This window comes from Podarcis pityusensis, assembly GCF_964106645.2.
Source record: "Podarcis pityusensis genome assembly, chromosome: 10".
Classification (NCBI taxonomy): domain Eukaryota; kingdom Metazoa; phylum Chordata; class Lepidosauria; order Squamata; family Lacertidae; genus Podarcis; species Podarcis pityusensis.
Window position 1 is genome coordinate 8,369,987 of NC_138035.1, and position 1,141,729 is coordinate 9,511,715.

At 46.9% G+C, this 1,141,729-nt stretch overlaps 1 protein-coding gene and 9 long non-coding RNA genes across 19 annotated transcripts; 2 read left to right on the plus strand and 8 right to left on the minus strand.

The window, feature by feature from the left end:
• The first annotated feature begins 42,927 nt into the window (after positions 1–42,927).
• Positions 42,928–45,683, plus strand: LOC308486527. The gene is made up of 3 exons (XR_013991128.1): positions 42,928–43,044; positions 43,392–43,554; positions 45,388–45,683. It is a non-coding gene; the product is annotated as an uncharacterized lncRNA (long non-coding RNA).
• A 13,022-nt stretch (positions 45,684–58,705) lies between these two features.
• On the minus strand, positions 58,706–67,126 carry LOC308486491. 2 transcript variants are annotated; one of them, XR_013991085.1, is made up of 5 exons: positions 66,928–67,126; positions 66,482–66,606; positions 63,753–63,869; positions 59,069–59,352; positions 58,706–58,747 (listed from the first exon to the last, which is right to left on the minus strand). It is a non-coding gene; the product is annotated as an uncharacterized lncRNA (long non-coding RNA). The 2 variants fall into 2 exon arrangements; XR_013991086.1 differs by lacking the exon at positions 66,482–66,606 and having other exon boundaries at positions 58,709–58,747; positions 63,753–63,883; positions 66,928–67,044.
• A 70,234-nt stretch (positions 67,127–137,360) lies between these two features.
• Positions 137,361–746,813, plus strand: PLXNA4 (plexin A4). 4 transcript variants are annotated; one of them, XM_081022606.1, is made up of 32 exons: positions 137,361–138,438; positions 190,328–191,607; positions 207,261–207,443; positions 468,233–468,364; positions 549,811–549,911; positions 591,383–591,506; positions 594,402–594,555; positions 598,729–598,828; positions 602,587–602,701; positions 619,494–619,694; positions 639,845–639,941; positions 641,661–641,851; positions 647,190–647,341; positions 649,886–650,003; positions 654,155–654,291; positions 657,376–657,576; positions 665,513–665,606; positions 674,056–674,289; positions 675,019–675,162; positions 675,675–675,909; positions 679,081–679,223; positions 685,236–685,504; positions 689,297–689,363; positions 694,983–695,129; positions 703,549–703,708; positions 708,088–708,191; positions 711,966–712,065; positions 714,402–714,592; positions 719,505–719,674; positions 724,374–724,586; positions 742,152–742,302; positions 745,053–746,813. In XM_081022606.1, the coding sequence occupies exons 2-32, from the start codon at positions 190,426–190,428 to the stop codon at positions 745,146–745,148; spliced, it is 5,706 nt and encodes a 1,901-aa protein (XP_080878732.1). In that variant the 5' UTR covers positions 137,361–138,438; positions 190,328–190,425; the 3' UTR covers positions 745,149–746,813. The 4 variants fall into 4 exon arrangements, with proteins under 4 accessions (XP_080878732.1, XP_080878733.1, XP_080878734.1 ...); XM_081022607.1 differs by lacking the exons at positions 137,361–138,438; positions 190,328–191,607; positions 207,261–207,443 and adding an exon at positions 442,494–442,611; XM_081022608.1 differs by lacking the exons at positions 137,361–138,438; positions 190,328–191,607; positions 207,261–207,443 and adding an exon at positions 442,543–442,650.
• On the minus strand, positions 246,485–248,209 carry LOC308486483. Its single transcript, XR_013991074.1, has 2 exons — positions 248,081–248,209; positions 246,485–246,964 (listed from the first exon to the last, which is right to left on the minus strand). It is a non-coding gene; the product is annotated as an uncharacterized lncRNA (long non-coding RNA).
• LOC308486516 lies at positions 311,402–315,801 on the minus strand. The gene is made up of 4 exons (XR_013991117.1): positions 315,517–315,801; positions 315,037–315,060; positions 313,730–313,768; positions 311,402–311,414 (listed from the first exon to the last, which is right to left on the minus strand). It is a non-coding gene; the product is annotated as an uncharacterized lncRNA (long non-coding RNA).
• Positions 376,221–390,622, minus strand: LOC308486498. Its single transcript, XR_013991098.1, has 3 exons — positions 389,366–390,622; positions 377,100–380,408; positions 376,221–376,912 (listed from the first exon to the last, which is right to left on the minus strand). It is a non-coding gene; the product is annotated as an uncharacterized lncRNA (long non-coding RNA).
• On the minus strand, positions 509,392–511,830 carry LOC308486508. Its single transcript, XR_013991109.1, has 2 exons — positions 511,702–511,830; positions 509,392–509,804 (listed from the first exon to the last, which is right to left on the minus strand). It is a non-coding gene; the product is annotated as an uncharacterized lncRNA (long non-coding RNA).
• On the minus strand, positions 623,208–627,345 carry LOC308486528. Its single transcript, XR_013991129.1, has 3 exons — positions 626,913–627,345; positions 625,334–625,469; positions 623,208–623,724 (listed from the first exon to the last, which is right to left on the minus strand). It is a non-coding gene; the product is annotated as an uncharacterized lncRNA (long non-coding RNA).
• On the minus strand, positions 692,834–702,532 carry LOC308486495. Of its 6 annotated transcripts, none has more exons than XR_013991091.1 (5): positions 702,368–702,532; positions 702,077–702,280; positions 700,524–700,597; positions 695,252–698,396; positions 692,834–693,574 (listed from the first exon to the last, which is right to left on the minus strand). It is a non-coding gene; the product is annotated as an uncharacterized lncRNA (long non-coding RNA). The 6 variants fall into 6 exon arrangements; XR_013991095.1 differs by having other exon boundaries at positions 700,524–700,717; positions 702,071–702,280; XR_013991090.1 differs by lacking the exon at positions 695,252–698,396.
• Positions 746,814–1,079,070: 332,257 nt separating the features above from the next.
• Positions 1,079,071–1,090,848, minus strand: LOC308486522. Its single transcript, XR_013991123.1, has 3 exons — positions 1,090,678–1,090,848; positions 1,080,377–1,080,574; positions 1,079,071–1,079,575 (listed from the first exon to the last, which is right to left on the minus strand). It is a non-coding gene; the product is annotated as an uncharacterized lncRNA (long non-coding RNA).
• Between the last annotated feature and the right edge of the window lie 50,881 nt (positions 1,090,849–1,141,729).

Genomic DNA, 1,141,729 nt, shown 5'->3' on the forward strand with positions numbered 1-1,141,729 from the left:
GGACATCAGGACCGGGGGCAAGATGGCAGGGTGGGAGCAGGAATGGGGGTCAGGAAGCCAAGAGTCCGAGGATCAGGAAGCAAGAAGCCAAACTCAGCAAGGCAGGAAACGTGTTGCTGTGGCAAAGAGCCGAAGGGAAAATGCTGACCTTATATCCCTTCCCGGCTCTTGCCACCAGGTGCTGTGAGTTACCTATCGGCCTGTGTGGTCGCGCCTTGCCTCTTCAGAACAAACTTAGGAAGGCCACGGTCCTGCAGAATCCTATTGGTCACAGGGCCTGGCTCCTGCACGCACACCTGACACCCTCTCTCCACCAGGGAAGAAGGGGTGAGAGAAGACACCCATCAGTAACAAGGAGTAATAAAGATCTGCATTGGGATCTGCCCCCTGAGGCAGTCGTCTTACCTTGCCTCATAGGTGGGCAGTTACTAGCCAGGATGGCTATGCTCTGCCTGCACAGTTGGAGGCAGTGATACTTCTGAATACCTTTCACAGGTGTTGATATGTCCTCTTCTTTTAAAGCAGGCTGCGCTCTCTCCCATTCTACATCCAGGAAAGGCACAATGGTCTCCCCCTCCCCCCAGTCTTCATGGATAAGAAGTCAGTGTTGGATTTCTACTGAAACCCTGTATATCCCCCTCCCTGTTCCCCCAATTTGTTTTATACTGTCTTGGCACTGTGAATTAAAGAGGCTTCCGTTCAGGTTGGTTTTCCTTACATTGCTATTTCCGTGGACAGCTTTTTAAAGTGTGCATCTCCTTGCAAGCAACAAGAGAGGGTAAACTCAGCTAAATACCTACAACCTTCTCTTATTTATTTACCTGTTCTAATTCCCTAATTGGCAACATTTGAACTGCATTGTAGTGTGGAATTGCAGGCACACCTGCATATCTCATTGGTATTCAGGAGAGCTTCCAGTCGCTCTCCTGCATTAATTACTGAGGTGCGTTGTGATTACAGTTTAATTGATGGTATTTCGTGTGTGTGTGTGTTTTAAACGGTGCAAAAACTGGAGATAGGTTGTGAAGAGCGGAAGAAGCCAGGATGATTCTAGAGGGGAATAATCTCGCCCCCGGGTATGCTAACTTGGCACACAGGGTGGAAAAAAACAGGCACATGAACGACTTGTTTATATGGGCGCTCTATGGAGTGTTTATACAAATCAGTTAACTTGCAAATAATGGTGTGTGTTTTTTAAGCCAAGACATTGGCAGAGCTGTTGGGTGGGTTACCTGGAGAAGGAGTTGTTGAAAGAAAGAAAAATATTTGAGGGCCAGATAATACTACAAAACCAGGGAATGGTTTATTATTATTACTTAAGAATCTATAGGGATGCGGGTGGCACTGTGGGTTAAATCACAGAGCCTAGGACTTGCTGATCAGAAGGTCAGCGGTTCGAATCCCCGCGACGGGGTGAGCTCCCATTGCTCGGTCCCTGCTCCTGCCAACCTAACAGTTCGAAAGCACGTCAAAGAGCAAGTAGATAAATAGGTACCGCTCCAGCGGGAAGGTAAACAGTGTTTTCGTGAGCTGCTCTGGTTCGCCAGAAGCGGCTTAGTCATGCTGGCCACATGACCCGGAAGCTGTACACCGGCTCCCTCGGCCAATAAAGCGAGATGAGCGCCGCAACCCCAGAGTCAGCCACGACTGGACCTAATGATCAGGGATCCCTTTACCTTTTTAAGAATCTATAACCCACTTGTGTTACACACACACACACAAACACACAATGAACCAAAGGTTCATTAAAAACATCATTAAAAATATTAACATAACACGCATAAATACTGATTGATGAAAAGGGGGGAAAGCATGTTGTAAAGACCTGTCAAAACTTTTTTTAGGTTTTCAAAAGACCGAAGAAGGAAAGGAAAGGTGGTCCAGTAGCAAAAGGGCAACCAGTGCAGTTCTCTCAACAGCCAAGTAAGATGTCAGTCAGTTTATCCAACAATTAGAAGAAAATATACTGGATTGATACAAAAAACTTAAAACATTTATATTATCAAGACATTACCTGCTCTAAACAGCTATAAAAGTACCTTAATATACAAGTTAAGACATTAAACAATAAAATTTATAAGCTAAAATTATCACATGGCCACTAATATATTTAAGTAAGATGTTGCTGTTCCCATGAGCAGTCTGGCTGCTGCATTCTGCACCAGTTGCACCTTCCAGACCAGATGCAAGGGCAGCAAGTTATAATAAGGAGGAAGAGTTCTCTGACCAAACAAGGGCACCAGGTTGCTCCCAAGATTGAGGAGGCCTGGTGTGCATCATGAGTGCAACATTGCGTCTGGGGGAGGCTGAGTGGCTGGTGCTCTTTTTTTCTAGAAAAACAGGTGCCAGAGCTCGCCATGAACACCTCCCTCGTTCTCTTAGAATGGCAATGGCGCTCACCTGAGAGCTGCTGTAACTGAGTTCCTTTGAGTTCCCCTGTAAAAAAGCCCTGAAGAGACTGGCCTCTGACTCTGCAATGCGCAGCGTGGCCCCCTTTCCAGCAAATATTGAGGGGGCTGGAGACACCTCAACCCCCCCAGAGTTGGTGTGCTTGTGACCAAATGTTTAAATTACTCATGTGGATTAGTGATGACCCCGACATTTTTCAAGCTTTCATCTTTGAAAGTGGCAGAAACAGGAAGCAGATTCCCACCTCACCTCTCAATCCTACCACTATTTTACCCTTTTGACAATGTTTTGAAAGCCATTTTTCATTCCTCCTCAAATGATCCCAACCGATACGAAACCTGAGGTAAACACAAATCAGCCAACACTCTTGGAGATGATGATATTTGCCACATGGTGGACAAACTTGGATACATGACGCCAGCACTAAGAGAATGAATTCTACTGGAACAAGGGCAATATTTTCTGTTGTGGTCACATGGGAAACCCAAGCCCTTCAGAATCAAACAACTTGTGAAGTCTTTTGTGACATTCTCTGCAAAAAAAAAATCACCTAAAGGCACTCTGGATTCTGAGGAAGAGATGTTTGAAATTACGTCTCTCCACTGTCCTTGGACTCCGCACAAATCCCGACAACCCAGAATAAGAAAAAAAAGTACATTTCCCCTCCCTCACCTTGTTCCACTTGTCGGGAGACCTTCGGGGCTTCTTCGTAAGAGATCTAAAAATGAAAGAGCCGTTCCAAATATAGAAAGTGTATTTCAAAGTACAGCCATAACGTTCCGTAGGTGCCAGGAGCCATCCCAAGGCCTCGATAGACAGGGTAATGTGTGAATTGTTAAAACACAGTTATCTGCCTTGTTAACAGGCCCATGAAAGCTGGGGTCTCTGAATAGGTTTCCGTCAGCCATTTCCCTGCAACAGGTCTACATCTTTTGGTCTAGGACACAAAACTGGCCAAAGCAAATGTACCAGGGATGAGCAAGGGCCAGGGGCAAAACTGGCCAAAGCAACAGGTGGGCATTTTACCTTCCTGTAGTATTCTAGCCTCTGTGCGCACTCACACACCTCTCTCGAACCTCCACCCAGGCATGTTCAGAGCTTAAGGACACATTCCAAACAGGCAAAAATGTTCAAGGAGATTTTGAAGCAGGGCCAGCAAGGGGGGTGGTCTGGTTTTGAGGGCCACATTTGGCCCTCAGGCCTGAGATTCCTGCCTCTAATCCCTCTTTGTTTGATGAAACACAATTAACATTTTTGTGTACCACGTGTTGGAGGTGGTCGATTATTTTGTCTATCTGGGATCCACCATAACAAGCAACCTCTCCATCAACACTGAACTTAGGGACGTTTTTAATGTTTTATGGCATTATTATTATTATTAGTGGGACACGGGTGGCGCTGTGGGTTAAACCACAGAGCCTAGGGCTTGCCGATCAGAAGGTTGACAGTTCGAATCCCCATGATGGGGTGAGCTCCTGTTGCTCGGTCCCAGCTCCTGCCAACCTAGCAGTTCGAAAGCATGTCAAAGTGCAAGTAGATAAATAGGCACTGCTCCGGCGGGAAGGTAAACGGCGTTTCCATGAGCTGCTCTGGTTCGCCAGAAGCGGCTTAGTCATGCTGGCCACATGAGCCAGAACCTGTACGCCAGCTCCCTCGGCCAGTAAAGCGAGATGAGCACCGTAACCCCAGAGTCGGCCACGACTGGACCTAATGGCCAGGGGTCCCTTTACCTTTACTTTACCTATCATCATCATCATCATCAATAATATTTTGTTGGGAGCCACCCAGAGTGGCTGGGGAACAACAGCTCACCTCTCCAAATAGCTCTGGCAACCAATACCAAGATGACCCTACCATATGGGAATCCCTTGCAGATGACTGCAGTGCCTGGAGACAACAGTCGGGTTGTGCATCCACAGCAGTGACCAGAGGAGGAATGACCGCTGGGAGGAGCGCAGAGAGAAGAAATGCCCTGGTGCATCTGCAGCAGCACAACTGGACATTGCCTTCTGCCCCAGCTGCAACAGAACATGTCTCTATCTGTCTCTGCAGCCACAGCAGGCACTGTAACTCTCCCAATTGTTTGAGCTTGACTTCACCCCCAAAGGCTCATTCCTCCATTGTATCCCGAGACAGATGGACCCAGGTTAATGACCTTCCGGGTTTCACTGAAAAAACCACGGCTCAAAGGTCTACTACCACTCGAGGAAGACGTTGTTGCCCCTTATTCTCCCCCCACCAATGGCACCTCACAGGGGATGGAGGGTCAGTCCCTTGACCCCTCCACCAGCCTCAACGCAATGAGACTGCAGGGATGAGAAGGGCAGCTTTGCCTTGTTTCTCCAACAATCACTCCTGGCATTAAAATTCTTTTCAATATTAGCTTTACATTTCGACAGCCTCTTCTTGGCCTCGTCTCTCGGGAGAATCGCGTGATTTTTATAACCTTGCGAAGATAGCACTTCTTCCTTAAAAAAAAAAAAAACATTTGAAGGTAACCTCTGATTCAAATTAAAAAATAAAAAAGGTATTTGCATACTATCTTTAATATTTGAGCGGAGTTGCTGACAAGGTAGATTCCGTGGCTCAAAGGTCCGTCGCTTTGCCCCTGCGAAGGGGGTCTTTGGTTCTAGGGAGGGCGGGAGAATTTCTTCTGAGCGGAGCAGGGATGCCCCCCAACTGGGATCACATCTGCTGGAATAAAATGTCACCTCTGGAAAGGAGAAGCTCTTTACGTCTGAGGTGCCAGATGTAGAGGAGTATTGCATCTTCCCCGCCCGCTCCTTTCCCCGGTGTAATGCAAGAAGAAAATTCTGTCACCATCTCTGCACAAGCCCTCATTAGTATCAAAATGGAGAGAATCAAGTGGCAGTAAGGACTGCTTTGGTGGACGACTGTAGTTCGCAGGAACCTGCCTCACTTCCATTGCTTCCCATCCAGAGTAACCGAACACGTCACAAGCTGCTGCCCCAAGGCCTCCTCTTGGGGACACAGAGATTAGAGTCCTATAGTCAGCCAGATGATCCTACTGATATAAGTAAAAAAAAAACCTCTCCTTTTCCCTTATGGGGTACCCAAGAGCCCATATAGAGTCCTTTTGTAGGTTCTCTATCGGTCGGAGAAAATAACAGAGACCAACCAGGGAATATTGAGAAGCAAAGCAGCTAGTAAGCCTGAACTTTATTAACTGTTGCAACAGAGTGCTCCCCTCACACGCAGGAGGAGGAGGAGGACCCCGAACCAATGTGTGCCTGCCCTTATATAGACATTTTAAATTGCCCACCCTGGAGTCCAAGACCAGCCCCCAGAAACATCATACCTACATCACAGAAAAGACGGTCTACAACAGAAATCTGAGTGCGTTGTTTATCTCTTCTCTGGCAAGTTACTGTCTGAAATCAAGCCTATATCGGGAGTAACTGGCAACACTCCCAGGCACCCGGCTTGGTCTCCTGTTGACCTCCCTGGCTGCATTCCCCAGCAAGATCCAGGCTAGGTCACAATAGGCGATTCTTCCCAAACGTGGGAAGAACACACCCACTCTCTCCTGCTCCCCCGGCAGGGAAAAGGAGATAGACAGAAACGTATTTACATGCTTTTATTTCTGTCTTTGCAGCATTACAGAAAACATGTCTGCTCACTTCAAACTCCAGCAGTCAAGTGACAAAGACTTCCTATACTTCCTGTACATACAAAGAGCTCATATTACATTCTGAGCTAATTCCGGTGCATCGCCCTGTGAACTGACTGTCCCTCTGTTTCCCACGGACAGTCCCAACATCCCCATCATGTTTTGCTTTCAAGCTAGCAGTTTGCAGCTGCATTGCATCCATATCGTAACAGTTACCTCATTGCGTTGTCTGGGTTTTGGCAACTCTTTTGTTATAACTACTTAATTCCTGAATCTAGGTCACAGGCTCACACCCTGTTCATATCTTGAATGTGCCCTTAAGACAGGATTTGTGAGGAAAGAGACAGTGGGGAGGTTTCCCAATTTGACCCTAAAATTCTTATAACACTACTCATGGAAAAGAAGTCCATCAATGGCTACTGGCCCTTTCCCCTTCAGAGAGCTAGACTTCCCAGCATGACTTCACTCTCAATCCCACTTCACAAGGAAATCGTCAGGAGCTGGTTTCAGGAGTGGGTCAGCAATAAATCACATCGAGAATGAACTCTTTATTAGAAGAAACAAGGGCTGCTCAGGAATGCCAGGCCTTGTGAGCACTGCAGCTTGTCGTGGTAGATCTTGCCCCTATGAGGCAGTTGTGGGGGCTGAAGGTCCCCACCTTCCCACAGCTGCCTAAGCCTCCTCCTCTCCTGGGTCATTGCCAAGCAATCTGAGATTCCACCAACATGCCTCTGCTTCTCCCTCTTCATACCTCTTCTGGTTCCGGGAGACCGGCAGGGAGGGGAGCTGGTTGCAGCGGGAGGGGGAGACACCCTTGCTTCTTCACCAACCTGACTCATCTCTGCCTTTTGGCCTCCCACCCCCCTACTTCTGCCTCTAATTCTGGACGTCTCTCTGCCACAGATTCTTCCTCCTCACTAAGCCCTGTTACCCTTCAATACTGACACCTCCTTCCAGTCTTCTCCCTCTGACCACTCAGCATCATCCCACCACCAATCTCCAGGCTCCAGGCCATCTTCTCCTGGGGGCTTCCCAGCTGGTTCCTACCACCATTCCTCTGAGTCCAACCAGTCCATAACACCTAGGGACTCGGTCAGAGAAAAGAGAGGCTTATAGTCACCCAGATGATCCTTCTCATGGAAGAGAAGTCCACCAGTAGCTACTGGTTCTATCCCCTTCAGAGATCTAGACTTTCCAGCATGGCTTGACCATCAATCCCACTTTGCAAGGAAACTTGGAGATCCTACTTCTGGGAGGAGAATGAGGCAGGGTTCTCCTAACAATTCTCAGCACCCTTAGCAAAGGACAGGCCACGGAATTTCTTGGAGGAAGCTATGACTGTTTAAAGTGGTGTCATGGTGGTTTAAATGCATGGTGTGAGTGTGCCCCTAGACAGCAGAGCCATTGCAAGGTGGGCCAGGTGAGGAGAAGGCACAGCATCGTGTGATGAATTCAAGGGACTGTAAAGGAAGGCCGCCCCTACTTTCCTAACATTCCTAATATCCCCATTTTACAGAACTGAAAGGCCACACAGCTTTCCATCCTAGCCAAGCAGGGGCTGGATACCTGAGACACAGGCCTAGGGCTTTAGCCACGGTGTCTCATAGCTTGCAAGAAACATGAAGTTTGCTGTGAGAGAGATAAAAGGTAAAGGTAAAGGCACCCTTGACCATTAGGTCCAGTCATGGACGATTCTGGGGTTGTGCGCTCATCTCACTCTATAGGCTGAGGGAGCTAGCATTTGTCTGCAGACAGCTTCTGGGTCATGTGGCCAACATGACTAAGCCACTTCTGGGGAACCAGAGCAGTGCACAGAAATGCCGTTTACCTTCCCGCCAGAGTGGTACCTATTTATCTACTTGCACTTTGATGTGCTTTCGAACTGCTAGGTTGGCAGGAGCAGGGACCGAGCAACGGGAGCTCACCCCGTCGCAGGGATTCGAACCGCCGACCTTCTGATCAGCAAGTCCTAGGCTCTTTGGTTTAACCCACAGCGCCACCCGCGTCCCCTGAGAGAGATACCCTTTGGTAAAACGAGGGTGGAAATCTTTTTGTCTCTCTGTCTGTCTTGTCTGTCTCTCCCTCTCTCTCTTGCTTAGCCTCAGCCTAATCAAGGCCTCTAGAAAAGATTCGCTCTTCTGGAAAAGGGAAGGGAAAATCCCATTAGCAGCATTATGTGTTGAATGTGCTGGAGGTGATAATTAAAGGGAAATATATTCCACTCTCAGAAGAAGCTAAATCGGAGGAGGAGACCTAAGATGGCCACCTCAGAATCAACCCAGGACTCCATCCTAATAGGGAAAAGCTCAGAGAGTATCCATTTCCTGACTGGGTCAGGCAATGGTTGGTTCATCCCTTGACAGTCACGAGAACTTGATTCCTGCACCTGGGCTGGCTGAGGGAGCCATCTTGGATTGGGCGAGTGGATGGCAATGAGGAAAAACAAGGCAAGGTTATCTGTTGCTGGGGAGAGACGCGAGTTACCTCTCAGCTACAAAGAGGCTCAATAACCCTCGCTGGTGGAACATTTGCAGGAAATAATGCCTGCTCCAAAGATCCTTGGCAATTAGTGAGACAATTAGTTTTGGTAATTATGGAGGTAATTAGTTTGATTCTCAAGCCAGTGACTGCTGTGCAAAGGCTCTGAACACTCCAATCCAGAAGGGTGCCTGTTGCCTTGCTAAGGAGATACCGGAATTAACTCTTTTCTCCCCAGGCTAAGATCCCCACGCAACCAGTGATCGAATCTACACTGACGCAGCTGGGGAGCTCCCTGAAGAATTCTGCAACGTAATTCAAGTTGCTGGTCCTCATGGTAGCACCTTTCTGAAAACACATGCACAGTCTCTGCTTGGTTAGAGTAACAGAGGAGGAAATGGATGGGAAATGGATGCCATTTGGTGATTGATTCACATGTAGTGGCAAGAAGAGTTTTAAAAATCAAACAAACCCCAGTTTCTACTCCGCAGAATCAACAGTTACTGGCCACTAAGGCCTGCCTGCCTGCCTTCCTTCCATCCTTCTGTTAAGTTGTGGGCGAACATATCAGAACGACACAGCGATTCTTCCAAAGCAGCTCTTTATTTGTAAGCTGGAACAGAACTGAACTGAGGAGCTCAGTCAGCCTGCTTATATAGAGCTCTACTAGAATGCAACAGTAACCATTTTCTGTAACTAGCCAATCACTGAACGTCACTTTCGATCCTTCATTTGCATACAAACTATCCAATCACTGAACGTCACTTTCGATCCTTCATTTGCATACAAACTATCCAATCACTGAACGTCACTTTCGATCCTTCATTTGCATAACTATCTACAGTATCCCCCTGCTGGCCCAGGGTGAGAACTTCAGTACATAACACCTTCCTTCCACCCTTCCTTCCTTCCTTCCTTCCTTTATATAAAGACCCGCTTAGATATATATTATTAAATCACCAAAACTTTCACATAAACATTCCAATGCCTAATAGGTTATCCTTTCATTTTATCGACTTCCCATACAGTAATCTCTAATTCCTTATGTTGCTCATGGTTCAAATCCTGCTCACGAATTCATCATCCTATAATCTTTCTTTAAACAATACGAAAAAGGCTTCCGTTCTTCCGGTAAACAATCATAATTAAGTTCTCTTATTTTAGCTGTTGGCTTTGCTGATTCAGCATAGTCCCTTCACTTCAGTTATCCATTCTTCTTTGCTGCGAACTTCTTCGTCTTTCCATTTTTGTGCCTAAAGAATCCTAGCTGCTGTAGTTACATATGTAAACAACCGTCTTTTTATTTTTGGAACTTCTGCCCCCATAATCCCTAGAACCATGAAGTCTGTTTTCCGCCTCCACTGTCAAAATACCAGCTGCTGGGACTCCCAAGAGTGCTATTGTGGTTTCATCCTGTGGGTCCTTGTTGTGTTTTCCCCACAGGCAACTGGTTGTTCTCTGTGAGAGGAGGGTGCTAGACTAGATGGACCACAGGCCAGATCCAGCAGGCTCTTCTCATTTCCTTAATAATGCCAATGTACATGGCAATTTCAGGGGCGTGGGTGGCACTGTGGGTTAAACCACAGAGCCTAGGGCTTGCTGGTCAGAAGGTTGGAGGTTCGAATCCCCACAACGGAGTGAGCTCCTGTTGCTCAGTCCCTGCTCCTGCCAACCTAGCAGTTCAAAAGCATGTCAAAGTGAGGCATCAGATCAAGGCCTGCATTTTAAAATGAGCTTTAAAAATATATTTGCAAATGTTTGTATGTTTTATGCCAGACATAAAGCAGCTGGCTGAGTACTCTGGCAGTTGTTTATCTTCTTGATCAAGGGCCCCCCTGATCTATAGCAGTACCTTAAAGTTGTAAAAGGAAATTACAGGCTGGGAGCAAAAGGTCATATTGACCATACAAATTACAGAATACAATCAAGCTGCAAAAACACTAATTAAGAGTTGGTAAATAGTGAAATTTATTGTTTAACAGAAAATACCATGTGCCTCCCATCAGACTCGAGCCACATCTTCCTAAGGTTAAAGGGCAAGAGCTAATAGAAACAGCAGCTGGCTTGAAAGGGGGGTGTAAATTTAAGGGGTTGCTTTTGGAAACTGTTTTTACTAAGTTCCTTTTTACTTTGAAAAGGCCCTTTCTTCTAAAAATCTATATATGTTATGTATGAAATATATTGGCTTAAATGTAATTATGCAAAGGATTTAGAAAGTAAGAAATGTTAGATTCTTATGTTAGATTCTTATTTCATTGATGGTGTGTGAGAAGGTGAACCCAAGATCTCTGTTTAAGATAAAATTTAATGAGCCATCTGTTTTAGCCATCTGTTTTGGAGTGAAGGGGCAATAGGGTAATAGGGCAATAGGGCAAAAAGGTTATCTGGTAATTAAGGTGCCTGGTCGAGGCAAATGTAAGATATATGGCTACTTCTCTGCCATTTATGGATAGAAGGAAATATAGCTCTTTGTCTCCCATAAAAGGTAATAGGAAATGGGTGTATCTTTTATGATTGGTTCTAGCAAACAGCCAATAGGAATTTCAACCAGGCTGATTGGACAGAGGCAGCCAAAGGAGGAGCAAGGGGGCTGGGCTGAGGAAATATAAGTGCTGGCCATCAGGGCTGGAAGGGCAGAGCTTTGGTAACCATATACCACTGTGTCTCTCATTTATTTGTCTGACAAATAAATTATTATTTTAATTTCTCTATTGCTGCGTTGAATATTTCATTCCAGCTAAGCGTTAACCACAAGCAGGGTGCTACAAAAGTGCAAGTGTATAAATAGGTACCGCTCCAGCGGGAAGGTAAACGGCATTTCTGTGCACTGCTCTGGTTCGCCAGAAGCGGCTTAGTCATGCTGGCCACATGACCCGGAAGCTGTACGCTGGCTCCCTTGGCCGATAAAGCGAGATGAGTGCCGCAACCCCAGAGTCTGTCACGACTGGACCTAACGGTCAGGGGTCCCTTTACCTTTACCTTACATGTCAACTTCAGGTCATTTTGAGCAACATTATGAGGCATGAAAGTAGCCTGGGTTCTTTCCCTGAATTCTGGCTGTGAAAACCTGCAAATGCAGAATCAGTTTTGAATGAGACGGAGAAGATGGTCACTCTTCATTTAGCCAGGATTGCTCAGAAACAGCTGTCGGAGAAAGAATGGAGAATGTTACAAGTTGCTGCTTTCTTCTTTGGCGATCACTCGTAGCTGAGTAAGGTTGTCTTCCATAAACACGGTTTTATCATCGTCCAGCCCGGACACTGAGGTCCAGCTACGAGGGCCTTCCGGCGGTTCTCTCACTGTGAGAAGCAAAGCTACAGGGAACCAGGCAGAGGGCCTTCTCAGTGGTGGTGCCCGCTCTGTGGAACGCTCTCCCATCAGATGTCAAAGAAATAAACAACTATCTGACTATTAGAAGACATCTGAAGGCAGCCCTGTTTAGGGAAGCTTTTAACATTTGATGAATCATTGTATTTTAATATTCTGCTGGAAGCTGCCCACAGTGGTTGGGGAAACCCAGCCAGATGGGCAGGGTAGAAATAATAAATTATTATTATATTGTTGTTGTTGTTGTTGTTGTTGTTGTTGTTGTTGTTGTTGTTAACAACAGTGAGTCCATAAGTAACTGTGGAGTCTAATTCTGGATCCACATGTCCTTCCACAGTGGGGACATACGTTTCTGGGCGGGAGTTGATCATGGTGTGGATTTGCCACATGTGCCTTCCTCTTAGCACATTTCTCCCTTTTGTCCTGAGTTTGAGCATCTTTGAAGTCCACGACACCTTTGGCAAAGGCTGTTCTCCAGTTGGAGTGCTCGCAGGCCAGTGTTTCCCAGTTGTCAGTGTTTATACTACATTTTTTTAGATTTGCCGCACCATTACATGGAAGGGTGAGTGGGCTGTTTTGTTTATTTATGGCAGGTCCAGTGGGGAAGAAGGCCTTCTGTGAGTAACTCTGCCTATGCTTGAGAGACTCATTGCTCAGACTGGTGAGCTTGGTACATGAACAGCTCCAACCCTATTGGCCATTTGTCTCACCTGGTCTGCTTTGGATCAGTACCTGCAATACCACCCTCTGGCCACCTAGAGTGGTGGCGCTGTAGCACCGCATAGAGTAGCCCAGGATCTCCGCCATACAGCAAGTGGCCATGGTAATGCAGAAAGGAAGGTTTCTTGCTCTTGCTGTGGGGGTTTCCCCATTCAAGATCTCTGTTGCATTGTAAATCATTCTGCAAAATGACAAGTTGAGGCACAGGGCAACCCCAGCCTTTAGGCAGAGTGAGGTGCCTGTCTCCGTTGGCAGATTTAGCTGTCATGAAAGGGCAGCAAATTGTTAGTTGTTTAATTTGTAAATGTTGCATTTCTCTTCCAGGGAAGGGAAGAGGTGCTTGCAGGATTTAAGGGGAGCCAGAATCACTTGGCTAGTCCTGGCTGGCTACTATGCCTGTAGGGATGCGGGTGGCGCTGTGCCTCTTGGGTTTGCCAATCAGAAGGTTGGCAGTTCGAATCCCTGTGATGGGGTGAGCTCCCATTGCTCTATCCCAGCTCTTGCCAACCTAGCAATTCAAAAGCACGCCAGTCCAAGTAGATAAATAGATACCATTGTGGCAGGAAGGTAAACAGCATTTCCATGCACTCTGGTTTCCATCACAGTGTCCCGTTGTGCCAGAAGCGGTTTAGTCTTGCTGGCCACATCACCCAGAAAGCTGTTTGTGGACAAACGCCGGCTCCCTCGGCCTGAAAGCAAGATAGTTGCCTTTGACTGGACTTAACCGTCCAGCGGTCCTTTGCCTTTACCTGTGTCTTTACCTTACCTTACTATGCATCTTGATTTAGTGGCAGTCGGGAGTCATTCTCCCCTCCCCTCTGGCACTCGGTGTCTCAGGCTGTAAAATGTCTTGGGACAGACCTGTTGTCAGGCAGGTTACAAAAGGAAATAACCATTGCAACAGAAACTTGTAGAAGTCATAGTGACGAGGATGCTATTGTTATTCGGTTGGTATTTTTTTGGCAGGAGATCATTCTGGATGATGTCTGGGGACCCCTTCCAGGCCTCTGATTCTGTAATCCACCACTCAAGTAATGCATTTGCCAGTGTAAATCAGCCCAAAGATTTTTCAAGCCTGGAACAATCTGACAAACTGGCTGTCATCAACCAGTTGCAATAGCGAGTGAACCCGCCCACATTTTACAATGCAGAAAAGAAAACAATTAGACGCTGCAATCCTGTGCACATTTATCTGAGAGCAAATCCCACTTAACTCAATTAGATTTATTTGGAGTGCGCACGCATAGGAATTAACTGTTGTTTTGCAGCAAAGAATAAAAATCTAGAACTTGAATGGTATTTCTGATGTAATCTTTTCTCAAAAAAAGCTCTGAAAATTAATTGCCTCCCCAAACTCTGCACATGAAAATGCTCCTGTACAAGCCATGTAGTTTCCTTCGCACGTCTGCAGAAGAGAGAACTTTACATAACCCACATTCCTTTCAAAGAATCGTCTGGCTGTGAGCACAAGCGAGAAAGCCCTGTTCACATATAAAAATATATTCAAGGGTATTTTGTTCCCCGGTTCCTAGAGAGACAAAAGTCTTCAGAGCAGAATAATTGTTGGCTTCAGACTTCAGCTTCTGTTCTGCTGCAATTCATCATTCCCTCTGCGTGTGTGTGTGTGTGTGTGTGTGTGTGTGTGTTTTAAGATGGGGCGGTGTTCAATATTTGAACTTCAGAGGCTCTGTGGGAAAAGAACTTGCATGTGAAAGGAAATATTGGCAGTAAACTCCCCCATAACCCGCCTTTGTGTTGCATTGTTCTCTGTGCCAGCGGAGGAGGAAATGGGTAGGAATCCATCTCTCTTCTTGCCCCACAGCTTCAGAAGCCCCCAGGAAGTCTGGCAGCCAGGGGTTATTTTGGATTCAGCGACTTTCTCTTTTGCCCATCGCGTTTGCTAAACCGCAGCTCCTCTAAACTGGGCTGAAGCGACATTAGGAGGAAACGCAATGCTATCTTGCCTGCCCGCAAATGCGCTGTAAGAAGTCAGCCTGATTTTTAATTGGGCTGCCAGCCACCAGTATGTGAGCTTTCTGGTCACACAGAACTCCTCTTCAGGCAGAATGGAACGGTAGCTGTGGCTGGGCTGTACCTTGTGGCTGCCCCAGGGTGAAGTTTGCTGAAAATACAACACAGAAGAGTCTCTCTCTCCCACCCTGCTCCCATTTTTTTAAAAAAATCTGCACTTTGGGATGTGTTTTTCATCTCTGTCTCCAGGTGAACTTTAAATGTGCCAAGCTTCATTCTTGTGGCTTAAATAAGAAATAGCAGCTGATAATGTTAGCAGTGCTGATAGTTTTGAGTGCCTTCCAACAGTTGTCAGATGAAAAATGTTACACTTGTTTTGCATTCCGTGGGTGTCTGACTCATCAAATGGAGGGAACGAGAAATGGTTTTCTATGAGGTCTGATAGCTGCCATACCTGCACGGGAATGTGCCTGCCTTGAACCAGAGTACAGCATTTTAAAACAGAATGAAGCAATTCCTGCAGAATCTGAGTATAGCTACGTAAATGCTCTTTATACATGTAGATTTAGAGATCGCGCTGCATCATGGGTTGGGCAGTAACATCTTATTCTGGCTCAGAATTGCATGTATTACAGAAAGTAGGGCACAAATGTGTATTAGGAAAACTGTTTTGCAGACGTGTGCGTATTACGCAAAATTGCATACCCAAATGTGCGTCTTAGGTATTTACATGAGAACCTTTTTGTATTTAAAAAAAATGGTAATTTGCATACACTAGTGTGGAAATTTTGAGACCCAAATATTGGGGGGGGGTGTGTGTGAAAAATGGAGAGAATAAAAAAAATGAAACATTCATCTCTACCCCCCCCTCCCCAGAGGCATTCTGGGAAAAGGTGGTAAGAGGACTAAGCACTTTGCTTTCAGGCTAGCTCAGCACCACAAGAAATTAAGATTGGCAGGTGACCGTGGCAGGAAGTATTTGAGGGTGCTGTGGAATCCTGACTCTAGACTCCAGGCTTTTGAATTTAGAATCTTTGGCTCAATGTTGGTCCCATGACAGCAGTTTGGACAAACCCACTGTGACGTTAACATATGAGAGTGCTGGAGGTGAAAGTTAAACAAGTTACCCAATCAGAACCCAGGGGGTGGAGTCAGAGGGACTATAAAACTAGCTCTGGGAGGGGCGAAAGGAGGAGTTGGTTAGAGTGGGAGTGAATTGGGATAGAGTTTGTGGGTAGGTTGAGTTACTGTAGCGAAATAAGCTGAGTCAGGAATAGTTAGGGGATAGGAAGACAAGTAAATATCTGAAAGGTTGTTTAGTGAGTGAGAGCAGGTAGCGGAAGTTATAGGTCTGGATAGGCACCCCATGATTGTAATGGACCGATACCGTTTATGAAACCACACGCTTGTTGTTGTTGTTTAGTCGTTTAATCGTGTCCGACCCTTCGTGACCCCATGGACCAGAGCACGCCAGGCACTCCTGTCTTCCACTGCCTCCCGCAGTTTGGTCAAACTCATGCTGGTAGCTTTGAGAACACTGTCCAACCATCTCGTCCTCTGTCTACTTGTACTTGTCCTCTGCTCTTCCTAAGTAGCATGTTGGACGCCTTCTGACCTGAGGGGCTCATCTTCCAGCGTCATAACTTTTATATGCCTGTTGTCTTTGTCCATGGAGTTTTCTTGGCAGGGATACTGGAGTGGCTTGCTGGTTCCTGCTCCAGGTGGATCACGTTTGGCCAAAACTCTCCACTATGACCTGTCCATCTTGGGTGGCCCTGCGCGGCATAGCCCATAGCTTCTCTGAGTTATTCAAGCCCCTTCGCCGCGGCAAGGCAGTGATCCATGAAAGGGGCACACGCTAGTTAAATTGCAATAAATAAACAAAAGTTTATGTTCCAATTTAACCCTGACTGGACTCAGTATTGTACCAGGTAGGGGTTGGGTGGTGGCAGCGAGAAATAAAGTGGTGGCACAGGGATCAATAGACAGTGAAATGTACAGGGACCCTGTGTGATCGCCACACCCACCCTCCCCAACTTTTTCAGCTATTGCTGCTTTACTTCCCTTTTCACATACAGTGGTACCTCGGGTTAAGTACCATACTTAACTCGTTCCGGAGGTCCGTTCTTAACCTGAAACTGTTCTTAACCTGAAGCACCACTTTAGCTAATGGAGCCTCCTGCTGCCGCTGCGCGACCGGAGCACGGTTTCTGTTCTCATCCTGAAGCAAAGTTCTTAACCTGAAGCACAATTTCTGGGTTAGAGGAGTATGTAACCTGAAGCGTATGTAACCTGAGGTACCACTGTAGTAAGGAAGAGAGGCTAGTTATTTCAATTTCAATGCGACATTTCAAAAGCACTTGCTAACTCTTGAATATTTGTTTGTGTGTGTGTGTAATTTGTCAAGCTCCCCATCCCCTAGACGAGGGGCTGCAACGAGGCATAGGTTCATAGAATCGCAGAGTTGGAAGAATCGCAGAGTTGTAGAGTCGTAAGAGACCCCCCCCCCGGACATCTAGTCCAACCCCCTGCAATGCAGGAATCTCAACTAAAGCATCTGTGGCAGATGGCATAAACTTGATTTCCTTCCTCTCCTCCTGTGTGGGGTTAATTTTGCCCTTAGACATCACCAAAGGGAATTGTGACAAGAAAAAAGCCATTTCCCCAACCTGGTCGGATGTCGTTCCCTGATCTGTTCCATATGCTGCCCTCAGGGCGGACATCTCAGTGGCCCTGATTGTGCCACCTGGCCTAAGCAAACAAAGATCACAGCCTGAAAACAGCCGGCAGAGTAAAACAGAGAAATTATCAGAAATTTCAATGCCTACGTGAATTCTTCCTATTTTCAGTGTTCAGGCTGTGAGTGCTGTTGCTTTTGCCGTCAGAAGGGCAGCACTCTTGCACGAGAGGGGAGAATCAGGCAAGCTTTGGGGAAGCCCGAGGTTTGCAAAATCTGGGTCGTGGGTTCAAGCTCCACATTGGGGGAAAGATTTCTGCATTGCAAGGGGTTGGACTAGATGACCGTGGTGGTCCCTACCATCTCTACAATTCTATGATTTATGGAAAAAACAGCCCTGTGAGGAGGACTTTGATTATTTAAATGTCAAGATGGCTGAAACGGGGGAGGGGAAAAACCGAAGAGAAAACAGGTTGGGTAGGAATATGGGATGGAGTGCCCTGAAGTGGTGCATGATGCACTGCAACATTTTGTTGCAGACCCCACTTCCACTTTAAAACCCTGGTCACACAGTCAAATTGTTTCTGGCTCATACTGCTTCTGAACGCTGGTGGGGTAGATACATAATGAAATACTATCCCTTCCAAAAACCCCAAGATGTATTTTATATCATTGCAATCTGCCCTGGGACCTCATGGTGAAGGTCAGGTAATAAATCCAATTATTATTATTATTCATAGAATTATGGAATTGTAGAGTTGGAAGGGACTTGAGCGATCATCTAGTCCAACCCTTGCAATGCAGGTATCACAGCTAATCTATTTTACAATCATAATTATATTAATGCTAACACAGTAATCTGGGTTTCTATGCAGTTAGGGTGACCTGGATTTTCTGATTGTTGCTTTTCATGCTAATTCCCCCACCCCTCCTCCGCTTTCATTTACTAGGTAAAGGTAAAGGGTAAAGGGACCCCTGACCATTAGATCCAGTTGTGGCCGACTCTGGGGTTGCGGCGCTCATCTCGCTTTACTGGCCGAGGGAGCCGGTGTACAGCTTCCGGGTCATGTGGTCAGCACGACTAAGCTGCTTCTGGCGAACCAGAGCAGCACACAGAAACACCGTTTACCTTCCCGCCTGAGTGGTACCTATTTATCTACTTGCATTTTGATGGGCTTTCAAACTGCTAGGTTGGCAGGAGCAGGGACTGAGCAATGGGAGCTCACCCCGTCGCGGGGATTCAAACCGCCGACCTTCTGACTGGCAAGCCCTAGACTCTGTGGTTTAACCCACAGTGCCATCCGCGTCCCTTCTTTCATTTACTAGCATGGAGTAATTTTTGCTTTATTTATTTTTTGCACACTCCTTATTTATAGGCGTTGCTTGATTTACTTCCCTTCTAAATTGAGCCAAAAGCATTATAAATTGCAAACAATTGAAGCAATGTGCCTTTTTCTCTTCTAAGCTCACAGTGGCCAGATGGGGACAATTAGGAGCCCCGCTTAGCCAGGCTTATCCTTGTTTAAGCACTTTGAACAACAAGATTGTGTTGGGGCGCATCAATAGCAGAGGGAGGGATCCGTTTGTTGCAAGGGAAATGAGAAATTCTATAGTTCACCTGCATCCTTGACAAAGGGAGCGAATGAGAAGCTTGTCATGAATGAATCTGGTGGTTAAAAAGCTGTTATGAACAGAGGAACTTCCTCAGCCAAACAATGAAGGGCACTTTCAGACTGTGACTGCTTTAGGTCGGAGTGGGAGATTCAGTCACATACTGGCAAATTCAGGTTGCACATTTAAAGTTGGTTTGGCGCTCTAGCTATCGACAAGAACGCTGTCCTGAAAAGAAGAAGAAGAAGAGTTTGGATTTGATACCCCACTTTATCACTCCCCGAAGGAGGAGCGGCTAACATTCTCCTTTCCCTTCCTCCCCCACAACAAACACTCTGTGAAGTGAGTGGGGCTGAGAGACTTCAGAGAAGTGTGACTGGCCCAAGGTCACCCAGCAGCTGCATGTGGAGGAGCGGGGAAGCGAGCCCGGTTCCCCAGATTACGAGTCTACCGCTCTTAACCACTACACCAAAGGGAATAAAGCAGATTCATGGAGAAATCTGTGTAGCCGTGTTGGATAAATGGCACATCCAGCAAGGATCTCTCTTTGTGGGATCGTTTATAACCAGCTCTCAGGAAAGACCAGCTCCAATGGTCCTTTCCAAAAGAGGTTTAAAGACTGTCTCAAGGCAAATTTTAAAAAAATGATAGTATAAACACGAACAATTGGGAAACGCTTGCAAGTGTTCCAGTTGGAGAACAGCCTTGACCAAAGGTGTCATGGGCTTTTTTGTTTTTTTTAAATTACTGGAATTTTATTTACAACATAACACAATCCCCTCACCCCCCCAATACACATTAAATGTGAACATAACATACAACAATACAAACAACCAAATAAAAGACTTCCTTTATCCTGTACCTGGCCCCCTTATTTACTTATAAACTGTGTCCTTTATAAATAATTATTAAGATAGAAAAATATCTTGCAGACATTAATTGAAACAAGGCCAGGTATGTATTTTAGGGCACTGTTTTGTGAAGTATTCTCTGCATTTCCCCCATGCTTTTTGAAACTCTTATCTAGTGTGATCTCTAATTGCCTCTGTTAGATAGATAGCCGGTTCAATATACTCTAACAGTTTGTCTTGCCATTCCTTTTTGGTTGGCACAGTTTCTTTTTTCCGGTTTTTAGCAGTTAGGATCCTTGCCGCTCCTGTGGCATAGAGGAATATTTTCTGATCTTCTCTTGCTATGCCTGTGTCCTTTATCCCTAGTAGAAAAGCTTCTGTATTTTTCATAAAGTTATACTTAAACATTTTTTTAAGCTTGTCATGCACTGTGTTCCAGAAGCTTTTGATTTCTCACAGGTCCATCAAACATGTATAAATGTCCCCTCTGATTTACCACACAAAGGTGTCATGGGCTTTGAAGATGCTTGAACTCAGGACGCAAGGGAGAAACATGCTAGGAGGAAGGCACGCTTGGCAAATCCACACCGTGATCAACTCCTGTCCGGAAACCAATGTCCCCACTGTGGAAGGATGTGTGGATCCAGAATTGGCCTCCACAGTCACTTATGGACTCATTGTTAAAACTGTGTTTATGGAAGACAATCTTACTCGGCTACGAGTGATCGCCAAAGAAGAAGATTGGTCCTTTCTGTCACAGGAAGAAGAAGAAGAGTTTGGATTTGATATCCCGCTTTATCACTACCCGAAGGAGTCTCAAAGCGGCTAACATTCTCCTTTCCCTTCCTCCCCCACAACAAACACTCTGTGAGGTGAGTGGGGCTGAGAGACTTCAGAGAAGTGTGACTGGCCCAAGGTCACCCAGCAGCTGCATGTGGAGGAGCGGAGACGCGAACCCGGTTCACCAGATTACGAGTCCACCGCTCTTAACCACACTGGCTCTCCACAGGGAAGAGGTGCGCTAACTTTCTGATCAGGCAATCTAAAGGCAACCCAAATAATCAAGGGGGTGGGAAGGTTGCATCCTTTGCAACTTTTTAGTTTAGAGAAAAGGTGAGCAAGAGGTGAAATGATGGAATTTTATGACGTTATGCACAGCATGGAAACCAATTTGCAGACCAACTCTGCATTACAAAGAGGTTTGCAGAAGTGACATGAAGGCTGGCAATATTCACCCTGCCATATGGGAATCCCTTGCAGATGACCGCAGTGTCTGGAGACAGTCAGTGACCAGAGGAGGAATGACCACTGGTAAGAGCACAGAGAGAAGAAATGCCCTGGTGCATCTGCAGTAGCACAACCGGACGCCTTCATCTGCCCCAGCTGCAACAAAACATGTCTCTCCTGCATTGACTTTAAAAGATGATTTGATGCATTCATGGAGACCTATCAATGGCTACTAGCCACAATGGTTATGCTATGCCTATATGGTGAGAAGCAGCAATGCTTCTGAATACTACCATACTTTTTGCTTCATAAGACACACTTTTTTCCTCCTAAAAAGTAAGGGGAAATGTCTGTGTGTCTTATGGAGTGAATGTGTGGTCCCTGGAGCCGAATTGCCCAGGAGCAAAAAGCAGATTGCGCTTTTTTTTTTTTAGAAAGGAGGAAGGGGGTGTTGAAACAAAGCCGCTGAGCAGCTGATCAGCAAGCGATCGGGAGGGATACAAGGGACACTAGTGATAAAGGAGGCTGCCTGGGAGGGGGGAGGTAAAAGCCCATGGATCCTCAGGATTTTTGCATTGGGTCACCCCAAATTCACCATCAGATCACATAGCATGACCATGGCTACAGCCTGCACCAAAAAAACCCCCGTGCATCCACTGTTTCGTGGGGCCACAATGGCACAAAAACGTGGTTACAAAGCACAGATCCACATGGATCCTCAGGATTTTTGCATTGGGCTACCCCAAACCCACCATCAAATCACATATCATGTCTGTGGCAACAGCATGAACCACAAAACTCATGCATCCACTGTTTCGTTCAGAATGGTTTTTTTCCTTGTTTTCCTCCTCTAAAAACTAGGTGTGTCTTATGGAGCGAAAAATATGGTACTTTCTGGAAAACGCAGAAGGGGAGAATGTTCTTGTGCTCGAATCCTGCTTGCAGATTTTCCACAGGCATCTTGTTGGCCACTGTGAGAACAGATGGCTGGGCTGGACAGACCCATGTAACAAAAGGATTGTAGAATCATAGAAGTGTAGAGTTAGAAGAGTCATCTAGTCCTGCCCTCTGCTGCAATGCAAAAATCTCAGCTGAAGCATCCATGACCGATGGCCATCCAACCTCTGCTTAAAAACCTCCAAGGAAAGAGAGTCCACCACCTTCTGAAAGAGTCTTGTTCCACTGTTGAACAGCTCTTACCATCACAAAGTTATTCCCGGTGTTTATTCAGAATCACCTTTCTTGTAACTTGAAGCCATTGGTTCAGTTCCTAGCTTCTGGAGCAGAAGAAAACAAGTTTGCCCCACGCTCTGTGTCACAGCCCTTCAGATATTTGAAGATGGCTGTCATATCTCCTCTCAGTCTCCCCTTCTCCAGGCTAAACATCCAGGTCTGGTTTGCATCATGCGCCCAGGACAGACCTGCCCTCCAGCGGTGTCTCATCCCTGCTTTCACCACTGGCAGATACCACCTCAGCAGATGAAATCATCAGTCCTTCAGATGATGCCATCACTCCAGTAGTAGTAGTAGTAGTAGTATTAGTAGTAGTAATAGTAATAATAATTGTACCCCACCCATCTGAGTGGGTTGCCCCAGCCACTCTGGGGGGCTGCCAACATACGATACATAAAAACTTAACAAAACATTAAAAACTATCCTATACAGAGCTGCTGTCAGATGTCTTCTAAAGGTTATATAGCAACCTTTCTCAACCTGTGGGTCCCCAGATGTTGCTGAACTACAACTCCCATCACCCCTAGCTAGCAAGGCCAGAGCTCAGAGATGATGGGAGTTGTAGTCCAACAACATCTGGGGACCCACAGGTTGAGAACCGCTGTTATATTAGTAACTCATCTTGACATCTGAAGGGAGGGTGTTCCACAGGGCAGGTGCTACTACCAAGAAGACCCTCTGCCTGGCTCCCTGTAGCTTCACTTCTCACAGGGAGGGAACTTCCAGAAGGTCCGCAGTGCTGGATCTCAGTGTCTGGGCTGAGCGATGGGGGTGGAGACGCTCCGTCAGGCGACATCACCACTCCTGCTGTGGGAAAATCTCCAGACCTGTGCTGCCCCATATTCCCGCTCTGCTACAACTCTGTGCAACCCACAAACTGCATAGCTGTCCAGCCGTCTCTCTCTTTGCCTTTTGTCGCAGGAAACACGCCCCCCCATCATTCAGTTTGTACAAACTTGACACACACTCACACACTACATACGCTACGCTTCTGTTATAAATTCATAGAAAATCAACCATACAGCGGATCTGCACCGTTCCACTTTTATTTTATTCCATGAAGGAAGGACTACAAAATGGGGAAGGTTTGATACAGGGCAGCCATAATCCCTTGAGCATACCAGCAGATACACAGGAGGCCCTGCCCAGTTGCTATGCAGACTGGAACAAAGGACAACGACCAGCTCTTCGCTCTGGGGGCAGGAAACTGCAAACTCCCCTTTGTCACCTGGAAAGTACTCATGGGGAGGGGGGAAAGGAGGAACCAGCCAGGTGATAAGATACTCAGGTTACCACCACAATTCCTCCCTCAACCCCTCCTTTTTGTGATGTAGTTGTGATGTAGTCTTAGGGGTGTAGCTTGGGGGATTACTAACTAATAAAAGTTGGGGTCTTCTTTTGTTCTGGACTTCCATTTTGCTTCATCTTGTTGCGGGTGGGAGTCCTGTCGCGACAGTATTCAATAAAGGCCAAGCCTACAGGCTGCTGTTTCGCTCCAAGTTATCCTGGTTGGTGTCTTTGTTTTTGTCCAAGGGAGCCCTCGGATTTCTCCATTAACACTTTGGACACTGGTTCTAAAGCAAGCAGGCAATGTCTCTGCTGATAGATCGCAAGAGACATGGATGCAAGGCAAGAGTGACTGCCAAGGACAGTCATTAAATACAGTTTGCGGATTTAACATGAAGTGGTTTGTTTTGCTGGCTTGCGAGCAAAGTGTTGGCAAACAGATCTCTTCCACCCTGATCTTAAAAAATAAATAAATCCCTGCACACACACACACACGCAACACTTCCCCCTCTTTCCCGATGTCATCAGCATCATAAATACAACAGTTTCCAAGTGAGCCTAATTACTATTTACTCTGTGGCTCCTCTTGTTCCGCTGACCTCTGCAGTCTCCCCTTTGCCTCGACTTTGCACGATAAAAGCATTTCCAGATCGGCCGTGCCATTTCCCCATTTGATCTGACCCGCTTGGGTCATTAGCAAAGGCCAAGTTTCCAAGGACCCCATTAGAATGATTAAGATCAACATGGAGAGCGCCCGGTTCCCAGTTACAAATAGCTTGGCACGGGGAGCTTTTGGAATGAGCAAACAGGCTCTCTGTTTGAAAGCAGAAAACAAGTAATCCTAACTCCGCAGCCAAGCAAGCCACACCACTGTCGCCAGGAAGAGCTTTGGAATTTCCAATAAAATCTGCAGATTCCATTGTCTTGCAAAATGAAATTGATTACACATTGCCTTATCACAGGGAGGAGCAGGACGGTACTTGGGACATGGACCTTCTTGCTCCTGGCCACAGAAAATCTCTGCAGCCCATACAAAGATGGAACTCATGCAGTGCTGAAAGACAAGAAGAGGAATTTAAGGCTCAGGGCCATACTGGATGTTAAGTTGTGGGCGAACATATCAGACGACACAGCAATTCTTCCAAAGCAGCTCTTTATTTGTAAGCTGGAACAGAACTGAACTGAGGAGCTCAGTCAGCCTGCTTATATAGAGCTCCACTAGAATGCAACAGTAACCATTTTCTGTAACTAGCCAATCACTGAACGTCACTTTCGATCCTTCATTTGCATACAAACTATCCAATCACTGAACGTCACTTTCAATCCTTCATTTGCATAACTATCTACAGTATCCCCTTGCTGGCCCAGGGTGAGAACTTCAGTACATAACACTGGACCCTTCACGTGTTCCTCTTTGGCTCTTGGAATTCAGTAAGGAAAGAGAGAGAGAGTGTGTGTTTTCTCCTTCCCTGAGATCTGGCTTGCAGAATGAAAAGAGAAACAGCTATTGCTGATATAAATATTGCAGTTTGGAGTGACTGGATGCATAAAAACTAAGTCCTTTTGGAATGAAGCATGGCCCAGACCCATTAAATTGTTCAAAATTTCACTTGCAGAACTTTCTTCGTAACAGAACAAAAACATCAAAGATAATCCAAATAATTCTACAAGACATCTTGTGCCGCCCAGCACAGGCACAGCATCTTATAAAATATGAAATACTCCAAACTGATCTATAAGCAAAGGTCTTTACAGCCTCCATTAGCCTGAAGCTGTTTACCTGGAGAGCCTCATTTACATCCTTACTCTCGCAGAGCTTGGGAACAAAGAACTAAAGGCAACTCCCTTTCAAAATGGAGATTTGACAGCAAACACATTTGCCACCTGATCTAAGGTTAAACACTCGTGTGTTAGCTAGCAGAAAACAACAGTTAACTATCAACAGATTAAGGAGTTCAGAAACCACTTCATTGGAATTTTCCAGTGTTAAACCTTTCGGCAATACACATAGCCATTCCCATTTCAGTGACAATTACATCATTATACTTAACAATACTTGGGAAGGAAAGCGGAGGGGATAGCTGGAGGAATGGCAGATGAAACTGATGAACTATATGGAACTGGCGGAAATGACTGGCAGAATCCGTGACCAGGGAGAAGAGTCGGTGGAGGAAGATTGGAAGAAATTCAAAGATTATCTACAGAAACACTGCAAAATTAAAGAATGCTAGAGTGATGTTGGATTGAAAATAAGTGGTTTCCAGCTGTACAGGATTCAAAGTTATAGATAGACTAAGATTAAAGATTAGGATTAAAGAAGTTTAAGGAAATGGAAATTTGGTATTTAAGAGGTAAAATTTTAATGCTATATTATATTAAGATTAAAGATTGGGATTAAAAAAGTGGAAAAGAAATTGCTGGACAAACAATTTGGACTGGAATACAAAAGAGGGAGGTATGAGGAGGTCCAGAAAATAAGTAAATTTAAAAACGGAAATGAAAAGGTGATATTGTTTTTAATTGTTCTGTTTCTTTTTTTTTGTTTTTTGTCTTCTGTGTTTTTTTCTTCTTTGGATTATGTACTGTGTATTTGTGTATTTCTTTCTTATGTTTTTCTGTTTAATCTTTTACTGAAATCTTAATAAAAATCATTTAAAAAAAAAAATAGAAAGAGAAGGCACAAATCAGGTCTCCTAGGCCAGGGGTAGAGAGTCTGTCCCGTGTTATTTCTGGACTCCATTTCCCATCAGTCCCAGCTGGCACAGCCAGTGCTCAGGGAATGATGGGTGCTGGAGTCCAGTAACATATCTAGAGGGCTGCTGGTGACCTATCCCTGTTGTTAGGAAAAGGGCAGTGTGAGCTGCTTGGGGGAAATTATCATTGTCTTGAAAGCAGGCTAGACACACGGTCAATAAACCAACAGGCAGTGTCCTCGTCCCACCAGTTCAGTATAATCACATAAAAGTTCTGACCCCTGAGGGAAATGTGGACATTTCTCCCTGTCCAAATCCAGTTATGGACTCCCTGCTCCAGGGAACCAAATATTTCCAAACAGCTTTATTTACATCCAGATGCATCGTGGGGACACACAAACACACACATGCAATCTCTCTCTCTCTCTCTCTCTCTCTCTCTCTCTCTCGTTTGCTACATAACACAGCTAAATACACACACACCCCATTTGAACTCAGCCTGCCTCAAATCCAAGAGGAACCTGTGCCGCTTAATAGGCAGCCACCGAAAAACGTGCCCAGGAAACCAAAGCCTTTGCAGTTGTCACACCCTCTCCAAGAGCTCTCTGTTCCTGCTCCCCTACACAGCCCGCTTGATAAAGTGAGGCAGACACATTGCTGGCTGGCCTGGGATGCTGAGAGAGAGAGAGAGAGAGAGAAAGGGGTTTCCATGGCAACCAGTAGAACACCAGAAAGCTCTTGGAACTTTCTTGGCTGGTCCACGTGACTGGACAGCTTGGATGGCAAGGGGAGAGCCAGCCCGAATATGCTCCCAGGCACACCTCCGCCACACGCCAGGCATGTTCCTGCAACGAAGCAAATGTTCCCTCGTCTCCGCCTCTAATGCATGCATGCGCTGTCTCACTCCACAAGCAGGCAGCCCTGTATAATCCCAGAGCCCTGCCTATTAGCACCCAGATGAGAGGCAATGTATTACATGCACAACAGTGTTTATGCAATGTGGAAGCGTCAAAATGTGTTTCATGGAACACACCCCTCCAAGGCATGTCCTGCATGAGTAGCCCATATTGCAGATGGGAAGGGTGAAGAGGCAGGCCACTTCCTGAATTCATGGCAACAAGGGACTCCTTGGTTTGCTTATAGCAACTCCCCCAGGACTACCACCACCACTGGACAGTGAGAACAGCAACAATGGTGGCAGCAGTAGTCATTTTCCATGGATATGCCCCATTTACCATATGTTTTGGGAAGATGCTTGTCTGTCCTCTGTGCATTTGGGTGCCATTTTGAATCAAGATGGTGGACTCCAGCTTTTAAAACCGCACTGATTTTGCATCATGGTCCCTGCTTGGATACAGCTGGGCGCCATTGCTCTGTTGGCCTGAAGCAACAGGCTTCTCTTACGTTCTTATGAGGTGCCTTGTATTTCTTTTGAAATCCTATACATATTTTCTGCAGTTGCACCCGCCCACATAAATTAGCACATGCAAATTTTATGCAACTACATGTCTACCTCCTTCCCTCTTTCTGGTGTCGCCTTTTGGGAACCCTACATAGAGCTGCAGACTCGGAGGCAGAAGAAGGGTCCCAGAGTTGATTCACAGGCAACTTTCTTCAAACACGTCAGGATTTCTCTTTCCACCATAATGGGAGATGTGTTTGACAAATGGGCAGGGAGGTCTGGCCCACAGACCCTGTTGCTGCAGCTGTTGATCTGCTCTCAATGACAGCCACAAGCCCTCCCAGCTGATGCTTTGACAATTGGGGCGAGGGATTCTTTATTTGTGATTCCTGCATTGCAGTGGGGGTTGGATTAGATGATATTGAGGTCCCGTCCCACTCTACGATTCTATGATGCTTTGCAGCAATTTGCGCAAGTGAACTGATGAACTGTGCTCTGAAACAGGTTGTGTGCCCTTGTGGCAGCAGGTGATGCTGTGTGAGGTAGCCCAGCAAGCACATCTCTCTTTCTATTCTCAGAACCTCTTTTTCACACATCACAACCTGTTCAAAAGGCGAAAATGATGCCTGCTCTGACACTGTGTAGTTCCTAAAGGATCCGGACTTTGCATCTATACTGGGTTTGTGTCAGGGAACATGCTACAGAGGGCTGCACTGAGGAGGAATGGTGGGAGCTGGCCCCTCCCCCAACCTGGAATCTTCCCAGGAGCAGAAGGACAGTATAGATTTGGAACAGTGGTTTGCAGAGGGACATAGTTCAGAAGGCAGAAGCTGGGAAATACTGGATGGGGAACAGCAAGCAGAAGAATCACCGGAAGAGAGAGAGTTAACAGACTCACTGTCTCTAAAAAGTGTCCATCTGCTCAGCCCAAGGTCAAGAAGAGCAGACAAGGTGGCAGAACAGAAAGCACAGTGGTTGATCAGAGTCCAAGACACAGTAGTGACGTGGGTGACTAGGGAGGAAGTGGGTGGTACCCTTAATTGGGAACATCTTCATTCCTAGGAATGGATTCTTTGTTGTCTCGCTGTGATCATTAAAATTCAAACTGGCAAGAAGACTCCTTTCCCTTTGTTCTGCTTAAGGGTAAAGGACCCCTGACAGTTAAGTCCAGTTGTGAATGACTCTTGGGTTGCGGCGCTCATCTCGCTTTATTGGCCGAGGGAGCCGACATTTGTCTGCAGACAGTTTTTCCGGGGTCATGTGGCCGGCATGACTAAGCTGCTTCTGGCAAAACCAGAGCAGCGCATGGAGACACCGTTTACCTTCCCACTGGAGTGGTACCTATTTATCTACTTGCACTTTGACGTGCTTTCGAACTGCTAGTTTGGCAGGAGCTGAGACCGAGCAAAGGGATCTCACCCCGTCGTGGGTCTTCGAACCGCCGACCTTCTGATCGGCAAGCCCAAGGCTCAGTGGCTTACACCACAGCGCCACCCGAAACCCTTTGTTCTGCTTAGCTACTGCTAAAGCAGGGAAGAAGCTGATTCTCTGAAGCCTGACAGTTTGGAAGGTATATATCTAAGAACCCTTTTCCCAGCATTCTCTCACAAACAGCCTCCTGGGGCCCACATGCACTGATGGGCAGGTTCAGAGACACAAGCAGCTGGAGTGAAAGATGTGACTCTGGACCTTGGTGCAGTAGGAGGCATCCGATCCATGCAGATGTTGGGGACCTAAACCCACAATTTCTCTTCCCAGGCAAGGACAAGGCATTATCACCGCTCAGTAACACGATGTTGCTATGAATGCTTGGCCACCACAGGCAAAAGCATTTGATGGGAGCATGGAGCGGGACCATGGAGGAGGTTTGAGAGAGTCCGAAGGGCCAGATATGCTGAGATTCCCCACCCCCATGATATATCAGTGCTGCGGCACCAAGAGAGTTGGAAAACAAGATAAAATTGCAAACCCAGACCAGGTCAACGCAGAGCAGATTTAAGCTGCAGCAATGAAACTTTGACTCAGGCGCTGTAATGAAACTTGACTCGCACTACCCAACGTTTGTCAAGCCTCGAATGCTTTGTTTTACACTTAACGCGGGATTCGCAGTGCAATAGTAAGCAAGTCAAACAAAGGATGCTTAAAATGCCTGTTACCCTCTCTCCGCAGCCCTTGTGGGCACTAAGGAATGACGAAGAGGTCGTTTATGGTTTGCAAGGGGCTCGTTTTAATTTAATGGGAATCTGGCTGGGAGGCGGATTTACAGCCTTATTTAAACTAGAGGCAAACAAAGCTTGCTCCCCAAATTTTTCCTCTTCAGGTGCTGATCTGGGCCATTCTTCCTATATTCCCTGATATTATTTCCCATAGGTAATTGATATCCCATTTGATATCTGACAGTGTTCGGTGGCATAGTTGAATGTTGACACGTAGTCACTGACAACCTTTCATAATATTTGGTACCTGACAATATGCAATGGTATTTAGCATCTTGACAGCGTTGGACAGCTGTCAGTGACAGACGACAGCCATTCATGTTCGACTGGCTGCCGAAATAGTCGGGAGAAACTGGCAGGTTCAAAGCACTCAGATTTCACTGCTGAGATGTGATTTCTCCTTTTGAAGCCCCAGAAGTTAGCATTCAAAACCTGAGTGGTGAAACTGGGGAGAAAAAACTGGGCAGGTGTTGAATCTTTGCACATATTTGTTCCAGTTTATTTATATCCCATCTCCTCCCCCCCCCCAAGAATCAAAATGTTGTACACGTGGTTCTGCCCCTCCTCATTTAATCTCAACAGCAACCCTGTGAGGTAGCTTAGGCTGAGAGGCAGTGGGTCCAAGGTCACCCAATGAGGTTCATGGCCAAGTGGAGATTTGAACTCGGGTCTCCTAGGTCCTAGCCTGGCACACAAGCCACTGCCCCACACTGGCTCTCTGATTTAGGATACCTGTGAACCAATGCAGTGTTCAGGATGCACTCTGGCTGAAACCAGAACTCCCATAGGAGGACAAGGCATTTCTTGCCACGGGGCATTATTAGATGGCTCAGAGCCGGGCATGTTGTGTCGTCTGTCCGCTCCTGGTAAAAAATGGTTGCTAGGAGGACAATGTTCCATGGATACTTGCTGCTAGAGCCCATAGTGTTCTATAGAAAGTGGTTGCTAGGGGGACATTGTTTCTGCAATGCTTCTACTCTTATCGCTCCCCTCTTTCCTTCAGAGATGTCGCAGAAGACTGAACAGCTCCCCCAGGAAACAGTAGACTCATGCAAGCAAGCCCCTCTGTGTCAGCTCTGAAAGTAAGGCTGAGGGTATTGATTGAATTATTATTATTATTATTATTATTATTATTATTATTATTTATTTATACCCCGCCCATCTGGCTGGGTTTCCCCAGCCACTCTGGGCGGCTTCCAACAAAACACTAAAATACAATAACCTATTAAACATTAAAAGCTTCCCTAAACAGGGCTGCCTTCAGATGTCTTCCAAAAGTCAGATAGTTGTTTATCTCCTTGATATCTGGTGGGAGGGCGTTCCACAGGACGGGTGCCACTACCGAGAAGGCCCTCTGCCTGGCTCCCTGTAACTTAGCTTCTCACAGCAAGGGAACTGCCAGAAGGCCCTCGGCGCTGGACCTCAGTGTCCGGGCAGAACGATGGAGGTGGAATAAGCTCAGAATGGTTAGATCTGGCACTTGTTATGCTGCAAGGATGGAGAACTTTTTCCAGTTCAAGGGCCACCTTCCCTTCGCTGGGGCCGCATTCCAGCTGTGGGTGGGGCCAGCAGCATAAGTGGCAGAACCGCAAATGTATATTTTGCTGTTGTACAGTAGGCTACTTTCCACAAACACCCACGCTCTACCCCCGCATCCAAGCCAGTTGAAAACATTCAAATGCCTTCCAGCCAGATGAAACTTTCAAGGAGGGAGTGCACCTTTGGGAGTGAAGTCAAACTGCTGTGTTAGCAGCACTGAAGTGCAAGCCTGGGCAGTGTGTCTGAAGGTCCTGGGATGCCCAGACGACAAGACACCCCCCCTCTCAAGCCCGCTGGTGTGGTCCAAAGGAAAGCAGAGCAAAACATTTGGTAGCAGCTTGGAGTTGCCGGAAGGAGGCGTACAAGGCCTCATCCAACCACCTTATGGACTCCACTCCGGATTTGTGTAGGGTTTACTCCTTAGCCTTTACGTCTCCTGAAGATATCCGGCAAGGCAGCAGAGGCTGAGGACCAGAGCTTTCCTTCTTCCAGATGGGCTACCTGTGGGATGTGAAAGACAAGAGCAGTCAACATCCCTAGAGTAGACATAAAAGGGGATGTCTGGACCAGCCAGTCAGAACTTCCTGTTTCTCCTAGGCTGGGACAGACTTCCTCTGCATGTGACTAGAGGTGGCATGGCCTCACCTGCCCAGGTAACAAAAGAGCAGGACTGGTCAGCCATCTCTCTCTCTCTGACTGCATTCGTCGAAGAAGCAACATCTGCCTAGCCTAAGATGCTCTCAGCCACGAGAGGACAAAGGGACTGTCTCTTTATGGGATAGATTCCAGGTATATTAGTTTTCTAACTTAAGTGTGCCTTCTGGGGTCCATTTGTGAACAGAATGTGAGTGAGTAAACTCTTTTTATACTTTCATAGATGACTGTGTCGTGTCTATCTTTTTATGAGGGACTAAAGGGGAAATTACCAAGGAAACTTATTTTAGAGGCTTTAGCGAGCCTGAGCAAACACATCCACTGTGCAAGTTTAGAAAGGGGAATGTTACTCTGCTAAATTGTAGAACTTGTTAACACAAGTTGGAAAGGATATAATCAAACAATATATCCTCTCCTGCATCCCTGAACATTCCCACGCTACCTTCCAAGGTTGACAAGCCCCATCTGCCCCTCACTTCCATCTACAGCACTTGAAGAAACCGCCTTCTTGACTGCTGGAGCCACAATTGGTCTCATGTGCTCAATCTCCCGGAGGCTGTCTTTGCATGCAAGTCCAACAACAGCTGTGGGACCTCAAGCATGAATACGGTAGACTCCAATTTCTGTAATTGCTGACCGCTAGCCATGCTGGCTGAAGTTGATGGGAGTCCAATGGCACCAGGAGGGTAAATGGTCCTTCATCTCTGCTATATGATGATCGTGCATTTGGGATGGATTGTCAGCCCATTAGGCTTAAGTATAGTATAACAGTCGTACCTTGTTTGTCAAACTTAATCTGTTCTGAGAGTCCGTCCGACTCCCGAAACGGTTCAAAAACCAAGCCGCAGCTTCCGATTAGCTGCAGGTACTTCCTACACTCAATTGGAAGCCAACAGAAGCCGCGTAGGATGTTTGGCTTCCAAAAAAATTCGCAGACTGGAACACTTCTGGGTTTGTGGCATTTGGAAGCCAAAATGTCCAAATACCAAGGCATTCGAGAACCAGGGTACGACTGTATATATTAGAGCTTAAATGTATATTTGTGAGGCAGGGACACCTCAGTTAAGTGTCTTCTAACTTCCTTCCTTCCTTGTTGTTGTTGTTGTTTAGTAGTTTAGTCATGTCCGACTCTTTGTGACCCCCTGGACCAGAGCACGCCAGGCACTCCTGTCTTCCACTGCCTCCCGCAGTTTGGTCAAACTCATGCTGGTAGCTTCGAGAACACTGTCCAACCATCTCGTCCTCTTCTCCTTGTGTCCTCCATCTTTCCCAACATCAGGGTCTTTTCCAGGGAGTCTTCTCTTCTCATGAGGTGGCCAAAGTATTGGAGCCTCAGCTTCACAATCTGTCCTTCCAGTGACCACTCAGGGCTGATTTCCTTCAGAATGGAGAGGTTTGATCTTCTTGCAGTCCATGGGACTCTCAAGAGTCCCCTCCAGCACCAGAATTCAAAAGCATCCATTCTTCGGCGATCAGCCTTCTTTATGGTCCAGCTCTCACTTCCATACATCACTACAGGGAAAACCATAGCTGCTTTAACTAAGCTTTAACTTCATTCCTTAAAAAGGTCAAATGTGTATATTTTCCTAAACTTTTTTTTTTCCTCCAGTAGTTCTCAGCTAAGGGTGCTGTTTGGTTCAAGGACTTTTGAAATGCAAAGTGCAAAATATTGAATTCGCCAAGTTAATACTTAACCATATTGCCTTACTCCTTTTTTTTGTTTTTCAATCAAAATTGCCTTACCGGTTTTTTAATTAATCTTTTTAAGTCATAAGGAAAACCACATTGCACCCAGAAAACATATTCCAGTCAGTGAACACGTAGGGAATGTTATTATGTTGGAAATAAATGAGTATATATGCTAAAGGAAAGTCATCGCAATCCGTCTTGCATCCAAATTATATTGTTGTTTACGGATCATTATAAAAAGCAAACTTTTCATTTGCAATAAAAAAATGTTGTCATTACTTTCTGCCTTCCCTAAGCTGTGCAAGTTCAGCTCAGCTTTGACCTTTCTACACCATAACATGTTTTTTGTTGTTGTTTAGTTGTGTCCGACTCTTTGTGACCCCATGGACCAGAGAACACCAGGCACTCCTGTATTCCACTGCCTCCTGCAGTTTGGTCAAACTCATGCTGGTAGCTTCGAGAACACTGTCCTCTGTCCTCCCCTCCTCCTTGTGCCCTTCATCTTTCCCAACATCAGGGTCTTTTCCAGGGAGTCTTCTCTTCTCATAAGGTGGCCAAACTATTGAAGCCTCAGCTTCAGGATCTGTCCTTCCAGTGAGCACTCAGGGCTGATTTCCTTCAGAATGGAGAGGTTTGATCTTCTTGCAGTCCATGGGACTCTCAAGAGTCTCCTCCAGCACCATAATTCAAAAGCATCCATTCTTTGCCGATCAGCCTTCTTTATGATCCAGCTCTCACTTCCATACATCACTACTGGGAAAACCATAGCTTTAACTATATGGACCCATAACATGTTAAGACTGGGTTTTAAAATCCAGCTTTAGAAATAGAGAAATTCTGGGTTCCATTTAAAAAAATTCTCTACCTTTCAAATGTGGGTGAAATATGACAACAGCACCCGGGGATTTGATCTTTTGAACTGAAGGAATATCAGGGCCGTAGAATGTCTCTTCGTAGGAAACTGAAAGACCTTTGCATCCTAGTCAGGGGAGCTTCAGATGGACTGATGTCTTATCTGGGGGACCCCTCACATCTGTGGGAAGATACTGAGACTGTCCTTGACTCCTTTGGTCGTAAATGACTTCTTGGCTGTGACTCCTGAGTGCTCTGATCTGCCCCAGGCTGGCCAACCTGTTGTTGTGGCACTCCAAATCACATCAACCCCAACCACGTGAACGAGTCTATCAGCGCAGATGGGAGTTGGAGTCCAACAACATCTAGAGCAGTGGTTCTCAACCTGTGGGTCCCCAGATGTTGTTGGACTACAACTCCCATCATCCCTGAACTCTGGCCTTGCTAGCTAGGGGTGATGGGAGTTGTAGTCCAACAACATCTGGGGACCCACAGGTTGAGAAAGGCTGATCTAGAGCATCACATGCTACCCACCGCTGGTCTACTGGGATAGCTCAGTTGGTAGAGAAGGCTATGGGGTCTGAGCCCCACGTTGGGCAAAAGAGTCCTGTTCTGTAAACAGCTCCCAAAGCCAAGGCATATTTATTTACTTAATAAAAATATTTATATACTGCTGCTCATAAAAAAACATCAGAACCATTTACAACAGTCAAAAATAAAACAACACAATAAAAACCATATAAAAATGAGAGATCTGCCAACTATTAACAGAAGGGTGTTTTCTTAATTGCCAGCGTAAGGTTGGTGGCAAAGAAAAGCTTGTCGAAAGGTGCTTAAAGGTTAGAACAGAAGCTGCCTGTGAAATGTGTTAAGCATTGAAGGAGAGTATCTCTTAAGATGTGTACATATTATAAACCACCCTGTGAACATTGGATGAAGGACGGTGTAGAAATTTAATAAATAATAATAATAATAATAATAATGTGCAACGGTCTTTCCTTCCCAATCCAGAAACTTCCATATACTGGGAGCAGCTTTGCATCCTGAATCCACGTTCGGAGGTTTCTTAGTTTGCAACGGGCTCATCAATGAGTAAATTAAGCTTGCACAGAAGGCACTTTCAGACTGTCACTATTTTGCGGTGGGATTCAATCACATACCAGCAAATGGACTGGAAAGTGTGGGACAGCACTGACTTCAATGCATCCCCATCGAAAAGGCAAGGATCCCTGGACAGTTAAGTCCAGTCAAAGGCAACTATGGGGTTGCAACACTTATCTTACTTCAGGTCGAGGGAGCCAGCGTTTGTCCACAGACAGCTTTCTGGGTCACATGGCCAGCATGACTAAACCGCTTCTGGCGCAACGGACACTGTGACAGAAGCAGGGTGCAAGGAAACACAGTTTACCTTCCCGCTGCAGTGGTACCTATTTATCTACTTGCACTGACATGCTTTCGAACTGCTAGGTTGGCAGGAGCTGGGACCAAGCAACGGGAGCTCACCCTGTTGCATGGATTTGAACCACCAACCTTCCGATCGGCAAGCCCAAGAGGCTCAGTGGTTTAGACCACAGTGCCACCCGCAACCCTTCCTCACAAACAAAACAGAATGAAAGCTCATGAAACAGGTCATCTGGAAGCGCCTAGAGTCTTGTGCTATTTCCAAACGCTTCAAGAGGAGCACAGAAAAGCCCAAACTGCCCCTGAAACAGAAACTGCTTTTCAGATCTTGGTGCTGCAGCAAGCAGATTCCATGCCCCATGATGGCTCCTCTGGAGCAGCTGCTTTCTGCAGAGATAAAAATTTAATGGCAGCAGTGAACCGCGTTGCTTTCCCCAGTCCCTTTCAGATACAGGAAAACGACATGTCGGCCCTCCCCACCCTATGGAAACAGAGCAACCGTTGGGTTTGATGCATGCTTATTCTAAAGCAATTGAGTCCAGTGGGGACAAGGTCTAGTTCACACACAATGCCTCTATATCATTGCATTGTGGCACAATTGAAGGGAATGTATGAAAACAGGTGCCCTGGAAGGAGGAGAGATGGACAGACAAATACACTCACAGTCCTCATTGTGTGATTGACAGGATGAACTCAGGAAGCTGCCTTATACTGAGTCTGACCAACTGGTCCATCCAGGTCAGTGTTATCTTCATAGACTGGCAGTGACTCTCCCAAGTTTTCAGATGGGACATTCCCAGCCCCACCTGCAGATGCCAGGGACTAAACCTGGGACTTTCTGCACACAGTGCAGATGTTCTGCCACTGAGCTACACCACCATGGGATTTTAAACTGAGTCATGCAATTGATCCACCTTGTTCAGTACTGTCAACTCTGGCTGGCAGAATCCGACAGGGAGTCTTTCCTTTTTTTTTTTATAAGATATTTATTAAAGTTTAAACATTACAAAGAAGAGAAAAAAGGAACAAAAGAAAAATACAAGCAATAAACAATTACAAAACCTCAAAAACAAAAATAAATACAGTAATACAAAACATCAACAATACAAAAAGGAAAAACAAGAAAAAACAAAAGCATTTAAAAACCCCCCAAAAAGAACAAACAAAAATAAAAAGGACCCCATATTTTCATATCCTTATCTTTCATTTGCTTATTTCCTCGACTTCCTCACACCTCCTTTTTTGTATTCTAGTTCAATTAATTATTCCAGCAAGTCCTTTCCCTCTTTCTCAAATTTAGTTCCATAATTTATCTTAACGCAATTTAGCCTTAAATTTACACCTTTACCCAATGTCGATCTATTCATGCTTAATTCTTTATAATATTTCTACTAAAGTCATATAACTTCTTTCCAGCATCCTTCTAACATTCATTAATTTTAGAATATTTCTGTAAATATACTTTAATTTTTTTCCAATCTTCTTCCACCGACTCTTCTCCCTGGTCTCGGATTCTGCCAGTCATTTCCGCCAATTCCATATAATCCATCAGCTTCATCTGCCATTCTTCCGACAGGGAGTCTTTCCCAGTCCTATCCAGAGATGCCAGGGATTGAACCTGGAACCTGCTGCATCCTAAGGCAGACTGAGCTACACCCTTTCCTGTAGAGCAACGTAGGAAGGTGCCCTGTACTGAGTCAGACCACTGGTTCATCTGTGGAAAACGCTCCTGGGGGGACAGCAGAGTAGGACCAGGAGGGAGAGAACATGCCAGTCGGGCATGTGTCTCTGCCAGGGTCCTACTCGAGTGTAGGCTGAACTCCTGACAACAAAATCAGTTTGGTATGAGGCATGTACAGAGTACTAAAACCTCATACCAAACCGATTTTGTATTCAGGAGTTCAGTCTACATTTGAGTAGGACCCTGGCAGAGACACATGCCCAACTGGCATGTTCTCTCCCTCCTGGTCGATCATTCGGGAGCTTCTTAAGCTTTCTTCAGCCCGAACATCACAGCGACCAATGCCAACCGACACTGGCACACTTAGGGATCCGCAGAGTTTGCACATCATGCGTGACAGACCTCAGCAACTCAGCATTTTGGCTAATCTACTTTATTTACATATAAACACACTCAGAGCACTGCAACATGGCTCCCTCACTCTCTAGCATCAGACAGCAAAGAGAAAAAGAACAAAGGACAATAGTCCCACTCCACGGAACACAGTAACACAAACATCCTGGTCCCGTCACTTCCCACTCTGTGGAGTCAAAACATATACCGTCATGTGAAAGACAACAATCCCATGACTTCAATCACAGAGCAGGAATGCTAACATCATCTAGCTCAGTACTGTCAGCAATGAGCAGCTGTCGCTTTCTGGGGTTTCAGAGAGAAGCTCAAACAAGCTTGATTTAACAGTAATCCAGGAAGCTTTAAGGCAGACTGGATTTCCCTGGCATTACCCCTCTCCCGGCCCACTTAGAAACAACAATCGCACACACATTGTTTCGTGAAGAAATAAAAGTAGGATTTACTTACATAGCACAGGTCTTGAAGCAGCAATTACGGTAGCAAAATGAAGATAGTTTTAAAACTACTAAGTTACAAAAGCAGAAAATGTAAGTCTGAGCTGCAAAACCCAGACATGCATGTGCGGGAGGCAGGAAGCAGGATGAAGAAAAAGGAGGCTGCTCAGGCAGGCAGCTTCCTGCCAAGGCAGAAAAAGGAAGTGATCTCATAGAGTTCTCTCTAGGAATTTTTACAGGAAAGCTCTGTGAGCCCCAGCCCCTTCCAGTGTCTATCTGGCAAATGATGAATTGTTGGTTTGACTGCAATAATGTCCCATATAAAAGTGGATTGAGCCACACCCTTTGCAGTAGAGGAAGGTAGGAAGATGCCCTATACTGAGTCAGACCATTGGTTTATCCAGCCCAGTACCATCTGCAGTGATTCGCAGTGGTTTGCCAGGGTTTCAGATGTCTCCATGCCATTGAACCTGGAACCTTCTGGCAGAATTATCAGCGTCATCTCAATTCAGAGACAGAAGGATTCTGATTTCCACATGCAAGAACGTCTCTGATTTCCAAGGACCGTCTCAGTGGATGCTCGCTTCCACCTTGGCTGCTCTCGGAGATGTGGTTCTGGACTGTGTCTGATCCAGCCCTGACATTCTTCTTTCTCCCGCCTCCTCCAGTTCTGTAATTCCTGCCTGGTATATAATGGCATCTGAGCTGCCATTATACTGGCACGGTTCAAGCACAGCTGCACCCGACCCACAGAGAGAGCTCAGCAATTTGCCTTGGGTCATCCAGGAAGCCTGAAAGGGAGCCAGGAATAAACCTCAGATGCTCCAGTGATGGTCCGCTGCCTCGCTTGCCAGCCCCCCCCCATCCGTCTGTCCTGCGGGCAAACATCAAGGCTAACAACCAAACAAATGGATGTCTGTTGGGAGCCAGGGCAGAGCCAAAGGTCACCACATCGGCACAAAAACACTTGTATTGACAGAGGGCTAATCCAGGATGGCTGCTGAGTGCGAGCTGGCTTCTCTGGGTGGGCAAGGTCAGAGGGGGCTTGGCAGTGGCAGATTAGGCTTCGTTGCTGTAAGAGGCGGGGGGAGCGGGGGCCGGTGGAAGCAGCCAACAGAAAGAGGAGTGTTTACTACCATTGGAGGACTGGAAGACATTAGCTGAGTCATGGCCCCTAACTTACATTTGCAAAGCACCCTCCCAAAGTATGTTTGGCTCTATGTTGCCTGCTTCAGACAAGTCTGAAACTGTGGTCTGGGGGCAGGGATCAATCATAGAGTGGGAAGCAGACCCTCCAAGTGTCCCTGTTTTCCAGGGACAGTCCCCGATTTACAGAAGCCGTCCCGGTTTCTGATTTGATCCTGGAATGTACCCTCTTTCCTTAAAGGTAAAGGTAAAGGGGCCCCTGACCATTAGGTCCAGTCGCGGATGACTCTGGGGTTGCGGTGCTGACCTTGCTTTAGTGGCCGAGGGAGCCGGTGTACAGCTTCTGGGTCACATGGCCAGCATGACTAAGACATTTCTGGCAAACCAGAGCAGCACATGGAAACACCGTTTACCTTCCCGCCGGAGCGGTACCTATTTATCTACTTGCACTTTGACGTGCTTTCGAACTGCTAGGTTGGCAGGAGCAGGGACCGAGCAACGGGAGCTCACCCCGTCGCAGGGATTCGAACCGCCGACCTTCTTATCGGCAAGCCCTAGGCTCAGTGGTTTAACCCACAGCACCACATCCCTAATTTCATCGGAGAAATGTCGGAGGCTATGGAGTTATGTGACCCCCAAAGCCAAGGAGATAAGTAACTATGCAACATTTAGAAGACATCTGAAGGCAGCCCTGTATAGGGAAGTTTTTATGTTTAATGTTTTATTCTGTTTTTATATATGTTGGAAGCTGCCCAGAGTGGCTGGGGCAACCCAGTCAAATGGACAGGGTACAAATCAACAACAACAACAGTTGTTGTTGTTGTTGTTGTTGTTGTTGTTATGTAATAGGATGGCCCTATTAATTAAATTTCTATCTCACCCTTCCTCTCAAAGGAACCTGGACTGGCAATCAATAACCCACTAAAACAAAACATTCTGAACACTTGAAAACATTTGCAGTGGTTACATATGGTCACAGCTCGTAATATCACTGATGCTTGAAAGCAGTCTGTTTCAGCTATCCAATGTGTGCATGAACAGGAATGTTTTTAAGTTCCCCCAGAACATTATCAACAAGGGAGGGAGATGTACCTCACCAGGGAGGGCATTCCACAAATAGGAACCACCACCTAGAAGGCCTTGTCATAGGTCAAGGCCAAGTGGGCAGCAAGCACCAACAAAATAGAAGTAGCATATTTCTGGAAGTGGGAAGAGCTTTGAAAGTATGGGTTGCAAAAGCCCAAGCTATCGCAAATGTAACATGAGCTTTCCGTTAATAACTGTTAACCATCTTAGCCCCAATATTAGGAATCAGTGATCCCTCTAAGAAGCAAATTGCTCTCTTCTACTTTACCCCAAGGAGTATTATCCATGATTGAAGTTAACCAGAGAGTTGCCAGTTAATGCCAGAGGTCAATTTAGAGCTTAGGCTGGCATTCTGCAAGGATGCAACAGGCCACAGTGTCAGTTGATGCCTCCTGACCCAGTTCATAGACTTCTGCATCAAGATTGCTTGCTGGTCTAAGCAACAATCAGACCTACTTTTGCTCCCTACAGGCTGAGTCTTCCTTTGTTTCCTCTTTGCCTTGCTGGAACTGATGACGCCTTGTTAACCATCCCTGTAAATGCTCATGTTGGGTCTGTACTCAGGTGCTAAAACTTCTACCAGTCAAAATTACGAGGCTCAGCTTGTGAAAACATTATCCAGCAGGGAACAGCTTGTTTCCCATCCGACTAGAGAGGGAGTAAGAGATGTGTTTCCCCGTAGTTTATCAGGTCTGCAGCCCAGATTGGCTGTTATCTGGACTTTACCTGCATTTCTTGTATGTCACCTGGATGAGCAGTTATCTCCAGCCAAACCACCTGCTCTGGCAAGTTATCTCCAAGTGACTGGATTTCCTCTCCCCTTATTATAGATAAGTAACTGTAAAGCAAGGGGAACAAGCAGGGCATCGGATAAATGGTAATCCTGCGGGGCGCAGAGTTGTAGCGATGGGAGCCGGTGCAGTTAAGGAGTGTTAACATCTCCCTGGAAAATGTTTGGCATCCTTCAGAGAGAGATTGAAAGCCACGACGTTGCAGTTAGAAGTTTGTTCTGCAGAACCGAAGACCGACAGGAGGGCAGGGAAACACAGAAGGTGCAAATTCAACGAGAGGAACTTGAAATTTCCGTCTTCCTTCTGGGGACTTTGTAGTTTAGAGCAAAAGAGAGCAAGGGTTTGATAGAAGTTTATAAAATTACATGCAGCAGGGAGAAAGTGGGTAGAATTATTTTTTCTCTCCTGGTCTCATAACACCAGAATTTGTGGACATTAAGTGAAACTGACTGTTGAAAGATTCAGAGTGCACAGCACACAGCTAAAGTATGATGGCCGCCAAGTTGGATGACTTTCAAAGAAGATTAGACCAATTCACGGAGAAGGCTATTGATGGCAATGCTTCTGAATACGGTTGTTGGAATCCACAGGAGGAGAGAGGGCTGTTGTGTTCGAATCCTGATTGCGGGTTGTGGCGATCACACAGAGTCCCCGGACGTTTGACGGTCTATTGATCCCTGTGCCACTACTGTGATTGCCTCTTCGCTGGCACCAACCCGTTTCTCTCGGGTATACACGGAGCCCAGACAGTTGTTAACATTAACAAATAATCAAGTTTATTTTTATAAGCATGAACAAGTTTAAGGTTTCAGTTAATTTTTCTTGTCAGTTTCTTAATCGTAGTTTCTTTACTGACCTATACGTTCCTAACAACTTCAAACTGATTATCCCAGCAATCTATCTGACTCCACCTAACAGTTCCTCTCACTCTCTCACAACACAATTCGACCAACCCACAGACTTATCCTCCCTCTTCCCTCTCCAACTCCCAACTGACTTTCCAACAATTCCAACTCTAACTCCTCCCCTTGGGTTCCCACTGGCCAATCACATCGCACTCATTTAAGCCTTTCCTTATGACCCACCTAGGAGGGCAAACGCCACACGGGTTCCAACAGGCATCTGTCTGGACACTGTGAGAACAGGATGATGGACATGTGAAAAAGATCTAGGGGTCTTAGTAGACCATGAGTCAACAGTGTGATGCAGCAGCAACAAAAAACAACAACGCTCTTTGAGGCTGCGTCAGCAGAGGTATAGTGTGCCAGATCAAGGGACGTCGTAGTACCACTCTATTCTGCCTTGGTCAGACCCCACCTGGAATACAGTGTCCAATTCTGGGCCCCATAATTTAAGAAGGATGTTGACAAGCTGGAATGTGTGTGGAAGAGAGCAACCAAGATGATCAAGGGTCTGGAAACCAAGCCTTTTGAAGAACGGTTGAAGGAGTTGTGTACGTTTAGCCTGGAAAAGAGGAGATATGAGAGCCATCTTCAAATATCTGAAGGGCCGTTACGTGAAAGATGGAGCAGTTTTGTTTTTCCGGAGGCTAGGACCCAAGCCAAGAGCTTCAAGTTACAAGAAAGGAGATTCTGATGGAACGTCAGGAGGAGCTTTTTTGATGGTAAGAGCTGTTCAACAATGGAACAAGAAGACTCCTTTGGGAGGTTGTGGACTCTCCTTTTGTGGAGGTTTTTAAGCAGAGGTTGGGGGGCCATATGTCAGGGAAGCTTTAGCTGAAATTCCTGCAGTGCGGGGGTTTGGATGACCTTTGGGGTTCCCTCCAACTTTACACTTCGATGATTCTGTGACTAGATGGGCCATTGGCTTGATCCAGGAGGCTCTTCTTATCTTTATGCCTGTCCTTGGGATGAATATGTTTTGCCTTCTAATATGCTAGGATTCTGAGCTTTGTGGTTTTATTCAAATGTGTGATTTATTTTTTTTAAAAAAATTTTTACCCCCAAACAGCTAAGAATAGTAAAAGAGCAAGAAAACCATCAAACTCATGGCTCAGGGGAAAATCATCTGCTGTGAATGCAGAAGGCCTCAAGTTCTGCCTCTGGCAATGCTAGCTAAAAGGATCACGTCGTGGGTGAAATTTTGTTTTCATGTATACCACTTAGAAATGCAGGTAATTAAGTGCTATATGAACATCTTAAACAAATAAACATTTTAGCAGGCTGCACCCAACCAAACTGGACTCTGAGTAGACCAACTGAAATGAATAGACCTAAGCTAGTTGCCCATTCATTTCAATAGGCCTACTCTGCGTATTACTAACATCGGATAAATTATTTACATTATTGACAGGCCGCCCTGAAGCAAAAAGCTCCCTGGGCAGCTCCACAAATAAAAATGAGAAATTATAGCTTGATAAAAACATAGGGCATTTCCAAACTGTTGCTAAATGTATTTGCAAGTGCAAATTCAAGTTCGGTGGCCAAATCATCTCTGGATCATTATGAAAACTTGCAGGACCACAGCCTGTTTTGAGATTTTTTTTGGGGGGAGGGGGTACATTTATATTCAATGTGGAGATTGGGAGGAAGAAAAGTACATTTGTACAGTGGTACCTTGGTTTGCAACCATTTTGGATTACAACCGTTTTGGATTACAACCATGTCAAACCCTGAAGTGTGTTTCCCTTTTTTTTGGATTACAACCCATTTTTTAAAATTACAACCCATTTTTGGGGGGGAGGCCCCATTGGCGAAAGCGCGCCTTGGGTTACAACCTGTTTTGGTTTACAACCGGACCTCCGGCACAGATTATGGTTGTAAACGAAGGTATCACTGTATTCAGTTAACGAAGGACACTTTCAACTGGCCTGACTGCTTTTAATTAAAAGATTACTTCTGCCTTCACCCAACCCCTTCCTGTCTGAATTGAATTGAATTTTATTATTACGGTCACAGACCAGTTCCGGCTCACTTACAATATCAGGAAAATCATAAAACACTACAGGAATACACTGAATCGCAGTTGGGCGTAACAGAGACAATACAGATATAGCACAGTTAAAAATATATATTAAATCTTGATCACTAAAATAGAACCTAAAATTGTTATTTAAAACCTTAATCATTTTGGTAGTACAGCTTGTTCCCTAAGTTTTATGGCAGTCACTCTTCTTGTTTAAATTTGCCACAGATTCCCTCTTTTCCATGGTCTTCTCTCCCACTGTAGGGTTGATGCCTCTCCCAAACTCTGAAACCCCACTGCCTTCACCCACCCGTCCGAGCTCTAACTTTGATTGATATACCCAGCTGTCGCATGGGGATTTCTCTGATTGATTGATTCCTGCCTAAGCAGATGTGGGGTGGGGAGAGAGAATATTTACCGCCCTGCGAAACAGGCTTTCAGGAGAATGTTTTATGAGGGCTGCTTACAATATAGAAAGTGCAGTAAAAGGACCGAAAAGACAAACTTAATGTGAGGTAAATAGAGCAGGTCTCCCGCCGGGCACCTGTCAAGAGTCCTGCGTACCTGCAGCTCCCAGGTCAGCCTTTGACCATCATCTCAAGAATGGAATAGCTTCTGTTTTCTAAACTGATATATTGACCCAATAAAAAGTATTATTACATTGCCTATCACTGCTCACAACGGGGGAACCTTTATAAAAAGAGTGATTGCTCCATTCGGAGAGTTACGAGAGAAAGAGGTTTATGTGTGTGTGAAAGAGAAAGGTAAGTTCTTTGTGATGGAGAAAATGCAGGTTTTCAAAACCCTTTGATTGACTGACTAATTGGCTGATTGCGAGATGTGATAGGCGGCCCTATAAGATTTTTAAAAGGGCACTCTTGTGTTGTTCTGGCTGTCAAAGGAGGTGATGACCTTCCCCCGGGTCTTTTGTTTAAGGCCGGGGCATTGGGCAGCTGTTCTGTCAACAGCTTCTGATTGTGGGTGGCTCCTAGCAGGCAGGGTGGACCTGAGACTAACGTTCTTCCTGTTTATATGTGACTAGGGAGAAAGTGAGGAGGAATTAAAGAACCTTTTAATGAGGGTGAAAGAAGAGAGCACAAAATATGGTCTGAAGCTCAACATCAAAAAAACGAAGATCATGGCCACTGGGCCTATCACCTCCTGGCAAATAGAAGGGGAAGAAATGGAGGCAGTGAGAGATTTTACTTTCTTGGGCTCCATGATCACTGCAGATGGTGACAGCAGCCATGAAATTAAAAGACGCCTGCTTCTTGGGAGAAAAGCAATGACAAACCTAGACAGCATCTTAAAAAGCAGAGACATCACCTTGCTGACAAAGGTCCGTATAGCTAAAGCTATGGTTTTCCCAGTAGTGATGTATGGAAGTGAGAGCTGGACCATGAAGAAGGCTGATCGCCAAAAAACTGATGCTTTTGAATTATAGTGTTGGAGAAGACTCTTGAGAGTCCCATGGACTGCAAGAAGATCAAACCTCTCCATTCTGAAGGAAATCAGCCCTGAGTGCTCACTGGAAGGACAGATTGTGAAGCTGAGGCTCCAATACTTTGGCCACCTCATGAGAAGAGAAGACTCCCTGGAAAAGACCCTGATGCTGGGAAAGACCCTGTGCTGGGAGGGCACAAGGAGAAGGGGATGACAGAGGATGAGTTGGTTGGACAGTATTCTCCAAGCTACCAGCATGAGTTTGACTAAACTGCAGGAGGCAGTGGAAGACAGAAGTGCCTGGCGTGCTCTGGTCCAGGGGGTCACGAAGAGTCGGATGCGACCAAATGACTAAACAACAACAACAACAACAACAAAGGGAGAAAGTTTGGTATGCTGTCAGCAAAGAAGACAGAAGCCTGTCTTTTCTCACCAGCTGTGGGCACCAAAGGGGTATGTGGCTTGCTTTTTTTGGGGTAGAAATGATGCTGCTTTCAAGATGAACTAAAGAAAGCACGCCTTTATATGATGCAAAATGGATTTGCGATACAGTGGTACCTTGGGTTACAGACACTTCAGGTTACAGACTCTGCTAACTCAGAAATAGTACATCGGGTTAAGAACTTTGCTTCAGGATGAGAACAGAAATCGCGTGGCGGCGCGGCGGCAGCAGGAGGCCCCATTAGCTAAAGTGGTGCTTCAGGTTAAGAACAGTTTCAGTTTAAGAATGGACCCCCAGAACGAATTAAGTTCTTAACCCGAGGTACCACTGTATTTGCTTTCACAAGGCTTGTCTGCACTGTTTTCTGCTTGACCCACACTTTCTAGGCATGGGTCTGGCTGGTTTTGCCTTTTGCCCCACTGCTTTCCCCTGAAAAACCCGTTCTTTAGTGCTAAATCGGAACAAGCGGCAATTTGCAGCAGGCTGGGCAGGGGCAGGAACAAGGGAGGGGAGGAGATGTTTCATTGTGGAAGTGGAAATCCTTGCACTGACAGAACGAGTTAGTTGGACATTTCATCGAATCATAGAACTGTAGAGTTGGAAGGGACCCTGAGGGTCATCTAGTCCAACCCCCTGCAATGAAGGAATCTCAGCTAAAGCATCCATGACAGATGGACATCCAACCGCTGCTTAAAAACCTCTGGCCACAACTTCCAGAGGAAGACCATTCCACTGCCGAACAGCTCTTACTGCCAGAAAGTCCTTCCTGGTGTATAATTGGAATCTCCTTTCTTGTGACTTGAAGCCATGGGTTCGAGTCCTACCCTACGGAGCACCGGGATTGCCTAGCAGCGGATGCTGAGAGGCAGTGAGGTGTTGGAGGTGTAAATGACTACCAGACTGCCACTAGATCAAGTTCATCAGCTTCATTGAATTAATTAAACCGAACAGTTTTAATTGGATTTTGAATAAATGTGCAAGTAATTGTTACTGCTTTGAATTTTATGGTGTTACTATCTTCCTTAGTGGGGCCTGCAAACCTCTATTATGAATAATGCTTTTTATGGGGTAGGGTAATGAGTTTTTGGAATCAAAGGAGCAGTGCCTCAAAAAGGTTTGGGGAAAAGAAGAAGACCCCTGGATGGTTAAGTTCAGTCAAAGGTGACTATGGGGTGCAGCTCTCATCTCATTTTTCAGGCCAAGGGAGCCGGTGTTTGCCCACAGACAGCTTTCTGGGTCATGTGGCCAGCTTCTGGCGCAGCGGAATATTGTGACAAGTGCCAGAGCACACGGAAATACCGTTTACTTTCCCACTGCAGTGGTACCTATTTATCTACTTGCATTGGTGTGCTTTAGAGCTGCTAGGGGGTGCTGGTTTTGACCTTTAAAGCCCTTCATGGCCTAGGACTCTCATACTTACGGGACCGCCTCTCCCGGTATGCCCTGCAGAGGACCTCAAGGTCCATAAATAGCAAGACCCTAGAGGTCCCAGGTCCTAAGGAAGTCAGATTAGCCTCAACCAGAGCCAGGGCCTTTTCAACACCAGGGCCTGGTGGAACGCTCTGTCTCATGAGACCAGGCCCCAGCAGGATCTGATTTCTTTCCGCAGGGTCTGTAAGACAGAGTTGTTCCGCCTGGCCTTTGGCTTGGAATCAACTTGATCCCCTCCCCCTCTTTCCTTTTCCCTTTCTCCTTCTGTGATGGAACTCCTATTTGGGGACTTCCCTGGCTTTTTTCTGGCCCACATAGGACCAGTCTGGATAGTTGGCCTTGGTGAAGATTTGACCTTTTCATCCCCAAAAAGTTTTTGATTTGAGTTTCTACTGAAATGAGGCTGCATTTTAATGTTGTACTTAATCTTGTTTTTGTTGTATTTTAATCAATTGTTTTTACCTGGTGTTAGCCACCCTGAGCCCGGTCTTGGCTGGGAGATGTATAAATAAATTTTATTATTATTTATTATTAGGTTGGCAGCAGCTGGGACAGAGCAATGGGAGCTCACTCCGTTGCAGGGATTCGAACCGCCGACTTTCCGATCGGCAAGCCCAAGAGGCTCAGTGGTTTAGACCACAGCGCCACCAGCTTCCTGGGAACCCCTGGCATAAACTGATGCTGAGTGTCAACAGCTATGTGGGTTCTTGCCTGCTCTGGAGCTTGGAGATGTGCAGTCAGATTTGTAATGGCAACCACGAGACCCCCCTCACTTAGGGTCGCACAGCCTTATTGGTCCCCTTCCTCCTTTGCTTTCACATAGCATGGCTTTTCCAGGAGGCAAAAGGAAACTTGAGCAGCATTTCAGCTTAATATTTCTAGCCTTTCAAAGGAGCATTTTGGAGAACGAGATAATCAACACTGACTAATCTGCCACCGCTGCAACTGGGTGTGATTCACACATCCTTTGGAACCAGACTGGCCCTGGCTAATCTCCCATGGGGCCTGAGCCTTCAAAGGCATAATGCAGGCCGTATGGTGGGAGGGGGGATGGGGGGGAGGGAGGAGGGACAAGGTGTCAAGCTCAATCTGTACATCTGCATTTTGCCTCGTTAGGAGTAATGCTGGGCAATGAGCGTTAAAATTCTTCAGGCTACTTTGCTTTCCATTTGAGACATTCTGGTAAGAAGGAGTGTAGTTGATGGAAGAGCGTTGCATGGTTGACTTGCCAGGAGTCCAGGATCTAGACATAAGAAGTGTGGAGGTGGAAAATAGATCTGACCCACGTGTGGGTCATTAGCAAAAGAATTGGCTGGGCACCTAGATTCAAAATGCAGGTCTTTGTACATTCTCCTGCGGTAGAGAGCTCCCAGCAGAGTTTATAACCAGCAGAATAGTGTGGAGATATGAGTTGTTAGACCCTTTTGCATGTCCCATTTGGCCTGCTTTAAAGCTATTTGTCCCCCTCTCTATCCTTCTTGCAATGAACAGACCACACACTTAAATAAGTTTAAAAGCTTTACTTACTAAATCCAGAGGTCTGGTTCATGAATTGTTCCATGCAGCAGCAAGGAGTAGATTACTCGTGGATGCAAAATACACAATATAGTTTCAAACATGCAGTCTGAACTTGGAGCAAGTTCAGACCACTGGCGAACGAAGGTGGGGAGTGCGCTGCACTGGGTACCATTACAGGAAAGGGTGCCATCATGGCTGCCCCCCCCGGGATGCGCAACTCCAGGAATGCAACTCCAGCAGGCACGCCACGCCCCTGCGGGTGACGTGCCACACCCCTGCGCTGCATGCCATGCCCCCTTGGGCAATGTCCCATGCCCCCGGGATGTTTGCCAGCCATGCCCCTGCCTGTTCTCTGCTCTGGGGCTGCAGCATGTTGCTCCACCACTGGTTCAGACATGTCCGCTCTGGTCAGTTACATGGAAGAGTGAGTGAGGAACAGGAAGAGAAGCAGCTGCCTCCCTCATGGAGGTGAGGGAGTGTGAGCTAGCTGAGTCTAGGAACATAACTTTCTGATCTTAACCCCTTCATGCACTAACTAGCACTCATACATAGATATGTTTGACTGCAATTTCCCACAAGAAGAGCGCTTTTTGATCAGCCAAAGGCTCATTCAGTCCAGCATCCTGTTCTCACAGTGGCCAACCCGCTGCCTGTGATTTGCAGGATGTGACATTCAGAGACACAATGCGTCTGGTGGTGCTGTGCATAGCCATCATAGTTAGGAGCCATTGATAGCCTTACCTTCCGTGAATTTATGTAAGTCATCGCTCTGTCTTGTGGCAGTGAATCCCACAGTTTAACTATGGGAAGCAGAAGAGGAAAGCATGTCCAGCACAGTGGCTAGAGGGTGGGACACCGACCCTGGAGACCAGTGTTGAAATCCCCATTCTCTGTTCCTTCAGCTCGCTTGACTGCATGGACTATTTTGCCAGCCTCCTAGCAATCCACAGCAGCTTTGCCTCACATGCCTATGCACTTTTGCAGTGTGTGGGAGGCACTGGGATACTGGTTGAAATCTCCAGTCTGGTCTCTGTTTGCCTGGCTCTCCACCCTTCTCTATCCGCTGGAAGCCTGACCCATTTTCCCCTTCTGTTGGTTGTTCTTGAATGCTGGGACTTTGTCCAACAGATGATCTGTAGCTCCAGCCTTGGCTTGCCTTGCCCAGAGTTTCTGGAACATCCTTCTGATGGTTTGATTAGCCTGAGGACACCCATTCACAAAGATCTGCTACATCCCCATGACTTACCTTTGCCTGACAGCTCTGGTTCTGAGTCCGAAGAGAAGGCCTCCCCCCCCCCCTATTTTTTCCCAGGGGTTCCACCCACCACCAGCAGCCCCTCGGAGGCCAGTGTGGCCCCAAGGCACAAAATGTTTGCCCAGTGTTTACAGGATTTCTGTGCATGCAGCAAAGTACAGTGCCAGTGAGACTCAAGCCACTTGCCATCTTTATTTTCCCAGAGGCAACTTTGCACCCTGAGACTTTGGGCACCCACCAATGCCTCTGGCAGGCATTCTTGCAACCAGAGACCTTGTTGCTGAACCTCTTTTGCCCTTGCTGCTCACATCCCCCCTATTTCTTGGCACCCCGGTAGAGATTCTTCAGCCCCTTTCTTCTGAGACTTTATTTTCCCAGTGTCGTCAGATCAAAACTCGTCTTCGAAGAGTTGACAGGAGGCTCAGTAGGCATCCGGCCGGCCGCCTGCAAGCGATGTCAAGGTTGGCAGGACGTGAGGCTGCTTTGGGGGGAAAAGAGGAGATTTGTTTTTGGGTGTTAAGTCAAAGGGTTCCTGGCGATCCTGTCCATCAGCGATTTTGCGCCAGGAATTAGCAATCACCCCCCTCCCTGCATCTGCCTGAAATGCCCCAGGAGAGCCAAAAAGGCTAATGGAAACAGAGGACAGGTGTGAACACCTGGTTGAGATACAAGAAGGCAACAACAAAAACCTTTCCTTTTACCAGACTGCCCAGCACAGTCATAAGGCCTAGTTTTTTGCTTCTTTTTTTTTTGAAAAAGAAGAGCTATAGCTGGTGAACCAACCTTAACTGAAAAACACGGGAGCACTTTCAGGCACTCCTTTGGTCATAAGGTCTAGAAACTTAGTTTTTTAAAAAATTAAAAAGCAGCAACAGCATCCGACAACGCATTTGCAGGAAGGCGAATTCTACTAGCAACAGTGGCTGGGAAAGGCAACCACTAGTCTCGGCACTCCACAATCTTATGCATAAATTGTGTAAATAGCCACACTCTGGGTGTGTGGTAGCCATAGCTCAGTGTTAAGGGTATCTGGGAAAGAGTTGGAGTTCAGAAAAGGGCAACCCAAATTATCGAGGAGGTGGAGCAGCTCCCCTATGAGAAAAAGGTCCCTGCGTTTGGGATTCTTTTCTTTTGAAAGATTTTGTCCCTCTCTCATAACAGTAGAATTTGTGGGCATCCAATCAAGATGGCCGTTGGAAGATTCGGGAGAGATATAAGCATTTCTTCACGCAGAACGGAGTTCAGTTATGGAGCCTGCTGCTACAGGTGGAGATGATGGATGCAAACCTAGATCCTGCTTGCTTGCCACAGACATCTGGTTGTTGGTGGGCCATTGGCCTCATCCAGCAGGCTCTTCTTATGTCCTTATCTGATTGGCATGCAGAAGGTCCCAAACCCCATGCCTCTCCAAACAGGGCTGGGAGAGACCCCTACCTGGAAACCTGGAGAGCCAGTGTGAGAGACCTCAGAGGTGGACTCTCCTTCCTTGGAGGTCCTTAAGCAAAGGTTAGATGCCCATCCATCATGGATGCTTTGGTTGAGATTCCTGCATTGGACTAGATGAGTCTCAGGGTCCCTTCCAACTCTACAATTCTATGGGTCTATGGATTCAGGAGCACTCCCAGACTGTGAACCTGCTCAGGGGGAGAATGACCTCATCCGAAGAAGACAATTGGCAAAATTATCTGGACTTGGGGACCACCACCACCCCTGCCTCCCTCTTGCCAGGATTCAGAGTCAGTTTATTGGCCCTTGTTGTTGTTGTTTAGTCGTTTAGTCATGTCCGACTCTTCGTGACCCCCTGGACCAGAGCACGCCAAGCACTCCTGTCTTCCACTGCCTCCCGCAGTTTGGTCAAACTCATGCTGGTAGCTTCGAGAACACTGTCCAACCATCTCGTCCTCTGTTGTCCCCTCCTCCTTGTGCCCGCCATCTTTCCCAACACCAGGGTCTTTTCCAGGGAGTCTTCTCTTCTCATGAGGTGGCCAAAGTATTGGAGCCTCAGCTTCACAATCTGTCCTTCCAGTGAGCACTCAGGGCTGATTTCCTTCAGAATGGAGAGGTTTGATCTTCTTGCAGTCCATGGGACTCTCAAGAGTCTCCTCCAGCACCATCATTCAAAAGCATCCATTCTTCGGCGATCAGCCTTCTTTATGGTCCAGCTTTCACTTCCATACATCACTACTGGGAAAACCATAGCTTTATTGTTATTGGCCCTTATCCATGGCTAAACCAGACTTACACAGGGACATCCTAGCTGCCTAGTTCAGTTGTGGTGACCAATGGGAGGGGTGTTTGCAGGAAGAAGCAGAGGATGCTAATCTCATAGTTTCATGTCTGGATTCTTAAACAGTTGTGCTTCTTGGAAACCTTTCAATGGTTTTACGACAGGCTGTATTTTTAAGCTGGCTCGATTCAGTTTTGAGAAAGGTGTGATAAATGAAATCAATCACACCTATATAATTTTATATACAAGTAAAGCAGAAGTCATACTTTTTATATACAAGTAAAGGAAACATCCTATTTTCTGAGTCCTGACCAGCAGAAATCTTTTCCTTTAAATTGGACCTGCGTTTCTTGAGAACTTGTGACCATCCAGATGTGGCTGGACTCCCCAGAGCCCCAGCACAGCTTGGCCAATCATAACAGCTGGCCATTGTGCACATTCGCCAGGTCTCCTGGAAAATGTGCACATAATCCTTCCATGAAGCATAATCTCCAGCAGGCCTTGGGAAATGTGCATACACCACCTGAATTATGCACATTCTCTAGCTATTCTGCACAATCCCCCAACAGGACTTGCGGAATGTGCCTATTTTGGGTGCATTTTGTACATTCCCCAGGCAATGTGCACATTTTCCAATCTGTATACATGGAGACTACACCCCCAGCTTTTGTGTTTGTTCGTGGCTGAATGATGTAGCAAGCCCTGCTCTATTACATTCCTGCTATTTCAAGATTTGCTCAGCATCATTCCCCTGGCAATAGCCTTGCAGGTGCACTGCTAGGGCAAAATACCTTTGGCCATTCTTAAAAATCTTGCTGTGCCATCCCAAAATTCTCACCTGGTGCCTTATGACAGAGGTTGGCTGCCAGCACTGGGCTGTGAAACTCTTGATTCCTTTGTTCTCTGCCACTCTCCTTCCCTGGCAATAACTTACGCCTGGCCCAAATCTCCCCAGAGACATAAAGGCTGAGTTTAATTTAAAAGGTATATTGGCGGACTAATGGAACTCTTAAGAATGGAATGAAGCGAATTTGATCGCTCCGGGGCTGTAATCAAAAGGCAAGCAGGATATTCCAGCAATTGCTTGCATGGTGGCGAGAGAGGTTCTGAGGAAAGCTGTGGTTGGACACGCCCCCCCCCAACTTTGGATGTATCCTGCCTTGTTTATAACAGTTTGCATCCTCCTTCTGTGCCTCTGGCAACGGTCTAGATGTGCCAATTGCAGGTAGCTGGCCTGTTTGCAGTCTGGAGAATTTGGGCCATTCCTCTTTATCCTGGCGAACAAGCAGCTTAAAGGTAAAGGGACCCCTGACCATTAGGTCCAGTCGTGGCCGACTCTGGGGTTGCGGCGCTCATCTCGCTTTATTGGCCAACGGATCCAGCGTACAGCTTCCAGGTCATGTGGCCAGCATGACTAAGCCACTTCTGGCGAACCAGAGCAGCGCACAGAAACGCCGTTTACCTTCCCACCAGAGCGGTACCTATTTATCTACTTGCACTTTGATGTGCTTTCGAACTGCTAGGTTGGCAGGAGCAGGGACCGAGCAACGGGAGCTCACCCCATCGTGGCGATTGGAACCGCCGACCTTCTGATCTGCAAGCCCTAGGCTCTGTGGTTTAACCCACAGAACCACCCACGTCCTGATCTTTGTATTAGTTGGGTCAAAATGAGCACCCAAGGTCTTCTTTCAATGGCCATTGGCTCTTGGGGTATCTTGGGGTGTCACACCCACTCTTTCTCTTGGGTTTCTTCATTCATAAGAACCTGCAGGATCAGGCCAATAGCATATCTAGTCCAGCATCCTGTTCTTACAGTGGCCAACCAGCTGCCTGTGGGAAACCCACACTCTCCCCTCTTGAGCTTCCAGGAGGCAGAGCATAGCTATCAAGGCTAGTAGCCATCATAGAAGGATCATAGAATTGTGGAGTTGGAAGGGACCCTGAGGATCATCTAGCCCAACCCGCTGCAATGCAGGAATAATCAGCTGTCCCATTGTCATTATTACTTTTTGAAAGTTTAAAATCATTAATTTTTTGCTTTTTAATTTTTGTATGTTTAAACTGTTTATTACTTTGTAAATGTACAGTGGTACCTCAGGTTACATACCGTATTTTTCGCTCTATAACACGGACCCGACCATAACACGCACATAGTTTTTAGAGGAGGAAAATCCGTAGGCATGCCACCCGTAGGCATTCCCTCCATAACACGCACAGACATTTCCCCTTACTTTCTAGGAGGAAAAAAGTGAGTGTTATGGTGCAAAAAATACGGTATGCTTCAGGTTACACACTCCGCTAACCCAGAAATATTACCTCGGGTTAATATCTTTGCTTCAGGATAAGAACAGAAATCGGGCTCCAGCGGCGCGGCGGCAGCAGGAGGCCCCATTAGCTAAAGTGGTGCTTCAGGTTAAGAACAGTTTCAGGTTAAGTATGGACCTCCGGAACGAATTAAGTACTTAACCCGAGGTACCACTGTATGCTATTGTTTTTCCACATGTATTAAACGTAATTCAAAGTACAACAGTAGCAGGTGTCATTACTTGGAAAAAGGGGCAGAATCTCTTTTTAGTCTGTTGTTATTTTAACTTTCTGAAAGTTTTAAATTATTGCTGTTAGTTTTTCTCATTGATAATTTTATTGTTTTGTCTTTTTCGTAAACCGATTTTACAGTCGAGCGTTGTAATAAATTTTATTAAACAAATAAATAATAATGAGGCTGGTGATTAAAATAGTTCATCTGCTTCTGCAGAACAAGGAAAGCTCATGACTTTCTTCAGTCTATGCCTTTCCTTCCCTCTCTGGTTAAGGTGGTTAAAAATATATATGTCAGGCTTCGTGATGGCATGACGACTTACACACAACGAGGCTGTGGTATTGTGGCACATTAAGGAAACACTTGATAATGATCTTGTGGTTAATATGATAATTTAGTGCAAAGCCCAACACCTATTAAGGGCTCCTCATTAAGCACAGTGTTTCTCAGTTTTAGCATGCGAACAATTTGACACTAATGAGAGATGTGTTCTGTGCCTAGACAACAGCACTCTTCGTTTCTGTAATGTCTCCCATCGTTTCCTACTATGGGACGGCCACAAGATATAGGTAGACCAATCCGCAGCTTCCAACACCCAGCTTTTGATGTAAGAATGGTAGACTGCACCTGAGAAAGGAGGTTCTGCTTCAGCCTGGAGCTGCAAGCAGAGAGAGCCTCCATTACAGGAACTCGGGCTTCAAGCAAACTGAGTTGAAATACTTCCTGCTAAATTGTCTCTGATGGGTTGGCCATGTCCACAGAATGGAAGTTTGTAGGATCCCCTGCTCTATGGGGAGCTGCTTCAGGCACCAGGCCCATTGCCGGACCAAATCTGCATTATGTTGAGCCTGGAAAAGAGGAGAGTGAGAGGAGATATGGTTGTAGTTGTTCAGTCATTTAGTCGTGTCCGACTCTTTGTGACTCCATGGACCAGAGCACGCCAGGCACTCCTGCCTTCCACTGCCTCCTGCAGTTTGGTCAAACTCATGCTGGTAGCTTCGAGAACACTGTCCAACCATCTCGTCTTCTGTCATCCCCTTCTCCTTGTGCCCACCATCTTTCCCAACATCAGGGTCTTTTCCAGGGAGTCTTCTCTTCTCATGAGGTGGCCAAAGTATTGGAGCCTCAGCTTCAGGATTTGTCCTTCCAGTGAGCACTCAGGGCTGATCTCCTTCAGAATGGATTGGTTTGATCTTCTTGCAGTCCATGGGACTCTCAAGAATCTCCTCCAGCACCATAATTCAAAAGCATCATTCTTCGGCGATCAGCCTTCTTTATGGTCCAGCTCTCACTTCCACAAATCATTACCGGGAAAACCATAGCTTTAACTATACAGACCTTTGTTGGCAAGGTGATGTCTCTGCTTTTTAAGATGCTGTCTAGGTTTGTCATTGCTTTTCTCCTAAGAATCAGGCAAATATCTGAAGGGCTGTCACATAGAATCATAGAATCTTAGAGTTGGAAGGAACCCAAGAATCATCTAGTCCAACCCCCTGAAATGCAGAAATCTCAGCTAAAGCATCCTTGACAGATGGCCACCCAACCTCTGCTTAAAAACTTCCAGTGAAGGAGAGTCCACAACCTCCCAAGGGAGATCCATTCCACTATCGAATAACTCTTACTATAAGAAAGTTTTTCTGTGTGCTTGGTTGGAATCTCCTTTCCTGCAACTTGAAGCCATTAGTTTGAGTCCTACTCAAGAGCAGGAGAAAACAAGCTTGCTCCATCCTCCATGGGACAGCCCTTGAGATATTTGAAGATGGCTATCATGTCTCCTCTTTCTCTCCTCTTTTCCAGGCTAAACATACACAGCTCCTTCAACCGTTCCTCATAAGGCTTGGCTTCTAGAACCTTGACCATCCTAGTTGCCTTCCTCTGCACACGTTCCAGCTTGTCCATGTGGGATGTATTATTACTAGAGCATTCAAGTACAACAGTTTCCTGTTGCCTAGAATGGACACACAGAGGAATGTGGCTCCAGACAGGGAGGACTTCCTGTCATATTTTAAGAGAGGAATACAGGGAAAGTTACCAGGAACAATCCAGACTGGATTGCTTAATTAAAAGATTCTAATGAACCATCAACTTGCTTCCAATAAGTTGCAAAGGGAATGTGCTCTGCTGTTTACTCACTAGCATGAATGTGGAGGGATAATACCCAAAGAATAAACCCTCTCCTACCTTCCTTAACAATCCCACAGTCAACATCCTTCTTAAATTGTGGCGCCCAGAACTGGACACAGTAATCCAGCTGTGGTCTGACCAAGGCAGAATAGAGTGCCACTCTAAACCACAGAGCCTAGGGCTTGCCGATCAGAAGGTCGGCGGTTCAAATCCCCACGACGGAGTGAGCTCCCATTGTTCGGTCCCTGCTCCTGCCAACCTAGCAGTTTGAAAGCACGTCAAAGTGCAAGTAGTGCTGCTCTGGTTCGCCAGAAGCGGCTTAGTCATGCTGGCCACATGACCCGGAAGCTGTCTGCGGACAAACGCCAGCTCCCTCGGCCTATAGAGCAGGATGAGCACGCAACCCCAGAGTCGTCCACGACTGGACCTAACGGTTAGGGGTCCCTTTACCTTTTATTACTCCCCTTGATCTGGGCACTAGACTCCATCTGTTTTGAGATTCCTGCATTGTAGGGCTTTTGAATAGATGACAATCGGGGCCCCTTCCAACTCTACAATTTATATGGCCATTGTTGTTGTTTAGTGGTTTAGTCATGTCCGACTCTTTGTGACCCCATAGACCAGAGCACGCCAGGAATTCCTGTCTTCTTATATGGCCATGCAAGTACCAAAACCACAACCAGTGGCTGGCTGCTGCAGCACTAGGTCTCAGACAGGCAGGGATCCCTCCTGGCAAATGCTTCTTCATTATCTCTGAGAGCCCAGCAAATTGTGGAGGATGGGCAACCTCCACCAACCCGAGCATTTAGACCTAATTAAATCATCCCATTAGCTAATGCTGCATTAGCTTCCATTAGGAAGGAGGGAGTTTCAGGAGATCCCAGAGGGCAGCCTGGCCATAATGGATCGGAGAGCAAGGAAGCCCTTTTGAGAAACCCCTTGTAACAAAGCCCAAGGTTTCATGTTCTGCATTTTAGTTCTGCAGAGTTGCATCACCAGTGGTATCGTTGGAAATGTACCCGGCAGCTTCTGAGCGTAGCGGGAGAAGAATGAAAAGCCACTGATGTCTGAAGGGTGGGGCAGCGAAGGTGTGGCCTGCCAAGGGATGCATGACTACAACTCCCATCATCCCTGACCATTGCCCATGCTGGCTGGCACTGATGGGAATTGGAGTAGCAATGTTTGGAGGGTCACAGGTTAGCACAGCCACTGTGGGCTGCTGCCAGTCTTTGTCTCTGTTATGATGCATGGCGATATTCCATTGGACGAAGCTTCTGCTGGTGACTGGCTGAGCTGTTCTCCGAAAGGGGGCAAGGAAGAAATTATTTGTCAGCCATCGGTGGAGTTGCTCTGATCCTGGGGATGGGGGCTGCAGGTAGGGAAGGGTACCCTCCAACGTTTCTTCGGTGAAAATAGGGACGTCCTAAGGAAAAGCGGGACATTCTGGGATCAAATCAGAAACCGGGAGGGCTTCTGTGAATCTGGGACGTCCCTGGAAAACAGGGACACTCGGAGGGTCTGGGGCAGGGTGTATATCCAGTGGCAAAGCTGCATGCTCCGGCCCTGGGGGCGGAGAGCAGGCGGGGGCGTGGCTGGCCCGCACCCCAGGGGCATGGTGTTCATTCTGGGGGTGTGGCATGCTGCCCACGGGGGCATGGTGCTGGGGGCGATGCGCTCTCTCCACCCCCCGTTCCACTGCCAGTGTGTATATTTTGGCAATAAAAAACCAAAAACAAAACAAAACCTCATTCAGGCGATCAGTCTAAATTCTGCATTAAGAGAAGTCGGATTCTGCATCCTGAATAAGCACAACTGTGTGATTTTCCTGTTTCGCATGATTTATTCTGCAGAGTTTGGATTTGGATTATTTTCCAGATGTTCAGGAGTTGGCAGCCCCATGACATCACAAGGCCCCACTCAATGACATCACAATGCTCCTTCCCAAGCGTCTCAGGCTCTGACATGCTGGAGAAAGTCTTTGGAGAGGGCCAAGTTGGGTCTTGAAAAGCAGCAGTATGAGGGTCACTCCTGAAATGCAGGATTTGTTAGTGACAGCCCCCATAGCCATGCTGTCAAGGAGTGTCCAAAAAGCATAACATGTGTGCATACCTATCTATCTATGCGCGCGCGCACACACGCACGCACATACACACACACCATAGCAAAATACCCAATTTATAAAGCATATCCCAAAATAATGAGAAAGCTTTTGAATTCTCCAGTACTCTTCATCAAGTGCTCAGGTGACCTTCAGCCAGTGGTTTGAAGAAGAATTTTGGGGAAGGTAAAAGCTGGCACACCCATTTGTGATATTTTGGCCGGCCCAAGAAAGGCATTGCCCTAATGTGGATTTTGGAATTTTTCAAAGGCTTTAGTTACAGGTACGTAGCCGTATTGGTCTGCCGTAGTCGAAACAAAACAAAAAAATTCCTTCCAGTAGCACCTTAGAGATCGACTAAGTTTGTTATTTGGTGCGTGCACATGAAAGCTCATACCAATAACAAACTTAGTTGGTCTCTAAGGTGCTACTGGAAGGAATTTTTAAATTTATTTTGTTTCAAAGCCTTTGTCACACGAAAAGGATCTACTGATGCGAGCAGCAGTAGGGGTAGGGCGGGTGAGCTCATATTTTAGCTGCAACCACTTCTTCTGCTGTGGAAACAGCTTCAGGAAGTTGCAGTGACTAAAATCCCGCGTTCTTCTGCCTCTTGCTGTACTTTGCTGAGCGAAGCAGACCGTGAGCAGAGGGGAGAGAATTCTCATAATTCTCAGCTCCTGCTGGCCTCTGCAGGCGGAGACAAGGAACCCTGGGCTATACCTATCTCAAAGACGAGAAAAGCAACCTTGCACAGCGCATGATAACTCTGCAGGAAGCAAGCAGAGCAAGACACTAGCTGAGAATAATTCATTGCAATTGTGAGTTGCTGGGAGGGTGGAGGGGAGTACAGTTAGGGGTGTGGATGATCTAGGGGGACTTCTCTATCTTTAAATGTCTTTATTTCAATAATTTATCGCCCTCCAGTCACCAAGGGGGTGCGGGTGCATTGGAGAGAAACAGCAATCAATCAGTTTGCGCAACGGAAGGATATGATCTATCTACAATAGAATATGAAAAATGCATGGAAGATCAAACTGCACTAGGAAAAGGCAGACTGTTATGTTAATCCTATCTACATATCCGTCATTGGGAACGGCAAGCAGGCAGAGTTCAATATTGCCGATTCCTTTGCGGATCTCAATATAGATGTGAAGTTGAAGGAACGACCAAGTGTTGGCTTCCAATCATTGCAATAAAAACATGCAAAGCAATTGCTGGTTAAAAAAATGAATCATCATGAAAAAACATGGAGCTATTTATACACACGGCTGAATAAAAATTTGTCACCTGCTAATGGAGGAAACACAGGGACATGGGTGGCGCTGTGGGTTAAACCACAGAGCCTAGGACTTGGCGGTTTGAATTCCTGTGACGGGGTGAGCTCCCATTGCTCAGTCCCTGCTCCTGCCAACCTAGCAGTTCGAAAGCACATCAAAGAGCAAGTAGATAAATAGGTACCGCTCTGGCGGGAAGGTAAATGGTGTTTCTGTGCGCTGCTCTGGTTCACCAGAAGCAGTTTAGTCATGCTGGCCACATGACCCGGAAGCTGTACGCCGGCTCCCTTGGCCAATAAAGCGAGATGAGTGCCGCAACCCCAGAGTCGGCCACGACTGGGGGTCCCTTTACCTTTAATGGAGGAAACCTTCAAAAACATGTAACTGTTGCCCAAGGAAAGTTCATTTTGTGTGTGTGTGGTTTATTTGACTGGCTGACATTTCCCAAAAGAAACGTTCCTGATGTTTAGAACAATAAATAATTACAGTGGTACCTTGGGTTACAGACGCTTCAGGTTGCTGACTCCGCTAACCCAGAAATAGTACCTCGGGTTAAGAACTTTGCTTCAGGATGAGAACAGGAATTGTGCGGCAGTGGCGGCAGCGGCAGCAGCAGCAGCAGCAGCGGGAGGCCCCATTAGCTAAAGTGGTACCTCAGGTTAAGAACACTTTCTGGTTAAGAATGGACCTCCAGAACGAATTAAGTTCTTAACCAGAGGTACCACAGTATTGTAAAACCAAGTGCTACCTGACAGTGCCTGCTGGAATGATAAAAGTCTTAAGTCCTGCACCAGAAGCTCAGCAGGGAGTGTGAGTCTCTCACACCTTGACCAGACCTTTGACTGCTAACATACAAGTAAGGGGGGAAAGCAATACACATAACCGCAACTTAGGGCCATACCACTCATCTTCCCAGACACCAAACCAGACAAAAAGCAATCAAAATCAAACAGGGCGATACCTTTGCCTTTGTCCCAAACACAAAATGACAAAGGTTCAAATTCCTTTGTTGTTGCCCCTTCAGGGTCCAACCCAATGGGAATGACCTGCTGCTGGAAGCTGGCTGCACAACTGTGAAGGTTTTATAAAATCCTTGGATTTCACCAGGCCCTCTTGGAAGCAGAGGCGGAGCTAGCTGTGCACCCGGGGGCGGGGCTAGCATCCCAGGTGGGCAGGGTAGCTATGTCAACCCCGCCCCTCAGGGATGACACCCGGGGCAGGCCGCACCCACCACACACCCCTTCCTCCGCCAGTGCTTGGAAACAACAGCAATAATAATAATTTATTATTTATACCCTGCTCTTCTGGCTGGGTTTCCCCAGCCACTCTGGGCGGCTTCCAACTGAATATTAAAAACAATACAGCGTCAGACATTAAAAACTTCCCTAAACAGTTGTCTTTTAAAAGTAAAATACAGTGGTACCTCAGGTTAAGTACTTAATTCTTTCTGGAGGTCCGTTCTTAACCTGAAACTGTTCTTAACCTGAAGCACCACTTTAGCAAATGGGGCCTCCTGCTGCTGCCGTGCCGCCGGAGCACGATTTCTGTTCTCTCTCTCTCTCTTTTTTTAATAATTTTTATTAACTGGCCAATCAAATCAAATTAAATCACATCATATAAGTTCCGAATTACAAAGCCAAATTTTAAATTTTGTTGGGGGGACCCATATTTCAAGATCCGAAGGGGGATTCTGATCATCTTCTTGCTACTGCGTTAATGTCCAAATCAGTCCAAACAAAGTTCATAATTCTATCCAGTCTTATCTTGCTGTTTCCACATCACATCTTGTTTATATATTTTCTCTTTTTTCTTTATGATCTCTTCTGATAGTCTCCTTAAGCCGATAAACACCAATAATAATAATAATCCTGTGTGAATTTTCCGTTCTTCCATTCCTCAAATCAAGATGGTTTCCATATATCATTGCCTTCATAGATAACATCACTCTTTCCACCTCGCCAAACTGTCGCTCTTGAGTCCCTCTGAGGAGTTTCACCCACAATATATAAACAGCTCTATTTCTCTCTATCTCCTCCCAGACTCAAGACCTACGACAGAACTTCCTAATATGGCAACGGCATTTTTAACTGCGTCATTCCCAAGCTCTTATACATTCCTCGCTCTTCTTAAAACATGCTTTGGTTCAAAAGTTTATCTCCACACAGCCTTAAATCCACAGCTTAAATCCTTAAAACGACATTTCTGACTCGTAACTCGTGAGGGGAGGGGATTCTTGTTAATCACATAAGAAAAGAAAGGAAAGTTTTTTTCCCCCTCCCCCATCAGTCATTTGCCATACCGTTTCTTGGCGTATCTTCTCATGTTTTATTCTTGTCTTGTTTTATCAGAGATCTCTTCTATAGCAGTCTTTACTCCCCCTCCTTCCTTGAAATATGTGCATTCCTTCATCCAAATTGTTTTCTTTTGAAGTTCTTGCAGCTAGTGGCGCGAATCAGGCACGGCGTCCAGAAGTGCCGGAATCCCACAGGAGGGCTTTGTGCCTGGTGCCCCCATCCCCACAAATTCGGGGGTGGTATAGGGCACAGCAGGCAAGGGCAGTCCCCCCCACCGTCCTGGGGGGGGTTAGGGAGGCTAATTACTCCCATCATAGCCTCCAAATTACCTCGTGTGGGTCGGAGAGATGTTATTGTCAGCCATCTTCCGATGTGCCCCCTAGTGGCCCCCCCTACGATTTCTGTTCTCATCCTGAAGCAAAGTTCTTAACCCGAGGTAATATTTCTGGGTTAGCAGAGTCTGTAACCTGAAGCGTATGTAACCTGAAGCGTATGCAGCCCGAGGTACCACTGTAGTTGTTTATTGTTTATTGGTGGGAGGGCGTTCCACAAGGTGGGTGCCACTACCAAGAAGGCCCTCTGCCTGGTTCCCTGTAACCTCTCTTCTCACAGCGAAGGAACCGCCAGAAGGCCCTTGGCGCTGGACCTCAGTGTCCGGGCTGAACGATGGGGGTGGAGACGCTCCTTTAGGTATACAGGACCGAGGCCATTTAGGGCTTTAAAGGTCAGCATCAACACAGTGAATTGTGCTTGGAAACATACTGGGCGCCGTTGAAGATCAAGTCCTCTGGAGTTCAGTGGAGTTTGTTCCTAAGTAAATGTGCACAGACTCGCTGTCTCAGATTGCTGTTGTGATGAGAGATAGAGGCGCTTGGGGGCCTGGTAACATTTGCCTGTTGAAAAACAGCCAAGCAAGACTATTTAAAGAAGATTATTGATGAACTTGCTGAACAAAAGGCACACCAAATGAGATTCAAGGGAGATGAGAAATTTTTTGCTATTATATTTTGTCTGCCGCTTCACAGATGGTAACATTTTGATAATGAAATGCTGGGAGGTATCGAACAGTTGAATCCAAATGTTTAATCAATGTGCATTAAAGTGTTTTGCTCCTTCAACATTCCATGGAAGGAGCGACTTGTTCTTTCAAAACCTCCACAAGGCTCCACGTTGCTTTTGTTCGAGACGTTTCCTTTTTGAAATACAATCCCAAGCTCCTCATATTGTGATGAGAGTACATAGACACACATGTGGAGAGACAGACAGACAGACAGACAGACAGAAATATAAACTAGGACTGTAGCAAAATGTCTATTTCACCTTTTCACTAAAGGCATTCTTTGCAGATATAAATGTATTACTACAACAATGACAATGACTACAGTCATTATTAACTGTGGGATATAAATGTATTATTATTACTACAACAATCATTGTTAAGTCCTTCTCCAATCTCACACGGGAGAAAATGTGAGCTCCAGCATGATGCTTTTATGGACATCTATGTACATTGTCGTAAACAATTCTTTGCTCCTTCGAAACAATCATTCTAAGCAGATTTATTTGATTAATAAACTGACTGAAACTTTGTTCAGCTAATATTTTTTTGAAGAGGTTGGTGGGGGTGGGGAACAACCCTACTCTAAAAGAATTTTAAAATTACTGTGGGTACTTCACAAATTCTTTATTGTAATATAGAGATAGAAAATTTGAGGATCTTTACAATTTTACAACATGCAGACAGAAAGATGTGTTGAGAAACCAGAGAAAGGAGCTGAGGAAAGTCCGGGGTGGTGGTGGTGGTGGGAGGTTGGGGTTTTTTTGTTTAGGGGGGGAGTGAAAAAATGGAGGGGGGGAAATAATGTGGATGATGTATTTTTGTTAAAATTATTGTGATGAAATTTCTAATAATTTTTTTAAAAAAATTACTGTGGGTACATTGGACTTAGAGCTAGAGAAACCTGGTGATGGATTCAAACTTGGAGTAAACCCAGTAAAATCAATGGGCTTTTACTTAGTATAGCTAAGGCTGGAATTTTGACCTGGCTCCCGTTGCTCGGTCCCTGCTTCTGCCAACCTAGCAGTTTGAAAGCATACCAGTGCAAGTAGATAAATAGATACTGCTGCGGCGGGAAAGTAAACGGCGTTTCCATGCGCTCTGGCACTCGTCACTGCCCTCCGTGTGCCAGTAGCAGTTTAGTCATGCTGTCTGTGGACAAACGCCAGGTCCCTCGGCCTGAAAATGAGATGAGTGCCGGAACCCCATAGTCCCCTTTGACTGGACTTAACCGTCCAGGGGTTGGGGGTCCTTTATCATTTTAACCTTAAAGGGTAAAGGGACCCTTGACCATTAGGTCCAGTTGTGGCCGACTCTGGGGTTGCGGCGCTCATCTCGCTTTATTAGCCGAGGGAGCCGGCGTATAGCTTCCGGGTCATGTGGCCAGCATGACGAAGCCGCTTCTGGCAAACCAGAGCAGCACACGGAAACGCCGTTTACCTTCCCGCTGGAGTGGTACCTATTTATCTACTTGCACTTTGACGTGCTTTCGAACTTTTGGCAGGAGCAGGGACCAAGCAACAGGAGCTCACCCCATCGTGGGGATTCGAACTGCCAACCTTCTGATTGGCAAGTCCTAGGCTCTGTGGTTTAACCCACAGCGCCACCCGCGTCCCTTTTTAAATTTTTTTTTACCTTAAGCCCCAATAAAACACAGTATCCTCCATGCAGACCCCGCTGTGCTCTTTGGTGTCAGGGCAGGATATATATATATATATTGTGTGACAATAATCCCCCCCATCTTTTTTAGCTTTTTTCCAAGAATGCCTTTTTAAAAACATCTTTTCTTTCTTGGGCTGCTGCTTTATTTAGATGAGAGAATGGAAAAGCTGAGCAGATGTGCTTTAAAGTTCAGATGCCTTTTGAAAATGGAGACGGAGGGGAAAAAGTAGAGTCGTGGGGTTCTCTTTTCTCCTGAGGGAATACAAGAGGCTGCGCGAGAGGTAGCCCAGCCTCCAGCACATTCACCCGCTTTCTGGAGCTAAACTGTGACAAATTTAAGTCCCTTCCTTGCTGTGGGCCTGAAAAGCCTTCTAATCATTGCCTGTGGCCTCGAGTCAGCCATCCACAAACTGCTACAGCCACCTATTTATTCCTTTTCATCCAATTGACTCCAAATTGCTTGCAACAAGTGTCTTGGCTGATGGGGGTGGACGGGTGGGAAGCAGGAGCCATCTCTGCCTCATTAGGACAGACGGCAGAGAGCCAGAAACTATAGGTGTCTTGGAAGCATTTGTGTGCAACAATAAAAAAGCCCTGGAAATAAGATGGGCTGGAACCCAGGACTATGCAACCCGCCAACATTTCTCCGATACAAATAGGGACGTCCTAATCCGTAATAATAATAATATTAGTATTTATAACCCCCCCCCCATCTGATTAGATTGCCCCAGCCACTCTGGGCACCTCCCAACAACATAATAAAACAGTAAACATTGAAAAACTTCCCTTTAAATGGCTTGGCGGTTGGACGACTCCATACCCTCCAGTATTTCTCCAGTGAAAAAGGGCACATCCTACCATACCCTCCAACGTTTCTTTGGTGAAAATAGGGACGTCCTAAAGAAAAGCGGGACATTCTGGGATCAAATCAGAAACTGGGAGGGCTTCTGTGAATCTGGGACGTCCCTGGAAAACAGGGACACTCGGAGGGTCTGGGGCAGGGTGTATATCCAGTGGCAAAGCTGCATGCTCCGGCCCTGGGGGCGGAGAGCAGGCGGGGGCGTGGCTGGCCCGCACCCCAGGGGCATGGTGTTCATTCTGGGGGTGTGGCATGCTGCCCACGGGGGCATGGTGCTGGGGGCGATGCGCTCTCTCCACCCCCCGTTCCACTGCCAGTGTGTATATTTTGGCAATAAAAAACCAAAAACAAAACAAAACCTCATTCAGGCGATCAGTCTAAATTCTGCATTAAGAGAAGTCGGATTCTGCATCCTGAATAAGCACAACTGTGTGATTTTCCTGTTTCGCATGATTTATTCTGCAGAGTTTGGATTTGGATTATTTTCCAGATGTTCAGGAGTTGGCAGCCCCATGACATCACAACGCCCCACTCAATGACATCACAATGCTCCTTCCCAAGCGTCTCAGGCTCTGACATGCTGGAGAAAGGGTAGGCAACCCCCTGACGTCACAATGGCCCTCCCCGTGATGTCACAATGCCCCTTCCCAAGAGCCTCAGTCTCTGGGATACTGGAATAAGAGCAGACTGACCGTTGTGGGAGATGAACTCAGGATCCCTTAACAGAGATTAGTCAGTCTGTTTTAATAACCTTTAGCCACTCCTTCCCGTTGGTAATCTTTAGCCCTTTTTGTTAGCGTATAGGAAGCACTGCCTGCCACCCTCCATCTTTTCCTCAGTACTTGGGTCCTCAAACCACTTGGTACCCCAAGGATATAGGAGGGGCTTATCCTGACCCTTCCCACAGGTGAGTTTCTGGTCCTTTGACGCACTGAATCGGTATACTAGCTTGATGCTAGCCTAACTTTCAAGGCTTCTCTGTAAGCTTCACGAGGAGTTGTTTCGCTGAAGATGTTAAGAAGAGGGTAAGGACTCCCCCTGGTTTCCCCTTCTACATACAAAGGGCCATATTTTCTTAGAGGGAACCTCTTGGGGTCCATGCGCTGGGCATAGCAAGAGGTGAAAGTGGGTGGGCCAGAGGTTCAGAAACATCAGGAGAGAGCACAACTCTGGCTCACCCTGCTGCTGCCCAGGACTGACCTGCCGGGAGCCTGAGGGCCCTATCCTGCTTCTCTCCACTGTTGATATTTTCACCCCTCCCATTGACAGAATCTCCTGATCTGATGTTTTGAGAAAGGAGGGGGCGGAAACTGCTCTTCTACTCTTTCACTCCTGCCTGACTGCCTGACTCTGTGTGTGGAGAGAGTCTTATCTATGTAGTGACTAGATGGCTGAGTGGGAGCTGTAACATTCATGCAAGCCAGTAGTTCGTTAGTTTGTAGTAAAAGGATCCCTGACCATTAGGTCCAGTCGTGGCCGACTCTGGGGTTGCAGCGCTCATCTCGCTTTATTGGCCAAGGGAGCCGGCGTACAGCTTCTGGGTCATGGGCCCAGCATGACTAAGCCGCTTCTGGCGAACCAGAGCAGCGCATGGAAACACCGTTTACCTTCCCGCCGGAGCGGTACCTAATTATCTACTTGCACGGGTGTGCTTTCGAACTGCTAGGTTGGCAGGAGCAGGGACCGAACAACGGGAGCTCACCCCGTTGCAGGGATTTGAACCGCCAACCTTCTGATCGGCAAGTCCTAGGCTCTGTGGTTTAACCCACAGCGCCACCCGCGTCCCTTCTAGTTTTTAGTAGCTATTAGAAATAAAAGGAGTTATGCTTCACAGCTAGCTTCTGCGGTATTTATACTCTGCACGAGTCTGGTGCTCACAATGCACAGTTGTGGGTCCAATGCACTGGGACCTGCTTTCCAGGACTGGAAGGTCTCCGAAACTGCTCCAGCTGCCTAGCCCAGTCCAGGCAGAACCAGTTATTGAGCCCAGTCGCTAACATCGGTTAAAAGGTGCACTGACATCCACCTGGCCTGGGGCAGGGCCAAGTTCCATAAAGGACTACTGCTGCTGCTGCTGCTGCTGCTGGGCAGAGAGGGCTCCATTTTTAAAAATTGCTTTTATTTTTATCCATGTCATTTTAAATTGTGATTGATATTAATGCCATATTCTTAGTTTTAGGTTTTATTATTTATGCGGAAATTGTTTTCCATTTGGTTGTGTACCTTTTGATGTGCTTTATTTATTGTTTATGACCTTTGTTATGTTTGTAATTATGTAAATCTTGTCACATTGTAAGCCACCTTGAGCATCGTTTTCACTATGGAAAGGCGGCATACAAATAAAATGATGATGATGATGATGATGGATTAGGGGTGGCGCTGTGAGTTAAACCACAGAGCCTAGGGCTTGCCAGTCAGAAGGTAGGTGGTTCGAATCCCTATGATGGGGTGAGCTCCCGTTGCTCGGTCCCTGCTCCTGCCAACTTAGCAGTTTGAAAGCACGTCAAAGTGCAAGTAGATAAATAGGTACCACTCCGGCGGGAAGGTAAACGGCGTTTCCGTGCGCTGCTCTGGTTCACCAGAAGTGGCTTAGTCATGCTGGCCACATGACCCGGAAGCTGTACGCCGGTTCCCTCTGCCAATAAAGCAAGATGAGCGTTGCAACCCCAGAGTCGGCCAAGACTGGACCAAATGGTCAGGGGTCCCTTTACTTTTTCTATAAATAAACTACATCCTAAGATTTTACTTTCTTGGGTTCCATGATCACTGCAGTCACGAAATTAAAAGACACCTACTTCTTGGGAGAAAGGCGATGACAAACCTAGACAGCATCTTAAAAAGCAGAGACATCACCTTGCCGACAAAGGTCCGTATAGTTAAATCTATGGTTTTCCCAGTAGTGATGTATGGAAGTGAGAGCTGGACCATAAAGAAGGCTGATCGCCGAAGAATTGATGCTTTTGAATTATGGTGCTGGAGGAGACTCTTGACAGTCCCATGGACTGCAAGAAGATCAAACCTCTCCATTCTGAAGGAAATCAGCCCTGAGTGCTCACTGGAAGGACAGATCCTGAAGCTGAGGCTCCAATACTTCGGCCACCTCATGAGAAGAGAAGACTCCCTGGAAAAGACCCTGATGTTGGGAAAGATGGAGGGCACAAGGAGAAGGGGACGACAGAGGACGAGATGGTGGGACAGTGTTCTCGAAGCTATGAACAAGAGTTTGATCAAACTGCGGGAGGCAGTGGAAGACAGGAGTGCCTGGCATGCTCTGGTCCAGGGGGTCACGAAGAGTTGGACACAACTCATCTACTAAACGACAAAATAAACAACGAAATGAAATTAATTGGGGACTGCTGCCCCTATGCTTAGAAGGGGGAAGAAATGTTTATGCTGGTTCACAATGTACTTTGCTCATTTTCTGGCCCCCCTGTCCGGAAACAGGAAGGCGAGTGATCTCTATGGCTACTAAATCTGCAGGCCAGAGGGAGCCTGGTCTCCCTCGCAAGGCTGTTTCTCGCCCCTTTCCACTGGTTCCCTTTCCTTTCTGCTCTGCTGTTTTCCATTTCTGCAGCTGTCCCCTCTTAATTTGTCCTCTTTCCTGCAGGAATTAATTGCCTCAGCAGAGCATAAAGAGAACACAAATGTTTTGCAGCGAGATAAACACAAACGTGCAATTGAGTTACAGCCGAACCACCTTTTGACCAAGTCCTACTCAAAACAATTTCATTCTGAGTACCTTGGAGTTTGTTGGCTGGGTTTTTTTGTGTGTGTCTGAAATATACTCAGAGTTGCAAAGTGATTTCATGCTCTTTATTCAGCTCATAGTGGTGAGGAGGAATGAATGAAAGTTCCCTCAAAGTATCTGCTTTATATATTATTTACACAATGGGCTGCACATGATTGGCTAATTCCGGAATTCTACTGTAAGCCAATCAGGTTGTGGATTCATTTCTATCTGGAGCATGATTGGGTGGTTCCTGCCAACCAATCATACTGCTGCATTTTGGAGCCTATTGTTCTAGGACCAATCAGACTGCTGCAGTTTGGATCCTATTCAACTCAGTACATAACAGTGTCTACGTGTTGTCAAAAGTTTGTACACGGGAGTCATCAATAAAGTGTATTACGAGTCAGCATTGTGGCTAAGAGTGGCAGGGGGTCCCTGGTTCAACTCTCAACATTGAGCCCTGAGGTTGTGGTCAATGTCAGCCTCCCATCTGCAATATGGGAATAATTTATCAGTTGATTCAATGCACATGCCTTTGTTCTGCCCTACCCTACTCCCTACCTTGGGGATAAGAATACAGGAACTGTGCTAGGTCGGGGCAAAGGTTTACCAAGCCTGGCTTTCCAGGATCAGAACCCCGCTCCTCCCCCTGCTTTTAGCCTTCCCACTCTGCCAACCCTGTTTCCATAGCTGAATGTGCTTTACTGTGGTAGGCTGTTGTCAGGAATGAGCCAGCTCCCAGCGAAGATTTGCAGCCAGTTGCAGAAAGCAGCCAGGAACAGAGAGACCTAGATGTTAGTCAGATAGGAGAGAGCTGGCAGCTGCAGTCTTTGGCTCTTCCTGACCTTGACGAATTGGCTGATAAGGCAGTAGATGAGAGCAGGCGGGAACACAGCCAAAGCTCACAGGAACATGTTGGAGCTGATCCACTCAGTCCTAAGAGTGGGTAAATGGGAGGGCTGTTAGACAGGAATCAAAACAAGAGACGTAAGAGTCGGAAGTTCATTTTCTTCTGTCATGGCTGGAAGGGGTCTTCAGAATGGTCATCTTGAGTAATGATGCTGGAGGCTTTGTCAGAGCCGTCCGAAGCTATCTATTTGTTTTTGCAATAAATCCTCCTTTTTAATTACCTACGCTTACCGTGTTATCAAGCTGGGAACCTAGACTCCTGACAGCTGTGGACATCGGGTGACTAAAAAGCTTGAATGCATGGAATGGAGACAGCAGATAGAGAAAAGTTTTTTTCTCCCTCTCTCATAACACTCAGACTTGGTTTTTTTTTTTTTAATAACTTTTTTATTCAAAATTAAAACAAAACATATTGTCCAGAAACATATCATCCTTATTTCCCCCCCATTTTCCTCCCTCCCCTCCCTTCCCCCACAAAACCCACCCACCCTCACCCCCGACTTCCCTCAGTTCCAGTCTTTGATTTCTCTAAAAATGCTGCTTTCTGCATGTTACACAGTTGTATAGATCCTCAAACTATTTAGCTGATTGTTATCAATAAAAAGTTTGTGAATGTTTATTAAAAACCAGCCAAGGAGTCCAGTTCGCTTTGTTGTGTCTTCAGATACTTTGTAAAGGGTTCCCATTCATCTTTAAAGTCACAGTTATCCTTGTCCCGTAGCTTGTATGTCAGTTTTGCCAGTTCTGCACAGTCCATCAATTTTTCTTGCCATGATTCTTTAGTGGGGGTTTCTTCAGTCTTCCATCCTTGCGCCATTAAAACTCTCGCGGCCGTTGTTGCATACATGAAGATGTTTTCCAGCTTTTTTGGCAGATCTTTCCCTACAATCCCTAATAAAAATGCTTCAGGTTTTTTTTAAACAAATGTTAAATGGAACATTTTCTTCAATTCGTTGTATATCATTTCCCAAATTTTTTTAATTACCTTACAATCCCACCACATATGATAAAATGTCCCCTCCCTTTCCTTACACTTCCAACATATATTTGAACTAGTTTTGTACATTTTCCCTAACTGCACTGGTGTTGTGTACCATCTGTACATCATCTTCATGTAGTTCTCCTTCAATAGGGAACAATCTGTAAATTTTAAATCAGTTTTCCATAATTTTTCCCAATCTTCCATCATAATGTTGTGACCTACATCTTGTGCCCATTTAATCATAACTGATTTTACCTCTTCATCTTTTCTCTCCCATTCTAATAGTATGCTGTATGCAGCCTTCAGTAATTTCACTTTCCCTTCAATCACTTCCGTTTGAAACCTAGATCTTGTATAACTAAATCCTTTTGCCATTTTCAGAGTCAGCTACAACTGTTTTCCCGGATGCCGCCTCTTCCAGTGCAAGTTGTTCCAAGACTTTCTTTTGCTTGTGGTCATCCAGTGAAGCAGAATGTTGGGAGATTCGGGACTGATAAAAGTTCTTCTTTAAGCAGCACATGATCTGTGGAACTCCCTCCCACCGGAGGCCGTGAGAGCCAAATCAGGGAGGAGGGGACTGTTGACGGCTCCCAGCTATGGTGGCTTTTGTTCTGCCTCTACAGTTGGGAGGCAACAATCTAAAGGCCAGTTGCTGGAAGGACGAGACATTAGAGTTGGGTGGCGCTGTGGTCTAAACCACAGAACCTAGGGCTTGCTGACCAGAAGGTCGGCGGTCGGTGGTTCGGATCCCCATGATGGGGTGGGCTCCCATTGTTCGGTCCCAGCTCCTGCCCACCTAGCAGTTCGAAAGCACATCAAGGTGCAAGTAGATAAATAGGTACCGGTCCGGCAGGAAGGTAAACTGCGTTTCCCTGTGCTGCTCTGGTTCACCAGAAGCTGCTTAAGTCATGCTGGCCACATGACCCGGAAGCTGTCTGTGGACAAACGTCAGCTCCCTTGGCCAATAAAGTGAGATGAGCGCCGCAACCCCAGAGTCGTCCGCGACTGGACCGAACGGTCAGGGGTACCTTTACATAGACATTAAAAACTTCCCTAAATAGGGCTGCCTTCAGATGTCTTCTAAAAGTCAGATAGTTGTCTATTGCCTTGACAATCTAAAGGCTAGTTGCTGGAAGCCAAACGGGGAGGGCTCGAATCCTGATTACAGGTTTCCCACAGGCATTTGGTTGGCCACTGTGAGTACAGGATGCTGGATGAGGCCTCATCCAGAAGGCTTTTTTTTATGTTCAGCGGTGCCTCTCTGTCTGGCCTCCTGCCATTACTAAACCTCTGTGCACGGCTGCTGGTTTTTTTTATTCTACCCTATTTAAAATATCACTTAATGATTCCACTCTGGAAAGAAAACATCACGTGGATGTGATATGATTATAGGAAGCGCTGGTGTATCACATCATCTTTGGCTCCTGGGCCAGGTGTGCATTTTTTCCTGCCCTGCCCTGCTTGTTCTAATCTACAGCATTCGGCTCCTTTTTAACACCCTGCCCCCCCGCCTTTCTACTCTCCTTTATCTTCCCATTAAACACCCTTAAGGTTTCATTGAGCTAAGCAGCCTGAGCAACAAAGACTGCATTGCACCAAAGACAGAAAGAAAGGAACAGAGGAGTGGAGAATATTGCAACAGGAATCCCCTTGTGTGTAATGATAAGCTCAGATTGCTTTTCCTCACTGTTCGCAGGGAGGTGGGGGGGGGGAGGATCACAGGGAGTCGGCGACTCCAGAAACCTGTTTCTGCTGTTGCGTTTTGGTTCCGAGCCGCGTCAAAAGTTGTTCTGTGCCCTTTGGACACAGGGTGCATATTCGGCCACCCTTTGCAAAGGAGCGTCACCAGGATAAGGGACGGAAGAAGCAAGAGCTTTGGGAATCTCTGCTTGCAAAGGGGGCAGGGTTCCTATAAGAGACTGTTCCTATAAGAGATTCAAAGTGTTGGTGCTGACCTTTAAAGCCCTAAATGGCCTCGGTCCAGTATACCTGAAGGAGCGTCTCCACCTCCATCGTTCTGCCCGGACACTGAGGTCCAGCACTGAAGGCCTTCTGGCAGTTCTCTCACTGCGAGAAGCCAAGTTACAGGGAACCAGGCAGAGGGCCTTCTCGGTGGTGGCACCCGCCCTGTGGAACGCCCTCCCGTCAGATGTCAAAGAGAACAACAACTACCAGACTTTTAGAAGACATCTGAAGGCAGCCCTGTTCAGGGAAGCTTTTAATGTTTAACAGACCATTGTATTTTAATACTTTGTTGGAAGCCACCCAGGGTGGCTGGGGAGACCCAGCCAGATGGGCGGGGTATATTTAAATAATAATAATAATAATAATAATAATAATAATAATAATAAACCGTTCCTGCAGCTGGGAGCCAGCACCACTTTTTCTGTTTTGCTCTAAGAACATGGAATCATAGCATTGCAAAGTTGGAAAGGACTCCAAAGGACATCTAGTCCAACCCCCTGCTTTGCAGGACTGTGAACAGCCCTGAGATCTTGCTGCCTCCAATTGCGGAGGGCAGAGCATAGCTGTTGTGGTTGGTACTCATGGATCTAATCCTCTTTTGAAGTTGTCTTGATTGGTGGTTCACTGCCTGCTGCAGGAGAGAGTTCCGCAGTTTAACTGTGTGCTTTGTAAAGAGGAACTTTCCTTTGCCTCTCCCAAATCTGTCAACATCCAGCTTCATTGGATGAACCTTCTAACACACCTTTTCTCTAATCTAAAAACTCCCTGACACTGCAACCTTTCTCCATAGCAGAGTTGATCGTTTTAATAATACAGTGGTACCTCAGGTTAAGTACTTAATTTGTTCCGGAGGTCTGTTCTTAACCTGAAACTGTTCTTAACCTGAAGCACCACTTTAGCTAATGGGGCCTCCTGCTGCCGCTGCGCCACCGCTGCATGATTTCTGTTCTCATCCTGAAGCAAAGTTCTTAACCTGAGGTAATATTTCTGGATTAGCGGAGCCTGTAACCTGAAGTGTCTGTAACCTGAAGTCTATGTAACCCAAGGTACCACTGTAATAATAATAATAATAATAATAATAATAATAATTTATTTATTTATACCCCGCCCATCTGGCTGCTCCCAATAGAGTGTTAAAAACAATACAGCATTAAAAAGTAAACACTTCCCTAAACAGGGCTACCTTCAGATGTCTTTTAAAGATAAGATAGCTGCTTATTTCCTTCACATCTGAAGGGAGGGCGTTCCACAGGGTGGGTACCACTACCAAGAAGGCCTTCTGTCTGGTTCCCTGTAACCTCACTTCTTGCAATGAGGGAACCGCCAGAAGGCCCTCAGCACTAGACCTCACTGTCCGGGTTGAACGATGGGGGTTTGGTCTCCCTTTTGCTAAACGTTTTCCAACTCTACAATATCCTTTTTGAGGTGAGGCGACCATAATCGTACACACTAACTCTTCACCCTGCAGGTGGAAGGTAGGTGAGAGACAGCCACTTCTGTTGAAAAGAAAAGGTGGGTTTTCATCAAAGTTGAACCAAACGAACATTCCAAATGATTAGCAATGCAGAAAAGCGCATCTCGTTATTTCCCAACCTGCGACTCTCAAGCTCGCTTTGGACACAGCAGTCAGAGAATCATTAGCGCCTTGTCCGTCAGCTTCTGTAATCATGGCCAGACCATTATTTTACAGCTTCTTTTGGTTTTGCGCCTTCTTTTTCTTTCATGGCTGTTGCTATTGCTGTTGGTTTTGTTCCTCTTATTCATTTCAAATTCCTATATTGAAGTTTCTGCTGTCTTCTTAGCTGAGATAATACCACAGCCAATAACGTTCCAGAGTCATCCGCGACTGGACCTAATAGTCAGGGGTACCTTTACCTTTAAAGGTAAAGGTAAAGGGACCCCTGACCATTAGGTTCAGTCGTGACCGACTCTGAGGTTGTGGCGCTCATCTCGCTTCATTGGCCGAGGGATCCGGCCTACAGCTTCTGGGTCATGTGGCCAGCATGACTAAGCCGCTTCTGGTGAACCAGAGCAGCGCATGGAAACGCTGTTTACCTTCCTGCTGGAGCGGTACCTATTTATCTACTTGCACTTTGACGTGCTTTCGAACTGCTAGGTTGGCAGGAGACCTTTACCTTTATCTAGACATTAAAAAAAAACTTCACTAAACAGGGTTGCCTACAGATGTATTCTAAAAGTCAGATAGTTGTTTATTTCCTTGATGTCTGATGGGAGGGCATTCCACAGGGTGGGCGCCACCACTGAGAAGGCCCTCTGCCTGGTTCCCTGCAACCTCACTTCTCGCAGTGAGGGAACAGCTCCTTTAGGTATACTGGACCAAGGCTGTTTGGGGCTTTAAAGGTCAGCACCTTTGAATTGTGCTCAGAAATGTACTGGGAGCCAATGTAACAGCGTCTGTGGTTGGGACATGTCAGAAGAGGAAAAGCGCTGAAGGGAGGGGATCGGAATAAGAACCCTGGACAGGAGCCTTCCATACTGCAACCTTCTGTTGCAGCTTCCTTCCCCCCACCGTATTTTTATATCCACCCCTTAATCTGTTGATTGTAGAAAAACAGATTAAGCTCAATCAAACTGCCCCACTAAAATACTAATCTGGCTATAAATGGTAAGCGGTTGTGCAGGCAGCACATCGCAATGTTGATTGAAGGCTTTTCTGGAGAGTTGCACCGTTTTGCAATTCTCCCTCTTTTTTCCTCAATTGTTAAATGTTGCCCACAAGTCCCCATTTAAATGCATCTACCTGCCTTGGATGTTCTTTGTAATTATGGCCTCCAATGTGCATTGGGGAAGAATAGCAAAGTTGTGTCTTAAGAACTGTGGGAGTCTCTTCCGGAAGCAAAGTGGACAATCGCTTTCTGCTAATGGTGTAATATTACGTTTCTTGACAGCTATCAGGTTAGCTGCTCCACTCGCCCTGCTTAGGAATGGGGGAGGTTGATGCTTTCCACGCAGTGTATTATAGGCTAATTAATGCTGTTAATGAAAGTGGGCCGTGCAAGCAGAGAAGCCTGGAAGATTATCTCTATCCGTCTTCCTGTCACCTGTCTTTTAGCAGGCCATTAAGGAAGCAGCGCTGATGCAATAATGGGGCTCTACCAGTCCGGCCCATCTCCATGCAGAAGTGATTGAAAGCACTCTGCAGAATGGATGTTACAGCCATTGGGAAGGCCGTCCGTTTGCTGGCTAGACAAAGCCCTTCCGTGTTTTGCATCAATGCCCAACTCCCTCTTGTCAGAACCTTCTCCCAGCCCTCCGGGTAGAAGATGGAGACTAATATTTCATCTGCGGTGAACATTTTCATCTCGCTGGGTTTCGATTTGTCATCTTTAATATCGGTTGGAGACACTCATTGCACATTTTCTTAAACCACAAATTGGCAATGCTGCTGCTGCTGCTGTTGCTGCCTCCTCCCTCTCTTTTTAATATATCCACCATGAAGGAATTATAGCAGCCGGAGACTCTTCACTTTACCAGCACTGAGCCTGGAGAAAGAGAGGGCTACGAAAGTCACCGTTAGAAGAGGCAAATGCACTCTGGTGGATTGAGATGCAATTTCTGGGTCATCCTGAGAGGTGGAGGAAGCTTCAAAAAACGTCCCACTGACCGACTAAAGTGGGAGCAAACAGCTTCAGGGACAACAGGAAGCAATTTCCTTCAGGGGCAGGCAGGCAGAGTCATCTTGGTACAGCAAACTAAATGAGCTCTTGGTACAGCAAACTAAATATGACATAATAGGCATCACTGAAACCTGGTGGGATAAGTCCCACGATTGGAATGTAATAATGGCCTTCCTTGGACCCACTCCCTTCTGGGAAGCTGCCTCTGGGCTCTGCCCTCCAATGCCTCTCACTTTTGTCCTCTCCCCAGGCCCCACGACTATTCGGCTGACGGCTTCAGTGACTGGGCCTTCATGACGACGCATTCGTGGGACGAGGACCCCACTGGCGAGTGGGTGCTGGAGATTGAGAACACCAGTGAAGCCAACAATTTTGGTAACGGGGGAGGGGCACCTACTTCTCTACGCCCAGACCCACTTGTTGTGGCAAGAAAAATATTCCAACCATCCAGCGCCCCCCGCCCCTTGTCTCAAATCCCTCCAGTCCCCGTGACAGCCACCTGTCATTTCTCCACCCCCTCAGCTTCCTCTGCTCCTTGTCACATCAGCTGCAATTTGGTCTCCCTCCCGGGAGCGCTGCCTGATCTCCCCCCCCCCACGCTTACTGGGCCCAGCTGTGGGCATTCCCTTCCTCCCCGCCCCCCCAACCCCAACAGCTGTTTAATTCCCTCTTGCTCTGTTTTAATTCCCTGTGACGGAAACCCCAGAAAGGTGCCTAAAGAAGCCAGGGTGGCTATCCAAAGAACTTTTAACTGAGTTAAGATTAAGAAGCTGGTAAAATGCGGTCTTGACTATGCTACCACTCAGTGGATTTGTAACTGGCTGACTGACCGAACCCAAAGGGTGCTCATCAATGGTTCCTCTTCATCCTGGAGAAGAGTGACTAGTGGGGTGCCACAGGGTTCTGTCTTGGGCCCGGTCTTATTCAACATCTTTATCAACGACTTGGATGATGGACTCAAGGGCATCCTGATCAAATTTGCAGATGGCACCAAACTGGGAGGGGTGGCTAACACCCCAGAGGACAGTATCACACTTCAAAACGACCTTGACAGATTAGAGAACTGGGCCAAAACAAACAAGATGAACTTTAACAGGGAGAAATGTAAAGTATTGCACTTGGGCAAAAAAAATGAGAGGCACAAATACAAGATGGGTGACACCTGGCTTGAGAGCAGTACATGTGAAAAGGATCTAGGAGTCTTGGTTGACCACAAACTTGACATGAGCCAACAGTGTGACACGGCAGCTAAAAAAGCCAATGCAATTCTGGGCTGCATCAATAGGAGTATAGCATCTAGATCAAGGGAACTAATAGTGCCACTGTATTCTGCTCTGGTCAGACCTCACCTGGAGTACTATGTCCAGTTCTGGGCACCACAGTTCAAGAAGGACACTGACAAACTGGAACGTGTCCAGAGGAGGGCAACCAAAATGGTCAAAGGCCTGGAAACGATGCCTTATGAGGAACGGCTAAGGGAGCTGGGCATGTTTAGCCTGGAGAAGAGGAGGTTAAGGGGTGATATGATAGCCATGTTCAAATATATAAAAGGATGTCATATAGAGGAGGGAGAAAGGTTGTTTTCTGCTGCTCCAGAGAAGCGGACACGGAGCAATGGATCCAAACTACAAGAAAGAAGATTCCACCTAAACATTAGGAAGAACTTCCTGACAGTAAGAGCTGTTCGACAGTGGAATTTGCTGCCAAGGAGTGTGGTGGAGTCTCCTTCTTTGGAGGTCTTTAAGCAGAGGCTTGACAACCATATGTCAGGAGTGCTCTGATGGTGTTTCCTGCTTGGCAGGGGGTTGGACTCGATGGCCCTTGTGGTCTATTCCAACTTTATGATTCTATGATTCTATGATCCACCGGGGAGAAGTGAGCAAATCATGACTTGGAACCCTGAAGGAGCCAGAATGCGAGCACTTTGTTCAAAGTATATACAGTGGTACCTCGGGTTACATACGCTTCAGGTTACAGACACTTCAGGTTGTTGCAGGAACCCCCCCCCCAATCATTCAGTTTGTACAAACTTCACACACACTCACACTCACACACTACATACGCTATGCTTCTGTTATAAATTCATAGAAAATCAACCATACATCAGATTTGCACTGTTCCACTTTTATTTTACTCCATGAAGGAAGGACTACAAAATGGGGAAGGTTTGATACAGGCCACCATAATCCCTTGAGCATACCAGCACATCCACAGGAGCCCTGCCCAGTTGCTATGCTAACCCTGATGGTCCTAGACAGAAGACAATCAAGATCACAAAGAACTTGCATATGGGAGTGGATTCAGCATAGACTGGAACAAAGGACAATGATCAGATCTTCCCTCTGGGGGCAGGAAACTGGAAACTCCCCTTTGTCACCTGGAAAGTACTCATGGGGAGGGGGAAAGGGGGAACCAGCCAGGTGACAGGACACTCAGGTTACCACCACAACTCCTCCCTCAACCCCGCCTTTCTGTGATGTATGCATGATGTTTCTGGGGGTGGTCTTGATCTACAGGGTGGGAATTTCAAAAGTTTTTATAAGGCCTTGCACACCATTTTTCTGTGTCTTTCCTCTCTCCTGCAAGTGAGGGGAGCACCCTGTTGCAACAGTTCAATAAAGGCCAAGCCTATAGGCTGCTGTTTTGCTCCAAGTTATCCTGGTTGGTGTCTTTGTTTTCTGTCCAAGGGAGCCCTCGGATTTTTCCGTTAACAAGGTTACAGACTCCGCTAACCCAGAAATAGTACCTTGGGTTAAGAATTTTGCTTCAGGATGAGAACAGAAATTGTGCTGCGGTGGCAGCAGGAGGCCCCATTAGCTAAAGTGGTGCTTCAGGTTAAGAACAGTTTCAGGTTAAGAACGGACCTCCAGAACGAATTAAGTACTTAACCTGAGGTACCACTATACATTGGTACCTTGGTTTACTAACTTAATCCGTTCTGGAAGTCCGTTCTTAAACCAAAGCTTTCTTAAACCAAGGCGTGCTTTCCCATAGCAGCGGGGGACTCAATTTACAAATGGAACACACTCAACAGGAAGCGGAACGTGTTCTGCTTCCAAGGCAATGTTCACAAACCAAAGCACCTATTTCCGGGTTTGCAGCGTTCTTAATCCAAGTTGTTTATAAACCAAGCTGTTCTTAAACCAAGGTACCACTGTACAGTCATACCTCAGGTTACAGACGCTTCAGGTTGCGTTTTTTTGGGTTACGGACCGCTGAAAGCCAGAAGTATCAGAATGGATTACTTCCGGGTTTCAGCGGTCGCGCATGCGCAGGAGCGCTAAATCACGCCTTGCACATGCGCAGAAGTGTTGAAGCGCAACCCGCGCATGCGCAGACAAAGGTTGCAAACCCTGCGGGTTGCGAACGTGCGTCCTGCACAGATCACGTTCGCAACCCGAGCATCCACTGTATCTGTAAATACTACAAAATGCCATTCAGTTTCCAGGGGCCTGATTCCAAAGGAACCGGAACTCAGATAAACACTGGAACGAACCCCTGGAGCGTCTCACCCCATGAAGAATGGGGGACAAACAGAACGATGCTGTTCACCTTTTGTACTCTTTAAGGGAGTACGAAAAGAACACACACATTCATATAGCAATGATACAGTACAAAATAAAGTCCCATGGTGAACAGAAGAGACACATACATTTTAAAAAGCAGCTAAACACAAACACAACATAACAAAAGCACATTCAATTTGTAACGATAAAAGGATTAATTATAGAAGCCTTAAAAGATGATGTGAAACCCCCAGGCTTGTTTTTGGGCGGCTGTGTTTCACTTCCAAACTGATCAGCACTGGTTATCACCCAACTGAGTAGTAGAGGGAGCAAATATAGGAAGAACTACATAAGAACACGTATCGTTCCCAAAGTTTAATCATAAATGAGTCTTTTGCATAGGTACTTTAAGTATGTATACAAACTCAATGAGAGGTGAGTGATTGCTTTTGCCGGGTAATCTCAGTTACATTGGGCCTGATTTGAGACAAACTCTCATCTCCTCATCAACACAAGGAAAGATTTCTCTTTTCCATACAGTGGTACCTCGAGTTACAGAGTCTTCAGGTTACAGGCGCTTCAGGTTACAGACTCCACTAACCCAGAAATAGTACCTCACGTTAAGATGCTTCAGGATGAGAACAGAAATTGTGTGGCGGCAGCGGGAGGCCCCATTAGCTAAAGTGGTACCTCAGGTTAAGAACAGTTTCAGGTTAAGAACAGACCTCCAGAACAAATCAAGTTCTTAATCCGAGGTACCACTGTATTTGTTCAAAATCCCTGTTCTCAACAATATGTTGTGGAGAACTGTAGAAGGATAGCCAATGCTTTTGAAGAGAGGTGTGGATGCTGTTCCTGGTTGTGCAGCGGTAGCTGAACTGGGTTCCACACAGTCACAAAAAGAAATTAACCGAAAAAGCCTCAAAAACACAAAATAAATAGCAAAAACAAAAGCGCCAAACTTAATCCGTTCCAGAAGTCAACTTGACTTCCGAAATGTTTGAAAACCAAGGCGCAGCTTCTGATTGGTGCAGGCACCTCGGAAACAATAGCCGACAGCCACATCGGACATTCAGCTTCCAAAAAACGTTCGAAAACTGGAACACACACTTCTGGGTTTTCAGTGTTTGGGAACCAAGGCATTTGAGAACCAAGGCACCACTGTATATTGGTTGAAATGTATAAATGCTTCTTTCATCACCCTTGAATCTTCATGCCGCATCTGCCATCCTCTCTTGCCACACCAGTCTGGTATGCCACACCCTTTAAGAATAAGAATAATAATTTATTATTTAAAGCTGTTTAGGGCTTTAAAGGTCAGCACCAACACTTTGAATTGTGCTTGGAAACGAACCACAGAGCTATATGCTGTGAGAGGAAGTCCTTTTGTTTATCTGTCTAGAATCTTCCAACGTTCATCTTCCCTTCCATAAGTGTCACGAGAGAGGGAACCGTGATACCCCACAAATGGGGGGAAGTGTGAGGAGCATGTGCTCCACACAGAGGGCATTGGTTGGGAAATGCTGGATATTTAAAGTGAAGTCAAACCAACAATTCACGTTTTGCTAGACAGGCACATGATAGAAGCTGAAGCTCACAGAGTTTTCCTAAAAAGTTGCTGGAGAGGGCTCTGTGAGAGACACTCCCACTGTGCCCTGACAGGGGGTGCTCTGGGACATGTGCAAGGGATTATATAGGTCCCTCGATCCATTAAACTGCACCCCATTGGCCAGATTAAACCCAGCAAGGAGGGACCTACCAATCGGGTGTTGTGGCTATCCAATAGACCCACCCACAACTGGGAGGTCAGTCTCCGGGTCTCACTGCAACACATGCCCTCTGTTAGGGAGGACACAATCTGCCAGCCAGTGTTGGCAATATTGAGCTCGATGGACCAGGGGCTGCCTCAACGCAAGGCAGTTCCCTGCGTCTGTGCACTGAGAGCGAATGAGTGATTACGGGCAGACCTGTAAACACGGCCGATGCGTCTGCTGTTGTTTGGCCTGCGAGGCGCTAGCTCCATTACCGTGGTATAACAGAGAGCAGCTTCTAGCCTCAAGGGTGAAAAGATATGATTCAGGAGCCTGAGCTCACTCAGGGATACCGCAAAGAGGGCATGAAAAATTGCCCTCATTTAGCAAGCAGCGATAAGAGCAAAACCAATAGAATCCTACTGTTTTAGACACAGCGGCACATCCGCCCGCCCCGAAGACCTGGAAAAGCGATCTGACAAATGGCTCCGCTTCCCACCCCCCCAGCCTGGCAGGGGGGATCTTTTCAAAATAATGCTTCCTCTCCATCTCAGTCAAAACACTTGTGAACCGGTTGGGCGTCTTCCGGATGGTCTTAGCGGCTTCTGCCCACGATTTCAAGCAGAAACATGAAGGAAAAGGAAGGGGGCATTCAAAGCATGTCTAATCACCCATTTACATCCGCAAATGTCGTCCCCCACTCCCGGGGTCATGATCTGATCTTGATCTGCCAATGAGCAGTAAGGAAGGGCACCGAGAAAGGGGCAAAGCCTGGCTGAAATAATTTCGCAAAATTTTCCCCTGCTCATGTTCCGCTCCTTCCTCCTGGGCCATGTTCAGAAAGTGGTGGTGGGGGATGAGTGTTCAGACCCCTGGGCTCTCACTTGTGGGGTGCCTCAGGGTTCTGTCCTCTCCCCCAAGCTTTTCAACATCTACATGCAGCCCCTGGGAGAGATCTTCAGGGGGTTTGGGCTGAGTGTCCATCAATATGCAGATGATACTCAGCTCTACCTCTCTTTTAAATCAGAACCAGTGAAGGCGGTGAAGGTCCTGTGTGAGTGCCTGGAGGCGGTTGGAGGATGGATGGCAGCTAACAGATTGAGGTTGAATCCTGACAAGACAGAAGTTTTTAGGGGACAGGAGGCAGGCAGGTGTGGAGGACGCCCTGGTCCTGAATGGGGTAACTGTGCCCCTGAAGGACTAGGTGCGCAGCCTGGGAGTCCTTCTGGACTCTCAGCTGTCCATGGAGGCACAGGTCAATTCTGTGTCCAGGGCAGCTGTTTACTAGCTCCCTCTGGTATGCAGGATGAGACCCACCCTGCCTGCAGACTGTCTCGCCAGAGTGGTGCATGCTCTGGTTATCTCTTGCTTGGACTACTGCAACATGCTCTACGTGGGGCTACCTTTGAAGATGACCCGGAAACTACAACTAATCCAGAATGCGGCAGCTAGACTGGTGACTGGGAGCAGCCACCAAGACCACATAACACCAGTCTTGAAAGACTTACATTGGCTCCCAGTAGGTTTCCGAGCACAATTCAAAGTGTTGGTGCTGACCTTTAAAGCCCTAAATGGCCTCGGTCCAGTATATCTGAAGGAGCGTCTCCACCCCATCGTTCTACCCAGACACTGAGGTCCAGCTCCGAGGGCCTTCTGGCGGTTCCCTCACTGCGAGAAGCCAAGATACAGGGAACCAGGCAGAGGGCCTTCTTGGTAGTGGCGCCTGCCCTGTGGAACACCCTCCCACCAGATGTCAAAGAGAACAACAACTACCAAACTTTTAGAAGACATCTAAAGGCAGCCCTGTTTAGGGAAGCTTTTAATGTTTGATGTATTACTGTATTTTAATATTTGGTTGGAAGCTGCCCAGAGTGGCTGGGGAAGCCCAGCCAGATGGGCGGGGTATAAATAAATAAATTATTATTATTATTATTATTATTATTATTATTATTATTATTGTTATTATTATTATTATTATTGTTGTTTCTGTACAACAGGGGCCACCGACGCCATGCCCGCTGGTGCCTGGGTGCCCTCATCAGTGCTTCTTACGGTGCCTGCAGACTGCCTCAGTAAATCCAAAATATACAGAAGTCTATGTGGGCAAAAATTTCCCTTGAGGGTTCAAGTACTGGCTCTCGCTCAAATTTTTAATTACTCAGACTTTATTCAGTAATGCGCTGTGGACAGAGCCCAGAGAGTCTGCAAGAATCTTCCATGATGGCACAGCTATAAAGGAAAAATACATCATCTTGGCTGTTTCATCATCTCCACAACCATCTTCCACCATCCCATCGCCTCACCATCTCTCATCCACCCACTGTCTTTGGGAACTGTCTGCATTAGAACCCTCCCTGTACTTTATCTGCAGTTGTTTTCCATTTCAACTTTCATCTGTTTGGTTCTTCCTTAACTTGTTTTTAGCCCAGGCTGTATTCTTGCATCTGGGACAGTGCTTTCATTGATAGCCAGTGTGGTGTAGTGGTTAGAGCATCAGACTAGGACCTGGGAAACCAGGGTTCGAATCCATACTCGGCCATGGAGCTCACTGGGTGACCTTGGGCCAGTTGCTCTCAGCTTAACCTACTTCACATATGGGCCAACCATTTCTGCCCCAAATCCCGAAATCCACACTGCCCAGGCTTGTGCCCTGGGGAGATCACTTTGGTGCTGCCAACACAGTGGTTTTACTTCACCCCTGGTGGCACACTCCATTGTTGCTTGAGACTGATGAATCCCAACAACAACAACGAAAGGTTAGAGTCTCCTGATGAGAACTTTTCAAGTATGGAAGTCTTTCTTTTTTACAGCATTCATTTGAATGGATGTTATTGTAGCAGTCTCCTCTCTCGATAGACTCTGTTGGCAAGGTAAAGGCTGTCAAAGGATCAAGAGAACAAGCTTAGAGGGAGCTGGGTCCACCAGCAGCAGCAATGAATAAGCCCAGATGGTCGGCTCCAATTGATCGGAGGCAATTGATTAACTCTGCAATCAAGCCATTCATTGGCTAATGAATTGCATGCCCCAGCTCGTCAATTAATGCTCTCTCTTTTTGCTCTGAAAAAGGAGAAGAAAACCCCATTCTCAAGGACCGAGGTCTGCTTGTGTTCCGCTCATACAGCGATCCCAGAAAAGGCCAGACTTGCCTGCTGTTTGTGATGTTTAAATAAAAGAACAAGAAAAATAGAACAGATAACTGCCTGCAAAAAAATTTCATGGCTCTATTTATACATCAGAAAGCAGCATCAAAGGGCAGCAGCTCAGTTTGTTTTCCTTTCACGGGTCACCTTTATCTCTAGAAAGGGTAACGTCTCTCTGTAATTTCTGTCCACCCCCCTCCACCCCACAATCACCCTCTGGAGGGGTGCCGTTCATTCATATGGAGCTTCTACCCACAGGGCAATGTTTTTCTCTTGCAAGCCAGAGCAGCGCCTGCCATCAAGAAGGCCTACTTAGGATGCGCACAGTGGTATTTAAGGCGCCTTTTGAGATTTGTGCATTGTTGCTCCTGGAGTCGCTTGGGCACGGTCACCTCTGCTGAATGCCTCTAATACCTGGCTCAGAACTGCGCACGGTACAAATTCTCCCACAGCTCTCCTGGGGAAATCCAATTTTATGGACATGGTTCCCCTCTCAGGCTATATTTGTATCGTGTGTTGGAGGGATTAAGTTGCAGAGATCTTCGGTTCCTTGGAGCTCTTAAGGAGAGAGAGAGAGAGAGAGAGAGAGAGAGAAAGCTCAGTTTGAATCCCACAACTCACTTGGGATGTTAGAGTAAAGTAAATCCACAGTCTGTCAGAGCATGTGCAGAGTGCCTCCCTATTCACAGCAGCAAGATCATACACATCTACAATGGTACCTCTGGTTGCGAACGGGATCCGTTCCGGAGGCCTGTTTGCAAAATGAAAAGAACGCAACCTGCATCTGCGCGTCTGTGCACACGGATTGCGATTTGCCACTTCTGCGCATGCGCATGACATCATTTTGCGTGATGCGCCGAAACCCGGAAGTAACCCTTTCCGGTACTTCCGGGTCGCTGTGGGATGTATCCTGAAAGAACGTAACATGAGGTATGACTGTATTAGAGTGCAGTCGTACCTTGGAAATTGAACAGAATCCGTTCCGGAAGTTCGTTCGACTTCCAAAGCGTTCGGGAACCAAAGCACAGCTTCTGATTGGCTTCAGGAACTTCCTGCAGCCAATCAGAAGCTGTGGAAGCCCCGTCAGACATTTGGCTTCCAAAAGAATGTTCAAAAACTGGAACACTCACTTCTGGATTTTGATTGTTCGGGAGCCGCTTTGTTCGGGAGCCAAGGCGTTCAACTTCCAAGGTACAAATGTATTGTTCTAGGATTAGGGAGACCAGGTTTTCAAACCTGAAGTGCACTTGGTGAACGGTCATCAACTCTTGGCCTAACCTACACCACAGGATTATAGTAAGGGTAAAATGGGTGGAAAGGTGGGATATAAAACTAATTGATCAATCGATCTGGAATCTCCAACAGTTTGACTTGATTCCTGAAGGCACACGCCTCCGTTGTCTCCCGAGACGGACGGATGCTCACAATTTATGGGCATCCTGTTAATTTCCATGTCCTAACAGCTGCCCTCTGCTTGCTGCCAGTCTAGCAGTGGTGGCGAATCTCTGCCCCCCTGGCATCATTATTATTAGTAATACAATTATTTATTCAATTTATATCCCGACCTTCCTCCAAAAGGAGCCCAGGGCAGCAAACGTACCATTAGCAACATTCTAAAAACAGCTTAACAATAATGATGTTCTCTCAGCCAATGGCTTCTGGGTTGCCAGAAGCAGCATCTTTCAGCCTCGCGAAATGAAAATTAGCCTCAGGAGGCCTCCCTGTTTGGCCAAGCTAGTGGCACTGTGGGTTAAACCACAGAGCCTAGGACTTGCCGATCAGAAGGTCGGCAGTTCAAATCCCCATGACGGGGTGAGCTCCCTTTGCTCGGTCCCTGCTCCTGCCAACCTAGCAGTTTGAAAGCACGTCAAAGTGCAAGTAGATAAATAGGTACCGCTCCAGTGGGAAGGTAAACGGCATTTCCATGCACTGCTCTGGTTCGCCAGAAGCGGCTTAGTCATGCTGGCCACATGACCCGGAAGCTGTACGCCGGCTCCCTCGGCCAATAAAACGAGATGAGCGCCGCAACCCCAGAGTCGGTCACGACTGGACCTAATGGTCAGGGGTCCCTTTACCTTTACTATTGCCACCTGCCCTACACTAGGGAATGGGCAAGCCTATCAATTTCAGTATCTCCGAGTTTCTGCATTCTCCCAATCGTCAGTTCAGTTCTCCACATTGCCTTCATCTGTTTACAATTTTGTTTGTTTGTTTTGTAAAGCACTGCCTGCATTTTAGTGCAAATTTCTTCCAACATTGGGTTTCCTACAAACATCTGGTTGGCCACAGGATACTGGCCCAGGTGGTGCATTTAGCTTCTCTTGCATTCTTGTACACCTTTTTGTATGCAATTTCCCTTAAAATAAACATGCTTGCGAAGAGCTGCCCCCTAACAAAATGCATTTTTGTACATTATGGTTTCACTCAGATGCGCATTTCTATGCACTCTTTACTCCAGACGGTGCATTTTCATGTGGCTTGAGAACTGCACTGCGAAACTTGGAGAAGTTTGGATTTTCAAGGCCGGCAATGTTTTGGTTCACACCTTGTTTCAAAAAGCATGAATCAGGGAGATCCCTCTTTCAAAGCAAACCGAGTCAAATAGCTCCCCCAGCCGTACTTACACCTGGCAATATATATGGCGACAGGTGTGGGGAATGTGAGCTTGCTGAGAACCATGCGTAGCAGCCGGAAGTCCCAACAATCAGCTGGTCATAAGCGCTTGCACAACACCTGCCAGCTGGGCGCATTATGCCTTCCTGCCTGGTATCCGCCCATAATCAAAGGCCTTTAAGGAAGTAAACATGCTGCAGAAAAATAATAATCAGAAAGCCACCTCGTCGCTCGAGGCAGCAGAATAACATTGCTAGAAAACCATATATGTCTGATGCATGAGTCAAATGCACACAGCAATTCTCTCTCTCTCTCTCTTTAAAATAAGCCATTCCTTCCTGCTATTCGGAAGATGACTCACTTCTGCAATTTGGGAGGCTGTTCAAAATAGCTTCTGTTAGGATACTGGGGGCAGGGGGTGGGGATCTGATGCTAAAACAAAAACAGAAATCTTTAAAGCCCTGTTGCCCACACTTGCATATTAACGAAGCCTGCTGGATCAGGGCCCCATGTACGTTACGAGCTTCGCGTGTTTGTTTTTTCCCCATTTGAAAAGTTGGTTGCTTCCCCACCCACCCACTCAAGTTGAAAACTGTTGCAGAATGCAGGGAGGCGGACATTAGTGGGATGATAAGGTTGTGATTCAAGGCTACAGAAGTCGAGAGAGTGGAGAGTTAAGGCTCCCTGGACTCTTGTAACTCTGCCCCCTCCTTCCTCGGTGTCATTATGATGCTACATATGATCTCGTAATGAAAGACCCTATAAGTGTGGGCTTTGGGGACCCTTAACTCTGAATTTCGCCTGGTTTAGGCAGGTCTAAATCACAGCCTTAATGTTCCATTAAAATGGAACTCCCTCTTCCAACAAATTAACTCGGAGGCAGGCTGTAAAGAGACCAAAGGGTGGAGAGGAAATTGAGGAGGAGGGCAAGGATTATGGTGGTCCTGGAATATGGAGAGGGCAAGAGGGAATGTCAAATGGATTTACTGCAGCAAGGTGCAAGGACGACTGCATTGGGATGGCTAAACAGTGGTCGCAGAAGAGGACCTCACCCTTTGAATGCTCAGTGGGTGGTTTTCTACACCATCACATCAACATAGTAATAGTCTTAGTGATTCAAATCAGAAAGAGCTGCTGCGCACCAGGACATCCTCTCTCTGGGAAAGGGCTTCCTTTTCATTCAGCTCTGCAGGAAGCAAGACCCTTCATAGTTTTTAATCTTGACTTCTTGTCCTCCTTGTTTGGGTCCACAGGTGTGCCTTCAGGTGAGAGCTCTTGGTGTTAGGTCCTGCTGCAGCCGGCATAGGTACAGGTGGGAGCGGCCTATCGCATGGCACCAAATTTATTGTGTGTTCCCAGATCGCCTGATATCACCCATGTGCCTAATCTAGTGGTAGCAAACAGCCAGGTGGAAAACAATGGCACCAAACGGGATGTTTTTTGCATTTGGAGTGTTTTCTGGGAAAGCTTTCTATTCCACCGAAGAGGCTAAGTTCGCATCAGAACAGGGAATGTTGACACAATTTCAGTCAGAACTGACAGTCTAAACTATTTCATGCCCCCTCCCAGTAGCCTTTGACTTCATTTTGTAGGAGACATTGCTGGAGACTTAGTGGTTTTGATCTGTTAATTTCATCAACCCCTCCCCCCTACACTGTTTTTCATGTTTTCCAATCTGGGGCAACCCAGTCAAATGGGTGGCATATAAATATTATTATTATTATTATTATTATTATTATTATTATTAACTACTCACCATATTTCCAAACCACTTCCCCCATTCTTCCTTCGCAAAATCCTCATGAAACTTTGCCAGCATCTTAGCGCAATTGTTTTCCTTGCCAAAGCATTTCTGTACGCAATTTTGCCTGATGCACGACGTTAATTTGAACAAGGGGTTTTCCCCTAAATGGAAAGCATTTCTGTATGGGATTTTCACTGATGTTGTGAAAACATTCCTACATCCCGCCCCCGTCCACCCCGCAGATTTCGACAAGGGGATACACTGAGACCAAGGAGGAGGAAGAAGCAGGTGGGTGGTGGTGCCCCCAGGATGGCTTGAAAGTAAGAACGGCAGGTAGAGACTGACTGGGTTTGGTGGGACATTGCCCTATTAGCTTCTTTGGACTGGTCATGTTGTGTGGATGCCTGATGATCGTCTTCCAAAGCAACTAACTACTCTATTCCAAACTTAAAAATGGTAAGCATGATGCCAGTGGTCAACAAAAGAGGTTCAAAGACTCTCTCAAGGCAAATCTAAAAAAAATGTAGTATAAACACCGACAACCGGGAAACACTGGCCTGCGAGCGCTCCAGTTGGAGAACAGCCTTTACCAAAGGTGTAATGGGCTTTGAAGACGCTTGAACTCAGGACGCAAGGGAGAAACGTGCTAAGAGGAAGGCTCGCTTGGCAAACCATCACCATGATCAACGCCCGCTCGGAAACCAATGTCCCCACTGTGGAAGGATGTGTGGATTCAGAATTGGCCTCCACAGTCATTTACAGACTCACTGTGAAGACCGTGTTCATGGAACACTATGAGTGATCGCCAAAGAAGAAGAAGAAGTTCCCATGAGCCAGTGCCTAGGAAATGTGGAATAGAAAGGAGAGATCAAAGGAAGAGGATCATAGGCTTTGCCGGAGGTTGGATTGGTTCCCCTGCTAGACTTCTCCTGGAACATCCACTTTTTGACAATAAGAGCTGTTAGGACAGTGGGACAGACTCCCACGGGAAGTTGTGGGCTCTCCTTCACGGGAGGTTTTTAAGCGGAGGCTGGATGGCCATCTGTCAGGGATGCTTGAGTTGAGATTCTTGGATGGCCAGGGGTTTGGACTTGATGACTCTTGTGGTCCCTTCCAACTCTACAGTTTCTATGATTCCATCGCAGCACTAGAGAAAAAGCCTGAGTTTGCCTCCTGGTGTAAATTCCTAGAATTCCCTTTGAAAATTCTGCACCGTCTCTCTCTCTCTCTCTCTCTCTCTCTCTCTCTCTCTCTGCATTCGGCAACAAGACTGCGATGTGAGCTGGGCTCTGCATGTTGCTCAGAACGCGGCTCCATCTCAACCTCTGGCTTCAGCTCTTACGGCAAACACTGCTAGAATTCTAAGGGTAAAGCAAGGCTACTGCTCTATCGCAGGGTCTCCGTAATACGCCATCCACTCAAACGCTTGCTCTCGTGGTTACTATGATACTTCAATTGTTCCCTCTTTTTTTGCATTTGATTTTTCTCTCTCTCCCTTCTCCGCCGTTGGGTAGATGAGATAAAAATGTGTGATGAATGGTTGGCTGGGAGGATCAGGCATTGTCTATGTACACCTGAGGTTTATAAAAGCAATGTTTTCTTTTCTCTTCCCCTTCCCTATCATTTGTGTTTGTGTGTGTGTGTGTGCCTGTGTGCAACGACATGAATGCGCCATTGTTAACAGAAGGACAGGGATGCAGGCTCTGTGGTTCGTTGCGAGAATCCATTCACGGCATTTATGCCCCCTCCCAAAGTAATCTGACAAAATCAATTACGGCAAAAATACAAAAAATAAAATAAAATAGCTGCAAGGCGGAACAGAATAGCGGTGAGGTTTGCCATTCAAGGTTTAGCAAAGTCCAAAGCAATGGAAAAAAGGAAGAAAGAAAGAAAAGAAGGACAGAGAGATTATTGCAGGCTTTCCAGGGGAGTTACCTATCTTCCTTCTGAAGGCTGGAGCCCAGATAATCCAATTTCATGGCCTTCCTTTTGCTCCTCATTGGATCTTCCTGGAATTGATGAATGTTCTTGCTCCGAAAGGGATGAAATTGCAAACGGCTGAATCTCCTTTTGTCTTTAGTTACAGGTCTGCTGCAATACAGGGGAGGGTCCTCAGCCACAATTTCAACTAAAATGGACTGGCCTTCACCTTCCCATTTTCCTCTGCCTGTTTTTGTGGGGTTCTGATAGTATGGTTGAGAAGAAGCTCAGGCGCAGGCGTGAGGGATAAATCAAGCTGGCAAGGCCACAACTGCCTGAAAAGGGCATCGTTGGACTGCAACTCCCATAATTCCTGAGCCTTGGCCCAAGCTGGCGGGGAATGATGGGAGTTGGAGTCCAACAAAAAGTGTAGGCAAATGAACTCAAAATGCAAACCATTAAATATCTGTATCTTTTTTCTGACCATGGGAGCTTCCAGAATGCCGCCTGCCACCAGGATTCAACCACATACCAGAAAATTCATATTGCACAATTAAAGTTGGTCTGGTGCTCTTGTGCATCAAACCCGTTTTCCCTCCCCAAATTGGACTTCTGATAAATTACAGGAAAATGCACTGAAAAGTATGCAGTGATGATTCTTTGATGTATAACCTCCCTGCAAACAAATCATAATGAATGCTCAATAAACAACTGCCGTCATCTGAACTCCCCACAAACTTTGTTGAAATAGACTCGGAGTCTAGAGTGGATTTCATGCTCTTTATTCAGCTCATAGTGGTGAGGAGGAATGGAAGTTCCCCCAGAATGTCTGCTTTATATACAATATTTACACAAAGGGCCCTACGTGATTGGCTAATTCCGGGAGTCACCTGTCGACCAATCAGATTGCGGATTCACTTCCACCTGGAGCTGGATTGGGTGGCTCCTGTGGACCAATCAGACTGCTGCATTCTGGACCCTATTGTTCTAGGACCAATCAGACTGCTGCATTCTGAATCCTATTGTTCTAGGACCAATCAGACTGCTGCCTTTTGGATCCTATTCAACTTAGTACGTAACATTTGTGTAAACAAATCAGGATGAATCCTCTAAGAAGTCATCTGGAAGCAGCCCAAGCTGGCAGGACACCATATTAGGATGGTAGGATCTGAGAGAACTATTAGATTCTTGTCCCTGTGCTCCTATAGCACTGAGGAATGGTCCTGGGCCTGTTAAAACTACTAAGCGCAACCTGCTTTGAGGATAAAATAGGAGTTGGGGAGAATAATGTGAACTCCTGCTGTGAACTCCTTGGAGAAAAGGCAAAATATGTGTGCAATTAAACAAAAAAAGTCTGCAAACTCTCTAGGAAACCTGGGGGTTATAATCATAACTACTTTGAATCTGGACAGATATATATGATGCATACTTTGTGAACAGAATATCCTGTCCTGGGACATGAGGTTAATTTATGATTCAGTGAGTTGAATTTTATCTTATTGCTTTACTTTGAGTCATCTGTAAGGCTGCTGCAAAGTGTGGGGAATGCTTTCACACGAGCACACACTACAAAATGCCCACCACCTTTGCTGGGCAAGTCTTTGTGGTGGTGGTGCTTATCCCAGTGAGTGCAAAAGATTTGCCCATTTGGAGCGAGTACAGAAAGCAATGCCCTTGCTCTGAATGGACTTTGCGAAGTCATCATGTATGCAAATGCCATTGGCTGAATGACTTGATTGAGCTCTGAACAGGCCAACAGCATGTGAGAAAGGTAGTGCCCCATCCCAATAAACTCTTTGAGCCCCTCATTCGTCCTGAATCGTTTCATGGCGAAAAATCTGGTGAAGTCTTATTCTTCTGCATCCACAGGAAGGGAAGATAGGCTGAGGTAGGGGGCTGCCTGTGACCTAAGACAATTTCATCTTACAGAGATAAGCCAGTTCTAATAGTTATTGTGCACGAGGTCTCCCGTGGAAGGAGGGAAACCTTATCAAAGGGGATCTGTTCATTTGGCTGATCTCTAAGTAACATCTTTACAGGAGAGAGGCAATCTAACTGAGTTGTAAATATGGAACTCCTCCGCGGGAGATAAGGACCTGATTTCATCACATGCGAGAGGCACAGTTTGAATTATGGGCCTTATGCTGAACACTGATAACTTCCAAATCTCTTTACCGCACGATTATTACAAAGGAAAACCCCTGGCTCTCTCTAACTATAGAATGAGGAGCTGGTTGTGAGGTAGGGAGCTGTCCAGCACGCTGAACAGAACTCAAGCCGTATTTCACTCATGGGTTAAAGCAGAAGTCTTAACAGAATACAGCAGAATGACTTCAAAGGAAATGCAAAATAGAGGAAATGGCACAGTAGCCTTAACTCTGCACTGCAAGCAAAAGTGGTGAAAATTTGAGCTATGGGTTATACGCAGCTAAGGCATCCCGTTGGCCAAAGGACTTATGCAATAGGGCATCCTCTTCTTCTACTCTCACCCTGTGCCCCACATCTATATCTGTTCCCCATCCCTGCTGCAGACAGTGCTGGACTTGATAAGACCTACACTGGCTCCCAGTATGTTTCCGAGCACAATTCAAAGTGTTGGTGCTGACCTTTAAAGCCCTAAACGGCCTTGGTCCAGTAGACCTGAAGGAGCGTCTCCAGCTCCATCCTTCTGCCCGGACACTGAGGTCCAGCTCCGAGGGCCTTCTGGCGATTCCCTCACTGCGAGAAGCCAAGTTACAGGGAAGCAGGCAGAAGGCCTTCTTGGTAGTGGCACCCACCCTGTGGAATGCCCTCCCACCAGATGTCAAAGAGAAAAACAACTACCAGACTTTTAGAAGACATCTGAAGGCAGCCCTGTTTAGGGAAGCTTTTAATGTTTGATGCATTACTGTATTTTAATATTTTGTTGAAAGCCGCTCAGAGTGGCTGGGGAAACCCAGCCAGATGGACGGGGTATAAATAATAAATTATTATATTATTATTATTATTGATAGACCAATGGTCTCACTCTCTATAAAGCACTGTCATGCCTTTCTGGGCGCAGGAAAATGTGTGGAAAAGAGGTTGCTTGCTTTGGTTAACTGATGAACTTATATCCATTTGTCTTCAAGGTGCTTCAGAGCTTTTTGTCTTCTATAGACTCGATATTTGCTTTGAAACTACGCCGCCACCCCCCTCCCCCGGCTTGATGTTGTTAAATCATTAGGAACGTAGGACCAAGTCAGACTATTGGTCCATCCACGTTCTAATATCCAGGGTCTGGAAAGCAAGCCTGATGAGGAATGGTTGAAGGAGCTGGGTATGCTTAGCCTGGAAAAGAGGAGACTGAGAAGGAGATATGAGAGCCACCTTCCAATATCTAAAGGGCTGTCACATGGAAGAAGGAGTAAGATTGTTTCTCCTGCTCTGGAGGGTAGGCCTAAAATCAATGGATTCAAGCTTCAAGAAAGGAGATTCCCACTAAACATCAGGAAGAACTTTCTGGTGGTAAGAGCTGTTCAACAGTGGAACGGTCTCCTTCTGGAGGTTGTGGACTCTCCTTCCTTGGAGGTATCTAAGCAGAGGTTGGATAGCCATCTGCCATCTGCTTTAGCTGAGATTCCTGCATTGCAGGTGGTTGGACTAGATGTCTCTTGGGTAGGGTTACCAGATGTCCCCGGTTCCCGGGGACAGTCCCCAGATTTGCAAATCTGTCCCCGGACAAATTCCATCCCCAGAATGTCCCCAGATTTGCAAATCTGTCCCTGGGAAACGTGGCAGCTGCAGCCTCAGCAGCCCGGAGCCAGCCTGGTAGCGCAGTTGGCTCTGGCTGGATTCAGGAGCTGCTCGCTGCCATGACGCCCACCATTTTTCCTCGCCAGAAGTCCCCATATGATGTGTCTTGTGAGCATAGGATGTGTCTTGTGCGATCTCCTGCCCCCTTCCTCCTGTGTTTTGACTGATCGGGGGAGGCTCGGGAGTCGCGGCCGGCCGGCCGTTGCCCAGTTTTAAAAAAACTCTGCGCATTTATGTTTCGCAGGGTGCGAAAGAAGGGATTTGTACCTTTCTACAATATGCATGTGTGCTTGGGCCCAGGGTCTTTTGCCTCAACCGTCCCCACTACTGACTCCCTGTTGCTACTATTATTAATAAATAAATAAATCCCCGGATTCATTGAAAAAAATCTGGTAACAGTACTCTTGTGGGGCTCTCCCAACGCTACGATTCTACCTAGAGACACCAGGGATTGAAACTGGGACCTTCTGCACGCAAACCAAGTGGTCTCCTACTGAGCTGTGACCCTTCCCTTATGATTTCTCATTGTAATTTGAATAATTGTGTATCGCAAATAAAACAGGCTGCAGAACAAGCACAGCTCTAGCATTTTGACTCGGCGGGTGGAGCAGCCCCTCATCAAAGGGGCAAGGATGGAGAAATGCAATTAAAAGATAACTGCATCACCTCTCAAATGGTTTAGCATCTCTGATCTCAAACCGACTGGCAGGCAAGGGAGAAGGCGGTCTCCGGAGTGAGTCTCTCTCTGAAAGGGAGCCAGGCCCGTTCCTGCCCCACAGCCAGTTCTTCCGTAATTGTGATTTGGTTAGGACTTTTTTTCCTCCACGCCCAAGCTTTGATGTCTGAATCCTGGCTGCTCATTGGCTGCCTGTCAGCTCCTCTGCAGCCAATAGCTGCTTATTGAGCTGGACCAAAACAGCCCATTGCCTGTGAAGTGGTTGCTGACTTTTAAGAACACAAGGAAAGATTGCTAGATTAGGCCAATGGCCCAACATCCTGTTCTGGCCAGCCATTGATTGCCTTACCCTTCATGATTTCCCCCCAATTCTCTTTGAAAGCCACCGGAAGCTGGTGACAACCACTGCCTTCCTCCTGTGGGAGTGAGTTCCACTGTTTAACTCTGCATTGCCTGAACTTTCTTTGATCTGCCCTGAACCTACCAACGTTCAGTTTCACTGGGAGAAAACCTTTCTCGGTCCACTTTCAAAATTAGTAGATGGGCAGCTAATGCAGAAGGGGCAACCTTATTACCATATTTTTCGCTCTATAAGACGCACCAGACCACAAGACGCACCTAGTTTTTGGAGGAGGAAAACAAGAAAAAAAATATTCTGAATCTCAGAAGCCAGAACAGCAAGAGGGATCACTGCGCAGTGAAAGCAGTGATCCGTCTTGCTGTTCTGGCTTCTGGGATAGCTGCGCAGCCTGCATTCGCTCCATAAGACGCACAAACATTTCCCCTTACTTTTTAGGAGGGAAAAAGTGAGTCTTATAGAGCAGAAAATACGGTAATTTAAAAACAAAACAAGAATGTCACAGTTTAGGAGGGGAAGAGGGCACCGGAATCGTGGAAAGAAGCTTTCATCACATTGATACCTAAATTAGAAACTGAAAAGACACAAATTAAGAACTACCGTCCCATCTCTCTCCTGAATGTGGATTACAAAATTTTTGCTGATATTTTGGCAGGTAGATTTAAAAAAGTTTTAAAGGAAGTAATTCACAAGGACCAGGCTGGTTTTCTCCCAGGTAGACATTTGTCTGATAACACTAGGAATATTATTGATATTTTGGAACTTTTACAAACAAATGTTAATACAAAAGCAGTGTTGATTTTTATAGATGCGGAGAAGGCCTTTGATAATATTTCTTGGAAGTTTATGAAGAAAAATCTTGAAGGGATGGGAGTGGGACGGGGGTTTGAAAATGGTATAGAGGCAATATATTCAGAACAAAAAGCTAAATTGATAGTTAACAATGTGGTGACAGAAGAGTTCAAGATAGAGAAAGGAACACGACAAGGTTGCCCCATATCCCCTTTGCTATTTATTTCGGTCCTGGAGGTGCTCTTAAATATGATCAGAGGGGACCGGTTGGTTGAAGGGATTCAGGTCGGAGATAAACAGTACAAATTGAAAGCTTTTGCAGATGATTTGGTTTTGACATTGCAGAAGCCAGAATCTAGTACGAACAGAGCTTTAGAATTGATATATGAGTTTGGTCAGATGGCAGGATTTAAATTAAACAAGCAAAAGACAAAGGTTTTGGAAAAAAACTTGACAACTGAGGAAGTAGAAAGATTTCAGAAAGAGACAGATTTAACAGTTGTTAAGAAGGTAAAATACCTAGGGGTTAATATGACTGCTAAAAATTTGAATTTATTTAAGGATAACTATGAAAAGTGTTGGACAGAAATTAAAAAGGACTTAGAAAGTTGGTCAAGATTAAAACTTTCCTTGTTGGGCCGAATCGCTGTGATAAAGATGAATGTATTGCCAAGAATGTTGTTTTTATTTCAGACCCTACAGATTGTGGACAGAGTGGAATGTTTTACAAAGTGGCAGAGAGATATTTCTAAATTTGTCTGGCAGGGCAAAAAGCCCCGAATAAAATTTAAAATTTTAACGGATGCAAAGGAAAGAGGGGGGTTTGCCCTGCCGGACTTAAGGTTATACTACGAAGCTGCGGCTCTCTGCTGGATGAAAGATTGGATACTTTTAGAGAACACTGACGTCCTGGATCTGGAAGGGTTTAATAATGCTTTTGGATGGCATGCATACTTGTGGTACGACAAGGTAAAAATTCATAAGGCTTTCAAGAGCCATATTGTCAGGAAGGCCGTGTTTAAGGTCTGGGTAAAATACAAAGATTTATTAGAAAATAAGACCCCAAGGTGGCTGTCACCTATGGAAGCCAAGGCCCCGAAAAGACTCAATATGGAGGCCAATTGGCCGAAATATTGGGAAATACTAGAGAAGGAAGGAGTTACTTGGAGATTGCAGAGTTTTGAGAAATTAAAGGAGAAAGTGCAAAATTGGTTACATTATGCTCAGATTAGAGAGGTCTTTAAGCTAGACAAGAAAATAGGTTTCCAGGTGGAAAAATCGAAATTAGAAACTGAACTGTTAGAACCAAAAACTAAGGTACTTTCAAAAATGTATAACTTGTTGTTGAAATGGAACACGCAGGATGAAACTGTCAAATCAGCTATGATAAAATGGGCACAGGATATTGGGTACAACATTATGTTTGCTGACTGGGAAAAGTTATGGACCACCGGGGTGAAGTTCACGGCATGTAATGCCTTGAAAGAAAATATTATGAAAATGATATACAGGTGGTACATGACCCCAGTCAAGCTGGCAAAAATATATCATCTGCCTGATAATAAATGTTGGAAATGTAAGGAAACTGAAGGAACATTCTTTCACCTCTGGTGGACGTGCCCAAGGATTAAGGCCTTTTGGGAAGTGATTTACAATGAGTTGAAAAAGGTATTTAAATATACCTTCCTTAAGAAACCAGAGGCCTTTCTTCTCGGCATCGTGGGCCAAGGGGTGTTAAAGAAAGATCAAACTTTTTTTATGTACGCAACAACAGCAGCAAGAATACTCATCGCAAAGTATTGGAAGACCCAAGATTTACCCACACTGGAAGAATGGCAGATGCAACTGATAGAATACATGGAGCTGGCGGAAATGACCGGCAGGATTCGAGACCTGGGAGAAGAGATGGTGGAAGAGGACTGGAAAAAATTTAAGGACTATCTACAAAAACACTATAAGTTGTATGAATGTTAGGAGAATGCACGATTGAATGAAATATGGCTCCAGTAATCTTATTGTAAGACATATGAAAATAAATGAAAAGGACGTAATTTGGAGTAACACTATTGGAGATTTATATAATAAGAATGGAAATAAGGTAACAAATTGCTGCATGTAATGTTAAGATTGAGAACGCAGGGAAGGGAGATGTGAGGAAGTCTGAAGATTATGAAACTATGATTGGTGAACAACATTTACTTTAATCTGTATCTTTTGTTCTTTCCTATTTTTTCTTTTTTTTATGTTAATTCTATTTTATATTCTTGTATGTTATATGGTGATGGTAATTTGTATGTTTGGTATTTCTTAAAAAAAAATAATTCAATAAATATCTTACATTCCCCTCAAAAAAAAAAAAAAAAAAAAGAATGTCACAGTTTAGGGCGACGCTAATTGATCATTCATCCAGATTTGCTGGCAGGGATGTTAGATGACATTGGCCATTTATTGATCACTCATTCTGGTTTCTTTGTGGGGAAGTCAGACTACAATGTGTCCAGCAATTGTTATTCCCCCTTTTATTTATTTATTTTTTTAAAATATAGCTTTATTGATTTAAAATAAATACATTTATGAAAAGCAGACGTACACACAAGTAAACAAACAAACAAATAACAGAAAAATCAAACAAACCACCACACTATAAGATATAAGAAGATTAATATAATTATCATCATATATACTCCTGGTGGGGGACGCGGGTGGCGCTGTGGGTTAAACCACAGAGCCTAGGACTTCTCGATCAGAAGGTCGGCGGTTCAAATCCCTGTCACGGGGTGAGCTCCCGTTGTTTGGTCCCTGCTCCTGCCCACCTAGCAGTTCGAAAGCACGTCAAAGCGCAAGTAGATAAATAGGTACTGCTCCAGTGGGAAGGTAAATGGCATTTCCGTGCGCTGCTCTGGTTCGCCAGAGGCGGCTTAGTCATGCTGGCCACATGACCCGGAAGCTGTGCACTGGCTCCCTTGGCCAATAAAGCGAGAAGAGCGCCGCAACCCCAGAGTTGGTCATGACTGGACCTAATGGTCAGGGGTCCCCTTTACCTTTACCTTTATACTCCTGGAATTGAACACAATTATAAAATTTATAGAAAAGAAATTTAAAACTGACTTCCAATTAATCTCACTGTACTTTGTCTATCCATTACTTTATACCGCACAGTTACATATTTCTTATATAATTTCTTTTTACCTCCCCACAAACTTATATTTATACAATACAGTGATAAGTCTTATTCTGCCAAGACATTTCCTTTCATTCCATAGTTTTCTAAATATTCTTTAAAGATTCTCCAATCCTTATAGACTTTTTCTTTTGGTTGGCCTCTTACTCTTCCTGTCGCTTTCACTAGCTGTCTGCTATTCCCCCTTTTAAAGCAAATGGCCTGATTTTGCAGCTCCCCGGCTACTACAGGGATCAGAACATAATTGCCTTCTAGTTTGACACCTCTCCAAATTTTGCAATAGATGTTTAGAAATGCATGCGCTGGGAAGGAAGAAGAGGAATATCCCCACCCCATCCCCAAAGAACTGACAGATCCATGGATCCGGCTGCAGTTTCTGAGCTTCGAAAGCTTTCTGGATTCTCTCTCCATCTCACCCTGTTTTATTGGTTTCCTAATTAACAAACTCGTGGCTAACATAAAATGAAAGGCCCTGCATAACGATACTTACGGAGGACATAAATTCAAAGCAAACATTTGGATTTGATGCTACATAAATGCAGTAATCGCGCAGTGTTCATTATGGAGCCATCATGCATTATGAAAAGGAGAGGGAACGGAAATGGTAATTATTTCTATTTAAGAGTAGGAACCGGCGACCTGGGGCAAGATGGGCGGTCCTAAGCTTTCGTAAATGGCACAACTCACGTCAAAACCTTTCACAAATCACGTCTCCCCCCCCCCCATTTCCTTTTTTTTACCAGAGGGGGGCTTGCTGTGGCAGGGTCACAGCAAGCCAACTACCACGGCCAGCTTCAAAGCGGTCTTGTTTGTTTGTTTGCTTATAGGAGTGTTTTCTAAAATCATCCAGAAAATATCATGGCAACGTACAACACAAATGCTAAAGACCATAAAATTATAAAATCACAAGATGCAGAGCAAATGACTCACACAGAATCAAACTGAGTCAGTAGAGAATCATAGAATCATGGAATTGTAGGTGTGATGGCCTGGGATTCGGACTCAGATGCTGATCCTGAGGGATCCCAGCCTGCACAGGATTCCCTGCCTCCAGAACCAGCTGAGCCAGGGCTGGGGCATGAGCCTGAAGGGTCCTCACCTGTGCTGGGTCCTCAGGTGCAGGCATCAGCTGAGTCTGCTCTAGCTCCTGAGGTGATAGAGGACCCATTGCCTGCAGGTGCTCCACTCTCAGCCCCGTCAGGGGAAGCTGAGGTTGCCTCTGGGTCCGGTAACCCTCCAGCCTCTCCTGCGCTGTAGAAGCTCAGGGCAGAGAGGCAGAGGGAACTAAGTTCCTGCAGGAGGAGTGCTCACCTCCAGGCCAGGAGAGGCGAGTCACCTGTGGACCGGGGCCGCCCTATGCCTTGGAGCAGATAAAAGCCAGCCAGCCCCAGTCCCAGGTTGCGGGAGCAACATTGTTGGTAGCCTGGTCCTGCCTGCACCCTGTCCAGCTCTTCTACCAGAGTTCCTGACCTCACCCGACTCCCTGCCTTGGCTTCAGCTTTGACGGACAGCCTCCATACCGCACTCTCGACCTCGGACTGGACTTGGACCTCGCCGCATGGTTAACCCTCGGGACCAGCACAGTAGGATTGGAAGGGACCACGAGGGTCCTCTAGTCCAACCCCCTGCAATGCCCAACATGCATCTTGAACCCATGACCCTGAAATTGCAGCTTCCATGCTCTACCAACTGAACTATCCACAGGAATAGCACAACCCTCCTGTGTTCCTTAGGCACACAAATTGGTCCCAGTATGTTCAGTGGGTACAAACTTTGGGGTAACTAGGTGTAGGATGACAGCCTAAGGGAGAAGCGCCTAGGAGCAGGCCCCATTGAATTCAATGGGATCTGAGCAGACAGGTGTATGGTTGCACTGAAGGAATCGCCCTGCTAGATGAGACAAAACGCCCAGCGATTCTGCTTCCAACATTGCTTGGCAGGTGCCTTCAGAAAGCCTGCAGCCGGGTCTCCCCCTCTCGTTTGATCCCCACATTCTAACCCTGAGAGAGGCATGCTTTATTTACAGTTGCTTGCAATCCCAGCTCATCAAACACTGGAGGTGGCTTACAACAATGATTAAAATCACAGCAGCCATTCCTAAAAGCATTGCAACATGGTGCAAATCGTCTGCTGACTCAGAAATCCCCTCCTCAAGGGGGAGTAGGTCCGGCAGCCCTTTCTGAAAGCTTCCGGAGACCTTGGAAAGGCCTTCTGGAACCCCAAGCCTACCATTGAAAAAGCAGCCAGCAAAAAAATGGAAAACTGATAAAATACCAGAATTATTAGAATTGTTGTTGTTCAGTCGTTTAGTCGTATCCGACTCTTCAGACCAATGGAGGGAGTAGTTATGAATAAATTATTGGGTGATCTGAGCCATCTCTTTCTTCTCACATAGCACAAATGCCCAGTTGCACTTTTGCAAAGTTCTGCTGCGAAAATTTCTATTCCAAGGCAGCAGCCGAGGGTTTTGCTTCATTGTTGTTGTTTAGTCGTGTCTGAAGAATGGATGCTTTTGAATTCTGGTGCTGGAGAAGACTCTTGAGAGTCCCATGGACTGCAAGAAGATCAAACCTCTCCATTCTTAAGGAAATCAGCCCTGAGTGCTCACTGGAAGGACAGATCCTGAAGCTGAGGCTCCAATACTTTGGCCACCTCGTGAGAAGAGAAGACTCCCTGGAAAAGACCCTGATGTTGGGAAAGATGGAGGGCACAAGGAGAAGGGGATGACAGAGGACGAGATGGTTGGACAGTGTTCTCGAAGCTACCAACATGAGTTTGACCAAACTGTGGGAGGCAGTGGAAGACAGGAGTGCCTGGCGTGCTCTGGTCCAGGGGGTCACAAAGAGTCGGACACGACTAAACAACAACAATAACGAAGCAAAACCCTCGGCCGCTGCCTCAGAATAGAAAGTTTCGCAGCGGGAGCAGAACTTTGCAAAAGTGCGACTGAGCATTTGTGCTGTGTGAGAAGAAAAAGAGGGCTCAGATCACCCGATAATTTATTCATAACTACTCCCTCCGTCGGCTCTGCTGGACGGCGACCTTTTAATTGTCTGAGCCAATCAAAAACACAGCTTCTCAAATAATGGCTTCCTAAGCGGCTGTCAGTCTGGTGCCTGAGCCGGGCTGTCAGGGAACCGCTTCTGATTGGCTGCCGTGACCACTCGCTGTTGACTTTATTTCAGCTTATTAAAATTGATCCTAAACAAACTTGATGTGCCCCAAATTATCTCCCTAAGATTAATTCGAATGCAATTTGTCTCCTGCTAGATTTTGCCGCTGTATTAAATCTTCCATTGCAAACAGGAGTGTGTTGGGTCATTCTAATTAATTAGATACACACCCACCCATTTCCCCCATACTGAAGCAAATTATTCAGAAACAAGGAGAACATCGGGGAGGTAATATGCACTGACAAGGCCACAATTTGCTGTCTCGCGGGGCAAAAAAAGGTAACCGTGGAAGGGAAAACACACCTTAATGGGTCTTTTATTTTTCACCTGGGGGCTGTCCCTAATTATATGCAATGTATGAACACATCAATATTATCTGTTTGCTCTTTAAAGGAAGACATAGGGCTAGCGCTCAGAGCTTGCATGCCAATACTTGTAAGTGGGAGTCAGCGAAGGGCTAAAAACAATGCGCGGTTAATATAAGGAATGCACTTCCATAAGAGCTGAGGGTGGCCTTCCATCTAGACAGCTTGGAGGCAGTGTGGCTTAGTGGGTAGAGTGTTGGACTAGAACATGGAAGACCAGGATTCAGTTCTGCACTCGGTCATGGTGCACGTTTTCTGAGTTTAGTTCAAAGTGTTGTTGCTGACCTCTGAAGCCCTAAATGGCGCTGTATACCTGAAGGAGTGTCTCCACCCCCATTGTCCAGCCTGGATGCTGAGGGCCAGCTTTGAGGGTCTTCTGACAGTTCCCTCACTGTGAGGTTAATAATAATATTTTTTTTTCATTTATACCCTGCCCTTCCTGGTTCAGAAAACCAGGCTCAGGACGGCTAACAACAAATTTAAAACACTTAATCGATGCAAGAAAAAACAGCATAAAATTCAGTATAAAACGTGAATAACAATATATCCAGAATTCAAAAATCAATTTAGGGGGGAAATCCATCCAATAAACATTAGATGATCACCAGGGCTAGCTGGCTAAATTAGTCCTATTTGGGCCAGCGAGGAGACCAGGGGAAAGTTAGCTGTGGGATCCCAGAGCGGGTAATCTTCATAAAAAGTGGAGAGGGAGGGAAGGAAGGGGAATAAAAGATCAGGCTAAGTTCAAATTGAAAGCCAGGTGGAATAGCTCTGTCTTATAGGCCCTGCGGAAGGAAGTTAAACCCTGCAGGGCCCTGGTCTCATGGGGCAGAGCATTCCACCAAGTTGGAGCCATCACTGAAAAGGCCCTGGCCCTGATGGAGGATAATCTGACTTCTTTAGGGCCCGGGACCTCTAAACTATGGTTATTCACGGACCTTAAGGTCCTCTGCGGGACATACCAGGACAGGCGGTCCCATAAATACGAGGGCCCTTAGCCACAAAGGGGTTACAGGGAACCAGGCAGAGGGCCTTCTCAGTAGTGGTGCCCACCCTTCAGATGTCAAGAAAATTAACAGCCACCAGCACCATCTTGGGGGCGGGGGGCAGGGAGGGAGAGGGCCTGAGCACCCACAAAATTTTGACTGTGGGTGCCTGGTCTCTGCCCATTGCTGCTGCCTGCCTTACCTCTCTCTGGTGCCACCACAGCGACTGGGCCACTGGGCCTCTGCCTCTGCTGTGGGACTTCTGTTGTGGCTTTCCTGAGGCCACAACAGGCCCCATCAAGTCCTCCTGCTGCCCCATCGGGCCTCGTGGGGCGTACCCACAGCCCCACACATGTCACACACACACACACAGGACACCCACAAAGTGGGGCAGAACCCAGCATGCTTGTAAACAACTATCTGACTTTTAGAAGACACCTGAAGTCAGCCCTGTAGAGAGGCTTCCTCAAACTCGGCCCTCCAGATGTTTTGAGACTACAATTCCCATCATCCCTGACCACTGGGCCTGCTAGCTAGGGATCATGGGAGTTGTAGGCCAAAAACATCTGGAGGGCCGAGTTTGAGGAAGCCTGCTGTAGAGGATGAAAGCACCATGCCAGGAACTTGTCCATGCAAGAGCTGAATCTTTGACAGACTTTGGCAATTGAGGTCCCCGGTTTTTGGTGTGTGTTTTTTTGCAATTTCAAGGCCCTCCCTTGTTATATTGGGCTGCCAGGGACATTAACCCATCTTTGGTGGAGTTGCCCTTAGGTTTCACTATTCTGGTCCCAAGTAGATCAAGGAATATCTAAAATAATCAAATCACCTGCTCAGTCTTCTCCATTCCTGAATATGTAAGACTTGTCGTTCCAAAGGATTTTTGACATGGATGTTAGCTGCAGCTAGGTTTCAAGAGCCCAGCAATGGGAAAACTAGAAAAAAATTAATATGCATTTTGCTGCGTGGTATAAGAACTTAATGGAATTTGCCTATTTTGTTTGTGGTGGTTGTGGCAAGCACACATAAACTGTGAGTTTCCAGGGGGCTGGAGGACCCAGAACGCTTTTATGACAGCTGCCGGGGTTTTATTTCCTATACCTAGATGCTCAATATTCACCATGCATGCCAGCATTGGAAAATACGGATACCTTGGTTTATATCGGTACATTCCCATTTCTTTTTATTTATTTATTGCTTGCTTGCTTTGTATAGGATATGACATTAAACCCCACTACTGCACTCTTCGTCAGTTAATAATAAAATTAATCATAAGAATACACTGGTACCTCTGTGTGATGGTTCTAGGGGTTGCTCGTGCGTAAGCCGGTGCAAACACCTGGCTGGGTTGCCTGAGTGAACCTTTTCTGTCCGGACAGCCACTCACCTTTGGCTGTCTCAATCGCTGGCAGAATCCGTCAGTGGGCGTTTCTTAAACTTCTTCCAGCAAAGAAGCTCTTTGACGCCTATTCTCCGCCTACTCTCTCTGCGCGAAAGCCTTCTGCGCAAGGAGGGTGTAGGCAGCGGAGGACCTCTACTCTGCCCGCTGGTCCCCGTCAAGGAGTCATGGGACCGCCTCGCCGCTTCCCCCATCTGCCCCCCTTCTCCACTGGTGCTACGCTGATTCTCTTCCCCAGAAGATGGGCTGCCTCTCCCAATCCCGGGACGCTCTCCGGAATCCCTCTGGATTTTGCTCTCTCCCTCCGGCACTGATGGCAGTTCCCTGACACTCTGGTTGCAAACGGGATCCATTCCAGAGGCCCGTTCACAACCCGCAGTGGTGCATCTGTGCACGCGTGGGTTGCGATTCACCACTTCTGAGCATGCACGTGATGTCATTTTGAGCATCTGTGCATGCGTGAGCAGCGAAACCCGGAAGTAACCCTTTCTGGTACTTCCGGGTTGCCACGGGACGCAACCTGAAAAAACGTAACATGAAGCGGACGTAACATGAGGTATGACTGTATGTTTGTTTGTTTAAAAAAAGAAGTTCAGCCTTTTTAATACAGTGGTACCTAAGGTTACACACGCTTCAGGTTACAGACTCCGCTGACCCAGAAATAGTGCTTCAGGTTAAGAACTTTGCTTCAGGATGAGAACAGAAATCTGGCTCCGGTGGCGCGGCAGCAGCAGGAGGCCCCATTAGCTAAAGTGGTGCTTCAGGTTAAGAACAGTTTCAGGTTAAGTACGGACCTCTGGAACGAATTAAGTACTTAACCCGAGGTACCACTGTAATATGTTTGTTTGTTTGTTTGTTTTAAAAAAGAAGTTAAGCCATTTTAATATGACGGACATGCCTGATTTGGGGAGCAGCCCCAGCCCACCTGAATGGACTTCCAAGACCACCTCTTCTCCTGGAATCCCAATTTGGGAAGCTTTGCGCTCCTGCCATCCGAATGCGCCTGCGAGGTTGCCCTGGGCTTGCCTCTTTCTTGTCCCCCCCCCCTTTTTTGGTAAATAAGCCAGCCCTGCTTCACATTAGCGTCCCTGTCGCCTTTGGATATATTTGTCAACCCTTTCAGAATCTTCATTGATTGATTCATCCTGGTGGCTTTGTGCTCCCGAATCAGAGAGAAACAAGAATTTGTCTCCATTTCTGCTCCTTGTATCTTATCATTCCAGCTGCTCCATTTCCATATCCTGCCCCTTGGAGCACCGCTTTGCAAGACCCTCTCCCTCGCTTGCCTTCTCCGCATGCCCTCCCATTTAACTCCTCTCGTCTTTATGGCCTCTTATCATTATATACCCTGACTGGTCCCTCGGCTCCCATTTAGCCCCCACCCCCTCGCCCACCCTCCAATCTGTCCAGCTGCCCTTCGGATACGCTGATGGCTTCCCTTGGCATTGTCTCCACAAATGACAGCCCTGCCTACGATAACGTCCCGCAAATATTTGAATGGGCAGGGATTGGATTTGGGAAGAGAGAGGATGCGAAGGGAAAGGCTGCGTTTAATCGCAGGTGTCAAAAAGGACCTGAATGGCCGGCCTGCTGCCTGACAGAATTTGCTAGAATGAGAAGTTTTTTTAAAAAATTCAAGTTCCTAGCCCTCATGGGGAAACCGGAGTGGGGAAGGCTTGGTGAAAACTCAGGGCCATGCAGTGGGGAACTGCTAACCTGGAGGAGGATGGTGTACAGTGGTACCTTGGTTCTCAAACTTAATCCGTTCCGGAAGTCCGTTCCAAAACCAAAGCGTTCCAAAACCAAGGCGTGTTTTCCCATAGGAAGTAATGCAAAACGGATTAATCCGTTCCAGACTTTTAAAAACAACCCCCAAAACAGCAATTTAACATGAATTTTACTATCTAATGAGACCATTGATCCATAAAATGAAAGCAATAATCAATGTACTGAACTATAAAATAAATAAGACAGTATTGTAGATCAGTGTTTTTCAACCTTTTTTGGGCAAAGGCACACTTGTTTCATGAAAAAAATCACGAGGCACACCACCATTAGAACACGTTAAAAAATTTAACTCTGTGCCTATATTGACTATATATAAAGTAATTCTCTTGAATAGGAATCAAATAAACACAAAGAAAGTATTTTATAATTACTTTATTATGAAATAGTAAGTAAACAGAAATATGAAAAATTATAAAATACTTTATTCAGTGCGCAACCTGGGCCTGTTTGGCTGAACACAAAGCTGATATACTGGCTGGAATCGAAGAAAGACACACACGTAGCTCTTCGTCAACAGCTCTCAGTCTCTCTCTGTATTTAGTTTTTATAGCAATCATGCTTGAAAAGCTCATCTCACAGAGATATGTAGTGGAAAATGGGAGCAATGTCAAAATAGCTTTGTTTGCCAGAAGGGGGAACTCCTAGGCAGTATCCAACCAAAAACTGTCCAAAGGTAGATCAGCAAATCTTAGCTTGAAACCACGATTTTGTCTCAGTTCAGTTAGTTCCTCCTGCTCCTGTAAAGTCATGTGCTTTCCACAAACTGATGCTGAGCTATAAGGGTCTCTAACCCAGTCAAGGCATTCAGTGGAGACTGAAGAGAAATAAAATGACAACTTCTCCGGTCCTCCTGGTGACTCGAGTCGCGACGTCTTCTTCTCTCTGCTGCTGTGCACAGTGTGCTCGGGCGGGAAGGAAGTCGGAAGATGATGTCCTACTGTGATAGGTCCAGGCTGGAGTCTGGACCAATCACAGCCCGGACATCAGAAAAGTGGAGGGTGTCCCCCTGAGGAGCACCAATCGGCGCCCCTGCTGGCCGAGGGTGGGGTCAAAAACCCCACCCCCCCATACCCAGGACACAGTCTGGCGCCCACCTAGTGGGTGAAAATTGGAATTTTTTTTAAAAAAAATCTTTCGAATTTTTCAATTTTTCCCACGACACACCAGGCAACATCTCGCGGCACACTAGTGTGCCGCGGAACAGTGGTTGAAAAACACTGTTGTAGATGATACAATTTTGTTTGTTTGTTTGTTACCTGCACTGATGATAGTCACTGTTTGGATGGGGGGCTTTTATCCATTTCCACAGTCACACAATCAATCAATCAGTAGCTGAACCGGGTTCCACACAGTCATAAAAACAAATTAACCGAAAAAGCCTCAAAAACAAAAATGCAAAATAAATAGCAAAAACAAAAGTGCCAAACCTAATCCATTCCAGAAGTTTGTTTGACTTCTGAAATGTTCGAAAACCAAGGCACAGCTTCTGATTGGTGCAGGCGCCCTGGAAACAATAGCCGAGAGCTGCATCAGATGTTCGGCTTCCGAAAAATGTTCAAAAACTTGAACACTTACTTCCGGGTTTTCGGCGTTTGTGAACCAAGGTGTTTGAGTACCAAGGCATTTGAGAACCAAGGTACCACTGTATATACTTCTCTTCCTCCCTGTTTTATGCTAACCATCATGTGAGGTTGGTTAGGCTGTGAGCGAGTGGCTGGCCTAAATTCACACAGTGAACTTCATTGCAGAGCGGCATTTGAACCCTGATCTCCCTGTTCTAGTCCAGCACTGCACCACACTGTCTCTCTTCGGACATTCAAATTGCTGTTTCAGAACTTTGAATGCCTAATGGAGCAATCCCATAAGACGTCTACTCAAAAGGAAGTCCTGTTGGCTTCAGCGAAGCTCACTGTCAGATATGCAGATACAGGATTGCAGCCTTATACATGTTTGCTCCCTGCTGGGGTAGTGGCGAGTTTAGCCCCTGAGCCCCACACTCTCTTCCATTGATTTTAATTCCCCACAGTCTCTTCCATTGATTTACCTGGCTGCTGGGGTTTATCCTTAAACTGTGATACAGCCTTCTCATGGAAGATGGAGAAAACTGGTTTTTTGCTGCCCCAGAGGTTAGGACCCGAACCAATGGATTCAAATGACAAGAAGGGAGATTCCGACAAAACATTAGGAAGAACTTACTGATGGTAAGAATCATAGAGTTGGAAGGGACCCCATGGGTCATCTACCCCAACCACCCTGAAATGCAGGAATCTCAGCTAAAGCATCCATGACAGATGGCCATCCACTTAAAAACCTCCAAGGAAGGAGAGTCCACCGTCTTCCAAGGGAGCCCGTTCCACTGTCAAACAGCACTTGCTTGTGGGATGTGAAACACAAGAGTAGTCAAGTACAACATTCCTAGAGTGAACATGTTTACACATGGGGAGGAATGTTTGTCCAGCCAGCAGGTAAGCTTCCTGTTTCCTTCTGGGCTGGGACAGACTTCCTCTGCATGTGACTAGAGGTGGGCATGGCCTCACCTGTGCAGGTAACAAAAGCATAGGACTGGCTGCCATCTCTCTATCTATGACTACTTTCGTCAAAGAAGCAACATCTGCTTAGCCAAAGATGCTCTCTTGGCCAGCCAAGAGAGGACAAAGGGACTGTCTCCTTATGAGATAGTTTCCAGGTGTATGTTACTTTTCTAAGCTAAGTCTGTCTTCTGGGATCCAATTGTGAGCAGAATGTGAGTGAGTAAACTCTTTTTATACTTTTATAGAAGACTGTGTCGTGTCTTATCTTTTATGAGGGAATAAGGGGAAAATACCAGAACAGTTGGGGACGTGGGTGGCGCTGTGGGTTAAAGCACAGAGCCTAGAACTTGCCGATCAGAAGGTCGGTGGTTCGAATCCACGCGATGGGGTGAGCTCCCGTTGCTTGGTCCCAGCTCCTGCCAACCTAGCAGTTCAAAAGCACGTCAAAGTGCAAGTAGATAAATAGGTACCACTCTGGCGGGAAGGTAAACAGCGTTTCCGTGCGCTGCTCTGGTTTGCCAGAAGCGGCTTAGTCATGCTGGCCACATGACCCGGAAGTTGTCCGTCAGCTCCCTCGGCCAATAAAGCGAGATGAGAGCCGCAACCCCAGAGTCGGCCACAACTGGACCTAATGGTCAGGGGTCCTTTTACCTTTACCTTTACCTTACCAGAACAGTTATTATAAAGGCCTTAGCGAGCCTAAGCAAATGTATCCGCTGTGAGTTTAAAAATGGGAATGTTACTCTGCTAAATTGTGAACTTGTTTACACAAGTTGGAAAGGATATAATCAAATCATATATCCTCTCCTGCATCCCTGAACATTCCCACATTGCTGTTAGAAATTTCTTTGTGATGTTTATTCGGAAGCTCCTTCCTTGGTCACCTCAATCCATTGGTTTAGGCGCTAGCTAAGGAGAAAACCAGCTTGCTCCATCTTCCATGTGGCAGCTCTTGAGATATTTGAAGATGGCTGTCACATCTCCTCTAGATGACCCTTGGAGTCCTTTCCAACCCTGCTATTCTATGATTCTATGCTTGACCAGATGCAGAGGGCTGTGATGTTGCAGAAACCTCTGGCTGTTGTATGGCTGGAACGTAGCAGTGCCCTGTACAAAGTCAAGGAGTCCCACTTATTGCCCCGCCCACTTTTGCCCCTGGCCCCGCCCACTGCTGGAAGGCAGCCAATCAGGGGAAGCCACCCTTGGACTGAAAAGCCTTCCTTGCCCCTTCCTGATGCATAGGGCTGCATCTTTATAGAACACATGCCAATATATATCTTGATTACAACCGTTTTGACAGGCATCCAATAGGAAAGTTCGTAAGCTGTCAGCTGTGAAATAGAACACAATCGCTTTGGTTATAATTTATCTAATGTATAATTTGTGTTGCTTTTCAGCCAGAAGTGTCCCCCCCCCCTCAAAAAAGCAGGCTCACGGCAATAATATAAAAATGCACAACATTATCCAGAATTAACAATAAACCAAATAAAATTAACCACAGCAAAACAAGCAGCCAGCATCGCTGTGGAACAGCACAACCAGGGGAGCTAATCATGCAATGTTAAAAGCCCACTGAAACAAGACAGGCATAATCACATTACGTGTTGTTGCATGTCAGCTATCAAATAATGTCAAATACCATCAGATGTCCAATAAATGCATCTAATCATCAGAATTCAGAGACTCTTCTAAAATTGCAGAGTGTTTCGGGGATAGCATTCATTTCATCTTTGCATCCCCTGTTGTATAATACATGCTTGCCTCTCCTCTCACCTCGTCCTTGGTTTTTGGTACATTCCTGTTCCAGTCAACTTATTTTGGTGGCTCCTCTCACTTCTATCTGATGCAGAGAACATCCTCATCTCCAGGGTCTGGGGTGCGTGGGGTGTTGGGGGAGGGGCATTACCCCTGGTGGGGCACAGGTCCATGCTCCTTCTGGGGTAGTTTGTCCACCTTTTTGACCCCACCCTGCACTCAATTAATCCAGATTCTGGCAGCTAGACTGGTGACTGTGAGCGGCCGCCGAGACCATGTAACACCAGTCCTGAAAGACCTACATTGGCTCCAACTACATTTCCGAGCACAATTCAAAGTGTTGGTGCTGACCTTGAAAGCCCTAAATGGGTTTTCACTATTAAGTTCCTGGTAAGTTCCCTTATAGTAGGGACACGGGTGGCGCTGTGGGTTAAACCACAGAGCCTAGGACTTGCCGATCAGTAGGTCGGCGGTTCGAATCCCCGCGACGGGGTGAGCTCCTGTTGCTCGGTCCCTGCTCCTGCCAACCTAGCAGTTCGAAAGCACGTCAAAATGCAAGTAGATAAATAGGTACCGCTCCAGCGGGAAGGTAAACGGCGTTTCCGTGCACTGCTCTGGTTCACCAGAAGTGGCTTAGTCATGCTGGCCACATGTGACCCGGAAGCTGTACGCTGGCTCCCTTGGCCAATAAAGCGAGATGAGCACCGCAACCCCAGAGTCGGTCACGACTAGACCTAATGGTCAGGGGTCCCTTTACCTTTACCTAAGTTCCCTTATATCCCTCTTAAAAGAATAAACATGCCACAAACTTGTTTAAAGTATAATAATAATAATAATAATAATAATAATAATAATAATTTATTTATACCCTGCCCATCTGGCTGAGTTTCCCCAGCCACTCTGGGCGGCTCCCAATCAAGTGTTAAAAACAATACAGCACTAAATATTAGAAACTTCCCTAAACAGGACTGCCTTTGGGTGTCTTCTAAACATCAGATAGTTGTTTATTTCCTTGACATCCGATGGGAGGGTGTTCCACAGGGAGGGAGCCACTACTGAGAAGGCCCTCTGCCTGGTTCCCTGTAACCTCTCACAGTGAGGGAACTGCCAGAAGGCCCTTGGAGCTGGACCTCAGTGTCCGGGCTGAACAATGGGGGTGGAGACGCTCCTTCAGGTATACTGATCCCTGAAGGCAGACTTAGTTACAAATATGTGAATTTGGATCTACCCCATATGGGGGAATAATCCCAGTGACTGCAGACTGCAGTTCACACAATGAAAGGAAGATGGAAAAGAGAGAAAAGAGGGAGAGTGCTGTGTGCCTTGCCCTTTTGTTACCTGGGCAGGTAAGGTCATGCCCACCTCTAGTCACATGCAAAGGAAGTATGCTCCAGCCAGGAGGAAACAGGAAGTTTTCGACTGGCTGGACCAAACATTCCTCTGCATGTCCACTCTAGGAAAACAAGGAATGTTGTACTTGACTGCTACTTATGTATCACATCCCACACATTGGCCCCTTTATGAACACTGGCACATAGAAAGCTGTCCTGTGTCAAACTATTGATATTGTCCACACTGACTGACAGCAGCTCTCCAGGGTTTCAGAAAGGACTCCCTCCCAGGCCTAACCCGGTGATGCCAGCAATTGAACCTTGGCAAGGCTTGACACTCTGCCAAGCCCCATCCCTGGTGCCAACCAAGAGGCAAATCCATGGTTTTTAGGTTTTGCCGATCCAGAAATATTTGCTGTAAGCATTTCTTCCCACAAGTGTAAGGAACAACAGATTGCAGGGAAAGCTTTGCAAAATGGATTGCAATTACAACCTGTGCACTTGAATAGTCTGAAAGAAAGAAAGAAAGAAAGAAAGAAAGAAAGAAAGAAAGAAAGAAAGAAAGAACCAAAGGAAGGAAGGAAGGAAGGAAGGAAGGAAGGAAGGAAGACTCAAGCTGATTGAAAATGGCCTCCCTCAACCCTCCACCATATTTGTGAGTGGCAAAATGAGATTTGGGCTGAATAATGCACACAATTTAAAACTCAGTCCATTATTATGCCTTACCCCTAGATTCCTCACTTAGACATTTGTCACACTGTACCAACCCCCCCCCCCACATTGTTTTCCTCAACTTTCTATTTAAAACTCAGCCCATGAGTTGCGCTTTGCTTCTGCTTATCAGTTATCAGCTTTTAGTTTTGATACGTTGCTGGTCTCGTGAGTCCATGTCCTCGTAATCTTGAGTCCAACTAGATCAATCAGAAGACAATATATTATCAACATAAACATAGGCAGGTGTTATTCTAGTCTTACAATGCAGACTCAAAAAACCTCCCTACAAAAATCCCTTCTGAGAAATAACCATAGTTGTGCCTGGAAGTCTCTGCGCTCTTTGAAAACAAGATGGGGCCATTTTGCTGAATGCTCTGGCGATGGTGTGGCAGTGCCTGATGTCCTCCAACAGTTCCAGGAGATTCTGAAAAAAGGGAAATTTCAGGAAATTTGTCTGGAAATCATTTTGTTGGCCCAGTTCTTGTTAAGAGCCCCTGACCCCCCCCCCTGCTTTCCCAAACAACAGCTCGGCAGAGGACAGCCACTTCATAGCAGGTGCCATGCAAGACGAGGGAGCTGTTTGAGCTGCCTGAGCACCTGGCGTGGGATGCCAGGGGAGGGTCTAATCGCCGAAGAGACTCATCAGCAAGCTGTAGTTATCATTATCATCACAATCATGAGCATCGCCACTGTCGCCTTTTCATTGTGGCATTCGGCGCCCAGGGGAAATTAAATTAACGGCTTCCGATTGAGGGTGCATTTGCAGAGATGCCTGAGCATTAAAAAAGGCATTTAAAAAGGCGGCTTGTGTTATGATAACCCCCAAGCCAGGGCTGCTTAAAATGCAGGCCTTGAGGGAACAGGGAAGAGGTGCAAAGTGACCCAGGCCAGGAGTGGAACTCAGTGCAATTGTGCAGGATGGCAATTTGGAAAGCACGTCCTGAGCATCGCTATTTCTCTCTCTCTCTCTCTCTCTCTCTCTCTCTCTCTCTCCTCCTCCTCCTCCTCCTCCTCCTCCTCCTCCTCTCCATTCGTTCAGGGATGGCTTCTTCTCTTTCCTTTATCTCAGGCTTTTCCTTGCTCCTTAACAGGTCCCCTCACCCACTCCCAGGGGGAATGGAGAATGACCTAGCTGAATCAGGGCAATGTCACAGAATCGTAAAGCTGTGGGGGACCTCAGAGGTCATCCAGCCCAACCCGCTTCTCAGTGCAGGATATGGAATGCAGGATGCATCCTTGACAGTCTGGAAAAACCTACCTGGACCCCAAGACCATAATCTGAGAGCCTTCATCCGAGAGGTCCGGAGGGTGGCAATATGAGAATGGGCCTTTTTTGTGTTGGTTCCCTGCTTGTGGGATGCTCCCCCAGGGAGGTTCACCTGGTGCCATCATGATACACCTTTAGGTGTCAAGTGAAACTGTTTCTCTTCAACCAGGCCTCTGGCTGATTAAAATCTGATAGCCTTTTAAATGTGTTGTGGAAGGGAGGGATTATTGGTTTGTTTTTTGTTCTTATTTTTATTATGCTTTTTTTTTATTATGTTGGACTTTCATGCTGTAAACTGCCATATTCAATTCCTCAGAAGATTTCATCAACGGTGTCTCCGAACAGTTTTACACATCACTTGGGAAGACAGGTGAACTTAATTCCAGTGTACTGGAAGAAGCAAAGATCACCAGTGTTGAAGCAATTATTCTTCAACATCAACTTCGCTGGACTGGTCATGTTGTGCGGATGCCTGGTTATCGTCTTCCAAAGCAACTACTCTATTCCAAAATTAAATTTGGAAAGCTTAATGTTGGTTGTCAACAAAAGAGGTTTAAAGACTCTCTCAAGGGATATCTTAAAAAATGTAGTATAAACACCAACAACTGGGAAACAGTGGCCTGCGAGCGCTCCAATTGGAGAACAGCCGTTAGCAAAGGTGTCATGGGCTTTGAAGACGCTCAAATGCAGGACGAAAGGGAGAAACGTGCTAAGAGGAAGGCACGTTTGGCAAACCCTCACCGTGATCAACTCCCTCCCAGAAACCTATGTCCCCACTGTGGAAGGACGTGTGGATCCAGAATTGGCCTCCACAGTGACTTACGGACTCATTGTTAAAACCGTGTTTATGGAAGACAATCTTACTTGGCTACGAGTGATTGCCAAAGAAAGAAGAAACTGCCCTGGAATCTACGGATGCAGTTACACAAATATACTTACTTACTTACTTAGGGACGCGGGTGGCGCTGTGGGTTAAACCACAGAGCCTAGGGCTTGCCGATCAGAAGGTTGGCGGTTTGAATCCCCGCGACGGGGTGAGCTCCCGTTGCTCGGTCCCTGCTCTTGCCAACCTAGCAGTTCAAAAGCACGTCAAAGTACAAGTAGATAAATAGGTACCGCTCCGGCGGGAAGGTAAACTGCGTTTCCGTGCGCTGCTCTAGTTCGCCAGAAGCGGCTTAGTTATGCTGGCCACATGACCCGGAAGCTGTACGCCGGCTCCCTCGGCCAATAAAGCGAGATGAGCGCCGCAACCCCAGAGTCGGCCCCGAGTGGACCTAATGGTCAGGGGTCCCTTTATCTTTACTTACTTACTTACTTACTTACTTACGGCCTGGCTGAAATTTTTGGAGATCGACTTCCAGCCATTGCCAACAATACCAAACCAGACAGATCACCAACCCCTCTCCTTGGTATAATAAGGCAACTTCTCATCCTTCTAACATTGCTTGTCTCATGGCTGTTTTGTCTGCTGCCCAAAGCGGACCTGGGTGATAACGGGCTCATCCACACAACTCCTGAGAAATGCCATCGGCATTCCCTTTGAAACGTTGCAGTGGTTTCCCAGGGCACATTTCACCTTTGCAAGCAGCCAGGAAAAGGCAGCACTGCGCCCTTCACCCAGGCAGGGGCCTCTACATTTTTGGCAAGCAAGGCAGCTGCTTGGCTTGCCTGTACAACTGGGCCAGCTGTATTGCAATACCTGAGACCCGTTTTGGCCAGGGATGGGGCTTCCACCGGCTTGGAGCACAAAGTCGTCACTGCTTACTTTGTTGTTTAGTCGTTTAGTCGTGTCCGACTCTTTGTGACCCCATGGACCAGAGCACGCCAGGCACTCCTGTCTTCCACTGCCTCCCACAGTTTGGTCAGACTCATGTTGGTAGCTTCAAGAACACTGTCCAACCATCTCATCCTCTGTCGTCCCCTTCTCCTTGTGCCCTCCATCTTTCCCAGCATCGGGGTCTTTTCCAGGGAGTCTTCTCTTCTCATGAGGTGGCCAAAGTACTGGAGTCTCAGCTTCAGGATCTGTCCTTCCAGTGAGCACTCAGGGCTGATTTCCTTCAGAATGGAGAGGTTTGATCTTCTTGCAGTCCATGGGACTCTCAAGAGTCTCCTCCAGCACCAGAATTCAAAAGCATCCATTCTTCAGCAATCAGCCTTCTTTATGGTCCAGCTTTCACTTCCATACATCACTACAGGGAAAACCATAGCTTGAACTATACAGACCTTTGTTGGCAAGGTGATGTCTCTGCTTTTTAAGATGCTGTCTAGTTTTTTCATTTCTTTTCTCTCCTGTCACTGCTTACTAGAGAATGTCTATTGATGCACAAAGCAGGACTCCTGGCCTGTTCTGTGTCCCACACGAACAACACTCACAGGTGCACTTCAGCAACACTTGCAAAGGCTTCCTGAAATCAGCAAAGGGATCAAAGCAAATGGAAAGGCTCCACCCTGCTCCACCCTGTTTCTTCCACAATCTTCAGCATTGTTCAATTTTCTGGCCTCCTGCAGGTGGCGCCACAATGTAGGTTTTGAAGCCGTTTCCTCTTTCTTGTTCAAAAAACCCATTTGCTAGCCTGAGTTTTCCTGCTTTTAAAAAGCAAACTTGGGGGAGGGGGAAATACCCAAACAAATGTGGCACCGGCTGATTTATTTAACAAGCAAATCTGGCTTTTATCAACTTTAAATGGCAGGTTGCTTTATGGACCTGTAAAATGTTGGGAATTTAAGTGCATGGGGAGGGGGCCAGAAATAATTAAGACCTCTCTCCTCAGCTCCCCCCCCCTCCACTCTACTCCTCTCACTTTTTTATTTGTCTTCAATTGGCTTTTGTGTATAGTAATTAGGGGCAATTGAGCCCCCCAGGCGTCGTCAGGAATAATCCTGTAACAGCTATTTCCCGCCTCTTAGGCTATATTTCCTCCAAAGCATGAAAAGAAGGTTTTTTACATGCTCGCTGTTGTGTTTCCATCCTGTCATCAGACAAATGGCAAAGTGACTTCGCTGTGGGAGGATTTGTGGAGTTATTCAAATGTGAAAAAGGTTGACCTCGTGTTTTGGTCTTTTACCCACCCTCCTACCACCTCACTGGAATGAAAGAGCAGATTCAATACCCTCCAGGTGCTTCTCCTCTCCATTGAAGTGAATGGGCAGCCTTTGAAAACCAGGGGCTCTAAACAGGAATACTGGACCCCAGCTTAACAGCAGAAGAAGACGCTTTGGGTCGTGTCAGACACTCTCTGGAGATCTTCAGCTCATAAGAAGAGCCTATTGCAGATGTTAATATTGTGCAGTTTGAAGCAACTGGATGTATGAAAACGGTCTCCTTCTGAAATGAAGCTTTGTCCAGAGCCATTAGATTCACCAAAATTTTATTTGCAGAACTTTCTTCAAAACAAAAACATCAAATGATACATCAAAACAGATCCATAAGACACATGCTAGTCCAAGGGCAAAAAGGTAAAGGGACCCCTGACCATTAGGTCCAGTCGTGGCCAACTCTGGGGTTGCGGCGCTCATCTCGCTTTATTGGCCGAGGGAGCCGGCGTACAGCTTCCTGGTCATGTGGCCAGCATGACTAAGCCGCTTCTGGCGAACCAGAGCGGTGCACGGAAACGCCATTTACCTTCCTGCCGGAGTGGTACCTATTTATCTACTTGCACTGGTGTGCTTTCGAACTGCTAGGTTGGCAGGAGCTGGGACCGAGCAACGGGAGCTCACCCCATCGCGGGGATTCGAACCACGACCTTCTGATTGGCAAGTCCTAGGCTCTGTGGTTTAACCCACAGTGCCACCCGCGTCTCTCAGTTCAAGGCATAGGCACTTGCAGAATATTACTAATTCCAACAGACCTAGAAGCAGAGGTCTGACTCTCTCTCGCCTGCATTCTAGCCTCCATTAGCCTGGAGCTGTTTACCTGGAGAGGTTTATTTACATCCCTCCTCTCAAAGAGTCTGAGAACAATGATTCCTGTCACCACCCTTCCAAGATGGTGAATTTGAACTCAATACCTCTCATGGGATCTAAGGTTAAACACTCAGGTGCTAGTTAGCAGAAAACAACAATAGTTCATTCCCATTTTGCGGATAGACAGACTGAAGATGAGAGGATAGCAAGTAACCCAAGACTGCTCATTGAGTTCTTGGCTGCAATGAGATATGAATGGTGAGTTGCATCCAAGCAAATCTTACCCAGAACCATTGAAATTAATGGGCTTAAAATTAGTCATATCCATAGGATGCAATCCTGAGGGGTTCCTGTCTCCAAACTCAGGGATCGCTAGCTAAGTAATACAGCAGCTCATGATGGCATGGGCATTTTGGGGTCCTATATAATTTCTGCTGTATTATACTGCTAGTTTTTTGAGTCTGCATTGTAAGACTAGAATAACACATGCAGATTCGCCTGCCTATATTTATGTTGATAATATATTGTCTTCTGATTAATCAAGTTGGACTCAAGATTATGAGGACATGGACTCACGAGACCAGCAGTGTATTGAAACTAAAAGCTGATAACTGATAAGCAAAAGCAAAGCACAACTCATGGGTGAGTTTAAATAGAAAGTTGAGGGGGAAAATGTGGTTTTTTTGGTACAGTGTGACAAATGTCTAAGTGAGGAATCTAGGGGTAAGGCATAATAATTAATAATTTTATTATTTGTACCCCACCCACCTGGCTGAGAACGTTTGTAGGTGGTGTTAATTCCTTTATGTCAGTGATGGCCAAACTTGGCCCTCCAGTTTTTTTGGGACTACAACTCCCATCATCCCTAGCTAACAGGACCAGTGGTCAGGGATGGTGGGAATTGTAGTTCCAAAACAGCTGGAGGGCCAAGTTTGGCCACCACTATGTATTGTTTCTTACTTATTTTTTATTCTGTTATAGCTTAATAGACCTCTGAAATAATTTGATCTATCCCTGCTTGGTTTGGAAAGCGGGAGACTCCAGTCAACTCCAAGTTTGCTTCTTCAAATAGGGTAGAAGGATTGCCGTTGGAGGGAATTGGGGGCACATTAAAAAATATTTCATAAAATAAAATTGCTGCAGCATATAGTGAATGATATGGCAGACAAGCAAAGATTTTGGCCGTAGGTTCAGGACGATGATCTGTGTGGGACATCTCATCTGCCCCCTGTATTGGGGCCTAGAGGAACCCCAGTCATTTCTCTTTTATTACCATAGTCCCCCTTACTTAAAGCTGGCCCTATTACACCAACCAGGCAGAGGGCCTGGTAAGGTGTGGTTTAGGGGGTTTCTCTAGAGAGGGACGTTCACAGAAACTTCTGAGGTGGCTCTGTTGTCATGGCAACACCTGGCTCAGCAGAGCCCCTCAGAAGCTATAGGACTGCAGAGCACAGAAAGTTCACTGGTTCATAAAGGTGTCACAGTCCGGTTCACGGGTGATCAAAGTCCAGGTGGGGATGTCGGGACCGGGGGCAAGATGGCAAGGTGGGAGCAGGAACGGGAGTCCAGGAGCCAAGAGCCAGGAAGCCAAGGGTCCGAGGGTCAGGAAGCAAGGAGTCATGAAGTCAGGGGTCTGAGGATCGAGAAACAAGGAGTCACGAAGTCAGGGGTCCGAGGATCGAGAAACAATGAGTCACGAAGTCAGGGGTCCGAGGATCAAGAAGCAAGGAGTTACGAAGTCAGGGGTCCGAGGATCAAGAAGCAAGGAGTCAAGGAGCCAAACACAGCAAGGCAGGGAACATGTTGCCGTGGCAAAGAACTGAACAGAAATGCTGATGTTATATCCCTTCCCGGTTCTTGCCACCAGGTGCAATGAGTTACCAATCGGCCTCACCTGTGCAGCCGCACCTTGCCTCTCCAGAACAAACTTAGGAAGGCCCCAGTCCTGCAAAGTCCTACTGGTCACAGGGCCTGGCTCCTGCACACACTCCTGACAAAAGGACTAGTTCCGGATCAGGTTTAATGTGGCCAAAAAGGAACTGGTTGCAGTTCAAGTTCACCCCTTTGTAAAATGAACTAGTTCGGTTCTATTCACATGGAGGGTGGGGCAAGTTTGTTTTCTCCTGCTCTGGAGGCTGGGACCCAAACCAATGGCTTCAAGTTACAAGAAAGGAGGATCCGACTAAACATCAGGAAAAACCTTCTGACGCTAAGAGCTGTTCAACAATGGAAGGGATTCCCTTGGGAGGTGGCCGACTCTCCATCCTTGGAGGTTGTTAAGCAGAAGCCGGGTGGCCATCTCTCAGGGATTCTTTAGCTGGAGTTGGACTAGATGACCCTCAGGTCCCTTCCAACTCCATGATTCTATGATTCTATCACAGCACTGGAGAAAGAGCCTCAGTTTGCCTCCTGGTCTAAATTCCTATAATTCTCTTTGAAAATTTTGCATTGGCTCTCTGTCCTATAAATCCCATAGGCCCAGCCAGCATGCCCAATGGCCAGGGGTGATGAGAACCGACATCTCAGAGCATCCGAAATCCCCATTTCCTTCTCCAAACCAAGCCTCTGCCCTGTTTGATACTGAGCCTGCAGGCTGTCAATCAAAGATTGGGCCTAAATTGTTCAGATTTTGCTTTCCACCATCCTAGATATTTCTGCAGAACTCAGGAGTGGTGGTGGCAGCGGCAGTGATAATAATAATAATAATAATAATAATAATAATTTATTTGTTCCCCAGCCACTCTGGGCGGCTTCCAACAAGGATTAAAAATACATTAAAATGTCACACATTAAAAACTTCCCTGAACAGGGCTGCCTTCAGATGTCTTCTAAATGACAGGTAGTTGTTTATCTCTTTGACATCTGATGGGAGGGCATTCCACAGGGCGGGAGCCACCACTGAGAAGACCCTCTGCCTGGTTCCCTGTAGCTTTGCTTCTCGCAGTGAGGGAACCGCCAGAAGGCCCTTGACGCTGGACTTCAGCATCTGGGCTGGATGATGGGGGTGGAGATGCTCCTTCAGGTATACTGGGCCGAGGCCGTTTAGGGCTTTAAAGGTCAACACCAACACTTCCATCTACTCACTTTTAAACTTTCTCCTTCCTCTGATAATTCTCCCTCGGATGACGGCATTTTCGAAGGGTCAAAGGGCAGCATGGGTTGTTCAGAACGGCCCTTTTGTACTACTGCAGCATTTTAATTTTTGTTTTGTTTTTTGGCATCTCAGGCCTATAAATACAGACACACATTTGTCACACTTGCTTACAAATTGCCATGGGATACGTTAACTTGAGGCTTCGCCATTGTTGAAAGAAATAGCTTTCATCATGATAAAAAAATAGAACCCCCTGGATGTATCCAAGGCGCTGCCTGTTAGAAGCTTTTCTTTAAAGTAGTAAAACTGGTGCGTGCTCATTTGCCTCTGTTTATCTATTGTTTTACGCCATTTTTTCATGTGCTGATACAAAAATGTGACTCGTGGAAAATTTGAGGAACAGGCTGTTGTTACTTAGGGAGCAGATACAAGGAGCTATGAGCTGCTTCTGTGCCATAATTAAGACACCCCCTCTTTGTAGATTTTCAGATACAGTGGACACTTGGGTTGCGAACGTGATCCGTGCAGGAAGCATGTTCGCAACCCGCAGCGTTCGCAACCTGCAGCGCTGCGTCTGCACACGCACGAGTTGCAATTCGGCACTTCTGCGCATGTGCAAAGCATGAGTAAGTGCTTCTGTGCATGCGCAAGTGCCAAAACCCAGAAGTAGCCCATTCCGGTACTTCTGGGTTTGGCGCAGTGCGCAACCCGAAATCACACAACCCGAAGTGTCTGCAACCCGAGGTATGACTGTATGTGTAAATTCCTGGACTGACATATGCTGGGAAGTTACAGTTAAAGAACATTAGATGAGCCTGCTGAATCAAGTTGATAGCCCCTCTGGTCAGAGAATCATGGACTGTTGAATTGGAAGGGACCTACAAGGGTCATTGGTGCTGGAGGAGACTCTTGAGAGTCCCATGGACTGCAAGAAGATCAAACCTCTCCATTCTGAAGGAAATCAGCCCTGAGTGCTCACTGGAAGGACAGATCCTGAAGCTGAGGCTCCAATACTTTGGCCACCTCTTGAGAAAAGAAGACTCCCTGGAAAAGACCCTGAGGTTGGGAAAGATGGAGGGCACAAGGAGAAGGGGACGACGGAGGACGAGATGGTTGGACAATGTTCTCGAAGAGACCAGCATGAGTTTGACCAAACTGCGGGAGGCAGTGGAAGACAGGAGTGCTTGGCGTGCTCTGGTCCAGGGGGTCACGAAGAGTCGGACATGACTAAACAACAACAACAACAACGAGGGTCATCTAGTCCAACCCCTGCAATGCAGGAATCTTTCACCCAACGTGGGGCTCGAACCCACAACCTTGAGATTAAGTGTCTCATGCTCTATTGACTGAGTCCAGCATCCTGTCCTGGCCAAAAGTAGGACCTGAGCGCATCAGCCCTCTCCCCACTTGTGATTCCCAGCAAATAGCATTTATTCAGAGCTATAATGTATCTGACAGTGGTAGGCTAGTTGCCACTGATAGGCTTCTCCTCTGTGAATTTGTCTATTCTTCTTTTAAAGCCATCCCCATTGGTGGCCCGCATTGCCTCTTGTAGGAGTGAGTTCCGTAGTTTAACGATGCGTTGTGTGAAGAAGAAGGAGTTTCAATAATAATAATAATAATAATTTATTTATACCCCACCCTCCCCGGCCAGAGCTGGGCTCAGGGCAGCTAACACCAGTAAAATTACAATAAAAGCATAATGGGGGACACACCCCAATTTAAAATACAGGTTAAAATGCAATTTAAAATGCAGCCTCATTTTAAAAGTAGCCCATAGATCAAAACTGTAAGGGGAGGGAAACATGAGGGTCAGACTGAGTCCAAACCAAAGGCCAGGCGGAACAGCTCTGTCTTGCATGCCCTGCGGAAAGATGTCAAGTCCCGCAGGGCCCTAGTCTCTTGTGGGAGAGAGTTCCACCAAGTCGGGGCCAGTACTGAAAAGGCCCTGTCCCTAGTTGTCTGTCCTGAACCTTCCAACATTCAGTTTCATGGATGCACCCAACTTCCAACTCTGTCATGATCGGCTGCTGAGATCTCAGGATCCCAACACTTGTATGCTCAAGTATTTCTTATTTTCAATATTTGTACGCTGCCCCATAGCATGATATTGTCTGGGAGGCTTATAATAAAGAAGCGCAACCACCGCTTAACACATTAAACCGTGCAGTTGAAAGCTACATAGTGACAGTAAATACAACAACACCACCCACCCACCCACCCACCCACACACACACACACACAATATTAAAAACAGAAATTTTCAAGACTGCACAATTACATCCTTGCACAGGATTCCATTTGCTGTTTGAATTTCTAGTTCAAAGCCTTTTTTCCTTGTGTCAGTTTAAGTGTTCTGCAGCAAAGTGACAGTGCGAAGGAACAGGTGACATTGGGATAAAACCCTGCATGCAAAAGGCTGGCAGTGGCTACTAGCCCTGATGGCTGTGTTCTGTCGCAGTGTGCCTCTGCAAACCAGTTGCTGCAAACTGCATGCAGGGATAGTGCTGCTGTGCTCAGGTCCTGTTTGCAGGGTTCCCATGGGCATCTGGTTGGCCACTGTGAGAACAAAATGCTGGACTTGGGGCTCATCCACACTTACATTTGCCACGCATTTCTAGGAGTAGGTCTGGGCTTTCCAGGTATGTGTCCAAATGCTTTTTTTCTTTTTTTGCCTTGGAGTTTCCCCCGCGAAAAAACGCTCTTTACTACTGAATTGGAGGAAACGGCAGTCTGTGAAAAACCCAAACTGCTGTTTGCTCCGATTCGACATCAAAGAGCAGGCTTTCCTGGGGAAAGTGGTGGAGTGGGGGAAAAGCACTTGGATACAGACTGGGAAGATGCAGTCCTGTGACTCGAAAGCATGGGGCAAAAGGAAAATGTGAATGAGCCCCAGGTGAGCCAGTGGCCTGATCCAGTAGGCTCTTCTTATGTTTGTATGTTATTTTATGACAGCTCTACGCCGTGGCCAGCTGTGAGATCCTGGTGCAGAGCAAACTAGATCCAGAGTAAGGTTCACTTGGAACCAGCACTCAGGTAAGGTGTCACTGTCCCTGGAAGACTCATAGGGCTATTGACCTGCATAGCTCAGTTGGTTAGAGCATTGCACTGTTAATATCAAGGCTGCAAGTTTGATCCCCTTATGGGACAGCTGCATTGAAGGGGGTTGGACTAGATCAGCGGTTCTCAACCTGTGGGACCCCAGATGTTGTTGGACTACAACTCCCATCATCCCTAGCTAGCAAGGCCAAAGCTCAGGGATGATGGGAATTGTAGTCCAACAACATCTGGGGACCCACACGTGGAGAATCGTTGGACTAGATGGTTCTTGGGGTCCCTTCCAACTCTCCAATTCTATGATTCTATCCCAGGCAGAGCAGAGCACATTGCTTTTCTTGAGAGTACCATAGTGCTCTTTCTTATTGCATCAAGGATAGGGCAGGAAACGTCTCTAAGGATTGTGCCCCATGTAAACTTGTGTCCGGGGAGGTTACCCTGGGATATTTCAATTCCCACATACCCTTTGGAACTGCATTCAGATTGGGTTTCGATTCCAGGTTTTTTTGGTGGCGTCTGTCACCTATGCAGAATGGTCTCAGAATAGAAACGGTCAACATGGGTAAGTCAACATGATGATTATTATTTTTTTAAACCACTCACCCCAGTTTTCAGCACCACCAAGGCTCCCAGATCAACTTAAACAAAACAAAATCCAAAAGTCATGACACAAAAGGAAAATAAATAGAGATGGAGGAGGAAATAAGCAAACTCAGGCAACATAGTCCAATCCAGTGCATATTTATTTGTTAATAAATCCCACAGCACTCAACAGGATTTGCTTCTAAGTAAGAGCGGGTGGTGCTGCGGGTTAAACCACAAGGCCTAGGACTTGCCGATCAGAAGGTCAGCGGTTCGAATCCCCACGACGGGGTGAGCTCCTGTTGCTCAGTCCCTGCTCCTGCCAACCTAGCAGTTTGAAAGCATGTCAAAGCGCAAGTAGATAAATAGGTACCGCTCTGGCGGGAAGGTAAACGGCGTTTCCGTGCGCTGCTCTGGTTCACCAGAAGTGGTTTAGTCATGCTGGCCACATGACCCAGAAGCTGTACACCAGCTCCCTCGGCCAATAAAGCGAGATGAGCACTGCAACCCCAGAGTCGTTCGCGACCGGACCTAATGGTCAGGGGTCCCTTTACCTTTTAAGAGCCAAATTGTATAATGGCAAAGGCATTATTAAATAGCAGACTTAAAATGGCCTATGCTACTTTCTTTAGAAAAAAACATCCATGGGATTCCATGAGCTGGATTAGGAATGTGGTGTGAGGGTGAGGGAGACTTAACCCTTTCCCCATGCCAATTCCCACACTGAAAATCCCTCCCCCTAGCTGCAATTTGCTGCAAAAAACAACAACGCAAGTCTGAATTCTCCTGGGAACACGGCTGTACTTCCCTTTCAAAAGAGCTGCTGAACAGCGCAACACTATACTTGTCTGCTGCAAAGTAAGTTGCATTGAGTCCAGTGGGGCTTGCTTTCAGGCAGAAATGGATGAATATTGTCGACTTTAGTCTTGAAGTCCAGTTTGCCACGTTTCTGCTTCAATTTCCTTCATCAAAAAAATCATGAAAAACGAATGGCACTTTTTGTGTGTGCACATCTCCTAACATATGCAATTTGCAAGCAATCTCCCCTAATAAGGTTCATTTTTTAGAAATACTTCTTTTGTTGTGTGCAGGTTTTGGCAGGGTAACTGCTTCGCAAAATTCAAAGAGCTGTGGATTTCAAAGGGCAGCTGCTTTTTAGCTGACGGATTGCTATGGAAAGGGCAGATCAGGCAGATCCCCCCCATCAATACCTGGTCCCAGGTAAGTGGAAATGCAGACAGGATCTACTTATCCATTTCCCTGCCCCACCCAGCATTTCTGCCCCACTTTTCCATCAATGCAACCAAGGCACTTTACCACCACTCATTTAGAAGAATAAAACAAAATAATTACTTGCAGCAATGTTAGGGAAGCAGCACTGCCAGTCAAAAAGCAAGCTGTGATGAGGCCAGACATAGCTCAGTCGGTAGAGCATGAGACTTTTAATCTCAGGGTTCTGCGTTCAAATCCCACGTTGGGCAATAAATCCCAGCATCGCAAGGGGTTGGGCTAGATGACCCTCGTGGCCCCTTCCGACACTGTGCTTCGATGATCTCTCTCTGCCTTTGCAATCAAGCGCACACTCAAGAATTAAGCTATGGGACTCGCTCCATAGAGGAAGCGATGGCCACCAACTTGGCTTTGAAAGAGGATTTGGCAAATTCAAGGAGGAGAGGGCTACCAATGGCTATTAGCCACGTTGCGCTTAGGGCCCTCGTATCTATAGAATCATAGAATCATAGAGTTGGAAGAGACCACAAGGGCCATTGAGTCCAACCCCCTGCCAAGCAGGAAACACCATCAGAGCACTCCTGACATATGGTTGTCAAGCCTCTGCTTAAAGACCTCCAAAGAAGGAGACTCCACCACACTCCTTGGCAGCAAATTCCACTGTCGAACAGCTCTTGCTGTCAGGAAGTTCTTCCTAATGTTTAGGTGGAATCTTCTTTCTTGTAGTTTGGATCCATTGCTCCGTGTCCGCTTCTCTGGAGCAGCAGAAAACAACCTTTCTCCCTCCTCTATGTGACATCCTTTTATATATTTGAACATGGCTATCATATCACCCCTTAACCTCCTCTTCTCCAGGCTAAACATGCCCAGCTCCCTTAGCCGTTCCTCATAAGGCATCTATGGGACTGCCTCTCTTGGTATGCCCCGCAGAGGACCTTAAGGTCCACGAATAACCATAGTTTAGAGGTCCCGGGCCCTAAGGAAGTCAGACTATCCTCCACTACGGCCAGGGCCTTCTCAGTGATGGCTCCGACCTGGTGGAATGCTCTGTCCCATGAGACTAGGGCTCTGCAGGATTTAACTTCCTTCCACAGGGCCTGTAAGACAGAGCTATTCCGCCTCGCCTCCCCTTTTTATGAAGATCACCCACTCTGAGACCCCACAGCTAATTCTCCCCTGGCCTCCTCGCTGGCCCAGGTAGGACCAATTCAGCCAGCTAGCCCTGGGGATTAGCTAATTGATTTTTGAATGTTATTGCCCTTCATGTTTTTATACTGTATACCTGAAGGAGCGTCTCCACCTCCATCGTTCTGCCCGGACACTGAGGTCCAGCGCCGAGGGCCTTCTGGCGGTTCCCTCACTATGAGAAGCAAAGTTACAGGGAACTAGCAAGAGGGCCTTCTCAGTAGTGGCACCCGCCCTCCCGCCAGATGTCAAATAACTACCAAACTTTTAGAAGACATCTGAAGGCAGCCCTGTTTAGGGAAGCTTTTAATGTTTGATGGGTTATTGTATTTTGGTGTTTTGTTGGAAGCCGCCCAGAGTGGCTGGGGAAACCAAATAAATTATTATTATTATTATTATTATTATTATTATTATTATTATTATTATGTATTTTATGCTTCTTTATAATTATGTGATTTAAAGTGTTTTAAATTTGTTGTTGGCCACCCTGAGCCCGGTTTTTGAACCAGGAAGGGTGGGGTAAAAATTATTATTATTATTATTATTATTATTATTATTATTCTCTGCCTGTGCAGATGGAGGCAGGAATGTTTCTGAACACCAGTTGCTGGAAACCACAGGAGGGCTCTGGTGCCCAGATCCTGCCTTCTGGTTGACCTTGGGCATCTGACTGGCCACTGTGAGAACAGGATACTAGGTTAGGTGGGCCATTGGCCTCATCCAACAAACTCTTTTTGTGTTCTTAACCCAGGCTTGCTACAGTGTAGTGTGTGAAATAGCCCCCTCCCCAAGCCATTTAAGAATCCTTTCCCCCCTCCTCCAAGCACCTAAACTTCGCCATCATGCCAGAGGAATCTCAACATTCTAAGTGCGAATTCTCATTTTCTTCTGCTTTTATCGGGATGCAAAAGGCAGGCTGGGTCCATAGTGTGTTTTCTAATTGAATTATTGCCGAGTTTGGAGGGGAGGGGATATCAAATGTTCCAGGAGAGGGGGGAGTCTATGCTTGGAATTAAGACCAGACATTTAATAACGCAGAGCTGCCTTGGAACAGCATCTGCCTGGAGAGGTGAGTCACCTGCCCATTGTATCTCCTGGTCTTCCCCTCCTTCCCTCCTCAGTTTGCCGAGTGTTTATTACTCTTTGGTTTTTTTGCACATGGCATTCATTTCTGTGAATGAAAACAAATGGCTGCATGTGGGAGTCAGGAGATAAAAGAATAATAAGCGCGTTTTATACGCCACCTTTGGAAAATCAAATAGCAATATTAAAAAAAAGAGAGGCTTTGAGGCTCTCATCCATCCATCAGAAAATGTAAAATGCCTCAGTCATCAGAGGCACAGACGCAGAAATGAACATCATCTACTGGAGAGATAATACTTGCTTCAAGGAAAGGGGAATATTTGTTTTCTTAAAAAAAAAGAAAAGAAAATACAAAGGAACGAATGTATTATTGCAAACAAGACTGGGATTGATTCCCCCACCACCACCAACCATCCACATTCTGTCGCATGAAAAGACGGCATTACAAAGATTTAAACCTGAATTGCAAAGTTGAGCTTGTTGACATGGCAAGTCAAATGCCAAGGTCTCATTCGGACATCAACATTCTTTCCCCCCCTCCAAAGGGACGGTTTTGGGAATAATTCCCATCATAAAGGAATATGCGTCTGAAACCTCGCATGGGTTTTCTTCAATAAAAAGCCTTAGCAGGCTCCTGACAGCTTTGGCCCGCAGTTATTTGTTGAAAAATCCACACGGATTTTTGAATTCAGTGTAGCTTTAAAAGAAAACTCCTCAGAACACATTTTTTTACATTAATCCCTTCGTAAATGCAGCAAAATAGAAAACTGGAATTCTAAGTGTGTTTACTCTGACTTAAATTGGGCTTTTTAAAAAAAGGTAAAGGACCCCTGACAGTTAAGTCCAGTTGCGGACGACTCTGGGGTTGGGGCGCTCATCTCGCTTTATAGTCCGAGGGAGCCGGCGTTTGTCCACAGACAGTTTTCCAGCTCATGTGGCCAGCATGACTCAGCCGCTTCTGGCGCAACGGAACACCAAAACCAGAGCAGCGCACGGAAACGCTGTTTACCTTCCCGCCGGAGCAGTACCTATTTATCTACTTGCACTGGTGTGCTTTCGAACTGCTAGGTTGGCAGGAGCTGGGACTGAACAACGGGGCTCACCCTGTTGCGGGGATTCAAAATTGGGCTTACTCCCAGGTAAATATGCAGAGCATCAGGCTGCGCATATAGTCAACTGCATTTGCTCACATTTCCCTTTTTATCTCAGGCTCTCTCCCCCACCCCATGGTCAAAAGTTAGACAATGTAAGCTCTTTGGGACATAGTTTTTCTTTGTTGGTTTTGCTGTGCATGATAGCCAGTAATGGTGTTGTGGCAACAATTCGTTTTTTAAAAACAAGCACATTTTCTTCATTCCTAAAATTCTCTCCTGGAGCAAAGCAGCATTTCTTCCTACTAAATGAAAGAAAAAGAAAGCCTGGTATTAGGTCAAGCGTTTCTTAGAGGGCTGGCAGGCTGGATGTGAGCCTCTCTAAATGCTCAGAGAGTGCTATTTTGATACTGTTATTAATGGCCAGCCAGCCTTTAATGAATAGTGTGACTTTTGCACATAATTTGCTCCACTCTTGCCAACAGTCAAGAGTTCATGGCAAACCATTTGGAAGGTCAGTCCACACAAAGCAGGAAACCATTGTACAAGTAGGAATGAAAACAAACCAGTTGACCCTGGCCACTGGTAAGCAAGGAATACTCTGCTTTGTTCACCATCTTTACATGCAAACTGAATTGAATTCCCCACATCCTTTACGTGGCACACTGAGTTCTGCCTGCTCCCTGCCTCCCAGCATCTCCTGCCCTTAGGTAAAAACCTACCTAAGTTTTATTCTGATTAAATTGTGACTAAGTTTATTTCAATGGTTTGACTCACATTAAAGCTAAGTTGAATACTGCTTTTTATCACAAAATATTTAAATGTGTGTTTTATCTCAACATATGCATTTGTATATGTATTTTGCATGTCAATGTCTTTGCAAAAAAAATTTTTTTGAGCTGGGAGCCACATCACAAAATCCAGGGAAGCACAACATTCAAAGGATAATTACGTTTCCGTATATATATCTTTTCCATCAACCGCATCTGAAGATTTTTCAGCCTTTATCACTTAGTCTACATTTCTTAATTTCTCTATTACCTTTAATTGTCCTTAACTAATAACTCTCTTCATAGTCTTCATTGCAATATTTTGCATAATCCTCCTTACAAAACTTCCTGCAGTCCTACTAGTGTAACCTGTTTATTACAATTGCTTTTCAAATAATTCAAATATTTACTCCAGTCCTGTAAGAATCTATGGTCCCGCAGGTTTTGAATTCTTCCTGTCATCTTATCTAATTCTGCATAGTCCATTAATTTCATTTGCCACTCTTCTTTCATCGGTAATTCTTCTTGTTTCCATTTTTGTCCCAATAATGACAAACCTAGACAGCATCTTAAAAAGCAGAGACATCACCTTGCCAACAAAGGTCTGTATAGTTCAAGCTATGATTTTCCTAGTAGTGATGTATGGAAGCGAGAGCTGGACCATAAAGAAGTCTGATTGCCGAAGAATGGACGCTTTTGAATTCTGGTGCTGGAGGAGACTCTTGAGAGTCCCATGGACTGCAAGAAGATCAAACCTCTCCATTCTGAAGGAAATCAGCCCTGAGTGCTCACTGGAAGGACAGAATGTGCAGCTGAGGCTCCAATACTTTGGCCACCTCATGAGAAGAGAAGACTCCCTGGAAAAGACCCTGACGTTGGGAAAGATGGATGGCACAAGGAGAAGGGGACGACAGAGGACGAGATGGTTGGACAGTGTTCTTGAAGTTACCAGCATGAGTTTGACCAAACTGCGGGAGGCAGTGGAAGACAGGAGTGCCTGGCGTGCTCTGGTCCATGGGGTCACGAAGAGCCGGGCACGACTAAACGACTAAACAACAACAACTACAATATTCTTGCTGCTGTTGTTGCATATAAAAATAATTTATTGTCCTGTCTGTTAATGTCCTCCCCTACAATGCCAAGTAAAAATGCTACTGGTTTTTTAAAATAAATGTATATTTCAACATCTTTTTCATCTCATTATATATAATTTCCTAGAAGCTTTTCACTTTTTTACATTCCCACCATATGTGATGAAAAGATCCGTCCTTTTCTTTACATTTCCAGCATTTATTACTTACTTTATACAAGGACAATTACTTTTCCACCCAAGTCTGGGAGGTGTACATCAACTTGCTTGAATATGCAGGCTGGACAAAATTCTCCTTCATCCTCATTATATACTACCTGTAGGATCGAAAGCCACAGGCCTCAGAATAGCATTTCCTGGGGGATCACAAGCAGGAGAAGGAGAAGGAGATTACACGCATGTCACGAAGGTGAGCTTCCCATCAGCTTCTGGTTGGTCACCTTGGGAAACAGGATTCTTGACTAGATGGACCTTTGGTGAGATCCAGCACAGCTCTTGCATTCAGGACTTCAACAATATGAAGTTGAGTTTGTTATATTCTTGATCCCAGCTGGAGAAAATAGCAGGTGGTAGGAAGATTGTGGCTGATCTTTACATATAACGATAATTGGAGAACCTCTTTTGGACTTCTTGGATGGAAGGGAAAAAGGAGGGAGGAATAACTGGATATTACTCTGGATTGAACACTGGACTATTTTAAGGAACGCTTGCATTCACAATTGACAGGGGTGGATGGTTGGAAGTCGCTTTTACTTATCTCTTTCTCTTTATTCTGTTATTATTCTTATCTCTTTGCTTGTTTGCTTTCTTATTCATTTTCTTTCTTATTTCTCATTTTCTGTTTTTTACTATATTCTGAAAAGTAAGTGTGTGTGTGTGTGTGTGTGAATGAGAGAAAGTAGCAGATGGGAATAGCATGGTACTGATTGCACGTTTGGTCTATATGGTTAAAATTCGCAGAGAAAATCAAGTTCATTGCTTTATATGAAAGCAAGGACACATTGAAGGAAGGAACTAAACCCAACATATTGCTAGGGGTAGGTGTAGGACATCCTTCCAGGGTACCTCTGCCTGCCTCTTAAGGCATATAAACCCCTGGTCTCTAGATGGCTGCCATCCACAAACCAAAAATCACACTCCATTCAAATCCTCCATAATCGTCCAATTCAGCAACGTAATTAAAATAAAATAAAAATTAATGAGAGATGGGTACAGGGGACCCATCTTCTGCCAAAGTTGTGGTGACAGGATTATCCTCTTTCCAGATAAGCTTCCATTTGTCAACAGTTCTAACCCCCTAAATTTGTAGACCCCACCGGTTAAATCCAGTAACTTTTGCACCAAAAGAGAACTGAATTAGTGTAGTCAGGCCTAAGAAATGAGTCCACCATTAGTAAGCCAGGAGCTTAGTCCAGAATGCAGAAAGGGCTTGCAAATATTAAAATCAAAATTAATCCCCCTTTCTGTTGTTGTTGTTGTTGAATTTATATACCGCCCTATACCCAGGGGTCTCTAAAATCCAGATACTTCCCTTATTGTGACCCCAAAACCCCGGCTTAACTGTTTTGTGTGTGGATCAGACTTTGTTTCTCTTCCACCTTTCTGGATAGGGTCAGACAGGCAAGTGTGTTCATGTGTTACCTAATGCTGTTGCAAAATATGAAGCGTGCTGCCTCTGTGGAGAGGAATGGTAATGGAACAGTGTGGGTGGTGCTTTGGAAATCTGTGTGTAGGGACTGGGGAAAGGCAGGAGTCATCTGCCTGCAGCAGTGGAGGCAAATGGAGCATTGCAACCCCAGCCTCAACCTGCCATCAACCAACTCTCACCTGCCTGATGTCTTCCTGTACAGCCAGTCAGAGGGTCCTGACTCTGTCAGGACAACACTCTGCTATAGGTTCTGGCTCCACCTATGGCTGGTCTCCCTGACTTCTACTCCACCAATCCCAATGGGACACTGGCCTCCTCAGATATGAGGACCACTCTCTACCTAAAAAGTTATAGGTACCTTTTTATTACACAAGAAAATATTTATTTTTTTAAGTTGCTTCCAAAAAAGAAAAGAAAAACGCCATCAGTTCTCCACTAAGGGAATGGCCATATGTGCTATGATTTGATGCATGGCTTTTATGCCTTACCGTGCACAAGCGTACAGGGCTCTGACATGGTCTCCTATCCAGACAGGCCACTCGTCTTATTTAACGATGTTAGAAAAGCCCTCCAAAGGGCATCCTTTGTTTCCCATGGCCAGCTGGATGCTGCTGAGAAGCCCATAAGCAGGGCAGTTTGCTTGTTTGCATGTATATGTCACACCCAAACGCTTGGAGGTTCAGGACAGTTTGGAAGGACTGAGCCCCTGCTGCATGCCACCCAAGATCATAGTCTATGCCACCTTCACCCATGGATTTAGGTGACCTTGTCGAAAGCCTTGGGGAAATCAAGTCAAAGTATGTCCACAGATGGCGTCTCCCTAATCTACCAGGGTTATCACAAGAAACTCTATTGGTTCTATGTGTCATTTACTTATACAGTCATACCTCGGGTTACAGACGCTTCGGGTTGTGCAATTTCAGGTTGTGCACTGCGCCGAACCCAGAAGTACCGGAACTGGTTACTTCTGGGTTTCGGCGCTTGTGGATGTGCAGAAGCGCTAAATTGCGCTTTGCGCATGCGCAGAAGCGCCGAATCGCAACCCACTGTGGGTTGCAAACACTGCGGGTTGCGAGCATGCTTCCCGCATGGATCACGTTCGCAACGCAAGTGTCCACTGTACTGTACTGTACTGTAAGGTACTGAGCTGGGCTTACAGGGTTGATCTGTAAAGTCCAAAACCAAAAGTCTCCACCTAAAAGTTGGCTTTGGAGGAGCTGTCCAGAGGCATCTACCAGATAGCAGATTACAGAAGCAGCACTTCTTGGTCCTATCCATATGTGTGTGGATGAGAGCTTTCAGGTTTCACAGAATTCTTCATCAGGAAGGATGCCCCCCCCCCCAATGTGAAGAAGACTCCGGTGTGGCTCAAAAGTTTGCATATTCCCCTACCAGTTGATTTAGAAAAAGCCCACTTTTTAATTCATAAGAGAATGCTGCTGGATCGGACTGCGGACACACCCCTTTTGGAATTCTGTTTCCAAGGAGGGGCAAGCCAGTGTTTCCAAAGAACCCACATGTGGGGAAGGGAAGATCTGCGGTTTCTTTGCCTCAGCCGCTGCCATTCAGATTTACACTGCGCCTGAACCTAGAGCTTCCAAACAGCTGTCATGACTCGATGGAAAACCCCCCGACTACTTTTTGTGCGAGAGAGCGTTACAGAACAAGAACCACTCCGCCGCGGAACGAACCCCCTTCGGAAGAGGGCGGCCTCTCCATCCATCTCAAGCAGAGCTTGAGTGCCCCCTTCCCTGCCGGAGTGCCAGGGCTTCTTCAGCTGCGACCCCTGCGTCGCAGAGGGTCGGCCTGGATGACCTTTGGGGGTCCTGCCCCAGTCGACGATCCAGCCACCAGCGCGCATTCAGCAGCAGCATGTGCGTCGCCAGCCTTTGCTGGCTGGAAGATCTTCTCCCTCTCCCCAAGCCCCCACCCTCACCCCCACCCACCCCAGCACCCCCCGCCTCCCGGCCGTAGCTGGCAACGGGCTCGCGCAATTAGCCCAATCAGCTTGGAGATCCTAGATGTCAGTAGTGAGTAGGAAGCGAGCGCGCGAGGACGCAGCGCCAGCGCCAGAGCCTCAGTGGCGAAGAGGCGGCAGCGGCCGCGGCAGAAGCAGCGAGACCCGCCGCAGCGCCCGGCGCCTCCTCGCCAACAGACAGCGGCTGCAGCGCCTCCCGCAGCTCCGGCAAACTTTCCGCCCAGCTGGCCGGCGGAGAGGCGCGCAAGCCAAGCACCCACCAACAGCAGAAACCCATTGGACGTTTCCTGCAGCTTCTGCTGCCGCTCGCTCGCCTGGACCGGCACCTCCTCCCCCCCCGTTGCCTCTTCCTGAACCCCAGCACCACCCAAAAAACACCCCCCAGGGCGGTTGCAGAAAAGCCATGAGCCCGGAGGGGGGCGGCGGCGAAGCAGCAGCAGCAGCAGCCAGCCCGAGACTCCGCCGGGAGCTCCCTTTGCAAGGGAAGCCGCAGCCGCAGCCTCCGCGCGCCCTTTGATGCGCTTTGCCAACGGGGCGAGTGGCCGGTTCGTTGCTAAGCAGGGATTTTTCCCTTGAAAGAGAAATCTCTATTTATTTTTGCCAGCGTGGGTTTTTTTTTCCTTGTGCGAAGGAAAACCTGCAGCCCGCCGGGTCTCGTGCATGCAGGGTGGAGCTCTGAGCGCCGGGCTGCAGCCGAGGATCCGCCGCCTCCCGGGCGAGGAGGGAAGCAGGCGAGCCGTGCGGAGCGGGAGCTTTCCGGAGGAGGCAGCGGCGGCGGCGGTGGCAGAGGCAGTCGCCGCAGTGGGCGCTCCTCTCTCGGGCGGGCACGGAGGAGGAGGAGGCGGAGAAGCCGAGCCAGGCGCTGCGGAGATGCCAGAGTGAGACGGGCACCCGGGGGCGCCGCGGGATCCAGCCCCGTGCCCGGCTGGGAGCGAGCCGCCGGGTCGGGCGGGCAGGCGGGGAGGGGGGCACGGAAGAAGAAGGAAAAGAAGAAGAAGCTTGGTCCCTCCACCTTTTTTTGCTTTAAAATACACACATATATTTGGAGGAGGGTGTTTGTTGCAAGCCCAGTAGCCGATTCCTCTCCACCTGCTGGCTGATTCCTGGAGGAGGTGTTGCAAATACCTTGGACAGGGAGCGGGAGAGGAAAAGCGCCCGCTGGACCAGTGCAGAGGTAAAGGCATACAGTATTATTATTATTTTAATCTGCTTTTTTTTAAGGCTCCTTTTTTGGGCAAATAAATGCATGGATGCAATGCATGCAAGGGATGGAGAGAAAGGAAGGCACACACACACACACACACACACACACACACACACAATGTATGTGAGATATATATATATATTACACACACATACACACACACACACACACATACACACACACACACACCGAGACACCATCTGCAGTGTCAATGCGGCGCCTGTGCTGAGCAAACGTGTGTGGGGAGGAGAGAAGCAAGGAGGACGGCGGGGAGGTGGGGGGGGGGAATCATCATCAGCCTTTCCAGGTACGGAACTCCCCATCTCCCATCCCGCCCCCCGCCCCCGAAATCGCCCCCTTTCCTTCGCGCCAAGGCGTTTGGGTCGGCCAGAGCCCATGCACCTGCCCTGATAGGGCGGTGATGGGGTGGAAGAACGATCCTGTCTGTGGAGTGGGGCGATGGGGAGGGGAGGGGGGCGAAGAGAAGGGGAAGTCTTTTTCGCCTTCCTTACACACCCTGCCCTCGCCTCCCGCGCCTGGATGGGGTTGGCAGAGGTGCTGAACCGAACTTAAAAGGAAAGGAAGGAGGGGAGAGTCGACTGTGGAACAGCCCTCCTGGACTGCTCTCCAAAGGAAGACTGGGGTTCGCGGGTTAAAAACGTGCGAAAAACTAGCGTGGATTATCCACGGAGCTCAGCGAGTTTGGCTTCAGAATGAATGAACTATACGAGGGTTGCCTTTATATTGGAGGGAGATGGAGAGAGAGAGAGAGAGATGCTCTTGGGTATCAGCAGCGCTCGCGCGTTAAGACGTGACACTGAGGTTGGCGTCTGGCTTGCGAGGACTTTGTGCCAGTCTCTGTGTAAGACAACTATTGAACAAGCCCCCTTCCGCCGCCACCAACCACCCAAGCCCACCCCCGATCTTCTAAGCAGTCAAGTTTCGCTGAGGATGGCAGGCAGGTGTTCAAGGAAAGCAGAGCCGAGGCTGTGGGCACCTTGCGAAGTGTGCGTGCGTTTGCTCCAAATTGCTAGGTTTTTTCGCCCCTTCTCCCACCTTTCAGTGGACACCGTCCATAGCTTTCTCGTTATGGGCCTTGGATCATTTAGAGATGCGAAGAGCTCTCTCCAGCCTCCCCAAACCCCTTCCCAACTTCCGACACCCATCCCTCCTCAGCTGCCTTGGCAGAGCCCGGCACCAGGCGGGTTGGTGCCTTTTCGCTGGCGTTGCTCAGGCCCCGTAAGAGACGACCGGACTTTGCAAATGTTACATCTTCTTTCTCCTTCCGCCCTATGCTATCTTGTCTATTTCAGGGAATGAACTTTTCTAGGGGAGAGAGAGAGGAGAAAGGAAAGGCGCTTGTCTCTCCACCAATCTCCCACCCTCACCTTTTGGCAGCAGGTGTATGGGTTTGGTTTGCCCAGAGATATTGTTTTCCTGGGTTTCTGACCCCCTCAAAAGCTGGTATCAGTGCATGGAGCGTGGACGAAGCTCCACATGTGCCAGCGGTTCGATCCTGGCGTCTCTTTTGCACCATCCCCGGCTCAACCGTGCCCCGGGAATAAGCAGAACTGCCTTCGGACAGGTGCGGGCACCGCTGACCCGGGAATAGCCACAGGAAGGCTCCCAGGCAGGTGTTCTCAGACAGCGCCGAGCCTTTCCATCTCTTCTTCTGGAATTAAAGCGGAGGGTGGGTGCCACAGTTTAAAATCTGAAGGTTTGACAGGTTCTGGGTTTAGGTGGCCGTGGCTGCACACACTCATGTGTTGCCCGTGCGAAGTGACTCTCACCGGAGCTCAGGCATTTGATGTTTGTAGGCTTTCGTCGGCATTAGAAACGGGTCAGCCTCTGAGGTCCTGCGGTCCTGCGGGGTTCTTTTTCGGTTCGGGCTGCAACATCACACATGGGAGACGATCAGCTTTAAGGGGGGGGGGAGGGTTTGGAAGAGGGAAAGGGGCTAGCTGTTGGCCAATGCCCATTTACCAATCTCCTCCTCAGATCATTCATGCCGTACCTATGGTGCTCTCTCAGTCATTGTCCTAGCAACCCTATGATGCAGGACGCTGATGTGCCCATTTTACAGATGGAGAGGTGAGATGCAGAGAAAGCAGCAGGGGGAGGTGGCAATATGGGTAGCCCGTTTTTTGAGGGTGTTTTTTTTTTTTTTTAAAGCAATCCGTGTTGGGAGTAGCCGGGGACCAGAATGTCACAGTGCAATGCAGGCTGCATGTTGGACTTGTCAAGGATGGTCTGTGTAATAGAAGTTTGATTCCTGTCTACTCTTCCTTTGACTCTCTTCCTGCAAAGTCCAAATTGATCCGGCATTCCATTGTATTACAGTTGATTCTGTGCTTGTTCATAAGGAGTGAGCAGTGCATACAGCCTTTTTTTTTTTGCAGGGAAATAATAATAATAATAATAATAATAATAATAATAATAATAAGCCAGGTCCCTGCCCCAAGGAGGCTGCAGTATAAATTTTGAAAGTGAGGGAGACGGCAAAGGGAAAGTTGGAAAGGGAGATGAAGTTGGCTAGATCTGGGGACAAATATTTAAGCTTTGTTTCACTTGCAGAGGAGGATTAAAGGGTTAAGCCACAGATTTCGTGGAGGGGCTGACTTTTGAAGAGGGGTTTGGAGGCAGAAAGAGAGGCTGATGTTTCTTTGGTGTCTTGCGAATCTCTCCAGGGGGGTTTCTTTACAGAATAATAAAAAAAAACCACGTTGTGTTGAATGATTTGCTGAAGGCCTCTCAGTGAGCTTATGGCTTAGTGCATGAAGACAAGTTGAGCTATAATGCTGTATCACGCCGGACCATTTTCTGCCTCTCTATCCATCTCCATCCTGTATCTCCATCTTTCATCTGACTAATAATTCATCATCAGGAAGAGAAGACAGTGTGTTTACAGCTTGCATGTTTCTCTATTGTCATATTTTCTCAATATATCCTGAAAATCAAGGACTTCATTTGAGAGACGGCTCATTCAATGCCAAAGCACAGTTTAGGAACAGGTGATTTATAGCTAGCTGAAAGCAGGTGCCACCGAGCATATGATGAGTGCTTTTCTCCTTGCCAGCGAATGGCCATAATCAACCCGGGCACATGTTGGAATGGCAGGGTTGGGGGCAAGGGTGACAGCTTGAATAAAATATTGGGAGGGGCAGGGAAGCCCCACACCACATAACTGATCACATGACGGGGCTCATCTATACCATTTGAATAGCAATGTCCATCAACTTTTGGGGGGGTGACCCCCTCAAATATTTTATTGGTGGGGGCAAAGGGACCTCAACCCCTAGGAGTTGGTTCCTATGGTTGGGGAAGAGTTTCAGGGTCAAAGCATGGTTGCTTGGCTACTCTATAAGAATTATTACCATTGGGAAAACATGAAGATGATACACAGTGCCATATACTACGAGAACGACCCAGCTTGTATTTCAAATTCTCGTTGCTTTAAATGGATTTTTTTAAAAAATGTATTTAACTTTCTCATTGAAGTCAATGAGACTTAACTTTGATTGCAATGTGCTCTAGTTAATTACATGGTATAAACATTTATGTACTTTCTCCCCAGTGTGCATTTATGTTCTTACTCTAAAGGCAAAATGATAAGCTCCACCCCGCCCTGAAAAAAACACCACAGACATAATTTACTTTGTTGTGTTATGGCAATATCTAAGCAAAGCCTGTTTGCATTGACTGGGGGTCCTTGCTCCACTGACATTAATCATCTAGCAACCCTGAATGCTGTGTAATGTGTTTCCCAAACTTCTCTGGATTTTGTCAGGGCCAGGTATCCCTCTGCTGGGTTTCCGAGCACAGATTCCCCAAGATGGCACCTGGACTTGAGCTGAGAATCCAAGCAGGTCTAACTCTCTCCATCAAGTGCTGAGAAGCAGCAGCACTTGGTAGACTTCCCATGCTTGTTCTATTCTTGGAGGTGCCGGACCTTTATCAGTCTGCAGCTGGCAAGCTTAGCATCCTTCCCTGGCTTGCGATTCTGCGTAGAGTTAAGCTCTTTGAATCCCATACAAAACCATGGGATTTTGGTCATATGCAATTTCCATGGCTTGAAGCTAAAGGAGGCCACTCAGAGTCTGGAGGTGACAAAGGTTTGCCACCCCCTTGGTTGTGATCCTGTGCACAGTTGGGCTTCTTGAACCCTGTAGAAAGCAAAGAGATTTTAAGCAGTTTGACCATGTGCACCATTACAGCCCTTGAAAAGATATTTAGACTCTTATTAACTGCATGTGAATGGGACGCGGGTGGTGCTGTGGGTTAAACCACAGAGCCTAGGACTTGCTGATCAGAAGGTCGGCGGTTCGAATCCCCGCAATGGGGTGAGCTCCCGTTGCTCGGTCCCTGCTCCTGCCAATCTAGCAGTTCGAAAGCACAACAAAGTGCAAGTAGATAAATAGCTATCACTCTGGCGGGAAGGTAAACGGCGTTTCTGTGCGCTGCTCTGGTTTGCCAGAAGCAGCTTGGTCATGCTGGCCACGTGACCCGGAAGCTGTCTGCGGACAAACGCCGGCTCCCTCGGCCAATAAAGCGAGATGAGCGCCACAACCCCAGAGTCGGTCACGACTGGACCTAATGGTCAGTGGTCCCTTTACCTAACTGCATGTGAATGAAAAAGGCTATTTTCATTTTGCCCCAGGTGATAGACAATGAGGCCTAGTGTGGCGTTCTTCATCCGTGGGTCCCTGGATGCTGTTGTACTACAACATCCATCAGCCCCAGCCAGCTTAGCTAGCAGCCAGGGATGATGGGAGTTGTAGTACAACAACCTCTGGGGATCCAACTGGGCTCGTGATTGCTGTCTTGGCATTAGATGAGGAAGATCTGGTTTCAAATCCCTGCAGATCAATGCCTCTCAACCTAACTTTCAGACTTGGCTCCGTCACACCGGAGAGTGACCAAGCAACAGAACCCAGGAGAGACAAGCTTGTTCCTCAATGGCTCAGGTCACCAGAGGTCAAGGAGCAGGTTCAGCCTCTGTCCCCAACAGAGTCGATTGTATGCAATGCTTCAGGGTTTTCCACCCCCTGTATAAGCACATTACATCTGCAAGGAAATTTGAAGTGCCACACTTATAGGGACTCTACAGGGAGGGCAAAGCCAGCTGTCAATTTCTGATACTGGCATTCCTTGCATTACCAGCAGGAATCTGATGGGGTGGGTGTGAGCTTGCACAACCGCTTTATGTGCACTGAGCAGTTGGGATGCTGTATCCCACCTTTGTTGCCTTGGCAGTCTTTAGGCCTTCCCACTATACCACCTGCGCCCCAGCTGCCATACTGGTGTTGTGTACTAGAGCTGTGCCCTGTGGCAGACCTACATTTTTTGGAAACCTGAAGCTTGACGTGTCATGGAGGCCCCTTTGCAACCAGCAATGATGTTTGGGTAACCCCTGTCAGCCATCAGCTTCCAAAGAGCTAAGGTGGTTACCACTCCAAATCTGAGCCCTGTATTTTGTATTTTGCTAGCTTGGAAGACTTCTAGGGCTGATGGTATATGTTTGCCACCCTTTGTATGGAAAAAGCGAGTCAAAGTCTTGGCACTTTGGGATGCTTTTTCTTTTGCACATTTTTGGTGTGCTCCCCATGACCCTGTGGACTGGAAGATAAGACCCAAATATTTGAAAGCTTTGACCTGTTCGATTGGCTGATTGTCCGTACGCCAACTGTGGGGCCTTGAGAAAACCATAACTTAGGTTTCCTGACAATTTACGACCAGGTGTTCTCTCTGGCAATACACTGAGAATTCTCTTATCAATCTTTTAAAGCCAATTTTTGTTTATGATAAGAGGACCACATCATCTTCTTCAATGGGGTTGTTCCACGACAGATCGCCACACTTTCAGAACGACTGTGCTACTGACTGCCAAACTTTGGGATTGTTGAAATATATACAACAAAACAATTAATTAATTTGAGACATGCCCCTCAAATTGGATCTACTAGACCCCAACATTTCAAATGTGCTTCTGGGGCCCCTCCAGGATTAGGGGCCCTGCATGAGTTTCATAGAAGATACGCCCTGGGTGCGTCTTTTTGGCCATCCATCCATCCATTTATCCCAGTTCCCAGGATGCAACTATGCAAAGAGCAAACTTGATTCAGGGCTGGGCTCCCCAAGAGCAAGGGGCAACTTTGCACCCACTCCAATAATGCCGCCCACCAAATTGCTCCCTAAAGGTAAAGGGACCCCTGACCATTAGGTCCAGTCGTGACCGACTCTGGGGTTGTGGCGGTCATCTCACTTTATTGGCCGAAGGAGCCGGCATGCAGCTTCCGGGTCATGTGACCAGCATGACTAAGCCGCTTCTGGCGAACCAGAGCAGCACACGGAAATGCTGTTTACCTTCCTGCTGGAGCGGTATCTATTTATCTACCTGCACTTGATGTGCTTTCGAACTGCTAGGTTGGCAGGAGCAGGGACTGAGCAACGGGAGCTCACCCCGTCGCGGGGATTCGAACCGCCGACCTTCTGCTCGACAAGTCCTAGGCTCTGTGGTTTAACCCACAGCGCCACCCGCATCCCATCTTATGATATATACCCAGCATAAACTAGCAAAATCACAGAATTGTAGAGTTGGAAGGGACCACAGAGGTAATCAAGTCCAACCCCCTGCAATGCAGGCATCTTTTGCCCAATGTGGGGCTCGAACCCACGATCGAGGGATTGTGCGTCTCAGGCTCTACCGACTGGAATGTCTGCCACTATCCTGCATTGTAAAGGCTCTTGGCTGGGTTCACTGCATCTCTGGGGGCCTGTTGTTCAGAGGCCCTTTGCAAGCACATCACACACTTGGGTACAATCTTGCAGAAACGTTATTGGCGAGTACTGCATTAGGGGCAGGAAGCAGGCTTGCTCACCCTCACCAAGAGAGTCTTAAACGCAGCACCTTGGTTTCTGCCTGATACTTCTAAATGCCAGTCATTCGCTTATATGAGGAAAGTAGGGAGCAATTTGGGACGCGAATGGCGCTGTGGGTTAAACCACAGAGCCTAGGGCTTGCCAATCAGAAGGTCAGTGGTTCGAATCCCCGCGACAGGGTGAGCTCCCGTTGCTCTCTCCCAGCTCCTGCCAACCTACCAGTTCGAAAGCAAGTCAAAGTGCAAGTAGATAAATAGGTACCACTCCGGCGGGAAGGTAAACGGTGTTTCCATGCGCTGCTCTGGTTCGCCAGAAGCGGCTTAGTCATGCTGGCCACATGACCCGGAAGCTGTATGCCGGCTCCCTCAGCCAGTAAAGCGAGATGAGCACCGCAACGCCAGAGTCGGTCACGACTGGACCTAATCGTCAGGGGTCCCTTTACCTTTACGGCAATCAATGGTAGGAAGGTGAACGGCATTTCCGTGCACTTTACCTTTACGTATATATCAGAAGAGTACCCCTCTTCCCCTTCGCCTCCCACTTCAAGCTTATCCTTTTCCTTTGCGTTCCAGCAGTGTTGGAATCCCAGATTGTGTTGATGTGTGTCTCAAGCTACAACTGAAACCTGGCTGTTAACGTCCCCCACCCCCCTTCTTTCCCCTCTAGGCGTATACCCCTAAATTATGTAGACATGGGAAAGTGATCTAAACGCGGAGAGGCACATGCTTTTGATGGAAATGTAATGCTCCAGCAACAGCAGATGAGTTCCTTCCAGATAAACAAATGGAAAGCTTGCTAAAGCCTTGTAGCAGTGTTAGCTGCTATTTAGCTACATCTGAAGGCGATGTATGTTTGTGGTGTGGAAGCATGTGGAGTGCATCATGGAACTGTTGCATAGGGACGTAGGAAGCTGGCTTATTCTGAGTCAGACCATTGACCCGTCTTGCTCAAGACTGTCCACCCTGACTGGCAGCAGCTCTCCAGGGCGTCAGGCAGGAGCTGCTGCCAGCCCAACCTGGAGATACGAGGGACTGAACATGCGACCTTCTGCATGCAAGCTGGATGCTCTAGCACTGAGCTATGGCCTTTCCCTTCTTCCTGTGAGAATGTTCAGGGATGCAGGAGAAGATATATTGTCTGATTATAGCCTTTCCAGCTTGTGTTAAGAAGTTCACAATTTAGCAGAGTAACATTCCCCTTCTTAAACTTGCAGCGGATGTGTTTGCTCAGGCTCACTAAAGTGTTCTGGTATTTTCCTCTTATTCCCTCATAAAAGATAAGACACGACACAGTCTTCTATAAAAGTATAAAAAGAGTTTACTCACTCACATTCTGTTCACAATCGGATCCCAGAAGGCAGACTTAGCATAGAAAAGTAACATACACCTGGAAACTATCTCATAAGTGGACAGCCCCTTTATCCTCTCTTGGCTGGAAGACAAGAGAGCATCTTTGGCTAAGCAGATGTTGCTTCTTCAATGCATGTAGTCAGAAAGAGAGAGATGGCTGCCCTGCCCTGTGCTTTTGTCGTTACCTGCACAGGTGAGGCCACGCCCACTTCTAGTCACATGCAGAGGAAGTCTGTCCCAGCCCAGAAGGAAACAAGAAGTTTACCTGCTGGCTGGACAAACATTCCTCCCCATGTGTAAACATGTTCACTCTAGGAATGTTGTACTTGACTGCTCTTGTGTTTCACAGGGGAGAGTAGCTGGAGGGAAAGGGTTGTAGCAGAGGGGAGAAGGGGTTCACCACTGAATAATGCATCCTCCCCTAGCATTTTGCATTTAAAAAACCCACAGTAACTTAGTTGTGATTCCTGCATTGCAGGGAGGTCTTCTAGATGACTCTTCTGGTCCCTTCCAACTCTACAATTCCACAATTCTGTGATTCTCAGGTCTTTAGTCCTCGCTTCACTTCCATATATCTCTAGTTGTATATACTGGTGTACTCCGAAAAGGAGATCTATTCTTTCCCCTCTTCTATAGGCTTTTTAAAAAATAATTTAAAAGATGCGTTTGATGCCCTACTTAGAACAGACTGAATAGTTTTGAGCTATACATTATGTTTATATTCTGCCATTCCTTCAAGGAACTCAAGGGGGCGCACTCTGTTCTTCACCTCCCCATTTTATCCTCAGAACAACCCTGTGAGGTGGGTTAGGGCCAAGAAACTCTGCTGGGACCAGGCCACCCGGGGAGCTTCATGACTGAGCAGCAGTTAGCAGCTTCACCACTTTGGGGTGTGTGTGAACCAGAGCTCTGCGTGTCTGTGTCAATTTGGAACGTGTGCAGAGGAGGGCGACCAAAATGATCCAGGGTCTGGAAAGCCAGCCTGATGAGGAACGGTTGAAGGAGCTGGGTAGGCTTAGCCTGGAAAAGAGGAGACTGAGAGGAGATCTGAGAGCCATCTTCCGATATCTAAAGGGCTGTCGCATGAAAGATGGAGCAAGCTTGTTTTCTCCTGCTCTGGAGGGTAGGGCCCCTACCAATGGCTTCAAGTTACAAGAAAGGAGATTCTAATGGAAGAACTTTCTGACAGTGAGAGCCAGTGTGGTGTAGTGGTTAAGAGCGGTAGTCTCGTAATCTGGGGAACCGGGTTTGCTTCCCCGCTCCTCCACATGCAGCTGCTGGGTAACCTTGGGCCAGTCACACTTCTTTGAAGTCTCTCAGCCCCACTCACCTCACAGAGTGTTTGTTGTGGGGGAGGAAGGGAAAGGAGAATGTTAGCCGCTTTGAGAATCCTGAAGGGGAGTGAAAGGCGGGATATCAAATCCAAACTCTTCTTCTCTTCTTCTGTTTGACAGCGGAATGGTCTCCCTCGGGAGTTTGCGGACTCTCGTTCCTTGGAAGTTTTTAAGCAGAGGTTGGATGGCCATCTGTCATGGATGCTTTAGTTGATAATTCCTGCATTGTAGGGGGTTGGACTAGATGACCCTCGGGTCCCTTCCAGCTCTATGAGTCTTTGATTTTGTGATTCTGTGGTTACATCTCAGCCCGCATTAGGCAAAATCTCCCGCTGCCTCCACTCACTCGCATATGCGGTCTGTGGCATGTGACTTCCGTAAAGTCTCAGTGGCAGGAGAAACACGCTGCATTTTTGTCCCTCACCTCTCCTGCTAAGTCGAGGATCTTGAGGAAGAGAATGACATATTTTACAGGTAGCTGAGCAGGGGAGAAACCCCAGTCGTTGAAATCCTTTGAAATCTGTGTGGCAAGGGAACAGCTGTCACTGTTCTCTTTGCCTGTCATGCTAAAGGAGGAGAGGGAAAGATTGTTTGCAGGAGAATCAACCGTCTCCAAAGGAAGGATTTATTTCACTTGGGCCCTGGCTTTCGGCAAATATTTTTTGAAAGCATAAAAGCAAGCTTCCGGGGCTTCCTTTATCTGCTGTCCTTATTTCACGTGAAAGGCAATCAGAGCTGTAGTCGAAAGACCAGTGGAGAAATGGACTGGCTCGTCTGTTCTCCTGGTATAATTACAGTGTGTGCGCCTCTTCGTATGAGATTAGTTCCTTCTCTTTCCTCAAACGCCTCCCCCCCCCCCCGCCATGAGCAGCAGACTTAAGGTTTCAGGGATCAGAGCATTACTTGGGTAATTTTAATTGTCTAGAGGGTTTTTCATCTATTCCCCACCCCCCAATCTAAAAAGCTCTTGTAAGAAGCACGGTTAATAAGGAGCTGAGCTTCAAACGGTGCAACAGATGTGCTATGTGCGAATTGGTTTTTTATTTTTGTTTCATAAGCGCAGATTAAATGCATAAATATATAATTCCATGATTTAACTCCCCCACCCAGCTTGGGAGATGGGTGGCTTTTAAAATAAGGGGAAAGGAATCTGATTAAAGGAAGACTAGCTTTCTTCCTTGGCTTTCACAGTCACCTGAAATTTGGATGAAATTTTGGCTGAATCTGTAGTGTGTTTGTGGGTCGGGAGCCAGCATTCTTAGGCTGGGTACACTGTAAGAATTTTCGTTTCAGGACAGTATCTGCTTTTGCAGGCGCAGGTGGTGCTGTGGGTTAAACCGGTGGTTCGAATCCCCGCGACAGGGTGAGCTCCCGTTGCTTGGTCCCTGCTCCTGCCAACCTAGCAGTTCAAAAGCACGTCAAAGTGCAAGTAGATAAATAGGTACCACTCCGGCGGGAAGGTAAACGGCGTTTCCATGTGCTGCTCTGGTTCGCCAGAAGCGGCTTATTCATACTGGCCACATGACCCAGAAGCTGTACGCCGGCTCCCTCGGCCCATAAAGCGAGATGAGCGCCGCAACCCCAGAGTCGGCCACGACTGGACCTAATGGTCAGGGGTCCCTTTACCTTTAAATAGCCACTAGCCTGATCGCCTTTGATGAGTTGGTATCACCCTGAAGGTGACCAGGCTATGAAGCTTTGCAATTCTCATCCCTAATGCATTAGGCAACAAATGGCTAACATGTATATAAGCAGACTGTAGCTGGGTTCGTACACTGCATTAGTAAGCCATAGTTTGAAACAAACCATGGTTGGATGTGAAAAAGCAGCATGATGGTGCACTTCCCTGTACAGGATTGCTTTCAGATGGCTCAGATAACTCCATACCCTCCAACATTTCTCCAATGAAAATAGGGACATCCTAAGGAAAAGTGGGACATTCTGGAATTAAATTGGAAACTGGGATGGCTTCTCTAAATCAGGGGCGTCCCTAGAAAATGGGGGCACTTGGTCTGTTCACCTGTAGATCTTAGGGCAGTTCACAGTATAAAATACAAGATAAAAAAACAAAATATATAATAAAAATAAGAACAGGAATAAAAGAAAACAATGACCCTCTCCCACAAACACATTTAAAAGGATATCACCCCAAACCCTGGTTGAAGGGGAACATTTTTGCCTGGCGTCTAAAGGTGTATAATGTAGGTACCAGGCGAGCCTCCCTGGGGAGAGTGTTCCACAAATGGGGGGCCACCACAGAAAAGGCCCATTCTTACGTTGCTGCCCTCTGGATCTCTGATGGAGGAGGCAGACGAAGAAGGGCCTCAGATGATGATCTCAGGGTCCGAGGCAGTTCATATGGGGAGAGGCGGTCCTTGTGGTATTGCAGCCCTGAGCCATTTAAGGCGTTATAGGTCAAAACCAGTGCTTTAAATTGGGCCTGGAAACTAATTGGCAGCCCGTGCCAATTTATGTATTTAGCTATGTAATTTACATTCTCATTCTGCTACTCTACTCCATTCGCTGCAATGCAAAGGAACTGCAATGTAAATGTCATCAGGGGGAAGTGGAATCAATTGCATATCATTTGTGGACTGAAAGCAACAGTAACAGCAAGTAGCGGATAATCAATCATATTTGCTGAATTGCTTTCCATTCCAGACCTGGGTCGAATAAGCAAACATGCTTATTCCTGCATTGCAGGGGGTTGGGCTGGATGACCCTCAGGGTCCCTTCCAACTCTACAATTCTGTGGATTTCTACTCCTGTTTTTGTTTTCCTCAGAATTATACACCTTCCGGGCACAATTCAAAGTCTTGGTGCTGACCTTTAAAGCCCTAAATGGCCTTGGTCCTGTATACCTGAAGGAGCGTCTCCACCCCCATCGTTCCACCCGGACACTGAGGTCCAGCACCAAGGGCCTTCTGGTGGTTCCCTCACTGCGAGAAGCCAAGTTACAGGGAACCAGGCAGAGGGACTTTTCGGTGGTGGCACCAGCCCTGTGGAATGCCCTCCCATCAGATGTCAAGAGAACAACAACTAACAGACTTTTAGAAGACATCTGAAGGCAGCCCTGTTTAGGGAAGCTTTTAATGTTTGATGGACTATTAATATTTTGTTGGAAGCTGCCCAGAGCGGCTGGGGAAACCCAGCCAGATGGGCGGGGTATAAATAATAAATTATTATTAAATTATTATTGTTATGGACCACTGGGCCTGACTTGGTGGGTATAAGGCAGCAGCGTCCTATGCTGGGCTGGATTTAGGTTTGATGAGGCCCTAAGCTACTGAAGGTAATGGGGCCCTTTATATGTCCAGCTGTCCTTTGCCAACAACAAATTGTCGCTGGCTTTTGTGTTGGATATATGTTATACGGTAATTTATGGACCTACCGGTAATCGGTATCTAAAGCCATTTGCACATAACAAAATATGTATTTTATCAAAGTAATTGTTGAAAACTCCATGCAGAATGCAAAGGCTACGCAGAATGTAGGCACCCTATATATAGAAATGAACAAACCAGTGATATTTTAGGGAGCAAGCTAGCAGGCGGGGCCCATGACTTATATCATAGGAGCCTACACAACACAAAACACTGTTGCTGTATGTAGGTTTTATTTTATTTATTTTTTATCTTCTATTTTGGAAATGTACATCCAGTTTTTCCCCCCTTTCAATTTTTTTGGGGCCCCCAAGAGCGTGGGGTCCTAAGCTATAGCTTGTTTAGCTTATACGTAAATCTGGCACTGGTCCTATGTCAGCATGCAGGTTTCCCTGATCAGAAAGAGAACGGCGCAAAAGACAGAGATAAGGATGTTGACTCAGAAGAAAGCCCCACTGCTTCCAACAAGATCGACACCCTAGGAAGCACAACACCGGACGATAGCTTCCAAGTGCTTTTGCAAGTGATGCTTTTTGGCTCGAAATGAGTCACTGGCAGAGGTTATTATTATTATTATTATGGGGTGGGAAGCAGAAGAGAGTCCATTCAAAATCAAAGCCACATTGTGGCTGATGTAGTTTTTATAGTGTGGTTTCCAGGTGGAGAAAATTCAGAGGAAACTGATTCAAGTGCTGTCTGTGAAAATGGTCAGCCAGGGTGCTGAGAAGCTATGACCATGATCTCAAGCAGGAACAGGGGAACATGCTTTATTCCAGGTCAGACTGTTGGCCCATCTAGCCTAGTATTTGTGGGAATGTTGGGGATATGTTAGGGATGTGGGTGGCGCTGTGGTCTAAACCACTGAGCCTCTCAGGCTTGCCGAACAGAAGGTTGGCGGTTCAAATCCCCGTGACGGGGTGAACTCCCATTGCTCTGTTCCAGCTCCTGCCAACCTAACAGTTTGAAAGCACACCAGTGCAAGTAGATAAATAGGAACCACTGTGGCGGGAAGGTAAATGGTGTTTCCGTGCGCTCTGGTTTACGTCATGGTGTTCTGTTGTGCCAAAAGCGGTTTAGTCATGCTGGCCACATGACCCGGAAAGCTGTCTGTAGACAAACGCCAGCTCCCTTGGCCTGAAAGCAAGATGAACACTGCAACCCCAGAATCGTCTGCGACTGGACTTAACTGTCAGGGGTCCTTTAGCTTTTTGGGGATAGTAGGAGAGGATATATTGATTAAATATTATCATTCCTCACTCACGCTAGTGATCTGGTAGCAGAGTACGTTCCCCTGTCTATTGCAGGAAGCTAGTTGGTAGATTCGTTAGAATCTCTTGAGTTAACCAGGCACGTCCAACTTCCAAGACACAGCGATCTACTCCTACTATAAATAAGCTGGCAGTGATCTACCCATTGGCTTGACCAGAGTTGTTGAGCTTTTTTTGGGAGGCTTCACCAAAGTCGGAGCGGTCGATCGGGATCACGCAATCAACCATGATTGACCACAGACACCCCGTGATCGACCAATTGGACATCCCTGAGTCTGACTTGTCCAGATTGGATTTGTTCCTGATAAATCCCCATTTAGTCCCCTCTTCATAAAGACACAACAGTCTTCTCTTAAAAGTAATAAGAAGTTTACTTACATTCAGTTCACAGTAGGAAGATGGCTGCATGACCAGCCCTTTTTATGGGGTCTGCCACGGTCACGCCCGTCTACCTGGTCACACGGAGGGGGAGGATGCCCCAGACAGGTGTGACAGGAAGTCCTCCTGGCTAGATTAACATCCCCCTGTGGCAAACAGGAAATGTTGTATTTGACTGCTTATGTTACATCCCACAGTATTGTGCACTTTTAACTGGAAGTGTCAAGGATTAAACCTGTGACCTAAGGTAAAGGTAAAGGGACCCCCGACCATTAGGTCCAGTCGTGTCCAACTCTGAGATTGTGGTGCTCATCTCACTTTATTGGCCAAGGGAGCCGGCGTACAGCTTCCAGGTCATGTGGCCAGCATGGCTAAGCCGCTTCTGGCGAACCAGAGCAGCGCACGGAAACGCCATTTACCTTGCCACCTGAGCGGTACCTATTTATCTACTTGCACTTTGATGTGCTTTCAAACTGCTAGGTTGGCAGGAACTGGGACCAAGCAAGTGTCAAGGACTGGAAGTGTCAAGGATTAAACCTGTGACCTACTATGTTGAAATCGCATGCTCTGCCATGCTCCATCCATTGCTTTCTTCTGCAAAGTGACTGAGCTGCCTCCAGTGCCAATTAGACTCAGAGCAGACCCATTTTGTCTGAAGTATGGTGCAGCTTACTTGTTGTTAATATGAGTTGGGAACAGAATCTGATTGGACAGCCCTGTGCCTGCTGTCTCATGTCATGCAAACTCCCGCTCTGGGTGCTCTCACCTGTGGATGTTAGGCAGGTGGATGTTGGAGACGGGACTTTTTCAGTGGTGGCCTCCTGTAATAAAACAAAAACAATAACCCCTCCTCCCACAAGCACATTTAAAAGGCTATAGAATGTTAATCAGCCAAATGCCTGGTTATAGAGAAGCTTTTTGCCTGGCGCCTAAAGGTATGTAATGAGGGCGCCAGGTGAGCCACCCTGGGGAGAGCATTCTACAAACAGGGAGCCACTGCAGAGAAGGCCTGCTTTTGTGTTTTCTACCCTCTGGGCCTCTTGTGGAAGAGAGCACACAAAGAAGGGCCTCCAATGTTGATCTCAAGGTCTGGGTCAGTTCACATGGGGAGAGGTGGTCCTTGTGGCAGTAGTTCGCCAGGGTTTCAGATGGTGGAGATTTTCAGCTGGGAGCTGCAGCCTCAAAGGTTTTCAAGGTTATATTTACAGTTCTGTTGATAAACATAGCTACCTTTGAAAAAACCAGCAATGATCAGCAAGTAGATGTGCCTGGAATCTCTCATTTCTGGCTTCTTTGGTTACTATTTTAGGATAATAAGCCTAGGAGAACCACCTCTGAATCATGACTGTGTAGTAGACAAGTGCTAATTAATGTGTTGCCTCATTAATTTTTGTGTGTATGTTGACAGAGTTGGTCAGATGCTGAGTGAGGGTCACAGGAACTGTCTCTCACTCTCGCCTGGTGCTTCATTAATTGCTGGTGATAACTAGCTGCAATTTCCTCATGTCTCACACATCATTCCTTGCAGTGGTACCCAGCTGACCCTGAGGGATATATGATCAGACACACAGATGCTTTATATCCTTCACCTTCCCTATCCGGATTTCATCCCAATGAGCTCTATCCTATCGTCTTGTGAGATGAGGTAGATGATAAGATGCATGCTGTTGCACGGGGCCTTTTTGATGGTGGCACCAACCTCATGGGATGCTTCCTCTGTGCAGAGCCACTGAGCTCCTCCTCTTTCAGTTTTCAGGCATCTGTTGGGGCGAGGGGGGAAGCCATTTTCATTTCAAGAAGTGTCATGAGAACATAATAATAGCCTGCTGGATCAGGCCGATGGCCCATTTGGTCCAGCATCCTGTTCTCACAGTGAACAACCAGGCTCCTTGAGCAGGATTCGAGCATAACAGCCCTACCCCTTCCTGTGGTTTCCAGCAACTGGAAGCTCCTGCAGCCAATCAAAAGCAGCAGAAGCCCTGTCAGACGTTTGGGTTCTAAAGAACGTTTGCAAACCAGAACACTCACTTCCGGGTTTCTGGCGTTTGGGAGTCAGTATGTCTGAGTACCAAGGGATGCAAGGTACGACTGTATAAAATGCAGTCAAACCAACAATTCATGTTTTGCTAGACAGGCACATGACAGGGGCTGAAACTCGCAGAGTTTTCCTGTAAACTTGCTAGAGAGAACTCTATGAGAGGCACTCCCATTGCTAAGCCAGAGCTCCAAGCTCAGACTACATTTTAAAGCTAGACTTAAGTATGTCTTTGTTATGGAATTACCATTTTAAGGTTGCCTGAACAAAGTTGCTGTTATCCGCTACTCTTCAACAAGTGTTCTCAGAGGGTAAATGTTATTTTTACCTTTTACAAGACTGCTTGTGTGGTTATTGTTTAAGGGGGAGAAAAGGGTGAAATACCAGGGGAATCCAGTCTGCCTTAAAGCATCCTGGAGTAGTTGTTGTTTGTTGTTGTTTAGTCGTGTCCGACTCTCCGTGACCCCATGGACCAGAGCACGCCAGGCACTCCTGTCTTCCACTGCCTCCCGCAGTTTGCTCAAACTCATGCTGGTAGCTTCCAGAACACTGTCCAACCATCTCGTCCTCTGTCGTCCCCTTCTCCTTGTGCCCTCCATCTTTCCCAACATCAGGGTCTTTTCCAGGGAGTCTTCTCTTCTCATGAGGTGGCCAAAGTATTGTAGCCTCAGCTTCAGGATCTGTCCTTCCAGTGAGCACTCAGGGCTGATTTCCTAGCCTATCTAAGCTTCCCTTTAAGCTACAATAGGATACATTCTGTTCAACTCACAAATGTGGGGAAGGAAGAATAATATCTAATGAATATATCTTCTCCTAGCATCTAATCGCATCCTAACACTGTTAGTAGCCACTGATAGCTTTTATCTCCATGTAATTAAGTATTTTCTTTTTCCTGTCTCCACCCACCCTGGCCATGCTGATGGCCCACCTCTTCCTCCTTGTTGTCTCTTCACCTGTTGGCATTCAGGACTTGAGTCTGCTGTTAGACAGAGCGACGGTTTCCATAATGCGTTCACGCTAAATGTAAGATTCCCACCCTGAGATGACGCAGCTGAATCGCAGCTCTGCACAAACCTCCACCATATTTTTTTATTTTATTTTCTTTTTATTAGTTTCAATTCACTATACAACACCAAACATTAATAAAACAAGAAAAAAAACAGAACAAAAGAACAGAAAAGGGAAAAAGAAAACATTACATAACAAAAAAAAGAAACAAAACGCCAACAAATTAAATATACATTAACTAAACAACACAACAATAGTTGACTTCCCTTCAACTCGGTTTTGGACTATATTACAAAAGGTTTTCTTTCGGCAGTTTCACTTTCTTAAACTCTTTACATCGCAGGTGCTATATCGAGCCTACTGTGATTTTTAAATTTCTTACATCTGTTTCAATATATGTCATAAATTTATTCCATTCATTATTAAACTTTATACCTTTTTGTTTTCTAATTTTTTGTGTCATTTTTGCCAGTTCTATGTATTCAAATAATGTAATTTACCAATCTTTTACAGTTGGGATTTTTGGTGTCTTCCAATTTTGTGCTATTAATGTTCTGGCGGCTACTGTTGCATATTGGAATAATATTTGGTCTTCCACCATTTAGCCTCCACTACTTCGGCAGCGATGCCTCAGTCGATACAGCACGAGACTCTTAATCTCAGGGTTGTGGGTTCGAGCCCCGCTTAGGGCAAAAGATTCCTTGATTGCAGAGGGCTGGACTAGTCGATTCTTGGGGTTCCCTTCCAATTCTACAATTCAAGGATACTGTGATTCTGCATAATTTTCGCCGGCTGCAACGGAGGCCACAAAAGCCCTCTCGGCAGCAGAAGGAGAGATGCATTATCTTATCAGAAGCAGCAAGTGATTAGAGCACTGGCAGGTATCTCCCTGAACCAGCTTTGGTGATGCCTGAACATGCCCTGAGGTTCTCTCTCTGGTCCTCGCCTAAGTAATTAGCTGGAGACAGCTGCTGGCCACAGTTGGATTTGAACTCGCGACCTAGGGGAATAATTCTCTGCAACTAGCCCGAGTCAGGCTGGGCTGGTTTGCAATTTCCCTTCCAGCCGTCCTCCTCACTGGTGGCTTGCATGTCCTCATCCTCCCCCCCCCCCCGCTTTGCAGTGAATTAACGAGAGGCAGCTGGTGGTAGGAGCCTGCCTTGTGCTACCAGACAGGGAGGCTGTGGGGACCTAATGTAGATCATCTGGAATCTGTTTGCATTCAGCACATTTACATGATCTATCCTTGCGTACTCCCTACCCAAACCTCCAAACCCATACACAAACGCACACACGCCATGTAAAAGATCTGGGGGATATAAATCTTGGCGTTAGAAAGATGAGTACTGTGCCGTTAAACAGCACGCCTTTCATGCAAATATTTGCCATATGAATTGGCTTGTCATGCTACTCAAGAGCGAAAGATATTCTTTTGGGAAGAGAGGTGTGGAGAAGGGAAAAGATGGAAAAAGAGAGCCGGTGTGGTATAGTGGTTAAAGTGTCAGACTAGGACCTGGGAGGGGACGCGGGTGGCGCTGTGGGTTAAACCACAGAGCCTAGGGCTTGCCGATCAGAAGGTCGGCGGTCTAAATCCCCACAACGGGGTGAGCCCCCGTTGCTCGGTCCCTGCTCCTGCCAACCTAGCAGTTCAAAAGCACGAAGTGCAAGTAGATAAATAGGTACTGCTCCGGCGGGAAGGGAAATGGCGTTTCCGTGCGCTGCTCTGGTTCGCCAGAAGCGGCTTAGTCATGCTGGCCACATGACCCAGAAGCTGTACGCCGGCTCCGTTGGCCAATAAAGCGAGATGAGTGCCGTAACCCCAGAGTCATCCGGGGCTGGACCTAATGGCCAGGGGTCTCTTTACCTTTAATACAAAGCTTCCTGTGCTTGAACCCCTGTCTTTTGAGTGACCACTGCCTGTGGCTCAGCTCTGACATTTGGTTTCTTTAACTATGACTTGTGTATACACCATACCTTTAAAGCACATTCCCTCCTACCCCAAAAGAATCCAGGGAACTGTAGTTTGTTGAGGGCTCTGGAAATTATAGCTCTGTAAGGGGGAAACTACACTTCCCAAGATTCCTTGGAGGGGGAGAATGTGCTTTAAATGTGCTTTCAAGGTATGATGTCTAAACAGCTTAAGGTGCTGATTTAGTACCAGCTCTGCCTCTACTTTTAATGGGACGCGGGTGGCGCTGTGGGTAAAATCTCAGCGCCTAGGACTTGCCGATCGTCAGGTCGGCGGTTCGAATCCCTGCGGCAGGGTGCGCTCCCGTTGCTCGGTCCCAGCGCCTGCCAACCTAGCAGTTCGAAAGCACGTAATAGTGCAAGTAGATAAATAGGGACTGCTTACTAGCGGGAAGGTAAATGGCGTTTCCGTGTGCTGCTCTGGCTCGCCAGATGCGGCTTTGTCATGCTGGCCACGTGACCCGGAAGTGTCTTTGGACAGCGCTGGCCCCCGGCCTCTTAAGCGAGATGGGCGCACAACCCCAGAGTCGGACACGACTGGCCCGTACGGGCAGGGGTACCTTTACCTTTACCTTACCTGCCTCTACTTTTAAAAAAGACAATTGCATTCAGAAGCAATATAAATAATATTCTTGTAATGTTGAACCGGGAGGGGGAGAAAATGGCCCCATGCCTTCCCAAACAAAGGGTTCATATGGAATATTATGGGTTGTTCGTATGTCACGAGCTCCCCCCATAATGTGCAGGGAATTTATGGGAAGCTTATGTTCGCAAAGGCGAAAGTTAGTCCAAACCAGCTCATATCAGTCCTGCCATTGGCTTCAGAAATGAATGCTTAAGGGAGCAGAGGGGTCCTCTGGAGGCTGTAAAGCAAGCAGCTTTCGAAAGAGTGCATTTATCAGGGTTAATTTGGTTTGCAGAAATGCAATAGTTAATACTGTACCATTTGTCATGCCCAGTCTAAATTTATTGGGTAGGTCACTAAAGGGATAAAAAGACCATTAGGCATTAGCAACCTGCGTTTCAGCTTTGTACTAAATAATTGAAACCATGTGGCTGGATCCCCAGAATCACACGGTGGTCCCAATAAACCCCCTTGTTGACATACTCATTTTGCCCCACTAATTGAAATGAAAGGCTGGATTGCCCATCGTTTTCTGGGTAATAGAACAGGCCTACCAGAAAGACTACCTACCTGTGCTTGCCTATACCCCAGGGATGGAGAACAGGTGGCCCTCCAGACATCACCACAGCCAGCATAACCGTCATGGATTGGCTGGATGCAGAGGAGTGGTGGGAGGCACTAGCTGGGGAACCCCCAAGGGAACCCCCAGGGGAAGAAGGCTCAGAGCCAGGGGATTGGTGGTGGGACGATGATGCGTGGTCAGAAGGAGAAGAGGGAGCAGACAGGGAGGAGGAGTTGTTGGAAGGTGAAGAGGCAACAGGGTTCTGTGAGCAAGAAGAGGTTGTGGCAGAGAGCAGTCCAGAACGAGAGGCAGAAGCAGAGGTTGGAGAGGAAGGGGGCCAAGAGGGAAGAGCAAAGACAGACAAGGCAAAGAAGTCTCAGATTGCTTTGGAAGGACCCGGGAGAGAAGAAGCCTTAGAGAGCGGTGGGAAGGCAGGGATCTTCAGTCCTCGCAACTGCCTCATTGGGGTAGGACCTACTGGGAGGAGTTGCTGGGCTCTCTAGGGCGGAGCTGTTTTGTTTATTTGAATAAATAAATAATTTGTTATTTATACCCCGCCCATCTGGATGGGTTTCCCCAGCCACTCTGGGCAGCTTCCAAAAAAAGATTAAAAATACATTAAAACATCAGTCATTAAAAACTTCCCTGAACAGGGCTGCCTTCAGATGTCTTCTAAAAGTCAGATGGTTGTTTATTTCCTTGACATCTGATGGGAGGGTGTTCCACAGGGTGGGCGCCACTACCAAGAAGGCCCTCTGCCTAGTTCCCTGTAACTTCGCTTCTTGCAATGAGGGAACCACCAGAAGGCCCTTGGAGCTGGACCTCAGTGTCCGGGCAGAGATGCTTTTTCAGGTATACTGGGCCGAGGCCGTTTAGGGCTTTCAAGGTCAGCACCAACACTTTGAATTGTGCCCAGAAATGTACAGAAATGTAGCCCCACGTAGAGCTTAACTTCATTGACACCTTATGAGCTATTGCTGACCTGCTCCTGATTCCCAATGGGGAGGATGGGATTCGTAGTCCAGCAACATTTGGAGAGCGGCTGGTTCCCTATCACTGCTGAGCTCCGAAGATCTCCAGCAGAGGCCTTTCTTCATGTGCCACTGAAATGTGGCAAGTGGCTACAGGGCAAAAGGCCGACTTGGTGTTTGCACCTCAACTTTGGAAAGTTCTCTCTAGGGAGGCTGCAATGGTGCTTACCTTGATGCTATTTCAGCATCGGGCAAAGGTCTTCCTCAGCACCCAAATCCACGAGGGTGCTGTTAGAATTATGGAATCATAGAATTGTAGGGTTGGAAGGAACCCCAAGGGTCATCTAGTCCAACCCCCTGCAGTGCAGGAATTTCAGCTAAAGAATCCATGGCATCCAATCTTTGTTTAAAAACTTCCCGTGAAGGACAGTCAACCGCCTTCTGAGGGAGTCCGTTCCACTGCCAAACAGCTCTTACCACCAGAAAGTTCTTCCTGGTGTTTAGCTGCAGTCTCTTTTCTTTTCATTTGAATCTATTGGTTCAGGACCCAGGGGTCAGCAAACATTTTCAGCAGGGGGCTGGTCCACTGTCCCTCAGACCTTGTCGGGGGCCGGACTATATTTTGAAGAGAGAGGAAAAATTCCTATGCCTCACAAATAACCCAGGGATGCATTTTAAATAAAAGCACACATTCTACTCATGTAAAAACACGCTGATTCCTGGATCATCCGCGGGCCGGATTTAGAAGGCAATTGGGCTGGATCTGGCCCCCGGGCCTTAGTTTGTCTACCCCTGGTTCAGGTCCTGCCATCTAGAGCAGCAGGAAAAAACCCAAACTTGCTCCATCTTCCATGTGACAGCCCTTTGGGTATTGGAAGATGTTACTAGCGTTCTTACCGAACCACAACAAGAAGTGCTGAAAGGCACACAAATGTAACAATATATTGATAATGAGAAGAAGTCTTCAGTAAAGTAGACCCAATATCATTACAACTGCAATCAGCAAGGTTTACAAAGAACCCTACAGCTCAAAAATAATAATCAGAAGGCTCTAAGCAGCTGACAACAGCCGACCCCTTCTTAAATCCTCTGTATATTGCTCTTATACTTCTCTCCCTTTGGGAACAATAAGAGGGGTTGATTTTCACCAGCTTCCCAGCTAGCATAAATCTCTTCTCCTCCCTGATCCTGGCCTTCACTGCCAGATGAAGAACTCGAACTCCCATCTCCGTCTCTGCTCAAGACTTTAATGCTTAAATCAGTGTGATACATAAGCAAGGCACACTTACAAGGTACGGAACATGTCGAAGAGGATTAGATACAAAGCTAGGTGCAAGCTAAGATGTTGATCCAACGAGCAACACACCCAGTGGAGCAGCTGGAGGAGGAGAGGACAGAGGGTGAAGAAAGAGCTGTGAGTGGAGGGGGGGCCCTCTTCCCATTGTTTGGACCCCCTGGGAAACTCAGCAAACCTGCTGTACCTGGAACTGTGTGAGCAGAGGCTGCAGCTGAATGGAAAACAGCTGTGGGGAGCCTGAGGCAGATCATCCACCTTGAGTCAGCCCATAAAAAGCAAGTCTAGAGCAGTGGTGTAGCGTGGGGGGGCAGGGGGGGGGCAGCCGCACCGGGCGCAACATCTGGGGGGGGCGCTCGCACTCGCAGCTCTCTGCCCCTACCTGGCTCACTCACTCTGTCTCACTGCAGTGGTGGCTGTGCGAATCCGATCCGAGCCGCTGGGTCGCCGCCCACTGTGGAGGGGGTGGGTGCCAGGCGTGCGGTGCGGAGAGAGAGCGAGGGACTATCTGGGGGAGGGACAGTGCAGCGGCCGCCCAGCGCAGCGCTGAGCGCGGGAGAGAACCACACTAGACCAGCCCAGGCAGCAGCAAGAAGAAGCTGGCAGCGGCAGCAGGTTAGGGGTTAGGGGGCACAAATTACTTGCCTTGCCCCGGGTTAGGGGGCGCAAATTACTTGCCTTGCCCTGGGTGCTGACAACCCACGCTACGCCGCTGGTCTAGAGTGAGAGACTAGGGTTATGTACAGTCATGCCTCGGGTTACAAACGCTTCAGGTTGCGTTTTTTTTCCGGGTTACAGACCACCGAAACCTGGAAGTACCGGAACGGGTTACTGTGGGTTGCGAATGTTGCGGGTTGCGAACGTCCATCCCGCACGGATCACGTTCGCAACCCAAGCGTCCACTGTATACTGTTTCCAGGATCTCTTCTCGTTGTGAGACTTTTGTGGGTGAGCTGAGAGTTTGAGAACCCAGAGGCAGAGAGGGAGAGTGTGTCAGAAGGAAAACTAACTGATATTTATATATACCGGGGTACCTTATATATACAGACGCTTCAGGTTACAGACCCCGCTAACCACAAATAGTATCTTGGGTTAAGAACTTTGCTTCAGGATGAGAACAGAAATCACGTGCCAGCAGCGCAGTGGCAGGGGGAGGCCCCATTAGCTAAAGTGGTGCTTCAGGTTAAGAACAGTTTCAGGTTAAGAACGGACCTCAGGAACGAATTAAGTTCTTAACCCGAGGTACCACTGTATTAGTAATTTTGTATTAATGTAACATTTTAATCTGTAACTGAAGTTTTAAAAAACATTTTGCTTGTACATTGCTAAGATATATACAGTGGTACCTTGGTTCTTGAATGTAATCTGTTCCGGAGGACCGTTCGACTTCTGAAACGTTCAAAAACTGAGGCTCAAAGGGCTGGCTGCAAGTTCAATTGGAAAAGCTGAAAAACACGCGGTGCAAGCTGTTCAACTTCTGAGGCGCGTTCGAAAATGAAAGCAATTACTTCTGGGTTTTCAGCTTTCGAAAACAGAAACGTTCGCCTTCTGAGATGCTCGAAAACCGAGGTACCACTGTGTTTAATATATTAAGCAGTATAGAAATGAAATAATCAAATAAAATGACTTTGCCCTTCGTTTGAAGGATGGGCTGAGCCCAGCATGGAAAATGGCCAGAATCCCAAGATTGGGCAAGCAGACAAACACTCCTCTGGGTGGGTTGAGTCTTGGTTGCCTAGGAGACGAAGGGGAGAGGGCTCCTGTCCTCTAATCCATCTTGTAGGTTTCCCACTGACATCTTGTTGGCCACTGTGAGATGCTGGACTAGATGGGCCACTGGTCTGATCTAGCAGGCTTTTCTTACATCATTACATTCTTCTAGAAGTTCACCAGTACTACCAGCGCTATTTTTCTAGAAGAAGAGGAGCTGGAACCCACCACAAACATTTCTATCGTTTTCTTAGAATGGCAATGGCGCCCACCTAAGAGGTGCTGGAACTGAGTTTCAGCGGATTCCAGCTGGGGAAAAAAGCCCTGAGCACTACTATGAACCCAAGGGCTCATCCAGAATTGCACTTTTCTGGTACCTAGCAAGCAGTTTTCTGCTTGTCTCTGTGCTTTCTAGGCATGGGTTTGAGCAATGTGGCCCTTGCCCCACTGCTTTCCCCAAGAAAGCCGATAAATTAGCGATAAATTGGACCAAACGTCAATCTAGAGAAAACCCGATTTATGTTTGCTCCATTTCGCTACGTCCCCCTATTTCCACCTCAGCTAAGACTCCAGCTTAGCTCACTCCAAAGGGAATCAGTTCTAATAACCTATGTTTCCAGACATAGTTTTCCCCACAATGCTCGTGCATGAAGAAGAAGAGAGTTGATGTTTTCTATCAGCCTTGCAAACTGTTTGACGGTTGGATTTGGGATGATTGTGTCCCGAGGAATGAATCTGTAGTAAATCAAGCCCTCGGTGCCTCTCCTGACAAACCTGCAGTTTTAAATGATAGATTTCTCTGCGAGATGTGAAGTCATCGTAAATCAAACAGGATTGCGTCAGGCTGTTCTGCGGTGAGGAAGAGCCCAGCCGCCTTGGGTCAGAACACCCACAAATAAACTTGGATATTATTCCAGAATTGGAGAGTTGCCATTTCATTCTTTTTATAAGCTATAAGCTATAAGCTATTTTTGGATTTACCAGTGCTTCCTTCCCCCCCTTCATTTTCTTTACCCCAAACATGAAGAGGAGGAGCGGTTCCGTGGGTTACAAAACGCAACCACTACAGGATTGGTCTGGTTTTACTTTATGAGTCAATATTTGCTAGCAAACGGGTTTCCGACGAAAAGGAGTCGGCCCTAAGGAAAATTTATGTGGGAGACCAAAGAGACATTTCCAAGAGAAAGAAGAAGCTATCGTTAGAAAAGAGAGACCTTTGGTTTTACTCCACAGTGGTACCTCAGGTTACATACGCTTCAGGTTACATAGGCTTCAGGTTACAGACTCTGCTAACCCAGAAATAGTGCTTCAGGTTAAGAACTTTGCTTCAGGATGAGAACAGAAATTGGGCTCCGGCGGCGCGGTAGCAACAGGAGGCCCCATTAGCTAAAGTGGTGCTTCAGGTTAAGAACAGTTTCAGGTTAAGTACGGACCTCCGGAACGAATTAAGTACTTAACCTGAGGTACCACTGTACTAGAATTAGTGGCAATACATACTTCCCACTTAGGGTGGGAAACCTTTTCCTGTTGAGGGTTGCGTTCCCACAAAAGTAATCTGTTGGGAGCCATATTGCTGTGGTAGCAGCGGCAGACTCTGGGCTCTCAATTTTCAGCGACGCCCTGTGTGATGCTAAAATTTGGCACCCCTGTCTCTTCTGCTCCGTTCTACAGCATTGGTTGTGTGCGAATTCCTCCCTCCAGTGTGGTGTAGTGGTTAAGAGCAGTGGACTCGTAATCTGGTGAACCAGGTTCGCTTCCCCGCTCCTCCACATGCTTGTACCCTCTGCGCTTTCTGTTCTAACACTCTCTGAGCTCTCCATGCCCTTGGGGATTGGGGGCGGGGGAATGCTGTCCAGAGACTCTGAATCTGTTAACCCTCCCTCCAGTGTGGTGTAGTGGTTATGAGCAGTGGACTCGTAATCTGGTGAACCGGGTTTGCTTCCCCGCTCCTCCACATGCAGCTGCTGGGTGACGTTGGGCTAGTCACACTTTGGCCCCACTCACCTCACAGAGTGTTTGTTGTGGGGCAGGAAGGGAAAGGAGATGGTTAGCCGCTTTGAGACTCCTTAAGGGGAGTGAAAGGTGGGATATCAAGTCCAAACTACTACTACTACTACTACTACTACTACTACTACTCTTCTTCTTCTTCTTCTTCTTCTTCTTCTTCTTCTTCTTCTTCCACCAATTCTGTTTCAGTTCACCTTGCGCCTTCCAAAGCAGCTGGCATACGCTGTCAGTTTGGAAGGTGTTGCTCTCCTTATTATAAGAAGTCCAATCACAGTCTGCTTAGTCATCCATTGCAAATGCTCATCTTTGTAGGACCTGCCGTTATCGTCAGGTCAGTGGCCTGTCTTACCTTGTTTGTTCAGCTTCTGGTTATTAACGGGTATGTTTGCACAAGCCTTTTGTTCATTACTGTCGGTGGTATGAAGCAAGGGGGGCAGCACAAGTCAAACTATGGCCATTAACAACAACCACAACAATATCATCCTGCCTTTTCACTAGACCAGGACTCAAGGCGGTTTACACTAAAGCAACACAGAGCTAACAACATATCGAGCATAATCCTTAGAAAGGAACCAATATAAAAACAAATCAATCAAAATTCAGGAAAAAAAATAGCACAGCACTATTAAAAAACCAGGCCCTGTATACCTAAAGGAGCATCTCCATCCCCATTGTTTAGCCTGGACACTGAGGTCCAGCTTCAAGGGTCTTCCAGTGGTTCCCTTGTTGGAGATGAGTAGGTAAAGGTAAAGGACCCCTGGGTGGTTAAGTCCAGTCAAAGGCTACTATGGGGTTGTGGCGCTCATCTTGCTTTCAGGCCAAGGGAGCCGGTGTTTGTCTACAGACAGCTTTCCGGGTCAGGTGGCCAGCATGACTAAACCGCTTCTGGTGCAATGGACACCGTGATGGAAACCAGAGCGCATGGAAATGGCATTTACTTTCCCACCGCAGTGGTACCTATTTATCTACTTGCAATGGCGTGCTTTTGAACTGCTAGATTGGGACAGAGCAATGGGAGCTCACCCTGTCGTGGGTATTCAAACCTCCAACCTTCTGATCGGCAAGCCCAAGAGGCTCGGTGGTTTAGACCACAGCACCAACCGCATCCCTTGTTGGAGATAGGTACCAGTGGTGTCAGAAGTGGGATGGGTACTAAGAACTTCCCCTTCTCCAACATCCCTCACTGTGAGAAGTAAAAGTACAGGGAACCAGGCAGAGGGCCTTCTTGGTAGTGGTGCCTACCCTGTGGAATGCCCTCCTATCAGATGTCAAGGAAATAAATAATAACAATAATAACAATAATAATTTATTATTTGTACCCCGCCCATCTGGCTGGGTTTCCCCAGCCACTGTGGGTGGCTTCCAACAAAGATTAAAAATACATTAAAATGTCACACATTAAAAACTTCCCCAAAAGAACTATAAAACTTTTAGAAGACACCTGAAGGCAGCCCTAAATAGGGAAATTGTTAATGTTTGATGTTTTATTATGCTTTTATATGTGTTGGAAGCCGTCCAGAGTGGCTGGGGAAACCCAGTCAGTGGGCCGCATATAAATAATTTGTTGTTGTTGTTGTTATATAGCTCAGAAGCATGAGACTTCTTCTTCTTCTTAATCTCAGGGTTGTGAGTTTGATCCCCATGCTGGGCAAAAGATTCCTGCGTTGCAGGAGGATGGGCTCGATGAGTCTTGTGGTCCCTTCTGACTCTCCAGTGCTAGGATTCTAGATCTTTAACAACAAAGGAGTGCCCCAAACTTGCAGGTGTTGATTTGGGGAGACAAGTGAGGGGGGTCAATCTAGGACAGTGCTGTGGGATCCGTTGCGTTCCTGGTGAGCAGAGACTGGAGGAGGAGAGGACGGGAGAGACACCCATTTTAATACTTCACAAAGAGTGTCAGAAGTCTGCCTAAAGCAAGCCTTGTCAGCCACTTGTCGAGAAATGTCACAGTGCTTTGTACAGGGAGTTTATTACAGTGGGGTGATGTCATAATATTTTAATAACATCTCGTCAACATGGAAGCAATAAAGAGAAGCTCGGAGTGGCATTGATCGGAAAATGGCAGGAGTCTGGGAAGCGAATGTCATGCAGCCCTGGTGTTGGTGGGGGAAGAAGGGGGGACGCAAGATGATGTGTGTCACAGCAAGTCTTCCTTTCTTCCTCTCCCATAATGGAGTTGTCTCCTTAGCTCTAAGTTATCTAGACATATGGCTCAAAGGGGCCCACTCTGAAAGCAAATAACAACTTTAGGGCTAATTTTTGTCTGCATAATTTCTCAAAGGAAAACAGGAAGAGGAAATTGTGAGAAGGCATAATTAGGTAAGCCTTTTCCCCATTAGGGCGGGAAGCAACTTTCAAGCTGTTTTCCATTTTCTCAACAGTGTGCAGTTGCTGTTGCTGGATGCATGATTTACATGCACGCGCGCGCACACACACAGCTCACTGACAGTTCAGGTGGGTGATGTTCTGAAACAGGATCTTTCCTGGTTTGGGGAAGTTAAATAATCACAAAGGCTGCCCACCTGTGGAGGCCCTTTTATTTGGAGAGCTTTCAACTCCCTACGCATTCGCTAATAGCTTAGATGCCACATAATTTAGGTGTTAATTGGAAGTTGGCACTCTAATCCGACCTCTGCTCCTGACAATGGAGGGGGCTGGTCAAGTTTCTTCCCTTCCCATTGTTTGTCCAGATTTTTCCAGACATTTCCAGGATTTCAAAGGCGGAACTGATCTTAGACAAGTCAACCAAAAAAATCGCCTGTTGGGTTTGTCTAAAAAAAAAAAAAGCTCAACCAGGGTGTCCTGGTTTTTACTTTTTGAAATATGGCAACCCTATTAATGGGGCATACTGGGCATCGTGGAGGAGAGATAATTGCCCAGGGGTGTCTAAGTTCACCTTCTCTTGTGTTGCATGTTTCTTCGGTCAAATGCCATGCAACAGAAATGGGACTTCTCTTCAGCCATCTGGGTTGCTCACAGATTGCTTCTCCCTCCCACTATACAGTCCCGCTTTGTGTCCTGCCTAGATTATTAAGCATTTCAACACCTGTGCACTGAGCATCCTCGTTTTGATACTAAATCGGTCGTCATTACCACAAAGCTTTTGTAAGGAATATACGCCATTGCCTTGGGGTGAGATTGTTTTCCAACTAAATTTTTCTTCTGCAGCTGTTTTGAGATGAGGGTTGTTCTTATCTTGCGGGGAGGTGTTTGGTAAAACCAGCCTTCACACATGTTTGGTCTTGTAAGGCTTCTGGTTCATTGCAATTCTAGCTGAAATTGCCTTGCCTTTCCTTTCCTTTTTATTGGCTATAGGTTGGCATTTCTTCTGCGTTGATTTTTGGCTATACATTGACAGTTCTTTCTCTGTGGAAAGAACCGCCATGTTCATCTAAGCCAGCCTTTCTCAACCCGTGGGTCCCCAGATGTTGTTGAACTACAACTCCCATCACCCTTAGCTAGCAAGGAAGGCCAGAGCTCAAGGATGAAGGGAGTTGTAGTCCAACAACATCTGGGGACCCACGGGTTGAGAACTGCTGACAATTGTTTCAAATTTGTCCCATCACATCCAAAGGTTACTCGGAATCTTATTAGAGGTTCCTCAGGGAGAAGATCACCAGTGGGGGACAAGATTCCAGATTTCTTGCTTACCACAAATCTTCCCTTGCAGCGCACAGTGTTGGCAGTGTTGGCAGGGGTTGACATTGTTTTGGGGTTGTGGTCAAGCTTGCAGAAACTGTTGCAGGCACCACACAAACCCCACAACCAAGAACACACCTCCGCCTTTTCTACTGTCTACTATAGAATGCTTGTTTCAAGCATAATTTCCGAGAAGGAGGGAGGAGGGAGGAGCGAGGAGGGAGGGCTCTGAGGCTACATCTGCAAACCCCTCTTGTTTGTGTTTTAGATCACACTCTCAACTGAAGGCCATAGGGAGGTCCACATCGCCCAGCCAACACAAACACTCCCCCAGAATCATCTGCCAGGTCGCTCAAGTTCCTGGGCAGATGTTGCTGAGCTGAAAAAGAAAAGCTTCTCAGAATAGAACCTTGCAAACTGCAGCTTTAGCTATTATCACATCATTCAAGTTCATGAGGTTTGCTTTGCAATGGATTAAACAACAACAGCCACCCTAGATCTGGTTTGGGGTTTTCTTGAATGACCTGCCTTATTCTAGGTAGGGGCGACACGGCCTTCTGCAGTCTTTTCTGGTAACTACTGTAAAACTGAATGTTTGCAGAATAGCTACCCAAAGAGCAAGGTAGTCATTTTCCGGAAAACACCTCACAAATATCTTTGGAGGTCTGATGGGGTGGAAATTGAGTGAGTATATCCCCCCCCCCATTTTCTCTCTCTGTGTTTTCTTAAACAAGAAGCTGGGCACAACATGCAGTTTACTAAAGCGGCAGAAACAGTGTTGTGTATCTTAGGTTTCTACACAACTAGGGAGTGAATGTCTGATAGCTCCAGCATTGCAGCTGTATAATAGGAAGCATAGTCCTCAACTGGGGTATATGGGGTGTTAGGAGAGTAGTAGTACCTCTTTGTCAGGGGCCGGACAGAGGAGGAGGAGTGGTGGAGACCGCCTCCCTATCCTGACCCTTCCAGGGAGGAGGAAGAGGAAGGCAGTATAGATTTACAACAGGGGTCTGCGGGAGGTCACAGCTCAGAGGCAGATGACGGGAAAAGTTTGGAAATCATGGGAGAGCCACGTTGCCATTAGAAAGCATTCCAGACCCTCCATCGCCCAGAACCCGGAGAACCTTAAAAGTAGGAGAGCAAAGAGCTCAAAGACAGAGGGTGTGTAGCAGCACGAATGAGGCAGTGGGAGACTGTGTGTGTGTGTGTGTGTGTGTGTGTGTGTGTGTGTGTGTGGAGATTTACTTGGGACAACACCATTATCCAAGAGGCTGGGTTCTATAGCATCTCTCTGTAAAGTCTGAAATAAAAAAGGACTGTAAGAAACTTGTCTTTATACTTTCCTGGGCGACCAGCTGGGAGCCGCTGACACCATCCTGACACTCTGGTGGGGACACGTCATGCTCCTTCTGGGGTAGTTTGTCCACCTTTGGTCCCCAGCCTGCACTCAGCTCTCACCTGTGGCTCCTAGAAGTTCTCAGCAGGTGACAGCGGCCACACCCTGGGAAACGGCTTCAACTGGCCGGCTAAACCAGGAGAGGGTAACCAGTGGGTCTCAAACCCTCAAAGTGTTAGGGACTTCCCCTGCATGTGAAGACAGGCTCTGGCAGATTGAACAGACAAGACCAAGTGTGGGTCCAGTGGTCAAGAAGACAATTTCTGCACATGCTGCAGAAGAAGCAAGGGGCAGATGGGGCTTGTTAACCTGGAAAGGTAGCCTATTTAGGAGAAGGAAAACTCGGATCCCAAACCTCTGCTGCCTTTTGGGAGATCTTCAGGAGAAGAAGAGCTTCAGGAGTGAGTTCCCATGACGGTTGGATGGTACTTTGTATGCCTCCTTCCCGCAACTCCTGCAGCCAAGTTGGTGCCAAACATCTTGCTCTGCTTTCCTTTGGACCCCACCAGCTACACCAAGACAGGGGTCTTGTTGTCTGGGCAGCCCAGGACCTCCAGACACATGGCCCAGGCTTGCGCCCCAGGGAGGTCACCTTGGTGCTGCTGGTCATCATAAGTTCGGGCTTTACCTGCTGTCTGGGCTCTCTTCCCTCCCAGTCCCAATGGGCACCATTTCCTTTGGAGGTAAAGGTAAAGGTAAAGGGACCCCTGACCATTAGGTCCAGTCGTGACTGACTCTGGGGTTGCGACGCTCATCTCGCTTTATTGGCTGAGGGAGCCAGCGTACAGCTTCCGGGTCATGTGGCCAGCATGACTAAGCCGCTTCTGGCGAACCAGAGTAACACACAGAAATGCTGTTTACCTTCCCACTGGAGTGGTACCTATTTATCTACTTGTACTTTGACATGCTTTCAAACGGCTAGGTTGGCAGGAGCAGGGACCGAGCAACGGGAGCTCAGCCCGTCACGGGGATTTGAACCATCGATCTTCTGATCGGCAAGTCCTAGGCTCTGTGGTTTAACCCACAGCGCCACCCGCGTCCCTCCTTTGGAGGTAGTCTGACACAAATTCATAAGAGCATCGTTGGCGCTCCGCACAATGGCTCCTTCTGTTCTGTGAAGAGCTGAACTTGCACCAACGATGGTACAAACAGCAGCAGAGGTTAGGCTTTTGGCTAAAAATGACGTTCAGTGAGCCTCGCTGTCCTCTTCAGGAAGCCTTCGAGGAAATGAGCAATCGTTCTTGGAAAGGCTTTGTATCATCCCTAGTGATGAAATTAGGTTTGTCTGAACAATATTTGGTGGTGGTGGGGAATTGCTGGTGGAGCATGCTGAACAAAGCAAGGATTGCCTGCTGTATCCCTTCAGATGGATGGTGCAACTGCATCAGTTTCTAAAGTAGCAAAACTGCATAAAATGTTCCCTTATATTCCTTTGGTAGTATTGTACCTTGTTATTTTAAGGATTTGCTGGAACGGAGAGGCAGGCAGGCTTTCACGAAAGCCAAGTTAACTCTGCTGCCTTGAACTGTTTTAGAAGAGAGGTTCAGAAATATGCCATGGCCTGAAGATTGTGCTCTTATTATTATATATTGCCCTTTATTTATAATTGTGGAGAGAGCAATACTATCTATGCCTGTGTGTGTCCTGCAGGGCTTGAGTGGAACAAAATAAAAATACCGTTGAAATTGTTATTACTCAAAGCAATACAGCATTTGCCCACATAAATAATTTGTTTAGTGGATGGACAATGCAGTAGAACCCCTGAGTCCAAAGAGGAAATTATACCATTTCCCCCTGCAAACTGTGTAGTCGGCTGGGCCAAATGTTCCTCTAGTCCACTGAGGTGCTGAATATTTCAAAACTGCTTCTTTGCAAAGAGTTTGAATCCCAAAGCAGCGGGTCAACCATCCCAAATAGCATAATATGCAGCCTGGTGGACATAGCCCTGCATTTATAATGCAATTATAACAAACAAAAAAATCCCTCCATTTTTGGATTTCATTTTCTCTTTTTTGAGGCCTGAGGGTGTGGACACAATGGTTGGCCAACAATGCCCGCTCTTGACCCTTGCTCTTCATGGCCGATTTGAAGTTGCCGTGTTTGTGTGTATGCTTCAAAAGGAGAGTTTGGGGGCATGTTGATTTAGCATACATATATACGTGAATTCAGTTTGGCTTATACGAGGCAACAAGGGCCCAGAAGTTATATTCCTCTTCCCAACAGAACAAGGTTTAACCCCCTCTTTCTAGCTCTCCATATAGTGCATAGAAGCCAACTCCTAGGGGCTGAGGTCCCTTTGGCCCCCAATAAAATATTTGTGGGGGCTGGTCCTCCCCACCCCAAAGTTAATGGGCATTGACAAACCTAGACAGCATCTTAAAAAGCAGAGACATCACCTTGCCAACAAAGGTCCTTATAGTTAAAGCTATGGTTTTCCCAGTAGTGATGTATGGAAGTGAGAGCTGGACCATAAAGAAGGCTGATCGCCGAAGAATGGATGCTTTTGAATTATGGTGCTGGAGGAGACTCTTGAGAGGCCCATGGACTGCAAGAAGATCAAACCTATCCATTCTTAAGGAAATCAACTCTGAGTGCTCACTGGAAGGACAGATCCTGAAGCTGAGGCTCCAATACTTTGGCCACCTCACGAGAAGAGAAGACTGCCTGGAAAAGACCCTGATGTTGGGAAATATTGAGGGCACAAGGAGAAGGGGACAACAGAGGATGAGATGGTTGGACAGTGTTCTCAAAGCTACCAGCATAAGTTTGACCAAACTGCGGGAGGCAATGGAAGACAGGAGTGTCTGGCGTGCTCTGGTCCATGGGGTCATGAAGAGTTGGACACGACTAAACGACTAAACAACAACCATTAAAATGAGATGTATGTGCCACGTCTTGGGATCAATTTTATTCAAGTTGGCACCCTTGAGTGACTCCCCCTCACCACTGAGCTAAATAAACCTATTTGTGGGGTTTACGTAAACAAGAGCTCTGCAGCCCTCAGTCACTTTCCCAAAATGTTCCGCCTCCCCCTTTGCTGGTGGCACAACAGCTTTGGGACTTCATGACCAAGCAGCGACTCTGCATCGCAAAGGGAGTGTGGGGCATTAAGGAGGAGAACAGCTCTGGCTGCATAAAGCATGCAGCCCAGGGCAACTCTTGCAAGGAAGCTGCTGCACCCACATGGCCACCCACATGGTCATGACTCATTGAGTAAGTCGTTCCCCAAGGGATAGAAAAGGTGTGGAGGGAGTGGAGGGAGGGAGCCGTGTTTTTGCAAACTCCCTGCTGTGCTTCTCATGAATGGGGAGATGACTGGCGTTTGGAGGGGATCCCAGATTTTGGGGTTTGTAGTTAATGAAGCTTGGAGACAAAATGAGGGCGGTTAGTCTATGGATTTTCAGCGATTCTGGCTTTGAATCTGTTTTTACAGCCTGGAATTGCTTACCCTCCAACACCTTGAAGCCCAAATCCAGGGTGCCACCTTCCTGGACACCATCTTGTCAGGCTTCGTGGAATCGGCTTCCTCCTCCGTGGCAGTAATAAGCAGATCAGATGAAAGGAAAGTCTTACCAGTTAGTTTCTTTAATAAACACAGGGAGAGACAAAAGAAAGCTTCTCTTTAGAATGGTGGTGCTCCCAACTAAGGCTTACCCCCCTCCATCCCTATTAATCTACATCACTCCTATGTCTTGTAATCGGAGCTTGTATCCTCTGCACTTTCTGTTCTAACACTCTCTGAGCTCTCCATGTCCTTGGGGATTGGGGGCGGGGGAATGCTGTCCAGAGACTCTGAATCTGCTGACCCTCTCTCCAGCATGGTGTAGTGGTTAAGAGTGGTGGACTCGTAATCTGATGAACTGGGTTCACTTCCCCGCTCCTCCACATGCAGCTGCTGGGTGACCTTGGGCTAGTCACACTTCTCTGAAGTCTCTCAGCCTCACTCACCTCACAGAGTGTTTGTTGTGGGGGAGAAAGGTAAAGGAGATTGTTAGCCGCTTTGAGACTTCTTAAGAGGAGCGAAAGGTGGGATATCAAGTCCAAACTCCAACTCTTCCTCCTCCTCCTCCTCCTCCTCCTCTTCTTCTTCTTCTTCTTCTTCTTCTTCTTCTTCTTCTTCTTCTTCTTCTTCTTCTTCTGTGTTTCTTCTGCTAGCTGTTCCCCATCCACTATTTCCCAACTTCTGCCTTCTAAACTATGCCCCTCTGTAAACCACTTTTCCAAATCTATACTGACCTCCTGCTACTGGGAAGATTCAAGGTCAGGGTCAGGGGGCAGTTCCCATCATTCCTCCTCAGTGCTGCCCTCTGCAGCACAATCCCTGACATGTCTTTTCATTTATCAAAAGAGCACATTGCTGTGATCACATGCGATTTCGCACCACGGTTCCTCCCCAAACACCTTTTTCATGTTTTGGGGTGCCATACAAGATCACGCCAACCCCAAAGGGTTTTTTTGTGGGGAAATCACACAAAAAAATCACATTATTTGCTTTGAAATAATGTGAGACCACAGCAACTAAAATGGCTGCCGTTCTCTTGCGATAAAAACGCGGGATGTCCCGGGTTTTCCTGGACACTTGTGGGATATGCAATTGTCACCTTCAGTGTGCTCAACGTGACTCCCTGAATGGAATTTTTTCAAGGCCTTATTAGACAAAAGGCCTTTAAAGTACAGGGTGCTTCAACAGCTGGACAATCTAGGGTCAGTTTCTCTGCACAAAAAGTGAAATGTTTCTTTCTGCTTATCCGACTGATGTGACTCCCTGTGTTTTTCACTTGGTTGGTGTCTGTGGCCACATGCACCGGCCTTCAGATGCAATAGCCTTACACCAATAGGACAGAAAAAAGAGGGGCGGTCTCCCACATGCTCTATAAATATGCCAGTGGTTTGTGTACATAATTTGGCAGGGATTGTATAATTTAATTCCAGCAATGTAATACATATTTTATCAGAGAACATGGGTAGCAGAGATTTCCCCCAGAAGAAGGACTCGTGATCAAAACACACCAGGTTGGTTTTATCTGATTCTTTTTGGAATAAATACATTTTCTCCCCCATTGCATATTGGGACTACCTCCTCCTTTTTCCCTGCCTGAGGAAAACACAGCTCAAATAGTTGATCCTGCCAGAGATGGGCAGATAAAAATAAGTTAATGCCCCATTTGTACTCAGGGAGAGACTGGGCCTGTTGTGTGGCAGTAAGCAAGCAAAGCCACTGGTTTTTAGCCGGAGGCTCAGGTGGGCTGTTTCTCGATGCAAGGAGATGCATTGCAAACAAAAATGTTGCAAATCCCTCATCCTGAACAAAAAAAATGAGGCTGGGAGAGTATGGATCGTGCCAAGTTTCGGTGGCTGATAGGATTCGTGGTTCCTGGGAATCTCAACCACATTTCCCCCTGGATTTTGGAGTTCTAAATTTTCCTGTCTTGTTTACAAAGAGGAACTGTTGCAACACAGTTGCGTTTCTATTATTATGTACAGTTTCCTATAGGTTTCAGTTCTTTCATGCGTTCAGCCAGTGGCAGAGCTATGGCCATATCTGAACAAGAGTAGCCTAACTTCTAGGATAGAGAAGCACCATGTGATATATATGGGGCTGCCTTTGAAGTCTGTTCAGGCACTGCAACTGGTGCAAAATTTGATGGCTACACTGCCTCCAGGGCCGTCTTTACCCGGGGGTGCAAGTGGCGCGGGGCACCCGGGCGCTGAATTCTGGGGGGTGGGTGGGTTTCAGGTGCCTGTCGCTGAAGCTGCCTAAGCTCTTAACTATCTACCTGTTATGAAATAATAAAGAATTTTGATCAAGCTAGAAAAACAAAGTACATATATACCTAGGTATTTCTGTAAGCGGGATGCAGATTGTTGAATTTTGATTTTTTTTTTATTCATGGCTGCCTTCAGGTATCGTCTAAAGGTTGTATAGTTACTTATCTCCTTTGCTTGGGGGGTCGGATAATTTCCTATGAAAATAGGGACATCCTACCATGCCATCCAAGGCAGGACATTCTGGGATCAAACCAGAAACCGGAATGGCTTCTGTAAATCCAGGACTGTCCCTGGAAAATAGGGATGCATGGAGGTACTGCCGATTGCTTCTTTGCCTACACAATGGCCCCCTCAGTGGTGGTGCCCCCTCAGTGGCCAGTGTGGGGGAACTGGCCGTGCTGCCCTTAATCTGCCTCTGTTGGCCACCACCATGACTGACCCCCTATACTGAGAGGGTGGAATGCTATATGGTGACAGGGTGCTGAATGCATTTGCACCCACAATCCTGACTGCACAGATTTCTGAATTACACACCAAATGCATCCACCAGCTCCCTGTGACACCTCGGTGTGCAGTTATGTGATTACCATTGCCAGCCGTTCAGATGGGGGTGGGGGTGGTGGAGTAGGCCTGGCCTACTCTTGTGCCTTTAATAACAATTTGATGGGCTATAATTAGCAGCTGAAGCATTTCCTGTTGTCACCTGTTAATTGCTGCGGATCAAATAGCTCTTTAAAGGCACAGCTAAACATTAGCAACCTTTCTCGCTGCATGGCAGCCCATGTAGGCGCACCAGTTTGCAAGAACAACTTACGCATTTCCCCCCCTTTTCCTTTCCTTAAAGGTAAAGGGAACCCTGACCATTAGGTCCAGTTGAGGACGACTCTGGGGTTGCAGCGCTCATCTCGCTTTATTAGCCGAGGGAGCAGGCGTACAGCTTCCGGGTCATGTGGCCAGCATGACTAAGCTGCTTCTGGCGAACCAGAGCAGTGCACCGAAATGCCGTTTACCTTCCTGCTGGAGCTGTACCTATTTATCTACTTGCACTGGCGTCTTTCGAACTGCTAGGTTGGCAGGAGCAGGGACCAAGCAATGGGAGCTCACCCCACTGCAGGGATTTGAACCGGCGACCTTCTCATCGGCAAGTCCTAGGCTCTATGGTTTAACCCACAGCGCCACCCGCGTCCCTTCCTTAGCTTTGTGCAATTCAGTTTTGGCCCTTGGTCAAGACAATGGATCTTACCATCCTTCCAGTAAAATTCTGGTTGCTTGGTGGCAACCCTACTTCCTAGTTCAACAGGTGCAGATGCAGGTCATGGTTCAACAGGTGCGGATACAGGGCATGCCTTGCATTCCCGAGCTTTTTAATTGCACCTCCAAACAATAGGGCGTCTTCTGCAGCAGCGATAAATATTTGCTAATGAGGCTGAGCAATTACGTTGCTGCTGCTGCTATAGAATGAGTGTTGACGGCGCTCCAACATCTGTATGTGCAAACAAAGGGCCCCGATCCCTGGGAAGCCCCCTCCTTGTACCTGGAGGCTTCTATTGAAGCCTCAGGACTTGCGTGGGCAACAAGGGTGCTGGTGAAAGTCTAAGGGATAAAAAGAATTTTTTATCTGCAGCCTCTCCAGATGTGTTTTACTGCCCTTGCAAGCTGAAGCCATTGCAGAAGCAGCTTTTAAAGTCTCATCTAAATTTCCACTTATGTGGATGAATGATGGGATTGGATTATTTAATTTCTATACCGCTTGACATTAAATATATATCTAAGCACCGTACAGAAAACTGAAGTGACACACAAGTCACATATAAAAAATGTTGCATTCATACAAAGCTCCTCATATATATATATAAATCAATATCACTTAATTTTCCTTCTGACACACCCTCCTTCTCAGCCTCTGAGTTCTCACCAAGGGTCCATCAAACTCTCAGCTCACCCACAAAAGTCCAGTGAGAAGAGTTCCTGGAAACAGTAGATATCACCCTAGACTCTCATTTTAGACTTGGTTTTTATGGGCAGGCCCAAGGTAGATGGCCCTTCCTTAGGCTCCCCACAGCTGTGTCCCATTCAGTTGATGCAGGTGGCGCTGTGGTCTAAACCACTGAGCCTCTTGAGCTTGCCGATTGGAAGGTTGGCAGTTCAAATCCCTGCAACGGAGTGAGCTCCTCTTGCTCTGTCCCAGCTTCTGCCAACAAAGAAGTTCGAAAGCACACCAGTGCAAGTAGATAAATAGGTACCACTGCAGTTGGAAGGTAAATGGCGTTTCCGTGCACTCTGGCTTCTGCCCCGTTGCACCATAAGTGGTTTAGTCACGCTGACCACATGACCCGGAAAGCTGTCTGTGGACAAACACCGGCTCCCTCGGCCTGAAGCGAGACGAGCGCTGCAACCCCATAGCTGACTGGACTTAACTGTCCAGGGGTCCTTTACCTTTGACTCAATTCAGCTGCAGCCTCTCCGCACCCAGTTCCAAGAGCAGCAGGTTTGTTGAGTTTCCTGGGGGGTCCAAAGGATGGGGAAAGGGGCCCCTTCACTCACAGCTCTTTCTTCACCCTCTGTCCTCTCCTCCTCCAGCTGCCTATCCACTCACTTGAACTTCTAAGAACATAGCTCCCTGGCTTTCACTGCTGTCATTTTTGTGATGAAAACATCCTTTTCCATGTGCCTGATTTTGGGCTCCTCTGCAGCACGAGGGGCAGACTCCGTCTACAGCTTACTTGCTTTGAGGTGGAGGGAGAAGATAGAAAGAAAAACACTGAAGTTGCAGCGGCACGTGTATTCTTAAATCCAAGGGAGCATAGAATCATAGAATGGTAGTGATTGAAGGCATCATACAGCCTATACGGCCTAGGACCCTCGTACCTATGGGACCGCCTCTCCTGGTATGTCCCACGGAAGACCTTACAGTCTTCAAATAAAAACATCTTGGAGGTCCTGGGCCACAGAGAAGTTAGGCTGGCCTCAACCAGAGCCAGGGCTTTTTCAGCCGTGGCCCCGATCTGGTGGAACGCTCTGCCACAAGAGACCAGGGCCCTGCAGGACCTGACATCTTTCCGCAGGACCTGCAAGATGGAGCTGTTCCACCAGGCCTTTGACCAAGGCACAGTCTGACCCCCTCCTTCTGTAATCCTCATAGAACTCTAGCCCAATGGTTGTCATTAATTTGATTCTGAATTGATTTTAGAATGAATTGATTTTAGAATGTATTACAATTAATGGATTGTGATTTTATGTAAACTGTGTTATTTTTACTGTTGTTAGCCACTCTGAGCCCAGCTTCGGCTGAGGAGGGCGGGATATAAATAAAATTATTATTACTATTATTATTATTATTATTATTATTTATTATCATCATCACAAGGGTCATTTGTTCCAAACCCATGCAATCACTTGTCCAATGTGAGGCTTTAACCCACAACCCTGAGATTAAGAGATGAAACTTCTTAAAAGGTGCATTTTTCCTTTCCTCCACATTGCCCAATGTTTCAAAGACATCCCATTTCACTTTGCCCTGGCCCCGTGCATTCATGCAACTAATTTATTTCATAAAATTTATACACTGCTTGATTGTAACACCCCCCCTCAAATGTATTGCTTTTTTTTCAAAAAAAATAATTTTTATTGCATTTTTAATTTTATCACAATCACAGTTTCCATACATAATTCAATAAACTCAAACATCGCTCTGTCCGAGCATGGACCTCCTCCCACCCCTCTCTCTGACTTCCGTACATATTTACTTTGTTCTTAGCATTTCCATAGCCACTTTTTTTACCTTCTCTCTTATTTTTATATTTCCCCTCATTAAATGTAAATCAGTTCCTTATATTCCCATTACAAAACATTTCAATTCCAAGCTACAAACGTTTTCAGATGTTTACAATGTTCTTTCATATATAATATAAATTTGCTCCAGTCCTTTTGAAACAGTTCGTCATGCTGATTCTGGATCTTCCCCGTCAACTTTGCTAATTCTACATATTCCACCATCTTAGTCCACCATTCTTCCAATCTTGGAAGCTCCTGCGTTTTCCATTTCTGAGCCAGAAGTATCCTTGTGGCTGTTGTGGCATACATAAACTGATTCACATCTTTTTTTTTGGAATTTCATCCCTCAAATGTATTGAATAACAGCGGGAATGCCAAAAACATTTTAATTTTCGAACACTGAAAGCAACAGTTAGAGGAAGATCTGTCAAAAAATAATAATGCGGTAGAATGCTTTGGAGAGTGTATTATTTCAGTTTGCAGATGAATGATTGCATTTTAAGATGCTCTCTCACATTAAAAAAAGAAAAGAAAATCCATGCAAAGCATTACATCAAGGGGAAAGTCAAGCGAGAGCATTTCGCCATGATGTGTTAATGTTTTGCATAGCTTAAATCTGGTGCTGGAGGAAGCAATTCTGGCAAAGCAAAGTCTGTAGCTCATTGGTGGAGCAACTGCTTTGTATGCAACAGATCCCAGGTTCAATCCGTGGGATGTTCATCCAGGTAGAACTGCAAGCATCCCTCATCCACGACCCTGGAGAGCTGCTTTCAGTCAGGGTAGCCAGTACTAAGCCAGCACTAAAAAGCAGAGATATCACCTTGCCAACAAAGGTCTGTATAGTTAAAGCTATGATTTTCCCAGTAGTGATGTATGGAAGTTAGAGCTGGACCATAAAGAAGGCTGATCACTGAAGAATGGATGCTTTTGAATTATGGTGCTGGAGGAGTCTCTTGAGAGTCCCATGGACTGCAAGAAGATCAAACCTATCCATTCTGAAGGAAATCAGCCCTGAGTGCTCACTGGAAGGACAGATCCTGAAGCTGAGGCTCCAATACTTTGGCCACCTCATGAGAAGAGAAGACTCCCTGGAAAAGACCCTGACGCTGGGAAAGATGGCGGGCACAAGGAGAAGGGGACGACAGAGGACGAGATGGTTGGATAGTGTTCTCGAAGCTACCAACGTGAGTTTGACCAAACTGCGGGAGGCAGTGGAAGACAGGAGTGCTCTGGTCCAGGGGGTCACGAAGAGTCGGACACGACTAAATGACTAAACAACAACAAACAACAATACTCTGACTTCCTAAAGTCAGCTTCCTAAATAAAGCAGCTTCCTAAATATCCTGTATTTGAAGAGATAGCCCTTTTGTTGAAGAGGTTCTACAGATTTTGAAAAAAAAAAAAGTTCTTGCATTTCAACAGCAGAGTCAAGGAGGTTGTAAAACACAAGAGGGCTAACTTTAAAGAGCAGAGGTTTTGCCCAGTGAAGATAACAGATAACAAGCTCTAGCAGATCATTGCACAATTTACATTAGTTTACATCGCATTACATGCCTATAATGTTATCTGAGAACAGCTTTGAAGAGCAAATTGCTCTTCAAAGACACAAGGCAGTTTTCACACTTGGACCCATCACATTGGAAGACCAGGGTTCACCAATTTGCAAACTTCGCAGTTAGCTAATTTTATTGATAAGCTGCGGATGAGTTCGGGTCTTGCAAGGAGCTCTGCTTCGGTCACCTTAGGCCTTGCAAAGCTTATCTGATGGCACAGTTTGAAGATCCCCAGCAGAGAAAAAAGGCTTTCCTGTATGTAAAGGTCTACATGAAAACAGCTGGAGCAAAAGCAAGTTACAAGGGGCTAGGAAGGAAAAATAGCCCTTAGAGCAGAGCTTTCCAAACTTTTCATGTTTGTGACACGCTTTTTAGACATGCACCATTTCGCGACACAGCAATTCAGTTTTACTCAGTAAACTAACCCCTTTCCAGCCCCGGGAGGAGCGCAGGGAAGGTTCGTGCGACACATCTACACACTAATGTGTCACGACACACCGTTTGGAAAGCTCTGCCTTAGAGTGTTAGTCTATTACCCATTAGAGGAGAGACAGCAGGGGGAATTCTCTTCTTGTTGCCCCTGTCCATAATCTGGGGGCTAACCACAGGTTAGGGGCATTTTATCCAAGGAGATAGGGCAGTGGGCAGCTTCCCCTGCTAATCTGCAGTGGTGAGGAAGGGAGTAGCTGAGCCTTAGCAGAACCACCCAAACAACCTTATTACAGCTATCCACAGACCACTTATAGTCAATCACCCTTGCCACAGCCCAGCCTGGAATTTTCTCACGGCGGGAGACCTCTGTCAACATAAGTGCAAAGCATTCCATTAGAGTCTGCTCACGTCATTTCTCTTTTTGACTTCTGGACCTCTGTAGAGGATAATAGCATTTTTTTTTCATTTTCATTTTTTTATAAATCTCAGTTGGAAATCAGAAAGGAGGTTTCCAGCGGGTGAGTGGGGGGGAGGGATGGAGGCACCCAGTCCAGCCGAGTGGTTACTCTGCCTGTGTAGTGACCTCTTCTGGAAATGCAATGCTGATTCCACTTTTCAATTTCCAGGCCCTTGTCGATGTGGGGAAGTCAATCCACGTTGACTTGGGGCTTCTCCGCACTTCCTCTTTTCCTAACTGCATTCTTCTTTAGCGCTCGGTCGGAGCAAGTGGCAATTTGGGTTTTCTCCGGATTGACGTTTGCTCCAATGTGTCACTAAAGAGTGGGTTTTACCTGGGAATTGAGTGGGGCAAGGGGGAAACTGCTTGGAGCCATGCTTTTGTAGGCACCGGTGGTGTGTTTCAAAGCCAATGTGCAGTGGCAACTCTATATTGTTTCTTTAACCTGTGTCTTAGTTTCTCACATTGCTATTCAACCTGGTGAGGGCTAGAGTTAGACTGAAAGGTAGTGAGTTGCCCAGAGAAGCTTTTGCCCACTCTTGAACCTCTTCCCAGTAGATTCCATTGGGATTAACTGGGCCAATGTGTGGGAATGTTCAGGGATGTAGGAGAGGATATATTGTTTGATTATATCCTTTCCAACTTGTGTTAACAAGGTCTACAATTTAGCAGAGTAACATCCCCCCTTTTAAACTTGCACAGCGGATGTGTTTGCTCAGGCTCGCTAAAGCCTCTAAAATAAGTTACCTGGTATTTTCCCCTTTAAAGGTAAAGGGACCCCTGACCGCCAGGTCCAGTTGCGAATGACTCTGGGGTTGCAGTGCTCTTCTCGCTCTACTGGCCGAGGGAGCCGGCGTACGGCTTCTGGGTCATGTGGCCAGCATGACCAAGCCGCCTCTGGCGAACCAGAACAGCGCACGGAAATGCTGTTTACCTTCCCACCGGAGTGGTACCTATTTATCTACTTGCACGTTGATGTGCTTTTGAACTGCTAGGTTGGCAGGAGCAGAGACCGAGCAACAGAAGCTCACCCGGACATGGGGATTCAAACCGCCGACCTTCTGATTGGCAAGCCCTAGGCTGTGTGGTTTAGACCACAGTGCCACCCGCGTCCCAATTTCCCCTTTAGTCCCTCATAAAAGAAATAGACATGACACCGTCTTCTATAAAAGTATAGAAAGAGTTTACTCACTCACTCATTCTGTTCATAGATGGATCCCAGAAGGCAGACTTAAGTTGCAAAAGTAATATACCTGGAATCTATCCCATAAAGAGATAGTCCCTTTGTCCTCTCTTCTGGAAGCCAAGAGAGCATCTTAGGCTAAGCAGATGTTGCTTCTTCGACGAATGTAGTCAGAGAGAGAGAGAGAGAGATGGCAGCCAGTCCTGCTTACTGTTCTTGAATATTCTATGTACCACTCAGTGGTTTATCATTATTTTAGGGTTCAAATCCCTGCTTGGCCATGAAGCTTGAGAGAGCCAGTGTGGTGCAGTGATTAAGAGTGGTAGACTCGTAATCTGGTGAACCGGGTGCGCTTCCCTGCTCCTCCACATGCAGCTGCTGGGTGACCTTGGGCCAGTCACACTTCTCTGAAGTCTCTCAGCCTCACTCACCTCACAGAGTGTTTGTTGTGGGGTAGGAAGGGAAAGGAGAATGTTAGCTGCTTTGAGACTCCTTCGGGTAGTGATAAAGCGGGATATCAAATCCAAACTCTTCTTCTTCTTCTTCCAGTCACAGTTTCTCAGCCAAACCTACCTCACAGGGATGTTGTGGGGATAAAATGGGGAGGAGGGTGAGACCCATATGTGTCACCTTGTGCTGCTCCTTGGAGGAGAGGTGGGATGCAAATGTAACATTGATGCTTCCCAACCTTGCAGCAAATTGCAGCCTAGCGCCATGGCAAATGGGAAAACTCTTCTTATGCTTTGTGCTTTAAGAGAGCTGTTCCCGATTTCCAATGGGCATATCCTTCCTGACAGGCACCAAGCGCGGGAACACACACAGAGAGAGACAATTGTCCCATGTTGTTCATGTTCTGTGTGTGCCATGTCTGATGCACACAGCATGGCCCAGCGCAGAAGATTATCTCCTGGACCGGATGAGCCAGTTGCCGGAATCGGTCAGGTGTTTGGTCTGGAGTTAAACAGCCCCTGGAGATTTCCCGCGGAGGTGTAGAAATTTAATCTCTCTGTTTGGACATGCTGCAGCTTGCTTTTTTATTATTATCATTTCGGCGTGTGTTTGTGCGGCTGAGATCTGTTTATTACTCTAAGCTCGGTAGAAAAGACTCTCTCCAGGCAGGATCCTCGCGGAGGGAGGGCCTGCCTTCAATTTCCACCTGGCTGTGACTTAAAGGGAGGGAGAAGGGACTTATAGCTGCAGTTGGAAGGTGTGCTTTGCTGAGGTGGGGGAGCTGTTGACAATGTCCCTTGTCTGAATTTTCGCTCTCTCTCTGTGCAGGTTCCCAAAGAAAAAGCTCTGCCCATGGTAATCAGGGTTTATTAAAAGAAGCCGGAGGGGGAAAGGAAATGTTCAGCTGAGATTAAGGAGGATTGTGTAGCTGCGCTTGGTGCTGAATTGCTGCACAGCGAATCTGTTGCCGCAAGCTTGCCTTAGTCAGCATCCCACGCAAGGCCCCCTCTTGCTCCGGCATCCCTGGAGCAGAGCAAAGGTAAGCGGAGGGAGGCAGTGCCGGATTAGCGCTGGCAGCGGTTCATTAACTGCGAGGTCCATCCTGCCAGCTGTCCCCTCGCAGAGCTCGGGAAAGGGGAGACGTGAGAAAAGCTGAAGGCCACAGCTTGTTAATAGGACATGTGGGTGGCGCAACTTGGCTCTCCCGTTAACTCCCGTTTCTGTGGTTTTCCACACAAAAAAAGAGGAGAGCTGTGAAACTGGATTGTAGCATTGCAGAACTGTAGAGTTGGGAGACACACCAAAGGTCATCTAGTCCAACCCCTTGCAGGAATCATGACAGAAAAAACACCCGCCAATATTGGTCTAAAAACCTCAAATGAAGGAGAATCCACTGCCTTCTGAGGTGATTTTTGTGAGACTTCCGTGCCAAGTGAAACATGATTTGCTCTGATTGTGTCCCCCATCTTCTTGGGCCATGTTTTAAAGCCCTAATCAACTCAGTCCCAAATATCTGAAAGACTGCCTCCTTCCCTACAGACCTTTTTGGGTGCTGAGAAAGGCAGAAGAAGCCCTCTTGGCAGTTCCTGCACCCTCAGTGGCTCGGGGGTGACAGCCTGGGAAGAGGGCCTCCTCTGTGGTGGCCCCAAGTGTGGAACAGCCTCCCCACAGAGGCATCTTCATTATACATCACTATAATTTATATTATAGATTCTGAGCAGGAAGAGCTAGGAGGAAGATAGCGCCTGCCTATTTGGGGCTGTGTACCAGTGAGGCCTACTTCTTTCTCAGATAGCAAACCTGTGTTTGGTCTCAGTTTTGGCCCTCGTGAGGTAAAAAAAATAAAAAAATCATGCAGAGAGTGCTCCCTTCGCGACTCAGCAACTGCCACACATCTGAGAGGCTTGGTTAACAACTTGAGAACAATATAAATATTCAGAATACTAGCTGCTTCTCCCTGTAGAGGCACAGCAAAGCCATTTGGGCTAGTAGCCATTGATGGCCCTCTCCTTCAGGAATCTGCCTAATCATCTTTTAAAGCCATCTAGCATGGAGGCTTCCTTCTCTTCCATAGTTAAACTAAGCACTGCTTGAAGAAGTGGTTTATTTTTGAAATTTGTCCGGAAACCCCAACAATTCTCGCTAAGGTGGCAAACGTGTCGTTTGGGCCACACCACCTGAGACCGAAAGATGTTTTGACTGAAACATTCCTCCATACAAACGAATTCCCTCCACACAGGGCTTTTTTTCATCCGGAACTTGCCGGAACTTATTATTATTATTTCATTGCGGAAGTTATTCTGCTTATGGGGATCTGCCTCAGTCTTGTGAGGCCTCTACTGCAGCCTCAAATGGGACAGCCTAGGCGCAGATTTACCACAGCGAGAGCCAAGGCCCTGAGAATTATTCCCGAGAGGGTGAAAAACAACAAAACACAACCACCACCAAGGGAGCATGGGAAGAGTGCCAGGCTAGATTTCTTGCTGTGTCTGCTACAGTGCGGCGCATGACTTCGGGGTATTTAATCAGCGTTGTGCGGTTACCCAGCCAGTTCAAACGTGACCAATAAAAAGCTCACAGCTGGCTGCTTCCTCCGAGCGCCTCAGCCCTTTGCTTTAAAGAGCTCCAAGCGGCTTGGGAGATGGGATGTGCTTTGCAGCACGAGAATTCAGCAAAGCACGCATCCCGGGTGCTGCTGCCTCGCTTGCGATGTTTGCTCAAGGGCACCCCGAGACAGTACGCTCCCCGGCGTTTTGAGAAGCGCACCACACACATCTTTGAAATCTCACAGCAGATCCATCCCAGTGCCCTCTGCCTGTGTTTTTGCAGGTAAAAAGGTAAAGGGACCCCTGACCATTAGGTCCAGTTGTGGACGACTCTGGGGTTGCGGCGCTCATCTCGCTTTACCTGCCGAGGGAGCCGGCATACAGCTTCCGGGTCATGTGGCCAGCATGACTAAGCCGCTTCTGGTGAGCCAGAGCAGCGCACGGAAACGCCGTTTACCTTACCGCCGGAGCGGTACCTATTTATCTACTTGCACTTTGACGTGCTTTCAAACTGCTAGGTTGGCAGGAGCAGGGACCGAGCAATGGGAGCTCACCCCGTCGCGGGGATTCGAACCGCCAACCTTCTGATCGGCAAGTCCTGGGCTCTCTGGTTTAACCCACAGCGCCACCCGTGTCCCTAAGTGTCCCATAGAGAAGTCCCTGTTTTTGCAGGTAGGGACGTTCAAAACCATACCAGGTGTTAGCAGTTTTGCCCGGGAACGGACCTTTCAAAAACCACAACAGATTTTGCTTTAGGTGGCAACTGGCGATAACCTTACTGGTCGGCAGAACCCCGCTGGAAAGTTTTCATACTGAAACTCTCTTTGGCCTCACTCATGTGAACACTGGGAGCTGCCTGTCAGACTCTGCATCCATCTAGCTTCATATTGCCTACACTGGCCGGCAGTAGCTCTCCAAGGTTTCAGGCAGGGTTCTCTCCTAGCCTGCCATGGAGGTTTATTTATTTCATTCATTTATTAAATTTATATACCGCCCTTCATCCGAGGATCAGAGGGCGGTTTACAGTATAAGATTCAGGGGATATTTATTTATTTATTTATTTGTTTGTTTGTTTATTTATGTTGTTTATTAAATTTGTATACTGCCCTATACCCGTAGATCTCAGGGTGGCTCACAACATAAAATTACCTGGGATCTTCTGTCCAAGGAGAGACACCCACATTCGCTTCCAACATCTGTTTAGGTGACGTTTTGCTGGCTGCTGTAATCGCAAAGGATTATGGAGCAGAGTGTAGTTTTATGATAGCCACAACCTGAGGTGACTGGAGGCAGTGTGAGAAGCTGGCAGGCCCTGAACTCTGCCCAGGCTGGTGGCAGTGAGACCTTCGCGTTGCGGCATTTGCAGCAAAAGGAAAGGCAAAAACACACGAGAACGCCCTTCTCTTTCCTTTCCAGCTCTCCCCAACTTGCCGCCTGAGGTGGCTGCCTCAGCGAGGCTAATGGTCTGGCCAGCCCTCGATACTAAAGGTGACATTTCTCTTTGTGGTTCCACACACACCTAATGCCACCTCTGTTTTCCTGTCTTCCTACAAGCATCCTCTTTGCTGTCGTTTCAAAGCTGCTGTAGAAAGCTGGCTTGAGTTTTGTCTGGAAATAAACAAAGCGGCAGAATCCGGAAGCCTCCGGCCTCATTCTGCCTCGCTCTTTATCTTTTGTTTCCTTGGTGTTTGCTTTTAATCAGTCTCTTCGGAGCGGCGTGTGATGATAGGCTGGGTATTGCTTTCACATTAGCTGTTTTGTTTTGTTTTTTTGACGGAGGCGCTGTAATTTCCCTGTACTCGGATATGAGCCACGAGCGTTTTGGAGGCGCTACAATTCTTTGTCTCTGCATTTTGGGAGATGCTGTGCTGGAGACTCAGCAAGAGAGCTTGGCAGGTTCTCCTCGTTCAGCAAATACCTGATGACTTGCTTTGGGGAGCCGGATCCTGAGCCACCTGTTGCTCCATGGATGGCGCTGGGCATATGGTGAATGTGATCCAATTGCTCTGAAGGCGCGCTATATCTCAGGTACCTCATGGTGCCTTTGCGTCGCTTCTCCCTGCCTGTGCAAAGCCCAGTCACTCAATACTCCGCATTCACTTGAATGGGGATCTTTACTATTATTAGAATTGTGTGGGTGCAGCGATGAGTAAAAAGGAAGGAAAGGAATATTTCCAAGTTATGTTTGTGAAGGCATGGCTGCTTCCTGACAGCTGATCACGCATTTGCATTGGAAGGCTTGAGAAAGTATGGATGCCACAAGTGTTTGTATAATATGTGTGCAATAAATAGGGAACCGTGATTCTTCACACTTTTTTGGGGGGTGCACTCTCAGTGACGTACACACTCATCCCACATTTATAACAAATCAATCTTTCTGTGTGGCAGCACCCAAACTTTGGAACTCCCTGGCTGTTGACATCAGGCCTGTTGACGCCCCTTTGCTGTACAGTGGTACCTCGGGTTAAGTACTTAATTCATTCTGGAGGTCCATTCTTAACCTGAAACTGTTCTTAACCTGAAGCACCACTTTAGCTAATGGGGCCTCCAGCTGCTGCCGCGCTGCCGGGGCATGATTTCTGTTCTCATCCTGAAGCAAAGTCCTTAACCCAAGGTACTATTTCTGGGTAGTGGAGTCTGTAACCTGAAGCATCTGTAACCCGAGGTACCACTGTACTCTTTTTTGCTTTGACACGCCTAGACAGATATGTAGCATCTTTCAACCCATGTTTAGCTTATTGCTGATTTTAATTGTTGTTCAAACTCTTTAACCAGCTATTTAACCACTTTTAATTCTTATTTTGTTTTACCCTTTTTGCAAACAGCTTTGTGGATTGTTGTTATTTTTATTACAAATGAAATGAAAATTAATCAAATAAATAAATACAGGCATACAGGACACAGCCAGTGGTTAGCTCTGGCAGGCTTTTCTGCACATGTGTGCGTGCGATTTGATATGGCGACCCTCTTCCCGGATTTGCCCAAGTATAACTGGGTCATCTTTCTTACTTAACACTTTTAGAGTCATTCTGCACACTTTCATGTAAAAGTGCAGCTAGAGGAGCATGGCTCAAGGCAGGTGGAGATCAGGTGGGAGGAGTTTGGGTTTCTGGAGCTGATTGGCACAGGTGATGGTGGTGGCGGAGCTCTGAGGACCACATCTAGGTGGGGTGGCACCAGGAGATGGGACAACTATGGCTTATGGCTGGAGGATTTGCACCTGCTTAACACTGTGGGTTAAATCACTGTGCCATGACAGGATGAGCTCCCGTTGTTCCGTCCCAGCTCCTGCCAACCTAGCAGTTCGAAAGCACTCAGTGCAAGTAGATGAATAGGTACCACTCCGGTGGGAAGGTAAACGGAATTTCTGTGCACTGCTCTGACTTCAGCAGTAGCGGCGTAGTCATGCTGGCCACATGACCCAGAAATACTGTCTGTGAAAGCAGATGGGCTCCAGCTCCCTTGGCCTGTAAAGCGAGATGAGCGCCGCGACCCTAGAGTCGTTTGCAACTGGACTAATTGTCAGGAGTACCTTTACCTTTAACACCTAAATAGTACCATGAGTACTCTTCATGGTACTAGGCTGCTGCCCTGAAAGGCGCATTGTTTAATCTGAACCTCCGCCTGCTTCTCTTGCCCTCCTAGTATATTCTCTGCTGTTTTGACAACGAGCCTGGCTGCTTGCTTATTCTGCCTTGGCATCTCATCGTTTGAGGGGGCTCCCTTTGTGCCAGCCTTGCTGCAGAGATGAAAAGGCGAGGATTAGCAATTAAAGAAGCTTTCTCTGATGATGGCATGGTTTTTGAAGTAGGGAGGTTGGGGACATGCTTCTCAATAATGTTTCTTTCTCCCTCCCTCCCTCTCTCTCCCCCACCCCTTTTCCCCTTAGGATAATCTCCACCGGAGGGTCGGCACTTTGACAACGCTCACACCTCTAACGTCACTTCCTGCCGCTCTAGGAATACAAAACTCTTTTTTTTTGTAACCATGTCGGGAGACACGTGGAGGTGGACTTGCCTCGTCTTGCACCTCCTTCCCTGCGCCGTGATGCTGCCTTCTACCACGAGGCAGCAGCCTTCCAACCCAAAGAGACCTTTCCTCACCTTCACTGTGGAAACGGCGGACGTGCTTTTCAACCACTTGGTGGTGGACGAGAGGAGAGGCAACATCTACCTGGGAGCCGTCAATTGGATCTACAAACTCTCCAGCGATCTGGAGATGCTCACGTTTCACCAGACGGGCCCAGATAGCGACAACCCAAAGTGCTACCCTCCCAAACTGGTCCAGCCTTGCAACGAACCCTTGAAGTCCACAAACAACATCAACAAGATGCTCCTCATAGACTACAAGGAGAACAGGCTGATTGCTTGTGGAAGCCTGTACCAGGGCATCTGCAAACTCTTGAGGTTGGACGACCTGTTTAAGCTCGGAGAGCCCTTCCACAACAAGGAACACTACCTCTCCGGGGTGAACGAGAGCGGCTCGGTTTTTGGGGTGATAGTCTCTTACAACAACATGGATGACAAGCTCTTCATTGCTACCGCAGTGGATGGCAAGCCAGAGTACTTCCCCACCATTTCTAGCAGAAAGCTACCCAAGAACTCTGAGGCAGAAGGGATGTTTGCTTACGTTTTCCACGATGAGTTTGTGGCCTCCATGATCAAGATCCCGTCGGATACGTTCACCATCATCCCTGACTTCGACATATACTACATCTATGGCTTCAGCAGTGGTAATTTCGTCTACTTTCTCACCCTCCAGCCCGAGATGATTTCTCCACCGGGCTCCACCACTAAGGAGCAAGTCTATACCTCCAAGCTGGTCCGCCTGTGCAAAGAGGACACGGCCTTCAACTCGTACGTTGAAGTGCCCATTGGCTGCGAGAAGAATGGGGTGGAATACCGATTGCTGCAGGCTGCCTACCTGTCCAAGGCGGGAGCCATCTTGGCCAGGTCACTGGGCATCAGGCCGGAGGACGACGTCCTCTTCACCGTCTTCTCCAAGGGGCAGAAGAGGAAGATGAAGTCCTTGGACGAGTCGGCCCTGTGCATCTTTGCTCTGAAAAGAATTAACGACCGCATTAAGGACAGGCTGCAGTCCTGCTATAGGGGCGAAGGCACTTTGGATTTGGCCTGGCTTAAAGTGAAGGATATCCGCTGCAGCAGTGCAGTAAGTCAGGATGCTAACAAGAAACCCTTGGTTGTCCTTTGAGCCAGGAATGGTGGTGATGGAAGTGAGGGGGGACACATAATGCAAGTCTGTGGGTGCAGTTTGGGAGGGGAATTCTTTTGAACGGTGTCAAACCGCCAACTTCCTCCATTCGGCAGCCCCATTTTCAAAAATAAAGGGAATTGGGGCAGTATCTTTCGCTGTATAAGACGCACCTGACCATAAGATGCACCTAGTTTTTAGGGGAGGAAAACAAGAAATAAGAAGCCTCCTGAGCGAAGAGGGAGCGCTCCTCCCTCTTCGCTCAGGAGGCTTTGCAGCACTGATCCCGCTTGCTCTCCTGGCTTCAGCGAAAGCAAGCCTCCTGGCTTTCCCATGACCTCCCGCAAGAGCCGCATGCTCTTTAAAGGGAGCGTGGCTCTTGGGGGCTTTTCTGGGAGGTGGGGGAAGAGACAGAGCACGCGGCTCTGTCCCTTCCCCCATCTCCTGCAAAAGCCAGGGATAGCTGAGCGAAGCCTCCACAGGGGAGCGGGATGAAGGCTCCCCACTGCCCTGCGGAGGTTTCGCACGACTACGCCAGAAGCTAGAACAGCTAGAGGGAGCGCTGCACAGCACTCCCTCTCACTGTTCTGGCTTCTGGGATAGCCCTCAAAGCCTGCATTCGCTCCATAAGACTCACACACATTTCCCCTTTCTTTTTAGGAGGAGAAAAATGCATCTTATAGAGCGGTAAATACGGTACCACCCATTTTTTCTTTTCCCCAGAATGCCCCATTCTGAAGGCCATTCCCCCCCCCCCTTTGTGGTAGTGGAGATGGGAATGGCAGTTCAGGGATGCCATTCTCTACCCCCACCCCACCCCTATGCCCTTCCAAGCAGGGCATTCTGGGATATCTTACTGATGGTTGCCAGCTTTATTTTATTTCTTTATTTCATTTATATGCCCCCTGTATCTCCAAGGAGCTCCAGGTGGCATACGTGGATCTCTGTCCACCATTTAAATCCTCGCAACAACCCTGTGAGGCAGGTTAGGCTGAGAGTGAGTGACGGGCCCAGTGTAACCCAGTGAGCTTCATGGCTGAGCAAGGATTTGAACCCTGGTTTCCTAGGTCCTAGTCCAGCACTCTAAGCACTAGAGCAGCCTTTCTCAACCTGTGGATTGTTGAACTACAACTCCCATCACCCCTAGCTAGCAAGGCCAGAGCTCAGGGATGATGGGAGTTGTAGTCCAACAACATCTGGGGACCCACAGGTTGAGAACCGCTGCGCTACAGGATAAGGGTGATAAGGCTGCCAGGTCTCAGGCAGAGAAGGGAGGCAATGTAGTCACCAGGCTACTGAGCTTGAGGTGGGTAAAACAAAACATGAAAACCATCCTTTTGATGACTTTCTTCACTCAGTCTTTGCCTCCTGTCCATGGCTGCCTAGTTTTCTGCAACCTGCTGCTCCCTGCCTCTGCTTAGCACCCTTTTAAAACATGGCTACCCTCCCTCTAGGGATGTGGGTGGCGCTGTGGTCTAAACCACAGGGCCTAGGGCTTGCCGATCAGAAGGTCAGTGGTTTGAATCCCCGCGACGGGGTGAGCTCCCGTTGCTCGGTCCCTGCTCCTGCCAACCTAGCAGTTCAAAAGCACATCAAAGTGCCAGTAGATAGATAGGTACCGCTCAGGCGGAAAGGTAAAACGGCGTTTCCGTGCGCTGCTCTGGTTCGCCAGAAGCGGCTTAGTCATGCTGGCCACATGACCCGGAAGCTGTACACCGGCTCCCTCGGCCAGCAAAGCGAGATGAGCGCCACAACCCCAGAGTCGGCCACGACTGGACCTAATGGTCAGGGGTCCCTTTACCTTTACCTTTACCCTCCCTCTGAGTTGGCTTCGTGACATCTGATTTTCTAGATAGGATAACATTGAAGTCAAGTCAGAGTGAGGACAATGCTTCCTGTCCTTATCCTGGCAGCTTGGGCCTGAAGAGGCAGACAGAAAACACTAAGAATCATAGAATTTTATGTTGGAAGGCAGCACAAGAATCATCTAGTAGTCCAACCCCATGCAATGTAGGAATCTTTCATTCAACGTGGGGCTCACCCCCATGACCCTGAGATGAAAAATCTCCTGCTTTACCGACTGGGCTATTCCTCAGGGCAAAGCAATGGGGAATGCAGCTGCTACTGCTTTTAGAACAAGCACTTTGTCCCTGTTCTCAGGGCTTCCTTGAATAATTGCTAAAAGGGCTTTTCAAAGTCAAGATGGCCACACATTTAATTTTGAATTGCTCCAAGAATGTGAGAGCTTTTGCATGCCCCGTGCCAAAAACATGCTGCCAGTCTCCTTCTGTTGCATACAATGGGCCCACCTGTTGAAAAACCCAAGCAGGCATTTACCTAACACATGCTATTCCTTTCTCCTCCACCTTTTTGCTTTAGTGCAGCGGCAAATGGCTTTGGAAACCATCTATGTCCCTCTGCCTGGCTGTCTGCACTCCCTTCCCAGAGTAATTGCTTGTCCAGGGCCTCTATTCCGACTGGCCGCATCCTTGTCCCTGGCTGTAATGGAGTGCGGCATGAGCACAAATAATTGCAAAGGAGGAAGGGATCAGGGCCAAGTTTCGCTGCTCAGGCTGGAAGGGCAGGGGCGGGAACCAAGAGAGTGAAATATCAAGCTGAAGCCCCGGCGTCTGCAGTTTCTGCAGCAAGCTGGAACGCTTCGCTGCTGAGCCATAGTGGCAGCTGTGACCACTAGAGTCAAGCCAGTCAAACGGGAAGTTGGTAACTCAGCCATGCTTTGCTGTTTTCTCAGCAGCTGGGAGGAAGATGCTGTGTATGGAAGAGGGGTTGCCTGTGGTTTAGAACAGCCTTAGAGGGCCTGGTGCCCTCGAAGCATTTTGGACTACAACTCCTATCAGCCCCTGGTGGGAGCACTGATGGGATTTGTAGTCCAAAAATCTAGAGGACTCCAGGTTGGCGACAGCTTGCTTAGAATCCAAGAAGCCTCATTAAAAATAAAATACAATTGCGTGGTCAGTTGTATAAATTCAAATGAAGGAAAGAGGTGCATTCAGGACTTTTTAGAGACTGGATTTTAATGCACTTGTTGCAAGTGCAACCATGCTCTTCCCACCTGTATTATTAATGGATTGAATTAGATTTATACACCACCCTTCGTCCTAGGATCTCATAGCAGTTCCCGGTATAAGCTACAAGATAAAAACACAAGTAAATAATTAAAACAAAACAGCAAACCCCCTCTTTCCACAAAAACATTTAAAAGGCTGTAGAGTATTAATCAGCCAAAGGCTTGGCTGAAGAGGAACATTTTCACCTGGACCCTAATATATATATAACAAAGGGGTAGTGAGAAGTCACCAACTTGGATGGTTTTAAAAGAGGACTGGGCAAATTGGAAGCGAAGGCTATCCGTGGCAGACAAAAGAAAGGACTGCTCTTCCATTCAGGTCAAGTCTGGGCAAGTCAAGTCCCGCCAGGGTAGGTTAAGTCCTAGTCAGGATGCTGGACAGCTCCCAGTAGGCCCTGTTGGCAGAGCTATGGACTATGTTGTCTAGGCTATAGATGATGTCTCAGTGAAGGACCGAGGGCTTAAAACGACTGGCAGGGTATTTTCCTTCCAGTGACTCCACCACCCAGGGGTGGCTGGCTGCAGCCCTCTGGGGATCCATAGCTGGTTCCGCAGTCACATTTGTGGCTATGGAGGAGGAGAAGCCACAAGGGAGTCTTCCCCAGAATCAGAGAGAGCCATGTCCTCAGGCTGGGAGGGTGCAGCAGAGGGCGCTAAGCGCTCTTCCCTGGGTGAACTGGAGTTCCTCTGAATTCAGATCCTCCATGGGTCAATGATGGGACTGGGATCAAGGGGACCTATCACTGCAGAACTGGCAGCAGCAAAGCAAGGGGGCAGTTGGGAGCCTGAGTAGCTCAATTGGTTAGGCACTGAGAGCCAGCATGGTGTAGTGGTGAAGAGCGGTGGACTCGTAATCTGGTGAACCGGGTTCGCTTCCCCACTCCTCCACATGCAGCTGCTGGGTGACCTTGGGCTAGTCACACTTCTCTGAAATCTCTCAGCCTCACTCACCTCACAGAGTGTTTGTTTTGGGGGAGGAAGGGAAAGGAGATTGTTAGCCGCTTTGAGACTCCTTAAAGGGAATGAAAGGCGGAGTATCAAGTCCAAACTCTTCTTCTTCTTCTGATGGCACTGATAATGCCAAGGTTGCAAGTTCAATCCCTGTATGGGGCACCTGCATATTCCTGCATTGTAGGGGATTGGACTAGATGATTCTAACTCCACAACCCTATGAAATTAGCACTTTTAGTTCCCCTTTCATCCTCTTAAGCTCCCTGTAACTTTGAGCTGAAAGTTATCCTTTGAGAACTTTCAGCTCAACACTAGTTTTATGCTTTTTTCATTTTGGCTTCAAGTATTATAAAAAACAGAAGATTTCTGTGCAGGAAAGTGCTTCTGGGTCAGCCCTGTCTGACATCATAGAGCCAATTATGGCTGAAGGCAGGCAGTAAATTTCAACAAAGTTGTAGGGTGAACAGCAGAGTTATCATTGCCTGCACTGTGCACACTTCGATTCACTGTTATTTCGGATCAAGTAGGTCTGCAAGCTTTCATAGTGCTTTGCAATCCTGCAATGCTTGTTTGAACAGCAATGAAATGCTGCCTATACGAGGCCACCTCTAAGAGGTTCTTCTGTCTCCAGGCTTTCTGAGTGAGGCTGATGGATGTGAGGACGATGGTGTGCTCAAATAAGACATTGCAGAGGGAAAAGGAGTCTTGAAAACTGGCCTGGCCCTTTAACTGGCCGCTTGCCAAGCCTTCCCAACTTAAAGCATCGCTGTGCCTTGACTTCTTGTTTTCCCCCCTTGACCCTTCTCACACAACATGCTCATTCAGGGTGGAACGGGGCCTGGGGCGGCTGACTGGTGCTATTGTGTCTGAGATATTTCAGGCAAAATCCTCCTCCCCGATGCCCTCTCTGCGGAGCCTATATTAAGCCTGCTCTTTGTGCGATTGGCCCACCACCCCGGGGCAGATACGTTCTCGCCCAGGACAGGACGGTGATCCTAATCAGCTCCTCATGCAGGTGAACTTTGCCCAGGGGATCCTTTCTTTGCCTGTTCCCCTCTCCCCAAACCTTCCTCCCCAGCCCGAGTTTTTCAGAGCTTTCCCTTGGCAGCTGCAAGTAAATCTTCGCCGTACGCCTCACGACCGATTAGATTTACTCAGGAAGGAGTTGATTTTAGATGCTGTGCCTGGCATTGCTGCAGGGGACCCCGGCTGCTTTCGTATGTGGTTCAGTAGGTTTTTGTCACATGTGGCCTTGCTGGCGGTTTCCTGCATGCTCCTCCGTGCTGTTGTTTACATGCCGCTTATAGCCAAACCTGACCTCACATTGCCTTGCTGTTATGTTTCTTTGCCAGTTAGTAAGCTGAAGGGAATCATTACGCAAGAGGCTCTTTTGCCCCCTTCCCTTCTTCTTTAAACCAAGTGAAAGGGAAACAGAACCGGGGAGCCAGAGAACTGGAAGCAAAGTATCAGAGGCTCCTTCACAGAGACGTTTGGGTGCTATTTAAAGCACCGCTGGTCTGGGGGCTGCGGCGCGACTTGAGTTTTGCACAATAATCATTCTGTTGAGCAGTGTGGTAATGGGCTCAACTGGATTTAGCTCCGTTCCCAGAGCCAAATCCCTCTCCGACCCCAGGGCTGTGACATCTGCAAAGGGAGGGTGTGGGTGGGAACTCTGCTTGCCTTCACAAGTTTTTGTACTTTGTTAAAACAGAAGCAACACCCACACACCATCCTAGCAGATGCCGTCTGAAATTGCTTAGGGCTAGGGATACAGCGAGGGTTTTTTTGTTTGACAGTGGAAGTTGCATCATCACAGCTACAGAGAAGCACCCCGGATCTGGCAATGTCAGAAGCCTGTATAATTGCTTGCAACCAGTGGCAAGCACATTCCCCCCCCCCCCTTTTTAAAAAAGGTTCTGATTTTCCCAGACTTTGCGCTCAGTCTCAGAGGCACTCATGATTAGCTTTCTTCCCATATTCTGAGACTTTCCAAACTAGGTTTGAGGACCTTTTCCAGGCTCAGTAGAAGTGCAGGGCATCTCTCTAATATCACACTGGGCCTCAAAGAAGCTTTGAACCTTGGTCAGGCATAGGCAAACTCGGCCCTCCAGATGTTTTGGGACTACAACTCCCATCATCCCTGACCACTGGTCCTGTTAGCTAAGGACGATGGGAGCTGTAGTCCCAAAACATTTGGAGTGCTGAGCTTGCCTGTGCCTGACCTTTATGTTTCTCAATCCTCTCTGAGGTTCAGTTCAATAGAGAAAAGACAACAGCTCCTCCTCTAGGTCGCAGTTAAGAGATTTTGTTTCTATTTTTTTTTAATGATATTTATTGAAAATTTTTAGAATTACAAAAGAGAACAAAGCAGAAAGAGAGAAAGAAAAAACAAAAAAACCCCAAACCACATCAAACAATACAAATTCAAAAAACAAAAATACACCACAAACACTCAAAAACAAATCCATCATTCTCAAATCCTCAACTGTCATTACCTTCTTTCTTTGACCTCCTCCTCCTCCCTTTTTTTGTATCCTAGTTGTTAATTGTCGCAGCAAATCCTTTCCATATTTCATAATATTCTGTCATTACATTACCTTAATCTATTTTAACCTTATCTTACTATAAAGAACCTTAAAGCTTAAAACTTGAATCTTATTTTTACCAACTTCTCATAACCATAATATTCTTACATAATTCTTTAAACATTTTTGCTAAAGCCAAGTAATTTCGTTCCAACATTTTTCTAACATTCATCAATTTTATAAAACAATCCTAGTAGTAAAAAAAAGAAATAAAAACAATCCAATCTTCATCCAGCATCCCTTCCTCCTGGTCCCGGGTTTTGTCAGTCCTTATTATCCCATCGATCTAGTGCATTAACCTGGTAACCTTGTATCCGAGGCCCTTAAGTCTCTTCCATGTCCCTTCCGCAGCTCTTCTTCAAATTTATAACTGTATTTTCCTTTGTCTCCTGCTCCTTTCACTCGTGGGAACTCCAGCTTAACAATGTTTTTGACCCTTTTCGACAAATCAGCCCCTTTTCCATAGTCCACACTAAACTCCATGTGGTATTTAAGAACATGTTTCAAAATCCCTCCAAAATTAAGAGCCCCCACAACCCCAAACATCTCACGGCCCATTGCCAGACTTGAAAGGTCCAAACATCCCTGCATAGGGGGGTCTATCCAACCCCCCATTTCCAAACCAAACCAAACTTTATCTTTCCAAGTCTGGCTTTTTCCAAGTTCATTTGTCAAGTCCAAAAGCTCATGTTCCTGCTGGGCCACAGCTCCCTTCATCTGTGACGCCCAAGATTCAGTAACATCCTCTTCCCTCATCTGTTCTGTCAGGGCACACTCCTGATTTAATTCCTGGGTGGGCTCCATATAATTTCCCACTGCCTGTTCAAAATTTCTGATCGCATCAGTCATCAAGTCCGTCTTCTCATGTAGCTGTTCCAGTAGGGTATTTGTTTTACAGAAAGCACGCAACAGAGCTTCTGAATACATTGTCCTGCAAGGTCAGAAGTCTATTCCCACGATTGTAATCTGTAACAGCTGCAAGCTCCCCGGAGTTGGTTACAGTTTCACAGTCTCCCTCTAGGGGGAAAACTTCTATTTGTTCTTTCTTTTAAAGACAAGTCTAACAACAAAGTTTCCTTTTTCAGATATTTTGTCAATATTTGTTCCTTTAAAATGCGAAGGGGAACAATGGAATCAATGTTTCTCTTCTTATAGCTATCTGTCAAAAACGTTTGTCTCTGGTCAATGAGCTTCAAAAAATGTCAGTCCTGACACCCCGCTCCAGGATCAGGACGGTGGAAAGTTACTTTACTTTACACTCACTTCTGCAGGTTTAAACAGACCGAAAAAATCCCCCTTCTTCTCCTGCTTCCGAAAGGGGGTTCAACAATTTTAAATGATGAAAGTTAATCTTTTACAAGCGATTTTCTGAGCTCTAGTTTGCCATGTCTTTGCTTTAATCTATCTACAAAGAAACGGAAGGCTGACTTCCTGTTTGGACCTTCCCGTTTCAGTGCCAAATTGAGGTAAACTTTTAAGTCCAATTTTCCTTTCTGCTCGCAAGTCCTTATTTAAAGTCCAATTGTCCGAAATTTAAGTACTCACGGGTGATTATTTTAGAAGCCAAATTGTCCCAGGAAAAAGGCAGCGCTCTCCGGCAACGGCTGTGCGGCTTCGCTCCACGGAAGAAGCAGTTGACTCTCAGCACCGCGCCACTTCCCCCTCTTCGCTCCGGAGCCCGTTAGTGGGTTCTTTTGCGGGTTGGGGGGGCGCTAAAGGTGCCCGCCGAGTCCCATGGTCACAGGCTTCATCCGCCTGTGATTTTTGAAAGGGTCCCCGCTTCGCCGTAGCGGAAAAGACCCATTTCTTGTGCAGCTAGTCCCTCCAGATCAGAGGGAGTCCGCCATTACCGATGGCGCCACCCCGGAAGTTAAGAGATTTTGTTTCTAAAGCAGAAACTCAGTCTCTGTACCTTCCAGTTCGGAACCATGCACACTAATGTTTTGATGTGCACTAATTTGCAGAACAACAGCTTATAAGATCACCTATCCTTAAAAAAAGGGACGCGGGTGGCGCTGTGGGTTAAACCACAGAGCCTAGGACTTGCCAATCAGAAGGTTGGCAGTTCGAATTCCTGTGATGGGGTGAGCTCCCGTTGTTCAGTCCCTGCTCCTGCCAACCTAGCAGTTCGAAAGCACGTCAAAGTGCAAGTAGATAAATAGGTACCGCTCCGGCGGGAAGGTAAACGGTGTTTCTGTGCACAGCTCTGGTTCGCCAGAAGCGGCTTAGTCATGCTGGCCACATGACCCGGAAGCTGTACGCCAGCTCCCTCAGCCAATAAAGCAAGATGAGCGCCGCAACCCCAGAGTCAGTCACAACTGGACCTAATGGTCAGGGGTCCCTTTACCTTTACCTTTATCCTTAAAAAAGCCATAATAATTGTATTCCCACATGCATAGATAGGTGTCCCCTAGAGAAGTGCAATTTTGCACTGATGGGGGTATTAAATACCAAAATAAGAGAAGAGGTATTGCAAACAGCAGAGGTTTTGCACGTTCCCTCTCAGGGCCCCCATGCTGGGAATGTTTGGTGTGAGACAGACCTGTTGAAACGAATGGGAATATGCTGCACACGTCCCACTTAAAGCTGCACATAACTATGTCGGAGTAAATCCCATTGAAATCTGTAGGGCTTACTTCTGACATAACATGGTTAGGATCAGACTTTTAACTCGTGAATGGCCCAATAGGCACCTTCATTGCAGCATTTGCCACAGCAACGGCTGCTTCGCTAAACCCCTACCTTCTCAGGATAACTCAGGGATGCTTGCCAGTTTGCTGAGGAATCTCAAGTTGGGCCAAGATGCTCCAGAAATGCCAAGCCAAACGTTCTCTGTTGTTGTTTTGAAATTTTATCAAGCACTGTTGTCACACGCGCCGAGGCGCTTAGGAGCCCAAGTCGCAATTTTGCCTGCAAAACAAAATAATAATTATGCTAATTGCTCTTCGGCAGAGGCTGCCTTAGTGCCAGGTTTCCAGCTGCACCTGGGCTTGCTTTGAGGTGTGTTCGCTTCCGTACGATGGATTCAGAATGACGGTACCTGAGCATTTGCAGGTGACACAAACGGAGCTGAAAGTCTGAAAAGTGAACTATGGATTTGGGTGGCATGGTGCAAAACTCCAGGGTGCGATGGAAAGGGGTAGCTGTAGAAAGAAACTTCATCCAGAAGGACTTGGGTTGGTACTTATGAAGAACTTTCTTGCTGTGGAGTGCTGGAAAAGGGAGACTAGGGTGGAAAGTGTCTTCTTCACTATTCGCCTCTGTGAAAGGACCCAGCAAGTAATTGGTTTGGTTCGCTCTGGGCACACTTGATCTTTTAAAGAGGAGTAGCAGCTGGATTGTATCGTGATGTCTCTTTCAGCTAAGGCTGGAGGAGAAATTTGATTCAGTCTTCAGCTTCCACTTTCTGAAACAAAGCAAGAAGTGAAACATCTATCCTACAAAATTCATACTCCTCTGAATTTTGCAGTTTATTTATTTAATTTGTATGTAGCCCTTCATCTTAACATCTCAAGGCAGTTGACAGCATCAAGATACAAGATAAAAAGCACAAAAACATGGATTTTTTTGTTTTGTTTTGAATTGTTGAACCGACATGGTAATGTGGGAAACTGAACTTATAACTCAACAAATGGGAAGCCGAGATAAACCAAAATGGACAGGTTTGCTCGTTCCAGCTCTACATTTCACCTGCTAAGGTAGCTGCAGTGCACACCTCCTTGTTCTGAAAAGCAACAGCTGCTTCTGCTTTTGGATCACACCACCTTGCCCCTTATGCCAGTTGATAACCCAAGCTTCTTCTAAGCCTTCCCTCCTACCCTACCTACTGGGTGGTGCTGTGGTCTAAACCACTGAGCCTCTTTGGCTTGCCAATCAGAAGGTCAGCGGTTCAAATCCCCGTGACGGGGTGAGCTCCCATTGCTCTGTTCTAGCTCCTGCCAACCTAGCAGTTCAAAAGCACGCCAGTGCAAATAGATAAATAGGTACCGCTGTGGCGGGAAGGTAAACAGTGTTTCCGTGCGTTCTGGTTTCTATCGCGGTGTCCCGTTGCGCCAGAAGCAGTTTAGTCATGCTGGCCACAGAACCCGGAAAGCTGCCTGAGTACTAATGCTGGCTCCCTCTGCCAGAAAAGCGAGATGAACCCCACAACCCCACAGTTGCCTTTGACTGGACTTAAGCATCCAGGGGTCCTTTACCTTTACCTTTTACCTACCAGAGAGAGAGAGAGCGCACATATGGTTTTCTGGAAGGTGGTGGAGAAGCAAGCCCTCACATGACTATGAGGAAAGGTTGAAGAAGTTTGCTATGTTTCGCTTGTAGAAGAGACAATTATGATATTCGAAGAGTTGCCACACACTAACAATTAATGGTTATTTCAACTACTCATGGAACTATGGAAACTGCAGTTCTGAGGTGTTGGAAATATTTCCCCAACATAAAATTTCCAGCACTATTGTTAAACTACAATTTCTAGGGTTCTCTGGCAGCCATGACAGTTCAGCAGGTACACATTTGATATGTTTGTAGTGCTGATATAGCCCCAAAAGGAGTTCTATGCCGCCTTGGATCAAATGCTCTTAAAAAGTGTACTTTACTCCTGGAAAACTAACGCGATCTTTGCTTTTGCTCATGAAACGTAACCCATGAAAGGCCTGCTTGACTCACCAGGAAGGAAACCTTTGGTCTAAGAGAAATGCAGCCTTCCTTCCAGGAAATTGCACATTTTACGACGCATGGTACATGCTATATTATTGCCTGAAGCCATATGTTGGGAAGTGTGGTGATAGCAAAGACAGGCGACAAAGTCTGTGGCACATTAAGATTCTATAGTTCTCTGGAAACTTGACACCACTCCTTGATCTGATGCAAAAAATAAAATAAAATAAAAACCTGAGCAGCCACAGACACAACTCCCAGTAAATTTGAGCAACTTCATTCTCTCTTCTGTTCTTGCCTAAATTACATCTGAGTGAAAAACCTCTTAGCTTCAGGGTTGCAATTCCCCTGTAATTGGTAAAGTAGCTGTAACTGCATTGTCACTTATACATAGTGGCATGTAATTGCACGGTAACCACTGCTGCGCTGGCACGAATGACATGCGGTGTGCGATTAGGATGCAGCTCTGAACGGCGTCTCCCCATCCAACTCCCATTATCTTGCTGGAGACCTGATGGAATGAGGGCATCAGTGGGATAAGACCGGAGTTACGTTTTCATGTTAACTCTTGGGTGAAAGGTCCATGCCTTTCTGCGAAAAGTTGTTTACCTGGCCTCCAAAATCACCAAACCTTCTATCCTTCCTAATTCAGCACTTGCCATATTATCACTAGATTCGAACCCAAATTCTACTCTTACATCTAAAGAATTAATTTCCTTCCTGTCCACAGCAGCTAGACTAGTTATTGCCCAGCGATGGGAGGACACCTCAAATAATAATAATAATAATAATAATAATAATAATAATAATAATAATAATAATTTATTATTTATACGCCGCCCATCTGGCTGGGTTTCCTCAGCCACTCGGGGCAGCTCCCAACAGAATATTATTATTATTATTATTATTATTATTATTAATAAAGCGATAAAACATTGAACATTAAAAATTTCCCTAAACAGGGCTGCCTTCAGATGTCTTCTAAAAGTCAGGGAGTTGTTTATTTCTTTGACATCTGGTGGGAGGGCGTTCCAAAGGGCCGGCACTACTACCAAGAAGGCCCTCAGCTTGGCTCCCTGTAACCTCACTTCTCACAGGGAGGGAACCGCCAGAAGGGCCTTGGAGCTGGACCTCAGTGTCTGGGCAGAACAATGGGGGTGTACTGGGCCCAGGTATATTGGGCCGAGGCCGTTTTAGAATACAGTGGTACCTTGGGTTACATCCGCTTCAGGTTACATATGCTTCAGGTTACAGACTCCGCTAACCCAGAAATAGTACCTCAGGTTAAGAACTTTGCTTCAGGATGAGAACAGAAATCGTGCAGCGGCAGCAGCAGGAGGCCCCATTAGCTAAAGTGGTACCTCAGGTTAAGAACAGTTTCAGGTTAAGAACAGACCTCCAGAACGAATTAAATTCTTAACCCGAGGTGCCACTGTAACCAACAGAGGCTTGAATTGATAACATCAGAATGTCTCACATACCATCGGTGACTAATCAAAGGCATTTCCAAAAAAGCACACAAAAAACCACCTTTGACATGACCTGGTCTCCCTTTTTCTCTTTTATTGAAGAAGGACAGACAGGATATTTTAATGCCATCATCATCATCACAGACGTGTCTGTGGAGGGGATATATTGTTTGAAAATGTCTAGCCCACCTGATTGGTAGCTGGGTTACAAGTGAGGATATTCAGCAAGCCAACATGACAGTGATGTGGGATTGAGGACTGGAGTGATCATTCTGTGATATTACAGCAGCGGTCAAAGCTGTAGTGTAACCTTTGAATAAATGCTATTAAAATAAACAAACTGTTGGGTGCCAGGATCCAAGTCCTTTCCATGAAGAGGTGGCAAGTACCCTGAGTGAAAAGATGAGCGGGTAGGCAGAGAAGTAACTCAGAAGCATATGGGAATACTTCAACATCTTCTCTCAGCAATGAACTGCCCAAACTGAGAGAATGTGCAGACCTTGGGGCTATGGAAGAGGCAGCAGTGTGGGATTGGCTCTCTGAGGTCACCTGACGATTCCATGGGCTGGCAGGATGGAAGCATTGGTTGACTGCCAAATTAATTGTCAGTGATTTCTCTGTAGGCAGAGTGTGGCAGCCAGTTTAAAAACAGCAATAAACTAAAACACTAAAATAATCACCCGGTACAGTGGACGCTCGGGTTGCGAACGTGATCCTTGTGGAATGCACGTTCGCAACCCGCAGTATCCGCAACCCGCAATGGCACGTCTGCACACACATGGGTTACGATTCGGCACGTCTGTGCATGAGCAAAGTGCGATTTAGCGCTTCTGTGCATGCGCGACCGCCGAAACCCGGAAGTAACCCGTTCCGGTATTTCTGGGTTTCAGCGGTCTGCAACCTGAAAAAACGCAACCTGAAGTGTCTGTAACCCGAGGTATGACTATAGTATACAGCCAACTCCCAATTTACGCAGTGCCCCATTCCCCCCACCCTTTTTAGTGATGTTTCTGTGACATTTTCGGGTCACTTTCGGGTTTGGAGCGATGCGCACATGCGCAGTTGCGCCTAAAATGGTTGCTGCCTGTTTTAAAAAAGTCTTGTGTCCACCCCACTTAAAGGATGGACACAAGAAAAGTTGCACAATGAAATTCTCAGCAAATAATTAACAAAATGAAATTGCACAGGCAAATGAAGAATTATGTAATTAGTGTGCAGGGCAGGGAGTTGGACTAGATGACTGTAGTGGTCTCTTCCAACTCTGCAGTTCTATGATTCTATGAGTGAGTTGCATCCTGCATTGCAGATCCAGGGTTGTATCCAACCACATTTTACTCAGAGTAGACCAACTGAATTAATAGACCTAATTAGAGCCATAGAATTACAGGACCATAGAGTTGGAAGGGACTATGAGGGTCACCTAGTCCAACAACTCCTTAATAAATGTGCATTCATTTCAGTGAGTCTCCTTTGAGTAGGACCAACATTGGCTAGAGGTTGAACTAATAGATGATCTCAACAGTCCACCCTGCCTCTTTTATTCTCCGCAAGGCGATGTTTGATGTTGGAAGAAGCACAGCGATCAAATGAGCGAATTATAGTTCCCCAAGTAACTGAAGGAATAAAGCGAGCTGATCACAGATTTACAGCCGGCCAGTGGCAGCCCCAGTCCCTGAGGCAGGGGCTTTTGTAGGATTCAGTAATAGGTCTCCCTTTCCAAGAGGCCTGGCTAAGCTCTGACGTAGGGGTAGACGGACTGCCAAAGTGAAAGCGAGGAGGGACGGCAGGAGGAGGTGCTAATCCTTCAGCTAGGACTTCTCCCAAAATGTGGATTTGGCTGTGATCGCAATTATCTGGAGAGGTACATTTTAAAGCAGATGTTTAAAGGACAGTTGAGGCTCATTCCAGCCATTGCTAGGCAATGGCTCAGGCTTCTTTGGCACCTGGACTCCGCACTGTGCTGCCAATCTGCTTCCAAGTGCATGCAGAATCAGGAGGAGGGAAAAAGGATATGGCTTTAATCCTTGTCTGGCATCTCATGCCAAGAGATCCCCTGTGATGTCAGCAAGAGGACTCAGCTGCCGATGTCAGGATGCAGAGCTGCAGGGGATGTGTTGAACCACAGATCCAGGAGCAAAGCTAGCATTCTGCTCCTTCTCCCTTGACAGCTGCAGCATCCCTCGATGAAAATATGGATAATATTAATAATATTAATAATAATAATAATAATATACCCTCCCCATCTGAGTGGGTTGCTCCAGCCACTCTGGGCAGCTTCCAACATATATAAAGGTAAAGGTAAAGGGACCCCTGACCATTAGGTCCAGTCGTGGCCGACTCTGGGGTTGCGGCGCTCATCTCGCTTTATTGGCCGAGGGAGCCGGCGTACAGCTTCCGGGTCATGTGGCCAGCATGACTAAGTCGCTTCTGGTGAACCAGAGCAGCACATGGAAACGCTGTTTACCTTCCCGCCGGAGTGGTACCTATTTATCTACTTGCACTTGATGTGCTTTCAAACTGCTAGGTGGGCAGGAGCAGGGACCGAGTAACGGGAGCTCACCCCGTCACGGGGATTCAAACCACCGACCTTCTGATCAGCAAGTCCTAGGCTCTGTGGTTTAACCCACAGCGCCACCTGCATTCCACAAACTGAGACCTAACCTTTCTGATAGGCACCACCGTATTGCTCAGTGCTCTTTTTAAGAGAAAGGCTAGCTTCAGTTGTGGCCATCAAAACAATTCCTGTTGTTCACTGCCCACTTGCAAAATATTTGAGAAATTAGAAAGGTTCTTTGCTTCCCACAGCAGATCAACCTGTCCCCTTAACAGAGATTCTCTCTCTCATTCTTCCTTTCATTGCAGCTGTTAACAATTGATGATAATTTCTGTGGCCTGGATATGAATGCCCCACTCGGAGTATCTGAAATGGTACGAGGACTCCCCGTCTTAACAGAAGACAAGGACAGGATGACGTCCGTCATTGCTTATGTCTATAAGAACCACTCCCTGGCTTTCGTGGGCACCAAGAGTGGCAAGCTGAAAAAGGTAGGCCTGGCTTTTCTTAACTTGATGTGGTCCGTAGCAAAGAAGACTTGTGAAATGGTATGGATGCGTAGGTTTATGTTATCTGAGGGCTATTTCTGCCAAAGTTTGGCCTGTGTGAAGGAAGAGAGAGCAGTTATCTGGGAACAGGCCTAAGCCAAAGCAAATTAGCACAACAATTCTGCAATCTGTTGAGTGGAACGTATTTTAGGACAACAGGTTTTCAGTTCGCGGATCAGGGATCACAACTAGGTCACAACCTGATCTAAGATCACAACAGCAGGACTATCACCATACCAATATGGTAAAAGAAAATTAAGAAATGTCTCACCAAATGCATGTTAAAGGTGGTTCCTCGGCTTGGAAAAGCTGAAGGCTACTGCCCTAGGATGTCCATTAGCATTTGGAAGTACGATAAAGATGATTTCTTAAAGCCAGCTTGTGTATTGCATGATGTGGTGGAATGGCTGAGTTTAATCTGTCGCAGAAGTTACTGGTGGCTTTGTGGAAAGTAGTCTTTATTCCCATTCCTTCCAATGTATGAAAAGGAAGTCATGTTAAGTGTTCTGTTGACCAGTGACATATTCCAGAGGGGTGATTATATTAATCCTTTGCAGCAAAAATAAAAATTGTGAGTTCTGTGGCACCTTAAAGGCTTCTTAACAAATTGATTTTAGCACAAGCTGTTCTGGGCCAGAGCCTCAGAGTAGAACACATACTCTGTCCTACAAAAGTTTTATGCCTCGATAAATTTGTTAGTCTTGGAAGTGTCACAGAACTCTTTGTTGATTGTATTTACTGGGTTGCCACCAGGGACTGGATATAAATAGGCGTCCTTTCCTCAGGGTCTGATCTCCCTTGGGCACCATCCAAGAAAATGGGAAGCTCACCCTTGTCTTTGCTGCGGCTTTCCTCTATTACATCAATTCCAATTTATCATGTGGGGCCATCAGTATTTGTATTCTGGAGCCAAAGCAAAGGCTGAAGGAGGCATTTAACTCTGAGTTTTTGGCAGGTGTTTTGATTGTCTCTCAAGATCCATTGGAGGTGACCTTCCAGTGGAGAGAGATTGGCTTGGTATGTTCTGCCTGGTGGTTTAACTGTCTACGCACGTATTCTGTTCTCGGAAGAGGAGATACTTGCCTTCTTGTGGAATGTTGTACCTTTGCTAACTTACTGGGTCTTTTTGAATGTTGAAATTTTCTAGTGATGAATGATTAAATGGCTGTCTTTTCCTTAAAACAGTTTTTTAAAAAAGGAACTGTAGAATGAACCTTCTCCTTGGATGGAGATCATTTGGACTTTAGATCGGATTATTTTCCCCAAGCATGACATAAAGTCTGAAATCCATATTCATGATGTCGCTGCTCTCCACGAGCAATACTGCATTTCTACACTGCTCCTAGTGATTGACTTGACCCTTCCTGGGTTTTGGTCCTCAGGATGGTGATGTCAGCAGCGGTGGTACCATTTAATGAGGGCAGGGGAGGAGCAACTGCCCGCTCTAAGTTGCAAGTTGCATGAGGTTAAAACTCATTATCGCTGATCAGCTCACTGTGGTTACTGTGGTTACTGTTAAAAAGAAAAGAAAAGAAAACTAAAAAGACCTAATGGTAATGCATGTCAAAGCCAGCAAGTTCTGAACTTAAATATGGTGAATCTCCTTTTATTCATTTATTGTGTATGTGGTGTGTTTATGTATCCTGTGCTAGTCTTAATCTTTGAAGTTGATAATGAACATGACTAACTTAGGTTCATTCATTTCAATGGGTCTTCTCTGAGTAGAACTTAGTTGGATGCAACTCATGATATCCCTACACTCAGGCTCACAATGAAGAAGAAGAAAAGATTGATGCAAAAGGACAAGGGAGTTGGAGAGATTGGGAGGGGGGGATTTGCCTATTTTGTGAGAGAGTGACAGAGTGCAAAAAGAGCAAAAAGAATGCAGAAGTTAACCTGGAAATAGGGGGCAATGCCAAATCAAGCGAGAAAGCAAATGACAAAACAATGCCTTTTTAATACTTTCTTAAAGTGGGAGAGAGAATAGGCCAGGAGGCTATTTAAAGGCAGAGAGTCCTGCACACAAGAGCCTTCATTTTTGTACATGCCTCTCTAGGTGTGGAAGGTGAAGACAGGTTGAGGAGGGCTTTAGAGCAAGGGCAGGTGACCTGTGGTCCTATTGTTGGACTAAAACTTCCATCATCTTTGACCATTGGCTGTGTTGGCTGGGGCAGAGGGAAGCTGGAATCCATCAATATCTGGAGGTCAAAGCAGGTTGTCCACCCCGGCTTAGATTATGGGTTATCGTGGGTTAGAACTGGGAGTTTTGTCTTTTCATTTTATGACTGAAAACCCCAATTCCATGGTAGCATGGAAAATGCGCTTGTGTAACATTGAGATGTCAGCCCTGTTAGATTCTGTTTCTATTCATTTTCTCTGAATTTTGGAGTTACTAAATTCTTGAGTGGGCAGTATCAGTAGTGGTTTGCTTGTTTCTCCCTCTGACACCCCCACCCCATCTTTTTTGCTCAGCATTAAAAGCACTATATGCCTTTCTATTTCCCTTTCATATATAGGGGCTTTTGCTTGCAGGGACTGCATGGGGGGGGGGTGAGTGTTATAAGCAACAAATAATTCCACACAGATGCTTCCGACAGATCTGAAAGTTTTGGTCTCCGTGCTTGTCTTCTCTCTCTGATAAAGAAATAATAAAAAGGATGAAGGGGTCCTTTCTGGTTTTGAAGCTTTTTTCTTCCTCTCCGCCCTCTTCCCAATCAAGCTGCAGCCCTTTCGCAGCACGAAGGTGTAAAAAGAAAAGGAAAAAAGACCTCCTAGCTGTGCTCATTGCTATTCCAGACATAAGACCATCAAATTGGCATCCACATTTGATGTGTAGAGGGAGCCGAAATACTTTGTGGTGGGGTTATATTAGTTGTTGCCTAAGAAGGATGAAGCAAAAATAATATTAATACAGACTTTGCTGGAACGAGTGCAGGAAATGTTTTGGATTTCTATCACTTGCGTTGTTCACGTTCACATTATTGTATTTGTATGTATCTGTTTGAGGGACACGGGTGGCGCTGTGGGGTAAACCACAGAGCCTAGGACTTGCCGATCAGAAGGTCAGCGGTTCGAATCCCCATGACGGGGTGAGCTCCCGTTGCTCGGTCCCTGCTCCTGCCCACCAAGCAGTTCGAAAGCACGTCAAAGTGCAAGTAGATAAATAGGTACCACTCCGGCGGGAAGGTAAACGGCGTTTCCGTGCGCTGCTCTGGTTCGCCAGAAGTGGCTTAGTTATGCTAGCCACATGACCCGGAAGCTGTACGCCGGCTCCCTCGGCCAATAAAGTGAGATGAGCGCCGCAACCCCAGAGTCAGCCACGACTGGACCTAATGGTCAGGGGTCCCTTTACCTTTACCTTACCTTTACCTTTACGTAATTGTTTATTCTTGAGAGGTGCCTTGGGAGCCTTTTGGGCTGAAAGGCGGCATATAGATCATAGAATCACAGAATTGTAGAGCTGGAAGCGACCTTGAGGGTCATCTAGTTCAACCTCTTGCAATGCAGGGATGTGCAGCTGTCCCATACGGGGTTTTTTGGGGGTTACGGACCCGCCAAAACCCGGAAGTACCGTAATAGGTTACTTCCGGGTTTTGGTGGTCTCGCATGCACAGAAGCGCTAAATCGCACTTTGCACATGCGCAGAAGCACCAAATTGCAACCTGCACAAAGATGCGCCGTTGCGGGTTGTGAACGCTGCGGGTTGCAAATGCAGCGGGTTGCGAATGTGCATCCCGCATGGATCACGTTCGCAACCCAAGCATCCATTGTATGTGCAATGTCTCTTTTTTCAAGTTACATTTTCTACAGGTCAGTTTCATTTAATGAGACATTAGTGTTACATTAGGAAGAAAATGGGGGAAGAGGTGGAGGGGGCCGTGGTGGGTGGCGTCAGGTGGCAATGTTTCTATTTTACTTAATGTATGTGTGGGGTTTTGTGTCAGCATCGTTTGTGCGGGTTTTCCTTGCTATTTGCTTGTGTTCCTTTGGTGGTGAGAGAAGTTGGGGTTGGCCTATGGTGTGGTTGCTTGTTTGTGATTGTCTGTGGTGAACTGTGTTGTCATGTGTGAGTGGGGTGGATGGGTGTTTTTGAATCAGGTTAGCCATATTTATTCATATGCTGTTGGTGGATTCTTGTTGTTGTCTTGTTGGGCTGTGTATGTGATAAAGGGGAGCCATACCGGCGTGAAGGCGTCTTCTTCTATTTGTCCCCGTGTCAGTTTCAGTTTATTGGTTAATTTTTCTAGTAAGGCTGTTTCCCATACCACATGGTACCATTGGTAGGACACCCATGGTTGAATCTTGCCTGAGAATGAGTTCATTAGGTGGCCTTTGGCAAGCAAATGTAGAGACAGAAATCTTGGCCTTTCTTACTGGGCTCTTGTAAGAATTGCAACAAGATATGGGCACTTGGACATTCTAAAGTGCTGAATAAATCATTACCACCATCATCCTCTTGTGATGTGTTTTCCTTGTGATGTGAGTCCATTCTACCTGCTGGCTTGTTGCTAAGGAATTTAGACAGCAGTTAGGAAAACTTTTCTCGCCTCCTTTTCCCTCATGCAGTTTCAGAATTGATTGATGTTTGTTGTTTATACGTTCATATAAAAGATGATACAGATCATATTTCAGGCTTCCGAGACATCCGATTCGTGAAACTCTTGCAAAGTACCTGGAATCATAAAGCAGCACCAGTTGGTTGATATACAAATGTCATCCACGTCAAAGGATTTTTTTCCCAGTGACACATGCAATTGAAGTAAAATATTGTGCTTTACAAGAGTGTATTATTAAAATGAAAATGAGCAGCATATCAGGAGCCTGGCCACGTAACCAAGACGACAAAGGAAAAGGGGAAAGACAGATAGAACAGAGAACGAGGCGTAGGATGGAGTGGGATTTCCAAGAGGAAATGTGAAATACTGCAGGGCAAAGGACTTGTTAGGTTTCAACGCTGTCTTAAAAGTTTGGAGTGAACATCTGTCATCTGTGAGTTTACCTTCCAATGCAATGCTATGAGGTGTCTTGGACACCTGTGGTTGTTAATGATATTGTGGCACCTTGCCTATGATATATATAGATGGGTAGTGTCTAGGGCAAATCCCATTCCTAGTAATTACCTCCCTCCTGTTCCAGTTGGCTTTGGAATATTTGTCTTCAAGGAGTTCTCCCTCCCCCCTGCCTTGGACTGTCATGCAGTATTGATATATGGAGCCATAGAGCTGCCAGTTGCATCGCAGAAGAAGAAGCTTCTATGTGATGGTTGAGATGACAACTTGTAAGACGTGCCGATAATGAATTATCCTGCCTGACCATTAGGGCGCACTCCGCGGAGATGACTTGAGAAAAGCTTAGTGTAGCGTTTGTATTAGCAATGCGAACCTGCATAAAAGAGCTGCTTCGGGTGTTCAGCTCCTATAAATCAATGGAAAACATCCATTAGACTCTGTTACTGATGGCCAAGAGGTGCAAGGTTTAGTGTGAGAGTGTTTCCTTCTTTGGATTGCAATTACATCGACAAAGTGCCAGAGCCCTGCGAAGAAGGGAGCAAAATGATTCTCACCCTTTGTCAAGGAAGTTTGTAGGATGGGACACAACTGCTACACCTCTGTAAAGTCATTAGTTAGCAGTTAGGGATGGGCAAATCTGCTGATTCCTGTTTCTCCTCCTTTTTCATGTTCCCAGTCTTCAGTTCTCTACATTTCCACACCAGTTTGTGATTTGCTAAAAAAAACACACTTGCTGATTCCCCCCCTGCATTTTAATGCAAATTTCTCCTAATGCACACCCTTTGATGCATTTTTCATATACACATTTTTAATACACACATTTGGGCAATGGATTTCCCTTAATATAACACATGTATACATATTTTGGCTGGAGAACCACCTGACAAAATCCAGAGGAATGGCTGCATTTTGGTTCATATATTGTTTTGAGAATAGACTTGACTTCGTATGTGAACTAAACAGTTTTCTCCCTCCTGTCCACAGCGAAGATGCTGCCCTGCTCTTTCTGACCTGAGATTATTTCATAGGCTAGGAGCATGGGCTTTTGTTGCTATGGAATGGAACCAGGTGTTTAACAGCAGATGAGAGATTCCTGACTACTCCATATTGCCTGCTGATGAGAAGTGGCATCTGGAACATTTGCAGGCGTGACCATGCAGGATAGACCATTCAATTTTTCTCCAGCCCACTGCGTCTTCTCTGTAACTTTCCCCTCAACAGCTGCTCCCTGCTTTACAAGGAAAGACATACTGGCAACTCAACTGGTGAAATAGTGATGGATGAGAGAATGTTCAGAAGGGGAAATGGCTAGGCAGGGAAAGGTTAAACATTCCAACTTCTCCTGGGCAAATCATATAATCAGAGAGTTGGAAGGGACCCCAAAGTTCATCCAGTCCAACCCTCTGCTGCAATGCAGGAATCTCAACTGAAGTATCCATGACAGATCTGCTTAAAAACATCCAAGGAAGGAGTCCACAACCTCCTGAGGGAGTCCGCTCCACTGTCAAACAGCTCTTACTGTCAGAAAGTTCTTCCTGATGTTTAAGTCGGATTCTCCTTTCCTGCAACTTGAAGCCATTGCTTCGAGTCCCACCCTCTAGAGCCGGAGAAAACAAGCTTGCTCCATCTTCCATGTGACAGCCCTTTAGATATTTGAAGATGCCCATGTTTCAGTCTCCTTTTCCCCCAGGCTAAACATACCCAGTTCCCTCAACTGTTCTTCATAAGGCTAGGTTTCCATACCCTTGCTCACCTTGGCTTCCTTCCTCTGCCCTTTGAAGGAAAAGGTCTGCTGCTGTCACCTCATGTTTGGTCCTCATGATGCTGGCATTAAGGACTTTGTGGGGAATCCACAGCCCCTGCCTATCACAAGACACCACTGAGCTGAACATTTCCCAACGTGCTTCTGCAGTGACACTGCAGTGCACAATGGCATGGCTCTCCTCATCTCCTTTCCGGACGATGCTCCAACAAGAACGTTCCCCCTCTTGCTCTGAAGCTTGTTCTTTGGCCAAATAAAAATGCACAGCACAGCACCGCTGACGAAACACGACCGGCAGCCAAGTGCTGCCAGTCTTTGAAGTAGAGATTGGATCTGGAGGGGATTAGATCTTCCATTTACAAATCTCATTCCATGGTCACAAGATCCGCATCTCCAATGACACGCTGAGATGCCTCTAAAATCAGAACATCGGATAAAGCGCAAGAGTCCAGCCCCATTAAAAAAAGGAAGGCGGAGATGGCAAGGAGAAGAGAGATTAATTTAGAACAAAGATGACGGGCTTGGAATGAGGACATGATAGTTTTCAAAATTACAGATGGGGCAAGGAAGGGGAGAAAGAGAAATGATTCTCTTTCTCACTCAAGATATTAGAATTCTATTGAAACAGGCCCGCTCAGGCCAAATAAAAGAGGTCCTGTTCCCCATTACTGTCATATTTAAGCTACAGGGCCTAATCGTGTTTTGTAGGAAGCAAATCTGCAAAGCAGTTATGCATTCTTAGCTCAGTGCACAATTACCTTGTGCATTTCCTCACCATAAAACATGATCAGGAACAGTAGTTTAGATATGAAAAATAATGAGGAACAGGCCTTTTGGTGGCTGTTAACCAATCAGTGTGCTCAGAGTCAGTATGCCTCTGAGTAGCAGATAATGCGGCTGACTTTGCTCAGACTTGTGTGGCTATAGCTGCTACTGAAGATGGAATGCTAGACTGAATGGCACTTGGTCTCATCTCTCAAGACTGCTCCCTTTCTTGGCCACAGTGAAGTGGACTTAGTTCCTGGCATAAAGATAAAGCCTAGGGATTTCTCCTCCTCATAACAATACTTTGATAGGAAAAACAAAAAACTGTCTCCCTGTCCATCAAGCTGCTTTGGTATTCTGCAAGCATCCTGCCCAATTATCCAAGCCCACACATGACGACAGTCCTGCTCGTTCCTTGGCTGTGTTTTCCTCCGAGAATGTGTTTTGAAATAAACAAGTCCATTTCCCTTTCCTTGCTACCCACAACAACAAACAGCTGTAAAGATCTGAGCAGTCAAAATAAGACTGAATTAACACAAGCTCGAAGTAGGGTGGAAATCCCACTTTCAGCTCCTTGCCCACAGCTCCTGAGAGCATAGATGACTGGATCTCGCACAGTAGAATTGACATGGGCTCCTGAGACCATGGTGCAGAAAAGTGGGGAGATGCATGGAAATTCAGGGCTGGATTTTTGCACACCGCTTAAAAATCAAATCAAATCCACCTTGATTCCTAAGATATGCATAATTGAATGGTGCTTACTAGCCATTCATAGCTAGTATGGAGTGGCAAGCACGGAGAGAAGACTGAAAGGAGTATCTGAAGAAGTGTGCTTGCACACGAAAGCTCATACCAAGAACTAACTTAGTTGGTCTTAAAGGTGCTACTGGAAAGATTTTTTTTATTTTGACTATGGCAGACCAACACGGCTACCTATCTGTAACTGTGAAAGGAGATATGTTAGCCATATTCCAATATCTCAAGGGCTGTCACATAGAGGATGGAACAAGCTTGTTTTCTCCTGCTCTGGAGGGTGGGACTCGAACCAGTGACTTCAAGTTACAAGTGAAGAGATTCCAAGGAAAAACCAAGAAGAACTTTCTGACAATAAGAGCTGTTTGACAGTGGAACGGTATCCCTTGGGAGGTTGTGCACTCTGCTTTCTTCAAGGTTTTTAAACAGAGGTGGGATGGCCATCTGCCATGGATGCTTTACTTGAGATTCCTGCATTGCAGGGGGTTGGACTAGATGACCCTCAGGGATCCCTTCCAACTCCAGAATTCTGTGATTCATGTCTCTGTGAAATGCAGGTCTACCACAATGGTATATGAAATGGTGTGTGTGTGTGTGTGTGTGTGTGTGTGTGTGTGTCAGTTAGAGCAAAAGGAGTTGTGCCTGGGAGATGCATTACTTTCCCATCCTCTCCTGCTTTTTCCTACATAGCCTGTCCCCCCATTTCCCCCCTCTCAGACAATACCCTGATGGCAGCCAATTCTGTACATAAGAACACTGCAAGAGCCTGCTGCATCAGACAAACGGCCCATCTATTCAAGCATCCTGTTGTGAGTCAAGGACCCGCCACCCGCGTAGGAGTATAATAAGACACAAAGACACATTATTTTAGGTTAATGGGCAAAATTAGGCCACAACTTTTATTGGTTACAGCATGTGAGTAGTATTGGCTTAGGCACTGGATGAAACAGCAATACCAGACTCCACCCCACACAGCCGGGAGTCATATCAGGGTTAACAACCAATGGGAGGAGCTTGTTGATGCAAATACAACTGGAAGCTCCCCCTTGACGTCTCCGGGGGTCGTGCCATGGCCCTAGCCACCAGCAGGGCATCGGACAGGATCCACGACCGCCGGATTCCTTTAACGGAACACCTAAAAGAGGAGGGGTAGATGATGGCGCATACCCAATCCTCCAACACAGCACACATATTCCAATGCCTAACCATGAGCAGGAGCAGACTGGGAGCAGATTGTGTTGTGGCTGTTTAAATGCGGCTAGCCCTGCCCACCAGCCGGCCGTATTGGTCGGCTGGAAGGCTTGGCCGCGGCAGCAGAAGCAATCAGGAGCAGGGAGCGGAGTACGCCTCCTTACCCCAGTGGGAAGCTGCTCCCACTCACAACCCCTCCCCTCTGGGAGGAGAGGCCTTCTCACAGTGGCCAACCAGATGCCTGTGGGTCAGAAAGCCCACAAGCAGGGTTCAAGAGCAAGAACACTCTTCCCCCATGTGGTTTCCAGCATCTAGTACCCATTGCTGCTTCCAAGTGTGGAGACAAGAGCACAGCTACTCTGCCTAGTAGCCATCGATAGCCCTCTTATCCATGAATCCATATAATCCTCTTTTAAAGCCATTTAGGTTGGTGGCCACCACTGCCGCATGTGGGAGCCCGTTCTACGGTTTAACTAGGTGCCGTACGAAGAAGTGCTTTCATTTCCCTGCCCTGAAAAGCTCGAGACCTTTCTGCTTGGAGCTGATTTAAAAAGTGCTACAGGGATCTTTGCGTGCCCATACCTTCGGTCCTTGTGACTGCATGAGAAATGGCTTCACGGCTATTTGGCATGGAGAGGAAGAGCCCCGCTGTAGCTCAGTGGTGGAGCAGCTACTCTGCTTGCAAGAAGTTTCTAGGTTCAATCCCTGGTGGCCTCTCCAGGGGACAGACCATAGCTGTCAACCTTCCCCTTTTTTGTGGGAAATTCCCTTATTCCAGCGCCATTTCCCGCTGCTATCCTGGATTGTTAGATATCCCGTAGACTGTCCCCGGGACAGGTGAGGCTGCTGATCCCTTATTTTCAAATCTGAAAGTTGACAGCTATGGGACAGACTCTTGTCTGAAGCACTCAAGAGCCACTGCCTGCCAGTGCAGGCTGTACAAAGCTAGAGAGGCCAACGGTCTAACTCAGTGCAAGGCAGATTTCTTCATACCTCGGGATACATATGCTTCAGGTTACAGACTTCATAAACCCAGAAATAGTGTCTCAGGTTAAGAACTTTGCTTCAGGAAGAGAACAGAAATCGTGCTCTGGCGGCGCAGCGGCAGCAGGAGGCCCCATTAGCTAAAGTGGTGCTTCAGGTTAAGAACAGTTTCAGGTTAAGAACGGACCTCCGGAACGAATTAAGTATGTGACCAGAGGTACCACTGTACTTATTGCTCAGATAAATGACTCTCTTCCTTTCCCCATATAAGGGTGCCATGAGCTACTAGTTCTCTAGCCTTCCTTCAAATGGATGGCAAAGTTAGGATGTTTTCAATCAGCCCAACTCTCGATTCACGCCCAATGAACGGCCTAACCCTCGACTCTCATCTTGCATTTGGTGGTGTGTCGCCTCCTTCCCACCCCCTTCTGCTTCAATTTCTTCCGCTATTTTCAGCGCCTTTTGCATTTGCCTTTCATTCCTGCGCCTCTCGCCTTCTGACCCCACTTACAGGCAGCCGGCTTATGGGTGATTCTCCTAATTAGTTTTGCTTTCATTTAATCTTTTGAAAACAAATTTTGTCAGAATGAGACAGGGGTGGGGGAAACCTTCCACCCCTCCTTGCGCCTTCAAAAGCACAATCTCTGCATTTATTTTCCGTTCCATCGTTCTCCAGATAGGACCTCATTTGCATATTTGATTAAGCTCTCTATGTTATCAGGGAGCTTGTTGGAATAGCAGCCGGTCCGTGATAAGACAGTGCAAACCCATCTCTTTCTTCCTTCAGGAGCTGAGCTCCTCACCCATCTGTCGGCAATCTTTAGTCCCACGATTCCCTCCTCCATCATCTTTGGGGTTTTCTATTATTGTTGTGTGTTTTTTCTCTCTCTCCTGTGTTTCATCTTTTAATGACCTGGCTCTTGATCCCGGATGCATTCAGGAGCAGGCAGTTGGACAGAGATCCTGGCATCAGTTCCATCACTGCTTTTTGTGGGTTTGTAAGGGAAAGGCAAGGGTGGTCTAAACCACAGAGCCTAGGGCTTGCTGATCAGAAGGTCGGCGGTTCAAATCTCTGCAACGGGGTGAGCTCCCATTGCTCGGTCCCTGCTCCTGCCAACCTAGCAGTTCGAAATCACGTCAAAGTGCAAGTAGATAAATAGGTACCACTCCGGCGGGAAGGTAAACGGCATTTCCATACGCTGCTCTGGTTTGCCAGAAGCGGCTTAGTCATGCTGGCCACATGACCCGGAAACTGTATGTCAGCTCCCTCGGCCAGTAAAGCGAGATGAGCGCCACAACCCCAGAGTTGTCCGCGACTGGACCTAACGGTCAGGGGTCCTTTACCCTTTACCTTTAAGGGAAAGGCAGTAGACACTGGTGTTAAATTTGCGTTTGCTTGTGGTGGTAGTGGTGTTGGGAGACAAGCGACCTCAAGTTTTCTGTGATGCAGAAAGCGAGAGGAAGCATAGAACTGGATTATTTCAGTTCTGAAATAACTGAAATAATCAACACAGGGTCTTCTTTATAAACAGAATTAAACTTTACTGAAGGAAATAAACTTGTTCAGAAACAGCATAGTTAAAGAGCATACACAGAGTGCTCATAGCAGCTATCTGACTCTTTACAGAGGCATAGTCTTAGTTACTGAATGAATTGATTTTAGAATGTATTTCAATTACCGTATTTTTCGCTCTATAGGACGCACTTTTTCCCCTCCAAAAATGAAGGGGAAATGTGCGTGCGTCCTATGGGGCGAATGCAGGCTTTCACTGAAGCCTGGAGAGCAAGAGGGGTCGGTGCGCACCGACCCCTCTCGCTCTCCAGGCTTCAGGAGAGCCCCAGCGCCAGCCCCACAAGGTCGGGGGACAGAGGGAGGCGGAACGCCGCCATCCCGCTGTCTCCCGAAGTGGTTTGGAGGCTGACGGCGGGGAGACCCCGCCGCCGGCCCCGCAAGCTCCGGGGACAGCTGGGAGACGCAGCACGTCTTCCTGCTGTCCCCGGACCTGGTCTGAAGGCGGACTGCGGGGAGAAGAGCGCTTCTCCCCGCTGCCGGCCCCACAAGCGCCTGGGGGGAAAATAAATTTTTTTTTCTTTATTTCCCCCCCCCAAAAACTTGATGCGTCCTATGGGCCGGTGCGTCCTATGGGGCGAAAAATACGGTAATTGATTGTGATTTTACGTAAACTGTGCTATTTTTACTGTTGTTAGCCGCTCTGAGCCCGGCTTTGGCTGGGGAGGGCGAGATATAAATAAAAAATATTATTATTATTATTATTATTATTATTATTATTGATTTACTAGAGTCCTGGAGCCACTCTGTCTGCCTTAGCTTTACATAGCAACAAGAACAACACTATTCCACAGACTACTCCATACACAATCCATACAGCCTCTCTGACTGAGGCCCATAGAGAGACTGGCTACTTTTATAGGGAGAACGAGTCATCACCCAAGATAAGTCATGAGTCACAGTGACTTAGCAGTTTGCTGATAACAGCAGTTAGCAGGCTTAGGCTTGAATGATTGTGTAGGCCTTGTAGGCCTTGCTGCTGCTTCTGCTCTCAAGAACCTTTGTCTCATGACACTTTTCTTGGGTACCAGAGGAAGCAAGCAAGCTATAAAGGAAGATCCTTCTAAAGCATGATATTTCAAGTCAGGGTTTAGCCACACATACCTTTTGCCATGTTCTTTTGAGGCACAGGTCCACGCTTTAAAGCTCTGTGTCCAAATGCCCACCTTTTTTTCTCTCCAGAGCTTTTCTTGCAAAAATCTGCTCTTTAAAGCTTCATTGGAGCAAACAGCTATTAGGGTTTTCTGCAGGTTGACTTTGTTCCAATTGAGCTATGAAGTGGGGGTTTTCATGGGGAAAGCTCTGGAGGAAAAGAAAGGATGCTCAGACACGGAGCTTTAAATCGTGGACCGTGCCTGGAAAGCGTAGAAGGAAAGGTATGTGTGGATAACCTTTCCATTCAGACCTTTCCAACTTCACGGTTGGGCTGCCCTTGACGACTGTCTGGGCACTACTGTGATCCAAGCACTATACAAATAATCGAAATAAACCGAAATAAACAAATAACGCTGCACTGCGGAATAAGCGGCTCACTTCTTTGCTGGGGTGGACCACATTTTTTTAAAAAAAGAAATTGTTATTTGATATCAATACCCACAGTTCTGCCTGATTATTGATACCCCCTCTCAAAAAAAGCAGTTTTTAAAAAATCAGTGTTCGCATATTGAAACCTGCGGAAGAACAGTTTGCTAAAATCGGATGGGCATCTCTCAGGGATTCTTTAGCTGTGATATTTGGATAATAAAAGCACTTATATACCTATATACTAGAAAAGCATATATGGAATTGGAATTGTAGGGATATATAGTGATATAATATACCTGCCTCTTCTCTTCATGCACTTTTTATTTTTATTTTACTTTGTTCCATTGAAATACTTTCATAAAATAAAATAAAAATAGCTATGATTCCTGCATTGCAGGGAGTTGGGCTTGATGGCCTTCGAAGTCACCTACCAACTCTATGATTGTATGCTCAGCAAAGCAGAAAAAGTCATGGCATGCCCACAGAAGTCAAAAGTCAAAATGCAGATTGGTGTCAGCTGGAGCCATGTTCTTACATCTCGACAGAGCTATAACTAAGCAGGCTTGCCCTGGGAGGACATTCCCTGCCCAACTGTACAACCAAGATTGCCCTTTCCTTTGTGCCCTCCCACCATTCTTCAGATGGAGAAAGCACACACTGAAGAGTGTCCGCTGCTGATATAATGGGTTGAATAGGCACCTATGGGTGGGAGTGGTCCTTAAGGTATCCCGGGCCCAGGCCCATTACGGACTTAAAAGATCAAATCCAAGATTTTGAGTTGGACGCAGAAACAAATTGATAGCTAACGGAGATGGTATAACATGGAATCTTGTGCTCTGTACTTAATACTGTGGTGCCTGAGTTTTGAACCCACTGAAGTTTTCTCAGTACGTTTCAAAGACAGTTTTGCATAGGGCACATTACAGCAATTAATCCAATCTGGAAGCTATTAAGGAACGAATGAGGGTGGCCTGGTCCTCTTGGAAAGGGTATTAGCACTACAGCATATGTACCATTTCCTCATTGTCTTCCTTCTACAACTGGAGCTGTTAGTTTTAGCTCTAAAAAGCCTCAGCTGTTTGGGGACTGCCTTGTTCCCTTTGCATTGTGGCTGTGAAAGTCCATAAGGTTATTATCACCCATGTGTCAAATTCAAACAGCAACAGCACTCCACAACTATAGAACTTCCTCCCTCTAGAGGTCCAACCAGGTCTGAGCCTGAGCACTTTTTGGAAGAGCTGTGTGACCCTCCTTTTGGGTATTCAACAGTCAGGACCAAGCAGCTGTGGGATTTTGCAAGTGTGTTTTGTTATTTTTAACTGTTGTCACCCGACCACCCTTGGGAGAGAGCAAAACAAAAATGGAACTTAAGCACAGGCAAGGCTGCCAGATCAGCAGACTAGTGTAATGGCTCCTGTTGATGGGGTGGTATGCACAGCAACAGAATGTAGGAGAGGAGCATTAGTTTAGTTCATGTGGCACATGCAAAAAGTCTCGGTCTCAGTCTCCAGTTAATAGTACAGTCATACCTCATGTTACAGATGCTTCAGGTTACATATTTTCGGGTTACGGACCACGGGAAACCCGGAAGTACTGGAACAGGTTACTTCTGGGTTTCGCCGCTGGCACCTGCGCAGAAGTGCTAAATTGCGCATGGGCAGAAGCGCTGAATTGCACTGGCACCTGCGCAGACACGGTGCTTCAGGATGTGAATGTTGCGAGTTGCGGACGTGCCTCCATCATGGATTATGTCCGCAACCCGAGGTTCCACTGTATATCTGAGGGCAGCTGGTGAGAAAGACTTCACCTGAGATTGTGGAGAGGTGGTGTCCATTGGAGAACATAAGAAAAGCCTGCTGGATCAGGCCCATAGCCCATCTAGAATTCCAGAATTGTAGAGTTGGAGGGGACTACAATGGTCATCTAGTCCAACCTCCTGCAATGTGGGATTTTTTGGCTCAACCTGGGGCTTGAACTCATGACCTGAGATTACAAATCTCAGGCTCCATCAACTGAGCTATTCCAGACCTGGGTGTCCAGTCACTTGCCCCAATGCAGCCATCCTTTGCAGGCACCGAAGCTCTTTCCTGTATAGGCCCTTCACTATTCAGTTCTGTGGAAGGGAGGATGTGCTCCAAGCAGGCTTCCATTCATCAAAGCAAGCATGGAAGCCTCTGAGTGCGTGAACTCTCTGTTCGTCTCTCTCACTCTCACACACAGTTGTGGGTCAAAGCGCAGGGTCAAGGTTTCATATGCCCTGATGACATTCCTTTTGTACTCGTCCTGGAATGCAGTGCTGAGATGCGTTCTCAGCTGTTTGAGCCCCCAACCTATGTTGCAAAAAAGCAACACGTGCTATCGGTGTCTCGTAGACCCTCTCTGCTTCACACTGAGAGTGCGAAACTGTCAGGGATTGATTGTCGTCATTGTTCAAGCACATTCCAAAGCTGTGGAAGAAACTATCAGCTAGCAGGCACTGCGGCAGGCTGAAGGTGCTTGCAGAGGGCAGGGTTTCTCCATCAGGATGTGGCTTATTTCTTGAGAAGAAGTGCCAGTGTTCCTGTTTCAGATGGGTTTTTTTTTGAAGCGGCCGTGGCCACCCAGAAACTCAGGCTGTTGGATGGATTCTCCTATGTGGGGGTCAGTGAGTTATGCCTGTTGGGATATTCCATTCCACCTTAAGAACAGACGTGTGGAACTGTTGTATGTCACGTGCCTGTTTACACTCCAGCACAGCTTGCTGGGAACTTCTGTTTTGTGTATAGCTTTTGCTTAAGCTGTCTTGCGTTGGACACGAAGGAGATCGGACATGTTTTCCTTATATCCTGATGTATGCTGAATAAACTGCTTGTAAATATGCTCACACAGCCTCTCCTGCTACTTCTGTTGCATAGTGTTACCTCTGCTAAATAGAGCATGCCCTAGCTTTTGAAGTTCAGGTTGCTGATTCATGCTGCACCAAGGACTGGAGTTCGTCCGGGACACCGGCCAGTGGGATGGAGCCAGCTGGGGGCCTGCCAATTGCCCCCGCTTCCTTGGTTGTATGCCAACAATGCCAGTGTAGTGGCTCCCTCGGCTGCACAGTGTAGTGCAGTGGTCAGAGTGCCAGGTGGGTGCAGAAGGCACTCTCTGCTTGACTGGGCCTACCTCGCAGTGTTGTGCTAAAAAAGTGGGTGACTCTTGTGTACACCACCTGGGAGGGTGCAAATATGAATTGGAATCATTTTATTATTAATATGCCACCCATCTGACTGGGTTGCCCCAGCCACTCTTCCAACAACGTATTAAAAACACAATAAAACATCAAACATTTAAAACCTCCCTGTACAGGGCTGCCTTCAGGTGTCTCCTAAAAGCCAGGTAAATGTTTATTTCCTTGACATCTGATGGGAGGGCTTTCTGAAAGGTGGACGCAAACACCAATAAGGCCCTCTGCCTGGTTCCCTGTAACCTCACTTTTTGCAGTGAGGAAACTGCCAAAAGACCCTTGGAGCTGGAACTCAAATGTAATAAAATAACAAATTGATCAAAATTTTCCAGATTTCCGTGATTCAAACTTGCACTGCAATGTGGAAACCACTTTTGTTTTCCCCATTATGTATTGTTTTATTTCCCATCCTTCCTTCCTTCCTTCTCTCTCCTTCTCTTTTTCTGACACTCTCTTTCTTTTTCTCCTTCCCCCCTTTTCTTTCTCCAACAGGCAGTTGTTGGTTCTGCTTGTGAATTCTACCTTAGCTCAGGTCATGTTCCAGTTACAGGCCTTGGCTTAACCACTTGAAGACAAATACAGTCTTTCCTTGGGTTACAGATGCTTCAGGTTGCGTTTTTTCGGGTTGCGGACCGCCGAAACCTGGAAGTACCGGAATAATAATAATAATAATAATAATAATAAATTTTATTTATATCCCGCCCTCCCCAGCCGAAGCCGGGCTCAGGGCGGCTAACAACAATAAAACAGTACAAAAGTACAGCATAAACACAGTCTAAAATCATTCGTTATAAAATTAATTAATGGGTTACTTCCAGGTTTCGGTGGATGAGCAGAAGCGTTAAATCGTGCTTTGCACATGCGCAGAAGACCCGAATTGCAACCTGCGCATGCGCAGACGTGCCGCTGCGGGTTGCGGATGTTGTAGGTTGCGAACGTGTATCCTGCACAGATCACGTTCACAACCCGAGCATCCACTGTACATGTTTGGATAGTGAAAAACAGCATTTATCTTAGCTTCACTTGATGCCCAAGATTGTGGTAGTGATGGATCGTTCTTTGTAAGCAAAGGTGATTTTTTTTAAAAAAAAGTTAAAGGCAGAAAAATATGTCTCAATTTATTAGGGTGAGCAACTTTCAGCTGGGGTAGGAATCCTAGCAGAATGCTTATTAATGCTGGCTGTCCTGCTATCCTGAATGCTCATCTCCTTATGGTCACTGAAATGAGCAGTTTGCGAAGCCTGCTAGACTCATGTTGGGCCATTTCCCTCTTTCTCTGCCTTTTGTTTGAGTAAATGACCTTTATATAAAGGGACACTGTCGAGTCCCCTTTAGAAGTAAGAATAAGATAGTTGTGCCAACATGACATTGCTTGCCAAAACCACTCTTTGTGGGTGATCAGGTGTGAAGGAGGACAGGTTCTTACACCTTTAATTGTTGAGTCAAAGGTAGATTTTTGGCAGGTGCATCTTGAGGTGCTGGGGTGATTCTAGCCCCATTGGGTGCAATAAAAATGTGTTGGGAAAGCTCACGGGGAATGCCTGAAGAAATATCAGAAGGAAGAGAGGAGTGGATGTTCCGCATTGCCTTCCCTTGTGATAAGCAGAAGCAGAGTGAACAATGCAGAATAATAAAAATGGCAGAATAAATAAATTATGACAAAGGACAAGTATGCATATCTGCAAAACTGCATAAATTATGCAAAGTTGCCCAAGTCATACAGATTGCAGAAATTCAGGTTTCCTCGTCACCAAATGCATGCATTTTTCATCACCAGGCACGCAACCCTGTCCCTGGTTTTATTTATTTAACATGGGGCTACCTTCTGTATAAGAGTTCAAACTTGAGGGAGTGAGGTTGTGTGCTGTGGCCCCACTCCCAACTTCCATGTGTTGGGGGAATGTGCAAGTAAAACTTCCGAACAGAGCTATGAGTGCTACCAGCTCTGGCCTGTTCCTTTGTCTGGGTATCAGTCTAGTTGAGGTCTCGCCTGTATGTTGCTGAAGGAAGCTAGGAAAGCAGCCATTGACAACCCCTTTTTTATGGGACCTCATGGATTAGTCTTGGTATATGGAGGAAACCACATGGAAGCGAAATGAATCATGGGAGCTTCCAGTTGTCCACTTCCAGCCATTCCAGTTCTAAGTCAGTTGCAGCCAAAACAACAGAGAATTTTATGGCCTCTTACAAACAAAGAATGGAGAACTCCAGATGTTGCTGGACTCCAACTCCAGGAAGTCTCAGACAACATGACCAATGCTCAGGGGTGATGAGAGTTGTAGTACAATAACCTCTAGAGGGCCATGGGGTTCACAACCCTGTAATAGACCGATAGATTCTCTGTGGAGTATGCTTCCATGGGCAAGAGACCACTTTGTTAGATGCATGATGTAGTCTCCTAAGTTGGCTTGCATATGTGCCTCAAATTCTGAGAGAAGTAAACACAGTTGGTTTCCCCCCAACAACGAAGCATGACCAGAAGACCAAGCAATGCAGGAGATGCACATGGTTAAGCAGAGTAGTTAAATATGACATCCATTCGGTGTGGGTGTGATCCACTCTTGACTTGTGGCAGCCACTGGTGATGAATAGGCACAACAAGCTCAAGAATGTAACTGAAAATTTAAAGAGAAACTTCTGTAGTGCAACAAAATTAAAAAATTCCTTCCAGTAGCACCTTAGAGACCAACTAAGTTTGTTACTGGTATGAGATTTCGTGTGCATGCACACTTCTTCAGATACACTGAAATAGAAGAAGTCTGCATGCACACAAAAGCTCATACCAATAACAAACTTAGTTGGTCTCTAACGTGCTACTGGAAGGAGTTTTTTAATTTTGTTTCGACTACGGCAGACCAACACGGCTACCTACCTGTAACTTTATGTAGTGAGTAAGGAATTCCCAGGAGCAGCTGAGACCAGGTTCCACAACGCCAAATTTGCAATTTTATTCCTGTTGTGCATCTTCATCATGCAGGAGTCTCCTTCTGAAACACTTTTGTTGAAGTACAGTGACTTCAAGGCCTGGGAAAACAATGTTCGTACTTTCGGCTCATCATTTTGGGGATCTGATTTGAGTCTCGTTCTTTTCTTCCATAGGCAGTGATAGAAAGTTACAACAACAGTAGACTACAAACAGATTAAAACTCAAATAAACTTTCTGAACCTCCAGGGTGGCTTGTCTAAACAAGGACATTTTTTAGCAGGTGCCAAAAAGAGTACTGAGAAGGCGCCAACCTAAAATCAATAGGCAGGGAGTTCCGAAGTTTAGATGCTGCTGCACAAAAAGTTTGTGTTCTTACAAATGCAGAATAGATATTATGTACCAGCTGCACTTATCAATGAGGTCAAGTGGGCTTGTTAAAGGTAAAGGGATCCCTGACCATTAGGTCCAGTCGTGACCGACTCTGGGGTAGCGGCGCTCATCTCGCTTTATTGGCCGAGGGAGCCGGTGTACAGCTTCTGGGTCATGTGGCCAGCATGACTAAGCTGCTTCTGGCGAACCAGAGCAGCGCACTGAAACATTCTTTACCTGCCTGCAGGAGCGGTACCTGTTTATCTACTTGCACTTTGACATGCTTTCGAACTGCAAGGTTGGCAGGAGCTGGGACCGAGCAATGGGATCTCACCCCATCGTGGGGATTCGAACCACCGACCTTCTGATCAGCAAGCCCTAGGCTCTGTGGTTTAGATCATAGCGCCACCCGTGTCCCCTCAAGTGGGCTTGTATGGGGTATAAATAAGACATGTGGCTCAATAAGCCTTTTTTGACATGCCTGGTAATATTTTGTCCCATGATAGAGCTGTTTGAATAAAGAGTTGGCACTTTTTGACTTGCGTTTCCTGTGAATCAGGGATGGGAAACCTGTGACTACAACTCCCATAATCCATGACCATTGATTATACTTGGGGACAATCCAGTAAGACCTGCAGGGCCACAAGTTCCCCATCCTTGTTGTAAGATGTGGTTTATATCCTTTCCTTACACCTCATGCAATTTGAAACCCAGTTACTGTATTAATGAGTGGTATCATGCCTAGTGATAACCCCGGCAGCCTTCACACTCTCCTCTTGCCAGGACCCAGGCATGCACTTTTGGAATCCATCTGTCTTGGGAGTTCCTGCAACTTCCTCTGAACTGACAGCTGACTATAAATTCTGAAGCTTTCAGGGAGAGGTTATCACTGGGGCTGGCGGAAATCTCTCCATATTAATTTTTCAGAACCTTCCTGATGAAATCTAATTAAACACAGCAACCCCGGCAGTGTGCAAATCTCCTTGTGTTTGTCTCGTTTGTCGTCGGCGTGATTAAGGGGCAGGGGGGATCGGAGCGGGGGGGGGCGGTGGTCGTTGTTACTCGCTGCATTAGATGAGGCTGTGGCACAAATATCACTGATCCTTTGATCCCTTCCCCTCCTAAGCTTTTCTGTTTTTGTAGCTTTCTCTTGTAGCTTTCTCCTGGATTGTTTCTTTTGTGTTTGTGCGCGCGCGTACGCGATCAATTTAGCTCCTCGGGGCTTGAAGGAACATATTGATGACAGACTAAAGTTGTGCAACGAAGGTGTGCTTTGCATGCTAATAGACGCTCCTCTGACCCTGCAGATATCTCATCCAAGTTATTGGTGGCTGAGCCTCTTGCCTAGTGGGCTTCCTTTGCAAATGGGCTTTTGGATATGCTTGCTTTTCCCTCCTAGCAGACGGCTTTCTGTCTGCGATCTGCAGTATCTTGAAATCCTCTGCCTTTAAGCACTTAGCAGGGGTCAGCAAACTTTTTCAGCAGGGGGCCAGTCCACTGTCCCTCAGACCTTGTGGGGGGCCGGACTATATTTTGGAGTGGGAATGAACAAATTCCTATGCCCCACAAATAACCCAGAGATGCATTTTAAATAAATTGACACAATTCTACTCATGTAAAAACACGCTGATTCCCAGACCGTCTGCAGGCCGGATTTAGAAGGCGATTGGGCCGGATCCAGCCCCCGGGCCTTAGTTTGCCTACCCATGACTTAGTCTTAGGGAAATACATCACATTTCCCTAGAAAAGAACAGTCCGCCAAGAATATAATAAGAGAGGCAGGTATGGGAGTTCCTCCTTAGGCAAAACCAAGTTTGAGGGACGGGGTGTGAAAAGAATTACAGCGAGAGCACCAGCAGCATTTCGTAGGCTGGTTGAAGGATCATGCATCCTAAACACTGCACCTCCTGTGCGATTCAAGGGGTTTCATGCACACGAAGCTCCACATCTTATCTAATGCATAACTAAAGGTAAAGGGACCCCTGACCATTAGGTCCAGTTGTGACCGACTCTGGGGTTGTGGCGCTCATCTCGCTTTATTGGCTGAGGGAGCCGGCGTACAGCTTCCGGGTCATGTGGCCAGCATGACTAAGCCGCTTCTGGCGAACCAGAGCAGCGCACGGAGACGCCGTTTACCTTCCCGCCGGAGTGGTACCAATTTATCTACTTGCACTTTGACGTGCTTTTGAACTGCTAGGTTGGCAGGAGCAGGGACCGAGCAACGGGAGCTCACCCCGTTGTGGGGATTCGAACCGCCAACCTTCTGATCGGCAAGTCCCAGGCTCTGTGGTTTAACCCACAGCTCCACTTGCGTCCCCTAATGCATAACTAAGTAACGCATAACTAAGTACAGTGGTACCTCTGGTTAAGAACTTAATTCGTTCTGGAGGTCCGTTCTTAACCTGAAACTGTTCTTAACCTGAAGCACCACTTTAGCTAATGGGGCTTCCTGCTGCCGCCGCACCACCAGAGCATGATTTCTGTTCTCATCCTGAAGCAAAGTTCTTAACCCGAGGTACTATTTCTGGGTTAGCGGAGTTTGTAACCTGAAGCGTATGTAACCTGAAGCGTATGTAACCCGAGGTACCACTGCAAAACTTAGTTGACTGCCGCCCCGTTGGAACTAAAAGGAGAATTCTTTTGCCAACCGAAACCCTCTTCCATCACCTGCATTCAGAAGTTCTGGCGTTGCTCCCTTCCCCTGTTAAGGCAAGTCCCACTTGCACGCCACTTAACATGACAGATTTGACATTGCAATGCCTTCTGCTCTCCATCCTGAGGGCCCCCACAGCTTGGGACGAGGATATCGCTGGCGCAGAATGCAGATCAGCCACCAGGCCCTGTTGCCTGGTGCCAGAGATCTGCTGGCAGACACTGGTGTGACTTTGCATTTTGTTTTCTGTATTGTTAGCCCTGTCGGTAGTAAGTGATTGCATTAACTGCTGCTTATTTGTCTGTGGGGAGCTCAGCAACCATTTGGTATCATTTCTCTCTCCCCCCCCCCCCACTCCCCAGAGAGAACTGGCTCAGTTTTGGCTGCTTCATCCCTTGCTCTCACCTCCATGATTTAGCCGTTGCTATCCTGATTTGCAAATATTTGGGAGGGGGCATCCCTCACCCCCAAGCATTAATTATGTTATGCATATGTGCTCACAGGTACAAATAGTTTGACATAGCCCTGTTTGAACCCATGTGCAGGCTGAAGTATTTCTGAATGTGGGTGTCACAGTGATATTTTTATAGAAAAAGAGGCGCCAGAACTCACCACGAACTTCTCCCTTGTTATCTTTTTATAATGGCAATGGCACCCATCAGAGAAGTGCTGGAGCTCAGCTGTGGCTGAAAAAACAAGCCCTGGTTGTGCATCTTATGATCGAATGCAAAAGTGATCCCTATATAAAGGTAAAGGTAAAGGGACCCCTGACCATTAGGTCCAGTCGTGGCCGACTCTGGGGTTGCAGCGCTCATCTTGCTTCCAGGTCATGTGGCCAGCATGACTAAGCTGCTTCTGGCGAACCAGAGCAGCGCATGGAAACGTCGTTTACCTTCCTGCCGGAGTGCTACCTATTTATCTACTTGCACTTTGCGGTGCTTTCGAACTGCTAGGTTGGCAGGAGCAGGGACCGAGCAACGGGGGCTCACCCCATCGCGGGGATTCGAACCGCTGACCTTCTGATCAGCAAGCCCTAGGCTCTGCCGTTTAACCCACAGCGCCACCAGCGTCCCTTGATCCCTATATATGCAAGACTATAAAGGATTAAGTCTAGAACCAGCCTTCCTGATGAGGAAGTTTGTTTTTATGCATGTGTGTGTGGGGGGGAGTTTTGTTTGGAGGAGTGAGCCCTCATATCCAGCTGAGAGACAGGTTTACCACCTCTCTGAGAATAGTTAAGCCAGGGGTCAGCAAACTTTTTCAGCAGGGGGCCGGTCCGCTGTCCCTCAGTCCATGTGGGAGGCCGGACTATTTTGGAAAAAATAATAATGAACGAATCAGGTCTTACCCATGGTTAAATTGCCATAAATTGGTATTGCTTTTCATTTAAATACAATAACATACAGTGGTACCTTGGTTGTTGAACTTAATCCCTTCCAGGAATCCGTTTGACTCCTGGAACCGTTCGAAAACCAAGGCATAGCTTCCGATTGGCTGCAGGAGCTTCCTGCACTCAATTGGAAGCCATGCAAGTTGCATCAGACGTTGGGCTTCCCAAAAACATTTGCAAACCGGAACACTCACTTCCAGGTTTGTGGCGCTCGGGAGCCGATTTGCTCGGAAACCAAGCCGTTCACCAACCAAGGTACTGCTGTATAACTACAGTAACCTGCCCAGCGGTACAGTTGTACTAAGTTTCACATGCAATACATAGTACAGTGGTACGTCTGGTTGTGAACGGGATCTGTTCCGGAACCCCGTTCGCAACACGATCAGAACGCAACCTGTGCCTGCATGTCTGCTTGTGCACGGGTTGTGATTCGCCGCTTCTGCGCATGTGCGCGACATCATTTTGAGCGTCTGCGCATGCGCGAGTGGCGAAACCCAGAAGTAAGCCTTTCTGGTACTTCCAGGTTGCCGTGGGACGCAACCTGAAAAGATTTAACCAGAAGCAAACGTAACAAGAGGCATGACTGCACACAAGCAATACTCTTATTTATATATTATCATTTCAAGCAGCCTGTCCACAGAGATTCTTCTTCTGAGCATGGATTAAAAGTATATTTAGGAGCTACATAGACCGCCATAGCTCTCCTTTCTGCAACATCTCTAGTCTTGCTGTGTCCCTGTGGGTATACAGGTTTTTTTTGGTATACTGTAACCGAAACTCTGCAACACAGATCACTTGGCTATCTTAAGTGTACACTCCAATAGGTAGTGACAGAAAACATCTCATGTTTGTTCCTGGAAGTTCCAGAAAACCTGGTTTTAAAAATTTGTTGCTGTATCTTATTGCCAGCGCAGCTAGAGGATAGCAAAGGAAATGAGTGTCTACAGGTTTCTTTTGCTCCCAGAGTCTACTCAGGTAGATTGCTTCAGGTTTGAAATAAAAAAAGTATATTCTATCTCATTTATAAAGGGAAAGAAAGAAAGCCAAGTCTCACCAAAAGTGTCTATCCTTGAAGTGTCTTTAATTACCCTTCTGTGGCAAGTAAGGCGTTCCAACACAGCCACATTCCCAGTATTATTTAACCAGATTCCAATGGAGATTTCTATGGGTTGTTTCAGGCTATTGTTCATCGGGCTGCGGATAACAGTTAAAGTACAAAATCTATGCATAATGATAATAAGGTAAGAACCTAATTGGGCAGGAGGGGTTGCTGCATAATTTTGGAAATAATGTGAAACACCTTCCACCCCCCACCCCAAATTTGCCAACCTGCAACTCCACCTTGCATGAAAATATGAGCCCGTCTCTCCACAGCCTTTCCACCATAGGGGCAGATGCTGGTGTTTATTTTGGATGAAGTGCAGTGCCAGTGAAAGACAATTTTGAGAGAATCTTCCTGCAGGCGAGCAGAGATTGTTCGTAGGAATGGGTTCCTTGGAGGGTTTTAAACAGAGGTTGGATGGCCATCTGCCAGGGATTCTTGAGCTGTGATTCCTATATTGCAGGAACTCTACAGTTCTATGACTCTGTGAAGCCATTGCCATGCAAGACTCCATACTTTCTCTTGCTGCTGTTGGCCCATTGAAAGGCAACGCACCACCCTTTCCCCATCCTCTGTGCCTCCCTCTTCCTCTCCCCGCCCCCCCGGCACTCACCATAAATTAGGTTACAATGCGTATATTGAATTTCCCTTCTGTCTCCGGTGTTGTGGCACATCTGCGATACCTCCTGCCGTTAATGGCTTTGCACACAAAAACGAAGCGTAATAAAGGTTATGATGGTTGTGTTTTAACCTCCTGGCCCCCATTGTATGCGAGACTGGCGGGGGCTTCTGGGGAACAGTTAACTCCCATCTGCACCCCCCCCCACTGCATTTTCAATGCCTCCCGCTAGATAACATGGCTTCTTTGAGCTACCCTGCTGCTGCTTCGGGTTGGGTCTGCCTTTATTCATGGAACAAAGCAGGGAAACTGAAATATACTCGGAGTCGAGTGTGGATTTCAAACTCTTTATTCAGCTCATAGTAGTGAGGAATGGAAGTTCCCACAAAATGTCTGCTTTATATACATTATTTACACAATGGGCCCCACGTGATTGGCTGATTCTGGGATTCTCCTGTAGGCCAATCAGGTTGCGGATTCACTTCCACCTGGAGTTGGATTGGGTGGCTCCTGCAGACCAATCAGACTGCTGCATTCTGGATCCTATTGTTCTAGGACCAATCAGACTGCTGCATTCTGAATCCTATTGTTCTAGGACCAATCAGACTGCTGCATTCTGGATCCTATTCAACTCAGTACATAACAGAAACGTTCTATAAATATACTTGCTCATATGGCGAAGATGGAGAGATTGTTTTCACTCTCAAAGGGAGTAATAGATTTGTGAGAGGTGGGTGGCTGTGCGTGGGGAGAGCAATAGCAAAGTGTGGGGAAAGTGATGGAGAAAAGGGACCACGGAAGGAGAAAAGTTAAAGACTGAAGGACGGTTCATCAGGAAGTTCTCCAGCTCCACTGACATGAGCCTGCTGTGTCTGCAGTAAGTAGCAGTCTCAGCTGGCAGCGGTGTGGGAATACTGGCTTGTCTCAGTTGGCAAACAGGCTCAGGCTGTCCCTGGACAAACTCCATTTATAAAACAAGAGCCTGTGGGATCAGGCCAAAGGCCGATCTAGTCCAACATCCTCTTCTCAAAGTGGCCAACCAGATGCTTGTGAGAAGCCTGTAAGCAGGACATGAACACTATAGCAATTCTCCCCATTTGTGATTCCCATAAACTCGTAATCAGAAGTACCACTACCTTGAGCTGTAGAGGCAAAGCATAGCCATTGTGCCTAGTAGCCGTCAATAGCCGTTTCCTCCATTAATGTGTCTGATCCTCTTTTAAAGCAATCTAGGTTGGTGGCCATCATTGCCTCCCTTGGGCTTGAGTTCCATAGTTTAGCAATGCGCTGTGTTAATAAGTCCTTCCTTTTAACTGTCCTGGATCTCCCACCATTCAGCTTGCTTGGAGGTTCTTGAGTTCTAGTGTTGTGATGGAGGAAGAAGAACTTTTCTCTATCCACTTTTTCCATGCTGTGTATAACTTCATAAACATCTATCATGTTGCCTTATGCTCACCTTATCTCTAGACTAAGAAAGTCCCAAACGCTGGGACTTTTCTTCATAGGAGAGTTGCTCCTCCCCCTTGATCACTTTGTTGCCCTTGTCATCACCACCATCTGCTTAGCAGGCGCGTCCAACTTCCAAGAGACTGCGATCTACTCCCACTATAAAAAAAATGGCAGTGATCTACCCATCAAATTTGTTGAGCTTTGAGTTATGTTTGAGTTATGTTTGTTGGGGGAGTGATCGGGGTCCCGTGATCAACCGGAATCGACCAGGGACAGCCCGCAATTGACCGATAGATCGCTATCGACCTTTTGGACACCCCTTGCTTAGAGCATACTCTCCAACATCCTGCTGGTCAAACTCGAGATGCTCTATTTTTTGGTCTCACCCTCTTTTGGTCCAGCGTCTGGCCTGAGCCTGCTGACTCAACGCAAGAGCAAAAAAATGGGACATTCCAGGACCCAATCAGAAGCTGGGATAGCTGGTAATTCTGGGATGTCCTGCTCAAATCGAGACTGTTGAACGGTACGTTATAGTAGGCCCAAATAGGAGCATCCCATAAATGTGCATGGCTGGCAAAACAAACAAACAAACAAACAAACAAACAAACAAACAAACAAACAAACCACTTCCTATCCCAGAATACACCACCTGTGACGCAGGAATGTTTTGCAATTTTCTGAAAAACTTGCTCCTTCCCAACAAACAGCCCATTTCCCTCCTCTTGCAAATGAGTTAAACAAACAGCCCTTTTCCTGCTCGGAGGTAGACGATTTAAACCCTGACAAGGGTGAGGGCTGGGAAGTAGCGGGTGGGGCGCTACCAGTTAGCTGCTGTTACTTGCCTGACCCACATCTTGTCCTGTGGACCTTGGAGCTTGGCTCTGGTGCTCATGCTCTGGCGCTGGGGCACTACCAGAGCAGAGGTTATGCAAGAGGTTGGCCGTTTCTTGACATCAGAGCTGGCCTCCCTCGGAGGGGAAATCTCAGATGCCCTTGGAGATGGCAGGAGATGTAAAGCCGGCAACCTTTACCCTACAGGACCACGGGGAGGAGGAAGCCCAGCAAATGCAGGAGACAGAAGGGCAAGCAGGGGGGAATAAAAGAGTGGTTCCACTTTTCGGCATGCAGAAGGACATACATTTCTGGCATGTTAGCGGAGTCAGACACCAGCAGTAGCAGAATACCAATGGGAGGCCTGCAGGCAAAGTCAAGTCATTATTTAATAATAATAATAAAAAATTTTATTTATACCCCGCCATCCCTGGCCAGAGCTGGGCTCAGGGCGGCTAGCACCAGTAAAATTGCAATAAAAACATAATGGGGGGCAATTTAAAATACAGGTTAAAATGCAATTTAAAATGCAGCCTCATTTTAAAAGTAGGCCAAAGATCAAAACTATAAGGGGAGGGAAACATAAGGGTCCGACCGAGTCCAAACCAAAGGCCAGCTCTGTCTTGCAGGCCCTGCAGAAAGATGTCAAATCCCGCAGGGCCCTAGTCTCTTGTGACAGAGCGTTCCACCAAGTCGGGGCCTGTACTGAAAAGGCCCTGGCCCTAGTTGAGAGCAATCTAACCACCTTGCGGCTTGGGACCTCCAAAGTGTTGTCATTTGTGGACCTTAAGGTCCTCCGCGGGGCATACCAGGAGGGGCAGTCCCATAGGTACGTGGGTCCTAGGCTGCAAACTGATATGCAAACTGATATGCAAAGCTTCCTCGCCTCTTCCACTCCCGATCTCTACTCAGTCCTTATCCTTTGGCTTTCAAGGGGTGCAATTCCTGTGCACCACCCCTTCTCCTAAATTTCAGCCCCTGCTTCCTAAATCTTCTGGCTTGACAGGGAGCAACCATTAGCTGCTTCAACCCAGGCAGCAAAATCTCGCTGGTGGTCCCTGTGTCTAGCAGCTGAGATTGTCACCAGAGCTCCTGAAGGGGGGAAGGGGCTGTAGCTCAGGAGAACACCTGCCTGGCATGCAGAAGGCCCCAGGCTCAATCCCTGGCATCTCCAGGTAGTGATGGGAGAGAAGCCTAGAAAGCCACTGCCAGTTAGTATAGTCCATGCTGAACTGGATGGACCAATGGACTGACTGTGCATAAGGCAGTTTCCTATGTTCCTCATCCTCTGAGTGCCCTCACCTGTGGATCTGAGGCAGGTGGATGCTGGAGTGGGGCCTTTTCAGCTCTGGCACCCTGACTACAGAACTTCCTCCAAACGGAGATCTGCCTGGTATCCTTATTACTGTCCTTGCAACATGTCAACGGGCTGTTAGGAATGCAGGTTTATTCACAAGTCAGGAAGCGCAATCAGCTTTTATTCACAAAAGTAAAAACACAGCAGAGTTCATCTAGGCTAGCGGTTCTCAACCTCTGGGTCCCTAGATGTTATTGGACTACAACTCCCATCATCCCTGAGCTTTGGCCTTGCTAGCTAGGGGTGATGGGAGTTGTAGCTCAACAACATCTGGGGACCCACAGTTTGAGAAAGGCTGATCTAGGCTAATCTTTCCTCGTTGAAGATGTTGCTGGGACTGGCGTCTGGCCTCTCCTTCTCTCTCTAGCCCTCTCCCTTTGGACTCCTCCCAAGTAGCCATAAACTGTGGTGAGGCGGGGGTGGTGGATCTGCCTCTGGGCCTGTCTGCTCAGTGAGGCTCTTCATTATCTGGGTGTCAGTGGAGGAGGAAGGCTAGCTGAAGTGGGGCTGTCCAACTGCTGAGCAACTGAACCAGCGCCTGGCTCCTCTCTGTCAAGACTGCATGCTCACACTGAGATGCACAGCCCAGTCCTGTCCTGGAACGGCTTTCTTCTTCAGACCCCTCTGTGTTCACTCAAACCTCCTGCTTCCATCACCGCCCAGCTTGTCCCTTCTGCAGAGTGGTTCTTAGTGTCCCACCACCACTGTCCTGGGTCTAAGTCTTCTGTTGGGATTTTTGACACGTACCATTCTGTGCAGCTTCACACAGAGTCAATTAAGCGTTGGCCGAAAGCCAAGGATGACTGAGCAGACCGCCTGGAGATATGAGACCTTGGATACAGCTCTACCATTGGTTGAGGTCTCACACAGGCATGATGACTTATGACCTTTACTGACTGGAAAGTTTATTGGTCAGTGTGGTGTTCTGAGAGTCGTTTGGAGTTTGTGAAGAGAGAGCTAGTTAAGATCTGTTCTGTTCTTGTATATAGTAACTTGTAGAGTCTGCTGTAAATAATAAACACATCTAAGTAACCAAGTTACTAGTAGCAGCGTTTTGTTCCTGCTTCGTCCATCCTGCCTGCAACTGATTGCTTTCTGAAACTCTGCATATGCTCTGCTAAGGTCCTGCAACAGGTCAAAGTTGCGAAACACCAACATCTTCATCTGTGTCATCTCTGGGGGGGATTCTTGGACTGGCATCTCCCACCACTCTTCTTCATCCAGCCAGTCCCTGACTCAATGTCCGTTCCGTATAGATGAGCTTTTGCTAGCTTCGCTGATTTGTTGCATTTGCTGGTGTCTTTTTCTTTTTTTCTTTTACCTTGGCCTCAGGTTGGCCTGTTGTTTCCTGAATTATTTAACTGCTGCTTCCATTCCTATTATTTATGCAGAATTGCATGCACTTTGATTTCATTTGCCTTTTTTTGTGATTTTCGTTCGGAGATCTCCCAACAAGCTTCACCAAATGCTGACTTGGGCAGGAAGGCGGTATGCAAAACATTTGAATAAAGGGACAAATGCATGCATGAATCATAACCAAGGCCGCAAACTCTGCAGGCAAATCAAGCTCCTCGGGTTCTCTGCATACATTTGCTTTACAGTGGTACCTCTGGTTGTGAACAGGATCCGTTCCAGAGGCCCATTCGCAACATGCAAAGCCTGGAACCTGAAGCGCCGTGTCTGTGCAGGTGCGTGGAGCGATTTGGCACTTGTGCACATGCGCAAGCGGCAAAACCTGGAAGTAACCCTTTCCGGTACTTCCAGGTCACCGCAGGACTCAACCTGAAAAAATGTAACATGAAGCAAATGTAACATGAGGTATGACTGTATTTATCCCGCTTGTAAAACGTGAGTTATCATTCTATGGTAGAGTCTGGGGGTGCTGATGGGGCAGAATAGACAGGTAAGGTGGGACATGGAGGACAACACAGGCAGAAGGAAAAGCTCTGCTGGAACAGGTCAGAGACCCATTTGGTCCAGCATCCTGTTCTCACAGTGACCAACAGGCAGTGGCATAGCATGGATTGCCAGCTCCCGGGGCCACATGGAGGTGGTGGGAGGGAGGAAGGATAACCAACAGAGTACGTATGCGCATTCAGCTGCCTAACCGTGTCCATGTCACTCAGAAGATCGCAGCTACACATATAAGAAATGCAGAGTCTTTCCGTGGAAAAGCCATTTTCAGTGGAGCCTAGTGATGGAAGCACTCAGCTGTACTGAGGCAGCACAGGATGTTGGAGCAGATGGGCTGCTGGCCTGATCCAGCAGGCTCTTCTCATGTTTTAGAACATGGCAACACATGTTCCAGGAAGGCTTATTTATTTCCTATTCGTCCAAGGATCATGCTGTGTTCTCACAAACATGCTGCTGATTTTATTCCATCTCCGCTGCAGAACCTCAATTTGCTCCTCAGGCCTTTCTCATCCAAATCCTTCCATAGTACGTTCTTAAGCAGGGCCTGAGAAGGATAAACAGAAAAGGGGCAGTTGTGCAATCCTGCGCTGTGAGGAGCATAAATGCTGTTCAGAGTCTGCAAACTGTGAGCATTGTTTTTAGCTTCTTCTTCATAAAATAAAAGCTTTTGGTTTTAAAATCAGACTCTGTGCTTTTTGGTTTGGTGGATACTTCCATGCTCATACCTCAAGGTTACTCACCTTTGGCCTGGGGTCACTCACAAATTTAGCATTTGAACGGAGGACTTACAACCAGTTCTTTAAGGCTTATTCTACCTATCGATGCTATTGATTTTTCAATTGGAAGTGGTGGTCAGTAACAGCACTTCCAAACTCCCAGGGGGGCCTTATCCTGCAATCTCTAGCTTGAGATAATACATTTGTAAATGCCCTTGTCACTAGGTCTGCAAGCTGGATAAATTCTGGCTTCTGTAATCACCTGCCGGGATTTGTCTATGTGCAACTGCAAGCTCACAGTGGATTTGTGTAGCACTATCAAGACAAGTCAAGGGACCTGGGTGGTGCTGTGGGTTAAACCACAGAGCCTAGGGCTTGCCGATCAGAAGGTCGGCAGTTCGAATCCCCGCGACGGGGTGAGCTCCCGTTGCTTGGTCCCTGCTCCTGCCAACCTAGCAGTTCGAAAGCACGCCAAAGTGCAAGTAGATAAATAGGTACCGCTCCGGCGGGAAGGTAAACGGCGTTTCCGTGTGCTGCTCTGGTTCACCAGAAGCGGCTTAGTCATGCTGGCCACATGACCCGGAAGCTGTACGCCGGCTCCCTCGGCCAATAAAGCAAGATAAGCACCGCAACCCCAGAGTCGGTCACGACTGGACCTAATGGACAGGGGTCCCTTTAGCAAGACAAGTCACCTGTGGATTCCAATTCATCAATTCCAAGACTGATGGTCTACCAAAACTGATGCCCTCCAGAAATTCTTGGGCTATAGTTTCCATCAGCCCCAGCCAGCGCACAATGATAGGGCATATGCTTCACAGGTAGAAGGTCCATTGAGAAGATAACCTCCTTGAGTAACTGAAGCAAAAACTGAAGCAAATAATTCAAATAACCGAAGCAGAATCTGATGTGCAAATGAGGATTGGAGGGATATATGACAGCCAGCGACTGTTTTGGAGCCGGCTCATCTGAAAGCACTTTGAAACAAAACAAAACACCCTTCCTTTGTCCCAGCGTCTTGGAGTCCAGATATTTTTAACGTCTCTTGACTATAAAGGACTCTGGAAGAAATAGATTTGATGGAGACATCAGCATGAGAGCACACGCATGCACCAAGATGCTGATAGACGTGTTTGTTAGACAATGTACCAAAATACCTGTTTGTCTCCCGGATTCTGTTAATAAAGAGGGTTTTTTAAATATATATATAAAGTTGTTTTTCCGTGGCATTGTTCAATTGTGCTTGACAATAGGCGAAATCAGCAGTTTTGAATGCATGCTGAAATACTTGAAGGAATCTAGACTGTTTGTTTGTTATTTTAAGCACAGCCGGTTCATCCCAACTCTTAATTGACTGCCAGGGAATATCTCTCTCTCTCTCTCCAGTCCTTTTTAAGATCATCCCATCTGCTGGGAAGTGTTCCATCTTTGGGGCGGTGGAAGAACCAGACAGAAATTGACATTTGAGGGGAGCAGCAAGCACTTATATTATTATTATTACAGTTTGAGAATGTCTCTTTATACCAGAGATGTCAAACACTCTGAATAGCTATCATATATTTAAATAGGGGTTTAGAGCTATTCTTATTGCACAGCCACCCACCTGTGTGGCAATATATATATATGCAGCGTATCTGAGTGCATAAATTATGTTGCTATAATTACACCCATGTGGAAGGAGAACTCTATAGATTTATATAGAAGCAGTTCTGGAAGGCAGACATTGTAGCCTCTTTTGGGGTGTGCTTTTCGGTCTGATTACAGGGTAGTTAATGGTACTGCTCTCTGATAACAGTCATTGCTTGCTTTATTCCTCTTGCCCCCAAACAACTTGACTGATAGAAGAAAGTGATTAATGGTGTTAGAAACGAATAATGTATACCCCTAGGCAAAACAATGCTTTGCAAGTACAGCCCCAATAATACTTAAAAATAATATACAATCCCCATTAATCCTACGGCAACTTTGCCGGCAGTAATTGCTCACACAAGCGCTCACATATTGGGTTCCTTTGAGGTGCAGCTACCATAGCTTCAGTCTGGTTTGATTTCAAAATGTGTTTCCCATCTGACTGAGGTCCTATGGAGATGTAATGCTCAACCATGGTTTATTTTACATAGCCATGGTTATTATTGAAATTGAAATACTTTATTGTCACTTGTACAACTTGTATACAGTGAGATTACACGAGCACCCCCCACTCAGCTCTCTTAGTCTTAATTCCCTTAATTACTGACGCACACCCACCAAACTCGAAAGTCAGTTGCCCTGTTGTTATCTTTTCATTCAGCAGCCTAACAGCCCATGGACAGAAGCTGTTCTTTACCCTGTTGGCACGACTAACCATGCTTCTATATCTTCTGCCCGAGGGCAGGAGATCAAGAAAGTGCCGGGCAGGGTGTGAATCATCCTTGAGAATTTTCCTCACTCTCCTGAGGCAACGTTCTTCCGCTATTTCATCCAGCGGATTCATGGGACAGCCCATAATATCTTGTGCTGTATTCACCACCCTCTGCAGGCACTTCCTATCAGTTGATGTCAAACCAGCGTACCACACCATGATGCAGTAGGAAAGGACACTTTCTATTGTGGACCGGTAGAAGGAGATCATCAAATGTTGACTGACATCGTTCTTTCGCAATACTTTGAGGAGATGGAGTTAGGAACTGGATTAGGAACTAGTTCAGAATACCTAAAACACAGAAAAGGATTGGTAGGTTAAGAAAATCCTGATTTGAAATGAGTTTGTGTTAATCATGGCTAAGTGATAACATTTGCACTTTGCAAACCTTAGCTAAGGCCGCACCCTGGCCAGCAATATCAAACTCTTGTCGATGTATCCCTATTCAAGGGGCAAGGCTTCACTTGGATAAGCTAAACCAATAATGCACTAATTTTTTTGGAGGGGGATTTTAACCAGGGTTAGGGCAATAAACCTGATTGATGGTAACCATGGTTACACACTCTGCCTATGCCAGTGTTTGGTGTTAAAAGACTTGCTAGCATATCTGATTTTCTCTGTCCAGCATTGGAAGGTATGTGTGGCTGCTGTGCATCGCTCTGAAGTGGATAAATTTCATGTCCTTCAAGGTGGCTGCATAAATGAGGTTATAGTTTAAATGAATTAGCTTGTAATTAGGTAATCAAAACCGTAATGTGTTGGACTGGTGTCAGGGTATGGCTTCGTGCCTTTTGAAGGTAGTGGGTTGGTTTTTCTGTTTTCAAATAGTGGAGTCATTATATTTTAATTGCGGCAAGATAGTGCTGTGATTACCAGAACTGAATTGTCTGAGATGATGCCGCTTCAGTTCAAAGAGAGTTTCCCAACGAGAAAAAGAAAAACAACTGTTTGATTTTGGGGTGATTCCATAGAGCGTGCTGCGATTTATCAGATGTTATTCCAATTTCCTTGTGCTGGTGGAAATGCGTGTAAGATCAGAGCGCTCAGCACCACTGTGGCTGCTGTCCCCCCCCCCCTCCTTGGAGTCCTCTGGTCCTCTTGCATTGGCATGTTTTATGCTGCCAGGCCTGTCTCCTGGGCAGCTGAGAGGGAAGTCCAAGGCTATATCAGAGACAGAGCAAGGAGGAGAATATGAAACCTGTTCAACAAAAGCAGATCTCCCAGTTGCTCCTCGACAAGAAGCTTTTGCCTGGGTCAGGAGGGTGTCCACCTCTGGCCTACCGCAGTGAAGACGCTCCCTGCGGCTGGTCTTCCTGTAGTTCTTTCCATTAGCCGGAGAGTCGCCAGCTTGATGTCTGAGGTGGGCTTGAGCTCTGACAAACGCCTTTCATTTTATTTGGCTACAGAGAAGACCCCCAACTAGAGTTTCTTTATCCACGTGGCAATAGTTTTGAACAACAAGAACAAAAATTATGCCGAGGAATGAATCCTCCAAAGACAAAAAAATGCATTGAAACAAAAGGTGGTTCGGTGTGGCTTCCCAGTTAAGATTCTGGCCTTGGGCCTGGCATCTTTTGGTGGGCCCTCGTTTTCCAAGGGCACATAGGCTTGGCAATTCATTTCCACCCTCTGTTCCTCCTCCTCCTCTTTGCATTTTATACATGGGCAGGAAATATTTTGACAGACCAGTGGTGCAGAAAATGACTTGTTGCTGCTGAAGTGCAGCATCTCTTGACCACAATTACGATGCATTGTATGTAAAAGCATCACTTTCCTCAGGTGTTCTGCTGATCCACTTACTTTTGCCTCTGATCTCTCTGACTGAAATATACATTATCGGGACTCTTTTGCAATCATTTCACCAGCATGAATAATTTCCGCCAAGTAATAATGCAAGGATTGCTCCACTCGATTACCCTCAAGGACTACTGTGGCTGACATGACCTTCAGGTTGTGTGCTATGTGATCTTACTGCTCTTCCCATTACGGCTTATAGGTAGCAGACTGAACGTTTGCTTTATCATGACGTCGCCCTTTGATGACGTCACTACTGCTTAATATGGTTTGCATCGCAAATAATAACAGTGTTTGCATTCCTTTCCTTCACATATGTTATGTCAGCAATCTCACAATGTTAGAAACTCCGATATATAAGCTAATTGCCAAATAGCACCTTAAACCTAGTTCACAATGAAATGTCTAAACCCCATTTTGTTTTTGTTTTTATAATAAAATTTGTTATTGTTTTTAATACTGATTATTCATTTCATTTCTATACCGCTTTGTATTTTATATAAAAAAATTCTCAAAGCAGTTTATAACACGTTAAAACATCAAATAAAACAATCCAGAATAAAACAAATTCAAACTTCAGCGAAAATATTTCAGATCCTACTCCAAGTGGTGCTTTGCTTTTCACATATTTATTGACCTACTTAATTTATATAGCTGCCCCATATCAGAAGTACTCTAGGAAACCGGTGTGGTGTCATAGTTGGCATGCTGGACCAGGGTCTGGGAGATCAGGGTTCGAATCCCAACTCAGCCATGAAGCTCACTGGGTGAGCTTGGGCTAATCTGAATCACATGGCAGCGTAGAAGCACAAGACATGTTTCTTTTGGATTTGGATTTGATATCCCGCCTTTCACTCCCTTTAAGGAGTCTCAAAGCGGCTAACATTCTCCTTTCCCTTCCTCCCCCACAACAAACACTCTGTGAGGTGAGTGGGGCTGAGAGACTTCAAGGAAGTGTGACTGGCCCAAGGTCACCCAGCAGCTGCATGTGGAGGAGCGGAGACGCGAACCCGGTTCCCCAGATTACGGGACTACCGCTCTTAACCACTACACCACACTGGCTCTCTTTTGTTGCAATGTTACCATGTGCAGTGCCAGCCAGCTAGGTGGAGATGTCAGTTGGCAACCTGGCATCCAGAGATCTCTCCACATGGTCGCAGTTGGACCTGTGCCATTCACAAAACGTTCCTGAAGTCACGAACCAGAGTCAGGTGTATGTCAGCAATTAAAAAACACTGGTTTCAGTGAAGTTAACGAAGAATTATTCAAAGAAACCGGAACAGCGCAGGTTTAGTGATCCCAGCAACTCTTCCAAATAGGTCTTGCCCTAACGAGGCAGTTGCAAGGACTGAAGTGTTGGGACACTGCCGGGAAGACAGGGGCATCAGGCAGGCCCCCCCAGCTGGCTGCAGCCACTGGCCGGCAGACGGTCTCCCTTGGAACAGCATCAATCAGCGACACGAGCCTCAGATACATTTAGAGACCTGTGCACGCTCTCTCAGCAGAGTGTGTAAATCTTCTCACAGCAGAAGAGGCGGACAGAGAAGTGTGTAAGCATAATGTACAGCATTTTATTCAGCATAGTTCAGGAACAGAGGAAAACATGTCTGCTTCCCTTCCTCCCTAGCAAAACAGCAGTAATACAAAAGCTATATACAAACGGAAGTTCCCAGCAGACTGCTGGAAGTAAACAGGCATGTGACACACCAGTCATGCCTGCTCCTTTTAAGGTGGAACAGAACTATATCCTAACATGAAGGTCCCCACCTTCCCACAGCTGCCTAGGTCCCCTCCTCTCCAGGTTTCCCCTCCAAGCAATTGGAGATTGCGTCTGCATGCAACCAGTCTCTCATCTGCTCTTTTCATTTCTCTCTGTGTTCTGGGAGACTAGGGGGGAAGGGAGCTGGTTGCAGCAGGAGAGGGGAGACTCCCTGGATTCTTCAGCAGCCTGACTTATCTCTGTCCCTTGCCACTGCTCCTCTCCCACCTCTGAATCAGGACTGCTCTCTGCCACAGGCTCTTCTTGCTCACTAAAGCCTGTTGCCCCTTCAGCTTCCGACACCTCCTCCTCCCAGGCTGCTCCCTCTTCTCCCTCTGACCATACGTCATCATCTTACCAACACTCCCCAGGCTCTGAGCCTTCTTCCCTTGGGGGTTCCCCAGCTTGTGTCCCCCCCCCCTCCTCAGCATCCAGCCAGTCCAGGCCACCAGGTAGTGGTGGGAAAGAACTGCTCTCTATGAAACCCGGTACACAACACTGGGCTAGATGGACCAATGGAATATAAGGCAGTGTCCCATGATCTTTTGCTGCTCTGCTCTTTGAATTGAGAAAGACTCAAGCCTTGGAAACAGGAAGAACCCAGCTGGAGGCTGGCCATTGCTGGAGGAGTCTGGCAAGGCAAGAGTAGAGTGGCTGGTTTCTCATGGCCCAAAGACCAAGAGGCACCCAAGAACGAGCTTGCATTGATATTTGCGCCATGCATTATTAATCCTCGCACTGAACGCAAATTAGCTATGCAACATGTGTGCCCGATAGAACGCTCAACGGCCATGCAGCCAAGGAAGCCAGGATTAGTATTCAGCATTTGCCTCTTTTAAAAGAATTTGCTTCTAAATCGTATTTTCTCCTGACTTGCCGTTACATTCTGGGTAGCAATCGGTATTTTTTAAAAACTAAACACACACACACACACACTCCTCTGGTGTTTAAACCCCGCAGAACAACCTCTCTTTAATATGAATGAGGCGTGTGATGCACGAGTGACAGGCAGTGGCCAGACTCTGATGGATCTGTGGTGACTTCAAGCGGAAGAGGTTTTTGTCTCCTTAGATGGAACGGAGTGGCAGCTAAATATCTCTTTAATAATTTGTAGCATGGAGTGCAGGGCGAGGGGGGCAGGGGGCAGCGAGAGCCTGACTCGGAAGCACAATAATGTGGATTTTTTTTTGTGTGTGTGTAAAGGGTGTGGAACCAGGAGTTTGGCTCCGTTGACTTCCTGCACCACAGTGGCATGTTAGCAGCAGCAGCAGCAGCAGCAGCAGCAGCAGCAGTGGGATTTGCTTCTCTGTCCTCTGATTCACTTGGGTACCACGTCTGGAGAGTGCTAAAGGGCGGCAGCCAAACTGCTAGCTCAACAGTGGACAGGTGAACACAAAGGACCAGTGAGGTTTCACTGGGACCTATAAAGCAAGGATGGAGAATTTGTGGCCCTCAATGAGAGCCAGCTGGTGTAGTGGTTAAGAGCGGCGGACTCGTAATCTGGTGAACCGGGTTCGCTTCCCCGCTCCTCCACATGCAGCTGCTGGGTGACCTTGGGCTACTCACACTTCTCTGAAGTCTCTCAGCCTCACTCACCTCACAGAGTGTTTGTCGTGGGGGAGGAAGGGAAAGGAGATTGTTAGCCCTTCTTCTTCTTCTTCTTCTTCTTCTTCTTCTTCTTCTTCTTCTTCTTCTTCTTCTTCTTCTTCTTCTTCTTTGAAGCATTAATCATATTCTGGACCCAACCAGTCAACCCAACTCTGCTAGATTTAATAAGCTGGGGGCAGGGGTTCAAGAGGGCCCCCTCAAAAAAATGTGTTTGTTGGAAATGTAAAGAAAAGGAAGGGAGCTTTTATCACATGCAGTGGACTTGTAAAGAGGTAAAAGCTTACAGGGAAATGATATATAATGAGTTAAAGAAAATGTATAAAAATACTTTTGTTAAAAAACCAGAAGCCCTTCTTTCGCACCCTGTGAAACATAAATGCGCAGAGTTTTTAAAAAACTGGGCAACGGCCGCCCGCCCGCAACTCCCGAGCCTCCCTGATCAGTCAAAACAAAGGGGGCAGGAAATCTATACTGCTGGACGCCCCTGGTTCCCCTTCAGCAGTGGCAGCCAGCAGCCCGGAGCCAGCCTGGTAGCGCAGTTGGCTCTGGCTGGCTTCAGGAGCTGCTTGCTGCTGTGGTGCCCGCCATTTTTCCTCACCAGAAGTCCCCATATGATGTGTTGCACACAAGACACATTATATGGGGACTTCCGGGAGGCAAACTGGCGGGCGCCATGTCAGTGGGCAGCGAGCAGCTCCTGAAGCCAGCCAGAGCCAACTGCGCTACCAGGCTGGCTCTGGGCTGCTGAGGCTGCCGCTGCCACATTTCCCAGGGAGAGATTTGCAAATCTGGGGACATTCCAGGGACGGAATTTGTCCAGGGACAGATTTGCAAATCTGGTGACTGTCCCCGGGAACCAGGGACGTCTGGTAACCCAAGCCTACAGAGAGTGCCTTACAATGAACGAGCCTTTCCCTGGTGACATTTACCTTCAGTAAGTGACTCAATATTTCCTGGTGTTTTCTGCTACTTTCTGCCATTTCTGAATCTGTATGACCGAGAGGAGTGTTTCAGCTTTCACCACCATCTTGTAAAGTGTCCGTAGCCTGACAACTCTGTCTGCATCTCACATTCCAGCAGGAAGTCCTCACAATGTCTAGTCAGGTGTAGGACTGATATCACAGTGGCCTCTGGCCAATCAGTGAGTGCTGAAGTACAGTGGTGCCCCGCAAGACGAAAACCCGCTAGACGAAAGGGTTTTCCGTTTTGGAGGTGCTTCGCAAAACGAATTTCCTATGGGCTTGCTTCGCAAGACGAAAATGTCTTGCGAGTTCCTGCGGGGTTTTTTCCCTCCCCCCCCTTTTTCCCAAGCCGCTAAGCCGCTTATCAGCTGATCCGCTAAGCCGCTTAACAGCTGATCCGTTAAGCCACTAACCGCTTATCAGCTGATCCGCTAAGCTGCTTATCAGCTGATCCGCTAAGCTGCTTAACAGCTGATCCGTTAAGCCACTAAGCCGCTTATCAGTTTATCCGCTAAGCCTGCTAAGCCGCTAATAGCGCTAATCCCCTAAACCGCTAATGGGCTTGCTTCGCAAGATGAAAAAACCGCAAGACGAAGAGACTTGCGGAACGGATTCTTTTCGTCTTGCGAGGCACCACTGTATAGTCACAACTCTCCAGGACTTGTGGCTGAACTTTCTGGATCTGGTGCTACTGGGCAAGGCACTGGACCCCCTCCTCTCTCCCCCCCCTCTCATGGTGGCCTAGTTCTCTGCTTTCTGGAAATATAATTTTGAGCGGCATAAATGTTAGAATCTGAAAGGTTTTCCCAAGCAAATTGAATGTTAAGAGCAAGATCTTACATGCTGAATAAGAATGCAGCTATTTCTGGATATTGGATTTCTCTCCCCAGACCCAAGCAAATGATTTTCAAATGGGCAAGATGTTGAAAGAGGAAGAAGCATGATTTTTTCTTTTTCTTTTGCAGTTTGCTATAACCAGTACATAAAAATGATTTGTAGGGCAATTTGTATAAGGAGACCAGTGCAGTATTTTATTTCAAAAGCATGTTGTTATCAAAAATCGGACACAATCCTGCTTACCGTTGAGCAGTTTCAAGTTCCGTAATTCAGTTTTTTAAAAACTACCCCTTTGAAATCAGCGGGGGCTTCAGAGTGTTTTGCAAGCATTTTGTATGTCTTAAAAAGACAGGACACTATACCAATGCTTTAATTTTGTCATTTTTATGCTTAATTGCTGTTTTAACTGGGCAAGGGTTGCCAGAGAAGCCTATTCTTGGAAACATGTGCATGGAGAATCCTAAAAAACCAACCAACCAACCAACCAAACCCAGAAAAAAACCAACACTTTTTATTTCTTGCTTCCATGGATTGGCTTCCCTTCCCCTTTGCGGCTCTTGGGTAGGATTTGGCCCCTTCTGCGCTTTGATAATGGTACTGGCCCACCTTAAAGGACTGTTGTTCGGAGTACTGCACTTTGAACAGTTAGTAGTAGTAATAATAATAATCTCATCCATTTGATGGCGTTCTGAGAATTGGACACCGTTTCCTAATAAGTCACGCCATCAATAGTCTTCTGCTGTTTGCGTGTCGAGGTCCCCAGGTCCACCCCAATAACTCACACATCACACAGAAATTTTTGTTTAAGATTTTTGGCATAATTTTGGCCACAACTTTATTAAAATACAAATTTGTGAGTGGTTGCGTAGGCATTGGTTGCGACTATCTGCCCCCACCATGGGGGACAGACTGACATTCCGCACGATGTGAAAGTCAGAATAGGGGAATACACTTGGGGGTTACGCGGAGCAGGGAACCTGCCCTCACCCCAAATGCAACCAGGAGCTCATTGCTATGGCCCGAGCCCCCTTGACAGAGTGAACAAGCAATAGTTAGCTCCCAATTCCTTTAACGGAATCCCTTGCAGCAGCAGCATTAGAGGGGCAGGCACAGCCAATCCATGCCCCTCAACCAACCAAACCATAAACCAATGCCTAACCGCGAACCTTACAAGTTGTGACGATTTGCTACGCAGTAGGCAAAAACCAAATGGCCCCAGCCAATCAGCCAGATGGACAAAATTCCTACCAGGCCCCCGCTCCAAAGCAGACGACCCCATGACAGGCATAGCAAGGTCAAAGCGAACAACCCTATTCTAGGGAGGGAGGGACGGGCAATCCGATGCACGGGCGAAAAGAGGAAGCCCTAGCCTCATGCAAGGAGTTTTAGTATTTCTGGCTGTCAATCAATAAATGGCAACATTAACTTCTTCCCAACAACAAGGGAAGCCCCAATCGCATCAGTGGCCAACGATCAATTAGCCCGCCCCCCAACTTTGGAGTGTCCTGGCGGCCCCCACCGCAACACATGCTCTCCATGAAGGAGAACACGCTTTCCCAGTTAAGTTTCCAGCTTTCCTGATGGCATTTCCGTCCTCTCTGCTGAAACCAGCCAAGCAGCTTGGGGGGTTATGGTGGCACTTGTGCTCATTGCTGATTGAGCAATAATGAAATTAATAGCCTCTTACAGCTCTTACATTAACAATGAAGTCAGCGTGTCAGTGGCTATTTACAATACAAGTTACGCTGGTGACATTCTGGTGCACCGAGCAGTTCATATTCCTAGATCTTTGCCACAGCAATAAAATCAATCAGCCATTTGCAAGCACAAGAGCATAATGAGGGGGGCTCTTCAAAGGGCAGAGCTCTCCACACTGAGCACCAAGAAAATTCAAAAAATTCTGCTCTTGGAATAAATTATTTGGAGCTGGCAAATCTGCCTATTTACATTTATTGATTCCGATTGCAGTATTGGAGGTGTACCAGATTTGGGGTTTTTTATTCAGCTGGGGCTAAAAGCAAGGAGGAGGCAGCCAATGTACAAATTAGATGTGTAAAAGCGTGCACCTAAGGGCAGCTCTGCACATCATGATCCTTGTGAGAAACACCTTCTTCTTCTTCTTTGGCGATCATTCGTAGCCGAGTAAGATTGTCTTCCATAAACACGGTTTTAACAGTGAGTCCGTAAGTGACTGTGGAGGCCAATTCTGGATCCACACGTCCTTCCACAGTAGGGACATTGGTTTCTGGGTGGGAGTCGATCACGGTGTGGATTTGCCAAGTGTGTCTTCCTCTTAGCACGTTTCTCCCTTGCGTCCTGAGTTTGAGTGTCTTCAAAGCCCATGACACCTTTGGTAAAAGCAAGGAGGCAGCCGATGTACAAATTAGATGTGTAAAAGTGTGCATCTAAGGGCAGCTCTGCACATCATAGTCCTTGTGAGAAATACCAGGGTGTTCCCAAAAGCAAAGATGCAAAGTGTGGACCTCATGTGGAGGTATCTGATGTAACTTTGCATATTGCAGTACGCTGGTCTGGGGGTCCTAGATGTGTTCTCAGGAGAATGCACCCATGTATTGAAAGAAGCATTTGCACATGTACATATGCCCATGCTTTTCAAGTTTCCTGCACCAGTGCTAATCTAAGGAGCTGCCTCATGGCAAACCTGTGATTACAACAGCAAATAAAGGACATCTCTTTGCTAGGGTGTGCAAGGACACACATATCTGTATTCATCTTTTGGTATAACAACTTTATCGCAAAATGCAAATTTCAGACAACGGCAGCCTTTAAGTCAGCTTAGGTAGGCTCGCATGAACGGAACACATTTCTCCCTCATTCAGTGCTATTTTTCTAGAAAAAGAGGTGCCAGAACTCACCACAAACGCCTCCCTTGTTCTCTTATGATGGCAATGGCACCCACCTGAGAGTGGCCGGAAATGAGTTCCGGCAAGTTCTGGCTGAAAAAAAGCCTGGCCCTTATCTTTCCTCTAATGTGATTGTCCCGAGTGCAAATCTAGCGCCTACCACAAGCTCTTTGTCAGAGCTGGGGTAACTGTGATCCAGGAAGACCTTACTGTACTAATAGTATTTGGACTTCCCCTGTATGTGAAGACAGGCTGCGGTGGATTGAGCAGATGAGACCAATAATGGGTTCAACAGTCAAGAAGGCAGTTTCGCTCGTGTGTAGAGGGAAGTGAGGGGCAGATGTGGTTCATCAAACTCTGCTCCAAACCTCCGCTGCCTTGTGGGATATATTTGGGAGAAGAAAAGGCTCATGAGTAAAAGCTAGACAAATCCAGAGTGAATTCCCTAAGACAGTTGGATGGCGTCTTGTACGCCTCCTTCTGGCAACTTCTGCAGCCAAGCTGGTGCCAAACGTCTTGCTCTGTTTTCCTTTGGACCACACCAGCGAGGCTGAGAGGGGGGTCTTGTCATCTGGGCAGCCAAGGACCTCCACACACACTGCCCAACCTAGGTGCTGCTAATGCAGCAGTTTGATCTCACCCCAGGAGGTGCACTCCATTGTGTCTTGAGACAGGTGGAAGCTAACAACAAGCCAGTATTCTGATCCACATTACAGAGATTACAGTATTGGCCCAGCTTATTAGAACTAAGTTAATGCATGTGCTGCACTTTGAACACTTCAGTTTTGCGATAGACACACTCAGTACAGTCATACCTCTTGTTACGTTTGCTTCTGGTTAAATCTTTTCAGGTTGCGTCTTGGGGTGACCCGGAAGTACTGAAAAGGCTTACTTCTGGGTTTCGCCGCTCGCGCATGCACAGACGTGCAAAATGATATCACATGCATGTGCAGAAGTGGCGAATCACGACCCGCGCACACGCTGACACGGGTTGCATTCTGCTCATGTTGCGAATGGGGCTCTGGAACGGATCCTGTTCACAACCAGAGGTACCACTGCATTCCTTCTTACGTAGCCTTTGCTAAAACATCTTCAGGAATTCTGTGCAATCAGGCTGTACAAGGGGAGGAACTCTGCATATATTGAGAATAAGTGGTCTTTGCTATTGTTCCCCATATTCCAGAACTCAGGCTTGAGATTCATTGAAGGTTGAGGGCTGGTCCCTGGCACAAATTAAGCTCAAGGTCTGCCCTCATTAAAGTTGCCTGTGTATTGGGCTTTTTCCTTTTTCCTTTTCCTGACTGCTGCAAACTCTTGAATCCTTGCGGAAGAACTGATGGGCTGGTGCATCTGGGAGCGGAATCTTTAAAAGGGTTGAAATCAATGTGAAGTGTCACTCAAGTGGCCCAACAATGCCGGGAAATCAATGCAGAATCCGAAATGAAGAACATGCAGGGGAAATGATGGCATTTGTTTGCAATTCTAATACCGTGAATCAACAGATCGCTTGCAAAACGCTCCTAATGAAAAATGCACATAATAGATGTGCCAGAGGCAGATGAGGAGAGCGGGGAGAGGAGAACAAGGTGTGCACGTTCAACTTTTGGAAAAGAGAACAAAGAAGGCAGATAAAATGTCCCCCCCCCCCCCGAATCTCATAACTATTTCCACAGTTGCAGTGGCAAGCCTATTCACCTTTGAAGTGCCAAGGAGCAAAGAGCTGGTAGCAAAAGGCACATTAAGTTATGGGTGATGGGTTGGCATTTCCTCCCAGGCAGTGTTGGCTCTGGGTTTCGGAGGGCCCAAGCGTCCCCTATCCTCCTGAGTAGCCCTATCATGTTGCTTTGCCCTGTCCCTCTGGACCATGCCACCAGCATCACCCAGACGGGAGAGGGCAAGGCAAATGAGAAGCAGGGATGCTGTGCCCCTCCAGATATTGTTGGATGAAAACTTCCCCATCAGCCCCAACCAACACAATCAGTTCTTAGGAACATTAGGGTTTACAGTTCAGCAGTGCCAGATTTAGGGCAGTGCGGGCTGTTCCCAGCTGAGGTCGCTGAGCTGAGGGGACACAAGACTGAGAAGATCCATAATTCAGAGGATCCATTTGGGGGTGCCCAATTTTGGCCTTGCACAGGGCACAATATTACGAAAAAAATGACCAAAGTCCACCTCTGAATCCAGCAATATTTGGAAGGACCCAGGTTCCCCAACTTTGACCAAAAGGAAAAGCTAAAGAATTGGGGGTGTCCTGTCCTTTGCAGGGGGCAGGGACAACCAAAGGGGTTTTTTTGGGGGGGGGACACATGACATGAAAGCAGCTTATGAAATGATGAATGGTGAAGAGAAATTAGAGGAGAGTGTTTTGCTCTGTCTCATAATGTGAGAATCTGGAGTCTCTGGATGTAGGTTCAGGACAAGGAGGAGGAAAGTTTGCATGTCAGACAATGGATTTGTGGAATTCACTGCCACATCAATGTGATTATGACTAGTAGGTTAGATGCCTTATTAAAAGGGCGGTACAAACCCATTGTTGAATGATCAGCCATGGTGGCTGCATGGAACCTCCATCTTCTGAGCCCCTATCCCTCTGAATACCCAGCCACCTGCTTGTGGTCCCCCCCATTGAAGGCACCTGGCTGGAAGCAGACTGCAGGATGAGGTGGGCCTTTGGATTAATCCGCCAGGGCTGCCTTCATGCTCTTTAGAGAACATTGCCGACATCTCTGCTACTAACAGATGGGAAGAGCAGCGATGGTGCAATTCTCCCAGGCTTCCTAATCATTTAGCACTTTGTAGCACGGGGTAGGGAAGCCAGGCTGCCTCTGCCACAGAACCATCCCCCTTGGCACTGAGCAATTAAGGGTGTGACAGAAGAGGAGGTGCTGTGGCTCTGGGCGAGGATGGGATTGAATGGCGTTTAATAAGGAGAGGGATTCGCGATGCGCACTCTCTCTCTCTGTGGCAAAGCCCTTTCCTGAGAAGGTGTGTTTGTTCAGTCTCCAGGCTGCAGCAGATGATGTGATGGAGGGTTGCTGAGTGCGCGCCAAGCAAGGCCATGTTTTTCCAATCAGTCCTTTTCCTCCATCTATTTACCCTGGAGAGTTTGCACCCCTCTTTGATCCTCTGGGGCTGAAAATGCAGAGTAAGGCCTGCTTAATCACAACTTGCTTTTTTCCCTGACCATCAGTCACCCTTTCTTCTTCATCCTCATCGTATTATTCAAGAAAGCCTATTAAATGCTTGACTTTGGAATTGATTAACTCTCCATTTTTGCTTTTTTTTTTTAAAAAAGATTGCCGTTGAAATTCTCCAATGATTAGCACTTGTAGAAAGAAGGAAAGGTCAGATTAAAAAAGAAAGAAAGAAAAGTTTTCTTCTTCATCAACTAGGGGCAAGAGGGCAGCTTGAGAAATTCTGCCGAAAAGCACACACATGGGGTACCCGTTGCTCTCTGATTTGCCTTTCCTCCCCTTCTCCATTTCACGGACCCCAATGGGCACGCTCACCTCGCCTCAGTTTGGAATTGAGCTAAGCAAACCATTCTCCTTCCCCAGTAAAATACATTCAGAAAATTGGTTCACTTTGTTCTAAGCCCAGAAATACAACCATGGGCAAAGAAAAAACAAACAAACTACATTTATTGTAAAATGCACTACTTGTGAAAAGTCCTTAAGAAGGGAACACTCTGCCATCGTAGTCTGTTTTGTTAATTCATGGGAGAGCTCTCTCTTGAATTTCATACAGTGGTACCTTGGGTTAAGAACTTAATTTGTTCTGGAGGTCCGTTCTTAACCTGAAACTGTTCTTAACCTGAGCTACCACTTTAGCTAATGGGGCCTCCCGTTGCTGCCGTGCTGCTGCTGCGCAATTTCTGTTCTCTCTCTTTTTTTTAAATGATCTTTATTAAGATTTCAGAAAATACAAGAATTACACAAAAACAAAAAGTAAAAATACAAGAAAATAGAAAATACAAAAAAAAAGAATACATGAAGAATAAAAAGGAACATACAAAATAAAAACAATTAAAAACACATTAATTTTCCCTAGCATATCCTCCTTATACTTATTTCCCCGGACCTCCTCGTACCTCCCTTCTTTGTATTCCAGTTCAATTTGTTAATTCAGCAAATCCTTACCATTAAGCTTTTACCCATTTGTGAACCTTTTTTTTCCATATCTCTTAAAGCATTACAGCTGGAAACCACTTAGTTCTATCCAACATCCTTCTAAAATTCATTAATTTTACAATATTTCTGTAAATAGTCTTTAAATTTCTTCCAGTCCTCTTTCACCGGCTCTTCTCCCTGGTCTCGGATTCTGCCAGTCATTTCTGCCAATTCCATATAGTCAATCACCTTCATCTGCCATTCTTCCAGAGTGGGTAGATCTTGTGTCTTCCTGCAATTTCTGTTCTCATCCTGAAGCAAAGTTCTTAACCCGAGGTACTATTTCTGGGTTAGCGGAGTCTATAACCTGAAGCGTCTCTAACCCAAGGTACCACTGTACAACCCTGTAGAATAGTCCAGTTCAGAATGCCTCGGACGGAAGCCAAACAAACTGCACTGAGGTTTGCGGTTGTGCACAAGATTGCAACCAAAATTTCAAAGTTTCCAAATTGCATGGCTCTGACACAGCAGGAGTGTGAAGCCCAGCTTACAACGTGTGACAAATGCCCAGCAAGGTACTGGGAAATGTAAAACATTTTCCCTTAGTCCTGTTCGGCTTCTGCAGCCCACTGCCGTCAGGTAGGGCTTCAGAGATTGTGGAGAAATAAAAGAAGAAAGACATAACAAGGATTTAAAGAGCTCTGTGGAATTGTTTTGCAGAAATGGAGTTCAGTGACCTCTCTCTCTCTTAACATCCCAGGTAGCTACTCATAGGACTTGCTCGGTGCTAGGCTATAACTTCAATTTTCTTCTTCCCGTATTTCTAGATAGAGCTGTCTCTTTTCTTCTTACCCCCTTCTTGTGGGGAGGTGTAGGATGTGTGGTCCATGCCGTTCAAACCTGCTAAGCAGGGAAAACCTAAGAAGAACTAAGTAAATATCTCAAGGGCTGCTTCTCCCCATATGAGTCGACTTGGACCCTGGGATCATAATCCGAGGTCCTTCTTCATGTGCCTCCGCCACAAGAGGTCCAGAGGGTGGCAACATGACAACAGGCCTTTTTTGCAGTGGCTCCCTGTTTGTGGAATGGTCTCCCCAGGGACGCTTGCCTGGCCCCTTCATTGTGCACCTTTAGGCACCAAGTGAAAACATTCCTCTTTCACCAGGCCTTGGGCTGTTTAATGGTCTATGTCCTTTAACTTGTGTTCGTAGGAAGGGAGCGGTTATGGGTTTGTTTTGTTTTTGTTTTCTGTATTTTGTGATTTTGTTTTGTATTTTTACGCTGCAAACCACCCTGAGATCTTTGGATGAAGGGCAGTATACAGATTTAATAAATAAAAATAAAATAAATAAAAATGTGCAGCGAGTTCAGCTCTGTATTAGTCACAGTGGCTAAGCAGTGTTAGAAATTAGCCAGGCGCCAGATGTGTTTTGAGACTTGAGTGGGTTCTGAAGTCGGTGAATGGGAGAGCTGCTAGATAGTAAGCAAAACAAGAGACATAAGGGTCATAAGTTCAATATCTTCTGTAGACACCGGAAGGAGTCTTCAGAAGGGTCATCTTGAGTAATGATGCTGGAGGCTTTGTTCGAGTCTTCTGGAGCTATCTGTTTTTGCAATAAATCCTCCTTTTCAATTACCTATTGTCAGGGAACTGCCATCGGAAGGAAGGGAGGTGGAAGGGCTCACACAGGTTGGGAGAGACTCAGCAGCTGAAGAGGGAACCAGTAGGGGGAGAAGAGCTGAGCTGAGGGAAAGTGAGCAGGAGGGATGGCTCCGAGACACTTCCAGCGAAAACAGTGGGGAGGTTTCAGGACCTCCTGTAGGGACACCCACTCCTCACCGGAAACTGTCACGCAGAGAGTCCAGAAGACGTGTTTCCGTTAAGGAGCTTTTATGTTGGAAGCGATTCCGAAAGCAACCACTGTCGGAATCTGCAAGCGACTGACAGAGCCATGTTTAAGGGGCTCCGTTACAGACAGAGGTTTGCAAACTTGACCAAACTCTGAGGGACTTGGATTTTACGCACAAGCAGCTCATCGTCCCATCACACCTATGCTTACTGTGTTATCAAAGCAGGGAACCTGGACTCCTGACAACTGGCTCTTAGCATTTGGGAACGGTAGATTGTGCCACAAACTCCAAATACGCTAGCATAGCCACATGCTATGCAAGGATGCAGAACTTGAGGACCTACTAATGTTTCAGGTCTACAGCTCCCATCATTCATCCTTTACCACCATCCATACTAGCTGGGTCTGATAGGAATCGGAGTCCAACAATAAATGCAGCAACATCAAGTGATGTAAAGGTATGTGTGGATCTGGCCCAAGTCAATTTACATTCCACACTGATTCTCTTCTGGTCACTGCTGCCTTTCTCGCTTGACTCTTCCCAATTACCTCCACTGCAGTCCTCAGAGAGACATGCAAAGAGGGAGATAACCTTGAAGTTTTCTCAAAGATGCGAAGCAAGAACATAACCTTTAATAAAAATGGAATTTTTTTTTAAAAGGGAGAAATGGGGGCAAGAGGTGAGGGCTACAGTCCTGCTTGCAAATAACCCAGATTAGTATTCACCCTTCTTTAAAAATATACATTGCAAAAAAGAGCATCTTTTATCTTTCCAGTGATCAGCAGTGAATCTATAAGAATGATGTGTGGATTTCCCCCATTATATTCTGTCAACATCTCATGGGTTCACTCTGCCCAATGTTCAGCTACTCCTAATTTTTGGTTGGACTAGGAGAACTCCCAAAATAATTTCTGGAATTTGAGCCTCGGGTTCACGGTAGTTTTCAATTTCTCCAAGTCAACTGCCTTTCCCTCAACTCCACTCTTAACTGCCTATATACAAACTGTAAACAAGCAGTCTTGATGTGACTGTTCATATGGCTTAATCAAGGCTATTTTTCTGCAGTTGTTTTACTGATATGTGCATGTGTTCCTCTGCTCTTGCAGAACACCATGACCGCCCCCCCCCCGCAAAGCTTAGCCAACCATAGCCATATCAACAGTGCTTTTTGTGGGCACAGTTAATGAATTGGGGGGGGGGAAGGCTTTTTAGAGCCTAAATTCATGGCAATTTTAAAACTGGGCACATGTAGAGATCTGTAAATTTGTGTGAGAGAGGGAGAGAGACCAAAGAAGAAGAAGAAAGGAAAAAACCCAAGTAATTTCAAAGCTCAGAAATAAATTCAGGTTGGGAGACACAGTTTGTGAATGGCTACGTCAACTTCCAGGAATCCCAACACCTCTTTTCCATTATGTGTGACTACCGTGAATGCTATGATTTTTGCACAAATCCATAAATATATATCTGGGACACTGCATGGGATTCAGCACTCTGGGAGTCTCAGCGTTCTTTTTGATTTAGAACAAGTTTGTAATTGCTTTAGCTGTAAAGATCGGGTGATGTCTGGTGTTGGTGGTGAAGACTCAAAAGCTAGAGTGGGACATTGTGGAATTTCTGGAGGCCAGTGCCCTATGTAGCTTTTTACCATTGCTATTCCCGATGAGTGGGGACACCTTTAACCAGATCAACTTGTGTTAGTGAAAAGGGCAGGCAAGAATCCAACACAGAACTCTGGGAAGGCCACTAAGTTATGTTCTGCATGCAATAGACTCGTCACTGTTATTGCACCCAAAGTGTAATCTGGAACATACTCAGAGGTTTCTTCCTTGAATCAAGCTTCCATAGGATTTCAAGAGAAGCAAGGAGGCAGAGGAGGAAGAAGAGAAGTTGTTTCCACTGGATTTCATCTAAAGAGATGGTCATAGGAAGGTGCCTTATATTGAGTCAGACCATTGGGATCCACCTAGTTCAACATTGTCCACACTGACCGGTGGCATTTCTCTTGGGTTTCAGACAAGGTGTCTTCCCTTGCCTTACCTGGAGATGCTGATCTGAGGGACAAGTTGCATGGTTTAGTCAGAAGATCAGCAATGCCACATTTTTAGTTCTTCAAAAACTCTTGCATGGATTTTATCCAATTTTTATTTTGTCTGTTGGGCCTAGAACTTTGTCTCTCATCCCTTCTGTCTGCCTGAGCTCCTCAGGCTCCTTTCTTACAAGTTCAGGCACTGGGAGAAGAGGGAGCAAGCTAACAAAATGAATTTCAGTAGGGACAAATGTCAGGTTCTGCATGTAGGCAGGAAGAACCAGATGCACAGATATAGGATGGGGGACACCTGGCTTACTAGCAGTACGTGTGAAAAGGATTTAAGGGTTTTGGTGGACCACAAGCTTAACATGTGTCAACACTGTGATGTGATGCAGCAGCAGCAAAAAAAAGCTAACACTATTCTAGGCTGCATCAACAGAAGTATAGTGTCCAGATCAAGACAAGTCATAGTACCACTCTATTCTGCCTTGGTCATACTGTGTCCAGTTCTAAGAGCTGTTCAGCAATGGAACAGACTCTCACGAGAGGTGGTGGACTCTCCTTCCTTGGAGGTTTTTAAGCAGAGGTGGGACAGCCATCTGTCATGGATGCTTTAGCTGAGATTCCTGCATTGCAGGGGGTTGGACTAGATGATCATTGGGTCCCTTCCAATTCTATGATTCTATCTGCCCTATAAATTCTACTGTGAACAGACAGAAATAATTCATTCTATTTCTCTGCCATGTCCTTATCCTCCTCTAGCACTCCTTTGACTCCATACCTGAAGGACCATCTCCACCCCTATCATTCTGCCCTGACACTGAGGTCCAGCGCCGAGGGCCTTCTGGCGGTTCCCTCACTGCGAGAAGCCAAGTTACAGGGAACCAGGCAGAGGGCCTTCTCAGTAGTGGCACCCGCCCTGTGGAACGCCCTCCCACCAGATGTCAAAGAGAAAAACAACTACCAGTCTTTTAGAATACATCTGGAGGCAGCCCTTTTTAGGGAAGCTTTTAATGTTTAATAGACTATTGTATTTTAATATTCTGTTGGAAGCTGCCCAGAGTGGCTGGGTAACCTAGCCAGATGGGTGGGGTATAAATAATAAATTATTATTATTATTATTATTATTATTATTATTATTATTATTATCCATGTCATCCAAGGGTCCTTGTTAAGTAGTCTGCTGTTACTAATGTATATAAGAACTTCTTCTAATTAATGGTTCACACATGAGGTGAACAAGAGCAATGATTCAAGAATGCTGGTTTCCAGCTGGAAGGTGTCTGTCGACAAGTTCCACAGCTCCCGATGTCTCAGTCATTCACAGGCACCCTGGACTCCTTCGGGAGGAATGGCGGGATATAAATAAATTTAATAAAATAAAATACTTCACGGTTCCATGTGCACGCTTTGTTGACTCATCGCTGGCTCGATGGAATGCTGATCGCAAATCTCTTTTGACTTCTTGCTTTATCTAAAGCTTTAAATAACCATAGCTCAGAGACTAAAGCACAAGTCATACCACATGCATATCAACTGCACAACTGTGTGCAGCAAAGCCTCTGGGGTGATGTTCCATCCGTCTGCTGAAGTAGGGGTGCTTGCAAAACCTTCCCCATCCAAATTCCTCCCTGGATTTTGGGGGTTCTGAAGGACCCAGTCTTCATTCTGGAACGGCAGCCATACACCAGCAATCCAGAAATGTTCTGCTGTCACCTCTGTGAGATGAAAGCTTAGCTGAGGTGAAAAGTTCCAGCCTCCTCGTACTGAAGCATCAGATTGCCTGCCTTCCCTGCTGTCTTTTACAATGGCTGAATAATTTTCTTTTTTGAACAGAGCCTTTTGTTCATTGTGACACGGCTGCTTTGCGAAACATCAAGCATGATTACTGAATTATTGGTGATGTTCAGGAAGTCGGGGGGCGGGGAAGAACACACACACAGTTTTCTGAGAAATTATTGCTGAGCAAACGACTTGGCGAGGAGGAGAATGACGGCAACCTTAAGATTAGCCGCGCCACACGTTGTCTCGGAAGAGCTGGGAACTTTGAACAGTTGTAGTGGGTGACCTTTGCCTGAAAAGGAAACAAAGAAAAGTGAATAGGGAAAAGTTTTGCGTGGACAGGCGGAGTTCCCCAAACCCTGGGCACCCCCCCTTGTGGAATAACAGACTCAAGACAACGTGCTATGGGATTAAAATTGGCCACAACTTTATTTTGTTTCAGATGTGGATAGACCTTGGCTCAGGCATTGGGCGTTTATCCCTCCCAGTCCCAGTCCCCAGCCGGGGATCAGGGGAACATCAGAGTTATCCAGTGTGGGGTGGGGGGTGGGCTGGCTCTGGAGAACATATGTTCAAGCAGAGAGAGCTCGCCCCCGTTACGCCGCAGTCGCAGGGGAGAGCACTGACAACCTCTAGGCGTATGGCCAATGCCTCCCCTCAAACAACTCCTTTAATGGGGAACCCTGGTATCGCTGCCCCAAAGAGGAAGGGGGAGTGGGTCACCACTGCACGCTCCCCCATTTAGGGAAGATAAAGGATTCCGCCCAAGGCCTGATACCGCCAAAGTTGTGACGTTTTGGTATGGGAAAGGCAAACCTGCCAATGCAGGAGAATTCCTTTCCGGCCCTTCAACAGTGACCTTGACGTAGCAGCGCCTGCGTACCTGTGGAGAAATGGTTAACCTGCAAAAGAAGTCTTAACTGAGGGTGGGTAGCATGGTAGAAGCTCTGGAGCCAACTGAGGATTCCCAGGTAAGATCCTTCCCCTGTTGTGTGGGCAGGCAGTCCCTCCCCCTACCTGGCCTGGTCACCTTGGCAACGCCTCCCCAAGTGGGATTGGGGAACTGGCTGAGGCAGGCGGAAACCTCCAGGTATCCCACCTGGGGAAGGCGAAGCCAAGCCTGTGCTAATGGTGCCGCATAGGGTCCAGGGGGCTGTGTGCGACCACGCAAAGGGCCCCCCCCCCATTTAATGTGGGGAGCAGCCATTCTTCCTTCTCTTCACTAGAACTAGTGGACAACCAAAGAAGCTGACTGTTGTAAGATTCAAGACAGATAAAATAAAGCCTTCTCATAGTTAAACTGTGGAACTCCCACCCACAGGAAATAGTGATAGCCACCAACCTAGATGGCTTTAAAATAGGATTAGACAAATGCATGGAGGAGAGGAATATCGATGGCTACCAACCTTGATTAGTACGCTCTGTCTCCATGTTCAGAGGCAGCGATGCTTCTGAAGGCCAGTTCCTGGAAACCACAGGAGGGAAGAGCTGCTCTTGTGCTCAGTTCCTGATTGCAGGTTTCCCATGGGCATTTGGTCGGCCACTGTGAGAACAGGATGCTGGTCTAGATGGGCAATGGGCCTGATCCAGCAGGCTCTTGTTCCTGTGAAGCTTTCCTGGGGCTCCTTAACTATAAAATAAATAATATTGGATATGTTTCCTTGAAAGTCAGCAAGCAGCGTGGTGTAGTAGTTAAGAGCGGTGGACTCGTAATCTGGTGAACCGGGTTTGCTTCCCCGCTCCTCCACATGCAGCTGCTGGGTGACCTTGGGCTACTCACACTTCTGTGAAGTCTCTCAGCCTCACTCACTTCACAGAGTGTTTGTTGTGGGGGAGGAAGGGAAAGGAGATTGTTAGCAGCTTTGAGACTCCTTAAGGGGAATGAAAGGCGGGATATCAAATCCAAACTCCTCCTCCTCCTCCTCCTCCTCCTCCTCCTCCTCCTCCTCCTCCTTCTTCTTCTTCTTCTTCTTCTTCTTCTTCTTCTTCTTCTTCTTCTTCGTCCAGGTTTCTACATCGTACAACATGCTCTAGAGCAGCCTTTCTCAACCTGCGGGTCCCCAGATGTTGTTGAACTACAACTCCCATCACCCCTAGCTAGCAAGGCCAGAGCTCAGGGATGATGGGAGTTGTAGTCCAACAACATCTGGGGACCCACAGGTTGAGAACCACTGCTCTAGAATCTTCCGCACAGAATGCATTACAACAGCAGACAGATTCATATGGGAAATGTTCCCTGTAACTGTAAGGCAGGGGTGGGGGACCGTTGACCTCCCAGAAGCTGCTGAATTCCCAACTCCTATTGGGCCCAGCAAGCACCGCCAATGTCCAGGGATGATGGGTGTTATGGTTCAGAAAGATCTGGAGGGCCAAAGGTGCTGTAAAGAGAAAGGTTTGGAAGCTCAAGAAAAGATGGCCGAGCATCCAAAATTTTTGAAATATGCTGATGCTGAGAGTGAGTGAACAAACATCTGTTAAGTCCATTAAAGACAGGAACAGCTGGATCTGTGTGCTGTTGCCCCATGGCAGCCTTCTCCGCAAATAACCTTTCAGACTGACTTTGCCTACCAAGATGGCCATTGGGTCATTCTGGGCAGGAAGGAGTATTTCCTGTTTCAGCTTAGCTTTGCTTGAGCAACAAGGTCTTCCTGAGCTCTGGTGTGCTCCTTCTTGATTTGTCCCATTGTCCTGCTATACTCAGTGGTTGTTGTTGTTGTTGATATTATTATTATTATTATTATTATTATTATTATTATTATTATTATTACAAGAACACACATGGAAGGAAAGGACACAATTCTCAAGCAGCTGTGTGAGATGCTGGAATGTCTAAGAGTCCTTGGGCATAAGCAACAGACACATAATCACCCTTCATGGGTTAAGATCTTTGATTTATTCCACTGAGATTTATTGGAGCTTTTTTTTCTTTTCATCTCATTTCCTCCCTCTTGAGAAAGAAAGGATGAATTAAAGAAAACAAAGCCAAGTAAACATTTGCTGGCAACGAGGGAAGGAAGGTGGTACAGGAAAAATGACTTCCTCTGGTCTTTTGGAATTGTTATCATATTAAACTCCTGTTTCGCAGGTGTAAGTATTTTCCGATCCAGCAGCATATCTTTTCCCCTGGACAGTGAAATTGCTATCCTCTCTCACGGTATAAATTACCTGTCAGAGCCTTTTAGGTACTTTCAAGCTGGTTAGTTCAGAGACAAGGGAGCAAGGAGAAGGCTGACTGGCTTGGCTTTGGGGAAGGAGGAGGCGCGGGCGGTGGAGTTTTCTTTTATACTTTAGAGCCGGTGGTTGCCTGTCACAATGTTATTTTCCTTTATCTCCTTGAGTTTGTGTGACTTGACAGGCCTGTAGGACAGCAACAGCCTTCGAGGGCCAGGCCTGGCCTTTTACCAGAGGGCATTTCATGTCTGACTTGAGCCAGGTAAAAAGGTAAAAGGTAAAGGACCCTGGACAATTAAGTCCAGTCAAAGGCGACTATGGGGTTGCGGCGCTCATCTCACTTTCAGGCTGAGGGAGCTGGTTTTTGTCCACAGACAGCTTTCCGAGTCATGTGGCCAGCAGGACTAAACTGCTTCTGGTGCAACGGGGCACCGTGACAGAAACCAGAGCGCACAGAAACACTGTTTACCTTCCCTCCGGAGCAGTACCTATTTATCTACTTGCACTGGTGCACTTTCGAACTGCTAGGTTGGCAGGAGCTGGGACAGAGCAACTGGAGCTCACCCCATCGCGGGGATTTGAATCGCCGACCTTCTGATCGGCAAGCCCAAGAGGCTCAGTGGTTTAGACCACAGCGCCACTGAGCCAGCGTCCTACTTGAGCCAGGATGGGTTCTTAGCTTGGTGTGCTCAGAGATGAGGGGGGAGAGCACCTTGGATATCCTTTTGCTAGTTTCCATTAGTCACATGGAAAAGGTAAAGCGATAATCCCGTAATTAGCAGATAAGGGTGCATTGTTATTGGTGTGGCTTTATGTGGATTTGTCTCTTTCATTTGCTGGTGGTTCGGGTTTGTTGTGTCCTCCCTACACCAGAAAGCTCAGCAAATTGTCTGAAGGCCTGAAGCTGGTTCTGTAGGAGGTAGGTTGGCAGGTCTGGTCCTGTAAGATATCTGGAAATGTGACTTCATGAGAACCACACAAGATGTTCTTTGGAAGAAGATTGGGATATAAAAATATAAATGTCAAATACTTCATAAAGAGCTCCTTGGGCAAAATACAGTGGTACCTCGGGTTACATACGCTTCAGGTTACATATGCTTCAGGCTACAGACTCCGCTAACCCAGAAATAGTACTTTGGGTTAAGAACTTTGCTTCAGGATGAGAACAGAAATCATGCTCTGGTGGCGCAGCAGCAGCAGGAGGCCCCATTAGCTAAAGTGACACTTCAGGTTGAGAACAGTTTCAGATTAAGAACGGACCTCTGGAATGAATTAAGTACTTAACCTGAGGTACCACTGTATACAGTGCATTTTGAGGTAAGAGAGTTATCATAGGATTATAGAATTCTATCAGGGATGGGGTGGCATCCAGATTGAAAGTGTTGTATCCTAGGTAAAAAAAAGGTACAGGTAAAGAACCCCTGGATGGTTAGGTCTAGTCCAAGGCAACTATGGGGTGTGGCACTTATCTCACTTTCAGGCCGAGGGAGCTGGCATTTGTCCACAGACAACTTTCTGGGTCATGTGGCCAGCATGACTAAACTGCTTCTGGCACAACAGGACACTGTGACGAGTGCCAGAGAACACGAAAACTCCGGGAGCAGAACCACTGTGCATGGGCCATTTTGTACTGCATGGCTTTCCTTCCCACCCAAATCTCTCTTGTGTCGTTTCTACTATCCTGCCCCATACCGTTTCCCAGCATACAATTCTGTGGCTTCTCAGACCCAAGTTAAAGAGTCTGGGCTTTTTAAAGCAGCAGCTGTTCTAAGAGAGCTTTGTAGTCGGGTGTGTTTGTATGTGTGTGTTTGTGCGTGCAGAAGAAGCCTTTTATAAAACTTTGTAAGTTTCCTCTCGCCTTCTTTCTCTCTGTGTTATTTTCCTCCCTTTGGAATTGTGTGGCCTATTGCAGGCTGGGAAGAATAGCTTGAAGCTGGGCAAAAAGAATAATCTTGTCATATAATCCAGAAAATATTGGTCAGCTGTCTTGTTCTGTAAAGCTGGCAGGCAAATTAACTAGGGCAGCTGTGAAGGGCAACAGAGAGTGTCTTCTCTGCTATAACCTCCCAAGGCTTTGCTTCCTATGCTCTGCCAGCTGCCAGAGAACAAGCAAAGCCTTCATTCACCAATGGCCCCCTGGCCCACCTTTGGCGGTGCATACTTACCTATGGTCGACAGTATTCGTTGCTTGGTTGGAGTGCTGGCCATGCCTGGTATGGCCAGGGTGCAGATTTATGTCACTTAGTAATAATCAGGATACCTCTCTGGGCCTGCTCCATTTGATGAAGAGCCCCACAGGCCAGGTCTCCTACAGCAGGATTTCAGAAGAAGAAGAAGAAGAGTTTGGATTTCATATCCCGCTTTATCACTACCCGAAGGAGTCTCAAAGCGGCTAACATTCTCCTTCCCCTTCTTCCCCTACAACAAACACTCTGTGAGGTGAGTGGGGCTGAGAGACTTCAAAGAAGTATGACTAGCCTAAGGTCACCCAGCAGCTGCATGTGGAGGAGCGGGGAAGCAAACCCTGTTCACCAGATTACGAGTCTACCTCTCTTAACCACTACACCACACTGGCTCTCAGCCAGAATACCAGATGAAGCTGGTAGACAGCTGCCCTTGACACAGCTGTGAGTCCAAAATGGGCAGCTGTGAGTCCACCCCATTCAGGACCAGGGAGTCCCCCATACCCGCCTGCCCCCCGTCCCCCCAAAACGGTACTTCTGTCTTTGCCCTCCACACCTTTTCTTTCTTTCTTTTGCAGTAGAACCAGGCCCCTCCTCAAGTCCCCAATGCACCACCATACATCACTACTGGGTTGCGTTTAGTTCATCCGAATGGCAGCGCTGAAAGCATCTGCAGATGGAAATGTGCGATGCCAAAGCAATTCCACTGGGAGATTTCAGAAACGAGAAGCATTGCGAAGGCTGGTGGGGGTGGTGTGTGTGTGTGTGTGTGTGCGTGCGTGCGTGCGTGCAGGGCAACAACCCCACCCCCCAAAGCATTATTGGCCTCTTCCAGCAAGGAATCGCTAATCAGCCAGCTTGAGCTTCACCTGCTGTCACCTCTGAGACCTTCCTTTTATAAAAAGAAAAACCCACTCTGAGCTCTCTGGGCACCTAGCTCTGTCTGTCAGGGTGTTGATCTGTGGGAAGGGAGAGAGGACCCTGGTCTAGACTTCACTGGCAAATGCTAGCACTGATTAAAACAGACTTGAGTTTGAGCTACTGTACGTATAAAAAGGTTGCTATGGAAACAGGCATTCACTTCTGTCCAGATTTCAAAACTATGTTCTCTCTCTCTCTCTCTCTCTCTCTCTCTCTCTCTCTCTCTCCTTCCTATTCCCCCTTCCATTCTCCATCTTCTTTTGCTTCAGTTTTGTTGCTCCTGTTGATTGCTTGGTGAGCAACGATTGGGTCCACCTGTTGATGTGGTGGTTGCATGGACCGTACCACTTCGCAGCGCAGGCGAGGGCCGCTTTTGAATGCTCTTCCACTTGCAGACAAACATACAATCAAACAAGCACTTTTTGCAAGTAAAAAAGCTGCTGCGTGAGCATTAAAGGTTCTTGTCCAGCCTTTTGCCCGATGCCTTAGATTTCTATTTGGAGGGCGTTAGAGCATAGAAGAACATCTCTCCTCCCCCCACCCCTTTGGAAAAAGAAATACCCCTATATCCTGCAATTGTTCTGCAGCTTGATTTTGCCACATGTGCAGCTCATTCATTCACGCAATCGGATGCTTGCCCATTAGATTGAATGGGACACTGCCCTGCCAGCCTTAATCTTCACATCCACCTGTCTTTGTATAAGCAGCCTAGCTAAAGGTCTGTCTCCAGGCACTGCGGTCATCTGCAAGGGATTCCCACAGGTCAGGGTTGATGTTGCCAGCCTCCATGCCACATCTGCAGACATCTTTGTAGCACAGAGTTGGTCTGCCAGCAGGCCTGGTGCCTGAAGCCAGCTCCCCGTACAGCAGCCCTTGGTGTTCTTGCCATCTTCCATTCTGTGGACATGACCAAGCCAGGGTAGACGTCGCTGAGACAGAAATGTGAGTGTGCCAGGAATGTGGGCTTGGGAGAGCACATCTTTGAAATTCTGTCCTGCCATGTGATACCCCAAAAATTCCGCATGTGGAAGGCATTGAGGCATCATTTCTGACTAAAGCAGTGGCACAAAAGAAGAACGGGGGGGGGGGAATCATGGGACAACCAGAAGTGCGGATCAACCTCAGACCATGGGAGATGCAGCGAGGTCCTAAGGAAAAGCGGGACATTCTAGGATCAAATCCGAAACTGGGACGGCTTCTGTAAATCCAGCACTGTCCCTGGAAAATAGGAAAACTTGGAGGGTCTGTCATCTACCACCAAGAAAGTTTAGTATAAGCTGCAGATCTGCTTTTGCAAAGAGTCTTTCACGCAACCCACCTCCGTGTGGTGTGTTGCGGGGGGTGGGGAAGCCCTGCAAACCCCATGGGCTCTGGCCTTTCTCTGGTTACCTCGCTCCAGAGATATCTGTGCTGCCTTTAGCAACAGGGAATTCAGAATCTGCCTGCTGCTGCTGCTGCTGCTGTCACCAGGAAGTCCTGAGCAGGCAGTGACAGCAGCTGCGAAGTCCTAAGCTTGGCCTAGATTTGTTACAGCATGTAAGGCTGCTATCAAATCCTTTTGAAAGCCACTCGGCTGATGCCTGACAGCCCGGTTGCCTGTGGTTGGCTCACAGCAGCCCTTTCCCTCGCAGTCAGGTACTATTGCATAAGCCTCCCTGAGGGTTTGCCGAGCCGATTCAAAGGCTGCCTTGTTTGAGCAGATGAAGCCAGATGGGCCAGACTCGAAATGTCAGCGAGGCACTAGGTTGTATGGCTGGGTTGCAGCAGAGCACCTGTGATGCAGCTCGGCTTTAGGATGTAGAATAAAGAGCGGACACGACAGAGGGGGGAGTATAGAAGTAGGCATGGTGGAGAGAAAGGGTGTGGAGATAAGTTTCTCTGCCTCTCTCATTATACAAGAGCCCGGGACCAGTGAAGCTGAACGCCAGGACAGACAAAAGGACAGATGGCATGCGATTAAACTGTGGAACTCACTCCCACAAGAGGCAGTGATGGCCACCAACCTAGATTGGTTTAAAAGGAGATTAGACAAATTCCTGGGCAGCCGGGGCGTGCGCAGAGTGCTCATTCAGCACGCCAGCAGAGTGTGCCAACAGAACAGCAAAACACCCGGCAGTTCTAGGTAGGCTCAAGTCCCTTTATTGAAAGCATAGTGGAGTTCCACAGCTTATAGGTTACATAGTGTTGTAATACAGGGTGTTTCCAGCAGTATATACAGTGGTACCTCAGGTTAAGAACTTAATTCGTTCTGGAGGTCTGTTCTTAACCTGAAACTGTTCTTAACCTGAAGCACCACTTTAGCTAATGGGGCCTCATGCTGTCACTGTGCCACCGCTGCACGATTTCTGTTCTCATCCTGAAGCAAAGTTCTTAACCCGAGGTAATATTTCTGGGTTAGCAGAGTCTGTGACCTGAAGCATATGTAACCTTAAGCGTATGTAACCCGAAGTACCACTGTAGTCTCCTTGCAGCGTTCCAATGCAGACTAAGACTAAGAGCCAGCGTGGTGTAGTGGTTAAGAGTGGTAGACTCGTAATCTGGTGAACCGGGTTCGCTTCCCCGCTCCTCCACATGCAGCTGCTGGGTGACCTTGGGTCAGTCACACTTCTTTGAAGTCTCTCAGCCCCACTCACCTCACAGAGTGTTTGTTGTGGGGGAGGAAGGGAAAGGAGAATGTTAGCCGCTTTGAGACTCCTTTGGGTAGTGATAAAGCAGGATATCAAATCCAAACTACTCCTCCTCCTCCTCCTCCTCCTCCTCCTCCTCTTCTTCTTCTTCTTCTTCTTCTTCTTCTTCTTCTTCTTCTTCTTCTTCTTCTTCCTGGCCAAGGGGCCAAGAGCAAAGTGGCTTCAAACACAAGTGTATTTATACTTTAGATCGTGCTGACTCACTCTCACATGCTTAATTGGTTGCAAGCGCAGGAGAAACACACCTGGAATTAACCTGCACACCTAACTTAACCCGTTCTTTTCATCTGCATGTATAAACCCCTCACATATTAACAAGGGCTATTGATGGCTACCAGCCATGATGACTTTGCTCTGCCGTTCCCAGTTGGAGGCAGCATTGCTTCTGAATACCAGTTGCTGGAAATGGCAGGAGGGAGAGTGTCCTGCTTTTGTATCTATGTGGTTGGTTCCCACATAGGATGCCAGACTAGATTGGCCATTGGCCTCATCCAGCAGGTCCCTTATGATGTTTTCATAGTTGAACTGTGGAGTTGTCTTTCACCAGAGGCAGGGATGGCCACCCACTTGGACGGCTTTAAAAGAGGATTTGAGGAAATTCACGGGGGATAAGGCTTTCAGTGGTTACTACCCACAATGTCTGTGTTCTGCCTTCATTGTGTGGCGAGTTCCCGCCCCACCAAGTGGAAATAATGACACATGACACAATTATTAAGGTTAATGGGCTAAAAAAGGCCACAACTTTATTGGTTACAGGTGATGAGCGGTATTGGCTTAGGCATTGGTCCTAACTAACTATATCCAACTTCAGCCCATCCTCTTGAAGTCCGGGAAGGGTTAACCACCAGTAGGGGGAGTCCTGCTGATGCACATCCACTAGGAACTCCCCCGGGGTCACCAATAGGGGGCGTGCCTTAGGCCCTCACCTCCATAGGATTCGGACAGGGCCACGCCCCCCGGAATCCTTTATCGGACCACCCGTCAATATGCAGGGCAAGTGATGGTGCTTCCTCCCCTCTTCCATCTACAAAACAATACCAATGCCTAACCGCCAATACCAAGAAAGTTGTGATGATTTGCTGTGAGGTAGGCGAAAACCAAGTGGCTGGTGCCAATTTGCCAAGTGGAAAAATTCCTACCAGACCCCTCAACTGCGACCAACCGAGGTCCATAGCAAGGTCAAGGAACGAAAACCTTATAGGGCGGGAGGGTGAGAAAAACAGGAACAGCTGGCAGGCGACAAAAAGGGAGATCCCCAGCCGCGTCCTGCTTTAAATAAGGCAGGCCACGCTCCCAGTGCCAGTCAATTGGCTGATCAGGGGGTGACACGGCTGGGAATACCCCCAATTGTGCAGGGGCTGGGGCTGTGAAGCCCGCAACCCCACCTCCTCTGAAGGGCGGAAGTGGCTTTGTCAGGGGCAATGTGTTGCTGATTTCCAGTTTCTAGGAATCACAGATGGGACAGGGGTGTGGCGCATCCTGTTTTGCTGCCTGGGGAGAAAAGAGAACAGGCTGAAGCACCCAGCTTGCCTCCTTTACCTGGTTTGTGTGGCAGCACCTGCGAAGTGGCAGCAGCAGCAGGTTCTGGCAAGACCTCCCCAGAACCTTGTGATTCTTCTTCTGCGCTCTGCTACGTATCATGAGATTTCAGGGAGATGTCATGAGATTTCAGCAAAATCTTGTGAGATCTCAGCACCGCTTGTCCTCCAGCAATGGCAGCAGGCAGGGGCGCCCACAGGGGGCGCTGCTTCTTGGGCTTCTGCTGCCCGAGGCAATGCTTCAGCCCGCCTCATGGCCATGCCGGCCCTTGGTGAGGAGAGCGCTGTTGCGCTGAGTTACTGAGTTCTCCATGGCATATGCAGCTATTGCAAAGTTTTAAATGGCTTGTTTCCAGTGCTAATCTGGATCCTGGTGTTATTTATTTATTTATTTATTTAGTTGCTCACGCTATGCTTTTCACAATTAATTTACTGTAAGAAAATAGATCACAGAAACAAGGGAGGACAGTTGGCAGCAGTTTAACAAACAGTTTCGGAGGAGAGATGGACAGGGAAGTTTGCGACGCATTCCACAGTCCACAATTACTGTAATATTGTTTATTTTGTGAAAAGTCCTTTCAGAGTCCTGATTTACAGGCTGTCGCCCACCTGGCTGCACATTCAGATTCCCAACCACCTTGCTATTGCTCATCCTAGATTCCCATTCGCTGTGCTGGCCAGCTTGCTCTTGCGCACAATGCTGGCTATTGCTCAGCAGCCTAGATTCAACTCTGCTCTGTTTTCCACAGGAAGGCATCCAGCAATGGCTGCACAATAAGGGTTCAGAAATCTATCGCTGCTTTGGAGAACTATACATGTGCATATGTGGTTTCCGGTCCTGAAAAACTAAAACTCTAGTTGGTCATTGCATCTGTATCATGCCTGTGGGTCATTCCATATCAAGTGATCCAACTTTAATACCATCCAATTTTCTTAATTCTGGGCTGAGCTTATTAAGGTTTTTGTGTAGTCCGGCAAGGCCAAAATTGTCATTAATTTTTTTTTTCAGACGCTCATAACTCACAAACAGGATGAGATAAATAATTACAATTTTAGATTTGAACTTAGTTTTGATCATTCAACAAGTGTACAAAATATTAAGAAAACTGGATGATATGAGGTAAAAAGTTGGATCGCTTGATATGGAATGGCACACAAGATCTCTTGTTTTTAAAGTATTTTTCTCTCACTACGGCTTACATTGCTTTTATGAATACATTATTCACTCTTCTTTTATGATTCAACACCACTTGTGGGCTGGCTGTTATTACTTGATTGCTGTCTTGATTATTATTATTATTGATCACTGTTTTCAGTGGCCCTGGGCATGGTTAATGGAAAGGTGGGAGGTGAATATTTTAACTCTGGGGTCCAGAACGTGTGGTCTGAGGCCCGTCCTGTGATGGCTCTGAACCAACCTTTGCTGGTGCACAGCTTGTTAGAATTCCTGCTCCATGATTGCAGTCATGGGATTATTGTCTTTCACATGATGGGATATGTTTTGACTCCACAGAGTGGGAAGTGACGGAGACAGGATGTGTGTGTTACTGTGTTCCGTGAAGTGGGACTATTGTCCTTTGTTCTTTTTCTCTTTGCTGTCTGATGCTAGAGAGAGAGAGGGAGCCATGTTGCAGTGCTCCGTGTGTGTTTATATGTAAATAAAGTAGATTGGCCAAAATGCTGAGTTGCTGAGGTCTATTACACGTATGCTGCAAAGACTCTGCAGATCCCTAAGTATGCCGGTGTCGGTTGGCATCGGTCGCTGTGATGTTCGGGCTGAAGAAAGCTTATGAAGCTCCTGAACAATCAATCAGGAGGGAGAGAACGTGCCAGTCAGGCTATGTCTCTGCCAGAGTCCTACTTGAGTGTAGGCTGAACTCCTGACACAGCTATCCTCAGAATGTGGCAGCCTCTGCTTCCTTGGAGGTTTTTAAGCAGAGGTTGGATGGCCATCTTACTGGAGATTCTTTGCTGCGATTCCTGCATTTCAGGGGGTTGGACTGGACGACACTTCCCCTTGTTTCCCTTCCAACTCTATGGCTCTATGACTCTGTCCTCCTTTCTGCAAAGTTTGAAAAGTTCTCACTGTATAGACAGAATTGCACAGGCACTGGAGTGTGTGCGCCTCCATTAATTATCTTGTCCTTGAAGCTTTGGGGTCAGGCTGTGACTGTGGGGTGGGCAAGCTTGTGTGTGTGAGAGAGAGAAAGAGAGAGAGAGAAGGAGAAGCAGAGCCTTGGATTCAGTAGCCTGTAATTATATAATTCTCCCTCGTTATCTTTTCTAATTGTTCTCCGCGCTGTTTCCGAAAACGATGGGAAACAATGGCAGATGGGGATGGTGTAGGAGGCAGCGGCAACCGTGGCAGCCTGCCAGGGTGAAGGCAGGCTTCCCAGAGAAGAGGAGGAGGAGGAGGAAGAAGAGAGCTCCGCAGGGAACTCAATGCCAGAAAGCTTGAATCAAAAGCAACACCTGACTCATCACCCGGAAGGGAGGGAGGACTCATTCACATCTTCTTGTGACCTCCGTGGGGCTTCATCATTGAAGGAGCTTCACCTCCCTCCCTCCCTGCTTGCCAGCTCCCCAAGGACTGATGTTTTCCTCCTCTCCTGTGCCCCAATGACGTGGATAGGGCCCCCGTGGGGAGTTGTTGCCCCATCGCCAGAGGAGATCTTGGGCCTGTCTCCCTGGCATTGAGTTGTTTGTTTGCTTGCCAAGTGGAGATTGGCTCATTAGTGGTGCTTTTTTTCTTCTTCATTTTTTCTTTTTTAGAAGCAGGATTGTAAGGAGGCTGGGAAACGGGCTCCGGGAAACAGAGCATCTTGCGAGGAAGGCTCTTCTTCAAATATCAAACAATGGCAACTGACCAATAGCGGGGCGAGGCTGGGCGGCGGCAGAGATGGCAGTTTCTTCTCCCTGCTCCATCTTTCCCTCCAGACGGCTGTTACTGAGCAGTGTCTGGGCTTCTCCTTGCATGCCAGAGCTGCTTGTTGTTTGTGGCAATGCCTGCCAGTTTGGAGAGGGTTTCGGGAAAAGGCCACGTACCTTGCGGGATAACCCCCTCCCTTCCCACCCGCTGCGTTTTCAAGCCAGGGAAAAACAAAATGGAGGAAAGAGAGGAAGGTTTGTCCAACTACACAGAGATCTGTGAGGACAGTGTTTTCTGAATGGTAGCTGGGGGCTTGTCAGTTGATCTCAAGAGGATGAAAAAAGCCGCGTAATAGTGGAAGCAGGAAGTATCAACTCCTCCTTCCCTCCCTGTTATTGGCCGGTGCAACCGTTGGGCAGAAGGAGGCCACTGCTTCAGGCAGCAGTTGTTGTGGGGTAGCAGCAGAACCACCTCTTTGGCTCTTCCCCTCTGTTGGAGGGCAGAGGTGGGTGCGACAGCTGACCTGCCCTGCTTTCTTGCTATGCTGTTGCTAGCATTGAACTTTGAGTCAGTTCCCAGTCCAGTCAACTTCTGAACATGGAAGGGGAGCGCCATTTTGTCCTTTGCCTCAGGTGGCAAAATATCTTGGACCACCTCTGGCACCAGGTGATAACTACAAATGAGGACCAAAGAGAAGTCCCCAAAGGCTGGCTTCTCTTCCCTCCTCACAGTTTGCCCATTTGTGGAGTTTGCCCATGGATCCATTTTTGATTCAAGCTAAATTGTGGCCTCACCAATTCTGGAGCTGATACGAACTGTATCTGTTTCTGCTGCAAGATGCTTTCTACAGCCTCACCGTGCTCTCAGTGTCCCAAACTGGGAGGGTTTTTGGAAACTGTTGCAGGTGTATATTTGACTTGTATATTTGCAGTACTCAGGGATGCAGGGAGCCGTGGCAGCCCTTGGAACGTCAGCGGGCATGTGCAACAATGCTCAGAACTTGACTTCACTTCGGTAACTTTGGGAAACCTAGGTGGTAGGAGGAAGGGCTCTTGGAAACGGATGCTTTTTGGCCTGAAAAGCCTTGGCACTCTGAGACCAATTTGTAGTTTGGATTTTTTCTTTCCAGACAGCCAAACATTATTAGATATAATAAAATGAGATTCTCTATTTTCAGAGTGGACTGTGATGGCTCAACACATTGCTAATAATGTGCTCACTTCTGCAGATCCGAATGCTTTTGCAAGTGCCGCTCTAACACCTTTTAAAAATACTTTTCATTATGGTTAATGTGGCATATAACTTGGGAAACATTCAAATTAAAAATGACAGCCTCTACAAGCACAGCTACTAAACTCAAATTATTTGGTCGGTGCTGTTTTTTCCTTCTGCTGTGAACATCCCTGGTCCTGGAGATGCACTTGGATTGATAAGTCTAAGTAACAACAACAAGAAGAAGAACATAATACTGTTATTATTATGCCACATAGAAACACAACATCTTGGCTTTCCTCAATGGGTGTGCCTCCTCCTGAACCATAAGCATAGCTGTCAACTGTCCCTTATTTGACGGGAAAGTCCCTTATCCCAGCGCTGTGTCCCACTGCTGTCCCTTATTGATGATGTCCCTTAAATTTCCCAGGTTTCAAAGGAAGCAGCTCCTTTCCTTCCCTCCCAGGGAGGAGGGAGGCTCGAACTGTGTTGCTGGGCTGCATTGCTCACCCAATAAGGAGTCTAAGAACGACCGGGGGTGGGGGGTGGAGCTTGCATGCCTTGTGCTGATCAAATCGGCCGTGTTCCCTGGGGACACGCCTTTGCTCAGCGCTTCCCAGTGGAGAGGGGACAGTGGTTTTCCTTGCTGCATCCCCTTTGCCGGGTTGCTGCGCTGTGGGAACCACCGCTTGAGGCTTCGTTTGGCTGCTGGCTGGGCTATCTGCCTTTGGCTCGGAGGGCCTCAGAAGTTGAACATACCTGTGCTCTGAAAATCCCTTATTTTGGCTGCTGATCCCTTATTTTCGAGGCTGCTGGTGTAGTGGTTAAGAGCGATAGACTCGTGATCTGGGGAACCGGGTTCGCATCTCCGCTCCTCCACATGCAGCTGCTGGGTGACCTTGGGTCAGTCACACTTCTTTGAAGTCTCTCAGCCCCACTCACCTCACAGAGTATTTGTTGTGGGGGAGGAAGGGAAAGGAGATTGTTAGCCGCTTTGAGACTCCTTCGGGTAGTGATAAAGCGGGATATCAAATCCAAACTCTTCTTCTTCTTCTTATTTTCAACTTTCTGTAAGTTGACAGCTATGACCATAAGACATGGAATTTCCAAGAACATTCTTGAGAACTAGTTTTGCTGTGAATAGCCTAAGTCACAGGTCTGGTTGTCAAACTTGAGACATATGTGTAGGTTTTTTGGGGGCAGGGTTGGCCGCGTTTTAGAGCCCAGGTGCAAATGTTGGACTCCAAACTGGGGCCAAGAATGCCCCAAAGGATCCACACAGGGTCTGAAGCTGATAGATCTCAGCACCCCCAGCGAAAAATCTTGATGTCTGGCTGTCTATCTTGCTCCTGTGTGGAACCTAGTGTGTAACCTAGGGTAGGAGAGAGCGAGGCTCAAATCGTCCTTGCTCCTTGGCAAGATGGTGCAAGCGGGCTGCTTTCCAGTTGTGCACCATGGCAAGCTACCACTGTGTGAGTAGCCATGTGTTTCCACTTGCTGTGACTTCTAGGATCCTTGGATGCAGCTTCCTATGAAGCTGGATTTGTAGCAAGCAAGCAAGCACTGGCCATGGGCTGAGAGGAGAGCCAGCCAACGGTGATGGAACAGCGATTGGTGCCAAACAGAGCCTTCTCCAAGGCGCAGTTTGGCTTCCCAGTGCTCCAGGCCAAGAGCCCAATTTGCAGAGCAGAGTCTGGTCACTACCTGTTATTATCCTTACACCGATTCATCCCCCCTTACCCAAACCTTTCTCAATGTGATGATTTCCCTTGCAGGCTAACATTGTTCCCCTTCGGCAGGGCCTTTGCCCAACTCTTGTTCCAGCCTTGCTTCTTCCAAATCTGCATACCTTTTCACAGCTGATCCCCCTCTATAATTGCTATCCAGAGCTGATATTGCAAAAAACGGTGAAATACAGGGGGAATCCAAAAGCTCAGCAGCAGGCAGAGACAATTCATCCAGTTACATCCTGCAAGCTTTGCACCCTGTGAAGTACCCTGGTCTACAGTGGGGGAGCTCCTGTAGTGCTCTTCCCATATAAGCCTTAGAAGGGACATGCTCCTCACCCATGGCTCAGACAGTGGCAGGCAAATCTTTCCATTTTGGTTTCTCTCCATTTCTCGTTTTTCTGATCTTAAGTCCCATTGTCTGCATTTCCACATCGACTTGCAATTTTTCCCTTCCCTTACTCGTCTTAAAAAATTCGCCAGCATTTTAGTGTGAATTTCTCCTAACATGAGGCATTTTGCATGTTACCTTCACCGACGTATGCATTGCTATGCATGGTTAACTCGAATATATATATGTGCATTTTTTTTTTGCACATGCAACCTTGCTAGAGAACTGCATTGCAAAATTCGTAGAAGTGTGGCTCCGTTTCGGTTTGCACTTTTGGAAGGTGCGAATTAGGCAGCTTCACCTTAAATGTGAACTGAGTTGAACTTCTCTCCCAACCCAACCATAGTTTTGAAGAGAACTGGAAATGGTGTGCCCTGGGAGGAGACAACATTCATCCATTCATCACATATAAATCCCACCGTTTTCTCAAAGGAGCTCACGGCGGTGTGCATATTTCTCCCCTTCCTCATTTAATTTCTGAGAAGCGGTGACTGGCCCAAGTTCACTCAGTGAGGTTCTCCCCTTCCTCATTTAATTTCTGAGAAGCGGTGACTGGCCCAAGTTCACTCAGTGAGGTTTATGGCCGAGTGAAGACTTGGCTGAGTGGGGATTTGAACCCTTGTCTCCCAGGTCCTAGTCTAACACCCTAACCACTGTACCACACTGGGTCATGTAGTGTTGGAAGCCACATTCCCTATGATGTAAATTTGTGGGTGACTGACCCCTTCATGGGGAATTTTGTGGAGTTGGCAACTCTCTCTCTCTCTCTCTCTCTCTCTCTCTCTCTCTCTCTCTCCAGTCCCTCTTCTTCACTCTCTCTTCCCCCTACCCAAAACCTTGTGAGTTCTTTGGAAAGGTCTGGAGAGGGCCTCTTATGTAATGAGCAGTGCCTCCTCATTCGTGCCTTCAAAATGCTTCTCTCCCTCCAGCCCTACAGATAAAAAAGGAGATGAGACTGGAATAGATGGCAAAATTAAAACGCTCTTCTAAACCTCTTCCTCTCCACTACTGCTGTTTTCCCCCTGCGCTGCAGTCCTTTATTTTATTTTCTCTTTCCAAGCCTCTCTTCCCTGCCTCTCTTGTTTGGTTTTAATTGCTGCCTCTGGCATGTCCGAGCTGACTGGCCTCTGAACCAGGCTGTTCTCAGCTTCCTCCTGGATACAAATTCTATCCTTGCCAGTTCGCAATGCATGCTGCCTCATCAGCAGGGTGAGGAGTGATAAAATCATGCCCAGGCTACCTGCGGCCCATCCGTCCAGACCACTCCAGCTTGCAGGGAAAGTGGGAACTATTCATTTTCACAGAACAAACAGGGAAAGGCCAGTTCAAAGCATGCAGGCCTCATGCATTTTTGTGATCTAGATTAATTTTATGGAGGCCCATCCAGGTTGATTCTAGCCCCCGCACTGTCCTTTTGTTACCTTCCATTGCACTCTCTGTTTTTGTCAAGCTACAGGTAAAACCATCTATGCTTGTAGTGGATTTCAGTCTGTGTTCCAGGAACTGCTTGGGGCTTTTCAGAGATCCGTGTAACATACCCCACAAGTGTACCAGAAAAAACAACACAGGGCATCCCGATTTTTCTCAAGAGTGAGGCAACAGTGGGCCATGTTGGTTGCTGTGATCTTGCACAATTTCCTGGTGTGATTTCCTCTTGGGGAAAAATTGCTTTTTCTGGGCTGCGATCTCACACAGTGCCCAAAATGCATCTGCTTGGCCACTGAGGGAACAGGATGCTGAGCTAGTAGGGCCTTTCATCTGGTCCAGGATGGCTCTAGTCTGAATTGCAGTAGTTTTGTAGATCTGCATTACATACCCTGGCTTTGTTGTTGTTGTTGTTTAGTCGTTTAGTCGGGTCCGACTCTTCGTGACCCCATGGACCAGAGCACGCCAGGCCCTCCTGTCTTCCACTGCCTCCCGCAGTTTGGTCAAACTCATACTGGTAGCTTCAAGAACACTGTCCAACCATCTCATCCTCTGTTGTCCCCTTCTCCTTGTGCCCTCCATCTTCCCCAACATCAGGGTCTTTTCCAGGGAGTCTTCTCTTCTCATGAGGTGGCCAAAGTATTGGAGCCTCAGCTTCAGGATCTGTCCTTCCAGTGAGCACTCAGGGCTGATTTCCTTAGGAATGGAGAGGTTTGATCTTCTTGCAGTCCATGGGACTCTCAAGAGTCTCCTCCAGCACCAGAATTCAAAAGCATCAATTCTTTGGTGATCAGCCTTCTTTATGGTCCAGCTTTCACTACCATACATCACTACTGGGAAAACCATAGCTTTTACTATATGGACCTTTGTTGGCAAGGAGATGTCTCTACTTTTTAAGATGCTGTCTAGGTTACAGAACCTGAATTATCAGAGTACAGATTTGGAACTGGGTGGATCTGAAAAGAACTTCACCCATGCACCAGGCCTTTGCTCGGAGGTATACATCTAGAATCCCATCTCTAGCGATGCAAACAGACAGGCAGACGCTTTCTTTCCGCCTGGCAGTTCCTGTGTAGCTGCTCCTCCTCCAGGTTGCCCATGAAACTTGACAGCGGTAATTTTGTTTCATGCGAAGCAGGCGTCTCAAGGCTAATGCATTAATTCGTGCCTGAGGTGTTAAAACAGAAATGCAAAGGCACTCCCGTGCTAAGGCAGGAAACGTTCCAATCATGTTGCAGAGTCCTGTTCTGTGGATATTACATCACGATAGGCACCCAGAAGGCACAGGAGTTTGTTTTTTTAATTACTGCTGGCATGAGCTTCTCTTGCTGGCACCCACCGTTGGCAATGCTATGCCACAGGTTGGCCGTGGGTGTTGTGCCAGGAGGTCTCATCCAACAGGGAAGACGTAAGAGATCCCCATTGTCTCCATGGCTCTGTGGGCCAAAGGGCTGTTTCCCTTAGATGATTCCTTCAGTGCTTATTACCAATCTGTCATGTGTGCATGACTGGGGAAAGACAACAGCTCTCCCTGTCCCATGAAAGACAATTGTTGTTCAGCTGCACGTTGAGTGTCACTATTATTTATTTGTTAAATTTGCAAGTTGCCCAAGGCAACCCAAAGCAGTTTACGACCCACCTTGCAACATGTCGGATGGCCGCTTAGCCATCGCCAAAAAAGAAGACCCATTCGCAAACCTAGGTCAAATTTACACGTGCATAAACAAAATGTAGGAACGACCGCTATACAGTCATACCTCGGGTTACGAACGCTGCAGGTTGCACGTTTTTGGGTTGCGGACCATGCCGAACCTGGAAGTATGGAATGGGTTATTTTTGGGTTTCGGCGCTTGCGCATGCGCAGAAGCACAAAAATGACATCACACGCATGTGCAGAAGCACTGAATTGCGTCATGCTCATGCGTAGACGCGGCGCTTCAGGCTACGAATACTGCGGGTTGCGAACGTGCCTCCCGCACAGAACACGTTCGCAACCGGAGGTATGACTGTAGTTTAAATAGAAATAGCACACATCTCCCCACAGAGGCTGTCCCTGCCCTATCATTAGACAAAGTGAGGCCACCACTTCGGGCGGCAGATTCTGAGGGAGGGCACCAACAGCAGACTCTTGGCTCTTTCTTCTAAGGCCTGGGGCTATTCCCCTCTGCTGGACGACAGAGCCAGCCTGTCTGTGGAGTTGAGGATTCTGTCTCATTGCCATTGTTGAAGTAAGATTAAACCACTAGTCCAGTTGGCTTCTAGACATGCAGTAAGGAGAGGGCCCAGAGTGGCGGGGGCATAAATAATACAAATTATTACTTACGGTCAACCGTGGATGATAGCAGTCAACACCCGTCTGTTATGATACAACGGCATACTAGATTATTTGCACATTCATTCATGGAACACACAAACAATGCTGAGTTGCAGCAATCCAGAGGATAGCATAAGCTTAGCTAGGGAACCAGAGTTCAATATGTTTGGCGCACACTGGACTTGAGGCAAGGCCCTCCCCACAACACAAAGGGAAGCTGTATAAGCCCCATAGTGGTGCTGTCTCATAGTTTGGATGTGACTTGTGGCATCTTTGCCAAGAAAATTGGCTATCGCCCTCAGCCATATGTGTAAAACTCTGTGCTGCTACAAGATTATGAGTCATTGTGTAATGCAGTTCATTTTTAATTCCCAAGCATCACTGGCTATCATTCAATCTGCATATTTAAACGCGGGTTCTGAACAACATGCATAGCGCCACATGGGAGATAATTACTTTTTGTAGTATGATACCTTCCTGTAGGTCCTAGTTCAGACCTGGGGTGGGATGGGAAGGAGAGAAAGAGAGAGAGAGAGAGAGAGAGAGAGAGAGAGAGAGAGAGAGAGAGAGGAGGAGGCGTCAGATTTGTTAATTAATGAAATTCAATTAAATATATTAGCTTTCCAAAGAATGCAGAAAACCAGCCACAAAGACTGTGCTTTCTGTTCCATCTGCTCATGATATGATATTTTGGGGGCGGGAGAGGTTGTTGCATGAGAGGCAGGGCTTTTTCGGTAGTAGCAACATGACTGTGGAACTCCCTGCCAGCAAATATCCACCCTTCAATTCACGAAGGCTGTTTTGTGCCGGGCAGCCTTTGGAGTGTGGTTAATAATAATAATAACAATTTATTATTTGTACCCTGCCCATCTGGCTGAGTTTCCCCAGCCACTCTGGGCAGCGGCTTCCAACAAAGATGAAAAACACATTAAAATATCACACATTAAAAACTTTCCTGAAGAGGGCTGCCTTCAGATGTCTTCTAAATGTCAGGTAGTTGTTTATCTCTTTGACATCTGATGGGAGAGCATTCCACAGGGTGGGTGCCACTGCCGAGAAGGCCCTCTGCCTGGTTCCCTGTAGCTTTGCTTCTCGCAATGAGGGAACCACCAGAAGGCCCTTGGTGCTGGACCTCAGTGTCCGGGCTGAACGATGGGGGTGGAGATGCTTATTCATGTATACTGGGCCTTTGAGGCCGTTTAGGGCTTTAAAGGTCAGAACCAACACTTTGAATTGTGCTCAGAAACGTACTGGGAGCCAACGTAGGTCTTTCAAGACCGGTGTTATGTGGTCTTGGCGTCAGACCCCAGTCACCAGTCTAGCTGCCACATTCTGGATTGGTTGTAGTTTCCGGGTCACCTTCAAAAGTAGCCCCACATAGAGCTCATTGCAGTAGTCCAAGCTGGAGAAAACCAGAGCATGCTCCACTCTGGCGAGACTTTGAGACTTTGGGACTAAAGATTTCATTTTGAACTTTTTATGATTTGAAGAAATTCTATAAAGATTGTCTATTACGTATGTATATGTCACCGTGTTGCCTAGACATTGTTGCGGGGTCATGTTTGACAGCTCCCACGTGTTATTTTTATTGTTGACCATCATAATAATATTTAAAAGTCTGCCTGCCCCAATACCTTCTCACCCTTGCTCTGAGATCGGCAGGAGAATCTCTGCTCATGAACCTGCTGGTGGCTTCCAGGTAGAACAAGAGCCACCATGGTTAGTGGCCATTGGTAGCATAAGAAAACAAAAGCAGATTTAAGAAAAAGATAACTATGTATATCCATAGCTGTCAACCTTCCCTTTTTTGCGGGAAATTCCCTTATTTCAGCGCCCTTTCCCGCTGCTTCCCGCTGCTATCCCGGATTGTTAGATATCCTGTAGACTGTCTCTGGGACAGGTGAGGCTGCTGGTCCCTTATTTTCAAATCTGAAAGTTGACAACTATGTGTATATCACAATTGAAAGAGACCAGTTAACAAAATACAGTGGTACCTCGGGTTAAGTACTTAATTCATTCCGGAGGTCCGTTCTTAACCTGAAACTGTTCATGACTTGAAGCACCACTTTAGCTAATGGGGCCTCCTGCTGCTGCCATGCCGCCGGAGCCCGATTTCTGTTCTTATCCTGAAGCACTATTTCTGGGTTAGCGGAGTGTGTAACCTGAAGCGTCTGTAACCTGAAGTGTCTGTAACCCGAGGTACCACTGTAAAACAAATAACCGGTAATAGATTTCTCTGCTTTCCCTTCCTCATAAAAAAGCATCGCTTGCGTCAATCAGTTTGCTGCGTGTCAGATGGTGACTTCTCCCCTCTTCCCATCTCTCTGCAGTCACCTTTCTCCCTCAAACCTTCCCTGTTTGTTTTCCTTCACTATTGTGATACGTTTTGCACAAAACGCTCCCTCCCTCCCTCTCTCTCCCCACCACCCTGGGCAAAACGCACGTCAAGGACTTGTTGCTGGGGAATATACTCACAGCAACTGTGGTTCTTGCAGAGCATTTTGCGTGGTTGTTTTTCTTCTGCTGTTAATGTTGTGCCCTCTCCCAACCCGCCCCTTCCTTTGCTCTCCTTTTTCTTTCCCGGACTAGAAAAAAATACATCGCGACTGGCAGAAAATTGGCAGCCTTCAAGGTTCTAAGTAGCTTAATGGACTCTATATTTTCATTCATTCATTTTCTCTTTTTTTGTATTGTTTTGCCAGCCTGCGATGTAGAACACAATTTAAAAGGGAAATAAAGGAATGTGACTCCCTTCATTTTAGTTTGTCCGGCCAGTTCATCAAAGGATCTGGCACTGAACTGGGTGTCTAGCCAGAAAAAAAACCCCTCCCTCCCTTTCTTTTTGGCCTGCGCTGCCCATTCTATTAGCGCTGACTGCTACTTCTGGAAATGTGATGAATTGGTCACAGACACTAATGAAGGAGGTTTGAATTACATGCTGGGCACAGCTTTTAATGGGAAAGAATACAACCGAAACAAGCTGCTCTGAATTGAACTCCCTCCGTGTGTCGTTTTGCTCCTCTTCGATCCCTTCTTCACTTTCACTCGCAAATGTGCAAACTGCGACCTGTGACCTTTTTTGCCGCTGACTCTCTTAAGACCAACAAGTAGGCAAAAGGATTCAGGGCTGCCTACGGAAGCCTTGAAAGCAGTGGTGTGTGCTTTGGGTCCGTGGAATCTGGCCTCCAGGGCTGAGCTTTCTGAATTATTTCGTACTTTTTTCCAGTTTTAAATTATTATTATTTATTAAATTTCTCTGGCACCCTCCATCCAAGGATCACAAAGCAGCTTACAATATAAAAACACAAAAATATATACTGCAGTAACAAACAATAACAATAACAATAACACCCCCCCCCCCCAGTTTAAAAGGATATGCATTGCTTTAAAAGACTTTATTGAGTAATCAAAATATTTTACAATGCAGCAAAAGTGGCAACAACATTAGAGATCCATAATGCATGGTTATATTATCTATATCAGGCATGGCCAAACTTGGCTCTCTAGCTGTTTGGGGACTACAATTCCCATCATCCCTGACCATTGGTCCTGTTAGCTAGGGATGATGGGAGTTGTAGTCCCAAAACAGCTGGAGGGCCAAGTTTGGCCATGCCTGATCTATAGAGGAGACCCCAAAGGTCATGTTGTCTAAACACCTGCAATGCAGGAATCACAATGAAAGAACCCATGACATATGGCCATACAAGCTATCTTCAACAAAGGAGTCCTCAACCTTCCCAGATGTTGAATAGATCTTTCTGTCAGAACGTTCCTCCTGACGTTTAGTTGGAATCTTCTTTCTTGTCATTCAAATCCATCGCTTCGAGTCCTGCCCTCCGGAACGGCAGAAAACAAGCTTGCTCCATCAGGGCTGTCTTAAGCATATCTGGCGCCGTGGTGCAAAGCTCCCTTTGCCCCCCCCTTCCCAGAGTTTTTTAAGGAGGATGGCACTGCCGGCGGGGAAGAGGCAGAGGCTGGACGCGGCACCTCCCAGCTCAGCTGGTTGCTTCATGCCATGGTGGCCATGGCAGATGGAGGCTCCGGGCGTGGTGCTGCTTTGGTGTGCTGGGCCTGGGGGTAACCCAAGCAATGTGGTCCAGGTCCTGTCCAGAATCCAAGGGCTCTGCAAGAAGTCAGTCCGCCAGGGCCAAGGCAGGAAACCAGGCAAGGTCAGGCACAGGGTCACAGGCAGGTTCTGGCAAACAGCAACGTTGCTCCCGCAGCCTGGGCCGGGGTCTTGTAGCCTTTTATCTCTGATGGGGTAACGGCCGGTCCTGATTCCCCAGTGACTCACCTCCCTGTCTCGCCCGAAGGCAAGCACTCCTTCTGCGAGTGCTCAGGTCTCTCCTTCTCTCAGACCTGAGTCTCTGCAGCTCGGGAGATGTCGGTGGATTACTAGACCCAGAGGCCGTCTCAGCCTCTCCTGACCCAACTGGTAGTGGAGCAGCTGTAAGTGATGGCCTAGCTGGAGGCAACAAGGTCATCCCCGCATCTGGAGCCAGGGCAGGCTCAGGCCCCTGACTTGGCCCAGCTGGTGCTTGTTGCAGGGGAACCTGTGCAGACTGGGGCTCTTCAGAATCAGGCCCCAGACTAGGTTCAGCTGCCGCCTGAGGCAAAGGATCTGGTGCGGACTGAGACTCCTCTAGCTCCGAGTCCAAGCCCAAGTCCCAGGCCATCACATTTGGTGCCCTGGCGCCCCACGCCACTAGCCTCTATGGGTAAGATGACCCTGTGCTCCATCTTCCATGTGACAGCCATTCAGATATTTGAAGATGGCTATCATATCACCTCAGTCTCCTCTTCTAAATATATCTATCCCCTGAACCTTTCCTCATAAGCCTTGGGAAAGCAGAGGGAAAGATGTCGTGGGGGTTGAGGGAAAGGGGAAGACTTTTGACCACCAAGAGATTGTACAAAGGGAGAGGACACTTGCTCCCACACAACACTTGACCATCTTATCTCAAAATGAAAGTACAGTGGTACCTCGGGTTACATACGCTTCAGGTTACAGACTCTGCTAACCCAGAAATAGTGCTTCAGGTTAATAACTTTGCTTCAGGATGAGAACAGAAATCGTGCTCCAGTAGCACGGTGGCAGCAGGAGGCCCCATTAGCTGAAGTGGTGCTTCAGGTTAGGAACAGTTTCAGGTTAAGAACGGACCTCCGGAACAAAGTAAGTACTTAACCTGAGGTACCACTGTATAAGAGAATTTGCCATGCATAGTAGAAAGAGGAGGGCGAAAGCCATTGGCTTTCACACGGGGGTCGGGAAATTATCTAGAAATCTGAGGGCAGGGATTCAGCGCAGCACTCGTCTGTAGAAAATGAGCCAAATTTGTGTGTCTATGTGGGTGGGATATTTATGCCTATTCAATTTGCCAATACAATACATTTGGAATAGTAATTATAAAATGTGGATTTTGCTGTACAAATCTTGGGATCTGCCAGCAATTCTGATCTGGTTTAGAAAGTATATTTTAAAAAACAAATCTGTGCTCAATGTTCACAAAGATGTCTTCTGTGTTGTATATGAACCTAAAATGTGCTATTTATTACCACTGAATATTTAATCAAAATAAATACACTCAAATCCAGCAATATAACAACTTCTTCTTCTTCTTCTTCTTCTTCTTCTTCTTCTTCTTCTTCTTCTTCTTCTTCAAATAATACATCAATTTCAAGAATTCTTCAGATTCTAAACTGCAGTAGAATTTTACTTTTGCTCTGGCCTGTTGCTCCAAATCACCCACAACTCTCGCCCTCCACCTTTCCTGGCAATTTATTTCTTTATTAGTATCCTGCCCTGTTAAGGAGCTAAGGAGGCATTTTGGGGCCCTCTCCACATGAGCAGTTGCTTCAGTTTAACAGCCTTTAATGTGCTTTTAATTTAACGTTTTTGCTCAGGCCCAGTGCCCTCCCACACTTCTGAACTGCGTTGCCTTGGCAACAGGTGAAGCTCTGAAGGAGTCAGCATCATCTCAGCGCTCCTCTTCCTAGGCTGCCCTGCTCCTCAGCGGCCTCAGAGCAGTTTTGTTCCTGGGCAGCCAGAGGGGCGAAGCGGTGCCTGTGAAGCCTGAGATGTCAGAGGGAACCAGACATTTGCTGATGGTCCCATCTAGAGACAGGCAGTTGCTCTCCTGTTCACTCAGAAAGGGGTCAAGAGCTTTTCAGGAGTACAAATGAAACTCCTGGCACCACCTCTTCTCTTTCCTCCAGTTATCCAAAGGGCCCCAAAACCTACCTCGGGGCTTGGGATGGATGGGCTATCCATTTCCTATCTCAGATTTTTGGATTTGTGTTTCCGAGTGGGTAATCTTTATAAAATAGGGGAGGGGGAGGGAAGGAAGGGGAATAAAAGATCAGGCTAAATTCAGATTGAAAGCCAGGCAAAATAGCTCTGTCTTACAGGCCCTGCGGAAGGAAGTTAAATCCTGCAGGGCCCTGGTCTCATGGGACAGAGCATTCCACCAGGTCGGAGCCATCACTGAGAAGGCCCTGGCCCTGGTGGAGGATAACCTGACTTCCTTAGGGCCCGGGACCTCTAAACTATGATTATTAATGGACCTTAAGGTCCTCTGTGGGGCATACCAGGAGAGGCAGTCCCGTAAATACGAGGGCCCTAAGCAAGAAAGGGCTTCCCATTCCTGTGTTGCTCCTAGCTTAGTTTAAGATTGTTGCTGGTATCTGTATATCTCAGGAGACAATGATGGAACGTACCTTTGGGGGTGAAGTCAAACCATTGAAAGGTTGCAGCGCCTGCCGTGGCTGTAGAGACCGATACGGGGGAGACATGTTTTGTTGCAGCTGGGGCAGAGGATGGTGTCCAGTTGTGCTGGCGCAGGTGCACCATGGCTTTTCTTCTTTCTTGGCTCCTCCCAGTAGTCATTCCTTCTCTTCTCACTGCTGTGGATATTTAAGATAGCTCAGGCTATCTACAGTCATGTGGGGTCATGACCAGGGCTGGTTTTATCATGAAATAAAACGAGGCAATTGCCTCAGGTGGTGGATGTCGTGGGACTTTGCACCTCCAGGCCCCACATTCTGTTGCTTGCCAGCCCGTGCTTGCGCCACCGCCCAGCCACTCAGACCACGTGATTCCTGTATTGAAGGGGGTTAGACTAGATGACCCTCAAGGTCCCTTTAAACTCTACAGTTTGATGGTTCTATGTCTGTGTCTCCTGAACCATCCCTCTTCCTCCTCTCCGATGCCACCATAGTCCCCAGTTGCTCGTATTCCCTGCTCACAGTGTGAATTACTTTAAACTTTTAAAAAGAATTTCTATATGTGTTGGCGCAAGCCACCTTGCACAGAATGCCTTGCTCTGAAGGACACTTAATCAGAGTGAGGCAAAAGGAATAATAATAATAATAATAATAATAATAATAATAATTTATTTCTACCCCGCCCATCTGGCTGGGTTTCCCCAGCCACTCTGGATGGCTTCCAACAAAGATTAAAAATACATTAAAATGTCACATATTAAAAACTTCCCTTCAGATGCCACTACCGAGAAGGCCCTCTGCCTGGTTCCCTATAGCTTTGCTCCTCACAGTGAGGGAACCACCAGAAGGCCCTTGGCGCTGGACCTCAGCATTTGTCAGAATGATGGGGGTGGAGATGCTCCTTCAGAATTTTTTTTTTTTTCAGCATGCCCGCAGACGCAGGCCAACATCACTTATGGTAGGTGGTAGGTGGGATTTAGTCAACGGCACCCCCCCCAACCCCGGTTCTAGGAAGCAGCTGCTGCATGGCTTTGCGCCTTCTTCGTATCTCAGGTAGGGGTCAGAACACCCCCACGCAGCTGCTGTGATGCCATGTGCTGCAATTGCTTTGCATTGCATTTCACCAGCTAAGCAGTAACAGCCAGCTTGGGCAGGGGTTTCCCAAGGAACACCTGAGGAACTTCAGAGGGCAGCAACGGTGTCAGCAGGTTTTCCTCTGTGCCTGTTAACAGCCCAAGCGTGGCACAGGGAGGAGACACTCTTCCGGCAACGAAAGGAATAATATTGCTGGAGACCTGGACTCCCTCAGTGCTCATTAAAGATTCCCGGAGCTTAATGTGTGCCAAGACTCTTCCCTGAACTCAGTTTTAACTCTGAATCCTGCGCAGAGAGGAAATCCCTTAGCCGACACATCAGTTTGCACCTATTTTCCTCTTCTTGTGTGATTTAGGGTTGTCCACACTTCTGCTGGTACCGTGCCAGGCACTGGGTCAGTGAAGGAGAGGAGAAGGATTCAAGGACCATCCTTGAATGTGTTATATCGCACAACACATGTATCAAGTGTGTGTGTGTGTGTGTGTGTGTGTGTGTGTGTAAAGGACTCAGCTTCTTACCCTTGTGTTACGTCTGGCATTGGTCTGCAATCTCACCCAGGGGCTAATCTTTGCCTTTTTGGAATGCAGTGCTTCAGTTCTGTCAAGTTCTGATAGCAACAGAGAATTTTCAGATACAAAGAAGTTTGAGTGTGTTTTGTATTTCCCTGCCTGAGAATCTTCTTTGGAAACTGGCCGCAGGCATTTCTGAAGTCTGCTCGAAGTTGGTGCGAGAGCTCCTATGAAGCAGTTAGTTTGGATCGAGAGAGAAAATTGATTTAAGATCCTGTCGCAGAGTTAATTCCTGGGGTTTGCTTCACAACTGGCAGCTTCTTGACCTTTTAAGATTTCTTCCGCACTAGTGCCTGGCTAATAAATGAGAGAATTTCTCCTCTTTCATATTTAGACGAGGGGGTAATTAGCAGATTTTAAATTACTGCATGAGAAATCTACCTAATTAGCTATCAAGAGGTGGGGAAAGAAGAAGTTGTAAACATACAAACACCATTAAAGGAAACCACCAAAAATGCACAGCCAGAAATGTATTGCAAACACATTTTGTTAAAAGTGGGGTGCAGGGACCCAGGAAAGGGCAAATATACATGCGTGCAAAGCAGATGATCTGTCACTGAGTCACAGCACCTCCCTATTATTCCAAAATGTTGATTTTGCTCCAGATTTTGGAGCTCTGAATTGCTACCACTGAGCTATATTCCATCCGTAGGAATTTCCAGTTAGAAGTCAAAGCGTAATGATAAATATTCAATTAGCAGTTGGTAAGGGTGCATCATAGAGACGCAGGTGGTGCTGTGGGTTAAACCACAGAGCCTAGGACTTGCTGATCAGAAGGTTGGTGGTTCGAATCCCGTTGCTCGGCCCCTGCTCCTGCCAACCTAGCAGTTCGAAAGCACGTCGAAGTGCAAGTGGATAAATAGGTACTGCTCCGGCGGGAAGGTGAACAGCATTTCCGTGCGCTGCTCTGGTTCGCCATAAGCAGCTTAGTCATGCTGGCCACATGACCCGGAAGCTGTACGCCAGCTCCCTCAGCCAGTAAAGCGAGATGAGCACTGCAACCCCAGAGTCGGCCACGACTGGACCTAATGGTCAGGGGTCCCTTTACCTTTACCTTTAAGGGTGCATCATGAAGCATCCTCGAGGAAGTTTGCAGCTTTTTTAGAAACCCTTTCAGCTTTCCTCAAAATTCCTCTGAGCTTCTGCCAGTTTCCCCCTTGAACCCCATTAGGCAAAATCTGTGGCAACTCTTTTGCCTAGAGGGGGAAGGCAGGCAAGCATTTGGAACCCCACTGTGGGACTGGGGGGGGGGGGACAGAGGCCTTTGGGGTGATTTGGAGCAGAGAACCAGCTCGCAGAGACAGGGCTAAACACTCCTCTCCCCTCTGCTTTCTCCACACCCAGCCACCCGCTCTTGAATCAGCTACTCGCGGCTGTCGTTGAGTTTCCATTATGCCGTTTGCTTGTAATGCGCCGTTTGGCACACAGTTCTGTTGCTGAACCTAAGCCGGCTTGGCCGTGTACGCTTCCTGGATGCGAGACCATCTGGGAGTCATATGTGAGCTGCTCTGATCTCTTTGGAAGAAGAATGGGGCATGAACACCATACATAAAAGCATTAAAGCACCCATTCTCCTCTTCTCGGCCTCGCTTAGAAACGAGGTGAGAACTTCACCTAGAAGGGGCATCCATCTCCACCTTCAGATTGTCGGTAGGTAGACATCTGGGGCTCCAGTGTGGGAGCTTTCATTCAGCCTTGCTTTTGCAGCTCTTGTTACCATGGTGTCTCCCTTGTGTCAGGGAAAAAACAAAGGGCCTCTCTGGGTTTGTTTGTCATGCCTTCTGACAGGCATGGAGCAGAAGGCGATCAATGACCACTAGCCACGACAACTATGCTCTGTCTTCACGGCAGGAGGCAGTAATGCTTCTGAATCCTAGTTGCTGGAAATAATAATAATAATAATAATAATAATAATAATAATAATAATTTATTATTTGTACGCCACCCATCTGGCTGGGTCTCCCCAGCCACTCTGGGTGGCTTTCAACAAAGATAAAAAATACATTAAAATGTCACACATTAAAACCTTCCCTGAACAGGGCTGCCTTCAGATGTCTTCTAAATGTCAGGTAGTTGTTTATCTCTTTGACGTCTGATGGGAGGGTATTCCACAGGGTGGGTGCCACTACCGAGGAGGCCCTCTGCCTGGTTCCCTGTATCTTTGCTTCTCGCAGTGAGGGAACCGCCAGAAGGCCCTCAGCGCTGGACCTCAGTGTCCGGGCTGAACGATGGGGGTGGAGACGCTCCTTCGGGTATACTGGGCCGAGGCCGTTTAGGTCAGCACCAACACTTTGAATTGTGCTCAGAAACATACTGGGAGCCAATGTAGGTCTTTCAAGACCGGTGTTATGTGGTCTCGGCGGCCGCTCCCAGTCACCAGTCTAGCTGCCGCGTTCTGGAATAGTTGTAGTTTTTGGGTCACCTTCAAAGGTAGCCCCACGTAGAGCCCATTGCAGTAGTCCAAGCGGGAGATAACTGGAGCATGCACCACAGGAGGGGAGAGGGCGCTTGTGCTCAGGCCCTGCTTGAGGGTTTCATGCAGGCATCTGGCTGGCCGCTGGGAGAGCAGGTTGTTGCCCTAGTTGGGTCCAGCAGGCTCTTCTTAGGTGCTTCTGACAGTAGCCACTGAACGTAGCCTAAAGTGAAGATCTGAGGCTGATTTGGAGGTTGCAGTTTCTGCAGCATCCTGGAGAAAGCCAAGCAGTGGCATAGCGTGGGGGGTGCAGGGGGGGCCGGCCGCACCGGGCGCAACATCTGGGGGGGCGCGCGCTCGCACTCGCAGCTCTCTGCCCCTACCTGGCTCACTCACTCTCTCTCACTGCAGTGCTGGCTGTGCGAATCTGATCCGAGCCGCTGGGTCGCCACCCACTGTGGAGGGGGTGGGTGCCAGGCGTGCGGTGCGGAGAGAGAGCGAGGGACTATCTGGGGGAGGGACAGTGCAGCGGCCGCCCAGCGCAGCGCTGAGCGCGGGAGAGAACCACACCACACCAGACCAGCCCAGGCAGCAGCAAGAAGAAGCTGGCAGCGGCGGCAGGTTAGGGGTTAGGGGGCGCAAATTACTTGCCTTGCCCCGGGTGCTGACAACCCACGCTACGCCGCTGAAGCCAAGAGCTCCACTGTGGGCAGATCTTACTAATTGGTTGCTGCGGAAGGCACAGCTGTGATGCTGCCGTTTCCCACAACAAACACACAAAGCAGGAGAGCGGCATCTGCAGGTACACGCACATGGGGAACCTGATTGGGCCAGGAGCCTCAGGTGCACGCACACAGGTGTGCACAACATGTACATCCACACATTTATTACTTCCACACTTTGCACATTTGCTGCAGGGAATGCCAGATAGTTTGTCATGACAGTATAACGCTATACGGTAAGGCTGAGCACACACTATGCATTGAAAGCGAATTCGAAGCTCATTCTCTCCCTGAAATAATTCTGGGCATTGTCGTGTGTTAAGTGGTGCTGGGAATTGTAACTCTGTGAACAGTAAACCACAGTGCCCAGAATTCTTTGAGGGAAAGAATGCACTTTGCATGTACTTTAAAGGTATAGGATAAAGGCAAAGGACCCATGGACAGTTAAGTCCAGTCAAAAGTGCCTATGGGATTGCGGCGCTCATCTCGCTTTCAGGCCGAAGGAGCTGGTGTTTGTCCACAGACAGCTTTCCGGGTCATGTGGCCAGCATAACTAAACCACTTCTGGTGCAACGGAACACCGTGACAGAAACCAGAGCGCATGGAAACGCCGTTTACCTCCCTGCCACAGCAGTACCTATTTATCTACTTGCACTGGTATGCTTTCAAACTGCTAGGTTGGCAGGAGCTGGGACAGAGCAACGGGAGCTCACCCCATTCTGTGGATTCAAACCGCCAACCTTCTGATCGGCAAGCCCAAGAGGCTCAGTGGTTTATACCACAGTGCCACCCACACTCCTACTTTAAAGTTATAGTGTGTAAGCAGCCTAAGACTAGTGAAATTCCCCAGGAGGTGGTGTGTGTTTCACGTTCTTATGTTGCAATGATGTTTTGCCCAAAGTGAAATTCAAGGTGAACGTGGAGGTTCGGACTGTAGCAAAACATCCGAGCAAAGTTTTGTTCAGACTAGTTGAATTGTTTGAGAGGTTCCACACATCGTTGTCTAAGCATGCATAAAAATAAGTTGGGAATGAGATGGTAGAGATCTGAGTGGGGGGTACAGCAGCCTTCGGGTGGGGAGATAGGTTTAACAGAAAGACCTTGCAAATTGAAAAAAACAAAGACAACTAGAAGTGATCTGGGTTAGGAGCTTTCTCTCCAGTGTGTTTACTTTCAGGCATGGTTTTTTGTTTGCATAGAGGGGCATTCAACAATAGGCATTCCCTGCCAGCAGTGTGGATCCACACCGCCCTGCAATACTGAACCAGGTGCTGACAAGATCTCTGTACTGTTTGCTTAAAAGCCATGCATTGCTTTGCTTTCCGCCTGCTGCAGTGGGAACCCTAGTGTTTCAGTCGCACTGTGTTTAAATGGGGGGGAAAACAAACCTTCATTTTCTTGGGGAGTGAAGAGGCTGAGGGAACCACGCTAAGCAGAGACTGACAAAGGTTAATGAAGGAATCTGCCAGTTAAAAGATAGAAGTGTAGCAGAGCAGGTTTGGGGGGTTTACTGCGGATTTGTTTTCTGTACACTGACATTATCCGCGGCGGGAACAACCTGATGCATTCAACCGAGGGCTTGCGTATTTTGTTTGCTGCAACTTGACGATCTCCAGCATTCCAAAGTCTCATTTGAATGGTTGGAAATGTAGTGGAAATCATTTTCAAAGCTTATTGACACGTCAATGATTTGAATAACATCAATTAATTGATTCATGTTTTCAGCTCTGCTTTATCCCTTTGCTACTTTGCATACTCGAGTGATAACCCTCCCTTGTGTAGGCAGGGAACACGCTGATAGATCTTATTACTAGATGCTCTCATGCCCTTCTAATTAGAAAACTCTTTGATCCAAGCCTGTGTAGGTGGACATCTTTTCAAACAAAGCCTCTCTACAACATCTCGCGTCCCACTCTTTTCTTCTTCTTCTTCTTCTTCTTCTTCTTCTGTGCTCTTTTTGATGCTTCTCTCTCTTGATTGCTATATAGCAGGGACGTCCAACTTCCTAGAGACTGCAATCTACTCACACAATTAAAATCTGACAGTGATCTAACCCTTTTTTTGCAGGGGGGGGGGTTTCAGGTCAAAGTTGTAGAGCTTTTTTGGGGGAGGATTTTTTAGTTAATTTAGGGGGTTAGGTCTACTAAATTAAAAAACACGCTCACCAATTGAAGCAGGGCCCACTTTTCTCTGTTCCAATTCCTGCCGACCCTAGGAGAAGAAGAAATCTATGCAAATGTATTCAGCGTTTGCATAAGTTATTCAAGCTGGAGAGTTTCCACAGAGCACGACAACTTCAGGTCCTTCTTGGTAGTGGCGCCTACCCTGTGGAGCACCCTCCCATCAGATGTCAATGAGATAAATAAGTATACAACTTTGAGAAGACCTCAGAAGGAAGGAAGCCCTGTATAAGGAAGTTTTTGACGTTTGTTGCTTAGTTATGCTTTAATAATAATAATAATAATAATAATAATAATAATAATACCACCTCATGTACAACCTGTGTACAATGAAATTAACTGAGCTTCCCACCCCCTCCCCACAAACACTCAATCTCATTGCACTCTGTGTGCTTGTCGTACAACACACCAACCTCAATAGTCAGTTGCACTATATTATTTTCCATTCAGCAGCCTAACAGCCTACGGATAGAAACTGTTTTTTAGCCTGTTGGTACGACTGATTATACTTCTATATCTCCTGCCTGAGGGTAGAAGATTAAAGAGGTGCTGGCCGGGGTGTGAATCGTCCCTGAGAATTTTTCTCACTCTCCGAAGGCAAAGATCCCTTGCGATGTCATCTAGCGGGCTCAGGGGACAGCCCCTGATATCATGTGCTGTGTTCACCACCCTCTGTCCTTTCTGTCTATGGCTGTCAAGCCAACGTACCACACTGTGATACAAGATGAGAGGACACTTTCTATTGTGGACCGGTAGAAGGAGGTCATCAATTGTTGTTTAACATTGTTCTTTCGCAAGACCCTGAGAAAATGGAGTCTCTGTTGGGCCTTCCTAACCACCTGAGTTATATTGTTATATTTGTTGGAAGCCGCCTAGAGTGGATGGGGCAACCCACTCGGGTGGGGTACAAATACAGTGGTACCTCGGGTTACATACGCTTCAGGTTACATACGCTTCAGGTTACAGACTCCGCTAACCCAGAAATATTACCGCGGGTTAAGAACTTTGCTTCAGGATGAGAACAGAAATTGTGCTCTGGCAGAGTGGCAGCAGCAGGAGGCCCCATTAGCTAAAGTGGTGCTTCAGGTTAAGAACAGTTTCAGGTTAAGAACGGACCTCCGGAACGAATTAAGTACTTAACCCGAGGTACCACTGTAATAAAATGATGGTGATGATTCGGCAACAGCCGACATCTATTTGCGCTGCAAATCCCATGCAAACACCCCTGGGACTTAACTTCTGAGTAACAGGATTGTACTGTTGGTATGAGGCTCCAATCCGTCTTCTGCATCGCCTTGCCATATTGCCCTGTAATGCAGCAGTACAACAGAAGGTTGGGAGGAGAGCAGAGTGTCTGCCTTCCTCATTTTTTCCCTGGGTGCTGCATTCCAAAGGAACACCCTGCCAGTAACGCGAGGATGGCAATGTCGGGTGAAGTGGAACGGAGCCATATTGAACGCCTTTCATATACAAATGTATTTCAGAGAGTGTCGCAAAAAATAATTGAAAAACGCCAATAACAATCGACGAGGAACCGCATAACTGGCTGCGGAGGGTGGAAATGAAAGCGCGGGAACCCCATAAAAGACTAGAAGCAGATTGTTAATCTCTCGCTGTGGGAATGGAGATGGTGAGGAATTTGCTGACTCCTGCAGGAGGGGATGACCTTGCCCTGACACCAGAGGGAATCCAAGGAATCAGTTTCTCCCCTCTCGTTTGGATAAGCTTTTTGCTGGAGTTGAGAGAGAGGGGGTTGTTATTTTCTTCTTCTTCTTCTTCTGCAGTTGGAGCTTATTTTTAAGAATGATGCATAATTTGGACTTGGACGCAGCTCAAGCAATCAAGATAGCAACATTTAGACTAGATTGATGCTTGCAGTAGAGGCCGTTTGAAAAATGAATGGCGTTTGCTCAATCAAATACACAGGACTATTGCGGCAGTTTGGGTGATGATCCCAATGCCCTGATTTTAAATGCCCCCCTCCAATTTAATATGAGTGAAGCATTGCCAGTTAGCACTCCCCCCTTGATTGTATGGTGCCTCCCTGCACCTGTAACACAGTTCACCAGTGACCCATATGAGCACTGGATGCATGAGGGAACTGGATTAGGCAAGATCTTGCATGGCGTTCCAGGCTTGCAAATTTTACTAATTGCTATTAGCTAGACTTCCAAAGTAGGGACACAGGTGGTGCTGTGGTCTAAACCACAGAGCCTAGGGCTTGCCGATCAGAAGGTTGGCGGTTCGATTCCCCGTGACGGGGTGAGCTCCCGTTGCTCGGTCCCTGCTTCTGCCAACCTAGCAGTTTGAAAGCACGTCAAAGTGCAAGTAGATAAATAGGTACCGCTCCGGCGGGAAGGTAAACGGCGTTTCTGTGCGCTGCTCTGGTTCGCTAGAAATGGCTTAGTCATGCTGGCCACATGACCTGGAAGCTGTACGCCGGCTCCCTCGGCCAATAAAGCGAGATGAGCGCCGCAACCCCAGAGTCACCCACAACTGGACATAACGGTCAGGGGTCCCTTTACCTTTACCTGGACTTCCAAAAGGGCCAGAGAGGGAGCTATTTTAGTATGGGGGACCTGTGGGCTGTTGGATGCTGCTGGACTAGCTCAGTTGGTAGAGAGCATGGGACTCTTTATCTCAGGGTTGCAGGTTCAAGCCCCACGTTGGGCAAAATATTCCTGCATTGCAGAGGGTTGGGCTAGATGACTCTCTTCCAACTCTATGATTCTATGACTACAAGTTGGACCATCCCTGATGACTGGTTATTCTGACTGGTGCTGATGGGAGTCTTAGAATCCCAGAACTTTGCAGGAATCACAGCTAAAGCATCTGTGACTGATGGCTGTCCAACATCTCTTTAAAAACCGCAGAGGAAGGCGAGACCACCACCTTCTGAGGGTGTCCATTCCTCTTACCATCAAAAAGTTCTTTCTGATGTTTAGTCAGAATCTCCTTTCTTGGCACTTGAACCCTACTCTCTGGAAGAACCAGGTCGTTCACCATACCTAGTGCAGTGGCTGGGTGCTACAAACTCCAGTTCAACCATCCAGTCCAACTGTGGGGCAAAGCACTTGCTGCCATACCTTAGAGCAGCCTTTCTCAACTTGTGGGTTCCCAGATGTTGTTGAACTACAACTCCCATCACCCCTAGCTAGCAAGGCCAGAGCTCAGGGATGATGGGAGTTGTAGTCCAACAACATCAGGGCAGTGGCGTAGCGTGGGGAGTGCAGGGGGGCCGGCCGCACCAGGCGCAACATCTGGGGGGGCGCGCTCGCACTCGCAGCTCTCTGCCCCTACCTGGCTCACTCACTCTCTCTCACTGCAGTGCTGGCTGTGCGAATCCGATCCGAGCCGCTGGGTCGCCGCCCACTGTGGAGGGGGTGGGTGCCAGGCGTGCGGTGCGGAGAGAGAGCGAGGGACTATCTGGGGGAGGGACAGTGTAGCGGCCGCCCAGCGCAGCGCTGAGCGCGGGAGAGAACCACACCAGACCAGCCCAGGCAGCAGCAAGAAGAAGCTGGCAGCGGCGGCAGGTTAGGGGTTAGGGGGCGCAAATTACTTGCCTTGCCCCGGGTTAGGGGGCGCAAATTACTTGCCTTGCCCCGGGTTAGGGGGCGCAAATTACTTGCCTTGCCCCGGGTGCTGACAACCCACGCTACGCCGCTGCATCTGGGGATGCACAGGTTGAGAACCACTGCCTTAGAGGGTTGTCATATCAAAAGTGCTGTGGAAATGGTGGTGGTGGTGATTGGTCTGTGTAGTTCAGTAACAAAGCAAGGTGGCGGTTACATCAGAGACGTCAGCGAAACCCCAGTTTTTATTCAGGGTGGTGGTGGGTGAGGGCACCCAGGGTGTGGAAAGGATCCTGGCAAGACACGTCCTCATCACTGCAGGAGATTTTTCATTTCCTGGCTGCCTCTGCAGCCGGCATCTCTGATCAGGCATCTAAACTGCCGATGAAATATTCATGTCTGGCCCAAGTTTGTGGCATTTAATAATTTAGGAAGCGGTATAAGCGGTGGCTCTTTCCCCCACTTTTCCCAAGGAAGGGGAGGGAGGGGGGAGTGTCTGGTCGGCAGTGCAAGAAGAGGAGCGTGTGGTTGTTCGCGTCCGAAAGAAAGACTGGGGCACGTTGCCAGGCTGTGTGGCTTCTGGGCAGTTCAAGGAAGCAAAACAGAATTAATAGAAGTCTCTGCCCTGTCCCTGAATCCCATTGACGCCTTTGTTTCTCTTTCATTCACGGATGAGCTAAACTTATAGATGGATTCATATTGCTATGCCAACAACAGCTTTTGCTATGGGGAAAGCAAAAGAAAGATTGTAAAGCACTTTTGCAAAACAAGCAGACTGACGTGATGCATGTTTATTTAAAAGTGGGGCTGCTGGACTAAATATTCACTTTCGATTCTGAGGTTCAAAATAGCAATTCTTACTGGGTGAAAATGTTCAGCTTTTTACTTTAAATAGGTACTGCTGCTCCTGCCCCATTCCCCCTCCCCTTCTTCATTTTCTTATTCAATGTGTGGGTGTGCCAACCAATGTTTATATGGTGAATAGGATAATGTCATAACCCTCTACAGCCAGTCAGAACTGGTCATTTGTTTACTTTATTCATTGCATAAAATGTATGCACCACTTGATTGTAAAAACCCTCCACAAAAAAACCTCAATGCAGTTTGCAAAGAGAATGAAACAGCAAAAAGGAAAACCTGCCAGTACTTTTGTATGAATTTCACCCAATATGCACATCCCCCCCCCCCATGCAATTTCGGCTTAATTTACACATTTTTGCAAAGCAGTTTTCCCAAATATAATATTACCTATTTCATGAAATTTATATACTGCTTGATTATACAAAAACAAACCTCAAAGCGATTTACAAAAAAAAACACAAATCAATAAATTTTTCAGTAAAAATAGAGGTAGCATGCTATTTGCATGCTATTTTCACTTATATGCATTTATAGGCACACTTGTATGTGCATTTTTGTACGCATTACTTGGGTGGAGAACTGCTCAGCAAAATTCAGAGAGGTGTGACATTTGAAGGATGGTTGCATGCTTGGTTTGTATATTTATTTATTTTTTGAAAGTGTGTGTTAGGTAGGTTGGCCTTTAAGTGGAAGCTGAATCAAGTTTCTCTCTCACGCCTAACTTTGCATCCTCTGTTTTTGTTGTTTTCAAAAAGCTGCTTTCTGTGACTTTTATGAGTTGTGGAAAGTGAAAACACATTCTGCACAGTTTATCCTGCAACGTTGACCCTTTTGCATAATTCATTTTCCTTGGGGTAGTCACGCGGAGCGGCAAGTAATTGAACGGAGCACTGAAGTCTCACATCTCAGATCTTAGCCTCCGCTGTGCCTTCTGTGATTTCACCAGGCGTGGCCCACACCCTTTGAAGCATATCTTTGCAACCATGAGGTCTAGAAACTTGGGGTCTCTAAGATTTTCAGGAAGCTGTAGTCTGCACTCAGTGACACATTTTGCAGCTTTTCTATACTCCTGTATTACCATGGCATACACACAGCCTCAGAAGTAACCCATCCTATATTTCAGCCATGAAAGTCATAGGATTTCCCTTTCAAGTGCATATTGATTTCTGATACATAATTAGGCTGGAGGCTAGATCTGTGTTAAACTGAAAATTCTCTCCCTCTCCCTCTCCCCCTCTCTCTCTTGTAGAAGGTGATAACTCTTCTCTCTCCCAGGAAGAATTGTTTGATCATATCTGCCACTCTCCCTTTGAGCCTCAAACACTCGTCTTTCTCCCCTCCAGCCACTTTTGAACTTACCTTCTGGACTTTGTCTTTTATTCAGATGCCCAAAGAGAGAGAGAGAGAGAGAGGTTGCCAGCTTTGGGGCATGATGGATATTTCCCTTTGGAATATTTAGTGTTCGCAGAAGAGGGGGTGATTGATTTCGTCCGGTCACTTAATTGAAGCAAAATGAATAGAGAATTTGCAATAAATGAAGCCATTATTCACATGGGTCGAAGCCCAGCGAGTCACAGCTGGAAGACTCGCCAGTACCTGTCTACAGTACTTCAGGTTCAGAAAAGGGCAGCGAAAACAATCAAGGGGATGGAACGATTCTACTATGAAGAAAAGTTGCCAGGTTTGGGACTTCCTAGTTTGGAGCTCCTCCATATGCAGCTGCTGGGTGACCTTGGGCCAGTCACGCTTCTCTGAAGTCTCTCAGCCTCACTGACCTAAAAAATTGTCCTAAAAAAGTCTTTAAAAGAAGAGTTTTAGCGGCGCGCGCAGTTTGATCCATCTTTTGATTTAGGGGAACTAGTCTCAAACGTTTGTTGGGGGAGACCTAGGTTTTTTTGCGGGGGGAGTTATTTGTCCTGTCTTCACGCTTTTTATGATGGAGGACCGCTGTAGCCCCCCCCAACGACACGTTCTCAAGATGGAGGGGGAGGGAACAGCTGCAGTCGCCTGCGGTTCCTGCGCAATGTTTGCCATCTTGCCAAAGGTTGCAGGCAGCTTTACCTGCAGCAATTGCATGATGATTGCCCTCTTAGAAGACAAAGTCCAGCAACTGGAGGAACGTGTAGCTACGCTCCAAAGAATTAGAGAGCTGGAGCTCTTCTTGGAAGCAACAGAGCACACCGTCTCCACCAAGGAGGAGACAGGGGACTCCCCTGAGAAGGAGGCTAGTTCACCAACACAGGAGCCAGATATATGGCGAAACGTGACTCAAAGAAGTAGGAGGCCCAGGGTCCGCTCTGATTGTTTAGAAATACACAATCGCTTTGAGGTCCTCTCCCCTAGCATGGAAGACGAAGAGCAGACTCCATTTGAGGACCTCTCCCTCATTACAGTCGATCAGGTATATGAAGACGAGCAGCAAAGTCAGTCCTCAGGGAATGTGCAGGCGACCTTGGAACGGACAGCTCACGGAAGAACCCCGACCAAACCTAAGAGGAGGCATGTAGTGGTGATAGGAGATTCCCTACTGAGGGGAACAGAAGCAGTGATCTGTGGGCCTGACAAGATGTCTCGGGAAGTGTGCTCTCCCCGGGGCTAAGATCCAAGATGTAACTGAACGACTGCAAGGAATCATAAAACCCACTGACAAATACCCCTTCCTCTTGGTTCATGTGGGAACCAATGACACTGCAAGCAATAGCCTCCAGAAGATCAAAAGAGACTACGAGGCTCTGGGCAGGAAATTGAAGCAATTAAATGCACAAATTGTCATCTCATCTGTCCTCCCAGTTGAACGACGTGGCCCAGGGAGAGAGGGGAAAATAGTGGAAGTGAACAGCTGGCTTCGCAAATGGTGTAAACAGGAACGGTTTGGATTCTTAGATCACGGACTGCAGTTTCTTGAAGATGGACTTCTGGCAAGCGATGGGCTGCACCTCACAACGGTTGGGAGGAATGTTTTTGCCAAAAATCTCAGAAACCTCATCAGGAGGGCTTTAAACTGACTAATGTGGGGGAGGGAGACAGTGCTCCTGAAGGCAGGAGTCTATCAATTGATGAAGATGATCATCCAAATGTCATAGACCAAATGGAGCAAACAGCACGCAGACCTAGTGGTGGGAGGAAAAAATCCTTAAATAAGAGACACGGGGGAATGATTAATGGATTTCAATGTCTGTACACTAATGCGCAAAGCATGGGAAATAAACAAGATGAGCTTGAGCTCTTGGTACAGCAAACTAAATATGACATAATAGGCATACTGAAACCTGGTGGGATAAGTCCCACGATTGGAATGTAATAATGGAGGGATACAATCTATTTCAGAGAAACAGACCAGACAAGAAAGGAGGAGGAGTGGCGTTATATGTCAGGGATGTGTATACCTGTGAAGAGATCCAAGATTTAGAACCTCAAAGCCAAAGTGAGAGCATTTGGGTCAAAATTAAGGGAGAGAAGAATAACAGTGACCTCATTGTGGGAGTTTACTATAGATCCCCAAGCCAAATGGAGGACATAGATGATGCCTTCCTGGAACAGATGGCCAAGCATGCAAAAGGAAGGGAGATAGTAGTAATGGGGGACTTCAATTACCCGGATATTTGTTGGATGTCAAACTCAGCCAAGAGCATAAGGTCAAACAGATTCCTCACTGGCCTTGCAGACAACTTCGTTGTCCAGAAAGTGGGAGAAGCAACAAGAGGAACAGCCATTTTAGATCTGGTCCTAACCAATGCTGATGACCTGGTTAGTGGGGTAGAAGTGGAAGGATCATTAGGGACGAGTGATCATGCTCTTCTGAAGTTTACTATACAGCGGAAAGGAGCAGCCAAGCATACTAGGACTCAGTTTCTTGACTTTAAGAAAGCCGACTTCATAAAACTTAGGGAAGTGCTGGGTGAGATTCCATGGACAGTAATACTAAAAGGAAAGGGAGTTCATGAGGGCTGGGAGTTTGTTAAGAGGGAGATAGTAAAAGCACAAAATCAGGCAATACCAATGAGACGGAAACATGGAAGGTGCCTAAAGAAGCCAGGGTGGCTATCTAAAGAACTTTTAACTGAGTTAAGATTAAAAAAGGATGTGTACAAAAAATGGAAAAGGGGGGAAACCACCAAAGAGGAATTCAAACAAATAGCCAGCACATGTAGACACAAAGTCAGAAAAGCTAAAGCACAGAATGAACTCAGGCTTGCTAGAGAGGTTAAAAGCAACAAAAAAGGCTTTTATGGGTATGTCCGTAGCAAAAGGAAGAACAAAGGAACAGTGGGGTCACTCAGAGGAGAAGATGGTGAAATGCAAACAGGGGACACAGAAAGGGCTGAACTCCTCAATGCCTTCTTTGCCTCAGTCTTCTCCGATAAAGAAAACAATGCCCGACCTGAAGAATTTGAAGCAAATGATTCAGCAAAGGAAACACAGCCCAGAATAACTAAGGAGATAGTACAAGAATACTTGGCTAGTTTAGATGTATTCAAGTCTCCAGGGCCAGATGAACTGCATCCAAGAGTATTAAAAGAACTGGCAGATGTGATCTCAGAACCACTGGCAGTCATCTTTGAGAATTCCTGGAGAACAGACGAAGTCCCGGCAGACTGGAGGAGGGCAAATGTTGTCCCTATTTTCAAAAAGGGGAAAAGAGAGGACCCAAATAATTACCGCCCAGTCAATCTGACATCATTACCAGGGAAGATTCTGGAGCAGATCATTAAGCAAACAGTCTGTGAGCACCTAGAAAGGAATGCTGTGATCACCAATAGTCAGCATGGATTTCTGAAAAATAAGTCATGTCAGACTAACCTGATCTCATTTTTTGACAGAATTACAAGCCTGGTAGATGAAGGGAACGCAGTGGATGTAGCCTACCTTGATTTCAGCAAGGCATTTGACAAGGTGCCCCATGATATTCTTGTAAAGAAGCTGGTAAAATGCGGTCTTGACTATGCTACCACTCAGTGGATTTGTAACTGGCTGACTGACCGAACCCAAAGGGTGCTCATCAATGGTTCCTCTTCATCCTGGAGAAGAGTGACTAGTGGGGTGCCACAGGGTTCTGTCTTGGGCCTGGTCTTATTCAACATCTTTATCAACGACTTGGATGATGGACTCAAGGGCATCCTGATCAAATTTGCAGATGACACCAAACTGGGAGGGGTGGCTAACACCCCAGAGGACAGGACCACACTTCAAAATGACCTTGACAGATTAGAGAACTGGGCCAAAACAAAGAAGATGAATTTTAACAGGGAGAAATGTAAAGTATTGCACTTGGGCAAAAAAAATGAGAGGCACAAATACACCTGGCTTGAGAGCAGTACATGTGAAAAGGATCTAGGAGTCTTGGTTGACCACAAACTTGACATGAGCCAACAGTGTGACGCGGCAGCTAAAAAAGCCAATGCAATTCTGGGCTGCATCAATAGGAGTATAGCATCTAGATCAAGGGAAGTAATAGTGCCACTGTATTCTGCTCTGGTCAGACCTCACCTGGAGTACTGTGTCCAGTTCTGGGCACCACAGTTCAAGAAGGACACTGACAAACTGGAACGTGTCCAGAGGAGGGCAACCAAAATGGTCAAAGGCCTGGAAACAATGCCTTATGAGGAACGGCTAAGGGAGCTGGGCATGTTTAGCCTGGAGAAGAGGAGGTTAAGGGGTGATATGATAGCCGTGTTCAAATATATAAAAGGATGTCACATAGAGGAGGGAGAAAGGTTGTTTTCTGCTGCTCCAGAGAAGCGGACACGGAGCAATGGATCCAAACCACAAGAAAGAAGATTCCACCTAAACATTAGGAAGAACTTCCTGACAGTAAGAGCTGTTTGACAGTGGAATTTGCTGCCAAGGAGTGTGGTGGAGTCTCCTTCTTTGGAGGTCTTTAAGCAGAGGCTTGACAGCCATATGTCAGGAGTGCTCTGATGGTGTTTTCTGCTTGGCAGGGGGTTGGACTCGATGGCCCTTGTGGTCTCTTCCAACTCTATGATTCTATGATTCTATGAGTTTTTAAAAATAATCTTTTTCAAGATTTTTAAAAATTATTCTTGTTTTCAAAACCAATAATAAATAAAAAGAATTAAGAATTAATTCACCACTGGTGACTAGGTTATTTACAAGCCTGAATTAACTAGCAGTAACAGAGCTGCAAACTTTTAGCTAATTAAGTGGTTAAATTAATCAGATTTAAATCATTTTGACTTAGTAAAACGTTGCCCCCAATCAACTGGGCAGAAGATTAAAAACAAATTGTTTTCAACACAGGCACTTGCCACCATCCTTAGCTTTTGCTTTTTAGAAACAGACCTTCCTTCCCATGTGGTTCCACATGGCTCTGAGGTCTGGCTGGCCTTTTACGTAGGGCAGAGCCTTGATTGCTCTGTGGAACTCCTTGCCACTAGAGGCTTGACACTTTCTAAAAACCCTCGTATTCAGACAGGACTTTCAGACCTGAGATACTTTGCCAACCAGCTCTCGCTGATGTTTCTGCATATCAAACTGTGTTTTTAGCTTGATATTATATTTTGCATGAAAGCGCAGTTTATATTTTTTTAAATTAAATAATAAACAAACAAATAAGATGATCCTTGCTTTGACAGATGTGTGCGTCAGTGGAAGAGGGCTTCTCTTCTTTTGGAATCTCCCCCCCCCCCCCGATTTAGGCAGATTTAATCCATCAATTGATTGATTAATCGAGTAAAACTCACATGATTAATTGACGCAGGTTTTCCAAATAGGTGACAGCTGAGCTCTGAATTGTCGTGATTTGCCCTGCTTCCTTTGAGACGAAGATTTCATTTTGGCATGGAAGGTTTACCTGACCCTCCTTGTGTGCCCTTCTTTTCCAGATATCCCCACCATGATTTGAAAGCTTTAACAGAGGTTAAAAGGCGTGTTTCTGTTTGGAAGATCCAATGGATTCCTTGGTGTACAGGGGTCTATTGAACAGACCCTCCGGAAGTGCATTAAAATTCTGTAGTCATGATTTTTTTTTTAAAAAAAATGTTGATGAATTGATCAATTCATCAATTACCAGCCGCTTCATTAATGGACTAAAATGGTTTTAATCACTTGACAGCCTTAATTGAAAGTGATGCATTGTTTCCCCTTTTCTGCATTCATTTCCAGAACGAACGTGAGATAACGAGCCTCTTTGGCTGAAAATTCCAATTAAAGGGGTCACTTGGTAGATCCTGATCGGACCCCTTGGCTATTAGTCCCTTTAAAACCAGAGGGACTATGTGGCATAGTGGCTGGATATATAGGTCCAAGGGACCTAGACTTAAACTCCGCATTTCCCATGGGCCCATCATGTGGCCTTGGGCAGGTCACTTTAAATATTCTCTGGGTTTAATTTCAGCTTCACTTGGCTCACCTTTTTGAGAGGGAGGGAGAGAGCAATTCAAGAGCGAGGTTCTTAAAGGGACTGAACCTGGCACCTTTCTCATCTGCCAATAATTGTGAGGGCATAGATAAAGTTCACCAGGAACACTGAGAGTGGAGAGAAAGAGCTTTGAAGTGGGCCGGATGAGCTGGATAATAATGGCAGAGGCAAGGGCACACAGAGGGAGTGAATTCCTCTTGAGGGTTTAAGTACGGAAGCTCAAACCAAATTCTTGATCCGCCAGACTTTATTCAGCAATGCATTACAGGACAGAGTCCAAAGAGTCTGCAAGAGCATTTCCATCAGGACACATGCAATACAGTGGTACCTCGGGTTACATACGCTTCAGGTTACAGACTCCGCTAACCCAAATAGTGCTTCAGGTTAAGAACTTTGCTTCAGGATGAGAACAGTAGGAGGCCCCATTAGCTAAAGTGGTGCTTCAGGTTAAGAACAGTTTCAGGTTAAGTACGGACCTCCAGAATGAATTAAGTACTTAACCTGAGGTACCACTGTATAGGCAACTATATGTCATTTAAGCTGTTCAGCCTCTACCCAACCACCTACTGCTGCCCATCACTTCATCTCTCATCCAACCACAGTTGATGAAATAATGTTTACTCAACCCGTTTTCATTGTATGTGTCACAACCCTCCTTGCACCTTATATGGAGCTGTTTTTCACTTCAACCTTCAGCCAGTGAGGTTCCTTTTTAACTGGTCCTTACCATCATCATCATCATCACTTTTAATTTGTATACCACCTTTCTATCTTACAACACTCAAGGCGGTTTACAAGCTGAAGAAACAAAAATGTACACCTTATAACAATTTAATGCAATACAAAAATATGATTTAAAAAAAACAGCTTTAAAATAAGCAATGTACATCAAATAAAGTAACATTCAACAATCATTAGAATAGTATAGAATAATAATATCAGCATATGAAAATTAAACAGAAACCCACTCTTAACAATTACAATAAATAATTTTGAAACTACAATCAATAAAACACCGGCAAGCCACAGTGCATGTTGTTGTTGTTTAGTTGTTTAGTCGTGTCTGACTCTTCGTGACCCCATGGACCAAAGCACACCAGGCACTCCTGTCTTCCACTGCCTCCCGCAGTTTGGTCAAACTCATGCTGGTAGCTTCAAGAACACTGTCCAACCATCTCGTCCTCTGTCGTCCCCTTCTCCTTGTGCCTCCATCTTTCCCAACATCAGGGTCTTTTCCAGGGAGTCTTCTCTTCTTATGAGGTGGCCAAAGTATTGGAGCCTCAGCTTCAGGATCTGTCCTTCCAATGAGCACTCAGGGTTGATTTCCTTCAGAATGGATAGGTTTGATCTTCTTGCAGTCCATGGGACTCTCAAGAGTCTCCTCCAGCACCAGAATTCAAAAGCATCAATTCTTCGGCGATCAGCCTTCTTTATGGTCCAGCTCTCACTTCCATACATCACTACTGGGAAAACCATGGCTTTAACTATACGGACCTTTGTTGGCAAGGTGATGTCTCTGCTTTTTAAGATGCATAAAATGCCAGTAATACAATACAAATTGAGAAGAGACTAGAGGGTGGGGCAAGGCAGGTGGAAAGAGGCCTTGCCTGATGGAGTCTCTCCCCTCACCAGTCTTGTGGTTAGGTCACATTCTTGCGTACGTGACAGTTGCCTCTCTAACGATGGGCCTAGCAGTAATTCTGCATTGGTAGCAAGAGATAAAGGCGAGCAAATGTTGTTACAGACACTTGCGTCTCAGTTCTTGCCTGGCATGTTCAATCTGCGAAGGCTTGTTCAGAAGCGGAAGCCACACCACAGATAGTTAAGAGTATGGATGCGTGAACCAGCCATCCATGGCAGGCCCTAGGCTGAATGTCTCCTGGATTTCCTTCTGCCCTCCACCAACGCCCCACTTCCCTGGGTTAGAGTCCCGCTGTTACGGTCTTTGAGCCCTGACATGACCCACCTCTGCTGTGAGAAGGTGACAGCTGCTCAGCAGCGCTTACAAGACACTTTGGTTCTTGTTTGGAGCTGTGCTCTATGATCTGCCGCACCCCTGCAGAGAGCCCCCTCCTCGGAAACCTTCGGAAGCTTATTCCTCCCCAGCGGTCGCCGCTGCGGGAATAAAACGTGGCAAGCTTTTTAGGTATTAAAGCTAAGAAGGAGGCACCCCTCTCGGGCCGCTCACATCATAATGTAAACAGAAATTAATCCATCTGCTAAAGCTCAATGTGTCTTCAGATAGTTATCGGCACCGTATAATCTCCTCCGAGGAAGATCTTATTATATTAAAAAGACACTGGCCTGCGTGGTGGAAACCTTAATAACAGTGTTACCTTTCATGGAAGATTGCTGGAATTAAAACGCCCAGTGATGTGTTGTAAGTGGCTTCTGGATGGAGAGATTACTTCTCTTTCTTTCTTTCTTTCTTTCTTTCTTTCTTTCTTTCTTTCTTTCTGTTCCTCTCTCCCCTGGAGTGTGTGCTGTGTTGGCAAAGATATTATTGTCTCCTGCAGTTCAAGAGAGTATCAAAACACAAGTATCACCAAGGACATTACAGCAGCTCAAAACAAAGGCGCTGGGTGGTGCTGGTGGGGTGCTTGAACCTGTGTCTACTGCTCAGAATTCTTCACATTGCTTCTGTTTTCAGAATATGCAGCATTCCCCATCGTGGGCACAGGTATGTCGATGTGCTCCTATTGTTGCTTTTACTGAGCAGCATACCTGCGGCTATGAGAAATGTGAGTGATGGCCCCGTGTATTCCTGGGAAGTCATGGCATGGAGAAATTGCACACTCTCCAAGTGTCCCTATTTTCCAGGGACAGTCCTGGATTCACAGAAGCTGCCCCGGTTTCTGATTTGTTCCTGGAATGTTCCACTTCTCCTTAGGACATCCCTATTTCCATCAGACAAATGTTGGAGGGTATGGAGTTATGTGACCCTCCCCCCGAGCCATCTGAAGGCAGCTCTGTAGGGGGAAGTTTTTATGTTTTTACATTTGTTGGAAGCCGCCCAGAGGGGCTGGGGCAACCCAGTCAGGTGGGTGGGGTATAAATTGTTCTTCTTGTTGTTGTTAGTATTATTATTGAATTTGTTGTTGTTTAGTCGTTTAGTCGTGTATGACTCTTCATGACCCCATGGACCAGAGCACGCCAGGCACTCCTGTCTTCCACTGCCTCCTGCAGTTTGGTCAAACTCATGCTGGTAGCTTTGAGAACACTGTTCAACCATCTCGTCCTCTGTCGTCCCCGTCTCCTTGTGCCCTCCATCTTTCCCAACATCAGGGTCTTTTCCAGGGAGTCTTCTCTTCTCAGGAGGTGGCCAAAGTCTTGGAGCCTCAGCTTCAGGATCTGTCCTTCCAGTGAGCACTCAGGGCTGATTTCCTTCAGAATGGAGAGGTTTGATCTTCTTGCAGTCCATGGGACTCTCAAGAGTCTCCTCCAGCACCATAATTCAAAAGCATCCATTCTTTGGCGATCAGCATTCTATTATTGAATAGGACACCCCTATTTTTATTGGAGAAATGTTGGACCCCTGAGCCAAGGAGATAAGTAGCTATACAACCTTTAGAAGACATCTGAAGGCAGCCCTGAATAGGGAAGGTTTTTTAAATGTTTAATTTTTTTTTTTTTATATATGTTGAAATGATGTTCATGTTGATGAAGGAATAGGACATCCCTCTTTTCATCGGAGAAATGTTGGAGGGTATGCTTGCTGTCTGTCTGTCTCCAAGCATTGCAATCGTCTGCAAGGGATTCCCACATGGCGGGGTTGATGTTGACAGCCTTCATGTCTCATTTGCAGATATCTTTGTACTGCAGGGTTGGTCTGCCGACGGGTCTGGTGCTATATCATAAAACACGAGGGCAGGGTACGTCTATAAAGAACAAAACACCGTTGGAAACAATACAGATCATTAAAGTGGCTGATCAATTTAAGCAGCTGGCAAAGGCCTGGCATTAAAACAGGCCTTCAAGAGACATCTGAAAGTCAACACTAAGGATGCCTGCCAAATCTCTGCTGGACTAGCGTTCAACAGCATGAGACCAGTGGAACTAAGCTCCCTGCTTTTAGCTGAGAGCAGCTGCACTTTTGTGAAACTAAAGGGGGCAACTAACAGCCCTCCTCCAGATTATCTCAGTGATCAAACTCTAATATAAGGACTCAGGTGGTCCTTAAGTTGCCCTGGGCCCAAGCTTGTATAGGGCTTTGTATATCAACACAAGAAGAGCCTTGAACCTGGACTGGTAGCATGTGTGCAGCTAGAACAGATAGAATCATAGGACCGTAGAGCTGGAAGAGACCCCAAGGGTCCTCTAGTCCAATGCAGGAATCTCAGCTGAAGCATCCATGACAGATGGCCATCCAGCCTCTGCTTCAAAACCTCCAATGAGGGAGAGTCCACCACCTCCCAAAGGAGTCTTGTTCCACTCTTGAACAGCTCTTACTGTCAGAAAGTTCTTCCTGGTGTTTAGTCGGAATCTCCTTTCTTGTAACTTGAAGCCATTGGTTCAGGTCCTCCCCTCCAGAGCAGGAGAAAACAAGCATGCTCCATCTTTCATGTGGCAGCCCTTCAGATATTTGATGATTGCTTTCATATCTCCTCTCAGCCTCCTCTCAGTGTTCCCCGCTTCTTAAATTTAACAATCCATAAATATTAGAAGTGAGGAACAAAAACAACATTTGTACCCCACCTTTTTCTCCAAGGAGCTCAAGGTTGCATACCTGGTATTCCTGCTTCTTGTTTAATCCCCTTCTTCTTCCAATTCTTCTTCTTCCAATTCTTCTTCTTCTTCTTCCAATTCTTCTTCTTCTTCTTCTCCTTCTCCTTCTCCTTCTCCTTCTTCTTCTGCGATCACTTGTAGCTGAGTAAGATTGTCTTCCATAAACACGGTCTTAACAATGAGTCTGTAAGTGACTGTGGAGGCCTATTCTGGATCCACACATCCTTCCACAGTGGGGACATTGATTTCCTGGCAGGAGTTGATCACGGTGTGGATTTGCCAAGTGTGCCTTCCTCTTAGCACGTTTCTCCCTTGCGTCCTGAGTTTGAGTGTCTTCAAAGCCCATGACACCTTTGGTAAAGGCTGTTCTCCAACTGGAGCGCTCACAGGCAAGGGTTTCCCAGTTGTTGGTGTGCATACTACATTTTTAAAGATTTGTCTTGAGAGAGTCTTTAAACCTCTTTTGTTGACCACCAGCATTACACTTTCCATTTTTAAGTTTGGAATAGAGTAGTTGCTTTGGAAGACGATCATCAGGCATCCACACAACATGACCAGTCCAACAAAGCTGATGTTGAAGAATCATTGCTTCAACACTGGTGATCTTTGCTTCTTCCAGTACACTGATATTAGGTCGCCTGTCTTCCCAAGTGATGCGTACAATTTTTCGGAGACATCGTTGATGGAATCTTTCGAGGAGTTGGAGATGGTGTTTATATGTGGTCCATGTTTCACAAGCATACAGTAAGGTCAGTAGTACAATAGCTTTGTAAACAAGCATTTTGGTTTCCCTGCAAATGTCCCGGTCCTCAAACACTCTGTGCTTCAATTGGAAGAAAGCCGCACTCGCAGAGCTCAGGCGATGCTGGATTTTGGCATCATTGTTGACCCTTGTGAAAAGATAACTGCCTGGGTAGGAGAAGTGATCAACATTTTGCAATGTTACACCATTGAGTTGGATTTGTGGTGCTTCAGAGGGGTTATTTTGTACTTGTTGGTGCAGCACTTTTTTTTGGATGTTGAGTGATAGGCCAAGCTTTTCGTAAGCTTCTGCGATGGTTTGGAGGTCATCCCCACAACAACCTGGTGAGGTAGATTAGACTGAGAGGCAGTAACTGGCCCAAGGTCACCCAGTTATCTTCATGGCCAAGTGGGGATTTGAACCCTGGGCTCCCACATTCTAGTCTGGCACTCTAACCACTATGTCATACTTCCTCTCATTATTATTTCAGTATTATCAAGACTATCCTGTATTGGTGAGTTCTGGGGAAAGTGGTGCAACTGAATTAACCTGGTCCTAGGAAAGAAGGGAAAACGGTCTTTCACAGTGTTAATATTAGGATACACTCCAGCTTTCTGGAAACATAAAGGAGGAATAATAGGCTTGGATTAAAAGAGCAACAGTATTTAGTGCTCAAAGGCAGATACTACATAAACGGAGAGATAAAACTGAAGCAGACATCGATACCTGGATAATTAGTGGACCCAGCAGCCAAGGAAGAAGGAGCTAATAAAAATCAAGAGGAGAGAGATAAAGAAATATGAGGAAATGCTGTGCAAATGTATGCAAGATAAAATGGCAGCTATATATTTTTCTCCTCCCTTTCACTTTCTCCCTCCTTCATTCTTTCGTCTCCCTCTTTTTGTGCTTCCATTTGATGATAGGCCTTTGCACACCTTGCTTAGCGTACGATGTTGCACACTCATCCCAACATCTTTGCTAATACCTGGCTTCCAGACTTCCTGCTCTGAGCCTCCACGCTTTCAAAACTTGAGACCTGCAGAAGTGGCTCAGTTTGTTCTCCAGGCGATTTTGCACTCTGCCAATACACACACACGCACCTGTGAGGGTTTGGTTCCAGGGGGCCGTGCACAAAGACAGGAACCCTTGGAACTACTCGCCTCAAGGCTGAGGGCTGCTTACTGGGCTCTGGGAAGGATTCACAAGGTGCTCTGGGAGCTTTCCAGTGCCCTTCCTCAACCTTCCCAGAGCCCGGTAAGCGAGGAACAGCTGCTGGGTGTGTGGAAAATACATGGAAAGCAAGGAGTGGCATGTTTCCCTAGCTCTCTGTTTATTTATTTACTCCCTTATTTGTGTAAGGTTGTGATAGCATAAGTGAGTGTAAGTGGTGAGCCCACTATAATCCTTCCTTGCTTTCAAAAGACTAAAATTCACCTCTGCTGCCCCTTCCAGCGTTGGAACGCGGGCTTTTCTGAGCTCCATGTAGAATTCTGGCTTGAGATATCATTAAATGTATCCAGAAGAATAATTGGAGATCTGAGCTCTACTTTTCATAACAAAGGCACAAAGGGTATCCGTATACGACTGGAAGCTTTCAGCTTCAAACTCTCTTCCCCTCCAGCTTTTCAAGTGCTGAAGCAGGTTGTATATCTTTGAGCCATTTACAAGCCAGAGGAGGAGATGCAAAGCTCTTTAAAGAAAAGCTGCGCCTGGCTTTGCTGAAATTAAAGCAGCCTGAATGACTCTTTGGCCTTTGTAAGAATCTTTAATAAAGAAAGTGGCACCCGGAATCACATTTCAGCTAGATTGCTGTATGATACCATCATCACTTCCCCCAAACACTTTTAATTCCAGTTTTTAATTACAGGGCAAGGGGGCCTTCTTGCTGCTCTTCCATCTCGGGGTGAATACAGACAACCCTTTACCAAGTGGTGTCTTGCCCATCTTTTTTGTCTATAGATTCCCGACCATGTGCAGAAGTGTTGAGGAATGTTCCTTGCCGCTGAGCAGAATGATGTGGACCACTGGCTTACCTGTTGAAAGGTGAAGGCTCCTTGCTTTACCAGGATAAAGTGGATAATTGTGGGTTGTTGTTTGTTCATCGTAAAAGAGTAGAAGAAACGTGCATGGATTAGGAAAGTCAGGTTTCATAGACACCCCCCTCCCCATATTTGTTTAATTTATTCAACTTTATTCAACAAAAATATCTGAGGTACAGCAATGGAACATATGGCAGATGTACCGTATTTTTTCCGCCTATAAGACACCCCCATGTATAAGACGCCCACTGTTTTGGGGGACTCCGTTTTAAGAAAATGGGGGGAGATGTATCTGTGTATAAGACGCCCCCAAATTTTTGACATTATCTTTTAGGGGGAAAACCTAGTCTTATACACGAGAAAATACGGTATATTCTAAGTGAGTTCCTAGAGGAGTCTCAATATTTTCTGGTTGTCCTTTCTATCTATCCTCATATATGACCATCTTCTTCCAAAGATTCCAGAATGGCTTACCCATAGTTTCCAGGTCTTCTTCTCATCCTGAAAGTGTGTACTGAGCTACAGCTGGTCCGCTTCAGTTGTAGAACTTCAGAACACCCTCTCAGACTTCCCATCTGCATTGATGCCACGTATAGGAAGAACTTGGGAGTCTTAATGTGTCACGCAGACCCAGATTTGCTTGGATGAATGAGATCCAGCGCTGGTCTGCTGCCAGCTTCCCACTCCTGAAATTAAAGCATTTCCCAAAAGTGCTCAAAACCCTGACTTTGAGGCATCTCCAAGGGCATCAAGGGGCACACCACTCCCCTTTCACTTGCTCACACTTGGCATTCCCTGTAGGGATAACACTACGATTATCTCCAGTGCAGCAGTTACGGTTTCTCCGCAGGGTCCAAGCACCATGTGTGTTCCAACACTGTTCTTCAGAGCTACCGTAGATCTTTGCAATCATCCTGTCCTTTCAGACATCCAAGTGACCCATGTTGCCGGCTGCTACCGTTCCCCACAACCCAGGGTCCTCTTGAGGAGACAATGGTGATGTGCACTCTTGGAGTGAATGTGGAGTTTGGTGCGCACACCCTCTGGACGGGGGTCCTGTGACACTTCAATAAATCGCTCTCCCAATACATCAGTCTTTTTCTACTTATTTGCTCTGGCTGACCTGGGCAGCTTTGAGGTCATCTGGGGTAATTGGAGTGTGGCAGAGTAGCCTCTGGATGACCCAGAAACATCTCTTCCATCATTCTGCAAGAACCTAGCAGCTGGAGCTAAATCATTATTATACATACTGATTTACCTGAGCATATAAAAAACCTCGGTAGGGACGCAGGTGGTGCTGGGGGTTAAACCACAGAGCCTAGGGCTCGCTGATCAGAAGGTTGGCGGTTCGAATCCCCGCGACGGGGTGAGCTCCCATTGCTCAGTCCCTGCTCCTGCCAACCTAGCAGTTTGAAAGCACGTCAAAGTGCAAGTAGATAAATAGGGAAGGTAAACGGCATTTCCGTGCGCTGCTCTGGTTTGCCAGAAGTGGCTTAGTCACGCCGGCTCCCTCGGCCAGCAAAGCGAGATGAGCGCCGCAACCCCAGAGTCGGCCACGACTGGACCTAATGGTCAGGGGTCCCTTTAACTTTACCAAACCTCGGTATGTTTTCACAGTGGGCTGTTGGAAGACTTCCTTTAATTCTGCTTTTGAGCGCCGCCTCTTCCCTGAATTTCCCTGTGTTGAAACTGACAGGAGCCTCCCCCCTGCCCATCAGCATTCAGCTGCCGCCCCCGTCACGTCAAAATGCCCAAAATCCTCCTTCAATTATTTATGGCAGTTAATTATTCATTAATATTGCCCTAGCTAATTGCCACGTATTTATTTGTCAACCTGGGCAGGCGGCGTTGGTGCCCCTTTCCCTCCCTGTGTGTGTGTCTGTGCCCCCACCGCCTCTCCCCCGCCGCCTTTTCATTTCCCCCAAGATGCAGCCACCCCAGGCAAAAGTGCTCGAGATGAAAAGAAGACACGGCGATCCGTTTCATAAAAAACCCAAGCAGCTGGAGCTGGGCCCCTGCGGCTCTTGCTGCAATTAACATGGAACTAACCCTGCAGCCTCGATGGGGTGAAAGAGCAGGGCAGGTGCAGGCTGTTTAGCTTGTCTACTTAAGTGCACCGACCTCTCAAATCAGGATGAGTTGGAGAGAGCTGGTTCTTCGGCATGTTCCCCTCTCCTGGCTCCCATTTGCTAACTGCTCTCAGCCTCCTGGGCAGGGACGTCCGGAAGTAAAATAAGAACGCAGAGAAAGAGAGGGAAATATTTTTACTGGGTCAGCTTGAAAGCAAAACGCTACAAGTGAGTTTTGCAGGGACACAAGAGTTCTTCCCTCATCAAGAGTGGCACTTCCTTGGAAGCCTCTAGTAAAGCCAGGCGTACCTTAGGACGTGGAGTCAGAAGAGATAAGGAATGGAGGAACTTGGTCTCGAGTGTTTTTCATTCAACTCAAGACACTCTGATTCAGACCTTTCCAAACTTTTCAAGTCGGTGACACACTTTCCGGACGTGCATCGTTTCGTGACACAGTAATTCAGTTTTGCATCGTTTCGCGACACAGTAATTCTGTTTTGCTAGCAAACTGAGGCTGAACTAACCCTTTCCCATCCCAGGACTACACACTGCGGCCGACACACTAATGTGTTGTGATGCACAGTTTAGAAAACTCTTTTCTACTTCTTTAAACCATCTGGCTTGTTGTTTTAATACTTGGCTTATGTGACTCAGCTGGTGTAGTGTGAGTTAAATTTTCCACACCAGAATGTGAAGTTATAGGAGACCCTGAGCAAACCACTAAGCGCCCCTCCCCCAACTTTTGGATCATGGGGATAGTAAGATAGATAGTGAGAGTCAGTGTGGTGTAGTGGTTAGAGTTTTGGACTAGGGCCTGGGAGACCAGGGTTCGAATCTCCACGTGGCCATAGAGCTCACTAGGTGTCACCTTGAGGCTAGTCATTGCCTCTCAGCCTAATCTACCTCACAAGGTTGTTGTGAGGAAGGAGAGAACCAGTGTTCAAAATTCGCCAGGTGCATTTTGCCACCTGGCTATCGGCCACTTGCAACTGAAGGTATTTTTAATAATGGAAGTTTGGTAAAATGAGATTTTTGCTTCGTGTGTCCAGGGTGCTCCTAAGTGGTTGCCACTAAATTTCACCAAAAGGGCAATTCAAGTTAAATTTTGAGGTTCCCCCAAGAATGTATATGGAATTCTGGGGAAAAATGAAATGAGTTTCAGTAAGTCTAGAGATTTTTATTGATGGCTTGCACATCTCCAGTGATAAAAAGATCGTCTCCCTGTTTTCCTGCATGCAAATTAAACCCTTTAAAGATCTTTTCTAAAGAGAGTGCTGTTGACAAGACAGAAACCATTTCCAAGAAGCCTAGGGCTCAGAGAGCCTGTGTTCTTCTGGATTAATTAATTTATTTAATTTCATAAAATGTATACACCACTCGATTGCAAATAAATAAATACCTCATAGTGGTTTACCAAAAAAATAAAAGAAAACAAGGAAATCAAGAAAAATTCACAACCATATTTTATCCTCAGTTTCCCCCGTTGGTTTTTCTGTTTTCTTTGAGATGGGGCAAATAAGGTAGATGCTGCAAGCTCTTTCTAACCTCAAGGTGGGTATTTGCCTTCCCTATAAATTGCAAGGCTTAGCTCATCGACATTTCCAGAATGTTTTATGGATCTTCCGATGGAAAATGACTCTCTTAAGTGCAGGAGATGATTACTTTATTGTCCGGTGCGTGCATTTAACAGAGCTGAATGGCTCTCCTTAGACCTTTGGATTATGAGGGGGCTTATCTAGGATAGAAGGCGCAGGATATTGGATAAATGCAATGGATAAATGGATGCCGACCAGATTTTCATAAGTTCCAGACATTTATTTATTTCTTGCTGTTCTGAAACTTTTCTACTCACTCCAACTTACTGCCAGTCAGAATATATAGGAAAGTAAGTTGTAATTTTGGAAGCTTTGTGTGTTGGGTTTCTCCTGTAGCATGTGACCTTGGTGTTGTTTTGAAAGCATGTCACAATGGAGTAGTTTTCTCAAAAGCCGGTAATTGGTATACATTTACCCAGAAGCCTAATTTGTTTTCTGTCACCTGTAGATCTTCTTTGTAATTGTGGGCTATGTACACATTAGTGGCTTAAAATGATATGAGGTTGTTCCCTCCTCCTGCATTTCAAATTGTGTTCGCACTTGCTTTTACACACCAGACAGGTACAGAGTCCATACGCCCCAGACTGCTATTCAGTTGAGCTGTCATCTGAGCATGCTCAATGACTGTCTGAAATGTACACACCTCAGCTTGTGTTTTCTAATCGGATGAAAGCTGGTTTGATGGAAAATACACCAAGCATGCTCAATGACTGTCTGAAATGTACACACCTCAGCTTGTGTTTTCAAATCGGATGAAAGCTGGTTTGATGGAAAACACACCAAACACAAGCATTTCTTCGGAAACAACAGGTTAAATATGTAGCTAATGTCACATGTACTTGACTTCGAATACCAGTGGTGGGAGCTTGCTGGAGTAAATAGAGCAAATCAGTATACAGTTGAGGTGTCTCAATTGTCATCTAGTCCACTCCTATGCCAGTGCAGGAACGTCTGCTGGTATGGCAACCCTGAGAAGTAGCTCTCCTGTCTCTGCTTAAAAACATCTATTGAAAGCAAGGCCACCCCATTGCAGGGCAGGCTTTTCCACTGTTGACCAATGGATTCAAATTGCAATATAAATATACAGTGGTACCTTGATTCTCAAACTTACTGTGATGGGACGATGAGCTGCTTGTGTGTAAAATCCTAGTCCCTCAGAGTTTGGTCAAGTTTGCAAACCTCTGTCTGTAACGGAGCCCCTTAAACATGGCTCCGTCAGTCGCTGGCAGATTCCGACAGTGGTTGCTTTCGGAATCGCTTCCAACATAAAAGCTCCTTAACGGAAACACGTCTTCTGGACTCTCTGCGTGACAGTTTCCGGCGAGGAGTGGGTGTCCCTACAGGAGGTCCTGAAACCTCCCCACTGTTTTCGCTGGAAGTGTCTCTGAGCCATCCCTCCAGCTCACTTTCCCTCAGCTCAGCTCCTCTCCCCCTACTGGTTCCCTCTTCAGCTGCTGAGTCTCTCCCAACCTGTGTGAGCCCTTTCACTTCCCTTCCTTCCGATGGCAGTTCCCTGACATCCACCTCCCCTCCAGGGCCCCCTTCATCCCCTCTCGCCCCCTCCTCTACGGGCGGTGAGGAGGCAAAACCCCGGAATGAACTTCCTTCATCTTCCGATGTCCCGAACACTTCTCTCCACCTGTTGCGGTTCCTGGTCTCGAAGTACTCCTCCTCCTCAGAGTCCATCTCCCCTTCCCCTTCCGAGTCCGAGAATCCTTCCAACTCCTCCTCCTCATCGGTGGTCCCAAAGTATTCCCTCCGGAACCTCTCCACAGGCTGAGGTTTCCTTGGGAACCTTTGATGGAACGTTTCTATCAATACCTCGTCATTGATATCTTCTGCCATTACCCAAGTGTTTTCTGACTCCGGTTCTCCTTCCCACGCTACCAAATACTCCACCTGATCCCCCTTCCACCTGGCGTCGAGGATTTCTGCCACATGGCTGCTGCATTCCCTTTCTTCTATGACCGGTCCCCGAGTGGCCATCCCTTCTCGTCCCCCCTCATACGGTGACAGTAACGACCTGTGAAATACTGGGTGCAGTTTCATGTGGTTGGGTAACCGGAGCCTGAAAGCCACTGGGTTGACCTGTTGAATGACCTCAAAGGGACCCAATCTCCTGGGTCTTAATTTCTTACAACCTCCTTTGAATGGCAACCCTTGGGTTGACAGCCACACCCTATCTCCCACCCTTATGGTTTCACCTTCCCTTCGGTTCTTGTCTGCCTGCCTCTTGTATTCTTCCTTCGCCCTTTCTAAGTTGAGTTGGAGCTGACGATGGATTGCTTCCATTTCTTCTACAAAATGCTCGGCTGCCGGGACGCTCCATCTCTCCCCTTCTCCCCCTGGGAAAGCCCTGGGATGACACCCATAATTAGCCAAGAAGGGGCTCATCCCTGTGGACACATTCTCGGCATTGTTGTAGGCAAATTCCGCCAGCGCCAACTTTTCTACCCAGTCATTCTCTCTGTCATTGACATAACACCTCAGGTATTGCTGGAGGACACCGTTTGCTCTTTCCGCCTGCCCGTTGGTTTCAGGGTGCCGGGCAGTCGAAAAGTTGACCTCCACCTGCAGTAAGCTCATGAGCTTCCTCCAGAACCTGGAAGTAAATTGTTTTCCTCGGTCTGAGACCACCCTCAATGGCACCCCGTGCAACCTAAAAATGTGTTCTACAAATAACTTCGCTGTCTCTTCCGCCGTGACTGCATGCGAGCAGGCTACAAAGTGGCACATCTTTGTTAGTAGGTCTACCACCACCATGATGGCTGTTTTCCCCTTGGACTTCGGCAGATCAGTCATAAAATCTATCGACACTGCCTCCCAAGGTCGTTCTGGGGTTGGTAAGGGTTCTAATAGCCCCGCCGGTGCCCGCCTCTCCCCTTTGGCTCGCTGGCATTGCTCACACCCTCTTACATACTCCCGTACATCTTCCCTCACCTTAGGCCACCAAAATTCCCTGGTGACCAACCACATGGTTTTGTGTTGTCCAAAATGCCCCGCCGTGGGGCTGTCATGCAACTGCTTGAGTACCCTCCCCCTTAAGTCTCCTTCAGGGATATACAGTGCCCCTTTGTAATACAAAGCTCCATTTCTTTCCTCGAAACCCCCTGGTTCCTCTCCCTCACCCCTAAGACCTCTGAGCTTATTCTGGGCGTATTCATCATTCTCTGTTTCCTCTACCAGTTCTCTTTGTCCCACCAATGCCGCCCCACACACCCAGCGGTCCTCTGGAATGACATGTCTCTCTTCGGGTGCTCCCTCCCCCTCCAAATATTCAGGTTTGCGTGAGAGAGCGTCCGCCCTAATGTTCTCTGGGCCTGGCACGTAACAAATCTCAAAGTTAAATTTGGAGAACTCCTGGGCCCATCTCACTTGCCGTTGGTTGAGCACTCGTGCCGTTCTCCAATACTCTAGGTTCTTGTGGTCAGTGCACACTTGCACCTTATGTTGTGCGCCAATTAGCAGGTGCCTCCATCTCTGGAACGCCTCATGAATGGCTAGTAGTTCTCGGTCATACACCGTGTAGTTCCTCTCGGATTTGTTCAGCTTTCGCGAAAAAAAGGCACACGGTCTCCACTCTGACTCCTCCTTCCCTGGCTGCAGAAGCACCGCCCCAATCGCTCTGTCTGATGCGTCAGTTTCCACTCTCATCGGTTTTTGTAAATCCACATGCAGGAGTTGTTGTTCCGAGGCGAAGGCCCTTTTTAGTTCCTCAAATGCTCGCTCCGCCTCCTCAGTCCAAACGAACTTCTTCTTACTGCTGAGACAGTCCGTAATGGGCGCCGTCAGGTGGGCAAAGTTTCGGATGAACTTACGATAGAAGTTCCCAAATCCTAGGAACCTCTGCACATCCTTCCTTGTTTTGGGTGTTTTCCATTCCAGCACCGCCTGGACCTTGCCGGGATCCATGGCCAATCCCTTGTCTGACAGGCGATACCCCAGGAATTCCACCTCCTTGGTATGAAACTGACACTTCTCCAGTTTCACCCACAGCTGGTTGGCTTGCAGCCTGCTCAACACTTCTCTGACGTCTCTCACATGCTGCTCCTCATTCTCAGAATACACCAACACGTCGTCTAAGAAGGCCACACAATTCTTGTAAAGCAAAGGCCCCAGGACGTGGTTCATAAACGATTGAAAGCACGCGGAGCCTCCTTGTAGGCCGAAGGGCATAACTAAATATTCAAATGCCCCCAAAGGGGTGAACATGGTGGTTTTCCATTCATCCCCCTTCCTTATTCGTATCAGGTTGTACGCCCCCCTTAGGTCCAGTTTAGTAAAAATCTTTCCCTTCCTGACCCTTGTCAAAATGTCGTCAATCCTGGGCATAGGGAAAGCCACTGGTTCTGACACTGCATTTAAGGCCCTGAAGTCACACACAAGCCTCGGCTTGTTCGTGTTTTTTTTTATCCACAAAAAACACTGGGCTGCCCCCCACCGCCCTGGACTCTCTGATGAACCCTCTCTTCAGGTTCTTGTCAATGAACTCTCTTAGCTCCTGCATCTCTCTGTCTGACATGGCGTACAGCTTGCCTACAGGGAGCTGTGCCCCAGGGAGTAAATTGATTTGACAGTCAAAGGGTCTATGCGGGGGTAGTTGGTCAGCTTCCCTTTCGCTGAAGACGTCGCGGAGATCTGCGTATTGTCGTGGTACCTTCACGTTCTCCGTTACTTCAGTCCCTGCTAGGGTGGCTTGGGCCCCTGCCAAACCCTTTCCCTCTTTGCAGTGTTCTAAGCAATGTGCTGAACCAAAAGAAACCACTCTCTGATGCCAGCCCACCAGCGGATCATGTAACGCTAGCCAGCTCATCCCCAATATAATGGGAGCTCCTCCCAAGGTGGCCACATTAAACGCTATCAGTTCGGTGTGCCTTGCCACCTTCATTATCATTGGGACGGTCTGCAAGCTGACTTCTCCTCCCAACAGCTCCCTGCCATCGATCGTGGTCACCTGCAGGGGGTTGCTTAAAGGGATCGTCTGTATTTGGTGTTCAGCTGCAAACTCTTTGCTCATGAAATTGCAGGAGCTGCCTGAGTCCAACAGCGCCTTTATCTTTAGAGGGTGTCCGTTTGGCAGCTCTAGCGCCACTTCTATCACTAGGGCGGGTTTAGGAGGTTCTGGCGTGGGCACTTTCACTGCTCTTTGGCCTGGCTGCTGTGCCCCGACGGTGGCAGCTAGGCGTTGGCTTTTACTTGCTTCGGTATTTCTTCCTCTCTTCCCTCCACAGCTCCTACCATCCCTTGCCATTCCTTCCTCTGGGGGCAGACTCTGGCAAAGTGACCTGGCTGTTGGCAGAGATAGCATTTCCGGGCGCCTTTTCCCTCCTTCTTTCCCCCCTCACTGGGCTTTGAAACTGCGCGCGCGCGCGCTGTTCCGATTTCCATCGGCTCTGCCGGCGGGAAAGTTGGCTCTGGAATGTCTGGAATGCGGAACTCCTTCCAACGTTCCCCCTTCCCTTCCCGCCTCTCCAATGCTCTCGCCTCCTGGCGCGCTCCTATGGTCAGCGCTGATTTGGTCAGCTGGTCCATAGACTCCGCCCTGGGCGCCCGGGAAAGTTCGTCTTTCACAGCCGAAGAAAGCCCTTCTTCAAAGAGCATTTGAATGGGTTCCGCCGATAGATCCCACCCCAATTTATGGATCAACATGGTGAACTCAGTCCAGTACTCACGGACAGATCGGCTCCCCTGTTTGCAAGCCATTAACTGTCTGCGGACCACTCCCTGTTCAATATCGCTGGAAAACATCAGATCCATGGCGCGAAAGAACTTCATCGTGTCCTTTAGGACGTCACTATTCGCTGCCATCAGGGGTCTAACCCAGTCTCTCGCCCCCTTTTCAAGATGCCCAATCACGAAAGCCACTCGTGATTCCTCGTCAGGGAATTCATCAAACTGCAGATTGAGGGCATATTGCATCTCTGTCCGAAAGCCATGATAGTCTTTGGGCTCCCCCCCAAACTTCTGCACCAATCCTGGTACCTTTCTGACGAGCTGGGTGTCTTTCCCCTTTTTGTCTGCATCCTGAGCCCTCCTCTCCTCAAGCCTCGCCGTCTGCAGCGCTAGCTGGACCTCCAACACCCGGTACCTTTCTTCCAGGCTTGGACCCGCTCCAGCTCCTGCTTCTCCGGTTCCGGCTGGGTTGCTCATGATGCCTTCTCCTGCACAAGCTGCTCACGGAGACTGTCGGAATGCTGTGATGGGACGATGAGCTGCTTGTGTGTAAAATCCTAGTCCCTCAGAGTTTGGTCAAGTTTGCAAACCTCTGTCTGTAACGGAGCCCCTTAAACATGGCTCCGTCAGTCGCTGGCAGATTCCGACAGTGGTTGCTTTCGGAATCGCTTCCAACATAAAAGCTCCTTAACGGAAACACGTCTTCTGGACTCTCTGCGTGACAGTTTCCGGCGAGGAGTGGGTGTCCCTACAGGAGGTCCTGAAACCTCCCCACTGTTTTCGCTGGAAGTGTCTCTGAGCCATCCCTCCAGCTCACTTTCCCTCAGCTCAGCTCCTCTCCCCCTACTGGTTCCCTCTTCAGCTGCTGAGTCTCTCCCAACCTGTGTGAGCCCTTTCACTTCCCTTCCTTCCGATGGCAGTTCCCTGACACTTACCATATTTTTTTCCCTATAGGACGCACTTTTTCCCCTCCAAAAATGAAGGGGAAATGTGTGTGCATCCTATGGGGCAAATGCAGGCTTTCGCTGAAGCCTGGAGAGCGAGAGGGGTCGGTGCACACTGACCCCTCTAGCTCTCCAGGCTTCAGGAAGCTATCTGCAAGCCTGCGGAGCCCGGCGAGAACTCCCGCGGGCTCCGAAGGCTTGCGGATAGCTGCCTGCAGCCCGAAGCCCGGGGTGCGCAGCGGGCTACAGCGCCGCGCTCCCCGGGCTTCAAATAGCAGCAAGCTCCGGGAGCGATGGCAAGGTTCAGCACAACCTCGCCTTTGCTCCCGGACCCCCAGCCCCGAGTCTAAAAACGAAGCCAAGACAGCGAGCGGGATGGATCCATCCCACTTGCTGTCATGGCTTCTTTGCTCTTTGGGGTTCGGGGGGGGAAATAATTTTTTCTCTCTTTATTTCCCCCCTCCCAAAATAAGTGCGCCCTATGGGCCGGTGCGAAAAATACGGGCGAAAAATACGGTAATCCGTTCTGGAAGTCTGTTCCAAAACTAAAGTGTTCCAAAAGCAAGGTGTGCTTTCCCATAGAAATGGATTAATCCGTTCCAGACTTTTGAAAACAACCTCTAAAACAGCAGTTTAACCCCTATCAGTCTAAAGAACATAGAGATGGAGAGAGAAGCCAGCACAGAGATAAAGGACAATCTGGGAATGTGGAGGTCCCTCACTCTATCTGCCTTAACCCCATGCAGACCCCTCTTCTGCTGGCTCAGTTTCAACCAGACTTTGCTCTAGGTGGCCTCAACTTCCTTTAAAATGCCTCCCAGAGTTGTCCATGTTCACTTGCCCCTCAAACCCTGGGCATCCGCTCTGCCAGTCTTAAGACACCTGTTCAGTTGGACTGATGTGCGGTGCGCAAGCAGGATTGCCCGAGCCTCTTGTTTTCCCTTCGCTGGAGTTCTTCTTCTCCCCCTTCCCCCCACCGCTGAAACACAATTACAAGCCCTCGTTTGCTTCAGAGACAATGGAGCATCTTCTGCTCTTTCATAGCCTGCCCTTCATTCCACAGCAGTTGCAATTTAAAGCAGAGCATTTGGCAAGAGTGTTTGATCTGCAAAATGCATTTTTATGGTGTTTTCAATTAAACATGTAATGAGGGTGGTTGCGTTTTTCAGTTGTGATGGCACGGGAGGAGTGTCTTTGAATGACTGGAACGGGCTTGAACAATGCAGCTTGGGTTGTGTTCAGTTCATGCGTAGCTCTGGCAACCAGATCTTGTGCCTTCTTAAAAATTAAAAGTTCAGGATCTATTTGAAGTACGATAGGGCTGTGAAATAACTCTGTCTTGGCTTGCTGCCTTAAATTCCTAATTCTATTCCTGGAGTAACATCAACATTTATTCTTAGATGTCTGTGAGCATCTACAAACCCACTTCCATTGTGACTTATTTTTAACTGCTCTAGTTTTTTCTCCTCTTGCTTTGCCTTAGTAGGAACCTCGTGTGGAAAAAGAATGAAGCATTTTAGTCAAGGGCGAACCTCTTATTCTGCATCCCAGAATCACACCATAATTTCCTTCTTTTGCTTTGAATGCAGAAGGTCCCAGGTTCAATCCCTGCCTTCTCCAAGTTTAGTTTTCCACATTGGCTGTTAAAGTCCTTTTTAAGTCCTTTTTAAAGTGTATCAGTGCTTTAGCGCAAATTTCTCTTAATGTGTGCATTTTTGCAAAGCAATTTCTCCAACACATTTCTGAATGTTGTTTTCACCGATATATGCTTTTGTACTTTATAGCGCATGTGTTTTTGCACACAACACTTGGCTGGAGAAACTGCATTGCAAAATTTGGAGGAGTACAATTTTTTAAAGACCTCTGTCTTTCAGTTTATGTATTGCTTCAGGAAGTGTGAATCGGGTAGGCTCACATTTTGAGTGCAAATTGAATCAGATTTCTATCCAATCCCTACTTTGGGGTAGACCCAGGTTTCATGTAGTGTGGTGTAGTGGTTAAGAGCGGTAGACTCGTAATCTAGTGAACCGGGTTCGCTTCCCCGCTCCTCCACATGCAGCTGCTGGGTGACCTTGGGCTAGTCACACTTCTCTGAAGTCTCTCAGCCTCACTTACCTCACAGAGTGTTTGTTGTGAGGGAAGAAGGGAAAGGAGATGGTTAGCCGCTTTGAAACTCCTTTGGGTAGTGATAAAGCGGGATATCAAATCCAAACTCCTCCTCCTCCTCCTTCATGTAGTCTATCTGCCCCTTCTCCCCCTACCCCCCATTTCCATCAACATTTTGTGGTGCTGTTTGGGTACATCCTGCAAAGCTAATCAGAAGCATGAGTTCTCCTCCTTAGTGATGCCCATCCAAAAATGAGATGATTGACTGTGAGCTCGTCAGGTGAGAGCGCCGGTGATGCTGTAAGGGGTGGGGCTCTTTGGACAGATCTCCAGAGGATCCCTGACACCTGGCACTCAGGTGGCTGCTTGGTGTGCAAGGACTTGGCACAGACGCACCACCCTGGCAGCTAGCAGATGGCGGAGGAGTAGATGCTTTATTATGGTGCAATCATGCTGCTTTGCTGTGCATATATCCCATGGCTCAGTTAGTGTATCAGAACACAGCCAGCAGCGTACGACAGAACTGCAGCAATGGTGCAGATTGAACCTTGACACTCAGCCGGTATTAAACCGATTCGCGGATTTGTGGCAACACAGACACAGCCTTAGGGGCAGATTGGCTTTCACAGAGACCTCCTCCTCCTCCTCCTCCTCCTCCTCCTCCTCCTCCTCCTCCCTTCTCTGTCCAGAAGAGCTCATCTGTTTGTATTTGTTAGCCTAGACATTGTGGGGATGTTTGGACAGATCCTGTGACACGCTAATTAGAAGTTAAATATCCTCTGTTTTCTTATTCCAGCACGAGACTTGAATGCAAGAGGGGGCCGTGTGGGGGCGGCAGGGAGAAGCAGGAGGGCTGGGGTTGGGGGAGGAAGGGAGCGGGGAAGCCGTTTTTAATTCGCCGGCTTTTAAAATCTGCACGCCACATTAAAAACCCACTGTGAATCTTTGATCCGGGCCGAGACAATAATTCCAGGGACAAACAGAAACGGGCTAATAACTAACTAACTGGAATCATTTGCAAGAGAGACTGTAAAGGATTAGGATGGAGGGAGCAGACTGGGGTTGCGCTGAGATCATGTTTTGGAGGCCTGTTTGGTTTCTCTCTCTTTTTAGTTTTTTATTATTATTATCACTATCTTGTGCTCTCATCTGTCTATCTCTGGAGTGCATCTACTTGCCCATTAGCCGTTCATCAGCTACTGCCTGAACCCATTTTGTGAAAGGCATATCTGGCAATCATAACTGCTTGTTAGATACAGCAGATAGGAATATAACTCCAACTCAGTGAAAGAGAAAGATATTAGATATGACTGGTCAGATTTTGACCCAGAATCTGTCTTGCAAACTGACTCAAAGAATACTATGTTTGCTAGAGCTACTCGCCTTTAATCAGAGGGAAAGAAAATAAGGAAAAGGTTTAGCGGATTAATCAGTAAAGCCTGGTTTTAATTGTTGTTGGCAAATTTAAATCAGCAGCATGGAGTGTTAAGGATACTATATACCCGTGGCTATAGATACTCCCCCACCCCTACTCCTCCCCCTCATGGTTTCGGTGAAAGCAGTTTTCCAAAAGAAAATCTAAAAACGTTATTTCCTGCTAACAAGGAGTGGGTGTTTATGTTTATTAAACAGGAAGTTACAGGTCCTTCAAAATCTCAGAAAGTGACTGTACTGAGGTTTAATTCATCAACAGATGAATTGATTAATCTTCTGGACTGAACACATCCCTTGAGGAGAAGTGAAGGCTCAGAGGCCTTGCAGGATGAGGGCTTGGTGTACTTGTTGGTGCTGACCTTTAAAGCGCTAAACAACCTCGGTCCAGTATCCCTGAAGGAGCGTCTCCACCCCCATCCTTCAGCCTGGACACTGAGGTCCAGCTCTGAGGGCCTTCTGGCGGTTCCCTCGCTGTGAGAAGCCAAGTTACAGGGAACCAGGCAGAGGGCCTTCTCAGTGGTGGCGCCCGCCCTGTGGAACGCCCTCCCTTCAGATGTCAAGGAAATAAGCAACTACTCTCCTTTTGAAAGACATCTGAAGGCAGCCCTGTTTTGGGAAGCTTTTAATGTTTAATAGACTATTGTATTTTAATATTCTGTTGGAAGCCGCCCAGAGTGGCTGGGAGGCCCAGCCAGATGGGCGGGGTATAAATAATAATATTTATTAATTTATTATTATTATTATTATTATTATTATTATTAGCCAAGTAGCCAACTGTTCAGGAGAGAATAATTAAGGGGGAACGGACAGTCATCCAGGAGAAGGGGAAGATCATAGGAAGCTGCCTTATGCTGAGTGAAACCATTAGCTGAGTATTGTCTACACTGACTGACAGCAGCTTTTCAGGGTTTCAGACAGAGAATCTCTCCCTCTCCTAGACTGAACCTTAAACCTTCTGCATGCACAGCCGCTGAGCTATAGTCCACCCCACTCCTAACTTCTTGGCATCGTCAACCAACAATTTAGTGTGATACCTGCCCCCCACTGTTCTGTCTCAAAATATCAGTTCCTTATCGAAAAGTAACAGCAGTAGACTCAGGCCAGTTTTCAGGCCAGTTTCAAGAGGCATAAGTAGAAAGACTGGTGCTCTGGAAAGCCAGTGTGGTGTAGTGGTTAAGAGCGGTAGACTCGTAATCTGGTGAATCGGGTTCGCTTCCCTGCTCCTCCACATGCAGCTGCTGGGTGACCTTGGGCCAGTCACACTTCTCTGAAGTCTCTCAGCCCCACTCACCTCACAGAGTGTGTGTTGTGGGGGAGGAAGGGAAAGGAGATGGTTAGCCGCTTTGAGACTCCTTCGGGTAGTGATAAAGCGGGATATCAAATCCATACTCCTTCTCCTCCTTCTCCTCCTTCTCCTCCTCCTCCTCCTCCTCCTCCTCCTCCTCCTCCTCCTCCTCCTTCTTCCCAGACGCTCCTAGGTCCTGGCACATGCCCAGTTGCATACACCAAAGTCTAGATACCTAAACTGGCTTCAGACCTCCCAATGAACATCGAGCCTTCCTGAAAATTGCTCATGGCAATGGACAAGTCCACCGCTCTTAACCACTACACCACACTGGCTCTCAAGACCTGAGCCCTTGCTGGTCCTTTCGGAGATCTGCTCTGGACTTATGGGGATTCCATGTGGGTGTTCGAAATTGAAATACTTTATTGTCACTTGTACAACTTGTATACAGTGAGATTACACGGACATCCCCCACTCAGCTCTCTTAGTCTTAATTCCCCTAGTTTACCGACACACACCTACCAAACCTGAAAGTCAGTTGCCCTGTTGTTATTTTTTCATTCAGCAGCCTAACGGCCCACCTGTTGGTGCGACTAATCATGCTTCTATATATTCTGCCCGAGGGCAGGAGATCCAGAAAGTGCCGGCCAGGGTGTGAATCATCCCTGAGAATTTTCCTCACTCCCCTGAGGCAAAGTTCTTCTGCTATTTCATCCAGTGGCTTCACGGGACAGCCCATAATATCTTGTGCTATCTTCACCACCCTCTGTAGGCACTTCCTATCAGTTGATGTCAAACCAGCGTACCACACCATGATGCAGTATGCATTGGAACCCTCCAATTCGATGAAAATAAAAAGAGTTTTTGCTTCCCCAGCTGAATAAAACAGCAACAGGTCAGGACTACCCTGGGGGTGCAGGGAAACTGAGGTGAATGGAATGGTGAGGGGCAGCTTGCCATCTGGCAATTCCAACTGGTGGCTTTGTAACCTCTTACAGAAGGTGACAGGTTTCTTCACCTCCTCTCACCCTTCTGCAAAGGAAGATCAGCCTTCTACTGCTAAGCCATCATGAATCCTGTTTGAGAAGGTGTCTGGGGACTTACAGGCAGACTGGTGCAGTGCAGGGAGACAGAGAGAGAGAGAGAACATAATTGCTATGGGTACAGCTGCCCATTTCCCATCTGCTGAGCCCATCCATCTACTGTATACCTGACTATAAACAGCTGTGTCTATTGCGAGTGCCCATTTATCATTACTTTGTTGTATCTATCCATCATCCACCATTTTGGTCTACGGCTAGTCCAGATACTTTATTTCCCATTTGTCCACCAACGGCCTTATCGCCACAGAACTGATTGTTCCTTCCTAGTAGGTTTTGCATGCCCGCAAAAACGATAAATTCCATGATATGACTATTCAGCAGTGAGCCCTATTGGGTCCAGTGTCTAAGTCTGCAATCTTACAGCAATGTTGGGGCCTTACAGGGCCCTGGGGGGGACTGACTCTGAGTCATAACTTGAGATCTGTGCAATGGGCAGGATTCCTGTGCAGAGATTTCTCGGTAAAGCGGGGAGAAACATTGACTGAAGGAAGGTAGTATGTAAACCTCTGTCGTATATCGTTGCATATCGGCCTTCAATACTGTAAAATGGTAAATATTGTTGCTTATGGTTTTTATTGCTGTGAGTGGTAAAGGTAAAGGGACCCCTGACCATTAGGTCCAGTCGTGGCTGACTCTGCGGTTGCGGCGCTCATCTCGCTTTATTGGCCGAGGGAGCCAGCGTACAGCTTCCGGGTCATGTGGCCAGCATGACTAAGCCGCTTCTGGAGAACCAGAGCAGTGCACAGAAACGCCGTTTACCTTCCCGCTGGAGCGGTACCTATTTATCTACTTGCACTTTGACATGCTTTTAAACTGCTAGGTGGGCAGGAGCTGGGCCGAGCAACGGGAGCTCACCCGGTCACGAGGATTCAAACCACTGACCTTCTGATCGGCAAGTCCTAGGCTCTGTGGTTTATCCCACAGTGCCACCCGCATCCCAACTGTGAGTGGTAGATAGGGCCAAATATCTACCACTGGACATCAAATGCTGAAATTCAAGAACATAGGAACTTGGCTGTTGGATCAGACCAAAGTCCCACATCCTTTTCTCACAGTGGCTAAACTGGGAAACTTGTAAACAGGATCTGAGCTCAACAGCACTCTCCTCACTGGGTGTCTCAACACTGTCTCAGCACTCTCTCAATATTGAGTGTTAAACACAGATACTCATATGCTTTGCATACTCACCCATTTTCCAAATATTCAGAAAGCAGGTGAGCATGCAGAGAAAGTCTGGAGAATATCAAACACCAAATTCTAGGAAGACTTTTGGGGCATCAAACTTGCAGCCAACTTCTGTGTCAATCTTTGCTCAGTTAAAGAGTATATTTACTGAGTCACGTTTCATAACCAGCTATTCATTAAGGCAGAGTTACGCTAAGGTTCCCATTGGATTTAACCTTCTGAATATTGCATATGCCCCAATACTTAGTGTTAACGCCAAGGCTCAGAAGAATTCAGCCGGCTTCCAAAGCCCATGTTTCATTTCTCAGATAAAAGACAGCTTGCACATTGGAATATTCCCTTACCTCTGTCGAGGGAAGGGCAGGAAAGTCGATTCTGGTGATACGTACATAGGCTTTAGAGAGGTAATGGCATGAAATTAAGGAGATGTATTGATGTGCCTTTGTAAAATGAAGAAAACACAGATTCCCAGAAGCCTCTGGGAATCTGTTCCTGGAGAATCTTCTAAGCTTTCATGGATTTTCCCCTTACTGTAATTTTTGCATGAGTGCCTAAAATATTCTTAGCGCTTCAGGGAATATAGTTCCTGGGATCAATGAACATAACACATTCATGCTTATTCATAGACAGTGGGAGAGACATGATCTGTCATCGCAGTTGTCACATGATAGCCTAGTTATTTGATGCTTTTATCCTATGGTGATCGGCTCCTAACAGTATCAGACCTCTGTGGGAGAAAAGCTCCCATGTGATGAGATTACCACGTTGCTAACAAGTCAATAGCCATAAGCCTAATGGAGCCTTCCTGAATTGGCCTTGATGAAGAGGGGCACTTTTGTGGGGTTGTATTCAGGGCTGGCCTGAATATTATGTTTTAGAAAAGAAGATTCAAAGAATGAGGAATTCTCTTTAAAGATTCCATCTCTCTCCCCCCCAGCCCCAAGTAAAGCTCACAGAAAATTTGGAGAGCTGGGCAAAAATGTACAGGAACTTCTAAGCGTCCGAAATGTGTTTTTTTAAAAAATAAGATTATCAAAATTTCTCAGGGTAGGTTCTCAGGTAGGTTTCTTACCTCTCTGAAGTTGCTTTAAAATTTCACAAAAATGGAAATCCATAATGAATTTGCAGATTCTTTCTAAGGGAAGAGGGAATTTGGAGACAGCTATAATTCCTTAATTTAACTAATTGCAGCATTTCTTATTATTGTTTTAGTTTAGTGCATTCTGGTCCCACAAACTGAGGTTTTGTCTTTCCTTTAGAAATCCAGATGAAACTTCCAGTTCAAAACGTGAGATCCAGCAATCCTCTTTTCACATATCCGTTTAAAAGTAAAATATCATGGATGATGTCCCCAAGTAAGCTTCTGAAATAGGGATCTTGCAGAATTTTGTCAGAAGCAGAAATGGGAGCATACATGTTGCACGTTCATCTGAGGTCAGGAACAAAAAATGCTAGTGAATGTGAGCGGTATCTGCCAATGTTACTTAAAGAATTGTGTTATATTCCACATTATTTATTTCAATTTTCTTTATGCTGAAATGCATTGAAATTAATGATACAGTTGCATATGTTTTGGCCATGGTGGGTGGCCAAATATTGTAGGTTTTAGTGGAAGCTGAACTGTAGTAGAGCAGAAACGGCGCTGATTGCGACAAACCCCAGAATGCGATGAAAATTGCCTTACATCCCTGCTGTGAAAACCATGCAGCAATGAGATTTGTAAATATAGTCAATAGCATTGGAGACTTTTTGAACCTCTGGATATTGCCAAATTCGGACCACTTTTTATATGCATGAAATCTTCTTAAAACTTGGAAGCTTGACATTTCTTGGAATTCTGAGAAGGTGGCAATGGGCAATGTTAGTTAAAAGATTCCTGCACTGAGCAAGGGGCTGGACGAGATGCCCTGGAAGGTCTACTATGGCAGCAAGGTTATTGATCGCCAAAAACTGGAAAAGCAGCAGCGTCCCAACTAAAACAGACTGGTTATCTAAAATGATGGAATACTTCCATATTGCCAAACTAACAGGGAGGGTAAGAGGAGATATGGTAAAAAAAGTGAATAAGGAGTGGGCTATCTTTAAGGAATACATCAAAAATTATGTGGAAAATGTAGAATTTCTGACAGATATTGAGTGAATCCAGAAAATGATTAGAGTGAAAGGAGAGTAAAGTCAAGATAGAAGAAGAGATTAAAGAAATAATGAAATGCATTTAAGCTAGTGTAGGTATGTTGATATGTACAGTATAGGTAGGCATTATATAGAGTAATGTAGGTATGTTATATAGAGTAATGTAGTGTGTTATGTGGGACACGGGTGGTGCTGTGGGTTAAACCACAGAGCCTAGGACTTGCCGATCAGAAGATCGCAGGTTCGAATCCCCGCGACGGGGTGAGCTCCCATTGCTCGGTCCCTGCTCCTGCCAACCTAGCAGTTCGAAAGCACATCAAAGTGCAAGTATATAAATAGGTACTGCTCCGGCGGGAAGGTAAACGGTGTTTCCGTGTGCTGCTCTAGTTTGCCAGAAGCTGCTTAGTCATGCTGGCCACATGACCCAGAAGCTGTATGCTGGCTCCCTTGGCCAATAAAGCGAGATGAGCGCCGCAACCCCAGAGTCGGTCACGACTGGACCTAATGGTCAGGGGTCCCTTTACCTTTTTAGTGTGTTATGTATGTGTACTGTGTAAATGTATATGTATGTGTTTTATATGTTAATAAAAATAAAAAGGAAGGTCATTTCCAAGCGATATATTCTATAACTCTATGCAGCCTACGAGTTGAGGGATGCAGCCAAGGCAGTTCCTTCCTCATAAGACATCCTTTGCTTGTGTGCTGATCTGTGGTAGGCTTGGATGAGCTGAAAGCTGCTCCTCACAAAAAATGAATTGAGCTCCCTTGAGCAAACTAATCAAATATCAAAACCTCTTGAGGGAGATGCAATATTTGAAAGAATGCTTAAAGGGGTGTGTGTGCAATTGAGGCAGCTGAGTAGCTTTGAAGGCAGAGATTGTACAGGGTATGCCTCCTTTCCTAGGCTGTTCAGGAGGGGACCTGCATGATGGACTGAGGTTGGGGGCGCTCATGGTGAACTCTGCATTCCCACTTTGATTCTCCTTTGGAGAAATGAGCAGGAGAAATGAGCATTCAGGTGCTTATTATTTTTTGTGTGTGATAACCTTAACCTGTGGGTTTGATAGAGGTGTGGTACTGCATTTCGGAAGAGAGCAGGACTTGGCAGCCTTTGACCACCTTCTAAACCATTTTATTCCAGGATTCTATGCCTCTGCACATATACAGCTAGGTAAAACCGTCCCCCCATTGTTATAAAAGAGATTCAGCCCCAATTATGACAACAGTTCTGGCTGAATCTATTAATCTACACTCGGAGCCCTTCTCCATTCCCTGCCTCCTGCTATAAAATGCTCACAGCAATCTCTCCGAAAAGAAAATCCACGCGCCAAAGGATGAATTCCTTCTTGCTTTGAGGCCCGCTGACTTTATCCAAAGTCCAATAAAAATTACCATATCTGAGTTGAGGGGGGAATAAAGCCAGTGAATCGCAAATCCCCAGTAGGTCTGACACTGTATTAATTTTGGGAGCGTAAGCAAAACAGCACTGCATTTGTTCTTTGCACAAATTGGAAAGGATGGACAAAAGACAGTGGTGCTGCTGGTTGTGGGAGACCGGTGGACATCTGGGTCCTGTGTTTCAGAGGTGCAGGGACGAGGCAGGCAAGGGGTGCTGCTATTTCAGATTTGAGGGATTAGAGAGGGTTTTTTCTAGATGTGTAGGTCTCCTCACCTTAGGCTGTGATGTGCATCATTCGAAATTGCCTCTCCTAGCTCTGTCTTCTGTGCCTTTACCTGTTAACCTCCAACCTGGGAGCTTCCCTTTTCTGTCACACTCACCTGGGTTCTCCTTTGGGAACTGAAAAATGTTAATGGAATATGTCCCTGCAGTCTGCAGTCTTAGAATCATAGAATTTTAGGGTTGGATGGGACCCAAAAGGTCATCTACTGCAACCCCCTGCAATGCGGGAAAGATGACAATTTGGGTCTTGCTCATACGTTGCCTACATACAACAGGGCCTGCAGAACACTCTGGCCCACCTAGCCATGTAACCCTGGCTCAATAGTGGCTTGAGAATCCTCAATTTTCCCCTACCTGGCAAAAGAAAACAATAAAAAAATCAGCAATAATCCACAACCCGCTTGTCAGTTAGCAACAATCAAATTCAAGTGACTGTCAAAATTAATCAGTGAACCTGTTTTCGAGATTCATGTTTGCCATTATTATCATTTGCATTAAGAAGTCAATGTGCAAGGTCAGAATGGGCAAACGAAACAGAGCAGGGGGAAATCCAGCCGGTACACATTTCTGCATCCATCATGTCAACTGCACAGCTAGTCTGAACAGCACTTGCTGTTTCAGTGAGTTTACATATGTTAACAAGCTTTGAATTTCTGTTCCAGACTTGAGTTTCGACTTTGCTGCTTATTTACATGCTTATTCACTTACTGCATCCATTTGCTAATTTCAGTTCCAGATTTCACCGTGGATTGTAAACTTTCCCTATCAACTCTCCGAGGTGCTGAAACATTGGAGCATCAGGCTAAGCTAGATTGTTGTTGTTGTTCTTGTTCTTGTTGCTGCTCCTTTCTGCAGAGGAGGTGGGGAGACATACAAGAGAACCCAGGAGGGCACCCCCCTCTAGAGATTTTGCTTTGCTAGGCTATTCAGGTCCCATATGTTGGCTGGTTAATCTTTGCACCCATGTGTGCGGCACCAAAGCTCTGCAAACCAATTTCTCAAAACAGAGGCTGGCTGCTTTCTAAGGTGCGGCAGCTACTGCGCTGAACTTAGTTCATTAAGGATCATGGATCACAGTTGGTGAATGTCTGCTGCTCTTAGTCCTGGGCTTCCTTCCAAGGCAGCTAAGAAGCAAAGCAGTGTGTCCAGAGAAATCAACATACTGCTTTTTCAAAGATTCCTCTCTGTTAATCGCCATTCAGCGAGAGACGGCTGCTCACAGCATCTTCGGAACAAGGCCTGGCACCAGTTATTATCTTGCATTTTCTCACTGATCTAGTGTTAGAAGACAACAGTCTTATCCCATAGAGGCACAACATATGGCACTCTAATCCCAGGGGGGTGGATACATGACCCCCTCACAAGACTGATCTAGCTTGTGGGTCATTTTTAAGGACACCACAAATTAAAATATGAGAACCTTTTCTCCTTATTCTCACACCAGCTGTGAATGTTGTTGTTGTTTAGTTGTTTAGTCGTGTCCGATTCTTCGTGACCCCATGGACCAGAGCATGCCAGGCACTCCTGTCTTCCACTGCCTCCTGCAGTTTGGTCAAACTCATGCTGGTAGCTTCTAGAACACTGTCCAACCATCTCGCCCTCTGTCGTCTCCTTCTCCTTGTGCCCTCCATCTTTCCCAACATCAGGGTCTTTTCCAGGGAGTCTTCTCTTCTCATGAGATGGCCAAAGTATTGGAGCCTCAGCTTCAGGATCTGTCCTTCCAGTGAGCACTCAGGGCTGATTTCCTTAAGAATGGAGAGGTTTGATGTTCTTGCAGTCCATGGGACTCTCAAGAGTCTCCTCCAGCACCATAATTCAAAAGCATCCATTCTTTGGCGATCAGCCTGACAAAACAGTTACCTGGTCATTTTTACTTCTTTCCCCCTCCCCAGAACACTGATTTTCTTACATTTGTACACAAGTCCACTGCCATGTTTGTTGTTGTTGTTTACTGAAATCTTATGTCCAAATGCACATCTATGGAGATTTAGGAGTGCAGGCATCACAGAGCTGCTCCCCAGATTTTGGCTGCCAATGCACTTGGGGAGGAAACCCAGTTGAACACACTGGGGTTTATTTCAGAGAATGCATGCACAGGAATTGCCAGGGATGGTTCATGAGAATCAGGAGCGTGATCTCACGTAACAGAATAGCTGGGAAAGAGTCTGTGCCTAAGACCTCAGAGAGCTGCTTTCAGTCTGAGGAGGCAATATTGGGCTAGTGGTATCCATGGTCTGACTGAGATGTCACTAGAATGATGTCACAGTGCATCCCAACAAGCAATAAAGGCAGCCAAGGATGGAAAGCTGGCATGGAAACCAGCCAACATGTCAGTAGGGGCATGGATGTGGAAGTGGTGGCTTTGATAGGTTTATCTTCTGTATAGGTTGTTGGCCATCTACATAGTATATTGGGCAGAACAACAGTTAACTATATGTTAGCGATATAACACTCTATTCTGCCTTGGTCAGACCCCACCTGGAATACTGTGTCCAATTCTGGGCCCCATAATTTAAGAAGGATGTTGACAAGCCGGAACGAGAGCAGAGGAGAGCGACCAAGAATACCCAGGGTTTGGAAACCAAGCCTTATGAGGAATGGTTGAGGGAGTTGGGTATGTTTAGCTTGGATAAAAGGAGACTGAGAGGTGATATGATAGACACCTTCAGATATGTGATGGGCTGTCGCCTTGAAGATGAAGCAAGCTTGTTTTCTGCTGCTCCGGAAGGTGTGGCGTTTGCCCGTTCCTTGGAAAATGTCTGTACCGAGGGAGAGAAAGAGTTAATAGGTAGACCAATAGAAAAGCCAGAAAAGCCAGAGAAAAGCCCTTATATAAGGGCTTAGCCCAAGGTTTGGGTTGTGGGTAGTTGGTTGGTTTTAGTTGGTTGGTTGGGAAAGGCAGTTGGGAAAGCAGTTGGCAGACAGTTGGAAATAGAGAGACAGTTAGTGCAGTGGGTTCTTGTATGAGGGGAGGTATAAGAGTTAGAGACAGGATAAAATAAGACTAGGAAGGTAAAGAGTAACAACGTTTTGAATGCAGTTAAAGTTTATTTGTGTCTGCAATAAACTACACTCTTCTTTGTTAGCTCAAGAACCTGATTGAGATTAAGTGATTTACCAGGGAGGACCTGGTTGGTGGCAGCGGATTAGTGGTGTGTGGGTCAACAGTCTGTGAGATGACCGGGGGCTCCGTACGAATGCCACAGAAGGTAATACCTGAATCAGTGGATTCAAATTACAATAAAGGAGTGTCCAACTAAATATTAGGAAGAACTTTAGGACCGTAAGAGCTGGTGAATGGACTTCCTTGAAAGGTAGTGGACACTACTTTCTTGGAAATTTTAAAACAGAGGCTGGATGGCCATCTCTCGGGGGTTGGACTAGATGACCCTTGGGATGATGATGATGATGATGATGATGATAATAATAATAATTTATTTGTATCCCACCCTCCCCGGCTCAGAGCAGCTAACAACAGATAAAAATAGGACAGTGCACATAAAATCGCACAGTCAATTAATCAAAATACATTCGAGAATCAATTCAGAATCAAATTAATGGCAACCATCGGGTTAGAGTTCTATGAAGATTACAGAAGGAGAAAGGGGGTCAGACTGTGCCTTGGCCAAAGGCCTGGCAGAATAGCTTCATCTTGCAGGCCCTGCGGAAAGATGTCAAGTCCCGCAGGGCCCTAGTCTCTTGTGACAGAGTGTTCCACCAGATCGGGGCCACAAAAAAGCCCTGGCTCTGGTCGAGGCCAGTCTAACCTCCCTGTGGCCTGGGATCTACAAGATGTTTTTATTTGAAGACCGTAAGGTCCTCCGTGGGACATACCAGGAGAGGCGGTCCCATAGGTACAAGGGTCCTAGGCCATATAGGGCTTTAAAGGTTAAAACCAGCACCTTAAACCTGATCCTGTACTCCACTGGGAGCCAGTGCAGCTGGTATCGCACCGGGTGAATGTGATCCCATGGTGAGGACCCCGTAAGGAGTCTTGCCACGGCATTCTGCACCCGCTGGAGTTTCTGGGTCAGTCTCAAGGGCAGCCCCACGTCGAGTGAGTTACAATAATCAAGCCTGGAGGTGACCGTCGAATGGATCACAGTGGCTAGGTCAGGGCGATGGGAAAGACACCCAAACCCCACAGACCGTGGGATATCTGAAGAATGCCTAAATTTCTGCTCAGGTGGCAAAGATAGCTTGCTTTAAGAGTTTGGTTATTAAACGCTTCCATCTTACCACTTTCCCATGCCAAGTTCCAGCTGGCGTCGGGCTCACAGTATCCAAGAGCTTGGCACGGGCTCTGGGATGCTCCTTTGAAGATTGAGCCACAATACTGGGCGACATCATCATTAGCATTTCTGGATGTTTTCCAAAAGGAAAAAAGGAGAGAGAAATCACCCTATCCCCCCACCCCAAACTCTGTTTTATGAGGAAACTTCAGTCAGGTTAATCCATATGGCAGGACTGGACACCCCTGTCCCTTTAGGGACCAGATTTTATTTTGGCCACCACTCTAAATTAAGGTTGGGTTTTTATTGATCTGCTGCCTGTTTTTGATGCGGACTTTTGGCCCAGACTTTCCAAATCTCCTGAACAGCTGCCTGCAGTGGTCTTGCACGCAGTTTTATAAAAGAAAAGGAAAAGGATAAAGCTCAGTAGTACTGCATACAATTTGATAGTTAATTAATTGTGGCTGCGAAAGACTGCTTGTCTACCACTAGTGACTTTCTCAAATCTCACCAGAAAGTTTGTGTGGAGGTGAGGGATAGTTCACATTTTTCAAAGCAGAGTAGGTTAGTAGCTTTCCTATTTTTGTCACTTATTTGCATGTTTTTATTCCTAAATCTGTTCTGTCCCATTTGTGCAATAATCTGCAATTTTGGGAAGAACAAGAAGTATGAAAAGTTGTATTCAAACAGAGATTTAAATATGTACTTAAAACACACATTTATCACACTTATTTAAATATGTATTTATCTCGGTGAATGAATGTGGTTCTCAATGCACTTTATACTTAGATATGCATCTTTAAAATTTATGTGGTACATTTCTTTTGCCCAATCTGAAGGATAAGGACGATCCTGCAATAGCATTAATCTGAAAGGGGAAGATTAGGCCAATTCCCCACCCCTCAAAAAAGCCCCCCACACAACAGGTCAAATGAAATTCTCCATCTCTAGATGGTGGCTAGTTCTAACAGACTTGTGTGCGGCACTTGTACGAACTGAGCATGCTCTGAAGAAAGCATCACAGAGTCCTTTGTGATGTGCAGCGATTCCATGCCCAATGATGTACGTGGGCTCCAGAGCAGACGTTGAGAGAAAAGGTTCTTTGTGAGCAGGAAGTTTCATAAACCACCAACAGAGGCTTCTACTGCTTCTGCTTTTCGATGATGCCCAGTTGGATTCTTGCTTGCGGTTTCCTAGCATTGCCATTCTGCATGCCTGCCATGTACTGGCTAGACGCAGAGGAATGGTGGGAGGCACCAGCTGGGGAACCCTCAAGCGAAGAGGGCTTAAAGCCCAGGGAGTGGTGGTGGGACGACAATGAGTGGTCAGAGGGAGAAGACTGGGAAGAGGAGGTGTCGGAAGCTGAAGAGGCAACAGGGCTTAGTGAGCAGGAAGAGGCTGTGGCAGAGAGCAGTCCAGAATCAGAGGCAGAAGAGGAGGGAGGCCAAGAGGCCGAGATGAGTCAGGCTGGTGAAGAAGCCAGGGTATCTCCCACTCCTGCTGTGACAAGCTCCCATCCCTGCTGATTTTGCAGAACCAGAAAAGGTATGACAAGGGAAGAGTAGTGACAGGCAAGTCAGTAGAGTCTCAGATTGCTTGGGAAGGACCCAAAGTAGGAGAAGGAGAGAGGTTTTTTATTATTATTATTTAAATTAGTTTTCCAATATACCCCCAATAATAGCCTAACAATAACAATTAATTCCCAAATTATACAATTATCAAAATGCCAATCAACTTCCAATCAATACATTTTAATTAAAGTGGCTCCCCGCATGCTGGACTGGGTGCATTTCTGATCTTATATCACTGCGTTCCATAATCTTAATTAATATCAGTTACATTTCAGTTATAATAATAATCCCTTAGTCCACAGATACATAATTAACGATTTCCATTCATGATGTTATAATACATAAGTTTATAAAGCTTCAAGTGAGGAACTCAGACTGTTATCTTTATTCTGCCCTGCGTGTGAAAACTGTTATATCCATTGGGGGTTCCTTCTGTTCACATATGGTGTTGTCTCTTTCACTTCCTAGCTGTTTTCTCCCATCATGACTTGGGACAGAACTGAATCTCGAAGTTTCTCAGGGGTCTTATTTCTCCATCCCTTCCTTTGATGTCTTGGAACAGCTGACAGTCTGCTAGAAACCATTCTGTCTCACTAGTAAAACATGTCTCAGATCTTCGCCATTTCCCCCTCAGCCTAGGAAAAGGCAGGCAATTTTCAAATGTGATGAAGATTTAATACTCTTTTCCAACTCCCAGAATCTCTGCAGCGTTCTTATCACAGCCCCCAGATTCTTTTCCTTCCAGCTTGAGATTTATGGCCCAATTAAACTTTATCTTAGATTACAGTCCGTCAGTAGCACAAATGAATCTCAATCTCTTTTTCCTTTGTTGTTTTCAAACAGAGGTGAGGGGAAATACTCTGTCTTTCCAACATAGTCATACTTAAGCTTCCCCTCTCCTTCCTTTCTTCATTTCAGATCACACACCGTTTCCATTTTTACTTGTTAATATCAATATTACTCCAATATCCCTTCCTCACTGGTAAATATATTTTTGTCCTGTATTACGGAGAGGGTTGCCGAGTCATAAATATATAAGACTGTGGGCTTCCCTCTCCCCCAACCAACTCTCACACCAAAGAAAATCTTATCTCAATTCAGACCTTTGATCCATGTAGCTGATATGTTCCGCAGTATGCTGTTGCAACCCTTTTCCTTTCTTTTTTTTTAAGATATTTATTGAGATTTTCAAAATGTTACAAAAAAGAGAAAAAATAAAATAGAAGCAGAAGAGAGTACAAAGGATAAAAATAATTGACAAAATAGAAAAAAAAGAAAAAAAGAAACCAACCCCTTCCCATCATATACGAAAAAATTCCAAATGAGAAAAAATGACAGAAAAAAAGAAAAAAAGAAGAATGCAAAAATCACAAAACTTTAAAAACATTTAAAAACAAATTCATTATTTTCAAATCCTTAACTGTCATTACCTTCTTTCTTAGACCTCCTCCTCCTCCCTTTCTTTGTATCCTAGTTATTAATTATCCCAGCAAATCCTTGACCTTATCTTTCTGTAATAAAATAAACCTTAAAACTTAAAACTTAAATCTTATCCTTACCAACTTCTCATAATCATAATATTCTTTCATAATTCTTTAAACATCTTTGCTAAAGCCAAGTAATTTCATTCCAACATTTTTCTATCATTCATCAATTTTATAAAACAGTTCTAATGGTAGAAAAAAGAGGTATAAACAGATCCAATCTTCATCCATCGTCCCTTCCTCCTGGTTCCGGGTTTTGTCAGTCCTTATTCCCGTCAATCTAGCCCATTAACCTGGCAACCTTATGTCCGAGGCCCTCAAGTCTCTTCCATGACCCTTCCGTGGCTCTTCTTCATACTTGTAACTGTATTTTCCCTTGTCTCCTGCTCGTGGTAACTCCAGCTTGACAATGTTTTTAACCCTTCTCAACAGATCAGCCCCTTTTCCATGTTCAACAATGAATTCCATGTAGTATTTAAAAGCATGTTTCAAAGGCCCTCCAAAATTGAGAGCCCCCACAGTCCCAAACATCTCACGGCCCGTTGCCGTATTTGAAAAGTCCAAACATCCCAGCATAGGGGGGTCAATCCAGCCCCCCATTTCCAAACCAAGCCAAACTTTTCCTTTCCAGATATGGCTTTTTCCAAGTTCATTTGTCAAATCCAAAAAATCATATTCCTGTTGGGCCTGTTTCTGTCAAAACACACTCCTGATTTAATGTCAAAAACTCCTGTTCTGTCAAGACACACTCCTGATTTAAATCCTGAGTGGGCTCCACATATTTTCCCACTGCCTGTTCAAAATTTCTAGTCGAAGTCGCCATCCAATTCACCTTCTCGTGTAATTGTTCCAGTAGATCGTTTGTTTTATAGAGAGCATACAACAAGGCTTCTGAATACATTGTCCTACAAGGTCAGATACTTGTTCCCACGGTTGTAATCTGTAACAGCTGTCGACTCCCTGGAGTTAGTTACAGTTTCACAGTTACAATTTCACAGACTCCCCCTAGGGGGAAGACTTCTATTTATTCTTGCAACAAAGTTTCCTTTTTTAAGATACTTTGTCCATATATCATCCTTTAAAATGTGAAAGGGAACAGTGGAATCACTAGGTTTCTCTTCTTTTAGCCATCTGTCAAAAACACTTGTCTTTGGTTAATGAACTTCACGCGTCAGTCCTGACAGCCCGCTCCAGGATCAGGACGGAGGAAAGTTACTTCACTTTAAAGTCACTTTAAACAGTCCAAAAAGATCCCCCCCTTCTCCTGCTGTCGAAGGGGGGTTCCACAATTTTAAATGGTGAAATCAAATCTTTTAAAAGCGATTTCCTGAGCTCTAGTTTAAATTGCCTTTGCTTTATTCTGTTTACAAAAGAACGGAAGGATGACTTCCTGTTTAGACCTTCCCGTTCCGTACCAAATTCAAGTAAATTTTTAAAGTCTGATTCTTTCCTACTCGCAAGTCCTTATTTGATGTCCAATTGTTCAAAGTCTAAGTACTCACGGGTGCTTATTTTAAAGTCCAAATTGTCCCAGGAAAAAGGCAGCGCTCTCCGGCAACAGCTATGCGGCTTCACTCCACGGAAATAGCAGTTGACTCACAGCACCGCGCCACTTCCCCCTCTTCACTTCGGAGCCCGTTAGTGGGTTCCTTAGCGGGTTGGGGGGGCGCTAAAGGTGCCCGCCGAGTCCCATGGTCACAGGCTTCATCCGCCTGTGATTTTTAAGTGGGTCCCCGCTTCGCCGTAGCGGAGAAGACCCGTTTTCCGCGGAGCTAGTCCCTCCAATTCAGAGGGAGTCCACCATTGCCGGTGGCGCCACCCCGGAAGTCCTGTTGCAACCCTTTCCCATCACGCGCCAGTACTTTAAAGTCAATTAAAAATCCAACGAAGCAGAAAATCTCTGCTTCTTAATGGCGGCGCAGGAGGGTTTTCACCAGGTGAATGCTTTTGCACTTGGCGCCTCCCTGCCTCTCACATTCCATGCCGGAGCGAGAGCCAGGTACCGAGACAAACTTCGAGTGAAGCCCATTCCCCCCGTCCCTGGGAGGAATTTGCAAGGATAATTTAAGGAGGAGGAGGAGGAGACTTAAACAGCTGTGGGAAGGTAGGGACCTTCAGCCTCCACCACTGCCTCATAGAGGCAAGACCTACGAAGAAGGGTTGCTGTGCTCATTTAGGCTTTTAGGCCTGGCGCTCTTGAGCTGACCTTGTTCCTTCTAATAAAGAGTTCACTTACTTTGTGAGATTTATTCCTGACACCTTCTCCTAACAAGAGTTCACAGAGCCTCTAGAACAGGTATGGGTAGGTGTAGGCAAACTCCGGCCCTCCAGATGTTTGGGACTACAATTCCCATGATCCCTGACCACTGGTCCTGTTAGCTAGGGATGATGGGAATTGTAGTCCCAAACATCTGGAGGGCCGGAGTTTGACTATGCCTGGGTATGGGGAACCCATGGCGCTCCAGACAGTGCCAAGCTACAACTCCCATCATCCCTCACATTTGGCCATGCTGGATGGGGCTGCTGGGGGTTGGAGTAGAACTTGGAAGGCCACAGATTGCCCATACCTATTCTCCAGAAGTTAAATCTCTGGGAGGGTGAAGATTTAAGATTTAAGATTTAAGATTTAAGATTTAAGATAAATTTATTGTCATTGTCCGTATATACACAGTATACACAACAACGAAAATCAAACACCCACCCAAAGACCGGGTTCACATACACATTTGCACGTATCTCCAACACTCTCATCCTATTCAGACATAATCTATAAAAACATATCATACTCCAGAATGTAACATAACCTATTAAAGGCATAACATAACCTAAAAACCTGTCTCATTCCTTCCTACTCCCTGCTTGCTATTTCTTGCAACTGGCCCTGAGATCATTATTTAGTGCAATCAGAGCTCTTGGATAGAAACTATTCAGAAGGCGTGTGGTTCGTGTTTTCATTGTCCTATATCTTCTGCCCGAAGGCAACAGTTCAAAGAAGTTGTGAGCAGGATGGGTGGGATCTCTCAGGATATTGTGTGACTTCTTCAAAGTGCGAGACGTGAAGATCTCATCCAGGGTTGGTAGTTGGAGCCCAATAACATTCTGGGCAATTTTAATTATTCTCTGTAAAGCTTTTTTATCCGTTTCAGAGCTGCTCCCATACCACGATAATATACTATAGGTTAAGACACTCTCGATGGTACTGTGATAATAGGACAGAAGTAGGTGCTGAGATAGATTCAGTCCCCTGAGCATTCTCAGGAAATACAACCTCCCCTGCACCTTCCTCACAATGGACGTATCTTGGCACTCTCCTATGTTGTTGTTGTTGTTTAGTCGTTTAGTCGTGTCCGACTCTTCGTGACCCCATGGACCAGAGCACGTCAGGCACTCCTGTCTTCCACTGCCTCCCGCAGTTTGGTCAAACTCATGCTGGTAGCTTCGAGAACACTATCCAACCATCTCGTCCTCTGTCGTCCCCTTCTCCTTGTGCCCTCCATCTTTTCCAACATCAGGGTCTTTTCCAGGGAGTCTTCTCTTCTCATGAGGTGGCCAAAGTATTGGAGCCTCAGCTTCAGGATCTGTCCTTCCAGTGAGCACTCAGGGCTGATGTCCTTCAGAATGGAGAGGTTTGATCTTCTTGCAGTCCATGGGACTCTCAAGAGTCTCCTCCAGCACCATAATTCAAAAGCATCAGTTCTTCGGCGATCAGCCTTCTTTATGGTCCAGCTCTCACTTCCATACATCACTACTGGGAAAACCATAGCTTTAACTATACAGACCTTGCACACTCCTATACATGTAGGCAAAAACATAAGGCATTATAGCTCTGTGCCCATTTACTCTGCATCCAGTGTGGAGCTCACCTCAGGCTGGGTATATTTGAGTCAAGTTAAACATATTAGCCTTACCACAATCCTCCGCAATCTGTACTTTGTATGACATTTCTTTAGTGGCACAAACCCCACACTAAGTGCTTGCCTTCCATTTCAGCATCTCCCCCTCTCTCTACAAAAAAATATCTCTACAATAGCAGATATGCGTGCTCCTCTATATATGGATTTCTAGCCTTCTCGTCTGCCTGGTTTTTAGACTTTGAGTATTTCACTGCCAACAAATGGATAGAAAGCTTTCCCTCCCTCTCCCCTCCCTGAAAGCAGAGCTTTTTTTTTTTATTATAAAACTTTAATTGGCTTTAAAGACTGACTGTCGCACCGGCTGACACTTTAAAGTGTTCTGTACAGTAGCAGACACAAAACATGAATCACGGCGCTTGTTTTTCATCTTGCCTCTTGCCACGTTTGCTAATTATTTAATCTCCGTGCGTTCCTCTGCTTTCTCGTCTCTTTTTTCCCATTCATTCCTTCGGTAGGCCCTCTGCCATAGCAACTGTCACCCGAGAGTGACAGGGAGTGGGATGCTGGGCGCATTTCAGTCCTAGGGATGGAAGATGCTGGGGCAAACAGTTTGGGAGACCCAAATCGACTCAAAGGAATCGTGGGCGCCCACCAGATGTCCCGTTTTACTGTCCATTCATGATTCTTTGTGCTTATGATAGAGTCAGGGCAGTCATACACTATACTGCTTTCAATAATGCTTCTCCCTGTAGAAGTTGTAGGGAAGAAATCCTGCTTTTCGTCTCTAGTCAGGGCACATCCTGTTACCTTCTGCTGAAATCCTGCAACATTTGCAGAGGTTATTATGATTGCTTTTATTTTTTTATCTATGTCATTTTAAATTGTGATTGATATCAACGCTGTATTCTTAGTTTTTAGATTTTACGATTTCTGTGGAAATTGTTTTCCATTTGGTTGTGTACTTTTTGATGAGTTTTATTATTGTTTATGACTTTTGTTATGTTGTTATGAAATAAAATGATGAATGAAGGAGTCTGAATCTGGTTCTGTGTTCAAATGGGCAGCTACCACATGTAGGCATAATAAGATGTCTTCTACTGGATTATTCCACTAACTCTCTTCTATACAGAAGTATAGTGTCCTGATTCTACAGTTCTATGATGAAAACAATGGTCATTACAGTGAGGTTGAGGGATGGGCACCTATTCAGTACACTTATGGTTTGCTCATATTTTCGATGCTTCATCCATTGCATATAGAAAATGACTACATAGGCAGAGTGTTTCCCTTTATTCTCCTCCCTGAGAAAGAAAATTCCAGTGGGATTTCATCGGAATAACAATTACAACGTGTTCCCCACTCCGAGTGGCTGAATGAAATAATCATTGCCTTCTGCTGGTACATCAAAGCTTACATCACAGTAACCTGTGGTCCTCCAGATGTTGTTGGACTGCAACTCCCATCATCCCTGACCTTTGAAAGCAAACTCAACATTACTAATACATAGCCAAGCCCAACAGCAGAAAACAAACACAGCAACTGAGCCCTCCTTAAAGAAGAAAACCACCTCATATGTTTTCATAAAGCCAGTAGTGTTGTTGTCGGACAGAGCCTGGCTAGCAATGGATTTTGTAGCTGCAGGGCTTCCCCAGAGATTTCCCTCTGACTTATTACATACCAGTTTCACCACTCCTGGTGGTGTGCAGACGGGAAGAGCCTCAGCTGCTGACCTCAGAGCACAGGCAGGTTCACACAGGGTAGGTTGTCTGACTTGAACCTAAGCCATTTAAGGCTTTAACTCTCAGAACCAGCTCAGAAACGCACCGGCTATCAGTGCAGCTGGTATGCTAACGGTGTCATGTGCCGTGACTGTCCAGTTTCCAACAGAATCATAGAATTGTAGCGTGGGAAGGGACCCAAAGGGTCATCTAGTGCAACTTCTTGAAACGACGGAATCACAGCTAATTGCAGCTAATGAATCCCTGACGTAGAATCGTAGAGTTGGAAGGAACCCTGAGAATAACCTGCAGGAATATGCAACTGCCCCGCATGGGGATCGAACCTGCAACTCTGGCATTACCAGCACCATGCTTTAACCAACTGAGCTATCTGAGTCCTCCGACTCAGGGCTACCTGGGGGTTATTGGTTTCTTTTTGTTTTATTGTGTCTTTTTTATTCTCATTTTGTATTTTTCTGTTGTAAACCTCCCTGGGATCTTCGGATGATGGGTGGTATACAAAATAATAATAATAATAATAATAATAATAATAATAATAATAATAATAATAATAAATATGCATTGCAGTAGTCAAATCTGGATGCAACAAGGACATGTATAACACATGCAATGTCTGACCTCTCTAGTCCCATTAAGCTTGGGAGATGATCTCCGTAAGATTGCAAAGTAAGAGTCAATTCAAAGGAGGGCAAGTGCAGAGGAGCAGAAAGCTGTGGCAAACCGCAGGTGTGCTGTGCTCTGCACAAAATCCAGAAATAAAAAAAGGGCAAGTAGGGATGCCTAATACTTTAGTACCACTATAGAAACAAGGTCAAGTGCTTCAGAATTCCAAAAGCTGGAGGAAAATTCAAAGTTTTAGAATCGGGAGAAGAAGCTGTGACTCAGTGGTAGAACATCTGCTTTGCATGGAGAAGGCTTCTGACATCTCCCAGGTAGAGCTGGGTGAGAACTCAGGCTGAAATACTGGAGAGCTGCTGCCAGTCAGTGTAGACAATACTGAGCTAGATGGACCAATGAACTGGAATCATAGAAATGTAGAATTGGAAGGGATCCTGAGGATTATCTAGTCCAACCCTCTGCAATGCGGGAATCTCAGCTGAAGCATCCACGACAGATGGCCGCTCAACCTCTGCTTAAACCCCTCCAAGGAAGGAGAGCCCACCGCCTCCAAAGGGAGTCTTGTTCCATTGTTGAACAGCTCTTACTGTCAGAAAGTGTTCCCTGGTGTTTAGTTGAAATCTCCTTTCTTGGAACTTGAAGCCATTGGTTCGGGTCCTAGCCTCTGGAGCAGGAGAAAACTAGCTTTCTCCATGTGACAGCCCTTGATATATTGAAATTGAAATACTTTATTGTCACTTGTACAACTTGTATACAGTGATATTACACGAGCACCCCCCACTCAGCTCTCTTAGTCTGAATTCCCCTCGTTTACTGACGCACACCCACCAAACCCGAAAGTCAGTTGCCCTGTTGTTATCTTTCCATTCAGCAGCCTAACAGCCCACAGATAGAAGCTGTTGTTTACCCTGTTGGTGCGACTAATCATACTTCTATATCTTCTGCCAGGGCAGGAGATCAAGAAAGTGCCGGCCAGGGTGTGAATCATCCCTGAGAATTTTCCTCACTCTCCTGAGGCAACGTTCTACTACTGTTTCATCCAGCGGATTCATGGGACAGCCCATAATATCTTGTGCTGTCTTCACCACCCTCTATAGGCACTTCCTATCAGTTGATGTCAAACCAGCTTACCACACTGTGATGCGGTATGAAATGACACTTTCTACTGTTGACCGCTAGAAGGAGATCATCAAATGTTGATTTGAGCAGAAGGTTGGTGGTTCGAATCCCCGCAACGGGGTGAGCTCCCATTGCTCAGTCCCTCCTCCTGCCAACCTAGCAGTTCGAAAGCACATCAAAGTGCAAATAGATAAATAGGTACCGCTCCAGCAGGAAGGTAAACGGCAATTCCGTGCACTGCTCTGGTTCGCCAGAAGCGGCTTAGTCATGCTGGCCACATGCGCCGGAAGCTGTACACCGACTCCCTTGGCCAATAAAGCAAGATGAGCGCCGCAACCCCAAAGTGGGTCACAACTGGACCTAATGGTCAGGGGTCCCTTTACCTTTACCTTTTTAAGGTCTTCACTGAGATAAACACCTAGGAATTTAAAGGAAGAGACTCTCTTTGAATATATATTTTTTTATATTTGAAGATGGCTATCATATCACCTCTCAGTCTTGTCTTCTCCAGGGTAAACAATTCCAGCTCCCTCAGCTGTTTCTCTTACGACTTGGTTTCCTTTATCACCCTGGTCTCACTCCTCTGCATACATTGTCAACATCCTTCTCAAAGACAGTATTCCAGGTGTAGTCTGACCAAGGCAGAACAGTGTGGCATGATGTGTTCCTCTCATTTAGTTGTGTAATCTGCACATGCAAAAGGAATCCAGGTAACTCCCCATGTGTAATTTCATGCTCCTGCTAACTTTTCCCATAGTTAGAGGCACTATGGTGAGAACCTGGGACTTGCAAGGAATTCACTGAGCCATGGTCCCTTCCTACCTGTATCTCTCTTTATTTCACAACATTACTGCCCCATAGAATTGACTCCCTAAGCTTCATGAAGTCCTCTGGAAAAGGGATTTTACACAAGGGTTCTCTGGGCTATTTTGAAGAACAGGAATTGAGCAGAATGACTGCTGGAGTGGAGCTGATTTTGAGAATTGGTCCAAAACCACCTGCCCAAATGCCTAGTGTTTCTTCAGGCTCAGCTTGGTTTGTACAGGCTTGCTGCTGATATATAATTCAACAAGCAAACCAGGGGGGAAAAAGAGGGGGAGATAATTTGAACCCCCATTATACACCACAGAGGGGTCTTCCGTGTTAAACACTGGCTCTTGAAATGGATTTTGCTTGGTCCTTGGGCTTTTATCTTTTTTGATTTACCAAAGGTTTGTAGGGCAGCCAGTGGGGAGATAAATATTAGTCTCCCTTTAACGCTGTGGATGAATACAGAATAACTTTTTTTTTTTTGGCGGTATGTTTTCAGGAATTATTAGTGGGGCAAGATCTTGATCTTGAGCAAAAGAGGAAATAATAGAAAATAAAGTGTAAATGTGCACAGGGAGTTGAGTGGTCTCGTTGCTAAAACTCTCCTAAAGGAGAACACTCTCCTACAGTAGTGCATTTATGGGTGTAAAATATCTCATAAATAAACTGGATATGTGTGAGCACACGGAGGTGTACATCCAGGAAAAGGAGCTGTGTTTGCAGGATTGGTGCTGGGGAACTACTTATGGGCAGGATTAGGTACAGGGTGGAAATATTTATGTGTTTGTGCACACCACCTTCTTCTGAGTAGGGGCTCTGTTCCATTTCATCTGTTTCAAAACACACAAACATAAGCAGCTAAAGGACACAGAATAGAGAAAACTGCCTTGCACCAAATCTAGCCATTGGTCCATCTATCTCAGTATTGTCTACACTGACTTGCAGAAGCTTTCCAGGATTTCAGGCAGGGTTCCCCGCAGCCCTATTTGGAGATACTGGGGCCTTCTGCTTGCAAGGCAGTTGCTCTGCCATTGAGCTATGACCCGTTATCACTCAACTCTAGCAGTGAGCTGTGGTTCTCTCAAGCCGTCTCTATCACTACAATTCCATGATGGAATCACAGAATCATAGACTTGTAGAGTTGGAGGGGGCCAATGAATCAGCTATTGAATTTTGCCTATTATATGGTTGTAGTGATGCTTGAAAGCATCAGATAGTTCAGCCTTGCCAGACTCAAGTGGCATTGCAAGTTGTTGTTGTTGTTTAGTCGTGTCTAACTCTTCATGACCCCATGGACCAGAGCAGGACACATATCTATGGATACGCAATTTCACAATGGTGACTCCCCCCCCAATTGTAATTTTGCACCCTTGTTGTGTATCTAATGTACAATTGGCTTCTTTGAGTGTCCTATGCACAACTGGATTTATTGCACGCAATTTCCCATTTAGAAACTCTAGCGATTTCATTTAATTGTGCATTGTTGCTCATGTAAATGACCTGGCTTAAATTTGCATTGTCCTCTATTTGTTGCTGATCTGAATGATTGCTGTTTGTCGCATGCACATTTTCTTAATTGCACCACAGCTTGTGGAAGCAGCCCCCCCCCTCCCCTAACGCCATTGCAGGTCTAACAACAGTGCTGTGAAACCTGTTACATGTTCATGGCACTTACCCAAGACAGCAAATTGAATCTTTTTTTATTATTCAGGAACAGAATAGTTTGAAACATCTTGCAGGCATCAAGTTGGGGAAGGTGTCTCTAGACCTTTATCCCAACCATGGGGTGGCTTTTACCAGGTTTGAAACGGTTTGCTGTTATCCTCTGCAATCTTGCTTGGAAGGAAAGGAGTCCATCTGAACACAGCAGAGGTTTGCTTCCATGTAAAAATGTATAGAATTATAGATGCAAGTCCCCTGAGGCATCAGCATGACCTCTTGTACCCTGTAATGCAGTGTTGCACACTTGTGAGACTATATAAGTGATGCAGAATCTATGTTCTTCCAGATGTTCTAGACTGCATCTCACATTAGTCCCAGCCAGCTTGGCCGACGATGTGGCATAAGATATGTCCATTGAGGAGGAATAGTTGTGCACACCTGGCCTCTCATCAGTGGTTGCACTGTGCTTACTTGGGCTGAGCTATACAGCTGTAAATAAAACGTTTTAAGTGTCTTGTAAAGTGCATTATGTGGCGCTGTGGGTTAAACCACAGAGCCTAGGACTTGCCGATCAGAAGGTTGGCGGTTTGAATCCCCACGACGGTGTGAGCTCCCGTTGCTCGGCCCCAGCTCCTGCCAACCTAGCAGTTTGAAAGCACGCCCAAAAGTGCAAGTAGATAAATAGGTACCGCTCCGGGAAGGTAAACGGCGTTTCCGTGCGCTGCTCTGTTTCGCCAGAAGCAGTTTAGTCATGCTGGCCACATGACCCGGAAGCTGTACGCCGGCTCCCTTGGCCAATAAAGCAAGATGAGCACTGCAACCCCTAATGTCAGGGGTCCCTTTACCTTTAAACTGCATTATACAAATGTGACACTAGATGGCGGTGGTGAGCTATGGGAAATTCAATATATTTTTCAAACTTTTTTAAAAGGATTTTCACAATGTTTTGTATATGCATGTAGATTCCACCTAGGATGGGGAAAGGCAATGTGGTGCAGTGGTCAGTGCAGGGCATATGCATTGGCAGAGCCAGCCTGGCACTTCCACAGCTGCTCCCGCACCAACCTCCCTGCCATCTTGCTCCTCCGGATATAAGTACAGAGACATGGCTGCTGGGAGGCAGGTGTGCATTACTGCCCCTTCCTGCTGGCTGCCCACAAGCATGTATGGGAATTTCAGTCTGTAGGTTCCCTATCCCTGCATTATATAGATAACTAAGCAAACAGAATCACCATCATCAAGTCTGCAGGACATAATGTTTTCAGCCGTGAGCAGTGGGCTGAAGGGCAGATAAACGGCTCAGTTTGAACTGAGCATGGGTCTCCTTGTCTAGAAGTCAAAGAGACGCGAGGCTCCATTAATCTCTCAGCCATGGCTAAGTCTGGCCAAGTCCCTTTGACATCTGATCCCTTAAGCAGTGTATATGATTGTTCCACTTCAAGAATAGGGGAGCCAGATATTAATACTGGATAGTATTTGTTTCCTCTCTCCTTTACCACCCTCTGACTCCCTCTGATCAATAATGTAGCTGCATCTGATGCAGCAAGCAAATGTTGCTTATTGTGTTTATACAGACATAAATATCACTATTGACACGGTCAAGGAAGCAAGGCTCAGATGACAGAGGGGGGTAGAGTTACGCTCAGTGCACAGATGAGAGAATCCATACAAAGGCCCAGTGAGTAGCCTACACCTGGATTCCTTATCGACTGACATCCGCAAATGGATGCAGGAAATTTCTGTTTGTGTTTATGCCGATATAAATATTTGGTACTGGCATGATCTCCTGTCAGGTGGAGCCGGGGATGTCAGAGAATTTTGCTGGAGACAGAAATTCCTGCAATCCGTATGTCTGTCTGAGGTTAGGAACTGAAATTGTACAAGCAAACATTAGCAGCATTTGCTGCTGTTGGTTCTTTTTGGTCAGCGTACTGTTTTGCAAATAATTTTGTTATTTTCTGAATTGTTGAAACTGCACGAAATGTACTGAAATTATATCTTTAGCTGCCTGAATTTCAGCCATAGTAGCTGGTGAGATGGATAACATCTGCAGAGTTTTGAACTGAACTGCAGTATTGAACTGAAACTCTGTTGACTGCAATAAACCCAGGGTGTAAATTGCTGTCTTCTTGCATCCCTGGTTGTATCCCAGATAGCAGGAAAATTCCTGGTGAGATAGTCAGTGAAGAGGGCAAGAACTGGCAGTATGTCCTAGAAACATTTTGTCATTGGAAGGACTGTAAATAATATAAATAAATTATTATTATTATTATTATTATTATTATTATTATTATTAAAATGTATTTCGGGCTACCCCCAAGTATCTTGCTACCTCCTGTAAATAAATACAGCAGTTTCTACCAATGTGGGAGACACATTTTAAACCAAGATGGTTTTAAAAGAGGATTAGACAAATTCATGGAGGAAAGGGCTATCAAAGGCTAGCCACGATGGCTCTGCTCTGCCTCCCCAGTTGGAGGCAGTAATAATAATAATAATAATAATAATAATAATAATAATAATAATAATTTATTTGTACCCCACCCATCTGGCTGGGTTTGCCCAGCCACTCTGGGCAGCTTCCAACAAATTAAAACACAATACAACATCAAACATTAAAAACTTCCTGATACAGGGCTGCCTTCAGATGTCTTCTAAATGTCAGGTAGTTGTTCTTCTCTTTGACATCTGGTCGGAGGGTGTTCCACAGGGACACCAAGAAGGTCCTCTGCCTGGTTCCCTGTACCTTTGGTTTTTGCAATGAGGGAACCGCCAGAAGGTCCTTGGCACTGGACCTCAGTGTCTGGGCTGAACGATGGGGGAGGAGACGCTCCTTCAGGTATACAGGACCGAGGCCATTTAGGGCTTTAAGGGTCAGTGCCAACACTTTGAATTGTGCTCGGAAACGTACTGGAAGCCAATGGGAGTAATGCCTCTGAATACCAGTTGCTGGAAGCCAGCATTAGGGGAGAAGGCTCTTGTGCTTGGATCCTGCTTGCTGGTTTCCCTTTGGCCTCTGTGAGAACAGGTTGCTGGGCTAGATGGACCAGGAGACTCTCCTTATGTGCTTATAGACAGAGTGCGCTCTGCACCAAAACAAACAAAAAACTTCAAATACTTTTGACAAAATAAGGGAGATCAGAACAGGGGCGTCTTACCCATAGAGGCTAGTGGCGCGGGGCGCCAGGGTGCCAAGTTCTGGAGGGTGCCAGGGAAGAGGTGGAGGCTGGATGCGGCACCTCCTGGCATCAGCTCGCTGCCCTCGCCCACCTCCGCCATGACACCCTCACCGAAGCAGTGCTGCGCCCGGAGCCTCCGTCTGCCGTGGCCACCATGGCACGAAGCAGCCAGCTGAGCCGGGAGGCGCCACGTCCAGCCTCTGCCTCTTCCCCGCCAGAGGAGCCGCCCTCCAGCTCCTGCCCACCTCCTCAAGCCCCGCCGGCAGTGCCATCCTCCCTAAAAAACTCTGGGAAATGGGGTGGGGGGAACTGGAGGGAGCTTTGCACCACAGTGCCGGATATGCTTAAGATGGCCCTGGATTAGTACTGTGGCTTGTATCCAATGCAGCACTAGGTAAGGATTCCCGCTGGTGCAATAGGGGGTTTTCCCCAGCCCCCTGGAATAGATTTTTGGGAAGCATGGGGTGTTCATGGGGGAGAGGAGGAGGTGGTGGTGGGAAAATCCCACTGCACAAGCAGGAATCCTTGCTCTGATGGAACATTTACTTAGTGCTGCACTGGACAAAAGCTGAATACAGTATTTGCCTATTTGCTTAAAGTCTTCTTTTGCTGAATTTGGACACAGGGATAGCAGGAGGATTGCATATGGGATGAAAACTGCATCATGAATTCACCCAGGGCGTATACAGATAATATTTTGATCCAAGTATGACATACGTTCACACCTATCCATTAGTAAATAAGAGGCTTTCATGATATGTCCACACAACATCCTCACTGTGACTAACCCAGTTAGGAGACAAATTGTGAAACATTGGCCACTTTCAATAATTGGCAGAAGTTTCTATAACTGGTACAAGGTCCTATGACTGGTGACCCCTTTTTTCTATTTAGGTCATAAACATAGGTGTTCTGTCGGTGAGTAAGCATTTTGTATTCATGCTGCATTGGAAGCCGTAAACATGTCCAAGCCGTTTCCCTTCCTTCGTCCTTTGCTGGCCTAGCAGGAAAAAATGCCAGGAACACCCCCACCAGCTCTGTTGATACTTATATCCTCAACAACTTAATTTTACCAGGCTAGCAGTACATAGCTGTTGGTGTAGGGTGCAAATTGCTTCCTCTTTTTGGCTGACACCTAAAACATCACTCTGGACTCCATATGATCTGGATGAATTTGCCCTGGATTTGCCTCTATGCCCAACCTGCCCATCTCACCCAAGAAATAAAGGTAAAGGGTAAAGGGACCCCTGACCATTAGGTCCAGTCGTGGCCGACTCTGGGGTTGTGGCGCTCATCTCGCTTTACTGGCCGAGGGAGCCAGCGTACAGCTTCTGGGTCATGTGGCCAGCAGGACTAAGCCGCTTCTGGCAAACCAGAGCAGCGCACAGAAACGCCGTTTACCTTCCCGCTTACTTGCACTTTGACGTGCTTTCGAACTGCTAGGTTGGCAGGAGCAGGGACCGAGTAACAGGAGCTCACCCCGTCATGGGGATTCAAACCGCTGACCTTCTGATTGGCAAGTCCTAGGATCTGTGGTTTAACCCACAGCGCCACCCGCGTCCCAAGAGATAGCACTAGCTGAAATGAAGCGCTGCCTGCGTTTACATCTCTTGGGTCCCTCTGTGTGTTGCTTGGGATATAATCCAGCCTCCTCATGCACAGTGTGACAAGCGTAGCCCTGTTTGCTGCACCCAGGTGCTCTCTACAAGTCTCTGTGGCACTTTTAAAAGCCAAACTTCCTTTGCAAAGTTCCCAGTTGTTCTTTCAAGTATCATGTGCCATTGGTGCTGTCGCTTTGTTTTTCTGAAGTCCAGGCAGCCGGCGAGCCCATTCAAAGCCAGACACAAGCCGCCCGGATGGGCTTTGAGCCTCACGCTTTTCATCTGGGCTCACACAGCCACAGAACTCCCTGGCTAGGGAACAGAGCACCCTCCTGTGCCGTGGAAGAACAAAGGTCCCATAAATAGAGCCGTGGGTTGGAGAGGAAGCGCAGCTATTGAAACTCAAGAGGCTCCGGGCAGCTCGTATTCTAAACCCAAGCCATAAGTGGATTCAAGTACTGGTGAAGTTTTTAAGATAAAAAAAAGGAAAGATCCACTTTAGCATCGCTCTTCTGTTGCTTGTATTGTTGCCTAGTAATAGAGAAGCCTAAGAGATTTGGGGAGAATGATAAAAGGCTCATGAAATGCTAGTCCTAGCGCATCAGCGATCTCACCTCAGTGGCTTCCTCATGATAACCCTTCTTGCATTTCATGCAGCCTGTGACCTTCGAACTAGGGACAGGGTGGAAACTAAATCAGCTCTCCTTTACATTCTAACTGACCTGAAGTTTTCACATGCGTGTGCAAAGGGAGAAGGGGTTGTCACATGTTTCCTGGAAACCTGGATGTCTCCAGATGTATTCCCCCCCCCCCCATTTCTTTGCAGCAGCTAGACTGGTGATTGGGAGCGGCTGCCAAGATCACATTGAAAGACCTACATTGGCTCCCAGTACGTTTCCGAGCACAATTCAAAGTGTTGGTGCTGACCTTTAAAGCCCTCGGTCCAGTATACCTGAAGGAGCGTCTCCACCCCCATTGTTCTGCCCGGGGTCCAGCTCCGAGGGCCTTCTGGTGGTTCCCTCCCTGCAAGAAGTGAAGTTACAGGGAAGCAGGCAGAGGGCCTTCTTGGTAGTGGCGCCTGCCCTGTGGAACACCCTCCCATCAGATGTCAAAGGAGAAAACAACTACCAGACTTTTAGAAGACATCTGAAGGCAGCCCTGTTTAAGGGAAGCTTTTAATATCTGAAGGACTATTGTATTTTAATATTTTGTTGGAAGCCGCCCAGAGTGGCTGGGGAAACCCAGCCAGATGGGCGGGGTATAAATAATAAATGATGATGATGATGATGATTACTATTATTCTGAAATTGCAATGTCCCGCATTCTGCGTCATTTTATCTTTTATCCACCTGGGAAATCACAACTTTTGTGGAAACCAGACCATGATCATCTGAAACATACGCCATTGGCATCGCTTTGTTTTTCCCCTGATATGTGTATGGGGAGAGTCACCCTGCCCATCTTTGCCACGGGTGCTCAGAACATTGTACAAAGTGCAAAATATGAAACAGCTGACACACTGCAAGCGCACGGGTCACTTTCTCAAATATACTGGAAAATTACAGAAGCTGCAAGGATATTTCAGCAATTTACTGAAATCAGCTTGTCTAGAAGTTGTTTTGCTTTACCTGCAGTTTGCAGTTCCATGTGGCAGAACACTTTTGCACAGTCATGGGATTCTGAATAGAGCAGAATATGAACCAAGCAAGTGCCAGCCTCACTTGTTCCATGCACACTTTAACTGTTGACCAGAGCAAAGTTTATTATCCTTAACCCAGAAGCCAAACTTTATTGATTTCTCTGACACCGCCAAGCAGGGATCCCATAGTGAGTAAAATAACATTGACACTGGCTTAATGGTATGTACATGCAATATTGTACAGAGTTCAAGTGTTACCTGGTTGCTCGGGGAACCAGGTACTTTCACCTGTCTTCCGCTCTGTGCTGTCAGTGCAGACAAAGAAACCACTGCAGTACAGCATAGGGGGGAGAGAGGTGGGTGCACATCTCTGGTTGTCTAGGCAACCTGGAGACCTACTTCTTTTATCCTAGCGCTGTGGTGGTGTGGTTTCATTACCCTCTTCCTGAGCAGTGCTGGATGAAAGGCAAAGATGCCCAGGTCCTTTAGTTATGGGCGGGAGGGAGAGAGAGAACACACTTCTTGAGGGTGAACGTTGCCCTGTTTGCACCCCCCCACTAAGCAACCCTGAAAAGGGGGGGGGGGGCTGCTTCATAGTCCACAAGCAGTGGGGCTTTGAAGGAACAGGGTGATCTGCCTCAGCCTCTGGTTTTCAGGAGAGGTGGGAGGGCTCTAGGACCCTGCTGGAGCCTTGCACCTCCTTTCTGAAGCCTGTTGCCTTGCTTATCCAGAAAAAACAAATATATAGATGATATCGATATACAGTGGTACCTCGGGTTAAGAATTTAATTCGTTCTGGAGGTCCGTTCTTAACCTGAAACTGTTCTTAACATGAGGTACCACAGTGTGGTGTAGTGGTTAAGAGCGGTAGTCTCGTAATCTGGGGAACCGGGTTCACGTCTCCGCTCCTCCACATGCAGCTGCTGGGTGACCTTGGGCCAGTCACACTTCTCTGAAGTCTCTCAGCCCCACTCACCTCACAGAGTGTTTGTTGTGGGGGAGGAAGGGAAAGGAGAATGTTAGCTGCTTTGAGACTCCTTAAAGGGAGTGAAAGGCGGGATATCAAATCCAAACTCTTCTTCTTCTTCTTCTTTAGTTAATGGGGCCTCCTGCTGCCACCACTGCGTGATTTCTGTTCTCAACCTGAAGCAAAGTTCTTAACCCGAGGTACTATTTCTGGGTTAGCGGAGTCTGTAACCTGAAGCGTCTGTAACCTGAAGCGTCTGTAACCCGAAGTACAACTGTAGGTGATATAGATATATGGTTTTCAAAGAACACCCCCCTTTCTTTTATTCCAAAGAACATTCAAAATATAAGAACACAATATTGGAAAACAGAGGTCACATTAACTCTAGGGGCATGGTGGGATAGGATATGGAATATAGGGTTTATGAAGAAACTAAGAAAAGCATCTTAGAGCACTCAGGAACAAAAAGCCCAAAGATGGTTTTGAAACAGTATGGTACATCTGTGTGCTGTTGCCTCTTCACCAACAGCTACCCATGCCTCACTCTGGGGTAACCTGTTAAGATGGAAGAAGAGTTTGGATTTGATATCCCACTTTATCACTACCCGAAGGAGTCTCAAAGCGGCTAGCATTCTCCTTTCCCTTCCTCCCCCACAACAAACACTCTGTGAGGTGAGTGGGGCTGAGAGACTTCAAAGAAGTGTGACTAGCCCAAGGCATAGCTGTCAACTTTTCCCTTTTCTTGCGAGGAATCCTATTCGGAATAAGGGAATTTCCCTTAAAAAATGGGAAAAGTTGACAGCCATGGCCCAAGGTCACCCAGCAGCTGCATGTGGAGGAGCGGAGACGCGAACCCGGTTCACCAGATAACGAGTCGGCCGCTCTTAACCACTACACCACACTGGCTCTCCAACAGTTCCAAACTGTTTACAAACTTAATTATTGACCTTGTATATGCATGAGGGTGATGTATATGGAGATTACTTGTTACATGTATTCTTAGAAACTGAAAAAAAAAGTTAAGAAGATTTGGGGTGGGGTTTTTTTAATGTTCAAAAATGTCAGTCTTACTCAAGATAGCTAAGACTAGCTTGTGAAGATTCTTCCAACTCTACAATTCTATGAGTCTATGAGCTGAGACCCCATGCCTAGCCCCCTGTTGCCCCCCAGTGCCCTATAGATACACCCCACCTGCGGTTCCAAATCAGCCCTAGTTAGTCTTTCTGGTCCCTTGGTTGTTTAAGTAATTGCCTACTGCCTGTCTCTGAGGCACCTGGGGAGATGGAGCCCAAGTGCTTTTGGCTGCTCTCATCTTTTCTGTTTCGCAAAATGAAGAAAATCAAAGCCAGGATTCTACACCAGAGGGAAAGGAATGGAAATTTCAAAAAAAAAAAAAAAAAAACCACCCCTCATCTCCGGTCTGGTGTTGCAAGGTTTTACTCCGTGGTGTCCTGCACTTGCTCTGGTGTCATCAGAAAGGAATTTCCTTTTTTATTATTATTAAAGGCATCAATCTCAGTGGGGAGGACGACGGAGACATGATTAAAAACATACAAGGGAGCAAAAGCCCAGGGTTTCCTTGTAAATGGGTTGTTGTAATGAGGTGCTTCATTTGCGGCTGTTTTATCTGGATGATTCTCTTGCTATAGGAAGGTACAGAAGTGGTTGGAGGTGGTTATCTTTTGCTCTGGTTGGGGCAGGGACAGAAGCTCACTGTTCTGAGGTGAAACTGCTCTCTTTTTTTAATAGGCATTTTCATTTTTGTGTTTTCCTTTTTGGATTTTACAGCACTCCTCATTTAAAAAAACTGCCCTTGCATTGCCCTTCCTTGCTCTCACTCTCAATTGACTTGACCCGCCCTCAGTGATATTCTCACACAGTCAAATTCAGATTGCATGCATGCCATGCCACTACCTGCTTTCTGATTGGTGGAGTCACCCATGTGATGGATCCAGGAAACATTTCCACTCTTCTCAGTTTCCACTACTGCAAAGTGCTCTATGTGGGGCTACCTTTGAAGGTGACCCGTAAACTACAACTAATCCAGAATGTGGCAGCTAGACTAGTGACTGGGAGTGGCCGCCAAGACCATATAACACCAGTCTTGAAACACCTCTCCCAGTACGTTTCCAAGCCCAATTCAAAGTGTTGGTGCTGACCTTGAAAGCCCTAAACGGCCTCGGCCCAGTAGACCTGAAGGAGCATCTCCACTCCTATCGTTCAGCCCGGACGCTGAGGTCTGGTTCCAAGAGCCTTCTGGCGGTTCCCTCACTGCGAGAAGCAAAGCTACAGGGAACCAGGCAGAGGGCCTTCTCGGTGGTGGCGCCTGCCCTGTGGAACACCCTCCGGTCAGATGTCAAAGAAATATCCAACTATCTGACTTTTAGAAGACATCTGAAGGCAGTCCTGTTTAGGGACGCTTTTAATATTTGATGAATTATTGTATTTTAATATTTTGCTGGAAGCTGCCCAGAGTGGCTAGGGAAGCCCATTATTATTATTATTATTATTATTATTATTATTATCAATTGCCCTCAATAACTTTCAGAGGCACAATCCCATGTAATGGCTGGGATCTCCGATGTGTCTGTCTTTCTTTCTTTCTTTCTTTCTTTCTTTCTTTCTTTCTTTCTTTCTTTCTTTCTTTCTTGCATTTGTATCCTGTCTTTCCTCCGAGGTGCTCAAGGTGGCATACATTGTTTTCCCCCCTCCTCATTTAATCTGCACAAGAACCCTGTGTTTTCCAGCAACTGTTATTCAGAAGCATTATGACCTCTCACCACGGAAGCAGAGCTTCGCCATCTTGGCTGCTAGTCATTGGTAGCCTTCTCTTCCTGCATGAATTTGTCTAATCCTCTTTTAAAGCCATCATCATCCAAGTGACAGTTCACAGCACTGGGGAAATGGACAATACGGGAGCTGGTGCTCAACCACCCGCTGCCTACCAGATATTCCCTCCGTGTCCCCACATTTACATTGCGTCTGATGTTGGAAAAGTTGACTATCCCAGCAGTGGGAAGTCCCACCTGCTGGCAAAGCTGCTATTTCTTTTGTCCTTAATGCTCCACACGATCCATGTTGCATCTAAATAGGCCCCCAGGCTTCCAGGAGATGCTCTCGTTGTATTGATAAATAACTTTATTCAAATCTATAGCTCTGAAAGACTCCAGGTGTGCATGACAGTAATTTCGAAACACATATGCAATCGATCTGGTTTTTGGTTTTTTTATAAAAAGAATTGAATAGCTTTGGAGGGTATTGAATATTGCTTAAATGGACTTCAGTGAATGGCAGGATGAGAAACCAAACCTCAAGACTCCTTGAATGGGAAGCCTGTGTTTGAATGTAAGATTGCTGCAACCTTGTAAAAGGTAAAGGTAAAGGTACCCCTGCCCATTCGGGCCAGTCTTGCCAGACTCTAGGGTTGTGCGCTCATCTCACTCTATAGGCCGGGAGCCAGCGCTGTCCGCAGACACTTCCGAGTCACGTGGCCAGCGTGACAAGCTGCATCTGGCGAGCCGGCGCAGCACACGGAACGCCGTTTACCTTCCCGCTTGTACGTCTCCATAATTGTTACTTTCCCTAAACACCAGAATTACCACTGAATTTTGCCCTAAGTGAAATTTGATTTAAATCTCAAGCTTCAGCTAAAACAATTGAGGGGTTTTAAGCGAAACTAAAATAATTTCAATGAGATTAGTTAAATTTCTCTATGAGTGCATGCATAAGCACAAATCTTGTCCCAGAGACAGCATCATAAAAGGTAAAGGTAAAGGGACCCCGGACCATTAGGTCCAGTCGTGGCCGACTCTGGGGTTGCGGCGCTCATCTCGCTTTATTGGCCGAGGGAGCCAGCGTACAGCTTCCAGGTCATCTGGCCAGCAGGACTAAGCCGCTTCTGGCGAACCAGACAACGCATGGAAAAGCCATTTACCTTCCCACTGGAGCGGTACCTATTTATCTACTTGCACTTGACGTGCTTTCGAACTGCTAGGTTGGCAGGAGCAGGGACCAAGCAATGGGAGCTCACCCCATCGCGGGGATTCAAACTGTCGACCTTCTGATCGGCAAGTCCTAGGCTCTGTGGTTTAACCCACAGCGCCACCCGCATCCTGACAGCATCATGAAAACTCCAAATAAGGGCAGATCTTTCTGTGCCTTTTAGAGTAGCATCTTTTGCTCTTAAGTTTTCGAAGCTGCAGTTTCTATGAGATCCTGACAGTTCTTTTGTGTTCCTGCCTAGCAGAAAGGTGAATGGAATATAGAAGGCCATGCTTCAGAGGAGCGGACGCTGGCCCGTTCCTAATGGCTGATCAGATTAGAAGCACAGTTCCAGCTCAGCAACGCCAACCCTTTTAGAATGATAATCGAAACTTCTCTCTGACTTCAGCCGGAAAAGCCAAGCGTAAATCTAAACAAACAATCTACCTGCCTCGGTGTTTCAGCTTGCTGCATTATGCATGGAGATGTGCCGGCCATTGACAATCAACTGGCTGCCCACTCTGGAGATTATTGCTCTGGGATGCTGATGGTCAGAAATTAGGTGAATAGAGATATCCCAGAATATCCATTCTGTAACTTTGGGCTTGTCGGACAAGTGGTTGTCTGAATCCACTCTCACAGAATCCTGAAGCGGTGCAATTATATACATTCCATCAATGTACCGTATTTTTCGCTCCATAAGGCGCACCTACTTTTTTTTGGGGGGGGGGGGGAATTCAAGAAAAAAAATATGCGGCTCTTGGGGGCTGTTGCGGGGGGGGGAGTGAGAGAGCCTTGCTCTGTCCCTTCCCCCACCTGCCGCAAAAGCCAGGGATAGCCGCGTGAAGCTTCCCCAGGGCAGCGAGATGAAGGCTCCCCGCTGCCCTGCGGAGGCTTTGCGGGCTACCCCAGAGCTGCTCAGGAGCTTGTGGGGCTGGCGGGGGAAGCCGGGCTCCCCCCCCCCCAGCCTCAGGGACCACACATTTGCTCTATAAGACGCACAGACATTTCCCCTTAGATTTTAAGAGGAAAAAAGTGCGTGTTATGGAGCGAAAAATACGGTATATAAAATATATGCTCCCTATTGATTCCTTATCCAACAGGGCACCCTGTTTTTTATCCCTTGTGGTGAACATTTGAGGTGCAGCAAATTTTGTCCTTTGCAAGCTACAGATGACTCTGTCTCCAAATAGCCCATTAGTTCACTCTGATCCATTCTGGCTCTAAATATTTCCAGGTCAGGCAGGACCCAGAATCAGACAATCGTCTCCTGTGACACATGCCAAGTGGTGGAAACACCCTTGCCGTTCCCCCAGAACCCCCAGCCATTCACATCAGTTGGAGGTCAGAGCTATGGGTGCCAGAGTCTTGTTATGCACCCTCTAAAATTGGCCCACTGCTTTCAGGTGCACTGGCGAACGCTGTTCCATTGCCACTATTGAAGTAACATTTGGCTGTCAGTCTAATTGGCTTCTGTGCAAGGAATGGGGAGGGGGACCAACTTGTCCTTTGCTTCAGGCCAGGAGATGGTCTTTGTCTGGGCAACAGCACATCTCATCCTCTCAGTCTGGTTAAGAGCTGTAAATTCGTAATCTGGTGAACCGGGTTCGCTTCCCCGCTCCTCCACATGCAGCTGCTGGGTGACCTTGAGCTAGTCACACTTCTCTGAAGTCTCTCAGCCCCACTCACTTCACAGAGTGTTTGTTGAGGGGGAGGAAGGGAAAGGAGAATGTTAGCCACTTTGAGACTCCTTAGGGTAGTGATAAAGCGGGATATCAAATCCAAAGTCCTCCTCTCCTTCTTTCCTGCTCAGGTCTCTGTATCCCTTCCTCATTCATCTCCAGACTACCTTTTCATTCTCTTGTCCGTTGCTCTCATTCTTTCAACCCTCTCGGATCCATGCCTTGGTTCTGACTCTTCCTAGTGAATTACCTTGTTCTGGATCAACCCTCATGTGCAAAACTACTTCTGGAGCTCACTCCTGAACTCTTGGGTGATCCTGGTCTGTATTCCACTTGGCCATCTCCAGATAGACAAGGTTTGGGGAACATTTGTCCCTCCAGATGTTGCTGAACTTACAAGTCCTTTCTTCTAGGTCATTGGCCATTCCTGTGGGGATAGATGAGAGTTGAAGTTCAGCAATATCTGGAGGGCCAAGGTTCCCCACACCTGAGACAGGTTGTCTTGGATAGCGGGACACCATGCATGCAATTTCCCACCCTCCACCATCCCCAGGTCCTAAGAACATAAAAAGAACCTGCCCGCTGGATCAGACCTAAAGCCCATCTAGTCCAGCATATTGTCCTCACAGTGGCCAAGCCCTGCTGCTTGCATTTCCGATTCTGTGTCAAAGAATGTGTGCAGCTCCCCTTTGTCTGAGGTAGGACTGAAGCACAGGTTTTGCTGGCTGCTACATCATGCGCTGAAATGACGCCAGATGAATCCAGACTCCTTCACGGAAATCAGCATCCCACATATTGATCTGAAAAGTGACATACGCCCAAGATTACTGCTTTGGTTTCCAGGCGTGTTATTTATGATTCATCTTGTGCCTTTCTTCGCTTTGTTTCTTCCTTTCTTTTCTAAAGGAAGGCAGATAGAAGCGTGGATAATCCATTTCCTAACTGGAATTAAAAACAGCTCCAGTCAAATGAAGGGGAGGCATGATCCGGCATGTAAAGTGGCGCAGGCAGGTTATCAGGGCTTTGATTAGCATACGGCTCATGCAGGAGGACAGCCAGAATGCGCTGGAGTGTGATTAGCCAGAGGACGAAACTGACATGATCCAGCCCAGGCTCAGAACATGGGCGCATTGCTGAACAGATCAATGTGTCTTAGCCAAAGGACGTTTGTACTTTCCAGGAATGTTGTGAAACTGGACATTGTGTTATATGGGATTCCAAATGCTGCTCCCCAAAACACCCAGTGACATTTCCCTGAACTGTTCTTGTAGCTGATCCATATGTTAGTCAGATTCACAGAGGAGAGGGTTGTCAATGGCTACTAGCCATAAGAAGAAGAAGAAGAAGAGTTTGGATTTGATATCCCGCCTTTCACTCTCTTTAAGGAGTCTCAAAGCGGCTAACATTCTCCTTTCCCTTCCTCCCCCACAACAAACACTCTGTGAGGTGAGTGGGGCTGAGAGACTTCAGAGAAGTGTGACTGGCCCAAGGTCACCCAGCAGCTGCATGTGGAGGAGCGGAGACACGAACCCGGTTCCCCAGATTACAAGACTACCGCTCTCAACCACTACACCACACTGGCTATGCTCTTGAAGACCAAAGAGGAAACAAGCCCTTCCATGGATTATTGGTTTTGGATGGGGGCACTGGCAAAGGAAGGGGGTGGGGGGGTGTGGTCCACCCTGGGTGTCATCCCGGGGGGGGGGGGTTGACATTGCTGCCCCACCCCCCTGGGTGGCTCGCCCTGCCCCAGGGGGCACAGCATGTGTGCCGCTCCGGGTGCCGGAGCAGCTAGCTCTGCCTCTGTATGGGGAGTTTGTGTGTGGTAGAACCACCACTCTCCATGTTTATGTGTCTTTTACAACATTTTCCCATATAAATGAATCAGCAACATGTTTTTCAGAATGAAGCCATATATAAAAGCAGTCGTCCCCGCCCCCCCCCCCCGCCCATGACTGCCTATAAACTGCTTCACCCTTCCCAGATCTTTTGCCTACCACTGATGATGATGCATCTCCCGGCTGGGCAAAAGGAAGGAGATGCATTGTCCTTGTCTGTAGGATTAGGCTAAGCTTCCCCATTTCCCAAATCAATAGGGAGCCCTGACAATTGCCTTGGCATCTCCGGCCTCAAGCTGACTTTGCTGCCTTAAAAATCATGTACCCGATCTGTTGGGCTCCCTATTACAATCAGAGATGCGTGGGGCCCAGCAACAGCAGATTGGCAGCCATGTCACCCCAGTAGCAAAAGAATCAGAAGCGTGGAGCTAGGCCTATCCTGTAATAGAGCCTCTTCCAGAAAAGGAGGTGGAGCTTATTGAGAAGCAGAAGTTGCCTAAAGCAACTTAAGCCAGCGTGGTGTAGTGGTTAAGAGTGGTAGACTCGTAATCTGGTGAACCGGGTTCGATTCCCCGCTCCTCCACATGCAGCTGCTGGGTGACCTTGGGCCGTCACACTTCTCTGAAGTCTCTCAGCCTCACTCACCTCACAGAGTGTTTGTTGTGGGGGAGGAAGGGAAAGGAGATTGTTAGCCGCTTTGAGACTCCTTAGGGTAGTGATAAAGCGGGATATCAAATCTAAATTGGGCAGAAAGTAGACCCTGAAAACCCACCCCATGGCTTAAAGTGATCAGGATTTCTGCAGGCGGATAGTGGCTAATCTTTTTCCTCATTGCAGTGAGGAAGAAGCAGGGGCAGAAGTTCAGATCCTTTCATTCACCTCTCAAGTGATCCCCAAGGGAGGGGCAGGAGCAATGGAGGAACACACACACACACACACACACACACACACACACACCTCTTAGAGTTACAAAATTCATGAAAGTTGAAAGAGAGTTTTTTGTTGACATTCATGTTTGATGAAGTGCAAACGCACAGGCAGGATGAATAATTGCTGGAGGCTGTGTTTTGCTCTTCCCTCAGCGATCAAGTGAGAGAGGCAATTAGATCTCTGTAAGGAAAGGTGAAGGCAGGAGGGAAGCTGCCGTGGAATCGCGACAGATGAAGCCGTGCCGAGTTAGTATGATGCCTTGACAGTGCAGTCGGGCCGGGTGACGCATGGGGACCCATTTTGGGCCAGCAAGATCTGACCACTGGCTCCCAGGAAAGTCTTGTCCTGCAGACTGTTAATAATAATAATAAATAATAATAATAATAATAAATTTTATTTATACCCCACCCTCCCCAGCCAGAGCCGGGCTCAGGGAGGCTAACACCAATAAAATCACAGTAAAAACATAATAGGGGAAAAGGGGGGGGGGGGAGAAAAGAAAAAAATTAAAATACAAGTTAAAATGCAATTTAAAATGCAGCCTCATTTTAAAGTAGTTGATAAATCATAAGGGGAGGGAAACATGGGTCAGACCGAGTCCAAACCAAAGGCCAGGCAGAACAGCTCTGTCTTGCAGGCCCTGCGGAAAGATGTCAAGTCCCGCAGGGCCCTAGTCTCTTGTGACAGAGCGGTCCACCATGTCGGGGCCAGTGCTGAGAAGGCCCTCGGCCTAGTTGAAACCAGTCTAACCTCCTTGAGGCTTGGGACCTCCAAAGTGTTGTTATTTGTGGACCCTAAGGTCCTCTGCAGGGCATACCAGGAGAGGCGGTCCCGTAAGTACGTGGGTCCTAGGCTGCACATGTTTAGGTTGCCTAAAGAAGGAATCAAGGTGAACATCCATGCTTCTTGCATGGAAAGATATTTTCTTTCCTTCTCCCTTGATGCTTTTCCACATCATTCATTTCTATGGGGAGATGTTGTAAAAGACACATAAACATGAAGAGTGTCTTTTACCACACACAAACTCCCCCATACAAAACCAACAACCCTCTTGTTATTCAGGCAAGGGCTTGTTTCCTTTTTGGCCTTCATCCTCAGTGACCACACGTAGGAACATAAGAAGAAGCTGCTGGATCAGGCCAGTGGCCCATCTAGGCCAGCATCCTGTTCTCACAACAGCCCACCAGAACTGCCATGACCACCAAGGATCAGTCATATCCATTGTAGAGTGGTAGCAGGATCTTATCGCGGAACATCAGCCTGGGGAGTGGACATTTTGAATCACACTGAACCCTTCTCAAGCCTTCATAAGTTTCCTTTAAAAAATAATTTCATATTTATTATTTCTTAATTAATCCTATACACTAATAGTGAACTCAATTCTCTGAGTGTGGATCCTTAGATAGTCAAAATGCACACAGGAGAGTAGAATCAACAGGCTCAGGGCAAATGCCAAGATTTGCAGAAATATGAGAAGACATTTGGGGGTGGAACACTGAGGAGGCAGGAACCCCTAAAGCAACTCAGTGGGGACTGAACATGAGGGTGTCTACTTTCACAATGTCAAAAGAAGTGGACAGAAGAAGACCCAGATATGCAGAAAATCTGCACTATAGGCAATGATGGTGATGTGGATATAAATATATACAAATGCTTTGGGCATTCTAGCGTTGTTGAAAGCTTGATTTTGTATATGTAATTCATGTTTATGGTTATAGGCCCATTGACACTGAAGTGTTGTTGTTGTTTAAATCTAATTAAACAGATTTAAGAATCTCTCAGTGCCAAGATGGTGGCACTACCTGTAGGCTCCTAAGCCAAGTCCTGGCCTCAGAAAGGGGCATCCTGCAAGCAGCACCCACATACTGAAAAAGAAGCACTCTCTTAGATACAGTAGTGTGAGTTCAAATGACTGAAGTTGCTTGAGAAATGCAGAAGATAAAGGCTGGTGGAACATTATGGGATGGGGCACAGCCTAGTGAGGCCTGGTGTTGGGCCCAGAGCATGATGTTTCTCTGTCTCGGGTGCTTCACTTAGTAAAGGTAAAGGGACCCCTGACCATTAGGTCCAGTTGTGGCCGACTCTGGGGTTGCAGCGCTCATCTCGCTTTATTGGCCGAGGGAGCTGGCGTACAGCTTCTGGGTCATGTGGCCAACATGACTAAGCCGCTTCTGGCGAACCAGAGCAGTGCACAGAAACGCTGTTTACCTTCCCAACGGAGTTGTACCTATTTATCTGCTTCCACTTTGATGTGCTTTTGAACTGCTAGGTTGGCAGGAGCAGGGACCGAGCAACGGGAGCTCACCCCATTGCAGAGATTCGAACTGCCAACCTTCTGATCGGCAAGTCCTAGGCTCTGTGGTTTAACCCACAGCGCCACCCGCGTCCCATGCTGCACTTAGTAGTGTAGAACTAACTGCAAAAGGTTTCCAAAAAGCCTGACTCCTTGATTCTGGTCCTTCTCTTAGAGACCCGGTGACGAAGCTCAAACCTTGAGCTACTAGTCTCCACAATGACTTTTCTATCCATTCTCTTAGTTCCAGATTTTGCTCGACCATATACCAAATAATGCAGAATTCAAGCAACTACACAGAAAGAGAAGTTTTGTCCATCTGCCCCAGTTCATAGACCAGGAGTTACCTTAGCTGTTCTGAACAATCCAGACCACCTGAGTCTGGGGGTTTCTATAATATCCTGCCTCCATTAAACTCCACACATAATACAGCACATCACATGGGAAAGTTTAAGGAACATGAGGTTTTATTAAAACCAGGAGCCTGTATGTCTGCAGGGGGGTACTATAGCGGTATTACAAGCTTCTTATCTTGCAACGAAAAGGTTTGCATTTCTTAGTGTCTGTTCTTTTAGGCTACTATTTTTCCCTTGATCCCTCCCCCCTCCCTCCCTCCCCACCCCAGTTTCATGTAGATTCATTGCTATTTAATGCAACTGCTCAAAAAAATAAAAAATAAAAATCCACAATGCAATTTATGACAAAACCATCTCATTTTATAAATTGTTTCAATGAAGGTCAAGTTTAGCAGAACATCGTCATTTTCCAATGAAGTCCAGAGCTTTCAAAGGGGAATGCAGTCTGTTTTTAAACAGTGTATGAAAGTGTGTGAGAGTGACAGAGAGAGAAAATAAAAAAACAGGATGTATAGTATCGATGACCCTCCTGTCCTGTATAACATTTGCATTATTTTGACATTGCACCTCCATCCTGGCTGGTATCTGTGAGTTGAACAAACTCAGCAAAGTTCATCCTGCTCTGCAAAATGTAGAGAAGACCAAATTAATGTTGCCTTTTGTTTGCTATTAAACTATTATGAGTCACAACCTGTGTGACCAAGTGGAGAGATGGACCAGGTTATATGGAGCCTTGGCTTCCAGAGAAGGACTTGGGATAAAGTCACTGGATTTGGGGATTCCTGTAGCTCAGGGGTACAGAACACATGCAGAAGTCCCCAAGTCCAGTCCATGGCACCTCTAAGTAGAACAGGGAGAGATCCCCATCTGGAAAGCTGCTGACAGCCAGTGCATGTGCATAATAATAAGATAGATGGGCCAATGTTCTGATATAGAAGTACAGTGGTACCTCGGGTTAAGTACTTAATTCGTTCCGGAGGTCCGTTCTTAACCTGAAACTGTTCTTAACCTGAAGCACCACTTTAGCTAATGGGGCCTCCTGCTACTGCTGCGCTGCTCGAGCACGATTTCTGTTCTCATCCTGAAGCAAAGTTCTTAACCCAAGGTAATATTTGTGGGTTAGCGGAGTCTGTAACCTGAAGCGTCTGTAACCCGAGGTATCACTGTACAGTTTCCTGTGTTCCTACCCACAAACTAGGGATGGAAGAGAAAAAAGAGGAGGCAAATGCTAAACCTTTTATTATTATTATTTTTTAAAAATTATTGGTTTTTCCATGTATACATCCTCTAACAATATTTCTCTAACAATTTTCCATATCCCTCCCCAACCTGGACTTCACTCATATTCCCATTTTGTTTTATTTCCATATTACTCTCCCTGCGTGTTGTTTCCCAAAATTTCGCCAATACATATAATCTTACTTTTTGTTACATACAGTTGTGTTTGTTTATTCAAACCCTGCCAGTGAGTCCAATTCTTTATGTTGCTTCTTCATATATGTTGTAAATGGTTCCCATTCTCTTTTAAAGTCTTTGTTGTCCTTTTCATGTAATTTATCTGTTAATTTTGCCAGTTCTGCATATTCTATGCTAAACATTTTAAAGCATTTTTTAAATGTTAAATGTGCTCTAGCTATGTATATATAGACCTGAAACCAAACCAGTGAGATGAGTTCCATATCTGTAATTTGAAGGGAAAATATACCTCTGCAATTGAAATTTTTATCTCTGATTCCAGGTTAAAATGTGCCCACTGGATATGTTTTGGGGTTTTTTCATATAAGTGTACAAGATATGTGAAATTTCAGAGGTAACACCTCACTCATCCACCCCAATGCAAAAGGTAGAAAGTCTTGTTCCATTGATCATGTAAGAGGAGAAGGCTCTCCACATTCATCTGATCCAACTCCTTTCCTATGTAATAAACCTAGTACTGCAACACCCTTGATAGTCTTTTTAAGTAGAGGCTAGATGGACATCTAATGAAAGAGATTCCATTATCTTCTAAGGCAGTCTGTTCCTCAGTTGTACAGTTTATACCGTCAATAAGTTCTTCCTAATCCCTTTTCTTGAACCCTCTGGTTCTTGGCTTTCCCAGTCCAAATGCTTCATAAAAGGTAAAGGGACCCCTGACCATTATGTCCAGTTGTGGCCGACTCTGGGGTTGCGGAGCTCATCTTGCTTTATTGGCCGAGGGAGGCGGCGTACAGCTTCCGGGGCATGTGGCCAGCATGACGAAGCCGCTTCTGGCGAACCAGAGCAGCGCATGGAAACGCCGTTTACCTTCCCGCCGAAGCAGTACCTATTTATCTACTTGCACTTTGATGTGCTTTCGAGCTGCTAGGTTGGCAGGAGCAGGGACCGAGCAACAGGAGCTCACCCCGTCGCGGGGATTCGAACCGCCGACTTTCTGATCGGCAACTCCTAGGCTCTGTGGTTTAACCCGCAGCACCACCCGCATCCCACATACTGCCTTCCAATTGCAGGACTGATGTTGTGCACCCATATTACCTTCTGTGCCTGAAGATCCTGAGGTCTGAACAGAGGCAATCCCAGAGGACCCACTATAGCAAACTCTAGCCTCTGCCAGTGTTGGCTCATGGTCCAACTCTGAAGACCTTAACACAGAACTTGTTTCCTGCATCTGTCCTCCTTCAAAGCTGCTGTTTAATGTGTGACAGGATACACAATAACAGATAGAAGGGCTGTTTGGGGATAGCTTAATCTTAACGAACATTCAAGCACTTGAGTGGAAGAGAGTGATTCCACAGAGAGATAATGGAATCTGGAAAAGCATCTTTGTTGTTCTCTTGGTTGATTAGCTTGTGTCCAGTTCTGTGGGAATGTGAGGCTCATAAGGGGGAGCAGGCAAAGTTCAGGGCAAGAGTTGCATGTCCAGCAGAGAACGTGCAGAACCTTGGACAGCTCCAAGGAGTCTTGCTAAGACCTAAGTAAGATTGAGGGCTTGTCTACACTTTCCCAGTGCCTAGAAAACATGGGTGAGAGCAGTTTTCTAGGCATGAGTTCATGCAGTTTCCCATTTCCTGCACAGCTTTCCCTGGAAAACCTGCTCTCCAGTGCTGAATTGGAGCAAACAGCAATCTGCAGAAAACCCAACTGATGTTTGCTCCGATTCAGCAGTAAAGGTCAGCTTTCACCCAGGGGCTCTGTGGTGGAATGGGTCAGTGTGCCTGGCTGTTAAACAGAAGGTTGATGGTTTGAGCCCACCCAGGGACAGCTGTGGGCAAGGGTCCTGCATTGCAGGGGGTTGGATGACCCTCGGGGACTCTTCCAACTCTACAATGCTATAATTGTATGACAGCAGTGGGACATGTAGAAGTCTGGATGAGCCCAGTGTCTCTGCAGGGAGCTAGAGCCAACTGAAGCCTTAGGGGTTTGACCAGTCGCTGGAGGAGATGGCTGGCTGGCTGGTCAATGAGCCTCCATTTTATTTTGCAGTCTTCTGATTCTGCAAGGCTTGGGGAGGCAGTGGTACTGCAGGGGACTCATCCATTGAGTCAGAGGATGGTTGCAGGGCTCTGTGCTTTGACCATGAGGCCCCTGAATGAGATACTGATAGTTCTCCCCTTGAGGAAATAGCCAGAACTTCATCAGAGTCCTCTGCCACACACTGCAGGTACCCTGGTTCATGGATCTGCTTTGCTTTTAAAGTGTGGACTTCACATACAAACCCAGAGTTCTCACATATGTAAACCTGACACCCCCTTTTTGGGGGGGTGTCTTTTAACACTGAGACCTGAGCATGTCTCCAAACTGGTGCTACATGGAGCCAGAGAATACCACCGACTAATCATGCAAGCAGTTTATTGTAATAAAAGGGAATTCATCAAAAGAATATTAGACAGAAGCAATTGGCACAGACTTTCATAAACAGTGCAGCAACAAGAGGCAAGTTTCAAAAAGAGTTAACACTAATTGCCCAAGATGTCAGTTCAAAAGCATGCGTGAAAACACACAGAAACTCTAGGATGCAGTAAAATTGGTCAGGGAAAGAGATGTGGGCAGATGGCTGAAGCTAGGAGAAGAGGGATTTGTCTGAAGAGGAGAATGCATGCTGCCTAGAGGAGGGAGGTTGCCAGAGGAGCTGGGTGATTTTATGTGGCTTTGAGAAAGTTGTAGGGAAAGAATTTTGTTGTTGTTTAGTCATTTAGTCATGTCCGACTCTTCGTGACCCCATGGACCAGAGCACGCCAGGCACTCCTGTCTTCCACTGCCTCCTGCAGTTTGGTCAAACTCATGCTGGTAGCTTCGAGAACACTGTCCAACCATCTCGTCCTCTGTCGTCCCCTTCTCCTTGTGCCCTCCATCTTTCCCAACATCAGGGTCTTTTCCAGGGAGTCTTCTCTTCTCATGAGGTGGCCAAAGTATTGGCGCCTCAGCTTAAGGATCTGTCCTTCCAGTGAGCACTCAGGGCTGATTTCCTGAAGAATGGAGAGGTTTGATCTTCTTGCAGTCCATGGGACTCTCAAGAGTCTCCTCCAGCACCAGAATTCAAAAGCATCAATTCTTCGGCGATCAGCCTTCTTTATGGTCCAGCTTTCACTTCCATACACCACTACTGGGAAAACCATAGCTTTAACTATACGGACCTTTGTTGGCAAGGTGATGTCTCTGCTTTTTAAGATGCTGTCTAGGTTTGTCATTGCTTTTCTCCCAAGAAGCAGGCGTCTTTTAATTTCGTGACTGCTGTCACCATCTGCAGTGATCATGGAACCCAAGAAAGTAAAATCTCTCACTGCCTCCATTTCTTCCCTTTCTATTTGCCAGGAGGTGATGGGACCAGTGGCCATGATTTTAGTTGATGTTGAGCTTCAGACCATATTTTGCGCTCTCCTCTTTCACCCTCATTAAAAGGTTCTTTAATTCCTCCTCATTTTCTGCCATCAAGGTTGTGTCATCTGCATATCTGAGGTTGTTGATATTTCTTCCGGCAATCTTAATTCTGGTTTGGGATTCATCCAGCCTAGCCTTTTGCATGATGAATTCTGCATATGTTAGAGGACAGCAATTGGAAGTGTTTGGGGCCATGGGTAGAGGATGATCAGAAGTAAAAGTTCCATTTCTGTAAAAGGACAGTAGTGGCTGGCTATGTGCAGTGAGAGAAAAAGAAGAAACATGAGATTCTGAAGTGAGACAATGAAGGAGGAAGAAGAGATGTCAGCAGGGGAGAAAAGAGTGCGGTTTTTCTAGGACTAAGGAACTGGTCAGTTTGAAAGCAGGAGGAAGCTGGAGTGGGGTGAGGGAGTGGAAGTTTGGCCAGTGGGTGGACTTACCAGAAATGAAGCGAGGATTGTAGTTTTTGAGTTTCTGCTATGCTGGAGCTGCGTGGTGGACAATACTTCTTCAGCAACACAGAGGAGGATGAGGATGTCCATGGGTGAGTTCCCATTTACGGAAACAAAGTCTCCTTGGGATCCCAAAGATTCCTATTTGCTAAGGCAAGAAGCAACTGTTTTTATGCCTGAGATGGGGACTTAATGATTAAATTGAAAGCAAATACCAAAAACCCAATTTTCCTATCTTATAAAAAATCATGATGCTGTGTAATGTGGTTAAAAGGTGATGTTCTTGGTTGAACATCCCTTCCTGGTCTTTTTAAAAAAGAAAAGGTTAAAAATCAATGGTAACTGCATTGGTACCTGCCAGTTACTTCTAGGTTGGGAGCCTAATTCTCAAATATAACAAGCCAACTGAGAAGGGGCAGAGAATGCTATACATTATTTTGGAAGCAACAGGCATAGCACGGTGGTGCTGACTGTGCATTTTGGGCTGGGTTTGGACTACAGCTCCCATCATCCATGACAGTTGGTCATGCTGGCTGGGGCTGATGGGAACTGTGATCCAAGACATCTGGGGGACATTGACTTGGGGAAGTCTGGTTTGGCGTTTCATCCACGCATTTCCTATAGGTGCCTGTGACACCAAGAAAACCCAACAGTACAGGAAAAAAATCAAATCCCAGTTACTCTTCTCACTGCGGAGATATAAGCATTTCCCTCACCTAGAACATATTGTAGCTTGAGCGCTGGATAAAATGCATTATTCCCTCCCCAAAGTAGCTCCCTTGGGGGAGGGCAGCTGGACGCTGTGCAACAAACAAGCAACAACCGCAGATCTTTTGCGATCGTCCGGAAAGGAAAATCCATTCGGACTGTGCCCACGGCGCTGTTGTGGCCTGTGTCTGCTGGAAATTAGGTTTGTGTTATTGATGTGGATGGATAGAAACAGAGGAAGCGAGCAAAGTCTGGCATCCCTTCCTCTGAGCTTTATTTTCCCCATTATTTGTTGCTTTGGAAGATCAGTAGAGGACGAGACTAAACTTTTTTTAGAGAGACAAACAATAGCATGTAGGAGAGCAGGCCTGCTGCAGAAAATAAATAAAATCTGTTTTCTGGCCCTTCAGTACTTTGCCTCCTTGTTGCCTTTGATTTAGGCCCAGTGGCTTTAATCAGCCTGTTCGAGGAGGTTCAGAAATGATTCATTTCGGCACATTCCTCCCTCTTGTTCTCTCGTTAATGTGGTTTTTAAGGATTCATGGAATATAGGGCTGCCTTGATTTTGTTTTCCAAGCTAATAACCCGATGCGGGAATCATCCATTTTGCAGCTGACAAGGTCTGTCCTTAAACCAAATTGTCTTTTCTGTGTGCTGATCTCATCCCCCATTCCTTCTGGGGGAAATTACATTTTAAAGGAACAAAATAATATAAAGTGCCTTTTAAAGCTAGCCCATTAACTGCCTTCGCCAGCTGTTTTGCGTCTATTCAGTTTCCCCGTTCGATCTTGCCTCTCGCTCCGATATTATGTGGTCCTCGGTCACTTTGAATAAGATTTTTCACACAGAGCCACACAGCATAGGCCTTAGATGTCTCTGTCTCCTGCGGTCTTGAGCCTCTGCAGCTCGGACTGGAGCTGGGGCCCATGTGTATTTGTTTGTGTGCAAGAAGCTGCCTTATATTGAGTAGGGATGGAGGAGAATTTAAATTCATTCATGTTTTCAAGCAGACCAGTCCAATTCACACAACCGGAACTAATACATGGTTTCAGCCTTCAGATTTTGCACTTCTCCAAATACTGCACTTCCTAGTCTCAAAGTATAAAAACGAGTTTTTAAAAAGGAAGGTTTTAGAATAAAATAGGATTTAAGAATGTGCACATTCTGTGATAGAAATATGCATTTAATTATGTTTTAAAATTAAATTTTCAAATCTCCATAGACAGTCATACCTCGGGTTGAATGTGCTTCGGGATGAGCGCGTTCGAGTTGCGCTCTGCGGCAACCCAGAAGTAACGGAGCGCGTTACTTTGCCAGCTGTTTCGCTACTTGCGCATGCGCAGATGCTCAAAATGACGTCACACGCATGCGCAGAAGCTCCAAAACATGACCCGCGGACGTGCGGACACGGGTTACATTTGCTTCTAGATGCGAACAGGGCTCCGGAACGGATTCCGTTTGCAGCTAGTGGTACCAGCCACTGTAGATTTTGTTTTCTTCCTTAAAAAAATCACAGGTTAGTGCAGAAACCGGAAGGAAGGCATGCCTGTGAAAATGGTATTGGCTTGAACTGAGTTGATCCATCCATCCATGCATCCATCCATCCATCCCTAATGCCCAGTCTGAACTTTGGTCCATACCCACCATTGTGACTGGCAATGGCTCTCCAGGGTGAAATCCTTTTAACTGGAGATGACAAAGATTGAACCTGGCGCCTTGGCATGCAAAACATGTGCTCTGCCCCTGAGTTATGCCCCTCTTCCCATGTGAGCTTGGAGCCAATCCAGGGCTGGATCCAGAGTCAGCACTGGAGGGAATCAGGCAAGGTGCCAGAGCCCAGCATGGCCAGATGCAAATGGCATGGGTTGAACAGAGGCAGGCCCAAGTTAACTCCAAAGGGCTTGAGGCAGGCAGTGGATTAAATGACAAGCTTGATGGTCAAGGTTCCAGGGCAAGCAGACAAGGATCAAAGGGCCAGAGGCAGTTGGAAAGTGAAAGGAAAGCACAGGGTTGTCTTCTGTGGGGCTGCAGCAAACAACAAAGCCTTCCGGTCCCATTACTAAACAAACTCCCTGTCAATGGTATCTTAGTATTCTGAGAATTTTACTGGCAATCACAACTCTTCTATGCCTGAGGTCTTGACCCACTACCATCATCAAGCCAGACCCAGAAGCTTAATTCTGTGCGCCAACATTTTGACAGCAGCTGTCAGGTGACAAAAGGAACCTATGGGATTCTACCTTGTCATGGTCTGGTTCAGGGGCGATCAAAATCCTAGCTGGGGACGTCAGGACCGGGGGCAAGATGGCGGGGTGGGAGCAGGAATGGGAGTCCAGAAGCCAGGAGTCAGGAAGCCAAGAGTCCGAGGGTCAGGAAGCAAGGAGTCAAGAAGTCAGGGATCCAAGGATCAAGAAGCAAGGAGTCACAAAGTCAGGGATCCAAGGATCAAGAAGCAAGGAGTCACGAAGTCAGGGATCCAAGGATCAAGAAGCAAGGAGTCACGAAGTCAGGGGTCCTCACCTTCTTCTCTGTGTGTTGGCTTTAGCAATCAGTCTGATTCGTGGATGACACCATGGCTGTATGATGTACCTGATTACATCAAAGATACCCCATAAGCAAATAAATAAAAGGATCACCGCAGCCAAACTGAGTAAATGGTAGTGTGTGTGGGGGAAGTGGGGGACAGAAAAGACAGAAATCAGTGCCAAGAAGCAGCAACAGCCAATGGGATGAGAGAGCAATGATATATTACAAGCGTTTGGGGACATTAATGGTTTATTGGTAATATGTTGAGCCATGTTGAATATGCTAATTTCAAAGCAAATACCCAAATTGGAGAGGGTTTGTGGCATCTGTGTTCACCCTTCAGCTGAGCCCGGGTGGCGTATCCCATTGCTCAGGGGTTGGGGAACACATGCAAGCAAGTGCTTAGATGGGTAAGTCAAAAGGGCAATGGGCCTCCTCTCGTATGATATTGGATAATTTGTCAGCCAGCAGGCTGCAGGAGCAAAAGGGACGTGGCATCTTTAACAGCAGGCCCCAAAGGGAATATATTTGTTAAACATTATAATTATCCTTCAGTGCTGATCTGTATAGCAATTCAATCCAGACGGATGCGCATTACCATTTCTGAAATGATGCTTTCATTTAGATAAGGCACACAATTATACATCTTGATTAGGTCACTCTTCCCCGGAGCTTTCGGGTTATTTATTATTATGGCTTGCCCCCTTCTTGTAAATTGTGCTGCCGTAGAGCTGGGGGCGGAGATGCGCTTCTCAACTTCCCTGAGTTCGTTGCCTTTGTGCTCCTTTGCTTTGGAAAACAAGAGGGGCAGAAAACATCCAGGGAAGAATATTCAGGATAGAGGTGGCCAAAGCGAAGCTATGAAATCTTCTTGAAAGAAATCTTCTTGAAAGAAAGGAGATCAAGAAGATGCCAGAGAGATTCCCATATGACTTAGTAGGAAATGAAGCTGCACTTATCAATGAGGTCAAGTGAGCTTGTTAAAGGTAAAGGGACCCCTGACCATTAGGTCCAGTCGTGACCGGCTCTGGGGTGGTGGCGCTCATCTCGCTTTACTGGCCGAGGGAGCTGGCGTACAGCTTCCGGGTCATGTGGCCAGCATGACTAAGCCGCTTCTGGTGAACCAGAGCAGTGCACGGAAACGCCGTTTACCTTCCCGCCGGAGCGGTACCTATTTATCTACTTGCACTTTGACATGCTTTTGAACTGCTAGGTTGGCAGGAGCAGGGACCGAGCAATGGGAGCTCACCCCGTTGCGGGGATTTGAACCGCCGACCTTCTGATCGGCAAGTCCTAGGCTCTGTGGTTTAACCCACAGCGCCACCCGCATCCCTAGTATTCAGGATAGAGGTGGCCAAAGCAAAGCTATGAAATCTTCTTGAAAGAAAGGAGATCAAGAAGATGCCAGAGAGATTCCCATATGACTGAGTGGGAAATGAAGTTGTGGACTGACTCTGATTCCTTTAAAAGAGGGGCCATTGTGATTATTGGTTTGTTCCATTTATATGCCACAATTTTTTCCAAGGAGCTTGAGGTGGCATACATGGGTCTCTCCCCTCCTCATTAAATCCCCATAACAACCCTATGGGGTAGGTTAGGCTGGGTGGCAGCGACTGGCCCCAAGGTCACACCCAGTGAGCTTATGGCTGACTGAGGATTTAACCGTGGTCTCCCAGGTCTTAGTTGGACATGCTAACCACTTCACCATACTGCCTCTCCATAGTGTTGGATTCAGTCAGGTCCACTGTGTTAACCAACGCTGAAAATATGTGTTTGTACATGTGGAGGCCACACTCAGAGTCCTGTCAAAGCAAGCGGGGTTGCCATATGTCCTCTTTTTCCAAGACACGTCCTCTTTTGCATGGGCATGTAAAGTGAGAGTCATCATAGCGATCCATGGTTAAAAGTAAAAGGTAAAGGTACAGAACCCCTCACTATTAGGTCCAGTCGTGACCAACTCTGGGGTTGTGGCGCTCATCTCGTTTTATTGGCTGAGAGAGCTGGCGTACAGCTTCCGGGTTATGTGGCCAGCATGACTAAGCCACTTCTGGTGAACCAGAACAACGCACGGAAGAGCCGTTTACCTTCCCGCCGGAGTGGTACCTATTTATCTACTTGTACTTTGAGGTTCTTTCGAACTGCTAGGTTGGCAGGAGCAGGGACCGAGCAATGGGATCTCACCTCGTCATGGGGATTCGAACCACTGACCTTCTGATAGGCAAGTCCTAAACTTTGTGGTTTAACCCACAGCGCCACCTGTGTCCCTTATGGTTAAAAGTAGAAGTCAGCAAATGTGTCCTCTTTTTTGCTCTTCAGAATATGGCAATCCTAAATTTTCAGCTAGGACTTCAGAGTCACAATGGACTGCCTATTTGTTATAGTTGTCAGTTTTCAGAGCTATATTGCAGCACAAAAGGGAAGAGGTGTGCAAGACCAGCCTTTGTGATTGGCCAGGTCATGTGTCAGTATTAGCAGTCTGGCTTTCTTTACTGGTCAGTGGAGGATTTCCATCTGCCTGCTGCACTTTGAGTTTCGGATTCCTCATCTTCCACTTTGCTTTGCTCTGCAAGTTATTTATTTTATTAAATGTATAACAAACAAGCCGAACAGAGTATCCCAACAATTCAACACAAGGCAACGTTTCGCACTCCCAGACTTAGAACTGTATTTTGAAGCTGCCTGTCTGTGTTGGGTAAAAGACTGGGTATTGCTAGAAAATACACAGCGGCTAAATTTGGAGGGTCATGATGTCAAATACAGCTGGCACGCTTGTATTTGGTACGGCAAAGCTGGAATACGTAAAAGTTTCGCCAACCATGTTATTAGGGAAAAAACTTAATTAGGGCATGGGGAAAATATAAAAACATATTAGAGAACAAAACACCAAGGTGGCTATCGCCAATAGAAGCAGAGACAAGGGATTTAAAAAAAATAATAAATGAGTAACAACTGGGGAACCTATAATGAATAGTTAGACTTCAGAAGGAAAGCAAAAAAAATGGGGGAAAACCCCGAAGAGATTAAAGAATATGTGTCGAATTGGCTAAACTATCACCAAAGCAACTCAAAATTTAAGGCAGATAAGAAATTCGGATTTGCAGAGAAACCATCCCAATTCAAAAAAGAAATATTAAGATCTAGAATTTGAAAACTGCCCTGGCAGTTCTAATAGGGTTGATATACACCCATAATTTCCCAAACAAAGCTGGAATACCACAGTTGGAAACTGTATCCGGGCGAAAATCGCTTAAATATCTGGGCAAATCCAGACGTATGACGACCCTATTAGAACTAGATTTTGGCGAAATTCCTTAAAAATAGCTCAACAATCTTTTTCACTCTGTTTTTGAGATTTTGCAAAAAGAAAAAAGAAAATCTCAGCAACTTGTTTGATAATAAGGTTTTTAATTGCACATTTAGCTACTATTAGATATCTCTAACAGTGCAGTTGTAAGCATGTTTACTCAGAAAGAAGTTCCGTTGAGCTGTGTGAGGCTTACTTCCTAGTAAATGTACTTAGGAAAACAAGGGGTGGGTGGGAGGCAGGAATTTGATTGCCTAATGGCCAAGCAGTGCTTTGGCTGTTACGTCCAAACTGACACCTAGAGCACATATTGTGTCACAAACATATATGTGTGAAATTCTATACTCCAAAAACAAATTAAGATTGGTGAAAGCCAGTTGAGTCATACTCATAGTAGGCTCATTGAAATCGATGAATCACCATTAATTAAGTCCATTGATTTCAACGGAACTACTCTTGAGTATAATTAACATTGTCTATTAACCAAAGCTACTAGTAAGAGTAACTATCCAGTGTATTGTTCTCTCCTTGCAAAACCTGGAAAATACTTCCATTCAACAAAATGCATGGCAATCAGAGCCCCCCAAAATTACATGGTGTCTCTATTCCAGTACTCCCTTTTGACTAGTGGCCCTTAATAATCTGCCAGGGGTATCACAAAAACACTTGCTATTTGTGTGAGTCAAACTGACGTCTTCGTTTGCTGTTGCAAAAGCCCAGGAGAGGGGAGGAAATTTTGCATTCCGTGGGAGTGCCTCTTTCACTTGCAAATATTATTTGCAACTATTATCCCCTTTTTGGGGGGATATTGGCAATTGGCAATTAAAAGAACCACCAGCACATGAAAAGCTAAACTACATTTGCCTTATCCTCCCATTCCTGCCTCCACACTCTTTTAAAATGTCGTAGGTTTCCATAGCGTGGCCAAGTATGAAAGTTCGTCTTCCAGTGCTGCTGTTTCTAATGCAGGAGGCAATATTTACTGTGTGTTCTAATTGCTCTCATTAAGCTTAGGTGGCATTATTAATATTACTAATTAAAGAGCTATGAAACCTAGCTTACAGTGAACATAAGCACATCGGCGCTTGCCTCTTGTGTTCCAGCCTCAGAAGCTGGCATATCCAAAATGCAAATGATGTGGAAACAGAGAGTAATCAGAGGCAATCACAGTGAAATGGCATGTTATAGCAGATATGAGGCTAAAACCATAAATGACGTCTCAGTGGCACACTTTTCCCTCTCCAGGATTTCCTGGTTAGTGGAAATCCAATAGTTTGCTGTTACAGTGGTACCTCGGTTTTCGAACAGCTTAGTTCACGAACAAGATGGAACCCGAATGCTGCAAAACCGGAAGTAGGTGTTCCGGTTTTCGAACTTTTTTCCGGAAGCCGAACATGCTCCGTTTTGAGTCCCCCTGTGTTTCCTGCTGCGCTGCTAATTTGCCCCCCCCCCAATCGTAATTCAAGCCTTCTGTTTCCGACTGCAGTGTTCTAAGGTGATATTTGGAGCTTATATTTGGTGCTTTTGTTTTTGCTATTTATTTTGCATTTTTTGTTTTGAGGCTTTTTCAGTTAATTTGTTTTTGTGACTGTGTGGATCCCAGTTCAGTTACTGATTGATTGATTGATTGATTGATTGTGTGACTGCGGAAATGGATAAAATCCCCCCATCCAAACATTGACTATCATCAGTGCAGGTAAGATTTTTTTTTATTTTTATCATCTACAATACTGTTTTATTTATTTTACAGTACAGTACATGAAGCTGTACGCTGGCTCCCTCGGCCAATAAAGCAAGATGAGCACCGCAACCCCAGAGTCGGCCACGACTGGACCTAATGGTCAGGGGTCCCTTTACCTTACATTGATTATTGCTTTCATTTTATAGATCAATGGTCTTGTTAGATAGCAAAAGCCATGTTGAATTGCTGTTTTAGGGATTGTTTTTAAAAGTCTGGAACGGATTAATCCATTTTGCATTACTTTCTATGGGAAAGCACGCCTTGGTTTTGGAACGTTTTGGTTTTGGAACGGACCTCCGGAACGGATTAAGTTTGAGAACCAAGGTACCACTGTACATCCAGATGAGACAAGTTATGGTTTACCTCACATGAGAATGGGAAACCTTGGTTTGAACATTGTATCCAGTTCTGGTTTGCAGGGGAACCAACTGTGTCTATGTATCATCGGCTATAGTCCCCATCACACTTTGGACCAGCTCTACTGAAATTGGTCAGGCTCAGTTCTAAGCAAATGTGGATAGAAATGGGATGTAAATCTCAGGGATGGATGAATCAGCCCATTTCAGTTGGTCAGTTTTGGATGAGCTCCAGTCATGAGACGGTGTGTCCTGGCTTTTTGCCTGTGTATATATATATATATATATATATATATATATATATTCACAAGAATATTGCATTTCAGTGGTAGACATTTTGCATGCACTTCCCCGTAAAATTACACATTTTCTATGTACTTTATACTCATTGCCCCCCTGAAATATGCTCCTTTTAAAAACTGAAATTATAAGCATTGTTTTCCATTGGAAAACGCAGGCTGCTTTTCCATTCATTGCCCCTTCAAATGTGCACATTGCATGCATTTCCCTTGTAAATGTGTTTTTACATGCATATTAAAAAACAACAACCTGGAACTGCATTATGAAATTCAGGGAACTGAACAATCTGTGTTGTGATTGTCGTCTAAGTCTGGAAATGGCGAATTTGGCCAGTTGACTTTAAAATATGACTGAACAAAATTATCTTCCACCCCCTACAGTAAATTGTTTTCAGTCCAGGAACATTGGCTTAATTGGGTTGTTGACTGGGCTCTCGTCAACCCATTAGTAAGTCCGTAGCTTCAAATACAATTATTTCCTGATTCAGCCATCTAACTTGGAGACCTGCTGGCCAAGATTGACCAATTGAAAAGTTTGGTTCATTTAACCAGCACATATTCTGGATGTTTTGCCCTGCTGGGAAATCAGTCTTTGTCAAAACACCCCGGCTCTGGGTGGACTGGAAATATCATGAGGTCAGTGGGTTTTAGTGATTTTTCAGCATTTCTTCTTAGAGTCCCCTGCTGGAGTTAGGAACATTGCTGATGTGCGGAGAATTTAAATTGTATCTATTAAGTCTGACTCATGATTCTAGTTCAGACTGGATGTATTTGGAACCGCAGCTGTTCATTGAAATCCCTGCCAGTCCACACGATGCCTTGATGAAAAAAACATTTCTTCTTTGTGGAGGAGTGAACAGGAGAACATAAGGAGACCTGGGGCATATCAGGTTCAGAACCTTCATGAGAGGACTGTGCCAGCAGTCAATCACACCATGCATGTTGGTGTTAAATCTTTATCAGCAAGAACAGGATCAGCACAGATTTGGTGGCATGTCAGACCTCATGAGCACAGGAACTCAGGTTCTTGCTCGATGGATCAGTTGCTGAGACTAAAGGTCCTCACCACCTATGTTTCCTCTTCTCCAGAGTTTTCCCCCCAAGCAATCTGAGATTGTGCCTATGTTTCTGTTTTTGCTCCTCCCACTTCATGCCTCTCCTGCTTCTGGGAGACCAGGGGTGGAGGGGAGCTTGTCGCAGCAGGAGGGGGAGATACCTGGGACTCTTCACTAGCCCGACTCATCTCTGCCTCTTGGCCTCCCTCCTCTCACTCTCCTGCTTCAGCTTCTGCCTCTGATTCTGAGCTTCTCTCTGCCCCAGACACTCCCAGCTCATTAAGCCCTGTTACCCCTTCAGCTTCCGACACCTCCTCTTCCCAGTCTCTCCCTGGGCTCTGAGCCTTCTTCCCCTGGGGTTTCCCCAGCTGGTTCCTCCTACCATTCCTCTATGTCCAACCAGTCCACAACACCTCATCCCACGGTGACCAATGAGATGACTCTAGGAAGCCCATAAACTGGTCGCGAGCACAATAGGAGTAAGGTTAAAACTGAACAACAGAGAAGGAAAAGAGGGTTAAAGAAATTAAAAAGCAGGTCACATGTGGAGCACATTGGGGTTGGAAGTGGGTCTGAATATGTTGACAACGGCTGCTGCACAGAAAATACAGTGGCTTGTGAGTGACCAAAGACAGGCACAGCTAAAGCAGCTCCTCATTTCCAGTTCATGTAGACAAGAACTCTAGGTTGTCTATCAGGATGATGAACTTGCAGTAGCAGCCCACAACACGGCGTCTGAAATGGCTCAGTGACCCTGGTGCTGTTCTCAGGAGGGAATGCAGGAGTTTTCTTTGGGGGAGCGTGTGTGGGAAGTAACTCTTAGCTGACTGATGAGATAAGGCCCAGCAGAAGTTTGGTAATTATCTGCTCCAGTAAAGACAGATCAACTACAGCAATTGCCTTGTCCAGTAATGGCTTGGGGAACGGGGTGATGCACTTGTCAGATGGCAAGGTGTCACCAGTGTAGTCACCGTGGAAACCTCTTCTGGGTGCTATCAGTCCAGGAAAGGCTCGCCACAGAGCAAAACCAAGATTTTGAAGGCTGGAATGGGGCCGCTTGCAAAAACACGTTGTGCTCTCTGTCCTTCTCCAGCACTGCAAAAACACAGCAGGATTTGACCATGCAGCTCTGCCCCTACCCCTGCAAGCAGAGCGAGGGTAGGGGGACCTGGAGGGTGTTGGCATCATATGCTACTTACCTTCACGCTAGACCAGCTTTTGAGTCCATAGATGTTGTTGGACTACAACTCCCATCATCCTTAGCTAGCAGGACCAGTGTTCATGGAGGATAAGAGCCGTAGTCCAACAACATCTGGGGATCCACTGTTGAGGAAGGCTGCTCTAGATTGTGAGGTGGTGGGATGGGGATTGTTACCTCCACCCCTCTGGGATTCCATTACTACTGTTTGTACAAAAAACTACGTCGCTACTTTGGCTGGCCATATGCCTTGCTTTACCCTACTTGTCCATGGACTGTATCGCCAGAGTGGTGCATGCTCTAGTTATCTCCTGCTTGGACTACTGTAATGCACTCTGTGTGGGGCTACCCTTGAAGGTGACCCGGAAACTACAACTAATCCAGAATGTGGCAGCTAGACTGGTGACTGGGAGTGACCGCCGGGACCACATAACACTGGTCTTGAAAGACCTACATTGGCTTCCAGTACGTAGTATGTTTCCGAGCACAATTCAAAGTGTTGGTGTTGACCTTTAAAGTCCTAAACGGCCTTGGCCTAGTATACCTGAAGGAGCGTCTCCACCCCCATTGTTCAGCCGAGACACTGGGATCCAGCACCGAGGGCCTTCTGGCGGTTCCCTCGCTGCAAGAAGCCAAGTTACAGGGAACCAGGCAGAGGGCCTTCTTGGTGGTGGCGCCTGCCCTGTGGAACACCCTCCCACCAGATGTCAAAGAAATAAACAACTACCTGACATTTAGAAGACATCTGAAGGCAGCCCTGTTCAGGGAATTTTATAATGTGTGACATTTTAATATATTTTTAATCTTTGTTGGAAGCTGCCCAGAGTGGCTGGGGAAACCCAGCCAGATGGGAAATTATTATTATTATTATTATTATTATTAATTTATAATTACTATTATTACAGAGGCATAATAGCAGAGATAATAGCAGGAAAGTCCTTTAAGTTTAGCTGTTCAACAGTGGAATGGACCACCTCAGAAAGTGGTGAACTCTCCTTCATTGGAGGTACCTAAGCAGAGATTAGGTCACAACTGGACCTAATGGTCAGGGGTCCCTTTACCTTTACCTTTAAGCAGAGATTGGATGGCTATCTGTCAGGGATTCTTTAGCTGTGACTCCTACATTGCAGGGGTTTGGACTACATGGTCCTTGAGGCCCCTTCCGTTTCTACAATTCTATGATTCTAAGTTGCCCGGTAACGGTTAGTACCTAGACAGCAGACTGAGCCAGAACACCTCGTCACAGACGTTCCCACTCAGCTCTTTTTCATAATCTGATGGTACGTTGACAGCATTTTGGTCAGAAGTTGAGAGGCCAAGCTGTCCCACCCAAGAAGCGAGGGATGTGGGGCCCTACGTGAGATAGGCTTTTGGCTTTCTACCTACAGCTACAGAGTTCTTTGGTTGGTTGACAATGGATGTACTGCAAATGCAAGGGGAAATAGCTATATGAATCTGACACTCTTGAAAGTCACTCTATGCTGTTGGCAGCTTTCTCCTCATTAAGTATTAGAGTGCTTGTGACCGGAGATTCACCCATTTCTGGGTTGGATGATGGACAGTCAGATTATAGAGGGGGACTCCATCAAGCCTACTACTGAGTCAGTGGAGATTCATTCTGATCACAGAGTTGCCTCGGCGGCTACCTGACTTCAGGTGTTGTCATGTAACCTTCACACCTTCAAGCCTGTGGAAAGAGGTTGTGAGCAGGGATGCCCCCCCATTTCTACAGATGTGTTTCTGCAAACATCGGGCACAATTTAAAACAGGACTTTATAGTGCAACAGAGTCTTTTCGTGCAGTTCTTACTCAGCAGTAAAGTCCACCTTGTGAAGTAGGCCTTATTCCCGAATAAGCGTGCATAGGATTGTAGCCTAAATCTCATTGACTTGAGTAAGACATTCATCAAAATGACGAGGGAATACTGTTTGTGCTTGCACAGACTCACACTCACACATACGCAGACGAAAAGTTCATTCTTGCCTTTCTCCTGATTTCTCTGTGTGCAGGGTCTCCACCAGCACAATGAGGGATCATTTGCTAATGCAATGGTTCCTGTAATGATGCAGCCCAGCAAGACCTTTGTCACTTGAGTCTGTCAGACACCCAAAGGTTGTGACTAACATTTGCAGGACAGCATTTGCAGTTTTCAGGGTGCTTTCAGAAGTGATGCAAGTTAGACCCATCAACCGAGCAAAGACAGTTTTTAAACTGGCTTTCAACTGAGTGCTTAATGTGGAGATTGAAACACTCATATGCTGCTCTTGGTGACCATGAAATATTTGATATTCACAACAACCGTGCAAGGTGGTTTAGGCTGGAAGAGAGCACACACGGGCGTGGCTTAGACCAAGTCAGACTGAACACCACCCTGATCACATTACAAAAACAAAGAGCCCGGTAGGGTTTTCTTTTTAAGTACTCAAAAGGCGTGCTTGTAAACCTCAAATGATTCTCTGATTGTGGTCCCTACACTGTGGGACCTCTTCTCTCTGATGATGGCGGTAACTGAAAGCAAAATAGGGCACGCCCGCTTCTATGCTATGCCATCCTTTGCTTCGAGAAAGTCAAAGAGTGGGTGGCTGGGGGCTGTTGTGAGGACTGGAGAGTTCCAGCCAGCCACCACAGCCTCCAGCAGCAGATGACATTCTGCATGGCTTTTCCTGTTTGAGAATCATAGCATTGGACTACTATCACCCACGACTCCCAGACAGCAAATGGCACTCCGCATGTCATTTGCAGCTGATGAGAGATGCCAGAGCATGTGCTCGGCCACTGGGCTATGGCCAATGGTCCATTGTTAAACTTCACAGTGGAGCAGCGGTTCAAACCCAGGCTTCCCTGGGTTTCAACTTGCTTAAATTGGCTGAATGTGTTATGGGAGGGGCAGTACCTCTGGTGAGGGACACACTGTGCTCCTTCTGGGGTAGTTTTTTCCACCTTTGGTCCCTACCTTGCACTCAGCTCTCACCTGTGGCTCCTAGAAGCTAGAGCATGTGACAGCAGCCATACCCAGGAAAACGGCTTTCACCGGTTGACTGAACCAGGTGAGGGGAGCCAATGGGTCTCAAACCCTCAGTGAGTTAGGGAGTTCCCCTGCATACAATGAAAGGCTCTTGGAGACTGAGCAGACGAGACCAGTAGTGGTTCCAATGGTCAAGGAGGTGGTTTCTGCACACATTGTAGAGGAAAGTGGGGGGCAGATGGGGCTCATCTATCTGGGAAGGTAGCCCATGTGGGAGAAGTGAAATTCTGATCCTAAACCTCCAGTGCCTTGCAGGACATCTTTGGGAGAAGAAAAGGCTAAGGAGTAAAAACTCCTTACACAAATCCGGGGTGGTTGTCCCTAAGGCGGTTGGATGGCGCCTTGTACACCTCCTTCCAGCAACTCCTGCAGCCAAACTGGTTGTTCTGCTTTCCTTTGGACCACATCAGTGAGGCCAAAAAGGGGGTCTTGTTACCTGGGCAGCCCAGGACCTCCATACAAACTGCCCAGTCTTGAGCCCCAAGGAGGTCTCTTTGGTGCTTTCTCTTGAGACAGACAGGTGCCAGCAGTACCAACTTGTAGCCCCTCATATTCTTCTGTGTCCAGCGCCAGCTATGGAATTTGTTGTCAGCTACTGCCAATTCTCTCTTACACTCTTTTTCTCTTGCTGGTAAGCAGCAAATGTGTATGTGTGTGTGTAAAATGGTGGCAGAAAGGAGAGAGAGAGAGATTCTACCAGCCAAGTAACTTAACTGCGGGATAAACCTCACCTTCTGTACCCCTCGGGAATCACACCAAAGGGGGAAAGCAAGGGGAGTTGTGTATGGAGAATACCCAATCTCTCTCTCTCTCTCCCCTTCCCTGCCATGAGGGCTGATTTTTGCTTAATGCATCCTCCTTGTCTTCCTTAAATCCAATTAAAAGCCTATATTATGTCAGTGGAAATTTATGCCAATCCTAATATAGTCTAATAAGCCTTAAAATAGCGCTCGGCTAGTGAGAAGCCCTGCGGTTTAATTTGATTCTGAGCCTAATCACAGGCTTTGAATGAAAGCTCCCCCCCCAAAAAAAACCCCCCTGTCTGGACGTGCTTTCCTTCCTTTCTTGAAAGTGAAGTTGGTTATTTTTGCTTTTCACTAAGTGCAGAAAGAAAAAGCAGGGCACTTAGTCCTTTCTCATCATCTGCCATTGCGTTCATTGGATCTCCCTTCACATCACCATTCAGTAATCCAATGCTGTTCTGTCTGACACAAAGACTTGGGTCCCAGTGATGACACCACTGGTTTACCGTGTATGGACTTAGTTGCAGCTATCCAGCACTGAGCATGGACCAACTGATTTTAGACTCTCCCTTTACACCAGATCTGGGTCTATGCACACATGCACACGCGCACACATGTAAACCTGCAGCTTACATGTTCATGCACACAAACCTATCAATTTTGGTGGGATCTGTCCCGGAGACATTAGTACAGCACAGGGACTTATTTATTTATAAAAATATTTGCATACTGCTATCTCGTGTGTGTGTGAGTGTGTTTTACAACAATAAAACTGTACAATAAAAACCAGTAAAATGTTTAAAACATACATCAATTAACCATTGTGGAAGGGATGTATTTTTAATTACCTGCTAGAACAGAAAAGTTTTCTGCAGGCATTTAAAAGTCAGCACAGAAGGCGCCTGCTGTATCTCTGTTGCCAGAGAATTCCACAGGATTGGGCCCATGACACTGGAGACTTGGTTTCTCTTTGTTGTCAAACAGCCTCACCAACTCTGAGGGAACAACCTGCAGATGATCTCAGTGATTGAGCTGGGCTATAAGGGTTATTGCAGCGGACAAAGTTATTTTAACTTAAGCCAGTCTGCCTTGCTTGGGGTAATTATTAGGAGCCAACACATGCCAATATTAATGAATATAAAATGACAATTTGCACAAAGCGGCGGGCAGTGAATAAGATTATTATATGGCTTAAAGTGCTAGAGCAGAAATATTGTTACATTAATCTCCATAGCGGTGTAAGATTCCAAGGAGTCCCTTGGTCCGTGTTTCCTTATGGGAAATGAGGCACAGTGGCGATGGTGGTGTCTTTATGATATATGGTTTATTTACACATATATGCAACCTGAGCCTACGATGGAGGGGTACACAGCATTCATATTCCAAGAGGCTCTGGCTTCTCCCATAGGCCCAGCAACATCATTGTTCTCTCTCCAGCCTGCTGCTTCCTAACTCCGTGGCTTAACCCCTCGCTGCTGTTCTAAACTCTAACCAGCACTGTCTTTTAAACTAAACTCTCAGTTGACAGACAGAGGAGCCCACTCATTTGCAAACAAGTTTTGCTTTTGATCCTTTGCCACACTAATGGCTCATTACCCCAGGCTATCGCCTCATGCAGGAGGGCTAGTCCTGACTTAATTGCCTTTTGACACTCATTAATTAATTAATTAATTGAGCTTCATTAAAGGTCTAGCGAGGTCTAGCCCATGGCTTAAATACACACTGGGTCTGCTCACCTGGTTTTAACACACAAGCCTTAATTAACTTCTAACATTTACTGAACTCAGGAATTTAAAGGAAGCCCAACACCCACAAACTTATAGCAATGTAAAACAGGGAGATGGCTTGCTGTTGCGAATTATGCAGGCTATCCAATCCCATGGAGCCTGGATCATAAGCTTTCAGTTACAGAGACCAAGGCAGATGGAGGTGCAGAGTTTGCCTTATGGGGAGAAGGGAAGTTGAATGAAAACAACTGGATTTTTGACTACCCCAGGGGTTCAGAGACAGTGAGATTAGGGAAATGAGCAAAGAAGAGATGGGAAGACAACATGAAGCCACCTTTTTCCAGGTAAGGCAACTGAACCAGTCTTTTCTGATTTGGCCGATTTGTTTCCTCCTTTTTTTTTATTTTAAGAATAATCTTTATTGGTTTTTCAGTTGCGTACTCCACATACACATATTGTATTACATTTTACATTTATACTTGCTCCTAAGAGCTGACTTCCCTCCTTCCTTCTTCTGGCTTTTTTATAACACATCTATTTTTTCGCATTGTCTTCATCCCTTTTATATGTTGTTCTTCTTCCGTATTTGTCTATCGAATGTCTATAAACAAATAAATCCTTCTATATATACAATTCTTGTTGTCTGTCTATATTCATTTACAACTAATATTATTTACATTAGTCACAGTGTACATTTCACTTCTTATTGTTTTTATTATCCAATAACTTTCTTTGCATTTCACATTATGAGGTTTATTTCAATTCTGCTGGTTTCACTATTTCACCTTATCTTTCCTATGTACGACATAAATTGTTCCCATTCTTTTTGAAATGTTTCTTCACTCTGTTGTCAAATTTCCCCCGTTAATTTAGCTATTTCTGCATATTCCACTACCTTCTGTCACCATTCTTCTACTGTTGGCAATTGCTGTTGTTTCCAAATCTGGGCTAATAATAACCTCGCCGCTGTTGTTGCATATAAGAATAATTTCTGATCATTCTTAACAATATCTTCTCCTTGTTTCCTCCTTTTAGCTTGAGATGTTGGGGACTTTTGGGTTACTTTCTTTTTTTGCCCTTTTCTCAGAAACCACTGAGGTATGCCTACTGCTTTTAGGAAAAGGCGGGTGACTTGACAGGCAGAAACCACTGATCGTCTGCCTAGCACAATTTGCTTTAGTGCCGTTGAACACTCCTGAAATCAAATTTGCAGAGGATTATGCAGAAAATATGACACATACCTGGCTAATAGAGAGACTTTTGGCTAGGAGTGAGTAGGTGGCAGAATGCTTTCATTTTGTAAGTTTAAAAGTTGAACTAAAAAAATCTGCCCACCAAAAAAAGGTGTCTCCTGTCTTCTTCCATTGATGGAAAGGGTTTCCTTCCCTAGTTCTGTACTTTCACATCTTCTTGTCATTATCTGTGTGGGGAATAGTATTTGGTTAAAGTATCATGCCCTCCCCCCACTGTGTGCAGTAATTCTGGATAGTATCACGATCTGAGGTAATAAGAGGATGAAGACAGAATCTAACAAGGGTCAAAGCTGGGAAACCAAAGTAAACTGGAATGATGTACCAATTGGTGAAGAGGATTTTAGAATCCCAAACAGAATTTAACATCCTGCTTACAGTTGGTGGATAAGGAGATATTTAAAATGTATGGCAAAATGCTCTCATTTGTAGGTTTTTGATTTTTTTAAGAATGTGGCATTATTTGGGCGAGTTCATGAAAGAATTAAACAGTAGGATTTGGGATGCTACGTTTTAAATTAAAGCATCCATGTTGGAGGAGAAAACATTAAACAGTGGATTCTCATAAACACTTCCATTATCCGACAGCTCTTTAGCAAGGTCCTCTGTTGATGTATCAAATGCTTCTGTTACCATTTCTACAGTAAAAGCAGTAAGGACTTCAGGTTTCAAAACCCTCTCTTAATTCTGCTGCCCAGTGTTGTCACAGATGCTGTGTGACACCAAAGTATACGTGTTTCCTTTGCCTGTGGAGTCAAAGAACCCAGCTGGCACTGTGAGAGCGAGTGCGGAACTTGAATATCTAATTCCCAACCATCCGCATCTCTTTCCGGATTCGCGGTGGAGTTGCTTCCAGACGGGTTGCATGTGAGCGAGCAACTTGCCCTGGCGTTCAAGCCTTTGCCTGCACAAGGGAATTCGAGTCGCAGGCTTATTTGTGCCCAAGCCTCAGAGGGGGTGACACGGCGGGTTGGGCTGCCTGGTCGGCACCCCTTTCCCCCGGCCTAGCTGGCGGCAGTCTGCCAGGTTAAGAATGCTTTGTAAATGTGCTAATCCTCAAACGTGGCTCAGACTGGCAAAGCTGCTTCTTTCATTCTGCAACCATTTGAGGGCCAGTAATATCCCATGTCCAATCGATTACCTTCCGTTCTGCCGCCGCTTGCTTTGCATGGTTTTCTATTGGCACAGCCTAGATTGTTTTGTCAATTTTGCCCGGAGGTGGTGGAGGGTGGGGGTGGGGAGGTGGAAATCTTCAAGAGGGTAGGGAGATTTAGCCCTGGAACGATGCAACCAGGCACATCAAAGCACGGCAGCAGCAGGTTTGGGATGGGAACCTGAAGCTAAGTGGCATTTGTGGGCAACTGAGCCATGGAGCACAGATTCCACACAATTCGGGGGTGCGATCCTGCCTTTTAGCAGGTATACTGCGATCTCTGGTTGCTTGCATGCAGTTGTTGAGGCTATGAATAGCAGAACCTTGTGAAGAAAGAACCCATACGCCGCAAATATCGCTTCTTCCTTCTGGGCATGCAAACCAGTGTCAGAGAGCTCCTCAAATGCTATGCTTAGCCCGATTGTTCAGTGAACTTGATGAATGGGCAGCGGAGTGAAGGATTGCTGCTTCAAACGTGGATCATTCATCTCTCCGTGATGGCAATGTCAAATGATTACTTGCAGGTGAGAATGGAGCCAGGGCTGGCCCTACCGTTAGAGTGAGGCATGTGCCTTGGGTGGTGGTTGCTGGGAGATCCCTAAATTAGTTTCATGTAAGGTTCAGCTTCTAGTTTGGCCAACTTATATAAATGGAATGAAGGGGGGGAGAGGCATCACCAGGCAGCAAAATTTCTTGGGTCAGCCCAAATTATTGAGCCATTACAGACCAAACACCAAAGATAGGCACTTACACCAACCCACATCAGCTCAAACAAAGTGGCTTGCAGTGAAATTACATTTGTTGTGACCTGTTTCACCCAAAGGTTGTGGCAAATTAGGACAAGTGTTCCCAATGAGAAGAGGAACAAGCGATGGGGCTGTCAGTCAAATTAAGAGGGAAAAAATGCATTGCGCATGGAGTTGAGAAGCAGACAGGCTAGAGACCTGAACTCAGAGAGACTAAAAATGTTCTCTTTTCCCTGAAATGGTTCATAAGCCTTTGGCAGCTGTTGTGTTAGGTAGGAATTCAACAGGTACACCCCAGTATCTCTCAGCTGGCTAAATATTCCCTTTAGGAGGGACTTTTGCATGGGATGCTCAATTCAGAGAAGCACTTCCCCTGCTATGGAAGCGGGATTGCAGAGGAGGTCTCTTCTCTATTACAAATGAGCGGCCACACAACTGCAATTTGATCTTAACGAGATTTCGCCTCCTTTTATTGTTGTGAGCAAAATGAAACACCACTCTTTCAGGTTTGATGGACTACTGTATTTTAATATTTTGTTGGAAGCCACCCAGAGTGGCTGGGGAAACCCAGCCAGATGGGCAGGGTATAAATATTAAATTGTTGTTGTTGTTGTTGTTGTTGTTGTTGTTGTTAAGGCAAAGGTAAAGGGACCCCTGACCATTAGGTCCAGTCGTGGACGACTCTGGAGTTGCGGCGCTCATCTCGCTTTGCTGGCTGAGGGAGCCGGCATACAGCTTCCGGGTCATGTGGCCAGCATGACTAAGCCGCTTCTGGCGAACCAGAGCAGCACATGGCAACGCTGTTTACCTTCCCGCCAGAGCGGTACCTATTTATCTACTTGCACTTTACATGCTTTCAAACTGCTAGGTTGGCAGGAGCTGGGACAGATCAACAGGAGCGCACCCCGTCGCGGGGATTCGAACCGCTGACCTTCTGATCGGCAAGCTGTTTAGACCACAGCGCCACCCGTGTCCCACTGTTGTTATTAGGTGCGGCTGAAAAGCAGCTTTGCTCCAGTCCAGAAAGGCGAGGAATATTTTTTTTGGAGGGCATAATGTATAATGCGATGGTTTCTTTATAGACTAAAAGGCAGGCTATACTAGAACGGCTGCCGCCGAGCATCAAGGCAGCAGCAGCAGCTGCCTCCACCTGCTCCATATGGCCATGTCAAACTGAGCTAAAACTTCCTTGAAGGCTTCATATCTGCAAAGCGCCCAGGTGAAGCCTTAACTCGTAGCGTGGGGCTCGTTGTCAAGGAGACAGAGACTAGGCCTCGCTTGATCCACAGGCCCTTGAGCTATGCGGTGACAAGCTCTGCTCTCCGGATTAGAGAGGGAAGCTTTTGGATCGCGCTCTCTATATTTATCAGTGGCATAACACACCGTCTCTAATCCAAGTTGTACCTCTAAGAAAACACGCGAGCGAGAGAGAGGAAAAGAGACGACCTCCTTCCCTTTTTCTCCTCTCCCTGCGCTTGTTGTGTAGGCCAATTATCCCAAGTGGTGACAAGTAGAAAAATGAATTAGCCAAAGCTTTGTAATGTCAGCGTTATTTATCTTTTATAAGCCTGCCCAGCTCAGCTGCAGATCAGCAAAGGAGCTCCTTTATTCCTCCGGCCTATCTTTGATGCTGGTTTCTTTATAGCCTCTTGATACAGTCCCTTTGCTCCATCATTACAAAATCTTTTTCTTCTGCTGCAAAACTGGAAAGGATAAGACGAGGGGAGCATGCGGTTCGGCCTTGCGGGGGGTAGGGGCTGCAAACATACATGTGCAAGCGTCCCTGGCTCACCTTTCTCCCTTTGCCCATCTTCTGGATAATAAAATCACTCTATTGGGTTTGTTTTCTGTGATCTCTAACGCTCTTGCACAAAGGAAGAGAAAGGTGCTGATTCTGATAAGGTCTCCCGCTATGTTATTTCTCTGTCTCAACAGCCCCTGCCCCATATATTTTGCTGGTGGTGCAGGCACTCTCTTTTAACTATTCAAGTCTCCCCTCCAAAAGGAGAAATAATGCTCATTAAACAGGAAAGAGAATGGTTGGGAGAGACTTGAGGAAAAGGGAAATGTAGGTATAGAGCAGAAGGCAGAGGCTGGCTTAAACAACCCTTTGCTGTTTTGCTGTATGTGCATCTGCTGTTTTCTTTAAGAAGTTACGATTTTCTACAGGTACCAACTTGGCTACATCCCCCCCCCCCAGCAAAAATCCTGGCTCCTAAGACTGCCAAGCTGACCGTGAAGGGAATGTTTTGGTGCCTGTCTGAAGGGTAACTGGGTTCACTATGGATTTCGGTGTTTTCGTGAGCCACCCTCAAATAGTAATTGTAATAGTAATAGTAATAACAGCAATCATAAAGGAAGGAAGATGGAAGAGTGGGTAACAAGATATATTTGATCCACTTTAGGGTGCAGGAAGGTATTGGTTTCTGTTACATCCCATAATAGCCACATGTAGCACTGTTTCCTTTCTGCTGCAGTTTGGCTTCTTGCAAAACCTATGTGTTTTCCCCTGCTGTCCCTAATTACATAACCCACCATCTGGTAAAAAAAGATGGGAGGTTGATGCTTTCTCAGCTGAATAAGTAGTATTTACCATGAGATCCTATTTTGTATAGCTTTAGTATTGTTTTAAAAGTTTTGGCTGTTTTTGTGTTTTTAACTGCTTTTATTTATATTTTGTGCAAATCACCTTAGAAGGCGAATAATAAATCAATGACAACAATAATATTAATAATGCAGTGGTACCTTGGGTTAAGTACTTAATTCGTTCCGGAGATCCGTTCTTAACCTGAAACTGTTCTTAACCTGAAGCACCACTTTAGCTAATGGGGCCTCCCGCTGCTGCCGCACCACCGGAGCACGATTTCTGTTCTCATCCTGAAGCAAAGTTCTTAACCCAAGGTACTATTTCTGGGTTAGCGGAGTCTGTAACCTGAAGTGTATGTAACCTGAAGTGTATGTAACCCAAGGTACCACTGTAATGATAATGACAACATCCTAATTATGTTTCCTCACACCATTCATAGAATCATAGAATCATAGAGTTGGAAGAGACCACAAGGGCCATCGAGTCCAACCCCCTGCCAAGCAGGAAACACCATCAGAGCACTCCTGACATATGGTTGTCAAGCCTCTGCTTAAAGACCTCCAAAGAAGGAGACTCCACCACACTCCTTGGCAGCAAATTCCACTGTCGAACAGCTCTTACTGTCAGGAAGTTCTTCCTAATGTTTAGGTGGAATCTTCTTTCTTGTAGTTTGGATCCATTGCTCCGTGTCCGCTTCTCTGGAGCAGCAGAAAACAACCTTTCTCCCTCCTCATTCATTTAAGTCCAAAGGAAAAGCAACAGGAGTTAGCAGTTATGTATCATTTGTGGACTGAAAACAACATCATTGTATTTACTGGTTTGATTTCTGTTCCAGACAGAAACCAAATAAAGGAACCTTTTCAATTTCTGCCCCTGTTCCAGTTGGGATTAGGCTGGAGGCTTGGGTGATGGTGGTTTCAGAATGGCTAGGCGGCCAAATCTCCTGCGTTGTGATTGTTCTGCAACCCTGGCCTGCAGAGCGCAGACTTGGGAACCTGAGTGGCTTCATTACGAAGCAGAAGTCACTGTTAATATGCTCTTCAAAATGTAGCAGCAGCATTTCCAAGCATGTCTAACATCATCCTGCTTCTGTTTAATTAGCTATATTGCCGTAATGGAGAGCTGCCACATTGACCTCCTTACTATCTCCCTCTTTAAGATTTGACCCCATTGGAAACAGCTGCCAGCCAAATGGCTTTGCTTATCAGCTAAGAGGGAGGGAGAGAGCAGAGTTTCACAAAAAACAATTTTCTGCACTTCCCTCAAACAATTTGTGCACTGGCTTTGGTATCCCAGGCAAAACGCATCACAATTCTCGCCTCCAAAAATAACGCTCCTTGGAGTTCCTTGGCCTGATACACCTTGCATTCTGGGTTTGAGACTCCCAAAGGGCCGGGCTAGATGTTCTCACAATGGGCAGTTGCAGAAATGGTTTTGGGAAAACCAGTAACAGCCACAGGGTCCAATCTAGGGAAGCTTTCACCTTCCCCACCCCGTGATTTAAATTCAGATCAGTCTCCCCATACCTGCTATTTACATTGAAAGGAAACCTTCCAGTTGCAGTAATGGAACTTTCCTTCCGAGGCAAATAGCAGGCATGTCGCCCCTGATTTTGAGCGGAACAACTGTGGCGGACGAAAGGCCGAACCTCCCCAACCCTCCAAAGATACCAAACCATAAAGGCAGCCTATGAATATTTTGCTCATGTCCCATTATGGATCAGGGGCATGCAAAGACTAAATGCAGGAATGTTTGGCCTCCAATATAGATACAGCGGTACCTCAGGTTAAGAACTTAACTCGTTCTGGAGGACTGTTCTTAACCTGAAACTGTTCTTAACCTGAAGCACCACTTTAGCTAATGGGGCCTCCTGCTGCCGCTGCGCCGCCGCTGCACGATTTCTGTTCTCATCCTGAAGCAAAGTTCTTAACCCGAGGTAATATTTCTGGGTTAGCGGAGTCTGTAACCTGAAGCGTATGTAACCTGAGGTACCACTGTACAGTCATACCTCGGGTTACAGACTCTTCGGGTTGCATTTTTTTGGGTTGCGGACCACCAAAACCCAGAAGTACCAGAAAGGGTTACTTCCGGGTTTCGGCGGTCACGCATGCACAGACGCGCCAGTTCATGACCCACTCGTGCACAGACGCACCGCTACAGGTTGCGGACGCTGCGGGTTGCGGACGTGCATCCCGCACGGATCACGCTCGCAACCTGAGCATCCACTGTACCTCCTTGTGATGCTACATTCTCACATATATGCCAGCCACTTCCTTCCAGCTGGGAGATTTAAGGTGCCTCATCTTCTGGGACCAGAGAATTAGTCATTATAAGCACACAAGCTTGCATCTTGAGGGGGCTGGGGCCGTGCGTCATGTGCCTGCTGTATATGCACACTGCATGACGTGCTGACGTCTTGTGCGCATCCTGGGTGGTTTGCACAAGTGAGGTAAGCATGGTGCACAGCATGTATGCATGGCCACTGCAGAATTTTGAGGGGGCCTGCCCCCTCTCCTTGAAAATTTTGGGGGGGACTTGGCCCCCTGCTCTCCCTTCAGTTGGCGCCCCTGAGTCCTTACAATCAGTAGATGTGGTAAACCTGTGCCTGAGAAGGACTGCTCCCATTTCAGACTGTAGGTGCAGAGCTCTCGGGAATGTTAATTCCCTGCACATAGAAAACTAGCATGTCAGGGAAGGGGCCTGATTTCTTCTCCCCGACATCAAATTTTCTTTGTGCAGACACACAGCCACTGTTTAATATCTTTATGGATTAGCAGGTGTAAACACATGCAGAAGCCTTAGTCTGGAGTCTCTCTGGCCAAGCCTAGTATTTCCAGCATGGTAAAAAAAAAAAAAATACCCCGGGAATTCTTTGTTGGAACTGACCAAAGTCCATTTATTAAGATGTAAATATGAGGCCCTTCTTCAGAAGTAGGTATCTGGAGGTGTACCAGCATTCCTAACACAGATAAACAAATCGATGGAAAAAAGATGTTGTTGTTTAGTCGTTTAGTCGTGCCCGACTCTTTGTGACCCCATGGACCAGAGCACGCCAGGCACTCCTGTCTTCCACTGCCTCCTGCAGTTTGGTCAAACTCATGCTGGTAGCTTCAAGAACACTGTCCAACCATCTCGTCCTCTGTCGTCCCCTTCTCCTTGTGCCCTCCAACTTTCCCAGCATCGGGGTCTTTTCCAGGGAGTCTTCTCTTCTCATGAGGTGGCCCAAGTATTGGAGCCTCAGCTTCAGGATCTGTCCTTCCAGTGAGCACTCAGGGTTGATTTCCTTGGAAAAAAGATACCCTAACCATTTTAATCCCACCTCAGTACAGCTTAGTGGCCATCACCAAAAATTGCCTTCCAATTGCAGCTGCCAGTTTCTGAGGATTTATGAGAAGCTGTTTTTAGTTTCCCTTTTGAAAATTAACCACTGAAATGCCACCTATGGATTGTGTTGCTCTACAGTAATGTGATGGCATCATTAATTGCCCAAGCAGTTAAAAAGAGAGGCAACCCAAGAGAAATGAAAATGTAAGACAGGGAAGGAGACAATGGTTTTGCCAAGCGCTTGCTGCTCCCAGCCAAAGTCACCCCCACAAAGGAGGTGCGCCTCTTAGGCAGGAGACACCAGCGCCATGTGTCTCAGTCACTGTCAGGTGGCAACAATGCGGCTGTCACGAGCAGCGCCCGCGATGGCAGCCAGCCAGGTGGGACTCTCCGTGGCAGCCTGCCGCAGTGACCGAGAATGGTTGCTTGAATTGCTTTGAGTGGCATTCAGAATCGAAGGCAGGTTGCGTGCGGTTTTCATTCATCCATCCAGGCTGACTGAATCAGCTACACAGGACAATGGCTGGAAGGGACGTGGTTTCTCAGCATGTGCCATAGCTGAGCTTTCCAAACGCATGAAGACTAAGCAGAGCGAAAGGTCCTAGTGTTAGGGGTATGTAAAGCCCTGGTCCTTCATTCCTACAGAATTTCCTTACAGTTGTACCTCGGGTTAAGAACTTGATTCGTTCTGGAGGTCCGTTCTTAACCTGAAACTGTTCTTAACCTGAGGTACCAGCTTAGCTAATGGGGCCTCCCACTGCTGCTATGCTGCTGCCACACGATTTCTGTTCTCATCCTGAAGCAAAGTTCTTAAACCGAGGTACTATTTCTGGGTTAGCGGAGTCTGTAATCTGAAGTGTCTGTAACCCAAGGTACCACTGTACAAGAGGGTGCCTGGAAGGTGTTAAGGAGGCAATGGAATACAGTGCTACCTCGGGTTACAGATGCTTCAGGTTACAGACGCTTCATGTTACAGACGCTTAAGGTTACAGACTCCGCTAACCCAGAAATAGTACCTCGGGTTAAGAACTTTGCTTCAGGATGAGAACAGAAATCGTGTGGCGGCGGCAGCAGGAGGCCCCATTAGCTAAAGTGGTGCTTCAGGTTAAGAACAGTTTCAGGTTAAGAACGGACCTCCGGAACGAATTAAGTTCGTAACCCGAGGTACCACTGTATTAAGTGATCTCGAGTGTGCAGCCTGAGCAAAGTAAGGGGGTGACGGGGGTGAAGGAGGACTTAATGGGATGAAAATGCAAGTGGGAGGGGCTGAGGACAGGCGGAGCTGAAGAGGTCAGCATTATAAAGAGGAATACCAAATACAGTGGTACCTCAGGTTAAGTACTTAATTCGTTCCGGAGGTCCGTTCTTAACCTGAAACTGTTCTTAACCTGAAGCACCACTTTAGCTAATGGGGCTTCCTGCTGCTGCTGTGCCACTGCTACATGATTTCTGTTCTTATCCTGAAGCAAAGTTCTTAACCTGAAGCACTATTTCTGGGTTAGTGGAGTCTGTAACCTGAAGTGTATGTAACCTGAAGCGTATGTAACCTGAGGTACCACTGTAGACTTAGGGAAGTGCATGGCAAGGGGCTGGGCCAAGCAGGCCGCTTTGCAGTTTACCAGTAAATATGCTAGGTTGCACTGAGGTTGTTCTCCCAAAGTAAATGCCTGTATTTATCACTGTCAGGAGGATTTATTGTCCAGCCAGGGCCTTTTCGAGAGGGGGAGACTCTCGCTCCTTTCTTTTCAATTACCGCCGTGCAGAGAGAATGGAGCGGCCAAGCCCTTCGGGGAATGAAGTGCTGATGAGGTTATTGGCTGGAGAAAACTTTCCCTCTTTGGCTGCCGACGTGCGATTCTCGTGGCTCCTTTGCAACACTCTGGGCTGTGCCGGGCCTAGCAAGCTATGAAAATAACTGGTTTGGTTAAAACAGGAGCATCGGAGCTGTCACTTAAGGCCACGAGCTGCAATGTGCACCTAGCTCCACCCGCTTGGCTTAGCTGGGAGCCTGCAGGTAATCATGGAACAAGCAGCGGCTGGAGAAGAGAGAGGCAGGCCAATATGGCCGCCTGCCCAGATGCAGAATCCCAGAGCGCTTCCTTTCGCTTTGTGTAGACCCACAATTAAAACCAGCCATGGGGGCAGGTACTTCAAAGGCGGAGGACGTGCGCAAGCCCACAGGCCAGGACTGACATAGCCTCCAGCAGCGTTTGGTGTGACTGGCGGCAAAATTGTGCTGCGGCTGCTCCGGCTTCTTGTAGGTCTTGCTCCTTGCTTTCTCTGTGAATAGCACTCAGTTTTGAGGTGGAGAACTTAGTCGGGGACAAGGCAGACATAATATTTAAGGTGGGCTGCTAGCCGTGATGGCTCTGCTCTTGCCTGCACAGTTGGAGGCAGGAATACTTCTGAATACGACTTTCTGGAAACCACGGAAGGGCTCTTGTGTTCGAATCCTGCTTATGGGTTTCCCACAGGCATCCAGTTGGCCCTTGTGAGAACAGGATGCTGGACTAGATGGGCCATTGGCCTGATCCAGCAAGCAGTTTTCAAGTATCCTCCCATCCCAGAGTGTTGTAATAGCCCCTGCTGTTGCCTAAGCCTCATGCACCAGGAGGGCTGTCCACCTTTAATTCCACATGAACTAGATTGGGCCTTTTCAGTGATGGCCCCTGGCGACTCATTGACTGAGCTTGTTGAGGGCTGGAATACCCAGCTCCTGGCAGCCATCGATGAGATCGCACCTAAGCGCCCTCTGCGACCCCGCAGGAACCGGGCTCCCTGGTTTACCGAGGAGCTCCGGAAAATGAAGTGGGACCTCAGACGGCTAGAGCGAGTATCGCGGGGTGCCCGTGACGGAGCCTCAAGAACATCTTATAGGGCTTTTATGAAAACCTACGAGATGGCGGTGAAGGCTGCGAAGAAGTCATACTTCTCGGCCTCCATTGCATCCGCTAGCTCTCGCCCAGCGCAATTATTTAGTATAATCAGGTCTTTAACGTCCCTTGAGGGACAGCCAAATTTAAATAACAATTTGACACACAGCTGTGAGGCATTTGCGAGCTTTCTTGCGGAGAAGGTCTTGTTGCTCCGCCATGACCTCCCTGCCAATTTGGATACAATAAAGGAACTGGAGGCCCCTCGACTGTCCTCGGGTCCAGTATTGGACCACTTCGACCGGATATCCCCAGCCGATGTGGACAGACTCCTCCGAGCTGGAAAGCCCACCACCTGTCCTCTCGACCCGTTCCCGTCTTGGCTGATTAGAGCGTGTCCAGACGAGGTGCGGGCCCTCCTGGGGGATATCATCAATTTGTCCCTTGGCACGGGGACATTCCCAGGGGAACTGAAGGAGGCAGTGGTGTGCCCGCTCGTAAAGAAAACATCATTAGATCCTTTAGATCTATCCAATTACCGCCCGGTTTCGAATCTTCCGTTCCTGGGTAAGGTGACTGAGAGAGCGGTTGCTGAACAGCTTGGTGGGTTTCTGGATGAAACATCGGCTCTGGATCCATTCCAGTCCGGCTTCCGCGCTGGTCATGGGACCGAGACGGCTCTGGTTGCCCTAACAGATGATCTTGGTAGACAGCTGGATCGAGGCGGGTCGGGGCTGCTGATTCTCCTAGATCTGTCAGCAGCTTTCGACATGGTCGATCACGAACTTCTGGACCACCGCCTTGCCAACATGGGGATCCAGGGCACAGTCCTTCAATGGCTACGCTCGTTTCTCTCTGGTCAGGGACAGAGGGTGGCGCTTGGGGGGGAATTGTCATCGCGCCACTCCTTGGTGTGTGGAGTACCTCAGGGTGCGATACTCTCCCCGATGCTTTTCAACATCTTTATGCACCCCCTCGCCCAGCTTGTTCGGAGCATCAGTATGCCGATGACACCCAACTCTATCTGTTGATGGATGGCCATCCTGACTCGGCCCCAGACACACTGACCAGATGTTTGGAAGCTGTGGCTGGATGGTTACATGGGAGCCGGTTGAAGCTAAATCCTTCGAAGACAGAGGTCCTGTGGCTGGGATGGGGCGATATGGGATTGGGGGGGCAACTCCCATCTCTTGCGGGGGCGCAATTAGTGCCAGCACCGGCCGTTAAGAGTTTGGGTGTAATCTTCGACACCTCCCTTTCCATGGAGGTCAGATTGCAGCTATAACAAAGGCGGCATTTTTCCATCTCCGCCAAGCTAAGCAGTTGGCTCCTTACCTCTCCCGCCCTGACCTAGCCACTGTGATCCACGCGACGGTCACCTCCAGACTGGATTATTGTAACTTGCTCTATGTGGGGCTGCCCTTGAGACTGACCCAGAAACTCCAGCGGGTGCAGAATGCTGCAGCGAGACTCCTTACGAGGTCTTCGCTGCGAGATCACATACACCCGGTGCTATACCAGCTGCACTGGCTCCCGGTGGAGTACAGGTTTAAGGTGCTGGTTTTAACCTTTAAAGCCCTATACGGCCTAGGACCCTCGTACCTACGGGACCGCCTCTCCTGGTATGCCCCACAGAGAAACTTACGGTCTTCAAATAAAAACATCTTGAAGGTCCTAGGCCACAGAGAAGTTAGGCTGGCCTCAACTAGAGCCAGGGCTTTTTCGGCTGTGGCTCCGATCTGGTGGAACACTCTGTCACAAGAGACCAGGGCCCTGCGGGACTTGACATCTTTCCGCAGGGCCTGCAAGACAGAGCTGTTCCACCAGGCCTGTGATGGCCTGGGATTCCGATTCGGAGGATGAAACAGAGGAATCCCAGCCTGCACAGGAGTCCCCGCCTCCAGGGCCGGCTGAACTGGGGCAAGGCCTAGATGCTGAAGAGCCTGCACCTGTGGCAGTGCATCAGGAGCTGGCCCCAGGTGAAGCCCTTCTGGCCCCAGAGGGGCTTGACGACTCAGTGGCCACAGGTGAGCCTCCTCCAGGGCCCAGTAACCCTTCGGCCTCTCCTGATCTGCAGAGGCTTAGGGCAGAGAGGCGAAGGGAACTGGTTGCCCCCAGGAGGAGTGCTCGCCTTAAGGCCAGAGGAGGCGGGGCTCCTGGGGACCGGGACCGCCCCTGGCCTTAGAAGAGGATAAAAGCCCAGTCAGCCCGGCCCCAGGTTGCGGGAGCAACGTCGTTGTTGGCTTCGGACCTTCCTGTGTTCCTGATCCCTGCTCGGCCTCCTGTTCCTGACTATCCGGTACTCCTGTTCCCTGCTCGGCTTCCTGTTCCTGACTATCCGGTACTCCTGTTCCCTGCTCGGCCTCCTGTTCCCGACCATCCGGTGTTCCTGTTCCCTGCACAGCCTCCTGTTCCAGCGTTCCTGTTCCCCGCCCGGCTCTCTGCCTCGGACCTTGCCCCTCTTCGTGTGGACTCTGCTACACCCAAGGTACCTTACCCCCGGGACCAGCACAGTTTGCTCCCGCCACACCCGCACTTCCCCTTCGTAGGGGTGCGTTCGGGAAGAGCCAGAGGCCATGGCTGAACAGGCGGCTGCACTGGTGGCTTTGGCCCAGGAGAACCAGGCCTTGACTCACACCGTGCAGCAGCTCAGCGACGCGGTTGTGGCACTTCAGCAACGCTTGGAAGCCCTACCGGCTCCTGGGGCCGACGCCCCGGCTCCTGGCAAGTACCCAGTGGCTTTGCCTGAGAAATTTGATGGAGCCCCGGCCAGCTTTCCCATGTTCCTGGCCCAGGCCAAGCTGTATATTCAGGGGCGAGCCCGGAACTTTCCTGACAACCGCACCAAGGTGCACTTTTTGATTAGTTTGTTAAAGGACCAGGCGGCCAAGTGGGCGTTGCCGCTACTCAGGCAAGACTCCCCCTTGCTGGCAGACTATACGGGGTTTTGCAATCGTTTGGAGGCCGCGTTCGGCAACCCCCAGAAAGAGAGTCAAGCCAACCGGGCGATTCGGCGTTTGAAACAGGGCAAGTCCACGGTGGCCACATATACCACGGAGTTTCGGCTGTTGGCACAGGACTTGACCTGGAATGACTCGGCACTGCGGGACCAGTATCTCGAAGGGCTTTCGGACGAGGTACTGGACCAGTTGGCCACAATGGAACGCCCCACCACGCTGGACACTCTCATTCAACGGAGTCTACAAATAGACGACCGGTTGGAGGATCGTCGTCAGGCCCGGGGTCGCCGACACTTCCAGTTCACGGCACCAGCTTTTTCCGGCAGCCCCACGGTCACAACTGATTTAACGGAGGAGCCTATGCAGCTCGGGGCAGTGCGGCCACGCCTTTCCCCCGCAGAGAAGGCGCGGCGTCGGGAGGGAAATCTCTGTCTTTACTGTGGCGGAAGTGGACACTTCGCTCTGTCCTGCCCTGAGAAACGCCAGCTGCAGGGAAACCGCCAACCCCAGTAGCTGATGGCCCTAGCTACCGGGGGTCCCAAACCGTACAGAATGGGCCCGCACCAATGGACTTGCAACATCTTATGGTTTCGGTACGTTTATACCCTCCAGGTGGGCCCTGGATCCTCACCCATGCTTTGGTAGATTCAGGGGCAACCCGCTCCTATATGGACGCTGCTTTTGCCGCCCATCATCAGGTGCCACTTCGGAACAAGCCAGTACCGGTCCAGGTGGAAGCGATTGACGGACGACTTCTGCGTTCAGGTGCCGTTACTCAGGAGACCCAGCCCCTGGTCCTGTGTCTCCAGCAGCACCGGGAGTTGCGAACTTTGGACATTGCCTCTATGCCCCGCTTCCCCCTGGTGCTCGGGATGGACTGGCTGGAAGCCCACAACGTTCAGATTGACTGGGTCAAACGGACCGTGCACTTCCCAGACCCATGTTCCCATGCTCAATCCGGAACGCTGGCGGCCGCGCCCTCAGAGGAGGCAGCACCCACGCTCCCAGCCGTGTACCAGGACTACCAGGACGTGTTCGAGGAACGGGGGGCAGACCAGCTGCCGCCGCATCGGCCTTTTGACTGCGGCATAGACCTCCAACCCGGAGCGCCTTTACCAGTGAGTCGCTTATATTCCCTAACAGAGCCAGAGCGCGAGGCTTTGCAGGACTTCTTGCGCAAGAACCTGGAGCGTGGGTTCATTAGGCCTTCCACCTCGCCTACCGCGGCACCAGTGCTTTTCGTTAAGAAGAAATGTGGGGAACTCCGCCCTTGCCATGATTACCGAGCCCTGAACAAAATTACCGTCCCAGACCGATACCCCTTGCCCCTTATCTCGGAGCTGCTGGAGCGGGTGCAAGGGGCACAGGTGTTCACCAAGCTGGACCTCCGGGGGGCCTACAACTTGATTCGGATCCGAGCCGGGGATGAGTGGAAGACAGCGTTTGGGACCCGGTACGGGCAGTTCGAATATTTGGTTATGCCTTTCGGTTTGTGCAACGCGCCTGCTGTGTTCCAACGCTACATCAACCACGTGTTTCAGGACTTGTTAGACAAGTACGTGGTGGTGTATTTGGATGACATACTGATTTACTCCCGTGACCCGGCTTGCCATGAGGGACATGTCCGGACCGTGCTGCAGCGCTTGCGTGAGCACCGTTTGTACGCAAAGCTCAGCAAGTGCGAGTTCCATCAGCGGACTGTGGACTTCCTTGGTCACCGGCTCTCTCCAGATGGGGTGCAAATGGACCCGGGGAAGGTGACAGCGGTTCAAGAATGGGCGGCACCCCGGAACCGCAAGGACCTGCAGCGTTTCCTGGGGTTCGCCAATTACTACCGGACCTTCATCGCTGATTATGCTCATCGCACCACCCCGTTGACCCGGCTACTGCGCCCAAAGACGCCGTTTTCCTGGGACAAGGAGGCAGAGGAGGCGTTTCAGGGGTTGAAGGCCTGTTTCCAGAGGGCACCAATCTTACAACATCCTGACCCCTCTCGACCCTTTGTGGTGGAGACCGACGCTTCCAGTACGGCTCTCGGTGCCGTCTTGTCTCAACAGATTGGTCCTGAAGCGCCACTCTTACCCTGTGCCTTCTATTCTCGCCAGCTCCTACCAGCGGAGCGTAACTATACTGTGTGGGAGCGGGAACTACTGGCCATCAAGGTAGCCTTTGAGGTCTGGCGCCACCATCTTGAGGGGGCACGACATCCGGTGGAGGTGAGAACCGACCACCGGAACCTGGAGTACCTCCAGACCACCCGCAAGCTGAACCAAAGACAGATCCGGTGGGCATTGTTCTTTTCCCGGTTCCAGTTCCGGATCCGCTACATCCCTAGCTCTCAGAATCAGAAGGCGGATGCCCTGTCCCGGAAACCTGAAGACAACACAGACACGGTACAGCAAGCAGAACCCACCACGATCCTACCTCCGGCTGCATTCCTGGCCACCCAGGAGGCGCAGCCACTGCAGGTTCGGGTGCGGGAACAGCAGCGGGTCGACGCTTGGGCCCAGGAACGACTCCGGGAGCTGGCTGAAGGGTCCAGCCCACAGTATCCGGGGCTGGTCCTGCATCAGGGCCTCCTGCTGCACCACGGTCGTCTGTACATCCCGCCAGGGCCACTGCGGCTGGAGGTTCTCCGGATGGCCCATGATGCCCCAGCAGCAGGGCACTTTGGACGGTATCGGACCACCCATCTGGTCAGTCGTGAGTTTTGGTGGCCCCGCCTGAAGGCTGACGTGGCTCGCTACGTTGCTGGTTGTGATGTCTGCCGGCGCGCCAAGGGACCTACCGGGCGACCCCCCGGCCTACTTCAGCCATTGCCAGTTCCACCGCGCCCTTGGCACACAGTTTCGTTGGACTTTGTAGTGGACTTACCCTCGTCTCGTGGCTGTACCTGCCTTCTGGTTTTCTCCGACCATTTCACCAAGATGGTGCACTGCGCTCCCTGTCCATCTGTACCCACAGCCAAGGAAACTGCTCAGCTGTACCTTCAGCATGCCTTCCGCCTGCATGGACTACCTGAGCGCGTGGTGTCCGACCGGGGCGTTCAGTTCACATCCCGGTTCTGGCGAGCATTACACCAGACCCTCGGGACAGAGGTCTGCCTCTCGTCAGCCTACCACCCACAGACCGATGGCCAGACGGAACGGGCGAACGCGGTGCTGGAGCAGTACCTCCGGTGTTACTGCAGCTACCAGCAGGATGACTGGGTCGACCACCTGGCATTGGCGGAGTTCGCCTATAACAACGCGGTGAATGCGTCCACCCAGCAGACCCCGTTCCAGGCCAGTTATGGTTATCATCCACGGCTGTTTCCAGAGGTGCTGCCGGCATCCGCGGTCCCGGCGGTGACGGAGTGCCTTCAAGAGCTCCAGTCCCAGCAACAGCTTTTGGTGGAGCAACTGCACCAGGCCAAGGAAGCGTACAAAGCCCAGGCCGACCGCCACCGCCAGGTGGGGCCGGAACTTCGCGTCGGTGACCTGGTTTGGCTCTCCACTCGCCACCTCCACCCCTCTCGACCTTCGCGGAAGTTGGACGCCCGCTTCACCGGCCCGTTCCCTATCGTAGACCAAATCTCTCCTGTGGCATTCCGTCTCCGGTTACCCGCAACCCTGAAGGTTCACCCGGTCTTCCACAGGTCCCTTTTGAGTCCGGTGGCCCCACCCGACGAGTTCCACCCGAACCGTCCCCGACCGCAGCCAGTGTTGGTTCGGGGAGAGCCTGAGTACGAGGTGGAACGCATCCTGGACTCCCGATACCGCAGGGGAAAGCTGCAGTATCTCATTGACTGGAAGGGGTACGGACCGGAGGACCGTTCCTGGGAACCAGCGGCCAATGTCCACGCACCTGCCTGCCTCCGAGAGTTCCACGCGACGTACCCCGGCAAGCCGGGTCCGGACCCTCGGTTGAGGGGGGGGCCTGGGAGGGGGGATGGTGTGATGGCCTGGGATTCCGATTCGGAGGATGAAACAGAGGAATCCCAGCCTGCACAGGAGTCCCCGCCTCCAGGGCCGGCTGAACTGGGGCAAGGCCTAGATGCTGAAGAGCCTGCACCTGTGGCAGTGCATCAGGAGCTGGCCCCAGGTGAAGCCCTTCTGGCCCCAGAGGGGCTTGACGACTCAGTGGCCACAGGTGAGCCTCCTCCAGGGCCCAGTAACCCTTCGGCCTCTCCTGATCTGCAGAGGCTTAGGGCAGAGAGGCGAAGGGAACTGGTTGCCCCCAGGAGGAGTGCTCGCCTTAAGGCCAGAGGAGGCGGGGCTCCTGGGGACCGGGACCGCCCCTGGCCTTAGAAGAGGATAAAAGCCCAGTCAGCCCGGCCCCAGGTTGCGGGAGCAACGTCGTTGTTGGCTTCGGACCTTCCTGTGTTCCTGATCCCTGCTCGGCCTCCTGTTCCTGACTATCCGGTACTCCTGTTCCCTGCTCGGCTTCCTGTTCCTGACTATCCGGTACTCCTGTTCCCTGCTCGGCCTCCTGTTCCCGACCATCCGGTGTTCCTGTTCCCTGCACAGCCTCCTGTTCCAGCGTTCCTGTTCCCCGCCCGGCTCTCTGCCTCGGACCTTGCCCCTCTTCGTGTGGACTCTGCTACACCCAAGGTACCTTACCCCCGGGACCAGCACAAGGCCTTTGGCCAGGGCACAGCCTGACCCCCTCCCTCGGCAATCTTCGCGGAGCTCTGGCCCAATGGTTGCCAATGGCTTGAATTAATTCATTTTATAATGAATGATTTTAGAGTGTTGTTTATACTGTACTTTTGTATTGTTTTATTGTTGTTAGCCGCCCTGAGCCCGGCTTCGGCTGGGGAGGGCGGGATATAAATAAAATTTATTATTATTATTAGTAGTAGTAGAACTCCCTCCCAATGGGTGTGTGGTTGCCAGCCCTCCAGGTGCAAGATTTTTGAAAATCACAATTGAATTTTGAGTGGCCTCTAATTGATCACTCTACAGTAGTACCTCGGGTTAAGAACTTTGCTTCAGGATGAGAACAGAAATCGCGCGGCGGTGGCAGCAGGAGGCCCCATCAGCTAAAGTGGTGCTTCAGGTTAAGAACAGTTTCAGGTTAAGAACGGACCTCCAGAACAAATTAAGTTCTTAACCCAAGGTACCACTCTATTTTTGTTGCTGTGGCTCCAGAAGTATTTTTTTCTATTGGCTGAATCATGTTGCCTTCTGCTATTATTGTTGTTATTTAAATGTTTTTTAAAAATTATTATTTTAAAGCTTTTATATTATTCTGTTTTCATGCTTGTGTTATGTTTGCTGGGTAGACTTGGTCCAGGAAGGCAGCTTATAGCTATTAAAATGCAATGCAAAGTTGTGTTTCACCTTAAATTGCATACATTTTTTTTTAAAAAAAATCTTACTCAGCTGCTTTGGGGTTTAGAGGGAGGAGAGGCGTGTTGTTGATGGCATGGGTGCTAGCCAGTAGCTATGCACTGCAACTAGATTTCTCCCCAATCCAAATTGAACCATGTTGAAATACCTTGTTTCTTCAGACCTTGTAGCAGGACAGAAAAATATATATATGTTTGTTTCAAGGGCAGCAACAGCATTTCTTTAAACACCTTATTTCAGCACTTTTGGAACATTACATTAATCTTCATTCTCAGAGATGGTCTTGACCATGATGACATGTCTGTAGCTGGGCAGAGAGTCACCATGATCACTCAAATGATCACAGTACCTGCTGTCACATTGTGGATACTGATGTGATAACTGGAAACAAGGGTGAACTAACGGCCATATCTAGAGGCTAAGACAAAGCACACTTGTTGGCACTTCTGTGCATACACACACACACACACACACACATTAGGGGGAGCTCAGTTGCAAGCTTTGTCAGTGAAATTTTGCGCATCTGCTGTTAAGTTGTTGGCGAACATATCAGATGACACAGCGATTCTTCCAAAGCAGCTCTTTATTTGTAAGCTGGAACAGAACTGAACTGAGGAGCTCAGTCAGCCTGCTTATATAGAGCTCCAGAACAACGTAACTGTTGCAACTTTCTAAAACTATCCAATCACTGAAGGTCACTTTCGATCCTTCATTTGCATACAAACTATCCAATCACTGAATGTCACTTTCAATCCTTCATTTGCATAACCATCTACAGTATCCCCCTGCTGGCCCAGGGTGAGAACTTCAGTACATAACATCTGCAGTTTTATGAGTGAGTCTTATTTGGGTCGGAATTTTTTTTGTAAATAAATATGTCTATGACTGGGTTGCAAATACTACACCAGGTTCTGTGTTCCCATTACAAAATGGAGGTTTCTTAAAGAACTAGGGTCTGTTTGCTACTTTCTTCCAAAAGCTTTCCTTTCCTCTACCGGTATCTGTGCTTAGTTAATCTCATTGCGAAGCTGCTGTTGCATCAGGTGTGCAAATGACCACAATATTGCCTCGTCTCTCAAGCCAGAAAGGAATGGCGAGCAGAGGTCTACGTTGGTTAATCCTACTTGCGTAATCCACTTTACCAGAGATGATTTTCCAGGCTAGCTTTGGGATGCTTTTTCCTGTCGCATGATCACATCATCTCTTTGGCATTGGGGGATAGACCAGGCAATTGGAAGCCTGTAATCCCATTTCCCGAGCGACTATCAATTCTGTTACTGTGCTGGAACGTATCTTATTCTGACCGAGAACATTTGGTGGCTGCATTGATGGGGACTTGGCCAAAACCGCCAGGTGGATTTTCAGGTAGAGATGTACATACCAAGCTGCGTTGAACCAGTATCTTCAAGTATTCTCAGCTGATGAGTGAAGTCAAACACTGAAGACAAGCCAAACAAGGGAATAAGGGTTATAGCTCAGTGGCAGAACATCTGCCTTTTGTTGTAATAGTGTTTATTTTTTTAATATAAATTTTTAATTAGTTTTTTAACATATCATTTTCAACAGTAATTAGACACACTTTTACATCTTATTCAATTTTTTGACTTCCATCAATCCTGTCTGAAAATTTTCCAATCTAATCTCTCAGAATGCATTTCTTATTTTCCCTGTTACATTTCAAACTCATAACCAATATCTCTATCTTTTTCTACTTTGTAACACTTCGTATATTTCTTCTTACGAAACTTCTTGTAGTCCTACTAGCGTAATTTGTTGATTACAGTTGCTCTTCAAATAATTTGTATACTTCTTCCAATCTTCTGTAAATCTCTGATCCCGCAGGTTTCGAATTCTTCCTGTCATTTTCTCCAATTCTGCATAGTCCATTAATTTCATCTGCCATTCTTCTTTTGTCGGAATTTCTTCTTGTTTCCATTTCTGGGCTAACAATACTCTTGCTGGCAGAACATCTGCCTTGCATGGAGGAGCTCCAATGTTCAATCTCCAGCAGCTCCTAGGAGGGCGGGGAAAGTCTCCTACTTGAAACTCTGAAGAACGGCTGCCAGTCAGTGTAGACGAAAACTGAGTTAGATGAACTAGTGGGCTGACTCAGTATAACAGAGCTTCCTGTCTCACCAATTGCCTTGTTGTAAAAAGGTAAAGGACCCCTGGACGGTTAAGCTCATCTCGCTTCAGGCTGAGGGATCTGGCGTTTGTCCACAGACAGCTTTCTGGCAGTGGTGGAGCTCTTGGGCACCTGTGGCGGTGTGCCCAGGGGCGTGGGGGAACCACCCATAGGGATGGGCAGAGGCGGAGCTAGCGGCAGCAGTGCACATCCTGGGGGGCACCGCCCGCAGGATCACACCCCCCTCGTCCCCTTGCTCCGCCTCTGCTTTCTGGGTCATGTGGCCAGCATGACTAAACCATTTCTGGCGCAACAGGACATTGACAGAAACCAGAGTGCACGGAAACACCATTTACCTTCCCGCCACAGTGGCACCTATTTATCTACTCACACTGGTGTGCTTTCGAACTGCTAGGTTGGCAGGAGCTGGGACAGAGCAACGGGAGCTCACCCTGTCGCTGGGATTCAAACTGCCGACCTTCTGATCGGCAAGGCCTACAGCATCCTTGAAAATGCACTAGAATTTGCTGCTTTAGTTTCCAGACACGTTTATTGGTTACTTTCCACTTGGAAGAAAAAAACCCCAACAACAACAACAACCCTAAATTAAGCAGGAGGAACCCCCATGTAAATGCTAATTGTGCCATGCCCTGCAGATATGTTGCTGCAGCTTTTATGTTACATATTACGCCATGGTGGAATTCAGCTAATTTTATGGTACATTATTATAATATAAAAGAGGAAGCCACGTGGCTGTTCTCACTGGCTATGCTCAGCGTTCAGTCATGGGGGAACAGAGCCAGGAAGATCTGGGCAATGCTTAGTTTTCTTGAAGGATGGGGACGCCAGGGTTCAATAAGTCACACTGTCTCTCATGGAAGTGATAGAGTTCGTTCTGGTTCGCACCGTTATCCAATCTAGGAAAACGCTGCAAATATGCACTCGGTGTTTGCAGTAAAACATGCAGATTACGCATGCATGTATATATTGATGTGGGTTTGAAAGGTCGGTCTGGATGATGCCCTCTGAGTCTCTTCTTAGGGCCCCGTATCCAGTGAGGATTAGACTCTTAATAGCAGAATCTATTCCTAAGCTTGTCAGACAAGTCCCTTACAAAGACAGTGGCCTTACCTGGCCGTTTAAGTATCCTCCTCAACATCCCAAAAGAATGAGCTAAGTTGCAAGAGCTTCAACTAAGTGATGATTCCCTTGGAGCTCATGGGTGGCTGTTCCTCCCTGATCCTTCACCCAGCTCAGGGGTCGGCAACCTAAGGCCCATGGGCCACAAGCAGCCCATGGGGTTGTTTAACCAGCCCATGGACCCCTGCTGCCTGCTCGATCGACTCCCGTGTGCCGCGCTAAAGCGGCGTGGAGCAGAGCGGGGATCGGCTTCCGCGATGCTGGCTGGCTTCTCATTGGCTGCAGAGGCGCATGCACTCTGGCCCACCACAGCATCTGCTGTACCGTGAACCGGCCCAAGCCACAAAAACTTTGCCGACCCCTGACCTAGCTGCTAGGTAGTAGAGCAAGTGTGTGTGTCTGCATGTGTGTGAGCTGTAAGCAGACTGGAATCTGGAGACCATGGACTTGCTGGATCTGTGCTAATGGAGAAGCAAGATCTGTTGGGGCATTAGCACTGTGAGCTATGAATGTGTAAAGAGAGCCATGTATCCTAAAGACACCACAGTATCCATTGACCTTCATTCCAGTGGAACAGAACCAGGCCTGTTTTCAGAGGCACTCATTTGGCCATACACCTCTGTGGCATCTGGTCCAGTATTTCCCACTCTGATTGGCAGAGGCTCTCCAAAGTCTTGGAGTGGCAAATGGGCCCTGCCAGGACTGATGCATTTTCACCAGGCGTGCCAGGGACTCTGGGCCATCTATGTGCAGAGCATGCACTCTGCTGATGTGCTCTGACCCCGCCCCCAGTGTGGAGGAGCTGAGGTTCGATATTTTCTTTGTGCCACTCTAAAGCGAGTGCATTCTCCTGCCAACCTAGCAGTTTGAAAGCACTTCTAAGTGCAAGTAGATAAATAGGTACCACTCCAGCGGGAAGGTAAACGGCATTTCCGTGTGCTGCTCTGGTTCGCCAGAAGTGGCTTAGTCATGCTGGCCACATGACCCGGAAGCTGTACGTCGGCTCCCATGGCCAATAAAGCGAGATGATTACCGCAACCCCAGAGTCGGTCACAACTGGACCTAATGGTCAGGGGTCCCTTTACCGTTACCTTTAAAGCGAGTGCATTAGTTTATAAAACCAGTGGCATAAAAGGGCAACAGTTTACTTACAACGCGCTGTTTCAGGTTACGAGATGGAAAGGTTTCATGTTTGGATGGTGCACCGTGTGGGGGAATTGGGGGGGGGGTCTTCCTAAATACAGTAGTACCTCAGGTTACAGACGCTTCAGGTTACAGACGCTTCAAGTTACAGACTCCGCTAACCCAGAAATAGTACCTCTGGTTAAGAACTTTGCTTCAGGATGAGAGCAGAAATCGCACGACGGCAGCGGGAGGCCCCATTAGCTAAAGTGGTGCCTCAGGTTAAGAACAGTTTCAGGTTAAGAACGGACCTCCGGAACGAATTAAGTTCTTAACCCGAGGTACCACTGTATAGAAAAGTGGTGGTTCAGGACTAGGCTGAACACTTTTAGGAACATAAGGGAAACTGCCTTATATTGAGTCAGACCATTGGTCTGTGCCCCTCAATATTGCCTACTCTGATTGGCAGAGGCACTCAGGATTATCTCCCGGGTTCTACCTGGAGATGGCGGGGATTGAACCTCCAATCTTTTGCATGCAAGGGAGATTCGCTGCCCCTGAACTACAGTCGTTTCCCATCTCAGCTTGATGTTGGATGTTTCCCACCCAACACAAACACACAGGCACACACACCTGCCATATAAAGAAGGTGTAGTCCAGGGGGGAAACAGAAGCTTTTGACACCTGGTTTTCCTTTTGGGGGGTTGGGGGGGGGATGGAATACACAAGCCACCTCAAAGTCTGCTCAGGGACCAGCTACAGTTTTGCACTTGACAGACAGAACAAGGCTGCAAATCAAGGTTCTTCCCTCTCCCCAACTGCAGCCCCCACCCCACCTACCCTCGGGAGCAAATATCTATCTCTCAGAGCAAAAACAAACCAATTAGTGTTTGTCTTTGTACTGCTAATGAAGCTAATTAAGCGCCATGCAAAGAAACACAGCAGAGAGCAGAAGGTAACTTCGCTGGGGCAGGTTTTTGTCTCTTGTCTCTTTGATCTCCCCCCCCCCCCAAAAAAAAAAGTTCCAGGAAGGGGTTGAATTGGAGGTGGGTCATACTGATGTTCTTCCCTACGTGCTAAATTACTTGGAATCAGATAAGAATGTAAGCAGGGTCTGCAGGATGAGGCCAATAGACCATCTAGTCCAGCATCCTGTTCTCTCGGGGACCAACCATATATACCTGCCCAGGCAAGGTTGAGGTCTCCTGTGAAGTGCCTCTTTGCCACTGAAACCTTAAGGTTGCTATCCTCTGTAGACTGACCTGAGTACGTCCCATTTAATCCCATGGGACTTACTACATTGAGCAAGCCTGCCTAAGCTGACACTGCAAATGAGCACTAAAATGTGCTAAAGTGATTTCACAGCCACGGATAAACTTATTTTTTCATATTTTATTTCAACAATTTCCATACCACCTGAAATAATCATAATCATAATATTTATACCCCACCCATCTGGCTGGGTTTCTCCAGCCACTCTGGGAGACTTCCAACAAAAGATTAAAAACACATTAAAACATCAGTCATTAAAAACTTCCCTAAACAGGGCTGCCTTCAGATGTCTTCTAAATGTCAGATAATTGTTTATTTCTTTTTTTTTATAATTTTTTATTAAGTTTTTAAACAAACAAAAAAGAAAAACAACACACACAAAAAACAATACAAAGCTTATCAATATAAACACAAAACAATTAATAACGAACTCTCTTTTCCATTACCAATTTTAAATTACTTATTTTCTGGACTTCCTCATACCTCCCTCTTTTGTATTCCAATCCACATTTATTTATCCAGCAGTTTCTTTTTCACTTTTTTAATCCCAATCTTTAATTTAATAAAATGTTAAAATATATAACTTCAACTCTTTTAAACCTAATCCTTGATCTTAATATCCTGTAACTTTAAAGTTTTCCCTTTTAAAATCAAATTTCCATTTCTTTAAACTTCTTTAATCTTAATCTTTAATCTTAATCTATCCTTAACTTTAACCTATGCAGCTGGAAACCACTTATTTTCAGTCCAACATCACTCTAACATTCCTTAATTTTGCAGTGTTTCTGAAGATAGTCTTTGAATTTCTTCCAGTCTTCCTCCATCGACTCTTCTCCCTGGTCACGGATTCTGCCAGTCATTTCCGCCAATTCCATATAGTCCATCAGTTTCATCTGCCATTCCTCCAGCGTGGGAAGTTCTTGTGTCTTCCAATACTTTGTGATGAGTATTCTTGCTGCTGTTGTTGCATACGATAATTGTTTATTTCTTTGACATCTGGTGGGAGGGCGTTCCACAGTGTGGGGGCCACTACCGAGAAGGCCCTCTGCCTGGTTCCCTGTAACTTGGCTTCTTGCAATGAGGGAACTGCCAGAAGGCCCTCGGAGCTGGACCTCAGTGTCCGGGCAGAACGATGGGGGTGGAGACGCTCCTTCAGGTATACTGGGCCAGGGGCCGTTTAGGGCTTTCAAGGTCAGCACCAACACTTTGAATTGTGTTCGGAAACGTACTGGGAGCCAATGTGGGTGTACACCATCCCTAAGGTGTGTAACAGTAAATTTTTTAAAAAGTGGTGAGAGCATAGCTGTCAACGTTTCCCTTTTTTAAAGGGAAATTCCCTTATTCCGAATAGGCTTCCTCGCAAGTAAAGGGAAAGTTGACAGCTATGGGTAAGAGAGAGTCTGTTTCTCTCCAGCCACCCTCTCTCCCTTTTCCTTTCGTGCTTCAGCTCAAAGTCACCCTCCTCGGTTGGCTTTTTCACCCGCAGGTGGAATGGCATAACTCAATGCCATGTGTAATTTGAGCATTAGGGTTGGTTTATTTATAACTTCTTCCCTGGCGATTCTCCATTCTCTCCATGAATGTGATCTGGAAGCATTAATGTAGCGCAGAAGACACACAGAAGTTTAAGCTGGGTCTTCAGCTGTGTACATATTACACCATTTACTCCAGCTCCAGGGTGCCTCCCCTTGCTAGCGCTTGAAGTGTAAGCATGGCGTTAGCCGCAATCCCTAAGTACCTTGCGGTTTCTTGAGAAACACTACTGCTTGATTCATTTCCCCTCAAACAAGCTTCCATCGGATTTGGAAAGTTGAGCTGTGGTTAAGCCAGGGTGTCTGCAGCCGAGACAGTTGTGGCTCAGCATGGTGTAGTGGTTCAGAGCGGTGGACTCGTAATCTGGTGAACCGGGTTCGATTACCCGCTCCTCCACATGCAGCTGCTGGGTGACCTTGGGCCAGTCACACTTCTCTGAAGTCTCTCAGCCCCACTCACCTCACAGAGTGTTTGTTGTGGGGGAGGAAGGGAAAGGAGATTGTTAGCAGCTTTGAGACTCCTTAGGGTAGTGATAAAGCGGGATATCAAATCCAAACTCTTCTTCCTCATGTGCAGATGACAGTTTCATTGAACAGGAATGCATGGGGCAGCAAGTGTTGGGAAACCGAAAAGGCAATGTACGTCTGGCGAAGGCACCCTTGCTTTCTTGTTGTTGTGTGTATAACGTAGTGTAAATGTGACTTGAAACACAGCAGAGGTTTCCTGCATTGCATGGAGCTAGACTAATTGACCCTTGAGATCCCTTTCGACTCTATAGTACTATGATTTTGCTGCATTTTAAGATGATGATGATGATAATAAATTTATTACTTATACCACACCCATCTGGCAGGGCCTCCCCAGCCACTCTGGTTGGCTCCCAACAGAATATTAAAAACACGATAAAACATCAAACATTAAAAACTTCCCTATACAGGGCTGCCTTCAGATGTCTTCTAAAAGTCAGATAGTTGTTTATTTCCTTGACATCTGACGGGAGGGCGTTCCACAGGGCGGGCGCCACCACCGAGAAGGTCCTCAGCCTGGTTCCTTGTAACCTCACTTCTCGCAGGGAGGGAACCGCCAGAAGGCCCTCAGAGCTGGACCTCAGTGTCCAGGCTGAACGATGGGGGTGGAGACGTTCCTTCAGGTCTACAGGACCGAGGCCTTTTAGGGCTTTAAAGGTCAGCACCAACACTTTGAATTGTGCTCAGAAATGTACTGTGTAATGTTACACAGACTTCTTCTAGACTGGGATGCTGTTTGGGGCAATGTGTTGAGAGTCCCATGGGATTGCAGATGATATGGACTACAGCTAAAGAATCTCTGACACAGATGACCATCCAACCTCTATTTAAAAACCTCCAATGAAGGAGAGCCCATCACCTTCCACTCTAGCTCAATCCACTGCCATACAGTTCTTGCCGGCAGAAAGTTCTTCCTAATGTTTAGACAGAACCTTGTTTCTTATTTGACTCCATTTGGTTGGGTTCTATCCACTCGAACAGCATGACCCAAATCACTGGATTCAAATGACAAGAAATGAGATTCCAACTAAACATTAGGAAGTACTTTCTGGCGGCAAGAGTTGTTTGACAGTAAAATGGACTATCTCAGAAGGTAGTCAGCTTTTTAATCTACATGGCTAAAACTGAAAATGGAGGACCCTGCCTTCACATTATAAAACTTTCTAGTTAGCATGAACATGATTATATGGGATAGGAGTTTATTATCTTATTTGCTTGTCGTTTTTGAATTGTTGCCCAAGCTGCATCTTCTGGGAGTGGGTGGGAAAATCTTATTTTATGTTTGTGCGAAGTTGTGACACATTGTAATAAGTTAATAACATGTCCCAAAACAAATCCACATGTGCGAAGATGCACGCTGAAGTCTTGTTTTCATGGATCAATTTTCATTTGAAAAGCGAAACAAAACAAAACAAGGGACATTATCACCTCAAAACTTAACATCAGGCTGGACAAAAAAATCTTCCCAGTGGCAAAGAAACCCAATAGATTTCTTGGGCTTGTTTAAGTTCAAGGCTTCTTTTTGTTTTCAGAAAGAAAGCTCTCTATGGGCACTTAAACCTCCTTCTCGGGATCAGTTTACATTGGCTGGGATAAAAAGGCGCTTCAAGGCAGAAAATCAAAATGTCTTATGTCCCACATGCTTTGGGTTTTTTGTTTACAGAAAGAAAACTGTAAATGTCAGGCAGCTAAAAACAGGGTAATATTTACTGCTGTCAAAGATGTCCTAGAAGGATTCTGTCCTAGAAAGTTGGTTGAGTGAGAATCATAGAATTGTAGAGTTGGAAGGGACCCCCAAAGGTCATCCATTCCAACCCCCTACATAGCAGGAATCACAGCCAAAGAATCGCTGACAGGTGGCCACCCAATCTCTTCTTAAAAACCTCCAGTGACGGAGGGTCCACCACCATCCAAGGGAGACCGTTTCACTCCCGAACAACCCTTACCATCAGAAAGTTCTTCCTGATGTTTAGTCAGAATCTCCTTTCTTGTACAGTGGTACCTCGGGTTAAGAAGATAATTCGTTCCGTAGGTCCGTTCTTAACCTGAAGCTGTTCTTAACCTGAAGCACCACTTTAGCTAATGGGACCTCCTGCTGCCGCCGCGCTGCCAGAGCCCGATTTCTGTTCTCATCCTGAAGCAAAGTTCTTAACCTGAAGCACTATTTCTGGGTTAGCGGAGTCTGTAACCTGAAGCGTCTGTAACCCAAGGTACCACTGTATTGAACTATGTGGGACAAATTATTTAATTTGAAACCCAAGAAAGAAAGGACTTTGATTCCCCTCCCCTTATTTAACTTTCTATTTTAGGGGATAAATGTTTGCAAATTCTTTTTAAGCTTTATGCATAAATTCTCACATTAGGAAAACCTCTATACGTCACTTGCAATAAGATGAAGAAGATTTAAAATCGAAACAGCAAGAATACAAGTTTTTAAGAATGTGCGTGAGAAAGTATTAAATAATGAAAGCAGGAGGGGGAGGGAAGTCAATCAAAATTATGGTTTGATTTTTTTTGTAGATGTTTTTGTTTGTTTTATTTGGAAATTTAATAAATTGTTATGCAAAAACTAAAAAATAAAACAACAACAACAAAAGTTTTTAGGAGTCACAGAAAAGAGCACAGTTGAAGGTGCCTGCCTGAGATTAACAGACAGGGAGTTCCAAAGTGCAGTAGCACTGCACAAAAAAACCCGTTTCCTACAGGAGTAGAATGGGTATTATGTGGCACCTGTAACACAAAAAAGGCAACAGAAGGACTGACTTCCACGAGAGCAAGAAACCAGAATGGATTTCGTGCTCAAGAAGCTGGAGCTCCCAAGCACGGCGGCGCACGCCAGCGCTCACTTCTTATTTATTTCCTTTGTAACAGTGTGATGCTAATTTGACAATTAAGGCTGAGGCTGATGAAGGCTCATCCCACCACTCCCATCTCAACACCTGCTCCAGTTGCAGCTCGAGACTCTCCTGGAATCCACAATGAGGGGTTGTCCGTGAATGGGGCTCAGTGCCGGATTTACGTATAAGCTAAACAAGCTATAGCTTAGGGCCCCACTCTCGGGGGGGGGGGGGGCAAAAAAGTAAAGGGGAAAAAACTGGATGTGCATTTCCAAAATACAGTCATACCTCATGATACGTTTGCTTCATGTTACGTTTTTTCAGGTTGCATTCCACGGCGACCCAGAAGTACCAGAAAGGGTTACTTCTGGGTTTCGCTGTCCGCGCATGTGCAGTAGCGCTAAATCGCACATGCGCATGCGCACAAGCACCAAATAACGCAGATATGGCGCTTCAAGTTGCGGGCTTTTCATGTTGCGAACGGGCCTCCGGAATGGATCCCGTTCACAACCAGAGGTACCACTGTATAAGATAAGAAACAAATAAAATGGCTTTCGATACCTATTAGGTCCATAAATTACCACGTAGCATATATTCAACACAAAACAGTGACAATTTGTTGTTGACAAAGGACAGCTGGACATATAAAGGGCCCCGTTAAGAACCGTCCTCCGGAAAGAATTAAGTTCTTAACCCAAGGTACCACTGTAATTTATTTTACCAACACAGACCACAGTAGTATACAGGTGTGCAATTGTGTATATGTGCAGCACCGGGAAATAAATAATTCTGTTCAAGCCCAGAAATGGAGGTAGAGAACTGGAGAGACCTTGTTGCTCACAAGGAGACCCTCTGCCGAGCTTCCTTGGATATACTTTTAGATAGCATTTATTATGAAGGAGCGTCTCCACCCCCATCGTTCAAAGAGAACAACAACTACCAGACTTTTAGAAGGCATCTGAAGGCAGCCGTGTTTAGGGAAGCTTTTAATGTTTGATGCATTACTGCATTTTAATGTTTTGTTGGAAGCTGCCCAGAGTGGCTGGGGAAGCCCAGCCAGATGGGTGGGGTATAAATAATCTATTATTATTATTATTATTATTATTATTATTATTATTATTATCATTATGCCACCTTTTCCTCCAAGGAGCTCATGGTGGTGCACACGGTTCTTCTCCCTGTTTCATCCTCACAACAACCAAGCGAGGTAGGTCAGGCTGAGAGAAGACCATGAGTGGCCTCTCCAAAGCTCCACTAAGCTTCATGGCTGAGCGGTGGGATTCGAACCCTTGTCGCCCACTCTATAATACAGTGGTACCTTGGGTTACAGACACTTCAGGTTACAGATGCTTCAGGTTACAGACTCCGCTAACCCAGAAATAGTACCTCAGGTTAAGAACCTTGCTTCAGGATGAGAACAGAAATCGTGCGGCGGCAGCGGGAGGCCCCATTAGCTAAAGTGGTACCTCAGGTTAAGAACATTTTCAGGTTAAGAACGGACCTCCAGAACGAATTAAGTACTCAACCCGAGGTACCACTGTACCATTGCACCAAGGGTTCAGGTGCTGGGCTCAGTTTGTTGCCTCTTTCTCTGTCTCTCCCTAGGGTGCCTTTGTTCTCTTCCATGTGACTCATGTCAGGGAGCAGACGTTGTGTCAGCTAAGTGGCATTGGGGAGGAGGACGAGGAGGCCAGGCAGGGCAGCTCTTTCAGCGAGACCACCCACTGCGCTCCCGTCCCCAAAGCACGGCTGAGAAACACGGCAGCACACATGCTTGGGTGGACTCAGGTTCTCGTATCCTCGGGGGAACGTCTCAAGTCACGGGAAATCCAGCAAGCTGGCAGGCTCGGATTCCCACATCATTCATGCTTCAGAGGCTTCCAGGGCCTGGTCCCAAAGGAGGCAGGGAACTTGTGTAACCAGTCACCTTTGGGAAGAGGCGAAAACAGAGGGCCTTGATTGACTGGATCAATAGAGATCCCATCATACCGTTTGGACAATTCGGGTCCGGTCAGATTCACGTCTGATTAGCCGCATCTCGTCTGCCTCAATTCAGAACCACCCGTTGGCGTAATTGGATAGGGAAACTCTTCCTGTGTTTTCAAAGGCAGTATGTATAGTTTTTGTTTGCACCGTGGATATCTTAATCTTCTCCCAAAACTAAGGATGGGGGAGTAATGTGAAACGGCTCCCTTTTTAACGGGGGAACGTCCTGAAACAATACGCAACTCAAAAGACGGTTGTTCTTGGAAATTGGCACATCTCTGAATGGTGCGGTGCAGTTTTGCAGCTGAAGAATGTGTACCAAAATGCATATTCTGGGGTAAAGCATGCACGAAAAGGCACATACTGTTGGTGAAAAGGGCATGCGGAAATGCATTGTATAAGGGATAAAAAAGGACCCCTGACCATTAGGTCCAGTCGTGACCGACTCTGGGGTTGCGGCGCTCATCTTCCGGGTCATGAGGCCAGCATGATGAAGCTGCTTCTGGCGAACCAGAGCAGCGCACGGAAACGCCAGAGCGGTACCTATTTATCTACTTGCACTTTGACATGCTTTCAAACTGCTAGGTTGGCAGGAGCAGGGACCAAACAACCGGAGCTCACCCCGTTGCGGGGATTCGAACCACCAACCTTCTGATCGGCAAGCCCTAGGCTCAGTGGTTTAACCCACAGTGCCACCCGCGTCTCTGAATAAGGGATAAGGGCTTGCAAATTGTGTATTTGTCAAAACCTGTGCGACAAGAGAAAATCATACTAAAATGCTTCTTCTTGTCACAAGAAGCAGGTCCTTTCTGCCGAAGTGGGAGCCCAGCTGGGAGACACTTCATAGAAACACCTTCCTGTGCAACTTTGGCCTTTGGCTGCAAATTGTACCACTCAGGCAATGGTTTAGGCAAAGGGGCCAAAGCACAGTGGAAAAGCTGCTTTGCCTGGCAGGAATGTCATCTTTCTGGATCCAGTCAGTGTAGACCAGTGTTTCTCAAACTTGGGTCCTCTAGCTGCTGTTGGACTACAGCTCCCATCATCCTTAGCTAGCAGGATCCAGTGGTCAGGGATGATGGGAGTTGTAGTCCTACAACAGCCGGAGACCCAAGTTTAAGAAACGCTGGGCAGTACTGAGGTAGACGGACCAGCTTCCAAGTCAGATTTGAGAAGGGCTGTAGCTCCGTTTGGATGCAGAAAGTCCCAGGATGGATTTTGGTATATATCACAGAAGGAAAAGAAGTGCAAAATCCAAAGGATAATTAATTACATTCTGATTTTGCACAGTAAATCTGGAAGATGTGAGTTGGGTCCATTTGCCTTAGAATTCGCACGTTTCAGGAGTGCATGCAGGAGCCAGGCCCTGTGACCAGTAGGGCTTCGCAGGACTGGGGCCTTCCTAAGTTTGCTCTGGAGAGGCAAGGCGTGGCTGCACAGGTGAGGCCGCTTGGTAACTCACTGCACCTGGTGGCAAGAACCGGGAAGGGATATAAGGTCAGCATTTCCCTTCGGCTCTTTGCCTTGGGCTTTGTGCTTCCTGATCCTTGGACCTTGGCTTCTTGACTCCTTGCTTCTCGACCCTCGGACCCTTGACTTCCTGCCCCTTGGACCCCTGGCTTCTGGACTCTTGTTCCTGCTCCCACCCTGCCATCTTGCCCCCTGTCCTGACGTCCTCAGCCGGGACTTCTACCGCCCGTAAACCGGACCGTGACAGCACGACTCAAACTCCCCAGGCACTCCTAGAGGCTGCATGAGTATGTTCTGACCTTGCCTCCTTCCACTCAGCCTCTGCTGGGATGGTGGACCTGGGAGGCATCCCTGTCCCATCTCTCTATAGGGGAATTTATTTAGCCATGCCCTCTGGAAAGAAACAGTATACTTATCCCGCCATGCAGAAGCTACTGGAGGAGGGCAGTTCAGAGAGTGCAAGGAGGGTAGGAGAAGCCACAGTTTCCTTCTCTCCCGCTGCATCTGGAGACTTGAAGGCCGACGAACGCTGTCCAGGTCGCAACACTTAACGGGATGTTTAATATTGATTGCCTTAAGTGCTGTTTCGTCTGTTGATTGTTTTGCTGTTCTTTCCATTTTGCAAACTGCCTTGAGGGCTATGCTTGGCAGAAGGGTGGGGATGATTTTTTCCCCCAAGTCAACAAATGCTGGGCAACTTTCCACGGCGCCCTTGAGAGCACATGTCCCCCTGACGCACAGACTTATTTAAGTCTCTTTTCTTTTCTGTTTCGCTGTCATCTGCTCCAACCCCCTGCAATGCAGGAACCACAGGGAAAGAATCTCTGGCTCTTACTGTCAGAACGTTCTTGCTAGTATTTCGTCGGAATCTCCTTTCTTTTCATTTGAATCCATTGGTTTGGGTCTTACCCTCCAGAGCAGGAGAAAACAAACTTGCACCATCTTCCATCTGAAAGCCCTTGAGATGTTTGAAGATGGCTATCATATCCCTTGCCCATATTTTAGCAGTGTGGGGTTTTCATTTTAAGACTGAGAGTTTTTAGGCTGTCCTATCCCCTCTCAGTCTTCTCTTCTCCAGGCTAAACATACCCAGCAACCTCAATCGTTTCTCATGAGGCTTGGTTTCTTTAGATCTTCTCCCTCTTCCACCCTCCCCAGCTTTCTTTTAATTTGCATGCCTGACCTTTCTGAGCAAAGGGCCCGCAAACAAGTGGATATTTACACAGGACCTGCTCTGCTGGCTGAGTGACATTTAGGAGAATGGCCAGACGTTTTCTCTGGGAGTCCCAGAGCTTCCGTTCAGCTGTCTACAGCTTTCTCTGCAGAGTTTCGTTCCTGCACCTCACGGCAGGGGCCTGTGCGATGTCTGCTGACAGGGAAACAGGTGTAGGGCACTGACCTTTTGCAAGCCATGACGGACCTGGGGGGCGACAAGGTGAGCTTCTTAGGGCTTCCACAAAGCGCAGAGCCGCTCTGGTGCCAGAGCTTGGGGTCGTAGCAAGTAGCTGATGGAGATATCAACCTGGCATGCGGCAGCTGTGAAACGGGGGAATTCCATGTTAGAGATCATTAGGAAATGAATTGAAAACAAAACTGCCAGCACCATAATAACGGTACACAAATCTGTGGTGCAACCACATTTGGAATACTGTGTGCCGTTCTGGTCGCCTCTCCTCAGCAAGGAGTTGGGGTTTATACAGACTCTGCTCAGCACTCCCTTTAAAGAATATTTTTTTTCTTGCATTCCCCCTCTAAAAACTAGGTGTGTCTTATGGTCAGGTGTGTCTTATGGAGCAAAAAATGCAGTATATAAAAACATAATAAGACATGAAACATTAAAAAACAACAACCCTTCCCTATACAGGATTTCCTTCAGACAGCTTGGGGGGGTTGATAACTCCATACCCTCCAACGAAAATAGGGACGTCCTAAGGAAAAGTGGGACATTCCAGGATCAAATCAGAAACCGGGGTGGCTTCTCTAAATCAGAGATGTCCTTGGAAAATAGGGACACTTGGAGGGTCTGTGATTCTGTGTTTCTAATGTGCCCTCGACGCAACAAATTCTGCCCAATTAACAGGGCCTAGAAACATGCCTGCAATTTTCCCTTTCCCTAATTGCTGAAGATGAAGAAGCAGTCCAGTTGTTCTGTTGCAGAAGCGCAGACCAGCCACATTTTGGAAACAGTGGGTTTATTTATGCCACATGTCAAAGAGGCCAGCAAAAATATGGGGTGTTTCTGATGGAACGCGCGGCAGCTTCAGAAAAAAGAGGAGGCCGTGCTGCCTGTTTGGATGCCTGCAGCAGCAGCTGGAGATTTACAAGACCCACCTTCTCTGGATTGCACTGCTCTTCATCTTCTTTTTTGTCCCCCCCCTTACCCCTCCCCCTCGCCCTCCCTTTCACATCTTTATTTAATCTCCCCGGCTGGCACATTATTTGAAGGAGCCTGATTTCAAAGCCTGGGTCCAGCTGTTTTGAGCGGATTTAATGCTTCTGCGGGGACGGCAGCCAGCAGCCGATCCATCTGCCTGTCCAAACCAAGACTCCTTGGCCACCCTTCAAGAATAACATGGCTGACAATGGGCCAAGGAATCTTCTTGGCTGCGACTGTGCCGCGGAGCACGAGGCGTGCCAACGGGTGCAGAATGCAGGATGTGACGGTGCGTCTTGAAATTGGCGGCTTCCCTCTCCGGGGAGAAGAACTTTCCGTGAACCAGGCTTCCACACTAGGGCCAGATTGGATTGCTGAACCCTCGCTGGAAGGGACATAGCTTCACTTGGGCAGTGCAAAATCTGTGTTGTGAAAGAGGATATCCTGGGAGCTTCTCCCAGCAGTTCCCGCCTAAAAGCAGAATATGAAGTCAGGGGAAAAGCAGCTTCACACAACACATAGTTAAACTATGGAGCTCGCCCCCACAGGAGGCAATGATGGCCACGAACTTGGGTGGCTTTCAAAGAGGACTGGACAAATCCAGAGCTGTCAGTGGCTACTAGCCATGATGGACAACGCTCTGCCTCCACAGCTGAAAGGAGCAATACTCCTGAACTCCAGTTGCTGGAAACCACAAGAGGTGAGAGGCCTCTTGTGCTCAATGTGATGGCCTGGGACTCAGACTCAGACTCGGAACCAGAGGAGTCTCAGTCCGCACCGGATCTTTTGCCTCAGGCATCATCTGAACCAAGTCTGGGGCCTGATTCTGAAGAGCCCCAGTCTGCACAGGTTCCCTTGCAACAAGCACCGGCTGGGCTGAGTCAGGGGCCTGAGCCTGCCCTGGCTCCAGATGCGGGGATTACCTTGTGGCCATCAGCTAGGCCATCACTTACAGCTGCTCTACTACCAGTTGGGTCAGGAGAGGCTGAGCCCCTGGGTCTAGTAACCCACTGACGTCTCCTGAGCTGCAGAGACTGAGGTCTGAGAGAAGGAGAGACCTGAGTACTCGCAGGAGGAGTGCTCGCCTTTGGGCGAGACAGGGAGGTGAGTCATCGGGGGATCAGGACCAGCCATTGCCCCATCAGAGATAAAAGGCTGTCGGACCCCGCCCCAGGTTGCGGGAGCAACATTGCTGTTTGCCAGAACCTGCCTGACCTTGCCTGGTTCCCTGTCTCGTGTCCTGCCTTGGCCCTGTCGGACTGACTCCTCATGGAACCATTGGATTTGGGACCGGACCTGGACTGCGTTACTTGGATTAACCCCGGGTCCAGCACACTCGAATCCTGCTTGAAGGTTTCCCATAGAGGTGTCAGGTTGGCCCCTATGAAAACAGGATGCTGTGCTCAGTGGGCCATTGGCCTCATCCAGCAGGCTCCTCTTATGTTCTTATGTCAGCTGGTTGCCTCTCCTACCCTAAGGTAAAGGGTAAAGGGACCCCTGACCATTAGGTCCAGTCCTGACCGACTCTGGGGTTGCAGTGCTCATCTCGCTTTATTGGCCCAGGGAGCCGGCGTACAGCTTCCGGATCATGTGGCCAACATGACTAAGCCGCTTTTGGCGAACCAGAGCAGCACATGGAAATGCTGTTTACCTTCCCGCTGGAGCAGTACCTATTTATCTACTTGCACTTTGACATGCTTTCGAACTGCTAGGTTGGCAGGAGCAGGGACCGAGCAACGGGAGCTCACCCCGTTGCGGGGATTCGAACCGCCGACCTTCTGATCGGCAAGTCCTAGGCTCTGTGGTTTAATTCACAGTGCCACCCGTGTCCCTTACCTACTCAGTTTCTAAAAATGCCCCAGTTTGGGCCTTGCTTGCATTCAGGTGCCCTGCATGGCTTTCCCTGCAATTCTGTCTTGATCCCTTCATAACCTCTGACTGCCCCTCTTAAGCAGAAGCTCTGCTCTGATTTCTGCCACAAATTGCAGATTTATTATTTGCGGGATCACTTGGCCTTTGCAGGTTCCTTCCCCTCGGTGCCCAGCTGCAGCGAACGTCTTGTAAGTTTCCTGCTCCTTGTCTTTGCACTCATAAATATTCATCGCCACTTGTGCTGGGCTCGAGGCTTGTCATACTGCAAGATGCTTGCCTCTAATTTGGCCAAGGAGGAGGGGTGGAGACAAGGAGAAGTGTTGCACCAATGTCTTTTGACCCATCTTGAGAAGGTGTGCATTGGGTGTGTGTGTGTGTGTGTTGAACTTCTGTTCCAATGCGAAATGGCCCTGTCTGCAAACCCATACATTTCAGCCAGGGGGAAAAAACAAAAAAACTTTGACAGATTGGATTTGAAGTTGCTGGCGCTGTTGGCTGGAGACAGAGCAGGGAAAGGCGCTGGGTGAACATGTCACACGGCTCTGACAACGTTTCTCCTCTCTGACCCTGCCAGGTCCTGCCCTGGGATCAAAACTCAATGTAGCTCTTGTCAAAGCTTTGCTGCCCTGACCTTTATGGAAAGATCTGTGGCTCTGCCGCTCTCGATCAGGAGGAAACGGTTGTGGCACGACTGACAGAGCAGGATGCCGGGTGCTTCCAAGTTCCGTAATACAGACATAGGGCTGCATCTGCACCTTAGATTTGCAGCAGGATCATAGCGCTATAAACAGAGAATTCTGTGAGCTATAGATTGCGAAGAATAGCAAGCGTTGTTAGGAGACCCTGTTCTCCGCACAGAGCTACAATTTCCAGGCTTTGGTTGTTTTTTCAAGTTTTGAGGGTGGTGCAGCTGAATATAGGACAACCTGCGACAAACCAGGTCTGTGTGGCCAACCCTGTTTTTGGGTTATGGTGATAGGCATTGTCAATCAGACTCCAGCTAACAGTCATTGTGCCGTTGGGGAACTGCAATCAAGAGATTATTTGTCATGCATTGGGCAGCTCCTCACCCCACCCCCACCCCAGTGCTTTCCCCCATCTTCCATCCCTCTCCTGCCCCTAGGCTGCAGTTTGACAGAACTGAATACTGTGTCTGCAGATAAACTCAGGCTGGGTTGAATATCCCCACTCTGCTTTCTCAGGAACAATGATTTACATCCCCCTACCCAAGAGCCAGTGTGGTGTAGTGGTTAAGAGTGATAGACTCGTAATCTGGTGAAGCGGGTTTGCTTCCCGGCTCCTCCACATGCAGCTGCTGGGTGACCTTGGGCCAGTCACACTTCTCTGAAGTCTCTCAGCCTCACTCACCTCACAGAGTGTTTGTTGTGGGGGAGGAAGGGAGAGGAGAATGTTAGCTGCTTTGAGACTCCTTCGGATAGTAATAAAGCAGGATATCAAGTCCAAACTCTTCTTCAAGAAAGATGGTATATTGGCACCTTTCGGTATGCATGGGTGAAATGGAAGAAAGTTTGTGTGTTTGGTTGTAGGTGAGCTTATCTTTAACGAAGACGTGGCTTAGGCCTGTCCATCTTTCTTTTGCAGTATGGGGGGGGGGGGAGCAAAGCTTTTTCTTTTCAATGCAGAAGAACCTCTGGGCCACCTTATCTAAGGGTGCATCCATATTGTTGTTTAATGTGGAGAGTAAGCTTTCTGTGCCTCCATTAATGTTCCATAGTCTACATGACGTTCTTCTCCATGTCACTGCCTTTCCACACTCTCCCCTTCCTCTTTCTGGATTTTCCCATACCAGGGATACTATGAAAAGGCGAGGCGAGGGAGGAGAAAATGAGGGAAAGTGGTGATTTGGAGGAAAAGGTCATCCAGATGATGGAGAGTTAATGGACGTGCAGTGCTACCTCCGGTTGCGGACGGGATCCGTTCCGGAGGTCTGGTTGGATCCTGAGGTTTCCACAACCTGAGGACCGCTCCTGCGCATGCGCAGACCACTCAGTAAAATGCTTCTGGGTTTGCCACACGCGCATCCTGAAGTTTACGTAAACAGAGGTTCGACTGTACAAGAAGTTTGCTAACAGTATGGATAAGCCCCAGGTTTTACACAGAACTCTCCAGGTTGCATCTAATGCTAGCCCTACCCAGAGTAAACCCATTGAAATTGACAGACGTGGCTATCCTTGCTCCTTTCATTTCAGCAGATCTACTTTGAGTAAAACTTAGCTATGAAATATGAACTTTCGGTTTCACTCGCTGTCCATTAATCAAATATTCATTATAAACCTTTAGGCTTCAGGAGAAAAACATTCCTCTTCAAACAGGCCTTTGGCTGATTAATATTCTGTGGCCTTTTAAACGGGAGTGGGGTTATTGTTATAACTATTTGTTTAGTGCATTTATCCTGTATTTCTTTATCTTGCGAACCACCCTGCGATCTTTGGAGAAATATTCAGGAGGACCTTTTCACACATACATTCTGAAAGGCTGACAGAGGTCTGAGCCAAATGCTTTGTTCCGGCACTGAAATAAGTCCTCTCCTCTGCAAGGTTTTGGCCGCAGTGGCTTCTTCTCCTTCAGAGACCTCAGGGCTGATCCACAGAGGGGGCTTTGAACCACCTACAAAGGTGTGCGCCTTCCACAGCCATGTTAGCACGGATTAATGGGCTTGTTCTCCTGACAGCCTGAAACGCACAGTGATCCGGCTGTAAACATTAGTTACTGAAAGCCAGTGGCTGATTTCATGGGGCTCAGTGGATTTACTAATGGGCTGGGCTGTGGGAGCCATCTCTAACATGCCACTTGGCTGAAGGACAGGCCTGATCCTGCAAACAAGCAAAGCAAAAAAAAAACCCCAACTCCCATCAATTTACTCTTTTTTGCAATTCCGCTGGAGGAGACACAGCAGTTTCTCCTCGTAAGATGGGGACAGGGACCCAGGACTAAATGTAAATAAACACCACTCATTCTCTTTTGCTATGATCCTGTGGGCTAGTTTATTTATGCAGTTTGTTTTGTACATTTTCAGAGGTGTTTATGAGGGCAGGCACCGCCGTATCAGTTTGTTTCACATTAAAATTCCAGCAGAAGCGATTAAGAGTGGAAAGGAGAAGCTGCTCCTCCCAATGGGACTTTGCTTCTGAGATGCATCTCCTTTTGGGAGTCGTTTGCGGGCACCTTGGCTCTCAGGCCTAGCAAAGGGAAAGCCAGAGATGCTCCCTTAATGAGAGACTCGAGCAAGCCTGGAGAAAGCCTCTTTCACTTATTAATAGAGGGAAGTGTCTGTGTGCTCCCCTCTGGCCCAGTTTATCACACGTAAATCTCCCCGGTCGGCTCCGTTTTCCACTTTAACAAGAAACAAGCACTTCATAATAACTACAGAGATTAAATTGTTAGGGGCCCGTAAACCATTAACCTGGAGGAAATGTAACAATAAATTAAACATATTAACAAAGCTGTACTACAAGCTCAAAATTTGTTAAGTAAATTGTACAGTTATTAAGAATCAGCTCGGCATATCCCTGATCCATCACTGGCAAAGTGTGTGTGGGCAGGGGAGAAAAATGAGCTCAGACAGGTGGCTGCGCATCACAGATCCTGAGGGGGCGTTTCTACCTGGGAAGAGAGGAATAGCAAAGTTAGCCAGACAGTCCTTTGTTTGTCCTTCAAGCCGTGCCCCCTCCCTTCATTGGTTTCCTCTTCTCGCATTAAACCATGGGTGCAGAACCCTATAAATGTTGCTAACACAAGAACATAAGAAGAATCTGCTGGATCAGGTCCAGCTCATCTGGTCCAGCATCCTATTCTGGATGCACATTTGTTCAGGAAATGTTGGGGTTGCAAATGAGAAAGCGGATTTCAACTGGCAATTTTAGTGTTGTTACTACCCTCTTTCGTCCTCTGCTAAGTAAGTTGTGATTTCAAAACTCTGATCTGAGCCCACACACCTTATTCTTAAGGCGCCCTTCTGAAAGGGGCCCGGGCCCTTCAGAAACCACAGGAGCGATACATTGCGGTCCCATCTGCAGGGAAGCTTCACAACCAGAGTCGCGTGCCGAGCAAGCAGTGGAGCTGTGTGTGGCGACCCAGCTGCCTAGTCCTTTTTGTAAGGCAGTTAACATCAAGCTGCCCCCTGAAATCCCCACCTCTGCTGGGGCTGACAGTGAAATCCCTCTGTCTCTTAGAGAACGAGAAAAGGGGGAAGGGGGGGGGAGAGGAGAAGAGAGCATCTCTTGAAAGAAGGAAACAGCGCAGCTTAAAACAACACAACAAAATCAATGTGTGGGATGAAATGATGGATGCTTCAAAGGAGAAAATGGGCAAGGCTGGTCAGATTTGTGCAGCAGAAAGATTCCTTGCTTTTCTCCTTTCTGCTCACCCGCTGGGAAGCAGCTTCAGACAGAGTGTTTAAGCCCAAATCACCTCCCACAACCCCGGCTGTGACCTGCCCAACCCCTTAATTTATGAATTAGTGAAGAAGGTGATTCTGCTCACCGCAGAACTCAAACCATCTAACCTGAAGCGTCTGTAACCCGAGGTACCACTGTACTTGTCTTCTACTTGCTAGCACACCCATCTTTCCATTCCCATTGATGAAGCCAAATGAAGGTTCAGCTCACATCATGGTTGACGGATGAGCTGTGGCCTCTCTATATAATATAGGCCCCTCCAGACTGGTGGTTTTGTATCTGTGTGGGTGTGGTTTAAAAGCGCATTAGTGGTGGATTAGCACTGGACCGTCCACACATCATTCAATTTTGTTAGAATGATGTGTGGGCATTCAATGAAGCTGAGCACTGGAATATTACGGGCAGAAAGTCCTTCTTCATCCTGCACACAGCTGAACTGTGGGATTCGTTCCTGCGGGAGGCAGTGATGGTAACCCAACCAAGATAACTTTAAAAGAGGATTAGACAAATTCACGGAGGAGAGGGCTCTCGGTGGCTACTAGCCACAATGGCTGTGCTTTGCTCCGCTGTCAGAGCAGGCGAAACTTCTGAATACCAGTTGCTGGAAACCACAGCGATGCAGAGGAGCTCTTAGATGATGCCAAACAGATGGAAGCAGCATGCGCAGAGATTGGGGAATGATGGGTGGGGTGGGGGGTGAGGAGGGGAGAAGTTGGTTTGCCTTTCCAGCATCCTTGTTTTTTCACACCACCTTTGGAGCTGTTTCTTTCCTTCGACAAGGAAACATGTTTGCTTCTTCTTCTTTTATTGGGCCTGGCAACGCTTTGGCTATTTGGATAAGAGGCTGTTTCTGTAAATATTGGCTTGAGTTGCACAAATACGCCTAACGTCTAGAGGACAGAGAGATGGGACTCAAATCCCAACTGTTTAGATAGTGGATTTGCAGCGGGAGGGAATCGCCATTCCAGAGAATAGCGGCCTCTTGGTGCCAATAGCTTGAAGGGGCTCAAAATGCACAAGGCTGATGTGACTTCAGGTCAGCATCTGCTAAATCTGGAGCAAGGGTGTTTTTTGGACTAAGTGGCCCTGATGGTTTTGATTTTGATAGACAGGAAGTGTGTGTATAAATATAGAGAGCACGCTGGATGTAAGCAGCATTTGGTACAGACACAACTGAACTCCTTTTGGTAGGGTGACCCATGCACTGTGCCATGAGGCTGAGGCCAGGAGACAGATTCTTGTCTCTACAGACCCCTTGAGATTCAGCAGTCATTCATGCATCTGCTGAAAGGTGAGGTGTTGCAGTTTCCCCAGTTGACCTCACTTCTTTTGCAGATGGAAAGACTTTCAACCTTTGGAAGTCAAGGGCACTCCCATCTCCATAGCTCCAACCTGCGTTCCATTTCTCCGTCTAAGCAAATGATGCCCTTTCTGATGCCACCTTTAGCATATGCACCGCCGGGGTGCAAAGATCTGCCCGGCACCCCCAAATTTAGTTTAAAAGGTAATGGGACCCCTGACCATGAGGTCCAGTCACGGACGACTCTGGGGTTGCGGCGCTCATCTCGCTTTACCGGCCGAGGGATCCGGTGTACAGCTTCTGGGTCACGTGGCCAGCATGACTAAGCTGCTTCTGGCAAACCAGAGCAGTGCACGGAAACGCCGTTTACCTTCCCGCCGGAGTGGTACCTATTTATCTACTTGCACTTTGACGTGCTTTTGAACTGCTAGGTTGTGGCAGGAGCAGGGACCTAGCAACGGGAGCTCACCCCGTCGCGGGGATTCGAACCGCCGATCTTCTGATCAGCAAGCCCTAGGCTCTGTGGTTTAACCCACAGCACCACCTGCATCCCCTAAATCTAGTTTAGCCACCCCCAATTTAACTTCTATTGAGCTTTTTTGGGGAGGGGCAAACTCAAAGTTGTTAAGCTTTTTTTACTGCTGCTGATCAAGAGGTATACAGTTGGCGCCCCCTAAAATTCAGCGCCCAGGTGACCCGCACCCCTTGCACCCTGGGTAAAGACGGCCCTGGTGATTCCAACTTCCATCAGCCCCAGCCAGCATGGTCAATGGTCAGGGAGTTGGAGTCCATGTTACTCTCATTTGCATTAAAGTGTGGCAAAGGGAAAGAGCTCTGGAGCACCACGCACTATGATCTACAGGGTCTTTTCTCTTAAGTGCCCCTGATTTTAATGGCAGACAGAGACAGGGCCTTTTTGGCACTGGCACGAAGTTGATACAATAACTCTAAAGAGGTCTGCCTGCTAATATTTGAAGTTTCCAGTGCCAGGTCAAGTGTTCTAAAGCATGTTTAAATGCCTCTTTAAATACCTGAGCATTTTCATGACCACTGAGTTCAGGGTGATGATTGCACTATTTATTTTATTTCTAGTTATTGCATTTCTCTCCCACCTTTTTCGCCCAGTAGCTCAAGGTGGTGTACATGATTCTTCACCCCCTTCTCATTTTTAAACTCCCACAACAACCTTGTGAGGTAGGTTAGGCTGAGAAGCAGCGACTGGACCAAAGTAACCTAGTGGGCATCATGGGTCAGGATTTGAACCCTGATCTCCCAGGTTCTAGTCCAACACTAACTGCTACACCTCACAATCTCTGCTGCTGTACCTTTTGTTTGTGGTGCTTCAAGTGATTTGATTCTTATCTGATGAGTTAACTGTCTTTATGTAGTACGCCGGTTTGAAAATCTTGACTAAGAAGCAATTTATGCATTTTTAAAAAATACATAGAAGGATACAGATGGCAGAATATACTGCGATAATATGCAGAGCACCTGCTCTGTCACTGCATAGACCATGGGAGGAGAGGGCTTTTTGGTAGGGCAATGATTCTCCCTTAGGCTTTGCTTGTTGACTCCCATCAGTTCCCAGCTTCTTTCATCTACTACATTTTGGGATCACTCATGTTGTGTGCCAGAAGGCTTTGCTCTAACTCATCTAAGTCCAGGAGCACATACACCAAAATTCATCCCGGGACCTTCTACATGCCAAGCCAATGAGCTACTGGGACACAGCGAAGGGTGGCTGGGTGCTTTTAAAAATGGCAGCTCTCCTAGGAACATAGAAATCTACCCTGTCCTGATTCAGACCACTGAATTGTCTACACCAGTGTTTCCCAAACTTGAGTCTCCAGCTGGTTGGTTTTTTTTGGACTGCAACTCCCATCATCCCTAGCTAGCAAGGCCAGCGGTCATGGATGATGGGAATTGTAGTCCGGAAACAGCTGGAAACTGAAGTTTGGGAGACACTGGCCTACACTGATTGGAAGCAGTTCTCTGGGGTTTCAGACAGGGAATCCTTCCCAGCAGCGCCTCTCCAAGGTTCCAGTGAGGAAGCTCTCCCAGCCCTGCTTGGAGATACCAGGGATCTTCTGCATGAGTCACTGAGCTACGGTCCTCCCCTCTCGTGAGATACGTGCCGAGCTCTCCAGGTCTGGATCTCCTCTGAGAACATCCAGTGATGTCCTCAGCAAGTGGTTTCAGTTTTTTGTTTTCAAGATGGGTTCTGCTCCTGATCTGTTTCCTTTCCCCCGGAATACATTTGCTGCCTAATGTGTGTTGACACAGCAAATACACATGTTTGTACAAACAACCCAGCTGAGAGCAGCTTTGAAAGCCCCTTTGCAGGAGGCGTAAAATGTGCTGCGCAGATGACGGTGGGAGACCCGTCTCCCTGGCTGCTCTGGAAAGCATTCCCGTTGGGGAAGAAAAGGCTGGAAACTGGCGGCGACGGTGACCGATAATGCCGCCGAAGAAATTTCTGCAGGCAAAAACAGATGTTGCATTATGCTAAGGAGCAAGGCTGAGAGGCACGATCAGATCTGGCTTGGGCTCATGGATATCGCATTATATCTGGGATCATGGGACTATTATCCATTGTGCAAACTTTGGATGAGTGGGACATTAACACCTAAGGCACAAACAACATAGAAGAAGAGGAGACCAATAATTTCACATGTGGATCTGCCCTGAAGTCATTTTGGGTACCTTCCAACTTTACAGTTCTATGACCGTATATCCTGCTTTGCACTAGATGACCCTTTGCACCCTTCTCAAGTTTATAATTCTAGGATTCATTGAAACAGAGTGCAAGGAGTGCAATTTAAAGCACTGAAGGAACTTGCAGGTAGGAGGACGTTCTCCAGGCTCACATTTTTCCGTGTTCCCTCACCTGAGTTTCTGAGCCTGGCAACATGGACATGTTTCTTTCATTTTGCTCAACCCTCAAAAGCTGTTCTTCATTTGTTGCTGTTCTTGAAATTACTCACTACCCTGGAGAGCTTTGAAGGAAAATCTGGGTTGGGGAGATATTTCCCCCCCTCCTCCCCAACCCACCACCAATTGCAGAAGCTGCTGGTGTTCCACTCATTCACCATTCTAGGGATCGGAGGAATTTTAGAGAACAACGGCTAAAACTCGATGCAAATGGCCAAAGAAGCAAGTCTACATGGAGAGAAGGAGAAAGATTCTCCCCATATGTGGCGAATAAAGAGATGGGTCCATGTGGAAAGGACACATTAGGAAATGGATGACAAAGCGGTTGTTGTTTGCAGGATCCATGCATGTGTTTTGTCTGTTTGTTTTTAATGTGAGTTTAACATACAGTGGTACCTCTGGTTGCGAACGGGATCCATTCCGGAGGCCTGTTCGCAACATGAATAGAACACAACCCACAGCAGCGCATCTATGCACACGTGGGTTGCGATTCGCTGCTTCTGCGCATGTGCGAGATGTCATTTTGCGTGTCTGTGCATGTGTGAGTGGTGAAACCCAAAAGTAACCCTTTCTGGTACTTCCAGGTCACCACAGGATGCAACATGAAAAAACGCATCATGAAGCAAAAGTAACATGAGGTATGACTGTACATACATTAGGTTCCTGCTGGATCAGGCCAATTGCCCATCTAGTTCAGCATCCTGCTCTCACTGTGCCAACCAGATGCCCCTATGGGGCAGGATTTGAGTGCAAGGGCCCTATCCCCTCCTGTGGTTTCCAGCAACTGGTATTCAGAACCACTGCTGCCTCTGACAGTGGAGGCAGAACATAGACATGGCTAGTGACCATCGCTAGCCCTCTCCTCCATGAATTTGTTGAATCCTCCTTTAAAGCTGTCTAGGTTGGTGGCCATCACTGCTTCTTGTGGGGCCACAGGAACTCTGTCTGGCTCCATAGGTTGCCCTCCCATTCCTGGACCACACCCAGTTCATATCCCCTTCGCAGCCTGGCTCTGCGTCTTCTCCAACTGGTTTTGACTGGCTGGGATGCACCCTACTGAGCCAAGAGAAGAATCACGCCCATTTCCCGAACCACTTTTGGCACTAGATTCATCCTCTTCTGTCTCTAGCCCCACCCATACCCCTGGCATATGGCCCCCAGGATGGCAAGTATGATGGAATGAGGCCCCTGAGCTGAAAATATGTTTCCCACCCCTTCCCCAAGAGCTAAGCCAGCATTCTTGTAGAAGAAGAAGAAGGGTTTGGATCTGATATCCTGCTTTATCACTACCCGAAGGAGTCTCAAAGCAGCTAACAATCTCCATTCTCTTCCTCCCCCACAACAAATACTCTGTGAGGTGAGTGGGGCTGAGAGACTTCAGAGAAGTGTGATTAGCCCAAGGTCACCCAGTAGCTGCATGTGGAGGAGCGGGGAAGCGAACCCGGTTCACCAGATTACGAGTCCACCGCTCTTAACCACTACACTACACTGGCTCCAGGGTAAAAGGTTCCAGGCCACAATGGTTGACCGACAAGAAGTTGTGATGTCAATTATGAGATCACAATGCAGCAACTGGTCAGATAGTCAGGCACACAGGGGAGGGGAGTCTCATAGGGCTGAATAAGCAGGGAAGTGGAGGGTCCCTTCTGACTATGCTGAGCAGGACAAGACAGAAAATAACAAAAGGGGTATGTTGTTAGCATCCAGCTTCCCAGAAGTTGCATCGGGTTTGTTTTTCTTCCAGTGCACAGATCTAGCCAGGAGGCAATTGGAAAGAAAAACCCCACTCCTTCTGAACAAGCTCCCTTTAGGACCAAAACCTGATTGCAGGTGCATCTTCCCCCCATTCTGCTCACACCAAACTGCTTTCACTTATATGCTGCCACCTCGTGGCAACTGGCAGTCAAAATTGTCTTGTCACCTCTCCCAGCTGAGCTGTAAAGCTAGTTCAATAAGTTAGTGTGCGGATGGACGAGAGAGAGAGAGAAATTATATGGAATTACTGTCCTTTAGCAAGGATGCCCTTCATTTCCTAATGCATGTTTTGCACAGAAGATTATCCCCATGACAAGCACTCTGTCAGATGGTTTTGGCAGTTAACTTGCGCAGGTCAAGGAAGATCTCGGAAAAGTGTGGGTTGATTCAATTTTGCTGGCTGCTAAGTTCCATCAATTGGTGAAATTCGTTTCCTCCCCAGCTGACCTCTAAGCCCTGATCCATAGGTCAGCAGGAGATGTTGGGACAACAGCACCACAGGGGAAGCTCCCATTGTCCGTTTCCTGCACCTTGGAGCTAGGATGAGCTGGCACCGCCTACACCAGTGGTACCCAAATTGGGCAGTACCACCCCCTGGGGGAAATTACCTTGTTGTTGTTTAGTTGTTTAGTCATGTCTGACTCTTCGTGACCCCCTGGACCAGAGCACGCCAGGCACTCCTGTCTTCCACTGCCTCCCGCAGTTTGGTCAAACTCATGCTGGTAGCTTCGAGAACACTGTCCAGCCATCTTGTCCGCTGTCGTCTCCTCCTCCTTGTGCCCTCCATCTTTCCCAACATCAGGGTCTTTTCCAGGGAGTCTTCTCTTCTCAGGAGGTGGCCAAAGTCTTGGAGCCTCAGCTTCAGGATCTGTGCTAAGTGGCAAGGGGAAAGCTTGGGATGCTAGAGGTACAGGTGATTATCAAACTTTGAAAAGCTAGTATCGCTGGATGAAGTTCATCAGTTTTGTTCAGCTAAAACTAAATAGTTTTAATTGAATCTTGAATGTTCAATTAATTGTTACTGCTTTGAATTCTGTTGCGCTATTATCTTCCTTAGTGGGTCATGCAGACCGCTGTTCTGAATAATGTTTTACAGTGGTACCTTGGCATACAGATGTTTCAGGTTACAGACGCTTCAGGTTACAGACTCCGCTAACCCAGAAATAGTACCTCGGGTTAAGAACTTTGTTTCAGGAGACCCCCATTAGCTAAAGTGGTACCTCAGGTTAAGAACAGTTTCAGGTTAAGAACGGACCTCCAGAACGAATTAAGTTCTTAACCCGAGGTACCACTGTGTATATTAGGGTAAGGGAGCACTGGGGATGAGTTTATGGAACCAAGCAGGCAATGGTCTGAAAAAGTTTGGAAACTGCTGATCTACAGGAACTAGCAGGGAGCTGCTATGCTAGTGAAGGCCTTGTGTTGACGCAGTCAGCTTCTCCCAAATCCTTGGTCATCTGCTGGGTCCCAGTGTCCTTCCTTGGCTTCTCCGTCCTCCTGAGCAGGCCCCTCTCACCTGATTAAGTGCACCCCCTCCCTTTTGCATTATGTTTCCTATGCATTGAAATGAGTGCTGTGGAATAATGTGAGGACAATGATTTTTTCTTAATTACGTAAATTACATAAATTGCAAAATTTCATAGAATTGTACAACGGTAGAGTTGGAAGGGACCCCGGGGTGATGTAGTCCAACCCCCTGCAATGCAGGAATCTCAACTAAAGCATCCATGACAGATGGCCATCTGATCTCTGCTTAAAAGCCTCCAAGGAAGGAGAATCCTTCACCTTCAGAGGGAGTCCGTTCCACTGCTGAAAGTTCTTCCTGATGTTCAGGCAGATTTTCTTGTAACTTGAAGCCATTGGCTTGGGTCTTACCCTCCAGAGCAGAAGAAAACAAAAAGCGAGATGTATATTTTAGGTTTTGGTGGAAGGCAAACTGCAGCTGAACGGAAGCGCTGCTGCAAATGATGAACACAGAGAGGAACGGAAAGTGATGCTGCCATACCCCGTTTACTTGGAAAAGAGACAAACTCTTTCCACAACATGGGAAATAGATTGGCTTATTCCTGAACCCATCTGAATGTGGACCCTCCTCCTTCCAGCTCTTGCCCACCATTGGTCCCCACTGCCAAGCCACTCTCTCCCTGCCATCTGTTTAAATTCAGCTGCTGGGGCCATGTTCAAGGTCACTGTATTAATTTACAAAGACCTTGAACCACTTAGGTCCAGGGTACCTCCGGGATCATCTGAACCCTGATTCTCCCAGCTTCATCGCTGAGATTGTTCCCTTGGTTGGTGCGGCTCACTTGACAATGACTAGAAGCTGAGCCTGTGGTACCATTGGCCCAGTCTTGTGGCAAAGTCTGCCAATATAGACTCAGCAGGTGCCTTCTATGCCAAATTTTAAACACCCGCTGAAAACTCTTCTCATGGCGCAGAAGCAAAATACCCCTGTTTCTTAGTCCCAACCAGAACGTGGGAGCCAAAACGGAAAATCTGGGATTGGGATCAGAAGCCAAAGGCGGCTTCTGTCGATCTAGATTGTCCCCCTTAAATCGGGACACTTGGAGCCACTGGGATGGGGATCTGTCTGCAAAAGCTTTCCTATGGTTCATATTGAGCCATGAAAGGTCCCAACTGAGATCATTGTCCTGTTGCCCTAGGTTCCCTACAAGTACAGTGGTACCTCGGGTTAAGAACTTAATTCGTTCTGGAGGTCCGTTCTTAACCTGAAACTGTTGAAGAAGAAGAGTTTGGATTTGATATCCCGCCTTTCACTCCCTTTAAGGAGTCTCAAAGCGGCTAGCATTCTCCTTTCCCTTCCTCCCCCACAACAAACACTCTGTGAGGTGAGTGGGGCTGAGAGACTTCAAAGAAGCGTGACTGGCCCAAGGTCACCCTGCAGCTGCATGTGGAGGAGCGGAGACGCGAACCCGGTTCCCCAGATTATGAGTCTACCGCTCTTAACCACTACACCACACTGGCTCTACCAGTGTTCTTAACCTGAAGCACCACTTTAGCTAATGGGGCCTCCCGCTGCCACCACTGCGCGATTTCTGTTCTCATCCTGAAGCAAAGTTCTTAACCTGAGGTACTATTTCTGGGTTAGCGGAGTCTGCAATCTGAAGCGTCTGTAACCTGAAGTGTCTGTAACCCGAGGTACCACTATATGTCACAAAGCTGAAGAACTAAAGCCCACTGACCCTAGACTCCGATGAGGGCTTTTCCCAGAGCCCCCACGCACTGTGCCGGTTCTTCAGAAGAAATTATCTTATCTGAAAGAGGAAGTATTAAAAACCCTTCGATACTTCCTTTCCTTTGCATTTTGCCTCCCCTGGTTGCCAAGATATTAAGGCGCCGACTAATATTTCCCCCGCTGCATTTCCTCCTCTGCCTGCCTGCCAAGATCTGTGTGTGCAAACAAGAGTTTCTTCCTTTTTCTAATTAGGTGTCCTCCTCTGCTCCTCAAAGGGGAGCAGCGGAAAATGAAAGAACTGGCAAGCAGGGGACGGCGGGAGAGAGAGAGAGAGAGAGAGAGAGAGAAAGAGCTACGTTGGTCTGCTTCATTCAGCATTACTAAAATGTGCACACTATTGCTGATTTGGGGAGCTGCTGCTGCTGCGGACAAAGCCTGGTGTCTTGTTAGGTGGACAGAGGGACTGGTGTGTAAAATGGAGCAGAATGGTAGAATCATAGAATTGCAAGGGACCCCGAGGGTCATCTAGTCTAACCCCCTCTTGCAATGCAGGAATCTCAACTCAAGCATGCATGACAGATGGCCATCCAACCTCTGCTTCGGAACCTCCAGGGAAGGAGGGTCCAAAACCTCGTGAAGGGAGGCCATTATAATACTGAGCTGGAGAGTAAATGTTTCGTCGGAGGCATTCCTTCTGTAGTTGCTGACTTCATCCGCGTCTCCCAGGCTAATGTGGAATGTATTACCCTTCTGATTTTGTAACTCGCTTGCAGAGTCATGAGGTGGTCCACAGGCTGCCTCTTTCAAACATTTCTGCTATAACTCTTGCAGGCGACCGCAGCTCTAAGCAGCTAGAAAGCCTGGCTGCTGTTGTAACTGCTGCACACACCTTCAGAATGAAATACTTAACTTGCCACCATGTAGCGTTCATAATAATACAGTGGTACCTTGGGTTAAGAACTTAATTCATTCCGGAGGTCCGTTCGTAACCTGAAACTGTTCTTAACCTGAGGTACCACTTTAGCTAATGGGGCCTCCTGCTGCCACTGTGCCGCCATCGTGAGATTTCTGTTCTCATTCTGAGGTAAAGATCTTAACCCGAGGTACCATTTCTGGGTTAGCGGAGTCTGTAACCTGAAGCGTCTGTAACCTGAAGTGTCTGTAACCCAAGGTACCACTGTAATAATATAATAATTTATTATTTATACCCCACCCATCTGGCTAGGTTTCCCCAGTCACTCTGGGCTGCTTCCAACAAAGTATTAAAATACAGTGGTCCATTAAACATTAAAAGCTTCCCTAAACAGGGCTGCCTTCAGATGTCTTCTAAAAGTCTGGTAGTTGTTCTTCTCTTTGACATCTGATGGGAGGGCGTTCCACAGGGCGGGTGCCACTACCGAGAAGGCCCTCTGCCTGGTTCCCTGTAACTTGGCTTCTCGCAGTGAGGGAACCGCCAGAAGGCCCTCAGTGCTGGACCTCAGTGTCCGGGCAGAACAATGAGGGTGGAGACACTCCTTCAGGTATACTGGGCCGAGGCCATTTAGGGCTTTCAAGGTCAGCACCAACACTTTGAATTGTGCTCGGAAACATACTGGGAACCAATGTAGGTCTTTCAAGACCGGTGTTATGTGGTCTCGACGCTTCTCTGCCCCATCTCAAGCCCATACAGGTAAGTAGCAATGCTTCTGGTGATGAAAGAGGTTCCCAGCCTCTCCGCCCCAGCAGACGTGCTGCTACCAGTGTGTATGAAATGTTTTGCATTTAGCCTGGATAGCTCAGATGATTAGAGCATAGCGATGATAATGGCAAGGTTGCAGATTCGATCCCTGTATGGGACAGCTGTGTATTCCTGCATTCCAACTCTATTATTCTATTATAAATAAGGCCCCCCTTCACCATTTTGGCTCAGCCCCCTAACCTGCCCCTCCATGTTGTCATTTTTATTATTACAATTTTTATAGTTTTATAAAGATGCAGTTGCCTCTCATCACTGTAAATATGAACAATGCAGACAAATTAGAAGCTGAAAAAATGGAAATAGATTCCTGCATTGCAGGAGGTTGGACTAGATGACCCTCGTGGGCCCTTCCAACATTATAATTCTGTGATTCTGAATTTTTAAAAAAGGCTTTAGTGATCAGTTATACCCTCATAGCTTTAATTCTCTTTTATTTTATTTTTTTAATTAATTTTCTTTTTTTCTCATCACAAATATACTTCTATCCACAACATACAATTTGCATAATATCTCCCCCTCCCTCCCTTTGGACTTCCCTCAACTTCCATTTCTGATTTATTATCCTCCCGATTGCATTCTGCTGTTTTTTTACAATATATCATATTTTCCTTTTGTTACAATACAGTAATACCTCGTGTTACGTTTGCTTCATTTTTCAGGTTGCGCCCGTGGCAACCCAGAAGTACCGGAAAGGGTTACTTCCGGGTTTCACCACTCGCACATGCGCAGACACGCAAAATGATGGCATGCGCAGAAGTGGCGAATCGCGACCCGCGCAGACGCGGGTTGCGTTCTCTCATGTTGCGAACGGGGCTCTGGAACGGATCCTGTTCACAACCAGAGGTACCACTGTATTTGTTCCCTGTCCATAAAAGCAAATGCCAAAGCTTTAATTCTCAATCCAGTCACGTGTTTTCTGATTTCTTTTTTTCAATTATTCATAGAACAAGCACATGATCCCGTGGTTCAGGAGTTAACCATGGTTCCATTAGCTACCATATTTCTCCACGTTTCATGGAAGAGCTAATGCCTCCTAGCCGCAATGGCTATGTTCTGCCACCACAGTTGGAGGCAGCGATGCTTCTGAATACCAGTTGCTGGAAACCACAGGAGGGGCGAGACTTCTTGTGCTCAGATCCTTCTCGTGGAATTCCCACGGGCCTCTGACCGGCCACTGTGAGAACAGGAGAGCGCGTCTTATGTTCTTGTGAGATTTCTTTCTTTATGGTCTATTGGTTTGTTGGCTTGTCTGTGTCTGAAAGGCAGGGGGCGGGAGGCTGAGGAGACCTGGCAGTGGAGAAAAGGCCTGGCGCAGTCCGAGAGAAGCGTCTCTGAAGTAAGCAGCCGCCAGCGCCCTGTCTTCGGTGCTCGATTGCTCTTGCGGACAGCCCTCGCTTGATAGCCATGTCTGATCTCCGCCGCCTTTGTGCAGTGACTGGCACTTGTATTGACGCTGAACTCCTGACCTTGCGTTGTCTCGGTCCGTGACCTCATGTCAAAACCACTTTGGGTAGAGTTTCATTGACCGGGTTGCCTCAGGTTCCCAAAGGAGGGCGATTGCTCAGGCCGGTGAGCGACAGGCACTCCTCGCTCTTCCCTCCTTCCCTCTCCCCGCCTTCCTCGAACAGCTTCAGGGACAGCAAAAGGAAGGACAGAGGAGGGAGAGGCAGCAACCTGAGCTGTCGCTTCAACTAGCCAGGAACACAGGCAAAGCAGAATGGAAAGAAAACATTCGATGCCGCAAACAAGCTTGGCACAGGTAGCTCACAGCAGCAGGCAGCAGGCAACGCTCTGGGCCAGGGGTCAGCAAACTTTTTCAGCAGGGGGCCGGTCCACTGTCCCTCAGACCTTGTGAGGGGCCGGACTATATTTTGGAGAAAAAAAATATGAATGAATTCCTATGTCCCAGAAATAACCCAGAGATACATTTTAAATAAAAGCACACATTCTTCTCATGTAAAAACACCAAGCAGGCCCCACAAATAACCCAGAGATGCATTTTAAATAAAAGGGCACATTCTACTCATGTAAAAACATGCTGATTCCCGGACCATCTGGGGGCCGGATTGAGAAGGTGATTGGGCCGCATCCAGTCCATGGGCCTTAGGTCGCCTACCCCTGGCTTAGGAGCGGAAGAAGGCGCCTTACACTGTATCTGGTCATTGGCATAGCTGTCAACTTTCAGATTTGAAAATAAGGGATCAGCAGCCTCACCTGTCCTGGGGAGCCTCGAAAATAAGGGATCAGCAGCCTCACCTGTCCCAGGGACAGTCCATGGGATATCTAACAATCCGGGATAGCAGCGGGAAGCAGCGGGAAATGGCGCTGAAATAAGGGAATTTCCCGCAAAAAAGGGAAGGTTGACAGCTATGGTCTTTGGTCCATCTAGATCAGTATTAATGGGCACTGGCTGGCGGAGACTTTTCAGGTTTTCAGACAGCCTTATCACCCAGCCCTACCTTGAGATGCCAGGGTTGAACTTGGGAGGTGTAGCGGTTAAGAGCGGTAGACTCGTAATCTGGTGAACTAGGTTTGCATCCTCACTCCTCCACAAATAACCCAGAGATACATTTTAAATAAAAGGACACATTCTACTCGTGTAAAAACATGCTGATTCCCAGACCGTCCGGGGGCCGGATTTAGAAGGCGATTGGGCCAGATGTGGCCCCCAGGCCTTAGGTTGCCTACCCTTGCTCTGGGCCAATGTGGTGGTGCAGAGGTTAGAGTGTCCAGCTAGTACTCGGGAGAGACTAGGGTTTGAATCCCACACTCTCTGTGTGGCCTCACGTCCATCACTCGCTCCCAGTCTTACCTACCTTGCAAGGTCATCGTGAGGATAAAACGGGGAGAAGAAATGTGTGTGTCTCCTTGAGCTCCCTGCTGGAAAGAAGGTGCAATAAGCAAATCCTCCTTGCTTAGCTCAGCTGGTAGAGCATGAGACTGTTAATCTCAGGACTGTGGGTTCAAACGTCTTCTTTGGCTAGCGCTTGTAGCTGAGTAAGATTGTCCTCCATAAACACAGTTTTAACAGTGAGTCCGTAAGTGACTGTGGAGGCCAATTCTGGATCCACACGTCCTTCCACAGTGGAGACATTGGTTTCTGGTTGGGAGTTGATCATGGTGAGGGTTTGCCAAGCGTGCCTTCTTCTTAACTCGTTTCTCCCTTTCATCCTGAGTTCGGGCGTCTTCAAAGTCCATGACACCTTTGGCAAAGGTTGTTCTCCAACTGGAACGCTCACAGGCCACTGTTTCCCAGTTGTCCGTGTTTATACTAGATTTGTTTAAGATTTGCCTTCAGAGAGTCTCTGAACCTCTTTTGTTGACCACCGGAAATATGCTTTCCATTTTTAAGTTCGGAATAGAGTACCGTATTTTTCGCTCCATAGGACGCACTTTTTCCCCTCCAAAAATGAAGGGGAAATGTGTGTGCGTCCTATGGAGCGAATGCAGGCTTTCGCTGAAGCCTGGAGAGCGAGAGGCATCGGTGCGCACTGACCCCTCTCGCTCTCCAGGCTTCAGGAAGCTATCCGCAAGCCTTGCAAGCCCGGTGGGAGTTCCCGCGGGCTCACAAGGCTTGCAGGCAGCAGCCTGCAGCCCCGGCGAGTGTCCGCAAGCCTTGCGCGCCCGGCAGGAGGTCCCGCCGAGCACGCGAGGCTTGGGGCAGCAGCCTGTCGCCCGAAGCACGGGGAGCCCTCCGGAGGGCTCCCCGTGCTTCGGGTGAGTGTCTGCAAGCCTTGCGCGCCCGGCAGGAGGTCCCGCCGAGCGCGCGAGGCTTGGGGCGGTAGCCTGCAGCCCGAAGCACGCGAGGCTTGGGGCGGCAGCCGCGGGGGGGGATAATTTTTTTTATTCATTTCCCCCCCCCAAAAAACGAGGTGCGTCCTATGGGCCGGTGCGTCCTATAGAACGAAAAATACGGTAGTTGCTTCGAAAGACGATAACCAGGCATCTGAACAATATGCACCATGTTAGGCAAAAGATTCCTGCAACTAGACGACCTGTGTGGTCCCTCCCATCTCTACATTTATATGATTCCCTAATTCTATGAAACAAACACATTGATGATGAGAAAACTGCATTAGGTGGCTATCAGGCTGGGTTGGGTTTGATGTTATTTGGTTAATTCACAAAGAACCCTAAACATAGGAATGTAGGGTTGGAGGAGACCCTTGAGGGTCATCTAGCCCACCCCCACCCCCAAGGAATCACATATTAGGCCTAAAGTACTATCAGATTCCTTATGGTTTGCCTCCATCACTGAGATCCTCTGATGGGCCCTTCTTGTGATTCCTCCACACCCCTGAGGTTCAGCCAGACTTACTAGGGACAGACCCTGCCCTGTGGAACTACCTGCCAGGAGAGGTTTGGCAGCTATCATCCCGGTCTTCTGTTAGACATCTCCTAACGGCTATGTTACTCAGACAAGCCTTTGAAGTGTGAATTTCTTTATAACTGACCGGCATTGACTAACCTTTTTATGGACACCTTTACTGCTCTTATTGTAATATTGTGTGCTGTATACTACCTTGCTATATATATTTTTTTATGAAAGTGTAGTCTATAAATCTGCCAATAAATGAATAAAGAGGCTGGGTATTGTGCAAGGCTGCAGGCAGCACTGGAAGCAAAATAACAGGTCCGCTCTGAGCCTTCCAGGCACTGTTGCTGTAACCCCCAAATTACCTAAGTTTCAGGACATATTTGGGCTACCAATGCATTCATGAGTGCCCCTGGACTCTTGTATTTTCAGATGCCTCCCTATTCTCTATGATGAGTACAGAAATTGTGATTTTCTTTTTGAAAGTTTGGGCACAACACAGATTTCAAAAGAGGGATTTGTGTGGTTGAGTCAGATAGAGTTAAGAACCTCCAGATTCCTAGACTATTCCAGACTATCCCAAGTCACAAGCCAAACACTGCAGACTTTGCATGCCTTGTGTTGACACTCCAGGACAGATCCTCTTGTAATTCAATGCCCAAAAATCTGAACGTTGTTACCCTCTCCACACAGACCCCATCAATCCAGCCACTTTTGATTGATGGGGTCTGTGTGGAGAGGGTAACAACGTTCAGATTTTTGGGCATTGATTTACAAGAGGATCTGTCCTGGAGTGTCAACACAAGGGGGCTTGTGAAGAAGGCGCAGCAGACACTGTACTTTTTGAGAATACTAAGGAAAAACCATCTTCCGCAGAAACTGCTGCTTGCCTTCTATCACTGTGCCATTGAGAGCGTGCTCACTTATGGCTTATGTGTGTGGTATGGAAGCTGTACTACCCAGGACAGGATGGGGTTGTGCAGGGTTGTTAAGGCAGCAGAGAGCATTGTTGGCTGCCCACTCTCCACCTTAGAGCAGATTTATGTCACAAGGTGCCATAGGAAGGCACTGGACATAGTAAAAGATCCATCGCATCCTGATCACTGTCTCTTCGAGCTCTTGCCGTCGGGACGGAGATACAGGACGATGAAGACAAGAACGAGCCGTCTTAAGAACAGCTTCTTCTCCAGAGCGATCTCGGCCCTGAATGGGAAGCCCAGACTTTGAAAGTCATCTAATCTCCCTTGCTGTATTATACTGTATTGTTTAATTAGTGTTTTTATGGAGCAGTCAAGTAATTTCGTTGTCCCCGAAGGGGGCAATGACAATAAAGATATTATTATTATTATTATTATTATTATTATTATTATTATTATTAACCGCTCTGCTGACCTCCCTACCTCTTTGATGTTTAAATAGGTACATCTTAGTTTGAATCCTGTATACAACTTCCTCCTCCTACACTTCTCTGTGGGACCTCAAGATGAGAGATCACCTGGGATCTATCCTCTGAGAAGAAAGGAGAAAACATAGCTGCCCTAATCTTCTCTAGATTTGTTAAGTTAGATCTACAAACTTGGTTTACACACACTCCTATTGAAGTTAGGCACTTCCTATATTAATGGCGTTTTTATTCTAAGGAATTAGATGCAGAAATATAGGATAGGGGACCGCTGACTTATCAGCAGTACACGTGACCAAAAACAATTGGTCTTCACAGAACCCAAGTTTAACATGAGTCAACAGTGTGATGCAGCAGCAAAAAAAGCTAATGCTATTCGGGGCTTCATCAACAGAAGTCTAGTGTCCAGGTCAAGGGAAGTAATAATCCCACTCTATGTTGCCTTGGTCAGACCGCACCTGGCATAGTGTGTCCGGTTCTGAGTGCCACAATTTAAGAAGAATATTGACAAACTGGAAGGTGTACAGAGGAGGGCAACCAAGATGATCAAGGGTCTGGAAACCAAGCCCTGTGAGGAAAGATTGAGGGAGTTTGGGATGTTTAGTCTGGAAAAGAGACTGAGAGGTGATATGACAGCATCTTCAAAGATCTGAATGGCTTCTCACATGCAAGATGGAGCAAGCTTGTTTTCTGCTGCTCCAGAGAGTAGGATTCAAACTAATGGATTCAAACTACAAGAAGAGGGATTACCACTAAGCATGAGGAAGAACTTTCTGACAGTAAGGGCTTCCTCTTATCCCATTGCTTTGTGATTGGGGAAAACCACTCTTTAGCGTTCAGTTGGAGCAAACAACAATTTAGGTTTTCTCCAGATTGATGCTTGCTCTGATTGAGCACTAGAGAGCGGGTTTTCTCTTGGAAAGGAGCAAGGCAAGGGGGAAACTGCTTGGGCTCATGCCTAGAAAGTGTGGGTCAAGCAGAAAACCACTTGGACCCATATGTTTTTAAGCAGAAATGTGGACAACCCCTATGAGTTGTTCGACAGTGAAATGGAGTATTGGGCTTCCTTGGAAGTTTTTAAAGATAGGTTGGATGGTCATCTGTCTGGGGTTATTTAACTGTGATTCCATGGGGGTTGGATTAGATGGGCCTTGCAGTCCCTTCCAACGCTGCCCTGTTACGGTTCTATGATAAACAACCTTGTTATTTTCTAACAATGCAAGTCCTAGCGATTGCAACCGGCAAAGTCTACTCTGTAACATAAAGCAACACAAGCCAAACACTGCAGACTATGCATGCCAAAGAGTTCCAGTAGGCAACTGAGTTCAGTTTTCCAATAGTTCATCCATGTGTGGTGTTTGTGTGTGTTTGTGTGTGATTCAAAGAGGAGAGCTGTTTCTCTTTGAGTGCCCACTGACTCTCAGTCTGAGCATGTACATCTGTCTGCTGCAGTCCGGCTAGCTTCTTTTCAAGTGGCTGTGCATTGCTTGGGCAATCGTGGTGATCTCAAAAAGCCTTCAGTCCCGTTTCCCTGATGACACGCACCAGTCAGTCAAAGAGCCCTTTGTGGCAAGGCCTGCTACACTTCTCTGGAGTCACCCCCCCCCCGCCAGATCCCAGGAGGTCATCATTGCATTCCATGTGCGTGAGGCAGGCATGATCTCATCCCCAACTGAAGAACAGTGTCTGGCCTGCCAGCTTTGCAAGTGAGTCACTGCAAGAACAGTTTCCAAGCATCACGTCATATGCATCCTCATGCAGTCAGCAGCACATGCGGACAGATTCCCATATGTGTTTATGTAGATAAAAGTGCCACTAAACCAGCTAGGGCTTCCTGATAGGAAAGATTAGGAATGAATTATCGGGCTCCCTCAGGCTTCTGGGTGCCTAAGCAAGCAGTTGATCCCAAACAGGCAAAACTGAGGCTATAGCAAACAGAATGAGAAGAGGAGGAGGAGGAGGAGGAGGAGGAGGAGGAGGAGGAGGAGGAGGAGGAAGAAGAAGAAGAAGAAGAAGAAGAAGAAGAAGAAGAAGAAGAAGAAGAAGAAGAAGAAGAAGAAGAAGAAGAAGAAGAAGAAGAACAACAACAACAACAACAACAACAACAACAACAAAAAATTATTATTTATACCCTCCCACTCTGGGCTGCTCCCAATCGAATATTAAAAACACACTAAATCATTAAACATTAAAAGCTTCCCTAAACAGGGCTGCCTTCAGATGTCTTCTAAAAGTCAAATACTTGCTTATTTCCTTGACATCTGGTGGGAGGGCATTCCACAGGGCGGGCAGCACCACCGAGAAGGCCCTCTGCCTGGTTCCCTGTAGCTTTGCTTCTCGCAGTGAGGGAACCGCCAGAAGGCCCTCAGCGCTGGATCTCAGTGTCCAGGCAGAACAATGGGGGTGGAGACGCTCCTTCTGTCAAACAGCTCTTACTGTCAGAAAGTTCTTCCTGATGTTTAGTCAGAATCTCCTTTCTTGTAACTTGAAACCATTGTTCGGGTCCTACCCTCTGAAGCAGGGGAAAGCAAACAAACGACTCCTGGGAATGAAGGGTGCATGGAAATGAGGCTCTGTGAGTAAAAAATTACAGTCCCCATCATGCAGTTTAAATGACCATTGGTCGTGCTTTAAATTATATTCTATAGTAAGAGCTCGGGTGGCGCTGTGGGTTAAACCACAGAGCCTAGGACTTGCTGATCAGAAGGTCGGTGGTTCGAATCCCCACGACGGGGTGAGCTCCCATTGCTCGGTCCCTGCCCCTGCCAACCTAGCAGTTCAAAAGCACGTCAAAGTGCAAGTAGATAAATAGGTACTGCTCCGGCGGGAAGGTAAATGGTGTTTCCGTGCGCTGCTCTGGATTCGCCAGAAGCAGCTTTGTCATGCTGGCCAGATGACCTGGAAGCTGTACGCCGGCTCCCTTGGCCAATAAAGCGACATGTGCGCCACAACCCCAGAGTCAGCCATGACTTGACCTAATGTTCCGGGGTCCCTTTACCTTTACCTTAAGAGCTATTTGATGGTGGAACAGATGCCCTCAGAAGGTTATGGACTCCCCTTCCATGGAGGTCTTTAAGCAGAGGTTGGATGGCCATCTGTCAGGGATGCTTTAGCTGGGATTCCTGCATTGTAGGGAGTTGGGCCTAGAGGATGCTTCGGGTCTCTTCCAGCTCTACAAGTCTACTATTCTGTGATTATAATGCCTTAGAAACTCAGTGCAGAGAATCCACAGCCACTGACATTCTTTGCATACTACATGCCCTGCAGGACACTGTGTGCGAAGCTCCATCGAAGGTGGAACTCCATTGCCCAATGTCACAAACCCCCAGGAAGTGTAGGGCCTGCTCCTCCTGGCAGAGGCCGGCTGCTTCTGGGGTGAGCCCAGCCTCGGCTAATGGATGCCTTGGCAGGGCTCCTTGCGCGCTGAATGCTTGCTCTTGGCAGGCTGTTACCTTGAAAAATGAGCTCTCCAGAGCTTGCCTCTTGTTGCTACAAACGAACGCTTCCCATTGATTAGCACAAGCCTTGTAAGTGTCTAATTTATCAATCAGCCAGCGCGGTGGGAGTGTGTGTAAACCAAGATTTCAAAAATTATGTCATCTGTCAATTGACTGGGGAATGTGATTGTTGTGTGGGCTTGGCGCGGAGGGCCCTCACTCAGAGGAGAGATGAAATGGAGGTGAATTGAATCACCTCCCACCGTGGCCGGTGGCCCAAGACTATCGCTGGCCTTCATGGTACAGGACTCTGAGCCTGGTGAAATGGGAGGTAAGCCCAGGATGTTCTCCCCTGGGAACTTGCTGAGGTGAGCAAGAGCTCTCCTTGTGCATAAGAAATTCCTCGTGGGTTGTGTCCATGGGGATGTCCCCAGTACAGTGGTACCTCGGGTTAAGTACTTAATTCATTCTGGAGGTCCGTTCTTAACCTGAAACTGTTCTTAACCTGAAGCACCACTTTAGCTAATGGGGCATCCTGCTGCTGCTGTGCCGCCGGAGCACGATTTCTGTTCTTATTCTGAAGCAAAGTTCTTAACCTGAAGCACTATTTCTGGGTTAGCGGAGTCTGTAACCTGAAGCGTATGTAACCCGAGGTACCACTGTACATGAAGGCTCTTGTGGCAACCACACAGGGTCCCCGGACGTTTAATGGTCTATTGATCCCTGTGCCATCACTGTGCTCACTTCCCTGCTGCCAGCAACCCGTTGTTGTTGTTGTTGTTGTTTAGACATTTAGTCGTGTCCGACTCTTCATGACCCCATGGACCAGAGCACGCCAGGCCCTCCTGTCTTCCACTGCCTCCTGCAGTTTGGTCAAACTCATGCTGGTAGCTTCGAGAACACTGTCCAACCATCTCATCCTCTGTCTTCCCCTTCTCCTTGTGCCCTCCATCTTTCCCAACATCAGGGTCTTTTCCAGGGTCTTTTCTCTTCTCATGGGGTGGCCAAAGTATTGGAGCCTCAGCTTCAGGATCTGTCCTTCCAGTGAGCACTCAGGGCTGATTTCCTTAAGAATGGAGATGTTTGATCTTCTTGCAGTCCATGGGACTCTCAAGAGTCTCCTCCAGCACCAAAATTCAAAAGCATCAATTCTTCGGCCATCAGCCTTCTTTATGGTCCAGCTCTCACTTCCATACATCACTACTGGGAAAACCATAGCTTTAACTATACTTTAACTTTAAACACTGAGTCCAGACTGTTGTTTAAATTGAACCAAATAAACAAGTTTATTTCATAAGCCTTAACAAGTTTATGGTTTCTCCGATAATATTCCTGTCAGTTTCTTAGCTTTAGTTTCTTTACCGGCCTATTCCTTCCTAATATCTTCTGACTGATTATATCAACTGTTTGACTGACTCCTCTTAACAGATTCTCTCACTCTCTCCCATCAGACTAGCCCAACCCACTGACTTATCTTCCCCATCTCCTCTCTAACTCCAGGCTGACTTCTCAACCACCCTAACTCATAACTCTAACTCCTCCCCTTGGGTTCCCATTGGTTAGTCATTTTACAATTAGTTAACCCTTTCCTTATGAACCCAGTATGATGTCACACACCTAGGAGGGCAAACCTCCATTCACCTTAATTCCCCACTTGTGTTTCAGGGCCCTGACAGAGGCCCCAGAGACATTCTGGAGAAATCAGGGGCTTTCTGTGCTGGCTTCGTAGAACTCAACAGGGAATGGGATACGGCCAGAATTATAATCAGAATTAGTTGGCTCTGCCTGCCAATGGCTCTGGTTCCTCTCATGGGCTCTGGCGCCACCTACTGTCAATCTCCCTGCCATCTGCCCTACCAGTCCCAATTCGCATCCGTTGCCCCTCCCTCTTTGGCAAAGTGCTTTCTGAGAGAGGATGGGCCGGTGCTGTGCATGCCCCCCACTCTGTTTGCATCGCCCAAAAAACAGTGAAAAGTTTTGTGAAGAACGAGCTGCATTTTAGCTCAGTCCTTTGGACAGAACAGAGGAGACATGTCCATTTATCAAACGAAGCACTGTCTAGATGTGAAATAATAATGCTAATAGTTTAGTTTATTCATTCACATTCTGTCTTTGGTGACTCACAGTAGACAAAACAAGAACATCGTGGGGGAAAAGGCATCCAAATAAATAAATTGCTTCAGACTGAAATATTTCAAGGAGGCAGTGGTTCTAAAAAACAATTTTTCACAGTGTCTAAAAGCTGACAGTCTTGGGCCCACAGTCACCTATCTAGGGAGGCTTTTACATAATTTGGGCACCACAACTGAAAAGGCCCTATCCCTCAGCGTCTCTCTCATGCACACTGCTGATGGCAGGGGAACACAGAGAAGGGTCTTAGTGATGGGAGGGTATACTTTTACATTGACTCAAGTACAGTATATTACATGTTCAGGAGAGGTTTATTTGAGAGGTGGCTCATTGATTATGGGCATGCCAAACATTAGACATATGCGCAGTGCCTTCTTGGTGGTGGCTCCCCGGTTATAGGACACTTTGTCCAGAGAGGCTCACCTGTTGCTTATGCTTCGGCTACAAGTGATAGCCCAAAAATAAAAGAAGAAGAAGATATGTTCCATGCTAGGTGAAGACATTATTATTATTATTTCCCCAGAACTTTGAACAACTAGGGTTTAAAAAAAATGCTTTCCAGTTTTTGAACTATTTTGTTTTCCTCGCTGGCTGGGTTATGGCTCTGTTTTCATGTTGCCTTATGATAGTTATATGCTGGCTGCTGTGGTCGGTCCCTTTCTGCATAGATTGATTCAGCTTTTTGGTTTGCACAGTTGTGAGCCACCCAGAGGACGTTGTTGATTGGCTGGCATACAGTGAGGACGTTGAGAGGGAGGTCCTTTGTACTGCGGCTTCTACCTTAGGTGTTTCCAGGAAAGCAATGACCTACTTGAACTTTCTCCCTGCGTGAGTCCATGTGTGTGCAATCTATACAGTGTGCCGGAAAGGATCAGCAATGCTCCAGCCCTTTGATTTACACAGAGGCCTTGCTTTGACCTAATTTTGCATCTCGGTTGGGTGTCTGGCTTAACAAAGGGGTCACTGGGCGATGCTTTCCTTGGATTACAACCTACATCTTTGCCAATAGCAGAGCTTCCCAGGTGTCCTGCTGGCCGCCTCTCCAGCTGCTGCCTTGTGCTGGGATTAGAATGAGATGTGTGTGCTGCTGATATGGATTTTTAAAACATTGACTTGCTTTCAGTGTGGTGTAGTGGTTAAGAGCGGTGGACTCGTAATCTGGTGAACCGGGTTCGCATCTCCTCTCCTCCACATGCAGCTTCTGGGTGACCTTGGGCCAGTCACACTTCTCTGAAGTCTCTCAGCCCCACTCACCTCACAGAGCGTTTGTTGTGGGGGAGAAAGGGAAAGGATAATGTTAGCCGCTTTGAGACTCCTTTGGGTAGTGATAAAGCGGGATATCAAATCCAAACTCCTCCTCCTCCTCCTCCTCCTCCTCCTCCTCCTCCTCCTCTTCTACTTCTTCTTCTTTAGTTGTGGAGAAAGGAAGTTGGCTGGCAAGCCTGGCTGTGTGTTGGAGGAGGGGGTCAGCACCACTGAGCGCTAGATGATACCTTGAGACACCCCGAGGCCCCTCCATTCTGGTGCATTTTGGAGGATTTGCACTCATGACGGAATCAGGCTGGTTCTGTGCAATCTCGATTTTCACACAAGTCTGTGCCTGGAAAAGATTCAAGGCCAACACACTTCTTCGTTTCTAGTTGGTGCACGCCTCAGAGCTTCTTGCAAAAAAGCCTGCAACTTTCTACACCACAATTTCTTTTGTGAATGTTCCGGAAATCCTTGTCTTAGACTCTGTGAAAGGATTTTGTGGAACTGTAACAACCCTTTGTATGGATTATTGGACTCTAAGAACAGACAGGTGGAATAGATACTTATTCATGTATGGACCTTATGCATGAACTGACTAGAGAATGAATGGATCCACTGGGTCTTCTGCTTTTTCCGTTGAACTTTGTGAGACTTCCGTTGAAATCTACAATTTGATACAATGAATAGTATACCATATTTATTCAAAAGTACAGCCGGTTACGTCTTGTGTGTTTATTACTTACTATAAAGCAAGCATAGGCAAACTTGGCCCTCCAGATGTTTTGGAATTACACCTCCCATCATCCCTAACAGGACCAGTGCCCAGGGATGATGGGAACTGTAGTCTCCAAACATCTGGAGGGCCGAGTTTGCCTATGCCTGCTATAAAGGCTTCCTCCTCATAGCAGCAGCTGCAAATTCTAGCCCAGACATTACCTGGGATTTGGGGGAAGAACCCTGAATCTTCCTTGGCAGCGATCTTCACTTTGCAGAGTTTGCAAATTGCCCTTGCGGCTGCCTCCTGCAAGGGAAGATGCAGCCCGAGTTTTATTGCCAATTGATTGGCTGTTAGCAGACATTAGACAAATTAGAGCAGGCCATTAAGCCTGGACGGAGGAGCGTAAATGAGGGAAAGATGGTGCGTCGCTTCCAATGACCCCCTCCCCTTGCCTCCTGATGGTTGCCTGCCCTCCCCGATCAGCAGGATCAATAATGCGACATCATGTAGCCCAAATCAATGGAACAGCTGGAATGCCTCACATATATAACGGCCTCGGTGTTAGATCATATGCTCAGGACCTGCTTCCTCTCTCCACCTTGGGAATGGCAACGAGCAAAGAGTTACGGCCCGTCCTTTGGGGGACATTAGATTCATAAACTAGGGGAGGGAAACCGATATTGGAAAAGCAATAAGGCATTAGGGAGGCATCTCTGCAGTCGTAATGCTCTGGCCGGCTTGCACTCAGGGCAGCCTGGATTGATGCGCTGAGCACCAGGCCTAGTTGCGCCTTGTCGAAACGGAACTTTCTTTTTTCTTTTAAAAATCATTTTTATTAAGTTTTCCATTTTAACAATCCAATCCAATCACATTAAATCTTCCAAATTATACATATATGTATCAAATAATGCAAATATTCTGCCAAATTATAATTTTTTTGTTGGGACTTCCCATGCTTCAAGTTTGGGGGGGCTCTGATCATCTCATATCTCTGCTGCTTTTGATAGTCATTTCTAATAGTTCCTTTAAATCTTCCTGTTGTTAACCTTCTTTCTTTCACGACCTCTGAGTTGTTTCCACAAGCAACTTGAAGTAATAACAACAACAACAACAACAACAACAACAACAACAACAATTTATTATTTGTACCCCGCCCATCTGGCTGGGTTTCCGCAGCCACTCTGGGCGGCTTCCATAGAAACCAAAAATACACTAAAATATCACAGATTAAAAACTTCCCTGAACAGGGCTGCCTTAAGATGTCTTCCAAAAGTCAGATAGTTGTTTATCTCCTTGATATCTGGTGGGAGGGCATTCCACAGGGTGGACGCCACTGCCGAGAAGGCCCTCTGCCTGGCTCCCTGTAACTTAGCTTCTCGCAATGAGGGAACCACCAGAAGGCCCTCGGCGCTGGACCTCAGCATCCGGGCAGAACAATGGGGGTGGAGACGCTCCTTCAGGTATACTGGGCCATTTAGGGCTTTAAAGGTCAACACCAGCACTTTGAATTGTGCTCGGAAACGTACTGGGAGCCAATGTAGGTCTTTCAAGACCGGTGTTATGTGGTCTCGGCGGCCGCTCCCAGTCACCAGTCTAGCTGCTGTATTCTGGATTAGTTGTAGTTTCCGAGTCACTTTCAAAGGTAGCCCCACGTAGAGCGCATTGCAGTAGTCCAAAGTAAAATAATGTGTGTCGAAACAGAGCTTTCAACCGCTTTAATCCAATAGTTTCTAATGAGATTAATTTATGAAAGGAAGGGAATAAGGCCCGGGGCTTTGGGCAGAGATGGGGAGGCACACCTAATGGGCAGAGTTGCCAGGCTCTTGGCATGGACCTTGTTTACCTTATTTATTCATTTGAGATACTTAAAGTCCCATCCCACTTTATTCCAGCAGTGGGAGAGCTGCGAAGCTGAGCTCGCTCCATCAGATTTGCTGTGAGAAGACAGCTCCATCAAGGACCTCCTGGCCCTGAACTGTGCCAGCTGGTCATTCCTCTACAATTCTATAATTCTATGATGGTTTAGACGCTGGTGCCTGAGTTTCCATTTTCCTCTCCCTTCCCTGCCCCTTTCGCTTGCGTGTCATGCTTTATTAGATTCCTAAACCTGCGGGTTGGGACGGTCTAGTTTTGATCATATGTAATCTGCTGAGACAAGCAGAGACATCACCTTGCCGACAAAGGTCCGTATAGTAAAAGCTATGGTTTTCCCAGTAGTGATGTATGGAAGTAAGAGCTGGACCATAAAGAAGGCTGATCGCCGAAGAACGAATGCTTTTGAATTATGGTGCTGGAGGAGACTCTAGAGAGTCCCATGGACTGCAAGAAGATCAAACCTATCCATTCTTAAGGAAATCAGCCCTGAGTGCTCACTGGAAGGACAGATCCTGAAGCTGAGGCTCCAATACTTTGGCCACCTCATGAGAAGAGAAGACTCCCTGGAAAAGACCCTGGTGTTGGGAAAGATGGAGGGCACAAGGAGAAGGGGACGACAGAGGGAGCCTTTATGGCTGTAGAGCATTGTAGAAATGTTCTAAACCAGCGGTTCTCAAACTTTTTCTTTTCTTTTCTGGGCCATGCTTTCAGAATGAAAATTTGCATGCGCCACACCGAATTCTTTATCGGTAAGAAATACGTTGGAAAACAAACATAAACAACTCCCAGCAGTGTTCTCCACATGAGTTTGTGCTCTTTCTCTTCATCAGCACATGAAAAAAACCCACCAGCATGTTAATGCACCTCTCTAATAACGTGCCCCATTTTTTAATGTATTTCCCCTTGGCTAATATACATATTTTTACAGCTTCCCCTAGTACAGTCATACCTTGGGTTGAAGTAGCTTCGGGATGAATGTTTTCAGGTTGCGCTCCGCGGCGACCCAGAAGTAACGGAGCGCGTTACATCCGGGTTTTGCCTCTTGCGCATGCGCAGACGCTCAAAATGACGTCACACGCATGCGCGGAAGTGGCGAAATGCGACCCACGCATGCGTAGATGCGTGGTCGCATCTTACGTTTACTTCAGGTTGCGAACAGGGCTCCGGAACGGATCCCGTTCGTATCCAGAGGTACCACTGTATACTGCACTGGCATGTTATTTTCACCAATGCATTTATTTAATTTATTTATTTATTTTACTACGCTGCAAAAATTCAGAGAAGCACACGTTTCGAAAGGATGGCTGTGTTTCGGTCCGCACGTTGCATTGGGAAGTGTGACTGCTCGCTCTGACTTTACATGGAAACTGAATTGGGATCTCTCCCCTGCCCCATCTATAGCTACAGCCTTCGTTCTCCCTGGCCATTGGCCATGATGACAGCAGATGGTGGCTGCTGCGGTCTCAAGCTCTAGGAAGTCTGCCCCCAAAGGATTCCCCCTATTACCCCAGAGCTGCTGGAATTCTTCCTGCCTTGATGTTGTGCTGCCTGCCGTCAGCTTAGCCTAGCCTAGCGAGCAATATCCTTTGGCCAGCCTAGAGAGGGGTGGAGAGCGAAGGCGCCTGCACCTTTAAAGATTAATAGTATTGTTTGCTCATTAAGGAGATCATTCAGGGCCAGGCTGAAGCTGGAAGGCTTGAACGCAAGCATCTGTTTGCTACTGGGAGAGGATATTAATTGCCTTGATACTTCAGTGGGTATAAATACAACCGCCAGCCCCAGATAGCATACGAACAAACAAACAAACAAGCAAACAAACAGATGCCAGCAGGGTACCTCTGATGGCTGACCTTTGCAGAGAGCCGGGCGGCTGTTTTTAATAGCAGCCTTCCTGGCAGAATAGAAATGCGTGGTGGGAGATCTCTGGGGAGATGGAATTAATGTTGTTACGTCAGGGTCCTTCAGGGCAGCCAGATTGGCTATGGGGCAGGACTTTGAAAGCGGAGACTGGTTGCAGGGTGGATTTGATTTAAATCATGGTTTAAATCACAAGTCAGTAAGACTTGATTTAAATCTTTCTTTCTTTCTTTCTTTCTTTCTTTCTTTCTTTCTTTCTTTCTTTCTTTTACAGAAAGACTCATTCTTGCTGGTATAATCTTAATATTTACAGCCGTATGAAGGTTTCATTTTTGGAATAATAAATTTTCAGAGTAGTTTTATTACCATAAATACATAGGCAGATGATTGTGAAATTACGGTGAGGTTTAATAAATTAACTGTTTATATTTGGTGAACTTTTCTGCTGTACTTCATTGGAAAGAGGAAAATAATCGTTTCCCTAATAACCATTTAAACTATTTAACTAAAACTATAACATTATAGCATATGTATCCATGTTTGTTAACTGATGGGGTTAAAACATTCTTTTTAAAAAAACAGACTGTGGTTTAGCAAACATTTGGACTATAATGTAACAAATAGAAGACTATATTTAGAAAGATTTTTCCTCCAAAAGAATTTTATTTAATTTTTTTTTTTTTAAATCCGATTTAAATTTTAAAAAATGCAATTTTTTAATTAATTATTTTTTTAAAAAAATCATTGATTTTTATTCACCCTGGTCAGTTGGCTCTGTGTGAGCGAATGAGGCTGAAGACTAAGACATATATATGAATGTTGGAAGGTTCAGGACAGATAACAAGAAGTCCTTCTTTACACAGTGCATAGTTAAACTGTGGAACTCGTTCCAGCAGGAGGCAGTTGCGTGGAGAGTCCCCCCCCCCAGTGGAAATAAAGACACATGACACAATTATTAAGGTTAATTGGCTAAATAAGGCCACAACTTTATTGTTTACAGGTGATGAGCGGTATTGGCTTAGGCATTGGTCCTAACCGACTATATCCGGCTTCAGCCTGTCCACTTGAAGTCTGGAAAGGGTTAACCACCAGTAGGGGGAGTCATGCTGATGCACATCAACTAGGAACTCCCCCAGGGTCATCACTAAGGGGCGTGCCTTAGGCCCTCACCTCCATAGGCTTCAGACAGGGCCACGCCCCCCGGAATCCTTTATCGAACTACCCTTCAATATGCGGGGCAGGTGATGGCACTTCCTCCCCTCTTCCATCTACAAAACAATACCAGTACCAATGTCTAATCGCCAATACCAAGAAAGTTGTGACGATTTGCTACGAGGTGGGTGAAAAACAAGTGGAAAAATTCCTACCAGGCCCCTCAACAGCGACCAACCAAGGTCCATAGCAAGGTCAAGGAATGAAAACCTTAAAGGGCAGGAGGGTGGGAAACAGGAACAGCTGGTAGGCGGGAAAAGAGGGAGATCCCCAGCCGCGCCTTCATTAAAAAGGGCAGGCCACGCCCCCAGAGCCAGCCGATTGGCTAGCCAGGAGGTGACGCAGCCGGGGATTCCCCCAATTGTGCAGGGGCTGAGATCAGGATGCGTGAACAGATGCGCCACTAGCCTGATCCGTGAGGCTCTCCTTATGGCTACTAGCCATTCTTTTCAACAGTCATTTTGTTTGTTACAAAATGCAGAATACTGCAGTCTGCCTCTCGCTCTGCATTGCCGTGTGAGAAACCAGAAGCCTCGTTTTTATTTATTCTTTCATTTCGTCAAATCTGCCTGATCATAAGAAACCAAACCCATCCGGGCAAAAAAAAGATAAAAGAATAAGAAAAAAAAATAGCAATCGTTTAAGACTTTTGAAAAGTTCACGTAACAATACACTAAAAACATTCAAGCTCAACATCAGCTTTCTAAACACCTGGATGGGGTTATTTAAATGAAGTTTATAGTATATACAGTAATACAATCAATTACTATAATTTTATACTTGTAAAACCAAATAAAAATTGTGTCAAAATGAATGAATGAGGTCTTTAGCAGGTGTTTTAGTCTATTATATTGTTGTTTTCTGTACGCTTTAAATTATGGTTGCCATTCCTTTAGTGATCATTTTATTGGTTTTTTTTGTAAACCGCTTTGAGGTCCCCCTCCCCTACACTCAAGCGGTATATAAATTTTATGAAATAAATCATTAAATTTCCTATCTTGGACTCCCCGGCTGCAAATGTCCATCATTTTTTGTGGAGGGGGGAAGGACTTTAGGGGTGAGAATAGGAAGGCTTAATTCCTGCAACAGTTTCCCTCACTTTATAAGCATTTGTTGTCCTCCTTAGAGCTAGAAAAAGACCCAAGTTCAAATCTCTACGCAGCCACGAAGCTCAGTGGATGAGTTGGGTCACTCGCCATCTCTTCAGCCTAACCTACCTGACAAGGTTGTTGTGCAGGTTAAGATTGGAGTGGGAGGCAGATCTGCGTTTGCCACCCTGATCTCCTCGGAGGAAGGACAGGAAGAAAACATAATAAAATAATGGGGTGGATTTTAGAACAAACGCAGAGAAACCTTTAGTTCCCAGAGGGCGAAATAACCAACACACGAGTGTGACTTTGGATGCAAGTTTTGCCCTTTATATGGTTGTAAAGAGTGCGGAGAGAATAACTGGGTGCACTCTTCCCACCTTGGATCAAATCTATGCTTCCAGGTGCCATAAGAAAGCTGCAGAGATAGTGCAGGATAGTGCGCACCCCGGAAATGATCTTTCTCAGCTTCTGCCTTCTGGAAGAAGGTACAGGGTTATAAAGACTAGGACTAGCCGCCTGAGAAACAGTTTCTATCCAAATGTGATTTTGGTTTTAAACACAGTGTAAGATAGTCTCTGAGGGACGTGGGTGGCGCTGTGGGTTAAACCACAGAGCCTAGGACTTGCCGATCAGAAGGTCGGCGGTTTGAATCCCCACGACGGGGTGAGCTCCCATTGCTCAGTCCCTGCTGCTGCCAACCTAGCAGTTCGAAAGCACATCAAAAAGTGCAAGTAGATAAATAGATTCCGCTCTGGCGGGAAGGAGACACAGTGTGGCACTGTGGGTTAAACCACAGAGCCTAGGACTTGCCGATCAGAAGGTTGGCGGTTCGAATCCCCACAACGGGGTGAGCTCCCATTGCTCAGTCCCTGCTCCTGCCAACCTAGCAGTTCGAAAGCACGGCAAAGTGCAAGTAGATAAATAGGTACCGCTCCGGCGGGAAGCTAAACGTGCGCTGCTCTGGTTCGCTGGAAGTGGCTTAGTCATGCTGGCCACATGACCCGGAAGCTGTACGCCGGCTCCCTCAGCCTATAGAGCGAGATGAATGCCGCAACCCCAGAGTCGGCCATGATTGGACCTAATGGTCAGGGGTCCCTTTACCTTTACCTTTAAGGTAGTCTCAATATATGTGAGTATATTGTATTCAATTATGGGGTATCAGAGTTTTTAGGGGCTAACCAGGCTAGGACAGTTGGGATAGCAGGCTTGTTGGTTTTTGAATGTCTGATGTAGATTTTTTCAATTTCGTTGTTCTGTATGGGACAATGACAATAAAGATTATCGTATCGTATCGTTCCTTTGCCTTATGTCTCCCTTTTTTGGTTTTCGCAGATCCGTGTCGATGGACCCATCAGAGGTGCCCTCGAGTATGAGATTGTCCAGGTGGTGGATACAGGCCCAATCTTGCGGGACATGGCTTTTTCTGTGGATCACAAGCATCTGTACCTCATGTCTGATAAGCAGGTGAGTGGCATGGCTATCGTGCGCTGCCATCCTTTAACCCCAGGAATAATTGTGTCCTCATTTTTCTTCTCCAATCAGAGAGTCTTGTGGACAGGCACAGCCTCTTCTGTTTAGCAAACTCTGGATCATGTTTCACAGTGGGACTTCATTTTGTTTCGCTCTGACCTTAAAGAGGCAATAAGGAACTGGCATTGCTACTGAGGCCACATAATACCCGTTCCACTTCTGTACGAAATCGGCCTTTGGAACTCCCTGCCTATTGATATCAGGTAGGCACCTTCACTTCTTGGTGCCTGCCAAACCATTTTTATTTAGGCAGGCCTACCCAGATACTTATGGGACGCGGGTGGTGCTGTGGGTTAAACCACAGAGCCTAGGACTTGCCGATCAGAAGGTCGGCGGTTCAAATCCCCGTGACAGGGTGAGCTCCCATTGCTCAGTCCCTGCTCCTGCCAACCTAGCAGTTCGAAAGCACACCAGTGCAAGTAGATAAATAGGTACCGCTCCAGCGGGAAGGTAAACGGCATTTCCGTGTGCTGCTCTGGTTTGCCAGAAGTGGCTTAGTCATGCTGGCCACATGAACTGGAAGCTGCACACCAGCTCCCTCGGCCAATAAAGCGAGATGAGCACCACAACCCCAGAGTCGGCCGCGACTGGACCTAATGGTCAGGGGTCCCTTTACCTTTACTTACCCAGATACTTAGAATGCTGATGTGCCTTTAGTTTATTCCTCATTTTAGGTTTTTTTTAAAAAGTGTTTTAATTGTTTTTACTCACAATTTTATTATTTTCACAAACAACTTTGAGGGTTCCCCCCCCCCATTCAAGTGGTATATAAATGTCATTAAATGAATGAATGGCAGATGTGGAGGTGTTCAGCAGGTACCAAGAAGAGTACAGTGAAACTGCCTCCATAGGCAGGGAGTTCCGAAGTTCAGGTGCTGCCACAGACAAAGTCTGATTTCTTGCAAATGCAGAACACATATTTTGTGGTGCCTTGAACAGTGCCAGTTCTGTGGATCATAGTGGTCTTCAGTTTAGCTCTTTACACATCAGTAACAATTTAAAAAAATAAAAGCCTTGTGGAAACTCATCAGCATTTTAGTGGATAAATAAAATAACAGCTTCAACTTCGATTTATGGTTACTTCTTCTTGCTATTTTGTGTTGGTACTAAAGCTTATGGTGGAAAGTGCTATGATTTGCCATCTTGTTGCAACTGTCAACTTCTCAGGGTGAAGGAAGCCCTGTGGTGTCCATCTGAGCAGCCTGCTGTTATGTGTGTTTACTTGGTAGTGCTCCCACTCTGTTTCATGGGACTTACTCCCAGGTAGGAGCAGGTGGGGCTCATCAACCTGGGAAGGAAGCAAAACTCTGGTCCTAAACCTCCGCTGGCTTGGGGCTATAATCATTCATGAGAAAGCATTTGGGAGTAAACCCAGAGGGGAAACGCATACCGGCTGCCTTGCGGAACATATTTGGGAGAAGACTAAGGATTAAACCCTACGCAAATCCAGAGAGAAGTCCCTAAGACAGTTGGAGGGTGCCTTTGTACGACTCCTTCCGACAGTTCCTGCAGCCAAGCTGGTGCCAGACGCCTTGCTCTGCTTTCCTTTGGACCACACAAGCGAGGCCAAGAGTGCGGTCTTGTCATCTGGGCTTCCTAGGACCTCCATATGCACTGCTCAGGCCTGCAACCCCGGGCAGGTCATTCCAGTGTTGCTAACGCAGTAAAAGCAACATGGGAGGTGGCAGTTATGAGTTACTGGCCTCTGCAGCCACAGCAGGCGCTGTGATTCTGCAATGGTTTGACTTGACCTCTAGAGGTGCACTCCATTGTCTCTAGAGATAGAGGAATGCCAGCAACTCGCAGGTTGGGTACACAGAATTGCAGCAAACATTTTGTGCCATATACGTTCATCCTCTCCCTGTGGTGTGTTTTCTCTTCCTCTCCCTTTCATCAAACTTTCCTTCTCTCTCTCTCTCTCTCTCTCTCTCTCTCGTTCTCCTCTTTTAAACAGTCCAGAACAAATGAAATGGAATGGGGGAATTAGTGCTGTCAATGGCATGTTGCAAATGAGAGTCAGTGACACGATCCCAAGTTGAAGACCAAAGTTCTAGAGCCGTGGTTCTGAAACTGGGTGGCACCACACCCTGCGGGTGGTGATATTACATTGGGTGGGGGTGCTAAGAGGCACTGAGGTAGCAGGGGCCGCTGGAGATGTAAATGACATTCAGACTTTGCAAACCTGGTATTCTTTCATAGAATCATAGAATCATAGAATCATAGAGTTGGAAGAGACCACAAGGGCCATCGAGTCCAACCCCCTGCCAAGCAGGAAACACCATCAGAGCACTCTTTGTAAATCTGGTTCATCAGTTCTGTGGAATGAATCAAATAGTTTTAATTGGGTTTTGAACAAATGTGCAATTAACTGCTACTGCTTTGAATTTTACTGTGGTGTTGTCTTCCTTAGTGCGCCATGCAAACCATTGTTCTGAGTAATAGGGTAAGAGGACACTAGGGATGAGTTCAGTGCTGGATTTACGTACAAGCTAAACAAGCTATAGCTTAGGGCACCATTCTCTTGGGGCCCCCCCAAAATTTAAAAGTATTTCACTGTTAATATACTTCTTCTTAATTGTATTTCAGTTCAACAATTATTTTGATAAAATACATATTTTGTTATGTGCAAATGGTTTTAGATACCTATTAGGTCCATAAATTACCATATAGCATATATTCAACACACACAAAACCAGCGACAATTTGTTGTTGACAAAGGACAACTGGACATATATAGAGCCTCAATTACCTTCAGTAGCTTAGGGCCTCATCAAACCTAAATCTGGCCCTGGGTGAGTTTTTGGAACCAATGGGGAAGTGGTCTGAAAAGGTTTGGGAACCACTGGGCAAGAAGATTTGTGTTTGTCCCATGGGTACCTACCATGTGCTTTTGAGGGTGTCTGTTATTACCTCATCCTTCTCCACTGCCATGAATATTCATATACCAAATATGAGCTGTATAGGAAAGAGAGGTGCCGTTTTATCCATTCATCTTCATTAGCTACTAAGCCATAAGCTATAACTCATGGGCTGTGAGGGCAGCGGCGACAAAGGACAGATTGCTGCTTCTTCCACCTTTCTCTCTCTCTTTTTTTGGCCCGCGTTTTGCATAAATGACAATCTTATCACTGCTACTTTCTGCTTCCCATCACTCGCTATCAATCCTCCTTTTCTTATCTGAGCTTTAGATGGGGGTCTTGAGGATAAACGAGATGAGATTCCGGCACAACCATTTGTTAAAACCCAGGTTTTCACCAACTGCAGTATAAAGTTTGTCAGATTTTTTTGGAGAAATCTGGGTGCATGAATGTTGTTCTTGTTTAGTCGTGTCCGACTCTTCGTGACCCCATGGACCAGAGCACACCAGGCACTCCTGTCTTCCACTGCCTCCTGCAGTTTGGTCAAACTCATGTTGGTGGCTTTGAGAACACTGTCCAACCATCTCGTCTTCTGTCATCCCCTTCTCATGGAACCCAAGAAAGTAAAATCTCTCACTGCCTCCATTTCTTCCCCTTCTGTTTGCCAGGAGGTGATGGGACCAGTGGCCATGATCTTAGGGTTTTTTTTTATGTTGAGCCTCAGACCATTTTAGTTCACTGATGCCCAGATTGTCAGTATTTATTCTTGCCATCTCATTTTTGACCACATCCATCTTACCAAGGTTTGTGGTTCTTACATTCCAGGTTCCTATGCAATATTTTTCTTTACAGCATTGGACTTTCCTTTCGCTTCCAGGCACATCCGTAACTGAGCGAGCTTTCGGTTTTGGCCCAGCCACTTCATCAGTTCTGAATCTACTTGTACTTGTCCTCCGCTCTTCCTCAGTAGCATGTTGGACGCCTTCCGACCTGAGGGGCTCATCTTCCAGCATCATAACTTTTATATGCCTGTTGTTTTTGTCCATGGAGTTTTCTTGGCAGGGATACTGGAGTGGCCTGCCAGTTCCTGCTCCAGGTGGATCACGTTTAGTCAAAACTCTCCAGTATGACCTGTCCATCTTGGGTGGCCCTGCACAGCATAGCTCATAGCTTCTCTGAGTTATTCAAGCCCCTTCTCCACGGCAAGGCAGTGATCCATGAAGGATGTGCATGCATGAGGAGAGCTAAATCTGCCTTCCTTCTTGGGGAAAGGCCATAGCTCTGTGGTAGAGCGTCTGTCTGCATGCAGAAGGTCTCAGGTTCAGCCCACCAGCACCTCCAAGTAGGGCTGGGAGAGACTGCCAGTCAGTGTAGACAATACAGACTTTGATGGACCAATGGCCTGAGTGTGTCCACAGGTCTTCTCTGTAGGGCAAAGGAAAAGTGCACTATTCAAGGGGATTGCTCAGTCATATAAGGATCCGTAGATATGGATCCTAGGAATTTTGGCCATTTCACATCAGGGAAAGATTTGCTGAAGTCATGCATCACCGGAAATGGTGTTTTGTGTTGGGCTTGGACCAATCAACCCTTCCTATGTATGTAGCTTTATTAAGTGCTTGTCTACACTCCAGCTTGTTCCATGCTGCCTAGGTTTTTCGTTTGCCCTGCAACTTTCCCCAGGAAAACCAGCTGTTCGCCGCTGAATCAGATCAAACGTCAATCCTTAGAAAACCCGGTTGATATTTGTTCCAATTCAGCGGTAAACAGCGAGTTTTCCCAGTGGAAGTGTGGACAAGTCCTACTTGTGTTACGTATTTGCAACTCCGGAACTCTGACTGAGCTGGTGAGCCTTTGGAAATAGACGATCTTGATCATCGCAAAGCGTATTATGCCAGACACTCATAATTCATCCTGTGGTTAGCCTATTTCCCAGACCCAACTCAGTATATGTAACAAATATATATTGGACTGGGCGTTTGGAATCCCAAGATATCAGTTTAAAGGGGTGTGTAGTCGTGTGGGTTCTTTGGTTATTCTAATTTAGGCTCTACAGCCTTTCCTTTTTAAAAAAATTATTAGAATTATATATGCTACCCAATTGTTACTCCTGGGGCATCTTCAAGTTATGATGAGCAGCTTGGATGCGGTTAGGAAAAGTCTCTTTGCCTAAACATGCCTGCAGGTTTAGGAGCAACGACATTGAGAGATGAGATGAGATGTGGTTTGGCGAGTTGGTCAGAGGCATGGCAAAATCAGCGTGTGCTTGGAGGCTATTAATAAGGGGGAAAGCATACCATCACGCCCTTCGGAAGCTGTCACTATTTCTCCTCCACCTTCTCCTCCACGAATTTTGACGTTAAATATTCTCTGCACACTCAAATATTTGCTTTATATTTCCAAGTGTTAAAATATATCGGTTCAACATTCGGGGATATTTCATTCCAGCATTTGATGTTTGACAGCATTTAGTAGTTAACCATGTGTTGGCCTTTAGAATTTTATTGCACGAAGCAGCTGAAACAACTGATATTCAGTGCTATTTAAAACCTGACTGTCTTTGATGATTACGGTGCGATGTTTCCTGCAGTCTCTGCTTTATTTATTTATTTGTCCACCAGCAGCATTTGTATATTGACTATTCAAATTTGTATATTCCTGTATTGCAGGGGGTTGGCTGGGGAGACCCACCCTGATGGGCAGGGCAAAAGTAAAATTTATTATTATTATTATTATTACTACTACTCGAGGTCCTTTCAGACTCTATGATTCTATGACGAATAACTAACATTTTCTGAGTGGTGAGTGGTACAATTTTTATTTTTATTTTTTAAAAAACCCATATATATATTTTTTTAAAGCAAGCAGAAAACAAGCAAGCACAGTAAAATTGAACCTACATGCAGCAAACCATAAAGACAGCATGAAAGATCTGAAGAATTTTAAATGCCTGTGAAAATTAAACAGGTACAATAAGGGCCGTAATTTAGATGGCAGGCAAGTCTCTTTAGGGAGGGCATTTTAGGAACCGGGGAACGACCATTGAAAAGGCTCTCTCTCTCTTGAGCAGCCAGGCATCTCACTTCCTTTGGTGGAGACACCCAGAGAAGATGACCTTTGGATCAGAGGAGGTGCTTATGGCACTAGCGGGTTTTCCAGGTTGTGTGAGAAAGTTGCTCCCTCGCACCTTCAGCAGCCAGTAACGGGGATTTTTCTATTTTTTTTAAGGCACCTGTGACTACTGTGTACCTAGAATCCTCCACTCCTTGTATGTAGCGTTTTGCCTAGTTTTGATATTTGACATGCAATTATATATAGTATCCATCAACTCCTGAAATCTCTCGTGAGAGATTGTCAAGATAGTCAGAAGATGCCAGTAGCTCTAACGCACTCCGATTTTGCATTCTGAGATTTTTTTTAAAAAATCATTTCACCGGAAATTCAAATAGTCACACTGATGTCACTATAAATAGATACATAGATAGATAAATAAATAAGTAAATAGAATATGAAACTGGAAATATTGGTGCGTCTCAAATCTGTGAATATGTCTTTGATTCCCATCTCAAGTCAACTGTGGTGCAGACTCTCAATTATATTTGCACAGAGCACACTGAATTCTCTCTATTTAAGTGGGACAGCTCTGTTTATTTCTGCTATATATGTTGGTTGCATTACTACTCCCGTTTTGATCTGGGAGCTATTTTGGGGAGCGCTTTCAAAAATGGTTAATGTACAGATTAAGAATGGAACAGCGTCCCTTCCTCAAGTTTCTCCAGCCTTTTTCCAAACATCTATGGATCTCTAAAGAAGGCAGAATCTTAGTCTGGGGTGCTGAGGTCCCCTCAGTTCTGTCAAATAATTGTTCTGTGGTTCTGACAGCTGTCCAGGTCTGCTTGGATTGTGTATTCCGAGAGCAATTCTGGAGTTTTGAATGCTGGAATGGATTCTGTGAATTTGAACAAAATGGGTGGGCAAATAATTGGAGGATAAAGAAATACACAAAACAAAACACAAAACAGTAAACACTCACAGTGTTTAAAAACTGTATGGACTCCATGATCACTGCAGATGGTGACAGCAGTCATGAAATTAAAAGACGCCTGCTTCTTGGGAGAAAAGCTATGACAAACCTAGACAGCATCTTAAAAGCAGAGACATCACCTTGCCGACAACGGTCCGTATACTTCAAGCTATGGTTTTCCCAGTAGTGATGTATGGAAGTGAGAGCTGGACCATAAAGAAGGCTGATCGCCAAAGAAGTGATGCTTTTGAATCATGGTGCTGGAGGAGACTCTTGAGAGTCCCATGGACTGCAAAAAGATCCAACCTCTCCATTCTGAAGGAAATCAGCCCTGAGTGCTCACTGGAAGGACAGATCCTGAAGCTGAGGCTCCAAGATTTTGGCTACCTCATGAGAAGAGAAGACTCCCTGGAAAAGACCCTGATGTTGGGGAAGATGGAGGGCACAAGGAGAAGGGGACGACAGAGGACGAGATGGTTGGACAGTGTTCTCGAAGCTACCAGCATGAGTTTGACCAAACTGCAGGAGGCAGTGGAAGACAGGAGGGCCTGGCGTGCTCTGGTCCAGGGGGTCACGAAGAGCCGGACACGACTAAATGACTAAACACCTACATATTTATTTCAAAGGATATTTCTGTGGCTGCGCTATTTGATTGTTCTATTTTCTCCCTCCCTTCCCACTTTCTGCATCACATGAAATCCGATTGTTTCAGAACCAAGCAGATTGGCCATCTTATTTCCATGCTGGGAGAGGTCGCTGCAGCAAGGACAGTTAAAGAACCCACCCCTCCCCCTTTTTTCATTGTTGAAGAAATTAGTAACAAATCTGGAAAATCTTCATCCCTCCCTCCCGGATCTGGCAGGGGTGGGGGGTGGGGAAGGAGAGGGAGCCCCGCAGAAAGGAAATTTAAGAAGCTGATGATTACATATGAATCCTGGAAGCTCTGTAATCCCAGACTTGGTTAAACAGCTGTCTCCTCTAATTCCACTGACAGCCAGACCCCCTTCTCCTGGAGACCTCCTATTTTCCAGGTCATTTCCAAGCACTGGTTTGTTAACCGATTTCCCCCCTCTAGATTTGCTATTACTCTGTCCAATTCTGGCAGCAACCAATACCAACAATCAGCTGGGGAAGTGCAAATCTAATCTAAGCAGCTCGCGGAGGGGAGCAGTGAGGTCTGGGGTCTTTTCCCATCTAAGGCTCTGCATGGCTTCAGAAGATCCCTGGTACATGCTGAAAATGCTTTTTTTTTTTTTTGAGCCAATGCTCGAGGGAAATGAAACGGAGCAAAGGAAAAGCAGACATGTACCATAAAGGCAACCCCTTCCCTGAATGTAAAAAATAAAAATAAAAATGCAAGAGGAAGTATCGAGGGATAGCAGCCAGATTTCCTAGAAGACAAGGGATCTGTCGTGCTTTTGTAATTCTTCAGATAGTTTGGTGGTGTTATCCGCATCCTTTCTTTTAATGGGAAATGCAACTTTCTTCACTTCTATAGCGTAGCATGACAAGATGGAGGAATTGTGTTAGCTGCCTTGGGCATGTCAATGGAGAAGATATTACAGCTTATGTTCAAGTAAATTCTACTCATAATATAACTTGGTCAGACCACATGTGGAATACTGTGTCCAGTTCTGGGCACCACAATTTAAGAAGGATACGATAATCTTTATTGTCATTGTCCCATACAGAACAACGAAATTGAAAAATCTCCATAAGACATTCAAAAACCAACAAGCCTGCTATCCCAGCTATCCCAACCTGGTTAGCCCCTTATAACTCTGATACCCCATTTTTAAATACAATATACTCCCATAGAGACTCCTTACACTGTGTTTAAATCCAAAATCCCATTTGGATAAAAACTGTTTCTCAGGTGGCTAGTCCTAGTCTTTATAACCCTGTACCTTCTTCCAGAAGGCAGAAGCTGAAAGAGATCATTTCCAGGGTGCGCACTATCCTGTACCTTCTCTGCAGCTTTCTTATGGCACCTGGAAGCATAGATTTCATCCAAGTTGGGAAGAGTGGACCCAATTATTCTCTCTGCAGTCTTAATAGCAAGCTGAAACGTGTGCAGAGGAGAGCGACCAAGATGATCAAGGGTTTAGAAACTAAGCCTTATGAGGTGCTGTTGAAGGAGCTGGGTATGTTTAGCCTGGAAAAGAGGAGACTGAGAGGAGATGTGAGAGCCACCTTCAAATATCTAAAGGGCTCTCACATGGAGGATGGAGCAAGCTTGTTTTCTCTTGCTCCGGAAGGTAGGACTCGAACCCATGGTTTCAAGTTACAAGAAAGGAGATTCCAGTTAAACATCAGGAAGAAATTTCCAACAGTAAGAGCTGTTGGACAGTGGAATCGACTCCCTCAGGAAGTGATGGACTCTCCTTCCTTGGATATTTTAATACAGAGGTTGGGTGGCCATCTGTCATGGATGATTTTGTTGACATTCTTTCATTGCAGGGGGGACTAGAGACTAGAGACAATTCTATGATTCTATTATTCTATAGTAGACCCACTGAAATCAATGCCCATTAATGTCAACAGTTCTGCTCTGAATAGAATAGAATTTATTATTCATACCCCGCCCATCTGGCTGGATTTCCCCAGCCACTCTGGGCAGCTTCCAACAGAGTATTAAAATACAGTGGTCCATTAAACATTAAAAGCTTCCCTAAACAGGGCTGCCTTCAGATGTCTTCGAAAAGTCTGGTAGTTGTTGTTCTCTTTGAAATCTGGTGGGAGGGTGTTCCACAGGGCGGGTGCCACTACTGAGAAGGCCCTCTGCCTGGTTCCCTGTAACTTGGCTTCTCGCAATGAGGGAACTGCCAGAAGGCCCTCAGAGCTGGACCTCAGTGTCCGGGCAGAACACTGCATAGGGCTAACATTGTATTTGACCATATCTAGCTAGCAAATATCCAACTGGGTGCTGTTGAGAAAGTCAGTAAAGATGGACCTTGTCTGATCCAGTGAGGATATTCATAAAACACACTTGAGCATTCAAGCATTCAATAATAACCATGCGAGGTAGGAGAGTGGGGTCATATTTGCCCATCATGCACTGACCCCCACATCCCACATAGGCCTTTCCCCATCACTTGCTGCACATTTGAGAAGATGGCAGCAGTGCTCAAGTTTCCAGCCTATGCGTATTGACAGACTTCCCTGCTGCAGCTGAGCCTGCAAATGCACAGACAGTGATGGCAGGTGGCAATCATGGAAACAGGGCAAGTTGAGAGTGGACCCATGCTCTAGTGGTTGTGTATTTTGAATCCTCAGATTTGTTTTTCTTTAGTCGTTTAGTCATGTCCGACTCTTCGTGACCCCATGTACCAGAGCACGCCAGGCACTCCTGTCTTCCACTGCCTCCCGCAGTTTGGTCAAACTCATCCTGGTAGCTTCAAGAACACTGTCCAACCCTCTCATCCTCTGTCGTCCCCTTCTCCTTGTGCCCTCCATCTTTCCCAACATCAGGGTCTTTTCCAGGGAGTCTTCTCTTCTCAGGAGGTGGCCAAAGTCTTGGAGCCTCAGCTTCAGGATCTGTCCTTCCAGTGAGCACTCAGGGCTGATTTCCTTGAATCCTCAGATAGGGCTTTATTAATCTGTCTTCCCCCTCCCCCAAACAAAATGGTTTCCTTTGATCAGAGGCACAATTTTGATCAAAGAAAAAGAAATGAGTCTGGGGTCAAGAAAGGAGTCCAGGGATTAATTCAGAGCTTTATGGCTTCTGCAGAGATGGGACCTCGATTGCATCTGTTTCTAAAGGTTCTGTCGTAGGATATTCCAAAGAAGGTACAACAGCCATTTCCTTTGTCCTCTTCCTTACCACCACCACCAAACATATACATGGCACTCTTTTCTTTTCTTAAAGGGGATTTTTTTTTTTTGCTTCAGGCCATTAACTTCTAGGCTGGTCATTATGAACTGCTTGGCAGTGACTGATTGCTCGGGGCTTTCTCGCTTAGGAAAATGTGGAACTGATTGCTTGCCTGACCCCATTTGACCTCTGGAATTTGGAGTTCAACCTGGGCTTTAGGAATAATAAACTCATATAATTAGCAGAGAAAACCGCTTGTGATGGAGGGGGAGGTGGTGTAATTGATTGGAAACAGCAGTCCGTCATACTCGATCTGCCTCAACACCAGCCAAGGGATTCCAGTTTGCTGGAGAATAATATGATGTCCCGTCCCGTCCCCCATTCGCCCCACCTAAAAACACTAGCACTGCCTCTGAAATTTCACTCAGTGCGAAATCCAGTACAAATGTGAAGGTTGCTTCTAAGGTGAAACCTCTGAGGAATTTTGTTGAAAGGCAGAACTTTTAATCAGATTCGCAGAATTTATCATCTAGGTATTTTCTGCATTCTCATTTTGGGTCGTTTCTTCCTCTTCAAATTAAGATGCTCAGTTCTTCGTGCACATACCATTTCCTCCTCCTGTGTGGACCTTCCACACAGTGCCGTGCTACAATTCTACTGCATGGCAGATAATGAGTTTATGTGTGTCAGGGCTGCCTCAAGTCTCAGCTCACAAAAGACCAACGCCTGTCTCTTCTTATATACAAAAGTGTTTATTGCAGTTCATTGTTTGCTTCACATCCGAGGCGCGCAGCCCTACGTCTGCTAGGCTTAGACCGCTGAAGTCCCCTCTGAATCCGTCCCTCCCTTGCACCAGTTTAAGAGGCTTGCGCTGCTCCACCTCTTTCTCTCTTTCCTTTTCCGCAGGGTCTTTCTGCCCGCTGGGGTTTCGCCCCTCCTGGATTCCTCTGACGCGGAATCAGACTGCTCTTGCCCCCTCCTGCGGGCTTTGGGACCTGGCCCCTCCTCCGGGCTCCCTGTACTTCCGCGCGCCTCTACATTTGAACTTGGCGCGCGCCCCCAACCTCTAACCTTCCTTTTAACAGCTACACTACTCCCTTCACTACTCCCCTCCCCTTCCGGGAGGGTGGCTTGCTCCGACCTCCCTCCTTTCTCTGCTGCTGGAGCCGCTTCCCCTGATACACTGAAACCTCCACCCCCTTCGCTGCACTCTGGCGGGGAGGCTGGTCCTGACGCCCAGCTGCCACTTTGGGAATCCCTGCTGGCCCCCTGCTCCTGACACGTCCCCCCTGGGGCTCCCCTGGCCTTGACTACCGGCGCCCCCTTCTGGGAATCCTCTGATTCGCTGGAAAGACTCATGGAATCTCTTGAGTCATTGTCATCCTCTTCCTCGCTGTCCTGGGATTCATCCCCATCGCTCTCCATCTCCTGCCTACCCTGTGCCTCTGTCCCTGAACCCCTGACAATGTGCTTGAGTTTATTTTCCATTGTTTCCTAGCAGCTCATTAGTTAAATACATGGGAGTGTATGTGGCATCTTTCCTCTTTAACCGCTGTGTATGCTTCCTTCCAAAGGTTGTACACCACTCCTAAAATGTGTTTTGGTTTTTAGAAAGTTGGCTCAAAAAAATATGTATCCTAATACTCTAAGCAGCTGCCTTTGATGATGATGATAATAATACTAATACTAATACTAATACTAATAATAATAATAATAATAATAATAATAATAATAATAATAATATATTTATTGTCATTGCCCCCTTCGGGGACAACGAAATTACTTGACTGCTCCATAAAAACACTAATTAATCAATACAGTATAATACAGCAAGGGAGATTAGATGACTTTCAAAGTCCGGGCTTCCCATTCAGGGCCGAGATCGCTCTGGAGAAGAAGCTGTTCTTAAGACGGCTCGTTCTTGTCTTCATCGTCCTGTATCGCCGTCCCGACGGCAAGAGCTCGAAGAGACAGTGACCAGGATGCGATGGATCTTTTACTATGTCCAGTGCCTTCCTATGGCACCTTGTGGCATAAATCTGCTCTAAGGTGGAGAGTGGGCAGCCAACAATGCTCTCTGCTGCCTTAACAACCCTGCACAACCCCATCCTGTCCTGGGTAGTACAGCTTCCGTACCACACACATAAGCCATAAGTGAGCATGTGAGATGTTCCTCAGATGTGATCTGCACAACCCAGGAATTGAGCCCCAGGGTCATCGTGAGGTTGAAAGCTCGCCTTAGCCTAACAGCTAAGAGACTGGTCTAGAAATATTTTGCCCATTGTGACACCCACCAGCCATTGGCTGAGATGCAATGACATCACAGAATGTTCATGAAATTGTTGAAAGCAAAGGAGAAGTCATGGCATGAAGGCAAAGTTTAGCATCTTTTAGGGGGGGAAGAAAAAGAAAAACTCACTTCAGGGTTCAGGACAAGAAGGAGCTGTTGATGGGACATGAATAAAAAAGAGAGAGAGAGAAGAAAGCAACACGGACTGGTTTTCATGTAATTATTTGAAACAAAAGCTGGAAGTCCCTAGTATTTTAAAACAGATTGCACAGAGTCTCTGCTTACATAAGACCTCATATCGTTTTATCTGAGTCCTGTAGTCATAATGCATCCGTTGCCTGCTGTAAATGGATTGGGCTGCAGATATATAGTCATCATCCTTCAGTCCACCCAGCCGAGTGTCCAGGGGGACAAGGGGCTGTCTGGATGTTCGGCGGCAGCCTCAGCTGCTGCTCAACCGCACACATTTCCATTACCCTAATGTGTCCGAAAATGGGCCTGGAAACTGACGAGGTGCTATTTGGATAATGGAGTGATTGAGATAATAGAATTAGAATTGTATTTGGAGGGTGGATGGGAGATGTCATGTCCCGTCATTCCGGGGCTTCTCTTGATGGCTTATTTCCCCACATCCGCACAGGTCAAGGCAGGTCACTGAAGCAGAGCAGTGAGGGAGTGCCATAATTGCTGTGTGATCCCACACATGGACAGGTTGGGAAACGGGAAGCTCACTCATTACTTGTTTATGACCATGCTCAAATACAGGAGAGTGGGCAAGTGATGCCACTGAGATTCCTTTATCTGGCCACAGGAATATACTCTTGTATATTTGGCTGATGACCTTAGTCCCTTCCACTTCTTATGGGCCTGTATCCAGTGAGGATTAGAATCCGACAAGAGGAGTTTTCTGAACCAGCCAGCCAGCTTTCTTTGCAAGGCAATGGCCTTAGCAGGCCGCTTAAGTGTCCTCTTCAACATCCCAAAAGAATGAGCCAGGTTTCAAAAGCCACAACTAAGAGCCCCCCCCCCCAGCTGCTGGAGTAGTGTGTGAGAGCTGATCTGGAAGCAGGCTGGAGAGACAGCCCCACATAAATTACATTGCAGAAGTCAAGTCTGGATGTGACTAGGACGTGGGTTGCCAAGGCAATGTTGCGCCTCTCTAGTCCTCTATTTAGGGATAAGCCTCATTAGGCTTGAGAGTTATTTCTGATATGACAGCACTGCAAGAGAGTCAATTCTGAAGTGAGCAAGTGCAAAGTTTTACCATCAATGAAGTGGTGATGGGGAGAGACACAGGTGAACGACAGGTGCGCTGTGCTCTGCCCAAGATCCAAAAATGAAACCAGGGCAGCGAAGAATGCCTAGTACTTTAGTTCTTCTGCAGAAACAAGGTTGGGTACTTCAGAACTCCAAAATCTAAACAGATTTATTGAGGAAGAATCTATCAAGGGAAATAAGTCATAATGACTATGTTGTCCCTTATCAAAGGCAGCAAGCCTCTGAGTAACAGTTTCTGAGCATCACAAGTGGGGAGAGCACTGTTGCACTCAAATCCAGTTTGTGAGTTTTTCCATAGGCATCTGACTGGCCTATGAGAACGGGATGCTGGACGAGATTGACCTTTGTCTCGATCCAGCAGAACTCTTCCCAATGTTCATGAGATCATAGGGGATTGTGAGGAAGAACTGGTTTTCAAAGTTGGGTTGAGAAATAAGTTGTTTTCCAGCTTTGGGTGAAATAGCTCACAACCCAATCCTGGGAGAGCTCACCAGAGCGGGTGTTTCAGGCCTGTATTTTTCCACAATACCTAGTTGATATGGTTTAATAAACACAATTGTTCTTCATAAAAGTGTCCACCTTAACTATTCTAAGCTAGTGGTGGCGAGCTGTTTAGTACCGGCCCCATGTGCCAATGCAATCTCTGGGATCATATTGTTTGTGCCAATGAATGCCAGTTGATGGAGAAACAGGGTGGACTCATGTCTTCAAGTCCTTCTTGTTGGCTTGGGGTGCATGTGGTGTGGAGCTTGGTGCCGTATTAGATAGACCTTTCAGGCTGGTCCCACAGGTTCTTGGGGGAATGAGACGAGACCACTACTTAGAACCTTTGCTCTTTCCACTTGCAAAATGCACAGCTACTCCAAATTCTCTTTGGAATACCTGAGTTCAGCCAATGTTACATATGAGAAGTGCTTGCACCCTTTTTCATTAGGCTTTTTCAGCTTCCAATTATGTGAAGAACTCATGATGTTTATAGCACAAAAAGCACCTCCATTCTGATTTTGCTGAAAACCAGTATAGTCATACCTTGGGTTACAGATGCTTCAGGTTGCGTTTTTTGGGTTGCGGACCGCCGAAACCTGGAAGTACCAGAACAGGCTACTTCCGGGTTCCGGCAGTCGCGCATGTGCAGCAGTGCTAAATTGCGCTTTGTGCATGCGCAGAAGCGCCGAATCGCAACCCGCGCATGCGCAGATGTGCCGCTGCGGGTTGCAGACGCTGCAGGTTGCGAACTTGCATCCTGCACGGATCACATTTGCAACCTGAGCGTCCACTGTAATCAATATTAGCTCTTCGATAAAGGTTTATACTTCCCTTTATATGCCTTGTGTGTCTTGCCTAAGAAGAACCCTCTGGTAGCCACCGCATTTCATGCTTTACCTGCTGCCACAAGGCTTGCTCCTCTTACTTTTGCCCTTCAGAGCTATGTTTCCTTTTCCTGGATACATATTTCCAGTCTTGAGACTGTACCATGGCATGATGCATATTGCACCCTGTTGAATTTATGTTCTCCTGGGGTGTTGGTTTGGGCTCAAAGACTGTCACTTCCTCTAGGTGAGAAGGCTGCTGCACAGCATGGCTTCTGGTATCTCCCAGACCTTTGATGGCATTACAAAGTGGTGGAGCACAGCTTTCTGCTGTCAATCCAGTTGACAGGGAGGGGTTGTGTGTGGCAAGAGGAGTTAGGAGGGGGTGTTCAGAAGAAAACAGTGAAAGTCACCTTGACTCAGAGGATGCTTGAAAATTTAATGCTTGCTCTCTACCAAATATTGACTCTTCTGGGCATCTGAGCAAGCCCTTTGTAGAAGATGTCGATATGTGCCTGACGTCTGAGCAGATAAAGTAGCTTCTTCTCCTGCCCTCCAAAGTGAATATCTGCTGCCTTTTAGAAAACCAAAATCCACAAAACGGAATGGAAATCAAAGAAGTTCAAAAGGAAGCATTTCCCTTGTGTGGGTAATTGATGAAGGCTTAAAGTTATGGGAGGTTTTCAGGCCAAAACTGTTTCCCTGTTTGCTCCACTGGAACACACAAACCAAAGATTGGATCTCTGATTAATTGCTGCATAGCTACTGAGACCTCAAGCTGCAGTGTAGTTCCTGAGATGTTAATCCAGTTCTGAAATCTGGATTTGTGTGTGTGTGTTTGCAAATTCTGCACTATACTTGTTTGAGATAGGTAAATGTGTTGTGCTGGTAAGCCTCCAAGCTGGTCCTATACAAACTGAATAGTGGGTGGGACAAGTTTATGTGGTTTTCCACTTCAAATGCAAAAACTGATTATTGGCTGTTGGGGATAAACATCCCAAATAGGTGACAGATTGGAGGATTTTATCATGGGATCGGGGGTAGGGGGGACGGCTACTGGATGCGAAAGCTGGAGTGGAATTACACAGAATAAGTGTGTTCTGGATCAGACTAGTGGCCCATCTAGTCTGGTACCCTGTTCTCCTAGTGGCCAACCAGATGTCATTTACAGGTAAAATACCTGTGATGTGAAACAAGGATTTGGAGATCTGCGTTGCAAAACTAGCTCAGCTTTTGCAGAGAAGTGTCTTGAATAGGTGGTGCCAGTGTCTGGGATGGTACCCTTTCAAATTGCCTAGATTCAGTACTCAATTTGTTGGTTGTAGCACTGTGATTGTGTTTGCCTGGATTCCTTAACAAAGCAGTGCTCTCTGGACCACATGCCCAGAAAGTACTTGCAAAAGGTCTTTTGTGCTTGGTCTCACCAAGCAGCTTGGTAAGTTTATTCTTCCTGCAATGTCTTGGTAAGGCCTTTGCACAACATAGCCTCTGACTTTTCTTGGTTATTCCTTGACTTGGATTCCTCCATCTCCTGCATCATATTGAATCAACTGGTAAGGTGTTTGAAATACACACATAAAAGCAAGGAAGAAGGTAACACCAAAGAGTTGAGAAACTTCTTTTAGTTCATGAAAACCATTTATTTTCTGAAATCCATGATGCTTAATGTGCAAAAGTTCAGAATCTGAAGATACAAGACTTTCAAACACTGGAAACTAAGCCATATGAGGAGTGGTTGAAGGAGCTGGGTACGTTTAGCCTGGAAAAGAGGAGACTGAGAAGAGATATGATAGCCATCTTCAAATATCTCAAGGGCTGTCACATGGAAGAGGGAACAAGCTTGTTTCCTCCTGCTCTGGAGGTTAGGACTGGAACCAATGGATACAAGTTAAAAGAGATTCTGACTAAACATATGGAAAAACCTTCTGACAGTAAGAGTTCTTTGACAGTGGAATAGTCTCTCTTGGGAGGTTGTGGACTCCTCTTCCTAGAAGGTTTTTAAGCAGAGGTTGGATGGCCATCTGTCACGGATGCTTTAGCTGAGATTCCTGCATTTCAGGGGGTTGGAGTAGATGACCTTCGGGGTTCCTTCCAACTCTATTTTTTTTAATGCTTTTTATTGATTTTTCATTTAATACAAACAAACAAAGTACAATAATATTCAACAGTCATTTACCCACATTCTTTCCCAACACTCTGCTGAGCATTGACTTCCCTCCCTTCCTTCAACAGGTTTTCTTGCTTCAGTCACCTTGCCACAGTTTCTTATTATATCCAGTCCAGTCTACGTCTTAAGATTCATTTCAGTCCTGCCAGAGTCTGCAAATTTCTACTGTTATTATTTTATAATCCATAAATTTACTCCAATCTCTTTGGGATTTTGTTTCCTCCAGTTTCGAATCCTGCAGGTCAGTTTTGCTAGTTCTGCATAATCTACCATCTTCGTCTGCCACTCCTCTACTGTTGGTAAATCTGGTACTTTCCATTTTTGGGCTAACAAAGTTCTGGCAGCAGTCGTAGCATACATAAATAACCTTTGATCTGCTTTTTCTATTTCCTCTCCCATCAAGCCTAGCAAAAAAGCTTAAAAAGGGGTTCCTTCCAACTCTAAAATTCAATGATTCTACGATGGGAGTTGCAGTCCAACAAGAGCTGGGGACCCAGGTTTGAGAAACATTGGTAGACCTTCAGCTTCTTTCTCCTGCATAAGCTGAGACAAGTTTTGGGTGCTGGCAGCTGGCTGTCAGAACTTCCTGGTTGCATTTGCAAAGGTGTTTTCGTGTGATGAAAGGGATAAAGTCCTGTTGTCCCTGTCACTGGGTTTACACAAGGCAAGAACAAGGCCAGGGGTTACTACCAATACAGAGCAGAGCAGAGCCCAAGCAAAGCCATGGCTCTTAACTTTTCTGTCAGCAGACGAGGCACCCAAGAGGCCTGTCTGGCTTTGCATCCCATAAATGTAGGATTAAGAGGGAGGGAGCCATAGCTCAGTAAGGCTTTGGGACCTGCATTGACTCCCCTTGCTCTAATGGATATGTTGGCATGGCTTTAACACAACCATCAGGAGTCCCGGAACAGCTGATTTCTCATTCACCAGCCAAGGGGGAGGAGGTAATGGCCTTCTACTTAGGTGCTCGGGTAAAAGCCGCCCCCCACTCCTCATTTCCCATGGAAGTCACTGGCTACCCTTGTCACGAATACCAGAAATAATTTTAAGAACAAGAACAATAGAAATAATAGCTTCCCGTCAATTACAAATTGTTTAACCTTACATCGTATCCCAGCTTCCTTGCCTGTAAAGAGAGACCCCGTTTTCCAGTCAATACACATCACCATCTACCCTCAGACGGAGCTCCCCTCTTCATCTAATTAGTGGGCGAAGCTAATTGTGTGCATCTGAGAGCACTTTGGTGCCTCTAAATATACATTAATGAGATCAGGCTACCATCATCCTGCCCTTGTGATCCGTAGCTCAGAAGGGGATGTTTCTCCACTCTGTGTAGATTTCCATTAACTTACAAGCAAGGGAAGGAAGCAGTTTGGTGACGTTGTAATTTATTAAAAATAGAGAAATGAAAGTGTGCTTACCTTCTTGCTTGATTTGTCAAAGCCCTTCATCTGCAGCATTTTGGAAACCTTTGCAACAATAAGTTGCGTTAGGAATGCATGAAACTTAATCGCTTTTTTGCCACTGTTTTCTCCCCGCCACTATGCTCTTGGCTGTCTGTGGCATTTCTACAGAATGCCTAGGATTCCCTTGGTTGTTTTTTTTTTAGGAATCATGGTTAAAATGGAAGGAGCTGGAGTGGTCAGCGTGATCACATGGAGCTCACTGAGTGGCTTTGGGTGATGGTCACTTCCTCTCAGGGTGTTGTGGGGATTAAATGAGGAGATGGAGAATCATGTATGGCCACCTTGAACTCTTTAGAGAAAAAGCTGGGATATAAATGCAATAGTTCAATATTATTATATGAGGAATGCTTATCTAAATGTTGGCATCATCGCCATTGTTTTCAGTGAGCTCATATTTGGATTTGCATCCGAATGCACATTTGTTAAAGGATCCTAAACTCCCGACCTGCACAGGAGTTTCTAAATCTAGGCACTTCTCTCTCTCCTGCAGCCTCTTTCTGGATGAACTTGTGTACGCAGCTGCAAATATCCACCCCCTCCCCCCCAAAAAATGCATAGTAACTCCAATGGTAAGAAAAACAGTGGGATAAATGTCTGCACCAGAAGAATTGCAATAACTGGGCCAGAAAAAACACACGTTGCTACCATTACTGCTATCTCTCTGATTACGCATTTATTTAGTTATTATTTTGTTTGTTACATCTGTACAGTGGTACCTCGGGTTAAGTACTTAATTCGTTCCAGAGGTCCGTTCTTAACCTGAAACTGTTCTTAACCTGAAGCACCACTTTAGCTAACGGGGGCCCCCGCTGCCGCCGCGCTGCCGGAGCACGATTTCTGTTCTCATCCTGAAGCAAAGTTCTTAACCCGAGGTACTATTTCTGGGTTAGCGGAGTCTGTAACCTGAAGCGTCTGTAACCTGAAGTGTCTGTAACCCGAGGTACCACTGTATACTGTATTTTCCTCCAAGGAAATGTATGTGGTTTTTCTTCACAACAACCTGTGAGGTGGGCTAGGCTGAGAGATGTTGACTTGGCCCAAGGTCACCTAGTGAGCTTCAAGTCTGAGTGTGGATTTGAACCCTGGTCTCCTGGGTCATACAGCAACACTCTAAACTATGGGTAGGCAAACTAAGGCCCGGCAGCCAGATCTGGCCCAATCGCCTTCTAAAACTGGCCCGCGGACAGTCCGGGAGTCAGTGTGTTTTTACATGAGTAGAATGTGTGCTTTTATTTAAAATGCATCTCTGAGTTATTTGTGGGGCATAGGAATTTGTCCCCCCCCCAAAAAAACCCCTAGTCCAGCCCCCCCCAAGGTCTGAGGGACAGTGGACTGGCCCCTTGCTGAAAAAGTTTGCTGACCCCTGCACCAATACACCACATTAGCAAAGTACAAGAGGGAATAGTGGCAAGGATTCCATGGGAAAGGTGTGTTTTCAGGAGGGATTTCCTCTCCCCCCCCCTCCAAATATGAGTCTATGAAGTGCCTTTCACGAGGCAGTATATACAGCTGAAAGGCCAATTTTGCTGCCAGGAGGTGATGGAATGAATGCACTCAAGGAATATAGAAAGCCATTTTAATGTTGGATTTCATTGAGGAAGCTAGAACAATAGCCAATAACTATAAAACTACTGAGGCAGAGCCATACTTGTGCTGAGGGCATCTCTCAAACACTTTAGCACCATGAAGGGGAGTATTTTTATCAATGACATGGGAGCGCAACAGCATGCCATGGCCTTGCGGTCACAAGCCATGGGTAGCGCACAGAAATAGCTCAGGGGGGAGGATGGGGGCTCCCTTGGGGTCGGCCTGAACAGAGGGATTTTATGCAGATCTTCTGATACACAATCTACAGTAAGCATATTGGGGCCAGATCAAATGTTAGCGAGGGGTAAGCAAAGGAGAAATGGTACCAATGTATGGGGACATTATCCTCCCAACCCATTTTTTGTTGTTAATTTTGTCAAGGATTTTTATTTGGTTCAGCATTGCATAGAGTAATGAAACAGAGCTAGAAGGGGCTTCGATGCTCATTTAGACAGCAAGTCCATTACTAGAGCATGCCTTTTAAGTGACTGCTCAGCCTTTGCTGAAAAACGTCAGCTCATACCATCAGAAAGTTCTTCCTACTGCTTAGTTTGAATCAATTTTCTTTTAATTTGAATCAATTGGATCAGGTCCTACCCTCCGGAGTAATGGAAAATGCGTTTGCTCCATCATTTGTGCTACATATCACTTATTATGCCTTCTCCTCCTTGTCTTTTATAATATTTGTGTCATTATCCTACCCTTTCTCCAAGCTCAGGCCGGTGTATCTTGCTCCTCTCATGCTACAGAGTTCCACAACCAGACCGACCAACTTACTACTTGTTGACTAAGAGCTAGAATGACACAAATATTATAAAAGACAAGGAGAGAGCTGGAACTGTCTCTATCCCACTGCTTGGGTATATATTGGCTGGCCAACCTGAATGTGTTGCTGTAGAACACATGGAACAGTCCTTATCAGCTGCATAGGGATCTGAGTCAGAGATTTCCCTGGTCAAAGCCTCAGTCTCTCTAGCTCTGCATAGGTAAAAGTAAAGGGACCCCTGAGCATTAGATCCAGTCGTGGCCGACTCTGGGGTTTTTCATCTCGCTTTATTGGCCGAGGAAGCCGGCGTACAGCTTCCGGATCATGTGGTCAGCATGACTAAGCCACTTCTGGCGAACCAGAGCAGCGCACGGAAACACCATTTACCTTCCCACCTATTTATCTACTTGCACTTTGACGTGCTTTCAGACTGCTAGGTTCGCAGGAGCAGCAATCGAGCAATGGGAGCTCACCCTGTTGTGGGGATTCAAACCACCGACCTTCTGATCGGCAAGTCCTAGGCTCTGTGGTTTAACCCACAGCACCACCCGCGTCCTAGCTCTGCATAGTATATACCTTATTAGTAGTGGCAGCCGATTGCCTCCCATTTTGTATTCATACTATTTGCTGTACAGCTAAAACACGTTCGCCACAGTTTTCCAAAACAGGCACAGTTCAGTTGGCAGTAGCCCGGGGAACACACAAGAAGCACTGGCAGATTATATGTGGGAGGCCTTGAACGACATCCTCATTTGGCGTGTTTGGTTCCTGTCAGAGTCCCATCGTCTCCTCGCTCACTCCGACGTCGATACCCACCCACAGCTTTGCAAACGCAAACCATAAATCTGTCCTTTTAAGCACAAGTGTGAAGACGCCAGATTTCTGCAGGGATGATTTCCTATATATATAAATATATGGCACTTATCACATTGCGGGTGGTGAGAATAAATGTTGCGCCTGCTATGTAAAAATGAAATCACAGCTTTCGCCTCCTGTATACACGCTTTCTTATTGCATGTGGAACCAACTAGTATATTGGAACGTATATGGATTTTATTTCACTGTTGCCTCCCCCCCCCCCTTTCAGGCTTGCTAGAGATGGGGGAGGAATTCCAAGAGCACACACACCACAGTGTTGGATTGCAGTTGCATTGTGCTTTCCCATTGCCAGTAGCTTAAGAGGAGAGCAATTTTGCTGGCCATTACTTTCAGCACCCGGCACTCTGGACAGCTCCTTACTGAATGTGTTCTAGTTTAGATAGCAACCTTTTCTGGATAACTTCTCTGCAAATGCGTAACACAGCCCTGCTATCATGTTTTGATTATAGTGAGTGTTTGGTACAAATCTCTGTCCTTGCAAGAACGCTGAATCCAAATTTCTCCCCTCACCATCAAATTTTGACACATTTTAGGATGGGGGGAGGGGGGAGGAGGAATAGAAGCAGTCTTGATGCAGAGATACAGATATGTTGTTAAACAATTGTATACTATTTTGCACATGAAGCATGCTGTCAGGTTCTACAGTGGGAGGGCGTCTAGCCATGCCCTTTCCTGGCAGAGTCAGAAGAATTGCAGCAGTGCAGGCATCACTGCATGGTGCCCCTGATGCATGCTTCTGATTTCCGGGGGGGGGAGGGGAGGAAGAAAATAAGCTGGAAGAGGGGGGAGGCAGGAAGAAGGGTGCTGAGGTGGACTGCTCTGACAGCTGGAAGAGCAAGTGAAAAAGCAGGACCTGTGAGTCTCCTTGCTGCCTTCCTCAAGGCCTAGGAACCACATCCCTGAAGGAATGATATCTGCACAGATAAGATATTGAACCAAGCAACTGTGTGTGTGTTTTTTTTTAAATTACTCTCTTGCTTTGGGGGCATGTAGCCAGGCCCCAGGCTCAGAAGGACTTGTCTGAAGCAAGCTTGACATAGTGAGAAGAGGGCTAGTCCACCAAGAAGTGGCGCCTGGTGTGTTTCCAGGGAATAGCACCAGGTTGGAAACTCCTCAAACCCTGATTCAAGAGCTTTGAAGGCCATGGGGTCTTGCTAGGGCAACATCAATGGAATATATAGAACCATAGAATAGTAGAGTTGGAAGGGATCCCAAGATTCATCTAGTCCAACCCCCTGCAATGCAGGAATCCCTGACAGATGGCCACCCAAACTCTCTCTCTAGAAACCTGCAATGAAGGAGAGTCTACCACCTTCCAAGGTTACCCATTCAACTACTGAACAGCTCTTCACATCAATAAGTTCTTCCTAATATTTAGTAGGAATCTCCTTTCTTGTAATTTGAATCCACTGGTTTGGGTCCTACCCTCCGGAGCAGGAGAAAACAAGCTTGTTCCACCTTCCATGTGAACCCTTTAGATATCTGAAGATGGGCTATCTCATCTCCTCCCTTTAAGCTGGTCTCTGACCATAATAAATTTCATGTTTCATCTCCTCTCAGACTTCTCTTTCCCAGGCTAAACATATCCAACTCCCCCAGTCTCCTTTTCTCCATGCTAAATATACCAAACTCCCTCAACCATTCCTCATAAGGCTTGGTTTCCAGACCCTTTATCATCCAGGATGCCCTCCTTTGCACACATTCCAGCTTGTCAATGTTCTTCTTAAAACTGTGGTGCCCAGAACTGGACACGGCCTATAAAAGCAATAAATAAACAACAAAGGTGCATAAATAGCTGTTGTTGTTGTTTAGTCGTGTCCGACTCTCCGTGACCCCATGGACCAGAGCACGCCAGGCCCTCCTGTCTTCCACTGCCTCCAGCAGTTTGGTCAAACTCATGTTCTTAGCTTCGAGAACACTGTCCAACCACCTCGTCCTCTGTCATCCCCTTCTCCTTGTGCCCTCCATCTTTCCCAACATCAGGGTCTTTTCCAGGGAGTCTTCTCTTCTCATGAGGTGGCCAAAGTCTTGGAGCCTCAGCTTCAGGATCTGTCCTTCCAGTGAGCACTCAGGGCTGATTTCCTTCAGAATGGAGAGGTTGGATCTTCTTGCAGTCCATGGGACTCTGAAGAGTCTCCTCCAGCACAAAATAGCTGGGCTACATTAACTGAAGTGTAGTGTCCAGGTGTGATCTGAGAGAGACACATTTCTGTTTACTGGAGACCTGTTGCTTAATGCTGTCTCTTTTCCCCCTTCCTGGTCACGCTGGCTTTGGATGTTGGGAGATGGGTTGGCGCTGGATCAACAGGCCTGTGGGACTACAGTATTTACTGTACTGCAGTGCAGAGCGTGTGAGGGAAAGCACCAGCCCAGATTGGTCTCTCGATCGAAAACAAACAGCACTGTTGGGAGAAAAACAAAACCCAAGGAGCAAAAGTGCTGCTCCTCTTTATTAGTTTTGCCAGTTGCTCTGGCACGTTTGGCGCAAATTTCTCCTTCGAAGGGAGCCGCGCTTGAGATTTCCTTTTAATGTTGCTCGGCTGCTTCTCCTGACCTCTGCCGCACTGCCTATTACCTCAGCCCTGCTTCTCCCACAGCCCGGTCGAATTAGCAAAGCGCGATGGCGGTGCTTCTCGGCTCCTTGGAATTGGATGCCGGTGGCAGCCAAAGGCAGTAATCAAGATCAAGGCAATACTCAAAGAAAAGAGGAGATAATGAACTAAAGGGGAGTTATATTTGGTTGGAAGCACAGGGGTTGATCAGGGCAAGAGCGTCCCGTTCTGGTCTCCTCTCAGGTGCCGACTCATTAGGTGGGCTTTGGCAAGCTATGATTCGCTCAGCCTCAATCTTTCTCTAGTCCCCATCTGGAGCATGGGTATAATAACCACAGATGATCTCTCAAGGCTTTTATAAGGATTCTTAAAGCTCTGGGGGTTGTGTGTGTATCAAATGCTTGGGACACCTGGAATTTATAGAGTTGCCAATGAACCATGTAAAATGAAAGTTGAGGCAGGAGCTAGGAGTCCTGCTAGGGATTATTTTTTTAAAGAGCTGCTAAGGATCTCAGTGGGCTTTGTGCATTTTCTGTTTGCTGTGGACTACCCTAGCCAGTGTCATTGTCAGGTTTAGCACTTCTCTCACACAGGACACGCTGGCAGTTTTACTAAAGGTAAAGGTAAAGGGACCCCTGACCATTAAGTCCAGTCATGGACGACTCTCGGGTTGTGGTGCTCATCTTGCTTTACTGGCCAAGGGAGCCGGTGTACAGCTTCCGGGTCATGTGGCCAGCATGACTAAGCCGCTTCTGGCAAACCAGAGCAGTTCACGGAAATGCCGTTTACCTTCCCGCCAGAGCGGTACCTATTTATCTACTTGCACTGTGTGTTTTTGAACTGCTAGGTTGGCAGGAGCAGGGACTGAGCAACGGGAGCTCACCCCACCGCGGAGATTCGAACCCCAAACCTTTTGATTGGCAAGCCCTAGGCTCTGTGGTTTAACCCACAACGCCACCTGTGTCCTGGCAGTTTTACTAGGTAAAGGTAAAGGTACCCCTGCCCATACAGGCGAGTCGTGTCCGACTCTAGGGTTGCATTCTCATCTCGTTCAAGAGGCCGTGAGCCGGCGCCGTCCGAAGACACTTCTGGGTCATGTGGCCAGTGTGACAAAGCTGCAGCTGGTGGGCCAGCACCAGCGCAGCACATGGAAACGCCGTTTACCTTCCCGCTATAAAACGGTACCTATTTATCTACTTGCACTTAAGGGTGCTTTCGAACTGCTAGGTGGGCAGGAGTTGGGACTGAACGACGGGAGCTCACCCCGCCGCGGGGATTCGAACCGCCGACCATGCGATCAGCAAGTCCTAGGCACTGAGGTTTTACCCACAGCGCCACCCGCGTCCCTGGCAGTTTTACTAGTTGAGGTTTATTTAGCAATAACAGGCTTTCAGCAGTCCGAGCTTCCACAACTCATTCCTCACTGTCAGAGTCAGTTGACTCGACTGGCTTCTGGCCCCCTGCAAGGCCAGATATACGCCAAGTCCTTCCTCACCTCCTGCTGGTCTTCCTTTGTTCTAATACTTACTCTGCCTCCTACTTCTTGGAGACTCAGGTGCAACCAATTCCTCCTCCTCTGGAGCTGAATCCTCCAGATTCCTACCACCTGCCTCCTGCTCCTGCATCTCTGTGCTGCTGCGAAAACTTACAGGCAGCATTCCAGAGTGAGAAGGGCTTCTCTCACTTTCGTTATGTGAAAGAATCAAGTTCCTGTTTTCCTCTACCTCTTCCGTCCCCTCTGCAGACTCCTCTCTGCTGGACATATCTCTGACAGTCATGGAGGCCAAGGCTTGCATCTCCAACAGGCTTTGCTGTTAAGGGAATATTGTAGTCTGTGCCTTTTCCCGTCTCCGACGCCTTAAGAGAAACTTCAGAAATAATTTGTGTCTCATGGTCCTCCAGGACCTCTCTGACTTTCTTTCTTTCTTTTTTAAAAAATATGTATATTTATTTTATTTAAATAATTCAACATTAATACATACATATTACGAATATACAAACAAATGTACGTTTCATACAGTCCTTAAAAATATTCATACATACCCACACTCAATCCCACACATACTTCCTTTTCCCACCACCATCCCTCACCTCACCCTTGTGTTAGATCTACTCAACTGCAATTTCTTTCCACTTCTATTACTTTCTTTCACACACTTTTAAACCAGCTTTCTGCTTCTTTTTCTGTTACACATTGTTATCCATCTTATTTAGTATTTCACTAATTATATGGGAACTTATTTATTCTAATGGGAGTTCTGACTTTTCAATATGATTTTGCAAATATCCTTTAAACACCTTCCAGTCCTTGTCTATCTTCTCTTTTGAGATCCTTCCAATTTCTCCCATTGTTTTGGATATATTGTAATACTCCAATAATTTGGCAAGCCACTCTGTTTTTGTCGGTATTCTCTGACTGCCTTTCATTTCCCAGACTTTCATGTACCAACCCATAATTTGGGGCAAAGGCTGTTTTATGTGTGTGTTTCATTGAGGCTCTGGGTGGGAAGGGCATGATGAGAATCCGGATCCATTTTAAACCCTCATGGGGAATACTGGGTTGACCACATTTCCCAAGACTATGGTAAGTTTTGGGGACCACTTAAAGATCTCTACAAGAGTGGGGGCACCCTACTTCATTTCCTCCCCTCCCTCTGGCCCTTGATTCTACCATTCAGAAGTTCATGTAAACATGCACAACTCTCGTGTTATAGATAACACGACATTTCCTTGCATTTCCCAGGTGGCAATCTCGCCTAGAGCGTGTGCTGTTCTAATTGCAACCAGCCCCTTTCATTCCCCCCTCCCCTGCCAGACTGTTAAATGTTTGCGGGATTGAGCCAAACAGCTGGCCATGTAATGGCGAGCTGTTGTGGGGGTGTCCTGGGGGCACCATAAACGTAAATGTAACGGATGCCTTTAAGAGTTTCAGAGGTGGTGATTTAGTTCCTTGGGAGGGAGAGATAGCAGCAGCTCTCTCCTTGGTGGTTATAGCTTTTGGAGCCCCCAAGACTTTGCCAAAGACAGCTGCCCACACAGCAAGTGGCCCATGGAACTGAGTCAAAGAACATTTCAAAGAGGTGCCTTTGGGACTTTGAGTGAAAGAGACGGCATGATAGAAGTTTGCGAAAGTATGAATGGCATGGAGAGGGTGGATACACAAAAGTTTTTCTCCTTCTCTCATGGCCATCCAGTCAAACTGAATGTTAACCAGTGGAACTCTCTGAACACGTACAGTGGTACCTCGGGTTAAGTACTTAATTCATTCCAGAGGTCGGTTTTTAACCTGAATATGTTCTTAACCTGAAGCACCACTTTAGCTAATGGGGCCTCCTGCTGCCGCTGCGCCGCTGGAGCACGATTTCTGTTCTCATCCTGGAGCAAAGTTCTTAACCCGAGGTATTATTTCTGGGTTAGCAGAGTCTGTAACCTGAAGTGTATGTAACCTGAAGCATTTGTAACCTGAGGTACCACTGTAATTCTATAAGCTTCTGTCATGTCACCTCTTGCTCACTTTTAGATACCTCCATGCATCAAACCACAAGCTCTGACAGCAGCAAATTTATTTTAGTCACTGATTAAATTTATTTTATTTTATTACATTTACATACCACCCTTCCTCTGATGGTCACAGGGTGGTTTATGGACTAAAAACACAAGAAGATGTAACAGAATAACAAACAAAACAATACTCCCGCCCCCAGTTTAAAAGGCCATAAGTTGTCCTATCTGCCAAACACCTGGGAGAAGAGATCTCTTTGCCTGATGCCTAAAAGATATGTAATGAAGGCGCCAGGTGAGCTTCCTTGGGGAGAGCATTCCACAAATGGGGAGCCACCACAGAAAAGGCCCGTTCTCATGTTGCTGCCCTCTGGACCTCTCGTGGAGGAGGCACATGAAGGGCCTCAGATGATGATTGCAGGGTTGGTTCATATGGGGAGAGGCAGGTCTTGAGGCACTGTAGTCCTGGTACAGTTCTTGAAGTATTGCAGTCCAAATGCAGTTCTTCAGTACAGTGGTACCTCGGGTTACATACGCTTCAGGTTACATATGCTTCTGCTCTGCTAACCCAGAAATAGTACCCCGGGTTAAGAACTTTGCTTCAGGATGAAAACAGAAATCGTGCTCTGGCAGCACAGCAGCAGCGGGAGGCCCCATTAGCTAAAGTGGTGCTTCAGGTTAAGAACAGTTTCAGGTTAAGAACGGACCTCTGGAACGAATTAAGTACTTAACCCGAGGTACCACTGTACACTCATTCCTTGAATTGTGTAGGGTGATCTTTGGGGGAGTTTGAAGGAATGGGTGCTTCAGTCTTTGGGCAGGTAGTTGGGCTTGCAGCACATGTGGCCAACCGGATGCTTTTGGGTAACTTCCATGCAGGTTTCTCCCTGCTTACCCATGGACTCCCCTCCCTGGTGCACAACAGATTGGCACTGAGGAGCACACCAGTCGGTATGCTTCCAAGCTGCTTCCAGAACCAAGCAGCTGGGGATTTGGTGTGCAGTGAGGCCACAGAGATCCCATTGTGTGCCTCCCTCCACTTCCCAGCTGACTGGCACTGGAAACAGGTGAGGAGCTTGCTAATTGGGATGCTTTTCAGTCCCAGTTTGCTGAGCAGCAGAGGAGAAGGGAAGTGCAATTGGATCTCATTGCACCAGGTGTGAAGGTGGGTTTTTTTTGTATATAAATTTTTTTTATTAGTTTTTTAACATATCATTTTCAACAGGAATTAAACATACTTTTACATCTTATTCAATTTTTTTTTTACTTCCATCAATCCTGTCTGAAAATTTTCCATTCTAATCTCTTAGTATGCATTTCTTATCTTCCCTATTACATTTCAAACTCATAACCAATATCTCTATCTTTTTCTACTTTGTAACACTTTGTATATTTCTCCTTACGAAACTTCTTGTAACTAGCGTAATTTGTTGATTACAGTTGCTCTTCAAATAATTCATATACTTCTTCCAATCTTCTGTAAATCTCTGGTCCCGCAGGTTTCAAATCCTTCCTGTCATTTTGTCCAATTCTGCCTGGTCCATTAATTCACACAAGTGTGAAGGTTTAAGCCTGCCCTATCCCTGTGCAATGAGGATGGACATGAAAGGTGTGTGTGCAAGAGAGTGAGAGAAACTTAAGTAGGAGAGGGAAACTCGTGTGTGTTTCTGTATGTGTGTGTGTGTGTGTGTGTGTGTGTGTGTGTGTGTGAGAGAGAGAGAGAGAGAGAGAGAGACAGACAGACAGACAGACAGACAGACCCACTGCCATTACTGACCCTGCCTGCCACCAGTATGCATTCCTCCCACTGCCACATGCAGCTCTGGGGGAGAAATATCACCTACCTCTGGGCTAGATCGTCTTTGTGTCCCCTCCAGCTCCATTTCCAATTGATACTTGGACATCAGCATGGCTTTCCAACAGTCCATCACATGGCAAAGTTTAAAGGGCTTCATTGAGCCCAGTTTATCGCGTGGGCGATGCTCCCTTGGCTGATCAACAGACAATCAACGTTAGCCGTTATGCTTTGACTTCTTTGGCAAACTTGCTCAGCTTGCAGCTGCTATGCTAAGCCCAGTACTAAGCAGCAATACTTTTTGCTTCAAAATGCAGAGTATTCGAGTCAGGAGATGGTGTGAGGTTTGCCACCTTTTCATCTAGCACACTGAGGGTTAGCTTATCTGGGGTTAACTCTGAAGGCTTTCAAGGTCTAATTCATGACTTGTCGCTGCAGTGGGGAGGCCCTAGCCGTGCAGTATATTGATCACCCCACTGGATTATTTAGTTTATTGACTCTCCTTGCTTTCCTACCCTAATTAAAGCCAGATAAATACTTAGTGCTGCATATTGGAGGCTGCATGTTAGCAGTGACCTGGAAAGGGGTGGGGGTGGGGGGTGTAATTGAAAATGCAGTCAATTCAGGTTGATGACTTATGAACTAAGGAATGACAGTCTCAAAGGGGGCTGCTGTTATCTTTTGGTCTGGCTTGTAGTTGAGTTGGCGAGACCTTCCTTGTGATGCTTTCTAGCACCCTTTACCAACCTGCTGCCTTCCCGATGTTCTGGACTTCCACGGTGCTTGCCTCCTGAGCCCCAAACAAATCACGGAGAAGGGAAATCATCTTCCGAAAACTCAGTACTACAAAGAAACCCAAATACCAGTGGCTGGAAACCACAGGAAGGGAGAGGACTCTTGCCAGTGTGCTGTAGTGGTTAAGAGCAGTGGACTTGTAATCTGGTGAACCGGGTTCGCTTCCCCGCTCCTCCACATGCAGCTGCTGGGTGACCTTGGGCCAGTCACACTTCTTTGAAGTATCTCAGCCTCATTCACCTCACAGAGTGTTTGTTGTGGGGGTGGAAGGGAAAAGGAGATTGTGAGCCGCTTTGAGACTCCTTAGGGCAGTGATAAAGCGGGATATCAAATCCAGATCCAAACTCTTGTGGTTGTGTTCTGCTCACTGGCTGCCCACAGCCTTCTGGTTTGCCACAGTGAGAATGGGATGCTGGACTAGATGGGCCATTGGCCTACAGCAAGCTATTCCTACATTCTTAGGACCTGTCTTTCTGGAGGTGGCCAGACGGAGACCACAGACCCACTGCCCAGGCAATGTGAAATTAGGCTGCAGACTGGCAAATGTTCCACCGGAGGCAGTCAATCACAGATTGCCCCTTGGGGGCCAACGGGCCTGGCTTCTGCCTAATCGGAGGTTATTGTCATTTATGTATTTGCTCAGACGCGGGGAGCTGTGCAAAGATAACGCTGATCCCGTCCACCCCTTGCCGCCCCCTCCCCCATGCCTTCCACACCAGTGGAGCGCAAACCCAGCTGGGCCAGAGGACGGGGCGGAGGAGGCTGAGATCAGCAGCCGGATATAATTGCATTTTGCTCCATAATCGCCCCCGGGGTCTGAGAAGACCCGTCTGTGTCCTCTCTCTCTCTCTCTCTCTCTCTCTCTCTCTCTCTCTCTCTCTCTCTCTCTCTCTCAATCTCTCTCTCTCTGCATCTTGGGGGGATCAGTGTAAAAATTCAGCAGAAAGGCCACTCCTGGCCCTCGCCTGCTGGGCCATAAATCGTGCGAGAACCTTCCCTTTGCCTCCTGCGCCCACTGGGCTTCACCATCCGGACCCGTAAGGCTGGCTCGTATTTTATGCTCTCCACATCCCTCCTGATCCTTGATTTCTCATCATTGGGAGTCCCTGGTAGTTACATGTGCGCAGCTCCCTTCCAGAACGGGCTTGTGTTTTATAGCACTGCCACGGCGAGCGGAGGGTGGGGCGGGGGATACCTCCTTATTGTATTTATAAAAGGGGAGCCTGAGATTGATGGGGGGCCAGGAGGGATGATCACAAATCCAACGGTCTACAGCTGGCCTGCAGCAAGAAGAGAAGCGTGGAAGAGGGAGGAAGGGAGGGAGGGAATGTCCTTTTTGCCAGAGTTGTGTGATTTATATGAACAAAAGGCTATGTTGTAAATCTTGCCTTTTATAGTATGGTTCTCCATCAGGGCGATGGCAACACCTGGCCCTGTTAACATCCAGGCAACATAACCCTGGTTCTGAACAAGCCTTGTCGAGGCGAACTGATAAATGTGCTGTATTTACTGGCGTAAAAAAAGGTTCCTGCTCGCCACTTCTGCCAATATGAGAAATAAACTCTCTCGTCACATTTTTTTTACAGAGTGCTTTCTCTAACCCCTTAAGGCGCCAGTCTGGTATTATTCTTTTATATATATCTTTTATTAGACATATACCGCCTTTCTTTTCCAAGGATCTCAAGGTAATATACATGGTTCTACTCTTCCCCATTTCATCCTCACAACAACTCTACGAGGCAGGGTTAGGCTCAAAGATGGTGGCTGTCCCAAAGCCACAACCACACCTTTTTTTGAGTTTTCTGTGCTGAAGTTGCACAGCAAAGAGTTTGCTCAACCACTGAACTCATCACAAATGAAGCAAGCAGGAATGTTAGTGGCTGTGGGAATGTTCAGGGAGATAGGAGAGGATATTTTGTTTAATGATATCCTTCCTAACTTGCATTAGCAAGTTCTATATCTTAGCAGAGTTTAAACATTCCCCTTTAAAAGCACAGTGGTTTGCTTGTTGCAGGCTCGTCTGAGCCTCTTTCTCTAAGATTCCTGGTAAGATGCCTTCTTGTCCCTCTTAAAAAGAATAGACACGACAATCTTATTAAAGTTTATATAAAAGTAATTTACTCACATTCATTCAGTTCACAGTTGGATCCCTGAAGGCAGATTCAGGTTACAAAAGTATATATACATGTGGAACTATCTCATAAGGGAGTTAGTCCCAAAATGGAGAAGAAGGACCAAAAGAAGAACGTGTGCTCCCCTGCCCAGATTAAACCACACTCACATCTAGTCACATGCAGAGGAAGTTTGTCCCAGCTCAGGAGGAAACAGGAAATTTTCTCCTGGCTGGTACAAAGCATCCCGTAGCCTAGCATGTCCATTCTAGGAATGTTGTACTTGACTGCTATGTGTTTCACATCCCACAGTGGGAAAAGGGATGAGTTATGTCTCTCATCAGTTGTGATGTCACAGTAGGGTTCCCATGCAACAGTATAGGTTTCCATGACCCTGGAGGGGTCAAAGTTCAGAGTCTCAGAAGCCTAACCATGAAACAGGAAGCTGCCCTATGCCATGAGAAGACTATGGTGGCTCTCCTTCATTGCAGGTTTCTAAAGAGAGGTAGGATGGCCATCTCTCAGGGATTCAATCAGGTAGGGATGGGAGAGACTCCCTGTCTGAGATCCTGGAGAGCTGCTACTGGACTGTGTGGACAATATTGAGATAGATGGATGCCATGGCGCTGTCAGGAAAGGGATTTCCAGAGTGAGGAATTAATGCATTGTTGTCAAAAATACACTTACAAGTTAAGGACAGGCAGGTCCAGCAGTCCTTTATCTCTCAGCTACTCCTAGGTGTGCACCTGATGAGGCAATTGCCCTGCCCCTGACCTTGGCTTATGTATCTCCCCCATCCAAGCTGCAAGCAAGCAGGCAAAGACGGTGCCTGCATGTAACCTGCTTCTGCTCCTCCCGCTTCAGTCCTCTTCTGGTCCTGGGAGACAGTGGAGCAGGGGAGATGGGGGCAGGAGGAGATGTGGGAGCTCTTGACCATACACCAGCCTGACCTATCTCTCTCTCCTGCACCTGACCTCCAGTCTCCAATCCTGCAGCTGCTCCCGCCTCTCGTCTCCTGGCTGCTGCAGGCTCTAATAATAATAATAATAATAATAATAATAATAATAATAATAATTTATTATTTATACCCCGCCCATCTGGCTGGGCTTCCCTAGCCACTCTGGGCGGCTCCCAACAAAACACTGAAATACAATAACCTATTAAACATTAAAAGCTTCCCTAAACAGGGCTACCTTAAGATGTCTTCTAAAAGTTTGGTAGCTATTTTTCTCTTTGACATCTGGTGGGAGGCCGTTCCACAGGGCGGGCGCCACAACCGAGAAGGCCCTCTGCCTGGTTCCCTGTAACTTGGCTTCTCACAGTGAGGGAACCGCCAGAAGGCCCTCGGCGCTGGACCTCAGTGTCTGGGCAGAACGATGGAGGTGGAGACGCTCCTTCAGGTATACTGGACCAAGGCCGTTTAGGGCTTTAAAGGTCAGCACCAACACTTTGAATTGTGGTCGAAAACGTACTGGGAGCCAGTGTAGGTCTTTCAAGACCAGTGTCAAATCCCTTTCAAATCCCTGGTCCCTTCTTGCAAGCCTGCTTCTCCCAGTGCCTGCTCCTCAGTATCCAGCCACCACTCCCCAGTGTTCAGTTAGTCCTTGACCATGGCCATTGGTTGGACTTCCAAAGGAACAAAGGCAAGTTCTCTTTGTTTCTGTTTCCCTGCTCTCTGTGTTATTTGCAGCCTTCTTTTCCCCTAGAATTTGTGGCTTGGGAAGAGAGAGCCTCCCTCCCTCTCGGATCGTATTCTTCCTCTCGCGCAAGTCCTGCAAGTATGAAATAAACCCTCGGAAGATGCGAGCTACGTGTTGCTCCGGCAAACAGCAAATAAATCACAAGGCCATCCAGCAATAAATCTTTCATGAGATTTGGGCTGTCTGAACTCTGGCGACTGTGCGGGAAGCGTATAAATTTCTCTCGCAGGGAGGGCGGGGTGGAAGGGGTAGGTGGGTTGGGGGCTTAAGGGAGCCAGGATCTCCCGATGCCGTTATTAACTTTGGAAGCACTTGATGAGTTTAGATTCATTAAGTGTTTCGCAGCCTTGTTAATTCAATAAGTGCGGATGACACTGTTATGTAAGACAACGATCAGTAATTTGGGAGGAAAATGGGTAGGAGGGGAAGGGAGCGAAGGAATATCAAAGCAGCCATTGCACAGCAGAATACTTAATCCTTCTCCCCTCCAGAATGAGCAAAACTTCGCTGTTTTCCCACACTGTTTTTTTGTTTTTTTTTTAAGTCTGGGGATTTAAAATTAATATGAGCTGTGACTCAGGCTTTTGGTTCTGGCAGATAGGGCCGCCCTAATTGCTGAGAGGAGAATTAAAAGATTGGAACATGAATGGCATTGCACTGGCTATTGTCTCCTGCCTGTTCTTGGGTGACGTGGTAATGAGGATTTAATGGAGACAGTCCTTCATATTCAGCGCTTCTAGGAATCTGATTGTGATGCAGATTGGGGGAGTTGGTCCTTAATATGGAACTTCATAGCATATGCAGAGCGGGCTACAGAAACAGGCAGGGGGAAGAACCGTCCCCCCCAAAAAACCACCAAAATATTGTTACATACCCACCCAATCTCCATGCAGTGAAAGATTCCAGGGGTTCCAGATGCTTACCTGGGGGTCTGAAGCAGAGAGTGTTATTGGGGCAACTCGCTTGCTACTGTGATTCTTGGGGTGCAGAGATGTGAAAGTTGGGCTGTTCGGTGACTCATTTTCCAGCAGCAATGCTCCCATCAGGTGTCTGCTCGTTTGAGTAAGTGCAGAGCTCACAATGACCCAGAATGAATTCCGATGGCTTACGAAGCACAGATAAAATTGGTGTATATGCGTCTCTCTGTGTGTGCAAGAAGACAAAACAAATCGCCTACTCAGGGCACTGTGACCTTTTCTTAGCAACGCACTGTGCTAGCCAGCTCAGAGGATCCAGTGTTTAACAAACTGGCCCACATCCTTTTGGGATGGAGATGCACAGGTCTAGACTTCATTTTTATTTTTTTTTAATTCCATGGAAAAAACAACAACCTAAAACTAAATTTTCTCTTTGACAATATTTTTAAAAATTGATTACAAACCTGTAGTAGCAACTCAATAGTTGTGTGTTTTTAGCATTCTGCCACAAGAGAGTACAAGAATGGTAAGGACACTTTCCAGACTTGTGGGCTGGAAGCAATAACTGCTTTCTTTTTTACTGAAATGAAAAGCTAAGATTTTCCAGGATTTTTGTTGAGAATTGGGTGCAGGTGAGCCATTAAGACTCATGTTATTCTCAGTTATTTTTCAACGTAGTTTGAGGTGCTCCCAATGCAACCCAGTTCTGGAGCAGGGTGGTTGGGATTGGTCTGAGTGTACGTATAAATAGCAGTGAAAAAAAAGATGTGAGTTTAGGCCAAGAGTGGGGAACCTATGCCCAGCCCCAGATAGTATTGGACTACAACTCCCATCAACCCTCACCATTGGCTATGCTGACTGGGGCTGAAGGGAACAGGTTTCTCCAATGAAAATAGGGACGTCCCATTCCAGAATGATAATTTTACTATTTATACCCCACACATCTTATTGGGTTGCCCCAGCCACTCTGGCGACTTCCAACATGTATAAAACATTAAACATTAAAAAAGACTTCCTTATAAAGATTGCCTTCAGGCAGCTCAGGGGCTGGATAACTCCATATCCTCCAACATTTCTCCAATGAAAATAGAGACATCTTACCATGCCCTCCAACATTTCTTCAGTGAAAATAGGGACATCCTAAGGAAAAGTGGGACATTCGGGGATCAAATCAGAAACCGGGATGGCTTCTCTAAATCAGGGATGTCCCTGGAGAATAGGGACACTTGGAGGGTCTGTCATTCCTGCTCCATGCCCTAGACCTAGAGCCAGTGTGGTGTAGTGGTTAAGAGCGGTGGACTCGTAATCTGGTGAACCGGGTCCGCTTCCCCGCTCCTCCACATGCAGCTGCTGGGAGACCTTGGGCTAGTCACACTTCTCTGAAGTCTCTCAGCCCCACTCACCTCACAGAGTGTTTGTTGTGGGGGAGGAAGGGAAAGGAGGATGTTAGCCGCTTTGAGACTCCTTCAGGTAGTGATAAAGCTGGGTATCAAATCCAAACTCCTCCTTCTCCTCCTCCTCCTCTTCTTCTTTCCCCAACCTCATGAGCTCCAGTGCTTTTGAACTACAATTCCCATCATCTATGGTAAAAAGATAAAAAGGTAAAGGACCCCTGGATGGTTAAATCCAGTCAAAGGCAACTATGGGGTGCGGTGCTCATCTCGCTTTTCAGGCCAAGGGAGCTGGTGTTTGTCCACAGACAGCGTTCCAGGACATGTGGCCAGCATGACTAAACCTCTTCTGGATCTGGGATGTTGATGGGAGTTGTAGTCTAAAACAGGAAAGCAGGTGGAGGAAGGCTCTAGGAGAATCCTGTAATTTGTAGCTTTGGGATTAGTGTTGCTTGCCTGGGTTAATACCCATTCAACCTGTACCTAAAAAATAAACTGTACTGAAAATAAATATTCCTTGGAATCTTTGCAAGAGAGGATTATGTGCCTTGCCAACGATCTCACAAAAGGACACCCGTTCAGTCTGACAGTTCTCAAACTGGGCTGGGCAGTGCTTCCATTTTTGCAAACAGCACTTCTCCATTCCACCTCTCCTTGTTCTACTTATCTCCAGTTTTTGCCAGGAGGGAGCGAGGGAGGGAAAGATCCAGTTTCCTTGAAATCCTGAGTATTTCATGTGGAGTTGTGCTAAGTACATAAATGCAGATTTCCCTTAATTCGTTTAATTAATTCTGGCTGCGGAAGTTAGATCTCCTTTCCATAGAATTTGGAGTCTGTCTACTTTTCCTTTAAAATGAAAACGGCAATTTTCACCATTATTGTTTGGTACCATCAGAGAGGATGAGAAGGAGGAAGCCACCTTATCTTACCTTGTGTGGTGCAGGGATGGAATTGCTTGCTGGAGATGACCAGAGCAGATTTCTCTGCGTTAGGGACTTTTGTGTGATGCTCATAGCCTCTGGTTCTGGCACATGGAAGCTGGCCCACTTCTGAAAACAAGACGGAGTCTTGGCCTGACTTAGCAGGACTCTTCCAGCACATGGGTTGCTTCGAGAGTAGCTAGGGAGTGAGTGATCCCTCTAGCCTCAAACAGATGTTGGATGCTACCTCATACAGGACTTGATCTCCTTCCGCAGGGCCTGTAAGACAGAGCTATTGCGCCTGGCCTTCAATTTGAATTAGCCTGATCCTCTATTCCCTTTTCCCTTTCCTCTTCTATGAAGAAACCCTTTCTGGGACCCCACATTTAAATTCTTCCCTGGTCTCTTTGCTGGCCCTAGTAGGGCCAACTTGGCCACTTAGCCCTGGTGATCATTTGATGTCTACTGACTGGGGTTTTTTTCTCCCCCCCCCCCAAAAAAAAATGACCCCTGAATTTTTGAATTTTATTGGTATTGATGCTGCATTTTATGTTGTATTTTATGCTGTTTTATGATGTTTTTAAGTCACATTTTAATCAATGTTTTATATTTGCTGTTAGCTGCCCTGAGCCCGGTTTTATACCGGGAAGGGTGGGGTATTAATCATCATCATCATCATCATCATCATCATACCCAGATCAGACTAAATGTCCCTCAAGGCCAGGTTCCGCTAGACTACAACTCCCACAATCCCCGACTACTTTCCTTGCTGGCTGGGGCTAATAGGAGTTGGAGTGCAAAATATCTAGAGGTTGCCATGCTGGAGAAGGCTGACTTCAAGTCCAGTACAGTGGTACCTCAGGCTAAGCACTTAATTCGTTCTGGAGGTCCATTCTTAACCTGAAACTGTTCTTAACCTGAAGCACCACTTTAGCTAATGGGGCCTCCTGCTGCCGCCACACCGCCGGAGCACGATTTCTGTTCTCATGCTGAAGCAAAGTTCTTAACCTGAGGTACTATTTCTGGGTTAGCAAAGTCTGTAACCTGAAGCGCCTGTAACCTGAAGTGTCTGTAACCTGAGGTACTACTGTATCTGACTTGCTACAGCTGTCTTAAGGACTATGGGCAACTGGCTGTTCTTTCTAGCTGAGAGCAAGGAAGGAGTCTAGGAACTCAGGAAGCTACCAAGCCAGACTTACTGGTCCATTCTCACCAGTGGATCTCAAGATATGTTCTCTGGACCACACTTTCAGAATCAAACTTTGCTTGTGCCGCTCCACATATTTTATTGGTAAGAAATCCATTGGAAAATGAAAAGAAGCAACTCCTAGCCGTGCTTGATTTTTGACACAGAACACAACTACTTTATAATACAACCTTGGGACATCCAGAAAGTATAAAACGATGCAGCTAATATAAGAACACTAACCATTCCCAAAATATAATTATAAACAAGCCTCTTACATATGTACCTTAAGTATGTATACAAACTGAATGAGAGGCGAGAGCTCGCTTTTGCCTGGTAATCTCATTTACAGTAGGTCTAATTTGAAACAAGCTCTCATCAGCACAAAGAAGCCTTTCTCTTTTCTGACCTTTCCTATTTGTCAGAGTTGAAAATCCTTGTTCACAACAACCTGTCGTGGAGAACTGTAGAAAAATAGCCAGTGCTTTTAAAGAGAGGCAAGGGTACTGTTTTTGGATACGCTCTATGGGGAGTTGAGTTCCGGCACCAGGCCCATTGGCAGACCCAACTCTCTGTTACAAAGATGCCTGGAGACATGACAAGAAGGATGTCAGCATTAACCCCACCGTGTGGGAATCCCTTGCAGATGACCATAACACCTGGAGACACTCAGTCAAGTTGTATATCCACAGTGGTGACCACATGGCCGCTGGGAGGAGCAGAGAGAGAAGAAATGCGCTGGTGCATCAGCCCAGCAGCATAGCTAGCCGCTCGGGTGCCGGGTGCGGTGCACGCATCCTGCATCCAGGGGCTGGCCGAGCCTGTCAGGATCCACAGAATGCTGTGTGAGATAGTAAGTCTGCAGGCTTGAGTTTGCCAGCTGATGCAACTGGCTGATGCAACCAGCCTGCAATACTTTCTATGGAAGTGCTGGGTCAGAAAGACTCAGCAGTAATGTGCTGCCAGTTGATTGGCTGTCATCGGTTTAAAAGGGAAACCTGTCCAGCAGTAAAGGTAGGGGTAAGAAGAGTGTGGTCAGAGAGAGAGAGATAGAAAGGTCTTCCTATTTGCCTTAAGGTGCAGCCAGGTACTCTGTTTGACTGTATGAACTATAGATATCTGTATATATAAAGGTAAAGGGACCCCTCACTGTTAAGTCCAGTCGTGGCCGACTCTGGGGTTGCGGCGCTCATCTTGCTTTATTGGCCGAGGGAGCCAGCGTACAGCTTCCGGGTCATGTGGCCAGCATGACTAAGCCACTTCTGGCGAACCAGAGCAGTGCACGGAAACGCCATTTACCTTCCCAGAGATTGTTAGCCGCTTCGAGACTCCTTAGGGTAGTGATAAAGCGGGATATCAAATCCAAAATCCAAACTCTTTTCTCCTGCCGCACCCTTTGAGAACCACAAGTCTGCACCCTCTAGGGTTCCAGACAGGGACCATGTTCAGCCCTACCTGGAAATGATGAGGATCGAATCTGGGACTTTCTGTATGTATAGCATGCATGTTCTACCATTGAGCTCTAGTCCTTCTCATCAAAGGGCAAAGGTCCTTGCTCCAGCTGCTCCTCTGGTTGGTGGATGGGCTAGGCTGGCTTTCCCCTTGCACCAGCCCTCCTCCTCTCCCTTTCCTTGAATCTCAGCTCCACACGTAGTTAAAGGCAGCAGCGGGCTTTATTTAAAACACTACCCCACCCTGAAAGAATCCATTTCTGTTCTTCCATTCCACAGTCATTGCTTTTTGCCTCCCAGTTTCAGCTCCTGCTCCACCTTGCTTTGCTGATAATAAGTTTTTGGAAGCAGCGCAGGAGGAAGGGACGGCTGACTGCATTTCATGCATGACGAATTGGCCCACATCCCTGAGATTAGATCTGAGGTGGCTCTTCCCTCCCTTCACCTGATCCGTTGGGCAAACTCTTTGCGAAGCCAAATAAATTGCTCTTCCCTTCAAGGCAGGGGAAGTATCTGTCTGTCTCTAAGGTAGGCGGCAATACAGAGGTTGTCGGAGCCTCCTGAGTGAGGAAAAGGTCTCCTGGTACAAAATAGGTCTAAAGACTAATTTTGATGTCTGTGTACGAGAGAGAGAGAGAGAGAGAGAGAGAGAGAGAGAGAGTTAAACCACTGCCTCCTGTTCTCACAGTAGCCAATAGTGGGAAACTCAAAAAGCAGTATCTGAGCAAAACAGCACTCTCTCTCTATTTGCAGTTCATCTGCAACTGGCATTTAGAGAGGCCTACCACATCTGGTGGCGCTGTGGGTTAAACCACAGAGCCTAGGGCTTGCTGATCAGAAGGTTGGCGGTTCGAATCCCCACAATAGGGTGAGCTCCCATTGCTCGGTCCCTGCTCCTGCCAACCTAGCAGTTCGAAAGCATGTCAAAGTGCAAGTAGATAAATAGGTACCACTCTGGCGGGAAGGTAAATGGTGTTTCCGTGCGCTGCTCTGGTTCGCCAGAAGTGGCTTAGTCATGCTGGCCACATGACCCGGAAGCTGTATGCTTCCTCCCTCGGCCAATAAAGCGAGATGAGAGCCACAACCCCAGAGTCGTCCGCAACTAGACTTAATGGTCAGGGGTCCCTTTACCTGTACCTTTACCGCATCCGACAGTGGAGGGCGAACATAGTTATTGTGGCTAGTAGGCACTGAAAGCCTTACCGTCCATTGAGTTGTCCAAAGCCAGCCAAGTGGTTGGCCAGCACTGTCTTCTGTGGGACACAGCTCCATAGTTTAACCATGTGTTGTGTGAAATGCTTCTGTGAAGTGTTCTTTGGGGCGCCTACTAAGTTTACAAAGCTATTGTTTACAAAGCTATTGTACTACCAACCTTACTATATGCTTGTGAAACATGGACCACTTATAAATGCCATCTCCAGCTCCTCGAAAGATTCCATCAACAGTGTCTCCGGAAATTTTTACACATACTTAGGAAGCCAGGCGAACTAATACCAGTGTACTGGAAGAAGCAAAGATAAAGCAGTGTCAAAGCAATGATTATTCAACATCAATTTTGTTGGACTGGTCATGTTGTGCGGATACCTGATGATCGTCTTCCAATGCAACTACTCTATTCCGGACTTAAAAATGGAAAGCATAGTGCTGGTGGTCAACAAAAGAGGTTTAAAGACTGTCTCAAGGCAAATCTAAATAAAGGGTAGTATAAACACTGACAACTGGGAAACACTGGCCTGTGAGTGCTCCAGTTGGAGAACAGCCTTTACCAAAGGTGTCATGGGCTTTGAAGACACTCAAACTCAAGACGCAAGGGAGAAATGTGCTAAGAGGAAGGCATGCTTGGCGAATCCACACCGTGATCAACTCCCACCTGGAAACCAATGTCCCCACTGTGGAAGGACGTGTGGATCCAGAATTGGCCTCCACAGTCACTTACGGACTCACTGTTAAAACCTTGTTTATGGAAGACAATCTTACTTGGCTACGAGGGATCACCAAAGAAGAAGAAGAAGAACACAGAGCATAGGGGGCAAAGTATGAGAATTGTGGGTGCCTGCCTGATTTAAGTGCGAGCAGTGGTGACGCTAGTTTGTATAGAAACTAAACGAATTTGAACTAAATGTGGGGCGGTCATGAGCTCTTCCTAGTCCCTCCTTCTTCTCTTAGACTTCTCCTCATTTCAATTCATTTTTCATTTGTTATATTTCTATGTGGCTTTTCACTCACCTGAGTCACAACGAGGCTTACATACAATAAGTGACACAGTAGAGCATCGCAACGGCAACGTAAATTATATAAAACAATCAACAAATCATCAGTAAAAAACCCCACCTTCTATAAAACACTATTTAAAAAAAAACTTAGAAAATTAGATAAACAGCACAGCCACAAGAAAAGTCATCTTATAAAATTCACAAAACATTACAACTCTCATAACCCACAAAACTTAGCAACGTTAACTAGCTAACAACCAAAAACAAGCTGAGCGCTACTGAAGTCACACACACACTCACCTGTGTGACTGTGGAAGACTCATAGTCTTCCAATCAGTTCATCAAAAAACACATTCACATAATGGCTGTTGTAGCTTCTGGTCTGCCTGCCCCAGCCCTCTCTAGCATCTAGCTTGGCCAATGACTACCAGAGTCCGCCCTACTCCATTGTGATGCGGAGCAGTCCAGCCAATCACCAGAGTCTTCTCCAATGACAGGTTGATTGTTGGCCAGGGGCAAATGGTTCTGAATGTCATATGCTTTGCAAGAAGCAGGTCTCAGCTTCAGTATCTCCAGGTAGGGCTGCAGATGACCTCTGTCCTCAAACTCTTGAGAAGCTGCTACCAGTCAGTGAAGACAATACAGAACTAGATGAGGCAATGTAAGGCAGCTCTCTATGCTCCTATTTGGTATTTTCTCATTTGCTTTGGAACACACATCTGCTGGGAATTGCTGGGAGCACATTGATTTCTTTGGGGTTTACACTGGGGAACTTCTGGCTAGCTTATGCTATGGAAATAAGGTCTGAGGTTTTTCTTTCTTTCTTTCACAATGTTAAAAGCATCCACCTCTTGGGCCCAGTTGTACTTTTATTCAGTAAAAGTGAAAAAATGAAGAGATGAAAAATAGCAATAAAATATTTTCCCCTTCTCCAGCATAAAATCCAATACTCGGAGGAAAGGAATGGATCAGTAAAGTGGGTTTTAAAAACAAATTGGCACAGACTCCCTATAACTCCCCCACCCATCTTCTTAAACAGGATGTGCAGCAGACCTTTAGCACTTAGAAAAATTGACACATGTGGACATAGCTAAATCGGAAGGCAAAATAAGCCATGAAATTCTTTTACATCTGTTTCACATGGTTGAACTATATAGCTAGTTATATGAATAGAGTTCAGCTTCCAAACATCAACTTGGTTAACACAATAAATTTATGGCTTGCAAAATCATAGCCTTAGCAGGGAGGAATGAATGCTGGCATTGCATGTTCCTCTTCACCGCTCTCTTCCTCTCTCATCAGTGCTTACATCCAGGTTTAATTAAATCACAGTTAACTGTTACATCTGCAACAGGGAACCATGGTTTAATGCCAGTTTATTCAACCAGGTTCTTAAAACATGGTTTAAAGTTGGTTTAAGATCCTGGTTAGTAAGCTGGCATTAAACGATGGTTCCCCATTGCTTGAATGCTACTCCGTGCAAAAGGCTCCCAGCATGTGAAAAAGTTGCACAACAACAAGGCTTGGCTAAAACTCTTCTTCTGGTTATGCTCGATCAACATGGACAAAGAAGTATTTTTGCCACAAAAGGTTGCCACCTTTGGACTGCCCTCTGCTTCTATACTTTTAACAGTTGCATGGTCAGTGGAAGTCTCCAAGTTAGTTGGCGCTTTAGAAACAATAACAAATTACAACACCTTCTCATCTCAGGCCTAGAAGGAAAAAAACAGTCACTCTAAAACTGGATATTAAAAACCTGTTCCGTGTCTAGACCCCGTAACCACCCCCTTGGAAAGGAGACACCAGGACACAAATATTATGTTAATGTTATTGGGCAAATTTTGGCCACAACCTTATTGATTACAGACTGTGAGTGGTATTGGCTTAGGCATTGAATGAACCCGACTATATCTGACTCCTGCCCGCTGTGCAGGAAGTCCAGTAAGGGTAAACCACCAGAAAGGGGAGCCCCATCGATGCAGACCAACTTGGGCTCCCCCAGATGTTCCCGTTGGGATCGTGGCATGGCCCTAGCCCTGCCCCAAGCTTCAGACAAGATCCACACACCCCGGATTCCTTTAATGGAATACCCTTAAGGTTGGCGGGGCAGGTGATGGCCGCACCTCCCCTCCCCCATCAAAAGGTCGAACAATGCCTAACCGCAAAACCTTACAAAGTTGTGACGATTGCTACGAGGTAGGCGAAAACCAAATGGCTCCATGCCAATTTTGCCAAGTGGAAAAATTCCTACCAGGTCCCTCAATGGCGACCAACCAGGGTCCATAGCAAGGCCAATGAACAGCAACCTGTAAAATAGGGAGGGAGGGCAGGAGCTTAAAGGAAGCGAGCAAAGAAGGGGCCCTCCAGCTCATGCCAAAGCTTAAATTGCCCCAGCCATGCCCCCCAGCCACCAGATTGGCCGGCTGGGCAATGACATGGCCGGGATCTCCCGGGCAATGCGGGACTTCGTCCCCCGCCCCCGGAGGAGAGTGGTGACCACGTGGCCCACCGCAACTCCTCCCCACTGTGAAGTGGAGTGGACTTCTCTGTGGTGGAAGTGGCTTCCAGGTGGCTCCATGCATGTACCAGGTGGTTGTTCTTCTTGAAACACTTCATCTCCAAGATTGGTACCTGCACGTACCTACCTGCCCAAGGAAGACTGAGAATAATCTCCACACCTGCCACCTGGAGGTACTTCTTCCTTCCTGTTGTCAGTCCTGGCAACAGGATGGTGGCTACAATTTGCCACCCCAAAACAGGAACCCAAACACCGTCCAAGGCAGTGCCTTCAGCCCATCATCTCATGATCGTGCTGGCTGAGAACGCCCCAAAATAATCATTGGGAGTGTTCTCCCACATTCTAGGCTCAAGCTGCACCTGACATTGCAGTTCTGCACTGTTTTTGAAACCCAAATTTACCCTGGGCAGACAGTGGTTCAGGTAGAGCAAAGGAGGACCGCTTAACTCTTCACCATACCTGCCCCATGCTGTTATTCCAGATGTTGAAGCAGGTTGGGAGGAAATTTGAGGAATATCTGGGGCCTCCATATCTTAAGGTTAAGCAGACTCTCCAGCTTTCCTTTCTCCATCCTGAATTCTGGTTTGGAGACAGAACTTCATGCAAAGCATAGCTTGCCCCTCATATTTGTTGTCATGCACTGAACATGTGTTTCAATACTTTGGGAATTAAAATTTATGCTGGCAGGAGCTCCAGGAGCTAAGAGCTGTGTTCCTGGACCACTAAAATGTTGTTTTAACAAGCCTGTTTTATTTCTTAGTTAGGAAAAGCACCCACGCTTTGTGGAACTGTCCTTTCAACTACAGTAGTCCAAACATGCATAAACATTGGAACCAAAACTACCTTCCCCTGCACTTTTGAATTAAGTTACGATCTGCTGGACTTCACCAATGGAGGCCCAACTAACACTTTGTGCTCACAGTCGCCAGGTCTAATTAGAGAGACATTCTCTTGGTGTCTCTTTTTTCGCTCGCTGGCTCTTGCAAAAGTCACAGCCGTTGAGCCTTAGTGTAGGTTTTTCTTCCACCTTCCTAATTGGAGTGTTTGCCCCAGCTATTTGCTCTTAAGACATTTACAAGAGACATTACACATTTTTCGCAGATCTCTTGGCAACTCTGCAACTGTGGAACAGCTGCTAGCAAAGCACAGAAAACCCAAATTGGGGGCGGCAAGCTTCAAGAGATTACTATGATACTTGCTCTTTTGCCCCAGAAATCTCTGAGCATAACAGAAAGAAATGGAAGAAACGGCTAGTTAGTTCAGTCAGTGGTCTTTGGGGGATGTAACACTAAACAGGGATTAATTGATGCCCTCCCCAACTCATATCCCCCCACTTTTTACCTCCACAGGTATGTCATGAGATCAAAACTTTTTGCTTCCACTTTAAAAATATTTCCTTTCCCCCTCTGAACTCAGGGAAACTCTGGTTATTTTAAACATTGGTTTGAACAAGCCATGGTTTCTGACCCTGGTTTGTTAACAGACTGTAGATTAAACTAACCAGAGTTCAGATGCAACAGGGAACCCTTGTTAGTTCGAAAGTGTATGCTTCCAATTTCCTCCTTGTGGCTACACTGAAGGGCAAAGGGAACATGCATGTCAGAGGCATGATGATGCGTGTGCATGTAACATACAACCATAATTTAGTGGCGGGTCAGCCAATGCAGTGCACCAAGCAAGATGCTGTGGACTGCTGCTGCAGTTTCATCCAATTCTCCTGGGTTTCAGGCAGGGTTGTCTGCCAGCCCTTTTTGGAGATGTCAGGAATTGAACCTAGAAACTTCCTCATGCGAACCACCAAGCTATGAGGAACTCTAGCATTGAAACTGTTTGGGATTCAGTAACTCAGTGCTCATCCACACTTCACTTGCATAGTTTCTGAGCAGGTCTGAGCAGTTTCTCGCTTGTCCTGGGCTGTCTAGGCACAGGTTCAAGCGGTTTTCCATTTGCCCTGCTTCTTCCTCCAGGAAGAGCTGCTCTTTGGTGCTGATTCGGAGCAAACAACAATCTGTGGAGTATTTGAAGAGTGTATGTGATGAGCAAACAACACTAGTGGGTTTTAAAGAGGCTTTGTGAAAAAATAAGGAATATTGCAAGAATGCAAATATGTTTGTAAAGGTATCTTAAAAGGCGATACTAATTTTGGGGAATGCGTAGATAATAAATTTAAATACGGATGATTGTCAGAGAAGCTGAGTGAAGTCCAAAAGATGAAAATATGTTAATTGGGAAATTGTTTAATTGGAGATATTTGTGTAAAACAATTGGGAAATTGTTTAATTGGAGATATTTGTGTAAAACTTAATAACAATTTATTTAAAAAAAGCAAAAAACAACAATCTGTGGAAAAGTCGGTTGACATTTACTCTGATTCAGTAGTAAAGAGCAGCTCTTCCTGGGGAAAAGGACCAGGGCAAACGGAAGTATGGCGAAGCCAAGGCTTGAAAGTTGTTGTATATCAGCAAAAGGCAGAAAGACTCTGGGGCCAAGCACCTGAGTTGGAATTCATGCGCAGATTTGGCAGTATAAGACATGGACTCAGTGCAAACTGGGAGGGTCTCACCCATTTCAGAAGAGTGCTTGGGTTGTGGCTCAAAGGTAGCTTCGAGATAACCTGTTAATTGAGCATTGACTACATGGAACTGGCGGAAATGACTGGCAGAATCCGAGACCAGGGAAAAGAGTCGGTGAAAGAAGACTGGAAGAAATTTAAAGACTATTTACAGAAATATTGTAAAATTAAGGAATCTTAGAAGGATGTTGGACAGAAACTAAGAGCTTTTTAGCTGTAATGCTTTAAGAGATATGAAAAAAGGCTTACAATTGGGCAAAAGTTTAATGGTAAGGATTTGCTGAACTAACAAACTGAACTGGAATACAAAAAAGGGAGGTATGAGGAGGTCCGGGGAAATAAGTCTAGAGAAGATAGGTTTGGAAAATTAATGTCTTTTTAACTGTTTTATTTTGTATGTTTCTTTTTATCCTTTACTTTTTTGTTATATTTTTAAAAACTTTACTCTTTTTTCTGTATTTTGTATTTCTTCTATTTTTTGTAACTTTAATAAATATCATTTAAAAAAAATAATAATTGAGCATGCCTTTGGGTGTTTGTGCAGTTTGCACAAAATTTCCAAGAAGGTTATGCAAACCTGGCTGTTTATTGAGAATTTATTCTGATTATATTTCTTTTCTCCCCCACCCCCCAAAAAAAGTGTGCCAGAAGGTTACGCAATACTCACTGTTTTTTGAGAATTCTTCTGATTTTAATATTTTTTGCACGATGTTTGCCAAAGGTTTTGCAAAACCCAGCTGTTTATTGAGCATTCTTGGCGTGGAGATTATATGACATCACATCAAACGATTGTTATCCCGCACTTTCCTTACTACAAAAAATGTTCTTGGAGAGGGTGGAAGCGTGTTTCTTGCATAGAGCACCAAATCCAAAGTAATTGGGCAACCTGAATTTACTGGTATGGGATCAAATCCCACACAGGAATTTCTGGATTCATCAGTGGGGTTTGCTTCCAAGTAAAGATGGGGAGATGGGCTAGATCCAGAATGGGGAGCCAGTGTGGTGTAGTGGTTAAGAGCGGTGGACTCGTAATCTGGTGAACCGGGTTCGCTTCCCCGCTCCTCCACATGCAGCTGCTGGGTGACCTTGGGCCAGTCACACTTCTCTGAAGTCTCTCAGCCCCACTCACCTCACAGAGTGTTTGTTGTGGGGGAGGAAGGGAAAGGAGATTGTTAGCCACTTTGAGACTCCTTAGGATAGTGATAAAGCGGGATATCAAATCCAAACTCCTCCTCCTCCTCCTCCTCCTCCTCCTCCTCCTCCTCCTCCTCCTCCTCTTCTTCTTCTTCTTCTTCTTCTTCTTCTTCTTCTTCTTCGCCTCACTTTGGTGGCAACCAAAAGACCCAACCTACCTTGGAATTCCCATATCATACCCAGCTAGTACTTCTGTGCCTCATTTTCCTCTTGCTAAATGAGGGATAAAACCTGGAACTTGGGATGGGCAAATGGTCTCACTTTTGGTTTCTCTCCATTTTGTATTTTTTCAGTCTTAGATTCAGTTCCCTGCATTTCCTTATCAGTTTGGTGTGTGTGTGTGTGTGTGTGTGTGTGTGTGTGTGTATCGATCCTGAAAGTTCATCAGGATTTTAATATGAATTTTTCATAATATACTCATATTTATATCCCATTTTCCCTAATATCATTTTTGAAAAGCTATTTCCCCTGATGTGATGCATTTTAATATGCTATTTTTTCCACTAATATATGCATTTTAATGCATACTTTACCATAGAGCATGCTTTTTTGTACACATTCCTTGTGGACTGGAGAGCTCCATTGCAAAATTCAAAGAAGAGTGAAATTTTAAAGGCTATCTGAGTTTCACTTTATGTCTCGGTTTGAAAAGTGTGAAGTAGGTAGTTTGTGTTTAGATGCATATGATCATTTATTTATTCGCTGAATTTTTAAACTACTTTATCTTGTCCAGGGCAACCCAAAGCGACGTACATCCAAACAAATCAGTCCCAGCTAGGTTTGATTTAAAGTGCATTGAGGGAATCTAAGAGTGACGAACCATAGCTTCTGAACGCTTTGCCTGCTTCTCTGCATTTTCTCTCTACTGAGATGCCACAAGACTCTTTGTTGTCTGTGAGCACAAGAGGGCATGTTTTTAAGAAGCTGCCTTAATTAATCCGGATTAACTAACATCACCATCAGAGCCGATTGCATGTGCCCTAATCCGCCTTGCAGAATAAAGCCTCCCCTTTTCAATTCACAAACATGCAAATTCTCGATTTCAGAGCATTTTTTCTTGAATGGGGAAAATCTACTCCTTTAATGCTTTTTACACAGTCTCTGAGGGCCTAATCCTTCCATAATTTGTTCAGAAGACAGGTTTATTTTGGTGGGACTTAATCTCAAATTTAGGGACACGAGTGGCGCTGTGGTCTAAACCACAGAGCCTAGGACTTGCTGATCAGAAGGTCGGTGGTTCCAATCCCCGCGATGGGGTAAACTCCCATTGCTCGGTCCCTGCTCCTGCCCACCTAGCAGTTCGAAAGCACGTCAAAGTGCAAGTAGATAAATAGGTACCTCTTCACCGGGAAGGTAAACAGCATTTCTGTGTGCTGCTCTGGTTCACCAGAAGCGGCTTAGTCATGCTGGCCACATGACCCGGAAGCTGTACGCCGGCTCCCTTGGCCAGTAAAGCGAGATGAGCGCCGCAACCCCAGAGTCATCGGCGACTGGACCTAACAGTCAGGGGTCCCTTTACCTTTACCTTTTAATCTCAAATTTAAGGCTGCTGCTTCTAGGAAACAAAGTTTAAAAAACTTGTTGAGGAATCTGCACTCCAGTCGAGACCCCTTAACACTCTACAGCCTAATCCAGCACATCTTTGTCCTGACGCAGGGCCCCGCTGTCTGCAATGAGACTTACTCCCAGGTAAGCATGTCTGCAGGTTAGCAGTCTAGTTGTAGGCTTGTTTTCTTAGAAGTAAATCCCAGTGTGTTGCATTGTAGCCCACACATTTTTTAACGGGATGCAAGGCCCGTTGAATTCAGTGGGACTCTCTCCCAAACAGGGCTGGAGGAGAATTTTAGATTTTGTTTGCGTTTTAGCAAACTAACCAATCTGCATTTCTGGAATCAATCTGAGCACTTCTCCAAATTGGCGACACGATTCTCCAACCAAATGGTGCCTTGCTTCTCCCCCCTCCTACAATTTATTTCCCGCCCTTCACCCAAAACTCCTAGGGCGAGTTACAATCAAAACACAACATTAGCATTAAAACACAATATTTAAAACAGCTCAAAGCAACCTATTATTTCAGAAATGATGTGGGTCCTAAATTTTGCTAGAAGCTGGACCATATATGGTGCAATGTACCACAGAGCCTAGGACATGCCAATCAGAAGGTTGGCGGTTCGAATCCCCGTGACGGAGTGAGCTCCCGTTGCTCGGTCCCTGCTCCTGCCAACCTAGCAGTTTGAAAGCATGTCAAAGTGCAAGTAGATAAATAGGTACCACTCCAGTGGGAAGGTAAACGGCGTTTCCGTGCGCTGCTCTGGTTTGCCAGAAGCGGTTTAGTCCTGCTGGCCACATGACCCGGAAGCTGTACGCTGGCTCCCTCGGCCAATAAAGCGAGATGAGCACCACAACCCCAGAGTCGGCCACGACTGGACCTAATGGTCAGGGGTCCCTTTACCTCTTGGTTAAAGGTGTGCAGCTTTGGGCCAGGTGGTTCAAAGGGATCCTCTTGCCCTGTTTTTTTTTATTTTCTTTTTTTAGATTGCACATCAGGTGGCCCAAGAATCCATCCCCACTCATAACCCTTGATTACAAGCTCCCGTTCTCCCCCGCCGGGCTCCCCTTTGTGAACCAATTGCCATCAAAGTCCTGAAAACAAGGCCCCTTCCCAACCCCATTACGAGCCTGCCTTTTGCAAAGCACCCATAATTATAATCATAATGCATTTAAACGGTCCTCTTATAATGGGAAACATGATGCATTGCAGTGTCCGGAGAGGAAGGATTAATTAGCTCTCCATTACCCACCTTGAACAATCGTTTGCCTCAAATAAGAAGACACAATGAATTATTTTGCCTGCCACGCCCCCCGCTTACACCCCCTTGATAATAAAAAACGAGGCCTCTTGACAGGAGGGTCATTCGGAAATCAAGTTGCAACCCAGAGCTATTTGTTCAAGACCTGCTCATGTGCCATTCATCAGACTGCAACAACATTAATAATACTGGGGGTATAATGATGGTGATGGATTTTGTACCAGGCAACATGGAGGGTTGGCACTGGGACAGACTGAGCTGCAAAAAAACCCCCGACTCCCTCCTCTTTCCCTGTATCTCTCCAGGTGTAACCTTCCCCCTGAAACGCTGATTTATTGATGGCACCCACCGATTTCTTATAATTAAAATTGATTTTCAGCTTAAACTTTTGCCAAACAGACCGATTTATTAAGAAGTCGGGGTAACATCTGCAAGGGAGGAGGTGGGGAGCTGAGAGGCAATGAGCGAGGGGCCGACCACAGCGTTTGCACAAACGGGACACAACAAAGGAACGTGAAAAGAGCCTGCTGGGTCAAGCCAGTGGCCCATCTTGTCCAGCGTCCTGTTCTCACAGTGGCCAACCAGATGCCTGTGGGAAGCACAAGAGCACTCTCCCGCTCTTGTGGTTTCAGCAACTGCTGTTTGGAAGCTTTGCTGTCTCCAACGGTGGAGGCAGAGTGTATTCATCCTGGCTAGTAGCCATCCCTCTGTGAATTTGTCTAATCCTCTTTTAAAGTCATCTAGGGTGGTGGTCGTTTACCTTCCTGCCGGAGCAGTACCTATTTATCTACTTGCACTGGCATGCTTTCGAACTGCTAGGTGGGCAGGAGCTGGGACTGAGCAACGGGAGCTCACCCCGTCGCGGGGATTCGAAGCGCGACCTTCTGATCCGCAAGCCCTAGGCTCTGTGGTTTAGACCACAGCACCACCTGCATCCTTGGGTTTCCGTGTGCTGCTCTGATTCGCCAGAAGTGGCTTAATCATGCTGGCCACATGACCCGGAAACTGTCTGCAGACAAACGCCGGCTCTCTTGGCCTATAGAGCGAGATGAGTGCTGCAACCCCAGAGTCATCCACGACTGGACCTAACAGTCAGGGGTCCCTTTACCTTTACCTTTAGGGTGGTGGTCATCACTGCTTCCAGTGGGAGGGAGTTCCGTAGTTTTAACTGTTAAATAGTGGGAAAGATGGATGAAGGACACAGCTCTGTTAGATTCCCAGCTCTTTATTACAGCAGTTAGAACTGCTCCTGGAGTCAGTCTCATTGCAGCCTAGCTGGCTGCTTTATATAATACTAAGTAAGTTGTAACAGCAACAACTCCCAACTAGCTAACCAATGAGTGAGCGACAGTTCTCAATCCTTCATTTGCATACTGGTGGCCCTGAGTGAGAACTGCCGCTAATCTTAATACATAATATTAACTATGTGCTGCATGAAGAAATACTTTCTTTTGCCTGTCCTGAAACCCCCAACATTTAGGTTCATGAGTTCTAGTGCTATGAGAGAGAGGAAAGATCCAACCTCTGCTTAAAAACCTCCAAGGAAGAAGCTTTCGCCACCTTCTTAGGTAGTTCAGTCCACTGCTGAACAGCTCACACTGTCAGAAAGTTCTTCCTGATGTTCAGATGGAATCTCTCCTTTGAAGCCATTTTGGTTTGAGTCCTACCCTCCGAAACAGGAGGAAGCAAGCTTGCTCCATCTTCCTTGGGGCAGCCCTTGAGATATTTGAAGATGGCAATGCTATATCTTCTGGGTCTCCTTTTTGCCCTGACTAAACTTACCCCGCTCCCTCAACCATTCCCCATAAGGCTTGGTTTCCAGACCCTTGATCATCTTGTTTGCCTTCCTCTGCACATGTTCCAGCTCGTCAATATCTTGGACACAGTATTCTAAGCATGAGCTTGAGAAATCTGCCAGTGTTTCACTGGCTACAAAATTGTGTGAGGCCATAGTTTGACATCAATTCGCCTTAACCTGATGAATGTCGTGGTGTGTGAATCAGATTCTAGTTAGCCAGATAAATATTTTAGCAATGAAGACTAGAAGTTTGATATTAATTTCAAAATTGCCAGAGAGCCAGTGTGCAGATCTGATATTTCAAGGATGCTATAGATGGGCATTCACTGATTGGGAGTAGAGTAACGAATCAAGGATTCTGTAATATGCATGCAGAGGGGTCTAAAAACTGCAAAGTCCCTAGCAAGTTAAATACTCTGAAATCTTAAATACTTTCAGCTGTCTCTTCCAGTCTCCCAAAACCCCTGTGAATTGTTGTTCTGCAAAGGGATGGCTAGGGAAGTCTGGACAGACTCCTCAGCAGCCTCACCAAACTACAACTCCCAGGATTCCTGGGGTGGAGGACAGGACGGTTCAACTGGTGTAAATCCATTATATGTTTGCAGCATACATTGACACCAGCAATGATCTGCTTGACACGATCCTGTATGGATTGGCATGATATACCCAGTTTCCTGATTCGCACACGGGCTGCTTCCTAAGCTGATTTCCCAGCAAACCTGCCTTTTATACTGCAACTCCTTCCATTAGGCACTAATCTCACTCTGCAACCTCTCTGATTGCTTTTGGGAAATCCAAGCACACAACTACTATTGCAGTCGCCTCCCTCAGCCATTAAAACAGCTGCTTCAAAGGACTCCTACAAGTTAGTTAGGCAGAAGGCCTCCTCCTTGTAAATCCGCGCTGTCTGTCTTCTCTAATCCAATTATGCTTTACAAGGTGCTCCCATGCTAAATCCTGCAAAATTGTTTCTGATATTTTTACCCACAATTTATGTTAAGCTACTCGCTGTATAATTGCTTGTCTAATCGCATGCCCCTTATTTTATTTTATTTTATTACGGAATTAAGCTTGACACATTCTTCTTCTTCTCTTCCCAGCACTTAAGTATCATCTTTGAACCTAAAATATATAATTACTTTATGACTCTGCTGGGTTTTTTTGTCCCTGTGTCTTCTGAAACGTTTGGGCTTCTGGAGGGGTGGGGAAAATATAGTTTTGGCTCTCTGACTTCCTCATCGAGGAGACTGATCAGTAGTACTTGATTCCTAATCCCACTCCTTTTATTTCTGGATGTTCAGAGGTGATGTCTTTTGCATACGTAGCCAAAAGAGCACTATCTGCACACAAGGAAGAGGTATCTACAGACGTGGGGAAACTTTTAAGTTTTGCAAAGGTTGGCTGTGACCCTGGAGTCTGATTCCTTGCCTTCAGGGGATGAGGGAGAGGACTCTGAAGCAGAAGAGGATAGGGCCTGCAGAACCAGCCCCAGAAGCACTCCAATCAGGTGATGAATGCTATGTTACCATCCCCATACTCAGAGGGCTGCATCAGAGAAGCTGCAGAGAGACCGGAGTCCCCCCTGCTTTGCCTAGGTTGGAGACTGATGGAGTACGCTGGGGCCCTTTAACTGAAAAGGACCTTCCAGTGAGGAAATAAGATGCGGTCATAGACTGATTGGACTCAAGGTGGGAGGAACCAGCTGGGGAACCCCCAACGGAAGAAGACTCAGAGCCAATGAATTGGTGGTGGGACAACAATGAGTGGTCAGCAGCAGAAGCAGGAAAAGACTGGGAGGAGGTGGTGTCGGAAGCTGAAGAGGCAACAGGGCTTAGTGAGCAGGAAGAGGCTGTGGCAGACAGCAGTCCAGAACCAGAGGCGGAAGAGGAGGCTGGAGAGGAGGGAGGCCAAGAGGCAGAGATGAGTCAGGCTGGTGAAGAGGTGCTGGTGTCTTCCCTTCCTGCTGCAATAAGCTCCCCTCCCCACTGGTCTCCCAGAACCAGGAGCGGCATGAAGATGGCAGAAGAGAGGTTGGCTTCCCACAGGCACAGTCTCAGATTGCTTGGGGGAAACCATGGAGAGGAGGGGGCTTAGGCAGCTGTGAGGAGGCAGTGACCTTCAGTCTCAGCAACTGTACCATGAGGGCAAGACCTAGTGGAGATGTGTTGCTGCGCTCCTTATCCCTGACATTCCTGTGCAGAGTCTGTTTCTGCTAATGAAGAGTTAACCCCAACTTGCTCACAGTGATTTACTGCTGGCTTGCTCCTGGTAGATGCATAGGAAAATAAGAGGCTGCCTTCTACAGAGTTAGACCATTGGTCCATTTTGCTCAGTATGTTGACCGGCAGTGACTATCCTGGGTTTTAGGCAGGAGTCTCTACCAGGACTACCTGGAGACACCAGGGATTGAACCTGGGACCTTCTGCTTGCAAGGCAGATGCTCTACCACTGAGCTATGGGTGGCACTGGGGATGCAGCTCCTGCTTCTGCTGCTATATAAGGCTCTGATGCTTGCTTGAAATGACATCAGAACTTGCCCAGTCCCAAGCATTTGCCCTCTCTTCTCTTACGATTATGATATCTTTATTGTCATTGCCCCTTGCGGAACAATGAAATTGAAAAACTATATAAAACTACATAAAACTACCACAAAACTACATAAAAACTACATAAAACATTCAAAAACCCCTAAAAACTCTTGCACCCAGTCTGAGCCCAGCCTTGCTTGAAATAAGTGGCCGCCTCAAAGTTTCACACTTACTGTTTTTATTCATTTATAACATTCATAATCCAACTCCATCTCCTTAAATACCCTAAATTGGACCTCATGTGACCTGAAGCCAGCACATGAAATTCCTGAGCCTCTGGGAGTCTCATTCTGTAACCTCGATGCCCTGCCTGTGATCTGAGATGGCACTATTTGCTGGATGTAATGATTTGCACGTGCTTAGAGACGCTTTCTTTCTAATGACTACATCTGCATCTACTTTTATCATCGCAAAACTGAGCTCTGGCATTCAGGACAGAATCTAAGAGTGTCTGAAAGGCCTTAACCACAACAAATTTGCAAACGTACCTTGAATTGAACCCCTCGAATCTCTACTCTCCCCCACCCCATTTCACCAAAAACAGGCCAGCCCAATTCTTCTCCTCCCAAATGTTATGGCTTTCGTTTAAACTACCACCGAGCCTTGCTTGTCGCAAGATCTGGGTTCAAAAACAATAGCGGTTTTCTCTGGCAGTCGGAACTGGTATGTTTTACCAGGCCGGAAAGTGGAGGTGGGGAGGTGTCCCGGCCACATGGAATGTAAAATGGGTGAATTATGATCCCTCTGGAAATGAGGTTTATAATGGAAACCAACTGACCCTTAGCTGTATGCCACAGGGGACAGAAGATCTATTGCCTAGCTAGAAGAAAATAAAGCAGTGTTGGTGGTGGTCGGCCTGATCCTTTCCCTGCGCTTCCCTCCCTGCGCTCAGTAATCATGGAAGCCTTCCATCTGGAAGGGACAGCAGCTGATGGATGGCCGCCTAACCCTACCTTGGGCGCCCCCCAGTCAAGGTGATTTTCATGGGCTTCCTTGGCAATCGGTTCCACGGACCTTGCACACACGTTTCCTTTCACCTGCATTCTCCTCGGTGCAGAACGAATGGCCATTTCACCTTTCATTCAGCCTCCTGTTAAATCTCTATCAAGGCCCCCGCACACCACAGAGAAATAAATTAAGGGAGAATCCTGAGGGATGGCTCAGTTGGTAGAGCATGAGACTCTTGATCTCAGGGTCGTGTGTTCAAGCCCCGTGTTGGGTGAAAGATTCCTGCACGGAAGGGGGTTGGACTAGATGTTCCTTATGGTCCCTTCCAGCTATACAGTTCTGTGATTCTGCAATTAGAGTCCACTGGCATGACCCAAAACGCAGAGGTATATTGCACAGCAGTATATTGCACAGCAGAGGACTCAGCTGAGAATGAGCTTTTAGGCTGCTCCCCTTGGGGGCGTTGGAAGGTGGGGATCATAAAAGCATTTCCAGCGTGCATTTGGAACATTTTTATACATTTCTGCTAACTTAGCCTGATGAATAGAATAGAATAGAATAGAATAGAATAGAATAGAATAGAATAGAATTTATTATTTATACCCCGCCCATCTGGCTGAGTTTCCCCAGCCACTCTGGGAGGTTTCCAACAAAGTATTAAAATACAGTGGTCTGTTAAACATTAAAAGCTTCCCTAAACATGGCTGCCTTCAGGTGTCTTCTAAAAGTAGGGTAGTTGTTCTTCTCTTTGACATCTGATGGGAGGGCGTTCCACAGGACGGGTGCCACTACTGAGAAGGCCCTCTGCCTGGTTCCTTGTAACTTGGCTTCTCGCAGTGAGGGAACCACCAGAAGGCCCTCGGCGCTGGACCTCAGTGTCCGGGCTGAACGATGGGGGTGGAGACGCTCCTTCAGGTCTACTGGACCGAGGCCGTTTAGGGCTTTAAAGGTCAGCACCAACACTTTGAATTGTGCTTGGAAGTGGTAATTGTAGTCCAACAGGAATTGGAGACTGATTGCTTAGATGGTTGGAGTATGGTGCTGATAGCGCCAAGGTTGCAGGTTCGATCTCGTTATGGGACAACTGCATAGTCCTGCGTTGCAGATTGTTGGACTAGATGACCCTCATGGTCCCTTCCAACTCTACAGTTCTATGATTCTCTGAAAATTTGGAGGCCACCATGCCTACCCATGGCTTAAGGCAAAGGTAGATGTTGCATTTGGTGGAGGTAGTTTCTGTGCCCTCAACACTTATCTAGCCAAGTGTGTGTGTGTGTGTGTGTGTGTGTTTAAGTTTAAGGAAACAAAAAGCGTTTTACATGTTTTCAGTTTGGCTCATTTCACACTGCTTTGCATGCTCTCAGTGACGCTGCCACACAGGCAAATCTGATTGGCCACACGGTGCCCATCACGTCCACTACATGCTCTCTGATTGGCTGGAATCATGCGGTGAAAGGGAAAGAAGACCTAACGAAAAGCTGAAGCCGTATCAGATTAACATTGAAAAGGAAATGTGGAAAGACACAAGGATAAAGGTTTTGCCTTGGCATTTTGTGTGGGCAAAATGTGACTGCCCCCCTGCCTCCCCCTCCAATCATTGGGGATCTGGTGCTTCCATTGCCCTGCTGTAGTTACACTACTGGATCCAGCACCCCAGCTGAAATTGCTTTGCTTTACTTAGTAACCTTCCAGAGGAATGCACTCTGCCCTGGGCTGCTTGGTAGAAGGATGGGGTGCAAATGAGATAGGCAGTCAGGTTGAACAATGCAGGTGCCCTTGAAGTTTCTCCTTAATGGCTGGTAGTAATGGTAAGGAGGGACGCGGGTGGCACTGTGGTCTAAACCACTGAGCTTCTTGGGCTTGTCGATCAGAAGGTCGGCGGTTCAAATCTCTGCAACAGGGTGAGCTCCCGTTGCTTGGTCCCAGCAACCTAGCAGTTCGAAAGCACGCCCCAAAGTGCAAGTAGATAAATAGGTACCACTCCGGCAGGAAGGTAAACGGCGTTTCTGTGCGCTGCTCTGGTTTTGCCAGAAGCGGTTTAGTCATGCTGGCCACATGGCCAGGAAAAACTGCGGACAAACGCCGGCTCCCTCAGCCTGTAAAGTGAAATGAGCGCCACAACCCCAGAGTCGTCTGCAACTGGACTTAACTGTCAGGGATCCTTTACCTTTACCTTTTTTCTTTTCTTTTCTTTCTTTTGGTGGAATGCTCTGTCCCATGAGACTAGGGCCTTTCAGGATTTAACCTTCCGCCGGGCCTGTAAGACAGAGCTATTCCACCTGGCCTTTAATTTGAATTCAGCCTGATCTTTTATTTCCCTTCTCTTTCCTCCTCCTTCCCTTTTATGAAGATCACCCGCTCTTGAGACCCCACAGCTAATTCTCCCCTGGCCTCCTGGCTGGCCCAAGTAGGACCAATTCAGCCAGCTAGCCCTGGTGATTATCTAATGCTTATTAGATTGACTTCCCCTAAATTGATTTCTGAACTTTGAATTTTATTGTTATTCATGTTTTTATACTGTATTTTATGCTGCTTTTACAATTAAGTGTTTTAAATTTGTTGTTAGCCGCCCTGAGCCCAGTTTTTGAACCGGGAAGGGCGGGGTATTAATAATTTATTATTATTATTATTATTATTATTATTATTATTATTATTATTATTAGGAAAGGGTTTTACATGAAGGGCACTGTGTGTGTGTGTGTGTGTGTGTGTGTGTGTGTACTTCAGAATGCATTCAAAGAAAGTTAAAAAGGCAGTGGTGGGGGTTGGGGAGAGCCCTCCCAGAGATGGATTGTTTTATCACTGCAGCCTCCTCAACATGTGCACGAAAAACTGAAAGAGAGAGAGAGAGAGAGAGAGAGAGAGAGAGAGAGAGGCCATAGATCTGAAAAAGAGGCTGGGGAGAAGCTGTGGTTATAATTTTACAGTTCACTGATGTGAAATGGAATCCAGTAAATAAAAAGCCGCACTTCCTGAACTGTGTAAATCTGCCAGAGCTTGGAATTATGAATCGGCTCACGAGCCAACTGGGTGGCTCTCCACGTGTACACATTTGTTTGCTGGGGAGAGAGAGAGGTCACACATCAGAAGGGAAAGCCGGTCTGCGGCTTGCCTGAGTGTCAAGTTGGGGCTACGCCACGTGAGGTTCCAAAGGGGTGAAAGCATGGCTACTGTACATAGCTTTAAGGACTTCTTTTCATAAGCAACAGTCCAGAAAGTGTGTAGCTCAGGATTGCTCATTCTGGAATTGCAAACTATCTCAGCTACATTGACCCTTGCTGACCGTTGAGTTATTTATTTATTTATTTATTTATTTATTTATTTATTTATTTATTTGGTATCCCATAATTTATGCTCACAGAAACACTGTGAAGTAGGAGAGAGAGAGAGAGAGAAAGAGAGAGAGAGAGAGAGAGAGAGAAAGAGAAAGCAACTGGCTCAATGTCACCCAGTGAGTTTCATGGCCGAGTTGGGATTTGAACCCTTATCTCCCAAGTTCTAGTCCCAACACTCAAACCACTGGACTATGCATGAAACACCCTCTTTGGAACCCATTGACCTTCTCTTAACCTGACCTTGCAGGGTTGTTGTGTGGATATAATTGGATAACTGAGGGCCACTACCAGGGAGTAGACTAGCCAGGGTTCTTGCTGATGTCCCAAAGCAGAAAAAGGGAACCCAATAGCAAGTTCATCATTGCTTTGTGTGGAACACTCAAGGCAGTGGGAATTCTCAGTTTTCACAGCCCTCCTCCTCCTCATCCAGGTTGTGTGTGATCCACTGAGAATGACATGATTCAGGAAGTGATGCCGTTGACTCTAGGGATGTCATCCTGAGTTCCTTGGAGGAACTTGCATTCATAAAAACATAGAATTGTAGAGTTGGAAGGGACCCCAAGGATCATCTGGTCCAACCCCGTGCAATGCAGGAATCTCAACATTCGGTCCCCCATCCAGTTTGAAACCACACCGGACCCTGCTTAGCTTTGCAAATGTGCCAGCAGTTTTCTTGATGCACAACTAGGAAGGGATCGTTTTGTGAGGGGGCAGTGGGCTTGATGAAACACACAGACTCATCCTCTCATGGTTTTAGCTAACTTTCTGGTGGTAAAAGCTGTTCAACAGTGGAATGCATTCTCTCAGAAGGTGGAAGGCAATCTGTCAGGGTTTCTTTAGCTATGATTCCTGCACTGTGGGGAGTTGGACTAGATCAGTGTTTCTCAGCTGTTTTTGGACTACAATTCCCATCATCCATGTCCATTGGTCCTTCTAGCTAGGGATGATGGGAGTTGTAGTCCAAAAACAGCCAGAGAGCCAAGTTTGGGAAACCTTGGCTAGATGTTCCATGGTGTCTCTTCCAACTCTACAACGCTATTGCTCTATGAAAACTGGATGAAAAAATCAAAAGCAACCATAATGGCATCCTATAACCCAGAAGAATCTTTTTTTGGGGGGTGGGTTGGCTTGGTTGAGGTACTGGCAGGAGACAGCTGAATGTATTTAAAGGGTGAGGAGTCAACTCGAACACAGAGCCCCACTCAGCAGGGATGGTATCGCTGAGAGCTACAGCCACCTCCTGTCTTTTGAGTGAGGCCACTTCTCAGCGCCTTTGACACGCTCTCCGTAGTCACCCTGGACTTTGGAAAGAAAGCAAAGCCCATTGCCATGACATAAATTCCATTACAGACCCCAATTAATTCTATATATAGTTTTAGAGAGCCACGATAATGATCAGGCGCCGGCTCGGCAGGCATGCCTCAGTAACCATGCAGGAGCTGGGGCTCATTAGAAGGGACTTCACTTCGCTTTAATTGCGACACACCGAGCTGCTCTGCTGTGCAGGCTGTTCGAGAAAGCAAACATGAGAGCCCAACCACTTGGAAGTCTTTGGTGATCAGAAGCAGTGTTCTTTCCTCCTTGGGCCCAAATGGACATGGCAAGCCAAAGAAAGAAAACAAGGCGGAAGAAGCTGCTGCAAAACCGTCTCATGAGAGCTTAAGAAAAGATTGCTGGATCAGGCCAAAGAGCCTATTGTCACAGTGGCTGTGGGAAGCCCTTAAGGCTATGCACAAACATAGGAAACAAACAAAAATTCAAGGCGCACCCCCACTTTATGTGACACCCCTGTCTATCTGATTCAAGGTAAATCAAGAAACAGGAGATTGGAACAAGCTTGATTCTCAGGCAGGGACATCAGGGACAGGGAAGAAGAAGTTTAGGGTCTTTCCTTCTTCCCAATGCTTGCAATATTCATGGGCAAAAGCTCCCATTTGCTTCACTGATAGCTCCTCCTCCCCACCCCCCACTATGCAGATAGCAGGCACAGGAGCCCCCTGACATTTGAACCATGGTGGCCAGGCAAAAGGTTTAAAAACCATACCACCCTGTCCCAAGGTGCTGATCCAGATAGAGAACTGCGTTGCAAAATTCAGGGAAGTACAAATTTCGAAAGATTGCTGCGCTTGTTGCGGATTTGGTAGGTTTCACCTTTAAATGTGAACTGAATTGAATTCTCCCATTCCTCACTGGTGGTAAGCAACACTGTATGGCTGGCTTCCCTCGAGCATGAATAAGATTACGCCGCCTGTCTTCTGTCTCTATGGGAGTGAATGGGTGGGCGGTAGGCCCTTGCTAAGCGCCCCCTTGTGCAAAGAGAGGAGCTGACCCTCCTGACGGCCTGCCCCCGTGCACACTTACTCAAGAGGAAGCCCTTCTAGGCTCGGTGGAAATACTCCCAGGGAAAGTGGGCGCAGGGCAGCAACCCAACTCTCCCTGAAACCGTTCACCACTGCAGCTTCTTAATGGCAGAATGCATGGCGCAGCCGCTGGATGGGGCAATTAATTAATTAATTAATCATCCCCAGCCAGGCTTAATTGCACGGCTTCTTAATCGCATGATGTGAGTGACCTCTGAGCACTCAGCTGTCTAATAGCCCTGTGCCACACTGACTTTAAAGCTTTCGACTTGTACTGTGATAATGGCTGTATTTCTCTGTGTGTCAGTGTTGACGCTCAGAATCATTTCTCTCTCTCTCTCTCTCTCTCTCTCTCTCTCTCTCTCTCTCTCTCTCTTCCTCCTCCTCCCCTCCCTGCCAGATTGGAGTTTGACAATACAGCTCTTCAGTCTGAGACTTCTAAATGCCAGGTGCCTAACGTGGTTTTGTTTTTGCTGGAGCCACATATTTTCCCCATCACGAGAGCATCAATATATGCTAATCTTGGTATTCAGGTGCAAGAATAATGTCTTGACAATAGGTTGAATGACCATGGTGAGCCATGTAGTCTGCAGGTTAAGATCATGAGGCCCTGCTTGCAGTTTTGCTCTCAGAGATTCAGGAGTGGCAGCTCATGAGAGGGTCTTCTTAGTGGAGGCACCAAGCATTAGGAAATCCCTCTCCACAAGAGGCAGCCCACCTTACCATTTCCACCCATTCCATTTGGCCTTCAAAGAACCGTTTTTGGTGTCCTCTGTGTAATGTGCTTAATGGAATCACTGTTTCAGGGTAAATGGAGGGAGCTGTTGTTTGTTTACTGCTGTTTTGATAGTATGGTGTGTGTTTTTGTGCTGTAACCCACACTGGGAGCCTCTGTTGTCAGGCAAGCAAGAAATAAATAAATAGCACAGACATTGATATTCTAAGTTAACAGCATCATGCAGCAAAATCACATTGGGTTTTGTGGTAGTTAATAATGTAAGAAGAACCTGCTGGACCAGACCTATGGCCCATCTAGTTCTCACAGTGGCCAACCAATGGGAAAACTGCAAGCAGGATTTGAGCTCAAGAGCCCTCTCCAGCCCTGCGATTGGTATTCAGAAGCATGAGACAGAGCACAGCTCTCCTGGCTAGTAGCCATTGATAGCCCTCTCCTCCACGAAATGGTCTAGTCCTCTTTTAAAGCCATTCATGTTGGTGGCCATCACTGCCTCCTGTGGGAGAGAGTTCCATAGTTGAACTCAGGCTTCTTCAACCTCGTCCCTCCAGATGTTTTGAGACTACAATTCCCATCATCCCTGACCACTGGTCCTGCTAGCTAGGGATCATGGGAGTTGTAGGCCCAAAACATCTGCAGGGCTGAGTTTGAGGAAGCCTGGTTTAACTTTTCTTTTCTTTTCTTTTATACATTTCTATTGGTTTTTTAACATAGCGTTTACAACAATCATATAACGTAACTTCTTATCTTACACAATATTTTAGACTTCTGTCAACACCTCTGATGATTTTCCGTTCTTTATCACTTATTCTGCATTTCTTAATTTCTCTATTACTATTAATTATCATGAACTAATAATTCTCCTCATAGTCTGTCTTGCAATATTTCAAATAATCATCCTTACAAAACTTCTTGCAATCCTACTAGCGTAATCTGTTCATTACAATTACTCTTCAAATGGTTTGTATATTTACTCCAGTCTTCTAAGAATCTCTGGCCCCGCAGGTTTCGAATCCTTCCTGTTAATTTATCCTGTTCAGCATAGTCCAGCCTGTTTTAACTTTTCACTGCATGAAGAATACCTTCTGTGTATCTTCCCTGTATCTTCCAGCTTCATTGGTCATTGATTTATGCTTGTAAATAGCATCTTAGGCTTTCTCTAGTTTGGGATAGATTCATATCCTGGTCTGTTGGGCAAGGAAGCCAGGTTCATCTAAGGATCCACTTAGTGGCTTTGTCTCTCTCTGTTTAATAATTTGCTCTTATCGCAAATGCTCCATTGAGAATTGTTTTGAGCGGAAATCAGGCTCTCTCATAATCTTGCTATCTTTTGGGGGGGGGGGCTGGCTGAGCCTTGGAAGATATGAGGAGCGTTGACAGAACTCACACAGCTTGAGACAGTGCTCCGCTTGGCGTTTTGGAAAGGCGTCCTTTGACTTCTTTGGAAAATGTGTGCGGGCTACTTAAGTTGCCTCTTTTTGTACATTTAGATTATCCCAGTTCATCAGACTGAGTCGATCCTGTCACTGCATTAACATGCAATTATAAAAAGCCCAGACTGGGCAATGATTCACCTTGTTAGGATCATTATGCTGAGAGGTTTTTTTTTTGGGGGGGGGGAGAAGCCCCTAAGCAATGAAAGCAATCTTGAGGAAAAGACCAATTTGGAAACCAGCAAGCTACAACAAAGCACTTAACATCCTACTTGAAAGCATAACCTGGCCCAAAGGAGTGTCTCATTGAACCATAGCGATCACTTATATCGTGCTTTAGAGTGTTCAGAAGCGCTGCATATGCGTCAGTCGTGCCCAAGTAGTGCTCCCGGAAGGGAGGGGGGGAGAGATTTGTCTGCACTTAATTTTATTTCTGAATTTAACTTGTGTACCACTTTATGTCTCCAGAACCTCAAAGCTGTTTGCATCTCCATGGAAATCAATAGATATCCCATAAAAACTGGAATAGCTCAGTTCAGTATAGCATGAGCATGAGGCAGGGTTGTGGGTTTGAGCCCCACACTGGGCAAAAACATTCTTGCATTGGAGAGGGTTGGACAAAATGACCCTCATGGTCATCTAATTCTATGATTCTTCTTGTTGTTGTTTAGTCGTGTCCGACTCTTCGTGACCCCATGGACCAGAGCACGCCAGGCACTCCTGTCTTCCACTGCCTCCCGCAGTTTGGTCAAACTCATGCTGGTAGCTGCGAGAACACTGTCCCACCATCTTGTCCTCTGTCGTCCCCTTCTCCTTGTGCCCTCCATCTTTCCCAACATTAGGGTCTTTTCCAGGGAGTCTTCTCTTCTCATAAGGTGGCCAAAGTCTTGGGCCTCAGCTTCAGGATCTGTCCTTCCAGTGAGCACTCAGGGCTGATTTCCTTCAGAATGATCTTCTTGCAGCCTATGGGACTCTCAAGAGTCTCCTCCAACACCATTATTCAAAAGCATCAATTCTTTGGCAATCAGCCTTCTTTATGGTCCTGCTCTCTCTATGATTCTATGGAAACACAATTCCACTCTCAGTGCAGCTCCTGCTCACCCCCCATTCCTTATTTTAAATAACATCAGCAGTAAATCTCTTAAAAAGGGGGTCACATGCAGAACAAAAAAGCAACAAAACACTACAGAGTACAATGCAATTACAACATAAAAACCATCCTCACATTTAATTATATAAATCAAGGATTCAAGAACCATCTTGCCACACCCACCCATTCAAAAGTCACACTTTCCTTGCACACAGTGCATCACTCTGACCATTCAATTCTCACTCCAGCAAAACACTCAAAACACTCAGCCATTAGTAATTGTCTGCAAATCCAACAGCTGAAAAGCGAAATAGCAAGTAATTTCCTCCCCATCTCTGACCTGCGGTGATAGATTTTAAAGTGAATCTGCCTGGTTTGCAGTTCCCAAACTAAGAAGTAAACTGAAGCGCAGCTGTCCTACAGCACAGAAGCATCAAGTCTCTGCTTCAGGGATGGGACAACATAGAATCATAGATTTCTACTTGGAAGCAACCCTGAGGGTCACCTAGTCCAAGGCAGGAGTACCAGGCATGGTCAGGTTCCTACCTTCTCCTGGGCAGACACAGCTGACATAGATCTTGGCCTTTTGGTGGGCTTCCTATTTATTTGTTTTATTTATTGATATATGGCTGTTCATCTGAAGATCGCAGGGTGGTTGTGATGGCCTGGGATTCAGACTCAGAGGTTGAACCTGAGGAATCCCAGCCTGCACAGGAGTCCCCGCCTCCAGAACCAGCTGAGCTGGGGCTGGGGCCTGAGCCTGAAGGGTCCTCACCTGTGCTGGATCCTCAGGTGCAGGCACCAGCTGAGTCTGCTCTGGCCCCTGAGGGGATGGAGGACCCATTGCCTGCAGGTGCTCCACTCTCAGCCCCGTCAGGGGAAGAGGAGGTTGCCTCTGGGTCCAGTAACCCTCCAGTCTCTCCTGAGCTGCAGAGGCTCAGGGCAGAGAGGCGGAGGCAACTAAGTTCCTGCAGGAGGAGTGCTCGCCTCCAGGCCAGGAGAGGCGAGTCACCTGTGGACCGGGGCCACCCTATGCCTCGGGGCAGATAAAAGCCAGTCAGCCACAGTCCCAGGTTGTGGGAGCAACGTTGTTGGTAGCCTGTTCCTGCTCTTCTGCCAGAGTTCCTGACCCCACCTGACTCCCTGCTTTGGACCCAGCTACAGCTTTGACAGACAGACTCCATACCATCGACCTCAGACTGGACTCGGACCTTGCCTCTCGGTTAGCCCCCAGGACCAGCACAGTGGTTCTAGATTGATGCCTGCCTCTCCTTCCTTCCTGATGCCCTGCCCCCTGACAGCCCTGGATTTTTCTAGGCCTGCCAGCATAATCTGAAGTGATCTGTGACTGTCTCAACCCAACTTGGTTGATGTTCCAAACCCTTCAGATATGCCCTGTTTGGATCAGGACCCCAATATATATATTATTGTAAGTTTGAGGGTGGGGAGAGTCAGTCAGGGTGATGCCCCGAGTCACTTCCAAATTCTTGGGGTCCTGTATCCCTTGAGGGTTAGGATCTGACAGAGGATTCTGTTTGCTGAACTGGCCAGACAAGTTGCTTTGTAAGACAATAGTCTTAGCTGGCCACTTAAGTGTCCTCATCAGCATCCCAAAAGAATGAGGTACATTTCAAGAGCTTAAGTGATGGTGCCCTCCAGGATAATGGGGAAACCCTTCCTTCCCTCCTCTGCTGATAAGTAGGAGAGTAATAGCCGGAGAGGGACGTGGGTGGCGCTGTCGGTTAAACCACAGAGCCTAGGACTTGCCGATCAGAAGGTCGGTGGTTCGAATCCCCGTGACGGGCTGAGCTCCCATTGCTCAGTCCCTGTTCCTGCCAACCTAGCAGTTCGAAAGCACATCAAAGTGCAAGTAGATAAATAGGTACTCCTCCGGCGGGAAGGTAAACGGCGTTTCCGTGCGCTGCTCTGGTTCGGCAGAAGTGACTCAGTCATGCTGGCCACATGACCCGGAAACTGTACACCAGCTCCCACGGCCAGTAAAGCGAGATGAGCGTCGCAACCCCAGAGTCGGTCACGACTGGACCTAATGGTCAGGGGTCCCTTTACTTGTAATAGCCGGAGAGTAGTATTTGTGAGCTGAGCTTGAAGCAGCCTGGAAGCTGGATACACAGAGACATTTTTGCTCTGAGCTGGATCCAAAGCTTTGACCAATGAAGAAGCAAGATTGGTTGGGGGTGTTAATGCTGTGAGCCACTCCATCTTATGCTCAGGTTGCATATATGAAGGGCTTCCATACGTCCAGATTTTCCTGGACGTTACCTGGATTTCAATGGGGAATTTCCAAAAGGTGGCGCTTTGTCCTGGATCTTAGGGAAGTCAATCAAAAAATCATTAATTGAAATATGGCAACCCTATACAGTGGTACCTTGGGTTAAGAACTTAATTCATTCTGGAGGTCCATTCTTAACCTGAAACTGTTCTTAACCTGAGGTACCACTTTAGCTAATGGGGCCTCCCACTGTCGCACAATTTCTGTTCTCATCCTGAAGCAAAGTTCTTAACCCGAGGTATTATTTCTGGGTTAGCGGAGTCTGTAACCTGAAGCGTCTGTCACCCGAGGTACCACTGTATATATGTGAGATAAAACCATATATCATAAAGACACCACAGTCTCTACTGATCTTCATTGCAAGAAAAACAAGTCCAGGGCAAGTGCCTGGAGTCTTTTGCTGCTCAGAGATTGGAGTGGCATGGAAACCAAGCCTTATGAGGAACAGTTGAAGGAGCTGGGTATGTTTAGCCTGGAAAAGGGGAGGCTGAGAGGAGATATGAGAGCCATCTACAAATATCTCAAGGGTTGTCACGTGGAAGATGGACCAAGCCTGTTTCCTCCTGCTCCGGAGGGTAGGACTTGAACCCATGGCTTCAAGTTACAAGAAAGGAGATTCCGACTAAACATCAGGAAGAACTTTCCGACAGAAAGAGCCATTCCCTTGGAAGGTGGCAGACTCTCCTTCCTCGGAGGTTTTTAAGCAGAGGTTGGATGGCCATCTGTCGTAGATGCTCAAGATTCCTGCATTGCAGAGGGTTGGACTACATGACCCTCAAGGTCCCTTACTACTCTACATTTTATGATTCCAACATATATATAGGCACCAGCAGCCTCACAGGTGCTGGTTCCTGGCCTCAGCGTTGCAGAGGCTGGAAGCCATTGATTCCGTATATGTTTGTTTTCGCGGTGGGTCTGGAGCCATCCTTTGCTGTGGGAGAAAGACGATGATCCCTCTATAATAATTACCGAGAGCGGCAAATTGCTGCGGTTGCACGAGCTTTTTTGTTTCCCCCTGTCTTTGGGGCAGCATGAAAGGCTGATTGCTCCCGGAGGGCATGGGCCGATCTCCAAACTTTTGATTCGTGGAGCTGAGTGGAATTAATTGCAGATTTATGTTCCGCCGGCGAAGGGGGAGCGTTTCAGATCTGAGCTGTGATGTGCTGTCTTTGCTTTCTGCTGCTTTCTCTTCAGCTGACGGCCCTTAGGTGGTGTGCCTTTCACTCACGGCTCCATTGTTTCCCGTAGACTCTCCCTTTATTAATTAGAGGGCCTGACACTAAAGCTTGAGTAACTGAGCAGCGTGGTGCAGTTTTAATTAATCTCACTGCTGAGCCGCTGAAGGTGAACGTGTAAAAGGGTCTGGTGTGCTAGCAGTTAGACACAGCAGCATGACTTGTGCGAGGTCTTCGTGTGTCCACAAGGATGAGTTCCGGCCTGCTGGTGCAAAAATCTCTCTTGCCGAGAAGGCCATTCCGTTACCTCTTTGATGAATCCCTCCCACTCTCTCAAAATGTTCTAGCTCTTTATCCATCCTTTTTGTGTCTCTCCTGGCCATGTCTTTTTGTGATGGACGGGGAGTCGAGGGTGAATGAGGACAGGATGAAAGGAGAGCCCTGCTGGATCAGGCTGAAGCCCAGGATTCTGTCCGCACAGTGGTTGAACAGATACAAGCAGGGTTTGAGGGCAAGAAGCCTCTCCCTTTCTGTGGCTTACAGCAACTGGTACTTAAAAACATTGCCACCTTCAACCGTGGCCAAGTCTCCCTGCATGCTTGCTCATAAGAACAGCCTGCTCAATCAGTCCAATGACCTATGTAGCTGTTAGAATTCCTGCTCCGTAATTGAAGTCATGGGATTGTTGTCTTTCACATGACGGAATATGTTTTGACTCCACAGAGTGGGAAGTGATGGAGACAGGATGTTTGTGTTACTGTGTTCCGCGAAGTGGGACTATTGTCCTTTATTCTCTTTTTCTCTTTGCTGTCTGATGTTAGAGAGAGAGGGAGCCAAGTTGCAGTGCTCCGTGTGTGTTTATATGTAAATAAAGTAGATTAGCCAAAATGCTGAGTTGCTGAGGTCTGTCATGCAAGGTGTGCAAACTCTGCAGATCCCTCAGTGTGCCGATGTCTGTTGGCACTGGTCGCTGTGATGTCCGGGCTGAAGAAAGCTTATGAAGCTCCTGAACAATTGACCAGGAGGGAGGGAACATGCCAGTTGGGCATGTGTCTCTGCCAGGGTCCTACTCGAGTGTAGGCTGAACTCCTGACTGCAGCATCCTGTTCGTATAGTAGCCAACCAGATACCCATGGAAAGTAAAAATGTAAAGGACCCCTGCAGTGGTCGAGCACTGCTCTGGCACTGGAGGGCGGAGAGCAGGCGGGGGCAGGGCTGGTGTGCATCCTGGGGGTGTGACATGCCGCCTGCAGGGGCGTGGTGCCCAGCATGGGCAGGGGGGACAGCCGCAATGGCACCTATGATGGGACGATGAGCTGCTTGTGCGTAAAATCCAAGTCCCTCAGAGTTTGGTCATGTTTCCAAACCTCTGTCTGTAACGGAGCCCCTTAAACATGGCTCTGTCAGTCGCTTGCAGATTCCGACAGTGGTTGCTTTCGGAATCGCTTCCAACATAAAAGCTCCTTAACGGAAACACGTCTTCTGGACTCCCTGCGTGACAGTTTCCGGCGAGGAGTGGGTGTCCCTACAGGAGGTCCTGAAACCTCCCCACTGTTTTCGCTGGAAGTGTCTCGGAGCCATCCCTCCTGCTCACTTTCCCTCAGCTCAGCTCTTCTCCCCCTACTGGTTCCCTCTTCAGCTGCTGAGTCTCTCCCAACCTGTGTGAGCCCTTCCACCTCCCTTCCTTCCGATGCCAGTTCCCTGACAGCACCCCACCGGGATTACACTGCCATAGCGGTGCGCTCCACCTGCACTCCTCTTCCTCCACCAGTAGACCCCTGGACAGTTAAGTCCAGTCAAAGGCAACTATGGGGTTGCGGCGCACATCTCGCTTTCAGGCCGAGGGAGCAAGCATTTGTCCACAGACAGCTTTTGGGTCATGTGGCCAGCATGACTAAACAGCTTCTCGTGCACGCAGGTGTGCGACGAGTGCCAGAGCGCACGGAAACGCCATTTACCTTCCTGCTGGAGCGATACCTATTTATCTACTTGCACTGGCATGCTTTTGAACTGCTAGGTAGGCAGGAGCTGGGACAGAGCAATGCAAGCTCACCCCATCATGGGGATTCGAACCGCTGACCTTCTGATCGGCAAGCCCAAGAGGCTCAGTGGTTTAGACCACAGTGCCATCCGTGGAAAACCAAAGAGCAGGACTTGAGCAGAAGAGCACATTCCCCTCCTGTGGTTTTCAGCAGCTGGTATTCAGAAGCCCTGTTGCCTCCAACTGAGAGCATAGCCATCATGGCTAGGAGCCATTGATAATTCTCCATGAATTTGTCTAATCCACTTGTAAAGCCATACAAGTTGATGGCCATCACTGCCTCCTGGAGGAGAGCGTGTTCCATTGTTTTAACTATGTGCTGCATGAAGAAGGACTTCTTCTTCTTCTTCTTCTTCTTCTTCTTCTTCTTCTTCTTCTTCTTCTCCTCAATAATTTATACCCTGCCCATCTGGCTGGGCTTCCCCGGCCACTCTGGGTAGCTTCCAACAGAATATTAAAATACAGTAGTCTATTAAACATTAAAAGCTTCCCTAAACAGGGCTGCCTTCAGGTGTCTTCTAGAAGTCTGGTAATTGATTTTCTCTTTGACATCTGGTGGGAGGGTGTTCCACAGGGCGGGTGCCACCACTGAGAAGGCCCTCTGCCTGGTTCCCTGTAACTTGACTTCTCACAGCGAGGGAACTGCCAGAAGGCCCTTGGCGCTGGACGTCAGTGTCCGGGCTGAATGATGGGGGTGGAGACGCTCCTTCAGATATACTGGACCGAGGCTGTTTAGGCCTCTTTTATCTGTCCTGAACATCCAATATGCCACTTCATGTCCACAAGTCTAGTATAATAAGGGAGGGAGAAAAAACCCTCTCTCTCTCCACTGTCTCCATGCTATGTGGAATTTTTAAAGCTTTTATCATGTAGCCTCTCACCATTTCCCTAAACAAAAAAGTCCCAAATTGGCAAAAATGTATAAATCTAAATCATATAGTGTTGGAAATGTAAAGAGAAAGAAGGTTCTTTTTATCATATGTGGTGGCCTTGTAGTAAGGTTAAAGCTTACTGGGAAATGATATATAATGAAATGAAAAGGATGTTTAAAATAACATTTGTAAGAAACAACAATGACCCAGATGCTTTCCTTTGGGGAATTATAGGAACAGAATTACCCAAACTGTATAGAAACTTAGTCATATATGCTACTACAGCAGCAAGACTGTTACTTGCCTCCAAAATGGAAAGAAGCAGAAGTATCAGCAAAGGAAGAATGGATACAAAAACTTATGGAATATGCAGAAATGGCAAAACTTACTGGGGAAAATAAGAAATAAAGACAGCAACTTTTTATAAAAGAATGGAAATGGTTTATTGAATATTTACAGATAAATTGTAAACAGATGAGAGCATTGGAAGGGTTATTGTAATAACCTGCAGTTTCATAAGAGTATATATCTAAAGCAGATGAATAAATGAACAAATTAAGTTAATTTGGATATGCAGAAGATATTAAAAATAAATTTAAGGAACCGCTGAAAGTGTGGGGAGGAAGTCATTGAAATGTATAAACCTGAAAATTATAAATAATGTTTTTAAAAACAGTCCCAAACACTGCAACATTTATTCATAGCAGACTTGTACCATCCCCTTGACCTTTCTGACGGCCCTTTTCCAAACCTTTTCCAAATAACTAGCTCTGTTAGCTGTCGATGCTAAGTTTTCTTTCATGTGTCAGTTGCTGATGGTTCTTTGGATTCTTTATTTATCTTTTCACCTGGCCTAGGCAGCCATTCTCACACCTTCAGATAGAAGGCTGTTCTCAAGGAGCCCTTTAAATAGAAGACTGTCTTCTGTAAAACAGAACTCATGGCCCCTCTGCGCTTCCAATATCCCGTGCACATTCATCTGACCTTTATTTTTTTTAATCGATTTTCTTTTTCTAATCACGAAAGGGCATTGCCGTTTGAGCTTTGGGTAGCAACTACATCACCTCTTCCTTGCGCTGGGGAAGAGTTGATGGCCAGCTCAAGCACTACCTTTCCTCATTGAGAGCCAGTGTGGTGTAGTGGTTAAGAGCGGTAGTCTCGTAATCTGGGGAACTGGGTTCGTGTCTCCGCTCCTCCACATGCAGCTGCTGGGTGACCTTGGGCCAGTCACACTTCTTTGAAGTCTCTCAGCCCCACTCACCTCACAGAGTGTTTGTTGTGGGGGAGGAAGGGAAAGGAGAATGTTAGCCGCTTTGAGACTCCTTAAAGGGAGTGAAAGGCGGGATATCAAATCCAAACTCTTCTTCTTCTTCTTCTTCTTCTTCTTCTTCTTCTTCTTCTTCTTCTTCTTCCTCTTCCTCTTCTTCTTCTTCTTCTTCTTCTTCTTCTTCTTCTTCTTCTTCATACCTTAAAATGTGACAGAACAGTTGCTGTAGGCAGTGGTGGACCATGGCACCTCAGTTTCTGTGTCGCCCTGTGCGATGCCAAAATCCAGAGGGGGGCCCCCACCTCTTACCTTCCATTGGATGCCGTAGTCGCCATGACCCAGAAGATTGATGCCCAGTGTGATTACACCAATCACTCTCCCCTAGATCTGCCTTTGCTGTGTGAGTAATGTGGGTCCCCCACCATTGCTTCATGCTGATCAGCGATGCAACCCAATAGACCCAACTGAAATTGAAATACTTTATTGTCACTTGTACAACTTTTATACAGTGAGATTACATGAGTACCCCCCACTCAGCTCTCTTAGTCTCAATTCCCCTCGTTTACTGACTCACACCCACCAAACCTAAAAGTCAGTTGCCCTGTTGTTATCTTTTCATTCAGCAGATATTCTTCAAGATATGGCAACCCTACATTCTGACTTCTGTCTGCCTTTGAAAAATAAATAAATGTCCCCAAATAGCAGAGCTAGTTATTTTTCAAGACATCATCACCATGAATCCTGGCCTGTCAGTTCATAGCTCATGTCCCGTAACATTTCTTGGAAAGTACCCATAAGGCACAGGTGTATTCTCCGGCAATCTGTCACTCATTGCTGTTTGGGAGTTTAGTGCTGACGGGATTCAATGGTGCTTCATCAGGGCGCTGCTTCTGCCCCTCCATGTCAGTTAAAAAACGGCCTAACTCTGCTGACACAGGGATCCTCAGGGGAAAACGTGGCAATGACTGATGACATCGCGTTTGTCCAGCCAGTAGTATTTTTATACCCCCCCCCCGGGCAAAACGGACCTTTTCTGACTGACGAGGGAGCTTCAGGGATGGCAGATGTTATCTGGAAAGCCATTTCAAAGAAAGCTGGGACTAGACAATTGTGGGTGGAGGGAGCTAATATGATGGGGGGGGTGGAATAAAGAAATGGTGGTGTCAGTGTACTGCCATCGGAACAGGGTAAGGAAGCAGAGGGGCAACTGGGTTACAGGGAACCTCCGAAAATCTTGCGGAGCAGTTCCTCTTCCTGTGGTGAGGAAAGCCACACCTTCTGTGGGAAGAGGGGAAAGGACCAGAGGATGCTGCTGGGAGCCTCAGCACCACTCCTGGGGGGGAAAGGATCAGAGGATGCTTGTGGGGGCCTCAGCACCGCGCCTTGCCAAGCCGGCCAGGAGGGAAGCACGCCTCTTCTTTCACCCACCTTGCACAGAGGGGTAAAACGCAAATAAGGAAGGAAAAGGCTGGGGGTGACGAAGCTCTTATGTTGGGGGAGGCCCAGGAAACAACCACTCCCGGATTCTGCTAGTGATTGAGGCAGACATGAACTTGTGGCTCTGCACTGTAAATAGTTTTGCACCGAAATAAAACCTGTAAAAGACAGCTCAGATTCCTGAATGGTTACTCACGAGCAACCACTATTGCCATCTGACAGGTGGCATGGATTGGGGGAAGGGAGAGGAATAATTACCTGTCAGGGCTGCCTCAAGTCTCAGCTCACAAAAGACCAACGCCAATCTCTTCTTATATACAAAAGTGTTTATTGCAGTTCATTGTTTGCTTCACCTCCGAGGCGCGCAGCCCTACGTCTGTTACGCTTAGACCGCTGAAGTCCCCTCTGAGTCAGTCCCTCCCCTGCACCAGTTTAAGAAGCTTGCGCTGCTCCACCTCTTCCTCTCTTTCCTTTTCCGCAGGGTCTTCCTGCCCCCTGGGGTTTCGCCCCTCCTGGATTCCCCTGACGCGGAATCCCCAGACTGCTCTTCCCCCCTCCTGCGGGCTTTGGGACCTGGCTCTTCCTCCGGGCTCCCTGTACTTCCGCGCGCCTCTACATTTGAACTTGGTGCGCGCGCCCAACCTCTAACCTTCCTTTTGACAGTTACACTACTCCCTTCACTACTCCCCTCCCCTTCCGGGAGGGTGGCTTGCTTCGACCTCCCTCCTTTCTCTGCTGCCGGAGCTGCTTCCCCTGATACACTGGAACCTCCACCCCCTTCGCTGCACTCTGGCGGGGAGGCTGGTCCTGACGCCCAGCTGCCACTTTGGGATCCCCTGCTGGCCCCCTGTTCCTGACACGTCCCCCCTGGGGCTCCCCTGGCCCTGACCACCGGCGCCCCCTTCTGGGAATCCTCTGATTCGCTGGAAAAACTCATGGAATCTCTTGAGTCATTGTCATCCTCTTCCTCGCTGTCCTGGGATTCATCCCCATCGCTCTCCATCTCCTGCCTACCCTGTGCCTCTGTCCCTGAACCCCTGACATTACCATTTGCCAAAATTAACTGGTACTGTAAAGATTAAGAATAAGCAGCACAGTGGTACCTCGGGTTAAGAACTTAACTCGTTCCGGAGGTCTGTTCTTAACTGTTCTTAACCTGAAGCACCACTTTAGCTAATGGGGCCTCCCGCTGCTGCTGTGTCGCCGGAGCACGATTTCTATTCTCATCCTGAAGCAAAGTTCTTAACCCGAGGTAATATTTCTGGGTTAGCAGAGTCTGTAACCTGAAGCATATGTAACCTGAAGCGTATGTAACCCGAAGTACCACTGCATTTGTGTTTGTGAAAGGAATGACAAAATCACAGCATTGCAAACAGTCGGGTTTCTTGTTTTTGCAGGTCTCCACCTGCAACTTACCTTCATGTGCCCTTTGGGGAAACTGGTTGCCCCAAGGGAGCATTATGCAAACCTTTTGCCGCATGCAATTGTGTGGATGTGGGAAATGCCAGAATACTCTGGCACTGGTTCCTTGACTTCAGAGGAATCGCCTCATCAGTGACCTTGGAACTGCTCCCTGGTTAGTTTCATCCTTGGGGAATAACAGAAGGAAACTCAACTTTGTGCAGATTGGAAACGTGTGTGTGTGTGGAGTTGCATGACTCGTCGGAATCCCTCTGAATCCAACCGAGCTGCTTTTCCGTGACAGCAATTACGCCCTTAACAGGAATCCAAGCACCCTGAAAGGCACAGCTCTTCTGTGTAACCTTGACTCCGCAAAGTCGACTTTATTTACTTGCTCTCCTCTCCTTGTGGCACCTCCAGGAAATCAGACGAGGAGCCTTCCCCTGAAGTCATGCAACTTGATTCTTCGAAATGTCATTGCCAGGAGTGCTGGCGTGTGGTGGAGGTGTCCCACTGGACCAGAGAAAGCTCCATGATCATCGCAGCGTGGGAGGAAGCATTTTTAGCACCAAGAGGCTCGGGCTGGAAATGGGTCAGATGTGGGAGAATGGCTGTAAATGTGTCCATAGAAAGCTACCTTTTCCTTAATAGTGGGGAGAAATCATTTGAACCTAGAGGGTGCCTATTCATCAGTAGTGGCATGATTTTTAACACACAAAGTGATTTGTAAACCCTTGCCATAATAATAATAATACTTTATTATTTGTACCCCGCCCATCTGGCTGGGTTTCCCCAGCCACTCTGGGCGGCTTCCAACAAAGACCAAAAATACACTAAAATGACACGCATTAAAAACTTCCCTGAACAAGGCTGCCTTCAGATGTCTTCTGAATGTCAGGTAGTTATCTCTTTGACATCTGATGGGAGGGCGTACCACAGGGTACCGAGAAGGCCCTCTGCCTGGTTCCCTGTAGCTTTGCTTCTCGCAATGAGGGAACCGCCAGAAGGCCCTCGGAGCTGGACCTCAGTGTCCGGGCAGAACGATGGGGGTGGAGATGCTCCTTCAGGTATACTGGGCTGAGGCTATTTAGGGCTTTAAAGCACTTTGAATTGTGCTTGGAAATGTACTGAGAGCCAATGTAGGTCTTTCAAGACCGGTGTTATGTGGTCTCGGCGGCTGCCTCCAGTCACCAGTCTAACTGCCGCATTCTGGATTAGTTGTAGTTTCCGGGTCACCTTCAAAGGTAGCTCCACGTAGAGCGCATTGCAGTAGTCCAAGCAGGAGATAACTAGAGCATGCACCACTCTGGTGAGACAGTCTGCGGGCAGGTAGGGTCTCAGCCTGTGTACCAGGTGGAGCTGGTAGACAGCTGCCCTGGATACAGAATTGACCTGCACCTCCATGGACAGCTGTGAGTCCAAAATGACTCTGAGGCTGCGCACCTGGTCCTTCAGGGGCACAGTTACCCCATTCAGGATCAGGGAGTTCTCCACACCAGCCCGCCCCCGGTTCCCCAAGAACAGTACTTCTGTCTTGTCAGGATTCAACCTCAATCCATTAGCTGCCATCCATCCTCCAACCGCCTTCAGGCACTCACACAGGACCTTCACCGCCTTCGCTGGATCTGATTTGAAAGAGAGGTACCTTATGAAGGTACCTTATGCAGTCTTTTGTATTCCATCTACTGCTTTAGTTTAATTATTGGGGACCACAGTTCTTTAATGATCAGGGACCACAGTTCATTTATCTGGGACCACAGAGAGAGCCTCTTTGGTGGTCGAACTTAGAAATGGCAAGAAAATCGATTCGGTTAACGTATAAAGGCAAACCTACCTAATTCGTCCTTTCCAAAACAATATGAGAACCAAAACATGGCTGTCCTTCAAAATTTTGCAGTGCAAACTGTGAGCCAAGTATTGTGTACAGAAATGCACATATTAGGGTAAAGTGTGCAGGAAAATACACGTTGTATCAGGGGAAATCGCTTTGCAAAAATGTGCCTATAATGCAAAATTGCATACAAATATGTGCATGCTAGGAGATATTTGCTGGTGAGTTTTCATTAGGACTTTAAAAACAAACAAACATGTAACGATATGTGGAGAAGTGAAAGAAGGTTTAGAGAAGTGGGAAACCGAAATGGGCATAGTTACTGGGCAATACTGGGCATCTCCCAAGAGAGGCTCATCTTGTCTCATCTTACTGGTTTTCCACCAAATGGTGAAAACTTGCCATAGATATAGATCTATGGAAGCCTTTGATCACTTGTTTCCTTATTCTGTTGCTGACTTTATTGTTCCCAGTTTTAACGAGAGCATTTAATATGCGTTCCATTTCACAATGGCCTTTTTTATAATGTTTCTGAATTTTATGCATGATGTGCTGTTAATTTTTATTGTTGTTCGTTACCTTGAACTTCCTGAAAAGGCAGGGGATGTGCGTTTGTTAAACATGAATACAAATGAACAAGCCATTTACTGAACCAGACCCTTGGTCCATTTAGCTCAGCGTTGTGTGCTATGAATGGAAGCAGCACTCCAAAGCAATTTACCACTGCTATTTATTGCATTTTTATCCCAGTTTTCCCACCAAGGAGTTCAAGGTGGTGTGAATTGTTCCCTCGCTTATTTAATCCCCACAACAACCCTGTGAGGTAGGTCAGGCTGAGAAGCAGCAAATGGCCCAAGGTCACCCAGTGAGCTTCGTGGTTGAGTGGAGATTTGAACCCAAGTCTCCCAGGTACTTAGCCCAACACTCTAACCACTCTCCCAGTATGGCCCACGGAGGACCCTAAGGTCCATAAATAGCAACACCCTAGAGGTCCCGGGCCCTAAGGAAGTTAGATTAGCCTCAACCAGAGCCAGGGCCTTTTCAACACTGGCCCCGACTTGGTGGAACGCTCTGTCTCATGAGACCAGGGCCCTGCAGGATCTGATTTCTTTCCGCAGGGTCTGTAAGACAGAGTTATTCTGCCTGGCCTTTGGCTTGGAATCAACTTGATCCCCTTCCCCTCTTTCCTTTTTCCTTTCTCCTTCTGTGATGGAATTCCTATTTGGGGACATCCTTGGGTTTTTCCTGACCCACGTAGGACCAGTCTGGATAGTTAGCCTTGGTGACGTTTTCATCCCCCCAAAAGTTTTTGATTTGAGTTTCTACTGAAATTGAGGCTGTATTTTAATGTTGTTTTTAAGTTGTATTTCAGTCAATTGTTTTTATACCTGGTGTTAGCCGCCCTGAGCCCGGTCTTGGCTGGGGAGGGCAGGGTATAAATAATTTATTATTATTAATATTATCATTATCATGCTGGCTTTTCTAGGGTGAACCAGGAACTCAGTATGTACTCTTGGGCAAGTCACACTCCCTCTTCGATGCACACTCACCTGAGTCAGCTTGGAATACCTAGACCCACCTTACAGAGTTGTTGGGTGCCCCTCCTGGTCTGCCCCGCAGAGGACCTTAAGGTCCACAAATGACAACATTTTAGAGGTCCCAGGTCACAAGGTGGTTAGATTGGTCTCAACTAGGGCCAGGGCCTTTTCAGTGCTGGCCCCGACTTGGTAGAACGCTCTGTCACAAGAGACTAGGGCCTGCAAGACAGAGCTGTTCCGCCTGGCCTTTGGTTTGGACTCAGTCTGACCCTTATGTTTCCCCTCCCTTTATGGTCTTAATTTATCAGCTATTTTAAAATGCGGCTGCATTTTAAATTGCATTTTAACCTGTATTTTAAATTGTTGTTTCTTTCTTCCTCTTTTTCCGCTATTTTGTTTTTACTGTGATTTTATTGGTGTTAGCCGTCCTGAGCCTGGCTCTGGCTGGGGAGGGTGGGGTATAAATATATTTATTATTATTAGTATTAGTATTAGTATTAGTATTAGTATTATTTAGTCGTTTAGTCATGTCCGACTCTTCGTGACCCCATGGACCAGAGCACGCCAGGCACTCCTGTCTTCCACTGCCTCCCGCAGTTTGGTCAAACTCATGTTGGTAGCTTCGAGAACACTGTCCCACCATCTCGTCCTCCGTCATCCCCTTCTCCTTGTGCCCTCCATCTTTCCCAATATCAGGGTCTTTTCCAGGGAGTCTTCTCTTCTCATGAGGTGGCCAAAGTCTTGGAGCCTCAGCTTCAGGATCTGTCCTTCCAGTGAGCACTCAGGGCTGATTTCCTTCAGAATGGATAGGTTTGATCTTCTTGCAGTCCATGGGACTCTCAAGAGTCTCCTCCAGCACCAGAATTCAAAAGCATCCATTCTTCGGCCATCATCCTTTTTTATGGTCCAGCTCTCACTTCCATACATCACTACTGGGAAAACCATAGCTTTAACTATACGTACCTTTGTTGGCAAGGTGATGTCTCTGCTTTTTCAGATGCTGTCTAAGTTTATCATTGCTTTTCTCCCAAGAAGCAGGCGTCTTTATTATTATTATTATTACTGGGTAGTATACGTGAATAGGTTTTAATCTCCAGGGCTTCACAACACTGTCTGGAATTGCAAACTGAACGTAAGCAAACTCAGCATGACTCTTCTCCCCTTGTCGTCCACAGCTCACCCGAGTGCCAGTGGAGTCCTGCGGACAGTACAAAAGCTGCAGCGAGTGCCTGGGCTCAGGGGACCCCCACTGCGGATGGTGTGTGCTCCACAACGCGTAAGTGTGTGGGTCACAGGGTCGAGGGATGGGTGGGGGCGTGGCAGGGGCAGCAGGCCCCAGGGCTTCCTTCCCATTTCCTTCCTCCCCAACCTCACGTTTTCTCACTGTGACACAGAACAAAGCTGCAAATGGACACAGAAGCCGTCCCCGGTGGGACGAAGGCAGTCGTTCGGAAAGGCAGCCTGAGAGTTCCAGCTTCAGAAAGAGAGAGGCAGGGTTGCTTTCTGAAGATGGGGAAATGTGTCCTTTGGTAGAATTTAAAGGACAAAAACAATTGTCAGGGCAAAAGTCAGGGAACCTGTCCCCTGCTTCCTCTGCTCACTGATAGAAAAATGACAGTCACGGAACTGAGAAATTGCACAAAACAAATGAAATACCATGAAAATCCCTGAAATGAGAAGTAATCGACTAGAAATATTATCTTGTGGAAATAAACTAAGAAAAATCAACTAAGAAAAATGAAAACGCTTAAGGAAAAAATTAAAACAACCTAAAATTGAACAAGGGACGCGGGTGGTGCTGTGGGTTAAACCACAGAGCCTAGGACGTGCCGATCAGAAGGTCGGTAGTTCGAATCCCCATGATGGGGTGAGCTCCCGTTGCTTGGTCCCTGCTCCTGCCAACCTAGCAGTTCGAAAGCACATCAAAGTGCAAGTAGATAAATAAGTACCGCTCCGGCGGGAAGGTAAACGGCGTTTCCGTGTTCTGCTCTGGTTCGCCAGAAGCGGCTTAGTCATGCTGGCCACATGACCCGGAAGCTGTACGCCGGCTCCCTTGGCCAATAAAGCGAGATGAGCGCTGCAACCCCAGAGTCGGTCACGACTGGACCTAATGGTCAGGGATCCCTTTACCTTTACCTTTTAAAAGTGAACAAAGCCTTGACGGGATGCCAGCTACAAACCTCATTTCACTGAACTATTCAGTTTCCTCAGAAGGCAATAGAAAAATCATAAACTTTAAATGACCACAATTTCAAAAAAAAAGGGTAGAACCCCCCAAAATTCTGAAGTATTATAATCCTAGCTCGACCTAGGTAAAGCAAAGCGAATTAATAACGACTAGAAGACCCAAAAGTACAGTTACTAGTACTGAATTTACAAGAAAGGTTTGAAAACCTAAATGGCAAGTTTTAAACACAGCCCAGCTTGAAGGAAGCAAAGCACAGTAATAGAAAGTTGAGGACTCAACTTGTGAAAATTCTAGTGCTGCTTTTACAAAAAGGTTTAAAAACCTAAATGGCACAAATTCAAAGAAAGGAATACAAGATAAGCTGTTTTTAAACAAACTCAAGAACAGGGCTGAAACGCTCTGCTTACTGAGCCCAAACGAAAAGCATTCTGTGTGGTGCCTTTGAGACTAAGGGACTATCTATCCTATAGACTTAAACTGGTCTATTAATTAAAATAATTAATTTCCTTTGCGACGGACCCCTTTTCCTGCAGCATAGGCTGCTGTCTGCTTGTAGCTCGCTAAGATCTGTATTGCTTAAGTGGATCTGGGGGGAGCTGGTGGGCAAGGGAGTGGGGAGCTGCCTCGCAGCAGCGGGATCACATTTGTGGGCTGCCCGAGCCTCTGATGCATTGAGGAGGTCTGGCAAAGGCCCCCTAAGATGCCAAACCAGGCCTGGAGATAGAATTTGCTCTGCACGCCGAGCCTTGATGGAAACATATGCTGCTGCTTTTGCTCTCTCTGCGTGGAGTCTCCGGGACTGATGTCCAGAAGAGCAATTTGCAGCTTACACTGTTTCAAAGGCTACCCCAGGGCGCCAGCAGTCAATGCAAAAGCAGCCGTGAGACGGCGGTAGCTGAGCGCTGGAGAAAGCTTTGGCTATTGGACGCATTGCTTTCCTTTCCTGGCTCCCTCTTCTGCTTGAGAGACTGACGTCTCTTTCCAAGGGGCGGCCTGGCATGGATCGGGGAATTGATTTCTGCGACTCTTCTGTCCTAACCTTACAGGGGGGAATTTGAGTCCGTGTGTGCAGGAGAGAGAGAGGGAGAGAGAGAGACAGAGAGAGAGAAAGAGAGAGAGAGAGAGAGAGAGAGAGAGAGAGAGAGAGAGAGAGAAGGCAGTTTGGAAAATAAGGGGGCATTGATTGGGTTTTACGTGGCAAAGAGGGGGATCTGGGAAAAGCGGGCCATCAAAGCTTCAGAGTGCAGTATCTTTTGCCTGCATCTAATTCTCAGGTGCTCTCCTCCATCTCCTCTCACTGCCTCCCGCCGCCCAACACACACACAGAAACACACACACACCATCCAAAGCCTCAGAGGCCACGATACAGGGGCCTCTTTAACCTGCAATGTCTTGCTTGGAGGGTGCAAATCGGAAAGATGTCCAATTAGCTGCCATGGAGGTCTCCGGGGGAGGAGAGGGGAGGTGAAAAAGGAAACCTGACTGAAAAGTTAATAGCTGGCTTAGGAAGGAGAGAGAGAAAGAAGAAGCAAGACTCTGCCTAGGCAACTGTGGTGAGCAATGTCTGAACGCAAGGTCACGGCAATGACATGGGACTGGAGGGCATTTTCTTGGCAAGGTCTATGCCTGAATTCAGAATCTGGTGCCCAGCAGGGTACCATTTTGCTGCCTGCCAGCTACACTCCTCTGCTCCCTTTTTTGAAGGTCTCTGTATACAAGGCCCAATTCCAGGAGGGTCTTGCAATACCTGGAAGACTGGGGTTTGCCTGCAAGCTGCGACCATGTTATCCCTTGACACTTGATAGCTGTGTTTTTAGATTCCTCCTGAGTCTCCTTCTTGACCTCCACAGTCACTGGCTTGGCCAGATAGAGTATCTTGTCTTCTCTTGCCACTTCTGTTGGCCCAGCAACTGAGGACTGTGATGTCACAATTCCCTGTAACATCACAGCTTGCCAGCCAACGGCACCCACCAATCAGGTGTCCTACATCCTAGAGCATCCTTTGTTAAGTTGAAGGTAAAACGTGCTTCCCTTAAAAACAAAATCAGTGAGGACGCAGAGCTCAGGCAAGCTGGCAGCCAGGACTCATTGCCTTGAATAAACAGCCTACGGGGAGATATTATAAGGAAACTCCTCCTATGGGGATTTCAGATCAGGGAATGTGGACACCTGAGGAGGCTGCAGCCCTCCAGAGGATAGTTTAAACATGTCATCCTCAATCACCTCACATTGACAGAGCAAGCTCAGGTAATTCTTCATGCAACACATAATTAAACTGTGGATCTCGCTTCCAGATTAGGCATTGATGTTCACCAACCAGGATGGCTTTAAAAGAGGAGTATATTAATTCATGGAGGATGGGGTGATTGATGGCTGCTAGCCATGATGGAGGATGTGCTGTGCCTCAACCCTGCACCTGTTGTAAGCCAGAAAATAGCTTATCTCCTGAGTTTACGCCAATAAAGCTCAGAAATGTGAGGAGTTAGGAGTCCAGCATTGTTTATTGCGAAGCAATAGGTTACAGTCGGATCGTTCCGCAAAACTGCAACCCTGCCCAGTAGGTCCAGGCAGTGGTATTCATAACATTTCAAACAAAGCATTTCAATTTTCACCGATCATATACATCATTACCTCATTTCATGTTTTACACATGCACAATAAGCACTAGCAATTTCCCCACTGTGTTGTGTTACATTGTGTTAGTGTATTTGTTGGGAACCTGTGTTACATGTAGCCATTTGCACCATGTAGCAACTTATGTTCTAGCTTTGAGCTGTGTCTTTGTGATTCACATATTAGCTGTGTTTCTGCCCCAATGGGGGGGAGGCAACTTGCAAAATCATCGGTTTCATTAAGTAAGGTAAAGGGACCCCTGACATTGCCGTTTGAGCTTCGGGTAGCAACTACATCACCTCTTCCTTGCGCTGGGGAAGAGTTGATGGCCAGCTCAGGCACTAAAGGTAAAGGTAAAGGGACCCCTGACCATTAGGTCCAGTCATGGCCGACTCTGGGGTTGCGGCACTCATCTCACTTTATTGGCCGAGGGAGCCAGCGTACAGCTTCCGGGTCATGTGGCCAGCATGACTAAGCCGCTTCTGGCGAACCAGAGCAGCACATGGTAACACCGTTTACCTTCCCGCTGGAGCGGTACCTATTTATCTACTTGCACTTTGACGTGCTTTCGAACTGCTAGGTTGGCAGGAGCAGGGACCGAGCAACAGGAGCTCACCCCGTCGCGGGGATTCGAACCGCTGACCTTCTGATCGGCAAGTCCTAGGCTCTGTGGTTTAACCCACAGCGCCACCCGCATCCTCATAAAGTAAGAGGCTACCATAACTTCTCTATTAGAAGCACACTCAAGGATTTACAGGGGTACAGATTATTACATTTACTGTGGCCCTTTGGGCAACTGCCACACACCCACTGGAATTCTAAATAAATTCTAAATCACCCTGAGAAAGATGCAGGGAAAAAAGGGGGAACTTATTACTTTCAGGAAATTGTAGGGTATTTTTTGGCTCAGCGCTACTCCTGGAAGATCTGGACTATGCTGATGAAGCCTGTTTGGGTTGGAGAGTATGCATTTCACGTCTCCTAGCTTTCCAAGAGCTTCTTAGCAAACTTTCCTCAAAGGGGAGGAAAACTCCATTGAAGCCGCTGATCTCAGATTATTTTGTCAGGCTGGGAGGAGGGAAGGTTTTAATTTTACCCTTTCAACTTTTCCCTTCCCTTCTGCTGCCTCGGCCATGGAAATAAATATTGTCTGGTCTCGGCGGGTAACTCAATCCCACCATTCACAGGCAGGTCCTCATCGATCGACCTCCGCTTTACCTTTCTTGGTCAAAGTCTTGCGAGCCGCTAAGCGGGGCCTCAGGTAATCCAAGCTGCCTTCAGAGGCTGTGATAAAAATCAGGCTCTTTGAAAGCCTTTCTCCTTGCCTTTTTGAATGCCACTCTGCCTTGGCAACTTACTTTGATGACTGCTGCAGGAGGATGCAGCCCTCCTCGGATCCTGGCAAGCTGAACTTGGGGCAGACTTGTGGCAATTCATTCATTTTAAATTACCTGATCTCGATGGCTTTAAAAGAGAATTCGACAACTTCTTGGGGGAGAGGGCTAACACTTCTTACTTGCCACAGTGGTTATGCAGGAGGCAGCAATGCTTTTGAATACGATACGACAACGATACGATAATCTTTATTGTCATTGTCCCATGCAGAACAACGAAATTGAAAAAATCTACATCAGACATTCAAAACCAACAAGCCTGCTATCCCAGCTATCCCAACCTGCTAAGCCCCCTAAAAACTCTGATGCCCCATTTTTAAATACAATATACTCCCATAGAGACTACCTTACACTGCGTTTAAAACCCAAATCGCATTTGGATAGAAACTGTTTCTCAGGCGGCTAGTCCTAGTCTTTATAACCCTGTACCTTCTTCCAGAAGGCAGAAGCTGAAAGAGATCATTTCCGGGGTGCGCACTATCCTGCACTATCTCTGCAGCTTTCTTATGACACCTGGAAGCATGTTAGGCGCTTTTGCATTGAATTTGGACATGGAAATCCACTGGTTAATTCTGCTTTACTTTTCATTTGTCAGAAACCTACTTGCATGGCAAGGTCCCGACCCCCCCCCCCCGGTAGTTGAAATAATAATAATAATAATAATAATAATAATAATAATAATAATTTATTTATACCCCGCCCTCTCTGGCCAGAGCCAGGCCGGAGTAAAATTACAGTAAAAACATAATAGGGGATTTAAAATACAGGTTAAAATGCAATTTAAAATGCAGCCTCATTTTAAAAGTAGCCTGTAGATCAAGACCATAAGGGGAGGGAAACATAAGGGTCAGACTGAGTCCAAACCGAAGGCCAGGCAGAACAGCTCTGTCCTGCAGGCCCTGTGGAAAGATGTCAAGTCTCGCAGGAGAGTCCGCAACCCCACCTCCTCCTTAAGGCAGAAGTGGCTTTCCCAAAAACTGCAGCGGATGAACTTGAGATGAAGATGTTGTGGAGAACTGAATAAATTTCCTTATTCAGCCTCTCTGTAACATGATTTGTAAGTTAAAAGCCTGAGCCGTTTTAGGCATATCTCCTCCAGGCAAACGATCTGTTTGCTTTCTGCTTGCCTGACTATTTGAGTTGCTTCCCTTTCTCTCTCCCTCCTTCTCCTTTCTCTTATTCCTTTTTGGATGTGCCAAATTCAACACCGTTTTCTTAACAGGCCCACATTGCAGCATAAAATTTGATTTCATGGGATTCATTATTTGCACCTCCAGACAACCAAAGACGAGCTCAAAGCCACTTGCAACAAGAAGAATGCACCGACCAATAAAAGCACTCCCCGAAACAAAGTAAATATGCAATAACAGTATAGCTGGCAACGAAACACTTTGGGCTGGCCCTGTCTCTGTGCAGCCCCAGAAATGAGAGACCTGGATGTGAGAGAGTGTCTCTGCTAGGGATCCCAGAGAATTCCTGCCAGTCAGATGTAGACAGTGCAGAACTAGTGAGACCAATGGCTTACCCTCCAACATTTTTCAAATAAAATAGGGACATCGTATTCCATAATATTATTATTTATACTCCACCCATCTGACTGGATTGCCCCAGCCACTCTGGGCAGCTTCCAACATATATAAAAACAGAATAAAACATTAAACATAAAAACTTCCCTAAACAGGGCTGCCTTCAGGTGTCTTCTAAAGGTTGTAGAGTTAGTTTTCTCCTTGGTTTGGGGGTTGCATAGCTCCATACCTTCCAACATTTCTCTGATGAAAATAGGGATGTCCTAAGGACATTCCGGGATCAAATCAGAAATGGCTTCTGTAAATCTGGGTCTATCCCTGGGAAATAGGGATACTTGGTCAGGGATAAGACTCTAGGACCAACCTGGGAGGTGTGATAATATTAGCATGGAGACTTAGGGGCCAAGGAAGGTTGGAAGATTCAGGACATACAAAGAAAGTATAGTATTTTTCACTCCATAAGACGCACCTGACCATAAGACGCACCAAGTTTTTAGAGGAGGAAAACAGGAAAAAAAAATATTCTGAACGAAACAGTGGATGTATGATTTTTGCGGTTCATGCTGTGGCCACAGACATGATATGTGATTTGACGGTGAGTTTAGGGTAGCCCAGTGCAAAAATCCTGAGAATCCATGTGGATCCGTGCTTTGTAACCACGTTTTTGCGCCATTGCGGCCCCACGAAACAGTGGGTGCGTGATATTTTTGGTGCAAGCTATAGCCATGGACATGCTATGTGATCTGATGGTGAATTTGGGGTGACCCAATGCAAAAATCCTGAGGATCCATGTGCTTTTACCTCCCCCCTCTCAGGCAGCCTCTTTTATCGCTAGAGTCCCTTATCTCCCTCCCGATCACTTGCTGATCAGCTGATCAGCAGCTTCATTTCAACACCCCCTTCCCTCTTTTTAAAAATAAAAGCATGATCTGCTTTTCGCCCCTGGGCAATTCGGCTCCAGGGACCACACATTCGCTCTATACAACGCACAGACATTTCCCCTTACTTTTTAGGAGGAAAAAAAGTGCGTCTTGTGGAGCAAAAAATACAGTACTTCTTCATGCAGTGCATAGTTAAACTGTGGAACTCCTTCCACAGGAGTTACTGGTGGCCACCAACTCCCTTCCACAGGAGGCACTGGTGGCCACCAACCTAGATGGCTTTACAAGATGATTAGACAAATTCACGGAGGAGACGGCTATCGATGTCTACGCTCTGCCTCCACTGCTTCTGAGTACCAGTTGCTGGAGACCATATGAATATGTTTCCAAACAAACCCCTGTGTTGCAAAGAGAACGTCAGCAATGTCTAGGCAACACGATGACCATATATATACATAATAGACAATCTTTATAGAATTCCTTCAAATCATAAAAAGTTCAAAATGAAATCTTTAGTCTCAAAGTCTCTGAAAATCTTTAAATGAAGCGAGGTACCAAACTTTGTATGGTGGAAGACAAGCTGTGAAGCTTTGTGTATTCAACAGTGATGTCCAACACTGAACAGTAATTCCGCATATTGACTCCTGTTTCGTAGAATTCTTCATCAGCGTGGTGGGAGGATATAGAATGCTTCATAAACTGAAAATAAAATAAATTTTACAGAATATGACCTGCAGGCCATATCACTTCACAAAAATTATAAACTACAATACAAACAGTAATGAAAAAGAGTACATGCCCCATCTTATTTCGAATGAATGTATATAAATGAAAATATCAAATGCTGTGGAACAGTGCTCATGTAATAATGTAGTCACTTCTACTAACAATATTTTTTGAGAAACATATAAAGCCAACTCCAGCTGATGCTGATAACAAGAGACTTTGAGACTAAATATTTTGAACTTTTTATGATTTGAAGGAATTCTATAAAGATTGTCTATTACGTATATATATGGCCATCGTGTTGCCTAGACATTGCTGGAGACCATATGAAAGCAGAGCACTCCTGTTTTCAAATCCTGATTGCTGGTTTCCCAGTGGGGAATCTGGTTGGCTCGCTGCAAGAAGAGGATGCTGGACTAGATAGGCCATTGGTCTGATCCAGTAGGCTCATCCTATGTTCTTTTGTTCTTATATGAGTGTGATCAGAGGCTTAGCACTCTGCCAAACCCGGGAGACTTCTAAGCAGACCTGGCACAGACCACTCTCCAGACACTAATAGGTCAGGGTTAGGCCAAGGGGGGCAGCGGTGGGGCATAGCTCAGGCAGTTCCTTTTTGTTGCACCCAGGGTGCCCTTCTGAGGTCGGGGGAATCTGTGTCTGCTGTTATTTCCCATTTTTATGGATGACCAAGATATTAACGCATCGGCTGTCAGGCTCTTTCTGCTGACATATCAGTCTCTGGAGCAAAATCAGTAGCGTTATGATGGATGGATGAATTGGGGGGAGAAAAGCCATCTCTGTGGCAGGGCTGTTCCCAGGGAGTTGTTTTATGTGTCATTCTTGGGCATTATCCAGCATCTCTGCATCCGCCAGTGATTTGCCAATGAGAGGAAATGGCACGCAGACGGACTTTTCCCCAGGGTAGGGTCATGTCTGCCTCCTTTTGTATTTTCTCTCCGAATTTTCATCACTCTCGAGAGCGTCAGACTTCTGACAGGTTTGCAACAGAGGATAAACCAGTCCACCAGAAATAATCTCTCTGCACCTTTATGGATGCTCGTCTGTCTCCTTGAGTATTTTGGCCGTGAAGTCTGGCACGGACCGCACTACGCTCCCCTGCTTGCCTTTGTTCACAAAAGTGCCCCACCCGTAATAATAATAATAATTATTATTTATACCCCACCCTCCCCAGCTGAGACCGGGCTCAGGGCAGCTAACACCACGTATAGAAACAATTGATTAAAATACAACTTAAAAACAACATTAAAATACAACATTAAAATGCAGCCTCATTTCAGTAGAAACTCAAATCAAAAAACCTTTGGGGGATGAAAACATCAAATCTAGTGATTCCCTCAGGTGTGAAAGAGCATTTAGGTGGAGACAGTGAAGCCCAGTCTGAAAGGGGTCCTTCATTCGTTCAGTCCAATGGAAAGGTTTGCTCTGTGTGTGTAAAGGAGACTTTGGCAGGGGTACCAACTTGAATAAAATATTGGAGGGACCCAGGTAAGCCCCGCCTTGCATAATCGATCACATGATGGGGCACAAGTACACCTTTTGAATGCCAGTGCCCAACAACTCTTGGGGAGACAGCCCCCTCAAAAGAATTATTGGGGAGGCGAAGGGACCTTAGCCCCTAGGAGTTGGCTCCTACGGACTTTGGTATTCTCTCACCTTTGATGAGAGCGAGCAAATGCCAGGTGAAGCTTGCCTTGTGTGCTGCACTCCCTACATTGTACAGTGGTACCTCGGGTTACAGACGCTTCAGGTTACAGATGCTTCAAGTTACAGACTCTGCTAACCCAGAAATAGTACCTCAGGTTAAGAACTTTGCTTCAGGATGAGAACAGAAATCATGCGGCGGTGGCAGGAGGCCCCATTAGCTAAAGTGGGACCTCAGGTTAAGAACAGTTTCAGGTTAGGAACGGACCTCCGGAACGAGTTAAGTTCTTAACCCAAGGTGCCACTGTATGGGGATTTAGGTTACCGCTGTCATGACAAAGCCTTCCAGGGTTGCATGGCTTGGGGACAAATCCCAGACTGCTAGGCTTACCTCTCTCGGTGCAGTCAAAGCAAGTGAGGCACTGCCCCATCAACCTCACTCTGACCTCAGCCAGCCTCTCACCTGCCTGCCTTGTTATTTACAACAAGTTCAGAGAGTGACTCTGGCTGTCATTGGCTCTGGCGCCCCCTGCTGTTGGTCTCCCTGCCTTCTACCCTACCAGTCTCAATGGGCACCAGCCAGTGCTGCTTCTCAAGCCATTTCCAGAAGAATTTTGGAATGTGCTGGGTTGCATCAGTTCCTGGGCCAGCTCCGCAAACCTTTCCACTTGGGATTCTGAAGCAGAATCTTGCCTCGTCTCTTGTTCCTGTAGCTTCCGTCTTGCCACCTGATAATAACACCACAGCCAAGCCTCTTGTGAACCCAACACTCCCCACCTCAACAAGACCTCCCTGTATCTGTCCCACAGGGATTTCTCTGGCAAAATTATGGCCGTGTCCGTGGATTCTAATCCATTTTTCCCGATGGTCTGCAAAATAGCTCTGACCCACGAAAGCGACAAGTTGCTATTTCTGATCTTTAAAGATATAGTAACACAACACCTCCACCTTCATTTTGGGCTTGAGTGGGCTATTGATCTCTGAGCAGCTTAAATCATGTTAATGCTGTCATAACTATCTCAAGGCCAAAGTCTTGTCCCATAAAGCTTAATCACACAATATGTGAAACAGCGCTGGTGTTAATCATTGGTCCCATCCTATTTTGCTATATACGTTGCCCTTTCAATGCCTTGAAAAAAATTGCACCCCCTCCCACCATGGGAGCAATATGGGAAAAATTAAGTAGGGGGCAAGAGAAGAAGGGACAGTAACCATCTCTAAATGCAATGTGGATCAATATAATATTAAGTGCGGGACTACATAAATAAAGCGAATGGTTCCCAAGAGTGTTGCTAAGCCTTGTTCCAGGAGAGTGATAAAGGAACAAAAGGGGTCTGGAGCCCCCACACCAATCCATTAGATGGTGGGTTGTTTTTTTTTCCAACAGGACTTGCTCAAAATAGGGCTGGCTTCTGTTGGGACAATAGGCTGCACTGCATGGCGCACAACAGAAATGTATGAAATCACACAAAGTTTGGAGAAAAGAAATAACACCAGAATCCATGAAGCTGAATGTTGGAAGGTTTAGGATGGGCAAAATACTTCTTCACCCCTAGCCATATAGTTTAAGCTATGGTTTTCCCAGTAGTGATGTATGGAAGTGAGAGCTGGACCATAAAGAAGGCCTATCGCCGAAGAATTGATGCTTTTGAATTATGGTGCTGGAGGAGACTCTTGAGAGGCCCATGGACTGCAAGAAGATCAAACCTCTCCATTCTGAAGGAAATCAACCCTGAGTGCTCATTGGAAGGACAGATCCTGAAGCTGAGGCTCCAATACTTTGGCCACCTCATGAGAAGAGAAGACTCCCTGGGAAAGACCCTGATGTTGGGAAAGATGGAGGGCACAAGGAGAAGGGGACGACAGAGGACGAGATGGTTGGATGGTGTTCTCGAAACTACCAGTATGAGTTTGACCAAACTGCGGGAGGCAGTGGAGGACAGGAGTGCCTGGCGTGCTCTGGTCCATGGGGTTACGAAGAGTCGGACACGACTAAACGACTAAACAACAACAAAGTGCTGAAAATAAACTTCTAGGATGAGCAGAAGCCTGATTGGTCCCCATCCTCCACCCTTGCACTTCCTGGTTCTCCGATTCCTCCAAGGCTCTGAATCTGGCCTTCTGCTTGACTGCTCTAATTCCTGCCAAGAGGCCCATCCAGGAAATGGCAGTGCCTTTCCTTGCCCAGGGAGTTCCTTTCCTGCTCTTTGCAGTTCAGTGGTCTCCAGAAGCAACTGTGAGGCTGGCCTCCGGTGTGTGGGGGGAACAAACAGCATTATGGGATGGAATAAGTTCTGCAAATTCCAAAAGACTTGTAGAGATCACTTAGAGACCTCCTCCCAGTGTTTCCTCTGGGAATTCAAGCAAAGCTAGCATCAAACACCAGTTAAGCACACATACATATGGGAGTTTGAAATCTCAGCTAATCTGTTTGCAGGAGCTGGGATAGCTCAGTCAGTATAGTGTGGGACTCTTAATCTCAGGATCTTGGGTTTGATCCCACGTTGGGCAAAAGATTTCTGCGTTGCAGGAAATTCAAGAATTCCCCATACTTCAATTCCCCCTCTGAAGAAGGGATCTTAGTCACACAGAGGCCTTATACCAGCCATCTTCCATTCCATTTAGAGTCCTATACAGTCAAACCTCAGTTGTTGAGCTTAATCCATTCCGCAAGACCATTCGACTTCCGAAACGTTCGACAACCGTAAACTGAAAGCAGAAGCTTCAATACACATGGGGAACTCAAAACGGAAGCCGCACCTGATTTTCGGCTTCCAAAAATTATTCAAAAACCAGAGCAGTTACTTCCGGGTTTTTGGCATTCGGGAGCCGAAACATACGATACACACAGGCATTCAGGAACCGAGGTTTGACTGTATTTCATCCAGAAAAAAACAACAACAACAGAATGCATTTCCTGCCTTGCTCTTGGGAATGGTGAGGTCCCTGCTCATTACATGTGGAAGACCCCAGGCTTAGTTTCATTATATTTTTATCTCCCCAAGTTGCTGAGGAAAATCTATAGCTCTCTTGCTGACTCTCATGAGTGAGTTAGGCTAAGGGTAACTGGCCTAAAGTTTACCAGTTTGCCTACAAGATCTCCTCACTCCATATATGCCCCCTCGACCACTTTTCTCAATGGAACTGGCCTTGTAACAGGTGCTGCATCCCTGTTCCACGTTTGTAAGAATCAGTCTTTAAGTGTGGGGGCATCTAGACTTTGGAACTCCCTGCCTTTTGATACCAGGCAGATTGATACAAGCCTTCCCCATCCTCTAAAAAATACTAAAAGCATTTTTCTTTAGGCAAGCCTGCCCAGATGTTTAGAAAGTTGACGTGAGTTTTAATCTGTTGTTATTTCAACTTTCCGAATGTCTTCAATCATTGTTGCTCATAATCCTTATCGTTTTTTTGTAAACGGCTTTGCGGTTTGCAAGAACTTCTGATCTCCTGGCTGAGGTTGGTGAGGCAGCACCCCATTTTCAGCCTCCCCTGGTGCTAACTGGCAAAGGTAGATGGCACTGGGTGAAATAGACCGATGGTATGGCTCAATATAAGGCAGATCCATAGGTCCACAGTGGTTTCCAAAATTCAGAAGGCTGCCATCATTGTGTCTTTCCGTGTTGGGGAGAACTTCACCTCTTGAATTTCTGACTCTACGTTGCAAAGTACTCAACATCCTAAAAGAAATAATGAGAACAGGGAAAGTGAGGAAAGGCGGGGGGCAACTGAAGAAGAGTTTGTTGTGTTAGCTTCGGACTGAAGGGTTGCTGTTGTTGTTTAGTCATTTAGTCGTGCCCGACTTTTCATGACCCCATGGACCAGAGCACGCCAGGCACTCCTGTCTTCCACTGCCTCCCGCAGTTTGGTCAAACTCATGCTGGTAGCTTTGAGAACACTGTCCAACCATCTCGTCCTCTGTCGTCCCCTTCTCTTTGTGCCCTCCATCTTTCCAAACGTCAGGGTCTTTTCCAGTGAGTCTTCTCTTCTCATGAGGTGGCCAAAGTATTGGAGTCTCAGCTTCAGGATCTGTCCTTCCAGTGAGCACTCAGGGCTGATTTCCTTCAGAATGGATAGGTTTGATCTTCTTGCAGTCCATGGGACTCTCAAGAGTCTCCTCCAGCACCATAATTCAAAAGCATCCATTCTTTGGTGATCAGCCTTCTTTATGGTCCAGCTCTCAGTTCCATACATCACTACTGGGACTCAAGGGTACTGCGTTCAAATCCCCACACCGGGATGAACTTCTCTGGATGACCTTGCCCTTTCTCAGCCTGACCTACCTCACAGGGTTGCTGTGGGAATCAAAGAGGAGGGAGGAAAGGAATCATTTACACTGCTCTGAGTTCCTTGGAGGAAGAATTGGATAAAAATGTAATTAGATCAGGACTCAGAATGGGCAAGCATGTCACTCATCTGCCTCAAGGGGGAAAGTGCTTAAAACTGCTTGGGCTTACAAAACCATGAGGGCCTATCAGAGACTGACAACAGAAAAATATTTCTCCATACCTTTTGCTTAAAGAAAGACTCAATCCTGCAATTCCCTGTACATATAGCTGTTTGGGATGCGGGTGGCGCTGTGGGTTAAACCACAGAGCCTAGGACTTGCCAATCAGAAGGTCGGCGGTTCAAATCCCCGTGACGGGGTGAGCTCCCATTGCTCAGTCCCTGCTCCTGCCAACCTAACAGTTTGAAAACACATCAAAGTGCAAGTAGATAGATAGGTACCGCTCCGGCGGGAAGTTAAACGGCGTTTCTGTGCACTGTTCTGGTTCACCAGAAGAGGCTTAGTCATGCTGGCCACATGGCCTGGAAGCTGTATGCCGGCTCCCTCAGCCAGTAAAGTGAGATGAGCACCGCAAGCCCTGAGTCGTCTGTGACTGGACCTAATGGTCAGGGGTCCCTTTAGCTTTACCTTGGTTTACGAACTTAATCCGTTTCGGAAGTCCGTTCTTAAACCAAAGTGTTCTTAAACCAAGGGTGTCTGTAGGATAAATGGCTTTAAACCACAGAGCCTAGGACTTGCCAATCAGAAGGTCGGCGGTTCAAATCCTCGTGATGGGTGAGCTCCTGTTGCTTGGTCCCTGCTCCTGCCAACCTAGCAGTTGGAAAGTACGTCAGAGTGCAAGTAGATAAATAGGTACCACTCCGGCGGGAAGGTAAACAGCGTTTCCGTGCGCTGCTCTGTTTCGCCAGAAGTGGCTTAGTCATGCTGGCCACATGACCCGGCAGCTGTATGCCAGCTCCCTTGGCCAGTAAAGCAAGATGAGCGCTGCAACCCCAGAGTCGGCCACGACTGGACCTAATGGTCAGGGGTCCCTTTACCTTTACCTATAGCTTTTTGGCCAGCGATGGTGGATAGATGGGGAGATGAAACTATCTTGATTTATAGGTCCGTGAGCTCTTCCTGTCCATCAGCCCCTTCCTTCTCTCCTTCCCTTCCTTTCGCTAAGGTATCTGCCGCTTGGGCTGCACGGAGCTTTGGGCAACACCAAATTCTCCTAAAGACTCTTCAAGAGGAGTGAGATAGGGAGGGCATTCAGGGAAGAAAGTCTCTACGTCGCTTGTGCAAATTAAATGAACGGAAGCCAGGCACCTCTGCAACCTGGGGGCGGGCGGGGGGGGGGGGGAGCTGGCTTCTAAATTGAAACGTGCTTGCCCTGGTTTGCCCGCTGGCGTGGGGAGTTATTATTTCCATTGCTGAAGTTGTGAATTAATTTCTGGAGAACTTAATCATCCCCATGCCCCCATCCCAGTGCTCCCCTTCCTCCCCTCCCCTTCTAATTTTCCACTTGGCTGGGAATTCTCCGGCACTGAAAGTTCGGGCCTAGGGGAGGTCCGTGGAAGGCTGCTCCAGTAGAGTGGATAATCTCATTGGAACCAGTGAGTTGAATAATAACACCTTTACCTCGCGTGCCGCACCGTATTCAAATGATTCTCTTAACACCTTGCATGGGGGCGTTCGGGGGGGGGACGGACACACAATGGGCAGAGGGGGGGGAGATGACCCTGCAAAAGAGAAGCATGACAGGCTTTCTGATTCTGGAGGGCCTTTTTAATCCGTGACTCAGTGGCAGAGCTCAGGGCTTGCATATGTTGAAGCACACAGGCCTGATCCTCAGCAGATCCAGGTACAAGGCTTTGTTATACTCAAGAGGCACAGGAAACTGCTTTAACTATACCATGTCAAACTGTTCACCGAACTAGCCTAGGTTCATCTGCTCCGTGGCTCAGCAGGGCCTTGGGCAAAGGATCAGAGCTGTCAATCTTTCCCTTTTCTTGCAAGGAATCCTATTCGGAATAAGGGTAAAGGTAAAGGGACCCCTGACCATTAGGTCCAGTCGTGGCCGACTCTGGGGTTGTGGCGCTCATCTTGCTTTATTGGCCGAGGGAGCCGGCATACAGCTTCCGGGTCATGTGGCCAGCATGACTAAGCCGCTTCTGGCGAACCAGAGCAGCGCACGGAAACACCGGAGCGGTACCTATTTATCTACTTGCACTTTGATGTGCTTTTGAACTGCTAGGTTGGCAGGAGCAGGGACCGAGCAGTGGGAACTCAGCCCGTCGCGGGGATTCGAACTGCCGACTTTCTGATCGGCAAGTCCTAGGCTCTGTGGTTTAACCCACAGTGCCACCTGTGTCCCAATTTCCCTTAAAAAAAGGGAAACGTTGACAGCTATGCAAAGGATACCAGCATCGCCCGCTCTTTTAAAATACAGTGGATGCTCAAGTTGTGAGCATGATCCATGCAGGATGCATGTTCGCAACCCGCAGCGTTCACAACCCACAGCGGCACATCTGCGCATGCGCGGGTTGCGATTTGGCACTTCTGTGCATGCACAAAGCGTGATTTAGCACTTCTGCACATGCGTGACCCCCAAAACCCGGAAGTAACCCGTTCCGGTACTTCTGGGTTTCGGCGGGTCCATAACCCAAAAAAACGCAACCTGAAGCGTCTGTAAATTGAGGTATGACTGTATAGGTGCTTTTTTGAGGGGGGAGTGTTAACAGCTTTTTTTTTTGTTGGAGAACTGCATTGCAATTTTTCAAAAGGTAGCTGCATTTCCATCCAGGAATTGCAAATTAGGTTTGCATTCAATCCCAAAGTGAGCCAGATTTCTCCTCCCACGTGTCCTACGTATCAGGCTCAGTGTGTTTCTACTTCTTTGCTTCTCTATGGGGAAGAAGATTCTACACTGTCTGATTGCAGTTTTGTTTTGTTTCCTTTTGTGGGGTTGAACAAGGGATCAGAGTTTCCACCTCCAGAATTTCCTCTCCAGTTTCAAAGGGTCAAGCGGGAACTGAGGAGGAAGTTCTTCAGATTTTGGAGAGAGCTGTTGCTGGTCAGTGTGGAAAATAGTTGTCTGGATAGATCAGTCATATGATAGAAGGCCTCTTTCCATGTGTATCATCATTTCCACATTTGGGGCTTTTCCTGAGCATAGCTCAGTTGGTAGACAATGAGACTCTTAACCTCAGGTTTGTGGGTTCAAACTCCACATTGAATGAAATATTCCTGCTTTGCATGGGGTTAGACTCCATGAACCTTGGAATACCTCCCAGTTCTGCAATTCAATGAATCTGAGTCCCACTGAACAGGCCGAATGCATATAATATTGCAGGCTTACTTGTTCTCAAAAACAAGGAAAAAAACTTGAAATGTCCTTATGTATGCATGTGTTGAAGATAATTCGCCTTAACTATTGTTGTTGTCGTTATAACTTTTCTTCTTCTTTGGCAAGCACTTGTAGCCAGGTAAGATTGTCTTCCATAAACACAGTTTTAGCAAAATAAAAAAAATTCCTTCCAGTAGCATCTTAGAGACCAACTAAGTTTGTTATTGATATGAGCTTTCGTGCGCATGCACGGTTTTAACAATGAGTCCGTAAGTGACTGTGGAAGCCAATTCTGGATCCACATGTCCTTCCACAGTGGGGAGATAGGTTTCCCGGAGGGAGTTGATCATGGTGAGGGTTTGCCAAGCGTGCCTTCCTCTTAGGACGTTTCTCCCTTACATCCTGAGTTTGAGTGTCTTCAAAGCCCATGACACCTTTGGTAAAGGCTGTTCTCCTATTGGAGCGCTCGCAGGCAAGTGTTTCCCAACTGTTGGTGTTTGCGTGGCTATTCCCGCCCCTCCCACAGATGGAATAAATAAAGACACAGGACACCAGAATTTAGGTTAATGGGCGAAAAATGGCCACAACTTTATTGATTACATCAATAAAGGGGAGTGCCTAGGGATATGCACCTCGGGGGCTCCCCCTGTTGGTGCTTAACCAGTATAACCAGGCAGGGTTAAGCACCAACAGGGGGAGCCCCCGAGATGCACATCCCTAGGCGCTCCCCGAGGGGTTACCGCTCGGGAGCGTGCTTTAGGCCGTAGCCTCCATAGGTTTCGGACGAGGAGACGCCCCCCCGGAGTCCTTTAACGAACTACCCTTCAACATTTGGGGGAGGTGATGGCATTCCTCCCCCCATCTCATTTGCATAATAATACCCCTGCCAATGCCTAACCGCCAAAACCAAGGTGTTGTGATGTTTTGCTACGAGGTAGGCGAAAAAACCAAGTGGCTTCCAAAATATAGCCAATTAGCCAAATGGAAAAACTCCTACCAGGCCCCTTGCGGCGACCAGCCGAAGCCCATAGCAAAGTCCAGATGAGAACCTAAAGGGCGGGAGGGTGGGAAACCGCAGCTGCTGAAAGAAAAGAAAGGGGCGAGCATGGGCTGCCCTGACCTTAAATGCCCCTTACAAGTCCCGCCCCCGCCGCCAGCCGATTGGCTGGTGCGGTGAATAATGAATCTTAATTATTTTTTTTGCAATAATTTTTTTATTAAATTTTTAAACAAACAAAAAAAAGAAAAACAGCACACACAAAAAAAACAATACAAAACTTAACAATAAAAACACAAAACATAACAATTAAAAACAAACTCTCTTTTCCATTTCCAATTTTAAATTACTTATTTTCTGGACTTCCTCATACCTCCCTCTTTTGTATTCCAATCTACATTGTTTGTCCAGCAATTTCTTTTCCACTTTTTTAATCCCAATCTTTAATTTAATAAAGCGTTAAGATATATAACTTCAACTTTTTTAAACCTAATCCTTGATCTTCATGTCATACAACTTTAAATTTTTCCCTTTTGTTATCAAATTCCCATTTCTTTAAACATCTTTAATCTTGATCTTTAATCTTAATCTATCCTTAACTTTAACCTGTACAGCTGGAAACCACTTGTTTTTAGTCCAACATCACTCTAACATTCCTTAATTTTGCAGTGTTTCTGAAGATAGTCTTTGAATTTCTTCCAGTCTTCCTCCATCGACTCTTCTCCCTGGTCACGGATTCTACCAGTAATTTCCGCCAATTCCATATAGTCCATGAATAATGAATCTTAATGACCCCGGGATTCCCCAGGTCCTGCAGGGCTGCAGCCAGCCCCGTGAGGGTGTGAATGGGGCGTGAGCCCGCAACCCCCCCCCCGGATGTCGGGAGTGGCTTTATACTACATTTTTTAAAATTTGCCTTGAGACAGTCTTTAAACCTCTTTTGTTTACCACCAGCATTACACTTTCCATTTTTAAGTTCGGAATAGAGTCATAGGAATGTGTAAGCTCACTCACTACGACAAGGTGGTGATCCAGCGAGTGAGTTACAACTTATATAACATCCTTCCCCTCAAAATGAACCCAGGGTAACAAAGACATCAATACTGAATTTTTTTTTCCAAAAAACATTCTTTCAATAACAAAAAAGAACAGTTAAACATATTCTAAAAGATTAAAAACATCCCCTCTGCCAGTGATTTCAAAGTTGCCAGAAACAGTATCTTTCAGCTACCAAATGCCTGGCTAAACAAGGATGTTTTTAGATTCCTCCTGAATGTCAATCATGAGGGAGGGAGGGAGAGAGGCATACCTCCCCAGGGAGGGCATTCCACAAATGGGGAACCACCACCAAAAAGGTCCTGTCACTGGTCAACACCAACCAGGCAGCCCCCAACAAGGCCTCGCCTGCTGCCCACTTGGTCTGAGATGGTTGCTACTGGGGAAGCTGATTTTTAGGTATTTGGGTCCCAGGCTGTTTAAGGTGTTATAGGCAAGTACCAACACCTTGAGTTGGGCCTGGTATCTCACTGGCCAGGAAAGATGGTTTGCAAACCTCTACCTCTCTCTGCAAAGGCTAACCTAGAAATTGAAAGCAACAGGGCAAAATTTAGTTCGCCTCTCTTCTTCCTTGCCACGATTAGCAGGGTCACCTCTAAAGTATGATTCATGGCACTGCTATCTCCTCAGTTCAGAGGAAAACATTCACAAACACTATTAGCATTAATAAGAAAAAAATTATGATAGGACTGTATGCACGAGGAGGGAGTAATTTTGCTTATTAATTACTTGCCTTATCGCTGCAGACTAGTTTCCTATTATTATTATTTTTCCTCCTTTTTCTTTAAAATAACTGCCAGCGAATTTAGGAGTGGGAGGGGGGAGAGAGTTGCTTTGAGAAGCTCAGAATCCATGAAAAGGGATGTTTCTTCATTTCTGAAGCCTGGGGGCTCCAGGGACCAGAGTGTTAGCTTGCACCCCTTGGGGAACAACTGGTGCCTGTGGAATGGGACTCCACAGAAACAGCATACACTGAGAGAGGGCTTGTGGGGAAACTGACTTCCCCTAGTCCCATGCGCTGAAATTGTTCCAGCTGCATTGGTGCAAATAGCAGCTTGGGGTATGGTTTTCCCCAAGGAAACAGGGCAAGGAAACAGTCATAATTCCCTGCTTCCTGACCCCGGAGTCCCATTCTGGATCTCATCACTACCACACCTGCTATTTGAATGAAATGTGCAGAGATGGAGCGAGCTCCCACATCCAAGATCGGAACATAGGAAGCTCTGTCTTAGAGAATCCAGGCGTTGGTCCGTCTAGCTTGGTATCGTCTTCGCTTAGAGATGGTGGGGTTGGGGGATTCAATTAAATTCACATTGAAAGACGAACCCTAACTACTTTGCACTTACGGAAACAACATGTGATGCAGCAGCAAAAAAGGCTAATGCATCAACAGAAGTGCACTGTCCGGATCAAGGGAAGTGATAGGACCACTCTATTCTGCCTTGGTCAGACCATACCGGGAATACTGGGTCCAATTCTGGGCCCCACAATTTGAAAAGGATGTTGACCAGCTGGAATGTGTGCAGAGGAGGGTGACCAAGATGATCAAGGGTCTGGAAACTAAGCCTGATGAAGAACGGTTGAAGGAGCTGGGGTATGTTTAGCCTGGAAAAGAGGAGACATGAGAGCTATCTTCAAATATCTAAAGGGCTGGACCAGATTACCATTGGGGTCCCTTGCAGTTCTATAATTCTATGATATGAACCAAAAGAAAGCAATCCTTTGGTTAGCTGGACCTTTAAAAAATGCCCCATTTTGGAAGACTCCATAAAGCTTCTTACATCTCATAATATGAAATATCAGCCAGCTAATTTAGTCCTCCTTCTCCTCCTTTATGAAACACATTGTGCTAGGTGCTATGCAGTTAAAACAACGAGAAGCAGGCAAATTAAAACAAGGCCCTGCCCACAGCTTGCAGTTTTACAGCCAACGACTGGGAGAGAACAGATGCAAAAGGAAAGGTATCGCAACTGCATTGTTTGGTAGGGGTGAGCTGAGCCGCTCATCCTGTCCTGTTTCTGTTTTGCTGGCAGTCATCAATCCATCCCACCCCTGTTTTCAACGCACTCACCAGTAAATCACTCGTTTTGTTTACATCTTTGTGGGTAGACCTTGGTAATGTGGCACTCTGTTTGAGGCCAAAATTTGACACACACACACACCAGCCCAAAGCCACCTTCCCCAAGCTGGGTAATGGAGGTGCTGGGCTGTAGGAAGGAGGCAGAAGGCTCTGGCAGAGTCCTAGAGCCCATCTTCCTCCTTCCCAAAGCTGGGCAGGCACTAGCTAGGCTTTGCTAAGGACGACGAAGGACTCTAGGACCTTGCCAGATCTCTCATGCCTCCTTCCCAAAGCCCATCATTTACTAGGCTTTTGGAAGATGGTGAGAAGGTGCATCCATGGTGCAGGGGAACCTGCCATATTGCTCTAAATCTGCCTCATGTGGGGGGGGGGAGGGAGGGAGGGAGGGAGGGGGAGGAGGAGAGAGAGAGAGAGAAGAGAGAGAGAGAGAGAGAGAGAGAGAGAGAGAGAGAGAGAGAGAGAGAGAGAGAGAGAGAGAACTCTCTGAAAATCCAGATGGGTGTGCAATCTGGCCAGGAACTGCAGTCTAATCAACAAGCCAACCCTATGGAAATATATTGAACATATGATGCTGAATCAGACCCTTCATCCATCTACCTCCATATTGTCTGCACTTACTGGCAGCAGGAAGTTATCCAGGGTTGTATCCAGGTGTCTCTTCCTTCCTGGAGATGCCGGGAATCATGTGGGAATGTTCAGGGATGCAGGAGAGGATATATTGTTTGGTTATAGCCTTTCCAACTTGTGTTAACAAGTTCACAATTTAGCAGAGTAACAGTCCCCTTTTTAAACTCGCAGCAGATGCATTTGCTCAGGTTCGCTAAAGCCTCTATAATAACTGTTCTGGTATTTTCCCCTTATTCCCTCATAAAAGATAAGACACGACTCAGTCTTCTATAAAAGTATAAAAAGAATTTACTCACTCACACTCTGTTCACAATCGGATCCCAGAAGGCAGACGTAGCTTAGAAAAGTAACATACACCTGGAAACTATCTCATAAGGAGACAGTCCTTTGTCCTCTCTTGGCTGGAGCCAAGAGAGCATCTTTGGCTAAGCAGATATTGCTTCTTCAATGCATGTAGTCAAAAAGAGAGAGATGGCTGCCCTGCCCTATGCTTTTGTCGTTACCTGCACAGGTGAGGCCATACCCACCTCTGGTCACATGCAGAGGAATTCTGTCCCAGCCCAGAAGGAAACAGGAAGCTTACCTGCTGGCTGGACAAACATTCCTCCCCATGTGTAAACATGTTCACTCTAGGAATGTTATACTTGACTGCTCTTGTGTTTCACATCCCACAAATCAAACGTGGGACCTTTTGCATGCAAGGCAGGTGCTCTAACCACTGAGCAAGGAGCCTTCCCCCCCCCATCAGATTGGCTTTGTCCTCTACAAAAAAAAAATGAACCAAATGAATTCCACCCCCCAACCTCTAGCCCCTGCCCAGTGGGGTGGCTGCCTGGGCTCTGCCTCGGCCCCATAAACCGCGATGTCAGAGTTGCAGTGCTTTTTACTCTTTTTTTTTTTTTTTTTAGCATAACTTGCTTAAAGGTTAAAGAACTTGAACTTATGCTGATTGAGACGTGATGCTTAGCCTGACCGCTGACACAAACCCTCGACAGCCGTCTGTGTTCGGGGTCTCGCCTTCCGAGGCCGCCTTTGCATGCGACTTCTCGGAGATGGAAGCAGAGGGATGCTAGCGTGAAGCCCCCAGCCCCGACCACAAATTCCTCTTTCCAATTCTTCGCAGGACAAAGGCTACGAGGGATTTGCATGTAAAACATTTCCGGCGTGAATGAGCAAGAGCGATAGAGGGAGAGGAGGGAGGGGGGCTTCAGTCATTCCCCTCTTCTGCAGGAAAAGGCGTGCATTGCTTTCCTAGGGGCTGCAGGCAACAGAAACGATGAATCGTTTCGGGAGTAGTTAAAAAGAAAGGGTCATAACCTCCATTGCTGGGGGCCACTTTTCCTACTGTTCTCCTTCTGCGTCTCCCTGGGTGCACCCAAAAACCACCCACTCCATGTGTCTGTTGGGAGGGGCGGTTTGCACGCATGAGCTGATTGCCATTATTTAGGTTATTATAACTATTATTAAGGCTCTGAAACTGTAGGGAAAGGGAGGCTGGAAAGAGCCTCACATCCCCACCTTCTCCGCTGGGGAATATGTACTGTATGTCTGTGTGCTCTTCTTAAATCATTCCCATTAAGAAGGGGGGGGGCGTCCCACACCTGGGGACAGAGATAAGAGGGGGCAGAGATGGTGGCTGGTGGGGGGGGGGGACAGGGCTGGGGGTCTGCAGCCTGAGCAGAGTGATTTATCTGGGCCGCAACTCGGTTTTGATTAGCATGCATTAGAATAGATTAGCAGCTGGAGCCGTCGGCCCCTCGTTTGGCAAAGCAGTAGCGTTGGCAGCATTGTGCGAACTGAGCCAAAGGGGGCAGTGGCGCATGAGTTGCCAGGCCTCTCCCCTTTTGGACCAGTGCCCTTGTCGTCCTGGGTCATGAAGGCAGCCCATGCCTCTGGCTAAAGCTGAGACGGAACGGATGTCTCACTGCCTTCACTGAGTTACAGATAGCATCATGCATCTGTAAAGGTAAAGGACCCCTGACAGAAGTCCAGTTGCGGACGACTCTGGGGTTGTGGCGCTCATCACGCTTTACAGGCTGAGGGAGCCGGCGTTTGTCCTCAGACAGTTTTTCCGGGTCATGTAGCCAGCATGACTAAGCCGCTTCTGGCGAACCAGAGCAGCGCATGGAAACGCCGTTTACCTTCCCGCCTGAGCAGTACCTATTTATCTACTTGCACTAGTGTGCTTTCAAACTGCTAGGTTGGCAGGAGTTGGGACCGAGTAACGGGAGCTCACCCCATTGTGGGGATTCGAACCGCCAACCTTCTGATTGGCAAGCCCAAGAGGCTCAGTGGTTTAGACCACAGCGCCACCCATCTCCCTCCCAGAATGGTCGTCTCACTGCCTTCTCACAGCTACAGAGAGTGTCATGTGCCGGACTCTCTCCTTAATTCATTCTCTCAGCTCCCATTCATGGTTTTTACAAATAGATCATGCTACAGTGACGCAGTTATCACTTTTCCTAATAAAAACTCCAATGGTGACTTGGGCCTTTCTCCTGAAGGAAGCCACTCCACCCCATTGTTAATTTTGCATCCACTTTAGAGGCAGCGGTGGTGCAGTGGTTAGAGCAGGGAGGGCCAACACATAGCCTGAAGACCACAAGGGGCCACAGAGGCCTTTTTTTGTTGTTGTTGCCCTCTGCAATATTTGACCCTCCCATAGCCCTCCTGCCACCTTCCCAAAGACGGGTAAGTAAAGCGCTTTGAGAAGGAGGCAGGAAAGCTCTGGCAGAGTCCTGAAGCCCTCCTGCCTCCTTCCCCAAAGGTGGGATATATATGCAATAAATTAGGGGTAGGCAACCTAAGGCCCATGGGCCACATGTGGCCCAATCACCTTCTCAATCCGGCCCGTGGACGGTCCGGGAAGCAGCATGTTTTTACATGAGTAGAATGTGTGCTTTTATGTAAAATGCATCTCTGGGTTATTTGTGGGGCATAGGAATTCGTTCATTCTCCCCCCCCCCAAAAAAAAATATAGTCTGGCCCACCACATGGTCTGAGGGACGGTGGACCGGCCCATGGCTTAAAAAGCTTGCTGACCTCTGCAATAAATAAAGAAATAAAATAGCCTCTCCAGAATCTTTAATCCTACTTCAGAAGGAAGGAAGGAAGACCTAGTTGCTAGGCAACCACTTCCCATTCTCCATCCTTTCATATTTATTGATTTATTTGTTAATTGCATGTGTATCCAACTTTTTCCTCCCAGGAGCCAAAGGTACCACACATGGTTCCTCTCCCTCCTCATTTAATCCTCACAGCAATCCAGCGAGGTAGGTTAGGCTGTGAGGCAGTCACTGGCCAAAGGTCACCCAGTGAGCTTCATGGCCAGGTGGGGATTCGAACCCTGATCTCCCAAGTCCTAGTCTGGCACTCTAACCACTGTACCAACCACTGGCTCTGGAGGAAGCCTCGCCCTGGCCTGCAACACCAGGAGACGAGAGGATCCAAACAAGGGAGCTCAGTTGGTAGAGCATGAAACTCTTAATCTCAGGGTTGTGGGTTTGAGCCCCATGTTGGGCAAAAGATTCCTGCGTTGCAAGGGGGGGTTGACTAGATGACCCTGTGCTCCCTTCCACTTCTTTGATTCTGTGCCTTCCTTAGCCAAGACCTGATTTGGCAATCACCCTGTGGCAGTGGCGTAGCGTGGGTTGTCAGCACCCGGGGCAGGGCAAGCAATTTGCGCCCCCTAACCCGTGGATTTTAGTAGGGGCAGAGAGCTGCGAGTGCGAGCGCGCCCCCCCAGATGTTGCGCCCGGTGCGGCCGGCCCCCCCTGCACCCCCCACGCTACGCCACTGCCCTGTGGGCTTGATTTGCAAACCGAGACCTCCCAGAATAGGAGTTCTGCTCCCGAGCCGTCTGCCTTGGAGAGAACGCAAAAGGGTCATTGATTCTGAGCTGTAGGAAAAGGCAAGTTACAAATGGAAGCATTTGAATAATTCATTGCCATTTATGGAGAGCACTTTAGAGTGTTCAAAACACTCCACGGGCTCAAGTAGCGTTGCCAGACTCGGAACGGGAGAATGTACATATATCTTTAAGTCTCCCGTTCCAACAGGAAACAAAGCAGATGCTGATTCTCCTGACTGCTCCCTCCCCAACTTCTTGCCATTTTTTGGCGCTCCAGATATTCAATGCAGGAAAGCAGGAGGGAGTGGGCAGAGCCAGGCAAGGAATAAACAGTCAGAGGAAGACTCTCATTATAACACTAGAACTCATGGATGGAGCTGATTCAGGAAAGAAAACAAAACACTTCTTCATGCCACACAGTTGTACTGTGGAACTCACTCCCACAACAGGAAGCAATGGCCAACAGCCTAAAGGTAAAGGGACCCCTGACCATTAGGTCCAGTCGCAGACGACTCTGGGGTTGCGGCACTCATCTTGCTTTATTGGCCGAGGGAGCCGGCGTACAGCTTCTGGGTCATGTGGCCAGCATGACTAAGCCGCTTCTGGCGAACCAGAGCAGCGCACGGAAACACTGTTTACCCTCCCACCAGAGCGGTACCTATTTATCTACTTGCACTTTGACGTGCTTTCAAACTGCTAGGTTGGCAGGAGCAGGGACCGAACAATGGGAGCTCACTCCGTCGCGGGGATTCGAACCGCCGGCCTTCTGATCGGCAAGTCCTAGGCTCTGTGGTTTAACCCACAGCGCCACCTGCGTCCCCAACAGCCTAGGGGGTTTTAAAAGACGATGAGACAAACTCAGGGAAGAGTGGGCTACTGAAGTCTACCAGCACATACCTTTAAATCTGAATTTGAATTTGAATTTTATTATTACGGTCACAGACCAGTTCTGGCTCACTTACAATATCAGGAATACTGTACATTGAATTGCAATTGGGTAAAACAGAGACAATACAGATATAGAGGCAGTTAAAAATATATATTAAATCTTGATCACTAAAATAAAACCTAAAATTGTCATTTAAATCCTTGATCGTTTTGGTAGTACAGCTTGTTCCCTAAGTTTTATGGCAGTCACACAGAATTTGGTCACCCTTAACGTGATCTCTAGGTCCTTGTCCTCTACCAGGAAAATGTAAGAAAAGCCTGCAGGATCAGGCCAATGGCCCACCTAGTACAGCATCTTGTTCTCACAGTGGCCAACCAAATGCCTGTGGGAAACCAGCAAGCAGGATTCAAATACAGGACATCCAGCGACTGGAATTTGGAAGCAATTGTGGAGGCAGAGCACAGCCATTATGGCTAGTAGCCATCGATAGCCATCTCCTCTGTGAATAGTTCTGTTCAAAAGAGGACCAGACCAATTTAAAAGCCATTCAAGTTCGCAGCCATCCTGCCTCCACGGTTTAACTATGCACTGCATGAAGAAGGACTTTGTTTTTGTTTGTCCTGAATCTAAGAATAAGAATAAGAATAAGAATAATAAATTATTTATACCCCACCCATCTAGCTGGGCTTCCCCGGCCACTCTGGGTGGCTTCCAACAAAATATTAAAATACAGTAATGCATCAAACATTAAAAGCTTCCCTAAACAGGGCTGCCTTCAGATGTTTCCTAAAAGTCTGGTAGTTGATGTTCTCTTTGACATCTGGTGGGAGGGAGTTCCACAGGGCAGGTGCCACTACCGAGAAGGCCCTCTGCCTGGTTCCTTGTAACTTGGCTTCTTGCAGTGAGGGAACTGCCAGAAGCTGGACCTCAGTGTTCGGGCAGAATGATTGGGGTGGAGACGCTCCTTCAGGTATACTGGACCGAGGCCATTTACGGCTTTAAAGGTCAGCACCAACACTTTGAATTGTGCTCGGAAACGTACTGGGAGCCAATGTAGGTCTTTCAGGACCGGTGTTATGTGGTCTCGGCGGCCGCTCCCAGTCACCAGTCTAGCTGCCACATTCTGGATTAGTTGTAGTTTTCGGTTCACCTTCAAAGGTAGCCCCACGTAGAGCGCATTGCAGTAGTCCAAGCGGGAGATAACCAGAGCATGCACCACTCTGGCGAGACAGTCCGCGGGCAGATAGGGTCTCAGGGTCTTTGTAAGATAAGCAATGTCAGGAAACGCAGTGGGGGCCAAGCATGTCGCATCCTGCATTCAAGTCCATCCCAAGACATTTTGCTGCCTGAGACAAGGGCAAAATGGCACACACATGCACCACGTACACCAGCAAATCCCGCTTTGATACTAGCAATGGCCTGCTGCCCTGCCACAGAGGTCAGCAGGACAGTAATAAAGGCGGAGAGCAAGGCACTAGAGTCTAGACACGCAATAGGGGAAGGGGAGACGACTGATAACACACATGCCTTTACTTTCCATTTGTTGAGGATTTACCACCCCAAATCTCTGCAGTTCAATACCGGATAGATTAGTGGCCCACGGCCTCAGTTGCAGCCTGCCCTGATGCTGTATCTCTCGAAGACAATATCCTGAACATTGTGACACAGAAATTGCCTGCGCGCTTAAGTAGTACTGATAGGCGTAAATCAATATTGAATATTACTTTTATAATGAAAGAAGAGTGTAGGCTTGATATAATAGCTGCACATCATCAGAAGTTATTAGCTGCATGCTATTGATCAGTAATGACGGGGTGGACTCTGTTATCGGGTTAATGGTGGTAATTCAGACATATTCCGATGTTAGATATTACATTCTTCTTCTCCGGCGATCACTCGTAGCCGAGTAAGATTGTCTTCCATAAAGATGGTTTTAACAATGAGTCCCACTGTGGAGGCCAATTCTGGATCCACACGTCCTTCCACAGTGGGGACGTTGGTTTCCAGGTGGGAGTTGATCATGGTGTGGATTTGCCAAGTGTGCCTTCCTCTTAGCACGTTTCTCCCTTTCGTCCTGAGTTTGAGTGTCTTCAAAGCCCATGACACCTTTGGTAAAGGCTGTTCTCCAACTGGAGTGCTCGCAGGCCAATGTTTCCCAGTTGTTGGTGTTTATACTACATTTTTTTAGATATGCCTCGAGAGAGTCTTTAAACCTCTTTTGTTGACCACCAGCATTACGCTTTCCCTTTTTAAATTCAGAATAGAGTGGTTGCTTTGGAAGACGATAATCAGGTACCCGCACAACATGACCAGTCCAACGACGTTGATGTTGAAGAATCATTGCTTCAGGACTGGTGATCTTTGCTTCTTCTAGTATTAGTCCACCTGTTTTCCCAAGTGATGTCTAAAGTTTTTCGGAGACACCGTTGATGGAATTTTTTGAGGAGTTGGAGATGGCGTTTATTGTAGAAATCATACATTGAACAGCCGGAAAGCTCTTTAATCTGAGCAGGCTGAAAGCAAAGAGTAAGGTTACCATAAGGTTACCAGATTTTTTTCAATGAATCCGGGTACACTTTTCAACTTCAGTCGGAATGGATGGATTTTGTCAGGGGACTCATTCGTAAATCCAGGGACTATCCCTGGGAAACGGGGATGTCTGGTAACCTTAGGTTACCGTAACTTCCATCATAGAGCTTCAGTATGCTGATGACAATGTCATGTGTGCACACTCAGAGGATGACCTCCAAACTATCCTAAATATCTTTGCAGAACCTTATGAAAAGCTTGGCCTATCGCTCAACATCCAAAAAACCAAAGTGCTGCACCAACAGCTACAAAATAACCCCTCTTCAGCACCACAATTCCAACACAATGGTGTAACATTGGAAAATATTGATCACTTCTCCTACCTGGGCAGCTATCTTTCCACAAGGGCCAACATTGATGCCGAAACTGATGGACATATCCAGGATTCCTACTTGACACCCTTTTTGTCAGTTCTTGTCGAGATTAAGAACTTTAACTTGGGAAGCTGTCCCATTGTTGTGCTAAATTACAACTGAGGGATCATTCAGAGATATTTTCTTCGGATGGGAAATGGCAAAGGGAGAAACTGTCCCATCCTCAGCTGAGTGAAAGAGGTTGGGAAGCTGGCAGAGGGAGATTTCGAGGAATCTGAGAATCGCTTACATTGCCTCACAAAGCTTAAGGTCAACCGTGTCCACATCTCGGCATTTATAGCATTCTGATCCTTAGAACCCGGAGGGGGAAGACTTGGAAATGTCAAAACATTGCTGGAAGTGACCTTAAACTTTACATGTGTGCGTGATGCTGGGGCTCTTTGGAGAGAGAGAGAAGAAGAAGAAAAATCCCCTTTTCCTTCGGGAAAATTGCTCACGCCGCGTGGATGGAAGGGCAAATTTCAGAGCCCCTCACCTTCTCTGGCTGGCATCTGTGCCCCCTTCTCTCTTTCCTCCCCCTCTTCAATCTCATCTCCCCAGGTTATAAATCGAGGATGGTTTCTAGAGAGGCAATGTTGACCTTACACTGATGATTACTGATGGTCTAAGGGCAGCTTAGATGCTCACCTCGAAAGGTTTGCATTGTGCGAAGCGTATGACAAAAATCATGTCCCATGGCTACTTCTGGCAATTCATGAGAAAGATAGCAGTTGAAAGAAGACCCACAGAGAAACTCTTTTGGTGGCATGGTAGATCTTCATTGATTTAAACCACAGAGCCTAGGACTTGCCGATCAGAAGATCGGAGGTTCAAATCCCCACGATGGGGTGAGCTCCCGTTGCTCAGTCCCTGCTCCTGCCAACCCAGCAGTTTGAAAGCGCGTCAAAGTGCAAGAAGAAGAAGAAGAGTTTGGATTTGATATCCCACCTTTCACTCCCTTTCAGGAGTCTCAAAGCGGCTAACATTCTTCTTTCCCTTCCTCCCCCACAACAAACACTCTGTGAGGTGAGTGGGGCTGAGAGACTTCAAAGAAGTGTGACTGGCCCAAGGTCACCCAGCAGCTGCATGTGGAGGAGCGGAGACGCGAACCTGGTTCCCCAGATTACAAGACTACCGCTCTTAACCACTACACCACACTGGCTCTCACTGCAAGTAGATAAATAGGTACTGCTCCAGCAGGAAGGTAAATGGCGTTTTCGTGCGCTGCTCTGGTTCACCAGAAGTGGCTTAGTCATGCTGGCCACATGACCTGGAAGCTGTATGCCGGCTCCCTCGGCCAATAAAACGAGATGAGCACCGCAACCCCAGAGTCGTCCGCTACTGGACCTAATGGTCAGGGGTCCCTTTACCTTTAACTTTCTATAATTCCCAGTGTGGTGTATACCTCAAGCTGCCTTATCCTGTCCACCTACTCAGACAGGCAGCAGATTTTGGTCTTCATCATCACCCATCTTCCCCTGCTCTGTTGCAACAGGTGGCTACTGAAGAAGGCCGGGGCCCTTTAATTTTTATTTTTTTAAAAGCACCTTCCAGGGCAGGCAGCACCAACAGGATGGGATCCCTGCATTGCAGGGAGTGGGCTAATTGACTAATTCAGCTCTACAGTTCTATTACTGTAGGATGCCACAGTTCCTTCAGCTGCTAGACAGGATGCAAGATCAGGTTGCTTCTTGCTGAAGCAATACCAGAGTTCGGTGTTCCTAGAGGACAGGCTGCCCTGTCCACAGAGCAGGACACAGAGATGGGAAGAGCTTTTCCGCTGAAATGTGGTCTGCCATGAAGCAATCAGGAATAGGAAGGCAGCCACAAACCTGACAGCCCTCAGCCGCCATGGACATCAGCAGCATGGGGGAGACCTGTGGCATCTCTCCCATTCCCAGTGAGCAGGGTCTTCCTTGTGAGGGAATACTGTTCCTTTACATAATGCTTGCAGGCTCAGTCCAAGGTCCCTTTTGCTGCCTCATGTTAGCCAGCTGCAACCACCACTGCACTCAGCTTCCAATGAGCTCCCTCTACTGGCCAGCTCTGATGCTGTGCACTCTGAACTTAGTTGGAGACAAGGGCTTAGGACAGTGGTCAGCAAGCTTTTTCAGCTGTGGGCCGGTCCACTGTCCCTCAGACCATGTGGTGGGCTGGACTATATTTTGGGGGGGGAAATGAATGAATTCCTATGCCCCACAAATAACCCAGAGATTCATTTTAAATAAAAGGACACATTCGACTCATGTAAAAACATGCTGATTCGCGGACTGTCTGTGGGCCGATTGAGAAGGCGATTGGGCCGCATCCGGCCCACGGGCCTTAGGTCGCCTACCCCTGGCTTAGGAGCGGAAGAAGGCGCCTTACACTGTGTCTGGTCATTGGTCCATCTAGCTCAGTATTAATGGGCACTGGCTGGTAGAGGCTTTTCAGGTTTTCAGACAGCTTTGTCACCCAGGAAGTGTAGTGGTTAAGAACGGTAGACTCGTAATCTGGTGAACCAAGTTCATTTCCCCACTCCTCCACATGCAGCTGTTGGGTGACCTTGGGCTAGTCACACTTCTCTGAAGTCTGTCAGCCTCACTCACCTCTCAGAGTGTTTGTTGTGGGGGAAGGAGGGAAAGGAGATTGTGAGCCGCTTTGAGACTCCTTAGGGTCCGTATAGTTAAAGCTGTGGTTTTCCCAGTAGTGATGTATGGAAGTGAGAGCTGGACCATAAAGAAGGCTGATCACCAAAGAATGGGTGCTTTTGAACTATGGTGCTGGAAGAGACTCTTGAGAGTCCCATGGACTGCAAGAAGATCAAACCTATCCATTCTTAAAGAAATCAGCCCTGAGTGCTCACTGGAAGGACAGATCCTGAAGCTGAGACTGCAATATTTTGGCCACCTCATGAGAAGAGAAGACTCCCTGGGAAAGACCCTGATATTGGGATAGATGGAGGGCACAAGGAGAAGGGGATGACAGAGGACGAGATGGTTGGACAGTGTTCTCGAAGCTACCAGCATGAGTTTGACCAAACTGCGGGAGGCAGTGGAAGACAGGAGTGCCTGGCGTGCTCTGGTCCATGGGGTCACAAAGAGTCAGACACAATTAAACGACTAAACAGCAACAACAAGGATAGTGATAAAGCAGGATATCAAATCCAAACTCTTCTTCTTCTTCCACTGAGCTTAGGGATTTTTGCTTGGAGAGGACCTTAGACCTGCCTGTCATCTAGATGGTATCTGCTTGGCTACTGTGAGAATAGGATTCTGGACTGGAAGGGCCATTGGTTTGACCCGGCAGGCTGTAATTGTATTCTTACGGCAAAGCCATATTATTAAGATGGCCTTGGGAATTAGGGACACCTTTGGACCGAGAGCAATGCGTGGAAGTTTCTTCCAGCAACATGAGGTAGTCGCATCTGATGGTTACATCATACCAAACATATTTGCTGTGTGATCCCTGATTGGCTGGCATCACATAAACCTCTTTCGTGCTTTTTTAAAAAAGAATGGCAGTGGAGAAGCAGCAGAGCAGGATGAAACGACTACGAGGAAGCATAATAATAATAAATAATAATAAATTTTATTTATATCCCACCCTCCCCAGCCGAAGCCGGGCTCAGGGCAGCTAACAACAATAAAATAATACAACATTCTAAAATCATTTCATTAAAATTAATTCAACTCAAATTGATGGCAACCATTAGGCTAAAGTTCTGTGAAGATTACCAAAGAAGGGAGTCAGGCTGTGCCCTGACCAAAGGCCTGGTGGAACAGCTCTGTCTTGCAGGCCCTGTGGAATGATGTCAAGTCCCGCAGGGCCCTGGTCTCTTGTGACAGAGCATTCCACCAGATTGGAGCCACAGCCGAAAAGCCCTGGCTCTAGTTGAGGCCAGCCTAACCTCTCTGTGGCCTGGGACCTTCAAGATGTTTTTATTTGAAGACCGTAAGTTCCTCTGTGGGACATACCAGGAGAGGCGGTCCCGTAGGTACGAGGGTCCTAGGCCATATAGGGCTTTAAAGGTTAAAACCAGCACCTTAAACCTGATCCTGTACCCCACCGGGAGCCAGTGCAGCTGGTATAGCACCGGGTGAATGTGATCTCGCAGCGAGGACCCCGTAAGGAGTCTTGCCACGGCATTCTGCACCCGCTGGAGTTTCTGGGTCAGTCTCAAGGGCAGCCCCACGTAGAGCGAGTTACAATAATCCAGTCTGGAGGTGACTGTCGCGTGGATCACAGTGGCTAGGTCAGGGCGAGAGAGGTAAGGAGCCAACTGCTTAGCTTGGCAGAGATGGAAAAATGCCGCCTTTGTTATAGCTGCAATCTGCGCCTCCATGGAAAGGGAGGTGTCGAAGATTACACCCAAACTCTTAACGGACGGTGCTGGCACTAATTGCACCCCCGCAAGAGATGGGAGCCGGCCCCCCCCAACCCCATGTCGTCCCGACCCAGCCAGAGGACCTCTGTCTTTGAAGGATTTAACTTCAACTGGCTCCCACGTAACCATCCAGCCATAGCTTCCAAACATCTGATCATAGGGGAACTGATCATCTGAACATAGGGGGAAATGTGTGAAAAAATGGAACTTAGGAGGTTTTCATGAATTTTGCTCTTTGGCAACTTTCCATTTCAACAATGCATATTTCAAAGTACGTAAACAGGGCTAGAAGAGGGCAGTTCCAGATGTTAGCTGGAGCTACATGAAGCACTTGTATGACTAGTTGTTATATCTGCATCAGGTCCCCCAGCTTTGTGTATTGCAGTGCTGCACACTTGTTTTGTGGCAGTACCGGTAAATTCCAGGTACAGCCTTCTACAGGGTTATCATCTTTGTGGGGAGACAGTATTGCAGGCTTGTGGGTAATGTGATGTTTTATTTACAAATGTACAGGTCAAACACGCAGGGCATTGGGAAGAGAAGCTCGTGCGTGTGGCACGTTTTCCATTGAGCCTTAAAACCAAGAGGATTTGGGGGCTTCTGGTGAGAAGCAGTGGTTCCCATAGCCACAGCTGCAGGCCAGCTATCTGCAATCAGAGCACGTTGCTCGCTTAGCTCTGGCCGGGGCTATAAAATTGCATCTTTCCTTCTCAGGTGAAAAGGCCAGGATCTGCAAACGGAACAGAGGGGTGGGGGGAAGAAATGAGAAAGGAAATCCAGATCTCATTTCCCTCCTAGTCTTTGAGGCAGAGAACATCACAGCGTAGCAGTCAAAGGGCAGAGAGAGAGTTTGATTTGGAGCCGAGATAAATTTCCTGAAACACTTAGCTAGCACGTGTGCATCTCCTTGCTCGCTCTCTCTCGCTCTCACACACACACACCTGTCCAGAGGTTCATCCCTGGAAAGAGAGGCGAATTGGTTGCACTCAGTGCCTTTGATTACCCAAGAGCAAAGGCAGCACACTGTGGTTCATGTATTGAGAACGCAATGTGGGTTCGGGCCAAGGGCCAAGCCACCGCAGACTTTTTAAAAAGAGGCAGGATATGCGTGGATTAAACAAGGAACCCACCAAAAAGCAATGTTCCCAACAGTGAAGCATGCAAGCTGGTTCTGATAGAGTGGCCATGTGTCCTCCTTTGTGGAAGGTGATCCTCTCTTTGAAAAACTGTCTCAGATCCTCCAAGCGTCCCTAATTTCCAGGGACAGTCCTGATTTACAGAATCAGTCCCAGTTTCTGATTTGATCCCAGAATGCCCCTCTTTTCCTTAAGATGACCTTTCATCAGAGAAATGTTGGAGGGTGTGGAGATTTGGGACCCCCGAGCCAAGGAGATAAGTAGCTATACAACCTTTAGAAGACATCGGAAGTAACCCCTGTATAGGGAAGTTTTAAAATGTTTAGTGTTTTATTATTTTTTATATATATTTTGGAAACTGCCCAGAGTAGCTGGGGCAACCCAGTCAGAGGTAAACAACAACAACAACAGAACGGGACGTCCCTATTTTCATCAGAGAAATGTTGGAGGGTATGGATACTATCCAGTCCAAGCCTAGTTTAAAGGTGAAGTACAGTGGTACCTTGGGTTACAGATGCTTCAGGTTACAGACTCCGCTAACCCAGAAATATTACCTCAGGTTAAGATCTTTGCTTCAGGATGAGAACAGAAATCGCACGGTGGTGGCAGCGGGAGGCCTCATTAGCTAAAGTGGTACCTCAGGTTAAGAACAGTTTCAGGTTAAGAACGGACCTCCAGAACGAATTAAGTGCTTAACCTGAGGTACCACTGTACTGGACTTCAAGTCAGCCTTCTCCAGCATGGCAACCTCTAGATATTTTGCACTCCTATTAGCCCCAGCCAGCAAGGAAAGTAGTCGGGGATTGTGGGAGTTGTAGTCTAGCAGAACCTGGCCTTGAGGGACATTTAGTCTGATCTGGGTATGATTCGGGTTCCTAACCCGAAGTACCACTATATCATAAGAGGAATGAAGAAGGATTTCAAGAGTTAGCATCAGGGCAGCAGCCCGAGCAAGCACAGAGATGTAGGAAGTTGCCTTGTACAGAGTCAAGCCATTGGTCCACCTACTTCAGTGTGGTCTACAGTGACTGACAGGAAAATTTGTATACAGCCTTTTGAGGGGGATCAAGCACCACCTACGAAAAAGCGTGTGCCGTATCTCCTTCAGAGAAGTACGGAATGAAGATTGAGTGTCATGTATTGTGTTAGCTGTTAACCACACCAGTCCTGGCTTAGCAGCTACATGGAGTGAACTCTGCTGCGCCGACTTTCTCCCAAGTTGGATGTTGTGGAAATTTCTAGTGGAGTTGCAGTCAAAGGTCTTTGCTCTTGATTATCTCTGTGCAGCCTGCAAACAAGCTGTAACTATAATCTGGTGCCTCTTGGGCAGAGGGGTGGGCATGGGGGGAGGGAGGGGATGAGGAGGGAGAGGCAGAAGCTGGAGTCAGTGGCGTTGTATTAAGTTCAGAAAAGGAGACGGTTGCAGCATCTCTCTCTGCTTTTGGAGACCTGGGAGCTGGATGGGACTGTTTTGCAAGCTCTGTTGTGCTTCTGCCAAAGGAATTTTCAAGCGGTAAGGTGTGAGAGAACACACTTTGCGGGAGAGGTCCCCACTTCGGATTTGGAATACATTGTGCACATCTGCGTATGGAAAGCCAGACCTGAGCGAGGGATGGTGGAGAAATTGGATTTGGTTTGCATTTAAAAGCAAACCCAGTGGCAAAGCTGCATGCTCCGGCACCAGGGGCGGAGAGCAGACAGGGGCATTGTGTGCGTCCTGGGGGTGTGACATGCAGCCCGCAGGGGTGTGGTGCCCAGCGCAGTGGGGGGGTCACAGTGCATGTTGGGGGTGGCCACGATGGTACCCCCCTCCCCGATGGTGCCGGGGCAATGCTCTCTCCCCATGCCCCTTACTCTTCTGCCAGTGGACGAACCTACCTAATTCACACTTTCTGAAACCACGCACAAACCGAAACACAGCCATCTGCACTTCTCTGAATTTTGAAATGCAGTTCTCCATCCAAGAAATGTGTAGAAAGATGTAGAAAGATGCATATTTTGGAGTAACGTGTGCACAGAAATGCACATATGAGTAAAAAAAATAATGTGGTCATATTGGGGGAAATTATTCTGCACAATGGTGCGTAATTGCACAGAAAGAAAAAAGTTTTAATTAGGAGAAATCTTCTCCAAAATGCAGGTGAATTTTCACGAGCTCTTTTTCTCGAAAGGCAATTCCCAAGCTGAGGAGGAGACGTGGGGAACTGGATTTAAGATTGGAAAAATGAGAAGCAGGCGGAAACCAGAACAGTTGGAAGATTAGGGACAGATAATAGGAAGGGACTTGTAAACCCAGCACATGGTTTGAACTATGGAACTCGCTCCCAGGGGAGGCAGAAATGGCCACCAAGCTAAAAGGAGGCCTTAAAGGAGGATTAGTCAAATACATGGAGGAGAGGGATAGTGATGGCTACTAGCCAGGAGGGCTGTGCTGTGCCCTCCAGACGCGGGTGGCACTGTGGGTTAAACCACAGAGCCTCGGGCTTGCTGATCAGAAGGTCGGTGGTTTGAATCCCCGCGACGGGGTGAGTTCCGTTGCTCGGTCCCTGCTCCTGCCAACCTAGCAGTTCGAAAGCATGTCAAAGTGCAAGTAGATAAATAGGTACCGCTCTGGCAGGAAGGTAAACGGCGTTTCCGTGCACTGCTCTGGTTTGCCAGAAGCGGCTTGGTCATGCTGGCCACATGACCCGGAAGCTGCACGCCGGCTCCCTCGGCCAATAAAGCGAGATGAGCACCGCAGCCCCAGAGTCGGCCATGACTGGACCTAATGGTCAGGGGCCCCTTTACCTTTACCAATGCTTCTGAATATCAGTTGCTAGAAACCACAGGAGGGGAAACTGCTGCTCTCATGCTCCAATCCTGCTTGCCGGTTTCCCACAGGTATCTGGTTGGCCACCATGACCATGGGTTCCTGGATGCGATGGGCCCCTGGGCTGGTCCAGCAGACTCTTCTTATGTTCATATTTGCCCATCCCTGATCACAGAATCATAGAGGGATGGATGTCTTATTAAAGAGGGGTGTGACTGCTGATGAGAGGGGTGATTTTCCTGCCAGAGCTATGACAGGAGGGCTGATGCTCAGAGCAGAAGGGAGAGCAGAGCAGGCTGTGGCTGTGGGTGTCTCGCCGCTTGCGCAGGCTCTTATTAGACAGATAATTTCCTTGGTTTGTTTTTAATCTATTCGGCTCACCTGCTTCTCCCTTCTGCCACCAGTCGCAGAGCTTTTAACTTGATTCCCTCATGTGAATCCTATTCCTCTAGTAGGTATCGGAACCAGCTGCCATATGGCCGCAGTGTTCATGATTGCCTGGCACAGCACAGAAGCTGAAATTGTGTGGCTTGATCGAGGCGACATCTCCCTGACACTGAACAAACGGCAAGCGGTGTCTCTCTAACGTTGTTTTGGGTGACCAACCTGTGGATGAGTTGCCTGGAGGACCATAAAAGTCTATCATGCCTGGGATGTTCTTGGAGGTGCCCTCTCCCCATTCCTCGCCCGATCCTCTTGCTGGCATTTTTTCCTGAGCTGAGACTGGCAAGCGTAAGCTCCTGACAGTGTTTTCCTGCTGGCATTTGCTCCCATCACACACAAACGCACATACACAACAGAGGCTGCCGGCATTCTGCTTCTCCGCAGCCTCTCTGGAGACCCAGCATTTAAAATTCTCTCTTAAGCGCAAGCGGGGGGGGGGGGGGAGCTAATGGGATATTGGCTTGTAGAAAGAAAGGGCTGCTTTGCTCAAGTACGTACACCTGATGCTATCAGTCAAACCTGGCTGCAAAGTGCAGTAGAACAAGAAGTACTTTTTCCCATTTATAGATTTCCTTGGAATGGCGCCATCCTTCCCCCTTTGCATGCTGACTTTCTCGGAGCTAATAAAGAGCCAAATGTTGAGGCCAGAGAGCAAAACTTACTCTGAAATGGATTCACTATTCATATATATGAAATCATATGTATATGGTTTTTCAAAGTACAGTTTTGCAGTCACCTGTACGACATATGACATAAAAACATACCCTCCAGACCAGGAGAAAACAAGCATGCCACCCCCCTCTTCCACGTGACAGCCTTTAAGATATTTGAAGGTGGCTCTCATATCTCCTCTCAGTCTCCTCTTTTCCAGGCTAAACATACCCAGCTCCTTCAACTGTTCTTCATATGGCATGGTTTCCAGATCCTTGAGCATCTTGGTTGCCTTCCTCTGTACACCTTCCAGCTTGATGTTCACAGGATCCGAGTCAGTTCCTATGGAAAGAGGTGGTCCTTGAGGTTTTGCGGTCCTGAGCTATTTGAGGCTTTAGAGTCTTTGTGAATTCTGAATTTGTTTCTGATCTACAATGGAGAAGAATAAGGTTGATTGGAGTGTGCCACTTCAGACTACGGCTGGGGGATACCAGTTTTTGAACGCTCAAAGGGGAGCAGGAAATGTACTCACAGAACATTCACACACCGAGGAGAAAGAATGTGGCGTGAAAATGTGATTGGCCTACCTGCAGTCTAAAGTGGTCCAGAGTCATTCTGCTTATTCACAATAACAATCGTAATAATAATTCTACATGTGTATGTCAAGCCCGAATGCTCAGTCAAATCAGTCATGTACAACTCTGTCTGCATCACTTGTTCCCCTACGGTTTCGGTGCTGAGGTGTTGAATTCATTTGCGCCTGAGTGCATTTGATGTTCTTCCCACCCCAACTCTGGCTAGATGCTCATAACTTAGAAACAGAAACATCAAAGTTTGGGAGAGGGCAAATTATTTAACTTTCATATTTGAGCTTCAGAGGGGATTTTAATGGGGCTTGTATTGCTTCTAATATCATAAGAATCCATTGAAACCAGCCTTTGAAGGTGTGTTGCATTAGTTTAATGGATTATAATCAGCAAACTTGCTGGAGCTCCTTTTTTTATTAACTCTGGGCCCCTCTAGCTACATGGGTTGTGAGATAAAAGCCATAATTACTTCCTTCCCTGGGAACTGCCAGCGGTCCACTGAGAGACGAGTCTTTATTTATGTTGGATACAGTTGGGAAGGATGGATGGAGAGGTGTGCTTGGTGGTCATTGCCCAGCTTTAGATTCTTCTATCCTTGGAGAACTTTCAGAACCTTTTTCATCGATCTTTGTGCTGATCTTCTTGGCATCTGCTCTGGTTCCTTAAAGAAAACAGGGGTCTTTTTATTGCTGAGTGGTCCAACCAATGAGGGATCCCATAGCTAGTATGGCAATGACATAATGCTATGTACCAAATAAGACTTAGCTACCCGATGAAGTCAAGTCATACGGCTTAGGTCCAAACTATCTGAAAGACCAGATTTCCTGGTTGGGTTTTGAGGTCTTCAGGGGAGGCCCTGCTCTCAGTCCTGCCACCCTTACAGGCCTGCTTGGTGGGGATGGAGGAAAGGGCCTTTTCGGTTGCTGCTCCCAGACTTTGCAACTCACTTTTTAGAGAAGCTAGACTGGCACCCTCCTTGTTATCCTTCTGCTGGCAGCAGGCTTTTGGGAGCAGAAAGCTTTTTGGGAAAGGGCTTGTGCTGTGCTGTTTTATTGTAATTATCTGTATGGTGTGTGCGTGTGTGTGCACAAGTGCGTAGTTTTAATTTTACCATTGCTCATTTTTTATAATGATTATTTTTTGCTATTTTTTATTATGTTTTTAGCTCTTCTTTTTATCTGAAAACTGCCTTGAGTCCTTGTCAGGGAAAAAGGCAGAGTATAAATTAATAATGTAACCCTGTCAGAGTGTGGGTTCTGTTTTCTGTCCAATTTCTGAGTGGGTGAACACTTCTTGGCCACTTCTGCAGCTGCCCCAAAGTTTGGCGTCCCGTGACATGGGGAAAATAAAATCTCTTTAGAAAACGGCCTTGAAGATTTCTAATGCAGGCATATCTGAAATCTATATGTAAGCGGTTGTATGAACTTCTGTTACCTTTCCTTAGATGTTCCTGCTATTTTTGTTCGATGTTATTTTTTGTGTGGTTTTGGTGTTTTTTCTCCAATTGTAAGTTTTTAAAGTTGTTTTTAATGTCATGTTTTTAATTGTTATCACCTGCCCTGGGACAATTGTTGGAGCAGCTCTGGTGCTGATCTTTGACCTGATGAAAGCAAACCAGGCAAGAGCACCACAGGACTTGTTGCTACCTCTCTGCTGTCTTCAGGCACTAACTTCTCAAGCCTTCTTCTGTGTTCCTTTCCCTCCCAGGTGCACAAGGAAGGAGCAATGTGAGCGGTCCAGGGAGCCCCGGAGGTTTGCCTCGGAGATGCAGCAGTGCGTCCGATTGACCGTGCACCCCAACAACATCTCCGTCTCACAGTATAGTGTCATGGTAAGGGCGGAGGCCTTATTCCTCTCCGCAAAACACCCCATTTCAGCTTCCCCTGGCCTTACCAACATGTTTACGCCCCATTTGACCTGTAGGCTTAGCAGCACGTCAAATTCCGCGTGGACATGAAGCACATACTTGCATACCCTCCAAGCGCCCCTGTTTTCCAGAGACAGTCCTGGAATTACGAAAGCCGTCCCAGCTTCTGATTTGATCCCAGGCTGTCCCTATTTCCCCCGGTGCTGACGGCTGCGAGCGAACATCCCATGGCCTCTTCGTGGCCTCTCCATGGGCCAGCTTCCTCTCTTGGGGAGCTCATAGCAGCTGCTGGAGAGCAGGCGAGGAGGAGAGGCTGCCATTGCTGAGACCCAGTCCCCTGTGATGCATCAGCTCTGAGGGGCAGACAGAGTAATAATAATAATAATAATAATAATAATAATAATAATAATTTATTTATACCCCGCCCTTCCCGGTTCAGAAAACCGGGCTCAAGGCGGCTAGCAACAAATTTAAAACACTTAATTGATGCAACAAAAAACAGCATAAAATACAGTATAAAACGTGAATAACAATAAATTCAGAATTCAAAAATCAACTTAGGGGGGAAATCCATCCAAATAAACATTAGATGATCATCAGGGCTAGCTGGCTAAATTAGTCCTATTTGGGCCAGCGAGGAGAACAGGGGAGAATTAGCTGTGGGATCCCAGAGCGGGGAATCTTCATAAAAAGGGGAGGGAAGGAAAGGGAATAAAAGATCAGGCTAAGTTCACATTGAAAGCCAGGCGGCATAGCTGTGTCTTACAGGCCCTGTGGAAGGAGGTTAAATCCTGCAGTAAAGGGCCGCCCTGGATGGGAAGAAAGGAGGAACAGAGAGGAAAGGGTCTTGATTTTTTTTTAATTAAAAAATGCTTCTGTGTCTAATCAGTTTGGGGAGTGAGAATTGCCCCGTTTTCATATGAGGAATGTTGGAGGGTATGCACTTGGTGGTCCTAGGGGCCATGCCGAATGGATCTCAAGGGTCGTGTGCACAGTTTAGGATGCCCGGACCCACTGAAATCAGTGGGTGCCAAGTGTGCCCACATCTTTCACACAGGACTGGGGTGAAAGGCGGCTCAGGAGTTTTCCTTGGCATGCACAGATACCAGGCCAACTTTTTTCTTTCTGTACACCTCATTGAGCAATATTTAAGCATTAAACACACGTGAAATCACACAGACGTATACTGTACCTTTAAACAAATCAGTAAGAACAGGAATTCACCGCACACAAAAGATAATCAGTGGTAATTTTCCAGTTGTAGTTTTCTTTCTTTTACTTTGGGCAAAAAAACTCTGTGTTGCTCAGATTGTGAGTCACTCCCTATCTTGGAAAATCACCCCATATATAGTCAGTCACCAGATTTGTGGGACGGGGGCATATTTCAGACTCATTTAAGAGCCTCACGTCACATCTGCCCCAAACATTTAAAGCAGGGGCCAGCAAACCTTTTCAGCAGAAGGCCAGTCCCAGAGATCTTGTGGTGGGCCAGACTATTTTTGGGGGGGGGGGGATGAACATATCCCTATGCTCCACAAATAACCCAGAGGTGCATTTTAAATAAAAGCACACATTCTACTCATGTAAAAACTCCAGCCAGGCCCCACAAATCACTCAGAGATGTATTTTAAATAATAGGACACATTCTGCTCATGTAAAAATACTCTGATTCCTGTACCGTCCGTGGGCCGGATTTAGAAGGCGATTGGGCCAGATCCAGCCCCCGGGCCTTAGATTACCTACCCATGATTTAAAGGACATTTACATCGCATGCTTCCCAGAATTCTGGGAATTGCAGTTTCTTAAGGGAGCTGGGAGTTATAGTTTTGTGAGGGTTCCCAGGATTCTATGGAGAGAGCCATCGTTTAAATCCCCGGACTTAGAAATCAGTTGCTTCTCTGAGCATCTAATGATGCAACTGGGCAGCCAAGGGGGCTCTAACCCCTCCCCCCCCGACACCTTGCACTCTTGCCATAAACTGGGCCTTTCCCCCCTTTCACTATACAATATTAATACGCTGTTTTTCCACTTAGTGGGCTTACAGGACAAATTGTTATCAGAGCCAACTAAAAATAACGTCTCAAAGACTCCCAGAACAATTTGCGTTATTAGAGGCTGTGTGTTTCAGTACCTTGGTCACAAGCTGTGAAGAGCTTTAAAGGTCAGCCCCGGCACTTTGAATTGTGCCTGGAAACAGACCAGTCTCCTGCGCAGCTGCTCTATCCATCTGCTCAAAGCAATTTTTATTACTTTGCTTCTCGGTTGAAACGGCTTACATCCGTATGAATAATGGCAGCGTACGCACACCCGTAGCGGCTCCTGAGTTTGTGAGGGCGTGATTTGTACCTGTGGGCCCCATTTATTTATCTATTTCATAATGTAGACTCCTTTATGCGCAGGGCCTTGTTGGTGACACAGAGAGCTCCCTCCGCTGGTGGTGCTAGGAGAGGAGGCGTAGAGAGTTAGGCTGCAGCAATGCAGTTTCTCTGTAGTCCACAGAGTGCCTCTTGTGAGTAACTAGCCGCCTTCCTCAGAAGCGTCGCTCGTGCCGGCGAGCCTCAAACCTTCACGGCATTCCCCAAAGGCTGCCCACTTTGCATGAGCGCTGTAGAGCACTCCTACCCGCCACCGGGCAAACCCACCCCAGCACGGCGCTGCGCCAGGAGTCCCTGCATTGCCCCCTCGCGTTTACATCTGCATCGCACCCCTTCCCCACCCTGAGCACTACTGTCTGTTGAAGGATGCCACTTAACAAGCAAGAGGCATTTTGTCTTAGCACTGCCAGTGTAATTCTGCCTCTCTCGCTGGGCTTCCTGCAACAACCACCTCTTGCTTCTCCTCTCCCATTTTCTCCTGCAGCTGGTCCTGGAGACTTACAATGTCCCGGAGCTGTCGGACGGCGTCAATTGCACCTTTGGGGACCTGTCGGAAATGGACGGCGTGGTGCTGGGGAGCCGGATTCAGTGCAAGTCCCCCGCAGCCAAGGAGGTGCCAAAGATCATCACAGCGAACGGTGAGTCCGACTGAGTCTCCACCCAGGATGTTGTTACAGAGACAGGGGGAAGAAACTGAATTCAGCTCCCATCTAAAGGTCTGCTACCTGCACAATTCACTGTTGCCGGAAGGATGCACCAGCCGAAAAGCAGCCATCCTTTGAAACCCACACGTCTCTTGAATTTTGCCAGTGCACGCTCACAAAGAACGCATGAGGTTGGGTAAAGTGTGCATTAAACATTGTGCATATCGGCGGGGGAAGCCATACAAAATTCATTGTTTTAAGGGAAAGGGCTTTGTAAAAAGGTGTGCATTAAGCAACGTTGCGTACACAAACACAGAAATTCACAGTGATACATTTTCATGAGGTTTTTTCTTCTTCTTCTCCTTAATTAAAAAAAGTGCAAACTGATGTGGGGAAAAGAATTTAAGTTTGGGGGGGGAAGGGAAATGGAGAGATGTACCCATCCCAAATTTCTTGGGATTTCCCTTTTCCTTTTGAAGGCGAACTGTGGCATTTGGGGAGGGCACTTAACCCTGCCACAAGTTTGGGGGCCACTTACCAAGAATGCTTCTCAGTGAACCCAAGAGCTGACCTTGAATATCCTGATACAGAACAGGAGAGGGGATCATTTCTGACATGTGCTGAATCCAAGTGGACCTTCTCTTCCCCCTTGCCCAAATTTAAATGGGGGGGCAAGCAGGCATGCGTTGCTCCCACTGCTCTGTCCAGCCCTTTGAAGTCCCCAGCAAGGGAGAAGTAAAAGGTAAAGGTAAAGGGACCACTGACCCTTAGGTCCAGTCGCTGACGACTCTGGGGTTGCGGCGCTCATCTCGCTTTACTGGCCGAGGGAGCTGGCATTTGTCTGCAGACAGCTTTTGGGTCATGTGGCCAGCATGACTAAGCCGCTTCTGGCGAACCACAGCAGCGCACGGAAACACCATTTACCTTCCCGCCGGAGCGGTACCTATTTATCTACTTGCACTTTGACATGCTTTCGAACTGCTAGGTGGGCAGGAGCAGGGACCGAGCAACGAGAGCTCACCCAGTTGCAGGGATTCAAACCGCCGACCTCCCGATTGGCAAGCCCAAGAGGCTCAGTGGTTTAGACCACAGCGCCACCCGTGTCCCCTAAATCTAAGTTAAGAGGTAAAGGGACCCCTGACCATTAGGTCCAGTCGTGGCCGACTTGCCCAAATTTAAATGGGGGGGCAAGCAGGCATGCGTTGCTCCCACTGCTCTGTCCAGCCCTTTGAAGTCCCCAGCAAGGGAGAAGTAAAAGGTAAAGGTAAAGGGACCACTGACCCTTAGGTCCAGTCGCTGACGACTCTGGGGTTGCAGCGCTCATCTCGCTTTATTGGCCGAGGGAGCCGGCGTACAGTTCCGGGCCACGTGGTCAGCATGACTAAGCCGCTTCTGGCGAACCAGAGCAGCACACAGAAACACCATTTACCTTCCCGCAGGAGTGGTACCTATTTATCTACTTGCACTTCGTGCTTTCGAACTGCTAGGTGGGCAGGAGCAGGGACCGAGCAACGGGAGCTCACCCCGTCGCAGGGATTCGAACAGTCAACCTTCTGATCTGCAAGTCCTAGGCTCTGTGGTTTAGACCACAGCGCCACCCACATCCCTAAGGGAAGAGTAGCTCTTATTAAATGCAACGCATTTAACTGAGCTGTCAAAGTCATCAGCGTGGCAGATGGGCAGCGGTGGGGCACTCCAATGGCAAAATGTATGCAGGAGTGTGCATGTGTGTGTACAGGCCGGCGGTGATGAGTTGTTGTCAGGTTCCCTTTGGCGTGATTGATTAATGACTCTCTCAGGTGAGGAAGAAAATAATAGAGGTGGAAGAGGGCAGGCGGGTTAAAGTTTTGCATTAAACATGTGCACCTTCCTTATGAAATTCCTGCAATTACTGTCATCAGCCAGCATCCTGGTCTGTTAGGCAGGCGGAGATGTGAGGCGGGAGAACGGGAATAAGGTTGTGGCCTATACTTACTGGAATGGGGCGGATGGAATTAAAGAAGGGGGCAGGAAGGCTCCTATGAAACAAGGTGATTCCTGCATTGCAGGGGGTTGGACTGGATGCCCTTTGGGGTCCCTTGCAATGTTACAATTCTATGAGCCTCTGTTTTAAAGCACATCCGACGCACATTTAGAGATCTCCCTCCCCAAAGGATCTTGAGAACTGTTGTTTCTTTAGGGTATTAGGTATTTCACTTCTGTGAAGGGTTAAGCTACATTTGTGTGCCAAGGCACCTGAGCCACAAAGTTCCCAGGAGAACAATAAAACACACCGACACACACAGAGAGTATTTTGCTTTAAGGGTTCAAATAGGCCACAACTTTGTTGGCTACAGATGTGAGCGGTTTGGCTTAGGGCAGGCATGGCCAAACTTGGCCCTCCAGCTGTTTTGGGACTACAATTCCCACCAGCCCTGACCACTGGTCCTGTTAGCTAGGGATGATGGGAGTTGTAGTCCCAAAACATCTGGAGGGCCAAGTTTGGTCATGTCTGGCTTAGACATTGGAGTGAAGCCAGGCTGTATCTTGACTCCTGCCCATCTGCAGGGAGCACACAAAAGGTTAACCCACCGATAGGGGGTGCCCTATAACTTACATCAGATAGTGGCACCCGTGGGGTCCCCATAGGGCAGCGGTTCTCAACCTGTGGGTCCCTAGATGTTGTTGGACTACAATTCCCATCATCCCTGAGCTCTGGCCTTGCTAGCTAGGGATGATGGGAGTTGTAGTTCAACAACATCTGGGGACCCACAGGTTGAGAAAGGCTGCCATAGGGGCTTTGACATGGCCCTAGCCCACGTCCAGGCATTGGACAGGATTCGCACCCTGGATCCCTTTAACAGGATACCTTTACTGAGGAGGGGCAGGTGAAGACAACAACCTTCCCTCCAATCAAACGAAGGCTTACCCAATGCCTAACCTCACAAAAGTTGTGACAATTGCTAATAGGTAGGCGGAAACCAAATGGCTGGTGCCAATTTGCCAAGTGGGAAAAATTCCTATGCGGCCCCAACAACATGGCGACTGACAATTGCCATAACCAGGTCATATCAGAGAAAAGCATGAAAAGAGGGTGGGTGGGTAGGGTGATGTGACGAAGAGGCAAGAAGAGGGTGCCAACCGGCTGTGCCGCAGTTAAATTACCTGCGGCCACACCCACCCTGCCAGCTGATTGACAGGGGCTGTCCCCCAGCACAGATGACATAGAAAGGAGGGGGTGAGTGGACTTCCCATGATTCTTTAAGGAACGCCGCGTGCTGAGGGTTGCATCTTGAGAGTAGGTGGAAAGGGAGCCAAGTTAGGCAGCAAGAAGAACTTCCTTGTGAACAGAGTGTGGATTGTCTTCCTCTTTTAGATAGCCACTTCCGCCCTTGAAGGAGGTGGAGTTGCGGGCTTCACGGCCCCACCACGCGTGCTGCGGCTGGAGCCCAGCCCCACTTGATTGGGGGTATTCCTGGCCGCGTAATCCTCTGGCCAACCAATTGGTTGGCTCTGGGGGCATGGCCTGCCCTATTTAAAGCAAGACGTGGCCGGGGCTCTCCCTCTTTGCTTTGCCACTTGCCAGCTGTTCTGGCTTTTCGCACCCTCCCGCCCTATAAGGTTTTTGTTCCTTGACCTTGCTATGGATCTTGGTTGGTCGCTGTTGAGGGGCCTGGTAGGAATTTTTCCACTTGGTAAATTGGCACCAGCCACTTGGTTTTTGCCTACCTCGTATAACTTTCTTGGTATCGGCAGTTAGGCATTGGTATTGTTCTGTAGATGGAAGAGGGGAGGTAGCGCCATCACCTGCCCCACATATTGAAGGGTAATCCGATAAAGGATTCCAGGGGGCGTGGCCCTGCCCGAAGCCTAGGGAGGTGAGGGCCTAAGGCATGCCCCCTATTGGTGACCCCGGGGGAGTTCCTAGTTGATGTGCATCAGCAGGACTCCCCCTACTGGTGGTTAACCCTTCCCGGACCTCTAGCGGACGGGCTGAAGCTGGATATAGTCGGTTAGGACCAATGCCTAAGCCAATATTTCTCATCACCTGTAACCAATAAAGTTGTGGCCTTATTTAGCCCATTAACCTTAATAATTGTGTCATGTGTCTTTAGTTCCAGCGGGGGGGGGGGGGAGACTCGCCATGCAACTAGATGTAATAAGCCCTGTTTCTTCTTCCTCTTCCAGGAGACCACCACATTGTCCAGCTCCAGCTCAAATCCAAGGAAACAGGGATGACTTTTGCCAGCACCAGTTTCGTCTTCTACAATTGCAGCGTCCACAACTCGTAAGTTTGCGGTTTAACCACCAGTCTGTCTCCCCGGGAAACTATGTGAATCTTAGCTCTTTCCACACACCCTCCAACATTCCAGTTCATCCTCGTCCCTGAGCTGGGCGGTGGCAGCACTGGCAAAGGAAATAGGGACATTCTGGGATCAAATCAGAAGCCAGGATGGCGTTCGTAATTCTGGAACTGTGCCTGGAAAATAGGGGCACTTGGAGGGTATGCTTTTGGGGGATTAGGGGTGTCTCCTAATAACTCTCAGCACCCATAATGAAACACGGCTCCCAGGATTCGTTGAAGAAATGATTCTGCTTTAAATGCATATCAGGTGGCAAATGTAAGGTAAAGGTAAAGGGACCCCTGATCATTAGGTCCAGTCATGGCCGACTCTGGGGTTGCGGCGCTCATCTCGCTTTATTGGCCGAGGGAGCTGGCGTACAGCTTCTGTACTAAGTCGCTTCTGGCGAACCAGAGCAGCTCATGGAAACGCCGTTTACCTTCCCGCCGGAGTGGTACCTATTTATCTACCTGCACTTTGACGTGCTTTGGTTGGCAGGAGCAGGGACCGAGCAACGGGAGCTCACCCCGTCGCGGGGATTCGAACCGCCGACCTTCTGATCGGCAAGCCCTAGGCTCTGTGGTTTAACCCACAGTGCAATTCACATGTGCCAGGAGATCTAGCGTTCCCATGGCATGCACCCACCGTATCTTTAGCATCCCAGATTTTTGCACCACCCTTTTCCGCGACTGGTGCTCTATCACAGACTTCCTCACCCTCAAAGTGTGCTCTAGCTGCACCAGGAAGGGATATTTGCATCAGTTTGGCAATTCGCAAGCGACGCCAAATCCTATTTCCCCGTCTCTGCCACTTTGACAAACAGCAGTGCAGGTGGAATTGGAAGGGGGGGGAGAAGGGGGAGGCGGTTGGAAACCCGACTTCAGCTACCCAGAGATGCTGGCGTTTAAATATTTATGGCGTGTTTTGCTTTCCGACTTGACAAACTATAATACACTATCCATTTTTAATTTGATTTATCAGAGCAGGAGCTTGTTATCAATTTAAAGAACAGCCGAGTCTTCGGTGGATTGAAGCAGAGACAGATTTCACCAGCAGGAGAGGGAGGTGGAGTGTTTGCATCGGGGATACAGACAGAATAGGAATAACCCAGGGAGTTCCCTAGCCTTTTTCTTTCTTTTTACAAAAAGAAAAATGTGTACACAGCAATTATGAGATATTTGCTTTTATGTCTGGGCTTACATTTGCAGCGAGGAAGGGAAGTAGGGAGTTCATGCGACAAGGACAGGGCAGAAAGATTGTGGATGCTGGGGTCTGATCCTAGCATTGTCCTCTTGTTTCTGAGCCTCCGTCATGGCAAGGCTTCCTTTGAGGGTTAAAACCCTGAACACTGAAATTCTCAGCAATCCAGTTTTGATCAAATTGAGCTGCCATTACTGCATTGCAGGGGGTTGGACTAGATGTCCCATGGGGTCCCTCCCAGTCCAAAAATTCTTTGAGAAATTTTGGCCGGATTCATCTGTTGTATGCAATGTTTTAGAGCCTACAGCTATGCTATGTGACTCGGAAACTGCAACTAATCTAGAATGAGGCAGCTAGACTAGGGACTGGGAGTGGCCACAGAGACCATATAACACCGGTCCTGAAAGACCTACACTGGCTCCCAGTACGTTTCTGTCAGGGAACTGACATCGGAGCTAGAGGCGGAGGGAAGGCTCTCAAATGATGCTAGAGAAGGGCCAAGCAGGGAGAGAGGCAGTTCAGCAGAGGGGGAAGCAAATCAACGTTACACCAGGGATAAAGGGGGGCAGATGGGGGAATCGGCGAGAGGGCTCCAGGACTCTTCACTGGACACCAGCGGGGAGAGCACGGGTCCTCCGCTACCCACGCCCTCCCTGCGCAGAAGACTTCCACGCAGGGAGAGTAGGAGGAGACTAGGCGTCAAACAACTTTTATGTTGCAAGAGATTTAAGAAACGCCCACTGACGGATTCTGCTAGCGACTGAGGCAGCCATGAATTGAAGGGGCTGTCCAGACAGAAAGGTTTAACAAGGCAACATAGCCAGGAGAGGCGGCAACTTACGCACAAGCAACCCCATACTCATTATAGTTTCCAAGTACAATTCAAAGTGTTGGCGCTGACCTTTAAAGCCCTAAACGGACTCGGTCCAGTATATCTGAAGGAGCGTCTCCACCCCCATCGTTCAGCCGGGACACTGAGATTCAGCTCTGAGGACCTTCTGGCGGTTCCCTCCCTGCATGAATTGAGGTTACAGGGAACCAGGCAGAGGGCCTTCTTGGTAGTGGCACCCGCCCTGTGGAACGCCCTCCCACCAGATATCAAGGAAATAAACAACTATCTGACTTTTAGAAGAAGGCAGCTCTGTATCCAGAAATTTTTAATGTCTGATGTTTTACAGTTTTTATATATATGCTGTAAACCACCCAGCAGTTGCATAACATTACCCCTCAGTTAGATTGCTGAAATGCATTGTACGTGGGGCTGCCTTTGAAGATGGTTTGGAAGCTGCAGCTTCTGCAGAACTCAACGACCAGATTATTGAATAGGGCAGGATGGGAGAGCCAGTGTGGTGTAGTGGTTAAGAGCAGTGGACTTGTAATCTGGTGAACTGGGTTCACTTCCCCGCTCCTCCACATGCAGCTGCTGGGTGACCTTGGGCCAGTCACACTTCTCTGAAGTCTCTCAGCCCCACTCACCTCACAGAGTGTTTGTTGTGGGGGAGGAAGGGAAAGGAGAATGTTAGCCACTTTGAGACTCCTTCGGGTAGTGATAAAGCAGGATATCAAATCCAAACTCCTTTTCTTCTTCTTCTTCTTCTTCTTCTTCTTCTTCTTCTTCTTCTTCTTCTTCTTCACATAAAAACAAAACCAGTCTTGGCTACCAATTGGATTATTGGCTCAATTCAAAGTGCTGCTTTTAACCTTTAAAGACTTACTCAGCTCAGGACCCCAATATCTTGCATTCGTCATCTGAAGCTCTTCTCTGTGTGCCTCCTCTGAAGGCGTTTCAAAGGGTAGGGACATGAGGATGGGGCCTTTTCGGTGGTGGCTCCCCATTCATGGAATGCTCCGCCCACAAAGGTGTGCCTGGCATCATCCTTGTCTGTGTCCAGGCTTGAGGCAGAAACATTTTTATTCTCCCAGGCTTCTGGTCCTCATTGAGGACAGGACTTAAGTATATTTGTGGCCTCTTCTGCTGCTCGTCTTTTCAACGGCATGGGTTAAGTGGGATCTGCCTTTTATGAGCCAGTGTGGTATAGTGGTTAGACTTCAGACTAGGACCCGGGAAAGACCTGGGTTTGAATCTCTACTCACTCAGGAAGCTCACTGGGTCACCTTGGGCTAGACACTGCCACTCAGCCACCTTACCTACCTCACAGGACTGTTGTGGGTATTTATGAGGTGGGGGAGAGCTTTGAGTCCTTGGAGAATTAGGTGGACAACAAATAATATATATATTTTTAATGATTATTTCAGTTTCCTCTTTTATTCTTGTTCTTGTACTGGGCATTAATGTTTGTTTTAAGCTACTTTGAGTCACTTTTGTGAAAAAGCAGCAAATAAATATTCATGCTAATAATAATAATAATAATAATAATAATAACGTTCTTTGCTCCCCCTCCCCATGGTGTGGTTGTTTTCCCTGTGCCTTCTTTAAATGTCTAGATCATATTTTGCATTTGAAGTCTCTTGATTTCCTTCTCCTCTTCTCCCTTCTGCCCAGGTGCCTGTCCTGCGTGGAGAGCCCTTACCGGTGCCACTGGTGCAAATACCGCCATGTCTGTACTCACGAACCCCTCAACTGCCACTTTTTGGAAGGACGAGTCAAGGTTCCTGAGGTAGGAATGCCCTGGGGATGTTTGCCAGGGTCCGCCATCTTGCCTTTAAGGGGAATGGGTGGGGAGGAAACATGGAGAGAGTTTTAGAAATTTGTTGGCTTCATCTGAGAAAGTTCCAGGCTGGGGAGAGGGGTGGCCAAGGAGAGGGCCTTTTTGTGGTAGCCCCTAAGTTGTGGATTTTCCTTCACATAAGGCGTGTCTGGCTTCTTCCCTGCCCAGCTTCCACGCCATCTGTTATGGATGCTTTAGCTGGGATTCCTGCATTGCAGGAATGATTAGATGATTCTTGGGTCTAGATGATTCTTGGGTCCTTTCCAACTCTAAGATTCTATGATTCTATGAAATGCCTGACATTTAATACCTGAGATATGTATCTTCCAGGTCCACCCTATTCCTGTGGTTGCAATTTGCTTTGATTACTTTTAATTCGGTATTTAAAATTGTTGTAACCCATTACGATAAATGCTGATGAAGGGCAGGTAATAAATTTAACCATCTTCTATCTGGTCTCTGGTAATAATGGACTCCATTTCCTTTCTCATCACAATCTTTCTGGGTGGATAGCCTTCAAATAGTCTCTGGGTGTGTTCGCATGTGTCAATGTGAATGTGTCAATATCCAACAGAGCCAGTGGTAGTAGAACGGTTGGAGACTTGGGCTAGGACCTGGGAGAGCAAGGTTGGAATCCCCACACGGCCATGAAGTTCCTTGAGTATGACCTTGGGCCAGTCGCTCTTGCCTCTCAGCCCAACCTACCTCACAGGGTCATCGTGGGGAGGAAATGAGGAGTGGGAGAACCATTGTTCTTCAACCTTGAGCTCCTTGGAGAAAGGAGGAGGGTTCTAAATAATAATAATAATAATAATAATAATAATAATAATAATAATATCCTGAAAATATTTGCTATGTAACAGCATCAGTATTTTGCCTTCCAAAGATGTTGCAGCAGCAGTCAACGCCTGAGAAGTATCATATATATATAAAATCAGTTTTTTAACATATCATTTTCAACAATTATTAAACATACTTTTATATCTTATACAATTTTTTGACTTCCATCAATCACATCTGAAAATTTTCCAATCTTTTCACTTAATATACATATCTTGCTTACACTATTACATTTAAATCTCATAACTATTGTCTCTCTTCTTTCTCTTCTTTGCAATATTTCATGTTTCTCCTTACAAAACTTATTGTAGTCCTACTAGCGTAATTTGTTGATTACAGTTGCTCTTCAAATAGTTTGTATATTTCTTCCAATCTTCTGCAAATCTCTGGTCCCGCAGGTTTCGAATCCTTCCTCTCATTTTATCCAATTCTGCATAGTCCATTAATTTTATCTGCCATTCTTCTTTCGTCGGTATTTCTTCTTGCTTCCATTTCTGGGCCAACAATAGAACACCTGAGAAGTATCTCTGGTGGGCAACAGCAGTCGGAGTTTCGACTGCCTCTGTAACGCAGCATGGAACTTAGGAAACGTCACATGGCCCTCGTTAACTCAACAAATCAACAAATCAAAACGATCAGATATTCCAAATCTGCTAACCAGGCCTCACCACTGTCAGCAATCGGTTGCAGCATTCTGCCCTAGCTGCTGTCTCCAGATCAAGGGCGAGGGAAGCCCCATATTTTCCCCACTTCACCAACAAAGATATTGGGTGGTATTCAATAAAACAATTAGTTGAGTGCAAGAATTTCTGCTTGTAGAAAATGACTTACGCCCCTCTCCTTTTCCAGTGAGCATCCCATGCCATTACCAAATCTGTTTGGGAAGGTTGGGGAAGACCCCAAAACAAATTGTGGAGGAGATACAGAGAGGAGAGAGTGGGACAAGTCTCATTGTGCAAGCAGAAGTCGTTCCATCGTTATTTGGTGGAATATTGCCAGTGTTCTTGAAATGTAAGAAAGCTTTAAAGGTAAAGGGACCCCTGACCATTAGGTCCAGTCGTGACCGCTCTGGGGTTGCGGCGCTCATCTCGCTTTATTGGCCGAGGGAGCCGGTGTACAGCTTCCGGGTTGTGGCCAGCATGACTAAGCCGCTTCTGGCGAACCAGAGCAGCGCACGGAAACGCCGTTTACCTTCCCGCCGGAGCGGTACCTATTTATCTACTTGCACTTTGAAGTGCTTTCGAACTGCTAGGTTGGCAGGAGCAGGGACCGAGCAACGGGAGCTCACCCCATCGTGGGGATTCGAACCGCTGACCTTCTGATCGACAAGTCCTAGGCTCTGTTGTTTAACCCACAGCGCCACCCGCGTTTCTGTAAAGAAAGCTTTACAGGTGTATAATGGCACCTCAAAAACAGTTCTTAGCATTATTTCTCAGACCTGGAGCAGATTTGGAGCATAATGGTACAGCATCCCAAAGCTTCTTCTATATCGTATCTTCAATAACAGTTGCCCCCTAATGGACCAGTTGAAGACAAGTCTTCTTTTACAAGAGATCGGATTAGTCCATTTTCACTCGTTCACCTGATTAAGATCCAAATCGCCATTGCTCACACAAAGCGCAGACGTTGGAAAGGCCTGTCCGCGTCTTGTTCAGAACTTCAGCTTGGCAATAAAGCAAGAATATTTACGCCTCCGGCGTCGAGCTCAATCAAAACAGGCTGACAATATGGTGGGATGATTTGTAACCGGGATACTTCACTCTGACGTATAATTTCCCTTTGCGACCGAGGCTTGGGAGAATTGAGCCCTGCTGGTTTACAGCACACTTGGCAACTCCGTCCTTTGTGGAATGAATTGTTGGAAAGGAAAGGTGGTGTTCGAGAGGACAAAGACAGAACCATTCTTAGGACTGGGATATTTATTAAGAAGCAGAGAAGAAGTGGAGCAATGGGTTGTTAATAGAGAGATCATGCCAACTTACGCATTCCCTAAGATTTGAAAGGGGGAAAAACTCAACGAAAGGCCTACATTCCTTCTTGTGGTTGTCAGCATATCAGAAGGCAAGGATGACAGACCTGTGACCACGCAGATGATGTTGGACCTCCATAAGAATGTCAGGAGAGCCTGTAACATCAGGCCAGCAACCGATCTAGTCCAGCACCCGGTTCTCAAACTGGCCAATCAAACAGCTGTGGAAAACCAGGAAGCAGAATTCAAGTAAGAGTGCATAGTTAAACTATGGAACTCCCTCCCACTAGATGACCACCAGGCTAGATGGCTTTAAGAGAGGATTGGACAGATTATTGGAGGAGAGGCCTGTTGATGGCTGCTAGCAATGATGGCTAGGCTCTGTCTCCATGTTCAAAGGCAGCGATGCTTCAGAATATCAGTTGCTTGGCGAGTTACCGCCCCCCAGTGGAAATAAAGACACATGACACAATTATGAAGGTTAATGGGCTAAATAAGGCCACAACTTTATTGGTTACAGGTGATGAGCAGTATTGGCTTAGGCATTGGTCCTAACCAACTATACTCGACTTCAGCCCATCTGCTTGAAGTCCGGGAAGGGTTAACCACCAGTAGGGGGAGTCCTGCTGATGCACATCAACTAGGAACTCCCCCGGGGTCACCGATAGGGGGTGTGCCTTAAGCCCTCACCTCCCTAGGCTTTGGACAGGACCACGCCCCCCCAAAACCCTTTATCGGATTACCCTTCGATATGCAGGGCAGGTGATCGTACTTCCTCTCCTCTTCCATCTACAGAACAATACCAATGCCTAACCACCAGTACCAAGAAAGTTGTGACAATTTGCTACGAGATAGGCGAAAACCAAGTGGCTGGTGCCAATTTGCCAAGTGGAAAAATTCCTACCAGGCCCCTCAACGGCGACCAACCAAGGTCCATAGCAAGGCCAAGGAACAAAAACCTGAAAGGGCGGGAGGGTGGGAAAAAACGGAACAGCTGGCAGGCGGGAAAAGAGGGAGATCCCTGGCCGCGCCTGCCTTAAATAGGACAGGCCACGCCCCCAGAGCCAGCCGATTGGTTGGCCAGGGGGTGATGCGGCTGGGGATTCCCCCAATCGTGCTGGGGCGGGGGGGTATGCAGCCCGCAACCCACCTCCTCTGCAGGGCAGAAGTGGCTTTACCAGAAACCCCAGGAGGGGAGAGTTGCTCTTGTGCTCGGATCCTGCATACGGGTTTCCCATAGGCATTTCGTTGGCCACTGTGAGAACAGGATGCTGGACTAGATGGGCCATTGGCCTGATCCTGCAGGTTCTTCTCAAGTTCTTATGTTCTAATTTGGCCCTTGTGGCAGCGAGAAAGACCTATTTCTCCCACCGAAACCTCTCCAACTGCAACTTTCAATGATTCCTTCCTAGAATCGCAACCCTCCTGTATCGCTGGCATAGGCCGCATGCCATAAGCTAGCCCGGTTTGAATGGGGTGAAGAAGTAAGCCTCTGTTTCCTGCATTTCTTTTGCCGTGCGAGAGATGAACAGTATCTTGTTCAGGACTCTGAAAAGGATTTCAGCTTTGTATGAGTAGGAACCAAGTGGGTGGCGCAGGGCAGCAGCGGGAGATGGGGGGGTGGCGGATTGCAATAAGGCGGGCGGTAAGCAGAGAATAAAAGCTTGGAATGTGTAAAAAGAGCAGCTCCAGATAACAAATCTGTTAGGTCCTGGGCTTAAAAGGTTCTTAATCATCTAATTACCTTGAAGGAGTTTTTCATCTTTTCGTGCGTAGCTGTTTTCAGGTGGTTGCTCATTCCACCCACCCTCTCCGCTCAGAGAAGGATGGGGGGGGGGTCATTTTGCCGCCAAAAAGAAAAGGGGAGGGAGAGGGGAATGAGAAGAAGAAGAAGAAGAAGAAGAAGAAGAAGAAGAAGAAGAAGAAGAAGAAGAAGAAATATCTTGTTTGTTGCAAGTATTTAATGCCAGCTCATTCATGCTTTGGGGCACATAAAAGAATGAGGGCTTCAAATATGAATTCATCCCAGCGTTTGGCAGATCCCACGGCTGTTCCTTTCCCCAGGAACAGCTGCTGCATGTTAGCAGGCCTTTAAGAGACCCTTCAGGTTCAAACGCACTGATTTCCTTTGTCCCTTTCCCTCCACTTAAGAAGCGAGATTTGCCGCCCCTCTTGGGTCTCCGGAATGGATGCTCTCCAGATGGAGAAAGAAGGGTTCATAACAGGTGCGAGAGGAACGAGCCGGGGAGCAGACCTTGGGCAGCCAAGCAGAGGCTGCCCTTCAAAGCTGCCCAGAGAGAGGAGAAAAGACTAAAGAGCAATAGATAAATAAGAACATCAGAAGAGCTTCCTGGATCAGGCCCATCCTGCGCGCACAGTGGCCAACCGGGTGCCTCAATGGCAAGCAGGATCTGAGCACAACAGCAGCACTTTCATACTCTCCGACATTTATCCGATGAATATAGGGACATCCTAGTTCATCATCGGCATCATTTTATTATCTATACACCACCCATTAATGTGGGAATGTTCAGGGATGCAGGAGAGGATATATTGTTTGGTTATAGCCTTTCCAACTCGTGTTAACAAGTTCACAATTTAGCAGAGTAACAGTCCCCTTTTTAAACTCGCAGCGGATGCGTTTGCTCAGGCTCGCTAAAGCCTCTATAATAACTGTTCTGGTATTTCCCCCTTATTCCCTCATAAAAAGATAAGACACAACACAGTCTTCTATAAAAGTATAAAAAGAGTTTACTCACTCACATTCTGTTCACAATCGGATCCCAGAAGGCAGACTTAGCATAGAAAAGTAACATACACCTGGAAATTATCTCATAAGGAGACAGCCCCTTTGTCCTCTCTTGGCTGGAAGACAAGAGAGCGTCTTTGGCTAAGCAGATGTTGCTTCTTTGATGCATGTAGTCAAAGAGAGAGAGATGGCTGCTCTGCCCTGTGCTTTTGTCATTACCTGCACAGGTGAGGCCGTGCCCACTTCTAGTCACATGCAGAGGGAGTCTGTCCCAGCCCAGAAGGATACAGGAAGTTTACCTGCTTGCTGGACAAACATTCCTCCCCATGTGTAAACATGTTCACTCTAGGAATGTTGTACTTGACTGCTCTTGTGTTTCACAACCCACAATTAAACATTTACAAATCCTTCCTGATACAGGGCTGCTTTCAGATGTCTTCTAAAGGTTGTATAGTTACTTATCTCCTTGGCTCAGGGTTCGCATAACTCTACACCAGGCATAGGCAAACTCGGCCCTCCAGCTGTTTTGGGACTACAACTCCCATCATCCCTGACCACTGGTCCTGTTAGCTAGGGATGATGGGAGTTGTAGTCCCAGAACATCTGGAGGGCCGAGTTTGCCTATGCCTGCTCTATACCCTCCACCATTTCTCCAGTGAAAATAAGGACATCCTACCATACCCTCCGATGAAAATAGGGATGTCCTAAGGAAAAGCGGGACGCGGGTGGCGCTGTGGGTCTAACCACTGAGCCTAGGGCTTGCCAATCGGAAGGCCGGCGGTTCGAATCCCCGCGAAGGGGTGAGTGCCTGTTGCTCGGTCCCTGCTCCTGCCAACCTAGCAGTTCGAAAGCATGTCAAAGTGCAAAGTAGATAAATAGGTACCACTCTGGCAGGAAGGTAAACGGTGTTTCCTTGCGCTGCTCTGCTTCGCCAGAAGCGGCTTAGTCATGCTGGCCACATGACCCGGAAGCTGTACGCCGGCTCCCTTGGCCAATAAAGCGAGATGAGTGCCACAACCCCAGAGTCGGCCACGACTGGACCTAATGGTCAGGGGTCCCTTTACTTTTACCTTTAAGGAAAAGTGGGACATTCCAGGATCAAATCAGAAACTGAGGTGGCTTCTGTAAAACCAGGGCTGTCCCTGGAAAATAGGGACACTGGGAGCGTCTGCACTCTGCCCTCCTGCAGTTCCCATAAGAACATAAGAAGGGTTTGCTGGGTCAGGCCAATGGACCATCTAATCTGGCATTGTCTTCTCATGGTAGCTAACCAGATGCCTCAGTGCGCAACTGGCAAGTAGGACCCAAGTGCAATAGCACACCCCACTCCTGAGGTTTCCAGAAACTAGGGTTCAGAAGCCTTGCTGCGAGAAAAGCGTGCTGGGGGAGATGGACCATTGGCCCGATCGAGCAGGATCTTTATTGCAAAAGAAGAAGAAGACCTAGATCCGGGGTCAGCAAACTTACCGCACCTCGGGCCAGTGTCTCCAGCGCCGATTGCGCGGCGGGCCGGCGGGTGGGGGAGCGCGTTCCCATACGCATGCACACACACGATTTCCGGTGCACTTCAGGGTCGGAGGAGCACTGGAAATAGCTTGTGAGCATGTGCACCAGCCTGCTCTGACCCAAATGTGCACCAGAAATCATGCTTGCGCATGCGCAAATAATGCTTGCGCATGCGCACAAGCTATTTCTGGTGCTCCTCCAACCCGGAAGTGGGCAGCCACCCGGCGCAGCGCCGGTAAGAGCGGGCAGCGGGTGGCGGAGGTTGCTGCGGGCTGGATAAACGAATCCCTCAGGCCTTATCAGGCCTGCAGGCCTTAGTTTGGGGACCCCTGAACTATGTCTTGGGATGGAGAGTAAGAGAGAGGGGAGGGCATCCTCAGGCTTTTGCTCACAGACGCTTCTCGCCAGCACTAAAAAATAAACAAAGGAAATAAAACCGGTTTTATGGGGAGGAGTCCCTGACAGCCCCCTTAACTAGGATGGAGCCTGTCGGAGCCACCAGCAGTCCAATACTCAATTATTCTGTTGTTATCTACAGACGTTTATGCCTTCCATAAATCCCCCAGGCAGCACTTCTTTTCCTCAGTTACCTTTTAAGGTTATGGGCATTCTCCTTCTCCATTATTACTTCTGTACCAATAAATATGTACGTCATCCATCAAGCTAATGGCGCCGTAAACTTTTAGGAAATGCAGATAAAATATATGGTGCGTTAAAGGATCCTCTGACCACCTGGAGCCTCTCCTGGGCTGCTTCTGTTACACAAGGGAAGGGTGTGACTTTGGAGGTGATGGCAGAGTTGGTAAGGGTGGAGGGAAACAGAGAGAGAGAGAGAGAGAGAGAGAAAGAAAGAGAGAGAGATGTGGCGAGGCTGGCCAAAAGATACAAAGGAAATTTACAGGGCTTGAAGCCCTCCCTGTGTTATCACTGACCTGATTCCTCTTTTATGGCCTAATAAGATCTCTTTAGTCCCCTTCCCCTGCTCCGTGGCATAAAATATAAATATGATTTTATGACCGTGGAAATTAGTAGTGTAATAATGTAAACACAGTGCGAGCTGTAAATCAGGAGCTATGCGCCGTGCATGGCATGCTTATTACCGCCTCTTGCTTTCCCCGGCACATTAGTTTGCAGCGTCTCGTGCTTCTTTTCGCAAGAAACAAAAACAAACGCAGGCAATGCCAGGATGCATTTGGACATTGTTGCTGTTGCTCGCAGTCGGAGATGCGCTGCAGTTTAAGGAAAAGGAAAAAAACGACATCCGCCAAAAGAAATCACAACAAGCTAAGGGCTTGGCAGGATTGTTGTGGGCATGAAGGGAGGAGGGGGGGAGAAACAGGTACGCCCCCCTTGAGCCCCTTGGAGGAAAAGGTGAGGTGATAAATGCAATTAATATTGAGACCAGCTTAAATTACTCACATCGGCATCGTTCAGAGGGGAAATCACTACCCTACTGGTGCCGTTTTCTGCCATTTTGAGGGGACGGGACCCAAAGACTCTCATGGCCTTCCTGGCTCTACCTCTGGCAAATCCCTGCTGGTAGGGAATATAATAATAATAATAATTTATTATTTGTACCCCGCCCATCTGGCTGGGTTTCCCCAGCCACTCTGAGCAGCTTCCAACAAAATATTAAAATACCGTAATACATCAAACATTAAAACCTTCCCTAAACAGGGCTGCCTTCAGATGTCTTCGAAAAGTCTGGTAGTTGTTTTTCTCTTTGACATCTGGTGGGAGGGCATTCCACAGGGCGGATGCCACCACCAAGAAGGCCCTCTGCCTGGTTCCCTGTAGCTTTGCTTCTCGCAGTGGGGGAACCGCCAGAAGGCCCTCGGAGCTGGACCTCAGTGTCCAGACAGAACGATGGGGGTGGAGACGCTCCTTCAGGTATACTGGGCCGAGGCCATTTAGGGCTTTAAAGGAGTCTCAACATCTTCCTGTTGTCCTCACAGCGACCCTGTGGGGGAAAGAGGGAGGTTAATGACTGAGAGACAGCAACTGGCCCCATGGCAGGCGCACCAGCTCCTGGGGTAGAGGGCTCTTTGACCACAGCAATATTTGCTGGCAAGGGGGTGGGCCCCCTCGATGCTGAGAGAGCAGAGGAGGCCAAACACAGAGCGATTCAACGGCTGGTTCCTCCTGAGTGTAAGAGAGGGAGATGTGCCACGCTGGGTTCCCCACTCAGCTTCCTCCCAATGATGCACGTTGCCTGTTTGTGATGTCAAACACACGGCACTTACACAATGCATTGTACCTTAGAGACCAACAAACAAACTTAGTTGGTTTCTAAGGTGCTACTGGAAGGAATTTACCGTATTTTTGGCTCTATAAGACACACCAGACCACAAGACGCACCTGGTTTTTGGAGGAGGAAAACAAGAAAAAAATATTCTGAATCTCAGAAGCCAGAACAGCAAGAGGGATCGCTGCGCAGTGAAAGCAGCAATCCCTCTTGCTGTTCTGGCTTCTGGGATAGCTGTGTAGCCTGCATTCGCTCCATAAGACGCACACACATTTCCCCTTACTTTTTAGGAGGGAAAAAGTGAGTCTTATAGAGCAAAAAATACGGTATTTTATTTTGTTTTGACTATGGCAGACCAACACGGCTACCTACCTATATCTAGAACAATGTGTGCATGACACCACGCATGCATAACGCACATCAGCCCTCCCCCCATCTTGGTCACAAGATGGCGCCTCTGTCCCAGGGTCACCCAATGAGCTGCATGGCTGAGTGGGGATTCGAACCCTGGTCTCCCAGGTCCCAGTCCAACATTAACCAACTGCATACTGTATATTCTAGTTCCTATGGCTTATTTCTTGGGCTCAGTATAGGGGTGGAGGTGGTTTAGGGAAGGATCTCCATTTTTTAAAAGTTCTCTCTTCCTCATCTTGGGCCGTACCCAAGGCTTGGACACAGAGGGCGAGACCCGCAACTCCCTTGTATCCCCTCTTTCCAAGAAATTGCCTTTTAAAATTTCAATTAGGAAGTACATTAGGTCAATCAGATAAAGTCACACATTGGGAAGAGGATTTCGCCTTTTTAACGGCCCTCGCCTCTTCAATTATCTATAATGAACTTCCTAACAGAGCCTCAAACCTTTTTATATGCTAACGAATCCTTTTATTGGGGCCTCTGCAATTGCCTCTTGTTAATGAATTTGAAACAAGGATGATCAAAAAGGTTATGGCGCCGGCTTGGGGTGGCGTGCGAGAAGGAAATCTCCCAATTTCTTCACATTGCCCCTTTTTCTTAACCCCCCTGGTCTTCTTGCATGTCTTTGTGCTCTGGCTCTGAGTTTCCACTCCTGGGATCCATCCCAGGGTTCCTTAAAAAAAACCAAAAAACTCTTCGATCACCTATGGTTATTATTTTTCATTATTATTGATTTGATTTATTAACCTCCCTTCACCTTGAGGCTCCCAGAGTGGCTCTCAACCATTTAAAATGCAACTTTAGAAGCAGTTTAAGACAAATTGCAGTCACAGGAAAGCACACATCTCAGGTGCCAAAGGCCAGGGGGGAGAGATGAGTCTTCAGCATAGAGACTCACAGAATTGTAGAGTTGGAAGGGACCACGAGGATCATCTAGAAGAAAAGTTTGGATTTGATATCCCGCTTTATCACTACCCAAAGGAGTCTCAAAGCGGCTCACAATCTCCTTTCCCTTCCTTCCCCACAACAAACACTCTGTGAGGTGAGTGGGGCTGAGAGACTTCAGAGAAGTGTGACTGGCCCAAGGTCACCCAGCAGCTGCATGTGGAGGAGCGGGGAAGCGAACCCGGTTCACCAGATTACGAGTCCTCTTAACCACTATACCACACTGGCTAGCCCAACCCCCTGCAATGCAGGAATCTTTTGCCCAATGTGGAGCTCGAACCCGCAACCCTGAGATTAAGAGTCTCATGCTCTACTGACTGAGCTATCCCAGGTTATCTTTTGGAAATTATACCATGTAGGTACCAGATGCACCTCTGTGTGGCAGGAGTTTCACTTCTTTAAAATATATGTGCAGTGGTACCTTGGGTTACAGACGCTTCAGGTTACAGACTCCGCTAACCCAGAAATAGTACCTCGGGTTAAGAACTTTGCTTCAGGATGAGAACAGAAATCGTGCGGCGGCAGCAGGAGGCCCCATTAGCTAAAGTTGTGATTCGGGTTAAGAAGAGTTTCAGGTTAAGAACGGACCTCCAGAATGAATTAAGTACTTAACCCGAGGTACCACTGTACTTCTTCATGCAGCACATAGTTAAAGTATGGAACTCGCTCCTGCAGGGGGCAGTAATGGGCACAAACCTAGATGACTTTAAAAGAAGATTCCACAGATTCATGGAAGGGAGGACTATCAATGGCTACTGGCCAGGATAGCTATGCTCTGCCCCCAGAGTTGGAGGTGGCAGCGCTTCTGAATAGCACTTGCTGGAAGCCACCAGCAGAAAGGGAAGAATGCACAATTCACAGTATTGGTGCTGACCTTTAAAGCCCTAAACGGCCTCAGGCCAGTATACCTGAAGGAGTGTCTCCACCCCCATCGTTCAGCCCAGACACTGAGGTCCAGCTCCGAGGGCTTTGCAAGATGCAAAGCTACAGGGAAGCAGGCAGAGGGCCTTCTCGGTGGTGGGGCCCGCCCTGTGGAACGCCCTCCCATCAGGTGTCAAGGAAATAAACAACTATCTGACTTTTAGAATACATCTGAAGGCAGTCCTGTTTAGGAAAGTTTTTAATGTTTGATGTTTTGTAGTGTTTTTAATATTCTGTTCGGAGCTGCTCAGAGTGGCTGGGGAGGCCTGGCCAGATGGGCAGGGTATAAATAAATGATGATGATGATGATGCTCAAATCTTGCTTGTGAGTTTCCCAAGGGCATCTGGTTGGTCACTGTGAGAAAAGCATGCTGGGTTGGACAGACCCAGAAGTCTGTTCTCATGTTCACTTAGGAGTTGCCACAGAGAAGGCCCTCTCCTGGTCTGCCATCACTCTCCTGAGGGCAGCAGACCTACAAAAACATCCCCTCTTCTGATCTGAATCCCCAATGGGGTCTGCAGGGAAGGGGGGATCTTCCAGAAATTTGGGGGCCGGGTCATTTATGGCTTTAAACACGCAACAGGAGCACCTTGAATTGGGCCAGAAAGCAAACTGGCAACAAATGCAGCTGTTCCAAAACAGCTTTTTATTACATATATATATATATATATATATATATATATATATATATATATATAACATATATATAAAACATATATATAAAATATGTTCTGGGAAATTCATATTTCTGCATTTTTTAAAATAGCATTGCATTATTCAACAAATGCTGTGTGTGAGTGTGTTGAAAGCTTTTGGGGAATTCCATACTGTTTGATCAGAGCCTGGCATGGTGGGCATATTTTCCTCGCAAACACACCTGATGCTAGTTGTGGTCCATCTCACCCACAGCACAGCATGATTGACAGTCTCCATAATGCCATTCCTAGTCAGGGTAACTGCAGCTGTTCCGCAGCTCATCCATTCCTTGGTGTTGCTCAACTGTTTGTGCCCATGAGGCGCGTCCGCCATCTGCTGTGAGGAGAGATACCTCCCGCATCTCTCTCTAAAGTCACACGTCTTTCTGCTTCCCCCTCCTGGTGCTTTGAGTCACTCCTTCCCTTCGTCCCTCCCTTCCCATCGCCAGTTCTTGAAATCGGGCACCTGAAATCAGCCCCCCGCAGAATGTGCTGCTTTGCTGCCTCTCCTTCTGGGAAACAGAGCCTTTCCTTAGAATGCGGTGAGGACAAATTAAAGGGCAGCTCTCTTGCATTACATAAAAGGGGGGAAGAGGCGCAGCTCAGTAGTAGAGCAGCTGCTTTGAATGCAAAAGGCCCCAGTGGCAATTGCAGGTAAAGCGGATGTGCTGGTCCCGAGGGTTAACCGTGCGGCGAGGTCCAAGTCCATTCCAAATTGAGGGTGTGGTATGGAGGCTGTCCATCAAAGCTGAAGCTGGGTCCAAGGCAGGGAGTCGGGTGAGGTCAGGAACTCTGGCAGAAGATCAGGACAGGGTGCAGGCAGGAACAGGTTACCAAACAATGTTGCTCCCGCAACCTGGAACTGGGGCTGGCTGGCTTTTATTTGCCCAGAGGCATAGGGCGGCCCCAGTCCACAGGTGACTCTCCTCTCCCGGCCTGGAGGTGAGCACTCCTCCTGCGAGAACTTAGTTCCCTCCGCCTCTCTGCCCTGAGCCTCTGCAGCTCAGGAGAGGCTGGAGGGTTACCGGACCCAGAGGCAACCTCCTCTTCCCCTGACGGGGCTGAGAGTGGAGCACCTGCAGGCAATGGGTCCTCCATCACCTCAGGGGCCAGAGCAGACTCAGCTGGTGCCTGCACCTGAGGATCCAGCACAGGTGAGGACCCTTCAGGCTCAAGCCCCAGCCTCAGCTCAGCTGGTCCTGGAGGCGGGGACTCCTGTGCAGGCTGGGATTCCTCAGGTTCAGCCTCCGAGTACACATCCCAGGCCATCACAGCGGGGAATATCCCCTGCCTGGAGACCTGGAGAGCTGCTCAAGCCAATGCAGACATCACTAAATTAGATGGACCAAGGTGGGCTAAGGCAGATGGTAGTTGAATCCAGGGCTGGCTTACCCATAGGCGCTAGGGGTGCAGGGCACCTGGGTGTAGGGCTCTCAGGGGCACCAGGCCGAGAGTCCGGGGCTGAGATTTGGAGTCTGGGGATTGAAGAACCAGGCCAGCTGACAGCCGCTGTCGAGTGAAGCAGAGCCCATCAGAGCACTGCAGGCTTTTCTGCTGCAGGCGCTGAGGCAGCCGGCTGGCTCCGCCCTCCTGCGTGCCTGGGATTGGCGGGCCATAGAGAAGCCCGCCCAGCGCACAAATGCTGCTCACACGAGGTGCACAGCTTCCCTCCCAAGCCTCTGCGGGGATTGCTGTCCTCCCTCCACCTGCAGTGGCATGGGAGAGAATTGCTCAACAACTTTGGCCTGCCCCCCCCCAAATGGGGGGCGCTGGGCAGTTTTTTGCACCCCGGTGCCGCATATGCTAAAGACGGCCTTGGTTGAATCTGAATGTTGAAAGATTTGGGGCAGATGGAAGGAAACACTTCTTAACACTGCACATGGTTAAATTATGAAATTTGCTCCCGTGGTGATGACCACCAACTAGAGGGCTTTAGAAGACCGAATTCCTGGAGGAGAGGGCAATCGATGGATGGCAGCTGGAGACAGTAATGCTTCTGTATACCGATTGCATGAGACGACAGGAGGGGAAAGGGCTCTTGTGCTTGGATCCTGCTTGCAGTTTTCCCAATGGGGCACCTGGTTGGCCACTGTGAGAATAGGGAGCAGGATTAGATGGGCCATTGGCCGTCAGGCCCTTCTTACCTTCTTATGAACAATGGCCTGTCTCAACAACAATAAGGCAGCGGGTGCAGAATGCCATGGCGAGACTCCTTACGGGGTCCTCGCCGCGGGATCACATTCACCCAGTGCTATTCCAGCTGCACTGGCTCCTGGTGGAGTACAGGATCAGTAAGGTACCCTAACCCTAACCCTAACCCTAACCCTAACCCTAACCATTAAAGTCCTATACGGCCTAGGACTCTCGTACCTATGGGACCGCCTCTCCTGGTATGTCCCACGGAGGACTTTACGGTCTTCAAACAAAAACATCTTGGAGGTCCCGGGCCACAGGGAAGTTAGGCTGCCCTCAACCAGAGCCAGGGCTTTTTCGGCTGTGGCTCCGATCTGGTGGAACGCTCTGCCACAAGAGGCTAGGGCCCACAGGATTTGAGATCTTTCTGCAGGGCCTGCAAGACAGAGCTGTTCCACCAGGCCTTTGGCCAAGACACAGTGTGACTCCCTCCTTTGGTAATCCTCACAGAACTCTAGCCCAATGGTTGCCATGAATTTGATTTTAAATTGATTTTAAACTGAACTGATTTTAGAATGTTGTGTTACTTTTATTGTTGTTAGCCGCTTTGAACCCGGCTTCGGCTGGGGAGGGCAGGATATAAATAATTTTTTATTATTATTATTATTGCAGAGTGGCAGAAAACAAGCTTGCTCCATCTTCCACGGGACAGCCCTTCAGATATCAGAAGAAAGCTATCGCGTCACCTCTCAATTGAGGGAACTGGGAATGTTTAGCCTTGTAAAGAGGAGACTTAAATGAGATATGATAGCCACCTTCAAATATCTAAAGGGGAAATGGAGCAAGCTTATTTTCTCCTGCTCCAGAGGGTAGGACCCAAACCAATGGCTTCAAGTTACAAGAAGGGAAGTTCTGACCAAGCATCAGAAAGAACTTTCTGACAGTAAGAGTTGTTTGGCAGTAGAACCGTCTCCCTTGGAAGGTGGTGGGCTCTCCTTCCTTTGAAATTTTTAAGCAGAGATGGAATGGCCATCTGCCATGTATGATCTACTTGAGACTCCGGCATTGCAGGATTTGGGGTCCTTTCCAACTCATAGAGTTGTATTTTTTCCCAGGCTTAACATGGCCGGTTCCCGCAACTATTTATCAACCCTTTACTTCACCTACTTTACTTCCCAATACTTCACCTACTCACAAAAGATGTCAATCAACATTTGATGATCTCCTTCTACCGGTCCACAATAGAAAGTGTCTGTCAGGGAACTGCCATCAGTGCCGGAGGGAGAGAGCAAAAGCCAGAGGGATTCCAGAGAGCGTCCAGGGATTGGGAGAAGCAGCCCATCTTCTGGGGAAGAGAATCAGTGTAGCACCAGTGGAGAAGGGGGGCAGGTGGGGGAAGCGGCAAGGCGGTCCCATGACTCCTTGCCTGGGACCAGCGGGGAGAGTAGGGGTCCTCCGTTGCCCACGCCCTCCTTGCGCAGAAGGCTTTCGCGCAGAGAGAGTAGGAGGAGACTAGGCGTCAAAGAGCTTCTTTGCTGGAAGAAGGTTAAGAAACGCCCACTGACGGATTCTGCCAGCGATTGAGTCAGCCACGGGTGAGTGGCTGTCCGGACAGAAAAGGTTCACTTAGGCAACCCAGCCAGGTGTTTGCACCCAGCCGGGGAGATAAGCACCGGTTTACGCACAAGCAACCCCTAGAACCATTACAGTGTCCTTTCATACTGCATCACGGTGTGGTACGCTGCTTTGACATCAACTGATAGGAAGTGCACAAGATATTATGGGCTGTCCCATGAATCTGCTGGATAAAATAGCGGAAGAATGTTGCCTCAGGAGAGTGAGGGAAATTCTCAGGGATGATTCACGCCCTGGCCGTCACTTTCTTGATCTCCTGCCCTCGGGCAGAGGATATAGAAGCATGATTAGTCGCACCAACAGGGTAAAGAACAGCTTCTATCCGTGGGCTGTTAGGCTGCTGAATAAAAAGATAACAACAGGGCAACTGACTTTCAGGTTTGGTGTATGTGTGTCAGTAAACGAGGGGAATTAAGACTAAGAGAGCTGAGTGGGGGGCGCTCGTGTAATCTCACTGTATACAAGTTGTACAAGTGACAATAAAGTATTTCAATTTCAATTTATCATCTTTGTTAACCTTCCTCTGCTCCTGTAAGAGTTTGCAGGACAACACCTAATTAAGGCCACGGCGAGTTGCCAGATTCCAAATCGGCCTATCAGGAAAACATAACTAAGCGTTTTACTAACTTGCACGGGACAATTTCTTTCCCCTCCCAACCCACCTCCTCCTCCTCCCTGCTTTCTCCAGGACTGCCCCCAGTTGCTGCACATCAGTAAGATCTTGGTGCCTGTGGATGTCATCAAGCCAATCACGCTGAAGGCCAAGAACCTTCCTCAGCCTCAGTCCGGGCAGCGGGGCTACGAGTGCATCATCAGTATCCAGGGCAATGAGAAGAGGGTGCCTGCTTTGCGGTTCAACAGCTCCAGCGTCCAGTGCCAAAACACTTCAGTGAGTAAGCCCTGCCACTCTGGGCCATGGGAAAGGGAAGAGGGGGGCTGGACTGCAGGAAGAGATAGGGGAAAATCAGTGCTGGATTTACGTATAAGCCAAACAAGCTATAGCTTAGAGCCCTACTCTCTTGGAGCCTCCCCAAAAAAATTAAAGGGAAAAAACCTGGACGTACATTTCCAAAATATAAGATAAACTAATAAAATAAAACCTACATACAGCAACAGTGTTTTGTGTTGTGTAAGCTCCTATGGTGTAAGTCATGGGCCCCGCCTACTAGCCTGCTCCCTAAAATATCACTGGTTTGCTCCTTTCTATATATAGGGTACCTATATTCTGCATGGACTGGTTGAAAATGTTATGTGCAAATGGCTTGAGATACCTATGAGGTCCATAAATTACCGTATAGCTTATATTCAACACAAAAAACAGCGACAATTTGTTGTTGACATATAAAGGGCCCCATTACCTTCAGTAGCTTAGGGCCTCATCAAACCTAAATCCGGCCCTGGGGACAATTGTGATTTTGTTTGCATTTTAATGGGAGACTTTCCGAACCAACACAAAGACCGAAACAGAGCTATCGCTTGAGATCTGTGCTTCTCTGAATTTTTGTGATGCAATTCTCCAGTCAAACGATGTGCATGGGGTGGAGAGGCGTAGGTCGAAGTGAAGGCTATCGATGGCATGCAATCTATCTATGTTCTAGTAGGTCCACGTGATGAGGCAATACTTTCAAATGCCACTTGCTGGAAACCACAGATGGGGAGAGTTCTCTGTGTTCGAATCCTGCTTCAGGGTTCCCCACAGACACTTGATTGCCCACTGTGAGATTGTTTGACTCGGCAGGCCCTTAGCCTGATCCAGCATGTTCTTAAGATGTGGGTCTCTGCTCCACCTACTAGCAGGTTGGCAGTTTTAAAGGCATTTTCTCCTGGTTGATATAATTGCCGCATGACCAAGATGATAAATGGTCTTTAAGGTAAAGGGACCCCTGACCATTAGGTCCAGGCGTGGCCGACTCTGGGGTTGCGGCGCTCATCTCGCTTTATTGGCCAAGGGAGCCGCGTACAGCTTCCGGGTCATGTGGCCAGCATGACTAAGCCGCTTCTGGCAAACCAGAGCAGGGCACGGAAACGCCGTTTACCTTCCCACCGGAATGTTACTTATTTATCTACTTGCACTTTGACACGTTTTCGAACTGCTAGGTTGGCAGAAGCAGGGACCGAGCAATGGGAGCTCACCCCGTCACAGGGATTTCAACCACCAACCTTCTGATCGGCAAGTCCTGGGCTCTGTGGTTTAACCCACAGCGCCACCCGCGTCCCTTAAATGGTCTTTAAGTCCAGCCTTAATGAGGATCAGTAGATCGAGTTGGATATGAGCCTGTAGAAGAGAAGACTGCAAAGCAATATGACAGCCATCTTCAAATATCTGAAATATCTTCAAATAAGGGACGTAATAGTGCCACTGTATTCTGCTCTGGTCAGACCTCACCTGGAGTACTGTGTCCAGTTCTGGGCACCACAGTTCAAGAAGGACACTGACAAACTGGAACGTGTCCAGAGGAGGGCAACCAAAATGGTCAAAGGCCTGGAAACGATGCCTTATGAGGAACGGCTAAGGGAGCTGAAATATAGAGTCACAAAGTGATTTCATGCTCTTTATTCAGCTCATAGTGGTGAGGAGGAATGAATGAAAGTCCCCTCAAAGTATCTGCTTTATATACATTATTTACACAATGGGCTGCACATGATTGGCTAATTCTGGCATTCTACTGTAAGCCAATCAGGTTGTGGATTCACTTATATCTGGGGCATGATTGGGTGGTTCCTGCCAACCAATCATACTGCTGCATTGTTCTAGGACCAATCAGACTGCTGCAATTTGGATCCTATTGTTCTAGGACCAATCAGACTGCTGCAGTTTGGATCCTATTCAACTCAGTACATAACAGGAGCTGGGCATGTTTAGCCTGGAGAAGAGGAGGTTAAGGGGTGACATGATAGCCATGTTCAAATATATAAAAGGATGTCACATAGAGGAGGGAGAAAGGTTGTTTTCTGCTGCTCCAGAGAAGCGGACACGGAGCAATGGATCCAAACTACAAGAAAGAAGATTCCACCTAAACATTAGGAAGAACTTCCTGACAGTAAGAGCTGTTTGACAGTGGAATTTGCTGCCAAGGAGTGTGGTGGAGTCTCCTTCTTTGGAGGTCTTTAAGCAGAGGCTTGACAACCATATGTCAGGAGTGCTCTGATGGTGTTTCCTGCTTGGCAGGGGGTTGGACTCGATGGCCCTTGTGGTCTCTTCCAACTCTATGATTCTATGATTCTATGATTCAAATATCAAATATCTAATGGGCTGCTACGTGGAAGATGGAGCAAACTTGCTTTCTTTGGCTCCAGAGGAGAGGACCAGAAACGATGAGATTCAAATGTCAAGGGAGGAGATTCCAACCAAATACTAAGGAAGAACTTCTGGGTGGGAACAGCTGTTTGACAGTGGAATGGACTCCAACTGCACAATCCTATGATTCTAAGAGAATTTTGCAGCACATGTAGCTTCTTTTCCATTTAAATCCTCTATACAAATCTGGATCTGGGTGTTCCGCCTCCGCTCCCCTCTGTGTCATTCGGAGGCTCCTTTTTGCCTCAGGAAGGACTCGGCTGAAAGGTTTTAATTTATTTTGCAAACTTTTATTCTCCTCTCCCGAGCAGAGCTTTCTAAAGTCAAGCCACTCTTCAGACAGGCAGGAATCTGAGGCACATCACATCGGTCCTTCCTTGCAATGAATACTAATTCAGGGGTTTTTTTTGGGGGGGGGGCGGGTGTTGGATAGAAAGAGAGAGGGATAATTCCAGTAAAAAGCTGCACAGGCAGGATGCTAGCAACACTATTGCCTGTTATCGGCTGCACCCAACCATAGGGTGTTTCTATTCTAATTCCTGAACAATTCAAGATCTAATTCCTGAACAATTCAGCAAACTTTCAGCAGGGGGCCGGTCCATTGTCCCTCAGACCTTGTGGGGGGCCGGACTGTATTTTGAAGGGGGGGGGAAATGAACGAATTCCTATGCCCCACAAATAAACCAGAGATGCATTTTAAATAAAAGGACACATTCTACTCATGTAAAAACACGCTGATTCCCGGATCCACTGGCTGGATTGAGAAGGCGATTGGGCCGGATCCGGCCCCTGGGGCTTAGTTTGCTTACCCATGAGATACACAGTGTGCGCACATGTGCGTAGGGGGTCCAATTTGGCCAAGGCTACATGCCCCGCAAGGAATCAAGGTGCTAAGCAGAAAGAACTGAGATCATTCAAGCATTTTCTTATTTTCTTTTTTCCTAATTATTATTTTATTTTATTTACAAACAAACAGGTAAACATTATTTACTATTATTTATTCTCATTTGACTTTACAAGCATTAATCCAAACATATCAACGTATTATTTTTTGAGCAGTGTTTGGACATATAATCTTCAAACCATTTCCACTGTAGTCTTAATTTCTGATTTGATTGGTACCTTATAACTACAGTTAGTTTTGCCAATTCAAGCGTTTTCAAGTTCTAAAAGTGAAGCCACACTTTCCTCTTTTGAAAAGCTGAAATGCTTGAATATTTCTGTCTGTTTTTTCTCAAACTTGGACCGGCCGTTACCCCGACAAAGATAAAAGGCTGTTGCACCCCGCCCCAGGTTGCGGGAGCAACATTGCTGTATGCTAGATCCTGCCTGAGATCCTGTACCTGTCCTTGCCTGGTTTCCTGCCTTGGCCCTGTCGGACTGACTCCTAGCGGAACCTTTGGATTCTGAACTGGTCCTGGACCGTGTTTCAAGGGTTACCCCCGGGCCCAGCACAGGGTCCTACCCCTCAGGAGCAGCAGAAAGCAAGCTTGCTCCATCAAGGAAGAAGTCAGTTTATATTTGGTTCTGGGCTCTTGGTGTGGAAGGAGACCTCTTTGGCTGGTGTGGTTGAACTTCCCGCAGCCTCCTTCCTTGCCCAGAGCTGGGAGTTGGGGCATTTCTGTCACTTAAGAAAAAAGAAAAGCAGGGGAAGGAGAGGGGGAGAGAGAGGGAATCTTGATTAGGGGCCAATAAAATTGTCCAAATCTTATTTATTTATAAAAGTATTTCTATACAAAGTATTTCTACAAATTAATGCAATGTAATATGGCTGCATGCAAGTGTATATACAATAACACAGAAGACACCATATAATAATGTAATAAAGTTCAAGATGATATAGAGCCCTGTTCTCCGCTGGGAACTCTTCAAGCTTAGCTGCATTAGAATGGAGACGTAAGCTATAATTAACAACCAAAATACACTCGTTAATGATTATTTATTATTTCACTCTAGCGCATGTATGATTCCGCGTGTGGCATCTGCTTTTATTATATGGTTATCACAACATTTGTGGGAACGTGAGGAGAAGCTGCGTGGTGTACCAGTGCGCGTTGTGCAAAATTTAAAAACGGGCGCTGCAAAAATGGTCAAAACAAGGGACCGTGAATAGTTTGACATTGGTTGCAATAAGGAAAATAAATAAATCAGAAACATCACAAACAGTGGGAGAAACTCACTGGCAGGCATGTGGCTGTTTCTCGGCGTTAATTAAAGCTCTCTGACAACAGTGTGCAGCTCAGTGCATCATCTGGTTGAGCATCGTTGCATAATGTCATCCTGTTTGCTCGATGAAGCTGGATGGCTGATGTACACCCATATGCTTGTGTTGACTCAAGCTACAGCGGTGCCAGCTTGTCATGTAAGATCAGCCTATGAGTTACGCTCTCTCTGGTTGGGTGTACAGACTCCAGAGTAAAACTCAGCAGGGTGGAACCAAACATGGATTTGCGCAGCAAATGATGCGGCTACTGACTTTCCCCCCTTCCAAAGCGCTCTGGAATATACAGGGTATTTCAAAAGGTGTGAGAACACACAACTGAGCATGCTCGTAGTATCATGGGATTGTAGAGTTGGAAGGGACCACGAGGGTCATCCAGTCTACCCCGCCTCCCGGCAATGCAGGAATCTTTTTTCCCAAAGTGGGACTCGAACCCGCAGCCCTAACATTCAGAGTCTACTGATGGAGCGGTAACGAGATGAAAGATGTAATGAAAAACATTAATAGAAACTTGTAGAAAAGGGGCAATATGGCAGTTATTCCAAGATAGCACTTAAACAGACATTCATATAATAAAAGATAGCACTGGATGAAATTATTGGTCTCAACTAGGGCCAGGGCCTTTTCAGTACTGGCCCCGACTTGGTGGAACGCTCTGTCACAAGAGACTACGGCCCTGCGGGACTTGACATCTTTCCGCAGGGCCTGCAAGACAGAGCTGTTCCACCAGACCTTTGGTTTCAACTCAGTCTGACCCTTATGTTTCCCTCCCCTTATGGTCTTGATCTATGGTCTACTTTTAAAATGAGGCTGCATTTTAAATTGTATTTTAACCCATATTTTAAAAAACTGGTTCCCCCTCTCTATTACGTTTTTACTGTAATTTTACTGGTGTTAGCCACCCTGAGCCTGGCTCTGGCCGGGGAGGGCGAGGTATAAATTATTATTATTATTATTATTATTATTATTATTATTATTATTATTATTATATTTGGATGGAATTTTTCACCTATGTGACTGTGTCACTAAGTACATCCCTGGTGTGCTTCCTGTACTCCTCTCCCCTGCTTGTTGCTTCCTATTGTAGTCCTCTATGACATCACTCATTACCATGGCAGCTGTTGTGTTATGCCCTTGCTTTTTCTCTGGAATGTAAGATGGGAAAGGGTGTTAGAGCCACGAGCCTTTCAACAACCTGTTTAGCGTGGAGTAGATAAGACTGATAAGGTGATATGAGAGCCATCTTCAAATATCGGAAGGGCTGACACATGGAGGATAATAATAATTTATTATTTATACCCTGCCCATCTGGCTGGGTTTTCCCAGCCACTCTGGGTGGCTTCCAACAGAATATTAAAATACAATAGTCTATTAAACATTAAAAGCTTCCCTAAACAGGGCTCCCTTCAGACGTCTTCTAAAGGTCTGGTAGTTGTTGTTCTCTTTGACATCTGGTGGGAGGGCGTTCCACAGGGCGGGCGCCACTACCGAGAAGTCCCTCTGCCTGGTTCCGTGTAACTTGGCTTCTCGCAGTGAAGGAACCGCCAGAAGGCCCTCGGAGCTGGACCTCAGCAGAACGATTTGGGTGGAGACGCTCCTTCAGGTATACAGGGCTGAGGCCGTTTAGGGCTTTCAAGGTCAGCATCAACACTTTGAATTGTGCTCAGAAACGTACTGGGAGCCAGTGTAGGATTGAGCAAGCTTGTTTTCCGCTGCTCCAGAGAGTAGGACCCAAAGCAATGGTTTCAATTTGCAAGGAATGAGATTCCGACTAAACGCTAGGAAGAACTTTCTGACAGTAAGAGCTGCTTGACAGCAGAACAGACTCCCTCGGAAGGTGGTAGATTCTGTTTCATTGGAGGCTTTTAAATGGAGGTTGGGTGTCCATCTGCCAGAGATTCTTTAGCTGTGATTCCTTCATTGCAGGGGGTTGAACGAGGTGATCTTTGGCTCACCTCCAACTCTACGAATCTGTGATTCTAGGCCTGGAAGTGAGCTTCAAAATATATCAGGACTACTAGCTTGTACTTGTTCTTCCATGATGCTTTCTTCCGATTTTCCTCAACTAATCATTTCCTCTAGTTGATGTTGCTGTTGATGTTCCTTTCACAATGAATGTAGGCCTCATTGTCCTTCCTCTGCCCCATTGCAGAAAGCTGTCATTAAAACCATGCAGCCCATTTTCTGTGGCATTAAACGCCATGTTTCCAATTATGGGCCTTTTGCCAGTTTTACGATCTGTTACAAATGAGCGTGCCATCATCCCACTTTGCTTTGCTCCGAGATTCCATTACTGGTTAGTGGCCTGTGAGTGCCGAAGCTCAGGATCTCACTGGGATTTATGGCTTGAAAAATTAAGGATGCTTTTTATGAACCTTTTTGGGGTGCTTGTTTGTTTTTAAAAAAGAAAAGAATTGCAATATTCTGAAAGTTAAAAGGAAACCTGACCCAAACCCAGAACCCAGACAATATGTCTGTATCGGTTCCTCAGATCTTCCTAGTGAAGTAATCTTACCAGTACAAAGCTGAAATCCCTGCAGAGTCTTAACAGGGAGAGAGGGTGATAGTTGTCGATGAACACCACACACCTGTTGAACAGCCCCATCCTTCATCTGAAGACCCCAAAGCAGAGGCTGCTATAGCTGCTAGCCCAAAGTGCAACGTGGCTTTATGGACCATCTTGATCTTGAGGAAGGCATCATGGTGTTAAACAACGTCTTAGTAGGAGCTCCTGTCACACATTACTATGTGGTTAGATGTGTCCATATGAGGGACTGTAGCGTACATTTTTCATGCACACTTGGTGTGATGCAAACCCCTGTTACATAACAAAACATCCCTGACCTATAAGGAAACCTCTTAATGGTTTCTTCCTTTTCTCCGTTCGTTAAATATTCCTCACCCAATTTACTGTGTCATCAAGCGTCTTGGTGTCTCCTTCCAAAGACTGGCACGTTGGGACTTTCCAGTTCATCATTTCAACCACTTTGCCCACAGCCCTGCAGTGGTATAATCTAGGTAGTATTCCGAGAAGCATCATCATCGTCCTTTATCATTTATATGCCACCCAACTGACTCAGTTTCCCCAGCCACTCTGGGTGGCTTCCATCACATTAAAACATCAAGCACAGTAAAACATCAACTATTAAAAAATTTCCCTATACAGGGCTGCAATATCTTCTAAAATTGTCTAATTGTTTGTTTCCTTGACATCTGATGGGAGGGCATTCCACAGGGCAGGAACAATTTAAAGTGTTGGTGTTGACCTTTAAAGCCCCCAACAGATTCGTCCCTGTATACATGAAGGAGTGTCTCCACCCCCATCGTTCATCCAGCTCTCAAGGCCTTCTGGCAGTTCCCTCTCTGCGAGAAGTGAGGTTACGGGGAACCAGGGAGAGGGCCTTCTCAGTAGTGGTGCCCGCCCTGTGGAATGCCCTCGCATCAGATGCCAAGGAAATAAACAACTACCTGACTTTTGGAAGACATCCTGTTTAAGGAAGTTTTTAATGTTTGATGTTTTGTAGTGTTTTTAATATTCTGTTGGAAGCTGCTCAGAGTGGCTGGGGAGGCCTGGCCAGATGAACAGGTATAAATAAATTATTATTATTATGCTCAGATCTTGCTTGTGAGTTTCCCACGGGCATCTGGTTGGTCACTGTGAGAAAAGCATCTGGGTTGGACAGGCCATTGGCCTGATATAGAAGTCTGTTCTCATGTTCACTTAGGAGTTGCCACAGAGAAGGTCCTCTCCTGGTCTGCCATCAGTCTCCTGAGGGCAGCAGACCTACAAAAACATCCCCTATTCTGATCGGAATCCCCAGTGGGGTCTGCAGGGAAGGGGGGTCTCCCAGAAATTAGGGGGGCAAGTCATTTATGGCTTTAAACACTTAACAGGAATACCTTGAACTGGGCCAGAAAGCAAACTGGCAACAAATGCAGCTGTTACAAAACCCTGAGGGTCATCTAGTCCAACTCCCTGCAATGCAGGAATCTCAGCTCAAGCATCCATGACAGATGGCCATCCAATCTCTGCTTAGAAACCTCCAATGAAGGAGAGTCCACCACCACACGAGGGAGACCGTTCCACTGCCAAAACAGCTCAGAAAGTTCTTCCTGATGTTTAGCTGGAATCTCCTTTCTTGTAGCTTGATAGTCCACCCTTTTCTCCTACTCTTTTGAATGCCTCCCCTTTCCCAATAAAATGTGGATAAATTTGGGTGGACAGGTCCATCCACACACGTCCAGGTTCAAGCATGGTGTTTACGAACCCCTGAAGCTACCTCCACGATCCCAGAAACAGCCCCTGGTCTATTTCAAAACACCACATCAGCATCTGCATTAAAAAAATAAAATGTGTTTGGTTTTTTCCCCCTTCTAAATCACAAAACAGCAATAACGACAACAATAAAAATAGCAGCGAGAGCGGCAATAAAAACCAGAGAAACAGAAGGAACAAAACAAATGATCCATTAAAAAGTGCAGGAGATTAAAATTGTCTTCACCTGGCATTGCAAAGCTTGCAAAAGAGTCGCCAGCCCCAGGTCCTTGGGGAGGTCATTCCATAACTGGGGTGTCACCATCAAAACAGCCTCACCTCTGGCAGAATTTGCACCCAGAGCACGGCCTCCAACCCAGACTGTTAGAAACGGGGGGAAATGCATATAATCACCGGTAATGTGATCAGCGACTTATGAGCTGTACAAAGTCTGTGGCGGATTCACTAGTAGGAGTAGAGGAGGAATCTGACTCATTTTGCAAATCAAGGCAAATCTAGCAAATAAGCGCTTTTTTAGCGATATGTGATTTAAAAAACCCCCACAGCCATCCTTTAAAAGTTGCACTTTTCTGTTGCTGCAGTTTTGTATCGCAGATCTCCAGACGAGGAACGTGTTAAAAATGCATATAGTTGAGTGAAATGAGCCTAAAAATCCACAAAAATATAACACATTGTATTAGGAAGCATTGCATAGCAGAAATTGACTTCATAGGCAAAACAGCATACAAAAAAAAATTCAGTTGGGAGAAATTTGCGCAAAAATGCATTCCAGTAACCGAGTCTGGAAGTCACCATTGCATGAAGCATATTATATTGGCATAAATATTTTCCCCCAAAAAATGACCCCTGAATTTTATTGATATTGATGCTGCATTTTATGTTGTATTTTATGCTGTTTTTAAGTCACATTTTAATCAATGTTTATTTGCTGTTACCCACCCTGAGCCCAGTTTTTAAACCAGGAAGGGCAGGGTATAAATTATTATTATTATTATTATTATTATTATTATTATTATTATTAAACCCAACCATTTGTCATTAAGGGGCACCCCTTCCCTTTACCCCAGGAGGTATAAAACTCCTGTGAGGCTTTCATGAAATGTGGAGAAATGTGTTCAGTGCCCTCCCCCCAACTTTGTGGGTTTTTAAATTTTTGACTCAGGGATGTGTTAGTTGTACTTTCCTGTCCGTTCAAGTAAAGCTGAAACATCCTAGTTGTTCAAGTGCCAAGATGAGTTTTGGCTTCTTTGCTAAAAGCATCCCATGGCTCCGTGTTCCTGCCGCAGCAGCAATCAGTCCCCCGGCGTGATAATAATACATATTTGCTGCCACCTTCTCCTCTTCAAAGTGTGATGTGGCGTGTGAGCTAATTAACCCTGCCAGGTAGGGGAGTGCTACTAAATAACTCGCTGCGCACTCCATCCCAGGAGATCGCTCCCACTCCCCGCCCATCCTAACCAAGCTCCAAGTGGGAGTTACCGCAGGGAACGGATTCCACAAGGATGGATATTTTAACTGCAAAGTCACAGGCAGAAAACGTTCTTAGAGATAACTGCTGGAAACCATAGAGGTCAAGGGCAAAGCTCTGGGAACACAATAGTGTGGTTTGTCATCAGCGACTCCAAGGCGCCTTGAATCCAGAACCCAGTTTCTGGAAGTCACAGGAGAGGAGAGAACGCTCGGAGTCCTCTTCCAGCAGAGAAGAGAACAGAAAAAAGCATACCAAGAACTCTGGCCAATAGACCGTAAGTTTCAGTAGTGGGAGTGGTCCCTACTCGCAAATCAATAGTCAATTGTAACAAAAACTAATCCATTTGAAAGTATGTATTCTGACAAGGATTACAAACTCAAATAGAGATTACAAACTCAGAGATTACAAACTCAAACTCATAAGGATATGTATAACACAATAATTCATTACAGAATTAGAGATAAGAGTTTATGAGTAGAGATAAGTTCATGTTAGTCCATAGTCAGATTCGATGTGAAGGTCTTAGTTTCAATCATTGAGCAGAAGTCAGAAGTCAATTATGGATCAGAAAGCAGGACAGGGCCCTGTTTCAATGTATTCACCTTCATCAGCTGGAAGTATCAAACATTACATGGTTTCTGATCCATAATTGACTGGAATAGTTTTTGTTACAATTGACTATTGATTTGCAAGTAGGGACCACTCTCACTACTGAAACTTATATTGGCCAGAGTTCTTGGTGTGCTTTTTTCTTGGTATATTTAATAACAAGAACTCCAACTTATTTAACGAGAAGGGAACAGAGGCATGCAAATATTGGCACAATAATGAAGGAGCGATGAAGGAGAAAGCTGTTCAGTCCACGTTTAAAAGTGAACTGATCCAATTCATTTCCCCTATACAGATCCAGTTCATTTCCCCTATACATACCTGAAGCGTATGTAACCTGAGGTGCCACTGTAATTATATGCAGATTGGAACACAGGGATCAATTGGATTATTGGTTGGTTGGCATCAGTCTGCCTCGGGAGACAACAGGGAAGTGCGCCTTTGCTGATGAAGTCAAACTGTTGGAAGGCGACAGCGCCTGCTGTGGCTGTAGAGACCAATACAGGAGAGACATGTTTTGTTGCAGCTGGGGCAGAGGATGGCACCCAGTTGTGCTGCTGCAGATGCACCACAGTGTTTCTTCTCTCTGCGTTCCTCCCAGTGGTCATACCTCCTCTGGTCACTGCTGTGGATGCACAAACCTGTTTGTCTGTCTCCAGACATTGCAGTCATCTGCAAGGGATTCCCTGGCGGGGTTGATGTGCCCAGCCTCCATGCCACATTTGCAGACTTCTTTGTAATGCAGAGTTGGTCTGCCAACGGGCCTGGTGCCTGAAGCTAGCTTCCTGCAGAGGCAGTCCTTGGGGATCCTGCCATCTTCCATTCTGCGGACCTGACCAAGCCAGCGCAGAAGTCACTAGAGGTCATACCTTCTTAGACATTCAGGGCTACCCCTGCTCAGAAGCCAAGCTTGTTGATCAGCATGCAAGGCCATCTCTGCCATTAAGCAAAAGGCCCTGGATCGATTGACTTTATTGCTCCAGCCCCAGAGCTTTTACAATATTCGCATGCTGCCATTAAGCAATACGATAAACAATAAAAGCCAAGCCCTTCTGAAGAGCAATAGACTCTTCTGACATAGCGCCAACCTTCCTAGTCATGCATTTAAACAGCATTTTCATGACAATCCTTCAGTTCAGAATCCACAAGCAGGTTGGTGGCAGCTGTTTCAAACAGCATCAAGCAAGGCTGGCTCTGGGGTCCTGAACATGTCTAACCCAGGGTCAGCTCCACAAGGTTAAGAGGGCAAAACAAACCATGTGCATATCTGGGATTAAGTCCCACTGGCCTTGTTGATGTGTCCCTCTGAGCAGACGTGAAGAATTGCAGCGCACATAGCTTCTGGGGCAGTTTTATGGAGAGGGCTGTGAGGAGAACCTGAGCTTACAGGGTTAAACAGCTCAGAGTGTACGCCCTGCCTATTATTGGGAGGGGGGAGATTCTGCGTCATATCCGAGAGTCTAAACCCTTTGTTTTTCTCTACTTTCACTTTTGAGGAGAGAGGACGTGTTTTTCACGATGCTGTTCACTGTGATAGATAATGGATAGTCTGCTGTAAATAAAAACTGCTTCTAGCTGCTAATATCCTGAGTGGACTTTATTTAAGCACACTGAAGAATGCACTGGAGTTTTGCAGCTTTCTCTTACCGCTGCTGATCTCTGCGTGTTGCTCAGAGCCTTTGGAATGTGGCCTTTGAAGTCCGGAGGCCTGGCCAGTAGCTGCGCAGCCGAAGCGGGCTGGACGCCAGGATTTATCTGAGCAATAAATCTTCTTCAGAAGGGCTCCAGTGCTGATACTGGCGAGCAGCTGGATGTTTACATCACATGATGGAGCTAACTGTGAGACAGGAAGTCACAGGGATTTCACAGAGCTTTGTTCTTTGTGTAATATGAGACCTTCCTGTTGCTTGTGTGAAGGAAGTCTGAGTCAGTTGCTCGGAGAAGTCTGAGTGAACGGACATGTTTTTTGTATAGTTGTACAGTCAGAAATAAAGTAGAGATGTAACAGATTAACCAGCTGCTTGTTCGCAGCTGCGTAGTACTCATATCCCAACAGTTTTATGGAGAGGGCTCCAGTGCTGATACTGGCGATGGTCACTGCTGCTTTTGCAAACACACTCCCAGCTTCCCATCCCTGCAATTTCAATTATACTGTGTGTTGCATTTGTAGGCTAGGAGCCTCTCTGCCCCTCTGTCTCTCGTTCTCTCAGCCGCCTGCCATTGTTCACCTGCCCTGCATGCAGAAGGTCCCAGGTTCAGCTCTCAGCCTCTCCAGGTAGGGATTGGAGAGTCATCTACCTGGAATCCTGGAGAATTGCTGTCAATCAGTGCCTGGCAGATAGAAGGGGAAGAAATGGAGGCAGTGAGAAGTTTTACTTTCTTGGGCTCCGTGATCACTGCAGATGGCGACAGCAGCCACAAAATTAAAAAACGCCTGCTTCTTGGGAGAAAAGCAATGACAAACCTAGACAGCATCTTAAAAAGCAGAGACATCACCTTGCCGACAAAGGTCCGTATAGTTAAAGCTATGGTTTTCCCAGTAGTGATGTATGGAAGTGAGAGCTGGACCATAAAGAAGGCTGATCACCAAAGAATGGATGCTTTTGAATTATGGTGCTGGAGGAGACTCTTGAGAGTTCCATGGACTGCAAGAAGATCAAACCTTTCCATTCGGAAGGAAATCAGCCCTGAGTGCTCACTGGAAGGACAGATCCTGAAGCTGAGGCACCAATACTTTGGCCACCTCATGAGAAGAGAAGACTCCCTGGAAAAGACCCTGATGTTGGGAAAGATGGAGGGCACAAGGAGAAAGGGACGACAGAGGACGAGATGGTTGGACAGTGTTCTCGAAGCTACCAGCATGAGTTTGACCAAACTGCAGGAGGAAGTGGAAGACAGGAGTGCCTGGTGTGCTCTGGCCCATGGGGTCACGAAGAGTTGGACATGACTAAAGAACAGCAACAAGTGCAGATAACCCTGAGCTAGTTGGGCCCATGGTCTGACTCTGTATAAGGCACCTCCCCATGTAGGTTTTGCTTTTTGAAGGGCTTCTGGTTATACGTGAGTGTCATGGCGCCCTGTGTCAAACGAAGGAGTCCGTTTCGCCCTTGGCACTTTGCATCTGGAAGTGCACTATGAGCAACAGCAAGGCAGCCAGCACTTTCTGTGGGGGACCATGATGAGTAGGTAGCAAGCTGGCAATGTGGTGGGGGCAATGAAGAAAGGGAGCAGGCAGACTTGTTCCGTTCCAGTTCTGAGAGAATGCATAATGAAACCCCGCTCTCAGTGCTATTTGATCATGAACCAAGTGCAATTAAGCCAGCTCTGTCTGTGCCTTTAAAGGAGGTGGATAATGTGCAGTAATCATGTGTGAATTAGCTGTTCCATAAGAATTGGGAAAATCCCAAGTGCACAGAAACAACAAAAAATCAATTTCATGCCACATTCACTTTTCAGCAAGGTGGAAAGATCCTACGAAGTAAAGGGGGAGAGCTTCTCTCATCTCTACCTGCCTCATTTATGGTTCTCCTGATCCAATGGAGGTACTGAATTTTCTAAAGCCACCTTGGGGAACCTCAGCTTCACAGGCCTAGCTAGACCCAGTTTCGCCCACAAAGACCTTCCTCAAAGCCATACCCATCTGCTTTGCTTCTGACGCCACATGCAGTGTCAGGTGTGGGCCGGGAATGAATGTGGCTCCTCAGGAACCACCGTGAACTTAACATGAGCGTAGCGTGATCTCCTGATTGTCCTTTGCAATCAGGTCTCCCTGTTGACACCACTCATTATGATGTCAGGTGACTGACAGGTGAACTGTTGAAGGACTTGACCTGCCAGCTCATTCCAGCTCCCCACACCATATACGGAAATGATAGTGCTGCTAGGACAGCGGTTCTCAACCTGTGAGTCCCCAGATGTTGTTGGACTACAACTCCCATCATCCCTGAGCTCTGGCCTTGCTAGCTAGGGGTGATGGGAGTTGTAGTCCAACAACATCTGGGGACCCACTGGTTGAGAAAGACTGTCTTTAGGAGGATAGGCCCATATATGATGTCAAGTGTAAGGAAGGCAGTTGTGACTTGGTTGCAGGGACCGGCAGGGTTCCGAAGAGTGTGTGGTGAGGCAGGGGACCTGGGTAGTGACCCAGGAGAGGGGACAAGTGATTTATGGAGTTGGATATCACCATACATCCCATCCCCCCCCCCATGAGAGCAGAGTGAGAATTTTGAGTGCCATGCTCTTGCATGATTTTGGAGTGAAATCTTGTTTTTTTTTGCATCTGCAATCTTGCATGGCACCCCAAAATGTGTGTTTTGGGGTACCGTGACCCACCAAAGCACTTTTTCTGGGTTTGCAATCGCACAGGTCACATGACTCACACAGCAGTGCAGACCTGGGAGATGGCGTCCCAATTTTGGGCCATGTCGCGTTGGAGGGTATTTGCCACCTGCAAGGCAGGAGGGAGAGTCAGGGCAGTTCTAGGTGGCAGGGCAGGGTTCCACTGTTGCCACCATTGTGCCATTGGGCTCAAACATGTGGACAGCTGCCTAGAGGCTAGAAGGCTCTGTGTTCATCCAGAGCACCATGGAAGCTGCTGTAAGCGTTTCTTTTGGCAGTAAAGGGTTACCTGTCAGATGTGTGCCTTCCTTATCTAGGGTGGGATGGACACTTGCAGAAAATGGCTCTGTGGGCCACATAAATTTGGCCCATGGGCTGGAGGTGGTTCTCCCTGCCTGTTTTTACAGGACAAAGATGGGATGTGTTTACTAAATGACTTTGAAATTGGCCTTTGTGGGTTTTTAAAAATTTATTTAACATGCATTTTTCTGTTATTGATTTTAATATAAATTTGGGCTTTGTTTGTGTAATAATTAGATATCATGTCGACTTGTTGGATATGCTCAGTTTTTAAGTTTGCACAGAGAGCGCTTGGAATCAGGCATGGCAGAAATATAACAAAAGAGCGAGTGACGAACTGAAAAAGCCCCGTAGCATGTTCTGAAACAGCAAGGAATTTGAATGAGTTGTTGGTGCAATGGAAAAGGCCTCCTCTGAGTTATCCTGGGAGACTTGGCGTATCTCTGTGGAGACCCAAGACATTCCATCTGCACTCCCATGGGCTGCTGCTGTGTGCATGCGCCTCAGCGCACGGAGTCGTGCGGGCCTGCCGGTCTCTGCTTGTTGCCTGCTAGACAGATGTTATTCTTTTAATTAAGGGCACTGGTGGTAATAAAATCCCCGTAGAATCCATGAAGGATTCACAGCCTTAAGCTGTGCTCGGGTTAACGCAGGAGTGTGCGATGCAGTCGAGGGGAACTGATGCTAAATCAAGTCGGGAGACATATGGACCCGGTTAAAGACCAGTCCCATTCCTCTCTTCCTCACATCATACTTTTGCCTTGGGTTAATTACTCATCTCTCGGCCTTGCAACATATTTTTTCCCCAGCTGCTACCTCCGAGGCTGTTTCTCTGGGCCCAGGGAGAGTGAAAACGGATGGTGTGAGAGGCCAGTGCCACATTCTCTCGATACGCTTGCAGGGATTTATCACCATATAACACCGGTCCTGAGAGATCGGCATTGGCTCCCAGTACATTTCCGAGCACAATTCAAAGTGTTGGTGCTGACGTTGAAAGCCCTAAACGGCCTCGGTCCAGTATACCTGAAGGAGCGTCTCCACCCCCATTGTTCAGCCTGGACACTGAGGTCCAGCTCCGAGGGCCTTCTGGCGGTTCCCTCGCCGTGAGAAGTGAGGTTACAGGGAACCAGGCAGAGGGCCTTCTCAGTAGTGACACCCGCCCTGTGGAACGCTCTCCCATCAGATGTCAAGGAAATAAGCAACTATCTGACTTTTAGAAGACATCTGAAGGCAGCCCTGTTTAGGGAAGTTTTTAATGTTTAATGCTGTATTGTGTGCTTAATATTCGGTTGGGAGCCTCTCAGAATGGCTAGGAAAACCCAGACTGATGGGCGGAGTATAAATAATAAATTATTATAAATTATTATTATCCTTAGCACCTTTTTGGACCATAGAACTCATCCACACCATGCCTCATGCTTCCCCCCATCTTCTTCCCCCCAAAGATGATATTTAGATCATAAACTCCCTGAGGCAGGGACTAGTACTTGAACTGAACTCCATCAGCAGACATTAGCTGATTATGCCAAGGTTGCAGGTTCGTTCCCCATGTGGGACAGTTGCATATTTCTTTTCTTTTCTTTTGGAAATAATTTTTATTGATTTTACAAAATAAATCTCACCTTTAAATTTTGAAATCAAGATTCTTCCAAATCTTAGGACTTTCCTCCTCCCCTCCATGGGTCCTTTATAAATCAACTGCATATTATAGTTCTTCCACATTATGGTTCTCCAAAATATCCAGAGTCTTTGTAACATTGCAGGAGTTACTAAAAGCCTGCCAAAGAGCTCAAGTGATTACAGTGTTCTTTAAAGTACAGTCTGTATTTGTGCCATTCCCTATTGAGGTTTTGATCCCCCTGATTTCTGATTTTCCCTGTTAGTCTTGCCATCTCTGCATACTCTAATAATTTCATCTGCCAGTTCACTTTTGTCGGCATTTTCGACTCTTTCCATCGCTGGGCAAGGCATATTCCTACCTTGCAGGGGGTTGATCTAGAATCAGTGTCTCTTCCAAGCCTGCAATTCTGTGACTCCAGATATAGATACAGATATATAGATACAGATATAGATATAGATATAGATATAGATTATATAGATATAGATATAGATATAGATATAGATATAGATATAGATATAGATATAGATATAGATATAGATATAGATATAGATATAGATATAGATATAGATATAGATATAGATGATATAGATAGAGATAGAGATAGAGATGAGATAGAGATAGAGATAGAGATAGAGATAGAGATAGAGATAGAGATAGAGATAGAGATAGAGATATCTAATGCTCTCAATAAAAAAGTACAACAAAGTCCACATTAATATCAGGAAATGCAGGCTAACATCACATAAAATTAAGACTAACACTCCAGAAAAAGGAGCAAGCATCAGTTGCTCAACAATTGCCTCTGAGAATAAATGGGTCTTAAATTATGGCCTCGGACCATGTAAAAGAGGAGGAGTACCAGTAGCTCTCAATATCTTGTTGGACACCTGGTTCCTATCAGCCCCAACCAACTAGCTCAGCAATGATAGAAGTTGGAGTCCAACAACATCTGGTGGTTCACAGTTCTCCATCCTTGCTCTGAATATTGGCCCCTGCCAAAACTTTCCAGGGAGAATGCTCTGTAAACCAGGTGCCACCTCCGAAAAAGCTGTCTCCCCATTGCCTAGCTCATGGGTAGGCAAACTGAGGCCCGGGGGCCAGATCCGGCCTAATCGCCTTCTAAATCCGGCCCGCGGACGGTCCAGGAATCAGCGTGTTTTTACATGAGTAGAATGTGTGCTTCTATTTAAAATGAATCTCTAGATTATTTGTGGGGCATAGGAATTCGTTCATTCCCCCCCCCCCAAAAAGTATAGTCCACAAGGTCTGAGGGACAGTGGACCGGCCCCCTTCTGAAAAAGTTTGCCAGCCCCTGCTAGCTGCTTAACCTTTGAAGATGAGAGCATCCAGTGGGAGGACATCAAAGGAGACCAGAAATTTAGGGCAGATTTACATGGAGGAAAGCAGTCCTTTGTGTACCCAGTTCCCGAGGATTCCTGCATTGCAGGGGGTTGGACTAGATGTCCCTTGGGATCCCTTCCAACTCTATAGTTCTGTGATTCTCACTGCGTGCACCGATCTCATCAAAATGCTCTTTCTGTGCATGAGGAACGAATGCAGCAAACTCTACAGAGCATAGTTCTCTGGAAAGTGCACTTAACATCCATGGAAACCATGCTGGGGGGAAACCGGCGGGGTTGAGATGCTGTTCGCAAGGCCCCCGCCAATTGTCAGCTAATTGTGTTTGGTTTGCTCAAAGATAAATTGCGGTGTAACTCAACATTCGCCGTAATGTAATGTGCAGAAATCACAGGGTACGTTTGGCCCTGCAATTGTATGCCGATTAGTAGACACAGAGCTTTGCCTCTGCCTGAGGCTTGGGGCTTTGGGTTTCTCCAAGCTATACTTCCAGAGAATATTAGCTTTCATTTTTTAAAAACAATAATAATAAATGAATAGAGTTTCCGATCGTCATGGATGAGAAGACAAGCTATAGGCAGGAAAGCCTGATCAAATATCGAAAGGCAGAAAGCTGGCTGAAGGACACAATTGGTGGTCAGGAACCCGGGCATCAATGCCCTTCAAAACACTTAGTTCATCTCCACGTCAAGCAAAATTAAGGAGTGGAGAGCCGAACCGTACTAATTTTCAAAAGATCTGCAGTGAACTGTGGTCATCCGAAAGCCCCAGTGTTACTATACCCACTAGTCCCCATTGTTGTTGTTTAGTCGTTTAGTCATGTCCGACTCTTTGTGACCCCATGGACCAGAGCACACCAGGCACTCCTGTCTTCTACTGCCTCCCGCAGTTTGGTCACACTCATGCTGGTAGCTTCGAGAACACTGTCCAACCATCTAGTCCTCTGTCGTCCCCTTCTCCTTGTGCCCTCCATCTTTCCCAACATCAGGGGCTTTTCCAGGGAGTCTTCTCTTCTCATGAGGTGGCCAAAGTATTGGAGCCTCAGCTTCAGGATCTGTCCTTCCAGTGAGCACTCAGGGCTGATTTCCTTCAGAATGGAGAGGTTTGATCTTCTTGCAGTCCATGGGACTCTCAAGAGTCTCCTCCAGCACCAGAATTCAAAAGCATCCATTCTTCGGCGATCAGCCTTCTTTATGGTCTAGCTCTCACTTCCATACATCACTACTGGGAAAAACATAGCTTTAACTATACGGATCTTTGTTGGCAAGGTGATGTCCCCATTAGTAACATTCAAAGAGAGTTTGGTGGGGAAGGCGCCCCTTTAGTAGTGAAACACCTGAGGAATGTCAAGGGAAAGCGGGGAAGATGAAGTGATAAAAATCCTGGTGATATTTACATGTGTGTGTTAGAATCCCATTCCTACCATGGTGTCAGGGGAGATATGTGCAAAAATTGCCACCACCATTTCCAGTAGCCAGAGCAGCAGGTGTGATTTCTCTCCTTTCTTTCTTTCTCTCCCTCCATACATCCCTTCCCCTACTTTTAGTACACTTACGATGGGACGGAGATTAACAGCTTGCCAGTGGAGCTGACAGTCGTGTGGAATGGGGATTTCAACATTGACAACCCGGCGCAGAACAAAGGTAACGAATCATTTCGACTTGTCCTTGGAAGTGGTAACCTTAGCAACTGGCTGCATCACTCTGCACACTTCCTAACAAAGCACTCGACGCTTCCCTTCCCCGTCTGCTACAAGGCTTTATTTATGTTCTCTGCAAATTGCTTAAAAAAAATAAAATGTTCTGTTTTTCTTCCCCTCTCTCTTTCTTGTTGAGCACCTGAAACAAATAAAGCTCCGCTTGCCCCTTCCCCCCTGAGCATTTTAAAGCCAAACTTTCTACTCTCCAAATCCTCTTGACTTGAGTAGCTCATTTCAGTGATTGTTGCCAGCAGCTTAGTTTGGATCTGCCCAAGTCAGTTTTTTTCCTGCTGAAGCAGTTTGCAACTTCTTTTTTAAATACGACTCAAAATAATAACAAATATGGGTCAGTCGCATTGACCTCTTTCTGATTTCACACACTCCTTTCCTGGAGGCAGAAAACTGGGTTTGTGGGAATTTGTGGGAGCAGGAGGCGGGAAGGCAAAATTGGGGGGGGGGTAGTGGTACACAGTTGACAGCTGCTGTAAGGAGCCCTCTAGGTACAGTGAGTTCAGTCCCTCACCCTAATTTTTGCCCCCAAAATCAACACCCAGTTTCACCAGGAAAGGTGCCCCCCTGATTCATTCTGTAGGCATTGCGGGGGTTCGGACTAGAGAACCCTTTGCATCCCTTCCAATCCTACAGTTCCATGATTCTCTGCACTGAGAAACTGATACTTTCAACTGGTAATGGAAAGTGAATAGGGAGGAAGTCTTATGCACATCTTCGGTCGGAGAGTCCTTCCCTGTATCAGTGATGAGGTATAGATTTAAGATTTCAGAATCGGTTTCCTAGCTGCTGGCGTCTTTATACCTTCCATAGATAAGCTATTGAATTTGTGGACACAAGATGTGGTGCTGGTCACCAACTTTGGAAGAGCAGACAAATTCATATAAGGCTGTTAGTGGCTATGAGTCATAATAGATACCTTCCACCTTCATTATCAGAGGTGCTTCTTAATACCAGTCAGTGGTGTACCATGGGTTGCCAATGCCCGGGGCAAGGCAAATATCCTTGGCACCACCCTCTAATAGTGTGGAACAAAGGTGCAATAGCTTGCGACCTAACTCGAGTGGCAGCCGCAGCGCCCAATGAGCATCCAGCAATCGAGCACTGCGAAAAACAGGATGGAGGATTGGTCAGGAGCGGGTACCTTTATAAAGCCCATGTGGCGGGCACCCTAGCAACCGGCCATTGTCCATATCCACTCCTCAGTTCACCCATACAGTCATTTGGAGATTTTCTGAATGAGGGGATGGCGCATTATTTTAAAATATATTTTTACTACTTCTGCTAATTTTCTTTTGAAATCTTGCACCCCAAAGAATTTTGCTCCCAGGGCAAGTGCCCCGTGGCCCCACCCACGCTATGCCACTGATGCCAGTTGTTGGGGAGCACCAGTGGGCGAGCGTCCTGCTTGTGGGCTGTCCCCAGCCATCTGGTTGCCCCCTAGTGGGAAACAGGACTCTTGACTAGATAAACCTTCCAGTCCGATCTAGTGGGAATCTTGCTGCATTGTTTGACTTGACCGCAGAAGGCTTATTGGCTGCTGCTCCTTTGCCGCAGTTCTGCAGATCAAAGCACCTGAGAGGGCATATATGGGGTAAGGCGATCTCATGGGTAAATGCCGCCTCAACAGGCTTGTGCTTTCCTCTCCCAACAGTCCACCTGTACAAATGCGGGGCCATGCGAGACAGCTGCGGCCTGTGCCTGAAAGCAGACCCGGACTATGAGTGTGGCTGGTGCGAAGACCAGAACCGGTGCACCTTGAAGCACCATTGCCCCATCCTGGAGAACCGGTGGCTGGAGCTCTCTGGCGCTGGGGGCAAATGCACCAACCCCAAGATCACAGAAGTAAGTCGTCCTGAAACTCCCTCTTCCATTCCCCATACCCTTGTTTTCTGCACCCTGCCTAGCCATGAAGACCTATGATCAGTGGCGTAGCATGGGAAGGGGGTCACAGGGGCGGTCTCCCTGGGTGCTAAATTGTTAGGGGGCATAAAATTACAACCCCTGATGCTGCCTCAATACAGCTGTGTGCTTCTATTGCTGTGCTCTATTGAAAACGGCTTCTCTGTGCAAACCAGGAAGTGACCTCTCCAGGCAATGGAACGACTCTTCTTTTCTTATCTCTACGGCTGCAATCTTTTGGGTGGCCCGCAACCCTTGCTATGCCACTGGCTATGATGGATGAGTAATAATCCACCAAATAGGATTCTCCTTCAGCCTTACCACTCAACTGGAGATGCCAAGGACTGGGCCTGGGCTGTTCTGTATCCGAAACAGGAGCTTTGCTACTGAGCTATGGTGTTCGGCCCCCCTCCCAGATTCAGCTTTTCTGCACAGGCAGCTTCCTGAGGTGTGATCCTGCTCTTCGATAGTGACTTGCTGTCATCTGGCTCATGCAGGATGTCCTAAAGAACAAGGCTACTATAAGGATGGTCCTTCTGCTTCCTTCTGGTTCTCTGATCCCAAGAACGATGGCCCCGCTTAGAACTCGCTTGGGCTGTGCGCAATTCCTTCTCAGATGCTGTAACTCAAGAAGCATGGCTCCTCGCAGCTGTGAAAGTGAGCCCAGGAGACTGTGGTTTAACTGGAGCTGCTGTGCCAAACAGCTAGATCAAAGCGCTGCCTTATATCATCCCTGCTCCCATGTCGCATGCAGTCCTCACCAGAGAGGATGCAGAAGTTCACAGGTTTCAAGAAGATTTGCCTTGGAAGCAGGGATGTCTCCAAAGAGCCTCTTTGAAGAGTTGCCCAGACGTTGGAGGGGGGAAGCAGGATCTTGGAGTGTGCTTTATAATTATTATTTTTTCCAGATAAAATTTGCAATTTGTTTTTCTTGAAATACATCACCACCAGGCGCCTAACAAGACATTGTTCTCCATTCTGCCCTGAGTCTGTAATCTGCAGCGCTCTTTCCATTGCACTGCAGTTCGCCATCTGCCCCAAACTATCCTACATGTGGTGGAATTCTGTAACCTAATTTACACAATTTTGTGAACTGTGTAACCTAATTTACACAATTAATTTGGTGAATTATCCCATTTAATTCAAAATAAATGCAATTCAAATAGGGGAGGCTGAAAGCTGCAACCAAAGATAGCACCCACCATATTTGTTGGGTTGATTTTTGTTCTGGACAGGAGTTGAATGAGCCAACATTGACAATTTCTGCTCCTGTTTTCTGTTTATTGCCAGAATTCTCTGACATCCCTAATCAGCCCAGAATGATATAGAGTCATACCTCGAGTTACAGACGCTTCAGGTTTTGTGTTGTCGGGTTACAGACCCGCCAAAACCTGGAAGTACCAGAACGGGTTACTTCTGGGTTTTGGGGGTTGCGCATGTGCAGAAGCGCTAAATCGTGCTTTGCGCATGCGCAGAAGCACTGAATTGCAACCCACGTGTGCGCAGACGCACCGCTGTGGGTTGCAAACGTGCATCCCACATGGATCACGTGCGCAACCCAAGCGTCCACTGTGCAGTTGAAATCCCTGGTTAGACAGGTTTCCCAGGCTTTTCAAACATATAAAAACCTGCAAAGCCTTTTTGAGCAGAGAACATGGCAAGTCAGGAAGAATTAATTTAAGGTCCTGGTCTAGGGGTTCAAGTGCAGGTGAGAGAAACAGAATGCTCCTTCAAACCTTTGTAAAATATGATTCTATGATATATATATTGTGTGTGTGTGCACATTAAGGCTGCAGTCCTGTACATATTTGTGAGAATAAGTCCCCTTGGACTTGCTTTTGAGGAAACACATTGACAATCCATCAATAAGCCCGCAAGTGAGATTTGTTCACTTCCGGAGACTAAAAAATATACCCTTGATTTTCGAGAGACACAATGAAAAACTTCCAAACGACCCTCATTGTTATGCATGTGAATTAATATGCACGGAACTTCATGTATAACACTGGTGGGATCTAAATAAAAAAAAAATCCTTCCAGTAGCACCTTTAAGACCAACTAAGTTAGTTCTTGGTATGAGCTTTCGTGTGCAAGCACACTTCTTCAGATACACTGAAACAGAAGTTGCCAGATCCTTCTATATAGTGAGAAGGTGGGGAGGGGTATTACTCAGAAGGGTGGTGGGAATGGGAGATTGGCAGATAGCTGAGATGAGCCTGCTGACGACTCTTAACGACTGTAATAGGTCTTACAGGAAAAGGCAAGGGGTGAGAAGGTGAGAAATGGCTTAGTCATGTATAATGGGATAAGAATCCAATGTCTTTGTTCAAACCAGGTGTCTCCATGGTTTTAAGTTTGGTAATGAGTTGCAATTCAGCAGCTGGTGGGATCTGAACTGCCTGCGACTATCCAGGAAGGAGTCCTCAGGGTAATGGTGAAGAGCTCAGCGAAAATGTCAACTTGGTGTGCAGAAAGCGCATCCCAAGTAAGGGATTATTAGAAAAGGGATAGAAAATTAAAAAGGCCAATATCATAATGCCTTAATAATAAATCTTATGGCATAGGCATATTTTGAAAACTGGTTGCACCCATTTCAAAAGTGTTTTATAGAACTAGAAGAGGTGCGGAAAAATAAAAGCTCACTTTCGAAGCTCACTTCCAGGGCTAGAATCATAGATTCGTAGAGTTGGAAGTGAGCCAAAGATCGTATTGTTAGCCCAGAAATGGAAACAAGAAGAAATTCTGAAGAAAGAAGAATGGCAGACGAAATTAATGGACTATGCAGAATTGGACAAAATGACAGGAAGGATTCGAAACCTGCGGGACCAGAGATTTACAGAAGATTGGAAGAAGTATATGAATTATTTGAAGAGCAACTGTAATCAACAAATTACGCTAGTAGGACTACAAGAAGTTGTGTAAGGAGAAATATACAAAGTGTTACAAAGTAGAAAAAGATAGAGATATTGGTTATGAGTTTGAAATGTAATAGGGAAAATAAGAAATGCATACTAAGAGATTAGATTGGAAATTTTTCAGACAGGATTGATGGAAGTCAAAAATTTGAATAAGATGTAAAAGTATGTTTAATTACTGTTGAAAATGATATGTTAAAAAAAAACCTAATAAAATTATAGAGAGAGAGAGAGAGAGAGAGAGAGAGAGAGAGAGAGACGTGCGGAAAGAGCGAACAAAACAATAAAGCGCTCAGAGCAAAACGTTCTGGGTTTGTTGTGCTTAGAAAGAAGGCGAACTCTGACCAAACATGACAGAGGTTTATATAATTAGAAGTGGGGTTCTGCTTCTGATCAGTGTTGCAGCCACCCCAATCACTGCCACCCCTTACCTCAGGTGTGGGGAACCACTGGCCCAAAGTCCCACCAGATGTTGCTGAACTGCAGCTGCAAGCAGGGTCAGTGACCTGGGCTGATATGAGATGAAGTCTGACAACATCTGGAGGGCCAAGAGTTCCTTACGCCTCTCTTACGGCTTCTGCTTTGCATCCTCCTGGAGTCCCCCTCCCCAGTGAAATAATGACACATAACACGGTTATTAAGGTTAATGGGCTAAATAAGGCCACAACTTTATTAATTACAGGTGATGAGCAGTATTGGCTTAGGCATTGGTCCTAACCGACTATATCTGACTTCAGCCCGTCCGCTAGAAGTCCGGGAAGGGTTAACCACCAGTAGGGGGAGTCCTGCTGATGTACATCAACTAGGAACTCCCCTGGGGTCACCAATAGGGGGCGTGCCTTAGGCCTTCGCCTCCCCAGGCTTTGGACACGGCCACGCCCCCCAGAATCCTTTATCGGACTACCCTTCAATATGCGGGGCAGGTGATGGCACTACCTCCCCTCTTCCATCTACAAAACAATACCAATGCCTAAACGCCAATACCCAGAAAGTTGTGACGATTTGCTATGAGGTAGGCAAAAACCAAGTGGCTGGTGCCAATTTGCCAAGTGGAAAAATTCCTACCAGGCCCCTCAGTGGTCACCAACCAAGATCAAGGAACGGAAACCTTATTGGGCGGGAGGGTTGGAAAAGCAGGAACAGCTGGCAAGCGGGAAAAGAGGGAGATCCCTGGCCGCGTCCTGCCTTAAGTAGGGCAGGCCACGCCCCCAGAGCCAGCCGATTGGCTGGCCAGGGGATGATGCAGCCAGGAATCCCCCCAATCGTGCGAGGCTGGGCTCTAGCCGCCACCCGCGTGGTGGGGCCATAAAGCCCGCAACTCCACCTCCTTTGAGGGCGGAAGCGGCTTTCTTGCCAACCCAGAATAACCCCAAAGTGGGGCATGAAAATCCAAAGGTGTCCAGTTCACTTATGGGCTCGGGTGCCCTTGTTGTTCTTCAGCATCCCTTGACACCCACACCACCACAGACACACCCTCGATTTCGCCAATCCAAGATACAGGAATGGGTGGAGGAGAAGCAGATCTCTGAAGCAGTTCCCCCAACGTCAGCTAATGGCAAATGGACTTTGATTGTTTTAAGGAGGAAGCCATCAGAGACAAGGCATCCATTTTCTTTGGTGCCTAAGATAAGATAAGGGACGCGAGTGGCGCTGTGGGTTAAACCACAGAGCCTAGGACTTGCCGATCAGAAGGTCGGCGATTCGAATCCCCACAATGGGGTGAGCTCCCGTTGCTTGGTCCCTGCTCCTGCCAACCTAGCAGTTCGAAAGCACGTCCAAGTGCAATTAGATAAATAGGTACTGCTCCGGCGGGAAGGTAAACGGCGTTTCCATGCGCTGCTCTGGTTCGCCAGAAGTGGCTTAGTCAAACTGGCCACATGACCTAGAAGCTGCATGCCGGCTCCCTCAGCCAATAAAGCGAGATGAGCGCCGCAACCCCAGAGTCGGCCACGACTGGACCTAATGGTCAGGGGCCCCTTTACCTTTACCTAAGATGAGATAAATTATCCAGAGGACGAGCACGGCCAGGTCTCTTGAAGTACTTATTAATTGCGTTTCCACCCCAGCTTTTTCTCCAACGAGCTTAAGATGGCATACACAGTTCTCTTTCCCCCTCTTCCTTTGACTCCCACAACAAACCTGTGAGGTAGGTTAGGCTGAGAGGCAGCCACTGGCCTCGATCTCCCCAGTGTGAGCTTTATGTCTGAGTGGGGATTTGAACCGTTGTCTCCCACATCCTAGTCTAACGCTCTAACCACTGCACCACACTGACAGACAGCTGTGCCCCTTTGGTGGGGGTGTGGAACACCGGCGCAGGGCCTTGCCTTTCTTTTCACCTTGCTTTAACCAGTTTTTTCCTCTCCTAGATCAGCCCGGCGAGGGGACCTCGTGAAGGAGGGACCAGGGTGACCATCCGGGGAGAAAATTTGGGCTTGGAGTTCCGGGACATTGCATCGCATGTCAAAGTAGCTGGCGTGGAGTGCATTCCTTTAGTGGACGGATACATCCCAGCAGAGCAGTAAGTAAGGGCCTCAGGGTGAAAGATGCTTTATTAAGACCTTCCGCTCTGTTGTTAGGGCAGGAATGTTTACATGAGACAACCTTGCTCTTTGTCCAACTTTCCTTGCCAGTCTCAGGTCACTGAGCCCTGAAATGAGGTGGAATAGATGGAAGGAGAGGGATGCTCCATTGTTGATGGACTAGAACTCCCATGCTGGCTGATGGGACTTGGAGTCCAACCACATCCCTGAAAGACCTCTTCCTTCCCTACAGGCCCTCTTGGATGCTGAGATTGGCAGAGAGGGACCTCTTGGTAGTTCCTCCGCCCTCAGAGGCTCGGTGTTTGTGTGTGTGGCCTGGGAAAGGGTCTTCTCTGTGGTGGCCCCTAAGCTGTGGGACTCCTTCTGCACAGAGGTGCATCTGACACCTTTGTTGTGCAGCCTCCAGCAAATGCTGAAGACACACTTCTTTACCTTGGCTTTTGACACTCGAGGTGTATGCTTTTAGGACCCACCTTATTTTTGTGATTGTAAGTTGTTTTCAGCAGTTTGTGCTTTCATGTTGTAACCCTTCCTGGGACCTTAGGGTAGAGGGCAGGTAAATACCATATTTTTCACTCTATAGGACGCACCAGACGATAAGACGCAACCAGTTTGGGGGGGAGGAAACAAGAAGAAAAAAATTTTGAACCCCAAAAGCCAGAACAGCAAGAGGGATCTGGCTTCGGGGACAGCCTTTGAAGCCTCCGCAGGGCAGTGGGGTGAAGGCATCCCGCTGCCCTGAGGAGGCTTCGTGCAGCCATCCCCAAGCTAGAACAGCGAGACGGAGCGCTGCACAACTCTCCGTCTCCCTGTTCTGGCTTCGGGGACAGCCTCTGAAGCAGCGTGGTGCCTTCACCCCGCTGCCCTGCGGAGGCTTTGTGCAGCTAACCCCAAGCTAGAACAGCAAGACGGAGCACTGACTTTGGGCTTAACCGCGCAGCCTGCATTCGCTCCATAAGACTCACACACATTTTCCCTTACTTTTTAGAAGGGAAAAAGTGTGTCTTATAGAGCAAAAAATACGGTAATAATAGTAACAGCAACAACACCTGGAAAGCCAGAGGTTCCCCACATCTGTGCTACAGCCACCTCCCAGGCTCAGCAGAACAGAGAAAACATTACCTGCTCCTAGCGGGATTGTATATGACAGTAACTAATGCAGGTGTGGCTAGCCCTAATGATGTTGGACTCCAGTTCCCATCAGCCTTAGCCAGCATAGCCAATGGTGAGGGATGATGGGAGTTGGAGCCTAGCCACAACTGAAGCACCACAGGTTGCCCTACCTGGTTTTACAGGTAGTGCTGATGTCCCTCACCTCTGCTTTGCGTGACAAGTGAGGACAAACAACATTTCCCCAGGTGTGTGTGGGAGAAACTGGGTTTGGTTCGCATTCAAAGGCAAACTTACCTCATCTGCCCCAAAACAATGCACAAATCAGAGCACAGCTGCCCTTCAAAGTTGTGCACTTCTCTGAATTTTGCAGCGCAGTTCTCCCGTTAGGTAGGGTGTGCAAAAAATGCACACACTGGAGCAAAGTGGGTGTATATATAAGTGCATATATTAGTGGAAAATAGTAATATATTGATATGCATTATATTAGGAGAAAGTGCTTTGGGGGGGGAAATGTGCAGATGAGGGGGAAATTGCCCTGAAATGCTGATGAATTTTCATGAGGACTAAAAAGGGTTCTTTTCAAACTAATGTGGCAATGTTGAGAACTGAAGAGTGGAAATGGAGACAAACCAAAGTCAATAGGTTCACTCCTCTCTACTTTTTACCCGCCTGCTTGTAGCTCAGCTCAGTAGACAATAGGCACCTGTAGCATCTCTGTCCATCATCACCAAAAGAGGTTCTGTACTGGTGGGTCTCTGCTTGAGGTCAGTTGCAATGACACTAGATTCCCCTGGATCTGGCACAATGGAATGACTTGAGCCTTGAGGAAAAGAGGTCTACTTTTTAAGGAGAAGGGGTTTCCCCAAATAGGATATGGGATCTGTGTCGGAATCGCCACTCAGCCAAGCCAATAAGGCCTCATCTTCCTCCGAGCTGAGCCTTTGAAATCACCTCCGACGTGTTTAATGACCTGAGCCTTTGATAAGGCCTCAAGCAAATTCTATCCAGCAGGCTTCCCAGCACAGGGAAGAGACGAGAGGTTTGGCTACATTGTAAAGAGTTTTATTTCTAAACTACACAAAACAGAAAAGACATCCTCTCTTTATGAAAGCAGAGAGCAACTGAACAAAGGAACAAAGGAACAAAGGAAACAGGAAAACCACTAACGTCACATCCCGTCTCCTTTCCCGTGAGACTCCAATAGTATGGAATCCCAGGAATGTAAACAGAGTCCTGTGACTCCACGCAGCTGCTGAGTGAGAAACAGAAACTAAAAATCTGTACCATTAGGGAAAGCCCATTCCTACCTGTCATCACCTACTTTGGCTCTAAGCCTTCCCACACACAGCAGGCACCCTTTGCAAGGACCACAGGGGCACCTCCTGACCCTTGAATCTCTTTCCTTCTAGAATAGTGTGCGAGATGGGCGAGGCCAAGCACAGCCAGCATGCCGGAAACGTGGACATCTGCGTGGCCGAGTGCAAGCCAGAGTTCATGGCCAAATCCTCCCAGTTCTATTACTTTACGGTAAGTCCGTGAGCGAGACTCGGGAATTGAGGAGGAATGGGCAAGAGGTTTTGAGAATCTTGGAGGCTTCCAGAAATGCTCTTGAGTTTCACTCAAAGTGAAATTTTGAGGTGAGGTTGGAGGGTCATCTAAGCCCTACTCAGAGCAGACCCACTGAAATTTCTACTTCTTCATTACCTGACCTTCATCTTGAGGTCCCGGGGCCTTAACTCTGCCTGTTAATTTCCATGGGTTTACTCTACTCTGAGTAGGACTAGCATTGAATCTCACACCTTGAAAGCCTTTGGTTTCCTCCAAAGAATCCTGGGAGCTGTAATTTGCCCTTCACCGAACTACAACACCCTCACACCCTTAAACTACAGTTCCCAGAATTCTCTGCAGGAAGACATGGGCTTTAAATGTGTGTTAAATGTGCTTTCAGCATACCATATAGGGTGGAAGTGAACGTTCTCTGTCTCTCTCTCCCACTCTGTCCTCCCTGGGCCAAAACTCATAAGGGTAGTTAATTCGTATTACATTCACTCTTGAGCACCCACCGTCACTGTTTGATGGATCCCTCTAGTCCTATTTCCTTAACTTTATTTTCGGGTTTTATCAGTCTTTTCTGAAAAGAAAAATGCAAATAGTTTCTAATAGCCGATTTCTCCCTCCACCCTTATCCTATTTTCGTTGTGAATATATCATCTGAAATTTGTGAAGGCAGCTGTGAATAATTAATAGACTATTGCAACTTATTACAAGCCTGCAAATGAGATGGATAATTATTATCAGTGTTATTATCATAACACCTCCAGACATTTAGAGGCTCTCTCCTGGGACAGGAGGTAGGGATGAACAGCAGGTGATGGGGATTTATAAAGAAATGCGAAAGGAAGCCCCAAGATGCTCGATCGCTCTTGACGGAAGGGCCTTGTAAGGTATGGAAGGATGATGGAATGGTAGCAGGCCCCCTAGTCTAGGGGAGATGCAGGCAATGTGGTACCCACCCTGATGCTGATGGACTTCAGCTCCCATCCTCTCCTGATCATTGAATTAGCTGGCTGGGGCTAATGTGCACCATAACTCGGGCACATACAATGGAGCTGAACGCTGGAAGATTCATAATCATCGTCTTCATCATCATTTATTACTTATACCCCGTCCATCTGATTGGGCTTCCCCAGCCACTGTGGGTGGCTTCCAACAGAATATTAAAAACATGATAAAATATCAAACAATGAAAACTTCCCTAAACAGGGCTGCCTTCAGATGTCTTCTAAAAGTCAGATAGTGTCACGGTCCGGTCTACGGATGATCGATGTCCTGGCTGAAGACGTCGGGACCGGGGGCAAGATGGTGGGGTGGGAGCAGGAACAAGAGTCCAGAAGCCAGGGGTCCGAGGGTCAGGAAGCAGGGAGTCACGGTCAAGGGTCCAAGGGTCGAGAAGCAAGGAGTCAAGAAGCTGAGGTCCGAGGATCAGGAAGCAAGGAGCCAAATGCAGCAAGGCAGGAAGCATGTTGCTGTGACAAAGAGCCGAACGGAAATGCTGACCTTAGATCCCTTCCCAGCTCCTGCCACCAGGTGCAGTGAGTTACCACGTGGCCTCACCTGTGCGACTGTGCCTTGCCTCTCCAGAACAAACTTAGGAAGGTCCCAGTCCTGTGAATCCCTACTGGTCACAGGGCCTGGCTCCTGCACACACTCCTGACAGATAGTTGTTTATTTCCTTGACATCTGATGGGAGGGTGTTCCACAGGGTGGGCACCACCACTGAGAAGGCCCTCTGCCTGGTTCCCTGTAACCTCGCTTCTCGCAGGGAGGGAACCACTAGAAGTTCCTCGGAGCTGGATCTCAGTGTCCGGGCTGAATGATGGGGGGGGGGGGGGGAGACGCTCCTTCAGGTATACTGGGCAGAGGCCGTTTAGGGCTTTATTCAGGAGAGATAAAAGAAAATACCTCTTCATGCAGCGCACAGTTAAACTATGGAACTCTGACCCATGGGAGGCAGCAATGGCCACCAACAGGGATGGCTTCAAAAGAGGATTAGGCAAATTCATGGAGGCTAAGGCTATGATAGGTGGCGGTGTGGGTTAAACCACAGAGCCTAGGACTTGCCAATCAGAAGGTCAGCAGTTCGAATCCCCGGGACGGGGTGAGCTCCCGTTGCTCGGTCCCTGCTCCTGCCAACCTAGCAGTTCGAAAGCACATCAAAGTGCAAGTAGATAAATAGGTACCACTCCAGCAGGGAGGTAAACGGCGTTTCCGTGCGCTGCTCTGGTTCGCCAGAAGTGGCTTAGTCATGCTGGCCACATGACCCAGAAGCTGTACGCCGGCTCCCTCGGCCAATAAAGCAACATGAGTGCTGCAACCCCAGAGTTGGCCAAGACTGGACCCGAAGTCAGGGGTCTTTTTACCTTTAAGGCTATGAATAGCTACCAGCCACAATGACCATGCCATAGCTAGCGGTAGCAACACTTTTGAATGCTAGTTGCTGGAAACCACAAGAGAGGGGAGCTGCTCTTGCACTCAAATCCTGCTCACAGGTTTACAATCGGCATCTGGCTGGCTTCATTCTTGGGAAGAAGAAGAAGAAGAAGAAGAAGAAGAAGAAGAAGAAGAGTAGTTTGGATTTGATATCCCCGCTTTATCACTACCCTAAGGAGTCTCAAAGCGCTAACATTCTCCTTTCCCTTCCTCCCCCACAACAAACACTCTGTGAGGTGAGTGAGGCTGAGAGACTTCAGAGAAGTGTGACTAACCCAGCAGCTGCATGTGGAGGAGCGGGGAAGCGAACCCGGTTCACCAGATTACGAGTCCACCGCTCTTAACCACTACACCACACTGGCTCTCAACCTTTGGCCTCTGGTTTGGGCTCATCCCCCACCATCCTGCCCCAGACAGTCAGGAAGAAGGAAATCCTTCGCTGATTCTCTCCCCCCCCCCAATTGCCTCCACAAAGCCCCCTTCATACTCGGAAGAGCTAGCTAAAGGAGAAAATGACATGAATAATCTCCAGCATTCAACAACAACATCCTGCTCATTGTACCTGCTCACTCATTGGAGAGTTTAAACCTTTCATACCATCCTTCTTAAAAGTGGAAGGGAGGATAGGGGAAAGTGTGTTTGTGTGTGTGTGTGTGGTGTGTGTGTGAGAGAGAGAGAGCAAGAGAGAGAGACAGAGAGAGAGAGAGAGAGAGAGAGAGAGAGAAGGGGAACCTTTCATTTAAATGCAGATGATGGCTTTTCACTTGGGACCAAGCAGAAAGTTTTTTTCTATTAAAATGCTAATGAAAGAAGAAACTTCAACTCTAGATTTCTCCCTGAGAAAGTGAGGATCCCTTGCTGTAGTTTGGTATCAGGATGATCTGTTCCCTCTTAAATATTATTGTTTTATCTTGATTTTAAAACAAAATCAGCAAGAAAAAAGAGGGTGGTTGCATTTATTAATTTTTATTTATTATAAAATTTATATCTTGTATTTCTCTGCAATGCAGATGCTAGGCAGTTTCTTAGTGAAAGTAAAACCTTGGTACAACATATGTGTTGGGTAGGGCAAGGCTTAACTGGAACAAGGCTAAACCAGGGCTTAGTGTAGGAACTTGGGCATGAGAGTGAATATCTGTGATATTTATGTTTGGGGTTAGGATCACAGAATTCTAGAGTTGGATGGGACCGAAACCCCAGAAATGTAACTCAAATGTTGAAACTAAAAACATTCACACCTGAGAATAAGAACACACACACACATAGACACAGACCTGAATACAGCAATAGGTTCCCCAAACATTGGCAGTTGGAGGGATACTGAGCATTCTGCACTAACTGCAACTCCAGTTCAAGGGAAGCCCTTTAAGATGCTGGTTTTGACCTTTAAATTTGTATAATATAAAGTGTATATCATAAAGACAGCACAGTTGGCGCTGCACCTTATTCTAGAACGAAACACGAACGAACCTGGAACCCCTGCAATCTCACACCACTTGGACACTGAACTGGCGCGCAACAATATGATTCAAAAGATTCTGAAAAACAGTTAAAAACAATCACCGTCTCTCCATGAACGATTTCAGAGTTGTCACGGCAGCTGTTGCTACTCTCCCTGCTAATTCCATCCTGCTAATTCCCTTTTGGCGGCGCCTTCATTTCTTACTGCGGTTGTTAATCTTTTTCAGATGTTGACTCTCTTTGACCTAAATCCCAAGCGAGGTCCAGTGTCTGGCGGAACCCAAGTTACCATCACGGGCAAGAACCTGAACGCTGGCAGCAATGTCTCAGTGCTCTTTGGAGACCACCCCTGCCTTTTCCACAGGTATATCCCAAAGACCTGAGGGAGGGGGGGTGATGGCCTGGGATTCGGACTCAGAGGCTGAACCTGAGGGATCCCAGCCTGCACAGGAGTCCCCGCCTCCAGAACCAGCTGAGCAGGGGCTGGGGCCTGAGCCTGAAGGGTCCTCACCTGTGCTGGATCCTCAGGTGCAGGTACCAGCTGAGTCTGCTCTGGCCCCTGAGGTGACCCATTGCCTGCAGGTGCTCCACTCTCAGCCCCGTCAGGGAAAGAGGAGGTTGCCTCTGGGTCCAGTAACCCTCCAGCCTCTCCTGAGCTGCAGAGGCTCAGGGCAGAGAGGCGGAGGGAACTAAGTTCACGCAGGAGGAGTGCTCACCTCCAGGCCAGGAGAGGTGAGTCACCTGTGGACCGGGGCAGCCCTATGCCTCGGGGCAGATAAAAGCCAGTCAGCCCCAGTCCCAGGTTGTGGGAGCAACGTTGTTGCTAGCCTGTTCCTGCCTGCACCCTGTCCTGCTCTTCTGCCAGAGTTCTTGACCCCACCCAACTCCCCGCCTTGGACCCAGCTACAGCTTTGACGGACAGCCTCCATACTGCACTATCGACCTCGGACTGGACTCAGACCTCACCTCTCAGTTAGCCCCCGGGACCAGTACAGGGGGATATTTTCTCTGAGTGCGTCAACGAAATTAACGCAGCGGCGTAGCTAGCCGCTCGGGTGCCTGGTGTGGCATGCATCCTGCAGCCAGGGGCGGGGCGAGCCGCCCATAGCGGTGGGGAACACCACGTAGATCCTCTCCACAACCTCCCCCTCAGCTGTAGGGCAGCTGAGGGGGAGGCAGTGGGCAGACGCAAGCCCCACGCTGCTGTTTCAGGCAGTGTGGAGCCTGCAGGCGCCCAAGCCACCACGTCACTCCCAGGAGAGACGCGTGGCTCGGGCACACTGCAGACCCCGTGGTAAGTGCCAGCCCCAGTGGTGTGGCGCCCAGTGCCAGCCGTGTTTCTTTACATTTGTTGACTGAACTAAAAAGTTTCGTGAGCCCTTAAAAAAACACAACACCTCACATTTTTGTCATTCGTCACCCCCCTCAGTGATCACACCTGGGGCAGAACGCACCCCCCGCACCCCTTCCTCCACCACTGAATGAACTATAAGATTGTGGATGGCCTGCCGCTGTGGTGCAACGAGTTGTCCCCATTGCTGCAGTGGAGCCAGTTTAGAATAGGCATCCCTGATCTGGCCACTGTGATCCACGCAACGGTCTCCTCCAGGCTTGATTATTGTAATTCGCTCTGTGCGGGGCTGCCATTGGAGCTGACCCAGAAACTCCAGCGGGTGTAGAATGGTGCAGCGAGGCTCCTTACGGGGTCTTCGCTGCAGGATCACATTCATCCAGTGCTTTACCAACTGCACTGGCTCCCGGTGGAGTACAGGGTCAGCTTTAAGGTGCTGGTTAAAGCCCTATGCGGCCTAGGACCCTCATACCTACAGGCCTGCCTCTCCTGGTATGCCCTGTAGAGGACCTTAAGGTCCACAAATGACAACACTTTGGAGGTCCCAAGTCGCAAGGAGGTTAGATTGGTCTCAACTAGGGCCAATTCCAGTACTGGCCCCAACTTCGTGGAACACTCTGTCACAAGAGACTAGGGCCCTGCGGGACTTGACATCTTTCCACAGGACCCGCAAGACAGAGCTGTTCCGCCTGGCCTTTGGTTTGGACTCAGTCTGACCCTTATGTTTCCCTCCCCTTACGGTTTTGATCTATGGGCTACTTTTAAAATGAAGCTGCATTTTAAATTGCATTTTAACCTGTATTTTAAATTGGTTTTTTTTCTTCCCTTATTATATTTTTATTGTAATTTTAGTGGTGTTAGCCGCCCTGGGCCTGGCTCTGGCTGGGGAGGGCGGGGTATAAATAAAATTTATTATTATTATTATTATTATTATTATTATTATTATTATTATTATTACTCTGTCTGCCCCTCAGAGCTGATGCATCACAGGGGACTGGGTCTCAGCAATGGCAGCCTCTCCTCCTCGCCTGCTCTCCAGCAGCTGCTATTATTATTGTCACTGGGCTGCTTGGAGCTTCTTCTTGTTCTGGGCAGGGTGATGTCAGTTTGCAAGCGAGAGAACAAACACACACCCAATGGGCTCATTCACACTTACCTATTTCTAGGCACAGGTCTGGACTGTCCAGGTCCATGTCTGAGTGTTCCCCACTCTGATGGAACTCTATACTGCTGAACTGGAGCAAACAGCAATCCACAGAAAACCTGAATTGCCATTTGCTCCAGTTCAGCAATAAAGCTTGGATTTTCCAGGGGAAAGTGACAGGACACACACAAAAATGCTTGGACACGGACCAGAAATGCATGGACCTCTGTCTGAAAAGTGTGGGTGAGCCTTTCTATGTGTAAATAAATGATATGATATATAGATATACATAAATGTGATAAAGGGACTTTTTAGTTATTTTTTCTCTATTATTTTTTTCTCTTTCATATATCTATCTATATCTGTCTATCTGTCTATAGTGTCTGTTTTGTATGGAACATGAATATTCTATTTTATATTTTCCTTTCTTCTTTTTCAATATATTGCTTTTTATTATCTTTTAAAAAATGTGTTTGGATTTTAGTGCTTAATGTGTTAAAAACCTCCAATATATATACAGTGGTACCTTCGTTCTCGAACTTAATCCATTCTGGGAGTCCGTTCAGCTCCCGAAACAGGAGTTTCCTGCAGCCAATTGGAAGCCGAATCGGACATTTGGCTTCCGAAAAACATTCGCTAACCGGAACATTTAGTGTACATCCGGGTTTGCAGTGTTCAGGAGCCGATTTGTTTGGGAGTCAACCCGCTCGAGTACCAAGGTACCAGTGTGTGTGCATGTGTGTGTGTGTGTGTGTGTATGAGAAAGTGTGGGTGAGCCCAGTATTAGGGGGAAAACTCATTGGCTCCTACTGTTTTAGGGCCAGTTACACATTCTGTTATTCACTGGAGAATCTTTATACCTCCCACTAAAACACAAGCTAAAATGTAGCCAAAGGACTCGTCCGTGGGATCGCTTTGCTTGACCAGATTCCTTTTCTTCATTCCGGGGACAGGAGAGCAGCAGAATGGATTATCTGCAACACCACGGCTTACACCAGCAGCTCGGAGAAGATGGTAGTGGACGTGATTGTGAAGGTGGACAAGGCCAGGCTCCACAAGGAGCTAGAGAAGGCCAAGTCACCCAAGGAGCTGGAGTTTGAATATACGACGGACCCAACCATCGTGAAGATCGATCCAGAATGGAGTATTGTCAGGTAATGGCGCCATTAGAAAGGTGGCACAACTTGAGGGGCAGGTCAATATGAAGAGCTGTTGTCGAATTTATCCCAAGTAATCCTAGGAGCTTTGAGATCAAGGATGGGGAAAGTTTTACAGCCTGGGGGGCATATTCCCTTCCGGCCAGCATTTCAGGGGCCACATGACTGTGGTGGGTGGGGCCAGGGGGAAAGTGGGCGGAGCAACAAATGTGAATTTCATTTTTTTGTCCAGCAGGCTAGTTTCTGCACACTTTCACATTCCCCTTTCTGTCCTCCAACCAGGAAAGAAAGAGAGATGATCAGAGTTCAAAGGCACATAACTAACAAAGTGAATTTCAATAGGGACAAATGTCAGGTTCCGCACTTAGGCAAAAAAACCCCAGATGCACTAATATAAGATAGGGGACACCTGGCTTGCCAGTAGGACATGTGAAAAGGATCTGGAGCTCTTGGTGGACCACAAGCTTAACAACAGTCAAGAGTGTAATGCAGCAAAAAAGAAAAGTTAATGCTATTCTAGGCTGCATCAACAGAAGTATAGTGTCCAAATGAAGGGAAGTAATAGTACCACTCTATTCTGCCGTGGTCAGACCACACCTGGAACACTGTGTCCAGTTGTTCTGGGTGCCACTATTTAAGAAGGATTTAAGAAGAAGAGTGTGGATTTGATATCCCGCTTTATCATTACCTCAAGGGGTCAACTTTCTTGGGCTCCATGATCACTGCAGATGGTGACAGCAGTCACAAAATTAAAAGATGCCTGCTTCTTGGGAGAAAAGCAATGACAAACCTAGACAGCATCTTAAAAAGCAGAGACATCACCTTGCCAACAAAGGTCTGTATAGTTAAAGCTATGGTTTTCCCAGTAGTGATGTATGGAAGTGAGAGCTGGACCATAAAGAAGGCTGATCACCGAAGAATGGATGCTTTTGAATTCTGGTGCTGGAGGAGACTCTTGAGAGTCCCATGGACTGCAAAAAGCTCAAACCTCTCCATTCTGAAGGAAATCAGCCCTGAGTGCTCACTGGAAGGACAGATCCTGAAGCTAAGGCTCCAATACTTTGGCCACCTCATGAGAAGAGAAGACTCCCTGGAAAAGCCCCTGATGTTGGGAAAGATGGAGGGCACAAGGAGAAGGGGACGACAGAGGACGAGATGAGTTACCAGCATGAGTTTGACCAAACTGCGGGAAGCAGTGGAAGACAGGAGTGCCTGGCATGCTCTGGTCCAGGGGTCACGAAGAGTCGGACACGACTAAACAACTAAACATCAAAGGAGTCCCAAAGTGGTTAACAATCTTCTTTCCCTTCCTCCCCCACAACAAACACTCTGTGACATGAGTGGGGCTGAGACACTTCAGAGAAGTGTGACTAGCCCAAGATCACCCAGCAGCTGCATGTGGAGGAGCAGAGAATTGAACCCGGTTCACCAGATTACGAGTCCACTGCTCTTAACTACTACACCACACTGCTATAGTGGTATAGAGGAGATATGAAACCCGTCTTCAAATATCTTAAGGGCGGTCACATGGAAAAGGTTACAAGCTTGTTTTCTCCTGCTCTGGAGGGTAGACGCAAACCAATAGCTTCCAGTTACAAGAAAGGTGATTCTGATTAAACTTTTTGACAGTAAGAGTGGTTAGATAGCGGAAAAGACATCCTTGGGAGGTTGTGGATTTTCAGTGGAGGTTTTTGAGCAGAGGTTGGGTGGCCATCTGTCACGGATGCTTTAGCTGAGAGTCCTGCATTGCAGGGGGTTGGACTAGATGACCCTTGGGGTTCCTTCCAACTCTACAATTTTATGATTCTGCTTCCCACCAGACGAAAACATCTGGTGGGTGAAGCCGGCCAGTGAGGGTTGTGGTCTGGGAAGAGGCTCTCTGGCCAGGTAGGTGAACTCTCTAGATCATGGGTACACAAACTAAGGCCCGAGGGCTGGATCCGGCCCAATCACCTTCTCAATCCAACCCACGGACAGTCCAGGAATCAGCATGTTTTTAAATGAGTTGAATGTGCCCTTTTATTTAAAATGCATCTCTGGGTTATTTGTGGGGCATAGAAATTCCTTCATTTTTCCTCCCTTCAAAAAATATAGCCCGGCCCCCCACAAGGTCTGAGGGACAGTGAACCGGCCCCCTGCTGAAAAAGTTTGCTGACCCCTGCTCTAGATGGACTTCAGGGTTGCTGTCATTGTATCTTGCATTGCAGATCCTGCACTGAGCCGGGCAGGACTAAATGACCTCTAGTCACATTTCCAACTCCTATTCAAAGCTTTCACGAAGCAAGCCTTATAGGAGAAAAGCCTAGTTTTGCATCTTTGCACACATTCCCTTCTACAGCTCAGTTTTGCCTTATAAGTCAAAAGCCTGGCTCCCCACCCCCTTCTTTGTGAAACAGATTTGGAACTGCTTGCATGGAGGATATCTTTAAATGAGCTTTTAGGTCGGTGGGAGGGAAGATAGCCTTTCCTGGCTCTCCTGTGCAAGGAATAGATAATTGCCCTGGGAATGGTTTTGCACTGGTTGTTGATGAAGATTGGTGCTTGGTCCAATTGGAGCTGAGACATCCTGCAGCCTTCACATCCCCCTGAGCATGGAGGGAGCTGAAACATATGCAAATTTCACCAAGCCTGGCCCAGTGGAGAGAAAAATTGGCCATTAAACTTTCGTGTATTCCTTTTAAGATAATTTTACAAATGAGGAGTGGGGCTCGCCTCTCTCCTCTTTACATCAGTGGCTAGAAAGGAGCACAGAAAGCTGCCTTATACTGAGTTCATCCACCTCAGTATTGCATACACTGACTGGCAGCCGTTCTCCAAGGTTTCAAGCACTTTTCTCTCCTAGCCCTCACTGAAGATGCTGGGGATTCAAACTGGGACCATTGGCATGCAAAGCAGATGCTTTAACCACTGAGCAACAGCCCCTTTCCTAAAGCTGTGCTGTGAAACCAAAGTAAATGGAAGGCCCGTGGGAGTTAAATATATATATATAAATAATAATAATTTTTATTAATTTTAACATATACCGTATTTTTTGCTCTATAAGACTCACTTTTTCCCTCCTAAAAAGTAAGGGGAAATGTGTGTGCGCCTTATGGAGCGAATGCAGGCTGCACAGCTATCCCAGAAGCCAGAACAGCAGGAGGGATTGCTGCTTTCACTGCGCAGTGATCCCTCTTGTTGTTCTGGCTTCTGAGATTCAGAATATTTTTTTTTCTTGTTTTCCTCCTCCAAAAACTAGGTGCGTCTTGTGGTCTGGTGCGTCTTATAGAGCGAAAAATACAGTGAATTATAATACATACCACAAAACTTCATCATTTATACAATCTTTTTTTGGGACTTCCCTCAGCACCTCTGATGATCCACCGTTTTAACCACTTCTTATGCGTTTCTTAAATTCTTATTACCTTTAATTGTCTTAACTAACCCTCCTCCCCCTCTTATCCATTTTTGCAATAATTCCACCAATACTCCTCACAAAACTTCTTGCAAACCTACAAACGTAGTCTGGTCATCACAAATACTTTTCAAATAATCTGTAAATTTACTCCAGGCTTCTGTGAATTTCTGGTCCCGCCGATTTCGGATCTTTCCTGTTAGCTTATCCAGTTCTGCACAGTCCATTAATTTCATCCTCCATTCTTCTTTCGTCGGTAATTCTTCTTGCTTCCATTTTTGGGCCAATAACATTCTTGCTGCCGTTGTTGCATATAAGAACAGCTTACATTCCCTTCTATTTATATCACTCCCAACAATGCCCAATAAGAATGCTTCTAGTTTTTTTATGTGGGAGTTAAAAATATGACTGGTCAGTTTACCCAAAGCTGCCACTCACCAAGTCATTTTTTTGCAGGTCCTTTTTCCCCCCTCCAAATCAATTAGTCACTTTAATGATTGCAAAGAGTTCGAAAGGTTAAGATTAATTGAACATCAATATGTTTGGAATCATAAGCAGAAATTATTGGACTTCCCAGTTGGGGAGAACGGTAAAGAAGTAATTTCATATACTTTGATGCTACAATGGTTCTGCTCAAGAGCCAGATGTTCTTCCTGCTGCTGTGGAAATCTGCCCGCGGGTTACACTTATGTGAGCAAGCATTAATACGTATTTATGTTGCCTGCAGTCTCATGTGAGTCCAGGCTTTCTATGCTGACCCTCTTCAATCTCGTGGTCGCTTGGCCCTTGGTGCAGTGCAACTGTGAGCAAAATGCATGCCTTCAAGGTTTGCTCAGGCAGTTGTAAGAGGGCAGAGCCCATGATGCTGTGCAACTGTGAGTGCAACACTTCATGCAAAACAAACTGCAGAGATCCCAGGCTGCGAAACAGAAATAAAAACTGGAATTCTTCCTGCAGGTTGCCTAAAAGTCTTTTGGAAAGAGTAACCACAGTTTCAAAGGCATATTGAGTTGCATGCCAACAGATCAAATACACCAGACCCTTTAGCAGTCTGGGAGTGCTGAATCAATGGGAAATGGACAGAAAAAATGTCAAGAATTTTGGATGAGCAGGTGGAATTCACACCTCAGTTCCTTCTTTTAAACATGCTTGATGGTGAAAATCATTCGTTCAAACCTAAGGATAAAGGTAAAGGGACCCCTGACCATTAGGTCCAGTCGTGGCCAACTCTGGGGTTGCGGCACTCATCTCGCTTTATTGGCCAAGGGAGCGGGCGTACAGCTTCCGGGTCATGTGGCCAGCATGACTAAGCCGCTTCTGGCAAACCAGAGCAGCACACGGAAACGCTGTTTACCTTCCCGCCGGAGCGGTACCTATTTATCTACTTGCACTTTGATGTGCTTTCGAACTGCTAGGTTGGCAGGAGCAGGGACTGAGCAACAGGAGCTCACCCCGTGGCGGGGATTCAAACCGCCGACCTTCTGATCGGCAAGTCCTAGGCTCTGTGGTTTAACTCACAGCGCCACCCGCGTCCCAACCTAAGGATATGGGACGACTTTTGATAAAAGCAACTTGCCTGTCCGTTGCACAGAAATGGAGGAAACTTTGAAGGCCTAGATCTGGACTTTTGGTACTGCAGTGTCTGCTCTATAGCAGTGGCTGAAAGGCTGATTCCTTACCAAAGGCTCCTGACAGGCAAGAAGGAACCGGACAGACTTTATGCAATATGGCATAGGCTTATTGAGTCCTTTTACTCTGAAGAAGAATGCTACACTCCATCAGAAGTACAAAGGCAAGTTTGCCTGACCAGGACTGCATCTTGAGGGAATCTTCTCTTTTGGAAGGCAGCAGAGAGGGTAGAGACTTCATACTGGCATGGGCTGATTGTGGCTGTTTTTATTTCTTACCGTATTGAGGAATACGGCTGTCTTTGTGTGCAAAGTCACATGTGGCCGATTTTCTCTGTTTTCTTTAAGTATGCTATTTAACAAAGAAAGCTTTTAAAAAGGTCACTGGAAAAAAGATGGTATATTGCATTTTTTCTGAAGGGGGGAAGGAAACATTCTCAGAGTTTTGATTTTTTTTTTTTTTGCAGAATAGGGGATCAAAGATTGTTTGGGGCAAGGGCTTATCTTTAAAGATGAGGTGGCAGGTGGGTTTTTTTCCTCTTTCTCTCTCTTTTCTCTCTTTTTTTTGAAGAAGAAGGAGAAGAAGAAAGCTTTTGTTTTTTATTCTTTTGCAGAAATCTCAACCCACGGTCCCCCCCCCATCCAATTTGAAACTATACTGGACCCTCCTTAGCTTTGCAAATGCGCTAGCAGTTTTATTGCTGCACCAGCACAGTATTTGCAGCTCCTGCAGGGTACTGTATTTTTCGCCCTATAGGACACACTTTTCCCCCTCCAAAAATGAAGGGGAAATGTGTGTGTGTCCTATGGGGCGAATGCAGGCTTTCGCTGAAGCCTGGAGAGCGAGAGGGGTCGGTGCGCACCAACCCCTCTCGCTCTCCAGGCTTCAGGAAGCTATCCGCAAGCTGTGGGAGAGCTGCCTGCACCCCAAAGCCTGGGGGGCGCTGAGCTCAGCACGCCCCAGGCTTTGAGCTTCGCGCAGCTCTCCGCAAGTCGTGGGAGAGCTGTGCAAAGTCACGCAGCTCTCCCACGGCTTGCGGATAGCAGCCTGTTCTGGGGGCTGGGGTCGGGGGAAGCTCGGGCTTCCCCCGCCCCAGCCCCGCACCTGGGGGAAAAATATTTTTTCCCCCTTTATTCCCCCCCTCCAAAAAAAACTAGGTGCTCCCTATGGGCCAGTGCACCCTATGGGGCGAAAAATACGGTAGTCTAGCAGATCATCAGAGTCTTTTTCCTCTCCAGCTGTCAGCCTTTCCAGAGTTGATGGTTAGGAAAACTCATTGCAAACCCAGTTCAGTGTTTATTGCCTCAAGACTCAAGGCAAGTCAAACACACTATACAGTGTTACCTCTAGTTACGAACTTAATTCGTTCTGGAGGTCCGTTCTTAACCTGAAACTGTTCTTAACTAGAGGTGTGCTTTCCCTAAAGGGGCCTCTTGCTGCCACTGCGCCGCCGGCACACGATTTCCGTTCTGATCCTGAGGCAAAGTTCTCAACTCGAGGGAACTCTTCCAGGTTAGCGGAGTTTGTAACCTGAAGTGTTTGTAACTCGAGGTACCACTGTATACACAAACTTAAGAGATGCTGGTCCATCATGGACTATTCTACAGTGGTACCTCAGGTTACAGACACTTCAGGTTACAGACTCCACTAACCCAGAAATAGTACCTTGGGTTAAGAACTTTGCTTCAGGATGAGAACAGAAATTGTGTGGCTATGGCGCGGTGGCAGCGGGAGGCCCCATTAGCTAAAGTGGTGCTTCAGGTTAAGAACAGTTTCAGGTTAAGTACGGACCTCCAGAACGAATTAAGTTCTTAACCCAAGTTAAAGAGGTTAAAATGTAGAGATCCAAATATACAGAGAGATTCGCTTAATCCAACTCAGAATCTCAGTTCAGTTCTCCTTGCAACATGCTGCTGAGAGCAGCCTTGGCTTTATACTCCCTCCACACCAATGCTCATTCACACTTTTTTTGGAGAAAGAGAAGGTGGATAAGAAATGCGAGAGGCCTTTGGCCTTGAGCTGTTTCATACATCCCACTGCAGCTGGCATCCTTTCCCAAACACAATTCAGACATGGGGGAAGGTCAACTCATAGCTGCCAACTTACAGATTTGAAAATAAGGGATCAACAGCCAAAAGAAGAGATTTTCCCAGCACAGGTATGTTCAACTTCTGAGCACCTCTGAGCCAAAGGCAGAAAGCTCAGTCAGCAGCCAAACAAAGCCTCAAGCGGTAGTTCCCACAGCGCAGCAACCCGGCTAAGGGGATGCAGCAAGGAAAACCACTGACACCTCTCTACTGGGAAGCACTGAGCAAAGGCGAATCCCCAGGCAACGTGGCCGATTTGATCAGCACAAAGCATGCAAGCTCCACCCCCCAGTCGTTCTTAGACTCCTTATTGGGTGAGCAACGCAGCCAAGCAACACAGTTGGAGCCTCCCTCCTCCCTGGCCGGCAGGGAGGGAGGGAGAGGAGCTGCTTCCTTTGAAACCTGGGAAATTTAAGGGACATCATCAATAAGGGACAGCAGCGGGACATGGCGCTGGGATAAGGGAGTTTCCCGCCAAATAAGGGACGGTTGACAGACTAAGCAGTTTGTGCAATTTTGCCGCATTTCCAAATCACACCAATCGAGCTGCATCCATTGTCCAAGTTGACCCCACCCAAAAGTATGTCAGTTTTGCCCACTCCCCGAAAAGTCACTGATGATGTCACACACCCCACTTTCATGGGGGTATGAGCAGTGGAGTGAAATGTTTAGGTCCAGGTCAAACAAAAACCAAGGGGAGTGGATTTCTATCTCTGTGGACATTTACTCTCTGACTTTATTCTGGGTAAGCATCCATAGGCATGATTTGGGAGATTTCAGCTGATTTTCCTCCCCCGTTCCTTTCCTTTTATCTCTCCATCAGTGGAAATACACCCATTACAGTGCGGGGCACGAACTTGGACCTCATCCAGAACCCTCAGATCCGGGCGAAGTACGGTGGAAAAGAGCACATCAACGTGAGTATGAGAGTCAATAAAACAGATACGAGCTGTCCAAAAAATAGGGAGAGAAAAACACTGGGATTGAATCGCATAAGAAGAACCTGGTTGCTGGATCAGGCCAATGGCCCATCTAGTCCAGGATCCCGTTCTCACAGTGGGGAAACCAGGTGCCCATGGGAAACCTGCAAGCAGGACCATCATGGTAGCCAACAACCTGGTGTCCCATGGAGAAGCCCACAAACAGGGATCTACTCACTTGTGATACCCAATGACTTTTGTTTAGAAGAATTGCTGCCTCCAAGCATGGAGACAGAACATAGCCATCATGGCTAGCCTCCATTGATAGGCTTATCCTCCATGACTTTGTCTTCTCCCCTTTGAAAGTCATTAAACGTGGTGGCCGCTATGGCCAAAAGGCTACCATTGCTGCACTGGGAAGATAAATTTACAGCCCCGTTTAATCAATGGGTTGAAGATATGACTACACTTGGTACTTATGAGTGCATTGCTTATAGACATAGGCTTTGCCTGGATGAGTATAATGAAATTTGGAACCATTTATACAACATAAAGGTAAAGGGACCCCTGACCATTAGGTCCTGTCGTGATTGACTCTGGGGTTGCAGTGTTCATCTCACTTTATTGGCCGAGGGAACTGGCGTACAGTTTCCAGGTCATGTGGCCAGCATGACTAAGCCACTTCTGGCAATCCAGAGCAGCGCACAGAAACGCCGTTTACGTTCCCACCAGAGAGGTATTTATTTATCTACTTGCACTTTGACGTGCTTTCGAACTGCTAGGTTGGCAGGAGCAGGGACCGAGCAACGGGAGCTCACCCCGTTGCGGGGATTCGAACCGCCGACCTTCTGATCGGCAAGTCCTAGGCTCTGTGGTTTAACCCAGAGCGCCACCCGCGTCCCAGGTTTATACAAAATATAATAAGTTAAATATAATAAGTTAAATATATACATATATACATGTGTGTGTGTTTGGGTCATAACAGTATCTATATATTAGATAGGTATATATGGAATTGTAATTGTTAATTTTTATAGTGCTGTAGTATAACTTTCTTTTTCTTTCTTTCACATTCTCAGTTTTTATTGCTATTCTATGTCATTTATTTATAATATTGTTAAAACAAGGATAATAATAAAAATTAAAGATGGTGGCCGTTGTTGCCTCTTGTGGGAGCGAGTGCTATAGTTTGACTATGAGTTGTGTCACGATTTTCCAGTGTTCAGCTTCATTGAATGTCCAAGAGTTGTCGTATTATATGAGAGAGGGGGGAAGAAAGGGGGGGGACTATTCACTTTCTCCATGCCAATTTTATCCAATTCTGTCATGTCACTTCTTATTCTCCTTCTCTGTAAATGAAAATTGGTCCAGTGGAGATCTATTGTGGAGCCATCACCACCATACCGATGCTTTTGGCAACTCTTTCCAAATTCAATTCAAATTTCCTACTCTTTGTGAGTTGTGCGCGTTGTGAAATTCACTACCAGCTGTCCTGTTTCATTCTGGTTTATGCCAATCTAGCCTAGACTCAACTAGCATTGGCCAGTTTGGATGGTTTTAAAATGTGATTAGACAAATCCAGGGAGGTTGCAGCTATTAACACCCTACTGGCCAGGATGATCAGAGGCAGTGTGTGTCCGAATTCCAGTTGATGGAGTGCAACATCTGTTGCATTCATATCCTGACTTGGTCTTCCCATAGGCATCTGCTTGCCATTGTTGTACTTATTTTAAGGTTTTATCTTGCATTTGTGGATTTCCCAGAGATCTTAGGATGACGTAAAGGTAAAGGGACCCTTGACCATTAGGTCCAGTTGTGACCAACTCTGGGGTTGAGGCGCTCATCTCGCTTTATTGGCCAAGGGAGCCGGCGTACAGCTTCCGGGTCATGTGGCCAGCATGACTAAGCCGCTTCTGGCAAACCAGAGCAGCGCACAGAAACGCAGTTTACCTTCCCACCGGAGTGGTACCTATTTATCTACTTGCACTTTGACGTGCTTTCGAACTGCTAGGTTGGCAGGAGCAGGGACCAAGCAACAGGAGCTCACCCTGTCGCAGGGATTCGAACCGCTGACCTTCTGATCGGCAAGTCCTAGGCTCTGTGGTTTAACCCACAGCGCCACCTGTGTCCCTCTTAGGATGAATAATGGTATATTAATCTAATAAAATAATAAGTCTTCAGTTCTATTTATCACACCAGAATGCAAGAAACAGATGAAACCCAGGATCTAATTTTAATACATGGTCACTTTAAACCAGTTAGCTTTCAAAACTACTTTTGCCCACCCAGAACTCTAAGGACAGTGACAAACCTTGGGTTTTCAAATTTCAGTGGTGCCCTGTTCGACACCAATATTTGGCTCCCCCTCCTCCACCTCTCACCTTCATTGTTGTGGGACCCTGCAGGTAAAAGGTAAAGGACCCCTGGACGGTTAAGTCCAGTCAAAGGCGACTAAGGGGCATGGCGCTCATCTCGCTTTCAGGCCGAGGGAGCTGCCATACGCCTGCAGACAGCTTTCTGGGTCATGTGGCCAGCGTGACTAAACAGCTTCTGGTGCAGTGGGACACCGTGATGGAAACCAGACCGCATGGAAATGCTATTTACCTTCCTGCCGCAGGGGTACCTATTTATCTACTTGCACTGGTGTGCTTTCGAACTGCTAGGTTGGCAGGAGCTAGGACAGAGCAACGGGAGCTCACCCCGTTGTGTGGATTCGAACCGCTGACCTTCCACTTGGCAAGCCCAACAGGCTCAGTGGTTTAGACCACAGCGCCACCTGCATCCCTGGGGCCCCTGCAGCACCCTCTCAACTCAATGCCTACTGCAGGTGAACCGGTCTCACTCCCCTAAATCTGCCTATACTAAGGATAAGGATCAGACAGAAATTTTTTAAACCCAAATTGACTCCTTAAAAAATAATTTTAAAAAATGTTTTCTCTGAGGATACAGTGCAGGGAGTTCAGAAGATGAAGATTAATTAAATGTAAATACATTTGGGATCAGAACTTGAAATGACTGGACTTCTGAGCTGGGGAGAATGGAGAAAAAACACCTTTATTTACTCGGTTGGTGCATTTGCACTGCACTAACCTCACTGCTGTGAACTTAGCAGCTCTTTTCTACCACGTGAGCTGCCTCTGAATGATGCTGTGCAGAGGGCAGCATGCCCGATTCCCCCATTCAGTTCTATGGGGCAAAGTAAATGGTCTTCAATGGCCAAGACTAAGAAAAAGGACTAACCCAACTGAAATATTCTCGGAGTCGAGTGTGGATGTCATGCTCTTTATTCAGCTCATAGAAGTGAGGAATTGAGGTTCCCTCGAAATTTCTGCTTTATATACAAAATAAAAAAAATCCTTCCAGTAGCACCTTTAAGACCAACTAAGTTAGTTCTTGGTATGAGCTTTCGTGTGCAAGCACACTTCTTCAGATACACTGAAACAGAAGTTGCCAGATCCTTCTATATAGTGAGAAGGTGGGGAGGGGTATTACTCAGAAGGGTGGTGGGAATGGGAGATTGGCAGATAGCTGAGATGAGCCTGCTGACGACTCTTAACGACTGTAATAGGTCTTACAGGAAAAGGCAAGGGGTGAGAAGGTGAGAAATGGCTTAGTCATGTATAATGGGATAAGAATCCAATGTCTTTGTTCAAACCAGGTCTCTCCATGGTTTTAAGTTTGGTAATGAGTTGCAATTCAGCAGCTTCTCTTTCCAGTCTATTTCTGAAATTCCTTTGTAGTAAAACAGCTACTTTGAGATCTTGTATAGAATGTCCTGGGAGATTGAAGTGTTCTCCTACTGGTTTCTCTGTTTTGTGATTCTTGATGTCAGATTTATGTCCATTTATTCTTTGGCGTAAGGTTTGGCCTGTTTGTCCAATATAGAGAGCTGAAGGACACTGTTGGCATTTGATGCCATACACAATGTTAGATGATGAGCAATTGAATAGTCAATAGGATCTGGCAACTTCTGTTTCAGTGTATCTGAAGAAGTGTGCTTGCACACGAAAGCTCATACCAAGAACTAACTTAGTTGGTCTTAAAGGTGCTACTGGAAGGATTTTTTTTATTTTGACTATGGCAGACCAACACGGCTACCTATCTGTAACTGCTTTATATACATTATTTACACAATGGGCCCCACGTGATTGGCTAAATCTGGGATTCTCCTGTAGGCCAATCAGGTTGCGGATTCACTTCCACCTGGAGTTGGATTGGGTGGCTCCTGCGGACCAATCAGACTGCTGCATTCTGGACCCTATTGTTCTAGGACCAATCAGACTGCTGCATTCTGAATTCTATTGCTCTAGGACCTATCAGACTGCTGCATTCTGAATCCTATTGTTTTAGGACCAATCAGACTGCTGCATTCTGAATCCTGTTGTTCTAGGACCAATCAGACTGCTGCATTTTGGATCCTATTCAACTCAGTACATAACACCAACTGTGTCCCCCACAAAAGTGAGGGACTTCTATTCACTCCAAGGAAACCTGGCGGCCCGTGTGTGTATGTGTGTGTGTGTGTGTGAAATGTGTTGCTGTGCACACACTGAAGAATGATATATCGCGCCCCCGGGGGTCCCTACAGCATCCTGACTCCTCCTGGCCATTCCTGCAATGGACATTTTGTTGATATGATATAAACCCCAGTACCATCTTTTCTGCAGAAAGATGGCAGTTAAGAGACAGGGCATCCTGTGCTGGTCTTGTGAGCTTTTTCATTCTGCAGCAGGATGAACTCTGCATGCCAAGCCAGCACATCTGCGAGGCCAGTCTTGAGTTGTGTCACTTCTGATTTAGCTCAACACGATTGCTCCGTGGAGCTGGCATAGAACCTAATGGAGAATGGCTTAGCCTATTTCACTGGCGAGATTGAATACAGAGGGTGGGGGACAGAGAAAGAGAGAGGGAAGGAGGAGGAGGTTGGCTGCAGAAGGTCTTCTTGTTTCTAGCTGATTAGAATTGCCAGTTCAGAGAAGGACTCTCAGGCCTGAATTCTGTTCCATTCTGGGGGTTTTTGCAACCCAAAAAGATTCTGTTAAAACAAGTAGGTCTTCTGATGCTAACGAAACATGCCAACACTTTGCAGGAGCTTCTGCAAAGCTCTGCATTTTTTTGCGAGCTTGTTTGCATAGGAAGAGGTGGCAACATCATGACACCTTCCTCAGATCCCTCCTGCTTTGGGCAAGACATCTGGTGCTTGCCACATTCTGGTGTAATGGAGCCAAAGTTTAAACATGTTGATGGCTGCAGTCCTGTGTAGAGACTTACCCTGGGAATAACAGAGTAATCCAACCCCCCTATATCTCATTCTGGAGGAAGTTTGGTTGAAGTAGAGAAGCCAGTCTGTCGAGGTCTGTCTGGCTCGGTTGGCTCTGGGGGCAAGGAGAGTCTGTCATGGAGATCCCCACTTTGCCTGCTGAAATCATGAATTGGCAGATGCTTCATGGCTGGGACTGATGGGAGTGGTATTCAAAAACACATGGAGGGCTTCTTCTTTGTTTGTTTCTTCTTTGGCGATCACTCGTACCCGAGTAAGATTGTCTTCCATAAACACGGTTTTAACAACGAGTCCATAAGTGACTGTGGAGGCCAATTCTGGATCCACACGTCCTTCCACAGTGGGGACATAGGTTTCCAGGAGGGAGTTGATCCTGGTGAGGGTTTGCCAAGCGTGCCGTCATCTTAGCATGTTTCTCCCTTGCATCCTGAATTTGAGTGTCTTCAAAACCCATGACACCTTTGGTAAAGGCTGTTCTCCAATTGGAGCGCTCGCAGGCCAGTGTTTCCCAGTTGTCGGCATTTATACTACATTTTTAAAGATTTGCCTTGAGACAGTCTTTAAACCTCTTTTGTTGACCACCAGCATTACGCTTTCCATTTTTAAGTTCGGGATAGAGTAGTTGCTTTGGAAGACGATAATCAGGCATTCGCACAACATGACCAGTCCAACAAAGTTGATGTTGAAGAATCATTGCTTTGATACTGGTGCTCTTTGCTTCTTCCAGTACACTGGTATTAGTTTGCCTGTCTTCCCAAGTGATGTGTAAAACTGCAACATGAGTTTCTTATTGATTCATGTTCATTTGCTTTAGCCCCAGGCCAAAATCAAAACACTAGCAGTAGCTAATGCCAGGCTCAGAGAAGTTTCCTAATACTGCAAACCCTGGTAAATATATCCAGGGATATAATCGAGATAACTGCCAGGCACATTCACTTTAATGGATTCTAACACAACAGAGGCAAAAGAAGCCATTATCTGCTTGCTTGCTTCTTCCTGGTTTGTTTTTTTCATCCAGTCTTTTGCGAGTAAAGCCACTGCCTTAATGCTTAACCAATAATTACAATCTTTCAAGGGCAACGTAAGAAAGCTTCCCCAGTCATCTGCCACAAAAGGGCGAGAAAACAAAGTAGGTTTCTTTGCAAACAGAAGCAGGTAAATGATATATAATAAGAATCAGAATAAGCAATGGTAGCACAGGTCTTCGGTAATGTTGTGTAAGTCTTATCAGAAACATGAGAACATAAAAAGAACCTGCAGGGTCAGGCCGATGACCTATCTAGTCCCGCATCTAGCTGTTCTCATGGTCTCCAGCTAGTTGTGTGTCGAGGTCCCCAGGGCCACCCCAATAACTCACACATCACACAGAATTTTTGTTTAAGATTTTTGCCATAATTTTTGCCACAACTTTATTAAAATACAAATTTGTGAGTGGTTGCTTAGGCATTGGTTGCGACTAGCTGCCCCCACCGTGGGGGACAGACTGACATTCCACACGATGCGAAAGTCAGAATAGGGAATACACTTGGGGGTAGCGTCGGAGCAGGGAACCTGCCCTCAGCCTTCCCCAAATGCAACCAGGAGCTCATTGCTACGGCCCGAGCCCCCTTGACAGAGTGGACAAGCAATAGTTAGCCCCCGATTCCTTTAACGGAATCCCTTGCAGCAGCAGCATTAGAGGGGCAGGCACAGCCAATCCATGCCCATCAACCAACCAAACCATAAACCAATGCCTAACCGTGAACCTTACAAGTTGTGGCGATTTGCTACGCAGTAGGCAAAAACCAAATGGCCCCAGCCAATCAGCCAGATGGACAAAATTCCTACCAGGCCCCTGCCCCAAAGCAGACGACCCCATGACAGGCATAGCAAGGTCAAAGCGAACAACCCTATTCTAGGGAGGGAGGGACAGGCAATCCGATGCATGGGTGAAAAGAGGAAGCCCTAGCCTCGTGCAAGAAGTTTTAGCATTTTTGGCTGTCAGTCAACAAATGGCAACATTAACTCCTTCCCAACAACAAGGGAAACCCCAATCACATCAGTGGCCAACGGTCAATTAGCCCGCCCCCAACTTTGGAGTGTCCTGGCGGCCCCCACCACAACACGTGCTCTCCGTGAAGGAAAACACGCTTTGCCTGTGGGACACCAGCCTTCCCCTCTCCTGTGGTTTCTAGCAACTGGTATTCAGAAGCATAGCTGTCTCCAGATATGGCGGCAGAGCACAGCCATCACTGCCAGTAGCCACTGATATCCCTCACCTCCATGGATTTGTGGGATCTTCTTTTAAAGCTATCTAATAATAATAATAATAATAAATTTTATTTATACCCTGCCCTCCCCAGCCAAGACCGGGCTCAGGGCAGCTAACACCCGATATAAAATCAATTAATTGAATTACAACTTAAAAACAAGATTAAAATACAACATTAAACCATTAAAATACAGCCTCATTTCAGTGGAAACTCAAATCAAAAACTTTTGGGGGGATGAAAATGTCAAATCTTCACCAAGGCTAACTATCCAGACTGGTCCTACATGGGCCAGAAAAAAGCCAGGGAAGTCCCCAAATAGGAGTTCCATCACAAAAGGAGAAAGGAAAAAAAGAAAGAGGGGGAGGGAATCAAATTGATTCTAAGCCAAAGGCCAGGCGGAACAACTCTGTCTTACAGGCCCTGCGGAAAGAAATCAGATCCTGTACGGCCCTGGTCTCATGAGACAGAGAGTTCCACCAGGCCAGAGCCAGTGCTGAAAAGGCCCTGGTTCTGGTTGAGGCTAATCTGATTTCCTTAGGGCCTGGGACCTCTAGGGTGTTGCTATTTATGGGCCTTAAGGTCCTCTGTGGGGCACACCAGGAGAGGCTGTCCCATAGGTATGAGGGTCCTAGGTCGTGACCATCACTGCCTCCTATGAGATCAACTTCAATAGTCCGACTAGGTGCTGCATTAAGAAGTACTTTGCTTCACCTGTCCTGATAAAAGTCATAAATCATCATCATCATCATCATCACAATCTTATGGTTGAGATGAGATTTTTGAATGCCGGTCACCTTGGTTACTTGTGCAGCTGATAATTCCACCCTCTGCCCAGATATTGATATGGCTTTGTAACCTATTCCATGATCCTTCTAAACTGCACTTGCACCCCCTATTGGATTGTGCGTTTCAGGTTTGCGAAGTGCAGAACGACACAGAGATGATCTGCCAAGCACCAGCAGTGGAACCAAATAACCAGACCGACCCTCCTGTGTGGCCAGATGAGTTTGGCTTCATCTTGGACAACGTCCACTCCTTGCTGATCCTCGAGAAACCCAACTTCACCTACTACCCAAACCCCATCTTTGAGGCTTTCAATCCCTCTGGGATTTTGGAGCTGAAACCAGGGACCCCTGTGATATTAAAGGTACGGCGAGAGGAAGTGGTGATCCAAAAATGAAACCACACCATCCATTTCCTAGTGAACCCCCAAATTTCTAGTGACGCGTGATGCCCTTTTGACTAAATTCTCATGTTCTCACGTTAGTTCAGATGAACATAAAAGGTAAAGGGACCCCTGACCATTAGGTCCAGTCATGGCCGACTCTGGGGTTGCGGTACTCATCTCGCTTTATTGGCCGAGGGAGCCGGCGTACAGCTTCTGGGTCATGTGGCCAGCATGACTAAGCCGCTTCTGGCGAACCAGAGCAGCGCACGGATACGCCGTTTACCTTCCCTACCTATTTATCTACTTGCACTTTGACGTGCTTTCGAACTGCTAGGTTGGCAGAAGCAGGGACCGAGCAACGGGCACTCACCCCGTCACGGGGATTCGAACGGCCGACCTTCTGATCGGCAAATCCTAGGCTCTGTGGTTTAACCCACAGCACCACCCGCGTCCCTACAGATGAACATAAGGATGCCATATTTTGAGCCCATATCGCTGGGGCACTGGGTGGTTCTTGGGCTTGGGTTTGAGGGTTCACTGAACCAGAGAACGTTTTGCTACAAGCTTCCCACTTTCTGCAGTGAAATGTACAGTTGGATCTTGCTGGATGTCAAAGCCAAAGATGAGCCAGGGCCTTTCACTCACCGCAAGGGCCTCTGCTCCTTGATGCTGCTCACCTATTGATGGGTTTCGTTTCTCTCAACACAGGGTAAAAACCTGATCCCATTGACAGGAGGGAACGCCAAGCTGAATTACACTGTTCTGGTTGGTGAGAAGCCCTGTGTTCCCACAGTATCTGAAGTGCAGCTGCTATGCGAGTCCCCAAATCTCACTGGACGGCATAAAGTGACGGTGAGCAAAAGCACTAATATGCTGCGGAGCAAATGCAATTCTCTTCTGGAGGAAAGGTTGGGTTCTGCAGCCTGCATAAATCATGCAAAGTCGAAGAAATGTGCATAATGTATCTTCTTTTGCATAATGTATTCTTTCCCTGCTTTGAGTTTTTTGTTGATTAAGCAGTATCTAAACCCTGTTGAATAAAATAAGTAATTATCCTTCAGCTTTTACTGATTTGTTCCTCTTTATTTGCTAGTTATGGAGAAAGGTAAGGTGTTCTTCAAACCACTTCAAGCCCTGCAGATCTTTCTTGGGCTCATCTCTGGCTTCTCAGATTTCAGCACATACTCTTTCAAGCATATCCTTGAAACCACATGGGCTAGAAACTTGGCTTTAGAAGTAAAGGAAGCCGAGAGACTCATGAAGCTGAGTGTTGCAGGCAGTGCCACATTTGGGGCTTTGCAGAGTGTCTTTCTGGAATGCCTTGAACTTATCTGGTCTCCTCACTTCCTTCCTCTAACTTGCAGGCTCGCGTTGGAGGGATGGAGTTTTCCCCAGGGATGGTGAACATCTCCCCGGACAGCCCACTTAGCCTGCCTGCCATTGTCAGCATTGCCGTGGCAGGGGGGCTTCTCATCATCTTCATCGTGGCCGTGCTGATTGCCTACAAGCGCAAGTCCCGCGAGAGTGACCTCACCCTCAAACGGCTCCAGATGCAAATGGACAACTTGGAGTCCCGGGTCGCCTTGGAGTGCAAGGAAGGTACGGCAAGCGGAAGGGACCAAAAATATTTTTAAAAGCCATGGGAGGATCCTTCTGTCATATGCTAAGTAGAGAAGTGTGCATCTGGCAACAGGAGATCCTATTTTGAGATGCAGGGCAACTGAGAATTTATATAGGTGTGTAGACCAGTTGGCTCATGTTATAGCTAAGAATGAAACTGCTAGCAAAGGAATTGTGGGGAAAGGAGTAGGTTAAGGGGACAGGAGAGATTGAAGTTCCAGTTGGCTTGGGGAAGTCAGACTGTACGTGGCTTAGAACAGGAGTGGGGCAGACCTTCATGAGCTCAAGGGCCACATTCCCTTCCAAACAACATTCCAGGGGCCACACAGACAAAGCCAGAGACAAAAGCAGTTGCAGCACAAATGCAATGTTTACCTTTGTACAATAGGCTGATTTCTACACGTAGAGGGGATAAACCTTCTCCCTGGCTAATGGGCTGTCAGCTTTAGTTCCTTCTCATCTGTCACTCTACGAAAACAGATGGCACTGGGCAATCAACTCCTTTTGAATGATGGGTCAAAGATACAAGACATTTTGTAATGGGACTGGTCTCTATGTTGTACACAGTTCTGATTAATGCCTCCGTTGGGGCCCATAGTCAAAAGTCATGGTGGGAATCGAATTGGGACATACAGATGAGCAGAGGAAAGGTCTGTGGACCAAGCCTCCATACAGGTCATCACCAGCTCAAACTTGAGAGCTCTTTCTAAAGTTAGAACATGACTGGTACCTTACTCCATGACTGCTCTCCTCCGTGCATCCAGGTACATCTTCACTGTGTTGGAGAGGCTGCCATGTAGTTGGTACATATAAACACATGTGGTGGGACTGCTCAAAGGTGGCTGGATTTTGGAACGTTGTATTTGCTGAGTTAGTTTAGTTGGTTTCTTGATAGCAAAAGAAACTATTACTCCATCTTTTCACCTGGTGCTTTTGAACCTGTATATGGGCTTTGAAAAATAAAGAACTTATTGGTCATCTCCTATCAGCAGCCTGGGCTGTATTGACAAATTCTGGAAGACCTTTAATCTTAGTAATTTGGATTGCTTGTATTCTACAGTTTGGCAAATTGCCCTTCTTGAAAATATATCCCACAAACTATACTTTTTAGTTTGTGGGATACATTTTCAAGAAGGGCAGAACATGAATGACCGTTGCTTTGCTATATGGGATGATTTTATTTCTTATACAAATTTTGAGGCATTTAGTTTCTCAGTGTGACCAGTATATGCAAATTCCTGGCTCATGTCAGACTATATAGAACCTTTATTCTCAATAATGATGGTGGAAAACAGGTGGAAAATTCTTTTATTTTTTAAAAAAAGATTTATTATTTGTAAACAGAATCTTTGTATGAGTCAATATTTTACTATCCCTTTGTACTTTTGTCCTTCCAGGCTGTGGTGTTTTATGGTTTAAATTTTTAATTCTTTGTCTTCTTTCTTTTTCTTACATTTGCACTTTTTTGTTAACAAATCAATAAAATATATTTTTTTAAAAAATAAAAGTAGGCTTTCAGTGTTCAGTTTAATCTAAATCATGTTTTATTATCTCTGTTGTTGTTTTTCATTTCTTTGTTTTGCCGGCTGTTAATCTTGTTGATTCTGTTATTGTGTTTTTATCACTAAAGAATTTTTTTTAAAAAACCACCCAATGAGGCTGCAAAGCAGGGCTAGTAGAGGATGTGGGGAGTGTCCGGAGGGGGGCGGATCCCAAAGGCCAGATAAACAGGATTGCAGGACCACATTCATCCCTGGACCCGATATTCCCCATCCTCAGTTTAGAACCAGGGAAGAAGGAATGGGAGGGGAAGAGACCTGATGGCCAATAAGCAAGGAATAATGAAAGAGCCACCTATTGCATCAGACCATCAGGAATGGCCTCTACTTCATTTGAAAGCAGCTCTCTAAGCAGAGACAGAAGCCTTTCCCAACTTGCCACCCAAGACTCTTAACAGGAGATGGCCAGCCTTGAATCTGGGATTTCATATAGGCAAAACAAGTGATCCTTCACTGAGCTTTGGACCACATTGTGGTGTGTGTGTTCTTTCAGTGTCTGAAGAATGCCCTGTAGCTTAGCAGTGAAAGCTGGTCCATTAGGGGAAGTCAACACGGCTCCACCAAACTTGGTCTGCCCCCCGCCCAGCTCCAACCTGCCTCCCTTCTTATTTGCATAAAATCCAGGGAGTGGCACCTGTTGGGATCTGAGGTGAGATACCCATGCAGCAGAAGGTGCTCCCAGTTCCATTCACCACAGAGGCATCTTAAGGTCCAAAATAGTTTACTGCTGTAGAAGATAAGGCTTCATTAATACAGTTCCAGACGCTGATATAGACATACAGCACGTAGGCTTTGGAGATACAGTTACAGATATGTACAAGCACAAGGTAGACATAAGGTTGATGCAGCTTCAAGACGTAACACAGACTCATGAGCAGACTCACTGACTAATGAGCTGACACATCTTATGCAGTTAGATGGCACTGGGCCATTGCCATAGCAATTGGCTTGGCTGACCTTGCACCTAATCATAGAACCATAGAATAGTAGAGCTAGAAGGGACCACAAGTGTCATCTAGTCCAACCCCCTGCAATTCAAAAATCTTCTGCCCAATGTGGCGCTCAAAGATTTGTGCTCTTAGCTTCCTTCTCCTTGGTCTCAGTGTTGTCTCAACAGAACTCTGCAGGGGGAGGGGCAAATCTAGAATGAGTTGGCTCTGCCTTCCATTGGCTCTGGCACTACCTGCTGTTGGGCTTTCTGGCTTCTGCCCTACCAGTGCTGGTGAACACCAGCTAAAGCTGTACCTTAGCCAAGCCTTGGGGGAGTTGCTTTTGGGGGGACATTTCTCTATGGTATGCAACCCTCGCATCGCATCCTTCCATAAAGAGCTCAGGGCAGCGTAGAGAAGGGTGTCCCTACTTTATCCTTCCAGGACCTCTATGAGGTAGGATAGGCTGGGAGATACTGATAAGCCCTGGGTATTTCTGTGAGTTTCATGACAGGGTGAGGATTTGAACTTGTGCCGTTCTGATCACAATCTGATGTTCACTCCACTGCGCTGCTCCAGATCTTCTCCACTTAGGATTCATATTTCCCTTTAATAGTCCAGCTTTATTTGTCTCCTTCCTCCCCCGCCACCTTAAATCACAGCTTTTGCAGAACTGCAGACTGACATCCACGAGCTGACTAGCGATTTAGATGGAGCTGGCATCCCGTTTCTGGATTACCGGACCTATACCATGAGGGTGCTTTTCCCTGGCATCGAAGATCACCCTGTGCTGAGGGATCTGGAGGTAAGCACCTTCCTTAAACACAAGAACGCTGGAAGCTGCCTTATGCTGACACAGCCCATTGGTCTGTCCAGCTCCATACATCTCTCCAGGGTTCTAGACAAGAGACATTTCCAGGCCTATCTGGAGATGTTGGCGATAGAGAGGGAGCGTGAGGGGAGAGACAGCAAGAAGGTCAGCACAGTGCTAATGCCCTGGCAGAACCCATCTGGGCCTTCTGCCAGTTTGTTTGCACTGTGCCAACCTCCTCACTGCCTCATCCATCCCTGGAGAGGACTGGATATGTGCTCTCTCTCTCTCTCTCTCTGTGTGTGTGTGTGTGTGTGTGTGTGTGTTGGGCCTGGGGGTAACCCGTGAAATATGGTCCAGGTCTGGTCCAGAATCCGAAGGTTCCACTGGGAGTCAGTCCGACAGGGCCAAGGCAGAACACGAGGCAGGAAACCCGGCAAGGACAGGTACAGGATCTCAGGCAGGATCTAGCATACAGCAATGTTGCTCCCGCAAGCTGGGGCGGGGTCCAACAGCCTTTTATCTTTGTCAGGGTAGCGGCTGGTCCTGATCCCTCGGCGACTCACCTCCCTGTTTCGCCCGAAGGCGAGCACTCCTTCTATGAGTACTCAGGTCTCTCCTTCTCTCAGACCTTAGTCTCTGCAGCTCGGGAGACGTCGATGGGTTACTAGACCCAGAGGCCGTCTCAGCCTCTCCTGACCCAACTGGTAGTGGAGCAGCTGTAAGCAGCTGAAGGCAACGAGGTAATCCCCACATCTGGAGCCAGGGCAGGCTCAGGCCCCTGACTCGGCCCAGCTGGTGTTTGTTGCAGGGGAACCTGTGCAGACTGGGGCTCTTCAGGATCAGGCCCCAGACTTGGTTCAGATGATGCCTGAGGCAAAGGGTCCAGTGCGGACTGAGTCTCCTCTGGTTCCGATTCTGAGCCTGAGACCCAGGCCATCACAGTGTGTTCGTGTGTGAGAGAATGCTGTGTATAAATGCTTCACTGCATGTGTGAGAGAGAGACAGAGGGAGAGAATTGTGGACTGTGCGCCAAGCGAGTGTTTGTGCTGTTTGTGTGGTGAGTTGTAGTTGCACATGGAAGAGCATTCATTGGCAGCATAAGTGAAGGGATGGAGAGCTGAGTTAGCGGGTTTGCGCCATCGGCAATGGCGGAGTTCCTCTGACCAAGAGGAACCCGCTCCGTGAAAATCGGGTCTTGCTGCCGCGGCGAAGGTGGAGCCCCTTTAAAAATCCCAGGCGGTTGAAGCCTGGGAACGTGGGATTCGGCTGACACCAGGAGCGCCTCCCCTACTCGCAGGGAAACCCTTTTTCGGGGATCCAAAGCGACCCGGGGTGAGTGGCGCGGTGTTTTGAATCAACCGCTACTTTTACGGAGTGAAGCCGCACAGCCGTTGCCGGAGAGCGCTGACTTTTTCCTGTGGACAATTGGACTCTAAACAAGTACCCGTGAGTAGAACGGAAAATTGGATTAAGAAACATTTTAATTTGGCACTGAAGCGGGAAGGCTCTAAACAGGAAGTCCGCCTCCCGTTTTTGTAAATAGATTGAAGCAAAAACTTTGCAAGCTAAAGTCTGGAAAGTCGTATATAAAGGTCTAAATTTCCTTCAGTTATTACCACCAAAACCCCTCTTGGAAGCAGGAGAAAAGGGGGGGGGGGAATTTTGACTGTTCAAGCCTGCAGGAGAGAGAGTAAAGAAAGATAAATTTCCACCGTCTCAAACCTGGGAACGGGGTGTCAGAGACAGAAATTTATGGGGAAGTTCATCGACTGTGAATGGAACGTCTTTTGACAGATAGTTAAAAAAGAGAAACAAATTGATTCCAATGTTGCCTCTTGCATTCAAAAGAAACAAAATATTTGAAAAATGAAAGTAATTTTCTTTTGTTGGTCCTGCTTTCAAAAGATGGATACAAATAGAAATTGTCTCCTCTAGAGGGAGCTTGTTAAATTGTTGCTGGAGTTGATCTGGGGATTTCACAGCTGTGAAGATTAGGATCATGAGACCAGACTCTGACCTTGAATAAAAATGTGTTTAGAAGAAGTTTTGGTGCTTGCTTTTTGCAAGACAAGCGCTTTGCTGGAGCAGATGCATGAGAAGATGGATTTGATGACTGTTGCAGTTAAAAACTTTGGACAAACGGTGAATACCCATATAGAAACCATTTAGGAACCAACCCAGGAACCTGTTTTGACAGGGCAAGTGCAAGTGCAGAAGATAATGGAGGAGGTTGCTGTTGAACCTCAAGTAACACAAATGGAGAGACTCGAGACCTTGCAGGAGCATAAGCCGCTGTTCTTGAAGTTTGAATCTGGAGTGGACCGGGGGGGTCTGGAGCTGTGAGGCCTCTTAATTTTGGAAGGACTTTGAAACATGCTTTTAAATACTTTCTGGATTACAGTGTTGACTGTGGGGAATGGGTCTGTGGGGAATGGGCTGATCTGCTGAGGGGAGATGGAGATATTTTTGGATTGGAGTCCTCCCGAGACCTACCCCCCAATGAGAAAGGAAAGAAATTAAGAAAAAGATCAACAAAAGACAAAGTAAAGTGCAGGTATAAACAAGAAGAAGATCTGCAGAAGGGACATGGAAAAGACTTAAGAGCCTCGGACATAAGATCACCAGGTTGATGGACTAGATGGAAGGGACAAGAAGGACTGACAAAACCCGAGACCAGGAAGAAGAGACGTTGGATGAAGATTGGAAGAAAGTTTTTAAAAATTTATTTTGAGAATTAGTGTAAAATTAACGAGTATTAGGAAAAATGTTGGAATGAAACTATTTGGCTTTAGTAGAAATGATATAAGGAGTTATGTACAAATAAGTATTACGTTTTAAGTTTTAAGGTTTTTTTAAGGTAAGATAAGGTTAAATAAATTAAGGTAAATTGAATGACAGAATATAGTGAAAGATGGAAAGGATTTGTTGAGTTAATTAATAGGTTAGATCGTTAAGATAAATTATATAACAAAAATTGAGAAAGATGGAAAGAATTTGCTGAAACAATTAATTAAATTAGAATGCAAAAAGGGAGGTGTGAGGAGGTCGATGAAACAAGTAAATGAAAGATAAAGATATGGAACATTGGATGTGTGTTTTAATGTTATTGGTTTTTTTTGCTGTATTGTTGTATTGTTTTTTATGCTTTTCCTTTTATGTATTGTAATGTATGTTTTGTCAATTTTTTTGTTGTTTTCTTTTTTTTCTTTTTTCTGTAATTCTTAAACTTCTAATAAATATCTTTTTTTAAAAAAAAAAAGAGAAAGTGGATCTTCAGGCCACAAAATATTAGCTACCCTTGTGGCTGAGGAGTCCTGCGGCTCCTTTTGGACAGGGGCCCTTTCTGTGAAAGCCAAAAATGGCTCCTCCTCCTCTATACCTCTGTGGCTTAGTGGCATGTGCTTCTTCCTTTATTACATCACAAAGCAGTCAGGAGCTCAGTTGGTCTTCATTCTAGTCCCAAGTGGCCATTTGATCTGCTGGATCAAACCAATGGCCTCTCTAGCCCAGCATCCTGCTCTCACAGTGGCCAACCAGATGCCTGTGGAAAACCCGCCAGCAGGATTCGAACACAAGGGCAACTCTCCCCCTCCTGTGGTTTCCAGGAACTGGTATTCAGAAGCTTTGCTTCCTCCAACTGTGGAAGCAGATCATAGCCATCATGGCTGATAGCCACTGATAGTCCTCTCCTCCATGAATTCATCTAATCCTCTTTTCAAGCTATCTAGGTTGGTGGCCATGACTTCCTCCTTTGGGAGCAAGTTCTATAATTTAACTTCTTTTGTTGTGAAAACGGTTTGGCGTGGCCAACCCGCCTCTGCTGTGGAGTGGAGCAGACTGCAAAGGCATGCTGCGTGCCAGGGAGGGAAGAAGCAGAGGAGGTGGTGATGGCAGCCCCTCCTGAAAAACATTGGCAGGTACTATGCTGGCCAGGGTCCTGCAGAAAGAATTGAGGAGATCAGGACAAAGCCAGGTTGCTTGATTCATCAAAGAGAAGCTGGCACCACTTCTGGCCAGCCCTTGTTCAGCCTTTTTTGTGTGTACAAATGTGCCCTGCCCTCTTTGGCTCAGGGCTGGTGTGATGGTTTGTGTAAGCTCTTCACAATAAGCATCCTCTGCTCACTCAGAGAGATGTTTACAGTTCTTTATTTTACATATGTATGGGACGCGGGTGGCGCTGTGGGTTAAACCACAGAGCCTAAGACTTGCCAATCAGAAGGTCGGCGGTTTGAATCCTCAGGACGGGGTGAGCTCCCGTTGCTCGGTCCCTGCTCCTGCCAACCTAGCAGTTCGAATGCACATCAAAGTGCAAGTAGATAAATAGGTACCGCTCTGGCAGGAAGGTAAAGGTGTTTCCGTGCACTGCTCTGGTTTGCCAGAAGCGGCTTAGTCATGCTGGCCACATGACCCAGAAGCTGGACGCCGGCTCCCTCGGCCAATAAAGCAAGATGAGCGCCGCAACCCCAGATTCGGTCACGACTGGACCTAATGGTCAGGGGTCCCTTTACCTTATTTTACATATGTTCCAGCAGCACAGTACAACTTATGCATCCGAATTGTCCTGTTCAGATTCGGGGAGTGGTCTTCTCCTGCTTCTCCTCCAGCAGAAAAGGCGGGGAAGCCTCATGGGATGTCTCTGATCCCTGTGCTTTAACCCTCTCCTTTCCTGTGCCGAAGGCTCAGGCATGGGCTCTGCGTCTGTCCCTGAGCCTCCTGTGCAGTGCTGGGACTCTGGTTCAGCATCAGAGAGCCTTGACACCTCCTGGCTCGCTCCTGCTCTCCCCCTCCCGTCATTTCCTGATGGTCTCCTTCTGACTGTTCCCGCTCTGACTCTTCTCCTCCCCCAAACTCAAAAGCAGTCCTTGGCAGTCCCGTGACAGCAGGGCAGCTGCGTTTCTTTGTACAGGACCTTGTACTTCTCCCGACGACCAGCAGAAGCTGCCTCATATTGAGCCAGTTCCATTGGTCCGTCTACTTCAGTGAAGTCTACACTGACCGTTGCTGGCATCCGTCTGTCTCGGAAGATCATGGCAAAGGGCACTTTTAGGAGTGAAGTCAAACCATTGGAGAATTGCAGCACCTGCTGTGGCTGTAGAGACCGATATTGGAGAGACATGTTTTGTTGCAGCTGGGGCAGAGGAAAGCGTCCAGCTGTGCTGCTGCAGATGCACCAGGGTGTTTCTTCTCTCTGCATTCCTCCCAGTGGTCATTCCTCCTCTTCTCACTGCTGTGGATGCACAACCTGTTTGTCTGTCTCAAGGCATTGCAGTCGTCTGCAAGGGATTCCCACGTGGTGGGGTTGATGTTGCCAGCCTTTGTGTCACTTTTGCTGACTTCTTTGTAACACTGTAATTCTGTGTAGACAGTCTACACCAGCGGCTCTCAACCTGTGGGTCCCCAGAAGTTGTTGGACTACAACTCCCATCATCCCTGAGCTCTGCCCTTGCTAGCTAGGGGTGATGGGAGTTGTAGTTCAACAGCATCTGGGGACACACAGGTTGAGAAAGCCTGGTCTACACCATGGGTAGGCAAAGTAAGGCCCGGGGGCCAGATCCAGCCCAATCGTCTTCTAAATCCGGCCTAAGGACGGTCCGGGAATCAGCGTGTTTTTACATGAGTTGAATGTGTCCTTTTATTTAAAATGCACCTCTGGGTTATTTGTGGGGCATAGGAATTCGTTCATTTCCCCCCCAAAAAATATAGTCCGGCCCCCCACAAGGTCTGAGGGACAGTGGACCGGCCCCCTGCTGAAAAGGTTTGCTGACCCCTGGGCTACACTGACTTATATGGAGCTTTATGTTAGACGCAGTGTTTCTCAAAGTTGGGTCCCCAGCTCTTGTTGAACTACAACTCCCATCATCCCTGAGCACTCGTATTGCTGTCTAGGGATGATGGGAGTTGTAGTCCCAAAACAGCTGGGGACCCAAGTTTGAGAAACACTGTGCTAGAGGTACAGCTGGCAACCAAGCCATTGATTCTCTTCTTTCTCTCTGTTTTTGACAGGTCCCTGGGTATCGGCAAGAGCGAGTTGAGAAGGGCTTGAAGCTCTTTGCCCAACTCATCAACAACAAAGTCTTCCTCCTGTCCTTCATCCGCACCCTGGAGTCCCAGCGCAGCTTCTCCATGCGAGACCGTGGCAACGTGGCCTCCCTCATCATGACGGTGCTGCAGAGTAAGCTGGAATACGCCACGGATGTCCTCAAACAGCTCCTGGCTGATCTCATAGACAAAAACCTGGAGAGCAAAAACCATCCCAAGCTTCTGCTTCGGAGGTAAGCCCTGGAGCAGGTGGTGGTTGTTGCTCATTAAATTTTCCACAAAAAGTGACACAAAGATAATTGCAAGCATTAAAACCGAGCACAGGGTGCCCACAACTTACACACATTTAACTTGTGCAGTTCTTTTTTAATAATATTTTATTCAGTTTTCATTTCATAATATATAAAGACATCCATATTACTCACATTAAATTTTTGCTCGCATGAGCTGGTCAACTTTTCCCCACTCCCGCCTTGTGGTTACCATAATTCCTATCTATTTCATCACTTTTGTACCTCTTCCTCCTTACATTTCATCCGTTTCAATTTTTTCATTTTAAATAAATATAAAAAAGATATAAATCATAAACATTACAAATCTTCTTAAGTCAATCCTGCTAGCGTTATTAGTTGTTTGCAATTGTCCTTCAAATATTGTATGAATTTACTCCGGTCTTTTTGGAAAGCTTGATCACGCTGGTTTCTGATTTTCCTGGTTAGCTTCACTAGTTGTGCATATTCCATCATCTTCATCCGCCATTCTTCAGTTATTGGTAATTCCGGTTGTTTCCATTTTGGGGCTTAACTTGTGCAGTTTCAGCTTTGTTGTCCAGGACTGGTTGGATGCAGAGGAGTGGTAGGAAGGCACCAGCTGGAGAACCACCAAGGGAAGAAGGCTCAGAGCCAGGGAAGTGGTGGTGGGATGACAATGAGTGGTCAGAGGGAGAAGAGGGAGTAGATCAGGAGGAGGTGGTGTCGGAAGCTGAAGAGGCAACAGGGCTTAGTGAGCAGGAAGAGGCTGTGGCAGAGAGAAATCCTGATTCAGAAGCGGAAGCAGGAGAAGAGGGAGGCCAAGAGTCAGAAATGAGTCAGGCTGCTGAAGAAGCCAGGGTGTTTTCCCCTGCTGCTGCAAACAAGCCCCCCTCCACCAGGAGAGGTGTGAAGAAGGAGGAGCAAAGGCAGGCATGCCGGCGCAGTCTCAGTTCGCTGGGGAAAGAAGAGGAGGAGAATTAGGCAGCTGTGGGAAGGCAGGGACCTTCAGTTTCCACAACTGCCCCATAGGAGCAAGACCTACTGAAGAAGAGTTGCTGAGCTCATTTGGGCTGGCACTCCTGTGCAAATCCAGTCTGTCTTCCTTCTTCCTTCCTTCCTTCCCTTCTTCTTCTTCTTCTTCTTCTTCTTCTTCTTCTTCTTCTTCTTCTTCTTCTGTTGTTGTATACTTTATTGAAGTTCATAGTGTTAGGGAACTGCCATCAGCTCAGAGGCGAGAGGTGGCAGGGCAGCTGGATTACAGAGAGCCTCCAAAGATCGTGGGAAGCAGCACTTCCTCAGCGGAGGAAGGAAGCCCCGCCTCTAGTGGGGAAGACCTGCAGGGCTCAGAGACTGCAAGAAAGAGCCAGGACACTGTGCCTGAGCAAAGCGGGGAGGAGGGAGGTCCCCCTTTACCCAAGCCTTCCCTGCGCAGTAGGCTTTCATGCAGAGAGGGAAGGCATCGGCTGGGGGTCAAGAGACTACTCTGCTGGGGAAAGTTTAAGGACCGCCCACTCTCAGATTCTGCTAGTGAGTGAGCAAGACATGGAATAGAGGCGTTCTGCATTGTAAATGTTTTTGCACCAATAATAAAGCCTTTGAAAAGACCAGTGAGGGATCTTGCCTGATCGCTCTCGAGCAACCACACCAATAGGCATAACAGATAGCATAAACAATTTTAAATAAAGAAAAATAAAGAAAACAATCTTGTATAAGTAATCTTATATAAATTTACAAAAATAAACTGATTCAAACTTATACACTTTCATCCTATCTTCTTACTAAAATAAAGTAGACTTCCCATCATTTCCCAATGTATTTAACCTTTCTGATGTTGAACGTACTTATCATTATTACCTTAATCTTTTTGCATTTTCTGACACTTTCTTACAACATTTCGTACCAGCTTTCCTTATTTCTTAATAGTTAATTTACACAAGGGTCGTTCAAACGCTGCCATAGAAATTATACTGCTATTATGATTTTGTAAATATCTCTTAAACATATCCCATTTTTGAATAAATGATTGTTTTGCATTACCTCTTAGTCTATTAGTCAATTGTGCCATTTCTGCGTATTCTAGTAATTTGTTCTGCCATTCCGATAATGTTGGAACTTTCCCCCCTTTCCAGTTCATTGCAATTAGTATTCGGGATGCGGCTGATGCATATAGAAAAATTTATTTTACATTTTTCGGTATATCGGCAGCAGTGGCGTAGCGTGGGTTCTCAGCACCCGGGGCAAGGCAAGTAATTTGCGCCCCCTAACCCGTGGATATTAGCACTTGAGTCTCTTCCGCGCCCCCCCCAGATGTTGCGCCAGGTGCAGCAGGCCCCCCCTGCACCCCCCACGCTACGCCACTGCTCCCACCACAAGTCTTCAGGACAGCCATCCGAAAGCTGGCGCGGGGAGAAGGTCTCTCCGCCCCACCGCCAGGCTTCGGAGCATCCTTCCGAAGGCTGGCGCGGGGAGAAGGTCTCTCCGCCCCACCGCCAGGCTTCGGAGCAGCCTTCCGAAGGCTGGCGTGGGGAGAAGGTCTCTCCGCCCCACCGCCAGGCTTCGGAGGAGCCTTCCGAAGGCTGGCGGTGGGGCGGAGAGACCTCCTCCCGCCGCCAGGAGGAGGTCTCTCCGCCCCACCGCCAGGCTTCGGAGCAGCCTTCCGAAGGCTGGCGCGGGGAGAAGGTCTCTCCGCCCCACCGCCAGGCTTCGGAGGAGCCTTCCGAAGGCTGGCGGTGGGGCGGAGAGACCTCCTCCCGCCGCCAGGAGGAGGTCTCTCCGCCCCACCGCCAGGCTTCGGAGCAGCCTTCCGAAGGCTGGCGCGGGGAGAAGGTCTCTCCGCCCCACCGCCAGGCTTCGGAGGAGCCTTCCGAAGGCTGGCGGTGGGGCGGAGAGACCTCCTCCCGCCGCCAGGAGGAGGTCTCTCCGCCCCACCGCCAGGCTTCGGAGCAGCCTTCCGAAGGCTGGCGCGGGGAGAAGGTCTCTCCGCCCCACCGCCAGGCTTCGGAGGAGGTCCGAGGACAGTGGGGTTCCTGCTTCCTCGAGGAGGGCCGGCCAAACGCGCCCCCCCAAATGTTGCGCCCGGTGCGGCCGGCACCCCTGGCACCCCCCACGCTACGCCACTGATCGGCAGCTCCGGTTTTTCTAATAAAGAGTTAACTTCACCCACTCCGTGTGATTTACTGCCGGCCTGCTCCTGTCATATATGTGGGCAAGGTGGGGATTCTATCACAAGATCTTGTGGGAAATCAGATTGTCCTGTGAGATCTTCTCTAATGCTCCCAGAGTTGGGGCACTGAGCAGGCCTCACCTGAGAAGCAAATCCGCAAACTTTCCAGGCTGGGTCCGCTTGGGGCTACCCAGTGAGGAAAGAGCTTTTAAGCTCTTGGTTTTGCTTCTTGGACAAGGTCCACTTAGCACACCAGCTCTTGTGAGATCTCACGGGATGATCTGACGTCCCACTCATGAGAGCATCCCCACTGCTGCCAGCGTTAGTGGGCCTTGTCTGAGATTAAAAGGTGTCTGGTCACGGCTAATGAGCAGCTACCAAATTTCACCAGATATAAAACTCAAGGCAAACCCCATAGAGAAATTCAGACAGGGAAAATGTTATCCTTCTCAAATTCCAATTATGAAACCTTTTTCTTTCTTTTTTTGGTCAGTGGTTTCCATGTAAATCCAAAATCTGAATGTTTGGCGTAGGAGGGCATGGCAAAACAGGCAAGGAGATGTTTTCCTGGGGCTCTGCATAGTTTATTTTTTTCTCCGCATTCCTTCTAGGACAGAATCTGTTGCTGAGAAGATGCTCACGAACTGGTTCACGTTCCTGCTCTATAAGTTTCTCAAGGTAAGAAGAACTGGACTGCTTAACTGGCCTGTTATTTCATTATTTGGAAATCCTGGTTGTTGTTGTTTTTAATCAGTGGCTTAGTATGGATTTCAGCTGTTGTTTTTAACATTGTTTGGTTTCACTGAGTTACCCAAGCTGGTTGGAAAAACAGGGGGAAACAGTGTGACAAGAAGGGACCAAGGAAAAATACCATGGGAAGCTGAGATTGTAATTTTATAGAATCTTAGAAATGTAGAGTTGGAAGGGACTCAAGAGAGACATCTAGTCCAACCCATTGCAATCTTCTTCTTCTTCGGCAATCACTCATAGCCAAGTAAGATTGTCTTCCATAAACACAGTTTTAACAATGAGTCCATAAGTGACTGTGGAGGCCAATTCTGGATTCACACGTCCTTCCACAGTCCCCCCCCAACCTCCTAGCTCAGATGCAATTTGCAAGCTTCTTTACACATGTTCAGACACTCTCAGCTGTCCCCGCAATTGCAGTAAAAGCAAAAGCGAAAAAACCTAACAGCAATCCTTAACAAATTAAATTACAAGGTTATAATAAATCAAGGCTTAATGAATTATACTTAAGCAAATGTTTATGCTATCAAAGCCTCAGCAAAGGTGACTTCTTGAGATTTTGAAGCATAGGGTAATTTACAGTTAAAATACTGTTCGTTTTTTATTATATTCAATTTATGAGCAGCGTATCAAAATATACTCACCGCATCTCTGTTTAAAACACTAATAATGCCTATCACTTGTTTTCTCTCTCCATATAATTAGGTGCAACAATATAAATAGGCTGACATATTCATGAGTCATAATATTATGCCCTTGTCATTTAAACACTGCAGATTCTTTCCTGGGTCTTTGATTTGCCCCTGTATTAGGCTACAATTTATTTATATATTAATTCAGAAAGCTTCGAGTGAAGATGAGGAGAGGCCATCTTTGTCATCTTTCCGCTTCCCATTACAGTAACACACCGGAACGAAAGTAGCCACACAAAACAGACCAGTGTGCCCTGGACTCAAACCCATCAATTACAACTGCACACTCTAATGCCCCCAAAAAACAAGCAATGGAAGTTTGGAGCCGATTGCTTGTCTCTTTCCTTATGGCAGACTGTCCAAGTGCCCCTATTTTCCAGGGACAGTCCCGGATTTACAGAAGCCACCCCAGTTTCTGATTTATTCCTGGGAATGCCCTGCTTTTCCTTAGGACATCCCTATTTTCATCGGAGAAATGTCACAGGGTATGGAGTTATGTGACCCCCAAGCCAAGGAGATTATAAAATCGTAGAACTATAGAATTGGCACTCCTGTCTTCCACTGCCTCCTGCAGTTTGGTCAAACTCATGTTAGCAGCTTCAAGAACACTGTCCAACCATCTCGTCCTCTGTCGTCCCCTTCTCCTTGTGCCCTCCATCTTTCCCAACATCAGGGGCTTTTCCAGGGAGTCTTCTCTTCTCATGAGGTGGCCAAAGTATTGGAGCCTCAGCTTCAGGATCTGTCCTTCCAGTGAGCACTCAGGGCTGATTTCCTTCAGAATGGATCGATTTGATCTTCTTGCAGTCCATGGGACTCTCAAGAGTCTCCTCCAGCACCAGAATCCAAAAGCATCCATTCTTCAGCAACCAGCCTTCTTTATAGTCCAGCTCTCACTTCCATACATCACTACTGGGAAAACCATAGCTTTAACTATACGGACCTTTGTTGGCAAGGTGATGTCTCTGCTTTTTAAGATGCTGTCTAGGTTTGTCATTGCTTTTCTCCCAAGAAGCAGGCATCTTTTAATTTTGTGACTGCTGTCACCATCTGCAGTGATCATAGAACCCAAGAAAGTAAAATCTCTCACTGCCTCCATTTCCTCCCCTTCTATTTGCCAGGAGGTGATGGGACCAGTGGCCATGAGCTTAGTTTTTTTGATGTTGAGCTTCAGACCATATTTTGCACTCTCCTCTTTCACCTTCATTAAAAGGTTCTTTAATTCCTCCTCACTTTCTGCCATCAAGGTTGTGTCATCTGCATATCTGAGGTTGTTGATATTTCTTCCAGCAATCTTAATTCTGGCTTGGGATTCATCCAGTCTAGACTTTCTCATGATGAATTCTGCATATAAGTTAAATAAGCAGGGAGACAATATACAGCCTTGTCGTGCTCCTTTCCCAATTTTGAACCAATCAGTTATTCCACATCCAGTTCTAACTGTAGCTTCTTGTCCCACATAGAGATTTCTCAGGAGACAGATGAGGTGATCAGGCACTCCCATTTCTTTAAGAACTTGCCATAGTTTGCTGTGGTCGACACAGTCAAATGTTTTTGCGTAGTCAATGAAACAGAAGTAGATGTTTTTCTGGAACTCTCTAGCTTTCTCCATAATCCAGTGCATGTTTGCAATTTGGTCTCTGGTTCCTCTGCCCCTTCGAAATCCAGCTTGCACTTCTGGGAGTTCTTGGTCCACATACTAATGTGGTGGCTAATGGATTGAAGTTGAATCCTGACAAGACAGAAGTATTGTTTTTGGGGGACAGGGGGCGGGCTGGTGTGGAGGACTCCCTGGTCCTGAATAGGGTAACTGTGCCCCTGAAGGACCAGGTGCGCAGCCTGGGAGTCATTTTGGACTCACAGCTGTCCATGGAGGCACAGGTCAATTCTGTATCCAGGGCAGCTGTCTACCAGCTCCACCTGGTATGCAGGCTGAGACCCTACCTGCCCGCGGACTGTCTTGCCAGAGTGGTGCATGCTCTAGTTATCTCCCGCTTGGACTACTGCAATGCGCTCTACGTGGGGCTACCTTTGAAGGTGACTCGGAAACTACAACTAATCCAGAATGCGGCAGCTAGACTGGTGACTGGGGGCGGCCGCCGAGACCACATAACACCGGTCTTGAAAGACCTACATTGGCTCCCAGTACGTTTCTGAGCACAATTCAAAGTGCTGGTGTTGACCTTTAAAGCCCTAAATGGCCTCGGCCCAGTATACCTGAAGGAGCGTCTCCACCCCCATCGTTCTGCCCGGACGCTGAGGTCCAGTGCCAAGGGCCTTCTGGCAGTTCCCTCATTGTGTGAAGCAAAGCTACAGGGAACCAGGCAGAGGGCCTTCTCGGTAGTGGCGCCCGCCCTGTGGAACGCCCTCCCATCAGATGTCAAAGCGATAAATAACTACCTGACATTTAGAAGACATCTTAAGGCAGCCCTGTTCAAGGAAGTTTTTAATCTGTGATATTTTACTGTATTTTTGGTTTCTATGGAAGCCGCCCAGAGTGGCTGGGGAAACCCAGCCAGATGGGCGGGGTACAAATAATAAATTATTATTATTATTATTATTATTATTATTATTATTATTATACTGCTTAAGCCTGCCTTGTAGAATTTTAAGCATAACCTTGCTAGCATGTGAATTGATATATTAACATATAATCATTTTTCAGCGTCTTTCTTTATTTAGACTTTGACTAATTTTCCTATTCATTAAATGTCTCCCAATATCCTCTTTCGTCTGTCTGCAAAACAGTTCAAGATAAATCACAATTGCCATGCCTAGCCTTTTCTCTTTTGATGCATATAGCGGCCACCATGGATTTTAAGAGTTTATTCTTTTCAGTGTTCCGGAATGAACATTTGCTACAATACAATGCCTAAAAGCAACTAGTCCGGTACTGCAAAGAGTAGGAAGGAACAGGCCTTTCCAATTTAGCTATAGCCTGAAAAGGAAATGGAATCATCAAAACGAGACAGTTTTATGAAATTATTATTTTCTCCGTCATGCAAAGCAGATGTCCCTCCTCTCAGCAAGGAGCCAAAGGTTTGGAACAGCACTAAGGTTAGCAGATCTGGAGACTCTGATCCAATGCATGTTCTGCTTGGGGGCAAGTACTTCCCTGTGCTGCTTTGCTCCTGAGGAAGTGCTGCTTGGACCTCTCAGTTCCAGCATTGTTGACAGCCAGTCCCCTAGAGTTGTACACATGGCTTTGTGTGGCTCCTTGTCTTCTGTGACCAAAAGTGGCAACGTGCCACCAATCGAAAGCGACAGTCACCCCTTTACACAACCAATTACCGCCAGTCGTTTCTGCTGCCTCTGAAGCTGAATGGCTTAAGGAGACTTAAGTAGATGTTCCTCCTGCCTCCTATGATCCGCCACCTTTTACAGCAGGAAAAAGTTTTGAAGGGCCCTGGAAGGTCGATTTGGTGGCTCCGGCTATCAGATTCCCATTTCCAGCTGAAAGTGGGGGAGAGAAAGGGAGGTGAGTCATTGAAAGCTTTGCTTTCATAATAGGCTATTTTATTTTCCCCAATCGGCTCCTTGTCTTCCTGCCTTTAGCCCGAAAAAACGCGGGCAGATAAGGGCAATAGGCATCCGCCTCGGAAGCAATATGCTGCCGGGAGATAAGCTAATTAAGTGGCAGGCAGGTGTTAGAGCACAGGAAAGACCCTACTCTGGGCTACAGAGGAGGGAACGGCTTCTGGGGATTTGCAGAGGACAAAAATTGAAACCGTTCTCGTGGATTTCGGAGGAGCTGCTCAGGGAGGAGAGGCAGAAAACGCAGAGGAGAGTCATAGGCAGGCAGAAAAGAGGAGCTGAGCTAGAAGGAACGCAGATGGAGCTATGGGGCAGGGCAGGGACTGGTTGGCTGCAATTCTCAGCACACTTATGAGTCAATGTGCTTAGGATTCCTCCAGCCAATTCCTAGCAAATTCTTCCCCGGGTTTACACCTGCTCCACCCCTTCCTTCATTTGTGCCCCACATTGAATTAAATATTGTAAGCGCCTAGAGACAGGGACCTTCTTCACTTGAGCTTTGTGAACTGCTGGGCATGGCGCTGTCCAAATAAATATTGGGCAGGGAAATATTCGAGGAAGCAAGAAGTGCATTGAGATGGCTAATGTCACGGTTGGGATACCGTGCCAAATCAATACACATTTATTTTTGCATAATCAATGTTGAGTTGGCAGTTCTAGAGCCCAAATGCACATCCATGGCTTGGAGCTGTGATTTGACAACTTCCAGGAAGTGGCTGGAGCATACAGGCAGACCCTCCAGGTGTCCCTATTTTCCAGGGACAGTTCTAGATTTACAGAAGCTGCCCCAGTTTCTGATTTGATCCTGCAATGTCCCACTTTTCCTAAGGACATCCCTATTTTCATCAGAGAAATGTTGGAGGGTATGGACCCCCAAGCCAAGGAGATGAGTAACTATACAACCTTTAGAAGACATCCCTGTATTGGATGTCTTCGGAAGGCGGCCCTGTATCGGAAAGGTTTTTAATGTTTAATTATGTTGTTATATATGTTGGAAGCTGCCTAGAGTGGCTGGGAGAACCCAGTCAGATGGATAAATAGTAAAATTGTTGTTGTTATGGAATAGGGTGTTCCTATTTTCATTGGAGAAATGTTGGAGTGTATGTGCAGGTGGAACGTGCTCTGAAAAGATGGTGGCAGCAATGAAGCCATCTCCTAGGACTTCTGTCTTGCCATTTCTTTGCCAACTTTTCCTTCCCTGCAGGGATTTGCTCTCAGCTCTTCAGAGCCATGAAGTGGGGGGAACAGAGCACAGATGCAGGATGCAGTCTCCTCATCGCCCCAATTGATTGTCCCTTCCTTCCTTTCTTCCTTCGCCTCACTGCAGGAATGTGCCGGCGAGCCTCTCTTCTCTCTGTTCTGTGCCATCAAGCAACAGATGGAGAAGGGCCCAATTGATGCCATCACTGGGGAAGCCCGCTACTCCCTTAGTGAGGACAAGCTGATCCGGCAGCAGATCGACTACAAGACCCTGGTGAGAGATGGGGCCATTGATGTACCCGAAAGAGGAAATTGGGGGTGGGTTGGGACGAGGAGAATCACAGAACTGTGGAACTGGAAGGGACCCCCAGAATTGGAAGGGATCTCTTTTACCACCTGAAAGTTCTTCCTGATGTTTAGTCCAAATCTCAACAGCAGAGGAGAACAGCACCAAACCGATGGCAAGGAAGAAAGAGGTTGAAATTCCTTATATGCTAAAAAATAGCAGGGGCTGCTGACTACTCTGGGTTTAAGGAGGCAACAGGGACTTGCAACAACATGTTGCAGCACAGAGTACTCCTGATCAGGGTGCTGTTGACCAGTCTTGCCCTTTCCCAGTCTACTCCATTTCATTCCCTGCTTGCAAACAACAGGCAATGATCACACACAGTTCCCCAGCTCCCCAAAAAGGATTTTTGTACTTCTTCAGACATCAAGGTTCCTCTGGCATGTTGATGCCCCCATGTGATTTCCTATGGAATCTCTTTTGCCCAAAGGAATCTCTGCTCTTCTCCTTCTAGGCTGGTGAATACAAAGGAGCCAGCGCTCCAGGTCAATGATTGAATTCTTCCCTCCTCAAAAGCTGTCCTGTCCTTGCTTGCAGCTTTTTGATGCTAATCAGCTCTCCCTTTTATATCTCAAGGGCAGGCAAATCTACCCTGATAGGAATCTTAGCAGATTTGCAGAGATCCACTCCTCCCTGGAGATTAAAGAAGGGAAGGGAAGTGAATGACAGGCTTCTATCTCCCTGCCACCCTCCTCCAGTCTCCCTCCTGCCCCTTTCTCTAGCCATGACTCTACAGTCTCTGATCTTTGAACAACAATAGCGATAATATGAGGGTTTTTTATTGTTTTCCAGAAGATATAAGGAACATATGTTACAGAAAAGGACTTTTCATTGCTTGATGATGTTTTTCTAGCGCCGAGGTGAAGTTTTCACCCAACACTTACTTCTCCAGCAATTTGAGTGGGTGTGAAAGTGGGGGGGGGGGGCACTTTTTGCATCTATTCCCTGGGAGTGTGAAACCTACAGGGTGGTGTGTGTGTGTGCAGGAATTGGCTTACCTGATTTAGAACTTAAGAACATCTACATGCAGCCCCTGGGAGAGATCATCAGGGGGTTTGGGCTGGGTGTTCATCAATATGCGGATGACACCCAGCTCTACCTCTCTTTCAAATCAGAACCAGCGAAGGTGGTGAAGGTTCTGTGTGAGTGTCTGGAGGCGGTTGGAGGATGGATGGCAGCTAACGGATTGAGGTTGAATCCTGACAAGACAGAAATACTGTTCTTGGAGGACAGGGGGCAGGCTGGTATGGAGGACTCCCTGATCCTGAGGGGGTGACTGTGCCCCTGAAGGACCAGGTGCACAGCCTGGGAGTCATTTTGGACTCAAAGCTGTCCATGGAGGCACAGCTCAATTCTGTGTCCAGGGCAGCTGTTTACCAGCTCCGTCTGGTACGCTGACTGAGACATTACCTGCCCACAGACTGTCTCACCAGAGTGGTGCATGCTCTAGTTATCTCCCGCTTGGACTACTGCAATGTGCTCTACATGGGGCTACCTTTGAAGGTGACCCGGAAACTACAACTAATCCAGAATGCGGCAGCTAGACTGGTGGCTGGGAGTGGCCACCAAGACCGTATAACACCAGTCCTGAAACACCTACATTGGCTCCCAGTACGTTTCCGAGCACAATTCCAAGTGTTGGTGCTGACCTTTAAAGCCCTAAACGGCCTCGGTCCTGTATGCCTGAAGGAGCGTCTCCACCCCCATCGTTCTACCCAGAAACTGAGGTCCAGTGCCAAGGGCCTTTTGGTGGTTCCCTCACTGCGAGAAGCCAAGTTACAGGGAACCAGGCAGAGGGCCTTCTCAGTGGTGGCACTCGCCCTGTGGAATGCCCTCCCAGCAGATGTCAAGGCAACTATTTTACTTTTAAAAGACAACTGAAGGCAGCCCTGTTTAGGGAAGTTTTTAATGTCTGACACTGTATTGTTTTTAATATTCAGTTGGGAGCGGCCCAGAGTGGCTGGCGAAACCCAGCCAGATGGGCGGGGTATAAATAATAAATTATCATTAGTAGTAGTAGTAATTTATTAAGCAATATATACAGGACAAAGCAATCATGGAGTGCTCTCACATCTTCTCAAAGAGAAAGAAAGTACAGTGGTACCTCGGGTTACAGACGCTTCAGGTTACAGACTCCGCTAACCCAGAAATAGTACCTCGGGTTAAGAACTTTGCTCCAGGATGAGAACAGAAACTGTGCTCTGGCGGCATGGCAGCAGCGGAAGGCCCCATTAGCTAAAGTGATGCTTCAGGTTAAGAACAGTTTCAGGTTAAGAACAGACCTCCAGAACGAATTGAGTACTTAACCCGAAGTACCACTGTACAAAAAGTACAATACAGAAGAAGAGATAGAACTGACTTCCGTTCTCACACATTCCAAGCATGGAATGTCAACACAGACATGAGATGTAACAATCACACATCCAGCAATGGGAGAATGAAATATTCTGACACCCACCAGCTGAATAGGTGGCTGCAGCAGGACCAAGCAGGGTCACAGGATCTTTAAAACTGAGGCAGGTCTATCAAGGAGGTTGTCGCTTTAAATGTACCCTGATCCCAGCGTACATTTAAGGCTTTCTGCTACATGCGTCAATCAGGCAATGCTCTTTGTAGTTCTTTCAGCCATGATGCAGTCCCTTCCTCCCCGGGGGTAGAAGACAATTCTATTTTACTTACACACACACACACACACACACACACACATCTCGTTTTCGCATTTGTTGAGGCAAGTAATGCACAAAGGGCAAAGATCACAAAACCTGATTCGAAGCTGTCACGGCGAACGTTTTATAATAGGCCCTTTGGGGGCAGAAGTGGACGGGGAAAAGCTGTCTGATGTGTCTCGAGTTTGTCACCGTCTCAGAACATGCTGGGTGGCCTCCTCCAGCCCCCCCCCCCCCGCCTCCTGTCCCCTGCACACCCCTGCATCTCTGATCCTTACAGTCGAATCCGTTAATATCTGTTGACATCACATATCTACAAACATGCTCCCTCGCTGCCCCTGGATGAAAAACGCTCGGAGCATCTCTTTGGTTAAAGCCCAGTGGGGAGTTTTTAATGTTGGCAACAGAGTCACTAATGAGGCTTAAAAGGGGTGTCCCATATGCCCTTTCTTTGGGGATTGATTTCGGCTGAGCCCAGGCACTTCTTCCTGCTTCTGAACAGATGCAGACAGCCTACTGTTGCTCTCCTCTGAAAGGGGAAGGCAGGGGAAAGGCATAAACCTTCAGCCACTTCCTGCTTCAGATAGATAGATAGATAGATAGATAGATAGATAGATAGATAGATAGCAAGCAATACCTGGCTGCAGGATCAAGCCAAAGTCCCAGATAACCACAATTACCTTGAATTTCTGCTTAACCCTCAAGAAAGAAGGGCATTTTCACTGGCCAGGTTTAATTCAAATCCATCAAACCTCTTTTCGGGAAGGTTCTCAGGCAGGGTGGAAGGAGAAAGAACTTGCCCATGTGAAGACCACCTGGTGGAAACCCTTACACACATGGTTCTTAATTGTAAACTATCTGCTGATCTCCGTCAGCAATTTCTAGATCAACTCTGTATCCCCAAATGGAAACCAGAGTTGGAGGTCATACATTCTCTATTACTGGGGAATGATCAGGAGCTCACCAAGTTAGTGGCTAAATATCTCCATTTGGTTTTTTGTCATCAAAATACACTCCCTGGAGACCTAGAGATGTGACGATAGACTGCTCTGCCTCCTTCCTTCTTAGCAAATGTTTTGTGCCACTGGGGAAGTGGTAATTCTGTATTGATTTGTTTTGGATGTTTGTATGGGATGCCAATAAAAGGTTTGATGATGAAAGACCCAGATAGTCCCATAGTCTCTTCTAACAGTGGCCAGCTACTGGGAAACTTGCAAGCAGGAATTTCCTCTCCATTGGGAAAAAGAAACTGGCAGCTGGATGCAGAAACCCTGCATGTATTGTCAGCTGTCTGCTTCCCTACACAGTTTGGGCATCTGGGGGAACAAATGAACCCCACATGCAAAGCAACTTTGTGGAAAATCAAGGGTATCCAGGAGGACACATGGAGATATCTGTCCTAAGTCCACAGGAAGGTTGATAAAACTGGTGACTATGGGGCATGGTCCTCATCTCACTTTCAGGCCGAGGGAGCCAGTGTTTGTCCACAGACAGCTTTCCGGGTCATGTGGCCAGCATGACTAAGCCGCTTCTGGTGCAACGGGACATCGTGACGGAAGCCAGAGCGCACAGAAACGCCGTTTACCTTCCCGCTGCAGCAGTACCTATTTATCTACTTGCACTGGCATGCTTTCGAACTGCAGCGGTGTGATTCTGGCAGCCAGTCTGTGGTGGAAGGCGAGGACAGTCAGGAAACACAGTATGATCCCTGGAAACATGAATATTCAGCAAAAGGTCTTTCAGGACCCTGGACAGAGCCCAGGGAGCCAATGAGTTAACCCTGCAGGAACTCTATCTTGGCTGAGGCCCTTTATGCTCCCTGAGCCTCACTCCACCTTACAGTAGTAGTGGTAGTAGTAGTAGTAGTAGTAGTAATAATAATAATAATAATAATAATAATAATAATAATAATAATAATTTGTTATTTATACCCCGCCCATCTGGCTGGGCTTTCCCAGCCACTCTGGGCAGTTTCCAAAAGAATATTAAAATACAATAGTCTATTAAACATTAAAAGCTTCCCTAAACAGGGCTACCTTCAGATGTCTTCTAAAAGTCTGGTAGTTGTTCTTCTCTTTGACATCTGGTGGGAGGGCATTCCACAGGGCAGGTGCCACTACCGAGAAGGCCCTCTGCCTGGTACCCTGTAACTTGGCTTCTCGCAGGGAGGGAACCGCCAGAAGGCCCTCGGAGCTGGACCTCAGTGTCCAGGCACAACGGTGGGGGTGAAGATGCTCCTTTTCCCTTCTGAGGCATGTAGAGCTGTAAAAGGGCATCCTGGCATTCTGCCACCTGCCCACGAGCTCATGGTGGGCAGGCGTCCTGGCGTTGGAACACTGATTCAGTTCAGTGCAAGGCCTTTGGAAGCAAATATGCTGGTCCCGGGTGAGAAGTGAGTTTGCAAGCTCTGGGTGACTGGCTCAATGGTGGGAGTCAGCCAGCACTACTGGCTCCCAACCAAAGCACCTCAGTGTTTTCCGAATTTTGGGGTCATGTTGGGGGGGGGGTGTTGTTTTTGTTTGTTACTATGCTTTGTATTTGTGCTTTTATATTGTAAACCTGTAATCCTTGAATGAAAGAGAGCCTAGAAATTTAACAATTTAATTAATTAATAATAATAATAGCAGCAGCAATTCACAGCCCTGAGATCTCTTACCTGAGATCCTTTGAACTAGCGATGCCAAGGATGAACCCGCTGCTTTTCTGCCATTAAAGTATGGCCTTTCTCCACTGTGCAGGGAGACAAAGTGGAAATAAAGAGTCAAGTTTCCCACGTCCCGTCTCTTTTTTCTCTTCTTATCCAACGGTAGCTTTATCTTCTTGGGTACTGCCTGGTTGTTGGGCAGTTGCCTGAAGTGATAAGGAATCAATTATCCGTGATAACTGATTTTGCCGAACATTTGCATTACCAAACAGGGAGGGTGGAAATCCTTTGGGAGTGATTTTTAATTTTTTTAATCATTTCACCGGCATGCGATTAATACAACACGTGAACTTGTGCCAAGGCAATATCACCAAGGGAGCTTAGTCTCAAATTATTATTAATTTGAAACTTAATGCTAACTGCTAAACATTTGCACTTAAAAGGAAGGGAAAGGGAAGGGAAGGGGGAGAGAGAGAAACCACAAGGTGTTTAGACCTCCATTTCACATCTACTTCTGAAATGTGTTAAATTGAAAAGGGGTGTGCATTTCATTTTTCAGAGTCATTTTTCACTTCTGAGATCCGTTTTCTCTCTTTTTTCTTTTTTTGAAAAATGAAACTCCAAGTTTCTAATAAATGCCTCTGAAGTAGCAGCCAACTTTCCATTCTGCTCAGTGCATGGAAAAGGTTCCAAGGAATCCCCTCATCTGCTTTGCATTTAGCTTTTGACAGGGGGGGTAAGTGGGTTTGTCTAGGGTGGGGGCAGGTTTTGGTGTGAAGCCAGAGACCTTCCTTGTAAAGGAAACCTGTAACCTGCCAGATGTCTAGGAGAAAGAGGTGGCTTTGGAAAGTTCTGCTAAGAAATTAGGTTGGGAGTGTGAGCATCAGGATCCAGGCCTTCCATAATCTGAAGAAATTTAGAAGATCTCCCTGGGGCTTGGACACAGGTTGGCAGTTTATTTATTTTTGAAATATTGGCCTTCAGGAAAGAGACAAAAATGTACAGAAACATGCACAGTGGAGCAAAGTGCCAAAATGCACATGTTACTGGGAAAATGCATCTATCAGGCAACATTTGATACAAAAATGTGTACATTAAGAGAAATTTGCACTAAAGCGCTGGTAAGTTTTTATGTGCGCATTTTAAAAAAAATAATGACAACCACCACAAACTGATTCAGAAATGTAGAGAACCAAACTTGATAGGTTAATGAGAAATGGAGAGAAACAGAGATTGAAAGATTTGTCAATCCCTATGAAGGACCTTAGGGACAGTGGTTCGAATCCCCGCAACGGGGTGAGCTCCCGTTGCTCGGTCCCTGCTCCTGCCAACCTAACAGTTCGAAAGCATGTCAAAGTGCAAGTAGATAAATAGGTACCACTCCAGCGGGAAGGTAAACAGAGTTTCCGTGCGCTGCTCTGGTTCGCCAGAAGTGACTTAGTCATGCTGGCCACATGACCCGGAAGCTGTACGCCAGCTCCCTCGGCCAATAAAGCGAGATGAGCACCGCAACCCCAGAGTCGGTCATGACTGGACCTAATGGTCAGGGGTCCCTTTACCTTTACCTATGAAGGACCTATGTTCAAAGCCCTTCTCCTTTCCTGCATGAGAACCTAAAACGTTGAGTTTCTGGGATAAGGATTCCGGATTGCCAATCTAGCAACAGTGAGCGGGTCTCGTCCTGGACTGGATCAAGCTGGGCTGCTGCCTGAGCACCCATTGGTGGTTTCTCAGCACCTCCGAAGGACAAACAGGATAAAAACACACACCTGATAAAATAATATTGCAACTCCGTTAGAGCTGATGAGAGTACCTTATCTCCTATATCAATTTCAACCCTCCACTTCCTAACTTACAAACAGACGGCTGAAACCTTTCTAGCGCTGAGGTGGCACAGCTTGAAGGCAGAATAAGTTAGCGGTGATCACGAGAGGAGGACGCAGCGTCTTGATCTCTGTGGGGCAGGCAGTGGCATGAGGCCTTTGTGTGTGTGTGTGGCCTAGAGCGGCTACTACAATGGGCTGGAATGCCTCAGACTCCATGTTGCTTAGCAACCGCCACCAGAGGAGGCCTTCAAGTTAACAAACCCTTTGTCAGCATTATAGCCTATTCTTTCCACAATCTATGGAGAAGATGCTACTCCAAGTTGCATTCCCTCCAACATTTCTCCGATGTAAATAGGGATGTCCTTAATAATAATAATAATAATAATAATAATAATAATATAGAACATCCCTATTTTCATAGGGATACCCTACCCATCTGATTGGGTTGTCCCAGCCATTCTGGGTGGCTCCCAACATATATAAAAACAAAGTAAAACATTATGAGGGTGTTCCTCAAGCAGACTTCAGCTTGTTCAAGGTCACGGAAACTCCTGGAGGAAGGGAAGTCTGTGCAGCACACAGTAAAATGGCTCGGGGGAGCTTTCCAGAACCAGAGGACATTTGTCCGGCACAGCTGACATATCCATTCTTTGCCTGGATTTAATCACTTTCACTAGAACATTATTTTTTTATAATTATTTTTATTAGCTTCCAATTACAATAATCCAATAATAGCCTCATTATAACAGTGCCAAATTATAATACAATTACTAATACCTATCATTACTAATACCTATCATTCAGATGCCAAATTATGTAATTTCTGTGCCCCGCCCCCCACGTGCTAGAATTGATGGTTTGATGATTTACTTCCAAAATCTTATTAATTTCAATTACACTCCAGTCAAATTAACAATCTCTAATACGACGACTGCAATATTATCACTAAAACATTTAAATACATACCCCCCCCCCAAATGTTTCTCTGATGAAAATAGGGATATCCTAAGGAAAAGCGGGACATTACGGAATCAAATAAGAAACTCGGATGGCTTCTGTAATTTTCTGGGACTTTCCCTGGAAAATAGGGAACTTTGGAGGGTCTGGAGAAGGCTGCTCTCTAGCAGAGAAAGCACCTTGCCTATATGCTGTTTAGCCTCCTGGCTAAGCTTTGTCCTCTGATCCTGTCTCCAACCCACAACCCACTACAGGTCCTAAGCTGTGTGAACCCTGACAATGTGAACAGCCCCGAGATCCCCGTGAAGATCCTGAACTGCGACACCATCACGCAAGTGAAGGAGAAGATCCTTGATGCCATCTTCAAGAACGTGCCGTGCTCCCACCGGCCGAAAGCCGCCGACATGGACCTAGGTGCGTGAGTCTCTTGTTTGGGTTGACTGAGCAAGGCGTCCAGCAAGCCTGCCAGTCAATTCACACAACCATTGGAATATATAGTAGCACGTGGGAAAGTCCCTCAAGGGTTAGCTCTCAGCTTCTCGGGCCTGCATCGTGTGGGGCTCAGTTTTCAGCATGCTGCCATTGTGGGGGGATTTTTTTGAGGGGTTCAGAACAGAGGCTCGCAGCAAGTTCCCAATTGGTCAGACTTTATTTAATAATGCATTACAGGACAGAGTCCAAAGAGTATTCAAGAGCCTTGCATGAGGACACACTCTGTGTGGGGAAAATACATCAACTTGGCTGTTTCATCCTCTGGCCAATGCCCTACTTTCTGCCACCTCATTGCTTCATCATCTCTTCAGCCATCCACAGTCCTGGAAAACACTTACTAACCTTTCTTGACTACACATGCAGAGTTCTCCTTGCACCTTGAGTTGTTTTTTACACTAACCATCAGAGTTAGTCTTCCCTTTAGCTGGTTCTTACCAGTTTTGTGGGCAGCACAGACTATTGTATACATGACAATGGCCTCACTGATAAGGTTTTTTTTAATAAGATTTTTACCAAGTGACACTTCTTAAGCATGGCTATAGATATACATGACTGAATTATCTCACATACTAATGACAGGGTGGGGAAAATTCTCAGGCTCCCTCTGATTCAGTCCTCCAAACCTCTGGTGTATGTTTTGATGAAGTGAAATGCAATGGAGAGAACGAAGAACAGCAACATTAGATACAATCCATAATGTGTGTGTGTGTGTTTTCACAATCTAATAGGCACAAAATATAAAGAAAGAAGGAATTCATAGAGTAGAGCAGGGGTCAGCAAACTTTTTCAGCAGGGGGCCGGTCCACTGTTCCTCAGACCTTGTGGGGGGCCAGACTATATTTTTGGGGGGGAAATGAATGAATTCCTACACCCCACAAATAACCCAGAGATGCATTTTAAATAAAATGACACATTCTACTCATGTGAAAACACACTGATTCCTGGACCGTCTGCGGGCCAGATTTAGAATGTGATTGGGCCGGATCCGGCCCCCAGGCCTTAGTTTGCCTACCCATGGAGTAAAGGAAAACAGGCATTGGGTCAGCTGCTCCTTCGGTGGGGGATTGATGAGGCCAGGTGGATCTTCCCCCTTAATTGATTGATGATTGATTGATTGATACTTATATGCCACTTGCCCCTTTTTCACATTTCCAAAGTGGCAAATATTCAAAACATCAACATACAGAGCAGTGGAAATGCACATATACAAAAGACAAAACACGACGGTAAAATAAAAAATGACAAAAAACCAAATTGGGCCAACACGTATTAAAAAAATAAAGAATCTAGGCTTAAGGACATGAATACATAGCAAAACAAGAGTTAACCAGCAATAGCGTTTCTGGTACTTGTCTTGCTGTGCCCCAAGGAGCTTGACTTAAATACAGTTCAGAGGCGAGGGCTAGATGACATACTGCTGCCATACAGGCTAGATGAGAGACAGCTGACTCCCATATCCTTACTCCTGAGGAGGTTGACAGCAGCAAAAAGGAAATGTTGGTGAGGGCAACGGTGGTAAGTCTCTTCTCCAGTCACCTGGAAGTTAACCAACTGCTGGTGCAGGACTTACTGCACTAACCTGCTTGCCATGGCAACCTTCCTGGGAGGCAGGAACTGCAGCTTCCCAATGCCCTGGTCATCTGGCAAAGGCCGGTGTGTACTTCCCCCTGGTCTTGCAGTCCTAGGGCGTGTGAGTGTGTATGTTTTGATTGGACTCAAAATTGCAGTTGGGTTGCAGCTCACAAAAGATGGCTGAAGTCATGCAAATGCCTGCCAAGATCAACACTGGGAAGAAAGAAAAATCTCAAGCACAAATTGACAGAAATGTGTCTGAAGTGAGTCTGGAAAAGGAGTGAGGGGCTGGGCAAGGTTGAGCGAGAGGCCAGCCAGGAGCTGGTTAGTGGAGAGAGGAAAGATTTATAGTTGGGCATTCAAGTTCTTGATAACAGAAGTCTTTGATGGTGCCACCTTCTTGGTCTGTGTGATTGATTGATTGATTGATTGATTGAGTCAGTGTGGTGTAGTGGAGTTTGGATTTGGATCTGATATCCCGCTTTATCACTACCCAAAGGAGTCTCAAAGCGGCTAACAATCTCCTTTCCCCTCCTCCCCCACAACAAACACTCTGTGAGGTGAGTGAGGCTGAGAGACTTCAGAGAAGTGTGACTGGCCCAAGGTCACCCAGCAGATGCATGGGGAGGAGCGGGGAATTGAACCCGGTTCACCAGATTACGAATCTTCCGCTCTTAACCACTACACCACGCTGGCTCCCTGGTTCACTGGTTTGAGTGTCAGACCAGAAGCACGGAGACTAGGGTTCAAATCCCCACATGAAGCTCACTTGGTGACCTTCGGCCAGTCACTCACTCCCCGCCTAGCCTACCTCACAAGGTTGTTGTGGGAATTAGAGGAGGCTGAGGAGAACTGTGTATGCTTCCTTGAGATGCTTCTGGGAAATGTGAACAATAACACTAAATATTGATTAATTGATTGATCTGAGGTATATAGATACTGCCTTCCTGCCAAGGCACCTCCCAAGGCGGTTCACAATTTAAACACTAAAACAAATACATTGGATTAAATGAAGACGGACAGAGTCCTGTCATGCCAACTGGGAGCTGAGCTCCCTGGGCTGGGCTTCCTCGCTTCTGGCTTCCTGCAGGGCATGCTGGTCTTTAGCAGCCGCCAGAAAAGGTGTGGAAGGACAAACCCAATATCTCTCTCCAGCCTTTGATGGTTCTGTTAGTCAAAAATCTGTGGGCTTCTGCACCAAAAGAACTAGATCGTTTAAAAGCATTTAGACTTTCCCCACCTAGGACTAGGGATGGTGAAGGAACTCAATTCAGTTTGCATACAAAGGGGAACCTGCCAAACCCGCCCTTTCCAAAACAATATGTGAACTGAAAGACAGCCATCCTACAAAATTCATACTTTCCCAAATTTTGCAATGCAGTTCTCCAGCCAAGTAAATAAAGTCATACAGTGCAATAAAGCATGTATAAAATGCATATATCAATGAAAATAGCATTATACTGGGGAAACAGCTCTGTAAAAAATGTGTATATAAACCAAAGCTGCATGTAAGGTTGAAGGAATTCACACTAAACCGCTGATGAATTTTGTGTATATACAGACACACAAATCACAGATTGCTGCAGAAACGTGGAAAACTGAATTGAAGATTGCGGAACTTAGAAACTGAGAGACTTGAAACTGCCCCACGTCCTTCCAGACAAAGTTGTCCGCCTTCCCACTTTACTTTCGTTCAGCATAGACGCTTTTTGCAGTTGAACTTCTGCAAAATAGACAGCAAAAGCCGAGCATTGGTTTTGCAAATGCATTTTAATTATGCAGTAAGGGAGTTGCTAGGGTCAAATCAAATTGGCAGCGGTTTTCACATTTCTGTATGAGAAGCATAAACAGTGTCTGTGGCGAGTGTCCCCACGCTCCTTTTAAAAATTGTGAAGTTGAGCGTTGGAGCTTTCCAAGTGCAATGCCTCCTGAATCCAGATACGTGTTGAATTTTGTTGTGGTCACTCAGAGAAGTAGAGGAGGAGTTTGGATTTGATATCCCGCTTTATCACTACCCTAAGGAGTCTCAAAGCAGCTAACAATCTCCTTTCCCTTCCTCCCCCACAACAAACACTCTGTGAGGTGAGTGGGGCTGAGAGACTTCAGAGAAGTGTGACTGGCCCAAGGTCACCCAGCAGCTGCATGTGGAGGAGCGGGGACGCGAATCCGGTTCACCAGGTTACGAATCTACCGCTCTTAACCACTACACCACACTGTAGAGAGGGAAGAAGCATTTTGCAAATGCTTAGAGCTGGGGTGGGAAGCCACTTTCAGCCCAACATTCAGTTCATGCTCTTCACGCCACTGGTGGGCGGGGTCAGAAGCAAACGTGGGAGGAGCAATTAAGGTAAATTTTGCCTTTGTGTAGTAGGCTAGTTTCAACATGTACTCATCCACAACTCCTCCATCCTCCATCCAGGCAGGCCAAAACACAAGGCCAGAGGGTGGAAAGGAGGGCGAACAGGAGTATGGCTTGGGGAGAGTCCTGAGGGCCAGATAGAAAGGTCTGGAGGGCCACATTCGCTCCCTAGGCCTGAGGTTCCCCACACCAGCTCAGAGGTGTTTTTTCTTGAAACACAAGCCCTGGATCAGAGGAAGCCTTGGGCAGACTCACTTTTGCAGACTGAGAGCCAACAAGTCTGACCACAGTCACCCTCCTTCCTTCTCTCTCGTGGTTGCCCCCATGTCTCCTGGTGGGGAAGGTCACCTGTGATTCTCTCTCTCCACAGAGTGGAGGCAGGCGAGCGGAGCCAGGATGATCCTTCAAGACGAGGACCTCACAACGAAGATCGAGAATGACTGGAAAAGGCTCAATACCCTCGCTCACTATCAGGTAATCTGGAATCTTTGCTGTTCTTACCCCTTGAATTCCAGGGACCAGGTTGGCTTCATCACAAAAACAATTAAAGCAAATGCATCATTAGCCCTCTCCCTAATGTTTACTAGTTTACCAGATGTAGGTGTGATGGCCTGGGACTCTGGCTCAGACTCGGAACCAGAGGAGTCTCAGTCCGCACCGGATCCTTTGCCTCAGGCGGCATCTGAACCCAGTCTAGAGCCTGATTCTGAAGAGTCCCAGTCCGCACAGGTCCCCCTGCAATAAGCACCAGCTGGACCGAGTCAGGGGCCTGAGCCTGCCCTGGCTCCAGATGTGGGGATGACCTCGTTGCCTCCAGCTGGGCCATCACTTACAGCTGCTCCATTACCAGTTGGGTCAGGGGAGGCTGAGGCGGCCTCTGGGTCTAGTAACCCACCGACATCTCCCGAGCTGCAGAGACTAAGATCTGAGAGAAGGAGAGACCTGAGTACTCACAGGAGGAGTGCTCGCCTTCGGGCAAGACAGGGAGGTGAGTCACCGGGGGATCAGGACCGGCCGTTACCCCGACAAAAAGGCTGTCGGACCCTGCCCCAGGTTGCGAGAGCAACATTGCTGTTTGCTAGAACCTGCCTGAGACCCTATGCCTGACCTAGCCTGGTTTCCTGCCTCATGCCCTGCCTTAGCCCTGTCAGACTGACTCCTTGCGGAATCCTTGGATTTAGGACCGGACCTGGACCACGTTGCCCAGATTAACCCCCGGGCCCAGCACAGTAGGGAGGGAGTTTGTTCTTCAAACTTTACGAAAGAGCTGGGTCAGAAGAATGACAAGTCGTTCCTTCTCAGCCATCAAGTGGGTGCCTCTCCCTGTCTTCCTTGACAGCCGTCTCCGTCACCTGGTGACATTCAATCAGAAATATCCAGCTTGGGAGAGAAAACCGTTCCCCCAACTCCTTTCTTTATTCCAGCACACGCGCCCTGCATCGCCTTCACTCCCCCTGTGATGGCATCGGATGAAATGTCAGGCCACAGATTAGAAACAGATTGGAAGCGGAGATGAGATAATGAGGAGGACAGCAGTTAATTCCATTCAGGCAGGGGAAGGAGATTGATGCTTTCGGTCCTGAAGGGAAATGCCACAACTCCCCAGAGGACCCTGCATGCTAACTAACAGGGCAAGGGAGGGGGCTAGGAACGCAGGATACTGTGCCTTCGTTCGCAACAATGGCAGATGGAGGCAAGTCGCTTATTCACCGAAGAATGGATGCTTTTGAATTATGGGGCTGGAGGAGACTCTTGAGAGTGCCATGGACTGCAAGAAGATCAAACCTATCCATTCTGAAGGAAATCAGCCCTGAGTGCTCATTGGAAGGACAGATCCTGAAGCTGAGGCTCCAAGACTTTGGCCACCTCATGAGAAGAGAAGACTCCCTGGAAAAGACCCTGATGTTGGGAAAGATGGAGGGCACAAGGAGAAGGGGACGACAGAGGATGAGATGGTTGGACAGTGTTCTCGAAGCTACCAGCATGAGTTTGACCAAACTATGGGAGGCAGTGGAAGACAGGAGTGCCTGGCATGCTCTGGTCCAGGGGGTCACAAACAGTTGGACACGACTAAACAACAACAAGTCTCCTCTACAGAAGCTGAGAGGGAGATCTATGGGTGGAAGAGGCGGTCCAAGGGTGGAAATGGAGGTCCATTTCTTCTTGCCCCAGCATGGAAACGTCCTCTGATGTTTCTCTGGCAGTTCTCCACTGACAGTGGGCTTGAAAGCAAGCCGTGCTGCAGCCAGGCAGGGCTAGATAGCATGGTACCCACCAAATGTTGTTGCCTTACAGAACTCAGCATCCTCAGCCATTGGCTGTGGTAAGAGGTGTTCAGCAGTGGAACAGAGGTGGCAGGCAGAGATTTTAAAACAGAAGTCGAATGGCCATACGTCAGGGATTAGTTAGCTGTGATTCCTGCATTGGATGTAGTTGGACTCAGTGACCCTCGGGGTCCTTTTCAACCTTACAGTCCTGTGATTCTGATATTTCCTGAATGACTGGCTCATACCTCAGGGAAAGCCTTCTTAAACCAAAGCACTTCCAGTAGATACCTAAACATCATGATGCAGGGTGCTGTTTGCAAAGGCAACCGGAGAGGAGCTTCATCCAGATCAGAAGCACATCCCTGTCTGCTTCCCCCACCTTCAAATGGCTATTTTAACCACACTTTTCAAACAACAACAACAACACCACACATTAATTTTAGGTTATATTTTAGTGACTAAGTTTTAATTTATATATTTTTAACCGTTGCTGTATCTGTATTGTCCCTGTTATACCTAATTGCAAATTCAAATGTATCCCTGTTGTGTTTTATGACTTCCTGGATATTGTATGTGGGCTGGAACTGGTCTGTGACCGAAATAATAAATAATAATAACAACATACATTCCTTGTAACAAGTAGTGTGGACAAACGTCTGTGTCTAGGGCTGCCTCAGGATTGCACAGGATTCTTCCAGAAACATTTCCTTAGTTCGATCAGGAGGCTGGAGTGGAAGATCTGTTAGATCTACTCAGTCCCAGCCTTCCAACTTTACAACTGAGAACTTGAAGGGATTGAATCGCAGAAGGCAGGCAAGCCTGAAAGCCACAAGAGGCTTTTTAGCAAAAGGCTATTAGTGTGCAGATCTTATACCACCAATTGGATAGCCACCAATGTTTCAGTGGGACACTGTTGACCCTCCTCCCTTCATGCGAGGACGAGAAGACTAACTTGCAGGTGTTAAAAGCCACCTTTCTGGGCTCCATGAAGAGCTGGCTAATTAGCATCTCAGAGATGCTTTGAAGATGAAGGCACTCTGTGTTAAGTGCTAATTATTGTTCTTGCTGGTAGAAGAGCTGGCGGCTCTTCCCCAGGTCCTCCCCCTCTCTCTTTCTTCTCGGAATTACGCATTCTTCAAAGATGTTCCTGGCGCATCTCAGTATTCTGTATTGTTCTGCCTGCTTTTTGAAGAGAGGCTCTGAGAGGGCATCAATCAGGAGCTGGAAGGCTTCCCATCTTTTGGAGAGCTTTCCGCTCTTCTGGGCTTCAGGTGGCCTCTTGTGGCCCACAGTCCCAGAGACCTCCAGCCGTAAATCCTTCCTCAAAAGTGCAGAGTACCTCAGGGCCTGTTCAAGACTTCGTTCTTCACCATGCTTACCTCTGACCTCCTGCCGGCTGAGTCACTGCTGCATCCCAGGAGGTTGACGTGGTGCAAAAATGCTGGCAAGAGCACCAAATTGGCTCCGCTGGTGCGTTTGCACCATGCTGACCTCACTGCCATTTCCCCTTCTCTCTCCCAATAAAAGCTGGCTATATGTGTTGTGTAGCCTGTGGCCGAGATAGGGAACTTCCCTAGGAACATAGCCTTATACAGAGGTAGACTATTGGTCCATCTAGCTCAGTACTGTCTACACTGACTGGCAGTGACTCTCCAGAGTTTTGGATTGGGATCTTTCCCAGAACTGGAGAAAGCTTTTGAAGCTCCTGAACGACCGACCAGGAAGGAGAGAACATGCCAGTCAGGCATGTGTCTCTACCAGGGTCCTACATGAGTGTAGGATGATTCTAACATTCCCCCTCCTCTTCTTCTATTATCTCCCAGCTTTGTCCTTCTTCTGTCTCAGAGCCATGACCTTCTGCAAACCAGTTGTAAATCTGTCCTGTCCCCCTCCTCTTGGGAAGGTTCAGGAGGAGTGGGTGCTGGTCTCCACCATTCCTCTTCAGTCCAGTCCCTGAAACTATGGCTCTTTCCCTCTTTAGGTGCCCGATGGATCCGTAGTGGCTCTGGTGTCCAAGCAGGTGACAGCCTACAATGCTGTCAACAATTCCACCGTCTCCAGGACCTCTGCTAGCAAGTATGGTAAGAGCCTGGGCACCCTGACGACAATGGGGGTGGAGAGGGAAGGGAGTCCAAGCCAGGGTGTAACGCTCACATCCTGGTCTTCCTCATGATAGGGATACGGGTGGCGCTGTGGTCTAAACCACTGAGCCTCTTGGGCTTGCCTATCAGAAGGTCGGTGGTTCAAATCCCTGCAATGGGGTGGGCTCCCATTGCTCTGTCCCAGTTCCTGCCAACCCAGCAGTTCAAAAGCACACCAGTGCAAGTAGATAAATAGGTACTGCTGTGGCAGGAAGGTAAATGGCGTTTCCGTGCACTCTGGTTTCTGTCATGGTGTCCTGTTGCACCAGAAGCGGTTTAGTCCTGCTGGCCACATGACCTGGAAAGCTGTCTGCGGACAAACACTGGCTCCCTTGGCCTGAAAGCGAGATGAGTGCCGCAACCCCATAGTCACCTTTGGCTGGACTTAATTGTCCAGGGATCCTTGTCCTTTACCTTTACCCTATTCCTCATGATATGCCACAAAGCTCCAAAACAACTATCACTGCACAACCTCAAATTGCCAACATGTGGTTGAATTTCACCCAAAAACAGTGGCAGTCTGGAATTGCCCTATCAAGTCCTGCACTTAACCTCGCTGAAGTCGGTGGGATTCACCTCTGGGTTGCACTGGGTTTTTATGCCATCATTTGGAGAGGTGGAGATATTTGTGAGAAGAAGAAGGAAGATTTCACACCCCTTTACTGTGCATGCTTTCCCCAAGTATCTGTTTTGCACTCCTGACTCTTCCCTGATGGGGGTGGAAGGGCTAAAAAGAAAGGAAAGGAAATGGTAGCACCACCTTCTCATACAACCCACCTTAGGTCAGGTCATGACCCAGCAGATGAAGACCAATAACTTAAGCTCTGTCCACGATGCTCCAGGATGCTCCTGGCAGTAATTAATACAGCTTGCAACTCATTAGTGCATTTTCCAAGATAGATCTTGCCCTCCATGGTGACCTCTGATCTTAGCTCATGGCAGATGACAATTTGGTCCCACTTTTTGCATTAACCTTATAAAGTGTGGTGTTCCCCATTCAGCGTCATGATTTGCATATCCTTCTAAAATCTACAAGAGCAGCAGTCAAAATCACACTCGGGGAATTTGAGCACCAAGCATAGCTGTCAACCGTCTCTTATTTGGCGGGAAAGTCCCTTATCCCAGTGCCATGTCTCGCTGCTGTCCCTTAATGATGATGTCCCTTAAATTTCCCGGGTTTCAAAGGAAGCAGCTCCTCTCCATCCCACCCTGCCAGCCAGGGAGGAGGGAGGCTCCAACTGTGTTGCTTAGCTGTGTTGCTCACCCAATAAGGGGTCTAAGAACGACTGGGGGGTGGAGCTTGCATGCCTTGTGCCGATCAAATTGGCCGCGTTGCCTGGAGACTCACCTTTGCTCAGCACTTCCCAGCGGAGAGGTGACGGTGGTTTCCCTTGCGGCATCCCCTTTGCCGGGTTGCTGCACTGTGGGAACCACCGCTTGAGGATTCATTTGGCTGCTGGCTGGGCTTCCTGCCTTTGGCTCGGAGGGGCTCAGAAGTTGAACATACCTGTGCTGGGAAAATCCCTTATTTTGGCTGCTGATCCCTTATTTTCGAGGCTGCTGGTCCCTTATTTTCAAATCTGTAAGTTGACAGCTATGGCACCAAGCCAGAATAGTAGGCTCAAAAACCCAGTGTGGTTAAGAGATGATTGTCTGTGTTCACGTGAACAGATACATAGCCAACTCTAGCTAAAGAGCTTCAGGGGAGTGGGGGCGGAACCTGATATGGTAGAAGAGAAAGGCAGTCTTGCATACTGTGTATCAGTTTCCCCCCAACCTGGTGCATTCCACATGTTTTGGACCACAGTTCCCAGCCAGCTTTCTAAACATGTATGTTTGTCTAAACCAGAGTTTCCCAAACTTTGGTCTCCAGCTGTTTATGGACTACAACTCCCATCATCCCTAGCTAGAAGGACCAATGGCCATGGAGGATGGGAATTGTAGTCCAAAAACAACTGGAGATCCAAGTCTGGGAGACACAGCTCTAAACAAAAATGTTCTTAACAGGCGCCAAAAAGAATACAGCGAAGGCACCGGCCTCGGGTCAATAGGCAGGGAGTTCCGAAGTATACATGCTGCCATACTAAATGGCCAGTTCCTTACAAATGCGGAACACATATTATCTGGCCCTGTAGCAATGCCAGTTCCGCCGATCTAATCAGTTGATTTGGCATATATGGGGTAAGGCGATCTCACAGGAGAACAGGCCCCAGAACTGGTTGCCCAGCTTGTCCTTGAAGAAAACATCCTGAAACTATGGGATTTCGCCCTTTCAGAAAACATGATCCGCTACACAGGCAGCCCAGACAGCTTGCGCTCCCGGACGCCCATGATCACACCCGACCTGGAGAGTGGAGTCAAGATGTGGCATCTGGTCAAGAACCACGAGCATGGAGATCAGAAGGAGGGCGACCGAGGGAGCAAGATGGTGTCAGAGATCTACCTGACCAGGCTGCTAGCCACCAAGGTATGGAAGGGTTGTGGGGATCGGGGAATAATTTGGTGGAGAAGGCTTTGGAGGACAGAAGGTACCAGTACTCTTGGGATCTTAGAATCATAGAATTTGGAAGTCCAATCCCCTGCAATGCAGGAATATTTTGTCCAACGTAGGGCTCGAACCCTTGTCTTGGCAGGTAAGAGATGAGAGGATGATTTTGTGGCTGGGTTTACCTCTTCATCTGAAGTGTTTCCTGCTATTCAGAAGGTACCCAGACTTCACCCCTTTAAATGCAACAGTTAATATTCACAAGCACTGCAAATATATCTAAAGTCTATGCATATATTCTAGTACCTATGGTTGCCAGTCTTCATATTCCATTTGCAGACATTTTCGTAATGCAGAGTTGGGCCTGGTGCCAGAAGACAGATCCCTCTAGACCACATCCTTGGGGATCCTGCCTTCGTCCATTCTGTGGACATCACCAAGCTAGTGTAGATGTCACTTGAAAAATGTAAGGCAATCTAGCCTGCCACACCTCCAGAAGGGTGGGGATTCCAGAGTTCTGGCATTGTTTATAGGGCAAGGTGAATGTCAGTCACAAATCATTTGGGCCTTCTGAAGGGAAAGCGTCAACATGGCTTCCGAGAAGAGTCTTAGCAACCAGGGAGACTTATTTAAATATGCCTACTTTTTTTAAAAAAAATAACATATTTACAGACCCTCCAACTGTCCCTATTTTCTCGGGACGTGCCTGATTTAGAGACGCTGTCCCGGTTTCTGTTTTTGAATGTCCTACTTTTCCTTAGGATGTCCCTTTTTTCATGTTGCTGGGCACATATTTAAATGTTTTTGTGAAAGTGCTAAAATCCTGCGATTTTAGCAAGAATACTTGTAGCAAGAAGTTGGAAATGTGAAACAACACCAACAATAACAGATTGGCAAGCACTTATGATAGAGTATCTCCAACTAGCAAAGCTGACGGGAAAAGTCAGGGGAGCCTTAAATCAGAAAGTATATGGAGAATGCAAAATATTTAAGGAATATATAAGATTATACTGTAAAAATGATACCGTCCTAGCAGAACTGGAATGATACTTGTGTACAATAAATGAATGAAATAAACATTCTAGCAGAACGTATGAAAAAAGATATAAAATTAAACTGTGCGATAAAATCATGACAAGAGGAAAAGTATAATGAGAACGATTGGAAGTTTCATGCAGAAAACTTTATTGGATAAGACATGATGTTGGATAAACATTTGGTCTTTCTTTATCATTTCTCTTTTCCTTTTTTTATTTGTCTTCTTAAATCTTTTCTTGCCTTTTTTGTTGTGACGAATCTTTCCCCCTCTGTTTTTGTACTTAATTCTGTTATACTTACCTTCGTTGTGTGATTGTATTTTAAAACAATAAAGATTTATATAAAGAAAGAAAGAGCTAAAATCCAGGCAAAGAATGGATATGTCAACGGTGTCGGGCAAATGTCCTCCGGTTCTGGAAAGCTCCCCCTGAGTCATATCTTTTTATTTCTTTACATATATATATATATATATATATATATATAATAAATTTTATTTGTATTTTCCACACAACAGCAACAAGATGAAAAATATCGAGAAATAACAATACACAAAAACCAACATTCGAAAAACTAAAAAAGCAACAACTAAAAAAACCCCCAACAAATCCATATCTTACAAGTTAATAATATAGTTTTTTTTAGTGTTTATATTATTAACCCCCTGAGTCATTTAACTGTGTGCTGCACAGACTTCCCATCTTCCAGGAGTCTGTGTGACCCTGAACAAGCTGAAATCTGCCTGAGGAACACCCTCATAATGTATCCTGTTGTCTGGAGTGCAATAACCATTCTCTCCCTCCTCTAATGTTTGGGGGGGGGTGATCAGGAGGAGCGTTTAGCGGAGGAGGAGAGAGATGGAGAGAGTTCTCCCGCGGACTGGTTGACAGGGGAAACAGCCTCTCTGCCGAAGTGCTGGCCTGTACGAAGGTGCAGGCAGGCGAACGAGCCTGCGGTGAGCACTCAATCTGTCACCGCGCTCAGCGTTTCATGGGAGATGATTTGCCTGACAGCTCTATAACTCTCTGCAGTTGACTTTCAGCCCGAGAATGCCACGGACGGTGCTTTAACACTTGATGCCTTCCGTGTGGCAACACCTCCTTGTCGCTCAGCGCCGGCACTTTGTTATTTACACAGAATTGGTTTTGCCGACAACTTCGCAGCGCTGCGCGGAAGCAGGGCAGGCAGAAGGGGCTCCCCAGCGGCGCTGCGTTAGGAAAGGAAAATGGATCGTCGTGAGGCAAGCTTAGGGATGGAGGTTAGGGGTTGGTAGGGTCTAAATTTTGCATCAAGAGGAGCAGGTGGGTGAAGGAAGATGAACTCAGCCTACTTGCGGACATCCAATGGAACGTTGTAAAACCCAGGACACACCAAAGAAATTAGTTCTTCTCATGCATAGTTAAACATAACCATTCTGGCTAGTAGCCATTGAATTTGCTTAACCCTCCCATTCCTAAGGAAGTCAGGTTATCCTCCACCAGGGCCAGGGCCTTCTCAGTGATGGCTCCAACCTGGTGGAATGCTCTGTCCCATGAGACCAGGGCCCTGCAGGATTTAACTTCCTTTTGCAGGGCCTGTAAGACAGAGCTATTCCGCCTGGCTTTCAATTTGAACTTAGCCTGATCTTTTATTCCCCTTCCTTCCCTCCCCCTCCCCTTTCTATGAAGATTCCCCGCTCTGGGATCCCACAGCTAATTCTCCCCTGGTCTCCTCGCTGGCCCAAATAGGACTAATTTAGCCAGCTAGCCCTGGTGATCATCTAATGTTTATTGGATGGATTTCCCCCCTAAATTGATTTTTGAATTCTGAATTTATTGTTATTCACGTTTTATACTGTATTTTATGCTGTTTCTTTGTTGCATCAATTGTTTTAAATTTGTTGTTATCCGCCCTGAGCCCAGTTTTCTGAACCGGGAAGGGCGGGGTTTAAATAAAAATTTATTATTATTACTATTATTATTATTCCCTCACCTCATAAACAAATGGGGCAAACATGTAATAAATGGATCTTGCTGTCCCCATCACCTCTAATTTGACTCTCAAAATGAGACCCTTGTTGTCTGGACAACATGCAAATTTATGTAAACTTATTTGAGCAAAATTGAATGGTGGAATGCCCTCCCATAATATGTCAAGGAGATAACTAACTCTACAACCTTTAGAAGACATCTGAAGGCAGCCCCCTATAGGGAAGTTTTTTTAAATGTTTAATGTTTTATTATGTTTTTATCTATGTTCTAAGCCACCCAGAGTGGCTGGGGCGACCCAGTCAGATAATAATGATAATAATAATAAACCAGAACAAAGCCTTTAAACACCTGACAATTCTAGCCACCGACGGGACAAAGATTTTGATAAATCTTCATGGACAAGAAAGGGACCCAGTTTTGAAAAACACACACACAAACACAAACACAGCCTACAATGTGTATTACTCACCCAATTGTCTAGCTCAGCTGGTTAGTGTGTACAAAACAAAAAAATTCCTTCCAGTAGCACCTTAAAGACCAACTAAGTTAGTTCTTGGTATGAGCTTTCGTGTGCAAGCACACTTCTTCAGATACACTGAAACAGAAGTTGCCAGATCCTTCTATATAGTGAGAAGGTGGGGAGGGGTATTACTCAGAAGGGTGGTGGGAATGGGTGATTGGCAGATAGCTGAGATGAGCCTGTTGACGACTCTTAACGACTGCAATAGGTCTTACAGGAAAAAGCAAGGGGTGAGAAGGTGAGAAATGGCTTTGTCATGTATAATGAGATAAGAATCCAATGTCTTTGTTCAGGCCAGGTCTCTCCATGGTTTTAAGTTTGGTAATGAGTTGTAATTCAGCAGCTTCTCTTTCCAGTCTATTTCTGAAATTCCTTTGTAGTAAAACAGCTACTTTGAGATCTTGTATAGAATGTCCTGGGAGATTGAAGTGTTCTCCTACTGGTTTCTCTGTCTTGTGATTCTTGATGTCAGATTTGTGTCCGTTTATTCTTTGGCGTAAGGTTTGGCCTGTTTGTCCAATATAGAGAGCTGAAGGACACTGTTGGCATTTGATGGCATACACAATGTTAGACGATGAGCAATTAAACAGTCCCGAGATGGTATGTGTGATGTTGTTGGGGCCAGTAATGGTGTTGTCCGGGTGTATGTGGCAGCAAAGTTGGCATCTGGGTTTATTGCAGGCTCTGGTGCCAGTGTCCGTGTTAGGTCTGGTTGTAGTATTATTGTGGGTTAGTGTGTGGTGCTGATAATGTCAAGGTTGAAAGTTTGATCCCTGTAAGGGACACCTGCACATTCCTGCATTGCAGGGGGTTGGACTAGATGATCGTCAGGGTCCCTTCCAACTCTACAACTCTTATCTTCCTAGATCATTTCACTGGTTTGGGAGGCATGTAGCTAGAATCAGTTCCACAGGCTGGAATGCTGCTCAACAGGGAATCTGACAACTTTGGCAGTTGTGCATTCCGGAGTGAAAACATTTTGTGATATTTGAAGTGATGTCATAGACCTAGCCTATTCACATATTGGTTTAGAATCCTTTTGTCCTCCAGTGATGGACCTGCTTACCACCTGCAACACCACACTGAGAGCCAGTGTGGTGTAGTGGTTAAGAGCGGCGGACTCGTAATCTGGTGAACCGGGTTCGCTTCCCCGCTCCTCCACATGCAGCTGCTGGGTGACCTTGGGCCCCTCACACTTTTCTGAAGTCTCTCAGCCCCACTCACCTCACAGAGTGTTTGTTGTGGGGGAGGAAGGGAAAGGAGAATGTTAGCTGCTTTGAGACTCCTTAAGGGGAGTGATAAAGCGGGATATCAAATCCAAACTCTTCTTCTACTCTTCTTCTTCCTCCTTTTGCTCTCCTCCTACCAGGGCACTTTACAGAAGTTTGTGGATGACCTCTTTGAGACCATCTTCAGCACAGCGCATCGTGGGAGTGCCCTGCCCCTGGCCATCAAATACATGTTCGACTTCTTGGACGAGCAAGCAGACAAGCACAACATCCACGATCCTCACGTGCGGCACACTTGGAAAAGCAACTGGTGAGTGGAACATCGTCATAGAATCATAGGGTGGGAATGGACCCCAATGGTCATCTATTCCAACCCCTTGCAATGCAGGGGTCAGAGCTAAATAATCTCTAACAGCTGGCCATCCAACCTCTACTGCAAAGCCTCCAATGAAGGAGAACCATCCGTTCCACTGTTGAACAGTTCTTACCATCAAAAAACTCTTCCTAATGTTTAGTCAGAATCTCCTTTCTTGTAACTTGAATCCACTGGTTCAGGTCCTACTTTCCAGAGCAGGAGACAACAAGCTTGTTCCCTCTTCCATGTGACAGCCCTTGAGATATCTGAAGATGGCTACTCTGTCTCCTCTAAGTCGCCTGTTCTCCAGGCTAAACATCCCCAACTCCTTCAACCGTTCCTCATCAGGCTTGGTTTCCAGACCCTTGCTCATCTTGGTTGCCCTCCTCTGCACACCTTCCAGCTTGTCAATATCCTTCTTAAATTGTGCCACCCAGAACTGAACACAGTGTTTTCAGGTGGTGAAATAGACTCGGAGTCTAGAGTGGATTTCATGCTCTTTATTCAGCTCATAGTGGTGAGGAGGAATGGAAGTTCCCCCAGAATGTCTGCTTTATATACATTATTTACACAATGGGCCCCACGTGATTGGCTAATTCCGGGATTCACCTGTAGGTCAATCAGGTTGCAGATTCACTTCCACCTGGAGCTGGATCGGGTGGCTCCTGTGGACCAATCAGACTGCTGCATTCTGGACCCTATTGTTCTAGGACCAATCAGACTGCTGCCTTTTGGATTCTATTCAACTCAGTACATAACAGGTGGGGTCTGACCAAGGCAGAATAGAATGGTACTATCACTTCCCTTGATCTGGACACAAGGCTTCCCCACCACTCCACATATGTGCCCCACTCCCTCCCTAAAGAACAAGTTGGTTGAATGCCACCCAAGAAACCCCCTCAGTTGTTTTTTTTAAAAATGTGATATGCAAGGGGGCATGGTTAGCACCAAGAAGGGTGTCTGATGGAGCCCACAGCTGCCTCTTTGTGGACCCCAGCTCTAGGCTGCTGCTATATTGCGTGGCAAGTCCCCCCCCCCCAGTGGAAATAATGACACAATTATTAAGGTTAATGGGCTAAATAAGGCCATTTGGTTACATCACCTGTAACCAACTTTATTGGTTACAGGTGATGAGCGGTATTGGCTTAGGCATTGGTCCTAACCAACTATATCCAACTTCAGCCCATCTACTTAAAGTCCGGGAAGGGTTAACCACCAGTAGGGGGAGGGCTTGATGCACATCAACTAGGAACTCCCCTGGGGTCACCAATTGGGGGCGTGCCTTAGGCCCTCACCTCCCCAGGCTTCGGACAGGGCCACGCCCCCCAGAATCCTTTATCAGACTACCCTTCAACATGCGGGGCAGGCGATGGCGCTACGTCCCCTCTTCCATCTACAGAACTATACCAATGCCTAACCGCCAATACCAAGAAAGTTGTGACGATTTGCTACGAGGTAGACGAAAACCAATTTGCCAAGTGCAAAGATTCCTACCAGGCCCCTCAACAGCGACCAACCAAGGTCCATAGCAAGGTCAAGGAACTTAGAGGGTGGGGAAAACCGGAACAGCTGGCAGGCAGCAAAGAGGGAGATCCCCAGCCACGTCCTGCCTTAAATAGGGCAGGCCACGCCCCCAGAGCCAGCCAATTGGCTGGCCAGGGGGTGATGCGGCCGGGAATCCCCCCAATCGTGCGGGGGCCCGTGAAGCCCACAACCCCACCTCCTCTGTTGGGTGGAAGTGGCTTTCCATGGAACAGGAGCCGCACGCAAAGATCAGCAGAGAGGGAGGCTCCCTTTCTCACTGTGCCAGTCTGCTAGGAAGTGTCGCAACCTTCTCTGCAACAATCCGAAAGACACTGGCATGTCTTGAGATGCAGGCAAGTGAGCCAGAGGCGCTCTGAAGCATCTCCTCCATGCTGACTGGCAGGCTGTCGGCATTGTACACACAAAAATAAATAAATAAACAAGAGAAACTCCAGGCAACCAAAGAAGCTTTCAGCTAATGAAACATTAGCATATTATTAACATCATCTGTGGCACTAATCTAAGTCTGATTGAAGCCACTCAGACTAAATGAGCAGGAGGTTTATTTAAGGGGGGGGGGGAGAAGAAGGTGGGGCGGCTTGAGAAACGAGGGGAAAAATGATCTCTCTTCTCAGTCAGATTCAAATGATTCCAAGTTGGCTTCCCTTGGCTTCATTCTTCCAAGCCACTGCTCTACATATCTTCTGCTACCAGATGCTGGGAGAATTCCCTCGACTCAAGGAAGATTCGGTAATAAGTCAGGATTCAAGTGCAATCGACAGAAATAGCCAGGATTTTGTTAGGGAAAGAATCGTGTTATCTGGCAGTTCATGGATCATGTATCAAACACGGTTCTTACATATGGAGGACGTGGGTCCTTTGAAGGTAGCTGGACAGGTTTGGAACAGGAAGAAATTTTGAAGCAGTCATCATTCCTGTTTAGCTTCAAATGGGGTGCATTGACTACAAGGCTGGCAAAGGAGCAGCGCCATTGTTCTTTTTATGTAATTCAATATTACTCTGATATAATTATCATCAGCATCTCGTTTCATGGCAGCTCAGGGCTGCATACATGGGGATTATCCCATTACAGCCAGACAACGAGCTGTTTTAGCATTTGAATGCGCATCTAAATGCACATTTCTAAACGTGCTTCCTCAAAATATGGGCTTTCAATGCATTTTTATACTTGCTTGCTTGCTGCTGAGCTAAGAACTTGCAACAAAATGTTCTGTAGGTGTGAAGTTTGGCAGGCAACTGTTCATCCAGAAAATGTCCTAGCTGGCTTCTGTTGGAAGTGTGCACCATTGGAGGGTAAAGTCAAGCCATTGCAGAGTTAGAGCGCTTGCTATGACTGCAGAGATCCCTACAGGAGAAACATGTTTTCTTGCAGCTGGGGCAGATGAAAGCGCCCAGTTCTTCTTTCTGTGCTCCGTCCAGAGGTCATATCTTCTCTGATCACTACTATGGATGCATGAACTGACTGTCTGTCTCCAGACACTGTGGTCATTTGCAAGAATCCCCACATTTTTATTTTGTATTGCAATTTTCAATTTACTCATGCAGTATTCCCCATGTCTGCTCACTAGTGCACTCTGCCAGTCGTGCACAAGTGGCTTCCATGCCACAGAGCACCTTCAGCCAGTTAAGGCTGATTGGAACTGATAGGAATTGTGGTCCAGGGCATTTGGAGAATACCAGAATGGTGAAATCTGGGCTAGGGAAATGGTAACCTCTTAAAGAATTTCACTAGCTGATAGTCCATTTGTGGGCTAACTAAAAATGCTGGTGTTGATCATCTTCAAAGCCTTGAACGGCTTGTGAAGGGGCATCTTTCAGACCAGCCAAGGAGACTCTGCTTAACAGCCCACCATTAATATCCATCAGGTTGGTGCCAATGGGATGCGGGTGGTGCTGTGGGTTAAACCACAGAGCCTAGGACTTGCCAATCAGAAGGTTGGCAGTTCGAATCCCCGCAACGGGGTGAGCTCCTGTTTCTCTGTCCCTGCTCCTGCCAACCTAGCAGTTCGAAAGCACGTCAAAGTGCAAGTAGATAAATAAGTAACACTCCGGCGGGAAGGTAAACGGCGTTTCCGTGCCCTGCTCTGGCTTGCCAGAAGCGGCTTAGTCATGCTGGCCACATGACCCGGAAGCTGTACGCTGGCTCCCTTGGCCAGTAAAGCGAGGTGAGCGCTGCAACCCCAGAGTCGGTCACGGCTGGACCTAATGGTCAGGGCTCCCTTTACCTTGGTGCCAAATATATCCCTTTGTTTTCCTTTGGACCACATCAGCAAGGCTGAGAGCAGGGTCTTGTTGTCTGGGCAGTCCAGGACCTCCATACACACTGCCCAGGCTTGCACCCTGGAGAGGCCACTTCAGGGCTGCAAATCCACCCCTCACTCCTCCACTGTCCCTCCCATTTGTAGTTTCTCTCCCTACAAATCTCCCCATGCATTTGCCTTAAGAGGACAATATGAGACTGGGAACCCCATGGCTTGTGCTTATAATGTATGGTTGTGCCTAAGCTGGGAGCAGTGGTGTAGTAGCACAGCTCCGGGACTCTTTTTCAGAGCGGGAGCAGTGATGTAACCTTCCAGAACACCAGGCCATTCTTGCAAGTGAATGAGGTCACAATGCAAGTGAATGAGGTCATCATGAGGCTTTCAAGTGTGGTTCTGGTAGATTAACATAAGGTTCGTCTACACCTTCACTTGTCCCATGCTAGAAAGCATGGGTCCATGTGGTTTTCCTCTTGACCTGGGCTTTCTGGGCATGGATCTGATCAGTTTTCCCCTTGCCCCACTCCTTCCCCAAGGAAAACTCTTGGGAACAAGTGGGGAACATCAGGGCAAGAGGAATTGTGGATAAGCCTCAAGTAAGAGAATAAGGAGAATAATCAGAGACTAGATACCTCTATCCTCTGAAGGGATTCAGACTTCCTGCCAGCAGTTTAAGCTGCAACAGTTCTTTGTAAGAAGTTTGAATTTCTAATTAAAGCAAACGGTTGCAATTCCGTTGGCTGAAGACTTTTTGTTAACACTCGAAAGTGTTTTACAAGGTGAACGTATACAGCGGGAAGTAAACAAATTCCTCTTCCTTCCTTCCTTCCTTCCCTCTTTCTTTCCCGAAGCTTGCCGCTAAGGTTTTGGGTGAACATGATCAAGAACCCGCAGTTTGTCTTCGACATCCACAAGAACAGCATCACCGACGCTTGCCTCTCGGTGGTAGCACAAACCTTCATGGACTCCTGTTCGACCTCAGAGCACCGCTTGGGCAAGGATTCCCCCTCGAATAAGCTCCTCTATGCCAAGGATATCCCCAGCTACAAGAACTGGGTGGAAAGGTATGTCCCACCCTTTCTTGCAACACTAGAACTCAGGGCTGTCCGGTCATAGAATTGTAGAGCTGGAAGAGACCCCTCAAGGTCATCTAGTCCAATGCCCTGCTATGTAAGAGGTTAGTAATAGGTTCAGTTAGAAAAATGTATGTTTCTGCATAAATTAATTTTCGGAATTCAGTGATGTCATGGTGATCATTGGCTAAGATGGTTTCTGAAGGACATGACCATTATTTGTTTGTTGGTACCCTGCCCACCTGACTGGGTTGCCCCAGTTGATGGTGATGTTATAAATTTACAGACCTACATTGGCTCCCAGTATGTTTCCGAGCACAAATCAAAGTGTTGGTGCTGATCTTTAAAGCCCTAAACGGCCTCGGTCCAGTATATCTGAAGGAGCATCTCCACCCCCATCATTCAGCCCGGACACTGAGGTCCAGTGCCGAGGGCCTTCTGGCGGTTCCCTCACTGCGAGAAGCCAAGTTACAGGGAACCAGGCAGAGGGCCTTCTCAGTAGTGGCACCCGCCCTGTGGAACGCCCTCTCACCAGATGTCACAGAGAAAAATAGCTACCAGTCTTTTAGAAGACATCTGAAAGCAGCCCTGTTTAGGGAAGCTTTTAATGTTTGATGTTCTATCACATTTTTATTATTAGTATTCTGTTGGGAGCTGCCCAGAGTGGCTGGGGAAACCTAGGCAGATGGGTGGGGTATAAATAGTAAATTATTAATTATTATTATTATTATTATTATTATTATTATTATTATTATTATCTCCTCAGGGCTATTATTATTAGCTCCTCTGGAGTGATGGTCACCAACCTAGACGGCTTTAAAAGAGGATTAGACAAATTCATAGCGGAGAGGACTATTGAGTACAATAGTCCCAGCCCCAGGAAATTGCAGGAAGGGAAAGTGATCTGTTGCTATCAGCCAAGCGTTTCGCCTTGCTCCCCTTTCAGCAAAGCCCTCCCCTTATATATCAGAAGTAGTGGATGGAGCATATGTACGCATCAGCTGGCACCTCCCCACAGCAAATTTGCAGGGCAGAGCGGAACGCTATAATAGCATTGTGCGATTTCATTGGGCAGTAATAATACTTTTGAATCTTTGGTGTGCTCCAGATAAGTTATCTCGATAATCCTTGCAACAGCCCCAAATGTTATAGGCCGGTATCGTTTATTATCCCCCATGCTGTGGAGGAGGGGCTAAGCCTGAGAGGGTACTTAAGTCCATCTAGTGGGTTCATGCCTGAGATTAGGTGGAATTGAATGAAGGATTTCCTAGCTCACAGCTCTTAGCAGATGCAATGGTGCCCTGTGCTTAAGGAGAGGGAAGAGAAATGGGCATCTGTCAGCTTCGCCTCACTTCTGCCACCAGCTTTGCTTCAGAAATGAAAGGAAGGGGCTCCCAGCACAGGAGGCGAGGGCCAGGTTAGTCTCCTCCACCAAAGTGATCCTGGGGCTGGACTGACTCCATGATGAGGAAAAGCTATGTCAGGGAATGGTCTGAATCAGAGGATTGGGGAATGCATTCTCAGACAGATCAGCTCCTCTTTGAAGAGGAGGGGGGAGATCCCCCCCCCCATTTCCAGCGGTTTCAGGAGTAGAGAGCAACCCAGACACTGAGTAGCTTTGACAGGAGTTGCCTAGTTATGAGATAATGGAAAGCGAAACAGGAGGGAGGGAACAGCCAGCAGAGATGTCATTAGAGAGTGTGGGGAACCCTCCCTCCCCAAGAACTAGGAGGTCCGTCTGTATTAGAGAACATAGAATGCAAGAGGAGGCGGAACTTCCTGTGGGCACCCAGGATGTTGCTGGAGACGGAAGGGGGAGGGTTTAGAGTAGCCAACTCTAAATGTGGAGAGATGCTGATTTTTGCTTGCAACCAGATGACTGAATCCAAAAGACTATAAAATATAAACTGCTTGTTAATTATTGTATGTGTGGTGTAGTGGTTAAGAGCAGTGGACTCGATTCTGGTGAACTGGGTTCGCTTCCCCACTCCTCCACATGCAGCTGCTGGGTGACCTTGGGCCAGTCACACTTCTTTGAAGTCTCTCAGCCCCACTCACCTCACAGAGTGTTTGTTGTGGGGGAGGAAGGGAAAGGAGAATGTTAGCCGCTTTGAGACTCCTTCGGGTAGTGATAAAGCGGGGTATCAAATCCAAATCCATGTTTCCGAAGGGAGGGGAGGACAAGGATTTCCCTAGCAAACCCTCCCCACCAAAAAAAACACCCCTCACCATTAAAAGTATCTTGGATAGGTTTGTTAAGGACAATTATTTGCTCTTGTGGAATGATAAAAAAATCTGTGACATACTTTCGGTTCTAGGTAACCCCTGCAGAAGTAACAAATGCTGTTTGCCTTTGTTCAGGTGAATGTAACCTGAGTTTGCAAACTCAGCTGTGAACCACTTCTGCCTCTTTCCCTATGCTTGTTTCCCTCTGGTACTTAGAAGAAGAAGAACTTGGGTGCAGTATGAAAACTAGGCCATAATTAAGCAAGGTAGCTCTAGAGAGGCCCCTCGGTTGCTAAGAAACCGCCTTTGCAGAAATCGATGTCTCCGGCCGCTCCTAAAAATAATTATCTGGTCAAATCGGAACCCAGCGGGGCTGCTGGGCTGAGAAGAATTGCCTTTAATATTGACTACAACATGGAAGTCTTTAGCTGCCTTGGGCCTCCTCCCACCGGCAAATGAGTTTGCCTGCGCCCAGGAAAGGAGCAGGCAGCACTTTCTGCACACAGGAGAGAATTTAAGAATTTGTATTGTAACGGACAAAGGTAGCAGTGCAGCGCCTGCTACTTAACCTGCGAGGGCCTCCCCCCTTGGGCAGTGGTTGTGCCAGCAAAATCAGGGACAAAAGAGGCCGGTGGAGCCTAATAGGCTTGCATTTTTCTTTTGAAAAACTGCAGCGAAATGTAAAGTGCATTCTAACGGGATAGGAATGCTCAGCAGCAGCAACAGCAACACATCTTAAGTATTTCTCTAGTTCTATATTCTGGGACAAAACTTCAGGCACATTCCCTTCAGCATGGCAATGAAAGCCATAAGTAGGTCATATGGTTGCTTTGCTGTGCTTACTTAAATCAGACATGGGGGACCTTTTTTTCAGGTTCCCTGTGTTCCCTTTTGGGCAACCTTCTGAGCCGCAGACCAGTGGCAGGTGAGGCCAGAGGCAAAGGGGGTGGAGGAATTAATGCAAAACTCGCCTCTGTACAGTTGGCTGGTTTCTACATACATTCACACACAGCTTGCTCCATCTAAATGAGCAAGAGGCATGTTCGATCCAGGCAAAATAAACAGGGAAGGGATGCAGCGAAGGTCCAATGAGGAGTGCGAAGAGAGTCCTGAGAGCTAGATATAGCAGCTTGGGGGTCTTGAGCTTCCTCCCCCTGATTTCAATGTTTTGGTTTGTATTCAGCCAAGTTCTACTCAGAGCAAACTCTGGATGTACCTAAGTTAGTCATGTCCTGCAACTTCAGTGGGTCTAGTCTGAGAAGGACTAGCACTAGCTACAACCTTTCATCTCTGGATCCATGACTGAAAGCTCTTGTTCTTTGGAGCAGGGTGAGGCCCAAGGAGATACCATGTGCAGTATGGTCCACCCACTAGAGAATCTTCTGCTATTCTATTTTATGCAACAAACAATCTTAGCAGTTGTGACCATGGTTTATATTGTATGTGTGGTGCCTGGTGATTTTTATGGTTATTGCTGTTTTTCCTTTTGTTGAAACAAAATTAAAAAAATCCTTCCAGTCGTACCTTAGAGACCAACTAAGTTTGTTATTGGTATGAGCTTTCGTGTGCATGCACACTTCTTCAGATACACTGAAACAGAAGTCACCAGACCCTTATAAATAGTGAGAGGGTAGGAGGGGTATTACTCAGAAGGGTGGTGGGAATGGGTGATTGGCTGATAGGTGTGGTAAACATGTTGACTACTGTTAACAACTGCAATTGGTCTTACAGGAAAAAGCAAGGGGTGAGATAGCTAAAAATAGCTATATCATGTATAATGAGATAAGAATCCAATGTCTCTATTCAGACCAGGTCTCTCCATGGTTTTAAGTTTGGTAATAAGTTGCAATTCAGCAACTTCTCTTTCCAGTCTATTTCTGAAATTCTTTTATAATAAGACAGCTACTTTGAGATCTTGTATAGAATGTCCTGGGAGATTGAAGTGTTCTCCTGCTGGTTTCTCTGTCTAGTGATTCCTGATATCAGATTTATGTCCATTTATCCTTTGGCGTAGGGTTGGGCCTGTTTGTCCAATATAGGGAGATGAAGGGCACTGTTGGCATTTGATGGCATACACAATGTTAGAAGATGAGCAATTAAATAGTCCTGAGATGGTATGTTTGATGTTGTTGGGGCCAGTGATGGTGTTGTCTGGGTGTATGTGGCAGCAAAGTTGGCATCTGGGTTTATTGCAGGCTCTGGTACCAGTGTCCATGTTAAGTCTGGTTGTTGTATTATTGTGGGTGAGGAGTTGTTTAAGATTGGGTGGCTGTAGGCAATTAAAGGTCTTCCTCCCTTCCTTTTGTTATTTTTCTGAATGATGCCATGGCCTATGGCTAGCGCAATAAAAGTCGATGATGATGATGATGATGATGATGAGTATAGCCCACCCCTTGCTTTCTTCCCACAGTGGGGAGTGTGGCATGCAATTGCCCAAGACTTACTGGTTTGAGATTTCTCCTCTGGAAATAGTGAGCAAACAGGCACTAAAACAGGGATGGGACCTTTTTTGCAGCACAATTCCCTCCATGGGCAACCTTCTGGAGATGGACACACATGCCAATGATGGGTGGAGCCATTACTACAATTCAAGGATACATTTTGACCAGGCAAAGCACTTGAAGAAAAGGATTGGGGCCAGTGGGAAGGGTGGCCTGTGACAAACAGGGTGTGATGGCCTGGGACTCGGAACCAGAGGAGTCTCAGTCTGCACCGGATCCTTTGCCTCAGGCATCATCTGAACCAAGTCTGGCCTGGTCCTGAAGAGTTCCAGTCTGCACAGGTTCCTCTGCAACAAACACCAGCTGGACCGAGTCAGGAGCCTGAGCCTGCCCTGGCTCCAGATGTGGGGATGACCTCGTTGCCTCCAGCTGGGCCATCACTTACAGCTGCTCCACTACCAGTTGGGTCAGGAGAGGCTGAGGCAGCCCCTGGGTCTAGTAACGCACCAATGTATCCTGAGCTGCAGAGAGAAGGAGAGACCTGAGTACTCGCAGGAGGAGTGCTCACCTTCAGGCAAAACAGGGAGGTGAGTCACTGGGGGATCAGGATCAGCTGCTACCCCGACAAAGATAAAAGGCTGTCGAACCCCGCCCCAGGTTGCAGGAGCAACATTGCTTTATGCTACATCCTGCCTGAGATCCTGTACCTGTCCTTGCCTGGTTTCCTGCCTCGTGTCCTTCTTTGGCCCTGTCGGACTGACTCCTAGCGGAACCTCCGGATTCTGGTTTGGTCCTGGACCGCGTTTCACAAGTTACCCCCGGGCCCAGCACACAGGGTTTGGCTCGGGGAGAGTCCTGATGACCAAGAGCAAGAGGGCTGCATTTGGCCTGGGGATGTGCCACCTGCCCTTGAAAACAAAGATATTAAGAATGTATGAAGTGCTCTGCTGGATCAGGCCAGTGGTCCATCTTGTCCAACATCCTGTTCTCAGAGGAGCCAAACAGATACCTCTGGGAAGCCCACAACAGGAATCCCTTGCAGATGACTGCAGTGCCTGGAGACAGGCAGTCAAGTCATGCATCCACAGTAGTGGCCAAAGGAGGAATAACGGCTGGCAGGACCGCAGAGAGAAGAAATGCCATGGTGCATGTGCAGCAGCAAAACCGGACACCTTCGTCTGCCCCAGCTGCAACAAAACATGTCTCTCCCATATTGGTCTCTACAGGCACAGCAGGTGCTATAACTCTCCAACAGTTTGACCACCCCTCAAAGTGTACTCCTCCATTGTCTCCCAAGACAGTCTGACAATAGGAAGCTGTCTTATACCAAATCAGACCATTGGTCCATGTAGCTCAGTGCTGTCCATACTGACTGTGGCTCTTGAAGGTTTCAGACAGCATTCTTTCAATGCTCAGTGGGTGGATGTCCTCCCATTAAGTTAAGGTCCTTCCTTCCAAAGGCAAGTTTGTATGGGATAATATAAAACTTAGGCATCTTAAGGGACATGGGAGCTGATTGCCCACATGCTAAACTTTTGTGCCACCCCAGACACAACTTTGTAACAGCAGACATTCTACAGAGGTCAAGGACACCTTCAGCCATCTTTTATTCATCGCGCCTCTTGGCGCTTGAGGTCCCTTCCTCTGTCTCTGAAGTGAGATCAGAGGAGCCAAGATCCAAGGCTGACCTCAGCTCTTTGGTTTCAGAGAAGGACAGCGCAAATTAGCCCTGGAGCCACCGGACTGGACCCATTTCTTCTTCCTCTCCTTTTGAAGCCCCTTTGGTGTCAAAGCCTCCTCTTTGGAGTTGGCAAATCCTGTGACTTTGGCAGCGTTTGATGAGCTATCCCAGAGCCCTAGGGAAGAGCAGATCTTCCAAGAGGGACCGGCTTGTTAACATGCAGTGATGTGGCAGAGCTGAGAGAGAAGGGGGCTGCGGCTGACCTTTGGTTCCTCTCCCTGCTGCCAAATCCGCAACACTACTTAGAACTTGATCAGTGCAGCTTAATTGCATTTGTCACAAGCAATAAAGCATTTCCATGCAACAAGGAACAGCGTGAAAGGAAGGTACGTAAGGAAGGGAGAGTGAAGCCAGAACGTTAAGCTGTCACTCATATTTTTTGGACACACAGAGAGGCACCACAAGCCTGGGAAATGGAGGTGATGTCATCGTTTGTGCCCAGTTCCATGTACACGCCGAGGACCTAATTACAAATGATGTCAGCTGTGTTACCTACAATCACATCATTGATTTTAAAAAATACTTAATTACAGGTGTAAGGTAAAGGTAAAGGGAACCCTGACCATTAGGTCCAGTCGTGGCCGACTCTGGGGTTGCAGCGCTCATCTCACTTTACTGGCCGAGGGAGCTGGCGTACAGCTTCCAGGTCATGTGACCAGCATGACTAAGCCTCTTCTGGCGAACCAGAGCAGCGCACGGAAACGCCGTTTACCTTCCCGCCAGAGGGGTACCTATTTATCTACTTACACTTTGACATGCTTTCGAACTGCTAGGTTGGCAGGAGCAGGACCAAGCAATGGGAGCTCACCCCGTCGCGGGGATTCGAACTGCCGACCTTCTGATCGGCAAGCCCAAGAGGCTCAGTGGTCCCACATCTACCTGATGTAGATAATATTGAGTAAACTGGACCAATGTCCTGACTTAATATGAGGTGGCATATTTCTTTGTTTCATTCTTCCAGATTAGAGTTTGTGCAATCTAAGATATAAGATTTTAAAAATTTATTTATAATAAAAAATGTGCCTGCTACTTTCCGGGCAGTGATTTACAGCTGTAACAATAATGTCAAAACGCAACTGCAAACAACTTAGAAAAATACAAAGTAAGCAGAAACAAGAAAGCAATTGTCTATGTCTTACCAGGAAAAAAAAAATGTTGAAAAATGCTTTGAAGGAAAAGTATATGTGAGATGAGATGCATGAACAGATTGTGATGGGCCAGAGAAGAAGGGGCAAGGATTTATCTCAGGAAAAGTGGAGGACAGAGGGGACATTGGACAGAGGGAAACATCAAGTTAGGGAGAAAAGGAGAATCTGTTCTGAGAGCGTATATAAAGCAATATAAAGTGAGATGCTTACACTTCCATATGAAGAGGGAAGAAAGGAACAGTTCAAATATCCCATATTTGGCAAGAGAAACATCTGCTTTGGGAACAAGTGTGCGTCATTCCTTCTGAAAATGTCCTGGTCTTGCCTACTGACGGACAATGCATGAGTCTCTTTCTCTTTCTCTTTCTCCTCTCTCTGTGCAAGAGGCAGCTTCTTTCTTCCATGCCTCTAACATCAGTTACCTTGATCCTGGGAATACAAGTGACTTCCTTTTTATCTGAAGCTAGGCCTGTCTGTTGGGGATTATTTAATTACTCCAGTTATCCATTGCCATTCGTTTTGCTTGAACACTAAAATACAATACAGCATCAGACATTTAAAACTTCCCTAAACAGGGCTGCCTTCAGTTGTCTTTTAAAAGTAAAATAGTTGTTTATTGCCTTGACATCTGCTGGGAGGGCGTTCCACAGGGCAGGCACCACTACCAAGAAGGCCCTCTGCCTGGTTCCCTGTAACTTGGCTTCTCACAGCCAGGGAACCGCCAGAAGGCCCTCGGCACTGGATCTCAGTGTCTGGGCTGAACGATGGGGGTGGAGACACTCCTTCAGATATACAGGACTGAGGCCGTTGAGGGCTCTAAAGGTCAGCACCAACACTTTGAATTGTGCTCGGAAACATACGTGGAGCCAATGAAGATCTTTCAAGACCAGTGTTATGCGGTCTCGGCAGCCACTCCCAGTCACCAGTCTAGCTGCCACATTCTGGATTTCCGAGTCACCTTCCGAGTTTCCGAGTCACCTTCAAAGGTAGCCCCACATAGAGCGCATTGCAGTAGTCCAATCCCACCTTGGCAAACCTTTATGCTACATCATGCCGAAAGGGGAAGACCCTCCCGGCCTCTGGCCTAATGCCTCCCATGAGCCTCTGATGCCAAAGGAAGGTCCAAACCCCTCCACACCTGAGCAGGGGGAGGCGGTTGCATAATTATGTCTTCCCCTTAATTGCGACTGCTGCCTGCAACACATGGACTCATTACAAGCTTATCATACGCTAAATTATTATTAATGAGCAGGCATTCTGAGCACCGGCAGCACATTAAAGTCACCCCACAGGACAATGAGCTCCATGCCACAGCGAAAAGCGAAACCACCCTAGAAAACTGCAGAGTGGAATGAGATGATCACTAATGCAGTTGCTCTTTTGCCTTTTGACAAACTGACAAATGATTGTCGTCTTCTTCTTTGGTGTTCACTCGTAGCTGAGTAAGATTGTCTTCCACGAACACGGTCTTAATAGAGAGTCCATAATTGACTGTGGAGGCCATTTCTGGATCCACATGTCCTTCCACAGTGGGGACATAGGTTTCCGGACAGGAGTTGATCACAGTGTGGATTTGCCAAGCGTGCCTTCCTCTTAGCACGTTTCTCCCTTTCATCCTGAGTTCGAGCGTCTTCAAAGCCCATGACACCTTTGGTAAAGGCTGTTCTCCAACTGGAGCGCTCGCAGGCCAGTGTTTCCCAGTTGTCGGTGTTTATACTACATTTTTAAAGATTTGCCTTGAGACAATATTTAAAACTCTTTTGTTGACCACCAGCATTACGCTTTCCATTTTTAAGTTCGGAATAGAGTAGTTGCTTTGGAAGACGATCATCAGGCATCCACACAACATGACCAGTCCAACAAAGTTGATGTTGAAGAATCATTGCTTCAACATTGGTGATCCTTGCTTCTTCCAGTACACTGGCATTAGTCTGCCTGTCTTAAAATGACTGTGGAGAGCATAGGAGCCAACTCCTAGGGGCTGTGGGGGCTTTGGCCCCCAAAATAAAATATTTGAGGGGGCCAGGTCCCCACAAAGTTGATGGGCATTCCCATTCAAATGGTGTGTGTGTGCTGTCGGGGTTCTGACCAGTAGGCAGGGCAGGCATCCAGGCAAAACAACATATATACGTGCTAGCCCGTTACTCTCTTCTGCGTGCTGCTTGGGAGATCCATCAATCTTCTTCCCCAACGTGCTGCTATGACTCATGTCTCCAAGACGTGAGCACACATTGACTAAGCAGAGTCAACAACAACAGCAGAGCTAGGCTGGAGGTGTGAGTACTAATCTACAAAACAGGACAAAAGAAAACATGGCTGTCTCTCTCTTCTTCCCTGGAGAGACGGGAATACGAAAGCACAACAGAACGGAACAGTGCAAAAGAAACTTCCGCTCCCATGACTTCCAACAGTGTTGGAATGTAAATACAGACATGTGATGAAACAATCATGTGATCGATTGTGCAGGGTGGGGCTTACTTGGGCCCCCAAAATATTTTATTCAAGTTGTCACCCCTGGTGGAAAGGGAGTAAAAACCAAGGCAATACAACAACAACAACCACCCCGATCCTGTCCCCACCACTGCTAACCCATGGCTTCCTGGAATGTCTGCTGAAAAAAACAGCTTCCTAGAATGCATCAGAACTTCATGGTATCATTAATGGTCTCCCCCCATTTTTAGGAAGTAGGGGATTTCCCCTTCCTTTGCATGCAATTCCAGTGATGCAGTTAACCAAGTCATCGTGATGATGATGATGATACCCCATCTTTTCCCCTGACAGGGACTCAAGGGTTCAAAATAAGAACAGCTAAAAACATTTTTTTAAAAACTATCGTTACAAATACTTGGAAGAGTCTGCGGCAGAGATAAGTCGAGAATCAGAGGCAGAAGCTGAAGCAGGCGAGGGAGATTAAGGGGCAGAGATGAGTCTGGATGGTGAAGGGTCTCCCGCTCCTGCTGGGATAACCTCCCCCTCTGATTTCCAGCACCAGGAGAGGCATGAAGCGGGAGGAGCAAAGGCAGGCACACAGGTGTAGTCTTCAATTGCTTGGAAGGAGGCCTGGAGAGGAGGAGGCATAGATGACCGGGGGAAGTGGGAACATTTAGTCTCAGTGACTGATGTCGTGGAGTAAGATGTGCAGGGAATGGGCTGCTGTGATCGTTAGACCCGAAACTCAAGAAGATTGTGTCCTTGCTAATCAAGAGTTAACTCCAACTTTGACTGTGTGATTTGCTGCGACAGATTTGAACCCAGATCCAAATCTCAAAGTGGACAGGTGTCAAAGCAGCAGGAAGAGGAGAGAAAAGGCCTTTGAGAAAAGAGGGGCAGACTGTCTTGCCAGATTGGTGCATGCTCTAGTTATCTCCCGCTTGGACTACTGCAATGCGCTCTATGTGGGGCTACCTTTGAAGGTGACCCGGAAACTGCAATTAATCCAGAATGCGGCAGCTAGACTGGTGACTGGGAGTGGCCGCCGAGACCACATAACACCAGTCCTGAAAGACCTACATTGGCTCCCAGTACGTTTCCGAGCACAATTCAAAGTGTTGGTGTTTTAAAGCTGTAAACAGCCTCAGTCCTGTATACCTGAAGGAGCATCTCCACCCCCATCATTCAGCCCGGACACTGAGATCCAGCACCGAGGGCCTTCTGGCAGTTCCCTCATTGCAAGACGTGAGGCCACAGGGAACCAGGCAGAGGGCCTTCTTGGTAGTGGCGCCTGCCGTGTGGAATGCCGTCCCTTCAGATGTGAAGGAAATAAGCAGCTATCTTATCTTTAAAAGACATCTGAAGGCAGCCCTGTTTAGGAAAGTTTTAAATATTTGATGCTGTATTGTTTTTAACACATTCTCTTGGGAGCCGCCCAGAGTGGCTGGGGAGACCCAGCCAGATGGGCGGGGTATAAATAGTAAATTATTATTATTATTATTATTATTATTATTATTATTATTATTAACACAGAAGTGCGTGTTTGAGGTATAGTTCAGGGTTCCATTGTATTGTTTGCTGCCTCCTTCAGGATGCTGGCGTATTACACGCAAGTGCGCAGAACGGCACATGTACCAACCGAGTCTGCTGGAGGTCCTTGACTGCAGCTTACCAGGCCTTCAGGAGCCAGAGAGAAGCAGGGAGAGTCAATTAGACAAAAGCAGACACTGGATCTGTCAGATCCACCAACACTTTCCCTAACCCCTCCTTCTCTTGAAGATGGGTGACAGGTCTGGCGTAATAGAGGTGTCTCCGCTCCTCCGACGGGGAACAGGCACCAAGAGCCATAGCTCTGCAAATTAAACTGTCATTCCGTCCCGCACAACGTTCAAACCTGATATCTGGAGTGCTTCACAAGTGCTGCCTCTGTCTGGCTGTCACCCAGCCGCACAGGAGCACCTGGGCTGTGACAGGGGAAGAGGCGACGAGAACGGGGAGCGAAGCTGATGGGGGGCTGCTAGAGTCTGACATAGAATCACAGAACTGTAGTTACAAGGGACCCCAAAGGTCATCTGGTCTGACCCCCTGCAATACAGGAGTCCCATCTAAGATGCAGCACACCTCTGCGAGGGCTCACTGCAGCCGCCTTTAAATGGCTCATAGCCTAGGCTCTGAATCGCTACTCTTTTGCACAGGATGTCAAGGATGGATTCGGTAATAAAGAAAGCAGATCTCTGTTGGCAGCGAAGTTAACTCTTGATTTATACAACTCTTCTTAGTGGCCTCAGTAACTCTTCCCAGTAGATCTTGCCCCTATGCAGAAATCCCCAAAACGGTTTAAAGCCCTAAATGGCCTCGGTCCAGTAGACCTGAAGGAGTGTCTCCACCCCCATCGTTCTGCCCAGACGCTGAGGTCCAGCGCTGAGGGCCTTCTGGTGGTTCCCTCATTGTGAGAAACAAAGCTACAGGGAACCAGGCAGAGGGCCTTCTCGGTAGTGGCGCCCGCCCTGTGGAACGCCCTCCCACCAGATGTCAAAGAGAAAAACAACTACCTGACATTTAGAAGACATCTGAAGGCAGCCCTGTTCAGGGAAGTTTTTAATGTCTGACATTTTAATGTGTTTTTAATCTTTGTTGGAAGCCGCCCAGAGTGGCTGGAGAAACCCAGCCAGATGGGCGGGGTACAAATATTATTATTATTATTATTATTATTATTATTATTATTATTATTATTATACCCAGGACTGAAAGTCTCTGCTTTTCAACCCCCCCTAAGGCTCCTCCTCTCCCGGATTTTTCCGAAGCAGTCTCAAACTGTGTCTGTGAATCTCTGACCTCTGTTCTGCTCTACTCAGCAAGTTCACAGAGACTAGGGGGGAGGGGGAGACTTCCTAGAATCTTTAGCAGTTCCTTGACCACCCCCTCTGCTTCAGCCTCAGAGTTTTTACTGCTCCCTGTCACAGACTCTTCCTGCTCACTAAACCCTGTTGCCCTTTCAGTATCTAGCCCCTCTTCCCAGTCTTCTCCCTCCAACCTCTCCTTGGTGCCCCACCACCAATCCCCTGGCTCTGAGCTTTCCTTCTCTGGGGGTTCCCGGGCTGTGACCTCCCACCCCTCCTCTGCATCCAGCCAGCCCCTGACACATGATCACTTGACAGGTCAGCAATTAGCCATAATCAATTCGGACAAACGCTAGAACATTAGCAGTGGCGAAGTTTTTATCGGTGGTTGCAAGAACCAATGATCCCTATCTTTAAGTCGGAACAAAATGCTTGTTTAACCTGGAGGTAGGCTGTCTGAATTCTGCATTGCTTTGTAACGATTTGTTGGGTTTCTGGACTGTAATAAAGATTGATTGATTGATCAATTAGTAATCATTGCACCTCAGATTAACCTCCGGTTCGCTGACCCCACGAGAGAGTGTTTGGCGCATTGTGCCCTCTCCTTCACCTCCAGAACATGGATGGTTTTCTGGGGTTAGTGTGGGACAGGATTGAAAGTAATCAGGGAGAACAGGGCAGGCCTTAGGACCTGGGGGAAGCAGTCAGTAGATGGGGTGGGGCCAGAAACCCAGCTGGAAGGGAAGGGTGGGGCCAGAGGAGGAGGAAGTCAAGGGGATCATGGTGCAAAAGAGGGTCAAGGCAATGGAGGTCTTGGTGAGCCCAATGATTAGCATGATGAGCTACTGTGCTTGATGGCGGATGGCAGATGTTCTTCCTCTTACGTGAGTCCAGCTTTCTTCCTTCACCACGAGGATAACAGGGCTTTGCTATCCCAAGCATCATTCAGAAAAGCAGTTTGCATGGCCCACTAGGGAAGATAACAAAACAACAAAATTGAAAATGATAACAATTAATTGCACTTTTATTCAAAATCCGATTGAAACTATTTACTGCATTTTTCGCTCTATAAGATGCACTTTCCCCCTCCTAAAAAGTAAGGGGAAATGTGTGCGCGTCTTATGGAGCGAATGCAGGCGGGAGGCTCTGCTCAGCGCTCCCTTTAAAGAGCCGCTTGGATTGTGTGTACTGCTCTTGGGGGCTTTTCCTCAAGGAGTGAGAAGGGCTGTGCTCCGCATGCTCTTTAAAGGGAGCGTGGCTCTTGGGGGAGCCTTCTGCCTTAGTCGCACGCAGCCTCTTCCAGGCAGGGGGAGCCTTCATCCCCCTGCCCGAGAGAAGCTGTGTGCGGCTATCCCATAAGCCAGGACAGTAAGAGGCTATCCCAGAAACCAGATCCCTCTTGCTGTTCTGGCTTCTGGGATTCAGAATATTTTTTTTCTTGTTTTCCTCCTCCAAAAACTAGGTGCGTCTTATGGTCTGGTGCATCTTATAGAGCGAAAAATACGGTAGCTGAACTAAGTCAGCAAAGCTGATGAACTCGATCTAGCCATTTGCACCCCCAGCACCAGCACCCTGCCACCCCTTGCCTCTTAACACCCCCTAGGTAATCCCACCCACTCCAGAGGCGGGTACTGCCAACTTTGGGAACCGCTGCCCAAAAGCGTATTCCATCATTTCTCCCCCAGAAAAAGTGTGTCATCGTCTCTTTTTGTTTTTCGCCAAGCGTAATCCCAGCGCCTGCTCTCCTCCCCAGCTCTGCGGGAGGGCACGCATGAAATATTTATAAAGAGCGTGACTGCCTTTCTGCAGACTCCTTTCGGGAACTATAAATCCATCTCCCCGTTGCCTAGAACCACACACCAGCTGCTCTTGGGTTCAGTTTCCGGCATGCGCTGAGTTCACTCTCACTTGCTCGTCTGCTTGATGAGCAGCTGGAAAACTTCAGCAAACTCAGAGGAAAGTGGGACTGAGCTCAAATGGATGCTCTGTTGTTTCGCTGGCACCCGTGGCCTCAGCTGCTTTCTCCTTGGCTGCCGTCATTCAGGCACTGCCGGGCGCAGCTGTTGGGCGGCGGAGAGGGCATTCATTCTGGGCATGTGCCCGATTTCCGCCTGCGGGGCTGGATCTTGACAAGGCCCTTTGATTCTCTGCCCGACACAAAATGTCTATGTTGGCATCCGTGGGCATCGACAGCAGTGCTCATTCACTTGGTTCAGGGCAGTTTGGGGTCTCACTAGGTAAATACGAATTGGACCCTCTGTTGGCATGACCAGTCAGAGGGAACGACATCCAACAGGCAGGGCTGGAGATGAGAGCTGGATTAGGTTCATTGTCCAATTCCACAGCATCGGCACAGATCAAGGGGCTGGAAAAATTCCCCTACAAAGAAAGGTTGAAATATCTGGGACTTTTTAGTTTGTTTTAAAAATAATGATAAGTAAGGAGGATGTATCAGATCAAGCATAGTGTAGAGAAATGTAGACAGGGAGACGTTTTTCTCACTCTCTCATAATATTACTTGACCCTTTATACGTGAAGGAGCATGGGTGACATTGTGGTCTAAACCACCAAGGCTCTTGGGCTTGCTGATCGGAAGGTCGGCAGTTCAAATCCCCGTGACGAGGTGAGCTCCCGTTGCTCGGTCCCAACTCCGGCCCACCTAGCAGTTCAAAAGCATGTCAAAGTGCAAGTAGATAAATAGGTACCACTCTGGCGGGAAGGTAAACGGTGTTTCCATGCGCTGCTCTGGTTCACCAGAAGCGGCTTAGTCATGCTGGACACATGACCCAGAAGCTGTCTGCAGACAAACACTGGCTCCCTTGGCTTATAGAGCGAGATGAGCGCCACAACCCCAGAGTCATTCGCGACTGGACCTAACAGTCAGGACCTTTACCTTTCAGGTGCTATTGGACAATTTTTTTATTTTGTATATAAATTTTGACTGTGTCAGACCAACACTGCTACCTACATGAACCTGTGACATAGGTTAGGCTGAGAGTCAGTGGCTATCCCCCAAGATTACCTAGTGAGCTTCTTGGCTGAGTGGGGGTTATCTGAACCCTGCCTCTCCCAGGTCCTAGTACAGGCTTCCTCAACCTCAGCCCTCCAGATGTTTTTGGCCTACAACTCCCATGATCCCTAGCTAGCAGGACCACTGGTCAGGGATGATGGGAATTGTAGTCTCAAAACATCTGGAGGGCCAAGGTTGATGAAGCCTGTCCTAGTAGGACACTCTTAACCACACCAGCCACCGCTGCTCTTAACTCCCCCAGAACTTGGTTTCCCGCTGCCTCCAGCTCCATCTTCCCTTTACTGCGGCAGCCCAGATTAAAGAGGTCTCCCTTGCCTTTCCTGCATCCCCGCTCTTTGCAATGCTGGCACCCGATTCCTTCCCCCTTATGCCCCAGGAGATTTGGTTGCTGAACTCAGCAGGTGGCTGCGGCGCCATCGACGAGGCACCTGTCAGCTATTTTGGCTCCTTCTCCTTCTCCGTTTCCCCTAATTATAAAATCGCGGCGGCGCTGGCGTTAGGGGCCTTTTCCGGGCATGTGTGTGTGCGCGCCACTGTGTGGGGGTGCACTGCGCGCGAAATGTCAAATTGAAGAAATTAAAAATGTAAATGACGGAGCCTAATTAACCAGTTGACAGCGGAGCACAGCTGCCGGTGACAGTGACTGATTACCTTCCGCAAATCTTGTCCTCGAAGGCCTGCCATACTTTGGGGGTGGAGAGGAGGGAGGGAGGGAAGGAGGGCATCCAAAATAGCAACTGCCTTAAAGTGACAGCCTCTTGCCGTACGCAAACATTTTGCACTGCATATGGGACTGTGCCAGGACTGTGCTTGGGCTCTAGGAAGCCATTTCTGAGCCCTAGACCTGGATGGTGCTGTTTTCAAATTCAGAGTCGCTGGTATTGATTGCTGGAGCCTGAAGTCCAGTTAGCAGTGGCAGCTGGTCTATTAGCTTAAAGAACAGAAATGCAATTGTGGAAGGATTTCTGGATTCTGGGCTTTCAGAGTTCTGACCCCACCTCCGTCTCAGAGCTACCAGGTCACAGTGTTGCAGAGACAGTATGTAAATCTGTCCTTTATTTTTATTTGTTAGAATTCACAACTACGTTTCAAAACAACAAGCCTTTGCAAAGTGACTTGAAATATTAAACCGGCACTGTAACGGGAATTCTGTTGACATAAATGCAGTTAAAAAGAAGGCAAACTCAGTACAGCCGTACCTTGGTTCTTGAAGGCTTTGGTACTCGTACGTTTTCGCCGCTGAACGCCGAAAACCCAAAAGTAGGTGTTCCGGGTTTCAAACATTTTTGGGAATCCGAACGTCCAATGTGGTTTCTGCTCAAGTGCAGGAAGCTCCTGCAGCCAATAGGATGCCGTATTTCGGTATTCGAACAGTTTCAGGAATCGAACAGACTTCCAGAACGGTTTATATTTGAGAACCAAGGTACGACTGTATAGTAAGCAATTCCCCTCTAGCGGCAGCCACTGAAAACAATTGTTCACTAAAGCAAGGTTTTTTTAAAAAAAACCTTTTCAAAACAAGAAGGTCTGCAGAGTGCGCCTGAAAAGGGAGTTTGGCAGATCTCCCCGGGGAATGAGTTCCACGGTCATGGGGCCAGCGCTAAGAAGGCCCCGTCTCTAGTTCTTGTCAATTGGAATTGGTTTGTTGGTAGAACTCACTCCGACACAACACTTAAATGGCCTCTCTGATCCCCACCAGGTACTACTCAGATATCGGCAAGATGCCAGCTATCAGCGACCAGGACATGAATGCCTACCTGGCTGAGCAATCCCGCATGCACATGAATGAATTCAACACAATGAGCTCGCTCTCGGAGATCTACTCCTACGTGGGCAAGTACAACGAAGAGGTGAGATGGGCTGGGGGCAGGGAGGAGAAGAACCAGATCACGGCTGCCACGAGGGGCAGAAGGATCTGTCGATTTTGGTTCTAATTTTAACTAATTTTTTACATTTCTGCAATTTTTATTTAATTTTAAAAATTCCTCTTGAAAATTCTTCTAGCATTTTTATGTGATTTCCCCCCTGCCCCCCAATAAGCAACTTTTGGTGTGCAGTTTTGACCAGCATTCACATTTTTGCAAACTGTTTCTTACACACATTTTCCTCCCAATATATGCATCTATGTAAACATTGTTGGGAAACTGCATCGCAGAATTCGAATAAGCGTGAATTCTGAAGGCTGGATGTATTCCAGTCCGCATATTGTTTCAGAAGGTACAATTCTGACAAATTCAGCTTTAAACGTGAACTGAATCGAACTTGCCGTGCCTTTGGATTTTTCACGGTGCCCCATGGCTTGTGGGTTGAAAGGCCAGCAGCCTCAGACCTCCAGAACACATTTTATTTCATGCAATGTCTACTGTGAATAATGTATATGCCTAAAACTCCCATGTCTGACAGCAGACCTTTAAGTTATTGCAGTGATGGGGAATCTGTGGGCGCTCTAGATCTTGTCAAATGGCAGTTCCCACCATCCCTGCTGATTGGTCATGCTGGCTGGGGCTGATGGCAGCTACAACATCTGGATGGCTGCAGGTTCTCCATCCCTGAATTGGGGTAGGGAGAGACCCTCCAACAAGTTAAGTCCCAAAACTGGGATGAGAGCCTTCCTGGTCATGCTCCCGTGTGAGTCCCATGACCCATGCGAGATTATGGAGCCCAAAAGACGAGTGTTTTGGGGCACCGCGCAAGATCTTGTCCCTGAAAATGCGCTTTTTCGAGGCAAGACCTCAGCGCAAAATTGCACAAGATCATAGCGCCCAAAATGGCCTCTCAAGGGGGGGGGAAGGATGTCCCATTTTTCCCAGGACATTTTTAAGGTATTGGCCATGTAATGTGGCATTTCAAGCAACACTGCGTGTGTTTGCTGCAGTTCCCCATAAGCACAGAGAAATTTAAAATGGAACGTGGTACTGGCTGCAGAGTCCAACTTCCTGAGAACCTCAGCTTTTCATTGTTGTTTAAAGCAAAATGTTAACCTTTCTGGCTCCAAAGATTTCCTCGCCTCTTGAAATCTCAGAAGTCAGGAATGTTGCTGAGTAAGATTTCCAGTAGATGGACAGACAGGGGGAAGACTTCAGTGCTCGGCATAGTTCCTTGGCTAGAAACAGCAGCATCTGATCTGCAAAAATGCTTTTTAAAATGGCGGAAATAATGCAGATTTGCACTTCCGTGGCTGCAGCAGGCCCCCAAAAAGGCTCCACAGTGGGGGCACAGGCCCCAACCCAGTCGCCTCTGCGGCACCAGAGCGTGCATGTGCCCCAGTCCACGACGCCAGGCTGGGAATCCACATTCCGGGGCCCAAGTTGGCGCCACTTGGCCATGCTGCTGGGCATGATGGGAGTTGGAGTCCAACTACACCTGGAGGCAACAGGTTACCCATCCCTGCGTTATAGCAATGCCCCAGCTCATGCCTGGCTTGATTGTTCTCCTGCTTCAGAGGTGGAAGGTTGTGAATTTCGTTTGCTACAGAAAAATCTAGGTGGGAGGCTGCTCAGTCACCCAGCTGGTCGGGCAGAGCCCGCGGGTCCCTGAGGAATAAAGGAAGGAGTCCAGCCACCAGCCGGAGCAAATAGCTGTAGACCAACGTTTATTGGTCTTTTGAACCCTGGGAATGGGGTGACAAGGACTTTTAAAACTTTCCCACCATATCCCAGATTACAGTTCGTACAGCATCATTGCTGCATCATTGCTACATCACTGACATGTCACAAAAGAGGAGGGGTAGACAGGGGTTACACTAGTTCAGCCTTGTCAAACATGTCCAGACAAGTCCTTGGTACAATATTAGCATAAGCAGACATGTCAGGGCAAGACCCAGGTATAAGATTAGCATAGGCAAACACCTCTGAAGTCCCACCACCCAAAGTACAATAGAACTTCCTTTGCATGTCTGGACCCCTTGGCAAGTCTGGTGATGGGATTAGGCTTTCCTTGGTCAACAACCAGCTCAGCAATTGTCACCTCTGGGCACTTCCTGGAGTCCCTATTTTTCAAGGGCAAAATGGTGTTGGAATGGAGGAAACTGGCAAAGGAGTTGATTTTATATGATTGTTAAAGCTAGGTAGGGACATGGGTGGTGCTGTGGGTTAAACCACAGAGCCTAGGACTTGCTGATCAGAAGGTCGGCGGTTCAAATCCCCGTGACGGGGTGAGCTCCTGTCGCTCGGTCCCTGCTCCTGCCCAACTAGCAGTTCGAAAGCACATCAAAGTGCAAGCAGATAAATAGGTACCGCTCTGGCGGGAAGGTAAACGGCGTTTCCGTGCGCTGCTCTGTTTCGCCAGAAGTGGCTTAGTCATGCTGGCCACATGACCTGGAAGCTGTACGCCGGCTCCCTCGGCCAATAAAGCGAGATGAGCGCCACAACCCCAGAGTCGGCCACGACTGGACCTAATGGTCAGGGTTCCCTTTACCTTTACCTAAAGCTAGGTAACTTCCCTGAGCTGCCAAGTCGAAAGGATATACTGATGCATAATATTTGTAACGTTTAACAACTTTAAAGGTGTGCCCCCGCCCCGTAATTTCCGTAACACATTTGACATGACCAGCTTCAACCATTATGACATCTCTCTTCTGCCTCTCTTTCCTTTTCCACAGATCCTTGGAGCCCTTGATCAAGATGACCAGGCCGGGAAGCAAAAGCTGGCCTACAAACTTGAACAAGTTATAACCCTCATGAGCATAGACAGCTGAGAACTGCCCTACCAGGGGACTCCCTGGGAGGGATTTGAAACAAACATACAAACAAAACCAAGCCGTGCCTCAGTCAAAAACATCCTCTTTACCAAGTGCAAGTTTCTGATTGGCCGTCGAGCGGAGTCACCGGAAACAGCTCTCGACTCCTCTAAGGCTCGCCCGCCAAACCTATGGACGCCAAGGAACTAGGCCTCAAGGACTTGAGGGACGTCTCTGCGGAGGGATCCCTTAGTGCGGGGACCATACAGGTGGAGCTCCCTCGTCCACAGATTTCCCACCCCCCCTTCTGCCTTCTCCCTGGAGCATATCGTCATATCATCCGTTAACTAACAGAGCGGACCGCCCTGGTTCGCCTCTGTCGATGCTGCTTTTACTGGCTCCCTGCGGGCTCGGAACCGTGGAGTGGGAAACTAAACTCAGTGTTATTTTGAAGCTGCGCCAAGGCAGGACTTTTGCTCTCTTGTCTCTGGAGACCCTGGCAGAGTGGGAACGAACTTGGTTTTTCCCTCCCACTCAGCAGTGCTGCCGTACCCCAGTCTTCATCCTATGGGGAGGAACCCAGTGACTTTTACCCCCCTCCTTGGGACTGGCCTGGCAGAGGGGTCCCTGTGCCCTGTGAGCTAACCGTGTTGTCAGCTGCTCTTCTGGGATTGGGTGGAGAAGGAAGGGAAACCACCTATTCCCCACTCCACAAATTTCATGCATTCATCTCCTTTTTGTTTTTATGGGTCATCCTCATTTTCAACCTGTGCCCCACTGACTGTAAAACTAAAAGGCAGCCACATACAAGCACACACCTTTCTTTCCCTGAAACTGTACCTGTCTCTTCTCTTTTTGCTTCAGATGCATCTCAGTGGGGGCATTTATATCCCTTCCTAAACCAGCGCTGCTTCACATTGTGCAGTGAGGCACTCTCGCCATTGCAACCGGAAGTCCCCTTCCTCGCTTTTTCTGTACGATCCCAGGCCACAACTTTCTGTATCTTTCTGGCTAACCATCCCAAACAATAGAGCACAAAAGAAATAACAAGAAGCCTTTTCTCTAGACACAGCACAGAGTTAAACCCAGAAATAAGTACCAGCATTATGGAGATGACAAGAGGTTGCACCCCAGGATTGGGATAGGGTTCAGTAAGAAAAGAGGGCCCCTCCTAAGCATATTTATTCTTTCTTTAGTAGTAGCAACATACCTAATGGATGTTCAAAAACAGGAGGGAGTGTTTATCATTTGTAGGGATGATTGGCTGGGGCAGTGTAGCCTGTGCAATGCTTTTGCCTGCAAAATTGCAACTGGAACTGGATTGATTCGGCATGTTCTTCTTCTTTGGTTTGATGCATTCATGTAATCATGTACACACATTCCAACCAGAGCAAAGCAACTTTGCATTGCATTTAGTTTAATGACAGAATTCAGCCATGCTATCTTGTTGAAATCAAAGGCTTCCCTCCTGACTGGGCCATGTCCCAAATTTGGAAAGCAGGAGCTAAATTCTGGTCCAGAGCTTTTTGCACACTTAAACACAGCCCCTCACACATTTCCAAAGTACAGAATCAAAACGCACACTTCTGGCGTTGGCATCTGCCTGCTGAAGCTTGATGGATCCAATACACTGTACTGGAGACCATTGAAATAAATAAATAAATAGGCTTCAGCTTTCTTTAAGTCTGTGCTGAGTCATCATGACACATATTTAGCATCAATTTTGGGTCTTTCTCCAGTGCTCTTTGGAGAGTAGAAAAAGAAACCCGAGTTTCATTGGTGAAATTTGCATCCCGACAAAATTAGCATCTATTGTTAAACTCAACAGTGTTTGAGTTTCCGATCTGAATGAATTTCCATTTTGGCACCGACACAAATTCGTTTTGCCTGAAATAGGAGGTGAGCAAAATATAAGCAGAAGTCACCTGTGTCACAGTGACATGGAGAGCTGCCTTATAGCAGGTCAGACTGTTTATCCTCATGTTGTTTACCCTGATCTGCAGCAGCTCGCTGGCGTTTCAGACAAGAGAGAGGCTTTTCCCCTCACCTGCTGCTCACTTGGGTTTGTTTTCCAGCTGCACATGGCAGGAATTGAACTTGCAACCTTCTGCATGCCAAGCATGGGCTCTGCTGCTGAGCAATGGTCCACCCTGAAGTCTAGATTCTGCAATGGCAGTTATGAGTTGTTCTGCAACACCAGACATTGACACTACCTTCCTGGAGTAAATATTTTGCCAAGTAGGCAGTCTTGTACCAATGCTCAAAAGCACCATATAGCAAAAGGCGTTAATTCCATTAGTGCATTTAAAGGCTCAGCAACAAGACCAGCAAGGTGTAATTCCCAAACTCCTGGGCTATGGACAATAATGACACGGTTCACTCCAGCACTCCTCTGCCTTTTTCCAGGGCTGCCCAACCTCACTGTGATATCAGAGCTGGTCGTTCGATGGCTGGTCATTCGGAGGCAGGCAGAGAGGCCAGAGGTTAAGGATGGGAGTGTAGGACCAGGACAAGCTGCAGAAGCACTCAATCTTCTTTCTCCTATTTTTCACTGTGAAATAACCGTGCGTTGGGTCACTTGGCCGTCAATGTGACGCAGATCCTACCCATCACAACTGTGCTGTGAACATGTTTGCGAGGATTAAAGGGAGATCAAAAAGTCCCATTCTCACCCCCACCCTGTGCAACCACAGAGCTTAGGGGGAATGTTTTTAACCTGGCCCAACAGTCGTTTGTTTGCATGCATGCCTCCATTCATTCCATCTCCATTTCTTTTGGCCTTGAGTCAGCTAACATTGGTGTGCAGTACAGGATTAACCGCTAGGCTATGTCAGCTTAAAATATGCGGTTCCCAGGCATATGGGCAAACGGCTTCTGTTATACCTACGTATCTGAGAGTGCCTCTGGATGGCGAATGCCTCCATCCTGCTTCTTTAGAAATCCCCATCCTTTACATTTCCCTTATCCCACGACAGGTGTGAAATGACCCTGTCCTCCTTAGTGCAGGAATTTAAGTTACGGGCTGATACTGGTTGGAGGAGCAGAATCATGGAGCCTGGTACGTTGCAGGGGGCAAAATTGGGACCTCCGCAATTGCTTCTGCAGGGTTGTGCGGATACAGGAGAAGAGCAGGGTTCACGGGACCAGAATCCAGACGTCGTTGCTCATTTCCGCAACATCTAGAGGGTGGAGAAGTCTTGATTTACTACCACAGAATTTACACTTTATGCTCGTTCTCCTGGATCGCCGACGGACGGAAATGGCGAACGGATGGAAAGCTCCGGGCTAGGAGAGAGAAAAAGTTTGTCTCGAATACAGAAAACGCTTTTAGACGTGGAAGAAACCAAAGGTTTTTGACAAGCGAAGTGCCACAGGTGACGAAGGTGGGAGATGCCCCCCCCCCCCGCATGGCTTTCTCCGATTCTAAAATGAAAGCGAAGCTGGCGGGAGAGATTCTCAGAGCATGTTTGGGTCCTGGTTTGTTTGCACACATGAGGAAGAAGAAGGTGGGTTGGGTACGTCTGAGGGGGAGGAGATATTGGGGTTGGGGAAAACGAGACCACATGATTTTGCACAGCTGATGAGAAAACAGGAAGGAACTGAGACTCCGCATGCTCCTGGTTCAAAATGTTTTTTAAAAAAACGTCGATGGTTTTGTTTTTTAACATTTTTTTTGCTAGCACAGACTCGATCAGGTTTTCGTTTCAAACTTGAGCACCTCAAAGGAATGAACAGAACGTATCAAAAACAACTTGTAAGAAACGGGAAGCAGTGTGCGAACGTCCGTGCCCCCACCCCATCGATTTCCTCTTTTCTCAGACCTAGGCGTTTAAAACAAATCTCTATTTTGGTTCTTTTTTTTATTTTTGTATCTCAGAATTCATATTTGTTGTTTCTTAGTTGATTTCTTTCTTTTCTTTTCAACCTTGGAATTGTGCCACAATTGTGATGTGAATGTGTGAGCTCTTATCCCACCAAGCGCCTCTGTCTGCAGTCTTGGCTTCTAATTTCCCTCTTCATTTTCTATTTATGTGTATGTAACCTACAAATGAAGGAAGCAGAAGGAATAAGGCATTATTCTTTGATCACAAGGATGAGCAGAAATCAATACCCAATGGTAACAATTCAGAACCCAAGTATGGGCTAATCTTCCATTTTAAACACTCCGCTTTCAAATGCAAGGTTCCCCCCCCCCCAAAAAATAATTTTGATCAATTTGCTGAGCGTTGCATTAAAGGTAAAGATAAAGGTACCCCTGCCCGTACGGGCCAGTCGTGTCCGACTCTAGGGTTGCGCGCCCATCTTGCTTAAGAGGCCGGGGGCCAGCGCTGTCCGGAGACACTTCCGGGTCACGTGGCCAGCGTGATGAAGCTGCTCTGGCGAACCTACACCAGCGCAGCACACGGAAACGCCGTTTACCTTCCCGCTATAAAGCGGTACCTATTTATCTACTTGCACTTAAGAGTGCTTTCGAACTGCTAGGTGGGCAGGAGCTGGGACCGAACGACAGGAGCTCACCCCGCCACGGGGATTCGAACCACCGACCATAGGATCGGCAAGTCCTAGGCGCTGAGGTTTTACCCACAGCGCCACCCGCGTCCCCGAGCGTTGCATTACTTTGTCACAATCCCCTTTCCCCCTTGATTCCTAACCAATTCACCTTGTCCCAAATAATTATAAAAGTCCCACAGCGCCTTGAAGATGAAGAAACATATCGCAGCATGAATTATATGAAGCTCAAGCCTACTTTGTCAGATAATAATAATAATAATTTATTATTATTTATACCCCACCCATCTGGCTGGATTTCCCCAGTCACTCTGGGCGGCTTCCAACAGAACACTAAAATACAATAACCTATTAAACATTAAAAGCTTCCCTAAACAGGGCTGCCTTCAGATGTCTTCTAAAAGTTTGGTAGTTATTTTTCTCTTTGACATCTGGTGGGAGGGCATTCCACAGGGCGGGTGCCACCACTGAGAAGGCCCTCGGCGTTGGACCTCAGATGCAATTGTCCCATTTGGGGTGGGAGAAGGGGACAAATTGAGAGATCCCAATGATAAGCTGTCACACTACCTGTTTAGTATTTAGCAAAATCTTGAAACTAAAGTGGAACTAGTATCTGAAACAATGCTGCTCTGTTTTAAGGCTGGCCCGAGATCTTTTTCTGCACTGCATGATCTATGGGGTGCATGGTGTGTCCCACCCCCACTGCAACATTTCAGAGGTTCCTGGGGTGCAGCTGCGAGCTCTGCGTGACCCCTTATTTTTGCCTCTGGACTCTGGAACCTTGATATATTGTCACTCAAGTAAGAGACTAGAGTCAGGTGAGCCCTGTTTGGCGCACCTTGCACCACAGCTGCATAACCCTTCTCGTGACATCTAAACAACTAGCCAAGCCCTGGGTTATTGCCACCAAACAGATACAAAAAGAGTTTTCCAGCACTGAATCCAGCCGTTGTTCCTGCATAACAGGCAAGGGAATGGGGGAATGGGCTTTTTCTGTCCCCCGTCCCCTTTATATTTCCACTTCCTTCATTTGAGGTCTTTAAACGGAGGCTGGAGGGCCACCTGTCAGAGATACCCACCCTGCGGGGCGTCGAATGCCCTTGGATCAATTCCATGATTCCAGGAGATGCCTCCACATGCTGCAGAGAGCAGCAATTATGTACATATCAGGCTGCGTCCACGCACATAGTGCTTATATATAAAAACCATCTTCATATCCTAGCAGTGAAATGCGGGTTCAACTTTCAAGGGAAAAGCCTGGAAGTGCTTCAGAGCTGCTGGTTTTCCATTAAGCAAGACCAAGCCACAGTCCTGCCTGGTTCACTCTATTGGTCAGGAAATCTTGGGGCGACTTAATCATTCAGAGCAACAGGACACCTCAGCTGCTTTTAACCACGTATTGTTCTAGGCATATCCTGCATTCCCACCTGGCTTCTACTTTGAACAGATGAGTCTGGGCATATCCTTAAAAGACAGTGTTACAAGAAGATACAAAAGCAGGAAGGGGGAAAAATGCTTTGTTGATGTTTGCTGCTGCAGCTGCTGCTTTCCATTCTTTTCCGTTTGTTTGTTTGTTTGTTTGTTTGTTTGTTTGTTTGTTTGTTTCATTTCCCCCCGTTTTATTTTATAAGGGACCCCAGTTTCAAAAGCAAAAAGGACTTGTGGAAACGACAACTGCTTAAAATGGAACCCTGTTGTTACTTGGTAAAGCCTCTGTACCTTTGTTATACTTAATTGTATACCTGTGTATGTAAATATAAGGCATTCCTATTTTGCAGTCCAGAACAAAAAAATAAATAAAAAATAAAACTATTTGTAATATAGAATAAAGTTTATTAAAAAAAAAGAAGAACGTGAAAAGAAGCAATAATTTTGTGATGGCTCGGCTGATTGTGTGTGAGTGGTGTGGGGAGAAGCTTCTTCGCACAAACGGTTTCTCCTCGACAGCTTTAGGAGAAGTGCGACGGGATTTGCCAAGATGTTCTCCTGCAAAATTCAGCTTGAAAAGATGGGAGCTCCACAAAGCACGGGTCTAGAATACTGGGAGCTGCAGTATCAGGAAGTGTCAAAGGCTCCTCGTTGCTGTGCTACAAGATGGAGGGAAGGACTGACTGAGCATGTAAGACGAGAAGCTTGCACCCTAACTAAAACTGCCACTGAGGATTTGATGCTACAAAATTTGGCAAAAGGCATGGTCCTTCTATTCATCTGCTCCACTGAGCTAGGGGCTGTCATACATCCTGGACGTATCTGAGAGCCAGTGTGGTGTAGTGGTTAAGAGCAGTAGTCTCGTAATCTGGGGAACCGGGTTCGCATCTCCTCTCCTCCACATGCAGCTGCTGGGTGACCTTGGGCCAGTCACACTTCTCTGAAGTCTCTCGGCCCCACTCACCCCACAGAGTGTTTGTTGTGGGGGAGGAAGGGAAAGGAGAATGTTAGCTGCTTTGAGACTCCTTAAAGGGAGTGAAAGGCAGGATATCAAATCCAAACTCTTCTCTTCTTCTTCTTCATCAGAAATAACGTCTGGGTGGAATTTCCAAACGCCAGTTAAAATGTCCAGGAAAACCTAGACATATATCAGAAGTGATTTATTTTAATTTTTTGGTGTGTTTATTAAATAATAGCTCAAAAACTTCTTTTTCTTTTTGGTGATTTTGCAGAAAAGCTTTGCCCCCCCCCCCAAACTCAACTTTTCCTAACTGCATAGCTGTCAACTTTTCCCTTTTCTTGCAAGGAATCCTATTCAGAATAAGGGAATTTCCCTTTTAAAAAAGGGAAACATTGACAGCTATGCCTAACTGAGCATTTCCCTTATTTTCATCCCCACACCAACTGCAGTTTGTTAACCTATGCCCTCAATCACAAATTATTATTTTATTTATTCCTTCATTCCTTCTCCACATTTGACCCTGACTGGGACTCAAGGTGGCTTACAGGTAAAAATAAATAAATAAGACCAGCTAAAAACATAGGGGGAAAGCAATAACTAAAAAAAACACAAAACCCAACCATTAAACATGGATAGAATTATAAGCACTCAGGCACATATACCATACAGGTAATTACAGTAAAAACAGCACAGCACCAACCCTTCCATTAAAAGCAGTCAGTTCCCAAAAGCCTTCAAGCAAGTATTCACCTGCTGGCAGAATGACGAGGAGGGAGCCCATCTAACTTTGCAAACACACGTGAACACATTCATTCGTTTACTGCATTTATAGCCCACCGAAATGGGCCGCCTTGCCCATCCCTACACAAAGCCTTTGCTCCCTATAATGAAAGTGTGTGTGTTTACAAAAGGCCACAAAGGTTTGCGTTAGAAACAATACAAGCTTGACCACCTTTTCTTCTGTTTTATTGTTATCTGCCAACTTTGTGGTGGCACTTCCATTCACAGTTTGTGTTTTTTTAAACTATGAAGAGGAAAAGAATCCAAGAGCCTTTAATCTCATTTTTCCAGATGTTTTGCCTCATCAGGTTTAATTTACTGTGCCGTCATTTTGCCGGCCCTGCAATTTCATTCCTTTTTCTCTGCCTGTCCCAGAGATCTTTAACGGGAGATTTGTAAGGTGTGGAGTGAAAGCATAACCTACCACAATGGTTATTGTTAAGTCGTTTTCCAGAAAGGAAAAGAGAAACTGGGAGGGAGGGATGCGTTCTGCGAATTGTAGAGGAAACCCTGATCAAAATAGCACACATTCAGAATCAGGTGGATTTAATTTAGGACCAGGGTGGGGGCAAACTCTGGCAAAGGATGACGGAAAGGAATTCAACTCAGCTCTCGTTCGAAGGTGAACCCGATCCACCCTTTCAGAAATGATACATGAACGAAAGCACAACCATCCTTCGCACCAGTATCTTCCTGAGGACGTTAAAAAAGAAATCACAACTGAATTGAGGTGGTGCTGCAAGGAATATTTATCTCAGTGTTCTAAGGGATCTTACAGAACTTTCTGTGTGCAGCAGATTTGATCTTTTATCGTTATTTATACACACACATGCAAATGATCCAAAAAAAATCCAGGATGTTGAACTAGATTACCCTTTCCTTCTTTACAATTCTATGAAGCTGTGCAAAGAAGCTGGGGCTATAAGCAGGGAGCTGCCTATTTAAAAACAGGTAGATCAGTAACATTTTCTACTCATAAGCTACATTCCGATATTGATAATATATATGTGTCTTCTGTGTGACAGCCCTTGAGATATTTGAAGATGGCTACCATATCTCCTCTAGGTCTCCTCTTTTCCAGACTAAACATACCCAGCTCCTTCAACTGTTCCTCATCAAGCATGGTTTCCAGACCCTTCATCATTTTGGTCTCCTTCCTCTGCACATCTTCCAGCTTGCCAACATCCTTAAATTGTAGAGAACTGGACACAGCTTATTACTGTAATAAACGAAAATCTGCCCTTATTCCCTTATGGGGGACACAAGAGTCCTTTGTAGGTTCTCCATCGGTCGGAGGAAAGAACAGAGGCCAACCAGAGAATATTGAGAAGCAAAGCAGCTAGTAGGCCTGATCTTTATTGAACTGTTGAAACAGGGTGCTCCCCTCGCACGCAGGAGAAGAAGGAGGACCCAGAACAAAGGTGTGTCCACCCTTATATAGACCTTTTAAATTGCCCACCTTGGAATCCTAGACCACCCCCAGAAACATCATACCTACATCACAGAAGGGGTGTAGCTCAAGACCACCCCCAGATACATCATACGTACATCACAGAAAGGGTGGGCTAAAGCAGAAATCTGAGTGGGTTGTTTACTTCATAATCTGAGTGGGTTGTTTACCTCCTGTCTGGCAAGTTACCTGTTAATGCTTACTGGACTGATACCCTGGGGAGCCTGGCCAGTCTTTTGTAATGATAAATACTTAGTTCCTGAGCCAAGTCACAGGCTCACCCTATTCATACACAGACATACCCTTAAGGCAGGATTTGTGAAGGAAAAGACAATGGGGAGGCTTTTCCATTTGACTTTGCAGAGAAAACACCAGGTTAGTTTGGGAGTCAAAATTGCTTCATGGCTGCTCTCCTGTGCAGCTTCAGACATGTGGTTTATATATTTATGTATGTGTTTCCTTGGTACATTTATGAACCTTTATACATAAGACCTTAATTTTTTTTAATTTCATTACTTTTTCCACTGGACCCACTTTTTAAAACAACTGGGGAGACTCTAACTGCACCCCTGCTTTGCACAGGCCTTTTACTCTGGTGGTACAACCAGCTCCAGAGGAAACGGACACTTCATCCAAGGAATTGATATGTGCCTGGCTTAGAAGCCTCTTGAACTGCTATTCCACAGGACCAAAGGATCTGTGGTCAGTTTCATGAAGTGACCCCAGATCCTTTTGCCCTGTGGAATAGTTTCGGAGTCTGCCCTCCCGCCAACACCCCTGGATGCCTTGCGATTAAACCTAGGGGCTGCTGCAATGCAGGGAACAGATTGTATTAAAGATAAACAGATGTCTGCAGATAGAGGAGCCAAAGGAATCTGAGCACAGCCTCATCTTATCTTGGAGAGTATTCAATGGATGGCTTTAAACCCAGAGTTCAAACAGCAGTCAGAGGCCTGCTGTATCTCATACTGTAATGTTTATAAGGCACTGCTTTGGGAGGTCTTGAGCCCCTTAAAACAGACGAATAAGAGGGTTAGCGGTTTGAAGGCAATGGCAGAGATGGGTTTCTGTTTGCTTCTCCTAGCTGCAGAGCAGTCGACTGTTCCTCAGGCCACTGCCATTTTTTAATGGTCAGTGATGGAATTAGGCATATGTGGGAACCGTCTCCATGATCTCCACAAACAGGGAGTCTTGTGCCTTTAAAAAAAAAAGTGCTCATGTGCACTGATCACAGGGAACAGAGAGAAAATGGCACAAAGTGAAAACTGAGGCACAAAGGGTGCCTGCTAGTTCCAAAATAAACCCGGTAAGAGCAAACAAAATTAGAAATTCCTTCCAGTGTTATCGGAGAAATCCGAGGGCTCCCTTGGACAAAAAAAAAAAAGGGACACCAGCTAGGAATACTAGAGCAAAACAGCAGCCAGTAGGCTTGGTCTTTATTGAAGACTGTTGTGACAGGACTCCCACCTGCCACCAGGTGAAACAAAATGGAAGCCCAGAACAAAAGAAGACCCCAACTTTTATTAGTTACTAATCCCCCAAACTACACCCCTAGAACTACATCACAACTATATCATGACTACATCATTGACACATCACAAAAAGGAGGGGTTGAGGAAGGAGTTGTGGAGGTGACCTGAGTATCTTGTCACCTGGCTGGTTCCTGCTTTCCCCCTCCCTATGAGTCATTTCCAGAGGACAAAGGGGAGTTGGCAGTTTCCTGCCCCCAGAGGGAAGATCTGATCATTGCCCTTTGTTCCAGTCCGTGCTGAATCCACTCCCATATGCAAGTCCTTTGTGACCTTGATGGTCTTCTGTCTAGGACCATCAGGGTTGGCATAGCAACTCGGCACGGCTCCTGTGTATGTGCTGGTATGCTCAAGGGATAATGGCTGCCCTGTATCAAACCCTGCCCTGTGAGTGTGTGTGTGTGTGTGTGTGGAGTTTGTACAGTGGTGCCCCGCAAGACGAATGCCTCGCAAGATGGAAAACCCGCTAGACGAAAGGGTTTTCCGTTTTGGAGGTGCTTCACAAAACGAATTTCCTATGGGCTTGCTTCGCAAGACGAAAATGTCTTGCGAGTTCTTGCGGGGTTTTTTTCCTCCCCCCCCCTTTTCCCAAGCCGCTAAGCCGCTAAGCCCCTTAACATCTGATCGCTAAGCCGCTTATCAGCTGATCCGCTAAGCCGCTTAACAGCTGATCCGTTAAGCCACTAAGCCGCTTATCAGCTGATCCGCTAAGCCGCTTAACAGCTGATCCGTTAAGCCACTAAGCCGCTTATCAGCTGATCCGCTAAGCCCGCTAAACCGCTAATAGCGCTAATCCGCTAAACCGCTAATGGGCTTGCTTCGCAAGATGAAAAAATCGCAAGACAAAGAGACTCGCGGAACGGATTCTTTTCGTCTTGCGAGGCACCACTGTACAAACTGAATGATTGGAGGGGGGGGTCCTGCGACAGCAGTAGCACCTTAGAGACCAACTAAGTTTGTTACTGGTATGAGCTTCTTCTGTCAGAGCAGTGAAAGAGAACCACAGGCAAAGCCAATCCACTGAGGAATCTTATTTATTTATATCCTGCCTGCATCCTCCACGTCTTTCTCCAAGGACTTCAAGGTAGTTTGCATGCTTCTCCCTGTGGGAATGTTCAGGCTGGCAGGAGAGGACATATTGTTTATTAATATCCTTCCTAACTAGCGCTAGCAAGTTCCTTTACTTAGCAGAGTCCATTCCCCTTTACACAGCAGAAAACTAGTTGCAAACTGGTGTGAGTTTCTTAAGACAATACGCAATTCAACCTGGCTTGTCCAGATTGAAATGTGTTCTGATATTTTCCTGGTAAGACCCCTTGAATCCCTCCTAAAAGCATAAAGACACCACAGTCTTATTCATAAGTAACAAAAAGAAAGTTTACTCACGATCAGGCAGAGCACAGTGTGATCCCTGAATGCAGGATTAAGGCTTAAAGCAACAAGCACATACAAACAGGTTTACCCCATATGTGGGTTGACCTAGTGCAGGGGTCTGCAACCCGTGGCTCCGGAGCCGCATGTGGCTCTTTTACACCTTTGCTGCGGCTCCGGGGCGGATACTAGCGAGGGGAGGCGGCGCATTGTGCGCCCCGACACTCCCCACTGTGGCGGGCGCTGTACTGGCTGTGACGTCGCATGGGGGCGGTGCGTGCATTAGTCACGCACCGTCCCGACGTCACCTTCCCGCCCGCCCGCTACATTGTAAGGGGCATGTACGCTGGTCACTGCATTGAAAGGGGGCATGTACGCTGGTCACTATTTTGAAGGGGAGTGAAGAACACAAACACACACAAAAAGGTAACTTGTTAATCTAATGTTTATTTCTATGAGGAGGAGTAATTCTGAGGGGTCAAACAAAGAAATAATTTTAAAAAGTGACAAAAAAGTTATTTTTATAATGACGAGTTTTGCGGCTCCCAGTTTTTTTTCCCTTCGGAAACGGGTCCAAGTGGCTCTTTTTGTCTTAAAGGTTGCAGACCCCTGACCTAGTGACTACAGTTAGCAGTCCGGGAAGTTCGCAGGATGAAAGGAAGATGGAAAAGAGAGAGAGTGGCAGCATGCCTTGGCCTTTTACCAGGTTTGGAAAGGTCACGCCCACCCACTAGTCACATGCAAGGAAGGATGCTCCAGCCCAGGAGGAACAGGAAGTTGTGACTGGCTGGACCAACATCCCCTTGCATGTCCCCTCTAGGAAAACAAGGAATGTCGTATTTGACTGCTCCCAGTGGATTCCATCCCACACTCCCTGTTATGTACTAAGCTTGGATCCTAGAACAATAGGCAGGTAGGATCCTAGAATGCAACAACTGATTGGCTTGCGGGAGAAGACCAATCAAGCTCCAGGAGGAAATTAATCAGCCTATCAGGCTGGTAGGATCGTAGAATGCGATTGGCCTGCAGGAAAAGACCAATCAGGCTCCAGGAGGGAAGCAGAATCAGCCAATCAGATGGGACTCATTGTGTAAATAATGTATACAAAAGCCTGAGGTTTGGGGGGGCAAATCAATCACTGTTTTATGAGCTGCAATAAAGAGCATGAAATCACTACAGGACTCTGAGTATATTTCACTCCCGTCTCCTAATTTAATGCCCACAGCAATCCTGCTAGGGAGGTCAGGCTGAGAGGCAGTGACTGGCCCAAAATCACCCAGTGAGCTTCATGACCAAGTGGGGATTTGACTAGAGTGTCCGAGTCTGACACTCTAACCCAGGGGTCAGCAAACTTTTTCAGCAGGGGGCCAGTCCACTGTCCCTCAGACCTTGTGGGGAGCCGGACTATATTTTTTGGGGGTGGAAAGAACAAATTCCTATGCCCCACAAATAAGCCAGAGATGCATTTTAAATAAAAGGGCACATTCTACTCATGTAAAAACACCAGGCAGGCCCCACAAATAACCCAGAGATGCATTTTGAAGAAAAGGACACATTCTACTCATGTAAAAACACGCTGATTCTCGAACCGTCCGCAGGCCAGATTTAGAAGGTGATTGGGCCAGATCCGGCCCCCGGGCCTTAATTTGCCTACCCATGCTCTAACCCCTACACCACAATGGCTCTCATTACCAAATGGAGTGAGTAGCACTTTTCACCCCTTGCCCGGGACTGAACAACATTCCAAATGCAGTCATACCATACATTTGTACAATAGTTTTATTTTTGATCCCCTTTCCTAACCATCCCTAACTTTGAGTTCGCCTTTCCGACAGCTGCCATACACAGGGTTGGCATAACTGCCAATCTTCTGCACCACAATCCCAAGATCTCGTTTACCTAGTAAAAGGCACATGACAGACACGTTGCGCTGTGATATGTTGGCCATTGCTCTAGTAGATAACAGAACAAAGGGGTCTGGAAACTGATCTGGGATTGGGTTAAATTAAGCTAGAAGGGTCTTGGGAATAAATAGGAACTCTTAGGCTCATGTTGCAAGAAGCGAAAGATTTGTTCCTTTTTCCCCTGGACTTCATTAGCATCACTGTTTCCTAGCAACGACTTGCACTCTCAAAAAGATTAGCTAGATACGTGCGGATGAAAACTTGCTCTCTGAGGAGAAAGGGAGGAACCTAAAAGGTGAGTTTTCCACCTAGGTTTCTCTGCCATCTGCCAATCCTTTGTGGTTCTCAAACTTAATCCGTTCCGGAAGTCCGTTCCAAAGCCAAAGCGTTCCAAAACCAAAGCATGCTTTCCCACAGAAAGTAATGCAAAACAAAATCCGTTCCAGACTTTTGAAAACAACCCCTAAAACAGTAATTTAACATGAATTTTACCATCTAAGGAGAAGACCATTGATCCATAAAATGAAAGCAATAATCAATGTACAATACAATACATAACATAATGTATAAAATAAATAAGACAGTATTGTAGATAAAAATGAGGGGGGGGGGGTTCTTCCCTGCACTGATGATAGTCACTGTTTGGATGGGGGGCTTTTATCCATTTCTGCAGTCACACAATCAATCAATCAGTAGCTGAACTGGGTTCCACACAGTCACAAAAACAAATTATCAGAAAAAGCCTCAAAACCAAAAACACGAAATAAATAGAAAAAACAAAAGAGGCAAACCTAATCCATTCTGTAAGGCCATTTGACATCCAAAATGTTTGAAAACCAAGGCACAGCTTCTGATTGGTGCAGGCGCCCTGGAAACAATAGCCAACAGCTGCATTGGACGTTTGGCTTCCGAAAAACGTTCGAAAACCGGAACACTTCCAGGTTTTTAGAGTTTGAGAACCAAGGCGTTTGAGGGCCAGGGTACCACTGTATAGCACATCGGCCTGCTTTATACGGAGTTCCACTGGTCTATCTAGACCAGGAACATCTACTTTAGCTGGCAGGAGATCTCCAGGGTCTCCATCTCCATGGTCTTCAGGGCTTGCTGAGGACATTTTGCTGCCTAGAGCAAAGGACAAGATGCATGCCCTCCAGCGTGCTGAGCCCCAAAACAGGGACACACATCTTCCCATCATGTTATTGCATGAGAAGCACTTTTTCAGGGAGGTAAAAAGGTAAAGGAACCCCTGACCATTAGGTCCAGTCGTGACCGACTCTGGGGTTGCGGTGCTCGTATCGCTTTATTGGCCAAGGGAGCTTCCGGGTCATGTGGCCAGCATGACTAAGCCACTTCTGGCGAACCAGAGCAGCGCACGGAAATGCTGTTTACCTTCCCGCTGGAGTGGTACCTATTTATCTACTTACACTCTGACGTGCTTTCGAACTGCTAGGTTGGCAGGAGCAGGGACCGAGCAATGGGAGCTCACCCCGTCGCGGTGATTCGAACTGCTGATCTTCTGATCGGCCAGTCCTAGGCTCTGTGGTTTAACCCACAGCGCCACCCGCGTCCCTTTTTTCAGGGAGGGTTCTCATGCAAAATCATGCAAGAATCACTGCTCCCAAAATGACCACCGTGATCTCGTGGAGGGGGTGGGATGGGATATCCCATTTTTTCTGGGACACTTGCAGGATATGCATGATGTTTCGTCCCCCACCCCCGATGCACCCATCCTTTCATGCACAGAAGCCAACAAGATGTTGTTGAATCCTTTCTTCAAGGGGACACAGGAAATGTATCTTACCACTTCAGCCCATGGATCAATCTAGGTCACTATGGTCCACATTGGCTGAAGAAGAGTTTGGACTTGAAATCCCGCCTTTCACTCCCCTTAAGGAGTCTCAAAGCAGCTAACAATCTCCTTTCCCTTCATCCCCCACAACAAACATTCTGTGAGGTGAGTGAGGCTGAGAGACTTCAGAGAAGTGTGACTAGCCCAAGGTCACCTAGCAGCTGCATGTGGAGGAGCAGGGAAGCGAACCTGGTTCACCAGATTATGAGTCCACCACTCTTAACCACTACACCACACTGGTGGTAGATCTTTAGGGTTTCAGGCCAGAAGTCTTTCTCAGACTTACTTAGAGATTCCCAAAGGCATCTGATTGGCCATTCTGAGGACAAGCTCCTAGAATGGATGATTCACATAACTGTAAGCACCTTCTAGGGTTTATTTAAATTAAAGCAATGCCAACATCTAATAAATCAAATCAAATCACACTTCACGTTCGGATGTAACACTTCGGACTGCAGGTTAGGACTTACATACAAGAACGCTCAATTTATTATTATTTTTTTAAAAAATAAGACCCTCACATTCTGGCCCTTCCTAAACCACAATTCCCCCTCCATATGAAAATAAAATTTGGATTACTACTACTTCCTTATGACCACCACTACTCCTAAAAATCAAAATAGATGGATTGATGAATATTAGAGCATTAATTTCCTGTGTGCTCATCGATGCAATCTGTCCTGAAAAATGTTAGTGGAGGAAGGGGCACACGATGAGTGGAATGAGCTCATCAGATAGCGTTAATGGTGGTGTTAATGAGGTATGGAGATCCCTGATTTATACTAAGCTGTGTTCAAATAACAAATGTCAACCAGATTTTCAGATGTCCCAAGAAAAAGATCACATACACAAGCCAATTTCCCTTGTCTCCTTCCCACTATTTTCCCCTGCCCTTTAACTCCTCTATGACTTCCTGTGAAGGTTCTGTTCATACATTCGTATATTGTAAAGTGTTGCGCTTTTAATCATGCCTCATATTACCCTTCGATTTATATTATTTATTGTTTCTTCTTCTTCTTTGTGTCTTACTTTGTGCACTTGTAATTTTGTGCTCTTTATTTTTCAGTAAATAATAATAATAATAATATAAAATCAATATGACCCAGGTGGTTAAGAAAGCCCAACAGAGACTCCATCTCTTCAGAGTATTGTGAAAAAACGATGTCAATCAACATTTGATGATCTCCTTCTACCGTTCACAATAGAAAGTGTCCTTTCATACTGCATCACGGTGTGGTACGCTGATTTGAAATCAACTGATAGGAAGTGCCTGCAGAGGGTGGTGAATACAGCACAAGATATTATGGGCTGTCCCGTGAAACCACTGGATGAAATAGCAGAAGAACATTGCCTCAGGAGAGTGAGGAAAATTCTCAGGGATGATTCACACCCTGGCGGGCACTTTCCTGATCTCCTGCCCTCGGGCAGAAGAAAAAGAAGCACGATTAGTCGCGCCAACAGGGTAAAGAACAGCTTCTATTTGTGGGCTGTTAGGCTGCTGAATGAAAAGATAACAACAGGGCAACTGACTTTCGGGTTTGGTGGGTGTGCGTCAGTAAACGAGGGGAATTAAGACTAAGGGAGCTGAGTGGGGGGTGCTCATGTAATCTCACTGTATACAAGTTGTACAAGTGACAATAAAGTATTTCAATTTCAATTTCAATTTCAATAATAATCCCAATGTATTGCCATCAATTACAAACCGAATGCAGCAGTGGATGGTGTGGTGTTGCAGATAAAAGGAGTGCATAGTTAAAATGTGGAATAAAATAAAATAAAATAAAATAAAATAAAATAAAATAAAATAAAATAAAAGGAGTGCATAGTTAAAATGTATCCACAGGAGGGAGTGATAGCTATCAACAGGCTCATCTTCTATTCTATTCTATTCTATTCTATTCTATTCTATTCTATTCTATTCTATTCTATTCTATTCTATGGCTTTCCAGTGCCCAGGGTTTCTGCTCCAAAATGTGCAGTAGAAACATTCTGAGATGCGACTTCAGCAAATTCCTTAAGAGAGGGAACTGGTTTCAGTGTATGAAGTCATCCAGTCGACTCTCCTGTACCCACCAATCCACCCATTCAAAATAGCGTAGAAACATTGAACCAGGAAGTCATGTGAACATACAAAGAGGCCTGCTGGATCAGGCCAATGGCCCAGCTAGTCTAGCCTCCTGATCCCACAGTGGCCAACCAGATGCCTGTGGAAAACCTGCAAGCCAGAACCTGAGCGCAACAGCACTCTGCCCATTTGCGATTTCCAGCAAACAGGTATTGATTTTGTCTACCTGGGTTCCACTATAACCAGCAAACCTCTCCATCGATGCTGAGGCTGGTCCATTAGGGTAAATGGGGCACTGCCCCATCTGCCCTGCCTTCTTTCTTGAAAGCAGTCCAGCAGGTGGCAAAGCACAGGCAGTGGCATAGCGTATGTTGCCAGCACCCGGGGCTGCACAAAAGCAGGATGGGAGGGAGGGAAACAGATGCACCCAGGAGATTGCAGCCACAGAGATAAGAAAAGAAGAGTCGTTCCGTTGTCTGGAGAGGTCACTTCCTGGTTCACTTGTGTGGATGACCCCCTAGATTTAAAAAATGATTGGACAAATTTATGGAGGAGAGGATTATCAATGGCTGCTGCTCTGAGTCCAGCTGGAGACAGCAATGCTCATGAACACCAGTTGCAGGAATCCACAGAAGGAAAAATGTCTGTTCAGGGTGCTGAACTACATGCTCCTTGTGCCTGAACAAGCAGCCTCTTCTGATGTTCTTATGAATTCAGTGTTTCCAAGTTCTGCTATCAACTGACCAGATCAAATCTTAGCTTCTCCATCCTCTTTTGAACTCCCCAGATGTTCCGATGGAGTATTTAGGAGAAATTGCATTTTGAAATGTTTATTTTGAGTGTGGGTACATTTAGAAATGCATATTTAGAGGGGAAATGTCTTTTGGGATACGTACTTAAATGCAAATTTGTGTGGATTTTAAAAATAAAAAGCAGATTAATGCGAAATGGGAGTGAAGAGACATATGGGCAAACACACGGAAAATAGACTTGCTCTGGGAATAGGCTGATTCACTCATCCCATCTTACTCTGCTGATATCAATGGCACTTACTCTGAAGTTCCTGGGCTAGTTTGCTTACTCAGAAGTAAGACCTACTGAGTTCAGTGGCTTCCTGCAAAATATTAAAATACATAATTCATCAAATATTAAAAGCTTCCCTAAACAGGGCTGCCTTCAGGTGTCTTCTAAAAGTCTGGTAGTTGTTTATTTCCTTGACATCTGGTGGGAGGGCGTTCCACAGGGCGGGTGCCACCACCGAGAAGGCCCTCTGCCTGGTTCCCTGTAACTTGGCTTCTCCCAGTGAGGGAACCGCCAGAAGGCCCTCGGAGCTGGACTTCAGTGTCCAGGCAGAACGATGGGGGTGGAGACACTCCTTCAGGTATACTGGTCCAGGACCATTTAGGGCTTTAAAGGTCAGCACCAACACTTTGAATTGTGCCCAGAAACGTACTTGATTGATTGATTGATTGATTGATTGATCGTATTTATATCCCGCCTTTCCCTCCAAGGAGCTCAAGGTGGGTATACTTGCTCCTCTCGCTCCTTCCTCAGTTCTTCTTCACAACAACCCTGGGAGGTAGGTTAGGCTGAGAGATAGTGACCGGCTCTGAAGGTCACACAGTTAGCCTCACAGCCGAGAGGGAAATTGAATCCCTGAGTTCCGACACTCTAACAGCCACACTGCAGTGGCTCGGAAAATTAATTGCAAGCAACTTGAAAGAAAAGGCATACTTTTGGGGATTTTATTTTGTGAGAATGAAAGATATTAATAGAACACGATGATCCGTGGAGTACCAAAAGGTGTAAAATAAACAGAATATTTCACAGGATGACAAGAGAGAGAGAGAGTGAGAGAGATAGGAAGTGACTCACTTTCATAAACATTTGGTTTTAATTAGATTTGAATAGCAATCCTCCGGTCCAGCATTGATGTCCTGTTTGCAGACAATTTGTCAGTAGCCTATGAATGTAGGTGTTTTCCACCCCACACACCAGCCGTGGCAACCATACCTGCTGTCCCAATTTTGTTTTCCTTTTTAGGCAAATGGATTAGAGCAGGACAACAGCTGGGAGGTGTAGACTGATTTATGCATCGTTGTCTTGTAGACCCTTCGTGCCTCTGGATAAGACACACACACACAACTTTGCTCCTCTGAAACTCTCGCTTGATTCTGTGCAGAGCAGAATTTCTGGACGGTTTTGTTTTGCTGTAAGTTTAGCCATCAAGAAAACTCCGAATCAAGGATCTTAAGAGTGAAATCCCCGGCAATCCAGCTGTCAAGGCGCCTATGCCTAGCCTTGGACAATTCATGCCCCAAGACAGATGGCTGACTTTGGAGAGGCTGGCAGGACAGATCCATTAGCGAGTTTAAGCCCAAAGCACCATTTATCTTGTAGCTTCCTCCAGAAGACACTGCTGATGCAACAGATGTTCCAGCACCTTCTGACAGGGACAGAACGTCACAGAGCTACCGCTCAAAGTTTTGGAGCTGGTTGGAAGCTTTCCCATCAGAATGAAATTGCTCTTTGGAGAACATAAATCCATGGGGAAAGAAACTTTCCTAGAAGCGCAAATGCCTTCAAAGTTTTGGGGAACTTCCAGTCCATATGGTCCAGATGTGCTGGGGGGTCCAGCAGGCATTCATCACTGCCAGCGTGCACAGCTGTTAGAAGTGAGGAGAGGAATGGCATGAGTTCATCAGGATCAATGCAGTCTTTAGCATATGTGCCGCCGGGGTACAAAGATTTGCCCAGCGCCCCCAAATTTAGTTTAGCCCCCAAATTAACTTGCATTATGCTTATGTCAGGCACCACACTTATCTCTTGTTTATGAAAGAAGGGAGGAAAAAGAAACAAACTTTTTTATTTGCTCGTTTACAGTGGTACCTCAGGTTACATGCGGCAAGGTCATTGGGCTACACAAACAAGTCAACCCTTCTCTCCATACATAAACAGGAACGGTGATTGACAGGGCGAGGGAATTATGGCTAAAAGGTGGCACATTCTGTAACCTGAGTGGTACCTCGGGTTACAGGCGCTTCAGGTTACAGCTAATCCAGAAATAGTACCTCGGGTTAAGAACTTTGCTTCAGGATGAGAACAGAAATCACGCAGCAGCGGCCCCATTAGCTAAAGTGGTACCTCAGGTTATGAACAGTTTCAGGTTAAGAACGAAGCTCCAGAACGAATTAAGTTCTTAACCCGAGGTACCTCTGTATTTACAATACACTTATACTTAAGTATACAACACCATCACACTTGAACTTATAAGTATTGTTTAGGCACCTGCTTAGGAGGAGGATAATAATAATAATAATAATAATAATAATAATAATAATAATAATTTATTTATACCCCACCCATCTGGCTCCCAAGCCTCCCCCGATCTGGCAAAACAAGGGAGAAGGGAGCAGGAGATCAGGGAAGGCTTGGGAGTCACAGGCAGGCAGCACACCGTTGCCCAATTTTTAAAAAAACTATGCATTTATATTTCACGGGGTGTGAAAGAAGGGCTTTGCACCTTTATACAATATGCATGTGTGCTTGGGCCCAGGGTCTTTCGCCTCACCATCCCCACGACTGACTCCCTGTCGCTACTAAGCTTCCAAAAAAAAAAAAAAAAAAGTGTCCCCGGATTCATTGAAAAAAATCTGGTAACCATAATCTATACTGTCCTTCCTCTTCCTACTCCCTGGAAGGTTCAGGATGAGGGGGAGGCAGTCTCCACCATTCCTCCCCCTCTGCCCAGTCCCTTACAACACCTAGCTGGGAATATAAGAACATCAATGGCCCATCGTGTCCAGCATCTTGCTCCCACAATGGTCGAACAGTTGTCTGTAGGACACCTGCAGGCAGGTTCGGACACTAGCACACTGTGCAGGCAGAGCATAGCCCTCAAGACTAGTAGCCACCGATAGCCCTCTCTTCCATAAATTTGTCTAATCTTCTTTTAAATCCATCCAAGTTGGTGGCCACCACTGCTCCAAACCCTGTGACATGTAGGATGTATATGTCTAGGACCCACCTTTCTCTGTGATGGTAAGTAAAGCTGTTTTTAGTATTGTGTTTTAATTGCTGCAACCTTCCCAGGACTCACTCTGTCTCGCCAGAGTGGCGCATGCCTGTCAGTGTTTGAAAAAGAAAAGGTTCTGACCTCCTTTTTACTCCTTTGCCTAGTCCTCAGACCTTAGTTGACACAAACGAGTCTTTGAGAAAGAGTATTCTTGCAGAGTATTGCTGCTTTTGTTCTTAAAAAGTCTTCTTCTTCAACCACGACCAACAGCTTTTACAGACACCAAACATAACCAGCTTTCACTAACTAACTAACTAACAACTAACCAACCAACCAACCCACCCCCAACACTAACATTGACCACTCACAGGTACAATTTGGTGAAAGGTTGCATGAGTCATTATACGCCGCTGACTCATGCTGACTTAGTTCTTTTAGCATTAAAGAAACAGTGGTCAATTTTTAGCCATGACAATACTCTGCTTATCTCCCACTTGGACTAGTGCAAGGCGCTCTACGTAGGGTTACCTTTGAAGGTGATCCGGAAACTACAATTAATCCAGAATGTGGCAGCTAGACTGGTGACTGGAAGAGGCTGCCAAGACCACATAACACTGGTTCTGAAAGACCTACATTGGCTCCCAGTACGTTTCCAAGCACAATTCAAAGTGTTGGTGCTGACCTTGAAAGCCCTAAATGCGGCCCAGTATACCTGAAGGAGCGTCTCCACCCCCATCGTTCAGCCCGGACACTGAGGTCCAGCTCCGAGGGCGTCCCTGTGAAAAGTGAGGTTACAGGTAACCAGGCAGTGGGCCTTCTCGGTAGTGGCACCCGCCCTGTGGAACACCCTCCCATCAGATGTCAAGGAAATAAACAACTATCTGACTTTTAGAAGACATCTGAAGGCAGCTCTGTTTAGGGAAGTTTTTAATGCTTGATGTTTTATCATGTTTTTAATATTCTGTTGGGAGCTGCCCAGAATGGCTGGGGAAACCCAGATGGGCAGGTTACAAATAATAAATTATTATTATTTGAACTGCTAGGTTGGCAGAAGCTGGGGCAGAGCCATGGGAGCTCACCCTGTCACACAGATTTGAGCCGCCGACCTTTCAATGTTCGGGAAACTCTGCTTGCTGAATAATATCTGGCTGTTGTTGTTTAGTCGTTTAGTCGTGTCTGACTCTTCGTGACACCATGGACCAGAGGACGCCAGGCCCTGCTGTCTGCCACTGCCTCCCGCAGTTTGGTCAAACTCATGCTGGTAGCTTCGAGAACACTGTCCAACCATCTCGTCCTCTGTCGTCCCCTTCTCCTTGTAATCTTTCCCAACATTAGGGTCTTTTCCAGGGAATCTTCTCTTCTCATGAGGTGGCGAAAGTATTGGAACCTCAGCTTCAGGATCTGTCCTTCCAGTGAGCACTCAGGGCTGACTTCCTTCAGAATGGAGAGGTTTGATCTTCTTGCAGTCCATGGGACTCTCAAGAGTCTCCTCCAACACCATAATTCAAAAGCATCAATTCTTTGGCAATCAGCCTTCTTTATGGTCCAGCTCTCACTTTCATACATCACTACTGGGAAAACCATAGCTTTAACTATACGGACCACTGCCTTGCCGTGGTGAAGGGGCTTGAATAACTCAGAGAAGCTATGAACTATGCCGTGCAGGGCCACCCAAGATGGACAGGTCATAGTGGAGAGTTTTGACCAAACGAGATCCACCTGGATCAGGAACCGGCAAGCCACTCCAGTATCCCTGCCAAGAAAACTCCATGGGCAAAGACAACAGGCATATAATATCTGGCTGACTGGGACTTTATTGTGAGCCTCTGTTCTTGAACCCTCAAGGGCAATCCCCCCAAAAAACATTCTGCTGCACACACCTAGGCATGGGCATAGACTCCCCATTTGATCCTCTCCCTCCATGTTTTCTGATTGTTTTTCCCTATGCAGACATGTGTGCAACAAGTTCCACCTGTGGCAGGGAGACAGGCTTCCAGGGCGTCGTGCAGTTTCTTCCAGAAATGATTACAAAGCGGGACAGCAAACAGCGCGGCAGGAAGAAGGCAGCACGGGGTTAAGGGTGGGGGGAATGTGAGCAGAGAGAAATGAAGTTAGTAATTCGAGAGACAAAATTCCTAGCTGCAAAACTCAATCTCTTTGCAGGGCCTGCAGCAGGTTTTAGACACCTTGATTAATCATAACTCGCTACATATTATTTCCCTATAAACAAACGACAATGTTGCTCGTCTAAACAGCTTTATCTTGACAGCTGCAAAATGTCAGGATTTAAGGGGGAATGAGCAGAGACAAGCCATATGGTTCCGCTCGGGCCCCAAAGCGCTCTAATCCACAGCATATTGCTTTTCCGGAAGCAGTGATTACAAAGGAGAGTCCGGCTTTCTCCTCTGTTTTAATTGCATTTGCCGTCCTCCAGTTCGCAATCTTTCCATCCTTCCCCGAGAAGCTTAAAATAAATCAAGGATTTGTGAAACTGGGCAGGAGAGGAAGGTTTGAAATGGAAAAGAAAGTTGGTAGATTTAAATGAGAGGGGTCACTAATACTCCAACCGCAGTTGTTTATTTGTGTGTGTGTGTGTGTGTGTGTGTGTGTAGGAGAAGGGAAGTCATTCTGGAATGCTTCTGACTCCTGGGCAAACAGTTCTCTTTTGCTGTGATTAATCTATGTAGCTATTTAATGGACAAACTCTTCTGCTGTCTTTATCTTGGCAGTGGGAGGGGAGGAGGACCTTGCTGAATTTTCTTTTGATTGTTCGATTTTGGCAAACCTGGGACATAAAATATTGAAATTTGTGAGAAGGTGGATCTCTAAGACCAAATGACTTTTGGGATGGAGAGTGAGCAATCCTCTCATAAAATCAGTGCTATTTTTCAAGAAAAAGAGGTACCGGAACTCACAATGAAATGCCTCCCTTGTTCTCTTATAATGGCAATGGTGCCAACTTGAGAGGTGCTGGAACTTAGTTCTGGTTGAGAAAAAGCTTTGCAAAAGAATAGCACTATAACCAAGGCTTTTTCCCTGGTGCAACTCAGTTCTGGCACCTCTGAGGTGGGCAGCATTGCCATTATAAGAAGCAGGTCCGTCTTACCCATTAGGGTTAGTGGCGCCCTGCGCCATGGCGCCCGCCCATCGGGGCGCCCAGCAGCGGGAGTCCAGGACTGACTGGGAACAGCTGTGAGGGCATGCTGGGTGGCAGTGGCTCTTCTATGGCCAGCAGTGCCCTCTCACTTCCTGCCTAGTAGAGGAGGCAGCGGTGGTGGCATGCAAAGCTACGCAGCTCCCTTCACCCTCCTGCCTGTGCCACGGCAGTAGTGGGACAGCTGAGGAAGCCCACACAGCAAGCGAGCCTCAAGCTGCCCAGCACAGGGGGCAGGGAGGAGTGGGAGGGGCACCGAGAACATTGCCCCCTGACCCTTCTGTCTAGGAAAAAGCTGGAGGCGGGATTCCTTCAGATTTGGGGAGGTGGGAGGGGAAAGCTCAAGGGGTGCACGCTACCATTAGGACTCAGTTTGGAGGTAAGGATGGACTCGAGAGCGTGCTCTCCATGCAGTTAGTGGTTAAAAACAAAAAAACACCAACAAAAAGTCCTTTAAAGATGGGGCAGGTTTTAAGGTCCTATTAGATTCAGCAGGACTTACTCTCAGGTAAGTGCAGTTAGGGTTGCAGCCTTTGTGACTCAAGTTTGGGGTCCTTTTTAGGTTCAGGGTGTCACTGCTTTACACCCACCCACCCCCACAATATTTGAAAACGTCAGCTTTGTACTTAAACACAAATTGGCCGGGAACTTCATTCTCTGTGTCTTTGTCCATTTATTTAAAGAACAACAAACTGATGATTGCTTTAACTTTTTGATATGTGGTGATTTGAATCATGAGGATGAATTGGAAGAACTGCTGAGTCTTGAATGAGTCTTGCTTTGGAATTGAGGACTTCATTAGATCTTCTTCTGCCTTTTCATTTTATTTTGTTCTAAGGGCTTGTTAGAGGTAATGTGTAAGCGTGGTGTCAGCTCAACAACTTTGGGATCCCCCCCGCCGGGAAACGGGGGGGAGGGCGCCGGAGGGATCTTTGCACCATGGCGCCGGACGGCCCTGATAAGAGGACAAGGAAAGTGTTTGTGGTGAGTTCTGGCACCTCTTTTTCTAGAAAAAGAGCACTGAATATTACCATGGCAAGTAAGCATGCATGAAGGAGAGTCAGCCTTTTCAAAACATCAGAGGAGCCTGGGTCCACCTAGTTCAGGATCCTGTTCTCACAATGGCCAACCAGAGGCTTGGGCGAAACCCGCAAACAGGATTGCTGCAAAAGAGCACCCTCCCCTCCTGTGGTTTCCAGCAACTGGGGTTTAAAAAATTAGGCTGGGCTGCTCCAAACCAAAGAACAAGAAAGAAGATTCTGACTAAACAGTAGGAAGAACTTTCTGACAGTAAGAGCTGTTTGGCAATGGAACGGAATCCCTCAAAAGGTGGCGGGCTCTCCTTCCTTGGAGGGTTCTTAAGCTGAGGTTGGATGTTGTGGATTCCTTAGCTGAAACTCCTGTATTGTAAGGCCAGTGTGGTGTAGTGGTTAAGAGCAGTAGACTCGTAATCTGGTGAACCGGGTTCGCGTCTCCTCTCCTCTACATGCAGCTGCTGGGTGACCTTGGGCCAGTCACACTTCTCTGAGGTCTCTCAGCCCCACTCATCTCACAGAGTGTTTGTTGTGGGGAAGGAAGGGAAAGGAGATGGTTAGCCGCTTTGAGACTCCTTAGAGTAGTGACAAAGCGGGATATCAAATCCAAACTCTTCTCTTCTAAGGGGTCAGCCCCTTTGAGTCCCTTCCAACTCTACAATTCTACGATTCTATGATCGGGAATGTGGGGAAGGAACCGCACAGGCAAGACACTAGCTCAATAGGACATTCTTGTTCCCCACAAAATACCACTCCAGTGCCTGTTGCAACCTTCCCATCCCATAATTTCAGGATTGGGCTGCTGGCACTGGCGGAGGAAGAGGGGTGCAGGGGGAGTGAGCTGCCCCCAGCAGGGTGATCCTGGTGGGGTGCCATCGTGGCTCCCCCCTGCGCGCTGGGTGCCACGCCCCCAGGGTGCATGCCACGCCCCTGAAGACTGCATGCCACGCCCCAGGACACATGACACACCCCCAGGACATGTACCACACCCCTGGGAAGTGCGCCAGCCACTCCCCCGCCTGCTCTCCGCCCCCCATCCCCCCCTGGTGCCAGAGCATGAAGCTTCAAGTTCCAGCAGAGTTAACTTGCTGCCTTCCAGGCTTGAATCTGCAGCCATTACTTTTAGCAAAGCAGCCTTTCTCCCCACCCCCCAACAGAATTATTCAGAGAGAAGGCAACACCCACCCTTTTCTCATCTGGACAGCAGTTTAATTTGGAAAGTGGGAACAGAAAGCGACGTTTGCCCCAGGCTGACAGTTCACACCTACAGGCAACAGGTTAGCACTTTTTGAAAAGTGTGCCTTGACTGTGTGCCAAATGGAAAAGCTCCTATCGTTTCAGCAGCTATTGCCGCGACATGCGGCGACTAATCATCCCTCTAACGGGGGATTGATTTTGAATCCAGGCAATTTAAATCAGCAAGAAAAATAAGCTGTTTCTTCTTTTAAAAAAAGACGAAGTTCTAATCCAATGTTTGCTGAACGGTTTGCATACTAATTGGTCACTCTAATCATTAAAATGTAACTGTTTGCAACTAGAACTCTGTTCACGAAACTGAAGCACGACAAGGGAACTTGCATGCATTGGAGGGACCTTGACATGTTCTGCTCAATGTCTGCATGGAGTCAACACTTGGGGATCATATCTACATGGGTCTCTTTCCGTCTTTCTGGTCCTTGTACATCTCCCCAGGCCCCACCCTCTCTCTTTAAGCCCCACCCCTCACACACCCTGCTTGACATCCTAAACGTGTTTGATACTTGTCAGCTACTACTATTAAATAATAATAATAATAATAATAATAATAATAATAATAATACAGGGGTACCTCAGGTTACAGACACTTCAGGTTACAGATGATTCAGGTTACAGACTCTGCTAACCCAGAAATAGTACCTCGGGTTAAGAACTTTGCTTCAGGATGACAACAGAAATCGCGTGGCGGCAGTGGGAGGCCCCATTAGCTAAAGCGGTACCTCAGGTTAAGTACAGTTTCAGGTTAAGAATGGACTTCCAGAATGAATTAAGTTCTTAACTGGAGGTACCACTGGAGGAAGAAGAAGAAGAAGAAGAAGAAGAAGAAGAAGAAGAAGAAGAAGAAGAAGAAGAAGAAGAAGAAATTACTTATACCCCCACCAATCTGGCCGGGCGGCTCCCAACAGAATGCTGAAACACAATAAAACAAGGTTGCCTTCAGATGTCTTCTAAAAGTCAGATAGTTGTTTATTTCCTTGACATCTGATGGGAGGGCGTTCCACAGGGCGAGTGCCACTACCGAGAAGGCCCTCTGCCTGGTTCCCTGTAACCTCACTTCTTGCAGTGAGGGAACCGCCAAAGGCCCTCAGAGCTGGACCTCAGTGTCTGGGCAGAACGATGGGGGTGGTGACGCTCCTTCAGGTATACAGAACTGAGGCCATTTAGGGTTTTAAAGATCAGCACCAACACCAAGAAAATCATACCTACACAAGTAGATAAATAGGTACTACTGCGGCAGGAAGCTAAACGGCATTTCCGTGTGCTGTGGCACTTGTCGCGGTGTGCTGTTGCTCCAGAAGCGGTTTAGTCATGCTGGCCACATGACCTGGAAAGCTGTCTGTGGACAAATGCCAGCTCCCTCGGCCTGAAAGTGAGATGAGCACCTCAACCCCATAGTTGCCTTTGACTGGACTTAAATGTCCTGGAGTCCTTTACATTTACCTTTACCCATACATGGGTGTCCAACTGTTTTGTAGTACAGTTCCCATCATCCCTGACCACTGGTCCTGCTAGCTAGGGATAATGGGAGATGGAGTCAAAAAGCAGTTGGAGACCCAAGTTTTAGAAAACCAGAAGTAATGGATTACCGGACAGAGCCCAAAGAGTTTGCTAGAGCCTTTCAATCGGGATGCACACTATGTAGCTATTATACATATTCTCAGCTATTCATCCTCTACTCAATCACCTTCTGCCACCCCTTTGCCTCACCATGTTTCATCCAACCTGTGATAGGAATTTTATGGTCTTAGATATATGGTAATGTTCATAAGCGTACCAACCAAGCACATACATAGATCAGCTCAGGAAGACCGACCTGGAATCATTTTGATTCCCAAGCTGTCCCCAACTGACCAAATGTTTTCTCTGTAAGGTCAAAGTGGAAAAGCCTCCCCATTGTCTTTTCCTTCACAAATCCTGTCTTAAGGGTATGTCTGTGTTTGAATAGGATGTGAGCCTGTGACCTGGCCCAGGAACTAAGTATTTATCACTACAAAAGAATGGCCAGGCTCCCCAGGCAATCCAATCAAGTAACCTGCCAGACAGGAGATAAACAAGGACAGGAGAAAAACAACATTCAAAATTTCTGTTTTAGACCGCCTTTTCTGTGATGTAGGTGTGATGTATCTGGGGGTGGTGGTCTTAGGTTACACCCCTTCTGTGATGTATGTATGATGTTTCTGGGGCTGGTCTTGATCTACAGGCTGGCAATTTCAAAAGTCTATATAAGGGCTTGCACACCATTGTACTGCGTTCCTCCTCCCTCCTGCGTGTGGTGAGTGGGGACCCTGTTGCAACAGATCAATAAAGGCCAAGCTTACTAGCTGCTTTGCTTCTCAATATTCTCTGGTTGGCCTCTGTTTTTTTCTCCTACCAATAGGGAACCTATGTAAGGACTCTATATGGGCTCTTGGATACCCCATAAGGGAAAAGGGCAATTTTTGTTTACAACAAACCCACAGTCCATGAGACACAATTTGCTCAACCCATATTTTCCTAGACATGTCAGAACCCTCCTTGTACCTTAGAGGCAGTTGTTTTTCACGTCAGCTGCTAATGCCAAGGACGATCGGAGTTGGAGTCCAACAATTCCGGAAATAGAACTTTACAAAATAATGCATGGCATTGAGAAAATGGACAGGAAAATGTTATTCTCCCTCGAAAGCACAGCCCTAAAAATGAAACTGTTCCTTGCTTCCCAGTAAATAGGATTACAATCACTGTGCATGCGTTGCCACTTTCCTATATATTTCCATGGAACCATTTTACAAGGACTTATTTGACTTGCTTTTCTGGGGAATTCTGGAGCTGGTTTTTAAGAAGGCCTGGCCCCTTATTTCATTATATATATAAAATAGCATTATTATTTTTTTAATTTAGAAAAATTGCCAGGGCACCCTGCAAAATCTATGCCGAAAATTGTGCCCATAAATTGGAACTGTCTAAACAGCTGCCAATTTCGCCCTGCCGAAAGCAACCGTGGAGTAATGGAGAATGTCAGTCACAGTCCTGTAAATGTTTTCAATACAGCGATAATTGATATTAAAAATGTCACGGACTCTGACATATTTCAACATACACATTTGGAAGTATGTGCCTTCCTTCCCCTCCCCTTCATGGTGTGAGGGGGAAAACTCCACTTTTTGCAGGGGTGAAGGGAGTCCAGCATTTTGAGAAGAGAGAAAAAAGGAGATCCCCCATGGAGCACCAGTTCAGTTTTACTTTTTTGCCTGCCCTCCAAAGAGCTCAGGGTGAGGCATGTTATGTACTGAGTTGAATAGGATCCAAAATGCAGCAGTCTGATGGGTCCTAGAACAATAGGATTCAGAATGCAGCAATCTGATTGGTCCTAGAACAATGCAGCAGTATGATTGGTCTCCAGGAGCCACCCAATCCAGCTCCAGATGGAAGTGAATCCACAACCTGATTGGCCTACAGGAGAATTACGGAATTAGCCAATCACGTGGGGCCCATTGTGTAAATAATGTATATAAAGCAGATACTCTGGGGGGACTACCACTATGAGCTGAATAAACAGCATGAAATCCACTCTCGACTCTGAGTATATTTCAAGGCACATGTTGCCTACCTCTTTTAGTTTCACGAGAAAGTCCATTTGGGCAAGTTTCAGTGGGATGGAGGAGTTTGCATTTTGCCAATGAGCAGGTCAAATGCTTTTACCACTTTACACATCCAGAAGGTGCCCTCTTTCTCTTTACATTTCCAACATGCATTTGATCTTGATTTATACATTTTAGCTAGTTTACTAGGAGTTAAATGCTAACATCATTTTCATATAATTGTCTTTCAAGTTATAGGTAAAGGTAAAGGTAAAGGGACCCCTGACCATTAGGTCCAGTCATGGCCGACTCTGGGGTTGCGGCGCTCATCTCACTTTATTGGGCGAGGGAGCCGGCGTACAGCTTCCGGGTCATGTGGCCAGCATGACTAAGCCACTTCTGGTGAACCAGAGCAGCGCATGGAAACGCCGTTTACCTTCCCGCTGGAGCGGTACCTATTTATCTACTTGCACCTAGACGTGCTTTCGAACTGCTAGGTTGGCAGGAGCAGGGACCAAGCAACGGGAGCTCACCCCGTCACGGGGATTCGAACCACCGACCTTCTGATTGGCAAGTCCTAGGCTCTGTGGTTTAACCCACAGTGCCACCCGCAATAGCATGCTGCAAACTTTAAATCTACATTCCACGGCCTCTCCCATGCTGCCGTTTGGATGCTATAAGTCTCTCGTCCAGTGTATCATCACTGATTTGACCTGTTTGCCTTTCGTATACAGTTCCAATAATAATTTATACATTTTAGAAATTATTCTTGTCTTATTTTCTGAGAACTCCTTTTCGAATTGAGAGGTTTCTTTGAAACCTTTCTTTCTGTCCAGCTTAAATATATCATTGAGCTGATGGTATTGTAACCAAACAGTTAATAATCCTCTTATATCTTTACAACTCTTTAATTTCAGCTCTTGGACTATTTCCATTAATCATTCTTTATAGGTCACCCAGTCATTTCTCATATTTGTTTTTTTCACAAGTGAAGAGAGCCACCATGGTGCTTTTTGTTCCAATAAATGTTTGCATTTCTCCCACATTTCATACACCCCTTTCCTTACTACATGGTTCAGAAAAGCATTGTAAACTTTAACTCTCTCATACCACAAATATGCAACTGATAAATTTTGGTACCATAAAGCCAAAATCTGGAGAACCTCAGTTTGCCCCCCAAAAATCTTTGAGGGTCTGTTCTTCTTGCACAGCCAAATACAGCTTTGAGCGGCAGCATTGAGTGTGGTGTAGTGGTTTGAGTGTTGGACTAGGACCTGGGAAACCAGGGTTCAAATCCCTGCTATTCGACCATGAAGCAACCTTGAGCTAGTCACTATCTCTCAGCCTAGCCTACCTCACAGGGTTGTTGTCAGAATTAAAAGAGGACCGGAATACCCATGTATGCCACCTTGAGCTTGGAGACAAGGATATCCTATAAACTGATTTTTTTTTTAAAAAAAAAAAATCAGCATAGGATTTTCGTTTTGGTGAAATCAGGTGCAAAACGATCTCAGGATGCAGCGAGGCATGCCAGAACAAAACCACAATGACTACCACATACACACACACGTGTGTGTTAGTTATCCAGATCCATCTCTGGAACTAATTGGAACATGCTTCAGCCCCTTGTAAAGTAGCCAAAGTAAAGAAAACCACAGCAGATTTTATATGAGCAGAAACAGGGCTGGGTTTTAGGTGGTGTGTTAGATTCAGAATCCCCTTCATGGATCACTGCCTTGCCGTGGCGAAGGGGCTTGAGTAACTCAGAGAAGCTATGGGCTATGCCGAGCAGGGCACCCAAGATGAACAGGTCATAGTGGAGAGTTTTGACCAAACGTGATCCACCTGGAGGAGGAACCGGCAAGCCACTCCAGTATCCCTGCCAAGAAAACTCCATGGACAAAGACAACAGGCATATAAAAGTTATGACGTGTCGGAGCCAGCCGTTACAAATGGCACAGTTTAGCATAAAATAAAGACACAGAGAGCCAGCAATATTTTCAGGATGGTATGAGCAGCTCCTTTCGAACTTCTCTCTCCTCCCGTAGCTTTTTTATTATCCTTTGTCTCTCTCCAGCCGCATGGCCATTTGCCAATGTCTCACGTTACCTCATCCGGTCAAGGCTTTTATTGCCCCCATCACCATATAGGGTCATCACTGCCCAGAGGAAACACAACTCCATTTAAGGTCAATACATTCCAATACATTGTAAAGCTCAGAGTGCTGGTCAGCCGAGGTCAGGGGGCACCCTGCAATATTACAAGCCTTTGCCGTGGCTTTATGACTCCCACAATGACGCTGGAAGATGAGCCCCTCAGGTGGGAAGGCGTCCAACATGCTACTGAGGAAGAGCAGAGGACAAGTATAAGTAGATTCAGAGCTGATGAAGCGGCTGGGCCAAAGCCGAAAGGACGCTCAGTTGCGGATATGCCTGGAAGCGAAAGGAAAGTCCAATGCTGTAAAGAAAAATATTGCATAGGAACCTGAAATGTAGGAACGATGAACCTGGGTAAGTTGGATGTGATTCAGAAGCAGCAGAAGCCAAATTGCAATATGACCTACACAGCTCAAAAAGGCCCTCTCCTCCCTCCCCACTTCTCCCCTCCTCAAATGTAAATATGCCTTTAGCATCCGCCACCAGCCCAGAAACCCATCCCCTTTGCTTGTTGTAAGAGTTATTGGCATGTTGTGCTAAAGCAAGGGAGGGGAAACTCTTTTGGCCTGAGAACCACATGCTCTTTTGGGGGGAACTTTCCATAGGGCCATGTGGCAGTGTTGGGAGGAGCCTGAGGCAAAAGTGGGAGGAACAAAACTGGGAATGTTCCATTTGTTTGAACAGGCTATCTGAAATACTGTATTCCCTCTTATGAACCTGCCCAGGCTCTGAAATCTTCAGGGGAGACTTTTCTGTTGGTCTTGCCATCCTCACAAGCACAGCTGGTGTGGACAAGGGAGAGGGTCTTTTTGGTGGTGGCTTCTCCCAGAGAACTGTGGAACTCCCTGCCTAGAGAAGTTAGACTGGCTCACTCCTTGTTGCCCTTCGAATGGCAGGTGAAGAAGATCTTGTTTCAATAGGCTTTGAGGAACTGGTTGATTTTAAGGAATGGGCAGGTGCTGTGTTGTTGTTGTTGTTGTTTTGTGTGTGTGTGTGTATTCTATTAATGTTTGTTTTTTAAATGATTGCTTTTTCTGTTTTTTGCTGTTTCTATTGTATCTTGAGTACCTGTTAGGGGGAAAAGGCAGGATAATATAATATATTATAATATAATATAATAAAAATAAAAATAAAAATAAAAATAAAAATAAAAATAAAAATAATAAATAATAATAATAATAATAATAATAATAATATATTTTTAAGTGTACTAGTTATTCACGCACTCATTTCTCCCCTCCACCCATCCATGATTTTACTTGTACGCTACCTTGGGTTAAACCACAGAGCCTAGGGCTTGCAGATCAGAAGGTCGGCAGTTCGAATCCCCGCGGGGTGAGCTCCCGTTGCTCGGTCCCAGCTCCTGCCAACCTAGCACTTTGAAAGCACGTCAAAGTGCAAGTAGATAAATAGGTACCGCTCCGGCGAGAAGGTTAACGGCGTTTCCGTGAGCTGCTCTCGTTCACCAGAAGCGGCTTAGTCATGCTGGCCACATGACCCAGAAGCTGTCTGTGGACAAACATCTGCTCCCTCGGCCTATAGAGTGACCCCAGAGTCGGCCACGACTGGACCTAATGGTCAGGGGTCCCTTTACCTTTACCTTTACCTTCCTTAACCATACCCCAAACCACGCTCAAGGTGGCTTACAACAGGAAAAAAATTACATAGTTACAAACATGGCAAAAGTAGTCATAAAAAATCAATAAAACACAAAAAAGTGCACCACCAAATTGTACAATTTTCACATAACTCATAATAAGACTCAAAACAAAGATACAAAAGTTAGCAGCAGCAGCAGCAACCCTGCCACCAACAACGCCCGCCCCAAACAATACCCCAGCCTGGGACTCTGTTCAGCAGCCTCAGCTTTTGCAGCTGGAGTCAGTCATGGCTTTGCCCTCCCAGGTCCAGGTAATAGAATCTCAGCTAAAGCATCCATGACAGATGGCCATCCAACCTCTGCTTAAAAACCTCCAAGGATCCGAGACCAGGACGATTGGAAATTCCAAAGAGACTGGAGTAAATTTATTGCATATTTGAATGATAATTGTAAAAATCTGAAGACGCTAGCAGGATTGAAATAAATCCTGCAATGTGGATACATAGTATAGATTTAAATTGCACGATTGGATATGATATGGGACACCTGTTGAAGGGAAGGAAGGAAGTCGTAAGCTCGGCAGAGCAAAAAGGTGGTTTTGTGTTTGTTATTGTAATGTTGGAAATGTTGTTTAAAGGAAAATAGTAAAACTTTATTGGGGAGGGAACCTCCAACGAAGGAGAGTCCACCACCTCCTGGGGGGAGACCGCTCCACTGTCCAGCAGCTTAGTGTCAGAAAGTTTTTCTGTATCTTTAGTCAGAATTTCCTTTCTTGTAACTTGAAGCTATTGGTTTGGGTCCTAGCCTCCGGAGCAGAAGAAAACCAAACTGCTCCATCTTTCATGTGACAGCCCTTCAGATATTTGAAGATGGCCATCATATCTCCTCTCAGTCTCTTCTTTCCAAGGCTGAACATACTTAGCTCCTTCAACTGCTTTTTCATAAGGCTTGTGTAATGGTTCTAGGGGTTGCTCATGCGTAAGCTTGTCCCAACCTCTGGCTGGGTTGCCTGAGTGAACCTTTCCTGTCCGGGCAGCCACTCGCCCGTGACTGTCTCAATCGCTGGCAGAATCCGTCAGTGGGCGTTTCTTAAACTTCTTCCAGCAAAGAAGCTCTTTGACGCCAAGTCTCCTCCTACTCTCCCTGCGCGGAAGCCTTCTGCGCAAGGAGGGCGTAGGCAGCGGAGGACCCTTCCTCTCCCCGCTGGTTCCCGACAAGGAGTCATGGGACCGCCTTGCCGATTCCCCCATCTGCCCCCCTTCTCCACTGGAGCTACGTTGATTCTCTTCCCCAGAAGACGGGCTGCCTCTCCCACTCCCGGGACGCTCTCTGGGATCCCTTTGGAGCTTGCTCTCTCCCTTGGACACTGATGGCAGTTCCCTGACAGCTTGGTTTCCAGATCCTTGATCATCTTGGTTGCCCTCCTCTGCACACATTCCAGCTGGTCAATATCCTTCTTAAATTGTGGTGCCCAGAATTGGACACAGAATTCCAAGTGTGGTCTGACCAAGGCAGAATAGAGTGGTACTATCACTTTCCTTGATCTGTAGACTAGACTTCTGTCCAGAAATATATTGTGAAGGGTAGGTGGGCTCACACAAGGCAAGATACAGCAATATTTATTGAACTACATAACTGGGAAACAGAGGCAAAGCAATGCTTATATACATTTCTGAAAGCCTGGGCCACTCCCACTCCCAACGTGATTGGCTGTCTAAACTTCCAAGCTGCGAATCACGACTCAGAGTTCAAGGGCCAATGGCAGAGGCCCAAATCCTGAAATGTTCTGTGATTGGACAATATGTATCGAATCAGAACACAGGAGCTCAGAATCCTCAGTCCAGACTCAAGCTCAGGCAAACACAGACCACTGAATACATAACATATCGCATGAGCTTGCAACTTGGTCGCTGCAAGATGGGTGGGTAGAGGTTATCAGCAAACCCCTTGCCCCTCCAATTCCTCCTCACACTACAATCCACCTCCCTACTGCCCCTGCCCCTTTAAAATGAAATACATCTCCACTGATATGCACCTCCCTCTTGTCAAAGGAAAATATTGAAAAATTGAATTTTTTAACCTCTTTTCATGCCCTGACTCAAAAGGGGTTAATTATGATTCCCCATGCTACTGCTTATATTAACAGACTGGAGTTTTCCATGCAGTGTACCAACTTTTGAGAAATAATTCTCAATTTTGGCTGCTAGACTCCTTTCTCTGCTTTCTTGTTCTCACACTCAGAAGAAGAAAAAGCAGGGAGGTAGAATCCATTCTTTGCTGCCACTTGGAAAGATCTTTGAGAGGGGAAATCGTTCTGAATCAGCATAACTTATTTGGGTTCTCCCCAGGGATTTTCTGCTCGCAACTTAACCATCTGCGCCGAGATATTAGGAGGCATTGTGGAATTGATCTAATTATCATGTTGCGCTGTTGGATCAAAACACCAACGTGAGCAAAAGACCCGTGTAGGAACGGAAAGGCTGCCCTCTTAAACGGAACATTGTTTTCAAAAAGGCGAATTCCATTTCTCAAGAAAAGCCTTTCATAATAATTCATCTGCAGCTCACCTCTGTATTAAGGAAGCGTTCACACAAAATGGAACACAGTGGATAGCTTTTGCATCTCAGGACTAACACGTAGAAGAAATAAGGTGCTAGTCTGAAAGCTATCATAAAGCAATGCAGCCAAGCTGCCCCCCCTCCCCCCAGGCTTGTGGTGAGGATAAAATGGGGAGGGGGAGAACCAGGTATTCCTGCTGGAACTCCTCCGACAGCCAGTGAAACTAAATGTTGGAAAATTCAGGGCAGATGAAAGGGAGACCTTCTGCATTCAGCGCACAGGTAAACTGTGGAACTCCCTCAGGAGGCAGTGATGGCCACTGTCAGTCACCCAGCTCATCGGGCAGAGCCTGCAGTTCCCTGCGGAATAAAGGAAGGAGTCCAGCCACCAACCGGAGCAAATAGCTGTAGACCAAAGTTTATTGTGCAACAGGTTCAAAGAGGAAATTTTGAACCCAGAGGATGGGGTGACAAGGACTTTTAGTTTAGTCGTGTCCATGTTGGATGGACCAGAGCACGCCAGGCACTCCTGTCTTCCACTGCCTCCTGCAGTTTGGTCAAACTCATGCTGGTAGCTTCGAGAACACTGTCCAACCATCTCATCCTCTGTCGTTCCCTTCTCCTTGTGGCCTTCAACTTTCCCAACATCAGGGTCTTTTCCAGGGAGTCTTCTCTTCTCATGAGGTGGCCAAAGTATTGGAGCCTCAGCTTCAGGATCTGTCCTTCCAGTGAGCACTCAGGGCTGATTTCCTTCAGAATGGATAGGTTTGATCTTCTTGCAGTCCATGGGACTCTCAAGAGTCTCCTCCAGCACCATAATTCAAAAGCATCAATTCTTCGGCAATCAGCCTTCTTTATGGTCCAGCTCTCACTTCCATACATCACTACTGGGAAAACCATAGCTTTTACTATGCGGACCTTTGTTGGCAAGGTATAAGATTAGCAGAGGCAAACACCTCTGAAGTCCCACCACCCAAAGTACAATAGAACTTCCTTTGCATGTCTGGACCCCTTTGGCAAGTCTGGTGATGGGATTAGGTTTTCCTTGGCCAACAATCAGCTCAGCAATGGTCACCTCTTGGAAATTCCTGGAGTCCCTATTTTTCAAGGCCAAAATAGTGTTGGAATGGAGGAAACTGGCAAAGGAGATGATTTTATATGATTGTTAAAGCTAGGTAACTTTCCTGAGCTGCCAAGTCGAAAGGATACATTTATGCATAATATTTGTAACATTTAACAAATTTAAAGATGTGCCCCCCCCCCCCGTAATTTCCATAACAGCCACCAATCTAGGTGACTTGCAAAGAGGATTAGGCAAATTCATGGAGGAGAGGACGTTTGATGGCTACAGTTGACCTTCTGGATACAGATTTAATTTGATCCGGGGGGTCCATGTGCAACCCGAAAAATCCATAACCAGAGGTGCCACTTCTGCGCATGTGCAAGCGGTGAAACCCGGAAAAATACTTTGGGTTTGCCACGTTCGTAACCTGAAGGTTACATATCCAGAGAGGTACGTAACCCGAGGGTCCACTGTATCGGCCATTGTGGCTACGCTCTGCCTGGAGGCAGCGATGCCATTGGGCTGATTCTTATATTCTTATGACTCCTACATTGCAGGGGGTTGCACTTAAAGCTCTAAAAGGTAACGGTAAAGGGACCCCTGACCATTCGGTCCAGTCGTGACCGACTCTGGGGTTGCAGCGCTCATCTCGCTTTATTGGCCGAGGGAGCCGCGTACAGCATGACTAAGCCAGCATGACTAAGCCGCTTCTGGTGAACCAGAGCAGCACACGGAAACGCCGTTTACCTTCCCGCTGGAGCAGTACCTTTTTATCTACTTGCACTGGTGTTCTTTCGAACTGCTAGGTTGGCAGGAGCAGGGACCGAGCAACGGGAGCTCACCCCATCATGGGGATTCAAACTGCCGACCTTCTGATCAACAAGTCCTAGGCTCAGTGGTTTAACCCACAGTGCCACCCACGTCCCTCTACTCTACAGTTTTATTATTCTGTGAGATAAATCTTCGGCAAACAGTGGAAGCTTGTGGGGAGGGGGCTCCACAATTTAGGGGTTGCTGCAGAGAAGACCTGTTCCTGGGCTGCTGCTCTCTGCGCTTCTGAACACCCCTCTGCCAATCCGAATACCCCCAGCGGGTTTGTAGAGATGGAGGCAGCCTTTCAGACTGGAGTGAATAGAAGCCAACCCAGTGGCTTAAATCAGTTTCCTCCTTACAAATCCCCAAGGGAACAGCCTGAAAAGATGCAGCTCATCTTAAAACAGTGGACTGGGGGAAGCAATATATGTTTTTAAGAAGAGGCAGGATACATTTTGCTATACAACTCAGCTGAAAGAGAATATCCTTCGAATCCGTGGCTTCTTCAGAAAATTCCCAATAAGTTACTTATGTTCTATTAGTCATTTAAATCACTTCATCAAACTAATCCGCCCAAAGGCAGGTGAGATCAGTGTGGATTAGAACAGTTACAGCAAATATATTTTCCTCCCCTTCCCCCGCCTATGGAGAGTCATCAAGGCAAAACGTCTTTGACTGCTTTTAACACAAAGAATCCTGCATGCAATTAGCTAGCTATTACTGGGGACTTTTCAAGGATCTGATTTATGGATTGCCTCTCTATAAATATCCCTTCAGATTTCTTTTCGCTGTTTGCTGCTTCAAAATGTGCGGTAGAAACATTCTGAGGTGTGACTTCAGCACATTCCCGAAGAGAAGAAGCTGGTCTAATGGTGGGAACCCATCCAATGAGCTCACCTGTACCCAGCAAACAGGTATTGATTTGGTCTGCCTGGGTTCCACCCTAACCAGCAGCTTCTCCATCGATGCTGAGGCTGGTCCATTGGGGCAAATGGGGCACTGTCCCACCTGCCTTGCCATCTTACTTAGAAGCAGTTCAGCAGGTGGCAAAGCACAGACAGTGGCATAGCGTGGGTTGCCAGTGCCCAGGGTCATGTGGAGGTGGGAAACAGACAGAGCAGGCATGCACATTCAACTGCCTAACGGCATCCGTCTCACCCAGGAGATCATAGCCAGACATAAGAAAAGAAGAGTCATTCTGTTGTCTGGAGAGGTCGCTTCCTGGTTCGTGTGGAGAAACCATTTTCAATGGAGCCCAGTGATGGAAGCATGTGGCTGTATTGAGGCAGCACCAGGTGTTGAAATTTTGCACCCCTAACAATTTTGCGCCCAGGGCAACAGCCCCTGTGGGCTGCCATGTTACGCCACTGAGTACAGGCACCACCTGAGTCTCTCGCTGCCCGGATATTGGGACGTGTGAAACAGTATTAATGAACCTGGCAGCAGAGCCAGTCACTCGAACACAGAGCTGTTCGGAGTGACTGCGACAGCTTGCCTCTGTTGAGCAGGCTGCTCTGAACGACTCCTTGTTACAAGCAACTTGTGGCGAACTGCCTCTGGATCTCAGACCAGGGAGCAGTTCCCAAGTGCTAAAGTGTAAGCCTCGAGCCTGTCCAACGTTGGGTTACAAGGAGCAGCGCAATGTTGTGAAATGCCAATGGAACCAAAGCTTGCAGGAACTGCTGGAACACGTCCGGGGGGACACACAGCCCCTGGAATGAGACAAACCTCTCTGGGCATCTTCCTGATGCAGCATAGCCCGGGATGCCCATAAATCTTCAGTCCCGGCACGCACCAGCGACACATATCAGAAGACTGTGTGCACACTCACTCAACAGAGTATAGCAGAAACAATCGTGGAGCGAGAGTGTGGCATTCTAAGTATTTATTAAGCAATATATACAGGGCAAAGAGACGTGGGTGGCGCTGTGGGTTAAACCACAGGGACTAGAACTTGCTGATCAGAAGGTCAGCGGTTCGAATCCCCGTGACGGGGTGAGTGCCCGTTGCTCGGTCCCTGCTCCTGCCAACCTAGCAGTTTGAAAGCACGTCAAAGTGCAAGTAGATAAATAGGTACCACTCCGACGGGAAGGTAAATGGCGTTTCGTTGCGCTGCTCTGGTTTGCCAGAAGCGGCTTAGTCATGCTGGCCACATGACACAGAAGCTGTATGCCGGCTCCCTCGGCCCGTAAAGCGAGATGAACACCGCAACCCCAGAGTCAGTCACTACTGGACCTAATGGTCAGGGGTCCCTTTACCTTTGTATACAGGACAAAGCAATCATGGCAACCTCTCGCTTCTTCTCCAAGAGAGAGAGAGAAAGAAAAAACAGACAGTACAAAAGTACAGTGGAGTGGAAGAGATAAGACTGGGGTCCGTTCTCACACTGTCCAAGTCTAGAAAGTAAACACAGACATGTGATGTAACATTCACACATCCCGCAACGGAGGAATGAAATGCTAACAGGAACTACCTGTCTGTAAGAGCTGTTTGACAGTGGAACAGACTTCCTCAGAAGTTGGTGGACTCTGGCTTCTTGGAGGAATTTAAGCAGAGGTTAGATGGCCGTCTGTCATGGATGCTTCTCTGGGCGGCTTTCAACAGAACATTAAAAAAAGAAGAAAACTTCAAACACTAAAATCTTCCCTAAACAGTGCTGCCTTCAGATGTCTTCTAAAAGTCAGATAGTTGTTTATTTCTTTGACATCTGATGGGAGGGCGTTCCACAGGGCGGGCGCCACTACCGAGAAGGCCCTCTGCCTGGTTCCCTATAAGCTCACTTCTTGCAGGTAGGGAACCGTCAGAAGGTCCCCGGAGCTGGACCTCCATGTCTGGGCAGAACAATGGGGGTGGAGACGCTCCTTCAGGTATTCTGGGCTGAGGCCTTTTATGGCTTTAAAGGTCAGCACCAACACTTTGAATTGTGCTTGGAAACATACTGGGAGCCAATGTAGGTCTTTCAGGACCGGTGTTATATGATCTCAGCAGCCACTCCCAGTCACCAGTCTAGCTGCCGCATTCTGGATTAGTTGCAGTTGAGATTCCTGCATCGCAGGGGGTTGGTATAGATGACTCTTGGGGTCCCTTTTCCTACTCTGCAATTCTATGATTCTATGACTAGTATCCATGCAATGCATCCTGTCTGCTATCAAATGAAAGAAGAATTGCAGCATGAGATATTGCTGAGGCGAGGGCAACAGACATTCATTTAACATACAGGTCACTTGCACAGGTCACTGCTAGCCACAGTCATCTGTTATACTTTGGTGGAGGGTGTGTTTTTTTGGGCCGAGATGAGAGATGGAAACAGAAATCGCTGCTGAGTTTGATGTGTGGACTTGCCGAGAGAAGTATCCCTCTCGCCCATTCCCTGCGCTGTGACCCAAGGCACCTTCATTAATCTTCATGCGGCAAGGTCATTGGGCTACACAAACGAGTCAACTCTTCTCTCCATACATAAACAGGAGCGGTGATTGACAGGGCGAGGGAATTATGGCTAAAAGGTGGCACATTCTGCAGTACAGTGGTACCTCGGGTTACAGACGCTTCAGGTTACAGACGCTTCAGGTTACAGACTCCGCTAACCCAGAAATAGTACCTCGGGTTAAGAACTTTGCTTCAGGATAAGAACAGAAATCGTGTGGCGGCGGCAGGAGGCCCTATTTAGCTAAAGTGGTACCTCAGGTTGAGAACAGTTTCAGGTTAAGAACGGACCTCCGGAACGAATTAAGTTCTTAACCCGAGGTACCACTGTACAGTGCAGATTTTTGGATGTGATCTGGGGTAGTGGGGGGGGGGTCTGTCTCTGCAGATTAATTTTGCACCAGGCTCTGTCTGCAATCTGTGGCCAACCAGAAGTGAACCTGGATCAGGCTTCGCTACAAGAGGGGTGTGGAACCTGTGGGTCTCCAGATGAATTTTCTCTTCTTCTTTTTTTAATAAGATATTTATTAAGGTTTTTTGAAATATTACAGTGAAAATGAAAAAGAAAAGAGAAAAATACAAAATAAAAACAGTTAAAAACACACATATTTTCTATTACTTATTTTCCTTTAGCTTGTTTCCCGGACCTCCTCGTACCTCCCTTTTTTTGTATTCCACTTCAATTTATTGGTTCAGCAAATCCTTACCATTAGATTTTAACCCATTTATAACCCTTTTTTCATATTCTCTTAGAGCATTACAGCTGGAAACCGCTTAATTACTATCCAACATCATTCTATCATTCATTAATTTTACAATATTTCTGTAAATAGTCTTTAAATTTCTTCCAATCTTCTTCCACCGACTCTTCTCCCTGGTCTCGGATTCTGCCAGTCATTTCTGCCAATTCCATATAGTCCATCACCTTCATCTGCCATTCTTCCAAAGTGGGTAGATCTTGTGTCTTCCAATACTTTGCAATGAGTATTCTTGCTGCTGTTGTAGCATGCATAAAAAAAGTTCTGTCCTTCTTTGGCACCAATTGGCTGACAATGCCCAGAAGAAAGGCCTCTGGTTTCTTCAAGAAGGTATATTTAAATACCTTTTTCATTTCATTATAGATCATTTCCCAGAATGCCTTAATCCTTGGGCACGTCCACCAAAGGTGAAAGAATGTACCTTCAGTTTCTTTACATTTCCAGCATTTATTGTCGGGCAAATGATAGATTTTTGCAAGCTTGACTGGGGTCATGTACCACCTGTATATCATTTTCAGAATATTCTCTCTTAAGGCATTACATGCCGCAAACTTCATACCTGTGGTCCATAACTGTTCCCAGTCAGCAAACATAATATTATGTCCGACATCTTGTGCCCATTTAATCATAGCAGATTTCACCGTTTCATCCTGAGTATTCCATTTCAACAGCAAGTTATACATTCTTGACAAATTCTTAGTTTTGGGTTCTAACAGTTGTGTTTCTAATTTTGATTTTTCCACCTGGAAGCCGATTTTCTTGTCCAAATTGTATGCCTCCATTATCTGGCAATAATGAAGCCAATCTCTCACTTTGTTTTTTTAGTTTCTCGAAACTCTGCAATTTCAATTTGTCTCCTTCTTGTTCCAAAATTTCCCAATATTTCGGCCATTTGGCCTCCATATTGAGCCTTTTCAGAGCTTTCGCTTCCATCGGTGACAACCACCTTGGGGTTTTATTTTCCAATAAATCCTTGTATCTTATCCAAACATTAAACAGTGCTTTCCTGACAATATGATTTTTAAATGCTTTATGTGCTTTGACCTTATCATACCATAAATATGCATGCCATCCAAATACGTTGTTAAAACCTTCTAAATCCAAAATGTCAGTGTTTTCAAGAAGTAGCCATTCTTTCAACCAGCAAAAAGCTGCTGATTCATAATAAAGTTTAAAGTCTGGCAGGGCAAATCCACCTCTTTCCTTTGCATCAGTTAATATCTTAAATTTTATTCTGGGCTTCTTGCCCTGCCAGACAAATCTAGAAATATCTCTCTGCCACTTCTTGAAACAGTCCATCTTGTCCACAATTTGCAATGTCTGAAACAAAAACAACATTCTAGGCAATACATTCATTTTTATCACAGCAATACGACCCAACAGTGAAAGCTTCAAATTTGACCAGATTTCTAAATCTTTTTTCACTTCCGTCCAACATTTTTCATAATTATCTTTAAATAAGTTCCCATTTTTGGCTGTCATATTAATCCCCAGGTATTTCACTTTCTTAACCACAGTCAGGCCTGTCTCATTCTGAAACCTCTCTCTTTCAATCGGTGTTAAATTTTTCTCTAAAACCTTAGTTTTTAGCTTGTTCAGTTTAAATCCTGCCACTTGACCAAATTCTTGAATTAATTCTAAAACCCTTTTAGTACTAGATTCTGGCTCCTGTAACGTCAATACTAAGTCATCTGCAAATGCTCTCAGTTTGTACTGTTTGGCTCCGACCTGTATACCTTTAACCAACCGGTCCCTTCTAATCATATTCAGCAGAACCTCCAGGACCGATATAAAAAGCAGTGGGGAGATTGGGCACCCCTGTCGTGTCCCTTTTTCTATCTTAAATTCTTCCGTCACCACATTATTTACAATTAATTTAGCCTTTTGTTCAGAGTATATTGCACCTATACCATTTTCAAAACCTTGGCCTACCCCCATCCCCTGTAGGTTCTTCTTCATGAAGCTCCAAGAGATATTGTCAAAAGCTTTCTCCGCATCCACAAATATCAGAACTGCTTTAGTATTTATATTCACTTCTAGTTTTTCCAAAATATCAATTATATTCCTCAAATTATCAGACAGGTGTCTTCCCGGGACAGATGAATTTTCTCCAACATTCCTCAGATGAAAACAGGGATGTCATACTCCATTATTTATTTATTTATTTATTTATTTTGTTATTGTTTAGTTGTTTAGTCCCGTCCAACTCTTCATGACCCCATGGACCAGAGCACGCCAGGCACTCCTGTCTTCCACTGCCTCCCACAGTTTGGTCAAACTCATGCTGGTAGCTTCAAGAACACTGTCCAACCATCTCGTTCTCTGTCGTCCCCTTCTCCTTGTGCCCTCCATCTTTCCCAACATAAGGGTCTTTTCCAGGGAGTCTTCTCTTCTCATGAGGTGGCCAAAGTATTGGAGCCTCAGCTTCAGGATCTGTCCTTCCAGTGAGCACTCAGGGCTGATTTCCTTCAGAATGGATCGATTTGATCTTCTTGCAGTCCACGGGACTCTCAAGAGTCTCCTCCAGCACCATAATTCAAAAGCATCAATTCTTCGGCGATCAGCCTTCTTTATGCTCATTCATTCATTTCTACCCTGCCCATCTAACTGGGTTCCCCCCAGCCACTCTGGGTGGCTTGCAACATATAAAAGGTAAAGGTAAAGGGACCCCTGAGCCACTTCTGGCGAACCACAGCAGCGCACAGGATAGCCGCTTACCTTCCCGCCAGAGTGGTACCTATTTATCTACTTGAACGTTGACGTGCTTTCGAGCTGGCAGGAGCAGGGACGGAGCAACGGGAGCTCACCCCATCACGGGGATTCGAACTGCCAACCTTCTGATCGGCAAGTCCTAGGCTCTGCATCATATAGAAAAACATAATAAAGCATTAAACACTGAAAACCTTCCCTATTCAGGGCTGCCTTCAGATATCTTCTGGGCCTTGGTGGGCTCCTGGGTAAGCCCCTAACAATGCCCCCTTGATCCAGACTTTTGTCATGGACAACCTGGTGGCTCTGTTGTCTGCAGGCTTCTGCCAACTTCTTCACCGCCAATCTCCCTATATGTCGCCGTGTCTCTGGAAAGGACGAACCCTGCCTCCCTGCCTGCCTCGTTTCCAAATGCCACTCCAAAAGGCAAAGTCAGGTTGACTTACAAAGCGTCAGATTAAACAATCTCCCTTCTAAAAACGCTCCCCTGTGGCAGGAGCGTTTGCGCCGCCACCCTGCCTGCCGTCTCCCCGCTCTCCCTCTTTTAATCTCTAATTAAAACACAGCCACGCACCTCTCCCTACAGCAATTACAAGGCGCTAATGTTCTCAAACAAAACTAGGAGGAAGGGAGATATGACGGCGGATCGCGGCGCCCCGCTCCCCAAATAGCTTTCTTTACGCGCCAATTATTCCCCTGCCAAGAGATAGCCGTGTTTGAAGAGGGGAGATACAACGAGAGATTGGCCTACGTGCACGGTGCCCCTGGCAGCGAGGACTGTGGAGAACGCTGCGGAGGGCTGCCAAACCGAGCTTGGCATCATTTCTGGAAGGAAGAGACGGTGCCCAGCTGGACACAGATTTGGCAATAGGGACCTGTCAGGAAACCCAGCCGACCTCTGCAGGTTTTCCTCGTACAACCAGGGGCGCCTGTCCTCGAACAACAGCTATTTGGCAACATACTTTTGGCTCCCAAGCTTTGCTTGTCCGCTGCCCCCTTGGGTCTATAAACTCATCCCCAGTGCCCCCTCCTCTATTAAAAAAAAAACATTGTTCAGGACAGCAGTTTGCACAACCGGCTCAGGAAGATGATGACACAATGAAATTCAAAATAGTAACAATTAATTGCACGTTTACTCAAAAGCCAATTCAAACTATCTGGTTTACAGTGGTACCTCCGGTTACAGACGCTTCAGGTTACAGAGGCTTCAGGTTACAGACTCCGCTAACCCAGAAATAGTACCTCAAGTTAAGAACTTTGCTTCAGGATGAGAACAGAAATCGTGCTCCGGTGGCACAGTGGCAGCAGGAGGCCCCATTAGTTAAAGTGGTGCTTCAGGTTAAGAACAGTTTCAGGTTAAGAATGGACCTCCGGAACAAATTAAGTACTTAACCCAAGGTACCACTGTAATTCATTCAGCAAAACTGATGAGTTTCATCCAGTGATATAAGATTTTCAAAACCTGATAGTCATATATGTGTCCAGCGCCCTGCTTCTGCCAGCTTGCCTCTTAGGAGCCCCCAGGTAATCCTACCATTCCCTAGGGGGCAGTGCTCAGGGAACCGCTGCTTTAGATGAATGGGAAGGACCCTAATTCCCCCCCCCCACAGAACTACAGAGTTGATCAACATTCAATCCCTTTTCTCAGGGAATGCCGGGATCTACAGCTCGAAGAGTCGAAGGACGAAGAGTCTCCTGACAACTCTCGGCGCCCATAGCAAACTATAGTTTCTCAGAGGTGGGTTTTAAATATATGTGTGCACTGCCAAAGAGTCTTCTGTGGCACTTTGACGGCATGCATTTAAGGCGGTATCATACTACTGTTATGATGGTATCTCCATACTGGGGGAACTGGGGTGCGCTAAAGGTGTGGAGAGTTGTCAGGAGACCCCACAGAAACATTTGGAAGAACCTTCTGATGGTAAGAACTGTTGCCCATTGGAATGGACCACCTTGGAAGGTGGTGGGCTCTCCTTCCTTGGAGGTTTTAAAGAAGAGGTTGGGTGGCCATCTGTCATGGATACTTGAGTTGAGATTCCTGCATTGCAAGGGGGGTTGGACTAGATGACCCTCGGGGTCCCTTCCATCTCTACAGTTCTATGATTCCATGATTGATATTGGGATAAATATGAAGGGTGTGCCACCCACCCCACTCACACACGAAAACAAAGACCACCACAGCCAACCACAAATGAATAACCACACCCTAGGCCAACCCCAACCTCTCTCACCACCAAAGGAACACAAGTGAACAGCAGAGAACCTGCACAAGCAACGCTGACACCAAACCCTACATATATTAAGTAAAACAGAAACATCTCCACCCGACCCCCACCCATTTTTCCCCCTCCACCTCTTTCCTCCTTTTCTTCCTAATGTTTCCACAAATGAAACTGATTTGTAAAAATGTTACATGGAAAAAATATGAGAGAGAGACATTGTGCATACTCTTGTAAATCAAGAAAATCGTTAATAAAAATACATTTTTTTAAAAAAAAATACGAAGGGTGTGCAGGTACATAAATCCCTTTGAAAATGGTAAAGGTAAAGGCAAAGGACCCCTGACAGTTAAGTCCAGTCGCAGACAACTCTGGGCTTGCGGCACTCATCTCGCTTTACAGGCAGAAGGAGCCGGCAGACATTTTTTTCCAGGTCATGTGGCCAGCATGACTAAGCCGCAGCGGAACACTGAAACCAGAGCAGCTCACGGAAACACCGTTTACCTTTCCACCTATTTATCTACTTGCATTGGCATGCTTTCGAACTGCTAGGTTGGCAGGAGCTGGGACCGAGCAACGGGCGCTCACCCTATCGCAGGGATTTGAACCGTTGACCTTCTGATCGGCAAGCCCAAGAGGCTCAGTGGTTTAGACCACAGCGCCAACCGCATCCCTACTCATGTGTAATTTAGAGGAAAGGCCACAGCATGGGCCGTCACATCCAACACAAAGCTGAGAGATCAAATATCTGCACCCAAGCACAAAATGCCATGTAAGACTGCTTTGTGTGGGGGAAATTCAATTTTGTTTGATTTTTCATTGTAACCCTAAAGGCCAAGCCATAATTTGAGACAGGTTGCGCTGTGTGATGCATTCTTGATGACAGTGCTCAGGGTTCAGAATGCATGAAGGAAACTGTGCTTTAAAGGTAAAGGTAAAGGGACCCCTGACCATTAGGTCCAGTCGTGACCGACTCTGGGGTTGCGGCGCTCATCTCGCTTTATTGGCCAAGAGAGCCGCGTACAGCTTCCGGGTCATGTGGCCAGCATGACTAAGCCGCTTCTGGCAAACCAGAGCAGCGCACGGAAACGCCGTTTACCTTCCCGCTGGAGAAGTACCTATTTATCTACTTGCACTTTGACGTGCTTTCGAACTGCTAGGTTGGCAGGAGCTGGGACTGAGCAACGGGAGCTCACCCCGTTGTGGGGATTCGAACCGCTGACCTTCTGATCAGCAAGTCCTAGGCTCTGTGGTTTAACCCACAGTGCCACCCGCGTCCCAAACTGTGCTTTAGCTTTGAGCAAATGCAGAGTAAGGACTTGTTTGTGCAGTCAGGATTCAGAATTGCTATGGGCATAATGATGCAACCAGACCCCGCAAGTCTCCCTATTTTCCAGGGACAGCCCCAGATTTACAGAAGCCATCCCAATTTTTTATTTGATCCTGGGACGCCCCACTTTTCCTTAGGATGTCCCTATTTTCATCAGAGAAATGTTGGAGAGTATGGAAGGACATCTCTATTTTTACTGGAGAAATGTTGGAGGGTATGAAATAGGATGTCCCTATTTTCATGGGGGAAATGTTGGAAGGTATGTTAGGATAATGTCCCAGGATGCTTTTCCTCCCTCTGTCATGATACTAGACCTCAGGACCATCCAATGAAGCTGAGAAATTGAAGATGGAGGAAAGTACTTCTTCACACAGAGGACAATTTGCTCTCACAAGATATAGTGATGACAATAGAATAATAGAAATGTAAAGTTGGAAGGGATCCCCTGTCAGACTTGCGTTCGACCGAGCGACTCTTCCGGTCGAGTCCTCCAACGTGATTAACGACCTGAGCCTTTGATGAGGCTCCAAGCACGTTCCCCCATTACGCAGAGTATCCAGCAAGCAGGGAAGGAGCCGAGATAGTATGAGCTACACTGCAAAGAGCATTTTATTTCTAACTACCAGTGGCGTAGCATGGGGGGTGCAGGGGGGGCCGGCCGCACCGGGCGCAACATCTGGGGGGGGGCGCACTCGCACTCACAGCTCTCTGCCCCTACCTGGCTCACTCACTCTCTCTCACTGCAGTGCTGGCTGTGCGAATCCGATCTGAGCCGCTGGGTCGCCACCCACTGTGGAGGGGGTGGGTGCCAGGCGTGCAGTGCGGAGAGAGAGCGAGGGACTATCTGGGGGAGGGACAGTGCAGCGGCCGCCCAGCGCAGCGCTGAGCGCGGGAGAGAACCACACCAGACCAGCCCAGGCAGCAGCAAGAAGAAGCTGGCAGCGGCGGCAGGTTAGGGGTTAGGGGGCGCAAATTACTTGCCTTGCCCCGAGTGCTGACAACCCACGCTACGCCGCTGTTAACTACACAGACAGAAAAGGAATAAACATGGTCTCTCTGTGAAAGCAGAGAGCAACTGAAACAACAAAGGAACAGGAAACCAGTAAACATCACATCCCTCTCCCATCTTCCGTGAGACTTCCAACAGCCTGGAATCTCTAGAATGCAAAACAGAGTCTTGTGACTCCAAGCACTGCACAGTGGCACAAACAGAAACTAACATCCCCAACTAGTCCAACCCCCTGTGATGCAGGAATATCAACTAAAGCATCCATGACAGATGGCCATCCAACCTCAGGACCATCCAGTGAAGCTGAGCAGTTGAAGCTGCCTTACAATGAGTCAGACCACTGGTCCATCTAGTCCAGGGGTCTGCAACCCGCGGCTCCGGAGCCGCATGTGGCTCTTTTACACCTTTGCCGCAGCTCCGGGACGGATATTAGTGAGGGGAGGAGGCGCATTGTGCGCCCCGACACTCCCCACTGTGGCGGGCGCTGTACTGGCTGTGACATCGCATGGGGGTGGTGCATGCGTTAGTCACGCACCGTCCCGACGTCACCTTCCTGCCCGCCCGCCCACCCGCTGCATTGTAAGGGGCATGTACGCTGGTCACTGCATTGAAAGGGGGCATGTACGCTGGTCACTGTTTTGAAGGGGAGTGAAGAACACACACACAAAAAAAGGTAACTTGTTAATTTAACATTTATTTCTATGAGGAGGAGTAATTCTGAGGGGTCAAACAAAGAAATAATTTTTAAAAAGTGACAAAAAAGTTATTTTTATAATGACGAGTTTTGCGGCTCCCAGTTTTTTTTCCCTTCGGAAACGGGTCCAAGTGGCTCTTTTTGTCTTAAAGGTTGCAGACCCCTGATCTAGTTCAATATTGCCTACACTGACTTGCAGCAGTTCTGCAATGGGGATGCTTAAGGATTTTAATCGCTCTGCTTTTTAAAGTGAACTGGCCTGCGCTAACACACCATCAGAACATGCTTTTCTGTTTTTGCCGTTCTCAAAATTTCGCAGTGCAATTCTTAGTCCAAAGATGCACCAAAATTGCATATCGAAACCTGCAGACTTTAGGGTAAAATGCATGCTGGAAAAGGCATATTTGCGTGTGCTTTTTTAGATAAATACATGCAGAATTGTGTGCAAGCAGAACAGAATGTACCGTATTTTTCACTCTACAAGACGCACCAGACCATAAGACGCACCTAGTTTCTGGAGGAGGAAAACAAGGAAAAAAATATTCTGAATCCCAGAAGCCAGAACAGCAAGAGGGATCGCTACGCAGCGAAAGCAGCGATCCCTCTTGCTGTTCTAGCTTCTGGGATAGCTGCTTAGCCTGCATTCGCTCCATAAGACGCACACACACTTCCCCTTACTTTTTAGGAGGGAAAAAGTGAGTCTTATAGAGCAAAAAATACGGTACTTCCGAATGAACACATGTGAGGCCGACATGGACTGATCTGTCCATCCCTACTGACCAATGCATTCCTAAAGCATCTTTCTCTGCAAACGACTTGCATAACTGGGATGTGGGGGACTCCATGTTGGTATATCCAGGTGCGCTTAGAATATAGGCACAAATAATGAGCACGCACACAGGCGCACACTCATGCCCCAAAGTCACTGCGGAAACAAGAGCGGCTAACGAAGGGGAACGTGGGAGCCAGAAGGCCTCGACTCTATTGATAGGATGATGGATGAACTGCTGACATTTGGAAAATAAATATGTTTACCTACAGAGCATGTCAGAATCCACTAGAGAAAGGATTTGCCAGCACCTACCATTCTGCTAGGAGCTTAATTAACACTTTCCAGCTGCTTCAACTCCATTGGCTAAGTTCTGTACGGCCCTCAAGGGGAACCTCTGCTCCTACCACCCCCTCATCCGTCCCCGTCCCCCGCCTCACACCCCTCTGAACCAGGAAACGGCTGAGTCTGCTGAATTTCCCCTTGGCAGCGCACGTAGATGCACACTGCAGTTCCTTCTGCGGTAGGAGGCTCCATCTTGGAAGGAAGGCAGCGGAAGCAGAAGGAGATGACAGGCTGCGGGTGGATCAGGTCATGGGGCTTGCCGAGCTCCAAGCGGCAGCATACGGCCGAGCAGCTGGGGACCTCTTGCGAGACTTGTTATCTCGTCTCTCGGATGTTGGGAAAGGGGACCTGGAGAGCGATCCGCAGCCAAACAGCGAAGGCAATCCATATTCGACATGCAAGGCAACTTTGCATTGCTCCACACTTCCTCCTTCCCAAAGCAGAAAGCTATTCCTTCCCTGTGATGAGAAAGGGACTAGGAAGTAACCATAGCTCCACATCAAAGCACCTGGTTTGCATACAGATGGTCCCAGGTTTCATCCCTGCCATCTAAGGTAAAAGGTAAAGGACCCCCTGGACGGTTAAGTCCAGTCAAAGGCGACTATGGGGTTGCAGCACTCATCTCACTCTCAGGCCGAGGGAGCCGGCGTTTGTCCACAGACAGCTTTCCGGGTCATGTCCTCTCTTGCCCTGACCTAGCCACTGTGATCCATGCGACGGTGACCTCCAGACTGGATTATTGTAACTCGCTCTATGTGGGGCTGCCCTTGACACTGACCCAGAAACTCCAGCGGGTGCAGAATGCCACGGTGAGACTCCTTACAGGGTCCTCGCCGTGGGATCACATTCACCCGGTGCTATACCAGCTGCACTGGCTCCCGGTAGAGTACAGGATCAGGTTTAAGGGGCTGGTTTTAACCTTTAAAGTCCTATACGGCCTAGGACCCTCGTACCTACGGGACCGCCTCTGTCCCACGGAGGACCTTACAATCTTCAAACAAAAACACCTTGGAGGTCCTGAGCCACAGAGAGGTTAGGCTGGCCTCAACCAGAGCCAGGGCTTTTTCGGCTGTGGCTCCGATCTGGTGGAACGCTCTGTCACAAGAGACTAGGGTCCTGCAGGATTTGACATCTTTCCATAGGGCCTGCAAGACAGAGCTGTTCCACCAGGCCTTTGGTCAGGGCCCAGCCTGACCCCTCCTTTGGTAATTCTTCGTAGAACTCTAGCCCAACGGTTGACATCAATTTGATTTGAACTGATTTTATAATGAATTGATTTTAGAATGCTGTATTATTTTACTGTTGTTAGACGCTCTGAGCCCGGCTTTAGCTGGGGAGGGCGGGATATAAATAAAATTTTATTATTATCATGTGGCCAGTAGGACTAAACCGCTTCTGGTGCAATGGAACACCGTGATGGAAACCAGAGCACACAGAAATACCATTTACCTTCCCACTGCAGTGGTACCTATTTATCTGCTTGCACTGGTGTGCTTTCAAATTGCTAGGTTGGCAGGAGCTGGGACAGAGCAATGGGAGCTCACCCCGTTTTGTGGATTCGAACTGCTGACCTTCTGATCAGGAAGCCCAAGCAGCTCAGTGGTTTAGACCACAGTGCCACCCGTGTCCCTACAGGTAGGGCTGAGAGAAACCCCTCTCTGAAACCTCAGAGAGCTGCTGGCAGTCAGTGTAGGCAATACTGAACTAGATGGCCCAACGGCCGGACTCATTGTAGGGCAGCTTTCTATGTTGATATTTGGGGATGGCCTCAAACATCTGGTTTGCATGCAGAAGGTCTTGGGTTCAACCCCTGACATCTCAAGGTAGGGCTGGCAAGAACCACTGACGAACAACCGCCAGTCATTGCAGACTATGCTTGTTAACAGAGTAGCTACATTCTAGCTAGGAAGCCACCGTCATGTGCAATACTGAATCTTCTCTTGAAATTCAAACCATGTCCAAACACTTGTGAAACTTTTCAAAAGTTTTCACTTGCAGAACACGTAGCTAAAGACAATTATATGCAAAATGTTTACATTCACATGCTTATCCAAGCATGGGCTTAGAGCAGCTATATGTCCTTGGCCAAATGGGTTTCATTGGATTCAGCCAACTATTATTATTTAAAGAAGAAGAAGAAGTCATATCTAAATGTGTTTTTAAATAATATTTAAATCAATAATAGAATCAACATTTTAATGCATATTTTGAAATAGGCATTTGCCTTTCCGAACACATATCTAAATGTGTACTCTCCCAATCAAAATACGTAAGTAAAATGGATGTGTTTCAATATGTTTAAAGTACCAATCAGCACATCAGTCTGAAAAAAATTCAGATCGGATCAGATCACTTTGCATAGGCATTTGCAGATGCCTCAAGTATCCCTACCTGGAATTGCAACTGAAGCCTCTTTTTTTGCATTTTAATTTCGTCCTTGGATTTAGCTAGCCCTAGGTGCCAAACTGAAGATCAACAGCTAAACTGTTTTGATCATTGCCGTTAAATCCCACCAGCTTCAAAAGGAGATAATCGGATGGGGCTAACAGACAGGGATAAAGTAAAGTATCAGAATTCCTTTGCCACCGCATTCATAATATGGAACATACGGTGGTGTGGATGGGAGTCAGATGTGGTCCTCCCAGATTTTCCCCATAAGACCATGCCCCCTTCCTGGTCACACCTCTCACCTGCTTGGCAACCTCATTGACTGTTGCTTCCTGGCTGGAAAGAATCCTTGAACACTGAGAATGCCTCTTGTTTGCCTTTAGCATCTGGCAGTAGAGACATGAGATTTCTGCACCTCAGGGCTCATTCATACTCATTTTCCTCTGTGCTTTCTAGGCATAGGAAAACTCAGCCCTCCATATGTTTTGGGACTACAACTCCCATCATCCCTGACCACTGGTCCTGTTGGCTAAGAATGATGGGAGTTGTAGTCCTAAAACATGGGTAGGCAAACTAAGGCCCGGGGGCCGGATGCGGCCCAATCGCGTTCTAAATCCGGCCCCCGGACGGTCCAGGAATCAGCGTGTTTTTTACATGAGTAGAATGTGTCCTTTTATTTAAAATGCATCTCTGGGTTATTTGTGGGGCCTGCCTGGTGTTTCTACATGAATAGAGTGTGTGCTTTTGTTTAAAATGCATCTCTGGGTTATTTGTGGGGCACAGGAATTCGTTCATTTTTTCCCTTCAAAATATAGTCCGGCCCCCCCAGAAGGTCTGAGGGACAGTGGACCGGCCCCCTGCTGAAAAAGTTTGCTGACCCCTGTCCTAAAACATCTGGAGGGCCGCGTTTGCCTCTGCCTGTCCAAGCGCTTTTTCTTTCCTTTTGTCTGGCCGCTTTCCCTGAGAAAGCCTGCTCTTTGATGCCCTTGGCAATCCATGGAAAAAAACTGAATTGCCATTTGTTCCAATTCAGCATTAAAGAGTGCGTTTTCCTGGGGGACAGCAGTGGGGCAAAATATTTAAAATAAAATAAAAATGCTCGGTCAGAGACTGGGGAAGTGCTTTGGGTTGCCCCGAGCAAGATTAAAGCTATTCATAAATTTAATAAATAATAAACAACAATGGCTATTGTCCTAGGGTAAGTAAATAACCACCCTCCCTCTTGTTTGGCATTCTGATGCCATCACATAGTGACATCTGATTGCTTATGCGGCACCACCGCAAGCCGATTGAGAGCGAGGGTGATGCCCTCACTCGGCCATCAGGCAGCTGAACGTAAATAAATAAATAAGGGAAGTACAGTAACTTGATGCTGTTGGGTCACTGACATAGGAAGCTGCTTTGTACCAGAGTCAGACCACTGGTTCATCTAGCTCAGTAAACTGACTGGGTAAACTGAGAGCTGGGTAAACTGTTATATATTCAGTGGTCTGTGTTTGCCTGAGCTTGAGTCGGGACTAAAGATTCTGAGCTCCCGTGTTCTGATTCGATACATGATATCCAGTCACAGAACACTTCAGGATTTGGGCCTCTGCCATTGGCCCTTAAACTCTTGAGTCATGATTCGCAGCTTGGAAGTTTAGACAGCCAATCACGTTGGGAGTGGGAGTGGCCCAGGCCTTCAGAAATGGTTCTTGCTGTTATCACTGTGTCTTGCCTCTTGGGAACGCACCTACACTTCAGGACCCTTCCCCTTTCTACTACTAAGAAGAGCAAATGAATGTAACACCACCCTCTGCAAAATCAGCTAAAACCACCCCACTCCCATTTTTCAGCCTGCAAGCTGAGCAGGAAAGTTGAGGGGTCTTTCCAGATGAGCCTTCGGTGTGATATGGAAGGAGGTGAATAGTTATTCTTGACAAACACGAGTCTTCCAGTATGTCTGAGAGCCCCCCACCCCCACTAAAAAAACTCCCCAAACAAACTCTGTTATCAAAGGGATGAGAAAGACTCGGTTTCTTTTAAAGAAGCATTTCAGGCTGTTATGCAGAAATCTGATCTCAGGAAAAGTATTTTTACAATCAGATTAGAAAACAGAAACATATAATGCATTTTGTATTTTTGAGGAAATTGGTTTCTCCAAAGAAGATAAATGGCAATTTCATTTTAGTGGAAAGTACAAGGATATTTTCTCTCTCATTGATGTGCATGTGCCAGGAAATAATGTGAAGTATCCTGAGATTATAAAAGTTCTGTATAATTGGCAACATAAGGTTTGATGGCTGATCTAAGTCTGGAAAGATATAAAATAATATTAAGGAAACCATTGCTGGGCATGCACAGACTCCTTATCCTAATCAGTCAGCCACCATAGTCTGTTCCTGGAAACTTAGGAGGATGGGTTCAAGGTCAAATAGCAAGTCGAAGGTCAAGGGATCTTTGAGGTCATTTTTCACTCCACCTCCATCCCTTGAAAATGTCTACCTCAAATATTTCCAGCTATGGGCAATGGAGGTGGAGCCTAGCTATTGTGGCTAGTAGCCACAGATTGCCTTAGCATGTATGACAGTCATCAAAAGAATAATTGTCAGAACAGTATAGATCAGGGATTCCCAAATGTTTGGGCTAAATCGTCCTTATTTCCAGGCATCATCACTCTAGCACAGTGGTTCTCAACCTGTGGGTCCCCAGATGTTGTTGGACTACAACTCCCATCATCCATGAGCTCTGGCCTTGCTAGCTAGGGGTGATGGGAGTTGTAGTTCAACAACATCTGGGGACCCACAGGTTGAGAAAGGCTGCAGTCTTGCACAATCATATAAAATGCCCCCAATTTGCTTGGGTGTCAGAAGTATGCTTGCAATAAATCACACGGAGTAAGTGAATTAACACCTTATTAGAAAAAGCAACAACAACAACAATAGGATCTGCTCAGGAGTGGCAGGCAAACGATAAATGTAAAGGACCCCTGGACAGTTAAGTCCAGTCAAAGGCAACTATGGGGTTGCAGCGCTCATCTCACCTTCAGGCCGAGCGAGCCAGTGTTTGTCCACATACAGCTTTCCGGTTCATGTTGCCAGCAGGACTAAACCGCTTCTGGTGCAACAGGACACCGTGATGGAAACCAGAGTGCATGGAAATGCCGTTTACCTTCCCGCCGCAGCGGTACCTATTTATCTACTTGCACTGGTGTGCTTTCAAATGGCTAGGTTGGCACGAGCTGCGACAGAGCAATGGGAGCTTACTCCATTCTGGGGATTCGAACCACTGACCTTCCAATCGGCAGGCCTAAGAGGCTCATTGGTTTAGACCACAGAGCCACACGTGTCCCTTCATCAGTCTGACTCATCTCTGCCTCTTGGCCTCCCCCATCCCACTCTCCAGCCTGTGTCTCCCGCTCCTGCTGTGACAAGCTCCCCTCCCACCCCCATCTCCCAGACCTAGAAGAGGCATAAAAAGAGCAGAGGAGAGGTTGGCTGTATGCAGACACAGTCTCTGATTGCTTGGGGGGGGGAGTTTAGACAGCTGTGAGGAGGTGGGGATTTTCAGTCTCGGCTACTGATTTTCATGGAGTAAGACCCCTGGGAATGAGCTGCTCTGCTCATTAGGCCTGACACTCCACCAAATCTGTGGAGATCGTGTTTTTGCTAATAAAGATTCAACTCCAACTTTGAACCGTGTGATTACTGATCAGCATGCTCCTGTGACAAAAGACCTGAAGGAGCGTCTCCACCCCCATCGTTCTGCCCGGACACTGAGGTCCAGCTCCGAGGGCCTTCTGGCGGTTCCCTCACTGCGAGAAGTGAGGCTACAGGGAACCAGGCAGAGGGAACTTCTCAGTAGTGGCACCCGCCCTGTGGAACGCCCTCCCATCAGATGTCAAGGAAATAAACAACTATCTGACTTTTAGAAGACATCTGAAGGCAGCCCTGTTTAATGAAGTTTTTCATGTTTGGTGTTTTTAATATTCTGTTGGGAGCCGCCCAGAGTGGCTGGGGAAGCCTAGCCAGGTGGGCAGAGTATAAATAAATTATTATCATTAAAAGTTAACACTTGCATTCATTGCTCTGCCCACTTTTTCTTTGACCCCTCCTACCATGAGTGGCCCTCAGGAGGTTGAGAATGTGGCCCTCAGGCTGGAATAATTTCTCCCACACCCAGGGCTATTCCACTGCAGGTCAATCTATAGCGCCACCTAGTGAAAAGGTAAGGTAAAGGGGACCCCTGACCATTAGGTCCAGTCATGACCGACTCTGGGGTTGCGGTGCTCATCTCACTTTATTGGCCGAGGGAGCTGGCATACAGCTTCCGGGTCATGTGGCCAGCATGACTAAGTCACTTCTGGTGAACCAGAGCAGCGCACGGAAACACTATTTACCTTCCCACTGGAGCGGTACCTATTTATCTACTTGCACTTTGACGTGCTTTCAAACTGCTAGGTTGGCAGGAGCAGGGACCGAGCAACGGGAGCTCACCCCATCGCGGGGATTCGAACCGCCGACCTTCTGATCGGCAAGCCCTAGGCTCTGTGGTTTAACCCACAAGGCCGTATGGAACGCCAAATTAGTATCTTTCTGAGAATGAGCCCTTCTGCATCCTCTCCCTCCGCCCAGATGGAAATTCAGAGTTTGCAGATCCTTGCAGAAGGTATCGGGTATCGCAGCCTCTCCTTCCCTTGGGTGCTGGTCGAGGCAGGATCTGAGAGATGCCGAGATGAGATAAAGCTTGCAGGAAACTGATATCAGATGGAGAACGCAGGGATGTGATCCGGGCAAAGGAGAGAGAGACAGGAGAGTTTATTTCCTCTCTCTTCCTTGAGGATCCCCCTTGAAGCTCAAATTAGATTGAGGCTCCCGCATATCCTCGAGAGCCTTGATTGAAAACACACAAGTGATATTCAATCACTGGCTCGAAAGGCAGCTAATGCAACCAAGAGGTTGCCGTTCGGATGTGTGAGCATGAAGGGGGATTAAATAGATCATCGTGACAGCCAAGGAAGAGGTCTGTGTCGCCGGCTCCAAGAAGCATCAAACTGAGGAAGCTGCTCAGAGTGGAGGGTGCTGTTGCTGTCTTGTCCAGGAGAGACAACAGGCGGTGCTGATGGGAAAAAAGGGATTTCTGCTCGTGGTGGCCCCCAGAACAGCGTTCTAGTGCCATCTAGTGGTGTGGTGGAACAACGCCTAGGAGCAGCCGCAAATGGACACGCTCAAGTTTTGATTTTCGAGGAAGGAAAAGTGTCTAGATTCATAGAAAAGTGTCCAATTCATAGAATCATAGTGATCTAAACAAAATCTGCTCCTTTTCCCTTATGCGGTATCCAAGAGCCCGTATAGAGTCCTTAAGTGGGTTCCCTATCGGTCAGAGAAAATAACAGAGGCCAACCAGAGAATATTGAGAAGCAAAGCAGCTAGTAAGCCTGATCTTTATTGAACTGTTGCAACAGGGTCCTGACTCACCACATGAAAGAGGGAGGAGCAACCCAGAACAATGGTGTGCAAGGCCTTATATAGACATTTTGAAATTGCTTCTCTGTTCGAATCACCGCGACGGGGTGAGCTCCCGTTGTTCGGTCCCTTCTCCTGCCAACCTAGCAGTTCGAAAGCACTTCAAAGTGCAAGGAGATAAATAGGTACAGCTCCGGCGGGAAGGTAAACAGCGTTTCCGTGCACTGCTCTGGTTCGCCAGAAGCGGCTTAGTCATGCTGGCCCGGAAGCATGGCCAGTAAAGCGAGATGAGCACCAGAACCCCAGAGTCGGCCATGACTGGATCTAATGGTCAGGGGTCCCTTTACCTTTACCTTTAAGCTTAATGCCACCCCCCAATATATCATACATACATCACAGAAGCTTTTAATGTTTTGATGCATCACAGTATTTTAATATTTTGTTGGAAGCTGCCCAGTGTGGCTGGGGAAGCCCAGCCAGATGGGCGGGGTATAAATAATAAATTATTATTATTATTATTATTATCATTAATGATGCTTTGGGTCCCTTCCAACTCTGCAGTTCTGTGGTACAAGAATGATTCTAGGAAGACAGATTAAAACTACAGCACTGGGAATGCAGCAAGCACACAGAAAATGGGAGTGTGGACACAGCCCTGGTCTTCAAAAGCGCCCCACTGTGACAATGAGGGCTAGAAGCTTGTTTGCTGCTTTTGTTTTTATAGGAAAACTGGCCTCCCCCAGAGCTCTTGACTCCCTGCCAGACACCATGGCGCTTTTCATTTCAAAGCTGCCAAGCAAACGCTCACACGGAATCTCAAGGATCGCTAGCAAATCCATCGGGTCCTTTGCTGAGCCAGCACCCAGCTTTGGAAAGAGGCAAGAGGTGAGCTTTCAAGGAAACGGCGTCCCGTGAGGGTGACTGAGCCAACCTTGGCAAATCCAATTTGGGGAGGCAGCCAAGGTTAACAATATTACAGCCGCTGGAACATGAGAGCCGAGCTGGCCATGGGAGAATCTAAATTAAAGCTGGATGAAAGAATTCCTCTGAAAGCGACCTCAACTGGATGTGTACAAGCCGGAGAAAACATTGTTTCTGACTTCTTGAATCCTGAGTCTTGTTCCTTCGTGCAAAGGCAGACCTAGGCTGTCTTGCGCCCTTGGCAAGGAGATGTATTGATGCGTCTGAAGAGAAAGACACCATCAGAGAGACCATGAAGCAAAAACACAGTTTGCTTCTTTTTAAAAAAATAATAATAATTTTTATTGAATGAATTTATGTTACAAAAAAACAATACAACCATACTACCACTAAATATAATTAAGAAATAAAAATTACATACATCAATATTTAGTTTGTTATTTAGCGTCTTATTTCCTCCCAAACATTCCATTCAAAAACACACATATGTACAGACACACACACACAATGATAATAATGAAAGTAAATATTTCCCCCCTTTTATCTTATAAGATCTTATCTTCAACTTTGAATGTCAAGTCCCTTTGCATATATTTTATCTTACAATCGAATGTACACAAAACAATAAACCTTTCTATATAAATTTTCCAATACATTCTGAAAACATAATAAATCCTTAATTGTTGTCCACCTCCTTTTAGTTCCTTTATCACTCGAATGCTAGTACAGAGTCAAAACTGTTATTGTATTTTTGAACTTATCTTCTATAACCATCCCATTTTTCTGCAAATTTTTGCTTTGAGTTTCCTCTGAGTTTGCTAGTCAGTTGAGCCGTCTCCACCAATTCCTGTAATTTGATTTGCCAATCTGTTATTTTTGGAGTCTCATGGCTCCACAAACAGTTTGCTTTTTGTTGCCTTCCGTTCTCCACCAGGCAAACTTTCTTGAGATCCCATGACGGTCCCTTTCTTTATTAAGATCTCAGTGGGTGCTGGCTGTTTTTATCAGAGTGCGCTCCTTAATTAATTCAAACCAGAGACACATGGATCCGTCAGGCTCCACCAGAACACCAGTGACATAGTGGGGTACCATTTGGTTTAATTAGCCCTGGTGTTTTACGTGGAATCCTTCAGGATTTATTCTGGAAGAAGAAAGGGAGAAAAGAGAGCATTTGAACAGAGTAAAGCTGCAGAGGGCTCCTTCGAAGACCCCTGGAGAATGAAGATATCTGAGCAATAAAGCATAGTTGCTTTCAGATCTCAAGTACATCCGCTCAAGGCTGGCAGTCTGAACCCAACTCGTTGTCATCAGATAGGCTGAGATGTTTTGTTTTATGGGTGCAATCTTGCTCCTTGATGTTTCTTAATGCCATTCACAACCATGAATTGTTCCTTAACCTTGGCAGGATGGAAATTCCCACAAATGAGACAAGGACAGGGTATGCCCATGGGAGAATGTATCCAGATATCTCCAGGAAGGGCCGAGGAGAACCAGTCATTGTATGCGACACTGAACTCGATAGACCAATGGTCCGACATGTGTGATATTGCATTCATATGAGACTCTAAGTTGCCTTCCCTGCAGGGCTCACCTCTTGGGATTTCCAGGTTGTTGGCATGCATCTGTCTCGAGAGACAATGGAGTGCGCCTCCAGGGGTGAAGTCAAACTGCTGTGTTAGCTGCACCAAAGTGACCTCCCTGGACCGCAAGCCTAGATAGTGTATATGGAGGTCCTGGGCTGCCCAGACAACAAGACCCCTCTCTCAGCCTCGCTGATGGGGTCCAAAGGAAAGCAGAGAAATATGTTGGGCACCAGCTTGGCTTGCAGGAGCTGAAGGAAGGAGGCATAAAAGGCACCATCCAACCGCCTTAGGGACTCCACTCTGGATCAGTGTAGTCTTTTCTTCTTCTGAAGATATCCCGCAAGGCAGTAGAGTTTTCCTTCTCCTTGATGAGCTACCTTCCCAGGTGTTGTTGTTGTTGTTGTTGTTTAGTCGTCCAACTCTTCGTGACCCCCTGGACCAGAGCATGCCAGGCACTCCTGTCTTCCACTGCCTCCCGCAGTTTCGTCAAACTCATGCTGGTAACTTCGAGAACACTGTCCAACCATCTTGTCCTCTGTCGTCCCCTTCTCCTTGTGCCCTAAATCCTTCCCAACACCAGGGTCTTTTCCAGGGAGTATTCTCTTCTCATGAGGTGGCCAAAGTATTGGAGCCTCAGCTTCACAATCTGTCCTTCCAGTGAGCACTCAGGGCTGATTTTCTTAAGAATCGATAGGTCTGATCTTCTTGCAGTCCATGGGACTCTCAAGAGTCTCCTCCAGCACCATAATTCAAAAACATCCATTCTTCGGCGATCAGCCTTCTTTATGGTCCAGCTCTCACTTCCATACATCACTACTGGGAAAACCATAGCTTTAACTATACGGACCTTTGTCGGCAAGGTGATGTCTCTGCTTTTTAAGATGCTGTCTAGGTTTGTCATTGCTTTTCTCCCAAGAAGCAGGCGTCTTTTAATTTCGTGGCTGCTGTCACCATCTGCAGTGATCATGGAACCCAAGAAGGTAAAAACTCACACTGCCTCCATTTCTTCCCCTTCTATTTGCCAGGAGGTGATGGGACCTGTGGCCATGATCTTAGTTTTTTTTATGTTTAGCTTCAGACCATATTTTGCACTCTCCTCTTTCACCCTCATTGAAAAGGTTCTTTAATTCCTCCTCACTTTCTGCCATCAAGGTTGTGTCATCTGCATATCTGAGGTTGTTGATATTTCTTCTGGCAATCTTAATTCCGGCTTGGGATTCATTCAGTCCAGCCTTTGCCCCTCACTTTGCTATACAGCAGCCTTTCTCAACCTGTGGGCCCCCAGATGTTGTTGGACTACAACACCCATCACCCCTAGGTAGCAAGGCCAGAGCTCAGGGATGATGGGAGTTGTAGTCCAACAACATCTGAGAACCTACAGCATGTGTAGAACCTACCTTCTTGACCATTGGAACCACTACTGGTCTCATCTGCTCAGCCTGGAAGAGCCTTTCGTTGCATGCAGGGGAAAGACCCTAACTCACCAAGGTTTTGGGACCCATTGGCTACTCTCATCTGGTTTAGTAGGCCAGTTTAAGCCATTTCCCGGGGTGTGGCTGCTGTTGCATGCTGATAGCTTCTGTAAGCCACAGGTGAAAGCTGAGAGCAAGGAGGGAACCAAAGGTGGACAAGCTATCCCAGAAGGAGAACGGTGTGTCCCCTGCCATAGATACTACCCCTCCCTGAACACCCCATACACCCCTATTGCCAGGTAGAGATGGGGAAAGTCCTAGTCTTCCGGAAACCAATTCCTGGAAGCCATCGGAGGGGAAAGTGCTCTTGTGCTCAAATCTAAGAATCATAGAACTCTAGAGTTGGGAGAGACCATGAGGGTCATCTAGTCCAACCCCCTGCAGTACAGGAATCTTTTGCCCAACGTGGGGCTCAAACCCATGACCCTGAGATTAAGAGTCTCATGCTTTACCAACTGAGTTAAGGAATCCTGCTGGCTCATTTCCCACAGGCATCTCAGTGGCTGGTGGGTGAAAATGATGCAGGATTAGATGGGAAGTTGAGCCATTGGCTAGTCTTAAATTCTTATCCAGCAGGGATCTTATGTTCTTATAGATAAAGGTAAAGGATCCCTGGATGGTTATGCCCAGTCAAAGGCAACTATGGGGTTGCGGTGCTCATCTCGCTTTCAGGCCGAGGGAGCCGGCGTTTGCCCACAGACAGCTTTCCGGGTCATGTGGCCAGCAGGACTAAGCCGCTTCTGGTGTAACGGGACACCGTGACGGAAGCCAGAGTGCATGGAAATGCTGTTTACTGCTGCAGTGGTACCTATTTATCTACTTGCACTGGTGTGCTTTCGAAATGCTAGGTTGGCAGGAGCCGGGACACAGCAACCGGAGCTCACTCCATCACGGGGATTCGAACCGCCGACCTTCTGATCGGCATGCCCAAGAAGCTCTGTGGTTTAGACCACAGCGCCACCCATGTCCCATATGTGCTTATGAGGAGAAGAAGGCGCAATGTCATGGTCAAAAGAACTTAGATATGGAATAAATAAAGTTCTCCTCTCCAGTAATTCTTTTCTTTTCTTGTAAGTTTGCTTCTTTCAAGCCATCTACCATCAACCTCAGCCCTTTCTCAGCTTGTTCCCTGGGAATGTGCTTCGTCTGCTTTTCTGCTGCCAAGACTGGAAGAGAGCAGGGAACGGTAAACAATGGACTTGGCGGGCCATCCATCTCAGCTCTTGCACAAGCCCCGTCACCAAGCCTGGATGTTTTCCATCTTGTTTCCTGACGTGCTCTTAGAGGGAGCTCTTAGAGTCCCTTCTCACCCCGCCCCATGTTATTGCAAAGAGTGCTGCCTCGCAAACCCCTTGAGGTCTACCATTGAGACATATGAATCAACCTGAGTTTGGAACGCGACAAAACACACTGCGGCTGGGACATAATTTTTTTTAAGCCCTCTCTGTTCCCTCTGATGAATTAGGCGACCTTTTGAACAATTAATCTCTTGCGTTCGCTGTGGCCTTTTCCCATTCTCTGCCTTACACAGGCACCGCTTGTTGCTAATTATGTTACTGAAATGGAAAAGAGGTGAGCATATGAAACGGTGTTGTATCAGATCAGGCTATGGATCACTTTGGCTGGGCATTAGAGGGGATGGGCAAGAGAGCACCCCCTTTCTTAAGTACGTTTCTGTGGTTCTATGTGAGCTTGGGACGGGGGTGGCGCTGTGGGTTAAACCACAGAGCTTAGGACTTGCCGATCAGAAGGTCGGCAGTTTGAATCCCCGCGACGGGGTGAGCTCCCGTTGCTCGGTCCCTGCTCCTGCCAACTTAGCAGTTCGAAAGCACGTCAAAGAGCACCCCCTTTCCTAAGTACATTTCTGTGGTTCTATGTGAGCTTGGGACGGGGGTGGCGCTGTGGGTTAAACCACAGAGCCTAGGACTTGCCGATCAGAAGGTCGGCGGTTCGAATCCCCGCGACGGGGTGAGCTCCCGTTGCTCAGTCCCTGCTCCTGCCAACCTAGCAGTTTGAAAGAGTGTTAGTGCAAGTAGATAAATAGGTACCGCTCCGGCGGGAAGGTAAACAGCGTTTCCGTGTGCTGCTCTGGTTCGCCAGAAGCGGCTTAGTCATGCTGGCCACATGACCCGGAAGCTGTACGCCGGCTCCCTCGGCCAATAAAGCGAGATGAGCACTGCAACCCCAGAGTCGGTCATGACTGGACCTAATGGTCAGGTAAATGGACCTTTACCTTATGTGAGCTTATGAAAGGGGTGTGCTCTCTCTGGCCTATCCCCTAATACTCCTAAACTTCCAGAAAAATGGAGGGCGCCACGGCAATGAGCAGCTCCCGAAGCCAACCAGAGCCAACTGCGCTACCAGGCTGGCTCTGGGCTGCTGACTGCCACCGCCACCGCCAAAGGAGAACCAGGGACGTCCGGCAGTACAGATCTCCTGCCCCCTTTGTTTTGACTGATCGGGGGAGGCTCGGGAGTTGCGGGAGGGTGGCCGTTGCCCAGTTTTTAAAAAGCTGTTCGCATTTATGTTTCACAGGGTGCGAAAGAAGGGCTTTGCACCTTTCAACAATATGCATGTGTGCTTGGGCCCAGGGTCTTTTGCTTCACCATCCCCACTACTGACTCCCTGTTGCTACTCAGCTTCAAAACAGAAGGAGAAGGAGAAGGAGAAGGAGAAGGAGAAGGAGAAGGAGAAGGAGGAGGAGGAGGAGGATGAGGAGGAGAAGAAGAAGAAGAAGAAGAAGAAGAAGAGTCCCTGGATTCATTGAAAAAAATCTGGTAACCATCCATTAACTTTACAGGGTCATATATAATCTCCGCCCTTCATTTCACCAGCTCCTGACACCTCTCCACCCCCCACCCCTCCCCCCGGCTGTCAGGGAAATTGCACAGAGGACGTCTAATCCCAAAGACTCGCCTGTTAGAAACAAACACTTCCTCCCACACAGTCCTTTTCACGATTTTCTTGCCAGGCACCGTTAACACATAACCTTTGTTTATTTGCAAAATGTTCTGCCTACAAAATGTTCCAGGCCTTTTGTCAAAGCGACCTTCCTTTCCATGTATATTCATATATTCAGTGCTTTTAGGGGGGGTGATGGAGGAGGGTGACTAAGATGATCGAGGGACTGGAAGCCAAGCCGTATGAAGAACGGTTGAAGGAGCTAGGCATGAGGAGCATGGAAAAGAGGAGATCGAGAGAAGATATGGTAGTCATCTTCAAATATCTCAAGGGCTGTGACATGGAGGATGGAGCAAGCTCGTTCTCTCCTGCTCTGGAGAGTAGGACTCGAACTGTTATATACTAACCTTGGATCCTAGAACAATAGGCAAGTAGGATCCTGGAATGCAACAACTGATTGGCTTGCAGGAGAAAATCTGTCAGGCTCCAGGAAGAAGTTAATCAGCCTATTAGGCTGGTAGGATCGTAGAATGCAACAACTGATTGGCCTGCAGGAAAAGACCAATCAGGCTCCAGGAGGGAAGCAGAATCAGCCAATCAGACAGGACTCATTGTGTAAATAATGTACAGTCATACCTCGGGTTGAAGTAGCTTCAAGTTAAGTATTTTCAGGTTGCGCTCCGTGGCGACCCGGAAGTAACGGAGCGCATTACTTCCAGGTTTTGCCGCTTGCACATGCGCAGACACTCAAAATGACGTCACGCGCATGCGCGAAAGCGGCGAAACGCGACCCGTGCACACACAGACATGCAGTTGCGTCTTACATTTACTTTAGGATGTGAACGGGGCTCCGGAACGGATCCCGTTTGTGTCCAGAGGTACCACTGTATATAAAAGCCTGAGGTTTGGGGGGCAATTAAATCATTGTTTTACAAGTTGCAATAAAGAGCATGAAATCACTACAGGACTCTGAGTATATTTCACAAACCAATGGCTTCAACATAGGGAATAACTTTCTGACAGTGAGAGCTGTTTGACCATGGAATGGTCTCCCTCGGGAAGTGGTGGACTCTCTTTCCTTGGAGGTCTTTAAGCAGAGGTCAGGTGACCATCTGTCATGGGTGCTATAGCTGAGATTCCTGCATTGCAGGGGGTTCGACTAGATGGCCTTTGGAGATCCCTTCCAACTCTACAATTCGATGATTCTACTCGCCGTGAAGTTGTTGCAGAAAGTGCCACGCTTCCAACATTTGGGAGAAAAGTGCCGGTACTCTGCACCCTTGAGTACCCCCAGGAAAAACAGAAAAGTGCTTTGAGAGATTTCAGGGGTTCCAGAGCAAAAGTCAAGGTTGTGTTTCCTTGGAATGAAGGTCAGCAGAGACTTTGGGAGGTTTGTGATATATGGCTTTAGTTACTGGTTTACTTCAGACACCAAGTAAGTCTTTGAGCACCACCACCACCTCATTAAAACCCTGGAAAGAGCTGCTATTTAGTGTAGGCTCATGCAGTGTAGGCTGGTTTATTAGAACAAACAGGGCACTAGCTGACCAACCTCAGCCTGCCCTCTGCCAGCCCACACTTGCTTGCCTTCTTGCCTTCTCCCATGAGACTAGGGCCCTGCAGGACTTGATCTCCTTCCACAAGGCCTGTAAGACGGAGCTATTCCGCCTGGCCTTCAATTTGAATTAGCCTGATCCTCTATTCCCTTTTCCCCTTTCCTCTTCTATGAAGAAACCCTTTCTGGGACCCCACATTTAAATTCTTCCCTGGTCTCCTAGCTGGCCCAACTTGGCCACTTAGCCCTGGTGATCATTTGATGTCTACTGACTGGGGTTTTCTTCCCCTCCCCAAAACGATCCCTGAATTTTTGAATTTGATTGATATTGATGCTGCATTTTATGTTGTATTTTATGCTGTTTTAAAGTTGCATTTTAATCATTGTTTTATATTTGCTGTTAGCCGCCCTGAGCCCGGTTTTTAAAGCAAGAAGGGTGGGGTATAAATAAAAAAATATTATTATTATTATTATTATTATTACTACTACTACTACTACTACTTCTAACCAGAGAGTGGAACTGGTAGTTAGCATCCTCCTCCTTAGTCTCAGTGTTGTCCTTGTAGAGCTCAGCAGAGGGGAGGAGGAGGACAAAGTTAGAATGAGTTGACTGTGCTTGTTATTCGCTCTGGCGCCACCTACTGTTGGGCTCCCTGCTTTCTACCCTACCAATTCCTATGGGCACCAGACACAATAGGCTTCATGGACCAGTGTTCTGCCTCAGTATAAGGCAGGTTCTCATGGAGGGAGAGGCCACTTTGGCTCTGCTCTGTGATCTGACCTACAATTTATTTATTTATTTATTTCCTGAGAGGCAAAGCAGACTGGCTCCAGATCCAAAACTTTCCCCTGAGGAGCGTCGGAGGAAATTGAGCCGCCGGTCTTTGTTTTGCAAATTGCAACGCACAAGCCTGTCCAAATGAGACTGGAGCATGCAGACAGGCCCCCGTGGATTTGCTCCGTGTTGTCAGAAGGAGCGCTTGACTGCCTGGCTGGCTGTCGTTTCGGAGCCAGGAGCCGCTGGAAGGTCATCGGGAACGATGGTCTGTGATGATGCTGGCACATTTTTTAATTCTGTCTCATTATAGCTCCTGTTAAGACTGCATTACAATAATTGCTTTAGTTCTGCTATGGTATTTTCCGGGGCCCTTAATGTAACTGTCAGCTAAGTTTGTCGGAAACAATCGCATGCCAGGGAAGCAGGGGGGAAAAGCCTTGTTTTTGGCCAGCAAAGCCCAGCGTTCATTTGCAACAGAAGGAAGCTAAGGGACTGATTAAACGGAATCAAGGCTGGCTCATCCGTTGGACAGCTGGAACGTTTGTCCTGGGCATCAGCCCTTTATAGAGCCGACCCACACTCCCTGTCAAATGTTTCAGCAACAGCTGGAGTCACTAAGCAGTCAGTTTTCAGGGTTCATCTTGCTGCCTCCAAGCCAATGCAATGCAGCGGACAGAACACGGAGTTTCGACACTGAAAACCCCAGGCAAAAAAATCATACAAACAGCGGCAAACGAAACACATTCAGGAGTTCATTGGGAGGGAATTTGTTTAATTCTCTGTGGCAGAAGTGGGGGACCTTTGGACCTCCAGATGTTACTGAACTACAACTCCCAAGCAAGCCTGGTCGATGGCAAGAGGTGATGGGCATCTGCGGTGCCAAAGGTTGCCCCACGCTTGCTTTTGCAATGGGGTGGTATTCAACTAAGGTTTACTTTGGAGCAGAGCCATGGAAATTACTGACCATGACGAAAATGTCAATGGTTCTGCTCAGAGTCGCACTTAATTGTATGCCACCCTAAGAGCGAATTCATCCACCGAGTGTGGATCCTTGTACAGCCAAAATGGCAACACCATATCATGAGAGCTATTCTAGGCTGCATCAACCCAAGTATAGTGTCCCGATCAAGGGAAGTAATATAGTCCCACTCTATTTTGCCTTGGTCAGACCCCACCTGGAATACTGTGTCCAGTTCTGGGTACCACAGTTTAAGAAGGATGTTGACAAGCTGGAACGTGTGCAGATGGAGTGATCAAGGGTCAGGAAACCAAGCCTTATGAAGAACGGTTGAAGGAGCTAGGCATTGTTAGCATGGAAAAGAGGAGATTGTGAGGAAGCATGATAGTCATCTTCAAATATCTGAAGGATTGTCACATGGAAGATGGAGCAAGCTTGTTTTCTCCTGCTTATGAGGGCAGGACTCAAATCAACGGTTTCCAGTTACAAGAAAGGAGATTCCGACTCAACATCAGGAAGAACTTTCTGACAGTAAGAGCTGTTGACAATGGATGGTCCCCCTTGGGAGGTGGTGGGCTCTCCTTCCTTGGAGGTTTTTAAGCGAAGAAGAAGAAGAAGAAGAAGAAGAAGAAGAAGAAGAAGAAGAAGAAGAAGAAGAAGGAGGAGGAGGAGGAGGAGGAGGAGGAGGAGGAGGAGGAGAGGTAGTAGTTTGGATTTGATATCCTGCTTTATCACTACCCGAAGGAGTCTCAAAGCAGCTAACATTCTCCTTTTCCTTCCTCCCCCACAACAAACACTCTGTGAGGTGAGTGGGGCTGAGAGACTTCAGAGAAGTGTGACTGGCCCAAGGTCACCCAGCAGCTGCATGTGGAGGAGTGGGGAAGCGAACCCTGTTCACCAGATTACGAGTCCATTGCTCTTAACCACTACACCACGCTGGCTCTCAGAGGTTGGATGGCCACCTGCCATAGATACTTTAGTTGAGATTTGTGCACTGCAGGGGGTTCAGTTAGATGACCCTCGGGGTCCCTTCCAACTCTGCAATTCTATGATTCTGTGACCGAATCCTAGAAAGTTGGGCATGCATAGCATGTTAGCTTCTACTGAGCTACTGCCTAGAAACATCTATAATATCCTGCCTGAGGGCAATAAGCAAGCCTAGGTAGCCCCTTAAGACCAAGTGCAGCGCTATATTTCAGTGGCTGTACGACAAGGGACGGGAAATGGCAGGGCACTCTGGGAAGGGTTTGGCATTGATCATTTAGCTGTGTTCCAACTTGCCAAGGAACACAGCTGATGTATAGCTTGCTTCGGGATATGTGGCTTAATTGGATTAGTGATGCACTTTTTTCTCTTTTTTTTAGAAATCCAGAGATTCGTTTACTTATTCATTGTGCAAAGGTTTCTGTGGCGGCTGTTGTCTTTCTTTTCCTGTTTGCAGTGGGATGAAACCAGAAATGGCTACGCAGCAGGAGACTCTTTCAATGGGTCAGAGCAGTGGAACAGATGGTAAAGGTAAAGGAACTCCCGTTGCTCGGTCCCTGCTCCTGCCCACCTAGCAGTTTGAAAGCATACCAGTGCAAGTAGATAAATAGGTACTGCTCTGGCGGGAAGGTAAACGGCGTTTCCGTGCACTGCTCTGGTTCGCCAGAAGCAGCTTAGTCATGCTGGCCACATGACCCGTAAGCTGTACACCGGCTCTCTCGGCCAGTAAAGCGAGATGAGTGCCACAACCCCAGAGTCGGCCATGACTAGACCTAATGGTCAGGGGTCCCTTTACCTTTACCTAGATGTATGAAAATCAATAAAAACTGATTAAAAAAACCAAAGATAAATAAATGGAATGAAATAAAATTTTAGCTGTAAACTGCCTTGAGTCCCTGTCAGGGCGAAGGCAGGATATGATAATGATGATGATGATGATGATGATGATGATGATGATGGAACATATCAGAGAGTAAATCCTAGTGAACTCAGTGGGGCTTAGTTATGAGTAAAAAATATCTAGGAATGCAATGTAAAACTGCAGTCTTTACCCAGTTACCTGGGAGTATAAGCCCAATTATATAACCTGGTGTCCCATGTCTTAGTCTGACATATTATGAAGATATACAGCAAAAATATCGCTTTGCGTGAGACTTGACTCTTTAGCATGTGTTGTGCATAGAATACAGTGGTACCTCTGGTTACGTACTTAATTCGTTCCGGAGGTCTGTTCTTAACCTGAAACTGTTCTTAACCTGAAGCACCACTTTAGCTAATGGGGCCTCCTGCTGCCACCACACGATTTCTGTTCTCATCCTGAAGCAAAGTTCTTAACCTGAGGTACTATTTCTGGGTTAGCGGAGTCTGTAACCTGAAGTGTATGTAACCCGAGGTACCACTGTATATATAATTAGTTGGGCTTTGGCTTTAAAAAAAAATCCACAATATGCTTAAACAATATGCGTGCAGCTCATACATAAGTGCAAGGAGTGGCGTAATGCAGGCAAAGATGAATGGGTTTGGAATTGCCAAATTCTGCAAAATAGGGACAGACATTCTGAAGAAGATGACTAAACTATTTATGTACGTGACAACAGCAGCTGGAATATTACATGGGCAGAAATGGAAAGAAGAAGAGCTTGCAACAAAGGAAGAGTGGCCGTTGTAAGTGATGGAGTAGGCAGAAATGGCAAAGGTGACAGCAGAATTAAGAGATCAAAATGATGAACTTCTTATAGAAGAATGGAGGCATTTCATGGACTATTTAAAAAAATACCTTAGTCAAATGAAATCACAGGTAGGTTTTGAGATAAAAGCAGCAGAATCAAAACAATAAGGTGACAGTAAATGGGGAAACGTTTTGTAATAAATAAAGGTAGAATGCAATAGAAAAGGTTTGAGTGAAAACACTGTGGAGGTGGGAAGCCAGTTTATGAAACAATGTCATTAAACAAAAGCCCTGTCTAGGGAAGCTTTTAATGTTTGATGTATTACAGTATTTTAATATTTTTTGGGAAGCCGCCCAGAGTGGCTGGGAAGCCCAGCCAGATGGGCGGGGTATAAATAATAAATTATTATTATTATTATTATTATTGTTATTATTATTATTAGATATGAAGATTATTGTGAAAATGCTTGAATTTTTTAATTAAAAAATTGCATTGCAAAGAGAGAAAGGAACTGCCAAATTCTGCGTGAAAATCCATTTAAAACGGGTTCTCCCACCATCCGTTTAAGCGACGCTTGATAATGTCCACTGTGAAAGAGAAGAAGTCAAAATGTGTGTGGAAAACAATCTCCATTCTATGTAGCTTGATTTTTACTATATAAAATTGCAGGGCATCCATGGTCGGAGAGAGAGAGAGAGAGAGAGAATTCTTCAAACAAAGGGAAGCCTTTACTTAATTGATTAATTCCCCCTCCGCAGAGCTCGGCTTGTTTGATGCGGCGCTTTGTAAAAGCAGTTCAGAAAGTTCACACCAGTTAATCCACAAAGACAGACAGCGCTACAAAGCCCCACATTTGATGGGCAGGGGGCAGGCAGAGGCTGGCAGGCTTACAGCTTAAACCATTTCTCAAACTGGTTGCGAAAAGTCTTTGTTAACCTTCGCTTCTTTTTTTTCTTCTCCCTTTCTTTCTTTTTTTTTTGACATCAGATAATTTAAAGGACGCATCTTTTTGCAAAAGAGGAAAAGAAGATTTGCAAGCGGAATCAAAGGAGTTTAAAAGAAATTACACGGGAGCGCACAGAGTATTTATTAATGCATGGACGCGGGAAGAGATACAGGTAATCCGAAGTCAGACATGCCCACACGGCAGGAAGCCCCACTGAAGTCACTGATAATGAATTCACATAAATATATTCCCTTTAAAAATTCATCGCACATCACTAATTTATGCACCAGCGGACTCTGCCGGATTACACTGGTTATTATTAGGTTAATGCAAAATATTAGGCATGTGCAGGATCCGAGATTCACCTTTGTGTTGTTGCTGTTTTAAAAATCCTGATCTGTTTCTGAGTTGCTCTGTGCTCCTTCCACTTCAGTCTATGTTTTGAGTTCCGAATCACTCCACAGAAAGTGAATACGTTTTCCCCATTCACTATAATGGAGAATCTAAAAGCAGCTACAGTCAAACCTGGCTGGTAGAACGTGTTATGTTCTCACCCTGGGCCAGCAGGGGGATACTGTAGATAGTTATGCAAATAAGGGATCGAAAGTGACGTTCAGTGATTGGATAGTTTTAGAAAATTGTTACAGTTACATTGTACTGGAGCTCTATATAAGCAGGCTGACTGAACCCTTCAGTTCAGTTCTGGCCTGGCCTGTGAATAAACAAGAGCTGTTTGAAGAATCGCTGTGTCGTCTGATATGTTCACCCACAACTTAACACAACGTAATCCGTTCCAGAAGCCCGTTTGCCTTCCGAAATGTTCAACAACTGAGGGGCGGCTTCCGATTGGTTGCAGGAGCTTCCTGCCCTCAAGCAGAAGCTGCGTCGGACTTTCAGCTTCCGAAAAACATTCGAACACCAGAGCATTTACCGTATTTTTTGCTCCATAACACTCACTTTTTTCCTCCTAGAAAGTAAGGGGAAATGTCTGTGCCTGTTATGGAGCAAATGCCTGCGGGTGGCGGGGGGGGGGGATCTGCTGCAGTCGTGAGCAGAGGATCCATGGTTCCCCTTCCTTCCCTCCTCCGTGGTTACAAAGCATGGATCCACATGGATCCTCAGGATTTTTGCATTGGGCTACTCCAAACTCACTGTCAGATCACATGTCTGTGGCCACAGCACGAACCACAACAATCATATATCCACTATTTCGTTTAGAATATTTTTTTTCTTGTTTTCCTCCTCTAAAAACTACGTGCGTGTTATGGTCTGGTGCGTGTTATAGAGCGAAAAATACTGTAGTTCTGGGTTTTCGACTTTCGGAAGCCAAAACGTTCCAAAACGGAGGTGTTTGGGAGCTGAGGTTTGACCGTACAGCCATACCTTGGGTTACAGACGATTCCGGTTGCACGATTTCGGGTTGCGCACTGCGCCGAACCTGGAAGTACCGGAACGGGTTACTTCCGGGTTTCGCTGCTCGCGCATGTGCAGAAGCACTAAATTGTGCTTTGTGCATGCGCAGAAGCGCCGAATCGCAACCCGTGCATGTGCAGACGCGGCGCTGTGGGTTGCGGACGCTGCGGGTTGCGAAAGTGCTTCCTGCACGGATCACATTCGCAACCCAAGCATCCACTGTATACCTGTTTTTCCCCTTGGGGACCATAGCAGAAGAATTTTACATGCAGCGAAGCCCCTCTAGAATGGGATTCATTGAAAAAAATCTGGTAACCTTAGAGTCTAAAGTCTAGGGGGAACCCCTGTCCCGCCCCTGCTCCCCAAGTGTGAAAATTGCAGAAATGCAGACCTTCAGAAAGCGAATGAAACTGTGAAAGTTTCCGACTCCTTTGCATCTTCTCCTTGTGACTTATTACAGCAGCTGCGGTCACCTGTTTCATTTGATCTCCTCCTAGCTGACTTAAGCATCCCAAATTAATTTTGATTACTTAAATGCCTTTTGCTAGACAGGGAAATTGGGGTGGGGGGAGGAAGGATGGGGCGGGGTGGGATGGAGCAGAGGTGGGTGGGGAGCTGAAGAGACACGGTGCCTGGGTTAATTGGATGCATCTCTCTCATCCCACCCCCCACCCCCAATAAATAAATATATAAAAGACCTTTGCCTCTTTCTCCCGGGGCTGCCTTTAATTTTGCGGCTCTCTGCAGCTCCCAAAAATAACCTCCCGTCCCAATTTCGACCTGTCATATTCATTACATCACAGCTGCCTGCGGAGCGTGCTTATCACCGGCAATCTACTCGGTTTCACTCGTGATTAAAACTGATTGCCAGTTTGAGGCTGACTGCTCAGCTTTGGAAATTGGGAATGTCTTTATAACTCGGAGACAGCAGATCAAAGGGCCCTTGATTAATGCTGCCGGGAAGGGGTGGCGCTGCCGCTGCCAGCCTCCCTTCCCGCCTCCGATTCCTTGGAAAGGGGCAGATGCCACTCTGATCAACGCTAGGGAACAGGAGCGAGGCCAAAGGGAAACGAGGAGTTCAGAGGTTTGGGATTTGGCCCTGTAGGATGCTTCGGCCCGTGGTGAGCAGGACAGACACAGGACCGCTGTGGCAATGGGAAGCTGCCTTATGCAGAGTCAGACCACCGGCCCATCTAGCTCAACATCAGGTTACAGCAACAGCCAAGGAGACATTTTTCCACCTTCGCCGCATCAAGCAGTTGGTCCCTTACCTTTCCCGCCCCGACCTGGCCACAGTGATCCATGCGATGGTCACCTCCAGGCTTGACTATTGTAATTCGCTCTATGCGGGACTGCCCTTGAAGCTGTCCCAGAAACTCCAGCGGGTGCAGAATGCTGCAGCGAGGCTCCTCACGGGGTCTCTGCCATGGGAGCATATTCACCCAGTGCTTTTCCAGCTGCACTGCCTCCCGGTGGAGTACAGGGTCAGATTTAAGGTGCTGGTTTTGACCTTTAAAGCCGTTCATGTCGTACGACCCCCGTACCTACGGGACCGCCTCTCCTGGTATGCCCCACGGAGGACCTTAAGGTCCATAAATAGCAACACCCTAGAGGTCCCAGGCCCTAAGGAAGTTAGATTAGCCTCAACCAGAGCCAGGGCCTTTTCAACACTGGCTCCAGCCTGGTGGAACACTCTGTCTCATGAGACCAGGGCCCTGCGGGATCAGATTTCTTTCCACAAGGCCTGTAAGACAGAGTTGTTCCACCTGGCCTTTGGCTTGGAATCAACTTGATCCCCTCCCCTTCTTTCTTTTTTCCTCCTGTGATGAGGCTGCATTTTAATGTTTTAATGTATTTTAATCTTGTTTTGTTTTAAATAATATTTATTGAATTTTAAAGGGTTACAAAAAGAAAGAATTAAAAAACAGCATATTTAAGAAATACAAAACATCACATCATGATAATATCAAAAAATGAAACAAGAAAAAAAGAGAAAAAAATAAAAAAATACAAAATACAATAAATCTTCCCATAATTTATCTTTCATTTGCTTATTTCCTTGACCTCCTCATACCTCCCTTTTTTGTATTCTAGTTCAATTAGCTATTTCAGCAAATCCTTTCCATCTTTTCCAGTTTTTGTCCTCTATTCTATCTTAATATAATGTAACTTTACTTTCCCTCCTTCACCATTTAGCAATCTATTTTTCCTTAATCCTTTATAGCATTTCTGCTGAAACCACATTATTTCATTCCAACATCCTTCTAACATTCCTTAATTTTACAATGTTTCTGTAAATAAACTTTAAGTTTCTTCCAATCTTCTTCCACCAACTCTTCTCCCTGGTCTCGGATTCTGCCAGTCATTTCCGCCAGTTCCATGTAGTCCATCACCTTCATCTGCCATTCTTCCCGGGTGGGTAGATCTTGTGTCTTCCAATACTTCGCGATGAGTATTCTTGCTGCTGTTGTGGCATACATAAAAAAAGTTCTATCCTTTTTTGACACCAATTGGCCAACCATGCCCAGGAGAAAGGCCTCTGGTTTCTTCTGAAAGGTATATTTAAATACCTTTTTCATTTCATTGTAAATCATCTCCCAGAATGTCTTAATCCTTGGGCATGTCCACCAAAGGTGAAAAAATGTGCCTTCAGTCTCTTTACATTTCCAACATTTATTATCGGGCAGATGATATATTTTTGCAAGCTTGACTGGTGTCATTTACCACCTGTAGATCATTTTCATTATATTCTCTCTTAGGGCATTACATGCCGTAAATTTCATACCTGTGGTCCATAACTGTTCCCACTTAATGGGAACAGTTAATCTTGTTTTTTTAATTGCATTTCAATCAACTTGTTTTTTATTGGTTGTTAACCACCCTGAGCCCGGTCTTGGCTGGGGAGGACGGGGTATAAATAAAATTTATCATTATCATCGTCATCATCATCATCATTATTATTATCATAGAATCAACAGAATCGTAAAGTTGGAGGAGACCCTGAGGGTCATCTAGTTCCAGGGCCGTCTTACCCATGGGCGCTAGGGGTGTGGGGCACCCGGGCACAGACTCTCAGGGGCACCAGGCCGTGAGTTGAGTCCGAGGAAGAGCCTGCCCGTCGGTCGGAGTGCCACAGCGGGCGGCTCTGCTGTGGGCAGCTCTGCGCCGCGAGTTCGGGGGCGACCGAGCCAGCAAAATGCTGAGGCGGCAGGCTGGCTCCACCCTCCTGCATGCCTGGGACTGGGCAACCTGGGGGGGGCACTGGGCAGATCTTTGCACCCTGGTGCCACATATGTTTAAGGCAGCCCTGCTAAAGCATCCACGACAGATGGCCATCCATCCTCTGCTTCTACTCTACACTGACTGGTAGTGGCAGGCTTTCAAGTCAGAGCCTTCCTTGGTCCTACCTAGAGATGCCAAGGATTGAACCTGGACCTTCTGCATGCAATCCACGTGGTTTCCTTTGCCTCTGAACCATGGCCCTTCCCTGCCATTGTAATGTGTGTTTGCCTTGTGAAGATGTTCAAGACTGAAAGGAGCTCACCCAAGACCTTGTCATCTAGCTCAGTCGGTAGAACATGAGACGCTTAATCTCAGGGTTGTGAGTTCGAGACCCAAGTTGGGCAAAGGATTCCTGCATTGCAGGGGGTTGGACTAGATGACCCTTGTGGTACCTTCAACGCTACAGTTCTATGATTCTATCCAGTCAAGAATAATAAGCACATTCCCCCTTTTCACATCATGAAATTTATACACCGCTTTGGATTGAAGATAGGCACAAACTCGCTACACATGAACAAGTTGTGTACAAACGTAGACTTGCCCATGGAATTTGTTTTTATAAATGCCATATTTGACTAAGGTTTGGTTAACGACAATAACAACCCCCCTTTTTTTGCATACAATACCTTTTTTCTTTTTTGTTTTCTACAGGGGTACCATTTCTTGTTTTTTCTTGTTTTAGTGTCTTCTCTTCCTCTGTGTACTTGTAATTTTGTATTCTTTTTCCAATAAAGAATAAAAAAATAAAGGTTATACACCGCTGGATTTGTGCGATACAAACAAACCTCAAAGGGGTTTGCAAAAAGTTAAGGCACCAAGAAAAATTCAACACCCGGCTTTCTAAAACAAACAAAAGTTAAAATTCCAAAATGGATTAAAACTGGTATCTGGGTAGGCTTGTCTAAACAAGAATGTTTTTAGCAGGTACTGAATACAAAAAGTGAAGGTGCCTGCTTGATCTCAATAGGTAGGGAGTTCCAAAGTGTAAACGCTCCCACAGGAAACAACTGAGTCCTTACAGATGTGGAACGGGTATTACAAATGTGCATCCTCTCCATCAGTCCTTTTTAAGTGGACCAGTTGTGAACTGGGGTTCAGGGGTGGAGAGGAAGAGGGAGGACTTTCCTTGCAATAATTTGGGGTATTTTAGCATGCACGTACCCACCTCCCCTCCCCCCCTCTCCCCAACTGGATTCCTCCTCTGTTTTTCTCTCTGTGTGTCTCAGCCGGAATTCTCGTTAACCTGACCGTATTGTAGAACATGACATTTGCGCGACTCAATTACATGGTGAAATTCCACCAGCCTCAATTTTACACTCATTAAGCCAGAGGGAGAGTTGCCAGCCTCGATGCAGATTGAATCAAACTCTGCCTTTGAGCATGGGTGCCCTTGGGTGGGCACAGAAAAACAGAGACATCACCTTGCCAACAAAGGTCCGTATAGTGAAAGCTATGGTTTTCCCAGTAGTGATGTAGGGAAGTGAGAGCTGGACCATAAAGAGGGCTGATCGCCAAAGAATTGATGCTTTTGAATTATGGTGCTGGAGGAGACTCTTGAGAGTCCCATGGACTGCAAGAAGATCAAACCTCTCCATTCTGAAGGAAATCAGCCCTGAGTGCTCACTGGAAGGACAGATCGTGAAGCTGAGGCTCCAAGACTTTAGCCACCTCATGAGAAGGGAAGACTCCCTGGAAAAGACCCTGATGTTGGGAAAGATGGTGGGCACAAGAAGGGGACGACAGAGGATGAGATTTTTGGACAGTGTTCTCGAAGCTACAAACATGAGTTTTACCAAACTGCGGGAGGTAGTGGAAGACAGGAGTGTCTCGCGTGCTCTGGTCCAGGGGGTCACGAAGAGTCGGACACGACTAAACGACTAAACAACAAAACAGCCCTTGGATGTTTCCATGCTCACGCTTTCTCATGCGAGGGGTACATTTTTTGCAGTCAATGGTGGCAAAAGTTTGCCAACACCGTGTGCAAGAGGTGGGGATGTGTAGGCAGCCAACTCCTGGCCTGAGCTCTGCCATAGAATGAGCAGCAGGCTTTGTACATCTTGGGTCCACCTTTCAAAAAAAAAGATGCACTGGTGCTGGTCCTGATACTACAAAAGGTCCTCTGCCCCCAGATGTCTCCAGCTCTTGTTAGCATTTGATGGTGGAGAAGCTACAGTGGAGCACAGCAGGCCTGGGGGGTTATTTACAGCTTGGAGGCCAAATTCCCTCCAAGGCAGGCTTCTGGGGGCCGCATTTCGCTGGTGGGCAGGGCCAGGTGCCAAACACGAAGAGTCGGACATGACTAAACGACTAAACAAAAACAACAAATACAACCCAGGTGGTTAAGAAAGCCCAACAGAGACTCCATCTCCTCAAGAGTATTGCGAAAGAGCGATGTCAATCAACATTTGATGATCTCCTTCTACCGGTCCACAATAGAAAGTGTCCTTTCATACTGCATCACGGTGTGGTACACTGGTTTGACATCAACTGATAGGAAGAGCCTACAGAGGATGGTGAATACAGCACAAGATATTATGGGGTGTCCCGTGAATCCTCTGGATGAAATAGTGGAAGAACGTTGCCTCAGGAGAGTGAGGAAAATTCTCAGGGATGATTCACACCCTGGCCGGCACTTTCTTGATCTCCTGCCCTCAGGCAGAAGATATAGAAGCATGATTAGTTGCACCAACAGGGTAAAGAACAGCTTCTATCCGTGGGCTGTTAGGCTGCTGAATGAAAAGATAACAACAGGGCAACTGACTTTTGGGTTTGGTGGGTGTGCGTCAGTAAATGAGGGGAATTAAGACTAAGAGAGCTGAGTGGGGGGTGCTCATGTAATCTCACTGTATTCAAGTTGTACAAGTGACAATAAAGTATTTCAATTCAATTTCTGCACATGCACCCATCTTCATCCTCCATCCAGGGGCCTGGAAAAAAGAGAGTGGCATGGAGAGAGGTCTGGGGGGGGGGTGGCAGCTGGTTAGGCTTTGTTTAATTTTTAAATTGTGGGTGTGTTGCTGTTCTGGGCTTCTTCCAGCTGGAATGTGTGCTTGAACAGTGGCAATGCCTCTTGCTTGTCCTAGTGGGGAGATGTATAAGGGGCTGTGTTGGTTAGATAAATGCCAAGGTTGTAGGTTTGATCCCTTATGGGGCAACTGCATATTCCTGCATTGCGGAGGGGGGGGTGGACTAGACGATCCTCAAAGTCCCTTCCATCTCCACAATTCGAAGATTTGATGATTCTGTGGGAATGTTCAGGGATGCAGGAGAGGATATATTGTTTGATTATAGTCTTTCCAACTTGTGTAAACAAGTTCACAATTTAGCAGAGTAACATTCCCCCTTTTTAAACTTGCAGCGGATGCATTTGCTCAGGCTCGCTAAAGCCTCTATTATAACTGTTCTGGTATTTTCCCCTTATTCCCTCATAAAAGATAAGACACAACACAGTCTTCTATAAAAGTATAAAAAGAGTTTACTCACATTCTGTTCACAATCGGATCCCAGAAGGCAGACTTAGCTTAGAAAAGTAACAAACACCTGGAAACTCATAAGGAGACAGTCCCATTTCCTCTTCCTCTTCCACTTCCTGGAGGCCAAGAGAGCATCTTTGGCTAAGCAGATGTTGCTTCTTCGATGCATGTAGTCAAAGAGAGAGAGGTGGCTGCCCTGCCCTGTGCTTTTGTCGTTACCTGCACAGGTGAGGCCACGCCCACCTCTAGTCACATGCAGAGGGAGTCTGTCCCCGCCCAGAAGGAAACAGGAAGTTACCTGCTGGCTGGACAAACATTCCTCCCCATGTGTAAACATATTCACTCTAGGAATGTTGTACTTGACTGCTCTTGTGTTTCACATCCCACAGATTCAAAGATTCCCTACCTGTCAGGAGTGAACCGGCAGTAAATCACACCTCGCAAGTCTTAGTTAACTCTTGATTAGCAAGAACATGATCCTCACAGATTGGCAGAGTTTCATGCCTAATGACCTGTCAGGCTTTGGGGAATCAGTTCCCTCCCATGGTGGCAACCCAGAATCAGAGAAACGATCAAAGATATTACCAAGCAATTTACCCAATAATTCACGGATAACGCCAAAGGAATGCAGCCTTCCCTAACAATGGTGTTGCTCCAAGTAAAGTCCCACCCACCCCCACATCCTCCCCTATTCGGTGTCACTCCTGCATCGGTTAATCTAAGCTTTCTGCCTCTGAGCTCTCTGTTCTACTAACCTCAATGCCCGCCTGGTCCTGAGAGAAGGGGGGGGTCAAGAATGCTTTCTGAGGACACTGAGTTCGTCAGCTGTCTCTCCCCTAATGCTTCTTCTTCTTCCTGCTATTCCTCTTCCAATATTTCCCAGCTTCTGCCTTCTGCAGCCTCTGAACAATGCCCTTCTGCAAACCGCTATTCTGAATCTATACTGTCATCCTGTTCTTGGGAAGGTTCAAGAGAAGGGGGGGCGGTTCCCACCAATCCTCCTCAGTCCAGCCCCTGACATGATCACAGGAGCTCATCCCCAGAAGGACTTGCCCCATGGATCAGTTGCCAAGTCTGAAAGTTTTCCCCTCCCCACAGCTGCCTAAGGACCGTCCTCTCCTGGGTATTCCCCCAAGCAATTAGAGACTTCATCTGCACATCGCAGACACAATCTCTCCTCCAATTTTTTCATGCCTCTTCTGGTTCTGGGAGACAATGGGGAGGGGAGCTTGTAGCAGCTGGAGATGGAGAAACCTGTGCCTCTTCATCAGTCTGGCTCATCTCTGCCTCTTGGCTTCCATCCTCTCATTCCCCTACTTCAGCTTCTGCCTCTATCAACTGCTCTCTGTCACAGTCTCTCCCAGCTCACCAAGCCCTGTTGCCCCTTCAGCTTCCAACACCTCCTCCCAGTCTTCTTCCTCTTCTTTCTCTGACCATTCATTGAAGAAGAAGAAGAAGAGTTTGGATTTGATATCCCGCTTTATCACTACCCGAAGAAGTCTCAAAGCGACTAACATTCTCCTTTCCCTTCCTCCCCCACAACAAACACTCTGTGAGGTAAGTGGGGCTGAGAGACTTCAGAGAAGTGTGACTAGCCCAAGGTCACCCAGCAGCTGCATGTGGAGGAGTGGGGAATCGAACCCGGTTCATCAGATTACAAGTCTACCGCTCTTAACTACTATGCCACACTGGCTCTGTCCCACCACCACTCCCTGGGCTCTGAGCCTTCTTTCCCTGGGGGTTCCCCAGCTAATTCCCCCCATCATTCCTCTGTGTTTCCAACCACTCCGTTACACCACCCTTCTAAGAGATGAAATTGGAAGACTTGGGACAGATAAAAGAAAGTGAGCCTGTTCTCACGTAGCTCACCAACTTCATAGGGAGCATCCCAATTTATATTCTGTGTCTTCCTGGCAGCAGGAACGGCAGCCAGAGGGCTATCTCACCATCTGCAGAATGTTCCCTTCCAGAGGCTAATCCAAAATTAACATGCAACTTTGCAATCGCAAGAGAGGCAGCGTCGGAGAAGGAACGGGCTTCCTGTGGCTTTGAAGGTGACCTTTCTTCCTCCTGTGTCAATAAATAAAGAGTCCAGGAATTGGCAGGAGAAGGCAGCCTAGGATGAAGTGCCACTGCTGTCTTCCAGCTCGGTTTTTTGTTGCGCCAAAAGGTCGCTTCTAATACGGGACCCACTCTTATCGCTCGCACGTGCCCAGCACAATTTTGAGAGGCTGGTTCCACAGAGTGCGGAAGCCCGAGCTGAGCATGCTGATAGCCTCGGCTGTGTAGCAGAACAGCTGAAACCAGTCCTTGGTTCAAAAAGTGATGAGAAATGAGGGTGCCCGTGTCAGCACTAGCTTGGGGGCTGTCAAAACATTGCAGAGGTGTTGGACTACATGACCCATGACTATTCTATGAAAGCAGTTCCTGCAGGATCAGGCCCCCAATGAGAGTAAGTGGCCAGAGGTTAAGGCAGAGTTGAGTCTCAGGCCTGTTGGGATGTGAATAGATGCTAAGAGAGGATATATTTACTTCCTCACATTTGAGAGTTCACCAGTGTGCCATCCCTTGGCAGCTTAAAAAAGAAGCTTCGATGGGCTAACTTTAGCCTTTTAGTTTAAGTAATCCTGCCTGAATGCTTTAAGGCAGGCTGGCTTTTCCTGCTATTTCACACACACACCTTTCTCCCCCTTAAAACAATAGTCACAAAAACAAAAGGTAAAAAATAACATTTACTCACTTAGAATACTTGTAGAAGAGTAAAAGATACGGCAGCTTTGTTCAGGCAGGATTAAAATGGTAACGGAGTTACAAAGAGTTAAAGGTCCGTATAGTGAAAGCTATGGTTTTCCCAGTAGTGATGTATGGAAGTAAGAGCTGGAACATAAAGAAGGCTGATCGCCAAAGAATGGATACTTTTGAATTCTGGTGCTGGAGGAGACTCTTGAGAGTGCTATGGACTGCAAGAAGATCAAACCGATCCATTCTGAAGGAAATCAGCCTTGAGTGCTCACTGGAAGGACAGATCCTGAAGCTGAGGCTCCAAGACTTTGGCCACCTCATGAGAAGGGAAGACTCCCTGGAAAAGACCCTGATGTTGGGAAAGATGGAGGGCGCAAGGAGAAGGGGATGACAGAGGACACAATGGTTGGACAGTGTTCTCGAAGCTACCAGCATGAGTTTGACCAAACCGCGGGAGGCAGTGGAAGACAGGAGTGCCTGGCGTGCTCTGGTCCAGGGGGTCACGAAGAGTCGGACACAACTAAACGACTAAACAACAACAACAATACTTGGACCTCTCTCCTGTTGAGCTGCAAAAGCCAGACTGACTCAGTGCATCTGCACCTTAGCTACACAGAGCTAGGATTTTTCCCATCAAATACATTTTTCCTGTCATAAACATTGCCGTTCTCATTTTCCAAAACTCAGAGTCTCCGTGTGATGGTAACCAGAGTAAAGGAAGGACTCTGCATTCAGTTCAGCATCTACTGAGCATTCAACTACAAATGCTAATAGTGGGCTTCAACCTGGAGAATTGGCTACTCCTTTATTAGAGGAAACCGTTTCTAAAAAGTGTACGTTAGGGGAAATTGCATACAAAACTGCATTTTAGCAGAATCGTCCTTGGAAATGTTGACAAAAGACTGACCAAGGACCAGTGGCAGGCTTTGGGCTCTCAAATTTCAGTGGTGATCGGTGCAACACTAAAATTCAGCGTCCCCGCAACTCTCGCCCTCTGTCCTACAGCCTGGTTGTGGCAACCCCTGCAACACAGAGCCCAGCACGGCCTCACAGGTCGTGCCACCTTAAAACTGCCTCTGCCAAGGATGATGGGACTTGTAGTCACATTGCCTACCCCTGAGGTAGATGGGCGCCTGCACTGCGGCATCTTTCCCTGCACACCGAAGCAAAACAAAAGGCTCTTTCTTTGGAAAAGGCCAGGGCGTTCTGAAAACCCCCATTAATCATCCCCTCTGCCAAGTGTTGATTTCAATTTGCAGTCACCTATGGTGGGTCTCTCTCTCTCTGGAGGCTCAGCAGAGTTCCTTTCCGAGGGGACGCAGACAGGGAGGTGGTGCCCCGTCTTTTTCTCCCCGTAATATTTACACGTGGAGTAACTAGAGGGTGGCGGATTTAAACTCAATTAAGAAGGCAGTGACATTTCGCAGCAATTTGGGGGGTTATGGGGGAGAGGGGAGTTGGTGGTGATGGGGGAATAAAGAAACAGTGATTAATCATGCCTTCTCCCACAAGGAAACAATTATCACCGTCTTAATGGTGGAAACTCCAATAAAGATGAAGCAGAGGGAAGTTTGACTGGTCTCTTGCCAATGCATTTCCATATCCAAGGGAGAGAAACCCAGACAGCTGTGTGGGTGGATTAGCTCGGCAGCAACGTAGGCAGAGAGGTAATTAGAGATGCGTTCAGTCTTGGGGTACGAGGTCGGTAGCCGGGAATCTGGGTAAATAAATATATTGGCACATATTGAGGCGAACCACCCAGTGCTGGTTGGAGATGCGGTGAGCTCCCCTGGGGTGGCTGCTTGCGTGTGAGAAATGATGTCAGGGAAGCCTCAGCCGGCAGGAAACCAGAATCATCACAAATACAGGGAAAGGAGACTTGCACCAGCAAATCCCTTCAACTGTTGGAAGGAGAACAAGGGAGTCTAGTTTGGCAGCAGAAGAGAAATGCCTCCGACCCCAGTCTCTTGCCATTTCTGCAAGGTGGCAGGGCACTCATCCAGCCCGGAATCAAGAGGGACTGTAGCATAGCGATGAGGAACCAGCTCTGCATGCAGGCCGAGACCCTCCTTGCCCATGGACTGTCTCGCCAGTGTGGTGCATGCTCTGGTTATCCCCCGCTTGGAGTTCCAAAGTCTGGGAGCAGTCACCAAAAAGGCCCTGTCCTCTGTCCCCACCAAGCATGTCTCTGAGGGTGGTAGGGCTGAGAGAAGGGTCTCCACTGATCTCAGAGCCTGGGCAGGTTTGTATGGGGGAATATGGTCTTTCAGATAGCTTGGACCCAAGCCATACAGGTCTTTATGGCTCACTTTATGGAATCATAGAATTGTAGTTGGACAGGACCCTGAGGGGCATCTATTCCAACCCCCTGCCCTCAGCCTTCCCTGGGTGGGCTCGAACCACCAACCTTCTGGTTAGCAGCCAGACGCAGTGACCCATTGTGCCACAGAGGTCTTCATCATAGTACTTTGAATTCTGCCTGGAAATAGACCTGTAGCCAATAGAGCTGTTGCAGCAAGGGAGTCGTACGCTCTCTATAACCAGGAGGATTATTGAAACTGAGGAACAACATGGAAATTTGGAGTCAGAAAGCAGAGTTTTTAAGTTAGTGGGGTTCTTATCTTCTAAGGGGTTGCATCTTTTTTGCATGCAGGAGGTCCCAGGTGCAATCTCTGGCATTTCCAGGTAAGACTGAGATATACCCTGGAGAACTGCTGCCAGTCTCCAGGTGGTGTAGTGCTTAAGAGCGGTAGACTTGAAGCGGTAGATTTGAAGCTTTCACTGCTAGGCCGTATTGCTGCGATAAAGATGAATGTATTGCCTAGAATGTTGTTTTTATTTCAAACTTTGCAGATTGTGGACAAAATGGATTGTTTCAAGAGGTGGCAGAAAGATATCTCTAAATTTGTCTGGCAGGGCAAGAAGCCTAGAATAAAATTTAAAATACTAACAGATGCAAAGGAAAGAGGTGGATTTGCCCTGCCAGACCTTAAACTTTATTATGAATCAGCAGCCTTTTGCTGGTTGAAAGAATGGCTACTTCTTGAAAACACTGACATTTTGGACTTGGAAGGTTTCAATAATGTATTTGGATGGCATGCATATCTATGGTATGATAAGGTCAAAGCACATAAAGCATTTAAAAACCACATTGTCAGGAAAGCGCTATTCAATGTTTGGTTAAGATATAAGGATTTGTTAGAAAACAAAACCCCAAGGTGGCTGTCACCAATGGAAGCGAAAGCCTTGAAAAAGGTCAATATGGAGGTCAAATGGCCGAAATATTGGGAAATTTTGGAACAAGACGGAGATAGACTGAAATTGCAGAGTTTTGAAAAACTAAAAAACAAAGTGCGAGACTGGCTTCATTATTATCAGATAATGGAGGCATTTAAATTGGACAGGAAAATTGGCTTCCAGGTGGAAAGATCCAAATTAGAAACAGAATTGTTAGAACCCAAAACTAAGAATTTGTCAAGAATGTATAACTTGCTGCTGAAATGGAATACTCAAGATGAAACAGTAAAATCGGCTATGATTAAATGGGCACAGGACGTTGGACATAACATTATGTTTGCTGACTGGGAACAGTTATGGACCACAGGTATGAAATTTACGGCATGTAATGCCTTAAGAGAGAATATTATGAAAATGATATACAGGTGGTACATAACCCCAGTCAAGCTTGCGAAAATCTATCACTTGCCCGATAACAAATGTTGGAAATGTAAAGAAACTGAAGGTACATTTTTTCACCTTTGGTGGACGTGCCCAAAGATTAAGGCTTTCTGGGAAAAGATATATAATGAATTAAAAAAGGTATTTAAGTATACCTTTCCTAAGAAACCAGAGGCCTTTCTCCTGGGCATAGTGGGCCAAATGGTGTTAAAAAAGGATAGAACTTTCTTTATGTATGCAACAACAGCAGCAAGAATACTCATCGCAAAGTATTGGAAGACACAAGAACTTCCCACGCTGGAGGAATGGAAGATGAAACTTATGGACTATATGGAATTGGCGGAAATGACTGGCAGAATCCGTGACCAGGGAGAAGAGTCGGTGGAGGAAGACTGGAAGAAATTCAAAGACTATCTTCAGAAACACTGCAAAATTAAGGAATGTTAGAATGATGTTGGATTGAAAATAAGTGGTTTCCAGCTGTACAGGTTAAAGTTAAGGATAGATTAAGATTAAAGATCAAGATTAAAGATGTTTAAAGAAATGGAAATTTGATAATAAAAGGGAAAAATTTAAAGGTATATGACATTAAGAACAAGGATTAGGCTTAAAAAAGTTGAAGTTATATATTTTAATATTTTATTAAACTAAAGATTGGGTTTAAAAAAGTGGAAAAGAAACTGCTGGACAAATAATGTAGATTGGAATACAAAAGAGGGAGGTATGAGGAAGTCCAGAAAATAAGTAATTTAAAATTGGGAATGGAAAAGAGAGTTTGTTTTTAATTGTTATGTTTTGTGTTTTTATTGTTAGATTTTGTATTGTTTTTTGTGTGTTGTTTTTCTTTTTTCTTTGTTTAAAACCTTAATAAAAAATTAAAAAAAAAAAAAAGAGCGGTAGACTCGTAATCTGGTGAACTGGGTTCGCTTCCCCGCTCCTCCACGTGCTGCTGCTGCTGGGTGACCTTGGGCCAGTCACACTTCTCTGAAGTCTCTCAGCCTCACTCACCTCACAGAGTGTTTGTTGTGGGGGAGGAAGGGAAAGGAGAATGTTAGCCGCTTTGAGACTCCTTCGGGTAGTGATAAAGCGGGATATCAAATCCAAACTCTTCTTCAGTCAGTATAGACAATATTAAGCTTGATTGTCATAAGGCAGCTCCCATGTTTCCTAAGGGGGTGGGAGGCATATCTGGTAGACCTGATCAGAGGTTCCTACCTGAGCCATTAGCTTCAAATTCTGATGATTCGCAGGCAGATTTCCCCGCTACTTCCATCTCCTCTCGGTTCTGTGTCCTCTCAGGCTCTCCCCCCGCTGACACATTAAGGTTCTTTAGTGAGCCGTTTGGAGCGGCCTTTGATTAAGCACGCAGAATGGGAAATGGCAGATGCCGTCACCCACAGAGCCAGCCATAAGAGATCCATGTCGACCAAATCACCTGGAACATTAAGATAAGGACTCCCGGGGTGTCGAGACGGAGCACCCCAGGGGGGGCAGGGCTTGGGTGACTTTCTTAATTAACCAAGTAGCCTCGCCATCAAAATTAAGCCAAGAAGGAGGAAGTCAATTAGCGGCATAACAGCTAGTTCGGAGACATAATTTTTTAATGAGATTCCTCCTTTCTTTTTTTTAAAGCGAAGATGAAACGTATTCTGTGCTTTTATGGCTAATTGAAAAGTAACAAGCCAATTGTCCTCTCTGCAATTCATTATGAACGGGGGGCCATGCTATTATTTTGTTTAGATAGCAGTGTCTGTGCGCTTTTAAGTCTGCGGAGTATGGGAGGGCAGGTTCCTGCCCTCAAGGAGCCTACAATCTACAACTCAACCTGGGGAGAGAACAGGGAAGCAAGATGCGGTTGTCTCATTGCACTTAACTTAGGCTTGGTTCCTGGATACAATACAGGAAGGAAGGGGAATCTGCGGCCCTCCAGCTGCTTCTGGACTGCAACTCCCATCGTCCCTGACCATTGGCCATGCCAGCTGGGGCTGATGGCAGTTGGAGTCCAACAATGTCCAGAGCAGGGTTTCCCAAACTTGGGTCTTCAGCTGTTTTTGGACTACAGTTCCCATCATCCACTGATTCTGCTAGCTAGGGATGATGGGAGTTGTGGTCCAAAAAACAGCTGGAGACCCAAGTTTGAGAAGAGAGCCTTCTCTAGAGGACCATCTGGAGGTGGCATCACACAAGTGTTCCGGGAGGCAGTTCCTGGCAAAGGGAAGACAGCAAGGGTGACATCTTTTGAGGGAGAAGGAGAACGTAGGACCATAGCAGGCTGCTGCTGGAAGTGTCAGGGTGCAACTTAGCTTGAGCTGAAGGCTATGTGAGAAAACAAAGATAGAGAGGAACCCGCATACTTTCTTGACTATCCTTCTGGTGTTGACCTGCTAATGAACCCTCATCTATATCATTCTAATGAATGTTTAATTACTTTTTAACAATTGCTTTTCCCCTACATTTTAAAGTGATTCTATTTTAAGCTGCCTTGAGCTGTCTGGAGGAAAATGTAGGGTATAAATAAATAATAATAATTTATTGTTTAGCTTTAAAAGGGGATTGATTACATTCATAGACAACAGCTCGTTCACAGATCAAAGAATGAAAGAACTTTAGAGTTGGAAAGGACCCCAAGGGTCATCTAGTCCAATCCCCTGCAATGCAGGAAACTGCAGATAACAACAACAACAATTATTTCTACCCTGCCCATCTGGCTTTCAACAGAACATTAAAAATAGAATAAAACATCAAACATTAAAAACTTCCCTAAACAAGGATGTCTTCTAAAAGTCAGATTGTTGTTTATTTCCTTGACATCTGATGGGACGGTGTTCCACAGGGTGGGTGCCACTACCGAGAAGGCCCTCTGCCTGGTTCCCTGTAACTTCGCTTCTCGCAGAGAAGGAACCGCCAGAAGGCCCTCGGAGCTGGACCTCAGTGTCTGGCCTGAACGATGGGGGTGGAGATGCTCCTTCAGGTATACTGGGCCGAGGCCATTTTGGGCTTTAAAGGTCAGCACCAACACTTTGAATTGTGCTCGGAAACGTACTGGGAGCCAATGTAGATCTTTCAAGACCGGTGTTACATGGTCTCGACGGCCGCTCCCAATCACCAGTGAAGCTGCCACATTCTGGATTAGTTGTAGTTTCTGGGTCACCTTCAAAGGTAGCCCCACATAGAGCACATTGCAGTAGTCCAAGTGGGAGATAACTAGAACATGCACCAGTCTGGCAAGACAGTCCACGGGCAGGTAGGGTCTCAGCCTGCGTACCAGATGGAGCTGGTAGACAGCTGCCCTGGACACAGAATTGACCTGCACCTCCATGGACAGCTAAATGGAGCCTCTGTGTCCAAAGGCAATATACCTGAAAACCTACCATGGGGAACAGGGGTTGCCTTCATGCCAGACTCTCAGAAGTACCTGGTTGGCCATTGCTGGGAATAGGATGCTGGACCTTTCAAAGACTAAGCTGGCAAAGGCTCGTCTTACATAGTTATGACGGGGATGCGATTATCCAGTTGTGCAGGGAAAGCAGAGCCCTTGACATTCAGAACTGATTCCAGAGCTAACCTAACCTGGTTCGAGTTAAGCCCGGCTGAGACACAAATGGATACAGGGATGGAGGATTTCCGTGCATGGTTACCATATCAATAGTCTGCATAGTTTTCTCTAAAAGTGTTGCTTCTTCCATGCTAGAAGAGGAGAAAAGTGGGATTTAGGATAACATTTGGCTTAATCCTCACTAAACGGAGTTGTTTTGCATCATCAAGAAAGATAATTTCCACCTCCACCTATGGCAGAAGAATGGATTACATTGTTAGCAATAGGCCTGACAAGGGGAAGGGCAGATTATTGAATGGAAGAAGCAGGAGCCTTGCAGATGCCTGAGGAACATCGTCCCCCTCCCCTGCTCCAAGTCTCCTAAACTGACTTCTTTGAAACTTCCTTGAAACGCATCAGCCACCAGAGCTCTTGAATCCAGGCTCAACATGCAGTAGAGAGATAATAGGCCAGGCTTCCCCAACCTGGTGCCCTCTACACAATTTTGGACTACAACTCCCATCACCCCAGACTCCCGGGAGTTGTAGTCCAAATCATCAGGAGGATACCAGCTTGTGGGAAGCCATGTGTGTGAAAAAGGGTGGAGAAAGGCTATTGCCTAAAAGCAGCAAATAAGCATTTCTTCCTATATAAATATAATTGCAAGGCTGTCGTCAAGCTGCAGTTCATGTCGCCACCAGCAGAGACACAAAGTCTCCCAGGAGAGTCAAAGAAGAATCATTTTTTTAAAAATACATTTCTATTCCACCTTCTCTTCCAAGATGCTCAAGGTGGTGTAAAAGGTTCACCTCTTTCCTATTTCACCCTCATAGCAAAACCCTGTGAAGTAGGTTAGGCTGAGAGACGGTGACTGGCCCAAGCTCACCCAGAGAGCTTTATGGCTGAGTGGGGATTCAAACTCCAGTCTCCCAAGTCCTAGTCCAACACTCTAACCATTACGCCACTTTGGCTCAGGCTTTCCAGCTTATACGGGGAATGCTATCTCTCGAGTAGGAGGTTGTGACCTCTGACAAATACAATGACACAAGGATGCAGACTTGGGCCCCAGCTTATGGGTGCCCAATGGCACCCACAATGTAACGTGAAGTCGTGATGTCAGGACATCACCTTACGTCAGCGCACCACAGCGGGAAGTCGCATTGGAGGCCTGGCAGGGCCTCAGATGTCGTTTCCAAGGCTGCACGGGGCTGGTTTCCCAAGCCACTCTGGGTGGCTCCCAACAGAATACAGTGGTACCTCAGGTTAAGAACTTAATTCATTTTGGAGGTCTGTTCTTAACCTGAAACTGTTCTTAACCTGAAGTGCCACTTTAGCTAATGGGGTCTCCTGCTGCCGCTGTGCCGCCGCTGCACAATTTCTGTTCTCATCCTGAAGCAAAGTTTTTAACCCGAGGTAATATTTCTGGGTTAGCGGAGTCTGTAACCTGAAGCGTATGTAACCCGAGATACTACTATATTAAAAACATGATAAAACATCAAACATTAAAAACTTCGCCAAACAGGGCTGTCTTCAGATATCTTCTAAAAGCCAGATAGTTGTTTATTTCCTTGACATCTGATGGGAGGGCGTTCCACAGGGAGGGCGCCACTACCGAGAAGGCCCTCTGTCTGGTTCCCTGTAGCTTTACTTCTCGCAGTGAGGGAACTGCCAGAAGGCCCTCGGCGCTGGACCTCAGTGTCTGGGCTGAACAATGGGGGTGGAGATGCTCCTTCAGGTATACTGGGTCAAGGCCATTTAGGCCTTTAAAGGTCTGCACCAACACTTTGAATTGTGCTCGGAAACGTATTGGGAGCCAATGTAGGTCTTTCAGGACCGGTGTCATATGGTCTCAGTGGCTGCTCCCAGTCACCAGTCTAGCTGCCGTATTCTGGATTAGTTGTAGTTTCTGGGTCACCTTCAAAGGTAGCCCCACACAGAGCTCATTGCAGTAGTCCAAGTGGGAGATAACTAGAGCACCCACCATTCTGGCGAGCAGTGTATAGGGCAGCTCCTTTTTGCTACTATGAATTTGGACAGTAAGATTTGCTACTCTCGATTCCTCCAGCCCAAGTCCAGGGCCCCATCCTGACTTGGCTAGCCTCGAGGGGGTGACATCAGTGGTGAAATCATGAACCATTAACCCTGGACAAGGATTTTTGAAGTGAATAAACCTCCGAGCCCTTGTGGTTTGGACACCGATGCCCGAAACTCATTGCATAACTGGAGTGTGCAGCTGCTAAAGGCAGCGCAGACTTTAGAGATTCATTGACGGCTGCCTTTCAGAATTTAAACAAAACAAAACGGCCTGCGGTTCATGCGATTGGATGGAGAGTTTCTATGGTAACCCTGAAGCATTAAAGCGTACGACAAGGGAAACGGTATATTCTGCTGGGATAGAGAAGTTACTCAGGCTGGTATTGCTATGGCTGTAAGCTGACATCATTTCAATGCTGCCACACCCTGGAGGGAAAAAAACGTTTCAGGAAGAAATAGGAAATGGTAGAGTACCGTATTTTTCGCTCCATAAGATACACTTTTTTCGTCTTAAAATCTAAGGGGAAATGTCTGTGCATCTTATGGAGCGAATGTGTGGTTCCTGGGGCGGGGGGGGGGACCCCGGGCTTCCCCTGCCAGCCCCGACAAGCTCTGGGAGCAGCGGGAAGGCTGTGTGTAGCCTTTCTGCTGCTCCCCGACCGGCTCTTTGAGGCTGGCTGTGGGGGAAAGCCGGGCTTCCCCCACCGCCAGCCCCGGGGAGCAGCGGGAAGGCTGTGCACAGCCTTTCCGCTGCTCCCCAACCTGCGCCGCCAGCCCCAATGAGCAGGTCAAAAAGAACCCAAAGCCTCCGGAGTGTGGCGGGAACTCCCGCTGCACTACAGAGGCTTCGGGTTGCCTTCACTGAAGCCTCCAGAGCGAGAGGGGTTGGTGCGCACTGACCCCTCTCGCTCTCCAGGCCTCCAAGGTAGCCGCCTGAAGCCTCCAGAGTGCAGTGGGAGCTCCCGCTGAGCTCCGGAGGCTTCGGCTTCCTTTCACTGAAGCATGGAGAGCAGGACTCTCCTGGCTTCAGCGAAAGGAACCCGAAGCCTCTAGAGCGCAGCAGGAACTCCCACCACACTCCGGAGGCTTTGGGCTGCCTTCACTGAAGGCGACTGAACGCACCTTGAACACACTCAACGCACCTTGTTTCAGAGGGGGAGAACAAGGGGGAAAATTCTCCCCCTCTCTGCGCAGTGCCCCTTCAGCAAAGCGGCAGGAGAAATGGAAGGTGCGTCCTATGGTCGGGTGCGTTCTATAGAGCAAAAAATACGGTATTTGTTTCTCCTGTGAGTTTAACAAGGCATTTTTTGCTGGGCTGAAGGGATGGGCAAATATAATCTATCTGTTTCATTTTCTCCCAGTACACTTAAGTTCCGTTCTTCTGATTTCCTCATCAGCATACATATTCTCTCTTTTTAAAATCATGAAAATTAGTCAGCATTTCAGCGCAGATTTCTTTTAATATTGCTCTGTCCCAGCTCCTGCCAACCTAGCAGTTCAAAAGCATGCCAGTGCAAGTAGATAAATATTTTTTAAAAGCTTTTTTATTGACTATTTTCACATAACAAATTATTCCAACAATTGTATTTTCCCCAATTTTTCCCTCCCCATCACCCCCCCATACCCCCTCCCTCCCCCCTACGACTTCCCTCAGTTCCTCTTTCTGGTTTATTAACACACATTATTCTCCGCATGTTATAAAAATGTAAAAATCTCTAAATTATCCATCTAGTAATCCATCCATCCATCTATATTAACAAATAAATTTGTGTATGTTTATTCAAAACCTGCCAAGGAGTCCAATTCATTTTGTTGTTTCTTTAAGTATTTGTAAAAGGTTCCCGTTCTTCTTTAAAGTCACAGTTGTCCTTATTGCGCAGTTTATGTGTCAAATTTGCTAGTTCCTCATAGTCCATCAATTTCTCTTGCCACTGTTCTTTTGTCGGGGTTTCTTCATTCTTCCATTCTTGTGCTATTAAGACTCTTGCCGCCATTGTCACATACATAAATATGTTCTTAACTTTCGTTGGCAGATCTTTCCCTACAATCCCTAACAGAAAAGCTTCTGGCTTTTTTTACAATTGTTAATTTAAACATTTTCTTCAACTCATTATATATCATTTCCCAATTTTTTTTAATTTCTCTACAGTGCAAGTAGATAAATAGGTACCGCTGCGGCGGGAAGGTAAATGGCGTTTCTGTGTGCTCTGGCTTCCGTCACAGTGCCCCGTTGCACCTGAAGCGGTTTAGTCATGCTGGCCACATGACCCAGAAAGCTGTCTGTGGACGAACGCCGGCTCCCTTGGCCTGAAAGCGAGATGAGCACCACAACATCATAGTCACCTTTGACTGGACTTAACCATCCACCTTAGTAGCCATTGGTCTCCTTAACCCCCGCGAACTTTGTCTAATCCTCTGTTAAAGCCATCCAACTTGGTGGGCATCATCCAAACATGGTTGACTTTATTTATTTGAATTCTTTGTTTTCCTCCCTTCGTGCCAAATAAATACCAAATGCATGAGAGCTATACTCTGGGAATAGTAAAAATGGAATTGGAATTGAGAGAAGGTGGTTTCCATCTTGCAGAGTCTTGGATGGAGAGTTCATCGCTGCCAGCCTCGTGCATAAATATATGGTTCCCCTGTAGCCATCTAGATAATGAAGGGAAAGGAATTGTGTGTGTGTGTGTGTGTGTGTGTGTTGGGGAGGGGGGGGACCCTGGGAGAAACTAACTTAATTTACTCCATTTGTAACCCGGCAATTATTTCTTTTAAAAATAGATTTTGCAGAAACAACTTCCAGCCTCTTCTTTTTGAAAATTTCTCCCCACCCTACCACTGTAATCACTGCATAATAAAGTAATTAGTAATTTGTGTCACTCCTGTAATTTTTCTCCTTGGAATAATCAGGAGGGTTCACATCCAGAACATCTTTTCGGAAGAGAAAAAGAAGAAACACAAACACCGAGGGGAGGGAGGGTAAAAAATCAGATCTGGCATTCTGAACTCTTGCGAAAACATTAATAAATGTTTTGCTTCTCCCAAGTGGTGACTGAACCAACCCTGGTAATGTCATAATTATGTATATTTTTTAAAAAAGTTAATGCTGGAGCAGCTGGGGGCGAGGAAGATACACATAAGAACACAAGAAGAGCCTGCAGGATCAGGCCCATCTAGGCCAGCATCCTGTTCTCACAGTGGCCAACTGGATGTTTTTGGGAAACCTGGAAGCAGCACCTGAGCACAAGAGCCCTCCCCCCTCCGGTGGTTTCCAGCAATTGATGTTCAGAAACATAACTGTCCCCAACTTCAGACGTATAACATGGCCTTGATGGCTAGAAGACAATGAAAGCCTTGGTGGGCATCACAGTCTCCTGCGGGAGCGAATTTGTGGGGATGTTCAGGGATGCAGGCGAGGATATATTGTTTGATTATAGCCTTTTCAACTTGTTAACACAAGTTCACAATTTAGCAGAGTAACATACCCCCTTTTAAACTCACAGCGGATGCGTTAGCTCAGGCTCACTAAAGCCTCTATAATAACTGTTCTGGTATTTTCCCCTTATTCCCTCATAAAAGATAAGACACGACAAATTCTTCTATAAAAGTATAAAAAGGGTTTGCTCACATCCTGTTCACAATCGGATCCCAGAAGGCAGACTTAGCTTAGAAAAGTAACATACACCTGGAAACTATCTCATAAGGAGACAGTCCCACTTTCTCTTCCTCTTCCTGGAGGCCACAAGAGCATCTTTGACTAAGCAGATGTTGCTTCTTCGATGCATGTAGTCAAAAAAGAGAGAGGTGGCTGCCCTGCTCTGTGCTTTTGTCGTTACCTGCACAGGTGAGGCCACACCCATCTCTAGTCACACGCAGAGGAAGTCTGCCCCAGCCCAGAAGGAAACAGGAAGTTTACCTGCTGGCTGGTCAAACATTCCTCCCCATGTGTAAACATGTTCACTCTAGGAATGTTGTACTTGACTGCTCTTGTGTTTCACATCCCACAGAATTCCACAAGTTAGCTATATGTGGACTTGCCGACGAAATGCCCAGCAGATTGTGAGAATGCGTAAGAAGGAATGGTGGGCTTATCGACACCTCTGTTACCCTGCGTCTTTCTCCCGAGAAAACCAGTGGTTTAGCACTGAATTGGAAGAACCAGCAATTTGGTTTTCCACTGAGTGCCATTTGTTCCAATTTAGCACCGAAGAGGAGATTTCCCAGGGACATGTGGCGAGGAAAAGGCAAAGCCACCCCCTAGTTTGACCCAACTTTTGTAGTCAGAACTATGCCCCTCTGCAAACCACTGTTCCAAATCTATACTGCTCCACTGCTCCTGGGCAGCTTCAGGATCCTAGTCAGGAGCATGGGGAGGGGAGGGGGAGGTTCACACCATTCCTCATCAGAGCAGTACTCCTCTTTTTTTTTTTAAATGATATTTATTAAAGTTTAAAAAAATACAGGAAAATACAGAATACAGAAAAAAAGTATAAAGTTTTTAAGATATAACAAAAAAGTAAAAAATAAAAAGAAACATACAAAATAAAACAGTTAAAAACACGTTAATTTTCCATAGCCTATCTTCCTTACACTTATTTCCCCGGACCTCCTCGTACCTCCCTTTTTTGTATTCCAGTTCAATTTGTTAGTTCAGCAAATCCTTACCATTAAGCTTTTACCCATTTGTAAGCCTTTTTTCGTATCTCTTAAAGCATTACAGCTGGAAACCACTTAGTTTCTATCCAACATCCTTCTAAGATTCCTTAATTTTACAATATTTCTGTAAATAGTCTTTAAATTTCTTCCAATCTTCTTTCACCGACTCCTCTCCCTGGTCTCGGATTCTGCCAGTCATTTCCGCCAATTCCATGTAGTCAATCACCTTCATCTGCCATTCTTCCAGAGTGGGTAGATCTTGTGTCTCAGAGCAGTACTCCTCAGCTTGGTCTCTGACAGTATACAGTGGAGTTGGATGTGTGGGATGTGATCCATGAGCGGCAGTCAAGTACAACATTCCTTGTAATGCTAGAGAAGACAAGCAAGGGAATGTTTGGTCCAGCTAGTCGAAACTTCCTGTTCCTCCTGGCTGGAGCATCCTTCGTTTTGCATGTGATAGAAGGTGGTCGTGACCTAAGCTGTCCAGGTAACAAAAGGACGAGTCACGCAGCACATCTCCCTCTTCTTTGACTTCCTTCTTCATTTGACCAGCTTTTACCTAAGACTGCTCTGCTAGCTCTCAGCTAGCAGAAGCACTGGGATTATTCCCCCATATGGGGTAGATCCACATATACATATTTGTAACCACGTCTGCCTTCAGGAATCCAACTGTGAACTGATGTGAGTAAACTTCTTTCATTGACTTTGAATAGGATTGTCGCATCTTTATTCTTTTAAGAGGGATTCAAGGGAACTTACCAGGAACGTACAATTCAATCTGAGACAGACTGAATTGTATAATAGTGAGAGGCTCACACGAGCCTGCGACCAGCTATCTGCTGTGCATGAAAAGGGGTATGTAACTACATAAAGGAACTTGCTAGCCCAAGTTAGGAAGGATATTAATAAACAATATATCCTCTCCTGCCACCCTGAACATTCCCACAGGACGGACCAGTGGTCCCAGTTGGGAGAAGGAGACTTCCACTGCTTTTTCCAAACACAGGCATCCTCGCTGCCCATGTCTCACCATGGATCTCAAGGTCCTTTAATTGCATCAGGTAGCGAGAGAACTCCCGACGCATCCATATTTATGTCTTCTCTAATCCTTCTGCCTTCCTCGGCAGGGCTGAGCCAAAATACTGATATCCTAAGGAGGGCTTCTGTTCTCCTCTCCTCCTCTCTTTTCGGAGGCCCGAAAACAACAGCGACACAAGCCTGGCAAGGAAGCCGGCACAGAAGGCTGCCTCCGACAGCAGCATCTGTAAGCAGTCGATAAACAAAACCCGTCAGATAATTGTGGGGCTGGGAGTTATAAAGGCTTGGAAATTTGGCACCGAGCGCATGCATTCAAAAGAGAATGAGAGGAATGAAGGGCAGGGAGGGGGACAGAGAGAGAGATTAATGATTTAAAGTCTATTTAAACAGGTCCGGGAGTGCTTGAAATTGAGCAAAACTCATCATAGTCATGATGAGGCCTACAAGACAGGTCCTGGGTTGTTTTTTCCTGTGCCCATTGAGGAATATATCAATCTCTCTCCCACTCATCCTTTTAATTTCCCAAAGTGCCTTTGCAATGGGCAATGGCAGCGACTTTGCAAAATTTTAGTAAATTCCACCGGTAGTCTTGGAGAGTGCCGGTCATAGAAATTGAGGTCTCCTACTTGATATGACTTTATGGGTCTTCGCCCGTGCACAGTGGTATTTTTCACATACTCAGAGGTAAAGGTAAAGGGACCCCTGACCTCAGGTCCAGTCACGGACAACTCTGGGGTTTCAGTGCTCATCTCACTTTATTGGCCGAGGGAGCCGGCGTACAGCTTCTGGGTCATGTGGCCAGCATGACGAAGCCACTTCTGGCAAACCAGAGCAGCGCACGGAAACACCATTTACCTTCCCGCCGGAGCGGTACCTATTTATCTACTTGCACTTTGACGTGCTTTTCGAACTGCTAGGTTGGCAGGAGCAGGGACCGAGCAACGGGGGCTCACCCTGTCGCGAGGATTCGAACCGCTGACCTTCCGATTGGCAAGCCCTAGGTTCTGTGGTTTAGACCACAGCACCACCCGCGCCTGACATTAAACACTGGGTTCGTGGAAACTAACTCATTCGTACTTCCTGGCACACAGCAAGCTGTCAAAATTCGCACTCTTCTGAATTTTGCAATTCAATTGTTCCAGCCAAGAAATTCAAACACAAAGGTAGAAAACCAGGGCAGTGAGAGATGGAGGACTGGTTGAGAGAGTAGACCAAGTGGGATTGGGGGTGGTGCTCTTTGGGAATACTGACCACCCCTGCTGTCAAATTTTGCATGCTACCATTTTAGTTAGTGTACCATTTTATTTAGGCTACTAGAGCCATGATGTTTATGCTCCGCTTCCATAATTGGAGGCAATAATTCTTCTGAATTCCACTTGCTGGAAACAGCAGGAGGGGAGAGTTGGTCTTGTGTTCGAATCCTGCTTGTAGGTTTCCCACATGCATCCAATTGGCCACTGTGAGAACAGAGTGTTGGCCTAGATGGGCCAATGGCCTGATTCAGCCGAGTTCTTCTGTTCTGAAGCTCACGAGGCTGACTGTTATTCCAAAGCTCTCCCCACGTCGGATGTTTCCGTCTGCAAACTTTTCCAGTCCTGCGGGCTGCTGTACCAAAAGGTTTTGCATTGCCTGTGATCATAAAAATGCAGTTTGACAGTTTAATGGCCCTCTCCTCTCTCCCTCTCCCGCTCAAGGTTTATGCCAATGCAGTGCCACAGGAAACGTTCTCCCGGTCCTTGCGACAGCTCGAGCCAAGTTCCCTTGTTATTTAAAATTCTATGCATTTTGCTAAGCCCCTCTCTGTAGATCCCTCTCCCTAGGGGACAGCCCTGCGCCTCTGATTAAAAGCGAGGTGGTTTACTGCGACAGTCCAAAATGGGAAACTGGCATAAGAGAAAAACAGAATCCAAATCATTAGAGAGCTAAGAGCAGAGAAAATGCAACAGAGCTCAAGAAAAGTTGCAGGAATCTTATTTCTTGTTTAACGTGTAGCTTGTCTCGCTAACACGAATCGCCTAAAACAGAAGTGAGCAGATGCAAGCTTAGAATTTCCCAGCCACTATTTTTCAACAAGCTCTGGTTGGGGTTTTAGTAAAAAAGTAAATAATAAATAAATAAATCAAATTTCTCAGACTGGTTCTTCTTCTTCTTCTTCTTCATGAATCCTGGGGGATCTGATTTGTGGTTTGTTTGTTTTTGGTGGCAAATCTTCCTCAAGCTCCTCTCAGTTGTTTTGCAAGCCCCTACAGCTGAACATTGAAATGTTCGCATTTTGCAATCTTGAGTTATCAAAATTCACATAAAGGTAAAGGTAAAGGGACCCCTGACTGTTAGGTCCAGTCGCAGACGACTCTGGGGTTGTGGTGCTCATCTCGCTTTATTGGCCGAGGGAGCCGGCGTACAGCTTCCGGGTCATGTGGCCAGCATGACTAAGCCGCTTCTGGCAAACCAGAGCAGCGCACAGAAACACCATTTACCTTCCCGTCGCATATCCATAGTGAAATGGTGACTTCATGGGCCCCAAAGCAGAGGAAAGAATCTAGGAGAAACTTTTTCCAAATTCTGAAGACTGATTTGCTGTGATGAGCTTTGCAGGTGGCCAGGAACCTAAACAGGATAAAAAGCAGCAGATATTTGCAACCACTAACAACATGTTGAGCCAGAATTGATGCTCATTTTAAGACGACTTCCCTTGGATATTTCACCTGAACAGGGGCTTGACCCTACATTTGCCTTGAACCTTGCCTTTGATTCGGCCATGTCAAAACTTCATGTCTGCCGCTTTGGGGTGAAATCCTTCAGATGCTTTCACTCACCCTAGAATAATAGAAGGTACCCCTGGGTCATCTAGTCCAACCCCCCTGCAATGCAAGAATCTCAACTAAAGCATCCATGACAGATGGCCACCCAACCTCTGCTTAGAAACCTCCAAGGAAGGAGAGCCCACAATCTCCCGAGGGAGACTATTCCACTCTTGAACAGCTCTCACTGTTTGAAAGTTCTTCCTTATGTTGAGTCGGAATCTCCTTTCTTGTAACTTGAAGCCATGGGTTCGAGTCCTACCCAGGGCTCTCTTTTTCCAGCCGGAACTTGCTGGAACTCAGTTCTGGCACCTCTCAGGCGGATGCCATTGCCTTTATAAGGAAGCAAGAGAGTGATTTGTGGTGAGTTCCAACACTTCTAGCACTGGTCCTGCCCTCTGAAATACTCAAAAATAAACAAATACATCCCTCTTTATCTAACGCACCTCACAGGGTTGTATGCTGCCTTGAGTCTTCTTTTGGAGGCAAAGGGGGTAAAAATAAATACAGTGGTACCTCGGGTTACAGATGCTTCAGGTTACAGACTCTGCTAACCCAGAAATAGTACCTCGGGTTAAGAATTTTGCTTCAGGTTGAGAACAGAAATCGCGTGGCGGTGGCACAGACGCAGTGGGAGACCCCATTAGCTAAAGTGGTACCTCAGGTTAAGAACAGTTTCAGGTTAAGAACAGACCTCCAGAACGAATTAAGTTCTTAACCCAAGGTACCACTGTATATAAGAATGTGAACCGTGAAATAACAGCATTGGTAAGCCCTGGCCTACAGAATCCTCTTCCTGGACAGATTAATGAGGCACCATCTCTTTCTGCTTAGAGACAAGGTATTATTTGTGGGAGCATTTGGATAGCTGGTTTGTTCCTGATTCTGATGCCCGCTTTATGATCCTTTGCGTGTTCTGTGTCTGTGTTGCTTTCCTTGTTTCTGATGTGCTTGTTTTATAGGTGGCATCCTGTATTTCAAGCAGATTTCCTTTTCTTTCTTTCTACTTTGCATTCTGTTATATTTTAACTTGTAAGCCGCCTTGAGGGCCTGTTCCAGACCAAAAGATGGAACGAATGCATGCAGGCAGGGATTTCAAACTCCGTGGCGAGAGTTCGCTACTATTCTTCGTCCACCTTTGCAAATCCAACCTCGTGGAATTCTGCGAGCGACGTTTATTTATTATTTAAAATGACAGTAGCCAAACTTGCAGCCCATGAGGTTTCCCGGTCATTTGGGGAAAGAGCACTCGGCTAAAAACAAAAGCAAATCAATCAATTGAAAAACAAGAACAATGTATCCAACAAACTGTTAAAAATCCATTAAACACAACAGTCTGAAGAGGTTCAGGAATATCATAAGAATATCACGCAGGGGCTTGTTTGTCTTTGAAATCAAACCAACCCGAAAACAACAGCAAAGCAAAGTGTGTTTAGCAGGGACACTGCAATGTCAGGTTCTGTACAGAAACAGACAACCAGAATGCTGAAGGGGGTGGAGCAATTCTGCTATGAAGAAAGGATGCAGAATTTGAGATTTTTAATTTAGAGAGAAAGCGTGGCAGGAGTTTTAAAAAATTATGCATGGCATGGAGAGGGTGGATACAGAAAGGTTTTCCTTCCTCCCTCATAACATTGGAACTCATGGTCATGCAATGAAAGTGAACGCTGGAAGATTCAGGGAGTCCTTCACTCTCTCCCACTCTCTCCCACAGGAAACACTGATAGTCACTGACTTAAAGGTAAAGGTAAAGGGACCCCTGACCATTAGGTCCAGTCGTGGCCGACTCTGGGGTTGCGGCGCTCATCTCGCTTTAGTGGCCAAGGGAGGCGGCATACAGCTTCCAGGTCATGTGGCCAGCATGACTAAGCCGCTTCTGGCGAACCAGAGCAGGGCACGGAAATGCCGTTTACCTTCCCGCCGGAGCGGTATCTATTTATCTACTTGCACTTTGACGTGCTTTCAAACTGCTAGGTTGGCAGGAGCAGGGACTGAGCAACGGGAGCTCACCCCGTCGCTTGGATTCAAACCGCCGACCTTCTGATCAGCTCTGTGGTTTAACCCACAGCACCACCCGCGTCCCAGCCACCGACTTAGGTGGCTTTAAAAGAGGATTGGATAATTTCCCAGTGGAGAGAGCTGTTGTCAGGGGACAGCAATGCATCTGAACCCCAGTTGCTGGAAACGGCAGGAAGGGAGAGTTGCTCTTGTGTTCAAATGCTGCTTGCGGTTTCCCACAAGCATTTGGTTGGCCACTGTGACAGCAGGATAGAATAGAATAGAATAGAATAGAATAGAATAGAATAGAATAGAATAGAATTTATTATTTATACCCCGCCCATCTGGCTGGGCTTCCCCAGCCACTCTGGGCAGCTTCCAACAAAGTATTAAAATGCATTGGTCTTCAAAAGCATCAATTCTTCGTCGACCAGCCTTCTTGATGGTCCAGCTCTCACTTCCATACATCACTACTGGGAAAACCATAGCTTTAACTATATGGACCTTTGTCAGCAAGGTGATGTCTCTGCTTTTTAAGATGCTGTCTAGGTTTGTCTTTGCTTTTCTCCCAAGAAGCAGGCGTCTTTTAATTTCGTGATTCTGCTTTCATGATCCTTCATGCCTTGTCATGGTGAAGGGGCTTGAATAACTCAGAGAAGCTATCAGCTATGCCATGCAGGGCCACCCAAGATGGACAGGTCGTAGTGGAGAGTTTTGACCTAATGTGATCCACCTGGAGCAGGAACTGGCAAACCCCTTCAGTATCCCTGCCAAGAAAACTCCACGGACAAAGGCAAAGGGATTACTGCCATGCAAATAACACCTCCGCTCAGAGATCTGTCCTGGTCTGCCCATTTGTTGCTGGGCTAAGTTCAAGGGGTTACTATTAGTATTTAAAAGCCTCCAACAGCTTAGAAACAGTTTGCCTGCCAGATTGCCTTACAGGTAGCACACAGTACTCATTCCTACTCATTGCAAGATATAGCTTTTTCCGCCCAGTCTGGCAACACCTGCACTTTGGAAGCCCATTGAGATCAGGGTTTCAGGCTCTAAAAGAAAAATTAATGAAAATGATGTACCATTGGTATATCACCCTGGTTAAACTAGCAAAAATGTATAGAGTAAGTAATAAAATGTGTTGGAAATGTAAAACGAAAGACAGTGAATTTTTTCACATGTGGTGGACGTGTGAAAAAATGAAAAAATATTGGGACATGATATATAACGAAATGAAAAAACTATTTAAATACACTTTCCCAAAGAAACCAGAAGCATTTTTGCTAGGGATAACGGGATAAATTTAAAAAAGGAAGATTACAAACTATTCATGTACGCAACGACCACCGCTAGAATCTTAGTGGCTCAGAAATGGAAATCCCAAGAAATCCCAACTTTAATGGAGTGGCAGACAAAAATGTTTGAATACATAGAATTGGAGAAGTTGTCTTATAAGGTTCGGAACCAAAAAGAAGCAAAGTTCGAAAAGGATTGGAGTAAATTTGTTGAATATATACGGAGTAATTGTAAGAATTTTAAAACTGTAGCAGGGTTAATGTAAATCTTGTGATGTGGATGGAGTATAAATAAGAAACTGTAAGAAAAGATTTGAGACATGAAAACCGTTGAAGGGATGGAAGGAAGTCTGGGCGCAATAAGGCGCAGGGTATATAAGAAGACATACAAATTTTTGAATGTAAGAGTATTTATTTTTGTTGTTGTTGTTACAAAAAAGCAATAAAAAGTATTGGGGGGGGGGGAGAGATCAGGGTTTCAGGCAGGGGACATTCCCAGCCCTACCAGAAAATGCTGAGGGCGGAACCTGGCACTGCCGACATGCCAATCAGATTCTGTAGCAAGGATTTATCTCTTTCTGGTCCATCATTCCTGCTTCCAGATCTGCTCTGAAATCACTGCTAATCTTGACCTGGATAATTAAAATAATTTCTGTTTCACTTCCTTGAGCTTTACTACTGAAACAGAGCTGGGCAGCCAACATTCCCATCTGTATAAGTGGTGCAAAGCTATATGATAAGATGCTGGTCCTTGATTTATGTTCATCTGCTGGAACCTAGAAGAACCAACTTCTGAATGAGTGGGCGAGAGAAGCAGGAGTCCTGTGAGCCATACATCCAGAGTAGGAGAAAGGAGATTTGCGATGCAAATGGCTTTGCTCGCTCTAAGCTGGAAGCATACGGGATTTCAACACCAGGAGCCAAATCGGATTCATTACCTGACAATTAGTTCAAAATTAATGCAAAACCGAGCAGTGCAAATAAGCTCAGAAGGAGGCAGCACCCCCCTCCCACTGCTTTATTTTTTTGGCTGCCAACTGGAATTAACAAGACGTGGAGAATTCAGAGCTGTGACGGGTTTCGGTCCTGCCAGGCTGGGAAAGGATGCAAAACCCCGTCACTGGACAAACATCTTGCAGGGGAGGCCAAAAGACATCTCCTAAGACAAGCGTCCCAAATATTTGCCTGCCTGCCTGCTCCATCTAAACAAGGCAGGTCATGTGGGCAGGAGAGGTGTCACTGGAGAAAATGCAGAGGAAGGAACACGTTTGGGGAATTATCAACCTTTGATCTGGAAGAATAAGGGGATCATAGCATTGCAGAGTTGGAAGGGACACAAAGGGTCATCTCATTCAACCCCCTGCAGGACTTAGAGCTAAGAGAGGTCCTCTCTTAGAGCCAGCGTGGTGTAGTGGTTAAGAGCGGTGGACTCGTAATCTGGTGAACCGAGTTTGCTTCCCCGCTCCTCCACATGCAGCTGCTGGGTGACCTTGGGCCAGTCATACTTCTTTGCAGTCTATCAGCCCCACTCACCTCACAGAGTGTTTGTTGTGGGGGAGGAAGGGAAAGGAGATTGTTAGCCGCTTTGAGATTCCTTCGGGTAGTGATAAAGCGGGATATCAAATCCAAACTACTACTACTACTCTTCTTCTTCTTCTTCTTCTTCTTCTTCTTCTTCTTCTTCTTCTTCTTCTTCTCTCCATCCCCCTGCCTTCTTAGAGAGGAAGCAAATGGGCAGTTAACTTAATATAATATTTTTGAATATCATAAGTCAGGGGCAGCGTGCTAGAGGTGACGGGCATGTTTAGCCCTCCTGTATCACCAAGCATTTTACATGGAGAGTCAGTTAGAGTGTCAGTCCATGATTGGTGTCAGTCTATGTAATTATTATTATTATTATTATTATTACCCCACCCATCTGGCTGGATTTCCCCAGTCACTCTATGCGGCTTCCAACAAAGTGTTAAAATACAGTGGTCTGTTAAACATTAAAAGCTTCCCTAAACAGGGCTGCCTTCAGATGTCTTCTAAAAGTCTGGTAGCTGTTCTTCTCTTTGACATCGGGTGGGAGGGTGTTCCACAAGGCGGGTGCCACTACCAAGAAGGCCCTCTGCCTGGTTCCCTGTAACTTCGCTTCTCACAATGAGGGAACCACCAGAAGGCTCTCAGCGCTGGACCTCAGTGTCCGGGCTGAACAATGGGGTGGAGACGCTCCTTCAGGTATACTGGACCGAGGCCGTTTAGGGCTTTAAAGGTCAGCACCAACACTTTGAATTGTGCTGTCAAATACAATTGGAGCAGTCAAATACAACATTCCTTGTTTGCCTAGAGTGGACACAGACAGGGGAATGTTGATGCAGCCAGTTGAACTTCCTGCTACACCTGGTCTGGAGCATCCTCCCCCTGCATGTGCCAGGTAGGTAGGCGTGACCCTTGCAGACCCCACAAAAGGTCCGATCACAGAGCCCCCTTTCTCTTTTAATGCCTTTTCTTCTCTTGGACTGCACTTCTGGCTCTCAGCCAGCAGCATGTGGGATGAGTTCCCATATGGCAGCCTTTCTCAACCTTGGGTCCCCAGATGTTTTTGGCCTACAACTCCCATGATCCCTAGCTCACAGGACCAGTGGTCAGGGATGATGGGAGTTGTAGGCCAACAACATCTGGGGACCCAAGGTTGAGAAAGGCTCAAGTTCATATGGGATGAACTCAAATCCTCTTCTGTAACTCTAAGCCAGCGGTTCTCAACCAGGGGGTCCCCAGATGTTGTTGAACTACAACTCCCATCACCCCTAGCTAGCAAGGCCAAAGCTCAGGGATGATGGGAGTTGTAGTCCAACAACATCTGGGGACCCACAGGTTGAGAACCACTGCAAAAGCCTGCCTTCAGGGATTGTACTGTGAACTGAATGTGAGTAAACTTTTCATTACTTATAAGGAAGACTCTTGTGTCTTTATTCTTTTAGGAGGGACTCAAAAGGGGTCTTACCAGGAATATACTTCAATCTGGGCATGCCAAATTGGATTGCCTAACTAAAGAGATTCAAACGAATCTGCAAACCAGCTTTCTGCTGTATAAAGGGGAATAAGCTCTGCAATACACACACACACACACACACACACACACACACAGTCATACCTCGGGTTAAAGATGCTTCAGGTTAAATCTTTTCAGGTTGCATCCCGCAGCGACCCAGAAGTACCAGAAAGGGTTACTTCTCGGTTTCGCTGCTCGTGCATGCGCAGATGCTCAAAATGACATCATGCGCGTGCACAGAAGCGGCGAATCACAACCCGCATGTGTACAGACGCGCAGACTGCGAACGGCTGCGAATGGGGCTCCGGAATGGATCCCGTTCGCAACCAGAGGTACCACTGTATATCACTAGCATGAGTGAGGAAGGATAATATTTAACCAATATATCCTCTTCTACCATCCACAACATTCCCACACGCTCAGCTATTACTTTCAGTGGGTGACCTCTGGGGGCCAGTCACTGTCTCCTTTCAGCCGAACCTACCTCACCAGGTTGTTGTGAGGATAAACCAGGAAGGGGGAGAAATATGCACACCCCTGGAAGGGGTTTCCATTTCCCTTAAAGATATGCCACAGGTTGGTCATGTGCCGCAGGTCCGGTGAGGAGCATCTTCTCCTGGCTAGAAGGGAAGCAGCAAGTGGCTTTCTGTTGCTAGGAAACTGGTTTCCAGGTGAGAGCAGGTGCTTTGATGTGTGCAGATCCTCTCTGCCTGCATCTCAGCCAGCTCCCAACTTCCCGTCGTTCTCAGGCATGAGTCAAAAAACCCTTCATATCCAAGCGTTTCCATGCACCTCCACAAGGTCAGTCTACCCACTGCAGTGGGGAGCATGTGAGCCATGACATGGAATTTCTGTGAAAGCTCATTACAAGGGAGGCCAGTGTCACGTAAGAGAGCAGCCTGACCACAAGAACCAGTTAAAGGGAAATCGAACTGCTGAATGTTAGGGCGAGAAACCATTCCAGATGATGTATTAAGAGGGTTCTGACAGGTATAGTGAAAATAGGTTGAGCAAGTTGTTTTTCATGGTTGCATGAGAGATGGCAAAGTGTTGGGGTAGTGTAATAATAATAATAATAATAATAATAATAATAATAATAATAATTTATTATTTATACCCTGCCCATCTGGCTGGGCTTCCCCAGCCACTCTGGGTGGCTTTAATGCATCAAACATTAAAAACTTCCTAAACAGGGCTGCCTTCAGATGTCTTCTAAAAGTCTGGTAGTTGTTGTTCTCTTTGACATCTGGTGGGAGGCCGTTCCACAGGGCAGGTGCCACTACCGAGAAGACACGGAGGTCCAGCGCCGAGGTCCTTCTAGCGATTCCCTCACTGCGAGAAGCCAGTTTATAGGGAACCAGGCAGAGGGCCTTCTCGGTGGTGGCACCCGCCCTGCGAAATGCCCTCCCACCGGATGTCAAGGAAATAAACAACTATCTGACTTTGAGAAGTCATCTGAAGGCAGCCCTGTTTAGGGAAGCTTTTAATGTTTGATGCATTACTGTATTTTAATATTTTGTTGGAAGCCACCCAGAGTGGCTGGGGAAGCCCAGCCGGATGGGCAGGGTATAAATAATAAATTATTATTATTATTATTATTATTATTATTATTATTATTATTAGCCTCAGCCTGCCTCTATCTCAGGGTCATGGTTTCAAGCCCCATGTTGGGCAAAGCATTCCTGCATTGCTGGGGGTTGGACTAGATGACCCTCGTGGTCTCTTCCATCTCTACAATTCTGATTCTATAAAAGCTTGATCATCTTGAAGACAGTCTGGCTGATGGGGGTCTTCTCCAGCACAATTGCCTTGTCTTAATAAACAGAGTCTCAGGTAGACTTTTGCCCTAACCACAGCCTGAAGGCTTGATTTTCCGTCTGCGAGTGTAAATCACAGGACGGATGTCCGTGGCAGATCCGCCCTGCCGCTCCCTGCGTCTTGGCAAAAGTCTTCTCACAAACAGGCGGGCCCTCCATCCCTTCCCCCTCCCCTCCTCCCTCCCTCCCCACCTCTAATCCCCCCTTTCATATTTTGCCAAGAGTGCTTTCAGGGGTTGCTTTTTAGATTGAATTTGTCAGTCACCATTCCAGCACTCGCAAAGCCGTCTTTATTGTGGCGAGCGAAGAGGCAATTCGGAGAGCATCTGTATTCATTCCAAGAGGCATTGGAAAGCTGAGGATTCAAGCCAGCTGCCTCCCGGGCTGATAGCTTCTTGCTCTCTCCTTGAGATGACTGAGTAATGCCAGAATCACCTCCCCTTCATCCCTCTTTCTCTCCTTTCTTCATTTATTTACTTAGGCTCCGCTCGTTTATCATTTTCTTAAAGGAGCTTGGACTTTGAGATGCTCTCTGCCGTTCAGAGGGTTTTTAAGGGCTTAGTTAATTGCGATTATTGGATTAGGTGATTCACGGCCACGTCTATGCCACTGATCCTTGCCATGTTAGCATTTAATGGTGAATTCCAAAAAGGTGACCTGAGATGTGGTGAATGTCGACATTCACCAGCATAGTCTTGAGGTCTTAGAATGTGTATGTTACCAGGATTTGGTGGATGTTGACATTTACGCATAAATTCTTAGAATTGTAACATGGACGTTATCTGAGCTTTGGGTAATGCTGATATTGACCAGCAAATTCTCAAGATGTTAAAATGTATATGCTACTTGAAGTTTGCTGAGTGCTGACAGTTACTGCTAGATTCTTTAGATTTTAACTCTGTGATTCTAAGCATGTTTTCTCATCTGTAGGCCTTCAGATTTCAATGGGCTTATTAGCAAGGACATGTGCCTGGGACTATAGCCCGTTTGAACTGGACATCATGTGGCAAAAAAAAAAAAAAAAGTATTTGTAGTCTTGGAATGTGATTGGGCAGATTTCCCAATAACCACATTTTTTTGTCTGCAACTTTGCCTAATGTACACACTTTTTTTTTCTTTTCCAAAGCCCTTTCCCCTAAAATAATGCATTTTTGTACGTTGTTCTCCCTAATATATGCATCGTTAATGGATACTTTACCCCCAGTCTCTGCATTTTTGTATGCATTACTTGGAGAACGGCATTGCAAAATTCAGAGAAGAGATTTGAAAGGCACAGATACAGTTGCATGTTGTCTGCACTGGTCCTCATTTCCTGTTTCCGATCCAGCAGATGATGTTACTCATGCAGTCAAACCAGTAAAGGATGGAGGTATCACCAAGCTTGCAAGAAATCAGGGGCTTGGGAAATCACACACCCCAAAACCTTTGAACGCACACACACACACACACACAGTCCAATATGGTCTGTGCATGCTTAGCAAGGTCAAAATACTATGGGACATAATAGGAAACCAGGAGGGGTTCTCATTACCCCTGTGATGGAACAATTGCCTTAGTGCAATGTTGAACTCCTCCTCAAGGGTTGTATCGAACTAAATTATATTCAGAGTAGACCCACTGAAATCAATGGACCCCCCTCCCCCACAAAAGCTAATGCAATTCTAGGATGCATCAACAGAAGTATAGCATTCTGATCAAGGGAAGTCAAAATACAGTGGTACCTCGGGTTAGGAACTTAATTCGTTTTGGAGGTGCGTTCTTAACCTGAAACTGTTCTTAACCTGAGGTACCACTTTAGCTAATGGGGCCTCCTGCTGCTGCTGCGCCGCCGCTGCACGATTTCTGTTCTCATCCTGAAGCAAAGTTCTTAACCCGAGGTACTATTTCTGGGTTAGCGGAGTCTGTAACCTGAAGCTTCTGTAACCTGAAGCATCTGTAACCCGAGGTACCACTGTACCACACTTTTCTGCCTTTGTCAGATCCCACCTGGACAGTCCTATGTCCAGTTCTGGGCATCCAAGGATATTGACAAGTTGGAACACGTGCAGAGGAGAGCAGCCAAGATGGTCAAGTCTCTGGAGACCAAGCCTTATAGGGAGTTGGAAGTTGGGTATGTTCAGCCTGGATAAGAGGAGATTGGGAAGAGAAATGATAGCCCCCTTAAAATATCTAAAGGGCTGTCTCATGGAGGAAGCTTGTGTTCTTCTGCTCTGGAGGATAGAAATGACTGGATTCTGTCTCAGCATCAGGAAGAACTTGCTGATGGTAAGAGCTGTTCGACGGTGAAATGGACTACCTTGGAAGGTGGTGGACTCTCCTTCATTGAAGAGAAGTTAGATGGCCATCTGTAAGGGAATCTTTAAGCTGTGAATCCTGCATCACAGAGGACTGGACTAGATGTCCCTTGTGGTCCCTTCCAATGCCACAACTCTATGACTCTATGGTTAGTTCAGTTCAGTATTGTCTGTTTGATACGTAAATAGCAGTCAAATACAACATTCCTTGTTTTCCTAGAGTGGACTTGCAGGGGAATGTTTGGTCCAGCCACTTGAAAAGTTCCTGTTTCCTTCTGGTGGACATACTTTCTTTGCATGTGGGCGTGACCTTACCTGTCCAGGTAACAAAAACGACAAGGCACACAGCACTCTCCCTCTTTTTAACTTCATCTGTTGTTGGAGCAGCTTTTAGCTTCCAGCCAACAGAGGGCACGGTGATTATCCCCATAAGGGATCACTCCACATGTATATACTTTGTAACTAAGTCTGCCTTCAGGGATCCATCTGTGAAATGAATGTGAGTAAACTACTTTTATATACTTTACACAAGATTGTGGTGTGTTTATTCTTTTAAGAGGGATATAAGGGAACCACGTACCTAAGGGACCGCCTCTCCTGGTATGCCCCGCGGAGCACCTTAAGGTCCACAAATGACAACACTTTGGAGGTCCCAAGTCGCAAGGTGGTTAGATTGGTTTCAATTAGCGCCAGGGCCTTTTCAGCACTGGCCACGACTTGGTGGAATGCTCTGTCACAAGAGACTAGGGCCCTGTGGGACTTGACATCTTTCCTCAGGGCCTGCAAGACAGAGCTGCTTCACCTGGCCTTTGGTTTGGACTCAGTCTGACCCTTATGTTTCCCTCCCCTTATGGTTTTGATCTATAGGCTACTATTAAAATGAGGCTGCATTTTAAAGTGTATTTTAACCCGTATTCTAATTTGCCCCCCCATTATGTTTTTATTGTAATTTTACTGGTGTTAGCCTCCCTGAGCCCGGCTCTGGCCGGGGAGAGTGGGGTATAAATAAAAAAATATTATTATTATTATTATTATTATTATTACCCGGAACCTGATAGTAAGAGGCTTAAACAAGCCTGCAACCAGCTACCCACCGTGTGTTAAAAAGGGGGATGTGAAAAACTGCTAAGTAAAGGAACTTGCTAGCGCAAGTTAGGAAGGATATTAATAAACAATATATCCTTTCCTGCCTCCTTGAACATTCCCACAGTCTTCACTGACTGGCAGCAGCCCTCTAGGGCTTCCGTCAGCAGCCCACCCTAGCTCTACCTGGGGATGAAGCTAGGACATTCAAAAGAAGTGCTCTACCGAGTTATAGGCCTTCCCCAGATGCCTACAGAATCATAGATTTGTAGAGTTGGAAGGGACCCCAAGGGTCATCTAGTCCAACCCCCTGCAGTGCAGGGATATATGTTCCCTAAACTGTTGCAAGCACCCCTCGAACATCCTTACTGAAGGGCACATTTTGATCCAGCCCAATTTCTGCATTCTGCTGCTCCAGGCTGATCAGTGCTGGGGGTGTGGTACCCATGTGGCTTGATGTGGAGAGGATTATGCCACAGGGAACAGGATTGGACTAGACTGATCTTCCCGTCCTCGCCAGCCCCTTGGGCGCATGAAGTAATGGAGGAAGCAGACAAATAAGAGGATAGAGGTAGGCTTGTAATTCAGCAAGAGCGTGGAGAATCCATTTGCTGCACGTTAGACAACAATTTGTTCTCCTGGAAAAGAAAGGAAAGCAGAGCAAAGATGCAGCAACCCCCCTGGTCCATTAGCTGAAAAACATCGTGAGCAGCAGGACCCAGAAGGGCATTGTGGATCAGGAAGGAGGGGTGATTAAAAAAACAACAGACCCAAATCCAGACCCAGACTCCTCCCTGCCCAGGGAAGCAGCTAGTCCCACGGTATCAACACAGAACCATTTATAATTATCTGGACAAGTCCAGGGGTCTGTATATTTGTGTGCAACTCCATACAGCAGACAGGGAATAAATTTGATTCATTTCACATTTAACAACGAACCCCCTTAATTCACACTTCCCAAAACAAAATGCAAAGTGAAAAGGTAAAGAGACCCCTAACCTCAGGTTCAGTCGTGAACGACTCTGGGGTTGCGGTGCTCATCTCGCTTTATTGGCCGAGGGAGCCGGTGTACAGCTTCCAGGTCAAGTGGCCAGCATGACTAAGCCGCTTCTGGCGAACCAGAGCAGCACACGGAAACGCTGTTTACCTTCCCGCCGGAGCGGGACCTATTTATCTACTTGCACTTTGACGTGCTTTCGAACTGCTAGGTGGGCAGAAGCAGGGACTGAGCAACAGGGGCTCACCCTGTCATGGGGATTTGAACCGCCGACCTTCTGATCGGCAAGCCCTAGGCTCTGTGGTTTAGACCAGAGCGCCATTCATGTCCCTAAGTGAAATGTAGCCACCCTTCTAAATCTGTACTCTTGCAAGCTTTGCAAATAGTTACACAGCCAAGTAATCAACCTATTCCATAGGTTGTGGGTGCTCACCCAGGGTTCGTGTTTCCTTTTGGGAAATGAGGCACAGCGGAAACTGTGGTGTCTTTATGATATATGGTTTATTTACACATACTTACACACTGAGCCTGCGACGGAGGGATTCACAGCATCATCACCCCTAAAGGGTCTTGTTTCTCCCCTAGCCGCAGCCTTGGATTTAAACAGAAATCAAACACTGTATTCTGGCTTTCTCTCCAGAGCTCCTTTCTTTCGTTTCCCTTAATGGCCCATCCCCCAGCCAATCACCTGATAAGGAAGCTAGCCTGGCTTGGTTAGCTTCTAACACTTGGTAGATCCAAGGATTAGAGAGATCTGGCACCCACAAATCCATAACATTATTTTGTAAAGTGATTTTTCCATCTGTCTGTCCATTCTCAATAGATTTGGCTCAGCTAGTTGGAGCGTGGTGCTGATAATGTCAAGGTCGGACGTTTGATCCCTGTGTGGGACAGCTGCATATTCCTACATTGCAGGGGGCTCAAATAGATCCCTTTCTGCTCTGTGATTCCCAAGATGGGAGGTGATGCCGGGCACCATTTTGAAACAAGATGGCGGACAGAAATGTGACTTTTGGTGTGACTTCACCCATTTGGAGGCATAGGCTCAGCTGCCTCTTGAGATCCATCACCAAAATCAGCAGGACAGTTTCCGGGGCGGGTGTTGTTGGGTTCCAGGCACCATTTTGATCAAGATAGATTAAGCTGGATGTTCTGACCATTGGGATGTGCCTCATTGACAAGGCCCAGTTTGCAAATTGTTCGCAACCCTCAAAACGGCATGTTTTTAACTTGTCGGGGTTTGTGGATGGGGTGGGTGGGGGAGAGCTGGAATTATTTGAGGGCAAAATGAATCCAAGTGTCCTTGTTTGCATGGCAAGTTCCCGCCCCCCACCCCCGTGGAAATAATGACACATGACACGATTATTAAGGTTAAAGGGCTAAATAAGGCCACCACTTTATTGGTTACAGGTGATAAGCAGTATTGGCTTAGGCATTGGTCCTAACCGACTTTATCCAACTTCAGCCTATCCACTTGAAGTCCGGGAAGGGTTAACCACCAGTAGGGGAGTCCTGCTGATGCACATCAACTAGGAACTCCCCTGGGGTCACCAATTGGGGGCGTGCCTTAGGCCCTCAGCTCCCCAGGCTTCGGACAGGGCCACGCCCCCCAGAATCCTTTATCAGACTACCCTTCAATATGTGAGGCAGGTGATGGCGCAACCTCCCCTCTTCCATCTACAGAACTTTACCAATGCCTAACCGCCAATACCAAGAAAGTTGTGACGATTTACTACGAGGTAGGCAAAAACAAGTGGCTGGTGCCAATTTGCCAAGTGGGAAAATTCCTACCAGGCCCCTCAACGGCGACCAACCAAGGTCCATAGCAAGGCCAAGGAACGAAAACCTTATAGGGTGGGAGGGTGGGGAAAACCGGAACAGCTGGTAGGCGGGAAAAGAAGGAGACCCCCGGCCATGTCCTGCCTTAAATAGGGCAGGTCACACCCCCAGAGCCAGCCAATATCCTGGCCAGGGGGTGATGCGACCTGGAATCCCCCCAATCGCGTGGGGGCCATGAAGCCCGCAACCCCACCTGTAGGGCGGCAGTGTAGGGCGGCAGTGGCTTTCCAGAAAAGCCCTGTTCTGAAGTGAATTTTAGCTACAGCCACCCTAGAAATCGAATGTTTGCTTCATTTGCCACTCCCTGGGAACTGCCATTCTAGTGGACAGAGACTCAATAGCCCTGAGGAAACATGCACTTTTACAGAGTGGCTGGAATGTTTCACCAGCAGGATTTGAAAGGTTCCGTGTTAACGTCCATCAAAGAAAGGGCAGCGATTGAAACAGGTCGTTAAATATATAAAGCAGTAGCCTGCTATACCATGAAACTCTATTTTAAAAGCAGAAAGTATGTCTGTGTTTCGTTTCGTTTCTAAAAATAAGAATGCCTTGCAAAACCCCAAAGAGTATTTATTCAAGGATATTGTCGCATGCCATCTTTTTTTGGATGGGGAAATCCAGAATTAGGAGTGCCATTCAACACATGTTGAATCAGAAATCAGCGTCAGAAATCAGAAATTCAGTGAGGCATCTTCCCAAGTCAGTGTGCTGGTGGAACTGTGAAAATACTTGGAGAAAGATTGAAACAAACCCCGCAAGGGGCAATTCCCGCCCCCACACAACGTACATTCATTTCAGTGGAAAGGAAACATCCAAATAATGTTTTTTAAAATGTCATTAATTATGTATTCTTGGCAGACTTTCTAAAAAAAGATAACAAAGATGCAAATGAATACTGATATATTCACCTGATTTCCATACCTGACCACAGATGAGCACAAGATCTGCACCAATTTTTGTTTCCTGTTTAATAATAATAATAATAATAATTTATTTATACCCCACCCATCTGGCTGGGTTTCCCCAGCCACTCTGAGCATCTCCCAACAGAATATTAAAAACACGGTAAGACATCAAACATTAAAAACTTCCCTAAACAGGGCTGCCTTCAGATGTCTTTTAAGCCAGATAGTTGTTTATTTCCTTGACATCTGATGGGAGGGCGTTCCACAGGGCAGGTGCCACTACTGAGAAGGCCCTCTGCCTGGTTCCCTGTAACCTCACTTCTTGCAGTGAGGGAACTGCCAGAAGGCCCTCAGCGCTGGACCTCAGTGTCCAGGCAGAACGATGGGGGTGGAGACGCTTCTTCAGGTATACTGGACCGAGGCCGTTTAGGGCTTTCAAGGTCAGCACCAACACTTTGAATTGTGCTCAGAAACGTGCTGGGAGCCAATGCAGATCTCTCAGGACCGGTGTTATGTGGTCCCTAGCAGGGATCTGGTGTTCTTAAGCCTCTTAATTTTTGCTTCTGCATTTGGGAATATCATTTAACCACATACACACACACACACACAAGTCTTAAAATACCCAGACAGCTTGTCTGGGCTTTACTTTCAGCTAAGAGTCAGGGTTGTGGGGTCAAAGTATGGGGACTGGGTGAAAAGTGCAGTCCCGGCATCCCTCCATTTTAGAGCAGTCCAGGACGGCTTCTGCCAAATCTCTGCTTACACTTCCCCCAAGTCCGTTTTGCTGTCCATATGGATTATCAGCCAAAACAGCGGGATGAGAGCCAGCTGGCCACTTGGATTTCTCACTCAAGGGGGCTCTACCCAAAACATTTCTGCGCTCCAAGAAATGGGAGCTTCATGGCCGTAGCCAGGGAGGTTGCTGCTGGTTTTGCGGCAGGCGGATAACCAGCAGGTGCTCTCTGCCTCTGCTACATCTGTTGAACTTCTGCCTGTTGCACCGCCGTTAAAGAAACAGGATCCGCGTCAGCAAAGGTTGATATTGTCTCTGATAACAATTTGTTTTCTCATGGAAGAGATTCCCAAATCAGCTTGGGTCTTTGGTTCCTAGTTAACTCTTTTTCTCTGCATTGCACCCTCATTCGTTTTTCACTCTTCTCTTTCCCAATGGCAGGCCTGCTGTTTCAACTGTATACACAATTCCTTCTATTGCCCACAAATCATTTTGGAGAGCCAGGTTCAGCACCTGAGAGCCAGTGTGGTGTAGTGGTTAAGAGCGATAGACTCGTAATCTGGGGAACCGGGTTCGCGTCTCCGCTTCTCCACGTGCAGCTGCTGGGTGACCTTGGGCCAGTCACACTTCTCTGAAGTCTCTCAGCCCCACTCACCACACAGAGTGTTTGTTGTGGGGGAGGAAGGGAAAGGAGAATGTTAGCTGCTTTGAGACTCCTTTGGGTAGTGATAAAGCAGGATATCAAATCCAAACTCCTCCTCCTCCTGTTCTTCTTCTTCTTCTTCTTCTTCTTCTTCTTCTTCTTCTTCTTCACCTGACATCCTTGAGCATCCTTGGACTGGATGACCCCCAGGGTCCTTTCTACAGTTCTACTACTGCAATGCGCTCTACATGGGGCTACCTTTGAAGGTGACCCGGAAACTGCAATTAATCCAGAATGCAGCAGCTAGACTGGTGACTGGGAGCGGCCACCGGGACCACACCCTGAGAGATCTGCATTGGCTCCCAGTACATTTCCAAGCACAATTCAAAGTGTTGGCGTTGACCTTTAAAGCCCTAAATGGCCTCGGCCCAGTATACCTGAAGGAGCGTCTCCACCCCCATCATTCTGCCAGGACACTGAGGTCCAGCTCTGAGGGCCTTCTGGCGGTTCCCTCACTGCGAGAAGCCAAGCTACAGGGAACCAGGCAGAGGGCCTTCTCTGTAGTGGCGCCCGCCCTGTGGAACGCCCTCCCACCAGATGTCAAAGAGATAAACAACTACCTGACATTTAGAAAACATCTGAAAGCAGCCCTGTTCAGGGAAGTTTTTAATGTGTGGCATTTTAATGTATTTTTAATCTTTGTTGGAAACCGCCCAGAGTGGCTGGGGAAACCCAGCCAGATGGGCGGGGTACAAATAATAAATTATATTATTATCATTATTATTAATAATCATTTTGGAGAGCCAGGTTCAGCACCTGACATCCTTGAGCAGGTGCTAGGGTTCCAATTACCCAGTGAGGCCCACCGCTAATTCCTAATCTTTCTCCCCCTGCCCCAGTACTGTGTTCAGTGCTGGGCTGAGACAAGCTGCCATTTTAATTTCCCACAATGCCCCGGTGCGATGCTTATGCCAGGTGCATTGTGGGACCTTAAAATGGCACCTGGACACAGATGCTCAGTGCAGGTAAGCCCAGCAATGGAGGAAGAGGCCAATCAGAATGCTGGTTGCCTGGAAACCTCTCAAATCTAGAACCACCTCTGTCATTTTGAGTAATTCCCAGGCTCAGCAACCCTCTCTGTGACTTTCAGTGCGCTATGTTCAACACCCACCAAGCTGCTTTCTTGCAGCATAGTTAGACAGGAGCAGGGCTCCCTCTTCTGTTTGTCAGTGAGATGACACCACTGGGTTTGGGTTTACAAAAGAGAAGAACTGTGGCTGCAAATCCAAACCGGCTAACCCATTTTTAACGTCGACATCTGTGTCAGATTAAGGACTGCCAACTTGTTGTTGTTTTTTCTGCCCTCCTCCTCCTCACAGGATTTCTGCACCTTGATCTGCTAACCTACAGCCAGAAATTCAACAGGAAAGGCTCATATATCTGCAGGCTAAGAGAATTTCCACCTGTTGAATTACAATTGTCTAAGGGGCAGAAGCTCCCCTAGAAAGTTGTCAGTTTTTCCTGGATTCATCCGTGCAGCTTAAGAGGGAACTGCACATCAAAATGGGCCGGCTCTGTTGCACCAAACCTCCATCTTGCCTGGCATTCTCTTACTAGGATTGGAAGTCAGTCAAGGCTTTCTGAACTTTCTTCTTCAATCCATCTTTCTAGACTCCCCCCACCCACACACGCTTTTTTTTGGAGCACCAGCCTCTCTTAAAGGGACCAACCTTCGGACCTTTAGATTGGCACTTCTCCTGCAATTTGCGTCCTCTTGTCTGGCGTGCTACAGATACTGTTGGACTGGCAACATGGTATTTCCCCCCAATCTTAACTTCACCTCTCCATGTCTGTCTGCGATTAAGGACAACAACGGAAAGTCATCAGGAAAAACCATAGCATTTTAGTGTGAATTTTCCCTAATATACAGATATGCAATTTTGTCTAATAGGCACACATTTGCAAAGCAATTATCACGAACATCAAGCACTTTTGTACGTCGTCCTCAATCGCTACATGCATTGTTATGCGTGCCTTAGTATATTCATTCTTCTACTACACGTTTCCTGGGTGGAGAACAGCGCTGGAAAAATCTGAGAAGTGTGCCTTTCCAAACGAGAGCTCTGTTTTGGTTCGTGCATCGTTTCAGAAAGAGCAAATCAGGGAGGTCCGCCTTTGAATGCAAACTACCATAAATCAAATTTCAGATACAAATTAAGAAGAATCTGCTGGATCAGGCCAGTGGTCCATCTTGTCCAACAGCCTGTTTTCACAGTGGCCAACCTGATGCCCATGGGGAGCTAGCAAGAAGGGCCCGATCCCAATGGACCCCAGCAACTTACTGCCTCCAGACACGGAGGTAAAACATAGCCATTGGGGCTAGTTGCCATCACTCCGGAAATTTCTCCCACTTGGTCAAACTGCTCAAGATTGGCCCATCCATAATATGCTTCAGAGATCCAGACCGTGGGGAGCTCCAAAAAATTAATAATTATAATTTGGACTATAATTTGGTCTGATTTTATTTTAGTTTTTTATTTTAATTGGAGTATTATGATTGGATATATTAATTGGCTGTTGTTTATTGGGAAATCAATAAAATGATTTTTAAAAAAAAGATTGGCCCACCCATGAGGCAAGGTGAGGTGACTGCTTCAGGTGGCAAGATTCCCCGGGGCAGCAGATCCCAATGTTGATCTTTCTTCCTGCCTTGTTTCCAATGTAGATCTTCCCTCTCCCCTTTTCCCTGGTCAGGAGGGAGGTGCCATTTTTTGTCGTCGTTCTCTCTCGCGAGCCAAAATGCTTTGAAACCGTTGGTGAACCATCTCAGTGAATCTGCTCCAGAAGCAACATCCCAAATGGCCAACAGGTGGACTGGGTCTAGAGCCAATGTCAATTTTTTGCCTTTCACCACCTCCTCTCTCCCTCTCCCTCTGTGTGTGTGTTCCCATCTCATCTCACCGCAACTATCAAAGGGAAATTTATGAAGTGCTTGAGGCATTGGATATTCCTCATATTTCAATATAACTCCCTCCCTCCCGCCGCCTTTTCTGGTTGTGTGTGTGTGTGTGTGTGTGTGTGTGTGTGCAATCTTAAGTGAACAGCTTGGTTGCCTCTGCCTGTCAGGGAATTTAAATTGCAAATGAAACAGTGAAACGCAGCAAGCCAAGGGTCTGTCTCGGTGGCTTCGGAGAGCACATTGATTGCTTAGCAACCGAAAGAAGGGGGGGGGGACTTTATGCAACAGGAAGGCTTCCACTTTCCAACTCACCCCCCTTCCTCTTCCCTCCCCCCCCAACCCAGGCCTCCGAAAGTCATACCCAAGCACAAATGACAGAAAAAGAGGAGGTCAGTCTAATATGCAGACTCAAAAGAATGTCAGTTTTCATTTTTTTTTACCCCCTCCCTTTAAAGAGAACAAGTTACTAGTTGCCATGGTTGTTGGGTGGGTGTGTGGAGTTGGAAAAATACTGGTGATGATGTCCGCTCACATTTTTAGTGCTACATTACTGCTTAACACTGATCTCTCTCTCTCTCTCTCTCAGGTTGCTGGTCAGCCAAGGTTCTCTTAGCTCAACCTCAGGCAAAACTTAGGTTAACAATCTCCAAAGAGTCTCGCTGCGTCAGACGAAAGGTCCATTTTGCCCAGGATTCAGTTTCCAACAGTAGCTGTTTGCAGAAAGTGCCTCAGGTGGGACATGAATTCAACAGTTATCTCCCCTTGCGTACCCCAGGCATGGGGAATCTCAGGTACAGTGGTACCTCGGGTTACAGGTGCTTCAGGTTACAGGCGCTTCAGGTTACAGACTCCGCTAACCCAGAAATAGTACCTCGGGTTAAGAACTTTGCATCAGGTTGAGAACAGAAATCATGTTCCGGCGGTGCGGCGGCAGAGGGAGGCCCCATTAGCTAAAGTGGTACCTCAGGTTAAGAACAGTTTCAGGTTAAGAACAGACCTCCAGAACGAATTAAGAAGAGAAGAGTTTGGATTTGATATCCCGCTTTATCACTACCTGAAGGAGTCTCAAAGCGGCTAACATTCTCCTTTCCCTTCCTCCCCCACAACAAACACTCTGTGAGGTGAGTGAGGCTGAGAGACTTCAGAGAAGTGTGACTGGCCCAAGGTCAGTCTGTCGATCTTAACCACTACACCACACTGAATTAAGTTCTTAACCCGAGGTACCACTGTACATGGGCCCAAAGTGACCCTCTGGAAACCTCTCTCTGGCCCACAGGACTCACAGAATTGTACAGCAGGAAGGTAGAGTCATCTAGTCTAACCCCCTGCAGTGCAGGAATCTCGACTGAAGCATCCATGGCAGATGGCCATCTAAGTGCTGCTTCAAAGCCTTCAATGAAGAAGAGCTAGACTGGTGACTGGGAGCGGCCGCCGGGACCATATAACACTGGTCCTAAACAAAAGAGGTTTAAAGACTCTCTCAAGACAAATCTTAAAAAATGTAGTATACACACCGACAACTGGGAAACACTGGCCTGTGAGTGCTCCAGTTGGAGAACAGCCTTTACCAAAGGTGCCATGGGCTTTGAAGATGCTCGAACTCAGGACGCAAGGGAGAAACGTGCTAAGAGGAAGGCATGCTTGGCAAACCCTCACTATGATCAGCTCCCACCCGGAAAACTGTGTCCTCACTGTCGAAGGACATGTGGATCCAGAATTGGCCTCCACAGTCACTTACGGACTCATTGTTAAAACTGTGCTTATGGAAGACAATCTTACTCGGCTACAAGGGATCACCAAAGAAAGATAGAAGAAAGGATCTTTGCCGGCTCCCAGTATGTTTCCAAGCACAGTTGAAAGTGTTGGTGCTGACCTTTAAAACCCTAAACAGCCTCAGCCCAGTATACCCAAAGGAGCATCTCCATCCCCATCGTTCAGCGGCCCATGGGTAGGCAAACTAAGGCCCGGGGGCCAGATCTGGCCCAATTGCCTTCTAAATCCAGTCCGTGGATGGTCCAGAAATCAGCATGTTTTTACATGAGTAGAATGTGTCCTTTTATTAAAAATGCATCTCTGGGTTATTTGTGGGGCATAGGAATTTCTTCTTCTTCATTTTTTCAAAATATAGTCCGGCCCCCCACAAGGTCTGAGGGACAGTGGACCGACCCCTGCTGAAAAAGTTTGCTGACCCCTGGCTTCAGCCCATGGTTTACAATTCATAAATTCTAGATGTTCATAAATTCTAAATAAATATTGTTTTATCATTTTTAATATTTGTATACTGTCCTATAGCCATAAGTCTCACTGCAGTTCACAACACAAAATCACAATATATGAAGAACAAAATGCATAATAAAAATAATTAAAATAATTAACAATACTAATGTGTAAACGCTAATTAACAATATGCTCCCCCCCAAAAAAAACCACACCTCTAAATCATACTCCAGCCCACAAACACAAAAGAATCTCCACACCCATCATTCAGACCATGGTTTAGAATTCATAAATTCTAAATATTCATAAATTCTAAATAAATAATTATTTTATCATTTGTCAAATTTGTATACTACCCATAGGTCTCACGGCAGTTCACAACACAAAATTACAATATAGGAAGCACAAAATACATAATGAAAATAATAAAAGCATAATAAAAACAATTAATGAAACTAATGTATAAACTCTAATTAGCAATATGCTCCCCAACAAACAAAAAACCCTAAACAATACTCCAGCCCACAAACACAAAATTCCAAATTAACATAAAACATTTAACAACAAGTTTAAAACAACCCCACCCACGCAAATAAAACCCTATCCCCGTAAAAACAACGAAACACCTGATACAGAACCTAAAGCAAAAATACCGAAAGGAAGAATAAAACCTTAATGGCTGCCAGCCCTGATAAAGCCGTGTGCTGTCAGTCATGGGATCTGCAATGCCAAAAAGCTCTCAGTTGTGCTGAGGTCCTGCTTGCAGCTTCCCATCTGGGCATCTGGTTTAGCAGTGTGGGAACAGGATGATAGATTTGGTGGACCTTTGTCCTGATCCAACAGAGCTTGTCTCCTGTTCTGCTGGCTTCCATCTGCCCCCAACCAGCCCCCAGACATCATATTTAATCCTAGATTGCCCCCTGATTGGCCAGATTCCTCCAGGCTTCAATACACGCAACACACACACATATACAAACACACACACACTGAGCCATTCCGCCACCTGTTGTGCTTCTGCACACCTGGACTCATCAAGGTAGATGAAATCAAAATCTGGCAACTCTTTCCCTACGCTCTGTCACAATCTTTTCGTCACAAGGTTGGGACAAGTGGGACCTGCAGCAAAAACATTTGGCAGCTGTGGAAAAGGCCAATTCCAACTTAGGGATCGTGAGGAAAGGAACTGAGAATGAAACTGTGCCGATTTCACAATGACGTTAGACAAATCTGTGGTCCCGGAAGCCACTCCCAATCACCAGTCTAGCTGCCGTATTCTGGAATAGTTTATCTGCAGTTTCCCTTGCGGTGGGCAGTTGGAGAACAATAATTTGGCCTCCAGATATCTGAAAGACTGTCTCCTTCCCTACAGACCCTCTAGGGCAGCGGTTCTCAACCTGTGGGTCCCCAGATGTTGTTGGGCTACAACTCCCACCATCCCTGAGCTCTGGCCTTGCTAGCTAGGAGTGATGGGAGTTGAAGTTCAACAACGTCTGGGGAGCGAAAGGTTGAGAAAGGCTGCGTTAGACAAATCTGTGGTCCTGTGCCGATTTCACAGTGACGTTAGACCAGAGCATGCCAGGCACTCCTGTCTTCCACTGCCTCCCACAGTTTGGTCAAACTCATGCTGGTAGCTTCAAGAACACTGTCCAACCATCTCGTCCTCTGTCGTCCCCTTCTCCTTGTGCCCTCCATCTTTCCCAACCTCAGGGTCTTTTCCAGGGAGTCTTCTCTTCTCATGAGGTGGCCAAAGTCTTGGAGCCTCAGCTTCAGGATCTGTCCTTCCAGTGAGCACTCAGGGCTGATTTCCTTCAGAATGGAGAGGTTTGATCTTCTTGCAGTCCTGTGCCGATTTCACAATGACGTTAGACAAATCTGTGGTCCCGGCAGCCACTCCCAATCACCAGTCTAGCTGCCGTATTCTGAGTCTCCTCCAGCACCATAATTCAAAAGCATCAATTCTTCGGCGATCAGCCTTCTTTATGGTCCAGCTCTCACTTCCATACATCACTACTGGGAAAACCATAGCTTTTACTATACGGACCTTTGTTGGCAAGGTGATGTCTCTACTTTTTAAGATGCTGTTATTCCAATATATTGAAATTATTGAATTGAATTATGGTGCTGGAGGAGACTCTTGAGAGTCCCATGGACTGCAAGAAGATCAAACCTATCCATACTTAAGGAAATCAGCCCTGAGTGCTCACTGGAAGGACAGATCCTGAAGCTGAGGCTCCAAGACTTTGGCCACCTCATGAGAAGAGAAGACTCCCTGGAAAAGACCCTGATGTTGGGAAAGATGGAGGGCACAAGGAGAAGGGGACAACAGAGGATGAGATGGTTGGACAGTGTTCTTGAAGCTACCAGCATGAGTTTGACCAAACTGCGGGAGGCAGTGGAAGACAGGAGTGCCTGGCGTGCACTAGACCATGGGGTCATGAACAGACGGACACGACTAAATGACTAAACAACAACAAATTCCAATATAAGCCCCCTTCCCCAAAGGAGTACCCTTTCAATATGCAACGAGACGCTTTGCAACACCCAAAAAAAATTAAGTTATAGGATTCATGCCCAAAGTGAGAACGGAACAAAGAAAAAGAGTTGTTGTTGTTTTAAAAAGCCCAATTTTAAAACAAATACCCGGTCTGTGTCTTTCTGGTACCTTCTGCATATCACACTCATTAACAGCCTGGATGCATCTGCGCAATTTAGAACAGGAAATTAAGCACTGGATGTAGGATCCTGCCACCTGCAACTTGGTGTCATCCCTCAGAGTCTGATTTCCCAGGCTAAGGGAAAGACTTTATTTAATCAGCTGACAGAGATAAGCCCTCAGGGTGTCAGATATGCAGAATATTAAAAAATATCATTCACTTTTGCTTATTTTCACTTTGCTTTATTATTCAGTTCAAGGTGCTCACGTTAGTGTGTGAACGACTTTGGCCTCCAGATATCTGAAAAACTGTCTCCTTCCCGACAGACCCTCTAGGGTGTTCACATTGGTAGGGGGAGTCCTGTTGGACAGAAATGACTGGACCACTCTACACCAGGCTCTGGAAACCTCCAAATAGTATAACTGCAATGCACTCTAGCTCTGGCAGCCTAGCCCATTCTTTTGGGATGCTGATGAGGACACATGTGGCCAGCTGTGGTGTAGTGGTTAAGAGCGGTGGACTCGTAATCTGGTGAACCGGGTTCACGTCTCCGCTCCTCCACATGCAGCTGCTGGGTGACCTTGGGCCAGTCACACTTCTCTGAAGTCTCTCAGCCCCACTCACCTCACAGAGTGTTTGTTGTGGGGAAGTAAGGGAAAGGAGATTGTTAGTAGTAGTAGTAGTAGTAGTAGTAATAATAATAATAATAATAATAATAATAATTTATTATTTATACTCCGCCCATCTGGCTGGGCTTCCCCAGCCACTCTGGGCGGCTTCCAAAAAAAATTATTAAAATACTATAATACATCAAACATTAAAAGCTTCCCTAAAGAGGGCTGCCTTCAGATGTCTTCTAAAAGTCTGGTTTGAGACTCCTTAGGGTAGTGATAAAGCAAGATATCAACTCCAAACTCCTCCTCTTCTTCCTCCTCCCTCCTCCTCCTCCTCCTCCTCCTCTTCTTCTTCTTCTTCTTCTTCTTCTTCTTCTTCTTCTTCTTCTTCTTCTTCCTCTTCTTCAGCTAAGTGTCAGTTTGAATTTCTTAGTGCAGAAAATAGTGATCTGATGTGTAGAGATCTTTCCTGTTCTGCTTAGTTCCTCTTGAAAAGGAACTAAGTTCTGGAAAAGAAGCAAGCAGAAGGTTCATGATGTTTGGGTTATTCCATCAGAGAAGCTGAGTACAGCTGGTTTAAACTGGTTCTCTTATCTCTTCTGTCAAGGTCATGTTGACTAGGGCCAGAAGAAGCTCGGGTTTCAATTTCTCTTTCTATCTCTTTTCCGTCTGGTGTGGCGTACATAGTATGCTTAGTGTTAAGGTTTAGACTTATTATGAGTTCTTGTTAGTTTAAGTTAAGTCTGCTGCAACTGGATTTCTTATGGACTGTGCCAATACTGAATGTATTGGATTTGTGACCATGGTGCTCATTTTCCTTCATTAACAGTAAAGTACAATTGCCTCTGGTCTATTTTTGGGAACTCTGCAACATGTTTAAGCTTTTCCTTCACACACATAACAACACTAATGGCATAAAAAAACCTTGTCTGTCTAGTTCAGCAATAGAATCCTCTATCAGAGTTTAACCTTCACTGGGTACAGGACCCCAAGAATTAGAAAGGACCTGGGGCATCATCCAGACAGGACATCTCAAACTCACAACAATACATTAGGATCTGCCTTCTTCTTCTGACATAGGAACATAGTAAGGTGCCTTGTAGAGGTTCAGATCATCGATCCACCTAGCTAAATATTGTCCCCACTGACTGGCACCAGCTCTCCAGGTTTCAGACATGGAATCTGCCTGAAGACACCAGAGATTGAACCTGGCAGCTTCTACATGCCAAGCATTTGTTCTAGCACTGAGCTATAGCCCTTCAATATATGCATATTGTGCACATTTAATTTTGCATATAATTAGTCAGGCTTTTTTAAAACAACAACAACAGCATGATAATGCATAAGCATCTTGGACTTGAGTCCTCAATGCAAGAGGCCATCCAACATGGGGAAAGCACAATCAATTCAGAGCTACCACTGTGTATGTTTGTTGTTGTTTAGTCATTTAGTCATGTCCGACTCTTCGTGACCCCATGGACCAGAGCACGCCAGGCACTCCTGTCTTCCACTGCCTCCCGCAGTTTGATCAAACTCACATTCGTAGCTTCGAGAACACTGTCCCACCATCTCGTCCTCTGTCGTCCCCTTCTCCTTGTGCCCTCCATCTTTCCCAACATCAGGGTCTTTTCCAGGGAGTCTTCTCTTCTCATGAGGTGGTCAAAGTCTTGGAGCCTCAGCTTCAGGATCTGTCCTTCCAGTGAGCACTCAGGGCTGATTTCCTTCAGAATGGAGAGGTTTGATCTTCTTGCAGTCCGTGGGACTCTCAAGAGTCTCCTCCAGCACCATAATTCAAAAGCATCAATTCTTTGGCGATCAGCCTTCTTTATAGTCCAGCTCTCACTTCCATACATCACTACTGGGAAAACCATAGCTTTAACTATACAGACCTTTGTTGGCAAGGTGATGTCTCTGCTTTCTAAGATGCTGTCTAGGTTTGCCACTGTGTATAAGTCTGCTTAAAACAGATTTCCCTCTCCATCCCAAGAGGCGACTGCCTCCTTGTCCCCCATTGCCTCCCTCCAAACTGGTCCTTCTTTCATTTCCTCTCAAAAAACAAGGGCTTTCAGTTCTCTGCAACAGGGAGAAGATGAAAGGCAGCAATTATCTGTTTCCCCCCAATCGGTATAAGCAGAGATGGCCTCTAATAACAACAATAATAACAGCACTTAGCGCTTCTCATCTTCAAAAGCATTTTGCGTGCATTAATTATTCCACGCAGGAGAAGCCCCCGTAGTACCAGGAAGCGCCGGATCAAATCTTTGCCCACCTAGGATCCTACAGCTGTCTACCAGTTCCTTACTGTGATCCTGCTTCTGATAGCAGCACCCAGCTGTGGGGGAAGCATTGCTTTAATCGGAGTTCAAATAGGACCAACAGCTGTTTAGCATCTGCGTAAAGAGAGAAGAAAGAGTTGCCTGTGTGTTAATGGGTAGAGAGCAAGACACGGACCTGGGAGGCCACAATTCAAAGCTCTGCTCAGCCAGAGGAAGAACTCAGCTGTATTAAACCAAAGGACCATCTATTCCAGCATCCTGTTTTCCATGGTGGCCAACCGGCTGCATCTAGTTATCTTCCGCTTGGACTACTGCAATGCGCTCTACGTGGGGCTACCTTTGAAGGTGACTCAGAAACTGCACGCGGGTGGCGCTGTGGGTTAAACCACAGAGCCTAGGACTTGCCAATCAGAAGGTCGGCGGTTCGAATCCCCACGACGGGGTGAGCTCCCGTTGCTCGGTCCCTGCTCCTGCCAACCTAGCAGTTTGAAAGCACGTCAAAGTGCAAGTAGATAAATAGGTACCGCTCCGGCAGGAAGGTAAACAGCGTTTCCGTGCGCTGCTCTGGTTCGCCAGGAGTGGCTTAGTCATGCTGGCTACATGACCCGGAAGCTGTATGCCGGCTCCCTTGGCCAATAAAGCGAGATGAGAGCCGCAACCCCAAAGTCGTCAGAGTCCCCTTTACCTTTACCAGAAACTGCAATTGATCCAGAATGCGGCAGCTAGATTCAGTGGCGTAGCGTGGGTTGTCAGCACCCGGGACAAGGCAAGTAATTTGCACCCCCTAACCCGTGGATTTGCGCCCCCTAACCCGTGGATTTGCACCCGCTAACCCTAACCCCCAGGTGTTGCGCCCGGTGCGGCTGGCCCCCCCTGCACCCCCCATGCTACGCCACTGGCTAGACTGGTGACTGGGACTGGCCGCCAGGACCACATAACACCGGTCCTGAGAGATCTTTATTGGCTCGCAGTACGTTTCCAAGCACAATTCAAAGTCTTGGTACTGACCTTTAAAGCCCTAAACGGCCTCAGTCCTGTATACCTGAAGGATCATCTCCACCCCCATTGTTCAGCCCGGACAATGAGATCCAGCGCCGAGGGCCTTCTGGCGGTTCCCTCATTGTGAGATGTGAGGTTACAGGGAACCAGATAGAGGACCTTATCTGTAGTGGCGCCCGCCCTGTGGAACGCCCTCCCTTCAGATGTGAAGGAAATAAACAGCTATCTTATCTTTAAAAGACATCTGAAGGCAGCCCTATTTAGGGAAGTTTTTAATGTTTAATGCTGTATTGTTTTTAACACTCGATTGGGAGCCGCCCAGAGTGGCTGGGGAGGCTCAACCAGATGGGCGGGTTATAAATAATAAATTATTATTATTATTATTATTATTATTATTATTATTAATATTATTATTATCATCTAGGAAGCCAACAGGCAGCGTGTGGAAGAAATAGCCTCCTCCCATTTTTTCTTCCTCAACAGAGATCAGCTGGAGTTCTTCCCTTAGGCAGAAGGGTGAGAAGCTAAGAAGAGCCTACTGGATCAGGCCAATGACCCATCTAATCTAGCATCCTGTCCTCACTGTGGCCGACCAGGGAGCAGAACAAGAGCATAAGAGATAGAGGGTCTCAGTCACACAAACCCTCCTCTCCAGGCTAAATTGATGCAACCTAGACAATGGCTTTTTACTTTCTTGGGCTCCATGATCACTGCAGATGGTGACAGCAGTCACAAAATTAAAAGACGCCTGCTTCTTGGGAGAAAAGCAATGACAAACCTAGATAGCATCTTAAAAAGCAGAGACATCACCTTGCCGACAAAGGTCCATATAGTTAAAGCCATGGTTTTTCCAGTAGTGATGTATGGAAGTGAGAGCTGGACCATAAAGAAGGCTGATTGCCGAAGAACTGATGCTTTTGAATTATGGTGCTGGAGAAGACTCTTGAGAGTCCCATGGACTGCAAGAAGATCAAACCTATCCATTCTGAAGGAAATCAGCCCTGAGTGCTCACTGGAAGGACAGATCGTGAAGCTGAGGCTCCAATACTTTGGCCACCTCATGAGAAGAGAAGACTCCCTGGAAAAGACCCTGATGTTGGGAAAGATGGAGGGCACAAGGAGAAGGGGACAATAGAGGATGAGATGGTTGGACAGTGTTCTCGAAGCTACCAGCATGAGTTTGACCAAACTGTGGGGGGCAGTAGACGACAGGAGTGCCTGGCGTGCTCTGGTCCAGGGGGTCATGAAGAGTCAGACACAACTAAACGACTAAACAACAACAAGACAATGGCTGACCTTCTTGCTAAGAATTCAGATTCCCTTTCTCTTCCAAACCACCAGACAAACAAAGTCTCTTCCCCTCCACATGCTCAGACTGCGATGAATCAGTTCGTTGTTTATTAATGGAGCTCAGATTCTCCATTTTACGGCACCATCATCTCAGAAGGGCTCTCATTTTTTTGCAGCCCCAAAGAGATTACTCTCGCAAAATAAATTTGTTAAGCCGTTATTGCCCTATCTCCGCGCGGTGATTGAGTCCACCTTGCATTACCATTAATAGGATTTTTAAAGGGGATGGTGTTGGCAGGAGTGGGAGAGGGGTTTCCTGGCCAAATGAAAACCATTCTCTTCCAATTTAAATGCAATTTGCAGCTGGCTATTTGTTCCCATCCTCAGCCGTCTCCAGCGGAGCTTCACTCAGAGTTCTGCAAAGAACAAGTTATGGAGATTCACATTTGCAGGGCACTTTGGGGAGGGAGGGGAAGAGAAACAGGCAATTCTCCATGATTCTCCCACTCACACCTCCCCAGACAACCCACATCCCACTGACAGGAGAACTCATAAAAACCTGAGAACTCAAGAATATCCTACTAGACAGTGGAGGCTGTAACTTTAGAACCTAGATCAACGTGCCTTTAGCCAGCTCCTGTTGTCACAGCAGAATGCCAGTAGCAAATCACACCCTTCACAGTTGGATTTAACTCTTCATTAGCAAAGGCACGACACAGCAAAAGACAACCAACACAGAATATCAACAGAAAAGCAAAGCAATATGGTTTTAAGTACACGAATACAATGCAAAACAAGAGTAAACTGACAACAAAGTTTCTGGCACCGTTTTTCCTGCACTCTAAGAAGCTTGGCTTAAATACAGTTCCTCTCACCAGGTGGTAGATGACAAACATCTGGCTCCCATATCCTAATAATAATAATAATAATAATAATAATAATAATAATTTATTATTTATACCCCGCCCATCTGGCTGAGCTTCCCAGCCACTCAAGGGGTCAAAAAAATAATAATATGGATGTACCGTGCTATATTAGAAGCAAAAAAAACTTGTTTTGATAAATTGGAAGAGCCACAAAAAGATTCCATTGAGCACATGGATTGATAATATGGACAGACTAGCTACATACGAATGAATTGCATGTCGACGCAAAATAAGAATGGATAAATATGAAGAAATCTGGAAGGAATATTTAAGCGATAAGGCGGATAGTGGTGGGAAGTAGGGGGAGGAGAGAGAGGTGGGGAAATATTGTTTAAAAAGGTGTAGTCGTAGGTATATCACTGTATTGAAATCTGAATTGTCAAATTGTGTTATTATTGTTATTATGGTTTTCGTTGTGTGTGTCTTTTGCGGTTGTGGTTTGTATCGAAAAAATGATTAAATAATTTTTTTTTTAAAGGAGATAAGTAACTATACAACCTTCAGAAGACATCTGAATACAGCCCTGAAGTGTGTTTTTTTTTATTGTTTTGATGTTTTGTTATGTTTTTATATATGTTGGAAACAGCCCAGAGTGGCTGGGGCAACCCAGTCATATGGATAGGGCATTTTTATTATTATTTTTATTATTATTATTTGAATAGGACATCCCTATTTCCATTGGAAAAATTTTGGAGGGTTGCTTGGATGCAGACAGGTGGGAGAGGGCATCTCTAACTATGCCTTCCCCTTTGAGGCACAGAGCCTATGGCTGAATCCAGGGCTTGAGCATCTTGGGAGACCAGGGAGATAACACTGGACTTGTTCTCCTGGAAATGCAAATATATATATATATATATAGAGAGAGAGAGAGAGAGAGAGAGAGAGAGAGAGAGAATGAAAATGAACATCCAAAGCAGCTCTAGGGGGAAAACGAGAGGAAGGGAAAATTAAGAACCTTTTCTCGGAAAGCAAGGGAACAGAATTAGCAGAAGGCTTGAAAGGAGTTACTATAGCGACTGCTCTCACCTCTCCTGGCTCTAACTGCAGGGTGTGAAAAGCAGGATGATGAAGTATATTCCTGAGGCTGGAGGGGAGGAGATGCGCTCCGAAGCCTTGCAGAGAGCAGAAGGTGGCCCCATGTTCCATTTCCCCCTCTGCCTGGGCCACAAACACACCTGGAAGGGGGATGCAGTCAAATGATGCTAGTGGAAGATGCAGCTGGGGATCTGGGCCTCAGCCCTGGGTGCTGGGCTCTCTTCTCCCATAGGGGATGGATGGAGGTTAGGGCTGCCATCAGGAGTCCCAACTTGAATAAAATATGGGGGGACAAGTAAGCCCCAAACTGCATAATTGATTAAATGATATGGTGCACACACACCATGTTATGTACTGAGCTGAATCCTAGAACAATAGGATCCAGAATGCAGCAGTCTGATTGGTCCGCAGGAGCCACCCAATCCAGCTCCAGGTGGAAATGAATCAGCGACCTGATTGGCCTGCAGGAGCAGCCAATCAGGCTTCTGGAGGAGGTGAATCCGCAGCCTGATTGGCCTACAGGAGCAGCCCGGAATTAGCTAATCACGCGGGGCCCATTGTGTAAATAATGTATATATAGCTAGATGTTTGGGGGAAAGTTTCATTCATTGCTACTATGAGCTGAATAAAGAGCATGAAATTCACACTCGACTCCGAGGATATTTCACACCATTTGAACGTCAATGTCCATGAACTTTGGGTGTGCTCGGCCCCCTCAATTTTTTTTGGGGGGGGGGGAGACCCCTCAGCTTCTAGGAGTTGGCTCCTATGGTTGCCATGTTCCTTTTCTGGTGGGGCTGCTATGCTTTTACACAAGGTGTGAGAATATAAGAAGAGTCTTGCTAGGTCTGGTCAAGAGTTCATTCCATCTGGCCTTTTAATGGTGGACAGACCCAGAAATGCACAAAAGCACAGCTACTGCCATTACATACTGAGGTTTTGATTAACTAGCATGGTTAATTACAGGTCATAGACCCACCCTGTTGTCTTTGTCCATGGAGTTTTCTTGGTAGGGATGCTGGAGTGGCTTGCCGGTTCCTGCTCCAAGTCTGTATAGTTACAGCTATGGTTTTCCCAGTAGTGATGTATGGAAGTGAGAGCTGGACCATAAAGAAGGCTGATAACCGAAGAATGGATGCTTTTGAATTATGGTGCCGGAGGAGACTCTTGAGAGTCCCATGGACTGCAAGAAGATCAAACTTCTCCATTCTGAAGGAAATCAACCCTGAGTGCTCACTGGAAGGACAGAGCGTGAAGCTGAGGCTCCAATACTTTGGCCACCTCATGAGAAGAGAAGACTCCCTGGAAAAGACCCTGCCTTTCATATGAAGATCACATGCTGGTTTGCAGCAGCATCAAATCTTTATTACAGTCATAGACCAGAATAAGTAGGGTGGGGTGCAATCATTTCGAATTTGTAAATTATTTTGGAAAGCTAAAAAGTATTAAAACAGAAGGTATATATAAAAGAATCTAAAAGAAACTTAAAAAATTTAAAAGAAGGGTTGGGGCATTAAACAGGTGTGGAAGAGCATAAAAGGTTATATAAAAGACTATAACTATCAATTTAGAAAGCATTCTGATGTGAGTGTTCATTAAATCTAGTTTGTGGCATAGGTCAGGTTTGCGGCATAAAAATACAGCATAAAACCACAAAGTACTGTACATACAGTACGCGACGCGGGTGGCGCTGTGGGTAAAACCTCAGTGCCTAGGACTTGCCGATCGTATGGTCGGCGGTTCGAATCCCAGCGGCGGGGTGAGCTCCCGTCGTTCGGTCCCAGCTCCTGCCCACCTAGCAGTTCGAAAGCATGTCAAAGTGCAAGTAGATAAATAGGTACCACTTTATAGCGGGAAGGTAAACGGCGTTTCCGTGTGCTGCGCTGGTGCTGGCTCGCCAGCTGCAGCTTCGTCACGCTGGCCACGTGACCCGGAAGTGTCTTCAGATGGCGCCGACTCACGGCCTCTAGAGCGAAATGAGCACGCAACCCTAGAGTTGGACACGACTGGCCCATATGGGCAGGGGTACCTTTACCTTTACCTTTACCTTTACTGTACATACATAATAAAAACAAGAACAAAACAAAACAATAACCCCTCACACAAATGCACTGAAAAGGACATAGACTGCTAATCAACCAAAGGCCTGGCTGAAGAGGAATGTTTTCGCCTGATGGCTAAAGACGTATAATGAAAATGCCACACAAACCTCCCTGGGAACAGCATTACACAGACGGGGAGCCACTGCAGAAAAGGCCCCGTTCTCGTATTGCCACCCTCCAAATCTCTTGTGAAGGAGGCACACAGACGGGCCTCAGATAATGATTGTAGGATCCTGTTCAGTTCATAAGCGAAGAAGCAGTCCTTGAGGTATTGTTGACCTGAACTGTTTAAGGGTTTATAAGTCAAAAACAGCACTTTGAATTGGGCACAGAAACTGATTGGTAGCCAGTGCTGTGGGGTCAGGATTGGTGTTATATGCTCTAATGGTTTAGCCTCAGTAGCAACCTGGCCACCAAATTCCGCACCAGATGAAGTTTCCAGGCCATCTTCAGAGGTCGCTGGGAATATAAATGCAATTTTTAAAAAGCTGGGATATAATGCAATAAACAGGGGCAGAGAGAGTGTGCCGCATACGAGATCTGAGCTGCAAGCAGGCTGGTAGATGAAGACACAGGGTGGATCTACACACAGGAGGGAAATGCTATAAATAAGTCAGAAATTAGATTGTTATAACCAGTAAGGTAAAGGGTAAAGGGGCCCCTGACCATTAGGTCCAGTCATGGCCGACTCTGGGGTTGCGGCGCTCATCTCGTTTTACTGGCTGAGGGAGCCGGCGTACAGCTTCTGGGTCATGTGGCCAGCATGACTAAGCCACTTCTCTCGAACCAGAGCAGCGCACGGAAACGCCTTTTACCTTCCTGCCAGAGTGGTACCTATTTATCTACTTACAGATTCCGGGTCATGTGGCCAGCATGACTAAGCAGCTTCTGGCGAACCAGAGCAGCGCACGGAAACGCTGTTTACCTTCCTGCCAGAGCGGTACCTATTTATCTACTTGCACTTTGACGTGCTTTCGAACTGCTAGGTTGGCAAGAGCAGGGACCGAGCAACGGGAGCTCACCCCGTCGCGGGGATTCGAACCGCCGACCTTCTGATCGGCAAGTCCTAGGCTCTGTGGTTTAACCCACAGCACCACCCGTGTCCCTGTTATAACCAGTGCTTTTTACTAAAAAAAAATTGTTTAGGGTGCTCTTTTTCCTACTCATTTTGAAATCTTGCCTCTCAGTTAGGCCAAACTTATATTCAGAAAATGTTTAGGGGTATGTGTACCCCTGCGTCCCCCCAGAAAAAAGCACTGGTTATAACAAAATTGGGGGGGGGGGAACCCTATGAAAAATCGTGTAGAAAAAACTTCTGCTCTCTGGCGCCATCTGGTGTTGCATGTTTATAACACATTCAAATTGTTGTTTTTTTACTAATGTAGCTGAGTCCACAGAGACTTGCTTGCTCTGTGCTGGATCCAAACTTGCGATGAAGGAAGAAGCAAGATCTATTGGGGTGTTGAGGCTGAGAGCCAGGACTGGCCTGGCGTGTTTTGCAGCAGAGATAAAACGGAATGTGCTGCTTTTTCCCTGCCACCTCTGACTCCTTCTCTCCAAAGAATCCTGGAATTAGGCAGCTCCTGTCTTCCTTAAAGATGGTAGGAGGCCGCAAGAACTTAACAAAGAATTACTCAACCATTTTTCAAAGGATTGGATTCCAAGGACCCCTGAAGTAATATTTACCAGAACAAAACTTTTAATAGTGAAGCCTTGGAAGCAACAGAAGGCACCAAATATTGAGGCTAGAAAGGTTAGAAAGCAGGGATATTGCTTATTTGCTTAAATTAACTTTATTAAATTTAGAGAAATTTACAGAAAGCCTGAAGTGTGGAGGAAAGTATTGGTTTCTGTCAAACACGGCGGTAGGTTATTGTAGGTAGATTCCTGTAGCTGGTTAGATACGACTAGCCGAAGTGAACATGGGAGTTTCTCGTTAGGTGAAATATCTAGGAAACTTTGAGGCAGGAGAAGCGTGGATAGAGAAAAGTTCTTCTCCCTCTCTTGAAAGACTGGAACTCGTGGATTTCCAAAGAAGTGGAATATTAGAAGATTTCGGTCAGATAAAGCGAGTTCTCCTTCATGGAGAGCACCTGTTGCGGTGGGAGCAACCATGACCTCCCCTGTTGCTGGGCGGGTCAGTTTGGCTGGCCAGGAATTTGATTGGACACCTTCAGTTGTTGCTGGGGAAAATTTATTGTTACAATTTTATTTGATTGATGGGAGTGCTATATATGTTCCCTGTGCGCAGCGTTGAGCTTTCTCTTTTCGCTGTGCACATCGTATTACCCGCCTACCCTCCCTTTATTTAGGGTTTGTTGGTGCTGACCTTGCTATGCCTATCATGGGGTCAACTGCTGTGGGGCAGGGGTCTGGTAGGATTTTCCCATTTGGCTGATTGGCTGGTGCCATTTGGGTTTTGCCTACTGCATAGCAAACCATCACAACTTGTAAGGTTGCAGTTAAAGGTAAAGGGTAAAGGGACACCTGACCATTAGGTCCAGTCGTGACCGACTCTGGGGTTGTGGCGCTCATCTCACTTTACTGGCTGAGGGAGCCGGCATACAGCTTCTGGGTCATGTGGCCAGCATGACTAAGCCGCTTCTGGCGAACCAGAGCAGCACACGGAAACGCCGTTTACCTTCCCGCCGGAGCGGTACCTATTCATCTACTTGCACTTTGACGTGCTTTTGAACTGCTAGGTTGGCAGGAGCTGGGACCGAGCAACGGGAGCTCACCCCGTCGCGGGGATTCAAACCGACAACCTTCTGATCGGCAAATCCTAGGCTCTGTGGTTTAACCCACAGCACCACCCGCATCCCTAAGGTTGCGGTTAGGCATTGGTTAATTTTTGATTGGTGGAGGGGATGTGGTTGGCTGTGCCTGCCCCTCCAATGCTGCTGCTGCAAGGGTATTCCATTAAAGAAATCCAGGGGCTTGCCATGCTTTTGTCCAAATCCCTAGCAAAGAGCTAGGGCCATGCAAGAGCCCCTGGGAGCATTTGGGGAGAGTTGAGAGCCTGGCGCCCAGCTCTAGGCTCTCCCCAAAATTGTTTACCCTTACTGACTTTTGCAGGAGTGCGGTTGTCAGTTCTGTTCCTACCTCCAAGTGGGAACAGGAAGTCGCTAACCAATGCCTCAGCAACCACTCACATACTGTAATTCAATAAAGTTGTGGCCAAAATTATGCCAAAAACCAAAGCAAAAATGATGTGTGAACCGTGTTTTTATTCGGGGGTGTCTTGGGAGTCCTCGACACGCAAAACAAAGTACTTCTACACGCAGTGTGTAGTTAAACTGCGGAACTCCCTGCCACAGGAGGAAGCGATGGGGAAACAGGTTTGATTCCTGGCATTCCCACGTTGGGCTGGGAAGGTCCACAGCCTGAAGCCTTAGGGACCTGCGGGAGGTCAATGTCACCAATACATGACCAGATAGACCAGTGCTCTGGTTTGTTAGGTTCCCACGAGGGTCTTGTGAGAAGAGTTTCCTTTCCCACAAAGCAAAGGATTGTGGTTGGCCTAGGGTGTGATTGTTTGCTTGTGATTGGCTGTGGTGATCTTTGTTTTCGTGTGTGAGTGAGGTGGGTGGGTGTTTTGGATCAGGTTAGCCATATTGATTTGTATGCTGTTGGTGGATTATTGTCATTGTCCTGTTGGGCTGTGTATGTGATAAATGGGAGCCATACCGGGGTGAAGGCGTCTTCTTCTGTTTGTCCCCGTGTCAGTTTCAGTTTATTAGTTAATTTTTCTAGTAGGGCTGTTTCCCATACTATTTGGTACCATTGGTCCATGCTTACTCCTGACAGGTCTCTCCAGTGTCTGGTTATGGTGTTTCTGGCTGCTGAGAGCAGGTGGGTTATGAGTTCTTTGTGGTGTAAATGGGCATTGTTGTCTTGGAAGATGTTTAGTAGGGCCAATTCTGGGGTGATGTCTATTACTTGCTTAGTTATTTTACATATTTCTTGTATGGCTGTTGTCCAGAATAGTTGGATTTTGGGACACTCCCACCACATGTGGAGGTATGTGCCTGTGGAGGTGCACCCCAACCTCTCTCACCACCAAAGGAACACAAGTGAACAACACAAACAACGCTGACACCAAACTCTACATACATTAAACATAATAGAAACACCGCCACCCGACCCCACCCCCATCCATCTTCCCTCTCTCCACCCCCCCCTTTTCTTTTTTCTTTTTTTTTTCTTCTCCCCCTAATGCCTCAACAAATGAAACGGATTTGTAAAAATGTTACATGGGGAAAAAAAATACGAGGCACTACACTTCTGTAAAACAAGAAAATCCTTAATAAAATATTTAAAAAAAAAAAAATCGAGATGTGGAAATATGGAAACAATGACGAGAGGCAGGATTGAGATTTGGAGATATGCTTCAAGGTCCAGACTATGGGAAGCCCCGAAAATTAAAAATTATAATTTGGAATATCATTTTATTTTTTATTTTTATTGGATTATGATTTGATATGTTAATTGGAAGTTTTTTATTGGAAAATTAATAAAAATGATTTAACAAAGCAAAGGATTGTGAGTGTGTGTGTGTGTGTGTGTGTGTGGAGAGAGAGAGAGAGAGAAGGAAGGAGGCTCCATCCCCTCCAATAAAGATGTGCAAAAGTATTGGATTTGTCACGTCGGCCGCATTATCCCTTGGGGGCTCCAAATGAAGAATTCGACCGCGGCAATCGTATTTGACGTCCAATGTTTCAATTCCTTCAAGGAAGCTGGCAGTGTGCAGGATCCAAGCGCTGGATTCAATAATATTAATAATGAATAGCCAACCCCCCCCCCACACACACACCTCCCTGCTCTGTTTCTCCCCCTTTCTGCATTTTATATTGGAACGATGTGTTATTAAGATTTGTTTTACATTTTTATTATTTCTCATGGAAGAAAGCAGGGGCCATATTTGCATAATTCGGTTTTTTTAAATAAATAAACATAGCGGACCTTTTATGTATTGCTTACTGCTGCAACATAATATATCTCAAAACCCACCCACCCCCCTTTAAATACATATGTTTATGTAATGGCAAAACAATGGTTTTCAAAGGACAAGACAGGACAGAAAACAAGATTTAGCAGAAGCTTCCTGCAGGTGTTTCTATCTCTTTTATTAATCCCTCTATTTGTGTGTCTGTGTGCTTCTGGGGGTTAATAATGTGCTGGTTTGTCCCTTTCTATTCAGGTCCAATCAAGAGCTCAAAGCAGCATCTTCTGAGGCTATGTGCAGGAACAACGATTCCCTTAAAACAGGGGTGTCAAACTCAAATTCATCGGGGGCCACATCAGCAGTTTGGTCACCCTCAAAGGGCCGGTTGTATCTGTAGGACTATGTGTCCACTCTTTATTATCACATAAATTATTGTCACTGCATTCAATTATTACTGTTTTTTGTAATAATGTAAGTAATAACTAGCTCTGAAAGCAGAAACATAGTCAGAATAATGGCACAGGATGGCATGTGCTCAATATAAAAACAAGTGGAGGTTTCCTGAATGCATGTAAAGTGGAGGTTTCCTGTGTAGAACGGCCGGCGCCGCTAGAGGGCAGACGTTCTCTGGCTTGTAGGCTACCGCGCATGCGCTGAAGAGGCAGCTTTCTTGTGTCAAAAAAAAAAAAAAGCGAGAATAAAAGGTGAAGGCTGGCGGCCGGCAGCGGCTACACGGGCCAAGTGACGAGGTCTGGTGGGCCAGATTCGGCCTGCGGGCCTTGTGTTTGACACCCGTGCCTTAAAACATACAAATCTGTGTCAAGAGCACAGAGCGTTCCTAACTGCCCTCTACTGCTGCCAGAGCCCTGAGAAGGAAGTGTGGTGTAATGGTTATGGTGTCAGACTAGGACCTGGGAGACCAGGGTTCAAATCCACAATTGGCCATGATGATCACTGGGCATCATCTTGGGCCAGTCACTGCCACTCAGCCTACCTGGGTGGCGCTGTGGTCTAAACCACTGAGCCTCTTGAGCTTGCTGATCAGAAGGTCGGCGGTTCGAATCCCCACGATGGAGTGAGCTCCCGTTGCTCTGTCCTAGCTCCTGCCAACCTAGCAGTTCAAAAACACACCAGTGCAAGTAGATAAATAGGTACCGCTGCGGCGGGAAGGTAAACAGCGTTTCTGTGTGCTCTGGCTTCTGTCATGGTGTCCCATTGCGCCAGAAGTGGTTTAGTCATGCTGGCCACATGACCCGGAAAGCTGTCTGTGGACAAACGCTGGCTCCCTTGGCCTGAAATGAGATAAGTGTTGCAACCCCATAGTCGACTGTCCAGGGGTCCTTTACCTTACCCTACCTAAAGGAGGAGGGGAGAGCCAAGCCCAAAAAAGAGAAGTTTTTAAATGTTTGAGGTTGTACTGTGTTTTTAATATTTTGTTGGGAGCCGCCAAGAGTGTCTAGGGCAGGGGTCAGCAAACTTTTTCAGCAGGGGGCCAGTCCACTGTCCCTCAGACCTTGTGGGGGGCCAGACTATATTTTGGAGAAAAAAATATGAACAAATTCCTATGCCCCACAAATAACCCAGAGATGCATTTTAAATAAAAGGACACATTCTACTCATGTAAAAACATGCTAGTTCCCGGACCGTCGGCGGGCCGGATTTAGAAGGCGATTGGGCCAGATCCGGCCCCCGGGCCTTAGTTTGCATACCTATGGTCTAGGGAAACCCAGTCATGTGGACAGCATATACTGTAAATGTTGTTGTTGTTGTTGTTGTTGTTGTTGTTGTTGTTGTTGTTGTTGTTGTTGTTAACCTCTTGGACCTGTCAAGGACCAAATGGAAGTGTAGCTGAGACGTAAGTCATGATGGCTATGCAATACCTCCAGTGCTGAAGACAGCATGCTTCTGATGACCAGTCATTGGGGGGAAAGCAGCAGAAGATGGATCTTGCCCTACTCACCTCCTTGTAGGCACTCCCCAAAGCATCTTGGTTGGTTAGTGCAGGATACAGGATGCTGCACTAGAGAGGCAGTGGTACTTTTGTTTTAACATGGAAGGAAGAGAATTTCTTGAAGCTCAGTAAGAAGCTGATTAAGAGTGCCCATGTTTGGAAAACACATTGTGTCTCCCCACCCCCTGTCAAATTACGTACTGGGTCAGAGTGATATGAGTTGCCATGGCCATTCCTGGGTCCCCGTAAGAGAACGTTGAGCATCAATGCATCCTGAGTTAATTGGATTGAAGTCTGATGAATGACTCGGCCCAAGTTGTACTCACTAACATTCTGAGATTGCATTAAGCCCTGTTTTTTTGCTTTGCCTCTGTTTCTTAGTGCATGGGTTCAATTATTATTATTATTTTAATTTGCTTTATTTGAGAGTGGCAAGAGGAGCCTGCATTGCTGGTGAAAGAGGGAGGGAGAGGGAGAGAGACACAGAGAGAGAGAGAGCGATAATTCTCAGGAGCTCGAGGAAGGTTGCTGCATTGACCTTCGAAGTGCTGAGTAACCGAAGTCTTGCCTTCTTTCTCCCCACCCACCCTTCAGGCATGCTGAACCACAGCAGAGAGTGAGAGAGAGAACTCTAAGCCACTGGAAGCATACTGCAATTTTGTTGATGTTTAGGAACGGGGCTTAGGGAACAGCTCTAGTTCTGTTTTCCATTCACTGCTGTTTGTGCTTGGTCAGATCTGTAGCAGAGCATATGGGTGGGTGAGAATAAGCCAAGTTTTAAGAATATGCAGCAGACATCCTGCCTTGACAGGGCTAGCGCTAGACAGACACCCTAGATAAATAGTTCCGACAGATCAATAGACACTGCAGCGGAGAACAATAAATCTCTGGACTCGCATGCAAAGGACTGCATTTGTGCATACTCAAGTAGCTACTCCAGCGTGGATCAGTACCTGGGGCAGGAGGAAGGTGGCAAGTGGCAGGTCTGGGCCAGGAAATGTGGGCGTCTGCGATGGTGGAATTTGCCCATCATTTCCCGTGTTGCACAAAGCACCAGTAAGTTCTCTTGAACTAGACTCATAGACGTGAGCCACTACTGCACAAGAGCATCTGTCTCCCAATCTGCCATCTGCAAAATCCATGCCTCAGGATAGGCTTGGCTCTTTCCTTGTGCTCTTTTGGCTTTATGTCTCAAGCAGATTCAGACAACTAACTGAATAAGGTTGCCTGAAGAGGTCTATGCAGCAATTGATGCTGTAGCCTAGTCTTCTTCAGTCTTGGCTTCCCAGATGTTGAATGTAGCAGGTCCCCACACACTGAACAGCATAGCCCGCCTCACTTCAGGGTCAGTCACCTTATTGGCTGCGAGGAAGAATCGGGTGGCATAGGATTCCCGTTTCCCTGGAATCGTTGTGGCCCTGGGTGGCCATGATGCCTGCTCTGTATGATCTGCCTGTGGGAATGTTCAGGGATGCAGGAGAGGATATATTTTTTGATTATCGCCTTTCCAACTTGTGTTAGCAATTTTCACAATTTAGCAGAGTAACATTCCCCTTTTTAAACTTGCAGTGGATGCGTTAGCTCAGGCTCGCTAAAGCCCCTATAATAACTGTTCTGGTATTTTCCCCTTATTCCCTCATAAAAGATAAGACACGACACAGTCTTCTATAAAAGTATAAAAAGAGTTTACTCACACATCATTCTGTTCACAATAGGATCCCAGAAGGCAGACTTAGCTTAGAAAAGTAACATATACCTAGAAAGCATCTTTGGCTAAGCAGATGTTGCTTCTTCGATGCATGTAGTCAAAAGAGAGAGATGGCTGCCCTGCCCTGTGCTTTTGTCGTTACCTGCACAGGTGAGGCCATGCCCACTTCTAGTCACATGCAGAGGAAGTCTGTCCCAGCCCAGAAGGAAACAGGAAGTTTACCTGCTGGCTGGACAAACATTCCTCCCCATGTGTAAACAGGTTCACTCTAGGAATCTTGTACTCGACTGCTCTTGTGTTTCACATCCCACACTGCCTTGTGGCTTCAGTCAGCGATTTCAGCTCAGCTGAGGTGACAGTTCCCCAGCAGTGATTTCAGCTTGTGGAAGCTAGCCAGGGCCGCATACCTAGCCTAGCATCCCACCTTCATCGCAAGTGAAGTGTAGGTGGGTTCTCACAAGGCAGGACACAGCGATAACAGCAAGACCCTTTATTGAACGACATAACGGGGAAACAGGGGCAAAGCAGCTGCCTATATACATTCCTGAAAGCCTGGGCCACTCCCACTCCCAAGGTGATTGGCTGTCTAAACTTCCAAGCTGCGAATCATGACTCAAGAGTTCAAGGGCCAATGGCAGAGGCCCAAATCCTGAAATGTTCTGTGATTGGATATCATATATCGAATCAAAACACAGGAGCTCAGAATCCTTAGTCCAGACTCCAGCTCAGGCAAACACAGACCACTAAACACATAACAACTCCCATCATCCCTGACCATTCATTATGCTGGCTCAGGATGCTGGGATGTTAGCTATTTATCATCATTACCCACTGATAGGGGACGCGGGTGGTGCTGTGGGTTAAACCACAGAGCCTAGGACTTGGCAATCAGAAGGTCGGCGGTTCGAATCCCCGCAACGGGGTGAGCTCCCGTTGCTCAGTCCCTGCTCCTGCCAACCTAGCAGTTCGAAAGCACACCAGTGCAAGTAGATAAATAGGTACCAGTCCGGCGGGAAGGTAAACGGAGTTTCCATGCGCTGCTCTGGTTCGCCAGAAGTGGCTTAGTCATGCTGGCTACATGACCCGGAAGCTGTACACCGGCTCCCTCGGCCAATAAAGCGAGATGAGCACTGCAACTCCAGAGTCGGCCACGACTGGACCTAATGGTCAGGGGTCCCTTTACCTTTACCCCCTGATAACAGATGATATGATGTTCCCTGAGTTTCTGATCTTCAGCTTTTGCATCGGGATGGTTTGGCCAAAGGTTGCTGGAGCAACCTGCACCTTCTCCCACAATCCTTTGCCGCCATGAGCTCCCCCCTCAAATCTCCTTTTGTCCTGGAGACTGACTGCTCCAATAATAGATTCCCCTCTCTGCCCTTGGCGGGATAATCCATCTCTAACAACTGCTATTGTAAGTCAATCAAAATGTCAAGTTAGCTCTCACCTTTTGTTACATCTTAAACCCCTGTAATCCCGACGCTCATTGCTGCATGTTAAATCGAGCTCCCGTTGTCTGGTCTCCCCTGATGAAACCTCATGCCACAGAAGCGTCATGGCACGCCAGAGGTCTGCGGTCCTGAGCAGCGCGTCTGCCAAGCCAGACACGTTGATGGCGATAATGAACGAGGGCACTCGGCAGGGCTTAGGGAATCTCAACGCAGATCCTTCAGTCTTCAAAGAAAGAAGCTTTTTGGATAAAGCTGTCCTGACTGCGGCTGGGTAAAATCCAGAAAGATGGATCAAATGCTGGAGAGATAACGCCTCTTGCATCCCTTCGTACATACCCACGGGAAATGGTGTGGTGGGGGACCCACAAAAGATGGCCTCCTTCTCACATTGGTTTGATGGAGGGTGGTCATGACTCAGAGGTAAAGAACAGGATTTGCATGCAGAAGATCTTTAGTTATGGCTTAGAGAACCCGCTGTATGAAACCCTAGAGCAGGGGTCAGCAAACGTTTTCAGCAGGGGTGCAGTCCACTGTCCCTCAGACTATGTGGGGAGCTGGACTATATTGGGGAGGGGGAATGAATGAATTCCTATGCCCCACAAATAACCCAGAGATGCATTTTCAATAAAAGCGCACATTCTACTTATGTAAAAACACGCTGATTCCCAGGCTGGATTGAGAAGGCGATTGGGCCGGATCCAGCCCTCCGGCCTTAGTTTGCCTACCCATGCCCTAGAGAGCTGCTTACAGTCAGTGTAGACAGCACTGTCCTAGATGGACTAAGGGTCTGGCTCAGTAAAAGGCAGCTTCAGTAAAAAGCTCAGGAGTAAACTCTACACAAATCTGGAGTGGAGTCCCTAATACAGTTGGAAGGTGCCTTGTATGCTTCCTTCTGGCAACAGCCAAGCTGGTGCCAAACGTCTTCCTCTGCTTTCCTTTGAACCACATCAGTGGGACCAGGAGGGGGGTCTCATCACCAGGGCAGCCCAGGACTCCATACACACCAGCAGCGTATCATGGGGGGTGGACACAGGGGTGGTTGCCCCAGGCACAAAATTGTTAGGGGGCACAAAATTTCAACACCCAGTATGGTGGAACCTTGTGTTACGTACCGTCCCCCTTGCAAATGCTGCAGGTTATGAGCTCCGCTAACCTGGAAGTAGATGCTCCCGGCTGCGACCTTTGCCCCAGGATGTGAGCGCAAGTTGAGCACCGGCAGAGTGGGAGCAGCGGGAGGTGCCATTAGCGGGTTCAGGTTGAGAACAAACCTCTGGAATGAATTAAATTCGTAACCGGAGGTACCACTGTACCGCCTAACTACAGCATCTGTGCTTCCATCCCTGGGCTCTATTGAAAATGGCTTCTCCATGTGAGCCAGGAAGTGACCTCTCTAGATAACAGAATGACTCTTCTTTTCTTACCTCTGCGGCTGCGATTTCCTGGGTGATGTGGATGCCATTAGGCACTTAAATGTGCATGTGTATTCTATCTGTTTCCCACCCACCTACCACCTTGACACAGCCACGGGCACTGGCAACCCACGTTACGCCACTGATACACACTGCCCAGGCTTGTGCCCCAGGGACACAGCGGTTTGGCTTCACCCCCGGAAGCACGCTCCATTGTCTCTCGAGACAGACAGGTGCCAATAACAACAACAATGTTCCCAGTTAGGAAGAGCTAAAACTCAGTGGTAGAACATTTGCATGCAGAAGGTCCCACGTTCAATCCTTTTCTTTACCTCTGAGCCATGGCGATACCTCCAAAACCAGTGTGAGAAGCAGGCGGCCATTTGTGGGTCCCCCACCCTACCCAGGACTTATGGGGGAGCCAACGAGTTTTGCTCGCTTGACTTTGAGTATGAAAGCACACGGCTAAGTGCTATCGATCTGAGATCCAAGGGGACTATCTTTAAGCCGTGCTACCCTGGCACAAAGCCACCACTTAGCTCCTATTTATTATTCAGCAATGGTGAGGGAGAGGCGAGGTGATGGGGGTCTCTTGGCAGGCTGCCCTTCTGGGGAGGCTGGCAGCAGAGCTAATCTGCAGAGAGCGGAGGAGCAGGAGGGCTGGCTAAATAAAACAAGTCAAGGGCACGCGGAGCCGGGATGTGGAGGCATTTGATCATGGTGAATTGCAGAGGGGGATCCCTGAGCTCTTATCAGATAATGGAGGCAGCTCCGTGCACCTGAAAAGCTGCATTAGCTTAGCTTCATCAGCCAACGGGTGCCTTTCACCTTAGGTGTCAAAATTTGGAGGTAGGACAAGGAGTTGGGAGCCTTCTTCCTTAGCCAGGCCTATCTCCTGGGGGGCACTGAGCAAGGCTCCTTTCGTTTGTCTGCACTGAATGCCTTAAAAGGTAAAGGGTAAAGGTACCCCTGACCATTAGGTCCAGTTGTGGCTGACTCTGGGGTTGTGGCGCTCATCTCGCTTTCTTGGCCGAGGGAGCCAGCGTACAGCTTCCAGGTCATGTGGCCAGCATGACTAAGCCGCTTCTGGTGAACCAGAGCAGCACACGGAAACGCCGTTTACCTTCCCGCTGGAGTGGTACCTATTTATCTACTTGCACTTTGACATGCTTTCAAACTGCTGAACCCAAATTCAAGGGGAAAATAAGTGTACAATTAAGATATCCAAGTGATCTGTGTTGCAGAGTTTTGGTTAAGGTAAAGGGTCAAGGGACCCCTGACCATTAGGTCCAGTCGTGACCGACTCTGAGGTTGCGGTGCCCATCTCGCTTTACTGGCCGAGGGAGCCGGCGTACAGCTTCCGGGTCATGTGGCCAGTAGGACTAAGCCGCTTCTGGCGAACCAGAGCAGTGCATGGAAATGCCGTTTACCTTCCCGCCGGAGTTGTACCTGTTTATCTACTTGCACTTTGACGTGCTTTCGAACAGTGAGGTTGGCAGGAGCAGGGACCGAGCAACAGGAGCTCACCCCATCACAGGGATTCGAACCACCAACCTTCTGATCAGCAAGTCCTAGGCTCTGTAGTTTAACCCACAGCGCCACCCGAGTCCCTCTGAATGCCTTAGATGGCTTTAAATTCACGGAGAAAACTACTATTGGTGGCTACCAGCAGGGGCGTCTTACCCATAGAGGCTAGTGGCGTGGGGTGCCAGGGTGCCAAGTTCTGGAGGGCTCCAGGGAAGAGGTGGAGGCTGGACGTGGTGCCTCCCGGCATCAGCTTGCCTCCCTCGCCTGTCTCCACCATGCCACGCTGAAGCAGCGCCACGCCTGGAGCCTCCGTCTGCCGTGGCCACTGCGGCACGAAGTGGCCAGCTGAACTGGGAGGCACCGTGTTGAGTCTCCGCTTCTTTCCAGCTGTAGGAGCCACCCCCATCTGCTGCCCGCCTCCTCCAGCCCTGCCGGCAGCGCCGTCCTCCCTAAAATAATTCTGGGAAATGGGGAGGGGTGCCGACTGGCATGTTCTCTCCCTCCTGGTCGATCGTTCCGGAGCTTCAAAAGCTTTCTTTAGCCCAAACATCACAGTGACTGATGCCTGCATTCACTGGCACACTTAGGCATCCACAGAGTTTGCGCAGTTGCGTAACAGACCTCAGCAACTCAGCATTTTGGCTAATCTACTTTATTTACATATAAACACACCCGGAGCACTGCAACATGGCTCCCTCTCTCTCTAGCATCACACAGCAAAGAGAAAAAAGAACAAAGGACAATAATCCCACTTCACAGAACACAGTAACACAAACATCCTGTCTCCGTCACTTCCCATACATACACCATCATGGGATAGACAACAATCCCATGACTGCAATCATGGAGCAGGAATTCTAACACCGGGTATGCTTAAGACGGCCCTGGCTATCAGCCACGATGGCTTTGATTCATCTCCACAGTAGGAGGCAGCAATGCTGCTGAACAGCAGTTGCTAGAAACTACGCGGGTGGCGCTGTGGTCTAAACCACTGAGCCTAGGACTTGCCAATCAGAAGGTTGGCAGTTTGAATCCCCGCGACGGGGTGTGATCCCGTTGCTCGGTCCCTGCTCCTGCCAACCTAGCAGTTCGAAAGCACATCTAAGTGCAAGTAGATAAATAGGTACCGCTCCAGCGGGAAGGTAAACGGCCTTTCCGTGCACTGCTCTGGTTCGCCAGGAGCAGCTTAGTCATGCTGGCCACATGACCCGGAAGCTGTACGCCGGCTACCTCAGCCACTAAAGCGAGATGAGCACCACAACCCCAGAGTCAGTCACTACTGGACCTAATGGGCAGGGGTCCCTTTACCTTTACCTCACAGGAGGGGAGGGTGGTCTTGTGTTCGAATCCTGATTGCAGGTTTCCCGCAGGCATCTGGTTGGCTACTGTGAGATCAGGATGCTGGACTAGATGGGCCATTTGCCTGATGCAGCTGGCTCTTCTGTTCTTATGCCTGCGTCAAAGCAAGTGTTAGCCTACATTTGCACTGGAACATCCCCGGAAGACCTTTGCAATCATGAAGAGTTAGGATTGGTGCTCAACCATTACCCCTTTTGATACCCAGACACAGGACGTTTGCTTTGCAGGTAAGGAATCATAGCACCATAGAAGTATAGAGCTGGAAGGGACCCTGACGGTCATCTAGTCCAACCTCCTGGAATGCAGGAATATGCAGCTGCCCCCATACAGGGATCGAACCTCTAACCTCGGCATCATCAGTACCATGCTCTAACCAACTGAGCTATCCAGTCTAGTCATCACTATTGCAAGAATGCAGTGCAGGCAAAGCAGAAAGTCCATGACCTACCATTGATAGTTGGAGTGAGGTCCCATGTGGTGGCCTTCAGAAGCAGCGTCATGAGACAGCTGCAGCAGTCGTAAGTCCGTTGGTGTGTACCTACATGAGCATGAGTAACGCACCAGCAAGCTTACTCAGCAGGATATGGTCTATAAATATGAGAGTTGCAGGCACTGGCAGGGAGAAAGCAGCAAAAACCAAGAGATCCAGGGATGGCGCTTTGTGTTAGCAAAGAACAAGGGGGTTTGTTTGCTGTCAAGTCTAAGGGTTCTCTGGCAGCAGTTGGAACATAAGAATCAAACGGGCTGGGATGGCTTTTGTTCTAGTTGTGTTTAAGAGCTCAGCAGTGCGCCTTGCTTAGTCTGATTAGGCTGCGTTTAGGTTTATTGTGCATGTTAATGTCTAATGCTTGCTGTGCAACCAATAAAACCCATTGTCTCCACCCATAAGCATTCTGATTGTCTTCCAATCCAAAAGAACCATTGCCTAATCCAGTCTAATCTGGAGGGGAAGCGAGTTTGCTTTGCAAGAGCTCCCAGTCAGCTATCGTATCACAGAGGTTTATAAAACTATGCACAGAATGGGGAAAGGGAAAAGGGAAAAGCTTTTTTTCCTCTCTGGTAACATTGGAACTGGTGGACAACAAATGAACCTGAATGCTGGAAGATTCGGGACAGACAAAAGAAAGTCATTCACATTCACATTCACCCGGTGCTATACCAGCTGCCCTGGCTCCCAGTGGAGTACAGGATCAGGTTTAAGGTGCTGGTGTTAACCTTTAAAGCCCTATACGGCCAAGGACCCTCGTACCTACGGGACCACCTCTCCTGGTATTTCCCACGTAGGACCTTACAGTCTTCAAACAAAAACATCTTGGAGGTCCCGGGCCACAGGGAGGCTAGGCTGGCCTCAACCAGAGCCAGGGCTTTTTCGGCTGTGGCCCCGATCTGGTGGAACGCTCTGTCACAAGAGACTAGGGCCCTGCAGGATTTGACATCTTTCCACAGGGCCTGCAAGACAGAGCTGTTCCACCAGGCCTTTGGCCAAGGCACAGTCTGACCCCCTCCTTTGGCAATCCTCACAGAACTCTAGCCCAATGGTTGCCATTAATTTGATTTTGATTTGATTTTCAAATGAATTGATTTTAGAATGCTGTGTTACTTTTATTGTTGTTAGCCGCTCTGAGCCTGGCTGGGGAGGGCAGGATATAAATAAAATTTTCTTCTTCTTCTTCTTCTTCACAGTGCATAGTTAAACTATGGAACTGCCTCCTGCAGGAGGTTGTGATGGCCACTAACCTAGATTGCTTTAGAAGAGGATTAGACAAATTCATGGAGGAAGAGGGCTATTGATGGCCACTAGCCATCGTGGCTATTCTGTGCCTCCACAGTTGGAGGTAGCAACACCAGTTGCTGGAGACCACAAGAGAGGAGAATGCTGTTGTGCTCAAATGCTACACAGACACAAAGGATCATAGAGTTGGGAGGAACCCTGAGGATCATCTAGTCCAACCTCTTCCAGTGCAGGAATATGCAGCTACCCCATGCTGTTGGCAAATTTCCCACAGGCATCTATCCACCGTAAAAACAGGATGCTAGACTAGATGGGCCATTGGTTGTTCTTATGATTGTGCAAGCTAAGTTTGCCAATATGTGATTGAATTCAAGCAACAGTGTCTGCTTCTTTAATGCCAGTGAGCATTCAAAACGCAAGAAAAAAAGGAAGGAAGGAATATCTAAAACAGACAGTGGCATGGTTCTATTGCAGATATTAATATTGTGCAGTTTGAAAAAGAAGAGGAGGAGTTTGGATTTGATATCCCGCTTTATCACTACCTGAAGGAGTCTCAAAGCGGCTAACATTCTCCTTTCCCTTCCTCCCCCACAACAAACACTCTGTGAGGTGAGTTGGGTTGAGAGACTTCAAAGAAGTGTGACTAGCCCAAGGTCACCCAGCAGCTGCATTTGGAGGAGCGGAGACGCAAACCCAGTTCCCCAGATTATGAGTCTACTGCTCTTAACCACTACACCACACAGTGACTGACTGGATAAATAAATTTTTTTTTTGAAATGAATCATTGTCTAGACCCATTAGATTGTTCGAATCTTTACTTGCAGAGCATTCTTCAAAACAGAACAAAAACATCAAAGATACATCCAGACAATTCCAGACAATATCTCGTGCTGTCCAGCACAGGCTTAGCATCTTCGAAATAAAAGAAAACACCAAACAGACCTATAAACAAAGGTCTCTCTCCTTACAACCTCCATTTTGACTGAAGCTGGAGAGCTTCATTTACATCCTCAATCTCACAGAGCCCGGGAACAAAGACTAAAGATAACTCCCTTTTAAAATGGAGATTTGCAGCCAAATACCTTTGTCACCTGATCTAAGGTTAAACACTCACTTGTTAGCTAGCAGAAAACAAGCAAGGTTAATTATCAACCCATCTAGGAGTTCAGAGACCTATTCTTGGCTTCAGCATCACCCCATGGAAAATCACTATGTTAAAGCCTTCAGTAATACACATCCAGGCATTATTCTTTTCAGTGTCCATTAAACAATTATATTTAAGAGGTTCTTGCTATTACTTCAGGACTCTTAAGCCAGCCACTACTGCTCTCAGCATGGGGGCAAAACAGCAGTTCAATTTCCACTGACATGGTCATTTGCTCTGCTGGCTGAGTTTTGGTCCCCACAACTGTAGAGACCTCATGAATTGAGCTGCACATGTATCCGCTGAGCTTTGCATGTAAAAGTCTCCTCTGCCCCAGAGCCACTTTCTGAGGCTGTAGTTTGTTAAGGGTGCTGGGAATTGTAGCTCACTAAGGGCAAAACTACAGCTGCCAGGATTCTGGCTGGGTGGGAGGAACTCATGCACTTTAGATGTGCTTTAAATTTATGGTGTTTATGCAGCCTGATATGTCTAAGGACTGGGAAACAATAGGAAGCTAATGTAGCACGTGAAGGTAAAGCAGGTACCCATTTAGCGTCAATGAGGATCAGGCAGTCGCAGCAATGGAGAATAAGAAGGTGAAGTTTATTGCCAAGCAATAAGGACCCAGTTTGGAATCTCTTCCAAAAGAACTGGGACCCCGATTGACAGAAATCCTGAGGTCTTTATACCTGAGCAAATCACAGCAAATCATAGATCATGAGACAACCATGAGACAGTCACGATATCGCCAGCGAAAATTAGCCAATTAGCGAGCTTCTTGCCATGCTTCCAGCTCCTGGTCAAGCACAGAGTTCTACTTCTGCTTTCCGTTGCCTGCAGTGACGCTCTGTCTAACCTCTCCCCTAGTTATGACAGGACAGGGAGTTTTGGAGTTTTTGTGGTTTAGCTCTTCCTGTTCCTGTGGATTAATTTAGCCTCTATTTGAGGGGATTTTGTACCAGTACCTCTGATTCACGTCTTCCCCTTGTTCAGGGTACACGGGTGTTCTAGGGTCGGCTTCCAATTTGCTGTTTCAAGCAGTTTGCAGTTAGCTAAGGCACAGCTTCCCTTTGATTCAAAATGGATTATAAAAATACTGTAAACCCTGATTATGTGTGAGCATATATGAATATATTGATTACTGATAACTAATTATATGAATAGCATAAGGGTAGCCCTTCTTTCCTTGCCTCACTAAGAGCATGTACACTGTCAGTTTATGTATGCATTGTGCTCTGTTACATGCAAGGAGGGAACGCTCCCAGCAGCCACATGGTGGATAATAGCACATCCCCAGCTCCATAATGGTGTTTTCTGCCATGCCATAGATGCTCCAACAATGGCTGGCGAACAAAAAGCCACCTTGAATCAATGGTAGAAAACGTCTGCCTTGAAAACTGCAATTAAGCAGTAGACAGTCACTCTCAGGTTACCATCTGAGACTCAGAAGCATGACATTAGATTTCTAAATGTGTGACTCATTCTAAGAGGCACAAGGAAAATCAAGGAAAGGCCACAGAGGAGAGAGAATGCATCCTTCTCCCAACAGAGCTTGACTCCAGAGCTTGCAAAAGAACAATTTAAAAGTAACGATGGGCTACAATTCTGTCGCCAAATTTCTCCCAAAGTGAGTATCGACGCAAACAGAGGCAGACCATCTATAACGAAGAGCAGAGCCCTATCCACGTTTACTCAGGAGTAAGTCTCACTGTGTTTGTCGGAGATTATTCTCTTGTAAGTAAGTTTAGGTTTTGCAGATCAAATGTGTTTTATAATAAATGGGCCGACACATCCCCCATTCATTGCACAGGAACGTGGGGCAGCCAGGAGGGTAGCAAAAGCATTTCATACGGTTTAGTTACACGGAAATGATAATAAGGGACCATATTGCAAGGCGGTCATAACCACAGAAGAAGCCAGGAGACAAACGGGAAGCCAGGACACTGGAGAACAATGTTCAGGTAGAACAGGAAGCCGTCTTATATAGCTTCCTGTCCGGAAGGAGCCAATAGTGAGCCTGGGTGGGAGGAGTCAGTTTACTGCATCTGCAGTTCACTGATTCACCATATGGGGGAGCTGAAGACAGGTCCAGCAGTGCCTGATATCGAACCCTGGGCCCTCCATGTCTGGTGTGCGCGCCCTTCTGGTTGAAAAAGGAACAACAGGATGCTTAGATGGTATTGTTCTCTCACTAGTCTGTGTCACCACGCGCTGCTGTCCTGAAACATTTTCTTTGGTGACTGAATTTGAAGTTGCTACTTTATTTACCTTGCCATCAAAGGTCCATATAGTTAAAGCTTTGGTTTTCCCAGTAGTGATGTATGGAAGTGAGAGCTGGACCATAAAGAAAGCCAATCGCCAAAGAATTGATGCTTTTGAATTATGGTGCTGGAGGAGACTCTTGAGAGTCCCATGGACTGCAAGAAGATCAAACCTCTCCATTCTTAAGGAAATCAGCCCTGAGTGCTCACTGGAAGGACAGATCCTGAAGCTGAGGCTCCAAGACTTTGACCACCTCATGAGAAGAGAAGATTCCCTGGAAAAGACCCTGATGTTGGGAAAGATTGAGGGCATGCTCTGGTCCATGGGGTCACGAGAGTCGGACATGACTAAATGACTAAACAACAACAACACTTTATTTACAGCCAAGAGTTTGCACTTCCTCAGAGGGATTGGGTTGCGGGGCTTGTTTTCTTTCAAAATGGATCACCACACCTGCCCCATGGGGAAATGCCAGTTCAAAAAATACATTATTGGGCACAAAGAACTGTTTGCATGGTTCATGGGGTTGTGAACACACACACACACACACACACACCCAACAACAACCAGCAGTAATACTGCATGCATTTCATTTTACAGATGTGACAGGTGGCGGTCGGTGGCTTTGCCCTGACCCCAGCTGGCAATCAATTCCTGCCTGCCATCAATCACACAGATGAGACAAGGGGATGAGCTGCAAATGGGATGCAGGCCAGAGGGACAGGATCCATGTAGACAATGGATCAAATCAAAGCGTTCCGTGGGGGGCCATTACCAGGCATCTCCCTCTCCCGCCCCCCACCCCTTAGCAAATGGAATGATTGGTAATGATGAGTTAATTCATGTTAGCAATAATCGGCCATTTTGAAAGACAAGGACGGGACAAAGGGGGAGACATGGGGAGGATGCAGCGCATTAGTGAAAGGTGTCTTGCACCTGTGGTGCTTACAGCTGAAGGTTAAATGGAATGGTCAAGGGGGGCAGCAGGTGCCTTTGGTAAGATGCCCTGCCCTGGGAACATCCCATGGTACCTGCTCTGCAAACATCCCGTGGTACCTGTTCTGCAAACATCCCATGGTACCAACTCTGCAAACATCCCATGGTACCTGCTCTGCAAACACCCTGTGGCACCAAACTAACCAGATCCTGGGCTCAAGACAGGTTAACTTGGCATATTTGACTTGGCAGTGCCAAGAACCTGGGTCGATTGATTGAACTGATTCTTGACCTGCGAGATCACCTTACCCCACATATGCCCACAACCACTTTGATTGATGGAAGTGCCACACAATTCCTGTTCCACCTTTGTGAGAACTCAATCTTCTAGTGTGGCAGCACCTACACTTTGGAACTCTCTGCCTATTGACACCTGACTCTACTCTTTTTGGTGCCTGCTGAAAACACTTTTGTTTAGACAAACCTATCCAGATGTTTAGAAAGCTGGTGCGAGTTTTCATCTGTTTCTAACCTGTTGTTATCTTAACTTTGTAAAAGTCTTAGATTCATAGCTGTCAATGTTTCCCTTTTTTTAAGGGAAATTCCCTTATTCCGAATAGGATTCCTCACATGAAAAGGGAAAAGTTGACAGCTATCCTTAGATTCTTGTTCTTAATTCATCTTATTGATCCTTTTCTTGTCTTATCCCTTTTTTCGAAAACCGCTTTGACAGTGGCTTTTTTTTAATAAAAAATAATAATCAAGCAATTGTATAAATTTTATGAAATAAATAGAGGAAATAAAGGTCTGGCTTGGCAGGGTCCTTCTTCACAAGTGTCTTCTCTTCTCTTCTCTTCTCTTCTCTTCTCTTCTCTTCTCTTCTCTTCTCTTCTCTTCAAAGTCATTTGAGAGTGAACGCCATGCAAAATCAATGCCTCTCTTCAACAGCTGTTGAGTAGAGGAACTGTTTGTTTGGGAGTGGGACATCAGCCTCTTACGTTCTCCAGATCTCAGCCTTTCTGCAGGTTTTCTGCCTGATGCCTTCCCTTCCTCCCTGTCTGATGCCCTGACCGCTGACATCCCCAGATTTCTCTGGACCATCCAACCTGACCCATACTCATGCACGGCCGTCTGAACCCAACTTGGCTGATGCCCAGATCTCTCCGGATAGACCCAATTTTGCTCGGGGTCTGGCCCAATCTGCTGCCTAGCCATAGTAAAAATGAGTCTGAGCCTGCTCTGTATCCAGGCAGTGGGTGGACGTCAGAGCAACCATCAGCCGCAATGGCGCCTCTTGATTCGCATAGAAGATGGCGCTCTTCATTAAAACCCTTCAGTCTTGCCTTCCTTGGAATGAAAAGAAGGTGGATTTAGTTCAAATAAAATATTATGAAACGGCAGCATAAAGTCGCTGTGAGAACGGGGGGGGGGGGAGAATAATATTACAGCGGCGTAATAAAATAATAATAAGGCAATCATAAGACAATAAAAAAGGAGACGGTGCCGTAAGTCTCTCAAACCCTCGCCTGTGTCAGCTTTTCATTTGCTTGCAGAGACTCAAAGGACCAGACAAGTGTGATGCCAGCTGACTTGGGACATCCATCAGAGGTGGATGACCAGCTCCCCTGCAGAGGGCACAGGGCCAAGCAGGCACCTTCCTGCCTCCTTCCCAAAGTCTTGTAAGTGATGGGCTTTGGGGAGGCAGAATGAGGGTTCTGACAGGGTCCTAGAGTCCTCCTTCTGCCTTCCCAAAGCCCAGTTAGCATTTGTTCAGCTTTGGGAAGGAGGTGGTTGGGCTCTAGGATCCTGCCAGAGCCTCACGCCTCCTTTCCAAAGCCCAGTACCTCCCTTGCCCGGATTTGGGTTGGGGCAAGGGGCATCAAATTCTGGCATCACACAGGGCAGCACTGTTGGGATCACAGAATGCTGTGTAAGATAGTAAGTCTGCAGGCTTGAGCTTGCTAGTTGATACAACAGGCTGATGCAATACTTTCTGTGGAGGTGCTGGGTCAGAATGACTCAGCAGTAATGTGCTGACAGTGATTGGCATTTCAGAAGGTATTCCAAGCTCTTTTGTTAGGCAAGCAAACCACTCTATTTGTGACACACATTCGCTTATGGCCAAGTACTCTGCTTCACAAGTACTTGTGGCAACAAATGTTTGTTTTTGGGATTTCCACTGAATCAGGGCATTTCCAATATATATGCCATAGTCAGTGGTAGACTTTCCATTTTCTCTGCATCCCCAGCTGGCATCAGCGTATGCATACACTTGCTGATCATATCCTGTATCCAGCACCAGTTTGTAATCTTTTGTGCCTTTCAGGGTTATGGGCCCAGCACACTTCCACTGCTCAAGAGTACAAGTGGTAACAGGATGATGCAATACTTTCTATGGAGGTGCTGGGTCAGAATGACTCAGCAGTAATGTGCTGACAGTTGATTGGCTGCCATTGGTTTAAAAGGGAAACCTGTCCAGCGATAAAGGTGGTGGTGTAGAGGAGTATGGTCAGAGAGAAAGAGTCTTCCTATTTGCCTCAAGGTGCAGCCAGGTACTCTGTCTGACTGTATGAACTGCTTCTGTAGATATTTGTGTATATATATAGCTCACAATAAATAATACTCCACTGAAGAACCTGGAACTCTGAGCGTTTTTGCTAAAGCGCCACGAGGAATTCGCGACAAGCACATCACCAAGCTCCACCCTTGCAACCATGCCCCGATCTTATATAAAGTAGACCGTGTGATTTAAACAAAGGAAAGCACAAATGCATGGCAATGCTGACCACTCACTAGTCCTTTCTTGTACCACCACAGTTCATCATCTGCAAAGTTTTTTATTATTATTATTATTCCAGGTTGAGCTCATCACTGTTTTGAAATGTGGCAATCTGCCCCTGCTGCGTTTGAGAGCACCTCTTGCTCCTCCTGCTGAAATAGAACAAATAAAAGAAAGCAACGAATAAACCAGGAATTGTCCAATTTGGGTTTGTGTGTGTGAGCATCTGCCCTAAAGTCCAGCCCTGATAGCATCGCAGCCAGTCAGCACTTTCCTCAAACTGGGCTGGTGTGATAATGTGTGAGTTACTAGAAAAATTCCTCCATTGGCTCTTGCAAGCAGGTAGCCCAGCTCTTCGTTTTTAACCTCTGCAGAGAACGAATGTACTTTCTGAATACAGTGCATCTAACAGGGCAAAGCAACAAAGCAATCCTGTTTAAATGCTACGCTCATCCACAACAAGTCAAATTTTGAACAGTAAAGTTTGCATAGCGTTCCTGCACGCACAAACACACACACAAACATTCCTCCAGCTTAGCAGGGGGGGAACATTAAGATACAACCCTGAGACTCTGGATTTGTTTGTTCGTTGCTTCTCTTGAAGGAAGGCAATATCAAGAGGGGCAACAATAATCTAAGCTCTTGTGTGAACTTCAGGTTAGCAGCTGCCATTCTTGATCGATCTGCCTGCCTCCCCTTTGGCATTGAGAAGAAACACTGCGAGAACAAATCGCTTCCCTTTTCTAACCAAGCACATTCATCCACTGGGATTTCCATTGGAAATGACCGTCCTCTGAAGGATCTCCTACTTTGGCTCCTAGTGGCCATTGGAGGTTAACCAAATCTATCAATTCCAGTTTCTCGTCCCCTAACCCCCAATCTGATGTTCAGTTTGTCACACTTCCACATTGATTTGCAGACGTTTTGTTAAAAGGGGGGGGGGTGTTCTGATAATTTGTCAGCCAGTGTATCTTTTTCTGCTGTTTAAGGCACAAGAGAAGCATCCGGGAGAGATGATACTATTCAATCGCGGTGGGAATCTGGAAAAGCAGTGACGACCCACCTATGCTGCTTCATAGGCCACTACTGCTTAATACCAGTAGTGGACAATATCTTGAGGCGGTTTCACTCTGACCTCTGACCTCCCTTCAGCTGAATCGCTGAAGCATACCGAGATGGGACGCGGGTGGCACTGTGGGTTAAACCACAGAGCCTAGGACTTGCCAATCAGAAGGTCGGCGGTTCGAATCCCCGCGACGGGGTGAGCTCCCATTGCTCGGTCCCTGCTCCTGCCAACCTAGCAGTTCGAAAGCACGTCAAAGTGCAAGTAGATAAATAGGTACCGCTCCAGCTGGAAGGTAAACGGTGTTTCCGTGTGCTGCTCTGGTTCACCAGAAGCGGCTTAGTCATGCTGGCCACGTGACCCGGAAGCTGTACGCCAGCTCCCTCAGCCAATAAAGCGAGATGAGCGCCGCTACCCCAGAGTCGGCCACGACTGGACCTAATGGTCAGGGGTCACTTTACCTTTACTGAGATGGAGAGGGAGGCAGCAGCAAGGTTGGCCCAGTACCCTAAACCAGGGGTAGGCAACCTAAGGCCCATGGGCCACAAGCGGCCCACAGAGGTCGTTTAACTGGCCCACGAGCCACCCCTGAACCGAACCACCCGCTGGACGAGTCCCCATGTGCTGCGCTAAACCGGCACGTGCAGCACGGGGACTCGCTTCCACGGTGCCGGAAATCGCGTCTGCGCATGCTCAGATGCTGAAAATTGTGTCTGCACAGACACAGATGCTGGAAATCGTGTCTGCGCAGACCCAGACAGTGGAAATCGCGGCCCCGCGCACTCATGTGCTTGCGCAATCTGGCCCGTGGAGGGATCTCCGCTGGAGTGAACCGGCCCAGGCAAGGTAAACCTTGCCGACCCCTGCCCTAAACGTTATATTCCAGTACCCCCAAGAAGCAGGCAGGTCCCTGCAACATAACTTGATCAACACCCTGCCTGCATGCCTTCTGGGGTCCGAGCTAGGAATGCACAGACCCAACCCCGCATCGTTTCATAAAGCTCCTCTAAAATGTTTCACAATGTTTATTACGGTGAGCTCGCTTGAGCTCCCATGGGAAAGGAAGGGGGGAGTTATAGATTTGAACCTGTAAACAGAATGATAAATAAACTCAAGTAACGTGGTGAAGCTGCACAGGAATCAGATCACTGGTCCATCTAGCGTTCCAGATGGAGGTCTTTCACAGTCCTCTCTGGAGATGCCAGAATGCAAAGAAGTGAGCTATGACCCTTTCCAAGTACACTGCCTTATACTGAGTCAGACCATTAGCACAGCTCCATACTGTCTACACTGACTGGCAGCAGCTGTCTAGGATTTCAGAGTGGGTTCTCTCCCAGATGCCAAGGATTGAACCGAAGACACTACACACTCAAATGAACTGCCCATGCCAGCTCAGCAAATAGGGTTATGTAGACTTACTGTGTATCAGTGTGTTACCATCTTTTTAAAAAATTTAAATTTTATTAACATATAAAACACATACATATACATTTACACAATACACATCGGTGTGTTGCCATCTTATTTCTTTATGATTTATTGCTTGTTTGCCCTGTGTATGGTATGACGTAATGCCCCGCTACTGCACTTCTGGGTTGTTAATAATGTCAAGATATTTTAAAACAAAACAAAACAAAACAAAAAAACAAAGAAATAAGTGAGCTACAACCTTTCCAATTAGGAGCAGAGTAACAGAGCAGGATTTTGGGCGGTGCAACCGGTTCTGCCACACTGGGGGCCGACAGTAGAGGGCGCTGCAGGGCTTCACAACTATAACATAGTGAATTGAGCGGAACGGAAAGTGAGAAGAGGGGGTGGGCAATTCCTATTCCACAACAACAACAACAACAACAACAACAAGAACAACTTTATTATTTGTTCCCCAGCCACTCTGGGCGGCTCCCAACAGAATATTAAAAAATGACAAAACATCAAACATTAAAAACTTCCCTGAACAGAGCTGCCTTCAGACGTCTTCTAAAAGTCAGATAGTTGTTTATTTCTTTGACATCTGATGGGAGGGCATTCCACAGGGCGGGTGCCACTACCGAGAAGGCCCTCTGCCTGGTTCCCTGTAACTTCACTTCTTGCAGTGAGGAAAGTGCCAGAAGGCCCTCGGAGCTGGACCTCAGTGTCCAGCCTGAATGATGGGGGTGGAGATGTTCCTTCAGGTATACTGGACCGAGGCTGTTTAGGGTTTTAAAGGGCTTTAAAGGTCAGCACCAACACTGTGTATTGTGCTCAGAAACATGGGAATCAATGTAGGTCTTTCAGGACCAGTGTCATGTGGTCTCTGCGGTCACTCCCAGTCACTAGACTAGCTGCCGCATTCTGGATTAGTTGTAGCTTCCTGGTCATCTTCAAAGGTAGCCCCACGTAGAGCGCATTTCAGTAGTCCATCCAGCTCATTATTGTCTACACCAGGCATAGGCAAACTTGGCCCTCCAGATGTTTTGGAACTACAACTCCCATCATCCCTGACCACTGGTCCTGTTAGCTAGGGATGATGGGAGATGTAGTCCCAAAACATCTGGAGGGCCAAGTTTGCCTATGCCCGGTCTACACTGTTTGGCAGAAGCGCTCCAGGGTTCCATACAAGGTTTTCTCCCGGTCCTACATGGAGATGCCAGGGTCTTAAACCTTGGGAAACATGCTTCTTACCACAGAGGTGCAGCCCTTTCCGCGTCACATCGAAAAACCGAGATTTCTTCAAAGTGCCTCGCGTATTCTCCCCTCAAGCATGAACTTCCACTTTTGCCTCGTCGTAGGTGAAACAGGATAGCAATTCTAGAGACAGTTTGAGCAGGGCCTGCTGCGGCAGATGGCCCGTGGCATTCTGGTTGCCATCTGCGCCAGCCTACAGACCGTGATCTTTTAGCTCCGCTGACTGCCAGTCGCTGCCTCGATAGCAAGAAGTCCCAGGTTCGTGCCCCGCTGCTAACTCGCCCGAGGTGTCATGTAACATGATTGCTGTTTTCTGCGCCTCGATATCTATCTATCTATCAATAAGAAAACGCACAAGCACACAAGCACACACACACTAAATGGCACGGCTGGCGTGCGTGGCTGCTGCCTTCTGCAGAGACCCTGGAACCTTAAGGGAATTGAGGTTGTTTTTCTGTTCTGTCACCGTTTCCAGAGATGTCTCTGTCAAGGAGACGAGATGCTGGAGAAAGTGGCGGCGGCCCAGCTCTGTGACCTGGATAATCGGAATCATCACACACGTTAGTGCTGGTAAAAAAATGTCAGATTGACAGTCGGCAACTGCCTCTCTCTCTCTCTCTCTCTCTCTCTCTCTCTCTCTTTTTCTCTCTCTCCAGCGGCTAGATGCAACAATCCCATCGGCAGTGTCTGTTTCCCCCATTCAGCTTCAACAGCCTATGTACATTAGGAAAAAGTCTAAAGATGAGGTATGTGAGCCAGTTTTCTTTATTATTCTGCCCCCCTCTCTCTTAAGGGTTTTGTTTCATTATTGTATCAATATTTCAATTTTATTCATTGTCACCCCAAGTTGTGTTGAAGAAAGGCCAGATATAAATGCTGTAAAAAATAATGAACCAGAATGACATAGACGCTGCCCCCTCCCAAGCAATCCACCAGTTAAAGTATATTCCTGGGGAGCGCCCAGGGATTTTAAAGAAACCCCTGAATTCTGTGTTGGTTTTTTAATAGATGGAGCTGTTTGTGAGTTTGGACTCATCATGCCAGAAATTGGGTCACACCAAAGTCATGTTTCGGTCGGCCATCTTGATTCAAAATGGCACCTGGTGGCCAAATGTCAATGGAGACCACCTGGGAACACTCGTGCTGAGTTTGGCAACGATATCTCGAGCGGCGGTGGAACCCATGCCAAAAAACGGGGTGAAGTCATACCAAAGTCATCTTTCCGTCTTGATTCAAAAGGGCACCTTCACCATCAGCGGTGATGAAGTCCGCTACTCCCATCTTGGGAACTCTAATGCCGAGTTCGGCAATGATATCTCGAGAGGCGGCCAAACCTATGCATAAAAATAGGCGCAGCCATGCCAAAGTCACACGTTGGTCCACCAGCTTGATTCAAAATGGAGCCTAGTACCCAAACGTCAACATACACCACCCACCGCCACCTCAGGAGTCCTTGTGCCAAGCTATCTTGAGAGGTGGCTGATCTATGCCCCCCCCCCAAAAAATGGGCAAAGTCAGGTTTGGTTCTGCCATATTGATTCAAAATGGAGGCCAGAAGCCAAACATTGACAAAGACATACCTTTCAACATTTCTCCGATGAAAATAGGGATGTCCTATTCAATAAAATTAATAATAATAATAATAATAATAATAATAATAATAATAATATACCCTGCCCATCTGAATGGGTTGCCCCAGCCACTCCGGGCATCTTCCAGAATATATGAAAACATAATGAAACACTAAAAAACTTCCCTAGACAGGGCTGCCTTCAGATGTCTTCTAAAGATTGTATTTATATCCCTAGCTCAGGGGTCACATAACTCCATATCCTCCAATTTCTCCAATATAAATAGAGACATCCATACTGCCTCCACGTGAGGAACCCTTGTACCAAGTTTGGCAACGATACATTGAGAGGTGTCTGAACACTTTAAAGAACAGACAGGCAAACCACTTTCCAGAATATTGTTCTAGATTTAGGGGGGATCCCCTTAAATCCTGGGGTACATAAATGCTAGGGTTTTGACTAATTGGGATCTGGATTAAAGTACAGACTGCAGAGCTGTGCCAGGCAGAGGAATTTCTGGGCTAGCTCATGGAAAACCAGCCAGGCTGGCTTGGGGAAGAGCAAACCTGTTATCATGACAAAAGGTGTTGATGGGCCATTGGGGAGAGGAATCCTTCAGACTAGGGAGCGAGATGTTACCAAGGTGATGGGGTGTGTGTTTGAGGGGACAGGTAAAGGGAGTTTTCGAGCAAGGGTAGCTGGGAAGGAGAATCAGGAAGAAGAGCAGGGATCCATCTTGGGCAGGCAGGCTGAAGGCTGCCTGAGCTGCTCCCTCTGGAAATAACCATGCCGAAAGATCTGGACTCCCTCCATGCATACTGAAGATGTAAATAGGTGAACAGCCCATATTTCTTTAAGCCATGGCAGTCTCCACTGTGTCTTCCATTCTCCAAAGGGACATAGAGCCTGGGACCCCATGGGGTCTTGCCGCTACTCGGCAGAAAGAGGGACTTGCACTCAGGGGCACATTTTGAAATCTAAGATATTGACATGCGGACTACAATATGCCCATTTCACAGAAGGGAAAATGTGAGCTGCTCAGAAACCACAAATCATATACCACCACCCCCCGGGGGGGGGGGGACAGAGACAGCCCTACACAGCTTATTACCCTCCCCATGACAAGCTGAAATAAGATAATTTATGGAAAACAAAAAACAATTGCAGAATAAAGTATGCATACACACAAACATCGCAAATGACTTTAATTTACATAAATGATGCAGGCTGGAGAAATCAGGTTCTTTTTCCTCAGTACAAAAATCTGAGTAATATTTGCTGCAGAGTTTAGCATTCTTTCTTTTAGTCCAGTTTAGCTGCAGTCATGAATATACAGAACCAACAAGTTTACTTTTTGCTGCAAATTTTCTACAGGTTTTTTTCCAGCTCCCACGGAAGCCACTCGGAGGCTTTTAAATGGGCTCAGGAAGGCGTTTGGATCAGGCCCGCTATCAATCTGGTAAGGCAAGGGAATAAAATACCCTTACAAAATGAAATCTGCATGCTTAGAGTATAATTTTCAAGAGCTCCTGGCTTGGGCCTCCATCTCTAACCAGCTCCCTCTGGACCCATGAAAGGCACTTGTATTTTAATGAGGATTATTTCCCTACCAAATTTTTCAACATCGTTTTCCAGCTGTTTCTGTTCCAGAGTTGCTCATAAAATCTTTCCTCCCCACCCTGCCTGCTTGAATAATGAAGAGAGTGTATATTTTCCCTTAATAGTCCCTCTTCATTTCAGAAAATGGCTGTGCCTAGATTTTTGAACAAATATCCCTCTAGTAAAATTAATGCACATAGAATACCAGAACAGTAGCACCGCAAGGGACTTTGCGTCACTCTACCCAATGATTCTTGCATGGCGTGTCAGCCCAAGAACGGAGACCATAGTGGGGCAGGTTCTTAATCAACAGGGAAGTAACAGAACGATTCTCTCTAGGAATAGTATGCAGGACGTTTTGGAGGTTCAGCTTGCAGAAAGGGGTTTGCATGAGGTTAAAACAGAGCAAGGGGCCTTCAGATTTCCAGGGTATCCCTTAAAGTTTAGACTGACACATCTTAGGTTGCTTCCTGTTTACTTCTTCCTTCTCACACTTCTCTCTCGGACCTCAAGATGAGAGGTCATCTTGGATCTATCCTCTGAGAACGAAAGAGCAAGCCTGGTTGCTTTCGTTTCCACAAGGTATCTTAGAAACACAGCCATCCCAAGGTGGCTTGTTCCTGTTGTCAAATTCATCCCAATGAAAAATCCTCCCTGTGGAGTATTGCTGTTGGTTTTGTTTTGTTTTGTTTTAAATTATACTTCAGCACTGAACAGCTGACCAAAATAGAGGCCAGTCTTGTAAATAAGCTTGCAGTGGTGGGGCTGACTGAGATAATCACGAAAGGTAGCCTTGTGACAATTCTTCTCCTCTTCTTTGGCAATCACTCGTAGCGGAGTAAGATTGTCTTCCATAAACACGGTTTTAACAATGAGTTTGTAAGTGACTGTGGAGGCCAATTCTGGATCCACACATCCTTCCACAGTGGGGACATTGGTTTCTGGGCGGGAGTTGATCATGGTGTGGATTTGCCAAGCGTGCCTTCCTCTTAGCACATTTCTCCCTTGCGTCCTGAGTTTGAGTGTCTTCAAAGCCCATGACACCTTTGGTAAAGGCTGTTCTCCAATTGGAGCACTCGCAGGCAAGTGTTTCCCAATTGTTGGTGTTTATACTATATATTTTTAGATTTGCCTTGAGACAGTCTTTAAATCTCTTTTGTTGACCACCAGCATTAAAGTAAAGGTAAAGGGACCCCTGACCATTAGGTCCAGTCATGACCGACTCTGGGGTTGCGGCGCTCATCTTGCTTTATTGGCCAAGGGAGCCAGCGTACAGCTTCCAGGTCATGTGGCTAGCATGACTAAGCCGCTTCTGGAGAACCAGCTTTCCATTTTTAAGTTTGGAATAGAGTAGTTGCTTTAGAAGACGATAATCAGGCATCCACACAACATGACCAATCCAACAAAGTTGATGGTGAAGAATCATTGCTTTGACACTGGTGATCTTTGCTTCCTCCAGTACACTGGTACTAGTTCGCCTGTCTTCCCAAGTGATGTGTAAATCACTTGGGACAATAATGGCCACCAAGTCACCAAGCCACCAGAGGCCCCTTACAAGGCCATCTTGCCCTATGAGCCACTGCTAACTGGTGGCTATGAGGCAGACCGGATTATGACTGGAGCTGAAAGTCAATTAATGGCCCCTAAAGTGCTGTTTGCATCCGGTCTTAATGGGTGGGAACCTGCAAGGCCTCTAACAATGGCTGATTTATTTGTCTTCTCAAACCCATTACTGGCTGATAAATCTTCCAGGAAGCAGCATCCATCACCAGCTTCTGACACCAACTGGGCCATGTGGCCGCCGTCCTCCTGAAGTGCTTTCTTTTTGAGAAACATTTGAGGGACATTACATCATGGCGATACTGCGAAAATGCATGTCTGTCCTTGAGAAATTTCGCTCCTAACAGAATCCCTGCAAACCTCTTGGGCTATTGCATCTCAGGTGTTTCCCCCTGAGTGGAAGCAACCTCCAAGTTCACTCTAAATTTTGCTTTAGGCTGTGTACACAACATAAATTTAAAACACAAGACTCCTCCATTCAAAAGAATCATGGGAATTGTAGTTTGGGAATTGTAGCTACCTGAGGGGGGCTGGGGCTTATAAATTTCCCAAATAAGGTTATACAAAATTCTACAAAATACAGTGTTATCCAATGGGATCCGATGACATTATGCATAACCCACTTATAGATCACTGTTGAACGAAAGCAGATGTAAAACCAATCCAAAACAAATAAGCCACAGGAATGTGAATGTGTGGGAGATAGTGACTGGAGCTAATTACAGTACAGTGGTATCCCAGTTCTCAAACTTAATCCGTTCCGGAAGTCTGTTCCAAAACCAAAGCGTTCCAAAACCAAGGCCTGCTTTCCCATAGAAAGTAATGCAAAATGGATTAATCCATTCCAATGGGCGAGCTATTCCCTAGACTCAACTCTTGGGCCCCAGACTCTCGGCCTGGTGCCCCTATGAGCCCTGCGCCCGGGTGCCCCACACCCCTAGTGACTATGGGTAAGACGGCCCTGCCTGCAAGGTAAGTTCAGCAGAGAGGCTGCTCTAGGCTCAAGCTGACTGATATCAATGGGCATAAGACACTTATGTAAGCGGCGAGATCGAACACAAGAGAAGCTTCATGATGGAGAATAGGATGTCCCTATTTTCATCAAAGAAATGTTGGAAGGTATGATATGTGTGTGTGGTTTGGGAGCTGCACGGTCAGGGAAAAAACAACGCTGTCCAGGGTTCTAAAGACTGCAGGGAGAATAATTGGGTCCACTCTTCCCACCTTGGATCAAATCTATGCTTCCAGGTGCCATAAGAAAGCTGCAGAGATAGTGCAGGATAGTGTGCACCCCATAAATGATCTCTTTCAGCTTCTGCCTTCTGCAAGAAGGTACAGGGTTCTAAAGACTAGGACTAGCCGCCTGAGAAACAGTTTTTATCCAAATGCGATTTTGGTTTTAAACACAGTGTAAGGTAGTCTCTGTGGGAGCATATTGTATTTAATTATGGGGTATCAGAGTTTTTAGGGGGTAAACCAGGCTGGGATGGCTGGGATAGCAGGCTTGTTGGCTGAATGTCTGAGGTAGATTTTTTCAATTTCGTTGTTCTGTATGGGACAATGACAATAAAGATGATCGTATCGTATCCCAGGATGCGGAAATAACAGGCTGTGTCCTGCTTCTGACTAGAATCATAGAATCGTAGAGCTGGAAGGGACCCAGGGGCCATCTAGTCCAACCCCCTGCAATGCAGGAATCTCAGCTAAAGCAACCAGGACAGATGGCTATCCAGCCTCTGCTTAAAAACCTTCAGTGAAGGAGCGTCCACAACCTCCCGAGGGAGACCGGGAGGGAGATTTATGATAGGTGACGTCTGATTTTTGTCTGCAGGTAACAATTACATAGGCCTACGCCATCCTGCCGTTTCAGCTCCAGTGACTTTTTATGCGTTGATTGCAGGCTGAGAGATGGGAGTTAAAAAAAAGAGGAAAAAATATAAAACCAGAACAAGTAGGATGTGTGTGTCAGATGGCGTGAAGAGAAGGGGTGATAAGTAAATCTCACTTCAAATACCTTTGACGAGAACAGCCTGTGTTTCAGAGCTGAGCTGCTGGTTTCTCCTGTGCTCGAGGCCGGCAGGGAGGGAGGAGCAGAAGGGATTCGTTTTGGTTTAAATTGGGAAATTGTCAGCGTTTGCTGAAACCAACACTTCGCCTGTATGAAGCCTTCATGCTCAGCTGCTTCTGTTGACGGCGAGCGTCTGGACGGAATTGGATAAGGCTTTTCAGTGGCCTCGAATGGCGGGAGGGACTGTTTAATAATGCCGTTTGCTGGGAAGACTAAACCGTCGAGGCAGGGGTTGCCAACATGTCACCCATGGGGCAGGGGCCTTCATTCCATGTAGAAAAATTACCAGACTGGCAGTGGAAGCTTCCACCCTGGCAACAGAACAGTGTCTTCCACTGCACAGCAGGCTAGCTTGGTGGGCATAAGGCAGGCCGTGTGGCACAAGTAGCCCCCTGCAAACACAACCCTCTTGTCCCCAGTATTAGCTGCCCAAGGCAGCTGCCTCTCTGTGTCGCATGGCAGAGCCAGCCTTACCCACAGGTGCTGCTGCAATTGACACTGTCTCCTACAGCACCCACAATGTTGTTGTTTAGTCATTTAGTCGTGTCCGACTCTTCGTGACCCCCTGGACCAGAGCACGCCAGGTACTCCTGTCTTCCACTTCGTCCCGCAGTTTGGTCAAACTCATGCTGGTAGCTTCGAGAACACTGTCCAGCCATCTCGTCCTCTGTCGTCCCCTTCTCCTTGTACCCTCCATATTTCCCGACATCAGGGTCTTTTCCAGGAAGTCTTCTCTTCTCATGAGGTGGCCAAAGTATTGGAGCCTCAGCTTCAGGATCTGTCCTTCCAGTGAGCACTCAGGGCTGATTTCCTTCAGAATGGAGAGGTTTGATCTTCTTGCAGTCCATGGGACTCTCAAGAGTCTCCTCCAGCACCAGAATTCAAAAGCATCCATTCTTCGGCGATCAGCCTTCTTTATGGTCCAGCTCTCACTTCCATACATCACTACTGGGAAAACCATAGCTTTAACTATACGGACCTTTGTCGGCAAGGTGATATCTCTGCTTTTTAAGATGCTGTCTAGGTTTGTCATTGCTTTTCTCCCAAGAAGCAGGCATCTTTTAATTTCGTGACTGCCAGAACCCACCATAGTAAATAATATCCCCTCAAAAATCAACAGAAGTCTAGTGCCCAGATGAAAGGATGTAACAGTACCACTCTATTCTGCCTTGGTCAGACCACACTTGGAATATTGCGTCCATTTCCAGGCACCACAATTTAGGAAGGATGTTGACAAGCTGGAACGTGTGCAGAGGAGGGAGACCAAGATGATCAAAGGCTTGGAAACCAAGCCTGATGAGGAACGGTTGAAGGAGCTGGGCATGTTTAGCCTGGGAAAGAGGCGACCGAGAGGAGATATGATAGCCGTCTTCAGAGATCTCCAGTACATTTCCGCAAGCTGCAGTACAGTCTATCCCTTGACACAAGGATAAGGTAAAATACAGGAAGTCCCCATTGTATGAATCTCTGGGTTGCATTATGTAATGAGTCTGCCCGTTAAATCCACCTCCTTTGAAAGTCTGATGCAGAATTTCGCTTTGCTGCGTTACATCCTCCACTAGTAATATACAGGAACAGCCTCTGTTGGATCAGGTCAATTGCCCATCTAGTCTAGGATCCTGTCCTTGTAGTGCTCAGAAAATGCCTATTGAAAGTCTGTAAGCAGGATTTGACCGCAGTTGTACACTCCCCACTAGAGGTTTCCAAAATATGATATATGGATGCAAACTGCCAACAACATTGGATGTAGATCATAGCCATCTAGTAGCCATCTAAAGCTTTATTCTTCATTGGAGAGAGAGAGAGAGAGAGAGAGAGATCAAGGGCTGTCATATGGAGGTTCAATCAAGCTTGTTTTCTCCTGCTCTGGGGGGCAGGACTCGAACCCATGACTTCAAGTTACAAGAAAGGGGATTCTGACTAGCATCAGGAAGAACTTTCTGATGGTAAGAGCAATTTGACAGTAGAATGAACTCCCCTGGAAAATGGTGGACTCTCCTTCATTGAAGGGTTTTAAAGCAAAGGTTGGATGGCCATCTGTCCTGGATGTTTTTGCTGTGATTCATACATTGCAGCGGGTTGGACTAGATGACCCTTGGAACCCCTTCCAACTCTACAGTTCTTGTATTCTAACAGCTGCGGAGGTGGGGGGGGTGGAGGTTACTCACCCTAGGTTAGGGGATATCTGGCAAGCATATGATCTGGTGGAAATTACTAGTTAGCTTTTCAAAAGCTAATTAAATCGTTCCTCTGGCCGAGTCATCCTTAAATGCCTATCGACTGCTTTTGTTGTTGTTGTTCTGAACTCTTCTCCTGCCTGCAGAATACAAGAGTCTCCGGCTGATAACTCTGCACCCCTGAGGTTGAAAGTCTGAGAGATAGACGCTTCACCGGCTGGATTCGCATGCTGATGGCTCCCTCTTGAGGCTAGCAGACCCTACGACGACTTGTTTTCGCCTGGCGCTGAAAAACTGCTTTAAACCCAAAGGCAGCGTCTCCCCCGTGGGCGATAAAGTCTGCAAATTCAGTCCCCTTGGGGCCAGACGGGACACATGTATTTACCTTTCGCCAGCGCGCCCTCGCGAGACCCTCACGCCTCGCTGCTAACCGTTCATAAACTCCGCAGCCTCTCCCTTCCAGCTCCGGCGTTTTCCAAAAAGGCGCACAGCGTCTGAATAAATAGCATCTGAGCGGCAGCTGGCGGGCACAACACTCCCGACAATTGGGAACATATGCTGGTAATTGCAGTTCAGACAGAGGATCGCTCTCTCGTGTCAGCGACGGTGGAATTTCTCATAAAACCCATTGACAGGTTTTATAACCTTAGGAGGAACAGAAATAACAAAGGCAGCGCATTCTTCATAATGAATGTTCCTGGCGCGGCGGAGATGGACTCCCAGGGGACGCTCTCATTCCTTCAGAGACGCACACGCATGAGAGAGAAACTCGGGGAAGGTGGGAGAGGAAGGCGACGAGTGGATTCTTCCTGGGTTTTTTTGCAAAACTGTGTTTTTAATCACAGGGTGGGGGTGGGAAGCGGCAGACAATGTGGTGCTCTCCAAGGTGAGACACAAAAGGCACCGTGGTCGAAATCACTGAGCCTCTTGGGCTTGCCGGTCGGAAGGTCAGTGGTTCGAATCCGCCCAATGGTAGTGAGCTCCCATTGCTCTGTCCCAGCTCCTGCCAACCTAGCAGTTCAAAAGCACACCAGTGCAAATAGAAAAATAGGTACCACTGCGGCGGGAAGGTAAATGGTGTTTCCGTGCACCCTGGTTTCCGTCACGGTGTCCCATTGCGCCAGAAGTGGTTCAGTCCTGCTGGCCACATGACCCGGAAAGATGTCTGTGGACAAACGCCGGCTCCCTCGATCTGAAAGCGAGATGAGCACCGCAACCCTATAGTCACCTTTGACTGGACTTAACTGTTCAGGGGTCCTTGACCTCTTACCTTTTACCCTCTCCAAGATGCTACTGGACAGTGGATTAAGACCTGGGAGGCCAAGGTTCAAATCCAGCCATGATGCTCATTTGGTATGGCCTTGGGCCAGTCATTCCTAGCAGCCTAATCTACATTTCAAGGTGGTTGTGGGGACAAAATGAGGAGGGGGGGGGGACTACGTACACCACTGTGAAGTCCTTGGAGGAAAGGGGGGGTATAAATCAAAGAGTAGGGGAGAATGTGATGCTAACATCCAGTACCATCATTCATTCATTCATTTGCTCAGCCTTTATTGGCATAATTTTGACAATAAAATCATAAAAGAGAGAGAAACCACCCAGAAAACATTGGTAATCCAGATATATTAAACACATAAAATGTATAAAAGACTCAGAGGCCAGCATTAAGTAGTTTTAAATTTGACTTTGAAAATCTCAGTTAAATATCCTGAAACCAAGATATATCCGGTCTACCGGGCTTGTGTGTTGAGCTCACTGCTTTATGTTAGTGAGACACGGGCAACTTGCACCCACCAGTAGCGACAACTCAACCTCTTCCATGTGCCCTGTGTCAGGGAGGTTTTGGGCCTCACATGGCAGGACAGTTTCAAACAAATGTTTTCGAACGTTTCAGAACTCAAACAGTCTTCCGGAATGGGTTATGTTCGAGAACCGAGGTAGCACTGTACGAGACCCATTGGCAGGCCAGCTCTGCGTTACAAAGATGTCTGCAAATGTGAGACGGAAGCTGGTAGCATTAACCCCACTGTGCAGATAACGGCAGTCCTTGGAGATGGACTATTAAGTCGTCTACCCATAGCAGTGACCAGAGGAGAAACACCATGGTGCATCTGCAGAAGCAATCATGGACAGGGGCGAACAAAGGCTAACCGACACCTGTAGCGGGGCAAACACACGCATTGTGCCGCTACGCCAGTGTGGTGTAGTGGTTAAGAGCGGTAGTCTCCTAGTCTGAGGAACCGGGTTCGCATCTCCGCTCCTCCACATGCAGCTGCTGGGTGACCTTGGGCCAGTCACACTTCTTTGAAGTCTCTCAGCCACACTCACCTCACAGAGTGTTTGTTGTGGGGGAGGAAGGGAAAGGAGAATGTTAGCCACTTTGAGACTCCTTAAAGGGAGTGAAAGGTGGGATATCAAATCCAAACTCTTCTACGTACGACACATCAGTGGTGTCGCTACACAGGGCGCATGTGTGCAACACCGCACATGCATTGTACATCATGGTTTGCCGCCTTGTCACACACACCCCGGACATGGTATCCGGGGCAAACCGCTCCCCCTTGCGACGCCACTGGTCATGGCGGCATTGGTGGAGTGAGTGATGGTTCCAAACACCAGTTGCTGATATCCAGGGGAGTGGGGACAGCTTAGATGGGCCATTGGCCTGATCCTGCGGGGCTCTTCTTATGTTCCTATGTGATGTTCAGAATGTTCTGAACTGTAAAGTATTGCACTTGGGCAAAAAAAATGAGAGGCACAAATACAAGATGGGTGACACCTGGCTTGAGAGCAGTACATGTGAAAAGGATCTAGGAGTCTTGGTTGACCACAAACTTGACATGAGCCAACAGTGTGACGCGGCAGCTAAAAAAGCCAATGCAATTCTGGGCTGCATCAATAGGAGTATAGCATCTAGATCAAGGGAAGTAATAGTGCCACTGTATTCTGCTCTGGTCAGACCTCACCTGGAGTACTGTGTCCAGTTCTGGGCACCACAGTTCAAGAAGGACACTGACCAACTGGAATGTGTCCAGAGGAGGGCAACCAAAATGGTCAAAGGCCTGGAAACGATGCCTTATGAGGAACGGCTAAGGGAGCTGGGCATGTTTAGCCTGGAGAAGAGGAGGTTAAGGGGTGATATGATAGCCATGTTCAAATATATAAAAGGATGTCACATAGAGGAGGGAGAAAGGTTGTTTTCTGCTGCTCCAGAGAAGCGGACACGGAGCAATGGATCCAAACTACAAGAAAGAAGATTCCACCTAAACCTTAGGAAGAACTTCCTGACAGTAAGAGCTGTTTGACAGTGGAATTTGCTGCCCAGGAGTGTGGTGGAGTCTCCTTCTTTGGAGGTCTTTAAGCAGAGGCTTGACAACCATATGTCAGGAGTGCTCTGATGGTGTTTCCTGCTTGGCAGGGGGTTGGACTCGATGGCCCTTGTGGTCTCTTCCAACTCTATGATTCTATGATTCTCTCGGTTTGTCAGAGGAGCTTTAAATCTGAAAACATATGAAGAATGGAAAATATTTAAGGAATATATAAGATTATATTAGACAAATAATACCATCTTAGCAGAACTGGGGTGATACCTGTAAACAAAAATGAATGAAACGAATACCGTACTTTAGTGGAATACATGAAAACGGATATAACGTAAATCTGTGCGATTAAACCATGATTATATAAACAGTATAATGAGAACGATTGGAAGTTTAATGCCTAAATTTTTATTTGATGGATATGACTCTGTATAAATTTTTGGTTCTTTTTCTTTTTTATCTTTTTATCTTCTTTTTTCTTATTCTTATGTCTTGATGGTTGTTGTTTTTCTGTATTCAATTATTTTATACTTACCTTGTTGTAAATGGGTATTCGTGTCTGTGTTTCAAACCAATAAAGATTTACCATGAAAACAAAACAAAACAGAATGTCTCTCGGTTTGCTTTCTGCCTCTCTCCCGGCACATTGCACCAGGGCTTCTGGGTAAGTGTCCCTAAAATAACTTCTCCAGAGACAGCAGCAAGCAGCTGACAGGAGCAGAATCAACAGGTCTCTGTGTTTTGAAAACAGACAGGCGTTTAGCGCTGCGGCTTGATGTGCGTCGCATGCATGCACAGAAACTCGCAGCCAGCGATAGGGTGGTGGTTTTTTTTTTGTAATTAAAGGTGCCCAGCAGCTAGCACTGCAGTGCACAGCGTAATACTATAATCTTGACAAATCCCTTTGCTTCTTTGGAAAGATGAGGCGAAGTCAAAGGCAGAGGCAGCGGGGGGGGGCGGGGGGGAAACCGCACGTAATAATAGGACCAAAGGCAAAGCGAATGAACGCAGTAAGGCGAGGGGATTAGATCTACATTCCTTTCATTACATTATATTGTGTTTTTATTATTACGCCCGCCCTTATCACTTAATCTGAGAGCTGCAGTGGCTGATAACGCAGAATAAAAACAAATGGAGTCCATCTCCTCCCCCTTACCCACCGCATGCCCGCCCCATCTTCAAACCCACCCGGCCACAGCACTCACATGCCAAGGAACTGGAGAGTAAGGGAAAGATTGTCACCAGGTGTAGTTGAATGAAAAATGTAAATCATTAAAAGAGGGGGTGCACTTACGATGTCACGCGCATTCAGGTGTGTTGTGGTTGATCTAGCTTGGAGGCTGGTGTCCTGGCAGGAATATAAAGGAGGTATACCCTGTGTGGGTGTTATGTACTAAGCATGGGTCCTAGAACAATAGGCAAGTAGGATCCTAGAATGCAACAACTGATTGGAAAAGACCAATCAGGCTCCAGGAGGGAAGCAGAATCAGCCAATCAGACGGGACTCATTGTGTAAATAATGGACAGTCATACCTCTTGTTACGTTAGCTTCAGATCACATCTTTTCAGGTTGCGTCCCGCAGCGACCCGGAAGTACTGGAAAGGGTTACTTCCGGGTTTCGCCAGTTGCGCATGCACAGACTCGCAAAATGATGTCACGCGCATGCGCAGAAGCGGCAAATCGCGACCCGCGCATGTGCAGACGCGGGTTGTGTTGTCTTCAGGTTGAGAACGGGGCTCCGGAACGGATCCCGTTTGCAACCAGAGGTACCACTGTATATAAAAGCCTGAGGTTTGGGGGGCAATTGAATCACTGTTTTACAAGCTGCAATAAAGAGCATGAAATCACTGCAGGACTCTGAGTATATTTCAGTGGGAGTGCTGGACACATGCACCCGGGTGGCAAAGGAAACAAGCATTTTATTCTGAAGATGCTTCACCTCTCCATTTCCCGTGGTGCAGATTTGTACCTATTTTTATTTCCTTTTGAAAGAAATGTGTAAGTGCATACATGCCTGGGACGCAGGTGGCGCTGTGGTCTAAACCACTGAGCATCTTGGGCTTGCCGAATGGAAGGTTGGTGGTTCAAATCCCCATTATGGGGTGAGCTCCTGTTGCTCGATCCCAGCTCCTGCCAACCTAGCAGTTCAAAAGCAAGCACACCAGTGCAAGTAGATAAATAGATACTGCTCTGGCGGGAAGGTAAATGGCGTTTCCATGCGCCTTGGCACTCGTCACAGTGTCCCGTTGCGGCAGAAGCGGTTTAGTCATGCTGGCCATCTGACCCAGAAAGCTGTCTGTGGACAAACTCCGGCTCCCTCAGCCTGAAAAGCAAGATGAGCCCTGCAACCCCATAGTCACCTTTGACTGGACTTAACTGCACAGGGGTCCTTTACCTTTTTACCTGTTATAAGTGTATACAGTTCTAGCTGTGGCAGAGAAACATTGGTGTACAGGTAGGGTTGCTCTGTAAGCACTCTAATTTCTTCTGTAAGTTTTTCAACTGTTACAGAAATTACAGCGGGGGGCCACATCTTTAAAGTTGTTAAATGTTGCAAATATTATGCATAAATGTATCCTTTCGACTTGACAGCTCAGGGAAGTTACCTAGCTTTAAAAATCATATAAAATCAACTCCTTTGCCAGTTTCCTTCATTCCACCACCAATTTGCTTCATTGGCCAAGGACTTGGAAACCACTCAGTTCCCGCCATAATCCCTCAAGTGGGAGGTCACATACTCACAGGAAGGTACTCATAGGTGTCAATCGCTGGGCAAAGGCACTCCTCCAGACTTGCCCAGGTGGCAGACTATGCAAACCAAAGTTGTATTGTCCCTTTGTAGTAGGTGCTTAGAATGTACTTCCCAATACATATCCTCTATCCACCTGTTGCCCCAACACATTCCTCCTATATTAATCATGTATAACCCTCCCCTTTTCTGATATAGCAATGATGTAGTGACGATGCTTAATGAACTGTATGCTGGAATAAGATAGAAACTTTTAAAAGTCCTTGTCACCCCATCCTCTGGGTTCAAAATTCCTCTTTGAACCTGTGTGCAATAGACTTTGGTCTACAGCTATTTGCTCCAGTTGGTGGCTGGACTCCTTCCTTCATTCCACAGGGACCCACGGGCTCTGCTCGGATGAGCTGGGTGACTGAGCCTCGCACCTAGATTTTTCCGTAACACCACCAATGTCAAATACCCCACCTTCTGGTACCAGCCTTAAACTGGAGCTCCATTTAAACCCCTCCGATGTCGGGCATGCATTGTTATAGGTTGTTATGCCCAGTTACAGGTTTACCTTTCAGAACCTTCTGCCCATTTTGAAGTTAATTCAGTAATGCAAAATGGAAGTTCCTATCGGGCATGGAAGGAAATGTTCCTCAGGGTCCCTTCCAACTCTATGGCTCCATGATGATTCCCTAGTATTAAACGAGCCCTCCTGTGGGGCAATGGGTCAGTATGTCTGGCTGTTAACCAGAAGGTTGGGGGTTTGAACCCACCCAGGGATGGCTGTGGGCAGAATTCCTATGTCACAGAGGGTTGGACTAGATGACCCTCGGGTCCCTTCTAGCTCTACAATTCTATGATTTTATGATTAAAGCACACACACCAAAAAAAAAACAAAAAACCAGTGCCCTGGTGCATATCTAGATTGCCCCTCCCCACATTCAGGTTATTTGTTAAACAGCCTCACAATGCCAAACTAGGAGATAAAAATCACATCAAATTTAGCATTTGATCTGGATCCAACCTATTACATTTTGTCAACATAAAACAACTCAGGCTTTTGCTCATTATTCAAAATTAACCTTGATTAACCAGGGAAAGGAATGCAGACAAGTGGAGAAGAGGGAGATGAGGGTCTTTTTGCAATGTAGCAGCCTAAGGAAGCATCAAAAATTTCATACAACTGTGTTATTGCCTTACACATTCCAAAAACTCTGTTTTCTCTGGGGTGGCTTATAAACATTAGGCTGGAAATCCAATTTTTTTATATATGAAGGGACATTACTTTCGCAACATTTCATAGAATCATAGAATCATAGAGTTGGAAGAGACCACAAGGGCCATCGAGTCCAACCCCCTGCCAAGCAAGATTATTATTCTTACTATTATCTTATCAAGCTACTTGCAACCACAACATTTGTGCATTTTCTAGAACTCTAACAACATTAAAAAAAATTGGAAATATTATTTGCAGAATGAAAGAAACAAGAACTAAATCATATCATAATTTGGAAAAGGTAAACTTCTTGCCGCAGTGGTGCTATGTTACAGCAGTTCCATAATATATCATTTAGGAAAGTATTGGAAGAATACTTTGGAGGAGAGAAGTGATATGATAGCCATTTCAAACATCTAAAGGGTAGACACATGGAAGATGTAGCGAGTTTGTTTTCTGTGGCTCCAGAGGACAGGACCCGAGTCGATGGATTCAAGTGACAAGGAAGGAGATTCCAACCAGACCAGGCTTCCTCAACCTTGGGCCTCCAGATGTTTTGAGACTACAATTCCCATCATCCCTGACCACTGGTCCTGCTAGCTAGGGATCATGGGAGTTGTAGGCCAAAAACATCTGGAGGGCCGAGGTTGAGGAAGCCTGTACTAGACATTAGGAAGAACTTTCTGGCAGTAAGAGGTTGTCAGGAGTCCAGGTTCCCAACTCGATAACACAGTAAGCATAGGTAATTAAAAAGGAGGATTTATTGCAAAAACAAACAGATAGCTCCGGACGGCTCTGACAAATCCTCTGGCATCATTACTCAAGATGACCCTTCTGAAGATTCCTTCCGGTGTCGACAGAAGATATTGAACTTAAGGACCCTTACATCTCTTGTTTTGCTTCCTGTATAGCAGCCCTCCCATTCTCCGACTCTTTGGACTTAGTGGATCAGCTCCCACCGCTTCCTGTTCTGAGAGGCTGTCTCTGAGCCTGTTTGTGCCTGTTTGTGCTTCCGATGAGCTTTGGCTGTGTTCCTGCCTGCTCTCAGCTGCTGCCTTATCAGCCTGCCCATCAAGGTCAGGAAGAGCAGGAGTCTGCAGCTGCCTGCTCTCCCCTGCCTGACTAACATCTAAGCCTCTCTGTTCCTGGCTGCTTTCCCCAGTTGGCTGCAAACTTTCGCTTGGAGCTGGCTCATTCCTGATAGAGGTATTCAACAGTGGAATGGCCTCCCTCGGGAGGTGGTGGAACTCTCCTAACTTGGAGTTAAGCAGAGGTTGGGTGGTCATCTGTCATGCATGCTGTAGTTGAGATTCCTGAATTGCATGGGGTTGGACTAGATGACTCTTGCAGTTCAACTCTACAATTCTAAGACTCTATGAGATCTGTGGATATTCTCATGGAAAAGTGGTAAGATGTGGTCTTCTGACTCTGGGGTCAGATTGCCCTTCTTTGGGGGATGAGGCTGAGCAATCGAAATCATCTTCAAATATCTCAAAGGCTGTCACATGGAATAGTGCCTGCTCTGGAGTGCCCAGTCCATGGGCTATTGAGTACAGAGCGGAGCCGGCCCCTGAGAACACATAAGAGCTGTATATGTTGATGAGCTGCATAAATAAGCGTATTCAGCTGGCACTAGAGGAGAATTGCTTTGTTTTCCCATCCACTCGTTCTGCAAACAAACTAATGAAAGACTCTTGTTGTCATCAGAGATGATCAGATAATGGGAAAACAAACCTACAAATCCATTTCTCAAATACGCCGTGCCCTGCCACGGCTCGATGCCGCAAGCTTGCATGGAAATGAAAAGTGCCTACAGCTGTGAGCACGTGCATGCATGTGCTTAGGGTGGACTGTGGGTGTGCATTTAGTGTGCAGGCAACCCTCTCAGCTAATGCATGTCCACAGGGTCATCCTATGCGGATCACCTGTGGGGCCAGGTTCAAGGACATGTGGATCCTATGTTGAACCTTGATTTCAGCTCCCTTTCCTTCCTATTGCTAAGCTTACACACTAAGGCAGTGTTCCCCAACCTTGGGCCTCCAGCTGTTTTTGGACTACAACTCCCATCATCCCTCGCTAGCAAGACCAGTGGTAAAGGATGATGGGAATTGTAGTCCAAAAACAGCTGGAGGCCCAAGGTTGGTGAACACTGCACTAAGGTGTGGAGAGACCATCAGAGTCATCCTGTTTTCTGCTGCTCCAGAAAGTAGATCTGAACCAATGGATTCTAGTTACAAGAAAGGAGATTCTGCTAGTAATAATAATATATTATTTGTACCCCGCCCATCTGGCTGAGCCTCCCCAGCCACTCTGGGCAGCTCCCAATCGAGTGTTAAAAACAATACATCATTAAATATTAAAAACTTCCCTAAATAGGGCTGCCTTCAGATGTCTTTTAAAGATAAGATAGCTGCTTATTTCCTTCACATCTGAAGGGAAGGCGTTCCACAGGGTGGGCGCCACCACCGAGAAGGCCCTCTGTCTGGTTCCCTGTAACCTCACTTCTTGCAATGAGGGAAGTGCCAGAAGGGCCTCGGTGCTGGATCTCAGTGTCCGGGCTGAACGATGGGGGTGGAGATGCTCCTTCAGGTATACAGGACCGAGGCCGTTTACGGCTTTAAAGGTCAGTACCAACACTTTGACTTGTGCTCGGAAATGTACTGGTAGCCAATGCAGATCTCTCAGGACCGGTGTTATGTGGCCCCGGCGGCAGCTCCCAGTCACCAGTCTAGCTGCCACATTCTGGATTAGTTGCAGTTTCTGGGTCACCTTCAAAGGTAGCCCCACGTAGAGCTCATTGCAGTAGTCCAAGCGGGAGATAACCAGAGCATGCACCACTCTGGCGAGACAGTCTGCGGGCAGGTAGGGTCTCAGCCTGAGTACCAGGTGGAGCTGGTAGACAGCTGCCTTGGAGACAGAGTTAACCTGCACCTTCATGGACAGCTGTGAGTCCAAAATGATTCTGAGGCTGCACACCTGCTTCTTCAGGGGCACAGTTACCTCATTCAGGACCAGGAAATCCCCCACACCTACCTGCCCCTGTCCCCCAAAAACAGTACTTAAAAGGTAAAATACAAACTTTCTTAGCCATTAGGAAATACAAACTATACAAAATACAAACTATGCTTAGCCATTAGGAAGAACTGTCTGGTTGTAAGAGCTGTTTGACGGTGAAATGGATGACCTCAGAAGGTTTTTAAGAAGAGGGTGCATGGTGATCTGACTGGGATTATTTAGTTGTGATTCTTGAATTTCAGGGAGTCGGACTAGATCAGGCATTGGCAAACTCGGCCCTCCAGATGTTTTGGGACTACAACTCCCATGATCCCTAGCTAACAGGACCAGTGGTCAGGGATTATGGGAATTCTAGTCTCCAAAAATCTGGAGGCCCGAGTTAGCCTATGTCTGGACTTGATGACTCTTTGGGTCAGTGGCATAGCAAGGTCAGGTGGTACCCGGCGCAGAAAATTTCTTGTAACCCATCCCCCCACACACTGAAATCTAGTTGGACTCCCAAGAGACTGTGATCTACTCACAGAATAATTTTTTTAGGGATGGATTTACCAAAGTTGTTGAGCTTTGGGGGGGGGGGGTTGCAGGGTTTGGGTACTGAGTTGAGGGAGCGTCTGCTTCTCTCCTTCCCTCCACCCTCCCCTTGTTTGCTTGCCTGCCTCCTGTTAGGATATAGTTCTGTTCCACCTTAAAAGGAGAAGGCATGACTATTGTGTGTCACATGCCTGTTTACTTCCAGCACAGTCTCCTGGGAACTTCCGTTTGGATATTGCTTTTGCTATTGCTGCTGTTTTGGGACACGAAAGGAAGCAGACATGTTTTTCCTTTGTTCCTGAACTATGCTGAATGTTGTTGTTGTTGTTTAGTCGTTTAGTCGTGTCCGACTCTTCGTGACCCCATGGACCAGAGCACGCCAGGCACTCCCGTCTTCCACTGCCTCCCGCAGTTTGGTCTGGTGTAGTGGTTAAGAGCAGTAGACTTGTAATCTGGGGAACCGGGTTCGCGTCTCCGCTCCTCCACATGCAGCTGCTGGGTGACCTTGGGCTAGTCACACTTCTCTGAAGTCACTCAGCCCCACTCACCTCACAGAGTGTTTGTTGTGGGGGAGGAAGGGAAAGGAGAATGTTAGGCGCTTTGAGACTCCTTCAGGTAGTGATAAAGCGGGATATCAAATCCAAATCCAAATCCAAACTCATGCTGGTAGCTTCGAGAACACTATCCGACAATCTTGTCCTCTGTCGTCCCCTTCTCCTTGTGCCCTCCATCTTTCCCAGCATCAGGGTCTTTTCCAGGGAGTCTTCTCTTCTCATGAGGTGGCCAAAGTATTGGAGTCTCAGCTTCAGGATCTGTCCTTCCAGTGAGCACTCAGGGCTCACTGAATAAACACCTGTAAATAATGTTTACACGTGTCTCTGTCCACCACTTCCGTTGTGAGAAGATTTAGTCACTCTGCTGATAGAGCGTGCCAAGTCTCTAAAGGTATCTGAGGCTTGTGTCGCTGTTTGATCCTGTTCCAAGGGAGACCGGTGATCGCCCGGCTGCCGGCCGGTGGCTGGAGTCAGCTGGGGGCCTGTCTGATGCCCCCGTCCCCCTGGCAGTATCCCAACACCTCCTTCCCATCCTCTCCCTGCCTACCTGCCTGCCTCCTCCAGCAGCCCGGGAGCGCGGGGCTGTCAAAATGAAGCGGGTGGCACGCCAAATGTCACCCCGCTCAGTGATGACACTCCGGGCAGCCCGCCCCCACCTTTCTCCACCCCAGCATGGGGTTCCTCCCAACCCTACAATTCTATGAAATCTGCTCACAACCACAATCATTCCCACCATAGCAGGTGCTGCAGCCTATAAAATTTTATATTTATCCTTATGGGAAGGCAACCTATATTATAGCTGCACCAGATATTCTCAGTTTCTATGCTAAAAATAGGGAAGGATAAAATAGGGAAGGATAAAAGTATTTTTTTAAAAACCAAACACTCTTTGATAATGTGAATATTCACCCTTTTTGTTATCATTTCCCCCTCTTTAATCTTCTTCTTCTGGCTCCTTCTTTTTAAACATTTTCCTTGGTTGTGCACCGGCAGCGCTCCTAGCCAATTGGGAATCACAGAACGGCCAAGTTGGAAGGGACCATGAGGGTCATCTAGTCCAACCCTCTGCAATGTAGGAATCTTGAACCCACAACCCTGAGATTCAGAGTCTCATACTCTACCAATTGAGCTATCCAGCTCTCATGGAGTTGGAGTGAACTGAATGAATATCAGATTAAGCAATGTAGTCCAACAATTTCGGCTACATGATGATGTCGTCAAGGGCATGCGAAGCCAACCAAGAGTGAGGGCAATGTTTCTTGGATCAGGCCAGCTAATCAGGGATCATTCAGCAAATGGGATGCCAGTTATGTATTCAGAAACATCAGTGTGCAGTTCCGTAGGCCAGACACGAAACTGAAGAAGAAGAAGAAGAAGAAGAGTAGTTTGGATTTGATATCCCGCTTTATCACTACCCGAAGGAGTCTCAAAGCAGCTAACACTCTCCTTTCCCTTCCTCCCCCACAACAAACACTCTGTGAGGTGAGTGGGGCTGAGAGACTTCAAAGAAGTGTGACTGGCCCAAGGTCACCCAGCAGCTGCATGTGGAGGAGCGGGGAAGCGAACCCGGTTCACCAGATTACGAGTCTACTGCTCTTAACCACTACAACACAGTGGCTCTCTTAACCACTACATTCATAGTGGAAAACATAGTGGATAGACATTCATAGGTGGAAAATGAGCCAGCAATAAAGTGGTACCTCGGGTTAAGTACTTAATTCATTCCGGAGGTCCATACTTAACCTGAAACTGTTCTTAACCTGAAGCACCACTTTAGCTAATGGGGCCTCCCACTGCTGCCGTGCAGCCAGAGCACGATTTCTGTTCTCATCCTGAAGCAAAGTTCTTAACCTGAAGCACTATTTCTGGGTTAGTGGAGTCTGTAACCTGAAGCGTATGTAACCTGAAGCGTATGTAACCTGAGGTACCACTGTATGGTACTCCTGCAAAAGGGGCCAGTGCAGTCTTAGACTTCATTAACAGAACCAAAGTCTCCAAGTCTCAAGAAACAATATTTACGGTTTTATTCTGTTCTAATCAGACATCAGACTGTATCCAATTCTGGATGCTGTAGTTTAAGAAGTATGTAGACAAACGGGAAAGAGTTAGATGATCAGAGACAGTGCTTTTTTTCCCGAAACAAAAAATGTTTAGGGGTACTCTCATTTTGACTCAAGAAAACCACCATTTTATAGTTCAAATGAGGAAAAATAAATACAGTAAATGGACAAAAGTACAAAGATTCACAAAATGTTTAGGGGTATGCGTACCCCTACGTACCCCCAGAAAAAAGCACTGATCAGAGGTATGGAAAATAAGCCCCATGATGGAAAGCTGAAGGAAATGTGTATGTTTATTCTGGAGAGGACAAGACTGAGATGAAGTGTTCGTAATAGTATTCTTCAAATACTGTATATTTGAAGGGCTGTCACATGGGGAAAGGCAAAGTATACTAGATTATGTAGATTTGGTATATATACAATTTTCAGAGTGGAACATGTATTAAATAAATTTTCAACTGACAAAACTACAGCTGAAGTACTTTACACTTGGCAAATGTCAAGGTGTTGCAGCATCTAGAATTCCACCCCCTCACAAAATATTTCATAATTACAGACAACCAAAGAAATATATTTCCAATGTTACAGGCTTTCAACAAGAGTTCCGATATATAATACTAATAATAATAAAAAAGTGTGGCCTTTTCATCTACATAGCCAGAAAATAGTGACGTGTCCCCATTGCAACAGGAAAAATGTCCACAATGGAGGGGGAAGGAGCTTTCTGATAGGTCTTCTGGGACTTGGACGAAATAGAGTTGGGAGAAGGGCATTGACTAGATCGTGATAAACTCGTCTCAAGGAGGACGGGGGGAAGGCACGAAAGAAAACTAATTGAGGTTCCTGATTAACAAACGCAATTAAAGAGACAAAAACAGCTGTCTCCTGGGCCTGCTATTTTGTGCAGCGTTCAGGACACAAATGCTGGTCAGCTACAGGTGACAGCTTATTCCTGGGGCTCGGGGGGGGGGAGCAGATAAGGTATCCAGCTCTTTATTACCACAGTGGATAATTTGTCTACCGAAAGCTAAGGCCCCCAAAAACTCTGGGAAGAGGAATCTGGGGCGGAGTAAATCTGAGCTGGGGACAGAAAACCACAGGTCTATAATTCCCACACATACACAGTGAAATTGACGGGAAGGGAAGACAGAGAAGTCAAAGACTACATTGCTTTTAAAACCCCACGATGCATTGTGCCACGTCTGCCCTTTTGTGGCCACAAGAACTTTGGATGCTGCTTAATATTGAGCCAGGTCGCTGGGTTCACCCGGATTAGTATTGCCCACACTGATTGTCAGCAGCTCGTCAAGCTTTATGAGCTGTATCCGGAGATGTTGCCAGTTGAACTTGGGGCTTTCTGCATGCCAAGCAGATGTCCTACCCCTGGGCTCTGGCCCTTGTCCAGGACTAATGTTTTGGGGATCATAGGGAGAACTATTGTTATCACCCACCATAAAAGCAGCAGAGATTCCACACCAGACGAAGTTAACGTGGTGCCCTTCAGATGCTGGACCACGACCCACCCACCCAAAATAGGAAACCTTCCTACAACCCACCTGACAACACCCACCCCATTTTATCAAGGCTGTTGTTGCTTCCTTCCTTTGCAACTCCATGTTAGGATTCCTGCTCCATGATTGCAGTCATGGGATTGTTGTCTATCACATGACAGTATATGTTTTGACTCCACAGAGTGGGAAGTGATGGAGACAGGATGTTTGTGTTACTGTGTTCCGTGAAGTGGGACTATTGTCCTTTGTTCTTTTTCTCTTTGCTGTCTGATGCTAGAGAGAGAGGGAGCCATGTTGCAGTGTTCCGTGTGTGTTTATATGTAAATAAAGTAGATTAGCCAAAATGATGAGTTCCTGGGGTTCTGTTACGCAAACTGCAAACACTCTGCGGATCCCTAAGTGTGCCAATGTCTGTTGGCATCGGTCGTTGTGATGTTCAGGCTGAAGAAAGCTTATGAAGCTCCTGAACAATCGGCCAGGAGGAAGAGAACATGCCAATTGGGCATGTGTCTCTGCAAGGGTCCTACTTGAGTGTAGGCTGAATTCCTGACACTCTAGTCCTTTCTGCTTGCTATTTTTTTGCAAGTTTTGTTTCTTAATACAATTTTGCTGCTACTCTATTCATGCCATATCTTGAACTGCCGCGGCGAGTCTTCCAGCTACATGATTACAGTTGTCTGAAACAAATCAGTGTGCTTTCTAATTACCAGCCAATGGCTAACTATAATGGGACTTCCTGGATGGTATCTTTCCCCATTGTTCGGGGAGCATTGAAGGATTAATAAAGAAATGGGATAATGGATCTGAAGAAAGGCTGTTGCATGGAGCGTTTACAAAAGGAGACTAGTGCTCACCACATTACAATTAGGAAGGATCCATGAACTTAATAAATTAATAAGGCCAGGATCATATAATCATAGAATTGTTGAGTTAAAAAGTACCCCAAGGGTTATCTAGTCCAATTCCCGACAATGCGGGAATCTCAACTAAAGCATCCATGGCAGTTGGCCATCATAAGGTAAAGGTAAAGGGAACCCTGACCATTAGGTCCAGTCGTGACCAACTCTGGGGCTGCAGCGCTCATCTCGCTTTATTGGCCGATGACAGCTTCCGGGTCATGTGGTCAGCATGACTAAGCTGCTTCTGGCAAACCAGAGCAGCGCATGGAAACGCCGTTTACATTCCCGCTGAAGTGGTACCTATTTATCTACTTGCACTTTGACATGCTTTCGAATTGCTAGGTTGGCAGGAGCAGGGACCGAGCAACGGGAGCTCACCCCGTTGTGGGGATTCGAACCACCGACCTTCTGATCGGGAAGTCCTAGGCTCTGTGGTTTAACCCACAGCACCACCCGCATCTAGGTAAAGGTAAAGGGACCCATGACCATTAGGTTGGCCATCATACCTTTGCTTTAAAACCTTCAGTGAAAGAGCATACACCATTTTCCCGGGGAGTTCATTCTACTGTCGAATTGCTCTTACCATCAGAAAGTTCTTCCTGTCAGGATACGCCGGGGGGGGGGCAGACAGCCCCTGAGATGAGACAAACCTCTCCGGGTGTCTTCCTGGTGTTGCGCAGCTCCGGGACATCCATAAATCATCATGAATCATAGATCTTTGATCCCTTCTTCCAAATCCGTCTCCAATCTCCTTTTGCCTGGTGCCCACTGCTCAATATCCAGCCGCCACTCCTCAGTGTCCAGCCAGACCCTGACAGCTAGCAGCAGAGGATGGCGAAGACTGAAGGAAGACATGAACATAAAAACTTCAGCTAACAACGAAGCATTTTTTAAAAAAATATACCTGAGCTAAACCTCTCCTCCCAATTTACCAGATTTCATTTCATCTCTGATTAGCACTGGATTCAGAAATTGCCACAAAATGCAGGCTCAGCCAGGCAAGGAACACTTTGCCCTACAGAGTGACACAATCTCATTTCTCTGTCCACTTTCTCCATGCTAAGCTAATCCTATCCACCATCCTTGATGTTGGGTGACTTCTACCATTCAGGCAGCCTTTCTCAACCTGTGGGTCCCCAGATGTTGTTGAACTACAACTCCCATCACCCCTAGCTAGCAAGGCCAGACATCAGGGATGATGGGAGTTGTAGTCCAACAACATCTGGGGACCCACAGGTTGAGAACCGCTGAGTCACAGGAATGGAATACCCAAAGAGGTGTCAATGTAGAAAGGCACAGCATCCCCAGTGGTCAATTTAATATATGCACTCCTCCCCACTGTCATGATTGGCATGTAGAACTATAATACAGTGGTACCTATGGATACAAATGGGATCCGTTCCGGAGCCCCGTTCACATTCAGAAGCGAACACAACCTACATCCGCACATCTATACGTGCATGGGTCGCAATTTGCGATTTGCCACTTCTGCGCATGCACGTGACATCATTTTGACCATCTGTACATGCACGAGTGGCGAAACGCACTCCCTTACTTCCAGGTCGCCGCAGCACGCAACCCGAAAATACTTATCCCGAAGCTACTTCAACCCAAGGTATGACTGTATTGTGCTTTATATTTTTGTAACCTGCCTTGAGTCCTTACGGTGCAGGACAGAGAATAAATAATAATAATAATAATAATAATAATAATAATAATAATAGAAACCTGTCATCACAGCGATGTACATCTACAGAACCAAGTGCCCACTTCTGAATTCTAGCCACAGTCGCAGCTGGAGATCTTCCTCTGCTCTTCTCCTTCTGTATTCGCTGCGTTTCCACACTGATTTCATTTCATTTCTTTGACATCAACAAGAAAAGCCCAGCTGAAATCCCAAAGTCATTGTTATCCATTTAGAGTACCAGCTGAGACACTAAAGCTTAGGAAAAAAGCATGAATAGCAGATACTCTACAGATACCTTCGACAGACTATTAAAGACGGCTTAGTTCTTTTTAAGCAAAAGCGCATCCACCCTGCTACAACTGTCGGTGGATATGCAGCCTAGATGGAACGCTGTCCGGGGGGAAGAATACATTACCTGTGCAAGCCGTGCCCCCTCTTTGCTTTGAAATAAGGATGGGTGAGATCTCCCCTCCAGCTGAACTCAGAAAGCCTTCAGTTCTTTCCAATCTGCGGGGGGCGGGGAGGAGATCAGGTTTTATCCAAGCCTTTTTCTGAGAAAGCTCAGTAAAATCAAATAAAGGGGATCCCCTTGAGTTCTGTCCTCCCACCAAATGCAACTGAAATCCACAGGTGTCCATAAAAAGGTAAAGGGACCCCTGACCATTAGGTCCAGTCGCGGACGACTCTGGGGTTGTGGCGCTCATCTCGCTTTATTGGCCGAGGGAGCCGGTGTACAGATTCCGGGTCATGTGGCGAACCAGAGCAGCGCAAGGAAACGTCGTTTACCTTCCCACCAGAGCAGTACCTATTTGTCTACTTGCGCTGGTGTGCTTTTGAACTGCTAGGTTGGCAGGAGCAGGGACCGAGCAATGGGAGCTCACCCCGCCGCGGGGATTCAAACAGCCGACCTTCTGATCGACAAGAAAGTTAAATTTCCCAGGTCTCCCTACTCTTCCCATGCTGTGCAGTGGTGGGGATGGTGGGGAGAGTGAGAGCTCTTCCTCCTTTCTTCTTCCCTGCCCAAACCAGAGCCACCAAAAGGTGAAAGGACCTGCTGGGAGGGGAGGTGGAGGCCTGCATTGGGTGGACCAGAGAGGACCATGGGACTGCTTGAACAAGAGTATGGAAGGGGCTGGGATGAGAAAATGCAGAAATCTTGCCCCCACCTGGTGCACACCAGGTGGCATCATGTGACGTGTCACCTGACCGCGGCCCCTCAATGTGGGGGCAAGTCGGCGGCCCTGCATCTAAATTACATCAGGTTACACAGGAAGAACATCAGGCAGTTCCTTCTGGCCCACTTCTGATTGAAAGTTCCTGCCGCTAAACTTTAAGGGTGGGGGAGCAGCAGCAGAAGCGGCCCATTTGGCAAATGGCACAGGGCAAGATCAATGTTTTGTAATTAAGTTCTCATTTGTTTTGAGCAGCTTACAAAGCCTTGTGTATCTCGGGAGGCTATCAGATCTTGCACACAGCTCCAAAGCCCTCCGTGTCACGCTGCAAGCATGGGGTTTCGTTCCTTTCTTTCGTGTTGGGAGGTTGGGGGGGGGGGGAAATGGCATGAAAAAAGCCGGCAATATCAGGGAGCATCATCCCATTGTTTGCAGAGGATGGCGTCAGTTGCAGTGACAGAGCCCTCCTCTGTTTTTTAATTTCCCCACAAAGGAGATGAAATTAGCCGGCGCACCCTCTAAATTGTGTTTTCAGAATCTTATCAACTCAATGTTAGGGAAGGCCAGAAGACCACGTTTCAGGATTATTAAAATCTCAATAGAAAAGATGTTTGCTGTGGAAAAGATTAAGCACTGGGAGTCATCGTTCTGCCCCCACCCTCAAAACCCCCGTAACTCCCTTTGGCTGTTTTGTGATGTTATTTTTTTCATGAGAGCAAATATGCTGATGACAGCCTGATGTTGTTATAATGTGCTTCTCAAAGCACATTATAAGGGATTAAAACCCAAGGTGGGGGGATGCAGCGGAAGGAGCGATGATGGTAGTGCTAGTGGGAGAATGCTTTGCAACTCTCTGCTGGTGTATTGATTATTATTTATTTATTTATTTATTTATTAGTACCCCACCCATCTGGCTGAGTTTCCCCAGTCACTCTGGGCAGCTCCCAACAAAGATTAAAAATACATTAAAATGTCACACATTAAAAACTTCCCTGAACAGGGCTGCCTTCAGATGTCTTCTAAAAGTCTGGTAGTTGTTTTTTTTCTCATTGACATCTGGTGGGAGGGCATTCCACAAGGCGGGTACCACCACCGAGAAGGCCCTCTGCCTGGTTCCCTGTAACTTGGCTTCTCGCAGGGAGGGAACCGCCAGAAGGCCCTCGGAGCTGGACCTCAGTGTCTGGGCAGAATGATGGAGGTGGAGACGCTCCTTCAGGTCGTCTCCACCTCCTTGGTCGTCTTGGTTGCCCTCCTCTGCACACATCCCAGCTGGTCAATATCCTTCATAAACAACAGGGCCCAGAGGTGTTGGACTCCAAATCCCGTCAGCCCCAGCCAGCATGGCCAATGATCAGGGGTGGGATGGGAGTTAAAGTCCAGTAGCATCAGAGTTGGGCCACAGGTCCTCCCCCTCCCTGAATAATAATGATAATATAATAATAATTTATTATTTATACCCCGCCCATCTGGCTGGGTTTCCCCACTAAAATGCAATAACCTATTAAACATTAAAAGCTTCCCTAAACAGGGCTGCCTTCAGATGTTTTCTAAAAGTCTGGTAGTTGTTCTTTTCTTTGACATCTGGTGGGAGGGCTTTCCACAGGACAGGTGCCACTAGCGAGAAGGCCCTCTGCCTGGTTCCCTGTTAACTCGGCTTCCTGCAGTGAGGGAAACGCCAGAAGGCCCTCGGAGCTGGAGCTGGAGTTGCTCCATACCCTTGATGACTTGGCTTGCCCTTTCCTGAACCTCTTCCAAATGTACAGTAGCCTATTGGAGGTGAGGCAACCAGAACTGGACACGGCATTTCAAACGTGGTTGCCTGATAGATTTGCAGGCAGGCAAGAAGGCAGCAAGAAGCTGTGTCAAAGGTCAGCCCTGCAGCTGAGAAAGTGTTGGACCATTTCTCCTCCCCTTGCAGAAATTCACTGAAATCCTGCCCCCAATTTCTCTGCCGATAACTGGGATGGAGAATTCCATTCGAACACAACTCCGGTCACAAGCTCACAGCAGGCCTATTGACGTTGGTGGGACTACATTGACTTTGGTTGTGAAGCCTAATCTGCCTTAATTCGCTCCATGACTAATCTACCCCTGTTTTCTTTTTCAGAGCCCTTTGGGGTCCAGTGATGATCCAACTATTGCACTGATGACCTTCCCTTTCTACCCACCATTAAATTTGTGTTTTCATTGCAGCTGTAAATATGACGCTCTCCATCTTGTCACCCCTTTGAGATACTTGGGGGATGGATATTTTGCCCTTAAGTATATCTCCCAGGCAGACCGTGCATCCTCCCATATCTCTGTAGAAAGAAGTTCTTATTGACAAAGCCCCTGAAATAAATCTGTTGAAGGTCACACTGATTCTATAAGCTCTTGTGCTCCAGAAAGGTTCTCTGGGGGCCACTGGGCTTTGCAACAAGTCTTGCAGGAGTAGAATCAGATGCTAGCTTGATGCTCCGTTACTGAAGACATCTTTGTATCACAGAATCCCGAAATGTAAAGATCTGGATGTGGAGTGAAAGCAGCTGAACCAGGAAAATACATCTGGCAATTTTTCATGGTTGCTTTGGGCTGTGTCGAAAGGCATCTCATTTTTCTAACCTGCCAATTTGGAACACTCCTTCCGAAGGAGAAAGCCAGTGTGGTGTAGTGGTTAAAGTGTCAGACTAGGACCTGGGAGGCTGGGGTTTGAATCCCCACCCAGCCATGAAGCCCATGGGTTGACCTTGGTGTCAGGAGCTCATCCTACACTCGAGTAGGACCCTGGCAGAGACACATGCCCAACTGGCATGTTCTCTCTCTCCCTCCTAGTCAATCGTTCGGGAGTTTCAAAAGCTTTCTTCTGCCCGAACATCACAGCGACTGATGCCAACAGACATCGGCACACTTAGGGATCCGCAGAGTGTTTGCAGTTTGTGTAACAGAATCCCAGCAACTCAGCATTTGGCTAATCTACTTTATTTACATATAAACACACATGGAGCACTGCAACATGGCTCCCTCTCTCTCTAGCATCAGACAGCAAAGAGAAAGAACAAAAGGCAGTAGTCCCACTTCACAGAACACAGTAACACAAACATCCTGTCTCCGTCACTTCCCACTCTATGGAGTCAAAACATATACCGTCATGTGACAGACAACAATCCCATGACTGCAATCATAGCCAGCCACAGTCTCTCTCAGGCTTAATCTACCTCACAGGGCCGTTGTGGGGAATTAAATGAGGATGGGGAGAACCCTGAACTCCCTGGAGAAAAAAGTGGGATATGAATGCAATAAGCACAATAAATAAATAAAAACAGAAACCATGTCATTCATATTGCCATCGCTTGCTGTCTCAGCTGAACTCACTCTCCTCTGGGTGAAAATTATATATAGCCAAATCTGATTGGTTATACAACACTGCAAAGTCACTTCCTTTATCACATCATCCCTGTCTATGTGGGGACACTCACATGACTAATTCAGTCACATTCAGCTGCCCTGATCTGTCTGCAGTGTTATTGTCACGTTGCAAAAATTGATTTGCAAGCTATTGATTTGTTAGTGACTGTGTGATCCCTGATTGGGTGGGCTCACCCTTGCGGGAAGCCTAAGAAGAAAAAAAGAGAAGGAGCCCCGAGGGTAAATAGCAGCAAAAGCAGGAACACCTAGTGATGTGCAAACTCTCAGAATGAGCTTGGAAACCACCAGCTCCTCATTGCTGGAACCACAATCACCCCATTTAAACCTCCAGACATTGTTGTGACTACAGCAGAGAGGAAGGGATCTGCCCTTCCCTTCCATCCTGGTTAATGGGATGCAGGGAAGCATACTGGGTGGTGACCCAGAAGGTTTGATGGGAGGAGAAGGAACTGCATGGAAGTAACAGCTCAGATCAGATCCTGGGTGAATCGAGAAAGCAGGGAAGCCTCCTTCTCTATGTAATATCCCAGTCTGAGCTGCTTCATCAACCTGGGAAGGGAGCCCATCTAGGAGAAGGAAAACCCTGATCCTAAACCTACCCTAGACAGCATCTTAAAAAGCAGAGACATCACCTTGCTGACAAAGGTCCGTATAGTTAAAGCTATGGTTTTCCCAGTAGTGATGTATGGAAGTGAGAGCTAGACCATAAAGAAGGCTGATCGCCGAAGAATGGATGCTTTTGAATTCTGGTGCTGGAGGAGACTCTTGAGAGTCCCATGGACTGCAAAAAGATCAAACCTCTCCATTCTGAAGGAAATCAGCCCTGAGTGCTCACTGGAAGGACAGATCCTGTAGCTGAGGCTCCAATACTTTGGCCACCTCATGAGAAGAGAAGACTCCCTGGAAAGTTGGGAAAGATTGAGGGCACAAGAAGAAGGGGACAACAGAGGACGAGATGGTTGGACAATGTTCTCGAAGCTACCAGCATGAGTTTGACCAAACTGCAGGAAGCAGTGGAAGACAGGAGTGCCTGGTGTGCTCTGGTCCATGGCGTGCTGTGGTCCATGGGGTCATGAAGAGTCAGACACGACTAAACGACTAAACAACAACAAAACCTACGCTGCCTACAGTGTAAATGCTACACAAATCCAGAGTGGAGTCCCTAAGTTGGTTGGATGGCTCCTTGTACACCTCCTTCCAGCAACTCTTGCATTCAAGCTGGTGCCAAACGTCTTGCTCTGCTTTCCTTTGGCCCACCTCAGCAAGGTCGAGAGGGGGGTCTTGTTGTCTGGGCAGCCCAGGACCTCCATACACACTGCCCAGGCTTGTGCCCCAGAAAGATCACATTGGTGATGCTAACACAGCAATAACAACGCAGAAAGCAACAGCTATGAGTTACTGCAGCAGGCTGTGTGATTCTCCAGTGGTTTGAATTCACCCCTAGAAGCTCCATTGTGTCTTGAGAGAGACGTATCTCAACAATCTGAGCTGCTTCATTGTTGGAGCAAGAGCTTAGAGCTCCAGCTTTTCAGAAGTGGGGAAATGGATAGAGTAAGGGTCTTCATGAACTGTCTCTCTTCTTTGTGTGGTTATACTTGTACGTGGTTGTGCAGTGCTCTGGTCCCACCCATGGCAGGGTCTGACCCTGCTCACTACAGTGGTACCTTGGGTTACATACGCTTCAGGTTACAGACTCCACTAACCCAGAAATAGTACCTCAGGTTAAGAACTTTGCTTCAGGATGAGAACAGAAATCATGCTCCGGCGGCGCGGCGGCAGCAGGAGGCCCCATTAGCTAAAGTGGTACCTCAGGTTAAGAACAGGTTCAGGTTAAGTACGGACCTCCGGAACGGATTATGTAGAATTAATAATAATAATAATAATAATAATAATAATAATAATAATAATTTATACCCCGCCCATCTGGCTGGGTTTCCCCAACCACTCTGGGCAGCTTTCAACAGAATATTAAAATACAATAGTCCATTAAACATTAAAAGCTTCCCTAAACAGGGCTGCCTTCAGATGTCTTCTAAAAGTTTGGTAGTTGTTTTTCTCTTTGACATCTGTGGGAGGGCGTTCCACAGGGCCGGTGCCACTACTGAGAAGGCCCTCTGCCTGGTTCCCTGTAACTTGGCTTCTCGCAGCGAGGGAACTGCCAGAAGGCCCTCGGCGCTGGACCTCAGTGTCCGGGTAGAATGATGGAGGTGGAGACGCTCCTTCAGGTATGCTGGACCGAGGCCGTTTAGAGCTTTAAAGGTCAGCACCAACACTTTGAATCGTGCTCGGAAACGTACTTAACATACTTAACCCGAGGTACCACTGTACTGGGATGCAGCCCCTGACTGCTTCCCACTGGGGTAACACAGCCCTCAGCCCATTAGTGGGTGGCGTGTTGGGACAGTCGTTCTCACCTGACCTCCCAACAGCTGAGTCCCTGTTCCTTACTAGGAAGGTGAGATGAAGATGAAGGGAGATCAGTGTGGTACAAACACCTTTTGATGAGCAGCAGTGACTGAGCTGCATTTGCACTGCTCTGACCTCCACACTGTCTCGCCAGTGTGTTTGCACCTTCCAACCTCTCTGCCTTACCCCTTCCCCTCTTCTTCCCGGTAAGCAACAGCGAGGGCAGGTGGGTGCGGCCACCCCCACCATCTACTGCTTTTGCAGCTCACAAAAGACTCCCCACCTCCGGGTTAAATAAACAATATCCGCCCTCCCTTCCCCACAGGTGGGCGGGGTTTGCGGCACCAAGCGAGGCTCACCTGGGCGGGTGCCACCCACCTGCTTGAGCTGGCCTTTGACCCGCCCTCGGCCAGGGAGGACAATGGATGGCCGGCCGGGGGTGGGCCTAAGGCCAAAAGAAAAGAGGCTGACCCCTGAGCTCAAGCCTCTTTTGCTGTTCTTCCTTCTGGGATCACCCACCCACCCTCCCTCAATTAATATTTCTTGCCTTTTAATTTCAGCTTAGGTCGGCGTTCTTCAATTTAACGATTTCTTCTTTACAGGCTAATATTTTGCGTTCCAGGTCAGCGGGCGCTGCTGCGGTCGTAAGATGGTTGCTGTAATCAGAACTGGGAAGGAATTTTCCCTGCATTGGCAGGTTTCGCCTTCCCTGTAGCAATTTTGTCACAACTTTGGCAGTTTTAGGCCTTGGCAAGGTAGCCTTTAGTCTAAACATCAAGTCTAACAACAAAGAGTCTAAATAAACATTTGATTTTTCTTCCTTGTCAGATGTTAATCTGCCATGCGGATTAACGGGGGGGGGGGAGCAAAAGTAAGACAGAGTGGGGGAATCACATCAGCAAAAGGGGAAAGTGGGTGGGGGTGGCCTGGTCGGAGAGGAAAGGAGGCGTTTGAGTGAAATTAAAACCTGGGGTGGGAAGTGGAGGTGAACTGTTTTCTGAAAGAGGCGCAAGGGAAGGCGATCTGGAGAGATGAAAAGACGGCTGATCACTTTAAACATGAAAGGAAATAACCCAGCGGAATAGTAAGAACCACATATAGAGCCGAAATCAGATTATATTGCTCCCCCCCCCCCCCCAGCGAATTAACTCCTGCGTAATGCAGTCCTGGGGACTTTATAAAAGAGAAGCTCTCAGGGGTAGGGGGTGTCAGTGTTAATCCATGTGTATCTGACATTAAATAAACCCATTGTTTAAGGTGGGGGTATATGATGCCAGAAAAGGACAGGCTTGCTGGTTTCTCCCCACCCCAGCAAGTGCAAGTAAGTACAAATCAAGAAGCGTAACATGTGAATGTTACAAATGTGTCTGCAAAGCACATCTGTCAGATAGATAGACTCATCAGGGAGCCAGCATTGTCAGGCGTGTGGTGAATCTTGCCATTGTTGTTTTGCGACATAAAGTGTGAACCAGTCCTCTATTATTCAAGGTGCTTTTGAGGCCTAGATCCAGTAGCCAGCTCCCTGTGCTTACTGGTTGTGCTGGTGGCGCAACAGCAGCAGCTGAGAGTCACTTGCCATTTTAATTACCCAGAATGCCCCCGACATTGCTAAGTTCAGAGTTTTTTCCTAGCCCGAGAGAGATAGATAAAACTTTATTTGCATTAGCCAATGTCCATAGCAACAGGAAAACATTACAGTATGCGCAGAAAGGGAAAACTGATGTAAAAGCACAATTTAAAGTCCTGAATCAGCCGTCAATTAGTGGCCCTTATTCTGATTGCCCCTGCTAGGAACCTAGCAACCTTTGCTGTTATCTGCTCATTTTGATCTGATAGAAGAAAGGACATTATTACAGTGCTACCTCGGGTTAAGAACTTAATTCGTTCTGGAGGTCCGTTCTCAACCTGAAACTGTTCTTAACCTGAAACACCACTTTAGCTAATGGGGCCTCCTGCTGCCGCCGCACGATTTCTGTTCTCATCCTGAAGCAAAGTTCTTAACCCGAGGTACTATTTGTGGGTTAGCGGAGTCTGTAACCTGAAGCGTATGTAACCTGAAGAGTCTGTAATCCGAGGTACCACTGTACCGCAGATGGCAAAACATCCAGTCTTGTTGCATTCGCTTCTGGGGTCCAGGGGCCTGTGGGCGGGGCCAGAAAGAAAAGTGGGCGGAGCAATGCATGCAAGTTTCAATCCAGGACTGCTCCGGAAAATAGGGACACTTGGAGGGCCTGACAATGGCTACTAGCCATGATGGCTCTTGTCTGCTCTGCACTAATGCTTCCGAATACCAGTTACTGGAAACCTCATGAGGGGAAAGTGATCTACTCCTGCTTGGGTCCTGTTTGCAGGCTTCCCAATATGTTTCCGAGCACAATTCAAAGTGTTGGTGCTGACCTTTAAAACCCTAAATGGCCTCGGCCCTGTATACCTGAAGGAGCGTCTCCATCCCAATCATTCTGCCCGGACACTGAGGTCCAGATCCGAGGGCCTTCTGGCGGTTCCCTCACTGCAAGAAGTGAGGGTACAGGGAACCAGGCAGAGGGCCTTCTCGGTAGTGGCACCTGCCCTGTGGAACGCCCTCCCATCAGATGTCAAGGAAATAAACAACTATCTGACTTTTGGAAGACATCTGAAGGCAGCCCTGTTTAGGGAAGTTTCTAATGTTTGATGTTTCATCGTGTGTTTTATATTTTGTTGGGAGCCACCCAGAGAGGCTGGGGAAACCAAGCCAGATGGGTGGGGTATAAATAAATAAGTTGTTGTTGTTGTTGTTGTTGTTGTTGTTCCCACTGGGGCACTGAGTTGGTCACTGTGAGATCAGGATGCTGGACTAGGTGGGCCATTGGCCTGATCCCAGCAGTCTCTTCTCATGTTCATATGAGGAGCCATAAATGATGGTTGAAGGCTCCTAATATCTGCAACCCATACGAAGCGCTGAACAGATAATGGCCACGTCGAGTGTTTATTGTCAGGCAGCAAATGTTTCCTTGCTCTTGTATTTTAATTTTTAAGGTGCAGAAGACTGCTGGCGTGAGATGAAAATTTAAAACACACAGACACACACACACACACACACACACACACAGACACACACACGCACACACAATCTCTGGAATAAAACGCAGGCAGAATTGCTCCTACTGGGCTTGGCATTTTAATATCAAAAAGGTTGTGAAATCTAATAAGCACTCCAGGGAGAGCCGCCTCCCTCCCTTCCCCTCCTCCCAGGACCCTTTGTGTGTGTGTACACGCACTCCGGTGAAATTGGGATGCAATAAGTAAAAGTGACAGAATATGTAATTTCCCTCAAATCTTGTGCTGCCGGGAACTTCCGGATTAATAACCTTAAACCATTTTCCTCCCCATTCCGAGCCCAATGAAGATCTCTTGCCTTTTCCCCACCTTATCTGAATAAATACTCCATTCGAACAAAGTGTGAGAGCTGTCTTATCGCCACCTGACAGCACAAAGGAAAACAGCTTAAGCCTTTTCACTCTTTCTTTCAAAAATATAAAAATAAATCATATCGTCTCCTTGCCCATATTGGCAAGAAATTGGATGGGCAGGCCGCTTAGCCCTGAAAGAAATCTGAAAGGATTAAACTAGCCAAAGATGGTGGGGGTTAAACCTGGGTCTGGACTGTACCACTTCAAAATTCGGGTGGGTGCTCACAAATATGAATAGTTCTCCATTAAGAAAAAAAAAGCAAGTCCCCTCATGTAGAAAACTAGCAGATTAGTGAGAAGGGCAATACCCTTCTCCCTCACTTGCAAGTTTTCTATGTGCATGGATTTTGGAGAAGTGAAGGGGAAATTCTGGTGCTGGAGGAGACTCTTGAGAGTCCCATGGACTGCAAGAAGATCCAACCTCTCCATTCTGAAGGAAATCAGCCCTGAGTGCTCACTGGAAGGACAGATCCTGAAGCTGAGGCTCCAGTACTTTGGCCACCTCATGAGAAGAGAGGACTCCCTGGAAAAGACCCTGATGTTGGGAAAGATGGAGGGCACAAGGAGAAGGGGACGACAGAGGATGAGATGGTTGGATAGTGTCTTCGAAGCTACAAACATGAGTCTGACCAAACTGCAGGAGGCAGTGGAAGACAGGAGTGCCTGGCGTGCTCTGGTCCAGGGGGTCACGAAGAGTCGGACACGACAACAAGGGGAAAACATTCAGTCATGTGACCCTTCCACTTCTTGTTTATGGGGATATGTTCCACGATGGCTTCTATGGTCAGAAGAAGTAATATCTCTGTACACTAGTTCCTGGAAACAGCTTGGGTCCTCCTAAACTAAAGAGTTTCCCGCAGGAATCTGGTTGGCCACCGTGAGAACAGGATGCTGGACTAGATGGGCCATTGGCCCAATCCAGTAGGCTCCGCTACTGCTCTTAACTTGATGTTCCTTGCAGCCAGGCATTTGACAGTGAATAATCCAGGGATACAATGTCCAGGTCATCGCCATCTTGTTCTTGCCAGACTCTTTTGTCTCTCTCCATCCGATATGGAGAGTTCGTTGGCTAAACCACACTCTGAAGATGTGTTTTCATTGGTATCCTGAATAGGGATCATAATGCCTAAGAGCTTTTAAGAAAAGTTTAGAATACGATCCTTCCTGGGCTGAACTGTTTCATCTTGATGTTGAATATGTCTCCATGCCCACTTCCTAGTGATGAAAACCGAGTATACAAGGAAGAAATCTTCTCCTAGTCTAGAGCAGCCTTTCTCAACCTGTGGGTCCCCAGATGTTGTTAAACTACAGCTCCCATCACCCCTAGCTAGCAAAGCCAGAGCTCAGGAGTGATGGGAGTTGTAGTCCAACAACATCTGGGGACCCATAGGTTGAGAACCGCTGGTCTAGAGCATGGGTAGGCAAACTAAGGCCCGAAGGCCGGATCCGGCCCAATCGCCTTCTCAATCCAGCCCACGGACGGTCCGGGAATCAGCGTGTTTTTACATGAGTAGAATGTGTCCTTTTATTTAAAATGCATCTCTGGGATATTTGTGGGGCCTGCCTGGTGTTTTTACATGAGTACAATGTGTGCTTTTATTTAAAACACATCTCTGGGTTATTTGTGGGACATAGGAATTCATTCATTTTTCCCCCCAAAATATAATCCGGCCCCCCAAAAGTTCTGAGGGACAGTGGACTGGCCCCCTGCTGAAAAAGTTTGCTGACCCCTGACTAGAGCTCTCCTTGGGAAGTATTTCAAATATGCCATTTTTGACATGGAGGAGCACTGAGCCACACAACTGCCCACTGGCAAAGTATATTGTGAACCGTTTCTGAGCTTTGAATCAACTCTTGAGCCTGGGTTTCTGCCTCTGTAGCAAAACTTCTGCCCTGCGTCTCCCCATCCTACATTTCTGTTGCACAACGGTACGTTTTTCCCACAGAGCTATCTGCAAAAAAAGCTCAAAACTAAGGAACAACGGCTGCATACGAATCAGCGTCGGTGCAAAGACATCAAGTTTATCAAGGACGCAAGGCACAGCAATAAATCATAGCCTTTCTCAGCGTGGCTCAGATTTTGCCAACATAACTTGGTTATCTTTCGCATATAAAAATTCATCCTGGTTCGGGGAACACTTAGCTGCACGTCAAAGTTGAGGATGCAAATGCGATCGTGAGCAGGTGGAAATGGCAAGATGAAGAGAAGAAAGGGTATGTGAAAGGATATTAGTCTTTAATCTCTAGGGCTTGGCTTCAAGATGGGGTTTAGCTCAGCTTTTGTTGAGATTCCTGCATTGCAGGGGGTTGGACTAGATGGCCGCCAGGGTCCCTTACAACTCCACATTTCTATGATTCCATGATTGTTGTTGGATAATATTTCCCCTTGAGTCATAGCTGTAATTTACCCTCTATGCCATGGTCTCTTCTGTGATTCCAAGGAATACATTCCTTTTTCCTCATTGCTGCCCCTCAAAAGTCTGTTACACCTAAATTACATTTCAGAGCACAATTCAAAGTGTTGGTGCTGACATTTAAAGCCCTTAACGGCCTCAGCCCAGTAGACCTGAAGGAGCTTCTTCACCCCCATCGTTCTGCCCTGACACTGAGGTCCAGCTCTGAGGGACTTCTGGCAGTTCCCTCACTGTGAGAAGCCAAGTTACAGGTAACCAGGCAGAGGGCCTTTTTGGTGGTGGCGCCCGCCCTGTGGAACACCCTCCAATCAGATGTCAAGGAAATAAACAACTATCTGACTTTTAGAAGACATCTGAAGGCAGCCCTGTTTAGGGAAGTTTTTAATGTTTGGTGTTTTATTGTGTTTTTAACATCCTGTTGGAAACCGCCCAGAGTGGCTGGGGAGGCCTGGCCGGAGGGGTGGGGTATAAGTAATAAATTATTATTATTATTATCATCATCATCATCATCATCTCTTACCCACATGTCTTCATGTTGCTACGCACCAGTATCAACCTGACTCTGTGTACCCATGCCTAGAAGCTCACACCTAATTTAAGGTACCCACGAATATTTCCAAAATCTTGATGGAAGCAACAGGGCAGACACAGGAGCATGAGAACTGGCATGACTGTGACCGCATAGTCTTCTTAAATTATTACAGTGGTACCCCGCAAGACGAATGCCTCGCAAGACAGAAAACCCGCAAGACGAAAGGGTTTTCTGTTTTGGAGGCGCTTCGCAAGACGAATTTCCCTATGGGCTTGCTTCGCAAGACGAAAGCCCATAGGGAAATCTCCGGGGACCTCTTTTAAATGCTGGCGGTGGGGAGCAAAGCCTTTCCCCCCCTCCGGCCTTCAGAAGAGGTCCAGGAAGGCCGGCGGGGGCCGAAAGGCTTTGCTCCCCACCGCCAGCATTTTAAAAGCAGTCCGGGATAGCAGGGAAGAGCTTCCCGCTATCGCGGATGGCTTTTGAAGGCAGGCGGGGGGGCAAAGACTTTCGCCCCCCGCCCGCCTTCAGAAGAGGTCCAGGACCTCTTCTGAAGGCGGGCGGGGGGCGAAAGTCTTTGCTCCCCCCTGCCTGCCTTCCCGGGAGAGCGGAGAAAGGCAGCGCCTTTCTCCGCTGTTCCGGACGGCTTTTGAAGGCAGGCGGGGGGGGGCAAAGACATTCGCCCCCCGCCCGCCTTCAGAAGAGGTCCAGGACCTCTTCTGAAGGCCGGCAGGGGGCGAATGTCTCCCCCCCCCCGCCTGCCTTCCCGGGAGAGCGGAGAAAGGCAGCGCCTTTCTCCGCTGTTCCCGACGGCTTTTGAAGGCAGGCGGGGGGGGAAGACTTTCGCCCCCCCCGCCGGCCTTCAGAAGAGGTCCTGGACCTCTTCTGAAGGCCGGCGGGGGGGCGAAAGTCTTTGCTCCCCCCGCCTGCCTTCCCGGGGCAGCGGAGACTTCTCTGCTGTCCCGGGCGATCTTAAAATGCTGGCGGGCGGCAGCGAAGCTTTCGCTGCCACCCACCAGCATTTTAAAATCGCCCCGGGACAGCGGGGGCTTTTAAAATGCTGGCGGTCGGCAGCAAAGCCCTCCTGTCCCCGGAGCTTGCGGGGCGGGAGGTGGGGAGAAGGGCTTTTCTTCCCACCCCCAGCCTTCAGAACAGCCTTCTGAAGGCTGGGGGTGGGAAGAAAAGCCCTTCTCCCCCCCCCCCAGCCTTCAGAAGAGGTCGGGGGACAGACTGTCCCCGGACCTGGTCTGAAGGCGGTTTCCCTAGGAACGCATTAATTGATTTTCAATGCATTCCTATGGGAAACCGTGCATCGCAAGACGAAAAACTCGCAAGAAGAAAAAACTTGCGGAACGAATTAATTTCGTCTTGCGAGGCACCACTGTATAATGATTTGTTGTTGTTGTTGTTGTTAGCAAATCTTAAAGGTGGCTAACAAGATATCCCCTGGAGCTTAATCTTAGATTTGTCACAGTTCCTCGCCTCTGTAGGTGCTATCTCTCCAAATATCGCTGTGCATTTTGAAAAAAGAAAATGGTTACTTCCACTTTAATTATCAAACATTTCAAATGTTAAGAGCAGCCTGCATTTAAAAAACAACAACAAACCCTGTGGTTTGGCAGGGGCTATCAGCTCTGTAGGAGCCACAGTATCTCCAAATGTCGCCTCCCTGTGTGACAAAACTCAAAAGTTCTGGCCACAACAGCTTCACGGTGTAGGTCAATGTGTTTCCCTGAGATCTGTATTTTCCAGAGCATGATCAGATCTGGGGTGGCACCTGAACCCCTAAAAAGTTTTACCGCTTAGCCCACAGGATAGCATCTATTACTTTGTTTCAACTATAGACTTATTATACTTCTATGGACTTTCAAAGATTGACAGACGTGTGCTCATTTATTTAAATTATATTAGAGAATTTACAAGTGTACACATTTTGTTTTTGTTGTACTAAATTATGTATATTATGCAATAAGAATTGCGGTGCTATCTAGTATACTGGTCATCGTGTTGCTTGTGTCGTTTGTTGTGTTAAGTTTGCAATACAGGGGTTTGTTGTTCTGTATCAGATCTGGGGTGGGTCAGATTGGGTCTGGGTAAGCCTTGACCGAATCAGATCTGACCTGGATTTACAACCAGGGCCAAAAATCAGATTGGGAGGTCTGCACACAGAAGAGAAATGCGGATAGTATGATACTCTATGTCTATTTCATCCAGATACACAAAAGCTAAGAAATTTGGGCTAGATGGGGTGTTAGCTTGTTGATAAAATCCAACTTGTCAGCTGGGTGCTTTTTTACACGTCTCCAATTCTAGTCATTCTTTCATATTTATATATATAAATAAGCAATGCGCGCGCGCACGCACACACACACACACACACACACACACACAATATCGCAGACAACTGCACTTGATGGATGAGATGATTTGAAGCTTTTGACAGCTGCATTTTGTTGTGGGGGGGAAATGACTTTTAGCGAGTTTCAGATAAATGAGCAGAGTTTACTGAAGTGAGAGGAATGCAGGAGGCGTCAGCGAAGTGATGATTTCTGAGGCGAGGAGGAGAGAGAGAGAGAGAGAAAGGACCATTTTTAAAATTAAGACGGAGGGAGGCATAAAGCAAGGCTGTTCTTTAATATCAGATTACAATTTGTTGGTGGTGTGGTGGTGGTCAGAATACCCGAGAGGCGGACTTTGGAAGCTGAAGGGGAGACGGCCTGACAGAAAGGGAAAAGAACGTAAGACGTGGAGACTGCTGGGACAATGGCCCATCTAGACAAGCATCCTGTCTTCACAGTGGCCAGATGCTTGCGGAAAACCCACAAGGAGGACTTGAACCCAGGAGCGCTCTTCCCTCCTGTGGTTTCCAGCACTGGGTATTCAGAAGCACTGCTATCTCTGATGATAGAAATAGAGCATTGCTGTAGCCTTATTGGAGTTCACCGATTGGGTCTGCATTGCTCCAGGACAGGAGGAAGGAAGTCAAATGACACCGAGGGTTGGTTCAGAGAAAGAGTTCTTTATTTCTGCTCTCCGGAACAGCAGAAAGGCACTTGCGTGGTCAGTCCACAGCAAGTCCAAAGAAATGAGAAATTTCATGCAGTATATATATCCTCCAGGCACCCTCTCCCCCTTCCCCAGGAATCCAGCCACGTCAGCTTGTACATGCAGGTTGACATCACAGATGTTCCTGCTTGGCACTCTTAACCATAAAAGGATATTCCTTCCTGTACTTCTGACCATAAAAGGATCTTCCTGTTCCTACTCTTATCTTGGAGCAAGAGGTCACCATCTCCAAGAACACCCTCTGGCGCTGTTCCCAGACTAGGTCTGCGCGTCTTTGTGGTCAGGATATAAGATAAGGCACAGACGTGTCTTCCCTGTTCTACTGGTACAGTCAAGGCCATCCTTGCCATCACAAACTGATAAAGGAGAGGGCTCTGAGCACTTGTCTATACAGCCAGGTCAATGTTTATACATTGACTCAGAGCTCAAGTTAATGGATTTTAGCTAAGGAAAAATAGGGATTTTGGTGCCTATTTCAAACTGCCTGCACAGTCAGTTTTGGGTTTGGGAAACCCATTCCTTCATTTCCTCCATCGTGGCTGGTAGACATGGTGTGCTAGTCCCATGGGTTACCCGAGAGGCAGGGTCCAAGTCCAGTCTGTGGTCAAAGGTGCAACATGGAGGCAGTCCGTAGTAGCTGAAGCAGGGTGCAGGGCAGGGAGTCGGGTGAAGTCAGGAACAGGCTTACAAGCAGGGAGCCAGGGTGGGTCAGGTGCTCTGGCAGAAAAGCAGGACAGGGTTCAGGCAGGAACTAGGAACCAACAATGTTGCTCCCACAACTTGGGACTGGGGCTGGCCGGCTTTTATCTGCCCCGAGGCATAGGGCAGCCCCGATCCTCTGGTGACTCACCTCTCCTGGGCTGCAGGTGAGCACTCCTCCTGCGGGAACTTAGTTCCCTCTGCCTCTCTGCACTGAGCCTCTGTAGCTTAGGAGAGGCTGGAGGGTTACTGGACCCAGAGGCAACCTCAGCTTCCTCTGACGGGGCTGAGAGTGGAGCACCTGTAGGCAATGGGTCCTCCATCACCTCAGGAGCCAGAGCAGACTCAGCTGATGCCTGCACCTGAGGATCCAGCGCAGGTGAGGACCCTTCAGGCTCATGCCCCAGCCCCGGCTCAGCTGGTTCTGGAGGCGGGGAATCCTGTGCAGGCTGGGATCCCTCAGGTTCAGCATCCGAGTCCGAATCCCAGGCCATCACACATGGGTAGCCCTATCCTTCACAAATATGGAAATGTTGAGGGTGGCAGGAGAGGATATATTGATTATTAATATCCTTCCTAACTCACGCTAGTGTTGTAAACAAAATCTAGTCTTGTTCCCTTATGGGGTACACAAGAGCCCTTATAGAGTCCTTTGTAGGTTCTCCACTGGTAGGAGAAAATAACAGACGCCAACCAGAGAATATTGAGAAGCAAAGCACCTTGTAAGCCTGATCTTTATTAAAGCTGTTGCAACAGGGTACTCCCCTCACACACAGAAGAGTGGAGGAGGACCCCGAACAAAAGTGTGCTTCCCCTTATATAGACATTTTGAAATTCCCTGCCCTGGAGCTCAAGACTACCCCCAGAAACATCATACATACATCACAGAAGGGGTGTAGCCCAAGACTACCTCCCAGATACATCATACCTACATCATAGAAAAGGCAGTCTACAACAGAAATCTGAGTTCTTTGTTTATCTCAGGTCAGGTTATCTGATAATGCTTTATCTGATTGCCTTTCCTGGTAGTCTGGCCGTTCCTTTGCGATGGTAATCATTTAATTCCTGAGACAATGGGAAGGTTCCTTCACCCTCTCCCTCCTTGCAGAGAAACATTTGGTCAGTTTGGGAGTCAGAATGGTTTCAGGACTGTATTCCTGTGCTGCTCCAGACATGTGGTTTATATATTTATGTACATATTTGCTTGGTACATTTATGAACGTTTATTTTCTATCCAAGACCTTAAAATTCTTATAACACTAGCAAGTTTCTTTATATAGCAAAGTGCATTCCCCTTCTTACGCAGCAGAAACTGGTTGCAGACTCGTGTGAGCCTCTTAAGGCAATAAACAATTCAATCTGGCTTGCCCAAATGGAGATATGTTCTATTATTCCTGGTAAGACTCGTTTGATCCCTCCTAAAAGAATAAGGACACAACAGCCTTATTCACAAGTAACAAAAAGTAGTTTTACTCATGGATTATGGAGAGCACAGTATGATCCCTGAAGGCAGGCTTTAGGCTTAAAGTTACAAACTTGTATAAACAGATTTACCCCATATGGGAGATAACCTGGGGGGCTGCTGGTTGGCAGCCAGCAGTCCAGTCCAGGTGAATCAGGAAGTTCACAGGATGAAAAAGATCAAAGAGAAGGAGGTGGCTATGTGATTTGGCCTTTTACCAGGTCTGGAAAGGTCACACTCACCTACTAATCACATGCAAGGAAGGATGTTCCAGGCCAGGAGGAACAGGAAGTTCGACTGGCTGGACCAACATCCCCTGCATGACCACTCTAGTAAAACAAGGAATGTTGTACTTGACTGCTCCCAGTGGATTACATCTCACAACAAATTTGTCTATTCCTCTTTTAAAGCAATCCAAGTTTGTGGCCATCACTGCCGGGAGGAAGGAAGGATAAGTAGCTGTGGAGGATCCCGTGAGTTTCTCCAGGCTACAGACAACAGGAAGCTGGACTAGATGCACCTTGGACCTGACCCAGCAGGGCACCTCTTAGACCAGGGTTTCCCAAACTTCAGTCTCCAGCTGTTTTTGGACTACAACTCCCATCATCCCTAGCTAGCAGGACCAGTGGTCAAGGATGATGGGAATTGTGGTTCAAAATCAGTTGGAGAACCTAGTTTGGGAAACCCTGTCAAGGCCTAATAATGGCTGATTTATGGAGCTGAGCTCCATCATGTATGTAGGTCATGTGGAGTTTCATAAGCATCTATGTCTGAAGATGAACAGAGAATGGAGTGACGACTATCAATACCCACCATATATATTTAATATTCAGTGCAAACCGCTGCAGGTTTTCTCCAGAGTAAGTACCTCTAAGTTCAATTAGTGTTTCACCTAAATAAGTGTCCATCAGCAATGGGCAAATCTGTCAGTTTTGATTTCTCTCAGTTTCTCATTTTGCCTCAGGCAGTGACACAATTTGGGCTGGTCCTGCTAGTTTCAAACTATGGGGCACTCCCTGTTTCTCAGATTCTTTCTTCCCAGAATTCCACACATGCTGAAATTTCCTCCCATCATCTGGAAGAGTGGCTGTGGCAACCCAGCCAGATGGGTGGGATATTATTATTATTATTATTATTATTATTATTATTATTATTAGTATTAGTATTATTAGTATTATTATTAGAGCAGACACGTCCGCTTTGGTTTTCCTCCATTTCCCCTTTTCTCAATCTTAAGTACAGCTCTCTATCTTTCCACTTCAGTTTGAGATTTTTTAAGTCCGCATGAAAATTAATCAGCATTTTAGTGCACTTTTCTCATAATAGCCTTGTGTCTGTATGCAGTTTTGTCTAAAGCACCTCTTTCTGCAAAGAGCCTTCCTGAATCTAATGCATTTTTGTTGGCTATTTTCAAATCTGCTGAGAATACAAAATGAGTGAGTCTGGACAGATCCCTTCACATGTGGATTCTGTCTGCACAGAGGACTCAAGCCCAAACCACACACCCTGCAGGGCAATAACATTGTGTAGGCCACAGGAAACAAAACAAAAACAAGCCAGGATTTCTTGTGAATGTGGCTTAAGACTTCCCTCTTTTACTCAGTTACTTTCCCTTTTCTTTTAAGCCTTTTTTTGTTTCCCCTGTCCAATCAATCGTAGTAGGTAAAATCAATGAATATATGTATGAATATCCACGCTGTTCCCCCCACCAGCCCCCAGCTAAATGGGGATGCAAGTCCTATTAGTTTATTGCAAGAGGTCAAGAGATCATTTCAAGCTACGTTTCGCCAACACCTGTGCCATCATGGAAATTAATAACTCAGATCAATCAAAATTATATTTGATGTCTGGCTTCACAGCTGGACCGGAGGCAGTTGAAGGCAAGGGTGGGAAGGGGAGAGAAAAATGCCAGCTCCCCACCCCCGAAAAACAAAACAGTGACACCTCACACAAAACATTGTCCTTCTGGCATAAACTGCCCAACATTTTCCCGATAAAAATAGGGACGTCCTATTCAACAACAACGGGATGCAGGTGGCGCTGTGGGTTAAACCACAGAGCCTAGGACTTGCCGATCAGAAGGTCGGCGGTTTGAATCCCCGCGACGGGGTGAGCACCCGTTGCTCGGTCCCAGCTCCTGCCAACCTAGCAGTTCGAAAGCACGTCAAAGTGCAAGTAGATAAATAGGTACCACTCCGGTGGGAAGGTAAACGGCGTTTCCATGCACTGCTCTGGTTCGCCAGAAGCGGCTTAGTCATGCTGGCCACATGACCCGGAAGCTGTATGCCAGCTCCCTCGGCCAATAAAGCAAGATGAGCGCCACAACCCCAGAGTCGGTCACGACTGGACCTAATGGTCAGGGGTCCCTTTAACTTTACCTTTATTGAACAACAGCAACAATTTTATTATTTGTACCCTACCCATCTGGCTGGGTTGCCCCAACCACTCTGGGCAGCTTCCAACATATTTAAAAATAACAAAACATTAAACATGATAAAACTTCCCTATGCAGGTCTGCCTTCAGATGGCTTCTACAGTTGTACCTCGGGATGCGAACAGGATCCATTCCAGAGCCCCGTTCACATCCTGAATGAAACATAAGACTCAACGACGCATCTGTGCATGTGTGGGTGGCGTTTCACTGCTTCCGCTCATGCGTGTGACGTCATTTTGAGCGTCTGCATGTGCGCAAGTGGCGAAACCCGGAAGTAATGCGCTCCGTTACTTCCGGGTTGCTGCGGAGCACAACTCGAACGTGCAAAACCCGAAGCACATTCAACTTGAGGTATGACTGTATAGGTTGTATAATTACTTATCTTCTTGGCTCGGGGGTCGCAGAACTCCATCCCCTCCAACATTTCTCTGATGAAAGTAGGGAGGTCCTGAGGGAAAGCGGGATGTTCTAGGATCAAACCAGAAACCAGGATGGCTTCTGTAAACCCAGGACTGTCCCTGGAAAATAGGGACACTTGGAGAGTCTGCTGCATGGACAATGGCCGGAATCAATTGACCCACTGAGGGAAACCACACAGTAGTGTCTAAAGAGGATGTGCTAAATGAGATGTGGCTCCCCTTGAGGAAACCTAGCATCCGTTTCATACCACGAGGAGAATGTGGCTGTAAGTTATCACAATTACAGTAGCAACCTATGAAACATCTTCTACTAAAGGATGGGGAACTGCAGGCCTTGGCCCCAAGTGCAGCCCTTCAGGGCTCCCTCTCTTTCCGAACACCACTTCCCTGGACACTGATAATTCCAATTGCTTGCCCAGATGGAGTAAAAATAGGGAGTGAGTGTTTGTGTAGAGACTAGCCTATCTGTACAGCGATAACAGGAATGGTGGGAGGAACCAGCTGGGGGACCCCCAAAGGAAGAAGGCTCAGAGCCCAGGGAGTGGTGGTGGAACAATGATGAGTGGTGAATGGGAGAAGACTGGGAGGAGGAGGTGTCAGAAGCTGAAGAGGCAACAGGGCTTAGTGAGCAGGAAGAGGCTGTGGCAGAGAGCAGTCCAGAATTAGAGGCAGAAGAGGAGGCTGGAGAGGAGGGAGGTCAAGAGGCAGAGATGATCCCAGCTGGTGAAGATACACAACCGGAAACAGTATCCACGCCTGTCTTCAAGAGCATTAGTGTGCTGGTCCCGTGGGTTACCCGAGAGGCGAGGTCCAAGTCCGGTCTGTGGTCAAAGGTGCAACGTGGAGGCAGTCCGTAGTAGCTGAAGGTGGGTGCAGAGCAGGGAGTAGGGTGAAGTCAGGAACAGACATGCAAGCAGGGAGCCAGGGCGGGTCAGGAGCTCTGGCAGGAAAGCAGGACAGGGTTCAGGCAGGAACTAGCAACCAACAATGGTGCTCCCACAACTTGGGACTGGGGCTGGGCAGCTTTTATCTGCCCCGAGGCATAGGGCAGCCCCGATCCTCTGGTGACTTGCCTCTCCTGGCCTGAAGGCGAGCACTCCTCCTGCAGGAACTTAGTTCCCTCCGCCTCTCTGCCCTGAGCCTCTGCAGCTCAGGAGAGGCTGGAGGGTTACCGGACCCAGAGGTAACCTCAGCTTCCCCTGACGGGGCTGAGAGTGGAGCACCTGCAGGCAATGGGTCCTCCATCACCTCAGGAGCCAGAGCAGACTCAGCTGGTGCCTGCACCTGAGGACCCAGCACAGGTGAGGACCCTTCAGGCTCAGGCCCCAGCCCCGGCTCAGCTGGTTCTGGAGGCAGGGAATCCTGTGCAGGCTGGGATCCCTCAGGTTCAACATCTGAGTCCGTATCCCAGGCCATCACAATTGGCTATTCTTCAACAGTTCTCCATGACATACTGTTGTGAACAGGGATTTTCAACTCTGGCAAATATGAAAAATCAGAAAAGAGAGAGGCTTCTTTGTGTTGATGAGGAAATGAAAGTTTGCTTGTCTTAAGTTATGCTTAATATAAATGAGATTTCCCGACAAAAGCCCTCTCATTGAGTTTGTATACATACTCAAGGTACATATGCAAAAGACTTGTTTATAATTATATTTTGGGAATGATTTGTGTTTTTATGTAGCTGCTTTGCTTTATACTTCCTTGATGTTCCATGATCATGTTATAAAGCAGTTGTGTTCTATGTCATAAATCAAGCACTGCTAGGAGTTCTTTTCTTTTTTTCCCCAATGTATTTCTTATCAATAAAAAATTCTGCGTGGCGCAAGCAAATTTTTAATTCTGAAAGTGTGACCCAGAGGGGGGGAAATGGAGAAGTACTGTTCTAGAGGCAAGACAGCCCCATTCAATATTGCTCAGTATTTACTCAAAGGCACCATAAACATTAATGAGCTTCAGTTACTTTGGGAAGCCTAGATCTTTGGAAAGTGTTGCTGCTCGCTACAAGCAATGCTGGGCACTTAAATCTGCAAAATATAATCCTCACAGCTGCCTGAATGATATGCAGTGGGCATGTCTCAGGCCATTAGTAAGCAACACTCTGAATAATTAGACTGGAAAGGAGTCGTGGAAGGAAATATTGTAATGATGATTGATTAGCAGCTTCCATTCAGCTATAGTGATTCTAACACATTGGAGATCTGTTTTCTCCGTGAGCGATAATAACCAGTACAGAACCATTTTCAGGCAAAATGGGTTTTACCGTGTGATTTAACAGACCATAAAATGACTTAAGTAGATGTTATTTTTTTATGGTCAGTCTTCAAATATGAGTGTTGCATCACCTTCCTTCCTCACAGGCTTCAATAGTGTCTCTCTTTCAGGGCTGGCCCACCTGCAAGGCAAGGCGAGGTGACTGCTTCAGGTGGCAGGATTCACAGGGGCAGCAGGTCCCAATCTCAATCTTCCTTCCTCCCTTGTTCCTGATGATGTCCCCTCACCCCTTCTTCCCTGGAAGGGAGGGGGTGCCATTTTGGGGTCCTCATCGGGTGTTCTCTCTTTCCATGACTGTGATGGCCTGGGACTCTCTTTCCATGACTGTGATGGCCTGGAAGCAGTGTGTGCCTCTGGGGGCCAGTTGCTAGGGAATGATGGGCAGGAATGTGCTCATGGTTTGCTTGTGGGCTTCCCATTGGTCTTCCCATCCAATGTCCCCACTGTGGAAGGAGGTGTGGATCCAGCATTGGCCTCCACAGTCACTTACGGACTCATTGCTAAAACCGTGTTTATGGAAGACAATCTTACTCGGCTACGAGGGATCACCAAAGTAGAAGAAGATCCATTTGGCCACTGCAGGAACCAGGAAAGGACTGGTACCCTGGGACTGTGCTTATGTTTTTATGGCTGTGTTGCCATCTCCACCACCACGGCTAAAAGGAGCCTTTTGGAAGACGGAGATGCCTTTGGGTTAAATCCCAATGCTGTGGCAGCTTTGTGGCTCTGTGGCTCTGCATCTGCTGGGCCTGGGGGTAACCCAAGTAATGTGGTCCAGGTCCGGTCCCAAATCCAAGGGTTCCATGAGGAGTCAGTCCAACAGGGCCAAGGCAGGAAACCAGGCAAGGTCAGGCACAGGATCACAGGCAGGTTCTGGCAAACAGCAATGTTGCTCCCGCAACCTGGGGCGGGGTCCAGCAGCCTTCTATCTCTGTCAGGGAACGACAGGTCCTGATCCCCAGCAACTCACCTCCCTGTCTCGCCTGAAGGTGAGCACTCCTCCTGCAAGGACTCAGGTCTCTCCTTCTCTTAGACCTCAGTCTCTGCAGCTCGGGAGATGTCGGTGGGTTACTAGACCCAACCTCCCCTGACCCAACTGGTAGTGGAGCAGCTGTAAGTGATGGCCCAGCTGAAGGCAACGAGGTAATCCCCGCATCTGGAGCCAGGGCAGGCTCAGGCCCCTGACTTGGCCCAGCTGGTGCTTGTTGCAGGGGAACCTGTGCAGACTGGGACTCTTCAGGATCAGGCCCCAGACTAGGTTCAGCTGCCGCCTGAGGCAAAGGATCCGGTGCAGACTGAGACTCCTCTGGCTCCGAGTCTGACCCCAAGTCCCAGGCCATCACGCTGCATATCTCAAGCACGAAGGAAGCTTTGCCGGCATCTGTGAAGCTGTGGGTTCTCTCTTCCCTTATCTGTCGATGGTGCTGAATGCTAATTAGCCAGTGCCTGTCCCAACCCTCTGCAGTCATTTCCAACCCAATAAGGTGCAATTTCTTACTACTGCATCCTTCAGCCCAAGCAGCAGAGAACAGTTCTCCCTCCACAGAGTTATGTGATCTGCACAGCAATGGCCAGAACTGGGAAGCAGTATAACGGGCGATATCCCCAAAACACAGGCTGTAGCTGTATGGTAGAGCATCTGCATTGTATGCAGAAGGTCTCCAGTATCTCTGAGTAGGGCTGGGGATGTCCTCTGCCTAAAATTCTGGAGAACAGCTCCCAGTACTGAGCTAGATGGAGCAGTGGTGAGACTCAGTTCAGTGGTACCTCGTGTTAAGTACTTAATTCGTTCCAGAGATCTGTTCTTAACCTGAAACTGTTCTTAACCTGAAGCACCACTTTAGCTAATGGGGCCTCCTGCTGCCGCTGCGTGATTTCTGTTCTCATCCTGAAGCAAAGTTCTTAACCCAAGGTACTATTTCTGGGTTAGCGGAGTCTGTAACCTGAAGCGTATGTAACCTGAAGCGTCTGTAACCCAAGGTACCACTGTATATGGCAGCTTCCTATGTCGAGAGCAAGTGTGGCATAGAAGTTAGTGTGTCAGAGTAGGGCCTGGGGGACCAGGATGCAAATCCCTACTTGGCCATGAAGCTCAACGGGTGATCCTGGGCCAGGCACTGCCTCTCAGCCTAACCTACCTCACAGGGTTGTTGTGGAGAGGGGCAAGAGAAACATGTGTGCCGCTTTTGAGCTCCTGGGAGAAAAAGGTGGGGTATAGATGGAATAAATAAATAAACAAACAGTGCAACTACCTGGCATGAGGCAAGACTCTCAATCAACCAGGTGCCCACCTTTCCAATTCACCTGGAGGCAAGCAAAGGGCTGGAAAACTCAGTCGGAAAGCAGATCACTCTTTGCAGTCTGTATGTCCTGGTCCCATGGGTTACCCGAGAGGCGAGGTCCAAGTCCGGTCCGTGGTCAAAGGTGCAACATGGAGGCAGTCTGTAGTAGCTGAAGCTGGGTGCAGGGCAGGGAGTCGGGTGAAGTCAGGAACAGACATGCAAGCAGGGAACCAGGGCAGGGCAGGAGCTCTGGCAGGAAAGCAGGACAGGGTTCAGGCAGGAACTAGCAACCAACAATGGTGCTCCCACAACTTGGGGCTGGGGCTCCGCCGGCTTTTATCTGCCCCGAGGCATAGGGCGACCCCGATCCTCTGGTGACTTGCCTCTCCTGGCCTAGAGGCAAGCATTCCTCCTGCAGGAACCTAGTTCCCTCCGCCTCTCTGCCCTGAGCCTCTGCAGCTCAGGAGAGGCTGGATGGTTACCGGACCCAGAAGCAACCTCACCTTCCCCTGACGGGGCTGAGAGTGGAGCACCTGCAGGCAATGGGTCCTCCATCACCTCAGGAGCCAGAGCAGACTCAGCTGATGCCTGCACCTGAGGATCCAGCATAGGTGAGGACCCTTCAGGCTCATGCCCCAGCCCCGGCTCAGCTGGTTCTGGAGGCGGGGAATCCTGTGCAGGCTGGGATCCCTCGGGTTCAGCATCCGAGTCTGAATCCCAGGCCATCACACTGTACATCATAGAGAAGGGCCTTAGTATAGGAATGTGAATAGATGCTAGGAGAGGATATATTTATTAGATACCATCCTTCCTTCCTCATGTTTGTGCGTTCAGCAGAGTGCTATCCCTTTGCAGCTTAAAAGAGAAGCTTAAATAGGCTAGGTTTAGCCTTTTAGTTTAAGTAATCCAGGGTGCTTTAAGGCAGATGGATTCTCCTGGTATTTCCCTCCCTCCTTAAATCAATCACACACCAAAAGGTAAGAAATAACATTTACTCAGAATACTCATTGAAGAGTAACAGTAACAGAAGCTGGGTTCAGGCAGGCTTAAAATGGTAATCCATTTACATAGACATACTTTGGTCTAAATATATTTTTGTTCTTGGTGTAATAGCTTTCATGTGCATGCACACTTCTTCAGATACACTGAAACAGAAGTCACTAGACCCTTATATATAGTGGGAGGGTGGGGTGGGTTTTTTTCTCAGGAGGGTAGTAGGAGATGGGTGATTGACTCAATGGGTATGGTAAACCTGTTGACGACTGTTAACAACTGCAACTAGTCCTACAGGAAAAAGCAAGGGATACAATGCAGATGATTAGCATATGTAATGAGACAGAAATCAAATATCTCTATTAAGACCAGGTCTCTCCATCGTTTTCAGTTTAGTGATAAGTTGTAATTCAGCAACTTCTCTTTCAAGTCTGTTTCTGAAATTCTTTTGTAATAAGACAGCTGCTTTGAGATCCTGTATTGAATGTCCTGGGAGATTGAAGTGTACCTGAAGAAGTCTCAGACCAACACGGGTACCTACCTGAATCTAGATACTTTGGTCTAGTTTAGAACGGAGTCTGAGCACTGGAGATCAGACATGCTGATATTCCACATTGCTGGAATGAAGTAAAAGAGCAAAGAGAAAGTGCCCAGCCAGGTGAGGAGATGATATATATAGCTTCACCCTCCTGCTGTCAGGACACAGTGGGAATGGCTCTCAAAGTTGTCTCTAGCAAACTTACAGGGAAACTCTGTGTGCTTCAGGTCCTAGCATGTGCCTATCTAGCAAACATGCACTATGGGTTTGACTGCATTGTAAAGATCCCACCCTTAGCTCCATGGCAGAGCATCTGATTTGCATGCAGAAGGTCCCTAGACCAGTCCCCAGCATCTCCACCTTGCTTGAAACCCTGGAGAGCCATTGCTAGCAACATGTTTTTTTCGTCAAACCGACATTGAGGCTTTCTATAGAGCTAGTGAGAACCCAGCAGGGTCACCTGTACGTGACCTAGCAGGTGCTGAAGTTCATATTGACTTCTTGCCTGCAACCCATTGTAACCGCTTAGGGATTTTGTACATAAAGATTCCGATTATCGTCATCTCACTGGGACTGGGTCTTATGCAATTTGCTCATGCTCTCACCTTGAAAGGATGAGTCCTTCCCTCCCAGTTGGCCAAGGGAGGAAACCAAACACAGTCCAGCTCCATCAAAGGCTCACACCATCACCGTGGAGCTCCCTCCATCAAGGAACATCAAAGAGACATCTTGCTCCATCCGCATATGACAATCTCATATTTGCAAGAGCCAAGGTGTGATTCTGAGTATAGGGTTTTCCAAGCTTCTCTGTCTGGCCCCTAGGACTTTCCCTAGGCCATACCTGCTCCTTGAACCGTGTGCTTGAACTGTGGCCAAGCCTCTTGCTGCCCAGCATAGAGAGATGGCCAGGTGTGGCAACCTCTGGATTTTGCATGGCTGGATTATAGCCTACTGGACAAAGGTGACAATCGCACCAATTCACCTGTCCATTTTTGCCTCTGGAACACGACCCCCAGAAGATTCCTCCACAAGGGAATGTGGCCTTTGGGCTGAAAAAGGCTCCCCACATCACAGTGGGTGTGCATATTTGTGAATTTATCAGGACTGCTTCCAATCTGTAACTCGGTGGCGCTGTTTTAAGCACAGATCACAGAATGCCCCGTTACAGTATCGATTATCCCACATTTAAAATGTACAGTGGTACCTCGGGTTAAGTACTTACCGTATTTTTTGCTCTATAAGACGCACCAGACCACAAGATGCACCTAGTTTTTGGAGGAGGAAAACAAGAAAAAAAATATTCTGAATCTCAGAAGCCAGAACAACAAGAGGGATCACTGCGCAGCGAAAGCAGCAATCCCTCTTGCTGTTCTGGCTTCTGGGATAGCTGCGCAGCCTGCATTCGCTCCATAAGACACGCACACATTTCCCCTTACTTTTTAGGAGGGAAAAGGTGAGTCTTATAGAGCAAAAAATACAGTAATTCATTCCGGAGGTCTGTTCTTAACCTGAAACTCTTCTTAACCTGAAGCACCACTTTAGCTAATGGGGCCTCCTGCTGCTGCTGCGCCGCCGGAGCCCGATTTCTGTTCTCATCCTGAAGCAAAGTTCTTAACCTGAAGCACTATTTCTGGGTTAGCGGAGTCTGTAACCTGAAGCGTATGTAACCCGAGGTACCACTGTAAATGCATAATGGGTCGATGCAGCTGTCTCTGCTGCATGAGAACTAGAAACTCACCTTTCTATCTAAAAAGAAAGCAAGCGGGCGATTCCTTGCCAGCTCCTGAGAGTTTCCTCTCCTGCTTTTTGAGGGGCACGAGATTCGAGGGAGGGTGGCAATTGGAAGAAGCGAGAGGCGAGATTGCCTGCAAGGTGATAATCAGCAATGGAATGGAGGCAGCCGAAACGCAAGCAGGGAGAGGGAAAGCTCTTGAAATATATATGTGCAGTAATGCATTGTGTGAGCACCTGTTTGCACTTACATATGCTCAGCCGGAGAAAAAAATGTTACCTGCCACACCGGGATTCATTTACAGGAGAAGATGAGACACATCTATGCTGGAAATGATGGGCAGCATCATATAATAATACTGTGCTGAATTATTGATGAACAGTGCAGAGGGTGGGGAGAAAGGCTTGCAAATGTTTCCTTCTCTCTCTCTCTCTCTCTCTCTCTCTCTCTCTCTCTCTCTCTCTCTCATTCTGTCTTTTCGCATGTATCTCAAATCAAGAGAGGTGCTGCCTGAAATATCACAACCCCATACCCTCCAACATTTCTCCTATGGAAACAGGGACGTCCTATAACAGCAGCAGCATCAATAGCATCATTTTATTTATACCCCACCCATCTGACTGGTTTGCCCCAGCCACTCTGGGCAGATTCCAGCATATATAAAAACATAATAAAACTATACAGGGGGGCCTACAGGTGTTTCTAAAGGTTACATACAGCGGTACCTCAGGTTAAGAACTTAATTCGTTCTGGAGGTCCGTTCTTAACCTGAAACTATTCTTAACCTGAGGTACCACTTTAGCTAAGGGGGCCTCCCGCTGCCACAGCGCGATTTCTGTTCTCATCCTGAAGCAAAGTTCTTAACCCGAGGTACTATTTCTGGGTTAGCGGGGTCTGTAACCTGAAGCGTCTGTAACCCGAGATACCACTGTAGTTACTTATCTCCTTGGCTGACATAACTCCATACCTTCCAACATTTATCCGATGGAAACAGGGATGCACTAAGGAAAAGCGAGACGTTCCGGGATCAGGTCAGATGCCAGGACAGCCACTGTAAATCCAGGACTGTCCCTAGAAATCTGGAGCACTTGGAGGGTTTGCAACTCCAGCCACTTCCCAAATCCCTCTAACCTAGAAGCTTTGAGACACTTTGCAATTCCCTCCTCTTAAATATGAGAAAGGTTCCATCCCTGTGTGGTGTAGTGGTTAAGAGCAGTGGACTCGTAATCTGGTGAACCAGGTTCGCTTCCCCGCTCCTCCACATGCAGCTGCTGGGTGACCTTGGGCCAGTCACACTTCTCTGAAGTCTCTCAGCCCCACTCACCTCACAGAGTGTTTGTTGTGGGGGAGGAAGGGAAAGGAGATTGTGAGCCACTTTGAGACTCCTTAGGGTAGTGATAAAGCGGGATATCAAATCCAAACTCTTCTGTTGTCTTGTTGGTGCCTTCCGAAGACCTTCTGCTTTCAAACAAGCCTCTTAATTGGAGATCCTTCCCTGTCTACATCTGTATTGGAATGGTTTTTAAGATTTTACTTATTTGATCGTTTATTGCATTTACACCTATTATTATTATTATTATTATTATTATTATTATTATTATTACCCACCCATCTGACTGGGTTGCCCCAGCCAGTCTGGGCAGCTTCCAACATATATAAAAACATAATAAAACACTAAACAGAAAAAAACTTCCCTAAACAGGGCTGCCTTCAGGTGTCTTCTAAAGGTGGTAGAGTTACTTATCTCCTTGGCTCGGGGGTCACATAACTCCATACCATCCAACATTTCTCTGATGAAAATAGGGATGTCCTATGGAAAAGCATGGCATTCTGGGATCAAATCAGAAACCAGGACAGCTTCTGTAAATCCGGGACTGTCTCGGGAAAATAGGGACACTTGGAGGGTCTGTTCATTGACACTCCACAGCAACCCTGTGAGGTAGGTCAGGCGGGGAGACCATGAATGGCTCAAGGTCACTCAATGAATGGCTCAAGGTCACTCAATGAGCTGAGTGGGGATCTTAACCCTGGTTTGCCAGGTCCTAGTCCAACACTCCCATCCTGACACCCCACTAGCAATATCATTGTTCTATTGCAGGTCCAACTCCCCAGTGATCTACCCCTTGGGGGGGGGTGTTTCAGGTCAATCCCATTGTGGAGAGGAAAATGTAGAGATAGAGGAAAGGGGGAAAGTCGCTTTCCTCTGGCGAACTCGACCGGTTGGACATCCCTGTTCTACTGCTTGCTCTTGATGCCCTGGGCTCCTTTGAGGGTGGGATGCAATGCAAATGTAATGAATGAATTAATCAAATATACTGCAGTGGTTCTCAACCTGTGGGTCCCCAGATGTTGTTGGACTACAACTCCCATCATCCCTGAGCTCTGGCCTTGCTAGCTAGGGATGATGGGAGGTGTAGTTCAACAACATCTGGGGACCCACAGGTTGAGAAAAGCTGATTTAATATAGGGATCCGTCCCACACATGCACCCATTCTTAGGGGGTGAGGGGTGTCCGGCCTTCTGCATAACATGTTCCTGTTGAGCTGTCACATTGGGTGGTATACAACTGGATTCAACCTAACATATATTTCCCCCCCCCCCCCAAAAAAAACCAATCGCTTTTATACTACATCCCTGAGGGTTGGACGGGGGAAGTAAAACCCAAGGAATTATGAAAGCCCAAAGGATCAAGGGAAGTCCTGCATGTGAGAATGAATGTTCATTTTTAGAGATGAAGAGTTTAGCGCCCGTGCATTATGGGATTTCTGCAATATAAATATGACAATACACCAGTGAGCGGTAGACTTAAAATCATTCTTTAATGTCCTTTGTTGTCTCAAGCAAAGAGCTATAAATGTCCACGGCATCCCTTCCACCCCGTCCTAATGGGATTTCTGCTGGAGCGTGCCTGTCACTGAGGCTGAAAAAATGGATCTCTCACCTTTTTAAAAATAATTTGATAACCTTATTATCCCATCAGAAAGGGAATGTCTTGAGCTGAGACATGTACTAATGGCCGCGATGAATGCACTTTGATTTTCTTTTAATAGCCGTCGGAACCAGCCAAGAGTTGTGTATTATCTTGTTATAATGGTCTCAGGAGGGGCAGGCAGAGATAATTTTATCACGGAGGGGAACGAAAATGTGGCGTTTTGTGTGGTGGATTTCTCTCTTTTTATATAGAAAAAAGTTGGTAATACAAAAATGAATGCTCCCCAGGTGTGAACCTGCTGCATCCTTTGCAAAGGAACAATGCCCTTTCCTCTGGCGAACTCTCACACGGAGGTGCAATGTGTTGTAAATGGAAAGGAAGACGGCTGCTTCCGTCTGGGTTCATGCGGGGCTTTTGTTGTCGTTCTGTTTCAATCGCCAGCCAAAAATGCTCGGTTCTAATGTCCGCCTGTGCAAATTTTGGGCAGTGGTGGTGGTGAAAATCATCATGCAGGCGTTCCACAGTTGGACTCCAGTTCCCATCAGCCCCAGCTGACATGGACTAATTGTTGGTGCTGATGGGAGCTGGAGTCTAACCGCATCTGGAGGGCCAAAGGTTCCCCACCTGTTGGTTGGAGGCAGGAGGAAGAAGAAGAAGAAGAAGAAGAAGAAGAAGAAGAAGAAGAAGAAGAGGAGGAGGAGGAGGAGGAAGAGGAGGAGTTTGGATTTGATATCCCGCTTTTTTTACTACCCGAAGGAGTCTCAAAGCGGCTAACATTCTCCTTTCCCTTCCTCCCCCAAAACAAACACTCTGTGAGGTGAGTGGGGCTGAGAGACTTCAAAGAAGTGTGACTATGTTGGTTTCTATTTCCCTCACTGAGCAGCAACTGCAGTCACAAGACATTGTTTTGCATTCCACAGTCAGAGTTACTGTTGGATTCGCATGGGAATGGGAGACTGGATGTGACGTACACTGGTTTCCTGTTTTTCACTATTTCTCTCGGTGTTCTTTGTTTCCGAGAGGGGTTGCTTCTCTGCTCTCACAGAGGCAAGATGCATGTTTGTATTCTCTCAGCATAGAGTGGAAATAAAGTTAAGAATGTGGCACATACTGCTTATCCTTCTGCTGTGTGAACTACTCTGTTTGGGCTCAAGATGAGACGAGCCTGTATCAGCTTCAGGTGGGCCGAAGCTGGTCAAAATCTCACAGACTAGCCCAAGGTCACCCAGCAGCTGCATGTGGAGGAGCGGGGAAGCGAAGCCGGTTCCCCAGATTACGAGACTACCGCTCTTAACCACTACACCACACTGGCTCTCTGGGAAATGGTGGAAGGAACCTGCTGGGGAACCACCAAGGGAAGAAGGCTCAGAGCCAGGGGAATGGTGGTGGGATAATGATGAACAGGCAGAGGGAGAAGACTTTGAAATTCACACTTTTCCGAAGTTTTCAAACCAGTTCTCCAGCCAAATAATGTGCGGCGAAACATTAGGGTAAAATGTGCATATGAATGCATATATTAGTGAAAAGAATATACAAAAATGCATTAGATATGGGGAAATCACTGGCAAAAATATAAATTTCTCCAAACCGCGTACAAAAAATGTGCTTATTGGGAGAAATTTGAACTAAAATGCTGAAGAATTTCTATAAGGATTTTTTTTAGAAAGAAAGAAAGAAAGATGCATGCTGCAGGAATACGGAGAACTGAATTTCAGAATGGAGAAAAAAGGAGAAACCAAGAGATCCAAAAATTGTGGTGTGGTGTAGTGGTTAAGAGCAGTAGTCTCGTAATCTGGGGAACCAGGTTCGCTTCCCTGCTCCTCCACATGCAGCTGCTGGGTGACCTTGGGCCAGTCACACTTCTTTGAAGTCTCTCAGCCCCACTCACCTCACAGAGTGTTTGTTGTGGGGGAGGAAGGGAAAGGAGAATGTTAGCCGCTTTGAGACTCCTTCGGGTAGTGATAAAGCGGGATATCAAATCCAAACCTTCTTCTTCTTCTTGACATTTTGTCCATACCTAGTCATGGATGATGGGAGTTGTAGTCCAGCAGCTTCTGGAGAACCTGCTGGACTACAACTCCCATCTGGGGAAGATCTGGGGAAACAACTACCTGGTCTAGCTGTTTTTCCAGAGCTTTGGTTCATGGGAGAAACTCTAGTGTTACATCACTTCATGATAACTCTGAAGAGCAAAACTAGGAATGAATTATGAGCTGCTTGGAGTCATGAACTTTGGGGTTTGGACAGTCCCAACCAACAATCAAGTTCTCCTCCCACTCTTTAGCTGACGGATGCATTCAGACAGATAACTTACTGGTGACATTACTGAAGTTTGGGGTTCTGATTAAGCAGCTTTATTTTCCAAAGCTACTGACAGATATATTTCAGGTTTATCTCCACTTGGATATATTTATTTTTGCACTCCCAGCTGTAATGACCTCCCTCTTATTCTAGTGAGGAAAGTGCATCAATAAATATTTCCGTCAACAGATAACTTTCAGCTTGAAGAAGGCTTGTGCCAGAAGGCTAATCTTGTTTTAAGTCCTCTGGATAATGAAAGGCACTTCCCTTGACTTGCAGAGGCATTGATTTTGTTTTCTATTTTTATTCATTAGCTGCTGCTGCTGCTGCTGTTGTGCTCCTTAAGCGAAGGAATTCTTTTGGGATTCCTTTTAGAAAAATCAATAAGAGCTGGGTGCTCAAGAGAATTGCTTAGGGGATTTCAAGACCTTTTCCACTTCAGTCCACTGGTTTCAGCGCATCTCACTCACTGTGAAATAACCCTCCAGCCCAATGGAAGAAAACATGTCTTCAATACTGGCCTTTGCCCCTCAAGCCCTTCTAAGCCTGGGCTTGGGCCAAGCAAAAAAAACAGTTAGGCAAAGAATTATAGACACCGAGAGACAACAGGACTGCTCAAGGTGCCCCAACTACAAAATTGTAGAAATCGAGAGAGATATAGCTGCACTAGCAGCATATCTCTTTTTTCTTGTATCCAAAAATGCAAGAAGGGCTTTTGCACTTGTCAGAAGCTCAGCTGTGCCCTCGCCAGTCTTGGAAGGATCCTTTAAAAAAGTCCTATATGACCACAGAATTTGCCCCTGTCCTTTGGGGGATACAGGAAGCCCTGAACACATACCGTATTTTTCGCTCTATAAGATGCACCAGACCATAAGACGCACCTAGTTTTTGGAGGAGGAAAACAAGAAAAAAAATATTCTGAATCTCAGAAGCCAGAACAAACAAGAGGGATCGCTGCACAGTGAAAGCAGCAATCCCTCTTGCTTTTCTGGCTTCTGGGATAGCTGCACAGCCTGCATTCACTCCATAAGACGCACACACATTTCCCCTTACTTTTTAGGAGGGAAAAAGTGAGTCTTATAGAGCAAAAAATACGGTATTTTTTAGATGTCCCTTTTATATGCCTATCGCACTTTTAAACTTAAAATTCATTGTTGTACAGTGGCACCTCGGGTTACATATGCTTCAGGTTACATGCGCTTCAGGTTACAGCTAACCCAGAAATAGTGCTTCAGGTTAAGAACTTTGCTTCAGGATGAGAACAGAAATTGTGCTCCGGTGGCACGGCAACAGCGGGAGGCCCCATTAGCTAAAGTGGGGCTTCAGGTTAAGAACAGTTTCAGGTTAAGAATGGACCTCCGGAACGAATTAAGTACTTAACCCGAGGTACCACTGTATATTGTTTTAAATGTTTTGCTATTGGGATTGTAGTTCCATTTGTGTTTCTCAAGCTGGTCTCTGACCGTAATAAATTTCATGTTTCATGTCTTCATGTTGTCACTGAGTTCAGACATACTTGGACACTGGTAGTTTGCTTAGAAGCTGGAATCCTAGGCTTCAACCCTTGTGGCCTTTCCAGATACCTAGAAAACCCTTCCTGTGTGGTGGGTGTGGCAGAGGAACTGCCTCCAACAGATGTCTTCCACTCCTTCGTGAAAAGTGGAGTGGCAGTGGCTGAAGAACCCCAATAGATCTGACCCAGAAACTGGCCCACCAGGATGGGTCAATGATGCCAGCAATGTGAGGCCTGAGGGTAGCAGCAGCCTGAGTCTTGGCCATCCAAGATTGCGTTGGGATTGTGAGATGGAAATAAGATAAAGTTCCCACAAGAGAGGAACTGATGGACTATGCGGAGATGGCAAAAATGCCTTGGAAAATCAGAAAGCAGGAAGACCAGAATTTCAACAAAGAATGGGGGGAATTCATAATTTACCTTGAAGACCACTGTAAACACTTGAACTCTTTAGCAGGATTTGAATAACACTTGTAGTGTAACAAGAACTAGGGATATATGGGATGCTTTAAAAATTGGAGCGACTTAAAATATGAAGCAGAAAAGAACTTGCGATGGAACCCATGGAAGGGTGGGGATTCGGGTGAAATCTTTGTTTATTTACCTTTTTATTACCTATGACTTTGAATGTAGATTTTAACTTGTAAAACCAAATAAAATTTATTTTAAAAGAAAGAATGTGTTGGGATTGCAATGCAAATGGGTTCACCTACCACTAGTTTAGGAAACTAAACAAAACAAAAGCCACCATATTGAGCTTTTTGCTCTTAGTGAATTGAGGGATTATGTGAAACCAGCTGTCTTCAGTAACTCAGGTTTAAGATCAGACTTACCTTGAGGGAATGTTGCTACTATCCTCCCAGCTGAGCCATGTGGTGGCAATGCGCCCAGGGTGCACATCCAGAAGTCCTCTCTTGTTTGCTAAACCGAATGTCGCAAGCTGTTACTCAAAGCTGGCCAGATATTCCACAAAGTGGAGAGGACGGGAGACAAGGACAAATTCTAAAAGTACCAAAATTAGGCGGCATGTAGCCATGAGGTCAGCTGTTAGCAGTCCTGTGTTGTTTATCATTTTAGTTGTTGTAACCTGCGACAACAGCAATAATAACAACATTGTTGGATCGGTTGTTCATCTCTTTAGCAATTGTCTGGCAGGCCGTGGTTCTCAGAATTGAGAGTTTTAGAAACTGGTTTCTCTTTTTTTTTTTAATAAATATTTTTATTAGTTTTCCAACACAATTATACATTTTTCTTCATGTTTTAACAAATTAATCTTTTTTGACTTCCTTCCGCTTCTCTGGTAATCATCCATATTTACTCTTCAATACGCATTCCCTTCGTTGTATTGCCATTTGTCTTCCCTCCCCTTTCTATTTCTTTTTGACAACACATCTCAAACTTTTACAGTGCTTCTTGAAACCCCACTAGCATTGTTTGCACATCACATACATTTTTCAGATAATCTACAAACTTTCCCCAATCTTTGATGAACTTTTGGTTTCGAACATATCTTATTTTCCCAGTCAATCTGTCCAGTTCCACATAGTCCGTTAATTTCAATCTCCATTCTTGTATCGTCGGTACTTCCTCTTGTTTCCATTTCTGGGCCAATAAAATTCTTGCTGCTGTAACTGCATACTGGAAAAGTTTACAGTCTTTTCTTCTTATTTCATTTCCTGTAATCCCTAAAAGAAAAGCTTCTGGTTTCTTAACAAAAGTATATTTTAACATCTTTTTCAATTCATTATATATTGCTTCCCAAAAGCTCCTCACTTTCTTACATTCCCACCACATATGGTAAAACATTCCCTCTTTTTCTTTACATTTCCAACACTTATTGCATGTTTTATACATTTTTGCAAGTTTTACCGGTGTGATGTACCATCTCTAAAACATTTTCATAACATTTTCCTTCAGCGCCGTGCATGCAGTAAATTTTAAATTTTCTTTCCACAATTTTTCCCAGTCTTCAAACTGAATATTATAAACAAAATCTTTGGCCCATTGTATCATTACCAATTTAACCTCTTCATCTTTCGTGTACCATTCCAACAATATCTTATACATTTTTGACAAAATTTTATATTCATTATTTATTATGTCTATTTGGAACTTAGAATCTTTTTCTTCATAACCACTTTCCTTTATATCTTTTTTAAACATTTCGTTTACCTGGAAATAATGCAACCAATCATATACATGATCTTTAACTTGTTCATATGGTTTTAATTTCCATTTTCCTCCTTCTTTAGTTACCATTTCCCCATACATAGCCCATTTACCTCTCATATTAATTTTCTTTACACACATGACCTCCAACGGTGATAACCAATGTGGAACTCTCGGTTCCAGAAGACTCTTATACCTGTCCCATACTTCTATTAGCGAATTCCTGAAAAGGTGGTTCGCAAAGCCTTTATGAACTTTCTTCTTGTCACACCATAGGTAAGCATGCCAACCAAATCTGTTATCAAACCCTTCAAGGTCTAGTAATTCCATATTTTCTAGTTTAATCCAGTCCTTTAACCAACATAAGCATGCTGCTTCGTAATATAATTTCATATCTGGCAGGGCGAAGCCTCCTCTTTATTTCACATCTGTTAATAATTTAAATTTTATTCTTGGCTTCTTACCCTGCCAGATATACCTTGAAATCGCTCTTTGCCAGTCCTTAAAGATCCCTATCCCCTTGATAATGGGGATAGTCTGAAATAAAAATAACATCTTTGGAAGCACGCTCATCTTTATCGTAGAGATTCTACCCCAAAAAGACAGTTTCATTCTGCCCCACACCTCCAGGTCATTCCTTATTCCCTTCCAAACCTGTACATAGTTATTCTGGAACAGGTCAATATTTTTAGGAGTTAACCAAATTCCAAAGTATTTAACTTTCTTCACCACCTCTATCTCTGTCTGTTGTTGCATTATTTCTATCGTACTATGCTCCATGTTTTTAACCATTATTTTAGTCTTTTTCTTATTCAATCTAAAACCGGACACATTTCCAAATTGTTCAATCTCCTTTAATACTTCTTTGACACTTTCCATTGGTTCTTCCATCGTTATAACCAGATCATCGGCAAAGGCTTTAACTTTGTATTCATTCTGATCTACTGTCACCCCTTTAATTGATCTATTTTGTCTAATCACATTTAAGAAGACCTCTAGGACCATTATAAATAACAGTGGCGAGAGCGGACAACCCTGTCTTGTTCCTTTAGATATCTTTATATCTTCCGTAACTACATTGTTAACTATCAATTTAGCTCTCTGCTCTGTATATATTGCCTTGATTCCATTGAAAAACTCTTTCCCCACTTCCATATATTCCAGATTTTTCAGCATAAAATCCCATACTACATTATCAAATGCCTTTTCCGCATCCACAAACATTAATATCGCTTGTTTCTCATTCCTGGCAGTCAGATATTCCAAAATATTAATTATATTCCTTACATTATCTTTCATTTGTCTGCCTGGCAGAAACCCTGCTTGGTCCTTGTGGATAGTTCTTATCAATATTTTTTTCATTCTCTTCGCTAAAATCCCCGCAAATATTTTGTAATCCGTATTCAACAGTGAAATAGGTCTGCAATTTTTAACTTGTGTTAAGTCCGAATCTTGTTTTGGAATCAAAGTAATAAATGCTTCTTTCCACGTTTCTGGGATCTCTCTTGCTTTTAGAATATTATTCATAACTTCTTTCAATGGTATCATGAAAACATTTCTCATTTCTTTGTAATATCCTGATGTAAATCCATCTGGTCCCGGGGCCTTTCCCCTCTTCAATTCTTTTATAACCTCTTTGATCTCTTCAACTTCTATTGGGGTGTTCAGCTGGTCTTTTTGTTCTGTCGGGATCTTCTGCACCTTTTTATCTTTTAAAAATCTTTCTATTTTCTTCATATTATTCCTTTCCTTATTTCTATATAGTTGCCTATAAAAGTCCAAGAATCCTTTCATAATTTCGGATTAACTGTCTCTTCACCGTTCATAATAATTTTGTTAATTGTATTTTGTTCTTTTCTCTTTTGAATTTGCCATGTGAGCCATTTACCTGATTTGTTAGCGAACTCAAAGTTTTTCTGTCGTAACCTTTTAACATTCCATTCCACTTCTTTATTTATTATCATTGCAAATTGAGTTTGAAGTATCTTGATTTCTTGCTTGCTTTTTAAATTATTTGGTTTTTTTATTAATTTTTGCTCATTGTCCATAATCTGCTTTAGGATTTCTTTTTTCCCTTTTTCCCTATGTTTGTTCTTCAGTGAGTTCTGCTGAATAAAAAATCCTCTCATAACTGGTTTGCTTGCATCCCAAACAATATTCATCTTTGTACCTTTGTTGGAGTTGTCTAGGAAATATTCCGTTAATTTCTTTTGTGCTTTTTCTATAATCTTCTGATCATCCAACAAATAATCGTTAATTCTCCATCTAAAGGTTCTTTCTTCAAAACCTTTTAGTTCCATTTTTATTGGACTATGGTCTGAGATTACTTTAGGTTGTATTTCAATTTGTTGGATTCTTGGAGTCAATTCATTCGATACCCATATTTGGTCGATTCTTGACACTGACTGATTCGGTTCTGAGTAGAAAGTAAATTGCTTCTCCAATGGGTGTCTAAGTCTCCAGATATCAATCAAGTTACAGTTCTTGGTCATTGAAAAGAAGGTCTTAGGTAGTTTCCCTTCTTTATTTATTCCTTCTCTTAATCTGCCCATTTCCAATGAGACCACTCCATTCATATCTCCCATTTTTATGATTTTCTGGTCCATATATTCAAATAGTTTTTCTTCCAAAGCTTTATAGAATTCAGTCTTGTTTCCATTAGGTGCATAGATCCCGACAATTATTAAATTTTCTCCTTGCCATTTGATCTGAACTGCTATGATTCTTCCTTCTTCATCTTGGAATATTTGTTGAGGTTCAATTTTGTTTTTGATATATAAAACAACCCCTCTCTTTTTCTCTTTATCCAAAGATATAAATTCATTCCCTAGTCTTTTATTAATCAAAATTTTTCTGTGTCTCCTTGCCACATGTGTTTCTTGTAAGCATATAATGTCCAAATTTTTCTTTTTTAAAATTTGTTCGATTTTGTTTCGTTTCTTTTTATCATTCATCCCATTAATATTCCAATTCCAAAATTTTAGAGCCATGATAAAGACCAATTAAATAAATTTCCGTTGATTTACTTATAACCTGTCTTCCTTTTCTCCTTCTCCTTCTTCTTTTTTGGAACTCTCTTCTTCAGCCGATTCTGACTTGTCCTTGGGTCCCACTCCTCCCTCTGCACCTTTGACTTCTTCTTCTTCCACCTGCAATTCTTTGTATCTTCTCATAAACTTCCCTATTTCTTCAGGGCTTGTCAACTTGCGTTTCTTAGTTTTGTAGAAAAAGGAAATTCCTTCTGGAAATTCCCATCTGAAGTCTATCTTGTTCTTCTTAAGAATCTGCACCAGTGGCTTATAAGGATCTCTTCGTTTCAACAGCCTTATCGGGATATCTTTGAAGATGATTATGTAATTCCCGTCTATATATAGTCTTTTCTCTCTATTCTTCTGTAATATCAAATTTTTCATCTCTCGATCTTTAAACGTAATTAAACAGTCACCTGGAAATTTCCTTGCCTTAGTTGTTCTTACTCTCATCCTAAATGCATTTTGTACTGTTTTTGCTACTTCTTCTACTGGAATCTCCAGCCACTGTGCCAGTTCTGTGATCAGTCTCTCTTTAACATTCTCATTCTGTATTTCCGGTACAGATCTCAGCCCCAGGTTGACTTCCCTCTGTCTCAGTTCATTCATAGCAATTGCATCTTTAATTTCCTCCTGCGATTTATTTATTTCTATCATCTCCACCTCATCCTTTCTTCCTCTCGTTTCACTTCCCTCATCTCCAATTTTGTCTTTTTCAACCCCTCTTCTAGTGATTGTGTTCTTTTGGAAACCTCTTTTATTTGCCTTTTCAGTTCATTAACTGTCTCATCAATTTTTTTATCCATTTTCCCAATTTTATTATCCACTTGTTCTAATTTTGTTTCCAAATTCTTTTCACTTTGTTTAATTTCTGCAAACATTTTCAGTATTTCTGCTCTAAAGTCAGATTCTTGCTTAGACGGTCTCCTATCAGTTGGTGTCCCCCCCTTCCATCCCTTTCTTTTGTTGATGTGTCATTTTACCCAAAGTAAACCTTTATCAAGTCCCCCACCTGTTCAAATCACAGCAAATATGACCAATTTACAGATTTTAAATTAAAAAGAATAGCTGAGATGGGATACCCAAAGTCTTTTTTGCAAATAAAGATATCTTATAATTTCCAAAAGAAAAAGGAATTAATTAGAGATTAATTGATCCCCCTAAAATAGTATAGAAAAAGTTAAAGAGCTAATCACAATCCTGTCCAAAGATGAAGACAATCTTCTTGCCCCCACTTGGGCTAATCCTTAATTGGTTTCTTCCTTCTGTATTTGTACTTACCTCAATTGTAGTCCAAATAAAATTATAATCCAAATAGAGTTTAGATCTGAGAGATCAAAATTTATTAGAGAAAATGAGGAACTTGACTCCAAGTTCAAATTATTATATTCCACTTAGAATGAGATGGTCCTTCCACACTGTCAATAAGGAGAACCGATTAAACCTTAAATTTAATGTCTAAGTTATCTGTTTAATATTCCAAGAGAATGGTGCTAGTTGTCTGCAGAAAGTAACCACAAATATCCAAAGAGGAAAGCTCCTCTGAGAGAGGAAAAACAGCACAAGGAAGGAGTGGGCCCAAGGTCACTTCATAAAAAAGAAAAAAATCCACTCACATTGGAAGAAGCACAGAAAAACAAGTTGTAGTGACTTATTCCATCCACTAGGTGTCAATGCCCGAAACCGGGGTGAAAAAAAGAAATTTAAAAAGGACCAAATAAACAAAATCCAGCTTTTACTTTGGTATGGCAAAATTGTAAATCCAATTAACAAGGGGATTGAAAATAAATGAGAAGTGTTAATTCCTGTACGTTGCAACTGCAGCCTTTCCAGATTCCCTCCTATTTTACTGTTAACAATGGAGTCGGAAGCTTCTCCTTTCTTTATCTTTTAAAAGCGAAAGTGGGAAGACAAAGAACTTGGCTCTCTGTATATCCTCTGTTCCATCAAAGATCTCTATTCACCACAACAGTTCCTTTCTGTTCCCCCTTTTAGTCTGATGCCTCTTTCCGCCTCATTAAAACTTAGCAAAGTTACTTTTTAGCTTCTTTGTTTTGTTTCTAAAAGTTACGGAGAAAACAGAAACAATAGCCGCTAGCGGCAACTTACTTTCGCTTTCCAGCTCTGCTTATGTTGCTGCGTCAAAGCTGATTCCAGATGACAGCCGAACTCGAAAAAATATCTTTATTATTTCGGAGCCTTCCTTAGTTCCACATCTTGCAGTTTATAGTTTAGTTTAGGTCCAAATTTCTTAATTTTGAGAGCGAAGCGCTGTTCTTTGCAAGCTCGTGGCTTCGCTATTCGGGTGCAGCAATGGCTTCCAGATAGCCCGATAGCCCGTTCCGCCATACTCTTCGCCCCTTTTAGGGGTTACCTGACGGCCAGACGGGCAGTTTTAAGTGCACTGGCACCCCTGGACACCCTCCAGAGGCTTTGTAGGGGGCTACCGCACCCTGTAGCGCCCCTTTTTCACCCGAAATAGCTGGGATTCTTCTCAGCGAAGAATCCCTCGCTTGCTGCAAGATCGCGCTCCACCGGAAGTCTAGAAACTGGTTTCTCATCACAACCTCCTCATCACAACAAACTCCTCTAAGTTCCCCGGGGGTGGGTTGAGGAGTTTCAAGATACAGGGGTATCTTGGTTCTCAAATGCCTTGGTACTCAAACAACTTGGAACCCAAACACTGCAAACCTGGAAGTAAATGTTCCAGTTTGCAAATTTTTTTCAGAAGCCGAACATGCTCCGTTTTGAGTGTTACACTTCCATTTTGAGTGCCACACTTCCGTGTTGAGTGTTACTGTCAGGGGTTCAGGAGCAGAGGCAAGGGCAAGGGAGGAAACAGAGAGCGAGGGGGAGGAGGCAGAAGAAAAGATGAGTGATGACGACGACCCGAGATCTCCGAGTCTTTCCAGTGAATCAGAAGATTCACAGAAAGGAGCACCAGTGGCCAGGGCAAGGGGGGAGCCTAGGGGGACACCCCAGGAAGATAGAGCCAGAGGGGACTCAGAGGGGAGCAGTTGGAAATCGGGACCAGCGTCACCGCCAGAGAGCAGGGAAGAGGAAGGGCGCCAGGGATCAAGCGCTGGCAGCTCACAACAGGGGGGAGGGCACGAGTCAGGAGTGGCCACACCTCCATCGGGGAGCGAAGAAACGGTCAGACGGAAGGTGGAAGGTTGGGCGCGCGCGCCAAGTTCAAATGCACAGGAAAGTGGCGCAGTAGGCAGCCCGGAAAGGGAGCCAGGTCCTAAAGCCCGCCGAAAGGAGGGAGAAGAGTCAGGGGGGTCAGCGTCAGCGTCAGAGGAATCCCAGAAGGAAGAGACCCCGGGGGGCAGAGGGACCCAGAGAAGAACAGTCAGGCGGAAAAGGTGGAGCAAGGCTAGGATATTAAGTTGGTGTACAAGGGGCGGAGACTCAGATGGAGCTTCGCCGATCTAACCATTAGACGTAGGGTTGCACGCAGCAGCTTGAGAATGGAAACTGTAACTCAATAAAGACTTGTATTTAATGATTGCTGGCTAGCGTGATCCTCTGTGAGCTAGGATCTGGAAGCAACTCTGACAGTTACGCTGAGGTCTGTCTCTTTTTGCTATTTATTTTGCATTTTCGTTTTTGCGGCTCTTTTTTGTTTATTATTGTGGAACCCAGTTCAGTTCTGATGGATTGATTGTGTGACTGCAGTACATTGTTTATTGCTTTCATTTGATGGATCAATGGTATCATGTTAAATTGCTGTTTTAGGGGTTGTTCTTAAAAGTCTGGAACGGATTAATCCATTTTGCATTACTTTCTATAGGAAAGTGTGCCTTGGTTTTGGAACACTTTGGTTTTGGAACGGACTTCCAAAACAGATTAAGTTTGAGAACCAAGGTACCACTGTATAAATTATTTTAGGGACTAAGCAGAGCAAGCTTGTATGATGTGCTGCTTGTTGCTTTTACATATGAGCATTCAGAAGTGTGTCCCGGCCACCCCCCGCCTTGGCATCAAAAGTGGCACAGTCCAGTCCTTCTTACCAGTACTGAATGGAGACACATCATTCTAATCTTCCATGCCTAGAAGAGGTTAAGTTCCCCGGGGGTGGGTTGAGGAGTTTCAAACAAGCACCCCTGTTATGTACTGAGTTTAATAGGATCCAAAATGCAGCAGTCTGATTGGTCCTAAAACAATAGGATTCAGAATGCAGCAGTCTGATTGGTCTGCAGGAGCCACCCAATCTAACTCCTGGTGAAAGTTAATCCGCAGCCTGATTGGCCTACAGGAGAATCCCAAAATTAGCCAATCACATGGGGCCCATTGTGTAAATAATGTATATAAAGCAGACACTAAGAACAGTTTCAGGTTAAGTATGGACCTCCGGAACGAATTAAGTACTTAACCTGAAGTACCACTGTACTGTGAGCTGAATAAAGAGCATGAAATCCACACTCAACTCCGAGTATATTTCAACCCCTTACATTGGAACTGAGATTTCATGGGGAGACTCTGCCATCTACCTGAGCAACTCTGAATTTGGCCTGGAGGATTTTGAGTCGCAATCTCCCACCCTTCCTTTGGCTTTTAGGTCCCCCTCTAGAACTGCACGACACATGGCATTTTGCTCTGGAAGGCAGGCTACATCCCTACAAATTTGGGGCGGGTGCATTTTGCGCAGTTCCAAAAGTAGCACCAGTGCAATTCATTTGGCTGTGATTGTGATTGATTGAGCTTTTCTCGGCAGTCTGTGCTGTTGGCTTCTTGTGAATACAAATCCACTCCTGCCAAAGATGGCGAAAACAAAGCCAGAAACCTTGAAGAGAAGTCTGGTGTCAGAAGAGCGCTAGGAAACGGAAACTATAACTCAGTTTGTGACAGCAAATTATAAACAGATGGGAAGACTGAAAGTGTGCTGGGCCCAGGGGCAACCCGAGTAATGCGGTCCAGGTCCGGTCCCGAATCCAGGGGTTCCGCGAGGAGTCAGTCCGACAGGGCCAAGGCAGAACACGAGGCAGGGAACCAGACAAGGTCAGGCACAGGATCACAGGCAGGTTCTGGCAAACAGCAATGTTGCTCCCACAACCTGGGGCAGGGTCCAGCAGCCGTTTACCTCTCTCAGGGTAACAGCCAGTCCTGATCCCCCGGTGACTCACCTCCCTGTCTCGCCCAAAGGCTAGCACTCCTCCTGTGAGTACAGAGGTACCTCGGGTTAAGAACTTAATTCGTTCTGGGGGTCTGTTCTTAACCTGAAACTGTTCTTAACCTGAAGCACCACTTTAGCTAGTGGGGCCTCCTGCTGCCGCTGCGCCGCCGCAGCACGATTTCTGTTCTTATCCTAAAACAAAGTTCTTAACCCAAGGTAATATTTCTGGGTTAGCGGAGTCTGTACCTGAAGCGTATGTCACCTGAAGCGTATGTAACCCGAGGTACCACTGTACTTAGGTCTCTCCTTCTCTCAGACCTCAATCTCTGCAGCTTGGGAGATGTCGGTGGGTTACTAGACCCAGAGGCCGCCTCAGCCTCCCCTGACCCAACCGGTAGTGGAGCAGCTGTAAGTGATGGCCCAGCTGAAGGCAACAACGTAATCCCCGCATCTGGAGCCAGGGCAGGCTCAGGCCCCTGACTCGGCCCAGCTGGTGTTTGTTGCAGGGGAACCTGTGCAGACTGGGGCTCTTCAGAATCAGGCCCCAAACTAGGTTCAGATGCCGTCTGGGGCAAAGGATCCAGTGCGGACTGAGATTCCTCTGGATCCGAGTCCGAGCCCGAGTCCTAGGCCATCACAGAAAAGTACCTTGCATCAAGTCAGACCACTGGCCCACCTTGCTCAGTGTCAGGGACTGGCCGGACAAAGAGGAGTGGTGGAAGGCACCAGCTGGGGAACCCCCAAGGGAAACCCCAGAGGAGGAAGGCTCAGAGCCAGGGGATTGGTGGTGGGACACCAAGGAGAGGTCAGAGGGAGAAGCCTGGGAAGAGGGGCAGGATGCTGAAAGGGCAACAGGGTTTAGTGAGCAGGAAGAGGCTGGGGCAGAGGGAAGTCCAGTGTATGAAGAGGAAATGGAAATCTCCAAACCTAGAGAGCATCTTAAAAAGCAGAGGCATCACCTTGCCGACAAAGGTCCGTATGGTTCAAGCTATGGTTTTCCCAGTAGTGATGTATGGAAGTGAGAGCTGGACCATAAAGAAGGCTGATTGTCGAAGAATCGGTGCTTTTGAATTGTGGTGCTGGAGGAGACTCTTGAGAGTCCCATGGACTGCAAGAAGATCAAAGCTATCCATTCTGAAGGAAATCAGCCCCGAGTGCTCACTGGAAGGACAGATCCTGAAGCTGAGGCTCCAATACTTTGGCCACCTCATGAGAAGAGACGACTCCCTGGAAAAGACCCTGATGTTGGGAAAGATGGAGGGCACAAGGAGAAGGGGACGACAGAGGATGAGATGGCTGGACAGTGTTCTCAAAGCTACTAGCATGAGTTTGACCAAGCTGCGGGAGGCAGTGGAAGACAGCAGTGCCTGGCGTGCTCTGGTCCATGGGGTCACGAAGAGTCGGACACGACTAAATGACTAAACAACAAACAAATCTTTGAATCCATGAATATTGAACATATTCTTTGCTGAAGTACTGGCTCCTCTTAGGAGGGTGCAAGTGGGACCTGCAACAAAATGTTGCGGTCAGAATTATCATGCAGTTTATATAGGGTGGTGACCCCAAAATGGGCATCTTCTGCTGTTGCCCTTGTACTCTGGAATGAATGGCCTTCCTTCTGTTGTACATGAAGCAGTTGCTCCAGAAACGTTGTGAATACTCATCTTTTTGCCTAGGCTTTCCCAGGCCTATAATATTGGAGCTTTTGAACATAGGCAAGTCTTCTGAAGTCCCATTTTATTTGCCTTTATGTGTTTCTATACTGCTGCTTTACTCGTTTTTGTTTCAACGTTTAATAATAATAATAATAATAATAATAATAATAATAATAATTTATTATTATTTATACCCCGCCCATCTGGCTGGGCTTCCCCAGCCACTCTGGGCAGCTTCCAACAAAATATTAAAATACCATAATGCATCAAACATTAAAAGCTTCCTTAAACAGGGCTGCCTTCAGATGTCTTCTAAAAGTCTGGTAGTTGTTTTTCTCTTTGACATCTGCTGGGAGGGTGTTCCACAGGGTGGGTGCCACTAACAAGAAGGCCTGGTTCCCTGTAGCTTTGCTTCTTGCAGGGAGGGAATCACCAGAAGGCCCTCGCCACTGGACCTCAGTGTCCAGCCTGAACGATGGGTGTGGAGACGCTCCTTCAGGTCTACTGGGCTGAGGCCGTTTAGGGCTTTCAAGGTCAGCACCAACACTTTGAATTGTGCTCGGAAACGTACAATGTAGGTCTTGAAGAGATATGAAGAGAGATGAAGAGAGATGAGCAAAGACAGGGAGCAGTTCAAACTCCGAGGCTGAAGCAGAGAAGGTGATGGGGGGTTAAGGGACTGCTGGTGAATCCAAGGAGTCTCCCTCTCCTCCTGCGACAAGCTGCCTTACCCCCTGGTCTCCAAGAATGCGCAGAGTAATGAGGTGAGCAGAACAGAGGTTATTATTATTATTATTATTATTATTATTTAGTTATTGCCCACCCTTCACCCCAAAACTCCAGGGGAAATGCAACATTCAAAACAGTTTACAAGAAATTGCAATCACAAGAATGGGATGGGTCCTAAATATAGACATCTTTGCAGAGGATTGCACCATGGTCCGCATTGAATCCAATTTCAAAATATCCACCCATTCTGCCCATTGTTCTTTTCTCCCCTCACCAGACTAAGTGGGGTTTGTTGGGCAGGCTCCTTCCTATTATTCTACTGCCCTTGTTTCTCCATTTCTCTTCCAGCCATTGAGTCTCAGACAACAGCAGTGTGTTCCTTTCAAAGTGCAGCTTTATTTAAGGAAGCACAAATCAATGAGTGGCATAATAAATCACAGCCCCCTTCCAGCGCTTACTTATTATTAGAACAAACAGCAATCCCTTCAGCTCCTTGCACATAGCCAAGGACATCGTCCTTGCTCCCAGTGCAGTGAGAAACGTCTGGTGTGGCGAAATCAGTTAAGCAGACATGGCTTGAATGAAAATCCCGCGTTGGTTTTGTCGGTAGGCAGTGCTGAAAAGGGGATCTTAGAGCAGAGGGAGGGAGCCAGTGGGATGCCTTTGGGCTCCAGCTCCCACCAGCCCCAGCCAACGTGGGCAGTGATCAGACATGGTAATCAGCTTCAGGATCTGTCCTTCCAGTGAGCACTGAGGGCTGATTTCCTTCAGAATGGAGAGGTTTGATCTTCTTGCAGTCCATGGGATTCTCAAGAGTCTCCTCCAGCACTATAATTCAAAAGCATCAATTCTTTGGCGATCAGCCTTCTTTATGGTCCAGCTCTCACTTCCATACATCACTATGGGGAAAACCATAGCTTTAACTATACGGACCTTTGTCGGCAAGGTGATGTCTCTGCTTTTTAAGATGCTGTCTAGGTTTGTCGTGTGGCAAAGGGGCTTGAATAACTCAGAGAAGCTATGAGCTATGCCGCGCAGGGCCACCCAAGACGGACTGGTCATAGTGGAGAGTTTTGAGCAAACGTGATCCACCTGGAGGAGGAACCGGCAAGCCACTCCAGTATCCCTGCCAAGAAAATTCCATGGACAAAGACAACTGGCACCCATTACACCACTTTATCAAAAAGCCAGATGTGCGCACTGGCCCCAAAAGGTTGGTGACCCTGGCACCATGAATATGCCAGCAGTTCTTCTGAAATGTATGAAGGGTTCCTGGTTGTGCATATAAGAGCCCAGGAATAGACTTGTCTTTCTTTTAGCACTCTTCCCTCACCCCAGGCAGATTCCCCTCAAGATAAAAACCAGCCCAACACCTCCTACAGCTCACAGAGCTCCCACTGCTAATTTGCCGCCTCTCGAAGTTAATTTCCTTGCATAATCCAACCTGGCTCACTCCTCCTGCCCTTTTCAGATTACCATCAGGAATGAGATATCTGGCGATTTTTCATTTTCTCTTCTGAGGCTATGATTCTGTTATCGGTTCAGATTTAACTGGCTGGGAATCAGCCTTGTGAGATCAAAGGAGACGTGGGGTTAGCAGAGAGAGATGAGGATCACGCATGCTGTTATCAATCGCTTATCGTGTTCGTGCATGACAATACGCCAGCTGTTTGGCCCTTTTGAACATGGCAGCTGATCTTTAGATTTGTGCTAATGTTGCAGTTCCGTGCCTTTTCCACGTATGGAAATAATGGCCCTCGTGGCCGATATGTACAATGTTGAAAACATATCATCTACGCTGCCCATAGATATTCTTCCAGGCTCCATACATGCCATATTCAATACACATGGGTGGCGCTGAGGGTTAAACCACAGAGCCTAGGACTTGCCAATCAGAAGGTCGGTGGTTCGAATCCCCGCGACGGGGTGAGCTCCCATTGCTTGGTCCCTGCTCCTGCCCACCTAGCAGTTGGAAAGCACGTCAAAGTGCAAGTAGATAAATAGGTACCGCTTTGGTGGGAAGGTAAACGGTGTTTCCGTGCGCTGCTCTGGTTCGCCAGAAGCGGCTTAGTCATGCTGGCCACATGACCCGGAAGCTGTCTGCCGGCTCCCTCAGCCAGTAAAGCGAGATGAGCGCCACAACCCCAGAGTCATCCGTAACTGGACCTAATGGTCAGGGGTACCTTTACCTTTAGTGATAATTTTAGGTTATATTTTAGTGACTAAGTTTTAATTTATATATATTTTTAACTGTTGCTATATCTGTATTGTCCCTGTTATACCTAATTGCAAATTCAAATGCATCCCTATCATGTTTTATGACTTCCTTGAGATTGTATGTGGGCTGGAACTGGTCTGTGACCAAAATAATAAATTCTAAATCTTGGTTCGGTGGACTCTCCTTCCTTGGAGGTTTCTAAGCATTTGTCATGGGTGCTTGAGTTGAGATTCCTGTATTGCAGGGGGTTGGACTAGATGACCCCTGGGCTCCCTACCAACTCTGCAGTTTTACGATACAATGATTCCATGAAAGCCTGGGAAGCTGATGCCAGTCAGTGAATAGGCAATATTCAGAGCTAGGTGGACCAGTGCGTCTGACTCAACACAAGGCCATGTTTAATGCCAGAGAGAAGCTGCTTTGCTTTGCTCCTCTGTTCAGAATCAACAGGAGGGTAGGCGCCAAATCCTGACAGCCAATGAAATGTGGGCATGTTTAGACTTCCGGAGGTGGCGCCAACGGTAATGGCGGATTCCCTTTAATGCGGAGGGAATCTCTCCACAGAAATTGGGTCTGACACCGCTTCGGCGCAGCGGGGACCCCTTAAACCACAGGCGGGTGAAGCCTGTGACCCTGGGACTCGGCGGGCACTGTTTGCGCCCCCCCCCAATCTGCAAAGGAACCCGGCAACGGGCTCCGGAACAGAGCGGGGAAGTGGCGCTGTGCTGTGAGTCGTCTGCTTCTTTTGTGGAGTGAAGCCGCGTAGCTGTTGCCGGAGAGCGCTGCCTTTTTTCCTGGACAATTCGGACTTTAAAAACAAACACCCGTGAGTACTTAGAATTTGAACAAATGGGACAGTAAATGAAGATTTGTGAAAAGGACAGAATTGGACTATAAAAAAAAGGGGAAAAAATCTATTGAATTCGGTACAGAGCGGGAAGGGCTAAACAGGAAGTCACCCTTCCGTTCTTTTGTAAATAGAACAAAGCAAAGGCAATTTACACTGGAGCTTAGAAAATCGCTTTTAAAAGAGTGGATTCTAACATTCTAAATTGGAGATATTTTTTTGGACTACTTGAAGTAGTAAAAGGAAGTTATTTTCGTCCCGATCCTGGAGCGGGGATGTCAGGACTGACGTGAATCTATTAAGATAATTGTGCGTGACAGACAGCTAAAAGAAGAGAATCTCTGTGACTTTACTGTCCCCTTTCGCAATTTAAAGGAATATATATGGACAAAGTATCTTAAGTAATTTGGAAAAAAAAGGGGGGGGAACTGTGTAGCAAAAACAAATATAAGTCTTCCCCCTAGGGGGAGCTTTTGAAATTGTAACTAACCCAAGGACTTGACAGCTGCTACAAAATAACCGTGGGAAAGTGTGACAATGTTTTCAGAAGTCCTGGTGTGCCTGTTTAACAAAACAAATGCTCTACTGGAAGAATTACATGATAAGGTGAACCGGATGGCCACTTCGACCAGAAATCTTGAACAGGCAGCGGAATGTTTTGACCAGACTGTGGGAATATATGTGGAGCCTATCCAGGACTTAAACCAGGAGTGTGTTTTGACAGAACAGGGGTTTGTGGCATTAAATCAGGAGTGTGTTCTGACAGAACAGACCCAACAGGAGTTTGATCTTTCGGATTGGACAAAGGAACTGGGAAAAAACCAGATTTGGGAAGGGAAAGTTCGGTGTGGTTTGGAAATGGGGGGCTGGATTGACCCCCCTATGTTGGGATATCTGGACCTTTTAAGTACGATAATAGGCTGCGATATGTTTGGGATTGTGGGGGCCCACAATTTTGGAGGGCCCTTGAAGCATGCTTTTAAATACTACATGGAATGCAGCGATGAATACGGAAAAGGGTCTGATCTGACGAGAAGGGCTAAAACACTACTAAGTCGGAGTTACTACGAGCAAGAGACTACAGCTACAAGTATGAAGAAGAGCCGCGGAAGGGCCATGGAAGTGACCTGAGGGCCTTGGACATAAGGTCACCGGGTTAGATTGAGGAATAAGGACTGACAAATCCCGGAACCAGGAGGGAGGGACGTTGGATAAAGATTGGACTTGTTTATATGCTTCTTTTTCTTTTCTTTAATAATAGAGTGTTTTACAAAGTTGATGAATGATAGAAAAATGTTGGAAGAAATTACCTGGCTTTAGTAAAGATGCATAAAGAATAATGAAAGAACATTACGAACACAAGAAGTTGGTAAAGTTAAGACTTAAATTTTAAACTTTAAGGTTTATTTTATTATAGAAAGATAGGATTAAATTAGTTGAGAATTCTTCTTTATTTTTTATTTTTTTTTTAAACATGGGGAAAGGATTTGCTGGGATAATTAATAACTAGAATACAAAGGAAGGGAGGAGGAGGAGGTCTAAGAAAGAAGGTAATGACAGTTAAGGATCTGAAAATAATGAACTTGTTTTGTCTCTTTTTTATTTTTCTTCTGTATCTTTTACTTTTTTATATTTTTATTTTTATCTTCTGTATTTTTATTTTTACTTTTTGTTTTTGTTCTGCTTTTGTGTAAGCTTTGTATTTTTTGAAATTTTAATAAATATCATTTAAAAAAAAAAATGAAATGTGGGCATGTTTAAGGGGGGCGTGCTCAATGTCAGAAAGGCGGAGCCAGTGCAAAAAACAGAAATTGAGCCAGAAGATCCATCTCTTGTGTAATGTGGATTTTTTTTAGGGTCTCCTTCTGAGCAGACATGCAAAGGGTTGCACTGTTGATACATTTCTGACCTGTGTCAAATTTGTATATGTTCATTCACGTGTCCACCCCACCCCATTCCTTTACTAATATGCATTTTAAAAATATAACATCACACTACACTTGGATTTCTACCTGTAAGAAGTATTGTATGTATGTTTGTTCTTTTTTATATGTTTTGTTATTTGTTTGTTACTTTGTGTTTTATTTGTTTTAAATCTGGAAAACACACACACACACACACACACATATATATATATTCAACACGAGTGTTTGCATTTAAGTACATATTTTTCAACATATATACTCTTCAAAACCCACATTGATATTTTAACCTCAAAATCCACGTTGATAAATGCATTTTATCTCCAAAGGGGCATTTGAAAACGCCTCTTGATACCGTTTTTTGAGAACAGCATCACATTTCAAAAAGTGTGAGATCGGACGAATAGCTGCAATCAGATCCACACATTAGTGAAGGTGCAGATAAGGTCGGTTTGTATCAGGAACCTTTGAACACCCCTACTCAAAGTGCTTCCTGGTAATGTCACAGCATTAACGCATGCTAGGAAAATGCATATTTTTGGCCAACGATATCTTCTGTAGAAATGGGCCTTGGCTGTTCTTCATTAGACCCCCCCCCCAAAGAACTCCCCTTGTCATTAGGTAAGCACTTCACACCTCCTGTCTCTCTCTCTCTCTCTCTCTCTCTCTCTGCCCAGGGCTTTCCAAAACGCTTGTTGAAAGGGGCCATGATACTCTTCATTTTAGCACTTTCTTGGCTGAGCGCGTGGCCTGATGCAGTTCACTGCCACTGTCAAGAGATATTACCAGAGACAGAGCGCTACCTCGATTCACCCTTCACCAGCGCTCAACCCGTGACCCCTTTCTGCCCTGTGATTGGAACCGCAATTGCTTCACTCCTGTCAGCAGGAACTTCCCTTGCTCAGAGACGCCTGGTTGAAAATTCTCCATCGCCCTGCCAACTGCCCATCTTCTGCTTTAGGTCACTGGATGAGGGACGACATCCCAGTCGCCTGCTTGCCTGGCTTGTTTGACAAGTGCAGAGTGACCTTAACATCACAGGGCCCACACTGTGTTCAGCAGTAAGGTACAAGGGGGAGGGAGATGGCTGGGGAGGGGTGCGTCGCTCTCAAAGATAACATGCGAAGCTTGAAACAGCATCAGGCAAAAAGCCCAAATAGCTCAGCATCTCTTGAGTTTTTTAAAACTGGTTTAGCAGAGTCAAAAAATTGGGAGCTGGAGCTACCCACTGCCCATTCTGCCTCATTCACACATCACTAGACAACATCTTAAAAAGCAGAGACATCACCTTGCCAACAAAGACCCATATAGTTAAAGCTATGGTTTTCCCAGTATGGAAGTGAGAGCTGGACCATAAAGAAGGCTGATTGCCGAAGAATGGATGCTTTTGAATTATGGTGCTGGAGGAGACTCTTGAGAGTCCCATGGACTGCAAGAAGATCCAACCTATCTGTCAGAGCTGCTTCCAGATCCTAGCTCACAGAGGATCACGCTAGCCAGCGATCATTAAATAAAAGTCTTTATTGAGTTACAGTTTCCATTCTCAAGCTGCTGCGTGCAACTCTACGTCTCATGGTTAGATCGGCGAAGCTCCATCTGAGTCTCCGCCCCTTGTACACCAACTTAATATCCTAGCCTTGCTCCACCTTTTCCGCCTGACTGTTCTTCTCTGGGTCCCTCTGCCCCCCGGGGTCTCTTCCTTCCGGGATTCCTCTGACGCTGACGCTGACCCCCCTGACTCTTCTCCCTCCTTTCGGCGGGCTTTAGGACCTGGCTCCCTTTCCGGGCTGCCTACTGCGCCACTTTCCTGTGCATTTGAACTTGGCACGCGCGCCCAACCTTCCACCTTCCGTCTGACCGTTTCTTCGCTCCCCGATGGAGGTGTGGCCACTCCTGACTCGTGCCCTCCCCCCTGTTGTGAGCTGCCAGCGCTTGATCCCTGGCGCCCTTCCTCTTCCCTGCTCTCTGGCGGTGACGCTGGTCCTGATTTCCAACTGCTCCCCTCTGAGTCCCCTCTGGCTCTATCTTCCTGGGGTGTCCCCCTAGGCTCCCCCCTTGCCCTGGCCACTGGTGCTCCTTTCTGTGAATCTTCTGATTCACTGGAAAGACTCGGAGATCTCGGGTCGTCGTCATCACTCATCTTTTCTTCTGCCTCCTCTCCCTCGCTCTCTGTTTCCTCCCTTGCCCTTGCCTCTGCTCCTGAACCCCTGACACTATCCATTCTGAAGGAAATCAGCCCTGAGTGCTCACTGAAGGACAGATCCTGAAGCTGAGGCTCCAAGACTTTGGCCACCTCATGAGAAGAGAAGACTCCCTGGAAAAGACCCTGATGTTGGGAAAGATGGAGGGCACAAGGAGAAGAGGACGAGATGGTTGGATAGTGTTCTTGAAGCTACCAGCATGAGTTTGACCAAACTGCGGGAGGCAGTGGAAGACAGGAGTGCTGGCATGCTCTGGTCCAGGGGGTCACGAAGAGTCGGACACGACTAAACGACTAAACAACAACAGGCCCCACCACCACGCAAGGGCCCCTCAAGGCCATTGGTCTAAGCCGCCACCACCTGTTGGACAGATAAAGGCATGGTTCAACTGAAATGGTTTTGCAGGAAAGGCCTGTTCCAAGGGCTTTTAAATACCTGATAATCAGCAGCTGATTGTGGAGTTCTCAGAGGGGCATTTTGCAGACTACGCATTTGCCTGCACAATTTGCGCAGCCGAAAAGTGCACACCTGGCATCCTTGTGGCACCAAGTGATTGACAGGCGGGTGCCCCTGCCCACCTGTTGATTTTGGCTCAGTGGGAATGGGAGAGATATCCATCTGTTGCAGTGGCCCAATCTAGTTCTCCTCCTCAACGCTAGCTGCAGCTTCTGGGCCGAATTCAGGGCAGGCTGGAAAGCACTGCTAGGAAGTTCTCAGAGCCCAATGTTTGCCATCAGCATGAACAGAAGCACAGAGGGTATTTTTTTAGGGTTCATCAAGAGGTCTCTAATAAGAAAACCCAGAACAAAATGAGCTGCTTACAAAGGGAACCAGGTCTTCATCGCTTGATCTCCTTTTCTTTATGGAATGATCATTCTTCTGAGTGAACAAAAATTACTAGTGGGAGTGGGAAGGATGAAGTAAAAGGTGAGAATATTGTGATTAAATACGGGCTATTGTGTTCCCAGTTTCACAAGGCCACTTGTCAAGATAAGGTGCTCTGTTGTTGAAAGAGATCTGCTCCCTGGGCTGTTTACAAAGAAGCTCATTGTTATGAGAGAAGCTAATTGCCTTGAATAGATTTGCAGGCAGCCAGCTCTGAAAGCATCCGAGGTGGGCACAGGCTGAGATGAAATGATCAAACATTCCTCTTTCCTAGATGGTGGAGGAAGTTGCAACATCATAGATCTTGGATTTGGGTCAGTCTCTGGGGGTCCCGTGAAGTCGCAGGAGTACAAGAAAAGAGCAGAATGTGGCGTCGAGTCCAAAATAGCACCAAATATAAGAAGAGAAGTAAGGGACGTGGGTGGCACTGTGGGTTAAACCACAGAGCCTAGGACTTGCCGATCAGAAGGTCGGCGGTTCGAATCCCTGCGATGGGGTGAGCTCCTGTTGCTTGGTCCCTGCTCCTGCCAACCTAGCAGTTCGAAAGCATGCCAGCGCAAGTAGATAAATAGGTACCACTCCGGCGGGAAGGTAAACGGCGTTTCCATGCGCTGCTCTGGTTTGCCAGAAGTGGCTTAGTCATGCTGGCCACATGACCCGGAAGCTGCACGCCGGCTCCCTCTGCCAATAAAGCGAGATGAGCGCCGCAACCCCAGAGTCGGTCACGACTGGACCTAATGGTCAGGGGTCCCTTTACCTTTAGAGCCTGCAAGATCATTCTGAACAATGGAGAGGGGCAAAGCGTTTCTCTTGGTGAACGGCTGATGTTTCCATTATTATTATCATTCAGCCCAGACACTGAGGTCCAGCTTTCATGACTTTCTGGCGGTTCCCTCACTGTGAGAAGTGAGGTAACAGGGAACCAGGCAGAGGGCCTTCTCGGTAGTGGCACCCGCCCTGTGGAACAACCTCCCATCAGATGTCAAGGAAATAAACAACTATCTGACTTTTAGAAGACATCTGAAGGCAGCCCTGTATCGGGAAGTTTTTAATGTTTGATGTTGTATTGTGTTTTAATTTGCTGGAAGCCACCTGGCTGCGGGAACCCAGTCGGATGGGCGGCATATAAATTATTAGTATTAGTATTAAAATTTGTATACCACCCTATACACGTAGATCTCAGGGCAGTTCACAATATAAAAAACAATAAGAACAAAGACGACCCATAACACATTTAAAAGGGCATTAGATGTCAATCAGCCAAAGGCCTTGTTAAAGGGGAACGTTTTTGCATGGCACCTAAAGGTGTATAATGTAGGCAGGTAGAGGGTGGCGCTGTGGTCTAAACCACTGAGCCTCTTGGGCTTGCTGATCAAAAGGTCAGCGGTTCGAATCCCCGCAGCAGGGTGAGCTCCCTTTGCTCTGTCCCAGCTCCTGCCAACCTAGCAGTCCGAAAGCACACTAGTGAAAGTAGATAAATAGGTATCACTGTGGTGGGAAGGTAAACGGCATTTCCGTGCGCTCTGGCTTCCGTCACAGTGTCCCGTTGTGCCAGATGTGATTTAGTCATGCTGGTGTTGCGGAAATGATGGGGGGGCACATCTTTAAAGTTGTTACACTGTTAGAAATTTTATGCTTGAATATATCCTTTTGACTTGACAGCTCAGGGAAGATACCTAGCTTTATAAATTCATATAAAATCAGTAGTTGGACCGATTCTCTTCATTCCAATGCCATTTTGGCCTTAGAGGAAAAGACTCCTTTACCTTTCACTCCCATCATAAGCCCACAAGCATGAGGGCACATACACAACACCCCACCCAAGGAGTGCCCAAGGGTGGAAATCTCCAAGCTGATAGCTGACCATAAAATCCCAAGAGCTCATCCCCGGACTTGCCCCAGGACAAGGAAATGTAAAGAGTTCTATTGTTCTTTAGTGATAGGTAAACGGGTGGCGCTGTGGTCTAAACCACAGAGCCTAGGACTTGCCGATCAGAAGGTCGGCGGTTCGAATCCCCACAATGGGGTGAGCTCCCGTTGCTCGGTCCCTGCTCCTGCCAACCTAGCAGTTCGAAAGCACCTCAAAGTGCAAGTAGATAAATAGGTACCGCTCCGGCGGAAAGGTAAATGCTGTTTTGCTCCTATACCTGGCTGGAACTTCCTTCCTTTCTGACCGTATAGACCCGCAGGCTCTGCCCGACGATCTGGGCTGTTGAGTAGCCTCTCACTCCAGAATTTTCCTTATCACAGGCCACATGACCCGGAAAGCTGTCTGTGGACAAACACCGGCTCCCTTGGCCTGAAAGCGAGATGAGCGCTGCAACCCCATAGTCACCTTTGACTGGAGTTGACTGCCCTGAAACCATTTTGACTCCCAAACTGACCAAATGTTTTCTCTGCAAGGAGGGAGGGGGTGAGGGAATCTTCCCATTGTCTCAGGAATTGGGAAATCACTATCTCAAAGGAATGGCCAGACTACCAGGAAAGGCAATCAGATAAGGCATTATCAGATAACCTGACAGACAGGAAAAACAACAACATTCAAATTTCTGTTGTAGACCACCTTTTCTGTGATGTAGATATGATGTTTGTGGGGGGTGGTCTTGGGTTGCACCCCTTCTGTGATGTTTGTATGATGTATGGAGGGGTGGTCTTGAGCTCCAGGGAAGGCAATTTAAAACGTCTATATAAGGGGAGGCACATCTTTGTTCTGGGTCCTCCTCCTTTCCTGTGTGTGAGGGGAGCACCCTGTTGCAACAGATCAATAAAGATCAGGCTTACTAGCTGCTTTGCTTCTCAATATTCTCTGGTTGTCCTCTGTTATTTTCTCCTACCGATAGAGAACCTACAAAGGACTCTATAAGGGCTCTATAAGGGAATAAGGGCAGATTTTGTTTACTACATAATGGAGCCGCCTTTGATGGGGACCTGATGGGGCATGATCTTGTCTGTTCTCCTGTCTTCTGGACTCAGCAACCATTTTGTGTAATGCCACACCAAGCCAAGGCAGCACATTTCACGATTCCAAGTACTTTAAGAGTTGTAGTGACTATACCGTGTGTGTGTGTGTGTGTGTGTGTGTGTGTGTGTGTGTTAAAGGTATGGTGTGTACACAGCCCGTGTCCCAGTGCATTAAATGGAGCTTACTCTTGGGAAACTGGATACAGAGTGGCAGCCTCAAATACATTGTTTTCCAGGGAGTAATAGCATTATTTCCCTCTGGTGAGGGTTTATAAACCACAGTGATAATTTGAAGACTTAACCATATTGAAAGGGGGTTAAATTAAGGTCTCAGACAAAGTGTCTGCTGCACATTGACAGCAGCACTAATCTCTTAATGGTGGAAAGAAAGTGAATCCCATTATTCAAAATTCACAATCCCATTAAAGGTACAGAGAATTTTCAGCAGCTCTTCCTGTTTTTCAGTCTGGCAAATGAAACCATGTTTGAGCCCAACCGGCCAACGTTCCTTTACTTTTACCTTTTACCAGTCTGATGTAGGAATTTCCCCCTTTATTCAATCCCATATCCATGAACTCCCCTTTGTTTGTTTGTTTGTTTGTTTGTTTTTGCATTAATTAACCAAAGCTCCTTGGGGAGGAAGGGCAGGATAGAAATTTAATGAATCAACCAATCAATCAAGGGAATTTTCATGCTAGGGACCATTAGGAAAAGAACTGAAAACAAAACTGCTGATATTATGAAGCTGCTTTAGAAATCATGGCGCAACTGCATTAGGACTGCTGTTCTGGGCACCTCAGAGAATATGGAGTTGGACAAGGTTCAGAGAAGAGCAACGCAAAGGGTAGGAGTGACTTCCTCCCCGTGAGGAAAGGTTCCAGATTTTGGGGACATTTTCTTTTGCATGGCACAGAGAAAGTGAGTTGATAAAGCAGAGGTCGGCAACCTAAGGCCCATGGGCCAGAAGAGGCCCATGAGGGTCACTTAACTGGCCCATGAACCACCTCCAAACCAAGCCGCCTGCTCGGTGAATCCCCACATGCTGCGCTAAACCGGCGCAGCGCGGGGACTCGCTTCCGCAGCTCCGGAAATCGCTTCTGCGCATGCTCAGATGCTGGAAATCACATCTGCACATGACATGTCCGTGGCGCCGGAAATCACTTCTACACAGGCACAATTTCCTGCATCCGGGCATGTGCAGAAGTGATTTCTGGTGCCACAAACATGCACAGACGCTATTTCTGGCGTCGCACTGCGCTGGCCCGGCCCACGGAGGATCTCCGCAGGAGTGATGTGTTGAATTGATTTATTGGTTTGGCGTGACCCCCGCTAATTGATTTACGATCCACAATTAGCTCTTTATGCCCGGCGCGCTTCCTCCGAGCTGCGCCACTCAGCTCCGTCTCCAGTAGCTCTCCAGTCACGCCTCAGCAGAGTTAAACACAGCGGTGAAACTGTCACGTAGCTTCCACTTAGCTTCCGACAAACACACAGAGCCCGGTTTGTCTATTTATCAGTCCTTTATTCCGACATTCCCCAGGGATCTCCTGGGCTCACTGCAGCCATGACGAACTGCTTCCTCTTCCCTCAGAGACCAGAGGGGAACAGAGAAACGAAACTCCTCCCAGACTCCTCCCAGCTTCGAAAGCTGACGTCAGAATGCTGAGGCATCATGGGAACTTCTTAACCTGTTAAGTTCCAAACCCAACACCCCCTCTTGCCGAACCATTCTGACAAGACCTTTTTTGAGTTCAACACTTTTCCCTTTGCCTTGTGCCCCTTCCCGGCATCTTTCCCAGGCACCTGTTGAACCCCTTCAACATTCCCAGAATCACACTGTGCGACACTTTTCCACGCACTTGTGACCTGATACCCTACTGACCCATTTTGGGCCAGCAGTTGTGTCTTCTCCGTCAGACTCTTCCCCCTCTGACTTGACACCCTGTTTGTGAGCTTTCTCCATTACGCTAACCGGAGATGAAGCCTCACACCTGGACACTCCTTTCACAACCTTTGGAGATGCCCAAACCTGCCCTGAACCCTGATCTTGGACCTGGTCCCCATCACCGGGTTCTGAACCCTGATCTTGGACCTGGTCCCCATCACCGGGATCAGCCTCTGGCTCCCTTTCCTCCCCAGAATCAGACAGACATTCTGAGAGAAAAACAGGACTATCCCTGAGTCTTGAACACCCACCCTGTTCACAGAACTCAGCCTGCTTACTGACCAGCAGCTTGGTTTGATCACCCTCTGGGTATGCAAACTTCCACCCATTGGTTGCAGGATCATATCCACAGAAGATCCTTTCCTGAACCTTTGGACCACCTGCACCAAAGAGCTCAAAGGGCTCTTTGGCTACCCTCCCAAACCCGGGAAAACCATGTACCTGTGCACCCTTGCATGCCCTGCACCCTAGGGACCTCCCACATTTCCGGAGTTTGTACCCTTTTGTGCACCTGTGCAGCTTTTGCACATGACTGGGAACCTTAGCACACTGCGCCTGTGCTTTTCCAGCATTCCCACCACCCTCCAGAGGTGACTCCAGAACAAAGAGATTGTTCTGCCCCCTTTTCACGTTGGCCACTTGTTTCCCCCCTCTGAAAATGGAACAGGTGTCATTTTCAAAGCAAATTTTTGTATCCCTGCTTCATTAGAGCTGATACAGATAACAAACAACAATTCAGTCCCGGCACAACGTAGACCTCTAGCTCCTCCTGTAAAGGAGAAAAAGACATGTTAGCCACAGCAGAAACCGACTTTCTCATTCCATCTGCTAACATCACAGTTGTGTCCTGTTGAAACAGCCCTGCAGTTCCGCATTTCGCCAGCAGGCTTGCTTAGCAGGTGCTGACCAACAGCAGTATTCAAACCCAGCGCGTCACCGTGTCCTGGCTGGAGTTGTTCTTCACAGTTGCCATAGAAGCAGTGATAAGAAAACAACCCTCCCCAGCGTCTGAGCCACGTCTTTCCCTTGCGTTCCCACGCTGGCCTCCTCTCCGAGACTGATTCCCATGAGAACTCAGCTGGTTGACCTTGGGACCTTCCTGCCCAGCTGTCTCCGCTCTCCATGGGCAGCAACGACGAACTCCAGTGGAAAAACACTGCCCGGGGCTCCTCCCAGCCGGCCTCCTTCTCCTTCTTCCGGAAAAGCACTCTTTGCCAGCTCCGCCCCCTCTGGCCTGGCTCCCACTGCGGCTTTCTGGGAACCTGCTTTGTTGACATTCCACTCCAGCACGCACAGTGGACAAGCCTTTGGAATCCTTCGCCCCCCCGATCTGCTCACTAGCACTCCTTGAGGCTAAAACATCAGGAACAGGGGCTGCAGCCATCTCTAGACTTTGGCAATACTTCTTCAGGGCTCTGGCCTCCTGCTGAAGCTTCACAGCACATCCCAGGCAGCCCTTGCTGACTTTACGCCCTTGCCCAACTTCTTAGAGTGAGCTGTTCAAACGCAATGTCCTCCAAGACCTGGCTGCCTGCCATTGTCTTCCGTTCTCCCAAGGGGCCCCAAGCTGTACTCACAGATCACAAGCTCCTCCGGCACCCATCCGTGGAGAAACGATTTTCCAGCTGCTCTCAGCTCCCAGCACTCAGCTCTCAGCACAGGCAAACCTCTGTGTCTTTCAGCTGCTCTGAGCTCCGCAGCTCTCCTTTGCCTCTTAACACCAGGCAAAAACTCCTGCCAGCGTCCTGCCGGCTTTCTCTGCCTTAGACCGCAGACTTCAAACGCATTCCGGCACTTCAAAGCGTTCCTGTGACAGTTTTTACGATCGGTGATTAAGGGTCCATAACCTGTGGAATTGATTTATTGGTTTGGCGTGACCCCCGCTAATTGATTTACGATCCACAATTAGCTCTTTATGCCCGGCGCGCTTCCTCCGAGCTGCGCCACTCAGCTCCGTCTCCAGTAGCTCTCCAGTCACGCCTCAGCAGAGTTAAACACAGCGGTGAAACTGTCACGTAGCTTCCACTTAGCTTCCGACAAACACACAGAGCCCGGTTTGTCTATTTATCAGTCCTTTATTCCGACATTCCCCAGGGATCTCCTGGGCTCACTGCAGCCATGACGAACTGCTTCCTCTTCCCTCAGAGACCAGAGGGGAACAGAGAAACGAAACTCCTCCCAGACTCCTCCCAGCTTCGAAAGCTGACGTCAGAATGCTGAGGCATCATGGGAACTTCTTAACCTGTTAAGTTCCAAACCCAACATGATGTAACCTAAGACCACCCTCCAAATACATCATACCTACATCACAGAAAAGGCGGTCTATAGCAGAAATCCGAGTGACCTGTTTATCTCGTCTGACAGGTTACCTGTTTAATGGTCACTTGACTGGATTGCCTGGGGAGCCTGGCCAGTCTTTTGTAATGATAAATACTTAGTTCCTGAGCCAGGTCACAGGCTCACACCCTATTCATATCTTAAATGTGCCCATAAGACAGGATTTGTGAAGGAAAAAGACAATGGGGAGGTTTCGTATTTGTTTATAATAATATCCAGTTTGCAGGCTTCCCACAGGCATCTGGTGGGCCACTGTGAGAATCGGATACTGGACTATGTTCTCAGGTAAATCACTTGTTCTCGGAGGCTTTTCAGTTTCTTCCCCTCTCCAGCCTCTCTAAGAAACACGGTGACTGGTTTAAATGGTCAGCTGGTGTAATGATGGCTGAAGACGATGGGAATTCCAGTCCAAATCCCCAGTTGGTGAAGACTAGAACACAAAACTTGGTTGTGGAGAACCAAAGCATTAGCCATGTTGCCCTAGGTCAGTGATGGCCAAACTCAGCCCTCCAGCTGTTTGGGGACTACATTCCCCATCTTCCCTGACCACTGGTCCCATTAGCTAGGGACGATGGGAGTTGTAGTCCCAAAACAGCTGGAGGGTTGAGTTTGGCCATCACTGCCCTAGGTGGTAGCTGGTTCCCATTGAGACTGGTTGGGTGGGATGCAGGGAGGCCAACAGTAGGTGGTGCCAGAACCAATGAGAGGCAAAGCCAACTAATTCTAGTTTGATCCTGCATTCCAGGGGGTTGGACTAGATGACCTTTCGGTCCCTTACAATGTCAGCAGAGACTCCAACTGTGTCCTATGTCTAGTTTGACTCTCAGGTCTCATTCTCACTGAGGTGGTCAACCTGTGTCTGGGCTGTTCAGACACAAATCTTCTCCGCCTAAGTAGGGCTTTTACACTCGCCAGAAGCTCGGCTCTGCCCTCGCTGGTCTTGGAAGGATCCTTTTAAAATGTCCCATATGACCAGAGAATTTGCACCTGTCCATTGGGGGATATAGGAAGCCCTGAACACATATTTTTTAGGTGTCCCTTTTACAATGAGCACGTAGAGAAACCATTGACTGCTGGGGAGGCTTGCTGACCTCCCTGTAAAGCAACATTCTGATCTTCTCCTGTTAGGCAAAGACCACAAGACGACCCAGATTGTCGCCAGATTCTGCACACAGATCTGTAGGCGCAGACCATCCCCCAATTCAATCTAATTTGTTAAGAAAATTCCCAAACTCGGATCCACGGGCAACTCTGGGCCATTTCTCTAAGGTAGTCTGTCTTAAAGTTTTTATGTCTTTATATGCCTATCGCACTTTTAAACTCAAAATCCATTGTTGTATATTGTTTTAAATGTTTGTTTTGCTGTTGGGATTGTAGTTCCATTTGTGTTTCACAAGCTGGTCTCTGACTGTAATAAATTTCATGACTGCTCCACCTTACTAAAGAAAACCCTCCACGCAGAAGACTAGTATCTGCGTCACAGCTTTTTCTTCTCCCTAACATCTAATTTTTGAAATGCAGGGGATCTTTATTTCATGGATATGCATTTGATCCTTTGGGCCTCTGCTCACCTTGTGAAGTGGTCCACTGCAGCCCCAACACAGCCTCATATGATCAACATTTGAGGTCCTTCTTTGTGTGCCTCCTCCACGAGAGGCCTGGAGAGAGGCGACACAAGAACAGGGCCTTTTCTGTGGTGACTCCCCGTTTGCAGAATGCTCTCCCCAGGGAGACTCGCCTGGCACCTTCATTACATATCTGTAGGCACCAGAATGTGAAAACGTTTCTCTGTAACCAGGCCTTTGGCTGATTGACATTCTATAGCCTTTTTAAAGTGTTTGTGGTTATTTGTTTGCTTTGTTTTATTATGCATTTTTTTGTTCTCATTTTGCATTATTATGTTGCGAACTGCTCTGTGACCTTCGGATGAAGGGTGGTACACAAATTTAATAAATAATAATGATAATAACACTGGTCAACAACAAATTTGTTGTCTGCGTTTTTTCAGTTGATTTAGGACGAATCTGATGCGCTGAATCCAAAAATCACATTGGTTTTGCTCAGTCAGGTCAAGTTTTTGAGCTATGGCCACATGTTCTTTTTTTACGTTTTTGTTAACATGTACACTTGTGTGGAGCATTTTAGAAGAAGTTGGTGGGGGTAAAATGCCATGTCGAATAATTGTTTTGATTAGAAATGATTATTTTAATGACAAGAAGTATTCAGGTCCGATAGTTCTGGGTGATTATGTCGAAAAGGGATAAGTTTGAAGTCATAAAACCTCGAAATCTTCCATAAATTGGTGCGACAAAGCATAAAGTTGGGGGATCAAAACTAAGTTAATCCTGATCTTCAATCAGCATGTCGTCCTGTAGCTCATTGTGATGAAATTCCAGTGCCTATCTTCAGAGAACTTCCTGACATTAGTGACGAAGATGCCTCCAGTGTTGAAGGACATGAAGAAGAAGAAGTGGTTCTTGAAGATGATGCTCCACATCCATTTTCCCAAAAGGAGTTGAATGATCTAGTTCGCGACCTCAGCTTGTCAAAGGACTCTGCCGAACTGCTGGCATCCAGATTGAAGGAAAAAAAACCTCCTCTCTGACAGTGCTCGCATCAGCTTCTTCCGCAACAGGCATCAAGAGTACCTCCGTTTTTTCTCGGAAGAGAAGGACTTGGTATACTGTGCAGATATTGCGCAGCTTCTGCTCAAGCTTGGAGTGCCACAGTACGAACCCAAAGATTGGAGACTGTTCGTTGACAGCAGCAAGCGATTACTGAAATGTGTTCTGCTACACAACGGCAACCAGTTTGCCTCTATACCCCTGGCTCACTCGACTACACTGAAGGAGAACTATGAAGCGGTGAAGTATGTGCTGGAGAAAATTGGTTATGATCAGCATAAGTGGTTTATTTGTGTTGACCTGAAGATGGTGAACTTTTTGTTGGGACAACAGTCTGGCTTCACCAAGTACCCATGTTTTCTGTACATGTGGGATAGTAGGGACCGTGCTCAGCATTACACGAAGAAGGACTGGCCTGTGCGGGAGGAATTGGTGCCTTGCAAAGAAAGGAACATCATCAACGACCCTCTGGTGGACAGAGACAGAATACTCTTCCCACCACTGCACATCAAGCTTGGCTTAATCAAGCAGTTCACCAAGGCTCTGGACAAGGATGGTGACTGCTTCACTTACTTGTGCCAGGCTTTTCCAGGATTGACCATGGAGAAGTTGAAAGCTGGCATCTTTGACGGTCCTCAGATCCGTCAGCTCATCAGAGATCCAGAGTTTGGAAACTCAGTGAACGAAGTGGAACTGGAAGCGTGGAAGGCATTTGTTCTGGTAGTGAAGAACTTTCTTGGCAACAATAAGGCCAGAAACTACGCAGAACTTGTCAACAACATGCTGACTGCTTTCAGAAACCTGGGCTGCAACATGAGCGTCAAGATGCACTACCTATTTTCACATATGGACCGGTTTCCTGAGAAGCTGGGTTCAATGAGTGACGAGCAGGGGGAGAGATTCCATCAGGACATGCAAGAGATGGAGACCAGATATCAGGGTCGCTGGGACGCAGTCATGATGGCTGACTACTGTTGGACTCTGAAGAGAGACCTCCCTGCCGCTGAGCATTCCAGGAGTTCCAAGAAACGGAAGTTCAAGCCCTGAAGTTTGAAATATGGTGAAGCAACATGCAATTTACGTGTACTTACCTTTATCAATGCCCACCATTCAGTTTACAGTAAACCTGACCTGATGGAGAGAAACGGATGCCATTTCCTGATTCAGCAGTGCAAAAATACCCTAAATCAGTTGTAGAAATCTAGACAACATTCAAAAAGTAAAAAATTGTTGCCCAGTGTAATTTACCATCTCAAGTGCGGACAAGGCCTCAGATCTCTCCCAAACCCCAGGGATCATTTCTTCTTTGGAGTGCTTTGAGGGATTTCGTATATTGTGTGTGTGTTTTCCTTGAGAACGTTTGTATATCAATGTTATTTCAGCTGCGAGCTGCAAGTGGTGCTGGAGTAGAACGCGCTCCTTTTTTTTATTGAATTTTTGGGTTTTGATCTCCTCTTCCTTTGTGATGGAGAGGAGCTTTGATGGAGATCAGAACCACGGCAACACTTTGTATATTGATTAATCTGGGGAACCGTCCTACTTTAGCTGTGCAGTCATTGTTGAGTCAGAAACTGTTTGTATGCAGCGACTCGCACGGAGGCTGGCAGAGGCGATTTTGCCGCATTTGATCACACCGAGAGATAGAGTTGGGGACCTCCGCAGCCTGCGTCAAGGAAGATAAAAGGAAGAATAGATCTTGGCCCCTGCGTGACTTTCACTGCATTCCTCACGGCCCAGAGGGGACAGACGGCTCTGTGGCCTTAGGTAAACTGGGGCACTCCCAGTGCTGTTGTACTAGTTCCCATGCTTTTGGCCATGTTGGCTGGTGCTGCTGGGAGTTCTAGTACAAAACACCTGGAGGGTACCCAGTTGTGAAAGGCTGCTCTATGACACCACTGTGGCTAAAGTCTTTGTGACAGACAACCCCACTTAAGACGGGTGCTGGGTAACATGGCGGCTATTATAGGTGTATTATAAGATAAGATTATTCTCTGTCTTAAAAAGCAGAGACATCACCTTGCCAACAAAGGTCCGTATAGTTAAAGCCATGGTTTTCCCAGTAGTGATGTTGGAAGTGAAAGCTGGACCATAAAGAAGGCTGATCACCGAAGAATCGATGCTTTTGAATTATGGGGCTGGAGGAGACTCTTGAGAGTCCCATGGACTGCAAGAAGATCAAACCTCTCCATTCTGAGAGAAATCAGCCCTGAGTGCTCACTGGAAGGACAGATCCTGAAGCTGCGGCTTCAATACTTTGGCCACCTCATGAGAAGAGAAGACTCCCTGGAAAAGACCCTGATGTTGGGGAAGATGGAGGGCACAAGGAGAAGGGGATGACGGAGGACGAGATGGTTGGATAGTGTTCTCAAAGAGACCAGCATGAGTTTGACCAAACTGCGTGAGGCAGTGGAAGTGCCTGGCGTGCTCAGGTCCATGGGGTCACAAAGAGTCAGACACGACTAAACGACTAAACAACAACATGACAGTTATTATAGGTGCATTATTAGATAATATTATTCTCTGTGCAGCCAGAGAAGACGCTTTCAATAAACTATTTGTGGGAGCATTTCCGTTTACCAACAGGAAGATATTCGAGTCAGGTGAAGGGAAACCTGTAAGGACTTAACCATATACAAAGGATCTACGTAAGAAAGAGGCAGTTTTATAACTTTATCTCATTATAGCTTGGTGGTCACTTTTGAAAAGCACGACACTTTGTTCCAACCAACACTCATTATTCAAGATCTTCCTTCATTTCATGCTTTAAACCTGTCACCGCACAAATAAATTCTTTCTAGGGCAGCTGTTGTGGATATACTCGTTCATGAAAAAGGTTTCATTTCTCAATTTCTGCAAGCTGCTGTAAAAGACACAAGAGCAGGCCAAGCAACGTCTTTGCAGTCAGTTGGCAATTCTAAGCACAGGAAACAATTCAGTTTGAATAGGATCTACAAGGTGGCAATTTGTGAACCATTCTCTTCAGCTCTTCTGCGAGCAGAAAGCTGATTCCCCCCCCCCCCCAAAAAAAAGTACTTTCTGCAAGGATTTAACATACTCAGACATCCCGGTTACGAGCTGATGAAAAACACAAAGACCATCTTTCATCAGAGCAATGAGTTCCGGAGTCTTAATTAATAATTACCCTTTATTTTATTAAATTAATTTTCCCCTTTTAGTGTTTTTTTAAGGCAGAAATTGCCCCCCGGGATGATTCTTGTGAAAGTCAATTAAAAATTTCATTTTATGTTGAAGTTCAAGAGCTTCTTGAGCAGAATTTTTTCTTCCTCTCACGATTTATTAGTCACTGACTGTTGAGTTTTCTGCTGATTAGAAGATGTGGTGGAAATCTGAACTTGTAGCATACATACATAATTTTGTTTGTATGCTGCCTTTCCACAGTTCAAACTATGCTCAAGGCAGCTCACAAAATGAAAAAAATGAATAACTGCAACCCAACAAAAAGTAGTCGTAAACAATAAACGAAACATGAAGAAGTACACAACCCAACTGTCAGGGAACTGCCATCGGAAGGAAGGGAAGTGAAAGGGCTCACACAGGTTGGGAGAGACTCAGCAGCTGAAGAGGGAACCAGTAGGGGGAGAGGAGCTGAGCTGAGGGAAAGTGAGCTGGAGGGATGGCTCAGAGACACTTCCAGCGAAAACAGTGGGGAGGTTTCAGGACCTCCTGTAGGGACACCCACTCCTCGCCGGAAACTGTCACGCAGAGAGTCCAGAAGACGTGTTTCCGTTAAGGAGCTTTTATGTTGGAAGCGATTCCGAAAGCAACCACTGTCGGAATCTGCCAGCGACTGACGGAGCCATGTTTAAGGGGCTCCGTTACAGACAGAGGTTTGCAAACTTGACCAAACTCTGAGGGACTAGGATTTTACACACAAGCAGCTCATCGTCCCATCACAGCATTCCGACAGTCTCCGTGAGCAGCTTGTGCAGGAGAAGGCATCATGAGCAACCCAGCCGGAACCGGAGAAGCAGGAGCTGGAGCGGGTCCAAGCCTGGAAGAAAGGTACCGGGTGTTGGAGGTCCAGCTAGCGCTGCAGACGGCGAGGCTTGAGGAGAGGAGGGCTCAGGATGCAGACAAAAAGGGGAAAGACACCCAGCTCGTCAGAAAGGTACCAGGATTGGTGCAGAAGTTTGGGGGGGAGCCCAAAGACTATCATGGCTTTCGGACAGAGATGCAATATGCCCTCAATCTGCAGTTTGATGAATTCCCTGACGAGGAATCACGAGTGGCTTTCGTGATTGGGCATCTTGAAAAGGGGGCGAGAGACTGGGTTAGACCCCTGATGGCAGCGAATAGTGACGTCCTAAAGGACACGATGAAGTTCTTTCGCGCCATGGATCTGATGTTTTCCAGCGATATTGAACAGGGAGTGGTCCGCAGACAGTTAATGGCTTGCAAACAGGGGAGCCGATCTGTCCGTGAGTACTGGACTGAGTTCACCATGTTGATCCATAAATTGGGGTGGGATCTATCGGCGGAACCCATTCAAATGCTCTTTGAAGAAGGGCTTTCTTCGGCTGTGAAAGACGAACTTTCCCGGGCGCCCAGGGCGGAGTCTATGGACCAGCTGACCAAATCAGCGCTGACCATAGGAGTGCGCCAGGAGGCGAGAGCATTGGAGAGGCGGGAAGGGAAGGGGGAACGTTGGAAGGAGTTCCGCATTCCAGACATTCCAGAGCCAACTTTCCCGCCGGCAGAGCCGATGGAAATCGGAACAGCGCGCGCGCGCGCAGTTTCAAAGCCCAGTGAGGGGGGAAAGAAGGAGGGAAAAGGCGCCCGGAAATGCTATCTCTGCCAACAGCCAGGTCACTTTGCCAGAGTCTGCCCCCAGAGGAAGGAATGGCAAGGGATGGTAGGAGCTGTGGAGGGAAGAGAGGAAGAAATACCGAAGCAAGTAAAAGCCAACGCCTGGCTGCCACCGTCGGGGCACAGCAGCCAGGCCAAAGAGCAGTGAAAGTGCCCACGCCAGAACCTCCTAAACCCGCCCTAGTGATAGAAGTGGCGCTAGAGCTGCCAAACGGACACCCTCTAAAGATAAAGGCGCTGTTGGACTCAGGCAGCTCCTGCAATTTCATGAGCAAAGAGTTTGCAGCTGAACACCAGATACAGACGATCCCTTTAAGCAACCCCCTGCAGGTGACCACGATCGATGGCAGGGAGCTGTTGGGAGGAGAAGTCAGCTTGCAGACCGTCCCAATGATAATGAAGGTGGCAAGGCACACCGAACTGATAGCGTTTAATGTGGCCACCTTGGGAGGAGCTCCCATTATATTGGGGATGAGCTGGCTAGCGTTACATGATCCGCTGGTGGGCTGGCATCAGAGAGTGGTTTCTTTTGGTTCAGCACATTGCTTAGAACACTGCAAAGAGGGAAAGGGTTTGGCAGGGGCCCAAGCCACCCTAGCAGGGACTGAAGTAACGGAGAACGTGAAGGTACCACGACAATACGCAGATCTCCGCGACGTCTTCAGCGAAAGGGAAGCTGACCAACTACCCCCGCATAGACCCTTTGACTGTCAAATCAATTTACTCCCTGGGGCACAGCTCCCTGTAGGCAAGCTGTACGCCATGTCAGACAGAGAGATGCAGGAGCTAAGAGAGTTCATTGACAAGAACCTGAAGAGAGGGTTCATCAGAGAGTCCAGGGCGGTGGGGGGCAGCCCAGTGTTTTTTGTGGATAAAAAAAACACGAACAAGCCGAGGCTTGTGTGTGACTTCAGGGCCTTAAATGCAGTGTCAGAACCAGTGGCTTTCCCTATGCCCAGGATTGACGACATTTTGACAAGGGTCAGGAAGGGAAAGATTTTTACTAAACTGGACCTAAGGGGGGCGTACAACCTGATACGAATAAGGAAGGGGGATGAATGGAAAACCACCATGTTCACCCCTTTAGGGGCATTTGAATATTTAGTTATGCCCTTCGGCCTACAAGCAGGCTCCGCATGCTTTCAATCGTTTATGAACCACGTCCTGGGGCCTTTGCTTTACAAGAATGGTGTGGCCTTCTTAGACGACGTGTTGGTGTATTCTGAGAATGAGGAGCAGCATGTGAGAGACGTCAGAGAAGTGTTGAGCAGGCTGCAAGCCAACCAGCTGTGGGTGAAACTGGAGAAGTGTCAGTTTCATACCAAGGAGGTGGAATTCCTGGGGTATCGCCTGTCAGACAAGGGATTGGCCATGGATCCCGGCAAGGTCCAGGCGGTGCTGGAATGGAAAACACCCAAAACAAGGAAGGATGTGCAGAGGTTCCTAGGATTTGGGAACTTCTATCGTAAGTTCATCCGAAACTTTGCCCACCTGACGGCGCCCATTACGGACTGTCTCAGCAGTAAGAAGAAGTTCGTTTGGACTGAGGAGGCGGAGCGAGCATTTGAGGAACTAAAAAGGGCCTTCGCCTCGGAACAACAACTCCTGCATGTGGATTTACAAAAACCGATGAGAGTGGAAACTGACGCATCAGACAGAGCGATTGGGGCGGTGCTTCTGCAGCCAGGGAAGGAGGAGTCAGAGTGGAGACCGTGTGCCTTTTTTTCGCGAAAGCTGAACAAATCCGAGAGGAACTACACGGTGTATGACCGAGAACTACTAGCCATTCATGAGGCGTTCCGGAGATGGAGGCACCTGCTAATTGGCGCACAACATAAGGTGCAAGTGTGCACTGACCACAAGAACCTAGAGTATTGGAGGACGGCACGAGTGCTCAACCAACGGCAAGTGAGATGGGCCCAGGAGTTCTCCAAATTTAACTTTGAGATTTGTTACGTGCCAGGCCCAGAGAACATTAGGGCGGACGCTCTCTCACGCAAACCTGAATATTTGGAGGGGGAGGGAGCACCCGAAGAGAGACATGTCATTCCAGAGGACCGCTGGGTGTGTGGGGCGGCATTGGTGGGACAAAGAGAACTGGTAGAGGAAACAGAGAATGATGAATACGCCCAAAATAAGCTCAGAGGTCTTAGGGGTGAGGGAGAGGAACCAGGGGGTTTCGAGGAAAGAAATGGAGCTTTGTATTACAAAGGGGCACTGTATATCCCTGAAGGAGACTTAAGGGGGAGGGTACTCAAGCAGTTGCACGACAGCCCCACGGCGGGGCATTTTGGACAACACAAAACCATGTGGTTGGTCACCAGGGAATTTTGGTGGCCTAAGGTGAGGGAAGATGTACGGGAGTATGTAAGAGGGTGTGAGCAATGCCAGCGAGCCAAAGGGGAGAGGCGGGCACCGGCGGGGCTATTAGAACCCTTACCAACCCCAGAACGACCTTGGGAGGCAGTGTCGATAGATTTTATGACTGATCTGCCGAAGTCCAAGGGGAAAACAGCCATCATGGTGGTGGTAGACCTACTAACAAAGATGTGCCACTTTGTAGCCTGCTCGCATGCAGTCACGGCGGAAGAGACAGCGAAGTTATTTGTAGAACACATTTTTAGGTTGCACGGGGTGCCATTGAGGGTGGTCTCAGACCGAGGAAAACAATTTACTTCCAGGTTCTGGAGGAAGCTCATGAGCTTACTGCAGGTGGAGGTCAACTTTTCGACGGCCCGGCACCCTGAAACCAACGGGCAGGCGGAAAGAGCAAACGGTGTCCTCCAGCAATACCTGAGGTGTTATGTCAATGACAGAGAGAATGACTGGGTAGAAAAGTTGGCGCTGGCGGAATTTGCCTACAACAATGCCGAGAATGTGTCCACAGGGATGAGCCCCTTCTTGGCTAATTATGGGTGTCATCCCAAGGGTTTCCCAGGGGGAGAAGGGGAGAGATGGAGCGTCCCGGCAGCCGAGCATTTTGTAGAAGAAATGGAAGCAATCCATCGTCAGCTCCAACTCAACTTAGAAAGGGCGAAGGAAGAATACAAGAGGCAGGCAGACAAGAACCGAAGGGAAGGTGAAACCATAAGGGTGGGAGATAGGGTGTGGCTGTCAACCCAAGGGTTGCCGTTCAAAGGAGGTTGTAAGAAATTAAGACCCAGGAGATTGGGTCCCTTTGAGGTCATTCAACAGGTCAACCCAGTGGCTTTCAGGCTCCGGTTACCCAACCACATGAAACTGCACCCAGTATTTCACAGGTCGTTACTGTCACCGTATGAGGGGGGACGAGAAGGGATGGCCACTCGGGGACCGGTCATAGAAGAAAGGGAATGCAGCAGCCATGTGGCAGAAATCCTCGACGCCAGGTGGAAGGGGGATCAGGTGGAGTATTTGGTAGCGTGGGAAGGAGAACCGGAGTCAGAAAACACTTGGGTAATGGCAGAAGATATCAATGACGAGGTATTGATAGAAACGTTCCATCAAAGGTTCCCAAGGAAACCTCAGCCTGTGGAGAGGTTCCGGAGGGAATACTTTGGGACCACCGATGAGGAGGAGGAGTTGGAAGGATTCTCGGACTCGGAAGGGGAAGGGGAGATGGACTCTGAGGAGGAGGAGTACTTCGAGACCAGGAACCGCAACAGGTGGAGAGAAGTGTTCGGGACATCGGAAGATGAAGGAAGTTCATTCTGGGGTTTTGCCTCCTCACCGCCCGTAGAGGAGGGGGCGAGAGGGGATGAAGGGGGCCCTGGAGGGGAGGTGGATGTCAGGGAACTGCCATCGGAAGGAAGGGAAGTGAAAGGGCTCACACAGGTTGGGAGAGACTCAGCAGCTGAAGAGGGAACCAGTAGGGGGAGAGGAGCTGAGCTGAGGGAAAGTGAGCTGGAGGGATGGCTCAGAGACACTTCCAGCGAAAACAGTGGGGAGGTTTCAGGACCTCCTGTAGGGACACCCACTCCTCGCCGGAAACTGTCACGCAGAGAGTCCAGAAGACGTGTTTCCGTTAAGGAGCTTTTATGTTGGAAGCGATTCCGAAAGCAACCACTGTCGGAATCTGCCAGCGACTGACGGAGCCATGTTTAAGGGGCTCCGTTACAGACAGAGGTTTGCAAACTTGACCAAACTCTGAGGGACTAGGATTTTACACACAAGCAGCTCATCGTCCCATCACACCAACTGACCGATTTCTGCAATAAGAACAAGTTTTAAAATTTGTTGTTGTTGTTTAGTCGTTTAGTCGTGTCCGACTCTTCGTGACCCCCTGGACCAGAGCACGCCAGGCGCTCCTGTCTTCCACTGCCTCCCACAGTTTGGTCAGACTCATGTTTGTAGCTTCAAGAACACTGTCCAACCATCTCGTCCTCTGTCGTCCCCTTCTCCTTGTGCCCTCCATCTTTCCCAGCATCAGGGTCTTTTCCAGGGAGTCTTCTCTTCTCATGAGGGGGCCAAAGACTCTCAAGAGTCTCCTCCAGCACCATAATTCAAAAGCATCCATTCTTCGGCAATCAGCTTTCTTTATGGTCCAGCTCTCACTTCCATACATCACTACCGGGAAAACCATGGCTTTAACTATATGGACCTTTGTTGGCAAGGTGATGTCTCTGCTTTTTAAGATGCTGTCTAGGTTTGCCATCGCCTTTCTCCCAAGGAGCAGGCGTCTTTTAATTTCGTGGCTGCTGTCACCATCTGAGCAGGCGTCTTTTAAATTCGTGGCTGCTGTCACCATCTGAGTTTTAAAATAAAGATACCCCAAACATCAAACAATCTGTTCAGCAGCCTCAGCTTTTGTAGCTGGAGTCAGTCCAGGGTGCCTTCTTAGTGGAAAAGGCTTGCAAGGCAGGGAGCAGGTCTTCCAGGACTCGCAGCCAAGATGGTCTTGTAAGATGGTCTCATCAGATTAGTTGCTTGCCCTGAAACAAAAGGGATTTCATTCCATAGCTCGTGGATGTTGAGATTTCCATTCCACCTGAAGGAGCAGACATGTGGAACTGTTGCATGTCACATGTCTGTTTACATTCCAGCACAGCTTGCTGGGAACTTCCATTGTGTATAGCTTTTGCTTTTCGTGTTTCAGTCTCAGAAGACGGAGAGAGAGAGAGACATGTTTCTTTGTCCTGATTTATGATGAATAAATCCGTAGTTGTAGTGTGCTTCCACAAGCCTCACCCCTATTCTGTGTGCGCAGTTCTATCTGCTGATAGCGTGCCCTGGCTTTGAAGCCCGGGTTGCTGATTTATGTCGGAGCAGAGGCGATGGTCTACACAGCGGGACGGTTGGAAGGAGACTGCCCAGCCGGGGCTAGCCAGCTGGCCCCCCGGCCCTCTGCATGTCGACAGTGAACAGAGCACATTTTGGACATTTGGGTACAACAGCTTACAGAAGAGGATTCTGCAGATGAATGAGGTAGACAGAACTGCGATCTCCAGTCTTCCATACTATACTCTGAGCTGACCTCCCGAGCTGTTTGATGTTAGACTTAAGTTGCATCCTGTTCACACCCTCCTGCTGCTTCTCACACTTCTCTCTCTCACTTTCCCTCTCTCTGACCTCAAGATAGGAGGTCACCTTGGAGTTATCCTCTGGGAATGAAGAAGCTGCCTCTGTATTTTCCAGAACCAGAAACTTTTCCATCCAGGTTATAGACTTCCCATAATAAACTGCTTTGTTATTTTCTTACTCTACAAGCATCTCTCTGTGTGTGCGATTGCAACAAATAAAGTCTGCTCTAGCCTGGTTCACAAGCCATGCACGCCACACAATGCATAGCAAAGAGTTTCAACAGGTACATGACTTGCATGTGCAGACAACGTCACAGATTCACTCCCTGGAGCCCAGAGAGTCTCAGGACTCTTAGAGAAACATTCCTACAGAGATTGTCAGGAGATTATTGGTCTAGAGCTAGGAGTCAGCAGCTACGCACAGCTCTTTTATGTGGGTGATGTAAACAAAAATCTGCCTTTTTCCCTTATGGGGTATCCAAGAGCCCATATAGAGTCCTTACGTAGGTTCCCTATTGGTAGGAGAAAATAACAGAAGCCAACCAGAGAATATTGAGAAGCAAAGCAGCTAGTAAGCCTGATCTTTATTGATCTATTGCAACAGGGTCCTCACTCACCATACGCAGGAGGGAGGAGGAACCCAGAACAATGGCATGCAAACCCTTATATAGACATTTTAAATTCCCTGCCCTGGAGCTCAAGACCACCCCTCGATACACCATACATACATCTCAGAAGGGGTGTAACCCAAGACCACCACCCCCCAGATACATCATACCTACATCACAGAAAGGGCGGTTTACAGCAGAAATCTGAGTGGTTTGTTTATCTCCTGTCTGCCAGGTTACCTGTTTAATGGTCACTTGATTGGATTGCCTGGGGAGCCTGGCCAGTCTTTTGTAATGATAAATACTTAGTTCCTGAGCCAGGTCACAGGCTCACACCCTATTCATATCTTAAATGTGCCCTTAAGACAGGATTTGTAAAGGAAAAAACAATGGGGAGGCTTTTCCATTTTTCTTTGAACTTGCAGAGAAAACATTTGCTCAGTTAGGGAATCAAAATGGTTCCAGGTCGGTCTTCCTGTGCTGATCTATGTACATGCTTGGTTGGTACACTTATGAACATTGAACATATATCTAAGACCTCAAAATTCCTATCACATGGGGAACCACAAGGCTATGGATTGGAGCATCTCCCAAGTCTGTAAGTGACTCCACCCACCTAGGCAGTCCATTGGCTGCCCCCAACAGGAAGTGGTACAAAGGCTGGGACTCTGTTAGACCAATGACCGCCATTATTGACGCCCTCATTTCCTGTCTCCAGTTGCTGGTTCAAATCTTTCTCCCTCTCATAATTTTGCAAGCCCATCCGACGAAGCTGAATACTGGAAGATGCAGGGCAGATAAATATATATATATATACTTCTGCACATGGCGTATAGTTAAGCTGTTGCAGGTAAAAACCTGCTCTTCCTGGATCTTGCCAGTGGAATTTGCTGCTAAGAGATTTGTTAGCAATTGTGCTACCTGGAGCTGATGGTTATTAAAGTCCAAAAACATCCAGAGGACACCAGGTTGCAGAAGGCAGATCTGACCTTTATTTATCTAGCCCCTTTGCAGGCTCTTTCTCTCTCAAATTGTTTGAAAACCAGCCGTCCTATCCCATGACAGTAATCCATGGCGGGGGACCTTTCTTTTTCTGATGACCCTAATGGTCTCATTAGTTTTAATTAGCTTGGCCACCCGATTTAGAGGTGATGTGCTCTGGAGATAGCGGGAGGCCTGGAAGGAGTAAACAGAGACTAATTGATGCCATTAAAGTTATTGCCCGGGGCTGCTGTTTGAGAGAGATGCTGAGAGGGCCCTGGATTCAAACACCAGGCCATTCCCAGGGAGCACCATCAATTCACATTCAGGTTGGGAACTTCAGGCTGGCAGTTGACTCAGGCGAACTGGACGTGAATGTGCAACCAGGTCATAAGGTCTGCCTAGTAGAAGAAGAAGAGGAGAAGAAGAAGAGTTTGGATTTGATATCCCGCTTTATCACTACCCAAAGGAGTCTCAAAGTAGCTAACATTCTCCTTTCCCTTCCTCTCCCACAACAAACACTCTGTGAGGTGAGTGGGGCTGAGAGACTTCAGAGAAGTGTGACTGGCCCAAGGTCACCCAGCAGCTGCATGTGGAGGAGCGGGGAAGCGAACCCGGTTCACCAGATTACGAGTCCACTGCTCTTGACCACTACACCACACTGGGAAATGGATTCTGGTAAGGCAAAGGAATCAAAGAATTGCAGAGTTGGAAGGGACCCCAAGGGTCATCTAGTCCAACCCCCTGCAATACAGGAATCTCAGCTAAAGCATCCATGATGGCCGTCCAACCTCTGCTTAAAAATACTCCAAGGAAGGAGAGTACACATCCCATTCTACTGTCGAACAGCTCTTACCGTCAGAAAGTTTTTCTGTATGTTTAGTCAGAATCTCCTTTCTTGTAGCTTGAAGCCATTGGTTTGAGTCCCACTCTCCAGAGAAGGAGGAAACAAGCTTGCTCCATCCTCCATGTGACAGCCCTTGAGATATTTGAAGAGGGCTATCCTATCCCCGGAAGACAGGAGTGCCTGGCGTGCTCTGGTCCATGGGGTCACGAAGAGTCGGACACGACTAAACAACTAAACAACAACAACATCCTATCTCCTCTCAGTCTCCTCTTTTCCAGTGTCAGGAGTGCGTGCAGGAGCCAGGCCCTGTGACCAATAGGACTTTGCAGGACTGGGGCCTTCCTAAGTTTGTTCTGGAGAGGCAAGGCGCGGCCGCACAGGTGAGGCCGCTTGGTAACTCACAGCACCTGGTGGCAAGAGCCGGGAAGGGATATAAGGTCAGCATTTCCCTTCGGCTCTTTGCCACAACAATTCGTTCCCTGCCTTGCTGCATTTGGCTTCTTGCTTCCTGATCCTCGGTTCCTTGACTCCTTGCTTCTCGACCCTCGGACCGTTGACTTTGTGACTCCTTGCTTCTCGACCCTTGACTTTGTGATTCCCTGCTTCCTGACCCTCAGACTCCTGGCTTCTGGACTCTCTTTCCTGCTCCCACCCCGCCATCTTGCCCCCAGTCCCGACGTTCTCAGCTGGGACTTTGATCACCCGTAGACCGGACCATGACATCCAGGCTAAACATACCCAGCTCCTTCAACCATTCCTCATAAGTCTCAGTTTCCAGACTCATCATGGTCACCCTCCTCTGTACATATTCCAGCTTGTCAACATCCTTCTTAAACTGTGGTGTCCAGAATTGGACACAGTATTCTAGTTGTGGTCTGACCAAGGCAGAATAGAGCAGTACTACGACTTCCCTTGATCTGAACACTATACTTCTGTTGATGCAGCCTAGAATAGCATTCTTTTTTATTATTGTTGTTGGACAACAAATCCTAATCATGTAGAAATGAACAATGAAGTGTAAAATAGCACACACACAAAATAAGAGAGACTCCTGGCCAACCACAGTACTTCTTCCAAAAGTGGTTCATTATACTGGGGAGTATTTCAAAACACAATTGCCACCAAATGCACTTAGGATGTGACACAGCCTATTCTACTTCTCTCTGTCATTTGCTCTAGCGCCACCTGCTGCTCATCTCCCCATGTTCCGCCCTACCAGTGCCAATAGCCACCAACCCATGTCAGATCTAGCCTGGTTATTCTCCGCAACTGCTTGAACAACTTTGTAATGATCCCGTTTCCAATGTGGAGGGCAAATGGAAGGCACCAGCCTCCCTGGCTCCACCTGTGGAATCAAAACCTGAGATGACTAGGTTGATTTGAATGTGAAGAAGGTGGAGGAGGAGGAGGAGGAGGAGCAGGAGGAGGAAAGATTATTCCTTACAATGTCATGTTGCTTTTCTGGACAGGGCAATTATGGGGAGGAAAGACCTCTGAGCAGCCACAGAGGGGAAAACCTGATCTCCCCAGCTTGACGGAAAGGCATACATTAGTTGGGAAGACAGGCTGAAAATCCTCCACGGGGTGTATTCATCTCCCTTGTTAAGCGCAGGATTAGCTGGAGTGCATCTCCCCTAAATTGCTACCAGTAAAAGTTGACCTGAGCCACCACATTTCGGAGAGAGGGAGATAAAGAAGCTTAGCGGGGAATGAAATGAAATTAAAGGTGGCGGTGTCAGAGTTTTATGGATAGCTGTTTCTTCGGGAAATGGGTGCTGAATAGTCTCCGGAGGAAAGAGAGCAGCCAGCCAGCCTCTGAGCTCCCAGACATCTTGACTCCCCTCGGTTTCCTGTCTGCAGGTCCCAGGAGAAGGCTGGGTCTCAGGGCAACTGGGCCCAGGACAAGACCTAGAGCAGTGGTTCTCAGTTCCAGCACCTCTCATTGCCATTGTAAGAGAACCAGGGAGGTGTTCATGGTGAGTTCCGGCACCCATTTCTCTAGAAAAACAGCACTGGCAATACGTAAGTAAAATATTACCCCTGCTTGATTATTAATGATAACTAACACCACCATCACCTTGCTGACAAAGGTCCATATAGTTAAAGCTATGGTTTTCCCACTAGTGATGTATGGAAGTGAGAGCTGATAAAGAAGGCTGATTGCCGAAGAATTGATGCTTTTGAATTATGGTGCTGGAGGAGACTCTTGAGAGTCCCATGGACTGCAAGAAGATCAAACCTATCCATTCTGAAGGAAATCAGCCCTGAGTGCTCACTGGAAGGACAGATCGTGAAGCTGAGGCTCCAATACTTTGGCCACCTCATGAGAAGGGAAGACTCCCTGGAAAAGACCCTGAAGTTGGGAAAGATGGAGGGCACAAGGAGAAGTGGATGAGATGGTTGAACAGTGTTCTCGAAGCTACCAGCATGAGTTTGACCAAACTGCGGGAGGCAGTGGAAGACAGGAGTGCCTGGCGTGCTCTGGTCCATGGGGTCACGAAGAGTCGGACACAGCTAAATGACTAAACAACAACACCACTTCAAATACCACCCCCAGCACTCTCACAAAATCCGATATGTGCCCACTGGTCCCAAAAGGGTTATAACTTTAAAGAAACATTTCCCCCTTAAAGAATTCTGGGCACTATAGTTTGTTAAGCGTTGCAGGGAATTGTACGTACAGTGGAACCTGTTTCCGAACGTAATCCATTCTGGAAGACTGTTTGGCTTCTGAAACATTAGAAAACTGAGGATCAATGGGCTGGCTGCAAATTCAATGGGGAAAAACAAAAAACACACCTTGGAAGCTGTTTGGCTTCTGAGGAACGTTCGAAAACCAGAGCACGCACTTCTGGGTTTTCGGCGTTCGGGTGCCTAAAAGTTCAAGAATGGATCCGTTCAAGTTCCAAGGTTTGACTGTAACTCTGTGCAAGGTAACCTACAGTACCCAGAATTCTCTGAGGGGGAAAATGTGCTTCGAATGTGTCTTAGTGTGTATGTAGCCCAAGTTTGCTACGTACAATGCATTTGTTTCTCTTTTCAGGTTGGGGACATTTCAGAAGAAAGCCTTCTACTCCCCACCCAAAAATTAAATTATCCTGCCACCACTTTTTAACACCTCATCGGCATTGTAGAAGGGCTCTCTCAGATCTGCAGATCCTATCAATCTGCAGTGGGAAGGTCTGGATGGGTGACTCCCTCCGTGTCAATTTGCAGCAGCTGCTCCCTCAAAGAAATAACTTTATGACCACTACTCCATAGCAATTGTTGTTATACAATTCCATTCACCATTTAGATGGGTTTATGAAGCATTTCTGTATCCTTCTGCTGTGCTGAAGAAGAATTCCACGAAACAGTGGGTATATCAGGAATCACTGTTCACTACGTCTGTTTGCGGACTACTTCGGCAGCATTGGATGTCATAGAACAAAGCTTTACAGCTTGTTTTCACCAGATAAGAATCTGACCCATTGCTTCTTTCAGAGACTTGCATAGTCTACAAAGACTTTCAAAGACTTATAAGACTCTCATTTGGTTCTATAGTCTCAAGAGAATCCATCAAGAGTGCATATTTTGTGACTTTCAGAGATTTACAGTGGCACCTCGGGTTAAGAACTTAATCCATTCTGGAGGTCCGTTCTTAACCTGAAACTGTTCTTAACCTGAAGCACCACTTTAGCTAATGGGGCCTCCTGCTGCTGCCATGCCGTCAGAGCACGATTTCTGTTCTAATCCTTAAGCAAAGTTCTTAGCCCGAGGTACTATTTCTGGGTTAGCGGAGTCTGTAACCTGAAGCATATGTAACCTGAAGCATATGTAACCCGAGGTACCACTGTATAAGATTTCTGTTTATTTGGTTTTGCAGAGAGTGCATTTCATATATTTCATACTGTTCAGTGTTCTGTATAGATTATATAAAGAGTTTATATTGACATCATATCGTTGTACTTGGTCATCGTGTTTCCTTGGATATTACTGATATATTGTTTGCAACACAGGGGTTTAATTGTTTGGTTAGCCTCAAAGAAAGCAGCAAGATCTGCCTTTTCCGCTCTCCCTGTCGACTGCCCATGGATGATGAGCAAAGACTCTGCTCTTGCACTCGGCCCAGGAAGAGGGACCGGGGATCGCAGCTCATTTATATTCCAGAAACACAACTCACTTAGCAGTATCTTCTAGCACCAATAATCCAACGCAAACAGAAAGGAGCCTGATAAAACAAAAGTAGGTCATTGCTGCTGAACAATGACATCCGAACAACCTTAATAGAAGATCCAGCTTCCAGGAGCGGCATTTCCTAAGGGGGGGGGCAAGGCTGGATGGTGCAATTCTTAAGGATCAAATATGTGTGTGTGTGTCCCCCACCATGCCCCTCTATGACCTGCTGACCAACAGTCACGATTATTTATTGTTACTTTACTGAGCAAAATTTATATACCGCTTTCTAGAACGAAAGACCCCTAAGCAGTTCGCAAAACCATCCAGAGTGTTCGCTTAAAATATCAATGAAACAAACAAGTGTTAAAAACAAGCTCCATTTAAAAAAAATAAATCAGTAATTTATAAAGGTTTGTGCCGGCTAAAATCACATTCCTAGGTAGTCTTTATTCATTGAACAAAATTTAAGACTGCTTCTATTCTGCAGTAAATTCAGATTCCATGAGCAGATAATTGAAATTCTGCAACAGGGGGAAAGCCAGTGCTGTGTGTGTGTGTGTGTGTGTGTGTGTAACTAAAATTGCCCTGAGGAATCCAATGCAGTCTGAGAATCTTGACCACCAGAGCCTGAACTGATTCCACTTTGTGTTTAGACTGGCTGCTTGGGCGTCATCCAAAAAGTGGGCACAGACTTGCACAACATTTGTGGATGCTAAAATATACATACAGATGCAGCTTCAGAAATCATAGAATTGTGGAGTTGGAAGGGAACCCTTGAAGCCATCTAGTCCAACCCCCTACAATGCAGGAACCTTTTGCCCAACGTGGGGCTTGAACCCACAACCCTGTGATTAAGATTTTCATGCTCTACCAACTGAGCTATCCCAGATGGATGCAGCTGCTACCGTTACAGTGAAAATACAATATGGGGACAACTGTGGCCAGATGGTAACTGTTGATTGTTCTGGATCTTTTAGCCAGAGATGGACCAGACAGCCAGGTAGAGGAGTGTCCTCTGTAAAACTGGACACTGGGGCTCCCTGCATGGGCTGGGCTTCTTCTGGTTTGTTGTTGTTTAGTCGCGTCCGACTCTTCGTGACCCCATGGACCAGAGCACAGCAGGCACTCCTGTCTTCCACTGCCTCCTGCAGTTTGGTCAGACTCATGTTTGTAGCTTCGATAACACCGTCCAACCATCTCGTCCTCTGTCGTCCCCTTCTCCTTGTGCCCTCCATCTTTCCCAACATCAGGGTCTTTTCCAGGGCGTCTTCTCTTCTCATGAGGTGGCCAAAGTCTTGGAGCCTCAGCTTCAGAATCTGTCCTTCCAGTGAGCACTCAGGGCTGATTTCCTTCAGAATGGATAGGTTTGGTCTTCTTGCAGTCCATGGGACTCTCAAGAAACCCTTCTGAGTTTACATATTTGTAAATAAACAGGTTTTTCCGCAGCAGCCTTGCAAAGGTCTTTGGAACAGCTCAGGGGAAAGGAACAAACAAAAAAACGTCTATGAAGCATCTCAAATATTTGTCTCAACCTTTGATTCTGGAGTGTTTGTTCTCGTGGCATATTGCATCGAATAGGAACTTAATAGTGCAGAACTTGCTGCAAGAAGCAGTGCTCACGACTGGATGAAAGGGTCCCCCATCCTGGGAAGGCAGTATTGCAGTGGGAAAAGCGAAAGAGAAGAGGAAAGTTCAGCACAGACACTCAATCATTCCATGGTCGGAACATGGAAGATGGGGATCAAAGAGAGCATTGAATGGATTCAGTATATCTCCTTTCTAAACCGCTGATCTATATTTTGAGAATTGTATTATTTTTCTCCCGTGTTTGATGTCTGTTTTTAATCGCTACCATTAACGACTATTTGTATGTCAGCAGTTCCCAGACTTTCCGCACCTCTCATGGACCACTTGAAAATTGTCGAGGGTCTCAGCGAACCGCTTAATGATTTTCCTGCCTGTCCTAACACAGCTCATTGTAGAAAGGGGGCATATAAGTAAATCAATCCATCAACAGCAATCACAATGCACCGTATTAGACGCTGTCTAAATTGTATTTCAATTACCAGTACTTCTTTTTATCTCTCATCTAGTGTATTTTATTGTGTAACTATTTGTGTTCCATAGAATGTGGCAAGTGTGCTGCGAGGGCGCTGATAAGCCACAGACCACAGGTCTCCATGGACCATTATTATTATTATTATTATTATTAAGATTTCTCACCTGTCCTTCATCATGCGGTTCTAAGGCAGATTATGACAGTTTATAAATAAAATATTAGCAACAGTTAAAATAATTACAATCAAAATAACAGTATGGGTTTATATAAATTAAGGAGAAATTTCACACTGACTATTAAACAACAAAGGTCCGTATAGTTAAAGCTATGGTTTTCCCAGTAGTGATGTATGGAATGAGAGCTGGACCATAAAGAAGGCTGTTCGCCAAAGAATTGACGCTTTTGAATTATGGTGCTGGAGGAGACTCTTGAGAGTCCCATGGACTGCAAGAAGATCAAACCTCTCCATTCTGAAGGAACTCAGCCCTCAGTGCTCACTGGAAGGACAGATCCTGAAGCTGAGGCTCCAAGATTTTGGCCACCTCATGAGAAGACAGGACTCCCTGGAAAAGACCCTGATGTTGGGAAAGATGGAGGGCATAAGGAGAAGGGGACGACAGAGGATGAGATGGTTGGACAGTGTTCTCAAAGCTACCAGCATGAGTTTGACCAAACTGCGGGAGGCAGTGGAAGACTGGAGTGCCTGGCATGCTCTGGTCCATGGGGTCAACGACTAAACAACAACAATTAAACAACAACTTCAGATAAGGTACAAGGAGGGTTCTGCATGTACAGTAAAAAAAAATATGGGTTGGGTAAGTGTTTCCAATGAATGTGGTTTGATGAGAGATGGTGTGGTGATGGGTTGGCAGAAGGTGGTTGAGGAGAAGATGAAACTGCCAAGATGACGTATTCTTTTCCTATATAGCTTTGTCTACATGGAAAGTTCTCGCAGACTTTCTGAACTCTGTCCTGCAACGCATTACTGAATGAAGCCTGACTAACTGGGAACTTTGTGTGAACCTCTGTACTGAACCCCCAGAGGGAATTTTCTCCCACCCTACAAAGGAGGTGCCCTTACGGAAGCCAACTTTTTGCACCCCTGGGGTGGCCTCATGTCCTTCTCCAGGCACCTTTCCCCCCCTCCACACCCGTATCTGTTAATCAATTCACAGAAAGCTGGCATAATTGCCCAGAAGAAAACATGGTGCCGATGCTGAAGGCATGCCGGCAAGTGCGCTAAATGAGATTCTTGTTTTCCAAACACAACCTGAGATTTAATTACAGCTCCGCCGAGTGCTTATTAAAAGCCCATCTTTCCCATTGTTTTCCAATGCGGTGCATATTGAATCGGCGGCTTTTGTTGCCTCCTTGCTTGGTGCTAATAACACAAAGGAGAAAGAACTGGTGTGGAAAATTACAAAAACCGATTGTGATAATTGTATTCTTTCTTTCTTTCTAGGGCAACCTTACTGTGGAGCAGACGAATCCAGGGAGAATCCAAAGAGACCGCCATTTTCCTCCCTTGGAGACAACTTACACAACCACATGGAAAAGCGGTCCAGAGGGGCATTGCTGGCGTTAGCAATGCTTCTGAGAATCAATCGCTGGATACCACAGGAGGGGAGAGTTCTCTCGCGGTCAAATCCTGCTTGTGGGTTTGCCAGGGGAACCTTCTTGGCCACTGTGAGAGCAGGATGCTGGACTGAATGGGTCATTGGCCTGATCCAGCCAGCTCTTCTTATGCCCTGATCAGTGGCAGACCTACATTTTGGGAGCCCTGAAGCGTGAAATGATATGGGGGGCCCCCTCTGCAACCAGCAACAAGGTCTGGGTAACTACTGCCATCTTCTTCAATGGGGCTGTTGTTGTTGTTGTTGTTGTTGTTGTTGTTGTTGTTTAGTCGTTTAGTCGTGTCCGACTCTTCATGACTCCATGGACCAGAGCACGCCAGGCACTCCTGTCTTCCACTGCCTCCCGCAGTTTGGTCAAACTCATGCTGGTAGCTTCAAGAACACTGTCCAACCATCTCGTCCTCTGTCGTCCCCTTCTCCTTGTGCCCTCCATCTTTCCCAACATCAGCCACTCTGGGCAGCTCCCAATTGAGTGTTTAAAAACAATACAGCATTAAATATTAAAAACTTCCCTAAACAGGGCTGCCTTCAGATGTCTTCTAAAAATAAGATAGCTGCTTATTTCCTTGACATCTGATGGGAGGGCGTTCCACAGGGTGGGGGTCACAACCGAGAAGGCTCTCTGCCTGTTTCCCTGGATCCGGCCCCCAGGCCTTAGATTTCTTACCCATGGCCCAGGTGCTTCAGGCAGGTCCAAATTATACAGCTGTGTACAGAACGGTAATTCATTTATTTAATAGGATTTATATACCCCTTAATAATCCAAACCTTGAAAGCAGGGTTTCTCAGACTTGTGTCTCCAGCTGTTTTTGGACTGCACTTCCCATCATCCCTGACCACTGGTCCTGCTAGCTAGGGATGATGGGAGTTGTAGTCCAAAAACAGCTAGATACCTGAGTCTGGGAAACCATGGTTTAAAGGCTTTATCCCATCACTAGTTGGGCTTTCGCAGGACCATTCATCCCCTCCCCACCCCAAAAGGAAGGGATGTCCAGAGACTTTCAGGGGCTGATGAATTCTTACAGTACCATCAAGAGAAGAAGGGCATCTCAAAATATTAGAGTACACAGAACTAGCCCATATGACAGATAGATTGAGAAATATCAGAGTACAGTGGTACCTCGGGTTACATACGCTTCAGGTTACATACAGGTTACACACTCTGCTAACCCAGAAAGAGTGCTTCAATTTAAGAACTTTGCTTCAGGATAAGAACAGAAATCAGGCTCTGGCGGTGGTGGCAGCAGGAGGCCCCATTAGCTAAAGTGGTGCTTCAGGTTAAGAACAGTTTCAGGTTAAGTACGGACCTCCGGAACGAATTAAATACTTTACCCGAGGTACCACTGTACATAGAACTAGCCCGTATGACAGATAGATTGAGAAATTAAGATGATAAGAGACTGAAAGAGGATTGGATATTATATACGGATTATATGGCAAAATATTATAACAAGGAAATAATCGTAACAGGCTGGGGGGAAATGCTCAGCAGAAGGTGTTATAGCATGAGATTATGTAAGGTAATGAAAATAATTTAGTAGAGTAAGAAAACGCAGTTAAAAGGATTGTAGATAGGAAACCATGGAAAGTGTGGAAGGGAAGTATAATTCAAGATATAGAGAATTTAAATAATCTTGGAATAATTTAGATACGTTATTATTACTATCATATGTTTATGTTTTATACCTATGCTATCTTTTTCTATTATTTTATGTATGACTGTAACACGGTATGTGTTGACGACGAGGTATAACAGAAACACACACACACACATATATATATATGAGAATTATTACAGTGGGGGTGGCCTTATAAATAAAACGTGGCAGTAGTTTTTTTTCCTCCATTCTGTTACAATATGAAAAAGGCCGTGCTTCCAGTCCTGACTCGCTGTTTCATATAATCAGGGAATTACAAAAACATTTATGCAATGTAACAGTGCAATGCGAACAATGGAAATAGAGTATTTAAGAACAAAGCGCTCTTTGAATATTAAGAGGCAAGTTCTTAATCTCAGGGACTCAGATGAGAGGATTTAATTTATAGCATGGAGAAAATGGCATATGGTAGAATATTAACTTGGATATTTTTGTTCCAATAGTTGACAAGAGACTCCTGCACCCCCTGCCCCCCCCCAAAAAAACCCTGTACCAGATTTATGTCTACTGGGTTCTGCTTAGACCTTGAACAGCGAGTCAGCTGTGAGCAAAGCGGTTGAGCAGCTTTTTATATTTTTTTACCATTCTGTAGTATTTGAGAACCTAAGAAGTATTGTTGATCGGCTCAAATATTATCAATTATTTGAGAGATGTAAAGTCGACAAAGGGAAAGGCTGCTGAGAAACTTCCCAAAATAAATAACTGGAGTGAATGAATATTTTGGCGCAGAATCAATTCGCACAGGTCGCAGAATCCGGCATTTCTCCAGGTGGAATATTTTCACGGGACATACGGAAAGGCTTTGTTGGGATCATTATGGCAAGGATGGGGGAACTTTGTGAGCGCAGTGCTTGGAGGTTGGCATTTGGAGTCTACCATCGCTGGACATCTGGATAGCTCAGTTGGTTGGAGTGTGGGGCTGATAACACCAAGGTTGTGGGTTTGAGGCACATAAGCGACAGCTGCGTATTCCTGCATTGCAGAGGGTTGGACTAGAGTCCACTGGTTCTCAACCTTGGGTCCCCAGATGTTTTTGGCCTACAACTCGCATGATTCCTAGCTCACAGGACCAGTGATCAGGGATGATGGGAGTTGTAGGCCAAAAACAACTGGGGACTCAAGGTTGAGATAGGCTGGACTAGATGATCCTCAGGGTCCCTTCCAATTCTATGATACTCTGAATCTGTTGTTGTTTAATCGTTTAGTCGTGTCTGACTCTTCGTGACCCCCTGGACCAGCACGCCAGGCACTCCTATCTTCCACTGCCTCCCACAGTTTGGTCAAACTCATGCTGGTAGCTTCGAGAACACTGTCCAACCATCTCGTCCTCTGTCGTCCCCTTCTCCTTGTGCCCTCCATCTTTCCCAACATCAGGGTCTTTTCCAGGGGAGTCTTCTCTTCTCATGAGGTGGCCAAAGTATTGGAGTCTCAGCTTCAGGAGAGCACTCAGGGCTGATTTCCTTCAGAATGGATCGGTTTGATCTTCTTGCAGTCCATGGGACTCTCAAGAGTCTCCTCCAGCACCATAATTCAAAAGTATCCATTCTTCGGCAATCAGCCTTCTTTATGGTCCAGCTCTCACTTCCATACATCACTACTGGGAAAACCATAGCTTTAACTATACGGACCTTTGTTGGCAATCTATCTCCCACCAAATGCTTTGCAACTTGGTTCCTTGTTAGTTTGTCCTACGGTCTCGCCCTTTGATTTTGCTCTTCCTCTGCTTAACTCTCAGTTCCTTGCTTGTCCTCTCTATCATTTCCCAGGTTCTCTCAGTGCATCTACCTGCTTAGTAGCCCAACGATGAGTTTGTATTGCTCAGAGGGCACCCTGTAATAAAGGTGCTAAGGGAGCGATTCTGCAATTGCATGTTAAGTATTTAATTCATCAAATGCATAATCATCCTAATGATGTAAAATTTAATCTCCCACTCTACACTATTAGCAATAGTCTTTAAACAAAAACCACACACACACGGAGACACACACATTCCGCAGCACACCAGTATAGTTTTATCCAGCAGCTGTATTGTTTTGTCAGCTTACAGGCTCTGATCCAATTCCACATATGGGCAGCCGCAAGGGCTACTTCTGCATAGCCCCACCAATCAGAGACTTGCAATAGGTGGGGAGGGGAGAGGCTCCCCATTCCAAACAGCTGATTGGCTGTACTGCAAGAATCCAAAAAGAGTTTCACACAGAGACCTTGGGTAGTGCCTTAGGCTGCAAAGTATCCATGCAGCGTCGATTTGTGTGCGTGATTTTTCATCAGCTGGTCTTGCGCACATAGAAGCCAAAGGAATAAAAATGTCCAGAACTTTATATCTGGAAGACCAGACATCCCACCTCCCATTTCCTTAGGAGAAGGGAACTGATGCAAGTAATCTCTAAAGTAAACAAGGTACTTCACTAGTCAGTCAAAGCCATTACCTAGGCAAAGGAACTGGTTTGGCAAGCCTACTCTTATATATTCTCCCCCATCCCCCGACCACTGTACACACACAAGATGGCAGGTTTGGAAGGTGCACAGTGCATCTTTTAGACTGACCCCCCACCAACTCATTGCAGGAGATTAGCAGCAAACCTAACAAATGCATATTCTTGCTAGTTAGCATAAGAAGGGGTTAAGTCCACAGAGCTTTATTGCTGATAGACAGATACTCAAATCATAGATATACAATGGGTAGGCAAGGCTCTGTGTGATGTCATTTCCCCTTCCTCTCCTGGAGAGGAAAGAGCTTACAGTATTTCCTGTTCCTCTCTCTCTCTCTCTCTCTCTCTCTCTCTCTCTCTCTCTCTCTCTCCCTTTGACCAGCATTGGATGCAAACATGCCTTTGCTCCAGCTTCAGGGAAATGCATGAAGCTGGTTAGACTGCAAATAGAAGTATTTTTCCTGCATAGTTTTTACTGCTGCTACTGCTGTGAGCCAATGCACGAGTATAACAGTAAGTAAATCTTATTTTTAAACTTACTTTACAAGCTGTTGCCCAATTCTTTGTTAACTGGGGTTTGAAAGAGCGAGCCAGCTCACTTCATAGCTGGTCTTGCTCAAAACAAGGTTATACAGCTTGAGCCCGATGCGTTTGATTTTACTGCCAAGGATGGGATTCTGGAGCTCTGTTCAGTATACAGACCTGGGTGCCTGGAGGGATAAATTGCAATTAATGTATCCTCTCCTACCTATTAAATCCCATCCCACACTCATATAGATACTATTCAACACACATTGGATTAACATCTAGTTCTGATCACCCCAATGCCCTGGAGAGCAGACTATTGAAGCGAGTAGTTTCTCATCCCCAGGTGATTTAGAAGCCCATTTTTTTCACCTTGGAAGTTTTACCCTGAGGTAATTCATTCTCTCAGGAGGTAGTGATGGCAACCAGCTTGCATGGCTTTAAAAGAAGATTGAACAAATTCATGGAGAAGGCCATTGATGGCTACCACAGAAAAGCTCAAGATACACATTGATCTACCCACACGCAGTTGTTATTTCTGAGAAATGTAGAAAATAACAGGATATATTTATCCGAAAGTCTTCAAACTTACACGACCCTTTAAAAATTAGCTGATGAAGGTGAATACATTGAAACAGGGCCCTGTCCTGGTTTCTGATCGATGATTGACTTCTGCTCAATGATTGAAACTAATACCTTCATGTTGAATCTGACTACGGACTACCATATACTTATCTCTACTCATAAACTCTTATCTCTAATTCTGTAACGAATTATTGTGTTATACGTATCCTTATGAGTTTGAGTTTGTAATCTCTGTTAGAGTTTGTAATCTCTATTTGAGTTTGTAAAGCAATGACAAACCTAGACAGCATCTTAAAAAGCAGAGACATCACCTTGCCAACAAAGGTCCGTATAGTTAAAGCCATGGTTTTCCCAGTAGTGATGTATGGAAGTGAGAGGTGGACCATAAAGAAGGCTGATTGCCGAAGAATCAATGCTTTTGAATTATGTTGCTGGAAGAGACTCTTGAGAGTCCCATGGACTGCAAGAAGACCAAACCTTTCCATTCTTAAGGAAATCAGCCCTGAGTGCTCATTGGAAGGACAGATCCTGAAGCTGAGGCTCCAATACTTTGGCCACCTCATGAGAAGAGAAGACTCCCTGGAAAAGACCCTGATGTTGGGGAAGATGGAGGGCGCAAGGAGAAGGGGACGACAGAAGATGAGATGGTTGGACAGTGTTCTTGAAGCTACCAGCATGAGTTTGACCAAACTGCAGGAGGTAGTGGAAGACAGGAGTGCCTGGCGTGCTCTGGTCCAGGGGGTCACGAAGAGGCGGACATGACTAAACGACTAAATAACAACAACAACATTTGAGTTTGTAATACATACTTTTGAATGGATTAGTTTTTGTCACAATTGACTATTGATTTGCGAGTAGGGACCACTCCCACTACTGAAACTTATATTGGCCTGAGTTCTTGGTGTGCTTTTTTATTGATGGCTACCAGCCCTAAGAGGGACGTGGGTGGTGCGGTGGGTTAAACCACAGAGCCTAGGACTTGCTGATCAGAAGGTCGGCGGTTCAAATCCCTGTGACGGGGTGAGCTCCCGTTGCTCTGCCGCAGCTCCTGCCCACCTAGCAGTTCGAAAGCACGTCAGAGTGCAACTAGATAAACAGGTACCGCTCTGGTGGGAAGGTAAACGGCATTTCCATGTGCCGCTCTGGTTCTCCAGAAGCGGCTTAGTCATGCTGGCCACATGACCCGGAAGCTGTACGCCGGCACCCTCGGCCAATAAAGTGAGATGAGCGCCGCAACCCCAGAGTCGGTCATGACTGGACCTAATGGTCAGGGGTCCCTTTACCCTTTACCTTTACCAGCCATAATGTCTATGCTTGGCCTCCTGGAGGCAGTGATGCTTCTGAATAAACCACAAGAGGGGAGAGTGTTGCTCTTGTGCTCAAGTCCTGCTTGCTGGTTTCCCACAGGCAACTTGCTGGCCACTGTGAGAACAGGATGCTGGACTAGATGGGCCATTGGCCTGATCCAGCTGGCTCGTCTTACGTTCTTATGATAAATAGATGAATAAATAAGACATTTGCCTGTGGTGCTTTTGTCAAAGCCTGCGTGGCCTTCAGTAGTTTACTTCACACCCACCCACCCACCATGGAATTGGATTTTCATCTCTGCGTGCTGCAAGGTTCAAGGATAAGAGACTAACGGCATTTAATCTGCATTCCAGGAGAGGAGGGAGAGGGCATTTAAAAGAAGAAAAAGGAAGAAGTAGAAAATTGGACATAAAGGCAGCGCAGAAATTCATTTCCAAAAGCTCCGGATCAAAACATCTCTCTCTGAATTGCCACCCGCCCTGTGTTGCTGTCTCTTTTAGGTATTAAAATGTCTTCTGCCCACAGCGTAGCGGAAGTCAACATCTGCAGAAATGATCTTTGACACATGTTATTGAAGGGGATACAAAGAGGGTGCTGAGCCTTTGCCAAAGCATCCAAATTAGAATATGATTTCTTTTTTTCCTCCGAGGAAAGAGCATTGTTCGACTGTGTTGCTGCCTCCTTTGTGTATGCCGAAAGTTTCTCTTTAGGGAACTGGGCGTGAAGAGGTAAACCTTGGCATGGATATCAAACGTCCCTCTGAAGCGATGGGATTACACAGCGGCATGGAATGAAAGGGAGCGAAGAAGGCCTTGAGCTCTGGGTGTCCTCTCTTACTGAGGTAGGAAACTGCCTTAGCCTGGCTGTAGCTCCCTAGGGTTTCATAGGGTTGTAGAGTTCTGAGGGACCCCAAGGATCATCCAGTCCAACCCGTTGCAATGTATTATTATTATTTATTATTTATACCCCGCCCATCTGGCTGGGTTTCCCCAGCCACTCTGGGCAGCTTCCAGCCAAATATTAAAAACAATACAGCATCAGACATTAAAAACTTCCCTAAACAAGGCCACCTTCAGTTGTCTTTTAAAAGTAAAATAGTTGTTTATTGCCTTGACATCTGACGGGAGGGCCTTCCACACGGCAGGCATCACCACCAAGAAGGCCCTCTGCCTGGTTCCATGTAACCTCACATCTCGCAATGAGGGAACCGCCAGAAGGCCCTTGGCACTGGACCTCAGTGTCCGGGCTGAATGATGGAGCTGGAGACGCTCCTTCAGGTATACTGGACCGAGGCCATTTAGGGCTTTCAAGGTCAGCACCAACACTTTAAATTGTGCTCGGAAACGTACTGGGAGCCAATGTAGGTCTTTCAAGACTAGTGTTATATGGTCTTGGCGGCCACTCCCAGTCACCAGTCTAGCTGCCGCATTCTGGATTAGCTGTAGTTTCTGGGTCACCTTCAAATGTAGGCCCATGTAGAGCGCATTGCAGTAGTCCAAGTGGGAGATAACCAGAGCATGCACCACTCTGGCGAGACAGTCTGCAGATAGGTAGGGTCTCAGCCTGCATACCAGATGGAGCTGGTAGACAACTGCCCTGGACACAGAAGCGACCCGCGCCTCCATGGACAGCTGTGAGTCCAAAAATGGCTCCCCGGCTGCACACCTGGTCCTTCAGGGGCACAGTTACCCCATTTAGGATCAGGGAGTTCTCCACACCAGCCCACCCCCTGTCCCCCAAGAATGGTACTTCTGTCTTGTCAGGATTCAACCTCAATCCGTTAGCTGCCATCCATTCCATGTAGGAATCACAGCTAAAGCATCCATGGCAGATGGCCATCCAACTTCTACTTAAAAGCCTCCAATGAAGGGCAGTCCACCACGGTCAGGCGTGGAGTAGCCTCTCCTCCCCCGGTAGCCTCAGAGGCAAGAAGAACAAACAGTTCACATTTTATGGCTTTTCATTCAGTCATCTAGTTGCAAGACAAAAGATCCATGTCTCCATGCATAGGGGACATTGGCTACTCTGAGTCCCTCCTCTTCCATCTCCCACAACATCCTGGAAACCTACGGGATGTCAGAGGAGCCACATCCCTCCTCATTCTCTATTCTTGAATGTGGAGGGACCTTCTAGACCTTGGACTAGGTGGGTCTCCCATACTCTGTTGAGGTTTGTGAGAAACTGCAGCTTTGAAGTGGACAATTAGTGAGTTGGCAAGAAGCCAAGTGAAGCAAGAGTACGTGAGAAAGTCAGCTTGGAGAAAGGGAAGCCTAGCAACAGGCAGTGATTGGCTAAAAGTTTCCCCTTATAAGCAGCATGACACAGTAGTTTGGTGTTGGAGTTCAGAGGTTGGTGTGTAGAGTTCGAATTGAGTCTGTGTATATAGTAACTTGTACAAAGCTGTGCTATACGCTGTATATAATGAAAGCAAATACAAATCAAGTTACCGTTCAGCACATTATGTTCCTGAGTCATCATCCTGGACTACACGGACTAAGCAGCCGGTAGCAGAGAGTTTTGGTTGAGATCCATCAACATACTCTCCAGGAAGGTCTCTGCTGTCTGCCTTCTAACTTCTCCCTCCTCCTCCTCCTCCTCCACTATCTCGTAGCTAGGCAATTCCCCATTCACCTGTACATTATCCCTGTCTCCCTCTCTTCCTGAGACTGCTGGAGACGGGGAGAGCAAAACTTCCTACTCCTCCTCTTCTTCTGAGAGGAGCCAATCAGACCGAGTGTCACTGTCTGGTTCACATGCGATCGAAGTCCCGGCTGGGGACATCAGGACCGGGGGCAAGATGGTGGGGTGGGAGCAGGAATGGGGGTCCAGAAGCCAGGAGTCAGGAAGCCAAGAGTCCGAGGGTCAGGAAGCAAGGAGTCAAGAAGTCAGGGGTCCGAGGATCAAGAAGCAAGGAGTCAAGAAGTCAGGGGTCCGAGGATCAAGAAGCAAGGAGTCAAGAAGTCAGGGGTCCGAGGATCAAGAAGCAGGGAGTCACGAAGTCAAGGGTCCGAGGATCAAGAAGCAAGGAGCCAAACGCAGCAAGGCAGGAAGCGTGATGCTGTGGCAAAGAGCCGAAGGGAAATGCTGACCTTATATCCCTTCCCGGCCCTTGCCACCAGGTGCAGTGAGTTACCAAGCGGCCTCACCTGTGAGGTCACGCCTTGCCTCTTCAGAACAAACTTAGGAAGGCCCCAGTCCTGCAAAGTCCTATTGGTCACAGGGCCTGGCTCCTGCACGCACATCTGACACCGAGGTCTCATTTCCCATTCCTCCTGTCCAGTCCCTGAAAACCACCTTCCAAGGTGAACAGCTATTCCACTGTTGAACAGCTCTTGCTGTCACAAAGTTCTTCCTGATGTTTACTTGGACCATTCATCAGTCCATGCAGATACCTGGGGTTGAACCTGCAACGTCCTGTCCACAAAGCAGACACTCTGCTCACTGAGCTACAGCCCTTACCAGTTTGCTACTGGTGTCCTCTGTGGATGTCTGGAGGAGGCACCACATCCAGGTCTCCAGCTACAAGGGGCCACCATCATTCATTGATTCAAAGGTTGAACCGACAGGACCAATACTTGGGTGAATATTCTCATAATGTCACAAAAATTCAACTGGTTCAAAATGCATAGGTTGCAACTTCCTGTTGCCCCCCCCCAAAAAAAATTGTTTAGCACAATTTATATACCATTTAATCAAATTATAGCTCTGTGGCTTACTATTTTTTTTATTTAAAAGCATTTCGAAACTGCATCATATTTAAAAGAATCTCTAATCAAAGCACACTATGTACAGTATTTAACGGTATAATGCAGTCATTTGTTTAAATGATTATTAAAAGCAGATATAATCAAATTCATGAAGCGCAGGTGAAATCAACCATTTTAAAAGCAAATAAACTATTTAGGGATGGATATGCCTAAACAAATGTTTTGTTTTGTTTTAAGTAGGCAATTTAATAGTAGTAATTAAATTTATTAGTTGCTTTTTTGCTGTGGCAACCCAAAGTGGTTTGCAATATTTTAAGCAAAACACAAAAATATACATACATTGAAACCAGCATTTTAAAAAAATCTATAAGACTATAAGACAGTTCTACTTCATTTTTTTAAAAAAAAACTATACTAAGACATGTAAAAAAAAACATAGATACGGTAGTTCAAAGCAAAACGCCGGATTTAAAATTATTGTTTTTGCCAGGCACTTTTAAAGGCAACTTAACTATAAACCCATTTAATTTGTACTTTCTGAAACAATATGCAAACAGAAACACTTTCAACCTTCTGAATTGCTGTTTTTATTTATATAAGAAAAATAAATCAATTCTATGTATATTTTAAAATATGATTTGCTGCAACAGTGGTATTAAATGTTTTGTACGGTAAAGGTTAGCAGGTGAGCCCAACTATGGTAATCGGTGCTTTCTGAAAGGATACCCATCCCATCCCATCCCATCCCAAAATCCATGCTCTGTGTTTTCAAATGTGGTTCTCCAACCAGCTGGTGTGTGCAAAAATGTGTATACTTGAAATTTTCATAGAAGTGCATATATTAGTGGAAAAAAACATACGCCATACATTTTATTAGGGGAAATTGCCTCGCAAAAATGGGTATACACCTGGCAAAAATGCAACCAGAAATATGCATATGCAACAAAACGCCGAATTTTCTGAAATTCTGCCTGGATGCTATTTTCAGCGGATGAAATCCCAGACGTATGGCAGCCCTATCAGGGTCATTAAAAAGAAAATTGAAAAAGAAATCTCTAACTGATGTGCAAATGTTGAGAACGGAACAAAAAAATGGGGAAATGGAAAACTGATATTGGCAGGTTTCCCCATCCCTTTCAGTGTGACCAGGTGCTAAGGTGTGCAGGAGAGGCCCTGCATCATAATCTGCCGCCTAATGTGGTTCATAGTACAAGGGAGCCTTCTCAGTGGTGGCTCCTCATTTGAGATGCATCATTCAAGTGGCAACCAAAGATTGTAGGCCTTTTGCAGGCCTTTCAGAAGGGTGGAAAGGCACTGCAGACTGAGGGTCCTTTGAGACAACTTGTTTACTGAGCAATCACCTTGGTTTGACATTGGCTTTTTTTCTTTAGCATTTCTTCTGATTCATTTGTAGGGAGCTTAGATGATGTTTGGGACGCGGGTGGCGCTGTGGGTTAAACCACAGAGCCTAGGACTTGCCGATCAGAAGGTCAGTGGTTCGAATCCCCGCAACGGGGTGAGCTCCCGTTGCTCGGTCCCTGCTCCTGCCAACCTAGCAGTTCGAAAGCACGTCAAAGTGCAAGTAGATGAATAGGTACCGCTCCGGCGGGAAGGTAAACGGCGTTTCCATGCGCTGCTCTGGTTCACCAGAAGAGGCTTAGTCCTGCTGGCCACATGACCCGGAAGCTGTACGCCAGCTCCCTTGGCCAATAAAGTGAGATGAGTGCCGCAAGCCCAGAGTCGGTCACGACTGGACCTAATGGTCAGGGGTCCCTTTACCCCTTTAGATGACGTTTGCCTTTTTAAAAAATGTTATTTCCTATTTGTTTGCAGACAGATTAGATCAGGGGTCGGCAACGTGTGGCCCATGGACAGGATGCGGCCCCCAAAGACCGTTTTACCGGCCCCTGAGCTACCCCCAAACTGAGCTGCCCGCTTGGCGAGTCCCCTGCACACTGCAGCACAGCGCGGTGCAGGGACTCACTGGGCGGCGCCGAAAACCGCATCTGCGCACATGCAGATACCGGAAACTGCATCTGCGCATGTCCAGATGCCAAAAATCGCTTCTGCGCAGGGCGATTTTCGGCGTCTGGGCATGCGCAGAAGCGATTTCCGGCACCACGGACATGCGTAGACGCGATTTCCGGTGTCACGCTGTGCCAGTCCGGCCCACGGACGATCTCCATGGGTGTGATCCAGCCCATGGCCAGTAAACCTTGCTGACCCCTGGATTAGATGATAGTGACCATTGGTTGCTGTTGCAACAAATCCTCTTTTTTAAAAAAAAAAAAACACAACTGGACTTTTTGCTGTTAGGAAAGTGATCGGGAAAGGCATCAATAAGCGCGAGAGGAGTGAATGATTAACATTCTTGTGATTTTGGCATTAATGCCAGAAGACAATTATTAGAGGCCTTACAACTTAACAGGCTCAATTCTATGCCCCCAACGGATGAGGACCTGCTCTTGGACAGGAATGATCAAATTACTTTAATAGTGGCTGAATTTTTGAGTGCTGTCCATGTAGAAAGACTGGGCCATTATAAAGAGATTTAGTGGTTCTTAACTGATCAGTGATGTGGTAGTGTTATATCGTATTATTTATGCAAATTGGTTTTCTCTGGAGTTAAAGATCTGACTGGGACAAACCTTGTTATGCTGAATTCGTATTTTGCACAATTTGTATACGGTGTTGGTTTGATAATGTGCGGTTTGCTATACCTAATAAAGGACTGACTTTTAAAAAGATTAACTGGAAGATGTATTAACAAACCATGAGCAAATCAAGTTAAATGCACAACCTCCCCACACATAAAAAAACCCCCCAGAGTGAATACTCAATAAAGACAGGACAAGTCTAACCTCCGCATAAGTTTTCTGCAACCAAATTGGGATGGATGTTCGATGAACAAGTTGCCAGAGGGAGCCCAGAGAGCAACACGCTTTTATCTCATAGCAGTAGCGTTCCAAGCTTCAAGAAGTCAAACCATCCTAATTTCACTCCAGCCTTTCTTGAGGAGGCTGCATAGCGAGAATATTAAGACCACTGAAGTATTAATATCCTCTTTGTTGCCCGGCTATCGAGCTCAGGAGCGGGAAAACACAACCGACTCCCTCCTTCCCCGATTTCACCCTGCAAGCCTAAGCCGCATATTGTTTCAATAACTCCAGATGATTCTCCTAATCCTTCCTGATCATATTTATTTCCCTTCTGAGCCTCTTGGGGTTTAGAAGATTCCCTGCCTCCCTGCTTAATTAACGGGCTTCCTCCATGAAGCAGTTCGCGGGAAACTGATGCTCCCCTTAACTGGCGGAGGTCCTCTGCAATGGTCATCGTATTCATTGATAACTTGTGTATTTATTGTGTTGTAGCGCAGGCCCCATCCACTGAGCAAAGGGAGGGTTGCAGAAACCTTAAGTTGATGAATCAGCAGGCTCCTTCCCCTGAGGGATGCTCAGTTCAACTTGAATGGGAGGGAGGGGGAAACAAAGAAGGCAAGGAGAGAAAGAAATGAAAGATTTCAGTATTTCACAGAGGAGCATAGAAAGCCTCCATCTACTAATTCCTGTGCTTTTCAGCTTGTTCATAAGCAATCTAGAGCTGGAGATGAACACTGAAGTGGCCAATTTGGTGATGATACTAAATTGTCCGGAGTCGTTAAAACAAAAAAGGATTGCAAAGAGGTCCAAAAGGACCTCTCCAAACTGAGTGAATAGGAGGTAAAATGGCAAGTGCAATTCATTGATGCATGTCAAGGCAAAATAATAATAATAATAATAATAATAATAATAATAATAATAATATCACATATACATAAACACAAGGTGACTGACCAGGAACAAGATCTTGGGGTGATAGTGGAGAGCACATTGAAGGCAAATTCCATGCTAGGGAATATTTGCGAAGGAACTGAAAGCAAAACTGCCAATATTATAATGCCGTTGTACAGATCTATATAGCATGGTCGCATTAGGAATACATTGTACAGTCCTGGTTGCCTCCCCTCCAAAAGCATATTGTAGAGTTGGAAAAGGTTCAGAGCAACCAAAATGGTTAAGGGGATAGAGCCATTTCTGTATGAAAAAAGGTTATGGGGGTGGATCTAAACACAGGGTGGAAATGCCTTAAATAAGTCAGAAATTAGATTATAACAAAAGAAAAAATCTCTATAGAAAATTGTGTTTGAAAATTTCCTGCTCTCAGGCGCCATCTGGTGTTACATGTTTATACATTCAAATCAGAACTAGTGAAGGCAGTGAAGGTCCTGTGTGTGTCTGGGGGCGGCTGGAGGATGGAAGGTGGCTAACAGATTGAGGTTGAGTCCTGACAAGACAGAAGTACTGTTTGGGGAAAACAGGAGGCGGGCGGGTATGGAGGACTCCCTAGTCTTGAATGGGGTAACTGTGCCCCTGAAGGACCAAGTGTGCAGCCTGGGAGTTATTCTGGACTCACAGCTGCCCATGGAGGCGCAGGTCAATTCTGTGTCCTGGGCAGCTGTCTACCAGCTCCATCTGGTACGCAGGCTGAGACCCTACCTGTCCGCGGACTGCCTCGCCAGAGTGGTGCATGCTCTGGTTATCTCCCACTTGGACTACTGCAATGTGCTCTACGTGGGGCTACCTTTGAAGGTGACCCGGAAACTACAACTAATCCAGAATGCAGCAGCTAGACTGGTGACTGGGAGCGGCCACCGAGACCACATAACACCGGTCTTGAAAGACCTACACTGGCTCCCAGTACGTTTCCAAGCACAATTCAAAGTGTTGGTGCTGACCTTGAAAGCCCTAAATGGCCTCGGTCCAGTATACCTGAAGGAGCGTCTCCAGCTCCATCATTCAGCCTGGACACTGAGGTCCATTGCCAAGGGCCTTCTGGCGGTTCCCTCACTGTGAGAAGCCAAGCTACGGGGAACCAGGCAGAGGGCCTTCTCAGCAGTGGCACAGCCCCCCCCCCCCCGTGGAATGCCCTCCCACCAGATGTCAAAGAGAACAACAACTACCAGACTTTTAGAAGACATCTGAAGGCAGCCCTGTTTAGGGAAGCTTTTAATGTTTGAAGCATTACTGCATTTTGATATTTTGTTGGAAGCCACCCAGAGTGGCTGGGGAAGCCCAGCCAGATGGGCGGGGTATAAATATTATTATTATTATTATTATTATTATTATTATTATTATTATATCCAACAGGACTCATACTGAGGAACAGATCTACTGAAATCAGTTGGCACTTTCACTGACTCTAGATTCAGGTAGGTAGCTGTGTTGGTCTGACGCAGTCGATATATGTGTATATATATGTCCAGTAGCACCTTAGAGACCAACTAAGTTTGTTCTTGGTATAAGCTTTTGTGTGCATACATGTGCATGATATCTGAAGAAATGTGCATGCATGTGAAAGCTTATACCAAGAACAAACTTACCGTATTTTTCGCCCTGTAGGACGCACTTTTTCCCCTCCAAAAATGAAGGGGAAATGTGTGTGCCTCCTATGGGGCGAATACAGGCTTTCGCTGAAGCCTGGAGAGTGAGAGGCTCTCGCTCTCCAGGCTTCTGGAAGCTCTGCGCAACCCTCCGGAGCCCGGCGCCAAGCCGCGCCAGCCTCCAGAGGGTCGCGCAGAGCCGCCTGCATTCCGAAGCCTCGGGTGCGCTGAAGAGTGTGCCGGGCTTCGCACAGCTGTCCGCAAGCCTGGGGAGACCGACGCGGCTCCCTAGGCTTGCGGATAGCAGGCTGTTCTGGGGGCTGGGGTCGGGGGAAGCTCGGGCTTCCCCCGCGCCAGCCCCGTGCCTGGGGGGGGGGAATAATTTTTTTTCTTTATTTCCCCCCCAAAAAAACTAGGTGTGTCCTATAGGGCGGTGCGTCCTATGGGGCGAAAAATACGGTAGTTGGTCTCTAAGGTGCTACTGGACATTATATATATATATAATCCTACACGTATTTTTTTAAACACATGGTTATTGGCACCAGGAACCATTGTGGGTCCAACTCTGTGGCACTCCCCTCTGGCTAAGATCTGACAATCCCCCTTCCTGTTGAACTTCCAGCAGTTGTTGAGGCTTCCCCCCATCATTTTAGGATTAAGTTTAGCTGATTATATGCCATCTCCCTATTATATCCTCTTTCTAAACCTACTGGGCACTGCTGAGAAACTGTAGCATTAAGTGGCATGTACAGTGGTACCTTGGGACGTGGGTGGCGCTGTGGGTTAAACAACAGAGCCTAGGACTTGCCGATCAGAAGGTCAGCAGTTCGAATCCCCGCGACGGGGTGAGCTCCTGTTGCTCGGTGCCTGCTCCTTCCAACCCAGCAGTTCAAAAGCACATCAAAGTGCAAGTAGATAAATAGGTACCACTCTGGCGGGAAGGTAAACGGCGTTTCCGTGCACTGCTCTGGTTCGCCAGAAGCGGCTTAGTCATGCTGGCCACATGACCCGGAAGCTGTACGCCGGCTCCCTCGGCCAATAAAGCGAGATGAGCACCACAACCCCAGAGTCGGCCACGACTGGACCTAATGGTCAGGGGTCCCTTTACCTTTACCTTTAAAGAGGTACCTCGGGTTACAGACACTTCAGGTTACATACGCTTCAGGTAACAGACTCTGCTCACCCAGAAATAGTACCTCGGGTTAAGAACTTTGCTTCAGGATGAGAACAGAAATCGCGCAGCAGCGGCGGCAGCAGGAGGCCCCATTAGCTAAAGTGGTACCTCAGGTTAAGAACAGTTTCAGGGTAAGAACGGACCTCCAGAACGAATTAAGTTCTTAACCCAAGATACCACTGTACATAACATTTGCATGTACTTTAGCCTTCGGATTCAGAAGCGTTTCTGTACATGACGTACATCTCTTGCCCAATTTTCTTCCTTCAAACCATAACCCCCTTGTACAACTTTCCCCAGTAACCTGCTTTGCCCTGGTTACAGCACAATCCAGGGCATGTCCACTCAGAAGAAAGTTCCTACTGAGCTCAATTCTTCTTGCAGCCTCAGTACCTTTCATTTTCCAGGACCAGCGAGACCGGAGTGATCCTTGTAGGCCTATATACCATGTATTTATTTGCAGCCAGGGTTGTTGTGTTCTAAGAACTGGCAGGTACGGGGCACTGCTGCCCCCTAGAGCCTAAACCGAGCATGGGCACCCCACCTGGATAAGATGCTTAAGAAGGATGCCCAAAGCGGTCAGAAATTTCACCTGCCTTCTCCTTCTTAGCATGCAGCCTGCACACAGAGTGCCGGGCTACAGCCGCGCAGCCAGGGTGGCGTGGGCGAATGGCAGCAACATCACGAACCCCTCAGGGGCACGCCGCCTGAGTTGTTCAAGGGAATGGCAGCAATTCTTCCCAAAAGCTTTGGAGAGAGCAGGGCTGCTTTGCCTGCCTGGCTTCCAGTGCATCACTGCCATCTTGAGGTCAGCAGGAGAAAGCAGAGAGAGAAAGAGAGAGAGAAAGTGAGAGAGAGAAAGAAAGAGAGAGGAAGGAAGGAAGGAAGGAAGGAAGGAAGGAAGGAAGGAAGGAAGGAAGGAAGGAAGGAAGGGCCTGCACGATGCCCAGAGCCTTCATTAATGCTGCCAGCTTCACTTGGATTAATGCCATCCCTGTTGCCCAGTGTGGTTTTGTGAGAGGGGCTTAAGAATTATGCAGTAGAATCGTAGAATTCTTTCTAAGGGGCCACAAGGGTCATCTAGTCCAACCCCCTGCAAGGCAGGAATATTTTGCACAAGTTGGGACTCGAACCCACAACCCTGAGATTAAGAGTCGGCATTCTCTGAGGGAAACGCTCAGCACTCTCAGTTACAAAAGGTGGGAGTCTGTGGCAAGGAGCAGACTGAAGGGGGGGAGGCAATGAATAGGAATCAATGTGAGGTGCTATAATTGATCTATTTATTTATAGGGGTGTATGGGTTGTGAAGGGAGGGTAGTACCTCTGGTGGGGAACACGTCATGTTCCTTCTGAGGTCGTTTGTCTACCTTTGGTCCCCACCCTGCACTCAGCGCTCACCTGTGGCTCCTAGAAGCTTTCAGCATGCGACAGAAGCCGCAACCTGGGAATGGCTTCAAACGGCTGGCTAAACCAGGTGAGTGGAGCTGATGGGTCTCAAACCCTCAGTGAGTTAGGAACTTTGTCTGCAGGCTCTAGCAGATTGAGCAAATTAGCCAGCCTTCAGCGACCAGGTACATTCGAGGTGTTGTTGTTGTTGTTTAGACATGTCCGACTCTTTGTGACCCCCTGGACCAGAGCACGCCAGGCACCCCTGTCTTCCACTGCCTCCCGCAGTTTGGTCAAACTCATGCTGGTAGCTTCGAGGACACTGTCCAACCATCTCGTTCTCTGTCATCCCCTTCTCCTTGTGCCCTCCGTCTTTCCCAGCATCAGGGTCTTTTCCAGGGAGTCTTCTCTTCTCATGAGGTGGCCAAAGTATTGGAGTCTCAGCTTCAGGATCTGTCCTTCCAGTGAGCACTCAGGGCTGATTTCCTTCAGAATGGATAGGTTTGATCTTCTTGCAGTCCATGGGACTCTCAAGAGTCTCCTCCAGCACCATAATCCAAAAGCATCAATTCTTTGGCGATCAGCCTTCTTTATGGTCCAGCTCTCACTTCCATACATTACTACTGGGAAAACCATAGCTTGAACTATACGGACCTTAGTTGGCAAGGTGATGTCTCTGCTTTTAAGATGCTGTCTAGGTTTGTCATTGTTTTAGGGACCCCCAGCTCCCATCAACCCCAGCCAAGCTGGAAGTTGTAGTCCCCAAGCTCTGGAGGGCGCCAAGTTGATGAAGACTGTTCTTAGCCGTCTCTGTTAAGGCAGAGACTTAGCTGCACATTTTTAAAAGAATTCCTGAAACTCCGATGTTCCTGGAAGCAAAGAGTCACACTCCCTTTAACAGCTGAGGTGAAAGCTATCATGTTTGGATTTGTCAAATCAAATCGAAATCAAATCAAGCGCGTCAAATGGAAAAAGTTATTCATTTGGACATTAGATCGTAACAAAGGGGAAATATGTACAGTAATTTGATATACAGGATGCAGAAGGCGGCAAGTTCTGATCCGTACTGTTTGATAGCTGCTGTTTTGAAGATTCCCTCTTTCTTACCATGTCTGGGTTTTTTCCCCGTGATACATGTAGAACGTTGAAGAGAAGAAGAAGAGTTTGGATTTGATATCCCGCTTTATCACTACCCAAAGGAGTTTCAAAGCGCCTAACATTCTCCTTTCCCTTCCTCCCCCACAACAAACACTCTGTGAGGTGAGTGGGGCTGAGAGACTTCAGAGAAGTGTGACTGGCCCAAGGTCACCCAGCAGCTGCATGTGGAGGAGCGGGGAAGCGAACCCAGTTCACCAGATTACGAGTCCACCGCTCTTAACCACTACACCACGCTGGGTCTCCATCTTTCGATGATTCTGGGGCTGGAAACTTTATGCCCTCAAGTCCCTTTAGGTTACGACTTTAAAAAGCCACTTCTCCTCCCACTATCAGCAATCAGATCTCTAATGACATTTGTATTTCAGACCACATTGGTGGCAAGAGATGTTAGTGCAATACAGGTGATGGCTGATGGAGTGAGACCCCAGGAAGGGCATAGGAAGAGCAGACTCTATCACAGAACCTAAGAATATCCCTCTTGTTGTTTTTATATATAATTTATATTTATTTTTCATTTTATAATATATTGTAATGGTTCTAGGGGTTGCTCGTGCGTAAGTTTGTCCCAACCTCTGGCTGGGTTGCCTGAGTGAACCTTTCCTGTCCGGGCAGCCACTCGCCCGTGACTGTCTCAATCGCTGGCAGAATCCGTCAGTGGGCGTTTCTTAAACTTCTTCCAGCAAAGAATCTCTTTGACGCCAAGTCTCCTCCTACTCTCCCTGCGCGGAAGCCTTCTGCGCAAGGAGGGCATAGGCAGCGGAGGACCCTTCCTCTCCCCGCTGGTCCCCGGCAAGGAGTCATGGGACCGCCTCGCCGATTCCCCCATCTGCCCCCCTTCTCCACTGGAGCTACATTGATTCTCTACCCCAGAAGACGGGCTGCCTCTTCCACTCCCGGGACGCTCTCTGGGATCCCTTTGGAGCTTGCTCTCTCCCTCGGACACTGATGGCAGTTCCCTGACATATATGTTCACATCATAACACTCCACTTTACAACCCTGGCTCTTTAGAGCCTGTCCCCTCCCTTCCTTCCTTCCTTCCTTCCTCATGGCTTTCAAAATATCATTACATTTTCTATGTTTTCCAATTCTAATTACAGTCATACCTCATGTTACGTTTCCTTCAGGTTGCGCGTTTTCAGGTTGCGTCCCGCGGCAACCCAGAAGTACCGGAAAAGGTTACTTCTGGGTTTTGCCACTCACGCCTGCGCAGATGTGCAAAATGACATCAGGCGCATGCGCAGAAGTGGCAAATTGCAACCCACGCACGCACTTCCTTTTCTTTACATTTCCAGCACTCATTAGTTCTTGTCTTATATATCTTGGAAAGTTTAGCTGGTGTTAAATACCAACTGTACATCATTTTCATAACATTTTTAAAATGTGCGTTGTGTGCAGTAAAATTAAAGAATAGCCTTCCTGGATCAGCCCAATGGCCCATCTAGTCTAGCATCCGGTTCCTGCACCAAGCAGGATTCTATCTTGTGGTTTCCAGCAACTGGTCTTCAGTAGAGTTGCCATATTTCAGAAAGTGAAAATCCAGACAGAAAAGTTGTTGAGCTCATTTGGCAAAATCACACACACAAAAAGAGATTTTAGAGCTATTTTCCACCACAAAAATGGCAGAGATCTCCACTTCCGATATGGGTTGATGTACGTCGGGATTTTCCCGGACATTTCAGGGATTTTTGCCCAGACGCAGTTCCCATAACAAGTTAAAATACGTAACTTCCAATAATTCTCATTATACTACTTATGTTCTCTGTATTCCTTGCACAGATTCATATTATTTTATTTTGTATATAGATAGATAATCCACTATAACATTTTGAATAATTCTTGGTTATCAGTATCACTCTATTTCTGCAAGTATCTTATCGTTCGTATGGTACGTTTTCAAGTATTCTTGATATATTTTCCATTCCCTAAGTACCTTTTGGTTTGACATTCCTCTAAGTTTTCCAGTCAATTTTGCTAGTTGCAGGTATTCTATCATAAGAATTTGTCACTCTGTGATCGTTGGTAAGATTTCATTTTTCCAATTTCTTGCCACTATTATTCTGGCTGCCATAACTGCACACATAAACAATGGTCTATTATTATTATTATTATTGTTATTATTATTATTATTTCCATTGGTAGTATTCCTAATAGGAAAATTTCGGGCTTTTTTAGAAATGTAAATTTGAATAGTTTTTTTAAAAAATTCACTGTAAATGTTGTTCCCAACGGCCGGATCTGAGGTGTGTCCATATGGCAACCTCTTCAGAAGCATCTCTGCCTTCCCACTGCAAGCAGATGAAAACATTACCAGGGTTTTAATCTCACTTATAATGTAGCAAATACTGTGGACCATATGGAGTGATATAAAATATAGACTAAGAAATAATACGCAGTTGTAAATGTTGACAATGGGACCCATGGAGCGGGTGGAAGGAAGTCTCGAGATTCAGAGTAATCTCTATATATGGATACTGTATGTATTTGGATTGTTATAATTTTATATTTGTAAAATCAAATAGAAATGATTTCTAAAAAGAAAAAAGAAGAAGAAGAAGCATGGAGGCAGAGCACAGCTACCCTGGCGTGGAGCCATCAATAGTCCTTTCCTCTGTGGATCTGTTGTTGTTGTTTAGTCGTTTAGTCGTGTCCGACTCTTCGTGACCTCATGGACCAGAGCACGCCAGGCACCCCTGTCTTCCACTGCCTCCCGCAGTTTGGTCAAACTCATGTTAGTAGCTTCAAGAACACTGTCCAACCATCTCGTCCTCTGTCATCCCCTTCTCCTTGTGCCCTCCATCTTTCCCAACATCAGGGTCTTTTCCAGGGAGTCTTCTCTTCTCATGAGGTGGCCAAAGTCTTGGAGCCTCAGCTTCAGGATCTGTCCTTCCAGTGAGCACTCGGGGCTGATTTCCTTCAGAATGGAGAGGTCTGATGTTCTTGCAGTCCATGGGACTCTTAAGAGTCTCCTCCAGCACCATAATTCAAAAGCATCCATTCTTCGGCGATCAGCCTTCTTCATATATATATATATGATTTTATTGGTTTTACATATAATCACAATACATAACATCGTATCCTCTTGCTTTATTTCTTTGGCTCGACTGAGCCTAATGGCTTCCCTCCCTCCCATCGGATGGTTTACAGAATTTAAACTTTACATCTTTACATTTCGCTTTGTTTCCTATCCTTGTTACAGTGGAACCTCGGGTTGCGGGTGTGATCCGTGTGGGAAGCACGTTTGCAACCTGCAGCGCCACATCTGTGCACATGTGTGACGTGATTTGGCGCTTCTGTGCATGCGCACACCGTTCCGGTACTTCCGGGTCTCGGCGCATCCATAACATGGAAATGCATAACCTGAAGCGTCTGTAACCCGAGGTACCACTGTATATCATTACCTAAAATATTATATTACTCAACCTGAATAGGGAGCAATTTCATCTTATAAATCTTCAGATAACCCTGCTGAAATATACTCAGAGTCCTGTAGTGATTTCATGCTCTTTATTGCAAGTTGTAAAACAGTGATTGATTTGCCCCCCAAAACATCAGGCTTTTATATACATTATTTACACAGTGAGTCCCGTCTGATTGGCTGATTCTGCTTCCCTCCTGGAGCCTGATTGGTCTTTTCCTGCAGGCTCATTTCACTCATTAAGCTATATTGAGGAGCACAGGTTTGCTGATGGTACCCTGTCACTCAGGATATTTAAAGGCAAAAAATGGATTCCAAATAGTTCCGCAGCAATCTCTTCAAGCAGAGTAAACGAGCAGTAATTCGGCAAATTCTTTGTAAATGGGTCTTTGGCCTAATCCTGCAGAGCTGTTTTTATGTTTGTATGGAAGTGGGGAATTAAATCTGCTGTTCTCAGTTACTGTCGCAAGAGGGCAAGCTCATCCCTTCTTTTCGCAGCATTAAAGGTCAAAAACATAGCCACTTAACATATTCTGCTTCATTTTTTTGGCTGGTTGGTTGGTTGTCCTTTTGCACAGATTATTTGATTTTGCCAACTGCGTGCTGTTAAAGGTTTTAACATTTCTGTCCCATTTGCTTCCAGCTGTAAAGTTCACTGGGGTGTTAAGAAAGTTGTTGAAATTTCGCCTCTGGTGGCCAAGACAACTTTAAACTGCAGGCATCAGTCCTCAAAAGCCATGTCCTTACTTGGAGTTAATGATCCTAGTATCTGTACTGGATCTGAAAGAATCCAACACTCACAAACCCATAACCCTCAAATCTGAATGCTTCAGAAATCCCTTCTGAAATTTGCCCCATTAAATTCTGAATGCCGCCATTTATTTTTGTAGCCAAGCTCATATTTCTCGTAGCAATATATTGAGTTTAGTCATTTCAGCTTGAAGTGGGCCATTAGTGAAATCTAGGGCCAGCCCTATCATTGGGCAAAGTGAGGCAGTTGCTTCATGGAGGAGAGAGCTACCAATGATTCCAAACCAGGGTGGCTATGAAACACCTCCACTGTCAGAATCAATCCATGCTGAGGGTTAAAACAGAGGACCTTCTGCACCCTGGAGAGCAGCTGCCTGCTAAACTAAATGGACCGCTAGTCTGACTCAGTATATGTCAGCATCCTACGTTACCATGGTAACAGATGACTCATTCTTCCAACTCATCTCTGTTCCTGGCCACCCCGAGCCAATTTAAAGGATGCAGTAAGCTTGTCTTATGGAAGAGAGGCTAGTTCTGTGGGGTGGGGACATGGGGCTGCCCTCCCAGTAAGCTGGGATGGGGCAGGGCTTTGGAAAGGTTGTGGGGTGTGCAGTTACACTAGCAGCCTCATCCCCATCATCACGGCTGCCCTGCCCCATTACTCTATGATTCTATTCTTCTACCAAGCTAAATGTTGTCCAATCACAAAATAGCAGATCTTAATTCCTTGCAGCCTAAAACATATTTTAAAGACCACAGCACTGAAGAAATTTGCAAAAAAATAAAGTTTCGCCGCCTAAAATGACACACACATGATGTCCTATTAAGGAGCCAGTGATGCTGTTTCCAGGAGAGCATCTTAGTGTTCTTGCCTTACTGTGTTTGTCACTCCTGGTCTCACCTGGCTTCCAGAAGACACACATCCTTAGGCGTTGCCTAAACTTCAGGTAGTGCCATTGGGCTCTGGGACAACCCTTTCCTATGTGCCACAACCCATCTTGACTCTGAGTCCTGCAAGACCTATTGCCTGCCTTATGGACCTTTCCCCACCTGGCCTGGGAGGACAGGGCCCTGGACTGACTCCAGCTGCAAAAGCTGCTGAAAGCACTCTTGGGCTAGTATTGTTTTGGGTGTTTCATTTGGGTTTTGTGTTGTTGGTAATGATATTCAGTTGTGCGTCTTCATTGTGATGTATGCAGAAATCGTTTCAATTTGGTTGCGGGCTTTTGGGTGTTTGCAATTTTCGCTGCGTTTGTAATGATGTAAGCCTTGCCATGTTGTAAATCACATTGAGCCTGGTTTTAACTACAGAAAGATGGCGTGCAAATAAGAAGATTTACTCTTCTGTAAAAAAAGTTCATCTGTTTTCTCTTATTTTTCCTGCCAATTTCACCATTTCTGCATAATCCATTAACTTTTGAAGCCATTTCTCTTTAGTGAGTATTTGTCCTTCTTTCCATTTCTGCATGCGTACAGGGTTCTGGCTGCCGTTGTTGCATACATAAATAGTTTAGCCATCTTTTCTGGGAACTTCCATCGCTATTACCCTCTAGAAGAAAAGTTTCAGCTTCATCTTACGTGCTTATGCAGAGAGATGATTTGAGAGAAGCGGATGGAGCGTGAGAAGAACGATGGGCTGGTCTTTTACAGATGCCCACCTGTGTGTGTTCTGCGAAACCCTGTCGGCAAAAGATGAAGGAGGCACTTATATAGATCAAGAAGAACTTGGTCTTAATGGAACAGCCCCAGGTATCTGGCTATCTCCTCCTGCCTGACTCTCTTCTCCTTTTCCCCTGAAGCTTGGGACCAGACATCACAGCAACACCACCGTCCTCCTCCTCCTCTTTCTGGTGCCCCCCTGCAAGCAACAGAGCCTCTATGGGCTCATTAATCAGAGCCACTCATGAGCCCAAATGGCTTTTTGGTTTTCCAGATAAGCACCGACTTTGGCAGGAAAGAGATTAGAGTTTTCCAGTCCACCTCCTGACTGATAATCCCAGCAATAACAGGTCACTTAGTTATAAACAGCGGCAATGCATTCCGTTCTCACAGAAATTGAAAGACAAACAACACGATTTGGGATATTTTTTTCGGGTCTGCGTTGTTTCTGGTTTCTCGTTGATAGCTGGTCTCGGCTTAAAGCGCTGTTTTTCTCTCCCACGGTAAGAGATCCCATGAGACTTGCGCTCAGAGGATGCAATATACCCAGGACCTGCTTATGGGCTTCCCATGGGGGGCATCTGATTGGCTGCTGCGCGAACAGTATGCCAGTCTGGATGGGCCATTATCCTGACCCAAACAGCTCTCACCTGTGGCTCCTAGAAGCTGTCAGCATGCAATGGTGGCCACACCCAGGTGAGGGGAGAGACTCCATCAGGCAAGGCCTCCTTCCACCTGCCTTGCTCTACCCTCTGCTTCTCAATGTGTATTGTTTTATGTACTGTGGCTTGCATTGTTTTATTGATTATAGTTTAGATATTATTGTAACTGTTGAGTGGATTTCTGTTTAACTTCTATATGTTGATATTATTATTTTATACTATTCTAATGATTGTTGAATGTTACTTTTGTGATGGAGGTTGCCAATTTTAAAGTTATGTTTTATTATCACATTTTTGTATTGCATTAGATTGTTATAAGGTGTACATTTTTTGTTTCTTCAGCTTGTAAACCGCCTTGAGTATTGTAAGATAGAAAGGCGGTATGCAAATTAAAAATGATGAATGATGATGATGAATGATGATGATGATTGGGTGGCTCCCAATCGAGTGTTAAAAACAATACAGCATTAAATATTAAAAACTTCCCTAAACAGGGCTGCCTTCAGATGTCTTTTAAAGATAAGGTAGCTGCTTATTTCCTTCACATCTGGTGGGAGGGCATTCCACAGGGCGGGCGCCACTACTGAGAAGGCCCTCTGCCTGGTTCCCTGTAACCTCACTTCTTGCAATGAGGGAACCGCCAGAAGGCCCTCGGTGCTGGACCTCAGTGTCCAGGCTGAATGATGGGGGTGGAGACGCTCCTTCAGGTATACAGGACCAAGGCCGTTTAGGGTTTAAAGGCCTAAGAATTTTTCACACAGGGCGACTGCCTCTTTGACCCCCTCCCACACTGTGCCACTGGCGCAGCTTACTTCCAGGTAAATGGGTTTACGGTTGCAGACTGGAGAATGTGGATCTCAAACAAGTTTGGAAAGTCATTGAGTAGCAGAAACTGGGGGTCGGAGCCAATTGAGAGAGGAGAAAGAAGGCAGCCAAGATCATTTATTTGGAACGTTTGCATCCTGTGTCTCCGTTTGGCGGGGGGACAGGACGGGGGGACAGTACTGCCAATAACCTCACGTGGCAGCCTCTAGTTGAAGCTAAGCAATATGAACATCATGCAAACATGATGAGAACCAGTGTTAAATTCACAAAACAAGCAGATCGATAATTGTAGCAGGAAACAACAGTAAACATTATCATCAAGTCACAGAGCATTCAAATGCAGAAGTGGGGAAATCATTGACCGTCATTCCCAGCGCTGGAAAAGGAAAGGGCTTTAGCCTGAAATCCTGTACACACTTGCTTGGAAGTACATCTCCTTGAACTCAATGGGGCTTATGCTTTGTGAAGTATAGGTGGATTCCCACGAGGCAAGACGCAGCAAGAACCTTCATTGAACCACATAACTGGGAAACAAGGGCAAAGCAACTACTTCCTGAAAGCCTGGGCCACTCCCACTCCCAACGTGATTGGCTGTCTAAAGCTGTGAGTTCAAGGGCCAATGGCAGCAGTGGCGGAGGAAGAGTGTGCGGGGGGGGGGGCAGTTCACCCCGGGTGTCATCACTGAGGGGGAGGGGTGACAAAATGACAAAAATATGAGTTTTTAAAAATTGGGCTCACGAAACTTTTTAGTTCAGTCAACAAACATAAAGAAATGCGTGGGAACAGTTGTGGACCACAGGTATGAAGTTCACGGCATGTAATGCCTTAAGAGAGAATATTATGAAAATGATATACAGGTGGTACATAACCCCAGTCAAGCTTGCAAAAATCTACCATTTGCCCGATAATAAATGTTGGAAATGCAAAGAAACTGAAGGTACATTCTTTCACCTTTGGTGGACGTGCCCAAGGATTAAGGTTCTGGGAGATGATTTATAATGAATTAAAAAAGGTATTTAAATATACCTTCTTGAAGAAACCAGAGGCCTTTCTCCTGGGCATAGTCGGCCAATCGGTGTTAAAGAAGGACAGAACTTTCTTTATGTATGCTACAACAGCAGCAAGAATACTTATTGCAAAGCATTGGAAGACACAAGATCTACCCACACTGGAGGAATGGCAGATGAAAATGATGGACTACATGGAATTGGCGGAAATGACTGGCAGAATCCGAGACCAGGGAGAAGAGTCGGTGGAAGAAGATTGGAAGAAATTTAAAGACTACTTACAGAAATATTGTAAAATTAATGAATGTTAGAATGATGTTGGATTGAAGTTAAGTGGTTTCTAGCTGTAATGGTATAAAAGAATATGGAAAAATTGGTTTTCAATACGTAAAAACCTAATGCTATAATATATTAAGATTAAAGATCAGGATTAAAAGGAGGGAAAGGAATTGCTGGACTAACAAATTTAATTGGAATACAAAAAAGGGAGGTATGAGGGGGTCCGGGAAACAAGTAAATGTAAGAGAAGTGATGAAAAGATGGAATTGTTTTTTTAAAAAAATTTGTACTTTGTATTTTTCTTTTTTCTATTGTTATTTTTCTTATCAATGTAATCTTTTTCTTTTGAAATTTTAATAAATATCATTTTAAAAAAATAAATAAATAAATGCGGCTGGCACTGGGCGCCACACCACTGGGGCCGGCACTTAGCACGGGGTCTGCAGCGTGCCCAAGTCACGCGTCTCTCCTGGGAGTGACGTGGTGGCTTGGGTGCCTGCAGGCTCCGCGCTGCCTGAAATGGCAACGTGGGGCTTTCATCAGCCCACCGCCTCTCTCTCAGCTGCCCTATAGCTGAGGGGGAGGTGGTGGAGAGGCTCCAAGTATCAGAGAGGCTTGCCCCACCCCCATGGGCAGATTGCCCCGCCTCCAGCTGTAGGACGCGCGCACCACACCGGGCACCCAAGCAGTTAGCTACAACACTAAATGGCAGAGGCCCAAATCCTAAAATGTTCTGTGATTGGACATCATTTATCGAATCAGAATGGGGACGCGGGTGGCGCTGTGGGTTAAACCACAGAGCCTAGGACTTGCTGATCAGAAGGTCAGAGGTTTGAATCCCCACGACGGGGTGAGCTCCCGTTGCTCGGTCCCTGCTCCTGGCAACTTAGCAGTTCAAAAGCGCATCAAAGTGCAAGTAGATAAATAGGTACCGCTCCGGCAGGAAGGTAAACGGCGTTTCCGTGCGCTGCTCTGATTCTCCAGAAGCGGCTTAGTCATGCTGGCCACATGACCCAGAAGCTTTCTGCAGACAAATGCCGACTCCCTCGGCCAGTAAAGCGAGATGAGTGCCGCAACCCCAGAGTCAGTCACGACTGGACCTAATGGTAAGGGGTCCCTTTACCTTTACTATCGAATCAGAACACAGGAGCTCAGAATCCTTAGTCCAGACTCCAGCTCAGGCGAACACAGACCACTGAATACAAAACACTTTGCACTTCCCCATTGCTGCTCGCTGGCGAAGGAAAGGGAATGAATACCTTCCTCACCCCACTGAATTAAAAATTCAGGCTTCTTTCCCTTTTTCTGTGCAACACTTGCTGTTCCATCTTTTATAGCTGGCTCCAGCCACCATTGAAAGGGTTGCTACCTGTCCTGTATAATGCAGGATTGTCCCATATTTCAGGGTCAAATGCTACATCCTGTATTGATACAGTTTGTCCTGTATTTCAGGTCTCTTTCTGCCCCGCCCTCCCACCCCCCACCCCTTTGGCTGGATCTAGACACATCGAAGAAGCATTTCACTGAAATGCGTTGCAAACTTTGTATGAGAAATCGGATTGGCAAAGATGGAACGCCACGGCGCCATCTGGGGTCACAGTTTTAGAATGCATGAACAACGCATATAAAGTGCATTTTCTTTGCCAGTGTACCGGAGTCCTGTCCCCTCTCTCTGCCAAGTTAGGGATTCTCTCCAAGTGCATGTGTTTGAAAGGGTGCGTGAAAGCTCATGTATTTAAGCTCTGGGTAGTGGCGCTGTGGGTTAAACCACAGAGCCTAGGACTTGCCGATCAGAAGGTCGGCGGTTCGAATCCCCACAACGGGGTGAGCTCCTGTTGCTCGGTCCCTGCTCCTGCCAACCTAGCAGTTCGAAAGCACGTCAAAGTGCATGTAGATAAATAGGTGGCGGGAAGGTAAACGGCGTTTCCGTGTGCTGCTCTGGTTCGCCAGAAGTGGCTTAGTCATGCTGGCCACATGACCCAGAAGCTGTACGCCAGCTCCCTCGGCCAATAAAGCGAGATGAGCGCTGCAACCCCAGAGTCATCCACGACTGGACCTAATGGTCAGGGGTCCCATTACCTTTAGCCCAAGCACAGACCGATTTCCAAATTCAGGTGTTTCTGTGCAAGACAAATTCCAGAGGGGCCATCCTGTTAGGCTACAATAGATTGCAATGGATTGCTTTGAAATCGCTGCAACACCAAATGAAAAATAAAATAAAATTGCCCCACAACCAGAACACACCACCCATATCCTGTATTTTGCCAGGAAAACAGTGGCAACTCTTGCCACTAGTGCCAGTGGCCCCCAGAACACTGTCCAGAAACTAATGCGGCCCTAGGCAAAGTTTCTGCACCCTGCTGCAAGGGGAGGGGAGCGGCTCAAATAGCCTTTGAGAGACATTCTCCAGCTCTAAGCAGGCGGCGTTTCATTCCCACACCCCGCCCGAGAGAGATTGCATTGTTGAGAATTCCCATAAGCCCAACGTCTCTTTGGGAAGCGTTTCCTCCCGGAGGCAAGAGCAAAATCTCCAGTCTCCCACACCACTAGCCTGTTTATCTGCAGCTGATTAGATTTCCTTCCCGAGTAATCTTTTCTTTGGGGGGGGGGAGAACAAGCAAATGCACCCCCAAGCGAGACCTGATAGGAGAAGGCCCCACCACGACAGCTCCCTAAACCAAGGCCACATTGGGTCTTTACAGTCAAAGCACTAGCTCAGGTCAGATTAGACGCAATCGTCTGGGTCACAGTAAGAAAGGGCTCCGGTTTGTCTTTCCTTACCTCCCTTTCCCCACACATTTTTTTCCTGAGATGAAAATCCACCTGTAGCCTCGTCCTTTCGCCTTGTAAGGCAGTGCTGTTATTCATAGGGTCTATCATCTTGTTTCATATTCTCCAATTCACCAGTACGTTTCCGAGCACATTTCAAAGTGTTGGTGCTGACCTTTAAAGCCCTAAACGGCCTCGGTCCAGTATATCTGAAGGAGCATCTCCACCACCACCGTTCTACCCGGACACTGAGGTCCAGCGCCGAGGGCCTTCTGGCGGTTCCCTCGCTGTGAGAAGTGAGGTTACAGGGATCCAGGCAGAGGGCCTTCTGGGTAGTGGCACCCGCCCTGTGGAACGCCCTCCCACCAGATGTGAAGGGAATAAACAACTATTTTACTTTTAAAACTGAAGGTGGCCCTGTTTAGGGAAGTTTTTAATGTCTGGTGCTGTATTGTTTTTAATATTCTCCATACATCACTACTGGGAAAACCATAGCTTTAACTATATGGACCTTTGTTGGCAAGGTGATGTCTCTGCTTTTTAAGATACTGTCTAAGGGTCAAATTCATACTGTCTCTTTGTTAGATTCCATGTGTTGGGTATATAATTCAAAAGGATATGTTCCTCTGCAAGGAAAATATCTTCGTCCCGGTCTTATTCAACATCTTTATCAACGACTTGGATGATGGACTCAAGGGCATCCTGATCAAATTTGCAGATGACAACAAACTGGGAGGAGTGGCTAACACCCCAGAGGACAGGACCACACTTCAAAACGACCTTGACAGATTAGAGAACTGGGCCAAAACAAACAAGATGAATTTTAACGGAGAAATGTAAAGTATTGCACTTGGGCAAAAAAAAATGAGAGGCACAAATACAAGATGGGTGACACCTGGCTTGAGAGCAGTACACGTGAAAAGGATCTAGGAGTCTTGGTTGACCACAAACTTGACATGAGCCAACAGTGTGACGCGGCAGCTAAAAAAGCCAATGCAATTCTGGGCTGCATCAATAGGAGTATAGCATCTAGATCAAGGGAAGTAATAGTGTCACTGTATTCTGCTCTGGTCAGACCTCACCTGGAGTACTGTGTCCAGTTCTGGGCACCACAGTTCAAGAAGGACACTGACAAACTGGAACGTGTCCAGAGGAGGGCAACCAAAATGGTCAAAGGCCTGGAAACGATGCCTTATGAGGAACGGCTAAGGGAGCTGGACATGTTTAGCCTGGAGAAGAGGAGGTTAAGGGGTGATATGATAGCCATGTTCAAATATATAAAAGGATGTCACATAGAGGAGGGAGAAAGGTTGTTTTCTGCTGCTCCAGAGAAGCGGACACGGAGCAATGGATCCAAACTACAAGAAAGAAGATTCCACCTAAACATTAGGAAGAACTTCCTGACAGGAAGAGCTGTTCGACAGTGGAATTTGCTGCCAAGGAGTGTGGTGGAGTCTCCTTCTTTGGAGGTCTTTAAGCAGAGGCTTGACAACCATATGTCAGGAGTGCTCTGGTGGTGTTTCCTGCTTGGCAGGGGGTTGGACTCGATGGCCCTTGTGGTGTATTCCAACTCTATGATTCTATGATTCTATGATTCTAAGGAGACTCTGACCTCAGAGACGGTTGCCTACATTGTCCATGTAAACAGTCTGAAACCTCTTTCAGAGTTATGGTTCTCACCCACCAATGGAAGCCCGGGAACTATAGCACTATAGTTCAATAAAGCAGGAATGGGGGGTACCTTTGTATCTCCAGAAGTTGCTGAACTATAACTCCCTTTGCTGCTCCTGGCCATTGCTAGGAATGATGTGGGTTGTAGTTCAGCAGCAACGGGAGGGCCAACACACCTGCTATAAAGGGATTTTCTTGAAGCCAAAATTCTGAGCGCTCTCCCTTGCAAGCTTCACTTCCCATGATCCTTTGCAGGGAGCTTTGATGAACGAGGGAGCAGGACCAGGCAACAGAAGAACTTAAATGTTGTAATAGTGTTGTTAAGAGATCAGAGATAGAAGTCAGGCTGCAACAGAGGGAAGGGAAATAAAAACACCATGCAGCAACAAAGAAAAAAAGTTTTCTGTATTGAAAGGTATGTGTTAAATTTTTGGAAAACTTAATAAAAGAAATACGATTTTAAGAAAGATGATTTTTCCACCTGGAGGTGGAAAAATCAAAATTAGAAACAGAATTGTTAGAACCCAAAACTAAGATTTTGTCAAAGATGTATAACTTGCTGTTGAAATGGAATACTCAAGATGAAACGGTGAAATCTGCTATGATTAAATGGGCACAAGACGTTGGACATAACATAATGATGGCTGACTGGGAACAGTTATGGACCACAGGTATCAAGTTTACGGCATGTAATGCCTTAAGAGAGAATATTATGAAAATGATATACAGGTGGTACATAACCCCAGTCAAGCTTGCAAAAATCTACCATTTGCCCGATAATAAATGTTGGAAATGTAAAGAAACTGAAGGTACATTCTTTCACCTTTGGTGGACATGCCCAAGGATTTCTGGGAGATGATTTATAATGAATTTAAAAAGGTATTTAAATATACCTTCTTGAAGAAACCAGAGGCCTTCCTCCTGGGCATAGTCGGCCAATCGGTGTTAAAGAAGGACAGAACTTTCTTTATGTATGCTACAACAGCAGCAAGAATACTTATTGCAAAGCATTGGAAGACACAAGATCTACCCACACTGGAGGAATGGCAGATGAAAATGATGGACTACATGGAATTGGCGGAAATGACTGGCAGAATCCGAGACCAGGGAGAAGAGTTGGTGGAAGAAGATTGGAAGAAATTTAAAGACTACTTACAGAAATATTGTAAAATTAATGAATGTTAGAATGATGTTGGATTGAAGTCAGGTGGTTTCTAGCTGTAATGGTATAAAAGAATATGGAAAAATTGGATTTTCAATACGTAAAAACCTAATGCTATAATATATTAAGATTAAAGATCAGGATTAAAAAGGAGGGAAAGGAATTGCTGGACTAATAAATTGAACTGGAATACAAAAAAGGGAGGTATGAGGAGGTCCGGGAAACAAGTAAATGTAAGAGAAGTGATGAAAAGATGGAATTGTTTTTAACTGGTTTTTTTTTTCTATTTTGTATTTTTCTTTTTTCTATTTTTCTCTTTCTTATTTATGTATCCTTCTTTTGAAACCTTAATAAATATCATTTAAAGAAAAAAAATAAGAAAGATGATGTAAGTGTGCTGAAATATACTCGGAGTCGAGAGTGGACTTCATGCTCTTTATTCAGCTCATAGTGGTGAGGAGGAATGAATGTCCCCCCCCCCCCAAAAGTATCTGCTTTATATACATTATTTACACAATGGGCTGCACATGATTGGCTAATTCCGGAATTCTCCTGTAGGCCAATCAGGTTGTGGATTCATTTCCATCTGGAACTGGATTGGGTGTGAAATATACTCAGAGTCGCAAAGTGATTTCATGCTCTTTATTCAGCTCATAGTGGTGAGGAGGAATGAATGAATGTCCCCTCACAGTATCTGCTTTATATACATTATTTACACAATGGGCTGCACATGATTGGCTAATTCTGGAATTCTACTGTAAGCCAATCAGGTTGTGGATTCACTTCTATCTGGAGCAGGATTGGGTGGTTCCTGCCAACCAATCATACTGCTGCATTGTTCTAGGACCAATCAGACTGCTGCATTCTGAATCCTATTGTTCTAGGACCAATCAGACTGCTGCCTTTTGGATCCTATTGTTCTAGGACCAATCAGACTGCTACAGTTTGGATCCTATTCAACTCAGTACATAACACCCCTCCCCTCTAAGTTCCAGTCCTGCCCGGGAGGTCGCATTCATAGTCCTCAAGGTATGCCGGCGGCCTACGTGTGCGTTGTGGCCTGGGGTGTTCCCTGGTCCGGGCTCCGGGTTCTGGCTCGTGTTCCAAGGATGCTGGCTGTGATGCGGCTGTTTGGTCTGGTGCAACCGGCTCGCTCAGTCGTGGTTCTGGTTCCGGTGTCCTTTCGGCCTCACGGGTCCTCTCTGTATTTACTGATTCTGCCTCTCCTGCTGGCCCCTCCTGCTCTATGGGCCTCACTGCCCCGCTGTTCCCTTGGGACTCCTCTGACCTGTCCTCCTCCTGGTTTTCTCCCGGGAATCGTCGCCGTATCTGGTCGCAGTGGCGGCGCCAGCATTGCCCCCCATCCGTTAGCACCTCGTACGACACGGGGCCAGTGACCCTGGTGATTGTGGCGGGTACCCATGCTGGGCCTGCCCCAAAATTCTTTGCGTACACTGGGTCCTGGGCCTCGAAGGTCCGGGGGTTCCTGCCTTCCCCCACCACTACCTCATCCTGAGCTCTATCGGGGTGAAGGCGGTCCAATCTGATTGCAAGGCGCCGACCCATTAGTAGTTCAGCGGGGCTCCGGCCAGTCGTTGAGCTGGGGGTGCTGTGCTGTGCTAGAAGGAATGTGGCAAGGCGGTACTCCCAGTCCCCTTGCGTCATGCGGCGAAGGGTGTCCTTGGTGGTCCGCACCATGCGTTCTGCTTGGCCATTGGTGGCAGGGTGGAACGGCGCCGAACGGATGTGGCGGATGGCGTTCTGCGCTGTGAAGGTTTGGAATTCTCCTGACGTAAATGCAGTCCCGTTGTCTGAGACGAGAGTGTCAGGGAGCCCGTGGGTTGCAAACAGCCTGCGTAGTACCCGGATGGCTGCGGACGTGGAAGTGGACGGTACCAGTGCGACTTCCAGCCATTTGGTGTAGGAGTCCACCACTATGAAGAATGTTTTCCCCTGAAAGGGGCCAGCGAAATCCACATGCAGGCGTGACCATGGTGCTCGGGCGGACTCCCAGGACTGGACTGGGGCCCTTGGGGGATCTGGGCGGGATTCTTGGCAGGCCTGGCAGTGTTTGACCCAGGCCTCTATCTCTCCATCGATCCCCGGCCACCACACATAACTCCTGGCAAGGGCCTTCATTCTTACTACCCCTGGATGTGTCTCGTGTAGGGCTGTGAGGACCCTTTTGCAGAGGGGCTGGGGAACAACGACTCTGCTTCCCCATAACAGGCACCCCTTGTGGGCCGACAGTTCATGTTTGCGGGTTGTGTAGCCGGCGAATTCTGGCCCGGGGCTGCTGCTGGGCCATCCCCTCCACACCCAGTCCAGGACCCGGGAGATGACCCTATCTTTCTTGGAATGGTGTGCAACTTCTTGTGCCTGAATGGGGCGGTCGGGAAGCAGCTCCAGGCTCATAACCTCTTGTGCAGGTGCTGGGTCAGGGCCTGTTTCCGGTAGTGGTAGCCTGCTGAGGGCGTCCGCATGGCCCATCGCCTTCCCAGGTCGGTGAATCAGTGCATACTGGTAGCTGGCAAGGAAAATTGACCACCTGAGGACGCGAGGAGACAGCACTTGGGGGGTCTGCTTTTCGGGGGCAAACAAGCCAAGCAACGGCTTGTGGTCAGTCACCACGGTGAAGGGCCGCCCGTACAAGAAATCATGGAATTTTTTTACTCCCTTTACGATTGCCAGACCCTCCTTGTCGATTTGCGAGTAGTTCCGCTCGGTTGTGTTGAGTGTCTGGGAAAAGTACGCCACCGGTACCTCTCTTCCATCCGGGAGTTGGTGCCCCAGGACAGCTCCAATGCCATAGGGTGAGGCGTCGCATGCTAGCACCACCGGCAGCCTCTCGTCGAAGTGTGCCAAGACCGAGTTTGAGACAAGCAAGTCCTTGACTGCCTGGAATGCGGCCTCCTGGCGCTGGCCCCACACCCAAGGGGCCCGCTTGTCCAGGAGTCTGTGTAGGGGCTCCGCTACCGCCGCCTTGTGGGGAAGGAAGGAATGGTAAAAGTTCAATAGTCCCAAGAAGGCCTGAAGTTCAGTCTTGCTCTTGGGCGCTGGGGCATCACAAATGGCCCGTACCTTGTCCCCAGTCGGGTGGACCCCTTCTGCGTCCACCATAAATCCCAGAAAGTCCACCTGAGGCACTCCTAGTAGACATTTTTCCCGCTTCACCTTGAGACCCGCCGTCTGGAAACGGTGCAGAACGGTGCGGAGGCGGTCCTCAAACTCCTCTGGTGTGGGGCCGGCAATCAACACATCATCGAAGAAGGGGGTGACGCCAGGAATCCCTTTAAGGAGAGAGTCCATTATATTCTGGAATATGCCTGGTGCCACGCTGACACCGAATTGCAGCCGCTTTACCCTGAACGCTCCTCTGTGCGTCACAATCGTCTGTGCCTCTGCTGTGGCCTCATCTACTGGCAGCTGTTGATATGCTTGGGCCAAGTCCAGCTTGCCAAAAATTTTCGACCCAGCCAGGGTGGCAAGGACATGGCTGACCACTGGCACTGGGTATGCGTGGGCCGTGAGGGCCTTGTTTATGGTACATTTGTAGTCTGCGCAGATGCGGACCGAACCATTAGGCTTGACGGGTGTGACGATTGGGGTTTCCCAGGGAGCATTAGGCACCGGCTCCAGCACTCCTTGCTCTACGAGTCGGTCCAATTCCTCGTCTATACGGGGTTTCAAGGCGAACGGGACCCGGCGGGCCTTGAGCCTGACCGGTCGTACTGCGGGGTCAAGCTGTAGCGCAATGGGGGGGCCCGTATACTGTCCCAATTTCCCATCGAAAACCCCTGGAAATTCCTTGCATATGGCGTCCACGTCCACTTGTAAGCTAGTGTGGTTCACCCCGGTGACAGCTAGCCCCAGTGGTCCAAACCATGCCAATCCCAGTAAGCTAATGTAGGGGCCCTTGACCACAAGCAAGTCCAGTTGCCGCGTCCGCCCTCGGTATTGCACCCTGAAGGTCCCCACCCCCATTGTGGGGACCTTACGTTTCTGGAAGTCCCGGAGGGTGAATGGGGCCGGCCTGAGTTTGGGACCCCCAGTGGGACACAGTTTCCTTAAGGTCCTTGCCGAGATTATGGATAGAGTTGAACCCGTGTCAAGCTCCATGCGGCATGGGGCCCCCTCTATCTGTACCTCTACATAAATTTTCTCTACGTTGGGGTGGGGCAACTGGTATACCTGGAAGTCCGTGAGCTCCGTCGAGTTGCCTTGGTGCGTTGGGCCCCGGGACCTGGGGCTCTTGGATTGGTCATCTGATGCCTGGTGTCGGGTGGGCCGAGCCCGACACACCCGGGCGATGTGTCCCGATTTTCTGCACTGCCTGCACTCTGCGTTGCGGAAACGGCAGGTCCTCCTCTCGTGACTCTCCCCGCAGCTTGCGCAGTTCCCTCCTTCTCGTCGAGGCAGCTGTGGTCTGTGCGCTGCTTGAGTGCGCTGCTGTACTCGGTGCACCTCCTCCCTGTCGGATCCTGAGTCGTCGGTGAGGTCTTCATGGTGGACCCTCGGTTGGGATGGCAGGCTCGGCCGTGCCTCTTGGGTCGACCTCTCGGCAGCTTCTGTTGCCAGGGCCTCCTCCAGAGCGACCTGGAACGTTAGGTCCTTCTTAGCGTAGAGGCGTCGTTGCAGCTTCTCATCCTTCAGGCCACCGACGAGGCGGTCACGAAGCATGTTCTCCAGCTCTGAGAAGTTGCAGAACCGGGCGGCTTGGCGGAGAGAGGTCACAAACCCAGTTATGGTTTCCCCAGGGGCTTGCCGCTTTGCGTAGAAGGCATTTCGACGAGCCACCACTGAGGGCTGCGGCGAAAAGTGCCCCTTCAGCTGTTCCATTATTGTTTTGTATGGAACAGTAGCGACGTCTTCAGGCGCAAGGAGAGCCCGGGCGATTTCAAACGTCTCCTCTCCGCAGACGCTGAAGAATATCGCCCTCTTCTTGGCGTCTTCTTCGTCGGTGACCCCTTTGGCTTCTAGGAGGAAGGTGAAACGGGAGGCGTACGCTTCCCAGTCTCCAGATGCTGGGTTGAATGGCGAGAAGCTGCTGTTGGCTGCCATTCTGAGTTCCTTGTGCCCCGGAGCTGAAGCCTGGATACACGGTGCGAGGCAGCGGTGCGGCAGTTGGCGGTGCTGCGGTGCTGTGTGTGGCAGTCAGCTCAGCGGTATCCCATCCTCGTCGCCAGTGAAATATACTCAGAGTCGCAAAGTGATTTCATGCTCTTTATTCAGCTCATAGTGGTGAGGAGGAATGAATGAATGTCCCCTCACAGTATCTGCTTTATATACATTATTTACACAATGGGCTGCACATGATTGGCTAATTCTGGAATTCTACTGTAAGCCAATCAGGTTGTGGATTCACTTCTATCTGGAGCAGGATTGGGTGGTTCCTGCCAACCAATCATACTGCTGCATTGTTCTAGGACCAATCAGACTGCTGCATTCTGAATCCTATTGTTCTAGGACCAATCAGACTGCTGCCTTTTGGATCCTATTGTTCTAGGACCAATCAGACTGCTACAGTTTGGATCCTATTCAACTCAGTACATAACAGGGTGGCTCCTGCAGACCAATCATACTGCTGCATTGTTCTAGGACCAATCAGACTGCTGCATTCTAAATCCTATTGTTCTAGGACCAACCAGACTGCTGCATTTTGGATCCTATTGTTCTAGGACCAATCAGACTGCTGCATTTTGGATCCTATTCAACTCAGTACATAACATGTGCCCTGACGCATCAGGAACCGATGTATTTACAGAAATGTCGGCATCAGGAACTACCTGGAGTGAGGTTAACTAAGACAAAGTTAGAACTAAAATTAACAGGGATGCCAAAAGCATATCCTTACACACGGAATGCTTAAAAAGTGCATAGCCGGGACATCTGTTGGAAGATCAAATATTTATACTAAACAATTGGTGTTAAGAAGCAAATGAGAAACAATGGGTATTTTTGTTTAGCAGAACTCTTACATGAGTCGCGTTCAAACACTGGTCAGCTTCAGCCCGAACCTGGGGCCAGGGAGATAGGGAGCTTTGTGGGGTCACCTGAGGGTATCTCATACAACTTTGCTGGAACCCAGGCAGGTCTGAGTCTGCTTGGTGAATGACTGGGAATCTGCTCAGGAAACCTGGACAGGCTTTCTTTAAAACAAATCAGGGATAGAGAACAACATGGGGCCAGGATATCTCAAGGACTTACCTGATCCTTTGTATTCCAACCCAGTCACTGAGAAACGGATTACTGAATATTGCTCTATTTGCTACAAGTTGGTTATTTTTAAGATATTATGACTTTTCTGTGTTGGATCAGATTTTCATTACGTGTGTGATCTTTGCTGTTGACCTTGTTGTTTCTTCAGCTTTTAAAATGCCTCACATATGTAGAAAGACAGGGGTGCAGGTGGCGCTGTGGTCTAAACCACAGAGCCTAGGGCTTGCCGATCAGAAGGTCGGCGGTTCGAATCCCCGCGACAGGGTGAGTTCCTGTTGCTCAGTCCCAGCTCCTGCTCACCTAGCAGTTCGAAAAGCACGTCAAAGTACAAGTAGATAAATAGGTACCACTCCAGCGGGAAGGTAAACGGTGTTTCCATGCTCTGCTCTGGTTCGCCAGAAGCGGCTTAGTCATGCTGGCCACATGACCCGGAAGCTGTCTGCAGACAAACGCTGGCTCCCTCGGCCAGTAAAGCGAGATGAGCACCGCAACCCCAGAGTCGTCTGCAACTGGACTTAACAGTCAGGGGTCCCTTTACCTTTACCTTTATTTAGAAAGACAGCATACAAATTAAAAGTGAAATGAAACGAAATGAAAACTCTAGGGGAGTCCTGTTGGTAAAGTAAAGGGACCCCTGACCATTAGGTCCAGTCGTGGCCGACTCTGGGGTTGCGGCGTTCATCTCACTTTATTGGCCGAGGGAGCTGGCGTACAGCTTCTGGGTCATGTGGAGGGTGTGGGACCCAAGCCGAACTTCGTCATATTCCTGAAATGCTGTTGCACCCAGGTTCTGCTTGCTGGACTCGATGAATGTGCTGGATTCGATGGGGCTTTGGCCTGACGCAGGAAATCTCTTCTTGTCTCCGACAGCTGCATCATGAAAGAATTCCTTTCCCTTAAAATTCCCCCCTCCCTTCTGAGAACAGGCAAGCCAGCTCCCAGCGCATCCCAAAGCAGTGTTTCACAGGGCACCGCGATATCCCAGCAATGCGAGGAATTTCACCTTAAGATTTCGTTCCTGGTACCTGCTCTGCAGTGGCTCGCCAGGCCTGGTCTGCCTCCCCCAGCTGAGAAGAGCACTTCAGAGCCGGCCCTCCCAGGTCGGCAAAGCTCTCCTGACACTCCTGTCTGCAAAGTTACGCTGAGCAGGCCCACCAGAAAAATCAAAGCGGTTACGCATCTCTTGCAGAGAGGACGTTCCCATCAGAGATGATTGCTTTCATCAAACCCTTGATCCCTAACAGTAGATTTATAGCCGTGAAGGTACAGGGGTTTGGCTAGCGCTAATCCACATTCTCTGGCTTTTGTGTGGCATGTTCTCTCGCTTCGGTCAGATCAAACTCAGCTCCCCTTGTACTTTGCAGTACAACGGCATCTTGTGCTGAAATGATTTTTTTGGGGGGGAGCGGGGTGAGTCATATCCAGTTGCTTCAGTTGTACGTGCAAAAGATAATAATGCTTAGATGCCAACAACAAAAATAAAATTGCATTTATTTGCTTAGGACATTTTTTATTTAAAAAAGTCATCACCTTTAGGGTGTGTAGTAGCTTACAAATTGCAAAGAAAGTTTTCCTCCTCCCGTGCTCACCTCGAGCCACAAATCTTAATGAATGTCGATTGAGCATTCAGAATTCTCTGCAATATTCTCAATAGCTTTTTATTTTTTGGCGCGTTTTAATTTTTTTTAATAGCTTAATTGTGATTCTGGCAGCTGCATGCGTTTGCAAGAGGGTGAGGGAACTGCTGAGGGTGATCTGCAAAGGGAGGTTTTTTTTATTTTAAAAATGGGTTTCTGTAGCCACTTTATTTTCAATGTGATGTAATAAAGCTAATGCGTGCAGCATGATTAAACATTTTTAATTCCCCTGGATTTCAGGAAAGATTTCAGCACAACCTCAACGCTCCTATCTTAGTGCTCAGCTATGACTGGATCATGTCCTTTGTATCTGACACCTTCCCCTGTCCCATATGTGCTTTCAAATACTTTCCACAACTTATCTCAGTAATACAGTGGTACCTTGGGTTACAGACGCTTCAGGTTACAGACTCCGCTAACTCAGAAATAGTACCTCGGGTTCAGAACTTTGCTTCAGGATGAGAACAGAAATCGTGCGGCAGCAGCAGGAGGCCCCATTAGCTAAAGTGGTGCTTCAGGTTAAGAACAGTTTCAGGTTAAGAACGGACCTCCAGAATGAATTAAGTTCTTAACCCGAGGTACCACTGTAAACACAACAACCCTGAAAAGTAGGGTCACTAACTTGTCAGAATTCCACTGGCCCAGCCACCTTGTCTTCCAAGGAACATAGAAAGCTCAGCTGGTGCATCTAGCTAATACTGTCTACACTGGCTCGCAGTGGCTCTCCAGGGTTTCAGACAATGACTGCTCCCCACTTCAAATGGGGGGGCGCTTTTTGCATGGTCGTGCGCAGCCCCTTGGCCCTACACGATCCCCGGGACAGTTAGACTGGCTTCGCCTCCCCAAGATGGATACCTGAAGGTTCCCATCTAACCTCAGACAGTTGACCAATCCCAGCTGGGGAGGGGTTGCCAGGGGAGTTGACCAGGTAGGGTTAGGACCACCCTGCACACACAATAGAGGGTGGAACTTACCTGGGAGTCCTCAGTTGGCTCCAGAGCTTCTCCCACCCTGCCCTCCCTCAGTTTATCTGTGACTGGATTAAAGGCTTTCGAATAGATCGGACACAAACAGTGAGGATTGGACATGTAACATCTAATTCCTTAAAAATCAGCACTGGCACACCACAGGGATGTGTGCTAAGTCCCTACCTGTATTCATTGTATACATACAATTGTGTATCATCTGACCCGTCTACTGCAATTATTAAGTTTGCAGATGACACCACCATAATGGGTTTAATAACAGGTGGAGACGAATCAGCGTATAGAGGCGAGGTCCAAAAAATATCTACATGGTGCCTAGGGAACAACTTGCACCTTAATATCAGCAAGACAAAGGAGATGGTGTTGGACTTTCGGAGGAAGAGAGGAGAACTAGCCCCCCTGTACATCGGGGAGGGCTGTGTGGAGAGAGCCTCTTCCTTCAAATTCCTAGGAGTTTATCTCAGTGAAGACCTTACTTGGAAAATCAGTACAACCCAGGTGGTTAACAAAGCCCAACAGAGACTCCATCTCCTCAGATTATTGAGAAAAAACGATGTCAATCAACATTTGATGAGCTCCTTCTACCGGTCCACAATAGAAAGTGTCCTTTCATACTGCATCATGGGGTGGTACGCTGGTTTGACATCAACTGATAGGAAGTGCCTACAGAGAATGGTGAATACAGCACAAGATATTATGGGCTGTCCCGTGAATCCTCTGGATGAAATAGTGGAAGAACGTTGCCTCAGGAGAGTGAGGAAAATTCTCAGGGATGATTCACACCCTGGCCGGCACTTTCTTGATCTCCTGCCCTCGGGCAGAAGATATAGAAGCATGAATAGTCGCACCAACAGGGTAAAGAACAGCTTCTATCCGTGAGCTGTTAGGCTGCTGAATGAAAAGATAACAACAGGGCAACTGACTTTTGGGTTTGGTGGGTGTGCGTCAGTAAACGAGGGGAATTAAGACTAAGAGAGCTGAATGGGGGGTGCCTGTGTAATCTCACTGTATACAAGTTGTACAAGTGACAATAAAGTATTTCAATTTCAATTTATGCCTTCCTTTTGCAGGTTAACCTCTTCTTTACAGGTATGCGGGCTCTGCTACGGTCATTGATGGTTGCTGTTGAAGGACCGGGAAGGAATTTCCCTGCATCAGCAGGTTTTGCCTTCCCCATAGCAAAACATCACAACTTTGGCAGTTTCAGGTCTTGGGCGGAATCCTATCTATCTATCTTCTCCAAATGGGGACGGGGGGGGCATGAAGCAGTGACCCACGCCCCCTCTGCGGCGGCAATCCCAGGGTTCCCCATTAAAGGGGTTGTGTTGAGGGGAGTCACTGGCCATACACCGTTAGGTTGTCAGTGCTCTCCCCTGAGTTGCGGTGAAATGGGGTGTTGGGCTCTCTGCTTAAACATACGTTTTCCAGAGCCAGCCCAATCCCCACACAGTTTGGATAACCCTGATGTCTCCCAGATCCCCAACCGGGGACTGGGAGGGATAAACGCCCAGTGCCTGAGCCAAGGTCTCCCTACATCTGAAAGTTTAATAAAGTTGAGGCCAATTTTAATCCCATAACAGGTTGTCATGAGTCATTATTCCTCCCGGGGGTCGCCTGGGGTCAGGGGGTCTCTTCCTGAGACTGAACCTGAGATTTCTCCATGGAAAACATCTTCTCTAGTACTGTATTATGGTCTCATCTTTCCAGAAGATAAATATGTGAAGCCGCACTTTGAATGGTTATTCTATAAACCTTCTGCTCCATTAATCTGCCAATCTCTTTTAAAGCCATCCTAACTGGCAGCCATTACTGCCTCCTGAAGGAGGAAGTTTTGCCAAAAACTCTGTGCTGTGTGAGGAAGAAATCCTTTCTTTTACCTCTCCTGAATTTTCCAACATTCAGCTTTGTCAGATGGTCAAGAATTCCAGCATCACGAGAGAGGGAGGAAAACTTTTCTCTATCCACTTTCTCCAGACCATAATGTATTGTTGTTGTTTAGTCGTTTAGTCGTGTCCAACTCTTCATGACCCCCTAGACCAGAGCACGCCAGGCACCCCGTCTTCCACTGCCTCCCACAGTTTGGTCAAGCTCATGCTGGTAGCTTTGAGAACACTGTCCAACGATCTCGTCCTCTGTCATCTCCTTCTCCTTGTGCCCTCCATCTTTCCCAACATCAGGGTCTTTTCCAGGGAGTCTTCTCTTCTCATGAGGTGGCCAAAGTACTGGAGCCTCAGCTTTACGATCTGTCCTTCCAGTGAGCACTCAGGGCTGATTTCCTTAAGAATGGATAGGTTTGATCTTCTTGCAGTCCATGGGACTCTCAAAAGTCTCCTCCAGCACCATAATTCAAAAGCATCAATTCTTTGGCGATCAGTCTTCTTTATGGTCCAGCTCTCACTTCCATACATCACTACTGGGAAAACCATAGATTGAACTATACGGACCTTTGTTGGCAAGGTGATGTCTCTGCTTATACATTATGTATACGTATATGTATAGGACACAATAGAAAGTGTCCTTTCATACTCCATCATGTGGTGTGGTACGCTGGTTTGACATCAACTGATATGAAGTGCCTACAGAGGGTGGTGAATACAGCACAAAATATTATGGGCTGTCCCGTGAATCCGCTGAATGAAATAGCGGAAGAAAATTTCCTCAGGAGAGTGAGGAAAATTCTCAGGGATGATTCACACCCTGGCCGGCACTTTCTTGATCTCCTGACCTCGGGCAGAAGATATAGAAGCCTGATTAGTCGCACCAACAGGGTAAAGAACAGCTTCTATCCGTGGGCTCTTAGGCTGCTGAATGAAAAGATAACAACAGGGCAACTGACTTCCAGGTTTGGTGGGTGTACGTCAGTAAACAAGGGGAATTAAGACTAAGAGAGCTGAGTGGGGGGGTGCTCGTGTAATCTCACTGTATACAAGTTGTACAAGTATTTCAATTTCAATTTTTGTCAAAAACAGAATGCCTCATCTGCTTTGAGGGAAAGGCACTCTGTCTGACACTGCATGGTTTTCAGATGCAAAACCCCCTCCCTGCAATGTAGGCCTGTTTTATTATCCTCATGGGTGGGAAACTTCTGTGGCTCAGAACTGGGGCTAACTCAGCAACAATTGTCTTGTTGCTTCCCCCTTAAGCCTAGAGGAGACACAGCCCTGGAAAGAAGGGGGGGACAATCCTCCCCTTGGCACAGAGTTGTGGCGGCAATTTCTCCGCTTCCAGTAAACCAGGAATAAATTACAGGGCAAAACATCTTCTCTGTACAGCACCTGCCCGAGAGCAGGACTCTCATCCCAGAGATGCCAGCTTTTCGGGAGGGGAAAGTCTCTCTCCCCCCCCCCCCTTTGACCTCCTCCATCATTTCCTCCTCCGTCTCTTCAGCCTGAAGGAGTTAAAAGCCTTCCTCTGACAACGAGAGGGAGGAATGTTCTGACTGGGTTGATTTATAAAAGGTGTTCGAGTGGGAGCCAGCTGCAGAAAATGAAAAAAAAATGATCCCCTCTGCCCTTTCCACATATCCTCCCGAGCCAGAAGGAATTGGCAAGCTCCATAAGTGCCCTCTTCTCTCCGTACATATGGTGGCCAAACAGTGTTGTGCCATCTAACAAGTCTCTTCTTTAACTCCACTCATCCAACGGCTACTTCAGGAACAACATCATTCAAATGATGCCCCAGTTACATGCCCTGTGGTGGCTGCTGGGTTAGATTGCTGCAGTGAGCTCTGCCCAGAGCATCCTTTGACGCCTGTCTGGAAATAGCTTTTGGGGGAAATCATGGCCACAGACGAGTGAGTGTTCCGGTTTGCGAACTATTTTTGGAAACCGAACGCCCAATGGATCTTCCGATTGGCTGCAGGAACTTCCTGCAGCCAATCAGAAGCTGTGCTTTGGTTTCCGAACATTTTGGAAGTCGAACGGACTTCCGGAACGAGTTCCATTTGACTTCCAAGGTACGACTGTATTCGGGCTACAGGCATTACTTGTGTCCAAGACAGAACCAAGAAGTTACCACTAGCCCATGCTGACTCACACTGCTGCTAACCTGAGCTAACTTGGTGTCACGGAGCATAAAAGGTAAAGGTAAAGGGACCCCTGACCATTAGGTCCAGTCATGGCTGACTCTGGGGTTGTGGCGCTCATCTCGCTTTACTGGCCGAGGGAGCCGGCGTACAGCTTCCGGGTCATGTGGCCAGCTTGACTAAGCCGCTTCTGGCGAACCAGAGCAGCGCACAGAAACGCCGTTTACCTTCCCGCTGGAGTGGTACCTATTTATCTACTTGCACTTTGATGTGCTTTCAAACTGCTAGGTTGGCAGGAGCAGGGACCGAGCAACGGTACTCACCCCGTCACAGGGATTCGAACCACCGACCTTCTGATCGGCAAGTCCTAGGCTCTGTGGTTTAACCTGCAGCGCCACCCGTGTCCCGTCACGGAGCATGCCGACCATTAAATCACACAGTCCAATGCTGAAGTCAACTCTTTATTAGTTCTTGGCTGAGTGTCAGGCCTATTGAGCACAGCAGGTGATTTTCTCCTGCCTCCCCATAGCTGTCTATTTCTCCTCCTCTCCAAGGCTTTCTCCAAGCAATCGGAGACTGCATGCAGCCAGTCTCTCCTCCTCCCTCTTCATGCCTTTCCTGGTTCTGGGAGACAGGGGGAGTTTGTCGCAGCAGGAGAGAGAGACACACATGACTCTTCACCAGCCTGACTCATCTCTGCCTCTTGGTCTCCTCTGCTGCTTCAGCTTCTGCCTCCGAGTCTGGACTCCTCTCTGTCACAGAATCTCCCTACTCACTAAGCCCTCTTACATCTACCACTTCCAATACCTCTTCTTCCCAGCCTTCTCCATGGGACTTCTCAGCGTTGTTCCACCACCACTCCCTGGGCTCTGAGGCGTCTTTCCGCTCACCACCTGGTTCCTCCCAACCAGTGCATGATACTTGGAGAATAAGCAGGAAGGAAGTAAAGCCTTAAAAGAAATGATTTACTGTACCAACAAGTAGGTGTTATGTACTGAGTTGAATAGGATCCAAAAGGCAGCAGTCTGATTGGTCCTAGAACAATAGGATTCAGAATGCAGCAGTCTGATTGGTCCTAGAACAATAGGGTCCAGAATGCAGCAGTCTGATTGGTCCTAGAACAATGCAGCAGTATGATTGGTCCGCAGGAGCCACCCAATCCAGCTCCAGGTGGAAGTGAGTCCGCAACCTGACTGGCCTACAGGAGAATCCCGGAATTAGCCAATCACGTGTGGCCCATTGTGAAAATAATGTATATATAGCAGATATTTGGGGGGAACTTTGATTCCTCACTACTATGAGCTGAATAAAGAGCATGAAATCCACACTCGGCTCCGAGTATATTTCACAGTTACTAAAAGAGAGAGAAATATGTTGCCTTTCTGTCCGTCTGTCTGTCTTTCTCACACACAGAGAGAGAGTTCAGGTAGCTTATTGCAAGCTCCGTTGCTTGACTCCCAACAAGCTTACCTCTCCAACCAATTATTTTGCCTCTTCCTACAGTTAGATTCCCTGACCTGACCCTTCCAGGAGGACCCCTCTTGTGCATCGCAAGCATCTAAATTTGCTGACAGCACCGTTCCCAGAGCCTCAAGACGCTAGAGCTGCTGAAGTAGGCATAAATGTTCTCTTTTCCGATGGAGACGGACAAAAATCTCGATGCAAAACTCCGGCGTTACTCCTGATGTGTTGGAGGACTAATTAAACGAACAAATGAGATGAAACAGCTGGCCTGCAATGAGAAATCTAATGAGCCTAACATTTAGAAGAGGTGAGCAAAAGCCCAACGACAGCTGTGCAGTCTTCTTCTTCATAATTAAAAGAAAATATCTCGGTTTCCGAGCAGAGCGTTCTGGTCATCTTGAAGCAGCAAAAGGATCGTTCCTAAGCTGCCAGCCACTCCTGTGAGAGCAAAGGTTAAAGATGGTAACGCAAGGCAGGCATAGCTTGGGGAATAGTTTTGCTTGCCTTTTTCTGCTGCTGGGGAACGCATCAATTTAAGAACAAATAAGTCCATCTTAAGGGACGCGGGTGGTGCTGTGGGTTAAACCACAGAGCCTAGGGCTTGCCGGTCAGAAGGTCGGCGGTTCGAATCCCCACGATGGGGTGAGCTCCCGTTGCTCGGTCCCTGCTCCTGCCAACCTAGTGCAAGTAGATAAATAGGTACCACTCCGGTGGGAAGGTAAACGGCGTTTCCGTGCGCTGCTCTGGTTCACCAGAAGCAGCTTAGTCATGCCGGCCACATGACCAGCTGTACGCTGGCTCTCTCGGCCAATAAAACGAGATGAGCGCTGCAATCCCAGAGTCATCTGCGGCTGGACCTAATGGTCAGGGGTCCCTTTACCTTTAAGCCCATCTTGTGGTGTAATTCACTGTGAGTTTTTTCCCTTCTTCCCCATTTATTTACATACACAGAATCATAGAATCATGGTTGTAAGGTTCAAAGGGACCCTGTGGTTTATCTGTAAATCAAACGTGACAGGTGGTCAACCAACCTCTGCTTCAAAATCTCCAAGGAAGGACTGTTCACCACCTCCCATGGAAGTCTATTTCAAAGTCAAACAGGTATTGCTGCCAGAAAGTTGCCCTGAAGTTCAGTCGGAATCTCCTTTCTTGTAAGTTGAAGCCCTTAATTCAGGTCCTACACTCTGCAGCAGGAGAAAACATGATCACTCCCATCTTTCATGTGACAATCAGATATTTGAAGAGGGCTATCCTATCTCCTCTCAGCCTCCTCTTTTCCAGGCTAAACATACCCAACTCCCTCAACTGGCTTGGTCTCCAGACCCTTGATCATCTTGGTTGCCCTCTTCTGCACACATTCCAGCTTGTCGATGTCCATCTTAAATTGTGGCATCCAGAACTGGACCCAGTACAGTCATACCTCATGTCATGTTTGCTTCATGTTATGTTTTTTCACGTAATAATAATAATAATAATAATAATTTATTATTTATACCCCGCCCATCTGGCTGGGTTTCCTAGCCACTCTGGGTGGCTTCCAACTGAATATTAAAAACAATACAGCGTCAGATATTAAAAACTTCCCTAAACATGGCTGCCTTCAGATGTCTTCTAAAAGTAAAATAGTTGTTTATTTCCTTGACATCTTCTGGGAGGGCATTCCACAGGGCAGGCACCACTACCGAGAAGGCCCTCTGCCTGGTTCCCTGTAACCACACTTCTCACAGCGAGGGAATCGCTAGAAGGCCCTCGGAGCTGGACCCCAGTATCCGGGCTGGTTGCGTCCTGCAGTGACCCGGAAGTCTAGTCAGCATAGCCAGTGGTTAGGGATTACCTGAGTTGTAGTTCAAGAACATCTGGGGACCCAAGGTAGAGAAAGATTGCTTGAATTGTAGGACAGGCCCCTGTATTACCCAAGAGAAAATTCCCCCAGGGACTCTCACGCCCCACCAGCCTCTGTGAGCAGTTTCTTAATAATGTTCTTTGTCTTGCTTATTATTCGTCGCAAGCGGTTGTTCAGAACACTTTGCATTCTCCAGGGGAAACCGCTACCAGCTTCAAAAGAGAAGGGGCAGAAAGCTCTTATCAAACAACTTCAACATAGCAGAGGAAAAGGCGGTGGCAGAACACCAGCCAACTAGCGCTGTTTTTAATAAACTTTCCTACCAAGGCGGTAAAAACGCTCTCGAAAAACAATCGCGCTGGATATTTAAAGACTCTCGTTTCATAGGCAATCCTAGACTTTGTTGTTGTTGTTGTTTCTCCTTCGGTTGGTTGTGAAGGCCACATGAGTGCTTTCTCCAAATGGATCAGATTATTTATTGACCTTGAGCCTAATCTGCTCCTGCAGTTAGTCCACATCTCCAGGTCCTTTGTTCTCGCTTAAAATGGCAAGGCCAACACACGCAAAGAGCTCACAACCGCACCATAGATTTCAAGCACGCTTTGGCCACGTTAACAGCCTTCCCGCAAAGGATCTTGGGAGTTGCACTTAGGACCATAGGAAACTGCTATAGGAGCCAACTCCAGGGGGCCATGGGTGTTTGGGCACCCACAATAATATAATGGGGGGGGCTGGGCACCCACAAAGTCAATGCGAAAAGGTATCAGGTGGTAGCGATAGTGGAAGCAATTCCGCTCCACCCTCCGCAGCCAGCGAGTGAGTGAGGCACGTTTTCCAGCGGGGTGGGGCTCGGATACGGAGGCAGAGGTGGAATCTAGACACATATAAAAACCGCTTTGAAAATGCTTCTTTAAAGCCTTTTTTTTAAAAAAATACATTGAATTTTCCATCAGGCTCATCATCGCTATCTAGTGTCCCATTGTATATTGCACTTAAAACACACTTGAAATGTTTTGAATGAAATACTTTATTGTCACTTGTACAACTTGTATACAGTGGGATTACACGAGCAGCCCCCCATTCAGCTCTCTTAGTCTTAATTCCCCTCGTTTACTGACGCATACCCACCAACCCAAAAGTCAGTTGCCCTGTTGTTATCTTTTCATTCAGCAGCTTAACAGCCCACGGATAGAAGCTGTTCTTTACCCTGTTGGTGCAACTAATCATGCTTCTATATCTTCTGCCCGAGGGCAGGAGATCAAGAAAGTGCCAGCCAGGGTGTGAATCATCCCTCAGAATTTTCCTCACTCTCCTGAGGCAACGTTCTTCCGCTATTTCATCCAGCTGATTCACGGGACAGCCCATAATATCTTGTGCTGTATTCACCACCCTCTGTAGGCACTTCCTATCAGTTGATGTCAAACCAGCATACCACACCGTGATGCAGTATGAAAGGACACTTTCTATTGTAGAAGGAGATCATCAAATGTTAACATTGTTCTTTTGCAATATTCTGAGGAGATGGAGTCTCTGTTGGGCTTTCTTAACCACCTGGGTTGTATTGATTTTCCAAGTAAGGTCTTCACTGAGATAAACTCCTAGGAATTTAAAGGAAGAGACTCTCTCCACACAGCCCTCCCCGATGTACAGTGGAGCTAGTTCTCCTCTCTTCCTCCGAAAGTCCAAATCTCCTTTGTCTTGCTGATATTAAGGTGCAAGTTGTTCCCTAGGCACCATGTAGATATTTTTTGGACCTCCCCTCTATACGCTGATTCGTCTCCACCTGTTATTAAACCCATTATGGTGGTGTCATCTGCAAACTTAATAGCTGCAGTAGACGGGTCAGATGTTACACAATCGTATGTATACAATGAATACAGGTAGGGACTTAGCACACATTTGTTTGTAGCTGTATAGCTGAGTCCAGAGTCTCTCTGCCTCTGAATCCGAGCCCCTCCCTGCGGAAAAGGGTGCCTCGCTGGCTGCAGAGAGGAAGAGGAGCCACTGCCGCAACCACATGGATGTGCGGTGTCACACTCACACACCTGCATGTCATGGTGTGATGTCACACACATACTATGTGCAGGCTCGTGCCTCTGACGTCACACATCTGCATTGCAGCAGCGGGCACCCACAACCCTGAGGGCGAGATGGCACCCCTGGAGACTGCTGTATATCCTGGGTCAGACTATTGCTCCATCTAGCTCCATACTGTCTACACTGACTGGCAGCAGCTCTGCAGCAGCTCAGGCAGGAAGATGTTTCCAGCCACCCCTGGAGATGCCACTGGTACATTATTATTATTATTATTATTATTATTATTATTTGTATAGCACCCCATCTCAGGGTGGTTCACAACATAAAACCACAATATAAAAACACATCACGGTTTTTAATCTGCTCACATTGTTTGTTTGTTTGAGTTTGCTTTTAACTTTCACATTTTAAGGGATCGCACCATATATTTTGGGACACGGGTGGTACTGTGTGTTAAACCACTGAGCCGAGGGCTTGCCAATCGGAAGGTCAACGGTTCAAATCCCCGCAACGGGGTGAGCTCCCGTTGCTCGGTCCCAGCTCCTGCCAACCTAGCAGTTTGAAAGCACGCAGTGCAAGTAGATAAATAGGTACCACTCCGGCGGGAAGGTAAACGGTGTTTCCGTGCGCTGCTCTGGTTCGCCATAAGTGGCTTAGTCATGCTGGCCACATGACCCGGAAGCTGTATGCCGGCTCCCTCGGCCAATAAGGCAAGATGAGCACCGCAACCCCAGAGTCGGTCACGACTGGACCAAACAGTCAGGAGTCCCTTTACCCTTTACCTTTATGATATGTTTTATTTATTCATTTTAATGTTATTTAATGTGTTATGCTATCATCACATATCCTTGGTGAGCCAAAGCTCCATTTGCTCCTAGGGCACTTGCTACACACATCAGAACGAAAAGGCCTCCCTTCACTTTCCGGGGAGGAGATGTTTTACAGAGCTAATAACTGCAGGGGAATAATCAGTAAAGGCGGGGGTGGATACGTAGCAAAGATCTGGAAGGAAAATATTCCAAATATGCTAGGGAGTGAATGGAGGCTTCGTCTGCAGCAGGTAATTCAAAACCACTTGTCTCCATCCAAAGCTCAGGTGTCCTTATTAGATGAACAATCATCAGCCGAGGAGCTAGGATGTTGTTCTTCCCCGAAGTGGGATGCAGGAGTTACCAGCAGAACCTTGGCAGAAGAGGCTGTAAAAACAAAAAGAACAAGTCCAGTGTTTCAGTTGTGGTACAGTAAGATGAACTGCCCCAAGGGCACACGATGCAACAACCTTGCTCAACCTAAATCTTATTCTTCTTCGGCGATCATTCATAGCTGAGTAAGATTGTCTTCCATAAACACGGTTTTAACAATGAGTCCGTAAGTGACTGTGGAGGCTAATTCTGGATCCACAAGTCCTTCCACAGTGGGGACATAGGTTTCCGCGCGGGAGTTGATCACGGTGTGGATTTGCCAAGTGTGCCTTCTTCTTAGCACGTTTCTCCCTTGCGGCCTGAGATGGAGTGTCTTCAAAGCCCATCTCAAGAAGTGTGCATTCACATGAAAGCTTATACCTAAAACTACTCAGTTGGTCTCTATGGTGCTACATTATAATTTTTAAATTCTTTTGGAAGGATTCTTTTAAAGACTTTCTTAGATCCTATAACTTTTTTGAAGACTTGATTCTTTTAAGGGAGCTTTTAGGTTTTTAAGAAGAGTCTTTTTAACTATCTTTTTAAAGAATTGTTTTAATTTATTTTCAAAGCCCATGACACCTTTGGAAAAAGCTCTTCTCCAACTGGAGCGCTCGCAGGCCAGTGTTTCCCAGTTGTCAGCATTCAGTGAGAACCTTTTTTGGGGAATGATAGAATTGTAGAGTTGGAAGGGACCCCAGAAGTCATCTATTCCAACCCCCTGCCATTCAGGAGTGCAGGGAAAAGGTGGGATATGAGATTACTTGTTTTGTGAAAACTGATTGTTGTAATGGTGGTTTGGTCTGAGGACTGGATTTTGTATGCAAGCTTTTAGGGGTAATATCAGGAATGTTGGAAGCTGCTTATACTGAGTCAAACCATTGGTCCATTTAGTTCAGCATCATCCCTTCTGATGGGCACTGGCTCTCTAGGGACTTGGGTGATGGATCTTTTTTAAAAAGGTAAAAGGTAAAGGACCCCTGACAGTTAAGTCCAGTCACAGACAACTCTGGGATTATGGCGCTCATCTCGCTTTACAGGCCGAGGGAGCCGTCGTTTGTCCGTAGACAGCTTTTCTGGGTCATGTGGCCAGCATGACTAAGCCGCTTCTGGCGAACTAGAGCAGCGCACAGAAGCGCCGTTTACCTTCCCGCCGGAGTGGTACCTATTTATCTACTTGCACTTTGACGTGCTTTCAAACTGCTAGGTGGGCAGGAGCAAGGACCGAGCAACAGGAACTCACCCCGTCGCGGGGATTTGAACCGCCGACCTTCTGATCAGCTAGGCTCCGTGGTTTAACCCACAGCACTAATGGGTGCCTAATTGAATGATTGGATTGTTAATTGCTCAGTACACAAGTGTGTCAGGTACCACTGTACAAATTACAACATAATTAAAATTTGGCACTGTGTGTGAATCAAGCCTATGTCTGCTTGATAGTGTCAGGACGGACTACAGCTCCACTCTGAACGGTCCAGGTCAGGCATTGCAGCAAACCAAGATTAAAGGTAAAGGTAAAGGGACCCCTGACCATTAGGTCCAGTCGCAGACAACTCTGGGGTTGCAGCACTCACCTCACTTTACTGGCCGAGGGAGCCGGCGTACAACTTCCGGGTCATGTGGCCAACATGACTAAGCCACTTCTGGCGAACCAGAGCAGTGCACAGAAACGCCATTTACCTTCCCGCCGGAGCAGCAACTATTTATCTACTTGCACTTTGACAAAGCTTAATTAAACTAAACTGCAGATTAATGAGGAAACAGCACAGAACAAATTTATGGGCGAACACAGAGTGACCTGGGCTGCAAATAGACTGATTCGTTCATCTCTAGGTAGAGTCATGTCTCAAATCTCGTTGGTGAGACGTTGGGAGGATATGTCATTGTCTAGGATGCTCTGACATTTGACTTCAGAGAATGCTCAAAATGAGATGTGGGAATTGTGTTCTCCGCAAACCCAGAGCCTGGCGATGTGCATCTTCTGCCAGAATCTTGCTCCTCCCAAGGCAAGAATCCCTCCAAAGAAATCCTTCAAACTCCTCCACGCCGTTGCTCTTGAAATGTTCCGAAATAAACACATACATCTTCTGGCTCAGAGGCTGGGAGCGCCTGTTACAGGATGACAGGCAGGGCAGGTTCCTTACCCTTTAAGGTCAACCTCATCTGAAGCCCGGGCAAGAGGAACCTTTTCAAATAACAGAGGTCTGGGGCCATCGGGCGAAGAGCCAAGAAGCACCACTTGGAGATAACTTGCAAGAATTCAGAAGTGTGCTCTTCAGGTTCCCCCGTTTCCAAGTTCCACCCAACATTCTGAATTACAGACACAGCCGGCCATTGAGGTATGAGGGTTTTCTCTGTCTAGGACGGCCCACAAGTTTGGCCATACATTCAGAGCATACATTTAAAATGCTATGACACCACTATATTTCTTATTTTTAAATTTTATATATACTTTTCAGATTTATAGGTAAAGGGACCCCTGACCATTAGGTCCAGTCACAGACAACTCTGGGGTTGTGGCGCTCATCTCGCTTTATTGGCCGAGAGAGCCGGCGTACAGCTTCTGGGTCATGTGGCCAGCATGACTAAACCACTTCTGGCGAACCAGAGCAGCGCACGGAAACGCTGTTTACCTTCCCTCTGGAGCGGTACCTATTTATCTACTTGCACTTTGACGTGCTTTCGAACTGCTAGGTTGGCAGGAGCAGGGACAAAGCAACAGGAGCTCACCCTAATGCGGGGATTTGAACCACCGACCTTCTGATTGGCAAGTCCTAGGCTCTGTGGTTTAACCCACAGCGCCACCCGTGTCCCTTCAGATTTATACATTTCCCCAATTTTACATTCATCTTAACATTTAGAAACTTGACTTCTCCCCTTTCCTTGGTTCCTTAAATTTATTTTTAATATCTTCTACATATCCAGATCAACTTAATTTGCTCATTATTCATCCACCTTAAATATATACTCTTAAAATACTGCAGGTTGCTACAATAATCCTGTCAGTTCTTATCTGTTTACAATTTATCTGTAAATATTCAATAAACCATTTCCACTCTTTTATAAAAAGTTTTTTATCTTGATTTCTTATTCTTCCAGGAAGTTTTGCCGTTTCTGCGTATTCTATAAGTTTTTGTATCCATTCTTCCTTTGCTGGGCTTCTTTCCATTTTAGGGAAAGTAACATTCTTGCCATTGTAGTAGCATACACAAATAAATTTCTATACAGTTTAAGTAGTTCTATCCCTATAATTCCCAAAAGAAAAGCTTCTGGTTTTTTGTTGTTTTTTTTACAAACGTTATTTTAAACATCCTTTTCAATTCATTATATATCACCCCCCAGTAAGCTTTAACCTTACCACAAAACATCTCTTTAAACAGTCATAGCTTCCCCCAAGAATTCTGGGAGCTGAAGTTGGTTAAGGGCATTGAGAATTGTGCGCATACCCTCCAACATTTCTCCAATGAAAATAGGGATGCCCTGTTCCATGGAGAGGCAAACTAAGGCCTGAGGGCCGGATTTGGCCCAATTGCCTTCTAAATCCAGCCCACGGACGGTCCGGGAATCAGCATATTTTACATGAGTAGAATGCGTCCTTTTATTTAAAATGCATCTCTGAGTTATTTGTGGGGCCTGCCTGGTGCTTTTACATGAGTAGAATGTGTGCTTTTATTTTAAATGCATCTCTGAGTTATTTGTGGGGCATAGGAATTTGTTCATTTCCCCCAAAAAATATAGTCTGGCCCCCCACAAGGTCTGAGGGACAGTGGACCGGCCCCCTGCTGAAAAAGTTTGCTGATCCCTGGCCTATTCCATTATAATTATTATAAAAATTTTGGCATTTATATGCCACCCATTAAAAAGCAGAGACATCACCTTGCCGACAAAGGTCCGTATAGTTCAAGCTATGGTTTTCCCAGTAGTGATGTATGGAAGTGAGAACTGGACCATAAAGAAGGCCGATCGCCAAAGAATTGATGCTTTTGAATTATGGTGCTGGAGGAGACTCTTGAGAGTCCCATGGACTGCAAGAAGATCAAACCTATCCATTCTGAAGGAAATCAGCCCTGAGTGCTCACTGGAAGGACAGATCGTGAAGCTGAGGCTCCAATACTTTGGCCACCTCATGAGAAGAGAAGACTCCCTGGAAAAGACCCTGATGTTGGGAAAGATTGAGGGCACAAGGAGAAGGGGACAACAGAGGACGAGATGGTTGGACAGTGTTCTTGAAGCTACCAGCATGAGTTTGACCAAACTGTGGGAGGCAGTGGAAGACAGGAATGCCTGGCGTGCTCTGGTCCATGGGGTCACGAAGAGTCAGACACGACTAAATGACTAAACAACAACAACATGCCACCCATTAAACATTAAAACAACATCCCTATACAGGGCTGCTATCGGAAGTCTTCTAAAGGTTGTATAGTTACTTATTTCTTTGGCTCAGAGGGCGGGGGTGTTGCATAATTCCATACCGATGTAAATAGGAACGTCCTATTCCATACCCTCCAACATTTCTCCAAAGTCAGGCAGAGAGCTGAAAAAGAAACAGTGTAATTAATTTTTCATTCCTCGCTCTGCAGTGTGCCGTCTCTCCAATCACTATAATTTATGCTCGTCCTTTCCACAGGCACAGGTTGGATTTTGTGTCTAAACAGCGTTCCACCTTGTACCACGTCCCCCCGTGATAAAAGGCGGGTTCAGCCAGAGTTTGCCTCTTCTCGCTGGCAGGCAGGTATCTCCTGCGCCCTGTCCGCATTCTTTCCAAGTGCTTCAACTTGTAAAAAAATAAAATAAAAAACCGCAGTCTCAAGAAACACACTGCCCCAGCCCATCTTCCTGTACCAAGCACATGTAATCTCAAAGACAAATGTTTAGATGTACATAAAGTCTCTCGGCATTGCATGATTAAATGTGACTGGGGTTATGAAAGCTATTTCACCATTTCCCCCCTGAAATCTCCTTCCTTCCCTCTCTCCTGTTCTCTGTATTCCTTCCTTCTTTCCTATTCTCTTCCTTCCTTCCTTCCTTGGATTTTTGAGTAAAAGTCTCCAAACTGAGGTATAATCGTAAAAAAGGGGGGGGGAATAAATGGTTATAAGGTTTTAATTACAAACCACCTTGAGTGAGCATTTTGGTTTTTTGGTTTTTTGGTTTTTTTATAATAAATTTTATTAGTATTTTCCACACAACAACATGAAAAATATCGAAAAATAACAATACACAAAACACAAAAATCAGCATACAAAAAAAAATCCATATCTTACATGTTAATAATATAAACACTAAAAAGAAAAACAAACATTGACTTTCACCAATCCCACAGTACCTCCTTTACCTCTCATTATGTCTTCCTGTTTTCCTGTTTTCCTTATCATCTCAATCCTAGCATCTAGATATAAATCCCTCTTTCTTATCCTTTCACTTCACAAGGTTATTCCAGACTCAGCCAGATTTCTGTCCTCGAACCTGGGCTTTTAAGGTATTCATTTAGGCACTCCCATTCCTTTTTCACTTCATTGAGTGAAGATTTGACCTGAAAGGTAGTGTGAAAATACCTAGATAAAAATGTATACCAATAACAATCAAACATTGTATCAATAACTCCCCCCTAAAAAAATAGTTATCAGAAATGATTGGTATCCTCCAGAGATACATAGTTTATATTATTTTTTCCGTAATAGCCAAAGTCAATACTTCTTCTACCACTAAGACAAATGGTTGGCGTGAAATAACACACGGGACTAATTAATACAGGTGAGAGGGCCCATTCGGCCTGCCAGGTGTTCCTGGACTACAACTCCCATCAGCCCCAGCAAGCATGGCCAATGGTCAGGGGTGATGGGAGTTGTAGTCCAGCAACACCTGGAGGGCCAAATGGGTCCTCTCACTTGTATTAGTTAGCCCAGTGTCTTATTTCATGCAAACCATTTGTCTTTGTGGTAGAAGAATTTATTGACTGAAGGAGGATCTGAAGTAAAGCCAGAGGAAAGTGTGGCCTGGTGAGGTCATGTAACTTGGGGAAGAGTCCCGGGGTCCGGATTCAGAGGCACTGAGGGCCGCATTTGTTTGATTTCCAGTTTCGGCCCACCAGTCTAGTTTTCACCCAGCAGAAACGTTGTTGCTTTCTCTCTCTCTCTGTCTCCTCCAAGAATCCCCTCCTTGTATCACAGCCATTGAATTTAATTAGCTGCCTGCAAGCCTTGGCTCAGGGTTGGGCCATTGGTGCCAAGGCAGTATGAAAGCTTCGTTAGCCAATAAGCCAGATTTATAGCCTCACCCTGCAACGCTCTGGCTTTCTCCCACTCCGGTGAAATATCCTCAGCTTCTAACCAGCATATTCAGCAAGTCAGCCATTAATTCAACCCAAAGCAGGAAGGATGTGATAGATCAGTGTTGGCCAAACTTGGGTCTCCAGCTGTTTGGGGACCACAATTCCCATCATCCCTGACCACTGGTCCTGCTAGCAAGGGATGATGGGAGTTGTAGTCCAAAAACAGCTGGAGACCCAAGTTTGGGAAACACTGTGATAGATGGTGGACCAACAGGAGAAGGTGGTCTATTAGCATGAAAGGGGCATTGCCCTATCAACCTCAGTCTGGCCTCAGCCAGACCCCTCTGCCTGCCTTCTGACTTGCCACCAAACAGGTGGTGGCTGTACCTGTCACTAGCTCCCAGTCCCCTTAATGTTGGTTTCTCTGTCTTCCACCCTACCAGTTCCAATGGTCTCCAGCTCCCATGGTGGGTCAACATCTATTGCACAACTGTTCCAGGCTTTTTAGACTCATCTACCCATCACCTTGCCAACAAAGGTCCGTATAGTTAAAGCTATGGTTTCCCCAGTAGTGATGTATGGAAGTGAGAGCTGGACCATAAAGAAGGCTGATGCTTTTGAATTATGGTGCTGGAGGAGACACTTGAGAGTCCCATGGAGATCAAACCTATCCATTCTGAAGGAAATCAGCCTTGAGTGCTCACTGGAAGGACAGATCCTGAAGCTGAGGCTCCAAGACTTTGGCCACCTTATGAGAAGAGAAGACTCCCTGGAAAAGACCCTGATGTTGGGAAAGATGGAGGGCACAAGGAGAAGAGGACAGCAGAGGACGAGATGGTTGGACAGTGTTCTCGAAGCTACCAGCATGAGTCTGACCAAACTGCGGGAGGCAGTGGAAGACAGGAGTGTCTGGCATGCTCTGGTCCATGATGTCATGAAGAGTCGGACACGACTAAACAACCTCAGATCCTGTATCCCTGAAGGAGCGACTCCACCCCCATCGTTCAGCCCAGACACTGAGATCCAGTGCCGAGAGCCTTCTGGCGGTTCCCTCACTGCGAGAAGTAAAGTTACAGGGAACCAGGCAGAGGGCCTTCTCGGTAGTGGCGCCCACCCTGTAGAACACCCTCCCATCAGATGTCAAGGAAATAAGCAGCTATCTTATTTTTAAAAGAGATCTGAAGGCAGCCCTGTTTAGGGAAGTTTTTAATATTTAATGCTATATTGTTTTTAACACTCGATTGGGAGTCGCCCAGAGTGGCTGGGGAAACTCAGCCAGATGGGCGGGGTATAAATAATAAATTATTATTATTATTAAACAACACATGTACTATCAGAAACCCAAGGGGTGCATTGGTTGCCAGATGTGATTTTCCCCCCAGCTCCCCTACCTCACTAGTAAGGATTTGGTTGCTTTTAAAAACAAAACAGATGGGTCCATTTGAGCCTAATACAATCCCCTCCCCATCCTTCAAGATATTTAACGTTCCTAAGGATGAAGACAAAGGCAATAGTTTCTCGGGATGAAGACAGTGATGAAAAAGTGTGGCTGTGATGCAAGTTTTGCTGCATCCATTCCAAGGCATTTGTTTTCAGGGCAATGGGCATCCGTTCAAAATTCAAGTCACGTCCATTGCTATTCAAAGGCATGCTGGTCCTCCACCTTTGCTGCTCTCAGTTATCCAGATGACCCCTCCACAAACACAACAATACATCTGTCTTCACCCCGAGATGACTGTAAACATGTTTAGTTGTGATTCAGATCAAGTTGTGTTTTTCCCCCCAGCACTGCATCAGGCTGAGCCAACAAACATGGGTCTTAAAATAGCATTCAGTTCCATTATCGTCCGCAGGAGAGGAAACACCTTGTGGGAGCATTCAGGGAAAGGGGTGATGTGCGCTGAGCTCTAGGGTGGGGTGGAAGGGAATGGCTGTGGTTTCACAGCAGAACACTGGAGAAAAAGAGGCTGTTTTCCATGAGAGAGAGACCACCCCATCAGCCGGCATTCCACAGCACTGGGTTAAAGTCTGGTGGGCGGCTGTAGTATAGACAGCTGGCCAGAGGAGGGGATGGAGCAGGAAGAGTCTAACTGCCTCCTACTTTGGGAAATAGATTAGCAAGATGAAAGGATAGGTTTTCTCCCACACAGCACTGGGTTCTTGTTTGATGATGATGATGATGATGATGATGATGATTATTAGTTGTGCCCCTTTTTGTACTGAGCTCCATCAAAGATCAACCTCTAAGCACTCAGTTCTGCCTCTTAGCTCCAGTCCTGAGACAAAAGGAACAATGGGAAAATGTGCCTGTTTAGATTTGCCTTAATTTCTCATTTTTTTTTCCAACCTTGGGTTTGGTTCTCAGCATTAATATTTTAATTAATATCTCTTCCTTTAAATTCCTAGGAGTGTATCTCAGTGAAGACCTTACTTGGAAAATAAATACAACCCAGGTGGTTAAGAAAGCCCAACAGAGACTCCATCTCCTCAGAATATTGAGAAAGAACGATGTCAATCAACATTTGATGATCTCCTTCTACCAGTCCACAACAGAAAGTGTCCTTTCATACTGCATCATGGGGTGGTACGCTGGTTTGACATCAACTGATAGGAAGTGCCTACAGAGGATGGTGAATACAGCACAATATATTATGGGCTGTCCCGTGAATCCGCTGGATGAAATAGCGGAAGAACGTTGCCTCAGGAGAGTGAGGAAAATTCTCAGGGATGATTCACATCCTGGCCGGCACTTTCTTGATCTCCTGCCCTTAGGGAGAAGATATGGAAGCATGATTAGTTGCACCAACAGGGTAAAGAACAGCCTCTATCCATGGGCTGTTAGGCTGCTGAATGAAAAGGTAACAACAGGGCAACTGACTTTTGGGTTTGGTGGGTGTGCGTCAGTAAACGAGGGGAATTAAGACTAAGAGAGCTGAGTGGGAGGTGCTTGTGTAATCTCACTGTATACAAGTTGTACAAGTGACAATGAAGTACCGTATTTTTCGTTCTATAGGACGCACCGGTCCATAGGACGCACCTCGTTTTTTGGGGGGGGGAAATGAATAAAAAAAATCCCCCCCCCGCTGCCGCCCCAAGCCTCGCGTGCTTCGGGCTGCAGGCTACCGCCCCAAGCCTCGCGCGCTCGGCGGGACCTCCCACCGGGCGCGCGAGGCTTGCAGACACTCGCCCGAAGCAAGGGGAGCCCTCCGGAGGGCTCCCCGTGCTTCGGGCGACAGACTGCCGCCCCAAGCCTTGCGCGCTCGGCGGGACCTCCTGCCGGGCGCGCAAGGCTTGCAGACAACTCGCCCGAAGCAAGGGGAGCCCTCCGGAGGGCTCCCCGTGCTTCGGGCGACAAGCTGCAGCCCCAAGCCTTGCGCGCTGGGCGGGACCTCCTGCCGGGCGCGCAAGGCTTGCAGACACTCGCCCGAAGCAAGGGGAGCCCTCCGGAGGGCTCCCCGTGCTTCGGGCGACAAGCTGCAGCCCCAAGCCTTGCGCGCTGGGCGGGACCTCCTGCCGGGCGCGCAAGGCTTGCAGACACTCGCCCGAAGCAAGGGGAGCCCTCCGGAGGGCTCCCCGTGCTTCGGGCGACAAGCTGCAGCCCCAAGCCTTGCGCGCTGGGCGGGACCTCCTGCCGGGCGCGCAAGGCTTGCAGACACTCGCCCGAAGCACGGGGAGCCCTCCGGAGGGCTCCCCGTGCTTCGGGCGACAGGTTGCCGCCCCAAGCCTCGCGCGCTGGGCGGGACCTCCTGCCGGGCGCTCAAGGCTTCAGACACTCGCCCGAAGCATGGGGAGCCCTCCGGAGGGCTCCCCGTGCTTCGGGCGACAGGCTGCTGCCCCAAGCCTCGCGCGCTCGGCGGGACCTCCTGCCGGGCGCGCAAGGCTTGCGGACACTCGCCGGGGCTGCAGGCTGCTGCCTGCAAGCCTTGTGAGCCCGCGGGAACTCCCACCGGGCTTGCAAGGCTTGCGGATAGCTTCCTGAAGCCTGGAGAGCGAGAGGGGTCAGTGCGCACCGATGCCTCTCGCTCTCCAGGCTTCAGCGAAAGCCTGCATTCGCTCCATAGGACGCACACACATTTCCCCTTCATTTTTGGAGGGGAAAAAGTGCGTCCTATGGAGCGAAAAATACGGTATTTCAATTTCAATATTCAACAGAAACTGCCCTTCTCACACCTTCTTAGGTCTCATCTCTGCAGGTGATGTTTGGGTTTCGTCAGAGAGGTATGCTTAGCCTGGGGAACCGACGATTGAAGAGGAGATGTGATAGCAGCCTTCAAATATCTGGAAGCCTGTCATGCAGAAGATGAAGCAGACCTGCCTCCTGTTTCTCCAGAGGGCAGGATTATAGCCCATGAATGGAATTCGCGGGGAAGAGGATTCCAGGAGGAATTTCCTAATGGCCAGAGCTGTTTGATCCTGGAACAGACTGCCCTGGGAGGTGGTGGGACCTCCTTCTCTGGACGCTATCAAGTGGAGACTCAACAACCATCAGTCAGGGTTGCTCCTTCTCCATCTCACATTTCAGATCTAGACTAGAGGCCTCCAAGGATCTGCCCAACTCTGTGGGTTGTAACCAATGTTAGTCCTACTTGCATGGATCAGACTAATGATCCTTCTACTCCAGTCTCCTGGTCCCCTTAAGGACCATCCAGCTGCCTCTAAGAAGCCCATAATCAGGGCATGGGAGCAATAATTCTCACCCACTGTTGCTTATCAGCACTGGTCATTCTGATGTGAAATATACTCAGAGTCGAGAGTGGATTTCGTGCTCTTTATTCAGCTCATAGTGGTGAGAAGGAATAAATGTCCCCTCAAAGTATCTGCTTTATATACATTATTTACACAATGGGTTGCACATGATTGGCTAATTCCGGAATTCTCCTGTAGGCCAATCAGGTTGTGGATTCACTTCCATCTGGAGCTGGATTGGGTGGCTTCTGCAGACCAATCAGACTGCTGCATTGTCTAGGACCAATCAGAGTGCTGCATTCTGAATCCTATCGTTCTAGGACCAATCCTATCGTTCTAGGACCAATCAGACTTCTGCATTTTGGATCCTATTCAACTCAGTACATAACATGATGTGTATTGAAGAAAGATGTTTGGGAAATAGATTCTTACTCTCTCATTGCAGAGTTTAAGTACAATGATGACTGCTCCAAGCGCATTAAAACTCATTTGGTTTTACATCTGCCCTCATCCACCTTTAAACAAACGTTCCCAGTGAAAATGCTTAGGATGTTAGGCTTAGGAATAAATCACAGACGCTTGATTTCAATGGGTCTATTCAGAGTAGAACTTAACTGGGTACAACCCTGTATCTCTACTGCACATTTTGCAAAAAAATCCCCCAGGTGATTAAGCAATCAAAACATATTAACGTAAAATTAGACATTCAATAACCCCGTCAGCAATAAAATAGCAGGTGAAACTTGCATGTCCGTGTTTATTTTACTTAAAAGATTGACAAACCACCTACTCATAAAAAATTCCATAGTGGTTTACAAATTAAAACAACATCCAATAAATCTAACCGAGAAGACAGCTGCAAAATCGATACAGCAAGGTAGAATAGGAGCAAAGCAGTATTAAAAAGCTCACTTTGGAGCTTGGCAAGTTGAAAAAAAGACAGTCACTAGCAGCAAAAAAAAGTCCTTGGAGCAGATGTGGAGAATATTTTCCCAGATTAGGGGCCACATTCTTTTATAGACAATCTCCTCAGGGCCACATTGCAAGGGTGGGCTGGAGGAAGGAAAGTGGATGTGAGCAGGGTGGGTGCGGGGAGTGGCCTGAGAAGAGGAGGCGTGGCCTAGGCAGCTTTGGACAGAGAGGCCTGGAGGTCTGCATTCAACTCCCACCCTTGCCTTGGCGTGTGACTACTTTTGCTGGACTATAAAGCAAGCGCCATCAGGCACTCTCGCTTTTCAGTGGAGAAAATTCCCACAAGAACACCAGGCTTGACTGCGCCTGTATTCTTTCATACAGCAGCCCATAGTTAAACTACGGAATTTACTCCCTCAAGAGGTAATGAGGGCCACCCACTTGGATGGCTTTTTAAAAAAGAACAGGATTTGGCAAATTCATGGCTCCTTGCCATGATGTGAGAACAGCATGCTGCACTCGATGGTCTGTTGGTGTGATCCAGAAGGGCTCTTGCCAGTGCTGGATGTTGGTAGGCTCAGGACAGACAAATTGAAATACTTTATTGTCACTTGTACAACTTGTATACAGTGAGATTACACGAGCACTCCCCACTAAGCTCTCTTAGTCTGAATTCCACTTGTTTACTGACACACACACACCAAACCCAAAAGTCAGTTGCCCTGTTGTTATCTTTTCATTCAGCAGCCTAACAGCCCACAGATAGCAGCTGATCTTTACCCTGTTGGTGCGACTATTCATGCTTCTATATCTTCTGCCCAAGTGCAGGAGATCAAGAAAGTGCCAGCCAGGGTGTGAATCATCCCTGAGAATTTTCCTCACTCTCCTGAGGCAACGTTCTTCCACTATTTCATCCAGAGGATTCACGGACAGCCCATAATATCTTGTGCTGTATTCGCCACCCTCTCTAGGCTCTTCCTATCAGTTGATGTCAAACCAGCATACCACACCATGATGCAGTATGAAAGGACACTTTCTATTGTGGACCGGTAGAAGGAGATCATCAGATGTTGATTGACATCGTTGAAAATAGAGTGTTTCTCCTCACAGTGCATAGTTAAACCATGGAAGTCACTCCCACAGCGGGTAGCAATGGTCACCAACTTGGATGACTGTGAAAAGGGGGATTCGGCAGTTTTAGGGTGAATAATACTATCAATCACCTTGCCAACAAAGGTCTGTATAGTGAAAGCTATGGTTTTCCCAGTAATGATATATGGAAGTAAGAGCTGGACCAAAAAGAAGGCTGATCGTCAAAGAATGGATGCTTTTGAATTCTGGTGCTGGAAGAGACTCTTGAGAGTCCCATGGACTGCAAGAAGATCAAACCTAGCCATTGAGTGCTCACTGGAAATCAGCCCTGAGTGCTCACTGGAAGGACAGATCCTAAAGCTGAGGCTCCAATACTCTGGCCACCTCATGAGAAGACAAGACTCCCTGGAAAAGACCCTGATGTTGGGAAAGAGGGAGGGCATAAGGAGAAGGGGACAACAGAGGACGAGATGGTTGGACAGTGTTCTTGAAGCTACCAGCATGAGTTTGACCAAACTGCGGGAGGTAGTGGAAGACAGGAGTGCCTGGCGTGCTCTGGTCCAGGGGGTCACAAAGAGTCGGACACGATTAAATGACTAAACAACAACAACAATACTATCAATGATGGCTAGGAGCAACCCAGTCAAAAGGGCAGGTGTGTGTGTGTATGTGCGTGCGCACGCGCGTATCTCCTTGACGGCTATGTTCTACCTCCACTGTTGAAAGCACCCTCTGAATACCACAGACTCTCTAAGTGTCCCTATTTTCCAGAGACAGTCCCGGATTTACAGAAGCCGTCTCGGTTCCTGATTTGATCCCAGAATGTCCCACTTTTCCTTAGGCCATCCCTGTTTTCATCGGAGAAATGTTGGAAGCTATGGAGTTATGCAAGCCAAAGAGATAAGTAACTACAGCCATACCTCGGGTTGCAGACACTTTAGGTCGCGTTTTTCCGGGTTACGGACCACCGAAACCCGGAAGTACCGGAACGGGTTACTTCCGGGTTTCGGCAGTCGCGCATGCGCAGAAGCGCCGAATTGCAACCCGTGGGTGCACTGACACGCAGCTGCAGGTTGCGAATGCTTCAGGTTGCGAATATGTATCCCGCACAGATCACATTCGCAACCCGAGCGTCCACTGTACACAACCTTTAGAAGACATCTGAAGGCAGCCCTGTAGAGGAAAGTTTTAAGTTGTTGAATGTTTTGTTTTGTTTTTTTTTGTAAATAATTTTTATTTAAGTTTGAACAACAAAGAAAGAAAAGAAGAACATACACTATACATATCTCAAAAAAAGAAAAGAAAAGATAACAAGAACACACAAAAAAGAACACAATTCAACAATAAAAAACAAAAAACATAACAATTAAAAACAATATCTCTTTTCCATTTCCGTTTTTTTAGTTTGCTTATTTTCTGGACTTCCTCATACCTCCCTCTTTTGTATTCCAATCCAAATTGTTTGTCCAGCAATTTCTTTTCAACTTTTTTAATCCCAATCTTTAACTTTAATATAATATTGTAATATATATCTTCAATTTCTTTAAACCTGATCTTTAATCTTAGTATAATATAACATTAAAATTTTCCCTCTTAATTGTCAGATTTCCATTTCTTTAAACATCTTTAATCCTAATCTTAATCTTAGTCTATCATTAACTTTAACCTGTACAGCTGGAAACCGCTTATTTTCAGTCCAACATCACTCTAACATTCTAAGTTGTTGAATGTTTTATTATGTTTTTATATATGAGGGAGGCTGGGGCAACGCAGTCAGAGGAGCAGGGTCTAAATATTATTATTATTACTATTATTATTATTATGGAATATGCTGTCGCTATTTTCATCAGAGAAATATTGGAGGGTATGAAACCAGTTAGTGGGAATCATACATAGGAAGAGGGGCTGTTGTGCTCAGGTCCGACTTGTGTGCTTGCCATGGGTGTCTGTTGGTCACTGTGAGAACTGAATGGGTCCAGCACTCAGGCTCTCCTTATCTTCTCCTGACACCATCTTGGCGATCTTGACAGCGAAAACGCAACTCTCCAAAGGCCACCTCCACCCACAGCAGCCCGCTGTCATGGATTCCTTTTCCTCCTCAGCAATTCTTTTGTCAACTGGCAGCCAGTGTGGGCTCAGAGACATGAGCGGATGAAGGGACTTTCAGGGCGGGGGGGGGGGTGGATGAGAGGCAGAGCTGGCTGGGAGCAGGCTCTTGGAAATTCTTGGGATTCTTCTGCCTTTTTCTCTGTCCGGGTCAATGCGCGGAAACAAAGAGAGACAAACGCTGCCGAAATTTCACATTGCAAAAGTCCCCACCTCAACCTCTTTCGCTTTCCCCACTAGTCCAGCCCACCCTAATGCTTTCAATTAAGCTTCCGCCTTTTTCGGGTCTGTGCTGGATCCAAAGCTGTGACTAATAGAGAAGCAAGATCTGTTGAGGTGTTAATGCTGTGAGATCTCCCATATTATACATACATATATATATATATATATATAGGCATAATATGGGATGCGGGTGGCGCTGTGGTCTAAACCACTGAGACTCTTGGGCTTTCTGATCAGAAGGTTGGCGGTTCGAATCTGCACAATGGGGTGAGCTCCCGTTGCTCTGTCCCAGCTCCTGCCAACCTAGCAGTTCGAAAGCACACCAGTGCAAGTAGATAAATAGGTACCGCTTTGGTGGGAAGGTAAACGGCGTTTCCGTGTGCTCTGGTTTCTGTCACAGTGTTCTGTTGAGCCAGAAGCGGTTTAGTCATGCTGGCCACATGATCCGGAAAGCTGTCTGTGGACAAAGGCCAGCTCCCTCGGCCTGAAAGCGAGATGAGCGCCGCAACCCTATAGTCGCCTTTGACTGGACTGAACAGTCCAGGAGTCCTTAACCGTTACCTATATATATACCGGTATGTAAATAAAACCACATATCTTAAAGACATCACAGTCTCTCTTGACCTTTCTTCCATGGAAACAGAACCCTGAGTAAGAGCTGGAACTCTTGACACCTCTCACTGCTTGGAGACTGGGGTGGTGAGTAACAGCTACCGATGGCAACTAAACTCAATGGCAGGGTTCTCCCTCCACGGTCAGAGGCAGTTTGCCTCTTGAGATTGGTTGCTCAGAATTACATGTGGGGACAGTGCTGATGCACTCAGGTCCTGCTTGCGAGCTGCTCATGTGGTTGGCCACTGGGAGAACAGGATGCTAGACTAGGATGATGGCTCCTTGCTGGGTCTAGCAGGGTTCTTCTGAAGTTCTTGTGGGAATGTTCAGGGATGCAGGAGAGGATATATTGTTTGATTATAGCCTTTCCAACTTGTGTAAACAAGTTCACAATTTAGCAGAGTAACATTCCCCTTCTTAAACTCACAGCAGATGCATTTGCTCAGGCTCGCTAAAGCCTCTATAATAACTGATCTGGTATTTTCCCCTTATTCCCTCATAAAAAATAAGACACAACACAGTCTTCTATAAAAGTATAAAAAGAGTTTACTCACATTCTGTTCACAATCGGATCCCAGAAGGCAGGGTTAGCTTAGAAAAGTAACATACACCTGGAAACTATCTCATAAGGAGACAGTCCTCTTCCTCTTCCACTTCCTGGAGGCCACGAGAGCATCTTTGACTAAGCAGATGTTGCTTCTTCGATGTAGTCAAAGAGAGAGAGATGGCTGCCCTGCCCTGTGCTTTTGTCATTACCTGCACAGGTGAGGCCACGCCCACCTCTAGTCACATGCAGAGGAAGTCTGTCCCAGCCCAGAAGGAAACAGGAAGTTTACCTCCTGACTGGACAAACATTCCTCCCCATGTGTAAACATGTCCACTCTAGGAATGTTGTACTTGACTCCTCTTGTGTTTCACATCCCACAGTTCTCACCGATGGCCGCTGTGCACTCCTGAGATGCACAGACGGGAGCCCCTAAGAGTAGGAATCTGCCTAGATGTGCATCAACGCCTATTGGGTCAGGGAGTAGGAACAGAAAAGGTTTTGGCAGAGAAAATATCTGGAGAAAGGCAGGCTGAGCATGCTCCGTTGGGTGGATTTGGGCATGGGGTGCATCCTCTCAATGCTACTTTTCAAAGGTAACAATCGGGGGAAACTGCAGGAAATCAGGGATGACATTGGAACCGTTCCAGCATTTGTCTACTGTGCGCAGAGGTGGGGAAACCACCTCCTTACAATACACTGTGCTCAAGCCCCTGTGGCTGCAAGGAAATTCGTATTATGTTCCTGCATCCTGTGCATCAACGGTTGAAGGGCTGCTTCAGATAGACAGCTGGAAAAGGACACTGCAAAAATACTTTTGGCACAGTCCCTTAATCTCCATCCACTAAGCTAGTCTGATTTCCAAGAACAGTCCTCTGTTTGAAGGACTCCTCGGTTTGTAAGAGTGTCCAAATCCACGTCTGGTTCAAGGATGAGACAGCAAAGTAGGAGGGACTCACCTGCTCACAGTCTACCCCACTACTTGAGATGTAAGGCAGGTAGTGTTGGAAATAACTTGTTGTTTAGTCATTTAGTCCAGTAGCTAAACGAGTTGGAGTCCAGTAGCATCTACAGAACGCTGCATTGACTACATCTCCTCAAAACATTTTCTGCCTTAAATAATAATAATAATAATAATAATAATAATAATAATTTATTATTTAGACCCTGCCCATCTGGCTGAGTTTCCCCAGCCACTCTGGGCGGCTCCCAATCAAATGTTAAAAACAGTACACCATTAAATATTAAAAACTTCCCTAAACAGGGCTGCCTTCAGATGTCTTTTAAAGATAGGATAGCTGCTTATTTCCTTCACATCTGAAGGGAGGGCGTTCCACAGCGTGGGCGCCACTACCGAGAAGGCCCCCTGTCTGGTTCCCTGTAACCTCACATCTCGCAATGAGGGAACCGCCAGAAGACCCTTGACGCTGGATCTCAGTGTCCGGGCTGATTGATGGGGGTGGAGACGCTCCTTCAGGTATACAGGATCAAGGCCGTTTAGGGCTTTAAAGGTCAGCACCAACACTTTGAATTGTGCTCGGAAACGTACTGGGAGCCAATGCAGATCTCTCAGGACCAGTGTTATGTGGTCCCGGCGGCCACTCCCAGTCACCAGTCTAGCTGCCGCATTCTGGATTAATTGCAGTTTCTGGGTCACCTTCAAAGGTAGCCCCATGTAGAGCGCATTGCAGTAGTCCAAGCGGGAGATACCTAGAGCATGCACCACTCTGGCGAGACAGTCCACGGGCAGGTAGGGTCTCAGCCTGCATACCAGATGGAGCAGGTAGACAGCTGCCCTGGACACAGAATTGACCTGCGCCTCCATGGACAGCTGCGAGTCCAGAATGACTCCCAGGCTGCGCACCTGGTCCTTCAGGGGCACAGTTACCCCATTCAGGACCAGGGAATCCCCCACACCCGCCCGCCCCCTGTCCCCCAAAAACAGTACTTCTGTCTTGTCAGGATTCAACCTCAATCTGTTAGCCACGATCCATCCTCCAACCGCCTCCAGGCACTCACACAGGACCTTCCCACCCTCCCCACTTCAATGGCTGCCCATTCAGACGTGCGTTTCGAGCCCCTCTGTGCCCGGCTCTCAGCTTAACATTCTTCCCTGTTCCCTCTCACAACCCTCACATGCTTTTGTTATGACAGAAGAACGCAGCTAATGGGGGGCGAAATTGGGGAAGAATGTCAGGGAGCTTGCGGCTTTTATCTTTAAAACAAATAGCCAAATTCCTCTGGCTGGCTGTCAGCATTAAAGAGTGATCTAACCAGGCTGAGGGTTTGAGGTGTCGCCGTGGCAACCCCCTGGCATTTTGCAGCTAAACTGCAGGAAATGAGGAAAACCATTGAATTAATTGTGCTGAGGAGGTGGGGGGCTTCCTAAAATTGGGTGGGTAGCTTTAGGAGATGCCCATTGGCTTGGGGAGAGAGAAAAACCACTTATTGTTCGATGGCCAGGTCAATTTTTCTTCCCCACATTCACACTGTAAGAGTCTTCATTCGTTGGCAGGTCTGCTGTCCCCTTGCTTGCTCAAAAGATGAAATTAAAACAAAAACACAAAAACACCCTTTTGCTTTGGTTTTCCCAAACGTCCTTGGCAGCTTTTCAATCTCTGAAACATTTGGTTGTTGAAACGGGCCCTTTGTGACGGGGAATAATGCAATTTTTCAGCGTGGCGAGGAAATTTTCCATTGGGACTGACCTTGAACGAGACACGAAAAAGGAACTGTACATACAATGATACAGCTCTTCAAAGATGGATTATTCTAGAACAATGGCAAGTCATGCTCATCTCTCTACCTGCGTTTTGAAACCAGGGTCTGTTTATTTAGCTTGCTGTTAGTATTATCAGAAAACCTCAGTGCTGAAGACTGCACTGAAAATATTCTAGAAAATTTTAACTGGGTTTTCTTTTCTTTCTTCATCGTCGTTGTGTTTAATTCTTTTCTCAATCTTCATTTCACGTTAGTTTTCAATTTACAAGCCACCTTTCTGCATTACTGTACGCAAGGTGATTTGTAGCCCATGGAGAAGACCAAAAAAATAAATAAATGCCTCCCTTTGGCAATTCAGAATACAGTGGTACCTCGGGTTACATACGCTTCAGGTTACAGACTCCGCTAACCCAGAAATAGTACTTCAGGTTAAGAACTTTGCTTCAGGATGAGAACAGAAGTCGTGCTTCGGCAGTGCGGCAGCAGTGGGAGGCCCCATTAGCTAAAGTGGTGCTTCAGGTTAAGAACAGTTTCAGGTTAAGTACAGACCTCCGGAACGAATTAAGTACTTAACCCAAGGTACCACTGTATAGCGAAAAGCGAACCAAATTCATAAGAGCACAAGAACCGCCCCCCACCTGCTGGATCAAGGACCCAAGGTAAGGTTACCAGATGTCCCCATTTCCCAGGGACAGACCCGGACTTGCAAATCAGTCCCCATACAAAATCCATTGAAGTTGAACAGTGTCCCTGGATTCATTGAAAAAAATCTGGTAACCTTAACCCAAGACCCATCTAGTCTTGCATCCTGTTCTCACAGTGGCCAACTAGACGCCTGCAGGAAACCTGGAAATGCACCTGTTATGTGCTGAGTTGAATTGGATCCAAAATGCAGCAGTCTGATTGGTCCTAGAACAATAGGATTCAGAATGCAGCAGTCTGATTGGTCCACAGGAGCCACCCAATTCAGCTCCAGGTGGAAGTGAATCCGCAACCTGATTAGCCTACAGGAGAATCCCAGAATTAGCCAATCACGTGGGGCCCATTGTGTAAATAATGTATATAAAGCAGACATTCTGGGGGAACTTCCATTCCTCCTCACCACTATGAGCTGAATAAAGAGCATTAAATCCACTCTCGACTCCGAGTATATTTCAGCACCCTAAGAATTCAGCAGCCAAAGGCCAAGGAAACTAGGTGCCTTCTTCAATGAAGTGTGTACAGTGTGTGTGTACAGTGCCTTCAGAGGAAAGCCAAGAAGTAAGTGGGGTAAATTCTTTGCAGAACGTAAAGGCAGCCCAGCCGCATCCACACCTATAAGAAAGATGTCTTCTGGCAATGCCTGCATACCGTCAACCAAAATATCACAAAATAGCACGGGGAAGTCTTGGGGGATTCTTCCATCGAGCTAAATAGTAAAGTGAGCAATTGCAGAAGGAGGGGAAACTTCAGTCAATGTTAAACATTCACCCCATACATTTAAAGCACAATGTAAAGGGACCCCTGACCATTAGGTCCAGTCGTGGCTGACTCTGGGGTTGCGGCGCTCATCTCGCTTTATTGGCCAAGGGAGCTGGCGTACAGCTTCCGGGTCATGTGGCCAGCATGACTAAGCCGCTTCTGGCGAACCAGAGCAGCACACGGATACGCCGTTTACCTTCCTGCCAGAGTGGTACCTATTTATCTACTTACAGATTCCGGGTCATGTGGCCAGCATGACTAAGCCACTTCTGGTGAACCAGAGCAGCGCACGGAAACGCTGTTTACCTTCCTGCCAGAGTGGTAGCTATTTATCTACTTGCACTTGGACGTGCTTTTGAACTGCTAGGTTGGCAGGAGCAGGGACCGAGCAACGGGAGCTCACCCCATTGCGGGGATTCGAACCGCCGACCTTCTGATCGGCAAGTCCTAGGCTCTGTGGTTTAACCCACAGCGCCACCTGCGTCCCTAAAGCACAATGATACCACTTTAAATAGTCATGGATTCCCCCGCAGAATTCTGAGAGTGCTGGGAGTTTGCTAAGTGTGCTGTGAGTAATTAGGAGACAAATGAGCTTTTCCTAGGCTTGAGCCTTTTTCATTGCATCGGACAAATTATCCAAAGGGTTTGGGAATCTACTCAGGGTGCTTGGAGGCGCGTTTTCACACACACACACACACACACACCAATTGCCCGCACTGTTGTTAGCAATGACGTTCTGTTTGTTTACACTGCAGATCACACACAAATACTATATGCTCACTAGGCATGAAACAGAAAGTCTCAGGCACACAGCACAAATCCCAGCTTCCTGGAATGTGTTAGCAATAACCCCTCCAGATTGCCACTTGCTCAAGCAGATTGGATTAGTTCAATAAGAGAGGTCAGGTGTACATATTAAACACAGCTGTATTGTTGCTCCTTGTCGAGTGTGCTCAATTTACCACCTGATTTCAGACATCAACACCTAGCTGGAGGGGGGTGGAGATGTCTGGGCTTGTGCCCCAGGTAGGGATAGGACAGAAATTAGATTCAGTTCACATTTAAAGATGAATCTACCACATTCTCACTTTCCAAAGCAATACATGAACCACAGCAAAGCCATCTTTTGAAACTTGCACTTATTTGAATTTTACAGGGAAGTTCTACAGCAAAGCCATGCATACAAAATTGCATATACTGTACTGAGGTACCAAATGCTTCACAACAGGGAAAATATACTTGGCAAATATGAGACAAGGTAAAGGTAAAGGTAAAGGGACCCCTGACCATTAGGTGCAGTTGTGACCGACTCTGGGGTTGCAGCACTCATCTCGCTTTATTGGCAGAGGGAGCCGGCGTACAGCTTCCCGGTCATGTGGCCAGCATGACTAAGCCGCTTCTGGCGAACCAGAGCAGCGCACGGAAATGCCGTTTACCTTACTGCCAGCGCGGTACCTATTTATCTACTCGCACTGTGCTTTCGAACTGCTAGGTTGGCAGGAGCTGGGACCGAGCAATGGGAGCTCACCCCGTTGCGGGGATTTGAACCGCCGACCTTCTGATCGGCAAGTTCTAAGCTCTGTGGTTTAACCCACAGCGCCACCCGCGTCCCTTTTAATATGAGGCAAACTTGCATACAAAAACAAAGGTAATAAAAGAACACATCCTGAACCAAGCGTTTACCATTGATCTTGTCTGCTTTCCACTTCAGTATTCAGATTCAGTTGTTTGTTTCTACTTTCTCGTTCTACACAATTCCATTTCTGAAGGTATAGAAACAGAAATAAAGCAAATCTGGTCAAAAGTTTTCCAAGCGAATCAAGTTGAGCATAGGGAAGGGTGAATCCCTTCCTTTCAGTTTCTCATTTTCCTGCTCTTCAGTTCGCCACATTTTTGCAGCACTTTGTGATTTTCTTTAAGCCATTACAAAAAAAACAAAAAACTGTCAGCACTAAAGCATGCACTTCTCATAATATTTTGCATTGCAGTGTAAATTGCCCTGATATAGGCAGGTTTTGTGAACATGCTTCGCCAGTTACACATTTGCGTGTTGCTATGTTGCCCAGTGCACAAATTTTTTGCAAGCAACTTTCTTTAACAATGCATTGTGGTGCAATTTTCACTGACAATGAAGTTCTTATGCACGTATTTCCTCAATATATGCATTTTTGTACGATTTTTTTTTATTCCATCACTGCCTCCTTTGGAAGCAACTTCCATAGTTCACCTAAGCCCTGTTTGGAGAAATACTTTCGTTCCTCAGTCCTGAATCTTCCAACATTCAACATTACAGTGGTACCTTGGTTTACGAACTTAATCCGTTCCAGAAGTCCGTTCTTAACCTGAAACCGTTCTTAAATGGAGGCGTGTTTCCCCTAATGAGGCCTCCCGCTGTCGGTGCCCTTCCACCATTTGGATTCTGTTCTTAGACTGAGGTAAAGTTTGCAAACCAGGACACTACTTCCGGTTTTGCGGTGTTCGTAAACCGAATACAGTGGTACCTCGGGTTAAGAACTTAATTTGTTCTGGAGGTCCATTCTTAACATGAAACTGTTCTTAACCTGAAGCACCACTTTAGTTAATGGGGCCTCCCGCCGCCACACGATTTCTGTTCTCATCCTGAAGCAAAGTTCTTAACCCGAGGTACTGTTTCTGGGTTAGCGGAGTCTGTAACCTGAAGTGTCTGTAACCTGAGGTACCACTGTAGTTCATAAACAGGGCTGTTCTTAAACTGAGGTTCCACTGTATTGGATCTCCACGAGTTTTGGTGTGTTCTTTCTCCTCTCCCCTCCCCCCCCCACGCTATTTTTAAAAACTTCATTCCACATTTGGCCTCTTCCTTCACCTTTCAAAGATGGAGGAATCTGCCAGGTAGACGTCAGCCTGAAAGTATTTTTTCGTCGTCTTCTTCCTCCTTCTTCCACCCATCTCTCCTTCCCATATATTTTGACCCTGCAGGCAGCCCTTATTCATCTCCCTGTTTGTTTTGCTGCATAGGTAAGTAGCTGATGCCCTTGTGATCATCTTCCTGCCTTAATCCCACGTTTGAATTCCAAACATTATTACTTTGGGCCCCGCTGCTCTAACTGGGGAGGTGATGACATTCAATAACATAGGATTACTGGGGAACTCAGACAGGCGGTTAAGTGAGCCATGCCTGGATCGCAGCCCAACCTCAAGTCCCAGGACTTGCAGAACGTACAGGGTTTGTTTGTTATTTTCTCCTGATGGCTCCGACGATCGTTCTGGGCAAGTATGAAGAGCAGCAAATGCTACCACCAGCAGAAAACAAAAGGTAAAATTTATGTGATGTGACTCATGTACGTACCTTCCAGCACACCTTCTAACTTGGACAGAGATTTCTATCAGTGCAATCCTATGCATTTTAACCTATTGTTTCCAGTGGAGCTTCCTGGCTAATAGGGATGGAGAACTTTGATACACATTTAAAGGTCAACCCACCCCAAAATTGAAGAAGTGTCTCCACCCTCATCATTCAGCCCAGACACTGAGGTCCAGCTCTGAGGGTCTTCTGGCAGTTCCTTCACTGCGAGAAAGCCACTTCCGAGCTAGAGAGGAGGTGGGGTTGCGGGATTCACGCCCCTCCCACGCACGTGGGGCTGATGGCCAGCCCCCACGATACTGGGGGAATCCTCGGCCACGTCATTCCCCCCAGCCAGCCAATAGGCTGGTCCGGGTTGTGTGGCCTGCCCTATTTAGGGCCGGTGCAGCCCAGGACCCCCCTCTTTCCCACTACAGCCAAGCAGGTTTTCCCACCCACCCACCCTTTAGGTTAGGCCCTGACATTGCTATGGACTTCAGTTGGTCGCCGTTGAGGGGCCTGGTAGGAATTTTCCCAGTTGGCAAATTGGCACCAGCCTTTTGGTTTTCGCCTACCTCGTAGCAAATCATCACAACTTCCTTGGCATTGGCTGTTAGGCATTGGTAGGGGTATTGTAATGTAGATGAAAGCGGGGGGAAGGAAGCGCCATCACCTTCCCCCAGGTCAAAGGGTAGTCCGGTAAAGGATTCTGGGGGGCATGGCCTTGTCCTAAGCCTATGGAGGTATGGGCCTACGGCACGCCCCCAAGCGATGACCCTGGGGAAGCTCCTAGTTGATGTGCATCAGCAGGACTCCCCCTACTGGTGGTTAACCCTTGCTGGTCTTCAAGCAAGCGGGCTGAAGCCGGTTAGCTGAGAAGACCAATGCCTAAGCCAATACCGCTCAATTCCTGTAATCAATAAAGTTGTGGCCTAATTTGACCCATTAACCTAAAATCCTGTGTCTCGTGTCTTTATTTCCGAGAGGGGAGGCAGGAACTCGCCACGCAAGTGAAGTCACAGGGAACCAGGCAGAGGGCCTTCTCGGTAGTGGCGCCCGCCCTGTGGAACGCCCTCCCATCAGATGTCAAGGAAATAATGAACTACACAACTTTCCGAAGACATCTGAAGGCAGCCCTGTACTGGGAAGTTTTTTATGTTTGCTGTTTTATTGTGTTTTTATATTTTGCTGGAAGCAGCCCAGAGCGGCTGGGGCAACTGAGTCAGATTGGCAGCATATAAATAATAAAATTATAAATTCAGACTTTCTGAAAAAGTGTGTGAACCGAAACAATCCCGTTCTTCGGAAAAAAATCACACTTCTCTGAATTTTGCAATGCAGTTCTCCACCCAAGTAATCATAGAACGGTAGAGTTGGAAGGGACCAAAAGGGTCATCTAGTCCAACCCCTACAACGCAGGAATCTTTTGCCCAACATGGGGTTCAAACCCACGACCCTGAGATTAAGAGTCCTGTGCTCTACCGACTGAGCTATCCCAGGGCTTTATCTCCCTGAGTTCTAAAGTTATGAGAGAGGGAGAAATAATGTAATTAAAAAATGATGTAATGATATACAATGAATTGAAGAAAATGTTCCACTTAACATTTGTCAAAAAACCTGAAGCATTTTTGTTAGGGATTGTAAGGAAAGACCTGCCAAAAAAAACCTGAAAAAAATCTTCATGTATGCGACAACGGCCGCGAGAGTCCTAATAGCACAAGGATGGAAGACTGAAGAAATTCCAACTAAAGAATCATGGCAAGAAAAATTGATGGACTATGCAGAACTGGCAAAACTGACATATAAGCTACGGGACAAGGATAACTGTGACTTTAAAAATGAATGGGAACCCTTTACAAAGTATTTGAAGACGCCACAAAGTGAATTGGACTCCTTGGCAGGTTTTGAATAAACATTCACAAATTTTTTATTGACAACAGTCAGCTAAACAATTTAAGGATTTATACAACTTTGTAACATGCAGAGAACAGCAGTCTCAGAGAAACCAAAGACTGGAACTGAGGGAAGTCGGGGGGGGGGTTGTGTGGGGTGGGTGGGGGAGGGAGAAAATGGGGGGGGGGAATAAGGATGACATGTTTTTGGATAATATGTTTTGTTTAAATCTTTAATAAAATTATTTTTAAAAAAAATAAAGAGAGAGGGAGAAATACTATTCTCTATCCCCTTTCTCCATGCAATGCATATTTTTAAAAAACTCCTTGCCATTTCTCTAAAGTGGGGGAAGCCAATTAGAACTTTGACACTGCCCATTTTAACTGGGCTTAACATTTTGATCCACACATTACGATCTGCATTAATTTCATGAAACAGCTGGAGGTGGGGTTGAGACATGATAAAATGTTCCGTAGGAAAATACAGCAGCAGAACATTTTCTGCTCCTCACGCGTTTGTATGTAACATGTAGTTTGGCTGCTACTCAATATCCGGTGTGTCAGAGGCAGCTACTGGGAGCCTTCCAGCCTGGTGACACCAGTGCCTTGATACTGAGTGGTACCACTGGCAAAGCTTAAATCAGTAGCTGATCAACATCTGGCCTAAATGCCCCATCACAATATGGCACAGCTAGGAAGACAATGGGCCCAATTCACAGCCACAGGTCCGCATTGCTTCTGTCTGTACATTTCATCTGAGCTGTGCAACACTGGCCAGACAGCTGGTCATCCGGGAAGGTCTGGATTCTTATTAGGTTGAATCCACAGCTAAGGGAGGTGGGAAGCCATATGAACATGGAAATCTGCCTTGTACCAAGTCAGATCATTGATCCATTGTAGCTCGATATTGCCTACACCTAGGGTAGCCAATAGGAAGCCTTCCAGAGCAGGCATCCCCAAACTCGCCCTCCAGATTTTTGGGACTACAACTCCCATCATCCCTAGCTAACAGGACCAGTTGTCAGTGTTACTCCAAAAACAGCTGGAGACCCAAGTTTGCGAAACTCTGATCTACACTGACTGACTGGCAATGGTTTCAGACAAGGGTCTCTCCCAACCCTACTTACAGATGCCAGGGACTGAACGTGTACTTTTGACAATGTGCTCTACCATGGAGCAATGGGCTCTCTCGGTTGGGACACGACTGGACAAGTCGCCATCTCTTGGCCTCAGTCCTCCTACCTGTGAAATGGGAACAGCAGTGAACATAAGTAGCCACAGGTGACTGACCAGGCCACATATTAGCAGCTGGAGAAGCTGGTATTGAGGAGGCCATTACTAGTCCCTTTGCTTCTCTGGGTTTCTATTCAGATAAAGGGATGAGGTAAAATGATCGCCATATGGAGCATACTTCCTCAAACTCGGCCCTTCAGATGTTTTGAGACTACAATTCCCATCATCCCTGACCACTGGTCCGGCTAGCTAGGGATCATGGGGGTTGTAGGCCAACAACATCTGGAGGGCTGAGTTTGAGGAAGCCTTATATGGAGAGTGCTGAGGTTGAACAGATTTCTAACGTGCTTACTTGTACCTTGTGGTAAGTAGCTACTCGCTACATGGTGGTCTGTGTTTGCAGTGGGATTGCTAAAGAGCCATGCGGGGACTGAGCGTGGTAGCAGTCAGAGAATGCCACATAGCTGTAGGAGGACGAAAAGCAAAAGAGAGGGGAGTGGAATGGAGTGTCCTGGAACAGGGCATGGCTGGCTGGCTGGCACCCTGAACAGGAGTATTCTGCTCTGAAGGATTCTGCCACAGTGCATCCCAATTTTGCAATAACAACAACAACAACAACAACAACAACAACAACAACAACAATTTATTATTTGTACCCCGCCCATCTGGCTGGGTTTCCCCAGCCACTCTGGGCGGCTTCCACAAAGACAAAAAATAAACTAAGATGTCACACATTAGAAACTTCCCTGAACAGGGCTGCCTTAAGATGTCTTATGAATGTCAGGTAGTTGTTTATCTCTTTGACATCTGATGGGAGGGCGTTCCACAGGGCGGGTGCCACCACCGAGAAGGCCCTCTGCCTGGTTCCCTGTAGCTTTGCTTCTCGCAATGAGGGAACCGCCAGAAGGCCCTCGGCGCTGGGCCTCAGTGTCCGGGCAGAACGATGGGGGTGGAGACGCTCCTTCAGGTATACTGGACCGAGGCCATTTAGGGCTTTAAAGGTCAGCACCAACACTTTGAATTGTACTCAGAAATGTACTTGGAGCAATGACTTGTATCCTGTTAGGAGATGGAAAGAAAAAAGGGGGGGTTAATATGACGGAATGCAATATCCTGGGAAAGGCCTTATGGATGGCCTCCTTATGAAATGGATGGTCTCCTAAATGGAAGAGCTTCACTCTGCAACCTTTTGCTCCAGCAGGTCCAGTTGCTGCAATCACTTCTAGCCTTTCCTCATGAGGACCAGCAGGCATTAGCAAACCATTAATTTGTCTAACCCCCCCCCCTTTAAAGCTAGCTAAGCGAATGGCCATTAATCAACACATCTTGTGGCAACAAATGCCACAAATCAATTAGGCACAGTGTGAAGAAATCCTTTCCTCGGGGACCCTGAAAAGTATAAAGTATCCAGTTACCTTGGAGATCTCTCAGGCTGATCTCTGCATTTCCCACAATTTCAGTTCTTCATGCCCGTTTGTTCTCACGGAAAATGACTGTCCTCTTCGGCCAGGACACGCACAGCTCAAGGACATTGCTAGCAGCCAGTGGTTGAACATGTGATATTGGACGGTGTAATTAAACTGAAAGGCAGGCATAGGAGACCTCAGCCTCCAGATGCTTTGCGACTACAACTCCCATGATCCCTAGCTAACAGGACCAGTGGTCAGGGATGATGGGACTTGTAGTCCCAAAACATCTGGAGGGCTGAGGTTGCCTATGCCTGCTGTAAGCCTTGACTCGGCTGCATTTGAGAAACATGTTTTGATTGTGCCATAAAGCTAAAACTATATCGCCTTCCTAGGAGTTCTAGCGGCAACAGAGCCCAGAAAGGGTCGAGTTCAAGTTCAGCATGTCCAAAAGGGAACTGATTCCAGTTCATGTCTGTCCCTTTACAAGACAAACTAGTTTGGTTCCCATTCAACCAACAGCGCAATCCAACTCCATCCAAATGATCTCCGGCGGCAATTTCTTCCCAGCATTCAGGATGTTGCAAGCGTAAGAAGAATAAGGACATGTCAAAATGCACATGCAGTGAAATTGTTTGATGTGTTTTCCTCAGCAATGGTGATCTTCAAGCTTCACAGTTCAAAGATTAGTCTAGGGTAGTATTAGTCTAGGGAGGCAGTGGAAGACAGGAGTGCCTGGCGTGCTCTGGTCCATGGGGTCACGAAGAGTCGGACACGACTAAACAACAACAACAACAACAACAACAACAACAGTATTTGATTGTTATGTTCCTACATTGAGAACCAGGAGAGAGGGGAGGGTGCTAAGTGCTTAACCCGGCCTCTTGGTGTGAGACAGACCCTACAAATGTTCCTATTTTCCAGGGACAGTCCCAGATTTACAGAAGCCATCCTGGTTCCCAGAGTGTCCTGCTTTTCCGTAAGGTAAAGGTAAAGGGACCCCTGACCATTAGGTCCAGTCACAGACGGCTCTGGGGTTGCAATGCTCATCTCGCTTTACTGGCCGAGGGAGCCGGCCAGTAAATGTGGCCAGCATGACTAAGCTGCTTCTGGTGAACCAGAGCAGCGCACGGAAACGCCGTTTACCTTCCCACCGGAGTAGTACCTATTTATCTAGATGCACTTTGATGTGCTTTCGAACTGCTAGGTTGGCAGGAGCAGGGACTGAGCAACAGGAGCTCACCCCGTCCCGGGGATTCGAACCGCCGACTTTCTGATCAGCAAGTCCTAGGCTCTGTGGTTTAACCCACAGCACCACCCGCGTCCCTTAGGATGTCCCTATTCTCATCAGAGAAATGTTGGAGGGTATGGAGTTATATAAGCCCTGAGCCAAGGAGATAAGCAACTATACAGCCTTTAGAAGACATCTGAAGGCAGCCATGAATAGGGAAGTTTGTTAATGTCTAATGTCTGATTATATTTTATATATATGTTGGAAGCTGCCCAGAGTGGCTGGGGCAACCCAAACAGAGTGGCAGGATAGAGTAATAATAATAATAATAATAATAATAGAAGAATAGGACGTTACTATTTTAATTGGACAAATGTTGGAGGGCATGCGATTCTATGATTCAGCTCACCGACATAATAATTGGAAAGGGGTGGAGAATCTGCAGCTTGACCCTCAAGTTTGGCCAAGAGAAACCCACTCCCTTGCAGAGAAAAAAAGAGAGTGGGTGGGATCCAACGGACAGGCAGGTGCTCTGGCCAATCGCCGCTCGGGAAAACCCCCAGCCATTCAGGGAGCCGGCTTGGAGAGCTCCGGACCAATCAGGGCGCCGTCTCCTTCCTCAGCGTTCGATCGTAGTAGCCGGGTCCCAGCTTGCGGGATCGCAGTCCCGGCGGCAGCGGCAACAGCAGCCAAGGCGTCTGATGCGTCCGCGAACAAAGGCAGCTGTGCGCAGTCGGGACTAGCAGCGTGCGCAGTCAGCCAAAGGCGGACGCGAGGAAAGGAAGCCGAGCGCTCTGCGGTAATTGGTGGTGCAGCGCCGGGCTCGCTTTGCAGCTGGAAGCGCAGGATCGGCTGGTTTGCGGGTCCCGGATCTTGGCCCCCCATTGCCAAGCAGATCTCCGGGAAAAGAGGCGAGGGGGATCCCGAGGAAACGGGGACAACAAAGGAGGGGAAAGGAGAAGGCAACGTGCGCTTGGCGTCGCCCCACCAGCTCGCCGCTTTCTGCTCCCCTCCTCCTCCACCCCCAGGAAAGGACTGATCCTGCCGGGGGTCGGATCTCCGGCAAAGTTCGCCCGACGAGGCATCCCGGCCGGCGGGTCCGCGCTCTTCCCATGCGCAGAGGGGAACCCGGAGCAGCGCTCGCCATGCGCTCGGCGCTGCTGCTGCTGTTGCTCGGCGTAATCTCCTCCTGCAGGGGTAAGTAAGGGCACTTTGCCAGCTGGGATCCAAGGGGAAGCGGGGCGGCGGGGCAGGGGATCGCGAGGATCCTGGCCCGCGAACGTGCGGGGTTGTTGTTTTCCAGGAAGGGGGGGGGGGAGCACGTTGGTATCGCCTCCAAACGGGTGCAGTTCTTGGAGAGGAAGGAGCGTGGAACACTTGCTTGGCGTGCAGAAGGTCCCAGGTACAGTTCCCGGTGTCCCACCCACCCCGGCTGTGATAGTAACATAGGAAGCTGTTTTCTCATCAGTCAAAGAGTTGGTCTCTTTAGCTCAGTATTACCTACGCAGACTGGCAGCTGCTCTCCAGGATTTTGCCCACCCCAACTGGGAGACGCCAGGATTCGAACTCGGGATCTTTTCCACACCGAGTGCGAGCTCCACCGCTGAATCACAGCCTTTTCCCCAGTGACTTGACTCGCAGTTGTCAAAGGGCTGGGAAGGCAAGGATGGGGTCACCTGTCCTTAGAGCTGTATTTTTGAGGAACTCTCTCTCCCCCCCCCCCCCATAAACAGAGATGGATAAATCTTCAAACACTTGTGGACCTGGATGTACTCTAGACATTTGATCCAGTTCTGGGACCCACAGCAACACTCTTACCCAGCGCAAAATTCTGGCGGTTGAAGTCAATGGGCCTCGTAGGAGCTAGCTGCTGCCACTGTTCCGCTTTAGAATATCGAAAGTGTTTCTTGAGAAGGGTGTTTCTGAGCATGTGCAGTGAGTTTCCTCCTTGAATAACCACAGCTGACATCGAGGTTAGAGACCGGGATTCCAAGTAGGAGGAAAGAGCATGTTTGTTTTGCTTTAAAGGCATATCAATAATATTCGTTTTACAGTTCCTCAGCTTAATTCCTTTTGAGCAGGGATTGGGGTGTCTTCATTGTCTGCCTTGCACGTGCCAATGGGACGTTTTTGAAACCAATGTGGGCGATAGGGGGTATTGGTTCACTTAAATATGCTGATACTTTAGAGCAGAGCTCACCATCCCCAGGTGAAACATAAAGCAGGGACAGTATAAGTCTCTTTTATCCTGTATTTTTATCTTGTGAAACGCCCTGAGATCTTTGGATGAAGGGTGGTATATAAATGTACTGAATAATACTAATAGCAGCTGGGTTTTAGACAAGTATGTCTTGGAGTCTTAATTTTATAGAGATATATTTTGCCAAATCCATGTGCAAGATTGCATCCTGCCTCTGGCTGGCCTATTGCTTTGCAGCAGCCTCCTTTGGCGTTACAGCACAGCATCCTCTGGCTAAGGAACTGGTCTGAGCTGCATGGATACGGGTACCACTGCGATATGCTCTTCCCGTCTGTTGTTATTGCTCTGCAAACACATGGTGCTGCTGCTGCTGTCTTGCATTTGGCACTCTGCAGCAGTGATACCGCTTTGGCTGGTAGATCCCTCCAGATTCTTTCACCCCCTCCTTTCTCTCAACGTGCATATAACTTGGTTAACTGCGTCTTTCCCAATAGGGATGTGATTGTGTTCACCTGGACCCCAAAGCAGCTGTGGCGGGTGTTTCTGCAGCTCCCATCAGCCCCAGCCAGCATGCCCAATGGTCAGGGATGCTGGGAGAGTTGTAGTCCACCAACATCCGAAGGCCAAAATAATCCCCAGCCCTGCTCTAAAGTCTTCAGGCTTTGTGCATTGGAAGCGTGGTAGAAATCAGTAAATAATAATGGGTATCTGGGATAAAGAGGGCCCCAGTGTTGCTGGGCAAAACACCTGCTAGTTACGTTGGACAAAACTATAGCTGCTTGGATTTATTGATGTCCGTTTGTCTGCACAGGATTTGTGGGTTGCAAGGCTCTGTTGCTCTCTCTAGAACCTGTCTTTCGTGATGAAGCTTGACCATCTTGCTGCCACACACCACTCTTCTTCTATCTCTAGTTTTAAAAGCCGCTTTCCAACATGCAGAGGCCAGCATGCTCAGCCTGGGGCTTGCTAGACTGCAAAGCCTGCTGTGATTTGGGACAGTCTGCAAGCGCAAAGCAGGAATCAGGGACGTCTGTTTCCCCCACCGTTACCTGACCGTTGGCCATGCTGATTAGGGTTGAGGGACATTGGAGACAAGCAGCAATCTTTAGGGCCACAGGTTCTCCAGGCCTGGTGCAGGGTCCAACCCCAGACATTGTGGTCACCAGCTACACTCTCGCTTCATTAGTAGCCAAAACAGCCTCTTTACTCACACCGAATCGCACTCCCGGCTATGTTTGTTCAGCTTTTGAAAACCTTGTTTTCTTTTGCTTCCACCCGTAGCCCATTTCCACAACTCTTGACGCACCGTTTTGCACCCGTGATTTATCCCTGTCATATAGGACGAGGCGTTTGCGTGGGTGGTTCTGGTCACCGTTGCTCACGATTTGCTGACCTGAATGCCCATTGCTATTGTAAATCTCCTGGTAATTTTTATTTTTTTTTCCTTTTTGTAAGAAGTTAATGCAACACTGACTATGCAGGAGCCTGTCAACAGTTTCTCAACCCAAAACAAATTGTTTATCCTGGGGAAGAAGGGCCATAGCTCAGTGACAGAGCATCTGTTTTGCATTCTGAAGGTTCCTGGGTCAATCCTGGCACCTCCTGGTGAAGCTCAGAATGCCCGGTGCCTGAACCCCTGGAGAGCCCTTGCCTGTCGGTGTAGACCAGGCTACCTCAAACTCGGCCCTCCAGATGTTTTGAGACTACAATTCCCATCATCCCTGACCACTGGTCCTGCTGACTAGGGATCATGGGAGTTGTAGGCCGAAAACATCTGGAGGGTCGAGTCTGGGGAAGCCTGGTGTAGACAATAGTAGGTGGACCCAGTTGTCTGATTTGGCAACTTTCTGTGCACTGTTGATTTCAGCTCTTGGGTTGGGTTGCTAGTTGAGTAGCTGGGTCACCTGCCTTCAAATTCATTTCTGTATGGGGTTGCCCCAGAGCTACCCTTACCCTGCCTTCCACAAACAGGAATACCGTAGGATAAGGAAGACAGTGGATCTCTGTCCGCAAAGAGCACGTTGCATCCCCAGGGTCCCTCCCTGAAGTGTGTGACCCTAAGTTACATCCCATATAAGGGGGAAATTGCTGTTCACTCCTATAGGGAGAACGTAGAAGCACTGTATTGAAGGCAGCACAGGGGGTCAAAGTTTACCCACCAGCATCCCTCATTCTTGCTCGGGATTCTGTAGGAAGAGCTAGTGTGGTGTAGTGGTTAAGAGCGGTGGACTCGTAATCTGGTGAACCGGGTTCGATTCCCTGCTCCTCCACATGCAGCTGCTGGGTGACCTTGGGCCAGTCACACTTCTCTGAAGTCTCTCAGCCCCACTCACCTCACAGAGTGTTTGTTGTGGGGGAGGAAGGGAAAGGGGATTGTGAGCCACTTTGAGACTCTTTAGGGTAGTTGCCATCGGAACAGGGAAGGGAGGTAGAGGGGCCGTTGGGATACAGGGATCCTCCGAAAGTCTTGCGAAGCAGTTCCTCTTCCTGTGGTGGGGAAAGCCACGCCTCCAGTGGGGAAGAGGGAAAGGGATAAGGGTCAAGCCAGCCAGGAGGGAATCACGCCTCTTCCGTTGCCTACCTTGCGCAGAGGGGTAAAGCGCAAAGAAGCAAGAAAAAGGCTGGGGGTGACGAAGTTGGGGACAAAACTGGAAAAAGCCAGTCCCAGATTCTGCTAGCGATTGAGGCAGACATGAACTTTGGGGTTCTGCACTGTAAATAGTTTTGCACCAAATAAAACCTGTAAAAGTCAGGTCTGAGTCCTGCCTGGTTACTTGCAAGCAACCACCCTAGCTATCTGACAGCAGTGATAAAGTGGGATATCAAATCCAAACTCTTCTTCTCTGCACCAAAGCCCAACAGAAATATGGTTCGCTCTCCCTCCACTCCAGATCTGTTGAATACACAAACTCCAGTTCATTTGCATGCACTAGCACAGCACCCAATATAACAAAGGGCATTTTGCTGATTACGAATAATAAGTGGGGGTGGAGGATGTGCAGGGTGGCCCTTTCTCCCCTCCCCCCACCATCTACAAAAATAATAAGATGAACAGATGCAATAGACAGCAGGATGCAAATGTTGCATAGTGGAAATTTTGACTGATGCAGCTGTTCTCAGCTCTGCAGCATTGAGACTTTGCTTGTTTGTTAAATGTATATCCCGTCGTCTTGCCGAAGGAGCCCAGGGCAAACGTGGTCATCTGTTCCTGCTGAAATCCGCCCCTTCTGCAGAGCTTCTGGTGGCGCAGGTGACTGATTCCCCTTTTGCACCTGCTCTCCGTACATCCCCCTGAATTAGGCGCTGATTTAAGCCCTTGTTGTTTTTGGAGGAAATCCTGTTGCTGAGCACAATGTGAAGGAGAGGCTGCTTAATTGCTAGTTTCATTGTTATTGGTTGGAGGGTGATGAGGTGGTGCTTTTGGTTGGAAATTCTTTGCCCAGGACAGCAAGCTAGACTCCCATCCCCCCCTCACCACGCCCAGAGGAACTTCTGTCATTTTGTTGTTGTTTAGTCGTTTAGTCATGTCCGACTCTTCGTGACCCCCTGGACCAGAGCACGCCAGGCACTCCTGTCTTCCACTGCCTCTCACAGTTTAGTCAAACTCATGCTGGTAGCTTTGAGAACACTGTCCAACCATCTTGTCCTCTGTCGTCCCCTTCTCCTTGTGCCCTCCATCTTTCCCAACATCAGGGTCTTTTCCAGGGAGTCTTCTCTTCTCATGAGGTGGCCAAAGTACTGGAGCCTCAGCTTCAGGATCTGTCCTTCCAGCGAGCACTGAGGGCTGATATCCTTCAGAATGGATAGGTTTGATCTTCTTGCAGTCCATGGGACTCTCAAGAGTCTCCTCCAGCACCATAATTCAAAAGCATCAATTCTTTGGCGATCAGCCTTCTTTATGGTCCAGCTCTCGCTTGCATACATCACTACTGGGAAAACCATAGCTTTAACTATACGGACCTTTGTTGGCAAGGTGATGTCTCTGCTTTTTAAGATGCTGTCTAGGTTTGTCATTGCTTTTCTCCCAAGGAGCAGGCGTCTTTTAATTTCGTGACTGCTGTCACCATCTGCAGTGATCATGGAGCCCAAGAAAGCAAAATCTCTCACTGCCTCCATTTCTTCCCCTTTTATTTGCCAGGAGGTGATTGGACCCGTGGTCATGATCTTAGTTTTTTTACTATCATTCTTCTGGCATATTTACCTCTTCCAGATGTTGGTGCTAGAAAACAGCATCCTTCCTCAATTTGGTGCCCCCAGCCAGACGCTGCAGGACTCCAAGTCCCATCAGTGCCAGTTAAACTCAGTCAAGGGTTGAAGATCATGGGAGTTGTAGTCTAGCACCATCTGGAGGGCCAAAGATGTGCTTCCTCTCCTTTCAGGTCCGGTTGCAGCATTCAGCAGAGGGAAATAGCTGCTTCAGGTGGCAGGTGGGGTGTGTACTACACAACATGACCGGTGCCCCCTAAGCTAGCGTGGCGTGGTGGCGCATCCTGTCCTGCCACCAGCATTGAAATAGAACTCTGGTTCTGGTTGTTGTTGTTTAGTCGTGTCCAACTCTTCGTGACCCCATGGACCAGAGCACGCCAGGCACTCCCTTCTTCCACTGCCTCCCACAGTTTTGTCAAACTCATGTTCGTAGCTTCAAGAACACTGTCCAACCATCTTGTCCTCTGTCGTCCCCTTCTCCTTCCCAACATCAGGGTCTTTTCCAGGGAGTCTTCTCTTCTCATGAGGTGGCCAAAGTATTGGATCCTCAGCTTCAGGACCTGTCCTTCCAGTGAGCACTCAGGGCTGATTTCTTTCACCCACCCCTTCCTCCCAGCTTGCCCCCTTTAAAGGAGCATCTCCCCCCTCCCCGTTAAATAGCTCTCCTGGGCCATCTGCCCCTCACACTACTTGCTTGCTCATCTGCCTACCATTTTGTCATCGCACTGGAGCTTGTGCAGCCAGTGAACTACAGCGTGACGACAGCCTTACGTTTTTATGTATATAGAAAGATAGGGACCTCAGCTGCCTTATACCAAGCCAGACAAATGGTCCCTCTGGCTCAGTATTATTATTGGTCAACGGGAGTGGCTGCCTGGGATTTCACGTGGGGCATCTTTCCCAGCCTACCTGGAGAGGACAAGGATTGAACCTGAGAGTTTGTGCATGCCAAGCAGATGCCCCACCGCTGAGCTATGGCCCTGATTGTACATCATGAATGTACAATATTGTACAGTCACTCCTGAATACCTGAAGGCGATGCCTGGGAACTGAACCACAACAAAGGGCCTTTTCATCCCTTTTTAACAAGCTTGGCTCCCGCCCCCTATGAAAATGTGAGGAAGGATCGCCTAGTGGCTTGCGGCAGGAGTTTTCGGTTGTTTTTCCTCCTTGAGCCTGCGTGACCTTGGAGGAGTCGTTTTGATTCTGCTACAATTTCTCGTTTTCCCCAGCCTTTGCCTGGAACCTGTCCTGCAGACTCTTAATTTTAGGAAATACGATAATCTTTCGTTGTCCCATACAGAACAACGAAATTGGAAAAAATCTACATCAGACATTCAGAAACCAACAACCCTGCTATCCCAGCCTGGTTAACCCCCTAAAAACTCTGGTACCCCATAATTAAATACAATATTCTCCCACAGAGACTACCTTACACTGCGTTTAAAACCAAAATCGCATTTGGATAAAACCTGTTTCTCAGGCGGCTAGTCCTAGTCTTTATAACCCTGTACCTTCTTCCAGAAAGCAGAAGCTGAAAGGAAAGGTAAAGGTAAAGGGACCCCTGACCATTAGGTCCAGTCGTGACCAACTCTGGGGTTGCGGCGCTCATCTCGCTTTATTGGCCGAGGGAGCCGGTGTACAGCCGGGTTATGTGGCCAGCATGACTAAGCTGTTTTTGACAAACCAGAGCAGCGCACGGAAATGCCATTTACCTTCCCGCCGGAGCAGTACCTATTTATCTACTTGCACTTTGACGTGCTTTCGAACTGCTAGGTTGGCAGGAGCAGGGACTGAGCAACAGGAGTTCACCCCGTCGCGGGGATTCGAACCGCCGACCTTCTGATTGGCAAGTCCTAGGCTCTGTGGTTTAACCGACAGCACCACCCACGCCACCCATCAAATTTTACTAGACTATAATTTCCATCAGTCTGGCTGGACCTGATGGAAATTGGCATTTGGCAACATCTGGAGAGCTATGAGTTCCTCAGGCTGATAAAGGATGACCCACAACTAGTCCTACTTGGAATAGATCAGTTGATTCCTATGGGCCTGACTACTCTGAGAATGGTTTGGTTAAATGCTGCTCAGAGTTGTGTCCTTATTTTGCTTGTCTCCATTCACAAGTTCACTTCCAGATGTGTGGCTACTGACCACCAACCTCCCATAAAATGATACTCTTGCCTTTAAACATTTCTGCTGCGACCTGCTTTCACAGAGGAAAGGCAGGCTGAAAAAGAATCTCATGAAGGGCTGTATACATTCTTGCCACATCCAAAAAAAGTAGCATTTATTAGTAGCATCAATAACATGTGGAAGAATGAGGAGCCACTGCAATTTGCAGGATAAGACCTTTGGGGGTATTTTGAGAAGCCGACAGCTGCTTGCTATTGTTTCAAGAACCCTGTTGTTTTGATTATTTATTAAATTAAAGTAAGTTACTAGATCTCATGGTTAGGCACAGATTTCAAAGGCATTTATGGATCCTGTGGTTGGGCACAGATTTCAGGGTGATGCGACATGGCATTGGTAGAGCAGTAACAACGAGGCAAGTCAGACAGGGAAGAATTGAGTTCTGGCTGCATTTAGTGATTTGTCACACAAAAACTCCAGAAGTGAGGCAAGACTCCTCCACCTTCCCCTACTCTGTTCAGAGTTGCTACCTTCTTCTTTTCCCTGATTGGCTCATGATGAGAGCAGTTGCATGTCAGGCCGAAATTTATCAGGTGGTGTTATCCATGCTGGGATAAGCTGCTCCTGTTGGATTGTATTTCTTCTTTTCTTTTGCATGGTGTACTGTTCTTAAAGAGGGACGCGGGTGGCGCTGTGGGTTAAACCACAGAGCCTAGGACTTGCTGATCGGAAGGTCGGCGGTTCGAATCCCCACAGCGGGGTGAGCTCCCTTTGCTCGGTCCCTCCTCCTGCCAACCTAGCAGTTTGAAAGTACATCAAAGTGCAAGTAGATAAATAGGTACCACTCCGGTGGGAAGGTAAACACCATTTCCGTGTGCTGCTCTGGTTTGCCAGAAGCGGCTTAGTCATGCTGGCCACATGACCTGGAAGCTGTACGCTGGCTCCCTCGGCCAATAAAGCGAGATGAGCTCCGCAACCCCAGAGTCCGCCACGACTGGACCTAATGGTCAGGGGTCCCTTTACCTTTACCTTACTGTTCTTAAAGGCACAAGAAACCGTAGCAAGGAAGGCATGCAGACTGAGGGAAATGACTTTATTTTTCCCCCGGAGGGGCAGCGCAAAAGGAAATCTCCACCCTTTCTCCTTCTCTGTTCTTGCTTGTTTTCACAAAGCTCGGGCCATCTGTTGATGCATGCTGAATGCGCTGTCGAGAAGCTGTAAGTGGAAGTGATCCTGCCAGACAGAAAGATTAATTCAGATTGCTTTGTGTGCGTAGTAACTACTAGAGCTGTCTTCAGCCTCAAAGGAGCCCACAGCCCTTTTGCCCTAGAGAAAGTGAGACTTGCACCTCTCAGCATCTTTCGCTCGCCTCCAAATCACCGGTGGCTTTCCTTTCTTCTGCCACTGATCACAGGCAAATCTCCCTTCAGCCCCCCCAGATTCAACATGCAAAAATTAAAAGTGGTGAGTAATAGTATTTCTGTGCTGATTTTCATTCAAATGAATCCCTAAGCGGCTTGCAAACAATACAGAACAATAGGACATAACAGAACATCACATAGATACAGCACAAATCATATAAAACGATTAACAAAATTATCAATAAAGCAGTTACAAATCATCGATAAAAGAATTGCGATCTATAAAACAGTATTAACAAAGCAGGAAATAAATAATGAGCTAAATCTCCAGCCCAAGTCATATTGTATCATTAACAAATCAATACTGCATTGATAATCTATAAAACAACATTAACATTAATATGCTGCCAACCATATTGTTTTGCTTTCCTTTGGACCACAGCAGCGAGGCAGAGATGAGGATCTTGTCTTGATTTTCCAGAATTTTTAAACAAACAAACAAACAAACAAACAAACAAACATCTTAACTGAACTTAGTCCAATCTTAGTAACATTGTTAAGTGACTTCCTCAAATCCCCCTGGCTGAATTTCAGTGTATATCATTGTAACAGTTTTCCAAAACCAATTTTCTCATAAAATTAACTTAATCACTTAACGTCTTTCTTCCTTTTCATTTTAACTTTAAACATATTATTCTCTAACATCACATATTTAAATCCTAGGCCTATCTGGTATTGGCAAGTTTTTCCAATTAAGTTATCTTAGCTTATTTAACTAAATAGTCTTTGAATTTCATCCATTCCTCCTGGTACTCCTCCTCCTCCTGGTCGCGGACTCTTCCAGTCAAGTCGGCTAGCTCCGAAAAGTCCATCAGGAGATGAGGATCTTGTCGTCTGGGCAGCCCAGGACTTCCAGACACACTGCCCAGGCTTGTGCCCCAGGGAGGTCACTTGGGTACTGCTAACACCTCAGTTTGACTTCACCCCCAGAGGCACACTCCACGGTCTCTTGAGACAGACGGATGCCAACAAGTTTAAGTTATTCCACACACTCTCCATGCCCCCACAACTCATAATTTTTTGCTTTATTCAGTTCATTAAAACACGCATACAGTGGTACTTTGACTCTCAAACTTAATCCGTTCCAGACTTTTATTTTTATTTTATTTTTCAAAAATTTTATTGATTTTATAACACAAATAAACAACACATACAGAAAAACAAACGATACAAACGAATTCTTGTCTTATCCTTATTTTTTCTAAACATTGCTAGGTGGGCTTCCCCAAGTCCCCGCTATCTGATTTTCATTTTTACTTCATCTTTAGCAGTTTGCATATATCATAATTTCTAACCATTTTTTTATCACGCTTACTTTAACCATAAAAATCTTTACATTTTATCACTTACAAACAATACTATTTTAAAATACACTATCTTCTACTTCTAACCCTACAGCCTATATCCACTTCCAAAGCTATTCTAAGATTTAAATATTAACATATTTTTTTCAAATATTCCTTAAACTTCTTCCAATCTTCTTCCACCGTCTCTTCTCTCTGGTCTCGGAGCCTCCCAGTCAGTTCGGCAAGTTCCATATAGTCCATCATCTTCATCGTTCCAGACTTTTGAAAACAACCCTTCAAACAGCAACTTAACATGAATTTTACCATCCAATGAGACCACTGATCCATAAAATGAAAGCAATAAACAATGTACTGCAGTCACACAATCAGTCAATCAGTAGCTGAACTGGGTTCCACACAGTCACAAAAAAAGAGACACAACAACGCAAAATAGCAAAAACAGACAGACCTCGGTGTAACACTCAAAATGGAAGTGTGGCACTCAAATCGGAAGCGTAACACTCAAAACGGAGCATCTTCGGCTTCCAGAAAAAGTTTGCAAACTGAAACACTTACTTCCGGGTTTGTAGTGTTTGGCTTCCAAGTTGTTTGGGTACCAAGGCGTTTGAGAAACTAGGTACCACTGTAATGCACATTGTTAAGCCAGCTCAGCCAGGTACTGTGTTCAATGGGATCCTTGGGTAGTGGGCCATGGTGGAGACAGTGATGATGAGAAACCAGCCCATGCCACTCTAGATAATCAGTAATAATAATAATAATAATAATAATAATAATAATAATAATAAATTTATTATTTATACCCCACCCATCTGGCTGGGCTTCCCTAAACAGGGCTGCCTTCAGATGTCTTCTAAAAGTCTGGTAGTTGTTGTTCTCTTTGACATCTGATGGGAGGGCGTTCCACAGGGCAGGTGCCACCACCAAGAAGGCCCTCTGCCTGGTTCCCTGTAACTTGGCTTCTCGCAGTGAGGGAACCGCCAGAAGGCCCTCGGAGCTGGACCTCAGTGTCTGGGCTGAACGATGGGGGTGGAGATGCTCCTTCAGATATACTGGACTGAGGCCGTTTAGGGCTTTAAAGGTCCATCAGGACCTTTAATCAGGAGGTCCATTCCCACTCGAGGAAGTCCAAGACGAGTCTGGTGCATGCTGGGGCTTGGCTTGCCTGTGTGTCTTCCCCAGCCATCATTTTAAGCCACACAGGTGCTCACTCAAAGGCATTAATAGTCTTTTTTTAATTTGAAAGGATGTCTGAATCGACAAACCGTGGTTTGCAGTTGACTGTTCACTTGGAAACCATGGCTTGAGGTGGGTTTGCAGGCACTTCTTTGTGCAATGTCATGGAGAAGTCATAAGTCAGGGGGCTACTGCTTGGTGGAATGAGAGCGAAGCAGAGTGATGAATATTTACAAAGACGAGGGCTGAGATAAATTAAAAGGAAAGCAGCCAGATCATCTGTTCTCAGCCGTGGTGCTCCTGTTGTACATTTGGAAACTCATACCATGATTTGGGTTCTAAAGTATGGTTGTTGCAAAACTGCACCTCCATGGTTTGGTCTGGTGTCTGAACTGAGCATGAGGATGGTTCAGATGGTTTGCCAAACCATGGTTTGTCCAGATATCTGAACTGATAGCATCTGTGTTTGGCAGGAAGTCTTTTCTAAGTCCTGCTGCCTGGGATCCTTTTCAGCTGGGGAAATGAGTGACAGAGGGCCAAAGTACAGGAGAAGTTAAATGCCTCTTTGCACTTAACGTAGAAGTGTTTCATTGTAAAATACAAATTACATCAGCTCTGGTGAGGCTGATGATTAACCGTATCAGAACAGGCACAGAGCAGAAAACATTCCTGCAGAAAAACCCCTTTCTCAAGCAGACATGTTCGGTATGGTATCTGAATTAAGCATGAACATGGTTCAGATGTAGCAACAAACCATGGTTTGCCATGATATCTGAGCTGACAGCATCGGATAAACTATGGTTTGCAAGTGGCCACCAACTCAGGCTTGATGCTGATATGCAGATCACGGTTTGGCAAATGAGGGCTAAGTTGTAGGTTAAATTCCTCCTTGCATTTAGCATAGGGTGTTTGTTTGTTTGTTTGTTTGTTTGTTTGTTTGTTGTAAAATGAAAATTGCATCGGCTCTGGGCATCAGCTTTCTAAAGCAGGTGTTTCTTTGGGAAAGAAATCTCCTAATGGCACCAGTGCGGGAATTCCCTCTCAGTACAAATAGCACCTGGAGGGAGGGGTTTTCCTCAAGGTGACAGCCGTGAAGGAATGCCTAAATTTCTCCCTTCACACCTGCTCTGACCCTGTTAATTATCAGCCTCCCTACAGCTGACTAATTATTAAAACCCGCATGCTAAATGCGCATTTAACATTGCATTGTGTTTGGTCCAAAGCCAGACGTGGGTGGCTCTGCCTACTTTCCCACCGCGAGGGAATGCAGCCCCAGACCTGGAAAAGCTTCCCTCCTCTGACCTGGACCTTCCTGTCCCCAGGCCCGTGTGTGATTTCTTATCCTCCCTTTAGCTTTCTGTAGCGTTCAGCTCTTCCTGCCCCTAGGCTTCCCACGAGGCGTTCTGCCCCATCAAACCGACCTTTTATCATTCCTGAAAGAGCTACACCCTGCGTTGGCTATGCGTCGCTTGCTGTTTCTCGGCCTCAGCAATTGGAATGTTTGTGAACGTTCTTCTACATCGCGGTTGCACAGCCCCCAGCTAGCAAGACCTTGCAAAGGCACGCCAGGCTTTTTCCTCAAATTCGACAATCGTAGGGCAGATGAGAGCAAACCTTCCACTTCCTTTGGAAAGGGCTTAACATCGCTTCCCTTCCCATCTCCTCACCGCTGGCTTCGACATCTCACTTAAGTTTGTGATCCGTATCACATTTATGCCTACAAGATGACATTTAGCTGGGCCATTGTAAGGCTTAATTTATGAATTGTTCTTTTTTAAAAAAATTGCATTTTATTTATTTGTTAACATTCTTATATTACATCGGTAAACGTTGTCATATTACATTACAGAACTAACTATAATATAATTTCCAACATGTATACAAAAATTATATACAAATTTTATGTACCTAGAAAGAAAATGAAACAAAAAAAAGAACAAAGAGAAAAACAATCCCCCCCCAAATCATATACATACCAACACACTAGACTTCCTGTCTTTCCCATTGTATATTCCTTTTTTTACAAATGAATGTACTCTTATTATTGTATATTTCTTCAGTAAAAGGTAAAGGGGCCCCTGACCATTAGGTCCAGTCGTGACCGATTCTGGGGTTGCAGCGCTCATCTCGCTTTATTGGCCGAGGGAGCCGGCATACAGCTTCTGGGTCATGTGGCCAGCATGACTAAGCCGCTTCTGGCGAACCAGAGCAGCGCACGGAAATGCCGTTTACCTTCCCGCCGGAGCGGTACCTATTTATCTACTTGCACTTTGACATGCTTTCGAACTGCTAGGTTGGCAGGAGCAGGGACTGAGCAACGGGAGCTCACCCCATCGCGGGGATTCGAACCGCCGGCCTTCTGATCGGCAAGTCCTAGGCTCTGTGGTTTAACCCACAGCGCCACCCACATCAGCTGGGCCATAGTAAGGCTTAAATTATGAATTGTTCTTAATGGCCGCTTCTAATGCAGAAGCCTTGAAAACCTTAGTGATAATTTTACAGTTAGGACTGTAGGAAGATCCTTGAGCCACAGACCACTGGTCCATCAAGTTCACTGTTGTCTACATTGACTGGCAGCAGCTGCCCTCAATCAGGATTTCAGACTGCATTCTCTCCCAGCCTTGCTTACAGATGCTGGGGACTGAACCTGGGACCTTCTGCATGCAGAGCAGGTGTCCTACCACTTCTCATAGGAGCAGTGTTCGAAATTAGCCAGGCACACTTTTACACCTGACTATCGGCCACTAGTGACCAAGTAATAATAATAATATTTATACCCTGCCTATCTGGCTGGGTTTCCCCAGCCACTCTGGGCAGCTTACAGCCCATATACAAAATAGTATAACCTGACATCTCCACCTTCTGGGGATCCTTAGATCTTGACTGCTTTCACACACTATTACCCCATCCTGGAGAATTCTGTTATATTTTATCTGCACAATCAGAATGAATTTCAGGAACCAAAACGCTTTTCATGTACGGTCTGAGCTGGAGCGGTGAGCAACGTTATAGCTAACTGTTGTCGTTTGTCTTCACTTACCCCGTCCTGCTGTCCTGCTAACAGTTGTGGAGAATATTCCTACATTATGAGTGGTCTGTGTTGCGATTGAGAAAAGGTGGTCGGAATAGGCCACTTTTATATATACCGTATTTTTCGCTCCATAAGACGCACTTTTTTCCTCCTAAAAAGTAAGGGGAAATGTCTGTGTGTCTTACGGAGCGAATGCGTGGTCCCTGGAGCCAAATTGCAGGTCCCTTTTTTTTTTTTAAAGAAAGAGGGAAGGGGGTGTTGAAACGAAGCCGCTGAGCAGCTGATCGGCAAGCGATCGGGAGGGAGATAAGGGACTCTAGCGATAAAGGAGGCTGCCTGGGAGGGGGAAGGTAAAAGCCCATGGATCCTCAGGATTTTTGCATTGGGTCACCCCAAATTCACCATCAGATCCCATATTGTCTGTAGCAACAGCATGAACCCCAGAAATCATATGTCCACTGTTTTGTTCAGAATATTTTTTTTCTTGTTTTCCTCCTCTAAAAACTAGGTGCGTCTTATGGTCAGGTGCGTCTTATGGAGCGAAAAATGGTGTGTGGGTGTGGGTGTGTGGACAATCCCTGGATCAAGTGGCTTTTCTCCTTTTAAGTTCTCCAAAGTTCATCCCCTAGCTCAAAGTTGCCATCTGAACTAGCCAGATGCCACAGTCAGTCCATCATTTGAGAAAGGAGACTTTACAGCCGTCTTGCCCCAAAATGGCAGCTAGCCATTCCGTCTTCACGACTGGAACCTTGGTTTAAGGAGCCATTTGGCATCTAGCTTACCGTATTTTTCGCTCTATAAACACACTTTTTCCCTCCTAAAAAGTAAGGGGAAATGTGTGTGCGTCTTATGGAGCGAATGCAAGCTGCGCAGCTATCCCAGAAGCCAGAACAGCAAGAGGGATCGCTGCGCAGCGATCCCTCTTGCTGTTCTGGCTTCTGGGATTCAGAATAATTTTTTTCTTGTTTTCCTCCTCCAAAAACTAGGTGTGTCTTATAGAGCGAAAAATACGGTATATAGCTGAGCTTCTGCCACTTCCCATTGGAAATAGTTCAAACAGTTGCTACCATTTTATAGCTATTTGGTCTCCTATAGCTTTGTCTTTTCCTTCTTCAGATCCTGCAGAACTTTTCTGGAGTTTCCCCCCTTTGTTTGGAGCAACTGTGCCACCCAGGCTAGCCTTTTTGGGGAGCTCACCCCCACCCTCGACTGCTAGGTAGGCAGAGCAGCGACCGAGCAACGGGAGCTCGCCCCGTCGCGGGGATTCGAACTGCCGACCTTTTGATCGGCAAGTCCTAGGCTCTGTGGTTTAACCCACAGCGCCACCCGCGTCCCTTTTGGTAAAGTAGGGTTGCCATATTTCAAACAGTGGAACTTTTCTGGACAGCAAAGCTGTTGAGCTTTTTTTTGGGGGGGGGGGGCAAAATAATAATAATAATACCAAGGCAGAACTTTTGGTCTATCCAGGATTTCAGACTGGATTCACCCCCAGCCTCACTTGGAGATTGAATTTGGCGTCTTCTGCATGCCAAACAGATGTTCTGGCGCTGAGCTACAGCCTCTATAGATCTCCATCTGCGTAAGAAGTTTCACCTGCTTAGTTTCCAGGTGTTAACCTGCTAGGATTGAAAAAGCAGAAGGGCGAGTCAATGAAGCAGGGAACCCATGCCTGGTAGACCTGTTGTAACAACTCCACTTGCCCCTCAGGAGTGATGGGCCGTGACAGGCTCTCTCCTGCCTACCTTGGGATCCCACAGATCGCTTGGCTGTCACCTGCTGGGTGACACATTCATCCTTTCCCTCCCGACGTCTCAGGATACGGCTGCCTAGGGATTGACAAGAACAGTCTTATCTCTGGGCCACGTCTGTGGTCCGTGTGTTGGTCTGCCCCATTTTCTGCAAAAGATGTGAAATAAACTGCACAGGAATCATTTCCCACAGGAGGTGGTGATGGCCACAGACCTAGAATGATAGAATTGTAGAGTTGGAAAGGGACCCCAGGGGTCCCTTGCAATACAGGAATCTCGGATAAAACCTCCCTGGCAGATGGCCGTCCAACCTCTGCTTAAAAACCTCCAAGGAAGGAGAGTCCACAACCTCCATTCCCCTGTCAAACAGCTCTTACTGTCATGAAGTTCTTCCTGACGTTGAGTGAGAATCTCCTTCCTTGTTACGTGAAGCCATTGGTTCGAATCCTACCCTCTGGAGCAGGAGAAAACAAACCTGCTCCATCATCCATTGGGCAGACCTCGAGATAATTGAAGGTGGCTATCATATCTCTTCTCATTCTCCTCTTTCCCAGGCTAAACATACCCAGCTCTTTCAACCGTTCCTCATAGGGTTTGGTTTAAACCTTGTTGATGTTGTTGTTTAGTCGTGTCCGACTCTTCGTGACCCCCTGGACCAGAGCACGCCAGGCACTCCTGTCTTCCACTGCCTCCCACAGCTTGGTCAAACTCATGCTGGTACCTTCAAGAAAACTGTCCAACCATCTCATCCTCTGTCGTCCCCTTCTCCTTGTACCCTCCATATTTCCCAACATCAGGGTTTTTTCCAGGGAGTCTTCTCTTCTCATGAGGTGGCCAAAGTACTGGAGCCTCAGCTTCAGGATCTGTCCTTCCAGTGAGCACTCAGGGCTGATATCCTTCAGAATGGATAGGTTTGATCTTCTTGCAGTCCATGGGACTCTCAAGAGTCTCCTCCAGCACCATAATTCAAAAGCATCAATTCTTCGGCGATCAGCCTTCTTTATGGTCCAGCTCTCACTTCCATACATCACTTCTGGGAAAACCATAGCTTTAACTATACGGACCTTTGTGGGCAAGGTGATGTCTCTGCTTTTTAAGATGCTGTCTAGGTTTAAACCTAGATGGCTTTAAAAGAAGATCAGATTAATGCATGGAGGAGATTGATAGCTGCCAGCCAGGATGGTTATGCTTCTGAATGCCAACGTGTGCTCAGATCCTTCTTGTAAGTTTCCCACAAGGCATCTGGTCTGCCACTGTGGGAACAGGATGCTGGGCTAAAGGTGTAGGAGCAAGTGTTTGAATCTCACTGTACCAAATTCTACTCCAGGCAGACCTATTGGCTGCATACATACATGACTGGCTTGGGTCTATTAATTTCTGGGAGTTGACTCTTGAGTATGAATAACGCTGTGCTGCGCCCAGTTAAATTCTACTCAGAAAAGGTCCACTGAAATGAATGAACCCAAGTTAGTCACCTTTCATTTAGGTCAGTAGGTCTACTCTGAGCAGGAGTAGAATTGGATGTAGTCCATGCCTTTCAGGACTGTTTCCAGAATCGAGAGAATATATCTGTAACCTTTTTGCACGTATACTTTGGGATACTTCAAAGTGTTATTTTTATCGGCCTTTTTCAGGAAAGGCTTGGTCAGCTCTGATTAATAAGTGCTTATTCCATTTCCTTTCCTTCCGTAATGAGCCATTTTCTTCGGGGAGGGAGGGGGCCTGGATCTCCCATGCTGTCTGCTATTTCTCTACTATATATTAAAAAGGGTTCGCTTTGCAGAATGTGGCGTTGTTGTTTTTAATGGAATCTCTCACAAATTCTTCATCCCCAGTGAATTCGGTGACCTCTCTGAGGCTGCCTCTTAATCTTCTCTTTTTCTCTCAGAAGAGTGACCTACTTTCTTGAGCCTTATTGAGTTGCTGAGATCCCGGAATATCCATGTCAACTGGGTTTTCTTCCTCGCTGCTGTCTCTCTCCAAATGCACACATGCACCCAGGCAAATGTCTTGAGCGCTATTATATAATAAGCAACGCAGGCCTACAAGCAATGTGCTCTGTGATGCAAGGATTTGGCCGAGCCCAGGGTAGCTTGCTTTAGATTTGGAGAGCTGGTCCCCACAAGCTCCTTTGCTTGCTTCAAGAGCAGAACAATGGGAAAGTGGCAAGGTTGAATCCTGACAAGACAGAAGTACTCTTTTTGGGAGACAGAGGTTGGGTGGGTGTGGGGGACTCCCTGGTCCTGAAACGATTAACTGTGCCCCTGAAAGACCAGGTGCGCAGCCTGGGAGTCATTTTGGACTCACAGCTGTCCATGAAGGCACAGGTTAATTCTGTGTCCAGGGTAGCTGTTGACCAGCTCCATCTGGTACCCAGGATGAGACCCTACTTGCCTGTGGATTGTCTCGCCAGAGAGGTGCATGCTCTAGTTATCTCCCACTTGGACTACTGCAATGCGTTCTATGTGGGGCTACCTTTGAAGGTGACTCGGAAACTGCAATTAATCCAGAACGCGGCAGCCAGACTGGTGACTGGGAGCGGCCACCAAGACCATACAACACCAATCCTAAAGGATCTTCACTGGCTCCCGGTAAGTTTCCGAGCACAATTCAAAGTGTTGGTGTGGAACTTAAAAGCTCTAAACAGCCTCGGTCCTGTATACCTGAAGGAGCGTCTCCACCCCCATCGTTCAGCCCAGACACTGAGGTCCAGTGCCGAGGGCCTTCTGGCAGTTCCCTCACTGCGAGGCTACAGGGAACCAGGCAGAGGGCCTTCTCGGTGGTGGCGCCTGCCCTGTGGAACGCCCTCCCATCCGGTGTCAAGAAAATAAACAACTATCTGACTTTTAGAAGACATCTGAAGGCAGCCCTGTTTAGGGAAGTTTTTAGTGTTTGATGTTCTGTTATGTTTTAGGTGTGCTGCAAGTCACCCAGAGTGGTTGGGGAAATCCAGCCAGATGGACAGGGTATAAATAATAAATTTATTTATTTATTTATTTATTTATTTATTTATTTATTTATTTATTAGGTGGTCCACTCAACATCTCTCTCCCACCTCCTCCGGGATGTGGCCCTTGCTTGTCATTGACTCTGAGGAGAGAAGATTATCCCACAGCTACCTGGAAGGGTGTATCCTCTCTTTCCCTTCCCGTGCTCAACATGGGAAAGGTTCTCATGACCTCTTACTCCTAATCTAGGAAGCTGCTTTTCTACTAAGTCAGACCCATTGCTCCATCTATCTCCATGTTGTCTACTCTGACTGGCAGCAGCTCTCCAGGTTTCCGGCAGGGGACATTCCCACCCTAACTGGAGATCCCAGGGACTGAACAGCTGCTCTACTTCTCACCCAAAATAATCTCTATTTGCATTGAGTTTCCAAATTAATTTTGAGCAGACGTGAGCCCCGCAACAGCGTAGAAACTAAGAAGACCCAAATACAGTGGTACCTCGGGTTACAGACACTTCAGGTTACAGACGCTTCAGGTTACAGACTCCGCTAACCCACAAATAATACCTCAGGTTAAGAACTTTGCTTCAGGATGAGAACAGAAATTGTGCAGTGGCAGCAGGAGGCCCCATTAGCTAAAGTGGTACCTCAGTTTCAGAACAGTTTCAGGTTAAGAACGGACTTCCAGAACGAATTAAGTTCTTAACCTGAGGTACCACTGTAAAGTTTTTGGCAGCAGGTAACATCCAATACCAGCCTTCGCTTGGTTGGGTCTAGTTTTTAGCTGTTTTGTCACATGAAGTTCTGTTTTGCTATTTGGGTTACGTGGAGATATGCAGCGAGATATATATAGTTTCCCACAGCAGAGTGCCTGCAGCATAATAAGACGAGCTCTGATGGCCGAGTCCTTCTGGCTTCTGCAAGAGTACAAAATGAGTTCTAAAAGTCACATAATACCTAGGTGGGCATCTCTGCTCTCCAGAGACACTGAGCTAGAACATTCGTGACTTGCAAATTGCAGGATCTGCTGCAAAGAAACAGGCAACCCCAACCTGTCTCCGTTCCCCCTAGATTGCATTTTTTGCCTTCGGTTGCCTCTCAAGTTGCCTGTAACTAATCTCCCAGAGGAATCAGCCTTTCAGGGAGAAACTCATCCTTCTGCAGTTTCCAATAAACGCCGCAGGCTTGCAGAACAGTATATATTCTCGGCGACTTCACTGGAATCACAGCTTGTGACTGGAGGCAGCCTTTGCATAAGAGAGACTGGTGCTCTGGGATAGTGTTAGAATCATAGAACTGCAGAGTTGGAAGGGACCCGAAAGGTCCTCTAGTCCAACCCCTCTGTGATGCAGGAATCTCAACTCAGGCATCCATGACAAATGGCCATCCAACCTCTGTTTAAAAACCTCCAAGGAAGGAGAGTCCACAACCCCCCAAAGGAGACCATTCCCCTGTCGAACAGCTCTTACTGTCAGAAGGTTCTTCCTAATGTTGAGTCAGAATATCCTTTGCTTTTAATTTGAAGCCTTTGGTTCGAGTCCTACCCTCAAGAGCAGGAGAAAACAAGCTTGTTCCCAAATATCCCTTCAGATATTTGAAGATGGCTATTCTATCTCCTCTCAGTCTCCTCTTTTCCAGGCTAAACCTACCCAGCTCCTTCAACCATTCCTCATAAGGCTTGGCTTCTAGACCCTTGATCAGACAGAGCTATTCTGCCTGGCCTTTAATTTGAATTCAGCCTGATCTTTTATTTCCCTTCTCTTTCCTCCCCCTCCCCTTTAATGAAGATCACCCGCTCTGAGACCCCACAGCTAATTCTCCCCTGGCCTCCTCACTGGCCCAAGTAGGACTAATTCAGCCAGCTAGCCCTGGGGATTATCTAATTGATTTTTGAATTTTATTGTTGTTCATGTTTTTATACTGTATTTTATGCTGCTTTTATAATTAAGTGTTTAAAGTGTTTTAAATTTGTTGTTAGCCGCCCTGAGCCCGGTTTTTGAACCGGTAGGGGCGGGGTATAAATAAAGATTTTTTATTATTTTTTATTATTATCATCTTAGTTGCCTTTCTCTGCTCACGTTCCAAATTCCTGAATGCTTCAGGCTTTCCTCATGCGAGTATCACTCCATCCCGTTGGTTGGTGGTGATGTTAGGTTGGTGTTGGCAATGAGGGAGAAATCCGTCCAATTCACTGTTTAACATGAGCCTAACAAATTCACGTTTGTGGGTCAAATTTGCAGTTTGAACTTGGGAACGTGAAGAGGGCCTGCTGGATCAGGCCAACAGCCCATATAATAATAATAATAATAATAATAATATTTATACCCTGCCCTCCCCGGCCAAAACCGGACTCAGAGCGGCTAACATCGAATATACAGTGGTACCTCGGGTTAAGTACTTAATTCGTTCCGGAGGTCCGTTCTTAACCTGAAACTGTTCTTAACCTGAAGCACCACTTTAGCTAATGGGGCCTCCTGCTGCAGCCGCGCCGCCGGAGCACGATTTCTGTTCTCATCCTGAAGCAAAGTTCTTAACCTGAAGCACTATTTCTGGGTTAGCAGAGTCTGCAACCTGAAGCGTATGTAACCTGAAGCGTATGTAACCTGAGGTACCACTGTATAACGTATTACCGTAAAATTAAGCAATCAATTAAAATGCATCCTAAAATCAAATCAGAATCAAAGTGAAATCTAATCGGATGGCAACCCGCAAATTAGGGATGGGGACCTTAAATGTGCTAGGGGACCCTAAATGTGCTAGTCAGCATTCTGTTCTCACAGTAGCCAGAATCCTGCACACTTTTTGATGCAGTTGTGCGACCTAAGCATGCGTGCACAACTGCGTCTGTCAGTGAAAAGCTCGCACAGCAAGTGTGCACAATGTAGTGGGAATTAACGTGCAAAAAACCCCAGTTTTTGAGTTTTTGTGGGGGCCTGTTAAACGAAAGAATTCGCCGACGTATGTGGAAGTGAGGTGAGCTGAACTGGAGCCTTGCAAAACAAGATGTGGAGATGAGCCAAAATGGACACATTCGCTCATCCTCTCGTCAGTATTGTCATGGCGCTGGGCCTAAACTTTGTATACCCCAAGAAGCAAATAACACGCAGCGAGAAACAGCGTTGTGTCATGATCAAACCCGACCCGTTGGGATGGTGTGCAACCCTGCCAAGTCTGACAGATATAACGCTCTTCTCAGCTGGAACGCACTTTGAACGTAGGGGAAGCAACTCTTCCCATGGCTGATTTCAAAGGATGTGAATTTCTGGGAGTTGGGGGTCGGAGGTGGGGTTGGTCTTTTGGTTGAGATTAAGGAGGATTTCGGCATCCTTTGTTTAGAGGGATATTGACTCAATGCCGCGGGTTATTCTCCCAATTAGCTAAGCAAGGCGATCTCCGGCAGGACTGAACTGTGGAAGTCTGCTGTGTCAGGGTCAAAACTACGCCTAGATCAAAGGACGCCTCAGTGCCGTCAAACGGCCCTTATCAGGGAGAACACTCTTGAGATGGCTCAGCTGTTATTCATTCTTCTCCTTTTTTTGAAAGCCCAGATGAGTTTCTTTCTGAAGTTGAGTCGGAAGGGAGTTTCTCTTCCAGGCTAAAAAGCAGGAAAGTGGGGAAGAGACCTCTCCCACTTGGAGACCCAAATAAGCGGAAGTTGAGAATTTTAAATAAAAAGACCGTAGGACCTTACTGTTTATTGTATTTAGGATGTGTGTGGTTTTTGTTAAAAAGAAAAAAAGAACAACTTTGGCTGCTCCTTGAAGGCACAAGAAGTGTAACCATGTTTGGAAGTAAATCCTTCAAAACCGGAGCATAAAATGAATTATGTTAATAATTATTTATACATACAGCGGTACCTCAGGTTAAGAACTTAATTCGTTCTGGAGGTCCATTCTTAACCTGAAACTGTTCTTAACCGGAAGCACCACTTTAGCTAATGGGGCCTTCTGCCGCCGTGCCGCTGCTGCACGATTTCTGTTCTCATCCTGAAGCAAAGTTCTTAACCCAAGGTACTATTTCGGAGTCTGTAACCTGAAACGTCTGTAACCTGAAACGTCTGTAATCCGAGGCACCACTGTACGTACATACATGAATACATACCCCACACATCTGGCTGGGTTTCCCCAGCTACTCCCAACACAATATTAAAACACAATAAAACATCAAAAACTTCTCTAAACAGGGCTGCCTTCAGATTCTTCTAAAAGTCATGTAGTTGTTTATTTCGTTGGCACCTGATGGGAGGGCATTGCACAGGGTGAGTGCCACCACCGAGAAGGCCCTCTGCCTGGTTCCCTATAACCTCACTTCTCGCAGGGAGGGAAACACCAGAAGACTTTCAAAGCTGGACCTCAGTGTCTGGGCTGAACGACGGGGGTGGAGACACTCCTTCAGGTATAGTGGGCCACTTAGGACTTTAAAGGTCAGCACCAACACTTTGAATTGTGCTCAGAAACGTACTGGGAGCCGATGTGGGTCTTTTAGGACCAGTGTTATATGGTCTCGGTGGCCGCTCCCAGTCACCAGTCTAGCTACCGCATTCAGGATTAGCTGTAGTTTCCGCGACACCTTCAAAGGTAGCCCCATATAGTCTGAATGTTGCTGAACATTTGCATAGAGCAGCCTTTAGGTCCCCAGGTGTGGTTGGACTACAACTCCCATCATCCTTGCCCAGTGGTTCTGTTAGCTGGGGATGATGGGAGATGTAGTCCAACAACATCTGGGGACTCAAGCTTGAAAGAGGTTGACGTAGTGGGATAAGTGCAATATTTGCTGTTTGTGAGCATTATGAAGGAGTGCTGTAGAAAGCTGAAGTGTGGATGAAAGTTTACCTGAAACTGGCTGAATTTACACATCATGCTGCAAGTGCCACATGAACCAGTAGGAACAAACCATGGGCTCTCACACTCTCCCCCCCAAAAAATGCTGCACGACCCAGTGGCGGAATATGGAAGGCTTTCCTTTTAGTTCCCCTTAAATGTGGTTTGGTGTGTTGCCTGGGGTGACAGCCTTAAGCCAACGTCAAACCATGGTTCCTTGGATTGGCTTGTTCAAGCTAACCATAGTTGACATTACTACGGTTCCCAGTTCGGATGACGGCAGATGCTTCTCAGCTCTTCATGGCTACACGGAAGGAGGAGTCCTTTCTCGCCATTTTCATGGAGGAGCCATGGGGGAACAGAAGCCCGCAGGTGTGGGAAGGATGGAGGAGATCAGTGTCGTCCAATGACGTTCCTCGTGCCACGGTACGCCCACTGGTGTGATGGAAAGGTAGCACAGCATGCTGGGAGGTCGGTCCAAAAGCCTCTGTTTCATCACACAATGGGTAGCACAGTGGGAAAGGAATGTTGGAAATTATAATAACAGGACCACTAGCGTTGTGGCCAGGAAAGCTAAATAATCCCCATACCCAAATGCACCACTTACATATAAATGACTTCTTCAACATACAGTGGTACCTCAGGTTAAGTACCTTAAATTTTATACATATATATATATATATATATATATATAATTTTCAAAATTATAACAAGACATATTATCCAAAAACATATCATCCTTGTTTCCCCCCCTCCCATTTTTCCTTCCCCCCCCAAAAAACCCAGCCACCACCCGACTTCCCTCAGTTCCAGTCTTTGGTTTCTCTAAGAATGCTGTTTTCTGCATGTTACAAAGTTGTATAGATTCTCAAACTATTTAGCTGATTATTATCCTCGCGGCCGTTGTCGCATACCTCAGGTTAAGTACTTAATTCGTTCCGGAGGTCCATTCTTAACCTGAAACTGTTCTTAACCTGAGGTACCACTTTAGCTAATGGGGCCTCCTGCTGCCACCGCGCGATTTCTGCTCTCATCCTGAAGCAAAGTTCTTAACCTGGGGTACTATTTCTGGGTTAGTGGAGTCTGTAACCTGAAGTGTATGTAACCTGAAGCGTATGTAACCCGAGGTACCACTGTATTTGGAACCGTTGTCTGACTCCAGCCACCTATCCCACACAATCGCTGTATTTTCTGCAGTACCGTTGACTTCAGAGTGAATCATTTCTGGTTCCCCATTTCCCAATGGAATGGCTCAGTTGCGTGAGTTTGCTAGCAGGAGTGGACCATGAAGCCTAGACAGGGCTGATGCTCGGCTTCTCTCGTATTTTTCCTGCAATGAAGGAGTCCACCGTGTTCACTGATCTGTGAAATTGGTCTACACCAAGTAGCTTTTCCAAGACTTTCTTTCACTTCTCGTGCACCACCTCTGACCAGCCTCTCCCAGCAACTCCCAGAAGTCAGTCTGCACCAGGACCTAGGCCGTTTGTTCTGGGGATCTGTTTTCTGCAGAGGCCCCAGAAGATTTCTCTTTGATTTGACCTATTTATTGAAGCAAATAGCCTGCCACATGGCTCCGCAGAACGCTAACCAGGGCCTGCTTGCAGCTTCAAAACAGTGCCAATTAAAACACACCCGGCGGTAAATTGGGAGTACAATGCAAAGAGTGGTTTTAAAGATCAAATACAAAAGCTGAGAACGTGCAGCCAGTCTCCTTCCCTCAAAAAACCATTTCTCAGATGATGATTATTTAATTAAATGCTTCTTTTAAGCCAGGAGTGGGGGAACCTGTGTCCCTCCAGATATTACCGGACTCCAGTTAACCTGGCCAGTTGTCAGGAATAATGGGATCCGCAATCGAACAACTTTTGGAGGGTATCAGATTCCTGTCTCCCTGATCTGGACTTCCCAACACTGAGTAGCCTTCTAAGGTCTTTGACTGGCTTGTCCAAGAGTCAGATTTCCGCCACACAGGGTTCTTCTGGCACAGGGTTCTTCGGACGTGGGTCCCCAGATACTGTTGGAAAAATACAGCTCACATAATCGCCATCCAGCGACGGCAGTGGTCAAATATGGGGGACTTACCCGGATATTTGTTGGATGTCAAACTCAGCCAAGAGCATAAGGTCAAACAGATTCCTCACTGGCCTTGCAGACAACTTCATTGTCCAGAAAGTGGGAGATGCAACAAGAGGAACAGCCATTTTAGATCTGGTCCTAACCAATGTTGATGACCTGGTTAGTGGGGTAGAAGTGGAAGGATCATTAGGCGCAAGTGATCATGCTCTTCTGAAGTTTAATATACAGCGGAAAGGAGCAGCCAAGCATACTAGGACTCAATTTCTTGACTTTAAGAAAGCCGACTTCATAAAACTTAGGGAAGTGCTGGGTGAGATCCCATGGACAGTAATACTAAAAGGAAAGGGAGTTCATGATGGCTGGGAGTTTGTTAAGAGGGAGATAGTAAAAGCACAACGTCAGGCAATACCAATGAGACGGAAACATGGAAGGTGCCTAAAGAAGCCAGGGTGGCTATCTAAAGAACTTTTAACTGAGTTAAGATTAAAAAAGGATGTGTACAAAAAATGGAAAAGGGGGGAAACCACCAAAGAGGAATTCAAACAAATAGCCAGCACGTGTAGAAACAAAGTCAGAAAAGCTAAAGCACAGAATGAACTCAGGCTTGCTAGAGAGGTTAAAAGCAACAAAAAAGGCTTTTATGGGTATGTTCGTAGCAAAAGGAAGAACAAAGAAGCAGTGGGGTCACTCAGAGGAGAAGATGGTGAAATGCAAACAGGGGACACAGAAAGGGCTGAACTCCTCAATGCCTTCTTTGCCTCAGTCTTCTCCGATAAAGAAAACAGTGCCCGACCTGAAGAATTTGGAGCAAATGATTCAGCAAAGGAAACACAGCCCAGAATAACTAAGGAGATAGTACAAGAATACTTGGCTAGTTTAGATGTATTCAAGTCTCCAGGGCCAGATGAACTGCATCCAAGAGTATTAAAAGAACTGGCAGATGTGATCTCAGAACCACTGGCAGTCATCTTTGAGAATTCCTGGAGAACAGGCGAAGTCCCGGCAGACTGGAAGAGGGCAAATGTTGTCCCTATTTTCAAAAAGGGGAAAAGAGAGGACCCAAATAATTACCGCCCAGTCAGTCTGACATCAATACCAGGGAAGATTCTGGAGCAGATCATTAAGCAAACAGTCTGTGAGCGCCTAGAAAGGAATGCTGTGATCACCAATAGTCAGCATGGATTTCTGAAAAGTAAGTCATGTCAGACTAACCTGATCTCGTTTTTTGACAGAATTACAAGCCTGGTAGATGAAGGGAACGCAGTGGATTTAGCCTACCTTGATTTCAGCAAGGCATTTGACAAGGTGCCCCATGATATTCTTGTAAAGAAGCTGGTAAAATGCGGTCTTGACTATGCTACCACTCAGTGGATTTGTAACTGGCTGACTGACCGAACCCAAAGGGTGCTCATCAATGGTTCCTCTTCATCCTGGAGAAGAGTGACTAGTGGGGTGCCACAGGGTTCTGTCTTGGGCCCGGTCTTATTCAACATCTTTATCAACGACTTGGATGATGGACTCAAGGGCATCCTGATCAAATTTGCAGATGACACCAAACTGGGAGGGGTGGCTAACACCCCAGAGGACAGGATCACACTTCAAAACGACCTTGACAGATTAGAGAACTGGGCCAAAACAAACAAGATGAATTTTAACAGGGAGAAATGTAAAGTATTGCACTTGGGCAAAATAAATGAGAGGCACAAATACAAGATGGGGGACACCTGGCTTGAGAGCAGTACATGTGAAAAGGATCTAGGAGTCTTGGTTGATCACAAACTTGACATGAGCCAACAGTGTGACGCGGCAGCTAAAAAAGCCAATGCAATTCTGGGCTGCATCAATAGGAATATAGCATCTAGATCAAGGGAAGTAATAGTGCCACTGTATTCTGCTCTGGTCAGACCTCACCTGGAGTACTGTGTCCAGTTCTGGGCACCACAGTTCAAGAAGGACACTGACAAACTGGAACGTGTCCAGAGGAGGGCAACCAAAATGGTCAAAGGCCTGGAAACGATGCCTTATGAGGAACGGCTAAAGGAGCTGGGCATGTTTAGCCTGGAGAAGAGGAGGTTAAGGGGTGATTGTTAGTATCTTCAGCTCACAGTCAGAGGTAAACTGGCCTCCCCCGGGCAACTGAGTGAGACACTTGATGACCTCTCCGCTGCGTCTCCCGGCAGGCTAGGTCATAAACAAACCCGGCGATTCTTCTCATTAGTCGTGAGAAGAACACACCCTCTGCTTCTCTGCTTCTCTCTCCCTCCCTGCATTCTCCCAGGGAGGAGAAATGAGACAGACAGGAGTCCTTTCTACATGTTTTATTCCTGTCACTCAACAGTACATAGAAATGTGCCTGCACCCTTCAGTCTCCATTAGAAGAGTCACAACTCCTCCCCTGTACTTCCAGTACAGGTCAGATGACACACTGAGCTAACATCCGGTGCTCAGTACAGAGAATAGGCTCCACCTTTTCTCCAACAGTACATCTGCAAACCATAACATCCTGTTTTGCATTCCAGCCATCTGGAGCTGGCTTTTGCCTTGGTGCTTTTTCCCAACATCCTCCCCCAAAAGCATCAATTGGCAAAACATGATCCAGAGAAGAGAACAAACAGTTGTTATACATATAACAGTCCCCTGTTGTTTCAGTTCCACCCTTGGAACTCCCCACCACTGGTTTCACCAGTGTACCTCTCTGGTTGTCTGGCTTCCAAGGAATGAGTGCTTCTGCATTACCTTGGCTAGCTACTCTCTGTTGTGTCTTTGTCTCTGACTTAGACACTGCTTCAACCTGCTTTGAGTTGTTAACAATAGCAACACATGCAACAGCTAAGTTAGCAAACTCTTTTGAGTACCTCTTTGGTGGTACACCCTTTGTAACTCTCTCAGACCTGCGTATGAGGTTCTGATCCTCTGTGCTCACTGGTTCAACCTTTGGACTCTGTTGAGAACCAGTAGCAATCAGTGGTTCTTCCTTCACCTGTGAAGGTCTATCCATTGTGTGAGATTTCCTCTCAATGACTGTTACAACTGAACTCTCTGAGCTATCACTGTCATCATCATCAGTACCACTGTAATCTGTGACATCAGAAAAATCATCATCATCATCTGAATCGTTTCCTGTGGGAAATGTGTGTTCTACAACCCGCTCTTGCTCTGGAGCACTCTCTAGGAACTTTGTGAGAATCACCTGACCAGATTCAGACAAAATTACTCTGTAGAGACCTTTTTCATAACCCACAAAAATGCCTCTGGCATTCTTTACTCCACCTGGAGCTTCTGTTCTCACATGAGACCCGCAAACCTTAAAATAGGCAACAGAAGGTTTTCTATTGAACAGCTTCTCAAAAGGAGAACATCCCAACTCTGTTGAGACTTTTCTCAACCACACATGAAGATAGGACGCTAGCGATTCGGCCCAATATTCATGTGGCAAATGTGAACTCAGCAATTGCGCATTCATCCCCTTTTGCAATTCTTTGTTCACTCTAACACAGACCCCCCTGTTCCACGCTTCTGGCGAAACAGCAACTTTGTGGTCTATCCCTTTTCCATCCAGGAACTTCTGAAACTTCTGTAACAGAAAAACTTGTTTGTCATCTGTGAAAAGACAATCAATGTTAGCATCATGCATATTTTTAACCTTGTCACAAAACTCCTGAAACTTTTCTAAAGTTTCTTGCAGTTTCTCCATCATATAAACCCAAGAATAATTAGTGAAACAATCCACACACAAAAGGTAATACTTTGCACTGCCTCTAGATGGTTCTAGAGGACCAATCACATCAGCATACACCCGCTGAAATGCTCTGTCGACCTCCTTGGTCAGCTTCCTGGTGCTCACACTGGTCACACCTGCAAGAGAGATTTCGTTAGAAACAGAAGAATTACATTTCATGTAATCACTTTGATCAAAAGTCAACAAATACAGTCCATCTTTCTCTTTGGCAGTAAGAAACAGTTCTCCATCTTTGTAGATCTTGCAGCTTTTAGCATCATAGGACAGTTTCAGTCCTTTCTTTGCAATCTGCGACACACTCAGCAGATTAAATCTCAGTTCTGGAACCAGGTAAACATCACTTATTGTCAAGTTCAGACTTTCAAGATACACAGTCCCAATTCCGGTCGCTTCCAACTCCTGACCGTTGGCCTGTTTCACAGTGAAGCTTTGCTTCTTCAACGTCGAAAACAGTTGTCTGTGCGGGCACATATGAACCGTTGCGCCCGTGTCAATTATGAACGAGTTCCCAACATCTGGTGTGGTTCCTTTCACCATCATAGCCTTTGCAGGTTTCACCTGGCACTTGGTACGGCTTTTGCCTGACGCCTCAGGCTTCGTAGAGCTGCTCTTTGCTCCTCTTGACTGGCGCGGCTTCTTACAGTTTCGCTGTAGATGCCCAGTCTGTCCACAATTGTAGCATCGGACAGCACTCAATGCTACACCATGCTCCCTAGTAGCATCAGCAGTGGGGGAATTAGAACTCTGTTCTTCCCTCCCCCTGTCTTTCACTTCCAGTGCAGCAAGTCTGTCGTGTTCATTCAGGACCACCGCACACACTCTCTCCGCGGTCAGCTGCGCGGCCGGTAGGGAACCAAGCTGACTGGCAACAACCTTGTAGGTGCGGTTAAGGCTGTTTATCATCATGAAGCAAAACACTTCCTCCTGAAGACGGAAATTGCGTTCCACCATCTGTTGACGCAGAAACTTCATTTCTGTCAGGTGCGCTTGAACATCTCCATCAGGCGCAAGTCTCAGATTGGTCAATTTCTCAAAATACAGCAACGCTGAAGAACCAGCATCTCTCTGATGCGTTGTACGCAGCGTGTCCCAAACCTCTTTCGCATTTTCTAAATGCTGAACATGCACCAACTGATCATCTGAGACACACAGAATTATATTGGTCCTGGCCCTTACATTCTGTGACTCCCAACCTCTGGTTGGAGCTGCAGGGATGGGGTTTTCAATTACATCAAAAAGCCTCTGATTCTGCAGCAGGGCCTTCATCTTTACAGACCAAGATGAATAATTGTCATTGGTTAAGGGAGGTGGGTAAGGCAGACCTCCCCCTTTCTTGGCATCCATCTTGAAGCCAAGCCTCCAGCTCACACTGTCAAACAAACTGTAAAATCCAACAGTTGTTTTTTCCTTTCTCACGCAGGCAAAACTGCAAGTTGTTTACGCTCTTTAGCACCTGGCAGCTAAACTCTGGCTGCTATGGAAAGTCCCTTCCAAGGGCACGTAAACTTGTAGCCAAAACATTCTCTGATTTTGTTTCGCTTTCCCAGGCTCACACTCACAGTCCAGCCCCTTTGCCAGTAACTTTCCAACTTTCCGTTACTTAGCAACAATGCATTTCAATAGGACAGTTTATCAACCACAAGAATTTGTGGAATGCAGGCTTCAGCCTTTAAGCTGCAGGCCTCTTCCTCCCGGAGCTCTTGTTTTCGTTGAAACGCAGCTCCGTGAACCAGTGAATTAATCAAACTGCGTTCACACTTTTAGCCCGAAATGCAGCATACCTTGAACTTTTTTGCTCTGGAAAACACCTCTTCTTTCCACCTGTTGAGCCTCTGGCTTCTTTCAGACGCTTGCCTTCTCCCTTGGAGCAGAGGAGGACAATCCACCAGCCTCTCATGCAGATGTCCGATGAATCGCAACCATCCGAAGTCTGCCAAATGTTAGTATCTTCAGCTCACAGTCAGAGGTAAACTGGCCTCCCCCGGGCAACTGAGTGAGACACTTGATGACCTCTCCGCTGCGTCTCCCGGCAGGCTAGGTCATAAACAAACCCGGCGATTCTTCTCATTAGTCGTGAGAAGAACACACCCTCTGCTTCTCTGCTTCTCTCTCCCTCCCTGCATTCTCCCAGGGAGGAGAAATGAGACAGACAGGAGTCCTTTCTACATGTTTTATTCCTGTCACTCAACAGTACATAGAAATGTGCCTGCACCCTTCAGTCTCCATTAGAAGAGTCACAACTCCTCCCCTGTACTTCCAGTACAGGTCAGATGACACACTGAGCTAACATCCGGTGCTCAGTACAGAGAATAGGCTCCACCTTTTCTCCAACAGTACATCTGCAAACCATAACATCCTGTTTTGCATTCCAGCCATCTGGAGCTGGCTTTTGCCTTGGTGCTTTTTCCCAACAGTGATATGATAGCCATGTTCAAATATATAAAAGGATGTCACATAGAGGAGGGAGAAAGGTTGTTTTCTGCTGCTCCAGAGAAGCGGACACGGAGCAATGGATCCAAACTACAAGAAAGAAGATTCCACCTAAACATTAGGAAGAACTTCCTGAAAGTAAGAGCTGTTCGACAGTGGAATTTGCTGCCAAGGAGTGTGGTGGAGTCTCCTACTTTGGAGGTCTTTAAGCAGAGGCTTGACAACCATATGTCAGGAGTGCTCTGATGGTGTTTCCTGCTTGGCAGGGGGTTGGACTCGATGGCCCTTGTGGTCTCTTCCAACTCTATGATTCTATGATTCTATGAAATATGATAGGATACCTGCGGAGCCAAAGTTGAAAAATACTGCAGAGTCCTTTTCCACCTCTGCTGCTACAGAAACCCCTGTGGTTGCTAATGACCTTGCAGAAGGCAGGTGATTGCTTACTGCGCCATGTGGATGTTTTAACATCTCCTGGCAGAATTTTCCAGAGGGCCGTTATCTCAGTAGCAGAGTGCATGGATTGCATGCAGAAAATCTGTGATATACAGTCCCGTCCCATCTCAGGTTGAAAAGGTAAAGTAACAGGGGATGGGAAAGGCTCTTCTCAACCTGAGTCCCCAGGTAGCTGTTGCCTATCAGAGTTGGCCAGAGGGGTAGATCGGGGTCAGCAACGTTTTTCAGCAGAGGGCCGGTCCACCGTCCCTCAGACCATGTGGTGAGCCAGACTGTATTTTGGGAAAAATAATGAATGAATTCCTATGCCCCACAAATAACCCAGAGATGCATTTTAAATAAAAGCACACATTCTACTCATGTAAAAACACGCTGATTCCTGGACCATCCGCGGGTGAAAAATTAAACAAAACATATTATCCAAAACATATCGTCCTTAATTTTTTCCCTGTTTCCCCCCCTCCCCCCACCCTCCCACACAGAACCCACCCACCCCCCGACTTCCCTCAGTTCCAGTCTTTGGTTTCTCTGAGACTGCTGTTCTCTGCATGTTACAAAGTTGTATAAATCCTTAAATTATTTAACTAATTATTGTCAATAAAAAGTTTGTGAATGTTTATTCGAAACCTGCCAAGGAGTCCAGTTCAGTTTGTTGCTTCTTCAAATATTTTGTAAAGGGTTCCCATTCATCCTTAAAGTCATAGTTATCCTTGTCCCATAACTTATGTGTCAATTTTGCCAGTTTTGCATAGTCCATCCATTTTTCTTGCCATGATTCTTTAGTTGGAATATCTTCAGTCTTCCATCCTTGTGCTATTAGGACTCTCGCGGCTGTTGTTGAAGATGTTTTTCAGCTTTTTTGGCAGGTCTTTCCCTACAATCCCTAACACAAATGTTTCAGGTTTTTTGACAAATGTTAGATGGAACATTTTCTTCAATTCATTGTATAACATTTCCCAAAAAAATTTAATTACCTTACAGTCCCACCACATATGATAAAATGTCCCCTCCTTTTCCTTACACTTCCAACATACAGTGGTACCTCAGGTTACATACACTTCAGGTTACAGACTCCACAAACCCAGAAATAGTGCTTCAGGTTAAGAACTTTGCTTCAGGATGAGAACAGAAATCATGCTCCAGCGGCGTGGCGGCAGCAGGAGGCCCCATTAGCTAAAGTGGTGCTTCAGGTTAAGAACAGTTTCAGGTTAAGAACGGACCTCCGGAACGAATTAAGTACTTAACCCGAGGTACCACTGTATATTTGAACTAGTTTTATACATTTTCCCTAACTGCACTGGTGTCCCAGCTCTGTATCTTGACCATCTGTTTTATTTATTTTTTACAAAAAGATTTCTCACTAGATATTTTATTGACCACACCTGTGAAGTCTGAGAAGTCTAAAGGAAACAAAGTAGGGCTTCTGGCCCTCAAGATTAAGAGGCGATCTACAATACAGTTTGCCTCATCACCTGCTGGGAGCTGAGGCTAGCTTGCATTGCCCACCATCTGGGAGAGATTTGCAAAATCCTCTGCTGGTTTGGGGATCCTAGCATAGATCCAACCTTGCTGCTCTCTGGAGACAGTCCTAAAAGGGGGGAGCCATGACCAGACTGAGGATTGGAGGAAAAATATAGTGCAAAGAAGGGGATCAAGGAAAAATGGGAAACTTTGAGATGGAGGAGTCAGTCAGACTACTCTTCCCGCCACGTACAGTAGGCCTGGGGGAAGAAATCCGATTTAGTTTGCATGAGTGCTATTTTTCTAGAGAAAGAGGTGCTGGCATTCACCATGAACGCCTCCCTTATTCTCTTATAATGGCAATTAAACCCACCTGAGAGGTGCAGGAACTGAGTTGTGGTACGTACTGGCTGGGAGCGAAAAGAGCCCCAGTTTGCATTTAAAAGCAAATGTACCTAATTTGCACTTTGCAAAACAGTATGTGAACCGAAACATGGCCCTAGTTCAAAATTCGCTCTTCTCCAAATTTTGCAATTTCAGTACGCCAGCCAGGCTAAGTGCACAAAAATGCATACAGTGGTACCTTGGGTTACAGACGTTTCAGGTTACAGATGCTTCAAGTTACAGACTCCGCTAACCCAGAAATATTACCTGGGGTTAAGAACTTTGCTTCAGGATGAGAACAGAAATCGTGCGGCGGCAGTGGGAGGCCCCATTAGCTAAAGTGGTGCTCCAGCTTAAGAACAGTTTCAGGTTAAGAACGGACCTCCGGAACGAATTAAGTACTTAACCCGAGGTACCACTGTATTCTAGAGGAAAGTGTGCCTATAACTGCAGGGTTTAATGTAAAATAGCATATAAACATGCATTATGTTCAGGAAAACTGCTTTGCAAAATTTTGTTTGGAGAGGTATGCAGTCAAAAGCTGGTGAATTTTCATGGGGACCTTTTTTTTAGGGGGTGAAGAATTCTCAAGCTGACGTGGATGTAGAAATTGGACATAAGACTGGGGAGAAAAAAAACCCCTCAAATTGACAGATCTGCCCCTTCATACTCCCCAGTCATCTGACCCCTGAGGAGTAAGGAGCGAGTCACCTTCGCTGCAGTGGCCTGAAATGAGCCCTTGGGCCCAAGCAAGGTCTCCTTGTGAGTAACAGGCTGCCGGTAAGTAAGGACCTACGATTGAACGAGGGCAGGGAGCCAGGAAATGGGCCGATTTGGAGCGTCCAGTATTAATAGCCAGCGAAAGGCGGAGGCCCAGGAGGAAAGCGCTGCCTCTACTCCCCAAGGTCAGAGAGGGAGCCAGGAGTCTCGGCGGAGAAGGAACACAGAGACAATAATGCCTTTCCCTCCGGCAGAGGCCAAAGGGGCTTGAGGCAGGGCCCCACCCTTCCTCGCACCTGAATACAATGAAAGCAATGCTTTTCTTTTTTTAAAAAAGAAAACCCTTCGAAACGCTAACTTTAGAAGAGAAACAAAATGGCCGCTCAACGCCGAATAACCAGCACAATGTTGTTGCTGTTCAGTCGTGTCCGATTTTTGTGACCCCATGGACCAGAGCACGCCAGGCACTCCTGTCTTCCACTGCCTCCTGCAGTTTGGTCAAACTCATGCTGGTAGCTTCGAGAACACCATCCAACCATCTCGTCCTCTGTTGTCCCCTTCTCCTTGTGCCCTCCATCTTTCCCAACATCAGGGTCTTTTCCAGGGAGTCTTCTCTTCTCATGAGGTGGCCAAAGTATTGGAGCCTCAGCTTCAGGATCTGTCCTTCTAGTGAGCACTCAGGGCTGATTTCCTTAAGAATGGAGAGGTTTGATCTTCTTGCAGTC

Excerpts from the sequence above, each read along its gene's own strand:
- PLXNA4 (XM_081022606.1), top strand. The coding sequence starts at position 190,426 with ATGTCGGGAGACACGTGGAGGTGGACTTGCCTCGTCTTGCACCTCCTT. Across the intron at positions 598,829-602,586 it reads AATTGCAGCGTCCACAACTC|GTGCCTGTCCTGCGTGGAGA; the intron begins GTAAGTTTGCGG and ends CCTTCTGCCCAG. Across the intron at positions 724,587-742,151 it reads TACAAGAACTGGGTGGAAAG|GTACTACTCAGATATCGGCA; the intron begins GTATGTCCCACC and ends GATCCCCACCAG.